Source organism: Haliotis rufescens, unplaced genomic scaffold (assembly GCF_023055435.1).
Source record: "Haliotis rufescens isolate VD_foot unplaced genomic scaffold, xgHalRufe1.0.p SCAF_27, whole genome shotgun sequence".
Classification (NCBI taxonomy): Eukaryota; Metazoa; Mollusca; class Gastropoda; order Lepetellida; family Haliotidae; genus Haliotis; species Haliotis rufescens.
The window spans coordinates 4,716,710-5,821,301 of NW_025963968.1; the positions used below are offsets into that span (position 1 = coordinate 4,716,710).

Here is a 1,104,592-nt window from a genome sequence, read left to right on the forward strand (position 1 = left end):
AGTATGACTATATTTTCCGAGCAGAATCTAAATTTCTTTATCACAACAAGACAATGTTATCATTTGATGTAACACATAAAAGTATATAGCATTTCGCTGAAATGCACCCGTAATCGTATACTATTCACCATATATATGCAAAATACTCGATAGAGCTTGTAGATGCCTTTGTTGCTGGTGAATTTACTTTTGCTTTTAATTGTATAACATGCTGTACCTGGAGCGATTGCGCACGAATAACTTATGAAGGGATGATTTCTATGATTATTAGTTTTTATCTTATAGAATTCGTCTTAATTATAAACATTAATAACTAGTTGTATTGAAAGTACATTTTCATTCAAGTCCCTGGGAAAGGTGTGCGATCTTTCAACCAATCAAAACGTTCATACAGCTCAATAACACAGTTCGTAAACAGCTTACAGCGGTGGTGTGGAGTTTGTTGAAAGTGATAAGAGCGAAGGAAAGGGATTGTCAACTCTTGATTTCTGTATTTTGCAGAAGTTCAATCTCAAGAGTAACTGCTTAAAGATCAAAGGGTTTCTTTAGGTGTTGCTTAGAAGAAGAATGGCTGCCGTTAGTGTTCCTATGCATAATGGAAATATTCAACATGGCGAGTCTGGGGCTGATGTCATCGAAAACGGCAACGAGCTTCTGAATGGAAGCGAACCGAGCGAAGTTCCAGCGCGAATAATAAGGAAAGCAAAGAGGCTGATAAGGAGGAGTCCAGGGAAGGAAACAGGTGCCAAAGAAATAGTGACTGTTATTACAGGGAATGCTAATAAGCGTCTGCCTTTATCAAAGAACAGTCGGAAGTCGAGAAATGGCCGAGGTCGAGGCGAACCTAAGAAAGGTCAGAAATGTTTCCGAATCAGTGCTTCGTTTCTAAGTGTTCGCAAGAGTTTGTGCTTGGAGTGATATGAATCAGCGTGTGTGTCGAAAGTTATATGGTATATACTCAGCCATTGTGCACTTCTCATATTGTCATTTGACAGAAGTTGTTTGTTTGTTTCGCACCCACGTGTTTTGAAAGTCAGCCATCTTGTGTGTTTGTAAACAGTGATAGTTTTCCAGTTCATTGTTTCCCATACATGGCTCAGCTCAGTTTGTTTGATGCACGAATTAGTGCAACGAATGCATTTTCGCTTTTTGCGTGCTATCGGTCTGTTTGCAACCAAGGTGTCAACCCGCTTACCACATGAACTATTTTTGGAGTGTCAGATTCGGGGTCCTATTTATAGATCAAATTTTGTCACGTGATGTTTCTAATGGTTGACACTAAACATTGGCAATATATGTGGAACCCCCCCACATGACCTAGACAGAAGCCGTGATTATGACAGTCAGTCTGTACACTACATCACATAGATATAAGCATGATAAGGACACTGATAATAACTCTCTTTTTTTCATTTTGAAAGTAAAAAGTGGAACTATAGAAATGCTCCCTGGTAAATTCACATTTTGATACTCATGTTTATGTTACCATAATCAGTGTTGTAACTGTTACAGAGGGAATGTAACAAGAAAGTCTAGGCTGGATTGGCTGTTTAATGGAATGCAATAAGATTCTTGAATCTCCACTTTCCAAAATCTGTTTCCTCCTTTTCCCAACTTTAAATGTACAGTAGATAGCAGGGCTTGATGCCTTTCAATTTACTAATATTGATAGCAACAGTGATTTTTTTAATGATTTTTTTTGTGTGGTTTCCTCATATAATGGTTAGGGTATTTGTATTTATGACAAGGATACCTTGACTTTCATGCTTAATTTTTGAAGATTGATAAAAAAATGCCAGAACTGTTTAATTCATTTTTAGACAACACTGTTTGGTATTACTGTGTGCATGCATTAGACATATTGAACAGTCAAACAGTGATTGGTTGTTTGCCTGTCATAATGTCAATCACTGGATTGTCTAGTCCAGACTCGATTATTTACAGACCGCCGTCATATAGCTGGAATATTGCTGAGTGTGGCATTCAACAACAAACCAAACCAAAAACTTCTCTGATAAATCAGGGTTTTACCTTGACCTTCAACATGTTCAAAACTCGGGTCCTGAGGACCCCCAATTACAAATTTCAAGGATCCTTATAACCATGATAACTAAAAGAAATATGAGGGTCCTGTAAAGTAATGAAATGGTGTAGCGTTCTGTACTGTAAGATTTAATGATTACTTGAATTACAGGAACATTATATTACTTGTCAAAAATTTGATACAATGAATATTATCATGATTATTGTGCAAGATATATTTTTTTCTGTATCCATTCATTATATTTTGTGCATACTGGAAGCACTGGATCACTAGCTTCTGATCTGTGTATTTCAGTCATAACGTGTATGAAACTGCAAGAGTAAAGTTGTTCTGCCTTGTGTTCCAGGCGGGGCAGGGGGCAAGGGTGTGTGGGGAACCCCAGGCTCAGAATTATTTGAGGATGGCAGGAATCCTGACTCCCATGACCCCAATTACGACTCGGATAGTCAGGTGAGGAATGTTTTTTGTCCGCCCATGTTTCATGTACTCTCTGCTTGTGATAGTTTGGAACCCTAGATAAATTCCTGCTCTAAGTGACTTTGGGAAAAAAATTGCAAGGTTAGATTCTAAACTTAGACTGACAGCTCTAAACAGCTTTACTACTAATACTAGCCCACAGAAAGAATCTCTTGTAATGTTAACACAATTGGGAAAATTGGAAACTTGTACTAGTCCTGGGCTTGTGTTAATTTCTAACCTTGAATTGGGAAAGTCATCTCTTTAAAATTTGGATTTTTGTTTACATTCGTATTTAGATAAATTAGGAAATACCATATTCGACGTAATAAGCGCCCACAGCGATATTTGCTAATATATTGGCTAGTGAATCATCCCAATTAGCACCCCTTCCGATTGATCAATGTACACAAGACTTATTTATTCACGTATAATACTCACTCAAGTGTTATCATGGTTATATGTACCCTTAATTATGAGCGATTAAATTCTGGAAAAATATATCTGTCATATATAAACATTTCAGGCTGTCAGCATTAACCACGAAATTTATCTTTCAACTTATTTTTTTTCACCAAAATAATATTTCTAATTTTGAAAGTGCCCTGGGCGCTTATTACGTCGAATACGGTATGTGAAATTGTGGTCAACGTGTTCAATAGAGTTGTGTAAAACTAAGCATTATAGCCTCTGTTATACTTTGTGAAATACAAATCACCTCAACCAAGCCATCATATTAGGTATCATATGACCAGTATAACTCTGCAACATAATTCTTGAAAATTTGAAACTTATAAAACCAATTTAGGTTTTTGACTTTGGGGTCACATATATATGGTGATTGTGATTGTTTTGCTGTATGATACAATGCTCCAACAGTCATTACCAATATACGTGTTATGTGGCATGTGTGGAATCTGTGCCAACTGTTTATGGCTAAGATATTAGGTCGCTCGGGCTGTTTAAATGAATACATGCAAGGCTTTGTCTGGACTTGTGCAGAGGCGGATTTTTCGTCCCCAAGTCTGCAGCAAATGTCGGTAAATGTTCCCAAATTTAAATATAAATTTTTCAATTCTTCCAATTATGTATTAACTGTTTATGGCTTTGAAGAGGTGAATTTTATTTCCCTGTTAGCAGGAAAGAGGCTTTAGTCATGTTAATCATGTTAATGCTTAGTTTTAAATTTTATTGCATTGAAAATGTTGAATGCACTGCTACAATGCAATACCTCTGAATTTAATAAAATAAGTACTTAAACAATTCGGGGTGGTTGGGTAGCCTAGTGGTTAAAGCGTTTGCTCGTCACACCGAAGACCCGGGTTCGATTCCTGACATGGGTACAATGTGTGAAGCCCATTTCTGGTGTCCCCCGCCGTGATATTGCTGGAATATTGCTAAAAGTGGTCTAAAACCACACTCACTCACTTAAACAATTCTAAATTGTGAAGAAAATATAATTTTTCAAAGTTTCCTGACAAGGGCATTTAGTTTTGAATCCTAGATAAATCCCTATTGTTGTTGACATAAGAGTGTGAGTTGTCTTGGTAACCAAGGTTAACCCAGAAATGTGTACATACAGAACTGAATGTAAATTCAGTAAATGACTGCAAGATAGTGGATGATCAATAAATTATATTGAAACAGTTCTAGGTTTACAATAAAAAAGGCAATACAATATGTCAAGTAAGTGGCAGCAGCAAAAGAAAGTAACAGGCTCTAGAATTTATATTGGTGCATTCACGAATGTTCAAGATTTTGCCACTGTCAAATGTTCCATTCTAGTGGGGGGCACGGGTGGCCCAGTCGCCTAAAGCGCTGCGATTCGCTGTGCAGAGTTGCGTCCCTTGGGCAAGCCAGAAACCTATGATTGTGGGTTTGAATCCTGGTTCGCCCCGATTATGTTTCTAGGTTTGTCAGCACCATACCCGTGCTCGTGGGTTTCACCGAAACTGGTAAACGTCTAAGACCTGCATCACTTGGGGCTTTCCTCCCACATTAAGCTCACACGCCGCAATATAACTGGAATACTGTTAAAAGCGGCGTTAAACCCAACTACATGTACCTCACTCACTCCATTCTAGTGTTGGAAGCTGGCAGAAATTTAGTGTTTACACTAGAGTATCCACTTTACACTTGGCAAATAGGTGAGTGGCAAGTAAGGTGGGAAAAAGGCCACGAATCGCCCTCTTGTCACTCTTATATATACAGCTAGCATTCTAGAAACTGTCCCATCCAGAAACTTCTCCAAAGACGAAGCCTGGCATGTTTGTAAACAACCAGGGGTGGATAACTCTAATAGCATTCTACTAGTACTTCAATCATTTGCTGCCACTGACAATTACTGCCAGTAAATTTACATCCACCTAACAATATTACGTTGCTCATAGTATCAAGCACAGCTTTGTCTGGCATAGACACGACTATGTACATGCTGCAGTGAGGTAGCTGACATATTGTTGACTGTGTAAAACTAAAAATCATAATGGTAATTATGTATCCATTGGACCAATCAGCATGAACAAGTTGAGCATGTGACCTGTGAAGATCCGGGTTAGAATAGGTCTTCAGCAACCCATGCTTGTCGTAAGAGGTGACTAATGGAATCGTGTGGTCAGGCTCACTGCATATCATTGGATCCCAATTACGTGGATTGTTGTTCATGTCAATCACTGGATTGTCTGGTCCAGACTATTATTGACAGACCGCCGTCATATGGCTGGCGTATTGCTGAGCACGGCATTAAACAGGGAAAAAACCCAGAATATGACATGACTTGGAATAACCTGATTGTGTTGCTTGAATTGTTCTGTTTGAATAAGTTGATTTGATGTTCATGTCAGTCAATCACATGAATACTGTCTGTTTCAGGGAGATTTTATTGTGGAAAAGATAGACCCCGAGTTGACTCAGAGGGAATTTGAAGCTGTGTTAGAACCTGTATTACTTGAATACTTCGAACATGGAGACACGAGGGAGGTGGAGGTGAGAAGGCTGTACAGGCTGTCTGTCCTGTGACATTAACTACTATCTGTTCAGATATTGCTTTCCCCAAGACAAGTTTTACTGTTGGGTGATATAACAGTAATATTTTTAGAACTTTTTGAAGTTATGACTTCATGCTCTTAACAACATTATTTTGGTGAAATTATTGAAAAATGAAATGTCAAAGGCAGACTCTCCTATTCATGAGTTTGATGATCAGCAAACCAAATAGCAAATGGAAGAGCGAGTCAATAACAGCCATGCTGTCACCATAGGCAAAATTTCATCCAATACAGATTGCTTTTTCGAAGAAGTAGCTGTTTTTTTAAATTTTGGTTGTGTTTTGACAGAAATGGGAAAGAAATGAGTTAAAAATTAAAATACTTTGCCAATCCATGCTGTTTCTTCAGGCAGAAGAGACCAATATATTATTTGATGTCACACGCTATTTCATTATTGTTCTTGTTTGTTTTTCAGGACGATCTGTCTGATCTGAATGTTAGAAAATATAAACCAAAGATCATTGAGACTGCTGTCAGCATGGCTCTGGATCGTAAAGCTCAACACAGGGAAATGACGTCCCAACTCATATCTGACTTGTACAGCAAACTTTTGACGTCGACCGATATTTCAGGTGGTTTTGACAACGTTCTCTCCAGGCTCTCCGACCTGACAATAGATTCACCAGAAGCTCCTGTTGTGAGTGTAGCTTGAGTTTTCTTCATTGTATTTGCTTTGTCGCGAGTAAATGAATGCTGCACATTTTCTATTGGTGTCCGGGGGCAGGGGTAGCCCAGTCATCTGTTGCGCTGCAATGCTGCAGGGTTGTCTCCCTTGGGAACACCAGAAACCTGTGATTGTGGGTTCAAATCTTGGTTTACCCTGATAGTGTTTCTAGGTTTGTCAGCATCATACCTGTGCTTGTGGGATTCATCAAAGTGGTAAACATCTGCGTCCTGCATCACTTGGGGGTTTTCCTTCCACATTAAGATGACACGCTTTACAACTGGAATACTGTTAAAAGCGTCATTTAAACCAACTCACTTGCTCAACATTGGTGTATATAATAGATACCTCATGTTTGTCATGAGCAATGACTTTCATGGAGATCAAGGTGTCTGGCTTGTGTTGCCAATTGCGCAATGTTGATCATGCTTTCAATCACTGGTTTGCCTGGTCTTGAAAGTTGTGATATAGCTGGAATATTCCCCACATTGGTACAATGTGTGAAGCCCATTTCTGGTATTCCCCGCCGTGATGTTGCTGGAATATTGCTAAAAGTGGCGTAAAACCATACTTGCTCAGCAGTTTAACATGCTTAAACATGGAAACAGAATAATGGGATTCTTGAAAAAACGAGTTAAGAGAAAGTAGAAATGAACATTTCAATTCAATGAATCATTATTTATACTCTTATTATTATGGCTTATAATGAAGATAATTCCTCAGACCAAATTTCCAATTTCAACTCTTGTGGTTCCCTCTCCAGGTTGTTGGCCAGTTCATTGCAAGAGCTGTGGCTGATGACTGTCTCCCGCCAAAATACATAACCGGATACAAGGGCAAGGTGGAATGTCCTCACACACGGTATGTTGTCTTAGTTTCTTCGGGGGCACGGGTGGCCCAGTTGTCTAAGGCGCTGCGATTTGCTGTGCAGAGTTGCCTCCCTTGGGCACGCCAGAAACCTATGATTGTGGGTTCGAATCCCGGTTCTCCCCAATTATGTTTCTAGGTTTGTCAGGACAATACGCGTGCTCGTGGGTTTCACCGAAGTGGTAAACATCTAAGACCTGCATCACTTGGGGCTTTCCTCCCACATTAAGCTGACACGCTGCGATATAACTGGAATACTCTTAAAAGTGGCGTTAAACCCAACTCACTCACTCTTTGTTTCTTCACTGCACGGATTCCTTGTTGAGTAGGTACCCATGACTCATGCTTGTCGTAACAGCCGAGAAAAATGGGGATTGAGGCTCAGTGATTTGGCTGATTGTGTGTCATTACCAGTGGCACGGATCATTGCTTATACAGTCAGGCACTGGTTTTACCTGTTGGAAGATGTGGATATTGCATACTACAGGAACAAGACTTTCTTCTTTTCACCTCTCTTGCTCGACCTGTGAAGGTCTGGGGTAGAATCAGCAACCAACGCTTGCTGTAAAAGGCAAATATGCTTGTCTTACGAGGTGACTAATGGGATTGGTGGTCAGCTCGATGACATGTTTGATGCATGTCATCATATTCCAATTGCATGGATCGATGCTTATGATGTCAATTACTGGATTGTCTGGTCCAGAGTTGATTATTTACAGACCTTGGTCACATAGCTGGAATATTGCTGATTGCGGCGTTAAGCAACAAAGAAACTCACTCACTCACGCTTAAAGTATTAGAGGCAAGGACTAAGAAGTTGGCATAACTGAAGTACTGTCAAGAAGGGAGTCCGCTCGCTCGCTAGCTAACTCACTCACTCACTCACTCAACCACCCACTTATGTTCGAAGTTACTTAATGATATTTTGTTGATGATGTCATTTGAAAGATTCCAATCTTTGCCTTTTCTTGATGGCATGGTGTAATTGAATTGAAATGAATTGGATTTTCAGAAGTGCTCTGAACAAAGCTGACTTGTTATTGAGCAAGAAACATGGCATCGTCCGTCTTGACAACATCTGGGGAACAGGTGGTGGTCGTCCTGTAAAATACCTCGTTAAGCAGGTAAATATTGTTCTTGCTCTTGAGGCTTGACTCTTCAGTATTAGACATTACCGCAGAATAGTAATGAGCTAAGTGGGCTACAAGGAGGGAAATATTTGCCAAGTCTGATGACCGTCAACTAACATAGTTCTTTTGGTCAAGTGAAAACTACTATGGAGATTTTTCAGTTTTGGCTTGGGATTTACCCTTCACAAGGCGATCACTTGTAATAATCACCTGTAATTGCATTTAATAACCTGTGCCCCCCAAATAGTGTCACTGTAGGTCATACATTGTTTCTATGTCCGAATGAACTAGGTTTGGTAAAGGGCTCTCTGTACATGCTGTATGTGTGTGAAAATAATGATATGTAAGTGCAATATTATGCAGTCACTTAATTATCCCCCGCCGCGCGAAAGCGCGAAGCGGGGGATATAGTATTCACGACCGTCCGTACGTACGTCCGTACGTCCCACCTGTTTGTTGCCGCGATATCTCAAGAACTAAACACTGGATTGTCTTCATATTTGGAACTATGGTGTATATACAGACTCCGCAGACACCAGTCGGTTTTGGTGACCTTGACCCCATTTTCAAGGTCACAGCAGGCATATCTGCTTTTGGAGTTGGAAAACGGTGTTGCCGCGATATCTCAAGAACTAAACACTGGATTGTCTTCATATTTGGAACTATGGTGTATATACAGACTCCGCAGACACCAGTCGGTTTTGGTGACCTTGATCCCATTTTCAAGGTCACAGCAGGCAAATCTGCTTTTAGAGTTGGAAAACGGTGTTGCCGCGATATCTCAAGAACTAAACACTGGATTGTCTTCATATTTGGAACTATGGTGTATATACAGACTCCGCAGACACCAGTCGGTTTTGGTGACCTTGACCCCATTTTCAAGGTCACAGCAGGCATATCTGCTTTTGGAGTTGGAAAACGGTGTTGCCGCGATATCTCAAGAACTAAACACTGGATTGTCTTCATATTTGGAACTATGGTGTATATACAGACTCCGCAGACACCAGTCGGTTTTGGTGACCTTGATCCCATTTTCAAGGTCACAGCAGGCAAATCTGCTTTTAGAGTTGGAAAACGGTGTTGCCGCGATATCTCAAGAACTAAACACTGGATTGTCTTCATATTTGGAACTATGGTGTATATACAGACTCCGCAGACACCAGTCGGTTTTGGTGACCTTGATCCCATTTTCAAGGTCACAGCAGGCAAATCTGCTTTTGGAGTTAGAAAACGGTGTTGCCGCGATATCTCAAGAACTAAACACTGGATTGTCTTCATATTTGGAACTATAGTGTATATACAGACACCGCATACACCTGTCAGATTTGGTGACCTTGACCCCATTTTCAAGGTCACAGCAGGCAAATCTGTTTTTGGAGTTGGAAAACGGTGTTGCCACAATATCTCAAGAACTAATCGCTGGATTGTCTTCATTTTTGGTACTATGGTGTACAGGCGGGGGATATTTCGTCACTCTGTGACAAATACTTGTTTAGTTTATTTTGACCTGCCCCATGGGGATGCCCGTTTAGAATACGTCCCAAGCAACCTATATTGAGGTCGTGTGTTCGAGACGCGTAACATTTAAGTTTTTTCAAAAAAATATATGGAAATGTCAACGAAAAGTGCAGCGGACTTTTTGATGATGCGGCGGTGCCTGAGAACCAAGAATTTCTTATTTTTAGCCTTACGTAATAGGTGACGTAATAGGTGACGTAATGGAACGAGTGGTCAGACTCAGGACCCCAACGGCATGGATCGTGGCTCGCCGTCCCAATAATTGGTTTGTCTGATCCAGACTCGATTATTTACATGCTGCACCCATATAGCTGGAATATTGCTGAGTGTGGTGCTTAACAACAGACAATGTGTGACCCGTTCTCAGACGTCTTGATTTGCCTGCAGATGGTGATGCTGCTGAAGGAATACCTAGCTTCAGGAGACATGGCCGAAGCAACCCGATGCCTGCGTGAGCTCGACGTTCCACACTTCCATCACGAGCTTGTGTATGAGGTAAGCGAAACTTGACTTGAACCTGTTTGATAAGGACCTGTAACTATTCATGATAAGGACCTGTAACTATTCATGATAAGGACCTGTAACTATTCATGATAAGGACCTGTAACTATTCATGATAAGGACCTGTAACTATTCATGATAAGGACCTGTAACTATTCATGCTTACCATGTTTCTTTAGAGGAGGATAAAACGATGCACGGGAGACGAGATATATTGTGTATCCCGATGTTTTTATCCTGACAAAACTCTAACTTCATATACCGTATTCGACGTAATAAGCGCCCCGCTCTAATAAGCGCCCACGGCGACATTTGCTTATATATTGGCTAGTGAACAATCTCATTTAGCACCCCTTCCGATTGATCAATGTACATAAGACTTATTATTTCACGTATAATACGCACTCGTGTGCTACATGCACCCTTAATTATGGGCAATTACATTCTGGAAAAATATATCTGTCGTATATAAACATTTCAGGCTGTCAGCATAAACCACCAAATTTATCTTTAACTCTGTTTTTTTTCACCAAAGTAATATTCTAATAAGAGCCCCCTATTACTAATTTTGAGTGCGCCCTGGGCGCTTATTACGTCGAATACGGTAATTAACATAAAGATGAACACCAAATGTTTTTCTCTAAAACATGAACTTGATTCATCACTATTTTAATCAGGATGTCAAACTGGACATGTCTTTGTTGTCAATTTCCCGGTTGTCTCGAATTCAATAGTATCAAGAGTGAAAATAAGTTAAAACTTGCCCTGATAATCCAGTGAATACAGAATACAGAGCTATACTTGAACATGTCTTTGTATTTCAGGCCACAATAATAGTTCTGGAGGACTCCACAGACAGAACGCGAGAAATGATGTGTGAACTGCTGAAGTCCTTCTCCGAGGCCATGATTGTCACCCCTAACCAGTTTATTCAGGTAATCATTCAATGTCAGCTTCATCAGCTTTCGGGCTTGCTAGCTGGAAGTGGATGTGCTGGGATGCACAGATCATGTTTCAATCCCTGATACTCCGATAACTATCTTTTTTTTATCAAAGCCACACCTTTCTTTTTTTCCCCCCATGTCTGCTGTATTTTTGTGTCTAGTAGGGCTGGGACGATACATCAACTGTGCTATCTGATACATATCATGATACCTTGCTCACGATACAATACATATCACGATACTTGCATGTGCTCTTAACTCGCGTTAAAGCCAATTTTGTCAGACAGGATGGTCAAATACCTGGCACACAATGATTTACAGTTGGCAGTGTCAAGTATGGCAGAATGGATGAAAATATGTAGGTTTTTACTACTCATTTTCACTAGTAATTAGTGTTTGGTGTAACATTTATAAAAGACTACATTTAAAGTAAGAATCTATACTGTTTACTTAGTGTGTAATTGTGATCGATACTTATATCGAGAAGTAAAAACATGCGATCCACCGATGCATTGTCCTACTAATGGTGACTAGCGCTGTAGGTGTTCAGTGATGTCCGTTATGTTGTTTTTGGTTTTTGGTTTAACGTCGCACTCAGCAATATTCCAGCTACATGATTGTAAATAATCGAGTCTGGACCAGACAATTCAGTGATTGACATCACGAGCATCGATCAACGCAATTGTGATACGATGACATGCATCAACCAAGTCAGTGAGCCTGACCACCCGATACCGTTAGTTGCCCTTTATGACAAGCATAGTTGCCTTTTACGACCTGTGTGGGTTGCTGAAGACCTATTCTACCCCGGATCTTCACGGGTCTGTCTGTTATGTAATTCTGTTTGTGTGATATCCATGAATATGTGTGTTTCCAGGGCTTCCGTCGAGTATATGATGCAATGCCAGATATCTGCCTTGACGTCCCCAATGCGTACGTCCTCCTGGAGAAACTTGCCAACAATTGCCACCAGGAGGGCATGCTGTCTTCGATGCTGCTCAAGGAACTTCCACAGAGGTAGGTCCACCTGCGATCTCGCCCTGTATACTCCATCTGCCCGGAGAGAGTAAGGTTGTTGGTTCGATCCACAGTCACATCATACCAATTATTATTGAAAGATGGTACTTGTTGATTCCCTACCTGATGCTCTGCATTAAGGGGCTTAAACAAGGACGGGTCGGATTGGAGTCAGTGTACTGTGGCTGAGTAGGGTATCCATGTTCAACTGCGGCATTGTATCTCTGGGCCGGCTCTATAAGAAGCGGCATTAGTCTAGAATGACACACACACTGCACACACACTGTACCTCACAGCATTCATGGATATAAACAAAGAAATATGTTGAATGACAATTTCATTTTTCTCTCCTGCATTGTGGAGACATAGCTCCCAGCATGAAGACAGCTGACCATGGCGGCCATACAAACGGACACGCGTGCATACACGTTGCTATAAGCTGTTTGGCTCCAGATTGATTATTTACAAACAAGTCACAATACAGCTGGAATATGCTGACTTCAGTTTTGAACATGAAAACAAAAGAAAAAACTTCAAATTTAAAGAGGACTTATTGGAAATGTTAGCTTGGATAGTTCTGACAAACCATATCAATGATAATACTAATAATACTCAAAGAAGGTAAAGAACACCCAAGTTTTTCATATGACTATTGTTAATCTGTCATTACTGATAGATATTGCAACACACAGCCATCTAATTGTGGGTGTTCTTTGACTTTTTTTTAATGGTATATTAACTAGTATCACCTTGACATCTCCATTAAGTGAAATAAAAGGATCAGTCACTTTATGATACTTTTTTCTTTGCAGAGGCCGCAAACGATTTGTGTCCGAGGGAGATGGTGGACGTGTGAAAGAAATTGTTCCTTGAACTTGTCACCTGACATTGATCAACATTGGTGAAGGTCATTCCGGATGTTCTGGGTCTCTACGGACTAACATTGCCAAGGGCATTAATCTAGCGCTCATCCATTTCCATGGAAACCATGTCATATCCAGTACAGTCACGTCTGCATTATTGACATTTCTGAAAGTTTTGAATTTGACACTGAAAATGTTTTCACCAGGCTGACCCAGATTGATCGTTTTGTTATCCATCAACTTTGTTGATGTTATTATTTCCCGTTTTTTTTTACTAATTTACACCAACATTTGGATATGTGTTGTACGAGTGATGTTGGCTTACTGAGTTTCCCCTTGTTACACTCGTCCGTCTGATTGTATAAACATGTTTTCACCCATTAAGTACATTAGAATTGGTGCATTGTGTCCACATTTAGTATGTCAATACATGTATTGTTGCTCCATCGTCATGAGGGCTGATATACCGTAAAGGTCTCAACAAATTGGATTAAATCATTTGTTACTGCAGAAGATGTTCTGTTTTTTATGCCAGAAACACTGAAGGGAGAACATTTGTTTAGTTGTCATCTGGATTTGTCGCTGGGTATATTCAACCCGTGAAAATACAGGTCAGAATTGACTGAGTGAGTGAATCAGACAAATCTGTAGTCGTTTGCATGAACAATTAACGATCCACGTGTATGAGGTACAAGTACACGCAATCATACAACTTGGTCACATCGTAACTTGGGTTATAATTGTTCCGCAGCTACCCATGCTTGTCGTAAGAGGAAACTAACAGAATCAGGTGGTCATGAATATCACTTGGTTGATGCATAATCATCATATCCCAGTTAAATAGATAGATGCATATGATGTCAGTCACTTTATTGTCTGGTCCAGACTTGATTATTTACAAACCACCGTCATAATATAATACAGTCCACTTATACTGTGCATATTTCCACACCACTCGGGGCATGCTCAAAGCGCTATTATTACCCTGGTCACTGGATCAGTGTGCACTCAACAATCGTTCTCATCTCCCTGGTGAGTATACAACCCAAGCTGCCTTTTAGGCGCTAGAGGTGTACCACATTATCTCGTACTGCTTGGTACCCATTCATTGCTGAGTGCAGCGTTAAATCAATAACTCAATCACAGGATATATTTAAATAGTACTGGTTCAATGATTCAGGTGATATGTATTTTGACTGATTCACTTGGCCAATGTACATATACTACATATTGACTGGATCCGGGGTAGAATAGATCTTCAGCAACCCATGCTTGCCAAAAAAAGGTGACTATGCTTGTCGTAAAGGGTGACTGACAGGATCGGGTGGTCAGGCTCGCTGACATGGTTGATGCATGTCATATTGCCTGAAAAGTGACTGTTAATTTGACGGATTGATTGAAATGAAGTAGACTACTTAATTTAATCTCCTCATTCATTTAAATTAAAATATACAGTTGTAATAAAAACAGTAGCTACCTGGGACAAGTGTAGTGATTGATTTATTGCTCTTTTAACTTGCACATCATCAAAATTCAACATTGAATAATGATTTGGTATTACTGTGGCATATGAACACCACATCTGTAGCTGATGATATTGACCATAGACTGTTCTCAAGGTGTAAAGTGTGCAGCTTTCTACAAGATGCTGATTAGAGCATTTATATACACAAACATCACTTAGTTTGAACCATCTGCATTCAACAGCCTCAAACTCAAAATTAGAAGGTCTTCAGCAACCCATGCTTGCCATAAAAGGCGACTGCCTGTCGTAAGAGGTGACCATTGGGATTGGGTGGTCAGGCTCGCTGACTTGGTCGATTGTCATCGTATCCCAATTGTGTAGATCGATGTTCATGTGAATCACTGGATTGTCTGGTTAAAACTTGATTTTTTACAGACTGCCATCACGTATCTAAATGTGGCGTTGAAAACAAACCAAAAAGAATTCAGTGAAGGTGAGACGAACTCACGATTCACTCATTGTGTAATATGTTGGCTATGTGATTTCTTTCAAGTTGGGGGCTGTCGGGTAGCCTAGTGGTTAAAGTGTAGCTCGTCACGCCGAAGACCCGGGTTCTATTCCCGACATGGGTACAATGTGTGAAGCCCATTTCTGGTGTCCCCCGCCGTGATATTGGTGGTATATTGCTAAAAGCGGCATAAAACCATACTCACTCACTCACTCATACAAGTTGGCAGATGGTCTATCTGTTGTAATTACCATCATGCTACACCATCTCATCAGTTTCAGAGCACAATAGATGAGACAACATGATCCACCCCTACAGATGAAATAACGATTGGAAATGAAACAAGATTTATTTACAAATATAGCAACATATCACAGTTTGCTTAAAAGTATGTTTGGTACTAGTGGTGAAAGGGAGACAATCCATGTCAGTTAACATGCTGAGCACATTCGAACAAATGGAAAGCTATTCGTCATCCTTTGGTTGAACAGTTTTCACAGCTATATGCATCACAGAATATTTGTTAGTTCAATCCTTGATTACATTAAAACCTTATAAGAAATAGTTTAATTAGAAACTAACAGTTTTAGCCCACCTGTCCTTATAATAACATACAGCATAACCATTAAAAATGGCAAATTTCTACTAGTCCTTATGATACCTTAACTATTGGGCAGTTTGGCAAGGACTACAGGACTAGTGCCAATTTCTAATGCTGGTCAACATTTTGTGCCCTCACAGCATTCAGCATAGTCAACTCTTGCAAACAATCACACTGACCTGTCCTCGGAAACCTGTCCTCACGCCATCATTAATATATACCATGCAACTTTTGACAGGGATATTGCTACCTTGTGCTTCAACAACCTGATTACTTAAGTATATAGTATGAAATATCGCATATTCCTGTCAGCAGTTCAAACAGGTGAAAATGTAGGTTGAGTTTCTAGGAATGTATTCTAGGTCACCAGTCTACTCCAAAATCCCCTGAATAATCTTCTGTCATGAGACGTTGATGCCGATGTTTTGTGCGTCGGGATACGTTGGATGCGAGATTCTTGACGGCGGCCATACTCAGAACCTGGTGGTCGGACATGGAGTTGGGAGTGTCGGAGGAAGACTGCTTGACTGGAAGGTTCAAACATGGTCAGGCATTTATCCAATGTGTAGGGGAGGTATAACAGTTGCATGTATACAGTGTTTCCGTTCAGTTAGGAATTTACCGGTTACCTGGTAGCACTATTTGGACTGTAATATTTAACCCTGTTTTCCAGTAAATTACTGGCAATTACTAATAAACGGCTCCACTGACATACACTGATTGTTGGAGAAGGAAACAGGACTCCTTGATTTGAAGTTTCAAGCATTTATTCAACATCTAGGCAAGAGATCTTTTTAAGACCATGAGAAGTCAACCATCCAAATTAGCTTCACTATAGTCAACCTATTGTTCAGATTACATTAATTTTAGGATACATAAAACAACATTTTCCCGGACACGTTTTTCCTCACAAGTGATGAAAACTGTGTATTTATTCCCCAATCAGGGCCAACTTGCCCAAAGCTATCTTAGCGCTAAGATGATTGTAACTCCCATACTTTAACATAGGCTTACAATAGTCGTAGAGCTAAGATGATCGTAACTCCCATATTTTAACATAGGCTTACAATAATCGTAGCGCTAAGATGATCGTAACACCCATACTTTAACATAGGCTTACAATAATCGTAGAGCTAAGATCGCTTTGTGCAAGTGAGCCCAGGGCACCAACACACTACTGGGTACACTCGGACCAAGGCCCTTCCTTTAATAATGCAGTGAACTGATAATGGCCAAGAAATAGTTTCCCTTTTTGTTTAGCATTATCAATCTGATCTTATCAATGGATGAATCAGTTGAATTTTTCCCAACAATAATTAAAATAAGTCCTATTAAAATGCACCAAATTCCACTCACCAAGAGCTGAATGCTCATGGCACTACATTGTTATTACCCAGGTCAATGGATTAGTTCACACTCGATTTTCTTTCTCAGCTCCATGGGGAGTATACAACCAAACCTGCCCGTGAGGTGCTTGAAGGTCATCAAAATAATACCCTCTCGTCCTTCCAGGTACCCACTTACTGCTGGGAGAACAATGAAGGAGTTTCAACTTACCAATCAGCTGTCAGTGTGGCTAGAAAGCGTGTGTGAAAAGTTATATAATTGTGACACTCACTGGATCCTGCACTTGATGGCCTCTCCCGCCAGTTGGCGACGCAGCTCACAACGTTTTCCCGGATGATTGGAGTTATCTGACAGACAGCAAGGTAGCTGGAGATTTCTTGCACTTGTCAAGGAATCTCTCATATTGTTGTGCATGAATACAGTGTGAACACATATGCAGGTACAGTAAAGTAAACTTGTATAACCAAAGATTCTGTTTTAGAATAGGTGATGAGGCTCAGTGCATTGAGTTACTGCAGCTATGAGAAGCAACTCTGAACTGTAATTGACTTACTGCAGTCAAGGGCAGCAACTCTGAACTGTAATTGACTTACTGCAGCTAAGGGCAGCAACTATGCACAGTGATTGAGTTAAGGGAGGCAACTCTGCACAGTAAGCTACAGCAGCTAAGGGTTGCAACTCTGTACAGTTATTGAGTTACTGCATCTAAAAGAGACAACTCAGCACGGCGATTGAGTAACTGCAGCCAAGGAATGCAACTCTACACAGTAAATGAGTTACTGCGGTTAAGGGAGGCAACTCTACACAGTAAATGAGTTACTGCAGTTAAAAGGAGGCAACATGGCACGGTGAGTTACTGCAGGTAAGGGAGGCAACTCTGCACAGTAATTGTGTTACTGCAAGCTCCTCACAGCGATATCCCATTTGCGGAGCTCTCTATACTATCGCTGCCACCAGTCAAAACTCTTCACAATGATAGATGATCACAACCATGCTTGGAGTTGAACACGCCACCGATTGACCGTTAGGTTTACAAACAAGTGACAACTGTCATAACGCTGAATACACTTACCCCAGCTAATTACTTTCTTTGTCAATTTGAATTTCTATTTCATTAAAACTATCAAGTAACTGATAAAGTATAAATGTAAGGGAGAAGTTGGTTGATTTCCGTTAGTCTGCAATCTCGAACCAATCTGATTAACCAAACAACAAAGCTAATTCATCTGGAAAATAAGGTCAGTCGTAAACCTTTTCAAAATGAACTATGATGGCATTCCCACACAGATAAACAAAAGTGTAAACATGACTACATTTGGGGTTAGCGGGCAAATTTCAAGATTCTTGTAATGGCCACCCACACTGGTGGCAGCGATGTTACCAAGAGTGTAACAAAGGTGTCACGTGCTGGGAAGGAGCTTGGTGTTTCTGCAGCCAAGGGAGGCAACTCAGCACAGTGATAAGGCCACTGCAACTAAGAACAGAGAGTCACCTGGGAGACACTGATATTTAGATCTACAGCATATTTGATTAAATACAGTAACCAACGAGTTGGAGTGTAAAATTGCTGTGACAATGTTATAGCACCTGTGGGGGCGGTCAGGTAGCCTAGTGGTTAAAGCGTTCGCTCGTCACGCTGAAGACCCGGGTTCGATTCCCGACATGGGTACAATGCGTGAAGCCCATTTCTGGTGTTCCCCGCCGTGATATTGCTGGAATATTGCTAAAAGCGGCGTAAAACCATAATCACTCACTATAGCACCTGTGAACATATTGTTGTGACAAGTGAACATTAGCTCTGTGGAATGACAAGTGAAGTAGCAATTAGCTCCATATTGTGACAGTAGTGCGAAGGATACGAGCCAGCCTCATGATGGAGACAGCTGACATGTCCTCCTCCACAAGGACACTAGGCTCTGCCTCCAGGAAGAGACGTTTACGCAGGCGGTCGTTCACTAGAGGCAGGATGTTCTCCAGAGCGTCCTTGAACTCTCTCCCTGTCAGCTGACCCCCCTCCAGTGATTGGAACGGCAAGAGCCGATTCTCCAACTGCAACAGCCAGGAGTCAATATTTAGACATACAGTAGTCAGACCAGTGTTTCATCTTTCATTACCGATTTTCTTGTCAACATGGCTCTATGCAGGTTGTAACAGATATTTTAGTTATTAAATTGTCAACTTGATATGAGGTTAATTCTTGAAATAATATTTACAAATAAAAGTCATACAGATGACTTTTTTCGAAATAGGCCTGATTTCAACTAATCACTTCTAAAACGCTTTTTCAAGATGCTAAATTGAACAAACCATATTGATACTGTCATAAATATAAACATCTTCCCGAGGCAAGAGAGTTAACTGACTATAAAGTCCAGTTTCCACCCTTGCCCAACTAGGCTGGTATTATGGAGTTACATTTTGGCTGGACTAATGAGTCTATGCATAGTCCAATCAAAATCGTGCAACAAAATTGAAATCTAGTTCGTAAACTGTCGTGCAGATTTCAGTCGATTGCAGGATTTGCAAAGCATGTGCAACGCGAACTCGTTGCCGACAGATCTTTTCATGTTTTTAATCAAGGTGCTCGTGTGATTTGATGCACTTCACGATGTAAGATCTGTTATATCACAATACAGGTCTTGATTATCGATCAGATGGTAAGGACTGGGTGCCACCATTTTGTTTGAAACAACTGCAAGTGATACAAGAGGTGGAATCTGATTGGTCCATAGGAGAGGCTTAGAAGGGACATAACTCGTGTAACCACTGGTGGCGCTACGATTGAGCCAAGGAATTCCAGTCTAGTTCGGCAAGGGTGGAAACTGGACTTTAAAAGTGAGTTAACTGCCTTGGGAAGATGAGATATAGATAGAGATTATGCATTTTCAGCTTTGTTTCAAGTTAACATGGCAAAAGTATGTGAGTTGTTCTCTGGGTTTGGTAATAGCAAAATATCCTTAACAAACGTTGAGTAGTATGGAACTATGAGCAAGTACATCCCCGGCCCTTCAGGCAAGCCTACCTCCAGGAAGCGGGGTTCACGGTACTTGAGGATGATGTGGACGAGGAAGTTTGAGACGATGTGAGCTGAGATTCTGTTCTCACTGAAGGACTGGTAACTCATCTGCAGCGTCTCGAGGTCATCCTCCTGTAAAGTATGTCAAGGTCATATGTGAAGGGATTCAGATCACCGACAAAATTTAATCTTGAATGATCATGATGGAATGGTTATCATAGCTAACTCATAGTTTTATGGATGGCTTATAAGAATTTTTGCATGGTTTACATGCATTTATACAAATTTATAAAATAAACAGCCTAGACTACACTACTCGATTTGTCACTTTATCTTTACATTCGTGACCAACTCGTGTTATTACGGGACAAAAACAAGCTGAATAGCGACTCGTGCCCCTCTCATGGCCATTTTTGTGACCGGGTTCCGTCTTAGCGCAAATGGGCATACCAAAAACAATTGTCAACTCATTGCATAATGGTTCACATATATTCCCCCATATATTACATATATTTCAGATGCACATCAGGACATGCGGAATTATACAGTATGATTGAACACATTTAACTGTGTCCTGGGTATATTTTTAGATGCAAGACATATGTAAAATCAAAAATTATTTCTGAGGGATTCTTTGACGAATAATTTGAAATTATACGTGCGTTCTGATTGGTTTGTTGTATTTTTGCATTCATCGATAGGGGGACGAGTCTTCTTGCAGGTCCCGGGAAGGGGCGAGTGGTGGACGAATGTATATCTTTAACCACAAGGCTATCCCAGAGTAATCTGATTGGACATCTATTATTAGTATTGTGTCAGGCCCGAAACAAAACTATGGCAGTTAACTGGTCCAGCAAATTTAACATAATACAATGGATATACTACTCTGGACAAACAGGGATGTTATACAATATGCTTGTGTCATTCTCAAACTTCCTAGTACACAGGGGGCATGGGTGGCCCAGTCGTCTAAGGCGCCACGATCACTGTGCAGAGTTGCGTCCCTTGGGCACGCCAGAAACCTATGATCATCAGAAACCTATGACCTATGTTCGAATTCCGGTTTCGATTATGTTTCTAGGTTTGTCAGCACAATACCCGTGCTCGTGGGTTTCACCGAAGTGGTAAACGTCTGAGACCTGCATCACTTGGGGCTTTCCTCCCACATTAAGCGGTGTTAAACCCAACTCACGCACTCACTCCTAGTACACAGAGTTCTACCACGCTGTATAAACGTACCCCGAGGAAGGGGTAGACGGCGGAGGCGAACGCCCTGAAGTCCTCCACTTCCCTCCAGTCCACGGTGTTGACGAAGTCGCACATGAGCAGCACGTACCTCAGACATGATGCATCCAAGTTGCCGCTCAGGACGGTGCCAAGCAGCTGAAGAAGCTGGAAATATAAAATAAAATTGATTTTAGTAAAAGCTAAATATTTTTTACATTTGTATCCTGCATTACTCCTTAATGTATTTACTGCTTTCTTTTGACAGAAAAACAAAGCTGTGTGAGGTCCAGCTGAAAAAGACGTTGTTCCAACCTGTTGTAGGGCAGACCCATCACAGACCGCCCACTTTGACCATGGAAATGATGATGTCATGTATCTGCACATTGCTGCTTGATTGTAACATTTGAAGACATTGTGCAGAGGTAGCTCTGCGATGGGTGGGCCCTTAAATGTAGTAATGCAGGATATGCAAACAAACTTTTTAACTTATCCTGCATTAAATTGTTTGATAGGCATTACTTAGAAGTTGACGGATGACAAGGTAGTCACAATTTTATGGATAATAACTTCTTTAATACTGTAAAAAGCGATGTTTCGGTATAGATCCTTATACTGTTGTCAAGCAGGACTGAATAAGGGACATAGTACAGAATATATAGTAGTAGGTGGAGGATTACAGTAACAACAATTGCATTCATGAGTGTGATAACATATGGGCTCATCAATTATTTAGACCCCGAAGGTAGCGTTGTAGCGAGGGATCACTGTAGCCACGGGGCTGCTGAAATGGGAGGAATGCCCATTGGTGGTAGACACCACTGAATTGGAACCTGAGGAACTGGCAGTTGCTGGGATGGCTAGGTACGTGCACGTTACAGTTATGTATTTATATATTTGTTGTAACATCCTCTCAAAAACATGACACATCGTTTGTACACTACTGCTCTGGTAATGTTTCTGAAAGCATTTCATCCTCTTGCACTACGCTACCCCCCAAACAAAGATGTCAGGTCATGTTGATACAGAGACGGAGTGCCACTCACCTTGTTGGTAGCCGAATACTCCGTAATGGCGGACAGGAAGTCATGGGCGGCCATGTACACCACTTCCTCCACCAGGTAGCGCTCTGTCAGGAAACGGTACAGGTTGTCCTGGCAACACAAATACTACTTACAAAAACAGACCAGGAAAGGGGTGGTCTCAACTTAATTTTTCTAATACATTATCATGATTATGACAGGCAAATATGTTTGACCTACAAAGTGTATACTGAGCAGCTGGCGAGTGTCTCCAGGGTACTGAATGAGAGTCTACAGTGTCTACCCAGCATACGTGCTACAACTGTAGTAAGTCTATGTTAAAGTATGGGAGTTGAGACCACCTTAGCGAAACGACATTCGTGAAGTCTATGTTAAAGTATGGGAGTTACGACCACCTCAGCGATACGACATTCGTAAGTTTATGTTAAAGTATGGAAGTTGAGACCACCTTAGCGAAACGACATTCGTGAAGTCTATGTTAAAGTATGGAAGTTACGACCACCTTAGCGATACGACATTCGTAAGTCTATGTTAAAGTATGGAAGTTACGACCACCTTAGAGATACGACATTCGTAAGTCTATGTTAAAGTATGGAAGTTACGACCACCTTAGCAATACGACATTCGTAAGTCTATGTGAAAGTATGGGAGTTACGACCACCTTAGAGATACGACATTCGTAAGTCTATGTTAAAGTATGGAAGTTACGACCACCTTAGCGATACGACATTCGTAAGTCTATGTTAAAGTATGGGAGTTACGACCACCTTATCGATACAACATTCGTAAGACTGTGTTAAAGTATGGGAGTTACAATCACCTTAGTGATACAACATTCGTAAGTCTATGTTAAAATATGGGAGTTACAATCACCTTAGTGATATGACAATCGTAAGTCTATGTTAAAGTATGGGAGTTACGACCACCTTAGAGATTAGACATTCGTAAGTCTATGTTAAAGTATGGGAGTTACGACCACCTTAGAGATACGACATTCGTAAGTCTATGTTAAAGTATGGAAGTTACGACCACCTTAGCGATACGACATTCGTAAGTCTATGTGAAAGTATGGGAGTTACGACCACCTTATCGATACAACATTCGTAAGACTGTGTTAAAGTATGGGAGTTACAATCACCTTAGTGATACAACATTCGTAAGTCTATGTTAAAATATGGGAGTTACAATCACCTTAGTGATATGACAATCGTAAGTCTATGTTAAAGTATGGGAGTTACAATCACCTGAGTGATATGACATTCGTAAGTCTATGTTGAAGTATGGGAGTTACGACCACCTTAGTGATACGACAGCCGTAAGTCTATCTTAAAGTATGACAGTTACTATTGTCTTAGCGCTAAGATTGCTTTGTAGAACAGGGCCCAGAGCCTCTACCAAATATATACTGAGCGTATGTATACCAATGTTCTCCAGAACATATACAGAGTGTCTCCACAGCATCTACCAAGCTTTGCCGAGAGTCTCCATAGCGTCTACAGAATGTATATTGAGTTTCAATCAGTGTATACCTAGTGTCTACAGAGTATCTACCTAGCATCTCCAGAGTGTCTACCAAGAGTATACAGCGTCTACTGAGAGTCTACTGAGTGTCTATTGAGTGTCTATTGATAATCTACTGTCTACCAAGCTTCTACCAAGTTGTTTTTTTTGTTTAACGCCGCACTCAGCAATATTCCAGCTATATGACGGCGGTCTGTAAATAATCTAGTCTGGACCAGACAATCCAGTGATTGACATCATGAGCATCAGTCCATGCAGTTGGGATACGATGACATGCATCAATCAACTCAGCAAGCTTGACCACCCGATCTTACAACAAGTATAGTTGCCTCTTACGACAATAATGGGTTGCTAAAGACCTATTCTAACCTGGATCTTCATGGGTTTCTACCAAGTTTTTATTGAGTCTCCAGAGCATCTACTAAGTCTACAAATGTCAACAGATTGTCTACTGAGAATCTACTGACCATCACGGAGTGGCAGCCATCCTCCTCCTCCCCGTAGTCGTCCTGCCACACAATGAACGCCAGGAACTGCTCCATCATCGACACCGTGCGGGGCTGTAAGGGGAGACAATTCAGTAACAATTTCTCAGTTAAAATAAATATCTTGAAGCATCTCTAAATTTCCAATTGTGCTCTGATCACACACTTCAACATCATACAATACATATACTACTCAAAAGAAGTTAAGGATCACCCGGTTCTTTCATATAGCTTTAGTCAATCTGTCATGCCATTAGTCAATATTAATCCATGACAGATCCTCCTGATTATTAATAGTGGGTGTTCCTCAACTTGTTTTGAGTAGTATTTACAGAATGAAGTATCCCAGTTTCCATTTCAAAGGTTAAGATGTAAATATTGTTGTGTATCAATACAGGGCGGACTGAGCTCCACGATGTAGTGTCAATATCCAGTCCTGGGTCCACTTGCACAAAGTGATCTTAGCACTACGATGATCGTATGTCTATGTTAAAGTATGGGACTTACGATCATCTTAGTGCTAAGATTGTTTTGTGCAAGTGGGCCCTGGGGCCTGTTCCACAAAGCAATTGTAACGTTAAGGTTGCTGTAACTCCCATTCTTTAAAATCGACTTACAACATTCGTTTCCAATTTGTGGAACCTCTGTTAATAGAGTAATCAAACTGCTAGATTCATATACTTAATAAATTCGAGTCTGGCTCGACATACCAAACAGAGGCCCCAGCTGCACCTTAAGATGTCTGAACACTCTGTGACATTATTTAAGTGGACGTTCAAGTGTAATACATATAATCCGTGTAGAGTACCCCTTACCAGTTCCAGGGGCCTGGAGACTGTCCTTTCTACATTGGTCCTCTGACGGAAGTCATCCCACACCGCCTGCATTGTGTTCACCTGGGGATGGACACTGCATCATTAGATGGATGGATGGATGGATGATAGATAGATAGATAGATAGATAGATAGATAGATGAGAGATGGATAGATGAGAGATGGATAGATAGATGGATGGATAGAAAGATTATAGATGGATAGATGGACTCCCCTGCAAACAGTACTTCAGTTATGTCAACTTCATAGTCATAGTCATTGCCATCGGTTTAGATCAAGGTATTTTCCATTCAACACTAGACCCCCCAAACCATATACCTTTGTTCTCGAGATGCACCATAGCTTTGATCTCCATTCGATATTTTCCGAATTAACGTCACTAATGTAAATTTGTTGCACTTCACTATAGACATCAAAGACATTTTACAAATTTTATTTTAGAAAAAACAAACACGTTAAACCTAATCTAGTATGGGATGGGTTGAAATACGAAACATTTATTGTTGCCTTCCATCCAAACGTTTAACATATGTCATGGTTGACATTATTTCCTTACCATGGTTGCCTCCCCTCCGGCCATGCTTGTCCCCCCTCGAGACATCCCGGGGGTGAGGGGACCAGTGGGCGTGGTCATGGCGTCCTGGTGCTGGGACACGGAGCTGGGGATCATGTCGAAGGCGGTGTCGGGCGTCGGTGGCTTCATGATGCCCCTGTAGGAGGAGTGGGAGTGAAGGATAATAACATTATTACATTACCATGCTTTTCTCAGTGGGCATGTTGAACACCGTTTTTTAACAGTAGTTCCACTGATGTAGGAAGAAAGCCTGCAGTGATGCAGGAGCCCGTTCCACAAAGGGATCTTAGCGCTAAGACGATCGTAACTCCTATACGCTAACATAAACTTACGACAATCGTAGGGCTAAGATTGTTTGTGGAAGTGTCCAGGCCTCAGATGTACACCAGCGAGCATGGTTATTGTGCTGACAAACCAAGAAACGTAATCAAAGCAAAAAGAGATTTGAACCTTTGCTTTTAGACATAAACAAACAATTAATTAACAAACCATTTTGTCCCTATTGTATTCTTTCTATGCAAACCTTAATACACAACTAAAAACACCACATTTGAAGCTAAGTTTTAACCTGATACATTCGGATGGTTTCCTTCTATTGCTCTAGTGCTGTTTGAAATACAAGAAAATGACATTTTCTTAAACATAAACAGAAGTACAAATAGCATAAACATAAAGTGTTACTCTTAGGCTTCAAAAAATAAAAGAATTGGTTCACAGGCAATGACTTTTGAAAATAGTGTGGGGGCAGGCGGTTGTTGTTTTTTGGGGTGGTGGTGTTTGAACTTGTTTGTAATGAAATAAACAGTACCATCAACCTGGGAAAGGGCCTCCCTACATAAACAAGAATACAAATTTCCATTGCCGCCATGACCATAACACAAGATGCACAGTAAAAGCAGTGTGCATGTAAAGGGAAGTAATTGTATGCTACAGTGGATAGCATTGTTTCTTAGTATAAGGATTTTTTAGTTTTTGGCAAATGGAAATAAAAACGAAATGTGGGGTGGACCGTATGATGCCTGAGAACCAAGACTATAAATTTTTTCAGTGTCTTCAAAATTGCTTCAGTGGTTGTACTTAAACATATTTAATTCCTTCAAACTGAACACTTACTCCACAAGATCTCTGTTGATGCGGACTTTGGGCCGGGTAATCTTGATGTGTGTGCAGTTGTGTGGCAAGATGAAGACTTTCTCCGATCCCCCGAGTCGGTGTGGGCACACGACAGTCTGCAACATACCCCTCGTAGTGAGAGAAGATGAAGACTTCCTCATGGACCTATGGATGCCTCGATCATTTGAAACAATCGTATGCCAACAGTTCTAAAGGCATGAGTGAGTGAATGTTGTTAATACTGCAGACGGCATTATTCTTTTCAGCAAACCTGTTAATCGTGTTCAAAATTCCTGCCTGCCTGCCTGACCACCTGGGACAGGAAAGTTTTAGGCATAAGCAGCTTTAGAAATTGGCACTAGTCCTATTTTCTTTGCCAAACTGCCCAATAGTTAAGATATCATAAGGACAAGTAGAAATTTGCCATTTTTAAGGGTTTTGCTATATGTTTCATTCTGAGTACTAAAACTGTTAGTTTCTATTGCTGCATAAGTACGTGTTAATTTGTTATGAGAATAAAATATATATACTGAAAAAATACATGTGACAGGATTAATAAATACTGTTGTTATTTTTATTCTATTTAATATCACTTTGCTCCATGTTCAATGAAGACCTTTTTGACAGGACTGACAAGTTTCAGGAGTTGTCGTCTGGTTGAAAATTTGGAGGAATTTCAGACATTTCATTCATTGTTAATAATCAAGTCAGGGCCAGACATCCAATGATTGACAGCATGAGCAATGATCCAAGCCATCAGGGCACAGTAACACACTATCAGTCAAGTCACAGACCCACCCAATACCCTTCTAGTCAGCTCTAAAGACATGAGAAGATACTGGTGACCTTTCCTGACCCGATTCTCAAAACAGGTGGGGCAATATACACCAACTTATGAGACAATCATCATAAATTACATAATCTTCTGAAACAGGTCTTGATAAATTACCTTTTCTCCACAGCTAGGGCAATATTTGGCATCTTTGAACTCTTCAAACGTCTTCCCAGTGTTGTTGGACGTGTAGATCATAGCAGCGTACTTGCTGAATACACGTTCCTGGGGGATGAACGGATCGGTCATCGTCTCCTCCATGTCACCCTCCCCCAGTCCCGCGGACAGGATTGAGTCTGGAGAATATAAACACATGTGTCATGGATAGATACAAGATGGCTGCCTCTGTCAATCTTCCCCTGACCTACAGACAGGATGGAGTCTGGAGAATATAAACACATGATTCATGGATAGATACAAGATGGCTGCCTCCGTCAATCTTCCCCAGACCTACAGACTGGATGGAGTCTGGAGAATATAAACACATGTGTTGTGGATAGTAGGGACAAGATGGCCACCTCCATTTCCCCTGAACCTACAGACAGGATGGAGTCTGGAGAATATAAACACATGATTCATGGATAGATACAAGATGGCTGCCGCCATCAATCTTCCCCAGACCTACAGACTGGATGGAGTCTGGAGAATATAAACACATGATTCATGGATAGATACAAGATGGCTGCCTCTGTCACTCTTCCCCAGACCTACAGACAGGATGAAGTCTGGAGAATATAAACACATGTGTCATGGATAGATACAAGATGGCTGCCTCCGTCAATCTTCCCCAGACCTACAGACTGGATGGAGTCTGGAGAATATAAACACATGATTCATGGATAGATACAAGATGGCTGCCTCCGTCAATCTTCCCCAGACCTACAGACTGGATGGAGTCTGGAGAATATAAACACATGTGTTGTGGATAGTAGGGACAAGATGGCCACCTCCATTTCCCCTGAACCTACAGACAGGATGGAGTCTGGAGAATATAAACACATGATTCATGGATAGATACAAGATGGCTGCCTCTGTCACTCTTCCCCAGACCTACAGACAGGATGAAGTCTGGAGAATATAAACACATGTGTCATGGATAGATACAAGATGGCTGCCTCTGTCAATCTTCCCCTGACCTACAGACAGGATGGAGTCTGGAGAATATAAACACATGATTCATGGATAGATACAAGATGGCTGCCTCCGTCAATCTTCCCCAGACCTACAGACTGGATGGAGTCTGGAGAATATAAACACATGTGTTGTGGATAGTAGGGACAAGATGGCCACCTCCATTTCCCCTGAACCTACAGACAGGATGGAGTCTGGAGAATATAAACACATGATTCATGGATAGATACAAGATGGCTGCCGCCATCAATCTTCCCCAGACCTACAGACTGGATGGAGTCTGGAGAATATAAACACATGATTCATGGATAGATACAAGATGGCTGCCTCTGTCACTCTTCCCCAGACCTACAGACAGGATGAAGTCTGGAGAATATAAACACATGTGTCATGGATAGATACAAGATGGCTGCCTCCGTCAATCTTCCCCAGACCTACAGACTGGATGGAGTCTGGAGAATATAAACACATGATTCATGGATAGATACAAGATGGCTGCCTCCGTCAATCTTCCCCAGACCTACAGACTGGATGGAGTCTGGAGAATATAAACACATGTGTTGTGGATAGTAGGGACAAGATGGCCACCTCCATTTCCCCTGAACCTACAGACAGGATGGAGTCTGGAGAATATAAACACATGATTCATGGATAGATACAAGATGGCTGCCTCTGTCACTCTTCCCCAGACCTACAGACAGGATGAAGTCTGGAGAATATAAACACATGTGTCATGGATAGATACAAGATGGCTGCCTCCGTCAATCTTCCCCAGACCTACAGACTGGATGGAGTCTGGAGAATAAAAACACATGACTCATGGATAGATACAAGATGTCTGTCTCAATCAATCTTCCCCAGACCTACAGACAGGATGGAGTCTTGAGAATATATACACATGATTCATGGATAGATACAAGATGGCTGTTTCAATCAATCTTCCCCAGACCTACAGACAGGATGGAGTCTTGAGAATATATACACATGATTCATGGATAGATACAAGATGGCTGCCTCTGTCAATCTTCCCCAGACCTACAGACAGGGAGGAGTCTGGAGAATATTTAAACACATGATTCATGGATAGATACAAGATGGCTGCCTCTGTCAATCTTCCCCTGACCTACAGACAGGGAGGAGTCTGGAGAATATTTAAACACATGATTCATGGATAGATACAAGATGGCTGCCTCTGTCAATCTTCCCCAGACCTACAGACAGGGAGGAGTCTGGAGAATATAAACACATAAGTGATGGATAGTAGAGCCAAGATGGCCACCTCCATTTCCCCCGAACCTACAGACAGGATGGAGTCTGTATAACCACACAAGTCCAGCAGTGGAAGTAGAAACAAGATGGTGGTCTCCACCACGATATAGCTGGGATATTATGAAGGGGGAAAAATATGTCTGTTCTACTCACCTCTCTTGGTGCCTGTCTCAATTCCCAGTCTGTTTGACTTGTGCTCCTTCTTGCTTCTGAAGAAAACAAACACTAGTCAGTGAGGATAACCATCATAGGATTTGTACTAGTCTTCAGCATTATTTAGTGTCGTGGGTAGCAGACTAGCTGAGAAGTCCAACATTGTCTTTGTGTCTTTCGTGTTTCTTTACTTGTTTAATATACTCCTTGAGTGAGTGAGTGAGTGAGTGAGTGAGTGAGTGAGTGAGTGAGTGAGTGAGTGAGTGAGTGAGTGAGTGAGTGAGTGAGTGAGTGAGTGAGTGAGTGGGTGGGTGGGTGGGTGGGTGGGTGGGTGGGTGGCTGAATGGGTGGATGAGGTGGTTAGATAGCTGACTTTGTGTGCTGGCAATTAAGTGCCTCACTCTGTGTGTGTGAGTTTGAATCCCAGATGGGACTTACCCCCTAAAATGTACTAGAATCTGTTATATACTAAGAAAGTGTTATCCCATATGTAACATCTGTTTCAGATGAGATGAAGCTGGGGCAGTGGACCCATGGTCAGCAGGTCACTGATCACCGTTGCCACTATAGTGAGTGAGTATGGTTTTTAAGTCGCTTTTAGCAATATTCCAGCAATATCACGGCAGGGGACACCAGAAATTGGCTTCACACATTGTACCCATGTTGCCACTATAACTGTTTGTTGGGTGAAGCCGTTGCTCGGTACTTACGGTGATGGCGGCATGTTCTCCTCCAGTGTTTGCAACTGCTCCATCAACATTGTGTTGTGTTGCCGTAGCAACCCAAGCTCTGTCATCATCTCGCCTATGGTCACCTGGAAACGTTCCTGAACTGTTTGCAGCTAGAGAGGATAACAAGAACACGGTTCCAACATTCTGCTGTTTTTTTGTCTTCCTTCAGTATTCATTTATCCATACAAGGTGTTTTGATTTAGTCAGGGCATTTTCTCATCTACATCACCCAACCCGATCCATCTCAGCCAAATAATATTACCATATTTACTATCTCACCCAACGGATCCATCTCAGTCCAATACTATTACCCTTTTTACTATCTCACCCAACGGATCCATCTAAGTCCCTAAATATATCACCCTATTTACTATCTCACCCAACAGATCCATCTCAGTCCAATAATATTACCCTATTTACTATCTCACCCAACGGATCCATCTCAGTCCAATAATATTACCCTTTTTACTATCTCACCCAACGGATCCATCTCAGTCCAATAATATTACCCTTTTTACTATCTCACCCAACGGATCCATCTCAGTCCAATAATATTACCCTTTTTACTATCTCACCCAACAGATCCATCTCAGTCCAATAATATTACCCTATTTACTATCTCACCCAACGGATCCATCTCAGTCCAATAATATTACCCTTTTTACTATCTCACCCAACGGATCCATCTCAGTCCAATAATATTACCCTTTTTACTATCTCACCCAACGGATCCATCTCAGTCCAATAATATTACCCTTTTTACTATCTCACCCAACGGATCCATCTCAGTCCAATAATATTACCCTATTTACTATCTCACCCAACGGATCCATCAGTCCAATAATATTACCCTATTTACTATCTCACCCAACGGATCCATCAGTCCAATAATATTACCCTATTTACTATCTCACCCAACGGATCCATCTCAGTCCAATAATATTACCCTTTTTACTATCTCACCCAACGGATCCATCTCAGTCCAATAATATTACCCTATTTACTATCTCACCCAACGGATCCATCAGTCCAATAATATTACCCTATTTACTATCTCACCCAACGGATCCATCAGTCCAATAATATTACCCTATTTACTATCTCACCCAACGGATCCATCTCAGTCAAATAATATTACTGTATTTACTATCACCCAACGGATCCATCTCAACTTGTCTGATCGATCCCTCCCTAACTGTGCCATCTTACTCTATATGATTCATCTCATCCAATTTAATCAATATCACCCAACTGCTCCATCACGATCCATCTTGTCCTATCTTATCCATCTCACCCTTCTCACCCAACTGAACTATCCCACCATTCACATCATTCCATGTAATCTATTTCACCAAAATGATAAAATCTCACCCTATCTGAATCATCTCACTCAACAGATGCATCTCACCCTGTCTGATCCATTTCAGTAATCTCAGTTTCTAAATTTTCACTTAATACCTGCTGGTCGGCATCCTCTATCTCCATCTCCTGTATCTCGAACTCAGCCTCCGTCATGTCCTCTGTGGTCACCTTGCTCTCCAGCTCCTCCTTGTGCTCCTCCAGGAAGTGGTCAAACTCTGCGGGCAACACAACAACAACTGACCACTTGTACAGCACCCTCCTGGGATATAAAATCACATACTGACCACCTGTATAACACCCTACTGGGATATCACATCACATACTGACCACTTGTACAGCACCCTCCTGGGATATAAAATCACATACTGACCACCTGTATAACACCCTACTGGGATATCACATCACATACTGACCACCTGTATAACACCCTACTGGGATATAACATCACATACTGACCACCTGTATAACACCCTACTGGGATATCACATCACATACTGACCACCTGTATAACACCCTACTGGGATATCACATCACATACTGACCACCTGTATAACACCCTACTGGGATATCACATCACATACTGACCACCTGTATAACACCATACTGGGATATAACATCACATACTGACCACCTGTATAACACCCTACTGGGATATAACATCACATACTGACCACCTGTATAACACCCTACTGGGATATCACATCACATACTGACCACCTGTATAACACCCTACTGGGATATAACATCAAATACTGACCACCTATATAGCATCCTACTGGGATATAACATCACATACTGACCACCTGTATAACACCCTACTGGGATATCACATCACATACTGACCACCTGTATAACACCCTACTGGGATATAACATCACATACTGACCACCTGTATAACACCCTACTGGGATATAACATCACATACTGACCACCTGTATAACACCCTACTGGGATATAACATCACATACTGACTTCCTGTATAACACCCTATGGGGATATAACATCACATACTGACCACCTGTATAACACCCTACTGGGATATAACATCACATACTGACCACCTGTATAACACCCTACTGGGATATAACATCACATACTGACCACCTGTATAACACCCTACTGGGATATAACATCACATACTGACCACCTGTATAGCACCCTACTGGGATATAACATCACATACTGACTTCCTGTATAACACCCTATGGGGATATAACATCACATACTGACCACCTGCATAACACCCTACTGGGATATAACATCACATACTGACCACCTGTATAACACCCTATTGGGATATAACATCATATACTGACTTCCTGTATAACACTCTATGGGGATATAACATCACATACTGACCACCTGCATAACACCTACTGGGATATAACATCACATACTGACCACCTGTATAACACCCTATTGGGATATAACATCACATACTGACCACCACTATAACACCCTACTAGGATATAACATCACATACTGACCACCTGCATAACACCCTACTGGGATATAACATGCTTAACATCAATTTCTGACCAGACCCGTGAAGATCCGTCTTAGAATTTATCTTCAATAACCCATACTTGCCGCAAAAGGCGACTATGCTTGTCATGAGAGACGACCAATGGGATCGGGTAGTCAGACTCGCTAACTCGGCTGATACATGTTATCGTATGCCAATTCCATAGATCGATGCTCATGATATCAATCACAGGTTTGTCCGGTCCAGACTCGATTATTTACAGACCACCGTCACATGGCTGGAATATTGTTGAGTGCGGAGTTAAACAAACAAACAAACAAACAAACAAACAAACAAACAAACAAACAAACAAACAGACAAACAAACAATTTGTCATCAGTGAGAGCCTCACCCTCCATGGATGTGTTGAGAACAGTAAGGAGCTGCTGTTCCAGCTTGCTGCAGCACTCGATCTGGCTGATGAGGTTTGCCTGTGGTACAACAATCATCATGGATGTTGGTACACTTGTAGTATCATAGCTACAACATGCTGACTCCTTGTCTCATTCCCAAATACAAAAAAATATACAGCTTGGGAGTAAACTTGCTGATCGGGAAGAAATTCCTTTTTTTTAGGTTCAGTTACATTTCTTTTGTGCTAAAAATAACACATAAAAATGTTCGTCCCTTGTGTTCTTACTTTGGCGAAAACACTGTAGAACAAATAATCACTTTGGTTTGTCACTATAAGCATATGCTGGAGAAAAATAGCCACATATACAACATGTCAACAGCTGTGGGATATAACAATATGTACATTTGTACTTAAAAATTGGTTGTCCTATGACTAAAATATGTTCAGAAAAACAATCTCATTGAATCAGGTTTACATCGATATGATACCTCTTTGCGTGAAGAGTGAGAAAAGTAATCACACCAGGATATCTGATTTCTACATCCTGAAAACTCACTCATACATCCAGTTCCAGATGTAAACAATAAAGGCCTCACCATTATATTGTGGATATTAATACATCCTGTTGTTTCTGAGCGCCAACAGGGTTAGAAACTAACAGTCTTTGTCCACTAGTCCTTATAATGATAACATATAGCAAAACCCTTAAAATTGGCCAATTTCTACTTCATTGAGATTGGGTGGTCAAAGTTTGCTGTTCCCCTGACATGACCTTCTATAGTTGTCAGACATTCATGCAGAGAGATATGATATTGGAAGAATTGCTATCAATGTATAGCTGTCTGAAATTGTAAAATATTCCTCAAATAGTGTAAAAAATAGTAGTGAATAAAAATACATTGCCGTGTGAGTGAGTGAGTGAGTGAGTGAGTGAGTGATGAGTGAGTGAGTGATGAGTGAGTGAGTGAATATAGTGGTGACTGACCCAGAAACATAATGTCAGTAATGGATTTATCTAGGATTCCCAACTCAGTGCTCTTGGGTGTCAAACTGGAAAAATATCATTATTTCTTTCAAATTAGGAATTTTGTTTAAGTTCTTATTTTCTTAAATGAGGAGGTACTTTAAAATTGCACTCAATGCAATAGTGTAATACTGAGAATAAAAACATCCCTAACCCTCCACTGGTCCTGTTATCAGAAGGACCAGAGCTCACCTTTAACAAAACATGATTTGTGAAAGTTTAGAATCCAATTTGGGAATATCTACTGACATTGACTGCAAACTTGTGGCTAGATATCAGCCTTTTGGCAGATTTAGATACATCCCTGTCTGGGATTCAAACCCACTATCATAAACCCACAGCAAACTGCAGCACCATCCATGCCTCCAGTGCATGTAGTGAGTAAGGATGACCTGTGACCTGTGAAACATACTCTCTTGGTGGAGATGACGGCCCGCTTCTTCGGCTTGGTGTCTTCTTCTTCCTCATCTGTCTTCTCAAGGAATGCTGGGAAATATATGAAAAGTATTTAATTGTGGAATAGGAGAGAAAAAAATCCAGATATCAGAATAATGACCTCTAACTTGGGATTTAACTTAACATTACTTGACCCCGCTACAATCCTATTCATAATAACAGTGAGAAAGGATAAGACGAGACAACCAGGTTCCTGTTAACAAAATATATATTGATATACTCCTGTGATCATCTTGAGTATGTTGAGTCCATGACTGTTTAGGAGTGCCTGTGTCTGTAGTGCGATGACTGCTTGGTTGAGTAAGGCCTAAGGCCCTGTTTCACACTGAAATTTTGACTGCTTGATTGGATAAGGCCTAAGGCCCTGTTTCACATTGAACTATGACAGCTTGGTTGGATAAGACCTAAGGCCCTGTTTCACACTGAACTATGACTGCTTGGTTGGATAAGGCCTAAGGCCCTGTTTCATACTGAACTATGACTGCTTGGTTGGATAAGGCCTAAGGCCCTGTTTCACACTGAACTATGACTGCTTGGTTGGCTAAGACCTAAGGCCCTGTTTCATACTGAACTATGACTGCTTGGTTGGATAAGGCCTAAGGCCCTGTTTCATACTGAACTATGACTGCTTGGTTGGCTAAGACCTAAGGCCCTGTTTCATACTGAACTATGACTGCTTGGTTGGATAAGGCCTAAGGCCCTGTTTCATACTGAACTATGACTGCTTGGTTGGATAAGGCCTAAGGCCCTGTTTCATACTGAACTATGACTGCTTGGTTGGCTAAGACCTAAGGCCCTGTTTCACACTGATAAGGCCAAAGGTCCCATTTCACACTGAACTATGACTGCTTGGTTGGATAAGGCTTACGGCCCTGTTTCACGCTGAACTTTTGACTGCTGTGTTGGGTAAGGCCTAAGGCCCTGTTTCACACTGATAAGACGCAAGGTCTTGTTTCACACTGAACTATGACTGCTTGGTCGGGTAAGGCCTAAGGCCCTGTTTCACACTGAACTTTTGACTGCTTGGTTGGATAAGACCTAAGGCCCTGTTTCACACTGAACTATGACTGCTTGGTTGGATAAGGCCAAAGGTCCCGTTTCACACTAAACTATGACTGCTTGATTTGGTAAGGCCTAAGGCCCAGTTTCACACTAAATCATAACTGCTTGGTTGGATAAGGCCTGAGGCCCTGTTTCACAATGAACTATGACTGCTTGGGTGGGTAAGGCCTCAGGCCATGTTTCACACTGAACGATGACTGCTGTAGAACTATGTTATATAGCGGGACTGAGTCCAACAGTGAAATTAACTTACCATCATATAGATCATCGTAACCTTTCTTGAACTTAGATAGAAAATCCGTCTCTTTCTTTGCCTCATTCAGCACGTCCTGAAACATTGAATGTTTGTACCAAGTATGTCTAGCTACTAGGGCTGGGACAGGTAACTGAAGTACTCAGGTCAGGTAGGTACTGAGTAGGACCCGAGCACCCACAGGACTATATTGTTGAAAGACGCAAAATTACCTAGAACTCCATGGTTACACTACAATTTTTTTTAATCACTTATGTTCGCATTTCTTTCTGACTACGCACACATTCCTTCTGTCTTTCATATGTTTGAATAAAGAAAAAGGTCTTATTTGGACTAGTCAAATTCTTGGCTCGGAGACAGTGACTGGAGCAGTAGCACATCTGTGGGACAGACGGAAACAGAGGAGTGTTACGAAGTCACATCGGTGTCATCACAGGATGCTAGCTGTGTTTCCCTGCCACTACCTTCGCCTTGCACAATATCCTTAGGGCATTCTTAAGGGTGGTGATATTCACCACGTTTATCTAACTTTTCCTTATTCATAACATTTTTCACTGTGTTCGCTGTTCAGAGTTCTGTTTCTTTGGCTTGACAGAACCCATGATTGTGGGTTCAAATCCTGGTTCACCCTGATTATATTTCCAAGGTTGTCAGCACAATACCATTGGTCACGCACGGGTTTCACTTCTGAAATCTGGCTTTCCTCCCACATTAGGCTGACACGCCATGATATAACTGGAATACTGTTGGAAGCGGCATTATCCAAACTCACTCACTCATTCCTTTGACAAGACAAAGTAATAATAACTACCATAGATGCCCCCAGATCTGAGAATCTATTTTACCTATATACTGTAAATCTTGCCGAAATTAAGGCATCTCCAAATTAATACGACTGCTGACCCATAGCCAAATATGCGACTCAAAATCAATGCCACTCCCCCCATCCAACCCAGTCCCCGTGGAATGATGCATATCCTTACTTCAATCCAATCAAACGGCAAATAGCAACGCTTATTAGCGCTGAGTAAAGCACTTCCGTAAAAACAATAAACAGTGTTTTCCTAAAAACAACACACAGTTTGTATGTTTATGGCATTAAGGAAGTTCAAAGGCAATAAAATAATTGAACCAACAACAGTTAACTGATTGGTGTGGTCAACAATGCCTAGTTTGACACGAGTGGGTAGAACTCTTGACCCCAGCAGTGATAACTCACTGGATGCCTATTGTGTAATTCCCATTCTATGATTGACATTGTTATATACTTGTTACAACAGCTGCTCAATAAACTGTGTTTGTGTACATATTCAAGTTGGTATTTCCGCTATCCAAAATGTGTAGTGAGGCTGGCTTATTGTTGATAGTCATTTTGGAGACATAAATGCGAAGTTTCATTAATGCGAACAAAGACCACTCGTAGTTTTCACATTTAATTCACGCTCGCGTTAATTTTAAGATTTACAGTATGTTTCCCAATACGCCTACAGTCTGCCATGATAAGATTTGTGCTTTTCACTTCTATTGCTGATTACATCCTCGAGTATAAGATCTCCATTCTATTATCAAAAACAGCTATTCGCAACCATATAGCTTTGGTTTGAGTCCAGATAATGTGACAGTGCTAAATATAGCTGTCCAATCAAATTAAACTGTTATTTCAAGATTGGAACAAACAGCGATATCACTAGTACTTGACTTGTCTTGTTTCGGGGAACACCTGGGAAGATGACATTTTTCTGGTTAGCAGATCATACCGTCAGGCCACAAGTTTGAAAATAGATCTCTGTTCAAAAGAGTCAAATTGATTGGTCATTGATTACATGCTCATGAGCAAGAGAAGGGTGGTTACTGTGACGTCACTTCCAAAACAGAGCCAAGGTGATGAGTTGGGTGAAATGTGATTAAATTTGATTACAAGATAATTGCACTGATACAGCGAGGTGCATGCAATCCTTCTTTTGCAATATATACCATCGTTTAACCTCTGTTGGTATGACGCGGTAAGGGTATCGAACTACCTTCTGCTCTCTGAGAAGATTCTCTAATACTACACCATGCCATGGTGATAAAAAGGGTCGGCATATTTACTACTACAACTGAGATGTACTGCACTGGTTAATCAGAGATGTGATGACTGACCTCCAGGTGGTGTATGTCGGCCTCCAGTCTGTCCTGCATGACGTCTGCTGCTAGTCTGGTGGTGTCCAGTTTCTGCTCCAAGCTGAGGACACACAATACATCACCTGACATCAGATGGGGAACCCAATGCTCTCCTACACCTATCTTCCTCCATCCAATCACCACACAGTGCATACAAATACTTGTGGACAAAACGATTTGTGCTTTTCACTTCTATTCAGATAATTTTCCAACCAACAGTCAGATAATGTTTCTCAGGATGTTTGTACAGTGATGGGTACCATGTTGTCATGGACATTGGGATTGAACCATATATAGTGATGCTTTGCAACTGAGGTGTCCCCAGATCTTCCAGGAGAGAGGTGAGGTGAGGTGAAATGGGGTTTAACGTCGCGTCCAAGATTATTACACTTATATAGCAACGTGCATGTACATGTGTGTGTTTGTGTGGCTGCTTGTACTAGTCCGGACTGATGCCGATTTATAGTGCTAGCTCACTGAGATACCATGCCACAGTTTAACATGAATACCCCACTCAGACACAGTATACTGACTCCGAGCCGACCAGTCCTTGTTTTAGCCCCTTAATGCCGAGCGCCAGACAGGGTTACAACAAGTACCATCTTTTAACGTATTTTGGTATGACGCGGCCGGGGATCAAACCCCGGACCTTCCGCTCTCCGGGCAGACGCGCTACCACTAGACCACGGAGGCGGTCTTCCAGGAGAGATGAGTCTATGTGAGTAAATGATCTAATTTTATCAAGTTGGACTGATAATAACACACGGAAAGCAAAATATTTTTCTAGACTTTTCTTTATCATAAAAATGCCTCACCTGGCTATTTCAATCTTTTTCTCAGCAACATTGTTCTCGAGGTCTGAGATCTTGGCCGTGAGGTCATCCACCAGGGTCTGTAGCTCTGACACCATGGACAGACTCTCCTCCAGCTGCTGGTGTTTGCCGAACAACCTGAAGCACACAACAAGATGTAGTACCGTATATCGCTGTGTATAAGGCGAGTTTTTCGTACCTAGAATGAGGGGGTTAAGAAGGGGGGTCGTCTTATACACGGAGTCGAAGATCTCACGTTTTTTTCCAGGCGTTTTACTTTCAGCTTTCACTGGCGATGTCAACCGGCGTTCGATAGCCAGCCCAGCATTTGACAATAAAACTTCGAATTTCGTCCTAAATAACTGTTCCAATAACTATTTCCATACATAAACATGATTTGTATCTGTTTTCCTTGAATAAGGTTTGATAATTTCTGCAAATAAAGTTGAAATGACCCTCGCCTCGATCCAGCTGACACGGTAAAACAATCAACATCCGTGATAAACATATTTTTTTGCAAATATAAGGTTTGTGTGCTCACTTGTAATGTGCTTCTTTCCAGGTCGCTTTATACACGGAGTATAGGATTTTGGGTCGATTTTGAAGGCGTGTACAGGGGGGTCGTCTTACACTTGGGGTCGCCTTATACACAGCGATATACGGTAGTACCTTGGTGCTGGTTTCCCATTGGCCCAGTGATCGTAGTGCTACACTCACTTCGACTTAGGCTTAAGGCAGTTGCCTGTGTTACAGTATGGGAGTTACAGCAGTCGTAGTGCTAAGATCACTTTACAACTCTGGATCAAGGGCCCCGTTGCACAAAGCTGTCTTAGCGTTAAGGTGATCATAACTTCCATACTTTACCATAGGCTTACGACAGTCATAGCGCTAACATCACTTTACAACTCTGGATCCAGGGCCCCGTTGCACAAAGCTATCTTAGTGTTAAGGTGATCATAACTCCCAGACTTTACCATAGGCTTACGACAGTCATAGCGCTAACATCACTTTACAACTCTGGATCCAGGGCCCCGTTGCACAAAGCTATCTTAGTGTTAAGGTGATCATAACTCCCATACTTCACCATAGGCTTACGACAGTCATAGCACTAAGATCACTTTGTGCAATGGAGCCCAGGTCTTCAGTCGACTCAAGTCAACATTAACTAAGTGAGCTTTAACACCGCTTTGAGATTACCGTATTCAACGTAATAAGCGCCCAGGGCGCTCTCAAAATTAGAAATAGGGGGCTCTTGTTAGAATATTATTTTGGTAGAAAAAACAGTTGAAAGATAAATTTTGTTGTTTATGCTGACAGACTGAAATGTTTATATGCGACAGATATATTTTTCCAGAATTTAATTGCCCATAATTAAGGGTGTATATAACACACGAGTGCGTATTATGCGCGAATAAATAAGTCTTGTGTACATTGATCAATCGAAAGGGGTGCTAAATGGGATTCTTCACAAGCCAATATATTAGCAAATATCGCAGTGGGCGCTTATTAGAGCTGGGCGCTTATTACGTCGAATACGGTATTTCAGTTACATGTTATATCTTGGTGTGTACAGAGGAAGGTGGGCGTAAACCCTCAAATGATGTCAGTCGTAGACATTTAAAACCACGAGCATGGAAGAAATGATGCAAGACGCAGGATGAGGATGAGGATGAGATGTGATTCAAACCCAAGATAAGCCAGTCCCAGTAAACTTTCAACCATTTCCAACATATAACAACAATTGTCCTAATGAGCCTTACAATAATGAAATTGAAGCACTTGGACGAAACAAATTCACAAAATATGTTGTCAGGGTTGACTCTGTGGTTAATTTCTTTAAAAAAGCTGTTAAGAAAATGATATTCAAACACAGATTAACAATACAGATATTGAGTTTGTACCTTTCCTTGACAACATCTAGTTGTTCCTTGAGCTCGTCGCCCTGTGCATGTCTTTCCTTGTAGACTCTCTGTACCAGGAGGAAGTACGGGATACGCTGGATGTACCGCGCCTCCTCCTCCTCCTCCTTCTCCGAACTCCCCGTCAGCTCCTCGCTGTACACCGCCTCTGTAACACACATCACACAACCTCACTCCCTTAACTGGGGTAGCCTGGTGGTTTAAGTGTTCGCTCGTCATGATGAAGACCTGGGTTCATTTCCCGAAATGGGTACAACATGTGAAGCTTATTTCCGATGTCCCATGCCATGATATTGCTAGAACATTGTGGCGAGAACCGATGCTAACTCATTCACTCCTTAATTCAAAATACCTGCATCTTTCCAAAATATGGTGTGAAGAGTGAAATGAAACCTGTTTTAAATAAAGACATTATTATTTTTCACTGTCAAACACCCTTCCCTATGGAAGATTTCCATGTGTTTGATAGTAGAAAATCCCAGAATGTAATATTATTTAAGTTGGAACTTCAGACTCCTGTGGCAGAGTTGCACAAACCTAAAAAGACATTTCACAATATCATTATTCATTCCAAATTTGTTCAAATTTGTTTAGGAGGAAAAAAAAAGAGTTTTCGCAGAGTTGCTGACAACCATTCAGTCCAACATTATTCATCCAACAGTCGTAAGTGTTTGCGTTTACCGAAGAAATCATCTCGTAGTTTGCGGAAGATCCTTGTGAAGATGCCGAGTTGAGGGACGAGTTCATCAAGCGCCTGGAAGGCAAGGATCATGCGCTCCTCTGTCAGTGAAGAATGCTCCAGACTCAGCAAGTCATACTTGTTCACTGAAATAATCCAAGGTTTGTCAGGCCAGGCTTTTTATAAAACTTGGTTTACAAATCCACCAAAACATTGAAATGTTCGAAAATAAAGGAAGGAAAAAGCAGTGTAGTTTTCATTCCACTTACCTGAAATGAGTAAAATGTAACAAAAAAACAGTGTTATCAGTATCCCCCATCATGGGGCACATTAGAATTTTGTTTGTTTATATAGTAGTGAATATAAACTATAAAAAAAAGCCTTAGTAAAGATAGGACTTGGGCTGCTTCATGTCAACAGTAGGTCATTTTTTATCTCCCACCACGAAGTGGGGGTGGGGATATAGAAACGGAGTTCGCCCGTCCACTTCTCAATGTGGTCAAGTTTTCTCAAAAGCTTTTCAAGTAAGAGAAATGAATTTTTACACACTGATGTTTCTGGTCACAATCTCCAATGAGTTCGAAAATTGGTGTCGTACATTCATTTTTTCAGAGTTATGGCCTAGCTCCATGCTTTTTAACTTAGTGCATAGTGTCTGGCCTTACACCATCTCTGCAAGCGGAAACTTCATAATCCTGTCACAAACTGTTTTTAGGGGCGGCCATTCTGTCAAAATGTTGACAATAAAGAACCCCAGGTGGCGCTGTAATGTGTAAACCCTTCCAAGTTTAATCGGCTTGTTCTGCTGTGTATATGAAAAATGCATGCAATGAGCAACCTGACAGCGAGGTGCACAGTGTATTATGTCATTCCTCTGGCACCCACTGTGTGACGTCATACATTATTTTATGGCGTTTCAATGGTTCTTGAGTTCGTGGTTATGTTGTGTCAATAGGAAGAACATTAAATGATGTTCTTCAATTATTTGGAATTAACTAAACATATTATATCTTTCAGCTGTATGATAGGATTTACCTCTTTGGTTATGTGGCATACAACCTTAGATCAGAATGTCCATGGCTCGAATTCCATCAGAGGACTCAGATATTTTATGGCCACGACACTGGGGCCCAACATGGGGGCTGAGCATGTTCATATTTTATTTGAGCAAAATATTTATCAGTACCCTACTCTGCTTCCAAGGATATGTCTTCTGTTAATGGGGGAGTATGTAGCAGGACGTGGAGTCATTTCAAAGATGATATCATATCTCAATTGTCAGCTTGGTCATGTGGACAAGGCATCTGACATTAGATCAGAAGATCCATGGTTCGAATCCAATTCCATAACAATCTCAGGTTCTGATGCGATTTTTAGTCTATGCATAAAATGTACATCCTCTAAAACTAAAGAATGGAATTCTTCACTCTATTCCACTTGATAATATAATGCTGTTCAAAGACTAACCGTCCTGAGGTACTAAATCAGACACTTGACAACCGGTAAACAACCGAGGTTACACGATCACCTCGTTCCTCTCAGCTATGTGTGTTTATCTCGGCAGTTATCGCAGACCTACCTGGAGAATGGCCATCCATCTTTTTCGTTTCTCCGGACATGATGCTTCTATGCTAAAACAGAGAGATAACGATACGTGTGCATGCAAAACTAGCTTGAAATGTTGTCGTTAGGGTTTAGCAGGTGTCCGTCGCCATGTTTGTTTACAAATAGTGAGTAAATTAGAGTGCCCTCCCTTTAAGCATTCGCCTGGTGTAAATATTTTATTCCTCTTCATTGGATTCGTGTCTGCGCTTTTTCTGTATCTACACCAGGAATAAAGAACGACAGGTAGATTTGTTCAAAAGTGAAACCATTCTATCAACGAACCTGCATGATTTTATTTACCTCATACATCAGAAGCAGGTCGCATATTGTTTCAGAAATTCTCCCATTTTCCCTTTGAAACTGATTAATTGAAATACACTACTCCAATGTCCAGGAGTAGTATGTAGTTACGCATTTGTCTCCTGCACTTTTTCTTGTAAATATTTTACTTGATTTTTCTAGCATTTTGCCACGTTCTCTGACATAGTTTATTACCATAATCTAATTATAACTTACAACTCGCGCACGCGCGAGAACATGTCATGCACTCAATCCAGCATCCCTTCTAGCATTTCAAATTCGTTCGTCTCTATTTTACGTTGTGTGGAATTCAACTAGTCTAGTCCAACACGTGGGTTCAAAATTTCCTCCTACTCTGTTTTTAGCTCCCACATATTTTGGCCGCTTGCTTCTATAGTGGGTTTAAGTAACACATTTTTTGTGTGTAAATTCATATAAGCATAATAATTTCTCTTTGGCTAGTAATATCTATTTATTTTCCGAAAAATTAACATTCGCATTGCATAATTACATATTTTTTTTAAATCCCATCCTTATAAATACTTGATGTATTATTAACTATTAAACATAATAAATTATCCCTCATATTCTTCGCCTTAATATACCCAACATTGCCATCCTTTTTAAGCTATGTATATCAAAACTTTCATGTATATGTTACTTCATGTACTGCAGTAACTCTGCCTGTTAACACCCTTTTTAACTCGGCCCTATAAACTTTTAGTATTTTACTTGCCTTGTTTTGTGTATTGTATTTAACTTGCCTTGAACCAACATCACCTTGTATCGTTTGAATGACCTAGCTAGTGTCACGATGCCCAGACGTGCATCCTACTTTGCAGAACTATGTAAGCATTTCAAGGAAAGATAATAAATTAAAATTTACAAAAGGCGTCTCTTTGACATTCTAAATAAATCGTGTTTCTTGCGAGTGCATTTTTAAAACACTAGAATGCACTTCTTTAAGTGGCCTGTATAAGTTGGCATGCTGAACAAGGGAGACATTTCTATGGAGATACAACTTCTTTATTATTCAGAATGCAGTTTTGAACATGAAAAATAATAATCTTAGTTTCAGTTAATAAATATGCCTTATATTTCTAAATTTTGAATGTTTTTTGAAACAAGAAAGATAATATTTCGGCTTTGTGTGAATAAATATGCCATTTATTTTCTTCTCTGGAATCTGAACATCTAAAGAAAATCCTCCAAAGGATAAATAATGCGATACGAGTTGTATAAGTATGGTAATACATGCTGTACTTGTCCCATCCGGCTGATACAAACCATTTTGGAATTTCTAAAAAAATATATTTGAAAACAAAAGCAAAATGTTTTTGAAGCTTCTGTTCTTCCGGTTGGAAGTTGGTTGGTTGCTTTGTTGTTTAACGCCGCACTCAGCAATATTCCAGCTATATGACGGCGGTCTGTAAATAATCGAGTCTGGACCAGGCAATCCAGTGATTAATATCATGAGCATCATCCACGCAATTGGGATCGATGACATGCATCAACCAAGTCAGTGAGCCTGACCACCCGATCCCGTTAGTCGCCTTTTACAAGCATAGTCACCTTTTACGGCAAACATGGGTTGCTGAAACCTATTCTACCCCGGAATCTTCACGGGTCTCCGGTTGGAAGTAGTGAGTCAGACAGTGAATATTGCTTTGTGACCTAGCCAGCAATGTTCCAGAGGCAGGTCAAAATAAAGAAACAATTCGTCGAGGTACGCTGATGCGAGATTCCCGAGTTGACACGGGGTGTCGTTGTACCAAACAACCTCAGCGCTACTACTGTCGTAAGTACCTGTTATGGTATGGGAGTTACACCCACCGTAAAGCTAAGATCGCAACGGCACCCATATGTGTACAAGCAGTCGTTGTTGAGACAGCTGCGTGTAACACCTAAATAACGCCCGATTCCCGATGAGTGTTAGCCTTGTGGTTAAAGCGTTCGCTCGTCACGCCAAATGCCCGGGTTCGATTCCCCACATGGGTACTATGTGTTCAGCCCATTATTCGTGTCCCCCACCGTGATATTTCTGGAATATCGCGGGGTAAAACCATACTCACTGTCTCAGTCGTTGTTGAGTTAGTCACGTGTATTTTCTGAACTATAGAACGGCGAAGTCACACGTGGACAGGAGGTGTCGGTGACTTTCGAATCAATATTTATCAGTTCGACAGATTACTGGATATATCGGAAACATATATTTCCCCCCGAGCACCGATGAATTGATTTTATGACACATTAAAACTCGTCTTTAGTATGCGCCTCTCAAGACGTGTTTAATTCGTAGATATTTCATATTCAAGTGAGTGGTAGTCATGGCTGCGGACATCAAGCATGTACACACTGTACCATGTAAAGAATCGAACCCGGGTCTTCGGCAAGACGAACCAATGTTTTACCACTGGGCTAACCTACTGCCCCTTATTATTTGAAAACAACATAGGTAACGCTGTAGCTATTATTATGACCGGCATGAAACACAGGACATATTTCGTGTACCAGTACTGTCGTCTGCCTTATCTTGTCGTCTGCTCTGTCGTGGACAGGCAAACATGATTTGATTCATCGGCAAGACGTCTTTTGACGTTGCCATTAATGCGTCAATGTCGTACGTGACGCTCCTGATAAGAAGATTGTTCATCAAACTCAGTGGAGGTTGCTGAAACGCCAACTCATCTCCTTTATGCCAGTGTGGTCTTTTAGGAAAACCAGGGGTCTGGGAATACGTGATATCATTTCTCTGTCCCTGGTAACTGATGTGGGTCCATCTATCTCCATTATGGCGAACGTTTTGTATATAACATCACATAGGTCACTGAGTCTAGTGACACAATAGATTAATCGACAACAGTTAGTCTCATATTTGAAAAACGGCCTGGTCGCACAATTTCACTCTCGGAGTGAGAGGCCGGTCGATGTTATCTCCATATTTTATTCACGTGTCAGTCATTTCAGTCGCAAGAAAGTGTCTGTTATCTGCTGAGTCAGATGTTGAAACCTAGACCTTTCACAACCGGTTGTCGCAACCGCGCCATTGATTTAAAGAACGCTGATTAACGCACGTTTACCTTGAATGAATATTCATTCGCGGTGACAAGATGTTCGATTTTATCTCTTTATATTGTCACGAGAGAGCACGCAACATTATGAGTTTCATTTGACAAAGATGTCGCCCGATGTCGCCTTATTACTGCCCGACCGACGTAAGACTCTGTAAATAGCAGGAATAATTCATGCCATTAGTCTGTCAAGTAATGACTCCACTGAGTTACTGAGCTTTTTGTCTTGTACGTTGGTTGGTGTGATCTGTCAATTGATTATGTATACATAGCGAACATTCCGCCACTTAACGTGAAACACATTTGAAAGTCCACGTCGACCACTGAAAGCTTTCTGTGCTCTGATTACTGAGCAGTTAATCCACAGAAGAGCCTGTTACCGCCCCAACACCCCCTTCGTCACGTCAGGTGTATATTTTGATAAAAGGCTGAGCTGTTGCTGTAACCATACCGACTATTACATAGATGGAACAGATATTTTGTTCCCATTGATGACGATTGTGTTGTGAAAATAAAACAAATATACTGCGATACACAAGTCTGTCAATAAATGTTGCATGTGAGACTGTATGGTTCTATTGTCTATATTCACCGCTACTTCCTCGTCCAACAAAACCTGTAAAACTGTAAGATAAAAATATTTGAAACCAACCTCAAGACAAGGACGTCACATCCGATCGCCCACGCGTCACACCGATGGCGACACACGTGGCCGCCATGGAAGACGCTCAATACGGTCAAACTAAACACGTCTACTGTGTCTGACAAACATAAATTTCCATGGAAATAGACGCAAAGCGATAAGGAATAGCACTTTGTTCAATCTGTGACACATAAACGTGAAATATGTGAAGGTATGTTCATCTTCTTAAAGTTCGGGGCGGTCGGGTAGCCTAGTGGTTAAAGCGTTGGCTCGTCACGCCGAAGACCCGGGTTCGATTCCCGACATGGGTACAATGTGTGAAGCCCATTTCTGGTGTCCCCCGCCGTGATATTGCTGGAATATTGCTAAAAGCGGCGTAAAACCTTACTCACTCACTCACTCACTCACTTCTTAAAGTTCAGATAGGTTTTCCTATGGAAGTTTGTGTACTAGTATATGTAATAACGCTCGGAATAGTATCCTACCTTTGTACACTTTTCTATGCCCCCTCCCCCCTGCCCGTCGTTAAATGTTGTCTAACTTTTGTCAAGAGTTATATCTCCGTTGTTGTTAGTGTAATAAGTCCATTTTGGTAAGTGGTATATCTCCACCTTTCTTAAGTGTAATACCTCTTGGCTTGATAACACCTTTGTCAAGTGATATATATCACATTTATTACACAATAGCGCCCCCACCACCACAAACACAAACACAAACACACACCTCACTCGACCCCCTGTCGTTGAAATGTTGTTGGATGTTAAATCATCCTTCTACTCTCAAGGTCAACACAGTGGATATGTTGCATAACCTATTGTTAAGTGTAATATCTCGGTCGTTGTTAGGTGTTATAACTCTATTTTGGTAGGTATTATGATTATCTCCACCTTTGTTGAGTGATACATTTCTCATATATCCCGTTTATTACACAATAGTCACACACACCCCCCCCCCACCCCCCTCAACCCCCGGGCGCTGCAATGGTGTTGGATGTTAAATCATCCCTCTTCTCTTAAGGTCAAAACACAACACATCACATGTCAGAGATAAAATCGTCCAAGGTTCTGAGGAATTCTTTTTGTACAGATACTGTTGCAGCAGGGGCTGCGATAGGGAAGTAGTATGTGTGCCTGTGTGTAAGTAGAGCGATCTGCTCATCATCACATGATACTCATGCTGGAACAGGAAGAACACATCTTTAAAAAAGTTCGATCGTGGTTAATTGTGTCAGTGACCAACGTGTGCGCGAGAGGGTATTGGCTGCAACTGTGTCGGGAGATGCCAGGCTTGAATCATGCTGAGGTCATGGTTGTTAGACAATCGGACTCCTTAGCATCCTTGATAATTATGTATTATTATGCTTTCCCTCTTTAACGCTATTAATTACGGGGCGGTCGGGTAGCCTAGTGGTTAAAGCGTTCGCTCGTCACGCCGAAGACCCGGGTTCGATTCCCGACATGGGTACAATGTGTGAAGCCCATTTCTGGTGTCCCCCGCCGTGATATTGCTGGAATATTGCTAAAAGCGGCGTAAAACCAAACTCACTCACTCACTCACTCACTATTAATTACAGTAACTGATGACATGAGCTACAGAGGCTGCCAAACCTCTTGATAAAAGAACCATTTGTAACATGAGACACTCCAATAATTTAATTCTTCCATGTTTACATGATATTGTAGCTTACATCAAACTGACATTTCCTACATGGGGCGGTGGGTAGCCTAGTGGTTAAAGCGTTCGCTCGTCACGCCGAAAACCAGGGTTCGATTATCCACATGGATGCAATGTGTGAAGCCCATTTCTGGTGTCCCCCGCCGTGATATAGCTGGAATATTGCTGAAAACGGCGTAAAACCATACTCAGCCACTCACTCACTATTTCCTACATGAGACGGGTCCCTCACTTCCATCCAAACACTGCTTATCTCCGTCCTAGGTCCTCACCAGCTCGTTTCAGAGTGAGTGGGTGAGCGAGTTGGGTTTAACGCCGCTTTTAACATTATTCCAGTTAATATCGCGGCGTGTCAGCTTAATGTGGGAGGAAAGCCCTAAGTGATGCAGGTCTCAGACGTTTACCACATCGGTGAAACCCACGAGCACGGGTATGGTGCTGACAAACCTAGAAACATAATCGGGGCGAACCGGGATTCGAACCCACAATCATAGGTTTCTGGCGTGCCCAAGGGACTCAACTCTGCACAGCGAATGGCGGCGCCTTAGACGACTTGGCTACCCGTGCCCCCACCTCGTTTCAGAAACGTGTGTAGGTTAAATGAAAACGTTACAGTAGATAAAATTGACATAATCGATTGCACGATTCCCAATCACTATCACAGTGATAATATCAGGTGTTCTCGAAAAGGTGGCACCCGTCACAAACTCATGCAAAGGCAAGTCAGATGTTCACTTGAAAAAAACGCTGGAACATATGACAGAAGTCAAAATAGGCAACTTCATCGACAACTTTGCAGTGATATGTCAAATTTGGAAATGTCTTCCACATGTCTGACAAAAACATTTTCGAAAGCTCTCTTGAGGCCTTGAATGTTGACATTGATCAAACAGCTTTTTAGCAAGAGTCGTATGACGTCCTTTGAAATCTTCGTAGAAAGAGCATGCTCGATTGTACCTCAAAAGTTGTGAAATGTGGACTCCAAGGGATGGAGCTGCAGGAATATTGCTCGACATATAGGAAACTTGACCATTGAAAAGTCATCCCTTTTGTCACAGAATGTTTTGCCATTCTGAATCTTTATGCCTAGATCTAAATATGAAAGAGACGATGGGGGTCTCAATGGTCTCCCATATTTCTAATTCCAGTGGGTAAATTGGATTATGGTTAAAGTTTTTAGACAGGGTTTTGGTGGTACATTTGCTGGACCCAGCAATATAATCTCTCTTTGTACGGAGTTTAATGGAGTTTGGGAATCCAGTACAAAAGAGGAATGGACATGTCTTCAGGTTTAAGAGTCAAGTCAAAAGTTGATAGTACTCCATGATTTGAACAGATTAACACTGTTTAATATTCCCGTACGTATTTGAATTCTAGTGTTAAGTCTACACTGCCGGGCAAACGAAAGTATACATCTATGTTTGACGGTGGCTACAAATGAAACAACCAAATAGTTGATGCATTTGATACGAGTATCATAGTGGTGTTTTAAACCTAATGTTTGCAGTGTTTCGGCGAAATTATGTTAATTAAATAAACTCTAATTTGTCAAGCTTGTCGGTACACAATCTGCGATTTAAATACAGCAGACTACGAACTGAACTGACAGGAAACGCTAATTTTAGTTTGTTATAACCGTAGTTCGTTATATGCCAATATAGAGCAAATACACAGACGGGACCAAATCACAGTTCGTTATATCCGTCAGTTCGTTGTAAGCGTGTTCCTTATAAACGTATTACTGTCTTGAGCAATTCCAAATACATGGACAAGATTTTATTCAAACTTTCAAAGGGTACATGTGAAAGAGTGGGCTTTTCAAACATATTTTCGAACATATTTTAATATATACATAAGGATTAAGAGTGACCAAAACCTATCCACAAGATTGTATGATAAAAGTTACGGCTTCAGTGGTCAACCTGCCCTTGTGTGGAGTGGTGTGCTGGAGGGTGCAGCCTTGAGTGGTTGGTTGGTTGGTTGTTTTACGCCGCACTCAGCAATATTCCAGCTATATGACGGCAGTCTCTAAATAATCGAGTCTGGACCAGACAATTCAGTGATTAATATCATGAGCATCAATCCACGCAATTGGAACCGATGACATGCATCAACCAAGTCAGCGAGCCTGACCACCCGATCCCGTTAGTCGCCTCTTACGACAAACATAGTCGCCTTTTACGGCAAGCATGGGTTGCTGGAGAGCTAGTCTACCCCGGATCTTCACGGGTCTCCAGCCTTGGTGTCTTCATTTAACTGTTTGACGTGTGGTGTGCTACCGTGTTTGTTCTGATGGACACAGAACACCTGGTGTCGTCACTACCTGGTAGTGATTCATAAACACATGCTTGTGATATAGTCCTACAATGGACTCTCCTTCTTCCAGAGATTTGATATGATTATGGAAGAGGTTTTTGTCGCTTTTTATAAACAGCCGGAGACACACACACATCTCCAAAACCTACACCTAGAATAACGGTCGCCAGACAATGGTTAGTTTTGTAGTATAAAACTATCCTATCAGCCCAGATGCCCCACACCATCAGTCGGAGACTTATAACATGCGCCTTAATCCTTTCCAGCACTTTAAAGAAATTGCAACTGGTGTTGCCTAGCTACCGTGTTTGGAGATTTAATTTGAGTTCTATTGGTTTTTGAGAGAACGTTGATGTTTCTGTTTTTATTGAGTTGCCAACATGTCAGTGGGTTTTCTTCCTGTCCTCTGTATAATTGACGCTGACGATGCCTTAAACGAAGTTATTTAAATCCAAACTGCCAACGAACCAACGTCGCGTTCCACAAGATCCACTGAATAAATCGCCAGCTTGTCACTCACTAGAAACCATTTTCATTCTTGTATGTACATTCCAGCTGAACATCGGCATGGCTTTTCGCGGGCTTGAGGCAAAAAAGCCTTCACAGAACACACCGAACGTCCAACCTTGACTTGACTAGGGGTGTAAGGCCTGACAGAGCCTTACACCGCCGCTAGAGGCCGGATCTTCTCGGGTCTCCAGCCTTGATGTCTTCATTTAACTGTTTAACGTGTGATGGGTGCTCCCGTGATTGTTCTGATGGACACCGAACACCTGGTGTCGTCACTACCTGGTAGTGATTCATAAACACATGCTTGTGATATAGTCCTACAATGGACTCTCCTTCTTCCAGAGATTTGATATGATTATATAAAAGTTTGTTGTCGCTTTTTATAAACAGCCGGAGACACACACACACACACACATCTCCAAAACTAGACTAACATCTAGGCTCTGAAATGAACATATTGTACAGGAAAAAACAGTTGTTCAATTATCTTAATAAAAATATAATAAATATAATAATCTCTTCATTTTCAGATACTGCAGTAATCTAGACTTGCCAAACATTATAGACTTGCATGGGCTGTATTTGATATATATTTGTATCAGGGTCTGTAAGACAGACTACTCCAAACCTACACCCAGAATAACGGTCACCAGACAATGGTTAGTTTTGTAGTATAAAAAAACACCAACTCATCAAAACATAAGGCCATGGAGTAGATGTAGACATATTTCCTACCACCCCAGATGAAATATGCAGGGGAATGAACATACCCTTACATGTGATGCCAAGGGTCAGGTGAAACTGGACATTTTAGGATAAATATAAAGTGCCAAGCAATTCATTACTTATCTGGGAGAATCATGTACAAAATGTACAAGAACATGATGGAAAGTCATCTACACGTAGGGCCGGTCGGGTAGCCTAGTGGTTAAAGCGTTCACTCGTCACGCCGAATAGACCCCGGTTCGATTCCCGACATGGGTACAATGTGTGAAGCCCATTTCTGGTGTCCCCCGCCGTGATATTGCTGGAATATTGCTAAAAGCGGCGTAAAATCATACTCACTCACTCACTCATCTACAAATATGACAAGCATTAATGGAGAGTCATTATTTTCAGTACCGTTGGCCATTAATATTGCACATATTTCCACACCACACAGGCATGCCCTATTTTCACCCCGGTCACTGGATCAGTGTGCGCTCAAAACCATTCTCAACTCCATGGAGAGTATACAACCAAAGCTGCCTATTAGGCGCTATAAGGTTAACAAACAATTGGCCATCTAATCCTGACGGGTATTTGGAGATGACCTCTACAGATCTATGCGCCCCCGAGCTCACACAACTAACCCGTCCGGCCGGCAATAGCAGGTCTAACCCAGAAAGACTTTCAAGTATATGCCTGACATTTTAATTACAGTAGAACACGGATATAACGAACTACAAGGGACCAGGGAAATCAGTTCGTTATATGCGTTGTTCGTTATACACGTTTTCGCTCGGAAACGTCCGCCATCTTGGATAAGACAAAACACAATACACGTAACTGCAGGGTTACACGTGAAATCTTCATGGCCTAATTTCACTGCAAGTTCGTCAGCTTTGGTCTTTCCTCGTTTTTATGCCAGCATCAACAGCATTAATAATTCTCAATTTCGTGTCTAAACTGATTTTATATGATATTATATAGGAGATAAATCGGGGATTTTTTAACAGTTCCTTGCATCCGTTTGTTCGCTATATCCGGGTTCGTTATATCCGTGTTCTACTGTAATCAAATCGTCAACAAAATGAAAAACTTGAACCAAATGTTCCTTTCGAGGTGTGTTCTTATCAAGGATCATATATATTCTTAGTTTCAGCTGTTTCGATGTTAAAGTTTACTTGGGCTTTTGAGGATACGTGACGTCATGTATGTATTGGAACGTTTGGCAATGAGTGAGTGAGTGAGTATGGTTTTACGCCGCTTTTAGCAATATTCCAGCAATATCACGGCGGGGGGCACAGGAAATGGGCTTCACACATTGTACCCATGTCGGGAATCGAACCCGGGTGTTCGGCGTGACGAGCGAACGCTTTAACCACGAGGCTACCCGACCGCCCCCTTTGGCAATGACATGAACATAATTTGCCGGGCACAGGAAAGAATACACCCATGTTAGATGATGGCTGAAAACGAAAGGAACAAGAAACGGTTATTCGATGGTGTATTTAATACAGGTATCACAGGCAATAGTACATGCATAATATCAATTACAGTAAACTACGTTTATAATGAACACGCTTATAACGAACTGACCGATATGACGAACTTATTTTTTAGTCCCGGTCATTTGTTGTAATTATGTTGTACAAATGCTTATAACGAACTACGGTTATTACGAACTACAATTAGTGGTCCCTTTGAGTTCGTCATAACCGTAGTTTACTGTAGTATCTCACAACAGGTGACGTGCACATGGCGTCTCAAGGGACATAAGGGACGCTTTCACAGTACACAGGAATGAACAGAGGGAAGTGTCAATTTTTAAGCGCATATTTTCCTTTGTCCGGCCATTTAGGTGGCGATCTTACAGAGTGTGCCGATTCCAGATCGGCAGATAATCAGGTGTTAACTTCTCAACTGTCACCCCGAACGACGTCACTCTTTACTGCCAGAGTGAGTGAGTGAGTGAGTTTGGTTTTACGCCGCATTTAGCAATATTCCAGCAATATCTCGGCGGGGGACACCAGGAATGGGCTTCACACATTGTATCCATGTCGGGATTCGAACCCGGGTCTTCAGCGTGACGAGCGAACGCTTTAACCACTAGGCTACCCGACCGCCCCTTACTGCCAGAAGTGAACGTGCCACTGTTTCCCCTTGTGGAAGGACGCGCACCTGCTTGGAATAATCAGACTTAAATGTCACAGACGTATTCACAATCCTATGGAAGCCGAAGGTTAAATGTACATAATCCACAGACATCACAGGCCCAACAGCGGCTTAATCTCCTGCCCAGACAAGCTTGTATTTAAGGTTATGGAAGTCGATTCTGTGACGGAAAAGAACATCTCCAGTTATATATCACCGCGCTTTCTCCTGTCAGCTTCAAATCATTCAGATCGACAAGATGGTACTCCAAACAACTGTTCCTTCTTAACAACCAGTATCAGACAATATTACTGATGATTGCCCAAAGAACATCAATTGACTCTCTTTTCTATGTATCAGCTTGTAAACCTTCAATCTTTCCTATGGTAGACATCTAAATATTTTCTGTCTGTATAATCGAAGTGTTCTAGATGCGAGTTACTATCCATCTGGCAAAATAGACGGCTATCATTGTTCCAACTTTCACAGTTTGTAAACAGTAATAAAAAGTAGAGCTAACCAGCTTCAGTGGCAGAGAGATTAGTGATGTCACTTCATTGTGACGTTATGGTAACCTCAGACGTCACACTGGTCTCCAAAGCATTGTGATGGACTTTCATTGTCACGATATGTCCTGGGAGATATCACCTGATCTCACTTGATTTGGCGAACATTTACTTAATATGAAGGAATTGTGTCCAAATTAACATGAATAAAAGATAGATTCAGACTAAAACATAGGTTAACAGATGGGTAATCACAACATAGGTTGTCTAGCAAGCTAGAGAATATTTATTCTTTCCAATCCAATCAACTACAACTGTTCAGCAGTATCAAGTCCTCACGAACAATACCCCCTTAACAACGCATGCCAGACATATTGATGCTTATTAAATGCCGCATCCACTGACCACAGTTCGTTTTCTGTGTGTCTTCATGTTAATCTTCATCTTTTCCAAAGGAAAACGTGTATATGTAGACGATCCCAATCCATCTAAGTGAAGCCCTTGATCCATCTGGTCATTAGACTCCTACCTTATCTTACGTCTGTTTAAACATTCATTTTATTCATGCGCACTAAATAACAATCATACTGTCATTTAAATCTTCTAACATCATGCAATCTTTAATAATGAGCCAGTTATCCTTTGCTTCAGCTGAAGTGAGTTTTCCGAGACACTACATTCATACGATTTGATTTTGAGGTGTTTTTACGCATTTACAGACACGTTAACCACCTTATTGCTGAAGGCGGTTGTTGTCGACGCCACTGAATTAGGCAATAAGGACGTCAATTATGAAGTTAGTTCGATTCATAAATCATCATAAAAGTCTTGTTACATAAACGGGAACATCGATGTGGAAAATCAAAGCAAATGAGCTGAATTCTTATGAAATAAATATAGGGCTCCTATGAATTTTGTAAAAATCAAATTGAAGCCTAATTATGTAAAACAGATTGATAAATGTAGATGAGGGAAGAAATAAAATAGTCAGATCGTTCAGTGGAATTGTCAAGTTTGTTTGCAACGGAGATTATTTTGAACACATGTTATACGCCAGGTTCAAAATTGTGCCGTTTGTCTATACATGTAGATATAGATAAAGACATTTAAGATGACCTATGACAAGAATAATATCTGATGCAATTCCCTATTTTGACTTGTAACATATGTTCCCGTGTTTTATTTCAGGTAATAATTGACTTGCCTTTGCTTGTGTTTCTGACGATTCCACTGTTGAGGCAGGATCGCTAACCTTTTCGCGAACACCTGGTATCATCAGTATTTTGTAGTGATTTATAGACACATGCTCATGATATAGTCGGAATTGTATATTCGATTCTGCTTTTGGTAGACATGTCTTATGAATATGGAAACGGTTCTGTCACTTTTATTGACAGCTATTGACAGCCAGGACTGTATGAAGGTTAGCTCACTCTAGCCTTGTCTACTAAATGAAGGTGAGCTACATATACCTAAATAGAACGACCAGTGCGGATGTTAAAAGTAAACGTCATGAGGAAGAAGATGTTTGACGGAATAGCAATGTCCATGACGTTAATGCACATCTGCATACTATCTATTTGTTTCACGCAATACTTTGGACAATGGAATAAATCTTTATGAAGGTTTGGGGGCGCTGACTCAGCATTAATTCGAGGAAGCAATCAAAACAGGCAGCAAGTCGTCGAGAGGTCAGTGTTGTCAACGTAAACACCAACATCAACCGTACTGATGGAGACAGGGCGAATGTAAAGGTAATCGTTGTTTGATATACCATCCAGTAATCCATCCTTCCAGACACGACCGCCTCCGTGGTCTAGTGGTAGAGCGTCCGCCCGGAGAGCGGAAGGTCCGGGGTTCGATCCCCGGCCGCGTCATACCAAAAGACGTTAAAAGATGGTACTTGTTGTTACCCTGTCTGGCGCTCGGCATTAAAGGCCTAAAACAAGGACTGGTCGGCTCGGAGTCAGTATACTGTGTCTGAGTGGGGTATTAATGTTAAACTGCGGCACGCGGCATGGTATCTCAGTGAGCTAGCACTAAAAATCGGCATCAGTCCGGTCTAGTACAAGCAACCACACACACACACACACACACACACACAACACACACACACACGCACGTGCACGTCGCTATATAAGTGCAATAATCTTGGACGCGACGTTAAACCCCATTTAACCTCACCTCCTTCCAGACACAGTGAGTTGCCGAGTCGTGTCTCATAACCATACCAGGATCCGCTGATCATCATCAGCTTCATCATCAGCTTCAGGGGCGGTCGGGTAGCCTAGTGGTTAAAGCGTTCACTCGTCACGCCAAAGACCCGGGTTCTATTCCCGACATGGGTACAATGTGTGAAGCCCATTTCTGATGTCCCCCCGCCGTGATATTGCTTGAATATTGCTAAAAGCGGCGTAAAACAATACTCACTCACTCACTCATCAGCACCTTCATCATCACCGTCATCATCTTCCTCCTCCTCCTCCTCCTCCTCATCATCATCATCAACATCATCATCTATAGATGACAGGAACATCTGGCAATGCCTTGACACACCAGCTGCAGATACTAACATTTGACATGTTTCTTCTTTTCATTTACACTAAGCATTTAATAAACTCCAGTGTCAATTTCGTCCGCTGACCCATGTGTTCCTTTAACTCGTTTACATCAGTATTTTTCAATTTGTTCCCATGAGATACGAATGACGCAGCCCTGTCCGCCTTGTGTAGCTAGGTTTATATCGGAGACAATACGTAACGTTGCTTCAAGACCTATGTTAGAATACACCCTATGTCAATATCTAGCCCAAATATAATGGCGTTGTGTGTTGAAGGGGTTAACCTTTTGTTGTAGATTGTGTGTAAATACACTGTAGTCAATCGTATGTGGCCAAAGGACCGATCGGTCTTTTTCTAACCACGCTATATCTATCGATGAGGCTACCTGCTACCGAAACACAGAATCACATACTCTCATGCTAGTAAATGACCTGCTATGGTTAATTGTTAGTTTAAATTATCTGATGAGATGAAACACAAGTCTAGCGTTAAAGCAAGTAAAGAATTGCGACATAAAAAATGAATAGATTTGAAGGCGACGAGGAAGCTAAAATAGGCCTGAGGTTTGCTGCCAACGCGACCATCTGGTCGTACCTTATGTTTTTCACAATCTCAAATATCAGAAATACTGATGAAATAGACAGACTTGTGAGGTAACTGAATTCAACTTACACTTGTCAGAAGACATCTTTGGATGGGATTAAATTAATCTTGATTGAGTTTATCGTGAAAAATCGGTGCCATATTCTCACAAACTTTGTTTCGTTAGATATTTAATAACATTTTGGAGTGAGTTACAGTAAGTGTAGGCTCAACACCGAGTGGGGAAAAACACGACTAACACACCTTCGGTCAACCGGCCCCAGGGACTGCCCTTCAGTACAACGTGGTACTCTACGTATAGTTCCTTGTTACCACATCTGGCGGTTGTGACCTCTTACCCATAGGTAACCACAGTGATCCATACCCCCAACTCTGATATTCGTTTCTCCAACCCTAGTGACTTGCACATGCAACCCAAGCGGGTATATTTCCAACTCGGGTGCCTGCTGTCTACAACCTTACAGATCACTTTACCTCTTTGGTTAAACCAACAAGCACGGGTATGGTTCTGACAAACCTAAAAACATAATCGGGGCGAACCGGGATTCGAACCCACGGCCATAAGTTTCTGACGTGCCCAAAGGACGCATCTCTCCACAGCGAAATATGGCGCCTTAGACGACTGGGCTACCCGTGTCCTCTCAGTACTTAGTAGTCGTAATCTCCTCGATGGCAAGTGATTTTATAGATTTTAAAGATGCATACATAACATTTTGATATTGGAGCTAATTAATTTCTTATTTTGGTATTTGTCATCATCTGAAGCTCCTCAAGTTATATTTCATGAAGAAGATTTGTTTAAACAAACATCATCAAGGTATTTATTAACATCGAATCAAATTAATGATTGATATTCCTTTGAGAGAAGCGTGTAACTCTATCAATTTCATTTTGATTATTTGTTTGACATTCATAGAAATCATTTACTCTGCGTTTCGATCAAGAATAGGTTTAAGTATTAACGTTTGATATTATAGGAAATAGTCGTCTTCGCAGTGGATCGTAACCCTGTGACTTTAATAATGTAAATGTGTAGGGGTATAAAGAGACGCACGTGTATGTAGAGGTGCACATGTATCTAGAGATGCACGTGTATGTAGAGGTACACGTGTATGTAGAGGTGCACATGTATCTAGAGCTGCTCGTGTATGCAGAAGTACACCTGTATCTAGAGCTGCACGTGTATATAGAGGTACACGTGTATGTAGAGCTGCACGTGTATATAGAGGTACACGTGTATGTAGAGGTGCACATATGTATGTAGAGGTACATGTGTATGCAGAAGTACACCTGTATCTAGAGCTGCACGTGTATATAGAGGTACACGTGTATGTAGAGCTGCACGTGTATATAGAGGTGCACCTTTATCTAGAGATGCACGTGTATATAGAGGTACACGTGTATGTAGAGATGCACGTGAATATAGAGGTACACGTGTATCTAGAGATGCACGTGTATATAGAGGTACATGTGCATGCAGAAGTACACCTGTATCTGGGGGGGGGGGGGGGGGGGGGGGGGGGGGGGGGGGCACGGGGGGACACGGGTGGCCCAGTCGTCTAAAGCGCCGCGATTCGCTGTGCAGAGTTGCGTCCCTTGGGCACGCCAGAAACCTATGATTGTGGGTTCGAATCCCGGTTCGCCCCAATTATGTTTCTAGGTTTGTCAGCACCATACCCGTCCTCGTGGGTTTCACCGAAGTGGTAAACGTCTGAGACCTGCATCACTTCGGGCTTTCCTCCCACATTAAGCTGACACGCCGCGATATAACTGGAATACTGTTAAAAGCGGCGTTAAACCCAACTCACTCACTCACACCTGTATCTAGAGATGCACGTGTATATAGAGGTACACGTGTATGTAGAGATGCACCTGTATCTAGAGATGCACGTGTATGTAGAGGTACATGTTTATATGGAAGTGCACGTGTATGCAGGGGTACACGTGTATAGAGAGGTGCACATGTATATAGCGGTACGCTTGTCCTATGGATATGCACGTGTATATTGAAGGGCACGTGAATGTAGAGGTGCACGTGTATAGAGAAGTGCACGTGTATAAAGCGGTGCACGTGTATATAGCGGTAGGCTATGGATGTGCACGTGTATATTGAAGGGCACGTGAATGTAGAGGTGCACGTGTCTAGAGAGGTGCACGTGTATATAGCGGTAGGCTATGGAGGTACACGTGTATATTGAAGGGCACGTGAATGTAGAGGTGCACGTGTATATGGAGGAGTGAGTGAGTGAGTTAGGTTTAACGCCGCTTTTAACAATATTCCAGTTATATCACTGCGTGTCAGCCTAATGTGGGAGGAAAGCCCGAAGTGATGCAGGTCTTAGACGTTTACCACTTCGGTGAAACCCACGAGCACGGGTATGGTGCTAGCAAACCTAAAAACATAATCGGGGCGAACCGGGACTCGAACCCACAATCATTGGTTTCTGGCGTGCCCGTATATAGAGGAGCGCGTATAAGGAGAGGTACACGTGTATATAGAGGAGAGACACAGAGAGAGACACAAACACATGCAAGACACACAAGTACGCAACCCCCCAACCCCAGCCGACACACACACACACACACACACACACACACTCCAGTTAATCGATAATGTCAGATCAGAAATCAACCTACGTAAGCCAGGCTAAGTACTCATGTCCGTTAATGTCCTCAGAATGTGACTGCCTTACTGGAAACTAAATCATCAAGAGTCTCGGGTTTCTAACATACATCTGAAGAAAAACAAATCAGAGTTTTTTTGTCAATCTTTGTACAGCTTAAGAAGGTGACACTTTCACTGAATTTCAGAAGGTGAAAAGAATGAACTATTAATACATTTCCTTCTGCGATGACTGTCATCTAAGGAAACACTGTGCTATCACGTCAAACAAAGGAATACTTCCATGTTTGTCGTAACGAGGTGATTTTCAAATTTAAACGCAAAGGTTGACACACAAATCGTTCCATACAGACCTGAACTGTGAAAGATTAAATGACCACACAAGATCCTTGAATAATCAATAGATTGTTTACAACACACGGTTTTAGGTTACCAATCAGAGAAGGCAATACAATACAGTGGCAGCAGCAATAAGTACATGAAGGACCACGCCCTAGAATTAATGTAAGTGCACTCACAAAGGTACTGAAGCCTGTCACTATCGCACGTCTTGAACGGGCTCGTCTCCGTTCTTGAAACCGGAAGCTGGCAGGAAATCGGTGTCTACAAATAGGTATCCAATCCGCGATTGGCAAGGAGATAAGAGACGCGTCAGGTAGAAAAGGCCTCGAATCGCCCTTTTGTCGCTCTTATTTATGTACAGCCACCCTTCTAGAAACTGTACCATCCCGAAACTTCTCAAACGCCTGTCATGTTTGTAAACCACCATGGGAGGTAACTCTCAGTTCCACGCACTACCGTCGAGCAGTCGACATTTTACTAGCGCCTCAATCATTTGCTGCCACTGTCAAACACTACACATAAACTTACAGCAATCTCGACTGCCAAATAACGTTGTTCACTATTTCCTTCTCCTCACTATATGTCTGGAGTTAGATATCAACGTATTAAGGTTTAACCATTTGGATCCCTTTTTTAAGTATTTCATAGAGTTAGAAGTCAACGGCACTATTTTAGAATATGAAATCGCGTTTATGTTTACTGCATTTGTTTGTTTACATTCAAAGACTGGATCGAGGATATTGCCCATGCGTGTTTACTAGATCCTGTGTATATCTAGGATCGAGCCTTTTGCTAAAGCGTGTTTATTAAAAGGCTTGTATATCTCGGTTCGAGCGTGTGGCTAATGGGTGTCTCCTAGAAGCCTTGTCTATCTCGGATCGACTGCATTGCTAAAGCGTATGTGCGAGAGCACCCCGACACCGATGATCGCTGCTGATTCGAGTACGTACAGGCCGCCGTTATATCACTGAAACATAGCGGCGTTAAACATTTATCACTAGTGAGTGAGTGAGTTGGGTTTTACGCCGCTTTTAACATTATTCCAGTTATATCGCTGCGTGTCAGCTTAATGTGGGAGGAAAGCCCCAAGTGAAGCAGGCCTCAGACGTTTACCACTTCGGTGAAACCCACGAGCACGGGTATGGTGCTGACAAACCTAGAAACATAATTGGGGCGAACCGGGATTCGAATCCACAATCATAGGTTTCTGGCGTGCCCAAGGGACGCAACTCTGCAAAGCGAATCGCGGCGCCTTAGACGACTGGGCCACCCGTGCCCCCTTATTCAAGCACTATAACCATACATTATATATACATTATATATATTTTTATGACGCTTCATGTGATTGCATGAGCTCTTTATGAACTCATAATCTTCCAAATATCCACCCATTATTGTCGTTCATGGCAACCTCACTTAATTCCATGTTTAATGCTTTGGATTGTTACTGCATAAAACTAGCTCGATATTTAATCATCCTTATCAGCAGCTAGCATGGTTTTCAATATGCGTTTCCACAAGGAGATTCACGAATGTGCGAGGCATATTGTATGAGAAGGGATTTAATCTTTACAAGAATCAAATTAATTTCTTCGAGCTCTGTTCAAGCCTTAAGCTATCTCAAGTGATTGGAAACTACAATTGGCAATATGGATTGGGAAATGCAAGTGCCTTACTGACAGTCGTTACGTTTATTAAACTGGTAGTAGGAGCGCGTGTAGTGTTGCCAGAAGGTGAATAGAGGAAAACAGTCCTCCAAGGCCATGGGATCACTGATTACCGATGCACCAAGGTTCCGTTACCCACTGGGAGGATTCGCATCCCTTGATACCATTCATCACAGTAGTTGACAATAAAGTGATTCATGTCGATTGATTGTAAAATTAATACAGTTTTACCACTCTGCAAATTGTGCTTCGTTTAAAATATCATCTACTGTACCTAACTCAGTAAATGACCTCCCCTCCATACAACCAAATGTCAGTTATCTTGTAAGCGTGTATTGTAAACATGTCACGGAATAGTTGAAAATTCCTGCAGAGGATTTATCAAAATATATAAATTGTTCCCAAGCCATTTCATTACCATCCAAATCAGAGGAAGTATTTATATGACCGTATGAAGGTGGCTTCAACCAGACCATATAGGACCAATATAACGAGCCTATAGAGTCAACATCGACGTTTATCTCATCACGACATCACTACAGAAAGTAGTTCAAACACCGCAGGCTACTCATTGCGACGCATAAGGATAACAAGTTATCAACGTTGGGGCCAGAAGCATGATCACCGACGGCACAGAGCCACGCTGGCAACAGGGGGAGATTGAGTAGATGTTTCCCCTTGTTTCAATTATCTCAGAAAGAGACAAAAATAGAAACACAATCATCTTAAATAGTATATATCCACATGAAGCACGTCATACAATCTGTGCGTTGCCCTTCATGTTGCCTCTTGTTGCCGGAAACTGATTGAAAAACTTTGGCCATAAATGTTCCATGTTTCCGACCTTGGCCAACTACTTCTGTGAAATCCTATTAATGCAACATGTCAAGACGACATTGTTACTTTCATCTCGAGGGGATGGATATGCGGCGATTCACATTTTACACGACTTCGATTGATTAGCTGTGATTTCCCGACATGATTGAGTCCGTTTATATCCAGAATAGTTTGAGTATTTCCGAAACTTCATTCTAAACTCTGGACTCAAATAATTTCATTGCTAACATTATCAATCGTTAGCCCACTGGGGGCGTCGAGAAGGTTCATCATCACAAGAAAGGTTAACACGTCTGCGAACATCCAATTGGACTGAAATTAAATCTTTAAGCATTCTAGGAACAAAATGTCACCCAAAGGGATATTTGACCACATTAGTCCACAGCTCCTGAATGGATTCTGAGGCTTCAAGAACTGTACTTTTTAGGCAGTTTTCAATGAGTCAGGTTGCATTTTTATAGAAAGATGTATAGGAAATACCATTACTGAAACACTGTTGTATTTTATTTAAGATTAGGGACTTTCTACATCTGCTTTGTGTGCGTGTGTGTGTTGTTTTACGGCGCACTCAACAATATCCCAGCTATATGAAGCTGTATGTAACTAACGGAATCTAGAAAAACCGCCCTCTTCCTGGCCTATTTGTTTTGATTCCTATTAAACACTTCTCAAATCAGCAGATTACTTAAGTACCAAGCAGGCATCGATACAATCTCCACTGGCTCCCCATTCCTCAGGGTCATCCTCCAAACTAATGGTCGTAACCCTCCAACAAGCAACCCCTAAAAGAGCGATCTATAAGATTATATGCGACTGTGGTGACTCGTACATTGGTGAAACCTCCCATCCAGTAGATACCCGCACCAAAGAACATAAGACTCCAACAGCCAAAGCAGACAGCAAATCAGCCCTCTCAGACCACCAACAGAAGTTTCCCAGCCATCAAATTCAGTTCATCCAAATCGTTTCTATCAAACATCAGGACTTCACAAAAAGAAAACTCTCGCAAGCCATTGAATTCACCGTCACAAACCTTTGATCAACAGAGATCATGGCTATTACAACCCGTCTGCCTAAGAAGAACTAATCAAGCAATAGATTGTTTTTATAAGTATCCAACCAGATTGTTCAACTATTTCAATTAGTTTCCAATCAACTTTTTAATCCTTACTGTATGTCTGTACATCTGGTTTTATTACTTGTGTGCTAATTGTTATTCTTACTGCACATCTAGCTTCGTGACCTGTGTGCTAATTGTTATTCTAACTGTACATTTGACTGCATCCAATTGTACGTGTGATGCCCCAGCTTGATAACGGTGTAAATGTAATAAGCAAGAAGTTGTTTATTTGTTGTATGTTTTCTTATTTACTCACCGACTTCTCGAATGCCAATCAAACAGTTGAGCTCCTCAGACTTATCTGTGTGCTTCCTGCGCGAGGAATTCAAGAACGGCCATTCAGTTGTGACATTCGTGTGCAGTTACATTCGTGTGCAGTTACATTGTCAACCTTATCCTGTGTATTTCAATATAATTTGTTGACTGTTTATTGATCTTATGTGGTTATATACTGATGACACAATTTAATCCTGCCTTTTGGGTTAATCTTCGGTTTCAAATTGGGAATCAACACGTTACGCTAGTTTCAACTATTATTGCCATTTTGATCAAAATTCTACTTTAAAGTTATCCAGGGGTCAGCTATGAAATACCAACAATCACTCTCCCAAAAAAGTCTGACTTTTTTTGTTAATCTTTAGTTTCAACTTTGAATTCAACACGTAACCTAGTTGCTATTTTATTTTCCATTATGACCAAAACTTTATCTTTAAGTTATCAAGGGGTCAGTTATGGTAGAGCTGCACGTGTATGTAGAGGTACACGTGTATGTAGAGGTGCACCTGTATCTAGAGATGCACGTGTATATAGAGGTACACGTGTATGTAGAGCTGCACGTGTATGTAGAGGTACACGTGTATGTAGAGGTGCACCTGTATCTAGAGATGCACGTGTATATAGAGGTACATGTGCATGCAGAAGTACACCTGTATCTAGAGATGCACGTATATATAGAGGTACATATGTATGTAGACGTACACGTGTTTTTAGAGGTGCACGTGTATATATAGGTACATGATTATATGGAAGTGCACGTGTATGCAGGGGTAGGCTATGGAGGTACACGTGTATATTGAAGGGCACGTGAATGAAGAGGTGCGTGTGTATATGGAGGAGTGAGTGAGTGAGTTGGGTTTAACGCCGCTTTGACTGCGTGTCAGCCTAATGGGGGAGGAAAGCCCGAAGTGATGCAGGTCTTAGACGTTTACCACTTCGGTGAAACTCACGAGCACGGGTATGGTGCTGACAAACCTAGAAACATAATCGGGGTGAACCGGGATTCGAACCCACAATCATAGGTTTCTGGCGTGCCCGTATATAGAGGAGCGCGTATAAGGAGAGGTACACGTGTATATAGGGGTGCACGTGTATATAGAGGAGAGACACAGAGAGAGACACAAACACATGCAAGACACACAAGTACGCAACCCCTCAACCCCAACCGACACACACACACACACACACACACACACACACACACACACACACACACACACACACACACACACACACACACACACACACACACACTCCAGTTAATCGATAATGTCAGATCAGAAATCAACCTACGTAAGCCAGTCTAAGTACTCATGTCCGTTAATGTCCTCAGAATGTGACTGTCACTATAAACCTGATTTACCCCAGGCTCTATAGTGAGTGGGTTGTTTTTAATTCCCCTTACTGGAAATAAATCATCAAGGGTCGCGGGTTTCTAACATACATCTGAAGAAAAACAAATCAGAGTTTTTTTTGTCAATCTTTGTCAGCTTAAGAAGATGACACTTTCAATGAATTTCAGAAAGTGAAAAGAATGAACTATTAATACATTCTGCAATAGAGAAGGCAATACAATACAGTGGCAGCAGCAATAAGTACATGAAGGACCACGCCCTAGAATTAATGTAAGTGCACTCACGAATGTACAGAAGCCTGTCACTATCGCACGTCTTGAACGGGCTCGTCTCCGTTCTTAAAACCGGAATAGTATTGGAGGCTGGCAGGAATTCGGTGTCTTCAAATAGGTATCCAATCCGCGATTGGCAAGGAGATAAGAGACGCGTCAGGTAGAAAAGGCCTCGAATCGCCCTTTTGTCGCTCTTATTTATGTACAGCCACCATCCCGAAACTTCTCAAACGCCTGTCATGTTTGTAAACCACCATGGGAGGTAACTCTAAGTTCCACGCACTACCGTCGAGCAGTCGACATTTTACTAGCGCCTCAATCATTTGCTGCCACTGTCAAACACTACACATAAACTTTCAGCAAACTCGACTGCCAAATAACGTTGTTCACTATTTCCTTCTCCTCGCTATATGTCTGGAGTTAGATATCAACGTATTAAGGTTTAACCATTTGGATTTCTTTTTTAAGTATTTCATAGAGTTAGAAGTCAACGGAACTATTTTAGAATATGAAATCGCGTTTATATTTACTGCATTTGTTTGCTCACATTCAAAGAGTGGATCGAGGATATTGCCAATGCGTGTTTACTAGATCCTGTGTATATCTAGGATCGAGCCTTTTGCTAAAGCGTGTTTATTAAAAGGCTTGTATATCTCGGTTCGAGCGTGTGGCTAATGGGTGTCTCCTAGAAGCCTTGTCTATCTCGGATCGACTGCATTGCTAAAGCGTATGTGCGAGAGCACCCCGACACCGATGATCGCTGCTGATTCGAGTACGTACAGGCCGCCGTTATATCACTGAAACATAGCGGCGTTAAACATTTATCACTAGTGAGTGAGTGAGTTGGGTTTAACGACGCTTTTAACAGTATTCCAGTTATATCGCGGCGTGTCAGCTTAATGTGGGAGGAAAGCCCGAAGTGAAGCAGGCCTCAGACATTTACCACTTCGGTGAAACCCACGAGCACGGGTATGGTGCTGACAAACCTAGAAACATAATTGGGGCGAACCGGGATTCGAATCCACAATCATAGGTTTCTGGCGTGCCCAAGGGACGCAACTCTGCACAGCGAATCGCGGCACCTTAGACGACTGGGCCACCCGTGCCCCCTTATTCAAGCACTATAACCATACATTATATATACATTATATATATTTTTATGACGCTTCATGTGATTGCATGAGCTCTTTATGAACTCATAATCTTCCAAATATCCACCCATTATTGTCGTTCATGGCAACCTCACTTAATTCCATGTTTAATGCTTTGGATTGTTACTGCATAAAACTAGCTCGATATTTAATCATCCTTATCAGCAGCTAGCATGGTTTTCAATATGCGTTTCCACAAGGAGATTCACGAATGTGCGAGGCATATTGTATGAGAAGGGATTTAATCTTTACAAGAATCAAATTAATTTCTTCGAGCTCTGTTCAAGCCTTAAGCTATCTCAAGTGATTGGAAACTACAATTGGCAATATGGATTGGGAAATGCAAGTGCCTTACTGACAGTCGTTACGTTTATTAAACTGGTAGTAGGAGCGCGTGTAGTGTTGCCAGAAGGTGAATAGAGGAAAACAGTCCTCCAAGGCCATGGGATCACTGATTACCGATGCACCAAGGTTCCGTTACCCACTGGGAGGATTCGCGTCCCTTGATACCATTCATCACAGTAGTTGACAATAAAGTGATTCATGTCGATTGATTGTAAAATTAATACAGTTTTACCACTCTGCAAATTGTGCTTCGTTTAAAATATCATCTACTGTACCTAACTCAGTAAATGACCTCCCCTCCATACAACCAAATGTCAGTTATCTTGTAAGCGTGTATTGTAAACATGTCACGGAATAGTTGAAAATTCCTGCAGAGGATTTATCAAAATATATAAATTGTTCCCAAGCCATTTCATTACCATCCAAATCAGAGGAAGTATTTATATGACCGTATGAAGGTGGCTTCAACCAGACCATATAGGACCAATATAACGAGCCTATAGAGTCAACATCGACGTTTATCTCATCACGACATCACTACAGAAAGTAGTTCAAACACCGCAGGCTACTCATTGCGACGCATAAGGATAACAAGTTATCAACGTTGGGGCCAGAAGCATGATCACCGACGGCACAGAGCCACGCTGGCAACAGGGGGAGATTGAGTAGATGTTTCCCCTTGTTTCAATTATCTCAGAAAGAGACAAAAATAGAAACACAATCATCTTAAATAGTATATATCCACATGAAGCACGTCATACAATCTGTGCGTTGCCCTTCATGTTGCCTCTTGTTGCCGGAAACTGATTGAAAAACTTTGGCCATAAATGTTCCATGTTTCCGACCTTGGCCAACTACTTCTGTGAAATCCTATTTATGCAACATGTCAAGACGACATTGTTACTTTCATCTCGAGGGGATGGATATGCGGCGATTCACATTTTACACGACTTCGATTGATTAGCTGTGATTTCCCGACATGATTGAGTCCGTTTATATCCAGAATAGTTTGAGTAATTCCGAAACTTCATTCTAAACTCTGGACTCAAATAATTTCATTGCTAACATTATCAATCGTTAGCCCACTGGGGGCGTCGAGAAGGTTCATCATCACAAGAAAGGTTAACACGTCTGCGAACATCCAATTGGACTGAAATTAAATCTTTAAGCATTCTAGGAACAAAATGTCACCCAAAGGGATATTTGACCACATTAGTCCACAGCTCCTGAATGGATTCTGAGGCTTCAAGAACTGTACTTTTTAGGCAGTTTTCAATGAGTCAGGTTGCATTTTTATAGAAAGATGTATAGGAAATACCATTACTGAAACACTGTTGTATTTTATTTAAGATTAGGGACTTTCTACATCTGCTTTGTGTGCGTGTGTGTGTTGTTTTACGGCGCACTCAACAATATCCCAGCTATATGAAGCTGTATGTAACTAACGGAATCTAGAAAAACCGCCCTCTTCCTGGCCTATTTGTTTTGATTCCTATTAAACACTTCTCAAATCAGCAGATTACTTAAGTACCAAGCAGGCATCGATACAATCTCCACTGGCTCCCCATTCCTCAGGGTCATCCTCCAAACTAATGGTCGTAACCCTCCAACAAGCAACCCCTAAAAGAGCGATCTATAAGATTATATGCGACTGTGGTGACTCGTACATTGGTGAAACCTCCCATCCAGTAGATACCCGCACCAAAGAACATAAGACTCCAACAGCCAAAGCAGACAGCAAATCAGCCCTCTCAGACCACCAACAGAAGTTTCCCAGCCATCAAATTCAGTTCATCCAAATCGTTTCTATCAAACATCAGGACTTCACAAAAAGAAAACTCTCGCAAGCCATTGAATTCACCGTCACAAACCTTTGATCAACAGAGATCATGGCTATTACAACCCGTCTGCCTAAGAAGAACTAATCAAGCAATAGATTGTTTTTATAAGTATCCAACCAGATTGTTCAACTATTTCAATTAGTTTCCAATCAACTTTTTAATCCTTACTGTATGTCTGTACATCTGGTTTTATTACTTGTGTGCTAATTGTTATTCTTACTGCACATCTAGCTTCGTGACCTGTGTGCTAATTGTTATTCTAACTGTACATTTGACTGCATCCAATTGTACGTGTGATGCCCCAGCTTGATAACGGTGTAAATGTAATAAGCAAGAAGTTGTTTATTTGTTGTATGTTTTCTTATTTACTCACCGACTTCTCGAATGCCAATCAAACAGTTGAGCTCCTCAGACTTATCTGTGTGCTTCCTGCGCGAGGAATTCAAGAACGGCCATTCAGTTGTGACATTCGTGTGCAGTTATATTCGTGTGCAGTTACATTGTCAACCTTTTCCTGTGTATTTCAATATAATTTGTTGACTGTTTATTGATCTTATGTGGTTATATACTGATGACACAATTTAATCCTGCCTTTTGGGTTAATCTTCGGTTTCAAATTGGGAATCAACAAGTTACGCTAGTTTCAACTATTATTGCCATTTTGATCAAAATTCTACTTTAAAGTTATCCAGGGGTCAGCTATGAAATACCAACAATCACTCTCCCAAAAAAGTCTGACTTTTTTTGTTAATCTTTAGTTTCAACTTTGAATTCAACACGTAACCTAGTTGCTATTTTATTTTCCATTATGACCAAAACTTTATCTTTAAGTTATCAAGGGGTCAGTTATGAAGGACCAACCATCACTCTCCAACAAAGTTCCCCCAACAGCCTTCTTTCATGACCGAATGTTTACGCATGTGTGTTTACAGTCTATGACATGATTACACTGCAATATCGCCAGCTGTAGGGGTATACTAGTATACATAAAGATAAGACATTTCATATCCGGGTCGAACCACCATCACACCTCTATACCCAAAGGTGCATTGCTCATGTATACGCTGCCTGCTAAGCCAAATTAATCTTGTCCCCTCGAGCAGTCCAAATATTCGTTATTGTCTGTTTCTCATTCATTCTTAGCTCAAGACATGTATCGGAGAAATAATTTTAACTTTCCCACATCAATCCAATGTTGAATGATGCTGACAAGTATTACATCAAACGAGACTATCTTGTCAAAGACGGGGTCGATTCCGTGACTGAATATATGTACTGACACGCGCTATAACACACTGGACACAGTGTAGACATCTTACAGACGGAAGTGTCAATGCTTGGAATGGGTTAGACATATATAAACAGTGCCTCACAACGTGGTTGAGAACGTGGGTGTGCATACATGCAAGTGAGTATAATAGAGTTAGAAGTAGCTAGAGGAACGGTCATGGGCTTTGATGCAATCAGCTTCTAGAAAAGATTAAAGAACACAATACATTGGCTAACTGGATATTAAACGTTTGTTATGCAACAAAATGGGTAAAAGAGAAGAATAACTTGTCTTTCAGGGTGGGTTAAGTCAGTACGTGATGATGTCATTGACAGAATGCACGAAATGAAACCTGAGTACGTCCCTCTTTTGTGCTGGATTCCAAAACTACATACAAATCCATGAAAAGAGACATATTCCTGAAAATGTAACACCAAGTTCTTGTCTCAAAGATTAACCATAATCCTTCGTACAATCAAGGAAGGAATTTTCTTTCGCAGAATGTATTTGAGACGAGTGGAATTCATACCATGTTGATTCTGAAAGACTAAAAAGGAAGTTCAATCCTTTGTACACCACTATCCCAGACGACAAACTGAAGGAAAGACTTTATTCCTTGATCCATGGGTACCACAGATATACCTATCTCTATCTAAGATTCAGGACAATTTGTCAAGAACGAAAGCAAGTGTCATCTAAAGCTTACCGAGAAAACATTATATGAAATGTTGGACTTCGTCATCGATAACATCATTATGAAACGAGGTCACGCTTTTTTAAAAAACAGTCTACACCATTGATTAATAGTTCATAATGACCGGGTTCGATTGCCGACATGGATTGGCGGCGGTCAGTTAGCCTAGTGGTTAAAGCGTTCGCTCGTCACGCCGAAGACCCGGGTTCGATTGCCGACATGGGTACAATGTGTGAAGCCCATTTGTGGTGTCCCCCCCCCGCCCCCGTGATATTGCTGGAATATTGCTAAAAGCGGCGTAAAACCATACTCACCCACTCGATATCGTCAAATTTCGTTCTTCGGGGGCTTTAACGAGATTTAATACCATCAAGGTAATTTAAATTACTGTCATAAAATATTGGCTTATTTCTTGCCATATTTGGTACTGTTTGTTGTTTGTGTTGACTTCTCCCCCCACGCGGTATCAGTTTGGTGTGTTTTGGCGAGCTGGTCGTCGGGTGTAAATCAGTATGGATGGCGAAAATAAGGGGACTGGGGACTGGTATATTGCTAATCCCTTTGAACGCCTACTGATGCTGAATTTGCTGAAGGCCTAGTTTGTGTTTTGCCTTTTTGTACCCATATCTTGCCATAAACTCTTTCGTCCTGCCTCTTAGAGAAGTGTAACGAACACAAACTGCTGTATTTGCTGGAATTCACGGCAACGGCGACGGCGACGGCGACGGTAAGCAATCCATGCCTTTCTTCTGGTTAAATCGAAGTTCTTTGAAAATTCATGAAATTGTACCCGTGTTGTTTACATAATTGGATGTACATCCGTATGCTACATGACATGGCATGTTAGTGGCTTGATATTCATCACAACTCGATGTTTGTTGTAAGTTTCCACTCGATTACGTAATCATGTCAACAAAAATTACGTCATCGATTCGCTGGCATGAAAAGAGCCGAGTGCGCAAGGACAAATATACATACGATGCCTTGCAGTAACATGTATGGAGTAAATGGTCAGTAATAAAACATCTCTACATCCTCGTTACACTCTCTGTCACAAATTGACGTTTTTGTGACATGTACAACCGAAAAACTTCAGAAAAATATCCATTTATCCACATCCTTTAAGTCCAACATCTTTGCCTCATAATATTCAGAAAAAAACATGGTGATGTTGATTTCATGAAAAAATAATAGAAAAAGGTGATCTAGTGATTCATTGGAAACATTTTGAACAGTTGAAGGCTCTAAACGTCCACATTGCTTGAGTCAGATATGTAAAGTTGACATTGATATGATATTGATGTAAATGAATTGTTAATAAATTCAAAAGTAAAAAAGTCATACATGCTAAGCGCTTATTACGAGGGAAGGAACAAGAAATCACTTTTGACAATCTTCACTTTCCTAAGCGCATAAATATGCAACTTAAATCATGTCGTCTCCGTCTTCACGTACGACCAGCATTTAGATGTAACAACTGCCCACAGTTGGTCACATATCATCACGGTGAAAACATAAAACTCCAGTATGCACAAGATGTAGGGATGACCATAAGGTTAAAAACTGTAAGTCTGGTGGTGTCTCCAGGTGTGGAAACTGTGGAGGTAATCACAGTGCTGCTTACCGTGGCTGTGAGAAAAGGAAGCAGCATCTGTTCAGCGAGTCTGAGTTGATAAAATGTGTTACGTATGCGGACGCCAGTCGCATTGTCCGGGCCGCTCCTGCATCAGCTTTAGCGGGCGGTAGTGTTGTTTCTCCTCAGTGGAGATACGTACTACACGTGCACCCAAACCACCTCATGTTCCACCTGCTGTTCCTGTTTGTTCTTGTCCTTGTCATGTGCATGGGTCAAATATGCTCTGGTACAAATTGCTGCCGCACCTTTGGTTCATACTCGGATTCTAAGAGTGAGTGAGTGAGTATGGTTTTACGCCGCTTTTAGCAATATTCCAGCAATATCACGGCGGGGGACACCAGAAATGGGCTTCACACATTGTACCCATGTCGGGAATCGAACCCGGGTCTTCAGCGTGACGAGCGAACGCTTTAACCACTAGGTTACCCGACCGCCCCTCGGATTCTAAGACCCCCCCCCCCCCCCCTCTGACATTTATGACCTTCTTGACGTCATTGCTGGCAAATTCAATGTGATTAGCAAGGAGGGTCAAATAGATAGAATTGTTTCAGCATAAAGTCCAGGTGAGGTGAAATGGGCTTTAACGTTGCGTCCAAGATTATTGATTACTGCACCTATATAGCGACGTGAACGCACGTGTGTGTGTGTGTGTGTGTGTGTGTGTGTGTGTGTGTGTGTGTGTGTGTGTGTGTGTGTGTGTGTGTGTGTGTGTGTGGTGTGTGTGTGTGTGCGCGTGCTTGTTCTAGTCCGGACTAATGCCGATTTTATAGTGCGCACCCCACTGAGATACCATGCCGCAGTTTAACATAAATACCCAACTCAGTCACAGTATATTGACTCCGAGCCGACCAGTCCTTGTGTTAGCCCCTTAATGCCGATCGCCAGGCAGGGTAACAACAAGTACCATCTTTTAACGTCTTTTTGGTTCGAAGCCCGGACCTTCTGCTCTCCGGGCGGACGCTCTACCACTAGACCACGGAAGCGTTCTTCTCGTCTTGACCAGTTCACACATTCAAAAGTAATAGTTGATAAAACTCTTGTTTTCCTTAATATTTTGTACTGGAATGCTATGGTAGTCATGGTGATAATCTTAAACAATTTATATCAAATAGTTACAAGCTTCCAGCATACGTTATCCGTGTTCAGGAGCCATTCCTTTGGCCGGAGAGCAATTGTAAACTCAAGGGTCACGTCAGTGTCCGCAGGACAGAATAATGAGCAATCCCGATACCACGAATGCTCGTAGAGGCGGCTGTGCAATATTTGTTAAATGCGGGTTGTCCTTCAAAGAGCATATGTTGACAAAAACTGCTTTTGAAGCCAAACCTGTTAAGATTTTCTTTGCAGAAACTGAATCAATCACAGTGATTAATGTATAAAACACTGGAAAACCCGATGTAAATGATTATCTGAAATTAACAAAGGATGGTAATGAGTCATATTTCATTTGTGGTGATTTTAATAGTCACAGTGTTTCGTTAGGGAGGAATAAAACAGACTACAATGGAACAGATGTTGAACATTTTTTCAGATGAATCAGACCTGGTGGTTTTAAATGAATGTAAAATGACCCGAAGGATATTGGGAGATGGATGTTTATCCCATGGACCTTTCGATGATATCCTCCTCAATAACTTTTAAATGAAACTAGGATGTGTTCCAGGACGATGGTTTGGGTAGTGATCACTTCCCAGTATTCACAGAAGTTCAGGTCCTCCCACTTTGATCTTCTGATGTACGTGTTCCTCGATGGAAATTAAAAATGCAAACTGGTCCGATTCTTCTATTTTTGTGAGCAACATATTACATCTGAACTAATAAACGAAGGTGTTGATGCTTCAAATGACAAAATTTCTTCACAAATTATTGAAATGTCTCAGGCTCCTATTGGAAAAACGTCAAGTAAACGATCTTCTTACATCCCCAAAGGTTGGTGGAACGATGAATGTGACAACTTAAACAAAGCAAGGAAACAAGACTTCACTTTGAGTTTGTCATTCTTCACTTCCTTGTGATCTGGCAGTGTTTAGAAAGACATGCCGATCGTGGGATAAAACGCTCCTGCTGGCGTAACTATATTTCAAGTATAAATAGATTTACTCCATTTTCGTCTACTAGAATTTGGTCTCGAATAAAAAGGTATCCGAAGTACCCATATACGGTGTCCTATTCCTGTTTTAGGTGTAGATGGCCGAACTAGCCGAACAATTCAACATCATTAGTTGCGCTGATAACTACTGACACATTTCAGAGAAACAAAAGAATCTTATGAAACCACATGAAGCTCTGACACAACTACTTTCGCTTGTATGCAAATTGTGTTGATGGCCTGCGCTACCGGTAGGCCAGGTCATGCTTTCCCTTTTTGCGAACTCCTGGTGTCATCACTGATTTTCAGGGGTCCATTTCTATAATTTTCACAGCTATTTCGTCCTTTACGCCAAATCGAATGGCTGGTTGTTCTCTTGCATTGACATTTTCTATTGAACACACCATTCTCATACGATGAACTTAAAAGTGCTTTATCGAAAACAAACAATTCCTCTCAAGGAGCAGATGAGCTATGTTATAAGATGTTTACAAACATGTTACAGATTGAATTATTTTCTTGAGAAGAAAAGGCTTCTGTAAAGAGAACAGTCAGGCTTTAGAAAGGGACGTTCGTGTACAGATCATCACGTACAACTCCAGACAGCACCCACAACTTTATGCAATCAAGAGTACATGTTGTGCGTCTTCCTCGATATTGAAAATGCATATGATATGATCTTGAGACAAGGACTTCTTTTAAAATTACAGAATCTGGAGAGACAAGGTAACATGTTCAGATGGATTCACTCGTTTCGTTCTGAAAGGTCTATTCAAGTTTACATTAGACTAGTATTTTATTCAACGTGGTACCCACGAGTTACTGTTATTAGTCCTGTGCGTTTCAGTATTATGATTAATGACTAGTTCGCAGACTTTCACTGAATCAGTTCAGAAATGCTTCGACACCATTACTGTGTGTATTCTAACTTTGGTTTTAAGGTTTCTCCTGTTACACTAATGATAACCAGACGTAACATTAATTTAAATGGAGAGCTAACCTTTAGTGACCACAAAATAGAAATTGTATGCGAGTTTAAATTTCTTGGTGTCAACTTTGGCCAGAGAGTAACGTCCGGTTATAACATATATAATGTTGTGAACAAATGCAATACGGTTATACATCTGCTGCATTGCCAAAACGTAGTCGGATGCTGAAAAATTCTCAATGTTATTACCATATAAAACATTAATACTATCAACGATTAACCATGGCTGCCACGCATTTATGTCCGTCTCAGAATGTCCTCTTTCTAAACTTGTCCGCACTCACATGGCAAGGCCCCCCTTGGTTTGAGCATTCAGAAGCTTGCGGCTAAGTATGGAATTAAGCAGTGCAACCTAGCTGATTCCTCTGCACCCTCCAGATTCTGCTCCTTGGCTGATTCTGAAACTAGGGCTTTGTCATGAGCTGAATTCAACCATTGGCAAAAGAATGAGTATAACAGAACATTACATGTTCACTGATGCCTCAAAGGATTCTTCTTCTTTTGGATTTCGGATAATGGCCATCTCTCAGTATTTGCTGCTGGACTTAAAGCCCTAAGGTGGGTTAATGAATATGCCCATGAAGCAGTTATATGGTGTCTGTTAAAACAATTATATCGGGTATCAATGGTTCCCTCAATGACATTGTTTATGAAATATTAACGTTGAACGCAAAGTATACACATTACGAAAAATTCTATTTTAAAGTTTGGTATAGTTTCTGTTGCCCGTGAGTATATGTGTATGCTCGTGGAATATACGTAGACTATATATGTATGCTCATCACTTTGTGTAGACAATATCGTTGATATATGTATGCTTTCACGAAGACAATATATGTCGGGTTAGGCTGACTTGACTTGACTCGATAATATAATTGTCAACGAGACAGTCCGTCACAAGGATCAAACGAATTCTGGGAAGTATTTGTAACAATGATTGTTTTCTTATAGGTCTAGGCAAGAAAACTTTGACTCTGAACAGGGGCCTGTAGGCACACTCACACACTTAACTTTTCACGTCTTAGTCTTCAGCTAAACTAGGGGATGGGTCAGCTAAACTAGCGGATGGGTTGAAAAACATTTTGTCATTTCACGTAGACAGTATGTGAGTATGATCATGGCTTTACGTGGACAATACATCTTTGTGACAAAGCTCCTTTCTTCACGTAGACAATATACATGTATATACCACGGATGGTCCAGTAGAACCAATGTCGTAACCTTTCCGTCGCGCATTGTCATACATCATCAGTAAGCCTTTCTTCCGCCAAGGTACAGAAGTAAAGACGGATGGCCCAGTGTTTTATTTGTAATATTGCCTCAAACCAAACTCACTCAGCCAGTGTCTCTCACAGTAGCAACATGTTTGCAGTGTCACCCCGGGCAATGATGTTCAGACCCTACAGTGAGCGGTGTGACTCTTCTAAGTGGAACTACGGCTTCCAGACAGACAGCGTCAGCTGTGGCTTAACCCACACTAAATGACTTGAATACAATTGACCAATATGCAAGTCGATTCTGATCACCAGACTACCTAGGGATAAACACTAACACTGACTGCTATGTGGAAGCCTCTGCATGAGGCGTTGAAGCAACAGTGGCAACACTGAAAAATCTTCAGGATAGATATACACATCTCTGCAGCGGTGGAGGCAGATCATGGCATCATTTAATGGCCATGGGATCTTACTGTCCTTCGGCTGCGGCAGGATCTGATAGTTGTAAGTTCGGATCTCAGAACCGCGCCGAGCATGAGCCTAGTGTCTATGACCTGGGTCACTCTGAGTTTCAACATTCAACTAACACAGTTCTATAACTAATGTAATGTTCAGAGCGGCATTAAATCCCAATTCACTCACTTGCTAACTCTGCAGCCGACTGTGCCATTTTAAATAAAGGCAGACCAATCTGTACTTTCACAAAGTGTGTGCTGCTATCTTAATGGGAAAACATGGTATATCAGATGTAAAGCAAATGAATACCAAATATATTTTGTTTTCCAGTCGCACTGTAAACCTTGACAGCCGATATAAGTAATTATTGCAGGCATTTATATAAACACATGCCCACGATACAGTCGGAATCCTACACCAGACCTTTACCAGAGATGTCAGGATTATGGAAAAGCCTTTCTGGCTTCAATGTACATATTACTTTTGACATGTCAGCACATTATCACCCGATTGGATTTCCTCTGCATTCTGTTCACGTTTTACTGTACGTTGTCATGGTTACTTAATATCCAATATGACATGATACATGTGATAAACGACTGAGGACAACCTGCCATTTTGATAAGAAAGACGACTGCTATATGTGAAAGGTCAGATTAGAATATTGTGGAACATAGACGTTATTATTTGGTTCATATGCTCAAACGTTCAGTTCTTAATGCAAGTGTTTTTCAGTGATTTGATGGTGAGTATTCGGTAGCACTATATTTAAGGGCATTCGGTCAGTGAGTGAGTTGGTTTTAACGCCGCTTTGACCACTATTCCAGTTATATCACGGCTTGAGAGCTTACTGTGGGGGGAAGGCCCGAAGTGATGAAGGTCTTAGATAGTTACAACTTCGGTGAAACCCACGAGCACGGAAATTCCTGGAAACAATGCGCCCGGTCGTAGGTTAGTATGCAGTTAATATATGTACATCTTAAACGACAACCAATACTTTATATCACTATTAAAAACTTTTCCTAAATTCGACATTTCCGGTTGACCAAAATTGTTTCTTATCACATGTCGACCTTTACCGTACAACATGCACATACAGAATTGATGGTTTAAAAAGTTGGATCAACACAATCAGCAAGACTAGACAGGGGCCTTGAATAGAGAATAGTCAATACCACATGAAAGCGGAGAGATAGATAGGTGGTGCATCAGAAATCTAGGAATAGTACGAAAACACCAAAAGCATTATCCTTGTCTTCGTTAACTCCTGTTCCGATAAGGGATGACATCCTGCGAGGCGACCAATATATCTACTCGCCTCTGGAAACACAAATGATATCTTAATAATAATTGACTTGATTTTGCATGTATTTGTGACGGGTGCAACACGTGGCACAGGATACGCTCACCTTTTCGTGAACACCTGCTATCAACACTATTTGGTAGTGAGTCATAAACACATGCCCAGGATATAGGCGGAAGCGTACAATCAACCATGTTTTTAACAGATATTATATTAATGAATATGGAACGGTTTTGTCGCTTAAATGATCATATACGACAATCTTGTTGACAAATAAATATATATAATATATAGATATAGATATATATATATAGATAGATATATATATGGATTCAGATTTGATAAGTTTAAGAAAGACATTATCGGATGAAAAGATTATTCCCCTCGTTATTTCCATGAAGTAAAACATTTTATATTAGAAACAAAATATGTGTATTATGATCGCCATAAGATAGTGTTATACATGAGTATTACTTTCTATATTTAGCAAGGCCAGGCACGCTGGGTTAGGGTGACTTGACTTGTCGATAACATAGTTGTCAGCCAGACAGTCCGTCACAAGGATCAAATGAATTCTGAGACGTGTTAGTAACAATGATTGTTTTCCTATAAATCTAGGCAACCAAAATTAGATTCCGAACATGGTAAGTAGACCTGTAGGGTTGAGGCACGCTCACAATCACACCCTTAACTTTTCACTCCTTACTCTTCAGGTAGACTAGGGGGAAAGGGGGAAATGTAAGTTGTTACTCTTTCAACGGATGGACGTAATGTTTGACTGGTATATACTGGTCAGGATTGTTGTTGAATTGATGCTTGACTGGCGAGGATTGATGTTGGATTGGTGTGGGACTGGCGAGGACTGATGTTGGACTGATGAGGACTGATGTTTGACTGATGAGGACTGAAGTTTGACTGTGAGGACTGATGTTCGACTACTGTTGGACTGGTAAAGGCTGATGTCGGACTGGGGATGTCTGATGTTTGACTGGTGAGGACTGATGTTTGACTGATGAGGACTGATGTTTGACTGGTGAGGACTGATGTTTGACTGGTGAGGAATGATGTTTGACTGGGGATGTCTGATGTTTGACTGGTGAGGACTGATGTTTGACAGGTGAGGAATGATGTTGGACTGGTAAAGGCTGATGTTTGACTGGTTAGGACTAATGTTTGACTGGTTAGGACTGATGTTTGACTTGTGAGGACTAATGTTTGACTGGTTAGGACTGCTGTTTGACTTGTGAGGACTGATGTTTGACAGGTGAGGACTGATGTTTGATTGATGAGGACTGGTGAGGACTGATACAAATTGAATTCCGATCCATTTGAGTATGATTGTTGATATATTATTTGTGCATGTATCCTTTTAATTGTTAATAACTAATTTAATCTACGGCTGATCTTATAATAACATATATGTGAAGTGTTAATCTGTGTCGGACCACCTCCGTTGTCAAGAGGATAGACTGTCTGACAGATGGTTCGTGGTTCGATCCACGCCCGCGTCGTACGGCGTTAAAAGGTGGTACTTGTTGTTGCCCTCCCTGACGCTTGGCATAAAGGGGATAAAACAAGGACTGGTCGGACTTGGGTCAGTATACTGTGATGAGTTGGGTATACGTGTTACAACTGCGGTCTTGTCTCTGCACATCGCTATATAAGTGCACCAATCGTGACGTTAAACCCTATTTCCACTACCTCTATGTCTACGGACGTTGTTTATAGATCTTTATCGCTACATATTGATAATTTATAATAATTTGACATTTACAGTTCGACAGATCCGAGTATTATTGATGATAAAGTCAAAAGGAATACGCAAGGACAGGAGGGTTAGTTCGAGACAACCGGGATTTCGACACAACGAGGTTCGACTGTAATTGAGATGTTGTTGATGTGATTGACTCATTTCTGTACACCCACATCATTTTAAGATACAGAAATGATATGTTCGCCCACTGGTTTAAATCGGAATGTATGAAAAGCAAGAATTCATTATAAGTCACGGGATCAAATGGATGTATTTTACTGTAAACGATTGATGAGTCAAAGAATGGTATAGATATATAAATGTCATGTGTATTCCCCTGGTGCTACAAATTACGTAATACAACAAGGATCGAGTAAATCGTGAAACTGTGTTCTGAATGTATCTATCTATTTTCATATAATACCAGCTTTTTAAATTGGACACTAGTTAAATGTTGATGATGAATTGGTCTGTTCATGCAAGTCAAAAAGATGCTTTTAGCTACATTGAGCTATACTGAGCGTAGGAAGACCAAGATAAATGGCAGTCGGAATGTGAGACCAAATGAATGAGATGTTCTCTTGAGTAACATAACTATGGTTGCTCTCACGTTCTTATCTTGGTGTCATCCATTATTAAAATCAGTTAGGGACCGACCATTTGGGGATTTTTTCGAAAAAAATAGATCGTCCCCGAAAATGTCTTGACAAAAATTATCATGCGTAACACTGCTGAAAATTTTAAAATATCGTCTGCTACAAAAATGTCATTGTTGCGAGGTGTTTTTCTTTGAACAATATTCAGGGTCCTGTGTTTAAGCCATGAAAATATCGGGTTTTGCAGCTGTAGCTGAAAAATATATGATCTCCAGACAAGATCCCAGACCGCTCACCAGTCCAACGTCAGTCCAACATCAGTCCTCTCCAGTCCAACATCAGTCCTCACCAGGCCAACGTCAGTCCAACATCAGTCCTCACCAGGCCAACGTCAGTCCAACATCAGTCCTCACCAGTCCAACATCAGTCCTCACCAGTCCAACATCAGTCCTCACCAGTCCAACATCAGTCCTCACCAGGCCAACAGTTCTGCCCAGTCCAACATCAGTCCTCACCAGTCCAACATCAGTCCTCTCCGGTCCAACATCAGTCCTCACCAGTCAAACGTCAGTCCAACATCAGTCCTCTCCAGTCAAACATCAGTCCTCACCAGTCCAACAGTTCTGCCCAGTCCAACATCAGTCCTCACCAGTCCAACATCAGCCATCCCCAGTCCATCAGTAGTCGAACATCAGTCCTCACAGTCAAACTTCAGTCCTCATCAGTCCTCATCAGTCCAACATCAGTCCTCGCCAGTCCCACACCAATCCAACATCAATCCTCGCCAGTCAAGCATCAATTCAACAACAACCCTGACCAGTATATACCAGTCAAACATTACGTCCATCCGTTGAAAGAGTAACAACTTACATTTCCCCCTTTCCCCCTAGTCTACCTGAAGAGTAAGGAGTGAAAAGTTGAGGGTGTGATTGTGAGCGTGCCTCAACCCTACAGGTCTACTTACCATGTTCGGAATCTAATTTTGGTTGCCTAGATCTATAGGAAAACAATCATTGTTACTAACACGTCTCAGAATTCGTTTGATCCTTGTGGCGGACTGTCTGGCTGACAACTATATTATCGACAAGTCAAGTCACCCTAACCCAGCGTGCCTGGCCTTGCTAAATATGGAAAGTATTACTCTGGTGGGTTTTCTTTTCGTACATATCATATATTAGGAATAGAAAATGTATAACACCATCTTATGGCGATCATGATACACATATTTTGTTTCTAATGTATAATGTTTTACTTCATGGAAATAACGAGGGGAATAATCTTTTTATCCTATAATGTCATTCTTAAACTTATCAAATCTGAATCCATACCAGTCCAACATCAGTCCTCACCAGTCCTCACCAGTCCACCATAAATTCTTCTCTTTTCGAAGATTCGTATTCCTTTTTTGTTTTTTGTTCAATTACTTTGGTTACGGAATTTATTCATGTAAAAATGCATTTCATTGTGATCCCATTATATAAGAAATAAAATAATTAATTAGAGATAGTACCCTTTTACTTTCAAGTTGAATCATTACTGTAATAAACTACGCGGGTGATTGATAAGTTCTGACCCGCACATATTGTTTTCAACATAATCCCCTTTCTTATTGATTTTATCCCAGTTAGGTTGAAGTCCTTCTCTCGGTTGTCCCAAAAGTTCTCCACAGCTTCTATGACGTCATCGTTCGAGTCAAATTGGGTTCCGGTTAAACCTTTCTTCACGTTTTAGAACAGATGGAAGTGGTTGGAAGAATAGGGCTTGGGGCTAAAGGAGTTCAAGCCACTCGGGTTGATTGTAGCCATGGCAGTGACTGACTTGTGCACTGGCGCATTGTCGTGATCCCATAATTGCCTCAAAAGTGCAGCATATTATGCTCCCTTAATTGCCTGACCTTCAGATAGATAGTCCACCACGATTACATCCTCAGCATTAATGCCATAACATTTTTAGCTTTTGTGACAGCCTTTGCCTTCTTTGATAGGGTGATGTCAAGTTGTTCCACTGCTTTTCACTATTTGTTTTTATTGTTGATTGGACACAAATAAGAAAAACCTTTCTGGATCAGCATCAAACAGAGATCGATTATCACCAGACACTTTGTGCTTGGTGTGTTTGTCAGATGCCAGAAACTTTGTGATGATACTTTCTTCATTGCAAAAGTTTCTGTGACAGTGGAATGTACTCTCCCCCAGGGAACTGTCTTCCGAAATGGCAATATGATGCTCAGTCCCTCGCTGGTTGGTCTTCATCATATCGTGTATTCTCTTGGTGTTAATGACGTTACAAGAATTTGGTCGTCTTCAAGGATCTCCCTGACACGCTTATACTCTGCTGCCCATCTCTTTACGGTGGCAAAGGAAGGGGAATCCTTCCCTAGTGTTGTACTCACATCTTCATGGATGGCTTTTGATGGTAAGCCCTTCTGCAATACCTGATCACTGCACGTTTCTCAAGTTTGCCCAGTTTCAAAGGTCACCGACCCATGATTAATTTCCTGGCTTGTTGAAGCGAAACAATTTGCTCAACCTACTCAAGTTATTTATGTATCTCTATGACACCATGTAATCTGAACAACAACAAAATTCACCTCACGAAAATGTGAGCAAAACAAATATATCTCAAAATACTTCTTAAACCGAGTGTGCGTAATACCTCACTGGTGTAAAGTGACAATCAAATCTTGACTGGCAATCAAAATAGCCTAACAGTGTGTTTTAAGTTGGTAGGAGATATATTTAGCAAACTACAGTCTGACCTTACCAAGGAAAAGTAGACAGACGCTGGCTTTTGAGATAATATCGTCCACGTATTTACAGCTGTTATATTTGATCCAAACAAACTTTGGTTTAATTTGAAAAATTCCCAATATGAAACATACAATCTCATGCTGGGTGACAAGTACGATGGCGGACGTTCCACCCTACTCTGTCCTACTGTCCTACTCGAATATCTATTGTATGATGTCATAATACGCTGGATAATCGAGGATGACTTTGAACCCTGGAAAAAACTATATCTGTTAAAGAAAGTAAACGGTTTGATTTAAAAATATTTTAGCCGTTGCAGTTTTTACTTTCCCGTCAATATTGCCTGTAAATAATCGCGCCTGGACCAGGCAAACCAATGATTGAAATCATGAGCAGCGATCAACTCCATCTGGGTACGATGGCAGGTAAAACGCTATATAACAGAGCTTCGAGTTCGTTCCAAAAACATGAGGTGCTGAGGGTATATTCTACCCTGGAGTTATAACAGGAACTGCTCAAGAAAGCCCTGGCACTTCCATCTTGGCGTGGACTCCGTTGGAGTGTCGGGACCTTGATTTCAATCTGTGCGGCTCTAGGTGTCATCACTAATTTTACAGTGCGTGAGTGAGTGAGTGAGTGAATGACAGAGTGGGTGACAGAGTGGTCGGGTGGGTTGTTGAGTAATTGAGTTAGTGAGGTAGATTTAAAACAGCATTTAGTTATACTTCAGCACAATTACAGCTTCACATAGTGTCCCCTGGGGGGGATTAAAGCCATGGTTTCGGTGTGACGAGCGAACGCTTCAACCACTGGACTACCCGATCTTCCACCTTTACCGTGATTCGAGAGTGAATGTTGTTGCATTGTCTCTATAAGTTTCGGAAGTTGTGTTTTTTTATTGTGATAGATATACGAATGTGAATATCCCTGATCCTGTTTCTTAATTGCTAGATTATTAATCATGTAATCTAGTAATATGATGTGATGATGGCCGGGTGAAGGGTTGTATTAAAGATAGTTTTATGTATACTTTTTTGCGACATATTGAGGATTGGGAGTCTTGAGAAATTGTGAAATATGACAAACTGACGGGCAATGTCCAATATCTTAAGCCTGTTGTATGTTGACAACGCGCCTCGGACATCATCCAGGACCAGTATCTCTTATTGTGCGGGTCAGATAGAGTTAGGCAAACACGAGTATGTTAATACCATTTCTATGGCCATGTCTATCATCCCCTCCCCACAAATCCCCCCTTTTAAATCACACGTACCACATACATACTAGCAACTGGTCAGCTCTTCTTCATACTAAACTTCTCTCATAAACACTATTGTCATCAATGCCTCCGTCAAGATGTGACTGCTGTTCACAGTAACAACTTTGTCGCCTGTGTGATATTTAGTTGGTAACACAGGTATAAATATGGACGACGTTCAGTCACACATCACTCTGTGGCTGACTTATAAACTCACTGTTAATTTAATGTATTGTATACTGTATCAGATCTTACATATGATATTACCTTTGGCAATACCTGCCAGTTCATGTGATCATTTGCATGTCATACTTTCGTGTCTTTTTTAGAAATTCTCATTGTAACACCACTGTGGAGAGATCATGTCAATCTTTCAATGACGTTTCCATTGGACAAAGTATTGTGACTGACATAGTATGTATCTTGTGTGAAAGTAACATACTGTACTGTATTTAATCACATGTTATTTATATGTTGTATAATATCGATCCTGCTATGTATCAATTGTTGTCAGGCCTTCTATATTATATTAATCTGATCGTCTTCGTCCATATATATCTATCTATAATTGATTGTAAACATTCTTTAATTAATTGTAAGGGAGCATCCATTGATTTTAAAGTGGGTGGGGGCGCAAGTCCTCAGAGAACAATCTATATTTCTGCAGCTATATACTTACTGGGGATCTTCCACAAAACCACCGCCAACAAACTATTCGTTTTGGGCATATTTCTGAACACAGTATTCATTTAATAAATCTCCCCAACCCACCTCCATCACCCACATAGCCGTCAAATTGATGATGCCCCCACCCAGGCAAAATGATTCTGTGTCTGACTAATACAATCACCGTGTCTTGTGTTCTGGCGTGAGTTGGTCGCCTACACTGGTACCTCTGCTGAGCCAGTTGATCCCCTGACTCACGGTTTAACACTAACAACGTGAAATGTCCCGACGGGTCCAGATGGTGTAAGGGGCCTTGCGTTGCCAGATTACTGCAACAAGTTCCACAGCAGACAGCTGAGCCATAGTCCAGTTTTCAACCAGAAGCAACATTAACTGATCACAAATTTTTCAACGACTCCGGAGCCTTCAGGTAGTTTATAAGAGTCAGTTTAATCAAATATTAAACCGAAGAATGTGAAATCTGTGATGGGATTGGTATTCATTATTAGCTAGGGACCCCATGAAGATCTTGGTAAGGATTGGCCTTCAGCAACCCATGCTTGTCGTAAGAGGCGACTAGTGAGTGAGTATGATTTTACGCCGCTTTAAGCAATATTCCAGCAATATCACGGCGGGGGACACCAGAAATGGGCTTCACACATTGTACCCATGTCGGGAATCGAACCCGGGTCTTCGGCGTGACGAGCGAACGCTTTAACCACTAGGCTACCCGACCGCCCCAAGAGGCGACTAACGGCATCGGGTGGTCAGGCTAGCTGACTTGGTTGAATATTGCTGCGTGTGGCGTTAAATAACAACCAAACTATACCAGGGACCACGTGAGTTCATTTTTCAGATGTCCGTCTAGTTAGCCATCAACACTGCGTTATTAACAACCTTCGACAAGTCTATGTAGAAGATACAAGGCTTCCTACTTGAACCTCTGATTGTTATCACCGAACATGGGGTTCATGGGGTTAATGGGGTTCATGGGGTTCATGGGCACAATGACATCCTCCCCACCCAGTGTATAAAATCTCATGTTATGATAAATACCCACGACCCTTTCCCCGTCATACCTTTGTTTTGAGTCTGGTTCGAATGACGTCCAATCAAATTACACTGATCTTTCATGATGGAAACACGCGCCAGGACTGATAGTTCGTGTGGACTCAAATGCAATCGGAACGTCTTGCAGCATAAGAACTCCCTCGTCTGTCTGTGCACTCAGAAAAAAATCTGTTCCAGATAAATGTTCTTCTGATTCCATTAATATAATCGAAAGCTCGCTCGGTCAAATCCGCGAATTTGAATGTAGATCTGTGGCGAACACGTTTTCAGGAAAAAGGCATCGGTTGTTGATTTCAAGCGAGAACGATTCTGTGGTAGGATAGTGATAAGAGAAATAGGTTGGTGACGTCACTTCCGAAACGAAGCTATCGCAGCGATGGGTCCAGGGTACATATTGTAGACTGACTGGAGATATTATACTCTTGATTATCGAGGATGACTCCATGATGGACCAGCTCTTCTGTGGTGGAGTACCAGGTTATTGAGAATAATTTTTTTATTGAGAATAAGAGGGGACGTAAAGGTAACAGCGATGGCTCCCCAAGACGAAAACTCGTGAATGGTTGAAATTTTGTTAAAAGCTGCGCAGAAACATATTCAACCACCCACCTAGGTAAAGGATAGGTTGACAGACATTGGAACCTTTGGTTTATAGGTTGTGCCATTTATAAACACCCTGCTCTATAACACTAACATGTCGAGATCAAGTTGGACCAAGGCGTGATCGAACTGGCCGCATTGGGATTCCAACTTAAAGAGCTGTCGGAAATGCTAGAAAAATGCTTTTTGCCCGTTAAAAAAAAAAAAAAATTCACAGACTGTTGCTATTGAAACATCGAATAACTACCGATCGACCTACATGTGGTTTGAAGTATTTCGGTCACAAGGAGTCCTATCGACAAGTTTACAGGAGACAAATTCGAACGAAAACAGTAAGTTCGGATTTATTCTTAGTCCAATGATGCCAGTCTAAAACTGACTATAGAAATATGCGCACGTGACTCCATTATTATGGTAATAATGTAATCTTCCGAAAATATCTAATCAACACAAAAATAATCACATGGAGAAAATTCGAGATGTGCATCTTCTGAAATAATAAAATGACGCTGTGTTTGTTTTATCAACACTGCTCCCATGATGCATGTTACATTACGCTTGCATGGCCATAGCCACGGTACACGACATGGAGTCCGTACTAGGAAATGCATACAAGTTCTTAAAACTTTAGAGAGATAGAGGGGAACCATTTATTAGTTAAAATAGGGTGAATTACCGAACTGTCCAAGCTATTGGGTTTTCAATTCATTCCATCAAGTCTACGGTATGATATGGCTTTGATACAGGGTGACTAGGTGTATAGTGTACAAGCTGTGTGAGCAGAAGGTATCGCCGTTGTTTTCAGGGGGAAATATTCCATTCTGTCTATGAGGTCACATTATCTCCGCACCATTCATAACTACCACAGTCAGGGCGTACATATAATTTACCTTGATGAATCATTCCACTGACTACATGTGGCTATCGGAAGAAAAAGCACCCATGGTACCATCAGGTAGAGGTAATGGTGTCATTGCTTGCTCGCCGCAACCCGTGATCTGGGGCGTAGTGATGGATGTGTGCTAGTATTCGAGGTGAAAAAGAAAACTTGTGATTTCCATAAGGAAATTTTAGGAGGCGATATGTTCATAGACTGGTTGGAACATCAGCTATTGCCCTTTGTTTTAACAACCTCAGTGTTATAGTCAAACGCTAGTTAATACAACGTCCGGAAACCAGATACAGTCGCGCCAACCATGAGTCGTCTGAAGGCGACCATACAGGAATCTATGGCATTGTCGACATCAGACCTTCTGAAACAAAAGTTCATGGAGAAAATTCGGCTGAATAAGAAACCAGTAAAGTACAAGACATATGTTCTGGACACGGTCACATTGTCTTACGTCCGCCAGTCAGACATTGTGAGCTCAACCCTGTTGTGCCTATCTTGGCTAACTATACAGGGTTCGTGACAATACAAGGCTTAACACAACGTTCAAACTCACATATGTCAAAGGGAGGATCAACGCAGTCTTTGGTAGCTATCAACCTTGTTGAAGCAGTTATCATACATGTGGGTGATAGTACAGATTCATATACGTCATCAGCGGAGATAGATGCTATCTCAAGAAATCATCTTTAGAAAAACAAATACTTCTTGATTCAAAACCGCAACCTTCCAGTACACATACCGTTTCACAGCTTTTAACTATTCCACCATTTATCCAAGCAAATAAAATCCAGTACATATACTTCAACATTTAAAAGCACAGATTCATATACGTCATCAGCGGGAAATGCTACCTCAAGAAATCATCTGTAGAACAACAAATACTTCTGGATTCCTAAACCGTAACCTTCCAATACTCATCCCGTTTCATAGCTCTTAACTATTCCCTCATGTTTCCAAGCAAATATTATGCAGTACATATTCTAAATTGCTTCCCCATCAACGCACATGTCAATAACAACAATATTTTGAGACCAGCCCCAACTCGAATGACATTTGCACCTGTGAGAATGCACGGGACGGTGTGAGGTAGTAGTATAGGTAATGGGGGTTCTGGCTCACTTCCACTGGAGCCGGATTCATATACCTATACTGCTACTACAGATGGAATTTTTTATGCCAAAATGATTATGCGATTCAACGATAGTCATGAGATTGGCTCTAGCTCACCAATACCTGGGGCCAATCAATGCTTTAGATGAGTCTAAATGGTAATAAAAATATTCTTTATTATTTTTATCGATAAAGCGATATTCAACATTTTTATTAAGTTCTTCGTTCATTTTACTAGGAGACCAGACTATATAACTACACTCTTTTTGTAAATTGATAAGAAACAATTGATAACCGTATTTGGTTGGTTTGGCATCACTGGTATAATAAAAACCTTGTGGTAATTCTTTCCATTGAATAGCTTTCTCCATTATTATATATTTATGTTAGCATTTGTCTAAATGTAATCACACGATAGTAAGCAATCTATTTTTAATCTCCAACCAGTTCTTTGGTTTTGGCACGGAATAATTGACGCGCTTGTTGCCTCCCCTGTTCTATGAACTTTTTTTTCTCGTCTTCGCTAACACCACTGGTCTTACGAGATTTTGATCGAATCTCCTGCTTCATTTTATTGTATTTGGTGAGTTCCGACAGCACTAAACGAAACTCATCTTCGGATATCTTACAATCGGCCATTGCTGTCGAAATATGATCCTCAATGCTGTTCAACTTTGCTTCGGCGAGTATCCGAATACTATCGTGTTTTAATGCTTTCTTTTGTAACCTACGAGAAATGAATTTTATCGCTATTCCTGCCAGTCCCGAGACTCCAGCGGTTATTTCCATGCCGAGCACGATAGGCGCGGCGATTATAGTTGATAGTAAACCGATACCCGCTACACCGAGTCCCATGCCAGATACTAAAAGCACGGTGTCAACTCCGTCCAGAGCATTCACGGCTCTGCGATACTTTTTATACAATCCAAGTCTCAAGTCCCTATCCTTCCCTATTCGATGTTTTATGTCGCTTATTTGATGTAATCGAAATCCATCAACAGTTTCCATCTTTTCAAATGCTTCACCGAGCGTCGGATATAAACTCATAGTGTATATTACGTTCATATAATAGTCTTTAATTGGTCTTGCTTAAATGTTTTGAGACTATACATCAATCTTATCAAATGTATATTATACGGCAAGAATATCTTAGAAAGAGAAATACTGTCACTTTTAATAATTTGGACCCCCTCAAGGGTTGCAATGGGTGATGCTCCGATATGAATAATACTGCAACGTTGACGCTCGTGTTTCTTGAGCCATTTAATCGATAGACCTGGTAATATATCGAAGGCATCTTCCGGTGCATCTCCGAACAAGACTTCAATAATAAGCGTAGAAAGATTAGGTATTGCATTCAAGTTATCTTTAATATCTTCGAATTCAGTAACCAAATTTAAAGTAACATTTTTTAAGGCCGGACGACTATATATCATATGACCTGGGTTTTCTGGCAGGGGGGTAACTAACACACTTTTTCGTTTTGATGGGATATAAGCCGCGAGTACGATGCCACTATTTATTATTTTAATTAAATTATGTCCCTTACCCATCATCACATAAGGTGGGGTAATGACGATATTCAGTAGCCACTCGATGTTTGCTTCAACCATAGTCCATTTATTATCGTCGTTGCGAGTAATATTGTACGAAGTGTTTTTAAGGAGTCTACTAACATCGACATCGCTTAAATCTCCTAGATTACCCGTGAATGTGACTTCTTTCCGATTGTATACATTATCGTGTAAGTGTAAAGCGTATAACTTACCATCGGTGCCGGGGTTTACCGAATCCTTCCGTGTCTCCGAGATCGGAAAGCGCAATTGTATTACATTGTCTTACTGTTCCAGGGCCTGATGCATCAACCATTATTTTTAATATGGAGTGTTACACTTAAGTATCCTATATGTACTGGTTGGTGTTTTACATCTAATACAGAAATTTTGAGGTCTGAAATAATTCCCCGCTTTAATTTTTTATATTGTAGTGACGAGAAAGATTCCGTTCTACCGCTATTATATTTTTCATTTTTCACTGGAACACTTCTGAGCAAAGTTGAAGGACTTTCTAGTTGAATATTATTTGTCGTACTGATTTGATCAAGATGGATACACAACTCTTTATAGGGAACTAAATCGGACAATGTCTCTCCATCAAATGTTGCCTTGAATATTGATAAAATTCCGCGTGTAAATCCAAGTGTAGCTGATAAGTTCCCTACAATCCGTACACCTTTTTCTCCAGTGTCGAATTTCAACATTCCATTGGACTCATTTTGTGTTAGACTAATTCCATTAGACTTAAAAATTTCATCATTGAGTGAGCATACGCTGTAATACCCATCAGGTATAATAATGAATTTTTCAATAATATTTTGTTCATCTAATATCCATATCTTATTATTACCTCTCACAGCACTTATATTGGTCCACAGTGGGTAATACGTTACATCGCATAGAGCGACTTCGAGTTGTCCATCCGAGTTATCGATAGTACGAAGCAGTTGAATAGACTGACCATTTGTTATTCCCAGGAGTGTAACATACATATCAAATATACAATGATACTATATCATAACTTAAATATGGAATTAACCATTATATAATATGGAGTGTTACACTTAAGTATCCTATATGTACTGGTTGGTGTTTTACATCTAATACAGAAATTTTGAGGTCTGAAATAATTCCCCGCTTTAATTTTTTATATTGTAGTGACGAGAAAGATTCCGTTCTACCGCTATTATATTTTTCATTTTTCACTCGAACACTTCTGAGCAGAGTTGAAGGACTTTCTTGTTGAATATTATCCGTCGTGCTGATTTGATCAAGATGGATGAACAACTCTTTATAGGGAACTAAATCGGGTAATTTAATTCCCTGTCGTGGTTTGTTAGAATTTATAATTCCTATTCTATGATGAAATCCAAGTGTAACTTCTAAGTATGGGATAAGAATTACAGTGTTTTCTCCAGAGTCGATTTTCACTGTCCCATTCGACTCATTTTGTGTTAGACTCATTCCATTAGGCTTAAAAATTTCATCATTGAGTGAGCATACGCTGTAATACCCATCAGGTATAGTAGTAATGGCTCTGTCAATACCATTGTTTTCACCTATTATATGTATCTTATTATTATCTTTCGCAGCACTTATATTGGTCCACAGTGGGTAATACGTTACATCGCATAGAGCTACTTCGAGTTGTCCATCCGAGTTATCGATAGTACGAAGCAGTTCAATAGACTGACCATTTGTTATTCCCGGGAGTGTAACATACATATTAAATATACAATGATACTATATCATAACTTAAATATGAAATCGAGATACATTACTAATCAATCGATTATAGTAACTGCCTCTGGTGCTGAATTTTTCGTTAAATTCCCTGATATCTTTGAAAATTACAGGGTCACGGCAACTAGCGATAAAATGGTGCACGATTGGTTTCACAATCCGATGCAATTTTGGCAGAATCAGTTAAACTTTGCCATATGGTGTGCCACAACGGGATGTGGCGTATCTGTTAATGCCCCAGGATTTATGCTAAATAAGTCTGTTTTATTATTTCACGTGTATTATCAGATTAGACGTATACTTAAAGAAATTAGTGCTCCATTACCGCAGGATCGAGCGTGGAATTCCACAAATAATAATTATGATAGGTCCGCGTATGAGCGTATTTGTAATGAATTTAATGTTTCTACGAGTAAAGATTGGCGCATTAAAGGAGCAAACCATGGTCTAGGTGTTCCGTACAGCGGACAAAGAACTGTTAAAGAAGTCAGCGATGATTTAATTAAAAAAACTCATCAACCATTCGATCCATTTAAATTCTTACAGATAGACAATCTTTTTGTAAGATTGCATAATCTTAATCATGGCTGGGAACTTTCGAGTAACGATTGGAGAGGTTCTCTTATGAGTTTTAAGGGTGGTTTGGCTTATATTGTTACAAAATTTATACAAATGAACGATACCGCAAACGCTTGGAATGAATTTCTTAATGATAAAACGGAAAATAATTTTACTAACCCAGGATTTGTAAGATTTAATGAATCGATAAGAACTTATGTATGGGCAATTCTCGGAGCACAATCGCAAACACGTACGTCCATTATCGGTTCTGGGACGGCGCTCGATGCACAAAAACAGTTTGTCGCAAACGTGGAGGACGCCATTAATTCACCAGTTGACATACCATCGTCTATAAGGCGTTTTCAAGATGCATTACAGTACGCTCAATCCAAAGTGGACTTCGTTTATGCCCCGGGACTATACATGTCTCCGAGTAATATGGAACTTAAGATCGGTCAAGTGATAGGCTATAATAATAAAATTGTTATCCTAACAAAAACCAGGTATAAATTCAGATATTAACGTTGAATTAATAACGAAAACGATCACGGGCGAAAAGGGAATAGTCAAGCCGCAAACACCAACTATCGCTAAAACTTCTACTAATGCACAACCATCTACTGACGCACAAGTACCACCGCATATTGAGGCTAAAAATCAACAACATATCGATGAAAAAACAGCGCTTGTAGTGGGTGGAGTCTCGGTTGGTTTACTCATGATTTGGTTAGCGAACTGATTTGGTTAAATAGTTCTTAGCGAATACGTACAGCAGCCCTGCAATTGCTACGATCAACCCCCACAAGTTTTGACTAAGCCAAGTGGTGGTCTTAGCTAATAAATTCAATAGCCAGGAAACAACACTCCCTATTATACCGGGAAGTGCGGCCGCGGCTTTCTCAGCGAGCTTTCCCAGTGCTGAACCTAATGCTTTTAAATGCTTTTTTATCCACTCTTTTATACCATTTTTATCGCTAGGAGGTGATCCGCCTCCACCTGTACTACCACCTGTTAACGAGAGAGTCAAAGTCGATATAATAAATCCCAACGCGGTTAAAATACTGACAATGGTTATTCCCTGTTCTCTGAACAATGTTTTAATTTTATCGGCTAGTGTAGTGTCATCGTTGAGGACTTGATTGATAGTTTCTCGAATACGACTGATTTGCGAACGAAGTGCCTTTCTATTACTGGAAGCAGCTTCGATGCGGGCCAATCTTTCGTCTTCTAAGTTACATAATCTTTCCGCTACGCGGCGTCTACTGAACTCATCGCCCGCCTGATCAAGTTTTGTTTTCTCTTGAGCTATATGCTTGTCGATTTCGGATATCTTGGCTATATTATTGATGAGTTCTCCCCGCATTGTTCACATTGCCTTGTCAAGACCTCGTAATTCCCTAATACTGAACTCTGAATATGGTACCTGTAACGTGGAATTATCGTAATAGGTATCCAAGATTTCTCCGAGTCCGTTCGAGGCCACGTTAGAGGCTTCTTCCAAATTTTCTGTGTTACTGAGTTCTTCCCGCACAGTCCTAAGAACCTTAGTAGTCTTCGCGGGAAGGTTTGTTCGTCCGTATTCTACAAAACCTAATTTATCACGAACAAACTCGCGGCTATGTTTACCAGCTATAGTAGACAAGGCTAGGGGCTTACGAGTACTATAATGCATAAGATCAATATGCGGAGAGTCACGCAGTCGTAATATTCCTTTACTATCTAGCATAAACTTTGAATAGTCACGACCTATTGGGATAACATAATTTTTATCATCTTTTAATGCATCGTAATAATCATTGACGGACGATTGTAAAAGTTCATCGTTAAGACTACTAAACCTGGTTTCATCAGTACCCTCTTCGATTGGATTCGGATCATCAAAGGTACTTAGATCAAAGTCATTAATATCAAAATCAGTCATTTTTATATTAAACATAGGGTACATAATTTCAATATAAACAATGTCTTCACAATACGGACGCAAGTTAAACCCACAACGTAGACTTCGAGATCCATTAGGGGTCAAAGCAATTCGTCAGTCTGTAACTATAACTAATAACCCTAGTACCATAGATCAGAATCAAACGCTTCTGGTTCGCTTTCCTAATCTCGGCGCACACGATGTGTTAGTTCCAGGAACTGTCCGACTAGCATTTACGATTAGTCTGACTTCTACAGACGTTAACAGGGAGCCCGTTCAGAACATAGGTCGTGCTATCATTAAGAAAATCGCCATTAAAATTAGCGGTAATGAGGTTTTGAGTATCTACGATAGCGATGTATACTATTGCTACATGGATCTCTGGAGAACGGATAAAGAGCGGGAAAACGTACAGTACCAAGGTATTTGTAATAAGAACACATTGAGACTGCGCGTGGGTGCTGAAAATGGTGATGATAACTTCGTAAAAGATAAGGCTGTTGCCGACGCATTAGGTAACAGATTCTAGTTCCCTTAGACTTTGAATTACTAGATTCCCACATGCCCTTTTATCAAGCATCCCTAGGCGATAGGTTAGAATACGAACTCACTTTTAATGACTACGGTAGAGTAATCAGATCTGCTAATGATGATGCTAGCTATTCCATTGATAATATCTCTCTGGAGTACGATATGATAACGGATCCCGAATTAGCCAGACAAATTCGTAACCAGTATTCGGGAAGTTTAGCCATTTTGTAAGATCGCGTGCTGCGACACCGAAAGATCACGAGGGACAAAAAAGATACGATGTGGAATATCAATCTAAACGTCCCCACGAGGTCGTTGAAGGGTATTTTAATGTTGTTCGAGGACCCCTCCGATGCGTTTAAAAGAAATACCGAGAAGTTCTACAATCCCAAGATTACAAAAGTAGAATTGACTATCGAGGGCGTTCCTAATCAACTATATAGCCAAGGAATGCTAGCGTATCACCAGTGGGATGAGATTAAAAAACTTCCTTCTATAAAACGTTCTCCGGAAGTTAACGCGGTCATGAAAGATCTGTCTCTCGGGAGTGTATCGATGGGTGAATACCTCACCACGAAGTACGCGCTATGGCTCGACATGCGAACAACGGACGATGACCAATTACACGGCAGTGGGAGGAGAATAGAAAATGCTAGCGAAGGTGCCACCATACAGATAACGAAGCTTCAGGAAGCGGCTGGTAAATTAAACATATATTTGTACGTGATTATGGATGCGCAACTTAATATACAGAATGGGAGATTCGTGCAAGCAATCTATTGATAATCTTTTACCTAAAGATCCGCACTGCGCTATCATATGCGGGCAAACAGGCTGCGGAAAAACAGCCTTTATTCTAGATATTTTAGAAAGTCATTATCGGGACGTTTTCTATCATATCATTATTCTGTGCCCGACTATAAGCGTTAATAAAACCTACCTATCAAGAGATTGGGTAATGAATGACGACGGGGTACACAGAGTCGATCCGGGCGATCGTTTACAAGACTGCCTCCGAGTATGTCACGAAAGATACAAAGGAGAATCAACCCTTTTCGTAATAGACGATTGCAGCGCGAGTAAAGAACTCACAAAAAAGAAAGATATGCTTTCGTATTTAGCATTCTCCGGTCGGCATACTCAACATAGCGTTTGGGTACTTACTCAAAAATACAACTCTGTCCTGAAAGATCTCAGAGAGCAGACCAAATGGGTAGCGCTTTTTCATTGCAAAGATCGAGATTCATTCGAGGAATGTTTACGCGAAAATGATGTCATTTATACCAAGGGCGAACGAGACAAAGTCAGAAAAGTGTTAGCGGCAACGAAGCACTGTAAACTCGTATTAAAAACCGATCAACCAGCTGCTTATGCAATTGCTTAGCAAATTATAGCAAATTGTAGCAAAAATATAGCAAATTGTAGCAAAAATGTAGCAAATTATAGCAAAAATGTAGCAAAAATGTAGCAAATTGAACATTAGTGGTTAATATTACATAAAATGTGGTTCGAAATCCTCATTCTTTCACAACAGTTCATTATTACGGGTTGTATTGGATATGTCATATTATATTATGTTAGACTTAAATATCTCCTTAGGTATTACATTATCGAATGCGACAAACTTATCGAACAAATGCTCAAAGAATCTGATGCAGATAAATCTTTAGATAAATCTTTAGATAAACATAGAGAAAGACTTGCCGCTTTGGTAGCCGGTGGAAAATGTTCCCAATATTTGGGAGAAAATTATACCATCGAAAAAATTGATAACATGACCGACGAAGAGATTAAAAAACTGTACGCTCGTTACGAGTCTAGACTGGGAGCTACCATGACTAAAGCGATAGGGTCTTCTATATTACAACTATACACAGCCGTAGCTAGTACGTTTCTCCCCATCCCAGCAGAACATCGCCTGTATTTATGCGAATCTCTCGAGAAAGACCCATTCATCGAACACGCTATAAGCGCAGTGAGCTGTGAGTTTTATCATAGATTCGGAATGTTCTTAGCTCCGTTCACCACAGCTTTAATAACGGCTAGGTATTGTCAATTTAAACATACGTGCCCACTTAATAATATAAATGGAGACACAATCACAACAGGTGACACCACAGATTGTGAACGAGGAACAACAGATTGTGGAAACGCAACAAGAAGTGAACACACAACAAGTGAATGAGGAACCACCACCAGTGAATGTGAATGCACCACATGTGAATGAGAAAACAAAAAAAAACCCAGAGTTACTTAGAATCCTTTGAAAATAGCTGCAGGAAGAAAGGGAGGGCTGGCGCGAAAAGCGAAATTAATAAATAATTCAAATATTAATCCGATTATAACATGGGCACTAGTAGGAGTTGCTGGTATAGCGGCTGTATGGTTCTTTTATAAGTCCGGAGAAGAGAAAACGTCACCCCCGCCACAACAACAAGTTCAATTAGAGGTTAGTCCTCATATAATGCTATAAGAAGCATGACTACTCCAGCTACAGACGGTAAAATGTTGGTAAACGCGACGTATCATTCAGCGGTGGTCACCGGCTTGGCCATTGGCTATGCCCGTATGGCTAAAATGATTACTAAAGCCACACCTCCCAAGCTAGATTTTAATGGATATGACATACCAATGATGGTTCTGGATATTGGATTAGCTATGGCAACGAAGGATATGCTCATCAAACAAGGCCTTATCCCGGAAGACATAATGAAGTAATTAAACATTTGAATATTTTATATTATTATACATATGGCATCAATTGCGATGATGGTCGGTGGAGCTATTGTTAATGCTCTAGCTTTTTCGGGGAGTAATTTTTTATATTCTAGTATGAGAGGTTCGGAGCAGAAAAGACATAATAAAGCTTTAGAACAACTCCAAGCAGCCCAGTCACAATGGGTCAGAAATAGGACATTAAGATTAGACTTTATTCATGAAAAACTGCTTAAGGAAGGACATTCAATTCAAACGTTTAAGGATGTTGAATCTGCCATGCACGAATACTTCCTCGTTTATGGGAAAAAACTAGACCCAATACCAAGACCAACAATGAGTCAGTTTTATACACCGTCAGAGGAACAAAAGAACCGAGAGGTCGCATTTATTATTATTGGATTGACTTCTCTATTGATTTTCAGCTATACCATGCATAAGTCAGAGTGACCTAGTTTAGAGCGATCTATAAATAGCATAATCAATATCTCGCAGTGTAGCTGTGATTTGCATTTAGACAAATGATATGATAGATGTATATACCATGAATAACTGCAAGTTTACACTCATGGGAAAGACTACCCTTTGTAACCGACGCTGTGTTGATTTTTTTTACTGCGGCATACACAATTATTACATCAGGCGCGGAAACATTAACTATACGTGTTCTGTATGCGGGATAGGGGTCAAAGGTCGTTATTGTTTATGTAAGGAACACGGTGCTGATAGGGTCAGGAACCAGATTATTTATGCTAGGAAGAGAGATTACATCAATGAGAGGAATAGGTTGGGGAGATTATGTATTTAGATATATGAAAACAACCAATTAGACATTTGTCTCATTTTGCATATACCATTCAACCACAATGGTTTTTGTCAGAGAATTAAAAGCTATGGCAAAGCAAAGTGGACTGCGTGGATATTCTCGTATGAGAAAAGCTGAATTGATGGATTTACTCGGTTTGGAATACAACAGACCCCAGACTGTTAGAGAACTCAAAGTTCGAGCGAGAAACGGTGGGCTGAGAGGTTATTCTCGAATGAGAAGAGCTGAATTGATCGCTTTACTAGATAATAATCAACCTATTGATAATGATATTCAACCTAATAATGATGATAATGATAATCAACATCAAGAATTAATATTTGTACCCACATCCGCCGGCGTTGGTAAATATCTAAGAGGTTGGAAGATGGATATTAATTCCAACATGGATGTTAATGATATTAAGCCCATCATATCGAGTAAAATTAACGAGGAATTAGATGATTTACATAGTATAAAATACCAGCTGACGATTAAAATGACATTGATTAAAAGTAACACAGACGATAGCACCGAATATACCGAACCATATTTCCGTAGCAATCAAGAAGTTATAACCGAATCCGATACTATAAACTCATCATTAGATACATCAATTCAGAGGATACAGGAAACTTTAGAACGCTGGACTAATAGAGGTTCGGGTTGGGGTGTTGATAAAATCGATAGTTTATATTTAGATATAGCAAATTATATGCCTTTCAAAGGTGGATCTTATATAGATTTACCTCCGTATTATAAGAAGAAAAAAGCCATAATTAACGTAAAAAATAAATCCGATGACTGTTTAAGAATGATGATAAGATCTGCATTGTTCCCCGTAGACAAAAATCCGGATAGACCTTCTAGCTATCTCCAAAACGATGGACTCAACTTCGATGGTATAGACGAACCTACACCAATATCACAAATTGATAAGGTGGAAAAGCAAAATAATTTAGCTATAAATGTTTTTGGACATTCTAAAGGAATTGTTGTACACAGGATAAGCTCCGCTCCGGAAAATATCCCCAGAATCAATTTATTTCTGATCGAAAAAGATGGTAAATATCATTATACGTGGATAAAGAGTTTAAACAGGCTATTATACGATCAAACAAAACATAAAGAAAAGAAATATTTCTGTGAAAGATGCCTGCATGGGTACAGCAGACAAGATCTATTAGAAGCGCATAAAGAAGACTGTAGAGGTGTTGGACAGAATGCTATCAGGATCGATATGCCTAAAGAGGGAAAAAATATATTAAAATTTGAACATTATTGTAATCAAATGCCAGTACCGTACGTTATTTACGCCGACTTCGAAGCGCTTATCAAACCCATAAAAAATAATCAAGATAATAATCAAGATAGTAGTTTTACGTACAAAACTCAAGAACATATTCCTTGTGGGTTTGGATATATAGTTGTAAGGTATGATGGGAAAACAAACCCGCCCGTGATTTACAGAGGTCCCGATGCAGCGGGAAAGTTCCTAGAATATCTACAAAATGAAGAGAGAATAATCAGGGAAAATTTATCGTGTAAGATACCCATGCGTGGACGAGGGATGATTGGAGGGTCCATAAGAAGTCAACGAGTTGTCACGTTTGTAATAAACCCCTGGATGGGGATTCCGTAAGAGATCATTGCCACGTCACGGGTAATTATCGGGGAGCCGCTCATAACGAGTGTAACTTGAAACTAAAAATGAACTCTCAAACAATACCCATCCCCGTTGTGTTTCATAACCTTAGGGGATACGATTCACATCTCATTATGCAAGCTATCTCGAAGACCGACGGTGGTTTAACGTGCATTCCTAACAATATGGAAAAATACATATCGTTCTCGTTGACTAAACCTATACATTATAGGGACAAGGATGGGAAATCTAGAACAAAGCAAAGTAATGGGCTTAGATTCATAGACTCTGTACAGTTTCTGTTATCTTCCCTGGACAATTTAGCTAATGCGAACAATCCCGATGACTTTGCGATAACAAATAAATATACCGATAAGATAACACGTCATTTGTTGCTGAGAAAAGGTGTATATCCTTACGAATATATGGATGATTGGTCTAGATTCGAAGAAACTGAATTACCACCCCTCGAATCATTCTATAGTAACTTAACAGAATCTAGAATAACAGATGCCGATTATAAACACGCTCTGACGGTCTGGGATAAATTAGGTTGTAAGAATTTAGGCGATTATCACGATCTGTACTTAAAAACCGATGTACTGTTACTCGCGGATATATTCGAGATATTTAGAAAGACATGTTTCAAACAATATGGCTTGGACCCGGCATGGTACTATTCCAGTCCCGGACTATCGTGGGATGCATTGTTGAAGAAGACCGGCGTAGAACTAAAACTACTCACAGATTACGATATGCACTTGTTTATTGAGAAAGGATTAAGAGGTGGTATATCGATGGCAGCTAAAAGGTATTCTAAGGCTAATAATAAATTAGTGGAAGGATACGATCCGAGTAAACCCGACACGCACATATTATATCTCGACGCTAACAATTTGTACGGATGGGCTATGAGTCAACCTTTACCCACGGGTGGTTTTGAATGGGTCAATGATATCGAAGTGAATGATATCCATAATAATGATGTGAATAAAGGGTACATACTAGAAGTTGACTTGGAATATCCAAGTTCTTTACATAAAGATCATAACAGTTATCCGCTAGCTCCCGAAAGATTAATGGTTAATAAAGATTGGATGTCGGAATATCAACGCTCCTTGATGGGTAATAGTAAGTTAGCTAACGTAGAAAAACTCGTACCAAATTTGATGGATAAGACAAAATATATAGTTCACTACAGAAATCTCCAGTTGTATCTATCGTTAGGTATGAAACTTAAGAAAATACACAGAGTTCTAAAGTTCGATCAAAGCCCTTGGATGGAGCCCTATATAAGGTTGAACACAGATTTAAGAAAGATAGCTACCAGCGATTTCGAAAAGAATCTATATAAGCTCATGAATAACTCGGTATTTGGTAAAACTATGGAGAATCTAAGGAAGCGTGTTGATGTTAAATTAGTCAGATCTAATGAGGAAGAAAGACTCAGGAAACTTATAGCCAGTCCGGCTTTTAACAGAAGCAAGATATTTGATAACGACTTAGCCGCGTTGCATATGCAGAAGAGTAATATAAAATTCAACAGACCGGTGTACGTCGGTATGAGTATTCTCGACTTGTCAAAACATTTAATGTATGACTTTTATTACAACGAACTTAAGAAGCAATACGGCGATAGATGCGAGGTGTTATATACCGACACAGATTCTTTGTTGATGGAAATACAAACCGAGGATGTGTATAAAGATATGGCAGAAAAAATAGACATGTATGACACGAGCGATTATCCTAAAGATAATCCACTGCACAGCGTAGTAAATAAAAAGGTGTTAGGTAAGATGAAGGATGAATGTGCTGGGACCCCTATAGCGGAGTATGTGGGATTAAGACCTAAGATGTATTCTATAAAGAAGTCCGATAATGGAGAGATAAGAAAAGCTAAGGGCGTTAAGAAGTATGTTGTAAAAAAGCATATCAAACACGAACAGTATGAAGAATCATTATTCAACGGTAGAACATTCAAACACGAGATGAACTCTTTAAGAAGTTACGATCATAGGATATATGGATTAAGAATGAACAAGACATCATTATCCCCCTTAGATACAAAGAGATGGATTGATAATGATGGTGTAAAAACCTATGCTTATGGTTATGGTGGTAATACCGTACCGTCGGGAACTATGAACAACTCTTCTCGTACAAATGCCCTACCCGGTCCATCTTGAAGATAATAAAGAATAGGCTCTCCTTCTTTCGTAACCAATCGACTAATGTTATACGTCTTAAGGGACCATATGGGATCGGTTGCGCGACGTAGGCCTCCTTCGAGTTCACCTGCCTGGTATAAATATCTTACCCTTACTCTATCCGGAAGTTTTCGTTCTTTGCCTCTCCTCGGTGCTGAAGATTCGGAAGTCACAGATTTCATTTTAATAGCATCTGATGGTTTCTTCCCGATTAATCTCGTTACTTCATTATTCAGCGCTGATACAACGGCTGATAATCGTGTCACCCATTCGGTTGATCTCAATCGCTCGGATTTCATTTCGATCCCATACTGATAGCCAAACAAACGTTCCGCTAATGTCCTGTTAAATCTTTCGACGATAGCTTGACTGCGGTGGGCCTCTCTTTCACCACGGACGATTTCGACATCGTGCTTTGTTAACAGTTTAGTTACCGATCCCATAAACTCGCGACCGGGATCTACTTGAAATAGCTTAGGCCATTTTAGCGGTCCGCATTTATATATGAGACTCAGTGCATTAGCTACCTCTGTTGATTCTTTCGAGGTTAATGGCTCAGCCTCTTTGTATCGACTAGCCACATCCACTACCGTTAAAGCGTATTTATACGTTTTGCGTTTTACCTTATCATGAGGAAGAAACAAGAGATCAGCCTGATGAACTTCATTCGTTGTAAAAATATCAAACTTCTTCCTCGGTATATAACGTGGTGCCGGTAAATATATTTGCCACATCGCTTGTTTCTTTAACGAATCCTTGGCCACATCTTTAGATACCTTAGCCGCGGTGGCTAATTTTTTTATTGCTCCTACACCTTTCCAATATCCTCGTGGGCTATAGTAAATTTTATCCATTATTAATTAATATTGATATTTCTTTTAAAACGACTTTCGTTGAATCACATCATCATTTTTATACTAATAGAAGCAATGATTGGCCCCAGGTGGTGGTGAGCTGGAGTCAATTTAACTTAATCTCATGACTATCGTTGAATCGCATAATCATTTTGGCATAAAAAATTCCCTCTGTAGTGGTGGTATAGGTATATGAATCCGGCTCCAGTGGAAGTGAGCCAGAACACCCATTACCTATACTACTGAGGTCATCACCTCGGAACAGGTGTTAGGTAATTACCTCAGGTTATAGGCCGTTTCATACATGCATGACAACACACGAATATTTTCTAAGTCATCATCATTTTACCTGTAAAAGTACATTTTAAGGGTAATCACAGTATCAGTAAGGATAGTTTTGATGAGGTCAATTTGCGTTACTTTGATATATGCTATTTTCATAGCCCTATGACTCGTATTTATTAAATGAAGCCAGAAAAGTATTTTCTAGCATTTCCGACAGTACTCTTTTTTTAGTAGACGACTTAATGGATCGGGTGGTCAGACTCGGTGACTGGTTTGATCGCGTGTAATCAACGGCATGGATGGTTGTTCACAATATCAGTCACTTGATTATTTGGTAAAAAAAATATTTAAAGACCACCGTCATAGAGTAGAACATTGCAGATTGCAGGGTGAAACAATAAACAAACAAACAAACGAACAGAATTACACCCTTCTGCCTACGTTACCCGAACTAGGGATACAATCAAGCTGATCGTTTCGTCTGACAAGCATGATATTTAAGAGGAATTATAGTTCGGATTCCCCAAGGGGCAAAAAATATACAACAGACAAGGCTGCTCAAATGTCAAGTAAATTCCAGACTACAATAGGAGAAATGTCAAAACAGAGGTTCAGACTACAACATGAGATCGTTCCGAATAAACTTTAGTCTTAGTGAGGTTCTGATGTTGTATTTTAAACGCCTATAACAAGGTAAATGACGATCATGTTTTGGCTGACTATTACGTGTGGTTTCTCAAAAGAATCAGTAAGCAGATGTTCATCTGTTTTCAAACATACAGATGAAAACTTAATGATAGGACTGACTGTCGTGTAAGTTTCTGATGATGATGCCCTAGTGGGCGTGGCCGAATAATTGATTATTTAACGGCTGCTAGTTTTGATGAAATATTGTCGATTGTTTCGTTAAGTACAATTCACTCACTCACTCACTCTTTCCTAGATGTGAATGTCGTGGATCTGATAATGTCTGTCCCTTATATAAAGGCTGCTACTATAGCTGAAATATTGCCTATTGTGGCATTAACCACAATTCGCTCACTCACTCACTCACTCATTCCTAGATGTGAATGTCGACACACCCAAGTCATAGATACAGGAGGGGTGTTTGATTGCCGCATGCAGAAATATTCCAGCTGTATCACAGCAGCGTGTACGTAATCGAGTCTGGACCAGACAAACCAGTGATTGATCGTGTGAGTATCGTCCAACAACGTCAGGGTTCAAGTACACGGTCGTGCAAAACTTGACCAGCCTATGATTTCAGTCGCCTTTTACGTCGAGCACTTTGACTTGTACCATCTGTTCCCAATATGTCAACCATGGACCTGCCTTTGCATGTGTTTGTGGCGGTGACGCCCAAGTAAAGCTGACACGTTACATGGAAGACGTGTGGAGAACATGTCCAATTTTTCTATCATTCGTGACCAAAATGATGTCCGATGCAATTCCCTATCTTGAGACCCGTGAAGATTCCGGGGTAGACTAGGTCTTCTGCAACCCATGCTTGCCGTAAAAGGCGTCTATGCTTGTCGTAAAAGGCGACTAACGGGATCAGGTGGTCAGGCTCACGGACTTGGTTGATTCACGTCATCGTATCCAAGGTTACTTGGATCAATGCTCTTGATGTCAATCACTGGATTGTCTGGCCCAGACTCGATTATTTACAGACCGCCGTCATATAGCTGTAATCTTGCTGAGTGCGGCGTTAAACAACAAACCAACCAACCAACCAACCCTATCTTGACTTGTACCTCATGTCTCCCTGTATTTTTCAGATGAACACCTGACTTACCCTTGCATGTGTTTGTGACGGGTGCTAGAGGGTAGGATACGCTCACCCTTTCGGGAACACCTGGTGTCATGGCTAGCTGTTAGTGATCTATAAACACATGCTCGTGATATGGTCGGAATCGTACCATTGGTTCTGGTTTCAGCAGAGATTTTTTATGATTATGGAAAGTATTTTGTCGCCTTCTTAAACTTGGGATCCATTCTAATCCGGCATCCCCATGGTCTAACAACCTTTGGAAACCTGACTAACAAGTCCCAAACGTCTTAAGTTTCCAAGAATAATATATAATCCTCCCGGTTGGACATGTCATCTAGATACTGTCCTATTTTTGTTCGATTTAAAATAAATGTTGTGCAAGTATTTATCTTAGCTTCCAAGGTAATCCCCGTCTAATGACTGGATAATTGACTCTGTCTGGAGTTGGTAAGATACTTTCATGTCGTGTTGTCAAGTGGCTGGGGCTGAAAATAGCATCATTGACGACACTGCATGTCTTGGACGTAAAACATCGTAAGCTTGAGTGGGCGGTGCTATTGTATGACTTAACTACAGGTAGACTGGCCATTAGGGTTTATCTGTCGTGTCAAACTCGGATGCTTCAAGCTGTCACGGCTGGTTTCGGGAAGCTGCATTCGATGCCAGAAACCAGCGTCTGTAATCTGAACCTCACCTTCATCAATTCATAACCTACAGCTATGAAGCAACTTTCCTTCAAACTAGACAAAACAATTTGATAAAAATGCTTATGAATTATTCAGCGGACTCGTATTGATTGAATTTCATATTGATGTGTCAACTATTAAAAAGAATATATTTGCTTAAATTTACCTGCTTCAGATTAGCTGCACAGAGAGAGAGAGAGAGAGAGAGAGAGAGAGAGAGACAGAGAGAGGGAGAGACAGAGAGAGACAGGCAGACAGACAGACAGACAGACAGATGAGCACCAGTGGATGAGCGAATGCTAATATGATATTATATAGCCGCTTCGGTCGGATTGTTCGACTCACGAACAATCAACGATTTGTCAGTACACAAACTGTCTAAATGAAGTCTTACATAAAGCGATATTCTTTGAATGAAAAGGATTCATCAAATATAAATCTTGCTTTCAAAAGATATTTGACAATTTCTGCTATATTTCATAATACTATCTAAATAGAATCATTTCTGTAAGTAATTTCAGTGGCAGAAGAAACTGTTGTAGATATATAGCGGCAGCAAATGATTGATTTAATAGTAGAAAATAAAAAGTACTGTCGTGGCCAGATTTGAACCGCAGTCGACAGCAGCGGGTACAGCTTCCCAGAATAGCCTTGTATTTGAATTATTAGAGTTATCTACCCTTGTTGTGCATGTGCACATGTTAGGATTGAACATTGAGGAGTGTTTTGGACAGGTCATAGAAGGCTGACTGTACCTATACAACAGCGACCAGACGGCGATTCCAGGTTTCTAATCCATTTACCAAGTGCAAACAGCCATTCACAGCAAACTCCAAATTTGTGCCACCTTCTATAACTTTTCTGGATTCAAGAAGAAACAGGCCTCTTTCAAGGCATTCAAGAGGGACATTATTCAGAAGATACATGAGTGCATTAACATTCAATCTTCGGCATGTTAGTAATACCTATTTTTGCTGCCACTTTTAACCTTTTGAATGCAAACCTGAAACTGTGTTTTGTCTACTATCTGTATTGGTTATTCATTGATCTTGTAATCTTGTCATTCACTGATTTCACATTTTAGTTTTGTGCAGACCGAATTCTGGGTAAACCTCTGTATTTTAATTTTGAAATCAGCTTGCAACAGAAATTTCAGTGCAACAGAAATTTCAGTGAAAATTTTTCCAGTGTCCTTTCTACTGTCATTGCTTTACATGGGATTATTGTAAAGCCAGCGTTTTGAATAAATCAGATTTGTTAGCTTTAGCTAAGTGTTATAGCCTTGACGCTAAGCCTTCAAAGACATAAGGTGAAATTAGAACATCGTGGAATATTTCAAGTTTTGAATGGCTCGGCTTTGGTGTTGTTGATTAAAGAAAGAAATCGAAAAGTTTTGAACTGAAATAGCTCGAAATAGAATTTCAAAGAGAAAAAGAAAGAGAGGAGAGAGAGCTAAGATCGAAAGCAAAAAAGCGTGGAGAGAGAATTCAGATTGAGGGAATAAAATTGCAAAACAGAAATAATTCTCACAAGTTTCTGATCTCCTTTGATGTGACAAACATTGTCAGATTAATCCCTCCTTTTCAAGAAGAAGTACGTTACCATTTTTTTTGTCGCATCTTGAAAAGGTGGCAACAAATTTGAAATGGCCAAAAGAACTTTGTACAATATTTTTTTCAAAGCGTGAAGCTCAATCAGCCAATTCATCACTATCAATTGAAATTAGTTCAAAATATGATGCAGTCAAAAAGGCTATTGTGAAGGCTTATGAGTTTGTCACAGGCATTTTATAGACAGAAAAAGGCCTGTGATACTAATGTGGAGTTTTCTAGAAAAAAGGACGTTGTTTAATAGGTGGTGTTTGTCAAAAGATCACAAGTAGTGTGTGCATGCATGCTGATGTTACGACGTATTCGGATGGGAAAAGGGTAGATCAGTTACACCAGGCTGCAACATCGGCAGACGATTGCCCCTCTTCCCCCTACTGAGTGAGTGAGTGAGTTGGGTTTTACGCCACTTTTAGCAATATTCTAGCAATATCGCGGCGGGGGACATCATAAATGGGCTTCACGCATTGTACCCATGTCGGGAATCGAACCCGGGTCTTTGGCGCGACGAGCGAACGCTTTAACCACTAGGCTACCCTTCCCCCTACTGAAGATGAGTGGAACGTTTTTCACAAGATTGTAGTTCCCCAGAGAATATATGAACAAGTGATGGCTTAACATGTTGTCTGGTCATTTGGATGTTAACAAAACTTGTGATATGAACTGAGCTCATTCTTCTGGACTCCATTGTGTCTGGACGTGTCACAGTTTTGTAAGACTTGTCATGAATGTCAGGTTGAAGGAAAACCTAATCGGAAAAATTCCCCCTGCCCTTTTAAAGTCCATACCAGCGTTCGAAGAGCCATTCAATCGGATTAATATTGAGTGTGTTGATCCCTACCTTTTAAAAGCCCATTCAGTGACAAAAAACCTCTACACAAGACAATACGACAAGAGTAGACTTTCCACAAGTCTACTATCTCTTTATATCGAGCAATATTTTCCTGCAGTTAGGTGTCTATATTTCTTAACTTTTGAGGTACAGCATTCAAGGCCTCAGTAAAGCTTACAAAACGTTTTATGGTAGACGTGTGGAGAACATGTCCAAATTTGATGCATCAGTGACCAAAATGATGTCCGATGCAATTCCCTATTTTGACTCGTTACATATGTTCCTGTGTTGTTGTTTTTCCAGATGACATTTGACTTGCCATTGCATGTGTTTGTGATGGGTGCCAGAGGGCAGGATACGCTCACCTTTTCGCGAAACACCTGATATCATCACTATTTGATAGTGATTCATAAACAGACGCTCATGATATATAGACGGAATTATACAATCAACTCTTTGTTTTGACATATGAATGTCTTGTCGCTTTTATTTGAACAGCCATTCCGTCAGGTCATTATTGATTGTTGTTTGTTGTTTGTTGTTTAACGCCACACTCAGCAGCAATATTCCAGCTGTATGACGGCGGTCTGGACATAATCGAATCTGGACTTGACAATCCAGTGATTGACATTATGAGCATCGATCCACGTAATTGGGACTCAATTACATGCATCAACCAAGTCAGCGAACCTGACCTGTTGACTGTGTTTATCCCTTGTCTAAAACAAAGATGGGCATCAGTATTTGTTGACAAACATGTGCACTTCAACAGTATTCACAAAAGTGATTCCATTGAGGAAAATTAGTGCACCAGTTATCATTAAGGCTTTGATCAAGTTTTACACCATGATTGGCTTAGCCAAAGTAGGTCAGTCGGAGCGAGGGTTAAAGTTCATGTCAGGGCTGTGCCAGCAGATCATGTGAGTTGGAATTAGCCAGGTATGTAGTGCCCATCACCCTGAGTCACAATGTGCATTGGAGCGGTTTCACCAGACTCCAAAATTAGCGTCCAAATTTATGCTTTGGAACTGAGGACAAGGATGAAGGCATTCATTTGTTGTTTGCAGTTAGGGAGTTAAGGATTTTTTTCTATTTAAGTAAGTCTTTGGTCACACGGTCAGAGGATTAACTAAGAATTGAAAGAACAATGTCTAAATGATCTATCAGATTTGACCTTACAACACTATGTGTCTATTTACCAAAGCACTTCTGCGGACTAGTGAAGTTGCAAGAGAAGATTTGAAGTTATCGCAGGACAAAATGAAACCAAACTATGGCCAAACTTCCAAAGCCAAAAATATCAGTCCTGATGAAATGGTTTTGATGTTAATACTCATACCTGGTCAACTTGTGAGGGCTTGATATCATGGTCCTTACGATACGAAAGTCAGGGAAAGTAACTATAGGCTGGTTAGACAAAAAATGGTATTGTCATTTGGAGATGATGAAGGAATATCTTGTCAGATCTGAAAATGTGCCGCTAAAAGTTATTTTTACAACCTCTCCTGGTGCTTTGGTTAATGATTTGGGCGATTAATGATGAAGGCTAGCCCTAGAGCTACAAATTCTGAGGTGTTAGACAATACTGATGTGAAATTAGCACACTTACTTCAAAACAACACAACCAAGGGTCAGACATTATTCACGAGTTCTTTTGTTAACGGATGCGCTTGTTAGAGCCGACTTAGTCATGGCTTAGATCTAGGTGATGCGTTGCCTGTGAAACAACATCCGTGTCGCAGGAACCCACTCAAACTGGAACAACTAAAAAAAAGTCAAGTATGTGATGGAGAACAGCATCGTCAAAGTGGCAGAGGTAGTGGGTGGATTTCATTATGCATACTGGGGCATGATAACACCTGTCGATGTTGTACCAATGTGAAACGGAGGAATTGCTTATTCAAACTTGACGTCAATTATTGATGACAATATTGACAGAAATGGTCAAGCTAAGTTTGTGAGTACGTTTTACCTCTTGGTGGGGTATTACCAGAACCCGCTCATTGAGCATGCAAAGAAGGTTTCTGCTTTTGATAAACCAGATGGACTCTATTATTACGACGTTAAGCCATTTGAGTTAATAAAAACACCGGCTGCCTCTCAACGCCTCGTGAATGACGTTACTTCAGGCATAAAGGTATAGAGAGACTCGAATCAAGAACATTATCAGCCATTCAATGGAGTGGGACGATTTGAAGATGATCCGTGCCTTCGTTCAATGACTATCACAGGCAAAATTGAGTACACATCTTTCAAAATGTGAAATCGTTGAGGAACATGATGACTTCTTAGGACACGTAGACAGCCAAGGTCAGCTACAGTCAGTCAAGGTCACCCTACAATTGAGAAAGAACCCATGCCCTTAGTTTGTCGTTGCAGCATTTTAAGTTGTATTGGGGAAATACAAACTGACCCAATGATGTGTTCACTGATCACAATCTGCTGACTTTTCTTCACGGTGAAGAAAAAAGTGCACAGACGTTTAATTGGTGCGTGAGTGAGTAAGTAACTTAGATTAAACGCCGCTTTGAACAGGTTCATATGACAGTGTGTAAACTGAATGTAGATGGAAAGCCCTATTAAGTGATGCAGGTGTCAGATGTTTACCACCTTGGTGAAAACCATAAGCACGGGTATGGTGCTGACAAACCTAGAAACATAACTTATCATAGGTTTCTGGCGTGCCCAAGGGACGTAACTCTGCACCGCGAATTTCGGAGCCTTCGACGGCTGACCATACGTCACATAGACAATAAAGTAGGCCATCGAGCTGAGAACATTCTAAAGAATGGCCTTGGCTAAGGTTTCGGAACGCCGGGTTCCGAAGCTTCGGATTCCTGCTCTGAAAGGATCCAGGTTCATCATCACTCTTGACAGAGTCGATTGTAGCATGTGTTTATGAATCACTATAGTGATGGTACCAGGTGTGCCTTAAAACATTTTGAAAACCTTACTGAAAGCCTTGAATGTTGTAACCTTGATCAAACAACTTCTGAGCTCTTTGAAATCTTGAAACTGAATTCCTGCCAGCTCCCAACACTAATCTGGATTCACGAACGGAGACAGGCCTCTTTCAAGACATTCAACAGTGGCACCATGCTGAACACTCTTGAGTGCACTAACTTTAATTCTGATAGCCTGATAGTCATTCCTGCTTTCCACGTATTTGACCTATTGTATTGTACTTTTGTATACCCGAAACTGTGTGTTTAATGAAATCAGTGTCTTTCACCCCTATATTTCCCCTTTTGCCGCTCAATGGAATCTGTTTGGGCGGATAATCGAGATTGGTTAATGTTCTCTGGCGTTGACCTTTCATGGATAATCTATAGGTGTTTCATTGCTTTTGTGTGGCCATTTACTGATTTCACACTTTAGTTCTGTGTGACCGATTTCTTGGTTAACATCGGCGTTTCAGTTCCGAGGTGGGGTGAAATTGGATTTAACGTGGCGTCCGAGATCATTGCACTTATATAGCGACGTGCATGCACGTGTGTGTGTGGTTGCTTGTACTAATCCGGACTGATGCCGATTTTATAGTGCTAGCCCACTGAGATATCATGCCGCAGTTTAACACGAATACCCCACTCAGACACAGTATACTGACTCTGAGAAGACCAGTCCTTGTTTTAGCCCCTTAATGCCGAGCGCCAGGCAGGGTAACAACAACTACCACCTTTTAATGTCTTTTGGTATGACGCGCCCGGGATCGAACCTCGGACCTTCCGCTCTCGGGGCGGACGCCCTTACCACTAGACCACGGAGGCGGTCTTCAAGATAGAAATCACCTAATAACCATAATAGGAATGCCATATATTCATTAATGTCACTTTTGTTAAAGCTCCTGACTCGATGGTTTCAGTCAACAACGATTCTCAGGAATAAGAAAAAGTATCTGTTACTTGGTGCGATAGGTCGAAGGATGAGTAGGTGACTAGTTTATATCCGCTTTTAACAAAATTCCAGCAGGAATAACCTCCCATCTGGGAAATCAAACTTAGCTCGTTGGTTTTCCGAGGGAACTCTTTAACCGTTATGTGTAGGCTGGCGCCTCGCCCCGGTGATGGTGAGATCGACGGCCATGACATACGGTAAGTCAACCTTTCGGCAAGGACACGCAGCTGTCACAGAGAGCGTTGTGGGGGGGCTCCGCGGTTGAGGAATATCATATTATTGGTTTTGACAATACAAATGCTATTGATTATGCAATTAACTAGTTTTGTTCCACATGGATGCTCACTCACCTGCACGCACTGCTTGATATCCATCATATGCACGACAAGTTGATCGATAATCACCTGTTATCCAGGAAACAAAACACACGCGTTGTAGCTCATCTAAATTTGAAGTCAATAGTTTAAAATGTAAACAGACACTTAATAAATCATGCTTTCTGCATTGATGTTCAAATATGTCCTGCAAACACGCCGAGGACTACAATCAAAAGACGAAACAGGCATGCAAAAGGTCAGCTTCCCAAGTTTTGTAATTTCAGAGAAAATGTTTACAGAGATCAAAACAAGGTCTAAGGTTAAAATATCCCGAAAATATAGCGCAACTATTAACTTGGCGCATACCAAAGTTCATTAGAAAACAATCATTAATTTTAGTTTGTTGTTGAAAGCCACACTCAGCAATATTCCAGCTATATGACGGCGGTCTGTAAATAATCGAGTCTGAACCAGACAATCCAGTGATTGACAATAGCATCGACATGCATCAACCATGTCACCGAAGTCTGGATAAGGGATACGATGACATGTGTCAACCAAGTCAGCGAGCCTGACCGCCCGATCCCGTTATTCGCCTCTAACGACAGCTTAGTCGCCTCTTACAGCAAGCATGAGTTGCTGAAGACTAGTTTACCCCGTATCTTCACGGGTCGTTTATTTTTAACTTGACTGTCATGAATGACCGGGTTTGTTTCACTTTTCATGACGGGTGCTACACTAAGAGTAGGATATGGTCATCCGCTAAGTGAACACCCGGTGTCACAACAACGGCGTTACCCTTAGGGTAGGACATGGTCATATGCTGAGTGAACACCCGGTGTCACCACAACGGCTTTACCCTTAGGGTAGGATATGGTCATCTGCTGAGTGAACACCCGGTGTCACCACAACGGCTTTACCCTTAGGGTAGGATATGGTCATCTGCTGAGTGAACACCCGGTGTCACCACAACGGCGTTACCCTTAGGGTAGGATATGGTCATCCGCTTAGTGAACACCCGGTGTCACCACAATGGCGTTACCCTTAGGGTAGGATATGGTCATCCGCTTAGTGAACACCCGGTGTCACCACAGCGGCGTTACCCTTAGGGTAGGATATGGTCATCCGCTTTGTGAACACCCGGTGTAACCACAACGGCGTTACCCTTAGGGTAGGATATGGTCATCCGCTTAGTGAACACCCGGTGTCACCACAACGGTGTTACCCTTAGGGTAGGAAGGATATGGTCATCTGCTGAGTGAACACCCGGTGTCACCACAACGGCGTTACCCTTAGGGTAGGATATGGTCATCCGCTTAGTGAACGCCCGGTGTCACCACAACGGTGTTACCCTAGGAGTAGGATATGGTCATCCGCTTGGTGAACACCCGGTGTCACCACAACAGTGTTACCCTTAGGGTAGGATATGGTCATCCGCTTGGTGAACACCCGGTGTCACCACAACAGTGTTACCCTTAGGGTAGGATATGGTCATCCGCTTGGTGAACACCCGGTGTCACCACAACGGTGTTACCCTTAGGGTAGGATATGGTCATCCGCTTGGTGAACACCCGGTGTCACCACAACAGTGTTACCCTTAGGGTAGGATATGGTCATCCGCTTGGTGAACACCCGGTGTCACCACAACGGTGTTACCCTTAGGGTAGGATATGGTCATCCGCTTGGTGAACACCCGGTGTCACCACAACGGGTGCTACACTTCCCGTCAATTATGGTCTGTCGCTTAGAGAACACCCGGCGTCACAACAACGGTGTTACCCTCAGGGATGGACGATTGCGCAATATCCCAGTGCGAACAATAATGGAATGAAACGAAATTCAGCTTAAAGTTATTGGACACCTGCAACATTCGACAATAGATGTGACCTTTGAAATCACTAACTAACTTACTCAGATACTCACTCAGTCAGGCACTCACTCACTGACACACCCATCCACTCACTCACTCACTCACTCACTCACTGACACACCTATCCTCTCACTCACTCACTCACTCACTCGTCCACTCACTCACTCACTCACTCACTCATAGCAGCATAAGAGGGTAACAGTGGTTAAAGCATTCGCTCGCCATGCCGAAGACCCGGATTCGATTCCCAACATGGGTACAATGTGTAAATCCATTTCTGATGTGATAGTGCTGGAATATTGCTCAAAGCGTCGTAAAACCATACTCACTCATCAACTAATTTATCAACAGATCACACACATTTCGAGCACGTCTATCAGTATTTCACACGAGCTGTGTACGTTCTAACGGCTGTGTCTTTCTGTATAGAAATAAACATGATGATTCATTCGCTATCCAGGCCAACATTAAATTATCTGACGATTCAGTGTCAATTCTAAGTTTGAGGTGAAATGGGTTTTTTTACGTCGCGTTCAAGATTATTGCACTTATATAGCGACGTGCATTCTCGCTCGCGCGTGCGTGTGTGGCTGCTTGTACTAGTCGGGACTAATGCCTTTTTTATTGGCCTAGCCCACTGAGATACCATTCCGTAGTGTAACCCACTCAGACACAGTATACTCCGAGCCGACCAGTCGTTGTTTTAGTCCCGTAACATATTTTGCTATGAAGCGGCCTGGGATCGAATCCCGGACCTTCCGTTTTCCGGGCGGACGCTCTACCACCAGACCACGTAGGCGGTCCAATTCTAAAGAATATAATGTTCAACAATAAAATCCACCAGAATAGACTCAGTTCATCAACACCATATACGTCTTCGAACTATGGTATAAAAATGTGATGACTTCACAATTCTGCCTCCGCATGAGGGGGCAGTACTTTGATAGTCGGGATTTTGAAAGCCCATAGTGTAAAACAGTATTTCATTTAGACGTCGTGTAGGCGCCAACTTCAATATTGAATCCGTCCGGCGGAGCGTGATGTTGCTCAAGGACAGTCTCAATATCATTGTTAACGTGCGTTTAGCTGTTGCAGATCTAGATATAATTGGAATTGATTTTTGTCATAAATGTCAACGGCCACCTATTGTAACGTAATACCGGAACAGGTAAATCGTTCGGAAATGCCTTGAAAAGATATCTCAAGTCACATGGCGCAGTGTCGGGATTATATTGTATTGAATACCAGCGTCGCTTTATCCTTATGTCCCTTTAATGGTGTCCTTAGCTGGGGCTATTCACAAGCTGGTATCGATGTTACATATGTTCCGCCTGTGTACTGTTTATACAGCCGTTAAGGTGCTTTTTGTCAATATCTCATTTCTACCTAGCCGAGAGTTAGGCAGCTGATATATTATCAATTTAATGTCAATGTACTACATCTGACAGAACACCCACCTTCCGCAATACTTCAGTCTACAGTTAGGCAAATGGATATATTACTTGAAATCTGATATACTACAGTCGATAGGCATATGGGACCCAATGAAATCAATTCTTGTAAGCTTCAATCTTCAGTCAGTCAAATGGGATATTACTGAGGAAGTTAAAAAATACAGGCGTCGACAGTTCGGTATTTAGATGGAATTTTATTTAAACTGAATGAAAGTTGAGCAGTTTTATTTCATGATCAAAATTATACCACAACCGTTCGGGGAGTCTGGCGGAGGGGAGGGGAGGAGTTAGTGAGTGAATGGTGTGTTACTCATCATCCAACAATATTCAAGTTGTATTTCGGCTGTCTCTAACTGTTCGACCATGAATACAGGATATGTTTTTATGGATAGCAAGAAACATATCATGATATATATATATATATATATATATATATATATATATATATATATATATATATATATATATATACACCCACCTATATATATATATCAGCGTAGAGTTAATATATGTACACTAACTCTACGCTGATATATATATATATATATATATATATATATATATATATATATATATATGTATATGTGTATATATATAATGATATGTTGAATGTACAACAAGGATAACTATATAAAGACAAAGCCAATGAGATAGGATTAATGTACAAAGATAACATTATTCATACAATCATCCCACCTTGTGTTGTGTAAGCATATCATGATATATATATTTATATATATATTTACTCTATGCACCCACTCGGCATACACCTGATGAAGGAGCAAGAAGTTGCTCTGAAACGTCGTGACATAGAATAAAAGAAAGTTCTATCCATAAAAAGTGTCATGGATTCATATTGATTTTTGTCTCGACAAAACAGTTGTTAGTGATATGATTGTTTGTGTGTTGTTAAACGCCGCACTCAGCAATATTCTAGCTTTATGACAGTGGTCTGTAAATAATCGAGTCTGGACCAGACAATCCAGTAATTGACATCATGAACATCAGCCTAGACACTTGGGATGCTATGAAATGTATCAACCAAGTCAGCGAGCCTGACCACCCGATCACGTTAATCGCTTCTTACGACAAGCATGGGTTGCTGAAGACCTATTCTTCTCCGGATCTAGTGATGTGAGAACGATCCATGCGGTCGGCATATCATGGCACATCTTAATGGCCCGGTCTTCGTTGTAGTCGGCCAACCTTGCTCTGAATGTTTCTGGCTGTGGCCGACACCGTTTCCCCCTCGTCCGATAGAAAGGTCATACAGTGTCACAGAATTATGACAAGGGAGAAGATTTATGTCCATTATTAGATTCCAATCGCACAGCTTCTGTAGTCATTTACATCCAAACCTTGACCCAAGGTCATCGCGAAACGGCCATCGAGGTACACTGCATCGTGATTGAGTATACATATCTTTGAACATTAAAACAAGTATCAATACTTATTCCTGTCCAAACACCAGACTCCCTAACCTTCGTTTGCGGTCTACGCAGAAAACAAATTAATGTTGTGATGAGCGTGTGCAGCGAATATGTATTGCGTCCCACGGGCGTCATCTTAAATGTAAGGGCGGTCGGGTAGCCTAGTGGTTAAAGCGTTTGCTCGTCACGCCGAAGACCCGGGTTCGATTCCCGACATGGGTACAATGTGTGAAGCCCATTTCTGGCGTCCCCCACCGTGATATTGCTGGAATATTGCTAAAAGCGGCGTAAAACCATACTCAGTCAGTCTTAAATGTAAACCATATGAGTGAATGAGTGAGTATGGTTTTTGATACGCTTTTGGCAATTAAAGACACCAGAAATGGGCTTCAGACATTGTACCTGTGTGGGGAATCGAACCAGGGTTTTTGGCCTGACGAGCGAACACTTTAACCACGAGACTTCTCCACCGCCCCAAAACAAAATGAAAGAGATGCTGAGATGTAACAAAAACAAAACACAAAAACAAAACGCTATGCAAATCACCATATCATTCCATACCATAAATCTCTGACCTTATAATTGTTGTTATGAATACTGATTTGGGCACGGGGAGCCCGGTGGTTTAGATGCACCACAAGTCGCTAGCACCAGGATCCGACAGTCATGGTTTCCAATCCCCGATTCATACTGATTTTATCAAATTCTTGGACTTTCATCCACATATCATTGCTCACGTTGGGCTTCCACCCATTAAGCTGGTGCTCAGTGATATAACTGAAATTAAGTTCAATCTGGCATAAAACACAACTCATACACTCTTTTATTATCGGTGTCGGTCGATCATACATTGGCATCAGAATAGATGTCGACAATAGACATTGATAAAGCACAAACACACATCAACTGTATCATTGAGGCAGAAAACGTATAGTCAGTTTAACGATTGAAGGATCGTCTATGTAATTTGGGACATACATAAAACAATTTCCAAAATTAAAAACGACATATTGGTTGAAAATGAATGAATTGTTGTTGTCACGGGGCGATCGGGTAACCTAGTGGATAAAGCGTTCGCTCGTCACGCCGAAGACCCGGGTTCGATTTCCGACATCGCTACAATGTGTGAAGCCCATTTCTGGTGTCCCCCGCCGTGATGTTGCTGGAATATTGCTAAAAGCAGCGTAAAACTCACTAACTCACTCTTGTTGTCACACCTAGGGTCTTGCAGAGAATCAATATACTGTGTTATTACTCCTGTTTCAGATCCCATCGGCGCACCTTGATCACATTCCGACAGTTGGATGAAAACATCATATGTCACGGGTACTCGTATTTGAAACTGCTAGTCAGGACAGCAAGCAGACCAAAAATGGCATTTTACCACATTCATCCGTGTGGACGACCATTATCGTCCTGAAGATCGCAACACTTCTGTAGCGAGGCATATTCCTAATGAATGATACAATAATTGTGGCCAAGATCTCATTTCTGTAGCATTGTGCTGTGAGACTCTGTGTTCTGGCCGTGGCAGTAGCTATAATGCCTCCCCAGTCATTGCGGAACCGCCAACAAACCTATTATGCGCAACTAATAAAAGTATCCTCAAAACGTTCATTGCGCCGACTGTAATACACGCCTACGGCCATCATAGTAGGAGGGCATGAATATACTCTTGGAGCAGATCTGAAGACAACTGACGTTGATTCCTATGCTGATGACGCGGGTACCATCGTAAACAAGCTTGTGTAGTGCACGAATTGCGGGACGTTGACCAGCAGTCATGCTAATGCGAACGTTTGTGACAAAAAGTGTTCAATGGTAGACATGTGGAGGACATTTACAAATTTGACACATCACTGACAAAAATGATATCAGATGCAATTCCCTATTTTGACTTGTATCATATGTTCCGTGTTTTTTGTAGATGAACATTTGAGTTGCCTTTGCATGTGTTTGTGACGGGTGCCACCGGTGGGGCAGGATACGCTCACATTTTTGCGAACATCTGGTATCATCAATATTTGATAGTGATTGATTCATAAACGCATGCTCATGATATGGTCGCAATCGTACAATCAACTCTGCTTTATGCAGAGATTTCTATTGGATATGGAAAGGGTTTTGTCGCTTTATTTAAATGACGTGAAGGTCCACAGTACGAGGTTGACAAGGTGCCTCTGTGGTGCGATCCTTGGACAACCCTGTTTTTGTGTTGAGCAGTTGCGTTGGGTTAGTACTGTTGCCAGTCTGCCGGTCATACTCTGCAGAAATACGCGTTGCCTCACGTTGATTTTCACCATTTGATAGCACCCCAATAGTACTGGCACAAGTTCCAATGCTGACAAATCGAGGCATTGTTTCAAGTGCCTATTGACATCTGGTACTGATAATGAGGCGGAAACAATGTGCCCATACATTCGGATGAACGTGCATATAATAATGAGTGAGTGGGTGAGTGAAAATTTACAGTTACATCGGCAATATTTCAGGAATCGTGACTAAATCGAATTATACATTAATAAATCAAATTTACAATACAACCTGTCTACAAAGGACAGTAAAAGAACTAGATTATCACAGATATAGGTTCAAATCTAGTATGTTACCATACAATGTGACTATTCATAACAATACAATAGAAAATTGGGCTATGTATCACCAGCACCCAAAGCCACCACACTGGGGACCGGTGTCTTCGCGTTATGCCGACCTTTAGACATTTGGGGTCAAAACGCGAATAGTTGCAGTTGGGTTGTTAACTGGGGATTAGGAGAACAATCGGATTAGCGCGTGTGATTTTAACTTCTAATCCGGATTATCTTTATGGTAGATTGAATTCGGATTCAAGTGAACACTTGTGAGAAGAAAATGATTGAACATCTCACATTTGAGAAGAAACTCAATAAAAGATATGAAAGACTTGCAAACTACATGACCAGCCAGTGGATCGAGGGCGATCTCCACATCCGCCAGTGGAACCACTCCAACACTGATAGGCCACGTGCAAATAACCACCTAGAGGGACTAAGGACTAAAGAAGATCGTGGGAAAGGCACATCCCAACATTTTCGAGATGATACCTTCCTCTCCAAAGAGCAGAAGTCATCAGAAATTCACTGAGTGCAGTACGAAGCAGGACAGAAAAGACCTCCCAAGAAGAAGAAATACTCAGAAGTCGATCGCACAGGGGTTTGTACCTCATTTCCAGTTTTGAACAGAACAGTTTCAACTCTACCATTCCTATATCCATAGGGACTACCCTTGAATAGTTACATTGATATATTTGTAAACAACAAATTTGGCAATTTCAACTTCCCAGAAACTAAAATTCCAAATATATTCTTCACGAAAATACATTACAGTGGTCTGTTTTCACGTTTTTTTGTAATAAATGGTGTAGTTATACAACGCATTCCATTGATTCTGCATGGTGTTTTCTGGTTTGACAGGTATCGTTAGAAAATGGAAATTAAAGCCTTCAGGAGAAATCATTCGTATGCCCATGTATATTTTCGAGTTCGAACTCCTTTCTATCCTCGGTGTATTTTGAGGTAACCGCATGCTACGGAGACACGCGGGATCAATGTTTCAGTGTTTGGGGGAGAGATTTGCCAGTTCACTTCAATATTAATGACACCCAACTGCCTCGTACGTCCCGCAGAGGCATAAATCGTTTTACTGCGGTAGATATAAAACCTACATAAAAGTGTTGCACGGACACGTTTGTGCCATTTTGGTCTCTTTGTGAGATTGTAAAATATCCAACCGAACGGCAAAAACGCAGTGGAAGTATTTATCCAACTTCAACGCGTAAACCCAGCTTTATGACCTTCATTATTTCCTACTTTGTCTACGGATGCCATTTTGGTTTCAGTGTTGTTGGTGATTAGCGTTTTACTCTGACTTTCAACAACGCTGCCCATAAGTCCGATAAAATTTAAAACCCTGACATTCGTCGGCGGAAAGGTGTTAATCAACTGCTTGATAAGGATTATAACTGCTGCATGGACAACGGTATGCCAAGCTATATCTTCCTGCAGGCTTTAAGTTTCAACTGCACTTTTATTTAAAATGATTGAAAATAAATAAATAATAAAGGTTAAGCTGCAAGGAGTTCGTCACCACCATTTACCGACCTTGTCACACTTGTGTTTTGGTCTTAGTGGATCCTTTGGCAGTGATTTTTATTCTGTGCTTTTGAAATATTCATTTCGTATCGTCAGTCATTAACCATTTGACAGAGAGACGCATGGATTATATCGAGGACATGAACCCGAGTTTTACAGACAGTCCACTTAGACCCAACAGGGAGAAGGACAACATCTATTTTGCCTGTCTGAAACAAATGTAGGTCATCTGGATTAAGTGGCATGACCTGGATGTTCTGACCGCAGTCAATTGTACCCCACACGGCATTATCACAGTCACTTGTACCCCACACGGCGGTATTACAGTCACTTGTACCCCACACGGCATTACCACAGTCACTTGTACTCAGGACGACAATACCGCAGTCGCTTGTACCCCACACGGCAATACCGCAGTCACTTGTACCCCACACGGTAATACTGCAGTCACTTGTACCCCACACGACAATACCGCAGTCACTTGTACCCTACACGGCAATACCGCAGTCACTTGTACCCCACACGGTAATACTGCAGTCACTTGTACCCCACACGACAATACCGCAGTCACTTGTACCCCACACGGCAATACCGCAGTCACTTGTACCCCACACGGCAATACCGCAGTCACTTGTACCCCACACGACAATACCGCAGCCATTTGTACCCAACACGGCAATACCGCAGTCACTTGTACCCCACACGGCAATACCACAGTCACTTGTACCCCACACGGCAAAATCGCAGTCACTTGTACCCCACACGGCAATACCGCAGTCACTTGTACCCCACACGGCAATACTACAGTAACTTGTACCCCCACACGACAATACCGCAGTCACTTGTACCCCACACGGCAATACTACAGCCACTTGTACCCCACACGGCAATACTGCAGTCACATGTACCCTCACGGCAATACTGCAGTCACATGTACCCAACACGACAATACCGCAGTCACTTGTACCCCCACGCGCAATACCGCAGTCACTTGAACCCCGAACGGCAATACCGCAGTCACTTGAACCCCACACGACAATACTGCAGTCACTTGTACCCCACACGACAATACTGCAGTCACATGTACCCCACACGCCAATACTGCAGTCACTTGTACCCCCCACGCGCAATACCGCAGTCACTTGAACCTCGAACGGCAATACCGCAGTCACTTGAACCCCACACGGCAATACCGCAGCAACTTGAACCCCACACGGCAATACCGCAGTCACATGTACCCAACACGACAATACCGCAGCCACTTGTACCCCACACGGCAATATCGCAGTCACTTGGACCCTACACGACAATACCGCAGTCACTTGAACCCCCACACGGCAAAACGGCAGTCACTTGTACCCCACACGACAATACCGCAGTCACTTTCATTTTCAGTGATCGATTCATATAGTTTTCACCGCAATGGAAACTTTTCGTCGGATAAACGACACAATTTACACAATCGTACACATTTTGTATTTTCAGCCATACTTTCTATTTATCAAACAAAAAGTTAACATCCTGGTTGCTATCTTAGTTCCTGGCTCACTAACAAGAAATAGGGTCTGGACATTAAACTGGTTTCCTCAACACACGAAGAATTGATTTCACCAATATTAGAGAGAGCATTCTATATCTGCGAAAAAAGCCGCCTCTTGCCGACGTCAATAACGATGTCAACTGCAGGAAGCTGTATTTCGTGAGAGATCCGACAGGGTGAAGGATGAGGGATGCAACCTTGGCACAAGGAAGCTGTATCCGTCGGGAAGACAGCGCAGATGTCTGACACAGCACAGATGCACTAGGAGCCGACCACTTGATATCTGCTCCTCAGTAAATGTGTTTAGGTAATATCGATAAAGTGTACCGGTGCTTAATTGAGCTGAAGACGTATCCAGTGCACTTTAAGAATTTTAGATATTAAGAAGGAACAAAGTAACTGTGCTTCCTGTAAAGCTTTGGAAATAACAGCATATTATTTGGTCATGCGTCTGATCAGTGTTTTATTATAGCAAGTTTATTCCCAAAACCCATACCTGATAACAGGAGACACGCCCCAAAAGAGGGGTGGTGTGACACCTCAACTAAGAATGTCAATATCAAGCGTTGATGCAGGTGAGACAGCGGCGGCGCATAGAATACACCAGATGATAGAAAAAGGTTTGTCGTCCCAAATGTCAACGAACGTGTGGTCCAACTGAGCTAGCGTTACCGGGTGGTTCTGGTCCTGTCGTAGACGTCTAACTTTCTCATCCCAGACATAGCGGGAGAGGTCTGGAGAAACAGCCGGCCATGGCAACACAGCAATGTTATACTGCCTCAAAACGTTTGTCGAACATGTAGATGTACATACATACATACATACATACTTATGGTTGGGATTATATTGTTGTTGTTTTGTTATGTGAAATATAGTGTAATGTTTCAATCCCTTTGTTAGATGTACGTCATTTTTAAAGGAAAAAGAGGACTGAAAACGTTCTGTACACATAAAAATCACGTTATTCTGGTTGTCAGGCTTTGACACGTGGTTTGCTGTGTATATGGAAGACTGATCAATGTGTTCTACCAAACACATTCTTGGGGATGGATATATAGAAACAAATGCAAAATATCGCAAAATACCATACCCTGGTCATGATGCCGTCCTCAAATTTATAAAACTTTTGGGCTTTATTCACCAATGTCAGTGAAAGGTTTTTTATACTCTTGTATCAGTCTCAGACAGAATGACAAGAAAAGCTTTCGATCTTAACGTGCAAGCTGCACATACAGTAAACTGCGGTTATAACGAACTCAAAGGGACCACTAATTGTAGTTCGTAATAACCGCAGTTCGTTAAAAGCATATATACAGCATACATACAACAAATAGCTGGGAGTAAAAAATAACTGTAACAGTTCGTTATAAGCGTAGTTTACTGTATATACGGATTTGAATCTCGTGAGAATAGAAGAGACAAAACCCTTCCCATAATCATAATCAAAATAGTGATAACACCAGGTGTTCTAAAAAGGTAAGCATGTCCTGCCCAGCCCGTGGCAAATGGTAACACATAACTAGACTGCAATGAATCTATTTGTCGTTTATTTCTGTCTGTATGCATAATGTTTCTAGTCTGGACATTCCACAAATACAATATAAGACAATTGAACATAATCTATATGTTCTTGTTTCAGTCTTGTTCCTAATTGGTTTTCTATGATTGTGTTTGAGGATCACATATAAAGAAACCAGTGATCACCATCAGTAGACGTTATCCTAAACCATCCGTCTGTAGAAACATGAAATGTCGCTGTCAACAGCTGTGGAGAAATGTTGTCAATTGATATTTATGTATTTGGATGTAAATGTCAGAATAAATGTCTGATTGTTTAATGAAGAGCATCAAATTTGACTCTTTATTGCCTAGTAATAGTTTTTCAGTTCATTTGTCTTGAAATAAGATAGACAAGGCCTATAAGCTACACCACCATCGTCATCATCATCATCGTCGTCGTCGTCATCATCATCATCATCATTGTCGTCGTCGTTGTTGGAACAATGATCTCAAAGTTTTTACCATCCTGAAACACTAATTTCTAACATACAAAATCTAAACTGCCGGGCAAAAGAAAGTGCTTGTAGGTTACACTCTCAACATTGGATTTAACCCCATAATTACAGACAGACAGACAGACAGTTTATTCAGTATGCAAGGCCATAGTACAGTTCAGATTTAACAGATACATAAAAATCAACGTGATCTTGACCATAGTATAATTTATTCACCTGGGTCTAATTACATGTTTCAAATACATTGCTAAAGATTTAATAACTTCTTCATTGGTCGAATTCAACAAATTGATCATCAATTGCTTTCTTTGTGTGTAATATCTAAATTAGGTAGAAACTTTAATCTCAACGTTTTATATTTTTTACATATAAAAAGAACATGAAACTCGTCTTCAATCTCCTGGTTGGTACAGTTAGAACATATATAATTTTCAAAGTCACTATCCCTGGTTCTACGATAATTATTGACAAGGAAGTTATGGAGAGATATTCTAAATTTACAAAGAGCTCTCAATTGAGTTTTATCTTGTAATATGCTTAAATATTTTCCGGTTGTAACAAAGATTTAATACCAGCATAATGCTTGAGAAAGTGTGATGAGGAAACTTGTTGGTGCCAGTTTTGCTGAAATATGTCTAATAATCTTTGTTTAAATTTGAACAAAAATAGTTTTTTCATTACCAGTGTCTTGTGAGATCCATACAAAAGAAAATCCAGTATAAAATAATATGCTTCCTACACCAGACACCCAGTTCCCTTTTCCCTTCACCATCTAATTGTTTTAGCATTTTGTAACATTGAAATGGGTACCTGTGAGCTTCCATTTTTAATAATTTTATCCAATATTTAACAACACGCAGCTGGCTATGTACGTATATACTACAGCGACCAGTTTCACCAAGTACTGCTTTATTTGAAGCATATTTACCAATGCATAAAAACTGCTTATAATACAAAGAGTGAACGTTCTCAATGGATTCAAAATATTTAATGCCCCATATTTCCGAGCCGTACAACAAAATAGGTAGAATTTAAACATCAAATATCGAATTTGCTGTTGAAAATGAGATATATTTATTTTCCTCGAATTTCCCATAATTACAAACTTTATCAACACTTTGCTAGGCTGAAAACAGTCGCCGAAACACTGCATACATAAAGTCCAAAACACAACTAGGATACATGCAACAAATACATCACCATCCAATAGCCTTTTCATGTTTATTTCAATCGTTGCTGCCAAAAAACATAGGTCTATAGTCTCTTTTGTCCGGCTGTTTATTCAGTCGTAACAGAATCATCGTAAAGATAGACATATATAACCTTTTATTCTTTTCATCTTATTCAGCATGATGTCAAAGACTGACATTTTATGTTTATACCTCCATAAATAATTTTTTTTAAGTCAACACAAGGTCAACAATAATAATTTCAGAGACTGTTTTTTAATCATTGAAGATAACGATGCTAAATGAGTGACAACAATCATCATAACAATATAACAAAACTCTTGCGCACATGTTTATCAGCCAATCAGGAAGCAGTACTGGGCTGGTTGGCGAGGCCGGATTATTTAAGGTTTATGGAAATATACAGAAAAAACTTGCAATTTATTTATTCTTACACTAACTGAACGTTCATAGGGTTTCTACATGACTAGCATCTTCCCGTGTATGGTTTTACGCCGCTTTTAGCAACATTCCAGCAATATCACGGGGGGGGACACCAGAAATGGGCTTCACACATTGTACCCATGTCGGGAATCGAACCCGAGTCTTCGGCGTGACGAGCCAACGCTTTAACCACTAGGCTACCCGACCGCCCCCTACTCTCCCCAAAAGTAGGCTGTATTCGAAAATAACAGATGCTTACAGAAGTCGTAGAGGTATCGAGTGATGGTAATGGATGGCTAAAAAGTAGAAGGACCAGGTGTAACATGACAATCAGCAGAACATGTTGTGAGGGTGCAAACAACCAAGAAAGACGACAGGGGCGTGTAGTAACGCCCCACGTCTCGTCCACCTCGCTTGCAGCTCATAGCCGAGTTCGGCCAACGTAGCGGGTGGCCTCCCGATCTTGTCCCAGACGTACTCTTTTGTGGAAAAAATCAAGACTCATTGCTGGCCATTGCATTCTGGTGATGTTTTAGCGCTGGATGTAGTCAGTTGCGATACGTGCACGGTGGTCACGAGCGTTATCGTATTGAAAGACAAGGATGGTGAATGTGGACCAGTTTGGCGCCAACATTACAGCTATGGCGCCAGTGTGCTCTCTCGGTAGTACTGTTGCTCTACGTTGACCTTTGCCTGATGTTCGTTAGGACGCCCCAGACACGCCTATCAAGAAGGTCCAGAATGAATCTGAACTCACCTGAACACATTGCATGAGACATCGGCGATTTGTCCAGGTTCTATGCTCTAAAAACCATTGGTGTCTTGCTAGAGTGTGTCTATTTGTTAAGGGTGGTACAACACGTGGTTGCAGAAGATGCAGATGAGCTGCAACGTTTATCACCTGGTCAGTAACTTAAACTCTACCAACCCTGTCAATTGAACAGCGATTTGATTGGCTGACTCGGATCGATTTCTTAAAGTGTTTTTTTTCTGATTAATTGACTCTGGACTTGTGTTGTTGACCTTGGGCGCCCTGTGCGGGGCCGATCATTTATATTTAGTGTCTGCAGAAGCCTGTTTCAAAGTCTGCAAATCACAGACTGAGACACATTGAATATTTTGGCTACCCCTTGCTCTCGCTCCCCATCAGAGCAAAAATACTGCATTAAAGCAAGTGAATAATGAACATCACCAATACTAATGGCTGAGAGCGACTTGACGACTTTATTGAAGTGTCAAAATCAAGAATGACCTCCTACCCACGGTCCACGTGCAATATTTCGGATGTGCTGGGGCGTTATGGTTTGGTAACGAAACCGTTCTATCTCTTGTAGTCATTTGCCAATTCCAAAGTAAAGTATTAAAAGAAGGCATTTAACTGAAATACATAATAGTGATAATACTAAGCGACAAAATACATTTCAATAATCCTAACATGTGAGCATGTGTTTATGAATCACTATCAAATAGAAATGTAACAAGGTGTTCAGTAGCATGAGTCTTGGCAGACACAAGGTGTGGAATTTCCAGCATGTGCTGCCGACTGTACGTACTGTGACACGTCCCTAGAATTAAACAGCTCGGATGAAAAAATGTGTTCGTGGTTCCTCAAAGTAGAAATATTGTGGGACATCTTTGTCTGAGAATGTTACTTAAATATAGGGCATCAATTACCTTGTCAGCAAATAACAAATGCAGGACCAAGCAGTGTTTGTCTGATTTAGTGGAGTCTATTCTTGTTCTGTCCAAATAGAACAACAAATATATAAACAAATGTTAAACTAACGAATCGTAAAGTCACACGTCATGCAACTAGAAAGTACTAGAAAGCAACTAGAAAGTACCAATGTGATAAGTATATTTTTATACGAATGATTTCCATCTAAATCTAATACATTACATGTGTCATTGATGACTTTTACAGGTCGAGAATCCCTGTGATTTACTGTGAAGCCAATCACAGACAGCTCGTACAATACAAGGTAAAGGTGAAATGACGTTTAACGTTGCGTCCAAGATAATTGCACTTCTATAGCGACGTGCATTCACGTGTGTGTGTGTGTGTGTGTGTGTGTGTGGCTGCGTGTACTAGTCGAGACTAATGCTGATCTATAGTGCTAGCCCACTGAGATACCATGCCACAGTTTAACAGTGTACTGACTCCGAAGCGACCAGTCCTTGTTTAAGAAACTTTACGCCGAGCGCCAAGCAGGGGGGGGGGGGGGGGGGGCGGGGGGGGGGGGGCGGGGGGGCAACAAGTACGGTCTTTTAACAACTTGTGGTATGACGCGGACGAGGATCAAAGCCCGGACCTTCCACTCCCCGGGCGAACGCTCTCCCACAAGACCACGAAGGCGGTCTTAAAGAATACAAACATTCGGGGTAGAACAGATCTTCTGCAACTCATGCTTGCCGTAAAAGGCGACTATACTTGTCGGAAATGGCGACAAACGGGATCGGGTGGTCAGGCTCGCTGACTTGGTTGATTCATGTTATCGTATCCCAGTTGCGTCAATCGATGCTCATGATGTCAATCACTTGATTTTCTGCTCCAGACTCCATTATTTACAGCCCGACGTCACATAGCTGGAATATTGCTGAGTGTGGCGTTAAACAACAAACAAACAAACTTACTTTCATCACTGGTTTTATCACTAATTTACAGTGGTCCATTCATATTATTTTCACAGCTATTTTACCCTTTGCGCCAAATGGTATCTGTTTCGATGGATAATCTAAACTGGTTATTCTCTTGCATTGACAATTTATTATTATTATTATTATTATAAACTTCCATCTTGTTACATGGCAGTGTATTTTATTGTTGACCAATAATTGTAACCGTGTAACATTGTTTCTGTAAAGATTCGGTAGACGCTCATTGCATTGTATTTGGACAATGATAAGTCGTCAGGAATGTAGTGCCATTAATGTAAGCAGTCGTCAGGAAGTTACTTTATTTAGATGCTAGTGTGGTGTGTAAACTTTCTGTTACAACGGCCGTTGATAGTGTGTTATAGAAACATGTGGGATGTTCCAGTGCCATTGGACTGGCGAGGACACTGTGTACAAGTTTCCAGTGGCGAGTTGGACTGTATATATTGTGGGATAAGAGCGTGTTTACGCATCTCTCACACATTTTCATCTGAGAATAAATCAAGACCAGCTTCCGTGTGAGGATCACCCCGGAATCCCTGCCTAGGCCATGTCAGAAGCTTGACCAACGTCGCCGCTTGGCGAATATACTATTATCACTGACTTTTGCTATCACCACATTTTTGTATTTGGTACTAACCACTGCCATGATATTATTTATTGCCATTAAATATTGTACTACCACTCTATTGTTTACTGCCATTGTAATTGCTATGCAGTAATTTTTATTGATTTGTAAACTTATTGAATCTTGTAATAATTTGTTCATTGTATACCACTTGTTGGTTGTTTGTTGGCTTCACATCAAGTTCTTTTACGTACAGATTTCTGAGTTAACACATTGTTTCAATTTGGAAATGGACACTTACATTCTCCATTATAACACAAGACCTTTTCTACCCCTGGTTTTACCAGTTTCACCCTGGCCCCGGTCCTCGAAGCAATCCTAGCGCTACGATTGTCGTAAGTTAATGTTAAAGTAAGGGGGTTACCATCGTCTCAGCGCTGAGATCGCTTTGTTGAACGGGACCTTGGTGTATGGGGTACAAGCATCGGAAGCATATTTAATCCTTTTAAGGTTTTGAAAGCATAAGATTTCATCAGCGACAACTACACGGTGATATTTCATTCTCTTTTCGTCCATGACTTGCCTGTTTTTTTAAACATTGACTCTAACCGAAGTAAGAAGCGGTACTATCAAGTTGCTAATATATCATCATAGACCAGGAATCGGATTCAAGTATATTCGCAGTGAAATGTCATGAAATAGAGATTCCCACCTTAATGTCTTTTGACATGAAATATATCAATATCGGCTGAAGAGGTAAACGGTCGTAACTTGATCAGCCGAGGAAACCAGTGATATTTGGCAAAGTCCGAAACTTGATCACCTGTGGGAGCACGTGTTATTTGGAACAATGACAACTGTGGTATTTATCTAAAGTTTCTGTCTCATCTTATGAGGATCTTATTTCTGATATCTGTATCTGTTTCAGTGCCCATGGGAGCTGTCTCAACTTCAAGATTAAAGATTCTTAGCCGATTTTAGATTTCACATTGGGCTGATTTTCTCAACTTAAAGGTGTCATTAGTTCGAATGGAACACAAAGACAGTCACGTTGTCACGTTGAAACTAAATAGGCTTGAATAGAACAAACACACAATAACTAGTTTATTCACGTTGTTGACACACTTTTCTTTCACTGTCATACAAAGTATGAAAGGCCATCGTGGATGAACTGAGTGTAACAAGGCAGCTACTCTCACCTCTGTAAATTGGGTAATTCGTGTTTCTTCATAAAATGTTCCTGGTTATGCTGATAAACTATGATACTCTTTTATACCACAATCATTTTCACTATCAATACTGCAACCACTAACAATAACACAACCACTACCACTATCAATACTACAACCACTAACACTAACACGTACACTATCAATACCATAACCACCACTCATAACTACAACCACTACCACTACCACTATCAGGACCACTACAAAACCTACAACCACTACCACTACCACAAACACTATCACTATCACTATCACTACCACCACCACAACTACAACCACTAACACTACCACTACCACTACCACTACAAAATCTACAAACACTACCACTACCACCACCACAACTACAACCACAGAACACTAACACTATCAATACTACAACCACTAACACTGACTCTAACACTAAGACTAACACTAACACTAACACTAACACAACCACTACCACTACCACTACCACTACCATTGTCACTGCTACTATGAATATCACTAACATTAAAACTATCACTACCACCACCACAACTACAACCATAAACACTAACACTATCAATATTTCAATCCCTAACACTAGCACTAACACAAACACTATCACAACCACTATCACTATCAATACTACAACCACTAACACTAACACTTTCATTACTACTTTAAATATCACTAACAGTAAAACAATCACTAATACTACTACAATCACCACCACTACAACAACCACGACCGTATTATACCGAAAGACTTTAAAACATTGTGCTTGTCGCCTAGGAGTCAGTATACTGTGTCTGAGTGTTTTTCCCTGTCAAACTACAGCATGTATGGTACCTCAGTCGGCCAACGCTATAAAACCGGCATCAGTCCGGACTAACACACCTGTTACCCTGTCTTGCGCTCGGCATTAAGGGGCTTACACAAGGACTGGTATTCTGTGACTGAGTTAGGTAATCATGTTAAACTGCAGCGTGGTATCTAAGTGGGATAGCACTATAAAATCGGCATTTGTCCGGACTATAACTTTGTTGTATAACTATTGTTAAGAGTTATACCTCCGTCGTTGGTTAATGTAATAATTCCATTTTGGTAAGTGGTATATATCCAACTTTGTTAAGTCTTATACCTCTTGATATCACATTTGTCAAGTGATATCTGTCCTATTTATTACACACACACACACACACACACACACACACTCACTCACACACACACACACACACACACACACACACACACACACACACACACACACACACACACACACACACACACTCACGCACACACACACACACACACACACACACACATACACGCACGCACGCACGCACGCACGCATGCATGCACGCACGCACGCACACACACACACGCTATATTAGTTCAATAATCTTGAACGCGACGTCAAACCCGATTTCACCTCCCCCAATATTAATTATATCAAACACATAGAAGCCCAGCAATCACGCTCGTCTTCCGCAGAGTATTCATTCGAGAAGTGAAGCCCCAACCCAGATTCTTCGATTGATTTCCATGAAATGTCCGAATTAATGAAAGAATATCAATAGTTAGCACGCTCCGTGTAATTGGTCCTGTATTGATGACACGACACTTCACAGCGTCTCACTCCCAGGAACACCCAACTATCCAAGTTCCTCGGGAGTGTGTGGTATTGACATCTTGGTTCTCAGAAACATCAGGGTTATGTCTTGCACAGTAAAGTTCCAATGTGGTTATATTTCTCTTTGAGTTATTCATCCCTACTTGTTGGTGAGGCAGGTAGTGGGTGGACTGTTGATACCTTCAAATTGACTCTATGTAGATTTATACGATGTGTTAGGCTACTAACGCACTTCCTGCAGACATTGATTTCTTTTAACAAGACACATGTCAAGTGTATATAGTGCTCTTGCAACTGTTGACAGCTTCTTGTGTTCAGAAAGGGCATGTTGTTACAACTTCCACTTAATGAACGGATGACAACCAAAACTGTGTCTTTCTCCTGAAATTACATAGAAACGTACAATATATGGTAAGACAGTAATATAATATATATATTCCAAAAAATATTTTACGTTTTTAAAAGAAAGCAGAGTCGAGTGTACGATTTCGACTATATCATGAGCATGTGTTTATGAATCGCTATCAAATAGTGGACCGCCTCCGTGGTCTAGTGGTAGAGCGTCCGCCCGGAGTGGTCCAGAGTTCGGAGTTCGATCCCCGGCCGCGTCATACCAAAAGACGTTTAAAGATTATACTTGTTGTTACCCTATCTGGCGCTCGGCATTAAGGGGCTAAAACAAGGACTGGTCGGCTCGGAGTCAGTATACTGTGTCTGAGTGGGGTATTCATGTTAAACTGCGGCATGGTATCTCAGTGAGCTAGCACAATCGGCATCAGTCAGGTCTAGTACAAGCAGCCACACACACACACACACACACACACACACACACACACACGTGAATTCACGTCGCTATACAAGTGCAATAATCTTGGACGCGATGTTAAACCCCATTTCACCTCACCTATCAAATAGTGATTATACCAGAATATAACAAGTCAAACGAGATTTTGATTTATGATCACCCGACTTTCACAAACAACAAACGACTTCAAGTAGGGTAGAAACATCACGACGGCCAGTTTTCTGCTCTGTGTCATTGCTGGTTCTTGACAAATGAGGTTAGAAAAGAAAGGGAGTGATTTGTTAGGATGTTTCCTATTAAAACATGCAGTGATTATGCTACAACTCATCCATGTGTTCAGTGAGAACCAGGGGACTCAACATTACTCCACATAACTACCATGTTTTGTAATGAATGGCTTTGGTTTTGGGAAAGATTGATGTTGTAATAACAGACAGAACAACACATTAAATCCAATGGTCCAGCTAGTCGCATTGACGGAAACCACGTGTCCTCCCAAATATTAGTGTTGTGTAATATGGGAAGACTAAACCTGAGAATTATTAACTGATGTTCACAATTGGGATCAAGCGTTCCCTATCGTGATAGAATCATTGAAATGCCACTGTTTTAATTTATATTGTATGACGTGAGTAGGGTCGGTTCGGCTACAAAATGTTAACGATGACATCATCAGCAACTATAGCTATCTGTGATGAGACGTACATGCCGACGTGTTCATTTTCAAGGTTGAATTCAATAAATGCTCTGTCGCTTCATTAAAGAAAGTGTACGTTTCATGATTACATCGATTATGTCAATAATTCCAAAACGGCTGCAAGATGGCAAAGCCAACAAGGCTGCAAGATGGCAAAGACAACAAGGTTGCAAGATGGCAAAGCCAACAAGGCTGCAAGATGGCAAAGTCTACATGGCTCCAAGATGGCAAAGTCTACATGGCTGCAAGATGGCAAAGCCAACAAGGCTGCGAGATGGCAAAGATAACATTGCTGCAAGATGGCAAAGCCAACCAGGCTGCAAGATGGCAAAGACAACCAGGCTGCAAGATGGCAAAGCCAACAAGGCTGCAAGATGGCAAAGTCTGCATGGCTCCAAGATGGCAAGGTCTACATGGCTGCGAGATGGCAAAGCCAACATGGCTCCAAGATGGCAAAGTCTACATGGCTGCGAGATGGCAAAGTCAACATGGCAGCGAGATGGCAAAGCCGACAAGGCTGCAAGATGGCAAAGTCTACATGGCTGCAAGATGGCAAAGCTAACATGGCTGCAAGATGACAAAGCCAACAAGGCTGCAAGATTGCAAAGTCTACATGGCTGCAAGATGGCAAAGCCAACATGGCTCCAAGATGGCAAGGTCTACATGGCTGCGAGATGGCAAAGTCTACATGGCTGTAAGATGGCAAAGCTAACATGGCTGCAAGATGGCAAAGCCAACAAGGCTGCAAGATGGCAAAGTCTACATGGCTGCAAGATGACAAAGTCTACATGGCTGTAAGATGGCAAAGACAACAAGGCTGCAAGATGGCAAAGCCAACATGGCTCCAAGATGGCAAGGTCTACATGGCTGTGAGATGGCAAAGTCTACATGGCTGCAAGATGGCAAAGTCTACATGGCTGTAAGATGGCAAAGACAACAAGGCTGCAAGATGGCAAAGCCAACAAGGCTGCAAGATGGCAAAGTCTACATGGCTGCGAGATGGCAAAGCCAACATGGCTCCAAGATGGCAAGGTCTACATGGCTGCGAGATGGCAAAGTCAACATGGCAGCGAGATGGCAAAGCCGACAAGGCTGCAAGATGGCAAAGTCTATATGGCTCCAAGATGGCAAGGTCTACATGGCTGCGAGATGGCAAAGTCAACATGGCAAGGAGATGGCAAAGCCGACAAGGCTGCAAGATGGCAAGGTCTACATGGCTGCAAGATGGCAAAGCCAACAAGGCTGCAAGATGGCAAGGTCTACATGGCTGCAAGATGGCAAAGCCAACAAGGCAGCGAGATGGCAAAGTCTACATAGCTGCAAGATGGCAAAGCCGACATGGCTGCAAGATGGCAAAGTCTACATAGCTGCAAGATGGCAAAGCCAACAAGGCTGCAAGATGGCAAAGTCTACATGGCTGCAAGATGGCAAAGCCAACAAGGCTGCAAGATGGCAAAGTCTACATAGCTGCAAGATGGCAAAGACGACAAGGCTGCAAGATGGCAAAGCCAACAAGGCTGCAAGATGGCAAAGTCTGCATGGCTCCAAGATGGCAAAGTCTACAAGGCTGCAAGATGGCAAAGCCAACAAGGCTGCAAGATGGCAAAGTCTACATGGCTGCAAGATGGCAAAGCCAACAAGGCTGCAAGATGGCAAAGTCTACATGGCTGCAAGATGGCAAAGCCAACAAGGCTGCAAGATGGCAAAGCCAACAAGGCTCCAAGATGGCAAAGTCAACATGGATGCAAGATGGCAAAGCCAACAAGGCTCCAAGATTACAAAGCCAACCAGGCTGCAAGATGGCAAAGTCTACATGGCTCCAAGATGGCAAAGTCTGCATGGCTGCAAGATGGCAAAGCCAACCAGGCTGCAAGATGGCAAAGCCGACAAGGCTCCAAGATGGCAAAGTCTGCATGGCAGCGAGATGACAAAGCCAACAAGGCTGCAAGATGACAAAGTCTACATGGCTCCAAGATGGCAAAGTCTGCATGGCTGCAAGATGGCAAAGCCTACATGGCTCCAAGATGGCAAAGCCGACAAGGCAGCGAGATGACAAAGCCAACAAGGCTCCAAGATGGCAAAGCCAACAAGGCTGCAAGATGGCAAAGCCAACAAGGCTCCAAGATGGCAAAGCCAACAAGGCTCCAAGATGGGAAAGCCAACAAGGCTGCAAGATGACAAAGCCAACAAGGCTCCAAGATGGCAAAGCCAACAAGGCTCCAAGATGGCAAAGCCAACAAGGCTGCAAGATGACAAAGCCAACAAGGCTCCAAGATGGCAAAGCCAACAAGGCTGCAAGATGACAAAGCCAACAAGGCTGCAAGATGACAAAGCCAACAAGGCTCCAAGATTGCAAAGCCAACAAGGCTGCAAGATGACAAAGTCTACATGGCTGCAAGATGGCAAAGCCAACAAGGCTCCAAGATGGCAAAGCCAACAAGGCTGCAAGATGACAAAGCCAACCAGGCTCCAAGATGGCAAAGCCAACAAGGCTCCAAGATGGCAAAGCCAACAAGGCTGCAAGATGGCAAAGCCAACAAGGCAGCGGGATGACAAAGTCTACATGGCTCCAAGATGGCAAAGCCAACAAGGCTGCAAGATGGCAAAGCCAACCAGGCTGCAAGATGGCAAAGTCTACATGGCTCCAAGATGGCAAAGCCAACCAGGCTGCAAGATGGCAAAGTCTACATGGCTGCAAGATGGCAAAGTCTACATGGCTCCAAGATGGCAAAGCCAACCAGGCTGCAAGATGGCAAAGCCAACAAGGCTGCAAGATGGCAAAGTCAACATGGCTGCAAGATGGCAAAGTCTGCATGGCTCCAAGATGGCAAAGTCTACATGGCTGCAAGATGGCAAAGTCTGCATGGCTCCAAGATGGCAAAGTCAACATGGCTGCAAGATGGCAAAGTCTGCATGGCTCCAAGATGGCAAAGTCTACATGGCTGCAAGATTGCAAAGTCTGCATGGCTCCAAGATGGCAAAGTCTACATGGCTGCAAGATTGCAAAGTCTGCATGGCTCCAAGATGGCAAAGTCTACATAGCTGCAAGATGGCAAAGCCAACAAGGCTGCAAGATGGCAAAGTCTACATGGCAGCAAGATGGCAAAGCCAACAAGGCTGCAAGATAGCAAAGCCACTTTCGCTGCAAGATGGCAAAGTCTGCATGGCTCCAAGATGGCAAAGTCTACATAGCTGCAAGATGGCAAAGGCAACAAGGCTGCAAGACGGCAAAGTCTACATGGCTGCAAGATGGCAAAGCCAACAAGGCTGCAAGATAGCAAAGCCACTTTCGCTGCAAGATGGCAAAGTCTGCAAGGCTCCAAGATGGCAAAGTCTACAAGGCTGCAAGACACGTGGTTCACTCGGGCATTATAGTCCAACGCTATTTCTAAAGTTACTTTAGAGATGAAAATACATAATAAAATCCGGTTATTGTAAGTTTGACATGATATGATAACGACACTTATCCTCTTGTGGGCCCGGATCGTAAATACCACCTATTAGGAATAGAAAGTATCTATTATGCCCGCCATAGGTTCATAATTTGTGTTCCGAATACATGATATTTTAGATACGAAAACCAACCCGGTCAATTCTCTATGCATGCACTGGTCTGATGTTTATCGGATAAATTCGTTTGGGTTGATATGACATATTTTTTTCTTAGAAAACATCACATTTATATCCTTCTTTTGACTATATGTTATTGTAATCGAAGAAATGTCAACGTGTTGTCAATAAGATGTTTTCGTGTTCACTGCGCGACATTTAATGCTTGGTTGTATTTGAATGCTCCACTCTCGCTGTTCTCGGGGACGCGCAAACAAGAAGAACGTACCAGAGGGAGGACAGAAACACCTTCTTTAGTGTATCTACTTTGCCATGATACCTTGGACGAAGAGAAGAGGTCCATGTTCAAGAACACAGCCATAGCGGGCATGTAACTCAAATACCGACAACTAAGCAACAGCCATCGCATGTCAAATGTGCGCTGAAATTATTCCAAATATTAAGAGAAGACAAACATTTTCGTAGTTGGTCAAAGTTTTCAATCAACTCGCCCAAATAGTATCATATATTTGAGCGCAAACTTCGTTGTTTTTTTAACTCATTATGTGAACGCTTAAAGCAGTGACCGAGATGAAGTGCTATTTTTAGACGACCCCTGCTTGGCGTTTCATGCTGCCGCGATGTCCAGTGTTACCTGACACCTTGTATGCCTCTATTATTGTTAGAGCGAAATGCTGCAGTTATAAGTATTTTTGATGTGTCATTTTGTTTGTCAGGGATGAAATCACGACTTTTTTCTTTACCTGATTCGACCAGTTCGTCTGCTATGGTAGTCATCTTTGTGAAGCCATTCGGAATAAGAACAGCGATCTGATTGGATATCGCGTTTTCATCACGTGGAAAGAAATCGTGTTCTAGGTGTCTCCACGATTGAGCCAAGACAAGTAGGCTTAAAATGGCTAGTGTGGAAACGTGGCTTTGATGAAGGCTAGTGGACACTCCTACCTCTGGAAGATGCACTAAAGGAGGATGAGTCTCTCATCGAGTGACGAGGGAGGACATGTAGCCAAGGCTATGATATCTTTATTTCTACGAGATTAAATTTTCAACTTATTTTACGTCTTGAATAGATACTTTCAGTTTCAATGACATCACCGAAATAAAGTGGCGTTTATCAACTACGTACAGAGAAACGACCTCGAAGTATGTCGCAAAGAAGATATCTGTAAATTCTAGAGACCTTAGCGTACGCTGAATTACTACCTGTTCCTACGCCTTGACATGGTGTGTTGAACGGCGTCAGAACGACCTTTCATCCAACCAATCAGAGCGTCGCTTACCAGATCATGAAAGTGACAACCGGAATGTGTTTTCTAATCATGCAACCTCGAAATATTTAACAGAGGGTATTCCGAAAGACAGTTACGGGTTTGACGGTTATATCCATACAATCTAGACCAACTATATGCCATTCCAGAATGATCTTTTGATCAGTTTAAAAAGAATTAATCGAGAATACGTCAAGATATGTTTCGAGTCGTAGTCGCCAGTTTGAAACTAGTGTCGTAAAGCTCGAGAAAGCTGCCTTCTGATTGGCTAATGTCGATTTCTTGTCAGTCATTTCATTGGTCGGTCAAAGTTCGCGAAAGGTCGTTCTGACGTGACCCGTAAAGGGATGTCCTCAGATCTTTGTTTAGCGGTAGCGAAAACTAAGATCTGATTTTAATGAGATTGGGAGCTGATTAACTTGATAAGGCTACTAAAGAATCCATCTTTATCACTCAGTGCGAAGTGGTTCCTATTTAACACATACTTGTGATGTCCTGTATTCGTATTGACAATGTCATACAAATGAAACAATATAATCTCCAATCTCCCTTAATGACTGCTATCAAAAACCAAACATGACTTCCCTCTTCACGAAGTAACGACCCAGAACTTCGTGATCGACATCATACACGCTGCTACGCTGTGTAACGACAGACCTGACACATTGACCTCGATGGTTTTCCTATTTGACAAATTGTCCTTGAAATGAAAAGGAAATAGGTTTTTAGGTTGCTTGCATTTTGAAGGAACTCCATGTCCAAAGAGGTACCTGACAATGTGCTTTAGCTTTCCAATTTCCTTTCCATCAGAAACAAAGGAGACATTTTCGTGCAACAGTACAACGTCAAGTTTCTGGGACACTGCATTCCGGGGGTTTCAGTTTCAGTAATCAATTTGTGCAAAATAGAATAAAAATCTTAAATTTTGATGCACACGAGCCTGCAAGAGATCACAGTTAGGTTGATTGTACTCCGGGTTGTCGAAAAGTAGTTCAGTAATGAAATCTGACACAACACACTGCGGTAATGTGAAGGTACCATTCGGACAATAAATCTGAAATTAAAAACTGCTCATGATAATTAGGCTCTCAGATTCCTGGAACTCCCCTTGAGATGTTGGTGTTGACGTTTCCAATCAATATTGAAATCCCATGTTGGCTTATTTCTCAGATTGACTGCACAGTGTAGCATCCGTGTTGACACAGGGAATGTCAATGCGTTCATTAGCCACCTTCCGTTGAAGTCATGTTGTAAGTCTTTATCTTGTGAAATAAATACCATCCGTATGACGTAAAAAACTATATAAGGATGATGAAACTGACAAATTTGATATTTGGTGTGGTCGTCGATGAGTCATGGTTAATGTCGCATTGAAATATGAAACACGTGGAGCAACGGAAACGTGTGGTGGTGCCGAGTTGATTTGGCAGGTTAGGATGCAGTGGTGGCCATAAGACCAGGTTGACACAAATGTGATGACGTCACGTTGATCCGAGCAAGTTCGGAGGCACTGGTGACCGATCGGACGAAGTCGCAAATGTACTAGTGACGCCATGTTGAACCTTGCAAATTTGGTCGTCTTATAAGTAACATACCTTTCAAAATGTAATTACATTGAATATTATAAAATCCACTGGTTGATAGCATGAACACTGGGGTACAGAGACTACAGTCAGCTCACACATGGTACCAATCCCTAACCGTCTGATTCAGGGCCTATTCTTCCTGGAAGTCTCACAAGGAATTCTACACTGCAGAGGAGACTGTCTGCGCTAGTGTTCGGTGTGTTACGTGTCCTACTACCAAAATTGAATTAATAAATTTACCCAGAAATCTATACCTAAAAGAATTCAGTGTAAAACCAACAAGCAACAAAGAAATTACAAAGCATTTACAATAGTCATACGAAATGGAATGGCAGTACAAAATTCAATGGCTATACAATTACAATGGCAGTATGAAATATAGTAGCAGAGGTAATAATATTCACCTAGCAGCAACAGTGGCCATCCTTCCAAAATAGGCCAGGTCGTAAATAATGATCTTCACACAACCGCTGGCCTTGATGTAATGTGAGATGTAATGTGAGATGCGAGAGGTACATCTTATCCCCTCATATAGTCTAATTGCCTCATAGAAGTGCTGGATTAGTCAAACTGTTCTCGAACATTCTAGATGGCACTTAACTCCAAAAACATCTAAATAGAGTGACTTCCTCATCACTGCTTACATTGGATAGTCCTACATTCTTGACAACTTAATTTTTGTCAAAACGCAGTGCTATAAACTTCTAATGTATCTTAACAGATACAGTATAATACCATTACAACCATAAATAACACTGCCATATAACAAATGTTACATAGATCTGAATCTTTTGTTTAATGGTTGGGTTGCATGGGGAAACGTGTTAAAAAATTACATTAAGTGAAAAAGAAGTGAGTGGGTATGGTTTTGGTTTTAAACACGATCACGTGGAAGAAACCATAAAACTTGAAACCATATGAGTTGAGAAATATAACTTGTGTTTAAATTTTCTAGCAGCCATAAATATTATAAAAATAAAGAATTATCAATGAACAAAGTGTGATGGTTGCGTTTATTAGCAGAACATTTTAACACAGAAAACAGGGATTGAACAGAAAAATGTCGCACATCTGAATAATATCGGTTGATCATTTATCGATGACACTGACAGTAAGGTCCAATTGCATCACAACACCCGATTCTATGGAAGACATCCCAATGGAGGTAATCAAGCTCTTTCAGGCGTCAGTGACGTCAGAGAGAATCTACAAGGAAAAATCACCCATGCGTTAATTTTGTGAGTGCATCTTAATTTTCGATCGCCGTGGGAATAGATGTGACGTTCTGCATTTTGTAAATTACTTCTCAATTCTAGCAGTGTAAAACGAGTAGGGAGACCGGAAGTACACACGGTCCCAGAGGCACACACAGACACTCTGGCACCAGCACTTCCGGTGTACATCTAGTTCATGATGAGTAGAAACGACAAGGAGAGCGGGGTTGGTATCAGGACACAGCACATGTGTAAGAACAGGCAAATACTGTTTAGAGATATAGATACCGGTGCGACCGCGTATCCATCTCCGCCAAAAAGTAGGTCAATAATGTCATATCTTCTTCTACACTTAACATTTATTTGAACCAAGTATTATTGATGTGTAATATTAATTGTTTTAAGTGTCATTTTACTTTTGTTTTTGTCATTCCAACATTCGTCACCACTCGTATCTTTCCGTGCGTACAGCTACAAGGAGGGTCGTCTTCTATTGATGGACGTCATGAGTCGAGGCGGAGTATGAGTTGGCGCGTACTTTGATACATATCATACCAGTTACCAAAATAAATCAAATGTTTTAGTCATGATTGATCAATTGGCCGGTCATTGAAAGGTGATTGCAAAGATGTGTCCACTAGAAACTCAGATACATTCCTAGATTGCTGTAGACTGTCCATGTAGTCTAAACACGGATCGAGTCGATATTACGATACGTAGGATGTGCGCTTCTTCGTTTTGTTCACAAGCATGGGTCGTAGCGAGGATATTCGTGAACGATCATGCAGTCAAACTCTCTGACGTTTCTCAATGTTAACTAAAACGCCGAGTTCAAGATTAAAAGGTCTAAATCCCCCATGAATATGGAAGTAGTCCGTCAGTGTTGATGTCATTTCAAGAGCAAGGTCTCGTGAAAAATACGTCATATGAACGTATGAATTGTGTCAACTTTGGAAATATCAACATGTCTACCATGAAACCTTTTGAAACTTTTACTGAAGCCTTGAATGTCAAACCATGGTCAAACAAATTTTGAGTACGCCCTCATTGGTGCTCTTTGAAACATTGGTTGAAAGGCATGCTCGTTTGTACCTCAAAAGTTGTGAAATGTCAACACCAAAGGCTGGAGCTGCTAGAATATTGCTCGACATGAAGGGAAAGTTGACTATTGGAAAATCATCACACTTGTCATACAGTCTTGTGGAGAGAATCTTGTCACTCTGAATCTGAATGCATAGATGAAACAGACGAGACGGTCTCACTGGTCTCCTTTATTTCCTTCAGGTTGGTAAATTAGTTGAAGGAAATGGGCTGTTTAACCGTTATTGAACGATATCAGATCATCGATAAACTTAAAGCTTACATTTTACTTGGGCAAATTACCTTGTTTTGACTTTGCCAATCCGAGCAGAAACTCCTATACATGTGCATAAAGAAACAAATCAGCAGGAAGGGAAGCACAATTGGTGCCCACGGGGATGCCTACTTCTTGCCTAAATGCCTTTTGTTAAGCATTTCAGATGATGTTTTCTCAGTAAACTTCAGACAACATTTGCTTTTCATGTCAGATAGTGCTGTACAAGTTGGAAAATAAAATAAAGTTGGTTCTTTTTTGAGATTGCAAAAATACGAGTAAATCCTTTGAGATTTTTAGAATCAACATGTTATTCATTCCACTTGTCTCAAATGCTTTTGTCAGTGTAAAGAAAGTCCTTTCTTCATTGTATTATGGATTATGAATTGCCCATAGGGGAATTCAATAAATACATAAATGTACACAGTCAAGCTTTCGGCCTCCCGACCTTCATCAGCCACACTTTGTTGGTTTCGTACTCCATCATTCGAGATCCTTTTTCAACCATTACTGTAACTATGACGTCATTATAAACACCAGGGTTGCAGAAAGCCATGATTTTGAATATTTAAGGATTATGGTTTAATCTTAGAGATAAGGATTTGGTGGTACATTTGCCGAACGCAGCAGTACAACATGCTCAGGCTAGTCAATTGTCCGTCGTGAGAAAACCCAAAGGAATTATTTTGAACATAATATTTGTCACGGATGCGTCAAATGTCCTCCACGTGTCTACCATAAATGTTTTGCTCAGGCTTTGAATGCTGTCATCAACCTCGAATTGGTCTGCAGTAGATGATGCCATTGACACTTCCACATTGAACCCATGCTTCTAGTGTTGGAAGCAATCAGATCCCGAATTGTGACCTGGGGAATTTTTCACCCACTCTGCCTGCATGCACTGCTTGTGCCAACTGTCGGAGGTTCTGTGGTTGTTGCTGACGTGATCGTTGATCCAGTGCATCCCATAAATGTTAGATTTGTTTTAAATCTGGATACATGGCAGGACCTGGATGTTGTGATTCCCGAAAAAGATTGTTGTCAGTCTTGTCGTGTGAAGTCTGGCGTTGTCTTGTTAGAAAATGACGTTCGCTTGTTGCATAATGGGAAGGACGTGTGGCCGAAGAATCTCATCCTTGTAACGTTGTGCCGTTAAATTCCCCAGAAGTCCGTTCTACCAGAGCAGGACCACCACCTAATCTGTCCACTTACTCTATGCAGTTTCGTGTATAACGTTTCCCGCGACGCCGGTAAACTAGACGTCTACCATCCGCACGACGAAGGATAAAATGGGACTCGTCACTGAACCAAACTTGTCTCCATCGCAGTTGTGGCTGTACTCTGTGATCTTGACACCACTGACGTCTCAGCCGACGTTAACGTTTCACTACAGCCTAGGCTGATGTCCTACGCAATGGTACTATTGTCGTTGTTGTAGAGGTGATCGTGGCAGTTCTTACATGTAATTGACGTAGCCGTATGAATCTGTCCTGTGCTCTTGTAGTGATACGTGGTTGACCGGATCTGGAAGGTCAGTGTGTCTGATAACGGTTCAACAGTCTTGTAATGGTGCTTGTTGCTACGGAGAAAGATCTGGCTACTGCTAAAGGTGATTCCCCTGTTTGCAGTTGGCCGATGGCGTTGGTGAGTTGGGCTTCCGTCAGTCGTGACATGTTCACTTGCTGTAAGATTGTGATGGCATACAGATGAAAACGCAACGGGTTTTTTTCTTGCCCAACAAGTGATGTTGCACGTGTATGTCATGTTGATGTGTTCCTGCGCCAGGCTCTCACGTAGTGTTTTGCGATTTATCCATCTTTTAACCAAATTTCTGCAGTGCCTCATTCTTACCACACAAATCAATCCCAATCCATGCAGAAATGACAAATTCATTTTTGGTATTAATTTTGAATGGATGTCGGCAACACTCTGTCAGATATTTCCGATTTTACTACTTTTGCGGGTTTTTTGCTGAGTATATTTTTAAAGAAAAAAATCATTTTCAACTTGAGTGTTTCTGGATGTTCTGTTACTTGGCACAACGCAAAGCATTATTCAAGACACCTATTCCTGAAGCTCAGTTACCATAGACATACACTCGAGCAGCGCCTTTGACATTTGATTTGTTAGTTCTGACATCCATTGCATTTTCATTGGTTGTCTCGCATATTCTGCGTAAACAGTTTAAATTGTACATTACGGTAAAAAAGGTCTTTTCTAAAATAATAACAAAATGCTGTTTACAATATGCTTCTTATATATGGTAAAATATTATTATGATGCAAATTAAGCTTAACAAATCTTGATTTTTGATTTTTTTAAATAAGACAAATCCAAAATGTCAAGGGACGCCAATGTATATGTTGACACTGTTGATGTGTGCGAGCTGCCATGTCCTCGTTGTTATAGTATGAATGCCTTGCGGTAATACCAGTATTCTTGATACTTGATTTGAGATTGTGTCTCCATAGTCAGGGCTGGTTATTGCGCACTTGTGAAACATGTTGGTTTAGATTGCGACTGAATGTATCAGCTAGTCAAAACCACTGACATTTCCTACACAGTGAAACTCATCTCGTAATGTGATACCACAGAGCTGAATAATCAAATCCAAAGTCACACGTAATTAAATTTTCTTCGATCTAAGCTGCTTAAATGGCGCAATGGCGCTCTGACTTTTATGCAATATACCAGCTGTTGTGCCTGTCAGAAACAGGTGATCGTGGGTCAGAGTGCTCTTTTTATCACTCACTGACTCACTCACTCACTGACTCACTGACTCACTGACTCACTCACTGACTCACTCACTCACAGCCCACGTCACTCCGAAGGAATGCTGAGGACGCCATTGGGACATACAACTAAAACATGCGAATACAAACTCTCCTCGCAATTAAGGCACATTATTTCTTTCAAGAATCTGAATTATATGTCCCTCGTAATGTTGCTATGAACTGTTCAGAAATGATAGAAATTGCAAGGGTTCGTGTCATAAATTAAACTGGTACTTCGTCATTATGAACATGATAACTGTCGTCATTGACGAATGCACCTGGACACATTGTGTCGGAGTAATCATGCTCTTTCGGTTCTTTGCTGGTAAGATATTACAATTACCAACAGAAGCCAGATGAATATAATTTGTCCATTACAAAATATTCCTGTAACCCGTGTTTCAGTTCGAGATTAATTCATATTGCAACGCCTAATGTATTTATAACGAAACAAATTCGACCTTGCTTTCATTTTTTTGTGAGATTCCAGGACGTCGTTGACGATGTTGCTGTCATTATCTCGACGTGATCGATGTACTGTGATGATACCAGTGACGTCGTTAACGTCGGAGCCCCGGCGAAGTTAGTGAGCTCCATAATGTCGGTTTCGGTCGGTTTCCTTTCCACCGATACACGACTGAGTGAGTGAGTGAGTGAAGCTGTTGCCCGAATGTTGTGACGTGGGCCTGCTGTGCAGGTCGTACAGGACGATGGCGGTAGGCCTGCTGATCGAGCCTGAGTTGGTCAGTCACCTTTCCCTGCATTAGTGTTAAGGGATAATACTTCACCGACTCTCCTTTATCACATTCCTTGTTCATCCAGCAGTGAATGGGTACCCGGTAGGATGAAATGGTAATGTCACATTCAACTTTCTGGCGTGGCTGGCCTTTTTTACTCTCCAGGAAGCTAAGAATTAAAATCGAATGCACACTGATCCATTGACCGGGGTGACAATGTAAAGCTTTGAGCATGATTTAGGATGTAGATTTCTTTGTTATGTTCTTTCGGAAGATGAACAAGGGATATAGTTCTATAGATATACTTCTTTATTACAATGAATGCGGCGTTTCCGTGGAGACATTAACATCGTTATAGCGTCACAAGAACTTTTAATTGGCACTTCATGGAGTAATCCGCCGTCTTCACGAAGACGTGGCAATTACCGCCATCAGCAAACTTAACAATCTAAAGAAGAAGTCCATTCCTCCAAACACCATACAGCACTTGCTTGATAACGGTGTTAGTATCTACACCGAAACGTCGCATTCATTGTATTAATAAAGTCTATATCTATAGAACTTTCTCCCTTGTTCATCTTACCAACTTCTAAATGCCACTTAATGAAGCTTTCGGTAGATATTTTACAGTCTTTGGTCCAAAGTCATGTCAAAGAATAGGCAGATTCTAATGATAAAATGGAAATTAGTGGGTTTTTCATGGTGTAAACACAACCAAAGGTCATTTATCACAACGTGGGAAGCTATGTTGACGTCAGAGATAATCTGCACCTGAGAATCAGAGCTCCAAAGCGTTATTTTTGTGTTGTAAGTTAATTGATCACCAGGGACATACTATTCCCGAATGTAGGTCACTGTTGTTTTTTGAACCCCCTCATTTCCAATACTGACCAAGTACGGAGACCGGAAGTACACAAACGACCAGAGTCACGAGCAAGCATTCTGAGAGCATCACTTCCGGTGTACAACTGGTTCACGAAGAACATGGCCATTAGGGTCGCGGGTAACTAACAGGGGTTGTGTGAGGGGAGTCGCGGTCGATACTAGGGACAGAGACGAATATCCAAGCACTTGTAGAACTGTGAAGAATCTAAGGGCCTATCTCATCAGAACCAACTACATGCATTTCTTCAATACTCCATTAAACTGTGGTGATACCTGACTTTATGGAAAGTCTTTTTATAGAATTTTTTTTCATACAACTTCAACTTTAGCTTTTCGTGATTAGGTTTTGGTGCGATTATTGTGCCCATGGGGTAGCATCACAGATCTTGATTTGTGAAAATACGAGATATTGCAACACAAATTGCGGTTGTGGGGGATGGTTAGTGCACGCTGGAGTATATTGAAGACATCGCCTACTTGGAAACCTATCGTAAAATGTGACGGCACAAGTCCGGTTAATTAAACCCAAAGTCGCATAGATATCTGGTATTTCTAGATCTAACTTACATGTTTATCTCATATGCCGCTGTGTCATTAAATGTTCCAGTCGCTGCTCGGATCAATTACGCACTTGGATTTCCATGTTGGAAGTTTAGATATATATGATTCACGTCAAATGTGTAAATCCGAATGCAGAACATTACAGAATACAGTTCAGTATCTTGAATGAGAAGATTTAATAACCAGGTACCTATGCACTGCAAACAGCTTTGCCCTTTTCTCGTAATTCTACCTGGTATATCATTACTAAAATTATATCAAAGAACATTGAAAATAATCAAATCTTGGCAAAGCTTCTAGTTTCAACTCGGAACCTCGTACACATGACGCACCGGAAACCAGACATCTATAATGTCAGTGCAATGTTCAGTTGATGATGATGATGATGATGATGATGGTAGTAGTGATGACTTATGTTAGTCACGTGACTTGTACTGCGTCTACCGTTGCTGAAACATGTACTCTTGTTGCCCCCGCTTTTTCATGTCTACTGTTTAACGACAAACCAGTGATTGATATTATGAGGAGTCCAACGCCGTCGAGGTACGATGACATCCAGTCAACAAGTTATCAGTCCTGACCACCTGATGTCGTCTCTACATTTCTCTGACTACTACTACTACTACTACTACTACTAATACTACTACTACTACTACTGGTGTTGAACAACAAGTTTCACCTCTGCAGATTGTGGGACATCTTCTTCTACTTATATCATACACACAGTTAATAGCGATGTTCATTACGAATAGCAATACACCAATCTGATACCAGACAGCAAGTCATTGTCATGTCAACACCACAAAGTGTTCCTCCGTCTCGGGTCTCCATCGACCACGACATAAACAGCACTCTTCAGGACATGCCTAAGTGGCATCTCATGTCCAACTCTCCGTATATTTGCATTCCCCCGTGGGCCTATCTGACCGGGTGTCCTGACGTACTATCCGGCCGCTTCATCGCTCAGCTGTTAATACAACTACGACATGTGCATATCCTTGATTGCTCTGTGTTAACGCTCGAGACATCATTTAAACTCTAAACGCAATTTGCAGTTGATCTTATATTTTAGAATCTCCAAGTGATGTCCGTAAAAAATTGATGCTGACACCAGTAGTCCAGTAGTTGTAGATTGTGGGAAGTGTTAGCCATTATTTCACAAAAGACAATAAACATAATTTTTACTAAAAGCGACAAAACCCTTTCCAGACTCATAAGAAATATCCAGAGTCCTTTGTACAATTCCGACTATATCACAAGCATACGTTTATGAGCGTGGAAAAACCTGGCTACAGGTGATTCATCTGCAGTCGGCCGATGGCGTTGTTGAGTTGGGCTTGCGTCAGTCGTGTCATGTTTTCGCTGTTCACTTGCTGTAAGATTGTGATTGAATGCAAATGGAAACCCAATGGTTTTATAGCCCAACAAGTGATGTTACACATGTATGTCATGTTGATGTGTTTCTGTGCCAGGCTCTCACATAGTTGTGTTTTTGCGATTTTTCCATCTTTTCACCAACTTTCTGCCCTACCTCATTCTTTCCACACAAATCAATGACCAATTCATTTTTGGTAGTAATTTGGTATGGATGTCGGCAATACTGTCAGATATTTACGATTTTATTACTTTTGTATTTGTATTATATATTATGGTATATTTTTTAAGAATAAATTTCATCTTCAGCTTGATTGATTTAGGATGTGCTGTTACCAAGCACTTTTGTTTCAGTCTTTTACAGGAAGTCATTAACTGTAATGAGTTATTGATGAAATACAATGAAATGCGTTGCACAAAACAAATCTGAAGTATTCTCTCAGAAAAATAAAATAATAAGTAAACATATTAACATATTATCAAATATCCTTTGGGAGCAATAGATTTTCGTGGCATTTTAGAAGTTGCAGTATCGATAAAAATAAGGTTGACTTGTGGATTTTATATTCTTTAGTCACTCAATGCCACGTTTCGGTACGGTTTGTTGGTTGGTTGGTTGTTTAACGCCGCATTCAGCAATATTCCAGCTATATGACGGCGGTCTGTAAATAATCGAGTCTGGACCAGACAATCCAGTGATTGATATCATGAGCATCGATCCACGCAATTGGGATCGATGACATGTATCAACCAAGTCAGCGAGCCTGACCACCCGATCCCGTTAGTCGCCTTTTACGACAAGCATAGTCGCCTTTTACGGCAAGCATGGGATGCTGAAGACCTATTCTACCCCAGATCTTCACGGGTCCGTTTCGGTACGGATGCTAGTACCTTTATCAAGCAACGTATCACCATCTGGGTAGGCCATGGTATTCATAAGGTACAGGTAACTATTTTCGTCAGTGAACAAGAGATGACAGTCTAGGACACAGTTGTCAAAGACACTTCTAACATTACTCCGTGCAAGGAAGTTGGTACACCCCCAGAAACATACATATATTGTGATGCTGAAACGTCATGTGTTGACCTTGTGTGACGTGATCTCATCGCGATAACCGTTCCCGTCATGTTCCCAGACAGGATGTGAAGGTCAGGTCGACCCATGGCGGATACACAACCTCGACCCATGTCTCTTCATCACCTGAACCATGCCATTACAGGACGCAGCAATCTAATCGCTGATCCCAGGGTAAACGCTGAGCCGACCGTCAGCGAATGTCTCCATTCATTAAAGAAAACTGCACAATTGCAATCAACTCTGTCTGAGATGACTTCAACTTTCCAACAGCCAAATGTTTCAGTTTGTAGAGCAACATTCCAGCAGCTCCAGCTTTTGGTGTTTTAACATGATCTTTCCACGGAGATCCAAAGAGCGTCATACGCGTCTCGATCCGAAGTTGTTTGATCAAGGTCACAACAATGAAGGCCTTAGTGAAGCTTTTCAAAATGTTTTATGGTGGACATGTGGAGAACATTTCCAAATTTGACGCATCAGTGACAAATGTGATGTCCTTGGCAATTATCAGCTTTGGCTTGTACTATATGTTCCCTTGTTTTTTAGGTGATCAATTGACTTGCCTTTGCATATATTAATGATGGGTGTTATCGGTGGACCAGGATACGCTCACTTTTCCCGAATTCCTGCTATGTTCCCTATTTGATAGTGATTCACAAACACCTGCTTAAAAATACAATGGAATTTCTTATGAGTATGGGAATTTATATATATATATTTTTTTTTACAGAATGTTGAGTTCCCATGTTATGGTGCCGCTGCCGGTTCCGATTGGTCTGGCTATGAACACGAAGGGGTGTGCACCGATACAGAGATCTTGTTCCTGAGTGGTTTTGTGATTTTGTTTCTTCTCTTAACATTGGTATTTTTACAGTTAATATCGTTAAGACACTGTACAACAGGTCCCGTACCTTTGAGCATGCATACACCGCCTTTTCGGTTTGTTGTTTAACGATTCTTTAACGCCGCACTCGGCGGGTCTGACCACCATGGGATGCTGGGGACCTGTGCTCTTACCCTGAATCTGGACGGGCTTCGCCAGCTCTCCCAAGCTGGCCCGGTATCGAAGGGTTCTGGCACCCTTGATGTAGCGATGTTACACCCGAATAGTCACCCTTGACCCAACAGTTTGAAGGCGATCATGGTTGCTGTTGTGTTCACTCTGTTCCTTAACCTATTGAATATTGCTGATAATGTAAAGACGTCGTGCAACGTCGGCAACACGTTGTCAAGCTGTGTCAAGCACGATTTGTGATAAGCATGGTATATTCATGATTCCTAATACAAAATTGTATATTCCTCAAGACGGCCACCAGTGCCTCTCAAACTGAAAGGTTCAATTTGGCGTCACCACCACGGCTGCTAACTCGTCCACTTGGCCACCAGTGCCTCGCAACCAACTCGAACCAACTCTGCCCTGCTGATTGTGACCTATTCCACTTTTACGTCTGCGATGGTAGTCATTGTTGTGACGCCATTCGAAATATGTACATCGAGCTGATTGGATATCGCGTTTTCATCACGGGGACACGAGGTATATGCCTCTATTATTGTAAGAGCGAAATGCGTCAGTAATAAGTCTTTTTGCTGTGGTAACCTGTCATTTTATTTCTCTGTCAGGGATGAAATCTCATTTTTTCTCTATTTCTGATCCACCAGACCGTCTGCTATGGTAGTCGTCTTTGTGAAGCCATTCGAAATAATTACAGCGATGTGATTGGATGTCGCGTTTTTATCACGTGGACACAACTCCTGTTCTATACGAGGTGTCGCCACAATTGAGCCAAGAAAAGTAGGCTTAAAATGGCTGGTGTGGAAACGAGGCTTTGATGTAGGCTAGTGGACACTCTTGCCTCGGGAAGATGCAGTAAAGTAGGATGAGTCTCTAATCAAGTGACTAGGGAGGACATGTAGCCAAGGTTATTATATCCTTAGTTCCATGAGATTAAATTTTCACCTTATTTTACGTTTTGAGTAGATACCTTCAGTTTCAATGACTTCACAGAAATAAAGCAGTGTTTATCAACTACGTACTGAGAAACGACCTCGAAGTATGTCGCAAAGAAGATATCTGTAAATTCTAGACACCATAGCTTACGCTGAATGACTATGTATTCCTACGCCTTCACATCGTGTGTTCAACGGCGGCCTTGGTGAGGAAAGAGCAGATTAACTTGATAAGGTTACAACAGAATCCATCTCAATCTCTCAGTGCCAAGTGGTCTCTATTTAACACATACTTGTGATGTCCTGTATTCGTATTGACACTTTCATACAAATGAGACAAATAATCTCCAATCACCCTTAATGACTGCTATCATAAACCAAACATGACTTCCCTCTTCACGAAGTAACGGCCCAGAACTTCATGATCGACATCATACACGCTGCTACGCTGTGTTACGACAGACCTGACACATTGACCTCAATGGTTTTCCTATTTGACAAATTGTCCTTGGAATGAAAAGGAAATAGGTTTTTAGGTTGCTTGCATTTTGAAGGAACTCCATGTCCAAAGAGGTACCTGACAATGTGCTTTAGCTTTCCAATTTCCTTTCCATCAGAAACAAAGGAGACATTTTCGTGCAACAGTACAAAGTCAGGTTTCTGGGACACTGCATTCCGGGGGTTTCAATTTCAGTAATCAATTTGTGCAAAATAGAATTAAAATCTTAAATTTTGATGCACACGACCCTGCGAGAGATTACAGTAAGGGTGATGGTACTCTGGGTTGTAGAAAAGTAGTTCAGTAATGAAATCTGACATAACACACTGCGGTAATGTGAAGGTACCATTGGGACAATAACATGTTTAAATCTGAAATTAAAAAGTGCTCATGGTAATTAGGCTCTCAGATTCCTGGAACTCCCCTTGAGATGTTGGTGTTGACGTTTCCAATCAATATTGAAATCCCATGTTGGCTTATTTCTCAGATTGACTGCACAGTGTAGCATCCGTGTTGACACAGTGAATATCTATGCGTTCATTAGCCACCTTCCGTTGAAGTCATGTTGTAAGTCTGTATCTTGTGAAATAAATACCATCCGTATGACGTAAAAAACTATATAAGGATTATGAAACTGACTGATTGGAAGGGGTGGTGACGCCATATTGAATCTTCCAAATTTGGGAGGCAGAGGTGGCCGTCTTATAAGTAATATATCTTTTTCAAAATGTATTTAAACTGCACATTATAAAATCCACTGGTTGATAACATGAGCAATGGTGTACAGAGACTACAGTCAGCTCACACATGGTACCCATCCCTAACCATCTGATCCAGGGCCAATTCTTCCCGGAAGTCTCACAAGGAATTCTACACTGAAAGAGGAGACTGTCTGCACTAGTGTTCGATAAGTTACGTGTCCTACTCCCAAAATTGAAACAATATATTAACCCAGAAATCTCTACCTAAATGAATTCAGTGTAAACTAACAAGCAACAAAGAAATTATAAAGAAATTACAATAGCACCACTCGCATCTTTCCGTGCACCTACAAGGAGGATCGTCTTCTATCGATGGACGTCATGAGTATTTTTACATCAAATGATGTGGACCTAGATCCATGCAAGGTCTCGTGAAAAACGTATGAACGTTAAATTGTGTCGTTCATAGACTTATAAACGTCGTGGTCATGTGACCGACCTCTCGTCCAATGGAAAAGCCGTATATTGTGTAAACTTCAAAATAAACATTTTCTGTATCGAAATTTAATTGTAATTGACTTTCCAAAACGTTAAGTTTAATATTCATTTTGATTTACCGACAATTAATAATATAAGTGACAAAACCCTTTCTATATTCATAAGAAATCTCTGCCAAAAGCAGAGTCGATTGTACGATTCTGACTGTATTATGAGCTTGTGTCTACGAATCACTATCAAATACTGATGATACCAAATGTTGGCGAAAAGTTGAGCGTATCCTGCAACCAACGGTGTCACCCATCACAAACACATGCAAAGGCAAGTCAATTGTTCACCTGCAAAAACAACCCGGAACATATAATGGAATAAGTCAAAATTGTGATTTTCATCGGACATTTTTGTCACTGATGCGTCAAATTTGGAAATATCAACATGTCTACCATAAAACCTTTTGAAAGTTTTACTGAAGCCTTGAATGTCAAATCTTGGTCAAAAACATTTTGAGCACGCGTTCTTTGATGCTCTTTGAAACATTGGTGGAAAGGGAATGCTCGGTTGTACCTCAAAAGTTGTGAAATGTCAACACCAAAGGCTGGAGTTGCTGGAATATTGCTCGACATGAAGGGAAAGTTGACTATTGTAAAATCATCCCACTTGTCATACAGTCTTGTGGAGAGGTTTTTGTCACTCTGAATCTGAATGCACAGATGAAACAGACGAGACGGTCTCACTGGTCTCCTTTATTTCCTTCAGGTTGGTGAATTAGTTGAAGGAAATTGGCTGTTTAACCGTTATTGAACGATATCAGATCATCGATATACTTATAGCTTACGTTTTACTTGGCGAAATTACCTTGTTTTGACTTTGCCAATCCGAGCAGAAACTCCTATTCATGTGCATAAAGAAACAAATCAGCAGGAAGGGAAGCACAATTGGTGCCCACGGGGATGCCTACTTCTTGCCTAAATGCCTTTTGTTAAGAATTTCAGATGATGTTTTCTCAGAACAATTCAGACAACATTTGCTTTTCATGTCAGATAGTGCTGTACAAGTTGGAAAATAAAATGTCTTGGCAGATTAAAAGTTGGTTCTTTTTTGAGATTGCAAAAATACGAGTAAATCCTTTGATATTTTTAGAATCAACATGTTATTCCTTCCACTTGTCTCAAATGCTTTTGTCAATGTAAAGAAAGTCCTTTCTTCATTGTATTATGGATTATGAATTGCCCATAGGGGAATTCAATCAATACAAAAATGTACACAGTCAAGCTTTCGGCCTCCCGACCTTCATCAGCCACACTTTGTTGGTTTCGTACTCCATCATTCGAGATCCTTTTTCAACCATTACTGTAACTATGACGTCATTACAAACACCAGAGTTGCAGAAAGCCATGATTTTGAAAATTGCTTGACTGTATAAAATTATATTTTAGGATTATGGTTAATCTTTGAGATAAGGATTTGGTGGTACATTTGCCGAACGCAGCAGTGCAACATGCTCAGGCTTGTCAATTGTCCATCGTGAGAAAACCCAAAGGAATTATTTTGCACATAATATTTGTCACGGATGCGTCAAATGTCCTCCACGTGTCTACCATAAATGTTTTGCTCAGGCTTTGAATGCTGTCATCAACCTCGAATTGGTCTGCAGCAGATGATGCCAGTGAACACTTCCACACTGAACCCATGCTTCTAGTGTTGGAAGCAATCAGATCCCGAATTGTGACCTGGGGAATTTTCCATCCACTCTGCCTGCACTGCTTGTGCCAACTGTCGGAGGTTCTGTGGTTGTTGCTGATGTGATCGTTGATACAGCGCATCCCATAAATGTTAGATTTGTTTTAAATCTGGATACATGGCAGGACCTGGATGTTGTGATTCCCGAAAAAGATTGTTGTCAGTCTTGTCGTGTGAAGTCTGGCGTTGTCTTGTTAGAAAATGACGTTCGCTTGTTGCATAATGGGAAGGACGTGTGGCCGAAGAATCTCATCCTTGTAACGTTGTGCCGTTAAATTCCCCAGAAGTCCGTTCTACCAGAGCAGGACCACCACCTCATCTGTCCACTTCCTCTATGCAGTTTCGTGTATAACTTTTCCCGCGACGCCGGTAAATTAGACGTCTACCATCCGCACGACGAAGGGTAAAATGGGACTCGTCACTGAACCAAACTTGTCTCCATCGCAGTTGTGGCTGTACTCTGTGATCTTGACACCACTGACGTCTCAGCCGACGTTAACGTTTCACTACAGCCTAGGCTTATGTCCTACGCAATGGTACTATTGCCGTTGTTGTAGAGGTGATCGTGGCAGTTCTTACATGTAATTGACGTAGCCGTATGAATCTGTCCTGTGCTCTTGTAGTGATACGTGGTTGACCGGATCTGGAAGGTCAGTGTGTCTGATAACGGTTCCACAGTCTTGTTATGGTGCTTGTTGCTACGGAGAAAGATCTGGCTACTGCTAAAGGTGATTCCCCTGTTTGCAGTTGGCCGATGGCGTTGGTGAGTTGGGCTTCTGTCAGTCGTGACATGTTCACTTGCTGTAAGATTGTGATGGCATACAGATGAAAACGCAACGGGTTTTTTTCTTGCCCAACAAGTGATGTTGCACGTGTATGTCATGTTGATGTGTTTCTGCGCCAGGCTCTCACGTAGTGTTTTTGCGATTTATCCATCTTTCAACCAAATTTCTGCAGTGCCTCATTCTTTCCACACAAATCAATCCCAATCCATGCAGAAATGACAAATTCATTTTTGGTATTAATTTTGAATGGATGTCGGCAACACTCTGTCAGATATTTCCGATTTTACTACTTTTGCGGGTTTTTTGCTGAGTATATTTTTAAAGAAAAAAATCATTTTCAACTTGAGTGTTTCTGGATGTTCTGTTACTTGGCACAACGCAAAGCATTATTCAAGACACCTATTCCTGAAGCTCAGTTACCATAGACATACACTCGAGCAGCGCCTTTGACATTTGATTTGTTAGTTCTGACATCCATTGCATTTTCATTGGTTGTCTCGCATATTCTGCGTAAACAGTTTAAATTGTACATTACGGTAAAAAAGGTCTTTTCTAAAATAATAACAAAATGCTGTTTAAAACTTGCTTCTTATATATGGTAAAATATTATTATGATGCAAATTAACCTTAACAAATCTTTATTTTCGATTTTTTTAAATAAGACAAATCCAAAATGTCAAGGGACGTCAATGTATATGTTGACACTGTTGATGTGTGCGAGCTGCCATGTCCTCGTTGTTATAGTATGAATGCCTTGCGGTAATACCAGTATTCTTGATACTTGATTTGAGATTGTGTCTCCATAGTCAGGGCTGGTTATTGCGCACTTGTGAAACATGTTGGTTTAGATTGCGACTGAATGTATCAGCTAGTCAAAACCACTGACATTTCCTACTGTGAAACTCATCTCGTAATGTGATACCACAGAGCTGAATAATCAAATCCAAAGTCACACGTAATTAAATTTTCTTCGATCTAAGCTGCTTAAATGGCGCAATGGCGCTCTGACTTTTATGCAATATACCAGCTATTGTGCCTGTCAGAAACAGGTGATCGTGGGTCAGAGTGCTCTTTTTATCACTCACTCACTCACTCACTCACTCACTCACTCACTCCGAAGGAATGCTTAGGACGCCATTGGGACATACAACTAAAACATGCGAATACAAACTCTCCTCGCAATTAAGGCACATTATTTCTTTCAAGAATCTGAATTATATGTCCCTCGTAATGTTGCTATGAACTGTTCAGAAATGATAGAAATTGCAAGGGTTCATGTCATAAATAAAACTGGTACTTCGTCATTATGAACATGATAACTGTCGTCATTGACGAATGCACCTGGACACATTGTATCGGAGTAATCATGCTCTTTCGGTTCTTTGCTGGTAAGATATTACAATTACCAACAGAAGCCAGATGAATATAATTTGTCCATTACAAAATATTCCTGTAACCCGTGTTTCAGTTCGAGATTAATTCATATTGGAACGCCTAATGTATTCATAACGAAACAAATTCGACTTTGCTTTCATTTTTTTTGTGAGATTCCAGGACGTCGTTGACGATGTTGCTGTCATTATCTCGACGTGATCGATGTACTGTGATGATACCAGTGACGTCGTTAACGTCGGAGCCCCGGCGAAGTTAATGAGCTCTATAATGTCGGATTTGGTCCGTTTCCTTTCCACCGATACACGACTGAGTGAGTGAGTGAAGCTGTTGCCCGAATGTTGTGACGTGGGCCTGCTGTGCCGGTCGTACAGGACGATGGCGGTAGGCCTGCTGATCGAGCCTGAGTTGGTCGGTCACATTTCCTTGCATTAGTGTTTCGGGATAATACTTCACCGACTCTCCTTTATCACATACCTTGTTCATCCAGCAGTGAATGGGTACCCGGTAGGATGAAATGGTAATGTCACATTCAACTTTCTGGCGTGGCTGGCCTTTTTTACTCTCCAGGAAGCTAAGAATTAAAATCGAATGCACACTGATCCATTGACCGGGGTAACAATGTAGAGCTTTGAGCATGATTTAGGATGTAGATTTCTTTGTTATGTTCTTTCGGAAGATGAACAAGGGATATAGTTCTATAGATATACTTCTTTATTACAATGAATGCGGCGTTTCCGTGGAGACATTAACATCGTTATAGCGTCACAAGAACTTTTAATTGGCACTTCATGGAGTAATCCGCCGTCTTCACGAAGACGTGGCAATTACCGCCATCAGCAAACTTAACAATCTAAAGAAGAAGTCCATTCCTCCAAACACCATACAGCACTTGCTTGATAACGGTGTTAGTATCTACACCGAAACGTCGCATTCATTGTATTAATAAAGTCTATATCTATAGAACTTTCTCCCTTGTTCATCTTACCAACTTCTAAATGCCACTTAATGAAGCTTTCGGTAGATATTTTACAGTCTTTGGTCCAAAGTCATGTCAAAGAATAGGCAGATTCAAATGATAAAATGGAAATTAGTGGGTTTTTCATGATGTCGTTGAATATATGTTGGGTGTAAACACAAGCAAAGGTCATTTATCACAACATGGGAAGCTATGTTTGTGTCGCCGACTGTATAACTCAACGCGCCTGTCAAGCACTTATCTGGTTCACTTGGGCAGGATTTAAATATTTACAGATCGCCTTGTTAAAGATTGAATAGTCTTGTCTGTGACACGAAACAATATTCGCTTACTCACTGAGACCTCCACATTAATTCACGCACAGACACGAAAGCACACACACACACACAAACAAACAAACGCAAAGACGCATGCACGCACACATCCATACACACTGTCTATTGTGTCACAATTTCTATTATAATTTACAACTGTGTATCTGTTAGCTTGATTATTATGGAAAGAACAATAATTGAGTCTCTGCAAACACTATGACCATGTTCTCGACATCAACCTACTTTGGACCACAACATCCCTATTTGTGAGACAGCGTTCGTGGCTGATATCTCAAGGGAGAGAACTCATCTTCTTAACGTGTCAGTGACGTCAGAGATAATCTGCACCTGAGAATCAGAGCTCCAAAGCGTTATTTTTGTGTTGTAAGTTAATTGATCACCAGGGACATACTATTCCCGAATGTAGGTTACTGTTGTTTTGGAACCCCCTCATTTCCAATACTGACCAAATACGGAGACCGGAAGTACACAAACGACCAGAGTCACGAGCAAGCACTCTGAGAGCATCACTTCCGGTGTACAACTGGTTCACGAAGAACATGGCCATTAGGGTCGCGGGTAACTAACAGGGGTTGTGTGAGGGGAGTAGCGGTCGATACTAGGGACAGAGACGAATAGCCAAGCACTTGTAGAACTGTGAAGAATCTGAGGGCCGATCTCATCAGAACTAACTGCATGCATTTCTTCAATACTCCATTAAACTGTGGTGATACCTGACTTTATGGAAAGTCTTTTTATATATAAAAATTTCATACAACTTCAACTATAGCTTTTCGTGATTAGGTTTTGGTGCGATTATTGTGCCCATGGGGTAGCATTACAAATCTTGATTTGTGAAAATACGAGATAATATTGCAACGCAAATTGCGGTTGTGGGGGATTGTTAGTGCACGCTGGAGTATATTGAAGACATTGCCTACTTGGAAACCTATCGTAAAATGTGACGGCACAAGTCCGGTTAATTTAACCCAAAGTTGCATAGATATGTAGTATATCTAGATCTAACTTACATGTTTTTTCTCATATGCCGCTGTGTTATTAAATGTTCCAGTCGCTGCTCGGATCAATTACGCACTTGGATTTCCATGTTGAAAGTTTAGATATATATGATTCACGTCAAACGTGTAAATCCGAATCAAGAACATGACAGAATACAGTTCAGTGTCTTGAATGAGAAGATTATATGACCAGGTACCCATGCACTGCAAACAGCTTTGCCCTTTTCTCGTAATTCTACCTGATATATCATTACTAAAATTATATCATAGAACATTGAAAGTAATCAAATCTTGGCAAAGCTTCTAGTTTCACATCATAACCTCGTACACATGACGCACCGGAAACCGAGACAACTATAATGTCAGTGCAATGTTCAGTTGATGATGATGATGATGATGATGATGATGGTAGTAGTGGTGACTCATGTTAGTCATGTGACTTGTACCGCGTCTACCGTTGCTGAAACATGTACTCTCGTTGCCCCCGCTATTTCATGTCTACTGTTTAACGACAAACCAGTGATTGATATTATTAGGAGTCCAACGCCGTCGACGTACGATGACATCTAGTAAACAAGTTCTCAATCCTGACCACCCGATCCACGTAGTTGCTCCGGACTAGAAACAGGTATAACTGGCGACCTCTGACCCGGAATCCCCTCGCGTTGCTGTCGTTTCTACATTTCTCCGACTACTACTACTACTACTACTACTACTACTACCACTACCACTACCACTACCACTACCACTACCACTACTACTACTACTACTACTACTACTACACTACTACTACTGGTGTTGAACAACAAGTTTCATCTCTGCAGATTGGGGGACATCTTCTTTTACTTATATCATACACACAGTTAATAGCGATGTACATTACGAATAGCAATACACCAATCTGATACCAGACTGCAAGTCATTGTCATATCTGCACCATAAAGTGTTCCTCCGTCTCGGGTCTCCATCGACCACGATATAAACAGCACTCTTCAGGACATGCCTAAGTGGTATCTCATGTCCAACTCTCCGTATATTTGCATTCCCTCGTGGACCTATCTGACCGGGTGTCCTGACGTACTGTCCGGCCGCTTCATCAGCTCAGCTGTTAATACAACTACGACATTTGCACATCCTTGATTGCTCTGTGTTAACGCTCGAGGCATCATTGAAACTCTAAACGCAATTTGCAGTTGATCATACATTGTAGATCTGCAAGTGATGTCCGTGAAACATTGATGCTGACACCAGTAGTCTAGTAGTTGTAGATTGTGGGAAGTGTTAGACATTATTTCAGAAAATAAAATAAACAACAAAACCCTTTCCAGACTCATAAGAAATATCCAGAGTCCTTTGTACGATTCCGACTATATCACAAACATGCGTTTATGAGCGTGGAAAAACCTGGCTACAGCTAACGATGGTTCTTCTGAAGTCGTTGTTGAGTTGTGCTTCCGTCAGTCGTGGCATGTTTCCGCTGTTCACTTGCTGCAAATGCAAATAGAAACCCAACGGTTTTATAGCCCAACAAGTGATGTTACACATGTATGTCATGTTGATGTGTTTCTACGCCAGGCTCTCACGTGGTTGTGTTTTTGCGATTTTTCCATCTTTTCACCAAATTTCTGCGCTACTTCAACCTTTCCACACAAATCAATGACCTATTCATTTTTGGTAGTTATTTGGTATGGATGTCGGCAACAATCTGTCAGAAATTATAAGATTTTATTACTTTTTGCATTTATATTATATATTATTTGCCAGTACATTTTTTAAGAATAAATTTCATTTTCAACTTGATTGATGTAGGATATGCTGTTACAAAGCAATTTGTTTCTGTATATTGCAGGAAGTCATTCACAGGAATGAGTTATTTATGAAATACAATGACAAATGCGTTGCGCAAACAAATCTGAAGTCTTCTCTCAGAAAAAAATAAGTATACATATTAACATATTATTAAATCTCCTTTAGGAACAATAGATTAAGGTGGCGTTTTAGAAGTTGTAGTATCCATGAAGATAAAGTTGACTTCTGGATTTTAAATTCTTTAGTCACTCAATGCCACGTTTCGGTACGGTTGCTAGTACCTTTATCAAGCAACTTATCACTGAATGGGTAGACCATGGTATTCGTAAGGTACAGGTTACTATTTTCATCAGTGAACAAGATATAACACTCAAGAACACCATTGTCAAAGACACTTCTAACATTACTCCGTGCAAGGAAGTTGGTACCCACCCAGAAACATACATATATTGTGATGCTGAAACGTCATGTGTTGACGTTGTGTGACGTCACGCTCGGGGACCTCATATGGATAACGGTTCCTGCCATGTTCCCAGACAGGATGTGAAGGTCAGGTCGACCCATGGCGGATACACCACATCGACCTATTGCTCTTCTTCACCTGAACCATGCCATTACAGGACACAAAAATATATTCGCTGACCCCAGGGTAAACCATGAGCCGACCGTCAGCCAATGTCTCCATTCATTAAAGAAACCTGCACAATTGCAATCAACTCTGTCTGAGATGACTTCAACTTTCCAATAGCCAAATTTTTCAGTTTGTAGAACAACATTCCAGCAGCTCCAGCTTTTGGTGTTTTATCATGATCTCTCCACGGAGATTCGAAGAGCGCCATACGTGTCTTTCTCAGAAGTTGTTTGATCAAGGTCATAACATTCAAGGCCTTAGTGAAGCTTTTCAAAATGTTCTATGGCAGACATGTTGAGGACATTTCCAAATTTGACACATCAGTGACAAAAGTGATATCCGTTGCAAGTATCAGCTTTGACTTGTACTATAATCCAGGATGCTGACAAATTTTCTCAAATTAAACTGTGACAAAACTGAAGTTCTCTTTATGTGCAACAACGCCATCAGAAACCGAGTGAGCTATCCTAGTCTCGACATCAGAGGCAATATGATCGTTCCAGGCAAAGAAGTTCGTAACCTGGGTGTGATTTTCAACTCATCACTATCTATGGTTTCTCACGTGGATAACATCTGGAAGCCAGCATATCTGAACATCAGGAATAGTGGACAGATTGGCCAGTGTATGAATGCAAAAACAGCTGCTTCTCTAGTTCACGCATGTGTTCTATCACATCTAGATTTCTGTAAAGGACTGCTTATCGGCCTTCCTCATAACCATTGACTAAACTTCAAAGAGTTCAAAACTGTGCTGCTAGGCTTGTTACTAAATCCAAAAAGTTTGACCATATCACACCGATTCTACGGAACCTCCATTGGCTCAAAATCAATGAGAGAATCCAGTATAAAGTGATGCTGATTGTGTTCAATGCGAGACACAATCAAATACCAACTTATATCAGCGAGATTCTTAAAGAGTACGTGCCTGGGAGATCTCTCAGATCAAGCTGCCAGTCCCTACTCTCTGTGCCTAGTGTTAGAACGGCGACTTTTGGAGGTCGGAGAGTTTCGCCAAAGTTGTCCCTGAGCTATGGAATAGGCTGCCATTGGATATCAGGAACATGGACAGTCCTACTTTGTTCCGATCAAGACTTAAAACCTATCTTTTCACCAAATCTTGCTTGGAGTATTGAGGCTTTGTGTTTTCCTAGCTGTGTAATGTCTCTTTTTTGTGTAGACTCAAATGAAGCGCTTTTGAGCAGTTCTTCGAACTGGATACCAGCGCTATATAAATCTGTAGTTATTATTATTAATTTCCCTTGTTTTTTAGGTGATCAATTGACTTGCCTTTGCATGTATTTATAATGGGTGCTATCGGTTGACCAGAATGCGCTCACTTTTTCGTGAATAGTGATTCACAAACACCCGCATAAGACATAGTCGGGAAAGTAAAATGGAATTTCTTATTTCTTATGAGTTTGGGAATTTTGTATGTTTTATTTCTTTTACAGAATGAAGAGTTTCCATGATATGGTGCCGCTGCCGGTTCCGATTTGTCTGGGTATAAAATGGCTGGCTGGTTTGAACTGGTCACGAAGGGGTGTGCACCGACACAGCGATCTTGTACTTGAGTGGTTTCGTGATTTTGTTCAAGGCCGTAGTTAATATTTTTTGACAGGTGGGGCAATAAGATTATGCATTTCTTATTCAAGTTAACTTTCACAAGGAATCCGATAAATGTTAGTGGGGTACCATGACATGCAATGAACCAGGTCTGACCACAATGGGATGCTGGGGACCGATGCTCTCACCTTGAATCTGGACGGGGTTCGTCAGCTCTCTCAAGCTGGAATCGGTATCGAAGGGTTGTGGCACCCTGGTATAGCGATGTTACACCCGAATAGTCACCCTTGACCTACCAGTTTGAAGGCGACCGTGGTTGCTGTTGTGTTTCTGTCTGTTCCTCAACCTATGGAATATTGCTGATAATGTAAAGACGTCGTGCAACGTCGGCAACACGTTGTCCGGCGATCGTCAGCTGTCACAAGCACGATTTGTGATAAGCATGGTATATTCATTATTCCTAATTCAAAATTGTATATTCCTCAAGACGGCCACCAGTGCCTCTCAAACTGAAAGGTTCAATTTGGCGTCACCACCACGGCTGCGACCTCGTCCACTTGGCCACCAGTGCCTCGCAACCAACTCGAACCAACTCTGCCCTGCTGTTTGCGACCTATTCCACTTTTACGTCTGCGATGGTAGTCATTGTTGTGACGCCATTCGAAATATGTACATCGATCTGATTGGAAATCGCGTTTTCATCACGGGGACACGAGGTGTATGCCTCTATTATTGTAAGAGCGAAATGCGTCAGTAATAAGTCTTTTTGCTGTGGTAACCTGTCATTTTATTTCTCTGTCAGGGATGAAATCTCATTTTTTCTCTATTTCTGATCCACCAGACCGTCTGCTATGGTAGTCGTCTTTGTGAAGCCATTCGAAATAATAACAGCGATGTGATTGGATGTCGCGTTTTTATCACGTGGACACAACTCCTGTTCTATACGAGGTGTCGCCACAATTGAGCCAAGAAAAGTAGGCTTAAAATGGCTGGTGTGGAAACGAGGCTTTGATGTAGGCTAGTGGACACTCTTGCCTCGGGAAGATGCAGTAAAGTAGGATGAGTCTCTAATCAAGTGACTAGGGAGGACATGTAGCCAAGGTTATTATATCCTTAGTTCCATGAGATTAAATTTTCACCTTATTTTACGTTTTGAGTAGATACCTTCAGTTTCAATGACTTCACAGAAATAAAGCAGTGTTTATCAACTACGTACTGAGAAACGACCTCGAGGTATGTCGCAAAGAAGATATCTGTAAATTCTAGACACCATAGCTTACGCTGAATGACTATGTATTCCTACGCCTTCACATCGTGTGTTCAACGGCGGCTTTGGTGAGGAAAGAGCAGATTAACTTGATAAGGTTACTACAGAATCCATCTCAATCTCTCAGTGCCAAGTGGTTCCTATTTAACACATACTTGTGATGTCCTGTATTCGTATTGACACTGTCATACAAATGAGACAAATAATCTCCAATCACCCTTAATGACTGCTATCATAAACCAAACATGACTTCCCTCTTCAATAAGTAACGACCCAGAACTTCATGATCGACATCATACACGCTGCTATGCTGTGTAACGACAGACCTGACACATTGACCTCAATGGTTTTCCTATTTGACAAATTGTCCTTGGAATGAAAAGGAAATAGGTTTTTAGGTTGCTTGCATTTTGAAGGAACTCCATGTCCAAAGAGGTACCTGACAATGTGCTTTAGCTTTCCAATTTCCTTTCCATCAGAAACAAAGGAGACATTTTCGTGCAACAGTACAAAGTCAGGTTTCTGGGACACTGCATTCCGGGGTTTTCAATTTCAGTAATCAATTTGTGGAAAATAGAATTAAAATCTTAAATTTTGATGCACACGACTCTGCGAGAGATTACAGTAAGGTTGATGGTACTCCGGGTTGTAGAAAAGTAGTTCAGCAATGAAATCTGACATAACACACTGCGGTAATGTGAAGGTACCATTGGGACAATAACATGTTTAAATCTGAAATTAAAAAGTGTTCATGGTAATTAGGCTCTCCGATTCCTGGAACTCCCCTTGAGATGTTGGTGTTGACGTTTCCAATCAATACTGAAATCCCATGTTAGCTTATTTCTCAGATTGATTGCACAGTGTAGCATCCGTGTTGACACAGGGAATGTCAATGCGTTCATTAGCCACCTTCTGTTGAAGTCATGTTGTAAGTCTTTATCTTGTGAAATAAATACCATCCGTAATAATGACGTAAAATACCAAATAAGGATTATGAAACTGACAAATTTGATATTTGGTTCGCTGTGGTCGTCGATGAGTCATGATTAATGTCGCATTGAAGTATGAAACACGTGGAGCAACGGAAACGTGCGCTGGTGCCGGTTTGATTTGGCAGGTTGGGATGCAGTGGTGACCATAAGACCAGGTTGCCATCAATGTGATGACGTCACGTTGATCCGAGCAAGTTGAGAGGCACTGGTGACCGATTGGACGAAGTCACAACCGTACTAGTGACGCCATGTTGAACCTTGCAAATTTGGTCCTCTTAAAAGTAACGTATCTTTGAAAATCTAATTACACTGAACATTATCTAATCCACTGGTTGATAGCATGAGCAATGGGGTACAGAGACTACAGTCAGCTCACACATGGTACCCATCCCTAACCATCTGATCCAGGGCCTATTCTTCCTGGAAGTCTTACAAGGAATTCTACACTGCAGAGGAGACTGTCTGCGCCAGTGTTTGATGTGTTACGTGTTCTACTTCAAAAATTGAAACAATAAATTAACCCAGAAATCTATACCTAAAATAATTCAGTGTAAAACCAACAAGCAACAAAGAAATTACAAAGCATTTACAATAGTCATACGAAATAGAATGGCAGTACAAAATTCAACGGCGATACAATTACAATGGCAGTATGAAATATAATAGCAGAGGTAATAATATTCACCTAGCAGCAACAGTGGCCATCCTTCCAAAATAGGCCAGGTCGTAAATAATGATCTTCACACAACCGCCGGCCTTGATGTAATGTGAGATGTAATGTGAGATGCGAGAGGTACATCTTATCCCCTTATATAGTCTAATTGCCTCCTAGAAGTGCTGGATTAGTCAAACTGTTCTCGAACACTCTAGATGGCAAAAACATCTTAATAGAGTGACTTCCTCATCACTGCTTACATTGGATAGTCCTACATTCTTGACAACTAATTTTTGTTAAAACGCAATGCTATAAACTTCTACTGTATAGTAACAGATACAATATAATACTATTACAACAATAAATTACACTGCCATATGACAAATGTTACATCAGATCTGAATCTTTTGTTTAATGGTTGGGTAGCATGGGAAAACGCGTGAAAAAATAACATTAAGTGAAAAAGAAGTGAGTGGGTATGGTCTTGGTTTTAACAAAGATCACGTGGAAGAAACCATAAAACTTGAAACCATATGAGTTGAGAAATATAATTTGTGTTTAAATTATCCAGCAGCCATAAATATTATAAAAATAAAGAATTATCAATGAACAAAGTGTGATGGTTGCGTTTATTAGCAGAACATTTTGATACAGAAAACAGGGATTGAACAGAAAAATGTCGCACATCTGGAATAATATCGGGGGATCTTTTATCGATGACACTGACAGTAAGGTCCATTTGCATCACAACACCCGATTCTATGGAGTGAGTGAGTGAGTGAGTATGGTTTTACGCCACTTTCAGCAATATTCCAGCAATATCACGGCGGGGGACACCAGAAATGGGCTTCACACATTGTACCCATGTCGGTAATCGAACCCGGGTCTTCGGCGTGACGAGCGGACGCTTTAACCACTAGGCTACCCGACCGCCCCGATTCTATGGAAGACATCCCAATGGAGGTAATCAAGCTCTTTCAGGCGTCAGTGACGTCAGAGAGAATCTACAAGGAACAATCACCCATGCGTTAATTTTGTGAGTACAACTTAATTTTCGATCCCCGTGGGAATAGGTGTGACGTTCTGCAGTTTGTAAATTACTTCTCATTTCTAGCATTGTAAAACGAGTAGGGAGACCGGAAGTACACACGGTCCCAGAGGCACACACAGACACTCTGGCACCAGCACTTCCGGTGTACATCTAGTTCATGATGAGTAGAAACGACAAGGAGAGCTGGGTTGGTATCAGGACACAGCACATGTGTAAGAACAGGCAAACACTGTTTAGAGATATAGATACCAGTGCGACCGCGTATACATCTTCGCCTACAAGTAGGTCATTAATAGCATATCTTCTTTTACACCTAACATTTATTTAAACCAAGTATTATTGATGTGAAATTCGCTATTTTAATTGTTTAAAGTGTCATTTTACTTTTGTTTTTGTCATTCCATCATTCGTCACAACTCGTATCTTTCCGTGCGTACACCTACAAGGAGAGTCGTCTTCTATCTATGGACGTCATGATTCGAGACGGAGCATGAGTTTGCGCGTAGTTTGATACATATCATACCAGTTTCCAAAATAAATCAAATTTATTTAGGAATTGACTGTCGCAAGCTCCGACGTTCATACAGTTTGGCCCTCATTCTATGAAGTCAACATTCTCCAATGAACTCACACAAAGTGAGTTACTTCTTATAATTTTATATATCACTATTTTTACACCAAATGATGTGGACCTAGATCCATACATGATGATATTTAGTATCGGATACGTGTGACTTCATGTTTAAACTGACAGCCATACAACAACCCGCTGTATCGTGGAATAAAATAGTTCATGAGCGCATGTATGCTTATATTGCTGTACATGAACAACTTTTGTAGTTTCTTCACAACATCTTTTAAATTTAATCATTATTGGATGAGGAAGATCTGTTAAGAACTACCTCAGTAAGTCAGTCACAATGACAGCGTGTCGTAATACATTTACATCAAGGACAAGACGTCAAAATGGCCGACGCGATAACTGTGGCGGGAGACATTTCGGAGGTTTTTATAATGAACCTGTGGCGGTTACATGTGTTAGTCATCATTGATCAATTGGCCGGTCACTGACAGGTGATTGTAAAGATGTGTCCACGAGATACTCAATTAAATTCCTAGATTGCTGTAGACTGTCACTGTAGTCGACGTTACGATACTTTGAGGTTAAATTTAGGTTGGTACGAGTAGGTCCATGTACATGTACTCTGTCATGTTCACATTTTCTCTATCGAAATTTAATTGTAATTGATTTTCCAAAACGTTTAGTTTAATATTCATTTTGATTTACCACCAATTAATAATATAACCGACAAAACCCTTTCTATATTCATAAGAAATTTCTGCCAAAAGCAGAGTCGATTGTACGATTCCGACTTTCTCATCAGCTTGTGTCTACGAATCACTATCAAATAGTGTTGATACCAAATGTTAGCGAAAAGGTGAGCGTATCCTGCCCCAACGGTGTCACCCGTCACAAACACACGCAAGGCAAGTCAATTGTTCATCTGAAATAAACCCGGAACATATAAAGGAATAAGTCAAAATTGTGATTTTCATCGGACATTTTTGTCAGTGATGCGTCAAATTTGGAAATATCAACATGTCTACCATAAAACCTTTTGAAAGTTTTACTGAAGCCTTGAATGTCAAATCTTGGTCAAAAACATTTTGAGCACGCGTTCTTTGATGCTCTTTGAAACATTGGTGGAAAGGGAATGCTCGGTTGTACCTCAAAAGTTGTGAAATGTCAACACCAAAGGCTGGAGTTGCTGGAATATTGCTCGACATGAAGGGAAAGTTGACTATTGTAAAATCATCCCACTTGTCATACAGTCTTGTGGAGAGGTTTTTGTCACTCTGAATCTGAATGCACAGATGAAACAGACGAGACGGTCTCACTAGTCTCCTTTATTTCCTTCAGGTTGGTAAATTAGTTGAAGGAAATTGGCTGTTTAACCGTTATTGAACGATATCAGATCATCGATATACTTATAGCTTACGTTTTACTTGGCGAAATTACCTTGTTTTGACTTTGCCAATCCGAGCAGAAACTCCTATTCATGTGCATAAAGAAACAAATCAGCAGGAAGGGAAGCACAATTGGTGCCCACGGGGATGCCTACTTCTTGCCTAAATGCCTTTTGTTAAGAATTTCAGATGATGATTTCTCAGTACAATTCAGACAACATTTGCTTTTCATGTCAGATAGTGCTGTACAAGTTGGAAAATAAAATGTCTTGGCAGATTTGAAATTGGTTCTTTTTCGAGACTGCAAAAATACGAGTAAATCCTTTGATATTTTAAGAATCAACATGTTATTCATTCCACTTGTCGTAAATGCTTTTGTCAATGTAAAGAAAGTCCTTCCTTTTTTGTATTATGGATTATGAATTTTGTTTGTGTTTATTCCCATAGGGGAATTCAAATAAATACCTAAATGTACACAGTCAAACTTTCGGCCTCCCGACCTGCATCACACTTTGTTGGTTTCGTACTCCATCATTCGAGATCCTTTTTCAACCATTACTGTAACTATGACGTCATTACAAACACCAGAGTTGCAGAAAGCTTGACTGTGTATATTTAAGGATTATGGTTAAAATTTGAGATAAGGATTTGGCGGTACATTTGCTGAATGCAGCAATATATGCTCAGGCTAGTCAATTGTCCACCTGAAGAAAACCCAAAGGAATAATTTTGCACATCATTTTTGTCACGGATGCGTCAAATGTCCTCCACATGTCTACCAAAAATGTTTTGAAAGTTTTGCTCAGGGTTTGAATGCTGTCATCAACCTCGAATTGGTCTGCAGTAGATGATGCCAGTGTACACTTCCTCATTGATCCCATGCTTCTAGTGTTGGAAGCAATCAGATCTGTGACCTGGGGAATTTTCCACCCACTCTGCCTGCAGTGTTTGTGTCGGAGGTTCTGTGGTTGTTGTTGACGTGTTCGTTGATCCAGTGCATCCCATAAATGTTAGATTTGTTTTAAATCTGGATACTTGGAGGGCCATGGCAGGACCTGGCTGTTGTGATTCCCGAAAAAGATTGTTGTCAGTCTTGCCGTGTGAGGTCTGGCGTTGTCTTGTTAGAAAATGACGTTCGCTTGTTGCATAAGGGGAAGGACGTGTGGCCGAAGAATCTCATCCTTGTAACGTTATGCCGTTAAATTCCCCAGAAGTCCGTTCTACCAGAGCAGGATAGAGCTTCCCACATAATCACACAACCACCACCAAATCTGTCCACTTCCTCTATGCAGTTTCGTGTATAACGTTTACCGCGACACCGGTAAACTAGACGTCTACCATCCGCACGACGAAGGATAAAATGGGACTCGTCACTGAACCAAACTTGTCTCCATCGCAGTTGTGGCCGTACTCTGTGACCTTGACACCACTGACGTCTCAGCCGACGTTAACGTTTCATTACTGCCTAGGCTGATGTCCTACGCAATGGTAGTATTGCTGTTGTTGTAGAGGTGATCGTGGTGGTTCTTTCACGTAAGTGACGTAGCCGTATGAATCTGTCCTTGGCTCTTGTAGTGATACGTGGTCGACCGGATCTGGTAGGTCAGTGTGTCTGATAACGGTTCCACAGTCTTGTAATTGTGCTTGTTGCTACGAGGAAAGATCTGGCTACTGCTAAAGGTGATTCCCCTGTTTGCAGTTGGCCGATGGCGTTGGTGAGTTGGGCTTCCGTCAGTCGTGACATGTTCACTTGCTGTAAGATTTTGATGGCATACAGATGAAAACGCAACGGTTTTTTTCTTGCCCAACAAAGGATGTTGCACGTGTATGTCATGTTGATGTGTTCCTGCACTAGGTTCTCACGTAGCTGTGTTTTTGCGATTTATCCATATTTTAACCAAATTTCATCAGTGCCTCATTCTTTCCACACAGATTCTGCGTAAACAGTTTGAATTGTACATTACTGTAAAAAAGGTCTTTTCTAAAATAATAACAAAATGCTGTTTAAAATATGCTGCTTTTATTTGGTAAAATATTATTATGATGCAAATTAATCTTAACAAATCTTGATTTTGGATTTTTTTTAAATAAAACAAATTCAAAATGTCCAGGGACGTCAATGTGCATGTTGACACTGTTGATGTAATGAAGCTGCCATGTCCTCGTTGTTACAGTGTGAATGCCTTGCGGTAATACCAGTATTTTTGATTCTTGATTTGAGATATTGTCTCCATAGTCAGGGCTGGTTATTGCGCACTTGTGAAACATGTTGGTTTATATTGCGACTGAATGTATTACCTAGTCAGAACCACTGACATTTCCTAATGTGAAACTCATCTCGTAATGTGATACCACAGAGCTGAAAAATCAAATCCAAAGTCACACGTAATTAAATTTTCTTCTATCTAAGCTGCTTAAATGGCGCAATGGCGCTTTGACTTTTATGTAATATACCAGCTGTTGGTCTAGCCAGAAACAGGTGATCGTGGGTCAGAGTTCAAGCCCTTATTATTATGATTGTTGATTCACTGACTGACTGACTGACTGACTGACTGACTGACTGTGACTGACTGACTGACTGTGACTGACTGACTGACTGACTGACTGACTGACTGTAACCCGTGTTTCAGTTCGAGAGTACTTCATATTGCATCGCCTAATGTATGTATAAACAGAACCAAATGTTATTTATCACAACGTGGGAAGCTATGTTTGTGTCGCCGACTGTATAACTCCAAGCGCTTGTCAAGCACTATATGGTTTACTTGGGCAGGATTTAAATATTTACAGATCGCCTTGTTAAAGATTGAATAGCCTTGTCTGTGACGTGAAACAATATTCGCTTACTCACTGAGACCTCCGCATTTATTTATGGAAAGAACAATAATTAAGTCTCTGCAAACATTATGACCATGTTCTCAACATCAACCTACTTTGCACCACAACATCCCAATTTGTGAGACAGCGTTCGTGTCTGATATCTCAAGGGAGAGAACTCACCTTCTTAACGTGTCAGTGACGTCAGAGATAAACTGCACCAGAGAATCAGAGCGTTATTTTTGTGTGGTTAGTTAATTTTGATCATCAGGGGCATACCATTCGCGAATGTAGGTCACTGTGGTTGTAGAGCTCCCTCATTTCCAATACTGATCAAGTACGGAGACCGGAAGTACACATACGACCAGAGTCACGAGCAACCACTCTGACAGCATCACTTCCGGTGTACAACTGGTTCACGAAGGACATGGCCATTAGGGTCGCGGGTAACTGACAGGGGTTGTGTGAGGGGAGTCGCGGTCGATACTGGGGACAGAGACGAATACCCCAGCACTTGTAGAACTGCAAAGAATCTGAGGGTCCATCTCATCAGAAACAACTCCCATGCATTTCTTCAATATTCCATTAAACTGTCGTGATACCTGACTTTATGGAAAGTCTTTTTATAGAATTTTTTTTCATACAACTTCAACTATAGCTTTGCGTGATTAGGTTTTGGGGCGATTATTGTGCCCATGGCGTAGCATCACAGATCTTGATTTGTGAAAATACGAGATATTACAACACAAATTGTGGTTGTGGGGGATGGTTAGTGCACGCTGGAGTATATTGAAGACATTGCCTACTTGGAAACCTATCGCAAAATGTGACGGCACAAGTCCGGTTAATTAAACCCAGAGTCGCCCAGATATTTAGCATTTCTAGATCTAACTTACATGTTTTTCTCATATGATGCCGTGTCATTAAATGTTCCAGTCGCTGCTCGGATCAATTACGCACTTGGATTTCCATGTTAGAAGTTTAGATATATATGATTTAACGTTAAATGTGTAAATCCGAATCGAGAACATTACAGAATACAGTTCAGTGTCTTGAATGAGACGATTATATGACCAGGTACCTATGCACTGCAAACAGCTTTGCCCTTTTCTCGTAATTCTACCTGGTATATCATTACTAAAATTATATCAAAGAACATTGAAAATAATCAAATCTTGGCATAGCTTCTAGTTTCAACTCGGAACCTCGTACACATGACGCACCGGAAACCCAGACAACTATAATGTCAGTGCAATGTTCAGTCGATGATGATGATGATGATGATGATGATGATGATGATGATGATGATGGTAGTAGTGGTGACTAATGTTAGTCACGTGACTTGTACCGCGTCTACCGGTCCAACGCCGTCGAGGTACGATGACATCCAGTCAACAAGTTTTCAATCCTGACCACCCTACCACACTACTACTACTACTACTACTACTACTACTACTACTACTACTACTACTACTGGTGTTGAACAACAAGTTTCACCTCTGCAGATTGGGGGACATCTTCTTCTACTTAAACCATACACACAGTTAATAGCGATGTTCATTACGAATAGCAATACACCAATCTGATACCAGACAGAACATCATTGCCATATCTACACCACAAGTGTTCCTCCGTCTCGGGTCTCCATCGACCACGACATAAACAGCACTCTTCAGGACATGCCTAAGTGGCATCTCATGTCCAACTCTCCGTATATTTGCATTCCCTCGTGGACCTATCTGACCGGGTGTCCTGACGTACGCTCCGGCCGCTTCATCGCTCAACTGTTAATACAACTACGACATTTGCATACCCTTGATTGCTCTGTGTTAACGCTCGAGACATCATTTAAACTCTAAACGCAATTTGCAGTTGATCTTATATTTAAGAATCTCCAAGTGATGTCCGTAAAACATTGATGCTGACACCAGTAGTCTAGTAGTTGTAGATTGTGGGAAGTGTTAGCCATTATTTCAGAAAAGACAATAAACATAATTTTTACTAAAAGCGACAAAACCCTTTCCAGACTCATAAGAAATATCCAGAGTCCTTTGTACGATTCCGACTATATCACAAGCATGCGTTTATGAGCGTGGAAAAACCTGGCTACAGGTGATTCATCTGCAGTCGGCCGATGGCGTTGATGAGTTGAATTTGCGTCAGTCGTGGCATGTTTTCGCTGTTCACTTGCTGTAAGATTGTGATTGAATGCATATGGAAACCCAACGGTTTTATAGCCCAAGAAGTGATGTTACACATGTATGTCATGTTGATGTGTTTCTGCGCAAGGGTCTCACATAGTTGTGTTTTTGCGATTTTTCCATCTTTTCATCAAATTTCTGCACTACCTCATTCTTTCCACACAAATCAATGACCAATTCATTTTTGGTAGTAATTTGGTATGGATGTCGGCAACACTGTCAGATATTTACGATTTTATTACTTTTGCATTTATATTATATATTATAGTATATTTTTTAAGAATAAATTTCATTTTTAACTTGATTGATTTAGGATGTGCTGTTACTAAGCACTTTAGTTTCAGTTTATTACAGGAAGCCATTCACTGGAATGAGTTATTGATGAAATACAATAAAAATGCGTTGCACAAAACAAATCTGAAGTCTTCTCTCAGAAAAATAAAAAAATAAGTAAACATATTAACATAAACTAGTGTCCAAAAGAAACGATACCACGTGTTTGCAACGACATAAAAGAAAAACTAAACAATGCAGAAGTTTAGGATTGGTGTTATGCTTTTGAAAAATCCTTTCACAACATCTGTACAAAACTTTCATTTCAATAAAATCTGTACAACCAATATGACAAGCCTTTAAAGATGGGTGGGGTCGAAAAATGAACTTTTCGTTAGAGCACTGATCACAGAAACAACGGGAAATGTCACACCACACGTCTCAAAGTCAAGTCAGTAGCGGGTATGTCCACCGTGAGCATCAATACATGCCAGAACACGCCTATACGGACTGATGACGTCAAACGTCTGATGACGTTGGGAGTGATACGTTGCCATTCCTCGAGGAGACATCGTTCCAAGTCCTGGACGTTGACTGGAGGCACACAGCGACGTCGGATTTGCCAATCGAGGTGGTCCCATAAGTGCTCGATGGGATTCATGTCCGGTGAACATGCGGGCCATGGCAAAACCTGTACGTTGGCGTTGGCAAGGAAGTTCTGTGTCAATCTTGCAGTGTGTGGCCTTGCATTGTCATGTTGGAAAAGGAGTCCATGAGGCTGTTGCTGAATAAAGGGCACCACAACAGGCCGTAGGATGTCATCAAGATAACGCTGTGCTTTCAGGTTTCCACGAATTACGACAAGCATCGTTTTGACGTCACCACATATGCCACCCCAAACCATTAACCCTCCACCTCCAAACGGCCGGACCTGTTGGATACAGTTAGGCGCCAAACGTTCACCAAATCGTCGGTATACAAGCTGCCGTCCATCGTTTCTGAAGATGAGGAATCTGCTCTCATCAGAGAACATAACACGTGCCCAGTCCCGCCGTTGCCAACGTCGAACTCGCCTGGCCCAGATCAGTCTGTTGTTCCGGTGTCGAGGCGTCAGGAGCGGTCCGCGGTAGGGATGACGTGGCCGGATACCATACTGCCGTAGTCTCCTGTAGACGGTCTGTCGACTGATCCTGTGTCCCAGTGCTGTAGCCGCCGTGGACGTCGCTGTTACGGTGCGGTTCCTCAGGTGTAATACCCGGATGTAACGATCTTCACGGGGCGTGGTTACTCGTGGTCTTCCACTCCTGGGCCTGTCTGACGTCTGACCTGTCTGACGTAACCGCTGCATCAACCTGGTGATAGTGATGAGTGCGCAGCCCAACCTTCTGGCGACGTCGACGTGTGACGCTCCTTGTTGGACCATTCCAACGGCTCTCTCTCTCTCGATGGCTGTCAAACGTGGCATATCTTGTGTTCTTTTTGTTGCTGTGATATCAACGTGTCTGATCAGCCGTTTTATACAGTTTTTCTGCACGTGCAGAACATGCTAGAGAGGGAAATGTCACTTTCACGAAATTTACGTGTTTTCCCGGAAGTGATCACGTGTTCCCGGTATTTTTTATCGACTATGCTGTGTTTGGGATGTGCAATACGAAATGGCATGTTTTCAAACTTGACAATTCACTTAGTAAAAAACAATTTTGAAAATAAGTTGGTATCGTTTCTTTTGGACACTAGTTTATTATCAAATATCCTTTAGGAGCAATAGATTTTCGTGGTATTTTAGAAGTTGCAGTATCGATGAAAATAAGGTTGACTTCTGGATTTTAAATTCTTTAGTCACTCAATGCCACGTTTCGGGTACGGATGCAAGTACCTTATTCAAGCAACTTATCATGGTATTCATGAGGTTCAGGTAACTATTTTCTTCAGTGAACAAGAGATTACAGTCTAAAACACAGTTGTCATAGACACTTCTAACATTACTCCGTGCAAGGAAGTTGGTACACCCCCAGAAACATACATATATTGTGATGCTGAAACGTCATGTGTTGACCTTGTGTGACGTGACGCTCGGGGATCTCATCGCGATAAGTGTTCCCGTCATGTTCTCAGACAGGATGTGAAGGTCAGGTCGACCCATGGCGGATACACCACCTCGACCTTTGGCTTTTTTTCACCTGAACCATGCCATTACAGGACGCAGCAATCTAATCGCTGATCCCAGGGTAAACGCTGAGTCGACCGTCAGCCAATGTCTCCATTCATTAAAGAAAACTGCACAATTGCAATCAACTCTGTCTGAGATGACTTTAACTTTCCAATAGCCAAATTTTTCAGTTTGTAGAACAACATTTCAGCAGCTCCAGCGTTTGGTGTTCTATCATGATCTTTCCAAGGAGATTCAAAGAGCGCCATACGTGTCTTGCTCAGAAGTTGTTTGATCAAGGTCACAACATTCAAGGCCTAAGTGAAGCTTTTCAAAATGTTCTATGGCAGACATGCTGTGAACATTTCCAAATTTGACAAATCAGTGACAAAAGTGATATCCGTTGCAAGTATCAGCTTTGACTTGTACTATAATCCAGGATGCTGACAATTTTTCTCAAATTAAACTGTGACAAAACTGAAGTTCTCTTTATGTGCAACAACGCCATCAGAAACCGAGTGAGCTATCCTAGTCTTGACATCAGAGGCAATATGATCGTTCCAGGCAAAGAAGTTCGTAACCTGGGTGTGATTTTCAGGAATATTGGACAGATTCGCCAGTGTATGAATGCAAAAACAGCTGCTTCTCTAGTTCACGCATGTGTTCTATCACATCTAGATTTCTGTAATGGACTACTTATCGGCCTTCCTCATAACCTTTGACTAAACTTCAAAGAGTTCAAAACTGTGCTGCCAGGCTTGTTACTAAATCCAAAAAGGTTGACCATATCACACCGATTCAACGGAACCTCCATTGGCTCAAAATCAATGAGAGAATCCAGTATAAAGTGATGCTGATTGTGTTCAATGCGAGACACAATCAAATACCAACTTATATCAGCGATATTCTTAAAGAGTACGTGCCTGGGGGATCTCTCAGATCAAGCTGCCAGTCCCTACTCTCTGTGCCTAGTGTTAGAACGGCGACTATTGGAATATTGCTGATAATGTAAAGACGTCGTGCAACGTCGGCAACACGTTGTCCGCCGATGGTCAGCTGTCTCAAGCACGATTTGTGATAAGCATGGTAAATTCATGATTCTTATTAAAAAATGTTCATTCCTCAAGACGGCCACCAGTGCCTCTCAAACTGAAAGGTTCACCTTGGCGTCACCACCACGGCTGCTACCTCGTCCACTTGGCCACCAGTGCCTCGCAACCAACTCGAACCAACTCTGCCCTGCTGATTGTGACCTATTCCACTCTGTGATGGTAGTCATTGTTGTGACGCCATTCGAAGTAAGAGCATCGATCTGATGCGAAAGAGCGACATGCTTCAGTAATAAGTATTTTTTGCTGTGGTAACCTGTCATTTTGTTTGTCTGTCAGGGATGAAATATCATTTTTACTCTATTTCTGATCGACCAGACCGTCTCCTATGGTAGTCATCTTTGTGAAGCCATTCGAAATAATTACAGCGATGTGATTGGATAGCGCGTTTTTATCACGTGGACACAACTCGTGTTCTGTACGAGGTGTCGCCACGATTTAGCCAAGAAAAGTAGGCTTAAAATGGCAAGTGTGGAAACGAGGCTTTGATGTAGGCTAGTGGACAGTCTTGCCTCGGGAAGATGCAGTAAAGTAGGATGAGTCTCTCATCGAGTGAGGAGGGAGGACATGTAGCCAAGGTTATGATATCCTTATTTCCCCGAGATGAAATTTTCACCTTATTTTACGTTTTGAATAGATACCTTCAGTTTCAATGACATCACCGAAATAAAGTGGTGTTTATCAACTACGTACTGAGAAACGACCTCGAGGTAGGTCGCAAAGAAGATATCAGTAATTTCTAGACACCATAGCTTACGCTGAATGACTATGTATTCCTACGCCTTCACATTGTGTATTGAACGGCGGCTTTGGTGAGGAAAGAGCAGATTAACTTGATAAGGTTACCACAGAATCATTCTCAATCTCTCAGTGCCAAGTGGTTCCTATTTAACACATACTTGTGATGTCCTGTATTCGTATTGGCACTGTCATACAAATGAGACAATATAATCTCCAATCTCCCTTAATGACTACTATCATAAACCAAACATGACTTCCCTCTTCACGAAGTAACGACCCAGAACTTCGTTATCGACATCATACACGCTGCTACGCTGTGTAACGACAGACCTGACACATTGACCTCGATGGTTTTCCTATTTGACAAATTGTCCTTGAAATGAAAAGGAAATAGGTTTTTAGGTTGCTTGCATTTTGAAGGAACTCCATGTCCAAAGAGGTACCTGACAATGTGCTTTAGCTTTCCAATTTCCTTTCCATCAGAAACAAAGGAGACATTTTCGTGCCACAATACAAAGTCAGGTTTCTGGGACACTGCATTCCGGAGCTTTCAATTTCAGTAATCAATTTGGGCAAAATAGAATAAAAATCTTAAATTTTGATGCACACGACCCTGCGAGAGATTACAGTTAGGTTGATGGTACTCCGGTTTGTCGAAAAGTAGTTCAGTAATGAAATCTGACACAACACACTGCGGTAATGTGAAGGTACCTTTGGACAATAAATCTGAAATTAAAAACTGCTCATGATAATTAGGCTCTCAGATTCCTGGAACTCCCCTAGAGATGTTAGTGTTGACGTTTCCAATCAATATTGTGTTGGCTTATTTCTCAGATTGATTGCACAGTGTAGCATCCGTGTTGACACAGGGAATGTCAATGCGTTCATTAGCCACCTTCCGTTGAAGTCATGTTGTAAGTCTTTATCTTGTGAAATAAATACCATCCGTATGACGTAAAAAACTATATAAGGATTATGAAACTGACAAACTTGATATTTGGTGTGGTCGTCGATGAGTCATGATTAATGTCGCATTGAAGTATGAAACACGTGGAGCAACGGAAACGTGCGGTGGTGCCGAGTTGATTTGGCAGGTTGGGATGCAGTGGTGGCCATAAGACCAGGTTGCCACCAATGTGATGACGTCACGTTGATCCGAGCAAGTTCGGAGGCACTGGTGACCGATTGGACGAAGTCGCAAATGTACTAGTGACGCCATGTTGAACCTTGCAAATAATGATCTTCACACAACCGCTGTCCTTGATGTTATGTGACTGGTAATTTGTAAATTTGTAAATTACTTCTCATTTCTAGCAGTGTAAAACGAGTGGGGAGACCGGAAGTACACACGGTCCCCGTGGCACGTACAAACACTCTGGCACCAGCACTTCCGGTGTACGTCTAGTTCATGTTGAGTAGAAACGACATGGAGAGCGGTTGGTATCAGGACCCAGATGTGTAAGAACAGGGAAATACTGTTTGGGGATATAGATACCAGTGCGACCGCATATCCATGTCCGCCTACAAGTTGGTCAATAATGTCATATCTTCTTTTACACTTAACATTTATTTAAACCAAGTATTATTGATGTGTAATTCGCAATTTTAATTGTTTTAAGTGTCATTTTACTTTTGTTTTTGTCATTCCATCATTCGTCACCACTCGTATCTTTCCGTGCGTACACCTACAAGGAGGGTCGTCTTCTTTTCATGGACGTCATGAGTCGAAACGGAGTATGAGTTGGCGCGTACTTTGATATCATCCCAGTTACCAAAATAAATCAAATTTATTTAAGAATTGACTGTCGCAAGCTACGCAGTTCATACAGTTAGGCCCTCAATCTATGAAGTCAACATTCTCCAATGAACTCACACAAAGTGAGTCAATTCTTATAATTTTATATATCACTATTTTTACATCAAATGATGTGTACGGAAGCGTAGTAGGGCCACCGTGAATTTTTTTTTTGTCGAAGTACCTCCTACGTAGGACTTATTATCTCCTACGTAGGACTTATTATCTCCTACGTAGGACTTACTGTCTCCTACGTAGGACTTACTATCTCCTACGTAGGACTTAGTATGGCCTAGAATCACTATCTCTATTTCTAGATAGTAATTCTAGGCCATACTTAGTCCTACGTAGGAGATAGTAAGTCCTACGTAGGAGATAATAAGTCCGTAGGAGATAGTAATTCTAGGCCATTCTTAGTCCTACTTAGAAGATACTAAGTCCTACGTAGGAGATACTAAGTCCTACGTAGAAGATAATAAGTCCTACGTAGGAGATACTTAGACAAAAAAAGATTTCACCGTGGCCCTACTACGCTTCCGTAGATGTGGACCTAGATCCATATACGATGATATTTTGGATCGGATACGTGTGACTTCATGTTTAAACGGACAGCAATACAACAACCCGCGGTATCGTGGAATAAAATAGTTCATAAGCGCATGTGTGCTTAACTTGCTCTCCAGGAACAACTTTTGTAGTTTCTATACAACATCTTTCAAATAATATCATCATTGGATGAGGTAGATCTGTTAAGAACTACCTCAGTAAGTCAGTCACAATGACAGCGTGTCGTAATACATTTACATCAAGGACAAGAGGTTAAAATGGCCGACAGGATAACCGTGGCGGGAGAGATTTCAGAAGCTGTTTATGAACCTGTGGCGGTTTCATGTTTCAGTCATCATTGATCAATTGGCCGGTCATTGAAAGGGGATTGTAAAGATGTGTCCACTAGAAACTCAGGTAAATTCCTAGATTGCTGTAGACTGTCCATGTAGTCTAGACACGGACCGAGTCGATATTACGATACGTAGGATGTGCGCTTCTTCGTTTTGTTCACAAGCATGGGTCGTATTCATGAACGATCATGCAGTCAAACTCTCTGACGTTTCTCAATGTAAACTAAAACGCTGAGTTCAAGATTAAAAGGTCTAAATCCCCCAGGAATGTGGAAGTAGTCCGTCAGTGTTGACGTCATTTGAAGAGCAAGGTCTCGTGCAAAACGTCACATAAACGTATAGATTGTGTCAACTTTGGAAATATCAACATGAAACCTTTTGAAAGTTTTACTGAAGCCTTGAATGCCAAACCTTGGTCAAAAACATTTTGAGCACGCGTTCTTTGATGCTCTTTGAAACATTGGTGGAAAGGGCATGCTCAATTGTACCTCAAAAGTTGTGAAATGTCAACACCAAAGGCTGGAGCTGCTGGAATATTGCTCGACATGAAGAGAAAGTTGACTATTGGAAAATCATCCCACTTGTCATACAGTCTTTTGGAGAGGTTTTTGTCACTCTGAATCTGAATGCATAGATGAAACAGACGAGACGGTCTCACTAGTCTCCTTTATTTCCTTCAGGTTGGTAAATTAGTTGAAGGAAATTGGCTGTTTAACCGTTATTGAACGATATCAGATCATCGATATACTTAAAGCTTACGTTTTACTTGGCCAAATTACCTTGTTTTGACTTTGCCAATCCGAGCAGAAACTCCTATTCATGTGCATAAAGAACAAATCAGCAGGAAGGGAAGCACAATTGGTGCCCATGGGGATGCCTACTTCTTGCCTAAATGCCTTTTGTTAAGCATTTCAGATGATGTTTTCTCAGTAAACTTCAGACAACATTTGCTTTTCATGTCAGATAGTGCTGTACAAGTTGGAAAATAAAATGTCTTGGCAGATTTAAAGTTGGTTCTTTTTTGAGACTGCAAAAATACGAGTAAAACCTTTGAGATTTTAAGAATCAACATGTTATTCATCCACTTGTCTCAAATGCTTTTGTCAATGTAAAGAAAGTCCTTCCTTTATTGTTTTATGGATTATGAATTTTGTTTTGTGTTTCTTCCCATAGGGGAATTCAAATAAATACGTAAATGTACACAGTCAAACTTTCGGCCTCCCGACCTGCATCAGCCACACTTTGTTGGTTTCGTACTCAATCATTCGAGATCCTTTTTCAACCATTACTGTAACTATGACGTCATTACAAACACCAGAGTTGCAGAAAGCCTGACTGTGAATATTTAAGGATTATGGTTAATCTTTGAGACAAGGATTTGGCGGTACATTTGCTAAACGCAGCAATATATGCTCAGGCTAGTCAATTGTCCACCCAAAAGGAATTATTTTGCACATCATTTTTGTCACAGATGCGTCAAATGTCCTCCACATGTCTACCATACATGTTTTGAAAGTTTTGCTCAGGCTTTGAATGCTGTCATCAACTTCGAATTGGTCTGCAGTAGATGATGCCAGTGTACACTTCCACATTGATCCCATGTTTCTAGTGTAAGAAGCAATCAGATCCCGAATTGTGACCTGGGGAATGTCCACCCACTCTGCCTGCAGTGCTTGTGCCAACTGTCGGAGGTTCTGTGGTTGTTGCTGACGTGATCGTTGATCCAGTGCATCCCATAAATGTTAGATTTGTTTTAAATCTGGATACTTGGAGGGCCATGGCAGGACGTGGGTGTTGGGATTCCCGAAAAAGATTGTTGTCAGTCTTGCCGTGTGAAGTCTGGCGTTGTCTTGTTAGAAAATGACGTTCGCTTGTTGCATAAGGGGAAGGACGTGTGGCCGAAGAATCTCATCCTTGTAACGTTGTGCCGTTAAATTCCCCAGAAGTCCGTTCTACCAGAGCAGGATAGAGTTTCCCGCATCATCACACAACCACCACCAAATCTGTCCACTTCCTCTATGCAGTTATGTGTATAACGTTTCCCGCGACGCCGGTAAACTAGACGTCTGCCATCCGCACGACGAAGGATAAAATGGGACTCATCACTGAACCAAACTTGTCTCCATCGCAGTTGTGGCCGTACTCTGTGATCTTGACACCACTGACGTCTCAGCCGACGTTAACGTTTCACTACTGCCTGGGCTGATGTCCTACGCTATGGTACTATTGCCTTTGTTGTAGAGGTGACCGTGGCAGTTCTTGCACGTAATTGACGTAGCCGTAAGAATCTGTCCTGTGCTCTTGTAGTGATACGTGGTTGACCGGATCTGGAAGGTCAGTGTGTCTGATAACGGTTCCACAGTCTTGTAATGGTGCTTGTTGCTACGGAGAAAGATCTGGCTACTGCTAAAGGTGATTCCCCTGTTTGCAGTTGGCCGATGGCGTTGGTGAGTTGGGCTTCCGTCAGTCGTGACATGTTCACTTGCTGTAAGATTGTGATGGCATACAGATGAAAACGCAACGGGTTTTTTTCTTGCCCAACAAGTGATGTTGCACGTGTATGTCATGTTGATATGTTACTGTGCCAGGCTCTCACGTAGTGTTTTTGCGATTTATCCATCTTTCAACCAAATTTCGGCATTCATTTTTGGTATTAATTTTGAATGGATGTCGGCAACACTCTGTCAGATATTTCCGATTTTACTACTTTTGCGGGTTTTTTGCTGAGTATATTTTTAAAGAAAAAAATCATTTTCAACTTGAGTGTTTCTGGATGCTCTGTTACTTGGCACAACGCAAAGCATTATTCAAGACACCTATTCCTGAAGCTCAGTTACCATAGACATACACTCGAGCAGCGCCTTTGACATTTGATTTGTAAGTTCTGACATCAGTTGCATTTTCATTGGTTGTCTCGCATATTCTGCGTAAACAGTTTAAATTGTACATTACGGTAAAAAAGGTCTTTTCTAAAATAATAACAAAATGCTGTTTAAAATATGCTTCTTATATATGGTAAAATATTATTATGATGCAAATTAATCTTAACAAATCTTTATTTTTTATTTTTTTAAATAAGACAAATTCAAAATGTCAAGGGACGACAATGTATATGTTGACACTGTTGATGTGTGCGAGCTGCCATGTCCTCGTTGTTATAGTATGAATGCCTTGCGGTAATACCAGTATTCTTGATACTTGATTTGAGAATGTGTCTCCATAGTCAGGGCTGGTTATTGCGCACTTGTGAAACATGTTGGTTTAGATTGCGACTGAATGTATCAGCTAGTCAAAACCACTGACATTTCCTACACAGTGAAACTCATCTCGTAATGTGATACCACAGAGCTGAATAATCAAATCCAAAGTCACACGTATCTTCGATCTAAGCTGCTTAAATGGCGCAATGGCGCTCTGACTTTTATGCAATATACCAGCTGTTGTGCCTGTCAGAAACAGGTGATCGTGGGTCAGAGTGCTCTTTTTATCACTCACTCACTCACTCACTCACGTCACTCCAAAGGAATGCTGAGGACGCCATTGGGACATACAACTAAAACATGCGAATACAAACTCTCCTCGCAATTAAGGCACATTATTTCTTTCAAGAATCTGAATTATATGTCCCTCGTAATGTTGCTATGAACTGTTCAGAAATGATAGAAATTGCAAGGGTTCATGTCATAAATTAAACTGGTACTTCGTCATTATGAACATGATAACTGTCGTCTTTGACGAATGCACCTGGACACATTGTGTCGGAGTAATCATGCTCTTTCGGTTCTTTGCTGGTTAGATATTACAATTACCAACAGAAGCCAGATGAATATAATTTGTCAATTACAAAATATTCCTGTAACCCCTGTTTCAGTTCGAGATTAATTCATATTGCAACGCCAAATTCGACCTTGCTTTCATTTTTTTGTGAGATTCCAGGACGTCGTTGACGATGTTGCTGTCATAATCTCGACGTGATCGATGTACTGTGATGATACCAGTGACGTCGTTAACGTCGGAGCCCCGGTGAAGTTAATGAGCTCCATAATGTCGGTTTCGGTCGGTTTCCTTTCCACCGATACACGACTGAGTGAGTGAGTGAGTGAAGCTGTTGCCCGAATGTTGTGACGTGGGCCTGCTGTGCCGGTCGTACAGGACGATGACGGTAGGCCTGCTGATCGAGCCTGAGTTGGTCAGTCACATTTCCCTGCATTAGTGTTAAGGGATAATACTTTACCGACTCTCCTTTATGACATACCTTGTTCATCCAGCAGTGAATGGGTACCCAGTGGGATGAAATGGTAATGTAACTTTCAACTTTCTAGCGTAGCTTGCCTTTTCCACTCTCCAGGAAGCTAAGAATTAAAATCGAGTGAACACTGATCCATTGACCGGGGTGACAATGTACAGCTTTGAGCATGATTTAGGATGTAGATTTCTTTGTTATGTTCTTTCGGAAGATGAACAAGGGATATAGTTCTATAGATATACTTCTTTATTACAATGAATGCGGCGTTTCCGTGGAGACATTAACATCGTTATATCGTCACAAAGACTTTTAAATGGCACTTCATGGAGTAATCCGCCGTCTTCACGAAGACGTGACAATTACCGCCATCAGCAAACTTAACAATCTACAGAAGAAGTATGTCCATTCCTCCAAACACAAAACAGCACTTGCTTGATAACGGTGTTAGTATCTACACCAAAACGTCGCATTCATTGTATTAGAAAAGTCTATATCCATAAAACTTTCTCCCTTGTTCATCTTACCAACTTCTAAATGCCACTTAATAAAGCTTTCGGTAGATATTTTTAATCTTTGGTCCAAAGTCATGTCAAAGAATAGGCAGATTCTGATGATAAAATTGAAATTAGTTGTTGTTTTCATGATGTCGTTGAATATACCATGGTGGGGTCATGGGATGGTGTTTCGTTCTTCTGATCCTAGATCAGCCGGTCACTGGCTGGTGTGGCCGTTGGTTGTAAACACAAGCAAAGGTCATTTATCACAACGTGGGAAGCTATGTTTGTGTCGCCAATTATATAACTCAAAGCGATTGTCAAGCACTTATCTGGTTCACTTGGCCAGGATTTAAATATTTACAGATCGCCTTGTTAAAGATTGAATAGTCTTGTCTGTGGCGTGAAACAATATTCGCTTACTAACTGAGACCTCCACATTTATTCACGCACAGTCACGAAAGCACACACACGAAAACACACAAACAAACGCAAACACGCATGCAGGCACACATCCATACACACTGTCTATTGTGTCACAATTTCTATCATAATTTACAACTGTGTATCTGTTCGCTTGATTATTATGGAAAGAACAATAATTGAGTCTCTGCAAACACTTTGACCATGTTCTCGACATCAACCTACTTTGCACCACAACATCCCAATTTGTGAGACAGCGTTCGTGGCTGATATCTCAAGGGAGAGAACTCATCTTCTTAACGTGTCAGTGACGTCAGAGATAATCTGCACCAGAGAATCAAAGCTTCAAAGTGTTATTTTGTGTTGTAAGTTAATTTTGATCTCCAGGGGCATACTATTCGCGAATGTAGGTCACTGTGGTTGTAGAGCCCCCTCATTTCCAATACTGACCGAGTACGGAGACCGGAATTACACATACGACCAGAGTCACGAGCAACCACTCTGACAGCATCACTTCCGGTGTACAACTGGTTCACGAAGGACATGGCCATTAGGGTCGTGTAACTGACAGGGGTCGTGTGAGGGGAGTCGCGGTCGATACTAGGGACAGAGACGAATATCCCAGCACTTGTAGAACTGTGAAGAATCTGAGGGTCGATCTCATCAGAACCAACTACCATGCATTTCTTCAATATTCCATTAAACTGTCGTGATATTTTATGGAAAGTCTTTTTATAGAATTTTTTTCATACAACTTCAACTATAGCTTTTCGTGATTAGGTTTTGGTGCGATTAGTGTGCCCATGGGGTAGCATCACAGATTTTGATTTGTGGAAAATACGAGATATTGCAACACAAATTGCGGTTGTGAGGGATTGTAAGTGCACGCTGGAGTATATTGAAGACATTGCCTACTTGGAAACCTATTGCAAAATTGAGACGGCACAAGTCCGGTTAATTAAACCCAGAGTCGCATAGATATCTAGTATTTCTAGATTTAATTTACATGTTTTTCTCATATGCCGCTGTGTCATTCAATGTTCCAGTCGCTGCTCGGATCAGTTACGTACTTGGATTTTCATGTTGGAAGTTTAGATATACAGAATACAGCTCAGTATCTTGAAAGAGAAGATCATATGACCAGGTACCCATGCACTGCATACAGCTTTTTCCCTTTTCTCGTAATTCTACCTGATATATTATCAATAAATATCAAAGAACATTGAAAATAATCAAATCTTGTCAATTGGAACCTCGTACACATGATGCACTGGAAACCCAGACTGGACTCTAAAACTATAATGTCAGTGCAATGTTCAGTTGTTGTTGTTGTTGATGATGATGATGATGATGATGATGATGATGGTAGAAGTGGTGACTCATGTATCTTGAATGAGAAGATTATATGGTCAGGTACCCATGCACTGCATACAGCTTTGCCCTTTTCTCGTTGTGCTACCTGGTATATCATCAATAAATATCAAAGAACCTGGAAAATAATCAAATCTTGTCAAAGCTTCTAGTTACACCTCGTGGGACCTCGTACACATGACGCAACGGAAACCCAGACTATAATGTTAGTGCAATGTTCAGTTGATGATGATGATGGTAGACTCATGTTAGTCACGTGACTTCTACCGCGTCTACCGTTGCTGATACAAGTACTCTTGTTGCCCCCGCTTTTTCATGTCTACTGTTTAACGACAAACCAGTGATTGGTCTTATGAGGAGTCCAACGTGGTCGATGTACGATGACATCCAGTCAACAAGTTATCAGTCCTGACCACCTGATGTCGTCTCTACATTTCTCTGACTACTACTACTACTACTACTACTACTACTACTACTACTACTACTACTACTACTACTACTGGTGTTGAACTACAAGTTTCACCTCTGCAGATTGGGGGACATCTTCTTCTACTTAAACCATACACACAGTTAATAGCGATGTTCATTACGAATAGCAATACACCAATTTGATACCAGACAGCAAGTCATTGTCATATCTGCACCACAAAGTGTTCCTCCGTCTCGGGTCTCCATCGACCACGATATAAACAGCACTCTTCAGGACATGCCTAAGTGGTATCTCATGTCCAACTCTCCGTATATTTGCATTCCCTCGTGGACCTATCTGACCGGGTGTCCTGACGTACTGTCCGGCCGCTTCATCAGCTCAGCTGTTAATACAACTACGACATTTGCACATCCTTGATTGCTCTGTGTTAACGCTCGAGGCATCATTGAAACTCTAAACGCAATTTGCAGTTGATCATATATTGTAGATCTGCAAGTGATGTCCGTGAAACATTGATGCTGACACCAGTAGTCTAGTAGTTGTAGATTGTGGGAAGTGTTAGCCATTATTTCAGAAAAGACAATAAACATATTTTTTACTAAAAGCGACAAAACCCTTTCAAGACTCATAAGAAATATCCAGAGTCCATTGTACGATTCCGACTATATCACAAGCATGCGTTTATGAGCGTGGAAAAACCTGGCTGCAGCTAACGAAGATTCTTCTGCAGTCGGCCGATGGCGTTGTTGAGTTGGGCGCGCGTCAGTCCGGCATGTTTTCGCTGTTCACTTGCTGTAAGATTGTGATTGAATGCAAATGGAAACCCAACGGTTTTATAGACCAACAAGTGATGGTACACGTGTGTGTCATGTTGATGTGTTTCTACACCAGGCTCTCAAGTGGTTGAGTTTTTTTCTCCCAGTACTGTCCGGCCGCTTCGTCGCTCAGCCGTTAATACAACTACGACATTTGCATATCCTTGATTGCTGTGTTAACGCTCGAGATATCATTTAAACTCTAAACGCAATTTACAGTTGATCTTATTTTGTAGAATCTCCAAGTGATGCCCTTGAAACATTGATGCTGACACTAGTAGTCTAGTAGTTGTAGATTGTGGGAAGTGTTAGCCGTTAATTCAGAACAACCAATAAACTTTAGATTGTACTTCAAGGGACAAAACCCTTTTCAGACTCGTAAGAAATATCCAGAGTTCATTGTTTGATGCGTTTATGAGCCTAAAACAACACGGCACATGGTACAAGTCAAAATAAAGAATTGCTTCGGACATCATTTTTGTCACTGATTCGTCAATTTTGTAAATGTCAATACATACCTATGTGGGTTCGACTATCAACCCTCATGGACTTGTCATTATTCTAAATGTTATGTTTTTAAACGAAGATACAAAAGTTTTTATCGTTTAAATGTGACACGTTGGTTACAAGTGTTTTATGCGGAGTTGGTTCCTGTAATTACCACTAGTTGTGAGGAAGATATTACCGGCCATGATCACAACCTCCAGTAACTATATATGTCACCTCATATCGATTCGTAAACAAATTGCTCATGACATAGCAGAGAATACTTAAGATTATGGAAATGTTGTTGTCGCTTTCCTTTCCAGCCCGACATCACCGGATATGACGCTTGACTATGAAGCTGTAGATCATTCACACCCATGTTTAGCTGAAGCCATCATTGCAACTGGCAGCGTAGATGCAGGAAAACTGTAGTTAATCCTCCGTACACCAGCTGAAACCAGGGGCCTCGTTCGTCAACGCAATGACCAACGACTGTCGAAGCGCTGTCAATCCTATGAGATACAAATGTACGATTTGTCTGTACAGCATGGGAATATTTTCATTTTTCAAGATTTCACCAAGATTTACTACAAGCCTATGTATGATAATTATCAATGATGTATGACAACAATTAACCCGCAATGGCATTGCTTACTTCCCTTCTTATGACAGTCGACCCGTGAAGATCCGGGGTAGAATAGGTCTTCAGCAACCCATGCTTGTCGTAAAGGCGACTATGCTTGTCGTAAGAGACGACTAACGGGATCGGGTGGTCAGGCTCGCGGACTTGGTTGATGCATGCTATCGATCCCAATTGCTTGGATCGATGTTCATGATGTCAATTACTGGATTGTCTGGTCCAGACTCGATTATTTATAGACCCCCGCCTTATAGCTGGAATATTGCTGAGTGCGGTGTTAAACAACAAACAAACAAGACAAACACATCTTATGCCAGTCAACTGCAAGTTGACGTGTATAGTGTGTTTGTCGGGTATCGACGGGTGCGGGATCCCTGATAGGGTTCCGGGTGCCGAGGTATATGCTTGCTGACTGCGTTTTGAGTGGTTCCTTGTGGACGAGGTCCCTACTGTTGCAACTTGCGTACTTTAGCACAGAATTTCAAATCAGTCGACAAAAAGACAGCCACTGTGGTCTACAGTCGTAGACTTTCCAGGAACCACTGTCATTGAATTATTTCATCCTGTGTGTAGAAAAGTGTGTGTGTAGAAAGGTGTGTGTGCGTGTTTGTGTGTGTGTGTGTGTGTACTAATGCCGGTTGACATAGAAACGCAGTTGCAGTCCGAGGTAATGTCGTGCAAGAGGTAGTGAAATCGAAATACACAGAGGAAGATGTCATATACAGATAAGGATGGTTCTATACAGACAAAGATGGTTCTATACAGATGACTGACTGTCTGACTGAGTTGGGTTTAAGGCCGCTTTTAACAGTATTCCAGTGATATCACGGTGTGTCAGCTTAATGTGGGAGGAAAGCCCGAAGTGATGCAGGTCTTAGACGTTTACCCCTTTGGTGAAACCCACGGGCACGGGTATGGGGCTTACAAACCTAGAAACATAATCGGGGCGAACCGGGATTCGAGCCCACAATCCTAGGTTTCTGGCGTTCCCAAGGGACGCAACTCTGCACAGTGAATCGCGGCGCCTTAGACGACTGGGCCACCCGTACCCCCTGTATACAGATGAACATAGTAGGTACATACATACGAAGATCGCTATATACTCATAAAAAATGCTTCTATACAGATGAACATGGTTATTTAAGAATTGACTTTCACTTTGTGTGAGTTCATTGGAGTATGAACCTTCCTTGAATGAGGATCAAACTGTATGAACGTCGGAGCTTGCGACTTTTGAACGTCAATTTCGCGATCATGTGACCGACATCTCGTCCAATGGAAAAGCCGTATATCGTATAAACTGCAAATAATAATTATATGCAGATGAACATGGGTATATACAGATCAGGATGGATATATACAGATGCAGATGTGTACGTACAGATGAAGGTGGGTATATACGGATGAATATGAGTAAGGTATTGCGTGTTGAAGATGGGTACGTACAGATAAAGATGGGTACGTACAGATGAAGATGGGTACGTCCAAATGAACATGTGTTAGGTATAGCGTGATGAAGATGGGTACGTACAGATAAAGATGGATACGTACAGATAAAGATGGGTTTATACAGATGAATATGAGTAAGATAAAGCGTGGTGAAGATTGGTACGTACAGATGAAGATGGGTACGTACAGATGAACATGTGTAATGTATAGCGTGATGAAGATGGGTACGTACAGATGAAGATGGGAGCGTACAGATGAAGATGGGTACGTACAGATGAAGATGGGTACGTACAGATGAAGATGGGTACGTACATATGAAGGTGGGTACGTACAGATGAAGATGGGTACGTACATATGAAGGTGGGTACGTACAGATGAAGATGGGTACGTACAGATGAAACGATGGGTACGTACAGATGAACATGTGTAATGTATAGCGTGATGAAGATGGGTACGTACAGATAAAGATGGGAGCGTACAGATGAAGGTTGGTAGGTACATATGAAGATGGGTACGTACAGATGAAGGTTGGTACGTACAGATGAAGGTTGGTACGTACAGATGAAGATGGGTACGTACAGATAAAGATGGGTACGTACAGATGAACATGAGTAAGATAAAGCGTGATTAAGATCTATGTTCACTGACCAACAGGTTACGCAATGGGAAGCATATATGATTAACGAAATATCAATGATTAAGTCTACTATTATATTTTACTTTTGCTTAATTTTGAAAACCAAAAAAACACACTCGCCTCATGTATTACTTACGAAAGCAAAAACCGTAGAACCAAAATAATAACTTTGATGCATAGAGAGTGTAAGACTGGTTGGAAGTAAAGCATGCAATTTGACGTTGATTAAAAGTGCTACTTCCCATGGAACTATTTTTACCACCTTCCAGTATTCTTCCAAGGGTATCCGTAACATGATTATCACGGACCGCGGAAGCATCTTTCCCTAATGAAGAAATACGTAGACCAATCGGCTATTCTAGTTCAACATCACCCATCCAAATCTACGGTACTCTGTCTCGAGCTATGTTTACTGCGCAAGCACTTCCTCCCATGCGGTGAAGTGTCATCAGATCAGGGGATTATTACACTTGCTCAGTGACACTAATGAAGCTGGTGTTATCGGGAATGTGGTTTGATCAGTCTATGTCCAATGATTGCGATGAGATCAATGGACGGGGGACCGCCGGTGTAAGAAGGGGCACTACTAACTCTACTTCCTGTCACGTTCCTATCCAGATACCGTTCATTATCGCGAGATCTCCCTGCCAGAGAGATATTGCTGTCATCTCAGACCTGCCGCTAATTTCACACTCGTTACTCATACAGAGGGTCATCAACTGTCCGTGATGCTATATTTGTTCAAATCTAATCTGGATTCGTTCCAAAAGAAATTAGGTCCGGCACAGAACTATACTATCGGGCGTCTTTTTGCGATTAGATTGCATTTTACTGTATCGAATATTCAATTATTGATATCAAGGGTACGAATTCGTCGAGATTAAGAGTGGTTTTCTTCAGATATCACAAATTGCACCGGCTGTGGAGTCATACCAAAAGCGAGTAGGTCCGCCCCATTACCTACTCAGTCGGAGTCATTTCACTACTTATTCAAGAATTCGTTTATTGATACAAAAATACGGAGACTTCATCTCATCAATTAAATTTAAATCAAATTGTGAATTTTTATAACATACTTTCCAATCTATAACTGCTCAAATAGGCTTCGACTATAATAAACATGGGCTTGCTGGAAGGCAGCTGTTCAGTATATTTTTTAAAATGTCTGGTGTGATAAACCAACTGAAGGAAACGGGGATATCGGAAGTTTGATAAACCTACTGTAGGTCTAAGATGCAAACGGGGATATTGGAAATGTGATAAACCTACTCTATGTCTAAGATGCAAACGGGGATATTGGAAATGTGATAAACCTACTGTAGGTCTAAGATACAAACGGGGATATTGGAAGTGTGATAAACCGACTGTAGGTCTAAGATGCAAACGGGGATATTGGAAGTGTGATAAACCTACTGTAGGTCTAAGATGCAAACGGGGATATTGGAAGTGTGATAAACCTACTGTAGGTCTAAGATGCAAACGGGGATATTGGAAGTGTGATAAACCTACTGTAGGTCTAAGATGCAAACGGGGATATTGGAAGAGTGATAAACCTACTGTAGGTCTAAGATGCAAACGGGGATATTGGAAATGTGATAAACCTACTGCAGGTCTAAGATACAAACGGGGATATAGGAAGTGTGATCAACCGACTGTAGGTCTAAGATGCAAACGGGGATATTGGAAGTGTGATAAACCGACTGCAGGTCTGAGATACAAACGGGGATATTGGAAGTGTGATAAACCGACTGCAGGTCTGAGATACAAACGGGGATATTGGAAGTGTGATAAACCGACTGTAGGTCTAAGATGCAAAGGGGGATATTGGAAGAGTGATAAACCTACTGTAGGTCTAAGATACAAACGGGGACATTGCAAGTGTGACAAACCGACTGCAGGTCTGAAATACAAACGGGGATATAGGAAGTGTGATAAACTGACTGTAGGAAACGGGGATATTGGAAATGTGATAAACCAACTGAAGGAAACGGGGATATCGGAAGTGTGATAAACCGACTGTAGGTCTAAGATGCAAAGGGGGATATTGGAAGAGTGATAAACCGACTGTAAGAAACGGGGATATAGGAAGTGTGATAGACCGACTGTAAGTCTAAGATGCCAACAGGGATATCGGAAGTGTGATAAACCGACTGTAGGTCTGAGAAACAAACGGGGATATTGGGAGTGTGGTAAACCGACTCTAAGAAACGGGGATATTGGAAGTGTGATAAACCTACTTTAGGTCTAAGATGCAAACGGGGATATTGGAAATGTGATAAACCTACTGTAGGTCTAAGATACAAACGGGGATATAGGAAGTGTGATAAACCGACTGTAGGTCTAAGATGCAAACGGGGATATTGGAAGTGTGATAAACCGACTGCAGGTCTGAGATACAAACGGGGATATTGGAAGTGTGATAAACCGACTGCAGGTCTGAGATACCAACGGGGATATTGGAAGTGTGATAAACCGACTGCAGGTCTGAGATACAAACGGGGATATTGGAAGTGTGATCAACCGACTGTAGGTCTGAGATACAAACGGGGATATTGGAAGTGTGATAAACCGACTGCAGGTCTGAGATACAAACGGGGATATTGGAAGTGTGATAAACCGACTGCAGGTCTGAGATACAAACGGGGATATTGGAAGTGTGATAAACCGACTGTAGGTCTAAGATGCAAAGGGGGATATTGGAAGAGTGATAAACCTACTGTAGGTCTGAGATACAAACGGGGATATTGGAAGTGTGATAAACCGACTGCAGGTCTAACATACAAACGGGGATATTGCAAGTGTGATAAACCGACTGCAGGTCTGAAATACAAACGGGGATATAGGAAGTGTGATAAACTGACTGTAGGAAACGGGGATATTGGAAATGTGATAAACCAACTGAAGGAAACGGGGATATCGGAAGTGTGATAAACCGACTGTAGGTCTAAGATGCAAAGGGGGATATTGGAAGAGTGATAAACCGACTGTAAGAAACGGGGATATAGGAAGTGTGATAGACCGACTGTAAGTCTAAGATGCCAACAGGGATATCGGAAGAGTGATAAACCGACTGTAGGTCTGAGATACAAACGGGGATATTGGGAGTGTGGTAAACCGACTCTAAGAAACGGGGATATTGGAAGTGTGATAAACCTACTTTAGGTCTAAGATGCAAACGGGGATATTGGAAATGTGATAAACCTACTGTAGGTCTAAGATACAAACGGGGATATAGGAAGTGTGATAAACCGACTGCAGGTCTAAGATGCAAACGGGTATATTGGAAGTGTGATAAACCGACTGCAGGTCTGAGATACAAACGGGGATATTGGAAGTGTGGTAAACCGACTCTAAGAAACGGGGATATTGGAAGTGTGATAAACCGACTGCAGGTCTGAGATACAAACGGGGATATTGGAAGTGTGATAAACCGACTGTAGGTCTAAGATGCAAAGGGGGATATTGGAAGAGTGATAAACCTACTGTAGGTCTGAGATACAAACGGGGATATTGGAAGTGTGATAAACCGACTGCAGGTCTGAGATACAAACGGGGATATAGGAAGTGTGATAAACCGACTGTAGGTCTAAGATGCAAAGGGGGATATTGGAAGAGTGATAAACCGACTGTAGGAAACGGGGATATATTAAGTGTGATCAACCTGGTGTAGGTCTAAGATACAAACGGGAAAGACCGAGATTCAAAGTGGGATGCCGGTTGACCTTGTGTTTTTGGATTTTCTCGCAATGCTAACAACCATGCACTGGAATTACCATAATTTATATTATTGTTTTTATTTCCATATTCCATATTGTACGATTCCGACTATATCATGAGCATGTGGTTATGAATCACTTTCAAATATTGCCTAGTGTTCGCGAAATGGTGAGCGTATCCTGCCCCACAAGTGGCACCCACCACAACACATGCAAAGGCAAGTCAACTGTTCACCTGGAAAAAAACACTCGAGCATATGGTACAAGTCAAAATAGGGAATTGCATCGGACATCATTCTTGTCACTGATGCGTCAAATTTGGAATAGTCCTCCACATGTCCACCATAAAACTTTTTGAAAACTTTACTGAGACCTTGAATGCTGTAACCTTGATCAAACAACTTCTGAGCAAGAGTCGCATGACGCTCTTTGAAATCTTGGTAGAAAGACAATGCCCATGTTTGGGCATATATCAGTTAAAACGATACAGGTGAAGTAATTCATGAACGCTGTGTTGTAATTATCCACAGGATATCAAGTAATCCGTTTTGAGATATTTATCTTAATTGAGATACAAAACAATAGATAAAGGAATTAGTAATATCAATAACATAAAAGAGTCGAATTTGCCACATGAATAACTAAAACGACGTCAATATCTCATTATGCGGAATGAATAGTAGCAATGCTTGCAGCAAAACAGTCATCCGCATAAATGATGAGAAACTTCCAGTATACAAAAGAGAACTGTGACATATATTAACCACAATAGCAGAGTGTAATGCGATCAGACCTCTGTTCTTGAAGACAATGATGCATAGTATACCATAAATGACATTATCAACTCTCATCCACAATTCTGACAAATGTCTAATGACAGCTGAGTTCACATGATGATGTTAAAGTAGATAGCAAGACTGATGAGGTATATATTTTACCAAAGGGAATAGCAGAACAAATTTTCCTTCCATCAAATTGTATCTTGTTTCAAATAACGACAGTCGCCATATATATACATGGTAGAGAGAGATAAAGAGAGAGAGAGAGAGAGAGAGAGAGAGAGAGAGAGAGAGAGTGAGAGAGAGAGAGGCTAAACGTCAAGAACACCAAGAATGAGCTTCACACATGAAAGAGGTGGATGGATGGATTGATGGACGGATGGGTGTATTACCGATTGGATAAACAAATCGTTAACTGTCTAGATACGAAGAATATTGCAGTTTGTGCGATATAATATGATTCCCTTTAGTCAGACCAACCGCTGGATTCACCCTTAAAAATCCCGTCTTCAGCAACCTATGCTTGCCGTAAAAGGCGATTGTGCTTGTCGCAAGAGGCAACTAATGAGATCGGGTGGTCAGGCTTGCTGACTTGGTTGATGCATGTCATCGTATCCCAATTAAGTGGACCGATGCTCATGATATCAATCACTGGACTGTATTGTCCAGACTCCATTATTTACAAAGTGCCGTCATATAGCTGGAGTATTGCTGAGTGCGGCGTTAAACAACAAACAAACAAACAAACAAACAAACAAACTCGCTCATTGGTTTCCGGTAGGGCAGAGCATGCCTACCCGTTTCAAGAGTACCTGGTGTTATCAGTGATTTTTAGGGATCCATTCATATAATTTTCACAACACTTTTCATTTTTACGCTCAGTGAAATCTGTTTCGGTGGATAATCGAGACTGGTTATTCTCTGTCGTTGACGTTTTATATGAAAACTAGCAGACACAAAATGTGACAAACTACCTCCTGATGGAGTACACCTGCCTAACCGTCCTTTGTGTGCTGACAATGTCGTCAATGGCTACACCAACACACGAGCCAAGGGACCATCAAATGCCGCACTCTGCCATTTGTGTGGTCATTTGGAGAACCGATCAATACAGTTGGATATACTTAGTGCGCCAGACCACTTCCATCGACCCAAACAACGTTGTTTCAGAGACAAGGGTTTATTGTTTGATCACTGTGTTTTATGACACTTGTACTTTATCTTTAGTAAAACGATGAGCTACTTAATCCGGTCCTTTAACGTACTAGCGAGACAATGTATCGTTTCATCCCTAGTGCAAATAACAACTTCAAAGACACACCACTAATGCCTCGTACCATCAACTGTTGTATAAAAGATCCGCTCCTGTTTCGCCGGGAATTGAGAGACTTGGTGCATTTATATGTAGTTTCCAGACCTTTAGAAAAACGAGCATCTAGGGCAAGTCATTTGGTACTGACAATCTGTGAAATATGCGAATCATGTCAGGATAAAGTAAACGCGAGAGGTTACTAAGGGCCGACAATTTCTGCAGGCGGCGCTCACTTCCTAGCATACCTGCATTTAGACAGTAAGTCCACCACTACAACAAGAGATAGTAAGTTGGGATCGATGGGACACGTGAAACACAAAAGATGGCCTAAAAGTCATTATCGACAGGGTTTTTTCGCACAACAGGTTGGCTTGCACTGCACAACAATGCTTTGGGTTCAACACTGGCCATCGTTAATACTTCACGGGTGTGTATACAGTACGTTCCTCCCTTCACGGGGCGGTTGGGTAGCCCAGTGGTTAAAGCGTTCGCTCGTCACGCCGAAGACCCGGGTTTGATTCCCGACATGGGTTCAATGTGTGAAGCCAATTTCTGGTGTCCCCCTCCGTGATATTGCTGGAATATTGCTAAAAGCGGCGTAAAACCATACTCATTCACTCATCCCTTCACACGTGAACACATACGTCCGATTTGCAGTGTCCGATCGAGAGTTCTGACCAAAGGTTTTCAGATCACATCGCACATATGGCAAAAGTTCCCGTGCAACATGTGCTACAGCATACGGCCATCTACTCTTCACACTGCGTCAGTCTCAGGCAACGGTAGGGTTCGCACAAAGTCCATGCACGGAAATGGACCTGATGTCCTTGCTGGACTTGCGTCAATACACATGCGTCAGTACATCGCACGTCATCGTATTCACGGGTGATGAAGGGACGCAACACGTGAAGCATTGACGATGAAACCGTCATAACTATCCTAACCTGGATTAACCTACGTCACATTAAATACCAACGTATTTCCATGTGTTGGTAAAACACTAATGGAAAAAGTAACTGTGTGCTTCATATAAAGTAGTGTAAATGTCATGTTATTGAAAATAACAACATAATATTTGGTCATTCGTCTATCAAATGGTCTGTACCTTCTAGCGCATTTAAATAATATACTACTCAAAGTTTGCTGAGGATAAAAAAATTATGATATAAAAAAATCGTCCATTGGTTGAAATTTTCCCCCACACGATGATTGGGTAAACCCTATAAGCCCTCAATTTCACGATGAACGGACACAGGCATGCAGTCATGGTCACGATGTGCGCGAGGTGTTTGAAAACCTATGTTTGGATGTATCGTGACAGAACGGATGCACAACAGTTGCTACTGAGGATTGCAAGAACTGAATGCATTCATCAGTTAAAAAACCTCAGTTGAAGTAATTTATGGACGCTGTGTTGTAATTATCTATAGGATATCAAGTAATCCGTTTTGAGATATTTAACTCAGTTGAGGTATAAAAAATAGATAAAGCAATTAGTAATATCAATAATATAAAAGAGTCGAATTTGCCACATGAATAACTCAAATTGCGATATCTCTCAATGCGGAATGAATTGTGGAAATGCTTGCAGCAAAACATCACCTGCATAAATGATAAGAAACATCCAGTATACAAAACAGAACTGTGACATTTATTAACCACAATAGCAGAGTGTAATGTGATCAGACCTCTGCTCTTGAAGACAATGATGCATGGTAAACAATAATCACTGACATTACCAATTCTCATCCACAATTCTAGCTGAGTTCAAATGATGATGTTAAAGTAGATCTAAAAATCCGACTGATGAGGTATATATTTTACCAAAGGGAATAGCAGATCAAATTTTCTTTCTATCAAAGCGTATCTTGTTTCAAATAACGACAGTCACCATATATAGACGCAGTAGGAAATCTACATTTGTAACGTGTTTCATTAGCTTATAAGGGTGTTTGGCTGTGACCAGACATTCCATTCTAGAGAGTAGAGAGACAGAGAGAAACAGACACACAGACACACAGACAAAGATGAGGATGACACAGACCACAAGTCAAGGACACCAAGAATGAGCTTCACACATGAAAGAGTTGGATGGATGGATAGAAGGATGGATGTATTGGCGAATGGATAAACAAATCGTTAACTGTCTAGATACGAAAAACTATTGCACATCATTATCCACAACCGATAACAACATTCGCCACAACAACATTTGCTACTGAGGATGGCAACAACTGAATCCACTCATGCTCCCTTAGCGTCAAAGGCGTCTTTTTACGCCCGAAGAATTAGGCAGATGCATAGGCATGCACGTTGCAAACGTCTTTGGTGTCAGCCAAAGTGTGATCGGTAGGGCATGGAATTATGACCAGGCGTTTGACCAAGTTGTCGACAGCGTTCCACTATGCAGCGGGTAGACAGGTGTCTCCTTATTGCAGCAAGACGCCATCACTTCGTAACTGCCGCCACACTCAGAAATGACGCGCGGAACGCCAGCGGCGTTAACGTTTCTACTCAGACAGATCGTAATCGTCCCCGTGAGGATGGTCTCCGGTCACGGAGGGGATGCATTCGCACCCAACTGTTCCTGACATCACAGGCAGGTACGTTTGGATTGTGCTGAAGATCACGTCAATTGGGCAGACCAGGCCTAGGCTCTAATAACTGTACTTTTCACTGATTAATAAAGATAATCACGACTAGACTTCACAGATCGTCGTGCCCGAGTGTTGAGAAGACAAGGAGAACGATTTCAGGATTCCAACGTAGCCTCTCTGAAGGGGGCTCAATCATGATTTTGGGTGGGAACAGTCGAGCGGAAGGACCGATCTTCATGTCACACAGTGATGCACGATGACAGGCTACAGGATTGACACTCTGAATGTGTACGCGAGGCCGTATGCTGGTGCAATCGGATCGGACTTCACACTCATCGTGCCAGGGGTTGTTGATCCCTACTTTAAATAGGAGACCATTATCCGCACGCAGTGACCAGGCCGGTCACCAGACCTCAATCCTGTGGAACAAATGCAGATCGCCCTCTCACAACGCCCTCATCTTCCGGCAACCCTACAGGAACTCTGCAATGTCTTTGGCTTTTTACAGAGGTGATCCTTAGCAGACCTAGTAGTATATGTGTAGTAGATCTTATGCAATTGAAAAAGTTTGACGTGCTTGTTTTGGTTTAATATAGACTTGTGTAAATCTCGAAGATGGTGCATGGTGGTATTTTATAAATGAATGACACACTTTCCAACATGACCATTCGTTTGTGACCTCAGCGAGGTCATGGTTGTTCATTCAAAACACATAAAACGAGGTCAGACTTGTCTCTTCACTAGGTTGGTAATAAAACCTGAAATCGTCACTGGTAAAACTTCAAGGCCATATGCCATTATTGCTCAAGGAAACTGGTACGCCCCTTCATTAAAATCACTGTCAAGTATTTGTCAACCACCATGAAATATCCTCTATTCATTATTAAATCATATTATTGATATTAATTAATGAATTGCTGATATCGCCGTATCGTATTTCTTATAACAATATTTCGTGATTAAACGGACGGAAAACGTAACTATGCTTCATATAAAGTGGTTTTAATGTTGCTGATATTGAAATTAGCAACATAATGTTTGGTCATTCGTCTGATCAATGTTTTACCTTAACAAATTCATTGACAAACCTATACATAGTAACAGGAGACCGACCGACACACCCTAAAAGAGGGGTGGTGCAACAACCCAATCAACAATGTCAATATCGGGTGTGACAACCAGTTGCGTTGATTCAGCCGAGGCAGCGGTGATGCACTGAAGACATCAGATGATTGAAAACAGCCTTTGGGATGCTGTTTCAAATGTCGACCAAAGGTTGTCCAAACTGAGCTAGCGTTACCAACTGGTTCTGGTTCTGTCGAAGGGGTCGTTGTAGCACATCCCAGACATGTTCTGTGGGGAGAGGTCTGGAGAAACAGCCGACCAAGGCAGTCCAGCAATGTTATGCTCCCTCAAAACGTCCGTTACAACATGTGCAACTTGTGGGCGGGCATTATCCTGTTTTATAGTTAAAATGGATAGAATTATGATAACACCGCCCGCATGTTATCAAAAATGAGCGGACCACTGTAACTTGATAATGCCCTCATATTGCTTGACGACGGGCCATTATCACGCCCGTTGTTAGGTGACGCCATAGGATAGGGATATATGACGTCATGTACAATAGTGACTTCATCTGATTTTTTCTATGACGTTTTCATATTTGTAAAAGTTGGTCAGTGACATTGGTGTCGATTGCAGTAAATGTTTCAAAACCGATATTGTTGTTACTTTTTATTTGATAACAAATTCCATCAATTTTGGCTATAATAACGGTAATGCTATTTTTCAGGGCATTATCATTTGCAGATCCCCTAGGTCTTTTCAACTGCCCACCTTCGTCGGGCAGTTAATGGAAGACCTCGGACTTCTGCAAATGATAATGCCCTGAAAAATACCCTAATAATACCCTAATTGCAATGTGACTTTACGTACCTGCATTTGCACAAAGGGTAGAACACGATCTCGAACGATGTCGCACCGGTAGCGTACGCCAATCAAATTGGCATTAACAATCCTGAGTTGTGTTCTCCCATGATTTGCGATGCCACCCCATACCATTACAGTTTTATCTCGTTGAATAACGCAAACGTAGCTAAACGTTCCCCTGGACGCCTGCAGACCCTTGCACGAGTTTCAAGATGAAACCTTGACTCATCTGTGAGCAGAACACTGTCCCAGTCTTGTCTTCTGAACCTTAGATGGTGTCTACACCATGCTGGGCGTGCCTGACGGTGACGTGGAAGCGAAATTGGCCGCGGCGTTGGCCGTCGCTGTAGGCCCTCACCGGTTGTGTACGTTGGTACCACTAATCGGTTTCAACCCAGGAATTGTCCGAAGAGTCAATGTAGCAGTTTGGTATCGTTTCCGCAGATGCAACAACCGAATATGGTTGTCTTTTTTACGTAAAATCTTTCCAAAGAGATGTTATTGTATTTCGATGAACATTAAAATGTCTGTCAAATTCGTTTTGCCCCATTCCCCTTTGCAGCATGCCCACCGTAGACGTTGATTTTCAGCAAGCCGTTGCATTGTGTAAGCGTTATTGAGGTGAAAAAAGGATTTTTATGCGCACCTATGTAGCTGAACAATCAAATGTGCTGTTCACATGAATAAAACACGTGAGTTTCATTCTTTCAACAAACACCCACGTGCAAGTAATTATAACGACCTTCAAGTAGAGGCGATTTGTTGATGAGTATGTATTTAAAGATGCATTATTAAATTTCAAAGAAAATAGCTTTTGATAGAATTTCATATGAAACACATTTACTATTTCCCGTTATTGTGTATTGATTACCCAGATTGCACAAACTAACGCGTTACAAAACCATTTATATTTGAAATAAACGTTACAGGAAAGAATACCGACAAAATTCTTTCCACAGTTATAAGAGTCGAGTACGAATCCGACTATATCGTAAGCATGTGTTTATGAATCACTATCAAATGGTGATGATACCAGGTGTTCGAGAAAAGGTGAGCCTCTCCTGTCCCAAGCGTTGAAAGAAACAGTTTTCTTGCAATAGTGTTTTGACTTTACTTTGACTTTACCGTTTATTTACCGGTCCTACTGTTTGCACACCTATATTACGTTATATTTAGACAAAGCGGCCTACAAATAGGGGTCATGGGGTAGCCAAGCGGTTAAAGCGTTCACCTAGAACACGTCCCCAGCATTGGTACAGACGATCCCGTGAAGGTCCGGGTTAGAATTGATCTTCAGCAGGTTCGGTGACTTGGTTGATGCATGTAATCGTATCCCGGTTGCGTAGTTCGATGTTCATGATGTCAATCACTGGGTTGTTTGGTCCAGACCCGACCTATTTACGGATATATCGTCATGTAATGTCATGTCATGTGCGGCGTTAAACAAAAACCAACCAAACATTGGTACGTGAGTAGCCCCTTCTCGGTGTCCCGAGCAGTGGTATTCTTGGAATACTGCTAAAAGCGGCGTAAAACCATACTCACTCACTACTACAGTGCTACTATTGATGCTACAGATATACTTCAACTGGAACTAGTTCTACATCTATTCCTGTCACTGTGCTATTTCTACCAATTAAAACAAAAAGAAAGTTATCGAGACCATGGCGTCGCTTCGCAAACGCATCTGGGACAGCAACTGAGTCCAGGGTATGTATCGGGATGGAGAATGTAATACACTGGATGACCGAGGATGATCTGCAGCGTTGTAAAACTAGATTCATCCTGTCACTCCATAAAAAGTAATGAAAACGTACCGCTTGGCAGAGGTACCACTATACACGACCAATCCACACAACAACACAAGCCCTGAGTGAATAAACAGTCAGTTTATTAGACCAGAAATGTTTACAATCAATTCCTAGAGAAGATGTACAATCATCTATAGAGGAAGAACATTAGATGAACATGATATGGAATCATTACACAAGATATATCCACGTACAACATTAGTCACGATACATATTCCAAGGTACACAACGTAATACAACAGTTGACATATGATCAAATATAGTAGACCCGACAAACTCTAGCTAAATACATTAGTGAGCATTCACAAAAGATGCATTCAGTACAGCAACAATACGTAGTCCAAACGGTAAACAACTTTATGCAGTTAACGGAATTGGATTGGACAGAAGTAGTGCCATGGGAATATCTAAGATATACACAGAAGTAGTACCATGGGCATATCTAAGATATACACAGAAGTAGTACCATGGGAATATCTAAGATATACACAGAAGTAGTACCATGGGAATATCTAAGATATACACAGAAGTAGTACCATGAGAATATCTAAGATATACACAGAAGTAGTACCATGGGAATATCTAAGATATACACAGAAGTAGTACCATGGGAATATCTAAGATATACACAGAAGTAGTACCATGGGAATATCTAAGATATACACAGAAGTAGTACCATGGGAATATCTAAGATATACACAGAAGTAGTACCATGGGAATATCTAAGATATACACAGAAGTAGTACCATGGGAATATCTAAGATATACACAGAAGTAGTACCATGGGAATATCTAAGATATACACAGAAGTAGTACCATGGGAATATCTAAGATATACACAGAAGTAGTACCATGAGAATATCTAAGATATACACAGAAGTAGTACCATGGGAATATCTAAGATATACACAGAAGTAGTACCATGGGAATATCTAAGATATACACAGAAGTAGTACCATGGGAATATCTAAGATATACACAGAAGTAGTACCATGGGAATATCTAAGATATACACAGAAGTAGTACCATGGGAATATCTAAGATATACACAGAAGTAGTACCATGGGAATATCTAAGATATACACAGAAGTAGTACCATGGGAATATCTAAGATATACACAGAAGTATGACATTTTCAGTTACCAATTCAACTTGCAGGGTAATAGCATAGAGATAAGAATTCACATAGCACAAGGTAGTAAGGTTTCTTACCTTAGTGAATAAACAGTCAGTTTATTAGACAGAATGATTTGTGACTGTTATACCCATTGTAACAACTACAGATTATCTCATTGACTGATTAAAACCGACGATTGTTATTGAGAACTTTAGTGACGCCATCTAGACCGAATTATATAATTTAGTTTGACCGATGCATTGATGATAAAGGTGCTGATGAGTGAGGTTTAGTAAGAATAATAGTTTACCAGTTGCTAGTATGCAACGAATGTATACGTGGTACTGGTGATTTGATAAGGGTGGATGACAGAGATATAAATGTATGATATTTGTTTGCCTATTCTATCAGACAGCACCATGAGAGATGCGGATCCTATGCGTTATCGGGCTGACCCTTGGCAGTCTAAAGATAATGGAACGTGGTCGTTAGTTGGAATATTCCCTTAACTCACAATTTCCAATTCTTAATATGTGGCATTTAACGTGATAAAATATTTGTCAAACTTTGTTCATTTTCCCCAGGTTAATACTACACCACATTGAACACATGTAAGCACATGTGGCGCCTCCTTGACTTTGTTCAAAATGTTCACCCAACAGTGAATGGCTACGCAGTAGGATGAGATGGTAATGTGTTCAGATTAAAATAGAAAATGCAGCAAAGAGGGTTTGGGTGATCCTGGCACAGCTCAGTGCCCTAACCCCCTCTACACACAGCCCAGACAGCGAATGGGACTTCTCCCAGGAAGCGCTGCCAAGTCAAACCCACACAGAACTTTTCGGAGAATGTAAAGACTCCCCAACACTGCAGCCTTCTGCATTACCCAGATTGTCAGAAGGGCTGTATTCCTGGTAGCAAACCCGGGTACTCTCTCAATGTCAGTCAACAGATTGGGAGGTACGAAACCAAAGGCACCGAGAACAATGGGGAGTCGAACAACTTGGTACTTGAGATGCAAGCATGACATTTCGAAAGCGAGGTCCGCATCTTTGCCATGTTTTTCCTGAATCTTGTCAATCACATTAGTGCCAAAAGGGACAGAAAATTCAATGATATAATTGATTTCATTGGATTTATCAAAAAGGACAAGATCAGGTTTGTTGGCCTGGGTTCATTTGAAGCTGTGTTCGGGCCTATTCCAAAGAATTTTGTATTTATCATTTTCCATGACGCCCTCCACATATTCTGGTTCTTACCATGGATGGACCGCTGTGTTAAAACCACAAGCATGTCGAAGATGGTAATAAAATGATCGATACTGTGTTTGTGTTGTTGTTGTTGTTGTTGTTGTTATTGTTGTTGTTATTATTATTATTATTATTATTATTATTATTATTATTATTTACATATTAACATAGAAAAGCAGCAAATAGGGTTGGGGTGATCCATTATTTATTAATTATTTATTGATTTTTTAATTTTTTTTTTTTTTTTGTATATTAATATTATTAATAAAATAGATCTGACCAGAACCTGAGCCACTACGTGGACGTTATAGTAGGGCATGTTGACATCAATGACAAGGTTAATGGAGATAGTGCTGTTTAATTACAAGTTACAAGTACATTGTCACAACTAATAATGAATCTAAGTACCACAATTCAATTTGTATCACGTCATCACCCAGAGTGGTTTAATGGAAAAAGAGGAAGCTGTCGATTTCCGCAATTATATCTTATCGTATGAAATAGTTTGGAATTAGTCGCAAGAAGGCGACTAACGCCATGACGCCCTGTCATCTGTCATCAGGTGGGAAGCTGCCCTTTGCTACGGCAACCAAAGACTTTTTGACCTCTTCACTCACTTAAGAAATGCATTCAATTAGAATTCTTGATTAAAAATCATACAATCACACGTTACCCGTAAATTGAAATATCAAGACAGGTTGATTGCAGACACTTTGCATTTCGTAAATGGTGATGATTCATCAGCTGAGTCAAGGTACTTAATGGTTATCAATCACACATTTAGATTTGCCTGATGATCTATACGATAAATCTCAGTGAAGACCTTTGCTTTTTCCATCGCACTTCACATCAAGTAAACACCATCACGATACAGCCCTCTCGCGGGCACACAGTCTGACAGGCGGCCATCAATCTCACATCAGATGAAGACGTCTGAATGATAAGCGAATCCTAGCAAGGATGGATCCCAAAAAACTCCACCGATCCCGGCCATCGACGTCTAATTAAAGCTCCTCACAGCTCCTGATTGCGGTCTGACGCTGCAAAGGGTAAGGTGATGAGGCGAACGCGTGGAAGGTGAGACGGAGCGAAAGGGTGGGGCTAAATCGTCGCTTCGGGGTATGCGCTTTTCTTGTCAGCCTCACTAATTGATGTGTAAATAATAGAAAAAGTTCAATCATTCACAGAAATGCGAGACGTCGGGAAGATGCTGGGAACAAGGTTATGGTGAGGCTAGACACTATTATCACGAGGCCTTTGTGAGTCACCAGAGACCATATAATAGAGGGTCTCTGGAGTCATGTAAAAATGGTTTTGCTTTTGTTTGAAATTGTTTTCAATCTCTATTACTTTCATCAACTGCTATCTTCTCCCTGAAAACATCATTAAAAACTCATAATGCTTCAACTTACCAAATTGGTGACACACACCATTCAATGCGACATAACGTCATCAAGACATCAAACACCTCCACCTGATGGTACAATGTCACATTTAGACACGTTCATCATGAGACTATTTGGGGGCACGGGTGGCCCAGTCGTCTAAGGCGCCGCGATTCGCTGTGCCGAGTTGCTTCCCTTGGGCACGCCTGTGATTGTGGGTTCGAATCCCAGTTCGCCCCGATTATGTTTCTAGGTTTGTCAGCACCATACCCGTGCTCGTGAGTTTCACCGAAGTGGTAAACGTCGAAGACCTGCGTCACTTCGGGCTTTCCTCCCACATTAAGCTGACACGCCGTGATATAACTGAAATACTGTTAAAAACGGCGTTAAACACAACTCACTCACTCACTCACATAAGACTATTGAAATAGGCAATTATTAGTAATGATATTTTAACATTACACATGCATAGATGACGATAGAAGAAAATTCGCGTTTAGAGAGGCGACAGTTTCTAGTATCTTGGGTAGGAAAACTATAACCAGTCAGAGAAGTCAGACAGCTGAAGTAAGACATTTAATCAGCTGAAGTCAGACAGCTGAAGGAAGACATTTGATCAGCTGAAGTCAGACAGCTGAAGTCAGACACATAATCAACTAGACAAGGGGACCCCAACCCATAACTGAAGCAGTGTCTGTCGTTGTTACAGTCGTGTTGTTCATGTCATGCTGGTGCCGTCCGCGGTAGCTGTAGTGGAGTGAGTGAGTTGGGTTAACGTCACTTTGAACAGTGTTCCAGTTATATCACGGCGTGTCAGCTTAATGTGGGAGGAAAGCATGAAGTGATGTAGGTCTCAGTGAGTGAGTGAGTGAGTGAGTATGGTTTTACGCCGCTTTTAGCAATATTCCAGCAATATCATGGCGGGGGACACCAGAAATGGGCTTCACACTTTGTACCCATGTCGGGAATCGAACCCGAGTCTTCGGCGTGACGAGCGAACGCTTTAACCACTAGGCTACCCGACCGCCCCATGTAGGTCTCAGACGTTTACCACTTTGATAAAACTCACGAGAACGGGTATGGTGCTGACAAACCTCGAATCATAATAGGGGCGAAGCGGTATTCGAATACACGGTCGCGAATTGCGGCGCCTCAAATCACCCGTGCTCCCTCGCTATTGTCAAATTGACGAGCAGTGATTTCAAGGTAACTATACTTGCTAAAAGGGACTGGGTGCATATAGGTCTGTTACAAGTTGCGTCTAGATCAGACACACAAGTGACTGCAAACATGTGCACTGATCCACGACGGGCGGGGGTTGGGGGGTGGGGGTGGGGGTGGGAGTGGGGGGGGAGTGGAGATCCGGGTTTGACTTGATTTTCAACAATTCATGTGAAGATCCGTGTTAGAACTGGCCTTCAGCAACTTATGCTTGTCCCCTGTGAAGATCTGTGTTAGAATTGGTCTTCAGTAACCCATACTTGTACCCTGTGAAGATTCAGCTGAGCATTGCTCTTCAGTAATTCATTCTTGTCCCCTATGAAGATCCGGGTTAGAATTGGTCTTCAGTAACCCATGCTTGTCCCCCGTGATGATCCGAGTTAGCATTGGTCTTCAGTAACCCTTGCTTGTTTCAGGTGAAGATCCGGGTCAGAATTGGTCTTCAGCAACCCATACTTGTCCCCTGTGACGATTCGGCTTAGCATTGCTCTTCAGTAATTCATTCTTGTCCCCTGTGAAGATCCGGGTTAGAATTGGTCTTCTGTAACCCATGCTTGTCCCCTGTGAAGATCCGGGTTAGAATTGGTCTTCAGTAGCCCCTGCTTGTCCCCTGTGAAGATCCGGGTTAGAATTGGTCTTCAGTAGCCCTTGCTTGTCCCCTGTGAAGATCCGGGTTAGAATTGGTCTTCTGTAACACATGCTTGTCCCCTGTGAAGATCCGGGTTAGAATTGGTCTTCAGTAGCCCCTGCTTGTCCCCTGTGAAGATCCGGGTTAGAATTGGTCTTCTGTAACCCATACTTCTCCCCTGTGAAGATCCGGGTTAGTATTGGTCTTCTGTAACACATGATTGTGTCATGTGAAGATCCGGGTTAGAATTGGTCTTCTGTAACACATACTTCTCCCCTGTGAAGATCCGGGTTAGAATTGGTCTTCTGTAACACATGCTTGTCCCCTGTGAAGATCCGGGTTAGAATTGGTCTTCAGTAACCCCTGCTTGTCCCCTGTGAAGATCCGGGTTAGAATTGGTCTTCAGTAGCCCCTGCTTGTCCCCTGTGAAGATCCGGGTTAGAATTGGTCTTCTGTAACCCATGCTTGTGTCATGTGAAGATCCGGGTTAGAATTGGTCTTCAGTAGCCCCTGCTTGTCCCCTGTGAAGATCCGGGTTAGAATTGGTCTTCAGTAGCCCCTGCTTGTCCCCTGTGAAGATCCGGGTTAGAATTGGTCTTCTGTAACCCATACTTCTCCCCTGTGAAGATCCGGGTTAGAACCGGTCTTCAGTAACCCATGCTTGTATCCTGTGAAGATCTGAGTTAGATCGGGCGGTCAGGCTCGTCGATTTGGTTGATGCATGTCATCGTAAACCAGTTGCGTAGATCGAAGCTCATGATGTTAATCACTGGATTGTCGGTCCAGAATCGATTATTTAAAGACCGCCGTCATATAGCTAGAATACGCCGCTTTTAGCAATATTCCAGCAATATCACGGCGTGGGACACAAGAAATGGGCTTCACACATTGTACCCATATCGGGATTCGAACCCGGGTCTTCGGTGTGACGAGCAAACGCTTTGACCACTAGGCTACCCGACCGCCCCCAATACAACATGGTGTAATTAAGGCCCAACATAGCTATCACGGCTGCCAGAATGGATATCTGAGAGTATCATTATTGCTGAAGGTTACAAAAATGTCTAGCATGTTCAGATCCGAATATCACCAAGTCGGATATAGCGAAATGTCTGGTGATACAAATACGATCTGAAATTCTAATCCCTGCGCTCTTGTGATTAACCGTGTTTTTGCATATTGTGTTCCTGATTGCATTTCTACTGTATAATGCCTTGGTGTGAATGATCTGGGGCCTTGGCAAGACGAACAGAACTATGCTTGAATAGCATTACTTTAATAGATGGCGAGTGGAGGGAAAGTTTTAACTTCTACCTTTGAAGTCAATTTGTTCTTTTATCTTTTTAAGTCTATTTGTGCTGACGTTGAGATGAAAGTGTGGTATATTACACGATGGACAAATAACCGTCTTCGACCGATCTCAGAAACAACGAAGCAATCATTTCGAGACTAGTGTTGTGCGTCTATGCTATTTTAGATAATGTCAATGATATACCAAGGTTACTTTGTTGCTGATGAAGGGTGTCTTTGTCGCCATGACACCCAGCTGCTCTGACCCGTGTCTGGATGGCGATGAATCCCTGATTCAGCGGTTGCCTCAACCAAGCAGACATCACGGTGTGCTCTGAACTTGTATGTGGAAAGCAATAAGGGAATACCATACTTTGATTTAAGACTATCACACAGACCCAAGTTGTCTTGGGGAAATGAGACCATGGCTCTTTCGACTGGGACTCCTTTCATCTTGGTTCAAATTCTCCCCGTGTACACGCAGACAACACGAACAAATCAGTTACATTGCTACTTCCAATTATAATTTAATTTCAAATTAAACTTTTAATTTCAGGCTACGATTGTCGGTTACAGCATGAAAGTGTTTGTAATCTTATATGTATTTAAGTAAGGTGATGCTTCTTACTTCTGGGCAGAATAGTCCCCTAGGTACCAATCATTGCCAGAAGGGTCAGCAAATGGGGACTGTACGCCTGGTTTCAAACACGGGTTTGCGTGTTAAAGATGTTTGCTTTGTTGAACCTACGATGCCTTTGCCACGTTGATATTAAGTTCCAAAGCTGTTGCGCATTATACAGTGAAGTTCAAAACATAATTTCACTGTTGCATAAATTGTTTTATGTTCGTGTCGTCATCCAAAAATACTACCAGTTAGGCGTAAATCATTCTCGAAATATTTCATGTATGTTATAACATCGGCGTCTTAGTCCTCGTATCTCTCTGACCTAAAACGAAACAAACTAGGTGGGAGTGAAAAGTTCACAGACATTTTCATTCACAAAGCTCAACTTGTACGAGTAAAATATACATGCAGTGACCTCGACCTGCAGTGATCTAGATCTGCTTCCGGTTTAGCCGGATATGCTCGCCTTTCTAGTGAAATATTCAACAAATTCAGCATCAGTTTCTTCAAAGTCAAAAGGATAAACAATATCCTCATCCCCATTTCCGTCATCCACGTTTGAGTGGTTTTACCACTGTTTTTCTTGTACGCCCAGTGATAACTGTTACGTTGGATATTCGAGATTGGTTCTTGTGTAGTGTTGACGTTGTATATTTCCTACAGGGAGAGTTATGTCCTCATGGAAAGACTCCTACCGGCAGTGCTATGTTTCCAAAGATGGGAGTCCTACAGGAAGACTTATATCCCGAAGTAGAGTTCTTCCGGAAGAGTTCAGGTCCCCATGGATGGAGTCCTACAAGAAGTGTTATTTCCCCGAAGATGGCATCCTTCCGGAAGAGTTATGTTTCCGAGGATGGGAGTCCTACAGGAAAAGTTAGGTACCCGTGAAAATTGTCCTACGGGAAAAGTTATGTCCCGAGTATAGGGTCCTACAGGAAGAGTTGTGTTCCCTAAGATTGGGCCCTTCAGGAAGAGAAATGTTCCCTAAGATTGGGTACTACAGGAAGAGTTATGTCTCGAGTATAGGGTCATACAGGAAGAGTTGTGTTCCCTAAGATAGGGTCCTACAGAATCAGTTATGTCCCCGAGGATGGGAGTCCTACGGGAAGGGTTCTGTCCACATGGATGGAATCCTACGAGAAGAATAATGTAACTGTAGATCCTGTCTGAAAAGGTATGTCCTACCGGATGGGGTCCTACCGGCAGGGTTATGCCCTACCGGATGGGGTCCTACCGGCAGGGTTATGTCCTACCGGATGGGGTCCTACCGGCAGGGTTATGTCCTACCGGATGGGGTCCTACCGGATGGGGTCCTACCGGCAGGGTTATGTCCTACCGGATGGGGTCCTACCGGCAGGGCTATGTCCTACCGGATGGGGTCCTACCGGATGGGTTATGTCCTACCGGATGGGGTCCTACCGGCAGAGTTATGTCCTACCGGATGGGGTCCTACCGGCAGGGTTATGTCCTACCGGATGGGGTCCTACCGGCAGGGTTATGTCCTACCGGATGGGGTCCTACCGGCAGAGTTATGTCCTACCGGATGGGGTCCTACCGGCAGGGTTATGCCCTACCGGATGGAGTCCTACCGGCAGGGTTATGACCCCGATGATGGGAGTCCTAGAGGAAGAGTTATAAATTGGATGATAGCTCCTCCTGGAGGTGTTGTGCCCACGTGGGTCTTCCCGTAGCAGTTGTTCTCCTGTCAAGGACGGGTTAACTGTCTACGACATAATGTTTTAGGTTCCCTGTTACCACTAATCTCCTCTTCTGGTGGTCCTATATTCGTCCAATAAAGGTGTGCTAACATTCAGTTATACGAAGAAAATCATAAGTGTATGGATTAGAGTGTCGGGTTTGGGAGCTCATGTACTATTCCGAGTTAGACTCCAGCCGATCTTAGACTTCGCCAGCACGAACTAAATCGAAAATCCCCATTCAATGAAAAGAAATCTTATCTTTCCACAAATAACTGATGGCCTCGTGGCGACACACTGAGAAGCGACAGTGTCATTGTTGCCCCACAGTTCTAGAAGCTACAAAGGATCCAACTTCAAACAACCAATTAACAACTGACCTGCTACAGTCGATTATAGTCACCATGTTGGCGACGATGTTGTGAAGAGGAAACCTAATATTAGAGACCATTAGGCAGTGTTGGTGTCATGTTGAGAAAAAAGTTTTTTTTGTAACTGCAACAAGAATAATTCTGTCTGGCAAATAATACCATCCACAAATAGTAAGTTATTATTCTCAGTCAGCGAAAACACTGTGACTCATACCATGCAGCTGTCACAACGCCAAGCATGGCTTGCAACGTTCACCACACTTTATCTTGAAGCCGATTTACCTTCGAGATACGTTACTTGACCTGAGAGTTTTTACGGGACACATTGCCATGTACTAGCAACCCACAACCCAAACTCCTACACCAACCCCAACTCCAACCCCAACCCCACCTCCAACTCCAACTCAAAACCAAACCCCAACTCCTACACCAACCCCATCCGCAACTCCTACACCAACCCCAGAACCCCAAACCCAACTCCTACACCAACCCCAACTCCAACCCAAACTCCTACACCAACCCCATATCCAACTCCTACACCGTCCCAAACTCAAACCCCAAACCAACCCCACTTCCAACCCAACCCCAACTCCTACAACAACCCCAACTCAAACCCCAACCCCTACACCAACCCCCAACCCCAACCCCAACTACAACTAACCCCAAACTCGCGGCACCTAGGAATTTCTAGGGCTTTGGTCCTGCTTCACACTGAAGCGGGCGGTCGGGTAGCCTATTGGTTAAAGCGTTCGCTCGTCACGCCGAAGACTCGGGTTCGATTCCCGATATGGGTACAATGTGTGAAGCCAATTTCTAGTGTCTCCAACCGTGATATTGCTGGAATTTTGCTAAAAACGGCGTAAAACCATACTCACTCACTCACTCACACTGAAGTACATGTAGCACATGTGGTGTCTCCTTCGGCAAGTGACTTTGTTCGAAATATGCTTTTGTTCATCGAACTGTGAATGGGTACCCGGTAGGATGAGACTGCTAGCCTTCTTCTAGCCTCACAGTCAGTTTCGGCTGTATACTTCAAGGGGAGCTGATATACTGAATTACTATACTCGCTCACGCAAATTGTCCATAAGTGAGTAAGTGAGGTTTACGCTGCTTTTAGCACAATGCCCGCCACTTCAGGATAATATCAAGAAATGAAGGCATTTTCAGTGATATGTACTTATGTATTGCAAAAGATGTTGTTTCTTTCCATATTTGTCTTAAAGGTACATACAATATCAAACATACCGAATTCACAACTTACATTTACAAATGACAACAATATACATGACGTGTTAATGCTGTATAGAGTATATGCTAAGTGCAAATCACACGCCCCAAATCAGTCTGATCGTTCCATCAACGCCAGCATGACCCACATGCCCTGACGACTGGCAATCTGGGGCTCCACTCTAGAGATCAATTAAACACGAACTGAGTTAGCCATTTTCGGTCATAAATACCCAGACTTGTCTGTGTTGTGCTCAACTTGTCAGAGCTAATTAAGATAATTAGTATTGTGGACTACACTGATACCTGCTATTTGGACTTGGCCACTTAGGGGAGGTGTAGAACTCCCATGGTGCATTGCCGTCACGGGATACCGTAAGGTATCTAATAGATGTTGATTACCCTGTAATGAATGAATCAAATAATCCCTACTATGATCACGATTAGGTTGATGGAAGAAGTCCATCAGAATTTGCCAGTGTACAACTGACAGTGGGGTAAATCTGCCGTCTTGCCTCTAGACACAGCATCAATATTTGGTTAATGGAGTGCCATGTGATTATCGGTTCTTCGGCATGGTGAAGTCATGGGTGAAGTCCATTGTCGCGATGTTTCTGCAATATTGCTAAAAGCAGAATTAACTCAATGCATTCGTCTAAGTCTTCTGTGAGATCAACATATATTGCAGTTGATTACTATTTGAAATGTTCCCAAACTGTTTTCATCCATGTGTTGTTGCTTGCTGTTGCTTGCTGTTCCTGCCACTGTGGCATGTACACCCACGTGCTGAAGGACACCATCACAAATAATCATGTACAAGCACCTGTTCAGGGACACAATTCCATTCAATCATGAACAAGCGCCTGTTCATTAACACAATCAAACACAATCATGTACAAGCACCTGTTCAGGGACACAATTCTATGTAATCATGTACACGCTCCTGTTCAGGGGCACAATCACACACTATCATGAACAAGCACCTGTTCAGGGACACAATTCTATGTAATCATTTACACGCTACTGTTCATTGACACAATCGCACACAATCATGTACAAGCACCTGTTCACTGACACAGTCACATTCAATCATGAACAAGCACCTGTTCAGGGACACAATCACACGCAATCATGAACAAGCAACTGTTCAGGGACACAATTCCATTCAATCATGAACAAGCAACTGTTCATTGCTACAGTCACATTCAATCATGAACAAGCACTTGTTCAGGGACACAATCACACACAATCATTTACACGCTCCTGTTCATTAACACAATCATTTACACGCTCCTGTTCATTAACACAATCGCACACAATCATGTACAAGCAACTGTTCATTGACACAGTCACATTCAATCATGTACACGCACCGTTTCAGGGACACAATCCCATTCAATCATGAACAAGCACCTGTTCATTAACACAATCATACAAAATCATGTACAAGCACCTGTTCAGTGACACAATCCCATTCAATCATGTACAAGCACCAGTTCACTGACACAATCACACACAATCATGTATAAGCACCTGTTCAGTGACACAATCCCATTCAATCATGTACAAGCACCAGTTCACTGACACAATCACACACAATCATGTATAAGCACCTGTTCAGTGACACAATCCCATTCAATCATGTATAAGCACCAGTTCAGTGACACAATCCCATTCAATCATGTATAAGCACCTGTTCAGTGACACAATCACACACAATCATGTTCACACCCATGGAGTCCACATGCAAAGGGATAAACAGATTGAGTTATTAACTCAATTATTTGTCTAAACGTTGTTCACCTGTATGCACCTATAACACGATCGAATCACATCTATTTTGATGGCAAACGTTGTGGGCGTTGCAACACATGTCACATACATTTTCCCAACAGTCACTTAGTTCTCGCCCTCGTTGACCGACATAAGTAACGGCCCCTCGTTGTAAATATTTGATGATCGTGTAGGGAAAAGTGATTATAACCGCTTTCTGGAACCAACCGAAATTGATCCAATCAAAACGAAAGTCAAGCTGCCTCGGCAGGGACAGTGAGGTCAGGGGGGTCGGTTTAAGCGTTACTACCTCGCTTTAATGTCCTTCGGGTATGACGCCAAACACATAAAGCCTGACGAATGATGAAGTTGTAGATTCACTTACATCCACCGAAGTCATACCTCTGACCTCAGTCGACGGCGTTTATTATGATGGATCCTCCACTGAGCTCGGAATGTGAGCTCAGATGCCATCAATATACCATGCGAATCTCAGACTGCTGGAACCTGCTGGTGTCACGTGGGCTTCTTACACTGTAACATCAGAAAAAGAGTGGAAATGCGTTAATAACATGATAGCAGTAATTAAGAACCAGAGTTCCTGCCATCTTAAGATAAACGTTATTTTCTGGAAGAGCCCCCGATGTATCTATAAGAGTGAGTGAGTGAGTGAGTATGGTTTTACGCCGCTTTTAGCAATATTCCAGCAATATCACGGCGGGGGACACCAGAAATGGGCTTCACACATTGTACCCATGTCGGGAATCGAACCCGGGTCTTCGGCGTGACGAGCGAACGCTTTAACCACTAGGCTACCCGACCGCCCCGTATCTATAAGAAACATAAGACTGTTATGAACGACTTTTTAGCTGGAAAAGATGTGTTCCTTGGTACTAAGACAAGGGTGGGGATTAGAGTTGGGGCTAGGGCAGGGCAGGGCGGGGGAGAAACGAGCAGTATCAGTCCTGTTACTGGCATGAATCCCCTCGGACCTGTATCTTCAAGAACACAGATGATTACACCAAGAAAAGAAGGTCAACCTTGGACGCACAATCAAAACGGTCAGGATATTTCTTCGTTCGCTGAGAATGACGATATACAGCATCGCACATGGTGGTTGGAATCCGACCCTCCCCTCGAGGTTTGAATCTGGAACAGATGGCAACTACAGCAAGGGGAGCTAACTCCTAACGGACCAGCGTCTTCTGTCATCCGAGACCTGATGACAGGGGCGTCTGAGTCGAGGTGTCATCTGACTATACACGTACCATACATCATGTAAAAACAGACAGTTCAGATAACTATACAAGAATCAGCTGAGCGTCACATACAGATCGATATTGGCCAGCAATCATTGCATTAGGTGTTGTTAGAGTTAGTCCGGGGCTTGATACAGATCTCACCAACAGATGGCGATACTATGCAGATACAATAAAGTGAACATTTGTTTCTGACAACTGGGAGACAGGGCTGACACGGACACAACTACGTTCACAGAACACACAGAGGTAAGCTTCAAGAAGGAAGAAGCAAGCTTTCACCATCAAAGGCCTGTTTAAGTAATTCTAGAAATGTTGTAGCCAACATTCAGAGGAATATGTTAATATGACATAATGCTTGCCCACAGGATGCGCGATGCTATTCTATGCTGTGACCAAATCCCGACATGCATTATAGATATCAGATATGATTTAATGATAACATCAGGATGAGGTTTATGTCGTTTTCACATCTTTCACATCACATAACCTCGCCTGACTAATCACTTCCTACAGGAAGATGGAGATAGGTAGGTGGTTATGGGGAAATAGTGAACCGCAAACATTAATAACCTCAAGGAAGATGCAGGGTCTCACGGCATGCAGTACTTGTTTATTTGTCCCCCCGTGCTGTTGTTTGGCTGACTGGTGGTTAACGCTGTGGCCAGAATATCTCAATCATGAAGGTAACAGCGTCGTTAGCCACTGATTTTGGTTTTCACACTTCTCTGCTATATGGCGGCTTATTGGCGGCGATCATATCGCGATCAGTATCTCATTTTAATTATATACGCTAGAAAATAAACACTTTCGATTATAGAGTGTAAGAAATAAAAAATATTAGCCACTTAAGCATGTCTCCTAATTATTCCAATGCTTCAAAAGTTCTGCACCTTTGGGAAGTGTATCAAAATAGACCTTGTCCTACCTGGCCTTTTATCTTCACACTGTCGAACAAACTTAAAGTATTCGTGTGATGCCGGACAGAGAGTTGTCATCTACAGTCTGTGTTTCGCCGTGAGACTACAAATTACTTTGTACCTACTTTCTCTAAACTTTAAATAAACAACGATGGCTTGCCTCACCACATAACTTCTGGCATCCAATATTGCCAGTAAACCTTCTGCACACAACAGATAAGTAACATACCAGAAAAAAAAGAATGAAAACGACATGAAGTCCTACTCAATTACCAAGTCGCTCGGGATCTGTTCACAGTGATAAATGTAACCCTTGACCTCCCGCTAGGACGTTGTATCCACGGAACTGAAACGAGGAAAGCGTCTTTTGAGACAGAAAACCCAATTAGTCCAAATATCCTCCTTCTACAGTATCCCGACATGCATTATAGATATCAGATATGATTTAATGATAACATCAGGATGAGGTTTGTGTCGTTTTCACATCTTTCACATCACATTACCTCGCCTGACTGATCACTTCCTACAGGAAGATGGAGATAGGTAGGTGGTTATGGAGAAATAGTGAACCGCAAACATTAATAACCTCAAGAAGATGCAGGGTCTCACGGCATGCAGTACTTGTTTATTTGTCCCCCCGTGCTGTTGTTCGGCTGACTGGTGGTTAACGCTGTGGCCAGAATATCTCAATCATGAAGGTGACAGCGTTGTTAGTCACTGATTTGGGTTTTTACACTTCTCTGTTATATGGCGGCTTATTGACGACGATCATGGCGATCAGCATATCATAACAATAAGATACGCCAGAAAATAAACCCTCTTACATACAACGAAAAAGATTCCATTGGGTGTATTCATTTTCATATATATTTTACAGGTATTTTACGCCCCATGGAATCTGGAGATGACGTGTTTTATGTACCCTTGACCCACAATGAAAGCTGATAAGGAACATGACTTCATTGACGTTGACGTTCTAGATCTAATCTGCCAGCAACAAACATGTTGAGTTTTCACACATCCTTATTCACTGGCACGTTTACGCTTTCAATAAAAAATGTTTGAGTGGCAGGTGCTACTGGTAGATCAGGGCATACTTACCCTTTTCATGAACACGTGGTGTCATCACTAAGTTTCAGTCATCCATTCATAAATTTGCATCACTAGTTTGCCTTTTACACCAAATTGAATCTGTTTCGGTAGATATTTGAGATTAATTATTCTCTGGCGTTGACGTTTTGAAAGTTGAATGTGAAAGGTAATCCTTCAAATTTGCGGCACTTTAGGCTTTCCTCGCACTTACAGAATGATAGCAATAGTATAACTCAAACACTGTTCAGAAGCGTTACACACAGATGACACACTCACTGTGTGATTTTGGGCACGGAGTCTGTATATCAGTGTTTTGTGAAATCAGACCTTTCATCTCGGAAAGCATGGGGTCTTTTGGGACCATGGGATATGCATAATTTATGAAATGGGGAGGACCTGTGCAAATCATTATGAAAGTATCAGATGTGTTCATCTAAATGAGATTTTTTTCATTTCAACAAGTGCATGCTTGGGGCTTAAAACAAACAATGATAGGTTCAGCTAAAATACATAGGACAGGTTGATCTTAAAGACGAAATGCTTTTTTAATACTTGAACATGAGCAAGTCTTTGACCTAAACTGATTTTCATAGATGTAGATATAACAGTAAATACATATGTTATTACTCTCATCTTGGATCACGAGCTTACTCATATATGTACTAATAGCATTTTATATTAAAGTTAGAAAAAGCGACCTTTTTTACTCCTTTTAGCAACATAGACATATTTGATTATGTCAGAGGTAAACAGTTTGCAAGTGTAAGAAATCAAACATTTTTGGTCAGCCATTTGAACATGTCTCCTAATTATTCCAATACTTCAAAACTTTCTGCAACTTTGGCCAGTGGACTGAAACTGGCCCTTGGCCTTCCCTGCTTTCATTTTCACACTGTCGAACAAACTTAAAGTATTCGTGTGATGTCGAACAAAGAGTTGTGATCTACAGTCTGTCACCTTCTTTCTCTAAACTTTAAATTAACAATGATTGCTTGCCTCACCACATAACTCCTGGCATCCAATATTGCCAGTAAACCTTCTGCACACAACAGATAAGTAACATACCAGAAAAAAGAATGAAAACGACATGAAGTCCTACTCAATTACCAAGTCGCTCGGGATCTGTTCACAGTGATAAATGTATCCCTTGACTTCCCGCTAGGACGTTGTATCCACGGAACTGAAACGAGGAAAGCGTCTTTTGAGACAGAAAACCCAATTAGTCCAAATGTCCTCCTTCTACAGTATCCCGACATGTATTATAGATATCAGATATGATTTAATGATAACATCAGGATGAGGTTTGTGTCGTTTTCACATCTTTCACATCACATTACCTCGCCTGACTGATCACTTCCTACAGGAAGATTGAGATAGGTAGGTGGTTAAGGGGAAATAGTGAACCGCAAACATTAATAACAACAAGAAGGTGCAGGGTCTCACGGCATGCAGTACATGTTTATTTGTCCCCCCGGGGCTGTTGTTTGGCTGACTAGAGTTAACGCTGTGGCCCGAATATTTCAGTCATGAAGGTGACAGCGTCGTTAGTCACGGATTTGGGTTTTTACACTCCCCTGCTATATGGCGGCTTTTTGGCGACGATCATATCGCGATCAGTATCTCATTACAATAATGTACGCCAGAAAATAAACACTCTTGATTATACAGCGAAATAGATTTCATTTGGTGAAATCGTTTTCATATAATTTTTACAGGTATTGTATGTCCAAAGGAATCTGGGGATGATTGAGAGTGGTATTTCTCTGGCGTTGACGTGTTATATGTACCCATGACCCCACATTGAAAGCTGATAAGGAACATGACTTCTTTAGCGTTAACAGCAACAGTTAGAACCAGAAGCATGTTGGGGCATCTTCCAGAGCAGGCATGCCCCTCGAACTAACCTTTGTAAGTGAGTTTAACGCTACTTTGAAAAGCGTGTGTGGGGTGCAGACTGGTAGTATTTCAGATCGAGGTTAATGACAACCGCATATCACGTCACAACAACATCATCAGTTTTTATTCCTGTCTGCCTGGACGTCTTTCACGGAGAGTATCGTCAACTTTTTAAATGACATATCGAAACTGCTATTGATGTTGATGAGTTCCAATCCGCAAATCACACGCGGATGTTTTGCAGCGAGTGTCTCTGTTCAGACGGATCTTGACATTTGATGACACCAAGCACCGGGATCATGAAAGTGGTATCAGCTCAAATTTTGCTAAACACGAATTTTGTCTTTAAAAAAAGCCCCATCGGCAAAAAGCTGAAGGAATATCAAAACTTGCATGACAGGTGGGAGTCTGTGGGAACGCTGAGTGGGGTGTGCCAGTTCATCACCGATTAAACCAACGATGAAAACATGGTAGGCCGACGAAATCTATATCTTTCAAAGAGCTCTTCGTCGTTGTACATATCAAGAGGGTTGAAGCGGTCTCGAAATGTCCGCTGAATTTGTATTTTTTCCATGAGGAGAACGACCTCCGCCATCTTTCTTGCAACAAATTTTGTCTTAAGTCTCAGGACTTAAGATCAAGTTTTGTCTTAGACTTAAGATATTCTCATAGATTGAGCTTCGTGATCCCCGATTTAAGACAAAATGCGGTCTTAGGTCTAAATCTTATGAGTTAAGACAAAATATGGCCTTAAGTTAGTTAATGATCCCCGGGCCAGTTCTCTTCATCGAGTGAGGGGGGCACGGGTGGCCCAGTCGTCTAAGGCGCCGCGATTCGCTGTGCAGAGTTGCGTCCCCTGGACACGCCAGAAACCTATGATTGTGGGTTCACCCCGATTATGTTTCTAGGTTTGTCAGCTCCATACCCGTGCTCGTGGGTTTCACCGAAGTGGTAAACGTCTAAGACCTGCATCACTTCGGGCTTTCCTCCAACATTAAGCTGACACGCCGTGATATAACTGGAATACTGTTAAAAGCGGCGTTAAACCCAACTCACTCACTCACTCATCGAGTGAGTTAGCTGAATTTTACGCCAGCCTTTATGACATGGCACGGTCTAGACAATACCATTTATTGGTAATCATGGAAGGCAATCCAAGCCTCGTTCTGAGTACATTAGGCTCAGTGCTTAAGGGAATTCTGATACCCTGACGTCACTATCCTCAAGTACATGAACACCCGTACCTTCAAAGTTGTTGAAATATTTAATTTGCGACATAATCAATCCATTTCCATGTCACATATGTACGATTACTATCCAACTCATCCTTTTGAGTGTATTGTAACATATGTATTGTAGTCTGTTGAAATAAAAAAAATATCACCATTCCGGTAGAGTTTTCCCATGGCTTTTGTGACTTTCAGTACTGTTTCCTCCAATATTAAACTCTTTGGGGTGTCAACCTTACATTGTATTGGATATTGGGGATCATTGGGGATTATCAATCCAAATGTAGGAGGATGAAAGTATAAAAGTAGCCTTTTGCTTGATTTACAAACACATTGTACCAATGTGTGAAGTCCATTTCTCGTGTCCTCCTCTCTATATTGCTGGAATATTGTTAAAGCAACGTAAAACCATCTTCACTCAATTGGTTTACAAATCTAGTCTCTTTCTGGGTGAACAGTTTAGCAGATGTAGGTATTACCTGATGACAAACCTTTCACCCATGCTGAGACATTTTGTTTTAACAAAACTAACGATTATAAACTGACGTCCAAAATAAACTTTACCAACTGAAAATATAAATTTCAGAAAAAGTATATTTTTTTTCCGATAAAGTCTATCTAAAACACATAACCTAAATACAACAATAGTGTATGCAGAAAATGTTAATCGTCTGTTACATGTTTGCGAGAAAACACGCGAAAAAGTGAAAAACACGTGCACCACGGACAACTGCAAATGCACGTGCGGGTAAGGGCATAAAACGATTGCAACGGCAAGTCAGACATCCACAGTGATAAAAAAACACAAAAGAAATCCCATGACTCACAGTCGAACAACGTGAACGAGCCTTGGGCATGGTACAGATGGGAGCCACCCGGCCATATTGCACGAACCTTCGGTTGCTCCCGTGTTGCCGTTACAAAACTTGATGCAACGTTACAGACAGACAGGGCGGACCGCTGACAGGCCAAGAACAGGCAGACCCAGGGTGACCACGCCCCATGATGACCGGTACTTGCGTCCTTTGCACCTCCGAAATCGCTTCCTGACGGTGACGTCATCGGCGACAAGTGCCTTAGGTCACAGGGTTAGTCGACGGACAGTGGCCAGGAGACTCAGGGCTAATGGAATCAGGGCTTTTAGACCATACAGAGGACAGCTATTGACAGCGCAACATCGTCGTCTGCGATTGAGATGGGCCCAGAGTGTACGACGTTGGCAACGACGTGACTGGCAGAGCATTGTCTTCACTGACGAAAGTCGATTCTGTATGTTTAGGGCTGATGGAAGACAACGTGTTTCCGCCGAAGGGGTGAACGAACGGCGGCGTGTTGCGTGCAGGAGGTCGTACCATATGGTGGAGGGAGTGTCATGGTGTGGCGAGGGACACCGCTGGTCATCGTTGACGGAAACTTGACAGCTCAGCGGTACATGGATAACATTCTTCGTCCAGTTGTCCTACCATTTCTCCAACAGCAGCCACGTTGTGTCATTTATCAGCATGACAACGCTAGCGCCCATACAGCCAGAATTGTCACTAACTTCCTCGCAGCCAACAACGTCAACGTCCTGCCGTGGCCTGCACGCTCACCCGACATGTCCCCCATAGAACACCTCTGGGACTTGATGGATCGTCGTGTTCGACAACGACCACACTCTCCAGCCAACCGGCAAGAACTGATCTTGGCGAATGGCGTCAAATCCCACGTGACCTCATCAGACGACTGACTTTTTCTGTGCGTCGAAGAGTTTTTGCGTGTATTGAGGCATTTGGTGGTCACACACGCTACAAATGACTTGTTATTGAACGTGAGCGATTGTTTATGTACTCTGCCTATTGTCTATGATTCTGAAAGCTCGAGTTTTGTACCACACCCAAATTTTTTTTTGGGGGGCTCTGACGTCATTCTCGGTCGCGGTATGATTGTCATTTTCAGTGTTGATTATGTTGATATATTGATCTTCTCAATACACTTTACTTCATGCATGTATGTTTTGTTGTTTTTGAGCAAGAGTGACTTCAAACTCTGGTAAAGTTTCTTTTGGACGTCAGTTTAGTAATGGGGAGTGACACTTGCATGGAGTGAGTGAGTGAGTTTGGTTTTACGCCGCTTTTAGCAATATTCCAGCAATATCACGGCGGGGGACACCAGAAATGGGCTTCACACATTGTACCCATGTCGGGATTCGAACCCGGGTCTTCGGCGTGACGAGCGAACGCTTTAACCACTAGGCTACCCGACCGCCCCACACTTTTGCATGGAGTTGTATGTGGAGGTATGAATGAGGGTCCAGTTGTTTACAGATGTTTCCTCCCAACTTTGGCGTCACATACTTTTCGCCAAGTTTTTTCTACAGGCGATAAAAATAGAAGGCACGGTCAATTATATACTGAACCGCAAAAGAAACGTCACCATGGATAGATATATGAGAAACAACCTTATTTTTCCAAACACTGTAAACATACTTTAAGACATATTAAAAAGACGAAACGTAGCAAAACTGATCATCAAGGTTGAAATTAAAGTGTCAAATGTTCTTATAGTGAAACACAACACTAGTCTCTGAGAAAACGGCATCACAAGTATCTCGGGTGTCCGCCATGTGATTTGATGACTGCCGTGCAACGTCGATACATGAAATGGATGAGGCGGTTGATGAAGGCCATAGGCACTTGAGCCCACACTGTGAGGAACGCCTGACGCAGTTCAGCTGCAGTTGTCGGCCTTGGTCGGACGTCATTCAGTCGGCTTTCAATCTCGCCCCACAGGAGCTCAATGGAATTTAAATCGGGACTGAGGGCAGGCCACTGCATGGTTCTGATGCCATTCTGATGGAGGAAGTCTCATGTTGCTCTCGCAGTGTGGGCATGGGCGTTATCATGCTGAAAACCCAAATGAGGTACGGCGTGTGTTCTCAAGGCTTGATCAATGTACCAAGCTGCTGTGACAACATTGCCTCTCCCTGGACCGATGTTCTGGGCCGACCCTCTGTGCAAGACCAATTCCACCCAGCACCATGATGCTCGGACCACCCTATGAGTCTCTCTCAACAACACAAGCATCCGAATAACGTTCTCCACGGCGTCGCCAGACTCTCCCTCTCTCTGCCATCTGCTGTTTAGATACAGTAACGGCTCTCGTCTTAGAGGACTCCTCTCCACTGCTGGTGACGCCAATGCTGGTGCTGTGTTGCCCACTGAAGACGGTCCCGGAGATGACGTTGTGTCAGAATGGGTCCTCGGTGTGGCCTGTGACAGTGGAGGTGTCTGCTCGTCAATTGTCGACGTACTAATGTGTCGCTGGTGTGTCCCCATGGTCTGTCGAGCAGTTTCCGCAGCAGTAACAAAGCGATGTTGAAGATGCTTTCGCACAATCTGACGATCCTGACGTCGGGTGGTGACCCTTGGTCTTCCACTACGTGGTCGCTCATCTGTAGTGTTGGTGATCTGGTACCGTTGCTGGAGCCTGTATATGGTCCTTACGTGAACCTAAAGTGCATTGGCTACTTGCCGGGCGGTTTGTCCAGCTTGCAATCGTCCAAGGGCTTGGTGTCGCTGATTTCCTGTCAATCTTGTCATGTGGTAGCAATTCAATAACGAATGAATGTTATCCGATCTGGGTGGATTTTTATAGGGCAAGAATTGGGGGAATGCATGTGCATTTCAATTTGCACGGAACCCACGTGCATCGGGTTACCATGGCCGTCGCCGTGATGCGTTTGGGCGATCGGTTTTGTTGTTATCTTTTTATTTTCCCGGACAAGGTAATGTTAAATTTTAGAAACTTTGACAAAAATTACCCAGATATTTAAATGACAACTTTTCATGCAGTGTTACTTGGGGTTTCTTTTGCGGTTCAGTATATTATTAAAGCACCCACTCTATGTATTTATTTCTTGGGAAAGTGAAGACAAATATTGCCTAAGTTTTCACAAGATGATGTCACGTGTCTGCTTGTGATCTTAAAAGAATAGTTAGAACTGTGATTACACAGAACATATAGCGTTCTATCGTGCTGAAGATATTCTGGGAAACAGTAGCATTTAGACAATATTTACCACTACTTACTGAGCAAGTAATTGTTAAAAAAATATGTGCTATCGAAATTTCAAAGAAGTCATAATTTCTATCAAATATTCAAAAGAATGGTGAAATATATGAACATTTTGGGACTTTCACAGAGAAAACCGATGAAACTGTCAATTTCAATAGAAGTTCCGTAAACCGTAATTTTACAATTGATATTTAAGAAACAAAATACTGTATTGCATCCAACTACTTTGCATTGAAAATATGGATGCAGATGGTAGTTTGTCCACAAAGTCATATGGAGTTGTGGATGGAGTTTGTGTCTTAACCTGTACTGATAATTGCAAGTTGGAGTTACAAAATACAGAAAAGTAAGAATTTAACTGCTATAGAGGTGTTAACTATTAATTGTATGTCCCCCAGAGGGAGAACAGGAAGTGTCATCTTCTAACTGAGCTCATCTGGCTTTTACCGGAAGTGTTATCAGAGCAAGGCCAAGTAAGAACTGGAAAATCCGATATCTTGGAAAATACCCATTCAAATTGTTAGCTCATTCGAGAAGCATAAATATGAGGATAGAACCCAAGAGCATCGGATCCTAAACATAACTAAGGGACACAACTCTACCCAGCGAATTGTGGCGCATTTGAGTATGCCGCTCGTGCCATTCCCTATTTTAACTTTTACCATATGTTCCCGTGAATTTTCAGCTGAATAATTGACTTGCCTTTGCATGTATTTGTGACGGGTGCCAGTGGTGGGGCTCACCTTTTCGCGAACACCTAGTACCATTACAGTTTAATAGTGATTCAAAAACACATGCTCGTGATATAGTCGGAATCGTACTCATGAATATGAAAATGGTTTTGTCGCTACTATTTATTGAAAGGATGGCAAAGTAGGGGTCGGATAAGTTGTCCAAAAGCTGCGTCTCCAACCTCGACATCAAACAATCACCAATTCATGATATACAGGACGACTATCCCCCCTTGGTCCGATATAATGAAATGATGAACTACTGTCTACAGTGCCTTTGATCCCTCGGGATCACCCACCCTCATTTCTAAGCAGTTGCACACCATTTGCCGCGACCTCTCACCAAATGAAACTTAACGGAACTTAACTGGACTTTATTCACGTCAAATATTCATTGTTCCTCTGACACCGTCAGATGCAGGCTTAACCACTTGTTTCCAAGAACTCCATCACGAAGTGCGGCTCACCGGAGTCTTCTCCGATTGGTCTGATCGTGCCGCGAGTGTTCAAGACGGCGGTTGAGAACATAACTCAGTATTGACGTCAGCAATGGCTTAATGGTGCATCACGTACCCCGGGCTTTGTGTGGCGACCACAGCAGGCAGTGGCAGTGTAAGCTAGCAATACAACAATAGAAGTGTTTGCGCCTATTCCCGCCTCGGCTGTGAGGAGCAGACGACAGGACAATGGCCGTGTTTGTCGGCAGCTCGCTAACTTCCGTCCGCGTACAGCTCGTCAGGAAGAGGACCCGTCTCGTAGGAGGTGGCAATGTTGGCAGTAAATGGCGAGACGCATCAAACAAAATGGTCCATCTCGTTTTTTATGGCGCTCGATATCAATATTCTTCTATGAATCAGTATCGCCGTGTGATGATGATGTTGGAGGGGTTTCAGCTCCTACATGAGTATTGTCCTTTGCCATTTCATCGGAAATCTATAAGTGTCAGTCTGCTTGTCAATAGGCATGCACATCAAGGAAAGCGGGCCCGCGCTACAAATATCCTTTCTAGAGTGCAGTTTGACATCTCCAAATGGGAAGTACGCGATGACTTGTACGACGCCTTATAAGCGCACTCACAGTGATATCACATGAATTCAGTATTTCAAAAAGTTGAAAAAACATCATTTTGGAGTTACATGTATTCGGTATTACAAAAAGTAAATCTCAATAATATAATAATATTATTATATAAAAATTACATTATTCAGTTTTTCAAAGTTAAGGTTTTCATCCATTCTGAATTACATGTTTTTTATGTTTCAAAAAGGAAAACAGACGTATAATTCATATCTCAAAATGGAAAACAAAATGACCAATAAAATTAGACTCTATACAGAAAACGGAAAACTAATCATATCTGAAACTCTGTTTCTATGAACCTTCTCTTGTTCTCACGCCATTTTCCAGAAACCTATCCCTCTGTGGTGGACACATTTGGAACAAAGGCCCAACCGATTATACAAACAAAAATAGGAAGGGCGTTTCCCAATGATATATATATGTTCATTTCAGGGGGTACAATGTACACATATTACTGTACACATATCAGTCGCTGTGTCTAAATTTTACAAATCGCATAAAATAAATTTCCAAAGGAAAATGTTGACTGTATTCAGAGGCAAATGGTTTGGGAACAACAAGACGGTAAAAAACTATCCACGACGTAATGTTTTTGTTTGGTTGTTTATTGTTTAACGCTGCACTCAGCACAATTCCAGATATATGACCACCGTCTGAAAATAACCGAGTCTGGACCAAACAATCCAGTGATTGACATCATGAGCATCGATCCACGCAATTGGGATACGATGACATGCACCAACCAAGTCATCGAGCCTGACCACAAGTCTTACGACAAGCATAGTCGCCTTTTACGGCAAGAATGGGTTCCTGAAGACCTATTCTACCCCATCTTCCCGAGGCAAGAGAGTTAACTGACTTTAAAAGTCCAGTTTCCACGTTAAAAACCCCTGGACTTTTATAGTCAGTTAACTCACTTGCCTCGGGAAGATGCTTCTACCCCGGATCTTCACGGGTCATCAAGTGATGAAGTTAAAACTGACGGAGCTTGCGAAGGCCGGTGCAAAATCAGTATCATACATTGGTAGAGTCAGTGAGAGTTTGATTTTACGCCGCTTTTAGCAATATTCCAGCAATAACACGGCGGGGGACACCAGAAATGGGCTTCCCACACTGTACCCATGTCGGGATTCGAATCCGGAGCTTTTGCTTGACGAGAGAACGCTTTAACCACGAGGCTACCTGACCGCCCCATACATCGGTAGAACGTTATGAAGACGTACATCCTAGCCATGTATGAGCGACCAGTGGATGTCGGACAGAAACTGAGGAATAGTACCCAGCTACAACCTCGCACCTGCTTCCCTACAGGCTGTTTAGATGTTGCAATAGCTTGATTTAAAGATACCGTTTGACCCATAATGATATGTCGTAAGATGCCTCGAAAATCTAGTTCATCAAAAGGGCAAAGGGCTTTCTTCATCAGTCGGCACGGATACAAACATGACATTTACATGTTATCGGATTTGCCCGGCAGCACCGCACTTATGTCGCGTAGCCATCAGAAGCTTACACAGTACCACGTGACGTTCGCCATCTTCACCACTGACGCTTCAATAAACACACTTCTAACGTCTTGTACGTTAATCGCAATTGCGGTTAATGTTTTCAGACTTGAGAAGATCACAGGTGGACATCACAGTTTTTGTGTCCTCTCGTTTGCTGGTAGTCTGTATCCGGGCAAGGGAGACAATCCAATCAAATGAGGGGGAAATGCCGTGACCAGATCACTTTTAGTCCGATTTGAGTGTCAATCATCTATTGTTTAATGTCGCTGCCTAATTTTGAGTCCCTGGCACGTGTTGTTGATCGGGAACGCCATGAATCAGCGTCTGATTTGTTCCAATGCCTTTTAACGGCTTACGTCGGGAGTGCTAAGGAACACTTGGAACAGCGGGTTACCTCTCGGCTTGAAATGCCCAAGGATTCCTAAATCAGTTAGCTTTGATCTTTTGTCATTTTAGGAAACCGTTCGATTACTTTCGTCCTTCTCCAAAAACCTTTATCAGCAATTAGCGAATATTATAACACGTTCTGATAAAAAGACTTTTGACAAATCTGATGCAATCTGCAAACAAAAGCCGTAAGGAGCTGCCACTTCCCACTGCTCCCTGCACAGAAATATTGATGAACGGCTCTGAGATAAAATATGGAAACAGATTACACTTCATTTTAAGCCCGAATTATTTCAAAAGGTCAAACTTGCAAAAGTATCTGATCAGTAAAAGACAAAAGTACCAAGTTTATAGTTTCCTGTCAACTATTTAAAACTGTCCACTGCTGTCCATTAAAATACACATTAAATAGGGCCAAGGGCCTCTGTAGCTCACCTAAATGTGTTTTAGATAAAGATAGGGTTTCGTTCCGAAGAAGACATCCAAAATAGACGTTGAAACTCTTCGGGACGAGATGTTGAATGAAGACACGTGACCTTGTGCCCGTCTCGGGTTCTTAACAAAATTTAACGAGTTAGGTACGCATATACTCCCTCATTTTGGGGCCACACTTTCCACTGGTTTCCATGGTCAACGCCCTCATCTGCAATCCCTAAACGTCATTTTGCTAACTCACACTTGATCCGGGTATTCAGTTTGTTTGTAGTCTTAAGTTGTCGCACATTTTGACGCATCAGTGACCAAAATGATGTCCGATTCAATTACTATTTTGATGTGTACCATATGTCCAGGCGAACAATTGACTTGCCTTTGCATGTGTTCGTGACGGGTACCACCAGTAGAGCAGGAGTACTATACTGGGAAGGGGAAATGTGCCCCCTCACGGGTGAGTGAGTATGGTTTTACGCCGCTTTTAGCAATATTCCAAAAATATCACGACGGGGGACACCAGAAATTCACGCACTGTACCCATGTCGGGAATCGAACCCGGGTCTTAGGCGTGACGAGCGAACACTTTAACCACTGGGCTACCCGACCGCCCCGTATACTAGCCTTCGTTTTAACCGTAGTGTAAGTAAGGAATCACTCACCAGCACATATAACCAGGTAACATTAAAACAGAATGTACACTAGTAATACTTCAATGATTCAGTGAATTGTTATGTGCCTGAGTAGGTCTAACGCCACTTTTAGAAACAGTCCAGTTTCATCACGGCTGGAAAGACCAGAAATAGGCTCCGAACACACAGAACCTGGGTCATCGACATGGCTAGGCTTGCAAAGTCTCTTAGGCAATAATTATTAGTTTATATCATAATTTCTATATTATGTAAATAATAAGAACTAATTGTCTAGACTTGCCTATTAGGAGGATAGAATTACTACACATCCAGTGACTTATCTTTCAGTACAGCCTTGGAACAAGGCTACAACTTGACTAGCCATCGCTTTAACCGATATCGAAGCATGTCTCCCTGTAATACAAGCGTTTGTCTGATGTTTAAAGCCCCACAAAGAAATAGTCAAGCTATATGATAGCGGTCTGTAAATAATCGAGTCTGGACCAGACAATCCAGTAATTGACACCATCAGCATCGATCTACGCAATTTGGATACGATAACATACATCAAACAGGGAGACTTAATTAACATTGTAGAGTGACCACCACACAGAATATAATGATTCACTGAGACCTTTGGTACACCAACTGTGGGATTGGGTTATACGTTCTTTAATCACCATTACTGATTATTTCCCCATGTTTACAACCTAACTTATCAAAGAAAATGTCAAATGTTGTGCCCTCTGGTGGCAGACATTTGTACTAGATGATTTGGTAGATAATGGACCATTAGCGACTGGATGGGCTGCTGGAAGAATAGCTATTCTGAAGCAACAATAAGGCAGTGTGTGCAACCAGAGGAAGGTTGAAATGCTGTCATTGATCGGATGTGAAAGTGTCATCAGTCGGTACTTGAAGAAAGAGAATCTCGTATCCCTCCATGGAGAAAACCTCTGCACAACAAATGTGGCCATGGAAACCTTGTGTATGCAGTCTAATCAAGGAAACAAGTCTACTTGTTTGTTTGTTGTTCAACGCCGCACTCGGCAACATTCCAGCTACATGACGGCGGTCTGTAAATAATCAAGTCTAGACAACCAAGGGCTTGACATCATGAGCATCGATCTACGCAACTGAGATAAGATGACATGCATGACAAGTCAGCGAACTTGACCACACAATCCCGTTAGTCGCCTCTTATGACAAGCATGGCTTGTCGAAGACCATTTCTAACCCGGATTTCCACAGGTAGTCTGTATGTAAGCGACCGACATGATCATATTCTGGCGGTGACCTGGAATTTGTTCCACTAAATGCTGAATAAAGTAATTTTGCCTCAGATGATTCGAAAACCAGTGGACAGGATGTGTTGTTGGCCCTTCCTTTCTGAAACTGTCAGACCCCTGAAGATCCGGGGTAGAAAAGAGCTTCAACAACCCATGCTCGCAGGCGACAATGCTTGTCGCAAGAGGCGACAAACGGGATGGGTGGTCAGGCTCGTTGACTTGTTGATGCACGTCATCGTATCCCAATTGCGTAGATCGATGCTCATGATATCAATCACTTGATTGTCTGGTCCAGACTTGATTATTCACAGACGGCCGTCAAATAGCTGGAATATTGCTGAGTGCGGCGCTAAACAACAAACAAACAAATCAGAAATTGTCTTGAAGCGGCAACAGGAAACGGTCCATTGTTTTCCACGCTATAAGGAACCGGAAATTAACCCACACTCCATCACAGCCTGACCTGTCCGCCACGACCGGTAAAAGCAGCTGATATTCCCTGAAGACAGACACTCTCTCATCTGTACAAACCCGACTGTGACACAAACTCAGCTCCCTGACCACCAGGCTCGTGTCATCTGTTCTTACCAGCCCCGTGTGTCATCACCACCAGACTTGCAATTGGTGGAAAATCTCGCGAGTCTTAGATGAGACAAAAGGTGGAATTTGTCAATAGTCTGTGAGGGTGTCCACAACGCGACAATTACCTCGGAGGGGGGATATCAACAGACAAGTCATTTGCATTACGCCGACAAGAAGGTATTACGGTCTGCATTTTGTTATTGTGGTCAGCGGCCGCGGGAAGAGAGCAAATGTTCTGGTCTTTTTGCTGACGTCTCCAGAATACCTGGAGGATATACACAACCAAATGTTTTCCCATAGATTTATAGTAACGTTATATTTTCTTTAAAACTATATAGCTATATTCTTAATAACTAGGCATCTAACAGCTATACTGACCCGTGAAGATTCGGGTTAGAATAGGTCTTCAGCAACCCATGCTTGCCGTAAAAGGCGACTATGCTTGTCGTAAGAGGCGACTAACGGGATCGGGTGGTCAGGCTCGCTGACTTGGTTGATGCAGGTCATCGATCCCAATTGCGTTGATCGATGCTCATGATATTAATCACTGGATTGTCTGGTCCAGACTCGATTATTTACAGACCGCCGTCATATAGCTGAAATATTGCTGTGTGCGGCGTTAAACAACCAACCAACCAACCAACCATCTAACAGCTATTTCCTGTATGTGTGTGCACAGTTTGGCCTTAGAGCAGCAATAAAAACAAAAAAATTACTAGCTCAGCCAGCTCCTTTTCCGAGTACAGGAAGCTAAACACACCACCACCTGTACCGCACTAAATGTCACCTACTCGAAAATATCTCTGGTCACATTCAGCATAAGTCATCATGTTGAAAAAGACAGCACTAATATAGAAAAAAAACATTGTCAGTTTTGATTATTGGATGGATGAACATTTCAAAAACATAAAAATCACACAATATCATCCAATCACAGCTGCCAGATGATTCAGTCTGCACTGAAAGCAGGAAACTGCTTGTTTAACGACTGATTCTGATTTGGTGTAGCAGAACCCGAAGAAACGTGTCCATTTTGGTCACTGAAAAGAATCAGATTCGCTCCTTAACTTTGGCCTGATTTAATAACTGATAAAAAAACGCCCGTGTAATATGCTCTTATATTTGAAGGCGTGACGACGATTGATGACAATTATATTCCACTGACATGGATGAGGGCTTTTTTGCACCTGTGTTTGTGTTACTGAAATCAGTATGAAGACGAAGAAGGATTTAATTTCGCCTTGGGAAATCAATCGAGCTGACAACCGATTTAGACAATTATTATAATTATGCCTTTCAGCTATTTGGTCGCAAGCGTGTAATTACACCGTAGTTCTTTTTAAACAGCACATTTCACGTCAGATTACAACTGTTTGGAAAATCTTAAATTGTATAGGATATAATAGCACAGTATCAGTGCAGCTTGAATCGTCATTAATCCAGCAAAAGCCGTAGCGCGATCGTGCTCGACCAAAGATTCAGAGACAGACATCTTAATGAAGTCGGCAGTGGAACCACACACAGGTGGGTGATCATATACCCACGTCACGACCACGGGAATGGAGGCCAATCCTCTAATCCAACATTAATGGGGGTGGGATTGTGAACCATGCTGTCACGTGAAGGTTGATGGTTGTGAGATATGACTCCTGGGAGATCCAAGTCTCGTCAAAATGTCGTCAAATCTCGGAGGAGAAAGCCTAGAAATGTTAGTATTTGGAATCATTTCTGTTAATGTCTGACTGTAATTATCTACGCTTGACTTATAATATCGACAATATTATCAACACCCGCGATATCATTGGAGCTGTAAGACCAAAGTGAATTACTAAAATTGTTATTAATGTGTTATTTTACAGCAGCTTTACGTCTCTACGCATGCGTCGATTCTGACCTCAGACAGAAAGCACAAGTCAACAGAACTCTCATGACCTTGATAGTACGCGGACAAAACAATACTCACTCCACGCTCACTCACTCACTCCACTACACAGATACAAATCTTAGTTATTAGCGTCACATTTACATTTAGAGTATTATCCATTATAAAGACCAAGTGGAACGTATTGGCTGATGGCTCTGTTAAAGGTGAGGTGATTAAAACAACAAAACATAAAAGAACGTATAGATTAAATTGAGGTCGGGAATTGAATATTCAGCTCAGCATTACGCTCAGCATTGTGTAGTATCATCAACAATGATCAGCTCTTGATCCTTAGATCACGAGGTCCGTGGTCAAGAGGACAGGGCGTCTGGTACTTGTGTTTACCCTCCTTGGCGCTCGGCATTCAGGCGATAAAACGAGGACTGGTCGGCTCGGAGTCTGTGTGTCTGACTGGGGTATTCATGTTAACCTGCGGAATGGTATCTCAGTGGGCTAGCACTATAAATCGGCATGAGTCCGGACTAGTGAAAGGAGCTGAGCTCTATGTCAGTGAAGACAGACAGAGACAGATAGACAGACAGACAGACAGACAGACAACACACACACACACACACACACACATACACATTACGTAACTGACCTAACTTCTTATTTGTTATCCCCTAAGGTTGCGTTTTCCAAAATAACACAATAGATTAAGTTCAGAAGTTGTTTGATCAAGGCTACAACATTCAGTCCTCAAAAGAGCTTTCGAAACATTTCATGGTAGACATGTGGTAGACATTTCCAAATGTGATCAGTGACAAACATGATGTCCGATGTAATTCCCAATTTTGACTTGTTCCCGTGTTTTTTTCCAGTTGATCAATTGACTTGCCTTTGGGTGTGTTAATGATGAGTGCGACCGGTTGGGCAGAACACGCTCACCTTTAAGCGAATATCTGGTGTCAACACGATTTGATATTGTTTCCTACAAACTCATGCTATTGATATAATCGGAAGCGTATAAAAGTAGAGACTTCTTAGATCATGGAAATGTTTTTGTCGCTAATATTTATTATCCAAACATGAAAAACTCGAACCTTTCTCGTAAATAAGCAGGGTTCAACGATGCACTTAAAAATAATGTAGCATGACTTTGGTTTATCAGGCAACAGCCATATTTTCATGCAAATTGTGTTAGTGGCATGTGCTACCCCTAACGTTTCTAGTTTCGCAAGGGGGAACGGGTGGCCCAGTCGTCTAAGGCGCCGCGATTCGCTGTGCAGAGTTGCGTCCCTTTGGCACGCCAGAAACCTATGATTATGTTTCAGCGCCATACCCGTTCTCGTGGGTTTCACCGAAGTGGTAAACGTCTGAGACCTGCATCACTTCGGGCTTTCCTCACACATTAAGCTGATACGCCGTGATATGACTGGAATACTGTTAAAAGCGTTGTTAAACCCAACTCACTCACTCTAGTGTCGCAAACTATATCTATGATGATTAATGTTGCCGTTTTGAATAATTGTGGCAACGACCTACCACAAAGGTTGGGTCCTCAACTGGAAACCTGGTCTTAGGTGTTTTTGTTCATTGTTAGGTGACCCTCCTATCATAACATCTCAAGCGTGAACATTTCATCAGCAGTACCTTTGTCCTTCACAGGTATTTAATGATATACCAGAAAGATCACCGACAAATACACCGGTCCTTGTTTCATCCCCTATTACCGAGCGTCAGGCAGGGAAACAACAAATGCCATCTTTTAATGTCTTTTATGACACAGCCGGGGATCGAACACCGGACCTTCCGCTTTCCGGGTAGACACGGCGAAAGCGCGATGTTTCAGATTGAAACAACAAGCAATATGTCACATGGTGTCTGAGGAGGAGAGTCTGGCTTGTAGACTTCTCACAAATATGCTGCTGTGGCGGCCATTTTGAAGATATAGCTATGATATTGATATGGTCTTTGACGGTGACATGGTCTGACTGACTGTTTTAGAAGATTTAACGTGCGCTTTCCGACTGTAGCGTATTTCGCACACGGGCCTGGCCAGACCATTTAGTGTATTCCGAAAAGGGTGAAAGTGGTGTGTGCAACCCAAGAGGGGGCTTTTAGGGGTTGCTTAATTATATTGAATTTTTGGAATTTTTAAATTTGGAATAAATGCCGAGGTGGGTGGGGGAGGGAACTAAGGGAGCCGGGTGAGGTGGGTGTTTGTATGTTTATTGGATTTTGGATTGGTAGATTAATTAGTTTTTAGATGCGCTTAATTAGGTCTGTTTTGATTAGGAATGCGCCTAGGGCCTTTCTAGTTTTCTGACATGGTGAGCTAACAAGATATATATGCCACAGTTACCTCCCAGGAGGCCGAACTTTCACCAATACCCCCATGGCTCAGTAGTGGATGGTCCTAAATGGCCGAACCAGAACGCCCTTATCCAAGTACACGTAATGTTGTTTTTGTCGTGTAAAAAACATTAAGATAAATAAGCTAGCTTCTTGGAGCGTTATGTCTGTGTTGTGTTGCCGTTAAGAACAAAGCAAAATTAAGCGATCAATACACATGGGTTACCAGACACAGGAGATAAAGATCGCGGGGGCTTCTATCTCAAAGAGTGTATGTTTTGTATGACAATAGTCTTCCCCACTTTAAGGGTATCACATGGCATTACGATGTAACAAGTATCGAGATCTCTTGGAAGCTGTTCAGCGTAAAAAAGTTCCCTAGTTAAAACCCATGTGGGACTTCCAGTGCAGAATAGTGAGTGAGTGAGTGAGTGGGGGAGATTTTACCCCGCTTTTAACAATGATGTGAGTGAGTGAGTATGGTTTAACGCCGCTTTTAGCAATATTCCAGCAATATCACGGTGGGGGACACCAGATATGGGCTTCACACATTGTACCAATGTCGGGAATCGAACCCGGGTCTTCGGCGTGACGAGCGAACGCTTTAACCACTGGGCTACCCGACCGCCCCAGCAATAATATGAATATATAACGAGGGACGCCAGAAATGGGCTACATATTGTATATGTATGTGGTGGGGAATCGAACTCGGGTCTTCTCCGTGACGAACGAACGCTCGATCATCTACCCCGAATCTCACAACACAGACTATGTATTACGTACTAATACTAAAAGGACCATATATGCTTCTTATTGAAGTACTGCCTGTCCGTGTTGCTGACTCGTGAATGCTGGGTCAGTACTGGAGTGGAAGTTGTTGGAGCCTTGTCACTGTGTCCTGTATATTGTCGAGCCTGGAGACGACAGACCTGTGGCCGACAACAGGAGCAGCGGTACACTTCATCCATGGACGACAACACCATAAAACGTCACATGAAACAAACATCGCAGACAACATTCCAGTAATAGTGGCCGACCAGTTTATATTCCTGGGGGTAGGGAGGGGGTGGATTTTATCGAAAAAAAATAAATTGTCCCAGAAAGTTCTTGAAAAAAATAATTATGCTTCAGATTGTCGAATTTTGTTTTTGTCTGTAACACGAATTACATAGCTGCAAGGTAGTCTTTTTTAAAGAAAAATAGCCTCACAGTACTGATTAAAAACCTATCTTGTTTTGTAGCTCCAGCTGAAAAAATATCTGGTCTCCATACAATCCCAGGCCCGGACAACAATCAAATGGTCGGTCCCTTAAAACTTATCTTGTTTTGCAGCTATAGCTGAAAAAATATCTGATCTCCATACAATCCCAGGCCCCAACAACAATCAAATGGTCTGGCCCCTAGGTAAACATGACAAGCAGCAACAAGTGGCGAGTGACTGCTGAATCAGCACTATACTACTATCGTAGTATACAATCACATAATAACCGACAATCCTGGACTTCTGTGTCCAATGTCTAATCAAAATACACGGTTGGTGCCAGTTGCTGGAAATACAAGGTGCATGCTTTTATTGATCAAAAACAGATGTGCCCTTGTTCAAAAGAAGGTAAGAGCTTTTATTGGGTTTCGACAGTAGTCTGTTAGTGTCCTGTTTATTGTGGGAGATTTTCCTGACAGTAATTCAGCAACAGAAGGCCGAGGAATGCATTATTTGTTATTTTGGGTCTTATGTGGGTGGGAATAATTGTATGAGGGACAAACAACTATATGCAGCTTCCACATAACTTCTATCAGGTTTCACGAGGGAACAGCTATCAATGTCCCTTTACAGACCGTAATGTGTATTTATCGGCTAGGCTTAAATACATGATACGACTATTTTCCAGCTGCATGACTACATTTAATGCCAACATTAAAGGATTTGCTGGTTTTTTTACTATGTGACATTTTAAGGGAAAGTGTTTGTATTTCAGAGGTAAAAAACACAGCTATGTAATGATAGTTTTTGAGAAGAAATGTTAATGTAACAACGTTTGGCATCTTGACACAACACATCTGATGATGTGGAACGACAAATGCTCACATTACTTATTAATAGAGGCACATGTTGCCAAGTCTAAGGTGCCACGTGACGCTGTGTGGAGACACGTTGTGCAAGGATCCGTTGACTGGTGGTTCGATTCCCGGGCTCGCTGTTGATATGTTCCCTGGTTCGTCAGCACCTCACATTTGCTCATGGGTGGTACCAGGTGGTAAACGTCCAGTTTCACTCCCACGTCAAGCTGACACGCCATGATAAAAATAAAATAATTTTTAAACGACGTTTACTACAACCCTAATCAGCAACCCATGCTTGCCGTCAAAGGCGACTGTGCTTGTCGTAAGAGGCGACTAACGGGATCGCGTGGTCAGGCTCGCTGACTTGATTGACGAATGTCATCATATCCCAATTGCGTGGATCGACTCTCATGATGTCAATCACTTGATAGTCTGATCCAGACTCGATTATTTATAGACCGCCATCATGCAGATAGACTATTGCTGAGTGTGGCGTTATACAACAAAATAAATCAAAACAAAACACTCAAGACTCGTCGCTATACGGCTCAAATAATGCCGATGCGACGTTGAATTTTAACCCATGCACTTACTCACTTACTTACTCCAAATACATACAGGGACCTTAGGGGATGCACGTTTTATGTCATGTTAACTGTGACTAAAGAGGAATCCCGTTGAAGGACTACAGGTCCCTTTACCCTCTCCTGCCTGCCGATGCAATGGGTATATTGCTTTGGCCAGCCAAGGGCTCTAACTGACACACTTGGCAAATTCTCAAGCGTTAACCTGCTCGAACTTGTTCCGCTATTTATCCTACATACATCACAAGTATAGGATGGCGAAACTTTGCCCGGACCATCCTACCGACAACCTTCTCCGATTTTGCTCGTTCAGTTTCTTTTTGAACTCATGTAGTTTCCATGGCAGCCATATATCTAAACCTATATTTTGTCATTGTTCCCAAATGTATGCAGTTACTTGGGGAATTACGATGAAAAGTGGTGGCTGGGTAGTGTGCACTGGGGACTATGGGGTCAAGAGTGAGTGAGTGAGTACGGTTTTACGCCGCTTTTAGCAATATTCCAGCAATATCTCGTCGGGGAACACCAGAAATGGGCTTCACACATTGTACCAATGTCGGGAATCGAACCCGGCCGGTCTTCGGCGTGACGAGCGAACGCTTTAACCACAAGGCTACCCGACCGCCCTATGGGGTCAAGATGTCGAACATGTTAAACGGACTGACGACGGACAATGCGCTACGACTTAAGTGCATTTGACTTTTAGCAAGGTGAGCTAAAGCCTATAATCGTTGTGGTTTAAAGATGCTGTAAATTCTTGTATCAAAACTCCTGCTTTAAACTCCAGCATCTGAAACACATTGAAACCCTAATCGATAGCCAGTTGCTTGTCGTTATAGCAAGTAGTCCGTACAACACCGAACACAAACATTGTTATTATTGTTTTACCACAAATCAGATTTCTTCAGAAGCAGCATGTTTGTTTATACAACAGCCGACTACGATGGACATACCAACACTGGACCCCTTAAGTGACCATTACATGACCGCGTCAAACGCTCTGCTACATACGGCGGTAACACACACAATCAGCTATATCATTTCTGGCGAAGTATAAGTGCTGTATTGATCGAGAGAAGCCCAGGCATGCCGCGATGCAGTCGGGGAAGCTGTAGACGACGTACCTACACCATCTACACAACTACAACGTCACGTACACAACGACTCTAGCTCACATCGATCTGATCACAACAGAAACACTTCCGCCTCATCGAAAACAAACATGTCTCCCCGGCTTCATTTTCTGTGCTTCCTTCGTACAGGATAATGCTTAACTGTCTTCGATTTCAGAAAACAATGAGCTGGAGTCCACATCACTTTTGTCAAACAGTACGTGCCTCCGTCCAGTCTTCTTTACATGTATTCAGAATGTTCCAATATGAACGTGATAATTGAAATTATATGAAGAAATCGTAGGCTGTGTTCATGTTTGACACCGGATTTCGATTTTCTTGACTGTCGAATACAAATATCAATAAAAAATGCAAAATTAATTTAAGACGGTTATATAAAAGCAGGCTTGGTGCTGTTGCCACCGCTTTCTGTTGTATGTGCATGTCGGATAAATTGATGAGATCTGAGGTTATAAAGGTTAATTAACTGTAAGGTTAAAGAACACGCATTGTTGAAAAACACCTACTAGCATGCAAGAAAACTATTTCCCATCTTGATTTTTAGATTCAATTATAACCGCAAGTTGTGCCCAAGAGTGTTATATTCTGAATGGTCCAAACACTCCTTGCATGACCAGAACCTCCTAAAAAAAGAGGCGCGATCAGAAACATGTTCCTGTTTCTAGTGTGGAATTCAATTGATAACGTATTTCCGTTGGGAAAGGCTTAAAAGAATGAATGCTTTGGCAACAGATTAACCACTCAAGACGTCGACTGGGTGGTATTTACTTGTTCGATCAGCTGATTAGCGGTTACTGTTGACACGATTCGGCATGATTAGCACGTGCCTCTATGACTTTGTCAAGGGAAACAACGACTCCAAATTGGTGCGATAAATGAAAACAGCAACGAAGCCAACTTCAACGTTTCCTGATACGGCCGTGTTGTTTCTCCAAATACAATCCCCATCTTCTTCTGATTAAACCAGTCGAGTTGTGTTTTCGTTGACGAAATAATTTCATGTTCCCAATCATGGCAATGCCATTGCGCAAAACCTCGATTAAAAAAAAGTGACGTTAGTAATTCTAGGAGTGAACTTGAAAAGGAGTCCTAACGGAGCAACACAGAAACCCTCTCGGTCCTAAATTTCAGTTGGAGATTGCGGCGTGACAAAAAAAAGGATTCTCGACAGTCGTATATATCTCCCATATTTTAACACTGACCTACTGTAATCGTAGGTTGCGGTCGCTCTGTGGGTGATTTATAAAGATTTACAGTTAGGAAGTCTGCTTGGTTAAAGCGTCCGCTCGTTACACCGAGGACCCTGGTTCGATTCCCGCGTGGGTACAATCTGTGAATTTGTGTTTGATCGTCAACGAAACCAGTTTAAGTTGAAACTATAGTCCACAGTATTAAGGACTAACTGGACTGACAAGTGTTGAAATAATTCTGAGATAAAAGGTTCAATCACCGGAATTGGAAATGGAGGATCAAGGATCAGCTGCACACTGCCGGTCACCGCAGTTGTAACTACGTGTCTGTATTTAGAGTGCTGTTATATAAGAAATAAACGAGTGGGAGGTGTTTATCGTATAATAAACAACTGCAGGGAGAATAAACCATGAGGGGCACAGCCTCTTTAAGGATGATGATGATAAAATGTACTAGCTTTAAATATATGTAACTGTACTTTAATAATGATGACTTCCTCAATGGAATCCGACCTCGGCAATGTCGGACAAGTCCATTTTATGCCCAGGTGGATATTTCCCGCATATTCTCACAATCTTCACGTCGATTACCTGTACCCTTTCTCCCAGGACCGATTGTCGTAATTATCTGTCTCACTTTTGGATGCGATCGTTCGGTCATCGCGTATATATCTACGTTGCCCAGCTACATCTACGGGGAACAACTCAATGGACACCTCCCTCTAAAAATAACGTTGTCCAATTTACGATGTCATCAAGTTTCGAGCGCGTGTTCCAATCTCCGGAAATGACGCCATGATAGAACAATGTTCTTCACTGTTCTTTGCGATTTATCACGTACCTATCTTATATAGCGGATATTACCCACAGAGGCACATAAAGGTGAAATTAGTCACAGTAATAATCCCGGTGAGCATTATAAATAGCTGGCTAGGTCGTACCAGTTGTTCCACTGTTCGCGAAGAGGCCCTAAGTAACGTGGCGTCATATGAAAGCATGGTTGCAAACACTTGAAGATGACGTCAACCATTGTTCATGACGTCACACCTTTGTGACGTACTTCCAACATATGACGAACTGAGCTGAGGTGTCAGTCTGGGACCAGGAAGCCCATATGTTTCGACATTTTCTCAATAAAAATGCTATGGATATAATACAGAATAACCTACTCGGAAGTATGACCTTCGTCCTGAGTGAATTAATGTACATTGATAATACTCAATATTAATGTCTCCTCATTACACGTGGACTAATCAGTGCTAAGTAGACCATTAACAGCAAAGCCATACAACGTTTAGTATTCTCACAAGATTACTAGTTGACAATTGCTTCTGATTTCCTTCCTTGCACCTTCCCATGGTAACTCACTGTGATGACCTTTCTCAACTTGGGATTCAGATGGAGTTCCTGTATTTTGGAATGTCATGGTGAAGCTTCTGTTTGACACATGCATCCTATGTGCTTCATGCTCTGACAACCTGAGATGATTTGGCCAACCATGATGTTCTTGTGTCAACATTTCATAAGGTTATGGACATTAACGATCAATGGAAGATTGAGATGTAAGAGAATACAGAAGTGCTGGAGATGAACTCAAGGTGTATGTCAATAGAGGAATTTTACAATCTACTTATGCCTTGTTGATCTGGATGTTCTTATTCTAGACAGTGTTCTTATTCATGGCCATGGCGAGAGTACTAGGTACACATTAAAATTGCTTCCATGTGTATTGACTTGGCTTTTTGAAATCTAAATCATATACCTGCACACTACATGTGCTTGTTACTGGACCTGTGACTAGCAGTATGGGTCTAGACAACACAATGAAATGTGTAAAACAGTTGTTTGTGGCTTAAGGCTACTTTAACATTGCTATACCTGCACACTACAGGTGCTTGTTACTGGACCTGTGACTAGCAGTATGGGTCTAGACAACACAATAAAATGTGTAAAAAAGTTGATTGTGGCTTAAGGCTACTTTAACATTGCTATACCTCTATTAACAATCTTTCAGTTTCATTGGTAAATCCGTACACGTGACGAAACAATACATTTCAATGTAGACCCTCAATTCATGTGACTAACACTGACCTCGAATATTGACTTGTCATATGATCAGTTTTGTCCTATCATGTGATGAATTTTGACTCGTCTGCTAGAAAATAAGATGGTGCCTGGTATATCAACATCTTACGGTTCGCAGCTAAGTTGTAATGAAACAGAGGACGGTTTAATTGCTTCATAAACTTTAAAGTGAATCTCGGAATAACAAAACGAATGATTACTCTTGAAGAGGTCAATATGTGAAATGAAGGATCCTCGGGCCCCTCCCTTCGGCGGTCAGACTACCTAGAGGTCGGGTTACCTAGAGGTCGGGTTCTTGGGTCCTTCATTTCGCATATCCAGAGTAACTATTTGTATAGTACTGCAGTCATACATGTTGTGTTAGTTGTGTGAGGGGAAAACCCATGAAGAGTCTCTAGCTAACTGCCACTGGCATATTGTCTCTCTGTAATTAGTACGCTAAACAGGTTCAATGAAATCTTACAAGTCCAGTTAGACCCCAGTTCGGTTGGTTTGAGTGAGTGAGTGTCCGCTTAATGTGGGAGTAAAGCCCGAAGTGATGCAGGTCTCAGACATTTACGACCGCTTCCGTGGTCTTGTGGTAAAGCGTCCGCCCGGAGAGCGGAAGGTCCAGGGTTCGATCCCCGGCCGAGTCATGCGAAAAGACGTTAAAAGATGGTACTTGTTGTTACCCTGTCTGGCGCTCGGCTAAAACAAGGACTGGTCGGCTCGGAGTCAGTATACTGTGTCTGAGTGGGGTATTCATGTTAAACTGCGGCATGGTATCTCAGTGAGCTAGCACTATAAATCGGCATCAGTCCGGACTAGTACAAGCAGCCACACACACACATACACGGCACGTCGCTATATAAGTGCAATAATCTTGGACGCGACGTTAAACCCAATTTCACCTCACATTTACCACTTAGGTGAAACCCGAAATCACGGGTATGGTGCTGATAAAACTTGAAACATAATGGGGGCGAACCGGGATTCGAACCCAAAATCACAGGTATCTGGCATGCCCCAGGGACGCAACTCTGCACGACACCCATGCCCCCTTCGTTCGGTTTGAACTGCATGTACATGTTATGACTGTGATGGTGTGACCTTGCCGAGTGGGTGTTGTCCTGCTCCAATGTCCAGGGTCATTGCTCCAGCTGTGACCACTGGTTTGTCACACTCATCCAGAGAATTACATCGCCATTCTGTGTGAATACATTCCCTGGACCTATTCGACCCATGAAGATTCCAGGATAGAATAGGTCTTCAGCAACCCATACTTGCCGTAAAAGGCGACTGTGCTTGTCGTAAGAGGTGACTAACGGGATCGGGTGGTCAGGCTCGCTGACTTGGTTGATACATGTTATCGATCCCAATTGAGTGGATCGATGCACATGATGTCAATCAGTGGATTGTCTGGTCCACACTCGATTATTTACAGACCGCCGTCATATAGCTGGAACATTGCTGAGTGCGGCATTAAACAACAAACCAACCAACCAACCCTGGACCTATTCTACACTATAGCTCCATTTTGGAAGTGACCCTTCAAAATATCATAGGATTTTTATCAGAGAAAAGATGCTTTCTTGATTCCAAAGTAAGAGGAAGAATGTCCTTTGGCTTGTCCTTGTTTGTTTGTTTATTTGTTTGTAAATAATGGAGTCTGGACCAGACAATCCAGTGATTGTTTGTCTGTTTGTTGTTTAACTCCGCACTCAGCAATATTTCAGCTATATGATGGCGGTCTGTAAATAATCGAGACTGGACCAGACAATCAAGTGACTGACATAAGCATGGATCCACGCAATTGGGATCGATGGCATGCATCAACCAAGTCAGCGAGCCTGACCACTCGATCCCGTCAGTTGCCTCTTACAACAAGCATAGTCGACGTTCTAATTGTATTTGAGACAACACAAGTCCAATTGAGTACTTATCATATCCTGCTTGTTTCAATTATGAAAGAATGGTATAAATTGATTGGATGTCTATTTTTATTGTGGAGTAAATGGAACCTTTTAAAAGGATGTGGGTATGAAGGAGTCTGGGGTATTTATCAGAAGAGATTCAGATCCTATACACTGGATAATCAAGATTTTTTTACGGACAACTTGCCTGACCCAATCAGAATCATATTATTTACAGACAACTGTAAATCTTGAAATTGCTGCTTAAAACAAAAAAATAAACCACTTATGTATGTTAAAAGAATGTCCCTGTGAAGATCTGGGTTAGAATAGGTCTTCAGCAAACCAAGCTTGCTGTAAAAGGCGACTTGTCGTAACAGGTGACTAATGAGATCAGGTGCTGAGGTTCGCTGACTTGGATGATGCATAACATCGTTTCCCAATTGAGTAAATCGATGCTCATGATTTCTATCACTGGATTGTCTTGTCCAGACTTGATTATTTACAGACGACCGTCATATAGCTGGAATATCGCTGAATGTGGCATTAAACAACAAACAGTAAGTTTTAAAAGTAGGAGACTAGTGATTCCTTAAAGTTTGTTGTGAACCTGAATCACAAACCAGGTGAAACATCTTCAAAAATATTCTTCCAAAAAATAACATAAACCACAGTTCAATGTGTAAAATTCAACATTTTATTTGTTTAATTTAATATCTTGACAAATCAATGGAAAAATGTCAAAATATTTGAAGCTAGGGTGGAGAAGTGATGTTGGTGCATAGTGAGGTCTAAGACATCCACGCCACATGGAGTGGAGCTCAACCTGCTGGAGTGATGGAGTGGAATCAGGGATCCAAGCAGTGGGAAGGTATTTACTGGAGAGCTTGGAACCCATTTCTAAGTAAAGTCACTAAGGAGATTGAAAAGCAGTAACATACTCGTAGTGAAAGCACGGAGGAGAAAGAGTACTTAACCAAATCAAATAACACCAATCTGACACAAACTAAATCAGAATTGAAAAGACAAGAATCAATATTAAGACAATTTAAGACAGGATCTTTCTCAATCCTTGTCAATATTTGCATCATTGTACCAGAATGTCTACCGATGATCTTTCTTGCCAAGTTTAAACAAGGATTTGAAGTGGAGTGATGAATTGGTCCTGGAGCACATCACAATGGGTAAGAATTACTACTAGTCAGTGACCTTCACCTACAAACAGGAGCAGGAAAAGCTGGCCCAAAGAGAATTAGGTGAAAGAATAAACCCTCGTTACCAAAACAATGAATATATATCATGAGAATTGGGTTAAAATCTGAACAAAAATATATCATGTCAAAATTAGAGTGGGAGGAAAGCACAAAGTGAATCAGGTCTTTTGGTACACTTTGGTGAACTCCACATGGGCATTGGTCTGACAGGCCACAGATCATAATCACAATGAAGCTGATAATCAAACCCAAGATTGGCAGATTTTGGCATGGCTAAGGGATGCATTTCTACACAGTAAATTGTTGTGCTTCTTCAGACCTCCCATGCCCCCACATAACATGGTAGTAACATCAACCAAACATCCAAGACAAAGAACAGTGACATGACCGATTCAGGCATTCAGCTACTGTAAGAATAAATATCAAACAGGAAACAGAAAACACGACTTCTAGATTTGCTCTGAGAGGATGCCCTGGAGACGAACAGCCCTAGGCACCATCTCCTGCAGCAGCAACGTCACATTTTACAATGGTAATACTTAGAAAGCTCTGTAAGGAGTACTGAGCATTAAGTACAAAAAATGCATTAAAGCACTGCCTATGATATACGGACCTAATGCCATAGGATCTATTGAGCATTGTCCATGATATATAGATGTTATACCATAATATCTATAGAGTGTTGCCTATGGTATATAGACCTTATGCCAAAGGATCTATTGAGCATTGTCTATGATAGATAGATGTTATACCATAATATCAACAGAGCGTAGTCTATGATATATACCTCTTATGCCATAGAATCTATACAGCATTGCATATGATATATAGACTTTATAGCAGAGGATATGTAGAGCCTTCAGTAGAGAGCACTGAGAATATGGCCATCCATGAATAGTATTGAGTATAGGAAATGATGCATTTTCAGCATAGTCCACAGGTTTTATGAGAGATGTAATCATAAAGTATAGAATACAGACCACACGAAATAAAGCATGCACTGTAGCGCATAGAAACAGTACATTACAGCACAGAGCATAAATTACATACTTCACAGAATAAAATACAGAGCTTTGACTTGAGAGGACAGCATTGACCATTCACCTTCTGAAGAACACAGAGCATAGGGCTTTGACGACTACACAAATGCATGTTCAGTATAAAGGTTATATGAATAATTCAGTCATATTAGAGAGCTTAGAGTAGAGAGCATTGAGCAGTGTATAGACAGTAGAGCATATGTACAATGGATGTTACCATGGTGATAAAGGGCAGTTTGTGAAGGAAGTATATATCGGAGACACGGTGGAGCACGGAACGTCGTGGAAACGTGAGTTTATATAAATGTGGTAAAATACACCAATTCAGCATTATGTTACAGCAAGTGATGACTAGATTGTTATGAAGTTAGAAAAAATTGAAATCTAAAATCTTGGAATTTGGTACAGATGATGTTCCAAGGGAGTGATTTGTTGATCAAGAAGGGGATGGGCAATATACAGGGGGCTATACCGCTCAGTGTTTAACCAGGGCAGCTTCGATGTCAAAGGAGCAATACCAGACCCATACAAGCTCTTAGAAATACTCGCAAATCTTAAAATGTTTACCTCATGAAACTATTAAATAGATCTATATATCAAGAAATTTTCATAGCAACTTTGAAAATGTTTCAGTACAATCTTCTCCTTTCCTTGTCCACTCTGACAACATACTGTCTCTACGTAAACCAAGAAAAATTACCAACAGCACAAGTAGATTCTACAGTACTCAAAGACTCTCAGGAAGCATGCTGACTGTATCGGCTGGAGGCCAAAGAAACTCAGGTCTCTAAATCACTTGGTTTACAGATCTTCGAAAACAGGCAATCCAAGGTTGGTGCTTGAAATAAGGCCATTATTTTTTCTGTTGGATCACAGTTAAATATAATGCCTTAAGGAACAAAAAACAATAATTTTGGAATGTGGGTCAAAGCAAAAAGGTTTTTTGCTAAATTACTGACATAGTTTGAACATTTTCTGTTAACTAAATCAGTTTACAATTTCCTCTGGTAGAATAAGGGACTTTTGTCTTTATACTACATCTTTATTAAATATTGTGGATCATATCTGTAAACCAAGTAATTAATATGAAATATTATATCATCTTCACAGCTACAATCTAAAATATTTCTGACCATTCTTAGGACACTCTCGCCTATAACAACCATGCCTCAATCTATTATAAGAACCCGTGCAATGTTTAAAATACTAACACTCTTAATTAGATACACATAATGATACAATCTTTTCCTGCTATTCTTGAGAATCTCTCTATGGCACACATCTACCTATGCAGCTGTTTACAGGAAAATATGATATTGGCTGCAGTATAAGCAGAAAATTCTTTTATGAGAAAAACTATTTTTTTAGCTTTATTTTTTATTAAAAAATGTACTTAATGTCAACATTTCTTAAATAATATCATTTTTATATTTACAAATGTTAACCCATACTTACCTATAATTCTATTATTTGCATCTAAAACATAGTTATATATTTGTTGCTATATATACACTGAAACAAAGCTGTCATAGTGGCATCGTTATGAAAGACTATTAGCTCTCATATCTCCTAAACACATTTGATTGGCACCTGAGTTAATAATCATCTCCATAGTAACAGCAGAAAACTGGGTACCCGGTAGTTCTACATGATTTAGGATTGGGACATGCGGTTTTGTCTGGTACAGCCACTGCTGTTCGCGAAACACATGTTGGGAATGTCAGTAGGGTATGACAAGTTGGTCTCTAACAAACTCCGACAGCAAAGCCAATGGTTAATATCATCCAATAAACACCTTTTCTTATACACTGTCAACTCACATAAACTCTGCAACATACTTAAAAATATTTTAAAAATACTCTGATAGACATACATATCGACATAACTTCTTTATCTTTAATTTTACTTTTATACATTACTGTGCATTAACAAAACACTCATATGTTCATGTCTCACACTTCATCAGGTTTTAGAAATATCATTAGTTTCCAACGTTGTGTAAAACAATTAGCAAACAAGGGCAAGAACTTGAGGTCCATCTTTGTCTGTGTGGAGAGGGGTAGTCTAGATGTCATGTGACAGGAAGTGATGTAAACAGACAGGAAGTGATGTAGACAGGGGCACCAGTTCCATGTATCATGGGTGTACAAGATTTTACAAGCTGAATGGACAGGCCTACCCTTTTTGTGAGCACCTGGTGTCATCACCAATTTTCAGTGATCCATTCATATAATTCTCACTTTTATGCCCAGTGGAATCTCTTTGAACATATAATCAGGACTGGTTATTCTCGGACGTTTATGTCTAATATTTTTACACAAGGTCCAAGGTTGTGGGGAGTACACCAAAGTTCCCGCTATTGATACATGCAAAACATTTACCCTCATGAGTTCAGAAGTTACAAAGAAATAGTTTCTATGACATATTTGTGTGACAATTAGGTCCATCTTGTGACCACCATCAGACTCTCGGTGTGTAACTTGAAGGGTGACAGGGTCAGTTGGGATGTGACAAGCTGTGCGTCACATCAAACTTCTGATGAAATGATATCTGTACATGCTGGCTAACCTACTTGTATATATTTGTACAAGACAGCCAATGGCAAGTCAAATAGCTAGACTCTTAACAAGTAAAGATAAAGTTTCATGTGTCAACTCTTAACATAGAGAAAACCCATGGGAACTTATATAATTTTTCTCTGGCATAGTACACTTCTGACATTGTCATATCTGAACATACAGAAAATCCATGGGAACTTGTATATAATGTTTCTCTGGCATAGTACACTTCTGACATTGTCATATCTGAACACACAGAAAATCCATGTGCATTTGTGTATATCTTTTATCTGGCATAGTACACTTCTGACATTGTATCATGTAACATATAAACCTATGTTGCATCAGCTCTGATCGAACATGGTTTATATAGGATCTGTTCAAGCTAAACATCTATGCTCACTGAGAAAAAGTACCATCATTAACTTCTTTTGCATTCTATTAACTTTGGAACAGTAAAATTAACAACACCTTTTATTTTCTTCAGTTTGCTGAAATCTAGCTTTGAAGAACTTTAATATTTGACGTTTTAACTTCTCAAGAATCACTACAACAAGAAATACCAACACTGCCTACTTAGATATGGATAGGGCAAATCTTAACAATAGGCGGTTACCCAACAAGGTCATGTGTGGATCTCCCTTCTGGTAGGCATCTGATACTCTTGTCTCCATGACAACAGGAACAATATGGCTGCTGGCCATGACAGACCACATAGGACAACAGAGTAAGGGCATATTGTGCTGTGATGAGTAGGGTTACATATGACAAACACTGATATCAGAGAGTGGTTCTCAATGTTCATACTGTTAATTAGTAACTTGTACAAGGTAAAAAAGTGGACATGTATATTTTTCATTCAGTTGAAACACATACAAGTCATCCCTCCCCCCAATAATAATGTCAAAACCTTAACATGGACTGAACTTCTCTGTGAGACGCACAGGCAGTAAAGATCTTTTGAACCAGTTTGAAATCTGTCCATGACACACACACTTCCTGGACAACATTCCGGGGGTCACCATTTGTCGTCACTGAACTTACTGCTACACTGTTATGTTTGTTAAAGGGGCTCTTCCGCTCCTCTCTTGGAATGAGTCATGAGTGGCTGTATACTACATAAGGAACAGACGGGTGTCTGTTGGAGCAGACGCCATTCACGGCAGACGTCTGTTGGAGCAGACGCCATTCACAGCAGACATCTGTTGAAACAGACACCAGAGGTAGTCTTGCTGGTGGATCTGTTTTTCAGCAAATCTTTAAATTATCACATTCAACTGGGTAACAACAACAACACATCCACCATAATTGATATTCACAAGCTCCGGGAACAGATTGATCCATCAACCCCCTTTTCCACTTCTGAATCTCCTTGCCTTGTGTCCCATGATGCTATTTCCTTCACCTGTACCCTGCACCCATTCCTGAATACAACTGGATGCTACTCAAAGATACACTAGTCATCAGATGGCCATTAGTACGTAAGGTAAATCCATGCGAGTGCAGAATAAAAGGTTGGATCGAAATGACGTGGAACGACCACGTCGCGGCCCATCCATAAGAATGTGAAATGATAATGTACTGGAGTCTACTATTCTCTCCTCAACATTCCCTGCAAGGGAACCTCCTCTCCTGGGAATCAAACGGGGGATAGTCCTTAACGGGGACAAAGGGCCAGCTTTGAGCATGATGGTGGGGTTGTTGCAACCCCTATGAGGGGCAGTTTTATCGGTGGCAACTGTGGAAGTGCCAGGTGGGCTACAGGTCTATGTACAGGAGGTCCATGGTGTCGAGACGTAGCTTCTCCTCAATAGCCAGACGTTGCTCGAACAACTTGCTGCCACTTCCACCACCGTTAGGACTGTTCGGTAATTGTCAAAGAACTGTGTCAAATATTGCCATTCCTTTCGTTATGTTCTCATCCTGAAAGAAGTAGTGCATGCAGATTAAAACTTTTCTATTGATCAAGATACATTGGTTTTGCCCTTTAAGCCAAATGGAATCAGTTTCGGGAGAAAATCTATCTGGTTTCTCATGCATTGACAATTTATATTGATACAATGTCACATTCATCACTCAGCATACACGAATATCTTACCACATTAATTCATATTTTTCTTTATTTGAATAAAAAATGATAAAAATAACTGAGTCAACATTTAAAATTAGGGTAGCTGGAGAAGAAAAACAATTTAATCATTTAGCTAACAATTTCATCATACTGAAGTTGGGTAACACTGGGCAGATGTAGCAGTTTTTTGTTATCTTCACTTATCTACTTATACCCATGTTGTATTAGTGTTGAATGTGGTCAACGCTAGTTCATTTCCTTAAGACACAGGAAGTGTCTCACACACTGATAGGCTTACCCTTCGACAAGTATCCATAAACTCTTCTAAGGATATAACACCATCTCTGTTCATGTCCATTTTCTGCAACAAATGAAAGAGTTATTGATCAGTACACTGTACAAACTGAATACCGTATAGCGCTTTAAAAGGCATGTTTTTCGTACCTAGAATTAGGGGGCTTTCATGATAAATGGATACGATGTAATTTTTTTCTGCAGAAGACAAACAAGTTTTTATTGCAAATGTAGGGATTATGTATGGGCTGATGATGTGCTTAATTCCGATTCGCTTTATAGACAGGGTATATAAATTAGTATTGATTTTTAAGGCTTTTACAGGGGATCCCCTTTTTAGGCAGGGGTAGGTCTTAATGCCACATACTGACATATTCCAGACAGTGATAATGCCTCTAGCAGGGAAACCAGTGGTCAACAGTGTGAGCATAGCTTTGTACCAGGAGCCACTGGCGGGGCAGGATACACTCACCTTTTCGCGAACCCCTTGTATCATCATTATTTGATAGTGGTTCATACACACATGCTAATGATGTAGTTGGAATCTGCTTTTAGCTGAGATTTTTTATGATTATGGTAAGGGTTTTGTCGCTGTTATTTAAACATTTTGAGTTGTCCAAATTATTTTTTTCAAGTATTTTCTGGAACAAACTACTTTACTGTTCCATAATCATAAGAAATCTCTGCTTAAGGTTGAGTACATTGTACCATTCTGACTATATCATGAGCATGTTTTTATGAATCACTATCAAATAGTGATGATGCCAGGTGTTCTCGAAAGAAGAGCTAGTCTGCTCCACTAGTGGCATCCATCAAAAACACATGCAAAGGCAAGTCAATTATTCACCTAAAAAAACCAACAGGGTACATGTGGTACAAGTCAAAATCCGACATAATTTTGGTAACTGATGCTTCAAAACAACAATCGCCCAGGTGTTGTACAGACAGGAACACATGAACGCCATCCTACCTGGAATACCCGTTCTACATGTTCCTTGGCCGACGTTTCATCCACGACTGGTTCCGTGTACCGCCCCATCATTTCGTAGATGGCGGACACAATGTCTAACATTTCATCCTTTGTGATAATGCCATCGCCATTAATGTCGTACAGGTTGAAGGCCCACTGTAACCGCTCCTGCAGAGTGCCCCTTGACAACACCGACAGACCCATTACAAACTCCTAGAAACCAACAAAAAATCATTGCAGGCATTTTTCTAACAACATGGATTACACATCCGTCAACCCAAAATGATATTCATGAAGAGAGAACAAAACATCCAGTGACAAATATAGAAAATGAGAAAGGATGTAACTGTTTAACTTTCACAGAAACATCGGAACAAAACATATGACGGTCTCTAGGAGAGGGTCATATGCACATCTTTTGGGAGTCTTGAAAAAAATGAACATTTTACAATAAAATATAAACTGCTTTTGCATTTTGTCTTTTCAGGGAGGGTCATGAATAAACTGTAAAAGAACATTGGGAAGGTCATCTGAAAATATGATAAGCATTAAGGGAGGGTCATTGGATCATTATTTTTCAGTACAATAGTGCATCAAACACCTCTAAACTTCTCCCCCACTCCCCCGTACTATATAACTGGTCCCTAAGAGTGGGGAAAAACCCTGTTCAGTTCAGAAATGTATGGAAATAGTATTGAACACAGATTTGTACAGTATTCCACACATATAGCAGCATGTCAGCTTAATGTGGGAGGTAAGCCCAATGAGATGCATGTCTAAAGTTAACACTTTAGTGAAACCTATGAGCATGGGTATGGTGACAAGCCAATAAGGAACTCTCACATAGGATCATAGGATCCTTGTATGCCTAAGGGACACAACTCTACAGAATGAAGTGCCTGCGGCAAATGGACCACAGAATGAAGAAAGTAACTCACCTCAAAGCTGATTGAACCATTGTTGTCATGGTCAAATGTTTTGAAGACGTAATGGGCATAGTCACTGGAGTCTGGAAGGGAGATAACAAACATAAAATATCCAGCTCATTATAGAATCTGGCCATTTTTGTGAAGAAAATCAGCATATCATACATAATGCCCACTCTGAAAAATCAGATAACCTTATTTCATCCAGTTTTTGCCACAAAAAGTAGTTGGCATTATTTTGTCCAGCCATCTTTGAAAAATGTAAATACCGTTAGATAATAAATAAATACTCAAAGTAGGGCTGGGCCGGTAACTCGGGTACTCGGGTCGGGTGGGTACTGAGCAGAAACCGGGTACCTAGAGGACTGACCGGACTCGTGGCTAGTCACGTGATATATTTTTTAATGACAAAACTTATCTAAAACTCTATGGTCATACTATAAGTCACTAATGTTCCCTTTCTTTCTGACTATGCACGCATTCCATCTGACTTTTATATGTTTGAAAAAAAGATAAAACTTCATGCAGTAACCATTACTGTATGCATGACCTGATCGTTTTCTTAGTGTATCTAAATACATTTTGCCAGGGCCACGTAGCAGGTACCCAGGTAGGGTCGGGTAATAGTGGGGTTTGGTACCCGTGTAGGGTCGGGTAATAGCGGGGTGGGTACCTGTGTAGGGTCGGGTAATAGCGGGGTGGGTACCCGTGTAGGGTCGGGTAATAGCGGGGTGGGTACCCGTGTAGGGTCGGGTAATAGCGGGATGGGTACCCATGTAGGGTCGGGTTATAGCAGGGTGGGTACCCGTGTAGGGTCGGGTAATAGCGGGGTGGGTACCCGTGTAGGGTCGGGTAATAGCGGGGTTTGGTACCCGTGTAGGGTCGGGTAATAGCGGGGTGGGTACCCGTGTAGGGTCGGGTAATAGCGGGGTGGGTACCCGTGTAGGGTCAGGTAATAGTGGGGTGGGTACCCGTGAAGGGTCGGGTAATAGCGGGGTGGGTACCCGGGTAGGGTCAGGTAATAGTGGGGTGGGTACCTGTGTTGGGTCAGGTATTAGCGAATGGATACCCGTGTAGGGTCAGGTAATAGAGGGGTGGGTACCCGTGTAGGGTCGGGTAATAGCGGGGTGGGTACCCGTGTAGGGTCAGGTAATAGCGGGGTAGGTACCCGTGTAGGGTCAGGTAATAGCGAGACGGGTACCTGTGTAGGGTCGGGTAATAGCGGGGTGGGTACCCGGGTAGGGTCGGGTAATAGCGGTGTGGGTACCCGGGTAGGGTCGGGTAATAGCGGTGTGGGTACCTGTGTAGGGTCAGGTAATAGCGGGGTGGGTACCCGTGTAGGGTCAGGTAATAGCGAGACGGGTACCTGTGTAGGGTCGGGTAATAGCGGGGTGGGTACCCGTGTAGGGTCAGGTAATAGCGAGACGGGTACCTGTGTAGGGTCGGGTAATAGCGGGGTGGGTACCCAGGTAGGGTCGGGTAATAGCGGTGTGGGTACCTGGGTACAAACTGTTGATTCTTCCCAGCCCTAACTCCAAGGCAAAAGTTCTTGTGATGTGGATTCTTTTCACATACAAACTTGCGTCACAATATCTATTGCCTTAGAATATATATATATACTAAAAACAGTTAAAGAACACCCAATATTTTCATGATGATGGGTAATCTGTCATATGACAATGTAACTAGAGTCATTTGAAAACATAGGGTGTTATTTAACTTTATCAATATCTGCTTAACTCTCTCTTCTTCAGTTATGTTTTTTCCCTCTTAGCTTCTAAAGCTTGTTGGGTTTTTTAACAAACAGGTATTGCTATTCACACAGACATCATATCACATGGCTTCCATCGCATACACTATTTCCATGTCCGACTAAAGCACCTACATTGGGACACGATGACGTTAGTCGCCTCTTACGACAAGCTGTCGCCTCTTATGACAAGCTGTCGCCTGTTACGGCAAGCATGGGTTGCTGAAGACCTATTCTACCCTTGATCTTTACAGGTGCATTATTTCCCTGGATGGTGTGTTTAGAGCTCACCATGGAAGGAGATATTATTGTATTCCAGTCAGGAAAGAGATATTTTTTTAGGTACAATGTTTTCCCTTTCAGATAAAAAAACTAAGGGTTTTGATTTTGTTATTCAGCATTGGCAAAAGCAACCTCTAGATGTCATTGAAAGAAGAGATATGTCTGAGGGTCTCAGGGTATTGTATTGTTCTAAGTAGATATTTCAAAAACCGTATAAACAAAACATGACAGTGTCTGGAAAAATACCTCAAATAAACTCCACTCTATCACAGTAAAAACTCCACTGTAAACCAAACAGGACATTTATACCTCATGTTTACAACATCCAACAACATATTCAAACAAGAAATTGGATCTGGCACCTTTCCAAACCAATTGTATGAAAATCAAAAGAGTATTTCTCCTTTCAAGTTTACACAAAGTTCACTTTACTCAGAAGTTGGGTGGGTTTTATATGTGGGCTGGAAAACCTGGCGTATTAAGCTTCTTAAAACAGGAAAATCTTATACAAACCATGGAGAATTTGAGCATAAATAACAGCATTAACAAGTCTTACACCGTCTCACGGGTTGGGAGGTACGGAAATAATGAGGTGATTTCAGGGGGACAGTTATCCCTGACTTGCAGCCATGTTGAAGGCAGGCAGGCCATCGATAACAACAAAACCTACAAGCTTCCATCCCAGTCATTTCCGTCAGACCATGTCAAGCCATTTCTCATCCCGTTTATATCAAAGGTGCATGCAACCTCCGTGCAGCAAGACATAATTAATTGCGGCTATAAGAGAGAAGGAAATCAATGAAATGTTTAATCCCTTTCAAATTTTATGCCATTTTTTTATATCAAACTTGGTGTTAAAAGAAGAATGAGGTCGCCTCCAGCTTGATGCTGCTGAGATGGAGAGGCACAGATGACTGCCAACAGGAAGTGAGGGATATGGTTTTGGACAAAGTCATGTTCAACTTGATAATGATAAATGCATCAGTCACACGAACATTGAGCCCATTCTTTGATACATTGGTGTGGATTTACAAGGACTGGGCTCAAAGAACACAAAAACCTAGATGATAATAACATGTTTTACATGATTTTGTTTCTGATGTGAAAAGATATGACGACAGTTAATGACTTCCATGATGAATAAATAATTCAACCTAACTTGAAACATGGTATTAACACATTTTTATGCATTAAACAATGAGCAGATTTAAAGTGGAGATCTTCATTTTAAGATTTCATTTGGAATCATTGATTTTGGATGGTGACAAGAAGTCATTGATAATTTTTTGTTTGGTTATTGTTTAACGCCGCACTCAGCAATATTCCAGCTATATGACGGCGGTCTGTGAATAATTGAGTCTGGACCAGACAATCCAGTGATTGACATGAGCATTGATCCATGCAGTTGGGATACGATGACAGGTATCAACCAAGTCAGCAAGCCTGACCACCCGATCCTGTTAGTCGCCTCTTACGACAAGCGAAGTCACCTTTTACAGCAAGCATGGGTTGCTGAAGACCTATTCTACCATGAATCTTCACAAGTCCATTGACCATGTGGGCGTGTCATACTGACCTCCCTGAGGAAAGAACTGAGCGTATATCTCCTTGAACGTCTCCTCATTGACAATCCCTGTGGGACATTCCTGAAACACAAACACAGCATCATCAGTACAGAAATATTGTGTCAATTCTCATACAGGCATTGGGTAATTTATATGCCCAAGCCACCAATTTGGCTTCTGGGAACAAGTAGAATAAAAACTCGAGTACCCAAATCCCAAAACGCCGGCTCAAGTGCCGAAATTCAATGGTCATATGCCACACAATCAATATTGTCCTTTTTTTCTAATAATCATCAAAGCAAAAATGTGTTCAGACTGTACTGTTTCTCGTCCATGTTCACAACGCGCATGAGTTACCTTCCCTGGTTGGGTAATGGAGTCCTTAACATTGGTCTTGATTCCACCCGCACCTGACCTGAGCTCCAGTATGGACGTAACAGTCAGAGCCAGACACCCTATAGCTAGCAGTCTTTTAGTGAGTGAGTGAGTGAGTAAGCATGGTTTTATGCCACTTTTAGCAATATTCCAGTATTATCAAGGCAGGGGACACCAGCAAAGGGTTTCAGACATTGTACCTTTGAAAAGAATCAAACCCAGGTCTCCAGTGTGTTGAGTGAGTGCTTTCACTTAACACTTAACACTTCTTTTATATCAGTAGAGTGAATGAGTGAGTGAGTGGGTTGGTGGGTTGGTGGGTTGGTGAGTGAGTGAGTGAGTGAGTGAGTGAGTGAGTGAGTGAGTGAGTGAGTGAGTGAGTGAGTGAGTGAGTGAGTGAGTGAGTGAGTGAGTGAGTGAGTGAGCGAGCGAGCGAGCGAGCAATATTCCAGCAACATCATGTCAGGGGACACCAGAAATGAGCTTCATACATTGCACCCATGTGGGAAATCGAACCGGGGTCTTCGGCATGAACTTTCTATTTTCAAAGAATTCTAAAAAGAATCATTGGTGAAAAGAACTAAGAGAAACCTGAAAAAGTGTTCTTGAATGATAAGTCAAAGTGGTGCATCCCTTAACCATTGACCAATTCAAAGGTATTTTATTCATGATTGAAATAACTTAACTAAAGTGAGGAAAAAATAGACACTGTTCCAAAAATATCAATTTTATTCCACACTTGTAATCTCTAAAACCAAGTAATTAAGAAAAGTCCCAACTTAATACTCTTCTGTACACCAAGTGTATGATATCTGATCAAGCAGTGCTAATCAAGACAAGTATTAATGTTCAGAGCACTATCCAGTGTGTTTGATGTATTGCTTCAAAGATCTTGACTATTTACGTTGAAGTCTCAGCATTCATTAGGAAATACCTTCTTCAAACATGTCGAAATCCAACACGGACAAAATATATCAAATATGAAACTTCAATCAGATAATGATGAAGACAGAGCTCTAAGTACAAAAATCTAGTTGGTATTCATTGCAACAGTTTGATGAAGCCCTCAATCTGGCCTCCATCCCCCAAACTCTTACATACCCCTCCCAGGACCTGCTTCAAAGACTCAATGAGCCAACTTAGGCAACTTTCTCTACTAATCGACAAGAGAAAGCAGTTGCTCAACCTCACTTGAAGACACTGGAGAGTTGTAGTTACCTTTTCAGAAAAGCAATTAATCTGCAAACTGAATGAAACAGCGTCATCAGCGGTTCAACTCAATTACTGGTCCCATCCGCCCTAGAAACCAGTCGCACAGAAGAGAAAACTGTGAACTTTTTGCAATTGGAAACTGCAAAAGACTTTTTCTGTTTAAATGCATTGGCCGTAATTGTGGCCACAAGCGAGGTCCGTGTGTAGGAATTTCCTTGCAAGTGAAACGATGTAGAAAGTCTATAATTACTAATCAATAATTGCCCCTGTAGTGTGAAAGGACCAATCCCTCTTCCTTCATACTGGCTGAACAAGCAAGCAGCATTTGCCGAGGATTGTCCGAGGAGAGTGTTCAAGCAACACTCATAATGTACCACAGAAAAAAGACGAATAATGATGACCAAACTCCAGCAGTGATTAATTGTTTGCTCTAAGCCTCCAAGTTCTTCCATATTGGTTTTATTCAAATACAGTGTGTTGCCAATGTCTTGGCCATGTTATTTCTAGATAGTCTGCTACCAATAATAATATTTGGCTTTCATCTAACTACAAAATGCCTTCTGCTCAGTCAAGTTCCCTGTAACAACTGAGAAAACAGACATCTTAAAGAGTATTTTTATCAGTATGTTCTGCATGATTTGTTTGTTTGTTTGTTTGTTTGTTTGTTTGTTTGTTTGTTGTTTTATGCCAAACTCAGAATATTCCAGCAATATGATGGCAGTCTGTAAATAATCAAGTCTGGACCAGACAATCCAGTGATTGACATCATGAGCATCGATCCACACAATAAGGGTATGATGACATGCATCAACCAAGCCTGACCACCCGATCCCATTAGTTGCCTCTTACGACAAGCATGGGTTGCTGAAGACTAGGGCTGGGATGGGTAACTCGGGTCGGGTGGGTACTGAGTAGGACCCGGGTACCCACAGGACTACCCGGATCCGTGGTTAGTCACGTGATATATTGTTTCATGACAAATATTCACTGTATAACAACATGGTTACATGACAATTTTAAGTCTCTAATGTTCGCAACTCTTCATGACTATGAACATGCTCCTTCTAACTTAAATATGTTTGAACAAAGCTAAAGCTTCAGTCAACTTCAGTGTATGCATGACCACATTGTTTTATACCTGTATCTAAATACATTCTGTCAGGGCTACTGTCAAACTATTACCAATCAGACATTTTGTACCTATCTCTTGACACCAACAGCGGGTACCCGGGTAGGGTCAGGTAATAGGGGTGTGGGTACCCGGGTAGTAAATGTGGACTCGTCCCAGCCCTACTGAAGACCCATTCTACCCAGATATTCATGGGTCTGTTCTGCATGAAGAAACAGACCTTATCATTGCAGTATATTGGAGCAATTTTAGGTGAAGAGATCATTAAATCAGTTACTTACAACTCTTAGAAGAACATCTCTGTAATATAATGCTGTTTATGATTAGCAAACTGCTTCGTGGTCATGTGAATTATCTGAGTTGCCAGCGTATTCAGTTTATGAATTCTACTGTAAAATATTTTCTAATAAACGTTACATTTCCCATAAAGCCTAATAGTGAGCTCTAGAAAGGCAGAAAATGTTATAACCTCTTGAAAGGGAGCACCAAATATGAATATTCATGTTACCATGGGAACCAAAACTTACTTTACAGGACAGAAGCAAAGCTAATTTGTTGTGGCCCTTCATCCAACTTTTCATAACACTCTGTATTTTTCAGTTTTATTCAAAGAAATAAATGCATGTTCTTCAATCATTGTCAGTGTGCTTTAGGAAATATTAACATTTGTCAACATTTCTTGTTATTAAATGATTCAACTAAACTCCGGAGTGAGATAATGCATTATACATAAACTGCAAGAAATCTTCATAAAGCATTTATTTTAAACATTCATGAATTTGTGGAGAATATTACTGAAGAACTTCCAAGCATTTTTCATTGAATCTGTTCTGGTAATACATGAAAGGTCATTCTTGAGATTGATCCTTCATCAAAATGTCATGAATTTGAAGAAAATTCTCCATGAATATTTCCAAAACGCATAAATTTTCATCTGACTCTATTTTTATCAATGACAGTGTTGCTACAGAAATGTCAGCTGAAAATTTGTGAAGCATTCATGAAACATGAAACAGATATCTCTTTCCAACAACCAGAGCCGATGCAAATGTTTCCTGCACAATGTTTGAAACATGTGACCTTTGTATGTTTATAGTGTCTATAAGAAGACAGTCATAAGTCTAGATCCTTCTCATCGAAGAACTTGTTGAAGTTCCGCATCAGATAAAGCACACAAACAATTGAAAGTACCATGTTCTTGTAAGCATCTGTCTTGTATGGGCCCCAGATGAGACTGTGTAAACAGTAGCATTGTTACCTACGTAATTGGAATAAACACCTCGCACATGTAAACACTACCCCGATCCCGGCCACTGTTTGTAGCAGCTGAACTCATAGATAGGGATTGCGATCTCGACATGTGTCATTGAAACTAACATTGATGTACAGATAGGCAGACGTGATCATCATAAGAGCAGACGTACATTGTCAGAGATCACCTTCAGATAAAATGGCACTGCAGACATATTATATTGCATCAAATCGTAACCACTGACGTCCGATGATAAACCGAGGCTTGCCGTCGACATCAGAGGTTAGACATGAAATCATGAATATTCTTATCAGTTCCGATCTTACATGAAATCCATGTTCTTTTGATTGATAATTAAATTTTTGTTTCATTTCTGGAATTGAATTTGCTGTGAATCTACTACAGCAACTAATTGATGATGGTTGCTAGGGACAGCCGCAGGCACTGTTCATGTGGTCAGTGAAGGTGCACAAATCAAGTTGTGAGGGGAATGTTATTTTTTCATTAGCAAATGTTTTTGTTAGTTTATCCCCAAAAGGAAAAGACCTAGATGCTCCTGATGAGTGAGTGAGTGAGTGAGTGAGAAAGAGAGCAAGACAGTGAGTGAGTGAGTAAGCAAGTGATAAAGAGAAAGAGAGAGAGAATGGTCTTATGCTACTTTCAGCAATATTCCAACCATTTCACGTCGAGGGACACCATACTTGGGCTTCACACATTGTAGGGAATTGTCACTGAACATCATTTTGTAAACATTCATATTTCTCAAAGTGCATTTCCCTCCTACCAACAGACAGTAATAGTGTCAAATACCACCTCACATAAACTGTTTGCCAGCCATCATTTCACTGCCTCAGCTTCATGTACATGCTCTATTCCTTTTGCTTATTGACGGACATCTTCACATAGATCATTGAAAAACATGTCATAACTTTGAAACAAATCCATATAGAGTTTAATACACATAATAAAACTAGTAAATACTAAATTAACACCTTAAACTCATCAGCCTGCAACGAACTTTCAGAAATTCAGGATATCTATCTGTATCCAAATTTCAGAAACATTTTCTCTCTTATCATTACTGTTTCAATGAATGTTTCCCCGTTTGTTTATTTTACATACAATATAAATAAAAGTGGCAACACCTTTTCCATATTCAATACAAATCTCTGCTCACAGCAGAGTCGATTGTACGATTCCAACTATATCATTAGCATGTGTTTAAAATCACTATGAAAGGGTGATGATACCACAAACACATGCACAGGCAAGTCAATTATTTCACCTGAAAAAAACAGGCGATCATTTGGTACAAGTCAAAATAGGGAATTGTATCAGACATAACTTTTGTCACTGATGGGTCAGATTTGGAAATGTCCTCCACATGTCTGTTATAAAACATTTTGAAAGCTTCACTGGGACCCTGAATGTTGTAACTGTGATGAAACAAATTCTGAGCAAGAGTTACATGATGCTCTTTGAAATCTTGGTAGAAAGAGCATGCTTGAGTGTTTTGAGTCTCAAAAGTTGGGAAAATGTAAACACCAAAGGCTGGAGCTGCTGGAATATTGCTCGACATGAAGGGAAAACTGACTGGTGGAAAGTTGAAGTCACCCCTCTTGTCATACAGTCTTGTGGAGAGTGTTTTGTCACTCTGAATCTCTATGCATACATCTAATATGAAACAGATAAGGCGGTGAAAGCGAGGAATAGACACAACAGCTGTTCACACTCAGCAGCCGAAACATAATATGTAATACACAATAACCAATATGTAACATGTAACATATAATACAAGTTAAAAAAATCAGGAAAAAGGGGAAAAAGATAAACACAAGAGAAAGTGATTGTTTTTTCCCATCACACCTAAGATTGTCGGCACAACAAAGAATGTAGTATTGGCCATACAACTAACCCTGTCTTTTGAACTGACTGTGAGGGTAGGCGGTGTCTTGTACAAAACCCACAGCATCGTATGGAACAACAGAAGTCTTGTATGTTTCGATGTTGTGAGAGAAAATGTCATGTACGTGTTTGGCAGGTCATATCAGCGCCAGTGCACTGGAGCCAGTCTGAGAAGCAGGTGGGTAGGGAGGCAGATACATGCAACAAGTCCTCTTTCATGGAAATGTGCTTCCAGTATCAAGAGCCTCCTAAAACAAGCTCACTTCCTTCCTAGAACAATACAATGTTCCTTTTTACAAAACTTTGCATTTTTTGCTTCAAGAATTGGCACCTTAGGAGATTTTTATGCACTTCAATTTCTGGCAAGGCTGATATCCACTTGTGACGACATAAAAGAGCCACTCAAGGCATGTCTGTAAATAGCACAGAATAAGATCCCACCTCCCATAAAGAAACATCAGCATGATATAAACAGCAGTTTTATGTTGGAGGAGAATTTCTATGAGATTCTATGGATTTTGATGTAAAGGTCATCCTGAACTAATTTAATCTCTGTCAATGACATTACCGTTTTCATGCAAACAAAGTAAGAAAATATTTAATAACAGAACATTTGGTTATTCTTGTCAAACAACGTGATATGTCATCATGTGACCTCTGAAGGTGCCCTTTTCACTTGTAACTGCATTCAACATGAAAATATGAAGTTTAATGTCAGGTCTGTCGATGAGATAGACTAGGATATTTCACTAGGTTCGAGAGACAGTGAGTGAGTGAGTGAGTGGGTGGGTGGGTGAGTGAGTGATACGAGGAGGATTGGAGGGTGCAGCGGATGTAGACCCTTCTCATGTTAAGTGTTCACTTCATCACTTAAAGTGTGCACCCATTTGCAATGGACTTTGAACAGTCATGAGAGAGTGAGTTCAAACCTAATGTTTCATCTGCAATATTTCAAAAACAGTGACATCAATTTCTATCAGCATTTCATTGTTTTGATTAGATAAATGTGTATGAAAGTATTACACACTGAAACTAGTGTTTTCATTCACAAACAATCACAAACTTCAGTAACATCATCACCCTATGAAAAAACCTTGCACGATAAAGTCTTACAGGAATCAGAAAATATGAATTTAACTAACCTTGTTCTGTTTTTTTATTAAATATTTATTATAGATCTAGGACAGATCTAAATGAATTAAAATCCAGCTAGGCATATGTCAATGTAAGCCTTGTTCTAACACTTGGTGTCTGTGTCAAACTCATTCATGTCAAAATGGAGTAAACTTAGTAGATTTCACCTCATGCTAAATTCTTCCTTTTCCTCTCAAGTTTTGTTATGCTTGTCCCATTTAATGTTTGTTTGTTTGTTTGTTTGTTTGTTTGTTGTTTAATGCCGCATTCAGCAATATCCCAGCTACATGACAGCGGTCTGTAAGTAATCAAGTCTGGACCAGACAATCCAGTGATTGATATCATGCGCATCGATCTAAACAATTGGGATACGATGACATGCATCAACCAAGTTAGCAAGCCTGACCATCCGATACTGTTAGTCATCTCTTACCCCATTTTATATGAACTGATTAGGAATTTCAGATGTCACAATATGGACCTAACATTTGTATGCACAACACAAGACATTGGACACAGGAACATGAGAAACTACAATCTCAATTGTACATGACCTCAGTAAGTGAGTGAGTACGGTTTTACGCCGCTTTTAGCAATATTCCAACAATATCACAGCGGGGCTTCACACATTGTACCCATATCGGGAATCGAACCCAGGTTTTCGGCGTGACGAGCGAACGCTTTAACCACTAGGCTACCTGACCGCCCCAACCTCAGTAAGATTACTGTCCAGGGTCGTGACACTCTTGAAACGGTTGTCACTGTGAGATGTTTAGCTGTTTGGTGAAAGCCATGAGCAAGGTTCTAGTGCTGGTCTACCAAGAATTATTATTAAGCACTAACCAATATATCATGGCAGGTAAGGGATTACACATAGACAATTGGGACACTGGTTCTTCAAGGTCTAGATCTTAATGGGTTAAGTGTTCTGATAGTGGCACAAAATACTGGCCAATTGAAGGCAGAAAATGCTATCTACAAGTAGACAGTCATGAATTTCCCAGAGAGACCTCACATTGTACGGAAGTAAGAGAATCTTGTATCCCTCCATGTAGAAAACCTCTGCACAACAAATGTGGCCATGGAAACCTTGTGTATGTAGTCTAATCAAGGCAGTCTCTGCTTACTTGTTTGTTTGTTTGTTTGATTGTTGTTTAACGCTGCACTCCCAATATTCCAGCTATATGATGACACTCTGTAAAGAATCAAGTCTTGACCAGACAATCCAGTGATTGACATATGAGCATCGATCTACGCAATTGGGGTACGATGACATGTATCAACAGTATCAAGACAGTGAGCCTGAACACCCAATCCTGTGAGTCACCTCTCACGACAAGAATAGAAAAGCATGGGATGCTGAAGATCAATTCTAACCCGGATCTTCACTGGGCCTCTGCTCACTGTAGTTTCTAGGAAACATCCATGTGTCTTGTCTCTCATCATGTAAAGGCAACCAATAGCTAGTAATTATGGAAATTGTTTCTGTTTTCCGTTAAACATAAAAATGAATTCATTTACATACTGTGTGCATGAAACAAACAGATGGGGCATCAAGTCTGTTTTCTGTAAATGAATAGTAAGTGTTACTGAAACTAATCTTCCCTTTTCCCAACTTTCAGCTTGTGTCAGACTTATCAAACCAACAATGCAATCACATGATGAATCGGATTTTGTTACAAATACTTTTGCCTCATATTTCAAGCAGACATTGACTGGGACACATTTATTCTGATATATTTCAAATAAATCAGTCACATCCAGACACATAATAAGTATTCTGTTCTATTTGCAGCAAAACTACAATCTTTTCACATCATAATCAAATCTGTAATTTACGACTGACATTTATTCGTCCCAATCAAATAGAATCAGTTGTCCTGCCAGCAGGCTATGACAGGATGGAGTCGGATTACCAGCACAACAGCAACAGACCATCATGGCACAGAACAACAGGATCAATGGAAGTCAACATTCATCATCAAACAGCTAAACAACAGATTTGATTTCAGATATGTTACAGACACAAGGTTAATCAAAGTCTGTTTCTGGCATTGCTGATGAATTATGTCAGGCAGAGTCTGAGGCAGCTGGGTATACCACTTGCAGTGCCAGTTCTATTGGTGTTAGGAAGGCAGTATATAATTTATCAGTTCAACAGAAAATGTCATTTGGAAAGAAATGTTGTTTTACATATGTTTGCTATTGGCTAGTGAGCAGGGACACAATGGATATGCCACATAAACTGTATCACCAGACATGACACCTGTTAAACCAAACATCTTCTCACTAACACCTGTCACGTCAGTGATCACCATGCTAGACATCTGTCACACTAGGTATCTTAACACACGTGACACCTGGCACATCAAATGTAACAGCACACTCACTACCTGTTAAATACCACGACACTAGATACCTGCCATATCAATACCACCACATTAGACACCTGCCACATTCAAACACTAGATACCTGCCACATTAATACCACCACACTAGACACCTGCCACATTAATACCACCACATTAGACACCTGCCACATTCAAACACTAGACACCTGCCACATTAATACCACCACACTAGACACCTGCCACATTCATACCACTGCACTAGACACCTGCCACATTCAAACACTAGACACCTGCCACATTAATACCACCACACCTGCCACATTAATACCACTACACTAGACACCTGCTACATTAATACCACCACGCTAGACACCTGCCACATTAATACCACCACACTTGACACCAGCCACATTAATACCACCACACTAGACACCTGCCACATTAATACCACTACATTAGACACCTGCCACATTAATACCACTACACTAGACACCTGCCATATTAATACCACAACACGTGACACCTGCCACATTCATACCACCACACTTGACACCTGCCACATTAATACCACCACACTAGACACCTGCCACATTAATACCACCACACTAGACACCTGCCACATTAATACCACCACACTAGACACCTGCCACATTAATACCACCACACTTGACACCTGCCACATTAATACCACTACACTTGACACCTGCCACATTAATACCACCACACTTGACACCTGCCACATTCATGTCACCACAGAAGACACCTGCCACATTAATACCACTACACTAGACACCTGCCACATTAATACCACCACACTTGACACCTGCCATATTAATACCACCACAGAAGACACCTGCCACATTCATACCACCACACTTAACACCTGCCACATTAATACCACCACACTTGACACCTGCCACATTAATACCACTACACTTGACACCTGCCACATTAATACCACCACACTTGACACCTGCCACATTAATACCACCACACTTGACACCTGCCACATTCATACCACCACAGAAGACACCTGCCACATTCATACCACCACAGAAGACACCTACAAGAGCTACTCAGCTGATGGCTTTACGGTAACCATGCCCACCCCAGCGCTGTTGCTAGAGCTACTCAGCTGATGGCTTTACGGTAACCATGCCCACACAGCCCCACCCCAGTGCTTTTGCTAGAGCTACTCAGCTGATGGCTTAACAGTAACACGGTACATCACTTGAAAACTTGGAGTGACATTTAGAAACAGGATTTCAGTCCAGCTTATGCCATAGTGTTGCTGTTTAATAGACTTAGGGCAGGGCAGGATAGAGTAATTGATTTGACACATAACCACTAGATTCTGTCTGGGACTCATCCAATTCTCGGGAAATACAAGAAACCATCTAATGCCAGGCTAATGTGCTACCAATGATCTCATCCAAGGTCATGATGGTGCCCACTTTTGTATCTCCCAACAGTCATCTAAGGTCAAGATGGTGCCCTCATATGTGTCTACCAACAGTCATCTAAGGTCAAGATGGTGCCCATATACGTGTCTACAAACAGTCATCTAAGGTCAAGATGGTGCCCTCATATGTGTCTACCAACAGTCATCTAAGGTCAAGATGGTGCCCTCATATGTGTCTACCAACAGTCATCCAAGGTCAAGATGGTGCCCATATACGTGTCTACAAACAGTCATCTAAGGTCAAGATGGTGCCCTCATATGTGTCTACCAACAGTCATCTAAGGTCAAGATGGTGCCCTCATATGTGTCTACCAACAGTCATCCAAGGTCAAGATGGTGCCCATATGTGTCTACCAACAGTCATCCAAGGTCAAGATGGTGCCCATATATATGTCTACCAACAGTCATCCAAGGTCAAGATGGTGCCCATATATATGTCTACCAACAGTCATCTGAGGTCAAGATGGTATCCATATATGTGTCTACCAACAGTCATCTAAGGTCAATTGAACCCACACTGGCAAATTGAAAACATTCGAGGACTTTAAGCCTGCTCTATTATCCACATATTCAACACAGGACAAGTGAGGACATAAAAAAGAAACAATGAATAAATAAGGAAACAATAAACGAGGGGTTTTCAAATTGGTTGCATGCTGTTATTGACAATATTGCCATAAACATTCCTGCCTCCAGTTGACAGGCCTTGACAAGGTCCATCATGCAGTGAAGGTGGCACTGCCCCAGGTGCTGAGGTTCAAATGGCTACTGGAAGTAGCGTGTCTGGTGGTGCCGTTAAATATTCATTAGCCTGTCCAGCAAAGATAGATGAACCAAAATATATTTCACACTGCATGAGTTACATAAACCTTTGTCTTATCCAGTGTGTAACTTGATATTTTTGTTCCCGCTAAAACGCTCTGAAGAAGTTTTCATGTAACAACATTCAACAAGAAGCTAATGTTTCAAAGAATGCTTTCTGTGAAAACATACAACCTCACCCAGGGCACAAATAACACATTAAACACCAAAAAAAGACAAACAACTGACACCAGCCACTCCTGTTCAGGTTTGAAGCAGGGTTTTTCCATTTTCAACATCAACAATTAAATGAGCTGTTTCAAATAAAAAACAACATGCGAGATAGCAGGGAGACTGTTTTATTTTTTCAGCTATCTTAAACCAATATAATGTTTATGTGTGTCCTGACCCAAGTTCCAAGTGAAAAAGGCTATTGAACAAAGATTGCTCCTTTGCTTCTTGATACCAATGCGTCATCCAATCTATGGCAGTTCTTGCAAGAGGCTTTAATGATCCTTAGATTTGTCATTTTCATTCTAATCCTGGCCCCATACACTTCTCATCAATAGCAACATTTGGTCTATCGGAACTAAAACTCGTTATTTCTGAGAACAAAGTTTCAGTAGCAATGAAGGATTATCTTTGAAATATACTACTCAAAAAGAGTTAAGAAAAACAATTTTTAAGGTTACTATAGCTAATCCTTTATGGCATGACTGATCCATAATAGTAATTTGAAAGAATCGGGTAATCCTTATTTTTTTGTAGTAGTATCAGATTAAGATTAAGAGATATGGAGTTTAATTCCCGGATCAATCATTATGGCGGCATAGCATTCCTAAACAGAGCTAGATGTGCATCTTATCACCAGATACATCATAAGGAGACAGCACCAAGTCCATAAACTAATCATAGCATGAAACATAAGGGAATAAAACGGCAGTATTTGCCCGAAGTTGGCAGTTTTATTTTCCATAATAAGAGTGAATTACACTTAATAGATGTGTTTCTGTGTGACATGACTCAGCACCATTTTAAGCTTGGTCCTGTGGAAACTGGGAGGCCATCTGTGCCATCAACAAGTCTACACTTCTCACGCACATTATACATAACATACCACTCAAAAATTAAATGAAAAAACACCCGATTCTTTCATACTACTATCAGTGCCGTAGCCAGCCGGGGGGCAGAGGGGGCAGTTGCCCCCCTGGATTTTTTTTTAGAAAACAGTTTTATTTGAATCAAGTTGGGGACAAGTGATACTTGTACAAATATTTGCCCTCCCTGTCAAAAAAAGTTAACTACAGCCTTGACTATACTTAATCTGTCATGCCATTTTGAAAATGTAAATTACTGTACAAATTACCGTATTTGCCGTATAAAGCACCCTGCTCCAATAAGAACCAACCCCCTGACCAACTTCTGGACCAATCTGTAAGTGATCTTCATTTACAAGCGCTCCTTATAAGACAAAAATGTATGGTCCATATTCCATATTACACATTTTTTACAGAAAACAGCAGCAGGGTGTATAATTGACCAGAAACTATTATTGAAAAAGTTTTACTTTCATCGATCTTTGAAAGCAAAAAAAACTACTTCTTCTTCTGCAATCTACGGTTTAATAAGCTCCCCCTTTGACAATTTTCTTCAAGTCTGGGGTGCTTATTTTGGTAAATAGGGTAAGTGAAAAGAAGCCCTACCCTATTGCAAACATGACCAAGATTCAAAAGGAAATGCCAAAGTTTCTGCCCTTCCATACAATGTCTTAATGACCAACACAGTTAATACAGAAACAATTTTCTTTCATTCTTGGTCTTAATCTGGTATTTCTTTTTACTAAAAGCCTAGGCAAGTCTACATCAAACTAACCAAGTCTAGTTTGCTTGATCCATAGGAAAACAGCAGAAGGGGAAAGGTTCTTTCGAAGAAATTTAAACAAATTATTTTAAAGACATGTTTTCATTTCAAGTGTTAGTCTATCCAGTATGGACAAATGCAGTTTAGATAGTCACGGTGCCATACAACTTCATGTAATGTGAGCAGGCAGGCACTATAATACTGAAGATGAAGGGCTTACAATCCAAGTTTGACATAAGCTCTAATAATAATAAATATCAATATTAATACTCCTATTACCAAGTGGAAGAGGAAGCTGACAGATCATTTCCAACTAATTATGATGAAATATTGCTGTCTGAACAATGAAATGTTTTCCGTAGGGTACTTAACATTTAAACATACAAAATTTAATACAACTGAACATTCTTGAATTATATCTTGAAAGGTCAACTATTGCAATCATTATTTTATTAAACTACCAATTTCATTAAATATAGTTGGTAGGATGAGTGTGTGTGTGTGTGGGCAGGCATGGTTTTCTTCACAGTGTGTGTACGTGCATATGCATACGCATGTGCAAGTGTGTGTAAGTGTGAGTGAGTGAGTTGGTGGCTGAGTGAGTGGCTGAGTGAGTGAGTGAGTGAGTGAGTGAGTGAGTGCCCGAGTGAGTGCCCGAGTGAGTGAGTTGGTGTACACAATAACAGCGAGACACTGGATCAATACACATCTTCTGGACAGACCTACGCAGAACACACATGGGGCTGAGTGAGTGAGTGAGTGAGTTGGTGGCTGAGTGAGTGAGTGAGTGAGTGAGTTGGTGTACACAATAACAGCGAGACACTGGATCAATACACATCCTCTGGACAGACCTACGCAGAACACACATGGGGCTGAGTGAGTGAGTGAGTTGGTGGCTGAGTGAGTGAGTGAGTGAGTGAGTGAGTGTACACAATAACACAGCGAGACTGGATCAATACACATCCTCTGGACGGACCTACGCAGAACACACATGGGGCTGTGAGTGAGTGAGTGAGTGAGTTGGTGTACACAATAACACAGCGAGACTGGATCAATACACATCCTCTGGACAGACCTACACAGAACACACATGGGGCTGCCTGGGGCTGGTGGTGACCCACACTGCGTGCCCCATCCCCCAGGGAGCCATGTTCAACATGGCGGCTAAGCAGCAGCATCTGAGGCATCATTAGTTTGACAAGGAGGTCTCCAAGAAGATGTCACTAGTTGGCATATAAATTCTTGCTACAGCTGTAGCTGATATCACCTTGAGGATTAACCCTTTCGCCCCGACTGCCCGATTTATCAGGCAGCATAAACCGTGTCCCAGTACCCGGCTGCCCGAAAAATCGGGCAGCTACTGTCCAAGTCCCACACACGGCTGCCCGATAAACTGGGCGGCACGACCGTGTTTACAAAATTGCTCTTTCTACTTCCCTTCTCGTGTGTAATCTCGTTCTAAATATGGAAACGAGATCTACACGTCACGTCATTCGATGGAATTTCCCAGTCTTTTTGGCGCGAAAATCGCGAATATGTCACCTGTTTTCGTGACAGGTATTTTTCTCGCTTGAATCGTAAATCTAGCGTAATGGCGGCCAACTACGATTCGGATAGCGATCAGATGACTAACGACTCTATCTGGAATAATAATGTGTTTGATTTGAATAATTTACGCGAAGGGGAGAGGGAATTTCGCGAATATTTTCGTGAAGATTTTGACGGTTTCGACGAGGTGTTCCCCCCCGCCAACTTTCAAGAATGGGAGTGGCAGAGGGACCACAACAGTGGAGACATGAGGGATTTTGAAGAGGCGACCGGACTCAAGAATATATATTGACACGGTGAGTGAAGTATCATGCTATTGATTTTTTCCAACTTTTTACAATGATTCTGTGTTTGAACAGATTATCAGTGCGACGAATGAGAATACAGCCTACAAGTGAACGAGCGATCACAACAACAAAGGTGAGTGGCATGACGTATCTCTTTCTTTTTTTTAAAATTTAATTTTCTGATCGCAATCCGAATTGTAATTTGCCGGTTTGTCGTATGTCCTTATATTTCGTTAACAAGTTTACCTGTGTTAACGAGTTTACCTAAGAGGCTGTAAGTGTATTGTAAGTAATATGTGACATCAGTATAGAAAACAAAGTCAGTACCAAGAGTTGTAAACTTGTTTATTTGTTTACAGATGTGCATGAAGAGAATTCACCTGTAATACCTGGGATTACCTGTGCCGTCCAAGATGACAAGACCACTGTGTTATGTTTACCTTGTATCTGTGATTTATTTTTGTGATTTTTAATACAATTTGAGCCAAAATTCATTGTCTGTTTTCATTTTTTCAGTGTTTTCAAGTTTTATTTCACTTGTAAACACCTGTAATTAGAAAACAACAAAGGTTAGAGACAATAACAACAAAGAATATTACAGTATACTTAATCCTCTTTACAATGGTACATGATAAATGTATATTAAAAGCAAGTTTCTGGTAGAAAAAGTGCAAAAATAAAAAATGATAGTGTGATTTTCCAATAATACTGCCAGGGAGGCCAGTGTGCAGGCCTTGTCAGTGTCAGGGACTGCAGGGTTTCAAGGGACATAACTCTGGGGCAGCCAGGGATGAAAGAGTTAAATAGAACTCTTCATGTTCTTTGTCTTATGAAATATGATTAAAAAAGTTTTTTGCGTATTCTTTAACAATTACTTGATCATTATTTTCATATACAAGTATACATATGGGAACGCCTTCAAGGCCTGGTGGGAGAGTATCCAACTAGAGAGTGATTGCTGGTGTTTGATCCCCGGCTGCATCAAACCAAAAGATGTTAAAAAATGGTACTTGTTGTTACCCTGACTGGTGCTCGGCATAAAGGCACTAAAACAAGAACTGGTGGGTTCAGAGTCAGTATACTGTGTCTGATTGGGGTATTCATGTAAAACTGTGACATAGTATCTCAGTGGGCTAGCACAATAAAATCAGACTAGTACAAGCAGCCACACACACACATGGGCATGCACGTCACTACATAAGTGCAATAATCTTGGACGCTGCGTCAAAGCCCATTTCACCTCAACTAATGTATGGAAGGGCAAACCAAAGCAAAATGACTGTTTCTGCTGTCGTACCCAGAGAGGAGGAGGTGAGGTAAAAATTGGGTTTAATGCCACGTCCAAGATTATTGCACTTATATAGCGACGTGCATGCACGTGTGTGTGTGTGTGTGTGTGTGTGTGTGTGTGTGTGTGTGTGTGTGTGTGTGTGTGTGTGTGTGTGTGTGTGTGTGTGTGTGTGTGTGTGTGTGCTTGTACTATAGTCCAGACTAATGACAATCTTATAATGTTGGCCCATTGAGATACCATGCCGCAGTTTAACATGTCTACCCCGCAGAGACACAGTATACTGACTCCGAGCCGACCACTCCTTGTTTTAGCCCCTTATTGCCCAGTGCCAGACAGGGTAACAACAAGTACCACCTTTTAACGTCTTTTGGTATGACGCAGCTGGGGATCGAAACCCAGACCTTCCGCTCTCCGGGTGGACACTCTACCTCCAGACCACGGAGGCGGTCTCCACAGAGAGGAGGATGACAGCATGGCCCAACCAGCAGCTGGTGATGGCGTATGGCGTCTCCTGGGAGATAGAACCAGCCTCCACGTGACTGTCTTCACATAGGCAATGCTGTACATTTTCTCTATTGTAGTCCCTATGAACACATCAGGATAACTGCCTACACCTGAGGAAATAGTCTTCAATTCCAACCAGGAGATTGGGTTTCAAATACTGAAAACCTGTTATTGATTTGTGGTGGGCATCTTTCTTTTGGTACTACAGCAATGTGAGAGTGGATGTTCCTTGACATTTAGGCTGAAAAACACGTGAATATAAACCACATGCTGCCCACGTTACTTCAGAACAAAATACTACACTCAACGTCAAGAAAACCAGTATTTTTTATTTGGTTTATAGAGTGTTTAAAGATTATGATTCTAGAAATATGAGTGAGTGAGTGTGTGAGAATGGTTTTACGCCGCTTTTAGAAATATTCCATCAATATCACGTCGGGGACATCAGAAATGGGCTTCACACATTCCACCCATGTGGAGAATCGAACCTGGGGCTACAGTGTACAAGCGAACTCTTTAACCACTAGGCTACCCCACCACCCCTGATTCTAGAAGTACAGACGGAGTGAAAGGATGTTGTTTTACGTCAAAATTAATAATATCACGTCCATATCTCAGGGCCTGTAAATAATCAATGACACGACAAACAACAGGTCTGACCAAATGGATGCAGGTGGGATAGACCCACAAACAGAGGTACAGCCATCCAACCCAGGTTCACAATCAGATCCTGGCAGGGCAAAGGGAGACAACTCTAAACAGCAAATGACATGACTGGGCTACCCAAATTCTCTATCCATTCCCATAACGAACAGTTAATATGAAAACATTCTTGGTATTGCCTATGAAACTCTTTTCCAAATACACTGCCTTATATGCAAAATGTTTCCAGAACATTACAAAATGATAAAAATATTATCACAGAAAATGTTTTATTTATGACTCTGTTTTTCATTAGGAAAGTACAGAACTGTGTGGTTCTGTAATTTGCAATTCCGTCTGTGTTTGAAGTCAACTAACCATACATCATCACAACGGTCATTCTATTCTGTATTGAAATCTCCCTTGCAAATAGGGTTGTGTGAGTGACGGCAATGTCTCGAGTAGACACAAGGAATATTACTGAGGAGATCTCTGCAAACCAATATCAGGAGAAGTGAAGTTGGGGTTGTGACTGTGAGCAATGTAATATAGCCCTTAACACTGGGACATACACCCTCTCTCACCCTAGCTTTCCGCAAGGTAGATTTCCAGCTGACTTCTTAAGTAAGGCAGAGTCATCAGGTGGATGATTCCAGAAGAGTGAGTGAGTGAGTGAGGGAGTAAGTGAGGGAGTGAGTGAGTGAGTGAGGAGTAAAGCTACTTTAACAGTATTTCAGTTATATGACATAGAGACAGCCTAACAATCAATCACAGGTGCAAACCAAGAGTAACTGTTCAAGATATGGTACTAAACTACTTTGTTGACACAGATTTATCACTTATCAACTGCCATTTTCATCAAATATATGACTGATGAAATGTGAGCATTTAAGGAGTATTCCTGATATCTATCAACCAAGTGGGAATCATCCCGGAATTTCGCGTGACGAGCCAACGCTTTAACCATTAGGCTACCCCACCGCCCCGATTCCAGATGAACCAGCTTCAGTAATCAAAGACAAATTAAAGTTATCTTTTTCATATTTTATCCTAATATAAAGGTAAACATAATATTTTTTAAATGATACTCTTTCAACACGCCAGGACAGCATACCGGACATGATGTCATTTATTACATCCCAAGACAATGTCATATCATCCATGTTTTATTGATAGAACAAAATTTATTTACTATTCCTGCAATGTTATTGAAAAAGATTTCTGGCACACATGCTTCGACAATGGGTCTCTATTTAAAAAGTCAATGAGCAAAATAAAGACGTTTCGAGCAAATCTTTTCAAAAAAGAATAAACTAATAAATATTATCAACAAAAATATGTCTAAAAGTTATTTACATCTAAATTACGATCTTTTTGTATGATCGTGTAATGTAAGTCAAACGACATCTCGGCTTTTGTCGCCCCAGTTTTCACGCTCTGACACAATGTTGAATGCCAAAATATATGCATGAGAAATCTTTGTCACAGATTGCAACCAAGCCTGTGCACAAAGTTCACTTTTAAACATAGGCTGCGATTTCGTGCTTAAAAAGTTCATGCGTTCATGCCATGACAGATTAACAAAAAAGAATCGGGTGTTCTTCAACTTCTTTGAGTGGTGTCTATAACAGAGCCTTTCTGAATATATAATTAGCATTGTTGAAATTCAAGTTGATTTCACGTGAACTATTCACTTTGACATTCCCTTACCACCTACACGAGGCGACAGTCTGAAACCCATTTCCATCACAGGAAATAGCGTGGGAAATAGCATAGGCCCCATCTGGGTCCAGACAGTGTCATTAGTGCCTGTATGCATCTGTGTAATTAGCTTAATCATCTACTGATAGGTTGATGTACATAATTTGAGGGAGTAGACATTGTAGTAGTTGAACAATTGGAACCAAACTTGTCAGGACTTCCAGGTGACCTTGAGGGCCTCCTTCACTGACTGGAACATTATTTATTGGGTCATCTTCCCAAGGCAAGGGAGTCAACTGACTGTAAAAGTCCAGTTTCCACCCTTACTGAACTAGGCTGGAGTGTTTGGGCTGGATCGTAGCGCCACCAGTGGCTCTTACAAGTAATGTCCAATCTATGTCCCTCCTACTGACCAATCAGATGCCACCTTTTATATCACTTGCATTTGCTTCAAACAAAATCTTGGCACATGTCTTTTTCGATGTCAATATTGTTTTCATTTTTCATTTTCTGGTAGGGAAGAGAAGATGGATAACTGTTTTAATTGAATTGTTTGAGAGGCATCACTTGAAGGTGATGGATGACAAAGTAGAGTTCAGCCTGGCTGGACAACGGTATGAGGATCAGTACCGATACGTCGCCTTTACAGTCAATAAGAAAGTTGATATCCATAAATTGTTTCTACTTTGTCAACTGTTTTAATTATTCCAAATTCAATGAATATATTGAAATCATAGAACACTGCATTAGAAATGACCTACTGTTCACCGAGTTGGTTATAATTTACTAACCTGATATTTACTACACATCCATTGTTTCAACTCCTGTGCTACAAATGACAATTATGTATATAACTCTGTCAGATTCAATAATCCATGTAAAACAAGTCGAAACAAATCATACATGATTTTACCATATTCAACTGATTAAGATATAATCTATATATCTACTACACTCTGGAAAATATATGGCTTGCTTGCTTGCTTGCTGTTGCACAATGTAGGTGAATATCCCAAACAGCTACATCCGAGTGGCTACATCCCAGTGGCTGCAGACTATTTGATGGCCTTGACCTATCCAAGCATGCAATTTTGTAAAGATGGTTCCTGATTTTATACAGTCAATAGCAAAATACACTGTAATCTTAGCACTAAGCTGCCAGCCATCTTTACAGAATAATTGAGTCTTTTGACCAACCCTGAAATTAGACATAGATCCATGTCTCCATCGTCACACCATGTCAGAGTACACGTGTACACTTAAGTGATACTCCATCTCGACAATGTAAAATGAAACCTATCTTGCAGTCAAAATTAGTTTTACATTGATTTACCTTGCAAGGAATCGACCCAGGAAAACATGGACTATATAATGACCAGGACCTAGAAGAGATTGTCCGCCATCTTGTATCCAGCTATTGTATTATAGGCATTATAGGATGGTTTCTGATCCAACATTTTCATACCAGTTAGTGAGTTCAGATCTAATGTTGATGGTTTCCCTGCCCCATAGCTACTAATACAAATGAGATTATAGAGACATGATGACCATTTTAATACATAAATTAATTTTATTATCAATATTTCTTGACAATCACATTATTTACCAAATGTTATATTTGGGATAACACTTTCTTAGTAAAGTACAGATTCTTGTACTTTTTTGGTTGAGTCCCATGCGGGGTTCAAACCCTCACTGAGGCACCTAATCACCAGCACACAAATCCATCGATCTAACCCACTCAGCCAACGAGGCTTCCACAAAAACGAAAATCCGACAACTAGTAGTCTAGATCACACACTTTGTGTACCCCTCTGACAAGTGTAAATTGACATGGTCAAAAACTATGAACAGACATTTCAGAAAGTCTTTGAAAGGCATTGAGAAGTGATATTCATAAGGAAGAGAATTTATGGATGTCGACTTCTTTATAATGAGGAACAACGTTTCGGAGTATGTACTTACTCCTTCATTAGGTGAATGAATGCTACGAGGCAGAGAGCATATATATGTACATGTAAGAACAACAAAAGTACTGACTGAGTATGGTTTTACGCCGCTTTTAGCAATATTCCAGCAATATCACGGCGGGGGACACCAGAAATGGGCTTCACACATTGTACCCATGTCGGGAATCGAACCCGGGTCTTCGGCGTGACGAGCGAACGCTTTAACCACTAGGCTACCCGACCGCCCACACCAAAAGTAATAAGATAACAAAAGGTGGAAACTTAACAAGGGAAGACAACAGATAATTGGCGCAGAAAGGTGATATCTTTAAATCATCATAAAGTGTGAATCGTAATGATTAAAATCATTAAATATTGTTGCTTGAAGAGGCTGGTCTTGTTTCTATAGTAACAATACAATGTTGCACATAATCGCAAAGGTAACACTAACTAATGTCAGGTTAAGTACGTCATCTATAACTATGTGATGTGTTGATATACGGGTCCCCAGGTTGACAAGCCCAGGAAATACCTACTAGTTTCTGGCCTCTGTATCCACATTCAGTTATGAAGAAAGTAACACAAAAGTCAAGTCCTTTGTTAAAATAGGCCTCATACAAATTTCATGGCTTCTTCACTGAGCCACAACAGATGTAGGATCAGCACTTGGCAACCAGATGCCATGTCCTTAGCAACCATATGACTGGCACTGACAATGGACAGATTCGGGAGATCATAGGGAGGGGCAGAATGAAACAAAGTATAGGGTGGCTGGTTAATAGCTGTAGATTCAACTGAGTGAGTGAGCGAGGGAGTTTGGTTTTAAGCTGCACTGAACAGTATTTCAGTTATATCACCCTATCTCAGCTTGGTATGGAAGCTTGATGTGGGAGTATTTCAGTTATATAGAGAATCTCACCCGAGTGTCTTTTGATATCAAATATATCAACACGAGTTGATAAAAGTGGGAAAACTCCAAGGCTTGCCAAGGATTTTTTTCCACTTTTATCAACGAGTGTTGATATATTTGATATAAAAAGACACTCGGGTGAGATTTTATTTATCATCCAACATCATTCTTCCAACTTTTTCAGTTTGTAGACAGTAATAAGCAGTGTTTTCAGTGTAAAAAGTACTGCTAACAGCTTCAGTAGCAGACCCATTAGTGATGTCACTTGATAGTGACGTCATGGTAACCAATGATGTCACAATGGTCTGCAAAGCATTGTGATGCAATGTCATTGCAGCAATATCTACAGTATAGATATTGCTTGATCTCACCCAAGTGATATCTCCTGTGGGAGCCAGTTTGGGATGATAAATCACAGTGTCAGCTTGATGTGGGAGTATTTCAGTTATATCACAGTCTCAGCTTGATGTGGGAATATTTCAGTTATATCACAGTGTCAGCTTGACGTGGAGTATTTCAGTTATATCACAGTGTCAGCTTGATGTGGGAATATTTCAGTTATATCACAGTGTCAGCTTGACGTGGAGTATTTCAGTTATATCACAGTGTCAGCTTGATGTGGGAGTATTTCAGTTATATCACAGTGTCAGCTTGATGTGGGAGTATTTCAGTTAGATCACAGTGTCAGCTTGATGTGGGAGTATTTCAGTTTTATCACAGCATGTCAGCTTGATGTGGGAATATTTCAGTTTTTATTTGAGGACAGCCTGAAGTGACGCAGGTCGAAGATGTTTACCACCCTGCTGGAAACCAAGAACATGCTTATGGTAGTAGCAAACCAAGAAACATAATCAGGGCAAATCTAGGATTCAAACCCAGATAAATGTTTCTGGCACACCTCAACAACGCAACTCTGTACAGCATATTGTGGCACCACAAACAACTGGGCCACCCCTTGCCATAGACCATGAGGAATGAAAGAAGGAAGGAATCACTTTCTTTGAATTCTAACATCATTCCTGGATTTGGGAATAAAACCTAAGTCTTTTACATCAGGTAAACACAACCATTTTGCTACCCCATGTCATAACAATAGAAAGAAGAAGATGGAAAGAAACAAGATAAGAAAATTTCTGATATTAACCATGCAAACATAATCTTTAAGAAAAATTGTTTTTGTGTTTGAAACTATTTTATTGTTTCATCTGAATGACTGACATGATGGAGAATATTGATACATAACGCACCAGGGTATTATGACAGAAAGGCTGGAGAATATCTATCTGAGATCTTGGAAATCATGTGATAATAGCATACTGCCTTTGGCCAAATCCATTAAAACATTTCAGCTCTGTGCACTGAAACAAGTAGAACAAACCTGGGACTGAGAGCACAAGAATTGTTGAATGTTGTTGTAGGAATGGTCGCAGGTCTTTATACAACAGAAGCACAGACATGAATCTATTTTGTTGCTGGAACTGAAACAGTGTTCAAGTAGTTACACTATGTTCAGTGTTTGCCTGACTGTGGCATAATCTGCCATAACAACACGACCATGAATGGCGTCAAGGGTACCTGGTGCATTACTGGCAATATACAATAATGGTTAAATGGCGCCGTCAGTAGAAGCACAATCCTGACTCCATGGAGAAGTAAACAGTCAATTTGCTATTCAAACATTATCTCTTTATCCAGCGTAAATCCACCTTGAAATTGGATCTGCTGGGAGAGAAGGATGATTCAGTTATTCTCTCCTCAGAATAGACACCCAATGAGTCCACCATAGTGGAGGAACGATTCTAAATGTCAAATGCACAGTGAATCATACAAATGTGAGACATTTAGTACATGATGAAAATGGGTATGTACATCTGACTACAAAATAAACAAAAGACATGAAACTCACAGGTTTGCAATTGGAATAACAGCTAAAAACAAAACTGATGATGTTTAGTACATGATGAAAATGGGTATGTACATCTGACTACAAAATAAACAAAAGACATGAAACTCACAGGTTTGCAATTGGAATAACGGCTAAAAACAAAACTGATGTTATAGATAGTGTCATGCAGGTCGTTGTCTAATACACAAGGCTGATGTGGGAGTGATGAACTGAGTGAGTGAGTGAGTGAGTGAGTGAGTGAGTGAGTGAGTGGTTTGTTGTTTAACGCCACACTCAGCAATATTCCAGCTATATGACGGCGGTCTGTAAATAATCGAGTCTGGACCAGACAATCCAGTGATTGACATCACGAGCATCGATCCATGCAATTGGGATTGATGACATGCATCAACCAAGTCAGCGAGCCCGACCACCCAATCCCGTTAGTCGCCTTTTTACAACAAGCATAGTCGCCTTTTATGGCAAGCATGGGTTACTGAAGACCTATTCTAACCTGGATCTTCACGGGTTGAGTGAGTGAGTGAGGAGTAAAGCTACTTTAACAGTATTTCAATTATATGACATCAAGTCAGCCTAACAATCAATCACAGGTGCAAACCAAGAGTAACTGTTCCAGATATGTGACTAAACTATTTTGTTGACACAGATTTAGCACTTATCAACTGCCATTTTCATCAAATATATGACAAACTGAAATGTGAGCATTTAAGGAGTATTCCTGATATCTATCAACCAGGTACTTCTAAAGTAATGACACCAAATGTGTGTGGCATTTCTGAGTGAGTAAGTGAGTGAGTTTTGTTTTTTTGGTGCTGTTATCACTATTCCAGCAATAACACGAGAGTCACACAATATGTCCATGTGAAGAATCGAAGTGATGAACGGATACTCTAGCCATGAGGCCCCTCACCCAGCCTTCTAGAACCACCAACAGGAAGGTCAAGGTGACAACAGAGGTGATTTAAGAAACACATTCAAAACCATTCTAAATCAATAGAATAGTTCTCGATTCTGATAGGTTTCAATTTTGGATATACCCATAACATAAATCATTCATAGATCTCGTATCTTGGAACATAAACAGGAAAATAATGGTAAAGTTTAAGAATGTGGCGCTGCCATGGTTCTCCATATTGATCCTGATGCTCCCCTGTCTCCTGATCCTGTGGAATGGCACTGGACAGGATATGGATGAACCGACATTCCCATAGGACTATCAGAAGGAAATGGTCTACATTGACCTGGCATATTACCAACAATGAATAACACTCTACTTCGATTCACTCTTCCTTCTGGTGGATCTGTTTAACAAGATGCTGCTGTACAAGATGAACACGTTGCTGCACTAGATGAACACGTTGCTGCACTAGATGAACACAGTGTTGCCCAACATGCGTTAGCTCAAAATGTTGTTGCACAAGATGCAGTTTTTCAAGAAGTTACTGCTCAACATGCATTCGCACAAAATGCATTCGTTCAAGATGTTGCACAACATGCGTTCGCTCAAAATGTTGTTGCACAAAATGCTGTTTTTCAAGATGTTGCTGCACAACGATGTTGCTGTTGAAGACAAGACACTGCTCTGCAAGGTGGCGCTGCACAATATATGACATAGGCCTGTAAATAATCGAGTCTGGACCAGACAGTCCAGTGATTTGACCTCATGAGAATTGATCTACGCAATTGGGATACGTTGACATGCATCAACCAAGTCAGCGAGTCTGACCACCTGATCCCATTAGTCGCTTCTTACAACAAGCATGGGTTGCTGAAGACCTACTCTACCCCGGATTAACTGACTGAAGTACATACTCCATACAGTCAGGGAGATTGATATAACATGAATAATGTTTGCATTCCATTTTCTCAAAAATAACTAAAGTGAGATTATGTGATTCTATGACAAAAGAAAGTGTTACTATTATTTTCATTTTAACTATTTGTAAGTAATTTGTCTGGATGAAAAAGATTTTTTACATTTTTATATTAATGAAAATAATCATGTTGAAAGTGAGACTGTGAGGGCTTTAGCAAATAATGTTTTATTAAAGCTACAACCATCACAATTTGGCAGTGCACAACAGTAAACCAATTTTCCTCTTAGAAAGAGGTTGTATTTCCAAGGATTGTGAGTGTTATATACACCAGCCAGGAGATAACAGTTGTAATCTGCAGCCACTGGCACCATCTGTTGGGATGCTATCTCTAACTCATGCCTGCCTACCAGCCCACACAATGTGTCAGGAACCACTGAACAGTACTCTGGGACCTATCTCATCATGGGGTCCTCTTTCTAACATTATACAGCTCAATAATTTATAGATCGTGAGCAAATGGACAAAAAATCCATTTATGGTCATTTTGTAATATTGTTAATGTTTATATTTATCATAAACAATGACTGAATGATTTAATTGATATGAATTTAAAAAACATATTGCCTTCTGACATACAGAAATGATATTGTAAGTGAGTGAGTTTGGTTTTACGCCGCTTTTAGCAATATTCCAACAATATCACAGCAGTTTACACCAGAAATGGGTTTCACACATTGTACCATGTGGGGATCTGAACCCGGGTCTTCAGCATGACAAGCGAACACTTTAACCACTAGGCTCCCATCGCCAGTGAGGGAGTAAGTGTTACAACAGTTTTTCATCAAAACTTTAGAAATATATTACAGCAGCACATAGCAAGAATGGACGTCATCTAATACCAGTTTGGTATTGAGTGACAAGCAAACAATCTATGTTCCTGACCCCGAAAACCAGTTGTCATGGTTATGTCAGAGCAATACTGTAGGGAACTTGGAACTGAAGGAGTATGCTGTGTACTGAAAGAAACCACAGCTTCCTTGGCAATGTAGTGAGTGATCAGTCTACTTAAATCTCTTCTAATCCCAACTCTGCTAATATGAGTGAGTGAGTGAGTGAGTGAGTGGGGATGGCCTTATGCTGCTTTTAGCAATAGTCCAGCAATATCACTGCGGGGGACACCAGAAATGGACTTCACACACTGTACCTATGTCGGGAATCGAACCCGGGTCGTCGGCGTGATGATCGAACGCTTTAACCACTAGGCTACCCCACCGCCCCCTGCTAATATGAAGAATCTTTACAAAAGAAGTTTCAAATGTAGATGCACGCTATTCTTTCATACATGAGTACATATGCAACACAGTGACTCAGTCTTCAAAGCCAGACTCCCAGATGGTGCTGTCAATCTTCATAAAGTGATATCACTGGCATATTGTCGGTATCACATGTGCAGAGTGAACTGGCTTATGAATAAGTCACCACTGCAAGACACTTCATCATCACATCCAGAAGTAACTCCATATTCATTATCGACCACAATGTAGAAATTAATACCGAAAGCTGGATGAAGCTGCAAAATGGCCATCAATCAGTCAAAACACAAATGTTGTGATTTTTAAATTTTCTAACTGACCGACAGATCCCAACAACATTGTTTCCACTGTTTGCATGTTCAAAGCTATTGGTGGCCTAAATAATCTGCACTATTTGTCAAACTAAATGGAATCTGTCTCTTCATAATTATCAAATCGCCATTTATCCCTGCGTCAAATCGTGATGTACTGTCATTTGCTGCTGGCAGCATGTTATCTACGGATCCACCATCAAACTAAGCCTAACAATTTGCTGCAAGATTCCAGATAACTCAACCAGCTTGTCCTTACAGTGATTGGCCTGATTTGACACAAGCATCAAACACAAAGCCAGAATGTCTCAAAGAGATTTTAGCTGATGTTTGAAGATGACTTAAGAACTGCAATGAAGTCCCAAGACTCCTGTCTTCAAATACCATGAGTTCAAGAGCAAGAATTAAATAAAATATCATCATGACTATATTGAAGTTCTGTCCCCATTGTATTTGCTTACCGATATGAATGGAATTGGTACTAATTTGAAAATACACTGCTGGATATTGAGCCAGGCAACTTTAATAATTCTGCTGTGTCTGCCTGACATAAACGTCATGCAGTGAGGTAGACAGATGTAACTCAATTAAGGGAGAGCTTTGATCATAAAGGACTGATCTCTGTCTGGCCCGAAAACAATGAAAGCATCTTTGTGTAACAGTCCGAATATGCCCGGGAACAGGGGATGACTGGAAAGGCTGTGCAGGTAACTCAGGATACTGAGGTTAACTGACGTATCCGAGGTTGATGATGTCGCTGAGGTAGCAAAAGTTGTTGATGTCGCTGAAGTAGCCAAGGTTGATGTTCTTGCTAAGGTAGCCAAGGTTGATGTTCTTGCTAAGGTAGCCAAGGTTGATGATGTCGCTGAGGTAGCAAAAGTAGCAATACAGGTCCAGACAAAAAACAATTGTCAAGTGAGTCAGTGAGTTGGGTTTAATACCGCTTTTAACAGTATTCCAGTTGGATGACAACGTCTCAGCTTGATGTGGGAGGAAAGGCCTAAGTGAAGCAGGTCTCAGAACTACCACTTATGTGAAACCCATGAGCGCAGGTATGGTGCTGACAAAGCTTGAAACACTATCAGGGCAAACCGGGATCTGAACCCATAACCACAAGTTTCTGGTGCACCCAAGGGACACAACTCTGCACATTGAATTGCTGCGCCTTAGACGACTTGTCTCCCTGTGCCTCCAACAATTGTTTATAGCACGAGCAATGATACATGCCTTTTGGGACTGACACACAATCAGTCAGGTCTCACACTGTCACAACTCTGTCACACATTAAGCTACAAAGCGGCCTGGTAGATATTGATACAAGACAAAGGTATTCTTTGTTCAGAAAAGGAATAATTCTGATTTATGAATTAAATCCTTCCTTTTCTATTACCTTCTAAAGTGTTTGGTAATGTAAACCTCAAAGTGAGGAATCAAAGATTTGCGAACTAAAGAGTCCTGATTTTTCTTTGTTCAGAAAAAGAATAATTCTGATTTATGAAATTATATCCTGTTCTACTACCTATTAAAGTGTTTATAAAGGTAAACCTCAGAAGGAGGATCAAAGGCCTGATCAAAGAGCCCTGATACTGCTCCATTAATGGTACAGCAGTGTATACATACAATTAACAATATTACACAGAGAATAACTCCTCAGCAATGAGGAATCACAGATGATTCATACATGACATTTATCCAGATGTATTGGCAACTTGGCATTCAAACTTCCTTGTCTATTAAAGAAAAATATATAATTCACTGGATACTGAACAGTGATCCTGAGACCAGATGCATATCACAAGTAATATATATCATGAAGTATCCCTATCAAATGTTCAATAGTATATATGCATCAATATTTGCCAAGAAAAATACTTTCTTTTTCACAATTATCATTATTTTACCAAAACTTGTTTGTGTTTCATTTTCCAAATAATACAGTGGCTTATAAAAAAACACATTACTGTCCTACAAAACAAAAGCCAAATATTAAACAGAAAATTCCACTACTTTTCAATCCGGAAAGATGTAATTCAATACCCTTATTATTTCATCCCTGGAAGTCCCTGTTAGTCTATGGAAAGCCATCAATCAAGTAAACACACAACCACTATATCTGTCTTGCCATAATATTATTGACCACATAACCTCACGCCCTTCAATGTTTTACCCTAAACAGTCGGAAACAGATCATCCAACAACTGCTTCTTATCAGACATCCTGTCCAATGCAAACTAAAGTAAAGGTCTTCCAAACAGTCCCCATATCCTTTACATTGAGGCATGACGCAACAACAACATTGTGCAACACTGTTCCCTGCGTTTGTCTTGGAGACAGCGTTCTATCTGGGGAAGATCAGCTACGATCAATATCTTCATAATAGACAGTGTGGAATCACATCTGCAGATATTGACTGGCAGAATGTAGCAACATGGCGGTCATTATTGCCAGTTTCTGTCTGATCAATGGCCACAGACACTACTGTTTCTGACAGGAAAACCTGCAAACATGTCACATCCAGTGAGATCTCGACTAATAAAGTGTGTCCTCTCTGACGTCATCAGGGCACAGGAATTGCTGGTCATGACGTTATTGTTCTTGTGAACTGCCGTACAGAGCGTCACTCGCTTTGTGAACCACCTGCAATAATGCTTGGCTGATTAATGGTATTGTTTGATGCCATCTGACGTATTGTCTTTAATATTATATGAGCTGAGGCATCTCCTCTGATGTTACCAACTTTTAAACTTGTACAATCTGGTAGCCAAGACTGCAATGACCAATCTGTGTTATGGTGATATTAATAGTCAATTGGATACCTCCTTAATTGTTCAATAGTGAGATGAATGGTTTTCCAAGCAGTAGTCAACAATATTGCAGCTCTCAGGGTGACCTGACAGTGGCCATAGTGTCAGCAACACTCCATGCCATCAGGGCAGGATGACACACAGGTAGGTCAGGACAGAGTCAGACAACAGTGTCACCATCAATGCATGCCATCAGGCAAGACGACACACAGGTAGGTCAGGACAGAGTCAGACAACAGTGTCACCATGAATCCATGCCATCAGGGCAGACGACACACAGGTAGGTCAGGACAGAGTCGGACAACAGTGTCACCATCAATGCATGCCATCAGGGCAGACGACACACAGGTAGGTCAGGACAGAGTCAGACAACAGTGTCACCATGAATCCATGCCATCAGGGCAGACGACACACAGGTAGGTCAGGACAGAGTCGGACAACAGTGTCACCATCAATCCATGCCATCAGGGCAGACGACACACAGGAAGGTCTCACTGAGTCGGACAACAGTGTCACCATCAATCCATCCCATCAGGGCAGGATGACACACAGGTAGGTCAGGACAGAGTCAGACAACAGTGTCACCATCAATCCATCCCATCAGGGCAGGATGACACACAGGTAGGTCAGGACAGAGTCAGACAACAGTGTCACCATGAATCCACGCCATCAGGGCAAGACAACACACAGGTAGGTCAGGACAGACTCAGACAACAGTGTCACCATGAATCCATCCCTGTCCATGACAGGATGCCGTGTGGGTCACAACTTGGAGACATTCTTCCCTGGGGATCTCCCATCCAATTGCTACAGATCTGGACAGAGAATGACCTTACCAGGGCTCATGTTCAGAAAACATAGACTTCCTTCTTGAAGTTGACAGAAACCATTATATGAGTGATTGATTATGGCGCCAAAGTTCTTCAGAGTTTCCAGCCATTTCAAGACAGAAACAATACACATCACACAATGTAGGAAATATGACCCAGGTGTAGGTCATCACTAATCAGGGGATGTGATCCGGGAGTAGTTCATGGCTAGGCATGGTATATGATCTGGATGTAGTTCATGGCTAGGCATGGTATATGATCTGGGTGTAGTTCATGGCGAGGCATGGTATATGATCTGGGTGTAGTTCATGGCTAGGCATGGTATATGATCTGGGTGTAGTTCATGGCTAGGCATGGTATATGATCTGAGTGTAGTTCATGGCTAGGCATGGTATATGATTTGGGTATATGATCTGGGTGTAGTTCATGTCTAGGCATGGAAAATGATCAAGATGTAGTGCATGGCTAGGCATGGTATATGATCTGAGTGTAGTTCATGGCTAGGCATGGTATATGATTTGGGTCTAGTTCATGGCTAGGCATGGTATATGATCTGGGTGTAGTTCATGGCTAGGCATGGTATATGATCTGGGTGTAGTTCATGGCTATGCATGGTATATGATCTGGATGTAGTTCATGGCTAGGCATGGTATATGATCTGGGTGTAGTTCAAGGCTAGCCATGGTATATGATCTTGGTGTACTTCAAGGCTATGCAGAGGATGCGATTCAGGTGTAGTTCATCACTAAACATGGAATATAACCCATCTGTACTTCAGGGCTAAGTAAGGAATATGATCCAGTTGTAGTTCAGGGCTAAGGAAGGAATATGACCCAGCTGTAGTTAAGGGCTGAGTAAGGAATAGGTCCCAGCTGTAGTTCAGGGCTAAGTAAGGAACATGACCCAGCTGTAGTTCAGGGCTAAGTAAGGAATATGACCCAGCTGTAGTTAAGGGCTGAGTAAGGAATATGATCCAGCTGTAGTTCAGGGCTAAGTAAGGAATATAACCCAGCCGTAGTTCAGGGCTAAGTAAGGAATATGACCCAGCTGTAGTTCAGGGCTAAGTGAGGAACATGACCCAGCTGTAGTTCAGGGCTAAGTGAGGAACATGACCCAGCTGTAGTTCAGGGCTAAGTGAGGAACATGACCCAGCTATAGTTCAGGGCTAAGTGAGGAACATGACCCAGCTGTAGTTAAGGGCTAAGTAAGGAATATAACCCAGCCGTAGTTCAGGGCTAAGTAAGGAATATGACCCAGCTGTAGTTCAGGGCTAAACAAGGAATATGACAAATTCAACTTTCTTTGTACGAAGTTGGTCAAGCACTGGAATAGACAAAAAATCTTGGCTGGGTAACATTGACATATATTCATTTTGCCAGTCTGTTCGTGGATTGTCTTTGGCACCACACCACAACACATGTTGCATTGTGCAACAGCTTATGCCAATATCGCATGAAAGGGTGTTTTTTGAGTGTTTCAAGCCAAGCGGCAATAGAAATTCATCCCAGGATACTGCAACATGAAACTAATGCTGGCATTTACCAACAAGAGAGTCCTGATACTGCTCCATCAACAGTCCAACAGTGCATACAATTAACAATGTCACATAGAATAGAACTCATCATCTAGGAGGGGTTACACATTATCTGTTCTAGCTTTTGGAATGGAACTCACTAATGCAAGTCCTAGAGACAGTAATTCGGAGACTTGAGTGAACTATTGTATATATTCTGCATTTGACATAGAGGTGCTGCAGCACAGCTGTTTTTATTGTCACATCAAAACGTCTGCAAAGTCTTCAACAATGGAGACATCAGGCTAGATTATTGGAGACAGTACACACATTATTCAGTCAAAAGTCACTTCCTCAACAATCAAAATCATAAGACATGAATCAGATTGAATGACAGTAAACTACGGTTATAACGAACATGCTTATAATGAACTGACCAATACAACAAACTTAGTTTTAATCCAGGCCATTTGTTGTATATATGCTGTATATATGCTTATTTCGAACTACGGTTATTAGGAACTAAAATTAGCGGTCCCTTTGAGTTCATTATAACTGTAGTTAAATGTATTCTTTTCAGTGAGAATTGCCGATAATTGACATATGTACATGTGAACATAACGGCATATCTAAGGAGTGTATGTATACATTATTGAAAGTTTTACGATATACTGTAATCAGGGTATGAAACTCCCAAAAATTTCAGCCAGACCACAGGACTGGCTAGCTGAAATACTTGCCAGCCCTGACCAAAACCTGCCTGCCCACTATAATCATATGTTTTTCAGGATTATTTAATTAAAAATATGAAAACTGATTGCTTGTAGCATAGGCACATCGCTAAATGTTAGGTTGTCTAAAAGCTAACTGGGTTTCTTTTTGGTTACATTTTATCATTCATCTTTACATGTGAATTAATGCTTATCATCGGGAAATATTTAGAATATTTTCACCTATGAAATATAACCCGACCGTCGGGCAGGGGGATTTGAAAATCTGACAGCCCGAGTTGAAATCAACCCGTCTCGGAGGGTCGGGCAGGCAGGTATTTCGAACGCTGCTGTAATTAACTGTCAATTTACAGATCAACGTAGTGACTGAGTGAGTGAGTTTGGCTTAACGCCACACTGAACAGTATTACAGGCATGTCACAACATCACAGGGAAGCGCTGATGGGGGAGGAAAACCCAAACTCAAGCAGGTCTTAGACGATTTTCATGTCGGTGAAATGCCTGAACACAGATATGCTGACACAGCGAGAAACATATTCAGGGTGAATTTGGGATGCTAACCCATGATCATAGGATTCTGATGTGTCTAAGGGATGCAACTCTGCACAGCGACCTCTGCCTCCTTGGACAACTTGGCCAGTCATGCCCTCTGTAGATGTTGGATATTCATCGATCGTCAATCCACGAACAAGCACTTTTTCATCATAGGATCTGTGCAGTGACAAGAAGTTATAAAGCTGAAGCAATTTGTTAACAAACCTTTGATAACTTGGCTTTCATTTTCCAAATCAATCATGATCTTGTCTGATTAATGGTGACCAGAGCAGTTTCTACATAATGGACGGTCTGTTCTCCAGCATGATGTAGAAAAAGGACAAGAAGCGTGGAACACTATTACCAAGCTGCAACCTTCAAAGGTTGGACTGATCAGTGGGGACATGTGAGAGCCGATACAACATTTACCATCAACATGCTTCTACATGAACATGACAGGAGGCTGTGACCACCTGGTCTGTCTCCAAGATGACCTACACTATTAGTACGTTAACCAAGAATATCTCAAACTTAAATTACTTACCATCACTTTGCTACATAATCAAATGAAAACTGATGTGACCACCTGGTCTATCTACAAGATGACCTACAAGATGACTACAACATGACCTACAAGTTGACCTACAAGATGACTACAAGATGACTACAGGATGAACTACAAGATGACTACAGGATGAACTACAAGATGATCTACAAGATGACCTACAAGATGACAAGATGATCTACAAGATGACTACAAGATGACTACAAGATGACTACAAGATGACTACAAGATGACCTACAAGATGACCTACAAGATGATCTACAAGATGACCTACAAGATGACTACAAGATGACCTACAAGATGACCTACAAGATGACTACAAGATGACCTACAAGATGACCTACAAGATGACTACAAGATGACCTACAAGATGACTAAAATAAGATCTACAAGATGACAAGATGATCTACAAGATGACCTACAAGATGACCTACAATTAGAATGATCTGAACTAACAATATTTCAAACCCAAATGACAGTGAGTGAGTGAGTGAGCAAGTTGGCTTCAATGCTGCTTTTCAGTGTTTCGGTTACATCCTTGTGTGACAGCTTAACATTGGGAGCAGGTCACATGTACCACTCTTGTCACACCGAATGTCATTTTCATGCTGTTGTCAGGAGCACATACAAGAAACAAGTGAGGTTTTCCCACCTCACGCATTCGCATAAGGCTTGGGAAGCAAGATGCTACTTCTTGCACAACTTGTTATAGAACTAAAGCTTGTTTACAGGGACAGACAGATTAGAGGTATGATGGCTGAGAGTTCTTTATAAAATGACTTGTCTCATGTATGGTTGTTGGTTGGTTGGTTTGTTGTTTAACGCCGCACTCAACAATATTCCAGCTACATGACGATGGTCTGTAAATAATCAAGTCTGGATCAGACAATCAAGTGATTGACATCATGAGCATCGATCCAAGCAATTGTGATACGATGACATGCATCAACCATGTCATTGAGCCTGATCCGCCGATACCGTTAGTCGCCTCTTATGAGCAAGAATTGTGACATGCATTATGATAATGATCATGGTATGCCTTACAGGAACTCATGGCTAGTGTATACGGTAGGGTTGATGATGCAACCCTTGCCTTTCAGTTGGAGCATCTAATCACCATCTGTTCCCGTTATCATCAAGAATAATTGATGAATTTACAAAAAGTAGACATGAAGCCATGAGTGAGTGAGTGAATGTTGTTTGATCCAGACATTCTTCAAATAGTCAAGCCTGTGCCAAGCAGACCAGAGAAAGTTATGTCACTAAGATATCATGAAACATAATCTGCTTAATAACCCATTGCAACAACCCAATTCATCAATCAGCTCTGAGGTGAAAGAGTGAGTATTGTTTTATGCCTCTGCTAGTAATATTCAAAACAGGGGATATAATATGAGGCTTAGTATTCATTTTTTACAAGGTGAGTGAGTGAGGATTTACGCTGCTGTTAGCAATATTCCAACAATATCAAAGCAGGGGACACCAGATATGGGTTTCACGTATTGTACCTAAGATTGAATCGAACCCAAGTCTTCGACATGACAAGCGGATTCTTTAAACACGAAGCAACCCCACTGTCCCTTTTTCATAAGGAAATCCAACTGTTGTAATATGCCCCAAGGAGAGGGGTTTTCCTACCTGCTTGAATCCCCTGTACATTATCTGCAGTTCCTTGCGTGTGAACTTGGTGTTGCGGCAGAGGACGTCAATCCCCTCCGGCTTGTATCGCACCACCTGCATTTCCAGGTCATCAATGTCATGATCTGCAAACAAAGTAGACCCCATTACAACCTGGAGGACGACTGCACATCAAACAGACAGAAGCAATATTCCAGCAAATATCACAGCGGGGGACGTCAGAAACTGGCTTCCCCCATTGTACCCAGAATCTATAAAGAAAATGAAAACATGCAAGTCAGGATACAACAATAACAATACTGGTATGTTGAATGGTCTGAAATTCAAAATAACTGCAATCTAAATGTGGTTTAGTGATCCATTCATATAACTGCCACCATTAGTTTGCCATTCATGCCCAACTGAAACTGTTTCAGTGGACAATCGAGGGACTGGTTATTCTCTGGTGATGATGTTTTATATTTTCCTGCATTGTCACCTTCATTACTACATCTAATGATAGTAAAAATGTCAGTTCAGGTCAGCATATGAGTGAGTGAGTGAGCTGGGTTTGATCCTGCATATAATTTATGTTAGTAATATCACTGAGTGTCAGTCTCAATGGAGGAGGAAGCCCAGTGACACATAAGCACTGTTTACCACCTCATGACTATGGTGCAGACATGACAAAATAAAGGATCACAATTTAACCTGAATGGCCTCCTCAAATGACCCAAAACATTTACCACAGACTCTGATTATAAGCCTAAATATCATACTGTCCATGTACTTATCATTCACTTGAGAATAGGTGATATATCTCATTCATAATTGTATTCAATAAAATATGTGAGGTGAAATGAGGTTCTAATGAAGCATTCAAGATTATTGCACTTATATAGTGACCTAATGTATAATTAATCCGTGACATAGGCTATGGGATATACATGACCTCCCACCCCTATTAATCCGTGACATGGGCTATGGGATATACATGACCTCAGACATCTATTGATCCGTGACATAGGCTGTGGGATATACATGACCCCCAACATCTATTAATCCCTGACATGGGCTATGGGATATACATGACCTCAGACATCTATTAATCCCTGACATGGGCTATGGGATATACATAAACTCAGACATCTATTAATCCCTGATATGGGCTATGGGATATACATAAACTCAGATATCTATTAATCCCTGACATGGGCTGTGGGATATACATGACCCCCAACATCTATTAATCCCTGACATGGGCTGTGGGATATACATAACCATCGACATCTATTAATCCCTGACATGGGCCGTGGGATATACATGACCACCGACATCTATTAATCCCTGACTGTGGGACATATATCGGTATTGTAAACAACATATACGACCTCCGACTTCCATTAATCCCTGGCTGCGGGATATACATCAGTATTGTATACAACATATACAACCTCCCAACTCTATTAATCCCTGACTGTGGGATGCACATTGGTATTGCATATGTAGCAGGGCGTGGAGTCATCCCAGAGATTACATCCTTACCTGATCAGAAGGTCCGTGGTTCGAATCCCAGAAGGACTCGGAAATCTGATAGCCGCAACACATACAACATATACAACCTCCCAACTCTATTAATCCCTGACTGTGGGATACATCTCGGTATTGTATACAACATATACGACCTCCTACCAATATTAATCCCGGACTGTGGGATACACATCTGTATCAATGACAACATCGATGACCTCCCACTTTTATTAATGCCAGACTGTAGGACATGCCACATCTATCAGTGCCTCAGGCCAGAGGTACAGACACATAACATTTTAATAATTTTTTAGCAGGTATATAGGATAGATTCCTTATTGAAATTGAGAAATAATCACTTGACACGGAGTCTGACTGGCATGGAATAGGTGACGTATCCTTTGCTGACTTACATCTAATCTTTCTAATGATGGGAAAACAACTATTCACACAGCGAGTATGTGAGTGAATGAGTGAGACATTTTAGGAAAACATTACCACACCCTTTGCCAAGCATTCACGTTCAAGTCACAACACCTAGACATATCTCATCAACATGTTTGTTTTTCTTTAACAACACTTTCTGTCATGCATTATCTGTAAATTGCATTTACAAACGTAAAGAAACTAAATTAACTTAAAGTTAGATACAAAAAGCTGTTAGACAAATACCAAGCTACTGACGAACAACCTGAGTGTGAGTCGAAAGAAAAAAACGCAAAGCCACCTGGATTCCTAACAGGGATAGTGTCCCCGGAGGTATCGTTAATCAGGTTCACCACAAAACTAGATCCACCAGCCCAGGTTCTTGTCCAAACGGACAAACACTTCATGAAATGTTGAATAAATAAACATGGTGGAGAGCAGAACATGGAAATGAGTTCATTTAATCTGCCATGTCTTGGGTGGCCACCTCCACTTGGTGTACAACGGGAACACGGTGGAGGGGTCCCCAGACAGCTGACAGGTGCTGCATGAGGAATCAAAGAGAGGAACTGGCTGTCAGCAACACCATTTGCATCTTCCTTTTTTATCTTTAGAATGGAAAATATCGACAAAGCATCAATGAAGAAAAGTTGACTAAATGCCAGGAACCACTCCTGGATGTCTTTAATTTCAGCACTACAATGATCGGTTTGAGTATATCAGCACTACAATGATCGGTTTGAGTATATCAGCACTAAAATGATCAGTTTGAGTATTTCAGCACTACAATGATTGGTTTGAGTATTTCAGCACTACAATGATCGGTTTGAGCGTATTTCAGCACTACAATGATCAGTTTGAGTATTTCAGCACTACAATGATTGGTTTGAGTATTTCAGCACTACAATGATCGGTTTGAGCGTATTTCAGCACTAAAATGATTGGTTTGAGTATTTCAGCACTATAATGATCAATTTGAGTATTTCAGCACTACAATGATCAGTTTGAGTATTTCAGCACTACAATGATCGGTTTGAGTATTTCAGCACTACAATGATCAGTTTGAGTGTACTTCAGCGCTACAATGATCAGTTAGGGCGTATTTCAGCACTACAATGATCAGTTTGAGCGTATTTCAGCACTAAAATGATTGGTTTGAGTATTTCAGCACTACAATGATAGATTTGAACATATTTCAGCACTACAATGTTCGGTTCGAGTATTTCAGCACTACAATTATCAGTTTGAGCTAATTTCAGCACTACAGTGATTATTTCCACTACAGTTTGGTAACAAATGACCAACATTGCTGCAGCAGTCAGTGAGTACGTTGTGTGTTTACATCATTATCAGCAATATTTCATCACAAGGGGACACGCGAAATGCCAGGGCATCTCACATTGTACCCATGCTGCGAATCAAATCCTGGTCTTCAGTCTGACAAGTCAAGCTTCAACAATGAGGCCATCCCACTGCCTGTACTGTTGTTTTGCAACACAAAATGGACCCAACCTTATGAAATGCTTTAACTTACATGTACTGGTACGTTATGTTTGTTGTTTAACACCGTACTCAGCAATATTCCAGCTATGTGATGGCAGTCTGTAAATAATCAAGTCTGGACCAGACAATCTAGTGATTGACATCATGGGCATCGATCTACACAACTGGGATACAATAACATGTATCAACCAAGTCAGCCAGCCTGACCACCCGATCCCGTTAGTCGCCTCTTATGACAAGCATAGTTGCCTCTTAAGGCAAACATGGGTTGCTGAAGACCTGTTCTAACCCAGATCTTCACGGGTCTGTATGTTATATATCACGTATAGCAACGATTGAGAACATAACAGAGAAATCCTGCAAAAATATAGTCAAAGGTTCCATACATATTTGATAAAGATATTCATCATATTATTTAAACAATATTGTTATCAAAACAAGTAGGTAAGAATGTTATATAGTACTCCATATCAACCCAGTGACCTTGGTGTCAATGTTTTATACATCAACAATGTGATCAACAGACTATCTGTTGCTACAATTATCTACACAGTTTATGTCTTGCCTGGATTAGCATGGCCAGGATCAATACTCAGGTAACAGTATACCTGACAGATGTTCAACCAACCAGAACGAGATAATTACATGGCCACAACACAGGATCATCAAGGGGGATATTCCGATCCTGCTACCCCTCCTTATGTACCTGTCCACCAATCACAGGTACTAATGGTAGATCAGAATTCCAGTAAAACCTCCATTGCAGTAGTTATCACATCATACCTCAGACACACACCTGCACAAATAATTCATAATGTATTGAACAGTCTCCATATTCCTCATCGTGAAATGAAGTTTACCTTTTGGTTTCATGATGGTATCTCATTAACTATATCACCGTGTTATTCAAAGGAGCTCTTTTTATACTCAGCAGTTCTTCAAAGAAATAACCACAATGGACCCAATGTCCCAACCAGGTAAGCTCCAGCGGTCAAACGGCGACACTTGATGTCGACAGTGGTACAACCTCCATGGTATGCCAAGGAACAGCTAGTTTGGCCATTATGAGTGACAAGGAAACAATTCTTGTGACGATACAACTGCTTGGAACTGTCGATATGTCCTCCACCTGGCCAAGTTGGCACGGAAATGGCTCCAAGTCACCAGAAACAATGCGACGTCAGACCTTCTCCCGTGAAGCATACAACACAATGATAAATGTTTAATCAGATGTGGAAGTTTGCGTGTTGACTTTTGACTCATGCCCCTAATCAATGTGTTAACAAGCAAGACAACACCATATAGACATCTGCAATCATCCCTATCGTGCCGTGAACATCCACAGAACGTGGTGTTTTATTGTCGGAGCAGACGCGTCATTTTCTAGATAAACTTTCCTTATTTATAGACCTACGTTTTAAATACAATTACATCCCCTGTATGAACTACTATACATAACATGTCATTGATAGGCATGATGAAGCAAAGACCACACACCAACATCTGCAGTCATCCCTATCGTGCCATGAACATCCATAGAACATGGTGTTTTTCATGTTAGCAGACTCATCACTTTCCAAGTCCTTGTTTCCGTTTATAGAGCTGAGGCAACCTAAATAATTTACAACATGCTATATCCATCTTATTAACCATACATGTTTTCGTTTGTTTGTTTGTTGTTTAACGCCACACTCAGCAATATTTCAGCTATATGACGATTGTTTGTAAATAATGGAGTCTGGACCAAACAATCCAGTGATTGACACCATGAACATCAATCCACGTAATTTGGGATCGATGACATGCATCAACCAAGTCAGCGAGCCTGACCACCCGATCCCGTTTGTCGCCTCCTAAAACAAGCATCGTTGCCTTTTACGGCAAGCATGGGTTGCTGAAGTCCTATTCTAACCCCGATCTTCATGGGTCACCATTAGGGCTGCAACAAATACACTATGAGGCGAATACGATTCGTATCATGAATATAGGGTAATGAATACGAATATTAATTCACTAATACAGTAATAAGTCAGCAGTCGATTTATTTTATGTTATATTCAGTGAAACATTAACAACATAAATTATTTGACATGGTTTGTTAATTTTCTATATTATATATTTATATACTGCACTTGTCCAGGTACTTAGTCTTAGTATCTGCTCAAATGCTACAATGACCAGTGACCAAATTCCTGTCAAATTAAATATTATATAAGAGTGTTGTCTTTAAAGAAATCTATGCATATCATATGTTCTTATGGATGTTTTAGGTACAGGGTATGTAAATGCACATGATTGCATATTCATAAATATTTGATTCTAGTGGCCACAAATGACGAATTCAATTCATGAATGGATATGGTTGGATTCACCGAATATGCGAGTGAATCATAACGGCCCTAGTCACCATACATGTCATTGATAGGCATAATGAAGTTAATTCAAAGAGACTCATGGTATATGGATATTAATTTCTTATCATTAAAGACATTGAGGAAGAGACAAGAGTACCTTGTAGTTTGGAAACATTGTGCATAAAGAAGCTGAGATCCATATATCCTGTGTCTCTACATACTCATATATAACCTTTACAAACGTTAAAAAAGACCTACTGACACGATTTTGACCCACATTCACCAAAATAAACATGACCATGTCAGATTCACCTCATGGCCATACACACAATGAATGCTGTCGGGTCCTGAAAACACGAAAACATGAAAACAAGAATCAAGGTTGGATCCAAAGCGATGGTCCTTTCTTTCCCTCATTGACACTTCCTAGTTCAAAGGCGTGCATAACGGTGAGCGAAATCACGATAATCAATGGGACAACAGATCCAATGGAGGAGAAGGCGGGATTGAAACACACAACATCCTGAAGAATGTCCGAGGTGACATTGAGGTAACTGCCGTGAACAGAGCTATCCTTGTGGAGATGCCCACGTGCAATCATACAAATATCCATACCTGAGTTCTCTTCATTCCTAGTCGGGCTCTTCCCAGTACATGTCACCAGTTTCCGTAGCGACGATGCCAGAAACTTGCAGCAGAGTTTCTGAGACTTGGTTTTCCAGCATCCCATTGTTCGACTGTTTTTGTAAAACTCACTTTTCTTGGAATATAGTTATGCAGGTTTGTGCTTAATTCAATCTACTGGATGAAAAATGTAGTAGTTAAGCTTCTCCAATCAATAATGGGAATCTTGCGGATTTGAATGTATTTCTCGCCAGTGGAGGCGCAACAAGGGAATTGGACGTAAATAGCGGCACAATTATGCCTAGCAGGAACTGCTACTCCACTGGTCCGCTGACATAATACACCACTGGCTTTACCATGCTGGGAGAACACATCACATAGGTTCCGCCAGATAGTCATGGAAAATATTTATGAACTTGATGAAAAATTTGCATACGTTAGACATTAATGTATTATCCCTAATCACTGGTGGAAATACGATAAAGGCTCGGGGCTCAACCAGCTTCACTTTTTCCATCACAGCCGAATGAAGCCAATTTTTCTAACTCATAGTCAATATATGTTCCTGGTCCTGCAGGATTGACAACTACAAAGTGACTGCAGATGGACGTCTGCTGGGTTCCAGTGTGACATTCACATGGCTGTCTGCCACACTCAAGACCATCTGCCCACAGGGACTCGGTGTGGAGTACGGCATCTCCTCAAGATGTTGTTTTCCTCCTACCATTGTAATTGCACATCAGAACAGGTTACCTGGTCAACAGGCGACCAGCACCAACGGACCACCGTGTTGCAACATGCTTACATAACAGGATGGTCATATGAATAATATAATGTATCTGCATGCCTTTTGTTGACAGGCCACATAAGCTGGTGTTTATGCTCATCTTACCTTACTATATTCCACATAAGCTGGTGTTTATTATGGTATGACCTTAGTATATTCCACATAAGCTGGTGTTTATGACAGTATGACCTTACTATATTCCACATAAGCTGGTGTTTATTATGGTATGATCTTAGGGTATTCCACATAAGCTGGTGTTTATGACAGTATGACCTTACTATATTCCACATAAGCTGGTGTTTATTATGGTATGATCTTAGGGTATTCCACATAAGCTGGTGTTTATTATGGTATGACCATAGGGTATTCCACATAAGCTGGTGTTTATGACAGAATGACCTTAGTATATTCCACATAAGCTCTCCTCATTTTGCCACCATTTATTTAGAACTGGCCTTACGGGCTGTTTGGGAGAACAATAGCAGACAGCAGGGGTCGTCTCAATTTCTTGTTTAAAAGGTTTACGCTTCCACAGAACAGTCTTTCACAGAACTAACCCATCCTAAGGTACCTGTGATCTCTGATAGTAAATACTCGGAAAAGAAGCAAACAGCAGATTGGGATGGATTACTGCCTAAAGCCTCGCCAGGGATTCATTAACATGTTCAACACATAGCTGTAACACATACAAGCTAGATATTTGCCTTCACTTAGTCAAAACTAACCACACTGTGCCAAACAGCACATACCAAGTCCAAAAGATGTAACTATTCCAGGCAAGTAATAATTAACATAGTAGGACGTAGTCAACTATGGCGCCACACCCAATGCACATGTTATCTATCCCCTGTAGATAACAGGATGACGTGTGCAAATTCCAATGTCACACTCCATCAACCATGCCTGCAGCTATTGTAAATTTGTATTATTCCATGCAACATAGGCCTAGTAAGGATGAGGCCGTGTCACATTTTGTATACCAATGTAGGATTCTTGGACGGAATAGGTCCCAGCACCTCTTGCTCACGGCACTTCTTACACAACCTGCTCCGAAAAAGTAAATAGTTGTTCAAGCTATCATCCATTGATTATTGTTTCAGTCTCTATTATTTACTCGGGGTGAAACGATACAGCCAGGTCATGATACGATATGTATCACGATACATGGGTCATGATATTATAGGTATTGCGATACCCATACATGTATTTCCTTAATATTAATATTTGAAACTTCTTGACTATAACGACTCCAAAGCAGGTTCAAAAGGAAAAGCTAGCTGTAGACACATGTTCGTAATGGCTATTTCTAGTAGTGAACTTGAAACGCTAATTACAACACATCTTGCAATATTTGACTGAAAACAACGCCGGGCGTCATTAAACGAGAAGTAAGTTATATATTTTAGCAAGTGTATCATCTTGTATCGATACAGAACAAAACGTATCGTTTATTGATCATCGCATGAAAACTCACGATACACCGATGTTTCACCTCTATTATTTACAGACAACCGTTACAGGGCTGTAATATTGCTGACACAGCATGAAGCCACATCCACTCACTCCCATTGTCATCTATAGCACCATAGCAGGGGAGGACAATGTACATCTCACAAACATGTTCCTGTTTTGAGATGAGCAACATTTTAGTATCGTCTGATCATAGGTTTTCGGACGTCATACGTTTTTGGATGGTCATGTTTTTCGCAATTACTCGCGCTATGACAGGGATTGTAGCATCACACAGACATATTAAATACTCAGGTGATGGCTTGTTTTAAAGAGGAAGATGTCTTTGATAAGTGAATGAGATGTTTTACAGTCGTTCGTGTGATTAGAGAGAAAACTACTAATGTTTCTTAAGCGTCTGAAAACCCATAACACGGGGATACTGTATCGAAACATCTGTCGTCTGGTCATACCAGCTAGTGTCAGAGTTGTAGGACTGTATACAGCATGCAGTCTTCTAGCATGGAATGAAGGGGATCCCTGCCTTCACTACACAATCAGGAATGTCTATTATCCTAGCATAGGACTAAACTCCCATCCTAGAGGCCATTCAGTCTAAGTCTGGATATTGTAATTAGCGTTTTGTGTCAAACTGAAACATTGTCCATGGGTGATCATTAACTGCAAGACAGATAAACATAATAAAATTGAGTTCATATTAGTGGGTTTCGATTAACTTTAATAAAACTGGAAATGTCAAATGGTCAGAAGCTGGTCCTCTTTTTTAACTCAGCTAATGACATACAAGAGACGATACCATATTTCCTCTAATAAGCACAGACCTCATACGGCAAGGGGAAATACGGTATATGGCAACTTTTATTGTACTAAGTGTAATTTCCATTGGGATTTCTTTTACCATGGAACAGACAGGGCATGAATGGGTTCGACACCTTGCATTGTACTCATTTTGGGAATGAAGCTTCAAGTGAACTTCTTGCCTACTCTGCCTCCCCAGGCCTCAAGAAGTCTGATATGTGATAAACAAGCCACCTTCAGTTTGTTTGTTTGTTGTTTAATGCCCCACTCAACAATATTCCAGCTATTTGACAGTGGTCTGTAAATAATTGAGTCTGGACCAGACAATCCAGTGATTGACATTATCAGCATCGCTCCACACAATTGGGATACGATGACATGCTTCAACCAAATCAATTAGCCTGACCACCCGATCCCATTAGTTGCCTCATATGACAAGCCTAGTTGCATCATCAGTTTGTGTTCATACAGACTCATACAGATTAATAATGCCACACACTGCTACTTCCAAGGGTTCAGACAATATACTGTGACTTATAATCACAATACATCGCATGTACTATGACCATTATCTTACCTCCATGTCCGAATGTTTTTGTGTGATCTTGATGAAATACTAATTCTGCCTAGGAGGGACATACTTTTCTGAGTGGGAGAATAAATCCCTTATACCCCACCATGAAGAAAATAGGCTGCATGTGGATTTCTGAATGAGACAATACATCTCTTGCACCTTGCAACAAAACAAAAGGCACATTGTTTACAAGTCAATGAAAGTCACATAGCACCGACATTAATATCAGCTCAATTGAACAGATGTTTTCTGTCAAGTTTAAATTTGTTTTCAATTCTTTTACAGTGAAGGATTGAAACATGTTGGCAAGATGATCACATGTTACCCAAGTGATACTACTACAACTTGTAGTGGTATTTCTCCAACAGACATCTGTAGCTGACAAATGATATGGGCATACTAGACAATATGTCAGGCTTAACTCAGAGTTCTGAAATAGATGGAGATATTATATCAAACCAATATATATGACCACTCGCAACAAATTGTTTCCATAAACAGGCCTGGTTTGTCCCTGCTCTCACATTCTCCCATACATTCCAATGTGTCACACCAACACCTACTAACATCAGGGTGAAGAAAGTACCACAACTAAACCTCAGAACTAAAATTAGGGCATGCAACACTTAGCCTGAAGACAGCAAATCCTGAAACTTTTCTACTCAATCTGACAAGAGCACTATTGCTGCAGCTAGAGAGCAATCTCGGGGCATTTACAATATGGATTAAGAACAGAATCCCATCATGTCTGTCAAAATGGAGGAAAGGTGATGGAATCACAGAAACAGGTCTTACCTACACCACTGTCATGGCTGGAGGGCGGACATTGTAATACGCTCCCTGCTTGTCTAAATGAATTAAAGTGTCTTCACACACCATAAGAGGGTCCCGAGAGATCAGAAAGCCTGACGTTGGTGAATTTGAATGTTGTTGTTTATCAATAATTAACACCAGGACAGGAACCAGATGGACTGGACTGGGTATCTGTTGTTTCCCTGTGGTACAGCTCCACCATGGAGGTGGCATCCCCACTCCTCTTGGACAGACTCCAAATACGAACATCTATCAATTGTCTTTTTCAGACTGTTTGTTCAAGGAAAAAAGAAACTTCTAACTTAACACGGTCCTGCACTGTTGTCCAAATCATGGACAACCCTCGAAAGTCACTGTATTCCCATTCAGGGAACATGTTAGAAATAAGTCAGATATAAATCAGGAAATATCCCGACATTGCTGCTTGATGAGTTGAACATGGCAAGTCTTGTCTCAAACAAGGAGCAGTTCAGCATATAGACTTTTCTACAAAGTAGTCTATCGGACAAATTTGCGATAAATTTTGTAATTGATAACAAGAATCCCTAAAGTCAGTCAGTCGTACTGTGGAAGTTCTTCGTTGATAATATACATGTTGCATTATCATAACCCAAGTGCTTTCTAGTTGATGTTTTGATCAATTTCTGAAGCAAGTGTTGAGCTATCCTCTAAGAAATCAATAAGCCCCATCTCTATAGACTTATTCCTACAAATAGACCCTGATTTCTGATAAAATGTCAGATAGCTAGAAGTTGGAGAAGATCGAAGTGCTAAGCATAAAGACTTAAGTAATATTAATGCGGCGCCTTGTAGATATACCATTTCATATTGGTATACATCCTTAGCCAAAATGGCTTCTGAGCAACCGGATAGTTTATAGTATATCTCAATATATATCTCTAAATCCAATAAATTATTAATGATATGATTGTCAATAATATTGTTGAATAACAAAATGAAATTAAAAATGTCCTCATCAGATGAAAAATTGAAGATTTATTGATTTTTTTGGTTTTCATAGCCACAGTTGTAAAAAAACACCAACAGAATAATGCCAAGCAAAGCTAATTGAAATTCCGCTATACACGGGCTGGGAAAATCAATACCTCACTGCGAGATGTGTGTTCAAGGTGAGCTGGAGGCCTGTGGTGGAGGCCATCATATTAATAAGCCGCACAACACTAGAGGCTGGCCTCTGTACAATAGCCTTGCAGACATCAGTGAGGGAGCTGGGTTTGAAGCTCTTTGTACATTGTTTCAGTTATAGTGAGTGAGTGAGTGAGTTTGGTTTTACGCCGCTTTTAGCAATATTCCAGCAATATCACGGCGGGGGACACCAGAAATGGGCTTCACACATTGTACCCATGTCGGGAATCGAACCCGGGTCTTTGGCGTGACGAGCGAACGCTTTAACCACTAGGCTACCCGACCGCCCGTTTCAGTTACATCCCAGCATGTTCACTTGATGCAGGAGGACAAGTATAAGTATTGGGGGAGTGTTTGTTTGTTTGTTTGTTTGTTGCAGCGATATTCCATCCACATGGTTGGCGCCTGTAAATAATTGTGTCTGGACCAGACACTCCAGTGATTGACATTATGAGCGTTGCACTCAGAGATATCCCATCTATATGAGGGAGGCCTGTAAATAATTGTGTCTGGACCAGACACTCCAGTGATTGACATTATGAGCGTTGCACTCAGCGATATTCCATCCACATGGTGGGCGCCTGTAAATAATTGTGTCGGGACCACACAATCCAGTGATTGACATTATGAGCGTTGCACTCAACGATATTCCATCTATATGAGGGAGGCCAGTAAATAATTGTCTGGACCAGGCAATCCAGTGATTGGCATTATGATCATCGATCCACGCAATTGTGATACACTGACAAGCCATCAACAAACAACAAGCATAGGTTGCTTGGGACCCATTATTTAGCAATATTCCAACCATATCATAATGGGTTTTGAGATGTGATGAGCTAACACATTAACACCTAGGCTACCAACACTTATTTGGAGGATTGAAAACTACTTGTTCAGAAAGAAAATGACATTTGGTTCATACTTCGAAAACTGCAAAATAAATAGTTTCAGTTAGAATAGCATATTATCAGCAGAATGAAAAGGGTGAAAACATACAAAAAGGTCCCAACAATTGGGTCAAGTAATTTTCAAAAAAAGAACACTCACAACATTTCAATGTAATCGCTGCATCTGAATCTTACCATCAGATGATTGAAGGCATGATAGGGACAGTTTATTGTTTTCAAATATAAAAAAAAGACTAATTCTCATCTGCGATAAATGAAATACCACTTTGCCACAATGGAAATGATTCCATATTGATATACAAGGATGCTGCCTCTGGGGAGGCCATATCAATAAAATCGTAATGCTATCATCAATTTCATTTCCTGTACTCCGAACACAACCAGTCATCCATGAAAGTGCCCTCCTCACAGGAAACAGCGCAACCATCAAGGCCCACTGCCAAGGGTTTAGAATCAAACACCAGTGTATTTCACTCTAGAGCTGGTGATAATCTTTTTGCTACTTTTGTTGACATGTGTTGTGACTAGAAGCTAAAAGCTGAATTTTTCTAATATTATTAAAATTATTGAAAAACTGCTTATTTTTCAGTCTAAAGGTTTTTCCATGAAATTATGGCAATATCAATCCCATTTGGTCTTCTTCCATTGATCACTGCCTGAATTTCTTCAATAACTCTCTCAAAGTCCCCTTGGCAGAATGAGGTAAGCTCAATGTGTCCACTGGTTCTTCAACACACATACCCCATCATGCAAACTTAACAAGTCCTTGAAAGGGGGACTGCAAAATGAAGTAAGACGCGAATACAGAATGTTGTTTTAGAAACACTCAGTTTCTATGCATGAGCTAGTTGGATTGGTTTGATGCCACCACACGTTTACAAAGACATGGTGCTGAGAAACCAAACATAATCAGGACTAATCTATGAAGATAGGATCATGGGATGCCTAAGGGACGCAACTCTGCACAGAGATGATGAGACCCTTTAAGATAACTGAATTCTCCAATCTTTTAGCCAAGGCAGCTACATGTTAACAAAGACATGGTGCTGAGAAACCAAACATAATCAGGACTAATCTACGAACATAGGATCATGGGACACCTAAGGGACGCAACTCTGCACCGAAAATTGCCGAACTGTAGATGATGACACTGTCTTTGCTCCTCCATAGCATGGACCACCAGTGAGCATGTCTGGCCACTGCCTTTAGCAATAGTAAATCATATCACTGAAGAAAACATCAACAATGGGCTTCACACATGGGAATCTAACCAGGGTGTTTTGGTGTGACGAGCCAACACTGTAACCACTAGGCAACACGACCACCCCCCTGGTGACGTAGTGATTGGAGGTACTGATGTGTCAAACAACTGACTCAAATACATTCTCACGATCCCATTTCCTCACCCTCATTTATCCATTGGGGCGGTCGGGTAGCCTAGTGGTTAAAGCGTTCGCTCGTCACGCTGGAGACCCGGGTTCGATTCCCGACATGGGTACATTGTGTGAAGCCCATTTCTGGTGTCCCCCACCGTGATATTGCTGGAATATTGCTAAAAGCAGCGTAAAACCATACTCACTCATTTATCCATTAAGGTTTTTTTGTTTTTTGTTTTGTTTAATGCCACACTCGCAAAATTCCAGCTATATGTCCGTGGCCTGTAAATGACCAACTCTGTATGGGACAGTGCAGTGATTGACATCATGAGCATCAATCCACACAATTGGGTCACGTTTTCGTGCACAAACCAAAGTCCCTGAGCTGACCTCGTGATTCCATTTGTTGCTTTAAGTTCATGAATATACTGAAGTCTAGTTGACCTTAATACTCAGAATCACTATCCTGTGTGGGTATATATTTCTTTATTGGAACATTTTCAATCAATATTGTGAGAAATTCTGGATGTATTATTTATTCAAGATTAGTGCCATGTTCCTGTACAGTGTAATTCTATAGAACTGAAACCAAAACTATTGCATGTTTAATACTGTTTGAATGATTGCTTCTTGACACACATGTTAGGCCAGGTGTTTTATATTTTTCGTATTACGGACCCGCCAACTCTAATTTTTGAGGAAATAATTATTTTTTTTAACCCACCGATAGCCGTGTACTCAGTTATTTTATTTGTTATCATCACCTTTTAATAAAAAACATATGAATTTACTGTTGTAAACTAGTGAAGAGATACATAATTGATTTTTGTTGATCTCGAAGCCGACCATGAATAGCCTCCCTTGACAATTGTCCATGTTGTAAGTGGTAGAATTTTTGTTGTTACAAGGGGCTTTATCGTCACAAATGGCGGTCTTTTGAGCACAGAATATGTTCATAAAGTAGGCCACAGGCATTCTGCATTAAAAAAATGCATCTTTTTTTTCCCTCCTCCAACCCTGGATTTTGGGCTGAAAAATCCGTAATCCTAAAAATTTAAAAACCTGGCCTTACATGTCTCCCCAATTGAGGTAACTGCTACATGTCTATTATGTCGGTCCAACTGTTTACATGTCTCCGACATTTCCAATACGACAATTCCAGATGCTATCACAAGTATGAACTTGAAGTTGACTTGGCGTATGGACGATATGGAAGAACAGGTCATGCTCAAACTCAGAAAATCTTACATGAGGAAACTCAGAAGTTTCCATTAACGTTTGTAAGCAGGAACCAAACAATTCCTTTTGGTTCAACAACATATTTTTGCACCCAACCCTAACATACTCTTGGATTACTCAATCAAAAGGTATCATTTTATATATTGGTATTAGGCTAGCTGGGACGAGTCCAAATTTACTACCTTGGTACCCACCCTACTATTACCCGACCCTACCCAGGTACCCTAATGCAAACATTAGTCTCTTGTAGTGTAACCATAGAGTTCAAGATTTTTGTCATTAAACAATATATCACGTGTCTAACCATGGGTCCGGGTAGTCCTGTTGGTACCCGGGTCCTACTTAGTACCCACCCGACCCGGGTACCCGAGTTACCCGTCCCAGCCCTACATTATATATATTGACACAAAACTTACAACATGGATGAAAAACAAAGCAATGATATTTGTGGTACCAAGCCCATCCTCTTGTACAGGCATGCAAGGATCTCAACCTCTATTATTCCACTGGACTCCTATATATGCAAATGCCACTACAGTAAAATATTATCCCATTGATATGAATATAATGTTATCCCTCTTCAGAGTAATGAAATATTCAAACACTGAGTGTGTTTGTGTACACTATACTAAATGGTATTGATCGGAACCACTGAGTAGGTTACATCCACTGCTAGTCTGGGAGATTTGGGGGATCTACAAGTTAGGCTTGGGACAGTGTGGAGTAGGTATCATGATGACCGGGGGATAACTGCCGCGTATCACCTCCTTGTAGCATGTGATGCGGATTCACAACGCTTTTATGCATGAAATGTACCACAAACTGAGGACTGACCTAAATGGAAATTTGCCACAAATTATGCAAAGTAGAGTTTGTCATGGATATGGAATAAAGTGACGTAGTCGACATTTTGTGCTGAGAATTATGGGAAGTCAGCTCTTCTTATGGAAAGAAGCTATCTAGTGGCATATGAGCCACCATTCCGATAATGGCCTCCTTAGGTCAGTCTTCAGACTGGTGAACACACATAGAGTAACGGTGTGTTGTGAAAATTCCAGATACGGAACTGACAGATATTGAGCTGTGGGATATTATTTTGAGGAGAAAGAACTCATTATATCTGTCCTGGTAGATAACAATACGCAGTGAGTGAGTGAGTGAGTGAGTGAGTGAGTGAGTGAGTGAGTGAGTGAGTGAGTGAGTGAGTGAGTGAGTGAGCGAGAGAGAGCGAGGGAGTTCTTGCTAGATTACTTATATCTATCCCGGCGGACAACAGTACACTGTTGTCATAGATAACTTGTGTATAGTCTTGTATCAGTGAGTGAGTGAGTGGAGTTTGGTTAAATGGCACTTCAGGTACATCACAGTACCACCATCACAGTTCCTGATCAGATGGGATAAATGTATGTAATTTCACAAGCCTATTGTCCATATGTTAGAGCAATGTGAGCGGTGAGTATGATTTCATGCCACTTTTATCACGGTGGAGACACGAGAATTGGGCTTCACACATTGTACACATTTCGGCAATCAAACCTAAAGCTTAACCACAAGGCTTCCCAAATGTACTGCCCATGAGGGGAGCTGAACCTAGGATGACACGCTAATGCTTTACCCACTGACTACAGATATGCAGCAGTGACAACAATGTCTCGGTGACAAGGATCTGCACCTGTAACAACAATGTCTTGGTACCACGGATCGGCACCTGTGACAACAATGTCTTGGTACCACGGATCTGCACCTGTGACAACAATGTCTTGGTACCACGGATCTGCACCAGTGACAACAACGTCTCAGTGACAAGGATCTGCACCTGTGACAACAATGTCTCGGTACCACGGATCTGCACCTGTAACAACAATGTCTTGGTACCACGGATCGGCACCTGTGACAACAATGTCTTGGTACCACAGATCTGCACCTGTGACAACAATGTCTTGGTACCATGAATCTGCACCAGTGACAACAATGTCTCAGTGACAAGGATCTGCACCTGAAACAACAATGTCTTGGTACCACGGATCGGCACCAGTGACAACAATGTCTTGGTACCACGGATCTGCACCAGTGACAACAATGTCTCGGTACCACGGATCTGCACCTGTGACAACAATGTCTCTGTACCACGGATCTGCACCCGTGACAACAATGTCTTGGTACCACGGATCTGCACCTGTGACAACAATGTCTCAGTACCACGGATCTGCACCAGTGACAACAATGTCTCGGTACCACAGATCTGCACCTGTGACAACAATGTCTCGGTACCACGGATCTTCACCAGTGACAACAATGTCTCAGTACCAAGGATCTGCACCTGTGACAACAATGTCTCAGTACCACGGATCTGCACCAGTGACAACAATGTCTTGGTACCACGGATCTTCACCAGTGACAACATTGTCTTGGTACCACGGATCGGCACCCGTGACAACAATGTCTTGGTACCACGGATCTGCACCTGTGACAACAATGTCTTGGTATCAAGGATCTGCACCTGTGACAACAATGTCTTGGTATCAAGGATCTGCACCTGTGACAACAATGTCTTGGTATCAAGGATCTGCACCTGTGACAACAATGTCTCTGTACCATGGATCTGCACCAGTGACAACAATGTCTTGGTACCACGGATCTTCACCAGTGACAACAATGTCTTGGTACCACGGATCTGCACCTGTGACAACAATGTCTTGGTACCACGGATCTGCACCTGTGACAACAATGTCTTGGTATCAAGGATCTGCACCTGTGACAACAATGTCTTGGTATCAAGGATCTGCACCAGTGACAACAATGTCTTGGTATCACGGATCTGCACCTGTGACAACAATGTCTCGGTACCACGGATCTTCACCAGTGACAACAATGTCTTGGTACCACGGATCGGCACCTGTGACAACAATGTCTCGGTACCACGGATCTTCACCAGTGACAACAATGTTTTGGTACCACGGATCGGCACCAGTGACAACAATGTCTTGGTATCACGGATCTGCACCAGTGACAACAATGTCTCGGTACCACGGATCTTCACCAGTGACAACAATGTCTTGGTACCACGGATCGGCACCTGTGACAACAATGTCTTGGTACCACGGATCTTCACCAGTGACAACAATGTCTTGGTATCAAGGATCTTCACCTGTGACAACAATGTCTTCGTGCTGTTACAACCATGACCATTCTCTAGGCAAATATTCAAGCACATAATGGAATAATGATTGAAATCAAATTCAAACATAAAAACTACCCAATTGCTCTTTGCCTGAATAATGGTTTCAAATAGAATTACCAAGACTTGTACTTTCCAGGCAGCATCTGGTACCAGGTAATGTAATCAATAAAAAGAAGAGCCTATTAATAGATCTCTGAGATAACATACTTAGCTGAGGTAATTAGATAATAGCATCACATAGTCAGATGTATCTCACACTCATCAGAAACCTCCGTGTCAAAACACTTCACAATGATCATATTAGACAATTCAACATTTGTGTGCACAATAATCACAAGTGAAATTGAAAGTGCTCCAAAACTCATTCTTGTACTATTGGATGGAAGTTTCCATTGATTATGTATATCCTCATTGGCATACATGTGACACCTCCCAATCCTTCCTGGAGGCTCCCGGATTATCATGTTTGACCCCGACGGGCCTTTGTCTTACAATCAACTGGTAATTAAATCCATACGGTGAATAATTTCTAACAATGTAAACTGTAAGGAAAACTGGGATAGTCGTAACAGCTAGGTGTCTGACGGGTAGAACTTGAAATGAATAACCAGCGTGTTTATTCCTGTACAATCCAATACAGACTTTGATACATGTGACCGGCCCAGTTATAACTGACGTTATTGGTTATCAGATTTATCAGAAACTATTCTAAAGTGTCACTTTACCTCAACGCCATTAAACTCTCAGAAATGAAAACAAAATATGACCAGCAAGCGCTGTCTCCAGAAACAACACTATGCGTGATTGGTTGATTCAGTAGTTGAAATAACACGAGCAGGGTTCCTCATAGGGTTTCAAAGTCAAAGAATAAGTCAAACTCATCTTAATGTGCCTTTTACCTGACATCGTGACTCGTTTGCACAAAAATATCAACACATCAATCTTTGAGAGAATGTATCATGTGATTTGAATTAATATCCTCAAATTGTTTGTTTGTTTCATAAATGAAGGCTCAGAACGCATGTTCAATGAGTATGGAAAAGGAGAACTGACTTTTGTGGTATTAAGCCACTGTAAATTGACAGATCGTGATGACTGTTTAACATATAAATTTCATGGTTGCTTTATTACAATTCTCCCTGATAGATGCAAATATCTCCCTATTACTAAAGGCTTAATGTCCCTGACACCCTCTGACAATTTATCACATGTATGCAATGGTAAATATGCAGATATACATCCTGATAAGCTAGAAACACTGGGCAGAGCTACAATGTATAACAAGTGTAGCACAAGATGTGTGTTGTGTGTTGAACATACCTTGTGATTAGCCTACAAACAAATTGGACAAATCACACATGTAGTAATATTCTTATCAAACATCAACAAGTGAATAACAGATATTCCATACCACCCTGACTACAATCTGTGTTGCCATGGGAACCTGCCCTGTCCAGACATACTTCAATACATGTATTAGATCCTTGGATGAACAGTAACCACATACACACAAACTTATCAATTCAGTGATTTCTATTCGCTAGTTAAAAAAAGCTCTGGAAAAAGTCAATCATTTCAACCAATACATGAATCAAACAATCTTGAATATATTCTAGTTCCACAATAACATTACTTTTTGAGAAATAAACAGATTATTTGAGAAGAGAAAGTGAAGATAACAGATTTGAGAAAATAATATTTACACCATGCATAGTTGTCCAGAAACGAGACTTGTGCTGCCATTACACAAAGAATGAAACATGCTACCAAAACATAGGTGGTTTGATCACAGCGTGATTACACGCTATGCCGCCATGTTAGGACAAGTGAAAAAACGTGAGTGAAGTAACCGAAAAAATCCTAGGGATCAATCAAGAAACGTGCGATGGACACCAGGCAGTGTTGTCATGCATAGCTCATGTGCAGAGGGCAGTGTGAGAAAACTGCTGGCAAAATCAAATTTAAATTTGATTTTTCCATGCTAGTTTTGAGGCAATAAATACCGATGAAATCTGTCAAATCCATTGCTAAAGCTGGTGGGAAGTAGCCCGTAGTCCGATCTTATACATTCGTACACTGCCAAACTCCAATGCTGCCATTACCGTCCGGACCTACAATCAATTACTGAATGGTCGTGCAGTGCCATTACTGTGCCAAGACAATACCTACTACCTCTCTCCCTCCTTCACACTCGCCTTGGACTTCAACATCAAATACTAAATACCTAGATTTGCATCAGCCTAAAGCACAACGCTTAGCTCCAATGCAATTATGCTTTATTTCTGGGACGATTTATTGTACAGCTCTGAAGGCATGCAATTGTCCTTCTGTCATCTGTGAGAGAGAAGGGCACTCGATCAAAAACTCGGCCACATAGTTGATTTGGGACATAGTATCCCCACCAATCATTTTCCTAGTTCGGCCATATTAGCATTCCCATACTGTTTTCCTAATCACCTTCCCCAGCTGCTACCTGTAGATACATGTGTCTACACAACTACTTATTGTTCAAACTGTAGAATGTATTGATAGGCTGTTATTCAATACATTGTTGGCCATAATTGTTTATGATAAATAAATAAGCAATTTCCATTTTGGTTCTGGCAAAGTGAGCAATTATTCCAATTTGTGGCTCATATATTTACCTGTAAGTACTGAGAATTAGGGAAATCTCATTATTTCATAATATGGAACATGAGTACAATTTAAAAAAATTAATTTTAAACATCACACCAAATAAATTAAGGATAAGATAGTGCACTTGAGACATTTAAAGATGATAATAAAGAAACAAATTAATATATCAGGCTATAATTGAAATAAAAAAGAAAAGTAGGAAAATAATATATTCAAACGATACATTCTCTTTGAAAATGAGAAAAATAAAAAAACTGTAAATATGTAAAAAGGTCAGTGATCTCTCAAAACATTTTCATTAAACCCCAGTCCTTACTGTGGTTGGTTGGTTGGTTGGTTTGTTGTTTAACGCTGCACTCAGCAATATTCCAGCTATATGACGGCGGTCTGTAAATAAACGAGTCTGGACCAGACAATCCAGTGATTAATATTATGAGCATCGATCCACACAATTGGAATCGATGACAAGCATCAACCAAGTCAGCGAGCCTGACAACCGGATCCCGTTAGTCACCTTTTACGGCAAGCATGGGTTGCTGAAGACCTATTCTACCCCGGAATCTTCACGGGTCCCTTACTGTGAATGTCTTAGTCCATATGTATGTAGCTGCCATAAAATTTCTGAATCCCGTGGTGGGATTCGAACCAGGGACCTTCTGATCACAGGTCTGATGCCTTGTCCACATGACCAAAGAGGTTAACCCCGTCAGCAAGCCGACAAGGTAAGGATGTCATCTGTGGGATGATTCCACGCCCTGCTACATACTCCCCCGTCAACAGAAAGCACTTTCGGGCCGCAGAGTAGGGTACTGAGGCTTTTTTTGCTCAAATTTAATATGAACATGCTCAGCCCCACATTGGGCGCCAATGTAGCGGCCATAAAATTTCCCTGTAACCCTGTAAGCAAGCTGACAAGGTAAGGATGTCATCTGTGGGATGACGCCACGCCCTGCTACATGTAAAAGGCACACATAGCACACAACAATGGTGTGAGACTGAATGTTACATGATGTGAACATTATATTCCAGTATCTGTGAGTGATGACATCTGGACCAGACAAACCAGTGACTGGAAATGACAAGTTACCAGGAACAGAGTTTCTGGAGATCATTCCTTCTTCCTCTACACAATCAATAGTGTACTAACCACAAATAGAAACGCAAACCATAGAGAAATATAGAGAAGTATGAACGTGAAGAAGAGATGTTTCCAATGTGTGCCAATTAATGACAAAACTAACAATCAGTCAAGTGTTACAACAGTATGTCCTTATTCTTATCACGATGTGCTGCACGTGATTTCCAAACTTTACACACTAATCCTGCACGAGACAAATGGTGCATCTCGAGTCATGGATCTATTACGTCACATGTGATGCGTTCATGAGCATCGATTCACACAACAGACCAGCATGTTCTTTTGTGCATCAAACCAATATAACATCTCTTGAATACGAGTCATTCGTCATATATAAACCAACATGTATGGTATTCATGTTTCTTTTGTGAGTGAGTATATAACTTGTTTTCACAACAGCTCTGTTTGTTTGTTTGTTTTTCAAGTCCTCACTCAGCACTACTCCAGACATACATCAGCTGCCTGTAATAACCGAATCTTGACCAAATACAACAGGGAGTACAACAACTGTTGTATGGATTACATTGCTGTTGACGGATGTCATGGCATGACAGATTAACTTTAGTAACATGAAGGAATCAGTGATCTTTAACTTCTTTTGAGTAGTATATATATATATATATATATATATATATATATATATATATATATATATATATATATATATATATACCCATTGGGCTCTATATTGAGTTGCGGACAAGTCAAACTTATTAGAATCTATTATCCTATAATTATTACATATTCAGTATGAGTAAAACATCAGACAGTATGCATGGGTTTCTCATCATAGAGATTCTATCTACAACAAGTGCAGGGACTGGATGTTCGGAACGGCACCCTACCTGGCGTTCCACGGACATCCAACATTAATGACCCCCTGGCACTGTCTACTCAAACACAGTGCCAACTGACAATGTTAATCCCAGATCTCATGCTTTCCTCAACAGGAAGTGCAGCATCCCTGACAGGGTGGGACTATATGGTGTTTAATGCCCTAGTAGGCTATATCTCTGTTATACCATGGTGCTCAGTTCTAATCGGTTTATGCAGGCAAAATGTTTGCCAATCATATAAGAGCATTGTTTGTTTGTTTGTTTGTTGTTTAACGGCACACTCAGCAATATTCCTGCTATATGACGGCTGTCTGTAAATAATTGAATCTGGACTTGACAAAGCAGTGGTTGATATCATGAGCATCGATCCACACAATTGGGATACAATCAATGCATCAACCAAGTCAGCAAACCTGACCATCTGATTTCTTATGTCATCTCTTATGACAAGCATAGCCATCCCTTAGGGCAGGCATCAGTTGCTGAAGACCTATTCTAACCTGGATCTTCATGGGTCTATATTGGAGCATTGATCCATGTTAAATGGGTATGATGACACGATGCTGGCCAGGTTACAGCCGAGACCAGACACATACTAGTGCTGCTATACTCATCAGCCATATTGGCCATCTAATCACCAATTTAATTACCCGATCCATCAAGCATAGAAACATGGAACCTGTTCTCCTGAGGAACTGAAATGTCAGCCATTTTGAAGTAGAAAGCCAAGGGTTGATACTCTGCATTTGAATCGTTCTCCTATTTTATTAATCATAAATGCTTCACAACTATAGGTAAATTGAGTGAGTGAGCTTTTAACAGTATTCCAGTTATATCGCGGCGTGTCAGCTTAATGTGGGAGGAAAGCCCAATTTGATGCAGGTCTCAGACGTTTACCACTTCGGTTAAATCCACGAACATGGGTATAGTGCTAAAAAAACAAGAAACATAATCAGGGTGAACCGGCATTCGAACCAACAATCATAGGTTTCTGGCGTTCCCAAGGGATGCAACTCTGCATAGTGAAATGCGGCGCCTTAGACGACTGGGCCATCCTTGCCCCCATAGGTAATTTGAAGAAATCCTGGCTAGATTACATCCTGACTCTTATACCAGGAACATAAATATAATATAAGACTCAAAAGAAGTAGACAGCCAAAGGTTGATACTCTGTATAGGAATCATTCTCCTACTTTATTAATCATTAATGCTCCAGAACTATCTGCAATTTAAAGAAATCTTGGCTTGAGATACATTATGACTACCCAGGAACATACATAAAATATATGACTTTAAGAAGTTAAAGAACACCCAGTTCTTCAAATGACTGCAGTTAACCTGTCATGCCCATGAGTCAGTGAGTGCTTATTGCTTTTATGTCGAATCAGCAAACTTGCAGCTATTCACGGCGATCATGGACAGGACATATTAACTATAGTCACATAAAAAAAGCGGGTCTTCTTTAATTTTTCTTGAGTAGTATATTACCCAAAGTGGGGAAAAACAAGAGGAATCTACTTTTTAACAATGTTAGAAGTTTTACATATATATTTGTTTATTTATTTATTTATTTACTTATTTACACATAACATGGGGCATATAAGCTGTATTCCCAGTAGTTTGAGTTTATTCTCTACATATTACTCTGCTTGCATTTACAGAATTGAGAAATGTTTTCCATATTTATAGTCCAGTCAATGGGGGATACAATATAAGATAATACCCGATTATACAACAATGTATTACAGATGACACAATAGCTCCATCAAACTGGAAACATACATACCGGGGTACAAACATTTAACGGCAAGGATACCACCTGACGAAAGAATGTTTCAGAAGAGGGTCAATTTACGGCTTATGGTAATGCCAAACAGACTCATTAGGAGTGCTTCCTCTAAGCCTAATGTACTTTCGGTAAGCCCGATGGCGCCATTGGACTGGTCATCTCACCACAGGGTAGGGTAGACAGATGAAGGTTCATGCAGGTTGGAGCATAGGCTCCCTGAGTCTCTATATCACTAAAGACTCACGGGAGCCGAGTAATCTTATTACTTTACAGAAGGACGACAGAGTCATCAATTATAATGACACTCATCCACTCGGGTCGCCCGGTCGCCGTTGTGAGGGACAGAGGCAGGTCCGAAATGGCAAATCAATCCCTTCATCATAAAACATGTCAGGGAATCTTCACTGACTAATGTTTCGAGGCATGCAAACATAAGATACCCCATCAGTTTTATGCAGATTCAACGATAACCATGAATCATGCTGATTAAGTTTAGTCTTTAACTTAAAAAATTTAAAAACTTGAAATCCATAATTTTGTAGCTGGAGAATGAATGTGTAATATTTCAGTGTGATAATGTTCCCTGATGTATGGCAGAGGGTCTGGAGCATCAGAGGGAGGGGAAATTGTTCAGCCTCACAGTAGAATATTGAAAAAATATGATTAATCATTCTTAAGGCTGTCGTTCTTGCTGCCTTGAGGATTGTCAAATTTGTAAGAGGGCTTTGAGATTTGAGTCAACAGCTGAGAGGCTGATAGAGCTTGAGATACTTTCATGTACGAAGAAAAACATACAAGAGCAAATGAATGCATGCTGGGATATCCGAAATTCCACACTCATCAAAATAGGCCAGTGCTGTGTAAATGTTCACAATGTTTTGAAATTTCTCCTCTGAGGAATCGGTCTACTTTTCTTAATAATTCTTCAGCATATTCACAAAGGCAGCACCCAACACAGTACCAAATATTGGAAGGCAGAGTAGAAATCGAAAATCATAATCTTTGAACTGTTTGCACACACGCTTCAATTTGCGTTGTTTAAACACTCTTGCAAGGGCTTGGGCTGACAATTGATTCTCCTCTGTGTAAACGGAATCATCCATCTCCTCAATGTCTTATTCCACAAGGAAACACGGACCGTGACACTACCCAAAAGATGTACGCTGATGTGTTACTGCTGGGAATCAATAATGATGGACATATTGCACCTCCATCACCAGGCAGCAAAGAACGCATACAGTGGTCCATCATTCAAAGGTGCCTTCATCACCCGACATGTAGGGAATCAAACCCGGGCCTTTGGGTTGATGGGTAAACACTTTAACTACTAGGCCACCCCACCGCTCCCAGGCAGCAAAGAACGCATACAGTGGCCCACCATTCAAAGGTGCCTTCATCACCCGACATGTAGGGAATCAAACCCGGGCCTTTGGGTTGATGGGTAAACACTTTAACCACTAGGCCACCCCACCGCTCCCAGGCACCAAGGAACGCATACAGTGGTCCACCATTTAAAGATGCCTTTGAAGCGGCCATAAAATTTCCGAGTCCCGTGATGGGATTCGAACCAGGGACCTTCTGATCCGAGGTCGGACGCCTTGTCCACGTGACCAAAGAGGTTAACCCCTTCAACAAGCTGACAAGGTAAGGATGTCATCTGTAGGATGACTCCAAGCCCTGCTACATACTCCCATGTCAACAGAAGGCACGTCCCGGGCCGCATAGTAGGGTACTGAGGCTTATTTTGCTCAAATTTAATATGAACATGCTCAGCCCCACGTTGGGCGCCAATGTAGCGGCCTTAAAAATTTCCGAGTCCCGTGATGGGATTCGAACCACGGACCTTCTGAATAGAGGTCGGACGCCTTGTCCATGTGACCAAAGAGGTTAACCCCATCAGCAAGCTGACAAGGTAAGGATGTCATCTGTGGGATGACTCCACGCCCTGCTACATACTCCCCCGTCAACAGAAGGCACGTCCCGGGCTGCATAGTAGGGTACTGAGGCTTATTTTGCTCAAATTTAATATGAACGTGCTCAGCCCCACGTTGGGCGCCAATGTAGCGGCCTTAAAAATTTCCGAGTCCCGTGATGGGATTCGAACCACGGACCTTCTGATGAGAGGTCGGACGCCTTGTCCACATGAGCAAAGAGGTAAACCCCGTCAGCAAGCTGACAAGGTAAGGATGTCATCTGTGGGATGACTCCACGCCCTCCTACACCTTCATCACCAGACATGTGGGGAATCGAACCCGGGCCTTCGGGTTGATGGGTGAACACTTTAACCATGAGGCCACCCCACCGCTCCCAGGCACCAAGGAACGCATACAGTGGTCCACCATTTAAAGATGCCTTCATCACCCGACATGTGGGGAATCGAACCCGGGCCTTCGGGTTGATGGGTGAACACTTTAACCACGAGGCCACCCCACCACTCCCAGGCACCAAGGAACGCATACAGTGGTCCACCATTTAAAGATGCCTTCATCACCAGACACGTGGGGAATCGAACCCGGGCCTTCGGGTTGATGGGTGAACACTTTAACCACGAGGCCACCCCACCGCTCTCAGGCACCAAGGAACGCATACAGTGGTCCACCATTTAAAGATGCCTTCATCACCCGACATGTGGGGAATCGAACCCGGGCCTTCGGGTTGATGGGTGAACACTTTAACCACGAGGCCACCCCACCACTCCCAGGCACCAAGGAACGCATACAGTGGTCCACCATTTAAAGATGCCTTCATCACCCGACATGTGGGGAATCGAACCCGGGCCTTCGGGTTGATGGGTGAACACTTTAACCACGAGGCCACCCCACCACTCCCAGGCACCAAGGAACGCATACAGTGGTCCACCATTCACAGGCACCTCATCACCAGACATGTGGGGAATCGAACCTGGGCCTTTGGGTTGATGGGTGAACACTTTAACCACGAGGCCACCCCACCGCTCCCAGGCACCAAGGAATGCATACAGTGGTCCACCATTCACAGGTGGCTTTGCTGGAATCCTAATTTTCTGTTACTACAGGAGTGAGTGAGTATTGTTTTAAGACAGTCAGAAATATTACTGCTATGTCATGATAGCCTGTATATAATCAAGTCTTGACCACGTGACTGACAGCATGAGCAATGACGCATGCTGTTTAGGTATGACGACACACTATACACCCATCCTTGTAGAAAGTAAACTGATGTCTTTCTGATATGTCAAACACTACAAACAAGCATCAGCCATGGAACATTTATTCTTGCTTAAAATCACAACCCAACAATGTTACAAATGAGTTTACTTTTTCAATCAAACAGTATTTTTTAAATTAAGAATAAAAATAGGTCCAGCAGTGACTGTCAGGAGCTGTTGATATGTCAACATTAAAATTTTATTGCTGATTATTAGGATGGCTTCATTCCTGGCTGATTAATGTCAACACAGTTGATTAATTCACCCAACAACATAAACATTGGAAGGGCACGCATCACTCTGGTTACTACAGAGGTGCTTGTGAGGAAAGGACTTGTTGCTCGGCCATGATCAGCTGACCTACAAATGGCAGCTGGTGCTTGCACTGCTCTGATAACCATGAAGAGTGCTGGAGAGTGTGGGAGAGTGTGGGAGAGTGCTGGAGAGTGCTGGAGAGTGCAGGAGAGTGGGGGAGATGGCTGGAGAGTGCGGGAGTGTGTGGGAGAGTGTGGGAGAGCGTGGGAGTGTGCTGGAGAGTGTGGGAGTGTGCTGGAGAGTGTGGGAGAGTGCTGGAGAGTGCTGGAGAGTGGGGGAGAGAGTGGGAGAGTGCACCTGAAGCACCTGTGAGGAAAGCACCTGTTGCCCAGCCATGATCAGCTGACATACAAATGGCAGGAGGTGATTGCACTGCTCTGATAACCATGGAGAGTGCTGGAGAGTGTGGGAGAGTGTGGGAGAGAGCGGGAGAGTGCTGGAGAGTGCTGGAGAGTGCGGGAGAGTGCTGGAGATTGGGGGAGAGAGTGGGAGAGTGCACCTGAAGCACCTGTGAGGAAAGCACCTGTTGCCCAGCCATGATCAGCTAACATACACACGGCAGCAGGTGCAAGCTCCTGATTTTCTTATTTTATACTTTGTTACACACGACTTGCGGAATGCAGCATTTATGTATCCATTCTCTGTCAACTAAAGTTCATAACAAGGCGTCAATAACTGTAATCTGACTGGTTGCTGTAAGTAAAGATGAGTTGTGTGATCTACCGATACCTTTAGTCACAATTTCGTCGAAATTAATGTGAACAATATTGAATGAAATTTTGAAACATCACAATACAAGCCTGTATACACATTGAACACTTCTTATAACCAGAGAGTGTAATAAAAGGATTAAATTGTGTAATTCAGTACAGATTTGTTGACATGGTATTTCTGTGCTCACGATAACATCTTCAGTTTGTGTTGGGGGGAAAAACATCAAAACTCATTGTGGTTTATCTTATGGAGAGAAAAAGTGTGCACTATACTCAATCAAATACGGAATATGTTATGAAAGTGATCCTTGATTTTATTCTTTTATTACTGTATTCATACATGGACGTCCACCAGTAACTGTCAAATATGAGGTGGGCGTGACCAAAATACAAATGTCTCATTGGCAAAAAAACAAATTTCGGACCCAAGCTCCTGACTAATGCTTGTTTGATAGTGCTAAACCACTGAGATACCATGCCACAGCTTAACAAGGATACCCCACTCAGACACAGTATACTGACTCCGATCTGACCAGTTCTTGTTTTAGCCCCTTAATGCCGAGCGCCAGGCAGGGATATAACAAGTACCACCTTTAACGTCTTTTGGTATGACGCGGCTGGGGATCAAACCCCCAGCTTCCACTCAATGCAGACAGTCTATCCACTAAACCACAGAGGCGGTCATATTTGTTATAAGGTACAGATGGTAAATACATACCAGATTTTACGTCAACTTGAACAGTCTATTTAATAGGCTTCCTGAAGGACTTCTCAAATAGTTGTAAAATTGCTAATTTGTGTAAAGCAATAGACACTCACTCACTCTGTTCAAGGGCTATTGGACCTGTGGTCAAAATTCACATTAATCTCTAATTGACTTGCCAATCGATGTTACTGACAAGCCGCTTTGCTACAGCTGTGTGACAGCTTCCTGGACCAACTGGCGCAGACCAATATGGATGCAGCAATCTGGCAATGTCGATCACATTGACAATGGCATCCAGCTGCTGCAGATGGTAATATTGTATTTCCCCATTATATAACAATATCGTATCCCACCCCACCTCCTCCAAGCTATAGCTCTATGTTGATGTTTCTGCAGGTTTGTTTATACTCAGTACATACCATCAATCCATGCTAGTCAAATGAGCAAAGCCTCACATTGAAGTTGAAATTGCAATTCTTTTTCAACCAATGCAAATTCTGTGAAATATCATTTACATCTATTCCAACGTCCACACTAACAGACAGTGCCACACACAAACTGCAACAGCGAAACTGTCAGAAAGCCAACAATGTACTTGTGTATGTGACACTAACTGACAATAACACCCTGTAGCATGGCAGATAACACAACCATCAACTCTGGTCTCATATAGCCTCATACAACACAGTTGCAAAGCAGTTATGTATATGGGACAATGCTATGTGATAAACTGTCATATTGCAGCATGGTGGCAGCCGTCACCAGCAGGATGCTAGAGCTGCTACAGCACCTGCACACACGTCCCCCAGATGACGCACGGTGGTACCATCACTCACAGGCACAGGATATCCAGCTTCATCCACCATGTGATATATTTACTTACTACATGCCATGTTTTATATACCGTTATTACACACGGGCAAAGAAACTGTCTGTTTGTTTGGATGTACAAGATTGACAATGAATTAAGTGCTCAAGTGCTCGTCTGAGTTTCTACAATCTGTCATGTTTTCCCTCTTCTCTTTCAGATTAACATGAAAAGAGGATATAGGTCTAAATATTCCCAACTCCAAGAGGCATACTTTCAATGTCCATTTTGTACCTTAATAAGCAGATTTTCTGCATAAGATACCAAAATATATTTCATAAACACATTTCTTTCAAGAAAATTGAATATATGAATTATATAACAAAAAAATCTAATTAAGCAGTGCATAGGTAAGCTTAATTGTGCTCATGGAAAATTTTCAGTGGCTAATTCATTTCATTACAGTAACAAAATATTCTCTTATCTGGTCCAAATCTAATTTAGTAAGCAGAAGGGAGGTGATTAGCTGGCCATGGCACAAACTAGCTGCATAGAGTCAGCTGATAGCCCTTCAGTCTGGTCTCCTCAGCATTTAAGCCCCTCTCTGATTAGTACAAGGACTATATTCTGGACAAGTAGTTCCAGCAGCCTTGTCAAGAAGTGCGGCCATGTTGGTTATTAATTGACCAAAGATGACCAGTCTACTCTAATCTCTGTCCAAGATGTGATTATCTCCCTTTGCCATAGCAATTACACCCAGTTGTAGCCACGCATTATATAGCCAATATAACCCATTACCTTTTGTCAATAACTTGCACTACTGAAGTCGGAAGGTTTTCAAAGATTTCAACTAAACCAGCATGTACAAAGAACTAAAATACTTTAGAACACCTGTTCAAGAGTGTGAGTGGGTGTATGCCACTTTCAGCATTATTCAAGCCACAGCATGGTGGAGGACATGCTTTCCACGTGGAGAATCAAACCGAAGCCTTCAGTGACAAACCTGGAACTACTGGTTAAAGAGAATCTGCAGTTCACAGGAACTAAAAACTTGTTTACAGGGACAGACAGATTAGAGATATGATGGCTGAGTGTTCTTTACAAAAGGACTTGTCTCATGTGTGGTTGTTGGTTGGTTGGTTTGTTGTTTAACGCCACACTCAGTAATATTCCAGCTATATGACGGCGGTCTGTAATTAATTGAGTCTGGACCAGACAATCCAGTGATCGTTGACATGCTTCAAACCCAGTCAGTGAGCCTGACCACCCGATCCTGTTTGTCACCTTTTACAACAAGCATTGTTGCCTTTTACGGTAAGCATGGGTTGCTAAAAAAACTATTCTACCCCGGATCTTCACAGGTCTCATGTGTGGTTGTGCTAACATTGATGTTATTTTCGTCTTTGCCGTGTTATTTCGTTTCACCTTCTACAGTAATTTTGGATGAGAAGACCTGGTCAACCCTGACAGTGAGTGAGTGAGTGAGTGAGTGAGTGAGTGAGTGAGTGAGTGAGTGAGTGAATGAGTGAGTGTTTCACCAAAACTGATCCAAACTTAGATCATTACAACTTCATTGAAAACCAAAGCCAACAAACCAAGAATCATCAGGAGAGCAAATATGGGTTTGGATACCTAAACTGTATCCCTTGACAAAAGATATACTTTTACATAGCTGGTAAATAAGATCAATGCAGTCTAATGGTGTCAGTATCATGACAATTCAAACTCTGAAATTCAGTAATTCATTTGATAATTCACATCCTTCTGTCGCTCATAAAAGTTATTATGCTCACACAAACACCTCATGAAAACACCCAAACACTCTGAAGAGAGAACTTCAAAAAGCGTCTGAGTCATAATTGACACATTAACTAGATCTAATATTCCATTGATGTGAACGCTCTCATTTCTCCAGCATATACAAGTCCTCTAAACATTCCAAAGATGACACCATTACAGACTGCCCTTCATGGCCTCGTTTTACAAACCACCTCAACGGCCGTTATTCTATATTCCCAAAGTAATTTCACAAACCTTCATAAAGTAGGGGCTATCAATTAAATTATTTGGTCAATAAATGCATAAATCAATCGCAGTGTTTTGCCATCGCCATGTAACACCAGCGCGTCCCATCATCCCTTGCAATCACAAGCTCTCTGCACGGCCGCTCCGCATTGATCTCGGTGTTGTTGCAAACTGACCAATGATTGGCAAGCTGGCCAGGAACACAAGCCTCAGTGGCTGGTCCACAGCATCAAGTTCTGGCTGGCTGCCTCATCCATGGATCCGGAGAGTGGCTGTGCACTGTTTGTGAGGAGGATTTAGTGCTGCTTCAATAGGGTTGGGATTCAGAATAACACTTTAATGAAAGCCTTGATCAACACACTGAATGTGTGTGTGTGTGTGTGCATGGGTTAAAAAATTAGGGTGTCCATGTGTATGTGTGTGCTTAATATGTATGTGTGCATGTGTTAGTATTAGTGTGTTGGTGTGTGTGTCTGTTTGAGTGTGTCTGTGCATGTATGTGTGCATGTGTGTGTGTGCATGTATGTGTCTGTGTCTGTGTGTCTGTGTATGTGTATGAGTATGAGTGTGTGCATGCATGCCCCCTTTCATGTGCAAGTGTCTTATCTAACATACATTATAAAATCACAATATCTTAAAGTATAGAAGTCTTTAAAAAAATCATAATAATATTTTCAAATAGAGGGTAAATCTCCTTCATACTCCTGTTTACATTTGAAAAATAACTGAATTTAAGGACAGAAATGGTTGCAAAATCATGACATAAATATTCCTGTTATCTGAAAGAACCACATATGCGCAGATGAAAACATCATTACAAACAATCTGTGCCCCTGTGGAACAGAATATGCCATCAGAGGAGAATAGGATGCGAGACTGTGTAATATATCAAGAGAAGACACAACGTCTTCACCAGCATCTCCTGGGCCAACCACTCCTCCATCCCACTAAGGCCTGGGGTATTTTGTTGCTTGTTCTTTACCGATTCATCTACAATTTTTTGTATGAGCGTTTAACACGTGCGACCTCATCTGGATGGAGAGATACGGCCCGTACCTCATCCATGTCTGAGTCAACAGCCAGCTCCCTCAACACAGCAGGCTATAAACACATTATCCCCACACCTTTGGAAACTGCTATGGAATAAATGGTTTTATAGCCCCTTGACTGTGTAAACGAAGTTTCCAAGGAAATATAAACATTAGTACAGACTATATGAATCAATGTATTGACTTGTAACACTCACACCGTAGGGCATCAAAGCAAGGTGAATTAATGTACACATACATTAATTGGAAACTTGAGTGATGTAGACATGTATAACATTGTCTGTTCTTGTCAAATACCACAAGACATTTACGAAAATATTAACTTTGTCCAATTACTAGATGATATGAGTGTGGTAATAACAAAAGATAAATATCTTCTCTGTGTGTGTTTGTGTTTGGAATCCAGTATTGACCACAACCGGTGACATTGTTACTGGACAAGTTTACTACATTGGTGGGCAGTGTATTGCTTGTAATTATAACATTACTTCACAGATGGATCAACTTCTACAAAGGGACTGACCACATATGATGCAGAACTTGAAGAGAATAAAATTGACAAAATCCCTTTCCATATCCATATCTTATACATGTCATGTTAAATTACATTTTTTATTGGGATCTTATACATGTCATGTTTAATTACATTGTTTATTGGGATCTTATACATGTCATGTTTAATAACACTGTTTATCAGGATCTTACACAGGCCATGTTTAATTACATTGTTAATCGGGATCTTACACATGTCATGTTTAATTACATTGTTTATTGGGATCTTCATTATACATGTCATGTTTAATTACATTGTTTATTGGGATCTTTCTTTTACATGTCATGTTTAATTACATTGTTTATTGGGATCTTCATTATACATGTCATGTTTAATTACATTGTTTATTGGGATCTTTCTTTTACATGTCATGTTTAATTACATTGTTTATTGGGATCTTACACATGTCATGTTTTAATAACATTGTTTATCGGGATCTTATACATGTCATGTTTAATTACATTGTTTATTGGGATCTTACACATGCCATGTTTTAATAACATTGTTTATCGGGATCTTATACATGTCATGTTTAATTACATTGTTTATTGGGATCTTAAACATTTCATGTTTAATTACATTGTTTATTGGGATCTTATACATGTCATGTTTAATAACATTGTTTATCGGGATCTTACACATGCCATGTTTAATTACATTGTTAATCAGGATCTTACACATGTCATGTTTAATTACATTGTTTATTGGGATCTTCATTATACATGTCATGTTTAATTACATTGTTTATTGGGATCTTTCTTTAACACGTCATGTTTAATTACATTGTTTATTCAGATCTTTATTATACATGTCATGTTTAATTGCATTGTTTATTGGGATCTTTCTTTTACATGTCATGTTTAATTACATTGTTTATCAGATCTTATACATGTCAAGTTTAATTACATTGTTTTAAGGATCTTTCTTATACATGTCATATTCAATTACAATGTTTTGGTGGATCTTCATTGTAATGTCATGTTTAATTACATTATTTATCTGGATCTCCATAAAACATGTCATGTTTCTGTCAATGCGCAGTGAACATGACATGACAAGATACTGCAATATATCCAGATAAACATTACTTAATTATTAATACGAGAAAGGGACGCTCACATTTTTCCCATCATTTTTACACTCGCAATAATTTCATGAATTACATTAAGTGCCTGAGTTAGCCCTGTGCCAAAATAAACATGTGATGGACTATGATCACATTGTGTCCCATTAAAGGAAAAACAAACAGCTGTGCAGTGATACAACAGAGCTCCAGATAAGCTGCATATCTGCGTAAAATACGCATCAGAAATGCAGAAATATGCAGTAAATAAAATCCAAGCGTATCAAATACGCAACGAACATTACAGATACGCTACAAAAATAAAACTTGTGCGTATCATCAAAATATTGTGAAGTAACCCTGCGTATTCAATTAGCAAATCAGCAACTTATTTTTAAATTATAAACGGGCATTCCTTCAACCTCCACGATGACAGTTACATCATGATCATTTGCCATCACACTTTCTTGTGGAAGTATCGTGGTATCGTCCTATAAAGCTCTCGAAACCCACACGACACCACTTTGCAGGGACTAGATGAATAGTGTTTTTAAATATTTAACTTAAATACACACATGTGTAAAAACTAGTGTGTAACAGAAATTTGAATACCCAAATAGAATTACTGATACCCAACGATTTTAAAATGCATGGGTAAAATACCCACAAAACCAAAAGCTTATCTGGAGCTCTGTACAACCATTTGTATTTCAGTATTAGAGCTAACATCACAATACATATAGGAGAATCCGATTACACAGTTCAACTAACAAAATCTTGTCCTATCTGTGAGTTCATCATGTCTCACTTCACAACCAATCTATATCTCAAGTGACAGCCTCCGCTACAAGCACATCTCCTGCCTTGTTTATCCCAGTGATATAAAAGAGACTAGAGGGAAGTAACTCTGTCAGTCACGCTACAATATCCCGCCCGCCTTCAGCCACCATAAGTGCTCTACGGCTATTGATCTGGACCCTTGGCAAATTGAGACAGACAATTTGTGAACAACTGATGAAATCTCACAACTCAATTTTGACTAAGGTGGAAAAAGTAATGCTACAAAAATCAAATTATGAATCTTCTTGATGATTAGGTTTTAGAGACAAAAACAGCCTGGAGGAAAAAGACAGCATCCTTGTGAGCAAAGGAACTCAGCTGCGATTGGATCTTACAGAATGGTATCCACTGGGTGACAAAGTAGACTGCCATGACAACGGTGCATCAACTAGCGATTTGATTGGTCACCATATTGCTACTTGCTGTCATAATCAGATTCCCAATCATCAAACACGTGAAGAAATGGAAGGTAAACAGGAAACACCTAGGTGACATCACACATATACATAATGGCAGATTTAACGGAAGAAAATTTAATTACTTACAAAGTGCAAATAGCGTGATGAGAGATAATGAAAGGCACAAAAAATACGCTGACTGAGCATAGCCTTGGCTCATGTCATTGTACATCTCATGAATAATATGTCGCTTGACTGACACCGGAGTAACAAAGAGTCTTCAGTAAAATTATGCTAACTTCATCAGCACTTGGAATTGGAAAGAAGCTTAGCCATGACATGGAGTGGGATGTTCAATTGTAGTTGAACCATCCCCAAAGGATTAACATGAAGCAAGCTAATTTAGTTATGTTCAATTCCACATGCTTTTATCTTTGCTTCAAAAATGCTGAAATAGAACTGAGGCTCCAAGAAAAGCTGTAATTGTCACGTTAAAGGAGAATCGAATTGTGTTTTCTGATTGGACATTTATCAGTTCTTACTGATGGTGCTCACAAATGAATTATGGATCTTTCATTTTCAATAATTGGCCTTGGCTGCTTTCTTATCAGACATGACACATGCATTTCATATGTCGTAATTTTATTGTGACTATTTCATTCCATGTAATTACATTAGGGTCTGGTGCTTGTTGATCCAAAGTTCTAATGCAAAACAAGACAAGCTGTTTACAATGTAAATCAGTTGTTCATTTGTAACTGTATGGCTTTAACTTGCTTCAAGTCACGAGTGAGTGAGTGAATTGGGTTTTATGATGCTTTGAACAGGATTTCTGTTACATCACAATGTGTCAACTTGATGTGGGTGGCAAGCCGAGATGAAGCAGGTAGTTTATGTTTTCCACCTGCATCAACTGTAATATGTGTATATGGGATGCATTAATAATAAAGTTATAACTTTTACTGATTGCCACTGACACACGTCTTAGTTTTATCATTAACTGTCTTGTATATTTATTTATTTTTTAAAATATATACAAGTTCAATTGTTTGAAATAAAGATAAATTCGAACAAATCAAAATTATTTGTGATGAAGATGACCTTTAAAAGTATGATAGGGTGAAATTGAAATTCAAGTCAATTCTTTTGTGGGTCCTTCAAATGAAGATGTAACTTGAACTTGAACACCACCTGATACAGTGGTGATGCAGGTCACAGAAGTTAGCCCCTTTGGCAAAATCCATGAACATGGGCGCTGACACAGCATGCCAAGGACCTCAATTTGGGTCCAGTCAGTTCATTGAATGAAAGGTCAAAGAGTTACTCCCCTTTTTTCAAATTGATCCATTTTAGATGCTTTTTTATTTCTGAAATTTAAAAGATGAAGGAAGAAGAAACATAATGTGATTAAACTTAAATTTTTGTTCCACTTCAGCAAAATTTGGCTCAGTAGATTTGCTTCAAAGCTGTCAAAGAAGGGTACAAAATATTCTGATTACTTTGAAAGACAAGAGAAGGCTTCGAGGCTGAGGTGATCGATAACATGTTTATCTGGGAGAGGCTGGATGCTTGATTTGTGCCCCTCTAGAAATAACATTCCTCGTGATTTGGTACCAACATGAGAAGACTCCACTTCCCCCCAGGCACTACTGTAGATGAATGGTCAAGGGAGCTATCAGATGATCCTGAAGCAGTATAGCGGTGGAGCTGACATTCTGGAGAGTTTACATTCCGTTCCTGGTGAATGGTGCAGAAAACCTTTATAGATATGGCTTGTTGATACGGTTCTTCACTAACAATCGTAGTAATTTTGGTATGAGATAGTTTAAAAAATAATTCGCACAAATATCTGTAAGGAGGTTTATTTTCATGATTGTACCATCTTCAAATTGCATTTAAGATGAAGTCGTGTGAATTAATGCCATTGAGGATACTTCAGAGCATGCTGAATTTGTTTAAGACAAATTCCTATGGTGCACTCAAAATCAAAATTTTTATTGACTGAAATTTATATTTTTCTCTCCAGCTTATCGATCCTCCTAATACAAGGGGGCGGTCGGCTAGCCTAGTGGTTAAAGCATTCGCTCATTATGATGAAGACCCTGGTTCGATTCTCGACATGGGTACAATGTGTGAAGCCAATTTCTGGTGTCTCCCGCTATGATTTTGCTGGAATATTGCTAAAAAAAAAAAGCGGCATAATATCGAACTCACTCACTCTTAAAACAAGAAACCTGACAATTATTTTGCCATTGGAGTCCCTGCATATCATATGATATATTGAGATAGTTTGGTAGAGTAGTGAGTGAGTGTTCCAGGCATTTGAGTGAGTGAGTGAGTGAGTGAGTGAGTGAGTGAGTGAGTGAGTGAGTGAGTGAGTGAGTTGGGCTAAAGAAGAGTGTGCTGTAACCACTGAGTCATTCCACCAACTGACGGAACTCCGACCGCAGCTGCCACAGACATGGCAAGCCCATGCTGAAGCTGTGCCTGCACTACCCTCACCTGGTGATCATATAACGCCCTCTACAATGCTGCTCGTATATAACGCCCTCTACAATGCTGCTCGTATATAATGCCCTCTACAATGCTGCTCGTATATAACGCCCTCTACAATGCTGCTCGTATATAATGCCCTCTACAATGCTGTTCGTTTATAATGCCCTCTACAATGCTGCTCGTATATAACGCCCTCTACAATGCTGCTCATATATAATGCCCTCTACAATGCTGCTCGTATATAACGCCCTCTACAATGCTGCTCGTATATAACACCCTCTACAATGCTGCTCGTATATAATGCCCTCTACAATGCTGTCCATATATAATGCCCTCTACAAATCTGCTCGTATATAACGCCCTCTACAATGCTGTCCATATATAATGCCCTCTACAAATCTGCTCGTATATAATGCCCTCTACAATGCTGCTCGTATATAACGCCCTCTACAATGCTGTCCGTATGTAACACCCTCTACAATGCTGTCCATATATAACGCCCTCTACAATGCTGCTCGTTAAAACGCCCTCTACAATGTTGCTCGTATGTAACCCCCTCTACACTCCTGTCCATATATAACGCCCTCTACAATGCTGTCCGTATGTAACACCTTCTACAATGCTGTCCATATATAACGCCCTCTACAATGCTGCTCGTATATAACGCCCTCTACAATGCTGCTCGTATGTTACGCCCTCTACAATGCTGTCCATATATAACGCCCTCTACAATGCTGCTCGTATATAACACCCTCTACAATGCTGCTCGTATATAACGCCCTCTACAATGCTGTCTGTATATAATGCCCTCTACAATGCTGCTCGTATATAACGCCCTCCACCATGCTGCTCGTAGGCGTTACACCCTTGTCTGGCCTCTGATAAAAGCAGTGTATAACCTTCCTCCCCTCATCTGGGTTGCGAGCATGCTCCCACACACCTCCTAATGGGAACCCCTGTTGCACATCATGATGCAAAGTGAGATTTATGTCTACAACACCTTGAAAAAAACAGGGTCACAAAGTAAAAGTCTATAGATAGGTCGTGTGTCTGTGAGGAAAAAAGCTCAGTGAAATTACTTGTTGTTTTATTATGCTTTTTTCCTGAGATTTTTAAGCCATACATTTCAAGCAGTAAGGAAGATAGGTTTTGAGGCACCCAATTATCTGTTATGGTTCTTGTTGGATGTACAAAAAAAGAAAACTATTTATGTAATAACACTTAATCGAATAATTGATAGTATATTTGTCCATCAATGATGCTCCTGATTCCAATTACAAAGTGAATGCTCACAGCGCTTCATGTATTATGACCCCTGTGAATGGATCAGTGTGCTCTTGAATTAAATTCTCAGCTCCCTGAGGAGTATACAAGGCAAGCTATCCGTAAGGCGCCAGAAGGTTAACAATCCCATTACCATCTCATTCTACTGGATACTCATTCTCTGCTGGTTGAACAGCGGCATCGAACAAAGCTACTTGCCTGAGGACAAACGACATGTAACTTGCGTTTCAGTGTGGAGCAGGACTGATGCCATAGACTCTCAGGAGTCAAGCTTGCGGACCACTGTCACCTGCACTCGACCAATGTTACTCAACTGTGTGCCGTACTCAGAACCATGTGCCACCACGTACATATAAGTACTTAATACACACACACACATATATAAGTACTTTGATTACATATTATACGTATAATTTATGTATAATTGATACAGAACCCTACATATTTACCTTAGCTGATGGTACATAGAGATTATTATACAAGCGTGTGTGTCATACTGGTTTTATAAAATAAGTGTCAGTATTCTTGAATTTCGTGAACGATATCGAGCGTAATACATGAGTTCTGAAACAAGATCTGTAAAATCAGTAAAATAATTTCTTTATTACCCATTATCATATAAACCTTTTGAGCTCCCCTTAAGAAAATTCTCTGATTACATCCACTGTCAAATGATGTCAACAATCTTAGGTCATGATATTGTTTCTTATCTGACGTCATTCTGACCTTGCGTCACAATAAGATTTGAATGACGTAGACAATGACAGCCGGATGACGGAAACATACACTGGTGCACGTGAAGTGATATTTGCATTAGGGCACATATAAGTTTTATTACCATGGTTATTTCTAATCCTATAGGCAATATGGGACATATGCTTCGCACATAAGGTGATAACAATGAGTGAGTTAATGTTGGATGACATTAGTGAGCAATATAGGAGCTATATCATGTGACAAAGTTACCTTGAACCAGGATCAAACAAACAGTTGGCTGACAGCATAAACAACAACCCACAACACTGGCAATTTGATCAAGAAAAATAAAATCAACCAGGTCACACATTGCTGTCCCCAAGTATCTAAACATCAGTCCTTTTGACAAACAAAGGTTCCTTGGAACCTTTTATCTTCCTCAGGATCCCAACTGTATTTCATTCTTGTAAAAAAGTTAAATGTATTAAAGATCATGGTATAGCTTTCGAATAGGTTTTTGACATGAAATACATCGGATGACGTTCAAGATGTTCTTGGCAATATCTGACCATCAATCAACTAGCATATGAACAATTCGGCCATCTTAAACAAGATAGTGAATTTTTAAACCTTTTTTTAACACCTGCTAGTTAAGAGTTGTAAGTGTAATGGCCTTTTTGAGCAACAACAGTAGCCAATGAGGTGGAAGATAACAATATGACATTTAATGGCGTGGCATACGAGGCGTTATCATGCATTCTCTGTGATTCCAGTGTGATAGCTGCCTAAGTGCTGGCTGACTGACTGGCATACAAATCACAATGTGCTGTAAACCCCTAATCGCCAGGTCTTCAATAATTAACACACAATCTTTTGAGATTCTAAAATCGGCAAATGGCACGCACCTTGCATTATCAGGTAAAATGGTGCGTTTTCCTTACGAAAAGTCAATACTTGTTACAGCACTGCACTCAAGAAAAAAGGGTCAAGCCAAGACCATTAAGAGAATGAGGAAAGGTCCCTGTAATAAATTGGTTGGGCGGATTGAGCTTGATCCTTACTGTGAATGAAAAGTTCACAAGTGAATTCAATAAAACCTTTTGTCTTTTAGAAGCAGAAATGTTAGCCAATAAAAGGCTCAGGTCAAACACTAATGGGAAAAGAATTATGATTAAACATTCCCAGCTCATAGAACACCATGTCACAGATTCAACCATTGTGGTATACCTGCTATATTCATGATGCAAAATATAAGGCCAAATATAAATAATTAAATTGCAAGCGATTCTGATTTTGATCAGTGTGACAATGAACATTTTTCTATGTGGATTTACAAAGCATGCACAATGTTTCTATATCTGTAAATGCTAAAAATATTGAAATCGATTCTTAAAAAACAACATTTCCAGCATTGCAGGAATGGTACAATACCCATTTCATACATCTGTAATCTACAGGTCTATGCCGATCATATAAAAGCAGATTGAGCCTTGTCACAGGTGTATCTGAATCATCTGGTTGAATATACATTTTTAACATATTCAGTTGTGCATGAGTAAATGAGTTAGCTTTCACAATAGGAGTATCACAATCACGAGGCAGGGAAGTCAATGAGACACAATCAGGCATTTAACACAGAAACCCAGTATAATCACGGACCCCAACTTCAAACCAGCAACCATCAGATCCTGAAAGAGAAGCAGCTCTGCATTGTGCACAGTGACCTCTTTGACCACTTGTGACCCTGTGTGTGTTTGCTGAACATTAAACTGTTGGATGTGTGTATGCATATTGTAATGTCAAAATGACACATTAAAAATGACAAAACTGTAAACATATTCAAGAAGTGAAACACCATTGTATCGTGCTGTGGACATATCAATAGGAGGTCCACAGAACCGATTCCTGAAAGATGACACTATGCAATTCTTGATGGCTTGGTGGATCTGTACTGAAAAGATATGGATTCTAGTGTTTGTAGTGAGGACTGACTAAACAATTTAATAAAATAATCCCCCAAATATTCATGATCCATAACTTTTCAGGACAGATCCACCAAGCCATGAATAACAGAAATATGGTTCTTAAAAGAATCTGACGCTGTGACATTCAGGGTGACCCTCAAAAGTTGCACAGGCAAACTCAACTGAATGGTTGTAATGAAAAGTGAGAATTCACTGAAATACATCACAATGAATAAGTTAAGAATGACCTAAAATTCCCTGAAATTAAAATAGCACTGAAAATAAGCCTGGTCACTAAGTGCATGATTATTCCGAGTTTAACAAATGTTGATTATTATTATGCATTAGATATCTATAACTCAGGCTTCATGTGGTAACATGGAGCCACATGTGCACATGGCTGACATCACCAGTGATGCGAAACATGCTCGCCTTGCACAAACACTGTAACCGATGGAAACGTCACCTGCTCCCATAGAAATTCAATCAATGAATGTAGGCAAAAGTATAATCTACATTACACAAATTACAAATGGCTGAAAAAGTAAAAATGTTATGGAATGATAAAATCGATTTTGAGAAAAAGTAAAAGGTTATATAGTGCGAATATCACACAAAACTAGAAAGACTGACAGCACTAGACAAGACACAAGGACAGTCATAAGAAAGTAGGACGAATGTTGGAATAATTTGCTGGAAATTCATCATGTAAAACAGTGCATGAAGATCTCCATTGAGAAGCAGTGTGAGCCTAGCTGAAATCAATTTGTAAATTTCTCTCCACAGTACTCCCAAGCAGATTGGACAATCTGATTTACAGTTAGAGTGCTTCATCGTCCAGCTCATATGATGGCAAAAAGTAAACATATTATTTGATGTTCTAAATGGGGTAAAACAGTAATTCAATTTTTTGTTACCCTTAATAGTGTTGAACCTAATTTCATTATTCAATGTTCTTATAGGAGCAAAATGAAATTGTATTACTGGACGGTGCTTTCAGAGTATAATGGTAACTGTACAATTCTTGGAGAGCTTGAGTTGTCCTTGTGAGATGTCCAGGACTGTAGGACTAGATGTTTAGAGTGCTCAATCACAGTAGCTCAACACATCAAACCTTCAACATAAGCCAGCCTATAGAACCTGTCCATATGGTAGTTCTGGAGTGCCAACAATCTCATTAAATATATCCCATTAATTATCAATACACTACCCGGGATTGTCTGGAAAACCATTTACTTGCAACACTTTGAAGTATCTGAGGTGCTAATTGGACAATATATTACCGGATTCATAATTCATGTCTAATATTTTGCTTCGAGAACTATTATGTATATTGTTCAAGTGAAGCAGATATTTAACTGACACTTATTGTTCAAGAGAAGCATATATTTGAATAACTCATATTGTTCAAGTGATGCATATACTTCAATTATTTGGAAGTCTGCTGTGCAAGAAATGCCATATTCTTCAAGTAATGCATATATTCAAATAATTGGATGTATGTGCTTTAAATGGCATATTGTTCAAGTAATGCTGAATTCAAATAATTGGATGTCTGTGCTTTAAATGGCATATTGTTCAAGTGATGCATATGTTCAAATAATTGGATGTCTGTGCTTTAAATGGCATATTGTTCAAGTGATGCATATGTTCAAATAATTGGATGTCTGTGCTTTAAATGGCATATTGTTCAAGTGATGCATATGTTCAAATAATTGGATGTCTGTGCTTTAAATGGCATATTGTTCAAGTGATGTATATATTCAAATAATTGGATGTCTGTGCTTTAAATGGCATATTGTTTAAGTAATGCATATATTCAAATAATTGGATGTCTGTGCTTTCATTGGCATATTGTTCAAGTGATGTATATATTCAAATAATTGGATGTCTGTGCTTTAAATGGCATATTGTTCAAGTGATGCATATGTTGAAATAATTGGATGTCTGTGCTTTAAATGGTATATTGTTCAAGTGATGCATATGTTGAAATAATTGGATGTCTGTGCTTTAAATGGCATATTGTTCAAGTGATGCATATGTTGAAATAATTGGATGTCTGTGCTTTAAATGGCATATCGTTCAAGTGATGCATATATTTCAATTAAATGGATGTGCATGCTATACATGACGTACTGGCAATGTCAATGCTATGTATATACTTCAAGTAACTGGATGTCTGTGCTGTAAAGGATATACCATTAAAGTGATGCATCTATTTTAATTATTTGTATTGGATGTCTGCTAAGCTGTAAATGATATTTTGTCCAAGTGATGCATATCCTTCTATAAATCTAAGTCTGCTGTGCCATAAGTGGGATGTTCATAAAGTTGCAATAACCTTCTTTCGAATCAGTCAGAAATTGTGGTTGCAAGACCATTTCATATATTTATCAAAGATTTAACAAAGCAAACTGATCTGTTTGTGGATACTGTCATGACAGCTGTGTTTCAGCAGTACTTTCCTCACAACTAGTTGCATGTGTAAGCCTTCAAGTTCACCAATCCTCTCCAGCATGTACTCTTAACCTCCATGTATAATTGATGTCCCAGTGCTATCTCGTGAAGCCACATTGTGATTTCTAAACCACTTGGAGAAACCTTATCTGTACACCATCTGATTTCTCATACTAAGTGTATTTTGTAAAAGTAATTTCCTAACAACTATAATTACCCTATTTCATCATTGGACACTGCCTTTACATATATAAGCAGGACAGGAGAATTTATACAATTACTTTTGCCTTTTTGACACAATATGTTTCATATATATTTTGCAGATGTGGGCAGTGATCTGTTCATGTTTGTATCTAAATATATATATAATAATTTTATCTAATCAACAAGTTCATGTCAACTGTATTAAGGCACCATATACTCAACTATATAATCAAAGTATTAGCTCAGCATTGTAATGAACATGTAGCCTGGACAGACATCTTCAACACAGTTTTAACTGTTTGAAATATTAATATTTAAATTATGAGAAGCCACACATACTGAATGTGATTTCTTTCTAAAAAAGGTAAATTTATCAGTGTTCAAAATATTTTTAAAATCCTAATCCGCAACATGTGCCAGTGCTAAGATAGATCACATTATATCACTGACATGAGTACGTGAGCATTATATAATAGTCCTGTAATATTTCCAGTTGGCCTTATGTTGAAGGGAATGAACGGATGAGTTCCTCTAGGCATCATCTATCATGCTCCACGTCCTGTGTGCTATGCCCAACACAACACCAAATAAACAAACAGAACTGCAAAGTTGGAGGCCCAGGGAGATGGAGTGCTCATAACCAACAAACGGACATCAGAAATAAAAGGCCAATAACGAGACGAAAAGTTGGCATTCCCAGAATACTAACTCAATATTTCAACTCAAGTCGGAAGAACTCATAAAATTATTAAAATCACACCCTGCCACCATTTGACAGCTATGAGACAACATCTGATTTTCCTATACACTCAAGAAAGTTTGCCTGCCATTTTTATTTTGTCCTTATTTGGTCATGATGATTCCACATCAGTCCTGATTGATGTAACAGGTGCTTGTTCTGTCTCTAAGGCTAAACATCCTTCTAATCTTATTCTACACACAAACTAGCTATTCCTCCTCCTCTGTGTTCATGTATTTCATACATGCATGTCATTAAAATCTAATAAATGTCACACAAAATATCACGAGGGTTCATGTTTGTTTTAATTATTGTTTTGTAGATTTTGAACTGATAAGACCAAGTTGAATATTGCATGAATATTTTGCCTGGAAAATATTATTTAACTAATTCAAGAATTCAAAAAATACATTTATTTGAAATCCCTTCCAGAATGAATAATTTACCTTCAATTTGGGAACAAAATTAACTTAATATAACAGAAATTGAAATGAAGTTATACTAAATTATACATTATTACTGTAGCTGTTTCAATTATTGCTCTGATTTTAGTCTATTGCCTCATCAACATAACAAACTGAATAAAATAAACATTGTGTTGTAAAAATACCTCCAAGTTGGACCTTGTCGTATATATTACCCATGGTGCTGACGACGAGATGGACCAGATCATTTGCCGGAGGTCAACAGTGTCGCTGCACACGGTCGAAGAAGCAACACTAGCACATCATATGAAATGAACAGTCCGCCAGTCCGTACATCCGTGTATCCAAACTGCTTTCACAGCTGAAGCAGCTCAAAGATCATCCCAACAGTAGCCGTATGTGAGCTTACTAACGCTGGTTCAGGTAAAGAAATCTTGGCCTCAGATGATAAGCTTGGTCACTATTTCCTCCATTGCTTCTGTGACAAATTGTGGTGAACTCGATTCAACAGTAATTACTTGTCCCTGGGTTTCATCAACAACATCTACAAACTACTACTACTAATAGAGTCAGTGTGGATTAAAAGGATGTCATGTACAGGTGATGCATCACGTCAAACAACACCAGTACCCATAACGACCATGGTGCCTCTGGACAGTCCACGAGGACCTCACATCCCACAGCTGTAGACAGTTATCCTGGACACAGAGTACCCATGCCAGCTATCTCAGTCGGACTTACTCCACATGCATCTTCCGCTCAGCTGACAGCTTCACCCGTACATCCCCGCCACGGCACCATTCACCGATACTACCAGTCGGAGGATGTGAGATGGCAGTGGCCAGGCTGCCTATAGACGGCTCGGAGCAGACTGAGATGAAGCAGCAGCCAGGTAGCTGTCCCCTTGTGCCACAGTGTGGCAGTACTGACACTGCTCAGACTCTCTCCCTCCGCTAGAATCCTGCTAGGTCCGTCCGTGACTAATCAATATTCGGGTGACTGCCGCCTGACAGTGGTGTCCTCAAAGCCTCCACTGAGACTGTGTAGATATAGACAGAGGAAGAGGATTCTCTCACACCTGTCGCAAGTGTCGCCAGTCCCACCTTCTTAACGAGGCCCGCTGCCGATATGGAAGGCCTGTGGAGGTGATGGGGAATGGACTCACCTGATGCATGTCTAAGTTGCTGACATTCTAACAGGGAGTTCACAAGTCGGACTACAGCTCCTGCCTTCGCTCCTGTGTAAACATATACCTACACTGGGAGACCAGAGCCAATTCCTTCAATCAGGCTAAACACAGGGACACAATACACTCAAACCTCGATCAAAATTATTCCTCATGGAATCAAATTTATGCAGTTTTTGCATGTACTCATGAGCTTACAGGTATTTTTTGTCAACAAATAGTGAATGCTATCACGCAATCCCTGCGCCTCGTTACACAGATGAAAGCGTTTTCTGCTAGAGTGTAGGTATCCTATTACATTGATGCCGCCTTCCGCAATATGTTCCTTCCTTAATAATGATTGATTAATTGGATAAATGGCCCTGGAATGAGACAGGAACAAGACTAACATGTGTAAAATTGAGGTTTAACTGGTTTATTACCTTCAAGCAGTACTTCTAATGACAGAGAAGTGACCTCAATATTTGAGATTGGGCTTGTGGTAATTCCCCGCCATTGTATGTTTCATTCTCAGGGCCACCACTCGTGGATAACACAATGTGTTAATTCATTTTACAGTCCCTCGTAAACCTTGAACATTTAATCAATGTTCATGTTTAGAAATCAGAGTGATCAGTAGAGGGTTTAAACAGACACATGTTGTCGTGTTAATTACTGCACCTTGAAGCTCTCTTTCGCCATTTCCACTTTAATAAAATTAAGATTTACATAAAGGGATGCCAATTTCTATTTTTTGGGCCGATTTTACGGGGCAGGATGTAAAATACACAAAGAAAAGATGTTGTCAGGGTGATATTTGAGGATAATCTGAAAAAAATGCAACAAATTATTTTCATAACGACATATTTTCAATCTTAAAACGCATCCCTTTTTCTGTTACTTTTGCAAAGTTTAAGGTATGATAATACAATAAGCAGGAAAACAACTGGTCTATGAAATACATGTTTACAATAAACATCTCTCAGTGACTCATATGATGTAATCTGCAATATTCCATAAATCTGACGATATACAAATAACATTGAAGCAGAAGGAAGACAAACAGTAAACACCAATATGTTCTGTATTGTCAATAAGAAATCAGTGATATGAGTTGGCCAGAATGACATTTATATCCCAACTGTTATCGGCTGACAGACACGTATTCCCAGGTGAAAACTGGCAGTTCATCATTTACTGGTCCAGTGGCTGTGCTATATTCCACAATGTACACATTTTAACAATAACTGCAGCAGCAGCAGACATTCTGTGATATTAGAACAGGACCAGTGAGCTTGGAACATAAGGTATTGTTGTTTCAGGACAACAATTGCCCCATTCATATACAGTGTGCTACAGTATATACAAACAGAAGATGGAATATTGCTAATAAACATTATGATATATTATTTTAATACCTACTGTGTTGGTGTTTAATATTTCCTATATACATAACCATATATAGATCATACACACTGATGTTTCAGTGAATGGCAAACCGGGGTTGGGATATTATTAATATATACTACTAATGATATATATGCATGTTTTTCTCCTCTCCCATGTGACCTAAATTACTGTTTTTTGTTTGCCAGAATATTTATTACACTCTGGGAAAAAAGGATTGAATATTGCAATTCATAAAATATTCCTCATATTTTATTGGAAACATATGTTAAGAAGGGGTGTAACTCCGCCTATATCTTATAGGCAACTGACCGGTTACCAAGACAGCTATTTATTTATTTTCATTTCTTATTTTTTCTTTCGACCGACCAGTCCTCTGAGTGTAATGAAGGGGAAGTATCAGACAACCATATATACTCACCACCAAGGGAAACACAAACCATAGAAATATATAGAGAAGTATATACGTTAAGAAGAGATGTTTCCAATGTGTTCCACTTAATGACACAACTAATAATCAGTTGAATGTTACCACAGAGTGACTTTATCACGCTATCCTGCATGCGATTTCCAAACTTTACATGTTAATTCTGCATGAGACAAATGGTGCATCTCGAGTCATGGATCTATGAATATGTATACTTCGCTATAATCACTTCCAGAATGCTGGGATATATACAGGCATGTGAGAGACATGAGCAGAAGATTATAATTGAAATCAAGAATCATATGTACAGGTTATTACAAATTCTACCATGAATTGGGAAATATCTCGATTATGATTGGTCAATCATAGGTTATTAAATCACAATAAACCCCTTCTGATTGAAACAGCTGGTTTGACGTCCGTATCACCACAGAAGTTGATATCAATAAAATAGTCCTTTTTTCAGTCTTGTCGTTAGGCATATTTATATAATTATATCTGCAACTACAGGTAACAAAATGCAAAGTTGCGGTTTCTACAATATTCAAAGGATGTGTGGCAATACATTTCGGGCAGAAAACATGATATAAATCTACAAAGAGAATGTATTTTAAATTTGGGGAACAACAGAGAACTTGGAATTTGGCGCTTTTCTATATACGAATGTGACTTCATATCCTTTGCGTCACAATGAGCGATATGACGTCATAATGGTGATGTTCGGTGTAGAACGAAAGCTTTGCAAAGCTTGCTTAGTTTTCTTTAGGTGTGCCCACCTTATGTTAGTTTCCAAGGTGCCATGCTTATATGCTTTCAATGCCTGTTGGAGTGAAGTATTACCGTGTAAACAAACTGCCTGAGCATATACAGCGCCATATTTTGTTTTAACAATGTTGTTGGTGAATACGTAATTCACATCAACAACACACTCAAAACACTGGACTCAACCAACGCCGCTTCACTCAATATATTTGCTAGCACCAAAGAGTTCGCATTTTATTTAGTCATGTCAGAATGGAGATAAAAATACTGTGTTTTCAATGTAGAGCTTGGTTACCTGTAGAGTGAGTGAATGAGTATGGTCTTACGCTGCTTTTAGCAATATTCCAGCAATATCACTGCGGGGGTCACCAGAAATGGGCTTCACACATTGTACCCATGTCGGGAATCGAACCCGGGTCTTCGGCCTCACGAGCGAACGCTTTAACCACTGGGCTACCCTACCGCCTGGTTACCTGTAGATTTAACTGCTCTAAATTAATCATTTGAAACCTTACACTGCGCATTCCGTTTTAAATTCAATCTCCTAATTAAGGATTTCCATTAAAATGGAAATGAGAACAATGAGCAATCCTGTGGCAGCAGAAACTCAGATGTCAAACAGTGATTTGTTATCATCTAAATTCAATGAAGAATACATTGTCAAAGTACCATCTGGTACCGATGTTTTGCTGAAATGTGGTAGAATGAAACACAATTGACTGGGCTACAATACATGAGCAGCAGATCCTCGCATCCGTAGTGTCCAACAATCGTGAGTGAGAGAGTGAGTTTGGTGATTCCCATGTGTTGGCATGGTGCTAACAGGCCAAGGATAATATTTGGTATTTGAATCAATGATAATTGTGGCACAGTAGAGGACTAAAATAAGTTGACCAGACAGGATGTGCTGCCTCAAACTCAACCCTTGGCCTCAAATAGTACTAGTGTCCATGTCCCACACATGACTAGTCTAAGGACACCTTGGCGTGAGTGTGTGCGAGTGTGCGAGATCGTGGTGTGTGTGTGTGATTGTGGCAGACAGGCCGAGGAGATCTTGGCATGTGAAGTAGAGAAATATGCAAATGCTTACCAGGTTGATTGAAGGTGAAGAGAAGTTTCTCCATCTCTTGGTCAGGCTGAGTGTTTCACAGATGGTTTCAGAGCAGTAGAAACGTTATATTTTCAAAGGAATTAAAAATGGAAATATTGATGTCATTGGAATATTTGAGAACAAGAACTGACAAAATGCACCTTCGTAGTTGTGAACAGTGGAAACCGATATGCAATGAAACATTCATAGCAAGTGAAGATAGCTTTGCTGCAGCTAAATTGACTGTTTTCTCCATTTTTTAATAACAAGCCAAATGTCAAAGAGGAAACTGTTTTGTGTGACGTCATCTTTGCCATCCTATATCCTTTTTCTTGTTTCAAATATGATAAATACTACAAACTTTAATGTCCAAGGGCATAGAACATGATAATGTCAAGCAGTCGTATGGCATTAAGCCTTGTACTTCTTCACCTCCACATTCTCTTTCAGAGAGAATCAGATGATATGACATCAGCATTGATGTCCAAAGCCCAGAATACACACTGTATAATATGTGCTTGAGCAATTCCACCATTGTGGTGTACAAGTTTCAGAGATAAATGCCACCCAACACACACACACACCCACCCACCCACACCCACACCCACACACACCCACACCCACCCACCCACACCCACACCCACACACACACACATCCCTCCTTGATCTCGAGACACACCCTGAGACACACATTGCTGTAACTTGAGTGATCTCTGGATGAGAGAGGTGGTACCAACAGCACTGTGTTGTCACTTCCTGGATGAGAGATGTGGTACCAACAGCACTGTGTTATCACTTCCTGGGTCAGAGAGGTGATACCAACAGCACTGTGTTGTCACTTCCAGGATCAGAGAGGTGGTACCAACAACACTGTGTTATCACTTCCTGGATGAGAGAGGTGATACCAACAGCACTGTGTTATCACTTCCTGGGTCAGAGAGGTGGTACCAACAGCACTGTGCTGTCACTTCCTGGATCAGAGAGGTGATACCAACAGCACTGTGTTATCACTTCCAGGATCAGAGAGGTGGTACCAACAGCACTGTGTTGTCACTTCCTGGATCAGAGAGGTGGTACCAACAACACTGTGCTGTCACTTCCTGGATCAGAGAGGTGGTACCAACAGCACTGTGTTGTCACTTCCTGGATCAGAGAGGTGGTACCAACAACACTGTGTTGTCACTTCCTGGATTAGTTTGAGTAATTTAAATCCGCAGCATAAAGAATCACATGACACTTGCAGACAGGAAGCCATTACTGTGGTATTGATTGAGTGTCAATATTACGGGGACAGATGAAGAGCTGCTGTCACTGGGAATACAGTTTCATATTAAATATTTGTGATCATAATCCATGTTGGTCAGTGTTTGTGTTAAACAACAGTGTGTTTCATATGAAGGCATGATGGCAATGAATCATCTCCCCATTATAAAAACTGTCACGACCAGAAACATCACAATCACTGAAGACATCGTGCTTGTTCTTCACATCATCAATGGCGAAGCCTTAATGTCATGGTCAAGTACACAGTGAAGTGCATGTATGTGCACATGTGTATTTGCTTGTACTAGTCCTGTCGTTTTTATAGTGCCATCCCACTGACATACCATCCTGCATTCTAACTTGGAAGTTCTGGGGTAGAATAGGCCTACAGCAACCCATGCTTGCCATAAAAGGTGACTATGCTTGTTGTAAGAGGCGACTAACTGGATCGGATGGTCAGGCTCGCTGACTTGGTTGATACATGTCATTGTATCTCAATTGCATGGATTGATGATCATGATGTCAATCACTGGATTGTCTGGTCCAACTTGATTATTTACAGACTGCTGTCATTAAGCTGGAACATTGCTAAGATCAGCCTTAACCACAAACAAAAAAACAAACAAACAAAACAGTTTTTGTTTTATCCACTTAATGCAGAACATCAGGCAGGGCAACAACAAGTAGCATCTTTTATCGTCTTTTGGTATGACTCATCCGGGGATCGAACCACTGCTCTATCCGCTAGACCACAGAGGTGTCACATCATCAAAGGAAGAATTACTAGCTACAAAAAATCCTAAAGTTTCAATGGAAAATATTTGTTGTGAAAAAATGACATTGTGACATTTCCAGTATTCATATTTTTCACGTACTTGACAGAATTTTGACAGAAATATGTAATTCTATGTAGAAGCTGTCATTTTCAAAGATTTTTGTTTCTTAAATAATTTCTAAACCTTATTTCTGTTTGCTTACAGCAATAAACATCATCATCCATCGACTGCATTACAGCACCACTGCCATCGGAGTCACCACTCACATAATACAGGGGATTTTTGTTACCATGCTCACTGCAAAGGGTAATACATATCACTGTTTCCATTTCCGGTACACTATTGGTCGTTGTTATTGTATATATACAGAGGGCATGGAAGGTCTAATGTTTCATGAATGAGTATGGTTTTAAGCCGCTTTTAGCAATATTCCAGGTTTCAGCTTCACACAAAGTACCCATGTGGGGAATCGAAACCGTGCATGACGAGCAAACGCTTTAACCACTAGGCTACCCCACCAACCCGTCTAATGTTCAGAAGATATAGATCGATGGTGAAACATTACACAAGACATAGATGGTTAAATGTTTCACCCAGTCATAGATGGTTTCATCGCTATCTTTCTGCTCTTAGCTAAAATCCTCTACCCAGCTGTACTCAGTGTGTAGCGGCAATTCATTTGTTTGCTGGAAATGGCCCCCCTTTATCACATTGCTACCTCTCAGGATAAAGAGCTGCCAATCAAGAAGAAGTTGAGCGATCAACCTCGGGCAAATGCAGCTCATATTACTTAGCAGTCACTCTGATTGAAGGCTGTTTAATTTACTCCATCTCTCAACTGCCAGCCCCGAGCTCCCTCAACACCATCGTAGCAGCCTGGATCATGCAGATCGTGGATCACGCGGATCGACCCAACACACCTCTATGTCCTCTTGCAGGCTGGCAATGGACTTGTAATTCAATCGGAATCACGCTGTTGCTTACAAATTTATTCTACCTCTCCTACCACTTGAACAAAATATTCCATCGATATTACAACTCCCTGTAAATAACACAGTCCTGATAGCCAATCAATGCCCCAGGTTTGAAGACCAGCTGATGTGCAAATGATTAAAATAATTTGTGAAAAGAAACATATTGGTACCGAATGTAGAGTGTCCTGTATCTAATGTTTTAGATAAGTGCACTTGTGCTGTGTTTCAACCTGGTTACCTTATTATTATTTAAACAAACTAGATCCTTTTCAAGATTTTTTTTTTTTTTTTTTTTTAAATAGATTGTCTTCAAACTGAAAAAGTTGGAAGAATGATGTTGGATGATATAAAAAACACAAGGGTGAGATTTTATGTATCAAATAAATCAACACTCGTTGATAAAAGTGGAAAAAACCCAAGGCTAGCCTCAGAGTCTTTCCACTTTTATCAACTCGTGTTGATATATTTCATATCAAGAGACACTCCGGCGAGATTCTCTATTTATTCCACTACAGTACATGTTCACAAATATAAAGAGAGGGCAAGTACATTTTCAAAGAATTAATGTCATCAATTTTGAATGTAACAAAATGCTTTAGAACTTTAGTGTCAAAGCTTTATGAGATGCAGCTATAATACAAGCAATTCAAATGGGGAAAGAAGAGTTCAGATCCCAGAGAGAGAATGTCCTTGTCAAAGAGAATCCATAAATCCCAGGACATAAACAAATTGAGTTTGTGTAACCCTCTGCCCAACTCCCACAAAAGAAAGCGTACATTCACTGAGCAATGTTCAACTAATCTCCAAGACTTTGTGGAGACAATTGATTTTCTGACAAAACATGTATTGTGTTTGGGATTTGATAAAAACTTCATACGTGTTAAAATCATTTTGTGAAGCTAAAACGCCATGTTTACAAAATGTGATAACATCGCTGGGTAATTCTTGTGAAGGCAACGGACAATAGATGATGAAACAATACGATTGTGACTTCTGCATTGCGGTTGAGCCCTATAACTGCCAAGATTACATCTCACAACAGTGTTAAAGTCATAATCCCCTAGGAATGATGGACCGCTACCATGAAACGGAGCACCATTTTCAGAGAATCAACCAATAACTTCAGAGTAGAAATAACATCATTTTAACAAAACATCAACAATATTTCCATCTGAGTGACATCAAAGGCACATTACGACCAATAATGCTGCAATCAAACTAGATATCCTTGTATTGCAATCTTAATTGTTTACAGTTATGATTCTGGACGATAGTCCCTCCCAAAACCAAGATAGTTTTATGGAATCTTTCCTCATTCAGTTATTGATTACCATTTAATAATTAATATATTTTCCCTGAGAGACTATTATATGCTATTCATATAAAATACTGTTCATTATTATTTCCGAACAAAAATGAGAGACACAGGAAAATTTGATTATGAAGTTAAGGATTTCACAATGGAAGTCAGCTGTCACACAAATATAACTTAAATGATAGCTAAACCACTTTTAAAGCCCATCTTCCACTATAATTAGTTTACACTTGTATACTGTGCTAAAACAGTCCTGATACTGTAAGAGTTAGTTAGTGAGTATGGTTCTACCCTGGGAATCGAACTCTGGCCTCAAGCACAATGAGCGAATGCCTTATCCACTACGCTACTCCATCTGCAGTATCAGGAGTCAGATTGGCCTCGTCACTATACACTCATGGATATGTTCACACAGTCATCACTGTCCACTAATACTGGACGTTTCAAATATATCATTTATAGTTCATGCAAAATACAAAACGACATATTGTGCAAGGGCTTAAAAAAACATGCATGAGCTTCACCACAGAACTGTCTTTACTGGAGTAGAGTTGTCTCCCTTTGATTGCTATTGCCATCTTTGTACAGTTCATTGAACAAAATGCAGCTTTTCAGCACAGAGAGCAAAATCATCATTGCAAACCTGCAACATAAACCTCCTCGTCTGCTTGTACAGTTGCATCTGTTTATCCCTGGAAACAACACAGTCGTGCTTGACAGATCCAATCAAAATCAGAAGCAGAAAGGCAGAGAATACTTGCAATTTTTTATTATTTTTAGAACTCTTTCTGTCAGTGTTTGCAATTATTTTCTCTGACAGGTGAAGCCAAGCATGCTTTTCTGGGGGACACACAACATCCAGCATGTCCTGGGAAGAATTTTTTTTTTTTTTTTAACCTGAGGTCAAATTATTTTTTCAAACACTTTTGGAAACTTTGTTTTTTAGAATCCCAGGCTCTTTCAGAATATCCCAAAAATGCTGAACAACACTCTTACGGACTCCAAGCTGACCATTCCTTGTTTTCTCCGCTGAATGCCGAGCACCAGGCAGGGTAACAACAAGTACCATTTTTTCACCATCCTTTGGTATGACACAGCCAGAGATCGAACCACCAAACTTAGCTCTCCTGGCAGACACCTTATCCACTTGACCACAGAGATGGTCCTTTTAATGAGGACTGTGGTAACAGTGTATGAACTGGCTGATTGTGTCATCGGACAGTGTAGCTCTGCTGCTCCATCCAGGCATATGCAACAAACCGCTGCCTGAGCCAGACTCTACCGAAATAGGATTAGTCTCAATGGTTGCTAGGACAACAATAGCTTTAATTACATTTGACACAATATTACAGTTATCATAGTAAAGTTGAATATGACCTCATTCCTCATTCACATAGATGAGCTTCCTTCCTTCCCTCTCTAACCTCCATGTCTCACCTAAGACAAAAACCAACATCCCAGAAAACTCATTTTCCAAAAACGATTTAGGTGTTTCAAAGCTCTTTCGGCTCACTAACTTCATGTAAAATACCCTTTTCGGGAGCAATTCAATAAAAAACTCAAAATTGCAATAAACGAATGCAATCTTGGGAAGTAGTGAGAAGATTGCTTGGGAGACATCATCATGCCGGCCTGTAGGCTTCGGATATTTCACAAACCTCACTGAACAAAAAAACTATTCCACTTTCAAAATCTAATTCTGAGCAGAAACGTGATGTGAAACTCCACAGAGACGAAATATTTGAAAAAAGACAAATGATGCAGTTAGTTTAGGAATCTATTTTTATGTGTATGGAGGTGTGAAATTGCAGGTTTTATTCATCCATAGCTAGCCCTGAGAACCACTCGCTCAACATTATTTGCAAGTTTAAACACCTAGTTCTCTGGAATAGTAGAAAACCATGTTGATCAAAATTAGATACCCAGTTTCAATTTAGTTCAGAACTGGTGATTACCGTTTCTTCCGGCTTTGCTAATCTGTTACAAACAAACCCTCTTGACAAGACTCCCTCAAATAAAAGACTTTTGACACTGATAAAGTATCTGAATGGACCTCGGGGACGATCAACACAAGCTTAAACACGAGGTACAGATATTGACATTCTGCCCTCGACAAAGTAACAATTTGACCCAATAGATATCCTGACTGCATCCATGCAATGATTTAGTTTATTCTAAATCCCCAAGTAGAGCCGTAGACCGAGCCAATCAGCTCCGTGAGATCGATACGGTCGTAATGTCCAGTGAGTTGATGTAGTGACGAGAATAAAGAGCTGCCACTGCTTTGTCACCCTTGTCAGTTTCCATGGTTACGACGACACCGATGGTCCTTCTGCTAGAAGAGACTCATAACGGTAACTGTTTTCTGGGGAAATGTTAAGTCCTGTGTGTTATGGCGCCACCATTACTGAGGATGTAGGAAACAACGACATGATACTCGCCCGCCTCCTGTTCTCATCACACAAGAGAACACCAGTGTGTTTACGAGCAATATACACCAAAATAACCAACTCCACGTAACACGCGACATTACTCCATGATGTACACAAGGTTCAGCAGACATTAAACAACCTGATCTGTTTGTTTTGGTCAATCACATTGATATGTTGTCTCTATTTCAGTGCACAGCCTAAAACATTAAGCCACAGACTTAATTAAACCATTTATCATTATATTTATTACTTTATATTCAGTCCAGTATATGCCTAGGTGGCACCTGTTGGTCAAGGACATGCAACAGATACATATTTTTGCATAGAAAAGTCACCTTGTACTACACTTTTAAAAAGAAGAAAAAATCAAATTGCACGTTATTTGAAAATTTTACTTTTCAAATGAATTTTACTTTTATACACTGGGTGTTACAGGACACAGAATATTGCAAAATTGTAGATTGCATGTAACATATGAGTGGCTCAAAGTTCAGGTGTCACTGGATGATTTTCTTCAATTTTTAAATCCCTATCTGTGGGCGGCTAGACTTTGAGCATGTGCAACATGGCTGGGGACCTCGAATATATTACTGAGAATTCCTGAGACTCAAATATAGATAAACCCAATTAAACCCCTGTCTAAGTATTGACTTCAATTGTTTATTTCTGTGAAAAAATAAATAAAACCACTGGAATCATTTATTATTATTATTATCATCATCATCATCATCATCATCATCATTATTATTATATTTGTCAATACTGTGACATTATCCAGCAGTTTAGTGTTACAATATCATAGTACACTATTAACGGCTGAAACAGTGTTAAAGTGGGAGTATTGTCGTGTTGCTGATGGGACCAACCTGATTCATTTCACAATAGTTTAGGGTAGGAGTAACCGATCCCCACAGTAAAAACATCGTAGAGCCAAGATAACTGCAGTGTCAACTAAGAATGACAACAACTTGTTCACAAAAAATGGGTTTGAAACAAATAATACTGTGGAATGATCCAATATTATTCATGATAATTAGTAATTAAGTTTATATATTTTCAGGTACTTACATCATAAATGATCACATTCTAAACCCAACGAGGATTAAACTATTATTTTGAGTCAGGTAAGCGATAAGAGGATGACAGATATGGAACCACGAAGCAATGAAAAAAATATTTCAAAGAGGCAAACACATTTATGGCTACTTCAAACAGTATTGATATACCAAGATAACATTGGAAATAACAAGTTGACATTTGGTGCAAATTAATAAGTAAGGGCAAATCCCTGAACTAAGTAAGTGTATATTTTACCAGATAGAATATTTAAAAAAATTAATGCAGAACATTTAATTACAGCCATGTCAATTAATTTGACATGATTTTACTTCCCCAACCAACACTTGGGGAAAGACATCAAATGGAGTTACCTCCCTTATGCCATGTATCGCCATGGACAAGGTACGGACTGATCAAATGACTTCAAACTGACAGCAGTGTTTCCTTCATGTCTTATTTTACTTCTAGAAAATCTATACCGGTTTCTACCTTGGGTGTCTTAGAACATCAGTCTACATTTTATCCCCAAGTGAATATGTGATGTTCAGAACTTTGCGTAAGCTGGAGAAATCCTGATTTACTCTGAGGATCAGTGCATTTCATGAACATCTGAGATTATCTTCAGTGACTGTTGTATTTACTCCAGTGAAGTTACACATCAAGGGAAGGCCATGTTATGAACCCTGGGGCAACTTGTAGATTTAAGAATCTGAGGTGAAAAAGGTTTAATCAAAAGAGTTCTAACTCCTATGTAAAAAAATGTATATTTACTGCAAATTCTAGTAACACAGATCACATATGCCTCATCAACAACATCAAATACTCAAACTGATAAAAAAAATTGTATTTATCTATTGTATTTTTTAATTTCATGGATTACCTGTTTGTTTATAGGACTTACCTTTTTAATATTCATATTTATCTCATACGGAGGTAATTATCTCGGAGATCGGCAGTGTGTTTTAACGATCTGATGAAAGATGTATGTTTTCAGGTGAAGCCTGGGTATGGGAACATGAGGGACTCATCAGCATCCCTTAAACAACCTCTCCTGTAATACACAGCCCTGTAAACCATCGTGTTCACCAAGCCCGCAGCTCAGCCTCCTGCAGTAAACATAATGGCCTTTTTTTCACAAAGTCCTGTCAAACTGATTTATAAAGCGAGATAATGTTTGTTGATGTGTTGCCCAGCCGTGGACTAACAGAGGCCCTCCATCTGCATGCTGCCAATTATTCATGCACTGGAAATGTTGTTTATAAACATCCCAACATACACACACTTACACAAGGGGCACCTGCTGATAAGACCTGCTGATCTATTTCATACTTAAATGTATTTAGCCTTAATGGTAATTGAGCATGTTATGGTAATATCATATTCCTGGGTTTCTCTTCAAGGATGACTTCCCTATTCTAATTTCAATTATTCAATAAATTTGTCAGATTGTAGCCAAACTCATGCTGCTCTTGAGGGTCCATGCAAAGCTCAAAGAAGCTGAGATGACGAGCTGACGGATGATGGAGGATAGTGGTAGCATCTGGAAGGGCTGGAAGGGCTGGAAGGGCTGGGAGGAGTCCAAATTTACTACACGGGTACCCGACCCCCTATTACCCGACCCTACCCGGGTACCCACTGCAAGTTTCAAGAGTTGGGAACAAAATCTCTGATTGGTATAATTGTTTTACCGCAGCCCTGGCTAAAAGATACAGATACTATTTAGATACATGTATCAAACAATCAGATCATGCGTTCACTGAAGTTTACTGAAGCTTGATCTTTACTCAAACATATACAAGTCAAAAGGAATGTGTGCATCGTCAGAAGGAAATGCGAACATTAGCAACTTGTAGTGTAACCACTGAGCTATAGTGAGTTTTTGTCATTGAACAATATATCATGTGACTAACCACGGGTCCGGGTAGTCCTGTGGGTACCCGGGTCCTACTCAGGACCCATCCGACCCCAGTACCCGAGTTACCCGTCCCAGCCCTAGCATCTGGCTTTGAATCTGTCCGTTACACTTCCTCAGTTGCTGTGACAAGGGACCTATTGGCCACAGACTTTGTACATAGATATATCGCAAGATGTATATATACATAAGATTATTGTTTTTATTTATATTTTTAATTTTTTGTTTAAGGCTGCACTCAGCAATATTCCAGCTATATGACGGCAGTCTGTAAATAATCGAGTCTTATGACAATCATATGTTGCTGAAGACCAATTCTAACCCTTAGATTAAATCTTACAGTATATTTTAGTGTCTTGCAGTATGATCATTATAAGATTAAAACTATACTGCAAGACACATAAACACTGTGATATTTCTGGAATATTGCTAAAAGTGGTGTAAAAACACACTCACTCACTCTTACAAGTCAGATGTTACGGGGATGTACTTGGAACCAACAAGGCAGGAAGCCCCTCCAAACAACAAAGTTTCAATCAATTCTTGGAATAACCATCAACATAACTGTGGTCAAGCTATCTCCCCAACCAATTGGAAATTGGAATATTGACGCAATGAGCAATAAAATTCCTTATCTAACACAACAACGCATTTCTAATACCACTTTCCAGCTATTACACAATATGAATAAAATGGTTGATTGTACGTCGGCTGACATCATGATATACAGAACTGTCAGACTGTTTGATAGCAAGAAGGCAACTGTTGAGAGCTGACCTAGCAGTCCTATCAACCTTCATGACGGAGAGCCCCCAGGGGAGGTAACTCAGCAACAGGTACTATTGTAGGCAATAAACTTTTCTGATGGCTGTAGTTTCTTTTGTGCAGTTGAACTCATGAACAACCGTAAAATCCCACAATGAAACATTTTATAGATATTTCAAGGACATTTTTTGTTTCTTCTGGATTTTCTGAGCTCTAAAACTTGGATAATTTGTCTGTGAATCATACACTTTGTCACTTGTTTCTGTCAGAAACGGTGGAACTTTGTTGACGTATTCATGTTTCAATTCCACCAGAACCAATTTCTGTAAATGTCACAAAAACAACAGAGACTGTTAAAGTCGAAAATGATAGATAAAGGATTTTTTCCACATAAGTTAACCTCAATATCTCGATGAACTCCCATGGTCCGGACTTCCAAGAGTTTTTTTGTTCAGTTTCCTTGATGAACACTCCATTCTATCTGTTTTGTTTTTTCTAACAAGACCTTTAACCATGTGTGAACATTTGCCAAGAAGCATCCATCATGTTGACAAGTGTTTTCATTACGGAGTTAGACGACTCAGTGCCGACTTCTCTACACCTTGCAAGATAGAATTCAATACGCAAGAACAAATTCCTGGTGCATTCATTACCAAACCCATGTGAGATTGCATGTTGTTTTGACCACGGGAAAATTGAGGCTGTATTGCGGTGGCCTGTAAATATTCTAATCTGGACCAGGCAAAATCAATTAAAGCTTTGTTTCTGAAAATACATAATTCTCACAGAAACAAATAACTCCATTTAAATTGAACAAGAGTGAGAAGTGAGATTCAGAACCTGTTGAAAATCTTTACTTGCTTCATGAAAGGCTTTTTGCAGCCTGGGCAGATGGTAAGATAATATGGTTCTGGGAGTGTGAGACAGTCTACATTCAAACTACTGCATGATAACATGAGTGAGTGAGTGAGTTGTGTTTAACGCCGCTTTTAACAGTATTCCAGTTATATCGCGGCATGTCAGCTTAATGTGGGAGGAAAGTCCGAAGTGATGCAGGTCTCAGACGTTTACCACTTCGGTGAAACCCACGAGCACGGGTATGGTGCTGACAAACCTAGAAACATAATCGGGGCGAACTGGGATTCGAACCCACAATCATAGGTTTCTGGCGTGCCCAAAGGGACGCAACTCTGCACAGCGAATCGCGGCGCCTGAGACAACTGGGCCCCCCATGCCCCCCATGATAACATCAACAAGGATTCGCATCGCTGGAGCAACATGACACATAATGTACCAGGTATGCCTATGCTGTAAAAGGCTTGTCGTAAGAGGCGACTAATGGGATCGGGTGGTCAGGCTCGCTGACTTGGTTGATGCATGTCATCAATCCCAATTGGGTGGATCGATGCTCATGATGTTATTCACTGGATTGTCTGGTCCAGTCTCGATTATTTACAGACCGCCGTCATTTAGCCTGAATATTGCTGAGTGCAGTGTTAAAAAAAACAACCAACAAACAGACAAAACAGAACCAGGTGATGCTCCCCCAATGCACTGTCAGCTCTCATGATAAGCACAGGGCAGTGGTGCCCTTCTCTGCTCCAGAATACTCTTGGTGTAAAGCCACAATGAACAAATATCCCTTGGTTTCCATCTTCACAAGAACATGGTAATTCCCTTCAATCATAATTTTGGTTTTGGGTTTTGCTTACAATTAGGGCTGTAGGTAACCTTGTGGTTATAGCATTCACTCATCCTACCGAAGACCTGGGTTTGATCCCCAACATGGGTACATATGAAACCCATGTCTGGTGTCTCCCACTCAGATATTGCTGGAATATTGATAAAAGCAGAGTAAAACCACACTCACTCACTCACTAACTGAATACAATTTGTTTTGTCACACAATTTTAACATTAAGATTATCTCTCATTCCAGCATAGTTTGTTGGAACTAATTGGGAGTTATGAGACTCTTATCACATCCACTACATGAAAGTAAACAGTAATTAGTTGGACAATGTACACACGTAGGACTCTCTACAATGATAGACAGGCATTATGTTGTACAGTGTAGGTACTTATGTGCAGAAAGAGCCATTATCAAGCAATGTCAATATTGGTTATAGGCATATAACAGCGCTTCTTTTACCCTCCCCTGACACTGGCGCCATGCAAGTGTTGACTCAACATGGGTACCTGGTACACTAACCACGGAGATGCTAATTAGGAACCTATGATTAATTGATAGGTCAGAATCATCTCAGAATAAACAGGTCTTATGACCTGCTTTCTTGATTTGTGTCAAGTATGACCAAGATCAAAACATCGGCTATGGAATGAAATTACACATATGAAATAAGGGACTTGCATTCATCTTTAATACTCAGTGATCATTCCAAGAGATTGAGCAAAAACTGAAAATTGAATTTATTTGATGAATTTCCAACATGAAAACCAAATTAAACCAGAATTTATTCTAATAAATCCCACTTTAAGTTATTCCAGTTAAAAAATTATTTTCAGGCAATAATTCAAGAAAATATTTCAGAAGTAATAAGTTCAGTGTGAAATTACTCAATAATCTCAGACAATTTCCATTGCATCCCAGTTCTGCCTTCACAGCAATTCCTCTGACCAGACCAGAGATCTACCCAGTATGTAATCAGAAATTATGGTGTATCGATTGTGCCATAATCACTAGTTGTTGGGAAAAATGCAGCCATCAAGGCAGACAATAATCTTACATGAACTGTCCAGACCTGGGTCAGTGTGACACAATCTAGCAAGGGCAATCGGTGGCCGGGGTAACACTCTTCAATATGGGACCCAGAGTAGGCTGATTCGCCATTAAACCCCGTCTTGTATCATAACAATCATCATGAGAGTAAATGTGGTTCACCGGTGAAGTAGGAAACTGGTGATAAACCGCAACAGTAGACTGACATATACATAAACTGTAGATGCGCCATGTATGAAAATAGTTGCCCTAGTGATTGGTGGTGATTGGTGTTCTGTGCGAGTCTTAATGGTGGGGAGAGTGCTGGGTTTTGGTCCCTTGTTAGCAGCATCATGCTCTTAAAGAAGGATTCTTGTCATTATTGAGGGATACATATTGTCCATATGACCTTCACGTTGAACTCACTCACACACTTAAAGATGATCTAAAATCTCATGTACACAGCAATGAAATGCAGTAAACTACGTTTATAACGAACACACTCATAATGAACTGACTGATATGACAAACTTATTTTGGGGGGGGACCTGTGAAGATTCGGGGTAAAATATGTCTTCAGCAACCAATGCTTGTCGTAAGAGGCGAATAACTGGGATCGGGTGGTCAGGTTTGCTGACTTGGTTGATGCAAGTCATCGATCTCAATTTGGCTGGATTGATGCTCATGATATCAATGTCTGATCCAGACTCGATTATTTTACAGACCACTGTCATATAGCTGGAATGTTGCCGAGTGTGGCGTTAAACAACAAACAAACAAACAAACAAATATTTTTGGGGGCCAGCCATTTGCTGTCTATATGCTGTACATATGCTTATAACAAACTACGGTCATAACAAACTAAAATAAGTAGCCCATTTGAGTTCGTTATAACCGTAATTTACTGTATACAGATTGGATCATGGCATCATAAATGAGTGAGTGAGTGAGTGAGTGAGTATGGTTTTACGCCGCTTTTAGCAATATTCCAGCAATATCTAGGCGGGGGACACCAGAAATGGGCTTCACACATTGTACCCATGTGTTGAAGTGAACCCGAGTCTTTGGCGTGACGAGCGAACGCTTTAACCACTAGGCTACCCGACCGCCCCGCATCATAAATGAATACATGTAAGTTCAGATCCCATTGTCAGTGCTTTAAACAGTAGGTCTGTATGCACAGATAGAAAATTGTTCTTTCTTGAGACACATGGAACTCAAAAGGATATGTGCACTTTTGAATTTTTGTGTTCTAATGAGCGGTTTATTTTAGACACACCTGAGGGCAAATACCCTTTTCAATTTCTAAATTGTCAAAGAGAGTGCCCAGGAAATTATGTCTGTCACTGGACACAAGCAGGAGCAATCTTTGAAAAAGTAACATAACCAAGCCTTCCGTTGCTCAGCAAAAGGCATCCAGCAACGTACTGCAGGCAAACAACACAACCACTGTTGCTCTTCCTATTTTATGTTCATCCCATAGCGACGCCATTTCACGTCCGTCACCTCGCCCCAAGTCGTTGATTAATGTCAATTGATGGGTAGGTTGTCTCCTTGTGCAACCAACTTGGTTAGCATGCTCACGGTTTGCAATTGCTGTGTTCTGCAAACATTTGTGGTTAACTGTTAGGACCAGAAACAACACAACTCACAGTAACCAGCAGCACCGAAACTTCAGCTATTGGTTAGCTCAGCCCCACAATGCACTTGATGAATATTTCGATTAACCTGAATGAAATATATATACTACTCAAAAGAAGTTAAGAACAACCCAATTAATTCATACGACTTTATTTACTGTATCACGCCACGACAGATTAACTATAGAAATATGAAAGAATCGGGTGGTCCTAAACTTCTTTTGAGTAGTATATATATAACATTAGTTTAAATTGTACTTATTGCTGCATATGATTTAATAAATGACTTATTAACCATAAACTACCAATGTTAGTTGTGATTTATTATTATCATACCATATGTTGTCTCTTAATGTAAGAGTGCAGGCGATTAAGAGCAGCCATCAATGAGCCCTGTTCGAGGATTTTCAATTGACTGTACCTCTTATTACAGACTTGACTTAAAACACATCTCTCCATTAAAAAACAGTTGTCTCTAGTTGACTCAAGTTGACTCAAGTACGGGGGACCTGATTTCACGGTACTTCTAACGTGAATATAATTGAGGAAAACCCAATGATGTGCTTCACAAATTGTACATCAAACACATGCTTTGATCAGATCATCGAACACTCCACGCTAACCCATCTAGAACGAAGCCATGAATTGCAATCTCCACAAAATGTGAGATGAAATGCGAGAGATGCCACGGTATCATCTTATAACGTCTTTTTGTACGACGTGGCCGGGTATCAAACCCTGACCTTCAACTCTCCACCCACTCATGGCAATGCATTAGTGTTTAGTGCTGAAATAGCAATGGCCTCTATAATCCAATATGAAAAAGCCATCTCTAAAAATCCATCTGTGTACTCAAAGGTCTGTCTCCGTGGGGTTGTCGTCCCCATTACCAGTCCTGACCCGTAAAGGCCACCTATACAAAATGCCCAGTGTTGGCGCTGTGTGGCCGACCTTCTCTATCCGGAACCTCAAAGGCCTGGGAGTATGACTGGAGTACATGGGAGCTTGTGACATATTCCATGACAAATGGCCCACACAAATCATTATATGCCAGCAACAAAGCCAGATCTCTGTGGCACACTCTCAGTAACAAGCAACTCTCTGATGAGATGATTTTCTCAGAAAAGCCAATTGATATGTCAAACAAGATCCTTGGACCATGTCTGGTATCAACTGATTAATGGGAAAGTTCTTTGTCTTCGTCAAATTCTTTTTCATTTTCGATATGAGAACAATATTACAGCCTTTCTTGCTATTTTACGACATCTGTATGTGGTCTCTGATTTCAAAGATTGAAGTGACTCCTGTATCATTAGGAATGTAGAGTGAGTGAGTGAGTTTGGTTTAATGCCATTTTGAACAGTATTCCAGTTATATCATGGCATGTGAGCTTAATGTTGGAGGAAAACCCAAAGTGATGCAGGTCTCTGACAATAATTTACCACTTTGGTGACACACACAAGCATGGGTATGGTGCTGACAAACCTAGAAACATAATTGTGTCAAACATGGCTGCTAGAGATGAGAAGGGGTAAGAATGGTGGGAGTACGGGTAGGATGGGAACAGTGGGGGTAGGGACACGATGAGAATAGTGGGGGTAGGGACACGATGAGAATGGTGGGGTAGGGACATGATGAGAATGGTGGGGTAGGGACATGATGAGAATGGTGGGGATAGGGACACGATGAGAATGGTGGGAGTACGGGTAGGATGGGAATAGTGGGGGTAGGGACACGATGAGAATAGTGGGGTAGGGATATGATGAGAATGGTGGGGTAGGGACACGATGAGAATAGTGGGGGTAGGGACACGATGAGAATGGTGGGGTAGGGACAAGATGAGAATGGTGGGGTAGGGACACGATGAGAATGGTGGGGTAGGGACATGATGAGAATGGTGGGGTAGGGACACGATGAGAATGGTGGGGATAGGGACACGATGAGAATGGTGGGAGTACGGGTAGGATGGGAATAGTGGGGGTAGGGACACGATGAGAATGGTGGGGTAGGGACACGATGAGAATGGTGGGGTAGGGACACGATGAGAATAGTGGGGGTAGGGACACGATGAGAATGGTGGGGTAGGGACACGATGAGAATGGTGGGGTGAGGGTAGGACCACGTTGAGAATGGTGGGGGTAGGGACACTCTAAGAATGGTGGGGGTACGGAGAGGATGAGAATGGTGGGGGTACGGAGAGGATGAGAATGGTGGGGGTACGGAGAGGATGAGAATGGTGGGGGTAGGGACACGATGAGAATAGTTTAAGAGGATGCTCAGAGTGGTGGATGCGCTGGTCTCTGCATGCTCCCATACATTTCAGTGGAATTACGCCAGTAACCTGCCAAATGCTCCACAAATTACTCAGACTGACACACTTTGGAATCAGACCGTAGAAAACATCCAAGATATTTTTGCACTTATATGACCTCTGTACAAATACCACCAGTACCTATTCATAATCACATTAAAACGTATGAACTTCACAAGGCAAGGTGACTTAAAGGCATTTCTTAAACCTTTTCTCGGTTTCAGACAGGCATGACATAATGGTTGTTCATTAAGAAAATTGTATCATTTTATCAAATATTTGTCAAAATGTTCCATGATTATACACCCATTATCCCATAAGTCTAAGATCCATGCTGACTATTCCAGCAGAACATGTTTAATCTCTCTGCCCTCATTACAGGGCCATCATTTCTAATTATCCACTGAAAACCATGTACACCATTCCTTAAGTAGAATTCAAATATGTTCTTCACCAAAACAAACAATTATCGAAAATGAAATGTGAAATCCTCGTAGAGAAAATGTGCCAGTCGTGTTTAGGACCCTTCAGATCAGACATATGGCACTTTGCTATTTAATCAGCGGTAGATGTTTTCACTGTTTTGTTTTTTAACCCGGGAGTCGCGTGACGGATGCATTTTGACATTTGTGAGATGCTGATTACCCAGCCAAGTCAAATAGATCCTCATCAGCTGGAGACGTTGTTAAGCTTTAATGAAGAGGAATGCATACACTCATACATAGATCGGTATAATCCTGGGAGCGGTGTTACACAACAGGGCTGTAACTGCCGGAGTGGGGGTATATTTACGAGCATGTTAACTGAGAAGGCAGCCTGTGTGCGTCTTTCCCCCCCCATCGTCTCCTGTAATCACACCAGCAAGGGACATTCATGTGTCTCTACCTTGACAGAACATACTGAAAGATGGTCAGAGACTGGTATTTAAAAATGTCTGTAGCATTTGGCAAAGCTTAACGTGCACTTAGTGCTCCATACCATATGTTCTGTTTGAGTGAGTGAGTGAATTGTTTTCATGATGTAGCATTTCAGCTATGGATATGTCTGTGCCAAGATACCAGTGGTTGAAAGCACAAGCAGCCCTCAGTGGCACCAGGGTATGATGACCTGTCAACCAGGTCACACACTCATGGGGGGGGGGGGGGAGACATTGCAACAACTTGCCCCCCCCCCCCCCCCCCCCCCCCCCGAGTCCACTCTCACAACATCACAAAGTACTTGGGACCTGTCCAAGCATGGGGTGCTATCTGAGTACCCACAGGGAGACAAGCATGGGGTGCTATCTGAGTACCCACAGGGAGACAAGTATGGGGTGGTATCTGAGTACCCACAGGGAGACAAGCATCGGGTGCGAGTACCCACAGGGAGACAAGTATGGGGTGGTATCTGAGTACCCACAGGGAGACAAGCATGGGGTACAAGGGACCTATTATATCTCAGTATCAACAGGGTGACAAACATGCAATCTCATTAAAATCAGATCTTAGTTCACACTATCTCTAAACAAAGATCTGAGGACATCCCATTACGGGTCACATCAGAACGACCTTTCATCCGACCAATCAAAGCGTCGCTTACCAGATCATGAAAGTGACAGCCGGAATGTGTTTTCTAATCATGCAAACTCGAAAACACTCATTAACACAGGGTATTCCGAATGACAGTTACGGCCCGTACGACGGATTCCGTCAAAATCATCGTCTATCTCTCGCTACCGTCGGATAAACATTTGAACGGAGGAGGCACAGTACCTGGGAAGCACTGGCATACAATCTCAACCATATATTAGACATTCCGGGATGTTTGTTTGTTCAGTTTTCAAAATTATAATTGAGAACTGTGTCAACATATTTTTCAAGCGTGGTCTGAAATGGAAGTCGCTTGGTTGAAACGAATGCATAAAGCTCGAGAAAGCTGCTTTCTAATTGGCTGATGTTGTTTTCTTGTTAGTTATTTCAGTGGTCGGTCAAAGTTCGTGAAAGGTCATTCTGATGTCACCTGTAATGGGATATCCTCAGATCTTTGTTTAGCAGCAACGAGAACTTAGATCCAATTTTAATGAGATTGACAAACATGGGGCGCTGGGGACCTATTCTAAGTACCAAGAGGGAGACAAGCAAGGGGTGCTGGAGTCTGAGTACTAGCATGGGGTTGTGGGGACCTATTCTAAGTACCAACAGGGAGACAAGCAAGGGGCAGCATGGGGTTGTGGGGACCTATTCTAAGTACCAAGAGGGAGACAAGCAAGGTGTGCTGGAGTCTGAGTACTAGCATGGGGCGATGGGGACCTATTCTAAGTACCAAGAGGGAGACAAGCAAGGGGCAGCATGGGGTTGTGGGGACCTATTCTAAGTACCAAGAGGGAGACAAGCAAGGGGTGCTGGAGTCTGAGTACTAGCATGGGGCGATGGGGACCTATTCTAAGTACCAAGAGGGAGACAAGCAAGGGGCAGCATGGGGTTGTGGGGACCTATTCTAAGTACCAAGAGGGAGACAAGCAAGGGGTGCTGGAGTCTGAGTACCAGCATGGGGCGATGGGGACCTATTCTATCCATCTAATGTTGTTTTTTCACTGGCTAAAAGTCAAGATATTTTTCGAACCTGCAACCACATATATCATGTTTTGCATTGTAAGACAGTGTTTTCCCAGCGAGCCACCGAGGGGATGGTGATGAAGTAAAGACTCACTGAGCACATGGCTTGTGACAGCGAGGTCTGCCCACTGGTTGGGGCTTTTCATAAATATGCATTGCACATGCACATCTTTTTAAGCGGTTGTGAGCTTGGATGAGTGAGTGAGTATGGTTTTACCCCACTTTTAGCAATATTCCAGCTATATCACGGTGGGGGATACCAGAAATGGGCTTCATACATTGTACCCATGTCGGGAATCGAACCTGGGTCTTCGGCGTGACGAGCGAACGTTTTAACCACTAGGCTACCCGACCGCCTCGGTGGGAGCTTGGATGTAAATAAGTCTTATTACTGGAATGACAATGTCTCAAAGTGATATTCCTCAGAAGGAAAATGTTTTTTTCCAAACAATATGGTGTTATATTTTACTGGAGAAGATGAAAACAGTCATGGAGTCAACTTAACCAAAAAAAGCTTGTCAATTGAGCCCAAGAAAAGCAGAAGTTAAATCAATTATCCCAGTAACTAAACAGTTCCGAAGTGAGACACGGTGCCGACGTAACATCTGAAGTTGACTGTTACCAACTTGCATACAAAATCAATAGGTAATGTTATGATTAAGGTGCAAACAGAACAATAAAATACAATATCTATCTCCACAGAGATTTCACGATGATTGGCAAGGGTAATAATTTTTTGCAAGAAAAACTTCTGAAAGACACGGTTATTTTTAACCGCTGACCAGCAGGAGGTGACAATTTCAATCTTCCTCTAACCTTGACAAAAGAAAAACATTATTCTTTTTTAATTTCGGATATTCAAAACTAGAAAGATGATTTTTGAAATGAACATAGAACTTCAGAGAAGTCAGTAATGTTAACTGCCACAAGCAGCTTCCTTATCTTTCGGAGGTCTACCACTTGTGTCTGTCTGGGGATGCAACAAGCAGGCTGGTCGGCATTTTTCACACTATTCCAGACTGATGTTGACAACCATGCCATGTATGTGAATGCACCCTGGTTAGACGTCATGTCAACGAGACTTCTTGTGTTTACAGAATGATCAAACTCAAATTATTCATTTTTGCCTATGACATTCAAGAAAGAAATATACTCTTTGGAAAATTATCCACACAAAATGTAAATGTCTACGACAATGAACACAAATAATTTCACTACATCCTCTCAAATAATACAGCCATCAACATCAATTGCATATGTTTCATATCAATAGTTTCTAAGCAATAAACACCAACTTACCATAAACAACCTATGACATTTTAAGTATACTATCAACAAATCTGAAATACTGATGTTTTCTTTAAATGGTTTCGTTGTGTTTACAGATATGTTTGTCTGTGTATGTGTATGTATGAAGCATAATGTTTTGTCATTTAAATATTGCATCTGTTCCATAATGGAATGTCTTCTACAAAACATTATCTTATCTGTCATCTTGTTTTGTAAATCCTGGCAGGAGAAGACGGACATAAGTTTCTACTATCTGCTAACATTTGCACCAAAAACAACAAGAGACACAGCCACACATAGAAGCCACATTCAATCTGGTATGTTCTTTGTAGGACAATGAGTGGGTGTGGCAGTCCCGTGTCCTTTGTAGGACTATGAGGGTCAGTCATATGTGATGATCAAAATTCTAACAATATGGTACCAATTTGCTGCGAAGTTGGAGAGATCCACTAAAATTGAACAGCATGTGGACCCATGAAGACCTGAGGTAGAATAGGTCTTCAGCACCCCCTGCTTGTCATAAAAGGCGACAATGTTTGTCGTAAGAGTTGACTTACTAGTGCGACTTGGTTGACGCATGTCATCATATCCCAATTGTGTGGATCGATGCTCATGATATCAATCACTGGGTTATTTGATCCAGATTTGATTATTTTCAGACCGCGATCATATAGCTTGAATATTGCTGAGTGCGATGTTAAACAACAAACAAACAAACAAACAAACAAACAAACAAACAAACAAAGCCTGAGTTGAAGCAGGTCTGATGAAATTCCTGGCAACAGGTATGGTGCTGACAAACCGAGAAGAATTCTGGGTTGCAACTCTGCACAGCAAATTTCAGAACCCTAGTCAACTGGGCCACCCATGCCTATTGTAATGTTAGAAGATAGCAATAATGTAATGTTCATGTCTACCTATAAGAACAGTCTACTGACTGCTAAGAGCAAACAGATGATCACTGTCTGCAGGACATGACCAGTTTGTGCATCAGGTTCGTGAATAATAACCCCCTGTCACTCACCCAGCTGCTGGTCCACAAGACAAATATTGGCTCATTAATTATTCAAACCGGACTACAATGAGAAAATGTCAAAGAGGTGTCCGAGTCTCTCATGCAGTAAAGTGTGTGAGCCCCACACCCTGTACGACACAAGATCCCTTTCAGAATGTTATGATATTCAGGGTAAACTGCTTGTCACCCTTGTGTTCACTGATGCCCCATGTATTATGTAGCTGGACAGGCAGGATGTCACAGCAATCATGCTCCAAGTGTACAACTTGGGAAGTGTTTTGAAACAACGTTGGCAGTTAGTGGCGGATGTGGGATTTGCACAGCTTGCACAAGCCATTGACTGTAAGTGCCCCCTCATTCATTGTGTTGAAGTGTTGATACAGAAATTTGTCCAGCTTTGCGGCGCCATGTAAAATTGGATTTGTTGGCAGATGGTTGACGTGATTATATGATGGTCCACTCATTCGATATTATAGGAGTGGAGTTCATCAGTCTGGTGCTCTGTGTGCAGGTCTGTAGAATGGTGAACACTCCAGAGAAGGAAGGGAGGTGAATGTGTGGAGGGTTGATTTGTTGAATAGTGGATTGGTGGAGAGGTAGTGGGAGGGTTTGATGGTTGATGGGTGTGGGTGGTGGTGGGTGGGTGGGTGGGTGGATTGGTGGGAGGGTGCATAGATAGATGGATGCATGGGTGGGTGGATGGACGGTTGTAATGGTTGATGCATGGATAGATGCGATGGAGTTGATTTGAACGGATGATTTGATTGGTGAGTTAGGTGTTTTGGCTGGTGGCGTGAGTGAGTGAGTGAGTGAGTGAGTGAGTGAGTGAGTGAGTGAGTGAGTGAGTGAGTGAGTTGGCTTTAACGCCGCTTTTAACAGTATTCGAGTTATATCACACCGTGCCAGCTTAATGCTGGAAGTGAAGCAGATCTTAGACATTTACTACATGAAACCCAGGAGCACAGGTATTGTGCAGATGAGCCAAGAAACATAATTGGGGTGAACTGGGATTCGAACCCACAATCATAGGTTCTGGCATACTCAAGGGACACCTTTGTCTGATGGAAGTTGGAGAATTGGGTTTTTGGTTTGGGGGAGTGGCTTGATTGGTGACAAGTAGGTTGATTTGGCTGGTACTCCATGCCGGGTAATCAGACACTGTCTTGAGTAACATGTATGTCGGATAAACAGATGTCGCACTCAACATCCAACAACAAACTTCTATTTTATCTTTTTCCACAAAACTAACACCCCTTATCCTATATTAACACTAAACCTGTGAATGTGAACAAGCAACAAGTCTTCTGATCCATGGCAGCACAATTACAAATAAAATACACTTCATGTCACACCTCAAAATCATTTGGTTTTATCTATGAAGAAATAAAAGCAACAGTAAGAATGTATCTATCAATATCCTGCAATCACATACCAAGTGACAAATACATTCAAGTGATCAGAACCAATAATGATTGAGTGAGTATGGTTTTACGCCGCATTTAGCAATATTCCAGCAATATCACACCAGAAATGGGCTTCACACATTGTACCCATGTCGGGAATTGAACCCTTGTCTTCAGCAGGACAAGCGAACGCTTTAACCACAAGGCTACCTGACAGCCCCTCAGCACCAAAAAACTCCCATATATGTATAAGCTGACTGCCTCACATAAAACTGTCTTCCTGTCTCATCAAATGCCACCTTAAAACCTATAACCAAATTTAGATGTTCAACAACAGTTGAACATCAACAAAGATCATTCTGACCCTATCTGATTTTGATGTATTGAAATCAGCCACCTATAAACAATTTGCATCTACATGGCAAATTTCATGACAAAATCATTGATGTTGATATTATTTAGTGATGGCGGTACGTCTGCCGGCAACTTCACCGTAAATGCCCCTCAGTCGACTAAGACAGCCAAGAGCATGTTATTACCATGTAAAACTGAACTGGTTGTCACTTGGTGATTTGTGGATCACTCCTGGATGTTTATCCTGCTCCAATACAACTGCCAAAACTCCTCACAGCGTCATCAATCATCCACAACCAGATAAAGTGATCACTGGCCAGACAGGAAGAATGGTGTCATGCAGTTGGCCACAACCCAGTCGGAATTCACGCCACAACAGGGTTTGAAATCAGATTACAGTCGCCTGATGCTGCTAAGATTAACATTTAGTCCCAGAAATATCCAAGAGATAAAGCTATCTTTTTTAAAAATATCCAGTAATAATTTTTTTTTTAAAAATTCAAAATAGAGCACAGAATAATGCTTAATTTCATTCCAGAGAGGAACTGGATTTGTGTTATAATTTTTTCTTTAGTGTCTGGGCAACAGACTGATGCCAGGTTAGAAAGTGTCCATGGCAGTTTTCAGCCTGTGTGGCCTGCCACTGTGGGACATACAGTACTGGAGGTGGATGGGATGGGGTTTAACGTCGCATCCAAGACTATTGCACTAACATAGACTTACAAGACTGCACTTACGATGTGCATACACGTGTGAGTGTGTGTGGCTGTTTCTACTAGCCCCGCTGATTTCATTATGCTGGCCCACTGAGATTCCATGCCACAGTTTACCATGAATATCACACTCAGACACAGTATACTGACTCCGAGCCAACCAGCCAACTGAGATTCCATGCCGCAGTTTACCTTGAATATCACACTCAGACACAGTATACTGACTCCGAGCCAACCAGCCAACTGAGATTCCATGCCGCAGTTTACCTTGAATATCACACTCAGACACAGTATACTGACTCCGAGCCAACCAGCCAACTGAGATTCCATGCCACAGTTTACCATGAATATCACACTCAGACACAGTATACTGACTCCGAGCCAACCAGTCCTTGTTTTACCCCCTTAATGCCGAGTGTCTTTTGGTATGACGCGGCCGGGGATCAAACCTCGGAGTCAGACAACAAGGAATGCAACGAGGAAGGAAAACAATTTGCATTCATTAACCATACATTATTCAAATAATTGTAATTCTTGTTGAATAACTTATAACTTAATCTTTAATAAATTAACATTATTAATATTCTCCAAGCTACTCCCCACCCCTGGAACCACATGCTGACAAACAATGAACAAAGTCTAGAGTGGAGTGGATGGTCAGGCTCAGTGACTGGGTTGAACATGAATCATTTTAACCTGATGTGACATTGCTCATAATATCAATCACTGGTTTATCTCGTCCAGAGTTGATTATTTACAGACTGCAATGATATAAATGGAACATTGCTGACTGCATTAAGCATCTAACAAACAAGCACAAGTGAGCGAGTGAGTATGGTTTTACGCGGCTTTTAGCAATAGTCCAGCAACATCATGTCGGGGGACACCAGAAATGGGCTTCACACATAGTACCCATGTGGGGAATCAAACCTGGGTCTTTGGCGCGACGTCTTTAACCACTAGGCTACCCAACTGCCCTAACAAGCACAAGACATAACCCATAGTGCAGAAAAGACTGAAAGGAAAAGTTAATGAAAATGTTGTACAGTATTTCGTGCAGGATGAAATATTATAATGCATTATAGAGTGCCATAGCTGCCAATGATTTGGTATCAGCATGCAAGGACTTAAATGTCATATCAATAATTCATGGATGCTCTCGTGTGTGTCATATTTTCTTGACAAATGAAATAATATAAACGACAAAACCAGAATTAATGCATAAGTACGTGCCCCATTGACAACAGAAAATGGATGGTTTTCAGATTACTATAGAAACAGAATGTTTGGGTTCGTCAGGTTTTCAGATTCACAGAAAGTTTTAATAAGAAACAATAACATGATTAATCCTCTGTAAAGGCACGTTTCATTTAATGGATATCAAAATAGTTATACGGATTATTCAAGCAAATAAATGTTCCAATTGCTGGATAGTACCAAGCAGTCCGTAGTTTTCAGTGAGTGAGTGAGTGAGTGAGTGAGTGAGTGAGTGAGTGAGTGAGTGAGTGAGTGAGTGAGGTTTTACGCCGCTTTTAGCAATATTCGACCAATTATCGCGGTGGGGGACACCAGAAATGGGCTTCACACATTGTACCCATGTGGGGAATCAAACCCGGGTCTTCTGCGTGACGAGTGAACGCTTTAACCACTAGGCTACCCCACCGCCCCTCTAGTTTTCAGAGCTATTATATGTCATGCCCAACTCATATGAGCCTCTACCCAAACAGTAGCATGCGTGTCAAGGTCCCCATCTTTTCTCTACCAAGGGACTTCATACATCGGGGAAGGGCATTCCCAGCCATTGTGTGTAAACCTGGCCACCAATTAAAAGCTGGTCATTTCAATGCAAATGGCATGAACTAAGCGAGTTAGTTTGACACTGGCCAGACTTCTTAGTAGGTCAGAAATAGATACTGAGACAGAGAGAGAGAGAGACAGGTCTGAGAAGAGGCTGCCATCCCATTGTCAATCCTGCCACAGTGGATACAAAGATGAGCTGTCACCATAGGCTGGTGCACCATTCTCTGACAGAGGGACAAGTATCATCTCTTCATGCAGGGCTGTGGTCATATTCCCAAGGAGAAGCCTAGTGGTTAAGCGTTCGCTTGTCACTCCGAAGACCCTGGATCGAATCCCGACATGGGTAAAATGTGTGAAACCCATTTCTGGGGTTCCCCGCCATGATATTGCTGGAATACTGCTAAAAGCAGCGTAAAATCATACTCACTCACTCACTCTTCCCAAGACAAGGGAGTTAACTGACTGTAAGTTATGAGTTATGTCCCTTTTATATCCCTCCGATTGACCAATGAGATTCCACCTTTGATATCATTTGCTTCAAACAAAATGTCAGTGCCCAGTGAAGATGATCTGATCAATTATCAAGATCTATATTGTTATAAAACGGGTCTTTCTTCACGAAGTGCATCAAAGCACGTGAGCACCTTGATTAAAAACATGAAAAGATTTGGAAAATATTTGTTGATGATACACATGCTTTGCAAATCCTGCAATCGACCGTTGAATTTGCGCACATTTGCTTTTGGGAAATAGTGAAAACGTTGTTTCTTTGAAGTTTGTTTGATTCCATCAATATCACGGCGCATAAGCATCAGACACTGTATCCTTGAAGGAAACAAACCTGAGTCTTCGTCTGGAAGAGCGAATGCTATAACCACTAGGCCCTTTTTAAAGGGACATTTCTTGTTTTACATTCAGTTTATTCCAATTTGCAAACTTGAGTGAGGCAAAGTAACTGGCTCACAACTTTAATTGTGTGGGCTGGAAATGCTTGCAATCAAAGTCATATTTTCTTTTAGTTCTGTAAAACTTTAAGGAGCTTCTAAAAAGACATTAAGACTGGCAGGGATTAACAAAAGATTATAAACACATACTAACATTAATAACATTAAATTTCAGAAAAACTCATTTCATGAGCATCTCATTCCTGTCCAAATGTAGCAACATTAACGCCTTGTTTGCAGATGGCCAATTTGAGTGCTGCCACAATTTCCTCAGGGTTGGAATGTGCAATTATCTTCTTCATCACAATCAAACGTATCCAGTAACACCCAAGTCTTCAAGTGGCGGAATAACAAATTACCACAAGCATTGAGAATACAAATGAGGATAAAAAGTCCAGGAACCTTCCTGCAAACTTCGGGCACCTCGAAACTTGATAGACAGGCTACGTATTTTGACTCCCTCTAAAACAGATTACCCCTTGACACAGAGTCCCTCAGTAGATATGAATCATTTCAATTAAATTTTCTATGACAGTTTAATTCTTCTTCTTCACTCCTGCAGAGTAAAACAGGATCAATGGCACTCTTCAAATTGTCTAATGGAAAATCCATTTACTTTCTATTGATTTCTATGGCCTGTTCATTCCCTATGATCAAGGCCAGGTGTTTTCAGTTGTTCCAAGTGTCAATTGCCTGTCGTAAACCCATTTACAGCTATTATTTAAGGATAAATAATTTTAGATTTTTACATGTCTCATGATACATGTATGATGGATGTATGTATGTAGGAGTTTCATCATATCAGATGCAATGTCCTTCTTCTCCAAAAGGTTTTGCATGTCCAGCTTTGACAAAATAACATCGCCAAAAATGGAGGATGATATGACAAATGTCCCACAGAAGATACAACATGTAGCTTTTTACATCATGAAAAGGACATTCCACAGGGACCACGTCCTATTTGCTGCGATGGGTAACAATCTAATGGTTCCAAAAGGTTCATAAAGGATCACATAGTTGCCAATAGTCACCATTGGACAACTTCAGATACCAGGCAGTTGCACTATGTTCTGAAGGGACGACTTATGTGAGTGAATGAGTGTTGTTTTGTGCAGCAGCAAGATTCAGCTATATCAGGCTGGGCTGTAGGTAATCAAATATGGATACTTATCAAGGCAAACCAGTGACTGAAAGCTGGAGTTATGGTCCATGCCATCTGGGATTGATGACACGTCTTTAGCTTTGTCACCAATCTGATTCTTTTGTGACAGCTCTCATGGCTGGGATACTGGGGACCTATTCTGACCTGGAATCACAGCTCTCGTGGCAGGGAAACTGGGGACCTATTGTGACCTGGAATCACAGCTCTTGTGGCAATCATGGGATACTGGGGACCTGTTCTGACCTGGAATCACAGCTCTCGTGGCAGGGAAACTGGGGACCTATTCTGACCTGGAATCACAGCTCTCGTGGCAGGGAAACTGGGGACCTATTGTGACCTGGAATCACAGCTCTCGTGGCAGGGATACTGGGAACCTATTCTGACCAGGAATCACAGCTGTTGTGGCAGGGAAACTGGGGACCTATTCTGACCTGGAATCACAGCTCTCGTGGCAGGGATACTAGGGACCTATTCTGACCTGGAATCACAGCTCTCGTGGCAAACATGGGATACTGGGGACCTATTGTGACCTGGAATCACGGCTCTTGTGGCAATCATGGGATACTGGGAACCTATTCTGACCAGGAATCACAGCTCTTGTGGCAGGGAAACTGGGGACCTATTCTGACCTGGAATCACGGCTCTTGTGGCAGGGATACTGGACCTATTCTGACCTGGAATCACAGCTCTTGTGGCAGGGATACTGGGGACCTATTGTGACATGGAATCACAGCTCTTGTGGCAATCATGGGAAACTGGGGACCTATTCTGACCTGGAATCACAGCTCTTGTGGCAATCATGGGATACTGGGAACCTATTCTGACCTGGAATCACAGCTCTTGTGGCAGGGAAACTGGGGACCTATTCTGACCTGGAATCACAGCTCTTGTGGCAGGGATACTGGACCTATTCTGACCTGGAATCACAGCTCTCGTGGCAGGGAAACTGGGGACCTGTTCTGACCTGGAATCACGGCTCTCGTGGCAGGGATACTGGGAACCTATTGTGACCTGGAATCACAGCTCTTGTGGCAATCATTGGGATACTGGGAACCTATTGTGACCTGGAATCACGGCTCTTGTGGCAAACATGGGATACTGGGAACCAATTGTGACCTGGAATCACAGCTGTTGTGGCAGGGATACTGGGAACCAATTGTGACCTGGAATCACAGCTCTTGTGGCAGGGATACTGGACCTATTCTGACCTGGAATCACTGCTCTTGTGGCAGGGATACTGGGAACCTATTGTGACCAGGAATAACGGCTCTTGTGGCAGGGATACTGGGGACCTATTCTGACCTGGAATCACGGCTCTTGTGGCAATCATGGGAAACTGGGAACCTATTGTGACCTGGAATAACGGCTCTTGTGGTAATCATGGGATACTGGGAACCTATTGTGACCTGGAATCATGGCTCTTGTGGCAATCATGAGATACTGGGAACCTTTTCTGACCTGGAATCACAGCTCTTGTGGCAATCATGGGATACTGGGAACCTATTGTGACCTGGAATCACGGCTCTTGTGGCAATCATGGGATACTGGGAACCTATTGTGACCTGGAATCACTGCATGGGTACATGGCTGCAAAAATCTCAGTACGTGACTAAAAGGATCTGATGGTTGCAATATGTCCTCAACAGGTGTCCTAGAAGATCCAGCATTGCAAAATTTCCCGAATAGGTGATTAACAAGATAAGTTGAATTCAACTGTCTCAGTACACAGACCAGGAGGTGGTGATATGTCCTGAATAGACAACAACAAAAATTAGAAGGTTGGAATATGTCCTCAAAAGACAACTACAAAATTGGAGATTAAGGTCCAGTCATCTGGAGCATGGCCTGCAGCACGCTGTTGTCATCATGGGTGCTTGCTGCAGACTATCCTGCACTGTTGCAGATGCCGCTGAAAGACAGCTGACCATGGCACCAAAGTGAGTGAGTGAGTTGGGTTTAACGCCGCTTTTAACAGTATTCCAGTTATATCACGGCGTGTCAGCTTAATGTGGGAGGAAATACCACTTTGGTGAAACCCACGAACACGGGTATGGTGCTGACAAACCTAGAAACATAATTGGGGCGAACCGGGATTCGAACCCACAATCATAGGTTTCTGGCATGCCCAAGGGACGCAACTCTGCACAGCGAATCACGGCGCCTTAGACCCCACCCGTGCCCCCCCCCATGGCACCAAAGACAATGTTCCAAATCTAATCATACTAAAATTGCCTAACACTAAAAATACAGCACATTTTGATATGAACAGTTACTGTTACTTCAGGATCATTTATACTTTAAGACTGTTCGAATAAAGGGTGTCCTGCTTGTTGCTTTGACACATATCATCATCAAATATTCAGTCAATGGGAGCACACCTCAAAATCCTAATGAAAATGACCTTCTGATCAGCTCACCATTAGACACCTTGTAGTGGCAGGTGGCTTTGTGGGAAGCCTCTGTGTACACAGTTAGAAGCAAGCACTGAGCCAAGGCGTGGATAAGTAGTTTTCCAACACCCATTCCTTGCCACGGACACTGATTCAGCAAAGTGATCAACTCTCTGTCCTTGAGGGAGGCTACACCCTGTATCAAATGACCATATGTTCTCATGTTCCATATTTCCAGAACGTTGCAATAATTTGTGGAACTTTGTTTTGAGAGGAGAAAGAATTATTTTGAGCATGTTTGTTTGGTTTTCTCAAAGTTTTTATATATTCCAGCAATATGACGACAGCCTGTGAATAATAATGTCTGTATAAGACAATCTAGGGACTGATATATCATGCACAATGCCGTCAGGGTGCTTTGACATGCCATCCAAGTCACTAAGTCTGAACATGCAAATCCATTAAGTTACCTCTTACGACCAGAATAGACTGCTTGGGACCTATTCTAACCCGGAGTCACCAGAGGTTCCCAATTTAAGCACCTTTTATGACTAACAATGGGCTGTTTGGGACAAATTTCTTCCCCAGGTCTCCACAGAAGGAGGACCTGTATGACAAACTGTAAAGTTCTGTGCTATAAGTTTCATATCATCCAGTTGAAAGGCAACATTGTTTTACAACAGTATTATGGATATAACCATGAGAAATAAGAATGATTACTGAGGGAGGGAGTGAGTGAGTTGGGTTTAACACCGCTTTTAACAGAATTCCAGCTAAATCAAGGCGTGCCAGAAGTGATGCAAGTCTTAGACGTTTAACACTTTGGTGAAACCAGCAAGCATGGGTATGGTGCTGACAAACTTAGAAACATAATCGAGTTTGAACCCATGACCATAGTTTCTGGCGTGCTCAAGGGTTGCAACTCTGCAAAATGAATTGTGACGCATTAGATGACTGGGCCACCCTAGTTTCCGAAATAGTAAGAGATGTGACTATGGATTGAACACCCTTTATCAGAATAGTCTGCAAAGTGTAAACAAGTGGCATCAATTCAACCAGTGTACAATGAGACAGATTAAGTGCTGAGAGAGTTCCCTCCCTTGAGGTGACTTCTTCAAGCCTTAACTACTCATCAGAAATAGTTGGCACCTAAGTTTGGCTGTCCTTTGTCACAAGCAAGAGTACTGCTTAAGTGATGCAAGATGGTTAAGTTTTCCACTGGTTGAATAATTGATTTGACCTGAAGAACCAAAGATAATAATCTGGGGTTGAACCCAAAATCAGTGGTACAAATACAGGGTACAAACACTTTAAACTTTTAATTAGGGAGATAATGATTTTCAAGATTTAGCATTTACTTCAAAGGATCAATAACTATTCTCATATAGCAAACCTATATTCTCCATGAATCTTTGACTTAATAAAGACCCATGAAGATCCGGGATAGAATAGGTCATCAGCAACCCATGCTTGTCGTAAGAGGTGACTAACGGGATTGGGTGGTCAGGCTCGCTGACTTGGTTGATGCATGTCATTGTATCCCAATTGCGTGGATCGATGCTCATGATGTCAATCACTGGATTGTCAGGTCCAGACTCAATTATTTACAGACAGTCATACAGCTGGAATATTCTCGCTGAGTGCCGCATTAAACAACAAACAAAATGGAAGACTAAACAAAAATAAGAACAGGATCTGCATTAAAGTATGGTGTTGGTCTAACCTAAAGACACTGACAAGCAACATCTTATCTGACAGGTCTGTCTGTAATCAAATCAAAGATGTCCAGACTACAGCCTAGGGCACTCGTCTCCCAGGTCACTGACAGTTTCAAAGAACTAACTTTTTTGCAAGTAATGTTGTCTAAATCCAAAAGCTCTTGAGGTTGTGCCTTGATTCTTGAGAGACAGTAATCCTTGGTGTTGAAAGGTGGAGCAGCTTTAAGGGTTTTCGTACATTCATCCTGTTGGATGTCATACAAGCAAAGGGCAATCAAATAAATGTCGAGAACTTGTCTTCAACAAGAAACTGTAAAAGGTTAAACCATTCTGTCTGGGAAAGACAAGAGCATATAAGTTGTTTTTTTAGACAAGAAAATATATTTTGTATTTCATTACTGTTCAAAAGAATATGCATCTCTTTTTTGTCACGGAAATTAATTCTTTATTTCATTACAGTTCAAAAGAATTTAAATGCATTTTTTTTTGTCAAAGACATTATTGTTTCATTACTGTTTCACAAAGCATCTGCGATGTAACTGATACAAAATATGCCAGATCTTTCAATGTATTGTACATATTTCTGGCTCAAACCCATTGTTAGCAGTATAAATTGAAATTCAAGAACTTTCTTGAGACATTTAAGCACCCTTCTATTAAAGGACCCATTAGAATTTATTTTTTGAAGTCTTAGACTTTTTGTTTTCATAACGACCTTCAATCAGCCCTCATCCATGTTGAACAAATTCTGCATTTCCAACATGAAGAAGCAACCAAGCCCTTTCCCTAGCCACAAGAAGGCCCAAGTCGATTGTAGGATCATCAGGATGTGACTATGAATCACTATGAAATAATGATGATACCATGCCAGATGTTCACAAAAAGGTGAGCATATCCTGCCCCGTCAGTGGCACCACGGACTTGTATAACGGTCCGTGGTGGCACCCATCACAAACACATGCAAAGGCAAGTCAATTTATTCACCTAAAACAAACATGGAAACATATTGTACAAGTCAAAACAGGAACTTGCAAAATAAACAAAACTAAACATAAAAATGATCTGTCCTGTGTTAAAAAATTATTTAGAAAAATATTCGATAATTTCATTAAAAGTTCTTGTTGCTCAAATTAACCAAAGTTATTCTTTCTGAAAGGTCTAAAAGACTGTAAATGTGAGTGGATCATGTATCACTGGAACATGAGTTGTGCATTGGCTGCATAACCTTGTCCTCGCTTAATCTAAACAACAAAACTGATGGATTTCTTGTTTTTCGGATAACAATAAACAGAGAGAGATGTAATCGAATCTGTTACCTCCATGCAATTACAGATTCATGTTCAGTTCTCATGGTGGGGCTGAGAGGAAAGCAATCACAGCAGTACGCAGCACAAACCTCGTCATAAAACTAAACAAGATAAATGCTCCTGAATGGGCTAGACATGACAAACAGCCAAACACAGATATTTAGTCTGTGAGAAAATCAGGTTGCATTGATGACATCCCTGACAAGAAGAGCAGAATCACCATTAAGCACTCAGGAACTGATTGGCATGGAAATCAGAAGGCAAACAGTGATTATACCAGGGACAACTGTGCTTCAGGATAGCCACAATGTCTCAAAGGACCCTACACCCATTTGAGACCCCAATCCAACGACCTTGACCTCAAACATTTCACTCTCCTCTCAAAAGGATCCTGAAAAACGATCCCACTTGGACAAAAATAGTCCCTTGTCTGCAAAATTTCCACGTTAATGAATATGAATAAGACCTGCAGCACGTTTGATTGGTATGGATTTATTCTTTCAAGAGAGTGTCAGGGGTTTGGGCCAAACAGGCTAGAAATGCTATAGCTCTCATTTCCTGTCCCAGTGTTTGTCAAAGGGATGGATAATGCCATCTTTTCCACTCATTCTTCGCTAATAGTGGACATCTGCTTTACAACACAGTCCACTTTTTAAAACTATTGATCCCACACAACCATGGCCATTACCTGGGTCCTCCAGCAAACAGATTAACATCTAGGCATTGTTATGGGTACAGCAAAGCGACTGTAAGATTACCGTGCGTGATTTATGATTGACAGTATCATGACAAAAACAAGGAAATAGGACCATATATCACTTTTTTCCATTGTGGAATTAATACTTCAATAAGATAACTATATTAAGAGGCTATAACGGGCTGAACTGTATTATAAATATCTGAAGGGCGATATGAGTGTCTCTACTATGATTTATTGCTTATAATTTTGATATTTGTTGTTGTGAATTTGGTATTTTATACACTAAATGTGTATTTGATTTGTAACAAGGCATTATGAGTTTGGCACACACGCCACTCACGCACACCTCACATACACATGGCATTATCAGTGGAAGAACAATATGGTTTGGCACACACGCCCACTAACATACACATGGCATTATCAGTGGAAGAACAATATGGTTTGGCACACACGCCCACTAACATACACATGGCATTATCAGTGGAAGAACAATATGGTTTGGCACACACGCCCACTAACATACACATGGCATTATCAGTGGAAGAATAATATGGTTTGGAAGAAACAGAACCAATTCTCTTTTCTTTTAAATTATCAGTGGAAGAATAATATGGTTTGGAAGAAACAGAACCAATTCTCTTTTCTTTTAAATATGTAAGATACATTGTCACAGTAATTAGTTTAATATCGGTGGTAGGGAAGTATTATTCACACACATATATTGATTGAGTCAAAATGACAAAAACATGAAAAAATGGTTATTGAAAGAAGGTTCCATGTGATGTGCATACTTTCTGACCTGGCAATTTATTCCCTGAACCTGACGAGAAGGAAGAAAAAGGACAATACATCCGTCTATTTAGCTAGTACTAATATGTCTCTTGTCAGATCAAACACTGCAATACGTTTGATGCTGGGGTCATGCAGCCACATGCTGGTCACAGACGGGGATCAGAGACCTCTAGTGTCGGCTTATACTTACATCCAAGGACATGAGGAGACAATATACCATGCCCTTTGATGATTGAAAACTCACATTGTATATTTCTTTGGTGTACACTGTCATGGGTTGTCTGCATAACTTCTACCTTACGAGTACATATTTATGTAATGTCTCAACTAAATGTCAACTTACAAAAACTTCATGATGTTAAATAAAAATCTTTTGTTATGTAAGTAATAATGTTTGTGAAACAAGAATTTCAAACGGGTACCTGGTACAGTTGCAACAATCATTGTGACTCACATATCAAAAGTCTTTTATTAATGTGGGAGGAAAGCCTCAAAACAAGAAATTTCAAATGGGTACAAGTGCACATATGAAACCATGTTTAAGACCTGCATCACTTCAGGCTTTCCTTCCACATGAAGTTGGCACATCAGGGGTTAATGTAGACCTGCTCAGAAGCTGATATTCATCCCTAAGTGTGTGACAAATGTAAGTAAAAATTCCCCAATTGTGATCAAACATATCCCAATTCATGCTAATATAGTTCTAACTAATATGATAGCTTTGTAGAGGTAACTGTATATCACTGACCAATAAGAAGAAAGAGGCATGAGTACTTAATTTTTCATTATCGCAATGTCAAAATTACTCAGAATATAGGAAAATAGGAACTCTGAGAAATCCCAATTTTGAACTCAATAATGAATGTTTCCCTAATTTGCCTGCCAAGAGCTCTTTTTGCAGAATCTGAGATAAATCCCAACACATTGTGATATAACTGGGCATAAAGATATTGTCGGCTGGTAACCTGTTTAACAGAGGGCCCAGTGATCTAGGGCGAGGTCCAACTCACTCTACAGAGTTCAGATCTTGGCCAAGTCGGGATCTGATTATTATGGCTTAAAAATATTTTTAAACAATAAGAATGAATGTCCTTGTTGTGACCATGAAGTTTGTTAGAGGTCCTAGATTAACACACATGTACTAGCCAACATCCTCATAGACATTGGAGCCTTAATTAAAAACACACTGTCCAGTAAACGTATGTTCCATACTCTCCTCCAATACAACACACTGTCCAGTAAACATAATGTTCCGTACTCTCCTCCAAAATAACACACCCGTCAAGTAAACATTATGTTCTGTACTCTCCTCCAATATAACACACTGTCCAGTAAACACTATGTTCTGTATTCCATGCCAATATAACACCCTGTCCAGTAAACACTATGTTCTGTATTCCCTTCCAATATAACACACTGTCCAGTAAACACTATGTTCCGTATTCCCCTCCAATATAACACACTGTCCAGTAAACACTATGTTCCATACTCTCCTTCAATATAACACCTTGTTCTGTATTCCCCTCCAATATAACACACTGTCCAGTAAACACTATGTTCCGTATTCCCCTCCAATATAACACACTGTCCAGTAAACACTATATATGTTCCGTACTCTCCTTCAATATAACACACTGTCCAGTAAACACTATGTTCCGTACTCTCCTTCAATATAACACACTGTCCAGTAAACACTATGTTCCGTATTCCCCTCCAGTATAACACCCTGTCCAGTTAGGCAGCCCAGCATGCCATTTTGTACTCCCTTCCAATATATCACACTGTAAGCACCAACTCAGATCAGCTTTGCCCAATATATCCCGACTATCAGTGCAGCTTGTCAGTTATTATCTTTCTGACAAATCTCTTAATCCCACGTTAGTGTTCTTCAATACTTCTCCTGCCTTGGACTGCCATTTGTTGCTATGCTATTACCACTTCATGTCCACTAACTAGGATACTGTTTGCTGACAACTGATCATGTTCAGCATAATCAACTGTATGTCTTCCTAACAACATGCCCACACAGAAAACTTGGAATTTCTGAACTTCATCTTTTATCTAATGATACACACTGCTAAAAAGAAGTTAAAGAACACCTGATTTTTTCATGCCATGACAGTTCAACACTTGCAGTATGAGTGAGTGAGTAGAATGAAAGAAGTGGGTGGTCCTTATCTGTTTTTAGTGGTACACATAAGAGTGAATCACTCTTCATAACTCTGTTTGTGTAATATAGCCACAATATTGATGAAATATTGATGAAATATTGATGAGTGGGCATCAAACACCTTTCCCTCTAACTCACTCGTCCAAGCCAGCAGCTCCCTTTGATGTTCCTTTGTGACAATCCATGTCTACCGATACCAGATCATTCAACAGAGAAAGCTTAGGGATTGCCCATCACTGTTGCATGGTCCAGATTTGACTCTTGAAGATCTGGGGTAGAATAGGTCTTCATCAACTTATGCTTGCTGTAAAAGGCGACTATGCTTGTCATAAGAGGCGACTAACGGGATCAGGTGGTCAGACTTGGTGACTTAATTGGTTGATGGATGTCATTGTATCCCAACTGCGTAGATCGATGCTCATGATGTCAATCACTGGATTGTCTGGTCAAGACTTGATTATTTACAGACCACCGTCACAGCGTTGGAATATTGTTGAGTGCGGTGTTGAATACCAAACAAACATTTACAGGTCACTGCAAAACAGCTCAAATATTGCTCAGTGGACATCGAGCTACATTCCCTCACTCATCTAGAAATACAGGACCCGCCTACCGACGTCAGATAATTCCCCTCATAAAGCTTCAGGGATCGCCCATCCTACAGAATCAGTTGTATGTATAATACAATGCTGATTAGAGTTGACCAACTTCACGCCATCTACTCGACCACACGCTAGATTGCCTACCTCCAAGTGTAGGCCGATGACGGCCTCGGCCTGTAGATACCAATAAACCCTCACCTGAAAGATTTGGGAATGAGGTAGAAATATCTCATTATCGGGGGATGCCTATCTCATTGTTTTTATATGTTTGTGCAACACCTTGTACAGTATTGAATGGTAAATAATATATGAGGGTATATGTTCCACTTGTCTTCAGGGAAACTGGCCATCGGTTTGATCGGAGTTGCAGCAGCTATCTGTTGGCTTGGCAAGTTTTATTACCAATCTCGTGTCCCTGCAGAGCTTTTTTCAAACTATCAATCTTCCTTCTATAGTTGCTAATCAACTTTTTTGGTTAAGCCAGGAAAATCTGTAGTTTCATAATTTAGACAAGTCAGCTATATTTCTTTCTGTTATCTGGTATTGAGAAAATTGGAATTTGGCACAACTCTATTTTTCTTCCCCAAAACCATAACACAGTATGAACATTCTCTTTGCTTCTCCCAAGTGGTTGATACACTACCCAAAAGAAGTTAGAGAACACTCAACAAGGCCATGATAGATTAACCAGTCATAAGTATGAAAAAATTGGGTGTTCTTTAACATCTTGTACGTAGTATATATCAGGATTGAAATGTCTCAACAAGGAAGCTCCTCACTCACAACATGTTTGATGAATCTATATCTTAGTTTTTCCTTTTACAAAACATACCGAGCTGTATGTGGATGGTTCAAGATGAAGCAATCAATTCATCAGACAAATTACCCAATTGCTTTCATAATGAAAACTTCATAATAAACACCGACCGATTCATCAGACTCCAGGACAAAATGGGTTCTTTACATCAAGAGGACAGATGCTGGATGTTGGAGCAACATAAAGCCCTTGTTAGCACAACTGATAAACATGCTATGAGGAAACGTAACGTTTACAAAGTACACTTTCAACACACATGAGCAGGAAATTGTTGATGTAACTGAGCCATTACAAAAGGCGCTGGAATTGTATCATTATGTTTATTGATACTTTAACGCATCACTTCAGCTGTGAGATAGCTCAAATCTATAAAATATTTTTATCTATTTGTTAACTCTAATCTGCTTGACTGAGATTGAATGTGCAAGCTAGAGGCTACTGGAGCCAGTCATGCCGGCTAATAACAAGATGCATGGTTTGACCGAATACAAAAATCTCGTTACATGAGCTCACGTAGTGTTTGTTGCACTTTTTAATGCATGTAAATTGAGAGGTACAGCCAGCCGACCTGCTTGTTCCGATCACAACACTGCTGTACAACGTCGACGTATTGATCACGGTCGTCATCCTTCCCTTCCATTAAAAGCTTGTGTATAACCCAAGGGGCATCATGGGTAATACCACATGGACCTGACTTACATTAAAGGACCAGAACCATCGTGTTCCAGCACAGACCTCTAGGCCCCAGTCAAGGACACAAAACTACCAATACCAATGACAAGCCTATAATCAAAATGGAAAATGGTCAAGAAAAATAGTGAGGAATACGTATTAAACTCTTTATTCTAACAAAATACAATCAATTTTCTTTCCGTATCTGGCCATGTAAAGACTCCAAAGTTTTTCAGTTTTTAGTAGCAGTACCAAGTTTTCAACCACCTAAATTGTATTTTAGCCCCAAACAAAAAATTGTTAAAACAATTATAAAAAATATAAGACCTTGTGACAACAAGAATTATCAAGGGAAAGGCATGATGAAAAACTGTCTTGAGCTAGCACCGGAGTCGAGTAAACAGGATTTTGCAATGCCACTGGGGAAGCAGTTGACGTAAAGGGCCATGAAAATTAGTGTCAGACCGAAAACAATGCACCACCACAACCAAAGGAAAGAGTGTCAAAGGGTCACAAAAAAAGTTGGTGAGTAAACAACAGTTAATTTAACTTGTGGCGTGGTGTATGAACAGTGTTTCGGTGTCAATGGGGAGAAGCAATAAAAACAGGCGGATGCATTGATTGGGAAGAACAAGATGTCAGAGAGTAATCGTCCTGAAATAGTGGTTGAAGGATAAACTAGCACCCCACAACAATGTTGGGACATCAACATGACCGTGAAGATCCGGCGTAGAATAGGTCTTCAGCAACCCATGGTTGCCGTGAACATTCGGGGTAGAATAGGTCTTCAGCAACCCATGCTTGCCGTGAACATTCGGGGTAGAATAGGTTTTCAGCAACCCATGCTTGCCGTAAAAGGCAATTCTTGTCGTAAGATGTGACTAATGGGATCAGGTGGTCAGGCTCGCTGACTTGATTGACGCATGTCATTGTATCCCAACGGCATGGATTGATGCCCATGATGTCAATCACTGGATTGTCTGGTCCAGACTCGATTATTTGCAGACTGTCGTCATATAGCTGGAATATTGCTGAGTGCGGTGTTAAACAACAGACAGACAGACAGACAGACATGACATGACCTTAAAGATTGGTGACTGGCGATAGGACTCGGGCAGGGACATCGTGTGTTCAACTGTTTTCCAAGTCTGAACTTAGCTACCAGTGCATAACAAACTGATATGCCTCCAGATGTCATATGCAGCATTGTTGTGAACGTAATGTTGTTTTCTACATGGGAGTTTTTCCACATCAGCACACATTACCAGCCCATCTGTGACAGAGCAACATTTGGGATGACAGTACAATCATTCAACATCACATGTACCAGATGAGCTTTGTCACAGTGTAATAGAGAGAACTTTCGATGGTACAAGGGAAAACTTGACAGTGATTCTAGAAGAATTCTTGAAGTTGTTTTAGGTGATAGTACCCTTGTATCTTGATAATTTATCACTCATCCACAATCTATTGTATTGCAAATAGGCAGACAGATATATTTCAACCATAGGTTTATTGTCTTAATGAAAGATGCTGCGAATACCTGGAAAAATGCTGATGAGGCGTTAATCAATACTCACTCACTCACTCACTTAATAAAATAATGCCATGAAGCTTTTCTGGAAAACAGGGGAACAATAGATAATTATCACAGGAGAGTCAGTAGGATGACAACCAAGTATATGAGTGAGTGAGTGAGTGAGTGAGTGAGTGAGTGAGTGAGTAATTTTACTCTGCTTTTTGCAAAATATCACATACTGAACATCAGAATATGCTTAACTTGCAGTTCATTCAAAGCCATCTGAAACATCTCATGTTGTTTCAAAAATGACAATGAGATATACAACTCAAAAAAAGGTTAAAGAGCAGCCACAATTGAAAGGCTGTGTGTTGCAATACCCACTAGCCATGACAGATTAACCATATGAAAAGAAATGGGTCATTCTATAATCATGTTGAGTAGTGTATTTTCCATGTTAATATGTTTTACTGATGTTGGGGCGACACAGTGCGGCAGATTATATTACTACTTCATTTCTTCTGTTATTGGATATGCTTGCTGAAACGGATATGTCCTATCCGACCCAGTTCTATTCCACCCAATCCCTATCATTTTACTTCAAACAAATATGCAAATACACCAAAGAATGCATCTGTTACAGATAATGTCCATTGACAAACACATCCATCTAACCATCCATACACTTTGTAAATTGAGCTGTGAAAATACCAACCACAGAGGCAAATGTATCAATCTCTGCCGAAAGGCTCTACACTGTTTGGAAAAACAGACTCCAGCACACCTATACAGGCGTTTACACAATTGAACACACGCTACCATCAGTGTATAAACACAGGGCTACTAGCACCACCTGTGGGCCACATTGTCAGCACTACTGACTGCCCCGATACACGCCACACCTGCTGAAGGTTGCAGCTTTTCCTCCACGCTGGTGGGGGACCTGATACCAAACTTGCCACCGACTCTGGCATTATCCTGGCTTCCATTTCGGTTTAGAATACACAGACATTGTTACAGTCCTAGCTCGCAGAGATGTGGAGAGAGGCTTATACTTGTCATCATTCATAGATAATAACTGGACTACTTTAGCGCCCCTCCCATGCTTTGTTTGTTTGTTTAATGCCGCACTCAGTAATATTCCAGCTATATGATGGTGGTCTGTAAATAATCGAGTCACAACCAGACAAACCAGTGGTTGATATCATGAGCACTGATCCAGCAGCTGCGACACGGTTGAGGACCTTGTCCAAGGCTATACCAGCAACTGAGATATGGTTGACGACCTTGTGCAAGGCTATACCACCACCTGAAGCATGGTCGAGTACTTTGTTCAAGGGTATGGAAGCAACAAACACAGTGTTACAGTCACTTCACAGGAAAGAATATAACTCTCCGCAAGACATGCACACTGAATTCTTCTGAAATTTAACATGAGTTCATCCTGACTATGTCTTGTTGACCAAGCTCCAAAAAACAAGAGATAAGATTCTACTCTCCAAATCATCTTTCATAATTAATAATAAATATAAATATCCTGAACAAAAAAATGTTAGAAATCATAAATCTTTTGAGGGATAGTTTTTGTAGTAAAGACAGAGCTCACAATTTTATAAAAATATCCCAAAACAAATCCATGATCCCTAACTCTTTTGTTCAGATTATATCCATTGCATGTCCATATGGTGAATACACGGAGAGGATAAAGATATCAACAAAACTTTACATTTTCCGTCAGATAAATATGTCAATAAATCATGGAATACATCACTCAGAGTCAAAACTAAATTGAAACTAAGGATGAACAATTCAACTCAGGTCAACTTTGTAGCCACTATTCCTTGAAGAGTATAAAACAAATATTCCCCTGTCAGCAAGGATTAGCCAATCAACATATGTCTGCCGCCATGTAATACAGTTGCTCCATCAGAGGGACTGGTGATGACATGTGCGTGTTGAAACAATGTGTCTAGTGACGACCCTGCTCCCTTGTATAGATACTGATGCAGTGCCACAGACAGGCAATGCCATACTGATGCCGTGCTATGGACAGGCAATGCCATACTGATGCCGTGCTGAGGACAGGCAATGCAATACTGATGCCGTGCTACAGACAGGCAATGCCATCCTGATGCAGTGCTACAGACAGGCAATGCCATACTGATGCCGTGCTATGGACAGGCAATGCCATACTGATGCCGTGCTATGGACAGGCAATGTTATACTGATGCATTGTTATGGACAGGCAATGCCAATTGCAATCCATTTTAAAGATGTAATTATAATTGTATTCTATTTGAGAGTCAGTGTCACCTTGAGACAACTTGAGGAACAGTATTTCACACGTGTCACCATGTCTGCATAATGTGAGATCCAAAATAATGGAGGTCACGGAAATTAACCAGATTGTTGAAATACATGACATGCTGACCAGCAGATCCAAGAGAGTGAGTGAGTATGGTTTTACGCCACTTTTAGCAATATTCCAGCCATATCATGGCAGGGGACACCAGAAATGGGCTTCACACAATGTACCCATGTTGGGAATCGAACCCTGGTCTTCGGCGTGACGAGCAAATGTTTAACCACTAGGCTACCTGACCGACCCAGATCCAAGAGATGCAACTCTGCACAATGGATTGTGGCATTTTCTAAGAGGGACCATAAGCCAGAGGTGTTTAGATGACTGCACAAGCAACAAAAAATAAACCTCCATTTGACCAAAATAGCTGAGAAAGTGTCCCTGAAGGCTGAGACCAATTGTGTTAGTGGTCCTTGTCAGTGCAGCAGCTCCAGCAACTGTACTTGAGACAGACGCTGTGTGGGAAGATGACGGAGAGGAGGCTGTCACAGGATCAGAGACACATCAAAGTAGATTGGCTAGGTTGAATGAGTGAGTGAATATATTGCCGCTATATCTTGAAGGCCTGTAAATCAAGTGTGGACTGGTCAAGTTACAGACTGAAGGCATGCACAAGGATCAACACAATCAGGGTCATGTGATCAGCTTTGTGGACAAATTGGAGTGAGCTCTATATCTCTACCCCTATCCTGAAACTCCAACTATGATATGAGGAGAATGGAAACAGAATGTGTTTGCTGTGGAAAACAATCTAGGAGTGAGTGAATGAGTGAGTGATTGTCTGGGTGAGTGAGTGAGTGAGTGAGTGAGTGAGTGAGTGAGTGAGTGAGTGAGTGAGTGTCTAATGAAGTAAAGAGAGAGTGGGTTTGTTTCAGTGCCGCTTTGATCAGTATTTCAGTCATATCCCGGCAGGTCCGCTGGACGAGGTCGGAAAGGCAGAGGTTGAGCAGTTATTATAGATTATACAACACGGACTAGTATGGTGTCAAAGGCCTAGAAACATAATTAGTCCAAATCTTGGATTCAAACACATGATAACAGGTTTTTGTTATGGCCAAGGGATGTACCTCTGCACAACATCAATGATCATATCATTGATAAAATTGCAAATCATGTAAATGGCCTGTTTAATGTTTAATCATGGAGTCATGTGTGTCATTGATTGTGTATAATCGGTGCTCATGTTTTCAGTCACTGGTTTGCCTGGTTCCAACTAGATTATCTACAGGTTGCCATGACACAGATGAAATATTGATGACTGTGGCATCAAACAACAGTCACTCACTCACTCCAACTATGCCCTGGAGGTAAGTATATGAATCATTTAAATGGAAAACAATATGAGTTTCCACGTCAATCTGTGGAGGTGTTTAATCAAGTGGGCCCCGAACCCCCGCCAGATTAAGTTGTGAAGATTAATGAAATGTGCTCAGTTGTATACAGCCCAACAATGCACAAATCATACTCACTAAATACACACGCAGTGGATCAATATCTACAGCACAATTAATTACAATGAGGTATTATTTAGAGTCGGTCCATACAATTGATTGCAGTAATTCAATCAATGATATCCAAACAAAACACCTATTTTGCGTCTCTTGTGTAATGAAAGAAGGATAGCGTTGGTTGATGGGTGTCACATCACATCTTTACCCACGATGCATCAGTGGCTAGTTTACCGATCAGCAGGATGCGTACATTCAGATTATTGTGGAGGTGAAAAAAACATGGTTTTCATTAATTACTCAGTCTTCTTCTGCCTGCCTGCAGACAAAATGTGACAGAATCTGTGACAAATACCATGTCTATACTTCATTACAGCTGAAATTGCTTTCATAAAAGTGATAACTGACTAACCATTAATTATGAAACCTGTCAGTATCCCCAAATTAATCTATCTTGTCCTTGACCAGGCCAGTCCAAGGACTTGTCACCAGCACATGGACATGGAACAATAATGGCACAGATACTATTTCTTCGATAAAACGCTGGAACTCAAATAAATGCTGGGGTCTCGATTAAATGTCGGGCCTCGATTAAACACTGGGTGGTTTTATGCACAGAATTCTTGCCATTATTATCTTTGAGATTTTGAACACCAAGAGTCTGAAAGAAGTATACACCTTGGTGTTAAACAAAGGAATTACGGAAGTAGAGTTTTGGTTTAAGTATTAACAGCAGATAAGGAAAAAATTCAGTATTAACCAATTTCCATAAAAAAAAAAACAATAAGTAAAATGTGAGTATTTAGTGTGCGACAACCTGGCAGTAAATGTTTATTGACATAATCCTGTGATTATTTTGGATGGGATGGCCAACAATACTATGTAAGTTTTCAACCATGCCCTTTATTATCTTCTCTCAGTATATGTCAGTGCTACAGTAGTATTTACGTAGTATCCCCATAATGTAACAGTCCAAATGGGAGCCCTCATACCCTGCACTGAAGTTACTGTACTAGCTGGAGCACATCTACCCCTGTGGGTCATCCAGGACAGAATGGTCACCATGACACATTGTAAATAGATTGAGGGTGGAGGTGGAGATGTGTGGCGGTTGGGGTTGGGGTGGGTCTGAAGTGGGTGTGTGGAGGTGGGGGTGGGGGTAAAGTGGCAGTGGGGGGAGTGGAGGTAGGGGTGGGGGTGAAGTGGGTGTGTGGAGGTGGGGATGGGGTGAAGTGGGTGTGTGGAGGTGGGGATGGGGGTGAAGTGGGTGTGTGGAGGTGGGGATGGGGGTGAAGTGGCAGTGGGGGGAGTGGTAGGGGTGGGGGTGAAGTGGCAGTGGGGGGAGTGGAGGTAGGGGTAGGGGTGGGGGTGAAGTGTGTGTTCGGAGGTGGGGATGGGGGTGAAGTGGGTGTGTGGAGGTGGGGATGGGGGTGAAGTGGCAGTGGAGGGAGTGGAGGTAGGGGTGGGGGTGAAGTGGCAGTGGGGGGAGTGGAGGTAGGGGTGGGGGTGAAGTGGCAGTGGGGGGAGTGGAGGTAGGGGTAGGGGTGGGGATGAAGTGTGTGTTCTGAGGTGGGGCTGGGGGTGGAGGTAGGGGTGGGGATGAAGTGTGTGTTCGGAGGTGGGGATGGGGGTGCAGGTATGGGTGAGGTGGGGGTAGGGGTGGGGGTGAAGTGGGTGTGTGGAGGTCGGGGTGAAGTGGAGATGGGGGTTTGGGGTTTGGGGGTAGGGGGTGGTGGTGGTGGTCAGGTTGGTCACTTGGTTGACTGTGTCATCGTACCGCATCAGTGTTAAATCACTCCCTCGTCTTCCTGATCCAGAGTCAATCATGTACCGAATATTGCTGAGGGCAAACAAACAAACAGACTGTAGTACATTTATGTCACCATGACACTATAAACATGCTTTAGATCACTAGACCGCACAGGGAGTCGGGGAATTCTTCTGAAGGCCATCACATGACCCTGAGTAGCATACTATTACATATTGATGAAACTATTTTGCTACACTTCCCCTACAAGAGACTCTATTTATGAAACTGATGTCAGATTAGACAGCACATTAGGAAACAGTGGTGTTGGGAAAAGCTTAAGACTATTGGAAAACTACATTTGCATTACTCTCAAAGGAAATCTGTGGCAGTTAATTTCAGACAGCTGTATTGTATAGTGGAGGGACAACAATCTCTCCAAACACAAGTTCAAGGAAGGTTTGTTGCAACAATGTTGAAAACAGAGGATTATGAAGAATAGCATCAGCCCTAACCATGTGTTAAAACCCGATACTGTCCAGACACACTGTCCAGACACGCATGCTGGCTATATTTAGAGCAATACGGGTAATATGGCCCTCTAGAGCTAAGCTGTTCCCTCGGGGTACATATGAAATGCAGAAAATGCATTTTGCCAAAGAGTGATGTCTGTGAGGTGAGTATTGGAATGAGGCACTGCTCCTGCTCATCCCACTACGTTAATGTTGAGAGTGCTCGCAACAGTCACAACACAACTCATATTGCACCGCAGGGACCGTGTAAATAAATACGCACATACTGAAGCAGGCACTCAATTAACATAAAACTAACTCCAAAATGAGCATAAAGAAGTGACACAGAGAGTCATTATGGAGTAGTCATTATTCATTGTAGAATGGCGGATACTGTGTCCATGGAATAGTACTGTACTGCTTCAGAAAGTCAGAAAGAGCTGATGCACATGCCCGAAAATATCGGAGGTCAAAAACTTGTTTGTTTGTTTGTTGTTTAATGCTGCAAGCAGCAATATCCCAGCTATATGACAGCAGTCTGTAAGCAATCAAGTCTGGACCCAACACTCCAGTGATTGATATAATGCGCATCGATCCAGGGAATTAGGATACAATGACATGCATCAAGAAGCCTGACCACCCTATCCCGTTTGTTGCCTCTTATGACAAGAAAAGCTACAAGAATCCACATCAATTGTGACCAACTAATCTTCATTTGAGTTGAGAAGGGGATAGAGCATCTTCCCTGAGATTCCTGCCCACGTCATTAAAAAGACATTAAAAAGATGGTACATGTTGTTACCTTGCCTGGCTCTCAGCATTAAGGGGCTAGAACAAGGACTGGTCGGCTTGGAGTCAGCATACTGTGTCTCAGTGGGGTATCCATGTTAAATTGTGGAATGAGTGAGTTAGAAAGGTTTTACGCCGCTTTTAGCAATATTCCAGCAATATCATGGCGGGAGACACCAGAAATGGGCTTCACACATTGTACCCATGTCGGGAATTAAACCCGGGTCTTCGGCGTGACGAGCAAACGCTTTAACCACTAGGCTACCTGACCGCCCCAAATTGTGGAATGGTATCTCAGTCGGCTAGCACTATAAAACAGGCATTAGTCCAGGCTAGTACAAGTAGTCACACACACGTCGCAATATATGTGCAATAATCTTGAACGTAATGTTAAACCCCATTTCACCTCACATCCTTTGAGTCGACATGAACACAAGCATGGGAAGATGGAGGCCTAGTGTCTCTGTGATCTCCACGGCCTTGCATGAGCAGAACTGTTTCTTCAGTGAATCTTTTGAAAATCTTTGATGACAATCATTCAGAGTTTCAGCTTATTTGGCTAGGCTCATCATGATTTGACTTTTTCCATCCACGAGAGCAAAATAATCCCCTCAATGTAAATGAGCAGCACAGCAACACAGCATCTCCGTCTGTCCCAAGATTAATGGAGGAAGGTCATGTATTTCAGAAGTCAATTCTTCCCTTAACATACTATAATCATCAAACTAAACCGAATTGATGGACTTTCTTCAAGGACAGAAACTTAAAATTATCTTCTTCTTCAAGAGGGGCCCATTACGTCCATGTTTCATACCGTGAAATGTGTTTTATCAGGTGACGATGCTCTGTGATTAGTCTCTATCCCCCCGTCAGATCAATGTCTCACACCGATCCATGGTCCCTCCCTCTAGACATGATTGCATGTAGCCTGGCATCTTATATCAGTCTAGGGTCTGTACTGGCTGCTGTTGTTTATTACCGTCCACAAAATTCAATATTTCCAGTTGAAGTTAAAAATGCACCCATAGCCAATAAAACCTGCATCCATACAACTATCAAGGGGATCTCAGAGAAGCCATGTAAGTTCAAAGAGTGGTACCATAGAAATATACTACTGAAATAAACACAGGAACACCTACAATTGAAAGGCTGTCAACTAGCCATGACAGTTTACTACTTTTGAGTAGCATAAATCCAGTTATGTTTTTTCGACAGTGGATAGCTGATATTAGACCACAGTGCACACAAGAGTTCTCAATTCCACATGAAGTAACATCTGAAACAATATATTGAATTAACTAAGTGAACAAAGTTTGAATGAACTTGTACAAAGAAAGTGAATAGCATGACGCCAGACATCAGCAAAGATTGTCAGACCACACACAATTTATCCTCATAAGAGGGTGGCCCTGGATTTAAGGCGTTGCAATTTACTGTGCAGAGTTGCGTCCCTTGGGCACGCCAGAAACCTATTATTGTGGGTTTGAATCCCGGTTCGCCCCGAATATGTTCTAGGTTTGTCAGCACCATATGGTGCTCGTGGGTTTCACCAAAGTGGTAAAACATCTAAGACCTGCATCACTTCGGGCTTTCCTCCCACATTTAGCTGACACGCCGGGATATAACTGGATATAACGTGATATAAGTGGCGTAAAACCCAACTCACTCATTCATCATCATAAATAACTATGAGCTTCCTTATCACGTTGGTTTCTGGGTAAGAATATATATATATATATATCCCTAGCAACCTATGCTTTTCTGAAGAGGTGACCTCAAGAATCTAGGTGGTCAATGACTTGTTGACTCATCATAACCAGACTTTGTGAATCGTACTGTTACTCACGGGATTGTCTTGTCCAGGCTAGATTATTTACAAGTCATATCACATATAGTTGGAACATTGCAGAGTATGACGTTGAGCAAAGAAACAAGATCATCATGTTGATATTCTTTTACGCAATTTTCATTCATACTTGGTTAGGTATGCATATTATTTGCACAGAACACTGAAGGTCTGGAATTTCCGCCTTGTAAATGTTAGCTCCATAAAACAGTAATAGTTCATTAAAAAAAAGATAAACCAGGTTACTTGTGTTAGAAAAAACAAAACATTTATTGATTTTTGCATTGGGGAAAATGGAAAGTAAGTTGTGGAACACATATTGTGAAGATAAATGAACATTGCCAATGTTGGGCCACCATTGGTGACCATTTCAAGAATTGGGTCACTATCCATGATATTGCAAACAAACAATGCAAGAATTGGGTCACTTTCCATGATATTGCAAACAAACAATGCAAGAATTGGGTCACTTTCCATGATATTGCAAACGAACATTTCAAAAATTGGGTCACTATCCATGATATTGCAAATGAACATTGCAAGAATTGGGTCATTATCCATGATATTGCAAATGAACAATGCATGAATTGGGTCACTATCCATGCTATTGCAAACAAACATTTCAAGATCTGGGTCACTATCCATGATATTGTAAATGAAGAATGCAAGAATTAGGTCACTATCCATGATATTGCAAATGAACATTTCAGGAATTGGGTCACTATCCATGATATTGCAAAGGAACATTTCAAGAATTGCGAGACATGAAAAAACTTCAGAAACAAATGACCATTTGCAAGAATTGGACTTATGCAATAATCTTTGCAAAGTTATGACTCCAAATATGAACATAAATATTGGTAATGTTGGGCGTAGAACACAGAACTGCATGGCAAGCTAACACACTGACCATTGTGCTACATCCTCTCCCACAACAGAATACACCCATCTGACATAATCTAGAACACCTTGTGTAGCTTAAATTGAACTCACAGAGATGTAGTTCAGGGCTAAAATATTTCAGCTTTATCACCGTTGCTGAAAAAATATAACCTGCTATAGCCAGCGCACCAGTCATTTTGGTTGGCCTTTATGGTGTCGGTCCCAATAATGACCCTCCTGCCACTGCAGTGGCCCATTCCGCAAGTTGAACGAGCTCCAACTTGATTTGGTACGTGTCTGTTGTTCTTCTATCAAGTCCTGACACGGAGGACACCAAGTGCTGGAGGAAGGTCACTGGTGGAGACAGCACATCTCCGTGATGGACTGTGGGACACCAGCATCTGGAATTGCCTCTGTAGACAATCTCGTCTTGCTGAGATTAATGCAAAAAAAGGGCCAGCCTTTTGGAATATTATCATGTCTTATAATTGCAATATTCCTGCTTGTCAGTGTTTAGTATTTCTCCTGTGATTAAGTGCAAGATAAATAACCTTTCTATTACAAGACATGTAGAGAAGCTCAATTTATTTCTTGTTGAACTCATATTCTGCCTACTACTTTACATAGGAGCTTAGTGACCAATAAGAAATTTAAAATTAGTTAAGATAAAAATAATTAGGTATTCAGGATATTTCAAAGAGTGTGTCAGTAAGAGCTTGAAATGTTCTGTTTTTCTCTCAAATATGAAATAATTACTTAATCAAAATTACATCAATTTGGGTTTGACTCAAGTATACCTCTAATCACATTATTACTGTGTATCATTATATCTGCTTCTGCCATTCATCTGCAAAATTAACAATAGTATCTGGTCTTAGATAAAAAAACAAATAAACCAAAATTACAGATTCATTTCATGGCAGTATTCCAGATTGCTTGCTCGGACATTGGCATCTCATGATAACTTTTCATTATTAAATAATTAAGTAGAGAAAGAAACTTGTGACAGCTGCATCAGTGCCGACTTTTTCAAGTATCTCTTGACAAAAACTATTATATTTCCATATGGTTTCATTCATCATCTGGCCAGGAAAAGGGCACTTCAAGTGATCACAGTGCCCTCAGAAGAAGTGACGTTGCTTTTTGAAAATGTCTGACAGCTACTCTTTCTCCCATCCAAAGAATATGTTTTAATACAATTGACGCATCAATCAATTCAAACATTAGGATCAGCAAGGTAGTAAAACCTTCCCCTGTTACCGTGTGATTCAGTGTCTGTCATAGCTGAATGGTTTGCAGGCTCTCTGTCCTCTGTCGTGATGGGAAACAGATGTTCCTGGAATTAATGTAGGATGTCTCATCTAAGACAAAGTTTAGAAGCCTTTGATTTTTTAGGGGAAGAAGGAGCACAATGTATCAGAATTATGTTTGAGATTTCTCACAATACTGAAGGGCAAGATGTCCCCATCCATTTAAACTCTGAATATTTAATCTTTGTTTGCTGTCATTTGTGTTTTGATTGAATGGATGGTGTCTTAATGCTTTTGTTGGAAACTCTGTAGGTGTATCAGTAGCTTTGGTAGCCTATTTGTCTGTGGTGCCACACACTGCTGTGCAGAGTTGTTTCCCCTTGATGTGCCAGGATGACTGTTTAATCATAACTTTGTCCTGATAATGACCCTTGGTCTATACCAAGCTGCAGATATAACTGGCAGCCGATATAACTGGCCGCAGATATAACTGGCAGCAGATATAACGGGCATCTGGAAGCTGGTATAATCGGAATGCTGCTCAAAGTGTTGTTAAAACCAGGTGTGTCACAACAATAGCGGTGTTTTCATGCTCGGACCAAACCAGTTGTTCATGTTGGGAGCACTGTTCCATTCTGTCCGAGTAACAGAAACTTATAATCAGCCTGCTCGCCCCCTTCTAAGTCTCATTCACCCTCAGTCACCATTGGCTACACCCTTTTACAAGACAATCTGAGGGTGTTGGTGTTCCTTCCTTCCATGGAATCCCCCCAGATTTCTGTTGTCCTCGCACAAACATGGCCTGGGGCATGAGTTTTGTGCAGCTGTGTGACATAAAGCTTGTAAGGGGTTTTTGAAGTTACAAAAAATAAGCTAATTATGAAAAGAGAGCGCAATTCTATCATGCGATGCAGGAACTGAGATTGCAAGCTGAAGGTTGTGTTCTGCCAGATTGAATAAATTCATATTTGCTTCTCTGAGATGAAAGGGCATTGTCTTGACCAGCATGCATAGGGTGGCAACTAACCAATAAATATCCTGCCTGCTACAGAACGTGGTGGTTACCAACACAAACTCTCCGGACAAGCTGGATTAAACTCCTTTCAATCATTTCTGAACCTCATTGTGCCCAAATCCTGCAGCCATCAGACGTTCATACAACGAAAGTGTCCATCCACGTGCCATACATTTATAGTACATCGGCATATTGGTAATTGTGTGTTGCCGGGGGCGATGAGACTATTCCTCCTGTGTTACAACACACCAGGCTAATAATGACGTTATTTCCATGGTCACTGGCCTCACCGACATTCTAATATAGGTTGGTTGAGGTTTGGGTAGCATATTGCTACAGGGGGCCCAGAGCAGGGTTAAAGAATCACCAAGGCTCTTTTATGGGTAAAGATTTCAGTAACGAAGGTCTTTGCTTTGAGTCCAGTCTGTAAGGTGAGGTGAGGTGAGGTGAGGTGAAATTGGGTTTAACGTCGCGCCCAAGATTATTGCACTTATATAGCGACGTGCATGCACGTGTGTGTGTGTGTGTGGCTGCTTGTACTAGTTCGGACTGATGCCGATTTATAGTGCTAGCTCACTGAGATACCATGCCGCAGTTTAACATGAATACTACTGACTCCGAGCCAACCAGTCCTTGTTTTAGCCCCTTAATGCCGAGCGCCAGACAGGGTAACAACAAGTACAATCTTTTAACGTCTTTTTGTATGACGCGGGCGGGGATCGAACCCCAGACCTTCCGCTCTCCGGGCGGACACTCTACCACAAGACCACGGAGGCGGTTTCCAGTACAAGGCCTGAAGATATGAATTCGTGAGGACTAACATTGAAATGAACTTGTCCTCCACAAACTCAACGGAAAACAGTGCAAAATGAACAAACAAAACATTATTCCTTGCACCTATTTTCCTCTCTATGGAATACCAGATGTTTATATCACCAATAAATTACTACATGCACATATGTATATATAAAATAGGCAATCAAATGGTTGACTGGTCCACTAATGAAAACAACCAGCTTCTATGTTTGTTGGCAATGGGCCAAGGGACCAACAGTTAAATCGACCGATGCCAACAGGGGATACAAAATAATCACTTGAATTTGAGTGAGTGAGTGAGTGAGGGAAATGGGCATGTCTTGCCGCTTTGTATGTTTGTTGTGTCACAGCATGGAAATTCTGTGTCACAGATCTTAGACGTTTACAACCTTGGTGAACCTGTGTTGACAAATAAAGACTCATAATCAGGTTGAACCTGGAACTGGAGCTGACCTGATCATAGGATCTTGGCATTCCCAAGGGAGGCAATTCTATAGTGAATTGTGGTTTCTCAGACAAGTAATAATATTGTAGAAAATCTAAGAGTTCATGATATCTTGTTATGTCATACTTGCAGACATATTGCAGTAATCTTACAGTTTGTGCACCAGGAATGAGTTATACTGATAACCCTTGCCCTTGGAAATAACCATGATGTTCTGTGTGACATGTGTACACCTCACCCACTAGGCCACCTAACACCTCCCTTGTCCTGGAGCAGACAAACCATGGTGAAACTGAGGGAATGTCTGACAAGAAGCAACAAACATGAAGATCATAAAATACCACACAAGTAACACACAATACAGAATAGAAAGCTGTCTGAATTTCATGCTCATACAAAATCTAACCTTGGCTCAATTGAGTGAAGACATGAATCAAAGCTGTATTCTATCACGTTTCACATCTTAGAATTGTGTTACAAATTCAATTTCTGACTTGAGGTCAAGCTGATCGTAATGACATTGCAAATTTGAACTTTGGATTAATTTGCAGCAACACTGACAGGATGAGCTCAGCAAATTACCCAAAAAATAAAATGATCATAATTGTCATAAAACCAACAGCTGTTACTGCCAACACATGCATTCAGTCCCCAAAGGAGGAGATTTAACATGTGCACATCAAATAGGATAAAATTACGACTACATCAGTTTAAATATTTGTCAAAAACCGAAGCTCCTGGCATGAAAGGCTGACAGTTCTGTTGAATGCTTGTAATGAAGCCGTGAGGAACCTCGTAACTGAAGCCGTAACTGAAGCCGGGGCAATCACTGGAGGGATCACTCCAGCAATCTTGACAGATTCAAGGATTCCTTACAGCAAATGTGGGACACCACTATAATAAAGTCTTCCCCTGCTGTAAAGATGTGAAATGATAACATCAATAAAATGGGACGACCCCTTGCAACTATTCCTGTCCTTGGAATCGATCTGCGCCATCAGCCCACCAGACTGAAAAAAATTTCACTTTCAGCTATCTTACAGAACAAAACATATTGATACATCAAATACTTGGATAAGTACCCTCACCAGTTGCCTCCAGTAACCAGGAACAACCTAGACCCAAAGCCTAGACACTGAAACAGGCCCTGATTTCCACCACATTTACATGCTTAAACACTGATGTTCTTTGTTGCAGAGGATGGACCCCATTGGGTGGCTCTCATGTCCAGTTTACATCTTGGTAAGATGTCCAGCTTGAACACTGAGGCTTGCCTCTTCATTACTAGGTTATTTCCAGACCAATATTCATTAAGAAGTATGAGTATACACACAAAGTGGGTTTTGAATGGCTTCAACCAGAATTGCCAGGGCTGCTAGTTGAATGAATCAAGTCATCCTTTACGTATTGTAAACTACTTACAATTACTGGAAACTTATGAAATGTTGTCGGTTCAATTTGGTTAACAACAAATTATTGATGGTGATTTACCCCTGCTATTAACAAATCACAGGCTCAGTGTACAAACATAACATTCTCATGCCTGGTTGGAGATTCTCATCCGCTCATCAACACAGGACATAATACACTCATTCAATACTCAGACACAATTTATAAGTGAAATGAATCTTTAAAAAAACACAATTTTCTAATTCAGTCAAATGTAGTTTTAACATGCACACACATCATGTTTAACTGAGACTTTTATTTCTTTTCCCCTCTGCCAACCAATGAAACTTAAAAAATTAAACCAAAAGATAAAAAACACTTTAAAATCTGTCTTGATTATACCACAGTGGTTCCGTCAAATTAACTTTGGTCCAAAATGACATTCTTTCAATTGAAAGGATAGAATCCACTCTTGACATTACACATTATGACATTCTCTGATATTTTGTCATGTAATGTCATGCTAGAATTGGAAGGGTTAATCTGTTTAAGAACAATTTGATAAATTTGATTACTTCAAGCATAAACTTTCACCTAAAACGTCAGCAAAACCTCATTATTGATTTACAGAAATGAACAAGTCAGTGGAAAATTGGTTTCTAAAAACAAAGCTGAACCAAATAATCATTTAGCCAAGTTAAAGAGGTCTAAAAAGTATGTGGACCTTAATTTTGTTTTTAACTTTTTCAACAAAATCATTTACTGCTGAGTTGTCCTTAAAGATGGTGATTACCCTCAACTGAGATGGCAGTCAGATTGAGACAGTGAGTGAGTTTGGTTTAACACCATCATGAACAGTTCTGCAGCTGCATCTTTGTGTGTGAGATACATATGGGGAAAGTCTTACAATATTCATCAGAAAAGATATCTTTATTGCAAAAACATTCCATGACAGAAGGGAGGCAGTCTATTACTTATTGTCGTCATTCAACACTTTGTTAAACGCAGGGGGATCGTGAAGATCCAGGTAGAGATTGATCTCAAGCAACCCATGATTGCTGTAAGAGGCGACTAACGGTATCAGGTAGTCAGGCTCGCTGACTTGGTTGATGCATGTCATCGTATCCCAATTACGTGGATTGATGCTCATGATGTCATTCACTGGATTGTCTGGTCCAGACTTGATTATTTACAAACAACCGTCATATAGCTGGAATATTGCTGAGTGAGGCGTTAAACAACAAACAAACAAATAAAGAACCAACATTACCTAATTAATTGTTGTTGACATTCAATGCCTGGGCTGCCGAAACAAACCCTGAACCTATGACCAGCACACAGCTAAACCCTAAACCATCGAGAGTAGAACCCAACAAACCCACTCACTCACTTCAGAAGACAATGTTGCACAAGATTCAAATAAATAAATAAATTGTAAGTGATTGCATGGCAACTGATTGGATAGGTCTTCCCCACTAATGGTCTACACTGTCTAGATCCAAGGCCTGATCCACAAGATCAATCCAACATCCATCTCCTTTGTCATGGCAACAAATTCCCTGCATCTAAATGGTTAACAAATACTTCCATGATTCCTTTCAACAATTCAACACAAAAATCAAAAGTATTCTTCCGACAATTATTTAAATAGGACAAGATTCCAGGTGCTAATTCTGTTACAAGTAACATCTGTTAATACAGTTTGAAAGCTGCTGACAGTTCCCGAAGAGCCATTACGCCCAGTCATTAGAGTCAGCATGCTATGTATCAGCTCTAGCCAATAACACAGAGTACCATCAAAGTACAGGCACACCATGGCCATGCTTCTATGACACATACAAATGGCAGTGAACACCGACCTCCGACTCAATCACCACAGTGAACAGCAGAACGTACCAGACAGGCTGCAGTGTCCACCAAAGACAGCTTTCAGCTGACAATCTACACCTCCCTCTGCGCACAGTCGGGTTATACTTTGACTTTTCTTGAAAATATTTCAAAACCTGGCCATTCTTGAATCTTGTAGCCTAGTGTTTAAAGTGTTCGCTCATCATGCCAATATCCAGTTTGATACTCTAGTGAGTGAGTGAGTGAGTGAGTTGGGTTTAACGCCGCTTTTAACAGTATTCCAATTATATCGTGGCATGTCAGCTTAATGTGGGAGGAAAGCCTGAAGTGATGCAGGTCCCAGATGTTTACCACTTCGGTGAAACCCACGAGCACGGGTATGGTGCTGACAAACCTAGAAACATAATCGAGGCGAACCGGGATTTGAACCCACAATCATAGGTTCCTGGCGTGCCCAAGGGACGCAACTCGGCACAGCGAATCGCGGCGCCTTAGACGACTGGGCCACCCGTGCCCCCCGGTTTGATACTCTACATGGATGCAGTGTGTGAACCATTTCTGGTGTCCTGTACCATGATATTCAGAATATTGCTTCAAGCGGCATAAAAACCAACTCACTCACTCGACTGTGGTTCCCCCCACATGTCTTCAATGCTACTTGTAACAGTATTTCAGTCATGTTATGTCATGTCAGTCGTGTGTGGAAGTCAACACCAAAGTGAACCACTTTCACGAAGCCCATGAAACCCATGAAAATGGTTCTGGGCTGACAAACTAAGGATAATAACAGGGTAATAACAACAAAATAACAAAAATAACATTAACATTAAGCTTTCTTTCCACATCACACAGGGGCATGCTCAGAGCGCGACATTATTATTACCCCCATCAATGGATCAGTGTGTACTCAGGTTTCATTCTCAGCTCCCTGGGGAGTATACAACTCAAGCTGCCAGTGAGGCGCTAGATGGTCAACAGTCACATTACCATCTCATCCTACCGGGTACCCATTCACTGATTCACTGTGCTTCAGTGTGGGGAAGGACCTAAGCCCTCAGGAGTTGTATTTTTCTTAAAGCTACTATCCCAATTTTTTAATCACTCTTTCTTATCCACATCAAGTTGCACATCCAATGACATTGTTCTTCCCAAATTCACATTTTGAGAGCTTACATTTTTCAATTTATTTTAATCTCAAAACTAGACGAGTGCAATATACCATGATCCATTTCCATTGACTGAGAGGCAGACATGTCTCAGACCTGATTGTGGCTGCAGTGAAGCACACGGAAGCCATGTGGAAATATATGCATGAATTCCAATAAATGAATTAACACAGATCCATAGTAAACACCTCTTGAAAATTATCAAAATACAGGGTTGATGACATTCTCTGAGCGATAATAAAATTTTATCCAACATCCCAATCTACAAGAATTATTTCTCCAGTGAGAGAGCTTAAAAGCTATCTAATGTAGCTAGGTGTGTTTTGACAAGTTCTACAACATGTTATATGATATTTAACATGCTATCTTCACAGCATCATATATTTGAGCTTGTATCAACTTCAATACCAAGAGTTTTATGAACTCCTAAACAAATGATCTCCTTTGAAGTCACATCAGCAAAATAATCCTTCAAAGATGAATAACATTGTGTCAATCGCTGGTAAATACGAAGAAAAGTACTTTGATGGTGATATTGCCTCATAATTATATCATCAAGCGCAGGCTTCACAGATGTAAAGAATCCCAACCAAACTTAATAAAACCATCCATTAAGCTTGTCTCAAGAGGGTCCTTTCAAACTGGGAAAGAGTTCTAAATATGGGCATGATAGTTCTATCAGGGATAATAGCATTTATTCACTGTGAGGGACAATAAAGGAGAGGTTATGAGCGAGCATGCAAAGAACAGCGTTGGAAGTCATTGTAACACTGGGTGACGCTGATCCTGGGGGCACCTGTTCCTGGAATAGCACACACAGCATCAGATGATGAGCAGTGAACATCAGGGTAGAACCATGCTCAGTGGCCATGACAAGTTGCAAACATTATGGATAACAGAGTAGACAGACAGTCACAACAGGATGAGTTGAGGCAGCCACTGTTAAGGAGAGAGGAGGAGCCAGTCACCATTGGATAACAAGAAACTGTCACCATTGGATAACAAGAAAGTCACCATTGGATAACAAGAACAGTCACCATTGAAAAAGAAGAAACTGGCACCATTGGATGACAATAAACTGTCATCATTGGAAAACAAGAAACTGTCACTAATGGATAAGAAGAAAGAGTCACCATTAGATAACAGGAAGCAGTCATTCTTCATCAAATAACAGAAATCACTCACTATTGGATAACAGGAATCAGTCACCATTAGATAACAGGAGGCAGTCACCATTAGATAACAGGAAGCAGTCACCAATAGATAACAGGATGCAGTCACCAATAGATAACAGGAAGCAGTCGCCATTAGATAAAAGGAAGCAGTCACCATTAGATAACAGGATGCAGTCACCAATAGATAACAGGAGGCAGTCACCAATAGATAACAGGAAGCAGTCACCATTAGATAACAGGAAGCGGTCACCATTAGATAACAGGAGGCAGTCACCAATAGATAACAGGAAGCTGTCACAATTAGATAACAGGATGCAGTCACCATTAGATAACAGGACGCAGTCACCATTAGATAACAGGACACAGTCACCATAAGATAACAGGACACAGTCACCATTAGATAATAAGAAGCAGTCACCAAATAAAACACGACCTGGTCTACAGAAATTGATGTCAGGAAGCTATGCATAATTACAGTGTTTACTATGAATACAATGCATTTAAAATATATTTATCTGGAAACTTCCTAACTCTGTTATGATTTGCCTCTGTATGAAATTCTAAGATTCATAAAAACAGTTTCTGTTTCCCAAATAGCATTGGTGATTGAACACAAATAGTATTCATACTATCATAGGTTCAAATAAAGATACAGTGATATTATTTCACTTGAAATATTAGTGCTATAAATATGGCATTGGAAATAGAAACGAAATTAAATTGGAGTGACCTTCACATTGCTGCAGATGACATCTGTGGTCATACAAGACTTAACGTTTTCTTCATATGAAGAAACTGAGGACTCTATGGTGCTTTGGGCCATTAGGCCTCTTATACCGAATAAACATCAATCTATCATCCATCTGAGGATTCACACAACAAACCTACTGCAAAAAACACCATAACTTACTGACAATAATTTGTGCAAGTTGTCTTTGACAAAATAATCTTCAGTACAATTTTAAGTATTACAGAGCAATATCTCCTTCTGACAGACATTGCAGAACATGAAGTACTAGAGGGTAACCATATAGCCTTGTGGAATTACAGTTTAGCTGTCGTGAGTGATGCAAGTTCACACAGCTTCAAACAGTATTGATGTCAAAGTGACAGGTCAGGTCAAAGACTGTACCACTTGGGTGAAACCGACAAGCACAGGTCAAATACTCTACCACTTGGGTGAAACCGACCAGCACAGGTCAAATACTCTACCACTTGGGTGAAACCGACGAGCACAGGTCAAAGACTGTACCACTTGGGTGATGGGGCACATTGCTATAACGCCCAACAAAACTAATATCTTGAAATAAATATAAAACAAAACGGATAAAATCTTATAATAAAAAACGAACCTTTTAATAATTTTACAAATGTTCATGAATCAACAGCATTAGAAGGTTTCAGTAGGTTCTTTGTCATGCCATTCCTGCAGGTCCTCCAGCTTCCATTACTGGGGAAGACATCCATCTCTTTTACTGAAAATGCTTTTGTAGATGTTAGCTGCCAAGCCAGAGCTGATAACAGGGACTCTATCGGCATCTTCACGTCTATCAGACGGCAAATTGGGCCTCTATTCACTATCTGTTACACGATTGGCTACACTTATTGGCTCTTCAGCATTGTCGATATAAGTAAATCCCTAAAATCTTATGCTCGTCTCATAAGATGAAATATCACTTTAGAATGAAATCTAATTTCTGATGGAAGCAGCGGCAGAATTCAACTCAAGACTGTGTGATAGTCTGAAAGATGAAATCTATTTATGTCATGCAAAGCTGAAGGCTATGGTGAACCAGTGATCTCTCAATCTCTTGTAATCGAGAGAGCAAGTCAAATGAACAGCTTAGATACAAACCTAATTTCAGGCCGATTTCACTTGTGTGCCAAAAGAAACAGCAGCTATTGATTGATGGAAGACGCACAAAACACTTGTTGGAGATGCTGCCCTGACGATCTGAACCTTCACAAGTGGCACAGGATCGCAGCCAATCAAACAAGCAACGGTTTAATAATGGCAGGATGTTTTTACATTTTCTTGTGTTCTGTGCTTCATGTGCAATGAACATAGACCCCATGTCATTAACTAAATAGTCCAATTTTCAACCAGGTCTCCAATCACATCAAAGACAATTTTCTTGCCCGTTTGCCCCGAGGCTCTATACTCTGGAAACAGACAAAGGACCTAAATTTTAATGAAATGTACAGTTTTTGCCAATTTTAGCTGTAAATTGTAAAGAAACCTGCTAATATTAGATCTACCAATCAAAGATTTCAACTGAACCAGGTAGAAAATGGTAATACTTGAACGAGCATCAGAAGCAAAGTAAACAAGAGTGAGCCGACAAGTGTTTACCCCTGACACACCAATACATGAGTGAGTGAGTGAGTTTGGTTTTACGCCACTTTTAGCAATATTCCAGCAATATCACAGCGGGGGACACCAGAAATGGGCTTCACACATTGTACCCATGTCGGGAATCGAACCCGGGTCTTCGGCGTGACGAGCGAACGCTTTAACCACTAGGCTACCCGACTGCCCCCACCAATACATGATGTAAACATTCACAATCCTCACTAGGATGAGTAGTTGTAGGAAGGTATCTTCAAAGGCTTACAAAATAAATTTCTTGTAGCTATTTGACTTACTACTCCGAAAATCGCGTAATATTTTCAGGCCACACCATATGGTTCTAAAAATATGAGTTTAGGTTATCATTCACAATATTGTACATTTTTTAAAATAATCAATCAAAGATTGAAAAATACATGTATTTTCTTCGAACCGGAGTCAACACAGGGGAAGAGGAATCAGCATGTCTCTACAAAGGCAGACTTGACACCCTTCACATGATCAGCGCCATACTTACAACACTGACATTATTCATATTACAGACCTGGGGCCATTAATTATATATAAAGAAAATGTAAGTCTTTCCAAGGCATTTGATTGGCTAACCAGGCAAAATTTTTTGTATTTCAGTAAATCTAAACAAGAGTCACTTGTCATCATGAAAAAAGAAATCACAAATTATCAAAAGGCACCAGTTCACCATTAGACTGATCTGTATAGCAAGTTTCATCAAGAAACATTCAACGGTTTTGGAGTTCTTCCCCAGAAACAAGCACTACTCTCATTTTCAGTGAAGTCCAACTTGTCGTCATGAAAATAAAATAAAGTCAACAAAATAAAAATTCCAACTCATCAAAAGGCACCTGTTCACCAGAAGACTGATCTGAGCAGCAAGTTTCAACAAGAAATATTTAATTGTTTAGGAGTTCTGCTCTGGAAACAGAAAACAGATGGCAGACAGATGGATGGACGGATGGACATGCTTATCACTCTAACCCCCTGTTTTTCAAACTGAAGGGGATATAAAATGAGGCCATGCCTGCAAACAGACTACTGTTTCCTGATTGGCTGATAACAGAATGGGTGGGGCTTGTGTTATATCATAGCGTAGAACAATCACACGGATTCCGTGTTTCTGTCAACAGTTATTTTTCTGTGAAGTTATTATTGTGAAAATGTTTAATATTTCAATATGTTTTGTGCTTATGGAGTTAGAAACATAAAAAACGATGGGAAACCTCCATGACGTGTTTGGCATAGTGATGACAGTACCATACAAAACAGACATGTACAAAACGTCCTAACAATTAACTCAAGAAGTATGAAATACAACTATGATTCTTTGACAGTCTTGGCTTGTATTCCCCAGACATTTTATGTTCATCGATCAAATGCAATCCACAGACAAAATTTCAATGAAATACATATTCATAACCATTTCCTCACCTAGTTATAAACTGCCACCCTCTGGGGAGTCATACAAAACTTGCACAGCCATCATCCCAACACACCCATCCTTGTTACATAACCATTAATTCGGGACCAGTCGTACAGAACGATTAGGAGGAAGTGTGTGCACTGTATGCCCAGAATACAAAGCGATCTATGAGATCCGATTGTATCATCTTCCAATATCCTCTGTTCTAATCATCTTGTGTGACACAGGGTACCTCCAGTCTAGTCCTCTCAGTCAAGGACGACGTGGGCCTGACACAGAGGATGCGGGGGACCACACAGAGGACGCGGGGGACCACACAGAGGACGACAGGGGACCACACAGAGGACGCGGGGACCACACAGGACAAGGGGGAACCACACAGAGGATGCGGGGGGACCACACACAGGACGTGGGGACCACACACAGGACGTGGGGACCACACACAGGACGACAGGGGACCACACAGAGGACACGGGGGACCACACAGGACGAGGGGGACCACACAGAGGATGCGGGGGACCACAGGACGAGGGGGACCACACAGAGGACGAGGGGGACCACACAGAGGATGCAGGGACCACACAGACGACGACAGGGGCCTGACACAGAGGACGCGGGGGACCACACAGAGGACAACAGGGGCCTGACACAGAGGACGCGGGGACCACACAGAGGATGCGGGGGACCACACAGAGGACGTGGGGACCACACAGAGGACCCGGGGGACCACACAGGACGAGGGGGACCACACAGAGGACGCGGGGGACCACAGAGGACGAGGGGGACCACACAGAGGACGAGGGGGACCACACAGAGGATGCGGGGACCACACAGAGAACGACAGGGGCCCACACAGAGGACGTGGGGGACCACACAGAGGAAGACAGGGGCCTGACACAGAGGACGAGGGGGCCTGACACAGAGGACGAGGGGGACCACACAGAGGACGAGGGGGACCACACAGAGGATGACAGGGGCCTGACACAGAGGACGAGGGGGACCACACAGAGGAAGCGGGGGACCACACAGGAGACACAGGCAACTAAAACAGGTCGTTCACAGGAGGCCTGACACAAGAGAATGAAATAGGGGACAGAAACCAGGGCCTAACAAAGGCCGTAGACACAGGGGACCTCACAGGGGCACACTGACAAACAATCCAGCATGTCATTGTGTCTGGGGCACGTTTACAAAAATCCACCATGTCATTGTGTCCAGGGAACGTTTACAAACAATCCACCATGTCATTGTGTCTGGGGCACGTTTACAAAAATCCAGCATGTCATTGTGTCCAGGGCACGTTGGCAAACAATCCAGCATGTCATTGTGTCTGGGGCACGTTTACAAAAATCCACCCTGTCATTGTGTCACGGGCACATTTACAAAAATCCACCATGTTATTGTGTATGGGGCACATTTACAAACAATCCACCATGTCATTGTGTCCAGGGCACGTTGACAAACAATCCACCAAGTCATTGTGTCTGGGGCACGTGGACAAACAATCCACCATGTCATTGTGTCTGGGTCACGTTTACAAACCATCCACCATGTCATTGTGTCTTGGGCATGTTGATAAACAATCCACCAAGTCATTGTGTCTGGGGCACATTGACAAACAATCCACCAAGTCATTGTGTCTGGGGCACATTGACAAACAATCAACCAAGTCATTGTGTCTGGGGCACATTGACAAACAATCCACCATGTCATTGTGTCTGGGGCACGTTTACAAACAATCCACCAAGTCATTGTGTCTGGGTCACGTTGACAAACCATCCACCAAGTCATTGTGTCTGGGGCACGTTGACAAACAATCCACCAAGTCTTTGTGTCTGGGGCACGTTTACAAACAATCCACCAAGTCATTGTGTCTGGGGCACGTTTACAAACAATTCACCATGTCATTGTGTCTGGGGCACGTTTACAAACAATCCACCAAGTCATTGTGTCCAGGGCACGTTTACAAACAATCCACCAAGTCATTGTGTCTGGGGCACGTTTACAAACAATTCACCATGTCATTGTGTCTGGGGCACGTTTACAAACAATCCACCATGTCATTGTGTCCAGGGCACGTTTACAAACAATCCACCATGTCATTGTGTCTGGGGCACGTTTACAAACAATCCACCATGTCATTGTGTCTGGGGCACCTTTACAAACAATCCACCATGTCATTGTGTCCAGGGCACATTTACAAACAATCCACCAAGTCATTGTGTCCAGGGCACGTTTACAAACAATCCACCATGTCATTGTGTCTGGGGCACGTTTACAAACAATCCACCATGTCATTGTGTCCAGGGCACGTTGACAAACAATCCACCAAGTCATTGTGTCTGGGGCACGTTTACAAACAATCCAGCATGTCATTGTGTCTGGGGCACGTTGACAAACAATCCAGCATGTCATTGTGTCCGGGGCACGTTGACAAACAATCCACCATGTCATTGTGTCCAGGGCACGTTTACAAACAATCCACCATGTCATTGTGTCTGGGGCACGTTTACAAACAATCCACCATGTCATTGTGTCCGGGGCACGTTGACAAACAATCCACCAAGTCATTGTGTCCGGGGCACGTTGACAAACAATCCACCATGTCATTGTGTCTGGGGCACGTTTACAAACAATCCACCATGTCATTGTGTCCGGGGCACGTTGACAAACAACCCACCAAGTCATTGTGTCTGGGGCACGTTTACAAACAATCCACCATGTCAATGTGTCTGGGGCATGTTGACAAACAATCCACTATGTCATTGTGTCTGGGGCATGTTGACAAACAATCCACCAAGTCATTGTGTCTGGGGCACGTTTACAAACAATCCACCATGTCATTGTGTCCGGGGCACGTTGACAAACAATCCACCAAGCCATTGTGTCTGGGGCACGTTGACAAACAATCCATTTTTGCCTGCTCTACTGGTAGCACAGCAATGGGGTTCTGGGGACCTATTATAAACTGGGTCCTCAAAGGGTCCTTTCAGATACAAGGATACAGTAAATGCTCAAAATGCATTTGAGACTCATAATGACAACATCCAAAGTTTTAAAACTTTTGCACATCATTGTCAATAAAACATGAAGTTGTTATCCATATGATTTCTCATCTTACATTCCAACTGATAAGGCACTGAGGCAGAAATGATTCAAATTGGATCAGATTTTGTGGAGGGATATTGAATCACCACAGCAAGGATGATGCATACATAGTTCCAGCTTCAGAATCCATGATTGGTTTCAGAGGATATGTCCAAACTTAGGACAGGCAAAACTTTGTTCCCTTGAGGGTATTGGTTGTGTTTATTGACTTACAGGGTTTCAAAATCAATATGCCCGAATGCAGAAAGCAAATTTAAAGAAGAAAAAATTGTTGATTTGAGCTAAATTATCAAGGTGAAGTGAGGTGAAATGGGGCTTAACAACACGTTCAAGACTATTGCACTAATAAAGCGACGTGCATGCACATGTGTGTGTGTGTGTGGCTGCTTGTACTAGTCTGGACTGATGCCGATTTTATAGTGCTAGCACACTGAGATACCATGCCGAAGTTTAACATGAATACCCCTCTCAGACACAGTATACTGACTCCAAGTGGACCAGTCCTTGTTTTAGCCCTTAATGCTGAGCACAGGCAAGGTAACAACAAGTACCATATTTTAACATCTTTTGGTATGGTGTGGCCGGGGATCGAACCTCATATCTTCTGTTCTCTGGGCAGACGCTCTTTCACTAGACCAAGGAGGTGGTCTAAATAATCAAGAGAGTCGGGAATTTGGGAGAATATCAAACAACCTTTATGCAGTCAGGTGGAAATATCTGTAGGCTAGAGATGTTACTGACTGAAACAGACTAATATGAATGCAGTATATTATATATAGAGAATCTTGCCCGAGTGTCATAAGATATCAAATATATCAACACCGGTTGATAAAATTGGAAAAACTCTGAGTGTTGATATTTTTTATATCAAAAGACACGGGGGTGAGATTTTATTTATCATCCAACATCTTTTTTCCAAGTTTTTCAGTTTGTAATAAGTGTAAAAGTACTGCTAACAGCTTCAGTAGCAGAGCCATTAGTGATGTCATTTGATTGTGACTTCATGGTAACCAATGACGTCACAATGGTCTGCAAAACGATATCTACTGTGGGAGTCAGTTTTGGATGATAAAGAATATTTGACAGACAAGACAAACCAAATACCCTCTGGCCAAAAAGTGGTTTAGTTAATTTGCTTCAAATAATTTTGTTTGTTGTTTAACACTGTTATCAATAATATTTCAGCTATTCCGCCTGTATAACCAAACCTGGACCAGACAATCCAGTAATTGAAATCCAAAGCATCAATCGATTCATCAATAACAAGTATTCTTCTGGCAGTACTGAAAAAAATTGACTATTCTTTTTCAGAATGCATGCAGAAATAATCAAATCCAAATAAATTGCAAACCAAATTAAGTTTCAAACATAATTGTTTATAGCAGCTGTAGGAGAGTCTTCAATTCATACAGAGAGGTTCAAGCAAGCAGTCAGTGGGTAAGATTATCCCTGTGTATAGTGCACCAATTGATTTGCGACTTGGTAGAACACTAGAGGGCAGCCCTCTGCCACAGGGTGGAATGCTTCAGTGTAGAAGATTCACTTGATGGTGGAGAGCTGCTAGGCAATCAATGGAGTCCAAACATGGGATATTTACCCAGATTTCACAAGTAATGGATCTTATTCAACCAGAAACATTTTTAAGATGATAAAATTTTCACCTTTTAAAAAAATCATTAATGGACTTTCTTGCTGGTGATGGCCTTTTCTTCCGGATGTTACTTACTGGTGACAGACTCTTCTCTTTCATTACCGGTTTTTTACAGGCACTCAAATATTTGACCCAGCGAGTCATAAAAGGCTGTGACTGTGATGCTGCGAAATCATCACGGAACAGAGACAAACAAGCAACAGAATGAGGAAACCAAAAAATAGATAAAAGCACCACAAAATAATTAAGATGACTGCCACCACGACAGGTTGTTTAAACAGATGGGGACAGTTCAAACAGCTTCCAGAGCTGCAATGTTAGAATTTGTCCTGTGAGGGCTTTGCTCACTCGCACAGCTTTACTTCACCACCCTCCAATTCAACTCATCTCACGAGAAGGGCCTGCTGAAGTGGGCATGCTGAAATCTATTTCCTTGTGATGGGTTTAAAGATAGCAACTTAATAGCGCCCCCTAGTGCCCGTATGAGCAGCGCACCAATGTGCAGGAGCCATACAGACATGACAGCATTGATACCGTGTCCTGTCTCCAGACCAGCTGCTTCTCACCAGAGAAAATCCCCGTTTAAATCCAGGATTATTTCAACACTTTCCGTAAAGATGAGGCTACCAGATTCGGGGATTTAGACACAAGCATGAACCAATGCTCTCTGAACAAAGAAACAAGACAAATATAAAAATATTAAGTATCATCCATAAGAAAGTTTTGCTCTTTTTTTTAGATAAAGAATAGAATTACTTGCAAGGGTTATATAATCCTCTGTATCATCAAGGGGCACCTGCCAATCAAAGGCTTATCTTGGCTCATGGCTGCTCATAGTCTGTCAATACAGGGTTTTATTCCTTCATGTCCTTGAAGCTCCCTTCGGGTAAGAAGATCCAGAGATGTTCAAAGGGGGTATTTCATTAATTAGACAAACATGGCATCAAAGATGTCATATTTTTACAGATTAAACAGATGACCATATAATCCAGCATCTCATCTTGCATCTTTCAAGTCTGCAACTGTCATATATGGTTGACATTAAAGATGAAATATGGTAACATAAAAGTACAACTTAAATATTCTGTTATTTTCTCCCATGTTATTCAAACTATCCATTGCACAAGTCCCATCAATTGTCTCAGGATGTTATCATAATTACAGGGAATACTTCACACCATCCTATACTTAAAGGGCAAGTTCACACGGAAATTAACCTATTTTTCTTGTACTTTTTCCACATTAAAAGTGTTAACCTAGAAGTGTCATAGACAAAAATATAAAAATATCACAATTAATTAACATATTTTTCGCATTAATACGATTAATATTTTTCACATTTACCAAGTGTTCTATTTCCACAACAAAAACACCATGGCTTATGCCCCTTGCAATATGACGTCATTGGTGCCAATTGATAAACATTATGACGTCATCAGGCTTTGTTAGAGCCGCTTCACGTGGTGTAGGTCTAGGTGTGTGATTCTAGCGTCTCAGATGCCAGCCAGCATAGTGTTATGCTGAGTCACCACTGCGCCGGAGTGTGTCGTAGGCCATGTTGTTTTACCGCAAACTGGTACTGGATATCTTTTGCGTTGAGAATAGACAGGGACCCAGTTGAATTGGCACCAATTACGTCATAATCTAAGGGGGATAACTCAGGCCTGTTTAGCTCGAAAAACGAAGGCCTCATAACGGCATATCATTTTCACACTATTGTGAGCTTCCTACTTTCACTGTGAAAAAAATGAGTGTATATTTTCAAACACAGATACTAACTAATTCTAAAATTGCGTTTTGTTTAGAAAAAGAAAGAAAGTGATTTTTGCGTGTACACTTCCCCTTTAAACAAAAGGACACATAAGCTGGTTACTGAGAGTGAGTGAGGTAGGTTTAGTATTTTAGTTATGTAAGATCAACGAGGGAGGAAAGCCAAAGACGTCGCAGGTCTTTGACATTTACCGCTTTGATGTAACCCTTCCGCCTGGTTATGGTACCAGTGCTGATGAAGGATCATGATGTGATAAATCTAGGATCAGAGCACATATTTAGAGGATCCTTGTATGGCTAAGGGACACAACTCAATGTCACAAGTTGCTGTGCCTAAGACATCCCAGTGTGTCCTCTACACCTAGAAATACTTCGCCATTACAAACTATCCTTGGAATGTGTGTCTCTTTGGATTTTATCAGTTTAAAGAAAACGAGATAATAAAATTTTAACAGCTAATCATAATTCTTATCACATCCTGAGGAGGCAATATGGTTCCACTTTATTTCCTTTATTATTGAGTTTGTGACATGACATTTTACAAAAGAGATTTAAATGGAATATATAAGAGCACAGGAATAACAAGTAATGGCATCTTGGATGAGAAACTTCATTATGTCACACCATCATGGCTGATGGAGACCCATAAAGATCCAGGTTAGAATAGGTCTTCAGCAACCCATGCTTATCATAAAAGGTGACTTTGCTTGTCGTAAGAGGCGACTAACAAGATCGGGTGGACAGGCTCGCTGACTTGTTTGATGCATGTCATCGATCCCAATTGCGTGGATCTAGCTCATGATGTCAGTCACTGGATTGTCTGGTCCAGACTCGATTATTTACAGACCACTGTCATATAGCTGGAATATTGCTGAGTTAAACAACAAACAAACAAACAAACGTGGCTGATGGAAGTCATAACTGTTCCGAGAAACGAGTTTCAATGTACTTCAATTATAGCTGCAGCCTCACCAGTAAATTCATGGTTGAGTAAGATCTCATGAAATAGCGTAACATAAGCAGTTATTACTGACACATGTCAAGGAACAGAGTGAAGACAAGCCAGCTACTGACTTTCTCATCATATTTCAAGCCTGCATTATGTCCAACACGGACGCACTGACGTCATGGTCATGTCTGATGACCAGGTTACATACATCGTGATAATGAAGCTGCCAGTCTTTGTATGATCAAAGGCTTGAGACATCATCAGAGACAATAACAGTAGCAGCAGCAATCATATGTACAACATCAAAGATGTGGTACGACCAAAAGATCCTGTTACAAAGAATTTGGTTAGCAGTAATAATGACACGGACATTGTATGGATTGAAGACCATGGACAGAGGGCTGTCATGCAGGTTAAAACAAGTAGAAAAAAGATTAAGCTTTGAATAATACATTTACAGATCCATTATTTTAAACCTTTATATGCATGTGCAAGACATTCAGTAAAAACTTTACACATTAGAAAAAGAGCTGCAAATGTGATGAGTGGGATGAACCAGTACTCACTCACTCACTCACTCACTCACTCACTCTCACTCAAGGAATCCAATGAGGAAACCACACAACACATAAAAGAACTGAATACTGAACTGACAAAAATCTTAAATGTTTTTAAATGCTTTAAAGGCAACATCCAAGGACAATTCAGCTTGTTTCTTATGAAAGAAATAAGAAACATGTACAATGACTATACGTCTTAATGCCATAGGGTGTATTTTGATACAGGTTTCCTTAGAAAAAACTTCAATATTTTATGCATTTATGGAGGTTTAAACATTAAAGAAAACGTAGTCATACATATACCTAACAGGTTGACTTTTGTGTTCAAAACTCCACAAAAACAAAATAATTCCTTCTCATAAATATGTCAACAATGATTTGTTAACAGGCTGTTTATCTAACCGTTAACACTAAAAATGACTGTGGACAACAATACGAAATTAATGGCATCCTTTAGCGAAATAATGCCGACACAAGCCCTGTCCATTCTATTATCAGCCAATCAGGAAACAGTACTCATTTAGTGTTAAGTGCATGTGCCCTCTCTTACTTTGGTGGTGGTGGGGGGGGGGAACAAGCGCAAAACGAATTGCTTGGTTCACGAATCAAATGCCATAGAATCACTTGCACTTCATTCACACGAAGATATCAAGAGTACTTAGTTCGATCTGCTCTGTAAATATCCCTAAACTATATGAACTGATCCTGCAGATAAGTAAACAGTTTAAAACAAGAAGATAAAAGAGAAACAGAGGTAAAATGTATTAATGAGGATTAATCATGTTGATACATTAACAAGTTTCCAAAAAGACACCTTAAACACAATCATTCATCCAAAGATTTCCAAGAGACATCGGTATCCCGCAGTGGTGTTTCATACATCTGTCCTCACTACAACGCTACCTTTGGGGTCCAAATAATTGATGAGCGTTATAGACGATCAGAGGTTTAACTGAGGTGGAGTCGTAGGGGTAGATTACCAACACAACAGTACATGCTTGGCCTACCTAGCTACCTAACATGATCTACGCTGTACATTGCATATCAAGAGTTTAAAAACAGATTAGAACATAGCAGTTGTTTATGATTCAAATTGTAAAAAAAGACTTATCAAGTGTTATGCCCAGTAAAATACTACATTGTATGCCTTCATCAGTTCAGGTGAAGGAACAGGTATGTCAAACTTGGTCAATGAATGTTTTAGAACTGACATAATGATTTACCATGATGCATTTCCATCTAAATTGTATTTCCTGTTCTCTGAGGCATTGTGCTATATGCAGAGATTAAGACTACCATGTGTATTTTCTCATAAATAAAGCCGGAAAGGGCAATCAGCCAATCAGCTGCACACACATTTTCTCCTAATCTACCGATGAAAAACTACCCAATGATACAACCTCAAAGATCTTTGATGCAATGGCCGGAAGAAATGTTATCTGAAATTATTATTTTATCAGGAATAATATGTTCCAATGTTGTGTTATTTTAGTTGCAGCTCTTCCATCATTGATATTTAAATTATTAGAACCACAAGCGTAGCACTTTGGTACAGTTGATGTTTATCGTCAGATATTTTTTAAGTATTTTACCAGTCACCATAAGGACTCCCCCGATAACGTTATGTTGAGATATGATAGTCAAACTAACACAAATATGACTCTAAATGAGTCAAAGTATGGCATTTCTAAAAATATTTCATTAATGAAATATATATCCCTTCTCTGAGGTTTGTTTCAAGGCATCAACAGTGGTAATTGGATCATGGTTGCTGTGAGTTGCGGCAATTTGACGATCAGTCCACACACGATTTCAATTAATGTAAACAATATTGAATTAAATTTTAAATCAAATTAAATAAACATATTACAAACTTAAGTCAAGATAAACAATGAACACATTCTTAAGACCAGATAGTGTAATAATAGGATTAACGGCATACTTCATTTCGGATTTGTTGACTGGTATTTCCGGCATTAAGAGATCGCGGTGATAAGCTGGTAATGTGTCAGTGTAAAACTTGAACGTACATAGATTTCTGGAGTACTGTGTTACCGCGTGTTACAGGTATAACCACGTTAACAGTCCAATGAAGGGTGCAATAGAGAAGGAACCTGTATTCAATAACTTGCCCCTGTTGGGATTTGAACCTTATCTTCAGTAAGATGCCCACTCTAACCACGACACCATCAGTAAACAAACACCACATACAATTCATTCCATACGTAACATTCCTGAAAAAGGACATATATATCTTGAAAGTGTTCCAGGAATGAAGGCAGGCTCAATGACAAAAAGAAGCTCGAAAGACCCCAGTGAAAGCTATACGTCATGATGCCATGCTAAAAGAACCTGTAGAATTACACCATGAATGTCATCATCGTTAGAGTTCATGTGACTTCACAAAACATGTCTATGTAGGAGATTCAGTAGCGAGACTATGATCATTGTCATCACTTTCATTTTGTGCATTATCTCAAGGGCCCCATGGGATTCTGGGATAGAGTAATTCCCCAGCAACCCATGCTTGTCTACCAGGACAGAATAGGTCCCCAGCAACCCATGCTTGTCTACCAGGACAGAATAGGTCCCCGGCAACCCATGCTTGTCTACAAGGACAGAATAGGTCCCCAGCAAACCCATGCTTGTCTACCAGGACAGAATAGGTCCCCGGCAACCCATGCTTGTCTACCAAGACAGAATAGATCCCCAGCAACCCATGCTTGTCTACAAGGACAGAATAGATCCCCAGCAACCCATGCTTGTCTACCAGGACAGAATAGGTCCCCAGCAACCCATGCTTGTGTACCAAGACAGAATAGGTCCCCAGCAACCCATGCTTGTCTATCCATGGTGCTACCAAGACAGAATAGGTCTCCAGCAACCCATGCTTGTCTACAAGGACAGAATAGGTCCTCAGCAACCCATGCTTGTCTACCAGGACAGAATAGGTCCCCAGCAACCCATGCTTGTGTACCAGGACAGAATAGGTCCCCAGCAACCCATGCTTGTCTACCAGGACAGAATAGGTCCCCAGCAACCCATGCTTGTCTGACCAGTTCCACACTAGGACAGTTGTAACCATTTAAACATGGTCCCTGCACTTCTATCCAATTGTCAGATGACACATTTCTCAAGGTCATGACAGTGCTACAAATAACATCACATCAAAGTAAAAATCTAATAATTTCCTCAATCCTGGACATTTAAACCAATTTCAGATTTTCAACCCTACTGGGTTATGATGTGTATCTGTGAGCTGTGAGTTTACTGTGGCTGGCAATGGTGCCACTTTTAAATGCCAATGTGGTAGTGTGGCTCGTTGGTTAATAATGCACCAATGCCTTTTACCACTGAATCAGAAACTACGATCAGTGTCTTCCTAATGTTGCTCAATGAATTGTCAACAATGCCGGGACATGAATACTTCATCCCTCCAGTTTTGTATGCTCATCCATTGTTAAAACAATGTTACCAATTGGTATCAGCAGATGATGAATGGATAACATTGTCTTCTCGTCAGTCAGCTCGACATCAGACTAGACACTGATTACCTAAACTGGTCCCGCTTTTGGTATGCTACGCAAGCTTGCCGCTTTTGGCCAAAAGGCAGACGCCAAAATAAGTGCATTGTGTACCACATCAAAAAGTGATACAAACATGTACAATACCAGGTTTTAGGTGCTCATGCATAATACTCACTCGGATATAAATTACGAATGCCAATAAACATGGAGACATGCACCTCGACAGTTTGTTTTGAGCGAAAATAATTACAAAAAACTGCTCTGCTGGTGTTAATTTTTCAGGAGCCCTTTTACTTCACAAACAAGTTTCACATAGTCTACTGATTGATTTTGAAATCGAGGACCAATGAATGCTATGCTATTGTTTTCCAATGGCTGCCAAGGACAAATCGGCCCCCACCTGTCCAACAGGTTATGTGGATGGAGCCCGGTCAACTGATCACTCAAACTCATAAGTTCTGTATTCCGTAAAATGTCCACATACATTTATTTAAATGTAAAACCCTCAATGAACCCTATATAGACCTGTTTGGACAGCTTAATTTGTATCACCGTGAAAAGTCTTATCGTATGATACCACTTCCTTTCAACTAATCAACTTCAGCAAGATTAATATCCCTGGAGACAAAGGAAGACATTTTCATACTCTAAATCAAAAAAGAAAACTTTCAAAATGTTCTTTGATATTGCTCGTGATGACAAAACTTTTTACTAAACAGCTTTAATTTTCAGACCCATCAAAGATTGTTTTTATGATGAATATCTTATCAACCTTCAACTAATTTCTATTCTTCCTGAAACAAATGTCCAAAGGTTGAAAAAGGAATCTTTCAACAAGTAATTAAATGATAAATTTAGCCCTGTACATCAGCGATATTGCCACTTGGTTTGCCAATGGTTAACACTGAACCTCTCTTCTGAACAGTGAATGTGTGCCTTTCCAGATAAGCCTTCGTTTCTCTTATTCTCCAAGTAAGGCTCCATTTTGCCCTCTGATAGCAACCAAATATTGATGGATGTTTGAAAGCAGCTCCTGTTGACTTGGCCAAATTCGTGTCATCCCAATAAAGAGGTCAATATTTGTCCCATAGCAATTACCTTTCCTGCCTCTTCCGATGTCTCAAGGCACAAAGTTGGGGGGAAAACATGCAAAAAATGGCAAATACATCTTAAGAGCTTGAGCTGAAGCCAACCAAACCTGTGACAAAGTATGGCCAGGGCATGTCTAGAACATAGGAGTGAGTGATTCAGTGATTGAGTCTTGATTTAAGCTGCAGTCAGCAATATTGTAGATTGTAGATGGTGACCTTAAATTCTTATGCAAGCACCAGTGAGTGAGTGAGTGAGTGAGTGAGTGAGTGAGTGAGTGAGTGAGTGAGTGAGTGAGTGAGTGTTCATTTATGCTGCAGTCAGCAATTTTGCAGATTAAATACGCATAAGTGAATGTTTTTTAAGTCTCCTCTTGTAACTAGCAAGGCATGTTTAGCCCTGCATTCTAAACATGTGCCCACTTAGTAATAGTTACATATATGCAGATGCAGAATTATCTCCCTTTGGTATCCTTAGTCTGGATGATGGCAACCACTACAGGGATAGTTGGCACAATGTGTTCTTACTGAAGCAGGGGAACAAAGAAACATAAATTTCAGAAAACTAGTCAAAACCAAAACCAAGACACCATAATGAGAGGGGACAGTTCACAGGGGTACCCAACACACCACGGACCAACGTAAGTCCGTGAACACAGAAACAGGATTGTTCCATTACACAGAATGGTCACATTCAGGGCACCCTGACCCGTGAAGATCCGGGGTAGAATAGGTCTTGCTGATCAGCAACCCATGCTTGCCGTAAAAGGCCACTATGCTTGTTGTAAGAGGTGACTAACGGGATTGGGTGGTCAGGCTCGCTGACTTGATGCATGTCATCGTATCCCAATTGCATGGATTGATGCTCATGATGCCAATTAATCGCTAGACTGTCTCATCCAGACTCAATTATTTACAGACAGCCGTCATATAGTTTAAACATTGCTGAGTGTGGTTAAACAACAACAAACAAACAAATCAGGGCAACCTGATACACAAAACATTTGAGCTTTGATTGCCATATCAAACTGGATGGACACAAATTTAATACATCCTGCACTAGATTGTGTAAAGGTTTACTATAGATCTATCTGGAACAATGTTGTCTTGACCCAGTGTCTAGACACTAATCTATAGTGGCCAACTGCTTCTTCAAATGGTCCCCCTGCGAGTTGCGTTATGTAATGCTGGTAACGCATGAATATTTCCTTAATTTGTGGAAATCTGAGTGATTCTGACACTCATGTCAGCTTACAAAATTGTTCAGAGAGCTACAAGCAGTTCTCATTGATCTGACAACACCTTGCATAGATGCACATTGTTTCAACAAAAATATATCCACTCGAACAACTACCTTTTGTTTGTTGTTTAACACCACACTCAGCAATATTTCAGCTATATGACTATGTGTAAAGAATCCAGTCCGGACCAGACAATCCAGTGACAACCTGCTAGTCACCTCTTACAACTAGCCTGGGCTGCTGAAGACCAATTCTAACTGGGAACAACAAGCCAAACATCATATAGGGTATAGTAGAGTAATCAAGTCTGATCCACACAATCCAGTGATTGACATCATGAGCATCAATCCACGCAAATGGGATACAATGACAGTGTATCGACATGCACTGATACGTGGGTGAATCGATACAGCCCTTGTCAGAAAGATGCATAATGGCACCCACATCATGACACAGTGTATCGACATGCACTGATACGTGGGTGAATCGATACAGCCCTTGTCAGAAAGATGCATAATGGCACTCACATCATGACACAGTGTTTCGACATGCACTGATACGTAGGTGAATCGGTACAGCCCTTGTCAGAAAGATGCATAATGGCACTCACACCATGACACAGTGTATCGACATGCACTGATACGTAGGTGAATCGGTACAGCCCTTGTCAGAAAGATGCATAATGGCACTCACATCATGACACAGTGTATCGACATGCACTGATACGTGGGTGAATCGATACAGCCCTTGTCAGAAAGATGCATAATGGCACCCACATCATGACACAGTGTATCGACATGCACTGATACGTGGGTGAATCGGTACAGCCCTTGTCAGAAAGATGCATAATGGCACTCACACCATGACACAGTGTATCGACATGCACTGATACGTAGGTGAATCAGTACAGCCCTTGTCAGAAAGATGCATAATGGCACTCACACCATGACACAGTGTATCGACATGCACTGATACGTAGGTGAATCAGTACAGCCCTTGTCAGAAAGATGCATAATGGCACTCACATCATGACGCAGTGTATCGACATGCACTGATACGTAGGTGAATCGGTACAGCAGAAAGACTAATAATGGCGCTCACCATCGGTTCCAGCTAATACCAGAACCTTCTTCCCTCCCTGTGTGCAGAGGTCTACAAAGACGCCAACATAAAAGGAAACTCTGTGCCTTTGCCGTAATATGCAGCCTGGTGCCGGATTGCCGGAAATTGTTGTATGTAAACACCAGCCCAGAGGGGACTTGCTACTTCGTTACTGTTGACCAATGGTAGTCACTGGCTTCATCACGGTGGGTAAGGAAAACATGTAAGAAGACCACTGGTGATTGATGTGGGTGTCCTCTGGCCTCTTTCATTACTCTCAAATCACACGAAAAATACTTGCCATCAATTACAAATCTAATTTAGAATGATAAATGATATTCTCGAGTCTCACGTGTCAGGGTGACCTGTGACTAGTTGTATTACGAGTAGTACGAGTGTATCTTGCTGCTATCGTTTATCAGTGGCTAAAATAACCACTAACAAAGTATTTAATAAATGCTTGGGTAGTGTTCCTCCGTGTTATCTGACAGAATGATCTCTGTGTACATTTGTACATCTGGACAAAGAAGTGGAGGCTGGTGAGGTTCTATAGCATTATTGTGGAGATATTCACTTTGGGCCACAAAAAAAGAGCTAATTCTACCTTGGTAAGGATTTGTATATAGCACTCGGCAGACCCACCATCCTCTGGTACACTGACCAAGTTACTGGGTATAATAAGATCTATCGCTGTTTAAGCACATTCAGGCAGTTATAGATGGGAAAGTACACTCCACAAATTCATAATATAATAACAATATATACAACCAGAGTAGAGGTGGCAAGAGAGTGCATGCCAACTTTTGAAACAAAAGATATTTATTTCCCTGAATATCAGGCTATGTATGCAAGGTTGCAGGTTCAATTCAAAATTCAACATAACATACATATTACAAGGATGTTTATTGTTTTATGTTTAGTGAGTGAGTGAGTGAGTGAGTGAGTGAGTGAGTGAGTGAGTGAGTGAGTGAGTGAGTGAGTGAGTGAGTGGTTGAGTGGGTGGTTGAGTGAGTGGGTGGGTGGTTGAGTGGTTGAGTGGTTGAGTGAGTGAGTGAGTGAGTGAGTGATCGAGTGAGTCAGTCAGTGAGTGAGTGAGTGAGTGAAGGATCAGATCTGTGGATGGGACGTTTTGAGTGGGTGGTTGAGTGAGTGGGTGGGTGGTTGAGTGGTTGAGCGGTTGAGTGAGTGAGTGAGTGAGTGAGTGAGTGAGTGAGTCAGTCAGTCAGTCAGTGAAGGATCAGATCTGTGGATGGGACGTTTTGAGTGGCTGGTTTGCAACAAAAATGGACTGGGCACATTCTACCAATGTGGGCAATCAACCCAGGCAACTGCTGAAACCACGAGGCTACCCCATAGCCCTTCAAATGCAAGAAAGCCTGGAAGCCAGTCTACATTTTGAGTTTCATGCTTACCTCAAACTACGATGATGATCTTGCCACTGTACAGACAACAATATGCACTTGTGCAATGCTTCCACCAAATAAAATAGTCACTTGCTTAGACGTTAGAATCTACAATTATTGTCCATGACTGAGACATACATTATACTGAAAGAGTGAGTAAGTATGCTTTTATGCTGCTTTTATCCATATTCCAGCAATATCACGGCGGGGGACACCAGAATTGGGCTTCACACAATGTACCCATGTTGGGAATCGAACTCGGATCTTCGGCGTGACTAGCAAATGCTTTAACCACAAGGCTACCTGACTGCCCTAATACTGAAAGAAGATAATTAACATAAGTATAGCAAAAAATGTCAATGATATTCAAGATAATGGAAATGGAATTAAATACAAATAATTTTCAATGTTTCATCATTTGGAAGCTGCTGTACTGATGATCTCAGTTCCTTTGTCTTGGTAAATTCCTTTCGGGAAAATCATATCCTCATATCCATGTATTTCCTACAACAACATGCGGTTTTGTCTAGACATAAACAAATTCTCTCAATATTGTTCCACATCTTTTTTGGTACTGAGTTTGGGAATTAATAAAATGGCTCCTGCTCCAGGCTGGTTGTAAAACGAAGATCCACACTGGTTCTACATCTCAGGCTCGGTGCCACACTAAAGCTGACATTTTGACATCAACACAATTACATTTTCCTGTAGATTATTTACCCTTTATTTCAAAATCAAACCACGTTGTTTTTTTCGACAAGACTTCACTTATTCCCAATGGTGAAATACCTTCATTTCAGAGTATTGATTACCAATACTGACCAGTCTCGTGTTGCTAAAAATACACCCGCAGGTTACAACAGTTGGCGTTATCAATATCAGGCCTTCAACATCTTCACGTCATTCCTCACGGAGGTCAGAAAAACAGGAAAAAATAATTTATTTAAAAAAACCCACGAAACAAGGCGAAAGAGTTGGCTGTTTGTGTGACCAAGTTTTTAAGAATTCAAGATGAAAAAACTCTGAAAAACTCCATTTTAAAATTGAATTTTGCTAATGAAATCTGTGGTATGCATACGGGAATTGCAATCAGTGTATATTACATTAGGGATTGACGGTCAAGGAGACATGCACTGCCGCCACATCCAACACCTCAAGGGCCCTGTTCCACAGCGAGATCTTAGTGCTAAGACAATCATAAGAATCGTACTTTCACATATACTTACGACAATCCTGACGCTACTATTGCTTTGCCACACAGGCCCTGTGTTTAGTCAGGCTGTCTTCCGATTATACTGAACACGATTCTGTCTCTGTTCATTGTTTAAAGTTGAGATTTATAATCTTGAAACCTTTGTTTATTTTTTAGATTAAAATGTGGAATGTCATGATGTAAATACATATTTTTGGGGGTCATTTATTCATTGTTTTGTGTATGTTATAATCATCATGACTTTACTATTATCAATGATTATTCCCATGTTGTAATATCAATAATATCAAATCCATCATTTATCTATCATTGTTATGAGTATGTCATCATCATCATCATCATCATCATCTTCATCATCATCATCATAGGACATAATCATCATAGGACACAATCATCATAGGACACAATCATCATAGGACATAATCATCATAGGACATAATCATCATCATCATCATCATCATCATCATAGGACATAATCATCATAGGACATAATCATCATAGGACATAATCATCATCATCATCATAGGACATAATCATCATAGGACATAATCATCATAGGACATAATCATCATAGGACATAGGACATAATCATCATAGGACATAATCATCATCATCATCATCATAGGACATAATCATCATTATCATCATCATCATAGGACATAATCATCATAGGACATAATCATCATCATCATTGTCATCATCATCATCCTCATCATCGTCATCATCATCAGCAGCAGCAGCGTCATCAGCATCATCATCATCATCATCATCATCATAGGACATAATGTCTGTCAGAGGATACCATCTTCACCCCTCAGAGGTACATAATCTACTGGGCAATAAACTGTGCTGACGTCAATGGTCGGCACCGCTGCTGAGATGTAAACCCAGCGGTGATCTGTGTCTTTCTACCAGCCTGGAGCTGGAGCACATTTCACTTCCTTACTTACACACTTACCTTTTTATGCAAATTGTGTGAATGGCCGCGCTACCTGTGGGGCATACTCAGCATAATCATCGAGTTATTCCAAAAACCTGGACCATTTTTATGAACACATGGCCTAAATGCTCCACAATGGAATTCTCATTCTGGAATCGGCACCAGCACAACATCTGGATGTGTTTGGATGTATTGTTGATGTTTGTTCAACATATTACGGTGTTGTGAACAACTTTATGCATGCTTCAAATGAGTATCAGCAATGACTGTATATTGATGCAGGCTCACAATGCATGGTTGTCAGGCTGTGCAAACTTTAACTGTTTGAGTGAGTGAAGGAGTGACTGAGTGGTAGGAGTGAGTGATTGAATGAGTGAGTGATCGAATGAGTGGTAGGAGTGAGTGAGTGAGTGAGTGAGTGAGTGAGTGAGTGAGTGAGTGAGTGAGTGAGTATCGAACCTGGTCTTCGGAGGGACAAGCCACTAGTTCTGTAGCTGGCCAAATATACAAGTGACTGAGTAAGGTTTTACGCCGCTTTTAGCAATATTCCAGCAATATCATGGCGGGGGACACCAGAAATGGGCTTCACACATTGTACCCATGTCGGGAATCAAACCCGGGGCTTGGGCATGACGAGCGAACGCTTTAACCACTAGGCTGCCTGACCACCTCGCCAAGTATGCTAACTTTCTATGATGTTTTATCATGGTACAAACACTTGAATAATTTTTCTCTAAGTTGCACAACCATCGATTAAATCCCCTTGCATGTTTTTCCATTCTCTTGTATGTTTATTTATGACAACAAAATACTACCCTCCAATTCCCCAAACCTGTGTGCAAGCTTCAGTATATTTCAGTATCTCCTAACAACAATATTCGATAAAGTAAAAGAAAAGATGACCATCAACAAAGTGGTAATCCCTCCGTAACACTGACTTGCTGCACAATATGGCAGTGGTTGTTTCAACAGGCCCGTCGCACTGTCATCTAAATAGAACGTGGGTACTCCCGAGTGACCGACACATGTCCGTAGCCTCTTACAAAGCTTAATTTACACATGTATAATTTACATTTTTCACTGGCTGCATTACGCTGTCACTGACAAATATACATTATCTGTGCGGAAGCCAAGGCAAAAATGTCTTTCGCACCATCGTCGTAAACACAGTCTGAGACCAGTGCCAACATCAGCATCTGCATCAACATCTACATCTACGGTGTTGAGTCTGATCATATTTCTAATATTCATGTAGCTAAAATCAAAGTGAGTGAGTGAGTGAGTGAGTGAGTGAGTATGGTTTTACGCCGCTTTTAGCAATATTCCAGCAATATCACGACGGGGGGCACCAGAAATGGGCTTCACACATTGTTCCCATGTCGGGAATCAAACCATTTGGCGTGACGAGCGAACGCTTTAACCACTAGGCTACCCGACCGCCCCTAAAATCAAAGTAACAAATTTACTAGTTTTTAAAAACTAAAGACAGATATGAATATCCCCTTCAAGAATACAATCAGGGTAGAAGGGGTGGGAGGGTTAACGCTGCTTCTAATTGCTACTTTGAATATTTTGGCATGATGGCATGGCATGTTTCATGTTATGGGAAAGCCCGGAGTAATGCAAATCTTATACATGTTTACAGGTTTTGTAAAATTCACCAGAATGGTGGTTTGATGATAATCTGGATTAATATTGCATTGGAACCCTAGGCCTTGAGCAGCAGATTGTGGGGCCACTTATAAGTCTGGAAGGTAATTTAAGGTAACGACGTTTACTACAATATCTGAAAAACTATCGGACCTTCTCTAGTCAAAGTTGGTATGAGATTATTAAACAGTCATACATAACTGGATATTACATTTAAAGACAATCGGTGCATGAATAACCAGTTATGTATGACTGTTTAATAATCTCATACCAACTTTGACTGGAGTAGGTCCGATAGTTTTTCAGATATTGTCGTAAATGTCGGTACCTTAAATTACCTTCCAGACTATAGTTGTGGCATTGGACACAATAAAACTTGCCCTATTCTCAGCACTGATCAGGAACAAGATAAGTTCTATATATTGGATGACATGACATTGAAGACAAAATTACACAGACATAATTTTAGAATTAAATGTATCGGATGAATTAGAAATGGTGAATTCTCATAATACAAGGAGGACGAGAATAAAACTACCACCTGACACATTTTTGTCCCTTGCCAAAATTACTCAACGGACATTTAAAACAAAAAACGTAGAACTGCCCAATATTAAAAGTTTCGTATTTCATTGAATGGCAATTTTGCACCGGAGTCCAATTAGATAAAGGCAGAAGTAGCACTTTGATGAAACAAGAACATTTATCCAAAGAAATGTGAAATAGACCAAGTATCTCAATTAATAACAAAAACGTTTAGTGAGAAACAAGATAGTCATTTTATGTATCCTTGATTAGCAGAAAATTAGCAAAATAAATGAGTGTAGAGGTATATAAGAAACTAGTTGAAACACTCCATGAGGCTATAGAAGTCGTAAACATGATGGCGCTGTCTGCCATGAAGATGCTCTAGTAGCAACAAATTCAGAAATTGATACCCCGGATTCTCGTTTTGCAAGAATTGAAGAGACTGTAACAACCAATTTCAGATAACACTGTCCCATGTGACCTGATGATAATTCATGATCTGTGCTGAAGAATACGCATCAATAGTGTCAGAGAAGTAACCTGGGGTTCTATTACCAAAATTCATATGTAAGTGAGTGAGTGAGTGAGTGAGTGAGTGAGTGAGTGAGTGAGTGAAAGCCCAATGTGATACAGGGAACTAAACAGCACAAGTGTGTGTGTTTGTTTTTGTTGGTTTGTTGTTTAATGCTGCACTCAGCAATATTCCAGCTATACGATGGCAGTCTGGACCAGACAATCCAGTGATTAACATCATGAGCATCGATCCACGCAATTGGAATACAATGACAAACATCAACCAAGTCAGCGAGCCTGACCACCCGATCCCGTTAGTCGCCACTTACTACAAGCATAGTCACCTTTTAGGGCAAGAATGGGTTGCTGAAGACCTATTCTACCCCGTATCTTCACGGGTCTTAGGTAACTAGAGTGGACAGCACTAGTGTGGAGGGTAGACAGAAGTCACCAGCTTCAACCAGTCATGGCAATGGCAGATTGGGCTGTGTGTGTATGGAGTTTGACTCAACCGCCCCTATTTCCAACATCACAAATCAACCCAAATGACTTTTATTTCATAGACTCCCCTCTTCCCTTATCAAAATCATACATGAATCCCACTTGCACAATCAACAAGTTAATACTTCTATCTTTTTGCCACCCAGTCTCCTCCCATTTCTGAAAATCATGGCTCCACATCTGCATAGACAGATAGTGAGTGAGCAGCCAGGAGCTTCCTGCTGCCGTAAACCACATCACGGCACACCAAGAACGGGCTCACAAATGACACCAGATTTGAACCAAGGTCTTCTGCTAGATTATTCAACACCCTACCCACCGTGCGTCATTACCCCGAAGCAGTATTTACATGTGCATGACAATAGCCGCATTCAGACCCTGTATATACACGCTACATCCAAACGAGCAGTGGGACTCGGCGACATGACTACCTCAGCTATCCTGTTACGTCCCTGCTGTCACTGCAGGGGAAGTGACTGTCTGCCAACCTTATTTGCTGTTTCATACATGCACAATAACAATGGTTGCAGACAATATTTCATTTGTTCCCATTAGGCGAAAGTAAACAGCTCATAATATGAGTCTGTTTAATAAACAGGTCAAACAAAGCCTGTGTGGATAATTCCGCCGCGGCGCCTCCATCATCCGCAGGTCCAGCAGGCCGGGGTAGAGATCTACTGTTGTGATGTAATATTTATACAAACTGTGGATAATGAGTTACCTGCACTGCCAACGTAAACAACAATCATGGATTACCACAGATTGACTGCATAGTGAGTGAGTGAGTGAGTGAGTGAGTAAAAGGAGGGGCGGGTGGGGGAATGGGGGTGTGTGTGAGTGAGTGTGTGAGTTAGTTTGGTTCAAAGATGCTTTCATTTAAGTTGCATCACACAGCTTCATGTTGGAGGAAAGCCTCAAGTGATGCAGGATGACATTTACCATTTTGGTAAAACCCACGAGTGCAGGTATTGAGCTGACAATCTATGAAACTTAATCAAGAAGAACTGGTATTCAAACCCACGACCATGGACACAAATCTGCACAGTGAATTGCAGCGGCTCAGACAACTGGGCCCCAGTACCCTGCACTGATAACCATAGACAGGGTGAGTGAGTTGGGTTATGCTAGCATTAATGCTACAATGATTGAGATGACGACTCAGACATCAGAATTTGGTTACCGACTACACGTCACATGTTCCTAGCAGTTATACAATAGAGGGCTGATGTCATTATTAATCTGTTTGCTATATGTAATCATCAGTCAATTGTTGCACGATTACATCAAACATATCCACCAGATGTTGCAAAGTACAGACACGCTCCAGGCACAGGGATCACCATTAAGCACACATAATATCCTCAGTTGAGTGAATTTTATACTTCATCTACCAGACATGTAAATGTTGGCAGTCAGGTGTGACATTTTCAAACATGTGTGACAATGTGTCTGCCTTCAGATAAAACAATATGTTAGAAAGCTGATGACACTGTGTTTTCAACCAGATATAACAAGATGTTTACCAACATATATGACAATGTGTTATCAATAAGATATGACATTGTTATCTTCCAGATGACAATATGTTATCAAGGTATGACATTGTTATCCACCAGATATTACAATGTGTTATCAGACAGACATGACAGTGTGTTGTCCATCTGATATAACATGTTATCAACCAGCTGACAAAGTGTTATCTGTCATATATAACAATGTATTAGAATCAGTAATAATATACCACATGGAACAGGGGCTATTATGTCAATCATAGGACATAACATGTCAATACCAGAAATTACAACACCAGCACATCACAACATAGATAACACGGTAAAAAAGCTGATGACATGAGCATCTGTGACTTGGCAACAATATGTCAACAGCTGCACAGCCTCAGGGGCAACCACAGTTCCATCAGCGAGGTGGTCCCAACATCACACTGAGATCTACCTGGCCAACAGCTGACACACACCTGTTCACCCATATACACAAACACCTACATCATATTCTACAGGCATTTGTACACTGTTCACATTACAAACAAAACATGATTAAAAGGCGAATACATCTAATTTCATAATTTTTGAAATGGTGTATTTTAAAGAGAGACAAAAAATCACAGCTGGAACTTTATGAGTTTAAAAGATAAATGATTTTCCATGCACATGAAATGAAAGTTACGATAGCAGTGTAGGGGGAGTGTTTACACAGCTGGCAGCTGTTGTTACTGCCGCCGACCCAAGCTCTCTCCTTGTCGTCCAGGTGTGCAACAGTTACAGATTACAACCTGCACTTGATGTGCACACACCACACCTGGACGACAGGTAGGCAGTGTGTGTGTGTCGGTAAAACGCTTTAACCACAACCCTAAAACAATGTTACCACAATGTCAATGTACAGTGTTACAAATCTGGAAATGGTTTCAAAAATACATAAGCAATCAATAAAATGCTGGAAAGTACTTACTATTTTCTCGTGAAAACAACAGGTGTTTTCGTAGGGGTGGGAACAACTGATATATAATCATACGAAACATGCGTCCACCTTTGGCGAAATTCTTCGCCACACGACCTCCACAATTAAGACCCCATATACACATAAGGTGTAGGACACATGGGTAGGTTGGAAACACTTGCACACAACGGACACAGGTCACTTGGTTCAATATCCTGTCAAACTCGCAGACAAAATTCACAAAACGGTGTGACAATCCACGCTTTGATTGCCTGATCAGGTGGACTCCCAATATCTCCAGCCACCAGGAACACGGATTGCACACTGATGTTGATATTACAAGACAGATAGCTGCCTGCTGCAGCCTCTCAATACACACTCCTATGCCAGCGCCTACTCCTGGATTCAAATGGAATATTGGCCAGGCTGACTCACTGTGGCAGCAAGGGGAACAAGGTGCATGCCATAATGGACTGGTCCTACACTGTCCTCTGAGACCAGCATTCCAAGTGATGACATAATAAGCTCTATTGCGACACCATGGCACAAAGCTCCATTAAAACTCCCTCATTAGTTGACAATGGTACACGAGAACTTCCCCTCAGCTACCTGTCCAACAGCTGGTGTATCCTTTCACTTAATCAATGCCTGTTTAATTAGTTGTGACATTAATAAGATCATTGGTGATATTGTCCAATAGCACCTCTCACTAGAATGTATTGTCCAAGGATAGTGCCCAGTTACATTTTTATTGATTATTTTCTATATCACCTTCGGAGGCAGCCTCATCTCTGCTTCAACTGGCCGATAATTCCATGCTTAGATTTCCTGTGGTTCCCTTTAATGAGTGAAACCACTTGTAGCGATGTGAAACGAACAAAACGGTAGGCCACTTGTAGCGTCAGGGTCTGGGCAGGATCCCCGGGACTGCCAAAGAGGTGATTCAGCTCGTGAATGACACTCCTGCTGCAGGCAACTCTCCTGCCACCTATTGAACAGTTGTCTAAAGAGCACAAGCTATACCTCTGCTTATCTAACGACTACTGTCTCCGCCCAGAACACGGGAACTGAGTTTACCACACAGTGGTCGAAACCATTTCTGCCTTCACAGGCCATACCTCTGCTTATCTAACGACTACTGTCTCCGACACAGAACACAGGAACGGGGTTTACTACACTGATAGTGGCCGCAACAATTACTTTACCATTACTCCTGCCATCTGTTGGGCCCGGTAAGAATAACTACAAATTGCTTCCATCAGGTGTAACTTCCCTAATGCTTTCCAAACCAACTGTTACTACTAGCTTTAATCACATTATGATGAGTTACTTTTTTCTAATAAAAACACAGCACAAAGAACTCTTTATGGAATAAACTCTGCTATGGTTCATCTGGTTGTAGAGGTTCTGAAGGTTTCAGAAAAGTAATGATTTAAGGGATCTTAATTATTCTTTTTTATTCAATGGGCGATCTTTTTCAATTTATCTTCCCTTCACTAACCCGCTAGGTGCGCTGACCCGGACGGTCCAACCTTAAACTGACGGCGCATGTGGTATGCGCAAAACGAGCACTACATGTTACTATGACGCCTATAGACAGTTAACTAGTATAACCTTCACCTCTGTCGGCAACAGTCACGCTTGTGTTGGACAGCAAATCTTTTCGCCTAAACAATGACTTATCTATTGCCATGTCCGGAAATAAATGTTCTTTGATTTAATGATACATCAGGGATGACCACGACTGATCATATTGTATAGTTATCCACTAGACAGGCTTTCGAAGCGATGCGGTGAGATCAGCTGATCGTTCATCCCAGGTCGCTTTGTTGACGTTTTGCAATTGGTACTGAAAGTGTTGTCCTTGATGTATGAATATGAAAAATAAGTAGATTTTGTATACGTTCCTATATCTATGTTGTAGCATCGCCGAGCAGGCTACATCATATGCATGCATTTCAGTATGTACAACGGTGAGACGATACGGTACGCGAAATGTGGTCTTATGCAACGTAAAGTTGCCCGTAGCCTCAATGTTGTGAATATTGACAGCAAGACATGTCAATGATGTGAAATGTAAGTATTTGTCAGATATATAACAGAGAGCAATGAGAAATGTTCTCAAGAAATTGTAAGAGTAACAGGCACTGTCATCAACTAGATATCATGATACAATGTTCAAAACAAAAGTAATGGAAATCACTGAAATCTGTTTTGATATTAAGGGTTAATTAGTGCATGTTGTATAAAAGGATTATATGGTTATGAATGGTAGCTGTTTGTTGCCAAATACTACCATGATTATATTCCAGTATGATCAATGAAAGATATATATTATTTTGGCCTTTTTTGAATTTTACAAAGTAGAAAAAAATAATTTTCAGACACAGAGGACCCTATATATTAGTTAAATACATATTCAAGAGTATTTGTACCAACTACAATTTTTTAAAAATAAAACATACCAATACTAACATATATTCATACTAATTGTCAATCTCTATAATGTTGATTGTATTAAAACTGCAGTGTCTACATCCAGTTTGCATTGACAATAATCATATGATTGTAACACAGACAAAGCTGATTCTTAACTTCATTAGGCCTTGCTTCTTATGTTTCCTTGTTCTAAACTGATGTTTCAAATTCCAACATAAACAAATTATCAATGTTATTTTTTTTCTATACACACCAACAGATATCTGCATTGCACAATGACTCTTATTATTTTATTTAATATCTCGGCATACTTGTGCATGTGTACTAGTCTTTGATTACACATGCATGACTTTTCAGCAGTCATCTGTTTCTGAACTGAATATTATGCTAATAAAGATAAGTAACATAAAAAAAGAACTCAAGGATTCAATTCATTGTGAAAACATTTTTAATTTCTTGCATAAGTTACTTTGATCTTGATAGATCAAAATAGATCCAAATTAAATAGAGGAGATTAAATTATGCAGTCTAATTCATTTCAGCCAGTCTGTCTAAAATCCGGTCCTATTTTTCAGGCAATAATAAATTAATGAAAATTTAAGAAAAAATATACCTTGCCTGAGTGAATCAGTCAATATGCACATTAACTAAAATTTTCAGTCAATATACATATTTGACCTGTTTATAGACACTGACTGTAACATATGTAAGTATTATCTGTTGTATGCAAAAACAAATAACATAAATAAATCCATTTATCTACATGGAATGATTGTGGGGTTCAATTTGCATTTATTTAACCATCAGAAGATTTGATGATAAACTTTCTAAATTCATATTTGCTATATGATAATAATATCTACAAAATATACTTTATATTACAGGTGTCTTGAAATATTGTTGAATGAAAATCAGGATACCTAGATACATCAGGATAGTGTGTTGGTATGTATGGGAAATAATTTGTCAACATTAAAATAAATATAATGTTACTAAAACAAGAAGATAAAACTATGATTTCCATTTTTTTATGCATCATACACATTTTGTGGGGTAGTCAGTATGATTTGTTGTTTGTTGGGACAAATCTCTGTAATTTACTACTATTTGAAGAGCATGAGTATCAGAATTCTGTAAGAAATTATTGATCAATGATTTAACACCTGTGATGACTCAGAGCACTTAATGGTGAGACACATGTTATAAGGGGCAGAATAATATGGGTAAATCTCTTTTTTCAAAGTATGATGACTAGTATGTATATTGCAACTGAGTAACTGAGTGCTTAATAGATGCATGGTAGATTTTCATTTGGCCTATTTCTAAAAAATAATATAAATTTAAATATTCAGATGCAACTTTTATTTTTGATATAAAAAGTAACATTTAAAATCAGTTGTTTTATTATTTTGAACGTTATTTCTTCTTAAAATATTTGTAAAGGCACGGATGTATACTTACTATATATAGATCATTGGTAAACCCTGTCAAAGATGTCTGTGTGTTGCAAATGTAGGCATATCACTGATTTTATTAAATTGAAGTCCATGGTAGTATTTGTTGAGATTTGAATGCTTGAATTGTTGTGGGAAATAACACAAAGGCTGATAAATAAAATGAGTTTGTATTATTTCATCGATGCAAAATGTTAGCCCAGACTGACAGAATGCCTGGCTGTTTTCTGACGTAGAAAATACCGTGGCAATATACCGTTTTTCATGACGTTTTTCCCGCTATCTTCCATAGTGACAATTCGTCTTGTAGTTGAAGACTCAACAAATGTTGATAACATAAACTAATAATCACTACAAAATATGTGCTAGTTAAAAATATTCAGTTGTAAACGACCGTTTTTGAACGAAGGTGCAACAGGATAACTCTTTAGCTTGGCTCCGTCTCTACATGTCAGTAGTTGGCGCAGCGCGCATAGATCCGGGAACCAGACCGGAAGCGACAGTTTGGACCGTCGCTTATATCATTTCAAAAGGAGAGTTATTGCCCTTTGGAACAAAAAGATCGCCCATTGAAAAAAGCCATCAAAAACAATCAGAGTGAAATTTGGAAATATAAATTGACTAATTTTTCCCTGGTGAGTGAGTGAGTGAGTGAGTGAGTGAGTGAGTGAGTGAGTGAGTGAGTGAGTATGGTTTTATGCCGCTTTTAGTAATATTCCAGCAATATCAAGATGGGGAATTTTTTTTTTAAATAAAAAATAAAGAAATATTACCGTATTCGACGTTATAAGCGCCCAGGGAATATTTGCTAATATATTGGCTAGTGAACAATCCCAATTAGCACCCTTTCCAATTGATCAATGCATACAAGACTTATTTATTCGCGTATAATACACACTCGTGTGTGATATGCACCCTCAAATATGGGGAATTTAATTCTGGAAAAATATATTTGTCGTACATAAACATTTCAGGCTGTTAGCATAAACCACGAAATTTTGAGAGCAATCTGGGCGCTCATTACGTCGAATACGGTATGTCAAATATTAATTGATTAAAAAACACTTTGTGGAACAATCATTGCTATAATTGCTGACCTGGAAGGTTTTGAGTTTTCAGCGTCACTTGTCTCCCACATGTCGTATGTAATATATGATGTTTCCCTGGCAAGGGACTTGCCTTGACAGTAAATGGGTACCCGGTAGGAAGAGATTTTAATGTGATATTAACCTTGAAGCACAAAACAGTTAACTTGGGTTGTATACCCCACAGCTGACTACACACTACAATGTCCGTAGACAGGCAACTGGCATGCCCCTTGACGCCGCCTCCGTCTGGAGACTGACAGTGTGTGTATATTACAATTATCACTGTAATCATTACTTGGTAATACCATTATCCTTATTACTCCTTTCATCATTAGCAGTACCATCTTGACATGTATTTATTAACCCGGCATCAACAAAACCTTTCTGGTTGATTACGCGGCATGGTACGACAGTTTGAACTGTCGTTAACACTAAGTTGAATATCAATCATTGGATTATCTGGTCCAAACTTGATTATTTACAGGCCGTCGTCACAGTACTGGACTACTTTGAGTGTAGTATTAACAAACAAACAAACAAACAAACAAAGTAAGTTTCACCAAGTGAGTGAATAAGTGAATATTCTTTTATGCTGCGTCAGCAATCTTGCGAGATTTCAGTCTTTTTCTCCAAGACATCTGGTTCAATCAGCATTCTGTCAGTAGACATATCCTGCATTATCAAATTACACACAGTATGTAGTAATCAGCCATGCCTGCATTAATTGGCAGTCTGTAATGGTCCTATCAGTCATCTTGAGTTGTAACGTTACATGTCACTTTGGGGGCCCTCCCCTTGTGAGCAACATATCTGTTGAGGCAGGAATCAATACAGGGAAATATAGAATTATCCTTCACATAATTACAAGCAAAGAGCATCCCAAGTATCGCACCCATTTGTGTATTCCAGCTCCTGCTTAATTATCCAGCACATATGCTGTAACGCGGCTTTTCTATATTGATTCCTCAACACCCATTAAGTATTAAACTACTTCCCTCCTTAAAGAACACACGACCATGTTCCTTCACAAATACTGCTTCAGATTTCTTGGGGCAGCTAACTTAGATACTGAGATTGGTTTGATGGATATCAGATTGTGAGACTTGAATACTCCACCCAATCCTGACAAAGTAGCTTGCAGTGGCTGTTGACAACAGGTTTCAACAATCTACACCTCCAATGTGACGGCTTTCCAGAAGTGAGTGAGTTGGGTTTAACGCTGCTTTTAACAGTATTACAGTTATATCATGGCGTGCCAGCTTAATGTGGGAGGAAAGCCCGAAGTGATGCAGGTTTCAGACGTTTACCACTTTGGTGAAACCCACGAGCACGGGTATGGTGCTGACAAACCTAGAAACATAATCGGGGCAAACCGGGATTCGAACCCACAATCATAGGCTTCTGGCATGCCCAAGGGACGCAACTCTGCCCAGCAAATCGCGGCGCCTTAGACGACTGGGCCACCCGTGCCCCCGCTATCCAGAAGCCATTGAGGAGACCCATGAAGATCCGGGGTAGAAAAGGTCTCCAGCAACCCATGCTTGCCGTAAAAGGCGACTATGCTTGTCCTAAAAGGCGACCAACAGGATCGGGTAGTTAGGCTCGCTGACTTGGTTGATGCATGTCATTGATCCAAATTGGGTGGATTGATGCTCATGATATAAATCACTGGATTGTCTGGTCCAGACCTGATTATTTACAGACCGCCGTCATATAGTTGGAATATTGCTGAGTGTGGCGTTAAACAACAAACCAAACAAAGCAACCATTGAGCAACCTACACACATGTTCATTTCATCATTCTACTTACATCACATGATAAAAATCAACAAACCCATGGTTGGAGGAATGTAATGGGTTATAAATGCAGTAGGAATACTGACTTGACACCTCTAAATATTATTTGAAAATGCTGGCATGACTCCAAATTATAAACACAGTAGGATTATAGATTTGAATTGGGAATGTTACTGTTTGTTTGCTTGTTATTTAATGCTAATTTGGGGTGGTCGGGTAGCCTAGTGGTTAAAGCGTTTGCCCATCACACCGAAGACCCGGGTTCGATTCCCGACATGGGTACAATGTGTGAAGCCCATTTCTGGTGTCCCCCCCCGTGATATTTCTGGAATATTGATAAAAGCGGCGTAAAACCATACTCACTCACTAATGCTAATTAATGATGTAAATAATTTGAGTTTGGACCAGACAATCTTGTGTTTGATATCATGAACAACCCACCCCATCTGGATACAATGATAACTGATCCACCAAGTCAGAGAGCCAGACCACCCGATCCACCCAGTCGCCCCTTACGATCAGACAAGATGCCTGGCATCTACTTTAACCCGGAATCCTAGCAGGGCTTTGAATATGTTGCATGAAGTAACACCAAAGAGTGAGTGAGTTGGGTTTAACGCTGCTTTTAACAGTATTCCAGTTATATCGTGGCGTGTCAGCTGAATGTGGGAGGAAAGCCCGAAGTGATGCAGTTCTCAGACATTTACCACTTCGGTGAAACCTATGGGCACGGTATGGTGCTGACAAACCTAGGAACATAATCAGGGCGAACCAGGATTCAAACCCAAAACCATAGGTTTCTGGCTTGCCCAAGGGACGCAACTCTGCACAGCGAATCGCGGTGCCTTAGACGACTGGGCCACCCGTGCCTCCCAGTGAGTGAGTGAGACATTTTAAACAGCATTGTGGGATTTGATCACAACTACATTGTATGTCCTGCATTTGTTCTTGTATGCAGTATTCAATTATTCAGAGTGAGTGAGTGAATTGGGTTTAACACCGCTTTGAACAGTATTCCAGTTACATGTTTATCAAGGCGTGTAGAGGAAAGCCTGATATTGTCAGAGAACTAGGTATCACCAATAATTTCTTTAAAGCAAAGTATTCAATAAACATAATCAAACCATGAAAAAGAAATCTAACAACCTTTCAAAAAAACAAATCTAACATAATAACACCTTTTCTAAAAACAAAACATTCAACCTCCCAAAAAACAAACAAATCTAATCCAATGTCAGCAAAGCTGAAAGAAACTGGAGTACAACCATTGTCCTAAATCCCATACAATGGCAGACTTTGTTACGAAGATAAATCCATGGCACAGAGTCCTAGATTATGCAGTCACAATGTATAAAGCATGATTAACTCTTCATCAAATAAATCATCTCTTTCAACTGAAATTATTCAGAACATTGCAAGATGATAATAGTCAAAAACTTCAGGCTGAACAACAAATATACAGACTACAATGTATGCATTGTCAATGAGGGCTTTCCGAGCTGTCAGACTGTAGCAACATCCCCAACGGCAACATACAGAGTGTACATTCGAGACACTTACAACACCTACATCTACGACGACCACACCAGCAATGGCCATCAAATGTCCTCTAATGGCAATTTAGCTTGAGTGCAGTGTTGTTGCAGAGTAACTAAGCATTTCACTGTCTGGTCCTGTTCTCATTTCAGTAATGGACAAAGTCAGTGGTTAATTCCACGATTGGGCGATGGTCAAGTTTACCTGTCCAGATAATACAGTTCCCTTGGGGCCCCATTAGCAGCCACTAAACCCAGTAACTGTGTCTGAAAGTGTTACAAAGCTTACGCACAGCCAGAACATGTTATTGCTTGTGATTGGTGCAGGATTTAATCAGGGTGATGGTCATTTATTGGATCAGAGAATTTGGCTGAACAAGAAGGTCCTCATGGAGTTTGGCGCCACGTTATGGGGAGACAACTCTCTTAACAGAATTAGTTGCTGCTCTAACCTATATTTATTGCTATGGAGTACACTTGTTATCAAATGGACAGGGATGGATATATGTAGATTAAGACACTGGAACAGATCATTATTTCCAATTTCATCCCAAAATATCCAAACTTTGCCTCTTTGCATATGTATTGACTGGGAATTTTACAGCTTCCTATAGTTCAGAAAACAGGCACATCGGTAATCAACCAAGAAACGAAAGGTACCAGAAACATCCTATTTGAATGATTCTATGATTTTCGTAAAGACATTGTAATTAATATATCCATACTACTTCACTTTGGATGTGGACGTAAAATTGTGTAGAGGGTATTATTGGTATTATATGAACGATAGGGAAGAAAAAACATAGACTTGCTCCAAGGCTCACCGAATGGTGAGTCCATTGGTGGATAGTAATTCTATCCTTATAACAGGCAAGACGAGACAAGTGGACAGTTCACTCGAATAGGGACATCTTCTTCTTTTCATTTATATTATCAAAGAAATTGTGATTAAACTAATAGTTATTGCCTTCAAGACTTGTGCAAGTCTAGATAAAACAGCCCACTGGATGATAAATCATGAATGATCTATACAACAATCAGAAATCTGAGCATTATATCAGTCGAACAATGCAAGTGATTAAAAATATCTTGTCTGCACGTGGGGCGTATTCTGGCAATGTTCAATGTACACGCTAACATAAACCGGTACCCCAAGAAAATGTATTTATATCATCTCAGAATTTGATTATGCCCTGTCAAAGAAACAGTTCATCTGCAACACAAGACTTAATGCTTAATACACCCAGCATCATTCACAGATTTGTGATGTCACTGTTCTGTGTGCACACTCAACTCCCCATGCTTCATAATAAACGTTGCTTATCAAGTAATCTCGGTCCCCACTGGCTACATTGCAGCCTTCATCATGTTTGTTTGTTTGTTGTTTAACTCGGCACTCAGCAATATTCCGTCAAAATGACGGCTGTCTGTAAATAATCGAATCTGGATATACAGTGTTTGAAGAAATGAGCATCAATCCACGCAATAGGGATACGATGACATGCACCAACCAAGTCAGCGAGCCTGACCACCCGATCCTGTTTGTCGCTAAGTCAGCGAACCTGACCACCCGATCCCGTTAGTCGCCAAGTTAGCGAACCTGACCAACCGATCCCGTTAGTCGCCAAGTCAGCGAACCTGACCACCCGATCCCGTTAGTCGCTAAGTCAGCGAACCTGACCACCCAATCCCGTTGCAGACTGATTGACAGCTATAGACATCTAAAACAGTTTAATGCTGAATTCTTTTCTTCATTTAGCTCTATTCTAAGCTATTTTTGGCCAATAACAGTAAGGGGAATGACCTTTTGATTCAGGCCAATACCTGTTTGGGGAATGCCCATGGAATAAAGCACAATATCTGTGAACAGTGCTGGATGATAAACATATTTTGGTTGTTGTTTTTCCTAAAAAGTTGCGCTCATGAAAGAATTTTAATTTCTTTTAAATGTATTTTATGTGTACAAGTGTTATAATTAGGGACCAGAATCACACAGACCTTTGGGGAGGGAAAAATCATTCCTGCCTCACGACTCATTAATATTAACGTCTGAAACAAGACACGGTTCAGATCCATTTATATGCCATATTTCTGCAAAACCCACAGACTTGGTAGCAATGTAATTATGAATATCTGTGAATTTAGACACAGACAGATGAGATAGTATGTCAATAGCTATCATAGATGCCCAGAAATAAGCCTCAGAACCCTGCAAGGTGATTGTGTCTCACCATATAAAAAGACAGTTTCCTATTACGATCTAAAAATATTTCAAATAACTTCAGCAGCAATAAATGTGATCAAGAAGACGAGTCCTCGCTGTTCAGGAGTGACCCAGTCAGCAGGTGATATAAGAGATTTCAAAGAAGACTCCACAATGGCTGGCAGTGGAACTAGATGTCTTAATTAGTGGTCGTCAGGCAGACTGCCATGAGACTTCTTGTCATCTGGCGACAGTTTCCCACATTTTGTCAGCTATAAAAGGTTATACCCATAGCAAACATTATTATTAAATATCACCAGTATATTATAGTCCCTAAAGATACATAGGCATGAGAATACAAGACAGGAGATGTGACCTTTACAGTAAAAGTTTGGCATAGCACACTTCCAGTAAAGCGAGGGAAATGAACATAGGAAAGACCAAGGTGTTTAATCCATTGTAAAATATAAGCATTACATATACATAAGAATATTTCCATGACAGATAATTTATGATGTAAATATAGAATAAAAAAGCATGAAACAAAACATAAAGCATAGAATGTACTCGGTTAACATCAGTGAGTGAGTGAGTGAGTGAGTGAGTGAGTGAGCGAGCTGGGTTTAACGTCACTTTGAACAATATTTCAGCAATATCATGGCGGGTCTGTTTATTGTGGGAGGAAAGGCCTAAGTGATGCACGTCACAGACGTTTACTACCTTGGAGAAATCCAATGAGCATGGATCTGGTGCTGACAAACCTGGAATCAAAATCAGGATAAACCTGGGTTTGAAACCACAATAGATTTCTTGTGTGCCCAAAGGACCCAACTCCTCAAAGCGACTTGCGGCACCTTAGACGACTGAGCCATGTGTGCTACCAACTAGGTTAATAAAATGCATTACTCATCCAAACCTACTGCTATGTATCTAATAACCTTCACACCAAAATTGAAAAGTGTTTATATCCTTCCAAAATGGATGGATAAAACATTTCATATCCTCTCAAACTGTGGGTGGTATAACAGATTATAGCCACAATGTTGCAGATTGACTACATTAGACTGTTAACACCTAGATCACTACTGATTCTAGGAAATCCTGGCAATGCCAAATGTTTGTTGAATCCAGTATAGACTGCGAAAGGTGAGATGAAAGAGAGACCTTTGGTAATGAAGGCCGACACTTCCCACCAGGAAGTACACTGCACTGATGTGCTGGGTGCAGGTACTCTGCCGTGCACGCAGGTGGGGTGAGGGAGAGCAGCCAGTGAGCAGCTGCATGGGTATAAGAGGAGGATGTGGGGGAGGAGGCAAATTCCTTCATCAACAACCTGGCTGTGATGAGGTTCAGTGAGAAGGCAGCAGGTAGGGATTTGTGCTAAGGGTGGGTGGGGGTCAGACAGGTGTTGGACAGTGGGATGGGGTGGGTGGGGGGGGGGGTGGGGGGGGGGGGGGGGAGAGGTGAGGACAAGGGGGGAGCTATGACTCGGGTAGGCAAGTATAAAGCTCAAGCTGGTTCAGGGGTTGGTGTAGATGCAGAGTGTGGTTTGATTTGAGTTCAGAGCTGGTTCAGGGGTTGGTGTAGATGCAGGATGAGGTTGGATGTGAGTTCAGAGGTGGTGTTAGGGTTGTGATTTAAACTGAGGGGCATGTTTAGGTAATAGAGGTGGAGTCAAGGGCTAGGCTGTGTGGTCTTGTCTTGGGTGATCCAAGTTCTAGGGTAGAATTAGAGGTATGACACTGTTCTTGTGGGATGATCTAGGTTCTAGGGTAGAGTTGAAAGGTTGGCTGTGTGGTCTTGGGGGTGATGTGTGGTCTAGGGTAGAGTTAGGGTTATGATGTGTGTATCAAGGGTCATCTGGGTTTTAGCATGGAGTTAACGGGAAGGCTGGGCTAGAGCTGAGTCCCTGATTGGGTGTTAAGCCTGGTATGTGATATGACTCGAGAATAAATGACAAGGTATATAAGCAGTTTAAGGTTGTTTGTGTACAAATAACTTCTTATAAACCATGAAACATAATCTTTCATTGAAAAGTACCCCAAACAGTTGAGATCACAAAAAAAGTATTTATTTTACCCCTTTTGGTGTTTGAACAAATCATAACAGATTGTGAGACCTTTTCCTGCAATATTATGAAGTACAGTAGAGTGATAGCAGCATGGGGTCAGGGAGGGGTCAGACATTTGAGAGAATAGTATCGGCGCCCATTCAGTGAAACTACAAAGTTGAAATAAAGGACAAAAGTATGCAATAATAGTCAGATGTTACGAATCAAGGTCATTTTTACAAACAAATAATTAATTCAAATACAAAACGATAGCAATGAACAACTCGCAAACAAAAGACATCATTTGTAAAGAAAGAACAAAGTGTACTAAAGAACGTCAGTGCACAAAAAGGACACTAAACTGCTCAAGCACAACGTTGACAATACAAAACACCAGATGGCGCTGCAATTTAATAAAAAATTCCGAGCTTAATCGGCTTGTTCCGCCATGTACATGATAAAAACATGCTGAAGAGAAGAGAGCAGTTTTCAAATTTGGTGAATATGGAGCCCAGCACTAAAGAATCCAAGGATAGCAACGAACATGCAATGGTTTCAACCTTACCACATAATCACACATAGGCAGGCTGTTGAATGTCATTCCTCATTAAAGTCAATCACAGACATGCTTCTCCCTATTAATTAATTTATTTTATTGAAAACTGAAAGCCTTTTATGCTAAGGATCTGAAAAATCACATTACACTCTAAAAATGAGTGCAATATTCTCAAACGTTGAAGCATCTGGTCCGAAGTTTAACTTAGTGTCAGATCAGGCGGTTTATACACCCCATCAATACGTAATCAATACATATTCTCTGCCAACTAATTTGAACATTGCCAGGAAGCATGTTGAAACTTAACATGAACCCACACACAAGCCATCTCTGGCCTGAATACCAAACACCACACACTTCACGGCATCCATGATGATAATGTTTTCACAGAGAAATTTTATTACTACTTTGTGCTGGCGTGATTGCGATCTCTTTTGACTCTTTTAACTGGAAGTCATGGAACAGCCTGTTGATTAACTGCAGATGAAAGGACTAATCGATTGGGGCCCTAATGAAGGGGAACTAGTTGTTGATGATTAGAAGGGGGGCCAACAAGATTTGTGTTGTTCTCTCATATGCACTGAGTGTCTTCTTCAAGACCAACCAAAAATACCTTGTATCCTATGAGAACATATGGCTTGAAAGACCCGTGAAGATCCGGGGTAGAATAGGTCTTCAGCAACCCATGCCTACCGTAAGAGGCGACTAACGGGATTGGGTGGTCAGATTCGCTGATTTGGTTGATGCATGTCATCGTATCCCAATTGCCTGAATCAATGCTCATGATGTCAATCACTGGATTGTCTGGTCCAGACTCAAATATTTACAGGATGCCATCACATAGCTGGAATATTGCTGAGGGCGGCGTTAAACAACAAACAAACAAACATAATTTGAAATGAGTGGTAACAAGAAAGAAGCCACCAAAATTCCTGTGTTGGTACAGTAAACTAAAAGGTTGCAAACATCCATCCCTGATACTGATTTAAGTGAATCTCTCATCTATTTTGACTGGTCAATGCTGATTGTTAGTCATGAAAGGTAAGACACTGAATGAGTGAGTATGTTTTTAAGCCACCTTTATCAATATTCCAGCAATGTCAAGGCAGGGACACCAGAAATAGGCACATTGTACCCATGTGGGAAACGAAGCCAGGCCTTCAGCACAAAGGGCGAAGATTTTAACCTCCAGGCTACCTCCCTGCCAATGGTTAAACACTAAACATCACTGTACTTGATTGTTGAGACTGAATAAAATGCCAAGTTCTTTGGATTCTGCTCTACCATGGTGCCGAAGTAAATATTGGTAGCAAATATTGGTAACCATGGTATGAGTTTTATTGGAATCTCGTAACCTATAAGCAGTCTTGCTTTAATACTTTGATGCTAACTAACTAAAAAAATATTAAAAAGAAAATGAAGACATTTGAATGATTGTATTTAGATAATGCAATAGAGGCTATCAATCACATGCCACCAGCATGGTTACTTCTAACTTGGTCACCTGATAATGTGCATCCTGTTAACAACAGTTATAAGAGCAGAAGCAGGCATTGTATTGATCTTAAGACATTTTAAAAATGACACACAAAATACTTTTTCCCCAGTCTAATTTCAGCTTCTTTCACAGCTGATGGATTAAATTGAATTTCTGTAACATGAGGGTTGGTTGTTTGCATGACGTTTGAAACACGGAGTTTCAGAGAAGATCATCGTGGTTGTGTTAAACCCTAAATGCCCTGCGGGATAATAGGACTTCCCCATGGGATAACAGGATCCATCCATGCGATAACAGGAAATAACCCATGGGATAACAGGTTTCACCCATGGGATAACAGGAATCATCCATGCGATAACAGGGTTCACCCATGGGATAACAGGTTTCACCCATGGGATAACAGGATTCATCCATGCGATAACAGGATTCACCCATGGTATAACAGGGTTCACCCATGGGATAACAGGATTCACCCATGGGATAACAGGGTAGGGCTGATCCCTAGTATCCCAGCATCATGCTTCATGATACCCTTATGTTTTGGATGGTTGCTCTTGCTTTCAGTTACTGGTTTGCTAGAAGCATCATGTATATGCCATGACATACCCGAAACATTGTTGACTGGGGCTAAAAACAACACTCAGTCACACACTTAATCCCTTAATAGGCAGCCTGTTGTATGATATTGATAGAAGAAGTGGAAAACTTAGCAACATTGTAGTGGAGGACACCAACATTGAAGTCACAAATTGTTCGAAACATTTTAGTTTTGGCGAAATGAAGGTCCAAAGCAGACATAACTGTTGCCAACAAAAGGTCAAAAGCAGGTCATTCTGCTTCCAATAGAAGGGTTGTAGCAGACCAATTTGTGTCCAATAGAAGGTCCACAGGAGACACACCTTTAGTCATTCCAAGGTCCAAAGCAGACACACCTTTAGTCATTCCAAGGTCCAAAGCAGACAAACCTTTAGTCATTCCAAGGTCCAAAGCAAATGTCACTGTCACCATTCAAAAGTCCAAAGCAGATCAATCTGTGGGCAAGAAGGTCTGAAGCAGACCAATTTGTGGCCAATAGAAGGTTCAAAGAAGACACATCTGCAGCCAATAGTAGGAAGCCCTAGCAGACAAACCAGTTGTTGAATGCTTGAGCAGTAATTTAATAAGACCACTGAGAACTTTGCATCACAACAAGCAGATGATACATTGTAACAAAATGTCACAAAAATTCAGTTTACAACAAGCATGAAGTAATGGACCTATTCTGAGTTAAACTTTCAGACAGGAATTTTACAGGAATATTTAATATTTGATGTTTCCTTAAGGCACTTTTCTTCTATCAACCAATACTTTTCCAGGATCCAGGTTTATTAGCTGTTCAACACTTCTATATGAATATATCTACATGATACCCCTAACTTCAAAATATAACACAGGCACTTAAGCTCATCAAGCTTATTTGAGTTAACAATACATCAGCTGCACTTATAAGCTTCAATGAAAAAACATACTTTGTTGATCAAATTTTAATTCTGGCAAACTTTCAAAATATGATGGTGAATCTATCTCTCCCTACCAGCTTACTGTTTTTGCAACCAACATGGAGGCGTTCCTTCATGAACACATTGCCATGGGCACCCCGGGACATCCCATCATGTCGGCATCAAACGCTGTGCATGTCATGAGCTGTTAGCCCAAAAGCAAAGCAGACAATGGAGTCTGTATGTGGGGGATGGGGAGGCCATGTTTGATCTGAGATACTTGGAGGAAGTCGTTGGGGATAATTTATTACATAACAAAGTGAAAATTTGCGTGAGCTAATCATAAAAAAACATTTGCATGAACACATGTTGATTGAGTGTCTGATTGAGTGTCTGAGTGGTTGATTCAGTGGCCAAGTGGTTGATTGAGGGGTTGAGTGATTGAGTTTGTGGTTGAGTGAATGGCTGGTTGAATTAATTCCTGGTTGAGTAAATGACTGGTCGAGTGAATGACTGGTTGGGTGAATAACTGGTCGAGTGAATGACTGGTTGACTGGTTGAGTGAATGACTGGTTGAGTGAATGACTGGTTGAGTGAATGACTGGATGAGTGAATGACTGGATGAGTGAATGACTGGTTGAGTGAATGACTGGTTGAGTGACTGACTGGTTGAGTGAATGAGTGAATGACTGGTTGAGTGGTTGAGTGAATGACTGGTCGAGTGAATGACTGGTTGAGTGAATGACTGGATGAGTGAATGACTGGTTGAGTGGTTGAGTGAATGACTGGTTGAGTGGTTGAGTGAATGACTGGTTGAGTGAATGACTGGTTGAGTGGTTGAGTGAATGACTGGTTGAGTGGTTGAGTGAATGACTGGTCGAGTGAATGACTGGTTGAGTGGTTGAGTGAATGACTGGTTGAGTGGTTGTTTGTTTGTTATTCAAAACCACACTCAGCAATATTCCAGCTATGTGATGGCGGCCTGTAAATAATCGAGTCTTGACCAGACAATCAAGTGATTGGAATCATGAACATCGATCTACGCAGTTGTGATGCGATGACAGGCATCAACCAAGTCAGCGAACCTGACCACCCAATCCCGTTAGTCGCCTCTTACGACAAATATAGTCACCTTTTACGGCAAGCATGGGTTGCTGAAGAATTCTTCTACCCCAGATCTTCAAAGGTCTTTCAAGGCTGTATAATCACAGATATATAACACATAACGTGTCCATCAGGTAGAGACATCCGTTTTGTTGTTTGTAAGATGAAGCTAAGCATTCTATACAAGAAGCTTTTTATGCCAATAACACAAGTTCTTTATCAAAGTAACTTAATCACACTGTTAATACGTACATATATGTCAACCACATTATCAAATGCAAAAAGAATACATAACTAAAAATAAAGAATAATTTAAAAAAAAGTATTAACAAAATTCAGATGAAAATGTGTGAATGCCAGAGAGCAGAACAAAAATGCCTAACAACTCAGAACAACATGGTAAATATTTCAGAGACCAAAATGACAAAGCATGGTATGATTTGATACCGACTTATAAACCCATGCTGACCCACCACAAAGTGCCTGGGCTAACACTGCACCTCCTGCATCTTCATTAAGGACACCACCATCTCTCTTGTCAGTGGTTAGGGATACATTATTAATGTCTCTCAGTGGCGGCAGCGCTACACCTTGCAAAACAAATACAGTGGTGTCCACAGCCTGCTTCTTGAAGCCAATACACACGTATCACCTTGTTGAGTGTTAACATCTTGTAATAACTAGAGCTTAAATTTAAACTGTCATATACCAAATCCATGGTTCTACTTGGGATATAAAAGCCAAATGAAATATTTGTTTGACAATGTTTTTCCCTTTTCTAATGTTTGGTGAGTGAGTTGGGTTTTACACTGTTTTTTGCAATATTCCAGCAATATCACAGCAGGGAACACCCAAAATGGGCTTCACACATTGTACCAATGAGGGGATCAAAACCGGGGACTTTGGCGGGACAAGCAAATGCTGTAACCACGAGGCTACCCCACCGCCCCTTCTAATGTTAAAATGACATGTCATTTGTAGATGATTCTATGAGTATCATTAGCTGGGTGTTACTAATGAGTGAGTGAGTGAATAGCCAAGTGTCATGGAGCAGGCAAACCATGTTCTGAAAGCATTAGCTCCGATTCACACCATCTGTCTGTAATGATGTCAGCCAATCACAGAGCCAGACCGACCCATCTCCATCTTGGTTGGTCGTCTGACAAACATATGGTGCTGGTTCTGTCTAAATCCCATGGGGGGGTACTCATTCACATGCTGAATTATTTTGTACAAATATAACATATGATGGCAGTCGGTAAATAAGCAAGTCTGTACCAGACATTCCAGTGTTTGACATAAGCAGTGATCTGCTTAATTGGGATACAATGACATGCATCAACCAAGTCACCGAGCCTGACCACCCGTTCTGTTAGTCGCCTCTCACGACAAACATGGGTTGCTGAAGACCAATTCAAACCTGGATCTACAAGAACATGAAATGACATGTGTAGCACTTCAAACAGACCAGGTAAAGATGGCTTATAAACCAAGCTGTAAACTGGAATCAGTGTCATGAAACTTTACTATGTTGTTTAACGTCTCATCTCAGCCCCAATGAGACATGTGAAGTGACATAATGCCAGCTCTGAGTGTTAGTGAGTGAGTATGGTTTAACACTGCTTTAAGCAATATTCCAGCAATATCACAGCAGGGGACACCAGAAATGGGCTTCACACATTGTACCCATGTCGGAAATCAAACCCGTGTCTTCAGCGTGACGAGTGAACGCTTTAACTGCTAGGCCACCCGACCGCCCCTCATGCTCTGGAAACTCTTCACTGAGCTGTGGGGTCACAGGCTCCCTATGGGGAGGAGTTTGACAATATGCTCTGGATCTGCCCAGGTTTCGCTGTCTTTAGAAACTGAGCATCATATTCAGACAACAGCACAGCGAATCAAGTCTGGATGCAGAGTCACACACCCCCTTTCGCAGACCCCGTACGTGTCAGCCTGTGTGAATCCCCCGATGATAAGGCTTTGTTCAATCTTTGACTTAAGTTTGGTGCTTTGGGTTTCATTACAAAAAAATGACAATAGGCTTGGCTACGGCTGAAGTAGCTCTGTGAATCCTTGTTGTCTTTGAGTTGATCATTGTGCTGATTTATTTCTGTTATGTCATGGTAAGTCAGTTTAATGGTGTGTGTCAGGTCAATGTGAGGCAGTTTGGAGATAATTACCACTTTGGTGAAGAAATAGTACAACGCCTCCAGAGAAAAGACAGTACTTAGGGTGAATCTGGGATTTGAACCCATGGTGCCAAGGGACACAACTCTGCACCGTTGGCCACCTACTTCTCCTAGAGTGAGTGAGTTTGGTTTAACGCCGCTTTTAACAGTATTCAAGTTATATCGCGGCGTTACTTCTCCTAGATGAGGGGAGGTCACAGAGTGCAAAAACCCAACTGGATCTTTGGCGTGACAAGCGAATGCTTAAACCACTAGGCTACCCCACGGCCGCTTCATGCTCTGGGAGTGAGTGAGTATGGTTTAACGCCGCTTTTAGCAATATTCCAGCAATATCAATACAGGGGACACCAGAAATGGGCTTCACACACTGTACCCATGTCGGGATTCAAACCAGGTCATCGGCGTGAAGAGCGAGCGCTTTAACCACTAGGCTACCCCACCGCCCCTGTCTTACAGTCTTACAAGAGACGTCTGTGATGATGCTGAAACGAAGCTTGCATCAGGTAATTTGGAAGCAAGACAGTTTGATTCCAATTAACTCCACCACCTAATCAATTGGCCTGCATTGTTATGGTGATGCTGTGAGGAATCCTACTGCCGGGCTTCCTCTGAACGTCTGTGGAAAATTGCATGGAAAAAGCCATATCCAATGAAGCATAATTGGATCCCTGTTTGCAGGAATTTCTAAGATGGAAACAAACTCCAAATAGCTTTCATTTCTCAGAATAATCCACTGGTAGCTATGAGGCACTGGGGCTCACGTGTAAACTTTTACTTAAGAATTTTGAGAAAATTAAGAAAAATGTTCAACTTTATGGATAAACACTTGTGGTTTATTGCATATAGAGACGCTTTGATGAAGATTCTTACACCGTTATCAAGCTGGAGTGACAACAACCAAGTGATGAGAGGTATATATGCATAACATGTTTAGAATTCTGCATTACCTTTACAGCAAAGTATTGGATGACGATTGTTTGTTTGTTTGTGTGTTGTTTAACGCTTCACTCAGTAATTCTCCAGCTATAAGAGGGCAGTCGGTAAATAATCTGGTCTTGACCAGACCATCCAGTGATTGACATCAGGGACATCGATGGGGATACGATGACACGCATCAACCAAGTCAGTGAGCCTGACCATCCGATCCCTTTAGTCGCCTCTTACGACAAACATGGTTTGATGAAGACCAATTTGAACCCGGATCTACAAGAACATGAAATGACATGTGTAGCACTTCAAACAGACCAGGTAAAGATGGCTTATAAACCAAGCTGTAAACTGGAGTCACCTTTTCGAGCAAACATGGGTTGCTGAAGAAAGAGTGAGTAAGTGAGTATGGTTTTACGCCGCTTTTAGCAATATTCCAGCAATATCACGGCGGGGGACACCAGAAATGGGCTTCACACATTGTACCCATGTCGGGAATCAAACCCAGCTTCAGCGTGACGAGCAATCGCTTTAACCACTAGGCTACCCGACCGCCCCTGCTGAAGAAGATGACGATTGAGTGAAAGTATTTTTACACTGTAGTAAGTAATGTCACAGTATTATCACTGCAGCCTGTATATAGAAAATCTCACCCAAGAGTCTTTTGATATTAAATATATATCCACAAGAGTCACTAAAAGTTTAAAATGTTTACTGACGCATGTTGATATGTTTGTTATCAAAAGACACAAGGAGGAGATTCCATTTATCATCCCAAATCATTCCTCCAACTTCATCTATTTGCAAACAGTAGACAACCAGTGCCTTGAGTGTAGAGAGTAGAACTCGCCAGCTTCAGTGGCAGAGAGATCAGTGATGTCATTTGACTGTGATGTCAAGATAACTGATGATGTAACAATGTGATGCAATTCCTTTGTAGAGATATCTCATTGGAGATATTGTTTGATCTCACCAAGTGATATCTCCTGTGAAAGCCAGTCAGTCCAATCAATTTTGTTGGTTCTTTATCAACATGAGAACATATATGACTCCCCCCCCAATTTCTTTTTAACAAGAATCATCAGAAGGTGACAAATCCCCTGGCCCCCCACAAATTCTGAAGAAAAAACCATCTGATTGTTGAACCATCCTTCAAGAGTGATCTGTCCAACTTGATGAAAATATTCCTATCTTATCTGTCTGTCCGCATACAGGATAGTTATTGAGCTATCAAAACAATTCCATGCAATTGGTATTCAGAACTGTATTTGATGTAAATATGAATAATCATGAAAATATGATACAAAATTATGAAAACCTGAACAGAACAAGAGGTGAACATATAATTGAAATGATGTCAAGAATTAAATATGCCATTTGTGTGTGCATACTGAAGAAACCGGTAGTATTGAAGATATGGTCTGGAAAAACATGTCCCTGTGAATTGAGTCCAAGTCAAACTTGTTGCCATGGAAATGGCAAATATAAAAAAAGTAAAATCCCTAAATAGCAAAAGACACCAGTTGACAACCTGTTCCTTGTGTGAGCAAAATTTCATGAAAGAATTCCAATTAGTTTTAGATGCAGGATCTGGACAAAGAATGATTCTGTACGGACAGACGGACAGACAGACAGACAAGCTGATCGCAATATCCCCCATATTACAAAATCACCATAACATCAAGTGAAATAATCTCAAAATAGAAACTTTAACTTATATCAAATGATGTATTGGCCATTAATACATAAGAGCATTTCAAAGAAAAAAGGGTGCAAAAGGCATAATTTAGACCTAAACAGCATTAGTTTGAGTGATAGCCATTCCACTTCTTACAATGCACATTCTAATCTGATCCTTTGCAAAGAAAAAAACTGAGTTAGGTTTCTGTATCTCAAAAACATGCATTGCATTAAAGACTGCTACATCGATTAATAATCCCTTTGCTACCAATCATTCCTGTGTACAGGTCGAAGGTCATGGTTGTTATGAGACGTATCTTTCTGGACGGAGAATTCAAGCACTTATTTGTGAAATAGGATATACACAGCAATATTCCCAACACAACAGTAATTGTACCTTCAGAAAGAACCATTAAATTGACCTATTCATTTGAAAAATAGCATCTTAAAATAGCCTGATATCTAGCAATTTCAAATACATCTTAAATTCATAACAACAGTAATTGCTTCAATGATTGATTAAACATGCCCTAACTTGATTTTGAATAACTCTAATCACATCAAGTCAATAAAGCTTTCTTTAGCATCAGCGAGCCACTGGAGATTGCTGTAAATAATACATCTGTACTTGAACTGAAGTCTAGGAACGACCAGCCAGAGGTTGATAAAGTCATTCTAACCAAGACCCTGTGACCACACGCCATCATTTCCATGTATGGGTGGGTAAGAAAATTGGTGTCCTAGTCCTCCAGTAACAGAGTGTTCATGTGTAATACAGACAGTCATAAATCCTATTATAGCCCTGCCACTCACACAGCATTGGCAGCCGGCTCCGGAGCCGGGTGATATTGTCGTTACTGATGCAGTGAGGTAATATGCACCATACAAATAGAATAATATATCATATATACTGATAATTATATCATCCTGATGTATGGTATATACTGGTAATTGCATCATCCTCAACAAATGTAGCTTGATCCCCTGGAAGGAACCGTCCGCATCACAGATTTATCAAAGCGGCTAGCGAGATGTGGAACTTAATGGTGCTCCATCCATAACAATATGCAGCTTTCTTGTAAGCTCTATCGTTACATAATGTAGAAATGCATCACTTCCCATCTCAAATGCAACAAGCTTATTTATTTCTAAATGTGCTTTACATTTTCTCAAGCATCTTTAAAATTCAACAAATCAAGACTTGATTTTTTAGAGAGAAGACAGATTGAACTAAATTTCAAATCAGCAAATGTGGAAATTTCCAATACCTTTTACACTTGTGAAACTAAATAATTTAACAAATACATATGTTGTATAATTTATTCCTCACTATCCTTCTTCCAATGGCTTTAAAAAGATATCACTACATATCTAATCTTTTAATAAATTGAAAAAAATTGAAGATAGTAGTAGCTTAGACTTTACAAAATTTGTTTTGTTAAAAAACTTTGATTGGAAGACTCAAACATGTCTAGCTCCTATCGTCTGAAACTGACAATCGGAATGTATTTGTAGCTTCATCCAGTATTGAATATGATGCATGACAAATTCTCATCTTTAGGATCTGATTGACCAATCTGTCTGGGCATCTGTCCTTCGACATCCGGCCTCCATGACAACCAAGCGAACACGACCATGGCTATCACATCTGTCTGTAATAAGCATAATCCTTCCTAGACAAAGCTTTCAGCCAACCAGTGACGGACATTGTTAGCCAGACTGTCCGATGATCTGTTCATATAATTACTTGCAATTTTTATCTTTAGCTGTATTAAGAGTGTTTATTGCACATTCTGTCTGGGCAGTCTGTTTCTAGCTGGGTCACTATGTCCAGCTCCACTAATTAACTGCTCTCGCGGCTGGTCAGAAGTAGGTCGTTTACTGAAGACAAACAGCTTACTGGACAGGTGCTGTCTTCAAAAGTGAGTGAGTGAGTGAGTAATGACGTGGGTTTAACAAAGCTTTTAACAGTATTCCAGTTAAGTCAGCTTTATGTGGAAGGAAAGCCTGAAGTGATGCAGGTCTCTGACGTTTACCACTTTTGTGAAACCAACCTAGAAATTTGATATGGGTGAATCGGGATTCAAACCCATGGCCATAGGCTTCTGGTATACCAAAGGGATGCAACTCTGCACATCGAATTGCGGCATCTTAGACAACTGTGCCACCCTTGCCCCCATTTCTTCAAATGTAGAAGGGTATCTGAGGAAAGCATCTACCTACTAGAAAGGTACTTTCTACAAGGTTTAACATGGGTACCTCGAAGGATAGATGAAGAAAGCATAAACTCATACTACAGGTATTTTTTTCAAGAAGTAACATGGCCACCCAGAAGGACATCTATATGAAGACAGTATCAATGTCAAGAATGGTCCTTTCTTCAAGAAGAAGGGCAGTCGGTTAGCCAAGTGGTAAAAGCGGTCACTCGTCACGCCGAAGCCCCGGGTTCGATTCCCGACATGGGTACAATGTGTGAAGCACATTTCTGGTGTCCCCTGCCGTGATATTGCTGGAATATAGCTGAAAGCGGCGTAAAACCATACTCACTCCCTCACAACAAGCTGTTGGATAAATGAATCAATCAATCACTCAATCTTCAAGAAGAAACATGGGTACCCGGAAGGATATCTGAAGGCAGTATCAATGTATAGGGCCATGAAATCCCGAATGTGAAGGTACCAATTACTGGGCAGGTTTTAATTCTTTCTGCACTGAGTTATTCTGGGAGTTGCTGAACCCCTGGTAATCTTTATCACATTACCAACAGTACAAGTGTATTCATAATTAGGCTAAAGACATTAACACCACAGCAATGTTACTGCCACATCAGTAGCAATAGTGTAACAACAGTATCTATAGTATAACAACAGTAGCAATAGCATAACAACAGTATCTATAGTATAACAACAGTATCTATAGTATAACAACAGTATCTATAGTATAACAACAATAGCAATAGTATAACAACAGCATCTATAGAATAACAACAGTATCTATAGAATAACAACAGTATCTATAGTATAACAATACTATCTATAGTATAACATCAGTAGCAATAGTATAACAGCAGTATCTATAGTTTGATAAACCTGGCCACATTACGGGTACGATTGACATGATGAAGATTGAGGGAAATTTCAGAATATCAACAGATGCTCTGAGAAAGAAGGATTCTTGCTAAAATAATTCAACTCTGCACTCAACTCATTACAAAATTCTGCACTAACCTCAACACTAATATGGCACTAAACTAGGCTCGGCACTAAACTCGGCTCGGCACTAAACCCAGGATGGCAAGAGGCACTAACAATGGACAACCTTATGGTATTGAAGAGTTCCATATATTTACTGCATTTACTGGAACAGGTTCTTAAAAATGCAACCAAAATGTGTTAATGTCATGAAACCCAAGCCACCCAAAGACAGGCAAGCCCAGCAACCACTTGGCTACCCAAACTATCTTAACCAACCATGTCAGAATCTGACAGTGTCCTCATACCTATATAAATATACAACCTATTGCAACTTTGGTAGAACCTTTTCAGTTTGCAGTGATTGTACACAGGTCTGAGAAGTACCTGTAGTACAATGTAGCTATCCCTGCATTATTCCACATAATGACAAAGTCTGGCGCTAACACTAAGAGGTTAGGGAGTTTGAAGAGTTACGTCTGATACTGCCCGACTCGGGTCCCTGAAAGTGTTCTGGATGGATACCCACACCGCTTCAAGTCCTAACTGAGGTCAGGCTTTTATTTCTTACTTGCTTTACAGATTTTAACAGGCAAATACCAGCAGGTGAAAAAATGGAAAGAAACACAATTAGGATTTGTTTTCAGTGTTCTCATCGACAACAAGCAGCCGGTATAAGAAAAGGTCTTAATCACATTTCTATGCAAAAATCTTGTTAGCAGCATATCGGGGGATAGAAATGGGGTCAAATTCAGAATTCTATTTTTTTTCCATTTCAATTTTTTCACAGTCAGTGGACGTAAAGCAAGTTAAAAAATGGGGCCTAAAGTACACCTTGGCCAAGAAAGAATGGAAAAGTTAAAGGCAATGGGTACTTTTTTTTATAATAATGTCTGTAAATCGTATTCATAGTCCAGCATCAATGTGAAATAAGTGATTGTTTTTTTTATGTTTTTGCCATCGACAATACTGACAGTGACTATTCCACCCCACCCCTATATTCTGAGCACAGTAGTTCAGATTGCTGCAGGGGGCAGCCGGGTAGCCTAGTGGTTAAAGCCTTCGCTCGTCACGCCAAAGACCCGGGTTCGAATCCCGACAGGGTACAATGTGTGAAGCCCATTTCTGGTCTTGCCCCGCTGTGATATTGCTGGAATATTGCTAAAAGCGGCGTAAAACCATACTCACTCACTCAGATTGCTGCATGCAAGTGCTAATGACTGCAGATATGCACAGTCCTTTAAAAAGGCACCTTGGTGTGGGTGCTGGATCTCCACAGAACTACTGGAATTCAAATGAAAAATTGATGTTGAACATTCTTCACCTCAGAAAAACCCTCTCTTTAACAAAGTCCCATAATTCACTACTCAATATCCCGAGTTGTTTCTTGTTTCCACAAATGTAAAACCATCAGAGGGATTCAACAAGGGTCAATTTGGACTCATATATTTGCTGATTGGTCAGACAAACTATCTGTATATACTTAAGGGCTTCATTGTTGTGGACCAACTGTTGCTCCCAAAGGCTCTTGGTCAACTTCTGCCTACTCAGACATACAGGCTACAGAATGAACGAACTGTTTGTATTGATTTGCAGGGGTTTATTTCCAAGCGTACATTTGCAGTCTTTGTTTCACAAGTGCCACTTTCTGTAACTAACTCCAAATGAGACATTTATCAGATGCTTAATGCTTTTACAACTTTTTAACAGTTCTTGAACAGAATGAGAACACTTTTTATTCAATGTTAATTTCCTCTGTGAAAGGAGAAAACTGTTTTCACAAAAACAATTCTTTTTATGAAAGTGTTGTTGTAAGAATTCCGAACTCAACAGACTTACGATAGTGCAGGTCATCTACAAGATGAAAAAAAGGTCCATCCCTCTTCTTGATTAATCAATTCAGCTGAATCTAATATGATCAGAATCTGTTTGTGGGTATCTCCAATTCTCTCAGGTCTCAAGTGCAAGGTCTAAGGGGCCAGGAATTGCTGTGCACTGTTGTCTCCCTTGCAGCTACTAGGATCATCTTCCAATTTTAGGTGAGGTGCATTAAGGTTTAAAGACGCATTAAAGATTAATGCACTATTGCAATGTGTGCATTGCGCTGCATTGCATTGCGTTGTGGTGCAGTGTGTGTGTATGCATTTGCACAAACTAATGCCAGTTTTTAGTGATAGCTCAATGAGGTACCATGAAGCAGTTTAACCACCCCTTGACTTCTCCCTTTAATGAAGAGCTACAGGCAGGGCAACAACAAGTACCCTCTTTTAACATCTTTTGGTAGGACAAGTGAAAATCCAATGATGGCAGTCCCTATTGACCAGAAGCATTTGAGCAAACAGCCTTGTTTTATCCCCTTAATGCTGAGCACCATCAAGTACCATCTTTCAAGGTATTTTGGTATGACACTGCCGGGGATCAAACCAACGACCTTCCACCCTCCAGGCAGATGATCTATCTACAAGACTACAAAGGTAGGTGACAATTAAACCGTTATATATTATTAACATCAGTGGAACATTATGTTTGTTTTTTGTACAATATAGCACTCAGCAATATTTCAGCCATGGCGGTCTGTACATAATCAAGTCTGGACAAGATAATCCCGTGACTGGCATCATGAGCATCGATCTACGCAATTGGGATGCGATGATATGCATCAACCAAGTCAGTGAGTCTGACCGCCCGATCCTGTAAGTCACATTTCAAGGCAAGCATGGGTTGCTGCATCTGAAGACCTATTCTACCCTGAATCTTCACAGGACCATCAGTGGATAGACTATTTTCACTGTAAGGATTCTCCTATAAGTTTTCTTGACTTGATCACATGTAACCATTATTGGTTATAGCAAAATAGATTTTATTGGATTCATTTAAAACAATTGCGGTCAGTGAGCAAAGAAAAGAATAAACTCATTGATAACATATTTTATAATGTTATGAACATATATCCATACAAAGACGTATTTGGCAAACATTAATAATAATTATCATAATGTGCTGACGAGAAGAGTTGCTTATCAGTACTTTCTTAAATTCATCCATTGAAACTATCGATAATCTAGATATCACAGCACCAGTGTAAGCTAATAATATCCTAACCTGGTCACATGGGAATAGTCATCTACCAATGAAATTGCACTACATCACTACATTGACAATTGTTTCAATTTGTTCTCAAAACCTTCCGATACGTTAAATTTTAACTCACTCACTCTGAAAACTGGCACAATGAGTGCTTTTCTACGTAATGACCTTACCAACTTCAAGGAGTTTGTGGGTATCATAACATATGTATATTTCAACCAATCTGAACCACATTAAATCAGCATATCCCTGACAAGCTGTAATGCCATGCGAGAAGGGTCATCTATTCCCGTGCAGATCCTGTAATTGAGTGACAATGAACAAATATAATGAACTACTGGATGTAAACCAGACAGTCTAAATATTGCCACAGGTACCGAGCTTCCTTGTTTGTGTCCATCACGGCACATGCTGAACAATATCAGCCAGTCAAACTAGGAATATAAGCTGATATTTTACATGGGCAAACTTAAAGTTGACAGATTTGCCTTGCAACTTTATTTACCGAGAAATCAGGAAGTCTGTGAAAGTGTTTCATTAGCACTGTTGGTTGGCTGTCAGAAGGTGACTTGTTTTGAGCTTGTCGGTCTAGACATGTAAACTCAGTTAGCTGATTGCACTAACTCTTGCAATTAGTTTAAACACGTCAAAATAGGTTACACAAAGACATAAATGTACCACCAATTAAGAGGCATCTGTTTCAAAGGAACATTTACAGCGTTTGGGATGAGTTCTGAAGGGCTTCAACCTTTGAGTGTTCAACACCAGTGCAGCAACATAGCGCTCACTGTGGATGCCAGAAGTCCATGGGCAGATCATCCGCACTGAGACTTCCAGTCAGAAGGCACCAGACTGCCACAGTCGGATGGCATCAGACTGCTGCAGTGAGAAGGCACCAGACTGCCACAGTCGGATGGCATCAGACTGCTGCAGTGAGAAGGCACCAGACTGCCGCAGTCGGATGGCATCAGACTGCCGCAGTCGGAAGGCACCAGACTGCAACAGTCGGAAGGCACCAGACTGCAACAGTCGGATGGCATCAGACTGCCGCAGTCGGAAGGCACCAGACTGCAACAGTCGGAAGGCACCAGACTGCCGCAGTCGGAAGGCACCAGTCTGCCACAGTCAGTAGGCATCAGACTGCCACAGTCAGAAGGCACCAGACTGCCGCAGTCGGATGGCACCAGACTGCCGCAGTCGGAAGGCACCAGACTGCCACAGTCGGAAGGCACCAGACTGCCGCAGTCGGAAGGCATCAGACTGCCACAGTCAGAAGGCACCAGTCTCCCACAGTCAGAAGGCATCAGTCTGCCACAGTCAGAAGGCACCAGTCTGCCGCAGTCAGAAGGCACCAGTCTGCCACAGTCAGAAGGCACCAGACTGCCACAGTCAGAAGGCATCAGTCTGCCACAGTCAGAAGGCACCAGACTGCCACAGTCAGAAGGCACCAGACTGCCACAGTCGGAAGTCCAAAGTCCAAATATGCAGATCTCCGGTTTTGAGTCATAAGCAGTTTGAAGGTATTAACTGCATAGGAAGTCCAACTGTGGACACCTAGATCTGTAACAGTCGCAAGCAAGAAGGCTTTCCCTGCATAGGAAGCCTGCATTATATGCATGATCCAATATAGAATAACAAGAGAACATCCACTCATCTGCAAACATACATCTGAGTGTCCACACTTGCCTCCAAATAAAGAAGGCAGATGCATATATGGGTTCAGTTGCCGCTGAGATCGAACTGTTTCATCCAATTGTAATCATCTAATTGGCCATGCAATGATGAACGTCTTGGACAAAAGACAAACAAAAATAAATGAGACAGATGCAGGCAAACACTGACCAATAATGTCCCAGATTTCAGTTGTCATGTGCAACACAAGGCATTGACACATTGTTTTTGCCTTTTTAACAGTAGCCAATAACAATGAGTTGATGTCCGAGTATTGACAATCATGCCAGATATATTGAGATGTTCCCTATGGGCGATAGTCATCATTAGGTTGCAGTTACTCAGAGTTGTATTGGGAGACTGTGGCAGCTGTACTGTAGCAGCCATAAAATGGGATTCGATGGGATTCGAACCACGGACCTTCTCATCAGCGGTCGGAAGCCTTGTCCACATGACAAAAGAGGTTAACCCCTTCAGCAAGCTGACAAGGTAAGGATGTCATCTGTAGGATGAATCCATGCCCTGCTACATACTCCCCCATCAACAGAAGGCAAGTCCCGGGCCGCATAGTAGGGTACTGAGGCTTATTTTGCTTAAATTTAATATGAACGTGCACAGCCAAACGTTGGGCGCCAACATAGCAGTCATAAAATTTCGGACTCCCCTGATGGGATTTGAACCACAGACCTTCTGATCAGAAGTCAGACACCTTGTCCACATGACCAAAGAGGTTAACCACTTCATCAAGCTGACAAGGTAAGGATGTCGTCAGTGGGATGAATCCACGCCGTGTTACAGTACCAAGCCATTGGAACTGTTGCACATTATCAAAGACTACCACAAAGGGTAAAAGATGAGAGATTGGTATCTTTTTACCCTCGCATTGGTTTCTGATATCACATCATTTAAGGGATGACACAAGTGTTCACATTAATATGACTACAATAAAGAATCTGGTTGTGTCCTACTGGTCTCCATTCTTGACACCAACCAATACATCCACTACTGACCTATGTCATGGGCAAGAATGTTGGCTATGGTGTTCAGGACATCAACATTGGAATCAACATCAGTGGTCATCATTTCTGTTCTCTGATGAGAGCCTATTCACTTCGTTTACCATGATGGCTGTAGGCAACTTTGCAGATGACATCATGAACACTTTGGGAATGCTGCTGTAGTGTGGTTGTTGGAAATCTCACTGCAGAACACTACAGCGATAAGACATGGATGGGTTGGCCTGCTTGCTCTCCATACTTGAGACTCATTGAACATCTCCTGTAAGAGCTGGGATGATGTGCTCTTAAATGCCCCCTGTACCACCTGATGCTGGGATTCTGCAAAGAACACTCATCCAGGATGGAGACCTCAGGCTGTCATTTATGATGACCCTTGCGAAGAACCTGAGGTCAGATACACTGAAGGAAACAGGAATGGGTGGCTACACAAGACACTGACTCTCTACAACAGACAGTGTGGGGTCAGGTGAAACATGGTTTAATGCCGCATTCAAGTATATTGCACTTATATAGTATCCGTCTGTCTGTCCGTCTGGGCAAGTGTGAGTGTGTGTGGCTGCATATACTTGTCAGGACTAATGCCGATTTTATAGTGCTAGCCCACTGAGATACTATGCCGCAGTTTTACATGAATACCCCACTCAGACACAGTATACTGACTCCGAGCCGACGAGTCCTTGTTTTAGCCCCTTAATGCCAAGCACCAGGCAGGGTAACAACAAGTACCTACCATCTTATAATGTCTTTTGGTATGACGTGGCCGGGGAAGATGCTCTATCCAAGTGTGACAGCAGTTTGTGTAAACATGACGATACAGGACACACTTTTGGACTGTATAGTTTTTCCTTTGTAATGAAGTCATAATGAAATATAAAATGTCAACACAAGAGAATAACCAGTCCTGATTATCTGCCAAAACAGTTTCCATCAGGCGCATAAAGGCAAAATAGAGTGGAAAATTGTATTGAAGGATCACTGAAAATCAGTGATAACACCAGGTCTTAATTATTTTTGGAAATTGTTTTTCAGGCTCATTACACAGGTGACCTTTCAACAGTACATGGAGTACATAACAAATCTGGTGATGACTGCAAACTGGGGACCTGGAAAGTGCTGGCCCTTTGTATTGCTGTCAAGGACCCGTGAAGCTCCGGGGTAGAAAGGTCTTCAGCAACCTATGCTTGCCGTGAAGCTCCGGGGTAGAATAGGTCTTCAGCAACTCATGCTTGCCGTGAAGCTCCGGGGTAGAATAGGTCTTCAGCAACCCATGCTTGCTGTGAAGCTCCGGGGTAGAATAGGTCTTCAGCAACCCATGCTTGCCGTGAAGCTCCGGGGTAGAATAGGTCTTCAGCAACCCATGCTTGCCATAAAAGACTACAATACTTGTCATAAGGGGCGAATAACGGGCTCGGGTGGTCAGGCTTGCTGACTTGGTTGATGCATGTCATTGATCCCAATTGCGTGGATTGATGCTCATGATGTCAATCTCTTGATTGTCTGGTCCAGACTTAATCATATACAGGCCGCCGTCATACAGCTGGAATATTGCTGAGTGCAGCGTTAAGCAACAAACAAACATTGCTATTAAGTATTGGGGTATTATTTCCAAAGCATTTGCTTCTAAGGTTTTCACAGTGTACTCTGGCAATAGGTGATTGTGCAAGTCACTTCTTCAGACAGTCAGGCATTAGTATTCCACAGGCCTGTAGCCACCTGAACCAAGACTATAGCTTCAGTGACACCTCGACCCACATTGGAGAAGGTATGCATGCATAATGGCAGCCAGGCTTCTGTTCTGTCTGTGTACATGCACTGTTACATGGAGCAGCCACACTGCTGATATAACGTACACTGAGTGAGTGAGTGAGTGAGTGAGTGGGTGGGTGGGTGAGTGAGTGAGTGAGTGAGTGAGTGAGTGAGTGAGTGAGTGAGTGAGTGAGTGAGTGAGTGAGTGAGTGAGTGAGTGAGTGAGTGAGTGAGTGAGTGAGTGAGTGAGTGAGGTTTTCAATGCTAGATTACAGCTGGTATAACAATGATATCAGGTTTACTGAAAATCACCCATTCTTTAAGATTTAATCTTTTTAGCCATATCATAATTTGGAAGTTGAACTGTCCAGACATGAAAACATATATTATGTCACATAAGTGTCAAAAAGTATCTTTTACATGCTACAAAATACTACTAAAGTATAATGTCAACATTTTGTTTATAATTTGTTTATTTTGCCATTGCACACAGTGTTGCATAACAATATATTCAAATAAGTAAAATATGACGGTTTGACCAAAGCTTATTGAAATAATCTCTATTCCAAATAATGATGAAAGCATATTTTAATAACTTTAATGTCAATATAACTCTCACTATAGCACATACATGTCTTCAACATATTCCAAAAAACCATACGACAGATGTATCACATAGTGACAAAATCATTATATGGAATAACATCAATATCACCCAGATGACCTATATGTCATGATAGATAAATACCGGTAATATTCTCATGGTAAATAACAACTGAAGATAAACAGCATGCTATCCCATTAATTCTGTTTCTTGGACTATTGATCCCAAAGGCGAGAACTAACCACATGAACCTCTGTTAAGTAAACGACAGGAAGTCACATGAAACAACACAATTATGTGTCTCCATTGTTGCTGTTGTCCTTGATTCGACCTCTTAAACCAACTTCCATGCAGTAATTGCATGGTTAATAAGCAATAAATGTTTTCCTCCACTGAAACTTTATCACACATGTAGTTAAAGTCATTCCATCCTCTTTGATCTCATTGGGTTTTTCCAACTCTCTGTAACAATGATACTTTAACATTGGATTTATTAAGTTTTCCTGTCAGTTATTTAGTGGATCCTTTTCAGATCAGTTGTGTAAACATTGAAAGATTTATTGATTTGATGGTCCCCCAGTTTTTTCCGCTGTGTCACACGTGTGTAATTCAGGTGTGTTTCACAGGTTTCCTCGTCACTTCAACAGGAATGCTGCACACCTGGATTCTATGTGTATGGACAATCAATGACCTATCAACAGCTCTCAGTGGCTGGTGTTTGCTGAACATCTTCAAGTTACATAACAGTATCATACAGTCACAATGTCAAAGCTGAAAGGAAAATCTGTTACACACAAACTATCCCATTTCTTTGTGTACATCACACTTACACAACCCTGAAAACAAACCTCAAACAATACATCAAGTTGGACACAAAAAAGTAACAAAAAAGCTGAAATAAAAGATGATAACATCACACCACAGTTCAACAAGAAGAGTCACAGTCAATAAGTACAATGTGTCTATGAGGCTGTATCAATACCAAACAAAAATAAGTTGGGATTGTGAATATTTTTTTTGAGCTCATTTTTTGGTAGTGAAGACTGAGCACACAATTTCATAAAAGTATCTCCCAAAATATTCCTGATCCCTAACTTTGTTTGTTCAGCATATGTCCCAGGACCACTTGATATAATACAGCATCATACATTCATGAACTGTGAAGACATGAAGATTTATGGATAACAACTTCTTTATCGTTTGTAAAAACATTTCAGGGCTGCTTCTTGCCACTTCATCAGGAGAATACTGAGTGATATGTCTCCACAAGGTATGATATGTGATATATGTCTCCACAAGGTATGATATGTGATATATGTCTCCACAAGGTATGATATACGTACAATCATAACACTACAACAAGCAAAGCCTATTGGCTCATCACTATGCTGTTACTATATTAAATCAGCTTCTCTAACGTTAATCCCAAGATAATGTTAATGACGCACTGTTATCCATAAAAGATCCTTAAATGTTCTTCCATGACTTCAAAGACTTGATTCAAGTACTACGACAGTAAACTACTTTTATAAAAAAAACTCAAAGGGACCAGAAATTTTAGTTCCTTATAACTGAAGTTCCTTATAAGCATGTATACAGCACATATCTACACAAATGGATGGGACCAACAAGGCAAGTTCATTATATCTGTTAGTTCGTAATAGTGAGTGAGTGAGTGAGTTGGGTTTAACCCCCTGGATGCCACAGGGACATATATGTCCCTCCTCTACAACCCTCACTTTGAAGTCGAATAAAATTCAAAATACATCCCCCACACAACTACACTTCACAGTTTTGAATAAGGTGGGAAATTCCCTGATCTGTGATATCATCCACTGGCATTTTAGGCCAATCAAAAGTACTGAAAATGACCTCTGAAAATTAGGTACATCGTAAATGTCGCCGTTTTTTACACATTACTAAATCACCACTCACTGCGTTATTTACAGCATGTCTTGAAATCAAAATTTCAGATATTTGCTCGGAGAAATGAATTTCAAAAATAGCATATTAGTGATCACGGATATCTGTCTTTTATGAAAGCACCAATGATCATTCCAAAACGTCTCCGATAACCCTAAAATCATTTAGAATGTTTTGGAAAATCCGCAAACACGAACGCCAAAGTGAACTTTCCGCCATATTGGCTTAGAAGTGTCTTTTTTAAAAACCGGTTTAATATTTGCAGTTAAATTTACACCATCAAATAGGAAATTTACTATTCTCCACCTCTGGTAATGTTACAGCCAGAGGTACATCCAGTGCTGTGATAGCGCAATTCTAGTGCAATTCTCGCACAACCTTCACTTTTCCGATCTTAGGAAAATGTGCATCAGAAAAAAAACTCGGCATCCAGAGGGTTAACGCCACTTTTAACATTATTCCAGTTGTATCACGGCGTGTCAGCTTAATGTGGGAGGAAAGCCCAAAGTGATGCAGGTCTCAGACGTTTACCACTTCGGTGAAACCCACGAGCACGGGTATGGTGCTGACAAACCTAGAAACATAATCAGGATAAACCAGGACTCAAACCCACAATCGTAGATTTCTGGCGTGCCCAAGGGATGCAACTCTGCACAGCAAATCGGTTAGTTCATTAAAAGAGTGTACGTTACAAACATATTACTGTATATGCTTTTGTAACATTCACTGCCTATGACTGTTGTTCATCTCAAACACTATTCATTAAATACCTAGTCTGGAGTTTACAGTTTCAGATAAATATTCAACTGAAGCCTATTATTCCATTCATAGATAGATAATCCATGGAGCATATGAATTTCAGATCAATAATGCAATGTGTCATTCATTTGAATTTAATACAGATCTGTTTATTGGAGCTTGTGTGAAGATAAACACTGTCTGCACCAACTCCAATAAAACTCTTATCGACACTTGTACAATGGATAATTTTAAAGATGCATGCTGACTAGTTCATTGAATAGTCACGTTAATAAAGTATAGTTTCCTCAGAGTAAAAGCCATCTTTAATTTAGTGCTAGCACACTAAATCAAGTGAATGTCCCACATTATGATTAGTAGAGTTGAAACCACAAAAAAGTGAATAATGCATTTATAATCATTCAGCAACACACATCATATCATGTTCATCTATCAACGAATAATCTGTCCTTCTTAAATTATTCAGGGATGTTTCTAGACCTGCTCAGAGCCCGAAATTCGGCCTCAAGTCTGCAGCGAATGACAGTAAAAATTCCCAATTTGAATTAAAAATTTCCTAATTCTTCAGAATTTACAAAAATAAGAACATTAAGATAATCAAATTTGTGAGCAATATCACGATTTTGTCCCAATTTGCATTCCAAGGGGACATAGTTAGGAACCCTAGATAAATCCCTGTTGTTTTGAAACTGGATAAACGCAAATATTTATCAGGAACAGGTTTGTGTTATTGCATAAACTTTCAAGTCTTCAAACACAGGTGCTGGATTTCAATTCATTGCTGTCAATATGTAATATAACATGCTGGTGTAATGTGGCAAAAGTAGTTGTAGCATGTGCTACAATGTTGTTGAAGTAGTTGTAGTACATGCTACAATGTTGTTGAAGTAGTTGTAGCATGTGCTACAGTGTTGTTGAAGTAGTTGTAGTACATGCTACAATGTTGCAGATGTAGTAACACTGCAATTGTGGCTCTGACTGGTCCTTCAACACCATGGTATAACTATTATGTTTTTGGTCTTCGGGATTTGGCCTCACATGGTTCAACAACATAGGTTTTTTTGGTTTTTTCAGTGATAAATATTCAGTAGAGTGATGTGTAAACTGAACTTGACAAGCCCAAAAGGCCTTATTATCTCCCCACACACAGATAGGAGAGGCATCATGTGTCGTGCGTCATGCAGTTTGTTAATTCATTTTTGAGAAAGCAGGCTGAGTTACTCGTCCAGAAGATAAACTGCCTGACACACGGGGTTGAAAATAACATGGGCTAGGACCAGAAACATAACAGCTTTATTGCGGCCTATGAGGTAGCAGAGGCACATTCATCTCACCAACACGTGGCCCGTCCAATTCACAAGAAGCATCAACAGGTACTTACCTGAAAAAAAAGAAACACAGAGTAAATACAGGTATGAACTCAACAACATGACAGCATCAGTAACAAACAGAGTGAGTGAGTAAGGTTTTATACCGCTTTTAGCAATATTCCAGCAATATCACGGCGGGAGACACCAGAAAGTAACAAACAGAACTGCCTTGCGGTGTCCTCAGATAAACATTGCTTCCTTTATGTATTTTTGACTGTTTAAGACCACTCAACAGACCAATACTCTTACCCAGAATTCCCTTGAGGTGCAAGTAAACTATATAGCAAGTTGTGTTGAAATGACACTCTGTTGGTTGGTTGGTTGGTTGGTTGGTTTGTTTTTTGTATATAACGCCACACTCAGCAATATTCCAGCTATATGACGGCGGTCTGTAAATAATCGAGTCTGGACCAGACAATCCAGTGATTGATATCATGCGCATCGATCCACGCAATTGGGATACGATGACATGCATCAACCAAGTCAGCGAGCCTGACCACCCGATCCCGTTAGTCGCCTTTTACGACAAGCATAGTCACCTTTTACGGCAAGCATGGGTTGCTGAAGACCTATTCTACCCCGGATCTTCACGGCTCGACACTGTAGTACACATGTACATATACATGACCTGTATACACCATTTCCTGAAGTATTCCATGGCCTATCATTGCATACGATGCCCTGTAGTACAACTCTTCAGTGAATCATTACAATTATTTTCAACTTTTCCCCACATCAGCATTTTTACATGTTGTCTCTAAACATATAATATGACTGCATCAATTATTCTAAAATCGAAACGGTTTCTGTTTGGCGCAAACATCTTGTGCTCCTGTTATGGTTGGTCCTAGCCGAGGTCAGCAAGCTGCATCCCTCAGCTGACATTAGGGGCAAAACAGATTGCATGTCTCCTATGATGGTCGGTCCCCAGAGCGGACTGCACTGGGTTGTAACGCTGTGTTCCCTGGACCCTGACAGACAGTTTGATATATGTGCCCCCATGATTGAGATGGAATATCAGCATCATCAACACACACACACACACACACACACACACACACACACACACACACACACACACACACACACACACACACACACACACACACACACACACACACACACACACACACACACACACACACTCGGTGATAAGGTCCACTAGTCTTGGGTTTGAGGGGCGGTCGGGTAGCCTAGTGGTTAAAGCGTTCGCTCTTCACGTCGAAGACCCGGGTTCGAATCCCGACATGGGTACAATGTGTGAAGCCAATTTTCTGGTGTCCCCCGCCATGATATTGCTGGAATATTGCTAAAAGCGGCATAAAACAATACTCATTCACTCACTCACTTAGGTTTGAATTGGAAATAAGGATCTCTCTGTCAGTGCCATAACTCTGGATTGCATAAAAGTGATAAATTCTATCACCTGTGTTATTTTTGGCTTTCCTCCCACCATATAACTGGCATAACCTCACTAACTCACTTGATCACTCACTCACTCACTCGTACCGCTCGCTCCTTCACTCATTCAAACAGTTACAGTTTGCACAACCTGACGACCGTGCATTGTGAGCCTGCATCAATATACAGTCATTGCTAATGCTCATTTCAAGCATGCATAAAGTAGTTCACAACACCATAATATGTTGAACAAACATCAACAATACATCAAAATGCTGCTCAATACTGCCTACGACCTGTACAGCCATCTCCCATAGTCCTGGTTATCCAGGGCCAGCAATAGAATGAGCATAAAATGTGACGTCAATGAGAGACACCTCATTACCTCACCGGCCCATAGCCATGTTTATGTTGCCATACTTAATTCATGTGCAACAGTTGACTTGAATGGAAGTCTAAATGAAGTCAGCTTGCAGCTGTTCACAGACAAGATGGTGCTACACCACTTAGCCCTACAACCACACACAATGAGGTGTCATGGTCATCTAACATTAATACATCCTAACTGACACAGGGAAAACAGACAGCATGAATGAAGCATTGAGTACATTTGTGTCTATCTGTCTGTTTGTTTGTTGTTTTCACCATGCTCAGCAATATTCCAGCAATTAGATTCTGGGTACTGTTCCACAAAGTGATCTTAGCGCAAAGGCGGTTGTAACTTCCATACTTCAACATAGACTTGCGAAAGTCTTAGCGCTAAGGCAGTTGTAACTTCCATACTTCAACATAGACTTGCGAAAGTCTTAGCGCTAAGGCAGTTGTAACTTCCATACTTCAACATAGACTTGCGAAAGTCTCAGCGCTAAGGCGGTTGTAACTTCCATACTTCAACATAGACTTGCGAAAGTCTCAGCGCTAAGGCGGTTGTAAATTCCATACTTCAACATAGACTTGCGAAAGTCTTAGTGCTAAGGCAGTTGTAACTTCCATATTTCAACATAGACTTGCGAAAGTCTTAGCGCTAAGGCAGTTGTAACTTCCATACTTCAACATAGACTTGTGAAACGGGGCCCTTGTCTGCAAACAACTGAGCCAGGACCAGATATTATGAGCAAAAATCGATGTTGTCTTCATATGATGACATGCTATCACTGAGCCTCCTAAACCGATTCATGAATTCACCTCTTGCCAACTAGCATCGGTTACTCTCAGATGGCCAGTACTTGTGTTTGTTTGTTTGACTCCACACTCAGAAATATTCTGCTATGATGACTGCCTATAAATACGAGGGTGGACCAAACAATCCAGTGATTGTCATCTTGAGCATCCATTTCATAATCGAGTGACCACTTAATCCCTTTGGCTGCCTCTTCAGACAAGCATGAGCTGCTGCAGACCAATCCTAACCGGGTCTTCATTGGGCAGGCCTTGTTTTATCCCCGTAATGAATTCAGAGGTGGAAAAATAGTCTTTTAAGTACTCCATCCTGGGTAGGGATGTCTGTTTAGACCAGCAGGCTGATCAGAGTATGTCTTGAGTTTTTGATTGTGGATTCAATATGGTGTATTGGTATGATCATTGATAAATATTACCTTGTAGATATTCCAAGAGTGTGGGAATTAGTGAAATCATGTCTCTCCTGAAGAAGTTGGGAGGGAGGACACAAGAATGGACCCAGCAAGGATCCTTACTTGTGAACACTCTTCCACCTAGATGCCCTATAGCCTGATTGGTTTGAACTACTACTTACTCCTTACAGGGACTTGGTCAGAATCATGTCCAAAACAAGAAAATAGGACTGGAGCAATTTATGCATTTATATAATATTTTTTAAAAGTCAATGAAGGACACAATAACAACTATTACCATACTTCCATGTCAGAATGATGAGATCTGATTGGTTCACGTGATCTTTATAAAATACTATCCCACCTTGGAGGGAAATAAATCCCTTATACCCTGCCTAGAACAAGACAGGTTGCACGTGGATTTCTGAGAGAAGCACTTTGAAGCACAAACATGCATGCTTTTTCCAAGTCAATGAAAGTCATGTGACAAAGCACAAGTTAACCTCAGCTCAATCGAACAGCTGTTTCATTTCAATTTTGCATTTGTTTTAATACTTTTACAATGTCATATTAAAACATGTTGGTAAGACAAATTCATTGTTTTATGCATCCCTCGTTAGGTTTTATGCCATTCACCACCAGCATGTGGTATAAAATCTCACACAGAACATATAAAACGACATATACCCTGAGCAATACTGCTACAACATATAGTGAATCTGCTACAACATATAGTAAGACATCAATTTTTACTTTTAAAACAAGTTTTTGAACATAAAAAAATGAGACTATGACATACGACACAATACTGAATTGGTCTGTGGACTAGTCGGAAAACTACAGCCAAGCCACTCAAACGTGGAGTAGAGTGAGTGAGTGAGTATGGTTTTACGCCCCTTTTAGCAATATTCCAGCAATATCACAGCGGAAGACACCAGAAATGGGCTTCACAAATTGCACCCATGTGGAGAATCAAACCAGGTCTATTGCGTGACGAGCGAACACTTTAACCACTTGTCTACCCCACCTCCCCAACTTTGAGTAGAACGTAGTTGGGCTTGTTACATGTTTCACATGGTTTGCAAGGGAGCCACTGGGAACAGGCAATTAAAACATCATAAACATTAACAAGAGTTTGCCACTAACGTGGCTATATCCCCCGCCCCTGTTGCAGAATTTATGACATAATTAAATCTAAACAAACCCTAACCTTTTTTAACCGAGGTGGAACTTGTCATGGAAATTGTCATGGATATTTGGGACCTAAGTCCATCTGGCTGCCATGGAAACGTAAAAAAAATAAAAATTTCTAAAATTTCTAAATAGCAAAAGGCACCAGTTCAGCATGTACCTGACAAACCTGCAAAGTTTGATGAAAAAATATTGAACGGTTTATGAGTTATGCTCCGGAAACAAACCCTACCCTCGCAGAACCTAAGTCCATCTTGTTGCAATGGAAACGTAAAAAATAAAAATTTCTAAAATTTCTTAATAGCAAAAGGCACCAGTTCAGCATGTACCTGACAAACCTGCAAAGTTTGATGAGAAAAATATTGAACGGTTTATGAGTTATGCTCCGGAAACGTAATGTGACGGACGGACGGAGCCCGTTTCTATATCCCCCGCCAACTTTGTTGGGTGGGGGATAATTATAGAAAATAACTAAAGAGCATTTACATCCTATAAAAAATTGGAGTTCTGTGAACAAAACTGCAGATTTATACAGGACTGGATAACCTGGGTAATACAAGGTCAAACTGAACCAGTTGGTGTTTGATGAGGAGAGATAGTACATAGTCCAACACTCCTGTTGTAATTAACAAATCATATACAAAATTGCAGTCAAAGCTGTAATGCAATATATCATACAATAACTGAAAGTGGAACAGCCCCCCAGAACTTGCAGCAGTATCTCAAAAACTGATGTCCATTAAAAAATAAACATGTTTTAGTTAACAACAAACAGTGTTAAAGGACTCTAAAGTACAATGAAGAAAGGTGATTCCCAAATTTGAACAAGTTCACACCTACCTAGAACAATAAGAAGTGATGCCACATGGCTGTGACACGTTTGAGGCTGGGTCTGCCTATTCCTCTATATAGATAGGTCTATATCTCCCAAGCAGCTATGCAATATTTGGACATATCATGTATAAATGCCATTGACATGTCAGCAATGAGCTGTACAACATTGATGTGTCCTTACAACAGGTGACTCCTAGACTGGCTTAAGTCTCTCTGGAGGGAAACAATACAACTTGGGATGATTCTGGATTATCACAGGTCCCTACCAACTCATGGCTGTCATTGGAGGTGACAAAATTGAGTGGTCAAATTTGGTGCTTTGGTTCATAGCATGATATCGTACCCTGACCGTGTTTAACATTTCGCATCTTATCAATAGATAATGGGTCTGGTCCAGACTGGATTAGTTTCAGGCTGTCTTCATTATTGTCGACGGTAGTGAAAAACAGCAGAGAAACAAACAAAATATACCACTCAAAAAAAGTTAAAGAACACCAGATTTGGTCATATGAGTCATATGAACAAAAATTTGTATTCTTTAACTTCTTTTCAGGATAATTTGAAGATATCTTAATGCTGGTATGTGATGTGATGTGATCTGGCTCGATACACATAAGTGAGTGAGTGAGTGAGTTGGGTTTCACGCCGCTGTTAGCAATATTCCAGCAATGATCGTGGTGGGGAACACCAGAAATAGGCTTCACACATTGTACCCTTGGGGGGGGGGGGTCTTACCTGGGCCTTCAGCATGATGAACAACCCATTTAACCACTAGACTGCACCTCTGACCCCCCCCAGCCCCGACCCCGACCCCGACCCCATACACATGGAATTGTCCATTGTCTCCAATATCTCACATCATTTCCTGCGATCTTGATACATATTTTATTTAATAGTATTTTTTACCTTTCCTTGTCTCATATTAAGTTTACCTCCTTGAGTGACCAGACAAAATTAATACTGCATGAGTAGGCACAGTCATGAGTAGGCACAGTCATGAGTGAAATTGTCAACTTGTGAGATAAACATTTTCTTTTGAAAGAGAAGACATTTTCTTTTAATTACATATTTTCAAATTGATCTTCATGATCTCCCTCAGAAAACAATCATGTCATTCAAGCAGAATGCAAGTAGTTTCAGCATCAAGTATTATTTCACTCGATTGAGATATCAGAGTGAGATGCTTTCATTACTTCATGTTTAACATCCATCACATACAACCATATGTATGAGTCAGGCAGTGAGTGAGCCACAATCACACACATGACACTCAGGCAATTATGGCTGGGATACGAAATTTACTACCCGGGTATCCGATCCCCTATTACCCAACCCTACCTGTCTGCAAGTCTCAAGAGTAGAGAACAAAATGTCTGATTGCTAATTGTTTTACCACAGCCCTTGCCAAAACTATTTAGATACATGTATCAAACAATCAGATCATGCATTCACTGAAGTTGACTGAAGCTTTATCTTTACTCAAGTCAAAAGGAATGTGTTCATCGTCAGAAAGAAATGCGAACATTAGCAACTTGTAGTGTAAGCACTGACCTACAGGAAGTTTTTGTCATTAAACAATATATCACGTGACTAACCACGGGTCTGGGTAGTCCTGTGGGTACCCGGGTCCTACTCAGGACCCACCTGACCCGAGTACCCGAGTACCCGAGTACCCGAGTTACCTGTCCCAGCCCTACAGGCAATACAGAAAATACTAAGAGTATTCTTCAAGTATCGGTTATCAATATCAGTACACAAAAGGTACACCACAAAAGGAACCAGTATATTTCTGTGGTTCTCCAAGGTTATCTTTGAAAAACAGGGAAGTTGTTCCCTTTATGGTCTGGATCTTTACATCTTCAAAATAACAAACAAGTAAATTAATTAAGTGAGTGAGTATAGTTCTACACCCCTTTTAGCACATCATGAGCATCGATCTACGCAACTGGGATACGATGACATGCATCAATCAAAACTCGTCTTCAGCAAGCTATGCCTGTCGTAAAGGGGGTGCTCTTATGACAAGCATAGCTTGCAGAAAATGAAATATGGATCTTTACAAGAATCCGGGGTACAATAGGTCTTCAGCAACCCATCCTTGCCGTAAAAGGCGACTATGCTTGTCTTAAGAGGCGAATAAGGGGAATCGGGTAGTCAGGCTCGCTGACTTGGTTGATACATGTCATCGTATCCCAATTGCGTGGATCGATGCTCATGATATCAATCACTGGATTGTCTGGTCCAGACTTGAATATTTACAGACCATCGTCATATAGCTGGAATAATGCCGAGTGCGACATTAAACAAGAAACAAACAAACAAATCTTCACAGGAGTAGACCCCTTTATACCCCTTTAAACCAAGGATATTTGCAAATGAAATCTCTTCGTGTATATTTTGTTGTAGAACATCTTCTAACAAAGTGATCACCATACACCTTTATGTACAGCCATGTCCATGCTGTGACATGGCCACATGTTAATGTAATTCTGAGAGGCAATAAATAACATAGTTAGTCTAAATGACCTAAAACTGACATTGCAACATGTCAAGCTTACACTGCAATAAAGCACTGCAACTCAAAGGTTCATATTAAAAGTCTGACAAGTCCATTCTGCTTCACGGCCATTTTGCATGTTTATTGTCCTTAAACAGGCAGTGCTATATTGGGGTGATAAAAATGATAATGCAAGTTCGTATCCTTGTCTGCAGAACTTGTGTGATATAAAACATATTGCACCCCTGTTCCTATTTTTCACATGTTTTTGTATGAAAACTCAATATTTAAGCACATTTGTTCATGTCTAACAGACATTTTCACAGAGTGGTGAAAAAGTAGGGAAAGTTTTATAAATGTTAAGGTCTGTCATGGCATTCAGGATCAATGACTTCTCAAAGACCTCGTGCCTGAAAGGAATTTCTATCACTTATGTCAATCTGGATCAAATTCCTGACAGTTAATAAATTATTATCTCTAGTATTACCAGTAGGTTCTTGGAAAAATTGTTGAAACCTGAGGATCAATGTTGAAAACTATTCCTAGAGAGAGGCAGTGAAACATATTTGAGAAAAGAAACAGGTAGTGAGTGAGGGGTTTAACACTGCTTTGAACAGTATACCAGTTATATCACGGCGTGTCAGCTTAATGTGGGAGGAAAGCCCGAAGTGAGTGAGTGCTTTTAACATTATTCCAGTTATATCACAGCGTGTCAGCTTAATGTGGGAGGAAAGCCCAAAGTGATGCAGGTCTTAATTAAGATGTTTACCACTTTGGCGAAACACACCTGCACAGATATTGAGCTGACAAACCTAGAAACATAATTGGGGCAAACCATGGTTCGGACCCACAATCACAAGTTTCTTGCGTGCCCAAGGGATGCAACTCTGCACAGTGACTTGGGGGACCTTAGTCAACTGGGCCATCCGTGCCCATAAAAACAAACACTTAACTTTGAGGGGCAGAACAATTGAGTGATGAAGCCTTGATGAGTTTTGAAACAACAATCGTGTCACAGGTCACAGTGAGTGAGTGAGTGAGTGAGTGAGTGAGTGAGTGAGTGAGTGAATGTTTTATGTCGCGTTAGCAATATTCCATTAATAACACAGCGGGGGACACCCGAAATGAGCTTCACACATTGTACCCATGTGGGACTCAAACCTGGGTCTTCGGCTTGACGAGCAAACACATTAACCACTAGGCTACTCCTCACAGTTAAAACAATATTTGCAAAAACAACATCGGCCAAAGAAAGCATAAATAATCTGGAAATTCTGCTTTAACACAAGTCGTATGTCCTTGCACAAATCAATTCCAAGACAAGAAGATTATTCTATAAATTCTTTTCCCAACCGTAGATCAAGTCTATGCTATATAAAGTGTACATGATGCCTAAAGTGTTACAAGCTGTCCACACAGCCTCCATAACCTCCACCACAAGGCAGCTAACTTTATATCAGACCAATAAACAAGCAACTTAAATCCATTGTAAAAGCCATTTGACAGATGTAACAGCCCTTGTAGATAGCGCCATCTGGTGACAATAGACGTTGCACTATTTCGTATATTGACTGTTCACCTATAGGCGAAGTATTGATTAGAATTAAGTAAGATTAGACACTCATTGAGTTGGGAAATATATTTGTTCTATTATTGATAACGTTATGTTGCACTAATGAGGCCCCCGCCTAGTACTGAGCCTGACCATGGAGTACCATCCCCTGCCTGTTCTGAACGCCAAACCTCGGGGGTGCCGTTATTCGCATGTGCTGTTATAGAAAGATAAGCAGAGATACTAATCACTCGGCCTGCATGTCCATTTTCAAGCACTGTCTACAGACATAACGATTGCATGTCCACATGGATTTTTATGGCAAGAACCATCAGTATAAAGATTATGTACATTGTCCACAATGGAGCGGATTCAGAATAATTCCGATGCTATCTGTTTCGGTGGTATAAACACACGGGACTATTACAAGAGATCTCTGAAAGGAAACTCAATTAGGAGTGAAATTTGCTGACTGTAGGTGTATGTCTAGACGTTTAAAGGGCTGCTCGAAATTCTTTTCATTTGACAGACTGGTTCTATAGTTACACAACATCAAAATTAACACTTTCATAAAAATCCCGACTCGCTCTGTGACATATGAGTGCATGTCAGCCTTGGGATGTAAGGTGCTGGGATTGACTGGGCAAGAAACTTGAAACTCTGTCTGACAATGTGCATGACGACAGTGCTCCACCACTCTTGTGGCTGCCGTGAGCCTATTAATCTCTGTAAAGTTCAAAGCACCTGTTTCAACATGTAAAAAAAACAGATTTTTATGGCCAAGGAGACTTGATTGCAATTTCAGCTTTTATCAGATATCGAATGTTCCTGCCTCTAAGCGCTGACTTTTTCATGGAACGCCTCCAACACTATTTTCCCAACTTCAATACCTTGACAAGCCGAAAAAACGATTGGAACATTCAAACTGTAACCCTCTGTGATCTTCTCCAGTGTAAACACACCAGTATCATCATCATTGCAACTGACAGCAGAACAGGTCAACTGTGGTGTGTGCCTGGCTTTGTGATATGACACTTGACAAGAATTCCTACTTAAACCCCTGTCAATACCTTAAACACCTCACGAGAGGAATGGACAAGAATTAATGCTCCTCTGCAACCTGACAGTGATGTTGATGCAACAAATATCACAGCCCACCAAGCAGTGAATGTCTGCAATGGCCGACTGAGCAGTAAGACGTGATTAGTCCGGGCTGCCTTTTTGTCAGATTGCTGACACGCTGGGCAACACAGAAATGACATTATCAAGAAACATGAGATTCAACACTTGTTGATTCAATCCAAAATCTGGGGTTTTATTGAAAGGTTAAACTTATTTTTAAAAATCACTTGTATATGTCAATATGGATTTTAGCTGTGACACGTGTGTGTGGCAATTTGTAAGGGGTTCTAATCTGTCAAGGATATTCCCTATCATGTTTTTCATGTGTTTGACATGCATGTGAAGACAGATATTACTGTTCCTCTGAAACTGACCAGATTAACATTGTTCATGGCCCTTGTTAGTCTGTCTTACAGACCCTGATACAAATATATATCAAATACAGCCCATGCAAGTCTTTAATGTTTGGCAAGTCTAGAAAATGAAGAGAGTCTCTGGGCTCCCTTTTATTATATTTTTATTAAGATAATTGAATAACTGTTTTTTCTGTACGATATGTTCATTTCAGAGACTAGATGTTAGTCTAGGCCCTTGTTGACACAGTGTAAACTATCTCAACCAGACGTTCTCCGTATATAGTTGTAGTGTCTGCCTGGAGAGGGGAAGCAGAGCTCCAGATAAGCTGCGTATCTGCGTGAAATACACATCAGAAATGCAGAAATAAGCAGTAAAATATAATCCAAGCGTATCAAATACGCAACGAACATTACAGATACGCTACAAAAATAAAATTTGTGCGTATCATCAAAATATTGTGAAGTAACCCTGCGTATTCGATTAGCAAATCAGCAACTTATTTTGAAATTATAAACGGGCATTCCGTCAACCTTGCCAAACTCCACGATGACACTCACATCATGATCATTTGCCATCACACTTTCGTGTGGAAGTATCGTGGTATTTTTGAGTCCTATAAAGCTCTCAAACCCACACAACACCAGTTTGCAGGGACTAGATGAATAGTGTTTTTAAATATTTAACTTAAATACCCACATGTGTAAAAACTAGTGGGTAACAGAAATTTGAATACGCAGATAGAATTACTGATACCCAATGATTTTAAAATGCATGGGTAAAATACCCACAACACCAAAAGCTTATCTGGAGCTCTGGGGAAGGTCCGGAGTTCGATCCCCGGCCGCGTCATACCAAAAGATGTTAAAAGATGGTACTTGTTGTTACCCTGTCTGGCGCTCGGCATTACGGGGTTAAAACAAGGACTGGTCGGCTCGAAGTCAGTATACTGTGTCTGAGTGGGGTATTCATGGTAAACTGCAGCATGGAATCGCAGTGGGCTAGCACTATAAACTTGGCATTAGTCCAGACTAGTTCAGGCTAAGCACATGCACATGCACACATGCATGTACAATGTATAATTCGCACTAATTTTGAATGCAATGTTAAACTCCATTTCACCTAACCTATCTGCACCAGACTTGTGTGGGACCTATAGTCTCGCAAGATTGAGACTGTGGTGATCCATCCATCAAGTGAAATTTTAGCAAGCGTTGTGTCCCTTGTCGTCATGCTATCACCACTCACGATAGAAGACAATATTTATCTAAAATTATATGGTATGAACCTTTCAGAAAACTCGTAACCCCTTACTTTTATCTCATGCTTTATACAAAACATAACCATTCACTTTGAGTGTCTTAATCAGTCGTGTACGTGATCCAAAACAAGCCATCAGTCATGCCAGCTCTGGAACGTTTGTCATTTACACTGAATTATCAATCCTTCTTCAGCTTAATGTAATAATACATGGCTGCTTATTGATGAGAACAGCTTACCGGATGTGTGAGCGATATGTGTGGAAAGTTAATCTGAACAGGGAAGCATCACCTACGTGATAAATTGGTCCTTTGTCATCACACAATTTCAGTCTGGAATCCAGATGAAGGAAGTCCAGATTAGGCAGATTTAACTGGACTTATGAATTATGAATGACTAATTTGGGACTTTAAACCTATGAACATAACCGGGGGAACAGGAATTTGAACACAAAATTATTGGTTTCGGGCATGCCCAAGGGACGCAACTCCGCACAGTGAATTCTGGCACCTTCGACGACTGGGGCTCCTGTTCCTCTGGAGGCATTAACAACAGTGATCACAACAACAATTTGTGTAAGTAGCTATAGTGCTCCCTCGTACTCTGACAACCTGGCCCCAAACAGTCGTAGAGCTACAATAGTCGTAAGTCCACGTTAAAGTACGGGAGTTACGATCACCTCAGTGCTACTGTTGCTTTATGGAATGGACCCCGGTAACATCGCCTACAAGATATTTGTACTCAGCAGAAAATTTGTAAAAACCATGAATGTTGAAACAATAAATATTTAATCTCATATTGAATCATCTTGAACTTTGAATTTTCAAGAGTTGTTCACTTCATAAATTGTCTTGAGATGCCGATGTGAAAGCCTGGCTTATGAGCGGAGCAATTCACACACACTCAGTAACTAGAATATTCATGTCTCTCCACAATCCTGACACAGCATCTTCAACCTCCTCTGCATTTATCAGATCCACCACAAACACTCCATTCCATTTGAACAGGATTCTATTTTTGATTCAAGCAAGTCACCCTTGTGCCCTCAGCTAGCACTGATATAAAATCTGGAACAAATGGTCACACAGAAACCTATATTTAATGTGCAATCTATGAAGAAGTCCAACAAGCAGACAATTCATCAAGACCTTCTGACATGAAACTTAGCACTGCTATTGATTATTGGGGACTTCTTGAAAGTATTCATGTTAAACTCCTTGACACCACATCATTCCCAGAGAAGGAGGCATGGCACTTGCTTCTTTCTTTCACCGTGGCATAGACATGGCATGGACGTGGCATGGACGTGGCATAGACGTGGCATGGACGTGGCATAGACGTGGCATGGACATGGCATGGATGTGGTATAGATGTGGCATGGATGTGGCATAGATGTGGCATAGGTGTGGCATAGACATGGCATGGACGTGGCATAGACATGGCATAGACGTGGCATAGATGTGGCATGGAAGTGGCATAGACGTGGCATGGACATGGCATGGATGTGGCAAAGATGTGGCATGGACGTGGCATAGACGTGGCATAGACGTGGCATAGACGTGGCATTGATGTGGCATAGATGGGCATGGACGTGGCATAGATGGGCAAGGACATGGCATAGACGGGCATAGACATGGCATAGACATGGCAAACTGTAAAAATAATTTCGTCTCATTCGACATTCCAGAATTGTGATCATTCAACTTTGACATTCCAGAATTGTGATCATCTGTTGTTTTTGGTCAATTCTCATTCATCATTATTCTCGTCATCTGTCTAACTCTCCCAGAACGCACAAGCATCATGTTCTGCCAACATACATCTCAAGGGAACCAAAACTCATCAAAAATGCAAACTGTAGAAAAGAAATCTGGCAGAATTGACGATTCTGATCATTTGCTTTATCGAAACAGAAATGAATAGAATTGACAATGGGATCAGCCATTGCTTTTCTTCGTGTACAACGTTACAAAACAGCGCTGAGCTATTTAACATACCATTCCCATTTCCTATTGTTCAAGCATATACAGAATGATACATATTTGTTTTTTCACTCAAGAAATAGATTTGTTTAAACTTGTTGGCACCAAACATATCTCGACATTTCCATTTTCATGATATTATTAATTCCATACAGCTGAAAATGGCAAATTTGAAAAATTGAAAGATAATAGATTGTGTGGCAGTTGAAAAAGCAACCATACAGCCCTGAACATTCCTATGCACCAATATACTTAAAACCTGTTCAGCTGAGAAGACAGAATTGCAATAACGCTGCACACTTATCCTGTTTAAATTACTTCCATACCAGAACATCAACTTTATGACGATAGAGGCTTTTTGTCAAATGAGATTTTGATTTTAATTCTAAAGGAAAGTGTCTGGCATTTTAAGCTGCCTGAACAAGGAGATTGTTCTGAAGGGGAATGTGTCAATCAGAAAATGGAAATGAGCGTTTGCGGAAATGAACGTCAACATCACCCTCTCCATCTCGGCCACAATCCCTGTCATCACGACTTCAACCGTGCTGGATCAACACGCTGAACATGGCCCATTATGACCTTCACCTTCAGAACCAACTTGTAACTATCTGATCAATCGTTGAATTGCACCACGTCATATACAGAGCTGACGTCAACATGGCCGCGACTACTGTGTGATTGGACACCAATTTCAACCATTTGGCCAACATAAACACCTCATTACGAAATGCCATCCACATGCAGGAAGCCATGTCCAATCAGCCCTTGATGACACCTATCCACTACATTAAACAGATGTAGCGCCTAAGGGCCTCTTCAGTATTCTCAAGACTTGTCTATATTAATAGATTTGATCATCTCATAATGTCTTTCAAGTAAATGATACCATTCTTAAGGCTTACAAAGCTGAGGATCAAAGACGACAAACAAGGATTGCAGAGTTATAGATCCTTACTCTGAATGTGGGTTATTTAATTACGTGAAGGTCTTCATAGCAGGCCTGTAAGGTTCTGCTACACCAAATCACAATCAGTTTTTCGGCTAGCAGCTTTCATGGAAAAATATGAATGCAGACTGAGAAATCTGGCAGCTGTGATTTGATGTTTTGTTTTTATGGGTTTTTTTAATGTACATCCATTCAGTCATTAAATCTGTTTTTAAATGTACATCCATCCAGTCATTAAATCTGACCAAGTTTTTCAGTATGTAGTTCTGTTGTTTAACATCAAAATTGATGCTGAATATGTCGAAAGATATTTTCAAGCAGATATGACATTTGGTGCTGAACTTGGGTCGGTCAGTACTTGGAAAAGCAACCGACTAAGCAAGTGAAAATTTGTGTTGTTATTGCAGCTTTAAGGCCAGATTGGACATACATGTACATGTAATTGCTAATGATGTCTAGATAGTTTTTAATAAAATATGACTTTACTATAGACTTCCAATCATTTGGTTCTGTGGAACCTGTGAAAGGCACTGTGCTGATACTGAAGTGAAACAGGTGATTCAGCATGGGAGAGGTGGCCAAAGATGAAGTATGGGGACGATGGCACAATATGGCACATGGATGGAACTCTATGAATAAGGGAAGTCAATTATTTAATTAAACGTGGGAATTCATCATGGGATGTGTCTGTGAGTCTAGAGGTGGGGAAGATGCACTGGTGAGGCTAGAGGTGGGGAAGATGTATTGGTGAGGCTGGGGGTGGAGAAGATGTATTGGTGAGGCTGGGGCCGGAGAAGATGTATTGGTGAGGCTAGAGGTGGGGAAGATGTATTGGTGAGGCTGGGGGTGGGGAAGATGTATTGGTGAGGCTAGAGGTGGAGAAGATGTATTGGTGAGTCTAGAGGTGGGGAAGATGTATTGGTGAGGCTAGAGGTGGGGAAGATGTATTGGTGAGGCTGGGGGTGGAGAAGATGTATTGGTGAGGCTGGGGCCGGAGAAGATGTATTGGTGAGGCTAGAGGTGGGGAAGATGTATTGGTGAGGCTGGGGGTGGGGAAGATGTATTGGTGAGGCTAGAGGTGGAGAAGATGTATTGGTGAGTCTAGAGGTGGGGAAGATGTATTGGTGAGGCTAGAGGTGGGGAAGATGTATTGGTGAGGCTGGGGGTGGAGAAGATGTATTGGTGAGGCTGGGGCCGGAGAAGATGTATTGGTGAGGCTAGAGGTGGGGAAGATGTATTGGTGAGGCTGGGGGTGGGGAAGATGTATTGGTGAGGCTAGAGGTGGGGAAGATGTATTGGTGAGTCTAGAGGTGGGGAAGATGCATTGGTGAGGCTGGGGGTGGGGAAGATGTATTGGTGAGGCTATATGTGGGGAAGATGTATTGGTGAGGCTGGGGGTGGAGAAGATGTATTGGTGAGGCTGGGGGTGGAGAAGATGTATTGGTGAGGCTGGGGCCGGAGAAGATGTATTGGTGAGGCTAGAGGTGGGGAAGATGTATTGGTGAGGCTGGGGGTGGGGAAGATGTATTGGTGAGGCTAGAGGTGGGGAAGATGTATTGGTGAGTCTAGAGGTGGGGAAGATGCATTGGTGAGGCTGGGGGTGGGGAAGATGTATTGGTGAGGCTATATGTGGGGAAGATGTATTGGTGAGGCTGGGGGTGGAGAAGATGTATTGGTGAGGCTATATGTGGGGAAGATGTATTGGTGAGTCTAGGGGTGGGGAAGATGTATTGGTGAGGCTGGGGGTGGGAAGATGTATTTGTGAGGCTATATGTGGGGAAGATGTATTGGTGAGTCTAGGGGTGGGGGAGACGTATTGGTGAGTCTAGGGGTGGGGAAGATGTATTGGTGAGGCTGGGGAAGATGTATTGGCAACGGGTGGGGAAGATGTGTGGATGAAGATGAAACATCAAGACAGGAGGGAATATGTTTAAGGCAGGAAGAAAAACATACAGTTATAAAGTTTGAGAACAAACTTGATAGGATTTTACAAATGGAAGGAGGAATGATCGAGGGAACTGGAAGGAGGTGACTTGGTAGCAAGTAAAATAATAAGTACAAATTTAGAAGCATTAAATTAATAGAATTCAAATCCTTGATGCCTGGAAGGGATGATGGATGCTTTATCAGATCTCAAAGGATATCTTGTGTGAGAAAATAGATATGAGATGCTATCAGCTGAATCGAAAATCAGCTTAACAAAACACAAGATCACCGAGCTGCTCTCATTTTTTTGGTAACCTGTGACTGCCATCACTGCTTACCAAGCATCTCATCCACTCGGCAGTCGTCATGGGAGTCATATACTGACAAAAAAGGGCATGTTGGCTTTCTTACAGGGGATGTCTGGGCCGAGACATTTGGCTCACAGACTGTGTTCTAGGGTGAGTGAGTGAGTGAGTGAGTGAGTGAGTGAGTGAGTGAGTGAGTGAGTGAGTGAGTGAGTGAGTGAGTGAGTGAGTGAGTGAGTGAGTGAGTGAGTGAGTGAGTGAATGTCGGTTGCTGTAATTCGGGTACTTGGGTCGGGTGGGTGCTGATTAGGACCCAGGTACCCACAGGACTACCCGGACCGGTGGTTTGTCACGTGTTATATTGTTTTATGGTTGGTTGGTTGGTTGGTTGGTTGGTTTGTTGTTTAATGCTGTACTTAGCAATATTCCTGCTATATGATGGTGGTCTGTAAATAATCGAGTCTGGACCTGATCATCCAGTGATTAATATCATGAGCATCGATGACATGCATCAACCAAGTCAGCGAGCCTGACCATCTGATCCCGGTAGTCGCCTCTTACGACAAGCATAGCTGTTTATTCAGCATAGTTAAACATATTGTTTAATGAAATTGAGATGGGGAGTAGAAGGAGTGGGGTGTGTGGGGCTTAGTAGCATATCTGGTTTCTAGAATTTCCACAAATTATGTATTGCATATAACAACAGTAGTATACAACATTAAATAATTGTTATGGTTAGGATGTTTATTTTAATTTCCTGGTTTTGAATGTCATGTTGTTGTTTTTTATCATGTGCCAATATTATGTCAACCTTAATATGAAGGGAGATAAGCACGGATTGCTGTGGTCAAATCACCATGTAATTTAAGCAGCATGCATGGGGAAGTCATGCTAGGAGCCAGTGAGGTCTAAAGTTATGGTAAGGCACATTTATTTACTTATATTGCAATTCATAAATAGTCATTTGTTTATAAGTGCATCTTCTTAATTTCTACCATACATAGTAACTTAATTCTTCATAATTTAGGGTTTGTGGCTGATTTAGACTTGGCTCATGGAAATACGCTCTAGACTTCAACTTTGTTCATAAATATTCTCATGGCCATAAGTTGTTATGAAAGGTATATGAAATATTAAGCTTCCTGTTTATTTAGTGCAGTTAACGCATTGTTTTTGCACATTTTATTGAACTATTATGTACTTAGTGCAATTTCCAGGTTTGTGCTGTAACTTACCTTACTCTTAAATGTTCATGCCTTTGTGAAGTAAACAAGCCCAACCTAGTATAATACTGCTTTATTATAAGTTAATGCATAACTTAAAGAAATGTAAAAGCCATATACTCAATGAAATCCTTTCTATTTGTTATAGTCAGTCTAATGTTTGTACATGAGACACAAGAATAAGAAAAGAATAAAGAATCAAGCTTATTGGTTGGAATTTCATGTTGTAATCAACATAGTCCAACCTAACATGACATTCCTAGAAAAGAGTGTTAACCTGGTTCACTACATCAAATAGTTCCTGGGTACTCTTATCACACACGCCGTGGAACAGGCTTCAGTATTTCAGGTACTATCCAACACACAATAACCCTCACCATCCACTCACAAGCTACAATGTTCTCATTAATCCCTACAATGTGTTAGGTCTTTCCACAACCAGCGCGTCCCAGATGATATGAGCACGTATCAACGCTCTGTTCTCAACATCCATCAACATCTCTGAGGGCTAATCTCCTGTTGGCTGATGCCCAAGGGAGTCTTAAACTAAATGACCATTCACTATCATCATCAGCTTCCAGCCTTTGATGTGTGTGTAGATTATATCACATGCCAATGGTGGCCAGCCAATCAGCGCACAGGACAGAGGCATTTCCTGCTGTGAGAATCTTGTGGACACTTCCAGCAATTGACCACCAGTTATCAGCCCGGGCTACATGGGTCAGGGTATTCTCAGAACTACCACAAGGCACAATTTTCAGACTGAATGCTCAGCGAGTTATTTCTGGGTCTTGGGTAATAACGGTTTATGGAAGTGTGTCTCTGATTTCATGGACCAAGGCGTTCGAATTGGCCAGGTCATCAAGTGATGTTTCATGTACGTCGCTAAGCAGAGGATTGAGATGATCAAATACAAGTTTATGAAACATTTCCCACATCAAAACAGGATCAGAAATTAACAAGGAGATCAAAGTTGCAAGGACTCTTCCAGAACAAATGACCCTGTAGCCTTTGCTGAGTTAATGCATGAGCTATCTTGTAGCTCTCTTAGAACAGTACAAGGCTCAGTGTCTTAAGGTCAGCAACATTGTAGTCATCCGGAAACATGAAATCATTCAGAGTGAAATATTTAGAATCCAGGAAACTTATTTTGTTAAATTAATAAATGAAATGAAATAAAATAATCATTTAAACAATTTCAAATATTGTTGTTGCTTTTCAGAAATGTGTTTGTAATACAACATTTGTAAATGTAAAATGTATTTTTAGGAACGTGTGAAGCCTATTCCTGATTTTATAGGAACGCCACTCAAAGCAGCATTAAAAGAAACCTCACTCAGTTTTTCCAGTGAAATGATTACATTATGATCACAAATATGATGATTAGATAATACTTGAAAATTTCTTTCAAATATTTCTTTTGTAATTAAAAAAATATCCTTCTCTTCCAAATTACAGACAAGTATTTGTCACAGAAGTGACGAAATGTCCCCCGCCTGTATATACACCAAAATACCAAATATGAAGACAATCCAGCGATTAGTTCTTGAGATATCGCGGCAACACCGTTTTCCAACTCCAAAAGCAGATTTGCCTGCTGTGACCTTAAAAATAGGGTCAAGGTCACCAAAACCGACTGGTGTCTGCGGTGTTTGTATATACACCATAGTTCCAAATATTAAGACAATCCTGCGATTAGTTCTTGAGATATCGCGGCAACACCGTTTTCCAACTCCAAAAGCAGATTTACCTGCTGTGACCTTGAAAATGGGGTCAAGGTCACCAAAACCAACTGGTGTCTGCGGTGTCTGTATATACACCATAGTTCCAAATATGAAAACAATCCAGTGTTTAGTTCTTGAGATATCGCGGCAACTCTGTTTTCAAACTCCAAAAGCAGATTTGCCTGCTGTGACCTTGAAAATGGGGTCAAGGTCACCAAAACCGACTGGTGTCTGCAGTGTCTGTATATACACCATAGTTCCAAACATGAAGACAATCCTGCGATTAGTTCTTGAGATATCGCGGCAACACCGTTTTCCAACTCCAAAAGCAGATTTACCTGCTGTGACCTTGAAAATGGGGTCAAGGTCACCAAAACCGACTGGTGTCTGCGGTGTCTGTATATACACTATAGTTCCAAACATGAAGACAATCCTGCGATTAGTTCTTGAGATATCGCGGCAACACCGTTTTCCAACTCCAAAGGCAGATATGCCTGCTGTGACCTTGAAAATGGGGTCAAGGTCACCAAAACCGACTGGTGTCTGCGGAGTCTGTATATACACCATAGTTCCAAATATGAAGACAATCCAGTGTTTAGTTCTTGAGATATCGCGGCAACAAACAGGTGGGACGTACGGACGGACGTACGGACGGTCGTGAATACTATATCCCCCGCTTCGCGTTCGCGCGGCGGGGGACAATAATATCAATGCTTATGATCTTAACATGACAGTGAAATACAATTCTTGTATTCCAACTATCGGAAAATTAGAACATATATAGTAAGTTAGTCATTTAGCTTATTTATTTATCTATTCATGTACTTTCACAAACACTTACAATAGCCGTATCGCTAAGATTGATTTATGGAATGGCACCTTGAACATTAATTTACATGAGTTCAAACTTGTCAGTTGTACCACTGTAACTATGAGGCAAGACAGAGGCCAAAAGGGTTATTAAAGACAGAGGCCAATAGGGTGATTAAGGACCAAGGCCAAAAGGGCGATCGAAGACAGAGGCCAATAGGGTGATTAAGGACTGAGGCCAATAGGGCGATTAAGGACCAAGGCCAAAAGGGCGATCGAAGACAGAGGCCAATAGGGTGATTAAGGACTGAGGCCAATAGGGCGATCAAAGACAGAGGCCAACAGGGCGATCGAAGACAGAGGCCAATAGGGTGATTAAGGACTGAGACCAATAGGGAGATCGAAGACAGAGAGCAATAGGTTGATTAAGGACCAAGGCAAATAGGGTGATCAAAGACAGAGGCCAATAGGGTGATTAAGGACCAAGGCCTATAGGGCAATCGAAGACAGAGGCCAATAGGGTGATTAAGGACTGAATCCAACAGGGTGATCGAAGACTGAGGCCAATAGGGTGATCGAAGGCGAAGGCCAATAGGGTGATTAAGGACAGAGGCCAATAGGGCGATCAAAGACAGAGGCCAATAGGGTGATCAAAGACAGAGGCCAATAGGGTGATCAAAGACAGAGGCCAATAGTGTGATCAAGGACCAAGGCAAATAGGGCGATCGAAGACAGAGGCCAATAGGGTGATTAAGGACTGAGGCCAATAGGGGGATCGAAGACAGAGGCCAATAGGGGGATCGAAGACAGAGGCCATACTGTCCATACCTCCAATATCAATGTTACCATGAGTATCAACATGAATAACAATAGCTTCTGTGTTGTCTAAAATTGTCTGTATATCTTTTCAGACAAGGGCCAAGCACTACCCTGGTGTCAGGTCCTATCTGCAACAGGACTCAGAAATAAAATATCAAACAAAAATCTGTTGATAGTAATACAAAGTGAATACAATAGATCCAAAAACATGACTTCAGACAGGAATGAATCAACCCGACTCAGACTCCCATCAGTAGGATATATGGAACGAGAGAGAGAGAGAGGGAGAGGGAGAAGGAGAGAGAGAGAGGGAGGGGGAGAGAGAGAGAGAGAGAGAGAGAGAGAGAGAGGGGAGAGAGAGAGAGAGAAGGGAGAGAGAGAGAGGGGGAGAGAGAGGGGGAGAGAGAGAGAGAGGGGAGAGAGAGAGAGGGAGAGAGAGAGAGAGGGGGAGAGAGAGAGGGGAGAGAGAGAGAGAAGGGAGAGAGAGAGAGGGGGGAGAGAGGGGGAGAGAGAGAGAGAGAGGGGAGAGAGAGAGAGAGAGGAGAGAGAGGAGAGAGAGAGAGAGAGAGATGATGTTAACTTGTGTCGACATGTGTCATGATTTGTCCTCAGTCATCACAACTCCCACCACCGACACACAAAAACAAGGGACATGTGGGAGTTTCAGAGAAATATCTGTTGATGACACCAAGCAACATGAAACAAGCATTTGCCAAAAGAAAATGTTAACAGACACTTTGACAATTGCGAAAAGTGCCAAACCTCAACTAAATTCAATTAAAGTGGACAAGCAAATATTAGCATCAGACAGTTGTGAAGGTGGTGGTTGCCCCAGACTGTCATCAATAAGTAAGTGTTGTCCTCTAACTCCCACAGGTCAGCTCATCCTGGTCGGTGCTAAGACTTAATTCGGGGTCAAAAAGTGGTTGTCAGTCATCTCAGTTCCCTCAAGTAACAAGAAGTCATTGCTTTGCGTCTGGGATAGAAGTAGGTATTTTAAGATTATGTATTTCACAAATTACATGTTATTGCCACGTCACACATTTTCTAGCTTCACCTTATTTCGAGCCCCTTAACAATATGTAACCATGCTCTAAATGACATATTCAAGGTAGATGCTTCAAAACCCACTGAAGACATCAAAATGTTCACCACTTGCAACTTAATTTTAGTGTATTGGGATTGTTATTAGACATGTAACGAAAATACTTCTTCGGAGCTTAAAAACTCATAACATGGAGATATCATTAGGATTGCTTAGGTATCATGTATATTTTCTTATGAAGGTACCATGAAGAATGAAATTGTGCAGGCAGCTATAGTGAGACTGTGACTGGATTTGGTTCTACAACATCTCTGAGGATCACACAAGCCATATCAGACAAGAATGGCCTTTACACAGGAGGTGAAGTAATCCTGGACACTGGGCAATGGGCAATGGGCAATGGGCAATGATGGGCACTGGGCACTGGGCACTGAGCTGCAATATTCGTAAGTCTATGTTTAAGTATCGGAATTACGATTACCTGAGTGATACAACAGGCGTAAGTCAATGTCAAAGTATGGGAGTGGCAATCATCTTAGCCATATGACACTTGTCAGTCTATGTTAGAGTTTGGTAGTAACGATAACCATAGCGATACAACAGTTGTAAGTCTTGGTCAAAGTATGGGAATGGTATGGTTATTACAATCACCTCAGTGATACGACAGTCGTAAGTCAATGTCAAAGTTTAGGTGTTACAATCACCTCAGTGATACGACAGTCGTAAGTCAGTGTCAAAGTTTAGGTGTTACAATCACCTCAGTGATACGACAGTGGTAAGTCAATGTCAAAGTTTAGGTGTTACAATCACCTCAGCGATACGACAGTCGTACGTCAATGTCAAAGTTTAGGCGTCACAATCACCTCAGCGATACGACAGTCGTAAGTCAATGTCAAAGTTTAGGTGTTACAATCACCTCAGCAATACATAGTCATAAGTCAATGTCAAAGTTGAGGTGTTATGATCACCTCAGCGGTACGACAGTCATAAGTCAATGTCAAAGTTGAGGTGTTATGATCACCCCAGCGATACGACAGTCATAAGTCAATGTCAAAGTTGAGGTGTTATGATCACCTCAGCGATACGACAGTCATAAGTCAATGTCAAAGTTGAGGTGTTACAATCACCTCAGTGATACAACTGTCATAAGTCAATGTCAAAGTTGAGGTGTTATGATCACCTCAGCGATACGACAGTCATAAGTCAATGTCAAAGTTGAGGTGTTACAATCACCTCAGTGATACAACTGTCCTAAGTCAATGTGAAAGTTTAGGTGTTACAATCACCTCAGTGATAAGACAGTCGTGAGTCAATGTCAAAGTTGAGGTGTTACAATCACCTCAGTGATAAGACAGTCGTGAGTCAATGTCAAAGTTAAGTTGTTACAATCACCTCAGTGATACAACTGTCATTAGTCAATGTCAAAGTTTAGGTGTAACGATCACCTCAGCAATACATAGTCATAAGTCAATGTCAAAGTCTAGGTGTTATGATCACCTCAGTGATAAGACAGTCGTGAGTCAATGTCAAAGTTGAGGTGTTACAATCACCTCAGTGATAAGACAGTCGTGAGTCAATGTCAAAGTTAAGTTGTTACAATCACCTCAGTGATACAACTGTTGTTAGTCAATGTCAAAGTTTAGGCGTCACAATCACCTCAGCGATACGACAGTCGTAAGTCAATGTCAAAGTTGAGGTGTTATGATCACCTCAGCGGTACGACAGTCATAAGTCAATGTCAAAGTTGAGGTGTTATGATCACCCCAGCGATACGACAGTCATAAGTCAATGTCAAAGTTGAGGTGTTATGATCACCTCAGTGATACGACAGTCATAAGTCAATGTCAAAGTTGAGGTGTTACAATCACCTCAGTGATACAACTGTCATAAGTCAATGTCAAAGTTGAGGTGTTATGATCACCTCAGCGATACGACAGTCATAAGTCAATGTCAAAGTTGAGGTGTTACAATCACCTCAGTGATACAACTGTCATAAGTCAATGTGAAAGTTTAGGTGTTACAATCACGTCAGTGATAAGACAGTCGTGAGTCAATGTCAAAGTTAAGTTGTTACAATCACCTCAGTGATACAACTGTCGTTAGTCAATGTCAAAGTTTAGGTGTAACAATCACCTCAGCAATACATAGTCATAAGTCAATGTCAAAGTCTAGGTGTTATGATCACCTCAGTGATAAGACAGTCATAAGTCAATGTCAAAGTTGAGTTGTTATAATCACCTCAGCGGTACGACAGTCATATGTTAATGTCAAAGTTGAGGTGTTATGATCACCTCAGTGATACAACTGTCGTAAGTCAATGTCAAAGTTGAGGTGTTATGATCACCTCAGCGATACGACAGTCATAAGTCAATGTGAAAGTTTAGTTGTTACAATCACCTCAGTGATAAGACAGTCGTGAGTCAATGTCAAAGTTAAGTTGTTACAATCACCTCAGTGATACAACTGTCGTTAGTCAATGTCAAAGTTTAGGTGTTATGATCACCTCAGCGATACGACAGTCATAAGTCAATGTGAAAGTTTAGGTGTTACAATCACCTCAGTGATAAGACAGTCGTGAGTCAATGTCAAAGTTAAGTTGTTACAATCACCTCAGTGATACAACTGTCGTTAGTCAATGTCAAAGTTTAGGTGTAACAATCACCTCAGCGATACGACAGTCGTAAGTCAATGTCAAAGTTAAGGTGTTACAATCACCTCAGTGATACAACTGTCGTAAGTCAATGTCAAAGTTGAGGTGTTACAATCACCTCAGCAATACATAGTCATAAGTCAATGTCAAAGTTGAGGTGTTATGATCACCTCAGCGATACGACAGTCATAAGTCAATGTCAAAGTTGAGGTGTTATGATCACCTCAGTGGTACGACAGTCATAAGTCAATGTCAAAGTTGAGGTGTTATGATCACCTCAGCGATACGACAGTCATAAGTCAATGTCAAAGTTGAGATGTTATGATCACCTCAGCGGTACGACAGTCATATGTTAATGTCAAAGTTGAGGTGTTATGATCACCTCAGTGATACAACTGTCGTAAGTCAACGTCAAAGTTTAGGTGTAACGATCACCTCAGCAATACATAGTCATAAGTCAATGTCAAAGTTGAGGTGTTATGATCACCTCAGTGGTACGACAGTCATAAGTCAATGTCAAAGTTGAGGTGTTATGATCACCTCAGTGGTACGACAGTCATAAGTCAATGTCAAAGTTGAGGTGTTATGATCACCTCAGTGGTACGACAGTCATAAGTCAATGTCAAAGATGAGGTGTTATGATCACCTCAGCGGTACGACAGTCATAAGTTAATGTCAAAGTTGAGGTGTTATGATCACCTCAGTGATACGACAGTCGTAAGTCAATGTCAAAGTTGAGGTGTTACTATCACCTCAGCACTACAGTCACTTCGTGGAATGAAGTCCTGGCCAGTATGCCCCTTGAGAAGTACATGTACGATGGGCCTCTGACATGGGCCTACATTACCATGATTACAATTTAATCAAGTTGATTAATTAATTTTTTTTTAGTCATCTAAATTTAGATAGTTAATATTGATGAAAATTCTGCGAAATATTCCATGATGTAATATAATTACTATAAATAATTAAACTGACTGCTGGTATCTTAATTTACGCAATAAGGAATATATCATTTTCAGCTCCAGAATATCTGCAGCAGGGTCCACCATGACAGAGCTGGCATATCACTTACTTTAGGATAAAACTCATTCACTCACTCACTCACCCATCCAAAACTTCCCGAAAGAAACACTCACTTAATCAACCACTCACGTACTCACCCACCCACCCGGCCACTCACTCACTCACTTACCCACCTGGCCACTCACTCACCCAACCACCCGGCCACTCACTCACTCACTCACCCACCCACTCACTCACTCACCCACCCCCCAATCCACCCACTCACCCACCCACCCACCCACTCAAGGACTAGCGACAGTGGTCCGACACATGGTCCAGGTTGTTCACGTAACAGAAGGGCCATCATGTGTCTCCCTACACAGTGATCAATTATGAATACACACTGATCTGAAATAGACTCGATTCACTGCAATGCTTTGTTTGCGGTGCAAGATGTCAGTCGGTGGGTGCCAAGCCTAAAGAATAATCCTCTCAGTGTGGTACGATACCTTGGAACTAAATATAGTTCACTCTGATGTAATCAAACTTTAAACAAACGGCCAGATCTGTCTTGATTTGTTTTCTTTGTGTGGCAACTTTTAAGAAGGAGAAGGTATCAAGGAAAGGTTAGAATAAGCTTTTTAATCACCACGTTAATGAAACATCACTCAAAAAGAGCTCCCATTCCTACTATTTATAGGAGAATTGTAAATGCAATGATAAATGAAATAACCTATCCAAAAAAGGTGGTAATTCCAATCGGTTGCAGAATAACGTTTTTATCATAGTCTTACTGAAATAGTGTACCTTTCAATCAAAATGCGTTAAAAAGACGTTTCAAACAGTATGGCAAGACCAAATGTGAACTATTGCTTGAGGGATTTAGTCATAGGGGAGGTGAAATTGGGTTTAACGTTGCGACCAAGATTATTGCACTTATATAGCGACGTGCATGCACGTGTGTGTGTGTCTGCTTGTACTAGTCCGGACTGATGCTGATTTATAGTGCCAGCACACTGAGATACCATGCCACAGTTTAACATGAACACCCCACTCAGACACAGTATACTGACTCCGAGCCAACCAGTCCTTGTTTTAGCCCCGTAATGCCGAGCGCCAGATAGTGTAACAACTAGTACCATTTTTTAACGTCTTTTGGTATGACACGGCGGACGCTCTACCACTAGACCACGGAGGCGGTCTGGATTTAATCAGAACTACATCGCACGTCCTGCATTTGTTCTTGTAAGCAGTACTCAATGCAGTGTGAGTGAGTGAGTGGTTCAAGAGAACCAGCTGAACTTTGTTAGACAGCATTTCAGTTATCTATCAGCTAACTGTGACAGAAAAGTCCACACAGGTGCCATAAACATTTACTTCTGTGGGGAACCCACTCCATGGCTCACCTGAGCAAAGGGACGTTACTCTGTACAGCAAAGGGACGTAACTCTGCTCAGCAATAAGTGGCACCAGAGAGCACAGGTCCTTTCAAAAACTAAGACATGGAGTGAGTCTTGTTTTATGCCATTTTTAGCAATATTCCAGTAATATCCCTGCATGGGACACCAAAAATAGACTTCACACATTGAGACTATATGGTGAGGTGAAATGGGGTTTAACGTCGCGTCCAAGATTATTGCACTTATATAGCGACGTGCATGTACGTGTGTGTGTGTGTGTGTGTGTGTGGCTGCTTGTACTGAATACCCCACTCAGACACAGTATACTGACTCCGAGCCGACCAGTCCTTGTTTTAGCCCCTTAATGCCGAGCGCCAGACAGGGTAACAACAAGTACCATCTTTTAACGTCTTTTGGTATGACGGGGCCGGGGATCGAACCCCAGACCTTCCGCTCTCCGGGCGGACGCTCTACCACTAGACCACGGAGGCGGTCGAGACTACATGGAATAGCAGCAGCAAGACCCCATCTAGTTCATGTGGACTATAATTCCACAATGATGTCATGCATGCATGGTCCAAAATACATGATACATGGAAATATTAACCACACAGCTCTTGTCTCCACGGTAATAGTTGTCATTGTATGAAGTCAGTTATTCATGAGTGAGACTGCCTCCATGGTCTTGTGGTACAGCGTCCGCCTGGAGAGAGGAAGGTCCGGGGGTTTGATCCCTGGACGCATCATACCAATAGACGTTAAAAGATGGTACTTGTTGTTACCCTGCCTGGCACTCAGCATTAAGGGGGTAAGGACTGGTCGGCTCGGAGTCAGTACTGTCTGAGTGGGGTATTCAGGTTAAACTGCGGTATGGTATCTCAGTGGACTAGCACTATTAAAAGCCATTTGTCCAGACTAGTACAAGCAGCCACAAATACACACATGTGCATGTATGTCGCTGCAAATGTAAATGCAATAATCTTGGAAGGGATGTTAAACGCCATTTCACCTCACACCTATTGATGAGTGACGGTTTAGACTTATGAAGGGCATGATAGCTATTTGTGAACTCCACAACAACTCTGTAATGAGTTATGTCAGATTTCTTCTATTTCTTATTTTAGTCTTTTATTAATAACATAAATTGCAAGCAATACATGTTTTCCATAGAATATTACACCATATAAAAACAGCTTCAATTTTTTTCCGTGATTCCAAAACATCATTAAGACATCATCATCAAAGATGGGATAACCATTACATGTCTTGTCCAAGACAAATAGTCAATACCAAACATATACTATTTACCCTTCATCACGACAGATGCTTATTTTGTTATCAAAAGCAATAAAAAAAATTACTCCCAATTATCTGACATTTGACATTTGAATCACCCGTTTGATCTTATTGACCTGTGAACACGTAAGAAAGTATACATGAAGTATGTGTTTTTCTGGTGCTATTCTCCCAACAACTATTCACAACACTGAGTGCCAGGTACAGAAGCTGACAGAAGCTGATAGCTTGGAGGCGGTAGAATAGCCCTATATATCAACATTGTAATAACCTGTAACTAGATCCTACATCAAGTCCAGTAGCCAACCCTTTTATCTTCACCACGATTTGTGGTGCAAGGGACATAACCCTGGCCGTCTTATCAAAGATCAATATTATTAATGGTTGAAGAGCGGAACAACTGGACTGTGAAGGTTTTAAAAATAGCTTCAGAAATATTGACTAAAATGTAAATATTATCACTCTTATTGGTTATGTTTTCTTTCAGTTTGTTTGAATACTTAATTAAGTAGATTTTAGGTACTTCTTACATCAAATTAGCTGAAAAATACCTTCTTTTTTAGTTTAAAAAAAATTCAATAAAAACTTTCATAAAATATGTATGATACACTGTACAAATAATTACTCTTGACGAGTTCAATATTCTAAATAAGGCCTCGCAGAGCGGAGCGCACCTGAGGTGGTCAGGTCAGACCACCAAAGCAGTCGGGTTTGAAGGTCCTTGTTTTTTTTATGTCATCAAGAGTAGTCCTTTGTTTTGTCATACTGAAATTCACTTTAAAGTTTATGAAGCCTTTAAACTGGCGCCTCATTACCGCAACCTGCGAACCGTGAAATGTTAGTACCAGATGCCATCTTCTTTTCCAGCAAATGAGAGTAAATAAAGTCAGTGTCAGTCACTTGAATTGGGGTCTACATTGAAATGTCTTGTTTTGGGCCTGTGGTACGGAGTAAGCAATGGAACTGCAAGATTCTTAATAGAGGTACAACAAATGTTATGATTTCTTTACAATTAACTGAATAGCGCAGTGTTTCTGCAGAAACCATCAGTCAACATGACATCCACAATGGTGTACCAGAGACCATAAAATAATGTAGTAAACAATAATAAATTTATTTTATGGTCTCTGGGTAGAGCTGGATGATGTCATAAACATATAAATATGCAATTTTATCCATTTTATAATCGCTTAAATCGTTTTTATCCATTTTAAACAGATCACTGCACTTTCACAATGTACCCATTTAGAATAACAGAACAAAAAGCCTGATTAGTTTCATTGTAACCTGATACTCATCCAAGTGGAAGGATTTCGTTCATGACGATCAACAGGGGATTTTAGCTGATCTAAACCCAGGATGCTGCAGCTACAACCTTATTAGTTACATACCCTCCCACCAGGTGGCCTGACAGACGCATACATAAGCAGGGTTCAACACATAGACTTGCAAGACTCTTGCAGGAACTGAATAAAACATTTTAACAGCACACAGATTCATTAGAGTATTAATTATTCACATGACCACATGAAATCTGTTGTGGGTGGTTGAAATGGATTACAGTACACAAATGAGTTTAGTGATACAGAAGGCAGTCACACAGCAAGATTTTCCTGCCTGATTTGCAAACAGTTGAACCTTGTCTATCTGGAAACCTGTTTAGTAATACCTGTCCAGACTATTGTCCATATCATTGAAGCATATATGGTCATAGTCATCCATTAAAGAATTAATATCACAGTTTAAAAAATGCATATCACTTACTCACTGTTACCAAAACTTCATTTTTCACACAAAATCAAAAAGGAGTATTTCATTCCAGTGGAAGGAGAGATTACGCTTCAAACACGGTTACCATAACACTTCATTTGGGTCAGACTCATTGCTTGTTTAGAAGAACAACTTGAAACCTCTTCTCTGTGTTAAATAGATCAAAACGATGTTTCATCAGCGGGAAAGATCTTCTTAAGTAACAGAGCAAACAGTACACTTTGATTATTAAATAAACACACGGTATAGATTTACCTTATCTCTGTGTATAATACTTAAAGGAACCGATTCGGCTACTCTGGAAGCATCAGTCAATTATGAGATGGGGGCAGGGGTCAGGAAGGGGGCGATGTACAAGCCGTCGGGGATGGTAACAAGAGGGTTGGTAGAAGTGTGAATGGGTGGGATATACCCCAAGGAACAATGTGGGGTGGGTGGGGTCAGAAAAAGGTGGGTGTGGGCCTGGGGTTGGCAGAAGGTGGATGTAGGGTGGGGGTTGGCAGAAGGTGGATGTAGGGTTGGGGGTGGATGTAGGGTTGGGGTTGGCAGGGGTTGGCAGGGGTTGGCAGGGGTTGGCAGAAGCTGGATGTACGGTGGGTTGGCAGGGGTTGGCAGAAGCTGGATGTAGGGTGGTTGTTAATTGGTAGAAGGGGGCTGTGGGTTGGCAGAAGGTGGATGTAAGGTGGTTGTTAATTGGTAGAAGGGGGCTGTGGGTTGGATGTAGGGTGGATTGGCAGGGGTTGGCAGAAGCTGGATGTATGGTGGGTTGGCAGGGGTTGGCAGAAGCTGGATGTAGGGTGGTTGTTAATTGGTAGAAGGGGGCTGTGGGTTGGTAGAAGGTGGATGTGGGATGGGGGTTAATTGGTAGAAGGGGGCTGTGGAGCAGGGGTTGGTAGAAGGTGGATGTAGGGTGGTTGTTAATTGGTAGAAGGAGGCTGTGGGTTGGTAGAAGGTGGATGTGGGATGGGGGTTAATTGGTAGAAGGGGGCTGTGGAGCAGGGGTTGGTAGAAGGTGGATGTAGGGTGGGTGTTAATTGGTAGAAGGGGGCTGTGGGTTGGTCGAAGGTGGATGTGGGATGGGGGTTAATTGGTAGAAGGGGGCTGTGGGTTGGTAGAAGGTGGATGTGGGATGGGGGTTAATTGGTAGAAGGGGGCTGTGGAGCAGGGGTTGGTAGAAGGTGGATGTAGGGTGGTTGTTAATTGGTAGAAGGAGGCTGTGGGTTGGTAGAAGGTGGATGTGGGATGGGGGTTAATTGGTAGAAGGGGGCTGTGGAGCAGGGGTTGGTAGAAGGTGGATGTAGGGTGGGTGTTAATTGGTAGAAGGAGGCTGTGGGTTGGTAGAAGGTGGATGTGGGATGGGGGTTAATTGGTAGAAGGGGGCTGTGGGTTGGTAGAAGGTGGATGTGGGATGGGGGTTAATTGGTAGAAGGGGGCTGTGGAGCAGGGGTTGGTAGAAGGTGGATGTAGGGTGGTTGTTAATTGGTAGAAGGTGGATGTGGGATGGGGGTTAATTGGTAGAAGGGGGCTGTGGGGCAGGGGTTGGTAGAAGGTGGATGTGGGTGGGGCTTGGTAGAAGGGGCTGTGGGTTGGTTGTTGGCAGAAGGTGGATGTGGGTGGGGGTTGATAGAAGGGGGCTGTGGGGCAGAGGGTGGTAAAAGGTGGAGAGTGGACGTACAGCAGGTGGAGGCATAATGAGGGGGATGGTTGTTTGTGTGAGAGCAGGATGGGGCATAGGTTGTGAAAGAGGTGATGTGATGCACTGTTTAAAGGAACCAGTGTGTATGGATTGGTTTAGATGGAAGGCAAGAGTTTATAGTCATTGAACGCTAAGAGTCTTTTATGCCATGGTCATAAATTTATGTGAAATCTGGCATATTTAAAAGGGGAAATTGGTTCTTAATTTTAAAAATGAAGTAGAAGTGAACAGTACTTTTTTGACAGAAATGAATGTTTTTATTATCTCTGTGCTCAGCAATATTCTAGTTATATTACAGTGGCATGAAATGAAACAAATCTGGACCAGACAATCCAGTGACTGATATTATGAACAGCAATCCATGTCGTCGGGGTATCAAAACACACAAACAACAACTACCCCAAGCCTGAGCTCCTGGTCCAGTTGGTTGGGAATCCCCATGTTGTGGCTAATAGTTCAGTAGGGCTTGGAGTTAGCTCCCTTAGTCACAGGCATATCGAACGTGTCAGTTTTGAAATCTATTAGATCAATGTCATATTCACTGTTTATTTCCAGAAATTATGGTAAAAGATACTTCAATGCTGAGAATACAATGTGTAGATATGACATGGATATTTCCATGTGTGCAGAAAAACCCACCGAGCAGGACCAACAACCACAAAAAACACACTTAACATTAGAAATTATTAGATTAACAACAGTCAGCTTGCTGGTAATGGTGGTCAGGGATGTACAGGATTTATTACATGGCCGGGATACTGTAGAAGTAATGATGCTAGGGAATATGATAGTCTCCACAGACATGATGTAGATTCATGGAGCATGGCAGAAACGAGATGGGATACAGAGGTTGTATAAGTGAGATGGGATACAGAGGTTGTGTAAGACAGATGGGATACAGGGGTTGTATAAGTAAGATGGGATACGGAGGTTGTGTAAGAAAAATGGGATGTGGAGGTTGTATAAGAGAGATGGGATGTGCAGGTTGTATAAGAGAGATGGGATGTGGAGGTTGTATAAGTGAGATGGGATACGGAGGTTGTGTAAGTAAGATGGGATACAGAGGTTGTGTAAGACAGATGGGATACGGAGGTTGTATAAGAGAGTTGGGATGTGGAGGTTGTATAAGAGAGATGGGATACAGAGGTTGTGTAAGACAGATGGGATACAGAGGTTGCATAAGTAAGATGGGATAGGGAGGTTGTATAAGATAGATGGGATATGGAGGTTGTGTAAGTAAGATTGGATACAGAGGTTGTGTAAGACAGATGGGATACGGAGGTTGTATAAGTCAGATGGGATGTGGAGGTTGTAAGTGTGAGATGGGATACAGAGGTTGCATAAGTGAGACGTGATATTGAGGTTGAATAAGAGAAATGGGACACAGAGGTTGTATAATTTAGATGGGATACGGAGGTTGAAAAGCAAGATTGATAATGAGGTTGAATAAGTGAGATGGGATATGGAGGTTGTATGAGAGAGATTGGAGACAGAGGTTGTATGTGTGAGATGGGATACAGAGGTTGCATAAGTGAGATGGGATATTGAGGTTGAATAAGCGAGATGGGATATGGAGGTTGTATGAGAGAGATGGGACACAGAGGTTGCATAAGCATGTACGTTTGTTTGACTCACGAACATCTGTAGATTTTGATGGAATACTGGTTTATTATTGCTCAAGTATTGATCAAGTCAGTGAATTAGCTTCGTTACTTTTAGAAAAGAATGTAACTGAATATTTTGCTACCACTGGTTGCATGGTTGCCTGTCATAATGACACATGCCCGTGATATCAGTGAAAATGAGCCAAAATCCATACAGTAAAAAGTTCTCATAAACTGAGCTGCACAAGAGCCTGGCCTAACTACAATGTCAAGTTGCTGCAACTCTCTGTGAGTGCATGTTGACATAAGAATTGGAACAGTGATCAATTACTTTCAGCACAATTTTTTCAGAAAATCAACTTTTCAGTTTAAAATTTGAAATAGTTTAAAGATTTTTACTTTACAAATAATGTGAGTCAGTGTTTTGCATGCAGCAGTCCCCACAGAGTTATTACAGCAATATAATATATATATATATAGTGGCTTATCTAGTGTTCAGAGTGCACAGGAAATGATCAAACTCAAACTCAACGTATAATCATGGGCACTGACCATTGTGGACGATGGAAAGTTTCCATACCCAATGCTTGTCTCCCCAAGATGGTATCAGCATAGGATAGGTTCCCATACCCTGTGCTTGTCTCCCCAAGAGGATTTTAAGATGGAATGCTTGTCTCCCTAAGAGAATTTCTGGATGGGATGCTTGTCTCCCCAAGAGAATTTCTGGATGGGATGCTTGTCTCCCTAAGAAGGTATTACCATAGGATAGGTTCCCATACCCCATGCTTGTCTCCCCAAGAGGATTTCTAGATGGGATGCTTGTCTCCCCAAGAGAATTTCTGGATGGGATGCTTGTCTCCCTAAGAAGGTATCAGCATAGGATAGGTTCCCATACCCCATGCTTGTCTCCCCAAGAGGATTTCTAGATGGGATGCTTGTCTTCCCAAGAGAATTTCTGGATGGGATGCTTGTCTCCCCAAGAGAATTTCTGGATGGGATGCTTGTCTCCCTAAGAAGGTATCAGGATAGGTTCCCATACCCCATGCTTGTCTCCCCAAGAGGATTTCTAGATGGGATGCTTGTCTCCCCAAGAGGATTTCTAGATGGGATGCTTGTCTCCCCAAGAGAATTTCTGGATGGGATGCTTGTCTCCCTAAGAAGGTATCAGCATAGGATAGGTTCCCATACCCCATGCTTGTCTCCCCAAGAGGATTTCTTGATGGGATGCCTGCTCCCCAAGAGAATTTCTAGATGGGATGCTTGTCTCCCCAAGAGAATTTCTGGATGGGATGCTTGTCTCCTTAAGAAGGTATCAGGATAGGTTCCCATACCCCATGCTTGTCTCCCCAAGAGGATTTCTAGATGGGATGCTTGTCTCCCCAAGAGAATTTCTAGATGGGATGCTTGTCTCCCTAAGAAGGTATCAGCATAGGATAGGTTCCGATGCAAGTCTTGCATGTCATAGACAGTTTCCACTTTGATGAAACCTACTAGCAAAGGTATGGTGCTGACAAACCAAGAAGCTTAACCAGGACACTGGTGTGTCTAAGGGACGCAACTTGGGAAATTGTGGGGCCTTTTGGACTAATTAAACTTGAACAGCAATGTTTAGATTAAATTGTCATAGCATTGATAAAGTTTGTCGTGCAGTAGTGTTGAACTCAACTTTACTTTCCTCCAAAGGGTTTTAATCTAAAATGGCATGTAATGACTTTCTACTGATAGCACATGTGCAAGTAAGAGATTTGCTGTACTACAAACTGATACTGGTTTGGTATCAGAATATTGGAATCACTTGAATAAGAGTGAGTGAGTGAGTGAGTTGGGTTTTACACCGCTTTTAACAGTATTCCAGTTAAATCACGGCGTGTCAGCTTAATGTGGGAGGAAAGCCCGAAGTGATGCAGGTCTCAGACGTTTATCACTTCGGTGAAACCCACGAGCACGGGTATGGTGCTGACAAACCTAGAAACATAATCGGGGTGAACCGGGATTCGAACCCACAATCATAGGTTTCTGGCATGTCCAGGGGACGCAACTCTGCACAGCGAATTGCGGTGCCTTAGACGACTGGGCCACCCGTGCCCCCCACTTGAATTAGAAAGTAAGTGTTTTTGAAAGCTCCTTATTTGATACATTATTCTCTATTTTCTTTCCCAAATCACAATGTACAACTTGTACACTAATCTACTCCAATCTTCTACATGAATGCTGCAGTCACACAATAGAGTGTTCAGGTTTTACATAATTCATCCACTGCTGACAGATAGTTACTTAGGCCTTTGGGCTCGTTGGTATTTTTCCAACTATTAACTGATTACTGAAATTGGGATCTAAATAACAAAAACATTGTGAAACCTACACATGAAACAGCAATATTGTTTTAAATTTCAAACATTTCATGACAAACAAGTTAGCAAAGGAAAGCTAAATTGTAATTACATGAATGTAAAACTATCTGCTAAGGAGGAAAACATTGATCATTTGCATTGATAGAGTTCGTGCCAACTTGTCCTTAGCTGTGTTTGCATTTCCTGAAGACTAAATGATTTGGAATTTCCATCTTCTCACAGGAAGAAACTACCATCCATCTGAAAAGATCTTGGTCCTTCATTCATTAAGGCTGACTTGAATTGACTGATATTAGCTCCAGCTGTACAGTTAACTGATTACAGACAAGGAAAGAGAATGTGAGTTAGCCAAGCTCCAGTGCCTCAGTGTACTGGCGCAATCAGCCATCATTATACAATACCCTTGAAAACTGCATCCCCATTTCATAGTTAACAGATTTAAGTGGTAGCAATAATATGGCATTCACTGTTATCAGCCAAAGGGACTCAGGTGCCAAAGTTTTAGATGACGTACCATACAATTATGTAAGTTGAAGTGTCAATAATTTATCAATTTGAAGTTTACATGATTTACGTCTTTTTGATTGGATGAGATGTCAGTCACATCACTGCAAAACTGAAGTTCATAAGTGTACGAATTACACATTTTTACGTTCACATGTTTTTCACGAGGCTGTTTTCTTGAAATGTTGTAAACACTCACGGACTACTTCCACATTCCTGGGGGAACCCCTGGAAATACCCTTGCACAAAAAAATACAGAAGCATTGTTTCTCATCATTTAGACCCCTTAATCTTGAACATAGCGTTTCAGCATACACTGGGATAAGTCAGAGAGTTGATTACATGCCCATTGAAGGGTATCAACTCTACAACCCTTCCTAGAGAATAAACGAAGAAAAGCACATCTCAGCTATCGCAGTATCGACTCGATCCATGTCTAGACTACAGTGACGTCTACTGCAATCTATGAATTTACCTTAGTATAGGTTTGACACATCAACTTTCAATGATCGGCCAAATGATCAGTGATGACTAACACTTGTGATAGCCACAGGTTTATGAACAACTTCAGATATCTGTCCTGTCTTGCTAATTGTGTCGGCCATTTTGACGTCTTGTACTTGACGTAAATGTATTAGGGCGAGCTGTCATTGTGTGTGACTTTATAACTGAGGTAGTTCTTAACAGACCTTTCTCATCTCATGAGGATATAATTTGAGGGGATGAGTTTGGTTTTATGCCACTTTAAGCAATATTCCAGCAATATCATGGCGGGGAACACCTGAAATGGGCTTCACACAGTGTACCCATGAGGTAAATCAAACCCGGGTCTTTGGTGTGATGAGTGAATGCTTTAACCACTAGACTACCCCAAAGCCCTGGATATTATTGTACAGAAACTACAGAGGTTGTTCCTGTTGGGCATGTTGAGGATGCCTACGCTCATTTCACCTCACGTTTTGAGGAACTCTTATATTCCGCGATATGGCTGATTGTTGTATGGCTGTCAGTGTAAACATGAAGTCACACATACTAAAAATAACTATGTATAGATCAAGGTCTACGTTCTTTGAGATAATAAATCGTGATATAAAAATTCATAAGAATTGACTTTAACTTTGTGTGAGTTCATTGGAGCATGAACCTTCGAAGAGTGAGGGCCAAACATTTTATGAAAATTGTCGCATTCATAGTTTGGCCCGTTAGGGAGGTATAAACATAACAATCTGCATGCATACTGTACACACTATTTGTATGTTTATCACACCCCTAAATGCAAAAACATATTGAAGTCATTTCTCATCAATAAATGTATCAACAATACTAATTTCACAAACTGCTTATTTAATCATCAACTTAAAATACTGTAGACAAAAAAACAAAATCAGTGACATCGTTTAGCGCAAAAATGCAACACAAGACACGCCCATTCTATTATCAGCCAATCAGGAAACAGTAGTTCATTAGTGGGTGTGGCCTAAAACTAATTATGTGGTTAACCAATATAATGACACAGAATCACTAGCAATTTATTTATTGGTCATTTAGGTTTTCATAAATTTCCACGCACACTGCGAAAGAGAAATGGCACTGTGTAATGTATATTGACATTGACTTCAGATGTACTGATGCACAGAGTTAGCAGGGAACATGTTTGTTTGTTATTTAACACTGCACTCAGCAATATGATGACGGCCTGTAAATAATAGAGTCTGGACCAGACAATCCAGTGATCGATATCATGAGCATCAATCCACGCAATTGGAATACAATGACATGCATCAACCAAGTCAGCGAGCCTGACCACCCGATCCCGTAAGTCGCCTCTTATGACAAGCATAGTCGCCTTTTACGGCAAGCATAGGTTGCTGAAGACCTATTCTAACCTGGATCACCTTAGTGGTAAACATCTGAGACCTGCATCAGTTCAGGCTCTCTCCCACATTAAGATAACATGCAATGATATAAGCAGAATACTGTTCAGAGCGGCGTTAAACCCAACTCACTCACTCTTAAAAGTTGTCACTTGTACTGCTGCTTCCTAATCACAGATACACTTCCCAATTAAAGGAGGGTTCCAGCCATGTAGGTCCACCACAGCCAGTTGAGTTCAACACCAAGTATATGAAGTGAGTTAAATGCTGCTTTGGACAGTAAATATTTCCCGTATACCACGGAATGTTAGGTCAGATGTGTTGGGGATGCAGGACACAGGCATTAAACTTGGTAAAACTCACAATATGGATATGGTGTTGACAAACCAAGGATAATAATTGGTCAGAATATGGGATTCAATCCCATGGCTAGCAGATCCTGGCATAAGGGACATAACTCTGCATACATCAGATTTCAGTACCAACTATGTGGCCACCTATTCTTTGATCAAGAGTCTTACATCAAACACAAAATAATAACATCAGAGATAACTATGAAAGTATTCACCACTTGGTGTGTTAGCGTAATGTGGGAGGAAAGACTAAATTGATGCAGGTGAACTTAAATCCCTATTCAGCAGATCCTTGCACCTAAGGGATGTAACTCTTCCCAGCCAGTTGCTGCACCTGGGATCCCAAGTCCAGGAACAGATATAAGACTCCATGAATCTAAAATCCTTATTCTTCCATAGGGGCTGTCGGGTAGCCTAGTGGTTAAAGTGTTCGCTTGTCACGCCGAGGACCTGGGTTCGATTCCTGACATAGGTACAATGTGTGAAGGCCATTTCTGGTGTCCCCCGCCGTGATATTGCTAGAATATTGTTAAAAGTGGCGTAAAACCAGACTCACTCACTCATTATTCTTCTACAAAACAATTTAGAGTTTCTGCTTGACCCTTCAGCAGGTGATCACCATTATTCTTGAACCTGATCAAGAGACATTGAGTTGCCATCAATTATTTTGTACGAAGTTAAACAAACTAACAAATCTGATATGACTGATATGAATATCATCAGATGGTCAGTATGGGAGGGAATGTGAACTCCTCAGCTCTTGATGGTCATCTTAAAGTGAGTGAGTTTGGCTTATCACGCCACTATACAGTACTCCAGTTATATCACAGCATGTCAGTTTGATGTGGGAGGAAAGCTCCAAGTGATGCAGGTCTAAGACATTTACCACTTTGGTGAAACCCATGAGCATGGGTTGGTGCTGACAAACTTAGAAACATAATCGGGGTGAACTGGGATTCAAACCCATGACCATAGCTTCTTGCATACCAGAAGGATGCAACTGTGGTGCCTTAGACCACTGGACCCCCTGTGCCCCTTTTGATAATAAGTCAAGAACGTCCTTGCTATACCACTATATGATAGCTAGACCTGTTGCTCACAAGGTTATCAGAGTGAGTGAGTGAGTGAGTTGGGTTTAAAGCCGCTTTTAACAATATTCCAGTTATATCGCATCGTGTCAGCTTAATGTGGGAGGAAAGCCCAAAGTCATGCAGGTCTCAGACGTTTATCACTTCGGTGAAACCCACGAGCACGGGTATGGTGCTGACAAACCTAGAAACATAATCGGGGCGAACCCAAGGTTATCAGAAGCCGAGACTTCATGCTAATAGAACAGCACTTCAAGCAGCCTGACAATGACACAGTTATTTTCCTAGTAACTAATTCCACCCCATACATCATCTGTTGCAAGGGGGCTTATGAAAACAGCTCCAGATTCAGTAGGGAAATGAAATATTATTGAATTTACTGGGTAAATATTGGTGTGTGCGTCCCGCCAGCTAATATCAGTCTGACACATGTGCGTCAGTCTACGTATCAAGCAGACAGAGTAATTAACATCGACAGATCCTTTCCGACCAACCCAGGACACATGTTCAATGCTTAACCATCAGATAGGATGCTATCTATACACATTAATGTCACAGACTATGATATTGCCTGGATTGGAGAAACATACTTCATGCATGACTGCAGTTTTGTTCAAATCTATATATTATTAGTTTTCTATGTAATATCACATAATAAACTGCATATCTATCAGATCATTGTGCTTGTGTAATATGATGTGACACATTCTAAATTTGGAAAGGCAGGACAGTAAAACATAAACAAAGTTACCCAAATCCTGAACCTATTTCAACAAGCATGAAATACTCAAGTCCCCTTCTAACATGACATGTTCGGTTGTGAGCAAGGCAAGGACTATCGTACAGTTTTCAAGATCTGCTCCGGACATGAGCACTACCGCCATTTTCAGTCTAAGTTAAAGTCAACTCTATGGAAACTCGAAAAATAATTTTTTTCAAAATCCAAAACTATCAAAAGGCGACAGTTTACATTTAGACCTATCTATGTGCCAAGTTTGGTTAAGATATCACTCAAGGTTTTTGAGTTCTGCTCAGGAAACGAAACGTGACGGATGGATGGATGGACTGACGGAAGGACATCCCCCATTCCTATATTGCCCCTTCCACTTTGTGGTGGGGAATAATAATCTTGCAGGACCAGAGCTTCTGTGTCAGAGGCTGTAGTGTCCACCTATGGCCTCAGCATGCACCCCATTAGACACATACCAAGAACTTACTTACCTTTAATAATCAACCCAAAACAAGGTCAATTAAAGAACAGACTTTTATATAGTTTTGGTTTATGAAGGTATAAAAGTAAGAACTGGTGTGCATATTGTGAAAATCCACAACCTATCTACCAGGAGATTTAACGTGCGCATTCCGTCATTATGCCTATTTCGTATCCACAAAGCTGATTTGCATCGATGTATGAAGTCTGAAAGTTGTTCCTGCCAGGTGACCTCATTTGCATATTCATCAGCTCGTGATAACAAGTATATCGATTGGTTTATTGCTTTTATAACACTATCTATCATATGATAAATATTATTATGTGACATTCGTGAAAGATCTGACAGTTTTGTGACCCGCTGGTCTCAGTATTTCAAACAGTAAACTGCTGAAGAAAGAGATGTTTGAACATAACGAAGCCACAATTTCGGTGAATGGTGACCAGATTACAATGAGTGCTTTTACATCTATTGGTTTTGATTAAAAGGTGGAGTTTTATCCTTTGTTGAATTTTTTTTTTTAAATGTTTCTTGCATAGCCAGAGCTGTAATGTATTTCCAACAGAGCTCCTGTAGCCTGGTCCTTGCATCAGGACAACACTGTGGCTCCTATAGCATAGTACTTTAACTAGAATACCGCGACTCCTGTAGCCTAGTCCCTGAACAAGGACAATACTGTGACTCCTATAGCATAGTACTTTAACTAGAACAATACTGCGACTCCTGTAGCCTAGTCCCTGAACAAGGACAATACTGTGACTCCATCTATATTCACTGTTATTCAATCTGTAATCCCTGTTATTCACTTTATATTCCCTGTCTGTTATCCAATCTATATCCCCTTAATGTTCTCCAATCTATATTCCATGTCATCCAATCTATCTTTCCTGTTATCCAATCTATACCCTGTTTCTGTTACCCAATTTATTCATGTATTCCCTATTACCCAATCTGTATTCCCTGTTATCAAATCTATATTCCCTGTTATCAAATCTATATTCCGTTATCCAGTCCATATTTCCTGGTATCAAATCTACATCCCCTTTCATGTTACCCAATCTATATCCCCTGTTATCCAATCTATCCCCTCTCTGTTACCCAATCTATATTCCCTGTTATCAAATCTATATTCTGTTATCCAGTCTATATTTCCTGTTATCAAATCTATATCCCCTTTCATGTTACCCAATCTATATTCCCTGTTATTTAATTTATATCCCTTTCTGTTATCCAATCTATATTCCCTTTCTGTTATCCAATCTATATTCCCTTATCCGGTCTATATTCCCTGTTATCCAACCTATATCCCCTTTCTGTTATCCAATCTCTATTCCCTGTTATCCAATATGTATATCCCCTTTCTGTTACCTAATCTATATTCCCTGTTATCCAATCTATATCTCCTTTCATGTTACCCAATCTTTATCCCCTTTCTGTTATCCTATCTATATTCCCTGTTATCCATCTATATTCCCTGTTATCCATCTATATTCCCTGTTATCCAATCTATATTTCATTATCCGGTCTATATTGACTGTTATCCAATCTATATCCCCTTTTTGTTATACAATCTATATATTCCCTCTTATCCAATTTATATCTCCTTTCTGTTATCCAATCTATATTCCCTGTTATCCAATATATATATCCCCTTTCTGTTATCCAATCTATATTCCCTGTTATCCAATCTATATCTCCTTTCTGTTATCCAATCTATATTCCCGGATATCCAATCTATATCCCCTTTCTGTTATCCAATCTATATTCCCTGTTATCCAATATATATATCCCCTTTCTGTTATCTAATCTTTATCTCCTTTCATGTTACCCAATCTATATCCCCTGTTATCCAACATATATATCCCCTTTCTGTAATCCAGTCTATATTCCCAGTTATCCAATCTATATCCCCTTTCTGTTATCCAGTCTATATTCCCGGTTATCCAATCTATATCCTCTATTTGTTCCTCCAATCATCCCATCTCTGTAATACACATCCACATTGCTCTCCCTCCTTATTCCCTATCTGTTCCCTGCCCCTGTTGTACTAGGAGCGATTGTACAGAACACAGTCCAGTGTAGACTGCACACAGCCCCAGGAGCGATTGTACAGAACACAGTCCAGTGTAGACTGCACACAGCCCTAGGAGTGATGGTACAGAACACAGTCCAGTGTAGACTGCACACAGCCCTAGGAGTGATTGTACAGAACACAGTCCAGTGTAGACTGCACACAGCCCCAGCAGAGATTGTACAGAACACAGTCCAGTGTAGACTGCACACAGCCCCAGCAGAGATTGTACAGAACACAGTCCAGTGTAGACTGCACACAGCCCCAGCAGAGATTGTACAGAACACAGTCCAGTGTAGACTGCACACAGCCCCAGCAGAGATTGTACAGAACACAGTCCAGTGTAGACTGCACACAGCCCCAGCAGAGATTGTACAGAACACAGTCCAGTGTAGACTGCACACAGCCCCAGCAGAGATTGTACAGAACACAGTCCAGTGTAGACTGCACACAGCCCCAGCAGAGATTGTACAGAACACAGTCCAGTGTAGACTGCACACAGCCCCAGCAGTGATTGTACAGAACACAGTCCAGTGTAGACTGCACACAGCCCCAGCAGAGATTGTACAGAACACAGTCCAGTGTAGACTGCACACAGCCCCAGCAGTGATTGTACAGAACACAGTCCAGTGTAGACTGCACACAGCCCCAGGAGCGATTGTACAGAACACAGTCCAGTGTAGACTGCACACAGCCCCAGGAGCGATTGTACAGAACACAGTCCAGTGTAGACTGCACACAGCCCCAGGAGCGATTGTACAGAACACAGTCCAGTGTAGACTGCACACAGCCCCAGGAGCGATTGTACAGAACACAGTCCAGTGTAGACTGCACACAGCCCCAGCAGAGATTGTACAGAACACAGTCCAGTGTAGACTGCACACAGCCCCAGCAGAGATTGTACAGAACACAGTCCAGTGTAGACTGCACACAGCCCCAGCAGAGATTGTACAGAACACAGTCCAGTGTAGACTGCACACAGCCCCAGGAGCCATTGTACAGAACACAGTCCAGTGTAGACTGTACACAGCCCCAGCAGAGATTGTACAGAACACAGTCCAGTGTAGACTGCACACAGCCCCAGGAGCGATTGTACAGAACACAGTCCAGTGTAGACTGCACACAGCCCCAGCAGAGATTGTACAAAACACAGTCCAGTGTAGACTGCACACAGCCCCAGGAGCGATTGTACAGAACACAGTCCAGTGTAGACTGCACACAGCCCCAGCAGTGATTGTACAGAACACAGTCCAGTGTAGACTGCACACAGCCCCAGGTGTGATTGTACAGAACACAGTCCAGTGTAGACTGCACACAGCCCCAGCAGAGATTGTACAGAACACAGTCCAGTGTAGACTGCACACAGCCCTAGGAGCGATTGTACAGAACACAGTCCAGTGTAGACTGCACACAGCCCTAGGAGCGATTGTACAGAACACAGCCCAGTGTAGACTGCACACAGCCCTAGGAGTGATTGTACAGAACACAGTCCAGTGTAGACTGCACACAGCCCCAGCAGAGATTGTACAGAACACAGTCCAGTGTAGACTGCACACAGCCCCAGGAGTGATTGTACAGAACACAGTCCAGTGTAGACTGCACACGGTGTGCAGTGTATCAGCCCTGTCATGTAAGTGTTGCTGACTCATCACTTCTCACTGCAACCTCCTTTGAAGTGACTTCTAATCTCGGGTCTGTATCAGAAACTGCTTGTGAAATGGGATACAACTCTTGGTAGACCGGCCAGGGAACTGCTGTGGTTCCATCATTGAAGTAACCGACATGCTGTTCTCGGTACTTCGAAAAAAACAACGTTGTGCTATATCATTAATTAACAACATGGAAAAAACAACATGTTTTCAAAGCATGTCTGGTGGCCTTTGGAACACGATCTCCCAGATTGTTGTTTATGTGCATGAACTACATATCACTTGACAAAACAGGCTTACGGGGGTTCCCCAGTCAAGATATATGATACAATAAATCACAACTGCCCAACGCTTAAGTATCGTAACCTATACGCCTAACACATGTTTCCTCAACATAGGACCATCGTCAGTCATGCATTCACGGATGCAAGCAGTGTGAAACATAATTACACAAAACACTTCTGATTTCAAAGAGATTGAATGAAGGCATTGTACGATTCAAACAATGGATATATGGTCCAGTGAGATTATCCAGAAATGCTGCTTTCCACATGACTACTGTTAACAGCTTCTACATATGTACAAGGGACATTACTCCGTAAAAATGATTTGCTAATTTGGGCAGTTTTGGTTAGAATGATGATATCCAGATTACCACGGTAACCTTTTACCTTGGCGTTTTCCCTTTACTTATTTTCATGACATTTGCAGACAATTTCTGATGGATTGGCTGATGCAGCACTAGTGAGTGAGTGAGTTTGGTTTTATGCCGCTTTTAGCAATATTCCAGCAATATCACGGCAGGGGACACCACAAATGGGCTTCACACATTGTACCCATGTCGGGATTCGAACCCGGGTCTTCGGCGTGACGAGCGAACGCTTTAACCACTAGGCTACCCGACCGCCCCTTGATGCAACACTAAGGGCCAGTGGCAGAAGTCAGTCAACTTTCTTCTGTATGGTGGCAATTTAAGGTTGGAGAAATAAATAAAAGGAAATGCAAATGAAGATATTTGGTCAATTAATGTGTAACCATGGTAACATCAATTACTAACCACAGTAAATCAGCTAACCATGCATAAGTGGTTAACAAGGCAGAAGTTCCCTAAATGAATTTTGAAAGCTGTACGGATGCAGATGATATGGATTATTTAAATATCTGCAATACACTTGTTCTCAATATATCATTGAAACTATCACTTAACATACTTAGGCAATGAGTCGTTAAATGAAAGAAATTTCCAAATGCAATGTTAAATTTCAACACATTCAGACAATAAAAGATATTCTACAATAACAATAGTGAGTGAGTGAGTGAGTTGGGTTTAACGCCGCTTTTAACAGTATTACAGTTATATCACGGCGTGTCAGCTTAATGTGGGAGGAAAGACCGAAGTGATGCAGGTCTCAGACGTTTACCACTTCGGTGAAACCCACGAGCACGGGTATGGTGCTGACAAACCTAGAAACATAATCGGGGCGAACCGGGGTTCGAACCCACAATCATAGGTTTCTGGCATGCCCAAGGGACGCAACTCTGCACAGCGAATCCCTGCGCCTTAGACGACTGGGCCACCCGTGCCCCCTCCCATAACAACAGACACATTAATAGAAAAACATCATCCTTGTTTTGCCAAACTCCAGGCAGGGTAACAACAAGTGCAATATTTTGATGTCTTTTGGTCTGGTGGGGCAGGGAATCAAACCACAAACCTTCCGCTCTCCAGGCAGATGCTCTATCCACTAGACTATGAAAGCCATCTCAGGTGGAACAAATGTACATAATTAGTTGGATTGTTTACATGCATTACTTAGAAGTTAAGGAAGAGAATATATGGATGTCAACTTCTTTATTATGAGGAACAACGATTCGGAGAGTGTGAGTGAGTATGGTTTTATGCCTCTTTTAGCAATATTCCAGCAATATCACAGTGGGAGACACCAGAAATGGGCTACACACATTGTACCCATGTCGGAAATCGAACCCATGTCTTTGGCGTGACGATCGAACGCATTAACCACCAGGCTACCTGACCGCCCCCAATGTTTCGGAGCACATGCTTACTCCTTCATCAGGTGAATGAATGCCATGAGGCAGAGAGCATATATATGTACATGTAAGGACAACAAAAGTAATAACATAACAAAGGGTGGAAACTTAACAAAGGAAGCCAACAGATGATTGAGTGAGCGAGTGAGTGAGTATGGTTTTACGCCGCTTTTAGCAATATTCCAGCAATATCACGGCGGGGGTCACCAGAAATGGGCTTCACACATTGTACCCATGTCGGGAATCGAACCCGGGTCTTCGGCGTGACGAGCAAACGCTTTAACCACTAGGCTACCCGACCGCCCCTCAACAGATGATTGGCACAGATAGGTGATAAGAAATAGACTAAGAAAGCCAACACTTCATAGTAATTACCAGGGCCCCCATGCACAAAGCGATCTTAGCGCTAAGATGATCGTAACTCCCATTCTTTAACATAGGCTTACAATAGTTGTAGCACTAAGATCGCTTTGTGCAAGTCGGCCCAGGAGTTGCTTTATAAAAATATAAGGATCTTTTCAGACATGTCGCCTTAACAGTAAATAAAACAGTTGTTATCCATAAATTGTGTCTAATTTGTCCTAATTAGCTGGGCTTCTGATCACCATGCTCTGTCAACACCTCCCGGCTGATAGGCTGATATGATCTACAGTGATTGGTAAACGCCTATTGGTGACTCCCCAACATACATCGTAGGTAACACTTAATGTTTTCGACTGAAAAGGATAAGATTTGCATGCAGTTCTCTTATATCAGTTCTTCCTCATGGTGCCATGGCAGAATCCTGGGCTTAATTAACATTAATGGTTGTCCACCAGACGCTTTAATTGTTCATCAGGTGTGTGATATCTGTTTCTTATTCAATGGCAGTCTTTGCTGGGTCAGTAACAAATCAATTCTTCCTGGATTAGTTATAGTGAGAGTGTGTAATATTTGTTATTGTCTCTGATTGTTGGCCATGTTGGCATAGTGGGCTGGCATAGTATGGATTGCCAGTTTGACAAAGTTATATTGCAGGGAACATAATTCAGTTTTGAGACTTGTGACCTTGTATTGTGGAGGAGTTTTTTCACAGAGTGATGAGTGAGTGAGTGGGTTTGGTATCGCTTTTAACTGTATTACAGTTATATAGCGGCGTGTCAGCTTAATGTGGGAGGAAAGCCCCAAGTGATGCAGATCTCAGATGTTTACCACTTTGGTGAAAACCACGAGCACGGGTATGGTGCTGACAAACTTAGAAACATAATCAGGGCGAACTCGAACTCACAGTCATAGGTTTCGGGCATGCCTAAGGGACGTAACTCTGCACAGCAAATCGCGGCGCCTTAGACAACTGGGCCACCCATGCCCCCTTGTTACCATGAGAATTCCTGGGCAGATTGGCCCAAAGTCCCTGATGTACCCAACAGATGGTACCAACAAACCTGGAACCATAATCAGGCAGACCAGGATTTAAACCCACAACCACAGGTGTCTGGCATACCCAAGGGATGCAACTCTGCATCCAAGTGCCCCAAAGAAACAGTAGAATGGGAGTGTCCCTGACTTAGTTATAATGGGTATATCGAACATAAAAAACAATTTCCTGGTTAGCCAATCAATTGCCATGGAACCACTTGCAAAACATTTATTGATAATTGTTTTGTGTGATAACCTGTCGTTAAAACTGTAGACAATTACCATCCCCCACCCACACAAGTTTGGAAATGGACATTCAGCTAATCAACCAGCCTCTCAGAGACTGAACAAGTGACAATCTTGCATCTTTTGTCAGTTAGTGTAGACTTTTTTTCCGTTGGTTTACAGATCTGTTGTACCTTAAAATACAATATTTGATGAACAAATACAAATCAAATATACAAATACAATCACTAGATCTTCTGGCCCAGACTTGATTATTTACAGAATATCTTAATTTTTCTGGAATATTGCCGAATACAGCATTAACTACAAACAAACAAAGAGGAGACAAGTCATCATCCCTGCAGTACATTTCCAGCATATTGGCCAATCACATTTGCAATGTTTTTGATGCAGTTATGTAATTTAAATAAAATATTGTGATACAGGTAACAATATTTTACCATTTCTGATACAAATTAAATTAATAATCACAAATGAGGAAAACAACAAATCAATGAATTTGTGTACTCAACAATTTCACGTCTGAGGAATCTATTTTAGAAATAATCAATTTACTACAGGCACTCACAGAAGCACACCAGCTGTCTCGTCAGAAACACGAAATCATTATGTATTTAGTTCAGACGGACTAAATATGGCACATTACAAAGCACCTCGGGCAGGGTCTTGCTGAACGGACCATGCTCCACCAGCCATGGTGGGTCAATAATGTACACACTACATGTAAGTGATAACTGCATCATGGCATCACGACTGTAATCATTGATACTGTGTGATAAATTGTGTTATGTCCTTGTTCTGATGCATTTCAGTGAGTGAGTGTGTGAAAAATGAAGTTTTGGTAAGAGTGAGAGAGTGAGTGAGTGAGTGAGTGAGTGAGTGAGTGAGTGAGTGAGTGAGTGATTATCTGCACTCAGCAATAATCCAGCTGAATAACAACGGTCCTGATTCCATGGAGTTTTCCTACTTGTATCTCCATCACATAAAAAATGCAGCGGAGTGAGTGAGTGAGTGAAAATTTCTGCACTCAGCAATATTCCAGCTGAATAACAACGGATTCCATGGAGTTTTCCTACTTGCATCTCCATCACATAAAACATGTAACAGAGTGAATGAGTGAGGGAGGGATTGGTGAGCGAGACAGTGAGAGAGTGAGTGAGTGAGTGAGTGAGTGAGTGAGAGAGAGAGAGAGAGAGAGAGAGAGAGAGAGAGAGAGAGAGAGAGTGAGTGAGTGAGTGAGTGAGTGAGTGAGTGAGTGAGTGAGTGAGTGAGTGAGTGAGTGAGTGAGTGAGTGAGTGAGGTGTATGCGTGTGTACATCAGTATCATCCTGATGTTAGTCAGCTTAATGTACTGGGAGCTGGTCCATGACATCAAGTAGAGATGATAGGATGGTAATGATCCAACCAGTTCAAGTTATGTTCAGGGAATAAAATTGCTGGAAATTAATCACCATCACTGTGCATGATGCACTCTCTATTTCTCAGGGAACACATCAATTGCAGGCTAAAACCATTTATAGTTGTCTTCACCCAGGTTTCTAATAACTCAGATATTACTGTGTTTGTTTTGCTGGACTGTCTCCTGGGATCTGTACTTGATGTCTCTGACACTTAAGTGAATATTTGCAGGAAACCTGAGCAGCCAGTCCCCGATGCTTGTTCCTATGAGAATTCCTAGGCAGATTGGCCCAAAGTCCCTGATATAGCCATGAGAATTCCTAGGCAGATTGGCCCAAAGTCCCTGATATAGCCATGAGAATTCCTAGGCAGATTGGCCCAAAGTCCCTGATGTAGCCATGAGAATTCCTAGGTAGATTGGCCCAAAGTCCCTGATATAGCCATGAGAATTCCTAGGCAGATTGGCCCAAAGTCCCTGATATAGCCATGAGAATTCCTAGGCAGATTGGCCCAAAGTCCCTGATGTAACCATGAGCATTCCTGAGCAGATTGGCCCCAAGTGACTGATGCTTGTTATCATGAGTGAGTGAGTTGGGTTTAACGCTGCTTTTAACAGCATTCCAGTTATATCACAGTGTGTCAGCTTAATGTGGGAGGAAAGCCCCAAGTGATGCAGGTCTCAGACATTTACCACTTCAGTGAAACCCACGAGCACGGGTATGGTGCTGACAAACCTAGAAACATAATCAGGGCGAACCGGGATTCGAACCCACATTCATAGGTTTCTTGAGTGGCCAAGGGATGCAACTCTGCACAGCGAATCGCAGCACCTTAGACGACTGGGCCACCCGTGCCCCCGTGTTACCATGAGAATTCCTGGGCAGATTGGCCCAAAGTCCCTGATATAGCCATGAGAATTCCGTGGCAGATTGGCCAAAAGTCCCTGATATAGCCATGAGAATTCCTGGGCAGATTGGCCCAAAGTCCCTGATATAGCCATGAGAATCCCTGGGCAGATTGGCCCAAAGTCCCTGATATAGCCATGAGAATTCCTAGGCAGATTGGCCCAAAGTCCCTGATATAGCCATGAGAATTCCTAGGCAGATTGGCCTAAAGTCCCTGATATAGCCATGAGAATTCCTAGGCAGATTGGCCCAAAGTCCCTAATATAGCCATGAGATTTCCTAGGCAGATTGGCCCAAAGTCCCCGATGTACCCATGAGAATTCCTAGGCAGATTGGCCCAAGTTACTGATGCTTGTCTCGTAAGGGGACCACAATGCAGATTGGTCCCAAGCCCCCATGCTGGTGTCCTGGTGGGAATTCCATGTCAGAATTTAGTCCCCAGTACCTTATGTCTGTAGCAGGAAGTGATTGCACACTGTTACAATGTGTCACCTGACATGCACACACATCTGTAACAGCATCTACTGGCTATTATTCTTCTGGCTGTTATTGTAATGGATGTCATCTACTGGATGTTATTTTATGGGCTGTTATCTACTGACATTTATTCTATGGGCTGTTACCTACTGGCTGGCTGTTATTCTACTTGCTGTTTTCTATATCTACTGGCTGTTACCTATATCTACTGGCTGGCTGTTATCTATTAGCTGTTATTCTACTGGCTGTTACCTATATCTACTGGCTGGCTGTTATCTACTAGCTGTTATTCTACTGGCTGTTAACTATATCTACTGGCTGGCTGTTATCTATTAGCTGTTATTCTACTGGCTGTTACCTATATCTACTGGCTGGCTGTTATCTACTAGCTGTTATTCTACTGGCTGTTACCTATATCTACTGGCTGGCTGTTATCTATTAGCTGTTATTCTACTGGCTGTTAACTATATCTACTGGCTGGCTGTTATCTACTAGCTGTTATTCTACTGGCTGTTAACTATATCTACTGGCTGGCTGTTATCTATTAGCTGTTATTCTACTGGCTGTTAACTATATCTACTGGCTGGCTGTTATCTACTAGCTGTTATTCTACTGGCTGTTAACTATATCTACTGGCTGGCTGTTATCTATTAGCTGTTATTCTACTGGCTGTTACCTATATCTACTGGCTGGCTGTTATCTACTAGCTGTTATTCTACTGGCTGTTACCTATATCTACTGGCTGGCTGTTATCTATTAGCTGTTATTCTACTGGCTGTTAACTATATCTACTGGCTGGCTGTTATCTACTAGCTGTTATTCTACTGGCTGTTAACTATATCTACTGGCTGGCTGTTATCTATTAGCTGTTATTCTACTGGCTGTTAACTATATCTACTGGCTGGCTGTTATCTACTAGCTGTTATTCTACTGGCTGTTAACTATATCTACTGGCTGGCTGTTATCTATTAGCTGTTATTCTACTGGCTGTTACCTATATCTACTGGCTGGCTGTTATCTATTAGCTGTTATTCTACTGGCTGTTAACTATATCTACTGGCTGGCTGTTATCTACTAGCTGTTATTCTACTGGCTGTTAACTATATCTACTGGCTGGCTGTTATCTACTAGCTGTTATTCTACTGGCTGTTATCTACTTGCTGTTTTTCTACTGGCTGTTACCTATATCTACTGGCTGGCTGTTATCTACTAGCTGTTATTCTACTGGCTGTTATCTACTTGCTGTTTTTCTACTGGCTGTTACCTATATCTACTGGCTGGCTGTTATCTACTAGCTGTTATTCTACTGGCTGTTATCTACTTGCTGTTTTTCTACTGGCTGTTACCTATATCTACTGGCTGGCTGTTATCTACTAGCTGTTATTCTACTGGCTGTTATCTACTTGCTGTTTTTCTACTGGCTGTTACCTATATCTACTGGCTGGCTGTTATCTATTAGCTGTTATTCTACTGGCTGTTAACTATATCTAATAGCTGTTATCTACTAGACATAATGACTTGATCATTTACAGGCTGTTGTGTTATAGCTGGAATAGTGAAGGCATTGGCATAAAACAACATTCACTCACACCAGTCATCCACATGATAGTAGTTGAAGTCAGGAGCGGTGATCTATGTTACATATCTACATTAACAAAAATCTTTTTGTGCTTGTTAGCAGCAGAAGTAATTCAAAGTTAACAAATCATTTAAATCAGTTAAGGCAGTATCATGTCACTGGATAGACTGGTACAGACTTGATTGTTTACAGGCTGTCATCATTTGGTCGGAGTAGAACAGGTAGTGGCAACAAACTAACAGTAACTTTTGTAATGAAAATTGTGTGAGTGAGGGTGCTGTCGGTAGAGCAGGTCATGCATACCACACCATACCATTTTCATCACAATTTTGCCTTTCATGCCTCCTGGAATCTCTTTTGGCAGATAATTGAGGCATTGACGTTTAACCATGAGGATGATGAAGGGGTTGCCCTCCTGGGTGCCATCATGGCGGTGCTGTGCATGTAGGTCAGGAAGTGAGGAACTCAAGCTGCATGTGAGTCAGTCCATGTGTCACAGACAGGTGACCCTTGGGTGCAGGGGGAGCTTCAGCAACAACGTTTCCCATGAACCTGAATTTGTCGGTGTGTATTTGTTAAGTGAATGAGTATACTACTGTTCTGTTACAGAGACACAACTATTCCTACATGTTTTAATAACACACCAAATTCCCCATACACATGTTCTAATTCAGTGACACAACTATTCCTACATGTTCCAACACAGTGACACAACTATTCCTACATGTTCTAACACAGTGACACAACTACTCCTACATGTTACAACACAGTGACACAACTACTCCTACATGTTCCAACACAGTGACACAACTAATCCTACATGTTCCAACACAGTGACACAACTACTCCTACATGTTCCAACACAGTGACACAACTACTCCTACATGTTCCAACACAGTGACACAAGTATTCCTACATGTTCCAACACAGTAACACAACTACTCCTACATGTTCCAACACAGTGACACAACTACTCCTACATGTCCAAAACACAGTGACACAACTATTCCTACATTATCCAACACAGTGACACAACTGTTACTACATGTTCCAACACAGTGACACAACTACTCCTACATGTCCAAAACACAGTGACACAACTATTCCTACATTATCCAACACAGTGACACAACTGTTCCTACTTGTTCCAACACAGTGACACAACTACTCCTACATGTTCCAACACAGTGACACAACTACTCCTACATGTCCAAAACACAGTGACACAACTATTCCTACATTATCCAACACAGTGACACAACTATTCCTACATGTTCCAACACAGTGACACAACTACTCCTACATGTCCAAAACACAGTGACACAACTATTCCTACATGTTCCAACAAAGTGACACAACTACTCCTACATGTTCCAACACAGTGACACAACTATTCCTACATGTTCCAACACAGTGACACAACTATTCCTACATGTTCCAACACAGTGACACAACTACTCCTACATGTTCCAACACAGTGACACAACTATTCCTACATGTTCCAACACAGTGACACAACTACTCCTACATGTTCCAACACAGTGACATAACTACTCCTACATGTCCAAAACACAGTGACACAACTACTCCTACATGTCCAAAACACAGTGACACAACTATTCCTACATGTTCCAACACAGTGACACAACTACTCCTACATGTCCAAAACACAGTGACACAACTATTCCTACATGTTCCAACAAAGTGACACAACTATTCCTACATGTTCCAACACAGTGACACAACTATTCCTACATGTTCCAACACAGTGACACAACTATTCCTACATGTTCCAACACAGTGACACAACTACTCCTACATGTTCCAACACAGTGACACAACTATTCCTACATGTTCCAACACAGTGACACAACTATTCCTACATGTTCCAACACAGTGACATAACTACTCCTACATGTCCAAAACACAGTGACACAACTACTCCTACATGTCCAAAACACAGTGACACAACTATTCCTACATCATCCAACACAGTGACACAACTATTCCTACATGTTCCAACACAGTGACACAACTACTCCTACATGTTCCAACACAGTGACATAACTACTCCTACATGTCCAAAACACAGTGACACAACTACTCCTACATGTCCCAACACAGTGACACAACTACTCCTACATGTTCCAACACAGTGACATAACTACTCCTACATGTTACAACACAGTGACATAACTACTCCTACATGTTACAACACAGTGACATAACTACTCCTACATGTTCCAACACAGTGACACAACTATTCCTACATGTTCCAACACAGTGACACAACTACTCCTACATGTCCAAAACACAGTGACACAACTATTCCTACATTATCCAACACAGTGACACAACTGTTCCTACATGTTCCAACACAGTGACACAACTACTCCTACATGTCCCAACACAGTGACACAACTACTCCTACATGTTCCAACACAGTGACATAACTACTCCTACATGTTACAACACAGTGACATAACTACTCCTACATGTTACAACACAGTGACATAACTACTCCTACATGTTCCAACACAGTGACACAACTATTCCTACATGTTCCAACACAGTGACACAACTACTCCTACATGTCCAAAACACAGTGACACAACTATTCCTACATTATCCAACACAGTGACACAACTGTTCCTACATGTTCCAACACAGTGACACAACTACTCCTACATGTTCCAACACAGTGACACAAGTATTCCTACATGTTCCAACACAGTGACACAACTACTCCTACATTATCCAACACAGTGACACAACTATTCCTACATGTTCCAACACAGTGACACAACTATTCCTACATGTTCTAACACAGTGACACAACTACTCCTACATGTTCCAACACAGTGACACAACTATTCCTACATGTTCCAACACAGTGACACAACTACTCCTACATGTTCCAACACAGTGACACAACTATTCCTACATGTTCCAACACAGTGACACAAGTATTCCTACATGTTCCAACACAGTGACACAACTACTCCTACATTATCCAACACAGTGACACAACTATTCCTACATGTTCCAACACAGTGACACAACTATTCCTACATGTTCTAACACAGTGACAAAACTACTCCTACATGTTCCAACACAGTGACACAACTACTCCTACATGTTCCAACACAGTGACACAACTATTCCTACATGTCCCAACACAGTGACACAACTACTCCTACATGTTCCAACACAGTGACACAACTACTCCTACATTATCCAACACAGTGACACAACTGTTCCTACATGTTCCAACACAGTGACACAACTATTCCTACATGTTCCAACACAGTGACACAACTATTCCTACATGTTCTAACAAAGTGACACAACTATTCCTACATGTTCCAACACAGTGACACAACATTTCCTACATGTTCCAAAACAGTGACACAACTATTCCTACATGTTCCAACACAGTAACACAACTATTCCTACATGTTCCAACACAGTGACACAAGTATTCCTACATGTTCCAACACAGTGACACAACTACTCCTACATGTCCAAAACACAGTGACACAACTACTCCTACATGTTCTAACAAAGTGACACACCATTCCTACATGTTCTAACAAAGTGACACACCATTCCTACATGTCCAAAACACAGTGACACAACTACTCCTACATGTTCTAACAAAGTGACACACCATTCCTACATGTTCCAATGACACACCCAACTCCCAATACACATTCCAGTACTCTGATTCTGGCTGTGAACACCTAAGCATGCAAGTCATACAACAAGAGCTACATTTCACAACATCAATTAATGTCCAAAACAGAATTGGTAATGTCCCAAGCAGAATCCCTTATATGACAGAGATTTATCCACCAAGTAGGTTTATCCCCCTGGGTGTTTTAACCAGGCAATTTCTCCCAAGGGCGTCTTGAGAACATTTGTAATCTCAAATCGTGAGCCGATGGCCACAGCCTTCATTGACTCCCCGTTTGACTGCTTCACGCCCTTCGGTCAGCAACAGGCACACTAATCACTTCGTATTAATTGAATCCCCCAAGAAAGTCATTATCAGTAATCACCTGAAATAGTTATATGGCGATACATCTTTAAGGAGACAGCAGTCGCTTAGTATCTCAAGAGTTCTCTGTTGATACTGAAGTCTGCAAGCTGCTTAATGAAGTAGAGCCAAGATGGCGTACCTCTGGATAACGTTACCATGCTAGATTAAACACACACACACACACACAAACAGAGTTGACTGCAGATTTGTTCAGTCATGCACTCTTACATAATGCAATGTTGAGAGATAGACCCTCATTTAACGCTTCCATTACCAGGGATGACACAAGACATATGATATATCTGATTCTCCCATATGCATATGTGGGGCATCCATATCATTCACCGCATATTTAGTTAAGTGAGTGAGTGAGTGAGTTGGGTTTAACGCCGCTTTTAACAGTATTCCAGTTATATCGCGGCGTGTCAGCTTAATGTGGGAGGAAAGCCCGAAGAGATGCAGGTCACAGACGTTTTCCACTTCGGTGAAACCCACGAGCACGGGTATGGTGCTGACAACACCTGGAAACATAATCGGGGCGAACCGGGATTTGAACCCACAATCGTAGGTTTCTGGCGCGCCCAAGGGACGTAACCCTGCGCAGCGATTCGCAGCGCCTTAGACGACTGGGCCACCCGTGCCCCCTCATATTTAGTTAAAACAGAAGGAGGTAAGACTTCACATTTAAAATCAGTTCAAAATCTTCTTATGTTGGATCTGAAAAAAACACTACATGAGTTTGAGTGTGATGTAAATTAATGCCTACTTCAGACAGCAGAAAGCAATTTATTATTTTTTCACTGCTGCAGCAGAATCCATGTTTTCAAAAGGTGCAGGTGGGAATAATGTGTTCCCCTGTTTACTTAAACACATCCTGATAAGGGAAAACTTTCTGCCATTGGTGTAACATTGATGAAACATCAGTATTTGTCAAAAGCTTCAAGACATTTGTCATGTTACATTTCTGTTACATGTATCCAGTGCCAGGTTATGGTCCTGTCACACTGTAACATATGGCGATGTATGAGAATTTTTGCCAAAATGCCAGCAACGCTGAAACACGCTATGGATAAGTTAGGTGTAAGTTGTATACGTTAAAAGCAGGCAGGTATACGTTGCATGGGCGGATACAGCTTTTTTTAAAAGGGGGGGTGCACAATTAAGATCTATTTATTGTCTTTGGTGGTAATTTATACAGAAATAAAGATTTTTTTCGAAATAAAAAGGGGGTGTGCGCACCCCCCCTCTGTATCTGCCCATGCGTTGTAGTAAGCCGAGGCTTAAAAACCTTTTTGTGCATGCACAAAATTTTCGGTGTATGGGAACGTATGAACCTTTTACATATCTAGACTGCTCTCGCTTTTCGTGGTAATTTGATCAATGGATATATACTACTAGTTAAACTACCGCGGGGCCCGTTTTAGGCACCCTACCCTACAATGAGTGTGCTCGTCATACGTTACTCATACGCTGGGCATACATTGGCTATACGTTGAACATGCCAAACACACGCTGCTACTACGCTTTTATACACTGTCATAAGTTTTGTATAAGTTAGTGATACACTACTAATACGTTAAACATACGTTACATATACGGTGAACTCAGTGAGGCACTGTCTTCATCAGCTGATGAACGTCAACAAATACAACTTCAATCCTTCAATGGATATGCCCAAATCATGTTTTTTCTATGAAAGCCTGATATATGACAGCATACTAACTGTCCTATACACACTAGGTGCAAGTTTCTCTAAAACGTAGTGTGACAGGGCCATTAGAGACGGCAGTTTCTGAGAAGCAAGGTATGATATTTTGCAACAGTAGCAAATACGACAACCTATGACACACTTCCCCTTGCAGCTTCTGGGACAAAGACTGGGAGGTGGGGGAGCCTTGTGGTTAAAGCGTTCGCATGACACACCAAAAATCTGGGTTCGCTTCCCCACTTGGGTACAATGTGTAAAGACCATTTGGGGGATTCCTTAGTTTCAGTTGAGTGAGGTCACACATTTAATCCACTCCTTTTGTCTACTCTCCATGATGGACTGGGCACTTGTTCTGTCCTAGAATCCCCACAGGGAGACAAGCTTGGGGTACTGGGGACCTGTTCTGCCCTGGAATCCCTACAGGTAGACAAGCATGGGGTACTGGAGACCTGTTCTGTCCTAAAATCCCCACAGAGAGACAAGTATGGGGTACTGGGGACCTATTCTGCCCTGGAATCCCCACAGGAAGACAAGCATGGGATACTGGGGACCTATTCTGCCCTGGAATCCCCACAGGAAGACAAGCATGGGGTACTGGGGACCTATTCTGCCCCGGAATCCCCACAGGGACACAAGCATGGCATACTTGGGACCTGTTCTGTCCTGGAATCTCCACAGGGAGACAAGCATGGAGAACTGGGGACCTATTCTGCCCTGGTATTCTCCATGGAGACACAAGCTTGGGGTACTGGGGACCTATTCTGCCCTGGAATCCCCATAGAGAGACAAGCATGGGGTACTGGGAACCTATTCTGACCTGGTATTCTCCATGGAGACACAAGCTTGGGGTACTGGGGGCCTATTCTGTCCTGGTATTCTCCATGGAGACACAAGCTTGGAGTACTTGGGACCTATTCTGCCCTGGTATTCTCCATGGAGACACAAGCTTGGGGTACTGGGGACCTATTCTGCCCTGGAATCCCCATAGAGAGACAAGCATGGGGTACTGGGAACCTATTCTGCCCTGGTATTCTCCATGGAGACACAAGCTTGGGGTACTTGGGACCTATTCTGACCTGGTATTCTCCATGGAGACACAAGCTTGGGGTACTGGGGGCCTATTCTGCCCTGGTATTCTCCATGGAGACACAAGCTTGGGGTACTGGGGACCTATTCTGCCCTGGTATTCTCCATGGAGACACAAGCTTGGGGTACTGGGGACCTATTCTGCCCTGGAATCCCCATAGAGAGACAAGCTTGGAGTACTTGGGACCTATTCTGCCCTGGTATTCTCCATGGAGACACAAGCTTGGGGTACTGGGGACCTATTCTGTCCTGGTATTTCTCCATGGAGACACAAGCTTGGGGTACTGGGGACCTATTCTGTCCTGGTATTCTCCATGGAGACACAAGCATGGGGTACTTGGGACCTATTATGTCCTTGTTTTCTCCATGGAGACACAAGCTTGGGGTACTGGGAACCTATTCTGCCCTGGTATTCTCCATGGAGACACAAGCTTGGGGTACTGGGGACGTATTCTGCCCTGGTATTCTCCATGGAGACACAAGCTTGGGGTACTGGGGACCTATTCTGCCCTGGTATTCTCCATGGAGACACAAGCTTGGGGTACTGGGGACGTATTCTGACCTGGTATTCTCCATGGAGACACAAGCTTGGAGTACTTGGGACCTATTCTGCCCTGGTATTCTCCATGGAGACACAAGCTTGGGGTACTGGGGACCTATTCTGCCCTGGTATTCTCCATGGAGACACAAGCTTGGAGTACTTGGGACCTATTCTGCCCTGGTATTCTCCATGGAGACACAAGCTTGGGGTACTGGGGACCTATTCTGTCCTGGTATTCTCCATGGAGACACAAGCTTGGGGTACTGGGGACCTATTCTGCCCTGGTATTCTCCATGGAGACACAAGCTTGGGGTACTGGGGACCTATTCTGTCCTGGTATTCTCCATGGTGACACAAGCTTGGGGTACTGGGGACATATTCTGTCCTGGTTTTCTCCATGGAGACACAAGCTTGGGGTACTTGGGACCTATTCTGCCCTGGTATTCTCCATGGAGACACAAGCTTGGGGTACTGGGGACCTATTCTGCCCTGGTATTCTCCATGGAGACACAAGCTTGGGGTACTGGGGACCTATTCTGCCCTGGTATTCTCCATGGAGACACAAGCTTGGGGTACTGGGGACCTATTCTGCCCTGGAATCCCCATAGAGAGACAAGCTTGGAGTACTTGGGACCTATTCTGCCCTGGTATTCTCCATGGAGACACAAGCTTGGGGTACTGGGGACCTATTCTGCCCTGGTATTCTCCATGGAGACACAAGCTTGGGGTACTGGGGACCTATTCTGTCCTGGTTTTCTCCATGGAGACACAAGCTTGGGGTACTGGGGACGTATTCTGTCCTGGTATTCTCCATGGAGACACAAGCTTGGGGTACTGGGGACCTTTCCTAATCCAGGGGCACTGACCTTTTGTAGGCAGCAATATATACCATATCCAGGCCACTTATGAGTTATAAACAGACAACCTTCCCACGGTGAAACTGTTACCAAATTAGTGCGAAGCCTTGAGCTGACTTATCATAATAATTACAGTTGATTATAATGACACAGTGTCTCTCTGCTAATCAGATTATGTCAGGAAACCAAATAAATCCGGATTCTAAACTAGTTAATCAACTTAATTACTGAACAGAGCATTCTGACCAGAGGGTGATTAGGAGGTCTTATTATCTCAGATAATTACAAACTTGATGTTCAGTTTTTGCACCTGTCATGGTTGCTGGAAGATGTGTGTGAAGAAGTTGTCACCATCATCATCATCATCATCGAGTGAGTGAGTGAGTGAGTGAGTGAGTGAGTGAGTGAGTGAGTGAGTGAGTGAGTGAGTGAGTGAGTGAGTGAGTGAGTGAGTGAGTGAGTGAGTGAGTGAGTGAGTGAGTGAGTGAGTGAGTGAGTGAGTGAGTGAGTGAGTGAGCGAGGGTGTGTGGGGTTTTTTTTTGTTTTTTTTGTTTGTTTGCTTAGTTTAACGCTGCACTCAGCAATATTCCAGCTATATCACGGCGGTCTGTATTTTAATTAAGTCTGGACCAGACAACCCAGTGATTGACATCATGAGCATCAATCCACGCAATTGAGATCGATGACATGCACCAACCAATTGAGTGATTGAGTGATGGTCTGCCAGTTATGGCCTGTGAATCCAGGTGTTTGTGAATCTGGTCTGGAAGTGCCAGAACGTGGTATCAGACCTGGCAGTAGGTTTGAACAGGAGTTAACTGTGCTGTCAACTCAAGGATCAGACTGAGGTCATATCTGGAATTCAAACACAAGTAGCAGATCCTGGCATGGCTAAGGTATGCAACTCTACACAGTACTGTGTGCACTCTAGTGAGCCCACTGAGCCATCCATTCCTCTATACTTGTATCAAAAGGTGAAATTGTCTTGTCCGGGAATAATCTGACTGCTCAATGCAGCTGTTAAATATTGGCAAGCATCACAAAGACCACTTCTCAACTGGCATGCAAATATTGACATCGTGCACAATCATAAATAAACACTGCTGGAATACAAATTCATGAAATTTACAGTAATTGATGCATTCAGATGAACTGCTTTTTTTCAGCTATTTCAATCATTTTGTTACCAATGGAAACCAATGATGATGATTTTAACTTTTTCAACTCTGCAATATTTCTCAGTCTAACTCTACAATTGGATACAATGTAATTTTGAACCATTGAGAGTTAAATATTTCCCTATGTGCAAATCTACTGATTCATATTCTCAGGAAGAAAGCTCTGGGGCCACATCTCAGACATCGCGACATTACCAATATTGACAAACAGGAACCAATAATGACATACAGGAACCAATATTGACATACAGGAACCAATAATGACATACAGGAACCAGTATTGACATACAGGAACCAATAATGATATACAGGAACCAGTATTGACATACAGGAATCTATATTGACATGCAGGAACCAATATTGACATACAGGAACCAATATTGACATACAGGAACCAATATTGACATACAGGAACCAATATTGATATACAGGAACCTATATTGATACTTAGAAAAAAATATTGATATACAGACAACATGGATATACAGAAAACAATATTGATACACAGAACCCAATATTGATACACAGGAACCAATATTGATGATCTACTGAGAGGTCCTGTTACTGTTCCAAGGCCAGAGTTACAACACTTTCTATTGCATTTGCTCGACCCAGGTTTGATTCCCATCATGGGTACAATGTGTGAAGCACTGGTGTTCCCCTTGATACTGCTGGAATATTGCTAAACGTGCCATAAACCCATACTCACTCACTCACTCACTCTGCTGCTAGCTTGCACCCATCTGGACACAATTTAGTTTTCTTGCCCCAAATTTCGGGATGTATCTTAGATATTCATCAAAATGATATCAATTATATCCACATCAAATGTAGATCTGCCAAACAATTTATTGAAGTTCAGGACAAATGACAACATAAGGGACCAATGCTTAACATTTTCTACACTTAATATAATGTTTTATTGAAATACCAGTATGATACAGTAATATGAAAAAAACGGATGTTCTTTAACTTCTTTTGAGTTGTATAGATTATGGCATTTCCGCTTCATGTGCAAAGAGTGAATACGTGAGGGAGTGAGTATGTTGGGTTTAATGCCGCTTTTAACAGTATTCCAGTTATATCGCGGCGTGTCAACTTAATGTGGGAGGAAAGTTGGAAGTGATGCAGGTCTCTGACGTTTACCACGAGCACAGGTATGGTGCTGACAAACCTAGAAACATAATCGGGGGGAACTGGGATTTGAACCAACAATCATAGGTTTCTGGCGTGCCCAAGGGATGCATCTCTGCACAGCGAATCAAAAGGGTCTTTGTCAAAACATGGAGAACCAATGAGCACAGGTTTGACTAAATGGCAGTGAATCTTAAATTCAAACCAATGAACATCTTCCGGGCATGGCAAAGGGAAGTAACTCTGCATAGTGAATTTCAAAACTTTGGACAATTTGGCCACACATATACACATATTAGACAGTCTGTCATCACATTTTGAATATAAGGCCCCAATTTATTTTCTTGTCTTGCAGATGAGTCCAAATAAAGACAAGACTGTAAAATAAAATTCTGTATTCTGTTGAAAACAGGTTGAGTATTTATGCAACTGTTTTTAAGAAATCAGCTCTAGATGTACCCTGGGAACATTTAACATTTCTTTATTTTCCCTGCTGGGTTTTGGCAAGCAGAATCAATTAGACAAGAACTCAATGTGGCCTGACAGAGTTCTGTAAGTTTTATACATTTGATAAAGGACATTTATAACTTATAAGTAACCATATGTACATGTCTTGAGAATTCAGGAACAGAAGCATCATACCACATCCCATTGTTCTACTGCACAAAAAGAAAAAGGTGGCCTGGGAACTTCATGAGACATATGTACTGTAAGATGCAGCATAATGAAGTGTGGTTGACAAAAGAAATATATAAATCTTCCAACTGACTCCAGTAACTTAGGGCTTTGTTTCATATTTAATGGAGTAATTTGTACTGGAAAATGAATAAATTGTGAATTTCTCGACGCCATTTGCTCTTTGTACTTTAGAACAATGAGATGTGATACGACATTTCTGCTTGTTAATTTACAAGAATGTTAACGCATACATATAGTTACTTACATGTAATAATGTCCTTTAAAAAAACTAACACAACACAAAGTTTATAAATACATAAAGGGTTGGACAGCTAATTAGTCAATTCACTGAAAGTAAATACTCTAATCTCGCAGTCTCGCGTGAAAGTGCCGCTTGGTCTTGCGCGGCAGTGATCGGTGTCAAACTATCCATGAGTCCTGTCTCTCGGTATATGATCGCTCGTTCTTCACAACCTGGGTTGTTCCATTACCTAGTACGGCTATTTAGCTGTGAATCCATCATGAAATAATGTTGTTTTAAGCCGTCTAAGAACTAGCTGTAAGATAATTGGGTGGTGAGGTGAAATGGGTTTAACGTCGCGTCCAAGATTATTGCACTTATATAGCGACGTGCATGTACGTGTGTGTGTTTGTGTGGCTGCTTGTACTAGTCCGGACTGATGCCGATTTATAGTGCTAGCTCACTGAGATACCATGCCGCAGTTTAACATGAATACCCCACTCAGACACAGTATACTGACTCCGAGCCGACCAGTCCTTGTTTTAGCCTCTTAATGCCGAGCGCCAGACAGGGTAACAACAAGTACCATCTTTTAACGTCTTTTGGTATGACGCGGTCGGGGATCGAACCCCGGACCTTCCGCTCTCCGGGCGGACGCTCTACCACTAGACCACGGAGGCGGTCTGTAAGACAATTGGGAGGAAACCTGTAAGGTTTAAATAAATAAAAGAGTTGGTTTTCAGATAATGACTTTTGAAAACAGTGCGGGCAGTGTTGTTGTTTGTTTTTGTTGCATGTTCCAACTAGTATGTAACCAAATAACAGTTGTGTACATCAACCTAGGTAAGAGACTCCCCACATAAACAAGCAGGTTGCATGTAAAGGGAAGTAACTGTTTGCTATCTTGGTTCACTCTGTTTTGAAGGTTAGGATATTTTTTGTAAAATTTGAAAATGGAAATAGTGAGTGAGTATGATTTTACGCCGCTTTTAGCAATATTCCAGCAATATCACGGCGGGGGACACCAGAAATGGGCTTCACACATTGTACCCATGTCGGGAATCGAACCTGGGTCTTCGGCGTGACGAGCGAACGCTTTAACCACTAGGCTACCCGACCGCCCCGAAAATGGAAATAAAAATTAAATGTGTGGCGGACTTTATGACAATGTGGGCGGTGCTTGAGAACGAAGACTTTTACTTTTTTTAGCCTAAGCCAAATACTTGTATGTGCACATTGCAGCTCCCAGTGCACATACTGACGTCATACTGCCCGACAGAAGGCGAACTAGTGCTTCTTCACAAACTGCAGCACTGCATCATTATAATGCATTCAAATGTGATCACACCTGAGTCTTTGTTGCATCCAAGATGACATAATTCATTTACACATTTGGTCATTCATCTAAGTTATGATATTATTAATGTAATATATTCTTAATAGAAGTAGTTGTGTGGAAAGTGGCCATCTGTGACAAATCTAACTCACAATACAGTGAAACTGCAATATAACGTATTCAGCACAACTACAATCCATAATGAACTCATCCCCATAGTGCCTGCTTACTTTACATATCATGCCCGGCAGCTCATGGTTAAATGGAGAGCAAGCATAATACTTCAGCTGGAAATTATTGCATTTGGTTGGTTGCTCTAGAAGCCACACAGTACCCCACAAATAAAGGTAACAATGACACTGTGACATCACAAAGATGACCCACACAGTGACCTTGACATCATATACACAGGTCAATAAATTTCTTACCATTTCACATGATATCTCTGTCTCAGTGAGACATTTGGTTATATAGCTGCAGTTGGTGAGAGGGGTTTTACATGAAACAACTTTCAGTAAGTGCAGACCTGTCAACCCCTCATCATGACAATGTGGGAGATTTGACTACAAAATGGGGGAGATTTGACTACAAATGGGGAGATTTTTAAGATAGTGAAGATAAGATAATTTCCAACTTTTATTTTTAATAATGTTACAAAGAAAACCAAATATTTTTAAACAATAAATAATCAATAAGTATTTTATACGTACAGCTTGCTTAATTTCCATTTGCATTTTCCTCCTCCAAAAATAAACCCAGCACAATCTACCCATATAACTTTCGTTCAAAGATCATCTCAGATAAACGCAAACAGATATTGAAATTTCACAATCAGTAGCTTGACCAGTTGACGACGTGTGTGTCTGTGTTCAATCCGACCAGTTGTCAGGCTTCGTTACGATGCAGGTTTTCTGAGTATTTGGCGCGATGTTAGTTACAAAATTCGCCAAAGAAATATCAAATGCATTTATCCTGATGCAACATCATCGCCCTTAATTTCAATAAGATATACTGGTTTTCTTCTGTCTGCGGTAGTCTGTTGACAGTCCCATTACTTCGCTTCTTAAATTTCCTAGAAATGTTCACGTTATTCCATTCCAAGAAATGTATGCCATATTTGGAAGTACTATTATTTATGAATGAAATGAGTCTCGTTGTCGTTGTTGACCTTTCTGACCTTGACGTGTATTAATCTCATTGGTTGACTAGTACTGTTGTATGCAAATTAGATTGCAGATCTGGGACGCAAGCAAACTATTAGCCAATCAAATCGTGTAAAATAATCACATGATACATTCTCGCGAAATTTGATAAAGTTCTGTTTTGATATTTTCTGTGCACACAAGTCACGATGTCAGTCAAAAGGAAATTTATAAGTCCACTTTAAACTTTGACTTTGAAATCCTAGCTGTGAGGAAGCCTGATCGTGTAACTCATTGTTATTTCGACTACCGAATCAACCAATCACGCATAGTGTTGTTTCTGAAGACGGCGCTTGCAGGACATATTTTGTTTTCATTTCCAAGAGTTCAATGACGTAACTTTGAGGTATGTTGATGTTTTAACAAAGTTTCTGACAAATCTGATAACCAATAAAGTCATGTATAACTGGACCGGCCATATGTATCTACGTTCTTAAATTATGGAAGAATAAACACGCTAAGAACATGAAGACAACAGTTCATTTCATGAAGTGATGAATACTTGGCTGATTTTTCATTTCAAGTTCAACCCTTCAGGCACCTGTTAGGACTATCCGAGTTTTCTTAACAGTTTACATTGTTCAATCGTTCACCATATGAATTTAATTACCAGTTGATTACTGGACAAAGGCCCATCTGGGCCCCCCTGCGGGTGGCTGTGATAAGGGTCGCTAATCCGGGAGCCTACCGGACAGATCGGGACGCAAACTTCCCGTTCATTGTTTTTACTCACGGGACAATGGAGGCGAATTTTTTAAATAATGAAGAATTCTGTTTTGCCGGAGAAATAGTCCATCTTGCGGGAGACTGGGAGACTTCATCAAATTGCGGGAGTCTCCCGCAAAATGTGGGAGGGTTGACAGGTCTGTAAGTGTCTGACCCAAAGTACTGTCGGAAATACGAGAAAAATGCTTTTTGCATGTTAAAACAAGATAGAATGTTTAACAGACTGTTGCTCGTGAAATATTGAGTATGAAGTATCGAGTTTGGAGTATTTCAGTCACAAGAAGTCCTTTCGACAATTTTACAGGACAAAAATTAGAAAGAAAACAGCAAGTTCAGATATATTCTAGGTCCAATGAGGGAAGCATGAAATGGGCTATAGAAATATGCCCCCTGCAACTCTGTCATCATCATCATCATCATCATCATCATCATAATAATAATAATAATGATGATGTACTCATCATAAAACATCTAATCCACCAAAAACAAGACAGTTGGAGAAAGTTCTAGATGTGCATCTGAGAAAACAAAATGATACTGCATTTGTTTTGTCAACACTGCTCCAATGATGCATGCTGCATTACATATGAATAATGATTCTTGATGCATGCTGCATTACATATGAATAATGATTCTTGATTCACTGCACATGGCGATGACGAAACAGTTTTCAGGGAAACATATTCTATCCTGTCTATGAGGTCACATTATCTCCATTCATAACTATCAAATCGGGGCTTCCTTGATGACACCTGGGTAAGTAAGAATCATTCCACTGACTACATGTGGCTTATGTCAGATAGACAAAAAACACCACGGTACCATCAGGTAAAGGTAATCACGTCATTGTTTTGTATGCTGGGATTATCGATGGATGCGAGTTAGTTTTCAAGGCCAAAAAGAAAACTAGTGATTATAATAAATAAGGAAATGACTGGTGATGTGGTCATAGACTGGTTGGAACATCAGTGACTGCCCAATCTAAATACATTGTAACCCCAGTGTCATTGTCACGGACAACGCCAATTATCATAACGTCTGGAAACCAGATACTGTTGCACCAACCATGAGTCGTCAGAAAGCAACCTTGCAGGAATATCTGACATCTTGCAATGTCGACTTCAGACCATTTGAAACGAAAGTTCAACTCTTAGAGAAATTATTTGAATAAAAAACCAGTAAAGTACAAGACTGACGACCTGGCACCACAGCTCAGTCACGTTGTCTTAAGTACGCCAGTTAGACACTGTGAGATCAACCCTATTGAGCATCTGGCGACCTGTACTGGGTTTGTGGCAAGACATAACAAAACATTCAAACTCACACATGTCAAAGGGTTGATCAACACAGCCTTTACTAGAATCACACCAGCGGTCTAGCAAAAGGCTGAAAATCTCGTTCTTGAAGTGGGAAATCAGTACCGTCAACATCACAGCCTAGATATGACTATCATAGCACCAGCTGCACCTGGCTAAAGACACCATCTGTAGAACAATCAAATACTGCTTGATTCAAAAACCAAACATTCCAATACTCATCCCATTTCATAGCTCTTGACTATTCCATCATTTGTGCAAGCAAATATAATGCAGTACAAATTTGAATTGCTACCCCTGTCAACGATTATCTCAATAAACAGCAATATTTTTACACCAGCCTCAACTCAGGTGACATTTGCATCTGTGACAATGCACGGCCGGTGTGAGGCCATCACCTCAGGACAAGTGTCAGGTAATTATTACCTCAGGGAAAAGGCCGTTTCATAAATGCATGACACACACAAATATTTTCAAAGTGTACTATAATTTTACCCGTAAAAGTACCTTCTTAGGCTAATCACAGTGTCAGTTAGGACAGGCTAGATTAGGTAGACTTGTAACATCTTGATATACGTTTTTTTCATAGCCCTATGATTCATACTTATTTAAAGAAGCCAGAAAAGATTTTTCTTGCATTTCCATCAGTGCTTTTAGACAAATTCCCAAGGGCCATAAATGTGGCACACTTATATCAAATCCTTGTGATGCCTCCACACCTTATAGTTCATGCTATAACTATTCAGGGATGCTTAATTAACATAAACAATAAAACTTTACAGGTGTAAATAAGCATCTGGAGCACACAGTGTCCACATTGTTTCTAACACTGGAGAGTGAGTGAGTGAGTTTGATTTTCCAGCAATATCACGGCGGGGGACACCAGAAATGGGCTTCACACATTGTACCCATGTCGGGAATCGAACCCGGGTCTTCAGCATGACGAGCGAACGCACTAGGCTACCCGACCGCCTCTTCTAACACTGGAGAAATGATGAATGTAGAGAGGACTGCATGGGGTACATGTTCTTCAGTGTAGGCCAGGACCAAAGCCCTAGACATTCTCGGGAGTTAAGTTGCTGAAAGCAGTCACCAATCCAACAGGTCTCCGAAACCAACGTTTCTTAGCTTCATCTTTTTTTTTACCTGTGCACTGTGACCATGTGCTGACCATTTTTCAGAAAAAAGAGATAGTTTGGCCTTCGCAATTGTATCTCTTAGCTTTAAGAGATCTATGACAGACTTTAGTTTAACTTTAGTTTTGTTATGCACACAAACTACTTGATTTGTGTCATTTTCTGGCAAGTTATTCTCTCACCATAGAAATCCATTAGGACTGTCCCAATATCGCTGTGGGTTTCTTTTCTAAATCAAAAACCTCTTCATCCACCAACCAACCCACCTACCCACCCCTCAACACCCACTCCCATAACCAACCAACTGCTCACTCACTCATCCATTCTCATCCAAACCGGGGGCACGGGTGGCCCAGTCATCTAAGGCGCCGCGATTTGCTGTGCAGAGTTGCGTCCCTTGGGCACACCAGAAACCTATGATTGTGGGTTCGAATCCCGGTTCGCCCCGATTATGTTTCTAGGTTTGTCAGCGCCATACCCGTGCTCGTGGGTTTCACCGAAGTGGTAAACGTCTGAGACCTGCATCACTTGGGGCTTTCCTCCCACATTAAGCTGACACGTCGCGATATGCCTGGAATAATGTTAAAAGCGGCGTTAAACCCAACTAACTCACTCACTCACTCATCCAAACCACTCATCCATGGCACCAAACGATATGCAGTCATTCATCCATATTCATAGCCTTACCTTCCTGTTTACTTTCCATCCTCCATCATACATAAAACCCAGTCTACAATTATGCTATATCCTGAACTACATCACCTGTAAAAACAACCATATCCACCAGACCTTGATACATATGTTACACATGTTAATTAACTTTGTAGTGTATTGCCATTATGTGTCACCTCAGCAATGATGCAAGACCGTCTATGCTTCAATAATCATTGTGCTGTGCATTGATAATAACTGTTTAATGCAACTTTGTGTTGTCATTTTCTGAATTTCTGCTGTAATTATGTATTAGTTGTTTAATAATGCATGCAGCAATATTCCACCTATATGATGACAGCCTGAATTATTAATCACTTCTGATTGACAATATGACCATCCACTGGAACGTTGACATAATAAGCATGAGAGAGTATTGTTTTATGCCACTTTTAGCAATATTCCAGCAATATCATGGTGGGGGACACCGGAAATGGGCTTCACACATTGTACCCATGTCGGGAATCGAATCCGGGTCTTCGGCATGACGAGCGAACGCTTTAACCACTAGGCTACCCGACCGCCCCTTCTAACACTGGAGAAATGATGAATGTAGAGAGGACTGCATGGGGTACATGTGCTTCAGTGTAGGGCAGGACCGAAGCCCTAGACATTCTCGGGAGTTAAGTTGCTGAAAGCGGTCACGAATCCAACTGGTCTCCGAAACCAACGTTGCTTAGCTTCATCTTTTTTGTGACCTGTGCGCTGTGACCATTTTTCAGAAAAAAGAGATAGAACCCAGGTCCTCATCATGACGAGCAAACGCTTAACCACTAGGCTACCCCACTGCTCTGACACATAATGAACTCCAACACTAAATCTGACCACTTGATCTATAGCGTCAAACTTGTTCGACATGTATAGGGTGCTGGGGACCAATTCTAACCAAGCATAAACCTCTGGGGTATAGTTACTTTCTCACATAATGTACACCAACGATGCTGTAAAGACATTTGAAACAAATCAACCAGAATTACGAACATCTCTCTTTTACGGTTTCCATTTTCTTGATCGATGAAAATGTTCCACCACCAAGGTACAGATATGACTACCATAAGCCATGAAGTTGTGCATTATCTCCAACATATTTGAGTCCAATATAGACATTTAACGTCAATATTCCTGTCACTCTGACGTTATCAAAGTTCCCAATTGATACCCGCCCCCAACTCTGACCTATCAGAAGTTTTGCTTATCATATTTTACAGTGACTGGTCTTCAATGTTCAAACTTCACAACATATCATATTCATGATTACGTCTGTATTATATTGTCACAATAAGCACAGTGACTTCTACAATACTTACCGAGAAAGGAGCTTTTGACTTTAGCCTGGGCAGCACTTATCATTTTTTCTAACTACTGCTGTTGAAACAAAGGAAGATGTATCACATTCTCCGTCCCCTATCTGAACTCACAGTTGTGTCCCGAGTTGAACGTATCAAAATCCACATAGTTAACTTTATTTCAGGTTTATGTTCCCTATTGATTTAAATGTGTCGATTGAAACTGCATTCATTATATTGTAAGAGTTGACCAGCTGACTTAAACAGGTAAACACAGCTCAATACTCAATACCTCTTGGTAGCATCTGGGTAAACCAATCAACTATTTAAGAAATATATGAAAAGGGTCAACTATTTATGCATAACTTAGGCCATAACTTACGCTTACATTTCAATTACTTGGTCTATCTTGAATCAATATTATAGCACTTAGTTAGTGACATGCACTTATATATTGATGTGTGTGTGTGTGTGTGTGTGCGAACTGAGATACCATGCCGCAGTTTAACATGAATACCCCACTCAGACACAGTATACTGACTCCGAGCTGACCAGTTCTTGTTTTAGCCCCTTAATGCCGAGTGCCAGGCAGGGTAAAAACAAGTACCATCTTCTAACATCTTTTGGTATGAAACAGAAGGGGATGGAACCCTCGACCTCTGCTCTCCAGGCAGATGCTCTGTCCACAAGACCACGGAGGCCATCCTGGGTGTATGTATGTATGTTATTATCAGGGACTCACATCAGCATGCTCTGTCAACCCCTCCTGGCTGGCCATACTGCACCTGATGTATGTATGTTATTATCAGGGATTCACATCAGCATGCTCTGTCATCCCCTCCTGGCTGGCCATACTGCACCTGATGTATGTATGTTATTATCAGGGACTCACATCAGCATGCTCCGTCAACCCCTCCTGGCTGGCCGTACTGCACCTGATGTATGTATGTTATTATCAGGGATTCACATCAGCATGCTCTGTCATCCCCTCCTGGCTGGCTGTACTGCACCTGATGTATGTATGTTATTATCAGGGATTCACATCAGCATGCTCTGTCATCCCCTCCTGGCTGGCTGTACTGCACCTGATGTATGTATGTTATTATCAGGGATTCACATCAGCATGCTCTGTCATCCCCTCCTGGCTGGCTGTACTGCACCTGATGTATGTATGTTATTATCAGGGATTCACATCAGCATGCTCTGTCATCCCCTCCTGGCTGGCTGTACTGCACCTGATGTATGTATGTTATTATCAGGGATTCACATCAGCATGCTCTGTCATCCCCTCCTGGCTGGCCGTACTGCACCTGATGTATGTATGTTATTATCAGGGATTCACATCAGCATGCTCTGTCATCCCCTCCTGGCTGGCCGTACTGCACCTGATGGATGATATGTGCCGCAATTGTCTGCATCATGTTGACAGAAAGGACATATCAGAACCAAGATGCGAGACAAAAATGTGAGTGAGTGAGTGAGTGAGTGAGTGAGTGAGTGAGTGAGGTCATAATGTTCCACTTTAGGTGAAGTCCTAGAAATAAACTGATGGTGAACAATTATCTCACCAATTATGTCATGGATTCAAGAGCACCATATGTCTGAAAGGACAGGACATTGACCGTTCTGATGCTCTGTTTGTAAACAGTAGCCGATAACCCCCGAGTAAGCTTCCTTGGCTCTGTTCGCCTTATTCCGTTTCTGCTCCAGTGACCACACTGTTGGTGTAGGCTTATCAAGTGACCGACTTTATTCTAACAAACTGAAATGAAATGAGACCAGACAGAGGTGTGTGTGTGTGTGTGTGTGTGTGTGTGTGTGTGTGTGTGTGTGTGTGTGTGTGTGTGTGTGTGTGTGTGTGTGTGTGTGTGTGTGCGTGCGTCCGAGTATGCGCATGTGTGTATGTGTGGTGACTCTGAGCCGACCAGTCTTTGTTTTAGCTGCTTAATGCTGAGAGCCAGACAGGGCAACAACAAGTACCATCTTTTAACATCTTTGGGACTTTCCGCTCTCCGGGCGGACGCTCTACCTCTAGAGACCAGACAGGCCTCATGCAAGCCTTTCATTGCACTATACATATTGTTCTGCATAAGACTACAGATATACTACAACAACTCAGTGGGGCTTCCATGACAGGATGTGGAGGATGAGTATGGAAATGGCTTTTCACGTTTTAGGATATTTTCTCAGCGAAAGTTACACATTTCATGACGTATGTGCAGCTTAATGTGTAAACTCGTACAAAAGGAAACATGAAAAACATGGGAATGGAGCTGTACAAGACATGACGATGTGACAGAGGTCTCGGCTGGCCGCAAGGAACCCTGGGTAGGAAAGTGATTTGCTTCTTATGACCAAGGCATATCTATATTGTAATCTAGACTTTGAAAAACATTGGCTTCTAATCTAATCAAGCTGGCAATTAACATCCTTAACTCAGTCGCAAGATAATCACATGATCTTTCTCTCCATACTGCCTCTATTAAAAAGACGTACTAGACGGAAGCCAGTTTACTCTGCACAGCTCTTGCTTTTTAGGCTTAACTGCAAGGAGCTCTATTGTTTTGGCTTGAGAACTGAATCAGGCATGTGACATCACACTCAGAAATTATTTCCTGTATGATCTACAAACACACAGAACCATTGGCTGCTGTCCCTTTAAGTGTCTGCTTATGAAAGACACATCTGGGTCACGAACACATTAACGAGGTCAAACTTTGAGTAATAGTGAGCGAGTATGGTTTTATGCCGCTTTTAGCAATTGTACCCATGTCGGGAATCGAACCCAGGTCTTCGGCGTGACGAGCGAATGCTTTAACCACTAGGCTACCTGACCGCCCCCTTTGAGTAATAGACAGAGGACAGGGTCTACATGCTATTTGTGCATTGAAGTAACAATGAAGGGAGTTTTATACAGGAATACTGAATACTTCAGGTGATGAAGCGCAACCACTCACTGCAATAACATAACGTGGTGGTATGGAATATTGAAAATTACTATGGAATATAATGTGCCAGTAGTGAATATCAAAATGAAACTATGGAACATAACTTGATCAAAGGAAATCTTTACATTTTTATGCTATGGAATATAATTATAACGTAGTTGTGAACATTTACACCATACGAGGAAATATTACACTGAGTGGGTATGGTTTTACGCCGCTTTTAGCAATATTACTGCAATACCATGGCGGGGGACACCAGAAACGGGCTTCACACATTGTACCCATGTCGAGAATCAAACCCAGGTCTTCCATGTGACGAGCGAATGCTTTATCCACTAGGCTACCCGACTGCCCCTATTACTCTGAGAGCAATGAATATGTATTTGAGGTAGGAAAACCATATTCATTGGGTAGCAACATCACCATGGGTCACCGATATGGAGGATATTAAATGAGTGTTTATGTCACACTATATTTACGACACGAGCGGTAGTGAGGGAAATACCTAGATGGGTATGGGTCATTGGGTCCCAACCAATTCTTAGATGGGTATGGGTCATTGGGCCCCAACCAATTCTTAGATGGGTATGGGTCATTGGGCCCCAACCAATTCTTAGATGGGTATGGGTCATTGGGCCCCAACCAATTCTTAGATGGGTATGGGTCATTGGGTCCCAACCAATTCTTAGATGGGTATGGGTCATTGGGCCCCAACCAATTCTTAGATGGGTATGGGTCATTGGGCCCCAACCAATTCTTAGATGGGTATGGGTCATTGGGTCCCAACCAATTCTTAGATGGGTATGGGTCATTGGGCCCCAACCAATTCTTAGATGGGTATGGGTCATTGGGCCCCAACCAATTCTTAGATGGGTATGGGTCATTGGGCCCCAACCAATTCTTAGATGGGTATGGGTCATTGGGCCCCAACCAATTCTTAGATGGGTATGGGTCATTGGGCCCCAACCAGTTCTTGGATGGGTATGGGTCATTAGGCCCCAACCAATTCTTAGATGGGTATGGGTCATTAGGCCCCAACCAATTCTTAGATGGGTATGGGTCATTGGGCCCCAACCAATTCCTAGATGGGTATGGGTCATTGGGCCCCACTTTTCCAGTGTCTGAAAGGAATGCTGATCAATAAGGATGATGTCATCCACTGTTCATGATTTCACAAACGATTTTATGTAATGTCGTTCCAACAATCTGACAACCGAGAATACACCTCCACTGGAGATCAGAGAATCATTTTTCTATTTTTTCTGAAAAATGATTTTTGTCATAACCTACTTGCAAATCAGAATTATGAGTGATCTGTTCCTCATGAATTAATGGTGAAAGTCCCTTGCCAAGGCTCAGGATCGGCAATTATTTCCCTCAGGACAGATCATCCTTAATGCCTCGTAGTTGGTAAATAATTGCTGTATCTAATGTCAAATTACTTGCACCACTGTTTTACAGCTGATGATACAGCACTCATCAATCTACAGAGAGCCTTGGGCAAAGATATAAAAAATAATGGTTGTACAACATTATGAAAAAAATAGAAAATAATTGGCAAAACTAATTATGGAACTTGTTGCTAAGGCCATTGCCGTGCTTCATCAGCAGGCAACCATATCAATCATATCCGATATGTCAGAAACAATAATCACAATACAGTGAGCTAAGCCAGAAAACAAAGCAAACATCTCCACTAACGTAGTACTTGAGACCACCCAGGTCAACAATGCACATCGTGCTTTGTCTGACACGAAGGGTCAGCAATAACTACAGGATAATGGATGGTTATATTCTCGGAGGAATCTACATTCAATTACAGAGTTCCTCTCTGATTGTGTCATTGGCTGATGGAAGACTGTAAATATGCATACAAACAAGCCACAGACAAACAATGTACCTAGCCCCCTCTAGGGCTCAAAACAGCACTCGTATCCATTGTGTATCAGCTGTTTAATTGTCATGGGCCCAAACCATGAATAGTGAGTACGAAACTGGTCTGAAGACAAAGTACGACAAGACACTCCAATATTCATAACTGAATAATCCCAGGCCGCTTGACTATAATCAGTTTAAAATGGTTCCTATATTTCTTATCGCACACTAATCTGTCTGAACAGAGCCAGGAACAATTTGCATCAACCCTAAATATAAGGGAAACTAAACAAGCTAGAAATAACTTTTTACACAACAAATTGTATTCACGTCAACAAATATATTTATTGGCTGGTTCGAAAAAAAAGTTGTTAATATTGAGTTATTTCCATTTGCAAAAATAACAGTACATATATAATATAGTTTAGTAGTCTGCAACATATTGACCCTTTGTAATGCCTTGACCATATGATGATGTCATCTTCAGTGATATGATGTTGTAATTGCTGTAGGCCACTATACAAACAATAAAAACAATGAAAATCTGGCATGAACTAGCCAATCAGCAGGAAGCAAAAACAATAATGCTCAGGAAAAGTAATGAAAATATTTTTTTCACCTACATCAAGGTAATAAACATCAAATTTTTAAAAACTAAACTATATGAAGGTTTTAATACCCATGAACAAGAGAAGGGTGCATAACAATCATAATACTCTCTCTCTCTCTCTCTCTCTCTCTCTCTCTCTCTCTCTCTCTCTCTCTCTCTCTCTCTCTCTCTCTCTGTGCCACACTAAGCAATATTCCAGCTATATGACAACGGTCTCTAAATAATCGAGTCTGGACTAGACAATCATGATTGACATCATGAGCATCGATCTACGCAATTGGGATTTGATGACATGCATCAACCAAGTCAGCGAGTCTGACCACCCGATCTCATTTGTCACCTCTTATGACAAGCATAGTCTCCTTTTACAGCAAGAATAGGTTGTTGAAGACCTATCTAGCCGGGACCTTCACGGGTCCATGACGAATAGACCTCACAGCTCTAACATGTGACTTTGCACACTGACTTGCTCCACCACAGGGACAGCAGTGCCCCTCCAGTGTGACGGAGATACAAGCAGGAATCTATTAGACACTGGCATTTTAATCCCAGTGAGTGACACCATGAATAGCTTCACGCAGAGTTGCAGGCTATCATACTGAAACATCAATTGGAAGTTTTTTCAAACTATCATTATGAAAGAAGCAACAGATTTTATCAAAACAACCCTTTGGCTTCATAATCATTTCAAATTTCCCGGAGCCTCATTTTGAATGTTTGCCAAATTGCCCAATCATCTAAAACAATTCCTTCTTTTCACCATTTTTGGGGTAAAGATTCAGAAATGCTGTAATGGGCGATGTCTTTGAGTCAGTAACTTAACAGTAACCTGACAGTAACATTTCAGACAAATTATGGTGGCTTGTAAATAATCAATCCCAACATGGACCAAGGAAGACATACGCTGGGATATATTCAGGCTCAGAATCCCTATGTCAGTCAGTGTTTGTTTTTTGGGTGTTTTTTTTCTTGTCTACCACGCACACACACTATATGATGAGGGTATGTAAATAATCAAATCTGGACCAGACAGTCCAGTGAGTAACATCATGAGTATCGATCTATGCAATAGGGATATGATGACATGCATCAAACAAGTCAGCGAGCCTGACCACCCGATCCCGTCAGTCGGTTCTTAAAACAAGCATGGGTTGCTGAAGACCAATTCTAACCTGGGTCTTCACAGGGGGAGACAAGCATGAGTTGCTGAAGACAGATTCTAACCTGGGTCTTCACAGGGGGAGACAAGTATGAGTTGCTGAAGAAAGATTCTAACCTGGGTCTTCACAGGGGGAGACAAGCATGAGTTGCTGAAAACCAATACTAACATGGGTCTTCACAGGGGGAGACAAGCATGAGTTGCTGAAGGCCTATTCTAACCCAGGTCTTCACAGGGGGAGACAAGCATGAGCTGCTGAAGGCCTATTCTAACCCAGGTCTTCACAGGGGGAGACAAACATGAGTTGCTGAAGACCAATTCTTACTCAGATCTTCGGAGAAGGCAAAACAGCAGTAAAAAATTTATGAATGGATCACCGAAAATCAGTGATGACAACAGGTGTTGGCCAAAAGGCCTATGGTGAAACATACAAGATGGGCATATACAAGTGAGTCATCAGGGTCCATCAACAGACGTGGTGTTGCACTACATTGCAAAGATGATTAATTCACTTGATTTAACCTTCTTCAAAAGCCTAATGATAGAGCAGTCGGATCGCATCTTAATTTCATACTGAAAGATTACAGGGGACTAATTGCATGGATTTCCTATGAGACTCCACTGAAGAAAGAGGTTCCTGTAATTAAACAAGATGTATGTGTCAGATATCTTCCGGTAGTCATTGAGGCAAATCATTCCAGTTGCCATGAAACTTTTGAAGAAGCAAAGAAGAAACCAATGCAAAAATAATTATGTTCAATTGAAAGTATGCTTGTGTTTGTAGTTTTGTTTAACCTTTAGATCATTCGTATTTCAGGCTAGTTTCTTTGCACTGTTTTTTTAAGTTGCATTTAGAAAAATTTCAGCAATATGACTGCAACATGTAAATAATTGAGTCAAATAAACACCAGATTGATATTGTGAGCAAAAATCCACACCGTCTGTGTACGGTGATGCGCAATCAACCAAGTCACTGAGTTTTTGAAATCCATTAAGTCACCTGTTATGACCAGCATTAGTTGCCGAATCCCAGAATCCCTACAGGGAGACCAGCATGAGTTGCTGAATCCCAGAATCCCCACAGCGAGACCAGCATGAGTTGCTGAATCCCAGAATCCCGACAGGGAGACCAGCATGAGTTGTTGAATTGAAGAATCCCTACAGGGAGACCAGCATGAGTTGCTGAATCCCAGAATTCCTACAGGGAGACCAGCATGAGTTGCTGAATCCCAGAATCCCCGCAGGGAGACCAGCATGAGTTGCTGAATCCCAGAATCCCTACAGGGAGACCAGCATGAGTTGCTGAATCCCAGAATCCCCACAGGGAGACCAGCATGAGTTGATGAATCCCAGAACCCTACAGGGAGACCAGCATGAGTTGCTGAATCCCAGAATCCCCACAGGGAGACCAGCATGAGTTGCTGAATCCCAGAATCCCCACAGGGAGACCAGCATGAGTTGCTGAATCCCAGAATCCCTACAGGGAGACCAGCATGAATTGCCGAATCCCAGAATCCCTACAGGGAGACCAGCATGAGTTGCTGAATCCCAGAATCCCCACAGGGAGACCAGCATGAGTTGCTGAATCCCAGAATCCCCGCAGGGAGACCAGCATGAGTTGCTGAATCCCAGAATCCCCACAGGGAGACCAGCATGAGTTGCTGAATCCCAGAATCCCCGCAGGGAGACCAGCATGAGTTGTTGAATCCCAGAATCCCCACAGGGAGACCAGCATGAGTTGATGAATCCCAGAATTCCTACAGGGAGACCAGCATGAATTGCTGAATCCCAGAATCCCCGCAGGGAGACCAGCATGAGTTGTTGAATCCCAGAATCCCTACAGGGAGACCAGCATGAGTTGCTGAATCCCAGAATCCCCGCAGGGAGACCAGCATGAGTTGTTGAATCCCAGAATCCCTACAGGGAGACCAGCATGAGTTGCTGAATCCCAGAATCCCTACAGGGAGACCAGCATGAGTTGCTGAATCCCAGAATCCCTACAGGGAGACCAGCATGAGTTGATGAATCCCAGAATCCCTACAGGGAGACCAGCATGAATTGCTGAATCCCAGAATCCCCGCAGGGAGACCAGCATGAGTTGTTGAATCCCAGAATCCCTACAGGGAGACCATCATGACTTGCTGAATCCCAGAATCCCTACAGGGAGACCAGCATGAGTTGCTGAATCCCAGAATCCCTACAGGGAGACCAGCATGAGTTGCTGAATCCCAGAATCCCTACAGGGAGACCAGCATGAATTGCTGAATCCCAGAATCCCCGCAGGGAGACCAGCATGAGTTGTTGAATCCCAGAATCCCTACAGGGAGACCAGCATGAGTTGCTGAATCCCAGAATCCCTACAGGGAGACCAGCATGAGTTGCTGAATCCCAGAATCCCTACAGGGAGACCAGCATGAGTTGCTGAATCCCAGAATCCCGACAGGGAGACCAGCATGAGTTGCTGAATCCCAGAATCCCCGCAGGGAGACCAGCATGAATTGATGAATCCCAGAATCCCTACAGGGAGACCAGCATGACTTGCTGAATCCCAGAATCCCCTCAGGGAGACCAGCATGAGTTGATGAATACCAGAATCCCTACAGGGAGACCAGCATGACTTGCTGAATCCCAGAATCCCTACAGGGAGACCAGCATGAGTTGCTGAATCCCAGAATCCCTACAGGGAGACCAGCATGACTTGCTGAATCCCAGAATCCCCTCAGGGAGACCAGCATGAGTTGATGAATACCAGAATCCCTACATGGAGACCAGCATGACTTGCTGAATCCCAGAATCCCCTCAGGGAGACCAGCATGAGTTGATGAATACCAGAATCCCTACATGGAGACCAGCATGACTTGCTGAATCCCAGAATCCCTACAGGGATCCCTACAGATCTATTCTAACTCAGAATCCCCACAGGGAGACCAGCATTGATATCTAGGGACCTATTCTAACCCAGAATCCCCACAGGGAGACCAGCATTGGTATCTAAGGACCTATTCTAACCTGGAATCCCTACAGGGAGACCAGCATTGGTACCTAGGGACCTATTCTAACCCAGAATCCCCACAGGGACACCAGCATTATTTGCTATGGACCAATTCTAACCTGGAATCCTCACAGGGAAACAAGCATATAGGTTGCTGGGAACCAGTTCTAACCTGGAACCCCCACAGGGAGACAAGCATAGGTTGCTGGGACAGTTTCTAACCTGGAATCCCCACAGGGAGACCAGCATTAGTTGCTATGGACCAATTCTCACCCGGAATCCCCACAGGGAGACAACCATAGGTTGCTGGGGACCAATTCTAACCCGGAATCCCAACATGGAGAGAACCATAGGTTGCTGGGGACCAATTCTAACCCTGAATCCCAACAGGGAGACAAGCATAGTTTGCTGTGGATCATTTCTAACCCAGAATCCCCAGGGGGAGACCTGCATGTAGGTTGCTGGGGACCAATACTAACCTGGAATCCCCACAGGGAGACAAGCATAGGTTGCTGGGACAGTTTCTAACCCGGAATCAGCACAGGGAGACAAGCAGAAGTTGCTGGGGACCAATTTTTACCTATGAATATGTCTAGAATCACAATTATCATTGCTTATTAGATGCTAATCCCCATTGTTATTCATCATCATAATTTGTACATTTGGAGTCAGCCAACCTGAACAAGCTTTGCAACTATGTCCTCATTAATCACTCGTGTTTATATTTATGACTTAATCCGTGTCTGGTGACCTTGGTCATAAATGCCTTGGTCCAGAGATGCAGATGAAGATCAGGCTAGGCTGAGCTGGTACATAGTGCTTCTTTTATATACTTTATAAACCGTATTCAACGCAATAAGCGCCCTGCTCTAATAAGCACCCACGGCGATATTTACTAATATTTTTTATTTGCTGGTGAACAATCCCAATTAGCACACCTTCCGATTGATCAATGAACAAAAGACTTATTTATTTGCGTATAATACGCAATTAAATTCTGGAAAAATATGTCTGTCATATATAAACATTTCAGGCTGTCAGCATAAACCACAAAATTTATCTTTCAACTCTGTTTTTATTTTCACCAAAATAACATTCTATTAAGAGCCCCCTACTTCTAATTTTGAGAGTGCCCTGGGCGCTTATTACGTCAAATACAGTACTTTATAGGTGAAGTATTACTCATATTCAAGAGATATTAGATTGGCTTGATGGACAAACGAACATACTGGTATATGTTGTGTGAATTGATGCTCATGAATGTCATAGACCTTACTTGAGATGCACCATTTGTCTTGTGCAGGATTAGTATGTAAAGTTTGGAAATTATGTGCAGCACATCATGATAAGAATAAAGACACTCTGGTAGCACTTGACTGATTGTTAGTTTTGTCATTACGTGGTACACATTGGAAACATCTCTTCTTACCATACATACCTCTCTATATGTCTCTATGGTTCGCGTTTCTTTTGGCAGTGAGTATACATCTACTTGTATGAGGCAATCTTGTATACTATTGACTGAATGTTGTCACTTCCTACCGAGAAATGTTTTGTTTTCTGTTTGTTTGTTTGTTTGTTGTTTAACGCCGCACTCAGCAATATTCCAGCTATATGACTGCGGTCTGTGAAATAATCGAGTCTGGACCAGACAATCCAGTGATTGATATCATGAGCATCGATCCACACAATTGGGATCGATGACATGCATCAACCAAGTCAGCGAGCCTGACCACCCGATCCTGTTAGTCGCCTTTTATGACAAGCATTGGTTGCTGAAGACCTATTCTACCCCGGAGTCTTCACGGTTCACAGAGAAACGTGCACAGAACACTTGCATGTATGAAGATGCACATACTCATTATCAATATCACAAGCATCTCGAACTCACACTATGTGTCAGCTTAATGTGGGAGGAAAGTCACAGGTCAAGGTGCATAATCTTTGCAATGGGAATCAAACCCATCCCGAGAAGATTCTACTAGGGTGCAACTGTGTGCTGTGAGTTGACCATTGGGCCACAGGTGCCTCTCATTACACGCAATCAGCCAGTTTGGTTTATTTGTTGTTTTTGTTGTTTAATGCCCCAATATTCCAGCTATATGATGGTTGTCTGTAAACAAGCAAGTCTGGACCAGGCAATCCAGTAATTGTCTTCATGAGCATCGATCCACACATTTGGGATACAATGACATGCATCAAACAAGTCAGCAAGTCTGACCACCCGATCCCGTTAGTCACCTCTTACAACAAGCATAGTCGCCTTTTTTGGCAAGCATGGGTTGCTGAAGACCTATTCTCTACCCGGAGCTTTATGGGTTGCAAAAACATGTGATAAGTCGAATCATTGATCAAATTATCCTATTTGTTTACATTAATATCAACAAATACACAAAGATTCAGATGGATTTTTCTGTGTGTTTATCACACACAGAAGACAGATGCAACTAAGAGCAACAACATGAAACCACAGTCACCTACAACAGTTATAGCAGTAATTGAGCATGTACACACTTTAGTACCGGGAATTATCATCCTTATCACACACACCAGCAGCTTCGGCCAGTGCTCCGAGACAACCACTAACGCCAGGCTGATACACCAGAGCGTGGGACGATCAACTCACGATACACCTTCAATTGTGTCTCCACAGTTAGGCCTTGTATTAACTCTACTTAGGTGCATGGGGGATTTCCCTTCACAGAAACATCACAGAATGCTTGGAATTTTCTGCCTCATTGAGTGTTCTGTGATTGTGGTGTTGAGTGACATTTGACAATAGGATGTACATAATCAATACATGTACATGTGGTAATGTGGTCTGCCGGAACAGCATGTCGCCTCTCCTCACACTGGTTCACTACTAACTGACATTGACTACACCACAGATACAATCAATATCAATGAACGAAGGCGCCAACAATCACTGAAGTCTCATCACCACTACTGTTATCTTTTACAATGCTACTCTTTTCATAAACACAATAAGTCCACTGGACAATTTATATTTTTTTCTGGTTTATGAAATGCCGACGAAAGCCACCCATACAAAAATATATGGAGAAGATAAATAAAATATTTGCTCAGAAAATGAAAACAAAATGATAAAGACAACATAAATTATTTGGTATTGTTAAAACATTAATGCAGAGAAGATATAATCTGTAACAAACTCCTCTATACCAACCCTTAAGGGCACACATATTTCAACATCATTAACCAGGTAATAAAATTATCAGCTTCCTGAGAAGTATGCAACCCAACCTGAGTGTTCAGGGCTGGAAGGTTTGTATTACCATAACCTCATCCTACCAGGTACCCATTAACTACCATGTGAACACATTCGGAAATGATATGTTTGTCATTCTTACTGATGATCATTCTGAGAGCACAGTTTGAACAGTGAGTGAGTGAGTGGGTGGGTGAGTGAGTGGGTGAGTGAGTGAGTGAGTTAGAGTAGAAGTGATTGCTATATAGTATGCAACATAACAGCTGTATCAGCTTAGCATTGAAAGCAATCACTTGAAGGAGACAACAAAATCTATGCCTAATGAATGACATGAGGTGTGATTTATATTGTAAGATTGACATGTGTCAATGTCACAGGGCTGCCTCATACAACCCATATTCCTCATTACAGGTCTCTGGTCTCACAGTGTTGCCAGTTAACCCATTTATTTCACAACAATACACCTTTCACATAATAAATATTCAGAAGACATTCATACAGAGACCTATACAAGCTGTATGCTACACAATACCAGTACATTGTCAACCCACTGAAAGAGATGTATTCCTGATTAAATGAACATGATTCTGAACTCATCACAAAACTTCTTTGTCAAGGATAATATTCCATCAAGCGCATATACTAACAACATTGATCAGTGACAGTTTGATACTTATTTATTTTGTAAATGTTTATATCTGCCACCTGACATCAAGTTTATCAAGCTACCAAAAATTGAGTTTACATGACTGAAAAAATTACATCAACATATACCAAACATGGAAAGATTAACTCACGAACATCGAAGACATAACGGTCAACCAATCGCACAATTCTCCGTAGACTCCAACGACACAAGCGGTTCATTGCCAATGCAAAACATGGACAGCCCCGTGAACACAAACTTCTCCAACTATCCACACAGTTGCCTTCATTGAGAACCAATCAGACACAGGACCCTGTAAGGGTTAACAGCTGAACACAGGGAGGGTTAACCACCACCAACATTGTGTAAACATGAACAACATTTGACAACTTCTGAACTTTTGCCGGTAATCCAATGTCACGACAATTCCACGAAGGCACTGCACATTCAAACAGTTGTGGATATATCTGCCAAGTGAGCTGAATCGTGCCGTGCTGCCACAACAATGTTTCTCCCGTGCTTCCTGACACACCTTAATGTGTTGTCAAGTGATTAGTGCAGGTTACCATAGAAATCACACAGGAATTACGAGAAAGTGATCAGCGTGAATCGTATGCGAAGGGTGGGTTCCGTGACACCAACCTATCACAGGCCCCTCCTCATGAAGTCCCAAATTTTAATTTGCTTGTCCCTCTGATGAAGCTGGTGTTGTTCCTGGAGCACCTGCAGTATCCTCATCTGCCACTCAACAAGGATCAATATTACTGCACGCTCTCCGATACACACACTTGTTGCTCTTAGCACTGACTGGTAAAAAAGAAACTACACAACAGGCAAATGAGTAGTCCACCTATGATATGCTTTCATCTCTGTGTCATGAAAACAGTCACTGCAGTATGCCAAGGGATGAATCTATAACTTGAGTTCAACAGCTTATAGGTCGTGATTCAAACTCCCGAGCAGACATCCACAAGTCGATAGCAGTTTGGTGGCAGCAACGGTTACCAGCTGGATGTTCAACAGATGACAGAGTAGGACATTGGGCTCGGAAGCCTCCACCATCAACAGGTAGGCAGTGTTTGTCAACTGCGTACACTTGCTGGTCTCAGCTGGGCGATACCGTCTTGTTGAGGGCACATGGTTACAAAGCTGTTAATTAGTTCTAGGATAATAGTTTGTGCCCTCCATAAGCCCCATGAGGCCACTAATGGAAGAGTGGGCATTTGTAAACACAACCTCGGACTGATTTACACCTCAGAGAATGATGTTATAACATCGGCTGAGGCTGTAGAAAGCAGCCAGGTGTTCTGTATTTTGTAATCGGTGTACACACAACTGTCACTTCCGATCACTTTGTTGGTGTTTGAGAGTTTTTGAGTGAGTGAGTGAGTTCTTGAGCTTTTGAGCGATTTTACACCTATTTTAGCAGCATGCTAGCAATATCACAGCATGAAACACCAGGAATCAAACCCAGGCCTTTGGCGTGACAAGCAAATGCTTTAACCCCAAGGCTGAGTGAGTGAGTGAGTGAGTGAGTGAGTGAGTGAGTGAGTGAGTGAGTGAGTGAGTGAGTGAGTGAGTGAGTGAGTGAGTGAGTGAGTGAGTGAGTGAGTGTTTGTACCATGTTTAGCAATATGCTCGCAATATCATAGCATGGAACACCAGGAATCTAACCCAGGCCTTTGGCGTGACAAGCAAATGCTTTAACCCCTAGGCTGAGCGAGTGAGTGACAGTGAGTTTTGTACCATGTTTAGGAATATGCTCGCAATATCATAGCATGGAACACCAGGAATCTAACTCATGCCTTCGATGTGACAAGCAAACACAGAAGTGTTGGAGACCATTGTACTTCTTGCTCTGAATCCCAAAAAGGTTAGGATGATTTGAGATTCAGATGTAAGGTCAAAAGCAACAGAACTTTATTCTCAAACGGAACCTATATTCAAAAGACTGGCTGTGTATTTTTTCAGAACTATTTAAATAATGTATTTCCTCTCAACCGCAAAGTCAATGACTGTCCATTTTTACGACCTTCCAACCTTCACATTTGGTGTTCTCTCCACCAATTCCCTCCAGCCTAACCCAATTCTAACATAAACTACACATCACTCAACCCAATTAAATTACAAATAAAATCTCCAGACCACTAAGTATCAAATATCTTAATTAAAACCATCATTCATTATGATCAACAACCGTAGCATAAGATGACAGATAACACCATGAAGCTAATTTGATTTGCATCTGTTTATGAAAAACAAAGAGACCAGACACATATGGTGCCATGTATGGTTGGTACCCTAAAGAATTGGAAATTGCACATCACATGACTGAGTGTACATAGATGCAAACAGGTCAAAGAATGAATGAACAAAAAATAGCACGTGACAATGTGTGGCATTTTCTATTTTATTTCGTAAACTGAAATAAGGTCTAAATACGATGTTTCTCTAACTTCCGGAAGTATAAGCCTTTTAACGTAATCTCGGGAGAGAAAACGAGATCTCGTCCTCATTTCTCTGGCTTTCGAAAAGCAACACACGTGTTTAACTTACGTTTTATACTTTGTGTTATAATACTTACTGTGGGTATTTTTTAGAGCATAGTACTTTTATTCGGACCTAGGAAGCAGTCAGACAACTAAGGGAACTCCGCGTCCCTTCGTCTTTGAACAAAAAACAGCACGTGACAATGTGTGGCATTTCCTATTCCACTTTGTATCGCGATATTTTTATCTTTCCATGATACACAAAAACGATTCTCATAACATGTTAAGTGTATATTAAAATAGAAGGACACATATGATTATCCCTATCAAAAGTTGAGTAGAATACAAGTCAATACCAATGCAGGATACAGTGAGCAAGGAATGGAAGAGATGGATGGGGAATACAGGAGATGAATGTGGAATACAGAGATTGGGAAGGGGAATACAGAGATTGGGATGGGGAATACAGGATATGAATGGCGAATACAGAGATTGGGTATTCGGGAATACAGGAGATGGATTGGGAATACAGGAGATGGATGGGGAATACAGGAGATGGATGGGGAATACAGAGGTTTGCATAGGGAATACAGAGGTTTGCATAGGGAATACAGATGGATGGGGAATGGATGGGGAATACTGAGTTCCATCAATGAGATTATATATAATTAGGAATTGTAATGTCCAACAATTCGGCTGAAAAATACCATGTAACATCTTATTTCAAACATTTAAAAACAATTACAAATCTGTGGTTTACCTAAAAGAATTAAATTATCCTTTGATCAGAAAAAATATATATGAATAGAACATGGAAACAGCTTTCTTTGATCACAATTTCTGTGATCCCACAAATCCAAACAAATGTGTCTTTTGAAAGTAAAGAGGCTGGCGCCAAGCATGCATGCCTGCTACAGAGTGAGTGAGTGATTGAGTGAGCAAGTTATCTATCTGCCCTATCACAGGACACCAAGGATGGCATTCACACACTGTACCCATCTGGGGAAAAGAACCTGTGCCTTTTTGACATAACAAGCACATGCTTAACCAATCAGTATCCCTAACTACAAAGAGTATCATCCTCGTCATCAGACAAAGTACTTGCAATTTCATTTGCAATTATAGATTCAAGAAAAAGATTTGTCATCTGCAAACCTGGATAAGGTCAGCATTAAGTGCTGTTACCTGCCTCATCAACTCGTTACCAGAGGTAGGGAGTATAATGATAATGCAAAAAGGTAAGATGAGGAGACTGACGGTGAAAGAGAGGTTATCATTAGCAGGAGCACTAATCATATCACACTACTAATTGTATGGCCAAGCTGGTTGCCATGGCACCGGTCAGCTACATGCTCAGAGGATAAAAAAACCATTGGTTTGAATTTCAGTAAAGAAATGCACAAACATACCTATCATGTTTCATATGTTCCAGGTAATGTACCTGGCTGTGATGAACATGACAAATGATGACCATTTCTATCAATGATTTAAATGAACATAACAATATACTGTTGGTAGGAATATAGTATACAGTAATACAATAGAGAACCACTTGGTAATACAACAGATTTATTTAGTTACATACCATAAAATTCACATTGCCATTAGTAATTTTACATAAGAACCACATAGTAATTTAGAAACAAACGTAATAACCACAAAGTAATTTAGTAATATAACATAAGAACCATGAAGGAATTTAGTAATATAACATAGGAACCATGAAGGAATTTAGTAATATATAATTGAAACCACAAAGTAATTTAGTTATGTAATATAAGAACCACATAGTAATTTAGTAATGTAATATAAGAACCACATAGTAATTTAGTAATATAATATAAGAACCACATAGTAATTTAGTAATATAACATAAGAACCACATAGTAATTTAGTAATGTAATATAAAAAAACACAAAGTAATTTAGTAATATAACATAAGAACCACATATTAATTTAGTAATGTAATATAAGAACCACATAGTCATTTAGTAATATAACATAAGAACCACATAGTAATTTAGTAATGTAATATAAGAACCACATAGTAATTTAGTGATATAACGTAAGAACCACATAGTAATTTAGTAATATAACATAAGAACCACATAGTAATTTAGTAATATAACATAAGAACCACATAGTAATTTAGTGATATAATATAAGAACCACAAAGTAATTTAGTAATATAACGTAAGAACCACATAGTAATTTAGTAATGTAATATAAGAACCATAAAAGTAATTTAGTTATGTAATATAAGAACCACAAAGTAATTTAGTAATATAACATAAGAACCACAAAGTAATTTAGTGATATAACATAAGAACCACAAAGTAATTTAGTGATATAACATAAGAACCACAAAGTAATTTAGTAATGTAATATAAGAACCACATAGTAATTTAGTAATATAACATAAGAACCACATAGTAATTTAGTGATATAACATAAGAACCACAAAGTAATTTAGTAATATAACATAAGAACCACATAGTAATTTAGTAATATTACATAAGAACCACATAGTAATTTAGTAATATAACATAAGAACCACATAGTAATTTAGTGATATAACATAAGAACCACAAAGTAATTTAGTTATGTAATATAAGAATCACAAAGTGATTTAGTGAAATAACATAAGAACCACAAAGTAATTTAGTAATATAACATAAGAACCACATAGTAATTTAGTAATATAACATAAGAACCACATAGTAATTTAGTGATATAACATAAGAACCACAAAGTAATTTAGTTATGTAATATAAGAATCACAAAGTGATTTAGTAATATAACATAAGAACCACATAGTAATTTAGTAATATAACATAAGAACCACAAAGTAATTTAGTAATATAACATAAGAACCACATAGTAATTTAGTAATATAACATAAGAACCACATAGTAATTTAGTGATATAACATAAGAACCACAAAGTAATTTAGTTATGTAATATAAGAATCACAAAGTGATTTAGTGATATAACACAAGAACCATAAAGTAATTTAGTAATATAACATAAGAACCACATAGTAATTTAGTAATATAACATAAGAACCACATAGTAATTTAGTGATATAACATAAGAACCACAAAGTAATTAAGTTATGTAATATAAGAATCACAAAGTGATTTAGTGATATAACACAAGAACCATAAAGTAATTTAGTGATATAACATAAGAACCACATAGTAATACCACATAAGACATGTTGACACGAGACTATATACTAAAGAGTAATTGTGACTTGAGACAGCTCGGCCTGCTTCCTTCCCCGGCTCTTCCCCTGATCGATACCTGTCTGTGTGTTGTGAAGGTGAGTGACAATCTGGCACAGACAGACATGACGTCAGGGGTGTCATGTGTCATGTGTCATGTGTCCATCCATGTCACGGTGACAACCCTGGCTTGCACCAGTGTGTCACCACATTAACAAAGCAACAAGATACTGGACATACACTGATAGACAGGTTCTGTCAACACTTCTGAGAAGAAATATTTAAAAAGTATAATAATCAGGAAATTCTTGTTAGTTACTCTTACATATTCTCTTTGTGATAAAACAATAATGGAATTAATGATTAAAGGCAGTTAGAAGAATTAATGTTGTTGAAAATGTTAATAATTATACATAAATAATTATTTTTGATTTGACCTCTCAGCTGTTAGCCTAGCAGTTAATGGGCATCACATATATTAGGTATCCAATGACGCTGACAACATTCAACAGTCTTGCTTGTTCAGCTGTTCCAGGTGACAGATCAACCTCATTCAACAGTCTTGCTTGTTCAGCTGTTCCAGGCGACGGATCAACCTCATTCAACAGTCTTGCTTGTTGAGCTGTTCCAGGTGACAGATCAACCTCATTCAACAGTCTTGCTTGTTCAGCGGATCCAGGTGACAGATCAACCTTATTCAACAGTCTTGCTTGTTCAGCGGATCCAGGCGACAGATCAACCTCATTCAACAGTCTTGCTTGTTCAGCTGTTCCAGGCAACAGATCAACCTCATTCAACAGTCTTGCTTGTTCAGCTGATCCAGGCGACAAATCAACCTCATTCAACAGTCTTGCTTGTTCAGCAGATCCAGGTGACAGATCAACCTCATTAACCTGTCACCAGAATGGCGTTAACCTCACCCTCAACAATAGAGAAAAATCAGTCATCAACATGTGAGGGTATTTTTATTAAATCTGTATACTTCTAATAATGAATCTTGTTACATTTCCTGAGATGCTTTTTGTTTGTTTGTTTGTTGTTTCACGCCGCACTCAACAAAATTCCAGCCATATGACGGCAGTCTGTAAATAATCGAGTCTGGACCAGACAATTCAGTTATTGACATCATGAGCATCAATCTGCGCAATTGGGATACATGTAGCAGTATCACGGGGGGTGCATGTAGTTTTAAGCGTCCCTCCTAGGGTTTTATACAACAAAACTACAACAGCAACTTATATCATAACATGGCCGAGGTGATAATAACTGGCAATAACATACAGCCTAGTTGATATTTTCATGAAAACAACATGGCCCATGTGATAACTACTGATAATAACTGGCCACACAATGGCCTAGGTGATAACTGACTATACTATGACAGCCTTCAAGACACGCAGTCCGAGGTGGTTCCCAGGTCATCAATGCTGCCAAACAAGATCACAACTCCACCAAGGCACCATCAACCTTCCAGGAGAACCTCGCGTTCCATCAACATAGAACGCTCAAACCACCTTCACACCACAGCAACTAAGCCATCTTGACCAGCCAGACTCCAAACTTTCAATGAAAGTAAATGAATGTCTGAAGCTACATATCCCCTTATCAATAATGCATAGGTGTTGTTGTGGTGGAGGTGATGTAAACTGTGCTGTGGGATCAGATGTGTGTGAAGATAGCTTTCCATATATTTCCAACATGACATCAAGGGGACGATCAGCAGAATCCAAGAAACCCAGGGGAGTAATTTCCCAAAGTCGACAGCATCAAGGCCATATTCTGTTAAAACTCTCATCTGCAAATTCAGATTTGCCTAATCTTATCATTTGCAGTTCAAACCACCTCAGTGACATTTGGTTTATTTTGAAACAACAAGAACAATTGTTTCATAAAATGCTGAACAAACATAGTTTCTATCTTGCCTCTGGTTTAGCAAAGAGCTTACTGGACATGCTGGCTCAGTCCAGTGACTGTCTTGAATACGTCAATGGGCAACTACCAAATAATGTGTTATGTTGAGTGAGTGAGTGAGTGAGCATGGTTTTACGCTACTTTTAGCAATATTCCAGCAATATCATGGCGGGGGACACCAGAAATGGGCTTTACACATTGTACCCATGTCGGGAATCGAACCCGGGTCTTCGGTGTGATGAGTGAACACTTTAAACAGTAGGCTACCCCAACTGCCCCAGTCTGATGTTGAAAATTAAACACACAGAAAAGAGGTGAGGTCTTCCTGCCTTATGCAAGCACATAAGGTTGGGAAGCAAGATACTATTAGTTGCACAACTAATTATGGATAGTTGATAGTGAAGAGGACTTCTGTTAAAAATCTGAAGATTTAATAGTGTGATGACTACCAAAATACAGGATTTATGGCAATGATGTCATCAAGGTTTTGTATTTGTAGGAAACATATTCTGCTGCAGGTTACCATGGGGCGATGACATTATGACAAGTATTGGACACTTGAACATATTCTGCTGCAACGGCAACGTCATTATGATAAGTACTGGACACTGGAAACATATTCTGCTGCAACGGCAATGTCATTATGATAAGTATTGGACACTGGGAACATATTCTGCTGCATCGGCAACGTCATTATGATAAGTATTGGACACTGGAACATATTCTGCTGCAACGGCAACATCATTATGATAAGTATTGGACACTGGAACATATTCTGCTGCAACTGCAACGTCATTATGATAAGTATTGGACACTGGAACATATTCTGCTGCAAAGGCAACGTCATTATGATAAGTATTAATGTCAGCTTAATGTGGGAGGAAAGCCCGAAGTGATGCAGGTTTCAGACGTTTACCACTTCGGTGAAACCCACTCAGCACAGCGAATCGCAGAGCCTTAGACGACTGGGCCACCCGTGCCCCCGCAACGTCATTATAATAAGTATTGGACACTGGAACATATTCTGCTGCAGAATCCCTCGGGCCATCCTTAGGAAAGGATGCAACATGCAGCAATTCATAAAGTACAAAATCATTGCAACAACATGTTTTTACAATCAACCATAAGGTTCTGTAGGCCACCAAAATGTTTGTAATTTTGTAATATTAGAGACCCAATCATTTGAAAATGAGATAAAAGGTGTCATTAAAGGGTCAAAAGTCAAATAATGTTACATACATCACACAAGAGACATATTTGCTGTATATAAAATTACACACTGTTTTACAAATAAATGGCTGAGTAACCATTCTGACATTTTCACTTGGAGACAAATCGTTTCAATACAACAGACATAATCCTTGTATATCAAATTACACAATGATAAACAAAGAGTACGAACCAAATGACATTTCTGGCCCTATTTAAAACCAGATTAGAAATCTGTGGTCATGATGTCAAGAGGCACAACAGCAAAAATTATTCATACAAAGTTCTCGAAGCTTCACATGCCTTGAACTTCAAGAAATGTTGAAAATATCATTACCCACAAACAATATTGTGGGAAAAGTCTTTCAGTGTTTTTGTTTTGTTTGCTTGTCGTTTAACGCAGCACTCAGCAATATTCCAGCAATATGATAGCAGTCTGTAAATAATCGAGTCATGACCAGACAATCCAGTGATTGATATCATGAGCATCGGTCCACGCAATTGGGATACAATGACATGCATCAACAAAGTCAGCGAACCAGATTGAAACATTTATTGAAGAATAGATATTCAGTAGAAAAGTAAATAAAACTATTAGTTCGTACATGAAAGTCAAGTTTTCCTTCTGTTACAATCAAGTGTTTATTTAAGTTATTACCAAAGTTGTTTGATGTAACAAAAGGCAATAGGTTCTGCCTGGTTTAGTTTACCACATCTCAGTCAGAAACATTTTAGTTGTCTAAAGAACTAGGGCCTTTTTCCATAAATGCTACAGATCTCCTGATTCTTTCACATTACTACAGAACATCTGTCCTGGCACGACAATGAGTGATTGAGTGAGTATGGTTTTACGCCGCTTTTAACAATATTCCAGCAATATCAAGGGTGGGGGAAACCACAAATGGGCTTCACACATTGTACCCATGTCGTGAATTGAACTCGCGTCTTCGGCGTGACAAGCGAACCCTTTAACCACAAGGCTATCTGACCGCCCCCATGGCACGAAAGATTAACAATAGTAAGAAGAAAGAATTGGCTTTTTTCAGTAGTATAATTCAAATAATCAAATGAAAAATCTATGAATATATAAATAATTTGCATTTAAAAATCATGGTATCGTTAAAGCTTCAGTTTTCTCACTCACTCTGTCTGGATAATTGATGTTCAAGTTTCATTGCGATACATTTAGACTTTCTTCTGGTTCAGCTGTTGAAGCCAAACTACATCTCTCTTAAACAGAGCTAAGCCTTAATTGTCATCCAAATAATCATAGTGAACGGATTCCCGAGATCTGGTCCGGAAACAGTCTGACAGACGGACATGCTGATAACCCATTCCATTATTTGCCCTTCGGGTCTGTAACATATCTGTTTCAATGTCATTATGACCAATGCTTCCAACTGGTCATTAACAAACATGTACCTGGAATTCAAAACTGTCCCCCAGTGGTATTCTCAGTGATATACTGCTGTACAACAACATATCATATGTCATGGAGAACTTCACACGACCAAATCATAATTTGTAATATTTTGTACATGGTACTACAAAACACCCAAGGCAGTTTTGTCATCATCAAACATACGTGAGCGCAAGGAGTGAGTGAGTGAGTCTGGTTTTACGCCGCTTTTAGCAATGTTCCAGCAATATCACGGCGGGGGACACCAGAAATAGGCTTCACACATTGTACCCATGTCAAGAACAGAACCCGGGTCTTCGGCGTGACGAGCGAACGCTTTAACCTCTAGGCTACCCGACCGCCCCTTGAGTGCAAGGACCAGTAGTAAGGTTTCAACTTCATCTCATCAAAGCGAGTGAGTTTGGTTAAACACCACTTTGAACAGTATTCCAGTTATATCATGGCATATCAGCTTACTGTAGGAGGAAAGCCTGAAGTGATGCAGGTGTCAGACGTTTACAACTTTGGTGAAACCCACAAGCATGGATATGGTGCTGACAAACCTTGACACATAATTTGAGCAAACCAGGATTCGAACCCACAATCATAGGTCCAAGGGACGCAACTCTGCATGATGAAATGCGGCAATTTAGATGACTGAGTCACTCGTGCTCTTTCTCATGAAAGTAGAATTCTCACCTTGACCATCGCCGTACACTGAATGTCAAAGAGGAAACGTGTACTTACCTGAAAACAAAATGAAATAGTTTAGACATTTGTCGCACAATGTAAACATGTTTATAATTAGGAGGAAATGAACTTAATTGAATTAGATGTTCAAACCACAGAGAGTATAATAATAATAACATATGCATATTAATTCTTAATATCAATAAACGATAAATGTATGCCCATATCAATATGTAATAAATACATTTTAATTTTGAAAAATAGATGTATATTTATAATAACATGTAATAAATGAATATTAATATTTATAAAACATAATGCTTATTTATATTTATATGTAATAAATGCATATAAATTTAATAAAATAATAAATGTATTTTCATTATATTATGTCATTTATGCATTTCAATATCAACAACAGTGCCACAGAACTGTAGCCCACCTGGCCATGTCAACAGTTTCGGGAAAAAAGAACTGAACAAAAGTTCCTGTCCGCATTGATATTCACATATTTTCTGCATGAAGAATATATATTCTCTATGCATCAAGAGAGTGATATTCATAAAAGATCCTTGATTATCAAGGTAATTTATACCCATTCTATAAGATAAAAGACACCCTGGACCTATTTCCGACCATAACAAAGTTTTTAATTTAATTTGGGGACACTGGTGGCCCAATACCATTTCCGGGTAATTCCAATTCTATTTTTAGTAACTCAAGTCAATACCATAAATTATCAGATCTGCCTTGGAGTTAATGTGCATTTCTGTCAAATGACATGTAGAATGAATACAGTGGAAAACTTTCCATTTTATGATAAACTGAAAAAACAAGCAAACTGATCATGCATCAATTAATGACATTCAAGAAACGCAATTGGTTGAAACTTATTCTGATTTCAGACCGTATATTTACAAACTCATGGATAGACACAAATTGTAAAACCTGAAATGTACGATGTCCATAAATTCCAGATAAGTTGCAGTCAACTCTCGACGAACAGATTTTGACAGTTTACCTTTTCCAAAGGCAAGAATGCACATTTTTTATTCCCACCCACCCGTACTGTCGGTGTTAAATCAAGTTATATCTTGTTGACAAGTGACCTTGTGTGCAATGTGTCAAACTAGCACACAGTCAACTACTATGACATATGGCAAAGTTGACTATTAGTGTCTATCAACTCATAGAGATAATTTACTGCACAAAAAGCATTCATGATAACATATCCCAAACCCCAAAAAAACTCAAAAAGTGTGAAATAAATTTCTTATGGGAGAAAGAATTCAAAAACAAAAATAGGGATCACATTTCATCCGTCTTGAAAACCAATTACCGTATTCGACGTAATAAGTGCCCCGCTCTAATAAGCGCCCAGTGCGACATTTGCTAATATATTGGCTAGTGAAAAATCCCAATTAGCACCCCTTCCGATTGATCAATGTACACAAGACTTATTTATTCGCGTATACTATGCACTCGTGTGTTATATGCACCCTTAATTATTTGCAATTAAATTCTGGAAAAATATATCTGTCGTACATAAACACTTCAGGCTGTCATCATAAACCACGAAATTGTTTTCAGTTTTTTTCCAACAAAATAATATTCTAATAAGAGGCGTCTATTTCTAATTTTGAGAGCGCCCTGGGCACTTATTATGTCGAATACGGTAATTCCTAAAGAGCAAAATAATCTCACTGAAGGCTGACACACCTCCTAGGCTGACAACTGTGACAACATACAGGCCTATTGGACACAACAGTAAAACACGCAATATCGCAAACTGTACAGAAACCTAAAAAAACAAACCATTTTTACCTCTCTGTTTTTTAAATAAAGACAAAGCATGTGTAAGGCGCTCCAATTGTTCAAGAATGCACGTTTTTTCCTTGTCAAAATGACTCTCTCCGGAGGATGCCCAGGATGCATTAGTGTTCTAGTAGGTCTCATGGTAATACATCCTCTTCAGTTTATGTAAGGTTCCAAGGGTAAGCCTTGATCACAGAATAACTATTCATTTCGTTTTAATTTAAAATTTCTGTAGCCTTCACTATAATATACACAGTATATGCTGCCAATGGGATGAAATTTCTGTTTAATTTAAAGAAAGAGTTTTTTTCTATAAATCTAATGATTATGTTATTAGAGCAGGGCCTTAACTGTTTGTTTGTTTGTTTGTTGTTTGTTGTTTGATGCTCCACTCAGCTGTATTCCAGCTATATGACAGCGATCTGTAAATAATCAAGTCTGGACCAGACAATCCAGTGATTGATATCATGAGCATCGATCCACGCAATTGGGATACAATGCATTAAACAAGTCAGCGAGTCTGACAACCCCATCCTGTTAGTTGTCTCTTACGACAAGCATGGATTGCTGAAGACCTATCCTTACCCGGATCTTCACGGGTTTTTAATTAACAGAATACAGTAGTGGGGACTAAACTAAACGTAAAGTGTTGTGAACAAAGGACATTGTTTTCAGATAGCATGTCATGCCATTGTAGTCTCATTACTCATTTGGTTAAAACTGTCGAGTATTTTGGCGGGGGCGAGTTATACGATGTAGAAAGCCAGTACAGAAGGCTTCTTATTACCCGCTGGTTGAGTTTATACCATGGTTAAAGTACATATCTGTTAATTTCATCATACGATTACAGCAGAAGGAACCTAGTGCAGCCTTCATTTGATCATATCACCGTTTTTATTTCCGACGCTTAAGTAGGAAGTCCTTCCTGTGGTGTACCTGTTGGCCCAGTGTTCAAAGTTGGAGTGTAAACTTTCCAAGCCGCTGTAAGGAAACCACTAAAAAGAGTGCTCTTCCCAGATTAATCAATAGCTGATGACATCGGATACACTTCGGAAGTGTCGGCACAGCATCATGCACGTAGCTGGAGCTGGATTATTTATAAAACGATCATGTAATCTCAGGATATTCAGAACACTCAGCTGAGACATAATGAATTTGTCTCGTTACCCCATTTGTGATCTCGTCATGGCAGCCTATGAGACTTACATCTCTGTACCGATCCCTTTTAAGTATTGGGGCAGTTGTACTTATTGGAGTAACCATGGCAATTGTATGCTGCTTCATGGGCTACACTGTAACAGTAAGATGAGGAGGAGGTTACTGTCACACAGCCATCAGACAGACAGGTAGGCAAACGGACATGTTGGAGGTCACCATCACAGTTGTGTTCATGATAGGAGCACCTGTCACTGAGATGACTTCTGTCATGGGGCACCTGCTAATAGGGATAACTTCTAGATGAGTCACCTGTTAATAGACTTCCAGCCTTGAGGTATCTGTTAATTTTCTTGATGAGCTGTTCATATTGAGTGATGCTTTTGGCTGCTTTCATTAATATTCTCAGAACACCATATTTGGGAGACATCAGACTTCACACATTTGGAAATTAAAACCCAGGTATTCAATACAAAGAGGAAATACTTTAACCACTAGGCTACTTCACCACTCAAAATGACTTCAAAACTTGGGGCACCTGTTACTACAGGTTGTTTTCTTGAAACAGTTTCTGATATAAAGGTAAGGCTTCTCTTTCAGCACCTTAATATTTCACAAATTGACGTCTTCTCTTGGGAAACCCGTTTCAGAAAGGGACTTCTTCTCTTTGGGCACCTGTTTCAGAAAGTGACTTCTTCTCTTGGGGCACCTGTTTCAAGTGGTTTTACTTCTTGTCTCCTATCTTGTTTTTCAACAATACTGAATAATTGAGTAGCACATTCCATGACAGTTTGCACAAAAGTCCCTATTTTGGCGCCACAGAAGATGGGTTTGCGTTTCATCATCTGCATGCCAACCTCATTGCCTCTTATCAGTAAGATGTAATATCTGTACTATTAGTTTGTTTGTTGTTTAACACCGCACTCACCAATATTCTAGCTATCGGTCGACAATCCAGTGATTGACATTATGACCATTGATCCACGCAATTGGGATATGATGACATGCATCAACCAAGTCGGCGAACCTGAACACCCGATCCCATTAGTCGCTTCTTACGACAAGCACAGTCGCCTTTTACAGCAAGCATAGGTTGCTTAAGACAGACCTATTCTACCCCCGATCTTCACAGGTCATCTGTACTATTAGATCATCTGTACTATTAGACTATGTAGACTCATCTACAGACAAGTTTAGGAGAATAAAACCCAATATTCCTACACTTTCTAACAATGATGCTATATCACAAAGTCAACCCGATGGCAGTTCTAGCAAGTGAATACTCAGGTTAATCAGACAAGATAAAATAGCCCAGACTGCCGCAGTCCAAAAAATAGTGCTATCTAACCCCTTACAGCACAGAAAGGATTCACATTGGACCAAGCTCCCTCACATAGCATTACCCCAAGGATGAAGAAACCATTTTCAAGATTACTCTTGGTAACCACTCTCACATTCAGGCAATCCACACAGTTTCCCGAACAGAATTATTTAAACCTGAGAGAATCATTTCAATGAGAATTCGTAATTGTGCTTGCTTTTGAAACATCTCATGCCCCATCTGAAACTGGTAATGTAATCTCCTGGGCAGGTTTTCTTCCCCGTGGTCTGTACATCACTCAGGAAGGACCCACTACATCAGAAGGAGTTCTGCTACCCTCCAGACATTTCTGCTCCATCAAATTTTATTACACAACAAAACAAAACTTGAATGCAGAAAGGCTTTAAAACACAACAGGTAAAAAAAAAAGTGTAAATTGAGTGAGGCATCGGGTTAGGGGTTACTTTCTCTTGTTGCTGGGAGTATAAACATAATTACATATCTGCAGCCTGGGAATTTAACTCACTTACCGGAGCACTTTAGTTCAGAAATGTGTGCACAGGAAAAACTGTATTTTGTCTTAAAAATCAACTCTGTTTTTAATGTTACAGCCAATAGCTTTTAAATTGAATAAATCAATACAACCTGCACATTTTATGTTCACATTACTTAAACTCTGAATTAGTGTAAATACAAATACACTTTATTTGCAATCTCTTAATAGTGTTAAAACGTTGTGTTTTTTAGTGTTTGATGTACTTCAATAACACCATTACACCATTCTCATGGGCAGGTAGGACGCTTGTTGGCTCGGTGGAAACAGGTGAAGATTGAATTGTAACATTAGATGTTATGAATGTTAGAGTGAGTGAGTGAGTTTGATTTTACGCTGCTTTTAGCAATATTCCAGCAATATCACGGCAGGGGACATCAGAAATGGGCTTCACACATTGTACCCATGTCAAGAATCGAACCCGGGTCCTTGGCGTGACAAGCGAATGCTTTAACCACTAGGCTACCCGGTTCACCTATAAATGTTAGAAATAGAGAAACTAAGCCTGAGGTACATGATACATTCTTTCCTTGGATATTTGGGAAACAATGAGATAATTTCTTGGATACGAATGTAGTTTGAGTGATCAGAAATCAATAGGTAATGAAAGGTTTTCTGAGGCAGATTACACTCTTTCCCATGATGATCCTAATATTGTCATGGAAATACAATTACACGTTTTGAAAATAACACTTTCTGACTTGAGTGATGGAAGAAGACACCAAACACGATTTAAAGTTTCAATTACAACTTCCTCTCCTCACAAAACAGATCAGTCCGATGGAAACTGGCGCAAAGGAAAAAAATATTCTATAATTATTAAAGTTGCAAGTGTTTGCATTAAAGGTCAAAAACAAAAGCTGACCAATCATACAATGGCAAAACTTAAGTGTCCTGACCTACAAAGACAATTAGGTCTCACATGCTGCATATATTAAAGTAGATGAGCACCAGGGCTATGAAATATTTGCATTTAAATATATAACAAAAATATTTTAACAAATAAAAACAGACATTTATTGTGTTTCATAGGCTAATTGATATGTTATGAGGAAAACTAAACATACTGCAAACGAAAAAACTACAAAAAAAAGTTAGGGGACACATGGACATGGCCGATCAACCATAAAGTCTTTGATAGGCATTTAGAAGTTGGAGTGAGTGAGTGAGTGAGTTGGGTTTAACGCCGCTTTTAACAGTATTCCAGTTATATCGCGGCATGTCAGCTTAATGTGGGAGGAAAGCCCAAAGTGATGCAGGTCTCAGACGTTTACCACTTCGGTGAAACCCACAAGCACGGGTATGGTGCTGACAAACCTAGAAACATAATCGGGGCGAACCGGGATTCGAACCCACTTTAGAAGTTGGGAGAACATGAATACATGACATTTTTTTTTATAGATAACAACTTCTTTTATTCTCTGTACTGACATTTGAGAGCTATTCTTCTCAGGCAGAAGAAGGGCAAGGAGTAGCTCTGAAATATTATTACATAGCAGAAAAGAAATTGTGATAAAAAAAAAGTGTCATGCATTCAGATTAACAATAGTCAAAAAAAAAAATCAGGGGTGTTCTTTAAGTTATTTTGAGTAGTATATATCAGGGCCAAGGTCTTGCCTACAAAATATTTAGGGAAGAAATAGTTTCTCCAAAGAATTATCCCAGTTTTACAAAGCAGACATTATGGTGTGTGCCGAGCAGCTTGACTGTTTCATGTTCGGGGATTCAACATGCCAACAGCAGGGGAGTAACAACATAAGCAGAAACAACATGGGCAAAACTGTTTAGGTCTGCTCAATTTGATTCCAACAAGGCTGCAAATGTTTCCATGTTGTTGCCCAAGCGCACAGATGATCACAGCCAGGTGGTTGAAGGAAGTTTCATCACAACTGCTGTTATTTTTTACACTGCTACTTGACATAAGGTATCAAGCTTGAAATACTCATATCCCCCACCAATATGACATGTCCGGTTGTGTGCAAGGCATGAGCCCTCCGGAAACGACCTCTAACGCCATTTTCGGTCAAAGTCAAAGTCATTGCTATTAAAAAACTCTAAAAATACATTTTTTAAAAATCCCAAACTGTCAAAAGGCACCAGTTTACCACTAGACCTATCTATGTGCCAAGTTTGGTGAAGAAATATTGTTCCGTCTTCAAGATCAGCTCTGAAAAGGAGCACTACCACCATTTTCAGTCTGGTCTAAGTCAAAGCTGTCGCCATGGACACACATAAAATTAATAGCTAAAAAATGCAAAACAATGAAAAGGCCCTAGTTTACCACATGACCTATCTATGTGCCACGTTTGGCTAAGATATCTCACATGGTTTTTGAGTTCTGCTCCGGAAACTTAACGGACGGAAGGACGGACAGTCCGTCCGTCCGTCCATCCATCACGTTTCATTTCTGGAGCAGAACTCAAAAACTATGAGGGATTTCTTAACCAAACTTGGCACATAGATAGGTCTAGTGGTTTAATTTAGTTTCGATGGCAACGACTTTGACTAAGACTGAAAATGGAGGTATTGGCATTTATTTTGCATTGTGCATGGCTGCTTGAATTAGTCTGGCCTTCGTGGGTTTTATAGCACCAGCCCACTGATACACCATGCCACAGTCAACACAGATCCCCCAGTCTGATACAGCATGCAGACACTGATCCCGCCAGTCCTTGTTGTATCCTCTCAGACACATCAGACACACTCTTCTGCCTTCCAAACCTGCACACCACGCTACAGTACTGGGACATGGGGGAAAGTCGACACACTGAGATAAGTAAGACACCCCAGCATGTAAACATTTTACCTGTGCTTGCTGTTTAATTAAATAAGCTGGCGATAGCCATCGCCTTGTCTTCAAAGGGTCGCTGTTGTTACTACAGCCGATATGGGGCCTGTTAAATAGTCTTCCTCCTTGGCAGGAGATCAAAGTTTAAATCCTTGATATATTTAACATGGTTCGAACAAACTTAATTTTATTCTTTTCATCCCTGGAGTACATTTAGAAGTCTTCCAGAGTTCATAAAGTATATCAACTGAGATTCTCCCTTCAGATGTTTGATGAAGTAAAAAACAAACAGCTTCCTTCGCATGTAAAAAACGTAAGTGAAAATCAAGAGTTATTCTTGAAAGAGAACATGTACCTGTGTTATTTGCATTATTAGGCCCAGTGTTTCCACTCACTCTTGGAACTGCCAGTCTCAGAGGACTGGTAACTCTAAAAGTCACCAGCTGTGCCCCTCAATTTTTGTCAGTCCCAACTTTGAACAAATATAAAAAAAATATGAAAATTACCTCGTTTTCATTCTTTCAAAATAAGTTAAAGAACTCCTCATTTTTTTCCTATGACTACAGTTAATCTGTCATGGCTTTATCAAATCTTGCTTTATGATTCCGCGAACTCCAAAAAATTTAATGTGAAAAAAATATAAAGCAGTGTTTATTTATTTCATTGACCAAAAACAAGTCAAATGTAAAAAAAACCAACACTTTTTACTGTTACTATCAATTTGAATAAATTATTCAAAATCTTATAATTCCAACAATTTCATCTTAAAAACACAACTTATTATGACAAACTGAGAAAGAATTGTTTACTCAACAATTGCTTCAGTTCCAAATGCAACACAATGCTGCTCTAAACATGAGGTAGTGGTTGTCATGAGTTAGTTAGGTTAATGTCACTTTGAACAATATTTCAGTTATAACGCAGTGTGTCAGAAAAATGTGGAGGGAAGTCAGGAGTGACACATTTGCTACTGGTGAAACCCACAAGCATGGCTCTGACAGACCTGGAATCAAACTCATGCGGAACTTAGACCGCTGGGCCACCTGTGTTGTGTTGGCCAAGATGGAAAAGTCATTTATCACATTGTCAATGAACAGTCTTGTATCAAAGTTTCATATGTAAGGACAACAACGGTGACACTGAGCTATTTCACACAGAAAAATATATTAAGATTCCAGAATGACCACTTTAAAATATTTGCTAAGATTTAACCCACATCATCGATGTCCATTTTGGAGGTCCCACCAGATGGCAGGCTTGATGTTACCAGGCAACCAATCATATTTCTAGAGCTACTTTCGTGTATTCCATCTTCTGGTGTGAGATATGATCCTGTATTCCATAGTATCACAAGACAAGTTACTAACACATGGCTTTAAGTGGGCAATATTGTCCCATAACATGCGCTATTCTCACTCGGCTGATAAGTGCGTTATTGCAAACAGACTTGCCAGATAAGACCAGCATTGCAAACAGCCCCTTGTGAAGCCAGGGACAGCTCAAACTGCACCTCCGAGATATGATGGCCATATCTGTCTGGTGCTTGTACATTTCTTACAAGAGCAAAGTCATCTCAAGGGTCGTATTATACTTTCAGATTTCAGACAGTTTAATAAGCAAACAGTGGCTGCATGCAAAAAGGCTCATCCACAGCTACATTTAATATGTCTGCATGTCTGCCATCAATAACAACACTGGCAATGAAAACACATTTTGGATCTATTGTAATTTCATCAACACGGGAAAATAGTATATATTTTGCGTAATTATTCCTGAAGGAATTTCATCTGCAAAAATATACTAATATCACCGAGCATTTGGATCAATATTGTTATATTTCATTGTTAAAGGGCTTGAGACTGAAACCGTTATTTTTTCATTGATAAAAATGTTGGAAGTGTTATTTTCAAAATAATGGAGAGATGCTGTTGATGCTGATTGCAGCTATTTCTGTAACACATACATGACAGCCGCCTGGTGTTGTGGATATTTGTTGTTTATCGCTGCACTCAGCAATATTCCAGCCATATGAAGGCAGCCTGTAAAAGAAGGAAACCTGGACCAGACAATCCAGTGATGGATATTATTAGCAATGATGACATGCCCCCAACCATGTCACCAATCCATATGGTCGCCTCTTACGATCAGCATAGTTTGACACCTCTATTCTAACACAGAATCGTCACTGGGAACAAACATATGTTGCCAGGGATCTATTTTAACCAAGAATTGCCACGGGGGAACCAATAGAGATTGCTGGGGATCTATTCTAACCAAGAATTGCCACGGGGGAACCAATAGAGATTGCTGGGGATCTATTTTAACACAGAATCGCCACGGGGGAACCAACATAGATTGCTGGGGACCTATTCAAATCTGAAGAGTGTTTCTTGTGTATCACTGTACTCTAAGAGTAGTTGTGTATCCCAATAAATTCCTTGTATCTGTAAGTGGATCGAGTGAATTCACTCTGTTATAGCTACATCCCTTGTGTATCAATTGGTAGGAGCACGTAGAGTGTGCCTTGTAAGAACAAAGTGACACCAAGTTGACACTGGTGATGTATGGCAAGACGGACCCAGTATCTCACACCAAGATCAATACAAATGTCATAGCTTCCACACAACTTTCTAATCCCCACATCAGGGGAAGCACACCAAATGAACTGCTCAATTAGATAATGGAAGAAAATCTCATAAAGTAAAACTAAATTGGCAATGGCTGAAGCCCTCCTAATTATTCAATACCATATTTCCATAGTATTCACAGTTACAAGCAACAATGTTTGTTTGTTGTCATGGTAATGCAAATTGTTGCATATAATGGTTGGTATGCAACATTCCAATTCGGTGGTGCCAATATTTTCATCATTGTTTCTGCTGATGTTTTTACTGAAGCGTTTACTTGTGTTTTTCCAGTACAAATGGTTTAATCTTTTATGAAAGAATCCATTGTAAAAAAAACTCCTTTATATTCTAGGCCAAACAGATTCTTAAAAAGACATCCATAACTTGTTGACGTTGACATTTAAAGATGAGGTACGGTGTTGGCTTCATTATCTGTTTGTTATTTTGTTTTGTCTGAAACAAAGTTATTATGTACATATTGTGTGAACTCTCACTTCCAGATCAACAATTCTGAAACCAGATGTCTCCTGACTCATCACAGGGCAAATATGGTAAACACCAAAACGTAACAAATGTTATATTTGAGTCCCATCCTGGATTTGGAACCCACACTGCCTGAATGAGGCACCTAATCACCAGCACACAGTCAGCGATCTAACCCACTTAGCCACCGAGGCTTCCACAAAACTGGTAGTCTAGATCACATACTTTGTGTACCCCTCTGACAAGTGTAAATTGGCACTGCTCCCATGGCCGAAAGCTATGAATACACATAATTGAGATACGATAACACGCATCAACCAGTAAGTCTGACCACCCAATCCCGTTAGTCGCCTCTCTTGAAAAGTATAGTCACCTTTGACAGCAAGTTGGGGTTGCTGAAGACCTATTCTAACCCGGATCTTTGCGGGTATTGTGGCATTTTGCAAAATTATGACCTGACATGTTTTGTGACCTTTCTGTCATAATTCTTCCAACACAAGTAAAACAACAAATTCATCACGTTAGCGTGTGAAACCATAATTCAAACTTCATTATCGGAATAAATCACTTACGATGATTAACTTCATTGTCTTGAAAGATTCCTTTCTATTAATTTGATGAATTAATTCATTATTTGGACCCACCAACAAAGTTGTTAAATGAGTTGATGAATCTGCACTAAAAGACTTTAAAAGTCATATTCAATATATTTTTAATATTTGGCAAAATGGCCACAAAAAGGAAATAAAGCTGTTCGGGGTATTCAGGCATAAAATAATGAAACACAACAATGTTCATACAGGTCCAAATATCATTCCATGTGTTTGGAGAATTGAGCACAAAAAACAAATCTTTTCTGATTTTGTGTTAAAGTTAAATCTGCATTTTGAGTGAGTGAGTGAGTGAGTGTGGTTTTACGCCGCTTTTAGCAATACTCCAGCAATATCACGGCGGGGGGACACCAGAAATGGGCTTCACACATTGTACCCATGTCGGGAATCGAACCCGGGTCTTCGGCGTGACGAGCGAACGCTTTAACCACTAGGCTACCCGACCGCCCCTCTGCGTTTTGAGTGGATGACTATAATCTTGTGTATCCACTCTCGTGTGTACAGTGACAAGTGGGCCACTGACTGACTCAATACACAGCACCCTGCCTCGTCAGGTCCTTAATCCAACTGACATTGCAGAATGCTTTCAGTCACACACAGGAAATAATTAATCCTGTGTAACCATAATTAAGTGATGGACACTAATTGGTAGAACTAAGGTAGTAACTGATTATCGCTATTGTGGTGTGAATAAGCTGCTTGGTAAACAATTTACATGTCGTATATGATGTAAATTAGCAATGCGGCATTAATAGCAAGTTCACTGTCAACCCAAAATAATGCTCAAGCCTCTGTAGGGGCGGTCGGGTAGCCTAAAGGACCCGTTAAGATTCCAGGGTTGAATTAGGTCTTCAGCAACCCATGCTTGCCGTAAAAGGTGACTATACTTGTCGTAAGAGGCGACTAACAGGATCGGGTGGTCAGGCTCGCTGACTTGGTTGCTGCATGCCATTGGAGGAGGAGAGGGGAGGAGAGGGGAGGAGAGGGGAGGTTGCAATGAGTGTGTTAGAGTAACATTTAGTCCCAAAAATAAAGTTTTGTAATATTTAATTTAATATTTGTGGTGTTATGCATCCTCCACTAGGCTTTATACCACAAGGGACTTATAAACCACATATGGCCCAAGTGATACTGCTACAACAAATTTATAAATTGAAAATTGACAGAAAACAGCTGTTCAGATAAGCTGAAGTTATAATGTGTGCTGTGGCATGTGACTAATACATTGACGTATATAGAACATGCAACCTTTTGCTTCACAGCAGGGTGCAAGAGATGTATTGTCCTGCTAAAAAAGCCATGAATAGCCTGTGTTCTTCATGGCAGAGTATAAGGGATTTATTCTCCAGCTCAGAATTATATTTCCCTCCCTAGAGGGATATATAGTATTTTATCAAGATCATATGAACCAATCAGATCTCAACCTTCTGACATGGAGGTTAGACAAATAACTTTGATAGAAACACACAACTACATATGCAGTGGAAAGAAACCCCAATGAGATGGGAGTATCAGAGACGGATAACATCTGCATTAGGGCTACATATGTGACAACACACATTCTAACTGTTTGTTTTCTTGAAGATGATAGCAGACCCTGAACCTGTGGAAAAATAAAATCTAAACTTGTTTCAATTCAAGTTATAGCAGGAAGGTCTAAGCGGAAGGGAAAATAATATGGTTCAAGAACTGACAGACAGATTAAGGTCCTATCCTTCCCCAGAATAACCATAAGGAATTTCAATTTCACTATATTCTAAATTTGGCAATGTCAACAGCTTTCAAAGCACTGACTGCATGCGTATCCCGTAGCTACAGTGGTCAACACAGTAGAAGTAGAACAAGCTCCCAGTGAACAGACAGTGTAAATAGACCGTGTTTACAACACAGGAACAACACACATCACAGAAAACTTCTCGAATGGGCCCGAGCCAATTGCACCAACAAAGGCCATTGCTTTCTAAAAACCAGACAACTTCAGTGGCATCTCAAAGGTGATCAGTACCTGTGTCTACATCTTTAAAGCGAGTGAGTTGGGTTTAACGCTGCTTTTAACAGTATTGCAGTTATATCGCGGCAAGTCAGCTTAATCAGCAGATAAATCACCTATTGGTACTGTTAGTTGTCAGTGTGAGATTGTGGTTTGTGGTAATTGTTGGGACCCCTGTGGTGATTCCGGGTTAGAATTGGTCCCCTGGAACCAGTGTTGGTCGTTAGAGGTGACCAAATGGATCAGGTGGTCAGTCACAGTGGCCTGGTTGATAGCATGTCCTTGTGCCCTGATGGCCTGGATTATTGCTTACAATATCAATCACTGGATTGTCTGGTACAGACTCGATTATTTATAGACCACAATCATATTGCTGGAATATTGCTGAGTGCGGCGACAAACAACAAACAAACATAACTGTGGAAGAGTTTATCAGGTTCCAAATGTTTGATGTAGACAGAGGTAGCATTAGGACTTCAACCTCTTTAGCAAGCTTGGTTGGTTTCTTGTTTAATGCTGCACAGCAATATTCCAGCTATGTGACGGCGGTCTGTAAATAATCGAGTCTGGACCGGACAATCCAGTGATTAATATCACGCGCATCGATCCATGCAATTGGGATACGATGACATGCAGCAACCAAGTCAGCAAGCCTGACCACCCGATCCTGTCAGTCGCCTCTTACGACAAGCATGGGTTGCTGAAGACCTAATTCTAGCCCAGATCTTCACGGTTCTTTAGCAAGCATTGATACTACACTTTTTACTGCCACATACAGATCTTGATACATTTAGCTTGGAAGGAGATTGTCAGTTTGGAGTTAACAACCTATCAGTTATTTACAATGATCTGTTTATCATGAGATAGGACCAAGGATCATAATCCGAGTGACTCCGGGATTCAAACCCAAGACCAGTGGATCTTGGCACCATAACATGGGGTAACTGGACAAGCTGTGCAGCCGAACAGCCATCAAGAAATGTCACTATTTCACATACGTGCGTTGCCCATCATGACCAGGTCCAAGACGTGCTGACCTCTCCCCCATTCAGACCAACACTCCAACACTCAGGTCACGACAGGTGGTTCAACACATCGGCCTGTTTTCCTGCTGCCTGGTCCTTGAGACAGATGGTCAGACAGAGGAGACTTACAAGACGTTACAGCACGCTCCTTCTGTCTGACGGACCACTCTTGGTGACCAGAGTGCCCCTCCTTGTCATGTCTGCCTGAAGCTCCCAATAAGGTTGTGATGGTATTGGTCACTCTTGCCATCTTGTTGATGACTGAAGGACATGTGTCACTGTTCACCTTCAGATGCAGCTTGTGCAAGCCATTGCGGTGGCGTGGGTGTGGGTGTGGGCGTGGGCGTGGGCATGGGCATGGGCATGGGCGTGGGCGTGGGCGTTGGTGTTGGCGTGGTGTGGTGTGTGATTATTGCACTCTTTTAGCAATGTGCATGTGTAAGAGTGAATAATATCCTACCCTATTTTTTATCCTGAGAATGAAATTCCCTTGTGTCAAGATGATTCTCCCTAGTGAATTTGAACCCATACCAGTGTGTTTAATCCCATTGATACCATACTCTAGAGTAAAACATCCCCCTTGGATAATATTTAGGTAGGATATAATCCTTGCTTACACATGCATATGTGTGCAAGTGTGGCGGCTTGTCCTAGTCCGGACTGATGTCAATTATCGTGCCAGCTCACTGACATACCATGCCACAGTTTAACATGAATACCCCACTCAGACAAAGAATACTGACTCTGAGCTGACCAGTCCTTGTTTTAGCCTGTTAACGCAAAGTGCTAGACAGGGTAACAACATCTTTTAACATGTATTGGCTTGGCATAGCGTGGCATGGCGAGGAGGGATGAAGTGTGGTGTGGCACGCAGCGCGTGTGGTATGGCATGGTGTGATGTGGAATGGCACGTGTGGTGCGGCATGGTGTGGTGTGGTGCTGTGCGGTGCGGTGTGGTGTGGTGTGGTATGGTGCTGTGTGGCATGGCGCATGTGGTGCGGCATGGTGTGGTGTGGTGTGGTGCTGTGTGGTGGGGCGTGTGGTGTGGTGTGGTGTGGCATGGTGTGGCGTGGCATGGTGTGATGTGGCATGGTGCGTGTGGTGCGGCATGGTGTGGCGTGGTGCGGCATTGTGTAACGTGGTGCGGTGTGGTGTGGCGTGGTGCTGTGTGGCATGGCGCGTGTGGTGCAGCATGGTGTGGTGTGGTGCTCTGTGGTGGGGCGTGTGGTGCGGCATGGTGTGGTGTGGTGTGGTGTGGTGTGGTGTGGTGTGGTGCTGTGTGGCATGGCGCGTGTGGTGCGGCATGGTGTGGTGTGGTGTGGTGCTGTGTGGTGCGGCATGGTGTGGTGTGGTGCTGTGTGGTGGGGCATGTGGTGTGGTGTGGTGTGGCATGGTGTGGTGTGGTGTGGTGTGGTGTGGCATGGTGTGGTGTGGTGCTGTGTGGTGGGGCTAGTGGTGCGGTGTGGTGTGGCATGGTGTGGCATGGCATGGTGTGACGTGGCATGGCGCGTGTGGTGCGGCGTGGTGTGGTGCTGTGTGGTGGGGCGTGTGCTGCTGTGTGATGGGGCGTGTGGTGCGGTGTGGTGTGGCATGGTGTGGTGTGGCAAGGTGTGGCGTGGCATGGATTTGGCGTGGCATGGTGTGATGTGGCATGGTGCGTGTGGTGCGGCATGGTGTGGCGTGGTGCGGCATGGTGTAACGTGGTGCGGTGTGGAGTGGCGTGGTGCTGTGTGGCATGGCGCATGTGGTGCGGCATGGTGTGGTGTGGTGCTCTGTGGTGGGGCGTGTGGTGCGGCATGGTGTGGTGTGGTGTGGTGTGGTGCTGTGTGGCATGGCGCGTGTGGTGCGGCATGGTGTGGTGTGGTGTGGTGCTGTGTGGTGCGGCATGGTGTGGTGCTGTGTTGTGGGGCATGTGGTATGGTGTGGTGTGGCATGGTGTGGTGTGGTGTGGTGTGGCATGGTGTGGTATGGTGCTGTGTGGTGGGGCTAGTGGTGCGGTGTGGTGTGGCATGGCATGGTGTGACGTGGCATGGCGCGTGTGGTGCGGCGTGGTGTGGTGCTGTGTGGTGGGGCGTGTGGTGCTGTGTGATGGGGCGTGTGGTGCGGTGTGGTGTGGCATGGTGTGGTGTGGCATGGTGTGACGTGGCATGGCGCATGTGGTGCGGCGTGGTGTGGTGTGGTGTGGTGTGGCATGGTGTGGTGTGGCATGGTGTGACGTGGCATGGCGTATGTGGTGTGGCGTGGTGTGGTGCGGTGTGGTGTGGCATGGTGTGGTGTGGCATGGTGTGACGTGGCATGGCGCGTGTGGTGCGGCGTGGTGTGGTGCTGTGTGGTGGGGCGTGTGGTGCTGTGTGATGGGGCATGTGGTGCGGTGTGGTGTGGCATGGTGTGGTGTGGCATGGTGTGACGTGGCATGGCGCATGTGGTGCGGCGTGGTGTGGTGCTGTGTGGTGGGGCGTGTGGTGTGGTGTGGTGTGGTGTGGCATGGGGTGGTGTGGTGGGCAAAGGAAGGGGAAGGGAGGGGAAGGATGAGAAGAGGAAGGGTTGTACTGAGTAAGTAAGTGAGTGAGTGTTGTAATATAAGATATGGAGTGATTTAGTTTCATTTCAGCCTAATTTTGGAGTACTGTATACACATCAAAATGGCAGCACAAGATTTGGATTCATTAACTAGGGGAACAGGTGTTTGTGGACAGAACATCAATTATCGACATCACCACCTTCAAGAAACGGATCAGAAATGGCTGTCCCCATCTGGATGATAATGATTCTGGAAGCAAGGACTGCTGAGAGTGAATGTGACAGGCTTTGTAAGAGAACCACACTTGACATACAGAAGTGCCATGCCCAAAATATGTGAAGGAGGTCAGGGTGATGAATAACAAACGAATGTTTACTTGAGGTAGTTAAAAATAGCCAAGACTTATGAGAATAGGCTGTGCTTGTCCTAAGAGGCGACTAACGGAATTGGGTGGTCAGGCTGGCTGATTTGGTTGACGCATGTCATGTTATCCCAGTTGCATAGATCGATGCTCATGATGTCAATCACTAGATTGTCTGGTCCAGACTTCATTATTTTCAAACAGTCGTCATCTTGTTGGAATATTGTTCAGTGTGGCTATAAACCATTAACAAACAAAGGATGGACAAAAAATATATATGTTACTCCCCCAAACCCTGACCATTTTTTTGTTTTTCTTGAGATGCACCACAACTTTTATCACCTCCCACTTTTGTTCCGGTTTTATGCAACAAGTTTTATTTGTTGAGCTTCGCTGAAGATAAAGCAGCTATTTAAAGAAACACTGTATTGCCTTCGATGACTGTTAACTTCATCCTGTTGTGCTTCAATATAATTTGTTGACTGTTCATTGACCTTGAGTGTTTTTCAGACATTTCACAATTTAGTTATGTGCATACCGATTTCTGTGTTGACCTTCGTGTTTCAGCTTGGGAATCAACACAGCATACACATAAGTAATCAGCTCCACAGACTGTTTGTGACAACGGCCTTCACAACGTGTTGTTTGTGACAAAGTTCCACATGACATTCACTTGCCTCACAAGGTTTATCAGATCAACAACTGATGCCTGGAATAAAATATGAATATAAAATAGTCCTGATAAATCCTTGTTATGTTAATCCCTCTTTAACTGTACTCCAAACACATGCATGTAGTCACATATTAGTGATGGAAATTGACTGCTAATTCATCAACCATTCGTTCAAATAGATCAATCATCAAGGCCCCATTCCACAAAGCGATCGTGGCACCACAATTGTCGTAAGTCTATGTTAAAGTATGGGAGTTACAATCACCTTAGCACCACAATTGACATAAGTCTATGTTAAAGTATGGGAGTTACAATCACCTTAGCACTACGATCAGTGGAACAGGCCCAGGATATAATCAGTTGCAATTTATTATTGCTTTTTTCCAAAAATGCTTTGTCACAGAACTTGTCTTTATCCATGATTTTAAATTCAAAGACAATTCCATAATGAAATACAAGCTCTCTGTACTCTTGTGTGACACATGTTGAAATTTAAAGAGAATTCCATAAATGAAATACAGCCCCTCTGAACTTTTGTGTGACACATGTTTGCATTGCATTGATCTTCGGTACCGATATGTACTAAACCGTTTAATTAATAGATGATGAAGACTAATCAGATCCTGATAGATGCTCATTCCACAAGCTGTCATCAGGTACAGATCATGTTTCATGGATTAAATAATGTTGTAAAAGAGGGAATAACATCATTGCCCAAGGGGAGATAATCCATATTTTTGTGTTTTCAATGAGATGTTGCCTTCATTACAAAAGATACATTTTTTACAAAAATGTAACCATTCCATCTCATAGTGTTGAATCGAACTATAGTAAAAAAATTCATATTGGTATTTGTGTTGTGAAAATTCAGTCAATGTAAGCAATATTCCAACACTGAAACCAGTAAAATCTGAGGACTACTTATTTCTGTCGAAACAAAACCAAAGATGTATAAAGGCATGAAAAGATGGCGCCACATGGCTCTGTACCTCTTCAGAATATTCTTGAAAATATATATCAAATAGGTCATACAAGGGTAGAGAAGTTTGTTTGTTTGCTTACTTACAAATCATGACATTATGAGCATCGATCCACGCAATTGGGATACAATGCAATGCATAAACCAAGTCAGTGAGTCTGACCACACGATCCCGTTAGTCGCATCTTACAACAAGCATAGTCAGACAAGCATGGGTTGCTGAAGACCCATCTAACCCAAATCTTCAGGGTTCAACGGTAAAGAAAAACAAGATAAAAACATAAATATAAATTTAATATAACAAATGTTGAATAAAGGCAACCATGCATGAAGGTCACTGTCACAAATATCACAATACACAGATATATACTTAAATACTTACTGACCACATTGGACATTTCACAATGTCATAATACATACACAAATGGCTGAGCAGTTGGCAAACACATTCTACATGAGTTCTCGTTCTGTGATTACCCTAACAGCATCATAGGTCTTTCACAGGAGAGGTCGACAATGTAAATGCTTAATGACAAATTGACACTCAATGCCTTGAGACTACTTGAAATGAAAACTAAAGTGAGCCAAAAATTAGGATTATTGTCAAGATTGACTCAAAAAGCCTGATTGTCTAATGTATGCCCCATAACATATTAAATGTATTATATTTTTGAAAACTTTAGAGTGCAATTTCCAATGCTTAATACCCCAGGACAGTCACTAACAGCACAGGAATTGTGTTGCTAGGGAATTACTGTAATTACAGGGATACGCTACAGGAAGTAGCAAATCTTGAATGGTCACACGAGAGGAAGCTGCTTAAGGCGCCAAGATCCATCTTCAAGCAGATTCCTCACGAGCCGGAAGCCTGGATCGCCAAAGAGCAACAGGAATATATGCAGACAAGTTCTGAATATCTTAAAAGCACTAACTTTGTAACGTTGGCTGGGCATCAGGAATGAAAGTAATTATTCACAATTATTCATAATTGGGTTTAGTCAAAGGAGCCAGAAAAAAATCAATACTTGTTTTTCAGTTTACTTGATGTGTGTATTATTCCAAAAGAGATACCATTTTCAAGAAAATACTTCATCACAGTAATTAGATTTATCCTAACATGGATTTAAACTGCATTTTAAACACAAGAGGTTATTATTAGCCAGCTGAGGGGAACCATCACGTGTGAGAACACCTGATCCTAATTCTGTTAAAAATTCAATAATTGTTTTCAAAACAAATTTAAACGTCATCCACAGATGCCGGGAGATGGATTACTCGTCAAGTGAAATGATGTGTAATGATTTGATCAATATTCTTAAAACCCCTTCCAGGAGAACGCAAGCGGAAGAACTCCACCTATTACAGCTGAAAGGTAGATGGGCAGGGGCGTGAATGCTTTTTAACACAGCCATATTTGAACTGTATTGGTGCAAATAATTTAGTCGCAGGTAGGCAACCAATGGTAGATTCCATGAGCATCGAACAACACAATAATTAGGTCGCGATGACACTCAATCAGCAATATAACCCAATATGACCTTCAGATCTTCATTAATCACCTCCTAATCACGATGAGCATGACGACCTTCTCTTTCTTGGCATCTGTAAAGGAGATTGGGATTCGTCTTGTGTGAGTGAGGGGAGGTGAAATGAGCACGTGATGTATGTGTAAGTGAACACCTTTCGCTTTGTCTGTCTCAGAGTCCCTGACCATATTATTTTCCCTTACACCCAGCCAATACTGTAATGCAATCAGCAATATAACCCAATATGACCTTCAGATCTTCATTAATCACCTCCTAATCACGATGAGCATGACGACCTTCTCTTTCTTGGCATCTGTAAAGGAGATTGGCATTCGTCTTGTGTGAGTGAGGGGAGGTGAAATGAGCACGTGATGTATGTGTAAGCGAACACCTTTCGCTTTGTCTGCCTCAGAGTCCCTGACCATGTTATTTTCCCTTCCACCCAGCCAATACTGTAATGCAAAAGCCCTAAATGAAGGAAGTCTAGATTTTCTGCAGGTTCAGGTTCCAAATCTCCCATCTAACTAGGAGCTCCTCTTCAATTAAAATGGAGTTTGTCTCTATCAAAATTACATATTTTCAGAGACTAAGCGTTAGTCTGTTCCATCACCGATTCCATTGTGTGAGGCGTCTCTCATCCCCATTGGACTAGAATATGTAACCAAACTTCATTGTTTAAGTGATTAAACATACATGTATAGAATTAATATGTTTAACACTGAACTATTTAATCTTAATGATTGGTCTCAAATGACATTTTGTATCAAACTTACACAAAATGGCTCATAGCTACTTAGTTACATGTCCCCGAAGATTCCGGGTTAGAAGAGGTCTTCAGCAACCCATGCTTTTCGTAAAAGGCGACTATGCTTGTCATAAGAGGTGACTAACAGGATCGGGTGGTCAGTCTCACTGACTAGGTTGATAAATGTCATCGCATCCCTATTGCGATTTTTCAATATTTATAATGTCTGAATGCGGGCAGTTTACTTTGAAGATGGGCAGGGAACACTTATGGGTCACCTGGCCGACTGTCTTTTAAAATTATTTCAAACACTGGTAAGAGGCGACTAATGGGATCAGGTGACTTGGTTGATGCATGTCATCATATCCCATTTGGGTGGATCGATGCTGATGATGTCAATCACTGGATTGTCTGGTCCAGATTTGATTACTTACAGACCGCCGACATATAGCTAGAATATTGCTGAGTGCGGCATTTAACAACAAACAAACTTATTTTCACACCGACCCGCCAAGGCCCCCATTTGTCAGCTGTTGCCATGCCGTGAGGAAGTACCAAATTGCATGATCATCTGTCAGGGTTTAGCTTCATGACCTGCACGTCTTGTATAACACTGCTGTGTCAGGTCGATACATATCTTTTACGGGCAAATCAATCAGTTCAATGTATTTTTCCATCCAAACTGACACACACCAGCAACCAATGCTTTGTGATGGTGTTACCTCATTAACCAGGGGAAGTTTGTGAAAATGATATTAAATGGTACACTGCTGTCACAAGTCATCAATACTGACATCATGTTTCAAATCGAACACAATTGACAAAAATCGGGCATTGAAAAACTGCCAAACTGGTATTGTTATGACGTCTGCTTCAGTCATGACGTGCAAATGAAGAACAGTCATCCATATCCCCTGCCATCCTTCCATGCCTACAATCTGTTACATGTATCACACCAGTTCTAACTAGCTTTACACATTTAGAAAATAATTCATGGAGAAATAATGACAGTTGTGGTACCAAAACAAAAACCCTACCCTACCCTAATTTGAACTTGGAAAATAGTCGAGAACTTCAAAGACACCACTGCAGCACTTGCATGATTTGTGTGTAACGTTTCAAGACTATATGTTAAACGGTTTATAAGCAAAGCTCTTAATGAACCCTTCTCCATTTGGACAAATGAGAAGAGAATAACAGCCATAACCGAAATATATTAATTCTCACAAAGTGGTTTTAAAATTTGATAACATATGCATCTCAAGTTCAAAATGTCTTCTTTTGTGATTCCTTTGAAATTGGCAGTATACTCTGTGTGTTCCATGCTCAAAAGATCAAACAAGGGACATAACTCTGTAAAACATAAAACTCTTCATGAAAGATCAACACATTTATAGTCGGATGGATGGGGCCCAAATCAATATCCTGCTCCACTTAATGGAAGGGGGGAGGGAAGAGAGAGGAAGAGAGAGGAAGAAAGATATCATAACAAATATCCAAATGTAGGTGAGATAATATGTATCACACAGTATCAATACTGCTCAACATTACTCAGGGTCATTTCAGTATATACAGAAATAACAGAAATGTCCCCATCCTAAATTGAAGGATATATTTTCAGTTCACTAGTGACTCATTCTGATAGGGAAGTCTCCCCATGACTTATAATAACCGAAGTGGAGAAATTCATACAAAAATAATCAATTTTATATGACAATGAACAACATTCCACATCAGCTTCTTTCCTCCTTGAGTGACAGCGCCGCTTTTAGCAATATTCCAGAACTATCACATAAGGGGCATCAAGAATAGATTTCTGAAAGGGAAATGAACCTGTGTCTTCAGCATGACCAGGGAATGTTTTAACCACTTCCCTTAATTGGCCAAGAAATACACTGACAATTGAATGAAAAACTTTTTTTCATAAACAATTAAAAAAAAATTAAAATAATGCCAGACAAATTTAATCACTTGTATTACAGACTTGCTACCAAAAATACCAGAAGGCAAGATAGAAAAAAAAGGAATCTCTTTCGTATGTTTTATTTTAGTGTAAGATTTGATTTTTTATATATTTGTAAAGAAAACTGGACATTGATTTGAACAACATAAGATGTCTTCATAAGAAGGTACCTGCATGCCAAGCCTCAGCTTCATCAGTCAATCAATATCAGAGAAGATCTTTAAGCCCTGGGTAAAAGTGCAAAGGTTAGTATCAAGGTCACAGGGAGATGTTTCTTTTGTAAAGTCTGTCACAAAAAAGAAACCCTGCTTTGAAGTACTGAAGGTTACTCGCCCTTGCCTCGACAGCCGAAGCAAGAGCTGTTTTAGCTATGATCAGCCAATGGATATCTGACACACAAGTTAAATTGTCTAAAACATCCATTGACAGTTTGGGCCATAATCTACCAGTAGTTGTGAAATACTGAAATCTATCAACAAAACCGGATCCGGGATTCAAACCCATGACCAGTGTACTGCCAAGGGATGTAACTCTTCACAGCAAGTGGCAGCAGACCACTAATTAAAAGCCACACTCCAGTGTGGACAAATACCAACAGTAAATGTGAATATCTAACAAAGCCACATGGGACAATCCAGCCTCTTTTTCACTTTCAGAAATAAACGTTTGCAATAATTGTTTTCAGGTAATTACAGATAACACTAAAACGATACAACAAACACATATTTCCGTTCACCCAGAAGTAATACTATACATTTTACTATATATGAGTAGATTCTCGTCTCATATCTGTCCAATCTCAAACCAATCAATAATGCTATATCACATCAAAGAAAAGAGCTGTATATAAACACAGACAAGGATAGTAATCAGCTTTTAATAATTCATGTGTTATATTTAGAATGAAAAAAACATAGAAAATGGAGCCATCTGGTCTGTAAACATATGCTCATGAATACAGCTGATATCACAACATACCAAGTAATGTGTCACACTGCCCTAGCTATATACGCATATATACCCCGCCTGTGTGTGTGTACTAGGTATTGCTGATCATCAGGTGCATGGCATCTCGAAACACATCTTTGTAATCAGACCAGGACAAATCCTCACCCTTAGGAAATATTTATTAGATATATACAGTAAACAATAATGAACTCAAATGGACCACAAATTTTAGTTTGTTATAACTTAAGTTCGTTATAAGCATACATACAAAATCTATACAGCAGAAGGCAGGGATCACAAATACGATTCGTTATATCCATCAGTTCGTAATAAGCGTGTTCGTTAAAAACGTATTTCACTGTATAACTAATCACTCATCGCAAAATTCTAATTACAGAGTTTTATTGATAAACTTTATTGATTGAATGTTTTAGCACTTAAGTGTATGATGTGAAATAAAGGAATAGGTGACAAGGTTTCATGTGCCAGGCCTGTTTATCTGATGGTTATCTGAGCACAATAATCACAAACGTGACATGCACTGAGACAGGGTCATACAAAATACTTAACGCTACAACCAAAGGGTTCTTTTGTAAGAACTGGAGATTCTACAGCCTCTTCACTCAACTCTGTTCCAAGGAAGCAGTGACACAATGTAATCAAGATGTAAGAGATAATCCAGCTAGAGTTACCTCCCATCACTGTTCCACAGCTCAACGTGACAGACTGTTCTCACATGGGTACCGCCGCTGTCCGTATACACCAGCATGTACACATATACTACCGTCACTACAGATCATTAACACACAAGGGAAAGGAGAGAATGAAACAGGCTGCGAATGCTTGATAGGCATGAGTGATTTGGTCACACTTGATTTAGTTTGAAATGTCCTCTTCTGATTGGATTTTTAAGCCTTTACATAAGATTTAAGATTGAGTGAGTGAGTTGGGCTTGAGGCCGCTTTTTGAGGTAATCCAGTGAGGCAGGTCTCAGACGTTCACCACTTTGGTGAAACCCATGAACACAGGTATGGTGCTGAGAAAATGCAGAACAGAATTTGATCTCTGGACAGTGAATTGTGGCGTCTTAGCGAGTGAGTTTGGTTTTACGCCGCTTTTAGCAATATTCCAGCAATATCATGGTGGGGGACACCAGAAATGGGCTTCACCCATTGTACCGATGTCGGGGTTCGAACCCGGGTCTTCGGCATGACAAGCCAACGCTTTAACCACTAGGCTACCTGACTGCCCCTGTGTGGCAGCTTAGATAACTGGACCACTCATGCCCCATTTAAGAAGTTACCTCACAAAATCCTGACAGTTGTGATGTCCAACCATTAGTCATGACCATATCAGTATGTGCTGAATGTAACAATGAATTTCGTTTTCTGTTCATTCATAAAGCAACAGTTCAATAACTTATTCAAATGAATTGTGAGTAAGTGAGTGAGGTTCTATGCAACATTTAGTAAAACTCCAGCAAGATAATAATGAAGGGACGACAGAAAAAGACATCACACGTGTGGGCAATTAAACATGGATCTACACTGTGATGAGAGGACGCTTTAACCACTAGGCTAATGACAGTTTAAACTTCCATGTATTAATCTCCTTCACACCCAACAAAGCAGCAATTACCCATTCACTTCTCACAAGATGAAGTTGGAGTTCTACTACACTAAATCAGAGTAAGTTGTTCCCTCAGTAGCTTTTGTAGAGAGTATGTTGTGCAGAATGAGACATCTGGCAGCTGTGATTGGATGATATTTATGTTTTTTAAATGCAAATCCATCCAGTGATGTCTTTTTTAACGTGATGATTTATGCCTAATGTGACCACAGATATTTTCAAGTAGGCAACATTTGGTGCGGAACTGTGACTGGTGTATTTATCTTCCTGTACTCGGATAAGGAATTGGCTCAGCAGTTTTAAGGCCAGTCTGTGAATACATGTACATGTAACAGCAGTTGATTGCCTAGTTATTTCTAAAAAAATATATAACATTACTGTGAAAGTCTATGGGAAAACATTTGGTTTTGTGTAACCTTGGGTGCCTGCCTCGATCTCTCTGTGTTAACTGCACTGGAATCCTCAGAGAATTTCAAAATGTTGTGCCTAATTTCCATGCTGCTGGCGGCTTTAGAATGACCTTGGACTTGATAAACCGACAGAGAGGTGTCTGGATGATGTTTAAGTCACAGTCCATGAAAGCTAAATGGTTCACCTATCTCTATAGCTTTCTTTTAATTACTTCTCCATTGCTTGACCATTGAGAGCTCAATGCTTTACCTATATCTATAGCTTTCTTTTAATTACTTCTCCATTGCTTGACCATTGAGAGCTCAATGCTTTACCTATATCTATAGCTTTCTTTTAATTACTTTTCCACTGCTTGACCATTGAGAGCTCAATGCTTTACCTATATCTATAGCTTTCTTTTAATTACTTTTCCATTGCTTGACCATTGAGAGCTCAATGCTTTACCTATATCTATAGCTTTCTTTTAATTACTTCTCCATTGCTTGACCATTGAGAGCTCAATGCTTTACCTATATCTATAGCTTTCTTTTAATTACTTTTCCACTGCTTGACCATTGAGAGCTCAATGCTTTACCTATATCTATAGCTTTCTTTTAATTACTTCTCCATTGCTTGACCATTGAGAGCTCAATGCTTTACCTATATCTATAGCTCTCTTTTAATTACTTTTCCATTGCTTGACCATTGAGAGCTCAATGCTTTACCTATATCTATAGCTCTCTTTTAATTACTTTTCCACTGCTTGACCATTGAGAGCTCAATGCTTTACCTATCTCCATAGCTTTCTTTTAATTACTTCTCCATTGCTTGACCATTGAGAGCTCAATGCTTTACCTATATCTATAGCTTTCTTTTAATTACTTCTCCATTGCTTGACCATTGAGAGCTCAATGCTTTACCTATATCTATAGCTTTCTTTTAATTACTTCTCCATTGCTTGACCATTGAGAGCTCAATGCTTTACCTATATCTATAGCTCTCTTTTAATTACTTTTCCATTGCTTGACCATTGAGAGCTCAATGCTTTACCTATATCTATAGCTTTCTTTTAATTACTTTTCCACTGCTTGACCATTGAGAGCTCAATGCTTTACCTATATCTATAGCCTTCTTTTAATTACTTCTCCATTGCTTGACCATTGAGAGCTCAATGCTTTACCTATATCTATAGCTTTCTTTTAATTACTTTTCCACTGCTTGACCATTGAGAGCTCAATGCTTTACCTATCTCCATAGCTTTCTTTTAATTACTTCTCCATTGCTTGACCCTTGAGTTCATTAACAATATGCAGAGTGTCTCAAGACCTGGGGAATCAAACATGGCAACTTGGCTCACTCCACTCCACTTTCAGACTGATGAACAATTTCAGCATGTAAAATGAAAATATGTTTTCACAATTAAATTTGTCATTAGGGGAAACGCTCCTAAGGATTGAGTGAGTGAGTATGGTTTTACACAGCTTTTAGCAATATTCCAGCAATATCATGGTTGGGGAGACCAGATTTTGGCTTCACAAGCACCTAAGAATATTAAGAGACTGTGACAATTTGTCAGCCAAGGACTACTTTGAAATACAGGAAGTCTCCGTGAGCAGCCAGTCAGGAGGCTGGTGACAGCAGCGATGTGGGACTGTCAGGAAATATCCAGGAACTTGCATTAGGGAGTATGACAAGATGATAAAGTGCCCTCAACAGTCAGGCACAGTCTGGGACTGAGTGATTGCTGTTTTCACATGTGTGTGTAATATAGAGTTTTATGCAATGAGTGTCACAATGTTTGTGTTATATGAGAGAGAAAAAAGTAATTTATCACACATCTAAATTGAATAATTTCAAATTTGATAACTTTTAGACAACCTGTATGCAGGAAGAGTTTATTTCTGAGAACCTTTGTCAAGAATCTGACCGTGTGATACGCCATAGTGTCATCCTCTATTGTGATGTCATATTTACACTATACATTCTCTTCTTTTTGTTATTTAACATCGCAGCTAGAAATACTGCCACAGAATATTCATGGTGGTACGTAAATATATGTTCTGGGCCAGTGGCTAATATTACAAGCCATATTCAGGGCCATCAGGATGTGACAACATGCACTACAGTTTAAAATAAGACGTCCCATTTGAATTGGCAGGTATATGCTCATATGGAACCATACAGTTAATAAAAGTGATATTATTCCACTACAGTGAGCAATATTACAGTTATGTCATGACGACCTGTATATAATCAACTGAAGGGAAGGTATCACTGAACAAAGCTGAGGTATTGTCATAGCAACCAATTCATGATAACTATATTACAATACATATGACATTCATTTACCCTGTCATGCTTCCATGTTGATATCAAGAGTTATGCTTCATTCACACGCCATTCATTTCAGCCTTGAGCTAATCCCCCCATACACTGGCAATGTTCATCCTTGGACAAAGCGTGTTTGCGTGTTTGTTTGTTTGTTTGTTTGTTTGTTTGTTGTGTTTCTTGTTAAACGCCACACTCAGCAATATTCCAGCTGTATGATACAGGTCTGTAAATAATCGAGTCTAGACCAGACATTCCAGTGATTGACACCATGAGCATCGATCTACTCAATTGGGATACGATGACATGCATCAACCAAGTTGCCTCTTACAACAAGCATAGTCACCTTTTAAGGCAAGCATGGGTTGCTGAAGACCTATTCTACCCTGGATCTCCATGAGTCAGTCAAAGCGTGTGAGTGAGTTGGGTTTAAAACTGCCTGTGTCAGGTTTATGTGGGAGGAAAGCCCGAAGTGATGCAAGTCTTAAATGTTTACCACTTTGGTGAAACCCATGAGCACAGATATGGTGCTGACAAACATAATCAGGGCGACAGGGAATTAAACACACGATCATAGGTTTCTGTCGTGTACAGTGAATTGAGTGAGTGATTGAGTGAGTGAGTGAATGAGAGAGAGAGAGAGAGAGAGAGAGAGAGAGAGAGAGAGAGAGAGAGAGAGAGTGAGTAGTGAGTGAGTGAGTGAGTAAATGGCTGAGTGAGTTTGTTTTTATGCCGTTTTTAGCAATGTTCCAGCAATATCACAGCTGGGGACACCAGAAATGGGCTTCACACATTGTACCCATGCGTGGAATTGAACGCGGGCCTTCAGCTTGACAAACAAACGCTTATACCATGAGGCTATCCCTAACACATCATGTACCCCTATTGATACTGACACAATGAATCTATCTTTCCGACATACTTTAAAATGACATTGTAAAAGAATTAAAACAAATTCAAAATTGATAGAAAATATTTGATTAAGCTGAGGTTAATCTGTGCTTTGTCACGTGACTTTCATTGACTCAAAAAAAGTGTGCGGCTTTTCGCTTCGAGGCGGGCTATAAGGTAGTTGAGTGAGGTTGCTATATAAGGTTATTATTTGTGAGTGAGTGAGTGGCTGAGTGAGTTGAGTTTAACATCCCCTTGAACAGTGTGTCAGCCTTCTCTGGGAGGAAAGCTCCAATAGAAATGAGGCAGGTCAATCAGGTGTAAAAGTAGCACATATATCACAGTGTCAGCTTGATGTGGGAGTATTTCAGTTATATCACAGTGTCAGCTTGATGTGGGAGTATTTCAGTTATATCACAGTGTCAGCTTGATGTGGGAGTATTTCAGTTATATCACAGTGTCAGCTTGATGTGGGAGTATTTCAGTTATATCACAGTGTCAGCTTGATGTGGGAGTATTTCAGTTATATCACAGTGTCAGCTTGATGTGGGAGTATTTCAGTTATATCACAGTGTCAGCTTGATGTGGGAGTATTTCAGTTTTATCACAGTGTCAGCTTGACATGGAGTATTTCAGTTATATCACAGTGTCAGCTTGATGCGGGAGTATTTCAGTTATATCACAGTGTCAGCTTGATGTGGGAGTATTTCAGTTATATCACAGTGTCAGCTTGACATGGAGTATTTCAGTTATATCACAGTGTCAGCTTGATGCGGGAGTATTTCAGTTATATCACAGTGTCAGCTTGACGTGGAGTAGTTCACTAATATCACAGTGAGTGTCAGCTTCAAGTGAGATGAAAGCTCAAAGGGTTTCAGGCCTAAAAACTAACGGACAAACATCATCAGGGTGAATCTTATAATTGAACTCATGATCATAGATTCCAGGTACACCTATGGGATACAACCCTGTACTGTGAATTGTGGCACCTAGACAACTGGGCAATCTGCGTTCTCCAAACCTCCAAACTGCATAGCTTTCATATTCACACAAAACAATACCAATAAGCAAATAATGAAAATATTTTAACATGCCTATAGTTTTTTATCATTTCGTTTTATCAGGACAACAACAGCTTACTAGTAGTCATGGCTACCATGAAATAGTTCTATTTGTAATGCTGTAAAATGTATCAATAAGGTTTTAGCCTCTTTGTCAGATGACACACCCTAACCCTCGAGAGATCCGTTCCTCAACAATGTTGTTAGGAACATGGATCATCCCCACCAACCATACACACGAAGACAGTAAGATCTTCAGATAGATAGTAACTAATTGCATTTGCTGCTGAACAAAATGATTTTGATGTTTACAATTCTCATCCCCATGTTTATTCTATAATGTCATTTGTAATTCCTATGGAATCAGCAAGACAATTGAACTGGACTTCCTTTGATCCCAAGGCCCATTAATCCCCATGTATGCTTGTATTAGATGAACACTCCCCAGCAGCTGGAGCTTGTGACAAGGTAATGGCACACAGTGACACACTATATGCCATTCAGAAGACACAAGGGCTAATTGGATGCTTTGGGCTAACCACCAAGAGAAAGCTTTGATTTCAGAATAAATCAGGCAAATGCAAGACATAAAAGCAGGAAGGCCAATGGCAGGTCAATAAAAGTATATTTGTCCAGTATTTGTCTCAAGAATTAGCTGGCAGCTGTTGGGCACTAAAGACCAAGGTCCTTTACCATGGTCTAGTGGATCAAGTTCCCGAGATCAGAAGGTTGTTGGCTTGCCCCTGAACATGTCACACCAAAGGACATGTCCGGTGCTCGGCATTCAGGGGATAAAACACGGGCTGGTCGTCTCAGAGTCTGTATACTGTGTCTGAGTGGGGTATCCATGTTAAACTGCAACATGGTTTCTCAATGGTGTAGCACCACAAAGCCAGCATTAGTCCAGGCTTGTACCAGTACACACACATGCACACAGAGAAAGTGAGTATGGTTTAATGCCACTTTTAGCAATATTCGAGTAATATCATGGCGGGGGACACCATAAATGGGCTTCACACATTGTACCCATGTCGGGAATCGAACCCTGGTCTTCGGCATGACGAGTGAACGCTTTAACCACAAGGCTACCTGATCGCCCCTACATGCACACAGAAGGGCAATAATGTTGAACACAATGTTAAGCCCCATTTCACCTCACCTCCTGTACCAATCTTAGCATTATGTCTTTCATTGGCTATAAAATGATGCAGTAAAAGACGTATGTCATAACCCTGACTTAAAAATAATATAGCATTGGGACTTGAATCCTTGAATTCATGGATTAAGAGTTAAGGGACAATAATTGACAAGCAGTTAAAATGGCTTGAGTGTCAACCTTGCCAGCCTTTTAAAAGGATTTTTAAAAGTCCATGGGTGTTCAAACAATTTGATTTTTTAAAAACTTTATTCCTCCATGATTTGTCAAAACTGTGATAATCAAGTACTACAGTGCTACTATATTCAGAATAATGGTAATAGTGAGTGATGCAAATACACAACCAATACCATAACACACACATTAGTCTGTCATACAGACCCTGAAACACATATATCCAATACAGCCCATGCAAGTCTAGAATGTTTGGCAAGTCTAGATTACTGCAGTAAAATGAAGAAAGTCTCCTTTTTATCATATTTTATAACAATAATTTAACAACTGTTTTTTGTGTAAAGTATGTTCATTTCAGGGACTAGATGTTGGTCTAGCCACACAGGTGGGACATGGAACACAGGTTGATGGGGGTGCAACATGAAACAGCCTGTGTGGGGAAGTCCTGGGCTGGAGATAGAGTGTTTCATGTGATGCAGAGCTCCATCTGTTGTTAAGTTTGGCACAGACAGTTCCCGGCCACGAGGAACACATCTCACAGAAACTGGACCACATTGATGTGTAACTGAAGTCGGATATAGACCAATAAGCGTCATGTATTTTCACCAGTCTTGAGTGCAGGGCTGTAACTGATCAGAAAGTAGACGTCTTTAGGCAGCCATTTCAAAACAAAGCAGACGTCACTACCACCGAGAGAAGACTGCTTGCAGGATCACATGTTATTTGATTGTTCAAACATTTGTAGGAAACTGCTTGCAGGATCACATGTTATTTGATTGTTCAAACATTTGTAGGAAACTGCTTGACTTGATGTGTGTTTTAGAGGCTAACAAGTGAAGGAAGGGTCACAACAATATATTGTCCAGGGACTGAACAGATGTTCAAAGAGGATACACTAGGTGCAAATATTTGAAATTTGATTATACAGCAACTTGTAGCTTTGATGAACATACAAAGGATGATTGATAAGTTGGGCCTCACAAACTACGACTTGACATTTACAGATTTATATTTCATTATAATCAACTTCCACCTTCCTTTAAATGGCATTTAGAAGTGATACACATAAGAAAGAGAATTTATGGATGTCAACTTCTTTATTATGAGGAACAAAACGTTTCAGAGCATATGCTTACTCCTTCATCGGGTGAACATTGTGTTCCTCATAATAAAGAAGCTGATATCCATAAATTCTCTTCCTTAAATACTAATGTTGACGATGTTGGAGGGTTTTATCCCAGTTTCGTCAATGCCTTCTCTTGGTTGTCCAGCAATTATCCACTGCTGCTATGACGTCATGATCTGAGTAGAAATGGGTTCTGGCTGGCGCTTTCTTCATGTTTGGGAACACATGGACACCTGATGGAGCCAGGTGAGGAGAACATGGTGGGTGCTGAAGGAGTTCAAAGCCACACACCCATGGATTGTAGCCATGGCAATGATTGAATTTTGCACAGTCTTGTATTGATGGAAGAGCACACCTTCTCAGCTCCCACGTTTCTAAGTCATTATTTCATCCTGTACTTGACTCAAAAGTGCAGCATTATATGCTCCATCAGTTGTCTGGCATTTTGAAAGATAGTTCACTATGATGACAACCTTAGCATCCCAGAATATGGAGGCCATAACCTTTCCAAGTGATAAGACAGCCATTGGCTTCTTTGGTGGTTGGTGATGTCAAATCTTTTCATGGTTTTGATTGTTGTTTTGACTCAGGCTGGAAGTGGTGAACCCAGGTTTCATCCATAGTAACACATAATTGCAAGAACCTTTCTGGATCAGCTTCAAACAGAGCTAGATTATCACAAAACATTTGGTGATGCATTTTTTAATCAGCTGTCATAAGTGTTGGAACACAAGCTGACACCTTCTTTATTGTTAAAGTTTCTGAATTTCCTTTCTCCTGGGAAATACCTACTGAACTAATAACATGACCCTCAGTCTTTCACCGGTTGGTCTCCACCATATCATAGGTTCTCAGGTCACAGTAAAACAATCAAAATAGCAAAAACCTGACCATACATTTTTTAAACCAGATCCAATTTTGCTGAAGGCAAAGCTGAAACCTTGACCCAAATTGTCAAAGCAAGAACATTGTTGTTAAACGCCGCACTCAGCAATATTTCAGCTCTATGACGGTGGTCTGTAAATAATCTGTAAAGTCTGGACCAGACAATCCAGTGATTGACATCACGAGCATCGATCCACACAATTGGGATCGATGACATGCATTAACTAAGTCAGCCAGCCTGACCAACCGATCCTGTTAGTCACCTGTTACGACAAGCATTGTCGCCTTTTACGGCAAGCATGGGTTGCTGAAGACCTGTTGAAGTCAGGCTATGATCAAGAACCAATGTTGCTGAAGGCAGGGCCCAAATAGCTAGGCAGGGCCCACATAGCTAATCAAGGCCCTATATTCCTGAAGCCAGTACCAATATAGAGTGAGTGAGTGAGTGATACAGTGAGTGAGTGAGTGAGTGAGTGAGTGAGTGAGCTGGCAAGTTGGGTTTGACGCCGTTTTGAACAGTATTCCATTTAGTGTCAGCTAAATGTGGGAGGAAAGCCCCAAGTGATGCAGGTCTCAGATGTACACCACTTTCATGGAACAAGTGAGCAGATGTTGCATCACTCTGACAAACCTAGAACGTAATAGGGATGAACAGGGATTTGAACCCAAGGGACGGAACTCTGCACAACGAACAGGGGAAGCCGTGCCCCTGTGAAGCTCTGAAATGGTGGCCATGTATCAAACACTGTTCTTCACTGTGATCTATAAAGAGTTTTCAACTAAGGTGATAATCTGTGATCAATAATCTATTTCAGAAAAAAACAGTACCATAAAAAACACCAAAATACAGATTTTTTCAATGTGATGTTCAATAGCAAATACTCTGACAGGGGTTTACACCCGTCCAGTTTGTTATGATATTCGGCCCATCTGAAGTGAATGAGAGCAACACCAGTGGCCCCGAGAACTGAGACCCACCTAACAGGTACCATCCCCAGACTAATGCATGTTAATGAACCTCTGCTTCCGTCTCCTGAGAATGTAAAACAGTAAGACTTGGGTTTCTATGTTTTATCAACATGTTTCACATGATTTACAGTTGAACAAACAACACTGGGTGATATACTTTATAGCACCTACCAATACAACACACATGTGAGACATGGAGTCGGCAAGCTGAGTATATTGGTAATACTGGTGGGTGATATACTTTATAGCACCTACCAATACAACACACAGGTGAGACATGGAGTCGGCAGGCTGAGTATATTGGTAATACTGGTGGGTGATATTCTTTATAGCACCTACCAATACAACACACAGGTGAGACATGGAGTCGGCAGGCTGAGTATATTGGTAATACTGGTGGGTGATATTCTTTATAGCACCTTCCAATACAACACAAAGGTGAGACATGGAGTCAGCAGGCTGAGTATATTGATAATACTGGTGGGTGATATTCTTTATAGCACCTTCCAATACAACACACAGGTGAGATATGGAGTCAGCAGGCTGAGTATATTGATAATATTTGTAAGTGATATAGACCTACCCACTGTTAGGCCTCACACGACTGGGAGTGGATATTGACAAGAATACTTGACAATACATACCTCCATATATCTGGCAACACTAAAATAATATAACCACAAAACATATCTCACAATGCAACAAGTACACCATTAGTGACAAGAATGAAAAGAAATATACAAGGTGGTTGACCTCTGACCTGTTTTGATCCTCTGAGGAGCCGCAGACGTCACAGTAGCCATTTTAAACCCAAAAGTTCAACAGATGAGAAACGCCGATGAAGGGCAAGCACTGGAATCTTTAGTAATACAAAAACTTCCACTCTCGTGGTCTGTGGCTTATAGTAACCCTGCGATATACCAACAAGGGACACAATTTTTTATTACTTTCGCGATACAATATCATGTGGGTGTTCAGTTTCTACTAAGCGAATAAATAAGTCCCTCTGCACAATGGTAAAGCTGAGTAAATTCAATTTGAGCAATGAGGCTTTTGTACAGAGATGCAGCTGTATAATTTCAACATTTCCGAAGGGGTGTATGAACGGCCACCTTCAACAGTGACCTGCCAAGGCAAGACTTCCTAAACACCATGTTCACCGAGAAATACCATGTAAATGTTGTCCTCCTTGAACTGATGCTGACATAATAGCTATACGGTCACACTGTAGATAACTGATTGATCATGCCGGTGAATGGGTAATATAACATTATATATACCAGCATTGGATGCGATATGGTGTACAATGAGATGGAACTTTGTATGTTTCCTGATAAGGATATCGCGAACATATCTGGTTAAGCATTCTATTTTTCTATTGTGTATCGTGGAGTATGATGCATTATATTAATTTCAGTGATCAATATGATATGATAGATTCCTGACTGAAGTCCCTTGGTGCTAAAGCTTTCAAATACATCATAAAATGTTGTAACTTTGTTGTACGTATTGTCAATCCTGAATCTAATATACATTTATTATATATACAGGTACAAGAGATAGAGATGTAATGACATGCCCAATTCAAAACATTTTGTCCAATATAATATACTGTTGTCAATGTGACCTTTCTGAACCAATTTAATCAATTATTTTTAAATGAATGAGTTAGTTAAGTTTAATGACCCTTTGAACAGTATTTCAGTTATATCACGGCGTGACAGCTAACTGTGGGCGGAAAGCCCGAAGAGAGGCAGGTCTCAGACATTTACTACTACTTTGATGAAACTCACATGGAAAGGTTCGATGGTGACAAACCTAGGCACATAATTGGGGCGAACCAGGATTCACATCCACAATCATAGGTTTCTGCCATGTCCATGCTTGTCAAAAACAATGAAAGGACAAAACGATGACTCAAATATGGACCACTTTAAAAAAAAATTGAAGAGACATCAAGTTATACAATACAAGACAACCTATATTAGAACTTTATGGTGGTCACAAGAAAAACACTTAAGCTTATCTGTTCTTAGCTTATCTACACTATAATTAACTTGGACCACAAGAGCCAACTAAGGAGTTTGTGAGTGAGTATGGATTTACGCCACTTTTAGCAATATTCCAGCAGTATCACGGCGGGGGACACCAGAAATGGGCTTCACATATTGTACCCATGTGGGAAATCGAACCCGGGTCTACGTCGTGATGAGCAAACACTTTAACCACTGGGCTACCCGATCGCCCCCTAGGAAATGAGTTAAGCTAGCTATACCCTACTTTTGGTTCATTCCCATTGGACACCTTCAGTTCTGCGAAGAAAACAATAATGCTGTTCACAGTTTTGGAGTTCTGCTCCAGAAAGCACTACCCTAATTTCAGTAAAGTTCAACTTGTCATCATGAAAACATAAAAAAATTGAAAACAAAAAATCTCAAATCTTCAAAAGGCACCAGTTCAGCACTGGACTGATTTGTATAGCAAGTTTCAACAAGAAATATTAAATAGTTCTGCTCAGGAAACAGGAAACGGACAGACGGACTGACAGACATGATGATTGTTATCTCCCCCGGTTTTCAAAACTGGGGATAAATTTTTTTTGTTTAATGTTTAGATATATGCTGCAAGAAATATATTTCCTTTCTCTCATGTCTGATCATGTCAAAGTAGTCATGTAAAATAAAGGTCTGAATATGTTCCTGTACAATAAGTCAGGTACTTAGTACATATTAATGTCTAGACAATTCCTTTTACAAAGTGGTCCAACGTAACATAAGTGATATTTAGATAACACTTTCTTAGTAAAGTACAGATTCTAGTACTTTTTGGCCAGAGTCCCATCCAGGATTCAAACCCACACTCACAGTGAGGGACCTCATCGCCAGCACACAAAGTCAGCGACCCAACCCACCAAGGCTTTCACAGCCAATCCGGAGCCACTTGCAGCATCAGCAACAACACCATCAACACCGCATTGCCCGAGATGTGTGTAAACCACTTGAGAGTCAGTGTTTATCTTGCAGATCGAGTGGTATTGGCACATTGATCACAAAGGGTCAGTCATAACCAAGGGCTAAGGAGTAATTACCATTGAAAGCTCCCAAAGTAGTGACCACTTCCTTGACTTCATCAGCCGCCTGGGGCAACAAGGCCACATTAAGAAAATTGATAATCAAATATGTAAACGACTGCTTTAGTCTCTCTTGCCTTATCGATGGACGTTTCAAAAGTCACTGCCCAGAGTGAGCGAGGGAGCAAGCAAGTTGTTAATGTGATCGCCAGCAACCATTTCATACCATATTAATCTTGTTGAAACATGTTGTTCATGTTATGAAAAATAAAGTTATTACATATTTTTGAAACTAATCATTGATTCATTTATTTGATTATTTAATATTGCAGAGTAGAATACTTCATCTCAGACAATTACGAATGAGTGAGTGAGTGAGTTGGGTTTAATGATGCTATTCCAGTTATATCATGGCATGTTAGTTTAATGTCGGAGGAAAGCCTGAAGTGATGCAGGTCGGAGACAGTTACCACTTTGGTGAAACCCACAAGCACGGGTATGGTGCTGACAAACCAAGAAACATAATCATGGACCTATAACATTTTGAAACAACTACCATCGATGCTTGAAGTCCAGACAGAAAAGGACATTCTAAAGATGGTATTTCCAGAATAAGCTGGGTGAACCATACAAACATATCTGAACACAAGGAAAGTCCGGGCTCTGCATCCACAGACAGACTGTAAACACGACACTAATCTCCGTAGCAGAACAAACAAAGCGCACCCGTAAAAACTACCACGGAAGTAATTACCAGCAAAAACTACCACAGAGGCAATTACCAGTGTGAAGAACATGATCAGAGAGTAATAACAAGATGAGTTGGACTGTCTGCAACAGTCAGCTTGGTGTTATAGCATCACTGGGATGTTGCGATGATATCAGGCCAATGAACGGTTGATATTTTGTTATTTCACTATCAGGTCCTGATTACCTCCCTTATGTAAACAGCTGTTCCCATTACAGTCGCGAGAAAAACACCCTACTATGCATCTTCCCGAGGCAAGGGAGTAAACTGACTATGAAAGTCCAATTTCCACCCTTGCCGAACTAGGCTGGTTTTATGGAATTACATTTTGACTGGACTCACGAGTCTATGCATAGTTGAATCAAAATCGTGCAACGAAATCGAAATACAGTTTGTAAACTGATTTTGGTCGATGGCAGGATTTGCAAAGCATGTGCACCAGCAACTCATTGTCAACAGATATTTTCTAAATCTCTTCATGTTTTTAATCAAGGTGCTCACGTGATTTGATGCACTTCATGATTTAAGACCCATCTTATCATAATACAGATCTTGATTATCGATTTGATCATCTTGACTGGGCGCCGCCATTTTGTTTGAAGCAAATGCAAGTGATACGAGCGATGGAATCTGATTGGTCCATAGGAGAGGCTTAGAAAGGACATTACTCATAATAGCCACTGGTGGCGCTACGATCGAACCCTGGAATTCCAGCCTAGTTCGGCAAGGGTGGAAACTGGACATTTAAAGTCAGTTAACTCCCTTGCCTGGGGACGATGCCTACTATGAGGCCCAGGACGTGCTATCACCCACCCTGCACTACAGATTCTTACACCACAACACACAGCACACACCACTGCGCCCCACACCACACCACAATTTCACATCCTAACACATTACAACTTCACATATCAAGTTTACATCATTGCAACATCCACACCATCACAACGAAACCTTTTACAACGGGTGTGAATCCACACTCAACTATGTCCACAGATGTTATTAAGTGATGGACATTCCATCAAATCTCACGGCTTGGAACTGGGTGATATTTACCAAGAATAGATCTCATACACAAAACTTTTATTTGAAAACTTTTAATTTGATGTCTAGTCATCACAATCCTCTTATCCCAATCCCCTGACGGAAATTGTTTCGGGGGAGACATAACAATGTTCTGAAAAGTCTATAGCCTGTCTGGCAGCCAAATAAAAATGGTTGGAGAAAATCTACACCCAGCTTTTCCTGACCTAAAGGAATTGTCTACTGGTCACACAAAAACACTGTTTCCCACAGACGTTCGGGTCTGAGGAAGGTTCAACTCTCTGGTGGTCCCAGACAATGGCTACATCAGCAGGCACACATGCTTTCCGGGGCGATTGATCCACAATCACAGATAGAAACTTCAATAAAAGATTGGCAGTCGGAACGGAACACATTATTTCAAGTAGGAAGCTGGGTTTATGATAAGGGTATACCTGTGTGTATTGATAGTGTTACATAGCACTTTGTACGGCCACACACTTCGTCAAGTGAGACTACAGTACTGGTCAGAAATAACTCCCAGTTCACTTATTCCAAACACAGATGGGTAAAGCACATTATGGTACAGTCCTGATCAGAAATAGCTTACAGTGTGCTCATTACAAAACAGGTAGGTAAAGCAAGTTAAACTACAGTACTGGTCAGATATAGGTTTCAGTTCATCCACTTATCCCAAAACAGCAGGATAATTAAGTTGTGCTACAGTGCTGGTCAGACACTGCTGTCCATGTAATCGTGTCACACACAGCAGATTGTACAGAAACACACCCTCTCAAAGAAACTACAGAACTGATCAGAAACATCAGTCGATTCACTCATCACAAAATAGAGTGAGTGAGTGAGTATGGTTTTATGCTGCTTTTAGCAATATTCCAGCAATATCACGGCGGGGAACACCAGAAATGGGCTTCACACATTGTAGCCATGTCGGGAATCAAACCCGGGTCTTCGGCGTGACGAGCGAACACTTTAACCACTAGGCTACCCGACCGCCCCATCACAAACTAGATGTTATTGAGCAAATATCTATTTATGTATTGCAACAAAACTGTTATGAACATTTGTGAAGTAAAATGCATCAGCAGACCTTAAAACTAAAGACACCCAAAATAGTAACAAAATGGATACCTGCAAAATATGGGTTATGAAGGGAATAACTGTGTGCTGTAAACTTTTGCTGTTCTGAACACCTACATGTGTGACTGATGATAACACATCGGAGAAGATTAACTCTGTGTTACTTTGTCAGCTCTCTGGTTGACTATAAATGCATCAAATTACCAAACATATGACTAACACCTATAATTCCATTTGCACATTCAAACACAGCTCCTGACTTCAAACAAAGTGCATCAACCTATTGAGAAACACCTTCCAACAATGTAGATACTATTTACTACTCCAGACAAGTTAGGAACACCACATTCTTTCATATTACTGGGGCGGTAGTGTAGCCTAGTAGTTAAAAGTGTTTGCCCGTAACGCCAAAGACCCAGGTTTGATTCCCCACATGGGTGCTATGTGTGAAGCCCATTTCTGGGGTACCTTGCCAGGATATATTTCGGAAAAATTGCCAAAAGTGGTGTAGAACTATACTCACTCACTTTCATATTACTAAATTATGCCATGTCAGAGTAACAACAGTAATATGAAAGAATCGGATGGTCCTTGACTTTTTTGAGTAGTATAGAATCAATAATCCCTTGATTCACATTTCACTCCAATACCCATCTACCCAACACAAGCATCAACCAGCCATGTTTCACAAGCTATCAGGTTATCCAAAGTTCAAGATAAGAATGAGATCCCTCATATTTGAAGTGATTGTTCCATCAATAATAATGTGTATATGATGATAACTATTGTGATAGAGATCAATGGATATTGGATATAGACATAGATTAATGGATCTGTACATGGATCCGCAACAGCCCGCCTGCTGGGCCCTGGTGTATTGCCCGGTTGAAGACTGCACATTCAACAGGCCTGTTTGAAGATATGATAAAGTATTTACCCATGGACATGATACATAACAGGATTATGTTACAGCATAATCGTACATATACTATTCAAAATTAAAGAAGTTAAAGAACACTTGATTATTTCATATTACTATAGTTAATCATACCACGACAGATTAACTTAGTAACATGAAAAAATTGAGTGTTCCTTAACTTCTTTGAGTAGCATATTTCAAACACCACCCACCTGTTACTTCGTAATACTGTTTTTTTTCTTAACCGATTAAAAAGGCATGCAAATCAAAAAAAATTGTTTGCGTTTCAACTGAAATTATTTTGATTTATTTTCCTAAAGAAAACTTCTTGAAATGAAAAAACAAAAATACAAACAAAAACATGTTTAAAATACTCATCTTTTCATGCATATTATTGTTATTATGTTTTATTCTTGTAAAGGTTATGGCAGGCACATCCGTAAACAAGGAAAGTGTGTTGTGGTCTGTAATCTTCACTACTGTATCCTGCCTCCAGATGAACACAAGGGTTGTGAACATTAGTGTTGTTGTCCTCATGCTCATTATGCATAGTCCAATCAAAATCGTTCAACAAAATCAACATCCGGTTCGTAACCTGCCGTCCAGATTTCATTCAATCAATCAATCTTTATTCATGGTACTTATGAGGCCAAAGGCCTATAGTACAATGTGTGGGGCGTGTTACAAATTCATACATTTTCTTAGTTTCATGGCATGATAAATGAACATTGATAGATTTCTAATAGTTTCTGTACAATCACAAGTCATTAATTTACAAAATTTGTTACCGTTTGGGTTGCGGTAGAAATAGTTATTTAGATATTTTGCTCTTAAATCTTCATACACTGGACATACACATAAAAAGTGATATTCATCTTCAGTACAATCAGTTTTACAAATCCTACAAAGTCTGTGTTCTCTTGCAATACCTTCATATCTGCCTGTTTCAATAAATAGATCATGTGAGCCACAACGGAATCGAGAAAGAGCTGTTCTAAACTTATGTAAATTTACACTTAATAGATAAGGTTCTAATATAATAGTAGTCTTAAATGTAGTGTAATAGTTTGCTTTTCTAGAACTAAACAAAGAACAATGCCATTTTTGAATGTACATATCTTTTAAAGTCTGTGTCAAACGGGAGAAGAAATGTTGTGGCATATCTACATGCTGCTGTAACCAAATATAACCATATCCACATTCGTATAACATGTTTTTAACTTTTGATGCCCAATTTTGTTTCCCATGGCTGTCGTAGAGAAGCATCATATTATAACATTTTTTCGGGTATCTTGAAGATGGCATATTTAATATCTTAACCCAGTATTTAATAACCTTTAAATAACTATTAATATACATGGGAAACCGTCCGCATTCACCATATACCCTTGCGTTTTCTGTGCTAGATTTTACCCCCAAGAACCGTTTACATGCATATAAATGTATTTTCTCAATAACATCCAAATGTTCTAGGCCCCAAATTTCGGATCCATACAATAGCATCGGGCTTATTTTTGTATCAAATATTTTAAAATAAACATCATATGTAACATTGTCCAGAACTCTAAGACTTTTTAATATGCCTACAAAAATTTTCTTGGCTTGCAATGAAATGTTATGTGCATTCCTTGACCAAGTTAATCTACTTGTAAAACACAAGCCTAAGTATTTATAAAATGGAACAACTTCTACAGGCTTCCTTCTGTAAAACCATTTTTCTTTTCTGGATATGTTACCACCATTTTTAAAAACTACAACTTTGGTTTTATCCATATTTACAGTAAGTTTTGACTCGTCACAATAACTCTCTAATACATGTATTTGCTTTTGCAGGCCAGGTATTGTGCTCGAGAACATGACTATATCGTCAGCGAAAAGAAGCAGAAATAATTTAATAGTTTCGGGGTGCAGTTGTATTCCATCAGTGCAATTTTTTTGGATTTGATATGCCAAATCATTTATGAAAAAGGAAAATAAGAAGGGACTTAATATACACCCTTGTCGGACACCCCTGCTACTTACAAAAGTATCCGATATAGCGCCATTGTTCCGTACACATACCTTCACATTTTTATATAGAGAGCATAATAACTTTCCAATTTTGCTACTTAGCCCATGTCTTTGAAAGTGTGACCACAAGTTATCCCTTTTCACAGAGTCAAAAGCTTTTGCAAAATCTACGAATACAGCATATAGCTTCCCTCGTTTCACTGATAGATATCTCTGAATTATAGAATATAGGATAAAAGCATTGTCAGTGGTGGAGTATCCTTTTCTAAAACCTGCTTGTGACTCACTTATCTTATCCAAAGAATCCGCCCAGAAAACAAGTCTCTTGTTAATAATTGAAGTAAATATTTTACTGAATGTACTTAGGAGAGTTATGCCTCTGTAATTATTAACATCGCTGGTTGCGCCCTGTTTGTGAAGAGGGACAATAATGCCAACTGTCCAATTATCTGGAAAATATGATCTCTCTAAAAGGATATTAAAAATTAGTTCCAAATATGGTATTAAAATGTCTGAGGAATGTTTAAAAAACTCTGCTATCACATTATCATTTCCAGATGCCTTATTATCTTTAAGGTTGGATATGCTGTCAAAAATTTCCTCTCTAGATATTGGACATTCAAGAATATCATCTGTTACGCTGTCAACTTTATCTTCCATGAATTCCATGTCAAATAAATTGTTATTGTCATGGCTAAATGGAACTGAAAACAGTTCCTGGAAATGCTCAAACCAGGCTTGAATATCAATATCATTTTTGCAATATCTATTTGGTTTAATGGCTTTTAGCGATGACCAAAATGTTTTAGAATTATCTATGCTTGATTCCAACAGTTTCTGTTTTTGTTCGAAATATTCTGTCTTTTTTTTCCTACAAACATCGTTGTACTGATTTCTTACTCTATTATAGTCGGTTAGTGATCCTCTATCCTTATTCTTTCTAAAATTATTCAAACGTCTACATCGCTCCTTTTTAAGTAGCTGGCATTCGCTATCAAACCATTGTTGATCATATTTACAGTCCTTATTCATTTTCTTCATATCTGATGCAGCAATAATAACAGCTTCAGTGATATACCTAATACTTTCTTCAACATTAACAAATGCTACATCTACAGCCTTCTCCAGTAAATCATTCGCAGTCCCAGAAATAAGGTTTATTCTAAACTGTTCAGCCTTCTCTTCAACCCACACAAATTTGAAGGAAGCATTGTTACGTGTATTGCGTGGCATAGGGTCATTTACTAGAAGCGTACGTAAACTAGTCGTGACAGGAAGGTGTGATGACTCGGCTCGAGACGGAATGTCAAAGCTATGGCACATATCAAACAACTCGGACGAGGCAATAACATAATCCACCACACTCGCACCCTGATTTCCTATAAAAGTAAAATCTCCCACCCCGGCGTCTGACCCGCACCTTCCATTCATAATATGTATATTTAGTATACTGCATAAATCTAGTAAGCTCTTTCCAAAATTATTCAAAGATAAATCCACAGAAAATCTTTTTAAGCTGAAATTGTCTAACAGAAATCCCCATACACTGTTATCATGACCCTCGAGATATTCAAGAATATCATCTTCTACAAAATCAGATTCCGTGCTAGTTCTGGCATTCAAGTCTCCCCCAATCATCAAATAAACATCATCACAATGTGCTAGTGTATCAAGTAAGTCATTTTGTAATATTTGTATACCATTTTTGCATTGCCTCAAAGGGTTGGTGTACCAAGTCGAACATTCAGGGTGAACATAGACACATGAATATAGCAAATCTTTTTTAGATCCAAATACGGTTTTATCTAACAGCATAAAAATGCCACTGTCGTAAACTTTAGACCATTTTACATATTTAACAAGCTGCTGTCTAACTAATATGGCAATACCACCAGAAAGTCTACCAAAGTTGGAAATCTTTTCAGCTTCTTTGATCCATAGCTTGAATCCTGGGAATATCAAACTTATGTCTATATCTTTCATCCATGTTTCTGTTATGCCGATGAAGTCAAATGAGTTTAAATAATCGGTAAAATCCTGATCAGTTAATTTAGAATTAAGTCCTGATACATTCCAGAAAACAAATGTTCGATTTTTAAATGTACAATCATCGACATCATCTGTCGTATCTACATGAGGCGTCCTACAATCACGCTCGGTCTCGTCGCACCCCTAGTAGGTTGCTGTCCTGTCCCAGGCCTTAGCGCGAGAACTCAGAAGTCGTGGTCCTGTGTGTGAACCTCCCCGTCTATGTCCTTGTGAGGGTGATGTTCTGATGTTCTGGCTATCCCTTCTCTCTCGTCTGTGTGCTGTAGTTCTCTCTGGTGTCTCTTGGCTATCTCTCATCTCACTATCCTTCTTCACATCCTCGACAAGTTTGCCTCCTTTATAAAAAAACCTCTTATCTGGATTTTCACGTCGTAACCTGCCTAGCTCTTGTCGCTGGAAATATGTTAAGTCATTAGCCACACCATATCCCATTTCTCTCAGGGTATCCCTAAATCCAAGTGTTTGGATTTTATCATCCCAATGTGCCATTTTCACTATAAGAGGGCGGGGTTTATTTGTTGTTTTGCTGGATATCCTGTGTGCACGTTCTATGTCTCTATCAGCAAGTTCCCCATATGTAGGATTCTTATTCCTGGCTCTATTAAAAATGTCTAGTATCTTTTCCTTGCACACTTTATAAGATTCTTCTACTCCCTCTGGATTTCAGATTTCATTCAATTGCAGGTTTTGCAAAGCATTTGTACTGTCAACTGGAAATCGACAGATATCTTTCAAATCTTTTCATGTTTTAAATCAATACAAGGTGCTCAAATTATTTTATACATTTTGTGAGATAAGACCCATTTTATAACAAAATAGATCTTTATTATCAATCAGACCGGCATTAACTGGCCGCCGCCATTATGTTTGAAGCAAATGCAAGTAATATGATTAGTGGAATCTGACTGGTCAATAGGAGGGACATAGAAGGGATATAACTTGAAATAGCCACTGGTGGTGCCATGATCAAGCCACAGAATTGCAGGCTGGATCGGCAAGGGTGAAAACTGGACTTAGTCAGGTAACTCCCTTGCCTCAGGAAGATGGACCTAGATGACACATATGATTGGATTCATACTTGTCCCACTGTGAAGGAGAGCGGGAGGAGAAAAAAGGTATTGACAAACTGTCAGCCTGTGAAATTCACATGTGCAAGTGTCTTGAGTCCACATGCCCGAGACTACTCACTTTGGTGACAAGCAGAACTCAATGATGGTAGTGGTCAAAGACTGGTAGCATCTGAAAGCCATAATTCTGAGCCAGTTCTCAATGCTTCAAGATCGCTACAAATTGGAAATATATCAACTGAAAAACTGTAAATATATTAAACATTTTTGTCTTCTTCAAGCAGGATTATCCATAATCTCTAAGGACAAGTGAGATCACATATTGTACCCACATCGGGGACACTGACAATAATATCAGCAAGGTAATTATACCACTCCCATTTTAATAGGGATATTTTTATCTTTCCATGATACACAAGTGAGTGAGTGAGTGAGTGAGTATGGTTTTACGCCGCTTTTAGCAATATTCCAGCAATATCATGGCGGGGGACACCTGAAATGGGCTTCACACATTGTACCCATGTCGGGGATCGAACCCGGGTGTTCGGCGTGACGAGCGAACGCTTTAACCACTAGGCTATCCGACCGCCCCCATGATACACAAGACTCATTCTCATAATGTCAGGTATATACTTAAAAAGAATGACTAATCGGATCATCCCTATCCAAAGTTGAGTATTATGGTATGGGTAATAGTAAATGTAGGGAAGCACAGCTTTCTTCATGTTGCCAGTGCCACATCTTCCAGTGACCAACAGCCCTTCTCTAGCCATGACAGGAACATCCATAGTCACACAAAAAACTCTCCCTCATGGCAAGGATGATGATATGCTTCCTGACTATATTCATCTCTGTCAGGAACTGTTCCGTCAAAATGACAAAGGTCTTGCTCAGGTGACAAGCAACCTGAGGCTGATTGTCCAGTGCTAAACCATCTCAAGCTGAGACTGTGGTCCACTGGGGGTGGTAGGGTAGGCTAGTGGTTAAAGCGTTCGCTCGTCACACTGATTGCCCGGGTTTGAATCCCCATCGGGTACAATGTGTGAAGCTCATTTCTGGCATCCCATATCATGAGCATTGATCAAAGCAATTGGGATATGATGACATGCATCAACCAATTCAACCTGACCATCCGATCCCTTTAGTTACCTCTTACAGCCAGCATGAGTTGCTAAAGACCAATTCTAACCTGGATATCCACAAGGAGTTCAGAGGTCATCTGTGTGTTGATACAAAATAATACATGCAGAGTGAGTGATTGAGTATAGTTTTATGCCAATTAAACAGATAAACCATCTGTGTTTTCAATTTGGAGGTTTCAAATAACAATTTGACACCTGTAAATACAATTTGAAACCTAATGTGTTCGTTGCCTCTCATAATAATCATGTGTCATACTATGTACATTTTCATGGCCTTCGTTTCATGCATTTAATGGAAGTGTGTTGATGTAGCAGGGCGTGGAGTCATCCCACAGATGACATCCTTACCTTGTCAGCTTTGGTCATGTGGACAAGGCGTCTGACCTCGGATCAGAAGGTCCGTGGTTCGAATCCCATCACGGGACTCGGAAATTTTATGGCCGCTACATTGATATCACACTGAACATGTTTAATTGGAATGGCTGGGCCTAAACATCATTCTTTTGACTCCAAGCTTGCTGCTTTTTCTAGTCTCCAAGCTTAGCCCCTCTCTTGCCTCCAAGCTCACCATTCAATGTTTAGCACACACACAAGACAACTCACACTGTTTAACCACAGAAAATAATGGATTCTAAGTTACCCTTTGTATACTGTCACTTCCTTGACAGACATCATCCCATTGATTTTCTCTCAGCTTCAGCATGTTGCTTGTCAAGGGGTTCCACTTGTAAGCCATTAACAGTTTACAGGGTGTTACATTTCATGGTGTACATATTTCAACATTTGACCTTTCCAAGGTAGCTTAGGAGGGATTAGTCTCACAAGGAAAGGCATGTCCATATATATCTAACACAGAGAAGTGAGTCAGCTTGGTCTAACACTGCTTAGAACAATAATTGTAGCTATGTCACAGCATCTCTGCTTGATATCGGGGGATAGACTGATTATTATGATTTAAAATAAAACCGATCCTTTACATTTATATTATTCTAGTCATCATGCTATCCTTGAATTTAGCTATCTATCAGTCTTTGTGAGTAACATACACATTGCCTTTGTACCAATCCAATGTGGATTTTCCAAGACGTGCCAAATCCATATTTTTACAAATACCTTTAACCTCATATGTTCACAGATGCCTTCAACAGTTCATTAAAAAATAGCGAGTATTTAAACAAAATGCCACCCTTTCACATGTTTGAAAAAACAATGAAAATATAATAATTTATTTATTTTTGCTCCATTAGGGAATATTTTACATTTTTTCAAACTCCATCTGTTAAAATCAGTCAAGCATTTGATGAGTAAACAGATACAAATGTTGGGGAGGACCAATCAGTGTTGTGATGATTATTACCCCTGAGTGCACAAACATATGTCCAGAATATTGTCACTGTCAAATGTCATGAAACAGGCCTGTCTCAGTTCTAGAATTGAGAATAGTGTTGGAAACGCAGGAATTCGGTGTTTAATACTAGGTATCCAATGTTCACTTGGCAAGTACATAAGGCATGTGTCAGGTTGAGAGGCGAATCACCCTCATCACTCTTACATAAGTACAGTCTTCAAGAAACTGTTCCATCCCGAAACGTCTCAAACGATCAAGTTTGCCTCGTTCATGTTCACACAAGGGCAGATCACTCTAAATTACTTTTGCTGCCACTGACAGCACTCAACATTTTACTAGCACTTCAAGCTCTTGCTGTCTCTGACAATCACCACAAATACATTCACAAGTCTTCATTGCTACATAACAGCTTGTATCAATGAACCGACTGATTGCAGGTGACAAAACAACATTTATATCAAATATTTCAAATGTCTAGCAGCTCATTGAATCATTAGGTAATTACATACTGACATATTCATCAATCCTACAACCAATCGACCTGTGAAGATTGGGGTAGAATAGGTCTTCAGCAACCCATGCTTGCTGTAAAAGGCGACTATGCTTGTCGTAAAAGGCGACTAACGAAATCAGGTGGTCAGGCTCGCTGACTTGGTTGATTGCGTTGATTGATGCTCATGTTATTAATCACTGGATTGTCTGGTCCAGACTCAATTATTTACAGACTGATGTCATATAGCTGGATTATTGCTGAGTGCGGCGTTAAACAACAAACCAACCAACCAACCAACCAACCTACAACCAATCAGAAATTTTCAATCAAGGAATTAGATATTATTTTAAATGGAGCTTGTGAAGAAAACAGGTTTTTTGACACATATTTTCTGTATAATGCACAAATACCAGTAACCAACACATCATTGGTCAGTAGAGTCATCTCACATGAATAGAACCGTACCAATGCTACATGCATGATTCAACCTGTGAAAATCCTGGTTAGAATGTCTTCAGCAACCCATGCTTGCCGTAAGAGGGAGCTAACAGGATCAGATGGTCAGGCTCTCTGACTTGGTTGATGCATGTCATGGTATCCCAATTGCGTGGATCAATGCTCATGATATCAATCACTAGATTGCCTGGTCCAGACTCATTTATTTACAGACCGCCATCATATAGCTGGAATAATTCTGAGTGTAGCGTTAAACGACAAACAAACCATTAAGAACAACTCACATGAAGAACCAGAGATCAATGAAGTAACCTCTACCAGATCCTGATAGTAACTTGACACACACATCTTGATCTATGTGGGTTTAGAACATTACAACTACCATTAAACAGTTTTTACTCCAAATCAGAATAATGACATACACCTGATAGCTCTCATTAGACTTCTGTTGGAAGTACATCACATGTAACATGTACTTATTTAACAGGCACTATAACCCTTTCGGTAAATATAGGCCTTAACCACACCAAAGTAATATAACTGATGGTATTCCATACCACTGAAGCCATATAGTGCTACTTTGGACATCACAAGGGCACATTGCTGTGAATAGCTGCTCTATCACTCAAGCAATAATACTTCATATTACCTATGTATGAGCACGTGCATTAAGCTAGATGGAAAACAATAGCACAGATCATAAAGCTCCAGCAACGTCATCCTATTAAATGTTCTCCGGTCAGGTTAAATCTCATAAATAGGAATGTTATAACATCCCAGGGATATTTGCTATATATAGAGAATCTCACCCGAGTGTCTTTTGATATCAAATATAACAACATGAGTTGATAAAAGTGGGAAAACTCCGAGGCTTGCCGAGGATTTTTGCCACTTTTATCAACGAGTGTTGATATATTTGGTATCAAAAGACACGAGGGTGAGATTTTATTTATCATCCAACATCATTCTTTCAACTTTTTCAATTTGTAGACAGTAATTAGCAGTGTCTTCAGTGTAAAAAGTACTGAAAACAGCTTCAGTAGCAGAGCCATTAGTGATGTCATTTGATTGTGACATCATGGTAACCAGTGATGTCACATTGGTCTGCAAACCATTGTGATGTAATTTCATTGCAGCGATATCTACAGTGTAGATATCGCTTAATCTCATCCAAGCGATATCTCCTGTGTGAGCCAGTTTTGGATGATAAAATATGTTATAATATTGCCCGGATTTCATATACTATCCAGGGGATTTTAATACTACAACCTCTGTTTATATTGTAACATATGAATGTTTCTCTCAAGAAATTTGTTTTTACACAGAATGTAATGAAACGTCCAGTGAGGGTACCACTAGGCTACAGAGTTGCTGATAAATCACAATACTTTTGAGGAACTTTTTCAAGTACCGTACGCCAGCAAAAGATATTTTAAGTCTGTTTCCTAAGGTTCCTGGAAAGTTTGTTCGAAACAGAAAAATGTTGATCAATGTCGTTTAGAAGTTCTTTTTTTTTTGGTTTATAAGTTGGACAAAACACTTACCCTTGGGTTTTTATGAGATTTAAACCCTCTGATTTATCCTACACTAAATGATTTTTTATCACTTAATTGAATGCACATTCTCAGATCAAAGACTACCCTGGCACACCTTGGTTACAATAACAGTTGATCAACAAAACAATTTAATAAAAACTTGTATAATTTACAGAATGATATAACATACATAATATGTAAAAAAAATAATTAAATTGCAGTAGGTTAATGTGAACAAAACAAAACAAATTCTAGTTGGCTTGACCGAAATACATTAATACAGAAGATAACAAACTTGGTCATTGAAAATGTGAAATTTGCTATAAAATAGCATTAGGTCATAATGATTTACCATTTCAACTGTATTTCTTGTTATGCTAGGCAATGTCTTATATGCAGAGATTAGACTATCCTTGAGAACATATTCCCGGAATAAACTTCTCTTTACGTGTTGCTTTTATGTCAGCAATATTCCTTTATACATCTTAGGGCTGGGACGATACACCAACTGTGTGATCCGATACGTATCACGATACTTTGACCATGATACAATACGTATCATGATACTTGATACTCGCATGTGCTCTTATCTGTGGTCCCTCAGCTATTTTTACATAGACAGGGTGGCCGAATACCTGGCACACTGGTGATTTGCAGTTGGCAGTGACAAGTATGGCACAATGGATGAAAATACTTACAAATTTTCACAACTAATAAGTGTTTAGTTTAACATTTATTTAAGCAAACACTGAAGGTAAAAATTGATACTTTTATTTAGTGAGTGAGTGAGTCATTGAGCAGGGTTTTATGCCGTTTTTAGCAATGTTCCAGCAATATCACGGCAGGGGACACCAGAAATGGGCTTCACACATTGTACCCATGTCGGGAATCGAACCTGGGTCTTCGGCGTGACGAGCGAACGCTTTAACCACTAGGCTACCCGACCGCCCCCTTTTATTTAGTGTGAGACTGTAATTGATACTTGTATCGAGAAGTAAAACATCGCGATCAACCGATACATTGGTGTATCGTCCCACTACTAATACATTAGCAGCCTTTAAACAATCGAGTCTGGACCAAGCAAACCAGTTGTGGACATAACCAGTAACACTCCCCGCCAGCAGGGTACGCCAACACCCTGACAACCAGTCACAGAGCCTGAAACCAGGCTTGAATTACTCTTCCAACCCATGCTTGCTGCAAGAGGTGACTAATGGGATTGGATGTCAGTCTTGCTAGCTTGGTTGATGCATGTCATCATATCCCAAGTGGGTAGATCGATGCTCATGATGTCAATCACTGAATTGTCAGGTCAGACTCAAGTATTACAGATCGCCGCCATGCAGCTGGAGACAAACAAACAGAGCCTGGCCTCCAGATCCACATTAGAGGCGCTGATGACAAACAATGGCGTAGATTCCTTATGAAAGGTCACTAAAAATTGGAAGGCACCAGAGATTTTTCTAGATTTTTCTAGAAGTAGTGAGGTGAGGTGAAATGGGGTTTAACGTCGCGTCCAAGATTATTGCACTTATATAGCGTGCATGCACGTGTATGTGTGAGTGTGGCTGCTTGCACTAGTCCGGACTGATGCTGATTTATAGTGTTAGCTCACTGAGATGCAATGCCGCAGTTTAACATGTATACCCCACTCAGACACAGTATACTGACCCCGAGCCGACCAGTCCTTGTTATAGCCCCTTAATGCCGGGTGCCAGACAGGGTAACAAGTACCATCTTTTAACGTCTTTTGGTATGACGCGGTCGGGGATCGAACCCCAGACCTTCCGCTCTCCGGGCGGAAGCTCTACCACTAGACCACGGAGGCGGTCTTTCTAGAAGTAAGAAAGACGACTATCATTAAAATACAACAAGGGATTCAGTATGTGCTGCTTCTACACCTTCCCCAGAGACACGAGCTTTGTCTATGCACATAATATGTCTGTCTTGTACCTCTAATGGTTCTCATTTCCTGATCTAGACACTGGCCAGTCCACCAGGGATATAAACATTATAGAACAGTGTTCAACAATACCCCATCAGTACAGCAGGCCCTGCGGGTGTCAGCAGATGGTTGACACAGAGATGGGCTTATTCAAAACAACCTGCGTCACACGTTTTTCAAATTAGTTTCTATTTTGCTTACAATGACTGGGGTAGATCAAAGTGAAAATATAATAAAATTGGGTACATGAATATTTCATATTCATGTTTATATTTTGTTTGACATATATTGTGTGGTTTCTTGAGTGGTGAAAAAATGTGAATTTCAAAATGGTTTGTTTCTGTATATTCTAACTTCTTCAGGTCATAGTAAAAAATATAGTAAAGAGTTTTCTTAAACCTATGTATGACGTTTTGAGACCACACTATTTTGATCACTTGATATACTCACAAGCCATCAAAGAACATTAATTTGTCACATGACTAAAACCCACAATCATGGGTTTCTGGCGTACCCAAGGGACGTAACTCTGCACGACGATTTGCGGCGCCTAAGACGACTGGGTCACCTGTGCCCCTTCCGGCTATATGACGGTGGTCTGTAAATAATCAAGTCTGGACCAGACAATCCAGTGATTGACATCATGAGCATCAGTCCAGTTGGGATACAATGACATGCATCAACCATGACAGCAAGTCTGTTACTACAAGCATTGTTGCCTTTTACGGCAAGCATGGGATGCTGAAGACCTGTTCAACCCCGGATCTTTACGGGTACAGTCATATGAAAAAATCATTTAAACAGTAATATGAAAAAATGGGGTGTTCTTTTACTTCTTCTGAGTGGTCTATTCATTTGCTTGTCTGTGGTTTTGGCTCTTATTGGTCAATCAGTAAAATTAAGAAAATAAACATGATAATATATAAATATAACATTTTCTGAAGAAATCTGATGATAATGAAACACAAACAATAGTTATCAAACTGTGAGCTAAATATACTGGAAAAATAAGTTCCTCATTTACTTTAACACACACAGGAAAAAAATGACATTTTCCCACCATTACTGTCACTCGTACTATATCCCTCAGGACTTATTAAATAGCTGCCTGTGAAGAGAATCATCATCAGTTGAAAAATCAGAAGAGTTCAAAGTTTGTTTTTGGTTTGTTTATTGTTTAACCCCACACTCAGCAATATTCCAGCTATATGATAGCGGTCTGTAAATAATCGAGTCTGGACCAGACAATCCACCGATTGACACCATGAACATCGATCCACGCAATTGGGATACGATGACATGCATCAACAAATTCAGCGAGCCTGACCACCTGATCCCGTTACTCACCTCTTACGACAAGCATAGTCACCTTTAAGGGCAAGCATGGGTTGCTGAAGACCTATTCTACCCCGGGCCCTCATGGGTCAGATTTCAAAGTATGAGGGCAGCCAAAATGCAGGATGTAAAAGAAGTTATGTATATGAAGGAATTACAAAAAGCACCGCTCACCCCATGTATCAGTTTGTTTTTTAATGTCCCACTCGGCAATATTCCATCAATATGAAGGCAGCCTACAAATAATCCAGTCTGAGTGAGTGAGTGAGTGAGTATAGTTTTACGCCGCTTTTAGCAATATTCCAGCAATATCACGGCGGGGGACACCAGAAATGGGCTTCACACATTGTACCCATGTCGGGAATCGAACCCGGGTCTTCGGCGTGACGAGCGAACGCTTAAACCACTAGGCTACCCGACCGCCCCTAATCCAGTCTGAACCAGTGATTGATATCATGAACAATGATTCAGGCCATCAAAATACAAAACAAGCAAGTTCATTAAGAGGCCTCGTACAACAAGCATAGGTTGCTGGGGACCTGTTCTAACCTGAAATCCCCGTGGGGAATCAGACCTAAATTCCACCACTGTCTGGGGACACACATAGCATGCAACCTTGTTCCTTCAATGGACTCATTCAATTAAACTTTTGTCCTAATGTAATATGATTGATTACTGATTTCATTAATGTACACAGAAATCCCATTGTGAAAACCATGTCAACACAAACTTGTATGGATCAATTATAAAATGGTTTTTAAATTCCTGGAGGGACCTGACACAAAAAATATAACCAAATATTATTTTCTTGTAAAAACGAATTTGCAGATATATTTATAGACTGGTTCATGAAGTACGGTGAACTCCCTGAGAAATATACTAATACATGCCTGTCAGGAACATGGGCACAGACTGGTTTAAAAGTCAGCATATGTTACGTGTATACAACAAATATATATCCCATGCAGGGGTTACGAATACACCGTATCCACCAACCTCACCTGCCCTGCACCAAATATCATCTGAAACTTACACTACATGGAGATACTACAAGGCCAGGACTGTGGCTATGTCATGGGGGAAATAGCACATGGGACTCTGTCAGGAGTCCAATAAGTAAATTAGAAATAACAGGCATGTTTTTTACACTGTTCCTGAACGGTTATTTAATACTAACAATACACATTGTGGCAATTGAAATTATTATACAATATGATTTTTCTACATTTATTACAAACACTTATTCTCCATCCAAGATCATAATACAATATTATGCAAGCATTACCAAACATATATTTTATACTAACAGTAAACAATGTTTATAATAAACACACTTATAATGAACTCACGGATATAACAAACTTATTTTTTAGTCCCGGCCATTTGTTGTATATATGCTGTATATATGATTATAACGAACTATGGTTATAACGAATAAAATTAGTGGTCCCTTTGAATTCATTAAAACAATAGTTTACATAAAATCTAAAAAGTCATATTCAAATTTTACTTTTATAAAGAGATTCGACAATGAGTAATATCCCAGTTTCTTTTCAACAATGTTAAAATTCACAAATAGCATTTGCAACATTTAGACACAAAACATTTAATTCCTACTCAACAAGATACCAGTGTTTATACTTGACACTTACTTTTAGTGCAGAACAACAGTAAAATCCAATCAATGAGACAGCACTTGTACTTTGTCTGAAGTTTCTTCAAGAATGTCAGCTTCTCCCCCCGCCCCTCCTCCTCCTCCTCTTCCTCCTCCTCCTCCCCGTCCCCCCCCATGAGGTGACCCTCCGCTCTCGTGCCGCTTGCCATCCGCCCGTGTCAAGTCAGTCAGTGGCCCCTCACTATTGGAATCCCCAACACAGTGGCTGCACACACTCACACATCCAACAGCGACTTCCTGGTGTCACCCATCAGTACTCCAGTAGATTCAATACAGGGATTTATATCTCTTCTCCAATGATTGAACACTTCAAACAATTTAACACATATACTTCACAACCTGAATGAATTGGAAACACAATTTCAATGGTATATTCTTCAATTTGTGCATCCTTGAATTCACAATAGTAAAGATCATTGAGAGTGTTAACAACCGACTACCTCCCCTCGTATTTCCTGTTTTTTGTTAACAACTGACTAACACCCACTGCATCTAGCTCCTTGTTAACAACCGACTAACACCCTCGTATCTCCTGCTCCTTGTTAACAATTGTAACTGGCAATATTGCTTTAGCACCTTATATCTCGACTTCATGTGACACCAAACTATTTTTAAGAAAGAAGAAAAGTTTATAATCTGAAAGAAATTCCATTAAAGCAATGAGAAATTCTTTTCTGTTTTCCCCCAAAGGTGTTACCCTTTTTGTAAACGTTACAATTAACTACAAAGTATTAATCCTGTGAAAGAACTTGATGCCCTCTGAACACCTCCAAACGTCAACAAGATGGCTAACTCGTGCAAGTGACAACTGGCCTTAAGAGCTGGCTGGTTCCATGAAGCAGGCCTGGCAATGCTGTCACCTGTCAGGGTTAAAACTCCATGAATCCGGATTAGGTGGGAATGGTTAATCCCTATCACACCTCAAACAGGGTGGCAGTCAGCTTCCGAATCCCAGCATGCAGGGAGGGAGGGAAATAAACCACCTTAATATCAAGTTAGTGCAAGCAACATTGATTAATTCATCTTTGAGATGTTGTAACTCTCCGGCATACAGCTATAAGATCGGAATGTCAGAGTAAAAGACAAGATTGTCACGTTTCACTGTATCATACAATCTGGCGTGTTGGACACGCTCGCTCACTCTCTCTCTCTCTCTAGATCAATCAGCGGATCACATGACCCAGGCCATAAACACAAGCACACCTCCTGCCTTAGGAGTTGTGAGGGGGATACAGATTGCTGGAGTTAGCTACTCTGCAACTCGACAATACCCCTGCAAACTCTGCCAACAGAATAATACCCTTTGTCCACAGTTTGATTGGAAGTGTACAGACAATAGCAGTCTCTCTTAATCAATCAGGAGAAAGTTCTTCCTTCTTCACTCTGTCTCTCCAAGAAATTTCAATCTTTTCTCGGTAAGGTTGTTACGGATAACACACCTCATATTATTCCATCTATTTATCCAAGCTTCTAACTAACAACTTCCAATTATGTCCTTCTCTGTCCAAACTACAAATCACCGCCTCTTTCATTCAAATTTACCTACACAAATGTCCCTTTCTTTCTTACACATTATTCTTTCTATACCCTGCCAACCTCTCCACAGAGGGGGCGGTCGGGTAGCCAAGTGGTTAAAGCGTTCGCTCATCACCCCGAAGACCCGGGTTCGATTCCCGACATGGGTACAATGTGTGAAGCCCATTTCTGATGTCTCCCGCCATGATATTGCTGGAATATTGCTAAAAGCGGCGTAAAACCAAACTCACTCACTCACTCTCCACAGAAGACTCTTGCTTCTCAAAACTTGTTGGTTTCTCTATATTCTTGTTTAACCTGAGACAGCATCTTCAAATTTTCTGTTGATAAATTTATTTCACTAAATTTCTGACAAATCATTCCTTCTTTCAGCCTTCCTCCATTCTTAACTAAACTAACTTTTTGTATTACGGGTCTTGTAGCCGATTCCTTCTCACTATTCTCAAAGTTATTTCTTCTTCACTGCCTATCTACCATCTGTCAATCTTCAGCAATAGACAACCACAATAAATGAAAACTTTCAATATGAACTTCCTGCAGCTGGATCCTCCAGCATTGGTCAACATAAACTCAGCCCTCTGCTGTGGCACGTGTCTAATTCTTATGATTATTCAGTCCTGGAAGACAAAGCTTTTATAAAAGCATCAATATGCCATTGATCAGTGCAAGCCATTAATGGTTATCGCTGTTAAGCGGTGTGCAGTGTACCTGCCTCCTCGTAGCATACCTGTGATCCAGCCTCAATTATTGTAATTGCTCCAAGGTTGTAGGTTAAACTCACTTTCAACACAGACATTTGCAGCAGGTGCTTGTGTTTCCACTCATCGATTGGAGTCATGCAAGTCCATTACCGCTTTCAATGCAATTAGTGCTCTGTTCCTTAAAGTCACAACAGGTGAGTGAGTGAACTCCTTGTTAGGCATTTCTTAGAAGTTTACGGATAACAAAATAGACACAATTTAGGGACAACTTGTTTGTTGTACTGGGGTGAGTGAGTATAATTTTACACCACTTTTAGCAATATTCCAGCAATATCACGGCGGGGGACACCAGAAATGAGCTTCACACATTGTACCCATGTGGAGAATCAAACCCGGGTCTTTGGCATCATGAGCAAACACTTTAACAACTAGGCTACCCCAATGCCCCAGAAGCCGTACAAGTTGACAGACTGCAAGTACCCGGGATCATTAATAACAATAACCTGACGTTTTCACAAAACGGAGATGCCATAAACATAAAGTGGCAATCTCACCTTTACTTTTTACGGAAAATAAAGTCTTTTAATATTGCCTCTACAATAATGTTGCTATTTTAGAAAAGTGGCCTCTCACTTCAAAACAAGAATAGACTGAAGAAAAGTGTAAGATTAGGAGGAGAGTTTGCAGGATGTCAATGTGAGAACTTTGACGTTTTATATAAAAGAATGTTGTAAATTTTGTCTCACAAATTTTAGACAATCCATCTCACTTCTTAAACTTGTTATGTTGTTTTACCATCTGGGCGAAGATATCTCATTACAAAAGTTAAATCTAAACGACCCAAGACCTCTTTTATTCCAGTTAACATATCGCTTTTAAACAAACGTTAAATCCTGGTGTTTTTAAGCTTTTTAACCCTGGATCGTCACAGGCTCCAATGAGTATTTGTATTCATTTAATCCACTTATTGTATAATGACTTGTGTAATATTTGTGGCACACTGATGTAAAAATAATTTCCTTCCGTGCAATAAAGCATTACATTATCTTATTATAGCTGTACACAGCTGTAAGACACACACCAGTTGTACCATGGCAGGTTTACACAGATTCATACACAAGACATAATCCTTTCTTTAAACATTTGAAAAAATTGTGTGATCTTTAACTTCTTTTGATTAGTATAAATGCGAGAGTGAGGTATGTGTGTATGGTGTGGCACATGTTAATCAGCTATGTTCTCCTCCAAGCTCTCCTGGGCCCTGTTCCACAAAGCGATCTTAGTGCTAAGGTGATCGTAACTCCCATACTTTAACACTGGCTTACGATAGTCGTAGCACTAAGATCGCTTTGTGGAACGGGACCCAGGTTGTACTCGTCTGTTGCATGAGATTTACACAACTCAAACAGGACATTAGATCACTCAGCGAAAACATTTTTATATTAACAATTGTCTAACTGTTTTGTTTAATTTCTTTAGACTTCAATCTCAGGATCCTGGAAGCTGGTGGTCTGAGGAACACAATTTATTGTACAGAGTTGCCTCCCTTATTCATACCAGGATCAACTGGTTATGGACTCAAATACTGTTCATGAACCTTGCTTTGTCAACTCCTTGTGGGTTTTACAGGTATTCTGTTTGAGGAGCAAGTGCTTTTAATGACAACTGTAACAAGGTCACTGATCTCACACTATGTAAGACATTCCAACCCACATTATCAAGTTCCGTGACAAAGTGCCATGCATCCGTGTAGCCATCAAGCCATGGATGTACAGTGCCACACCACATCAGTGTGTGTGTGTGTGGCCTTATCAGTTGTCACAGTCCATCCGTAATCCGATTTTTACTTCATGCGACAAACGTCAGTGCCAGTTTTTGTGTACGGAGTACAACTGTTGTAGTGGTGGTGGTGGTGGCGGTATGTAATATACAATATCGCAGAGAGGAGGTCTTGGCGGTGTAATGATGTAAGTGATGCTGTTGTCTGACACGAGGGAGATAAAGGAATTAATGTCTCAGAACACATGTAAGATTCCAGTTGTAGATGAATCCTATGGAATAGCAAGATGGAGGTTGACAAACAACAGCACAAACAGCCAGACAAGCATTATTGAAGCTAGGGCTGGCTATCGATACAGATTATAGCGCTCGATAATCGTTGGCAGCTCTACTTCCACACAAACGGGAGGTGTGGTAGCCTAGTGGTTAAAGCGTTCACTTGTCACACCGAAGACCCCGGTTCAATTCCCCACATGGGGACAATGTTGGAAGCCCATTTCAGGTGTCACCTGCCAAGACATTGCTGGAATATTACTAAAAGTGGCGTATGAACCATACTCACTCACTCACTCCTCATAAACAGAACCAATGGTGCCAGGGTTAAATAGTTCCCAAGTGAAGTGAACTCTCATTACAACTCCCCAAAAGGCATCAAGGATTCCCCCCAAAGTGTGATCGTCCAATAAAACTGATAAATGAACTGATAAGATTTTATTTCCAGTCGCCGCAAGCACATAATACAAGAAATATCATGTCAACAAATCCTCACTGAAGTACGCAATTTAATCTTGTTATTACACTACCTGGTTATAAAAAGTGTTCACTGTATATCTGGACTTATGTTTGCAATCTAATTTTATACAAAAATTTTATTTAAGAATTGACCTTCACTTTGTGTGAGTTCATTGGAGTATGAACCTTCACAGAGTGAGGGCCAAACTGTATGAACGTCGGAGCTTGTGAAAAGTGAAAGTCAATTCTTATAATTTTTTATCACAATTTCTTACCTCAAAGGATGTAGGCCAAGATCTAAACACAGTTTTATTATTTAGTACGTGTGACTTCATGTTTACACTGACAGCTAAACAACAACCAGCTATATCGCGGAATAAAATAGTTCCCCAAAAAGAGAGGTGACATGAGCGTATGGATGCAGAACTTGCTCTTCAGAAACATCTTACGCTAAACATGTGTTCATATAATATCCCCATTAGATGAGAAAGGTCTGTAATGAACTACCTCAGTAAGTCAGTCACAATGACAGCACGTCATAATACATTTAAATCAAGTACAAGACGTCAAAATGGCCGACACGATAAACGTGACGGGAGGATTTCCGAAGTTGTTAATGAACCTGTGGCGGTTACATGTGTTAGTCATCATTGATCGACTGACCAATTATTGAAAGGTGATTAAAGATGCGTCAAACAGACACCAAGGTAAATTCGTAGATTGCTGGAGACAATCACTGTCAGCCTAGACACAGATCGAATCAATACTGACGATAGTTTGGATGTGCATTTTTTCGTTTGTTCATTAGGATGGGCCGTAGCGAGGAAAACATTGTGATCAATCATGCAGTCAAGCTCTCTTACGTTTCTCAATGTATACTGAAATGCTGAGACCAAGATTAAAGGTTCTAAATGATCAGAAATAATGTTTATGTATGTTTTCGTGCTAGGGAATTCCCAGGGGTTTCCCCAGGAATGTGGAAGTAGTCCGTCAGTGTTTACGTCATTTCAAGAACAGGGTCTTGTGAAAAACCTATGAACGTCAAATTGTGTCGTTCATACACTTATGAACGTCAATTTCACGGTCATGTGACCGACCTCTCGTCCAATGGAAAAGTCGCATATCGTGTAAACGTCAAATTAAAAATTATTCAATATTGATTACATTAATTTCAGCAAAATCGTGTGTGAAGGGATCAGTAGATCGCGGCAACTCACCCATATTTACAGCAACCACGGTCAGATTACCGCTATTCACGCCTTGAAACAAACTTTAGTTGACAGAGAAAGGATACATATATCATAAATGCCATACTGTGACTCGTTAAAAATCACATTTGTTGTAGTTTGACTAATATATATGTTCACAATGCTTTCTGGAGCCTCGACATTGACTGGTCAAATTGTTCCATACGTAAAAATTATCTGGCGATCAGCTGTACCAAAAATCTATGCTAATGGCTATTATCATAATAAATATATACATAGTAAAAGCTGCAACTAAAATAACACGATGTTGGAATATATTATTCCTGATAAAATAATAGCTACAGGTACACTCCTCCTGATCATTCTATCAATATTCTCAGAACATGTGTTTACATCTGATTGCTATTTCCAGCTTAGTTCATGAGTAAAATACACACAGTATTCTTAATCTCTGCATATAAAACAATGTTTATCAGAACAGTTAATATTACTTATATGGTAAATCATAATGTCTAGTGATGTTTTTTCTCAAACTTCACATTTTATCAGTATGACTCATTTTCACGAATTCTTCTTTACCTGATTTACGCATGTGTTTGAACCCATCATCATTTACGATCAAGGCCACATACATTCACATTCAAATGGTTCCGTTTCATTCATTACACACCATCATGATGTAATGTAATAATCATCAACAATGAATATCTGCATAACCCTCCTTCTAAGAACGTGGTGACCGCCCGGAGAGCGGAAGGTCCGGGGTCGATCCCCGGCCGCGCCATACCAAAACACTTTAAAAGATGGTACTTGTTGTTACCCTGTCTGGCGCTCGGCATTAAAGGACTGGTCGGCTTGGAGTCAGTATACTGTGTCTGAGTGGGGTATTCATGTTAAACTGCGGCATGGTATCTCAGTGAGCTAGCACTAGAAATCAGCATCAGTCCGGACTACAACAAGCAGCCACACAAACATACACATGTACATGCACATCGTTATATAAGTGCAATAATCTTGGATGCGATGTGGGGTTGAGATCTTGGACGTCGACGACAGCAATATATCAAGGGTTCGCTGTACCACGATTGACATGCGAGCCGAACCACCTTAGGATCGTGTGGTTCCAATGAGTCAAATTACTAGTGTAGATCAATGCTCATGCTGTCAACCCCTTGTTTGCCTGCTAGAGTAAATGTATTAGAAATGAACACGAGGCTCGCTAAATGCAATGTTTATTCTTAATACAAGATATTTACCATCCCGAAACACTCGCGTGACAACCTCCACGTCCCAATCAGAAGTGAGTAGCACATGTCAATACTGCAGCCCATACTGACATTGAGATGGGAAATGTGAACACACACAGTTTGTGAAATCAAACTGGCAAATACAAGCCCTTGACAACGATGCTGGGAGAAGAACAGGCGGAATATCCATCATGGTCAGTCTGTGAGTGAGTGAGTTTGGTTTTACGCCACTTTTAGCAATATTCCAACAATATCACGGCGGGGGACACCAGAAATGGGCTTCACACATTGTACCCATGTCGGGATTCGAACCCGGGTCTTCGGCGTGACGAGCGAACGCTTTAACCACTAGGCTACCCGTCCGCCCCTGGTCAGTCTGTGAGGTCAGTCAGGCCTGCCTGGAACGAGTTGCTCAACTGCACAGATGTCCTTGCTGGTGATTAAAGCGTGAGTGACTGATGTTTGTTGTTTAACACCGCACTCAGCAATAAACCAACTATGTGACAAAGGTCTGTACACAATCGAGTCTGGACCAGACAATCCAGTGATTGACATCATGAGTATCGATCCACGCATATTGGGAAGCAATGACATGCATCAACCAAGTCAGCGAGTCTGACCACCTGATCCCGTTAGTTGACTCTTACGACAAGCATAGTCGCAAAGTTGCTGAAGACCTATTCTACCTAGGATCTTCGTGGGTCTGGTAATTAAAGCAAAATCAGAAGACAATAATGTTAGGTCTGCAGAATAAAGAGGAACTATTTTTATGTGTGTAGTGTTTAGGAAGCTAACCAACTAACATATTACACAAACACTGTATTCATGTTCCAGGGGCTGCGATGACAAGAGTGAGTGAGTATGGTTTTATGGCGATTTTAGCAATATTCCAGCAATATCACGGCGGGGAACACCAGGAATGGGCTTCACGTATTGTACCCATGTCAGGAATCGAACCCTAGTCTTCGGCGTGAGGAGCGAACGCTTTAAACCACTAGGCTACCCAACTGCCCCTGCGATGACAATAACTGTCATTCAAAATTTTCTTTTAAACTTTGACTACACTTGAAATGCATGGAAACAGAAAGCACATTGTTACTAATGTATTCTTACAAACCAGTCTACATATCAACGAATGAAAACAAATTGTCACCCACCAGTGTGCTGGTACCTATCGGCCACGTACCCAAATAGGTTAATTACGTAGCATGTGATTTAAGCTCTTCCACTTGGACATTTGGATAATTTCTATGAATATTACAAAAAAACATTATCACGGAATTTGACGTCATGCAACTAGGAAAATTGATATCTGATACAAAATTGCAATAAATCTTTTTACTAGACTTGGGGTTTATTTCAAAGAAACTTACAATATAGATTTGACTTATTTATCAACTGCCATGTTTTGATTCTGATGGGTAGATAAGAAAAACTGTTGATGCATCCGACTGATAGTAAGTAAACAAGCCATTTTCATAAACCTTTGAAGTTGGTCCATCTTCAGACCAAAGTCTGGGTTCAAATCAAAGAAGGTTACAATACAGATTTTACTTATTTTTCAACTTTTATGTTTGATACTAATGTGTTGAAATTATCATGAAAGCTGTTGTTCTGTACTTCAAACAGATTTATTCATGACTTGAAGATACAGAAATTAATCTTGAAGGCTGTTTTGATAGAGTCGTATAACTTGGCACTGCGTTGGATGTTTGATCTCAGGGAGAGAACACAAGGATCGTTTGTCTAATGGACACATGACAAATTTGCTTACATGTTTTGATTTCGCATGCAATATCAGCCTTTGTTCTAATATTTCTTTCCTCAGGTAGTATGGGCTTTAATGAGTAAATGTACAGGATTTTTGTCATCTAAATGCAGAGTTTTAAAACATAAAATATGGTGAACTGTTTGCCTTGCTGTCAGAGTAGCTGTGGACACTGTCATTGGTCCAAAAACAGTGTTATATGCACTCTTCATGATGATTTGGATTACCACTATGTAGAAAAAGGGCACATCTTTGAACTATATTTCAGTTATATGACGTCATGTCAGCTTAATGTGGCAGGACAACCCGAGGTGACACAGGCCATGTACATGTACCACTTGGACCATGGACCCAGAACCAAGGACATTGTGCTGACAAACTATGGATCCCAATCAGAGACAATCTGGGACTTGAACCCCTCATCAGTGGATCCTGGCAACCTAAGGGATGCAACTCTGCACAGTGAGTTCAGTCACTGCAGAGTGAGTGAGTGAGTGAGTTGGGTTTAACGCCGCTTTTAACATTATTCCAGTTATATCACGGCGTGTCAGCTTAATGTGGGAGGAAAGCCCCAAGTGATGCAGGTCTCAGACGTTTACCACTTCGGTGAAACCCACGAGCACGGGTATGGTGCTGACAAACCTAGAAACATAATTGGGACGAACCGGGATTCGAACCCACAATCATAGGTTTCTGGCGTGCCCAAGGGACGCAACTCTGCACAGCGAATCGCGGCGCCTTTGACGACTGGGCCACCCGTGCCCCCTCAGTCACTGCAGAACTACCAGCCATCTGAATGATCCTTGACTATATTCAAAGCATGAACTGTACTATCAGTTCAACACCATCTTTTTTGTGATCTTTCTCATGACTGAGAGCTTGCACTCAAAACTGTATCTCTATGCCGGATATCCCACCTTTTGACAAACTTGTCCAGTAGATGACATTATTGTCAACATATTTATATCATGGTTGGTTAATATAGCAAGTGGAGTAAGCAGCAAGTACACGGTTCCATCTTGGCAATTATCTTATTATCATCCAATAAGCAAAGAACAACTTTTTTCTAGACTAATGCTTTTCACAAAACCCTCTGAGCCTCAAAGTGAAAATCAGTCAGCAGGGATTGGGACAGACTCTGCAGATGATACACTGCTCAATGAAACCCAGCGATCTCGGGAGTCTAGACTGGACACACGTCTCCTGGTCTTTACCGTAATGGTGTTGTACACAGGGAGGTAACACTGATCTGCATTACATGACCAAACTTAATTAATTATCTTTCTTCTGCAGACTAATTGTGAGAGTAGAGTTCAAGGTATACAAAGACTCAGGTTCCCACTCTGATTGGATTAACAGTGAGAGAGTGAATGGGGTTTTATGTCCTTGTGGGCAATAATACATTTAGATTTCAGCAACCTTGGATCAGGTCCATATTAGGCAAAATGGCGGGTGGAAGAGTTTTGGCAGCAGTGTGTGAGTGAATGTTGATGGTGGATTCTGCAGCACTATCTTAGGAACATCACGGCAGAGTGCATCGACTCCCTCCAACTGGGTACGATGACACCAATCAGTCATTTTGATCCTCAGTCCTCACATAGTGAGTTAGTGAGTGAGTTGGGTTTAACGCCGCTTTTAACATTATTCCAGTTATATCACGGCGTGTCAGCTTAATGTGGGAGGAAAGCCCAAAGTGATGCAGGTCTCAGATGTTCACCACTTCGGTGAAACCCATGAGCACAGGTATGGTGCTGACAAACCTAGAAACATAATCGAACCCACAATCATAGGTTTCTGGCATGCCCAAGAGATGCAACTCTGCACAGCGAATTGCGGCGCCTTAGATGACTTGGCCACACGTGCCCCCAAAACACATCCGAAGGGTTTCCGAGTAAAACAGTCAACCAAGCACACCCTACTTCGTGGAAAACATGTTTCTCTTGAAGACATTGTTCATGTGACTTTCTTACACAGCCAATTAGACAACTTGGTTTGGACGGTGTTGGATGTCGTGTGAGATACTCCCACACAAGAGTAAAATGTTAAAGTTGCCCTTACAGGGCATTATTCAGACTTATTGACAGATACTGTTGTCATAACAAGGTGACATTAGTTTGTATTATAGGTGAATATTAGTAGGCATTGCTTGTACTTCACTACATTGTGCAACACAAGTCAAATGTATGATGGAACAGCAGTTTGTACATATTGCATAGACTAACATTTAGTCAAGGAAAACATTTCTTTAAAATAATAATAACTTTTTTCTTCAAAAGAACCTTTCCTCTTCTGCTGTTTTCATGAGGAATCAAGAAAACTAGACTTGGTATAGTTTGATCTTGACTTTAGTAAAAAATAATACCTAAAAAATATAAATTCCACAGTCGTGGTGCAGGACTACATATTGTACAGTCAAGTCCCATTAATCCGACATGGTTGGTTGCATATGATTATGTCAGATTAACGAGTATGTCAGATAAATGAAATTAAGTAGTATCAACGTGCATGATGGATAACGATACAAACATGTAATAAAAAAAAATAAAATGAAATATTCATATTGTTATGTTACATTGTTAGCGGAATATGTTTTCTAATCATGCTACCACTAAAGCTCAACAAGAAACAACTGTTACGTACTATATGACTTATTCAAAATACCTTAAAAACATTGTTTGGAATGGAAGTCGCAAGTTTGAAACTGGTACCGCAAAGCTAAGGACTCGTCTAGCATCAAAACACGGGCTGTGTACTCGGGGGCAGATGACGTACGTTGATCACCATGCTGGATTAAAGAGACTGATTAATGAGTGATTTCGGTAATTTGTTGCAAATTAGGAGTGCGAGACTGTCGGATTAACAGGTCTAAATAGCACTGATTTAATCGGTTCCAATCATTAGTGTCGGATAAAGCCGATTGTCAGATTAACGAGTGTCAGATTAACGAGACTTGCCTGTACATAGTTATGGGTTATAAAAGGGGCCAAGGTGTTTTCATTATTTTTTTTTCACTTTCCTTGTTATCAGTCGTTTTGGGAAAGTATGTCCTGGGTTACCTCAACTGGGATCACATTGCTCCAACTAGTTGCCACATGGCCAGTCCGCGGTGCCTGAAGAGCGTGTAGGAATCAATACACTGGTCATTTGCTTTGTGACCAGACCCATTGTTCTCCACTCACCAGAAGTCCTCCATTGTGCATCGTTACGATCCATATTCATACACAATAACAGGGAAATATATCCGTATCGCCACAGGGATAAATTGTATAAGATGCACAATCCATTACTGTTTGTTTACACACCACAAATCAAGATTCGTTCACCTGAGAATGTAGACTTAGAATATGCTTTTATTCTCCTCGTTTCCACAAAAAGCTTTTTGTTTCATGCCTCAAGCTACCATACTGAAAAGACAAGGTAAGACCATCATTTGACATCATTTACCCAGTGTAGCATATTCAATCAATATTGTCCTATACCAGGACATTACAAAGGCATTAGTAAGAGGAGAACAGTCAACAATCCAACTATCTGTATCTAACTCACTACATACTGGGGAGATGTTGGGGGGGTTTATAAAATTATTGGTTGTCTCTTAGTAACAAACTGTCAGCTTTTCAGGACATCATAAAGAGCTAGTCAGTGCATGAACAAGCAGAAGTATGACTCTAAATCTGGAAAGTTTTGCACGATTAAATTATTGCAAGCAGCTAACAGTTGTCTAAACTGCATCCTGAAAGTTTTGTGAGATACTGTTGATGAGATTACAAATTATGGCTATTTTGATGGGTAGGAGGCAGCAGAATGAAATGGTAATGCTGTGTCAATCAGACCCATGAAGATCCAGGGTAGAATAGGTCTTCAGCAATCCATGCTTGCTGTAAAATGCGACTACCGTATATAGCTGTGTAAAAGGCGAGTTTTTCGTACCTAAAATGAGGGGGTTAAGAAGGGGGGTCGTCTTATACACGGAGTCGAAGATCACACATTTTTTTCCACTGGCGATGTCAACCGGCGTCCGATAGCCAGCCCAGCATTTGACAATAAAACTTCGCATTTCGTCCTAAATAACTGTTCCAATGACTATTTCCATACATAAACATTATTTGTATCTCTTTTCCTTGAATAAAGTTTAATAATTTCTGCAAATAAAGTTGAAATGACCCTTGCCTCGATGCAGATTGTCGAACCAGCTGACACGGTAAAACAATCAACATCCGTGAGTAGAGAGCCGGAAGTACTGGTAAGCATTTGCATATTGCACATGTGACCTAACATGTGATAACAGGTGAAGCTGAAATCAATTCCCGCTGTTTTTACAGTTGGAGACAGTGTGAATAAGTGATTGTGGAATAAACACGCTGAATGTGAAGCAAATATAAGCCTAGTTAGTTACAACATAGTTAATTGGCGATTAAATTACTCACCATTGTCTCTTATATGTTATAACTTCATAAATGAATTTAATTTACGGGCACCAATTTGGTGTCGTACCGTGTAAACACAAAATGGCAACATGTGCTGGAGTTACACACGCGACCAATCATCGTAGAAAAAACAACGCAAAATAAACATATTTTTTTGGCATATATAAGGTTTGTATGCGCACTTGTGATGTGCTTCATTCCAGGTCGCCTTATACACGGAGTATAGGATTTTGGGTTGATTTTGAAGGCGTGTACAGGGGGGTCGTCTTATACGTGGGGTCGCCTTATACACAGTGATATACGGTATGCTTGTCGTAAGAGGCGACTAACGGGATCGGGTGGTCAGACTCGCTGACTTGGTTGATGCATGTCATTGTATCCCAGTTGCTTGGATCGATGCTCATGATGTCAATCACTGGATTGTCTGGTCCATACTCTATTATTTACAGACCGCCATCATACAGATGGAATATTGCTAGGTGTGGCGTTAAACAACAAACCAAACCAAACCAAACCAAACCAAAACAGTGTCAGTCACTGTTTATAAAACCGTAGCATGTTGTAGTTGACAAGGTGTGGTGGAGTAGCGTGTTTATCTAACAGGACAGACTGGCTGGCATATGTCTGGACTTCTCTCTGTCACGTAAGCAACTCGAGTGAGTGAGCTGTTTTTACAGCAGTCAGATTACTTCATGGCATGGTGCTGACAAAACTATTAACATAATTGGGGCAAACCAGGATTTGAACCAACAATCATAGATTTTGGCATGCCCAAGGGATGCAACTCTGCACAGCGAATTGTGGCTTTAGACAACTGGACCACTTTTGTCCCCATAAGCAACTTGAAAAGATGTGGCAGGTTAGTGAACTTTCCCTATTAGACTATTGATACAAAGTGAAACCCATGAGTATGGGTACAGACAAATAATTAAACATAAACAAGGAGATCAAGGATTCGAACCAAGGTTCTGGCATCATATGGTTCTGGCATGCCTACAGGACGCCACACTGCACGGTGGACCGCAGCACTACCGGGCCACCCATGATTCGTGATTTGGACAATATGTGATATGTCAGCATAATATCTGAGGAAAGACCAAAGGAACGCAGGTCTGTGAATTTAATTCCTTGGGTGACATCCATGACTATAGGTATGGCACACACAAACCAAGGCTCATAATAGGAACAAATCTGAGATCCAAACGCACAATCATCAGATCCTGGAATGACTAAGGGACCCAACTCTGCAAAGCAAATTGCAGAGTGTTAGACCAGGGCCCTATTCCACAAAGCCATCTTAGCGCTAAGGTGATCAGAACTCCCATGCTTTAACACTGGCTCACGTTACTCGTAGCGCTACAATCGTTTTGAGGAACAGGTCACAGGAGTTTTAAACCACTGGGCCACCTGTTCCCCCAGTTAGTGATTGAAGAGTGATGAAAATACATGGGACATCTTAGAAACCCACATGAAAAGCGAATCCAGGTCAAATATTACAGGTAAATAATTCAGCTAACATGTGGTAGCATTTGTTTATAAGCAAGTCTTGCAGACTGCTTTTAGAAAGATACCTCTGTGTACAAAACGTGGCTTGTGAGCCACATTGGAGCCGTGTACCACCATGGTACAAGTGATTAGGGTGTGTCCGTCCAATGAATCATACCCCTAGGTGGACTGCCCCACAACAATTGAAGGGGCCCAAGCTGACCTTGACTCCTCCAGTGACGGCCTCACTAGGGACTACCACAACATCTACCACAACATCCACCCAACGCTCTAGCCGCAGTCAGAGTGTCAGATGGGGAGCGGACCACATGTATTTACTTACTCGGCTGTTGTGTCGGTCGAGCTCGAGGCAATATGGAAATGGTATTTTAGGACAGAGCAACACGATTATGCACTTTGTTCTAAAACGGATCAGTTCTTTTCCTCATGACAAGATAGGCAAGAGTAGCTGCAACCACTGACATTTGCTTTGGGTGAGGTGAGGGTTTGGGAGGCTGGACGAAATGAACTCAAGTGCAGATCTACAAGTGCAGAAATAAATTATAGGATTGGTGAGGTGAACTGAGGTTTAATATCACATTCAAGATTTTGGAACTAACATAGCGAAGTGTCTGTGTGTGTCTGTGTCTGCTTGTACTGGCATGAATACCCCACTCCACATGACCACCTCACTCCATATGAACACTCCACTCCGCATGAACACCACGCTCTACATGAAAACCCCACTCCACATGAACACCCCACTCCACATAAATACCCCACTCCATGTGAATACCCCACTCCATGTGAACACCCCACTCCATATGAACACCCCACTCCATATGAACACCACACTCCACATGAACATCCCACTCCACATGAATACCCCACTCAACATGAACATCCCACTCCATATGAACACCCCACTTCATATGAATACCACACTCCATATGAACACCCCACTCCATATGAACACCCCACTCCACATGAACACCCCACTCAACATGAACACCCCACGCCACATGAACACCCCACTCCACATGAACACCCCACTCCACATAAACACCCCACTTCACATAAACACCCCACTCCACATGAACACCCTACTCCACATGATCACCCCACTCCACATGATCACCCCACTCCATATGAACACCCCACTCAGACACAGTATACAGACTCCAATCCTTTTATTCCCTTCATGCTGAGCGCCAGGCAGTGTGACAACAAGTACCATTTCTTAACATCTTTTGATATGATGTCGCCAGGGATTGGACCGTTGACCTTTCGCTCTCCAGGCAGATTCTATGTCCAGTAGACCACGGAGGCGGTCAGGGGATTAAACCACTGACTGTCTGCTCGCTAAGCAGACACACCATCCACTGCACCATGGACAGAATCACAACAGGAGACATATGATGAATGACACAAGCAGTCAGCGACTCGGAGACTGCACTCCATTTTAGGTGACGCTTACCACAAGCATAGATTAATTAGTCAATCGATCAATCTGAGTGAGTGAGTTGGGTTTAACGCCACTTTGAACAGTATTCCGGTTATATCACGGCGTGGCAGCTTAAAGTGATGCAGGTCTCAGACTTTTACCTCTTTACCACATGAGCACGGGTATGGTGCTGACAAACCTAGAAACATAATCCTGGGTGAAATGGGATTCAAACGCATCATCATTACTGTGGTTTCTGGCTTGCCCAAGGGACACAACTCTGCACATTGAATCGCGTCTAATAACCTGGCTTCCTATGCCCCCCGATCAATCTGAACAGAATGAACTCAACATCTGTACGTGATGTGGAGCTGAAATTTGAGTGAGTTTAGACAATTTATCTCTTTTTTTACGTAGAGTAAAGACGAAGACATTTTGTACCATCAATATCTGTAAAGATGTGGCACACACAAAGAAAATGTTCAGATCTCTTTTTCAGATAATAAAACCAATTTATTGGTAAAAATATTAAAGGATCAAGTTTCTTGGAAGACAAGTTCAGAGTGATGTAAATGAAAGCGACAAAACCATTTCAATGATCGAGGAAGAGTCCATTGTTTGATTTCAACTTTATCAAAGCAAGTGTTTATGAATCACTATCGAGTAGTGATGACGCCAGGTGTTCGCAAAAATAATTAGGGCTGGGATGATACACTAGCTGTTTGATCCGATATGTATCACGATACCGTGTTCATGATCCGATACATATCACGATACTTGTATGTGCTCTTGCCTGTGGGGGCGGTCGGGTAGCCTAGTGGTTAAAGCGTTCGCTCGTCACGCCGAAGACCCAGGTTCAATTCCCGACATGGCTACAATGTGTGAAGCCCATTTCTGGTGTCCCCCGCCGTGATATTGCTGGAATATTGCTAAAAGCGGCGTAAAACCATACTCACTCACTCACTCTTGCCTGTGGAGCATAAGCAATGTTTTTCAAGGACAGGATAGTCAAATACCTGGAACACTCACGATTTACAGTTGGCAGTGTCTAGTATGGAACAATGGATGTAAATATTTACTTTTTTACTACTTATTAGTGCCATAAAAGTAAACATTTAAGGTATCGATATATTTTACTTAGTGTGTGACTGTGATCGATACTCGTATCGGGAAGTAAAATATCGCGATCCACCGATGCATCAGTGTATCATCCCACCACTAAAAACAATGTCTGTAGCCATCATCATCATCATCATCATCATCATCATCATAGTTTGTAAAGCAATATCTGGTTGGAGAAAAGTAAGAAACACTTTGTTACACACCCTTTAAACTTTCTGTAACAATCCAGTGAGCCTACTTGGCCGTGTTAAACATCTCATTTGTTTTTTTGTTTGTTTGTTGTTTAACGCCACACTCAGCAATATTCCAGCAATATGACGGCGGTCTGTAAATAATTGAGTCTTGACCAGACAATCCAGTGTTTGGCATCATGAACATCAATCCACGCAATTGGGATATATGATCAGATGCATCCGCCAAGCCAGCGTGCCTGACCACCTGATCCCGTTAGTTGCCTCTTACGACAAGCATACTCACCTGAAAACATTTGAGAGATTGGAGTGAGTGAGTGAGTTTGGTTTTATGCCACTTTTAGCAATATTCCAGCAATATCCCGGCGGGGGACACCAGAAATGGGCTTCACACATTGTACCCATGTCGGGAATCGAACCCGGGCGTGACGAGCGAACGCTTTAACCACTAGGCTACCTGACCGCCCCTTGAGAGATTGGAGCATGTTTCAGTAACATAACTTACATTACACATTCACCAGAGTGAATGTTGTTCACCGCCACAGTCACCACTATTCCACCTTCAACACAGCAGCCTGTTAACAGAGTTGACTCAATAGAAAAAATGGTTGACAGAAATAGCTGAGTCTGTTTTCGATAAACTAATGGTTGATACTATGAGTAACGATCTACATCATCAGTTGACCTTATAGACAAATAGTTGACAGAAACTAGTGAGGTCCTTGCACTGAAATCTAGACATATACATGTGAATATATTTATCTTTTACTTGCATTAATATTGTGAATAACATTATACAAATTTACAAATGCAGCTTGGGTTCTGCGCACAGACACTTAGCATGAAGGATGTGGGGAATTTAGCTTCTCTGAATGGCCAACCAAGGAGAACAAAGGATGGCTTTTTAATCTTTATTTTTAGTGTTCTATGAAGTCGACTAGGAACTTGCCACAGATGAATGGGATCTGTTTTCCTTAACAGTTGAACCAACAACTAAAACAAATAATCACTTTTCTCAGATGTACAAACTCAACACTGGAGTATTAGCAATCTATACACAGAATACAAATGCCACTATAACATGTTGTTTTTACCAACAGCCAGTGGATGCTTCGTCTAGCAGTCCTCTTTGAAGTTAGATGTTTTCTCTGTCGCTTGACTTCTCATGTGCTCAAATCTGTTATGGACAAACTGCCATTACACACTATAAGTTGACTATGGCAAAATATCCAAATACCAACACAAATTAGTCTAAATATTTCTGTATGGAAATTGATGGACGTTTTCTGTCAGGGAAATCAGGAAAAATGCTATTTTCAAGAAGAACCACAATTTCTAAAGTAGCATGGTTGAATGAGGTGAACAACGGATCCAATCCTCTGTGAGTTGCTTTCTGGTCAATGATGACTTGACTTCAATGCATCAGCTTCTCTCAGCAGCAATTATCATCTCGCAATTGGCAATCAATGTTAGTACGCACTTAGCAGCGTACATATTGATGCTAGTAGTCATGAGCTGGCCGCACGCCTCCATGATTTGTAATTAATTGTTTGGTGGTACATGAATGATGAGCTGCTGATCATGATAACAATCTCGGGAGAAACGGGATTTTCTGTAAACACTTCAACAGTCGATGGCTTTTGAAAGCAATAGTACTTAGGATGTTCCTGATATCCATCAAAAGTCTATCACAGAACTGGAAAACAAAGATTTCTGATTCACTCTCTTTACTTAATGGCTATCATATAATAAGGCTGACCTTTAATACATCATTTTTTTAGTTTTTTTAAACTACCCTCTGGAGCCAGTACTTGTGCCTTTATTCCACCTTCTGGAGCCCCATTTGTATCTTTATTCCACCCTCTGGAGCCCCACTTGTACCTTCATTCCACCCTCTGGAGACACTACATGTACCTAGATTCCACCTTCTGGAGCCCCACCCTCTGGAACCCCTCTTGTACCTTATACAATGTGAAACACTGATTCATCCACAGACATGATTACATCCAAACAATCCCTACTGCTGAGAATGATGTTTCCCACCTGTCTGCTTTTAACCATTATGAATCACATCAGACGGGGTGAGCAGAACTAACTCCAACACACTCTGTAGTCACACTTGCCATCATTTATACACAACCATTTATACCCTCTGGTCACTTACAGATGGTGATACAAAGTTTATATCCCCTCCTAATAATATATAAGTGAGTGGGTGATCACACATTCATCTATATTGCTTAAATCCATTTACTGCAGACTACAAATAAGCTGAGAAGATAAATGCCTTTCATCCTTCAATAAACATGTCGAAGCTTGACAGGAAAGATCATTTAACCTCATACTCCTTTGATTGATACCTTAATGTCATACACACTGTCACACATTGTCACAGATTGTCATTATCTTATGGGGTGTTTTAAATATAATACCGGAATATGGAGTGTCACCGCCAATAAGTTATACCATGAAGTAGTTGAAATGTTTCAATATCATTTCAAAGTGAGTGAACAGTATTCCAGTTATGTCACTGCTTGTCAGCTTAATGTGGGAGGACATCCCAAAGTGATGCAGGTCTTAGATGTTTACCACTTTGGTGGGTATGGTGCCGACAATCCTAGAAACATAATCAGGTGAACCGGGATTTGAACCCACAGTCCTGGGTTTCTGGCATGCTCAAAGGACACAAGTCTGCATTCAATATTCCACCCTCTGAAGACACTACTAGTACCTATATTCCACCCTTCAGAACCACACCCTCTGAAGACACTACTTGTACCTATATTCCACCCTTCGGAACCACACCCTCTGAAGACACTTGTACCTGTATTCCACCCTCTGGAGCCAAACCCTCTGAAGACACTACTTGTACCTATATTCCACCCTCTGGAGCCACACCCTCTGAAGACACCACTTGTACCTGTATTCCACCCTCTGGAGCCACACCCTCTGAAGACACCACTTGTACCTATATTCCACCCTCTGGAACCACACCCTCTGAAGACACTACTTGTATCTATATTCCACCCTCTGGAGCCACACCCTCTGAAGACACTACTTGTACCTATATTCCACCCTCTGGAGCCACACCCTCTGAAGACACCACTTGTACCTATATTCCACCCTCTGCAGCCACACCCTCTGAAGACACCACTTGTACCTATATTCCACCCTCTGGAGCCACACCCTCTGAAGACACTACTTGTACCTATATTCCACCCTCTGGAGCCACACCCTCTGAAGAAACAACTTGTACCTGTATTCCACCCTCTGGAGCCGAACTTGTACCTTTATTCCACCCTCTGGAGCCACACCCTCTGAAGACACCACTTGTACCTGTATTCCACCCTCTGGAGCCGAACTTGTAGCTATATTCCACCAGCTGGAACCACACCCTCTAGAGCTACCACTTCTACATATATTCTACCCTCTGGAACCCCACTTGTACCTTTCTTCCATCCTCTGGAGCCGAACTTGTAGCTATATTCCTTCCTCTGGAACCAAACTCTCTAGAGCCACCACTTGTACCTTTATTCCACCCTCTGGAGCCCCACTTGTACCTATATTCCACCCTCTGGAGCCCAACTCGTACCTATATTCAACGGTCTGGAAACCCACTTGTACCTATATTCCTTCCTCTGGAACCAAACCCTCCAGAGCCACTACTTGTACCTTTATTCCACCCTCTGGAGCCCCACTTGTACCTTATTCCACCCTCTGGAACCACACTCTCTAGAGCCACCACTTCTACATATATTCCACCCTCTGGAGCCCACTTGTACCTTTATTCCACGCTCTGGAACCTGTATTTGTACCTTTATTCCACACTCTGGAGCCTGTATTTGTACCTTTATTCCACCCTCTGGAGACACTATTTGTACCTTTATTCCACCCTCTGGAACCACACTCTCTAGAGCCACCACTTCTACATATATTCCACCCTCTGGAGCCCACTTGTACCTTTATTCCACGCTCTGGAACCTGTATTTGTACCTTTATTCCACCCTCTGGAGCCTGTATTTGTACCTTTATTCCACACTCTTGAGCCACACCCTCTGGAGACACTATTTGTACCTTTATTCCACCCTCTGGAGCCACACCCTCTGGAGACACTATTTGTACCTTTATTCCACCCTCTGGAGACACTATTTGTACCTTTATTCCACCCTCTGGAGCCACTATTTGTACCTTTATTCCACACTCTGGAGCCTGTATTTGTACCTTTATTCCACCCTCTGGAGCCACACCCTCTGGAGCCACTATTTGTACCTTTATTCCACCCTCTGGAGACACTATTTGTACCTTTATTCCACCCTCTGGAGCCTGTATTTGTACCTTTATTCCACACTCTGGAGACACTATTTGTACCTTTATTCCACTCTGGAGACACTATTTGTACCTTTATTCCATCCTCTGGAGACACACCCTCTGGAGACACTATTTGTACCTTTATTCCACCCTCTGGAGCCTGTATTTGTACCTTTATTCCACACTCTGGAGCCACACCCTCTGGAGACACTATTTGTACCTTTATTCCACCCTCTGGAGCCACACCCTCTGGAGACACTATTTGTACCTTTATTCCACCCTCTGGAGACACTATTTGTACCTTTATTCCACCTTCTGGAGCCTGTATTTGTACCTTTATTCCACCCTCTGGAGCCACACCCTCTGGAGACACTATTTGTACCTTTATTCCACCCTCTGGAGACACTATTTGTACCTTTATTCCACTCTCTGGAGCCTGTATTTGTACCTTTATTCCACCCTCTGGTGCCACGATTTGTACCTTTATTCCACCCTCTGGAGCCACTATTTGTACCTGTGTTTGCGGTAGTGTTCCTGCATTATCAGTCGCTGGTCTTTCCTTCCCTCTCAGACAGAGCCACTTCTCACCCCACCCCTTTCCTTTCACTTCCTGTCCTGTACACTTGGGGCTTGTGTCTTTAATCTACATCTTGATCTCTTTACATTAGGACTATCAGAGCTCTCCATATAATGATGACCATGGAAAAACAAACTCTATGCAGGGACTGTAGCTAAATCTGTCAGCAGCTCATACCCATCCACGCTAACAAATAAACATTTCTGTGAGTGGTCCATCAAAATGAGTGCTGATCACTAACAATATCAACACCATGGCTATAACATATGAGCAGACAGAACCTCTGAGGCTGACATGGATGCTTTGATGACCAGGGGGTTCTGTCCAATTGGTCTGTCCATTGCCATTGCTGAGTGGGGAGAGAATGGTTAAGCACTGATGTTCCTGACATATTCACTGAGCAACATCTGTAATTGAAAGGTCTCGAGCAATTACTGATGGCACCTGCAAAGGTAGGTTCTCACAGTAGCGGTTCCTGTTTTGAGAAAAAGCTGAAGTAAATGTTTTCATCTCTGATCACTTTTTCAGAACGGATTTATTTTGTGCATCCATCTGAATCACCCACACATCATCAGCAAAGTCTCACAGATAAGCAAATAGAGGTCCATCAAAACAAAATTAAAACTTTAGTTACTGTATTTGGCTTATGATTCCCATTCCTTTTTGAAACAAACAGTTTAGTTTAACAAATGATACATAGCACTTGTTGAATCGTTCTAATTGCAACGTAAAATTTATTTATAAACAATATCACAAACAAATTTTGGAAAGTCTTTTTTTAAAAATAGCAAAATACTGATCCTGAAATAAAATTAATACCTATCATATGAATTAGTTAATAATGTTATTCAACATTAAATTAACCAGATAGAAAATAAAATCAGATCAGATTTAATGCAAATATGTTCAGGGCAATTAGTCTGAGAGTGACTATGCGTAAGTATGGTTTAATGCCACTTTTAGCCAATATCCAGCAATATCACTGGAGGCGACACCAGAAATGGGCTTCACACATTGTACCCATGTCAGGAATTGAACACGGGTCTTTGGCGTGACGAGCAAACGCTTTAACCATTAGGCTCCCTGATCAACCCAACTCTTCTAAGACATGTAAGCTCTCAAAGTGGAAACAAATACTGATTGTAAATCCTGAAAGTGTATCTCACAGCTCAGCCCGCAAACCAGACAGTATTTACAAGCATTGAACTATATACGGCTGAAGCTACCTGTGAACCAAACATCACACCACAAAGTACTAACTCAGTCAGAGCATTAGTAAGACTTGAGAGACGGTCTGGAAGTACATTCCAATTCTTATTTTACAAAGTGAGGTGAGGTGAGGTGAGGTGACATGGTGTTTAATGTCGCATCCAAGATTATTGCACTTATATAGCGACATGTGTGTGCGTGTGCGTGTGCATGTGCATGTGCGTGTGTGTGTGTGTGTGTGTGTGGCTGCTTGTACTTGTCCGGACTGATGCCGATTTTATAGTGCTAGCCCACTGAGATACCATGCTGCAGATTAACATGAATACCCCACTCAGACACAGCATACTGACACCCAGAGGCAACCTGTTCTTGTTTTAGCCCCTTAATGCCGAGCGCCAGACAGGGTAAGAACAAGTACCATCTTTTAACGTCTTTTGGTGTGACTTGGCCGGGGATCATACCCCTGACCTTCCGCTCTCCAAGGCAGATACTCTACCACAAGACCACGGAGGAGGTCTGATGTTTTATGAGGTGTTCACTCACGACATCTTGGTTTGAAGAAAAGCAGTTGATCATTCCCCAGAGTGATCAGAGTCTTGATTGGTTTTGTCTGTATATTTCGGGTTTGCCTGGTTCAGGCTCAAACACACTATGCAGCTTGCGTGAGTGAGTGAGTGAGTGAGTTGGGTTTAACGCCGCTTTTAACAGTATTCCAGTTATATCACGGCGTGTCAGCTTAATGTAGGAGAAAAGCCCGAAGTGATGCAGGTCTCAGACTTTTACCACTTCGGTGAAACCCACGAGCACGGGTATGGTGCTGACAAACCTAGAAACATAATCGGGGCGAACCGGGATTCGAACCCACAATCATAGGTTTCTGGCGTGCCATTGGGACGCAACTGTGCACAGCGAATCACGGCGCCTTAGATGACTGGGCCACCTGTGCCCCCCTATGCAGCTTGCACTGTTATAGCTCAGACATTGATGACTATGACAGATCCACACACAGTTTGTAGCATTACAACGATAGCAGAACGACAAACACTTTATGGATCATGGCTCTGAATTGCAAGCCTCACTCTAATAGTCCTTGGCCCCGTTCGTCAAATACATCATAGTGCTAAAGTGACTGTAACTCCTATACTTTAACATAGACGTACGACTGTCACAGCGATATGATCGCTTTGTGGAACAGGTCCGATTAGGTTTCTGTGCTGAACAAAAAACCTAACCGATTCTTTACTTGTAAGACAAGAGAAGTATTATAAACACATTAGTTTCAGATTGCAAGTAAAGCAAACCTCATTATGTTGACATAATCCAGATAATTATCACCAGTGTTTGTTTGTTACTTGCCACAGTAAGGAGTAGCCAAGATGTGTAATGTATCTTAGATAGGGAGCGCCAGCTTCCACAATGATGTAAGAACTCTTTTCCATTTGCCCAAACAACCATAACCACACCATAGTGTTTCTACAGAACTCTGGCAATTTGTCAAGATAAAAGTGTTGGTTGGAAATCACAGTGACTGGCTAAAGGGACCCACCATTTGATATTTTTTTGTGCGGAGCTGGGATTTTACTGAAAACAATAAATTGTTCCCAAAAATTCTTGACAAAAATAATTATGCTTCAAACTGTTGAAAAAAAAAAATGACTGCCACAAAAATTACACTGTTGAAAGGTGTTTTTTCTTCAAAAGAAATTCAGGCTCATAGTTTTAAGTTAAAAAGGATCTGGTTTGTAGCTGTTGTTATATAATATCTAAGCTCAATACAGAATCCCAGCCTCCACACACTATGAAATGATCGGTCCCTGACAGCGCCGCTCCCTCCTGCCACAGGTGAGTGCAGGTATGTGATGGGTATTTACTAAGGCAATATCTACTGAGGCAAGGCAGCGCCTGTGTGATCCTAGAAACAAGACCTGTTTGTTCAAATCTCATAATATGCTTATCTGGAATGGTGGATAAATAAACAGTGAAACATCCACAAGATTTCTTTTTCTTAAAGAAAACGACTGTACTTTGTGAGGTTGTGTCCTTGCAGAAATACATATCCTCCAACCAGGGGAAGTTTGGCTTCATCATATTTACATTTTAAACAGATTGCTCTGAACAATGCGTGTCTTATTCAGAGATACACACTGCAGCCTGATTCTAAGTGTTTACATACAGAGAGAGGGTTTCAATACATCAAAGACCAGGGCCATTCTAAACAATTCTTTTTATTTCCTTGTTGTTTCTTGATCTATTCATTTGCTCGTAAAAAAGCACTTTCTGTTCAAAAACAGAATCATTTGATTTTCATCTGCAGTCTTGCCAAAGTAAGTGAAATGCAATACAAGAATTGTACTTGTAAAGACATATGTACCATTCTACAGATCATGGGGTGTTTTTCTGAAGAAATATTTTTTCTGAATATTCAAAGTGAACCTTTGCAATGAATGTAAAACTAAACAAATATAAAGCCACCTGGAAACACTGGAGTTTATGCCAGCAATCAGCCATCACAGTTTGGGTGCATTTGTGGCTGCTTGTGCTCAGATGGATAAATTAAGTGTTTAAATACTAACCTGCCGACAGTCCAAGACAGTCTATTGCTGATGGACGGTCAGTTTTGAAAAGTTGTATGCCCAATGGTCAGGGGTTAAAGTTACTAAGTTGACAATCCACCAGTTTATGTTATTTTCTATTAACTAGTGAGTTAGTGAGTAAGGTTTTACGCCGCTTTTAGCAATATTCCAGCAATATCACGGCGGGGGACACCAGAAATGGGCTTCACACATTGTACCCATGTCGGGATTCGAACCCGGGTCTTCGGCGTGACGAGCGAATGCATTAACCAGAAGGCTACCCGACCGCCCCTCTATTAACTAACACTAAACAGTATTATTCTTATGTTTAACCTTTTGTTATCTGTTTGTTAGTCAAGAAAATTCTGGACCTACACCATTTTATCTGGTCTGGTAGCTTTGTAATGCTGCTAGTTCTGTTGTGTGACTGAAATTTTTGGCAATTTTATACACTGATAAGTTACACTGGCAGTCCCTGCAAGTTTAATCAATTCATTGAAAACCCACCTGGTTTGCCTTCTATACTGTTCAAAAGAAGTAAAATAATGCCTGACTTTTTCATATGACTACAGTTAATCGGGTGTTCTTTAACATATTTTGTGTAGTATATATCAGATTTTGTAACGTAAATAAGTCTAACTGTCAATTATTTCCCATTGTCTCTGTTCCACAAATGACAGTAATACCGGAAATGTGCACAAGTGTGTGAGTGAGATCGGTTTAACGCCGCTTTTAACGGTATTCCAGTAATATCGCGGCGTGTCAGCTTAATGTGGGAGGAAAGCCCGAAGTAATGCAGGTCTCAGACGTTTACCACTTCGGTGAAACCCACGAGCATTGGTATAGTGCTGACAAACCTAGAAACATAATCGGGGTGAACCGGGATTCAAACCCACAATCCTAGGTTTCTGGCGTGCCCAAGGGACGCAACTCTGCACAGCGAATCGCGGCGCCTTAGACGACTGGGCCACTCATGCCCCCTGGAAATGTGCACAAGACTTGATGATGGGACATAACTTTATTTCAGGTTGCCTAAATAATGCTAATAATAAATTCAACAACTTACTCCAACAGATATATACCACTCAAAAGAAGTTAAAGACACACAGTTAAATTCCTGTTTACGTTGTTTTGACAGTAATAAATATAGAATACACAACCTCTTCACTACTGCATAAGTGTCGCTGTCTTAGTTGATGCATGCCATGGTATCCTAATTGCATGGTTCGATGTTCATGATGTCAATCACTGGATTGTCTGGTCCAGACATGATAATTTAGAGACCGCTGTCATATACATGTAACTGGAATATTGACGAGTGCAGTGGTAAACAACAATTAAACAATTATACAAACAAACAAACAAAACCTTCTTTTTGATGTTGATTCATGAACACATGCTTTTGATATGATCTATAGTTCAATGGACTCTGCTTTTGGAAGACAGCTCCACTGAACACGGAAATTTCTTTTGTTGGTTTTATTGTCATGTAAATAAACAACAAACAAACAAACAAACAAACAAACAAACACTCATGTTCAATCATGGGCAACCGGTGATGCAGATGGAACATTAATGACAGTGACATAAACAAACCAAGGCATTGAAGAGTACATCATAAGATGGTCAGGGCGACAACCATCTAGGATCACAGGAGTTGTTCCCCCTTACTCAGTCCAGTCCGGAGTGCATCCTGTTGACCCTGACACAGTCATGCATCATCAGCAATATTCCAGAATATCCATCTTTATGAACGAGAGGGTTTGACTTACATTTATCAAAGCATTGCAGTTGGGTCAGGGCCTGCTGTCTTTCTATTTGTCACTTTGGTAAAACCAGGTGAGGTGAAAAGAGGATGAATGTCAAGATTGCTGCACATACGAGTAATATAGTAACATGCATTCACATGTGTGTTTGTGTGTAGGTGTGCATGTGTGTGCATGTGTGTGCATGTGTGTGCATGTGTGTCCAAGCTTGTACTCACACTTATTAATGTACTGTAGGACTGCAGTTACCATCCAGTAGTTTAAGCATACTGACTCCGAGCCGACCAGCCCTTGTTTTATCCCCATAATGCCAAGCACAAGGCAGGGTAACAGCAAGTACCATCTTTTAACGTCTTTTGGCATGACATGGCCAGGGATCGAACACCCAACCATCCTTTCTCTGGGCAAATGCTCTATCCACTAGACCACGGAAGTGGTCCTTGGAACACAAGGCAAATCATGATCGTGTAAACCACAAGAGCCCCATGCCTTCTTACAACACAATGTGATTGCGCAGGTATCAATGGAAATGGCTCATATATTTATCAAAAGACCTACGTAGTGTACAATATCAGTCAGGGAAATGTAAGAATTAAATCAGTGAAACTAAATATACTCTATTCAAATTTTGCATCTTAGAATGGAAACTTCCTTGTCTGTTGCTTGAAACAAAATATAAACACATAACCAAATGTAACTAAATGTAACACTAGTTTGTAGGTTGTCCTTGAAATACATTTAGATGTCATACACATAATGAGTGAGTGAGTGAGTAAGGTTTAACGCCGCTTTTAGCAATATTCCAGCAATATCACGGCGGGGACACCAGAAATGGGCTTCACACATTGTACCCATGTTGGGAATCGAACCCGGGTCTTCGGCGTGACGAGTGAACGCTTTAACCACTAGGCTACCCGACCGCCCCGATACACATGATGAAGACAATGTATGGATGTCAACTTCTTTATTGAGGAACACAACTGTTGGCCTCCCTTGTTACTTTCCTCCTTCGTTACCCTATTACCTGTTCTTACAGGTACATATATATGCTCTCTGCCTCATAGCATTCCATCTTTCAAGTGATGAAGGAGTAAGCATGTACTCTGAAATGTTATGTACGTCATAATAAAGAAGTTGACATCCATAAATTCTCTTCCTTACTTTGCATGGTGTTGAATGCCACACTGAGCAATATTCCAGCTGTATGATGGACCAGACCATCCAGTGATCTATATTGTGAGCAGCGATCCACGCCGCCTGAGTATGAGACACACCAGTAAGCAAGTCACCGAGTCGGACCACCAAATCCAGTTTGGTTGCTGTGGACCAATTCTAGCCGGGAATCCCCACGACGTGAGACTTAATGTAACAAATGCATCCAGTGTAGAGCCCAACAAATACACAGACCAAGTGGACCACTGCTGGTGATCCTGGATCCTGGCCACTACTTTCTTTATAGTTCTACAGGACCTGATAGTTTGTGCAATACACAGGCACTGTTCAAAGACCTGAAAATAACTTACTGGTGAGTTTCATGGCTAATAGTCAACTAGTTGTTAATTAATGAAACATGACCGGTACAAAATATCTAAAGAAAAAGAATGCACAAGCAACAATGCTATATAGTGCATATTATACTATATCTGACATTGGTAATATTACATGCACTGGGCTCGTGGTATTCAAATATGGCTAGTGGATTGTATTCTTCAGAGACACATTAACTAAAGATTATTGTCGAGGTCAAACAATGATATGTAACAAATGGAAACATATTTACCCTGGAGTGCAATAATCTTACTTTAAGACACTGATCCATCATACAAATGTAGCTGTTGAATGATGGAGACTTGTGCTCATGGCCTGTCCACAATCTTTCACTTTCTATATGCTGACCAAATCTGATATGCTTGTTCAGAAGTGCTCCCACACAAATGACCCATCTAAAAATATGTTCTGATTTATTAAAAGTTGCTTCAAACTGTGCAAACAAACATTCTTGCAATGATTGTTATGATTTACAGGTTTATCTTGCCACGAATCCAAAAAGGTGGCAGTAAAATCGTTGCTGAAATCATTCAACAGTTGAACCATTCAATGAAGTGACATAAAATCTCTAAACTCCATGTAAATGATGCAGTTTTAAGCTGTTCATGAAAATATTTGACTAAATGAGGAGGGAAAATGTGAAGGAGACCTAGCTATTAGTAATACTTGAATATATACGAATATATACGAGTTCTCAACTGTTTAACAACATTGTAAGTGTTTAAATGGCTGAATATGAAATTGGAAGTTGATGTTATTTATAGTACTAAATAGTACTATAATGTGTAACATGCATATATGCATGTGATCTACTACAAGAATATTTTGTAGAATTTCACATGGATCTTCTAAGTAATTAAAAATATTTAGTGTCATTAAACGTGGAGGTACACACAGGCTGTTTTGGCCTGTGGAGTATGAAGAAGGATGTATCACAAAAAATATATAAAAGTAACAATTGTGGTTCCATTAATGTTCCAATATTAGATAAGAAATTAGTAAGTGTGACTTCATGCCCAGCAAAGAATCAACATTTCACATACCAATCACCTAATACAACAAGCATGAAATACTCACATCCCCCGCCAATATGACATGTCGGGTTGTGTGCAATGCATTAGCTCCTGTGAATTATGTTCACTGGGTTTTTTTGTAAATGGTCTAATTGCAGCACTAAAAAAAGTTATTACTGGTGTTGTTTTGCCATCTACAGTTTATGATAGAATATGTAACTGTATTTGTAATGAGTAAGGATGAGACATATGGACGAACAACTTCTTTATTACCATTAAGAGCGATGGTTTTTGTGTAGGTTCTAACACCATTATCAAGCAAGTGAAGTACAGAGTATGGTTGACAAGAATATATACAGGATAGGAGGCAGTATTTATACAGTTGAGTAGGTTTAAGATCAGTTACACAGTTGTATTTGTAATGAGTTGTGTTTCTGCATGAAGTCAATGAATGCAACAACCGTGTCCATGACACTTTTGGAGGAACATACACTCAAGCAATGCAGAACTAACCAACAAGAAAGGAAATGTATTCAATACTGAATAATGACATTACGTGCCAAGTTTGGTGAAGAAATATGGTACAGTTTTCAAGATCTGCTCCCAAAATGAGGACTACCGCCATTTTCAGTCTGAATCAAAGTCGTTGCTAGGGAAACTCGAAACATCTTTTTTTTTTAAATCCCAAACTATCAAAAGGCACCAGTTCACCACTAAACCTATCTATGTGCCAAGTTTGGTGAAGAAATATGGTACGGTTTGGTATGGTATGGTATGATTAATTGATGTGGTCTGACAACCAGTCACGAAAGCAAAGTGAAAGAAGCTGCATAAAATCTACATTTCTTGACAAAAATTAGGAGAGAGCCACTGAATGAGCTCAATGGTTGAATGCCACTTTGAACAGTATTTCAGTTATATCACAGCATGCCAGCATCACTAAGAACATCATCATCAGAATCCTCACCATCATCACCATCATTATCACCATTACATTCATAAATAAGATCACCTACAATACCATCATCACCACCATCAGTATCATCATGAACATAACCACCACCATCATCATCATAAAAAAACATCACCATCACCTACAGTAGCTCCATAAATTCTACCACATCATCACCACCACCACCACCTTCAGTACCAATACCATCACCACCAACACAATTATCACCACCATCATCACCACCTACAATATCATCATCATCATCATAAATAACATCATCACCTACATTGGTTCCGTCAATACCACCTACAACATCAGCATCATCATCAACATGACCACCTCCACAAGCAGATCTCAGTGTTACTTCAGACGTCCGTGACATTTCATACCTCATAATCATTTGTCACTTCATGTCACACAATGCCATTCTTCAAATGTCAGTGATCACCTCACAAAGGCCTGATTTCTGAGCCTTCTTTATTTGCATCATGTATCATCTTAGACAGCAACACATGAAAACTCCGAAGCAGACAATTTACCAAGCAGACAGTATCACAGTGCCACATTTAAATACTTGAATCACCATATTTTCGATGGTGATGCTACTGTAGGTAAATTAATGCCATAATTCATAACAAATAAATTTTCTCCCTGTCTGCCACCGACCAAACATCTAGCCCCACATCACTTTATGGTCTCCAAGTTTCTACAGATGAAAACTATAACTGTGTGTTGCCTCTTTTATTTACTTAAAGAAGAAAGAGTAATTTATTTCTGTTTGGAGGCCATCGGCCCATGTATAAAATTGTTCCATCAATATTGGACGGTCTGACCACCCGATCCCATTAGTCATCGCCAACCAAGCAAAGGCTGCTGACGACCTATTCTAAACCAGAACTTCACAGGGGGAGGCAAGCATAGGCTGCTGATGATCTATTCTAACCCAGATCTTCACAGGGGGAGGCAAGCATGGGTTGCTGACGACCTATTCTAACCCAGATCTTAACAGGGGGGAGACAAGCATGGGTTGCTGAAGACCTATTCTAACACAGATCTTCATGGGGGGAGACAAGCATGGTTTGCTGATGGCCTATTCTAACAGAGATCTTCATGGGGGAGACAAGCATAGTTGCTGATGATATTCTAACCCAGATCTTCACAGGGGGAGACAAGCATGGGTTGCTGACGACCTATTCTAACCCAGATCTTCACAGGGGGAGACAAGCATGGGTTGCTGACGACCTATTCTAACCCAGATCTTCACAGGGGGAGACAAGCATGGTTTGCTGACGACCTATTCTAACAGGGATCTTCATGGGGGAGACAAGCATAGGTTACTGAAAACCTATTCTAACCCAGATCTTCACAGGAGGAGACAAGCATGGGTTGTTGAAGATCTATTCTAACCCAGATCTTCACAGGAAGAGACAGGCATGGGTTGTTGAAGATCTATTCTAACACTGATACGAATGTAACAACAATCATCCAATGTCTTCCTTCCTGCTTTATCTAACTTCATAATAAGTGAGTAACATTGCTTGTGGTAGACATTCTTAACAACTTTCACCAATAAAATACACCATAAACAACAAAGTCCAACAAAGCAGTCATTTTTCACGTGACCCACATCCTTCAACCATCAATAAACACAAATGCCTTCAACAGTTTGTTTGAAAAAATAATAATATCAGAATGCTATCAGCGCAGGTGGATGAGTTCATGACTGACCTCCAGGAAAGACAACTCTGTAACTCATTTGATATCACTGACCAGCAGGTGAAAGGTTCAAGTTTGTTTGTCGTTTAGTGCTACACTCACCAATATTCTAGCTATATGTGGCCTGTATTTTTCATAAAAGCTTCTGGAGCAGACAATCCAGTGATTGATAATATGAACAAAAATCCCTGTCATCAGGATACAATGACATGCTACCAACCAGGTCACTGAGCCTTACTTCCAGATCGGGGCGGATGGGTAGCCTAGTGGTTAAAGCGTTAGCTCGTCACGCCGAAGACCCGGGTTCGATTCCCAACATGGGTACAATGTGTGAAGCCCATTTCTGGTGTCTCCCGCCGTGATATTGCTGGAATATTGCTAAGAGCGGCGTAAAACCATACTCACTCACTTACTTCCAGATCCATTTGGTTGCCTCACAGGGTTCTATGGTTAAAGAGCATGTGAGTGAGTGAGTGAGTGAGTGAGTGAGTGAGTGAGTGAGTATGGTTTTATGAAATATTCCAGCAATACCACAGCGGGGGACACCAGTAATGGGCTTCACACATTGTACCCATGTCGGGAATCGAACCTGGGTATTCGGCGTGGCGAGCAAACACTTTAACCACTAGGCTACCTTACCACCCCTAAAGAGCATGTGAATCTGTACCAGACACCCATGGGGAAAATCTGGGCCAAATCTGATTGTACCAGTACCCAGATGGCAACATTGTTCTTCCTTCTATCAACAACTGTATGTCTGGCCCATGGCTACAGAAGTAGTAACGCTGAAAACATTAAACACCATTTATTTTTGTTGACTTGTTTGTGCCGAGATTGAGTCATCTTGGTTCAATGCCTGTTAGCAATATTTGATGGCAAGGTGCACCAAACGGGACTTGATACACTGTGACTAGTGAGCACCATCGCCAGCAGGCTAATCCACCACACCAAGAATGCAGAGAAACAGCATCAGTGGAGCATCCCTCCAAGAGCTCATCTCCAGTGTAACTAAGGCTTTATGCAACAAAAACATGGAGCACTATACAAAGTATTGTCGAAATGTGACAGCTATTCCCAACCAAGAGGGGCGGTCAGGTAACCTAGTGGTTAAAGCATTCGCTCGTCACGCCGAGGACCCAGGTTCGATTCCCGGGTACAACGTGTGAAGCCCATTTCTGGTGTCCCCCGCCATGATATTGCTGGAATATTGCTAAAAGCGGCATAAAACCATACTCACTCACCCCCAACCAAGAAGAGAATGTTTCGCTAATCATCTAATATATCCACCAATAACTGAAACATTCGTAAAACTTTTGCGAACCGACAATTATTAAATGTATGATTAAATTCCTTTGTCAAGTACTAAAGATTAAAAGCAAATTACCTCCCCCTGTAACACAGAGTGTACAGTGCTCCGTCCGTTTATTCAGCATGTACATTTAATTATTTTTTCCCATCTTGTTTGTATTATGGGCCTAGGGCCTAAAGTACCGAATAAAGTCTGCAACAAAAACAGGGAACACTAGACAAAGCCTATTCTGTTAATTGTTTGTGAGATACATTTAAAAAAGATGTCGTTCTGCTGCAAAATAAAGGCAGACTCCACATGTGACATATGAAGGACTTATATTAGGTCTTCTAGTCTTTCAGTAGGAAACCATGACTAAAGTAAGTCCCTGGTCTTCTAGTCTTTCAGTAGGACTCCATGGCTAAGTCCTACGTCTTCTCATCTTTCAATAGGCCTCCATGGCTAAGTCCTACGTCTTCTCATCTTTCAGTAGGCCTCAATGGCTAACTGAAGTCCTACGTCTTCTCCTCTTTCAGTAGGACTCCATGGCTAACTAAAGTCCTACGTCTTCTCAACTGTCAGTAGGCCTCCATGGCTAACTAAAGTCCTACGTCTTCTTATCTGTCAGTAGGACTCCATGGCTAAGTCCTACGTCTTCTCATCTTTCAATAGGCCTCCATGGCTAACTGAAGTCCTACGTCTTCTCATCTGTCAGTAGGCCTCCATGGCTAAGTCCAACGTCTTCTCATCTGTCAGTAGGCCTCCATGGCTAAGTCCAACGTCTTCTCATCGGTCAGTAGGCCTCCATGGCTAACTGAAGTCCTATGTCTTCTCATCTGTCAGTAGGCCTCCATGGCTAAGTCCAACGTCTTCTCATCTGTCAGTAGGCCTCCATGGCTAACTGAAGTCCTACGTCTTCTCATCTGTCAGTAGGCCTCCATTGGTAAGTCCTATGTCTTCTCATCTGTCAGTAGGCCTCCATGGCTAAGTCCTAAGTCTTCTCATCTGTCAGTAGGCCTCCATGGCTACGTCCTATGTCTTCTCATCTGTCAGTAGGCCTCCACGGCTAACTGAAGTCCTATGTCTTCTCATCTGTCAGTAGTCCTCCATGGCTAACTGAAGTCCTACGTCTTTTCATCTGTTAGTAGGCCTTCATAGCTAAGTCCTACATCTTTTCATCTGTCAGTAGGCCTCCATGGCTAACTGAAGTCCTGCGTCTTCTCATCTGTCAGTAGGCCTCCATGGCTAACTGAAGTCCTACGTCTTTTCATCTGTTAGTAGGCCTTCATAGCTAAGTCCTACATCTTTTCATCTGTCAGTAGGCCTCCATGGCTAAGTCCAAAGTCTTCTCATCTGTCAGTAGGCCTCCATGGCTAACTGAAGTCTTATTTCCTCCAGTCAAGACTCTACAATCGCCAAAACAATCTGCAACCTCCCCTGAATCTTGGATCCTAGACTGTCTCATTGTCCCTTAACCATATTATTTCCCCTTCCACCCAGTGCATATTGTAATGCTATTGCCCCAAGTGAAGCAAGTCTAGATTTTCCACAGGTTCAGTGTCTGTCATCATCTGAAAGAAAACTGACTATTAGAATGGGATTTCTAACTGATAAAGACCCAGCATATGAAACCCCAGTGCAGATGTTATTAGTATCTGAATCTCCCATCTCACTGGGGCTCCTTTTCATTTATATGTAATTGCTTGTTTCTATCAAAACTACCGTATTCGACGTAATAAGCGTCCAGGGCGCTCTCAAAATTAGAAATAGGGGGCTCTTATTAGAATGTTATTTTGGTGAAAAAAACAAAGTTGAAAGATAAATTTTGTGGTTTATGCTGAAAGCCTGAAATGTTTATGTACGACAGACATAATTAAGGGTGCATATAACACATGAGTGCATATTATACGTGAATAAATATGTCTTGTGTACATTGATCAATCGGAAGGGGTGCTAATTGGGATTGTTCACTTGACAATATATTAGCAAATATTGCCGTGGGTGCTTATAGGAGCAGGGCGCTTATTACGTCGAATACGGTATATATTATCAGAGACTAAGCATTAGTCTACCCCTGATCCTCAAAACACCCCCAATCAACAACTCCAGGATCAACAAAGATGTATCACCGCCATATTGGATCATAACTCTTTTCATTTAAGAACAAAACGCACGAGACAAAAACGTGAATATTTGGCCTGAGAAGGGCATGGCCGTCTCTTACTGAAGTGTACTTCTGCCCACAAGACGCAATCAATCCTGACGAAGGAGTTATTTTCCCGCCCATCAAGTGGCAGTCTGAAACATCACACCCTGCAACGTCAACCACATCACCAGCACCACTGATCACTCCAGCAACTACTGCGGAACTGGCAAGCAGCACTGATTGGTGGCAAGATGAAGTTGTTTCTCTCCCTTGGGATATCGACTCATCTATCATATTAAAATTAGTCTCGCCTTGTTATCAATTCTGTGTTAGCTTCCCTGAATATAGCCTTTTCCTCTTTCTTGCCTCCACAATCTTTTTTGTTTTCTAAATTGCACCTTTTCGCGTTTTATTTTGTCATTATGGCCTCACAGAAACTGTCAACTGTATTTAGAACAACCATCTTTCACATCCATTGTCCTTGTGCAAACTTCTCCCTCGTATCCTCTTCATGACAGTTTCGACTCTCCATTAAACTTCTCGAGAGATCTAATGTAAACCGCTTTCTTTCAAGTCATAACACAACACAGGATCTCTGAAAGCCAGTTAGAAGTGATACACATAAGGAAGAGAAGTGATGGATGTCAACTTCTTCATTATGAGGAACACAACGTTTTGGAGAATAATTGCTTACTCCATCAGATGAATACATTGTACATGTTCTTTGTGAAACTAAGATTGATTGAAATTTGTTGATTCCGTGAACTTATTTCCTCAGAGAAATGTTGGATGATTGGCAACTGCCTCTTACTCCTTGAATATTCAATCTCCATGTTGGATCTACAGCACTAATGATGCATTTGTCAGAATCCACCTTTATGGTACTGCTGTCCATGTTCTGTGTCTAGACCAGACAATCCAATGATTGACATCCCGAGCATTGATCTATGCAATTGGAATACAATGACATGCATCAACCAAGTCAGAGAGTCTTACCACCCGATCCCGTTAGTAGCCTCTTACTACAAGCATGGGTTGTTGAAGACCAATTCTAACACGGATCTTCATGGGTATGCCAAATTTCACGTCTTCCATCAGCAGTTTGGCTGGAATATTGCTGACTGTGGACACATGATGACTATGGGCCAGCGCCTGGAGCAATCTCCATGTTACACCTCAAAGTCAAATATTCCTTGATATGCAAAACCAAAGTCACGCAAGAACAATATGTACCCAGAACTGTCTGAAAGTGTCAGTACCAAAATAAAAGAGAGAAACAAGAGCAATTCCAACACAGGTATATCTTAAAATAGATTTATAGAGATAGATCATGGAAGCTTCATCTTGTACATATAGAGAATCTCACTCGAGTGTCCCGAGTATCAAACATATCAACACGAGTTGATAAAAGTGGAAAACCTCCGATGCTTGCTGAGGCACTTTTCCACTTTTATCAGTGAGTGTTGATATATTTGATATCAAAAGACACGTAGGTGAGGTTTCACTTATCATCCAAAATCATTCTTCCAACTTTTTCAGTTTGTAGACAGCAATAAGCAGTGTCTTAAGAAGAGCTTCAGTAGCAGAGCCATTAGTAACGTCATTTGATTGTGACATCATGGTAACCAATGACGTCACAATGATCTGCAAAGCAATGTGATGCAATTTCATTGCAGCGATATCTACAATGTAGACATCGCTTGATATCACCCAAGCCATATCTCCTGTGGGAGCCAGTTTTGGATGATGAATCTTAGTGTATTTACTTGTCACACACAGATAGCCAGAAACCAGACTACATGAGACGAACTGTTTTATTTCATTTTTCTGTCTTGGTTTTCATACTCAGGTGTTATACAAACTAGCAAAACAAGTTAATATCTATTTCATCAGGAGATGCCAAGAATGATTTGGCCACAGAAAAAAACATCTTTCCTAGTGATTATGCCATTTTAATCAATAATCCCTCTTTCATGTGTGAAACTTTGGTTAAGTTAAGGGGCAACATCTTTGGTCTATTTTGCAACAAACCTGTTCTGTATGGTTATAACATTTGCCTTTCAGTCCTTGGCACAGATTCAAGTCCTGTTCGAGCAGAAACATTTGATGATCAGTCATAAAACCTATCGTTTACTTTACAGCAGACTTGATGAACACAGGCAGAGAGGATCCTCCACAAGGAGAATCAATGAACATCATAGGCATCACTCACACGGAAAACAGACCACAACATCGTTCCATGGAAGATGTTCTTCAGGATAAAATAAACCTCTATCCTACCAACAACTTGGCAAAATAACTGTTACCACAAGTTTGTTTGTTTGTTTGTTGTCTAACGCCATATTCAGCAGTATTCCAGCTATAGGACACTGGTGTGTAAATAATCAAGTCCAGACCAGACAATCCAGTGATTGATATCATGAGCATTGATCTACGCTGTTGGGATACGATGACATGCATCAACCAAGTCAGCGAGTCTGACCACCTGATCCTGTTAGTCACCTCTTACAACAAGCATAGTCGCGTGTTACGACAAGTATGGGTTGCTGAAGACCTATTCTACCCCGCATCTTCATGGGTCCATTGTGTATTTGTCTTTATGTATTAAACAGAATGTCTTGTGTAACATTTGTGACAAACTGATGTAAAAAGAATTCTATTCCGGGCAATAAAGCATTAACTTGTTATGGCTACACACAGCTGTAAGACACACACCAGTAGTACCAGGACACGACTGTGGGGTGTGTGTCAACCAGGCATGAGGTGAAGTGAGGTGAAGATCATGTTCAAGATTATGGCACTAAAATAGTGACGTGCATGCACATGTGTGAGGCTGCTTCTACTAGTCTGTTTCTTTAGTGCTAGTCCACTGAGATACCACTTCAGTTTTAACATGGATACCCCACTAAGACACTGCATACCCACTCGGAGACGACCAGTCCTTGTTTTAACCCCTGTAAAGCCAAGCACGTGGCAAGGTAACAAATGGACGGTGGGGTAGCCTAGTGGTCAAAGCGTTAAATGCCCAGGTTCGATTCCCCACATAGGTACAATGTGTGATGCCCATTTCTGATGTCTCTCATCATGATATTGCTGGAATACTGCTGAAAGTGGCATAAAATCCATACTCATCCCCCCTCCCCCTCCCTCACCCCTCAGAACTGAGGACCAGTTCTGTGATCATTCATCACATACCCTAAGTTGCTAATAATGAACATATACACACAAACTTTACCATGGATTTTAAGAAATCTTCCTACTTGCATCTCATTCCTGACCTCAACACATTCCAGTGCTTTTCCTGCCTGGGGTAATTGTAGGAGATGAACTTGTTACAGGCAATTAGCCTTGATTACCCTTATCTAAACACACTTATCAGAACACTTAGGTCTAATAGGTGTTGCCATCAATAACAGCAGACACTCAGGCATTTGATGATGGCGGCGGAGTGAGTGAGTGAGTGAATGGGGTTCTATGCTGTATAGTCACTATCAGAGTCATCACAACAGATGACCATGGGGTTTGACAGTGACATCAAATTATACGACTCAAAAGATGTTAAAGAACACACAATTTTCTCATGATAAATGAAGACGTCATCCATTGTTCATGACCTCTCGACAATGTCATATGACGTTGTTCCAACACAATACCCAAACTGAGCTGATGACACCACTGTAGATTAGAAAACCCTCAATGTTCTACATTTTCTCAGGAGATAACTGTATCATAATGAATGACCTTCTCACAACTATGACATGGATTATGTCCTTCATGAATTGATGTTGATAGTTCCTCACAAAAGAACAAAACTTACAAAGTGAATTCACTCAGGACAGATCAATCGTAATTCTTGTAGCTCGTAGGTTATCCTCTGAATATCTCAGGAATGAATTGTCCATGACAAAGGTTACAGCAGACTGGCTTCCAAGCCTTCCAAGGCTTCCAAGGCTGTTCCATCAGCTGGCAATGTGATGGCTCTGGTTTGTTTGGATTTCAAAGGAATCCTACGGGTTGACTACCTCTCAAAAAGTCAGATCATCAATGACTAAATTTATGTTAATCTGCTTAAGGCAGCTGAAGGACAATATGAAGGCTAAACATTTAGGAAAACTCACTAAAGGTGTGTTGTTCCACCAAGACATTCCAACTGTGTACAAGTCTCTTGTTGCCATGGCTGCAATGAATGACTGAGGCTTTGAACTCATTGAACACTCCCCATATTCACCAGATTCTGCACCATCAGCTTTCCACCTCTTCCTAAACTTGAAGGAAGAACTGGCAAGCATTACCAAATGATGACGTCATTTCTGCTGTGGAGGACTTTCACACAACCAGGAGGAAGCCCTCTAACCCCAGGGGAAGCAAGCACTCCAGCTTTGTTGGCAGAAGTGTATGGACTTTGCAACCAACTCCATCAATGCAGTCCATCATAGGGGTTAGGCTCAGAACTTTTCAGTCATCCCTCATGTATTTGTAGGCATTCAAACAAGATCTATCCCCACAATTCATTTGTGTCAATGTTTAACATTCAGTAATATGGATGGTGGAGTGCTGAAAGAATCCATCGTATCCTGCGTTGACCTGACAAATGAACACCGTGCCAGGACTACGAGTGATACAGGACTCAGCCAGTTCTCCATAAAGGAGGTCAAATCACATCACCATTTTCATCTCAAGGTGACATAAGATGGCTGAATGGGAAGAAAAATGGCGACAGAAAGTTTGCTTTGATCTGTATGACGATATGAGCTCTGTCAATGTTTGTTGCCTGAAGTAACTGCATCACTGCAGGCTCAAAGACACCTTATTTTAAATGTCTTTCAAGAAACACTGGTGAGACTTGAGTGGGGCCTGGCTCCTGAACCTGCATGAGGCTGGGTATTGTACAAACACACGTCCACAATGCCTGGCCCAACCTCAGGTTGCTCAAGAGCTCAATGGCTGTAATCGACGCCAAGTGGATGCTATTTTCGGAGGTATAATTATTCCATGAAATGTAACAACTGATAGCAGCCTTGCCTGAAATAACACTTGCAATGAAAAGGTTCTCTGCTAAATGAAATTAATCACTAGCAAAAAGGTTCAGCTCACTGCTCGGAGCAAAGACATCACCTTTCATCAGTGTTGAGATGAGACTTGATCACATGCCACAAGACGAAAGCTATATCCAGTCGAACAGGACGAATTCTCAGTATGTGTCACAAGTAACATTTAAATCATTCAGGCCAACCATCTTTTTAAGTTCCATGATGAATGAGCCTGCAACAATTTTTGAAAGGTGAAAAACATACAATCAATTTAGCTCTTTTTGTTTCAGCTGACTTAATAAATAGTTCTTCTGGAACCGAAGGACTCAGTGTGACCCTGGAAGATTCCTATCCATGACATCCAAACAGACTGACATCCACACAAATTTAAATGCAACAGTTGTGTTTTCACTTTCAGAAAAAAAATCAAAACTAATTGTCAGTGTGCAAAATGTGCACGCCCTATTTTCTGTAAAAAGAGGTTCTAATAAACAAGTGAGTGAGTGAGTGAGTGAGTTAAGATTTTAAGTCACATCGGCAATATTTCAGCCATATCGTGCCTTTCAAAGGTTATACATAATAAATACATGTAAACAAAAAAACTGTCAACAAGGGACAGTAAAATAACTAGACTATAATAAACAGGACAATACTGGGATAAAATACCTGTGCTTGAAACAATATCTTGTCTTCCATTCACTGAATAAAAAATTTACTACTCACTACAACTTAAAGAACACCCACAATTGGATGCTGTATCTTCCAATAACCACCAGGCTTCAGAGTAACAAGGGTCATATGACAAAATCAAGTGTTCTTTAACTTCATTTGAGTGGCATAATTTGTTCATTAACTTCCGCTTTGGTTTGCAGTGTGCTTATCTGTTTTCTTTGACCCCACCTGCAGGGCCACTCCCACCTGAAGAAAAGAATGTTGGTTAATGCTACTGTTAAACAAAATTCCACCTACCGGTATATCACATATTGTTGGTGGTAAGCCCAAAGTGATTCAAGTCTTCGATGCAGGCCACTGTGGTGAAAACCCATGCTGATAAACTTAGAAGGTAGGTGGGTGGGTGAGTGAGTGAGTGAGTGAGTGGGTGAGTGGGTGAGTGAGTGAGTGAGTGAGTGAGTGAGTGAGTGAGTGAGTGGGTGGGTGGGTGAGTGAGTGAGTGAGTGAGTGAGTGAGTGAGTGAGTGCTAAATGTGGGAGAAAAAGCAGGTCACAGACAGTTACCACTCTGATGAAACTCATGAGCCACGAGTGAAGGGAGCTAATAGTCCTGACAAACAAAGACACATAATCAGGATACACCAGGATTCGAACCCACAGTCAGGCATTGACCCTAAAAAGGGTCAATAAGTACTGATCTACATGCTTGAGCCAATTTGAGCCAAACTAAACCCACTGTACCACTAGGCTACCCCGACATCCCAATCTCAGCTTGGATATTGAATCTAATAAAGTAAAAGAAGTAAAAATCTCTGGCCGATACAGACACATCCTGAATTAAATATCCATGTAACATATTAAGTATACAGAATATTTCCTCATTTTTAGGCCATAAAGATATTTATTATGTCTTTAATATACCATCTAATACCATTTAAAATGTTATGTATATATTCCATGTCAACATCAGTGATTCAAGAAGCCAGCTGCAGTTTTAACTCCACTGCAGAAAGACTTTCATATAAATAAATGATTGACATAGGTACATATTTTTATTTATATTTCGACCGACCTTGTGCAGAAAAGTTGTTATACATCCATGAAAAATAAAATGAAAAAGGTGTGGCCTTGTCTGACACGACAACATGGACAGATATTGAACTCAACTCCGCTGAATCGTTTCACATCCACACAGGGTAACATCTGTCTTCATCTGGGCCCAAATTACAACCTTTTACTCAAATCTACTAGTAGTATTGGCGCTAAAGTGATATGGATGCAAAAAAATGTGCATCACAGATTTGGGGGCTCTGAAAAAAACAAATCCTCTGTATCTCTACCATTCCTTAGCCTTCAGTGATCTCCAGTTTATTCAAAGTCTGGGAGTCCAAAATATATTAACAACATTTTCTGTGATGTAGCGATGAATGGCAGCATGATGTACAGTATAACTGCTCACCAATCTCCATAAAACTCCAACAAATTGTTCCTTAAGATGATTTTCTGGTATGGATTCCTGCTCTCTTCATCTCTGGACCAATCATTCATTCCCATGGCTCTTGGGAGACATCAAAGTACATTTTACTGACATCAATCAATAGATGCTTGCACTTAAAATTAAACTAACTTCAGATTCGGTCCTGGGCAACTTGGCCAGTTTGTCAGACTTCAATTTCTTTGTCGAACTTGATGGAACCACAGAGAGGCTTCATTGAGACCCTCCAACAACCAAAAAGAGGTTGTCAAAAAATGGCTGCCACACAAGATGCAAGAACCTTCAAACCTGCATTTTCAATTGTTTTTAGTTAAATCTGTAAAATTGAGTGAGTGAGTGAGTATGGTTTTACGCCGCTTTTAGCAATATTCCAGCAATATCACGGCGGGGGACATCAGAAATGGGCTTCACACATTGTACCCATGTCGGGAATCGAACCTGGGTCTTCGGCGTGACGAGCGAACGCTTTAACCACTAGGCTACCCGACCGCCCCCCTGTAAAATTGAAGGTGAGGTGAGGTCAAATGGGGTTCTCATTCAAGATTATTGCACATATAAAGCAACATGTGTGAGCGAGTGGCCTGTAAATAAAATTTGGACCAGACAATCCCGTGATTGATATTGTTGACATGCCATCAACCAAGTCACCAAGCCTGACAACCCAAACCATTTGGTCTCCTCTTAAGATCAGCATGGGAATCAGTTCTAACCCGGAGTCCCAACTGGGTCCTCTTCCCTAGGAGTGAAAATCCAAGCAGCCCCTTGACACGAGATATACAGGAACCTCACCACCATGGGGGATTTAATGTTGTGTTCAAGATTATTTTACTGATTTAGTGATGTGCATACACGTGTGTGGCTGCTTGTACTACTACAGATTTATGCATGGTTTTATAGTTCAAGCACACTATCGCAGTTTAACACTGAATGAGTGAGTGAATTGTGTTTAATGATGCTTTTAACAGTATTCCAGTTACATCACGGTGTGTCAGCTTAGTGTGGGAGGACTTAGACATTTACCACTTTGCTGAAAACCATGAGCACAGGTATGGTTCTGGCATACCGAAAACATGATCGGGGTGAACTGGAATTCGAACCCACAATTATAGGTTTCTGGCGTGCCAAAGGGATGCACCTCTGCAAAGTGAATTGCAACACCTCAGACGACTGAGTCCCCCTGTGTTCTGCAGTTGGAAGCCCCACTCACACACTGTACTGACCAATCAACCAGTCGGTTTTATCTCATTAATGCAGAGTGACAGTCAGGGTAAGGTGAGCTTTGAATCAGAACCACAGTTCACTCTTTTCACATTCTCAAGGTAGATACTCATTGTGGGTACACGTGAGTTAATGTATTACATTAACCAAGCACCTAGCATTTCATCCTCACACTGTGATTCCATGCATGGGTACAACTCGGAATGGAACAATGTATCAGTTTAGCACTGGTCAATGACTACGAGGATGCATTACACTGTATTGCCATATCTGTACTCACTGATGCAGATGATGCATATGTCCTAGTGGAATATTATCAGATTCAGCGCAGGCAACAGGTCTGTATTACTTTTGGCCATCGATTTGGACACCAGCGACAAGATCAAGCCTGTGTATACTAGTGATGTGATAAACCCTCCATACATACTTGTGATGTGATAAACCCTCCATATATATCAGTGATGTGAAAAACCCTCCATACATACTTGTGATGTGATAAACCCTCCATATATACCAGTGATGTGATAAACCCTCCATATATACCAGTGATGTGATAAACCCTCCATATATACTAGTGATGTGATAAACCCTCCATACATACTTGTGATGTGATAAACCCTCCATATATACCAGTGATGTGATAAACCCTCCATACATACTTGTGATGTGATAAACCCTCCATATATACCAGTGATGTGATAAACCCTCCATATATACTTGTGATGTGATAAACCCTCCATACATACTTGTGATGTGATAAACCCTCCATACATACTTGTGATGTGATAAACCCTCCATATATACTTGTGATGTGATAAACCCTCCATACATACTTGTGATGTGATAAACCCTCCATACATACTTGTGATGTGATAAACCCTCCATATATACTTGTGATGTGATAAACCCTCCATACATACTTGTGATGTGATAAACCCTCCATATATACTTGTGATGTGATAAACCCTCCATACATACTTGTGATGTGATAAACCCTCCATATATACCAGTGATGTGATAAACCCTCCATACATACTTGTGATGTGATAAACCCTCCATATATACTTGTGATGTGATAAACCCTCCATATATACCAGTGATGTGATAAACCCTCCATACATACTTGTGATGTGATAAACCCTCCATATATACCAGTGATGTGATAAACCCTCCATACATACTTGTGATGTGATAAACCCTCCATATATACTTGTGATGTGATAAACCCTCCATATATACCAGTGATGTGATAAACCCTCCATATATACTAGTGATGTGATAAACCCTCCATATATACCAGTGATATGATAAACCCTCCATATATACCAGTGATATGATAAACCCTCCATATATACCAGTGATGTCACCAGGCAATACAGTGATTGGCATCATGAGCATCGATCTTTGCAACTGGGATACGATGTCATTCATCAACCATGTCAGTAAGCCTGAAAGGGCTGTCATGTCAGCTCTACCCCAAATGATCCAGAGAATCCACCATATGGTGATCACCGTTCAGCAACCTCTGTTTGAAGCTGATCCAAAAGATTCTTGCAAACATTTGTGGCTATGGATGAAACCTTGACTCACCACTTCCACAACTCAAGCTTGAGTCCAAACAACAATCAAAACAGTGGAAGCATTTGACATCACCATCACCTAAGAAGGCAAAGACTTATCATCTGGAAAGGTTATGGCCTGTTCTGGGATACCGAGGGTGTTTGAAACAAAAAATTCTTGATAAAAGTTGTTCAAGATTTTTTGTTTGGTTTATAAGTAAGATAAACACCTAGGTTATTATGAGATTACACCAGCAATGTGCTGAACCCTCAAAATATACAAGTATTGAACACACAATGCCGGACGAGACTCAACCCCCCATAAGTACGAGAATCTGTACTTTACAAAGAAAGTGTTATCCCAAATGTAACATTTGTTATATACAAGTATTGTGTACAACGTTCTTATACCACCATGGTGCGTAATGTGCATTGTTTTAGTAGGTTGTTATTCTTCGTAACGACCCCGCACGCAAAACTAGCCGAGGTTGGACGAACCAATTCAGATGAGGTGGGAAGCAAACCTTGATTCACGGTTCTGCATCCTCACCCTAGCAGAAAGTGCATCAAGCTTGTGACCCACGTGTGTTAAATTTGGTTAGCGCCCCCATTTGTGCGTGTTAAATTTGGTTAGTGCCCCCCTCTGTGGGTGATATGGACTCCTGAGGAGGACGCTTATGTATACATACACACAGGCGATGTAATGAAACCTGCTTATAACAAACACACCAGTGATTGGATAAAAATTTGATACAATACATGTTTGATGATATAACCATGTGTGTTCCAGGGTATGTGGTGACTCTCCTCGTACAGGTAGGATGATATAACCATGTGGTGACTCTCCTCATACAGTGTTTGATGAAATAACCATGTGGTGACTCTCCTCGTACAGTGTTTGATGATATAACCATGTGGTGACTCTCCTCGTACAGGTAGGATGATATAACCATGTGGTGACTCTCCTCGTACAGTGTTTGATGAAATAACCATGTGGTGACTCTCCTCGTACAGTGTTTAATGATATAACCATGTGGTGACTCTCCTCGTACAGGTAGGATGATATAACCATGTGGTGACTCTCCTCATACAGTGTTTGATGATATAACCATGTGGTGACTCTCCTCGTACAGTGTTTGATGAAATAACCATGTAGTGACTCTCCTCGTACACATAGGATGATATAACCATGTGGTGACTCTCCTCATACAGTGTTTGATAAAATAACCATGTGGTGACTCTCCTCGTACAGTGTTTGATGAAATAACCATGTGGTGACTCTCCTCATACAGTGTTTGATGAAATAACCATGTGGTGACTCTCTTCGTACAGTGTTTGATGATATAACCATGTGGTGACTCTCCTCGTACAGTGTTTGATGATATAACCATGTGGTGACTCTCCTCGTACAGTGTTTGATGATATAACCATGTGGTGACTCTCCTCGTACAGGTAGGATGATATAACCATGTGGTGACTCTCCTCGTACAGTGCTTGATGATATAACCATGTGGTGACTCTCCTCATACAGTGTTTGATGATATAACCATGTGGTGACTCTCCTCGTACAGTGCTTGATGATATAACCATGTGGTGACTCTCCTCATACAGTGCTTGATGATATAACCATGTGGTGGCTCTCCTTGTACAGTGCTTGATGATATAACCATGTGGTGACTCTCCTCATACAGTGTTTGATGAAATAACCATGTGGTGACTCTCCTCGTACAGTGTTTGATGAAATAACCATGTGGTGACTCTCCTTGTACAGTGCTTGATGATATAACCATGTGGTGACTCTCCTCGTACAGTGTTTGACGATATAACCATGTGGTGACTCTCCTTGTACACGTAGGATGAAATAACCATGTGGTGACTCTCCTCATCCAGTGTTTGATGATATAACCATGTGGTGACTCTCCTCGTACAGTGTTTGATGATATAACCATGTGGTGACTCTCCTCATACACATAGGATGATATAACCATGTGGTGACTCTCCTCGTACAGTGTTTGACGATATAACCATGTGGTGACTCTCCTCGTACAGTGCTTGACGATATAACCATGTGGTGACCCTTCATTTCAGCTTCACATTGACCGGATCTGACAAACAATGTGAATCTGAGGCACATATTGACATTTGCTTGATGTGAGGAAACATGCAGAAGTATAAATAAAGTTCAGCCCAAATGGGCTCACTAAGCATGCTGAACTATGGTACAGCCTAAAGTTGGCTTTTTACCATGCCAGAACATGCCAACTATGGCACAGCCAAATACTGGCTGACTGTCAAAGCATGCGTAACCTTAGTACAGCCTAGTTCGGGGTTTGTGCCCTTATAAAGCATGCTACACTGTGGTTTAGCCTGACTTTGCCTCACCATACTAAATCATGCTACACTGCGGCATAGCCTTAAAAGTTAGGCTAACCCTGCCAGAACATGCAATATTGGCTTACCCCGGCTTCCAAAGTCCTCATCTGCATAAATATAAAACAATTTTGACATCTTAATAAATTTAGTCAATAAATTTTGCATTAAATGAAACTTTCAAAACACAAAATAAAATTGTGTCTTCATTTCTCAGAGTCACCTATTTATCTTGAATTCCTAAAATCAGTTTCAATAACCCTTCCTTGCCAATGTAAAATCCCACTTCCTCCATATGCCATAGTGTTTAGGTTATCAAAATATTATAAAATCTATTGTGTCTTTTTTTTAAAGTCATGTCATAAACTACGTACAAACATAACTCTCTATTTCTAAATGCAGGATCTATTCCAAGACAGTTTGCATATATCTCCTTCAAACCTAGATCAGGTTCCAATCATCACTATCTGATATCATCTCTCTGTAAATCTCATATTATCCATATCTGTAATCTTGAAATAATCCATCTCCATCAGCCGTCTTAATCAATGTAACATAATCGATCTACCAAACCCTCATGTAATCAAGGTCTTGAAGCCAAATTCATATAAAAAAAACTGATACAATCCATCATGATAAACCATTGCTACAAATCTCATACAATCCATTGTTACAAACCTCAAATAATCCATTGCTACAAATCTCATATAATCCATCCCTACAAAACTTGTATAATCCACCGCTACAATCCCTAAGTATTAAATACCACGCATCTTTACAAGAGTTGTACACTTCACCACGACAACATCACTCATTTTGTCATATACCACGGAGTTCTATAAACTTCATAGACCCATCTGTACCACACCAACTGGCAACAACATCTCATAACATCAATATCTGCCTCAAATGTTATATCCTTTATATCTCATAGCATCCATCAGTAACAGATCATGTAACACCCATCTCTACCATACCCATAATCATCAACACGTTATAACATCTGTGCATCAAACGTCTTTTACATCCATCTCTGCAAATAATCTCATATCCTCCTTATCTTATACCATCCATCTCTGCAAATAATATCACATCCTCCTTATCTCATACCATCTCTGTATTAAATCTCACATCCATCGTTTTCTTATACTATCCATCTCTGCATTAAATCTCATATACTCCTGATCTTATACCATCCATCTCTGTATTAAATCTCACATCCATCGTTTTCTTATACTATCCATCTCTGCATTAAATCTCATATCCTCCTTATCTCATACCATCCATATCTGCAATAAATCTCATATCCTCGTGATCTTATACCATCCATCTCTGCATTAAATCTCATATCCTCATCTTATACCATCCATCTATGTATTAAATCTCACATCCATTGTTTTCTTATACTATCCATCTCTGTATTAAATCTCATAAACTCCTTATTTCATACCATCCATCTCTGTATTAAATCTCACATCCATTTTTTTCTTATACTATCCATCTCTGTATTAAATCTCATATCCTCCTTTTCTCATACCATCCATCTCTGTATTAAATCTCACATCCATCGTTTTCTTATACTATCCATCTCAGTATTAAATCTCATATACTCCTAATCTCATATACTCCTTATCTCATACCATCCATCTCTGTATTAAATCTCACATCCATCGTTTTCTTATACTATCCATCTCTGTATTAAATCTTATATACTCCTTATCTCATACCATCCATCTCTGCAAAACATATCATATTGTTTTCTTATCTCTGAAAAAATCTCATATCCTTCTTTTCTTATACTATCCATCTCTGCAATAAATCTCATATCCTCCTTATCTGATACCATTCAACTCTGCAAAAAATATGAAATCCTGCTTTTTAATACCTTTTATCTCAGCAATAAATATCTTAACCTCATCATCTCATACCATCAATCTATGCAATTATTCTCACATCACCCATCTCCAACAAGACATTATCATCCATGTCTCATAACATTTATATCAGCAACAAACCTCATATCCTTCCTATTTCATACCATCTATCCATGTACCCCATGTTTAGCACCATGCACCTGTGCAATAAATCATATAAAACAATCACACATCTATGCCAACATAACATCCTTGATTTCTCCTACTATTCACGACCTTCACAACAAACATCACATCCACTATATCTTACACCATCCATCTCTGCATCAAACCTCACATACCATCAATCTCATACCACAGATCTGTGCAATAACTCTCATATCACCCATCACAACAAATCTCATATCATCCACATCTTCCAATCTCCAATTCTCTACAAATCTCAAGTAATCCCTCCCTATAATCAACAAGTCATCTGTTTCTCTGAATATCTCTTAAACTCAATTAAAAAACTCAGACGAAGCTTAAAAATCAGAGAATCCCAATATCGACCGATCAGTTCCACCTTTCCTCCCAATAACAGTTCAACCCTTCAGCGCCATCTCTGATGCTGGTCTATAAATACTCCCATGCTGTAATATATGATGTGAAATTGATTACAGAAAGCATACCAACTTCCTGGCCAACACTACGCCACAGTCGGAAACTGTTCCATGTCTACGCCACCTGATTCGATTTGCAGGTCCTCGCGTCAGGATGGTCACATAACTGATACTACTTGCAACAATAATTAAATAATTGATGTAAATCCAGATCATAATCAAATGATACCATCAGTTTTATTGAACAGCCAGAACATCTCAAATGGGAGAAGACATTGTGCCAATGGACCCAACTTCCGTCATCTGGCGGGCCTACTTAATTGATTATAGCATGCTCACAGACCATCACACCGATTTCTACATCACATATGTTCAACAACTGTCTCGTTTGAACATAAAATCTCTACTAATCATTGTTAAAAAGAAATACCCCTTTCTGGTTGAATTGGTTTGATTGATTTGGGTAACTTAACAATGGGCTTCCATATTGGAACTAGGAAGTGCGATTGTCATCTGGATAAATATTTCACGGTCTGATTGAATCAAGACCCTTTTAGAATGCTAGACAATAATGTGTACATGCTGACAGTCAACATTTTCAACAAGTCTCCCTCTATTACCGTACTGATTCCAATTTGATAGTTGTTTGGTTTGTTGTTTAATGCCGCACTCAGCAATATTCCAGCTATATGACGGCGGTCTGTAAATAATCGAGTCTGGACCAGACAATCCAGTGATTGATATCATGAGCATCGATCCACGCAATTGGGATCGATGACATGCATCAACCAAGTCAGTGAGCCTGAGCACCCGATCCCGTTAGTCGCCTCTTACAACAAGCATGCTTGCCTTTTACGGCAAGCATGGGTTGCTGAAGGCCTATTCTAACCCGGATCTTCACAGGCCACTTTGAGTGAGTTAGTGAGTGAGAGCTGGGTTTAATGCTGCTTTCAGCATCATTTCAATTATCTCAGTTTTGGGAGGAAAGTGACAGGTTGTAGGTGAGTGAGTGAGTGAGTGAGTATGGTTTTACACCACTTTTAGCAATATTCCAGCAATATCACAGCGGGGGACACCAGAAATGGACTTCACACATTGTACCAATGTCAGGAATCGAACCCGGGTCTGCGGGGTGACGAGCGAATGCTTTAACCACGAGGCTACCCGCCCGCCCTGGTTGTAGATTACAATCATAGAGACACATATGATCACAAGTATGGTGTGGACAGGTAAAGAACAGTTTCAGAGAAAAGCATGAAAATAGCGTGTTGTAGATGACTTCGGTGAACCAACAGACACTGACAAGGTAAATTGCTGACAAACATGGATCATGACAGGTCCATCTCGTGTAGGATAAAACCCTGCACAGTCAGTTACAACAGCATGGACCACTAGGCCACCCACGACATCCTGTTTATGATATGGCTGCAATATTATGGATGGCATGTAAAACTCACTCGATGAAACTGTTACTAAATCTAAACAAGACATATCTTTCTGGGTTTGTAGGACCTGGTAGCTTATGATTTTGTGTGGGTTGGTGTGTGGAACTTGCAGCTATCATTATGTGTTGGTTGATGGTCTGGAACTTGCAGCTATCATTGTGTGTGGGTTGGTGTGGAACTTGCTACTTATCATTGTGTGTGGGTTGGTGTGTGGAACTTGCTGCTTATCATTGTGAGTGGGCTGGTGTGTGGAACTTGCAGCTATCATTGTGTGTGGGTTGATGGTGTGTGGAACTTGCAGCTATCATTGTGTGTGGGTTGATGGTGAGTGGAACTTGCTGCTTATCATTGTGTGTGGGTTGGTGTGTGGAACTTGCTGCTTATCATTGTGTGTGGGTTGGTGTGTGGAACTTGCAGCTATCATTGTGTGTGGGTTGATGGTGTGTGGAACTTGCAGCTATCATTGTGTGTGGGTTGATGGTGAGTGGAACTTGCAGCTATCATTGTGTGTGGGTTGATGGTCTGGAACTTGCTGCTTATCATTGTGTGTGGGTTGGTGTGTGGAACTTGCAGCTATCATTTTGTGTGGGTTGGTGAGTGGAACTTGCAGCTATCATTGTGTGTGGGTTGATGGTGTGGAATTTGCAGCTATCATTGTGAGTGGGTTGGTGTATGGAACTTGCAGCTATCATTTTGTGTGGGTTGATGGTGTGTGGAACTTGCAGCTATCATTGTGTGTGGGTTGGTGAGTGGAACTTGCAGCTATCATTGTGTGTGGGTTGATGGTGTGTGGAACTTGCTACTTATCATTGTGTTTTGGTTGATGGTGTGTGGAACTTGCTACTTATCATTGTGTGTGGGTTGATCATGTGTGGAACTTGCAGCTATCATTTTGTGTGGGTTGGTGAGTGGAACTTGCAGCTATCATTGTGTGTGGGTTGGTGTGTGGAACTTGCTGCTTATCATTGTGAGTGGGCTGGTGTATGGAACTTGCAGCTATCATTGTGTGGCCTGGGCTGGTGTATGGAACTTGCAGCTATCATTGTGTGTGGGTTGGTGTGTGGAACTTGCAGCTATCATTATGTGTTGGTTGATGGTGTGGAACTTGCGGCCATCATTGTGTGTGGGTTGGTGTGTGGAACTTGCAGCTATCATTATGTGTTGATTGATGGTGTGGAACTTGTAGAAACCTGGGAGCCGTTCCACAAAGCGATCTTAGCGGTAAGTTGAACTCCGATACTTAGACTTATGAATGTTGTATCGCTAAGATCGCTTTGAGGAACGGGGTCCAGTAGCCTCGATTCATGTACTTTTACTTCTAATCCCAGAAATGTTGCAATAAATGGGCACAAAAATAGTCACTTTTCAATTCAGTGAGTGAGTGACATTTACTCATTTGTCAGCTATCTTACAGCTTTACACAGCTGTTTTTTCACACTTTGCTGTTCGCACTCAGCAATATTTCAGCTACATCACACAATTCTGTAATAATTAAGTCTGGACCAGACAATCCAGTGATTGACAATATGAGTATCGAGCTATGCAATTGGGATACGATGACATGTATCAACCACCCGATCCCAATAGTTGCCTCTGACAACAAGCAAAATCGCCTCTTAAGGCAAGCATGAGTTGCTCGAGACCAATTCTAACTCGGATCTTCATGGCTCCCAAATAAGGAAGGAATAAGCGTACCCATATTACCCAGTTAAGGAAGGTACAAGAGACTCACATTGCCTAGATAAGGAATAAGCATACCAATATTGCCTAGATAAGGAAGGTATAAGGGACCAATATTGCCCAGATAAGGAAGGTACAAGGGACCAATATTGGTCAGATAAGGAAGGTACAAGGGACCAATATTGCTCAGATAAGGAAGGTACAAGGGACCCATATTGCCCAGATAAGGAAGGTACAAGGGACAATATTGCTCAGATAAGGAAGGTACAAGGGACCAATATTGCCCAGATAAGGAAGGTACAAGGGACAATACTGCTCAGATAAGGAAGGTACAAGGGACCAATATTGCCCAGATAAGGAAGGTACAAGGGACAATACTGCTCAGATAAAGAAGGTACAAGGGACCAATATTGCCTAGATAAGGAAGGTACAAGGGACAATATTGCCCAGATAAGGAAGGTACAAGGGACAATATTGCTCAGATAAGGAAGGTACAAGGGACCCATATTGCCCAGATAAGGAAGGTACAAGGGACCCATATTGCCCAGATAAGGAAGGTACAAGGGACAATACTGCTCAGATAAGGAAGGTACAAGGGACCCATATTGCCCAGATAAGGAAGGTACAAGGGACAATATTGCTCAGATAAGGAAGGTACAAGGGACCAATATTGCCCAGATAAGGAAGGTACAAGGGACAATACTGCTCAGATAAGGAAGGTACAAGGGACCAATATTGCCCAGATAAGGAAGGTACAAGGGACCAATATTGCTCAGATAAGGAAGGTACAAGGGACAATATTGCTCAGATAAGGAAGGTACATGGGACAATATTGCCCAGATAAGGAAGGTACAAGGGACCAACATTGCCCAGATAAGGAAGGCACAAGGGACAATATTGCACAGATAAGGAAGGCACAAGGGACAATACTGCCCAGATAAGGAAGGCACAAGGGACAATATTGCCCAGATAAGGAAGGCACAAGGGACAATATTGCCCAGATAAGGAAGGCACAAGGGACAATATTGCTCAGATAAGGAAGGTACAAGGGACAATATTGCTCAGATAAGGAAGGCACAAGGGACAATATTGCCGAGATAAGGAAGGTACAAGGGACAATATTGCTCAGATAAGGAAGGTACAATGGACAATATTGTCCAGATAAGGAAGGTACAAGGGACAATATTGCCCAGATAAGGAAGGTACAAGGGACAATATTGCTCAGATAAGGAAGGTACAATGGACAATATTGTCCAGATAAGGAAGGTACAAGGGACAATATTGCTCAGATAAGGAAGGTACAAGAAACCCATACTGCCCAGATAAAGGGGTACAAGGAGGACCCATATTTTTTCAAGGTGAATGGCCAGCCTTCTCGCTGTCTCAAGCACTCTAGGCACAAAAAATCTAATCAATACAAAAAGGTTTTTTTCCATAGACAACTTCCAGAGGATGAGAGTATCAAAAACAATCGAGCCTTGAAGAATGCTATCAAACAAACTCCCTCAATAAATTACACTTGATAGCATCACAGCAACAGTTTCAATCTTAAGGAACTGTGGATGATTACTTGGCAGCAGGGAGAAGAATGATACTCAATTTCAGGGGAAACAAGAATTTTATCAAGGAGGGAATCAAATGACTATCCACTATCATCTTCACCAGCATCCCTTCAAAGAACACAGCTCAACCAAATGCCCCATAATCTTGGCAAGAGCCAACGAGAAACTTGTACAAATGTCACAGTGACGGTGAACAGTTGTCTGGACTACAAATACCTTCTTATTAAACAAAAATACCCTAACTTGCCCAAAAACAAAAGACTAAAAGAATCATCAAGATTTTAGAGTCATGTTTTAAAAGCAAAGGAATGAAAAAAACGTTGCCTAAAATCATCCACATGGTGTTTGCCTCACGGAAGCAAACGTCAGTATTGATTTCAAGACTATTGTTTGAAACATTGCTAATTGGGAGGCTTCTGCCTCAGATTTCTGCTACTTCACTTCCACAGTTAGTAATGACAAGATACTCCTCACTGAACACTGGTCTTTAGCGTTCTCCATTACCAAGTGCCAGATCACATGTAATCAGAGCAAACCGACCACTTACTGCTCCCTAAAATAATCATAGCTTTGGACGTCTCAGTCCATGAGTGAATGTTGTTTTATGCAGTACTCATGATAAACAAGCTGTATCATGGCGACCATTAAATAATTGCCTCTGGACCAGGGTGCCTTAGCGCTAAGGTGATCGTAACTCCCATACCTTAACACAGACTTACGACAGTCGTAGTGCTAAGGTAGTTTTCTACAATGTCACCCAGGCAAACCAGACAGTGAGTGAGTGAGTGAGTATGGTTTTACGCCACTTTTAGCAATATTCCAGCAATATCACGGCAGGGGACACCAGAAATGGGCTTCACTGATTGTACCCATATCGGGAATCGAACCCGGGTCTTCGGCGTGACAAGCAAACACTTTAACCACTAGGTTACCCGACAGCCCCCAAACCACTGAGAGAAACCATGTGCAATGAACATCACCATCAGGTACGATGATACAAAACCAACCACTCACACAGCATGACCACCCTCTTGCAGTCAGCTCCTCTATACCGGCGACCTCCCCAAGGGGATTCTGGGTTAGAACTGATCCCCACCAATCTATGCTGGGTGTAAGAGGAGACCAAAAGGCGACCCCCAAAGAGATCCTGGGTTAGAACTGATCCCCACCAATCTATGCTGGGTGTAAGAGGCGACCAAAAGGCGACCCCCAAAGAGATCCTGGGTTAGAACTGGTCCCCACCAATCTATGCTGGGTGTAAGAGGCGACCAAATGGCAACCCCCCAAAGAGATTCTTGGTTAGAACTGATCCCCACCAATCTATTCTGGGTCTAACAGGCGACCAAATGGCGATAGCCCCTGAAGAGATTCTTGGTTAGAACTGGTCCCCACCAATCTATGCTGGGTGTAAGAGGCGACCAAATGGCGACACCCCCCTGAAAAGATTCTGGGTTAGATCTGGTTGCCAGAAATCGATACTGGGTGTAAGAGGTGACCAAATGGATCTGGTGGTCAGGCAAGGTAACTTGGTTGATCAGAAGATTATCTGGTCCACCTTTGGTTATTTACAGGCGTCCGTCATATACCTCAAATATTGCTGAGTGTGGCATTAACCAACTGACACACACTGGTAACCTATTCTGTATTCTTACATACAGAGCCTGTGATCCAAGTAGGATTTAAAAGAAAGATATTTACCTAATTGAATAAAAGTATATCTATCTCTTCAATCTCAATTTTATTTTTTTAAATTTATTCTCTCAATGAAAACCTAAAACAACCAATTAATCATTAAGGTTGTATTTTGTCATATTAAGAAACATGTCGATAACAGTGTTGATATCGGCATTGAACTGTTACCCACTACACCATTATTTAGAGCAGGAAATCTGGTTTTGACAGACATAGCAGCTAATAATGAAAGACTCCCCCAGTGTTATAAACACGATCTACAGCGTACAGTGAGTAAGTGAGTGAGTTGGCTTTAATGCCGCTTTTAACAGTATTACAGTCATATCATGGCGTGTCAGCTTAAAGTGGGAGGAAAGCCCGAAGTGATGCAGGTCTCTGACGTTTACCACTTCGGTGAAACCCACGAGCACGGGTATGGTGCTGACAAACCTAGAAACATAATCACGGTGAACCGGGATTCCGACCCACAATCATAGGCACCTTAGACGACTGGGCCACCTGTGTCCCCCTACAGCATACAGTGTCTGTCTGCCTCACTCGCGAGGGAGACCTCCACATCAAGCTGGATACAATATAAGAACAGGATCTAACAGCGTCACTTCCAATCCCAACAGTCGGATATAATTGGGCATAACATTACATACATGTAGTGCTGAATTCAATGACTAAGTGTCCTTTTGCATTTTAGTCGGCAGTATTACAACTATACTACTAAAAAAAAAGTTAAGGACTATCAGATTCTTTCATATAACTGTAGCTTATCTGTCACTTAAAGTTCCCAGCAATGAAACAATAGGAGACACACACTGGACCCATGTTGGGATTCGAACTCGGTTCTTCAAACCCAGGACTGGCAAATGCTGCTACCCTTTTCCTAGACTCCCCAAATCTGTGATCAAACTGTTATCAAGGCTCCCACTGGAAGACACACAACAAGCTGGGAATAGATCAATTTGCCTTGATCATCCATTATGACCAACCAATCAACAGTTTCTAGGTTCATACAAGAATCCAATATTCTCCCTAAACCGAGTTTGTCAGCACCAAGCCAGCACTTTGGATGTTACAAAGTGGTCATCCATTATGACCAACCAATCAACATTTTCTAGGCTCTTACAATAATCCAATATTCTCCCTAAACCATGTCTTTCATTACCAACACCCATGTCTGTCAGCACAAAGCTGTGTCTGACAGCACCACGCCAGCGCTATATTGGTGTTACCAAAGTGGTAAATGTTAAGTATATGAGTCACATAGGCCTTCCTCCCACATTAAGCTTAAACAAATTACATCAGCTGCAGACAGCTCACATCAAGGGAGAAGCTTAATTTTTTCATAAACAGCAAATGCCTTCTTTATTTTCATCATGATATTTTGGATGAGAGCATAACACATATTATTCACCGAGGTTAACACCAAAAGTTAAGGTGTACAGAAAAATAGCAAAATGTTTTAAGTGCTTAATTATTCAAGGCATTCACATCCACTTAACATACTAAATAGAGTTAGCCTCATCAGCAGTGAAATGCATAGCCTCCTCTCTGTCGGTGCAGTAATAGTTAACATGCAATAATACAGCCTGGAAATAACGTTCAGTCACTGCCCTTAATCATTCACAGCATTAAGTAGTCCGCAGAGAGAGTTTGGACTGCAGAACAGTCTTGTTCTATTGTGTGTGCATTCTATTTGAGTCCATTCTTGTGACACGTGTGATGTTGACTACAAGGTTGCAGCAGGAGGTTGGTGATATGCTAATGGACTTCAGGAATGAATGAATTGTGGCATGAGAGTTTGAAGCAGATAGCTTACACCCTTTGAACTGGAGTGCGTGAGGGAGTTAAGTGCTACTTAATATTTTTTGTTTCTTTGTTTAACGTTGCACTCAGCAATATTCCAGCTATATGATGGCGGTCTGTAAATAATCGAGTCTGGACCAGACAATCCAGTGATTGACATCATGAGCATCGATCCACACAATTGATATCGATGACATGCATCAACCAAGTCAGCGAGCCTGACCAGCTGATCCCATTAGTAACCTCTAATGACAAGCATAGTCGCCATTTACAGTTGGAATGGATTGCTGAAGACCTATTCTACCCAAGATTTTCACAGGTTTACTCCATATTCAGAAACATCATGTCATCTAAATATGGGAGGAAAACCTGAAGTGATGCTGGCAGTAGATGTTACTCACTCGGGTGAGACCCACAGGCATGGGTAAGATACACACCAAGGATCATAATGGCGGTAGACTTAGGATTTCAACCGTCAGTAGATCTTGGCAAAGCTAGGGGATTAAACTGAGCCACTCAAGTCTCCATTGTGTGTCATGATGGACTTTACTTTCTTGGTCACCTCTTCTGATACATATGTCCCTTTTGAACGACCTGGCATAAGGCCCAGGTTGTATGTGACCTGGTATTAGCAACCTGTTGTATGTGACCTGGTATAAGCCCCATGTTGTATGTGACCTGGTATAAGCCCCCTGTTGTATGTGACCTGGTATAAGCCCCCTGTTGTATGTGACCTGGTATAAGCCTCATGTTGTATGTGACTTGGTATAAGCCCCATGTTGTATGTGACCTGGTATAAGCCCCTGTTGTATGTGACCTGGTATAAGCCCCCTGTTGTATGTGACCTGGTATAAGCCCTCTGTTGTATGTGACCTGGTATAAGCCCCATGTTGTATGTGACCTGGTATAAGCCCCATGTTGTATGTGACCTGGTATAAGCCCCATGTTGAATGTGAACTGGTATAAGCCTCCTGTTGTATGTGACCTGGTATAAGCCACCTGTTGTATGTGATCTGGTATAAGCCTCCTGTTGTATGTGACCTGGTATAAGCCACCTGTTGTATGTGACCCGGTATAAGCCACCTGTTGTATGTGATCTGGTATAAGCCTCCTGTTGTATGTGACCTGGTATAAGCCTCCTGTTGTATGTGACCACCTTTTGTATGTGACCTGGTATAAGCCACCTGTTGTATGTGACCTGGTATAAGCCACCTGTTGTATGTGACCTGGTATAAGCCCCCTGTTGTATGTGACCTGGTATAAGCCCCATGTTGTATGTGACCTGGTATAAGCCTCCTGTTGTATGTGACCTGGTATAAGCCACCTGTTGTATGTGATCTGGTATAAGCCCCCTGTTGTATGTGACCTTGTATAAGCCCCCTGTTGTATGTGACCTGGTGTTAGCCACCTGTTGTATGTGACCTGGTATAAGCCCCTGTTGTATGAGACCTGGCATAAGCCACCTGTTGTGTGTGACCTGGCATAAGCCACCTGTTGTGTGTGACCTGGTATAAGCCCCTTGTTGAATGTGACCTGGTATAAGCCCCTTGTTAAATGGGACCTTGTTTAAGCCCCCTGTTGCATTTGAACTTGTATAAGCCACCTGTAGTATATGACCTGGTATAAGCCACCTATTGTATGTGACCTTGTATAAGCCCCTGTTGTATGTGACCTGGTATTAGCCACCTGTTGTGTGTGACCTTGTATAAGCCCCTGTTGTATGTGACCTGGTACTAGCCGCCTGTTGTCTGTGACTTGGTATAAGCCCCTTGTTGAATGTGAACTAGTATAAGCACCCTGTTATATGTGAACTGGTATAAGCCCCTTTTTATATGGGACCTTGTATAAGCCCCATGTTGTATTTGAACTGGTATAAGCCACCTGTAGTATATGACCTGGTATAAGCCCCATGTTGTATGTGACCTGGTATTAGCAACCTGTTGTATGTGACCTGGTATAAGCCCCCTGTTGTATGTGACCTGGTATTAGCCCCCTGTTGTATGTGACCTGGTATTAGCGCCCTGTTGTATGTGACCTGGTATAAGCTCCCTGTTGTATGTGACCTGGTATAAGCCTCTGTTGTATGTGACCTTGTATAAGCCCCCTGTTGTATGTGACCTTGTATAAGCCCCATGTTGTATGTGACCTGGTGTTAGCCACCTGTTGTATGTGACCTGGTGTTAGCCACCTGTTGAATGTGATCTGGTATAAGCCCCCTGTTGTATGTGACCTTGTATAAGCCCCTGTTGTATGAGACCTGGTGTTAGCCACCTGTTGTATGTGACCTTGTATAAGCCCCTGTTGTATGAGACCTGGTGTTAGCCACCTGTTGTATGTGACCTTGTATAAGCCCCATGTTGTATGTGATCTGGTATAAGCCCCCTGTTGTATGTGACCTTGTATAAGCCCCCTGTTGTATGTGACCTGGTATAAGCCCCTGTTGTATGAGACCTGACATAAGCCACCTGTTGTGTGTGACCTGGTATAAGCCCCTTGTTGAATGTGACCTGGTATAAGCCCCTTGTTAAATGGGACCTTGTATAAGCCCCCTGTTGCATTTGAACTTGTATAAGTCACCTGTAGTATATGACCTGGTATAAGCCACCTATTGTATGTGACCTTGTATAAGCCCCTGTTGTATGTGACCTGGTATTAGCCACCTGTTGTGTGTGACCTTGTATAAGCCCCTGTTGTATGTGACCTGGTATTAGCCACCTGTTGTGTGTGACCTTGTATAAGCCCCTGTTGTATGTGACCTGGTACTAGCCGCCTGTTGTCTGTGACTTGGTATAAGCCCCTTGTTGAATGTGAACTAGTATAAGCACCCTGTTATATGTGACCTGGTATAAGCCCCTTGTTGAATGTGACCTGGTATAAGCCCCTTGTTATATGGGACCTTGTATAAGCCCCCTGTTGTATTTGAACTGGTATAAGCCACCTGTAGTATATGACCTGGTATAAGCCACCTATTGTATGTGACCTGGTATAAGCCCCATGTTGTATGTGACCTGGTATTAGCAACCTGTTGTATGTGACCTGGTATAAGCCCCCTGTTGTATGTGACCTGGTATTATCCCCATGTTGTATGTGACCTTGTATAAGCCCCATGTTGTATGTGACCTGGTATAAGCCCCATGTTGTATGTGACCTTGTATAAGCCCCATGTTGTATGTGACCTGGTATTAGCAACCTGTTGTATGTGACCTGGTATAAGCCCCCTGTTGTATGTGACCTGGTATTAGCGCCCTGTTGTATGTGACCTGGTATAAGCCCCCTGTTGTATGTGACCTGGTATTAGCGCCCTGTTGTATGTGACCTGGTATAAGCTCCCTGTTGTATGTGACCTGGTATAAGCCCCTGTTGTATGTGACCTGGTATTAGCGCCCTGTTGTATGTGACCTGGTATAAGCCTCCTGTTGTATGTGACCTGGTATTAGCGCCCTGTTGTATGTGACCTGGTATAAGCTCCCTGTTGTATGTGACCTGGTATAAGCCTCTGTTGTATGTGACCTTGTATAAGCCCCTGTTGTATGTGACCTGGTATTAGCAACCTGTTGTATGTGACCTGGTATAAGCAACCTGTTGTATGTGACCTGGTATAAGCTCCCTGTTGTATGTGACCTTGTATAAGCCCCTGTTGTATGTGACCTGGTATTAGCAACCTGTTGTATGTGACCTGGTATAAGCCCCTGTTGTATGTGACCTGGTATAACCCCCTGTTGTATGTGACCTGGTACTATAAAGAATATTTGTATCTCACCTACATTCTAATGGGTAACTTTGGTTGGGTTGGTACTGAGAAGGACCCGGGTTACCACAGGACTACCCGGACCCATGGTTAGTCACATGATATATTGTTCATGGTTTGTGGGTGTGTATTTCAGGCCAGTAAATTTGGACCCTTATGTGACCAAAAATGGACTGCACTTGGAGACACCAGAATGTCTTTTGGCAACATCTAAACTTAATATCGGCGTCATGATACATTCTTTCACACTTTCATGGCTTTCATTCCCGGGGACATTTTTAGCTGTAACAAAATCAGGAAAACACAGCAGTTTTCAACTAAACTTCAACCTTTCTATTTTTTGCAGCTTCCTAGCAGTATATTTAGACCAGATCAATCTTGTTTATTTCTGTGTAAAATTAAATTTAGAAAGAGGCTTGTTGCAACAAGGAAAGGTCACACAAAACCAGGTGGAGGGATGAGTGTGAGAAGATTCACCTGGGTTGTGTGAACCACACTGACACACATGGAGCGCTGTTTTCTACTTCATAGGTGATGTTTTGATTGGCACTAGTCTCTCTGTCAGTAATGAAAGAGCTCCTCTACAAGATGCCCTGCTGAAATAGCCTATAACACTATATGCCTGGCTACTTGAAATGACAAACAGAAACAGTTTGACCAATTCCAATGTCTACCTACAGTAATTACAGTCCAACCACTCCATCATGGATGGGCCAGACAAACAGTAGCACTGGGAGAGGTGGCTCATGTCAAGTGACCCAACACAGGTGAGGTGAGGTGAGGTGAGGTCAGGTCAGGTCAGGTGAGATTTAAAGGGACAGTACGTCGATGGTTCTGTTTTTTTAAATCATGCATGAAACAATTTCCAAGTGTGACGTCACATGCCCGATTCAATTCTCAAACCAAAACAATAGAGCTCCGTACAGTGAAGCCTACAACACAAGCGCTGCACAGAGTAAACTGTCTTCAGTAATGTTTGTTTATAAGAGGCAAATTGAAGTGAAAGTTTGTATGTTTTTCTTACAGTTGAGTTACAAAATACTTATTGCCAGGTTGATTACATTAGAAGCCAGTGTTTATCAAAGCCTCGATATGCCTTGTCCGTAGGAAGAGAATCATTCTCCCACCTAGAGTTCCTCACAGCCAGTCTAGAGAGTCTGTCACATCATAACACTTTACACAGCCCATTTATGTGTTTTTTATCTGTTTCTGTTTCATTGAGAAAATATCCTAAAATGTGAAAAAATATTCCTATTTGGGTATTTATCCTCCATGTGCTGTCATCGAAGCCCTACGAAGAGCTAGCGATATACGGCCACTTTGATGTGAAAAGCTATATTGTCATGCACCTCACTATCGCAGTTGTTGTAGTATATCTATATAGTTATGCAAAAGAATATGTAAAGTGCACCTTTAAAGTGTGACCTGTCTGATCGTGTGTCAAGACCTATCAAAAACTGGTTTACCTGGTCCTAACTAGATTAATTACAGGTCATATTACTAGAATGTACTCACCCACTCACTCACTCACTCACTCACTCAGCCAGTGCATATACAACATGTACTTGCACATTCTCCAAGGGAAAAGATTTGTTTGATGGTACAACTGATCAAGTTGTTCTGTAAGTAAGAAGATCAAGTGTTGCATAAAGAAAGATGAGACACACTTGCAGCAGTGTGCTCCTCGTCAGCTACATCAACAAGCATGGGGCATCTATTCTGCCCTGGAATCCCCACAGGGAAACAAGCATGGGGTTGTGGAGATCCATTCTGCCCTGGAATCCCCACAAGGAAACAAGCATGGGTTGTGGAGATCCATTCTGCCCTGGAATCCCCACAGGGAAACGAGCATGGGGCACCTACTCTGTCCTGGAATCCCCACAGGGAAACAAGCATGGGGCACCTACTCTGCCCTGGGATCCCCACAAGGAAACAAGCATGGGGCACCTACTCTGCCCTGGAATCCCCACAAGGAAACAAGCATGGGGTCATTGAGATCCATTCTGCCCTGGAATCCCCACAAGGAAACAAGCATGGGGCACCTACTCTGCCCTGGGATCCCCACAGGGAAACAAGCATGGGGCTGTGGAGGTCTATTCTGCTGGGGTTGTGGAGATCTATTCTGCCCTGGAATCCCCACATGGAAACAAGCATGGGGTTGTGGAGGTCTATTCTGCTGGGGTTGTGGAGATCTATTCTGCCCTGGAATCCCCACATGGAAACAAGCATGGGGTTATGGAGGTCTATTCTGACCTGGAAGCCCCATGCAGACTCCCCAAGAAGATGTAGACTGAACTCAGCTTTAACAGTCCACCTACAACTGATCCTAAGTTAAATAAGCCAAAATAGCACTGAAAACACATGAGCCCCAAAACACCAAGCTGAGCTGCTCCAGGTCAAATACACAACAGTTCCGAGTATTTCTGGTGTAAGCAGCTGACACTACACTCACGTACACCGCAGCCACAGACACCAACAGCGAGGCACCTGTGTCATCGAGCACTCATCCACCATCGAAATTTCTAACCAATCACTTTTCATACAAAACACCACTGAACAGATGATATACCTATTGACAACAAAAGTTGGTACATTCAGCCAGGAAGATTTAACTGATGTGTAACAGTTGACCTAAATTGATTCTTCAAGCGAACAGCTGCATCTGAAAGTTCTAGATTGTACATGTTTACTAGCCACCTAGCTACCAAGTATTTATAGACAATATAAATACTCTAGTACTCTCCAGTTCTTTAGAACATGTCTTCACAGAATACGTATGTCAGTTTTGTATGTGTTATTTCAATTGACCTATATATCCCATGTCTTGAAAAAGTCTTACAGAGTGTTCTCAAGGTCAGAGGAGAACTTTTCTAAATGTGACTAAATGTAGTTCCATGACGAACTTGTGAGTGAGCGAGTGAGTGAGGGAGTAGTGAGTGTGGCATACAAAACTTTTAGCAGTATCCCAGCAACATGATAATGTCGTCACAGATTAACTGTAGTCATAACTGTTTTTAGTAGCATTGAATGTTGACCACAACTTTCTGTGCAGCCATGTGTAATGTTATCACAAAAGTATTCACAAAATAAATAATCCAATCAGCAACATTTTACAGTTGCTGTCTGTTGAACAATCCGAGCAGCAACATGTCATAATTTGTGTTCATTGATCATTTCGAAAAGCAACATCTTATTGTTTGTGTCTGTTGATCAATATAAGCAGCAATATTTCTATTGTTTGTTTCTGTTGAAAATCCGAACAGCAACCTTTTACAGTTGGTGTCTGTTGAAAATCCGAAAAGCAACCTTTTACAGTTGGTGTCTGTTGAAAATCCGAAAAGCAACATTTTACAGTTGGTGTCTGTTGAACAATCCGAGCAGCAACATGTCATAATTTGTGTTCATTGATCATTTCGAAAAGCAACATCTTATTGTTTGTGTCTGTTGATCAATATAAGCAGCAATATTTCTATTGTTTGTTTCTGTTGAAAATCAAAACAGCAACCTTTTACAGTTGGTGTCTGTTGAAAATCCGAAAAGCAACCTTTTACAGTTGGTGTCTGTTGAACAATACAATCAGACCTTTTTACAATTGGTGTTCATTGATCAATATGAGCAGAACTTTTTAATATTGGTGTCCACTGAGCAATCCAAGCAGAACAATTTACAGCTGGTGTCTGTTGAACAATCCGAACAAAATTTTAAAATTTGGCGTCTGTTGAACAACCAACATCTTTCTCTAACATGATAACCCAAATAAACTGGATAAAATAAACCGCACTTGAGCAGATACTAGTACCTGGATAAGTGCAGTATTTAATATTATATCACATAATAATGACCCTGCACTTCACCATGGTAGTTATATGGTATCAATCAGAACCGGTCGGAACAGGCAATCGGTATAATTAACAGGAGAGCCATCAAGGAAGCCAACATACACTGCAGCTGAGAATTGGCAACAACACAATATTTGCTCATCACTCCAGATTACCCATAAAATATTGGCAAATACGAGCACCATATATCACCTGCCAGTAAACACTAGCAAATTCAGTGTCAGTGCCATATGTTGGATGCAGCATACTTGCTGCAAACTCAGCAGGACCTGAAGAACAGGGCACCATCAGCGCTCTCATTGGTGGCCTCTCTGAGGCATGTCGGTAATGTCAGCAGGCCCTGCAGTCCAGGGCACCATTGACTCTGTCATTGCTGGCCTCTCTGGACATGTCGGTAATGTCAGCAGGACCTGAAGAACAGGGCACCATCAGCGCTCTCATTGCTGGCCTCTCTGGACATGTCGGTAATGTCAGCAGGACCTGAAGAACAGGGCACCATCGGCGCTCTCATTGCTGGTCTCTCTGGACATGTCGGTAATGTCAGCAGGACTTCGAGAACAGGGCACCATCGGTGCTCTCATTGCTGGCCTCTCTAGACATGTCGGTAATATCAGCAGGACCTGGAGAACAGGGCACCATCGGCGTTCTCATTGCTGGCCCCTCTCAACATGTCGGTAATGTCAGCAGGACCTGGAGAACAGGGCACAATCGGCGCTCTCATTGCTGGTCTCTCTGGACATGTCAGTAATGTCAGCAAGATGTGAAGAACAGGGCACCATCGGTGCTCTCATTGCTGGCCTCTCTGGACATGTCGGTTATGTCAGCAGGACTTGGGGAACAGGGCACCATCGGCGCTCTCATTGGTGGCCTCTCTCGACATGTCGGTAATGTCAGCAGGACCTGGAGAACAGGGCAACATCAGCGCTCTCATTGGTGGCCTCTCTGGACATGTCGGTAATGTCAGCAGGACCTGGAGAACAAGGCACCATTGGCGCTCTCTGCTGGCCTCTCTGGAAATGTCGGTTATGTGAGTGAGTGAGTGAGATGGGTCTAACACCGCTTTGTTCAGTATTCAGTTATATCACAGCGTGTCAACTTAATGTTAATGTGGGGTGAAACCCGAAGTGATGCAGATCTCAGACATTTACCACCTTGGTGAAACTCACGAACACGGTTTAGGAGCTGACCAACCTAGAAATATCATTGGGGTGAACCGTGATTTGAACCCACAATCATAGGTTTCTGGCGTGCCCAAGGGATTAACGAATTACAGTGCCATGTAATACATGGTTGCAGGAAGTTCACGTCCTTAATTCAACACTTAATTTGGCTGTTAACTTATGCTCCTCATGGTGCAAACACACCATTTTAGGGGCTCCTCCTGGGATTTGAACCTAGGACCTTCAACGGTACACTTTGATGCTATGTAACAGTTAACATATAACGTGGTAAAACTGTCACAGTACCGCATGGAAACATTTACAGTTATATACACAAAAGCTTTTGAACATGACCTCTTAAAACAATTAATGGACTGCAGTGGAACATTTAATAATGCTGCATCATAAACTCTGAATAAGGACCAGAGAGGTAAACTACACTGAAAACTGACACGGATATCTATTTGCCCGTGGACAGAAGCGTTGTTTCGAAAATGCTCTCACAATACGATAAGTATAGTGCAGCAAACATGCATAATGATCCATCATTATAGTCCAAATATAGAAAAAGGTCAACCGGATGAAAAGTTTAAAATTGACATGTATATGTCTGTGTATCCACAAGCATCACTTTGAACTTGAACTCACATTACTATGTGTGTGGAGTTCAGCAAAATGTTGGATGAATTATATCAAATCCAAATACAAACAATCACACTGGGAGTCAGTGTCCTTATCTGTGGGGTGACACACAACACAAAACTATTAAGTAGAGACTATTAACTATTAACTATTAAGTGGATTTTGTTTGTTTGTTTCTTGTATAATGCCACACTCATCAATATTCCAGCTATATGACGGTGGTCTGTAAATAATCGAGCCTGGACCAGACAATCCAGTGATTGACATCATGAGCATCGATCTACACAATTGGGACATAATGACATGCATCAACCAAGTCAGTGAGCCTGACCACCCAATCCAATTAATTGCCTCAGATGACAAGCATAGTTGTCTCTTACGGCAAGCATGGGTTGCTGAAGACCTATTCTAACCCGAATCTTCATGGGTAACTTTGAATGGTATTTCAGTCATATCATTATAAGCTTCAATTGGAGTGATTCAGGTCAATAATGTTTTCCACTTTTAGAAAATCCTCAAGCACATTATGTGCTGAAAAACCAAAGTTAACTATTTGGTCGGAATCTGGAATCAATGATTAAGATCAACATATCCTGTGATGACCAAGGGATATAACTCTGCACGTCACACTGCCGCAAATTAAAACATAACTCATACACTCAACTTTGTTTCTTGGCATCCACATGACACACAATTTTAATTGACAACTGCACTTGACATTGATTCACTGACCTGCCCAAATCATCCATTTTCATTCAATCGATCCACTTCATTTTGACAATAAAAATAATAGCAACACAATCTTAACAAGTTGTCTTGAAGTGTATCACCTCATTTGAACATTTAACCAAAAAATCACCAAAATCTTGACATTGATCTTTTCCAATTATCACCTACTTTCGACAAAATCTGAGTGACATACTTCAGAATATCCCCTACACCTGACCCACTTAGCTACTGTGCCTGGGTGTGGAGCACCTCCTGCATAGTCCCAGAACAGACGGCTGGAATCACCAATAACCATGTATTGATTTCAACACAATACCTGCATATGGAGAACCACAGCGGGATAATACACCTGGCTGGTACGTTTCAGCATGCACCCAATCTACGACTTTACCAAGCGTTATTTAATAGCCATCAACTAAAGAGGTGTTCCTCTGAAACCATGAAGATTAATGCCCAAATCCACACTGAATGTTTTCAAGATAAAACACATTAGAAAAAAAACATTCTCTTCAGTAATTTACACTATCTGACCTCAATGTTATTGACTTTCAAACCATAGTTAAATAATATTGGTTTGTTTTCTTTCCTATTCAGACTGATAGATCCAGACACAAACACAAACAAAACTAACACAGCTACATGAAGCAATCATAACAACAACTCCACAAGCACAAATAATGACTTACGAAAAATAACAGTGATAAAATGGCCCTAGATCATGCAAGTGTGAAGTCCGAGATGCTACTTCCCTACACAGATTTGCATGGTGTAAGAACATGCCTGCATCAGCTAGCCAGGAAGCGCCTACCTGAACTGGTGCCACTGTAAGACATGCTGGCAGGTATATATCCTCTGTGATGTGCGTATCAACTGAGCGGGATATACGAGGTATAGCACCGTGTGGTATGTAAAGAGGTACACAATAGTCCGCAGGCCCCAGCGCTGTCTCTGCACCTCTCTCCGACACCAATAATAACACACAAGAATGTCCTAATGAAACGTAATTGTGCTGGAATGTTTTAAGTACTGCAACAATCACAACTGTTGGATAAGTCAGCCTAGTGGGGTGCACTAACCAAAAGCTAATGTTTTCATGGTATTGTTACATTAATATAACAGTTTTCATACTGTCTTTTTTCACCAAGGACTCCTTGCTAAATCGTCTTTGAAATGAAGCATGAACTACATTTGACTTTAAGACGCATTATCAAATTAACCAAAAGCTACTTTTCTCCTCAAATATAATCAATCACTTTTCTTTTCTATACACAAGCTGAAATCAGTCCAGATAAAGGCCCATGAACAGCACGCCTCCCATGTTTCTAATTCCATAAATGGGTAAATCTTTCAAATCTTGTTTACAAGTTTGGTTCAACAGGCATCTGGTATGACTGCTGTTTAATGAATGACTGATAAGCATGTGATTAGCATATAGTGACATTATCAGTGAGTGTTGTAATTACACCAGACAGGCAGATAGCGACTATTCTCACCGGAGAAGGCATGTATTCTCCAAAGGGAATCTTCCCTTGTCTGTTTAGTGTTGTGTCAGTGTTGCAAATGTTGTAAAACATGGTGATAATGCACCAACATTTGATCCCATCTTGTGCTGATTATACAGTAGTTAGAAAATAGTCCCTGCTTATGTAATACATGAAATATAGCATCCCAGTCAACCAGTAACAGCAACCATATCAGCTCAGTCTTGTTTAGAGAAATGCAATGATAATAGTATGCCTTGGAGTATTGTGTTATATAGATGTCCTGTTGGTGTAGTACAGCAAATATAAGCCCTGTTGAAGTAATTCAGAAAATATAAGCCCTGCTAGATTAATATAACAAATATAAACTGTGTTGGAGTGAGTAACACATGAAATATAAGCCATGTTGGAGTAATAGAGCAAATATAAGCCCTATTGGAGTAATACAGAAAATATAAGCCCTGTTGGAGTAATGCAGAAAATATAAGCCCTGCTGGAGTAATGCAGTAGATCTATGCCGTGCTGGAGTAATGCAGTAAATATATGCCCTGCTGGAGTAATGCAGTAGATCTATGCCCTGCTGGAGTAATGCAGTAGATCTATGCCCTGCTGGAGTAATATAGCAAATATAAGCCCTGTTGGAATAACACAGCAAATATATGTTCTGCTGGAGTAATACTGCAAACTTTGGCCCTTTTTGGAAATGGAACAAATACATGCTCTTTTTAAGTAGTACAGCAAATTATGCCCCCTGGAGTGACATGGAACGGATATCCACTGTCTGAGTAATACACTCACTGACTGTATTATTCAGGTTCCCTGTTTAAAGAATACATATTCCTTGTTTGGGTAAAACATAAAAAATATATCCTGTTCGAAATATGTCAAGTATATGCCAATTTCATATCCTACTGGAGTTCATGAATTTATATATATGAGAACCAATTTCAGATGAAATGTAGACACAGCCTGATGTGTCGGATGTTCTCATTGGCTGATGAGATCAGAGGTTAAACACTGTAATTCAGTGTTCTATGTTAAGATTCTAAATAAGCCATTCAAATTGTCTCAGTTTTGTGACATACACACCATAGTACAATGGTAGGGTGCCAAAGAAGATGAACGAAGTGCACAGACATTTAATTAAATTGGGAGCACTAAGGCATTGTGGTAATGATGGATCGCCCCTTCCTGACTGGACTACTTTGATATCACAACTTGGCCAGCAACTTGAATAAGGATGAAAGGTTTTTCACTCTTCAGACACGTTTTCCTCATGGTCCCAACATTAATCTTCCCTTTAAACCCATGAGTAGGCTCCAAGACTCAGCTCTACAGGTTCCTTGTGAAACTTAATCGTAATTAATGTTCCTCAGATAATAGATATTTCACTACACAGAACTCATGAAGGCATCAATTCAGAAACATGGTCCATTTTAAAAATGGATCTTGTTTGATGAATCCAATAACAATCTTAAAGTATTCAGAAAAATTTCCAGATTTCAAGCTTAATCCATTAATCATGTTGAAGATTCACACTGGCATCCAAGGAGCAACCTCGCAAAGCTGATCCAAACAAACAACTAATCATTCACATCCAATCAAAAGCTTGTAAGTCCACAAAGAGCTGAGGTAGATGGGTTTGAGGGGACAATGATGCCCTGCTACTTCTGGGGGGAACAAAAGTCCACAACAAATCGGTGTGAAACCTCAGCCAACCATTAGACTGACGGGGGTATGCACACAGACCAAGAAATGGGCTTCCATCTCCCATAAGCAAGGAAAACCTTTGATCCAATATATCATGAGATGGTGGCAAAAATGCAGTAATTATGAATGTACTCGCCTGACATAACTATAGCCAGTGCAGGCTATAGTAATACAGTGTAACCATGGCAACTACAGAAAGTACTGTCTGCTAACATCTGCAATATAGTCAACAGAAAGGATTCAAAGTAAACATGCAGAAAACATGTTTCTCCAAGCAGCAATATTTCTCAAGCTTTATGGCAAAAGAAATTATCTCGATCTCATTATCTCGAATTGTAAATATAAGTGGAGAAAAATTTCAAGCTTCTTTACAAATGTTATCTTAGTTTAGGCAGTTTTTCTTCACATTCGTCCTCCTTATTTAGTAACTCTGAGCAGCAATGAGTGAGCATCAATCAAGGCAGATGTACAGCAAAAACCCTGTAAGATAGACATTCTCTCGACCATGAATATGATATTAGTTATCTGTTATTCAACCATGACCTTGAAGAATGGTCGATTGGTCAATTATTGTTTGTTGTTTAACGCCATACTCAGCAATATTCCCGCTACATGCAATCGAGGCTGGACCAGATAATCCAGTGATTGATATCATGAGCATCGATCCACGCAATTGGGACACTATGACATGCATCAACCAAGTCTGCGAGTCTGACCACCCAATCCCGTTAGTCACCTCTCACGACAAGCATAGTCGCCCTTTGTGGCCAGCATGGGTTACTGAAGACCTATTCTACCACGGATCTTCACAGGTCTCGATTGGTCAAAACCTGTTTAAAATGAGGTATCAAATTCCATGATACCTCTAAGCTGAAAACTGAAAACATTGATCCAAAGATTGCCTTCACATCAATGCACATTACAAGGTCTTCTGTTAACCCACTAGGTTCCAAGTTAAGACGAGAGGTATCAAATCTACAGTGAAACTATCAATGCACATTACAACGGCTTCTGTTAATCCACTAGGTCCCACATTAAGATAAGAGGTATCAATCCTACAGTGAAATTACCTTAAACTTCAAAACAAGTGGATTAAGTACCAATATGGATTCTACCTGGGCGATAAAGTTTCATTGCCTAAGAATTATATATCCAAATAATGGAGTTTGACATTTCACTATATCTATTGAATGCTGATGTTGATACTACTACGTCTGTACCCATAAAGATCCAGCGTAGAATAGGTCTTCAGCAAACCATGCTTGCTGTAAGAGGCGGCTAGCATGTCGAAAGAGGCGTCGAAAGAGGCGACTAAAGGGATCGGGTGGTCAGGCTCGCTGCCTTGGTTGATGATGCATGTGACCATATCGTAATTACATGGATCGATGCACATGACATCAATCACTGGATTGTCTGGTCCAGACTCGATTATTTGCTGAGTGCGGCATTAAACAACAAACAAACAAACAAACAAACAAACCACTGTAGAACCAACAATTTCTGATGAACGATCCCTGCTTGTCAATATTTCACAAGGCTGTCTGGAAAAAACGATCCATGTCATTGTGTCATGACAAAGTCAGACCACCCGATCCTCACTTTGGTCCATCACTACAACAAGCAGGAAGTTATACTTGGGATCCTGCCTTATCCCGTAATTCTCACAGGGAAAGATCATTGTTGAGTGAGTGAGTGAATTGGGCTTAACAATGCTTTGAACAGTATTTCAGTTATATCATGACATGTCAGCTTGATGTGGGAGAATTAAAGTGTTCCCTCGTCATTCCAAAGACCCGGGTTCGATTCCCGACATGGGTAAAATGTGTGATGCCCATTTCTGGTGTCCCCTGCCAAAATTTTGCTGGAATACTGCCAAAAGCGGCAAAAACCAAATTCACTCACTCACTCACTCACTCACTCACTCACTCACTGATGTGGGAAAAAGGCCTGAGTGAAGCATGGTATGACAGACCAAGAAACAATCATGGCAGACTGGGTTTAATATCCACGATAAAATATGTCTTGCACATTGAAGGGAGATAACTCTGCACAGCAAATTGCAAAACACTTTAGACGACTGTTCCACCCATGCCCCCAGATCCTTGTTGAGCTAAGTACCCTGACGTGACAGGTAATGACACAAGGTATGCCGTTCATCAGCCAAGGTGAGCTACAGCACTGGCCCAGCAATGACCTCAAATAGTCTGTAATCAGATCATGGCGTTCCTGTCCTGACAAAGTGCTCTGTCAGGCTGGAGAATGAAAACAGCATGTGTAGGCAGTAGGCATTAAGACCAGAGTCTCCAGTGACAGCAGTCTGAGGTACAAGGAGCAGGTATTACTGAACAAATACATCACTTGTAAATTCAGTCTCTTAATACTTCTGTAATCACTTCCATGCTGAGATGGAACATTTTCACATGGAGACACAGGCTGCAGAAGGATGATGTGAACATTCTGAGGTTCTTATCAAGTGCCTTCAGAGTGAGTGAGTGAGTGAGTGAGTGAGTGAGTGAGTGAGTGAGTGAGTGAGTGAGTGAGTGAGTGAGTGAGTGAGTGAGTGAGTGAGTGAGTGAGTATGGTTTTATGCCGCTTTTAGCAATATTCCAGCAATATCACGGCCGGGGACACCAGAAATGGGCTTCACACATTGTACCCATGTCAGGAATCGAACCCGGGTCTTCGGCGTGACGAGCAAACGCTTTTAACCACTAAGCTACCCCACCGACCTGTGCCTTCAGAAGGGGTACGTGTAATGATCTGTCCTTTCAGACTGCAGGTGAGCCCTGCAGGGGAATATGTTACCAGCAGGTGCCCTCAGAAGCTGCCCTCAAAGCAGTATATGTAATCATGTGTTCTAGCAGACAGGTGCCCCCAGAAGAGGCATATGTAACCTTGTGTCTTTCAGACAGTCGGGGCCCTAAATGGGTGCCCTCAGAAGAGGTATAAGTAATCATGTGTCCTTGCCGTCAGAAGGTTTATGTAACTATGCGTTCGTTCAGACAGTAGGTGCCGTCAGAAAAAATATATGTAACCATGCGTCCTTGCAGCACAACATGTGCCCTCAAAAGTAGGATATGTAACCATGCCACCTTGCAGACAACAGGTGCCCCCAGAAAGGGCATTTGTAACCATGTGTCTTTTCAGATACCATGTGTCGTATCCAAAGTTAAGACACACCGGGTGTTGGGGATAACGGTTGTCTATTGAGACACCTGCCCTCCTTAGGACACCTTGAAACTGTGAGTGTAGGGTAGAAGGACACCTGGTACCACTAATATTAGACACATTAACTGTCCGAATAGCAGGTGTTATCTTCAGGATTTAGACACAAAGCACCATAGCATGAAGACAGTAACTTATCAATACCATTATTAAAGGGGGACAACTTTAGTCAACTCAGTCAAACATTTGATATCTTGTGTGGGACGTTTTATTACGAGAACGAGACATATCATCATCCGTATTGCAAACACTTTCAAGAAGCTTTGTAAAGTACAATGTAAATCTAATCAATATTTGGTCGTTGAACATGTATGTAGTAAACACACATCTGGCCAGGTGAAGATCCTGTCCACGATCTATACACATACACTGTTCAAGTCAAACACAGCCTAAAGCATTCCACCCATGTGAAAGTGACTCCTCCTGTCGGACTTCTCCATAGCCCTGTGTTTCCCCTTGTTTTCAAGGTAAACCATCCAAAATTAGCTTTTTCTGTAATTGGCTGACATGACAGCTGCCTTTATTGATGTACCTACAAATTGGCTGCTTGTTATATATCAAGTGTTGCCCGTTTAGCCCTAACAAAACATTATTTATGCGTTTCAGAAGCCTTTACTCCTTTCCTGGCATTGCTGCTCAGTGTTAAGAAATCGGATTAAACATGCACAGTTGCTGGCCAGTTTACACAATCTGAAGACTAGAAGATAAAAAAAATGTGAACATCACGTATTGCCCTGATCTAAAGATTCTCAGACTTGCGTAACTTGCTGTATCAGATTTACTGTCAATATTTAGTTTGGTTTAATGCTTACAAAAAGAAATACAAAAAAGACCAAATGTAATTTATACACTTTAATATCAGACTTTCTGCCAACACTGAGGGTTTCACAGCACCTACATAAACATGTTTACAGTAACCCAAAATAGAATTTTTTCAATATTTTTTTCATATTCTCCGAGTGAGTGAGTGAGTGAGTGAGTGAGTGAGTGAGTGAGTGGGTGTGTGGGTGTGTGAGTGAGTGAGTGAGTGAGTGAGTGAGTGAGTGAGTGAGTGAGTGAGTGAGTGAGTGTACAAGCTATCATGGCATATACATGTCTTTTCATGGAATAATAATTTTATTTCAATCACAGGATGGGCTAGTTTGGAGGTTTGCATCCATGCATGAACACACCTTAAGACGTCAATTTCCACAATATTGTATTTAATTGTATAAGCTTAGACAGACTATTACGCATATTGATTGATACGAAGCTTGTTCAGAGTGCCACCCAGCGGGATTATCTCCCCTGATGAACATGCTTCACAAAAATGTATAAATCATCAATGCCAGAGATTAACCTGTCTCAAGTATCTTCAAAACAGATTCCATTGGGTTTGAAATAGTGGTAAATATTAAATGGAAAGGATCACTGCAAAATCAGTGATGACTCCAGGTGTTCATAAATACCAGGATTGATTGATTGAGTGAGTTGAGTTTTACTCCACTTTTAGCAATGTTCCAGCAAAATCATGACAGGGTCACCACAAATGGGTTTCACACATTGTACCCATTTGGGGAATTGAACCGATGCCTTGGGTATTACAAACGAACACTGTAACCAGAAGGCTATCCCATTGTCAAAAATCACTCTCCAGAAGTACTATCCAGAAAACACTTTCTTACTTTCACACCTACATATCATTGTTTTCTTCTCAAATTAATGACAGCCATTTATTCAGTTTAATGATAATATTTTGGTGAAGGACCTGAATGTGATTGGTCAATCAATATCAAATGCAGCCAAACATGAATGTTTTCAAAAACAACAAGGGGCGGTGGGTTAGCCTTGTGGCTGAAGTGTTCTCGCATCACACTGAAAGCCTGGGTTTGATTTATAACATGGGTACAATGAGAGAAAAACCATTTCTGGTGTCCCTCGTTGGCAAAATGCCAAACTCTCTCATACAAACTCAATATATCTCTCTCTCTGTCCCTCTCTCCCACCCACACCCACCCACCCACACACACACCCACACACCCACACCCACACCCACACACCCACACCCACACCCACACACACCCACACCCACACCCACACCCCCACACACCCACACACACCCTCCCTCCCTCCCTCTCTCTCAGAGAGAGAGAGAGAGAGAGAGAGAGAGAGAGAGAGAGATTTTCTAAAATGACTGACAAAGATATCGAGCCCATCACACGGAGAACAACATTTCCCTTCCATTCCATGGAGCAGAGCACACTGATGGGTTCCTGCCACACACAATGTGCTCTCTTTATAATATACTTAGTTATAGAGCACGCGGTATTTATCTGACATTACAAAACCAATATTTCAACCAGTTGAGTGAAATAACCCTTACATCAGGGACATGTCCATCCGCCTGAATGACGTGATAGTTTTCAGAGTAGATCATGAACACCATGCCCTCAGAAAATACCACATACAAGGACAGACTGGTTCTTCATTTATGAGTGAGTGAGTGAGTGAGTGAGTATGGTTTTACGCCGCTTTTAGCAATATTCCAGCAATATCACGGCGGGGGACACCAGAAATGGGCTTCACACATTGTACCCACCTTCATTTATGAGTGGTATCATTGTGGACGGATGGACATATCCCAGTATCCCCCTACCAACTGTTGCCATAGCAGCAAAATGTAGTCCTTATATTTCTTATCACGACATGCGCTATTGATATTTCCACAAAGTTCTGACAGTGAAAACAATTTATATCCAACAATCAATTAAATGACATCCAAAAGTTTCGAGAAAAGACCACCAGTTCAAATATCTATATCACTAAATGATACCAAATAGTTATCAAGAATTTATATTAGAACACCAACTCAATTCGGTGTATCCTGAACGCAGAACATATGGGAAAACAACAAGTACAGATGACATAAGCCTGCACAATTGATCCAATAGTATTGACAGCTCAACAATCAATAAACTCCTATACTATAAACACGATTATGTGTAAATACTGACATCCCACAACAAATACCAATACATCAGTATTGATACTTCATCAATGAATAGCCATAGCTCGCGTGCAAGAATTGACATCTGATCAATGCATAAATGCGTCCTCATTCCTTATCCAAGGGAGATCACACCAATTTCTAAACAATCCATCACTTTGTGAACAAATATACATTCACATAATAAAACCTATCAGACCGTTATGTTTTTCATTAAGTGCTTATCAGAATTGGTACACGTTCTATCAAACAAGGACCATTATATAGAAAGCATTAACTCAGTTCAATGGTGGTATCACCATTGTTCCAGCCTGATGCCTGACAGTGAATGGAACAGCAAGTGATTCAGCCACTGAGACTGTGGATACAATGGCCACCACCTTCGGTCAACCAACAGTCGACATGGGCCACAGTTGATACAGAGAGTGTTCAGAGCTTTAATTAGGAATAATTTACAATGAGCAGTTGCAAATCGATAATATTGTTGCAGGGAAGTTTACACAGAAAGATTTATGCTTGTTGGCAATAATTACAAGCCTCCATAATCTGAATGACTTGTTAATCAATCTTTATTAGCCTATAGAAAATGTTAATTGCCAAAAACTGTCAAGTCAGCATTTTTTTCTGTAAATGCATTGGTGTGTGTTTTTATATTTCAATGAATATCTCCTTCATTTTTAGCTTAAGTAGAACTTTCAGATAAGAATGTGCAGTGTGTGCCACTTGGGTAATTTTGTTATATGACAAGGACAATAGCAGTACAAATGAATATAAATAGACATCCATCAACATTAATATATCATCTTTGTATATATATAAAAAAAAGGGACAAAACCCTTTCCAAGTATCATAAGCATGTGTTTCTAAATCACTATGAAACAGTGATATACAGTCAAGTCTCATTAATCTGACACTCATTAATCCGCCAATCAGCTTTATCCGACACTAATGATGGGAACCGATTAAATCAGTGCTATTTAGACCCGTTAATCCAACAGTCTCGCACTCCAACCCTGACATACCTAATTTGCATGTAATACATGTATATTCTGTATCTAAATATACCTAGTGTTACCCAAAAGTCTAACTTAGTTCCCAGATGTCCAAACTAAACCGAGATTATGAACCATCATCAGCTGAAAGACCTTAAACCATAAGATGAAGAAACCATCATCACGTTAAACATATACACTAAACTACAGTCATGACGAACTCAAAGGGACCACTAATTTTAGGATGTAATAACCGTAGTCCGTTTTAAGCATATATACAGCATATATACAACAAGTGGCCAGGACCAAAATATAAGTTCATTATATCAGTCAGTTCTTCAGAAGCGTGTTCATTATAAACGTAGTTTACTGTACTGTCTTAATCCCACAATGCAAATAGGAGACATGTCTGTGGTTTGACCCACTTCCTGTGGCACCAAGGACGACCAATGTTCTTCTTTCTCCAGGCCACAGTAACACTGAGTTGTCAACAATATATTACTACATACCTTCAACCCGCAACTTGTGACCAGATGAACCTGTCACAAATCTAGTAATCCAGTTTAAATTAACATCTAGAAGAAACTAAGACTAGCAAGGACCTACCAGCATATTCGCCTTCTTCCATGATGGCAACTAACAGAACATGACACTAAAAAAAGCCTGAATGCTTTCACCAAATGTATAGTGGCTGAACCCTGCCAAGTAGGATGAATGACAACTAAAACAGACGAGCACATCATTACCAGGACGGGAAGTGCCACAACATACCACCAACAATACCAGTACCAACGTCTACATAGTGGGCCACCACAGAAATAGCATGGCACTGAGCACCGAGGTACAAGTACTAAAGGCTTTAGCGCTGTGGTGGTTACTACAAGACTGATTCCTGGACCTCACTATGTTCACGTCAAGGAGATTACCTTCCCAGGGGATATATGTTATCCATACCGCCTGTTGCCCCAGATGGTACTGATTTAGGGGTAACCTTGTACAACAAAGTTGTCGTATGGGACATTGTTGCAATGCAATGTGGAATAATTGTGTTATAACATGTGAGAAGGCTTATGGAGATCCTATAGGTGCTGTATCTGTTTGATGATAAAGTAAATGGAGGACTTGTTTGTGAAGAGGATGCTAAGGGACGCCATATGTCTGTGTGAGGAGCAAGGTGATTCCTAGAACACCATCTTGGCTTTTGGTGTGAGGGTTCTGCCAACCATGTCTATTGTGTTACACACTAACAGTGTATAGATTAGATACAAGGACAGACCACCATGCAAGACACACTTGGGATACACTTGTGTTTTCTCCATCAACATTCCTCTTCAAAATTCAACAAACAATCTCTGTTTGTTTATTATTTTGACTAAACATGAGTAGCAACAGCATCCGTGAAAGTGCCATGTTTCATCCTGATGTACAGCATACAAGTAGCGGAGATGTGATATTCACTTGGCATCAACAGAGTATTGCCTAATACATGATGCTCCTGAAGATTTAGTTCCTCAAAAAGCTTCCTAATTTGATCAGGCTTGTCACAAGTGATATATGTACTACCCAAAGAAGTTGCATGCCATGGCAGATTACAGTAACATGAAAGAATAACGTGTTCTTTAACTTCATTTGAGTAGTAAATTTGTAAATGATGAAAAAGCACGGAACAGACCAATGTATTTCAGTCAATATGAATGTCTTTTCCATACCATTTAGCATTTGAACATAATGACAAACATTGTTTCAAATTTATCTCCCAACTGTGATATAACATGGTATTCACTACGTCTCGGAGTGGCACGTCATGAAGAATCTCAGACAGCATGCCATGGCAATTATATAGCACAGAACTGCAATCAGTAAGTACAACAAACCTATTGTACTGACTACAAAGTATTGCTCTGTCTGGAGAGAGCAGTCTGTAACTTTAGTCCTACTGATGTGATCAAAAGTGATATATGTAATGGTGCTCCACCTACAATCTATCAAATATACTGCTTGAGGACAAGACTCAAATCAGTTTGGCAAGGACTGACAAAGTAACATTTCTTATATATCATACTTGTATACACTTAAGAAAATTAATATGTGTGTGGTTATCATAGAGGGACTATAATTGTGTTGCTAGCCAACTTGAGCCCAGAATGTCTATAATGTCTATATTTGTTAAAGGGATGCTACTTGATGTATATGGATACAGAACATTGGAGTTAACAGACAAGAAAAGTGAACCCTGACTTAAATCAAATGTGCAAGGGCTTCCAATTGGCCTGAGACTATTGTCCCCATAAGTCTTATCCTCATAACAAAAACACCCAAAATATACAAAAACTAAATTTATCTTACATTTAGATTCTTTAAAATCCCTCTTTTGACAAGAAGTTAATATTGCAATATTTTCCAAAGAAGTTCACTTTGAATATAATCTTCACCATAAAAATTCAATCACATAAAAAATGGACGTTATGACGAGTAGTTTAAAGAAGTGTTTAAATGTAATAGCTGTGTATGAAAAACAACACTTTTATAATATTTAATTAAGACTGACTCTTTAGCTACACCCATGTGGCTAATCTTAATCACGTTCTAATAATACAAACAGTTGTGAAAGCAATATGGTTCATGTTTTCGTCAACAGAGTATTTATACTCTCTTACTGCCTCAACATTTTCTGTTTTGCAAGAGTCTTACCGTTCGACATGTTTTCACTATTTTGCAAATCACATGTAAAATGGATTACTCCGAAAGTGAGAGTCAATATTTTCCTGGCAGCTATCTAAATACTCCACCGCGGTTCCCAGAACGATCATAACAAATACTTGCAACAGATCAAGCCATATTTTCTCAGTAAGCCATGTAAAACAAATATCGTGATTGCACAAACACGAATTACATGATGACAGGTGAGTGAGTGAGTGAGTGAGTGAGTGAGTGAGTGAGTGCTGCAAACACAAGATAAATAACATTTTCCGAAAGTTCTAAGCAGCAACTTGTTGCACAAGTTACAGTGTTTGACACTGACCTAAATTTGTCAGTGGTCCAAAGGACAAGCCTATTAAAAATACTCCTGGTCCTGTTCGATCTCGACTAAATACAATGGTGGTAACTGCAGATACTCTATCATGTTCAAACACCAATTGAGCATGTTTAATTAGAATGAATGACTGAGTAAGTTGGGTTTAACGCCGTTTTTAACTGTATTAACTGTTTTATCACAGCGTGTCAGCTTAATGTGGGAGGAAAGCCAGGAGTGATGCAGGTCTCAGACATTTACCACTTTGGTGAAACCCACGAGCACAGGTATGGTGCTGACAAACCTAGAAACATAATCGGGGCGAACTGGGATTCGAACCCAGGATTATATGTTTCTGGCGTGCCCAAGGAACGCAACTCTGCACAGTGAATCACAGCACCTTAGACGACTAGGCCATCAGTGTCTCCTGTACTTAGAATGAGAAACCAGTCAAGAAGGTAACCACTGCACCACACAGGGTTGTTTAGGTTGCTGGTTTTGCTCAGAGTTTAGGGTTTAGTTTGAAATCACCGATTTCAAAAGTCGTAAAACTTATTTAAGATTACTTTGTTCATCCCCAAAATAACACTAGACCACCGGACCAGCATCTTTTTAATTTTACTGGTCCACAAGGAAATATACCAGACTTGGACCAGCAGACCAGTGTTCGTGTCCAACATGTTACTACACTGTTTCTTCAGCCCTACCCAATAATACACCCACATCTTTGGCCACACTTTCTGAATCTTAGGCCACACATTTTTTTTTTTTCTCGTTTCACCATGAAATTAAAAAGTTTGGCCTTATGCTTCACAGATTTATCGCAGCTAGTCCACGCAACGGCGGTCGAAATGAAAACAAAAATATTATTTATTTATTTATTTATTTATTTATTTATTATATGAAAGTCATTCTGCTGTGGAGTTATAACTGGATTAGTAGAGAATCCACTGTAGTTATATCGTGGCACATCAGCCTTTTTTAAATGTCGGAGATATGTATCACTGGTTTGTGTGGCTGTTCCTGCTTGATGCATTGTTACCCCACAAGATACAAGCACACACGAGCAACAATTTCTGCCACTAATATGTCAAAAAGCAGCAATATTCATTGGGAATTTCATCAGTTTCAGGAAATTATGGACTATGTTTAAGAAAACAAATAATACCTTCCAATCAACACAAATTTTGAAATCCAAACCTATCTGGTACTCAAAATGTTCAATGTTATCTGCAGGATATATCAGGAATGAAACAAATAGAAAATATGACACATTATGACAAACTAAATGTTGATCAGTTCCAATTCTACATGATCTTCCCTGTGGGCATGCTGCGGCACAAGAGGCACCCAGTGACCCATGCTTGTTGACTTGAGTGGGAGGTTTAACATCCTTCTGAACAGTATTTGATGCTTGATGTGGGAGTATTTCAGTTATATCACAGTGTCAGCTTGATGTGGGAGTATTTCAGTTATATCACAGTGTCAGCTTGATGTGGGAGTATTTCAGTTATATCACAGTGTCAGCTTGATGTGGGAGCATTTCAGTTATATCACAGTGTCAGCTTGATGTGGGAGTATTTCAGTTATATCACAGTGTCAGCTTGATGTGGGAGTATTTCAGTTATATCACAGTGTCAGCTTGATGTGGGAGTATTTCAGTTATATCACAGTGTCAGCTTGATGTGGGAGTATTTCAGTTATATCACAGTGTCAGCTTGATGTGGGAGTATTTCAGTTATATCACAGTGTCAGCTTGATGTGGGAGTATTTCAGTATATCACAGTGTTTCAGCTTAATGTGTGAGTATTTCAGTTATATCACAGTGTCAGCTTGATGTGGGAGCATTTCAGTTATATAACAGTGTCAGCTTGATGTGGGAGTATTTCAGTTATATTACAGTGTCAGCTTGACGTGGCGTATTCCAGTTATATCACAGTGTCACCTTGATGTGGGAGTATTTCAGTTATATAACAGTGTCAGCTTGATGTGGGAGTATTTCAGTTATGTCAGAGTGTCAGCTTGATGTGGGAGTATTTCAGTTATATCTTTCACAGCAGAGAAATGGTGCTGACAAAGCCAGACATAATCAGAGTGAATGTATGATTCAAACCCAAGGCAATGCAGAGTTGCTTCTCTTAGGGCTACCAGATACATACTGTGTTTTTGGCAGGCCTAAGAGAGGCAACTCTGCATTGCTAATTGCCGCACCTCGACAGCTGGGCCACGTATGTCCCCAGTAGACTTCAGTGGGCTCAGAGGGTAACAATGTGCTACATGGCTTTGTATGTCTCAATCACTGTTCCCAGATGGCATGGATGGGTACTATCAACTATCAACTATCAACTTGCCCAAACCTGGTTACAGCTTGAATATGCTGTCTGCAACCACAAACAAGACTCACTAACTCAATTACTCCCAATCCCACCTACTCACTCAGGCGTTCGGGTAGCTTGGTGGTTAAAGCTTTCGCTCGTCACACCGAAGACCCAGGTTCAATTCCCGACATGGGTACAATGTGTGAAGCCCATTTCTGATGTCCCCCGCCGTGATATTGCTGGAATATTGCTAAAAGCGGCGTAAAACCAAACTCACAATCCCACCCACCCACCTACTCTACTCCATCAGATCGCAGGTACATTTGTAACATATATATATGAAACAATACATTAGACACAGCATGATGCCTATCGCATTGTAATACTGAGTTTAACATTGCAGAGCACTTGTGCCTCAGTGCGTCGTTTCAGCATCTGTCATGTGCCGCTGTGCATAAAAGCAGTAGGTAGGAAGCCGTGAGTTGGGCTAGGTCTAGCAGAGCATCTGACAAGATGCTACTTTCCCTATGACTTACTGCACTCCCACTGCAGCGTCAGGTAAACATATCTGCCGATAGGTGGGTAAATATTTACTACAAGTCAACCCGAGCACATGTGTCAGACAAACACAGAAACATGCCGAGGGAAGCACCAGTCATGCCGCCTGGTGGAACCAGAACATGAGACTGTGTTCAGTCTCTTCTTCATAAACAAGAAACAGGATAATCCAATATTATGGTAGTTTCATTCCACAGAAGGCATTTAATTAACAGAAAAAATATCATCCTTCATATTTCTACTGGAATCTTGGAATATCTGCAAGCACTTCATTGACAGAGACCGGTGAAGATCCGGGTTAGTATTGGTCTTCAGACCTGTGAAGTTCAGGGGTAGAATGGGTCTTCAGCAACCCATGCTTGCCCTAAAAGGCGACTATGCTTGTTGTAAGAGGCGGTCAGGCAGTCAGGCTTGCATGTCATTGTATCTCAATTGCATGAATCAATGCTTTTGATGTCAATCACAGGATTGTCTGGTCCAGACTTGATTATTTACAGACAGCTGTAATATAGCTGGAATATTGCGGCATTAAATTACAAAGAAACAAAACAAATCATGACAGATCTTCTTTAAGTGTAAGCTAAATTGAAAATACAGGTTTGTCAGTGCATCATTATCAGACTGGCTGGCCTAGTCATCCGAGTCACTGTAAATCGCTGTGCAGAGTTGCGTCCCTTGGACACGCCAGAAACCAATGATCGTGAAATGAGCGCCAGACAGAGAAGAACAAGTACCATCTTCTAACATCTTTTGGTATGACGCAGCCGGGTATCAGTATATTTATTCAGTATACTAAGGGCTATTTGGTTCAAGGCCGCCATGTTGAATGTGGATGTCTGCCGAATTTACGTTCAGAAGAGGCATTTTGATTGGGTCTTAATCTCAAGCTCATGACCGAGAGAAAGTCTGTTCTCTGTGATAATAGAGTTGGAGATAGTTACAGTATTTGTGAAACAAACTTGTCTTCTCTCGCTTGACATATAATGTAATTTCTCTGATACTGCATGAAATGTTAAATAGCGCACATTCAAAAGAGATAGGTCAGGTCACCAACAAAGATTGTAATGGTTCCATGTGCTTTTACACAAGTTAACCTTGCTCATTTGGTGAGTGAGTGAGTGAGTTGGGATTATGACTGCTTTGAACAGTATTCCAGTAGTGAGTGAGTGAGTTTGGTTTTACGCCGCTTTTAGCAATATTCCAGCAATATCACGGCGGGGGACACCAGAAATGGGCTTCACACATTGTACCCATGTCGGGAATCGAACCCGGGTCTTTGGCGTGACGAGTGAACGCTTTAACCACGTGGCTACCCGACCGCCCCAGTATTCCAGTAATATCACGGCACGTCAGCTCACTGTGAAAGGAAAGGACCACCTAGGTGTAACTTCAGTGTATGGAGCTGAAAAACCTAGACACATAATGGGGGCGATGCAATCAGGGGATTGTGGTATGTGCTCACCACAGCTGTCACTGTAGTGGACATTTTCACTACTTGACTGAGCAATGTTTTGCTCATATTTTGACAAGGTTACCAAGAATAAAGACACCATCATCCAGGGTTGGTGGCTGTCACAACCACTTGATCAACTGACCACATGACTACTTGATCACTTGACCACATGACTACACTTGACGTAGAACTTGATAAGGAATGTTCAATTCAGTGAACAATTACATCAAATTAATACATCTGAATTCATGATCAGAAGAGGAGAAGCAACATTTAGTTCATTCTTGTAGAGTTGGGACGGATAACTCGGGTCCTCGGGTAGGTTCTGAGTAGGATCCAGGTACCTACAGTACTACCAGGACCTGTGGTTAGTCACATGATATATTGTTTAAGGACAAAACTCACTATAGCTCAGTGGTTACACTACAAGTCGCTAATGCTCGCATTTCTTTCTGACAAGGCACACATTCCTTTTGACTTGTATATGTTTGAGTAAAGATAAAGCTTCAGTCAACTTCAGTGATCTTCAGTGATACGCATGATCTGATCGTCTCGTACATGTAACCAAATAGTTTTTGCCAGGGCTGCGGTAAAACAATTCCCAATCAGACATCAAATATCCAACTCTCGAGACCTACAGTGGGTACCCGGGTAGGGTCGGGTTATAGGGGGTCGGGTAACCGGGTAGTAAATTTGGACTCATCCCAGCCCTACAATTTTCACAGATCCAGCTTCTTTTGGGAATTTGTTTATTTTGAATTCCAAGATGCCTGTCAGGTGTTGGCGGTTTTCAGGAGACCCCGCTCAGTCTAGGTGGAGCTGGAATAAGCTGTCAGTATGCCAGAGCCTCCAGAACCCTGTGAATCTCCTGGGCCTCATCTCACTTCTTACTTTCACTGCCATCAGCTAGACGGAACTCATTTAATTGTGCCCTTCCCACGAGACAATCCACCCTAATTGTGTGGACCCTCTGGGACAAACATGCATGGCTCTCACGTTCCTCCCATGCTAGGCCTTCATTCAGTCTGTGTCTTGAACTATACATGCCAGGAATTCACTACAAAAAACCTGCATCCTCTCTTCCCATTTTCCTCATCGTTGAACGCTTTCCTTCTTCTACAACAATTCGAGAAACATAAAAATAATTTCTTTTGAAAGGGTACAAAAACACTGACTGAATTTACAGGAGAGACTTTTTATTTCTCTTAAGTCAACCGATCCAAAATACAAATGTAGCAGAATGAAGGGGAAGTAATCCATCAAATGAATCAAATCAATCCACTAAAACTTTCTTTTCTTCATTATCACCTGAGGCAAAAGTCTCATCTGTTACAATAGTTAGTTCTCCATTGCAGAGAAGTAGGAAGACTTGTTCAAAAGTTTATCAGCATTTATGCCCCCCATTATCACATGACTGAGAGAGGACCTAGCCGCTCACTATCATCACAGGCTAATCCCTCCCATTTATGATCTTTGATATTCACCCACACTTCTCCTTTTTCCATATTGATTTCTGGGGTCTCCAGACTTAGGGTCGCCACCCTGTCTGCTCGCAAAGTCTCCCAAGTGAAAAAAAACCTAGCATTATCATATTTGCAAAATGCTCAATAAAGATGGAATTTGTTTAGTGAAATGTTTTTGCCAGGAAAGAGAAAAAACAATCATCACATGAATCTTGAAGAAGTCCGTGACTCTGATGGTTTAGTGTTGCCATGATGCTGTGGAAGAATCCATATACTGTTATTAAGACTGTAGATCCTTGTTGAAATGTCTGGGCTTGTGTGATGTTTCGTAACCCCCACAGACTTAGCTGTCTGAATTATTCAAGTTATTTCACGCTTTGTTAGTTCAGGGTTACAACATTGAACGCGTTAGTAAAGCTTTCAAAAAGTTTTATGGCAGACATGTGGAGCATATGTCTTCCAAATTTGTGTCCAGTGACCAAAATGATGTCCAATGCAATTTCCTATTTTGACTTGTCTGGGAGAAAAACTGACTTGCCTTTGCATGTGTTTGTCACGGATGCATCGTCATGTAACCACTATAGTGATACAATAGGACAAATGGTGCTGACAAGCAAAGAAAATAATCTGGTGATTCTGAACAAACCAGCAGATCCTGATGCATCCAAGGGACACAACTTTTCCAAAGTTATAGCTCTTTCAAGACGATCGACCTTAGTTTCAGTTCTGAGAAACAATGTAAATTGCCACTGTACTAGTCATGAAAACATACGTATCAATGCTTGAGGAGTTAAACAAACATGAGCTTCTGAAAACCTTGACTACCAACACATGCATAAGTAGTTCGCATCAATTTGCTTCACCCTTGACCTTCAAAACTAGGTGGCCTGTTCACAGAGAACATTCTTTATGAAACCTTCACAAAAAATAAAAACATCCGTCATTCATTGTCACACAATTCCCATGCGACACAACATTAATCTGAGAACAGGAATAACCAAGAAACTCACTATCAGGCAACTTGTCACAATGTAGAACATGCATCATAGGTGCCATTTGCACTCTAGTCCATAATAATGTTCGTCTTTTGCTGACAGACCAGTGAAGATCCAGGGTAGAATAAGTCATCAGCAACCCATGCTTGCCCCAAAAGGCGACAATGCTTGTCTTAAGAGGCGACTAACGTGATCGGGTGGTCAGGCCCAATGACTTGCTTGATGCATGTCATATTCCAACTGCATGGATCGATGTTCATGATGTCAATCACTGGATTGTCTGGTCTAGACTAGATTGACAGACCGCCATCACATAACTGGAATATTGCTGAGTGCAGCATCAAATAACCAACAAACAAATCCTTTGTTGACAACAATATACACTACTCAAAAGAAGTTACAAAACACCTGCTTTTTTCATATGACTACAGGTGGCACAGGTGGCCCAGTCGTCTAAGGCGCAATGATTCACTGTGAAGAGTTGCGTCCCTTGGGCGCGCCAGAAACCTATGATTGTGGATCTTAATCCCAGTTCACCCCGATTATGTTTCTAGGTTTGTCAGCACCGTTCCCGTGCTCGTGGGTTTCACCGAAGTGGTAAACATCTGAGACCTGCATCACTTCGGGCTTTCTTCCCACATTAAGCTGACACGCCGCGATATAACTTGAATACTGTTAAAAGCGGCGTTAAACCCAACTCACTCACTCACTCACTCACTCATATGACTACAGTTAGTCTGTGATGGCTGGTGGGTATTGCAACACAGCTTTCCATTTGTGGGTGTTCCTTAACTTGTCTTGAGTAGTATAGAATATAAGTCTAACCAGTAGTTGATACCACTTGAGCTATAACTCTGGACACTAGGTAACATCTGGCACACAAGTAGCCAGGGGCCTGATCCACAAAGTGTTCGTAGCATTACGACCTGTCGCAACTTTACAGTTTATCATCGGCTTACAAATACCATAGTGCTACGAACGCTTTGTGGATTGGGAGCCAGGTCACATATTGTTTCACTCAATATATTCGCTAGCTCTACGTGAAGCAGAGTTGACTTAAAGGCACTTGCAGTGGACTCTTACATCAATATTCCCCATCTAAGTGAGCTGGCATTTGTGGAGGACATACAGTTGCCTCTTGCTTGACTCTGACCATAGACATTCTGAAAAGCTCCTTGTTCACGTCGCCAAACAACATTAAAGGTGCATCAAAAGACCATTTTTGGTTAGGATGTCCAAGCTGCCATGAGGGTTGATGAGACTCTACTTACAATTTATTTAAGAACCGACATTCACTTTGAGTTCAGTGGAGTATGAACCTTCAAAGAGTGAGGGACGAACTGTATGAATGTCGGAGCATTCAAAATGTGAATATGAGGATTTAATATAATTTTGGTTAACAGTGTCTGCGTTTACGGCGTCCCATATACAAAATTATGCACTAAAAGGCTGGGATGCAAAAAAAGAAACTTACAGGCGTCCCCTTACGCATTTTTCATTTTGAAAAAAAGTTTACTTTGTGCACATGTTATTGTTGTTTTGTTTCTCTTGCCCCCCAAAATCGATGTGATACACACATAAAAACAGACACTTTATTTGTGCTCAGAATGGCTTAAAATACACCATTTCAGGTCAACATTTGAAAAAATTACATGGGTGGTAGCATGCACCCATCCCCCCCCCCCTCCCTCCCTCCCAAAGATAGCTTCGCGCCTGCGTCGCTTGTGGCTAACATGTTCAAGGGGACCCCATTATTTTGGAGACCAATGCAACATTGGTTAACATGTCATAAGTTGTTTGACCACAATAAAGTATTAATTAACTTGAACTTTGATCATCTCATTCAACCACGTTGTATTTGAACACTACTTTGCTTGTTAATTTGTTATCCCTTGTATATACAAATCACATGAAGAATTTGAATGGTACAATGATATTATGTGGGCGACTGATTTGAAGAAAACAGTGAGTGAGTATGGTTTAATGCCGCTTTAAATAATCTTCCAGCATTATCATGACAGTCCACACCAAAAATTAGCTTCTAACATTTTAGTTATATGGGGAATCAAACCCAGGCCTTTGGAGTGACGAGCAATTACTTTAACCACTGGGCTACCCATTGGGTGAAAAAATTAAACAAAACAAAACAAATCTCCCTAGCTCCCAATTACAGGCCCACTCTACAGTTACAGACGACCTTAAGTGACCTCCGCCATCAGTCTGATGAGCACCTGTAATGATGGTAATAACATCAGTCCTCGGGGAGGGAGGTATAACATGCGTCTGGCAAATCTCACCATGGGATAAACATACCAGGTCATCAACAAGACAGCAGCTCACACTTCCTCACGGACAGAGTCATTCACATTCCATGCAAAAAACAGGATACCTTTGGAAATGGGATCAAGGTGGAGAAATTGTCTTTGGAGTTACTTCCAGCAGAACTTCATTCAATTATTATGAGAAAGTTTGTGAATCAATGTGAGTCTTAGTTTTGTCGGGAGGCTTGTCAATGATTGAATCTGGACCAGATAACGATATACTGAAAACATGACAGAACAATCAACTAAGCCACCTGGTTTTATTCAGTCTCTCTGAGAACATGTTCTTCCTCAGAACCCATAAGGCTTTTTACCTCATGTTAAACAAAGTGAGGAAAGAGTGAGGGAGTGAGTGAGTTGGGTTTAACGCCGCTTTTAACATTATTGCAGTACTGCGTGTCAGCTTAATGTGGGAGGAAGGCCCGAGGTGATGCAGGTCTCAGACATTTACCACTTCGGTGAAACCCATGAGTAAGACTATGGTGCTGACAAACCTAGGAACATAATTAGGGCGAACCAGGATTCGGACCCACAATCATAGGTTTCTGGCGTGCTCAAGGGACGCAACTCTGCACAGCGAATCACGGCTCCTTAGACGACTGGGCCACCCATGCCCCCAAGGAAAGAGGCATTGTGAGAATGTTAAGGAAATACTATCAATACATTATCAAGGTACAAAACACTGTAACATCTCCACAAAGAAATCTCTTGCACTTTATGACCAACAGATGAAGATGTTCCAAAACAATATGTAGCTCCAGCTATATGACAGCGGTCCGTAAATAATCAAGTCTGGACCAGACAATCTAATGATTGATATCATGAGCACCGATCTACGCAATTGGGATAAGATGATATGCATCAACCAAATCAGTGAACCTGACCACCCGGTCCCGTTAGTTGCCTCTTACGACAAGCACAGCCGCCTCTTAAGACAAGCATGGGTAGCTGAAAACCAATTCTAACCCCGATCTTCACTGGTCACACTTATAAACTGATTCAAAGACGACCAGTCATTGTTTTGTCCCCTCAATGCCGAGCGCCAGACAGGGCAACAAGTACCATCTTTGGATGTCTTTTGGTATGATGTGGCTGGAGATCAACCATACATGAGACCAAGAAGGCGGTAAAATCACATCAGGAACATCTACATATTGTATGTGGAACTTCAATACATCCTATCATTCATAAATCTGGAATTTGTTACCCAGGCAATTTCTCTGGAAATGGTACTGTCCCGAATAATCGTTGGACTAGGTTTGGGGTAATTGGTAGCCTCAGCAAGTCGTTCAAACTCCACTTTGTTTGTCTGCTATCCATCTTTGATCTTATGATATAGATGAATCTAACAGTGACACATCACCCCAAGTTATACTGATGAGAAAATGCCCCAATTTCCCAAATGGAACCACTTGAACTGCTAGAGCTTGACTGGTAATGGGCACCAAAGTGTGGAGCAGGGGCTTCCTGGGGCTGGTCATTTATTATTGGGGGGTGGGATGAGTTTGGGGTCAGCTTGGTCTTAGGACTATCCCGCCCCCAAAATTTAATGTAACATTTTGTGACTACAAACTTTAGGACAAGCATGGGTTGCTGAAGACCTATTCTACCCCGGATCTTCACGGTCCTTTTGCAATGACAAAGGCATTAAAATACAACACGAAAGCACTGTATGACTCTTCACTCCAAACACACACACACACACACCCCCACCCCCACCCCCATCCCCCACCCCCACCCCCACCCCCACCCCCCCACTGGGCCAGGTTATAAGGCTAAAACCATCTCAATGGTCTAGTGGTAGAGCGTCAGCCCGCCCGTCCGCCGCATTTTACCACAAGACCGTAAAAGATGGTACTTGTTGTACCTTGTTTGTACGGCACTCGGTATTAACGGATTAAAACAAGGACTGGTCGGCTCAGAGTCAGTTTACTGTGTCTGAGTGGAATATATACACGTTAAACTGTGGCATGGCATCTCAGTGGGCTAGCACAATAAACTCGGCATCTGTCCTGACAGACAGACAGTGCAATAATCTTGGAGCCGACATTAAACCCCATTTCACCTCACCCATAAGGAGGATATGGTGTCTGGAGAGCATAATGCACCAATTACATCAAAACACATTCATTAGAGACAAACAAATATTATTTATTCATGTTTATTTGCTTTCGAATGTGAAGAATCTTGATCTTGATCTAATAAGACTCATTAAGACATGTATAATTAAGCTAATTAGATGAGCTCTATCCATGCAGATCTGGTTGGAGAGTCAGGTTATCCACATCCACTGCCCCATTACTATCGCTCAACAACACGTGGTGTTCGTCAGAGCAATTAGCTCTCTCCAATCTATATAACCACCATTGCAGAAAGTACAAAATGTCTATCTGTAGACACTTCGATCAGGTCATTAGTCGATTAGCTCAAATAAATTCTTTCATGGTATTCAACACAGACAATTAACCGTCCCTATTTGCACCGAAATTGATAACTAAAACCCATGTTGGAAAGAAAATAAATATTTAAAGTTAATTAATATTGTTTTGTTAACACAGCTCACAATAGAAGGCTGATTGCTTTCTGCAAAGTAGGGGTGGATTCCTATGGCAGAATTAGATAGAGTGCTGATCTAGATAACAAGAACTATGAAATCAGTCCACAGTATGTCTGATGCATATATATTGTATGGATACTTAAGTGCTCAATTGAACATTTTGGACGGATACCATCAACAATCAGAAATGATAACACAAGGTACATCTTGTCTGAAAATGGATATTTGCCAGCAAAAAAAATTTACAGGAAGAGGGAGGCTTGTTCATAACAAAAATTTACGGGAAGAGGGAGGCTTGTTCATAACAAAAATTTACAGGAAGAGGGAGGCTTGTTCATAACAAAAATGAAAACTTGTGGATTGAGCTACAATGAACATGTAGATAGTGTTGGACAGAGAATGGTTTTACTCCAATATCTGAAATATCTCAATGAGGACACCAGTGAGTGAGAATTGTTTATACGCCGCTTTCAGCAATATTCCAGCAATATCATGGCGGCGGACACAAGAAATTGGCTTAAAAAATTGTACGCATGAGGGGAATCGAATCTGGGTCTTCGGCCTGCCGAGCACATACTTTAACCACTAGGCTACCCCACTGCCCCCAATGGGACACCAATACCAGGCTTCACACATTGAACAAGTGAGGAATCAAACCAAGACCTTTAGTGTGGCAAGTACCTTATCCACTGACCTCAGCTCCTACATGGAATAAGGATAGAAGTCGGTCATATGGTAGTGGAATATATCCTGTACTTCATGACAAGGGGGATAAAGAATCTATGAAATGACAATGGTTATAAATGATATCTGACAGGAAGGTTATACCATATTAATAATAAATTAGTATTTATTAATTATATTTTGTCAAAGTATTTTTTGCAAAACAAAACGAAAGTGCAAAATACAAAATAATGGGTAAGAAATAATAATTGCTATACCATACAGTTTTCCCTGGTTATAACACCCCTGATTATACTGCCACCCTGTTAAAATGCCCCTGATAAAACTGTCACCCTGGTTATAACACCCCTGATTATACTGTCACCCTGGTTATAATGCCCCTGATAAACAGTCACCTTGGTTATAATGCCCTTGTTAATACTGCCAACCTGGTTATAATGCACCTGATTATACTGTCACCTTGGTTATAATGCCCCTGATTATACTGCCAACCTGGTTATAATGCCCCTGATTATACTGTCACCTTGGTTATAATGCACCTGATTATACTGTCACCTTGGTTATAATGCCCCTGATTATACTGTCACCATGGTTATAATGCCCCTGATTATACTGCCACCCTGGTTATAATGCACCTGATTATACTGTCACCTTGGTTATAATGCCCCTGATTATACTGCCAACCTGGTTATAATGCCCCTGATTATATTGCAACCCTGGTTATAAGGCCCCTGATTATACTGTTCTCCTGGTTATAATGCCCCTGATTATACTGTCACCCTGGTTATATTGCCCCTGATTATACTGTCACCCTGATTATAACGCCCCTGATTATACTGCCACCCTGGTCATAATGCCCGATTATACTGTCACCCTGGTTATAATGCCCCTGATTATACTGTCAACCTGGTCACAATGCCCCTGATTATACTGTCAACCTGGTTATAATGCCCCTGATTATACTGTCACCCTGGTTATAATGCCCCTTATTATACTGTCACCCTGGTTATAATGCCCCTGATTATACTGTCACCCTGGTTATAATGCCCCTGATTATACTGCAACACTGGTTATAACGCCCATGATTATGCTGCCACCCTGGTCATAATGCCCGATTATACTGTCACCCTGGTTATAATGCCCCCGATTATACTGTCAACCTGGTCACAATGCCCCTGATTATACTGTCAACCTGGTTATAATGCCCCTTATTATACTGTCACCCTGGTTATAATGCCCCTTATTATACTGTCACCCTGGTTATAATGCCCCTGATTATACTGTCACCATGGTTATAATGCCCCTGATTATACTGCAACACTGGTTATAATGCCCATGATTATACTGTCACCCTGGTTATAACCCCCATGATTATACTGTCACCCTGGTTATAACGCCCCTGGTTATACTGTCACCCTGGTTATAAGGCCCCTGATTATACTGTCACCCTGGTTATAATGCCCCTGATTATACTGTCACCCTGGTTATAATGCCCCTGATTATACTGCAACACTGGTTATAACGCCCATGATTATACTGTCACCCTGGTTATAACGCCCCTGATTATACTGTCACCCTGGTTATAACGCCCCTGATTATACTGTCACCCTGGTTATAATGCCCATGATTATACTGTCACCCTGGTTATAATGCCCCTGATTATACTGTCACCCTGGTTATAACGCCCCTGGTGTTATGCCATCCTGGTGACAATGCTCATGCCAATGTTTTTCAAATCAAACATTCCAATTCCCTGGTAATAATGCATTTCTAAAAACATTGACAGCGAATTGGCAGTGTAGTTGATTTTTTGGAGATAAATCTGTCTTCTATATCAACATACTATTGTAATTGCATTGATCTCTTTTGTTTTCACAGCTAATCCTCTCACATGTCCAATCCCTGAGCAGTTGTCACATGTTAAGATGTTTCCCACCACCTACAACAATAACACACTTACTGCCCTTGACAGTGTTCAACAAAAACACTGTTCCGCTGGTCCAAGCCTAGTGTATTTCCTCCAGGACCAGTAAAATTAAATAGATGCTGGTTCTGTGGTCAAGGGTTATATTTGAGATGAACAAAATAATCTTAAATAAATTGTACGAGTTTTGAAATCAGTGATAGATCGATAGAGTGAGTGAGTGAGTGAACCACTAGGCTACCCCACCACCCCTGTAATTAGACAATGACACATTCAAGCAATTACTAGGTCTGCAGGCTTACAACACTGTACCTGCTGAGAATCCAACATGAAATAAAGTCATTAGTCTCTTGTTATTGGATCAGATCCACAAACCCAATTTAACATTATAAATGGAGAGAGATAAAATGGAAATGAACACTTCTATGTTACCCCAGCAACATGCCTCTTGGTGATTACTGTGTGTGTATAACAGAATGGCAATTACCCAGTATATATGATGCTCAAATTGCCATCCATATTTCATCAAATTGAGCAGTCAAAGCTTATTACATGCATAATAAATCAAGAGTCTGGTCCCTTGTCCTTGAGAATTTTCACTTTGCCAGAGAAAATCTGTGATCCGACAAATAACAACATAATGTCCTCATGGGCTACAAGTCAGACGGCGGTCTGTAAATAATCGAGTCTGGATCAGACAATCCAGTGATTAATATCATGAGCATCGATCCACACAATTTTCTGTAGAAAGGAGCCAGCTTATGTACCGGATACACTTTCATGAAAGTATTTTTCAGATTGTGGTCTGTCAGAAACATTCGCCTGAATGACGGTCCGGTTGATTCCTGAAAGTTCCTGAAAGTTTGGAAGTTGCCACGACTACAGCCATTAGTGTTATATAATATGTAAGGAGTATTATAAATGCAACAGAAGCCATTATAATTTAATTGTTTTTGTTTTAGTTATCACGAAATAATTTCATTAATAGCATGACTGAAGTAACTCAGGTATGACATGTCACATTCAAGAAAAAATAGTTTGAAAAGACGACAGCATAAAATAATACTGACATCCATTTCCTTATGACAGCAAGTTGGGCAGGCCAAATCCCGGTTCGCCCCGATTATGTTTCTAGGTTTGTCAGCACCATACCCATGCTCGTGGGTTTCACTGAAGTGGTAAACGTCTGAGACCTGCATCACTTCGGGCTTTCCTCCCACATTAAGCTGACACGCCACGATATAACTGGAATACTGTTAAAAGCGGCGTTAAACCCAACTCACTCACTCACTCACTCACTCACTCACTCACTCACTCACTCACTCAGTCTGACAGCAAGTTGATTACAACTGGTGCGATCGATCATCGTATGATCATGTTGAAACTGCTTTACAAAAGCATAGATAATCTATATTTTCAATTTCCTAAGCAGTTTGTTCTGTATTGATTAGAGACAATAGTAGATCGATAATCATTCCAACACTCCAGATCGAATTATTGACTGATTATTCGATTTGTTGCTCGATAACCGACAGTAGTAGCACTTCATTTGCGCTTTGCTCAAGTGGGTACAATGGTAAGTGGGTTAGGTGTAAACATCATGTTGAAGATTATTGCATTTATATGGTGAGGTGGATACAAGTGTGTGCATGTGCATGTACACGCATGTCTGCTTGAACTAGTCATGACTAATGCTGGTTTCATCATGTTAAATAGAGATACCATGACACAGTTCAACATGGATGCCAACTCAGACATAGTATACCGACTCTGAGCCAACCAGTCCTTGTTCATTCCATTAATGACAACCGCCAGGCAGGGAAATAACAAGTACCATCTTTAAACGTCTTTTGGTATGACATAGCTGGGGATGACCTTCCAGTCTCCAAAGGGGCATGGGTGACCCATTCGTCTAAGGTGCCGCGATACGCTGTGCAGAGTCACATCCCTTGGACACGCCAGAAACCTATGTTTGTGGGTTCGAATCCCAGTTTGCTCCGATTATGTTTCTAAGTTTGTCGGCACCATACCCCTGATCGTGGGTTTCACCGAAGTGGTAAACATCTGAGACCTGCATCACTTTGGGCTTTCCTCCCACATTAAGCTGACACGCCGTGATATAACTGGAATACTGTTAAAAGCGGTGTTAAACCCAACTCACTCACTCACTCACTCAGTCTCTGGGCAGACGCTCTATCCACATGGCCACTGAGGCTGTCATATAATGGCAGGAGATGATTATAATCTCTTACAGTGATATTAAAAAAAACACATTATCATTGGTCTGTTACCAGGATATCCTACTCCAACATCCCGGGCAACATCTTTGGTCTTTCCCACACATGAGGATAAGGATAATAATCATAATGAGCCATTTATATTGCCCATATTTCCACATCACTCAGGGCCATGCTCAAAGCGCTATTATTGCCCGGCTCACTGTATCAGTATTCCAGTTATATCACAGCGTGTCAGCTTAATGTGGGACGAAATCCCAAAGTGATGCAGGTCTCAGACGTTTCCCACTTCCGTGAAACCCACGAGCACGGGCATGGTGCTGACAAACCTACAAACATGAAAGAGGGCCAACCGGGATTCGAAAACACGATCATAGGTTTCTGGCGTGCCCAAGGGACGCAACTCTGCACAATAAATCACGGCGCCTTAGACGACTGGGCCACCCCACCCCACCCCACCCCCGAAACTCAGGGGTGACACCAAACAGGGTAAGAAATGTTGCACAGCAGAATCAAATTCTGGCATTTATGTTGGCCCATGTTTTTCTTTAGCATCTTCTTCATTAAAACTCCATGTCTCCTAATACCTCCCATGACCTGTGCAAGTCCTTAGCCAGGTTAATCAAGTTTAATCAATGCTTCTTTAGCCACAGCAGAATTTGTAATGGCCGTGATAATGAGCTGAGGATTACTCCTGCTGTGATAATTAGGATTATAATAGTACTACTTATGCTTTACTAGCAGACAAAAGTAACTGTGTGCATATAGATTCATCAATAACAGGAAACGAATTGTGTTGATATGGATTGTATGCCCTTAAAAACAGGTCACTTCTCCAACAGGGCGCCCTGGTGGTTAAAGCGTTCGCTCGTCACGCCGAAGACCCGGGTTCGATTCCCGACATGGGTACAATGTGTGAAGCCCATTTCTGGTGTCCCCCGCCGTGATGTTGCTGGAATATTGCTAAAAGCAGCGTAAAACCATACTCACTCACTCACTCACTCACTCACTCCAACAGGGCGCACAAATTGTCAAGAAAATCTGGCATTCTTTGATGCCATTTTATCAATACTGGTATAAAAGAGTCATTCCTACATAAGTAAACAAAATCAATTGTATATACACCTTAAATAATACCTTTAACTCATCACAATTAATTTCAGTATTATCAGATGATATTATTTATTATACAACCCGTGTTGGCTTGGTGTAAGCCATATGCCGTGACCGCAAACAGTTTTCGTCAGTAAGTCGGCAAAATGCCGAACTGTTAAATTACTGGTATGATTCCACGTGACACATACCAGAGATTATGTTGCACACAACATGGATTCTTCAAAATTATTGCCAGGAATGCAATACAACAGTAAAATATGGCATTGTATTTGATAATTCAACGCAATTCAATTTTATAACTTTATTGTTTTAAGGACCACAACAATATTCTTTGATTTGGCAGTTTCCATGCCAACGGGACGTCAATGCACTGTGGTGAATATTTGGAGATGGTGATGTCATCACAGACAAACTTGTGACATTGTAACATTTGTATGTTTGTTTGTTTATTGTTTAACGCCGTACTCAGCAATATTCCAGCTATATAACCGTGGTCTGTTTAAGTATGAACCAGACAATCCAGTGATTGACATCATGAGCATCAATCTATGCAACTGGAATACGATGACATGCATCAACCAAGTCAGCGAGCCTGACCACCCAATCCTGTTAGTCACCTCTTACGACAAGCATAGTCGGCTTTTACGGCTAGAATGGGTTGCTGAAGACCTATTCTACCCCGGATCTTCACGGGTTGACATTGTAACAACTTTGCAAAGTGTTTCTTTAGGATTTCATCATAACTGGCTAAGAAAAATACCAAAACCTATTCATTATAAAATTACAGTTGAACTGGTTTTCTCTATTAACAATTCTTTAACTTAACAGAATATGTGTATTTTTTGTAATTTGTTTGACTTTTAACACAAACAAAATACATGTTGACAAACTTAATAGACAACACATTAGTGGAATAGGTGTACAACTGGCAGAAGTCTCTCTACACTGCACAAAGCTGGAAATGTTTGTTTGTTTATGATTGATCAATATTCCAGCTGTATTACATGGTGCTGTACTTGAGGAGGTGGAACGCTGACACACAATCAACGTCACAGTGCCCGACCACCCTATTCCGCATTCCAATTAACTTTTATGAAAAGCAAGATGTACCGAGGGCCTACTCCAACCTGGATCACCCACACTAGCATCAAACTGAACAGCCCAATGCCTGGGATCATACTTCATACTTCATACTTCAAATGCAATATGGTTTTTCAAAAAGAATACTAGAATACAGGATGAAATTAATTCTGAAACCTATTCATTCAAAATTGAGAACTGACACAAACATTAACAACACACAAACATCAGCCTGTTGGTATGTTCTCCTACATTAACCATTATTCCAAGAATTTGGCGCCAGACACCGTATCACACCTGTCTTCAATATAACACCTCATATCAAACAGCAAGGGATAAGAGGCATTTCCATACTTCTGTACTCATTCCGTCCTTCATCAAAGGGAATGGCTATGAATGATTCAAGGCAACAGGTGCTTCCATACTTGTGAAGATCTCTGTGTTCTTGGGCAGATGGGCATCCTGGCAATATTAGAGGCTAGCTACCTGGGGAACCGACAGGTGTTACAATAGACATACAACACCTGAAATCTTTCCCACACATTTTCTACAGGTGTTGCAATAGGTTCATGGTTCATGTTTCATGCTTGAGCCCTTCTTTTCCTGATCTAATTATCACTGAAACACTTGAAGTACTTTAACAATAAAAAAACACAGGTTCAGTATTTTGTTGGAGGAAAACGGCATTATAAAACAAACAAGAAATGTGAAGCTCGTAAATCATAAAAGTGATTTATGTCTTCAGCAATTGAAAGATATTTTGGTTGGTTTGTTGTTTAACGCCGCACTCAGCAATATTACAGCTATATGACGGCGGTCTGTAAATAATCGAGTCTGGACCAGACAAGCCAGTGATTAATATCATGAGCATCGATCCACGCAATTGGGATCGATGACATGCATCAACCAAGTCAGCAAGCCTGACCACCTGATCCTGTTAGTCGTTTTTTACAACAAGCGTAGACGCCTTTTACGGCAAGCATGGGTTGCTGAAGACCTATTCTACCCCGGATCTTCTCGGGTCTGCAATTAAAAGAAAAAATGTTTTTGAGTATATTTATTATTCAACTGTCTGAATATGTGCGCTGCTTCTAAACTTAATATTTTACATTTTCCATTGAGTTAAAATGGAGAAAAGGGCATAAATTGACAATTTCCTGGGTCCCTGGTTGTTAAATACCATATGATAAGTTTGGCAAAAATTCAAAACAAATTTGAACAGAAGCTGTTGAATTGATGTAGAAATTTTTAAAGACCAACAATACTCCAACTCACAGTCGTTTTGCCTGCCCCGACTCAATTAGCCCAGTTAATCACCAGGTGCCAATTAGCATTGAAGTCATACCAGTCAAGATTATGGTCCACAGTAAGCAAACTTTGGAGATGCCATCCATATTTCTATTCTCTAAAAGTGGGAGTGTTGTTCTAAAGCCATGACATCATGAGCATCGATCCACACAATTGGGATACGATGACACGCATCAACCAAGTCAGCGAGCCTGACCATCCGATCCCATTAGTGGTCTCTTACGACAAGCATAGTCACCTTTTACAGCACACATTGGTAGCTGAAGACCTATTATTTACACACCGCCGTCATATAGCTGGAATATTGCTGAGTGCGGCATTAAACAACAAACATGCATACATATCACCACATAGAAATGTCCCTTTAAAACTTCATGAGTGTCTTTTGTTTCACATCGCATGCACATACACAGTTGCTGTTACATCAGTATCAGGAAACTGGGTACTGGGTACTGAAACAGCATTGTACTTAATCAACTGACAAGAAAATCTTTATAATGGTATTTAAAATGCCCTGGACAAATAGGGCTGGGGGTTACAGTAATAAGCCTGACACCTTGGACATAGTTGGCTTCAGAAATGTTTGACATTGTATCCAGTTGTCCTTGGGCATGAAGAACATTGTATTCACAAGCTCATTGACAAGTAGAACTTTGTATCCAATTATCTGTATCAAATTGTCAATGGGCATGATGAATATTTGTTTGTTTGATGACATGCATCAACCATCTCAGTATGCCTGACCACCCGATCCAGTAGGTTGCCACTTACCAATGGACAGTAGAACTTTGTATTCACAAGCCCATGGACAATTGGAACTTTACATTCAGTTGTCTATAGACAAGTAGAACTTTGTATCAAGTTGTCTATAGACAAGTAGTGCCTTGTATCCAATTGTCTCTGCTAAAGTAGAACTTGTATCAAGTTGTCTATAGACAAGTAGAACGTTGTATCAAGTTGTCTATAGACAAGTAGAACTTTGCATCCAATTGTCTCTGCTAAATTAGAACTTTGTATCAAGTTTTTCTATGAAGAACATTGTATTCACATGCCCACTGACAAAAAGAATATATGATTATTTAGTTGTCCATTGTAGAACTTACAAAATGTACATGATAAGTAGAACTTCATATTCACTTGTCCATGGACAAGTTTGAAATATTCAGTAGGCCATGAACATGCATAACTCATTTTCAGTTGGCCATGGATCAGTTTAGGCCACGTTTTATGTTTCACGGATTTATTCCACCATTTCCACACAAGGTCGGTAGAAATAAAAATAAAAATAAATAGCTATGTCAATCACTTATCACATTTATATGAAAGTCATTCTGACGTGGAGTTAAAACTGCAGCTGGCTTCTTGAATCACTGGTAGTGATGTGGACATGGAATTTATATATAACATTTTACATTGTATAAGCGGGGCTATATTACTAGCAGGAAAAATAATAAAAATAAATATTTGTTTAATATATTTCTTTTCCAGCTGCTTTTCAGTAGGGGCAGCGAGCCCTTGAAATGAAAATTAATAATGTGTGGCCTTAAACACGTATCAGCAGAGCTAAACCTCTTATTGCTACTGAAGACGGGTTTCCATGTACCGTTTTCGACATAATAACCGCCCAGGGTGCTTTCAAAATTAAAGATGAGCTATTTAGGGGGTGAGGTGAGGTGAAATTGGGTTTAACGTCACGTCCAAGATTATTGCACTTATATAGCAATGTGCATGCACGTGTGTGTGTTTGTGTGGGTGGCTGCTTGTGTTAGTCCGGACTTATGACGATTTATAGTGCTAGTTCACTGAGATACCATGCCGCAGTTTAACATGACTACCCTACTCAGACAAAGTATACTGACTCCGAGCCGACTAGTCCTTGTTTTAGCCCCTTAATGCCCAGCGCCAGACAGGGTATCAACAAGTACCATCTTATAAAGTCTTTTGGTATGACGCGGCCGAGGATCGAGCCCCGGACCTTCCGCTCTCCAGGCGGACACTCTACCACTAGACCACAGAGGCGGTACTATTTAGGGGGATATCAGACTTATCCAGATATCGAATGAAACAAATATGAACCGGTACAAAATGGCACCAGAGCAGCAGTGGTGGAGACAACTGAAGTGTGCCATTAACGGAAATGTGCTTCTTGGCACACACAAGCTCATTATTAATAGAATATATAAGGCTTTTTCTTTAGTTGGTTTACAGATCCCCTTCCAAGAATACGGACAAAATGGAAAAAAATCAAAATCAAAATAATTTTCTAACATATTTTAATAACATGATTGAGTGCATACGACACGTGTGACTGTATTACCACTCTTAGCAATATTCCAGAATATCCTGGCGGAGAATACCAGATGGGCGATACACATTGTACCCATGTGGGGAATTGAACCTGGACCTCGGTGTGATGAGCAAACGCTTGAACCACCAGGTTACCCCCATCACCCTATTAAAAGAAAATATTTCAGTGGATAAAGAGAAAATGTATGACTGCCTAGAACATATCCAGTAGACAATATACTCCAAGCACATGCTTGGAAAGATTCAAGAATGACATAACTGCAAGAGAGTCATTCATTAGTACTAAGGACTCGCCCAAAAGTTACACATAGGTCAAGGTTAGCATAAGGTTGTAAAAGTAATATATTATTTAGCGAAATCGAAGTACAGAGCTTTCCAGACTTTTCTAGTGACGTTGATGTGACACACAAGTGCTATGTGGATCAATACTGAATCTGGAGTATTAATATCATACTTGTATTCAGATTTCATTGCAAACTTTCCCACTGACTCATCATCACATTTCTACGAAACAAGATTCATATCTCGACCAGAATGAATAACAGCCTTGTAGCTTAGGATATGGAAGTTAAAATTTGCTGAGTAAGCAATTTCAGAAGTCTCCCTACCAGACAGTTGATATAGCAGTCCTATCCTTATTGATATACACAAGTGTAACTCCCATGTGTGTGTATAATCAACACTTTCCTCCCTGAGAACCTAACAGCAAATCTGACTCAGTATATGGCCTCTGCTGCTACTTAGAAATGTTGGTATTTCTACTGGTAAACACCAAAACAGAAATAAAATTTCATCATACAAATGACGTTTCAGATTCAAAATGATTATGGAAATGTTTTTGTAGGTTATATATTTAATTCAAAGTTATTCATTCACTGAGGTCTATAATTTATTATGACATCCCAATTTTCTGTGCACACTGACTTCCCCAAACTCCACACAGTGCTGTGTGATCCCTACAGACAACATGGTCCCTGGGTCCCATGCTGTATACTGTCTCCCTCCTAAACGCAGGCTCCATACACACTGACTGATTTATGAGGAGACAGAATCTTTTGCAATCTTGCAGTGCAGGGTAAAAAAAGTCATATGTTAGCATTTGTTTTTCCAGAGCAAGAAGTCACATAAATAATCGTGAAGCTCTGATCTTCCTCCTACAATTTACGAACTGAATCACCATCATGGAAATATCCCTGGTTCACAAAAGGTTTGCCAGATAAACTGAAAAACATTTTTTTAAAGAAAATATCACACATAATTACTGCAGCCACTCTTGTTCTTGCCTTCATGCTCTTAAGTGAGTGAGTGAGTGAGTGAGTGAGTGAGTTGTTTTTATGCCGCTATTAGCAATATTCCAGCAATATCATGGAGGGGGACACCAGCAACGGGCTTCACACATTCTTGTTTGTTTGTTTGGTGAATAACGCCACACTCAGCATCAGTCCAGCTATATGACGGCAGTCTGTAAATAATCAGGACTGGACCAGACAATCCAGGGATTAACATCATGAGCATTGATCCACACAATTGGGATACAATGACATGCATCATCAACCAAGTCAGTGAGACTGACCACCCGATCCCGTTAGTCGCCTGTGGGGAATCGAACCCAGGTCTTCGGCGTGACAAGTGAACGCTTTAACCACTAGGCCACCCACCGCCCCTTGTTTACAAAAGAAGGAAACTGAGTTTTTATATACTATCCCCCAGCAAGCTATACAACCTCATTTCATAATCATCTTGATTCATGATTAATTGCTTACTGGTACATGGCTAGTGGACCAGCATATTTATCAAACCATGTGTAATTCCTACATAAGCAACATCGTTCATCTTCATTCAAAGCAAATTCTGCCATCAATGATACCTTGATCTTCCGGTACCATCCAACAGATTACAATCAATCCATGGTATAACTCCATGGTATAACATGGCAAGTGAGGAAGCAGGTCTACAGATGCCATGTTTGTCAATAACGTCTCACGCCGTCGCCACTAACTTTCCCGCGTTGTATGTTTGAGTTTCGCGAAACTAAACATTGAGTGTGAAGCTATCATTGTGGTATCGATACATCAATATTACCACTGCCATGGTCTTGGCCTTCAAATCCTGCAGCAGACATTATGTTTCTGGGTCTCAACAAGCCTGTTCTTTCAGCCGCCTGCGGCATTGTACATACATTTTTCAGTATGTTTGCTCAGCATTCAGAAACGCAGCCCTCAATGTGTGTACTTGAATAAGACTTCTCACAGCAACTTAACATGCATACTGAACTTTCATTTGGAGATCCTTACTTCCTGTTTGTACACCGATTACTTCCATTTATATAATCTTGATTATGAAAGTTAACTTAGATCCTGAACTTACACATGGATTTTTTACTTGAATCATGTTTTCGTGATTCTTCAATTGACCAACTGACTTTCTCTTTAAGTGAGTGAGTGTGGTTTTACGCCGCTTTTATCAATATTCCAGCAATATCACGGCGGGGGAAACCAGAAATGGGCTTCACACATTGTACCAATGTCGGGAATCGAATCCAGGTCTTCGGCGTGACGAGCTAACGCTTTAACCACCAAGCTACCCGACCGCCCCTTCCCTTTAAGACGGGTGTCACCGGTAGAGCAGGATAAGCTAATCTTTTCACAAACACCTGGGTGATGTTGAACAAAACAATCATAGCCCTACGACTGTCGTAAGTCTGTGTTAAGGTACGGGAGTTACGATCACCTTAGCACTAAAATCGCTTTGTACAATGGCACCCTGGTATCGTAACCACTTGATAGTGATTCATAAACACATGCGTATGATATAGTCGGTATCATACAATCAACTTTGCTTTCAGAAGAATTTCTTATGAATATGGAAAGGGTTTTGTCTCTCTTATTTATGCAAGACTCTAATATGATCAATACAAGTATACCTTTTTTCTGAAAGTAAAATTTGCAACTGGGTATTGCTTTGAAGTTCAGTATCCTAATACCAGAGAACACAATTATCTGTTTGTGAGGAAAACCCAGACCTTTGTGCAGGAGTGTGTGGTTTACCAACCATCATTCAAGCAAATCTTCCAGACACATTGTATTTACATTGATTTTTTCAACAATTGTCACTAAAGAGCACATTCCCTTAAGTGGCCAGTCAATTGTTATGGAGGAGGGATGGCTGGAGAGAATCATACCACACACAGGACAGGGTCATTGAGAAGGTTAGTTCAGGAATAGGAGGGATTTTGTAATTGTGTAGCACCATGAGAATGCTGTAGTGCATTGATACAGCGCAAGATACATATCTATTATTAGTTTTTAATGCTGCTTTGGACAAAATGTGTATCATATTACACCCTGTGTCAGCTTAAAGCCCAACGACCCAAAGCAGGACCATGGATCATAATTTGTGTGTTTGTTGTTTAACGCCGCACGTAGTCTGTCTTACAGACCCTGATACATTTATATCAACTACAGCCCATGCAAGTCTATAATGTTTGGCAAGTCTAGATTACTGCAGTACCAGGAAAATGAAGAGAATCACTGGGCTCCCTTTTTATTAGATTTTTATTAAGATAACTGAACAACTGTTTTTTCTGTATGATATGTTCATTTCAGAGACTATATGTTAGTCTACGCCGCACGCAGCATTATTCCAGCACAATGATAGCAGTCTGTATCTAATATCATCTGGACCAAACAAACCAGTGACTGATATTGTGAGCAATGATCATACGACCAGCTGAGCATGAATAAACTACCTGGTTTATACAATAATTCAACAAAAGAATGTATAGTGGCTCCCAAAAGTCAACTTAGGCCTCAATAATAATTTGATTTTCATCTTTTTTTAAAAAATGTGGGATAGGAGACTTTTAAACTTTGTTCATTTTTGTTGCATGGCAAACATACCTTTAATGTAATAAATACATTTGTGTACACTGTTGACAGATGACACATTTGGTAAGACTGTATTTCATCAAGTAATGTGTGAGTGAGTGAGTGAGTGAGTGAGTTGGGATTAAAGCCACTTTTAACAGGTTCCAGTTATATCATGGCATGTCAGCTTAATGTGGGAGGAAAGCCCGAAGTGATGTGGGTCTCAGACGTTTACCACTTCGGTGAAACCCAGGAGCACGGGTGTGGTGCTGACAAACCTAGAAACATAATCGGGGTGAACCGGGATTCGAACCCACAATCACAGGTTTCTGGTGTGCCCAAGGGATGCAACTCTGCACAGCGAATCGCAGTGCCTTGGAGGACTGGGACCATCAAGTAATAAATGAAAGGAACACACATTTTTCTACCTGGCTGATCGGAGTGAGCGAGTTGGGGTTAAACCTACTTTGAACAGTATTTCAATTATATAAAATGTGTGGTATTCATGTCCAAACTGATGCGGGTCTTCAAACACTTATCAGTTTGGTGAACCCATGAGTATCGGCATGCTGACAGACAAAGAATCACAATCAACCAATTATTGGATTCAAACCCAGGACAAACATATCTTGGTTGGTAAAACAAGCATTCTGCAGACAAATTATGTCACCTTGAACCACTGTGACAATGAAGCCCCTAGTACACAATCTGAAGGTTCTCATTGATCATAACACTTGTAAGGCCAAAGGTTATATCTAATTTATGTGTGATGAATAAAATGTAGTTGCTGAAATCAATGCCTCTTGTCTTTCTGTTCTAGTGAGCAGGACTCTTCAGTAAGCAAATGCAGGCTCAATTCCCAAGTTGGAGCTTGGGTTTAAAATGAGGTGTACTGATTTGATGATTAATGTAGATGTGATAGTGTGAAAAGGGAAGGAAAAGTCTACAACTCGACAGGTGCTTGTTGTGGGTCATGAAAAATAGAATCGGTAGATTGTCATAAAACAATTAAATTAATTAATGGTTCAAAATTAATGATCTGTCTTGTGATTTTCTGAAGGGGAAGTCTTGAAACAATGAAGCATCCCTCCAAAGACAATATGTATGGGTATATTCAGAAAGGACAGTTATTGAAAAGCTAAAACAACATGGTTTCTAAAGTGGTGGAAACAACATTACATTCTGTTTTATTGGACCGCATCACCTCATCATCTTCGTTATCTTTACTATTGCTGATAAAGTTAATGTCCATCATCCTGGAGATGATTCACAGAGACAACAGGGAAAGTCACCACCACCATCATCATCATCATCATCGCCATAATAGTCTTCTACAACCATGTCGACCCAACTTGGGCCGTTAAGATAATGCTCATCATCATCATCATCATCATCGCCATAATAGTCTTCTACAACCATGTCGACCCAACTTGGGCCGTTAAGATAATGCTCATCATCATCATCATCATCATCGCCATAATAGTCTTCTACAACCATGTCGACCCAACTTGGGCCGTTAAGATAATGCTCATCATCATCATCATCATCATCGCCATAATAGTCTTCTACAACCATGTCGACCCAACTTGGGCCGTTAAGATAATGCTCATCATCATCATCATCATCATCATCATCGCCATAATAGTCTTCTACAACCATATCGACACAATTTGGAATGTTAAGATGATGCTTATCATCATCATCATTTTTATTATAGCCTTCCAAAGCAAATGTTGACACAACTTGAGCAGTTAAGATGGACGATGGAAGAAACAAAGCTGTGACCAACTGGGAAATGAAACAGAGATTGTAGAAACAGGTCCATATTTCATAGAGGTGCAGCATAATCTCTGCAAATGCGGGGTGATGCGCGACTAATCCGACATGATCCAGTACCCCGAGAAGCATCAACATGTGCTACTCAACAGTCATGTCTGTGTGTTGGCAGAAGCTCTCCTTCCTGTGGGAAAGTGAGAGGTATTTGGTCGGTTCATGTTTTACAAGATCGTTAGATTGTACACACAATGTGGAGATAGGCAGAGGTCAATGCCCTATGCTGTGTGGTGATTGGCTCGGTAGCTTCTACTGCAATCAGCACTGCTGATGTTGATGTCGATGCCAATGTTATTGCACCTGCTGAACTAACAACCGCCCACCTCTCATAAGTAAGTTGCTGTTGCTGCTACCGACGGAGCAGCGAGGCAATTTAAACTGCATTGTTCCAGTGGTATATGTCCTTGAGAGAGTGTACGTTGAAGTTAAATGAGGTTTAACTCAGTGTCAAGATTATTGCACTTGTACAGCGACATGCATGTGTGTGTGTGGCTGCTTTGTTTGTTGTTTGCTTCAGCTATATGACGGCAGTCTGTAAATAATCAAGTTTGGACGAGGCACTCCAGTGATTGACATCATGAGCATCGATCCACGCAATAAGGATACAATGACATGACCACTCGATCCAGTCAGTCGCCTCTTGCTTCAAGCATGGGTTCCTGAAGACCTATTCTAACCCGGATCGAGCGGCTGCTTGTACTAGTCCATACCTGTGCTGGTGTCAGTTCCACGAAGCGATCTTAGCCCTAAGATGATCGTAACTCACATTCTTTAACGTAGGTTTACAATAGTCGTAGCGCTAAGAACACTTTGTGGAACAGGGCCCTGGTTTTATTAAAGTCCACTGAGATACCGTGTGTGTATGTGTGTGTGTGTGTGTGTGTGTGTGTGTGTGTGTGTGTGTGTGTGTGTGTGTGTGTCTGTCTGTCTGTCTGTGTGGAGATACCATGACAAAGTTTAAACCACTCATACACATTTTACTGACACCAAGTTGAACAGCTCTGCCTTAATTCCAAGCCCCATTGTTTCAGCCAGGGTGTTCTACTTGAGTGGCTGACCCTATTGTTCTCCTCAGGGTCAGCTTGGCATGCTTTTTACCCCCCACTTGCACCTCAGTCACTACACAGACAAGTCACTGACAGCAAGTGGACACATTTTGAAGACATTTTACTATCAAGGTATGCTTACTACTAAATGCATATATGTATAATTTTTCACAATAGGACTATAGAAATAGGTGTTAGTTAAATAAGATATATTGTAGGATGTGTGAGAGATTTAGTGAATGACTGATTCTCCTATCAGATAGAATCCAGCTCTCTTAGCTCTTCAAAACCAAACCAAATACAACTAACTACATGTGCACTTTCATATTTTTCCAGTGGTTAAAGGATGTAAAATATACAGCTTACAAAATCATGCTACTCGCTCTCTCAGTTAAATTATGACTTATTCAGAATTGTTAAATAAATAGCCCTCACTGTCTCTGTAGTTCAGCATGTGAAAATGTTCATCACTACTTTAAAGATAGTTATTTTATCAAACTGCAAGAAATATAATGTTGAATAGCATAACTGAAATTTGTAAACACAAGCTAGTCCCTGACATGTCATTGTTAAAAGGGAGCTCCCATCTCATCTACAATGAAACTGTACAGTTGTTTTACTCTGACGATAAGAATACCAACTACACTAAGAATTAAATACATGTAGAGCTCGGTATCCTGGTGCTTCTCTCTGAATATACTCTGGCCTTTGGAGATATCTCCATTGTGATATTGTATAATGCTAATCATGTCAATATTTTAGGAGAGAGCTACCTTTGTTTGTTTTGTTTGTTTGTTGTTTAATGCCACACTCAGCAATATTCCACCTACATGTATATGACAGCAGTCTGTGTATATTGAAACTGGTCCAGACAATCCAGTAATTGACATCATGAGCATCAAACCACACAATTGGGATACGATGACTTGCATCTACCAAGTCTGCGAGCCTGACCACTTGATCCCATTTGTCCCTCTTACGACAAGCATTTCCTTGTGAATAAAATATGTTTAATACCAACCAGGATGGGCCTTTATTTGAATATGTTCACGAAGCTTTAATTATGTATATGGTAAATGTGTGGTTTATGTGTGGACATTTATGATAGAGCTGGGACGTTTGATATTCCATTGTGTGTTATGATGGTGTTATGTTCAGATCTGTAAATATGTATTTAAAGTAGCACTGATGTCATAATATGGTCCACATTTGTAAGAGCATTGTGTAGGGAAGTCAGTTTCATTGTACATTAAGTATTGTCAGCATATTTCCACATTTGTAGTTATTTTGATGCCACATATTAGCCCACAGCATCTTTGGCAAAGGATCGATGAATGATCAAGAAGATGATTTAGAGTAATGTTGATGGACTCCCAATTTCAAGCCCCATGGGGATTCCAGACCAGATAAGACCCCAGCACTTCATGCTTGTTACAAGAGCCGACTGATGAAATTCAGGGGGTTTTAATGTGATTATCTATTCAATATTGCTGATGTCTATTGAATACTGCTGTAGTCTATTGAATATTGCTGATGTCTCTTGAATATTGCTGTTATATTTATTGACTATTGCTGATACATCTTTTGAATATTACTGTGACATCTATTGAATATTGCTGATGTCTATTGACTATTGCGGATATCTATTGAATATTGCTGTTATATTTATTGACTATTGCTGATACATCTATTGAATATTACTGTGATATCTATGGAATATTGCTGATGTCTATGGAATATTGCTGATATCTATTAAATATTGCTGTTATATCTATTGAATATTGCTGATGTCTGTGGAATATTACTGATATCTATTGACTATTGCTGATATCTATTGAATATTGCTGTGGTATCTATTGAATATTGCTGATATCAACTGAATATTGCTGAAATCCAATTAATATTGCACACTAAGCACAATACAACCCTCAATCACACACTCACAACTATTCCTCACCAACTACTCAACCACTTAACAACCAGTGCTCTCCTTCACCTTACATGGTCAAGCAGTCACAATGTCCTAAGGATCAAAAGTTGTATAAAGATTGATGCATCTTCTCAGAGGGACAAATCCTGGAATGGTGAGAAGATGTATTAGCACGCTGACCTCCAGATTCCCGAGCTCTAGAAGCACCACAAACCTGGTCTCAGTCTTCGTTGAGCCAACAAAGCCCTGAAACGTTGTCAATATTAATGGCTGGTTTACCAACCACCATTCAAGCAAATCTTCCAGACACATTGTATTTAAATTGATTTTTTTCAACAATTGTCATTAAAGAGCACATTCCCTTAAGTGGCAAGTCAATTATTATGGAGGAGGGATGGCCGGGAAGAATCATATAGTATACAGGGCAGGGGCATTGTAAGGGTTAGTTCAGGAATAGGAGGGAGTTTGGTCAATTGTGTAGCACTATGAGAATGCTGTAGAGCATGGATACAGCACAAAGGTAAATATTGGAATGCATTGTTATTATTGCTTAATGCTGCTTGAACAAAGTTTACTTTATATTATTTTGTGTCGTCTAAAAGCCCAGCGATGCAAAGTAGGTCATCGACATTCGCCACTTGGTGAAATCTCAAGCACAGGTATGGTGCTGATAGATTATGGATCATAATCAGTATGCGTGTTTCTAGTTAAACGATGGTGGTCGAGTCTGGACCAAACAATCCAGGTTGATATTTGTTTTTCACTATTATTCAGTAACAATCCATGTTGCTGGGGTACGATGACACACAATCAACAAGGTCACCACGCTGACTGACCGCTCCATACAGGCATCCCTTATGACCAGCACAGGCTAGTGGAGGCCAAGTGTAACCCGCAATCTCCACGGAACATAATCATGGGATCCAAACCATTTGAGCAAGTGAGTCAGTGAGTGAGTATGGTTTTATGCCACTTTTAGCAATGTTCGAGCAAGATCATGGCAGGGGGTACAAGAAATGGGCTTCACTCTTTGAGCAAGAGAAATTATGACTAGATATATAAGGACAGACCAATGATCAGCAGGTGGATCCGGAAAATGAACCCACCAAAAAAAACACATTCTTGAATGGCAATTTAGGAATGCAACCCTGCACTGTGAAACGCAGGGATTAAGATCACACGGTTCCATGGGACCCCATATTAAAAAATATACCAGTAATGTCAGTGTTGAAAAGTTCAACTGATATTTCAGCATTAAAAATGATTACACAGATTGAGAAATTGGCTTATTGTTACTTGTTAAGTACACTAGCAGTGTGGAGTGAGTGAATATGGTTTTATACCGCTTTTAGCAATATTCCAGCAATATCATGGCGAGGACACCAGAAATGCGTTTCACACATTGTACCCATCTGGGAAATTGAACCCAGGTCTTTGGCGTGATGGGCAAACGCTTTAACCACAAGGCTACCCCACCAACCCCTAGCAGTTTGGAATTGGCTGAGGGGAATATACAGATATACATCTAAACACTTACTGACTGCACTCGACCTGTGAAGATCTGGGGTAGAAACCCATGCTAACCACAAGAAGCAACTGGACTAACAGGATCGGGTGGTCAGGCTCACTGATTTTGTTGATGCATGTCATCATATCCTGATTGCGTGGACCGATGCTCATGATGTTAATCACTGGATAGTCTGGTCCAGACTCGATTATTTACAGACCGCAGTCATATAGCTGGAATATTGCTGAGTGCGGTGTTAAACAACAAACAAACAAATACTGACTGCACTCAAGGAGAAAGACTGCATCACCTGATATTAATTACCTGTAACGTATTACCGGAAATCTTGTACTTCTCATCCTTACACGACCTTTAGATATATTTGATTACGGATGAGGTGAGGCAAGGCGAGGCAAGGTGAGGATAGGCGAAGTGCAATAGGGTTTAACATTGTATTTAAGATTATTCCACCTATTTAACAATGTGCATACATGTGTGTGTGTCTGCTTGTCCTAGTCTCAACTTATAGTGCTAGCCCACTGAGAAATCATGCCACCATAAATACCCACCCAGACACTAAACTGACCCCAAGCTGACAAAACCTTGTTGTATTCACCTTATGCCAACACCAAGCAGGTAACAACAAGTACCACCTTTTAATGTCTTTTGGGATGTTGGAAATATATATTATCATGGGCATTGTATCGGGATACTCTACCACCATATTGTCATGCCACTATTCACCATGAGTGAGTGAGTGAGTATGGTTTTAGGCCGCTTTTAGCAATATTCCAGCAATATCACAGTGGGGACACCAGAAATGGGCTTCACACATTGAACCCATGTCGGGAATCGAACCCGGTTTTTCAACATGACGAGCGAACGCTTTAACCACTAGGCTGCCCGACCGCCCCCCCAATTCACCATGAAATCTCAAATAAGCCTGGGACGAGTCCAAATTTACTACCCGGGTACCCACCCCCTTATTACCCGACCCTACCCGGGTACCGACTGTAGGTCTCAAGAGATAGGTACAAAATGTCCAATTGGGCATTTGTTTTACCATAGCACTGGCAAAACGTATTAAGATACATGTATTAAACAATCTGGTCATGCATACACTGAAGCTGACTCAAGTTATATCTTTATTCAAAGATATGGAAAGTCAGAAGGAATGGGTGCATTGTCAGAAAGAAATGCGAACATTTGTGACTTGTTGTGTAACCATAGAGTTCTAGATACTTTTTGTCATTAAACAATACATCACGTGACTAACCACGGGTCCTACTCAGTACCCTGCCAACCCGTGTACCCGAGTTACCTGTCCCAGCCCTAATCTCAAACACCAGGTAATGTATCTTGTAACACTGTGAATATTTTTTACCTCACATTTTGTAATATGTTGTCTTCTACATAATTCATCCACATTGTGGTGGTATTTTTCTCCTATTACCATGTTTCTTGCAATATCTTGTATTGTGCACCCTACATGTTTAAAAAAAAAATCATATGTACTTGTTAAAATATCATATGTACTTGTTAAAATATCATATGTACTTGTTAAAATATCATATGTACTTGTTAAAGTATCATATGTACTTGTTAAAATATCATATGTACTTGTTAAAATATCATATGTACTTGTTAAAATATCATATGTACTTGTTAAAATATCATATGTACTTGTTAAAATATCATATGTACTTGTTAAAATATCATATGTACTTAGCAAAAAAGGTAGTGATCATTAATATTTTTGGGGATTTTTTTTGTAGTAAAGACTAAGCACACAATTTCCTAAACAATAGTCATGATCCCCTACTTTTGTTGTTCAGTATATTTTTTTTTTGTTTAACGCTGCACTCAGCAATATTCCAGCTATATGACGGCGGTCTGTAAATAATCGAGTCTGTACCAGACAATCCAGTGAATGACATCATGAACATCGATCCACGCAATTGGGATCGATGAGATGTATCAACCAAGTCAGGGAGCCTGACCACCCGATCCCGTTAGTCGCCTCTTACGACAAGCATAGTCGCCTTTTACGGCAAGTATGGGTTGCTGAAAGCCTATTCTACCCCGGAATCTTCACGGCTCTTGTTCAGTATATATAAGAACTACAAGAAAAATTAAGCTAGCCTTTGGCAAGCATGATACACATGTATTGCTAACAAATGATATGTACACAGAGCAACATGACATTAATAATCTCTTATCATATAATATCATTCCTGAAATAATCAAAGCTCCAGTAACTCTAGAAAATGAATACGAATACAATGCCTGTGGGAACTGCCTTGTTTGTGATATAGTGCCATATGTTTGCCTTAAATAAGCACTCACAATTCTGGAAACATTTGGGGAATGTTATACAATAAGTTTTTTCAAGCAAGAAGGTATCACATCGACATATGGAGCTTACTAAAAGTAGTTCCTGCCAGGTTTGTTTGTTGTCTAACACCGCACTCAGCAAAATGACTGCAGTCTGTAAATTATTAAGTCTGGACAAGACAATCCAGTGATTGACACCATGAGCATCGATCTACGCAGTTGGGTTACGATGACATGCATCTACCAAGTCAGCCAGCCTGACCATCCAATCCAATTGGTCGCCTCTTACGACAAGCAGTCACCTGTTACACAGGTTGCTGAAGACCAATTCTAACCCGAATCTCTTGCCAAGTGACCTCATTGGCATATTTATTGGATCATGATAAAGTTTATCGAATTGGTTATCACATCGATAACATCAATTATCATATATTTGTTATTAATATGTGATATGTAAACATGTGATCAAGACGATAGATCTAAATTTGATAAAGGCTGAAAATAGAAAATTGTATCTTATCATTTAACTTTTATATCCATAGCTATGAAAGGCTCGCTAAATACAAAGTTTATTCCTAATGCAGGATATTTACCATCCCCAAACACACTCGCGTGATAACCTCTATGTATCTTATCATTTAACTTTTATATCCATAGCTATGAAATTTTCATATTAAAGACCTTTTAATTGCAATTTTTAATTCCATTTTTAAAAGCAATATTAACCCAGATGTTGTATAGTTAAACCATTTCCATGTATTGTATCCTATCTTAAATGAGCACACACATTTTGCAACCGATACCCGGCACTAATAAACCATGCAATATAGCTGTTACTCAATATCAAGTATGTGTCATTTATTCCACAATGCCACATGTTCCCAGTAATATACAGCTATGAAAACTGCAGCCGAGGCAAAAATGAGGATGCAGCATAAAAAGATATCTAACTTGATCTAAAATAATTCAAATACAGCCACTTTGGCACTCTCTCATCATCAGCATTTGATATTTAATCCAATATTGATGACACAGTTTCCAAATGGTTTTTGATGGCCGTCACAAGAGAATATTTATTCCATGCTATTCCAGTCTTTCAGAAGCAACTTCACATTTGTGTGATTGGAAATGGCCTTTTACATCTTCCAGGCTCCATGTTCGTGGAGCCATCTTGCAACATGAACAAGCCCTAAACAGCATCTTTAACCTTGTTCGGGAAATGGTAAATCTTAAATTCTTCCATTTTAAGGATCTCTCATCCTGTTGTCCAGAGCAACCACATTTTTCATGCTGTACCATGAAGCTCTAATGAGGTCTAGCGAATCCTCTTCTCAACAGGAATATGAACTGTGGTCGATTTTAATGACATAACTGCATATACACATGTCCATACACAGAGATAACATAAACCCAAGAGCTCAATGCATATTGCAAAGTAATTAGGGAATTCACAACATTAAACAATCGCTGTGATTGAGAGGAATTTACTTTGAAATGAGCTTTCAAAGTTGTTTCCATTAGGTTCTGAACAGGACAATATTTATTTTGAAATTTACTACACAGCATAACTGAACATAGTTTTAACAACAGAGCCTCATAAAAGAGATTTCTTGAACCATATGATGGAGAGCAAGATGCATATAGATTTTAACGTGAGGAATTCATCAATCGTTGATGCTTCATATTGGCATATTTAAAAGACAATATTGATTTCCATGCTTTTAGCAGAGATTTGTCGCTCTTTTTTATTAGAATGTTTTAAGACCTTTTAAGTGATTCTGGCACACAACAACACTGTAAAAAATTCAAATATCCCAAACCCTTTAATTCTAAGCAGGAGAATACTGAAGCTTGAATGATATGAAATGATCATTATAATATCTGATTAACAGAATGAACGACAAAATACTCATCCAAAGAAAACATGTTTGCTTTGAGCTCCTGTATTGATCACAGCAATGGGTATTAATGGCAGATGCAGATAAGTATGTTTACGGACGAACCACACCCTTGATTATGATGTCATCATCCTTATCATACACAAATCATTTTCCTGGACCACCCTTACAAATAATGGTGTAGGATTAAGTGCCCCTTGAAAGCACCGGTGATCGCCAAGTCTTAATTCATCAATCAAAACAGTAGTTCTTCATTGGTTAAATTAACCTGATAATATTCATAATCCAATCTAACCGCACCATGGAGGCAATTTCATAAATCCTTGAAGGAGAAACATTTGCACTTGCTGTCGAAGACGATTAGTGCATCTGCACCCATACCTCACTACCTGGTTATGGATAAATGTGATTGGTGCTACCAGTCGCTGTCTGAACATGAAAACATGTGTTGTCCATGCATTTCTTTGGCAGAACCCGTTTTTGATCCAGAATGATTTGGCCAATTTGCTGATTCTAATTTCTTGCTTATCAATCTCAGCTTGTGTTAAGTACATATAGCAAACTATTTGTTTATCCCCGAACTGATCTCATCAGAAGGTTCAGCAAAAGAAGCCGTTGTCACCACCAACTGAACTATTCCAGTGGAATATTTACAGAGGAGATGATGGCGCCCATATAAACATGCCAAACAGCACCAAACTCTGGGCTGAGATTATAATAAATAGGTGTGATTCTAAGAAAGATGAACTTCACTAGTGTGTAATAAAATGTGCAATAATAAAAGTACTCAAAGAGAAAAATTTAACTTAGTGATTAAATATTCAAAGATCAATCAATTCATTATGTTAAAAGTCCAGTGATTACAGTATTAAAAGATTAATCATTTCATTATGTGATCAAGGCTAAAATTACCGCTGCTCTGGAAGTCCTCAAGCATTTTCCGACGATTATTTCCCAAGTGTGTGTCTGCTGCTAAACAGTCTCAACAGTAGAGGTATCCAAGAGGGCGCTAGGATAATTCACAAATATTATGGTACAAACATTCACAACTGGCATTATTCCACGTGTAATTGGGCAATATAAACAGCTCCGCATGGCTGGTCTTGCACGTGCAAGACATGCGACACATGCTAAAAAAACAATCAATTTAAACGGCACTCATCTCTGGCCGCACAGTTCCAAAGCCAAGGACGACAGATTTGATCACTTCTTCAGACGTAAATAATCCAATTTGAAAATCTTCTGGTCAGTGGTAAATCCAATGGACACACGTGGGTATCGTTGTTCTATATCCGATTACTGCAAGTTGACTGAAATCAAAGAAGGGCAAAACACCAGGTACCCGAGAAGCATTAAGCTCTGGTTTGGGGTGGCTGTGAAGGGGGATAATTTGGGTGGGGGTCAGGATTTAAGGGTAGGGCCAGATGCACTCACCCCCTGATCCGTAAGAGGTGGACGACTGTAACGGACGTCTTGACAGAGAGCGGCGCACAAAGCGACGCTTGTGCTGTAATCTCCTTAAGGCTTGACCCACTGGAATCAGAAAACAGGACGGTCTGCAGTAGTATCCGATATATTCACTTTTGACGACCTCCTCTTTTTACACAATCATACTTACTTCTTTCCGCTACTACAGAACCATGGTTCTACGGCGCTCGCTTACAACGGCGCATGCTTCACGGACATGACGACACAGGTCAGAGGTCGGATTTCACCACATTCATGTACGTTCGTGACACAATCCTTCCCAGCACGTGCAGCACGGGCGATAGACAGAACGCGCTGCTCGATCAGACTGATCCTGAATCAATCACATGCGTCGTATCTTCACTCCTCCAATAAGCCACTACAATCGACCTTTTCCGGCCAGGAAAAATTATGCTATCACTGTGGCAAATTGTATTGACTTTAGCAATCAATTGCTTTATTCTCTGACAGTTGAGCCATAAGTGCTGTGGAGTTATTTACCACTGTATAATTCTAGGAAGCTACCGTACCACGTCAAGAGACGGATTACAGGTAGCGAGGGAGGAGAATATAGCGCCAGGAGAGTATTTACTTGTGGAATGCCGTTATCGTCTGCTGTGCTACCTTGTCGCGAAACCGAGCGCGGGAAGCAGGACTAGCAATAATGATCTAAGTCGAAGACATTCTTACAGCGGCTCCTTGGGATCGATGAACCACAGGCTAGCGCGAAAAAAACATCCCTCTTCCTCTCGAAGCTCAGGGAGGCGGTCTAGGCGTGGCAGGGGGCAGAGAGGATGACCAAGGACATTGTTGAGAACATCGGACTTCAACCTGAAGAACGGAACCTTTGGTTTACAAGCCTCGGTTATAGGCAGAGAGGATTATTTTGTTGACGGTACTGTGAGACGCAACGGTTAGTTTTAATTCAATTTGCGTCAGAGAATGTAGCGACTTTGCCTCTTAGATCCCCCTTGATAGTGAGCTGGAGGTTAACGCCAATGCGCTTCAGTCCCCATGGACATTGTCCCCCTGCAGGCTCCAACGGTCGTAAAGAGGAGCTACGTTCGCCCACTGCTCGCTGTTGCAGCTAGAGAGAGCACTATTTAATGGGAAGATTTATTTCGATGTCAAGGTTGATCTCATCTGTTGCTAATCCCCCACCTCGGATATGTGACGTCACTGGTGCAAGTCGCCCATGCGTTGCTAACTTGCAGATTATGAAGTTGAAATCATGATTTATTCAAAACTTCCTGCGTTCCAGCCAAGATATAATATCTGTCTTGTGGTGGCTTGCACTCGTTAAACAAGGATGGAATGCATCTTTAATTGCCTCTCAGTCAGCATCGATGAACATGGAAATAGAGTTAAGGAAATTCAAATTTATTTCACATCGATTCCAGTTCCTCCCAGGGCTATGATATCCTCTGACCAAAACCACGTTACGTTCCAAATTTATAATGCATTGATTTTAAAGGGATATAAACGGTCTTGGTTTTCTCTTGTCCGGTTGGTAGGACGACGGGCCGATGACCTTTGGAATATAAAAAGCTTTGACCTAGATCTTAAAAGGGTTGATCTATTCCATGCCAGCACAATGTCTTACTGGATAGTGTGTGTTCGCGAGTAACAGGAAGCCCAGCGCAGGGAGTCGGCCCACAATATGTTCCATACAAAGAAATGAGATAATGCGAAATGGAATTTCAAAATTCACGTGCCGTACCGAATGTTTCATGAGCTCTATCAGATAAACACCTGTGGTCGGAAACGTGGTTTAATGTTGGAAGTATGAACTCGCGTATGGTTGCGTAACATTGTGTCACTAAAAGGTATAAGAGTACAAACGCCATTCACATGGGAGCTTTTCATGTTTCGAGTTCAGTGTACTTGGTTCTACAATGTGATTGGTCGAAATTCGTTGTTGATTTCCAATGTCTTTCACCACCAACAACGTTGTTTAACACTGCTTTGCTGCGGTAGGGTCACACGGAGGAACGAGAACTGTGTGTTCGGACGAGTTATCGCCTGGAGAGCCAGACAATAAGGCACCCGAGTTCAGGAATAACAACGTGCTTCTGTTCAGTTCGGCGTCAGTTCAGGCAACAAGCATTTCAGCATTAACGGTAGACAGATTCAGAGAAGGTTTGAGACATTCGAACCCAGGTTGTTCATTTAACACCAGTGCGTATAACAATATGCACACTGAGGTGTCTTGCTAGGGTAACATTTAGTCCCAGTTATCTTATTTAAAAATACTTTTTCAAAATAAAAAATGAAATTAGAATGTAACCCAGAACAATGCTAAATATTTAGAGCTGAGGAAATAGGACTTGCCAAATCATTCTAGACTTGAGTGGGATTCAATTTTAATATAGTCTCGGGGAGACTGATTAGTGTTTGTCCAAGGATGCGTCCTAAACACAAGGGGCGTTCTTCAAGCCTAAGCGTCGTAACTGAGACTTCACCTCGAGATAACGACTTCCGGATCGCACCATTTTCTCTTGCTCAGAATGTGTTGATGGTCGCTTTGGTCACTCTCAAGTCGGGATTCATGGACAGAATAAACCTACAGACCTTTTATGCTTGTCCCTGAAGCTGATGATACCTGTGGCGGTGGGGAAGCCCACTGGTTAAAGCGTTCGCTCGTTATGCCAGGTTCGATTCCCCACATGGGTACAATGTGTGAAGCCCATTTCCGGTGTCCCCCGCCGTGATATTGCTGGACTATTGCTAAAAGGGGCGTAAAACTAGACTCACTCACTGATGATATCTGTGTAGCGGGGGTATCGATATATCGCGAATTTACACCTGAACGAAACGATATACCCGTATCGATTCATGTTTTACTTTTCTTTCGAATTAAAAGAGTCGCAAGCTGGTTGATTGCAACAACCTGTAGTTGGTCGGGAAACATGGAAAATGTCGCGAACATGACGCCAATTAATTATTTCAGTACAACTCGGGTACCCGTGAAAGCCATGCTTGTAAGAGGCGACGAACGGGATCGGGTGGTCAGGCTCGCTGACTTGGTTTGTTGCATGGCTACGTATTCTATTTGCGTGGATCGACGCTCATGATGTCTATCAATGGATTGTCTGGTCCCAGACCTGAATATTTACAGATCGACGTCGTATAGCTGGAATATTGCTGAGTGTGGGTGTAAACCACAAACTGGGTATCGCGATAATGTCGAAATGTGAGTTGGGCGTATCGTGACACCTCTACTGTACAGGTCCATCTGTGACCTGGCTAGACATGTGGCCTCATACCCGGAAGGCGTGGAGTGAGTGAGTTGGGTTTAACGCCGCTTTTAACAGTATTCCAGTTATATCACGGTTTGTCAGCTTTACGGGGAAAGAAAAGCCCGATGTGACGCAGGTGTTAGACGTTTACCGACCCGTGAAGATCCGGGATAGAATAGGTCTTCAGCAACCCATGCTTGCCCTAAAAGGCGACTATGCTTGTCGTAAGAGGCAACTAACGGGATCGGGTGGTCAGGCTTGCTGACTTGGTTGCATGTCATCGTATCCCAATTGCGTGGATCGATGCTCATGATGTCAATCACTGGATTGTCTGGTCCAGACTATATTATCTAAAGACCACCGTGATACTGCTGGAATATTGATGAGTGCGGCGTTACACAACAAAGAAACATAATCGGGGCGAACCGGGATTCGAACCCATAATCATAGGTTTCTGGTATGCCCGAAGGACTAACTCTGCACAGCGAATTGTCGCTTACAGTATAGATCATTGATTCGTTGAGTGACCTGGCTGGAAGTATACCCTTGTACCCGGAAGGTATGGATCATTGCTTTAACTAAAGATGGTTGATTACACCATTGATCGTTGCTTATACTATAGATCGTTGATTAGTCTAGCCCATCAAGCCGTCGTTGCACACTTTAACTTTGCCCATCAGGTTTTGATATAAGACCCATACCTCTAAATACCGCGACTCAAGCAGTATAAATAACATTCTCAGTTTGCACTGGGGTGATGCTAAAAGTGTCAGGGGCAGTCGGGTAGCCTAGTGGTTAAACGCCGAAAACCCGGGTTCGATTCCCCACAAGGGTACAATGTGTGAAGCCCATTTCTGGTGTCCCCCGATGTGATAATGCTGGGATATTTGCGTAAAATCAAACTCACTCACTCGCTCACTAAAAGTGACATCAGAACATCAATTTTGATGAGTCACAATTCGTCTCATCCCTTGAATTATGTCTTTCCCACGCCTGAATCCAGCGCCCAACGTACCTGGATGCCCCCCACTCTGTGCGTGATGGAAGTGTGCTGCTATCAGCTTTTCTGGTTCAGCCAGCTTAGAACAAGGAGCCAAGTTCTAACGTCTGTTTCCATGGCCCATTTATGTGTCCGTCACAGGCTAATGCGGGATCTCACCGTCTCATTGTGCCCAGTATAGAAGCTGGGCTGCAGTTAGCCGATTATAATACCTCCCTAGAACATCCTTGCGGGAGAATAGTTCCGCAAAATCCCATATTTTGTCAATGAGAGTGATGAAGGGTTTTACGCTATATTAGAAGTCAACGCCGTGGCAGGAGTGAGTGAGTGAGTATGGTTTTACGCCGGTCTTCACAATATTCCAGTAATATCACGTCAAGGACACCAGAAATGGGCTTCACACATTGTACCCATGTCTTCCTGGGTCTTCGGCGTGACGAGACGAGCAGACGCTTTAACCATATGACCATCAGACACCCCCACCCCACCCCACCCCCGGCAGGAGCGACAAGGTGGCGCAATTCGCTGTTCCAGGATCCTATGGTTCATGGTTCACGACACTCCCTGATTATGATCTTATGATCTTTGGTTTAACAGCACCATTCTTATATTCGTGGATTTCACCCAAATGCTAAAAGATGACACATCTGCTATACCCGAAATATTGTTCAAAGCGTTAGACCAAAACACTCCTCACTCCACACACTGGAACGAAATCCATAACTAGACGTTTGGAGATGACATACAAAAGAACTTGCCCGACTTCAATCTGTGGTTCGAACAGAAACCAGGGGGCACGGGTGGCCCAGTCGTCTAAGGCGCCGCGATTCGCTGTGCAGAGTTGCGTCCCTTGGGCACGCCAGAAACCTGTGATTGTGGGTTCAAATCCCGTTTCGCCGCAATTATGTTTCTAGGTTTGTCAGCACCATACCCGTGCTCGTGGGTTTCACCGAAGTGGTAAACGTCTGAAACCTGCATCACTTCGGGCTTTCCTCCCACATTAAGCTGACACGCCGTGATATAACTGGAATACTGTTAAAAGCGGCGTTAAACCCAACTCACTCACTCGAACAGATACCAGCTGACCCAAACAGATTAGGATATAGCGTTGTGCGGGTGCACTGGGTGTCATTGCTCTCTGCTTTGTCAATGTATGACTAAACATGGAATCGGTTGTCTCTGTGGTTGATATTTAGAGCGAGTGATGCTTTGAGCATTAATCCAGCGACGAGGGACACAAAGAATGGGCGTCACACATTGTGAGGAATCGAACCCTGGTTTTCGGTGTGGCGAGCTACCCCGTCGCATTGTCAATATTTATAAACCAGGAAGAGGCAGGGGTTGGTCAGTGGTCTATGGCGCCAGGAGTCGCTGTGCAGAGCTGCGGTCCGAAGTCGTGTCAGGATTCTCTGAACGATCTGTGAGGCCCGTGTTCCTGGTCTCTTTTGGTTCACTCACTCACCCAAATAATCCACTCACTCACTCACTCAATATAGTCAGGAAGGATAGGTGACCTCTGATATGATTGGCTGTCCTCGCAACACAAAGCTCGGACTCGAGAAAGGTTTACAGGCCACCTTCATTGCTATGGCTATTGACATAAAACACCATCCACTCTCAATAAGCTACAGAAATAATTATCACCAGGTATGTGATAAATCCCTCCCTTTTCCAACCCATGCGACTTTCATAAATAACCATTGACCTCCGAACAAAACGTGATCGTATAGTCGCTGCATCATGCAATATTAATTGAATATTTCTCTAAACACAACCCTAACGTTAAAGTGATTTACACAAAACGTCCCTGAACAACCGACAGCGATATGAGCTGAGTCCCTACAAGCTTTAATAAAGGTCAGTGTCCGAGATAAAGTTCGTACAAGACAGTATCTGTTCAAATAATGGAATTGAATAAATGCTGAGTCCCATCTAGATCCAAATAGACAGGAAACTTCTAATAACGAGTGACATATAATTCAATTTCCATTCATCACGAAAAAGACATAAAACAAGTCTGTTTTTTGCAGCACATTCCTCTTGGCTTGATTGAATCTACGATTGCATTCATTCAGATTACTTTCTGACTTCTTGATCCAAATCATGTAATTTAATGCAAAAAAAGACAATTGCGAGTGGCCGATCTCCGTGACTTTCAAGATGGCGGTTATCAGTGGAAGCCACCAACGCTGTCCGATTAATGTTGAACAAAAACGCTTACCCAATTGTAAGACGGTTAAAGAAAATGGCAATAGATTTCGATTAGGAAGATAATTTGACACACGATGCAGGCCTGGATTTGGAGCAGGTGGCCACAGATTTCAATGTCCATCTTGTCGGCCAGACCGATTCTCGTGTGCCAGGAACCCTTTGAAAATATTATGTCCTTATATGGTAAATGTTTCTATTGCCAGCCGCAACATTGGATAACTCAAGACCCCAACTGTTGGATGCGACCATGTAGTCTGTCTTGAGGTTGGTCGTGCTTACCAAGGTGTTGCCAGAATTTAATCTTTTGGCGTTGGATGTGGAATACTTATTTCCTTCCTTCTGGTTACTAAATGGAACTAATTGAGGTACTGGTGTGTGTAATGTTAGCACTCCAGACTGGGCCGGGTCTCCATTGAGGCTTGTCTAACGGTTTCTATTGTCCAGAACCATGCAACGTTAATATGACTGAATATGACTATAGTGTAGTGATGTATATTCTCCAAAAGGTTTATAAAGGAACAATCTGATCAAGAAGACGTGGCAATATCGTCATGAAGAGATGCATCGCACCGTCTGCTTGCATCAGTCGCTGGCTGAGTGCATAATGCTGCCTACGTTAAGCGTGAGGCAACAGTGACATCTCTTTCGTTTCGCCTTTTAGGGATTGGCATCGCATTCCCTTGCTTATACACGAAATATAATAATACCCGTGAAGATCCGGGTTAGAATTGATCTTCAGTAACCCATGCTTGTCGTAAGAGGTGACTGTGCTTGTTGTAAGAGGTGACTAACGGGACTGGGTGGTCAGGTTTGCTGATTCGGTTGATGCATGTCATCGTGTCCCAATTGCGTAGATCGATGATCATGATGTCAATCACTGGATTGTCTGGTCCAGACTCGATCACTACAGACTGACGTCATATAACAGGAATATTGCGGCGTTAAACAACAAGCAAACGATAAAATCAGGTGACTTGGTTTATTGATCTTCAGCAACCCAATCTTGTCGTAAGAGGTGGCTGTGCTTGTCATCGTATCCCAATTGCGTGGATCTATGCTCATGGTATCAATCACTGGAATTTCTGGCCCAGACTCGATTATGTACACACCGCTGTGGTATAGCTAGAATCTTGATATGTGGCCATGGCGTTAAACAAAAACACGAACAAACAAACCAAAAATCATAATAAGTTTGCCCCCGGTTACCATGACCAGGGGATCCTGGCAGCAAAGTGACAACTTCTCCCACCGAGTTGTAACGTATCTGACTACTCGTGCCATCAACCCGGTGGTGGAGCACACTGTATACACGCGCATATCTTTGAACACGTCGACCATATTGTCGGCAGAAAACTGCACTCGACTTGTGCAGGAATATCGACGCAAATCACCAAGAACCCAGCAACCACGTATTCATCATCAAGTGTCATTCATAAAGTAGTTACATGGCTATCAGAGATGAAACTTCAAATATGCGAAAGATGTGATAAAACACAAATTAGTATTGACAGAGACTACTTTTTCTGTAACCCGATCCTTTTTTTAGCCTGGTAACTATCTGGCCTTGGAACATGGATACCAATTCAAACATGTTACACATTGTAATTAGGGCTGTAAATTTAATTTCGGAAGTTAAGTGTTTTAATCCTATTTCTGTATCATACTCTGATTGAAGTAGTTTGACACTAGGACACTGTCACCTGGTAACAGAGACACTAGGACATTGGCGCCTGGTAACAGAGACACTAGGACACTGGCGCCTGGTAACAGAGACACTAGGACATTGGCGCCTGGTAACAGAGACACTGGGACACTGGCGCCTGGTAACAGAGACACTAGGAAATTGGCGCCTGGTAACAGAGACACTGGGACACTGGCGCCTGGTAACAGAGACACTAGGACACTGGCGCCTGGTAACAGAGACACTAGGACACTGGCGCCTGGTAACAGAGACACTAGGACATTGGCGCCTGGTAACAGAGACACTGGGTCCTAGCGCCTGGTAACAGAGACACTAGGACATTGGCGCCTGGTTACAGAGACACTAGGACACTGGCGCCTGGTAACAGAGACACTAGGACATTGGCGCCTGTATCAGATGCCCAAAGTCTAACAATTGAAATGTAAAACCTAGGTATTACAATTGAAATTAAAACAGGTTTAGAAGTGACCCATTTCAAAACTAGGTATGGAAGAGTCCCGTTTCAAAACCTTGGTCCGGAAGAAACGTTCGATTGAAAGAACTTGAAAGAATTACGCAAGCCCACCAATGCACCAGCGATGTCAGTCACTGACAATTAAATCAATCGCGTAGCACTTTCAGGAAGAAAGATTCCTCGAAATATCATTTCAAGTTGCGAGCGTCATTAAAAAGTGGGTCGGCTGTGGCGGAATACTTTCATCTTCGCTTGTCAGACACCATCCTGAACCTCGCATATCCAAGGGAGGTTGGGATAATTTATTCGTCAATATCTCACACGGTGAATACCACCTCGGGACGAGCCCTGCTATCTTGTGAGGGTATTTGTATGCGGTGTTAATAACACATAGGCTACCAGTCATTTATCTTCGTCCGGTTCTCCTCTGATTGTTTATGATAGTCTTTGAGGTAATCGAAAACATGGGCGTACGTTGGTGAGCCTCATCAACGGTATCTATTTACAACAACGCGGTAACGTCGATACTATGGAGGCCAAACGTTCATGTTGTTATCTGTCAAGTAGTGTATGTTGTTGTTTGTTTATTCTTTAACGCCGTACTCAGCTGTAGTTTAGCTATTTAACGGCGGTCTCTCGACCAGTTAATCCAGTGAATGACATCGTGAGGTTTATTCCCGACTAGGGTTTTAACCTTTTCTACCAAAATTGATGAGGAGTGCTTTAATTAACTTCTGAACCCTCTAAACGTGTGAAATGCCACAAAGAATCAGAAAACATCGGAATACCTTATAGCGAGACAATACACTAGTCGAGGTATAAAACTCATTCGATGACAACAGGCGGAATAAAGACATTTAGCATGCAGACAACCATGCAGCATGCAAAATCTGATCCACACTAACGATAAACGTATCCTGACTTGGTTAAGGGGCGGAACTCTGCATATCTAACATGGCTTCTAAATCCAGTGTCCAGGGGGTCCGCCCTCCTTCCCCCCTTTTGAAAACCAAATGTAGTATGTTGTAGGCAGTAAAATTATCTGAGAGATGATTTTTTATATTTTAGACCCCTCCCTTTTAAAAATGCTGGATCCGCCGTGTTTTCAAAACGGTTGTTAAACCCAATTCACTCACTCACTTGTAAAGACTGGAACAAAACCGCCCACTTCCTTCCTTTTGATAATGGGATATGGAGTAAACAGGGCTCGGTAATGACGCTTGAAGATAGAAGATGCCAGGTCCACTCACGTGCCGCAAAGCAATCGAAGAGTTACGTCTATGTTGTGGCATTACGTCGAACTACGGCAGTTAAGATAGTCGTAAAACTACGATGTCCTACTATAGAAGTTACGATAGTCGTAAAACTACGATGTCCTATTATAGGAGTTACGATAGTCGTAAAACTACGATGTCCTATTATAGCAGTTACGATAGTCGTAAAAGTACGATGTCCTACTATAGCAATTACGATAGTCGTAAAAGTACGCTATCGTACTATAGCAGTTGCGATAGTCGTAAAACTCAGATGTCCTACTATAGCAGTTACGATTGCCACAAAAGTACGACTGTTTCGTGGTTTATCAAGCGTTTATCAAAGCACGAAACACCATGTTCCACATTATGAATAAAACTTGGTCCAGATACAGCTTCTTAGCAGAACAGGTGCAGATACTTCAACCAAGCCGTGCAACGCGGAGTGATAAAAAGGAAAACGATGTGACCATTTCGTGACGACGAGATATAATGAACAACGCTACATCATGTAAACCAGAGGGAAGAGTCTGAACAGGTCCTCCACTAACGGTAAGACGTATTCTAAATGGATTCGAGCTACTTTGAGAAAAGAAGAGTGTGAAGCAGTGTTTTATGACGATCGATGTTGAAGTTGTCGGCGGCCCTATGCAATAGCACAGGACGTGCAGGCATTCACTTCTACCGCCGAAACTAACAGATCAACGGTCTTGCGTCAGGGTCTTAATAAAATCAATACACACAGTGTTAAACGGAATATCTACAGAGCATCAAAAAGTACGTAATGCTGTTGATTGGGTTATGGGGGCTCTCGTTCTGTATCATGATGGGAAACATGGTTGTCGTTTTGTGAGAATGGATGAGATGGACTCGCAGCATACGTCAGAGCGAGGCAGTAATTGGCCACCGTCAACTCCGAAACATACACTCGGGGACTGGAGGACAACGGAAGTGAACCTGGTGTGGAGGTCATTCTGGAAGACCTATATAGTACTAGAAGTCACGTTGGATGTCTGGACCAGACAATCCAGTGATTGACATCTTGAGCATCGATCAACCCAATTGGGATACGATGACATCAGCCAGACCACCCGATCCCGTTAGTCGCCTAGTAGTTGTAGTGTATACGTAGTTGTTGTTTGCAGAGTTACGTCCCTTAGGCGTGCCAGAATCCTATGAACGTAGATAGGCATCCAAGATTTGCTCTGATTATGATTCGTGCTTTGTCAGAACCACACTCGTGTTCACCTGCATCACTTTGGGCTGTGCTTCAACGTTATTAAGATAAGGAAGAGAATTTCGGAGTATTTTTTTTACTTCTTCATCATTTTCACCCAATGAAGGAGTAAGTATATACTCTGGTACGTTGTGTCATAATAATAAAGAAGTTGACATCTATAAATACTCTTCCTGATGGGTTTTACTTCTAAATACATTTGGGGCGGTCGGGTAGCCTTGTGGTTAACGACTTCGCTCGTCACGCCGAAAACCCGGGTTCGATTCCCGACATGGGTACATTGTGTGAAGCCCTTTTCTGGTGTCCCCGCCGTGATATTGCAGGAATAGTGCTAAAAGCGGTGTAAAACCAAACTGACTCACTCACTCTAAATACCTTTCAAAGACTTGATAGTCTGGCGTTAAACCCACTCATTCATTCTACATCAGGACGGCTTCACAGGTCCTCTCGGGGGACCCTTGTTTTTGCAGCCTGTACCCCATTCCTAGCTTACACTAAGGGACAAGGGTTCTCGGGTCCATTCTGTGTTTCCGCTACTACAACCTCGGGCAGCACTGAGACAATCGTGATTTCACTGGCCCGATACCGGCGCATAACGAGTTATAATGTATTTAAACTAATCTGCCGCCAGAATGATGGATTCCTCCCAGTGTTGGACGAGATTGCCTATTGAATTGAGACAATCCGATTGGAACCAACTGGTTACATTGATAAACCCAGTCTAGAGATCTAGGGTCTGACATAATTACAATAGACATGTTGTAGAGATGACTGGGTCACACTAGACAGTAGATCCTAGACAGACAATGTAGCCCAGGGGGCATACAAGACGCGCTCAACGAGTGTGTTCTTTCGGGAAACGAAGCGGATTTGGTGATGTGGGTAGAGGATTATTACTGCATACATTGAACACAGAAAGACCTATGTTCCCTTGGATTCGATAAAATAACATTCACGAAAAGGTCATCTTCAAGCTAATGCAATGTAGTTTCTCTTTGAGTCGTTTCTGAAAACAGCTGACCCGATGCTTGTGCTTGTCATTTCGAGGAGATTTCATGAATCTGAAGATGTCTCTTTTTTTCACGTGTTTGGTTTTTCATTTTTGTTTTTGAACTACAGAAACACTATACTCCGCCGCATCTTACCGAAGTCCAGGCTGAAGCCGTGTTACTGTTGCATTGATTCAGATCATAAGATTTGGGATGGAAGACAAATTGTCATCTCAGTAACTTTAATAGAACTTGTAGAACTGCCAATTTGTCTGAGCCTGGCACCCTTATACGCAACCTCTGTTCAGTGTATCTTGAACGTATTTCTGGGTCGCCTGCTGAGTTATGGTATGGCCGAATGAGAGTCATGCGACATGACCTTCACACACGTGTCCCGACAGGACACCTCGTTTTAACAAAAGTGCCTTGTGCCTTGTTGTTCGGATCCACTGTTAGGAGGTTGGAAACACCCTTCAAAAACAGTTTCTCTATTTTGATCGTTAATCTGACATGGTCATCATCAAGGGTTTCAACACAGTAAACTGGCGTGGTCGTCGTGGGTTTCACTACAGTAAAGTGGCATGGTCGTGTTTGCTTTCACCACAGTAAACTGACATGGTCGTCATTGCTTTCATCACAGTAAACTGACAAGATCCTCATTGGTTTCATCACTGTAAACTGACATGGTCGTCATGGCTTTCATCACCGTAAACTGACACGGTCGTCATTGGTTTCATCACCGTAAACTGACACGGTCCTCATTGGTTTCATCACCGTAAACTGACATGGTCGTCATTGGTTTCATCACCGTAAACTGACATGGTCCTCATTGGTTTCATCACAGTAACCTGACATGGTCGTCATTGGTTTCATCACCGTAAACTGACACGGTTCTCATTGGTTTCATCACCGTAAACTGATATGGTCGTCATTGGTTTCATCACCGTAAACTGACATGGTCGTCATTGCTTTCATCACCGTAAACTGACATGGTCCTCATTGGTTTCATCACCGTAAACTGACACGGTCGTCATCGGTTTCACCACAGTAAACTGACTTGGTCGTCATTGCTTTCATCACAGTAAACTGACATGGTCGTCATTGCTTTCATCACCGTAAACTGACATGGTCGTCATCATGGGTTTCACCACAGTAAAGTGACATGGTCGTCATCATGGGTTTCACCACAGTAAAGTGACATGGTCGTCATCATGGGTTTCACCACAGTAAACTGACATGGTCGTCATCATGGGTTTCACCACAGTAAACTGACATCGTCGTCACCACATTAAACTGACATGGTCGGGATCATGGGTTTCACTACAGTAAACTGATATGGTCGTCGTCATGGGTTTCATCACAGTAAACTGACATGGGCGTCATCGGTTTCACCACAGTACACTGACATGGTCGTCATGGGTTTCACCACTTTAAACTGACATTGTCGTTATCATGGATTTCACCACAGTAAAGTGACATGGTCGTCATCATTGGTTTCACCACAGCAAAGTGATATGGTCGTTATCACAGTAAACTGACATGGTCGGCATCGGTTTCACCACAGTAAAGTGATATGGTCGTCATCATGGGTTTCACCACAGCAAAGTGACATGGTCGTTATCACAGTAAACTGACATGGTCGTCATCATGGATTTCACCACAGTAAAGTGACATGGTCGTCATCGGTTTCACCACAGTAAAGTGATATGGTCGTTATCACAGTAAACTGACATGGTCGTCATCACAGTAAACTGACATGGTCGTCATCGGTTTCACCACAGTAAGCTGACATGGTCGTCATCATGGGTTTTACCACAGTAAAGTGATATGGTCGTCATCATGGGTTTCACCACAGTAAAGTGACCCAGTCGTCAGCATGGGTTTCACCACAGTACACTGACATGGTCGTCATCATGGGTTTTACCACAGTAAAGTGATATGGTCGTTATCACAGTAAAGTGACCCAGTCGTCATCATGGGTTTCACCACAGTAAACTGACATGGTCGTCATCATGGGTTTTACCACAGTAAAGTGATATGGTAGTTATCACAGTAAAGTGATATGGTCGTTATCACAGTAAACTGACATGGTCGTCATCGGTTTCACCACAGTAAGCTGACATGGTCGTCATCATGGGTTTCACCAAAGTACACTGACATGGTCGTCACCACAGTAAACTGACATGGTCCTCATGGGTTTCATCACTGACCCAGATATGCTATTCAAACTTACCAAATCGTTGAGAAATGGTCACGCCAGGAACAAAAACCGTGCAATTTAAATTTATTTTAAGCGAGGTTTCATTATAATTGTCTACCATACTAGCTGATGCTGTATGCGGAACTATTAGGACAAAGTGCGGTACTTTAGCACCGCGACAGACGTCAGTGTACAGATCGAACGAGGCCATATATCGTGCTGCCTCTCCTGGGTGGAACCATCAACTTCATCACTGAGGCTTGGCATTCAGCCTTTAATCTTGGGCACCGATTTCACAAATCTCATTTGTATTAGTGAGTGCTTTGTTCTCCAGCACGTAATAACATAGCCGGCCGTCTCATGGTATATCAGTTGTCCAAGACCAGGTCAACACAGTCTATTTGATTCTCGGAAGTCGACCTGAAATCAGCGTTGGTCCACGGTGAACGCACAAAGAAGCCCCAAAGGAGATTTATATTTGATAAGTGGAATAGACCCACAATCACACCACCAGACAGCGCTCGACCTCACACTGCACTGAAGCATACAGCGATGGGAGGAAGACTCGCGGCTACTGCTTGTCCAGTGCAACGCCATCTGTGTGTTAATTATTATTAGAAGACCACAAAGGACTTTGCGACAACAGTGTCGCCAAGAGTCGGGTTGGGTTTGACGCAAGTTTTGAATAGCTAATATCACGGCGTGTCAGCTTCATGTTTGAATAACGCCCGACGAGGCGAAGGTTGTGGATGTGTTTATGAAACCCACGTGAACGTGTGTGTAGAAACGGATCATAGTACAGCTAAGGGATGTAACTCTGCAAGGAGGATAGTGCGTTCATAGACAATAAGAATAAGAATCAAGACAAGTGAAAACTGAGTAAAGATATGGTTTTATCAAAATTTACTTCAGTTATTATTTGTTTGTTGTTTAACACCACACTCGGCAATATTCGGGCAACATGACGGCGGCCTGTAAATATTTGTGTCGAGACCACACAATCCAGTGATTGATATTAAAGATCCACACCGTACGATGCCACGCAATGAAACAAGTCAGCAAGCCTAATCCCCAGATACATTTTATCACCTCTTACGACTAGCATAGCAACTGAAGACCAATTCTAACCGGGAACTGCCGCAGGGGAAAAATGTCAAAGCATGGTAGTCACGCTAACCGTATAGTCCAGATCACTTTGTGGAGTGGAATTCAATAGATATGTTTCAACACAACATACAATCCTGCTTGACGTTGTAAGCCACTCAATTTGCGTTGGCCATACCATCACTCCAGGTCACTGCGCCCACGCCGATGGTCGTACAGACTTCTACCATTCTGTGTCTATCACTTGTGTGATTCGAGAACTCTATAAAGTTTAAGTTACTTGATGACACTTAGCACAACGTTTATTCCCTCCCTGACAAACGGCCTCTGATACACTAATGTCCTCTTACCCGTTAAACCATCAGCCCAACGTTCCCCTGGATTCAATAAAACAACATTCCTGAAAGAATCAGCTGTCAAGCCAATGCAATATAGTTTCTCTTTGAGCCGTTACTGAAAACGTCTGAGCCTAAGCTGGTGCCGGGGACTTTGTCATTTCGATGAGATTTCATGAATCCGAAGCTGTCTCTTTTTATACATCTTTGGTTTTCCATTTTCGTTTTTGAGTGTTCTTTGGGAGATGCTGTAATGTTTAGCATTTGACATTCACAGAGACCTACTTGAGTGTCTGGGCACTTAACTTTCAACTCAAGTAATTCATCTACGTTTAAGGGATTAAGAGACAGCTATGGATTTCTGCCACATCCGCCACCACGCAAGAGGAACTTGTTGCCAGGAAATACTGGTGACATGTATCACTGCAGTAATTCCTAGCGGAGACTATACATGGAAACATCAGTTGAAGAGGGGCTATGCAAGTTAAACATTAACCCAAAGGGGGGCTATACACGGTAAACATCAACCAGATGGGGGCTATACAAGGTTAACATGAACCAGATGGGGGCTGTACACGGTTAACATCAACCTGAGGGTGGCTATACACGGTTAACATCAACCAGAGGAGGGCTATACACGGTTAACATCAACCAGAGGGTCTATACACGGTTAACATCAACCAGAGGGGGCTATACATGGTTAATATCAACCCAAAGGGAGGATATACACGTTAAACTTCAACCCAGAGGGGGGCTATACACGTTAAACTTCAACCCAAAGCGGGGCTATACACGGCACACATCAACCAGAGAAGAGCTATACACGGTTATCATCAACAAGAGGAGGGCTATACACGGTTAACATCAACCAAAGGGGGGCTATACATGGTTAACATCAACAAGAGGGGGGCTATACACGGTTAACATCAACCAGGAGGGCTATACAGGGTTAACATCAACAAGAGGGGGCTATACATGGTTAACATCAACCAGAGGGGGGCTATACACGGTTAACATCAACCAGGAGGGCAATACACGGTTCAAATTGACAAGAGGGGGGGCTACACACGGTTAACATCAACCAAAGGGGGCTATACATGGTTAACATCAACCAGAGGAGGGCTATACACGGTTAACATCAAGCAAAGGGGGCTATACATGGTTAACATTAACAAGAGGGGGGCTATACACGGTTAACATCAACCTGAGGGTGGCTATACACGGTTAACATCAACCAAAGGGGGGCTATACATGGTTAACATCAACCAGAGGGGGGCTATACACGGTTAACATCAACCAGATGAGGGCTACACACGGTTAACATCAACAAGAGGGGGGCTATACACGGTTAACATCAACCAAAGAGGGGCTATACATGGTTAACATCAACGTTAACCAGAGGGGGCTATACACGGTTAACATCAACCAGAGAAGGGCTATACACGGTTAACATCAACCAAAGAGAGGCTATACATGGTTAACATCAACGTTAACCTGAGGGGGGCTATACATGGTTAACATCAACCAGAGGGGGGCTATACACGGCTAACATCAACCAGATGAGGGCTACACACGGTTAACATCAACAAGAGGGGGGCTATACACGGTTAACATCAACCAAAGAGGGGCTATACATGGTTAACATCAACGTTAACCAGAGGGGGCTATACACGGTTAACATCAACCAGAGAAGGGCTATACACGGTTAACATCAACCAAAGAGAGGCTATACATGGTTAACATCAACGTTAACCTGAGGGGGGCTATACATGGTTAACATCAACCAGAGGGGGGCTATACACGGCTAACATCAACCAGATGAGGGCTATACACGGTTAACATCATCAAGAGGGGGGCTATACACGGTTAACATCAACCAGAAGGGGCTATACATGGTTAACATCAACCAGAGGGGGGGGGGGGGGGGGGGGGCTATACACGGTTAACATCAACCAGAGGAGGGCTATACACGGTTAACATCAACCCAAAGGGAGGATATACACGGTAAACATCAACCAGATGGGGGCTATACACGGTTAACATCAACCAGAAGGGGCTATACATGGTTAACATCAACCAGAGGAGGGCTATACACGGTTAACATCAACCCAAAGGGAGGATATACACGGTAAACATCAACCCAAAGGGGGGAGGGGAGGGGGGGGGGGAACAAGGTGAACATCAACCAAAAGGAGGATATACACGTTAAACATCAACCAAAAGAGGGAAAGTATCAACCAAAAAGGAAGGTATGCATGACAACTCAACAGAAGGTCGCGTCAAGAAATTCCTGAGCAACGTTCACCGCCCAATCTTAATTAAGGAAGCATGTTCTTGAGCCAATCAGATGTTTACCTTTCAAAAACGATTTGGTTTCAATCTCCTACAATTTGCATTCGGAAATTTTAAATTTAACAAAAGAAAACCACGCAGGACACAAATATGCTTTCGATGGTCATTATTTTTAGGTGTCGATGCGACGGAACTAAGAAGCGTCAGTGTGTACTACCTATCTACTACAAGACAATGGCGAGGCCTTCATTCTATACATTCGTACACACGTGCTCGGGATACAAGAATCAGATCTGTTTGCCTGACTACTTCACCCATTCCCTCACACAGCCTCGACGCTGACTGTCTAATGTGAAAGTTCACCTGCCGCAAACTCGAAAGGCGGTGCTCTTAGATCCTCACGCACAGACTCTCGGAGAAATACATCCAATTTTAATGAGATTGCGATACACCGTGACGGCAAACATCTGCAGTAGGGATGTAGAACCAACAGCCAAATGGGGACTTTACAAGGAATACATGTGTGATCGGAATGTCATACACGGAATCATTTATTAATTTTGCATAGACGGATCCAGAGGGGGTTCCAAATTTTGAAAACAGGATTTTGATATTTTAGACCCCTCCCTTTTAAAAACGCTGGATCCACCCCTGGTGTTTTCAAAACGGTGTTAAACCCAATTCACTTACTCACTTGTAAAGAGTGGAACAAAATCGCCCCCTTCCTCCCTTTAGATTATCGGATATGGAATAAACTGGGCTAGATAATGATGCTAGAAGATGGAAGATGCCAGGTCCTCTCACATCCCTCAAAGCAATCGAAGAGTTACGTCTTTGTTGTAACATTACGTCGAACTACGGCAGTTGTGATTGTCGTAAAACTACGATGTTGTACTATGGCAGTTACTATAGTCGTCAAAAATGGCCGTTCCGTTGAAGAGTCCAAGGTCGCTAGATCCGCCCTTGCTTTGGGTTATGTTCCTAAAGCTTCTTGAAATGCTTGCCGTTCAAGGTCACTTGTGGCAAAGCAAAGACACTGACGAGTAGACTTGCACAAGTGTCTAAAGCAATAATTATTAGCTGAAATCATAATTTCTAGTTTATATAAATAATAAGAACCAGTTGTCCCTATAAAACGATGGCGCCCATTCTGTGAACTTGTCTAGACTTGCCTATTATAAGGATAGAATTACTGTGCATCCATGGACTTATCATTCCGTACAGCCTTGGAGCAATGCTAACTGACGAGTGAAAACAAAAGTTGTTTGAGGTAAACATGTATAATTATTATACCGAGAATACTGTACAAACGTCCTGCTATTTCATTATTCAACACTTGTTATGATTGTGACTATATGTTTTGTGACTTCAGTTGAAGAACTCATAAATAATTTGAAATGTCAATAATCCTTCTCCCAAAATATAGTTTATTATCAGGCAGAGTGGGCTTTTGAAAGGCTAGTTGGATGTATTGACTTAGGATAACAGTATTACAACGACCTAAGAAGATTTATGCATGACTATCTCGCTTTCTAACGGGAACTTTTTCACCGTTTATCTCAATAACCTTGAGTGAGTGAGTGAGTATGGTTTTACGCCGCTTTTAGCAATATTCCAGCAATATCACGGCGGGGGACACCAGAAATGGGCTTCACATATTGTACCCATGTCGGGAATCGAACCCGGGTCTTCTGAGTGACGAGTGAACGCTTTAACCACTAGGCTACCCGACCGCCCCCAATAACCTTGAAGCAATGTGAAAAAATCATATCTTTGTATATATTTCATAGTAGGTGCACATTTCAGCAAATAAACTGCCGGTCAAAAGAAAGTATACAATTGTAAATTTTAATTGGATTTGATCAAAATATTACAAATGTTATGAAAACGTTACAAGGCTGAAAACAGTCACCGAAACACTCCAATCTTAAAATACAAAACAGAACAATGATACCTGTATGAAATGCATCACCATCGAGTAACAATTTCTTGTTTGTTTCAATTTTAGCCACCATCAAACATGGGTTTATACTTTCTCTTGCCCGGTAGTTAAGACCAGAATTGTTGACACATGCATTTGTGGATGAATAATGTCGATTTTCTATACCTGAGCGAATATGGACTTACATATTCTGCTCGGTAGGGTACTTTGTTACTGTGTGAGGATTACAGTCATTACCGAGGCCACGTCGGTTCTGTTTAGCCTCAGTGGAGGGGCGGTGGGGTAGCCTAGTGGTTAAAGCGTTCGCTCGTCACGCCGAGGACCCGGGTTCGATTTACCACATGGGTACAATGTGTGAAGACCATTTCTGGTGTCCCCCGCCGTGATATTGCTAAAAGCGGCGTAAAACTATACTCACTCACTCACTATTCTCAGTGGGAACAAATATGTAAATGACAAACATTGAGTGTGCGAATGTGTTCACTGTCAAGTTGCTTGGAAAATGTCGGCCTTTCTTGACAAAGTGTACTTGAACGTTCTCAGGAAGCATCGGTTATTGACCTTAACTTGTCATGGTGCGTGTATGCTAATATTCTCGAGAGGGTAGCGCATAGATAATAACGCTATTGAAGCAGATATTCACTTTTTGAGACATTATTAACTTTATTTCCATGAAAGAGTGATATAATAATATTTACATTTTAAAATAGCTTCATCTTCTTTCCCTTGAATGAGATCTGTTTGATTATTTTGAACAGTTGCCAAGCAATGATCTTTTAAAAAGAAATGTATTATTTGAATAGTGCGTGTCTTAAAGAAACAATGTTGCATGTGACGGAAGTATCCAGAGACCTCATGATGGCAATGAGCTTCCTGCTCTGGGAGTAGAGAGACTGAATGTTGTTGTACGACGCAGACAGCAATGTGCTAACTAAATTATCTCAGTCTATGAAAAGTCGAATCTGGGCCAGGCAACAAGGGGCTGATAGCATGACACCCACCACGTCAAGGTAAGATGACACACAGCCTGTAGGTTTAATGAGACACCCGATCCTCGCCACTCAGTTCGTAATTCACGGATGAGGAACTGGGACCAACTCTGACCCAGAATCCCGAAGGGAGTCTGATATTCTTCTCCTGCAACTTTAACGTCTTTGGTGATGATTACAAATTTTAATCCAACTCCCTTTTACTGATATGCTGTAATGAAAGCAGCTTAAAACCCAACCACCTCTCTCATTGCTGGGTACTTCTCTTCAAAAGCTCACGAATCATTAAGTGAACGGAATATATATGACACTTGAACATTTATGATTTTTGTGACAAAGGATTCTCAGCTGATATCGTCTCCAACATACATTCTGCAGACACTGCTTTCTGCAATCATTATCAGATCTCTTGTGCCAGGCTGGCGTTACCTGGTGTGATTGAATCACACACAAGTTTACTAACATCAGACCTTTTATCCAATATGAATTGATAACTATTCTAAACTTTATTTGCAAATCTATGTTCAACCAAGTTGTTTTCATCACCAATTTTTCATTTTTTTCGAGATTCCTTGAATAAGGTAAAATCTACATATGTTTTCCAACTATTAACTCGGTGACCATGTCCTCCTTGTATAGTGCCCGTGATTGCTAAATTTGTGTATATGCTCTGCCAAAAAAACCGCAAAAGTAGTAAAACCGTAAATATGTATTGCCGACATCCATACACAATTAATATCAAAAATGAGTTGGTCATTTCTGCATGGATTGGAATTGATTTGGTGAAAAGATGGAAAAATAGCAAATAACAAAACTACTTGAGAGCCTGGCACCGACATGACATGCACGTGCAACATCACCCGTTGGGCTATACAAATGTTTTCATTTGCATGCCATCACAATCTCACAGCAAGTGAACAGCGAAAGCATGCCACGGCTGACATACATAATTGCAAACAGGAGAATCATCTTCAGCTGTTGCCAGGTTTTTCCACGTACCACAAAGCACCATTACAAGACTGGAGAACCCTTATCAGACGCACGGCACAACACGTGACCATCCCAGATCCAGTCGATCGCGTATCGCTACCAGAGCACATGACAGATTCATACAGCTACGTCACTTACATGAAAGAACCACCACGACCACCTCTACAACTACGGCAATACCAGGATTGCGTAGAATATCAACCCAGACAGTGAGGTAAGGTGAAATGGGGTTTAACGTCGCGTCCAAGATTATTGCACTTATATAATGACGTGTGTGTACGTGTGTGTGTTTGTGTGGCTGCTTGTACTAGTCCGGACTGATGCCGATTTATAGTGCTAGCTCACTGAGATACCATGCCGCAGTTTAACATGAATACCCCACTCAGACACAGTATACTGACTCCGAGCCGACCAGTCCTTGTGTTAGCCCCTGAATGCCGAGCGCCAGACAGGGTAACAACAAGTACCATCTTTTAAAGTCGGAGGCGGTCCAGACAGTGAGGAACCGTTTACGCGCTGAAGGTATTCGCACAAGACGACCAGTTCGAGGTGTCATTTTGAACCACCTGCATCGTGAACTACGACATCAATGATGTCAGTGTCAGAGAGTATGGCCACGACTGCGTTGGGGACAAGTTTGGTTCAGTGACGAGTCACGTTTTATGCTTCGCCGTGCGGATGGTAGACGTCGTGTTTACAGGCGTCGTGGGGAACGTTATGCACGAAACTGCATACAGGAAGTGGACAGATTTGGTGGTGGTAGTGTTATGAGGTGGGCAGTCATCTCCTACACTGGTAGAACAGGCTTAGTGCAAGTTCTGCGGAATTTAACGGCACAACTTACACGAATGAGATTCTTTGGCCTTCTTCGGGAATCACAACATCCAGGTCCTGCCATACCCTCCAGATTTACAGATTTAAACCCAATCGAACATTTTGGACTGGATCAATGACTACGTTTACGAGCACGTCAGCAACAACCACAGAACCTCCGACAGTTGGCACAAGCACTGCAGGCAGAGTGGGTGAGTATTCCCAAAGCCACTATTCGGGATTTGATTGCTTCCATGGGACGACGATGCCAGTCAGTTTTGGACTCTAACTGTGGCCATACAAGATTGAGAACAGATGACCTTCACCTTGAAAATCTACTGTTCCATGTATGCCATATTGAACCTGGGTCAATGACAATGATGTGTGTCCATTTTGAACAATCGATAACCATATATTGATTATTCACATGATATATAAAATATACATCACTTTTGAGTCAACTTTCGTTTTTTGCAGACTATATATTGTATAACTGTTATGGCTAGAAGAAACGTGATACCTTTTCGGCCACTTAAACAATGTCGCAGCTCCATCCATCAAGTACAGGAGAAGATGACGATGTTTGCCACATACCTCATCAGTAATTTGTCGACCTCAACATCTGACGGCTTCCCAGGCTGAACCAGGTGAGCTTTACACCGATTGCGGCTAACCCACTGAAATACCATGCCACAGTCTAACAGGGACACCCCAAGACATACCATTCCGACTCCGAGCCTACCGACTAGTTTTGTCCCGAACGCCAGGTTGGATTATGGTTAGCTGAGAGCCGCGATGGGGTCGTAAAGTCAACAGTTAACTGAGTGAGTGAGTGAGTATTGTTTTACGCCGCTTTTAGCAATATCACGGCGGGGGACACCAGAAATGGGCTTCACGCATTGTACCCATGTCGGGAATCGAACCCGGGTCTTCGGCGTGACGAGCGAACGCTTTAACCACTAGGCTACCCCACCACCCCACAGTCAACTGAGGACCCCTCGGCTACATTATGGTATGTAGGCGTTCATTAGATCAAAGCATAAATTAAAAGGGGATTTGTGGGGATTCCGGATAGAATATGTCCCCTGAACGCAACGTCTTGTTGTAGGAGCGAGAAATAGGTCGTTGTTCCTACTTTAAGTCACTGGTTTAACTTGAAACATTATTTACAGGCTGAAGAGGTATTTCAAGAATATTGGTGACTGCGGCATGACACAACATTTACTCACGAAGTGTAGGCTCGTTATTGATTTTGAATAGTGTAGTCAATCGTTCGTTCGTTCATTACATATAATCAAGTTATTGGATTAAATAATTTAATACAACGTCTTCGCTTGTTCGCACATTCCATCATTAGAGACTTTAGAGGACCGCCTCCGTTGTCTGGTGGTAGAGCGTCCGCCCGGTGAGCGGTAGGTCAGGAGTTCGATCCCCGGCCGCGTCATACCATAATACGTTAAAAGATGGTACTTGTTGTTACCCTGCCTGGCGCTCGGCATTAAGGGGCTAAAACAAGGACTGGTTGGCCCGTAGTCAGTATACTGTGTCTGAGTGGGGAATTCATGTCAAACTGCGTCATGGTATTTCTTTTTCTTTTCTTTCTTTTTCTTGACTTTTTGAAATTTATTTTATGGTTTTTCAGTGGGCTAGCACTATAAAATCGGCACCAGTCCGGACTAGTACAAGCAGCCACACACACAAACACACACACGTGCATGCACGTTGCTATATAAGTGCAATAATCTTAGACGCGACCTTAAACCCCATTTTACCTCACCTGAAATTGGAGCGCGTGCTGTCCGTCTATGAGAGACACTTACTGAACCCGTTCTGCTCTCTCACCCACGGAGAGTGACACTGGTGACCATCTCTCCTTTAACCCTACCGGAGGAACAGAGAGCCGACTGACCCCTCTCTGCTGTAGCCCTGACCGAGAGTGACACGTTCGACCCCACTCTACTCATAGATGACCAGATAAACTAGCTCGTCCATCAAAACCCAGACGAAGTTTCATTATCGCAGTGGCGACCTTGTCGTGTCACGCCTCGGACAATTAACGTGAAATGATAGCCACGTCCACGGACAACACAGATTAATATGATTAGTCGTGATTAATTTGCTCTTCAATATGCACAGCTTCGTCCTGGGCAGTTCAAGTATGTAGAAGGCCAGTTGGGAAGGACGAGAAGAAAGGTACAATTGGACCTCATAATTTTTCAAACCGCATCGCGTCTGTTTGCGGTTGTTTGAAAAGTAGAGCACGAGTTGCTCAACGGCGTTAGGCGTCGCTACTCCTAGTACGTAGTGACCCCCCTTATTCGTTCCAGGATCCGTTGGTCAGCAGGTCGGAACCCGGATTCAGCACCTTACCCGTACTCGTATGGTTCATCCGGTTTAAACGTTTACAACTAACATCACTGCGGACTTGAGTGGACCAATGGCATAAAGCGATGCTACTCCTTGTGCATAGTTGCCTCCCTTATCCGTCCCAGGATCCGTTGGTCAGAAGGTCGAAACCCGGATCCAGTACCTTACCCGTACTCGTATGTTTCATCTAGTTTAAAAGTTTACAGCTAACATCAATGCGGACTTGAGTGGACCAATGGCATAAAGCGTCGCTACTCCTTGTGCATAGTTGCCTCCCTTATCCGTGCCAGGATCCGTTTGTCAGCAGGTCGACAACCGGATTCAGCACCTTACCCGTACTCGTATGGTTCATCCAAGCAGGTTTATTATTTCTGCTGAAAATCATGACCACTTTCCATCTTAATATCGTACACAAGCCTCCTGTTAGGCAGGACGAAGGTGTTTTAGAGAAGCTCGACGTTATCAATGGAACTTTTTCATCAGCACTCAATGCGGTAATTATACTTTATAGTTAATATAACCATCCACTTGTCGGAGAAGACAAGTATAGAGTGGATTCTGACATTAATCTAGACAGTTCAAATTCCCTTAAGTCTGTTCCTAGACCCTTGCACCTCACATCTCTGGGAGCACATCTGTCATGGCTTCTACGTATTAACAATGTGAAATAACGACACAGCCCCTAATTGGAGCGCACAGTCTCAGACAATATCAGACAATAGTCCAGACTTGAATGGCAGCAGGGTCAACCCTGAGTTCATAAATGACTGCACAGCCAACTATCCCAATCTAACAATGAACAATACCGAGTGTAATGATATCACTATACGTGACGTCTCAAGTCGTTCACTCCCCTCGTTGACATTAGATATGTAGTCTGGAAAGTAGTATGTCAGTAATGGCACTGTCGACAATAGAAGCAATATAGCTGAGGCCATGAATGGTCTGTCTAACAGGTTCTCAGACGCCAGAAAACGTTTGTGAAAACTGAGGCATTACGCTTGAATAGGATATCTCTGTTCACATTGTGAAGAGTGCGTGTCTAGAGCGTGGTGTTGTTGCTTTGTGGAGAATCTTAACGGAGCATCTGACATATTCTTCAACATCATGGGTGGCCAGGTGGGCTAAGGTCTCGCCATTTCACGTGCAGGGTTGAGTACACTAAACATGGGGTTCCGGGGTATAGGTCCTCAGTACCGAATGTATGCTTGTTGAGCGCGGACTAAATTGGGGATCAGCTGGTTACAAGATCAGACCTGACTGTTGTGTCATCTTCCTCCGATGTCAAGGACCGTTTCCACATTCTGGCAGACTGGTCCAGGGCCTCCTTCCACAAAGCGATTTTAGCGCTAGGACTGCCGTAAGTCTATGTTAAAGTATGGGAGTTACGGTCGTCTGACAGTTACGATCACTTTGTGGAACGGGGCCCTGGACCAGTCTGGCCCAGGTTAGTAAAGGGCTATATAATGGAATATTGCTGACTGTGGCATTGAACCGTGTGGTCGGTTGCAGGGACAACTAGGGGTCCGGGGATCTCGGGGGCGCACTGACTGCTGAACATGAATACTGGTCACATGGGAAAAGAAACTCTGTGGGTGACCAGACATACCGTCCTGGAGGCCAGTGCCATGAGTCTGAGTCGCTGCTCCCGTTATCGGCTGCCGTTTTATTTGTAGTCCAAGCCAAACAACGTGGCACCCTGTGTGGATTCCTATCCAGGGAACCAGCTACCAAGTGCAAGTTCACTTACACAGCACCTTGTGTGTATTGCTGGTCAGTATAGATCCCCAGCAACCTTATCTAGTCCAAGTTTGAATACATTGCACCCTGTGTGTACTCCGGGTCAGTATGGATCCCCAGCAACCGTATCTAGTCCAAGTTTGAATACATTGCACCCTGTGTGTACTCCTGGTCAGTATAGATCCCCAGCAACCTTATCTAGTCCAAGTTTGAATACATTGCACCCTGTGTGTACTCCGGGTCAGTATAGATCCCCAGCAAACTTATCTAGTCTAAGTTCAATTACGGGCCACCTTGTGTGTACTCCTGGTCAGTATAGATCCCCAGCAACCTTATCTAGTCAAGGTTTGAATACGTTTATTGCAACATGTGTGCATTCCTGGTCAGAACAGATGCCCCAAAACCGTATCTAATCAAAGTTTGAATACAAAGCTCCCTGTGTGTATTCCTGGTCAGAATAGATCCCAAACAACCGCATCTTGTCCAAGTTCGATTACGTTGGACCCTCCGTGCATTTCTTGTCAGAAGAGGTACCAGAAACCCATGCTTTATCTCAAGAGCCCATTATATAGTGGCCAAGAGGTCAGACATTGCTGATTGTGGTGTGGGGTGTTCATCATGCTTTTTCAGTCCCTGGTCTCCATGGTCTATACTCTTTGATAGGCAACTGTGATATATCTGGAATCTTGCTGACTGTGGAGTAAAACTACATTCACCCACTGACTCGGCGACCCTGCAATGCACCGCGACGTGATCGACATCGGCATATAACTTCATCATTGATCCATCAAAGATATTCCCCTCAACTTGGAGTTCGTGGCTGCGTGCGTTGGCTGTTCTCAACAGGAGTGTGAGAACAACTTTTATTTATGATAGTCCATTACATTTCCCTCCAGGGTCAGGTCGCAGTGAAGTCACGCTGAAACTAAGAAAAACCTGCAATCTCATTTCCTCATCAAAGAGATAGGAAGGCTCCTGGAAACGTTTATGGTGTGCGTACTTCAACTCAGGTTAAATATATTCCTGAACTCCTTCATTTTAAGACACATTTGTTAAAAAACCCAGACTTTATACTTTTTTGTCGAGATATATTTTGTCTTGAAAACAAGATAAAAATCTTACACAAAAAAAATTTCGAATCATTCCTCTCCACGGAGCAAGTTCCATAAGTGAGCGACCAGACATCTGAAGGACATGTAGCTCCTTTGGTTTCTGAAGACTAGCTCAAGTAGGATGCTGGCCGTTATTTGATATGCCCCTAACTTAGAACACAGATTGTATCTTATATCTCAAATAATCTGGGTTGAGGACGTTTTGCTTTGGCGGTCGGTCATGTCATTATTATTGTGTACTGCAGAGGAGTTTGTAGTTTGTGGCAGTTGTCGGTGACTTCATTTCTTTTAAGTAGTTGTAAATTGGATCACCGGGTATAAATAGAGGTTATCACGCGAGTGTGGAGGTAGTAAATATTCTGTATTAGGAATAAACATTGTATTTAGCGAGCCTTTCATACTAGCATTTTTAACAGTATATGAGCTTAACGGATACCGCGTCTATCCGTTGGCTTTATCCTGACAAGAAACCTACCCATGATATGATGATATGATAAATATCTATGTTGTACATAGGTGCCTCCAGGATCAAGATAGCTGTGGTCGTTGACGTTTACCACGTTGGTGCAACCCAGGAGAACAGGTGTGGTGGTAACAGGACAAGGTTTGTATTATTATTTGTTTGTTGTTTAACGCCACTATCAGCAATATTCCGGCTATAAGGCGGCGGTCTGTAGATAATCGAGTCTTGACCACACAATTCAGTGATGACATCATGACTATCCATCTGCACAATTGGAATACGATAACATGCATCATCCAAGTCACCAAGCCTGACCACCCGATCCCGTTAGTCTCCTCTTTCGACAAGCATTGTCGCCTCATAAGAAAGCATTGGTTGCTGAAGACCAATTCTAACCCGGGTCTTCACGGGTCAATAGACCAAGGGTAGTATTAAGGGAGGTATGAATGAGAGTATCCATGCTTAGTTTTAGACTGACATCTAGCCTCTGAAATGAACATATCGTACAGAAAAAACAGTTGTTCAATTATCTTAATAAAAATATATTATAAAAGGTAACCCAGAGACTCTCCTGATACTGTAGTAACCTAGACTTGCCAAACTTAATAGACTTGCATGGGCTGTATTTGATATATATTTGTATCAGGGTCTGTAAGACAGACTAGCTTAGTTTGAAACCTATTTTGGATTGACGTTATCACCCGGGACATGACACTATAGTTTCCTTGTGTTATAAGGTGCCACTTGAACCAAACACACCCTTCTGTCATTGGCGGGGGCGTGTTCTCCTAACAAGCAGATTGGTATCGTGAGACCACTACGCATGATAATCATCTTACACCAAGACGAGATACACCGAGATAACTTGGAGGTAAATGTAATGAACACAAGCTAAAGACTCGGCCAACCTGTTGCCACATTTAACTGTTCCCCTGCGTTCAACTTGATAAACGTGTCTGAAAGTCCCCAGTAAAATACCCTTTGGAAACACACAAAATGCTGGCGTCTTCACCGAGCCTTTCATTCCTGAGTAGACCGTGTCTTTGCTTCTCGTAGATCTGTTGTAAGTAGAAGGTCTATTATCTATCTCACTCGTTGGGCAGATCACCATGAGTATTGAGCGTTCCTGTAGCTGCCGGAATGCTTCAGTGGGGGGAGATTGGGATTCTGAACTCGCCTGATGACGTCTCCGGCGGCAGATGAAGCCAGGACTATGGTCGTGTTGTGATGCTATATGGCTGACGGTAATTAGTACATGGGTCGTGAAAAGCATGCAGGTCTTGGTTCAGACAATAGTCTCTTTGTGCAAATTATTTGGTGTTGGACGCAGGGGCAGAATAGGGATTGAGTGAGTGAGTTTGGTTTAACGCCGCTTTTAAAACAGTTATATCACGGCGTGTCAGCTTAATGTGGGAGGAAAGCCCGAAGTGATGCAGGTCTCAGACGTTTACCCCTTCGGTGAAACCCAAGAGCACGGGTATGGTGCTGGCAAACCTACTAGAAACATTATCGGGGCGAACCGGGATTTGAACCCACAATCATAGGTTTCTGGCGTGCCCAAGGGACGCAACTCTGCACAGCGAATCGTGGCGCCTTAGACGTCTGGACCACCCGTGCCCCTGGGGTCGGAAAAGACACTAGTAAGTACTTTCAGTTATATTTTGGGATGCAAGACAGGGAAACCTTTCTGAGCAAATATCATCAGTTGTGTGTATCATTGAGTTATATGAATATCTTTCAGAAAGTACACTTTGGTCGGGTATGAACAGGGATCCGGATTCGTCAGAGACCGATTTGGCTTCTTTCTACTGTATTGCCTGAAAAAACGGACTGTTCACAATAGTAATATGTATGTGAAGCTAAGATCCAGTTCTAAATATATTTTCAGATTCCATAGGCGAATATTTCATAAGACATATAGTGTTAGTGAACTGTCAAGTATATCAATAAATAAAAGCGACACAAAATGTATAGACATATCTGATAAGGTGGAATATATTGTTCTATTATGACCTTATCATCAGCATGTATGAATCACTATCAAATAAGGATCATACCAGAAGTTCGCCAAAAGGTGTATTCCTACCCCACCGGTAGCACATGTGTACATATAACGGTCAGAAAGCTTCACTGAGAAGCATACACAAGATGGCATTGAGAGAAACGAAAACAAGAGGATGGTGAGTGACGTCAGAAGAATAGGTTTGCGCATGCGTTGCCGACAAGGTATTGGATTGTGGGATAGGTGAAGTGTAACCTGATCCATAGTAGAAAAAATATGGAGTACGATGTATAAGTGATGACAGATCATGATAAACCTACGACGTTGTAAGATACATAAAAGCACAAGAATGCAGCAGTTAAGGTAGTAGTTGTGTGTGCACAAACTAAAATAATAAATTTATCATGTAGTGATTATACCAGGAGTTCACGAAAAAGGCGTATTCCTACCCCACCGGTAGCACATGTGTACCATAACACGTTCAGAAGGCTTCACTTAGGCCTTGCATGGTGTAGCCCTGGTGGTACAACGTTTGGGCATAGTCATGAGTGAGTGAGTGAGTTGGGTTTAACGCCGCTTTTAACAGTATTCCAGTTATATCACGGCGTGTCAGCTTAATGTGGGAGGAAAGCCGGAAGTGATGCAGGTCTTAGAGGTTTACCACTTTGGTGAAACCCACGAGCACGGGTATGGTGCTGACAAACCTAGAAACATAATCGGGGCGAACCGGGATTCGAACCCACAATCATAGGTTTCTGGTGTGCCCAAGGGACGCAACTCTGCACAGCGAATTGCGGCGCCTTAGACGACTGGGCCACCCGTGCCCCCGCATAGTCATGACGCTCTTTGTATTTATGTACATAATATATAAGAACATGCTCAATTGTACCTTAAGAGTTTTGAAATGTAACAGCCAAATGCTGGAGCTGATGAAATATTTCTCGATATACAGGAACAGTTAATTATTGGAAAGTTGAAGTCATCCCTCTTGTCTTGTGGAGAGTTTGTCACTCTGAATCTTTTGTACTGAGATCTACATATGAAACTGTCGTCATAAAAACTGATAATAATATTTTACCCGCATGTTTTCTCCATGCGATTATCTTTGTCTTTATGTCTCACAAGACAAGCATGGGTTGCTGAAGACCAATTCTCACCCGGGTCTTAAGGGAGATGTAAATGAAAGTATCCGTGTTTAGTTTGTGCAATTCGAAACCTATTTTGGATTGACATTATCACCTTGGACATGACACTATAGTTTGTTGTGTCATAAGGCGCCATGATAACTCAACATCCGGTTCTTTGTCTTTATGTCTTTGCTGTTTCACCGGTCTCCTTTGTTTCTAGTTCAGGTGGGTGAATCAGTGGAAGGCTATTTGGCCATAATAACGAAATAAAATCATCGAATGACACGAAGCTAAATTTAAACTTCATTGACAAATTCACTTGCTTTGATTTTACCAGTCCGAGCAGAAATGTTGTAAATATGAGCAATATGTAAAATGGAACAGATGAACTAGGGTTCACTTAAAAGCGGGGCAAGACGTAGCAATAAAGAAAACAATCAAGAAGTTATCCCCCAAAATTATATTTATCCATCTTCTTCCCATTTCCGTTCCCTATATTATCTGTGTGTGTGCGTGCGTGCGTGCGTGCGTATGTGTGTGCATTATTCCAGCTATATGACGGTGACTATATAATATGTGATATATATACGTATAACCACGTAATAACGTAGTTCGCTAGTGGGCGTGGCTTTAGGTTTTATGGAAACAAAAACGCAAATCAATTGCCTGGTTAGACAATCAAATGGCACAGAATCCCTTGCAATTTGTTTATCATCTGATATATATCTGATTAGATAAAGATGGACACCCATATGCCTCTACAAACAAAGTATATTTTTGACAAAAATCCTATCCATAGTGGTGAAGAGCACGGAATTCAACTGGTGATATTTTAGCTTGCCATCGATGTCAGCAATGGTTTTGTTTGTGTGTTGTTTAAAGCCGCACTCAACAATGTTCCAGCTATATGACAGCAGTCTGTACATAATTGAATCTGGACCAAACAATCCAGTGATTGACATCATGAGCATCGACCCACGCACTTGGGATACGATGACATGCATCAACTCGATTCCGTTAGTCTCCTCTTACGATAAGTATAGTCGCCTTTTACGGCATGCATGCACCTATTCTAATCCGGATCTTCACTGATCGATGTCATCGATAGTTGGCTCAGCCGTTTCTTTATGCATTCTACATATACTGAACAACAAAAGTTCCTGTGACATTGGATAAGATTTAATGAAAAGTTATGATTTTTACCAAATCTGAAACAATTTCGGTTTGCAACAGATAAAAGACTCCTGTAAGTGTTCAAATGGTTTAATTTGCCATACTGACTTCAGAAAATGTGTGATTTAATAAAAAAACAACATGAACATGCCAAAATGACAATTTACAAATCAATAGCGTGTGTGTCCACATCTTCGTCTCATGGAATGGACCAGGCGTCGCACAAAGTCCTGTGGGATATCTGTCTATATCTGCTGGAACATGTTTCGAAGTACCTGGAGTGTCTGTGGAACACGTGGTTGACGTCGAAGGTGCCGATCCATCTCATCCCACATGTGCCCGATTGGTGAGAGATCAGGGGAGCGAGCCGGCCAGGGGGTGACATTCACGTTGTTTTGTTGAAGAGAATCCTGAACAAGTCGAGCAATATGGGGCCGGGCGTTGTCATGTTGAAAGGTAATGCCTGGGCCATGACGACGCAAATACGGTAGAACAACAGGGCCGATGATCTCGTCGCGGACCCCACTGCACTGGAACTTGTCCCCACTGCATGGCCGCCCAGCGTAGACGCTGTCTGCATTACTGTAGACGTGCTTGACGGTGGTTTCCTGTCAAAATTGGACGTCTGGCGGGTCCTCTTGCGACGATCCCTGCACATCTGAGGCGACAACGTACGGTTTGTGAAGATATTCGTCGAAGGCCAGGGATGCTTCTTGCAGTCACTGTTGTTGGCCGGAATTGATTTCGTAGGTGTGTTGTTCGAATCCAGTTGTCTTGTCAACGTTGCCATAAACACCAAATGGTGTTTCTGTGGACGTTAAATTGTCTTGCAACATCACGGTGGCTCGATCCTGCTTCAAACATACCAATGGCTCGCAGACGCTCATTTTCGGACAGGCGTGGCATTTCGTAATGTTGAATATTTGCGTAATTTTGTTGTTTTTCTGAGTGGTTGTTGTCAGCACGATGCTAAACAATGCACATGGAATCCCGTTAACGCACATGTTTTTATACCCATTCTTGGGTAGTGAAATGCATGGGGCTTGCATAACAGTCAACTTTTGCATGGAATGCATGCTTTTCTGTAGCAGTTGCGTTTTTGTGACTTGATTCAATACATGTACTGCAATATTGAAAACCAAACTTTACTTGTTTGAAAAATACACTAAAATACTGGTGTCACAGGAACTTTTGTAGTTCAGTATAGATCTACTTGCAGTAGTGGCACAGATTCATATACGGCAGTGTCAATGATGCCCAATACTGGTAGGAACTCAGACGAAACTTCTCCCACCAAGTTCCACCGTCTCCCACCAAGTTCCACTACCCCGTTCCACAAGGAGGTGTTTGCGCTACAGCGGTCTAGTGTATATGTCACAATGTGCGCGTTACGATTTCCTTAGGGCTGAGATCGCTTTGGAGCGGTGCCATGTGAGTTTGGCAACAGTTCTGGGAGGTGTGTCAATGAAGCATTCATGTGCCATTGACAGTTTAAGTCGATTTTAAGGATTCATTTCAGGGACATCAGTGACGGTGTTTCACGACTCCATACCCTTGTGGCTTGTGAGATGAGGCTACTTCAGTTGTTGAACCGGGGCATGACTAACGATCTAACCATGACATCAGCAACGTGTGTTGCGAGACGGAAGCCTCATTGTTGCGGGTTTGGTGATATTGTTACTTCGATACTATTGGTGTGGCGAGAACACGGGTGGCCAAGTCGTATAAGGTACCGCAATTTTCTGTGCAGAGTTGCGTCCCTTAGGCACGCCAGAAACCTATGGTCGTGTCTTCGAATCCCGGTTCGCCCCGATTATGTGACTAGGTTTGTCAGCACCATACCCGTGCTCGTGGGTTTCACCAAACTGGTAAACGTCTGAGACCTGCATCACTTCGGGTTTGCCTCCCACATTAAGCTGGCATGCCGTGATATAACTGAAATGCTGCGTCACTCACTATTGCTGGGCCAGGCTGTAACACCACAGAGGATCTGACCATGAGATGAACCGCCACGGTGTGGAGCTCAAACAGGCTTTGTCTGGGGATACCAATCCAACATATCTCTGTTGTCTTTGTCCAAGATGAATCCCGCGACTGTTCAGACAAAACAATATTCGAGTCAGCAACTGGGCTGTCGTTGACCTACCCTTTAAAGAACTCAACTGGCTCCAATCGTCTGGTCGTTCAATTTCTGCTTGCAGCTTGCCATCCATGACGTGATGGCTTTTATACAGCAATTTAAAGTTTTATTAATTGTAACAGAGATATGAGTATAGATAGACAATGACGTTTTAATTTCAATATGTGGAATCTCCACGGAGCTGTTTGTGATCGCGTACCTTCGGCATATCATGGACAGGTCAAATTTCACGTTTTGATCATTTGACCTCTGTATCTGATGAATTGAAATAATACAATGCTGCCATTACAAGATCCATGGGGAGCTAACTTGATAGAACCGTTGTTGATGATGACAGTCATGCGGCGTTTGTGAACATTTTTTACCTGTAATATATAACAACAACAAAACCAACACATCTTTTGTTATTGGACACGTGAGTCGGTTGACCCCATGAATAATGCAAACGGTAGGTTCTTCTGTGCATTGGTTGTTCGGGTGCTCTGGGAGTCGTGCCTTACTGTTTGCACGACCACATACACATCCTGCAAACAATAACTTTATAACAATAACGATTTAAAAAAAAGAATTACATATTACCATAACATCAACGCCAGATGTTATTAAGTCTCGCATATCTGTCGAAACAAATTCCATATGGCATTAAAAGCCAAATGGTGATGACAATTTTACGACTGGTTCACCGAAAATTAGTGACAACAGGTGTTTGCGAAAAGGTAAGCATGTTGTGCTCTGAACGCTGTTGTCAGCAATATTCCAGCTATATCTCTGAGATCTATGGATAAATGAGTCAGGGCCAAGCAAACCAGTGACTGAAATCATGAACACCAATCCAAGATCACACGCAAAGAGGAAAGCCCGAAGTGCGGCACGTCTTTGGTGAAACCCACGACAACGGGTATTGGTGCTGACGAACCTAAAAACATCATCGGGGCGAACCGGGATTCGAACCTACAATCATAGTTTTTGGCGTACCCAAGGGACGTAACTCTGCACAGCGATAGTAACAGTGAATTGTTTACCACATTCCAAGATACCAGGACAAGAGGGCGCTTTATCAACCTGATCTCGTAATCGTGAACTGTCCCCTATATTTGCAGTTACGGAGTTAACTGTCAATTTGGTGCTGGGCGTACATATTGACCAAGTGTAGATGCTCTACGGGCGGCCGCTCAGCGATGTGGTCAGTAAACGGCGCGGCCTTTGAGCATGTTTGGGGAGCTCTACAAGCTCATTGGGACCCCTACTCTATCGATGATGCTGGGTCACGATACTGGACCGTGCTAACACTTGGTCTCAAATATGTTCAGTTCCTAATCTCCTGGTCATCTCTCGTTAAGTCGTGCCATTAGAAGCGCAGAGTGACCATTAACTTTTATTAACAGCTTGTTACGCCCATCTATAGAGGATCTGTCCACTCCAATCTGCCAGAGATCCAAGTGGAAGGAGATATTACTCTGTCACAAATGTCTGTGTTGTACTTCAAAGGCAATGCGTTTCGTGGGAGGAAAACATCTTCCATACAAGACATACAAGCGATGTAGCCATGCAGGTGTTCGCCTTGGAGTTTTGCTTGATGTAGCCATTTCATGGTCGTTCACAAAAAAAGCGACAAAAACCATGTACGATTCCGACTTTATCATAAGCAAATGTTTATGCTTCATTATCAAATAGTGATGACACCAGGTGTTCGTAACAGTGAGCGTATCCCGCACCCGTCACAAACACATGAAACCAGTTGTGGCCCAGTGCTTTTCGCAATAGGCGTGTACATGTTAGCGTGGTCTATGGGGACTTCTTGGGAATGTTTCTTGGTGTTTGTAAACAATGAATCTTTAACCTCGAGTATTGTCTGTTGCCGGCCCTTGTGTCATTTCTTTTTTAGTCGCCATGAACATTTATTTCATAGTGATGTCGCAACGTGTCTGCTATTGTTAGGGGTGGGGGTGTAGTGGGGTGTGCGTGTGTGGGGGTGTTTGGGGCACACAGGCGCAGGTCGTAGATGTTTAACGAACATGAGTATAGTGTTACACAGAGGAGTATGACCATCCCCAAATTGTAACGTTATACTTTTCCATCCTATAGGCAGATGTTAGTGAGTGAGTAAGGCGGTTGCCACCGGAAAAGGGTTTCACACCTGGGCCTTCGGCATGACGAGCGAACGCTTTAACAGCTAGGTTACCCCATCACTCAAAGAAAAAAATACAAAAAACGTGTCTGACTATATGACTTATTTATCTCACGTAGTTTGAGCATGACGGCATATTCAGTGTTGCGTGTGTTTGGGTTACATTGGCAGATATTCCTTGAACAGTAAGTGATATAAAACATACTTTAGGATGGCATCTACACACAGAAGGTGCCAGGGATCAGGGAAGTCTCACAGGATCCCTGCAGATGTCTGTAAGAGCAGATGTCGTCATTGCAGGCTCAGAACATTAAGGGACGAGTGAGTTGGAATTAAACAGTATTTCAGTTATATCAAAGCCCGAAAAAGCTCAACGTTATGCAGATATTACACGTTTGAAATCCCTGAGCACGGGTATAGTGCTGACAAACGAAGGAACCTAATCGGGGCGAAGTTTCTTTAGACACATTCATCGAGAAAGGCAGGGGAGCTGATGACGTAATAGAAGTCTCAAATGGTGCCAAGGCAAAGTAAATTCGTTCTAGAGGTCGATCCTGGGTAACCAACACGATGTGACGATGTTTAAACACACGACAACAGAACTTCAAAAGAATACCAAACGGATCTTCCTTGACATAAATACCCTTTCCAAATCCAAAAGAAAACACAGTCGACATGAGCTTGTGTTAACGAATCACCATAAACAAAGTGACGATTCCAGGTGTTCGCGAAAAGGTGAACATATCCCATCCCACCGGTGACAGCCGTCATAAACACATACAAAGGCAAGTCAATTGTTCGCATGAAAAACAACCACGGGAACATATGGTTCAAGTCAAAATAGGGATTTGCATAGGATATCATTTTGATCACTAATGCGTCAAATTTGGAAATGTCCTCCACATGTCCACCACAAAACCTTTTGAAAGGTTTGCTGAGGCCTTGAATGTTATAACCTTGGTCAAACAACTTCTGAGTAAGAGTCGTAAGATGCTCTGAAATTTTGGTGGAAAGTGCATGCTCGATTGTACCTCAAAAGAAATTTAAACATGGCTGGAGCTGATGACATATTGCTAGACAGAAAGTGAAAGTTGAGTATTGGAAAGTTGAAGTAATCCCTCTTGTCATACAGTCTTGTGGAGAGGTTTCTTGTCGCTGAGTCTTTATCATAGATCTAAATATGAAACTGGTCTGCTCTCTTTCTAGGTCGGGTTGGTAAATGAATTGACTACTTAATTGTAATTGAATAATATCAGATCATCGATTCACATGAAGCTTATTATTTTTGTAAAGTTCAATTACTTTGTTTTGACTTTGCCAATCCAAGCAGATGTTCCAACTCATATTCATATAGAAAAAGATCAGCAGGAAGGGAGCACAATTGGCGCCCCTGGGGGTGCCTACGTATTAGTTAAATGCCTTACCCCCATTTTTCACATAGATGTAATCAAGGAGGAAGTCCGTCAATAAACATGTTGTTTTCTCAGTTAACCTCAGATGGCATTTGCATTTCTTACAACTTTAACACGATTGGAAAATTGGAGTTCTCACTTTTTGTCACAAGTTTTTATGTTGTCCTGAGCTGCCAACACATTCATCACTGTACATGTAATCGAAAAAGATTTGCCAGGATGACAAAAACAACGGATGACGTGTATGGATACTAATGGAAAATTCAAACTTATACTGAATCCGTTTCATCAAAATCAAGTTCATTTTTCATGCCGACAGCTCCCAGATACATGACCATATATTATATTCTACTGAATACAAGGAGTCAGACTTATCCCTTCTCTTCTCACTGTGGTCCGCATATCGGTTTAACACTCAAGGGGGCACCATGTTGACCAGTATGGGCTGGGATAGTGATCAAAACTGAGTTTCGTCACGTCGAAGTGGCGTGTTCAGTTCTCAACGTTGGAATTATGTGAAACCCAATCCTGGTGCCCCTGCCCTGTTGACCAGAGGGGTGGGGTTAGCCTTGTGGTCAAATCATTGGCTCGTCACGTCCAAGACACGGATTCGACTTCCCATATGAATACAATATGTGACGCCCATCCTTGTTGTCCGCCGTGACCTTCTTGTCCTCTGTGACCTTGATGTTCGCCGTGACCTTGTCCTCTGTGACCTTGATGTTCGCCGTGACCTTGTCCTCTGTGACCTTGATGTTCGCTGTGACCTTGATGTCCGCCGTGACCTTGATGTTCGCTGTGACCTTGGTGTTCGCCGTGACCTTCTTGTCCTCTGTGACCTTGGTGTTCGCCGTGACCTAGATGTCCGCCGTGACCTAGATGTCCGCCGTGACCTTGCTGAAGGCAGCGTTAAACAGACTCACTCATATTTAACCATTGCTTCAGTGACAGGAGTCCAGCTTGGTCCGTTTATCAATCAGCCCCGGGAAAAAGACATCGTTCCAACGAGGCAAGGCAATCCTGGTCGTTTAGCTGTATAGGTGATAACAATTTATAACACACCACTTCATAGATGTGTCGGGTAAATTTCGCATCGTGACAAGCAAACACATCCCAATCAAATAAGACCCGACACGAATGAATAATACATGGGCGGGGAACGCCATAATTTGAATATTCCGTTTAACAAGCTGTGGAGAGCTGAACGAGAGACGGGATCAAGTCTGTATGTATATCACATGCTGACATAAAACTGGCATTTCTCCCTAGATCAGTTTATGATAAAGGAAATGATATAGCGATCTTTTCGCCACGCGAGATATAAAAACAAAGGTCTCAAAGCATGTCTAAGCTTTGATTTTCTGGATGAATGATCGACTAAATCACTCGGAAAATATCAATGCACCTATCACGTTTATTACACGCAAACGTCAGGTTAGTGAATATAACAGTTTCTGTGATGTTTAAGGGGGAGGTTTACTTTGGCAATCACCTGAATGCACCCAGTGTGGACTAGGTGTGGATGTGTTCGCGTGCTGTGTACAATGGGAATATATATGCATGTGTGTACATGTATGTGTGTTCTCTATATTTGTGTTGTCCATGTCCCCCCCCCCCCCCCTTTTTTTTATTTCGAAAAAAATCTTTATTTCTGTTTAAATTACCACCAAAGACAATAAATAGATCTTAATTGTGCACCCCCCCTTTTCAAAAAAGCTGTATCCGCCCATGTTGTCTATTGTGCGTGTCCTTTATGTGTGTGTGTGTGTGTGTGTGTGTGTGTGTGTGTGTGTGTGTGTGTGTGTGTGTGTTCGTGTTTGAGTGTGTCTGTTTATTCTTAATGTGTGCGCAACCCGTGGAGATCCGGGTTAGAATAGGTCAGCAACCCATGCTTGTCGTAACAGGCGACAATCGGGATAGGGAGGTCAGGCTCACTGACTTGGTTGATACATGTCATTGTAGCCCAGTTGCGTGGATCGATGCTCATAATGTCGACGTCAATCACTGGATTGTCTGGTCCAGACTCGATTATTTACAGACTGCCGTCATATAGCTGAAAGGGCGGCGTTAAACAACAAACAAAACAAAACAGAACTAATGTGTGTGCGTTGGTGTATCATATTTGCCCGTGCGCCATGGGCATGCTCTGTATGTGTGTGGGGGTGGGGGTGTGGTGTGGTGTGGTGTGGTGTGGTGTGGTGTGGTGTGTGTGTGTGTGTGTGTGTGTGTGGGGGGGGGGGGGGGGGGGGGAGGGGGGGGGGGTGTTTGTGTGGTGTGTGTGTGTGTGTGTGTTTGTGTGGGGGGGTGGGTGGGTGGGTGTTTGTGTGGTGTGGGGGTGGGGGTGGGTGGGGGGGGTGTTTGTGTGGGTGGGGGGGGGGGTGTTTGTGTGGTGTGTGGGTGTGGGTGTTTGTGTGTGTGGTGTGTGTGTGTGTGTGTGTGTGCGTGTGTGTGTGTGTGTGTGTGTGGGGGGGTGATGTGTGTGGGTGGGGTAATGTGTGTTGTGTGTGCGTGTATTTCTGTGCATGCGTGTGTGAGGGAGACACCTCCGACTTTATAAATACAGGCCCTCCCCACTGCAGCTGTGCAGCAAAAGATATCCTGTGTAAATTATATACATTGCCACAACACATTCAAGTTGGCTTACACAGTATAGCCTGGCGCCCTATTCCCCGGTGCGAAGTATACATGTTTACACTTTGTTTCACCAAGTTTGGCGGAGTTCCATTGCAAGGTGCTGATACCATGTATCAAAAACATATTTCACAACTTGAAGCGAGCTTTGTATCAGAAAGGTAGGCAACTAACGTACTTAAAAGGGTGCTTTGATTCACAGATGTTCTGAAATAATTGGATGAGGTGAGGTGCACTTATATAGCGACGTGCATGTATGTGTGTGTGTGTGCGTGTACGAGTCCGGACTGATGCCGATTTTATGATGCTAGCTCACTGAGATACCATGTCGCAGTTTTAACATGAATACCCCTCTCAGACACAGTATACTGACTCCGAGCCGACCAGTTCTTGTTTCAGCCCCTTAACGCCGAGCGCCAGAGTGGGTTACAAGGACCATATTTTAACGTTTCTTGGCATGACGCGGCCGGGGATCGAACCCCGGACCTTTAGCTCTCCGGACGGACGCTCTACCATTAGACCACGGAGGCGATCTGAAAAAAAATGACGAGAATCTGATTTGTTGTGGCACATCACCCGCTGTGGCCAGCCACTCGTTCCATTAGTTACATAACAGTTACATCATACCTTAGTCTCTATGTTTTGCTTAAAAAACAACATAACAGGTGCAATGTGGGTCATGTGACTTTTGTTCAATGGTTTTACACAGTAGCGGCATTTATGGAATGCATGTCTTAGAAAAAACGTATTCATTTTGAAACTTTTCCCTTTTATATTTTTATTTTATGTTTAACTGAAAAAAAAATCATCTCGTTTTGTATCTACATTGCTGGAATAACACGCCATGATATAAGATCTTAATCAAGGCCATGTCTACATAAAAGATATGTATTTTGAACGAACCTTAAAACATTTTGATGTAAATAAAATCGATTTTAAGCAGCTATCTTAGGAATGGAGCAGACAATAATTCGAAACCGTAATGAACATCAAGAAATGTCAACCTGATAGATACCGTAAAGCCCTTCAAGAAGTGTCAACCTCTTAGATACCGTATTGCCCTTCAAGAAACGCCAACCTGTTATATACCGTAATGCCCTTCAAGAAACGTCAACCTGTTATATACCGTAATGCCCTTCAAGAAACGCCAACCTGTTATATACCGTAATGCCCTTCAAGAAACGCCAATCTGTCAGATACCGTAAAGCCCTTCAAGAAACGCCAATCTGTCAGATACCGTAATGCCCTGCAAGAAATGTCAATTTGACAGATGACCTTCAAGAAAGTTTCACCTCATAAATACGGTGATACTCTTCAAGAGACATCAATTTGACAGTCTCTAGATGGAGAAGTCGAAATCCCTTCTCCTCCATCACCGTGGAAACTATTTGCATTAAACACAGGCTCAAATTGCCCCCGAAATTGGTCTTCTATCTTTGTCCAAGTCAAGCCACTCTCTACTGAATGGGGAATAGTGGGAAGAGGCGTGCAAGACTGTCAGGGGGATAGGGGGCGTTATAGGCTGATGATGGTGGTTTAACATGCAGAGACATGGGCGATTGGTACCGTCATCTGCCCCTAGCCTCGTAAGACATGTGACAGGGGACCAACATTCACGGTTTAGTATGGAGTCAATCTGCAAGGCATACTGGTACCTACCGGTTACGCTCAATTATGTTGAGGGTCTAGTACAGCGTTTACCGGGTGTATGGAGTATGATGTTATTATGATGAAACTAAGGGAGCGTTCCCGTAGGAATGTTGAGAGTGAGTTTGGTTTTACGCCGCTTTTAGCAATATTCCAGTAATAACAAGGTGGGGAACACCAGAAATGGGCTTCACACATTGTACCCATGTGGGGAATCGACCTCAGGCCTACGGCGTGACGAGCGAACACTTTAACCACTAGGCTACCCCAACGCCTCTATAGGAATGTAGGATGTGTCGGATGCAGTCTTGGTCGAGTGTAGGTTGGATGTAGGCAGGGTCCGGTGTAGGCAGGGTCCGGCGTAAGGAGGGTCCGGTGTACGGAGGGTCGCGGGCATAGGTTGATGGGTCAAAGCTAGAGTGTTACAAAGATTCGTACGTGCGGTCTTCGTATGGCTAAATTCCGTTCAAAATCAGCGTCAAGCCCACGCCTCTAGTTTTACAGCTGGTTTAGAGGCCTGGGAAAGTCGAGAAGCGCTCAGTGTGGACAAAGGATAAAGAGAGAAAGCGTCGTTTTGAATCAATATATTTCTATTTTGTAATACACTTCATTGTATTTTTGTGCTAGAAACTCCGTTTCCACATTTGCTGCTGAGTGGTGCCACACTGACGAGGTCTCCGCTCACAAGGCAGGGTGCAGTTGCGTACAGCTATGGCGGTCATTAAAGAGTACTCAGCGTTACCATGAAACCATTTTCATTTCAATTCTGCAATGGACAAAATTCAAACATTTTATGAAATGCATGGACGTCATTTCCTATCCTATTATCCGACACTGGCTGTGATTTAGCTGAATAGCCGTTATAAATGCCAACGGTACAAAGTGCAAGCGTCATCATCGCGAATAAAACGTTTAATGTTTCATTTTATTCTGCGACATCTTGGCGACCGACGGCCGGTAATGAACGTTTTGATCCTGAATTGATAACGCCAGTCGTTAATGCTCATTTGGGGCCACTCTTCTGGAATGTTTATAACCTTGAAACACATGGTGGTCGAACTATTGATATTGGTCAACGAGTAACGCTATCATACACTCCCATTCAGCTCATCATTGAAGGTCCAGGGTTAGGTTTCACGACACATGCTTGGCGCTACGCTTGTCGTAGTTCAGACTTACGGCATTCTCGCTCTAAGGCAGCTTTGTGAAACGGGGCCCGGGAATCGACAGGCGACGAATAAATTGTTTTCCTGTGTTTCCATGGATTGAACAGGCAGAAGACACACATGGACAGAAATCAACATTGAAATTAAAATTAATGTAAAAATTTCAATGGGACGAGATTGTCGATAATGTTAAGGGTGATATAAGGAACTAATGTTAAGGCCATCACACGGGTCTTATGGCCAGTTTTATGGCACGTTTACACAGTATTGGATGAGTGAGTGAGAGAGTGCTTTTGGGTGAGTGAGTGAGTGAGTGAGGAAGTGACGAGTCAACCCTTTTATCGCTGAGCTACCTAACCGTTTCCATCAGGAGACTAAGAATGTCGGTGTTATGATAGCCTTCAATGGACCCTCATCCCCCTCGAATACCCGGATGTACAACTCCGTCGACAGAAAACCAGGAGGAAGTTACAATGTTCCTTAAAGTGATCGGGGCGGAGGGGTAGCCTGGTGGTTCAAGCGTTCGCTCGTCACCCGGGTTCGATTCCCAACATGGGTACATTGTGTGAAGCTCATTTCTGGTGTCCCTCACCGTGATATTGCTGGAATATTGCTAAAAGCGGCGTAAAAACCATACTCACTCATTCATTCATTCACTCACTCACTCACTCACTCACTCACTCACTCACTCACTCACTCACTCACTCACTCACTCACTCATAAATTAATTAATTAAAAACTAATTTTTCTTTTCTTCTAGTAGTTTTGTGACAATTCAGTACAACATTATGTTACGCCAGGCATACTGCAAAGTTGTGCAATGAACGAATTCAGACGAAATTCAGATATTTCGGCTATGGGTTGAACAGTCACAAGACCCACATGGACAGAAATCAACATGGAAATTAAGATTAATGTGAAAATGTCAGTTTTTCCTCCGACAACAGAGTGCAGTCTATGGTCCTATCTGATGTCAATTACATACCGGTATGTTTTAGTATACATCGGAGAGACATCAACTGGGACTGAGATGCTAACACGACGACGGCGCGATCTACTCAGCCCCTTGCGGCTTCACACACAAGAACTAAATCAAGCCGCCATCTTGCATGAGCTTACGACAGTAGCCCCAAGGCACAAGTTTAGTAGATGAACGGCTCACGTCCTATCAGCTTGTTCCTCTAGATAACAAAATCAATTTTTGAATTCGTTCGCCATGGGAAATTGTTTTATTATATTTCTGTTGTTTCTTAGGTCGTTCAACTCGCTGAGTTTAATTTCAAGGGACAAGTCGAGCAGTTTGGATTGGGAGTCGGACCGATAGGGATATCGGCCTGTCATTGACATGTGCTTTGAAAGAGTAACGCGGCACTCTTGTGTCATGACACGTTGGAATAATGGTACTTGTGAGACAGTGACATAGGAGTAGAGGACAATCGATGCCATTTACCATCCTGCAAACTCAGACCAAAGTTGAGCCTATTGTGAGGGACCATTTGAGTTTGGGGGGTCATGTACAAATAATATAACCATCTCAATCCCAGGTGTGTTGGGGCCATCTCAGTCCAAGGTGTGTTGGGGCTATCTCAGTCTCAGGTGTGTTGGGACCATCTCAGTCCCAGGTGTGTTTGGAACATTCTCAGTCCAAGTCGTGTTGGGGCCATCTCACTCCCAGGTGTGTTGGGACCATCTCAGTCCCAGGTGTGTCGGGATCATCTCAGTCCCAAGTATGTTGGGGCCATCTCAGTCCCAGGTAAGTTGGGGTCATCTCAGTCCCAGGTGTGTTGAGGCCATCTCAGTCCAAGGATCTGTTGGGACCATCTCAGTCGCAGGTGTGTTGGGGCCATCTCAGTCCCAGGTGTGTTGGGACCATCTCAGTCCCAGGTGTGTCGTGACCATTTCAGTCCCAGGTGTGTTGGGACCATCTCAGTCCCAGGTGTGTTGGGGCCATCTCAGTCCCAGGTGTGTTGGGACCATCTCAGTCCCAGGTGTGTTTGGGTCATCTCTGTCCCAGGTGTGTTGGGGCCATCTCAGTCCCAGGTGTGTTGGGACCATCTCAGTCCCAGGTGTGTTGGGGCCATGTCATTTAAAGGTGTGTTGGGACCATCTCAGTCTCAGGTAGGTTGGGACCATCTCAGTCCCAGGTGTGTTGGGGCCATCTCAGTCCCAGGTGTGTTGGGACCATCTCAGTCCCAGGTGTGTTGGGACCATCTCAGTCCCAGGTGTGTTGGGGCCATGTCATTAAAAGGTGTGTTGGGGCCATCTCAGTCCCAGGTGTGTTGGGACCTTCTCAGTCCCAGGTGTGTTGGGGCCATGTCATTAAAATGTGTGTTGAGGCCATCTCAGTCCCAGGATCTGTTGGGACCATCTCAGTCCCAGGTGTGTTGGGGCCATTCTCAGTCCCAGGTGTGTTGGGGCCATCTCAGCCCCAGGTGAGTTGGGGCCATCCCAGTCGCAGGTGTGTTGGGACCATCTCAGTCCCAGGTGTGTTGGGACCATCTCAGTCCCAGGTGTGTTGGGGCCATGTCATTAAAAGGTGTGTTGGGACCTTCTCAGTCTCAGGTAGGTTGGGACCATCTCAGTCCCAGGTGTGTTGGGGCCATCTCAGTCCCAGGTGTGTTGGCGCCATCTCAGTCCCAGGTGTGTTGGGACCATCTCAGTCCCAGGTGTGTTGGGGCCATGTCATTAAAAGGTGTGTTGAGGCCATCTCAGTCCCAGGTGTGTTGGGACCATCTCAGTCCCAGGTGTGTTGGGGCCATCTCAGTCGCAGGTGTGTTGGGGCCATGTCATTAAAATGTGTGTTGGGGCCATCTCAGTCCCAGGTGTGTTGGGACCATCTCAGTCCCAGGTGTGTTGGGGCCATGTCATTAAAATGTGTGTTGAGGCCATCTCAGTCCCAGGTGTGTTGGGACCATCTCAGTCCCAGGTGTGTTGGGGCCATCTCAGTCGCAGGTGTGTTGGGGCCATCTCAGTCCCAGGTAGGTTTGGACCATCTCAGTCCCAGCTGCAGGTGTGTTGGTTCCATCTCAATCCCAGATGTGTTGGGTCCATCAATCTACTATCTTCATCATGTTACAGAAGAAGCCATGCTGTAGAGTGAGTGAGTGAGTATAGTTCTACGCCGCTTTTAGCAATATTCCAGAAATATCACACCAGAAATGGGCTCCACACATTATACCCATGTCGGGAATCGAACCCGGGTCTTCGGCGTGACGAGCGAACGCTTCAACCACTAGGCTACCCGACCGCCCCCATGCTGTGGATATTGAACGGACACGGTAAATAACACCAGCAGTACTCCTACTTCAGAAGGTTGGAGAATGTGAGTGATGTTGTACAAGGGAAATGATTAGTAAACAAAATCTGATCTTACTTTCAACACCTCCTGGATTGTGTTGATGCAGCATGGCTCATGTATTGATGGCTTTTGTATTTGATAAATGGAAACCCCTTTCTGTGCAGTAGGATTGGGGTAGGGTTTTGGCTGAGTGAGTGAGTTCAGATTAACGCTGCTCTTAACAGTATTCCAGTTATACCACGGCGTGTCAGCTTGATGTGAGAGGAAAGCTCGAAGTGATGCAGGTCTTACGTTTACCATGTTGGTGAAGCACAAGCAGATCAATCGGGATTCACGACCATACATTTCTGGCATACCCAAGGTTGTCAAAAGCCCCATTTTTTAGTTTACACTATTTTGACTTGCAAAACAAAGTAAATATTTAACCTGAGCATTGCTTATTTTATCGTGTTATGTTTTATAGTAAAAATGGGTAAACCTTTCTTATAGTTAAAGGACCGCCTCCGTGGTCTAATGGTAGAGCGTCCGCCCGGAGAGCGGAAGGTCCGGGGTTCGATCCCCAGCCGCGTCACACCAACAGACGAGTGGGGTATTCATGTTAAACTGCGGCATGGTATCTCAGTGTGTGCTAGCACTATTAATCGGCATCAGTCCGGACTAGTACAAGCAGCCACACACACACACATACACGTGCACGTCGCTATATAAGTGCAATAATCTTGGACGCGACGTTAAACCCCATTTCACCTCACCTCACCTTAAAGTTAAAGTTGTAGATTGAAATCTTGATTTTGGTACTTGAAGAAATGGCATGATGAATGATGATAGTGATATCCTTCATGTTCTGAGCCCGCGATGACGACATCTGCTCTTACAGACATCTGCAGGGATCCTGTGAGACTTCACTGGTCCCTGGCACCTTCTGTGTGTAGATGCCATCCTACTGCTGTTAAAGTATGTTTTATATCACTTACTGTTCAAGGAATATCTGCCAATTTAACCCAAACACACGCAACACTGAATACGCCGTCATGCTCAAACTACGCGAGATAAAAAAGCCCTATAGTCAGACACGTTTTGTATTTTGGAGTGTTGGGGTAAACTATTAGCTGCTAAAGCGTTCGTTCGTCGCGCCGAAGGGCCGGGTTCGATTCTTCACATGTGTAAATTGTGTTGGATCCATTTCTTGTGTTCCCCGCCCTAATTTTTCTAGAATATTGATTAAAGCGGCATAAAACCATACTCATCCACTCTCTTCGTGTTCATTCGCTACAGCGGGTGGCAGCAAGTTTAGTATCACAAATCAAATTGATTCCATGAATGGAATATCAACCAGTGCAACAGCCCTTCCACCATGAGGATATTCTTCACCCAGACAGTCGCAGCCAGTGGTGGTCGGAGCAGGTGCCCGTGGATGTCTACTCCTTTGTAATTACAAGGGGCCGGGTGGCTGAGTGATAACAACGGCTTTCTGTGATCGTTTGATCTCAGCTTATCTCGACTCCCTTATCTCTTGAGATTAATTAACTCTAAAAGCAACTTTATCTGTAGTTACCGCAGACGGCCGACCGCCATGCATTGGTTGGACGCAGCTGGTTGGACGCAGCTGAGGGCACAAGTCTGAGGGTAGCCACTCTGTTGCAGCTCTGATGGTTTACCTAGTTCATTACACACGAGGGCTATTATCTTTTTCTTTATCGTACCCTAATACAAATATATTGATAAAAACAATAACTCTTGAGTGATGTATGTATATTTATAGGCTGGTTCTTCATTACCTTGAATCAATATTGACCACTTGGTCAGGGTAGCATGCGATTCGGAAACCTATCTGCCATTACGCCATGTGCAGGAGGGTTGAAAATCTACTTAGCCAATCAGTCAGGATAAAGGATCTTACGCTACCCACTTCCATTCAGTTGCCAGCGGTAATCACGTCAGATCTATCTATCTCGTCAGATATCACGCTAGATTCATTCCCCGTCAATGTCGTGTGCAGGAAAGCTTAACACCCTCCCAGGATCGTCAAGAGGAAGGCATACATCGCAATGTTGGATGACTGACACGGATAACAGAGGGTTGCACGGCAGTGGTGGGACGACAGACAGTTTCTAGGAGTAAGAAAACGTACAACTTAGGATAACAACTTCTGGTTTATTGCATATAGCGACGTTTCGATGTAGATTCTTACACCGTTATCAATCTGGAGTGACAAGAACCAAGTGATGAGAGGTATATATGCATGACATGCTGTGATAAGCAGCCGATTACCATTGACATCAACAGCCAATAGGTAACAGGATGCATACAGGCAATGGATGAAGCCAAATGTACCGTAATAATACGAAATAGCACACAGGTAAATAAAAGCGACAAATTCAATATTCACTAGAAATCACGATTGTTCGATTCCGACTATGTCATGAGCATGTGTTTATGAATCACTATCAAATAGTGATGATCCAGGTGTTCGTGAAAAGGTGAACATATCCTACCCCACCGGTGGCACCCATGACAAACACATGCAAAGGCAAGCCAATTGTTCACCTGAAAAAAACACGGGACCATATGTACCAAGTCAAACTAGGGAATTGCATCGGATATCATTTTTGTCATTGATGCGTCACATTTCGTCCTCCACTTGTCTACCATAAACGTTTTGAAAGCTTTACTAGGGTCTGAATGCTGTAGCCTTTATCAAACAACTTCTGAGCAAGAGTCGTATGACGCTCTTTGAAATCATGCTCGTTTGTATCTCAAAATGTGAGAAATGTAGACACCAAAGTCTGGAGCTGCTGTGGTATTGCTCGACATGAAGGGAAAGTTGACTATTGGAAAGTTGAAGTCATCACTCTTGTCATTCAATCTTGTGGAGAGAGTTTTGTCACTCTAAATCTTCATGCATAGATCTAAATATAAAAACAGATGAGGTGGTCTCACTGGTCTCCTTTATTTCTTGTTTAGGTCGGTAAATCAGTGGAAGAGAATTGACTATTTGATGGCTATCAAACGATATGAGGTCATCGATATACCTGGAGCTAAAGTTAAACTTTTTGGCCAAATTACTTTGTTTTGACTTTGTAAATCCGTGCAGGAATTCCGATTCACATGCAAAAAGGAACAGATCCGCAAGAAAGGAGGCACAATTTGTGCCCATGGGGATGCCTACTTCTTAGCTAAATGTCTTACCCCCAAATATAACATAGATGTTATTTAATGAGTAAGTCCAGCTTTTCACATATTGTTTTGTCAATAAACGTCAGATGGCATTTGCTTTCATTTTAAAAAAAATTGGCCTCTGAATATAGATACGTAACTGTATCAGTGCTCACCATGTTTTGTAACAAAAGCACCAATGATCAAGGAATGAAGTTTATCCTTAAGTTTGTCATGTGGGATATATAGTTGTGTACAAAGTTGAAAAATCAAGTGTTTGGATAGAATGGGACTTAGTTCTTTTCTGGGATTGCAAAAACTCATCACATGCTTTGAGTTTTTGAGATTCCACATGGTATTAATTCCACTTGTCTCAAATATTTTCTGTTGGTATAAAAAAAAGTCCTTCCTTGGTAGTATTAAGGATTATGGGTAGTCTTTGAAACAGGGATTTGGTGGTACATTTGTTGGACCTATATCTCTCTCAGGCCGGATTTTTATGGCACTTTGGAATCCAGTACAAAAGAGGAATGGACATGTTTTCAGGTTTTAGAGTCAAACCAAAAGTTGATAGTACTGATGCATGGTTTTGGCAAATTTCTTCCTCATACTGTATAATGGTTATGTTGTTTGAGGCCTTGTCAGTTTGAACAACTACAAACGTTTCATGTAGGGCAGCTAGACTTTGGATGTCAGCTGGCTGGGACAGAATGGGTTTGTGCATTCTACCAATGACAACATCAAGCGCTGGCCTAACCCACTCTGAAAGACATTCAACAGGTTCCTCTTCTCTCTTGGCCCATTTTTGGCCTATGCTACGACAGCAACCATAATGATTTTAGGCCGTTGCTCACGATATCTTGGTCCACATTTGAATAACTAACGAAGGTTGTCAGCAATAGAGAAGTCATGTGTGATGAAATTACCTACAGGCTGATAGCAGTATGAGAAGTCTTGACAGTCACAAGTAGTGGAATCAGCTGACAAATCAACGTCATACGAGGGGCGTTCAATAAGTTTTGCAACTTCAAGATATGACTAAGTCGCAGAACATCTTTTGCATTTTTATTTTTCAATATAATCTCCATTCACCTCAATACACTTATTCCATTTGTCCTTCAAGCTTTTAATACCACTTTTATAGAAATCCGCAGATTGGCCCTCTTACCACGCCTCTGTGGCAGCCTTTATGTCTTCGTTGTCCTGGAAGCGTCTTCCACGTAAGGCAGATTTCTTTTGCCGGAACAGGAAATAGTCACTGGGGGCTAAGTCTGGACTGTAGGGTGGGTGATTTAACTGTTCGAATCCACATTCACATATGACGGCCTGTACAATTCTCGACATGTGAACCGGAGCGTTGTCATGTAAAAGTAGAATACCACGTGTTAAGATCCCACTGCGTTTTCTGGCGAATAGATTTTCGCAATTCTTTCGTTACATTAGCATAATACTGTCCATTGATTGTAGTTTTTGGGTTGCATGTAATCAATCAGTTACATGCCTCTTGCATCCCCAAATATGGAGGCCATTACCTCTCCCGCCGATGGTTGAGTGCGAAACGTCCTCGGAGGCAGAGAATTGGGGTGCTTCCATTGCATGGATTCCAGTTTAGTTTCTGGGTCCCAGTGGTGGATCCATGTTTTATCACCTGTCACTAGACGAGAAAGAAATCCGGCTTCATCAGCAGTATAGAGATCCAGGAAGTCTCGACAACTTTCAGTTCTCTGATGGCGATCTTGAGCTCTGAGATTTCTAGGTACCCATCTTGCAGATATCTTGGACACACCAAGATGTTCATGAATAATGGTTCCAACAGTTCCAACTGATATTTGGAATTCCCTAGAAAGTTCAGATACTTTCACTCGTCGTCAGACAAAATTCTTCTTTCTATAGCAGCAATGGTTTCCGGTTGGGTGGCATCTGAAGGCCTGTCTGACCTTGGGCCATCGTCTATGGACTCCCTGTCCCTATTAAACTGTGGAGACCAACGGCAAACTGTGGAATAGTCAGGAGCATCCTTACCCATCACTTTACACATGCGATCATGGATTTCTTTTTCTTCGCATCCCTCCTTGTTAAGGCACTTTATTACAGCGCGTTGTTCATGTTTGAGAGAATCCATGATTGTGACCACCCTTAGGTGAATGAAGCCATCACATCTAACTTATTATTGTGTCTGGAACTTGTTATGACACGTGTCAACCTGATGTTATGACTAGTGTCACAGTCGCCACAAGTTCACATTGTTTGTGTAAACACAAATGCCAAAGTTGCAAAACTTATTGAACGCTCGTATAATTGAACAACCTGCTTGGAATGGTGTTCGTGGACGAAAATGAAATTGTTGGTGGTTCCTGAAATTTGAAATATTGTGAGACATTTTGGGGAACTGATTATTGTCTGAAAATGTTACTGAAATTTAAGGCATCAATTCCCTTGTATGCAAATTTCAAATTCATGAACAAGCGGTGATTTAGTGGAGTCTATTTCTGGTTTGTCCAAACGTTTCAAAGTGATATCAAGAACTGTACTCTCTAGTTCCTAGAGCCACCCATGAGCAAAGGCACACGGGTAACGAAGCCAGATATAATGTAAGGAGGAAGATTAAAAGGATTAAACAGTTGTGACAAGCTGATTGGACCCTAATTAAAATAGTATATTGCTTGATTAGATCTTTATAGGCATACGAGATGTAATAGACTTGATATGTGTTGATCAAAGGTTTGTGACGGCTGATTTCTATAGCTTCTGAGAGTTTTCTTTTAGTGAAGTTCTGATGTTTGGTTGAAAGGTTTTTGACTTTGTCAAAGTGAATTTGATGGCTAGGGACTTTTTGCTGGTGGTCTGAGAGGGCTGATTTACTGTCTGCTTTGGCTGTTCTTATGGTCTTTGATGCGGTTATCTACTGGGCGGGTTTCTACTGTACCATTGGCTTCATCCAATTATCTGTGTGCTCCTTGTTATCTATTACCTGTTGCTGCTAATGTTAATCTGCTGCTTATTACAGCATATCATGCATACATACCTCTCATCATTTTGTGACCCGTTCATATCCGGGGTAGAATAGGTCTTCAGCAAACCATACTTTCCGTAAAAGGCGACTATGCTTGTCGTAAGAGGCGACTAACGGGATCGGGTGGTCAGGCTCGCTGACTTGGTTGCTGCAGGTCATCGATTCCAAGAGCGTGGATCGATGCTCATGATATCAATCACTGGATTGTCTGTTCCAGACTCGATTATTTACAGACCGCCGTCAATATAGCTGGAATATTGCTATCCAAAAAGTTGTACGTTTTCTTACTTACTCACCAACTTCTAGATCAAATCAAACAGTTAGATTCTAGGAGGTTGCACGGCAGTGTCGGGATGAGATACATAGTTTCCAAGAGGTTGCACGGCAGTGTTGGGATGAGAGACATAGATTCCAAGAGGTTGCACGGCAGTGTCGGGATGAGATACATAGTTTCCAATAGGTTGCACGGCAGTGTTGGGATGAGAGACATAGATTCCAAGAGGTTGCACGGCAGTGTCTGGATGAGATACATAGTTCCCAAGAGGTTGCACGGCAGTGTTGGGATGAGAGACATAGATTCCAAGAGGTTGCACGGCAGTGTCGGGATGAGATACATAGATTCTAGGAGGTTGCACGGCAGTGTCGGGATGAGAGACATAGATTCCAAGAGGTTGCACGGCAGTGTCGGGATCAGATACATAGTTTCTAAGAGGTTGCACGGCAGTGTTGGGATGAGATACATAGTTTCCAAGAGGTTGCACGGCAGTGTCTGGGTGAGAGACATAGATTCCAAGAGGTTGCACGGCAGTGTCGGGATGAGATCCATAGATTCCAAGAGGTTGCACGGCAGTGTTTGGGTGAGAGACATAGATTCCAAGAGGTTGCACGGCAGTGTTGGTATGAGAGACATAGGTTCCAAGAGGCTGCACGGCAGTGTCGGGATGAGATACATAGTTTCCAAGAGGTTGCACGGCAGTGTCTGGGTGAGAGACATAGATTCCAAGAGGTTGCACGGCAGTGTTGGGATGAGAGACATAGATTCCAAGAGGTTCCACGGCAGTGTCTGGATGAGATACATAGTTCCCAAGAGGTTGCACGGCAGTGTTGGGATGAGAGACATAGATTCCAAGAGGTTGCACGGCAGTGTTGGGATGAGAGACATAGATTCCAAGAGGTTGCACGGCAGTGTTGGTATGAGATACATAGTTCCCAAGAGGTTGCACGGCAGTGTTGGGATGAGAGACATAGATTCCAAGAGGTTGCACGGCAGTGTCTGGGTGAGAGACATAGATTCCAAGAGGTTGCACGGCAGTGTCTGAGTGAGAGACATAGATTCTAAGAGGTTGCACGGCAGTGTTGGTATGAGAGACATAGATTCCAAGAGGTTGCACGGCAGTGTCGGGATGAGATACATAGTTTTCAAGAGGTTGCACGGCAGTGTTGGGATGAGAGACGTATTTCCAAGAGGTTGCACGGCAGTGTCTGGGTGAGAGACATAGATCCCAAGAGGTTGCACGGCAGTGTCGGGATCAGATACATAGTTTCTAAGAGGTTGCACGGCAGTGTTGGGATGAGATACATAGTTTCCAAGAGGTTGCACGGCAGTGTCTGGGTGAGAGACATAGATTCCAAGAGGTTGCACGGCAGTGTCGGGATGAGATCCATAGATTCCAAGAGGTTGCACGGCAGTGTTTGGGTGAGAGACATAGATTCCAAGAGGTTGCACGGCAGTGTTGGTATGAGAGACATAGGTTCCAAGAGGCTGCACGGCAGTGTCGGGATGAGATACATAGTTTCCAAGAGGTTGCACGGCAGTGTCTGGGTGAGAGACATAGATTCCAAGAGGTTGCACGGCAGTGTTGGGATGAGAGACATAGATTCCAAGAGGTTCCACGGCAGTGTCTGGATGAGATACATAGTTCCCAAGAGGTTGCACGGCAGTGTTGGGATGAGAGACATAGATTCCAAGAGGTTGCACGGCAGTGTTGGGATGAGAGACATAGATTCCAAGAGGTTGCACGGCAGTGTTGGTATGAGATACATAGTTCCCAAGAGGTTGCACGGCAGTGTTGGGATGAGAGACATAGATTCCAAGAGGTTGCACGGCAGTGTCTGGGTGAGAGACATAGATTCCAAGAGGTTGCACGGCAGTGTCTGAGTGAGAGACATAGATTCTAAGAGGTTGCACGGCAGTGTTGGTATGAGAGACATAGATTCCAAGAGGTTGCACGGCAGTGTCGGGATGAGATACATAGTTTTCAAGAGGTTGCACGGCAGTGTTGGGATGAGAGACGTATTTCCAAGAGGTTGCACGGCAGTGTCTGGGTGAGAGACATAGATCCCAAGAGGTTGCACGGCAGTGTCTGGATGAGAGACATAGATTCCAAGAGGTTGCACGGCAGTGTCTGGGTGAGAGACATAGATTCCAAGAGGTTGCACGGCAGTGTTTGGGTGAGAGACATAGATTCCAAGAGGTTGCACGGCAGTGTCGGGATGAGATACATAGTTTCCAAGAGGTTGCACGGCAGTGTTGGGATGAGAGACATAGATTCCGAGAGGGTGCACGGCAGTGTCTGGGTGAGAGACATAGATTCCAAGAGGTTGCACGGCAGTGTCGGGATGAGATCCATAGATTCCAAGAGGTTGCACGGCAGTGTCGGGGTGAGATACATAGATTCCAAGAGGTTGCACGGCAGTGTCTGGGTGAGAGACATAGATTCCAAAGAGCTTGCACGGCAGTGTCGGCGAAGAAACACATAGATTCCAATCGTCTCGTTTAATGTTTTCAGATGTGCTCACATCAACTTGAACTTTCTGGATAGGTGTGAACAAGTCTGTAGACGTCCTAACGAACGGCATGGGAACGCAAACGTAAGGCAATATGGCAGATTTTTGAGTGGGTCTGTAAAGATATGGGGCGGGGTCACTATGACTGACAGAACGCCCCTTCATAGTGTCTTTGAAAGCGTCATTGGACAGTACCACCGAGACAACATATTGTTTTGTTGGTTTGTTGTTTAACGCCGCACTTAGCAATATTCTAGCTATATGACGGCGATCTGTAAAAAATCAGGTCTGGACCAGGCAATCCAGTGATCGACATCATGAGCATCGATCCACGCAATGGGGATACGATGACATGCATCAACCAAGTCAGCGAGCCTGACAAACCGATCCCGTTAGTCACCTCTTACGACAAGCATAATATGGGTGCAAGCATGGGTTGCTGAAGACCTATTCTACCCCGAATCTTCACGGGTCGACAACATATTGGCGCCAATAGTTGTGCAGTTTGCGTGCTGTGCTTGTCTACGTTTTGTCTTTCAAGACGATGAGTGAGTGAGTATGGTTTTACGCCGCTTTTAGCAATATTCCGGCGGGAATTCCATGTCGGGAATCGAACCCGGATCTTCGGCGTGACGAGCTAACGCTTCAACCACTAGGCTACCCGACCGCCCCTCAAGACGATGACGCTCGTGCCCACCGCGCATGTATCGTACGAGGCTCCCTCCAGCAGCCAAACATCACCAAGATGCAATGGCCAGACATGAGTCCTGACCTTTCCCCTTCAGAGCACGTCCTTTAGAGACGTGGACGTCGGCGTCAAAAGGCCACCCATTACCGGCCCGAACTGGGCCAACGATGCAAGCAGAGTGAACATACTCCCTCAAATTGTCATTGGGAGATTGATTTGGACCATGCCACGCCGTAGAAACGAATGTTTGACCAATCGTAGGGGCATGACCCATTATTGATCAAGTCATCTCATAGGTTTGCCATACTACCTACCCTGCCTTCATTCTTGGTTGTTTGCACCCTAACAATATCCCTCCAACGTGTTCCGTTTTTTGTCATGTTCCACCGAGTTCTTCCCTTTTCTTATCCATCCATTACCAACACTCGATACCTCTTTGCATTTTTGTTATTTTAGAATATATATTACCAAATCACCCGATATCAGCCCTGATTTTTATGTCAGAAATTACAGCACAGAAAACCCCCATAACCCCCATCTGTATACTGGATTCACATCCCGGCAACCCCCATCTGTCCTGGATTCACATCCCAGCAACCCCCACAACCCCCATCTGTCCTGGATTCACATCCCAGCAACCACCACAACCCCCATCTGTCCTGGATTCACATCCCAGCAACCACCACAACCCCCATCTGTCCTGGATTCACATCCCGGCAACCCCCACAACCCCCATCTGTACTTGATTCACATCCCGGCAACCCCTACAACCCCAATCTGTACCAGATTCACATCCCAGCAACCCCCACAGCCCCCATCTGTCCTGGATTCACATCCCGGCAACCCCCACAGCCCCAGTCTGTACCAGATTCACATCCCGGCAACCCTAACAACCCCCATCTGTCCTGGATTCACATCCCGGCAACCCCTACAACCCCAATCTGTACCAGATTCACATCCCGGCAACCCCCACAGCCCCAGTCTGTACCAGATTCACATCCCAGCAACCCCTACAACCCCAATCTGTACCAGATTCACATCCCAGCAACCCCCACAACCCCCATCTGTCCTGGATTCACATCCCGGCAACCCCCACAGCCCCAGTCTGTACCAGATTCACATCCCGGCAACCCTAACAACCCCCATCTGTCCTGGATTCACATCCCGGCAACCCCTACAACCCCCATCTGTACCAGATTCACATCCCGGCAACCCCCACAACCCCCATCTGTCCTGGATTCACATCCCGGCAACCCCCACAACCCCAATCTGTCCTGGATTCACATCCCGGCAACCCCCATATGTACTAGATTCGCATCACGGCAACCCCCATCTGTACTGGATTCACATCACGGCAACCCCTACAACTCCCATTATTCACACGTGTACTTCTCTGCACAGATTCAAGAACGCATGCATGGTATTAGGCGACAAGACACTCTGAATCGTATCCTTTACACATTCTTCCAGGAAGTGTCAGCATAACCCAACATTCCATCAATACTGCCCTAATAGTTTCTAAATGTTAAATATGCTATTTTTAAGCTTTCATACAACCTTCGGTATTTCAACTTGGAAATTGCTGATTTTACATCTCTGAATGCACGTCATGAATTGCCTTCTTATGTTCAGTTAATCTGAGAGAGATTGCGGAGCTAGTATTTCAATCTTTGTGGAGAAATTGGAGAGTGAGTGGGTGAGTGAATGCGATATACGCTGGAGTCTATTAGAGCAGCATCACGGCAAGAATTATTCACATGTTGTACTCATGTGGGGATTCGAACCCGGGTACTCGGCCTGACGAACCCACACTGTATCCCAAACAATAAAGAAAGACTTGGTAGTGCCGTGAGTGAGTATGGTTTTACGCCGCTTTTAGCAATATTCCAGCAATATCACGGCGGGGGACACCAGAAATGGGTTTCACACATTGTACCCATGTCGAGAGTCGAACCCCTGTCTTCGGTGTGACGAGCTAACGCTTTAACCACTAGGCTACCCGACCGTCATACTGGGTAACAACAAGTTACTGTTCAATACTGTTCAAAGAGGCTTTCATCCAAACTCACTCACTCAACTAGAGCCCTAAAATCACACCCAAACCCAAACACAAAACGAGTTTCCATGTATCCAATACAAAAGAATATGGTCATCAAGACATTAGTTATGCTGCATCTAGAACATCTTGAAAATGAAGCGACAAAACCCTTTCCATATCCAATAGAAATATCTGCATAAAGCAGTCGATTGTACGATTCCGACTATATCTTGAGCATGTGTTTATGAATCACTATCAAATAGTGATGATACCAAGTGTTTGTGAAAAGGTGAGCGTATCCTGCCCTGAAAATAATGTCATCAGATTTTGCTTACTAATCACTTTTATTGTACATCAGTCACATATTCTCCAGCCTCCTGAAGTAGGAAAACTGTTAGTGTTATTAACCGTGTCTGTTCAACATCTACAGCATGGCTTCTTATGTAACATAACGGAAAAGTAGACTGACACGTTTTTCTCTTAAACAACCGATCACCAGTAATCGTATCGGCTGGATACTGGCTTGGCTTGCTTTACGCCTGCAAATGCAAGACATTAAACTTTGAAAGTAACGAGACGTTAGCAATAAACCAGAGTTATTAAAGCATTGCCACGCTACGAACTACCTGGTTGCATTCACCGAACGTTTTTCTGTGTGATCGGGCCAGAAGCGGCGTTAGACCCAACTCTCTCGTTCAAGTTGTTTCAGAACCCTTTAATTTGACAAAATTTTCAGTGTTCAGTTACAATTTTCATTTCAATATTCACCGAGTGCGCGTTCCCTGCATCTGATATAATATGCTAATTGTAACAATGTTCAAGATTGACGACCAACACAATAACAATATTTCAACACGGTGAAGCTGATTGTCCGGAGGGATGCCCGCCAGAGAATGACGCTCGGTCAAAATATCATGATTTATGACATGCGAAGACATTAACAGGACAGGGACAGTCTGGAACATTTTGAGAACCCCCTTTAGTCTTAAGTATCAACTGAGACCTCTCATGTATGTGTACATTAACAAGAGTAGAGAGTCGATTGATAAACTGACGTGTAATAATGCACAATCTCTCCGGGCCTATAAAATACTGGTGCTGCATATACTAAACACAATGGAGAGCAGGAAGTGCTGCATATACTTAACACAATGGTGAGGAGGAAGTGATGCATATACTTAACACAATGGTGAGGAGGAAGTGATGCATATACTTAACACAATGGCGAGGAGGAAGTGCTGCATATACTTAACACAATGGTGAGGAGGAAGTGCTGCATATACTTAACACAATGGTGAGGAGGAAGTGCTGCATATACTTAACACAATGGCGAGGAGGAAGTGCTGCATATACTTAACAAAATGGTGAGGAGGAAGTGCTGTATATACTTAACACAATGTGAGGAGTGAGTGCTGGATATACTTAACACAATGTTGAGGAGGAAGTGCTGCATATACTTAACACAATGGTGAGGAACCCTGTGATGACGAAGAATTGTACTATGGCAGCGAATATCCGTTGTGAAATTATTATAACCGAAAAAGAGACGATTGTATCCGCAGTAAATCCACTTGAATATGTCCGCGCAGGGAGATATGTATTTTTTTTAATCTCCTATCGTATATTCTCTCAAACGGTTATCTGTGTAACAATGTTACGAAAAATCGATGCTCATATAGATCCTCCAGGGAAGTTCTGCTTGTGGACATTTGCACTGTGTGCACATAAGAAATCAGTAGCCGTCACTCGCGTGTCATTACCGATCAGGGAAATGGGGAAATACTACCTCGGAATACCGTGTGTACTTAAATAACCGCCCGCATCCTGTGTGCCATGCCAAGAGACACGAAACATTGACATTGCTGATTTTAGTTTATTTTTATTGATTTAGAGAGTGGACATTCGAGATATTGAACAGTTCCTTTGTTTTACAAAAGTCGGTGGTGTATTTATGACAACGTACATTTGGTTAATGTATGGTTCAATGGTGAAATCAACCTCTTGAATTCGGAAAAAAACAATAATTTTGTTTGCAGGGTCTTCGTGATGGCATATTATAAACTCGTACTGATTTTAAATAATAAAGATTTCGACTAGAACGAAATTCGAAACAGTTGTCACTGATGTATTATTATTCATGAAAATTGACGATCAACAGTTCGTATCCCAGATTTGTCCCGATTGTACTCCTTGATCTGTGAGCACCTGTCCAGGGTTGTAAACGTCCGAGACATACGTCATTAACGCAGGCACAACTGACCTGGGGTACGTTAGATCAGGCTGCTGACACAATACTGAGGCCACGTTTAATGTTAATAAAGACGCCAAACCCTTTCCATATCCAATAGAAAGTTCTGCATTACGCAGAGTTGATTGTACGATTCCGACTATATCACGAGCGTGTGTTTATGAATCACTATCCACTAGTAATGATACCAGGTGTTCGCGAAAAGGTGAGCGGATCCTGCCCCACCTGTGGCCCCTCACAGTGAGTGAGTATGGTTTTACGCCGCTTTTAGCAATATTCCAGCAATATCACGGCGGGGGACACCTGAAGTGGGCTTCACACATTGTACCCATGTCGAGAATCGAACCCGGGTCTTCGGCGTGACGAGCTAACGCTTTAACTACTAGGCTACCCGACCGCCCCTGCCCCCTCACAAAACCCGCATGAAATCAGTAAATGGCGGTGGAGGAGTCGGATATATTCGAGAACGGGGAGAACAGATGCAGGGGGGACACGTGATGTAATTCCCCCTAACCCTGTCGGTGACTTGCAGGCTCCACGGCCCACTTCTCCACACATTGTATTGTAAATGCAGCTCTAATTCCATGGGACAGGTCTATTCAAGCCATCTCAGCTCCGACGGCTGTCAGTATTTGACAAGATTTGTTTTTTGTCAGAGCTGGTCTACTCTTTAAAAGTGTTTGTAGACCTTATACACCAGGTGTCTGATAAAGTACATATGGGTGACAAGCTTGTAGCCTTCTTCGTCAGATATCTGATAAGGTACATGTATGTGACAAGCTTATAGACCTTGTACACCCGGTTTCTGATAAAGTACGTATGGGTGACAAGCTTTTAGCTCTTGTACAGCCGGTTTCTGATAAAGTACGTATGGGTGACAAGCTTTTAGCTCTTGTACACCCGGTTTCTGATAAAGAACATATGGGTGACAAGCTTTTAGCCCTTCTTCGTCAGGTGTCTGATAAGGTGTATGTATGTGACAAGCTTATAGACCTTGTACCCCAGGTTTCCGATAAAGTACATATGGCTGACAAGCTTGTAGACCTTGTACACCCGGTTTCTGATAAAGAACGTATGGGTGACAAGCTTTTAGCCCTTCTTCGTCAGGTGTCTGATAAGGTGTATGTATGTGACAAGCTTATAGACCTTGTACACCCGGTTTCTGATAAAGTGCATATGGGTGACTTACGAACGGTGGGGATAAGGCAGGTGCTTGCTGTAGCCCTTGAACATCAACTTTTGCTCCTCTTTTCGCGAACCTCTGGTATCATTTCTTCACAGTGATTCAAAGTAAAAAAGTCAAGTCAAAATTAGTTTATTTGTGTGTAGGCCTTTGACCCATATACAAGAAATGCAATGCCAGTAATACAATGTGAAGCACATTACATTAATTTTCCGAATTCATGTCTTTTTTTGTATGCATAATATACATAGTATTGCAGACGTTTTAATAACTCATCCTGAGTTGTACACAATAATTTTTTTAATTTATATATAGTTGGAAATTTCCAATACAATTCTGGCAAATAAACTTTACGCAGTTCAGTATAATTTTACAGATCAATACGAAATGATATTCATCTTCAACAGACATTGCAAACAGGACACATACAGAAACATGATTCAATAGATTGCCATCTACCCTCGTTCTGTCGTTAAGGTAAAACATTACATCTTAGTTTAATAAAAACATTACAAAATACATGTTTGCTCTTGTAAATATTCAAATATATTTCAGGTTCCAACAATGTTTTATATTCTTTATACATCACATATCGGGTACTACTGTTGAGTGTTGACATCCAGTTTTGACGAAATTCATCTACAAGACATGTTTTAAATACCCCAATGAAAGCTACATTATCCCCAACAGATTGGTTTAACCATACAAATCCAAAACCATGCGAAATTTAATGTTACTGTAACAGTGCTAAAATTGCTATATTTTATTCAACTTTTTGTGAAATTCGCCTTCAATTCATAAGTTGTCGGTTAACCATTTAAGACCTGTTGGTACATACTAGCGATAAGAAATTGCATAACAACATCTGGCACTTCAGATTTACGCCGCCACGATCAGGTCGGCGGGCGAGGCTTTAATTACATGTTGAATAACAACTAGTAGTGGTCAGCGCGTTCGGCACTTACCAGTGTACCGTTATCAGCTATTTAGCGTCAACTGACCAAACTAGAAAATTGAAAACGCGAAACCAAACACGAGCTGAGTGATTCTATCGGCATTTATAATCTTCTATTACGCAACTTTCCAAACTGACCATGGGCTTTGGCTATTAACAGACCAAACCCATCATACAAAATTGTATAACATGTCCAGTCTTTATTAGTCCAAAGTCTCAAATTTCAAACTGGACATGCTCGTGTAGACTTGCCTTCGGATTAACAAAGGAGGTCTAAGGTATAAATATAGGGGGAAATCGACTGTTAGTCATTCCTGCTTTGCCTGAGAACCTCTCTCTGTTTGTCTTTGAAGGTAAGTCACTTTTACTTGTTACTTTGCCATTTAGGTTGAACTTTGCTTAAAATTGTCTTTTAAAATTGTCTTTAATTTTGAATGAATATCTTGCTTGAACAATGAACTTATACTCTATGTATTCGAAATGCCGTGCGAATCTAAGCTGCATATTATTCAAGTTTTACTGACACGAATTAACTTCAGTAATTTATATGCGTGCGACGCATGTAGAAATATTACTATTCCACAATCAGCGTTCGTATCCCACATGTTTATTAATCGGGTTAAAACTACTAGGCAAATACATTTGTAATTAGTAATCACAGGTGTCGTGGATGCTTCATAATTATCATGCTTTAATGTGAATAGCGTGCATTATAATAATGTATGAATTATTTGTCGATGTATCGGTAGGACCACTATTCATATGTGTGTCGTGTTATTTACCTTATTGTATGCTGTATCGTTAGTAGAGTGGTTTTATAATGCAACAACGTTAAATGCGTCAATATGCATTAATATGATCCAGTTACTCGATATAATTTACGTTATGTATATTTGTTTGCGTTCTTATGCCTGATAAATACGGTTCAAGAATATAACTTATATCCGATGTTCATTCATCAAATATATTCTTTATATACAAAACCAGATCAGTGCAAGTACAGCAAAGTATATTATTCTTATCTGTAGCCCAAAATATATTTCTCATTAGGTAACTACTTTGTGAGGGCATATCACTAGACTACAATACTTGAACGTAACTTTTTGTTCTAGATAAATGCACGCAAATTAAGCAATGCCTGATAAATTTATGTTTTCCAATTTATGCATATTATTTCCATTCGGTAAGATGAATGGACGCTGTATAGAATATCTCTGATACTATACTTTTAGCATAATTTGGACGCTACAGATAACGTAGTAGTTTTATGTTGTAGAATAGTTATAATGAAACAGGCTTTCCTATAGCAGTATTTATATTCATTTTTAAACTACAGTTCACAAGCAATTTCTCTCTTTTGGCGAAATCTCCAATAAGGTTCATAAACATTCACAATAGAACATACGTTCACTAATAATCAGTTTTTAATTCATATATATTTCAAGTTTCAAATACGGTATTCATTCATGTGTGATTTGTATAAGCTCGGCCCACATAGCACGGCATGCACAGGCGGCACCGCTCATTGTTATATAACGGCACACTCACCAGCGCTCGGCAGTGACGTCACGTACCGTATTTAACCATGTTGCGCATAGCTGTTATCTGAATTTAGTATAATGTATTCAGTCATTGAATGCAGGTCCCATTATTATTTACCGTATTAAATCTTGTGTTCACTATTTAACTCTGGAGTGTACACCTGAATCAGCTATAGTTCATGACGTCACATTACCGTATTTAATGTAAAATAAGTCATTAGACATGTCATTGTTCAAGAAAGGTGTTGTTATAATCTTTCATATGAATGCTTTTTGTAAACATTGTTCAGATGTTATTTATGAGTACCTTAAATATATATATCAAACATTATGAGTAATTATCAATGACTAATTTAATTTGAATTGATTATAATGTCTGCATTATATCAAATGTTCACTGCTATGATATAAATGAATATCCAATGAGTTGAGCTTACACTTTACACTTTGTTATTATTTTACAAATGGTATTTTAATTATAAATGTGTTACGTAATCTTATGCTGTAACTTGAATAGGTACTGAGACGTCTCTGAAGTTAATACATTGTTCTCAAAGTGAGATCACATAACAAGCAATTGTTTATTAACGCATGTCTATCATATGACAAAGAATATCTTAACAGTTTTTGTATCACTGCTTCATTATTTGTCTGATTATGTCTTTGTGTTTGATGATGAAGGAGATTGTCTGACTATGTCTATATGCTTGATGATGATGAAAACATTTAATAAAGAATTCCTGCTTTGCCTGAGAACCTCTCTCTGTTTGTCTTTGAAGGTGTGTTGATCCCGTGGCTAATTCCCCGAAAGCATTCTAGGTTTTGATCAGTTTTAGTGTAAAAACTAACTCTGTTTCAATTGGTGGAGCTTAAATCCTAGATGACCGGTGCCACACCTCAGAACTACAGGGAGAAGCTTCGAAGGCCCGAGCCAAGGTCGATCCTGACCAGTTTGCTTAAACAGGTTTCACCTCTACCATCCTCACCGTCACTGACAACACCATCAGCACCAAGCCAAAGGTCATCAGTGGCTGTGACAAGAGCATCCTCCTCCTCCTCATCATCATCATCATCACCAACACCACCAATCTCATCTTCCTCTGCTGAAGCTGATTGGAGTGAAATGGCAGCTCCACAGGTCAAACTCCGGCCATTCACTGGGCAAGAAGAGGCAACGTCCTGGTGGCAGGATTTTCAAGATTTTGTTGCATTATTCAATTACAATGCTGACAAACAATGTCGCCTATTTCCATTCTATTTAGAAGCAGCGGCCAAGGTCTGGCACCAGGACTTGGCTGAAGAAACAAAGAGGGACGCCAAACTGCTGGAAGCAGCCTTCAAATCAAGGTTTGGGAAGCCAAAGGCTTTCGACGTGAGCCTTTTGCAGATGGCACAGACTTCAGATGAGACAATTCCTGGTTTCATCTGCAGAGTCCAGAAGGCCACCCGCAACCAGGACCTCCCACCTTCAGTCATTGTGGCAGTGGCTGTCAATGGACTTCGACAAAGCATCAGACAGTGGGTTGTCAACAAAGAACCCACTACCTTGGAAGAAGTCCGACACCATGCTGTGCTGGCTGAGAAGTCTCAGACAGGGTCCAAGGCATCAGATGTCAACATGGCGGCCAAAGTAGAACAACTGTCTGATTTAGTTGCAACTCTAATAACTAAATCGGAAGCCCCAACCGTTGAAGCTGCAGCTGTGCCAGCAGCCAAGCATCAGCAACAACACCATCATCAACAACAACAACAACAGCAACAACGATTCCAGTCGTTACCAGGGCAACATCACCCTCAACAACGACTTTCACAAAGACGAGGCCATTTTTCAAGTCAGCAGCCCTTGTTGCCACCATCCTACCCACAACAAGGCTACCAACAGCAGTACCGGAACAACTTCTACCAGAGGCGTCCATCCTACCAGCAACATGGCTACCAACAGCAACCACAGAACAATTACTACCAGAGTCCGCAGCAGAGGTGCCGGGGATGTGGTATGTACTGTTCAGACCGATTTTCCTGCCCACACTTTAATACTATTTGTACATATTGCAACATAGTAGGACACCACTCCAAAGTTTGCATGAGGGCACATCATTCACAGAATGGAGGTCCTAGACAATGAGGACTCGCGCCTGATTCTCAGACCTCTGAGGTCAGGCACAAGAAACCATTGGTCTCACTTGTGGCTCCCTTGCTCAAGAACACTGTTCTGGTCAGGGTGAAGCAAGCGAAGACAACAGCACTTGTTGACACAGGAGCTAGTGTGTCCTGTGTGAACATGAGCTTCCTTCAAAGGGTAGGTTATACCAATCAAAATCTGCACTTGTCGGATTTGTCTGAAATAGTTGGCGTAGGCGGTGAAACACACAAAGTGCTAGGCTCCATTACCTTAGAAATCACAATAGGTCATCTCACCTTTTCTCAGCCCTGCTACGTTTTTGAAAAACTTCATCATTCCCTTATCTTAGGCATGGACTTTCTTGAATCAAACAAAGCCCTTGTTTCCTTAGCAGACAAAAGTCTTATCATTCAAGAAGGCCTTGTCTCAGTACCATTGATAGAAACTAGTGCAGGCTATGCTAGATGTAAGAAGCCAGTTGTCATTCCACCTCATTGTCAAGTTGACATTCCTGTCCATATTTCCCGCTGTAGGCCAGGCACAGTTCTCCTTTTAGAACCAGTTCCTGAACTCTCTAGAACTAACATTCAAGGTGGTAGATGTCTGGTCACCAATTCCAAAAAGGCAGTTTATATGCGTTTGCTAAATCCTAGCGACTCAAAAATTCATTTGAATACACAACGCGTACTTGCCATTGCATCAGAAATTGATCCTTTAAGTGTCTCTATTCTCCCGGATAAACCCAACTCTGACACGAGGTCACCTCAGGGCAGCTTTAGGTCACCCCAGGTCAATGTGTCTACAGTCTCTCAGGGCAGAAACAGGGCATCCAACTCAAATGATAGGTCACCTCAGGAACACTTTAGGTCATCCACACATACTCCCAGGTCACACGAAGACAACTTTCAAGCCCCTCCCTGCACACAAACACCGCCTCCTGACCTCAAATTTGATCTCTCAGAATCAGACCTCACATTTGACCAAAAACAACAACTCCTTACCTTTCTCAAATCACAACATTCTGCCTTTGCTCAAAACTGGTCTGAGTTAGGTAAGACACATCTACACAAACATAAAATAGAGACAGGTGATGCTAGACCAGTTAGGCTTCCCTTTTACAGACAAAGTGCTGAGGTTAGGAAAGAATGTTCACGCCAAATTAAAGAAATGCTAGATGCCAAAATCATTCGACCCAGTTCTTCTGAATGGCACTCTCCTGTAGTAATGGTAAAAAAGAAAGACAACACCTATCGTTTTGCTGTAGATTACAGGCGTCTTAATGCTGTCACCAAACCTATATTTTTTCCCCTAATTCGGTTTGAAGATGTTATTGATGCAGTTGGTGAAAGTCATGCTAAAGTCTTTAGTGTCCTTGATTGTGCTAGTGGTTTTTGGCAGATTCCACTGCATGCAGCTACAAAACATAAATCAGCGTTCATTACGCCCGATGGTGTCTTTGAATGGAATCGTCTCCCTTTTGGCTTAAAAAACGCTCCAATGGCATTCCAAAACACAATTTCTGAAGCCCTAAAAGAGATGAATTGGAAATATATTCTAATATATGTTGACGATATTATCGTCTTCTCTAAATCATTTTCTGAACATTTAACACATTTGAAATGCGTTTTCGAAAAGATCAAACAAGCAGGCTTGACCCTCAAACCCAGCAAATGCAAGTTTGCAGCAAAACAAGTTCAGTATCTAGGGCACATCTTCAATAAAAATGGCATTGAAGTGGACAAATCTAAAATAGAAGCAGTCATGCAAATTCCCCAACCAAAGAATGTCCATGATGTTCGCCACTTTCTCGGTCTTTGCAGCTATTACAGGAAATTTGTTCCAAATTTCTCAGGCATAGCATCACCTCTCTATGAAACTCTAAAGAAAGATGTAAAGTTTTCTTGGACTGACAATTGTCAAAAAGCCTTTACTACACTAAAACAAGCTTTAACATCTGCTCCAGTCCTTGCATATCCAGACCCTACAAAACCTTTTATTCTCACAACAGATGCTTCACAAACATCACTAGGCTATATTCTAGGTCAGAAAGGCTCAGATGGTAAAGAGCATGTCATCTGTTATGGCGGCAGGTCACTTCATTCCACAGAAAGAAATTGGGGTGTTACACAACTAGAATGTTTGGCAGTTGTAGAAGGGATCAAGGTATTTAGAGTGTATTTGGCTGGGAACAAATTCCAAGTTTACACAGACCACAAAGCTCTCACATGGCTAAAAAGTGTTAAACATGAAACTGGTCGTCTTGGACGATGGTCTATTATGCTCCAAGATTATGATTTCGAAATTGTGCACAAACCTGGGAAAGCCAATACAAATGCAGATGCCTTATCTCGAACTAAATACCCTGAACCCAAAACTGCACCAGTTACAGATGACATACCTTCACCACCCTTACCATCTCGACAAACATATGCACAAGTAGTTGCATGTCCTGCCCCTCCTATAAACAAAACTATACCCACCCCAAACTTCTCCTCCAGGCCACCCCCCAGAGAGACTTATCAGGATGTGTATAGCAAAAGGCCCCTGACCTCTCATGTCACATCCACATCATCCCCTCTACCCTCTGACCCCTCATCTGATTCAGACCTGTCCTCAGACCCTCCAGTTCCATTAGCTGTTGATTTCTACTATGCTAACGAAACTGTGGCATCTGGTCCTGCTGTAATGTGTGCAGGCTATGACATTGATGATGAGCACTTTGATGTACAGCAATACAATTCTCCAGACCTACGACCAATCATTGATTACCTTTCAAATGGTGAAATCCCTCCCAGTTACACTGATGCCCAAGTCAAAGGTCTTGTTGGTCGTTCCCAGGAATATGTCATTAAAGACAACATTATCTATCATTTGTATCAGCCCAAATTTAGGGGTTCAAAGACCCACAGACCTCCACAAATCACTCAAGTTGTTGTCCCCCTTAGCAAACGTAAGGACCTGCTTTATGCTTATCATGATTCCAAAGTAGGTGGCTGTCATCTTGGTAGAGATTCCACTTTTCAGGCTCTCATTTCCAAATATCACTGGCCTGGCATGTACCAAGACATTGAAAACTACATTAAGTCCTGTGAAGTGTGTCAGAAGATTAAGTCCCAGTCCCATGGTAGACATGCTCCTATGGTTCCCATGCCAATTGGAGATACATTCTCTCGTCTCCACATAGACATCTTAGGTCCCCTGCCTGAAACTAAAGATGGTTTCAAATATGTTCTACTTGTAGTTGATTCCTTTACTCGGTGGACTGAAGGCTTCGCAATAAAAACTCAGGATGCCACTGAGGTCGCTAATGTTCTCTTTAATCAGGTCATTACGCGCTTTGGTGCTCCAAAAACCCTTCTTTCCGACAGAGGTCGTCAGTTCACTTCAAAGCTTGTCAATGCTCTTTGTGAACTACTTGAAATTAAGCATCATCTGACCTCCTCATATCACCCTGAGACAAATGGCATGTGTGAGAGACGCAACAGGACTATTGAACAAGCCCTTAGAGCATATTGTCCTCAAGATCAGTCCAACTGGGCAGACCTCATTCCATGTGTAATGATGGCAATGCGAAGCACACCATGTGCCTCCACAGGGTACACACCATTTTACCTCATCTTTGGCAGAGAGATGCATCTCCCCATTGACACTGCCCTTCTTCCCAAACCAACTCTTGGCAAAACTGCAGAAAGTCATCTTAAATGTCTTCTTGAGAATCTAAAGATAGCAAAAGCAATTGCCAAAGATAACATGGAAATTTCTCAGGATGTCAACAAAGAACGCACGGACCTCAAAGCAAAAGAACCATCATATGCTGTAGGTGATCTTGTATTATTGCAGAATTCACATGTTCTCCCAGGCCAGTCCCCAAAACTTGCAGTGAAATGGTTAGGTCCCTACACTATCCTAGAATTAGGTCCAAATCACACATACAAAATTCAAAACACAGAAACGAACAAACCACACAAAGCCTTCATCCATGCAAACAGATTGAAACCTCACATTGCCCGCACACATCCCAACAATAGACTCCCAGATCATGTCCAAAACCCGAGATGTCAAACTCCAGTTCCAAGCAATGATGTTGACACACATCCTGACACACAGATGGTCCAGTCACAGCCATATATCTCTGATCAAGGCAGTACACCATCTACATCTCAGTCAGATACTGGCTTCTCACAGCAGCCAGACACCACATCTCAAGATGACCAAACATACACTGTTGACAAGATTCTCGAATGCAAAGTTGTCAACGGCACCAAACACTATCACATCAAATGGTTAGGTTACGCCAAAACCACTTGGGAACCATCCCGCAATCTCAGTCAGGACCTAATCCAACACTTCCATAGATCTAGAACCATGTCCGGTAAAAGGCGCAAAAATGGGCGAAAATACTTTAAATAATACACCAAGGTTTCATCAGCTCCCACCTATCTTTGAGAAGTTTCTAACTGTTGCCTTAGATGTTGAATGACCACCCCTTCTTACAGTTACGTCGTTTCTGTGTCTCATAGTGCTAGGTTGTTCAGATGTTGCTGGCCAGAACATCATGCTCAACCAGGTCGTCTCATCTAATGGTCCCATGTTCTCTTTCGTTTCTCTAAGGTTCATCATGGAGTCTGATTATCCTGAGGCTATTCTCGTTTATTGCCCACTCTGTCAGTTGATTGGACAGACTTAATGGTAACAAATAAACTTACTAGCACATCCCTTACCGTTCCCTCAACCATTCAGATATCATTCTTTACAGCCCAAAAGCTGCAGCGACTCTTTAAACAGCCATTCACTGCCTATGTCCTTCTAGTTCACAATGGATATTATAAGGTAGTGGACCCGACATCACTTCTACCTCAATTTTAGTTGTTGCAATATGTATTTCTATACTTATTGAATGTACATATTAGATTTGGGCATTCTGAACAGTACGTATCATTGTTGTCATGTTCTTAGATGTGATCATATCTTATGTTTGTACACTTAGACTTTAACTACCATTATTTTACCTGATGTTACTTCAAGCTTTTGAGGTCAAAAGCTCCACGACGCACAGGGATATTGTAACAGTGCTAAAATTGCTATATTTTATTCAACTTTTTGTGAAATTCGCCTTCAATTCATAAGTTGTCGGTTAACCATTTAAGACCTGTTGGTACATACTAGCGATAAGAAATTGCATAACAACATCTGGCACTTCAGATTTACGCCGCCACGATCAGGTCGGCGGGCGAGGCTTTAATTACATGTTGAATAACAACTAGTAGTGGTCAGCGCGTTCGGCACTTACCAGTGTACCGTTATCAGCTATTTAGCGTCAACTGACCAAACTAGAAAATTGAAAACGCGAAACCAAACACGAGCTGAGTGATTCTATCGGCATTTATAATCTTCTATTACGCAACTTTCCAAACTGACCATGGGCTTTGGCTATTAACAGACCAAACCCATCATACAAAATTGTATAACATGTCCAGTCTTTATTAGTCCAAAGTCTCAAATTTCAAACTGGACATGCTCGTGTAGACTTGCCTTCGGATTAACAAAGGAGGTCTAAGGTATAAATATAGGGGGAAATCGACTGTTAGTCATTCCTGCTTTGCCTGAGAACCTCTCTCTGTTTGTCTTTGAAGGTAAGTCACTTTTACTTGTTACTTTGCCATTTAGGTTGAACTTTGCTTAAAATTGTCTTTTAAAATTGTCTTTAATTTTGAATGAATATCTTGCTTGAACAATGAACTTATACTCTATGTATTCGAAATGCCGTGCGAATCTAAGCTGCATATTATTCAAGTTTTACTGACACGAATTAACTTCAGTAATTTATATGCGTGCGACGCATGTAGAAATATTACTATTCCACAATCAGCGTTCGTATCCCACATGTTTATTAATCGGGTTAAAACTACTAGGCAAATACATTTGTAATTAGTAATCACAGGTGTCGTGGATGCTTCATAATTATCATGCTTTAATGTGAATAGCGTGCATTATAATAATGTATGAATTATTTGTCGATGTATCGGTAGGACCACTATTCATATGTGTGTCGTGTTATTTACCTTATTGTATGCTGTATCGTTAGTAGAGTGGTTTTATAATGCAACAACGTTAAATGCGTCAATATGCATTAATATGATCCAGTTACTCGATATAATTTACGTTATGTATATTTGTTTGCGTTCTTATGCCTGATAAATACGGTTCAAGAATATAACTTATATCCGATGTTCATTCATCAAATATATTCTTTATATACAAAACCAGATCAGTGCAAGTACAGCAAAGTATATTATTCTTATCTGTAGCCCAAAATATATTTCTCATTAGGTAACTACTTTGTGAGGGCATATCACTAGACTACAATACTTGAACGTAACTTTTTGTTCTAGATAAATGCACGCAAATTAAGCAATGCCTGATAAATTTATGTTTTCCAATTTATGCATATTATTTCCATTCGGTAAGATGAATGGACGCTGTATAGAATATCTCTGATACTATACTTTTAGCATAATTTGGACGCTACAGATAACGTAGTAGTTTTATGTTGTAGAATAGTTATAATGAAACAGGCTTTCCTATAGCAGTATTTATATTCATTTTTAAACTACAGTTCACAAGCAATTTCTCTCTTTTGGCGAAATCTCCAATAAGGTTCATAAACATTCACAATAGAACATACGTTCACTAATAATCAGTTTTTAATTCATATATATTTCAAGTTTCAAATACGGTATTCATTCATGTGTGATTTGTATAAGCTCGGCCCACATAGCACGGCATGCACAGGCGGCACCGCTCATTGTTATATAACGGCACACTCACCAGCGCTCGGCAGTGACGTCACGTACCGTATTTAACCATGTTGCGCATAGCTGTTATCTGAATTTAGTATAATGTATTCAGTCATTGAATGCAGGTCCCATTATTATTTACCGTATTAAATCTTGTGTTCACTATTTAACTCTGGAGTGTACACCTGAATCAGCTATAGTTCATGACGTCACATTACCGTATTTAATGTAAAATAAGTCATTAGACATGTCATTGTTCAAGAAAGGTGTTGTTATAATCTTTCATATGAATGCTTTTTGTAAACATTGTTCAGATGTTATTTATGAGTACCTTAAATATATATATCAAACATTATGAGTAATTATCAATGACTAATTTAATTTGAATTGATTATAATGTCTGCATTATATCAAATGTTCACTGCTATGATATAAATGAATATCCAATGAGTTGAGCTTACACTTTACACTTTGTTATTATTTTACAAATGGTATTTTAATTATAAATGTGTTACGTAATCTTATGCTGTAACTTGAATAGGTACTGAGACGTCTCTGAAGTTAATACATTGTTCTCAAAGTGAGATCACATAACAAGCAATTGTTTATTAACGCATGTCTATCATATGACAAAGAATATCTTAACAGTTTTTGTATCACTGCTTCATTATTTGTCTGATTATGTCTTTGTGTTTGATGATGAAGGAGATTGTCTGACTATGTCTATATGCTTGATGATGATGAAAACATTTAATAAAGAATTCCTGCTTTGCCTGAGAACCTCTCTCTGTTTGTCTTTGAAGGTGTGTTGATCCCGTGGCTAATTCCCCGAAAGCATTCTAGGTTTTGATCAGTTTTAGTGTAAAAACTAACTCTGTTTCATTACGAACAGATGCTATATTTTGACCAATGTTGTCGAAATACATCAACATGTTATGATTCAAAAACACATGCTGATGATATGGTCGGAAACGTACACTCGACTTTGCTTTCAGCAGAGATTTCTTATGAATACAAAAAGGGTTTAGTCGCTTTTATTGTACATATGGGGAGAATCGTAACTCTTTCACTGTTAACTGTTTACATTCATCCCTAGGGTTTTCTCGGGTGATGTCAGATACAATTGATGATGGTCATTCCTTGCATATCCTTTGATATTGATGTCCTCAACATTCTTCTATCGAGTAATCTAGGTCACGACTGTTGTTGGCCTTTGATAAAATGGATAACTGTCACAGCTCTTTTACCGATGGCTACTTGTAAGATTGTTTTGTTGAGTGGTCTCAGCTACGTCAATGGGACGATAAAGAAGCTGTGTTGATTGCTTTGTGATCAGTGATTGTTCCCCAACCACCAGCGAAAGGCCGGCCAGTTATTGGACTCCTGTAAATTACAATCCCCAAGGTAATCATCGAATGTCCATTATGCCTGGGCGGCTTCTCATTGAGGTGACCCTCCGTCCCCAATCCAGACCAGTATTGTTGGAATGATCACACTTTACACTACTTGTTGGGACGCATTGGGGATATAATCACACATTAGGGCTAGTGACCAGGCCGAATAAGGAAAATAATCTCACATCAGGCCACTAACTCGACCTGTATCGGCAGGGCAAACAGAGGCAGGGCTTGAGGAAGGTCTGGTCGGTCGATGCTCTCCTGTCCAAGACAGTATTCATCAGTCCGAGTGGGTCAGCCATTCAACTGTACACTCAGCAGGTTTAAGCAAACTTCTCTCACTTACCTCATTGCTAACTGTAATTCACAGAATCTAATTTGGAGCACGTGCCGGGGCCGACGCGAAGTGTAATTAACGTTCATGACGCGGTTCGCTGTCGGACATAGCGTGAGAGGCGTTACCGTCAGATGACACCACAGGTCAACTTCATTCGGATTATCTCGGTTCATTCCGCTACCAACGTGATACCTGTAATGAATCATGGGATTGAACTGATAGCTCGAACAACGGAACTACTGGCACTAATTACACAGCAGTAGCACGAGTGGCCCAGTCGTCTAAGGCTCCGCAACTCGCTGTGTCGAGTTGCGTCCCTTGGACACGCCAGAAACCTATGATTGTGGCTTCGAATCTCGGTTCGCTCCAGTTATGATTCTAGGTTTGTCAGCACCATACCCGTGCTCGTGGGTTTCATCAAAGTAGTAAAATATGGCTTACATCGACTTACGGCCACACTCACTTACTCATATACAAGTGCATTTAACGCCGCTACAGCAGGGTTTCTGCTATATGTGTCACTCTCATAAAATAAGTGACAGGAACTGTCTACAACTTGGTTGGACTGAAAACAAGCAGAACACGTTCACTCACCCACGGCCGATGGCGTACCCAAGTGGTTAAACAGTTTACTCTTCACGCCGAAAACCAGGGTTCTATTCCCGACATGGGTACACTGTGTGAAGCCCATTTGTAGTGTCCCCCGCCCTGATATTGCTGGAATATTGCTAAAAGCGGCGTAAAACCATACTCTTATAGCTTCTGAAAGCATCCACGCGAATAGCGAAGATGGCCGGTCGTTGGTAAGTTAGTTTTATGGGACGTGGTTTTAATGTTTCCCTTCAACATATTTGTTTACACTCCTCGTTCAAAGCTGCAGAAAAGTTATTCCTCTTTACAGCTGTACCGCTTATAAATCATGACTATTAATCGTCTTGCACTAATAAATCAATACACAAAAACTGATTCTAATTTTCAGATATTGTGTACAAGGCTCAGTTTACCATCACGCAACGGCAATAATCTGATAATGTTATTGACTTACGAGGCCAGTTCTCCGACGACCCCCTCCGTGTTCGCCCCTCCTCATTGGACATGGCGGCCCATGTAGCGCGTGCTGAGCTCGCGTGACTCGAGCAGACGACATCCGGTCAGAACAGGGTAATGCTACTTGAGAACAGTAGAAGGAGTGCAAGTTTGGATGCGCGCGTCAGGAATCAGGAATGTTGACTAGGAACAGTCACTGGCGTCGCGGGTAGTCCAAATATCTGACGCCATCATGCTTAGAGAAAAGCGTAGTCCTTGGTAAGAACTGGCTCTATAACTAACAAATTATCCACAAGTGAGCCCATGGCCAGGGTAAGCCATGAGACTTGGTCTATCTGGTTAAAGAAACATTCACAAACCATTCATTTGTGTTTGCATTGTTCGCATGCTGACAGTTCATAAAAGTTCTTAATAAACATACAATACATAAAGAGAGCGCCTCTGGTACTTTGAAACGGACTGGGTAAGTTGTACGTTAGACTGGTCTTACGCCGCTTTTAGTTTCCATGAAACTGCTTTATATTTACAGAATATATTCCTGGTTGAAGTACATGGTGTGTTGACGTCACTGTCTCTGGTTGTCCCCGGGATGCATGGAAACTTCCTTCCAAACTCAGTCGTTCTTATACTAGTAATTCATTCCTTCAGTATATATGCAGCCGCAGAAGTGTACTATATTGAACATGTACTATTTATAGCACTTTAGGTGTGTGTGTGTGTGTGTGCGTGCGCGTGCGTGCGTGCGTGTGTGTGTGTGTGCGTGCGCGAGAGAGGCTATAGTGACGTTCCACCTGCACGCACCATATCTATTCCACATTTAGTCTCAAAGCGGCGTTAAACCCAACTCACTCACTCCACATATAGCCTGTCTCCCAGACCCTAGAGATTAAAGTAAAAAAGGGATCCAGCTCAAGTCTAGCATGATTTAGTAAGTCTATATTCCCTCGGCTCTAGGAAATTGAAATTTAGCTGTTCTGGGCTCCATTTAGTTTTTATTGTTTATCTTGTGGATATATGTATAAATTATGTTAGTCTTTTCCACATACTAGTGTATGTTTGATGCTGCGGGGGCACTAGAACGCTCGTGTGTGGCTAGTCGTTGTCTTGGGTGGCTGTTATGATTCTGCGCATAGATGCCATAATTCAGTTCGCTACCCCCATCCTTCTAACAAGCATCCCGCGTCGCGTTTTAAAATAAAACTGAGTTAAGTACGTCACAGGAGCCAATTATTCTCCGCCGCACAGCGCGGCCAGATATTCCCCACTCTCTCATGCTGTAAATCAACTCCGAGGCAACAAATAGAAGCTAAATATATACAGCGGAGGCTATATTGAAAGCAGTGACCAAACTGTGATAAGCATGTGTTTGATCAGTGCACAGACGTAACCGTGTCTGATCGAGCACCTGCCACAGAATTATGGCCCAGTGGACGTTCCATACATTTCAATAATGGTTCTTGCAGTTTTTCTCGCTTTAATGAACTGTTATTTAAATACGGACGACGAAACAGTCTTTCTTCATTCTGGTTAATCCATGCCGGTGTCGTGGACGGTGGTGTGGCTGACGTCACTCTGCACCTGCTGTAAACTGCTTGGTTTGTTTTACATCACATATCTCACCGCCATCACTGCGTTAAACATGAGATAACGCGGTCTGTTTGGCGCTGGCGATGGAAGGGCAAGGTGTATGGTTCTGCGTGTTTACCTTCCGGTATTCGACCCCGCTGTTTCCGATAACTTGAAACATGTAAATTACGTTCTATTTGTAGAGGAGGGATTTTTTTAATCCGCCTCGTTACATCAATGTGAAGGTAGTGTTGATTGAAGTAGGCGAACTGTCGATCACATATATCTGGGGCTAGGGCTTTCAATAAACTTATTGTAACGGGGATTACCCTGCGTATTGGCGGGGTATACACGGATCGACTTCATCTGCGTAATGCATGTGCCTTTGTTGATTATTGACTTCCAATAGCAATCTTTTATCTGACAAATATTGCATCACATGTGCCACGGTATTCATGTATTTACTGTGTACTGACTACAATGCAAATCGCCAACGTCAGAGAAGAATCATTCTCGGTTGTCTGCCGACACAGATTCCATGGGCGTAGAAGGTAAAACAGTGATGCCGATTACAGGAATGGATCACTGAAACTCGGTCACAAGGACCATGTCATGATGTCGATACTCGTCTTGGGCCGTGACAACGAAAATGAACTGATTGGTGGGAACAAGGAACTGAAACGATCAACTGATGACATGTTGACTAACGCTGGTGATCAATTATGCCATGTTCGCGAACACTGTTGACAAACATCGGCGATCAATTGGGACGAGTTAGCCAACACTGGCGATTAATTTTGACCTTTTGGCGAACACTTTTTAGCGAACATCTGTGCTAGCACTAAGGACTTGCTGACGAACACCGAGTACTGATGACAGATAAGATAGTACTGATGACAGATAATATAGTACTGATGACAGATGATATAGTACTGATGACAGATAAGATAGTACTGATGACAGATAAGATAGTACTGATGACAGATAAGATAGTACTGATGACAGATAAGATAGTACTGATGACAGATAAGATAGTACTGATGACAGATAAGATAGTACTGATGACAGATAATATAGTACTGATGACAGGTACTATTGTACTGATGACAGATAATATAGTACTGATGACAGATAATATAGTACTGATGACAGATAAGATAGTACTGATGACAGATAAGATAGTACTGATGACAGATAAGATAGTACTGATGACAGATAATATAGTACTGATGACAGATAATAAAGTACTGATGACAGGTACTATAGTACTGATGACAGATAATATAGTACTGATGACAGATAATATAGTACTGATGACGGATAAGATAGTACTGATGACAGATAACATAGTACTGATGACAGATAAGATATAGTATTGATGACAGATAATATAGTACAGATGACAGATAAGATAGTACTGATGACAGATAAGATAGTACTGATGACAGATAATATAGTACAGATGACAGATAAGATAGTATTGATGACAGATAAGATAGTACTGATGACAGATAAGATAGTACTGATGACAGATAATATAGTACAGATGACAGATAATATAGTACTGATGACGGATAAGATAGTACTGATGACAGATAACATAGTACTGATGACAGATAACATAGTACTGATGACAGATAATATAGTACAGATGACAGATAAGATAGTACTGATGACAGATAATATAGTACTGATGACGGATAAGATAGTACTGATGACAGATAACATAGTACTGATGACAGATAACATAGTACTGATGACAGATAAGATATAGTATTGATGACAGATAAGATAGTACTGATGACAGATAATATAGTACAGATGACAGATAATATAGTACTGATGACACATAAGATATAGTATTGATGACAGATAAGATAGTACTGATGACAGATAATATAGTACTGATGACAGATAATATAGTACTGATGACGGATAAGATAGTACTGATGACAGATAACATAGTACTGATGACAGATAAGATATAGTATTGATGACAGATAAGATAGTACTGATGACAGATAAGATAGTACTGATGACAGATAATATAGTACAGATGACAGATAATATAGTACTGATGACGGATAAGATAGTACTGATGACAGATAACATAGTACTGATGACAGATAACATAGTACTGATGACAGATAATATAGTACAGATGACAGATAAGATAGTACTGATGACAGATAATATAGTACTGATGACAGATAATATAGTACTGATGACGGATAAGATAGTACTGATGACAGATAACATAGTACTGATGACAGATAAGATATAGTATTGATGAGAGATAAGATAGTACTGATGACAGATAATATAGTACAGATGACAGATAATATAGTACTGATGACACATAAGATATAGTATTGATGACAGATAAGATAGTACTAGTGACAGGTACTCGAGTACTGATAACAAGTAAACAGATATACTGATGACGAGTACGCGAGTACTGATAACAGGTAAGATAGTACTAGAAAGGTAAGCAAGCATTGATGGCAAATACTGGAGACAATCGAGCGTATAAAATACCGGTTACAAAACCAAATAATCATTGTGATAATCAATACCCATAACAGCCTCCGCCTGTGTAATTGCAGTTCGTCCTCTGTCGTAAACTTGAACACATACGTTGAGAGGAAGTCAAACACGTGGATATGGTTGTGTCATTGTTGTGTAGTTTACTCTCTAACGTATAAATATTGACGGAGAATGTCGAACGGTGCCGAATGTCAGGTGTGCCCTAGTGACAGACAGTCAAATGTCTCATCTCGACCTAAAAGGTCATCACGTGATGAGATTTCCAAACATGAACGTGGTCCAGCTATTGGCTGAAGAGGCTGGGGCGTTCAGAACCTGGCCGCCCTGCCATGTCGGACAATACTACTTCTCGACGTGGGCCTGGTGTCGATTATGTACGGGCTCTTCTTGAAACTTAATTCATCTTGCGTCCAATGCTGTTTTTGTCTTTAATCTTGGCAACGGCACGAACCATTTTACTTGTTCCAATCTATAAAAGGAGTTTTCGAAGCGTAGGATATTCTTGAAAGGCGTGATGACGTGGAGCTAAATGTATCTGGTTCCACACGGTTTTCCTCTGAATGTAAAGCAATTTGGGTACACTCGTCCTTTTGACAATTGTAAAAAATGGATATTCTTGTTCAGATACTACATGGAATACACTTCTTATATGTGACATTGAATGCCTTTCTTTCCCCGGGACGACAGTGCCGCCTCCGTGGTCTTGTGGTAGAGCGTCCGCCCGGAGAGCGGAAGGTCCGGGGTTCGATCCCCAGCCGCGTCATACCAAAAGACGTTAAAAGATGGTACTTGTTGTTACCCTGTCTGGCGCTCGGCATTAAGGGGCTAAAACAAGGACTGGTCGGCTCGGAGTCAGTATACTGTGTCTGAGTGGGGTATTCATGTTAAACTGCGGCATGGTATCTCAGTGAGCTAGCACTATAAATCGGCATCAGTCCGGACTAGTACAAGCAGCCACAGACACACACGTGCATGCACGTCGCTATATAAGTGCAATAATCTTGGACGCGACGTTAAACCCAATTTCACCCCATCTCACCTCACCGGGACGACATAATCTTTCTTTGTGAGAATGTCGCCTGTGTGAGGTGAATATCCCATCCTTTCCTCGTGGGGATTGACATATTCTCTCCGTGTGGGACATGTCCCATCCTTTCCTCGTGGGGATTGACATATTCTCTCCGTGTGGGACATGTCCCATCCTTTCCTCGTGGGGATTGACACATTCTCTCCGTGTGGGACATGTCCCATCCTTTCCTCGTGGGGATTGACATATTCTCTCCGTGTGGGACATGTCCCATCCTTTCCTCGTGGGGATTGACATATTCTCTCCGTGTGGGACATGTCCCATCCTTTCCTCGTGGGGATTGACACATTCTCTCCGTGTGGGACATGTCCCATCCTTTCCTCGTGGGGATTGACATATTCTCTCCGTGTGGGACATGTCCCATCCTTTCCTCGTGGGGATTGACACATTCTCTCCGTGTGGGACATGTCCCATCCTTTCCTCGTGGGGATTGACATATTCTCTCCGTGTGGGACATGTCCCATCCTTTCCTCGTGGGGATTGACATATTCTCTCCGTGTGGGACATGTCCCATCCTTTCCTCGTGGGGATTGACATATTCTCTCCGTGTGGGACATGTCCCATCCTTTCCTCGTGGGGATTGACATATTCTCTCCGTGTGGGACATGTCCCATCCTTTCCTCGTGGGGATTGACACATTCTCTCCGTGTGGGACATGTCCCATCCTTTCCTCGTGGGGATTGACATATTCTCTCCGTGTGGGAAATGTCCCATCCTTTCCTCGTGGGGATTGACATATTCTCTCCGTGTGGGACATGTCCCATTCTTTCCTCGTGGGGATTGACATATTCTCTCCGTGTGGGACATGTCCCCTCCACTCCTCGTGGGGATTGACATATTCTCTCCGTGTGGGACATGTCCCATCCTTTCCTCGTGGGGATTGACATATTCTCTCCGTGTAGGAAATGTCCCATCCTTTCCTCGTGGGGATTGACATATTCTCTCCGTGTGGGACATGTCCCATCCTTTCCTCGTGGGGATTGACATATTCTCTCCGTGTGGGACATGTCCCATCCTTTCCTCGTGGGGATTGACATATTCTCTCCGTGTACCCATCCTTTCCTCGTGGGGATTGACATATTCTCTCCGTGTGGGAAATGTCCCATCCTTTCCTTATGGCGCTTGACATATTCTCTCCGTTTGGAAAATGTCATGATAAGAGGGGTTCTTAAATATATGTAAGACGCTTACCGTTCAGTGTTTACACGTCCCTTCAATCAATTCGTGATTAATCGCCTTGGAAGAAAAACAGTATAGTGCTGAGAATTTCTCCAATCTACGTCCTCACATAAAGTACAGCTATGTTTTACAAGCTCCCTAGGATAGAGACGATATATAGTTGAAACATTGCTGATGTGGCGTAAATTGTTTATTCACTCACTCACGCTAGGTTAGAACCAAATTCCTGAACTCCGCGAACCAAGCTAGCACTACTGGATAGTTGGTGTCGTGAGGCCAAGACGGTACTTCCCCCAGCCTCAATCCGATACTGATGTTAGATCCTGCCGCTATTAGTTTATTTTCCAGGGTTAGAATGCTCGTCTCGTCTGTACAAATACATATAATATTGTTATCCCTGTAAACATGTCCACCGCCACGTATTTCGTTACTATACTATATAATCAGCTCTGCCCCGACTCAATGCCTGCTGGAGGCGACGTAAACCGCCGGCGTTTCCATCACGTTCGCGACTCTGTGGGCGAGACGTTGATTACGTTTGTTGCAATCAGCCACCAGTTTACGCATATTTTTCGAGTATTAAGTTTGGCAAGAGAGTTGGGTTTCAATTATTTCCATGTATTTACTAGATTGGCACACTCGGCTATGACATCGATTCTCTATGATAGCTTTGTGAACACTGTCCCACAAGAAATTCCCCCCCTGTCTCAGGAAGTTCAGCTAAACTTGGTTTTTACTTTTACTCCGACGACTCGCTAAAGTACACTTGATCCTCTATACCACAGCAGTGATGGAACCTAAATTTTATTTTAATCATTTACCCTTTTGATGGAAATCAATGCCCCGTAGATCGATGGAATAGAATTATGTGTGTTTTCAGTTCGGATTTGATCCCTTCCTGACTGGGATTAGACGTCACACACCCCAGACTCGTTGTCAACTGAATCAAATTTAATTTCATTCCGTTGGATTTATTAGATAACGATTTTCCGAGGTTCGTGTATGTCGTGTTTCTCATAATTCTGGCATCAGCTTCGGTTCTCGCCACGAGCGCTTGATTATCGGAGCTCATAATACAATAATGTCCAACAAAAGGCCGACGCGGTAATGTTTTCGATAATCAAATAAGAATAATGCAGATTACAAGCATTATAGACAGAAACTGTATCAGACGATATTAGTTGGTGGGGGATCTGTGTGTTTATTGTGCACATCACTATTGACCAGGTCTGGAATGACAATACCGGCCGGGGCACTGGTGACAGGAAGATTGAAGACGCCTGGAGAGAACTGGTTCACGTAATATACTTTGTGACGTAACAGTGAATGGGTATAGTTTTACGCCGCATTCAGCAATATTCCAGTAATATCACGACGAGGGACAGTGACACCAAGAATTGACTGCAAACACTGTACCCATGGGGGGAATCGAACCCGGGTCTACAGTCTGATTAGCGAACGTGTTCGCCTCTCGGTTACTCCAATTGCCACCTTTGAAAACGATACACCTGTGAAGATCCGGGATAGAATAGGTCTTCAGCAACCCATGCTTGCCGTAAAGGGCGACTATGCTTGTCATGAGAGGCGACTAACGGGATCGGGTGGTCAGGCTCGCTGACTTGGTTGATGCATGTCATCGATCCCAATTGCGTGGATCGATTCTCATTATATGAATGACTGGATTGTCTGGTCCAGGCTCGATTATTTATAGACCGCCGCCATACAGCTGGAATATTGCTGAGTGAGCGTTAAACAACAAACAAACGATAGATACTCACGCTCATCCTGGCACGGGGATTATTCAGCATGTTTTATAACGGTGGCTCTGTTGCAGGTGAACTAAATTCTTCACAGTTAGAACTATTTCCTTTGAATCAAAATATACTTAAATAGTGAATCTAGTAAATATATAATTGCAATGACAAAATTCGTTAAGATCTTTGCAAATAAAACCTATTTGAGGACAAGAAAGCATCATGTTGGTTAGGATTCATGTTGTCGTTTGTCTTCAAATCTGAGATATGATACATTAACACAACTCTTCACTGAAGGAAGCTCTTCATAGCGTTTGGCAGTCTAAATCAAAAGTGCTTTCAAAGGGCTACCACTCAGCTGATTGCGGTTCACTACAACAGTATAGAAACACTATCGGAGATGTGACTTCTTGCTCTTTGTGTCTGTTACAGGCGAACTATTCCAATTAATTTAGTACGGACGAACACACTCTATTGACTATTTGAAGATATGTATTTAAAGCCTTTCCAACAAGTTAACGCATGATATTGTTTCGGGGTAAACGCTTTTGGAGTGATCTTACAGATCCGGTAATATTACACGTCGATTTAACAGGATCCCAGCCATCTGCCACGGTTTTATGGAAGAGCGTTTTCTATCTAAAGTGGCACTTCCTTGTTTGAAACTGGTTAGATAGCCACAATCAATTCAAACGAAGAGCATCAGTGTAGACAAGTCTATAAAGATAATTCCGCTTTTAGCAGAGTTGTTTCAAATAACGTGCGATTTTGTTCACAAAATGTTTTAGGAAAGCGTTACAGGATGCCGTTTGTGAGATGACGTGGGTGTGCTGTCACTGTTGAAGCATCGCCCACGCGCCTACTCATCACGCAAGTGAAGACGGCAAGCATGAACGAGCAGTACATGCAGGAGCTGGTTGACATCGGGGTCAAGGTGCACCTGGCACATGCATTGAAACTGGCGGTTTACTTCCAACCAATACTGCAAACAGCTCATACCAAAGTAGTCTAATCTGTACTGATCGATTGATAAGGTCACTGGAATTTGTAAGTGCTTTTAATAGCAAACAACGTTCCCTGGTTCCGTCAAAATGTTTTGTGAGAAGCAGTATCAGTGTAGTGATTGAGGGAGGGAGATTTGTCCCGTGGTTAACTGAAACTGGGGTCGAGTCTGGACCAGAGAAATCAATGATTGTCAGACGTACTGGATCAATGGCAGGTTTAAGATCAACAAGATAGCAAAGTCCCAAGGTAAGTTTGCCAACACAGAAGACAATAAACTACAGTATAACTCAAAATGACAAAGTTAATCGGTCATGGGTGGTGGGTATTGCAACACAGCCTTCCAATTGTGGGTGTCCCTCAACTTGTTTTGAGCAGTATATATTGATCACTATTGTCGCCTCTGGGACCTTTTACGCCACTTTCACCAGTATGACCGTCACCTTAACTCATACACCACTACCCCGCTACAGGAGATATTATTCACCTATCCGCTTTCAGACATCCGAGTTGAGTTAAATTTTGAGGTTAATGAAAATTAATCGTTTCAAGTTTATTTCGAAATGTATTGCAAGTGTGTAAGTAAGAGATCGTAACGACCATAGTTTACGATACCCGTGAAGATACGGGTTAGAATAGGTCTTCAGCAACCTATGCTTGGTTGATGCATTTCATCGTATCCCAACTGCCTAAAATCTATGCGCATGATGACAATCACTGGATCGTCTGGTCCAGACTCGATTATAATTATACAGACCGCCGTCATATGGCTGGAATATTGCGCCGTTAAACATATTTAACGATAGTCGTAGCGCAAAGGTCGCTTTGTGGACTACATCTGAGAAAATAATATTGACAAACGGATTTATTCTCCTTGAAAACTTGAACATGTTATTGTGGGCCGGATCTGACATTAGTCAGGTCCATAAGGTCTACTGCACCAAAAGAGGTCCTTATCACCAACTCGCTCTCACAATGTAGTACATCCAAGAAAGCCGGGTTTGAGAAGAAAAGTTTTAAATGAAAAAAAGCCGTTTTTTAACAATGAAACACATCCGAAGGACTTGTGAAAACGAAATAACAACATACTTCTCAAACATTTGGTATTTTCCGATTCGTTTGAAGGGAAGTGGCACACGGGCGTAGTTTAGCACTCAACTCAGCCTCCCTCTGCTCGTAGGGCAGGCATCTTGACGTACACGGAGTCCTGGTACAATAACCAATCTCGGCTCACCCCGCGTGCAGCACGTGCAAGTTATCTCCGCATGTGCCCTGTACCTTCATTAACTCGGTACAACTTAAAGAGAGGCGATGTAACTTTGTCCTTGCTACCTGGAGATCAGCATGCGCTACAGCACGTATCAATCGAGTTCAATAGTTAAACACACTCAGACACAACGTCTTGCTTGTCGGCCTATGTCTGTGTAGATTTATAAGTATGTATCCCGAACTATAGTCTTATGCTCTAGGGAACTGGGTGCGCAGAATCTGGTCCTTTTGGTTGACAATTGCATGTTGCAAGGATACAGGTTTGAAACGGGCAAGACAGATGGGTTGTTTGTGCTTACACAACTGCATTGTGTTAATTAAAGGTAGACAGAGGGCCACGTGGTGTACTTGGGTCTTGATCAACAACGTGGCTGCGGAAAGTACATATATTCTAGGTCGCACAAACAAACGAACACACATGTTCAAGCATATGGAATCAAACATAATGTGTGTATAGATACGTTTTCCAATGTTTTCCAATGTTTAATGTTTTATTTGTACAGGAAAATTTAATTGAAGACATTAGATCAATCCGCCAGCCCTCCACGAAGATATCGGGCATCAAATAAAACGAAAGTAGGGCACGGTTATCAGCTTTTGTTTGTTTGTTGTTTGACGTCGCACTCGGCAATATTCCAGCTTTTTGACGGTGGACTGTAAATAATAGAGTCTTGACAAGACAATCCAGTGATTGACATCATAAGCATCGATCCACGCATTTGGGATCATCTGCCCGAGGCAAGGGCGTTAACTGACTGTAAAAGTCCAGTTTCAAACCCTGCCGAACTAGGCTGGAATTTCCAGGCTCGATCGTAGCGCCACCAGTGGCTATTACGAGTTAATCTATTGACTAATCAGATTCCATCTGTCATATCACTTGCATTTGCTTCAAACAAAGTTGCGGCGCCCAGACAAGGCGAACTGGTCGATAATCAAGATCTATTTTGAAATAAAACGGGTTTTATCCCGCGAACTGCATCAAATTACTTGAGCTACTTGATTAAAACATGAAAAGTTTTGCAAAATATCTGTCGACGCCCAGTTGTGTGTACACATGCTTTGCAAATCCTGTAGTCGACCGAAATCTGCACGTTGAAATCCATGTTGTTTACGAACCGGATGTCGAATTCGTTAGGCGATTTTGATTGGGCTATGCACAGACTCGTTAGTCCAGCCAAAATGTAACTCCGGAATCCCAGCCTAGTTCGGCAAGGGTGGAAACTGGACTTTTATAGTCAGTTAACGCCCTTGCCTCGGGAAGATGCATAATGTGCAAAATGGGACAAAAAGAATTATCACATTTGACAAACATTTAGCGACTGTATCTTCAAAATACAGAGAATATTTTCTTCCATGCAAATGTGTATACAAATTGTAGGTATACGTGACATTGACTTGGCTGACCAGGCAAAATATTTATCGATTTTATTTCCATAAGTGAGTGAGTGAGTATGGTTTACGCCGCTTATGGCAGTATTCCAGCAATATCACAGCGGGGATTTCCATAAGTAATTGCATTACGTGCACAAGCGCGAGCAACCCCAAACACGTCCCTCCCCGGACGCAACATATGCCACCTCTATGAAACTTGTTTAATGAGACATCCACATGGACTGGGAAAACAGGACCACTAAACAAGGACCAGAAAGTTCCGAGTTTAGTATCAGTAGATTTCCACAAATAATTGCTGATCAACATCCTCACACCAGATTAAAGTCCCTCTGACATTACGGAGGACCTTCCAGATTTCCTCCCTCATGACGTCACTTTCACTCTAACGATATATCATTTCTGGTTTGAGAAACACGGGCCCGTTTAAACAGCACAATTTTAAGCCAGGTAGTAAAATGTTACATATCTGTGTTACCTTTATAAGAAAGTTATCGGCACTTTCGGTTTAATGACCTTGACCCTCACTTTCAGCAAATCACGTGTTTGATCTTTTTCCAGCTGGTAACATGGGTGCTCTCGCATACACGTCACGTGGCTACAGGGGATTAGTTCAGTAAAAAAGTAAAGAAAAAAACATGCGTATCGAAAGACTAATCCCGTGACCTTGACCTTCAGTTGAAGGTCACTTGAAATCGTACCGCTTCAATGTCCCTGGTGATACATACTATATCAATCGTACTGCAGCAAACACTTCTTGGGATATTGAACATAATATGACACCGAGTGTAAATATGAACTTACTGTATGTCAAGAACAACCCCACTGCCGATATGGCGCCCCTGTGTAGGATTTAACGTAACACGTTACACGGTCAACGCGACCTTCTAAGGTCATCCTAATATTGCTACTACTCTCGCTACGTCCATGTACAGCGTGGTTTCAAAAACAACCCTTAAGACAGTCTTGTTTACATTGCGCTGCTTAATATACTGAATTATAATATACTGACCGTGATCTTTGATTAATTTTGACGAAAACCTTTCTTGAGTGAGGCTATATCCTAGAAAAGTTAAACACTCAGTTTGGATATACAGTAAAGTACGTTTATAACGAACACGCTTATAACGAACTGACAGATATAACGAACTGATTTTTTAGTCCCGACTATTTGCTATTGTTATACTGTATATATGCTTATAACGAACTACGGTTATAACAAACTAAAGTTAGTGGTCCCTTTGGGTTCGTTATAACCGTACTTTACTGTAGAAACATAAGTTTTTTAGGAAGTGTAACTTCACACATCAGTGCGAATATTTGTCTCGTCTCCATGCATGACCGTGACATCTGACACCAAAATGCTTCCTGGTTTTAAAGCTTCGCGCGGGTTCCAATATCTTGACTACAAGCTTTCTGAAACATTCTACATCATTCTTCAATATTTTGTAATTAGCAAGAGGTACATCATTAAATTTGACAGCTATAGATCACTCTAACCTTATAATGATGAAAAACATCTGTACTGCGGTTCAACAATTGGTAAAAAATTAAGATTTTATCTAAGTTATTTGAACCAAATAATTGAAAAATGACTGATCCTGATTTTCACATAAATCCATGCTGAATACAGTATAGGGTTGACGAAAAGGCACGTCACGTGACAAGGCACGTCACGTGACTGAAAAAGAGTAATTTGCACAACTGTATCACTTCAATAATGTGTGAAAACAGCTGCCACCTTCATCCTACCTGCACATTGTGTGAAATGGAAGGCCATACTATTTAAGACCATTAAGCCATAAATTTGTTTTTGAAATGTAAATTTCCATCATGCTAAACTTTGTTCTGTGTGCACTGTTGCGACAGAGAAAACCCTAGAGTTGTGGAAAAGCATTATTAGAGCCGGCTGATGGTTGTGCTGGGCATCATTGACGATTGTGAATTTCATCACCTTGACAGTTCTAATTTCTTTTTAACGATTATTCTCCCTCCTTTTTCCATCATCTTGAACGGGAAATTCCGCGTTCTCTAATTCCACCGGGAAAATATCTAATACATGTATGAAGGAGCTTCATGAGATGTTCGTTTGAAGCTAGCATTAAACTTTTACCAAGCTCACCTTGATGCAATTTGACACTGGGAACTGACCAATAAAAATTAAATTAGGGGATGCGTGAATTAATGTTGTTAATTCCCCCTCGTCGACACCCCACCCCCATCATCCATCCCATCCCAGCGTCCCTGACATTTCATTCCGTCTACGCAGGCAGCCAAGGCGTGAGGAATAATTACATGTTCACACACTCCTCTCCCAGTGGACCCCATCGTGTTGATGTTCCAATGAAAATATCTCACTTCTTGTTGGCAAAGTATACCTTTTTTCAAATTTAAGGCGAAGCCATGAAAACATGTCGGTTTCTGTTGAATAAAGAACGTGTCCATCCCTTCATGCATAGAGGGAGCTCGGGTGGTTGAGTGGGATGATTCGCCACTGTCGACTAGCAGCTATAATCAGCTTGGAGTTCGATTCCAGGATTGGTCGCGATAACGGTCTCGGTTTTCCGAGTCCCATAATTCCTGGATTCAACACAGTGGAAAGTACCTATGATTCCTACCTCACGAGTGAGTGAGTGAGTGAGTGAGAGTGAGTGAGTGAGTGAGTGAGTGAGAGTGAGTGAGTGAGTGAGTGAGTGAGTGAGTGAGTGAGTGAGTGAGTGAGTGAGTGAGTGAGTGAGTGAGTGAACGAGTGGGTAAATGAGTTAGTGAGTGAGAGAGTGAACGGCACTTTAAGCAGTATTTCAGCCGAGGGACACCGGTTCCCAATAAAAATAAAAGGGGTCACATCAAATTTCAAAGCACAGTAGGTTTATCTCCCAATTGTACCCATTTAGGGAATCGGCGTGACCAACCATCGCTTTTTAAGGCGTGGCTACCCCACCGCCACCTCCCTGACAAACTCACTCATGATGTTGCCAGATACCCCAGTTGTCAGACGGTAGAGTAGTGATGGCTTGTCAAAACATGAAATTTACCTGTTGTGGTAATGGGCGAGTCCTAATAGACGTAACCGGCTTAAATCTTTATAATTAAGATCAAATATATTAAGACTTTCGAAGTTAATGGATAAATTAAATCGATCCAGTCTGATGCAATAGATTTTTCTTGGTTTTTTTAGCTCACCGTACAGATTTAAATAATGAACGATTTGATTGTGGAAACAACGTCACGTGAAACTTCTCACCTCATGCAGCGTTTTCCTGAATTTAGAGTTTTCTCAATTAACATGATTTAACTTTATTGTGCATATATTGTGAGAGATTTCTGAATTTGTCACAAACATGGCAGATTTGCATAATGTTGACTTGGTTTCATCCCACAGAGGTTCGTCTCGGGTACACTTTCAACATCACATCACATCTAAAGCAAGAACAAGATGGTGTGATTCTACCAATATTGGCAATATTACCGGTAACAAATGCCTTCATCACAGATTAAGTAAAGTATTTGTTTTGGTAAATTATTGTTATTAGGTTAATTAACGTTTACAATAATCAGGCGCGAGGTTTGCACGATATTTATTTATAGAAAATGTGAAGGACATAAGAAATTATCATCAAATGTCATTACCAAATACATTTTAATTGGTTAGAATTTATCTCAGAATTAGTTCTGCTGAAACTTACAGTCTGGTTATTTAAAGTTTGCTGATATAGAACATGATTACAGACTCAATATCAAAGGGCACACCATCTTCCCGAGGCAAGAGAGTTAACTGGCTTTAAAAATCCAGTTTCCACCCTTGCCGAACTTGGCTGGAATTTCTGGGAACGATCGTAGCGCCACCAGTGGTTACTGGAGTTATGTCCCTTCTGAGCCTCTCCTTTCTACCAATCCGATTCCATCACTCGCATTTCAAACAAAATGTCGGCTTACAGTCAAGACGATCTGATCGATAATCAAGATCTATATTGTGATAAAACGGGTCTCACATCGCGAAGTGCATCAAATCAAGCGAGCAATTTGATTAAAAACATGAAAAGGTTTGGAAACTATCTATTGACAACGAGTTGGCGGTGCACATGTTTTGCAAATCCTGCAATCGACCGAAATCTGCACGACAGTTTACGAACCGGATTTCGATTTCGTTGCGAGATTTTGATTGGACAATGCATAGACGCGTTAGTCCAGCCAAAATGTAACTCCATAATACCAGCCTAGTTCGGCAAGGGTGGAAACTGGACTTTCATAGTCAGTTAACTCTCTTGCCTCGGGAGGTTGAGGGCACACCAAGGTGAATACATTACAAATTTGATAATGTACAGATTTTTGAACTGTACATTTATCAACAAGTGTTTTGTTTTATATGAAATTAAGAAAAGTGAGTTTTAAGCAAAATGAACTTTGAACAAGTGACATCCAAAATGAGAGGCATAATCAACATGAAACATTTTTTGTGTGATTTAAAATACCCTGTTGTTAGTGTTGAGACACAGAAGTGAACTTTCTTTTCATAAAAACGAGAGAATGGCATGTTTCAGTCAGTGACAACTATTATATGTCTTATATTTTCATGAGGTGTCTGACAAATGGGGTATGATCGGGACTAATTCATTTTACCAATTTGGTAACAAGCATTGGATAGTGGGGTAACTCAACCGTGGCATTAATGATTTTACAGGTATCTGACAAAGGGGTTGAAATCCAAATGATCATCCCTCCTCACTCTGTCGAATATATCACTTTTAAATAGAAACTCGTGACCTGCAGTTGTTACATGGCAGTGTATTTTATTAACAATGATTGTAACTGTGTTACATTGTTTCTGTTGAGATTCGGTAAACGCTCATTGCATTGCTGTGATTAGTCTTCAGGAATGTAGTGCAATTTAATGTAAACAGTCGTTAGGAGGTTACTATAGCTAGTGTGGTGTGTAAACGTCCGGTTACCGCGGTCTACGACGGCGTGTCATAGAAACATGTGGAATGTTCCAGTGCCGCTGGACTGGTGAGGGCACTGTGTAGAAGTTTCCAGTGGACTTTTACAGTTGGGCTGTACATATAGTGGGATAAGAACTCGTTTACGCATCTTTCACACTTTCAATCACATCAAGACCAGCTTTTGTGTGTGGATCACTCATCTCCCCGAATTACCTTCCTCGGAAGCTTGACCACCGTCGCCGCTGGGTGAATATACTATTATCAATGACTTTTGCAATAACCACTGTATTTTTGTATTTGATACTGATACTAATATTGATTTGTAAACTTAGTAAATTTTGTAATACAGCTGTTGATTGTTTGTTGTTTTTTTACGTGCATATTTCTTGGTTAAGATATTGTTTCAATTTTGGAATCGGAACGCAACATAGTATTTAATGCCCACATTGACCTGATTCAACCAAAGCCATTTCCGGTTTGAAAGCGAGTTTCGAAGTGCATCGGTTGCTAGTGTGCACTCAGGAAGTAATGGCTGACTGCTCGGTCCCAGTTTGTGCGAGCTGATGTCGGTTAGTAGCCGGGGACCAGTGAAGGCGGACGGGACCACTCTACCATTGAATGTCGGCGGTAGCCGTATGGCAGTTAGACGGACGGGACCACTCTACCTTTGAATGTCTGTGGTAGCCGGGGACCAGTGAAGGCGGATGGGACCACTCTACCTTTGAATGTCGGTGGTAGCCGGGGACCAGTGAAGGCGGACGGGACCACTCTACCTTTGAATGTCGGTGGTAGCCGGGGACCAGTGAAGGCGGACGGGACCACTCTACCTTTGAATGTCGGTGGTAGGCGGGGACCAGTGAAGGCGGACGGGACCACTCTACCTTTGAAAGTCGGTGGTAGCCGGGGACCAGTGAAGGCGGACGGGACCACTCTACCTTTGAATGTCGGTGGTAGCCGGGGACCAGTGAAGGCGAACGGGACCACTCTGCCTTTGAATGTCGGTGGTAGGCGGGGACCAGTGAAGGCGGACGGGACCACTCTACCTTTGAATGTCGGTGGTAGCCGGGGACCAGTGAAGGCGGACGGGACCACTCTACCTTTGAATGTCGGTGGTAGCCGGGGACCAGTGAAGGCGGACGGGACCACTCTACCTTTGAAAGTCGGTGGTAGCCGGGGACCAGTGAAGGCGGACGGGACCACTCTACCTTTGAATGTCGGTGGTAGCCGGGGACCAGTGAAGGCGGACGGGACCACTCTACCTTTGAATGTCGGTGGTAGGCGGGGACCAGTGAAGGCGGACGGGACCACTCTACCTTTGAATGTCGGTGGTAGCCGGGGACCAGTGAAGGCGGACGGGACCACTCTACCTTTGAATGTCGGTGATAGCCATATGGCAGTTAGACGGACGGGACCACTCTACCTTTGAATGTCGGTGGTAGCCGGGGACCAGTGAAGGCGGGCGGGACCATTCTACCTTTGAATGTCTGTGGTAGCCATATGGCAGTTAGATGGACGAGACCACTCTGCTATTACATGATGGTGGGTAGCCGCAGAATAAAACACACCGACGAATGCTAAGTAGAAATGTGCACCCGAAGATAAGGGGGCGGTGAGTCTACGGGCGGAAGGCAATGCTTTAAGAGAGAGTTTTATCAGAATGTGAGCAGTGTATAAAGTATACACGAGACGAGGTGAGCCGACCGTCGGACCGCATCAATATCCGGGAATTGGGAAGACACTGAACGAACACCACGACTCGACATATGCTCTCCATCATCAAGAGGTTGACAGCGACTCAATTCCAGGGTAACACGATGACGTCGTTTCACAAATAATGTGACAGCACGATGGCCGATCGGTGTGAGGTGTTGACACCCAAAGTGATCCATTCCTTCACTGAATGTCATCGTTCACGACATGAAATCCAGTTCACTTGACTAAGCCTTTTACTATGTTCAATCTTACACCAGAATGATGACACCGAGACAACCGAATCCAATCCTGAAATTCAATGTTAAAAAGTTAGAATTGAAAAAATAACCAAAAACAGGATTGGAACGGGGATATAAAATCACAGAAAGGATAAATTCGACTTCCCAGGTGTCAATTTCCGTTGATTTCAAGCAACATATTCTAGGTCCAGCTTTTGATGTTCGGATCTCGCGATCACTTGGGCACTACAGAGCCAGTCCCATCCTTGACGACATCAACAAACGTCACATCCGGTTGATTTGACGTTTATTTGATGAAGACTACAACATTGTGAAGAGTTCGGGTTAGAATTCGTCTTCAGCAACATATGAGCCACAAAACCCTTTCCATATTCAATAGAAATCTCTGCTAAAAGCAGAGTCGATTGTACGATTCTGACGATATCACGAGCACGTGTTTATGAATCAATGTCAAATATTGATGATACAAGGTGTTCGTGAAAAGGTGGGCGTATCCTGCTCCACCGGTGGCACCCGTCACAAACACATGCAAAGGCAAACACACATGCTTGTCGTAAGAGGTGTCCAACGGGATCGGGTGGTCAGGCTCGCTGCCTTGGTTGATGCATATCATCGTATCCCAGTTGCGTAGATCTATGCTCATAATATCAATCACTAGTTTATCTGGTCCAGACTCGATTATTTACAGACTGTCATATAGCTGGAATACAGCCGAATCCAGCGTTGAACAACAAACAAACAACAATATATTGTGAAACTCCGAAAAGGTTCAATATATGCCATGGTAAACACTCTAGTATGCGCAGTATGCTTTGTCCGGGATCGTGTGGTCAGGCTCGCTGACTTGGTTGAAGAATGTCATCGATTCCAATTGCGTGGATCGATGCTCATAATATCAATAACCGGATTGTCTGGTCCAGACTCGATTATTTACAGACCGCCGTCATATAGCTGGAATATTGCTGAGTGTGGCGTTAAACAAAGCAACCAACCAGTACGCTTTATCATTTCGACATCAAGAACCTATTTTTGTCGTTGTGACATTTGACGATCTACGTTTCTCACCCAGGGCCCTGTTTTATCACAGAGAAACAGTCCTTCCTGTGATGAAGATGTGAACGACTCTTCTCGGCATCAGTTGCTACAGTCGTGGGAAGAGATGGTCCCCTGTACCCCATGCTTGTCAAAAGAACCGACTGCAGAGGATCTGGTGTTGAGGCTCTGGACGTAGTTGATGGTGCGTCACCATACAACACCCAAACGGCGTGGTTCGCTCATAGTCACAGGTTTGTCTGGCCCAGACGCGATTATGTACAGATCGATGTGATATATACTGGGATGTGATATATACTGGGATGTGATATATAATGGACAAGAGAAAGTATACACCTGAAAATTGTATTTTACCAACAACTTACAAAAAATGTCGCCAAAACACTGCAAACGTGATGTCAGGTGGTGAGGTGAAATTGGGTTTAACGTCGCGTCCAAGATTATTGCACTTATATAGCGACGTGCATGCACGTGTGTGTGTGTGGCTGCTTGTACTAGTCCGGACTGATGCCGATTTATAGTGCTAGCCTACTGAGATACCATGCCGCATTAATACCCCACTCAGACACAGTATACTGACTCCAGGCCGACCAGTCCTTGTTTTAGCCCCTTAATGCCGAGCGCCAGACAGGGTAACAACAAGTACCATCTTTTAACGTATTTTGGTATGACGCGGCCGGGGATCGAACCCCGGACCTTCCGGTTTCCGGGCAGACGCTCTACCACTAGACCACGGAGGCGGTCTGCAAACGTGATGTCATAACACAACTATGACACTCATATCAAATACATCACCATCGAATAACCATTTCTTGTTTCTTCATTATAAGCCACCATCAAACATAGGTATTTCTTTTGCATGGCAGTTAAGCTGGAATAGTGAGGGTTGCGGCGTTAAACAACATTCATGAGTGACGTGTTACCTGAACCGATCACATCAACGGGCAGATCATGTCAGCAGATGTGTTAATTCGCGTATTAGAATGATAAAAATTATCACCTATTTCTATACACAATGTGTTTCACAATGTTGTGTCATTTATGCCATCACACACCCGTGTAATACTCCGAGACGTTGTACAAACTGGTGCTTGACCGTGGAGGAGGAGACAAGGAAGCGGCAGCTATTTGCGGAAGTGTATTCGCGCATTTCTTTTTATGAGATATTTGTGATCAAGGGATGTTGATCGACCATTGAAGAAATGCGGGATCAAATAACACCCGACAGAGAAGCGGTTTTCAAACCATTTGTCTTAATCTCAGACCTATTTTAGTTATTTCACCTATCAAAATCATGCATTTTCCAGTCAGGATATAATATCGGTAAATTGTTAAATAGATACGCCATGGGTTCATAGCAGGTTCAGCGCCACTAACTGTTCCCAGGACATCGCTACAATACTACAATACAGACAAATCATCATCATCCTCGTCGTCATCATCATCATCACCACCATCATCGTCGCCATCATCATCATTATCATCATCGTCATCGCCGCCGCCATCATCATTATTATTATTAATATTATTATTATTTTATTCGCTTACATAAGAATTGACAGCACTACAAACCAACCCATTCCTACATATTCCTGCCGGTTTGATGTAGACATGTCACCAAAGGTGCCCCCTAGGCGATCCATATCCTATAATCTTACATAATATCAATGTCATCGCTGTATAACTATGTGCAGCTTTCTCTGGGCAAAAGAAACCTTGGCTCTCTTTAATCAATATGCACAGGGTGAGGCAGCTGTCTGATCAAATCAATTTTCTCTCAACATGACCTATCTGTACGAGGACAGCTTGTTAGCTCGGAGTAATGGCACACGAACTTCACATGTCTCTCTGGAGGAATGGAAAACAACCTATTATTTTAACACGAATCTGTTCCTCCAATTACTATGGGAATTAGCTTGAGGCGAGTTCTCACATGTTAAGAGTTCATTGTAAAATATTTAGCGACTGTTCAGGCACTAAACTAGTTCTTGTCCGGACCAGTCTGTCTTCAATTAAGCATGGGGATAGAAGTTGTTTGTTTGTTTCAACGCCGCACTCAGCAATATTCCAGCTATATGACGGCGGTCTGTAAATAATCGAGTCTGGACCAGACAATCTAGTGATTGATATCATGAGCATCGATTTACGCAATTGGGATACGATGACATGCATCAACCAAGTTAGCGAGCCTGACCGCCCGATCCCATTAGTCTCCTCTTACGACAAGCATAGTGACCTTTTACGGCAGGCATGGGTTGCTGATGGCCTATTCGACCCCGGCTCTTCGCGGGTGGGGGATATAAGTGGAAATATCAGTTTTCGTTCAACATATTGGATAAAATCAAATAACGGGACGAGTTGAGAACCCATGTCACTCAGTGGCGCGTCAAGGCAATACAAGTCAAAGATGTTGTTTCAGTTGAGGTATTTACCTGCAAGTTTTCTCAGTAATGTATGTCACTCTAATGTGCCTTAGAACTTGGCACAGCGGACCCGTGAAGATTCGGGGTACAATAGGTCTTCAGCAACCCATGCCTGCCATAAAAGGCGACTATGCTTGTCTAAGAGGCGACTAACGGGATCGGGTGGTCAGGCTCGCTGACTTGGTTGATGTAGGTCATCGTATCCCAGTTGCGTGGATCGATGTTCATGGTGTCAATCACTAGATTGTCTAGTACAGCTTCGATTATTTACAGACCGCCGTCATGTAGCTGTAATTTTGCTGAGTGTGGCGTTAAACAACAAAACAAACTTGGCATAGCTAATTTGGAAGTTAACACTGCTGATTTGTGTGATCTGTGCATTTGCATTGTCCTGTTTACAAAAAAAAGACACAATTTATGGATAACAACTTCTTTATTTTACTGTAATGACAACGTTTCGGTAAGCAAGCCTTGTTGGCAACGGTATAAGGATCTATACCGAAACGTCGCCATTACAGTAAAATAAAGAAGTTGCTATCCATAAATTGTGTCTAATTTGTCATCCGTCAACTTCTAGGAAATGCCTATCAAATAATTCGTTTTCCTGATTGTACCCTTCATCTTCTCATACTTCATCCCGGCCCGGTCCCTATATTTCACTGTCTGTGGTAGTCACGTGATGCCTGGAGCAGTAGGGGTAGCCTTCAGGTTTAAGCGTTCGCTCGTCATCCCGTTGGTTGGTTAGTTTGTTGTTTAACGCCGCACTCAGCAATATTCCAGCTATATGACGGCGGTCTGTAAATAATCGAGTCTGGACCGGACAATCCAGTGATTGATATCATGAGCATCGATCCACGCAATTGGGATCGATGACATGCATCAACCAAGTCAGCGAGCCTGACCACCCGATCCCGTTAGTCGCCTTTTACGACAAGCATAGTCACCTTTTACTGCAAGCATGGGTTGCTGAAGACTTATTCTACCCCGGAATCTTCACGGGTCGCTCGTCATCCCGAAGACCAGGGTTCGATAACCCATATGGGTTCAATGTGTGAAGCCCATTTCTGGTGTGTTCTCCGCCGTGATATTGCTGGAATATTGCAGAAAGCTGTTTAGAATCATTCTCACTCAAATGGTACAGTGAAACCTCGCTAATCTAGACGAATCTTTGTTTCAGAGTAATATCAATGAATACTTGTTGACACTCCTGACACAACAATCCGTAAAGCTGAGTGTCCGGACTAGCGAGGCTGCAATGTATGCAAATCGTTGTTCACGTCTCCAGGGTGTGAGACGTAATGACTGAACCTTATATTAAGGTCGTAAATATAACAGACACTCCCCGGTCTAGTGGGACCTCAGTATACAGGACCGCCGTGGTCTCGTGGATAGAGCGTCTGCCTAGAGGATGGACGTTCGGTGGTTCGATCCCCGGCAGGTTAAGAGATACTTGTTGTTACCCTGCTCCGCTCGGCATTAAGGAGACAAAAGGACAGATCGGCTTGGAGTCAGTATATTGTATCCGAGTGGTGTATGAATGTTAAACTGCGGCATGGTATCTCAGTGGGCTAGCACCATAAAATCAGCATCAGTCCGGATTGATACAAGCAGCCACACACACACACACACACACACACACACACACACACACACACGCGCGCGCGCGCACGCACGCACGCACGTACGTCGATAACATAGCTGCAGTAATCTTCAATCTTGAACCCCATTGCACTTCATCGGATTACACAGCCCATGCAAGTCTATGATGTTTAGCAAGTCTAGATTACTGCAGATGAAAATGAAGAACGTCTCTGGGCTCCTTCTTATTATGTTTTATAACTATAATTTAACAACTGTTTTTCTGTAAAATAGGTTCATTTCAGAGACTAGACGTTACTCTAACTCTCCCCGTCTAGAGGGACGTGTTCCCTATTCACCACCGTCTACACGTTGTGTATAAGGTTAACTCATACAACGCACATTCCCCAAGTCTTTCAGCATTTAGAAGTTGTAAGAACATGAATACAAAACACTTTTTATGGATACCAACGTCTGTATTCATTTAAAAGGACGTGTTGCTCCTTCGTCAGATGACTGAGGAATGGATGAGGGAGGGACATTCACCTGATGAAGAGGCATAAGATATCCCTGAAACGTCATTAACAATGAATAAAGAAATTGTTACACACAAAGAAGTGTCATATATTCATACACCCCTAGTCTAGAGGGACATTACAGAACGGTTTGCGTCGTGGGGTATGAGGTTACGCTCTGTCCTCTGTAAACATAAATTGTCAAAGCCAAGTAATAACCAGTCTAGATTATCATCATGACTCAAGGCCTTGCATCTTTGGGATCACGTTGACAAGACAAGTTTGAGATTCTTTCTCTGATCCTACTCCTGCCCCTTTTTCATTGAGTGAGTTAATGCTTTACGTCACATCGGCAATATTTCAGCCATATCGTGACTCTCTATATTGAACTTGAAAGGTATATATAGGTATGTTTGAAATATCTCACCAACGTGTGTTGGGAGTCAGTAGAGATTTCATCATCGATGACCGATTATATACTGCAATTAGTACGCTGTGTGTTTCCCAGAGTTTCTACGTTTATCATATTTAGAATTATATCCCACAATGCAACTGATTGGTTTCGAGGGTGTTCTGTAGACATAATGAACTATTGAGCATTTGAATACACATTTGACATCAAATAAATAATTCAAGTTTCTATTATGGACGCTTTGTTAGAGATACAGGGTAACCATCAACCCCCGATTACAATCGATTATCTCAACATGTCTATTAAAAATATATAACGTCAACGCCAGACAATAACATGTTTCGAACCATGGTATAAAAGGAAAAGTAGCGAGGAAAAATATATGAATGGATACCTGAAAATCAAAAAGCCAAATATGTGAATATCCTCTGGTCCTTGCTTCACATTTATACATTAACAGCCGGTGACAAAGTCTACCTTGTACAAACCTTGTTCCATGTATATATGTCTCCAAATATCGGTAATTTCCATGGATGGATGCTGTTTATAAACATCAATGTATCTTATACGTTTCATAAAATGAAGTAAAGAAATGATAAGACGTGTGACACAAACAATTAATCATGATTTCGGTAAACCTACTATCAACACAGATTTGTAACAGGCTGTTGCCGGTCAGAATTTCTGCAATAAATACTTGAACTTGGACCTACCAAGACAAATTCCATTTCATTCGACTTACAACTAACAGGCACCCATAATGACATCTTACTGTATGTAGCCGTATTGCCCATCTAAAGTCAAGGGCCAGTCCAGGAAAAGGAAGTATCTTGGTAAGACCATTTTGGTTTGGTGCCATTTGTCTTTCTGCTTTTCTAATACAAGAAGAGTTCAAACACTTGGTTTATCCATATAGGTTTTCTCCTCGTTCAGTCACGTTTCTGAAAAAAGAAACCCCTACAGTCCAGGGCGACAGTTTACTCTTGTCTAAGGGTTGCTAACCTTTGTCCTCAAAATCAAGGTGCAACCCTTAAAACGTCTCTCTAAACTTCAAGGTGAAGGTGCGTTTTAGAAAAAGTGCGCCACGTGCATGACAACGCCCCCTACCTTGACCGTTCATCTCCATCAGGCGAGTTTCTTGTTTATCCATACGAGCGGGTACGCCAATGAGAGCCATACCCCGTCCAACTTCCTCTTATATATCCAAGTCTAGTGACGTGACCTCTCCAGACACCTTCGCCACCTGTACAAACTCCTCACACCGTTTGGCAACAAGCCTAATAAGGTGCCGCTTCAAGTGTCTTCAGGGGCTGTCGTGGTACTTTTACATGCCGAAGTTGTAAAAACAGTAATTCGCTGCTACAAGTTTCCGTAAGCAATGCCGAATCACCTTTGACCTGTCTTTTGACCTTTGACAAACTGTTGTACCTGCGACTGCAGTGACTGTGCGTAGAGCCTGCTACCCGAGCCGAGATCTAATCATGTGTGTCTCGGTCAGTGACCACATCCTTCGAGCAATCTCCTGAACAGGAAGTGAGGCACTGCCAGGAGCCCGGACATAACCACGCTTTGGAATTAAGAAGCAGCTGGTTCTAAGATGGCGCAACTTTAATTTGTAAACTCCTCACAGGGTCTCACCTGTGATTCGCATTGAACAAAGTAGTGTCAAAAAATAATCAGAGATTTTTTCTACCGGTGCTGTGGGAATATTTAAGCCGCAAGATGGAAATGCCAGAGAATGAAAGCATCATATCACCAGTACGACCCCTTGACATCGCCAGCAGATAATGGAGTTAGCTCCCGTACCAATAACGATAATATTAAAGGGTGAAAAAAACCCGAATACGATTCATAAAAAGTGGTAGTAATATTATTGACTTGTGACCATTGTGCCAACGAAGGATAGAAGACAATTGTTAAAAGATTGGTTGACTCGGCGTGAAGGGATTTCTTCCGCGCTCTAGCCTGGACGCTGTGATTGCTAAATAACGCCATCAAGTCCCTAGAGATATCACCAGTAGGGTGGCATTGTTGCGAGTTGATTACAATAATTGACAATTGATCCTCTTCACAAACCTCAAATTCTTTGAGGACTTCCTGAAAGTGAAATAGAAAGAACACTAACGTAAATGGTGGTAACATATACGGATGGTAAAAAATTAAGCAACTACATATATTCGCGAAAAAATAACTACAAACGTGTACATATATTAGGAACTGAAAATATAAAGTACATTTGATGACGTGCTGCTGCAGGTTTTCAGTCTTCAAAGTGTGTACACAACATTTGTAACAACACAATCTCCCGTAACAACAGTCGTGGATCTGTTCAAGCCTTTGAGAGCAATTCACACCTCAGATAATGTTTCCCTTGAAACTACTTTGATTGGAATTGTCAATTACCAGACCTTTGCCAATAGCGTGTCTACAGTACACTAAAACTGCTAAACGGCAAGTTGATATTGAAAATACAAACAAACATGTTTTTTTATTATGACACGCTCGAGCGCCATCTCACACGTCATAAACTAAGCACCATTGCAGTGAAGGTCATCTTTAAAACAGATAACGATTGACACAATTTGTCCCGCTTTTCAATATTTTGTACTGTGTGTTTTGTTCTTGTTTGTTTGTTTGTTGTTAAACACAACTATATGACGGCGATGTGTAAATATTCGAGTCTGGACAAGACCCGCCAGTGACTGACATCATGGTCATCGATCCACGCAATCGGGATGACAGGCATCTACCAACTCAGCGAGCCTCACGACCGATTCATTTAGTCGCCTCTTGTGTACCCGGAATGATCTATATCTAGGAGGGGGCACGGGTGGCCCAGTCGTCTAAGGCGCCGCGATTCGCTGTGCAGAGTTGCGTCCCTTGGACACGCCAGAAACCTATGCTTGTGGGTTCGAATCCCGGTTCGCCCCGATTATGTGTCTAGGTTTGTCAGCACCATACCCGTGCTCATGGGTTTCACCGAAGTGGTAAACGTCTGAGACCTGCATCACTTCGGGCTTTCCTCCCACATTAAGCTGACACGCCGTGATATAACTGGAATACTGTTAAAAGCGGCGTTAAACCAAACTCACTCACTCACTCTATTTCTAGGAAATTCCATGAAACACCACTTAAATACAGCACTCTATTGACAGATTAACTATAGCAATATGAAAGAATAGGGTGGTCCTTAACTTCTTTTGAGTAGTATATATTAGTATTAGTTCGGTAAATACGGATGATGACGTAAAGGGTGTGAATGCTCTATGTATTTCCAGTGTTAATCTGGTGAAACTATTGGTAATGTGAGCAGAATACATTGTCAAGTGTGATGTGTCATCTCTCCCGAACATAATTATTTTTCTCCGTCTTTTTAAACATATTTTTCATGGTAATATTTCGTTTGTTACTTTAAACCATGTTTCTCCAGGTATTCATTTCACTGCAATATTATCTGAATTTTTCGTTTCGGCGATTTGCTTAAGTTAGAAAAATCAAAAGTATTTAGTTTCTTTAACTTTAGATGGTCAGTATATTTGCAGTGGCGGTTCGGTATCCTAAAGCCTTCGCTCGTCACGACGTAGACCCGGGTTCGATTCCCGACATGGGTATAATTTGTGAAGTCGATTTTTGGCGTTCCCCGCCGTGATATTGCAGGAATACAGATAAAAGCGGCGTAAAACCATACTCATTCACTCACTCATGGCCACCACCATGGTGTCAGGTGATGGAGGCCTACAGCTCCACCTGGTGGGAAACTTGCCAGTTAGAAGATCGGGACTTCAGGTCCCAGATCGGGGTGCAGTCAGAGCTGGTCACTGGGGAAATGACTGGAAATAGCTCAACAACGCTGCCTCCTTCGTCACGTCCCCCAGTGAGTTGACAGCTGCTGGTTCGCGGAAGTTAATAGTCCAAACGCGTCATTATAATCAGAGGTTAAGTTAGAAGGGATATAAATCTCGTACCTTGATTTTTCATTTCAAATATTTTTAGACTGTGATTAACGCCTGTGATGAACACGTGTTTTCTAATATCCTCGGTGAAATGTTTCTCTGCAAAATGCGACTAGAATGGCGATCAGCTGATCAAAATGACTGGTTACTAATAAATGTAGTTAATAGATTTCAACACCACAGGCGATTTTCTGAACTGAACTGAAATATATTTATTATGGCCGCTATCAGAATACAGCGCTGTATATACGCTTCATACAATGGTACATCTGGGTGTCAACATAGTTTACAATGAGTGAGTGAGTTTGGTTTTACGCCGCTTTTAGCAATATTCCAGCAATATCACGGCGGGGGACACCAGAAATGGGCTTCACACATTGTACCCATGTCGGGATTCGAACCCGGGTCTTCGGCGTGACGAGCGAACGCTTTAACCACTGGGCTACCCGAACGCCCCTGAGCCCAAAGAACGTCACGTCCAAGATTATTGAGCTTACATTGCGACGTGCATACACGTTGTGTGTGTGTGTGTGTGTGTGTGTGTGAGCCGACAAGTCCTTGTTTAAGCCCCTTAATGCCGAGCGCCAGACAGGGTAACAACAAGTACACTCTTTTTGGTATGGCACGGCCAGGGATCGAGCACCGGACCTTCAGCTCTCCGGGCGGACGCTCTACCACTAGACCACGGAGACAGACCAAGACAGACAGGGATCAGATGATAACAATGTATAACGAGTACTTGGACGGGTGGTCAACAGGGTATATCAACTCTCATCTCCCGACAGCGTGGACGGGGCATTGCTCTCACTATCACCCATTATATTTTGATCACTTAATATAGAAACACCACCACGCTTTCATTTGCGCGCAAAATACATTCATGAAAGTTACTACTGAGTTGTGAGTTCAATCAGATGATTGAATCGTTTTACTGTTGAATTGCTCCATAAAGTGAGTGAGTATGGTTTTACGCCGCTTTTAGCAATATTCCAGCAATATCACGGCGGGGGACACCAGAAATGGGCTTCACACATTGTACCCATGTCGGGAACCGAACCCGGGTTTCGGCGTGACTAGCGAACGCTTTAACCACTAGGCTACCCGGACTTAAAATTGGCAATCAGGTAAGAACAACGTGAGATCTCTATACGTGTATGAGTTTCGTAGCCCGAGACAAGGGATAGTCTTCATTCATCATTTTGTTACCCTGGTCCTCGATTACATACCTACCGTGATATGGGGTGGTGGGGTAGCCTAGTGGTTGAAGCGTTCGCTCGTCGCGCCGAAGACCGGGTTCGATTCTCCACAAGGGTACAATGTAAAGCCCATTTCTGGTGTACCCCGCCTTGATATTGCTTGAATATTGATAAAAGCGGCGTTACACCATACTCACTCACTCACTGACGTGATACAGCCGTGCACCTGATGACTGCGGCTTGAGACAACCTCACCTCATTCGGTGTGAAAACCCTAACGTAAACCATCGAGGCAGACGAGGACCGCATGCACGAAGGTGGTGCTGTAGCCTCCTAGATCCTAACGAATAAAAATTAAAAAGGAGTCCAACTCAAGTCAAGAATGATTTGGCAAGTCTAGATTGCCCCAGTTTATCGATATATATTTTTAAACAAGGAAACTTTATTTCTAGGGCTACGTCAGTCTAGTGGTCAGTCAGTCTGCGGTATACCCTGCAGCGATTCGCTGACATATCAGCCCACTGCGGTACTTTGTTTGGCAATGCGATCGTACCGTTTGGCCAAGTTGCGCGCCTGTTGAGCCCAAAGAGTGAGTGAGTACGTTTTTACGCCGCTTTTAGCAATATTCCAGCAATATCACGGCGGGGGACACCAGAAATGGGCTTCACACATTGTACCCATGTCGGGAATCGAACCCGGGTCTTCGCGTAACGAGCGAACGCTTTAACCACTGGGCTACCCGAACGCCCCTGAGCCCAAAGAACTCTATGTTTGTTGGACTCAATTCCGGTAATAACCAACTCACGGACATGACGAACTTATTATTTTGTCCCGGCCACTGCTGTATATATGCTTAAAACGAACTACGTTTATAACGAACTAAAATTAGTGGCCCCTTTGAGTTTGTTATAACCGTAGTATACTGTACAATGTTTGGCCTGGTTGACAGAGTGTCATCGGACCAGAGGACCGACTCGTGTTGCTAATGCTGTCAACCACCCGCTAGCAGGGACTGATTCGGGACACAGACATTGAACCCATTTGAAGAAGCGAACCGAGAACTGAGCATGACAGTCCAACACATTAACCACTCGGCTACACCACATCCCCATACTGTCGGTATAGCAAGCGGCATCCCTGTCGCGAGAGGCCTAGCTGCGTCTTGATCTTCAAGCGGGTGTGGATGAAGGTGAGGTGAGGTGAAATTGGGTTTAACGTCGCGTCCAAGATGATTGGAGCGTCCAAGACTATAGCGACGTGCATGCACGTGTGTGTGTGTGTGTGTGTGTGTGTGTGGCTGCTTGTACTAGTCCGGACTGGTGCCGATTTATAGTGCTAGCTCACTGAGATACCATGCCGCAGTTAAACACGAGTACCCCACTCAGACACAGTATACTGACTCCGAGCCGACCAGTCCTTGTTTTAGCCCCTTAATGCCGAGCGCCAGACAGGGTAACAACAAGTACCATCTTTTAACGTCTTTTGGTATGACGCGGCCGGGGATCGAACCCCGGACCTTCCGCTCTCCGGGCGGACGCTCTACCACTAGACCACGGAGGCGGTCAGGTGGATGAAGGAGAACTACATGTTTTTAGTACAGGAGTGTATGTGGTGTTCTGTTAAGTTCCGTTCCATTGATGTGTAAATCTCCCGGTTGAAACAAATGGTCAATTTACTCTGAACTCGCCAACAAACACCTCAAGGGTCATCATCGACACAACGTCACCAATGGCACAAGTCCAAAACGTCTGGTATCCTGGTCGGTAGGATTGCTGGGTGATAAAGAATCATATACACTGCATACACAATCAGATGCCCTCGGGGAAAGCACGAGCTCTTAATGTAGTATCAGTCTGTAAGCTCCGATTGAAGACCACGAATGAAATGAGTTGCGGTTATCGAATACGCGCATTGCTTACAGTTGGCTGCAGACGGCCCGCGAAGTGGGGTTGGGTGCGCGCCGGTCTCGGAACAACATGTCATGTGAATAGTTACTTTCTTCATGAAGTGACCACATTTAATGAACCACATCGTGGCTGTATTATGCTAGACATGTAGCGGTCCCTACACACACAGTAAAACATGTTTTACTCACGGATCTAATATACACGTTGGAAGTCTTCTCGCAGAATACGCCATGTTGGACATGGTGTTCGCTCAGGAGGAGAAACCCCTCCCAGACTTGTACATAGAAGTACATGGGGTCGTCTGTACGGACGTGGCTTGCATACATCAGGAACAATGAACCTTGCACCTGGACTACTGCCAGGTATAATAATTACACAGTTAATTGAATTACAGACTAAGTATTCACAAGTTCTACTCACAGGTTTATTGTTCACAGATGAACAAGTTCTACATCAAGATTTAATATTCCTACTTTTTAAAAAAACTCTACTTACAGACTAAGTATTCACACTGTAAATAAAGTTATACTCACAGACTTATTGTTCACAGATGAACAAGTTCTACATCAAGATTTAATATTCCTACTTTTTAAAAAAACTCTACTTACAGACTAAGTATTCACACTGTAAATAAAGTTATACTCACAGATTTATAGTTCACAGATGAACAAGTTCTACATCCGGATTTAATATTCCTACTTTTAAAAAAACTCTACTTACAGACTAAGCATTGACACTGTAAATAAAGTTATAACCACAGATTCATTGTTCACAGTTGAACAAGTTTTACTTCCATATTCAATATTTACACTGTCCATAAAACTACTTACCGACTAAGTATTCACACAGTAAATCAAGTTAAACTTACATACTTCAAACACTCAAAGTTAATTCAATTCTACTTTCAGACTAATTTAAATAATCACTCTGTTAATCAAGTTCTACTGACTGACTAATTAATCACAGGAGAATAAGTTATACTTGTAGACTTAATGTTCACTTTAATGCTTGCACAGATGAACAAGTTCTTCTCACAGGTATAACGCTTACTTATTTAAAATCTCTGCTAAACGCAGTACGATTCCGACTATATCATGAGCATGTGTTTATGAATCAAATAGTGATGATGCCAGCTGTTCGCGAATAGTTAAGCGTATCCTGTCCCAACGGTAGCACTCGTCACAAACACATCCAAATGCAAGTCAATTGTTCACCTGAAAAAAAACACGGGATCATATGGCACAAGTCAAAATAGGGATTTCCGTCGAACATCATGTTTGTCACTGATGTGACAAATTTGGAAGTGTCATCCACGTGTCTACCACAAGACGTTTTGAAAGCACTACTGAGGTACTGAATGTTGCAACCCTGATCAAAAACGTTTTGAGCAAGAGTCATATGACGCTCTTTGAAATGTTTGTATAAAGAGCACGCTCGATTGTACCTCAAAAGTTGTGAAATGGACACACCAAAGGCTGGAGCTGATGAAATATGGCTCCACATACAGGGAAGGTTGACTAGTGGAAGGTCATCCCTCTTGTCATACAGTCTTGTGGAGAGTGTTCTGGCACTCTGAATCTTAATGCATAGATCTAAATATGAAACAGATGAGGCGGTCTCACTGGTCTCCTTTATTTCTATCTCAGGTGGGTACATCAGTGGCAGGGAATTGGCTATTTGATGGTTATTTAACGACATTAGACCATCGATATACCCCAAACATAAGTTAAACCTATTTGCCAAACGCCCTTGTTATGAGTTTACCAATCCGTGCTCACATTCCGATACATATCCCAAAAGAAACAGATCAGCTAGAAGGGGAGCACAATTGATGCCCATGGGGATGTCTACTTTTTGCCTAAATGTTTTACCCCAAAATTTCATATCAATAATGAGGAAGTCCCACTTTTCACATATTGCTTCCTCGGTTTACTTGAGATTTACTTACTGAGACTTTGAAGATAGAGATATAACTATATCTATGGTCATCACGTTTAGTGACAAATGCCCCGTGGATCAAGGAATGGCTTCTTTCCCTAAAGTACAGGCTCTGCTAACCTGTCTAAATATAGTCTGCTTTAGGTGAGGTGAAATGCGGTTTAACGTCGCGTCCAAGATTATTGCACTTGTATTGTGTGTGTGTGTGTGTGTGTCTCTCTCTCTCTCCCTCTCTGTATGCTTGTAGTAGTCCGGACTTATGCCGATTTTACAGTGCAGGCCACTGAGATATCATGCCACAGTTGAACACGAATACCCTAATAAGCCCAGTCCTTGTTTTAGCCCCTTAATGACGAGCGCCAGGCAGGATAACAACAAGAACCATCATCTGACATCGTTTGGTATGATTCGGCCGGGGATCGAACCCCGGACCTTCCAATCTCCGGGCTGACGCGCTACCACTGGACCACGGAGGTGATCGTGTTCTGCTTATAATATATAAAACACATGTCATATCCCCGTGGGGAACCTGGGTTAGAATCGGTCCCCAGTACCCTAAGAGGCGACTCAGTGGATCGGGTGGTCAGGTTCGGTGACGGCCTTGTTCATAATATCAATCACTGTATTGTCTGGTCCAGACAAGATTATTTACAGGTCGCAATCATATAAGTGGAATATTGCCGAGTGCGGCGTGAAACAAGAAACATATAAACACACTGTAGAACATGTTCTTCTTAAAGTTCATCTAAGATCAATCACTCTGCTGTTATTACATCGTTAACTTAACCTATTCAAAGACTTTATAAACTCACTATATAGACGATATAGATGTTATTACAACTCAATTTCTGAAGACTTCCATATCTGCAAAAAGGCTTTCGGGAACGACTTCGAATCTGAGACAAATTGTGAAGCAGCACCAGACCAGCGGTTCGATATGGAAAATGGGCCAGTTAAATGGCGATATAGCACATAACTCAGCTTTCATGTAAATGTAAATGTCTGCAGCTCACATCAAATCCCTTTCTCAAAACAGGTTAAATGCTACTCAGCAAGCAGTTGGAAGTCAATTCTCTCCGAACATATCACTTCAATATATTTTATCGCCTATCCCCCAAAGCACGGACCCACTCTGCTGAGTTTACCATACGAAAAGCTCCGACTGTTAGGGATTCTGGACGGATTGGAAAAATCAGAATAGACCAATAGCTTGGGGTGATGAGGTATCCGCACACCTCCTTGTCATTGCTCTGTAGTGAAGTGATGGGGCTGAGGCAGCATTACCAGGATTACCTAGTTCTTGTAATGGAGTCAATGCCAGCCTAACCTTCTGGCCAGTGTGCGATGCTCCAACAGATCGATGCGCTTTTTTCCATTTCCAGCGACACATTCCCTATACAGCCATGTCGTAATGCCGTCTTACGTCAAGGAGGCGAGAACTGTTCCTGGACGGGTTACGCTTAGGTCTAGCGCTGACGCAGTAGCTGTGCACCAGTTGGCATATCGTTCAAATGATCTTATATCTTTCTTGAAGAGGTTATATTGGTGTGTCTAGCGGACGCGGGGCTTTTCCTGACTGGCCACATCTCAGTCGTGCGGACACTTGAAAATAATGGTTTTGCTTCAAGTGTCACACACGTTGAGCATATCTTTATCCCGCCATGTCACTCCGTCTTGCTACCAGATGATGGAGAGACGCTCGGTGATCCAGACGCTTCGCGCCCGACACGTAATGACAATGACAACACCGGGAGACAATGTCACACAACCACTCGATAAACGCAAAGCTTTCTTACCATATAGGATCGCTTCTACTCAGACAGTTTGTTGAGAGAGGATGTGATTAACTGTTTATGGTCGTTAAGGCCTAAATCTGTCTCGGTGTTTGTGGGGCGCTTGGCCAGCCATTGATAAATCTGCGCTGGAGGATTTTTGCATTCAACTAAATATCACCGCGATGAATATTGCACCTTAATAATACCGTGGCACATTTTGCAGTTGAGGATAATTAAGTTTGTTAAGTGTCAGCTTGGTGTTGGTGGAGAGCCCGGGGCGATGCAGGTCGTAGAATTTACCAGATGAATACCACGAGCGTGGAAAGATGCTGACAGATCCAGGTTCACAACCCAGGTTACTCTTGTATTAACTGGACTGGATACGATACAATTACAACGTAAACGAGGCATCAAAACACTTGTCAACAGCATATTGATTATGTGATCTTCAGAATGTTTTATCAACAGTGACAAGCTGAAGGAAGAAGTACTTGTGTTTTAAATGGCAACAATTTCCTGATGGAAATACCATTACAACGTCTCGTTATAACTCCCAGTTGACGTAGGCGGCATATATTGACTGACTATAGTCAACAATAGCCTATGAAAACATTTACATGACAAACAGAACTCGGCTTTCTTTTTTGAGTCATTGTGGGTCGCTTTTTAAATGGAAATTAATATGGTGGTGAAATGGGGTTTAACGTCGTGTCCAAGATTATTGCACTTATATAGCGACGTGCATGCACGTGTATGTGTGTGTGTGGCTGCTTGTACTAGTCTGGACTGATGCCGATTTATAGTGCTAGCTCACTGAGATACCATGCCGCAGTTAAACATGAATACCCCACTCACACACAGTATACTGACTCCGAGCCGACCAGTCCTTGTTTTAGCCCCTTAATGCCGCGCGCCAGACAGGGTAACAACAAGTACCATCTTTTAACGTCTTTTGGTTTGACGCGGCTGGGGATCGAACCCCGGACCCTCCGCTCTCCGGGCGGACGCTCTACCATTAGACCACGGAGGCGCTCAAATGGAAATTAATAAGGAAACCTTAGTATTAGACACAGTAAAATGATCTGCTGTCATGGGGTCCCAGCCTTGTCCACCAAATACGCGTTTCTTTCTGAGTGAGTGAGTGAGTATGGTTTTACGCCGCTTTTAGCAATATTCCAGCAATACCACGGCTTCACACAATGTACCCATGTCGGGAATCGAACCCGGGTCTTCGGCGTGACAAGCGAACGCTTGAACCACTAGGCTACCCGACCGCCCCGTTTCTTTCTCAAATGTGTTGAATTTGTATGGCACTATTTCAAATGTACTGACCGTGGAAGCTTATTTCCCAATATTTTTCATTGTTCCCTTATTTGTTTCCATCAGAATATTTCCACGCATCAGTACGTCAACATTTGGCTTGACCCGGAGCTATGTCTATTCTTTCGTTGTACTGTATTCCAAAGCTCCATAAAAAAACGTACAAGGAAAGATATATTGATATATTGTCAGCACCATACCCGTGCTCGTGGGTTTCACCGAAATGGTAAACGTCTGAGACTTGCATCACTTCGGGCTTTCCTCCCACATTAAGCTGACACGCCGCGATATAACTGGAATACTGTTAAAAGCGGCGTTAAACCCAACTCACTCACTCTAATATAATCGGAATCGTACAGTGGGTTCTACTTTTAGCAGAGATGTTTTATGACTATGGAAAGGGCCTTGTCGGTTTTATTTACTGTGAAATAAATGTGTATTTGCTGTGGCCCAACCAAGGATTTTAATGAATTTTAAACCAGTGACATTAACCTAAAGAATATTGTTTTTGTTGTATCTGAAAACATGCTTCTGGTCTCATCAAGAGGGGGCATGGGTGGTCCAGTCGCCTTAGGCGCAGCAAGTAGGTGTGCAGAGTTGCATCTTTTGAGCACCCTAGACACCGTGTTCGAATCCCGCTCCGCCCTAATAATGTTTCTCGGTTTGTCAGCACCATACTCGTGCTCGAGGGTTGCACCGAAAGGACATCTGAGACATGCATCACTTCCGGTTTTCCTTCCACATCAAACTGAGTGTGTGGGTGAGTTGGGTTTAACGCCGCTTTTGACAGTATTCCAGTTATATCACGACATGTCAGCTTAATGTGGGAGGAAAGCCCGAAGTGATGCAGGTCTCAAACGTTTACCACTTCGGTGAAACCCACGATCACGGGTATGGTGCTGACAAACCTAGAGACATAATCGGGGCGAACTGGGATTCAAACCCACAACCATAGGTTTCCGGCGTGCCTAAAGGGACGCAGCTCTGTACAGTGACTCGCGGCGCCTTAGACGACTGGGCCAACCGTCAAATGACACGCCGTGATATAACTGGAATTCTGTTCAAAGCGGGGTTAAACCCCGAACAATCTTTAGTTCTTTCTTAGCAATCCTTGGTAAGTTCTTAACAATCCTTGGTACTTTACGAGCAATCCTTGGTACTTTCTGAAGAATCCTTGGTACTTTACGAGCAATCCTTGGTACTTTTGAAGAATCCTTGGTACTTTATGAACAATCACTCGAGTGAGTGTTTGCAGGTGTATCACAAGGGTTGGTGCACCTACATTCACCTATTCAAGAGTTCTCCCCTCGCTGTTTTGTCCATGTGGTACGGTACGCACACGAAGTTTTCAAGAAAGATCCTTTTAAATTGACTTTAATATATTTACGTTGATGGGGGTATAACCGTAAAATGTCAACAACGTGTAAATCCGCGTAACACAAACAATTGTAGACAACGATACGTAATCAGGGACATCGTTCGGCGCAACAATGCAACACAAGCCCCGCCCACTCTATCATCAGCCAATCAGGAAAGAGTAGTCCACAAGTGGACGTGGCCTAAATGTTTAGGTTTATAGAAACATTACCGCAAGCTATGTTGCTTGGTTAGCCAATCAAATGTCACGAATCACTTGAACTTGTGTTTAAATCAACCCGGACTTACCAAATGATAAAACGTCTTATTAAACTAAGGTAAATCTCAGTCCATATTGACCAGATTCCACAAAAGCCAGTACCCTGAACAAAGCTTGCATCATCAAAGGTTTTACAACGAACGCTCCTCATTGTCGGAACATTATCGCATTGGGACAAACCCTTTATTTGGACTACAGAAACCCTTTGTTCTTAAGTGTTAACCACAAGAGGGATGCACGTCGCTATGTGCAGAGCTTGACGTATCAGTAAGACGTTCTGGCTTTATCATCTAAAGCAAACAGAGGACCTTTGGACGATGAGTCTGACAGGTCATGCGATCCCAGGACAAAGGTCTGTTTTATCTCTAGTACTATCTCTAGAAATAGCTCCAACCTCAAAACATCAATGCCTACAACAGGCTGGGCATTGTGTTTATAGCCCTTAAGCTTCAATGACAGTCACTTATTAAGACGATGATGGTCATCAGCTGTTGGTGGTCATTGGCCTCAGCTGGATAATAACCTGAAACATTCCCTTGGGAACTGTAGGGGGGAGGCAATTGATCTGCAGGGTTTATTCACCGATTTGGTTCTGTATGGATATGAAGAGAGTGCATGAATCAATCACAGGGCTTTACTCCGCTTGAAGCAAGTGTCTATCAGATCAGTGAAACACCAGAACCGGGCGGGCGCTACTGGTAGGGCAGGACATGCTTTCCCGTTCGACGAACACCTGGTGTCATCACTGAATTTCAGTGATCTATTCATATAGTTATCACCACTATTTTGCCTTTTACACCCAGTGGGGTAATCTAGTTATTCTCTGGCATTCACATATTGTACTCATGTGGGGTCGAACCAGAGTGGTCAGAGTGAAGTGTCATCCTTTCTCTTCCTCCTACTAGTCTACCACCAAGTGCATGCATCTTATGGGAGTGAAAATTTTGGTGTACACATCTGAGGTTCGGAAGACAAGACTACACAATATACAGTTCACAGAGGAGTCCAGGTTTCATCTCGATAGCTCCGATAGCCGGACAAGGATCTACAGGCACCGATGAGAACGTTTCTGCGACGCTTGCGTTACTCAACGCTGTCAGTGAGTGAGTGAGTTGGGTTTAACGCCGCTTTTAACAATATTCCAGTTATATCGCGGCGTGTCAGCTTTATGAGGGAGGAAAGCCCGAAATGATGCAGGTCTCAGACGTTTACCAGTTCGGTGAAACCCACGAGCACGGGTATGGTGCTGACAAACCTAGAAACATAATCGGGGCGAACCGGGATTCGAACCCACAATCATACGTTTCTGGCGTGCCCAAGGGACGCAACTCTGCACAGAGAATCGCGGCGCCTTAGACGATTGGGCCACCCGTGCCCCCACGCTGTCAGTTTGGGGGTGTAATGGTATGGGGTGGCATCACAACTCATGTGAGAACACAACTCATGATTGTTTCTGGCAAGTTGAATGGCGTACGTCACCGGCACGACATTCGTTCGAGATCATGTTCTTCCCTTTGAGCAGGATAATGTCCGCCCACACGCTGCACGTGTTGTAACAGACTTTTGAGGGCATAATACAATTGCGGTACTGCAATGGTGGAGCGATGCTTATGACAGGACCGGCAGGTAACGCCAGCTCAGTTGGCAACATCTTTGGTTGACATTTGGAACAACATCCCCCCGGCTGTTTTCAGTCCCCTGGTGTCTTCAATGCACCGCGGCTACCTCGCCCTTATCAAAGCAAATGGCGGTCACACCCAGTATTGACGTTGTTGATAGAGTTGTTATGCCACCCTTATTTTAGGGCGTGTCGCTCTGCCTCGTGTTATCAAGCATGGGTTTTGGCAATGAATTTGTTAATGAGCCACAATGCCAATTTAAAAAGGTTCTACAAGACACAGTGCCATTGCATACGTTCCAGAGACACAGCGCCATTGTATAAGTTCTACTAGTCACAGTGCCATTGTATACGATCTACTAGACACAGTGCCATTGTATAAATTCTAGAGCAACAATGCTATTGTAAAGTTATTCAAGTCTTTGGCCTGTAGGGCTCTGGTTACAGAAAACAGTCACGCTGTTGGATTTCCCTCTTTATTCAATGACCCAGTACTGGGACCCTCACAGGAGCCATTCAATAACACCCCTCCACACGGAGGGTGTACCTAGACTCATGCTTTAGTACAGCCTCTCCACGTGTGGTCATCTGCATCCTGACTCAAACAACTAAACCCAATCATCACCGAACTGGCAAAGCAGGATGAAAGTGGTGACACAGATAGTTTTTCGGTCACTGCTTTAAAAAATGCAAGATTGGGCAGTCTCTTAGTATATACATTCTGTCACATGCTGTAAAACAATCACAAAACATGGTTAGGAACTTATGGTGCTCTACAAGTGATTCTCATAAAAAGTAAATAACCACACAGTGAATCCTTGTTACATCTTGGCCGTTCAAAAGAGCGATCATAGTCAACACATTTATATTTTCATTCACAATTAGCAGATCAACAGTTGCCTCAAGCCAGGATAAAACATATTCAGATACACAACCTAAAACATTAATAAAATAATGCAAACCTAATGTAAAGTAATACAGTGTGGCATTATTCAATGAAACAGCCGTTGTAATAAGTCTATGATAAGTGTGTGTGTGTGTGTGTGCTTGTGTGTGCTTGTGCATGTGCATGTGCATGTGCGTGTGTATGTGTGTGCTGTGTGTGTTGTTTAACGCAGTACTCAGCAATATTCCAACTATACGACGGCCTTGTGGAATGAATGAGGAGACATAACTAGTTTCCATACCTCAAAGATGTTAATAATCAGAAAGTTCTATTCCACAACTTTGTGTCCACCAGGATTGAGATGACTATTGACAACACATCAACTAACATCAAATGTACATTAAGCATCAAAGATAAAAAAGACATAATTTTCATAAATATTATATAAGGATGGGGGTTGAATAATTGAATGGCACTTATATGACCAAATTTAAAAAAAATATTATTGATATTATTTGGACATCAAGGTAAAAAAAATGGCAAAAGAAAATTTGCCTTCTTGACTAGCCTGTATTTTCAGGACCAGGCAGTCAGTTCAAACAATAGTAAAATTGGTTCATGAAAGTCTCACACAATAACTTTTGGTATTGTTTATACCATAATCGGTTATTTGTGTTTCTGCATCAACATGACCAACCCTAAAAATGTTATTTACATATTTGTAAAAATCATGACAAACTGTATCAAGCATAAATCACCTTATCTTGTTAATAAATATAATGGCTGAGCTCTCTAAATTGCACATTCAGCTTCACAAAGCACCAAGACAATTATGTAACAGATTTATCAGGCAATCAGATGATGTTTTGGAACCGGGTTTACTCAGATCCAACCTCCATCAGCCTTGACCTTCACTAAATAATCCTCCTTCATGGAACACAGGGACAGCAATAACGTTCTACAATTGTATACTACCCAACGAATGTTTGGGCTAACTGACAACTTAACATGACTAGCTAATGATTGTAACATGAATGAACTAGATGGGGTGACACTAGGATTACTGATTGAAACTGAGTTCCAATGTAAGGTGTTTGTTGTTTAATGTCACTCTCAGCAATATTCCAGCTATATGACAGCGTCTATAAATATCCAAGTCTGGATCAGACAATCCAGTGATTGACATCAATAATACAATTGTGATATGATGACATGCATCAACCAAATAAGCGAGCCTGACCTCCGGATCCCATTAGTCGCCTCTTATGACAAGCATGGGTTTCTGAAGACCTATTCTAACCCGTATCTTCCCATGGGTTTCTGAAGACCTATTCTAACCCGTATCTTCCCATGGGTTTCTGAAGACCTATTCTAACCCATATCTTCCCATGGGTTTCTGAAGACCTATTCTAACCCGTATCTTCCCGGGCCAGGAAGATGTCTACAGCATGTGTGATAGTAATAGCTACAGTGCTAATAGGGATTCACTGAAAATGTCCTGCTTACAGTGTCAGCTTTGTCTGCATCCACAAACTAAATTTTCTTGGAACAAACTGTGACTATCACTGACATTGATCTACATGATCACTCTGTGATAAAGCCAGTCACAGTTTGAAACCTTTGGGAAAGAAATCCATTGCATGTCTGTGCGATACCGAGTGAAAAGTTTGAAAGGAAGCCATTGAGTTTTTCTGAAAATATTGAGCAGAATAAAACCACACACTGTAGAGTTGAAATTGCACAGTTGTCAGAAGAAAGAGGAGATGGAACATTTACTTGTTATTTATCATACAGGGAAGATTGGATGAAGTCAACTGCATCCTTCAAAGCTGTTACAAGATATGAACATTCTCCACATAAACACAACTCACTGTCTGAGCAGCTTTACCGTAAATCATTGATTAAACAGCTTGTAGATTGTTTTTGACCATCACTTGATACATGGGGTTTATTGAGTCAGGCTTATATCTACTGTAACATTCCTTATCTGATCTGGCTGGGACTGTACAGTAGGAGGGCTGCAGCAGGACGAGATGGGTGAGTGAGTGAGTTAGATTTTATGCCATTTTTAGCAATATTCCAGCAATATCACGGCGGGGGACACCAGAAATGGGCTACACATATTGTATCCATGTGGGGAATCGAACCTGGGTCTCTGGCATGACGATCAAACGCTTTGACCACTAGGCTACCCAGAACCCCTTTATCAACTCGTGATGACAAGTTGGACTCTATTTACAAACCAAAATCATATTTCCAACTTGTTCTGTTCATAAGAAGTGTCACAAGTGCATAATGTACTCCTAACCAGCTTCAGTGACAGAGAGATTAGTGATGTCATTTGTCTGTGATGTCATGATAACTGATGATATGACAATGGTCTGCAAAGCATTGTGATGCAATGTCATTGTAGTGATATGTTCTGTGGAAGCCAGCGCTTTAACCGCAAGGCTAACCACCATCCTAACGACAGAGGACTAAGCAGTAGATAATGTTGACACTACAAGGTACGGTAGCTACCTTCCTATAAACAATGTTGTAAACAGTCTATCAGATACGGCACATATCATCCCTTATACCACTGTCAGTGAACAGGTGAGGTTGAGTACTGCTTTCAGCAAAGTTGGCAAAGTGAGAAAACAGTCAACTTCATAAATCATGTTCCCCATGTTTGGGTACAAATTAAATGCAAGAACCTCTAGGCCCCCTCAATGCACCCTTAAAACCATGAGGTAACAAGAGATATACACAGCACAGTATGGGTTAATCGACACCGTGGTGGTACACAGCATAGTATGGGTTAATCCACACTGTGGTGATACACAGCATAGTATGGGTTAATCCACACGATGGTGATACACAGTACAGTATGGGTTAATCCACACGATGGTGATACACAGCATAGTATGAGTTAATCCACACGATGGTGATACACAGTACAGTATGGGTTAATCCACACGCTGGTGATACACAGCATAGTATGGGTTAATCCACACGATGGTGATACACAGCACAGTATGGGTTAATCCACACGATGGTGATACACAGCACAGTATGGGTTAATCCACACGATGGTGATACACAGCACAGTATGGGTTAATCCACACGATGGTGATACACAGCACAGTATGGGTTAATCCACACGATGGTGATACACAGCACAGTATGGGTTAATCCACACGATGGTGATACACAGCATAGTATGGGTTAATCCACACGATGGTGATACACAGCATAGTATGGGTTAATGCACACCGTGGCACTACACACCAATACATCACTCCCTGATGTCTACAGCAAACAAACATTCCTCCAAACAAGACAAAATCAATAGTCAGCATCACACATCTTTACAAATAACAATCCCATCAAATAGGAAGAAATATCTCCCTGCATTGTGACATAGGCTTGTTTAGCCCCATTACTGGATGAGCATGTCTAGGGTGGGACGATGCTAGCAGGATCAGTAGAAATAGAGGGGACTAGCAGGGAACATTTAACTCGTGGCTTGAGTGAGTGAGTGAGTGAGTGAGTGAGTGGGTGGCTGAGTGAGTGAGTGAGTGGGTGGCTGAGTGAGTGAGTGAGTGAGTGAGTGAGTGAGTGAGTGAGTGAGTGAGTGAGTGAGTGAGTGAGTGAGTGAGTGAGTGAGTGAGCGAGCGAGCGAGCGAGCAAGCGAGTGAATATTGTTTTACGCCACATTTAGCAAAATTCCAGAAAATGCAACGGGGAACACAAGAAATGGAATTCACAAAATGCGCCCATGTGCCTACCCCACCCTCCCTGGTGAAGGAAGTCTAGTCATAGGTATTATATCACAAACAGAAAGGTTTCATATCAAGCAACAACGATTGGATAACTTGACAGGGTAATATTGGTTCTAGCGCTTAGAGCATAATCAACAGATAGCCTATAGCGCATTACAAATATCTATTTATTTAAATATTTTATTATGGAGCAAATATTGTTAAAGCAATACAATGAAGCAAGTATTGTGATACATCATGGAACAGGCAGTGTGTGATATGCATGATGTAATCCCTATTGGAGACAGCAGTACAATATTGTCTGTAAGTACCGCCAGCTGAGGTATATAACAACTGTAATCGGCGGTAAAATTCTCTCACTACATTTACAAGATTCAGCTTTGATTATCGTCTACAGAAAGGCCGACATAAAACACATCCACCGATAAAACTTGGAAAGATTTGTAAATGATTTTTTTGTAATATCCAGTTACTTTCTTGACTATGATATGCTACATGTATCAACTTTGATGATTATGTTAATCTAAGTGACATATGTATCGAAACAATTTGATTGCAGTGTTTATTCCCTGATCTATATGTGAAGTGCTAGAATCCCTTGAAGGGTTTCAACAATCAATATGGATATATCTATATCAACACGATAAAGGGAGGCTCTAGCTGCGGCGCCATTTTGTTTGCAGAGAACCTAAATACATGCATGTTCAATGGAACAATACTTGCAATATTTGCACATATTTTTTAATGACTAAAACATACACAACAAGAAAAGATGGTATAACTGACCATATACGTAAATATTCCCATTCATGATCATTTGTCTGCCAGTGACGCCATCTCAGTTCAAATAACATTCCATTGGCTATTCTATACAAATGTACAACAAATTTAAATAGGGTTTATAACAGAAATGTACATGCATTTTGATTATATACACATATACAACATACCATGCAGTATTATAACACTATCAACTAGTTGACACTACCACAGCTGTATGACATATACTGGCAGTCAGTGTAATATTGCTGCTTCTTTGGTCACAAAGTCCATCATCACCGTTATTTGGCTAAAAAAATATTCTTGGACCTCAGGCACCCAAAACACCCTGACTGAAAGCATCGTATTTCTGTTCATTTGTACAGAAAATAACAGATTATTCACAAAACATGCCGACAGTCGGCACCAAATTTTCCAAAAATCACTGCCCAGGAATCCCCTGTATAATCTATATGCTTCATGTCCACAATTACAAACATCAGTGAGGTCAGCGGACACACCTGCACGAACATGAAACACAATATCCATAACGATAGGACTGTTCAGTCCACTAGTCATAATGATAACATCTAGAAAAACCCTTAAAAATGTCAAATTTCTACTAGTCCTTATGATACCTTAACTATTGGGCAGTTTGGCACAGACTACGGGACTAGTGTTAATGTCTAATGCTGTCTTCTTGACATAAGTTGAGCAGTATATTTGTGAAAAAGCATGTAAATGAGAACAGACAGTTGTAGTCTTCATGGACTGCCCCATGCTCCCTTCAGTTACCAATCAGCAGAGGACCACGCTTGAACACACAATCTAGTCTACTGTGAATACAAACATTCCAAGTATTATCTCAACACTGTGATGCTAACTGATTTGATCACAGGGACAAGAGTGGTTGGTTGGTTAGTTGTTTAACGCCCCACTCAGCAATATTCCAGCTATATGACAGCGGTCTGTAAATAATCAAGTCTGGACCAGACAATCCAGTGATTGATATCATGAGCATCGATCCACGCAATTGGGATCAATGACATGCATCAACCAAGTCCACGAACCTGACCATCCGATCCCGTTAGTCGCCTTTTACGACAAGCATAGTCGCCTTTTACAGCAAGCATGCGTTGCTGAAGACCTATTCTACCCCAGATCTTCACAAGAGAGTGAGTGAGTTCAGTCTAAGCCACTTGCAACAGTATCAAATCACATCATGACAGTGATCTATCTCCACCAGCTCAGTGACCGATATTCTACCTCAAGTCTGCAGAAGGTAATAACTAATGTTATGGCTCTGTAGAGGTGACTTGTCAAGGGTGGATTCAGCATTATCAAAAGGGAGGGGTCCAAAATATCAAACTCCTCCTCAGATAATCTTACCGCCTACAACATAACACATTTGGTTTTCGAAAGTGGGCGTCTGGACCTCCTGGACCTCCTGGACCCTCCTCTGGATCTGCCTAGGCTTGTGTTTCACAGACCGTTTTGAGGAAATCATGATTTTCTCCCAAACTGCATTCCAAGGACACTTAATTTGGATTCCTGGATAAATCCCTGTCATGGTGTGTCCAACTGTAGGAGTGAGGGAGTTGGGTTTAAGCTGCATTTAACAGTATTCCAGTTATATCACGGCGTGTCAGCTTAATGTGGGAGGAAAGCCCAAAGTGATGCAGGTCTCAGATGTTTACCACTTCGGTGAAACCCACGAGCACGGGTATGGTGCTGACAAACCTAGAAACATAATCGTGGTGAACCGGGATTCGAACCCACAATCATAGGTTTCTGGCGTGCCCAAGGGATGCAACTCTGCACAGCGAATCGTGGCGCCTTAGACGACTGGGCCACCCGTGCCCCCCGACTGATGTAGGAAGAAAGACATTCAACACTTTGTAGCAAAACCCATGAGCACAAACATGATGGATCATAATCGAGAACAAATCTGAATCTGAACTGGTGGATTTTGAACTGCTAAGGGATGGAAGTCTGCATGGAGTACAGAACGCTAAGCCTTTGAGCACCTCTGTCTCCTCCAGACAAATGAATAATGATTTGTTGAGCAAGGACAGTTTCAGATCCATTATAGACATAAGTCTCCTCCTTAACATCCACACTGCATCATAGGCATGCAAGTAGTGACAGATATCATAGATACCTCAGTAACATATCACGGAGGGACTGAGTTCATATCCTGGTTGCCTGGCAACAAACCAGTGGTTGATAGTGTGACAAGAACCTCCCAGTGGTGGTGACAAACAATCAGTGTTGGTGTTTCCAATTGTGAGAATTTATTCAATACCCTTCTGTCATTAGCCTTGCTCCAAGGCTGTACTGAGAGAAAAGTCCATGCATGTGTAGTAATTCTATCCTCCTAAGAGGCAAGTCTAGATACGTGGACAGTAAGGACTCCAGCTTCTCATAGGGACAACTTGTTCATATTATTAAAATAATCTAGAATTTATGATTTGAAGTAATAATTATTGCCTTAGAGACTTATACAAGTCTATTCATTACTGGCACCAAATTCCCATTTCAACAGCATAATATTGGGAGTTATCTGCACACAGTTCAATGTCAGTCCCATAGTTCAGCATTAGTAGTGTAACGATACGTTGATACAGTATTGTATCATGATACAAGGCCCTGGATATAATACATTGATTCATAACTCCTGTATTGTGATACATACGATATATTTCTTTACAAGTTATATTGGTGTAAACCATGTGCATAGTAACAGAAACTGTTTAACCACCAGCTTACACAGATTCTCTAGTACCGTATATGACCACCGATAAGCCGACCCCGTAGATAAGCTGAGGTGTTAACTTGATCATTGAAATACGAAAGAAAATGATATGACCCGCAGATAAGCCGAACCAGGAAGTGAAAAAAACACTGCAAAGTCGGACTGCAAGACATGTGCCGGTACTCGCATATATTCAATAATATAAGATGAAAAACGTTGTAACTATATTGAAAAAGTCATTATGATTTCTAATAAAGATTTAACAAACCAGTCATCCACTTTCATAACGTGGGAAGCTGTTTCTCTTGTCTTTTTTTAATAACTTTATTGATAATTTATAACAATAATGGCTCCAGTCGTGGCAACTTCCAAACTTTCGGGAAGTTGTAATCTATCGGACCTTCATTCAGGCGATGTTTCTGACAGATCACGATCTGAAAAATACTATCAGGAAAGTGTATCCCGTGGTTAAGCCGATCCCTTTCTACAGAATCTTTTTTCTGGTCCTCAAAATTCATCTTATACGCGGTCATATACGGTATTTCATGGCTGGACACAGATTGGAATACCAATATGTTTCTGCCCTACAAGATCCCATCTCTGAGCTCTGAGAAATAATGACAAATGATTCAGGGTTCTGCTTCACCTGCAAAATGAAAGACTATCAACTTGTGAAGTAAAAGTGTTGGGGAATACGAATCATATCACACCCATAGTATACATACCGTATGTTATCGATACCCCACCATATCGCTACACCTCTAGGATCTATACTGCATCCCTACACTGGTACAAGTGTGAACACACCAGACAACGTGTCACTCCCACAAATACAACAACATCTTTATTCACTATAACAAAATCGGACCACGACAAACATGACTTCCCCTTGTCATGTTCCCACGTTCATACACCAATATACCATCACAAACCCTTCATGTCCTGACATGTCCTGACCCAGGTGTGGCCAGGTGTGTTCCCCAGCATCAATACACAAACAGTACAGTTCATGCGAAGTACTTTGTACTTGTATCATAACAGACACACTTGTTGTCATGGTAACATAACAAGCCTCTTTACACAAGTCTTCCTATGTCTGCTAGGACCAGTAAACAAACTCCATCGTTCCTGATCAACAGGATCAGTTTCAGTCTGTGTGAGCCACTCGTGTTCCCCTGGAGTCGAGGTACAACAGCCAGGTCTGGCCCTTTTTTCGGTGAGGCAGAAAACTTGGATCCATCCGTTCCACAAACAAGCTCAATATTCCAGTTCTTCAGCAAGTGTCTTTGAGCCATCCTCATTGGCCGCAAATTGGAGGTATATCTAACTGTTTATATTTAACAGTCCATGCTGACCAGGTTTGCTTGTTATAAGTTAAAGCTGTCCAGTTCTGCTTGCTACAAATTTAAACTGACCAGTTTTGCTTGCTACAAAATTAATCTGATCAGCTTAACTTGCCATAATTGCATGTGGACTATTTCTTCTCTGGCAGTCCATATTATTATCCTTAAGTATTAGAATAGCTTGTATCTGCTGTGTACAGAACATCTCCGAGGTTTTACTCAAGACTGAGTTTGAATCCATGATGCCACAAGTTACACAGGTAATCTCTGTTGCATCCTGACGCCCAGAACCTTGATCACATCCACAGAGCTTTCCTTCACAATGCAACATCTTCACTGCAAGAACTCTCAAAGGATTTCAAACATCTTGTCCAATCATCGAACAGTACATTTTCACTGTTAACGTTAGCCCACGTTTACCTTTCTCCATTGATATAATAAAGTTCTGACGTTTCAACCAAGCTTTGATAGTGAACTAAGCCTTGCATTAATCCACACAATAACAGTAAAACAGGATGCCATGGCCAGTGCGAGGACAGCTGTATAACCCTGTGGCAGTCTCCAGGAACCGTGTAATGCTGTTGTGAGAATGAGTAATATGTAAAGTCTGGCAACAGGAACCTGGCAATCAACAGCATCTAGACTCCAGTCTTCCTGCTGCATCTGGAGCCTGTATCCCAGCACCTGTTGCTAGGACAGGGTGGACAGTTCGTGGAGGACGTCCTGCTGGTGACCTGCCAAGTTGGACACACCGCGTCTCACGTCACAGATGATCAGACGGACCTGAAACATGGAAAAAGATAGTGTCACATCATCCCATCACAGGTGATCACAGTCTGATGTTTGTTTGTTGTTTAACTTACCACTCACCAGTATTCTAAATGACGGTAGTCTGCATAAACAATGAGCATTGACCTACACAATTGGGATACGACAACATGCATCAACCGAGTCACCGAGTCACCGAGCCTGACCACCCAATCTTGACCACCTAATCCTGTTAGTCACCTCTTATGGCAAGCATGAGTTGGTGAAGATTCTAACCTGAATTTTCAGGGTTCAGAAAGGCTAATATCGGGAAGGCTGGCGAACGTGATAAGTAAAATGGCTGATGGACATTATGAAACTTTTCAAATGTCTAACTGTGGACTACAGAAAATTCCTGACAAAATCATTGACAAAGTTACATTTTATAGCCAAGGACTGGAAACAGAAATATAAGTGTAGAATCATTGTGATCATTCCCATCATAGAGCCAAACAAATATGAATTTTGAAAAGCAATTCTAGTTCAAGTCACATTTAATGTTATTGCGCGTCTGACATAAGATCAATTGGCATTCACAAGCCTCAATTGCCACTCACCATCCTACTCTGATCAAATTACCTCATTAATTATTCAATCATTGAATTATCTGTGCTAGTGTGCTCCCTGGCTTCGTGTGAGTAATATCCGCTAATTCCCTTCACTGAGTGTCGCCCTTCCACGTACACCCCAGATGCTCTTTGAAGTCTGGCCAAGGGGACCTGTAGGTAGGAGGTGGGGGCAGACCCTGTGGGGATATCTAGACTGTACGATCTCGGTCTTTGGGGGGTGGGGGAAGGTGCAGGGCAGCCTGGAAGTGGGGGTAGTAATATTAACAGTATCGCTAGCAAGGGTGGCTATATGATCAATCCCCACTGAAGAAAGCATGGGTACTGCCTAATTTTGCCTTGAATTCTAACTGGAAACAGTTCTGGTGTTCTGGAACCTTACCTGGCCTTGAATCCAAAGTGGAAACAGTATGATAAACCTATCACTATGTTACCCTATATAGCATTTGGTTCCTGACAACCTCGGGAAAACCTTGCAACCAGCTCATCTTCCAAACCCAGGTTTTGAAATGGTTCACTTCTATTGTAATACTTAGGTTTTACAATTCATTTTTTATAAACTTGACACAATTGTGTTTGATGATTTGCTAAAAGTCACAATTTTTTCTACATGAAAATTCCATGACGTGAATTGAACCTGCAACCTCGCATATTGTATTAAGTTTCGTAACCTACTGTTCTCCCACTGAGCTACCATGGCAGGTGATGAGATGGTGTTCAGTTTATCATGTCATGACTCCAACTAGTCCATGCTGCATGTGTTTTTTCTCTCGCACACTTAGAGCAAATTCCTTTTATACCGCAAAACACTGTATTGTTTCACTATAAGGTATATCAATGTTTTCTTGTTTTTTCTTGCCTTTAGATCGTTCATAAGTTGGATAAAACAGGCTTTTCCCACATTGCAGTTTTACATTTTCAACCAAAACCTCTGAGGTGTGTTTTATTCTATACATAGAGTGCTGGGGACTTAACATGGCCTTTAATTCAAAGTAGAAATGGTCATATTTGGCTGGGACCTAACCTGTCCTTGAATCCCAACTGGAAACAGTTATAGTGTGCTGGGACCTAACCTGCCCTTGAATCCAAACTGGAATCAGTTACAGTGTGCTGGGGGGCCTAACCTGGCCTTGCATCCCAACTGGAAACAGTTATAATGTGAAATGGACCTAACCTGGCCTTGAATCCCTACTGGAAACAGTTATAGTGTGCTGGGTGGCCTTACCCGGCCTTGACTCCCAACTGGAAACAGTTATAATGTGAAATGGACCTAACCTGGCCTTGCATCCCAACTGGAAACAGTTATAATGTGAAATGGACCTAACCTGGCCTTGAATCCCAACTGGAAACAGTTATAGTGTGCTGGGGGGCCTAACCTGGCTTTGCTTCCCAACTGGAAACAGTAACAGTGTGAAATGGACCTAACCTGGCCTTGAATCCCAACTGGAAACAGTTATAGTGTGCTGGGGGACCTAACCTGGCCTTGCATCCCAACTGGAAACAGTTATAATGTGAAATGGACCTAACCTGGCCTTGACTCCCAACTGGAAACAGTTATAATGAGAAATGGACCTAACCTGGCCTTGAATCCCTACTGGAAACAGTTATAGTATGCTGGGGGCCTCACCTGGCTTTGACTCCCAAATGGAAACAGTTATAATGTGAAATGGACCTAACCTGGCCTTGAATCCCTACTGGAAACAGTTATAGTGTGCTGGGGGGCCTAACCTGGCCTTGCATCCCAAATGGAAACAGTTATAATGTGAAATGTACCTAACCTGGCCTTGAATCCCAACTGGAAACAGTTACAGTGTGAAATGGACCTAACCTGGCCTTGAATCCCAACTGGAAACAGTTATAGTGTGAAATGGACCTAACCTGGCCTTGAATCCCAACTGGAAACAGTTACAGTGTGAAATGGACCTTACCTGGCCTTGAATCCAAACTGGAAACAGTTATAGTGTGAAATGGACCTTACCTGGCCTTGAATCCCTACAGGAAACAGTTATAGTGTGAAATGGACCTAACCTGGCCTTGAATCCCTACAGGAAACAGTTATAGTGTGAAATGGACCTAACCTGGCCTTGAATCCCTACTGGGCACAGTTATAGTGTGAAATGGACCTAACCTGGCCTTGAATCCCTACTGGAAACAGTTACAGTGTGAAATGGACCTAACCTGGCCTTGAATCCCAACTGGAAACAGTTACAGTGTGAAATGGACCTAACCTGGCCTTGAATCCCTACTGGAAACAGTTATAATGTGAAATGGACCTTACCTGGCCTTGAATCCCAACTGGAAACAGTTATAATGTGAAATGGACCTAACCTGGCCTTGAATCCCAACTGGAAACAGTTACAGTGTGAAATGTACCTAACCTGGCCTTGAATCCCAACTGGAAACAGTTATAGTGTGCTGGGGGGCCTAACCTGGCCTTGCATCCCAACTGGAAACAGTTATAGTGTGAAATGTATCTAACCTGGCCTTGAATCCCTACTGGAAACAGTTATAATGTGAAATGTACCTAACCTGGCCTTGAATCCCAACTGGAAACAGTTACAGTGTGAAATGGACCTAACCTGGCCTTGAATCCCTACTGGAAACAGTTATAGTGTGAAATGGACCTTACCTGGCCTTGAATCCCAACTGGAAACAGTTACAGTGTGAAATGGACCTTACCTGGCCTTGAATCCCTACTGGAAACAGTTATAGTGTGAAATGGACCTTACCTGGCCTTGAATCCCTACTGGAAACAGTTATAATGTGAAATGGACCTTACCTGTCCTTGAATCCCTACTGGAAACAGTTATAGTGTGAAATGGACCTTACCTGGCCTTGAATCCCTACTGGAAACAGTTATAGTGTGAAGTGGACCTAACCTGGCCTTGAATCCCTACTGGAAACAGTTATAATGTGAAATGGACCTAACCTGGTCTTGAATCCCTACTGGAAACAGTTATAGTGTGAAATGGACCTAACCTGGCCTTGAATCTCAACTGGAAACAGTTATAATGTGAAATGGACCTAACCTGGCCTTGAATCCCTACTGGAAACAGTTATAGTGTGAAATGGACCTAACCTGGCCTTGAATCCCTACTGGAAACAGTTATAATGTGAAATGGACCTTACCTGACTTGAGTTTTAACTGAAAACAATAATATAGTGCTAGGGACCTAACCTGGCCTGGAATCTCCACAGAGTGTTTGCATTGGATGGGACTATACCGATATGCCACGGCCAAACAACTACACTCGGAGGTTACCATAGTTACCAGTCTACTAGGTCATACTAGAATAGGAATCAATCTTGAAAACCAAGAATTTCGACTAGCCTACGGAGAGATTCAATTCTACTTGCAACCCTGTTATTTCCAGACAAAAACCTTGAAATTTCTTTTCAAATGTAGTCCCTGCTTCTGCTTGTTAAATGAACAATGACAAAAGTATTTTCAGCATATCACCTACATCCAAATCAGAACATGATAAATTTGGAAACAATTATCCATCAAAATGCTCATATAATAACTAATATGTTTTCTACACACACATAGAACACAAAACCCTTTTCACCATGTTCACAAACTAAGCTATGTACGTAACTGTATTCCACAACAGTTTTGAATGACACAAAAGCAACAGAGGACGTCCTGTGATGAACAAGTCAATACCTGAAGCACATTTAAGCATGTTCGCAAAAAGGAAATGGTGGCACAGAAATAGTTTTCTAGAATTAGAATGAACTATTTTAAGGAGACGTAAGTCATAGCACTAGAGCTTGCTGATCCTGTCTGAGAGGGTCCGAGAGAATGGCCAGGGATTGACAAGACCACACCACCAATAAGCCTGACTTTGTCATTTGCATCCCAGCGCAGTCGAGGACTAATCCTCGATCAATATGCAGTAAATCTCATCAAAGCAAACAAAGTGGCAAGTGCTTGGCTGTGGCTGCATTAATGCTGGAAATAAATACAGGTAGTGATACAATAGGGCCAGCGTAACCTCACAACAGGCAAACCTGCGTACTGGGGATCTCTTCAGCGTGTAATGTACTCGGACATATTAACTCTTTACTTAAGCTGGGCTCAGATAGAAAACAGGTTGGGTTTAATTGTAAATTCGGTATAATAGCTTGAGGCCAAAACGTTTTTTACTCAAATGGAATTAGAAAATGGAAGACATTAGAGAGAGCTGAACAGAAATTTGAATAATATTGAACCATATTAACCAGAAGTTTGGCTTAATGAAAGACGTGAACTGACGTCAACCTCCTACGATGTTCTTTGAAAATATCGGGAGACAAACAAACTTCCAATCATTTTAATTTTTCTGACTACGTTGCTTGATTTAAATCTAATGCTGTATTATGAAAGTTGCTGATCAAAGGAAGGAATGAATAAAAGTAAATTAATTTTTTTACAAACATAACAATGAATGCAGTGGCCTACACATTTGATTTTAATGACATATCACCCTGAATAACAAGGCCACACCAACTGTGTGTAACACACTGAGTAACAAGGCCACACCAACTGTGTGTAACATCCTGAATAACAAGGCCACACCAACTGTATGTAACACCCTGAATAACAAGGCCACACCAACTGTATGGAACACCCTGAAAAACAAAACCACACCAACTGTATGTAACACCCTGAATAACAAGGCCACGCCAACTGTATGTAACACCCTGAATAACAAGGCCACACCTACTGTGTGTAACACCCTGAATAACAAGGCCACACCAACTGTGTGTAACATCCTGAATAACAAGGCCACACCAACTGTATGTTACACCCTGAGTAACAAGACCACACCAACTGTGTGTAACATCCTGAATAACAAGGCCACACCAACTGTGTATAACATCCTGAATAACAAGGCCACACCAACTGTATGTTACACCCTGAGTAACAAGACCACACCAACTGTGTGTAACATCCTGAATAACAAGGCCACACCAACTGTATGTAACACCCTGAATAACAAGGCCACACCAACTGTATGTAACACCCTGAAAAACAAAACCACACCAACTGTATGTAACACCCTGAATAACAAGGCCACGCCAACTGTGTGTAACACCCTGAATAACAAGGCCACACCTACTGTGTGTAGCACCCTGAATAACTAGGCCACACCAACTGTGTGTAACACCCTGAATAACAAGGCCACACAAACTGTATGTAACACCCTGAATAACAAGGCCACACCAACTGTATGTAACACCCTGAGTAACAAGGCCACACCAACTCTGTGTAACACCCTGAGTAACAAGGCCACACCAACTGTGTGTAACACCCTGAATAACAAGGCCACACCAACTGTGTGTAACACCCTGAATAACAAGGCCACACCAACTGTGTGTAACACCCTGAGTAACAAGGCCACACCAACTGTGTAACACCCTGAATAACAAGGTCACACCATCTGTGTGGAACACCCTGAATAACAAGGCTATACCAAGTGTGTAACACCCTGAATAACAAGGCCACACTAACTGTGTGTAACACCCTGAATAACAAGACCACACCAACTGTATGTAACACCCTGAATAACAAGGCCACACCAACTGTGTGTAACACCCTGAATAACAAGGCAACACCAACTGTGTAGCACCCTGAATAACAAGACCACACCAACTGTATGTAGCACCCTGAATAACAAGGCCACACCAACTGTATGTAACACCCTGAATAACAAGGCTATACCAAGTGTGTAGCACCCTGAATAACAAGGTCACATCAACTGTCTAACACCCTGAATAACAAGGTCACACCAACTGTGTGTAACACCCTGAATAACAAGACCACACAAACTGTATGTAACACCCTGAATAACAAGGCCACACCAACTGTATGTAACACCCTGAATAACAAGGCCAACCAAGTGTGTAGCACCCTGAATAACAAGACCACACCAACTGTGTAACACCCTGAATAACAAGGTCACACCATCTGTGTGGAACACCCTGAATAACAAGGCCACACCAACTGTATGTAGCACCCTGAATAACAAGGCCACACCAACTGTGTGTAACACCCTGAATAACAAGACCACACCTACTGTGTGTAACACCCTGAATAACAAGGCCACACCAACTGTATGTAACACCCTGAATAACAAGGCCACACCAACTGTATGTAACACCCTGAATAACAAGGCCACACCAACTGTGTAGCACCCTGAATAACAAGGCCACACCAACTGTGTAGCACCCTGAATAACAAGGCCACACCAACTGTGTAGCACCCTGAATAACAAGGCCACACCAACTGTGTGTAACATCCTGAATAACAAGGCCACACAAACTTTGTGATTCTGAATTCTAAAGGTCGGCCGTTTTGGCATAAAAATGTACTAAATTAATACCTGGCAACTGGCAACTGATATTGTATTCATATGCTGGACCTAGTTGGGAATTCCCATAGTCTGATCAAACAGGGTTTGAAAAAGTTATAAATGGCAAGTAATATCAGTGTTGAAAAAACCTGCCTGCCCGACAGACCGAGACAGTCTATATTGGACGGTCAGTCTTTAAAAGTTGCATGTCTGTCAGTGTAACAGGTAAATTAACTGTAAACGTTAAAAACATAATGGATGAATAAAATTTCAATGAGTTAAAGATACTAAGTTGACAATCTACCAGTTTATTTTCTGAGAACTAACATTAAACAATAATATTCTTATGTTTACCCTTTTCTTACTCTTGTTCGTTAATCTAGAAAATTCTGGACTGGCAACATTTTATCTGGTCTGGTAACGTTGCAAAGTTGCCAGTCCGATTGTCTGGGTGAAATTTTAGGGAATTTTTACACTGGTAATAAGTTAAATACTAAACTCACTCGTCAAATACCAATACTATTCACATGTTAAAATTATATTACACGAGAGCTTGTTTAGTATTCTATAGTTCTGAATACTTGTATTTATTTTGTGGCTCCCACTGTGCACTTTGTGTGTTCACATGGCCAACATCTCCACGTGGCATGTTTAGCTGTGGCTTCATATAAACACAAATATTGGCACAAGATTCTATTGTGATAAAATAGGAGTTCTAAGTGTGTTCTTCACGCACAGAGAACCTCTTCTTAATCATGCCACGTACATTTTAACAGTACACTGAGAAACAAGGAATTTTTAATCCTTAAATGCTAATTGGGCTCTGTTCATAAGTCAAAACTTGCAAGTGTTTGAATCAAAAGGGTCCAAAAGGGTCCAAAGGGTCCATATCATAGCTTGTTCTCTGGAGTTAATTTCTGGTGCCTGATACTTGTCCAACTTTCATACTTTTGTCAACGTACTCATGTTAAATACAGTATCTCCCTTGTCAGATTGTCCGATGCCAACTGTGGCGTGAAGGTAATTCAGCTGGATTGCAATATGGCATGCAACCTAGATGGTGTCAAGGAGTTGAAGACAACCACTTCAGCTGATTCCTCACACGGTGGATGCAGCACAGCTCGATCTAATCAGACCAGCTGGCGATCGACCTGTGCTGGCTCGAGGTTGGACACTAATGACTACATGACTCCACCATACAAATATTTGAACTCTGTTTCAAACCAGATGTTTAGGCTGTAACCATCTAACTTTACACTTTGTTGTGATACTATCTAAAAAGTAAAAGCAAGTGATTTTACACATATCAATACAACTGCAATACTAATGAAATTGTTTACAGACACCCATTCTTGCCGTAAAAGGCGACTATGCTTGTTGTAAGAGGTGACTAACAGGATCGGGTGATCAGACTTGCTGACGTTGGTGATTGTCATCGTATCCCAATTGTGTGGATTGATGCTCATGATATCAATCACAGGATTGTCTGATCCAGACAGACTCCATTATTTACAGAGTGCCGTCATACAGCTGTAATATTGGTGAGTGTGGCGTTAAACAACAAACAAACAGTGAGTGAGTGAGTGAGTTGGGTTTAACGCCGCTTTTAACATTATTCCAGTTATATCACAGCGTGTCAGCTTAATGTGGGAGGAAAGTCCGAAGTGATGCAGGTCACAGACGTTTACCACTTCGGTGAAACCCACGAGCAGGGGTATGGTGCTGACAAACCTAGAAACATAATTAGGGGGAACCGGGATTCGAACCCACAATCATAGGTTTCAGGTGTGTCCAAGGGATGCAACTCTGCACAGCGAATTGCGGTGCCTTAGATAACTGGGGCACCCGTGCCCCCAACAAACAAACAAACAAACGATTGCAATACTAATGTAACAGTACTGCAATAGTAGAAATGCCCCTGATTGTCACAACAACAAGATACTGAACAGATTAAGAATCACAGGGCTAATTTCACCTTTAACATGAAAACAACTGTACAGAGGAAGGCCCAACACAAATCTGTAAAGACACTGAGAAACACACTGGGGCCTTTATTAGCTGCTATGAACATGCTAAATCAGTATCAATGATAGCTTCTGATTCCCTCTGCTACACAGGCTTAATCCACTGAGCATAGGCAATCATGCCAAACAGTCTATCTCAGAATAATCACAGACAAATCAGATCAGGTTGGGGACACAATGAAGTGGATCGGGATAGGCAGAGGCTGTGGTGACAGGCCTCCACTGCTGGGGATAGGCACATGACCTACAGCACCGACAGTGTTGACAGAGGCTTCTACTGCTGGTGATTGGCACAGGGCCTACAGCACAGACAGTGGTGACAGAGGCCTCTACTGCTGGTGATTGGCACAAGGCCTACAGCACAGACAGTGGTGACAGAGGCCTCTACTGCTGGGGATAGGCTCAGGGCCTACAGCACAGACAGTGATGACAGAGGCCTCTACTGCTGGTGATTGGCACAAGGCCTACAGCACAGACAGTGGTGACAGAGGCCTCTACTGCTGGGGATAGGCACAGGGCCTACAGCACAGACAGTGGTGACAGAGGCCTCTACTGCTGGTGATAAGCACAAGGCCTACAGCACAGACAGTGGTGACAGAGGCCTCTACTGCTGGGGATAGGAACATGGCCTACAGCACAGACAGTGGTGACAGAGGCCTCTACTGCTGGGGATAGGCACAGGGCCTACAGCACAGACAGTGGTGACAGAGGCCTCTACTGCTGGGGAGAGGCACATGGCCTACAGCACAGACAGTGGCAACAGAGGCCTCTACTGCTGGGGATAGGAACATGGCCTACAGCACAGACAGTGGTGACAGAGGCCTCTACTGCTGGGGATAGGAACATGGCCTACAGCACAGACAGTGGTGACAGAGGCCTCTACTGCTGGGGATAGGAACATGGCCTACAGCACAGACAGTGGTGACAGAGGCCTCTACTGCTGGGGATAGGCACAGGGCCTACAGCACAGACAGTGGTGACAGAAACCTCTACTGCTGGGGATAGGCACAGGGCCTACAGCACTGACTGTATTACAGGGAACAGTCAAGTGTCTACAGTCATCTCTTCACCAAGATCATTAAAATACAAAAGGCTAAAGACACTTATGACATTCTAATCTCATGATAGACCAACTAACAGAATGTCTCAGTCACTCACCAGTTGTGTGAAGAAGCTGGTTTCTTTTGGTTTCTCAGAGTACCTCTCGTACTGATCCAGACTGTCCTGCAGTTTGAGCGTCAGCGTGTCGTAGTTACTCTTCACAACCTCCAGCACCTGGAACACCACAAGGGCAAAGTCATATCAGGGGTGGAGTTACGTGTCATATCAGGGGTGGAGTTTCGTGTCATATCAGAGGTGGAGTTACGTGTCATATCAGGGGTGGAGTTTCGTGTCATATCAGAGGTGGAGTTACGTGTCATATCAGGGGTGGAGTTTCGTGTCATATCAGGGGTGGAGTTTCGTGTCATTATCAGGGGTGGAGTTTTGTGTCATATAAGGGGTGGAGTTTTGTGTCATATCAGGGGTGGAGTTTTGTGTCATATTAGGGGTGGAGTTTTGTGTCATTATCAGGGGTGGAGTTTTGTGTCATATCGGGGGTGGAGTTTCATGTCATATCAGGGGTGGAGTTTCGTGTCATATTAGGGGTGGAGTTTCATGTCATATCAGGGGTGGAGTTTTGTGTCATATCAGGGGTGGAGTTTCATGTCATATCAGGGGTCGAGTTTTGTGTCATATCAGAGGTGGAGTTTCATGTCATATCAGGGGTGGAGTTTCTTGTCATATCAGGGGTGGAGTTTCGTGTCATATCAGGGGTGGAGTTTCGTGTCATATTAGGGGTGGAGTTTTGTGTCATATCAAGGGTGGAGATCGTGTCATATCAGGGGTGGAGTTTTGTGTCATATCAGAGGTGGAGTTACATGTCATATCAGGGGTGGAGTTTCGTGTCATATTAGGGGTGGAGTTTTGTGTCATATCAGGGGTGGAGTTTTGTGTCATATCAGAGGTGGAGTTACGTGTCATATCAGGGGTGGAGTTTCGTGTCATATTAGGGGTGGAGTTTCTTGTCATATCAGGGGTGGAGATCGTGTCATATCAGGGGTGGGGTTTTGTGTCATATAAGAGGTGGGGTTTTGTGTCATATTAGGGGTGGAGTTTTGTGTCATATCAGGGGTGGAGTTTTGAGTCACATCAGGGGTGGAGTTTTGTGTCATATCAGGGGTGGAGTTTTGTGTCATATCAGGGGTGGAGTTTTGAGTCACATCAGGGGTGGAGTTTTGTGTCATATCAGGGTTGGGGTTTTGTGTCATATTAGGGGTGGGGTTTTGTGTCATATTAGGGGTGGAGTTTTGTGTCATATCAGGGGTGGAGTTTCGTGTCATATCAGGGGTGGAGTTACATGTCATATCAGGGGTGGAGTTTCATGTCATATCAGGGGTGGAGTTTCATGTCATATCAGGGATGGAGTTTCGTGTCATATTAGGGGTGGAGTTTTGTGTCATATCAGAGGTGGAGTTTCATGTCATATCAGGGGTCGAGTTTTGTGTCATATCAGGGGTGGAGTTTCATGTCATATCAGGGATGGAGTTTCGTGTCATATTAGGGGTGGAGTTTCTTGTCATATCAGGGGTGGAGTTTTGTGTCATATCAGGGGTGGAGTTTCGTGTCACTTCAGGGGTGGAGTTTCTTGTCATATCAGGGGTCGAGTTTCGTGTCATATCAGGGGTGGAGTTTCGTGTCACATCAGGGGTGGAGTTTCGTGTCATTTCGTATCTCGGTAAATTTGTATCTCAGCACTTTCGTCACCTCTAGTTTTTGCATCTCATCAGTTTCATATACCTTCATCAGTTTCATAACCCGTTATATGTTTCATGCATTGCAGTGAGTGAGTTAAAATTTAACGTTGCATCAGCATTATTTCAGCCATATAGCGACTAATTTATTGAGTCATTGTCGTACAAACACAAATTTGCTTGTCCCTTAGACCTTCACTCACTTTCTGATACAAACACTAGCCATGTTAACAGTTGACAAAGTTCAATATGTCAATGTCTGAAGCGTTTTTTGTTTTGGTAAGTTTTTTTATTTTCATATGTACTGGTGATATTTCATCGTGCATATGATAACTTTAACCATTAAATTAGGATTGTTCTTATCCTACATATAACTATATTTATTGAAGTAATAAGTAAAAGTTATATGTCATGGTAGAAACTGACTGCACAGGTCATCGTTGTTGATCGTTCACATTTAAGGACATAAGTAACGAAACTGCCGAAGGGACACGAAACTGCCGAGATACGAAATGACCTATTACAATCAGGGGCCACAATAGAGTGGAAAGTAGTCATGATAATGATCATCCCAGTTTACAACATCTTGTTATGAAACAAGCCTTTGCTATCTATTATTTACCAGCTTTAGCAACACATGTGGTATCACTATGTCTGAGGGCCCACAAGGGTGAACTGATTAGACACAAAATAACACAGAAATGGCCGAGTTCTTGTAAATAATGACATTTTCAGTACTTAAAATGTCAGTTGTGAGCGATGGAAGATAAGCATCATAAGACATGTAAGTTTTTTTTCTGTTGTCTGAATACACGACCATGTTTGTCTCATCATCCTCATACTAAGTTAGTTGGCTTTCAGCAGACTAAAAACTATAGTGTTGTTCAGACAATCATTATAACCCACGTCCACTTTTTGTTGTTGAGGTAAGTGGTTCCGTAAACCAATGAGAAAACAAGGTATTTCACTAAGAATGAGTGAGTGAGTTTGACATAGAACAGTGTTCCCGTTGAATATAACAGCTTGTCAGCTTCATGCTAGAGGAAAGTCTGAAGTGATCGAGGTCACAGACGTTTGCTACTTTGGTGAAACCGACAAACCAAGAAATATAATCGGGGCGAATCTGGATTTGATATATTTACAACAAAAATAATCATTAATTACAAACTCACTAAATTCCTTCTTGTCTACAAAACATATCTTTACATGGTTTATGCACAACAACAAAAACTTTTAATGCAAATTTTGATAAACAAAAGACAAGCCCACAACTTGCAGAATTTCTTTGCAGACTTTCCTTGGACGTTCAGATAAAGCAGTTGTTAAACACAAAATGATAAACTGTACGGCTGAAACCAATGTTCTGTTCCACAGAAAGATGACTACAGACAATGATATCTAAAGCCATAGTTACCTGCTCTTCTGTGAGGGAGGACAAATGGTTGGCAGCGGCCCAGGAATCTACTTTTGGTGTAAAGTGGTTGATGATAGCTCTGAAGTAAAACAAGAGTTATCAGTCATTCCAAAAGAAACGCTAAATCAGGAACAATGTGTCAAAGTAATAGGTGTGACAGGTACTGTATCCTGTATGGGGGAAACCATGTCATAAATGATTGTTTAATGACACCCAGCAATATTCCAGCTATATGATGGCAGACTGTGATTAATCAAGTCTGGGCCAACTTGCACAAAGCCATCTTAAAGCTAAGATGATCTTAACTCCCATACTTTAACACAGACATACTACTGTCATAGCACTAAGATAGCTTTGTGGCCCAGGGCCCATGCCAGACAATCTAGTGTTTGTCATCATAAGCATCGATTTACGCAATTAGGATATGCTGATTAAAATTTCAAAGTTTGTGCCACATGTTACTTTTGTAAACAATGACTACCTAACAACTGTACAGTCAGTTACGCCAATTAATTCATCATTCATTTAAGTTCATCTGGAGTGAGTGAGTGAGTGAGTGAGTGAGTGAGTGAGTGAGTGAGTTGGGTTTAACGGTGCTTATTACAATATTCAAGTTATATCATGGTGGGTCAGCTTCATGAGGGAGGAAAGCCTGCAGTGATGCAGGTCTGAGAGGTTTACCACTCCAGTCAAACCCACAAGCATGAGTAAGATGATGACAGACCTAGAAACATAATCCGGCGAACTGGGATTCGAACCCACAACCATAGGTTTCTGCAAGAGCCCAAAGGAGACAACTCTGCACAGCAAATTGAGCTGCCTTAGACAACAGGGCCACCCTGCCCCCGAAGTTCATTTGGAAAACAAAGTGCATGAGTGTTTTACGCCGCACTCAGCAATATTCCAGCCATATGACGACAGCCTGTAAACAATCAAGTCTGGACCAGGTGATCCAGTGATTGATATTGTGAGCAACGATCCATACACGCAAAGATCCAAGTCATGAGCGTGACTACCCGATCCGTTTGGTCGCCTCTTACAACCAGCAAAACATGGAATCCCCACAGGGTCAATTCTGTACACGTCTTGCCGTCTGCTGAAATGTCAGAGCATCATGTGCTTCTGAAGCTTGATCATGTCATACTCCATCAGTCCTGTGCTTCAGTTGTTTGCGGATACTTACTCCTCAACTGTAAGTTTAATGTAAGCATAAGGTGTGAACATGTGCGGGGTTGCAGGATGATGGTTGCCGTACCTGACATTCACAAGATGGTTGGTGAGTCTGGCTGCTGAATCCCTGTGCTCACTGTCATTGGTGGTGTAACGTAGTGCTGAAATACATCAGACATATAGACATATAAAGTGTGTTGTTTACTTTACATGAGAAGCAAATGACTGCAGCAGGGGTTTACAGTTTACACCATTTTCAATTAAAAAAAACTTATCAATTTGTAACCAAGCATGTCACTATTTATGATTGTTTGTTTGTTTATTGCTTAATGCCATACTCAGCAATATTCCAGCTATATGAGGGTGGTCTGTAAATAATCGGGTCTGGGCCAGACAATCCAATGATTGACATCATGAGCATCGATCTACACAAGTTGGATGCAATGACATGCATCAACCAAGTCATTGAGCTTGACCACCCGATCCTGTTAGTCACCTTTTACGATAAGCATAGTCGCCTGTTACGGCAAGCATGGGTTGCTGAAGACTTATTCCAACCCGGATCTTCACGGGGTCAATCCACAAGTAGACACACAGACAGTCATTGTGACCACCCAATCTCCTATTTAATCAGCTTTTGCAAAGACTGCAGAAAAGACATTCATGCTAACAAAATCATACTAACATGTTGTTCTCGAATCATGGATAAATTGATGTATTTTTCATGTTATCAAGGACTGTGATGTATGTTTCTACTGTCATGTTGTGTGGCAGGTGACTTACCCATGGAGTAGAGGTTGTCAAAGACTTGATGCATGCGGACCAGTTCGTAGTACAACTCATCGTAGCTGTTGGGGTTGGGTAGAAACGTATCCCCATAGGTGATGAACAAGTTGAACACATTTACAACCTGCAAGGGGGAAACAGTTGCTACATCATCTAGTAGGCGTACAGAGTCAAGAGTGTCACGTTAATCATGCTTTGTATGATCCGAGTTTGTTAAATGCTGCATTCAGAAACAGTCCAGCCCTATGACAATGGTCTGTCAATATACATGTAGTCTGGACCAAACAAACCAGTGTCGGATGATATGAGTAGTCAGGGGAGTGTTGCTTCTTTGTTTGTTTGTTTGTTGTTTAACGCCCCACTCAGCAATATTCCAGCTATATGACGGTGGTCTGTAAATAATCGAGTCTAGACCAGACAATCCACTGATTGATATCATATTCCAGCTATATGACAACAGTCTGTAAATATGGTAAATAACCGAGTCTGGACCAGACAAACTAGTGATTGATATCATGAGCATTGATCAACACAATTGGAATACGATGACATGCATCAACCAAGTCAGTGAGTCTGACCACCTGATCTCTCTAGTTGCTTAATCACGAAAGCAAAATCGTCTTTTACAACATGCATGGGTTGCTGAAGATCTTTTCTAACCCCGATTTTCACAGGTCCCGTTGCTTCTAACAACAAGTATATGTTGATTTGGGACCAATTCTAATTTGGAATCCCCCAGGGTCAACATTATTTCAGTTAGGTATGCTTCATGTGGACATAAGTGATGCAGAGAGCTGACGTTTACCACTGTAAACCCAGGAGTTGACCTCCCAATTAAAATTTTCCAACAATTGGGGTGAATCTGGTGCATCAGCAGATCCTGGCACAACTAGGGGAGGCACCTGCAAATGGATGCCATCCTATCCCCTTGGATGCTGAGATCAATGTTCAGTGCTAGAACAAGAACTTGAATAAAACATTTCCTATCATCAATTGAAGATCTATTTGATTTGAATGCAGTTTAAATGTGAATGAATAACAAAAAAATCTCACCTTAGAACAAAGATGAAAGATGTTATGTTTTTTTACAAGCTGCGACTCATGAGACATAATGAACTTCAGGAGGTTGATGAGAGCTGAGGGAAAAATACAGACAAGTAATAAGATGCGTGATCTTTTCATTCTCTTAATTAATGGACAACTATCTTATTACCAACCGATGAGCTGCAATATAATAGCTGTTTTGATCAAATCTTTATCAAGGAATGACCACATGAAAAACGTAAAAACTACAAAAGCTAATCAACATCTCGTAATAGAAATACTATTTCTTGTTACTTGTATCTTTCCTTGAAGAAAGTATCTGTCCAGATAAAACCTGTTCCATCTAGTTTTGCCAGGCATTGAACAGAGGTTACAAAATATTACCTTTAAAAAAATGCTGAGTTTGACCAAACATGGTCTATGAACCTGTTTTTCACTATTTCTTATAACTTTTCTTGTTGATATTAACCTCAAATCAAAGCAATAACTGTAACATTAACATTTGCTTTCTTTCAGATTTGTTGGTACATAACCAAAAGGTTATCCTAAGCAATAGAACCAGTTGGCCTGGTGTTCTGTAAACACTAGAGGACAATGGACAGGTATAGGTGTCATCCTGTATGTAGTCATCTTACCTGTCCACATCTCCTTCCAAGGATGCTGTATCCGCACACGGCATCGCTTCTGGTAACACAGCACCCGGTGGATGATGCCCAGACACCGCCTACATCATCATCATCATCATCATCATCATCATCACGACTTTTATCAATCATCATCACCACCACATTCATCATCAGCATCAGCTTCACAAATCATCATCAACATCAGAAGCAGCAGCAGCAACAACATTACCTTCATCATTCATCATAACCACCACATCAAGGAGTAAAGATTCTAAAATACTTTATTATCAAAATACTCCATGTCTATAACTCTAAAAACCTGGACCCAACACCCCCAAACTGGGAAAAAACATTGACAGAGTCACAGATGTGTTGCAGGAAGTTATTACTGAGTCATATTTATTTTATTCTTTTATCATTTCAAGAAATCCTTAATATTCTATCAATTGATGGAATGTAATTTCATTCATCTCAAAAGCACTAGACAATGACGCAACCCTACTCCCTGCAACCACTGTGACCTGTCCAGTCATGACCTCATGGCAGGCCAACTTCAGGAGGGGGACGCAGACAGGGACCACAGCCCTAGTTATAGACATGGTGACCGACCAAGCATCAGGACAATGACCGTTGGATGTGACCTGTCCAGTCATGACCTCATGGCAGGCCAACTTCAGGAGGGGGACACAGACAGGGACCACAGCCCTAGTTATAGACATAGTGACCGACCAAGCATCAAGACAATGACCGTTGGATGTGGAGCTAAGGGAAGTAACTCTGCGCAGGGAGTTCTTGTACCTCGGACAACTACTAGGCACAAGGTCATCATTTAAGAATCTTAATCAATGTTGATCTTTTAAAACATTTATCACTAAATGATTTCATTACAGTGTCAAAAGCATGAAATGATACCTTCACAATCACACAGAAAGTAAGGACATAAGGATACTGGTGAGAGTCACAATCACACAGAAAGTAAGGACATAAGGTTGGTTGGTTGGTTTATTGTTAAACGCCGCACTCAGCAATATTCCAGCTATATGACGGCGGTCTGTAAATAATAGAGTCTGGACCAGACAATCCAGTGATTGATATCATGAGCATCGATCCACGCAATTGGGATCGATGAAACGCTTCAACCAAGTCAGCGAGCCTGACCACCCGATCCTGTTAGTCGCCTTTTACGACAAGCATAGTCGCATTTTACGGCAAGCATGGGTTGCAGAAGACCTATTCTACCTCGGATCTTCACTGGTCTAAGGGCATAGGACACTGGTGAGAGTCACAATCACACAGAAAGTAAGGACATAAGGACACTGGAGAGAGTCACAACCACACAGAAAGTAAGGACATAAGGACAGTGGAGAGAGTCACAATCACACAGAAAGTAAGGACATAAGGACACTGGAGAGAGTCACAATCACACAGAAAGTAAGGACATAAGGACACTGGAGAGAGTCACAACCACACAGAAAGTAAGGACATAAGGACAGTGGAGAGAGTCACAATCACACAGAAAGTAAGGACATAAGGACACTGGTGAGAGTCACAATCACACAGAAAGTAAGGACATAAGGACACTGGAGAGAGTCACAACCACACAGAAAGTAAGGACATAAGGACAGTGGAGAGAGTCACAATCACACAGAAAGTAAGGACATAAGGACACTGGTGAGAGTCACAATCACACAGAAAGTAAGGACATAAGGACACTGGAGAGAGTCACAACCACACAGAAAGTAAGGACATAAGGACAGTGGAGAGAGTCACAATCTCACAGAAAGTAAGGACATAAGGACACTGGAGAGAGTCACAACCACACAGAAAGTAAGGACATAAGGACACTGGTGAGAGTCACAATCACACAGAAAGTAAGGACATAAGGACACTGGAGAGAGTCACAACCACACAGAAAGTAAGGACATAAGGACAGTGGAGAGAGTCACAATCTCACAGAAAGTAAGGACATAAGGACACTGGAGAGAGTCACAACCACACAGAAAGTAAGGACATAAGGACACTGGTGAGAGTCACAATCACACAGAAAGTAAGGACATAAGGACACTGGTGAGAGTCACAATCACACAGAAAGTAAGGACATAAGGACACTGGTGAGAGTCACAATCACACAGAAAGTAAGGACATAAGGACACTGGAGAGAGTCACAACCACACAGAAAGTAAGGACATAAGGACAGTGGAGAGAGTCACAATCACACAGAAAGTAAGGACATAAGGACACTGGTGAGAGTCACAATCACACAGAAAGTAAGGACATAAGGACACTGGAGAGAGTCACAACCACACAGAAAGTAAGGACATAAGGACAGTGGAGAGAGTCACAATCTCACAGAAAGTAAGGACATAAGGACACTGGAGAGAGTCACAACCACACAGAAAGTAAGGACATAAGGACACTGGTGAGAGTCACAATCACACAGAAAGTAAGGACATAAGGACACTGGAGAGAGTCACAACCACACAGAAAGTAAGGACATAAGGACACTGGTGAGAGTCACAATCACACAGAAAGTAAGGACATAAGGACACTGGAGAGTGTGACAGGGAAGCAAGCTCAACTCACAGGTAAAGTTCCATGGGGAAAGTTTTCATCATGTGGCTCATGACGAACTCCACCAATAAATCTGCAACAACAACAAATACATCAAACAAAAAATTAACGTGTGTATGGTCATCAGAGAAGAGTTGTTTGTTTGTTTGTTGTTTAATGCCACACTCAGCAATATTCCAGCTATATGGCATCCTGTTAACATGGTAAATAATCGAATGTGGACCAGACAATCCAGTGACTGACATTCAACTATTCACCTCTTACATCAAGCATAGTTGCCTCTTGGGGCGGTCGGGTAGCCCAGTGGTTAAAGCATTCGCTCGTCACGCCGAAGACCCGGGTTCGAATCCCGACATGGGTACAATGTGTGAAGCCCATTTCTGGTGTCCCCTGCCGTGATATTGCTGGAATATTGCTAAAAGCGGCGTAAAACCATACTCACTCACTAACTAGTTGCCTCTAACTCAGATTTTCACGGGTCCATCAGAGAAGAATTAAATAATAATAGATAAATAAACATCATAAACAAATCATCATGAAAAAACCTCTTATTGTAATGTACTTTCTCTAATGACCTTTTATCTTTGGCACTGGATTTATATTTAGACATGTAGTGATCTGATGTATTGTCAAACATAGAAAGGTATCAAAGTCTGATCAGTAGGTACTAGAGACAGGTATTGGATGTTTAAAGTGTATCACAATATTTATAATGCACAAGGCCGTATTGCCATACATATTACAATATATTGTATAATTCAAAATTTTGAATTCAGAAGCAATTTGAAACATCAATGCAGGAATTGAAGTTCATATATGGAACAAAACAAGATCCTGGAACAGCATAATGTTTACTCATTCAATAAATAAGCTGCAGGACAGTGATGGCTTGGTGTTACACCACTGCCACAGAAAGACTCACGAATGCAATCTGACATTTTGGAATTACGGCAACATTTCAAAGGTTCATGTATTTGGCAAGTGTATAACATTAAACACATGATAAAAATCGCTATTTGAAAACACCCGATATACCGAGCATTAAAACATGATATTGTGTTATGTATCATGGAAAAGAACAAAACTCAATTTACCGATATACCTGTAATACTGCACACCCTTAGCAGGTAGAAATGTCTTGAATAATGAGTGTGTATTTGGATGATCAAACACTGCTTTAAACTTTCAGTAATCATATCGGAGAAAAGTCCAAAGTGTAACAGAGATGGATATTAATAGTATCGATGAAACCCGAGGATGAGAGTATGGACCTGAGAAACCAAGGATCAGAAGCCCCAGATGAGGGGTGGAGCTCTGCTGCATCTTACACTGATGAGTCTACTGGGCCACCTGACCCTTCATCACAGTCACATGTCACCTCACCTAGCAATGAGCACACCAAGGGGTGGAGCTCTGCTGCTTACACTGATGAGTCTACTGGGCCACCTGACCCTTCATCACAGTCACATGTCACCTCACCTAGCAATGAGCACACCAAGGGGTGGAGCTCTGCTTCAGCTTACACTGATGAGTCTACTGGGCCACCTGACCCTTCATCACAATCACATGTCACCTCACCTAGCAATGAGCACACCAAGGGGTGGAGCTCTGCTGCATCTTACACTGATGAGTCTACTGGGCCACCTGACCCTTCATCACAGTCACATGTCACCTCACCTAGCAATGAGCACACCAAGGGGTGGAGCTCTGCTGAAGCTAACACTGATGAGTCTACTGGGCCACCTGACCTTCATCACAGTCACATGTCACCTCACCTAGCAATGAGCACACCAAGGGGTGGAGCTCTGCTGCTGCTTACACTGATGATTCTACTGGGCCACCTGACCCTTCATCACAGTCACATGTCACCTCACCTAGCAATGAGCACACCAAGGGGCGAAGAATCATCGTCCTGTCCGCTTTCACTTTCCGGTGCCGCATCGGCTGCAGGTACAGAGAAATGACAAACTCAGACAGACTACTGACATGTGTGACTAATGACAACATACAACTTAATTTTGATAGGGATAATAACATATATCATTCTATTTAAAAATAATGAAGAATCATTTTTGGTTATCATGGAAAGACACACATATATCTAGCCAAAGTGGAGTGATCACATGATCACATTAACTACTAACACATATCACTAATGAACAGTAGTACCAAGGATGACAGCAGGGCCCCATTCCACAAAGTGATCGTACTGCTAAGATGATCGTAACTCCCATACTTTAACACAGACTTACGACAGTCATAGCGCTAAGATGATCGTAACTCCCATACTTTAACACAGGCTTAAGAGTCGTAGCTCTAAGATGATCGTAACTCCCATACTTTAACACAGGCTTACGACAGTCATATTGCTAAGATGATCGTAACTCCCATACTTTAACACAGGCTTAAGACAGTTGTAGCGCTAAGATGATCGTAACTCCCTTCCTTTTTAACACAGGCTTACGACAGTCATATTGCTAAGATGATCGAAACTCCCATACTTTAACACAGGCTTATGACTGTCGTATTGCTAAGATGATCGTAACTCCCATACTTTAACACAGGCTTATGACAGTCATATTGCTAAGATGATCGTAACTCCCATACTTTAACACAGGCTTATGACAGTCATATTGCTAAGATGATCGTAACTCCCATACTTTAACACAGGCTTATGACTGTCGTATTGCTAAGATGATTGTAACTCCCATACTTTAACACAGACTTATGACTGTCATAGCACTACGATCGCTTTGTGTAACGGAGTCCAGTTCTATGGTTCTGTGATTAAGTGAGTGATGTTTTATGACACTCTCTGCAGTATTATATTTGGATGGGATGGATGGGATGGATGGGATGGTGGGGGGAAGGAGATCAACCTTGAGCCTTTTGCACAATATGAGCTTGACCACCACCCCACCCACCACCCCCCATGCTCCACTAGTGAGTGAGTATGGTTTTACGCTGTTTTAGCAATATTCCAGCAATATCGGCGTGGCGATCGAACGCTTTAACCACTAGGCTACCCGACCACCCCCCATGCTCCACTAGACAGTTCTCAGTTTACATCAAGATACATTGTTACTCAATATAGAGTGGTGTACAGTAAAGAGTCAATGGACACACCTATCTTGTCCATGGGCTAAATTTTAATAGCACGTTTCATAGATACAGTCCTTTTGATGGACATCACAAACATGAGTTTCATTGCACAAGACCTTATTTAAACTTAAACATAAATACTAGGATGCACACCCAGCCAAACTGGAATATCAAGGGGAGATAACTGGTGGGTAGTTACTCAATCTACATATAATCCTCACCAGTCTGTGTAGAGGCACACGGAAGGTCATGTTGACGTCATGCATGAGGGAGTTGGCGTACTGATCCTGGAACAGGGAGCCGTGTGTAGTGTTAACAACAACAACAACAACAACAACAATTCCATTCATTATGTGCAGGAATCCACACCTGGGTGTGCTCAAAATACTTACAAGAATTAAAATAATTACATAAAAGAAATCTGCTTTGAAGTTATATCGGCAAACAATATAAGTTTATCTTCCACTAACTATGTCTTGATAGTTCATTCACACTGCAAACGAAATACCGAAAACTAATCAATTATAAAGAAATATTTCATAATCTCGGTAATGAAACAGTATTAAATACTAAAAATACTGTGTTCATGTAGGACCGTTCCTACTGAGTCTATCCACAGAGTGGACCTACCTCGGCTATACAGGTGAGTATGACTATGCAGAGTTTAGCATTGTTGTACCGCGCTGTATCTGCCAACAAAAGAGACAATCAACACAAGAAATAGCATCAAGTCCATGGAGTAGGACTACTGAGAACAAGACACATCCTAAATATTTTTTATCAATATTATTCCCCACCTTATAAACAAGATAACAGTAATCACTGGTAATTAATTACGAGTCATACACATTACATGGTGTGAGAAAACATGCTATATATCATCTAAGTAACAACATTTCAACTATTTCCACAGAAATGTAAATAAATAGGACACTCATTGTCTGACTGTCATTGCATGTTTCCATCTGTCTGCTATCTGTCTGTCTGTGCCTCAGCCTGTGCCTGTCTATCAATGTCTGTCTGCCAGTGTCTGCTGTTGGTCTGCCAGTGTTTGTATGCCTGTGTCTGCTGTTTGTGTTTGCCTGTGTTTGCTGTTGGTCTGCCAGCGCCTGTCTGCCTGTGTCTGCTGTTTGTCTGTGTCTGCTGTTTGTCTGTTTGTGTCTGCCTGTGTCTGCTGTTTGTCTGTGTCTGCTGTTGGTCTGCCAGTGCATGTCTGCCTGTGTCTGCCTGTGTCTGCTGTTTGTCTCTGATGTCTGTTTGTGTCTGCCTGTGTCCATCTCTGTCTGTTGTACATCTGTTCGATGTCTGTTTGCCTGTGTCTGTGAATGTCTGCCTGTGTGTGTAGTGTGTCTGCTGTTTACCCTTGGTGTCCTGGAAGATGATTGAGCTGTATTCCAGGAAGGTGACCAGGAGATTGGTCGGCTGTGTCGCTGTGGCCACTTCATTCACATTCTCCACTTGGCCACCTACAGGAAGTAGAGTCACATTCAACTCACAGCAGACAATAAAATAATTGTTACCAAACTAGAAGCACTACAAATAATACAAAAAAATAACAAAACCCAGCTTATCCTGTTTCAGTTGTCATGATAATAAACTCCCTTGTCTGATGGTGCTGTACTTGTCGGCTTATGAACCCTGCCTACACAGAGCTGAGGCTGTGGATGTAGTCAGCTCATCACTAATCACTCAGCACAGCTCACCTGAATCCACACAGACTGTACATCAGACCAGTGGTTGATGAAATGACCATCCTAAATGCTGTTGGGTTCAGATACATTATCAACAAGGTCACACATTGTTACTACCTGATCCTGGGATGAGATATTCAGACATATTCTGTCCCAGAATCCCAACAGGGAGACAACTGCAGACCTATTCTGATCTGGAATACCAAAGTAGAGACATGGATGGGGTACAGGGAAACTATTCTGTCCTGGAATCCCAACAGGGAGACAAGCATGGGTACAGGGGACCTATTCTGTCCTGGAATCCCAACAGGGAGACAAGCATGGGTACAGGGGACCTATTCTGTCCTGGAATCCCAACAGGGAGACAAGCATGGGGTACTGGGGACTTATTCTGTCCTGGAATCCCCACAGGAAAACAAACATGAGGTACCGGGGACCTATTCTGTCCTGGAATCCCAACAGAGAGACAAGCATGAGGTACTGGGGACCTATTCTGTCCTGGAATCCCCACAGGGAAACAAACATGAGGTACTGGGGACCTATTTTGTCCTGGAATCCCAACAGGGAGACAAGCATGGCGTACTGGGGACCTATTCTGTCCCGGAATACCAACAGAGAGACAAGCATGGGGTACTGGGGACCTATTCTGCCCTGGAATCCCCACAGTGAGACATGCATGAGGTACTGGGGACCTGTTCTGTCCTGGAATCCCCACAGGGCGACAAGCATGGGATACTGGAAACCTATTCCGGCCTGGAATTTCCACAGGGAGACAAGCATGGGGTACTAGGGACAAATTCTGTCCTGAAATCCCAACAGGGAGACAAGCATGGGATACTGGGGACCTATTTTGTCCTTGAATCCTTACAGGGCGACAAGCATGGGATACTGGAAACCTATTCTGTCCTGAAATCCCAACAGGGAGACAAGCATGGGCTACAAAGGACCTATTCTGTCCTGAAATCCCCACAGAGAGACAAGCATGGGGTACTGGGAACCTATTCTGTCCTGGAAGGGGAAATAGTAACGAGGCATTGCTAGCACCTACCTTGGTTGTCCAACACTGGTGATGTTGTAGTGACGGGGGAGGATGGGGGAGTTGCAGGCGATGATGGAGTGTGAGCCTGAAAAGAAAATCACTGGTAAAAAATTGCTCCTGGAGTTGCTGATCAGGCAAGTTGCACCCATTAACAGAAGCATGCCATACAGATGCAGACATTGTTGAGGTTCTACAGACATCACTGCTGACATAATGGGTAGATCTGTATAACATATACCCCCGTGGGTACTTACTTTTATATATACACAGCAGCATCATAATTTCCACAAGTCAGGATTCAACTTCAAAGGACAGCTATTCTCACTTTGAAAGTATTGACATGAAGTAGTGGAATGCCAATTAGTATACTCAGCATCATAATTCAAGGGTCAAGCAGATAATATAAGGGTAACACTATCCATTTTAGCTTTGATAAAAGATAAAACATTTCCAAATTCCAAGAGTGCAGTTCAGGAATGAACCTTTTCATACACACATTGCCTGTAACTTGTCATGTAGTGCACGTGCATGGGCTAAACCGCTGGCTGCACTCGGGCATGTGTTTTGGGTAGCTTTTTTTATCACCTTTAATCTTGTACTTTTCATTGTTTTTAATAGTCTTTGTCCAGTTTTATAAACATCCAATCAGTGTGACAGGCATAACCAACATGTTCTTCAACTGTTAATCACATTGTCAACATACTCAGACCCACTGACGCTTGTTGGCATGTGTTCATGTTTGGCACCCAACATATAGTCTGGAAGTTAATTTAAGGTACCGACGTTTACTACAATATCTGAAAAACTATTGGACCTACTCCAGTCATCTACACCTAGGGGGACAATACAACAATGATGCTGAGTGCATTATAACATAAAACATGTCTTATCATTTTTGTTAACTTGTTTTTTAACGCCACACTCAGCAATATCCAGTTATTTTCAACATGAGTATCTATCTATGCAATTGGGATACGATGACATGCATCAAACACGTCAGTGAGCCTGACCACCGATCCCGTTCATCGCATCTTACGACAAGCATGGATGCAGAAGATCAATTCTAACCCGTACCTTCAGAGTTCTAAATGAATACCTCTTGTCATATTTGTTTCATGCCAATAGATGACGTCACCATACTCTACTGGATGAATCCCGACACAAAGTACCACAATGCAGGGATACTTGAACGGATACAGCCCTGTCTAATTCCCAGCTGACTGGTGTACGTACATGTGTTAAGGCGGTGATGAAGTTCCTGTTCAGGTGAATGGCTTCATACAGTGCCATAAGTATGGAGTCATTAGCTCTGCAAAACACAAGGCACACATAAACCATATATGAAGATGAGAAGATGAAAAAAAACACATAGAAAATACGATTACAATGTCAAAAAGCTGTTATGAAAACAAAGACACCATCTAATATTATGTTCATGCAGGAGAGTTTTGCTACAAACATTTGTCTTCTTATACATGTTATAAGCAGACATTCTACCTCATGATTTCTGTTTTCTTCTCCTCTGCCACAAACATATTGCCCACCTGAAACGTAAGATAGAAACATACTGAACATCATTCTCATCTTAGAGAGTTTAACTCATGTCAGAAAATATATAATAACATATCAGTCACACAAGAGCACATTCACCAACAATACACTTTACTGTGACAGTAAAGTCAGGATTGTTCAGGTCAAGGATGTTCACCATTTTGGTGAAAGCAATAAGAGTTTGTGTTAACAAACCAAGATTCAAAATGGCTGGGCTTCAAACCCGCAGCCAGGCAGACTAAATGAAACAGTATTAACATGATCAAAGTATTTAACTTTTTCTTAGCTAGGTATTCATACAATCTTTATTATTTAATCTAACTCTCCAAATAAAAAAGGAATTTGGTTAATGAGGATGTTTTATTGCACTTGTTAACTACTGTGGGGACTTCACACTACAAGGAAATCATTCACCATGTTAAGAGTTTCGCAAAAACTTACAAAATATATTATTTAACTTCTTAAAGTAGGTTAACCACATATGGATTTAAAGTTTGTCTACATGAAAAATGATGTTAATTGATAAAAATGTGCACTTATATATGCCCCTAATTTCTAACATGCAGCGATTGATGACGGACAGTATACAGTGCTATGACGTCAAGCAGCAAAGTTGTAATGCAGTGGCGTCAGAGTTTAATGAACTTTGGGACACTACTCCCATTTGGCTTTGCCATAAACAATATGTGACATGTAAGATGCCAACCAAATCCCTGTCTTTAGAAAACATAACGATGCATCTTTGACAATTTGACTTATAGTCTAGGATTCACGCTTACACCGCTTCATAACTGTGACAGGCTGATTTAGAATATGGCATAAAGCACTCCTGATTCACGACAGTTAAGAGCTGTGCATTGAACACAAACTATACCAGCAGACATCCCAATATAACATAATTCTGCACAATACTGACATGCATTTATTATCATAATAAGAATACAATGTTAACTGATGAAATTCGTCACCAGATGCATACAATGGACCTTTTGTGTTTCAACAGTTGCCATAGTTACTCACCATATTAGCAAAGGCTGAAAACCATCCTGACTGTGGCTCGGACATCTGTACTTGGTAATTCCTGCACATACCAAATAGTTACACATCAATACAAATAATTATTACATAATCAGTAATGTTATCAGTTTGAGTCGTCATGAACAATGGACTACATCATAATAATAATAAGTCCATTCATAAGGCACACAGTTCATCCAAGTGCATATCTCAAAACACGACTTCATTAATACCCATTCACTCAGATTTTCATTCTCAGCTCCCTGGGGAGTAATCAACCTGAGCTGCCTGTGAAGGGCAAGAAGGTTAACAGTCATTACCATCTCATCCTACCGGGTACCCGTCTATTGAGTTACACTTCGAACAAAGTCACCTGCCACAGGAGACACTAAATGTGCTGCATGTGCTTCAGTGTGGGGAAGGATCAAGTCAAGCTGCCGAACTCGGTCACCCATCTACCCCATTTGCTTAGTTTCACTAAATTTGTGACCTTTGCGCTGTGCACTGGACCACAGGCCATATTGTGTTGTTCTCAACCATGAACGAATGTCACATTATATCTCTGCTTGTGATCACATCGTACACAGCAAGCCATACATCATACAAGAGCAAGTTTGCTTAAATGACAATCATAACTGACTCAAAGTTGTTAACTTACCTGTTGAAGTCTGACAGTAATGATGACACAATTTGAGCATACCCCTGTAATGTGGAACAATGTAATATGTTAAATGCTGTCCTGCTAATGACATATGTTACAAAATACTGATACACCATCTAAACCAACTAGAACAGTCTGTATTGAAAGAATCAAGTGGACACAACGAAGACAACAATAATAATTTCTCTTCAATCATGTCAATGGTATAAGTACTCACTTAAATGACATATCACATACCAAAATCTATTCTAATTCTAAAGCAGTGGATAACACTACACAAGGATAACACCTTAACAAGTGGGCCACTGGACTACCATGTCCATGGCCTGAAAATCAAAAAGAGTTCCTTGAAGAGGAGATAAATAACCAACATTTTGAAAATTATTTCATCATCATTAAGGAAGTACTTACCGTTAATGCTAACTCATCATCTAAAATTGACAGCTTGACAATATATGGGTTGGCGGACTGCAAAAAAATGAATATCTCTGTCAATACATTAAATGACTTTGTTAATTTATTTTAAGAGAGACTGAACAACCACAAGTTACCCAACACGGTGATTAAAGCTGTCATATTGCTGGAACAATGCTCTAGTGTAAAAACGTAACACTTTGAAATAGATATGAAAATGCTCATGTTCAATACTGAAAGGTAATCCCAATAAACTCATGTAGTTATAAGGTTATTAGGTTGCACAGATCAGCATATTTAGTAAGACTCAGCCTAAAGCTGGATCACATCAGAGTCGTTTCTACAACATTAAATGTGGCCTCCACGCTGATTTGAAGGATTCTGGCGACATTGTTGCCATGGTTACCTCGTGTTTCCTGTACTGAACCAGCAGTGTGAGGACGAGGATCGCATCATGGCCCAGCGACATGCGTAGTAGGGGATTCCCCAGAATCTGGAATGGAGGTGGATTATCACAAGGATTTACTCATTTGAAAATGACTTGTATTTGACTGCATAACCATGATAACACATAACATACAAATGTATTCTGCATGATGTTATTTTTAGAAATATTCGATGTGAGGTAGCAACACTTAATTCTCAATGATAACTGCAAAGTGAGTGAGTGAGTTGAGTTTGGCACTACTGTTTGAGGTTGTGGCAGCTAAATGTGAGAGGAAAGCCTGAGATGAAACCATGAGCACTGGATTAGTGACGACAACTTATAAAACACAGTCAGGCTGACTCCCGCACTTGAACCTTCTATCATTAACATAGGAGTCTGGCATTCCTAAGGGAAGCAACTCTGCATGATCAACAGCTTCACCTAAGGTGACCAACAATGCCCTCTTGACCACAAAAGATATAAGGCTAAAAAAAATAATAGTCTTGGTTCTTAGGCACTGCCTGCATCATCATTAAGTCCACCGCACGTTTAAAAAAAAATATATCTTTAAATATTCCATGCCTCGTACACAAGACCCTGCCAGTGAAATGCTACAATACTTAAGAACAACATGATTTCCCCCAAATTAATGTAAACCAAATTTGGTTACATACTAGCTTGAACAAAAAAAACTAAAATAAACAACATTTTTTTAAGCCTAACATAAGAAGTGGCAAGACATTCTGTAGGAATTGACCTTCGAGGTTCAGAGAGTGGCAAAATATTTAAAAGAACAAATAGCCATGACAATGAAATGTGTTTAGTGTTAACCAAGCCATGTATGAAACTTAAATAGAATTGGAGGAATCGAGAAAAGATTTATTTAAACTCCGACCAGTGGTAACATGGCCACTCAGCCTACCTGGATGATGGACTCGAAGACGCTGTTGATGAGGATGTACTCCAGCATGGTGTTCTGGCTGATGTTGTCAGTGGCCTGGAACAAACAGGCTTGGGTTCACAAGGGATACGCAGCTTTACTGTATCAATAAGGGTGCAGACAGTGTAAGAATAGAAAGGCAGGGACCACAGGAGTTTAGAGTGAGTATGGTTTTAGGTGGGTGTTCGCAATATTCAAGCAATATCCCGGTGGGGACAACAGAAATGGGCTTTACACATTGTACCCATGTGGGGAATCGAACCCACGTCTGTGGTGTGACGAGCGAATGCTTTAACCACTAGGCTACCTGACCGCCCAACAGGAGTTTAGAATCACCCTATGTTGCTGTTATATAGGTACAGCCTGTTCATGCAAGTCTTATTCCGCTCAAACACCACAGCTACACAATTCCAAATGTCACACACCACACGCTTTTCCACAACAACTGCCGAGAATAAAGGTTCATAATATCCCGTTTCCGGTAACATTGAAAACTTGGATTGGAAATTATATGAATAAAGATAATGTACTTAGTAAGCACAGCCAGCCTTCTAGAAACTGCTACCTCGAAAGCATCTCAAATGGGTAGGGTAGTCAGTTCCAGAAGCTTGTTTGGGGTAACTTTCCACAATCTGGTTCTCGCATAGCACTACGAAGGCTAGAGATTTTATGAGCTCTTCCTAATTGCTGTCCATAACAATCAGAAATAAACTTACAATATATACTGGTACATTACAGTTTATGTTCTTCAAAGGTAACCATGTTAACAAATCTCACCGTAATGAGCACCAGAAGGAACTTGAGCACCAGCTGTTTGACACTGGCGGGATAGTCGCCAGTCAGGAACCGGTTCAGGTTTTCAATCAAAGACTGTAATATAAATAATCAATGTTCTATCAATGATATGAGTGAGCGAGCAGCACGGTTCGATGCCTAAGCCAAAAGTCCAGAGTTATAACAGTGGAAGACACCTCATAGTGTACTCACATGAGGAATCAAACCTGATAGTAAACTGACGAGTGAACACTATAACCACTGGGCTAGCCCACAGCTTGACTGCCACAAGAAGGCAACTGTGACAGACAATACACAAGACCTTGCCTATGCTTAACGCTTAAAGATGAAACTGACATGCCAGTAGTCATGCTAGAACGCAAGAATGCAAACATTAAAACATGACACTTTTTTATTCTATGTACAACGTTTCAGAGCTACTTCTTGCTCCTTCATCAGGTGAATGAATATGTGATTTGTTTGTTTGTTGTTTAACGCCGCACAGAGCAATATTCCAGCTCTATGATGGTGGTCTGTGAATAATCGAGTCTGGACCAGACAATCCAGTGATTGATATCATGAGCATCGATCCATGCAATTGGGATCGATGACATGCATCAACCAAGTCAGCTAGCCTGACCACCCGATCCCATTTGTCGCCTCTTACGACAAACATGGTTTGATGGATATGTGAATGAATATTGTTTGGAAAAAAAAGGAAAATCATATAAATTGTGTTTTTTCTTCACATATTCACCTGCATGACAGACTCAGCTGAATCAAACCCAATCAGGAGGTTGATGACATCGAATCCATAGTTGCCAAGACTCTTCCGAAATATACCCCGTATCAGCGCACACAGTGTCTGCAAACATCAAAATATAGTTCATACGACATACAGGATCTCATTCTTACCCAATAATCTTTACACGCACATGGGCTACAAAGCAGTGGGCAAGAATATAACTCTTTAAATATATCTGCATAAAACATCATGACACAAGTACTAACATCCTGCAATGTGATTCCTGTCAACAGAGTGCTTGAGTTACCAATGTAGTGGTTACAGATGGCAGCAGGATCAATAGCAGATAGAGATGAAAATATTCAATACTTGAGTCAGCAATGAGCCAGCTATATCATGGTGGCACGCAATTCAGCCTGAGCACTGATCCATATCATGGAGTCGGACCACCCTTCAACGCCCTCCTTGACACACAGTCTAGTCACTGAGTCTGACCACCCTACAACAACCTCCCTGACACACAGTCTAGTCACGGAGTCGGACCACCCTACAACACCCTCCTTGACACACAGTCTAGTCACTGAGTCGGACCACCCTACAACACCCTCCTTGACACACAGTCTAGTCACTGAGTCGGACCACCCTACAACAACCTCCCTGACACACAGTCTAGTCACTGAGTCGGACCACCCTACAACACCTCCCTGACACACAGTCTAGTCACTGAGTCGGACCACCCTACAACGCCCTCCTTGACACACAGTCTAGTCACTGAGTCTGACCACCCTACAACAACCTCCCTGACACACAGTCTAGTCACTGAGTCTGACCACCCTACAACACCCTCCTTGACACACAGTCTAGTCACTGAGTCTGACCACCCTACAACAACCTCCCTGACACACAGTCTAGTCACTGAGTCGGACCACCCTACAACACCCTCCTTGACACACAGTCTAGTCACTGAGTCTGACCACCCTACAACACCCTCCTTGACACACAGTCTAGTCACTGAGTCGGACCACTCTACAACACCCTCCTTGACACACAGTCTAGTCACAGAGTCTGACCACCCTACAACGCCCTCCTTGACACACAGTCTAGTCACTGAGTCTGACCACCCTACAACGCCCTCCTTGACACAGTCTAGTAACTGAGTCGGACCACCCTACAACGCCCTCCTTGACACACAGTCTAGTCACTGAGTCGGACCACCCTACAACGCCCTCCTTGACACAGTCTAGTCACTGAGTCTGACCACCCTACAACGCCCTCCTTGACACACAGTCTAGTCACTGAGTCGGACCACCCCACAACACCCTCCTTGACACACAGTCTAGTCACTGAGTCGGACCACCCTACAACGCCCTCCTTGACACAGTCTAGTAACTGAGTCGGACCACCCTTCAACACCCTCCTTGACACACAGTCTAGTCACTGAGTCGGACCACCCTACAACACCCTCCTTGACACACAGTCTAGTCACTGAGTCTGACCACCCTACAACACCCTCCTTGACACAGTCTAGTCACTGAGTCTGACCACCCTACAACACCCTCCTTGACACACAGTCTAGTCACTGAGTCTGACCACCCTACAACACCCTCCTTGACACACAGTCTAGTCACTGAGTCTGACCACCCTACAACACCCTCCTTGACACACAGTCTAGTCACTGAGTCTGACCACCCTACAACACCCTCCTTGACACACAGTCTAGTCACTGAGTCTGACCACCCTTCAACACCCTTCTTGACACAGTCTAGTCACTGAGTCTGACCACCCTACAACACCCTCCCTGACACACAGTCTAGTCACTGAGTCGGACCACCCTACAACACCCTCCTTGACACACAGTCTAGTCACTGAGTCGGACCACCCTACAACACCCTCCTTGACACAGTCTAGTCACTGAGTCTGACCACCCTACAACACCCTCCTTGACACAGTCTAGTCACTGAGTCTGACCACTCTACAACACCCTCCTTGACACAGTCTAGTCACTGAGTCTGACCACCCTACAACGCCCTCCTTGACACAGTCTAGTCACTGAGTCTGACCACCCTACAACGCCCTCCTTGACACAGTCTAGTCACTGAGTCTGACCACCCTACAACACCTCCCTGACACACAGTCTAGTCACTGAGTCTGACCACCCCACAACACCTCCCTGACACACAGTCTAGTCACTGAGTCTGACCACCCTACAACACCCTCCTTGACACACAGTCTAGTCACTGAGTCTGACCACCCTACAACGCCCTCCTTGACACAGTCTAGTCACTGAGTCGGACCACCCTACAACACCCTCCTTGACACAGTCTAGTCACTGAGTCTGACCACCCTACAACACCCTCCTTGACACAGTCTAGTCACTGAGTCTGACCACCCTACAACGCCCTCCTTGACACAGTCTAGTCACTGAGTCTGACCACCCTACAACACCCTCCTTGACACACAGTCTAGTCACTGAGTCGGACCACCCTACAACAACCTCCTTGACACAGTCTAGTCACTGAGTCTGACCACCCTACAACACCCTCCTTGACACAGTCTAGTCACTGAGTCTGACCACCCTACAACGCCCTCCTTGACACAGTCTAGTCACTGAGTCTGACCACCCTACAACGCCCTCCTTGACACAGTCTAGTCACTGAGTCGGACCACCCTACAACGCCCTCCTTGACACAGTCTAGTCACTGAGTCTGACCACCCTACAACGCCCTCCTTGACACAGTCTAGTCACTGAGTCTGACCACCCTACAACGCCCTCCTTGACACAGTCTAGTCACTGAGTCTGACCACCCTACAACGCCCTCCTTGACACACAGTCTAGTCACTGAGTCTGACCACCCTACAACGCCCTCCTTGACACAGTCTAGTCACTGAGTCGGACCACCCTTCAACACCCTCCCTGACACACAGTCTAGTCACTGAGTCTGACCACCCTACAACACCCTCCTTGACACACAGTCTAGTCACTGAGTCTGACCACCCTACAACAACCTCCTTGACACACAGTCTAGTCACTGAGTCTGACCACCCTACAACACCCTCCTTGACACACAGTCTAGTCACTGAGTCTGACCACCCTACAACGCCCTCCTTGACACAGTCTAGTCACTGAGTCGGACCACCCTTCAACACCCTCCCTGACACACAGTCTAGTCACTGAGTCGGACCACCCCACAACACCCTCCTTGACACAGTCTAGTCACTGAGTCGGACCACCCTACAACACCCTCCTTGACACACAGTCTAGTCACGGAGTCTGACCACCCTACAACAACCTCCTTGACACACAGTCTAGTCACGGAGTCTGACCACCCTACAACACCCTCCTTGACACACAGTCTAGTCACTGAGTCGGACCACCCTACAACACCCTCCCTGACACACAGTCTAGTCACTGAGTCGGACCACCCCACAACACCCTCCTTGACACAGTCTAGTCACAGAGTCTAACCACCCTACAACACCCTCCTTGACACACAGTCTAGTCACTGAGTCTGACCACCCCACAACACCCTCCTTGACACAGTCTAGTCACAGAGTCTGACCACCCTACAACACCCTCCCTGACACACAGTCTAGTCACTGAGTCGGACCACCCCACAACACCCTCCTTGACACAGTCTAGTCACTGAGTCTGACCACCCTACAACACCCTCCTTGACACACAGTCTAGTAACTGAGTCGGACCACCCTACAACACCCTCCTTGACACACAGTCTAGTCACTGAGTCTGACCACCCCACAACACCCTCCTTGACACACAGTCTAGTCACTGAGTCGGACCACCCTACAACACCCTCCTTGACACACAGTCTAGTCACTGAGTCTGACCACCCTACAACGCCCTCCTTGACACAGTCTAGTCACTGAGTCTGACCACCCTACAACACCCTCCTTGACACACAGTCTAGTCACTGAGTCGGACCACCCTACAACACCCTCCTTGACACACAGTCCAGTCACTGAGTCGGACCACCCTACAACACCCTCCTTGACACACAGTCTAGTCACTGAGTCGGACCACCCTACAACGCCCTCCTTGACACAGTCTAGTCACTGAGTCTGACCACCCTACAACACCCTCCTTGACACAGTCTAGTAACTGAGTCGGACCACCCTACAACACCCTCCTTGACACACAGTCTAGTCACTGAGTCGGACCACCCTACAACGCCCTCCTTGACACAGTCTAGTCACTGAGTCTGACCACCCTACAACACCCTCCTTGACACAGTCTAGTCACTGAGTCGGACCACCCTACAACACCCTCCTTGACACACAGTCTAGTCACTGAGTCGGACCACCCCACAACACCTCCCTGACACACAGTCTAGTCACTGAGTCTGACCACCCTACAACACCCTCCTTGACACACAGTCTAGTCACTGAGTCGGACCACCCTACAACACCCTCCTTGACACACAGTCTAGTCACTGAGTCTGACCACCCTACAACACCCTCCTTGACACACAGTCTAGTCACTGAGTCTGACCACCCTTCAACACCCTCCTTGACACACAGTCTAGTAACTGAGTCGGACCACCCTTCAACACCCTCCTTGACACACAGTCTAGTCACTGAGTCGGACCACTCTACAACACCCTCCTTGACACACAGTCTAGTCACTGAGTCGGACCACCCCACAACACCCTCCTTGACACACAGTCTAGTCACTGAGTCGGACCACCCTACAACACCCTCCTTGACACACAGTCTAGTCACTGAGTCGGACCACCCTACAACACCCTCCTTGACACACAGTCTAGTCACTGAGTCTGACCACCCTACAACGCCCTCCCTGACACACAGTCTAGTCACTGAGTCGGACCACCCTACAACGCCCTCCTTGACACAGTCTAGTCACTGAGTCGGACCACCCTACAACAACCTCCTTGACACACAGTCTAGTCACTGAGTCGGACCACCCTACAACGCCCTCCCTGACACACAGTCTAGTCACTGAGTCTGACCACCCTACAACACCCTCCTTGACACACAGTCTAGTCACTGAGTCGGACCACTCTACAACACCCTCCTTGACACACAGTCTAGTCACTGAGTCTGACCACCCCACAACACCCTTCTTGACACAGTCTAGTCACAGAGTCGGACCACCCTACAACACCCTTCTTGACACAGTCTAGTCACTGAGTCGGACCACCCTACAACACCCTTCTTGACACAGTCTAGTCACAGAGTCTGACCACCCTCCAACACCCTTCTTGACACAGTCTAGTCACTGAGTCGGACCACCCTACAACACCCTCCTTGACACACAGTCTAGTCACAGAGTCTGACCACCCTACAACGCCCTCCTTGACACAGTCTAGTCACAGAGTCGGACCACCCTACAACAACCTCCTTGACACACAGTCTAGTCACTGAGTCGGACCACCCCACAACACCCTCCTTGACACAGTCTAGTCACAGAGTCGGACCACCCTACAACAACCTCCTTGACACACAGTCTAGTCACTGAGTCGGACCACCCCACAACACCCTCCTTGACACAGTCTAGTCACTGAGTCTGACCACCCCACAACACCCTCCTTGACACAGTCTAGTCACAGAGTCGGACCACCCTACAACAACCTCCTTGACACACAGTCTAGTCACTGAGTCGGACCACCCCACAACACCCTCCTTGACACACAGTCTAGTCACTGAGTCAGACCACCTAGTCCAGCGATAGAAACTAACAGTTTTAGTCCACCCATGAGATACTTGGGACCCATTCTCTTTATCATCCCAAAGCATTAAGTGTTGTCATGCATACAGGGTAAAATGATAAGCCATCATGAGAGTAAGTCACATCTGACTTACATGTAATGCATTGACGACCCTGATGAGGTTGTCCTGGGCTAGAGCCTCCACACAGTGGTAGAACAGCATGTTCAGGTTGTCCTGGAAACACAACATTAATAGTAACAACAACAATTATAGGCCATTTATATTGCACGTATTTCCACACCACACAGGGGCATGCTCAAAGCGCTATTATTACCCCAGTCAGTGTACTCTCAAGAATCATTCTCATCTCCCTGGGGAGTATACAACCCAAGCTACCTGTTAGGTATCAACCGCATTCCCATCACATCCTACCAGGTACCCATTCACAGCTAGATGAACAGCGGCACATTTCGAACAAAGTCACTTGCCCAAGGAGACACCACATGTGTTACATGGGCTTCAGTGTGGGGCAGGGCCGAGGCCCTAGAAACTCTCAGCAGCCTAGTTGCCAAATGCGGTCACCCATCCAAGGACTCTCTGCGACCGATGCTGATTAACCTCATCTGTTTGTTACCTGTGCGCTCTGCACAGGACCACGCACCACATCTTTCAGTGATATACATAAGTAGCAGTGTCATGCTTCACTGATGGATCAATTCATCATGAACTCACACCTGGAAATATGATATACGAAATGACAATCTATGATATTGTGAATTAAGTAGGTCATGATGCAATGCATCATGCTGCTGTTGTTGCAGCTTATTTTGAGCCAGGAATTGACACGTCATTCTGAGTGAGATAATATTTAACGTCACATCGGCAATATTTCAGCCATATTGTGACGAGCACGTCATTCTGAACATGTATTTTAACTGATCCAACTATAGGTTGTAATGCAAAATTTTATGCAATTAGATGTCAACCATAACATGGTTGGAGTCAGAGAAACCACTTCAGCAATCACCAGCAACAATTTCTCCATTACATATCACATAGCTTATTGGGCAAGATGACTTCCAATTTGAATCACTATGTGGTCCTTGGTCATGTGTATGTTTGTCCCCAGTCTCCTATGATGATGCATACCTTGGGTAGTTTCCGCCATTGTAACCATGGCAACAGCAGCTTACCTTCAGACTGAGCAGACCCTCGCCACTCAGCTTCTCGATCTCATTCTCCACGTAGTTGGTGTTCACCTGAAGATGATGGCACAACAGAAGCTGAACTTCACAGTGTCAATTATCATGTTAATACTAGTCATACAATAGGGGACAGATATTTATGATTTGGCAACAACTAGTACCACTATTCATTTATGAGTGAGTGAGTATGGTTTTACACTGCTTTTAGCAATATTCCAGCAATATCAGGGTTGGGAACACCAGAAATAGGCTTCACACATTGTACCCATGTCGGGAATTGAACCTTTGTCTTTGCCATGATGAGCGAACACTTAAACCACTCGGCTACCCCACCGCCCTTATTAATTTATAATGATGGCATGGTTTGGGGGAGTGGAGTTCCATGGGTTTTTTTAGGCCATGCTGTTGACATTTCTAAAACATCTAAAATATAACTATAATCATTGTAATAGTTGGATATCAGGTTATAATTGCTATTAAAATACTTTAAATAATTACATTTTTTTTGTTTAAGTATTTATTTCAGCTAGCAAACTTGTGAAACTAAACTTTGTTTTGGGTCGCCAACACTTTCTAGCACAATTCTATTCTGGCCCCACTCATGAATCATATCATGTCATATAATCATCCAAACAAGGCTTCCCAGGAATGTTACACTCAGCTTAGAGCAAAACAACTTTCAACTATGACATCACTACATTGTAACATTGTTGCCTGATGTCATAGCACTATATCAAATCATCAATGAATTATCCCAATCATGCAAGTTAGAAATATGAGTGAAATAAAATCTGCCCATCCTTAACCATTTGCTCAAAACTTGAAGAAATGAAGACACCTTGATGCTTTCTCATCATGTCATAGGTGAATGTCTAATGGTTAAAACATTTACGACATTAAATACTATTAAATTTGTAATTTTTACAATAAACTGAATATTTATAATACTTATCCTATATCACACTATGCACTTCTTCCTTCTTCTTACGATCCTATGTGGAAACGTGCTTGAACAATGTTACCAGTTTCTAAAAAACAATTCACCTGAACACATCCGAGCAGCACCATGCTTTTCAACCAAACAAATGGGTCGGACGAAATCAATCGAAAATCAAAATCAATCGAGAGTGACATCGGCTTGGTGGAGCTTGGTCTCACTGGATAATGAGATGTGACGCATGAAGGAGCTCTGTCCATTGGGACACCACCAGAATGACCCATTCTGACACGAGGCAGTTGATACAGAATCACTTTAACTGACCAATGCCTTGCCACCTGTAGATCACATAAGTGCGCTTAAACTCACAGTCGAGGCGTTGGCAAAGGGACGTAGGGTCGGGACAAATGGGCAAAGAGACCCCAGCACAAACATTCAATGTTACTAGCCACCACAGAAAATGTGGATGCAGGCGGATGGGCAGGAGGTCGGGACATGGCAATCGTCGCTCTGGATGAAGCACTGAAGCAGATGAAGGTGAAGTTCAGGGCTTGTGCCGATGTCAGAAGGCCGAAGAGCTGTTGACGATGTCGAGGTGAAAGGAGCGGCTGTCTGAGTGCCAGTGCACCAGCCACTGGTCCGAAGGAACAAACACCTTGCCGAGGCGGGTATCGATTAACTGGAGTCGTTGAGTGGGAGTCGTCTAGGACGAGCAGCCTGAGTTGATAGAGAAGCCTCGGCTTAAACTCAAGATGGTGCTCAAGGACGTTTGTGTCTGTGTTGGCCTGAAGATCGACTACACCTGGAGATGAGTATCATGTTGAACATCTTTGGTGATGTCTTGGATGCGATTCCCAAAGAGACTGAGTTGACAAGGGGAGCTGGTACAAACGCACCTTGAAGGAGTCTTCCCATTGGCAAAGTTGAAGGAGGCCCAGTTGCCTTAGAGCCGTGACCGATCCTCTGTGCTGTGTGTGTGTGTGTGTGGGGGGGGGGGGGGAGATGGGATCCAAGATTGACATAACTTTCTCTTGAATGAGCACAATCGATGCACGAATGAATGCCTCCTCATTAGAATGCACGTGGGACATTGACATGATAATGGTCTTAGAAGGCAATCTGTCTAACAGTGATACCAAGATGCACCAGCTCGCGGTCCTTCGCTGTTTAGGAAGACATAGCTCGCTTGGATCCAAGGGTCAACATGTCGACAAAAGAATCAGGCACAAGCAGTTTTGGACAGTCCATGGATGCCAGACTCTACCACTAGAAAGTGAGGGGTCGATGGCGATAGATAATGTACGCATATGAAGGACACAAACGACTGCTCAAGGTTGGTGGCAATATCCGTCAAGACAGGCCTGAGAGGGAGTGTGATGTTGGAATTACCAGCAGAGAGACGGCAAAGCAAGTGAGACGGTCATCATCCAAAATACAGCGTTTGAGGCTGTTACTGATCCTCAATCCAATGAAGAACAAGAGCAGGATCCATGTCCTTATAAACTGCCTGAAGACGAGGTTGATGGTTCACATCACTACCAGCTGGTGCAGGATCAGGAACGGGAACTGCAGAGCAAGTAAGAACGGTGGAAGTCGAGGAGAGTGGCGATCCACATGCGCGGCCGATGAAGACGAACAGCTATGAGAAGGAGGGATCCATAGGCTGATCTCAATGAGGAGAGTTGTGATCCACATGCGCGGCCGATGAAGATGAACAGCTATGAAAAGGAGGGATCCACAGGCTGATCTCAATGAGGAGAGTCGTGAGCCACATGCGCGGCCGATGAAGACGAACATCTATGAAAAGGAGGGATCCATAGGCTGATCTCAATGAGGAGAGTGGTAGTAATCTGAGCAGGAGCGGATGAAGCGTAAGGATAACCACGCCAAGGAAGATACAATCCAAGTTTGAAAGGTAGTTCTCCCAGCCACGGGGATGGTCTGCATAGTCGCTGTATCGATAGGAATCCCATGAGCGTGCGTCCGATCTATGACAATAATCGTAGGAGCCGGGGCGATTTGGTTGACAATGGCAATCTGTACAATTGGAGGACAGGGAGCAACCTAAAGTAGAGGAATGTCTGACGGAGTCCATACACGAACCATCCTCCGAGTCAGGAGTGTGTTGTGAAGATGTGCCATAGTCCTTTTGAGAGTGTCGATCACTGGAACCTCAATCTCAATATTGTCGATCCTGAGAGTCGATCTGTCCCATTGATCCTGAGAGCGGCCAGGTGACCCAGAGCCACTATCCTGAGAGAGTTGATCCCGAAACTAGATTATCTCATATCTCATAGTGCATGTCTCCACTATCTGGCCATAAGAAAGAGAATGATGTGGCAGCACATGAGCATATCGTGTTGGTCACTATGCACAGGATTAAAGTGCATGATCCATTTTTGAGGGTGGTAGCCATGGTGATGCGGGCATGTGTTTGGGTGAATTGTTTTTTAGAAACTGGAATCATTGTTCAAGCATGTTTTCACACAGGATCAAAAGAAGAAATGCATAGTGTGAGATAGGATAAGTATAAAAATATACTCTTACGCAAAACTGCTAACACGATCCTAAATGTCTCAAAAGAAAAGTGTTCATTTGGTGCTGTAGTGCGCCTTACACAGCAAAATGCACAAAAATCACTTATAAAATTAACTAAGAGCAAGCTGAACACTCCTAACACAGACCAATGAACACCTTGAGGTGGCATATGGACATTCTCATTATTTTATCAACTCCTGACAGGACAGTTTTTATGACCATCAGTCGACGTCAAATTTATGCAATCTAAAATCGTGTTAATAGCATTGTTAACCCTGTTAACATGGATAATGCTATATCATATGTATATACAGTCGAACCTTGTAATGTCAAATTTGGATGTGTCAAACTCCTGGTTGTCTTGAAATCATTTTGGAGTCCCAAGTATCCAAATTAAGCATCCAATTTCCTTTATGTCTCGAACCCTGGATAGCTCAAACTTTCTTCCAGGTCCCCTTGAGTTTGACACAAAGAGGTTCGACTGTGTTTAATAATAAATTTAGTTCGATATTAACTTTTTAATTAACAACAAACATGAATTAAACATATTAATTAAGTCATGTCTACCTTTAAAAGAAACAGCTCATCCCAGAAATTGGCATTTCCTCGTGATGGATCTTCTCCCTGATAAAACAATGATCAAAAGTAACCAGATTTGTACAATGAGCATGATGAGGTACAAGCATAATAAACATGTATGTCAAGAACGTACAATAAAATCATAGACAGGTGAACAAGCTGGTCAGGACACAAAGCAACATGAGGTTTTATGGTGTAGAGATTGACATTTTCATGGAAATGAATGTTGTTTCCTTTTTGTGACAATTTGCTATTTGCGATCTTCTAGTGCAATCATCATGATCATGCAGAATAGCCATAACATTACTCACTGCTCATGTTGATCACGTTTACCATTTTAAAGTATCATCCTTGTTTTTATATTTAATAACGACATAACAAAACATTCCACTTTTCATCAGTCCACAAACCATAATACACACAATGTTTCAGACTCACGAGCTAAATTCTGTGATAATTCAGCTTCTTATAGGTGCAGCATTTGTCAGTGACTAGTGATTATCTAGACATGCTAAAATCTATTATTATTCTGAATAATGAACTGTTGTCTATACGGATTCAATTCAAATATTCATGGGGTTCTCATCCTTGGACATGGTTTCATTGATCATGTTGATATTCATAACCATGATTCACACATAAAATTTGTAAATTAATGGAACCCATGCACCCAGTTATTGGGAAAACATTGTTACATGGCAGCAGGGATGTGAGCAGGTTTTCCCGAAAAAAAGAGGAAAAGTCTAGGAGGGTCTGGGGGCATGCCCCCCCAGAAGTTTTTTAAACATTTGATTGCATTTTAAGCAATTTCGTGCAGTTTGGACAACATTCACACCAAGAAATGTAATAAGTCAATGGTAAAAGTCAATAAGTCAAATAAACAAGATGGCAGATGCAGAAAAATTTCGAAGTTAAATCAGTACTTTTAAAAAATCGGGCATAGCTTTCGCGCACCTGGCTACCCGCCAGGTCTGGGAGCAATACTGCCATAAACTTCAACCCCCATCCCCCAGACACAAGGACAACTGTCACAAGCGTGCAATGTCTGACCCTTTCCCCATGTTGAAGCATATTGAAAAAAACTTACCTTGTACTTACCTTTTGATGGAAAAAACAAAACTCCATTGCAAACATAAGACATTAATACAACATATATCCCCATGACATGGGGTTTTGGACGCTGAAGAAACATTCATAGTTTTTTCGCTTATCATATGAACAACTGTAAAACATCTCATTCACTTACAGGCTAAAAGACAACTTTATCTTAAAAACAAGCCATCAGCTGACTCTGAGTATTTACAATTTATGTGTGACGCCACACCCCACGTTATAGTGCAAGTATTCGCGACAGAAAAACGTATGATGTCCGAAAACCTATGCTGATGAAAGCCCTGATCGAAAACAGGACAATCCGCGCCAAATGTCCGGTTTTCGATCATATTTTTCGGAGTGTTTTTTTAAAAAATTTTAATTAAATTTTAACGCGGAAGATGATTTTTTCCGAGGACTACTGTTTTAAAAAACCCGATTTTCCGCGTTTCCGCGGAGATTTCACATCCCTGTGGCAGTGTAATTTATTGTTAAAAATTGATCGTAACTGAATCAAATGTTTCTGTTGAGATTCAGTAGAAGTGCATTGCATTGTACCTGGACAATGACTAGTTGTCAGGAATGTAGTACTATTTAATATAAGCAGTGGTGAGGAAGTTATGATATTTAGATGCTCAAGTTGTCTATAAACTTTCGAAATAGCATGGATGTCAAGCGTAATGGAAACATGTGGAATATTCTGTGATGGGTAAAAGTGGTTAGAAGCTGGTAGACTATTTCAAGCTCCTCACAGTGATAACCTGTTCGAGGAGCTCTCTATACTATCGCTGCCACCACTCATAACTCCCCACTGTGATAGGTGGCCACAACCATGCTTGGAGTTGAACTCGCAACCGAATGACCGTTGTGTTAACAAACAAGTGACGACTGTCGTGATGCCGAAAACAATTATCGCTGCTAAATTACTGTCTTTGTTTGTCAGTTTGAATTTCTGTTTCATTAAAACTATCGTGTTATTGATATAGTAAGAATGCAAGGAAGAAGTTGGTTAATTTTCCGTTAGTCTGCAATCTCGAACCAATCTGATTATGGAAACAACAAAGTAAATTCATCTGGAAAACATGGTCAGTCGTAAACCTTTTCAAAATGAAATATGATGGCATTCCCAAAGACATAAACAAAAGTTCAAACATTACTACATTTGGTGTTCGAGGGCAAATTTCAAGATTCTTGTAATGGCCGCGCCCACACTGGTGGCAGCGATGTTACCGAGAGTGTAACGAAGGTGTCACGCGCTGGGAAGGAGCTTGAGGCTATATGAGTGGAGCTGACGCGTCCCGGTCTCATCCGACATTACATCAAGACCGGCTTTTGTGTGAAGATCACTTTTCACCCTGGTGTTCAGCCAAGGCCTATCTCAGAAGCTTGACGCCTGTTGTGGGGAGGTGAGTGTTATTGTTGTCATTGTCATTTCCACTGCTCTCACATTTCATACTGCCATTGAACATTGTACTACCAATCAATTGTATACTGCCATTGTAACTGTTGTGCAGTACTTTGTATTGATTTGTAAACCTAGTTAATTTTGTAATACAATTGTTGATTGTATACCATTTGTTTGTTGGTTTCACACTAAACTATTTTACATAAAGATTTCTGGGTTAAAGCATTGTTTCAATTTGGGAATCGACATGTAACAACATCTATATACACTGATTCACAAAGTGGCGTCTTGTTGATGGCAACGTAACTGATAGCGATCATTATGAGGTTAAAAAAGACAACAGAAACGGCTTCCTGCATTAGGGGAGTGGAGGACTGGTTTGTTAAATCGTTATTAGAAATCATAATGACTTTTTCAATATAATTACAACATTTTTCATCTTATATTATTGAATATCTGCAAGTACAGGTACAGCCTTTCAGTCCGACTTCACCGTGTGTCATTGCCTTTCACTTCCTGGTTTGACTTATTTACGGGTCACATCATATACTTTCAGATTTCATGGGTCAAGTTAATACCTCGGCTTATCTGCGGTCATGTACGGTAGTTTTTTTAGAAATAATGGGAGTAACCTCTTCATTTCAGATTAGTGGTTTAAGACAGCTTTCAGGTTACAATGCCCAATATGTTTATATTTACACTGGTCAACTGACTAACTAACAAGTGACCGTGTCCAACTCAGATTGTGTGGCAGTAATGATGATACAAAATGAGCTGATTACGATGCCAGTCACTAATATGAAACAATACGTACCTGGAAGAAAGCTTCATATATCTGAACAATCTTTTCCTTAAGAGCCATCTTGGAGTGAGATCCCTTTCGGAGTAGGAGGGCGTGTCCCTTTTCTTTGCTGGGGGTTGTGTCTTGACTCATGCTTCTGTCATAACTGTCCTATGTCTGTTTTCACAATAAAATGTGTTCACATTATACATATTAAAAGAAGAATATTGTCACAAAAGCATTTTTAAAGAGTGTTTTCAGAAATATTTAAACATTACATATATATATATATACATATATAAGAATTATTCTGCAAAACAATATATCATCTTGTGATTATTCTGTGAATATTATCATGTAGTGATTTTAGGGTGGCAATGACATTTCTTAAACCATGACAAGACAGCTTCTTAAGATCGAGTTCCTTTGCTTTCGCAATCGTACTATTACACTGAACATGGTCAACTTCGCGTGAATTTCGTTCCACGCTACCTTAAACATTGTTGCAAGGCAGAACTGCCTCAACAATCCTTTGACACCGTGGGTGTGTACATCTGCCAAACAAAATTACGCATGAACCGATCAAAGTATTTGCTATCGCTCGGGAGGACAGCCAGGGTGCTAAATAGGGACACCGAGTATCCTATTCATATATGCAATAGAAAATAAACTACGGCATTACAAGATGAAACACGAAAACACTGTTTATCAATGCCGTACACGTAACATTAATACCCACCATGGGCTTCTTCCTAGTAGACGAATACTTCCGGTAGATGCGCAGTTAATACTACTATCTTTAATATTAATAAATCGAATAATGAAATATATTCTACGAGATATTTAATAAGAAAACAATTTATGATGAAATATGATCCTGATCTAAAATTATTTTACATATATAGTTTGGTGCTGAACGTCACGTTGCTATGACGATTACAATGAAAAAGGGAGATAACTCATGAAAGTGTTCACCATGAACGGTTATTGATATTTATAACGTCTGAGCTAGTCTTGTAATGTTTGACAGATCATGACGTGACATCCCATCAGTGTGTATGTATATTCTTTAAAGTTTGTGATTCATGTTGCTTTTATATAATTTATTTGTGGTTGCGTGACTAGCAAACTCAGGGATTCATAAATAATTACTGAAAATGATGCAGTGGGATCAATAACAGACACCGCTAATTGTTCTACGCCAGACATATCATGGTGGTAAACCTCACGATAATAGGAAGCTCGCGCGTGTGATTACTTCACGCTTCCCCAGTTGTGCGTCCATAAGAAATTAAGAAGGCATTTGATGGCACTAATTGCATTATTATCAGTAAGTAAAACTATTAGACCAGTAAATAAATTTAATTTAGATTACATTGATTTTATATTAGATGTATTGCTAGGCAATAATTTTAATTGTATAATTTAGATCTACAAGAAAACCGATGTTATAAACATGTTATTCCCATAGTATTTATCAGTTATGGAATCTGACTAATAAGACTACAAAAAAAAGTTATTATTTCAAAAATGCAATTTCTTTAATCATATTCTAACGTATATCAATCATTATCATACACAGTTCTGTATATATTATTTTCCTTCCTATCAGTTTGTTTTGTCCACTGGTGTCATTAATGTTTTGACAAAATGATGCACATATTTGGTGAAACAAATATTTATTTAAGATATAACAACTTTTACAACTCTGACAGTACAATATCTTGGTCAGTTGATGTCTTTATTTACTGCAGGGCATTATTAAATTTATTCTTTTGCATTTGAACAAGTATTTGTGTTTTGACAGGCAGTCATAAAAGGAGGGTCAAAGTGAGTTTTTCCCCTTCTCAACATGTGGGCTCCACATGAAGGGGAGCTATCTGGAACGGACTAGGAAAGAACAAATCTCACAGGCTATCAATTAGTTATTCTGTGAGACTTTAATTGCTTCTTGGAAGAAAAAATCACCACACCCAATTTTCATACCATCAAACAACAGACACTTTCTGGCACTCCTGGAGTTCTTTGAGGGAGTGTGCATTCTATTCACTTTACACAATGCCAGGGTCTGACTCTTAATTAATATTTCACTTGCTTCCTTTCACTTTCACAACTTCAAACTTTACAGCAGCTCCTAAATTGTGATCTCAAGCTTTGTTTCTTGTTTTGCGAAACTGGGAGATTACAGTGTAACTGACTTAACATTGCCAACTCATTGTTGAAATTCTATTAATTTCTTTCAGAGATCTTTATAAGTGGATTTGACAGTGCTACAATAGCGATGGAGATATCAAGGTCAGATGTGACTGCAGAGCATGCCAAGTTCACACAGGACAGTCACATCCTGAATGACATCGCACAGCAGACTCAGGATGCTGGGATGGGGAAGCTGTCGGAGGAAGAGCTGGTGGAGAAGGTGGAGACGCTCCTCCTGGAAAGGATAAAGAAGGGAGATAAATCTGCTTCCTTTCAGCTCGCACTCTTCTATTTTGAACAGGTGAGAACTTGTATTTTGTCAAGAGGTTTATGTGCTTCAAGTGGAGAACGATGTAGGATATGTATCACAATGTATAATAAGATACGATGTCCGTGCTATAAAACACGTCACAATACATGCTTTCTGAGTAAATTTGTTTGAATACAAAATAAAGCGTATCATGTAAATATTTTTTAGTTAAATATTGCTGTGCATTTGGGAATCATTCAGTGATTCAGTCCTAGCTTTGGTATGATGAGATACAAAACAAATCACCATCTGTTAGGAGGGATTTTTTTTTCAACAGAAGATGATGTGAATCTTCTTATGACTTAAACCAAACAGTATATTGGTGGTTCTAAAAATGTGCTTTTATTTCAAACTTGAATGTGTTCCATTTGAATCTGCTGTCAGATTGATTGTTTTGTGATATAATCCTTGCAATGTTGGCATCAACATCCTGACTTGGTGGTAACAAGAACAACTACTTTCAGGCCCTATATGACAAAGCTCGAGTATATTTTGAGAGATCGAAAGATTTCAACCACCAGTCCCTGTACCAGCTGGGTGTGATGCTGTATGATGGAATCGGTTGTGAACCAGACACAGTAAGTCTCCCATTTTATATTGGTTCTTAAATGTTTTGTTTGTTTCTTGCTTAACACAGCACTCGGCAATAGCCCAGCTGTATAATGGCAGCCTATAACTAACTGAGTCTGTACCTGACATTTTATTGATTGATATTATAAACAACGATCCATGCTGTCTGGGTATTATGACAAGATATCAACTAAGCAGTGATTCTGCTGGAGACAAATGGAATACAGATATAAACATATTGAAAAATTGAAAATAATGTTTAGGACACTTTGGATGACAATCAGTCAGTCAGAATATGAACCAATCTGAAAGCCTGACCAAGTGATTAAGTCTGACCACCAAATCCATTTAGTCGCCTCTTACAATCTCATGGGTTGCTGCCAGCCTGCTTGGTACTTTTTCTATGCCATAATCACACAGGGTTTGGTTCTTAAGATGTGAAAGCAATGATGTACTTCAAGGTCATATGAGTTCATCTGTACTTCAGAAAAAAACAAATTTTTGTCATCTTGGAAACTATTGTTTGCATGTCTGTGTAATACATGTGTGTGTCTCTGCGTGTTGTCTGAGTAATACTGACAGTGGTGGGTGACCTTGCCTGGATGAAACTACCAAGCTGACTGTTGTTCATTTCCTGATGTCGCGTGATTACATTGTCAATCGAGCGGAGACATACAGAACTACTTTAGGGGAATCCTCAATGTCTAAAAGTAATGTTAAAAAAGGATGGTATCATCATACGATTCTGGCTATAAAGAATGCAGGTTTTGAAACCAGACAGATCATATATGTTGGGTCACCGAAATGAAGAGTCCACTCAAAGTATAAGAAATCACTATAGGCTCCACAATGTCGTGTAGGCCACTATGCATCGGGAATGTCAAACTGCATCACCTCAAGCAGTAATCCCCGTCATCAGCAGCTCATCTACCCTTAGTATGGCTCAAACACATGTCCAAAGTTCACAGAACATTTATATTAATCCTTTTCAGAATCAACTTGGTTTGGATTTCTTTCCAGTTCTAGACATACAGGGTGAAACTTCTATTTCAAATGAATGACATTGTCGTAGCTACCATTTTATGGCTTTGTAAAACCAAGGAACGTAACTCCTATGGAATGTCTGGGACGGATAACGTCACAACAAAAACAACACTCCAAATTAGTATAGTTTGCCTTAAACAAGTAAAGTTTTGTGTTTAATAGTGAGTGAGTGAGTTGGGTTTAACGCCGCTTTTAACAGTATTCCAGTTATATAATGTGGGAGGAAAGCCCAAAGTGATGCAGGTCTCAATGTTTACCACTTCGGTGAAACCCACGAGCATGGTTATGGTGCTGACAAACCTTGAAACATAATTGAGGCGAACCGGGATTCGAACCCACAATCATAGGTTTCTGGCGTGTCCAAGGGACGCAACTCTGCACACCGAATCGCAGCGCCTTAGACGACTGGGCCACCCGTGCTCCCTTGTGTTTAATAGGATTGCTCTGGTATGATTTCTGTATCTGTCAATATAAGGATTAAATGTGTTCCACAGAAGCAAGGCGTTGAGTACCTGATGCGCGTAGCAACATCCACGATGCGGCAGGCCAAGCATCTGAAGCATGCTGCTGAGTACAACATCGGCCGCGCCTACTTCCAGGGATACGGGGTCAAGCGACAATCTGATGAGGAGGCAGAGAGGTAGGGGCTCATGACTAAAATATTAAAGGTGCAAGTTAAAGTCGTTGTTTTAAAAGTTGTCCATATTGTCTTCATTGTGAAATGGAGTAATTCCTTTTTAGAAAACCCTTTTTGTATGGTCCATGAGGGAGCATGGGTGTCCCAGATGCCAAAGGCACTGCAATTTGATTTGCAAAGTTGCATCCCTTGGGTACGACAGAAACCTATGATTGTGGGTTTGAATCCAGGTTCACCCTGATTGTTTCTAGGTTGGTCAGCTCCTTAACCATGCTTGTAGGTCTCACTAGAGTGGTAACTATCTGAGACCTGCGCCACTTCAGACTTTTCCTCCCACATAAAGCTGACTCTGGAAAACTGTTCATAAAACCAACTCACTGACTCACTCACTCACTGACTCACATATTAAAGCAGTGTCCGAAATAACTGCCTGCCCACCTGCCCGTGGCTGGTAACTTTTCTGTCGGGCTGCATGAAATTTTCCTCCACCTGCCCAACTGTCATGCAGATAATCTTAAGACGACTTACAATTTCAGTTTTATTATAACTCCTTGTAGATTCTCAAGTGATTGTTTGCATTATTTCAACTGAATCAAGATGCAAGTTGTCTCCTATCTTTTGGCAATTTATTCATGTTTATGATGTCTGAATGCAGGCAGGTAACTTTGAAGATGGGCAGGCAACATTTATGGGTGACCTCACCCGACTGTCTTGTTGGGTTTAAAATTATTTCAAAGTCTGGTCATAATTCATGCTGTCATTTGTGGTCCAGTAACTGACTCCGGCATATTTTGCCACTTCTGCATATTTGGGAGCCAGTGCATTACTCATCAGCTACATCAGACAAGAAGAAAATACATCCTGTACAGTATTAGCAGCTTGGGGAACCTAGTCAGGTCACATTGACCACACAGTGGTGCGTTAATGAATAATCATGACCAAGTTTAGGGTTGAAATAATAAATATTCATAATTCTTCTTTTTTTATCAAACTTAGATTGTATTGGATGAAAACGTTTGATATTAACATATTTAAGAACAAGTCATAAGTTTAGATGTGTGATATTTCTACATGTGGTGGGGTGGCCTAGTGGTTTAAGTGTTCCCTTGTGCGCTGAAGACCCGAGTTTGATTCCCCACATGGTACAATGTGTGAAGCCCATTTCTGGTGTCCCACCGCCTTGATATTGCTGGAATATTGCTAAGAGCGCCATAAACCATACTCACTCATTTTGTTCTAAGCTATTGTAATATATCTGTGTAGCCTTGTTTCGATGATTGTATGACATGATAAAATTTATTGGTGTGGCCGGAATAGAAGTGTGCTAGAAAGTGTCGGCTAGCCAAAACAAATTTTGGTTTCACAAGTTCGCTACTCACTCACCCTACATGTGGATAGCTGGTTCGTATTCCTGCTTGTGACAGATGGTGGCTGCTGGCTGCGGATGATGGGAACCCTACCGCCAGCATCAAGGCACAGACCGTCCTGGGGATGTTCTACTCAAGGGAGGACACTCTGGACCTCAAGAAGGCTTCCTTCTGGCACTCCGAAGCTTGTGGGAATGGCAGTCTAGAATCTCAAGGTCAGACAGTTGTTATTATGTACACACAACACAAATATCAGTTGTCTCTTAAGCAGTGGTGTGTGAAAAAAATTAAATTAATATATATATATATATGTATGTATGTATGTATGTATGTATGTATGTATGTATGTATGTATGTATGTATGTATACACACACACACATATGGGTTGTAGATGGATTGTAGTATGCTTTGTTTGTTGCTTAACGCCACACTCAGCAATATTCCAGCTATATAATAGCGGTCTGTAAATAATTGAGTCTGGACCAGACAATTCAGTGACTGACATCATGAGCCAAGTCAGCTAGCCTGATCACCCGATCCCATTAGTCGCATAGTCGCCTTTACGGCAAGCATGGGTTGCTGAAGACCTATTCTACCCCGGATATTGTAGTGTGCACCCCTGGTATCAAATTTAATGCAGTCTTTGTATGCTGATATTATTTTTTTCCAGTGCTAGAAAAGAAGAAATATTTTTTGTCCATGGCTTGATTGATACAAACATTTTGGAACTATAGTGCTGCTTATGTTAGAATTAGCAAATAAACTGATCTTGTGTGATTTTTTTTATTGTTGCGGCTGCTGCAGGTGCACTGGGAGTGATGTACGAACATGGCATTGGAGTCAAGTACGATCAGGACTCCGCCTACATCTGCCTGAAGGAGTCCTCCGACCGGGGCAACGTCTACGCAATGGGCAACCTCATCTCCCACTACTACCGCCGCAAACTCTACACCAAAGCTGCCGACCTCTCATCCAAGTATGATATACACATACTAATTTATACCCTCAATTAAACCATGGAAACGGTTCTTTAATTCAGGTATATAAGATAGCTAAACGATAAATCACAAAGAACAATGAAGAACGAGGCATGGTTTATTTCACAATATAACATATTTTTTCATGACGTCATGTCTGGAGATTCGAACATATGCTCAAAATTTGATGAGGTCGTAAATTGGACAATGCTATTCTAAAGATGTTAGTGAGTTATCCCCTTTAGATGTATTTGGGCATTGCAGATAAACGCAATGGCCAAAGCATCCAAAGAGGGAGACATATGGCATATTGCAAACAGCGGAACATATATGTTGAGCCCCTCTAGCTATGTATGTATATCAGTACTAAATTTCATGACAGTTTCTACAAAAATGACTGAATAAAGGCCATAAATAGGTTTCTCAACATGTCTGTCATTACAGATTTTTGAATTACGACCTTGCTTTGACCTTTGCACTTTGACCTTACTGAAAGCTGAAATCTCTTATGACCAATACCCAGCCCTTTATTTTCACAATATGTTGAAATTTGGTACATGTGGAGTTAGTAGTGGGCTCAACTCGCTTGTTTTATTTTTCGGGATACTTTAAATTTTGACCTTTATTTGACCTTCACACTTTAATCATGCTCCTACTTTCTCTTATATTTCATTTCCTCGCGCAGTGAACATTATGTTCTCAGAACCGCTAGACCAATCAAGCTGACTTCACATGATTGTTCCCACCAATTATGAAAACTGAATAGGTTCAAATCTGATTTTACATATGGCCACAACGGCAGCCATATTGAAAAAGATATTGATGGCCAATATTCAGCAACTGTTTTAAAATTAATAAAATTGGGCATGTGTGTAGTTTTATGTGGGATTTAACACACATTTGAACATCAACGCTGACCGCATCTTTTGTGGAATGTCTGTACGCCGTCTTTGTTGACAATTTAGACTGTTGACTACATGTCTAGATGAGCTACAGTGCTGTGGCAGCAGTAGATTTAACAACAAATTTGTATATAGCCAGCAGGGCTTGCTCTTTTCAAAAAGTTACTGGCCCCTCTCCAAACTGGCCTACAACTAAACATAGTGACTGTGTTACCCAGGAGAACTCTGAAAATTTTAGAACTCTTTTCACCCCCCAAATGTTTTTTCCTGCACTCTATGATTAAATCTTGGCTTCCATTTGCCTCATTTTGTGGCAATTTATGAGCGAATATGGATGTTGTTATTGTACAGAACATTACAGAATGGCAGCCGGTTGTCATTCTACCAAGATGATCGGGATATATCTTTCTGTGAGTTAACAATTCACACGACCTCATCCCCCACCTAAATTTTTTTTATCGAAATGACATAATTCACTAGCAGTGTCCAATTGAAGAAATTAAACATACACATAGAACGGGTGAAATTTTGACAAACCAGATGGGTCATCTACTTACATTTCAGCAAGCCCTTTGCAATTTTAACTGGCCACGGGCCAACAGGGCAGCAGTTAAATCAACCCCTGTGTGGCACTATTTTTATATACATGTTGATTTCCCATGCCATATTTTTGACAATAATGTTATTGAAAATGTATTGACTAAATATTTATGTCCAATTTTCAGAGTAGCCATGTTGGAAGATATACAACTTATCGCACAAGAGACAGAGTGCCTGCCAGCTTTCATTTCTAAGGGTATTGCCTTGGCCAGTTTCTACCATGGTCGTTGCCTGCACGAGGGGCATGGAATCAAACAGAACATACAGCTAGCTCAGCAATACTACTCCAGGGTAAGATGGCATGGGTTTAAACATCGTAGTGCCACACCAGTGTCCCTCCCCACTGGAACCTGTATGATAGATGTAGTGCTACAGTTGCCGTGTGGAACCTGTATGATGGATGTAGTGCTACAGTTGCCGTGTGGAATGTGATGGCACATGGTCCTGTGTAGTCATCTTCCCGAGGATAAGGCTTAGACTGATTGTTAAAGTCCAGTTTCCACCCTTGCCGAACTAGGCCGGAATTTGCAGGCTCGATTGTAGCACCACCAGTTGCCATTATGAGTTATGTCCCTTCTATGTCCTTCCTATTGACCAATCAGATTTAATCTCTCATATCACTTGCATTTGCTGCAAACAAAATGGCAGCGCCCAGTCAGGACAGGTCTCACCCTCAAATCACTTGAGCGCCTTGATTAAAAACATATGGTACATATCCCTTACAAATCCTGCATTTGACCGAAATCTAAATGTTGAAATCTATGTTGACTACAAACCAGATTGTTTATTACACAATTTTTATTTGATTATGCATAGACTCGTTTGTCCAGTCAGATAACTTCCTTGCCTCGGGATGATTGTGTTCAGTGAACAGGTCACAAATCAGGTAAAGATAAGCAACCTACATCGCGGTAAATAATTGGATTGGTGACCGTGTTCGGTAGCTTGACTCTTGAGAATCTCTACGGCTTTGGTCCTGTCCCACACTGAAGCACATGTAACACATGTGGTGTCTCCTTAGGCAATTGAGCTTGTTCAAAACATGCACTGAACTGGGTTTACAATGAATTGTGCCTAATTCCGTATGCTTTTATTTCAGTCGTACCAGTTCGACCCTGATATATGTGCTCGGCTCCAGAATGTGACACAACATGGGGGGATATAGACTTGCTTCACCTCAACACCATCAGGCTGTCAGCTGTGATATTATCTGAGAGTTGTCTCCTGGAGATCTCCAAACCTTCTATTGCTGCCTTCATCTTGTTAGTTAAAGCTGTGTTTTGTGCAGCAATACAATCAGATTTCATGCAAAGTTTGCTGAATGCTTAATTGATCACTGAATAAAGTAAGTCATTTATTAAAACCTATACTTGGTATGTTGATAATAAATATATTTTAAAAATATTTTTTTATTAAAAAAACGCTTTCCTGTGAATGTCTTCAAGAACCATTATCCACAGTGTGTATTGATCTCCTTATAAGTACAGTGTGCAACTTTGTCCACTAGTCCGAATCCTGTATCTAGTGCAATTCTGTACGGTCTGGTAAGATCAGTTAATAAATGCCATATAACATTATCTACTGATAATGATGCTGAGAGCAAAGATTGGAGCAAAGGTTTTGGTACAGACTGTAAGTACATTATCATAATTATTGTATATGCCTGTTAAAGTTTCTGCTCCCTCGAACAATGATCAATGATTTAGAAAGCATGCCCCTACACCAGTCACTTAAAGCAATCCAAATAGTTACCTTTTATTATAGATATTCATCTTTAATATCTTTCATAATATGCCACACTGCTGGGAACCAAACTCTTCCATGATGTTAACGCTGTTATAACCATGAGCTTGCAATTTTTTATTGATGATGTTTCAATTTAAGTTGTGTTCACTAACATTCAGCTGTTTCAATGTTATTTACATTGAGGAAACAATTACTCGGACAGATCAGTTTCATATGTTTGCTATTTACCCACTGAAACCACTTTTCGTAATATCCCCAATTCAGAATCCAAATCCGGAGTAGTGCCATTTAGCCCAGTATTACGGACTTCTGTCTGGAGATTGTTATATACATTATTTATTACTTGTTATTTATCATGACTTGTGTAAACTGTGATAGTGACTCCATGTGCCTTGAACTGCTGATGTGAATGCTTCTACCCTGTTACCATCATTGTTTACCAACATGTTTATATGTGACTCAGTCCTTTACTGAAAACGGAAATAAATCCTATTTATGAATTTGAATGTTTGTTTTTGTGTTACTAAGAAATTTGCCTGTGACACTGGAAAAGGTGGACTTAGCAACTGTCATTTGTAACAGGGTGAGGGTGAGGGTGAGGGTGAGGTGTGTGTGTGTGGTGGTGTGTGTGTGTGTGGTGGTGGTGGTGTGTGCATGTGTGTGGTGGTGTGTGCATGTGTGTGGTGGTGTGTGCATGTGTGTGGTGGTGTGTGTGCGTGCATGTGTGTGGTGGTGTGTGCATGTGTGTGGTGGTGTGTGCATGTGTGTGCATGTGTGTGGTGGTGTGTGCATGTGTGTGGTGGTGTGTGCATGTGTGTGGTGGTGTGTGTGCGTGCATGTGTGTGGTGGTGCGTGCATGTGTGTGGTGGTGTGTGCATGTGTGTGGTGGTGTGTGTGTGTGTGGTGGTGGTGGTGTGTGTGTGTGTGTGGTGGTGTGTGCATGTGTGTGGTGGTGTGTGCATGTGTGTGGTGGTGTGTGTGTGTGCATGTGTGTGGTGGTGTGTGCATGTGTGTGGTGGTGTGTGTGCGTGCATGTGTGTGGTGGTGGTGGTGTGTGCATGTGTGTGGTGGTGGTGTGTGTGTGTGTGCATGTGTGTGTGTGGTGGTGTGTGCATGTGTGTGGTGGTGTGTGTGTGTGGTGGTGGTGTGCGTGCATGTGTGTGGTGGTGGTGTGTGTGTGCGTGCATGTGTGTGTGTGGTGGTGGTGTGTGTGTGTGGTGGTGGTGTGCGTGCATGTGTGTGGTGTGTGCATGTGTGTGTGTGGTGGTGTGTGCGTGCATGTGTGTGGTGGTGGTGTGTGTGTGCGTGCATGTGTGTGTGTGGTGGTGTGTGTGCGTGCATGTGTGTGGTGGTGGTGTGTGTGTGCGTGCATGTGTGTGGTGGGGATGTGTGCGTGTGTGTGTGTGTGTGTGTAACATGTACTGGGGGAGCATAAAATATTGTTACGCAAAATGCGTGTGTGTGTGGTGCGTCTGTCTTGGGACCATAATTTGCTCCCCTCTCCCCTTTTTATGTAACATTATTTTAGGCTACCCCAGCACATGTCAGACTCCCCCTCCATATAATAAATCACCAGTCCCTAAACAAATAATGTTCAAATTATTTTTTTCTTGTTTGAAATAAAAGAAGTATTTTTTTCATTCCCCCATATAGTTGTGAAAATGTTTGGCGATCCCCTTTCGCTGTCCTTTTGATGACCACCCCACCCCCAATAAGTTGACCATGGCCAGTCCTATGTCAACATTCTTCAACCTGAGTTCACCCATTACAAATGAAGCGGACATAAAATATTATGAGATATCTACACAATGCATGACGGTTTTTCCATCGAAGCCCCGTTGGCATCGTTTTTTCACTGAAAGATCTAGCTTGTTGAAAATGCTCGGCAGAAAGAACTAAAGTTACGTAGTCTATTGTAGCCGTCAGTCACGGCAACACTTCCCTTTCTTCAACAAGAAAACTCTAGACTAGCCTATCTAACATTCGCAAACGCTGTCTTGGACCATATAATATCGTTCCTTGACCTGTAACAATGATTTCACGGAATGACAACTCTCAGCCAATAAATAAAAGAAGGTTTCATTTAAATTTAATCACATGTGTCGGATGTGATTTAAATGTTCATGCCAGTAGCTTCCAGAGCTAAGCATTTTCGCTTTCACGCACCGCTGTCTCCCTCGCTGTGACGTGTTTAGTGACGTTATCTCCCTGACGTCATCACTCTGTGTGCATCGATGACGTAGAACGTAAACATCCTGTTTAATATTATTGTACACTTGAATCATCGGATGCAGATTTATTAGTTAGTCTTGAATCATCGGATGCAGATTTATTAGTTAGTCTTCCGTTATTGTGTCTTCCTCAACTCCACATGAAGTTCCACCACCATGTCTTTCTATGATAAAGATAGAAAGGTGAGACTACGCCTAAGTTTTGAGCCAAAGGAACGATTTCCGGAGAAACTTTTTGACGTGGCAAACGACAACTTCCTGATCAAGTGGGGGTTCAGTGGGGAATCTGTGGTTGTAGATCCCGAGGAATTTGAAGCCAATGTCCTGAAGTGTTACCCTGGATTTCTACAGATTTCATCTTTTGCTAATCTTCGGAGACTTTTCAGACAATATGCCTTTTACTGGAAGATTAACAATGATGAAACCTTTGAGTTTTCCCATGAATTCTTTGTGCGTGGTCACCCACACCTTTTGGAGGAGATTGTGACAAGACGTAAAACTTTCTCCCATCGATTCTATAACCCACAAACTGAACGTCCAAAAGCCTCAACGCTACAACTGACATCTACCCCGTTGAATAAACAAAGGACGTCCTTGAGAAGATCTACACTGGAAGCAAAGGTTTGTACTCGCCGATATCCGGAAGAAAGCGACACCTCCTTGAGATCGACAGAGGATGAATCTCACGAACAGCTTCTTACACCGTCTTTCCCCGCATCAGGTACCGCCCCCACCCCGACCAGGAAGTCAGAGTACCGAGAAAGACCAAAGCTAGACCCAGCTGTTTTGGACGTGTATGCCCGCAATGAACTGACAGAAGACGAAATATTGATGCTTTTGAAGCGCCGTGATACGATGCTTGGTCGGCTTGAACGCCCCGATCAGCCCGAGACCCCGGGGTGGGGCTGTGAGTGGATGTTCATGTTCTGGGATGTAGAGGGCAGTGAGCCTGAAGCCTGGACATGCCAAGCTGTGCCACACAGCAGGGAAGATCTGGATTGTAACGTTTTTTGTGAAGGAGAGGTGGGTATTGGTCTACATGAAATGATACCACTACGAACTCTCGACCAGTGTCCAGTTACGCAGACTGACCCGATAACTGTTACTGCTAGTCATGTATCAGGGTCAGGTGTCGCAGTGTCCACGACTGGAATGACCTCCCCCTGCTGTTCCTGCAGGTGCCACATGGAGGGCGAGAATATACCGCCTAGAGAAACAGCTAGCCTATAGATGTATTACATATTTTTACATGGATTTCTGGAGGCTCTGAACATGGATGCCAAGAACAACCAAACAGAAGAACTTTGAATATATTGATGCATTAATAATCTGATTTCTACAACCAACCTCTAGAGGCTGAAATATGTGACACAGAGACTCATGTGAACGGCCAGTTATAAATGTGATATACAGACACCATAACCTACACATTTAGAATGTAGGTGTTTAACCTGTACCTTAAACCTTACCCCAAAATGCAAATGAATATATTTCAATTGTTTACAGTTATTCTCCCCACTACCAATTTGACCCCAAGCTGTGCGAGCAGGAGTGTCTCGGTTACTATGTTCATTGTTATCGTATTTAACTATATATATATATAATCTGAATGTGTATGTTTATCCATCTTTCTGTGAATGTTAACAAAGTGTTGGCACAGAATTCACTACATTACGTTTTTTCGAGCATTATAGTGTTATTTAATTCTTTCATTACTGACAAATGCTGACACTGTCATAAAACTCAGAATAATGGGCCACAATCCCATATTCATGATTTAAAACCCCCAAAAGCGCCTTATCCAAAAATGGGATGTTCCACTGAAGGAGACGGATGCCTTATTTGAATTGCTTATGTAGCGACGAGTCCAAAATTTTACCCGATTTCCTTTAAATCTCTAAGTAAATGGTAATATATGTGGCTTCAGGCATCCATTTCGTTGTGATAGGATTCATATCTCGATATTGACGTCCCGAAAAACACACTCGAAAACATTTCCAGTAGTAGCTCAACTAAACATCTTTAGTACATCGGTGTCAGCAAAACAACCTGTGCATTGATATGTCTTGCACATGCAGAGTATTGTAAATTTATGTTCCTACATTTTTACACCGTATATCTACTGTGTCTTTATTGATGCATGGTCTGACGATAAGATACTGTATCGTGGCACAGAGTGTCGTGATGTACCGGGCGGTGATCGTTACAACACAGGGGTCGATTTAACTGCTGGCCTGTTGGCCCGTGGCCAGTTAAAATTACAAAGGGCTTGCTGAAACATAGAGTAGATGGCCTATCTGGCTAGTCAAAATTTCACCCCTTCTCATTGTATATTTTCTTTTTTAAATGGATCATCTCGGTAAAATGACAACCGGTCGCCATTTTGAAACGTCTTTATTTACCCATAAATCGCCATGAAATGAGGCAAATGGAAGCCAAGACTTAATCTCGGAGTGCAGGAAAAAACGTTCTAAAATTCTAAAAAGTCCTGCTTGATGCTAGCCCCCTCAGGCTCGGCCACTTCCTCGCCTCCACCATTTAGTTGAAGGCCAGTTAGTTTGGAGAAGGGGCAGTCACATTTAAAAGGACCGGGCCCTGCTGGTTACATGCCAGTATGTTGTTAAATCGACCCCTGTCATCATTAGTCACTGATACCGCCCGAAAGTGTATCCAGGGTGGTGATGGATGTGTTCAGCTGTTCATGACACTATGAAGATATAATGCAGAGCATATATACATAGATCTAAGTATAATTGCTTTATGGGTGTTAATTAAAATATAATAAACCCAATCCAATTTCGTATTTTCATTCCCAGATGTATATTGTTTGTTGAGGTCAAATCAAGTAGGAGTATGAATCCAGAATTTTACCACAGGGCTTTAGTTTTACCAGTGATGAATATAGAGCTATAACAACAGGTATGCAGGTATGAATGCTTCCCAAGGATTGCCTGTCACAGACTTGATTCGCTGTGCAGAGTAGCCTCCCTTGGGTACGCCAGGAACCTATGATTGTGGGTTCAATTCCGGGCCCGCCCCGTTTATGTTTCTAGGGTTGTCAGCACCATACCCGTCGTGCTTGTGGGTTTCACCAAAGCGGTAAACGTTACACCTGTATCACTTCGGGCTTTCCTCCCACAATGAGTTGACCGTGATATAACTGGAATACTGTTCAAAGCGGCGTTAAAAACCAACTCACTCACTCAAGTAATATGAAGGAAACAATGTTGTTAGCTGCGATAAATGTGATTGTGAAAGGTAATTAACGACGATGAATAATGAATGTCTGTTTCAAAGTTGAGTTTAACCCAAATCACTCACTCACTCACTCACTCACTCACTCACTCACTCACTCACACATACACTTGATTATTATTTTTATGTACAGGCTGCCGTTATAAGATTAAATGTCGCTGACTGCGGCGTAAAACTACACTTACATCACTGTGGTATGACCGGAAATGTGTATATATTTGCCTGCTCGTATGCTCACTAAACAAAGGAACTAATGTTAGGAAGAGGAGTGGAAAGAAAAAACAAAGGTTTCATGTCGGCCCTGTTAAAAAATCATGACGTCATTCGTTTGCAGCAGCTAGCAGCTGTTGATCACTCACTCTGATGCACCCGCGATCTTGTGTCATCGTAGTCGGCGGCATGGGGCGTTGTTCATCAATCACTGGTTTGTCCCACCCACCTTGATTCCTGAAATGCCGTGCTGATATGGCTGGCTCACTCACTCACTCACTCACTCACTCACTCAACCACCAACCCACCCACTAACTCACTCACTCACTCACTCACTCACTCAACCACTCACTCACTCAACCACCAACCCACCCACTAACTCACTCACTCACTCACTCATCCACCCACCCACGCACTCACTCACTCACTCACGTTATATACTGTTACAATGTGTATGGCGTCTTTCGTTGTTTTTTACGCCGCACTCAGCAATATACGGCGGTCTGTAAATAATCGAATCTCTTGTCAGACAATTCAGTGATTGACATTATGAGCATAGCTGTTTGTTTGTTTGTTTGTTTGTAGTTTAACGCCACACTCAGCAATATTTCAGCTATATGACGGCGGTCTGTAAATAATCGAGTCTGGACCAGACAATCCAGTGATTGACATCATGAGCATCGGTTCACGCAATTGGGATACGACATGTATCATCCAAGTCAGCGAGCCTGATCACCCGATCCCGTAAGTCGCCTCTTACGATAGGCATAGTCGCCTTTTACAGCAAGCGTGGGTGAGACCTATACTAACCCGGATCTTCACGGGTATAAGAGTTGTGGATTTCATTTTCAGTTGATAAGGCTTCTACACTCTATCCGCCGCTTTGCACGAAGTAGAAAATGATATCAAGACGTCAATGATAAAATACACCTTTTCACTCTCAACATTATAATTCCTATCACGGTCATCGTAGTATAGGAACTTTTTTAACCATGTTAATCTCTTCAGTTGCATTGATTTTTCGATTTTACATTAACGTACAAAGAAACCATTATAATTAAACTTGCATTTTTTATAACCAAACAAGGAAGAAAAGGTCACCCCACCATTGCCTTGATGTGAGTGAGTGAGTATGGTTTTACGCCGCTTTTAGCAATATTCCAGCAATATCACGTCGGGGGAAACCAGAAATGGGCTTCACACATGGTACGCATGTCGGGAATCGAACCCGGGTCTTCGGCGTGACGAGCGAACGCTTTAACCACAGGGCTACCCGACCGCCCCGCCTTGATGTGAAGAAATGTCGTTTGATATACTGAAATCAGCAATTGGACTCATTGATTACACTGCGTTTGTGACATCACGAAAATCTAGCAATTAGGATACGATTACATGCATGAACCAAGTCAGCGAGCCTGACCACCCGATCCCGTTAGTCGTCTCTTACAACAAGCATAGTCGCCTTTTACGACAAGCATGGGTCCCTGAAAACCTATTCTCTACCCGAATCTTCACGGTTCGTAAATGCTTATAGATCTGACGCTACCTAAAGTAAGCTTAAAACAGTGGGTTCAAGGTCTTTTCACTCCCATACACAAACTTAACATTGTTTATATATTAACAATAATTCTATCAAAATTGATCTCGAATGTTTGCCAGGGAGCCCTTGTCTTGTACATATCCGCCCACTGAGACTCTGCAAGTTGGATGTGTAGGTAATATTTAACTGCGGCAATTCAACTCGGGGTCACAGTTCAACATAGACTCGTATTTTATCGCTTCGAGTGTGTCGTGATTAAATTCGGGGACATGGGAACGCGAGAGCACTGATATACCTGGACACCCTCCTTCCCTACAGGTAGGTAAGTAATTACTTATATTTCCCTTGTACTTTGCCTGATTAAAACTTGCTTGTGTATGTTGTTTCTATAATATAGTGTTGAAAACATTTAATCTGGTATTCGACACCGGCTGTATGGTTGCCTATCCCATATGTTGGGTATTAATGGTGATAGTGAAACAGATGCGTTGTTTTCTGTGCGGCGTTAGTCCGAATACCATTTGTGACGTTTGTGACCATTTATAAGCATAGAATCAATACTTCTAACTCATGATTAGTTCACGGGGTACAACTGCCTGGGTATTGTTTCATCTCGTGATATTAAGTTTCGATAATCATAGTAGTACGTGACTTGAAGGTTTTTTCATGATGTTGACTGTATCCCAATAATCCAAGATATTCACCCTGTAAACACACACACACGCGCACACACGCACACGCACAAAAACACATACTCGCGCACACAAAAACAACACACACGCACAAAAACACACGCACAATCACACACACACACACACACACACACACACACACACACACACACACACACACACACACACACACACACACACACACACACACACACACGTTGTCTATGCTTACACATCCATGCAAATTTATCCGGCTTCTAGTCCACATCACCATGTCCTAATCATTCCTAAAATAACCAGAGAAAAATATCAGTCGTTGAGATATGAAAATGTAAAGGAATCTAAGAAATTGTCTGTAACCGCCCTTCACTACGTTCTGGCTGACAAGCGCCATTACTCATCTATAAAACACAGCCTGGCTATGATATACAATACGTTTCTGCATGTTCTGATTATACTTTCAAACGTATGTTTATTATTTACTTCACAAAAGTTCATCATGCACAGATTTAGGCATGTTCTTTACATGGCGTGGAGGGAAACATGCAGATTGAGTAAAGGGACCCACGGCTCTTCACACAGCCGACCCGTGAAGATCCGGGGTAGAATAGGTCTTCAGCAACCCATGCTTGCCGTAAAAGGCGACTATGCTTGTCGTAATTGGCGACTAACAGGATCGGGTGGTCAGGCTCGCTGACTTGGTTGATGCATGTCATCGATCCCAATTGCGTGGATCGATGCTCATGTCAATCACTGGATTGTCTGGTCCAGACTCGATTATTTACCAACCGCCGTCATATAGCTGGAATATTGCTGAGTGCGGCGTAAAACAACAAACAAACTTTAGAAGATGCAGGATGCCACTAATGATAAGACAAGTGGATGGTGAGTGTTTCGGTGAAGGCTGGACGTTGCCAATCACTTGTTTCAGAATGATCTTAGAACCTTCGACAGGTCGCGGTACAGTTGAAACACAGTGGACCACCCAGCCGGGCAAAAGAAAGTATCCCTTTTATGATTTTACCCCAAAATTACAAACGTTATGAAAATCTTCGCAGGCTGAAAACGGCCAACGAAACACCACGAATCGCCATGTCGTGTTTGTTAAATATGTAGCCACCATCAAACACCGGTGTGTACGTTTTTTTCTGCATAGCTGTTATCGTGTCATTACAGAGATTTAGGCATGTGTGTCACTAACCCAGGATCAACATTAACTATTTTCTACCACAGGTTTCGATATGGTCAGGCTGCATATATAACACATCACAAAAGAAAGTGGGATACTGATCAACCCCGACTAAAGAGGTTCGGGTGGTCTGGCTCGGTGACTTGGCAATCAGCCTACTTGGTCATTGGTTTGTCTTGCCCAACCTTGAGTACTTATAGGCTGCTGCGGTAAAGCTAGAATATAAAACGGCCTTCACTCAGAAACAAACGCGTATCATGTTGCTTGAAATAAGACGAGAAAAAATAATTAGTAAATATGAATTATTCATGTCCCTTCAGGTGATGAAACACGGATTATGAAAGCTGAATGTTACGTTTTATCATAACCCCGTGCATTTTTAATCTTATTTAGCGGAGGACCCTCATATTATGAGCTGGCTTTAACTGTTTTACCTGTACCGTGTACTGAAAATACTTCTCAGATAGATGTAAACGTAAGAGTGAGTTGGGTTTAACGCCGCTTTTACCAGTATTCCAGTTATATCGCGGCGTGTCAGCTTAATGTGGGAGGAAAGCCCGAAGTGATGCAGGTCTGAGACGTTTACCACTTCAGTGAAACCCACGAGCACGGGTATGGTGCTGATAAACCTAGAAACATAATCGGAGCGAACCGGGATTCGAACCCACAATCATAGTTTTCTGGCGTGCCCAAGGGACGCAACTCTGCACAGCGAATCGCGGCGCCTTAGACGATTGGGCTACCCGTGCCCCCTTAAACGTTAGACAATATATTGTCAAAATATTAACCTTATTGTTTTATGTATTGTCTTCCATAGTTTATTTTTATTTTTTCTTAAATAACCACGTTTCACCTATTGTTGTTGGCATGTATGGCAATGTGCCTGTCCTGCGGACATCAACAACAACAACAAACAAAACGGCGAGGCCTAAGCACACTTTTCGACAGTAGTGTTTTATTTACATAAATAGTTTCATTTTTTTTTTTATCAAACGATCATTTTGGCTCGGACGAAGGTCACGTTGAAGGTTTGATGAGATACCAGTTACTAATCTCGTATAACTAAAGTTGGTGTTTCGGGTGGAAGTTGCACGCCCACATTGACAAGTATCCCGACAACGGGGACAATGGGGTAGGCTAAACGAGGGCGGGGTCATTTCATCGGTGACGGGGGAAATCAGATTACTTTGTGTTATCTCATGTTTTATAGTTGTGTCGGTGTCATTGGTCTTACAGTATCAGTCCTTGGTGTAAAGCACTACTTCGGCCCTGAAAGTATTCTCCGTGAATCAGAAAAACAACCCCCGTGTTATAACTTCATGAACTCGTCACGTCACTTGGAACTCCTACGGGCATTAGTATGGTGTCTTGTCACTTGTATAATAGTTTGTTTGTTTGTTTGTTGTTTACACCGCACTCAGTAATATGTCAGCTGCATGACGGCGGTCTGTAAAAAAAAAATCGAGTCTGGACCAGACAATCCAGTGATTGGCATCATGAGCATCGACCTCCGATGGGATACGATGACATGCGTCAACCAAGTCAGCGAGCCAGACCACCGAATCCCGTGTTAGTCGCCTCTTACGACAAGCATATAGTCGCCTCATACGGCAAGCATGGGTTGCTGAAGACCTATTGTACCCCGGTTCTTCACGGGTACTTGTATAATGGAAGTAAAGTGAAGTCCAAATGCATGGTTGCAGCCAGAAACAGCTCGCATCCTTGCTTGCTGATATTTATATGGAATAACTGGGCCCCAATCCACAAAGTGGAATAATCTTAAATCCGCACTTAATAATTAGGTGTAGTGAAGAGGTAGTGTCAAATGTACTGGAAATCCTTTTAATATTTATTTGGGATGGAAAGCGTCACAAAATTGAATGATGTTGATATGGGATTAAAAATGGTACATATAATATCTTTTTGTAAATATATCAAAGTTGAATGGATACAAACACTCTAACTTTTGCAATTCTTTTTGAAAAGAAGAGGTGAAAATTAAAGTTGGGCAAAAGATCCTCAAACTGGAAGAATTCATGGCACTGCCTATTTAATGATATTGGTTTGTTTATTGAATGGATTAGGAAGGGATCATCCAGGATATCATTTCTAACACTGGCGATTTGAATCTCTTATTCGCTTTAAGAAGAATTTAATCCAAACAAACTTATTTCCTGTATTTTAAATTTTACATTATATACTGAAAAATGGCTTCACTTTTTGAAAGATACATCCAGGATACAGAATTGAAGATTTAAATTGCAACTTGCTTACAAACATAGTCAACGAGTCTGATCGTCAGTTTCACTCAGTGTGTAAAAATCAAGGCATATAAACAGACAACCTTCAGTTGGCGGAGGGAATTCACTAAAGGTGACTGACTATCTGATGACTTGGTAATAGATTTGCAATGATAAAAAACATTACTATTGAGAATAAATCTAGAAAATTGATTCACAGAATCCTCACAACAAAATCAATTTTAAATAAAATAGTCTTTAGTAAAATAGTGAAATAGAAACTGTCTAAATAGAGTTATAAGATATAAATTAGAAACACCTTTTCTTCCTAAACTGCCGGGCAAATGAAAACTACACGTGAAATCGGGATTTGTCCAAACGTTATAAAAATGCACATGCAGAAATGATATAAAATGCAATGGATGATGGCCAAAACATCACAGGAAATCAAAAAGCGCACAAAATACACTATGTTTAACAGCACTCTCTGGGGTGGCCTTGACCAATGAACATCGACTTCGAAGACGGCACAGGCCAAGGGCAGTATAACGCTGTCAGATCCATGTCTGGCAGAGAGAGCGTTGTTGATGACGAAAGCAGATTCTGCTTATTCTATAATGATGGTCAAGCTCGGGTTTATCGTCTCACGGGGGAACGATTGGCACCAGGCTGCATTCAGGAAGTGAATCAGAATGCTGGCTGTGGGGTGGTTGGGGAGGAATTTGTTGCAACCATCTGACGAGACTTGTCATCATCCGTGGCGATTTCAACGGCGAGATCTGCAAGGATGACGTTCTTAAACCTGTGGTTTGTTTGTTTGTTTAACGCCACACTCAGCATTATTCCAGCTATATGTCGGCGGTTTGTAGATAGTCGAGTCTTGACCAGACAATCCATTGATTGATAAAATGAGCACCGATCCACGCAATTTGGATACGATGACATACATCAACCAGGTCAGCGAGCCTGACCACCCGATCCCGTTAGTCGCTTCTTACGACAAGCATAGTCTTCTCACACGACAAGCATGGGTTGCTGACGACCTATTCTAACCTGTATGTTGTATACGGGGGTTTACATGTATGTTGTAAACGGGGGTTTACATGTATGTTGTATACGGGGGTTTACATGTATGTTGTATACGGGGGTTTACACGTAAGCTGTATACAGAGATTTGCATGTTTGCTGTATACGGGGGCTTACATGTATTTTGTATACGGGGGCTTACATGTATGTTGTATACGGGGGTTAACATGTATGTTGTATACGGGTATTTGCATGTATGTTGTATACGGGGGTTTACATGTATGTTGTATACGGGGGTTTACATGTATGTTGTATACGGGGATTTCATGTATGTTGTATACGGGGATTTCATGTATGTTGTATACGGGGGTTTATTGTATGTTGTATACGGGGAGTTACACGTATGTTGTTTACGGGGATTTACATGCATGGTGTATACGGGGGTTTATTAAATGTTTTATACGGGGATTTACATGTATGTTGCAGACAGGGATTTATTGAATGTTGCAGACAGGGATCTATTTACGTGTATGTCGTATACGTTGATTTACATGAATATTGTATACGGTGATTTACATGTATGTTGTATACGGGGGGTTATTGCATGTTGTATACGGGGATTTATTAAATGTTTTATACGGGGTTTTATTATATGTTGTATACAAGGATTTACATGCATGTTGTATACGGGGATTTACACGTATATTGCATACGGGGATTTACATGCATGTTGTATACGGGGGTTTACATGTATGTGGTATACGGGGATTTACATGTATGTTGTATACGGGGATTTACATGTATGTTGTATACGGGAATTTATTAAATGCTTTATACGGGGATTTACATGTATGTTGTAGACAGGGATTTATTGTATGTTGTATACGGGGATTTACATGCATGTTGTATACAGGGGTTTATTAAATGTTTTATACGGGGATTTACATGTATGTTGTATACGGGGATTTACATGCATGTTGTATACGGGGGTTTATTTAATGTTTTAGACGGGCATTTACATGTATGCTGTATACGGTGATTGAGTAAATGCTTTATACGGGGATTTACATGAACGTTGTATACGGGGATTTTTTGGATGTTGTATACGGGGATTTACATGTATCTGTATACGGGAATTTAATTAATGCTTCATACGGGGATTTACATGTATGTTGCAGACAGGGATTTATTGTATGTTGCAGACAGGGATCTATTTACGTGTATGTCGTATACGTTGATTTACATGAATATTGTATACGGTGATTTACATGTATGTTGTATACGGGGGGGGTATTGCATGTTGTATACGGGGATTTACATGCATGTTGTATACGGGGATTTATTAAATGTTTTATACGGGGTTTTATTTTATGTTGTATACAAGGATTTACATGCATGTTGTATACGGGGATTTACACGTATGTTGTATACGGGGATTTACATGCATGTTGTATACGGGGGTTTACATGCATGTTGTATAGGGGGATTTAAATGTATGTTGTATACGGGGATTTACATGTATGTTGTATACGGGAATTTATTGTATGTTGTATACGGGGATTTACATGTATGTTGCAGACAGGGATTTTTTGGATGTTGTATACGGGGATTTACATGCATGTTGTATACGGGGGTTTATTTAATGTTTTAGACGGGCATTTACATGTATGCTGTATACGGTGATTGAGTAAATGCTTTATACGGGGATTTACATGAACGTTGTATACGGCGATTTTTTGGATGTTGTATACGGGGATTTACATGTATCTGTATACGGGAATTTATTAAATGCTTTATATGGGGATTTACATGTATGTTGTAGACAGGGATTTATTGTATGTTGCAGACAGGGATCTATTTACGTGTATGTCGTATACGTTGATTTACATGAATATTGTATACGGGGGGTTATTGTATGTTGTATACGGGGATTAACATGCATGTTGTATACGGGGATTTATTAAATGTTTTATACGGGGATTCACATGTATGTTGTAGACAGGGATTTATTGTATGTTGTATACGGGGATTTACATGCATGTTGCAGACAGGGATTTTTTGGATGTTGTATACGGGGATTTACATGCATGTTGTATACGGGGGTTTATTAAATGTTTTAGACGGGCATTTACATGTATGCTGTATACGGTGATTGAGTAAATGCTTTATACGGGGATTTACATGAACGTTGTATACGGGGATTTTTTGGATGTTGTATACGGGGATTTAATTAATGCTTCATACGGGGATTTATTGTATGTTGCAGACAGGGATCTATTTACGTGTATGTCGTATACGTTGATTTACATGAATATTGTATACGGTGATTTACATGTATGTTGTATACGGGGGGTTATTGCATGTTGTATACGGGGATTTATTGAATATTGTATAAGGGGATTTACATGTATGTTGTAGACAGGGATTTATTGTATGTTGTATACGGGGATTAACATGTATGTTGTATACGGTGATTTACATGTATGTTGTATACGGGGATTATATGTATGTTTATACGGGGATTTATTGTATGTAGTATACAGGGATCTATTTACATGTATGGTGTTGTATAACACTGTGTGCACTGTGTCGACTGACGTGTCTTGGCCCGCGTCCCACATGCATTACTTCAAGAAACCTTTGATTACAACTGCGGTGTCTGACCTCTCGTCAGATATGATTTATTGTGTGAAATAATTATCATTTTCCAAATATATTGCCGAAGCAACTAAGTACGCAACCCTGATGTTGAGAGAGCGAGAGCGAGAGCGAGCCTGTAATGTAATGTCGGAGGCTATATGGGGGAGATTTATAGACCCCTGATTCTTCATGTGTAACTTTGTTGTGAAACTAGTAATAAAAGAACTGGAGGTCGCGAATCCTATTTCAGGGTGTTATTCCTCACATTGAGAAAATAAGAGAATTTAATTTTGTCATCCAATATTGCTAAACGTGGCCTACTCACTCACGAATCCTTCTCTGTCATCTGACTTGGATTTTATTTTGACAATTTGTGATCTTGGAATTTGAAATTTACCCTACATGTTGATAACGAGTTATTCTTGGCAATTTGAATACAAATATAATAATAATAATAATTTGTTTATTTTAATTTGTAAATAATTGACACGATTGAGGAAAATCATCGCAAATATGCAGACCTCGCTTTCGAAATGTCACGCTTGCATCCCAAGTACCAAGTTGTCCGACTCCCCATTGTTCTCGGTGCCTTAGGTTTGGCCGATTTGTTGACTGACATTGGGAGAGTACCCGGGTTTGTTGCCAGAAATACAGCCCTTCTGACAATCTGGGTAATGCAGAAGGTTGCAGTGTTGGGGTGTCTTCACATTCTCCGAAAAGTTCTGGGTGGGTTGACTAGGCCGCGATTCCTGGGAGAAGTCCCATTCGCTGTCTGGGCGTCGAGTAGATGGGACAAGGGCCCTGAGCTGATGATGAGCCTAACCAGCCTGACTGTGCCAGGATCACCCAAACCCTCTTTGCTGCTTTTTTATTTAAACACCGTTCACTCACATTTAATACACTTGGTGTACACATGAGTGGATGAGTGATATTTCTTTGTTTATTTGTTGTTTAACGCTGCACTCACCAATATTCCAGCTATATGATGACCGCCTGTAAATAATCGAGTCTGGACCAGACAATCCAGCGATTGACATCATCAGCATCGATCCACGAAATTCGGATACAATGACATGCATCAACCAAGTCAGCGAGCCTAACCATCCGATTCCGTTGCGACAAGCATAGTCGCTTTTTACGGCAAGCATGGGTTGCTGAAGACCTATTCTACCCCGGATCTTCACGGGTCGAGTGAGTGACTGAGTGTGATTTACGCTGCGACAATATTACAGCTGAGCTATATCGGCGATCTGAAAATAATCTAGTCTCGATCAGGGATACCACTGGTTCATAACAAGATCACCGATTATCCAGATCTGAAAACTGATCACCAATCCATATTTTAGACGGCGCTTACACAAGTGTAAACTTGAATACTCGAAGTCTCCACTGGTGGTTGTTGTGTGTGATGAGATATTGAACAGTCCTGTCTTCATCGTGATTACATCCTCCGGTCGTTTTTTAGGGTTTCTTTGGGGTTTTTTAAGGGTTGTGGTTTTGATTTGATTTGTTTGTTGTTTAACGCCACACTCAACAATATTCCAGGTTTATGACGGCGGTCTGTAAATAATCGAGTCTGGACCAGACAATCCAGTGATTGACATCATGAGCATCGATCCACGCAATTGGAATCGATGACATGTATCATCCAAGTCAGCGAGCCTGATCACCCGATCCCGTTAGTCGCCTCTTACGATAGGCATAGTCGCCTTTTACAGCAAGCGTGGGTGAGACCTATACTAACCCGGATCTTCACGGGTATAAGAGTTGTGGATTTCATTTTCAGTTGATAAGGCTTCTACCCTCTATCCGCCACTTTACACGAAGTAGAAAATGATATCAAGACGTCAATGATAAAATACACCTTTTCACTCTCGACATGAGACGAGCGACAGTATTATAATTCCTATCACGGTCATCGTAGTATAGGAACGTTTTTAACCATGTTAATCTCTTCAGTTGCATTGATTTTTCGATTTTACATTAACGTACAAAGAAACCATTATAATTAAACTTGCATTTTTTATAACCAAACAAGGAAGAAAAGGTCACCCCACCATTTGCTTGATATGAGTGAGTGAGTGAGTGAGTATGGTTTTACGCCGCTTTTAGCAATATTCCAGCAATATCACGGCGGGGGACACCAGAAATGGGTTTCACACATTGGACCCATGTCGGGAATCGAACCCGGGTCTTCGGCGTGACGAGCGAACGCTTTAACCACAGGGCTACCCGACCGCCCCGCCTTGATGTGAAGAAATGTCGTTTGATATACTGAAATCAGCAATTGGACTCATTTATTACACTGCGTTTGTGATTTGGAATTCCAATCAATGTTATATCGATCCATTTCGACTGTCATGTATGTTTTGCATTAATTATACCACTGACGTACCCCTGTACGAGACCCCCGACCCCCACCTCCACTCTCACCCTTGCCCCCGACGGAGTCAAATCTTCCGCGTTGCAATATCTCCGTGGGTAGAAAAAACCCGTTTCGTTTTACCCAGGAATGACATTGGCTACCTTTAACTGTTGTAGTCAAAACACAAGAGAGGGTATTCCCCTAAAACCCCTTACTAAAAGGAAATATTTAGTGCTGGGTACAGTACACGGGTTTTGTCGAGAATATGAAGGTACGTTAAAAAATATTATATTTTACATTGATAAACTCGCAATTCAAATTTTCTGAATGCGAATTTTTGAAAATAAGCTGATAAATGTAATTTATTGTGATTTGGGGTTTTTTTCGTATGAAATTCTGGTATTTCTGCAGTATGTTACAGTACAGATATATATATCATTGTGATTATATATATGTATAATATCAATGATGAAACCAGTAGAGTGAATTATAAAGATCTGCTTTGGATTTTTTGTCTTTTACCTATGTTCGTTTTTGTCCACTATGCTTGTAGTAAAAGTCGACTAACGGGATCGGGTGGTCAGGCTCGTTGGCTTGGTTGATGCATCGCATCCCAATTGCGTAGATCGATGCTCTTGATATCAATCACTGGATTGTCTGGTCCCGACTCGATTTTTTACAGACCATCGTCATATAGCTGCAATATGTGCTGAGTGCGGCGTTAAACAACAAACAAACAAACAAACTTACACTAAGATTATGCGTTAAACAACAGACAAACAAACAAGCAAACAGACATTGGCTGGGATTTGGAAGTAGGAAGGACACGAAGACATGGCGCTTTCGGGGACAACAATTGATCAAGGGCAAGACGTAGAATGAAACGACACCCCAAACAATAATGAAATTGTTACATATATAGGTGTCATGTCTTCAAGTTGTTACAGTGTCCCTTCTGGGCCGTGCCATTGCACTAATCCCGATTTTCATATATAAACAGAGCACAGTAATATACTGCTGTGGCTGGGCGATTCCAATAATTGAGTAATAAATTCATTTGTAACTACAATCCAGGGGTGATTCTACTTATCACTGACAGCCATTAAATTCTCGGTATGACCTCATTACTGCAGGCAAGGCATGTCAAAGCAACACTTAAATGTTATAGCTGCCTACGGGGCGGTCGGGTAGCCTAGCGGTTAAAGCGTTCGCTCGTCACGCCGAAGACCCGGGTTCGATTCCCGACATGGGTACAATGTGTGAAGCCCATTTCTGGTGACCCCCGCCGTGATATTGCTGGAATATTGCTAAAAGCGGCGTAAAACCATACTCACTCACTGTAACTGGCTACACTACAGTTTCACTATTGTTCTTGCTCTATCACGGGGCGTCTTTATTAACATGAATTAAAGGCTCCTTAACTGAACGTGTCAGCCTTGTTCCCGGTAATACCTTGATTCCCCCTACCCCGCCCTGTGTGTTAGACTGGCCGTGTTTGCCCAGTATCGTCACAGTGCGGAGATAAGGGGGGCACCACTCGCCCAACCTTTTTACCATAAATCTGTTTGAGGGTTGAGGGTGCACGCCCCGGGGTTATTAAGCTTATCATCATTCAACAGTTCATTCACATTGGTAAACTTGACATCGTCATCTAAGCTCACGGGCAAAAGAAAGCCCACACTAAAAGTTGGATTTTATCAAATCGTAACAAGGCTGAAAACAGTCGCCGAAACGATGTAAATGTAACTTCCAAAGACGAATTTAATACCCGGATCAAATACATCACCGTCGAATACTATTCCTTGTTTTTTTTCCATTTTTAGGTACAATCAAACACGGGTCGATACTTTTTGTTACCTGGTATTTTTTGTGTGAAAGAAATAATAAATAAATAAATAAATAAATAAATAAATAAATAAATAAATAAATAAATAAATAAATAAATAAATAAATAAATAAATAAATAAATAAATAAATAAATAAATAAATAAATAAATAAATAAATAAATAAATAAATGGCTGGACAAACGAATGAATACCTAAATAAATGACGAATAGACGTACACATTACATGATTACGCAGATATCATGATATCAGGTGAAACACTTGAGAAAATTGTCAATGCAAGATAAGATAATCAACAATTTATATCTGATGAATACATAGATAACTTGTACAGAAATTACCAGCGTAATTTCCGCCAGCAGCGTCCAGTTAGGGCGGGGAGTATACCGTCAGTGGCTACCTGCCCAGGTGTGGTCAGCGCGATACTATATAGCATTGATTACTACATACTTTCAGTTCGTAGACCGTGTGATATTTGTAAGGAATACCATCATCCAGCAGCGTCCAGTTAGGGCGGGGAGTATACCGTCAGTGGCTACCTGCCCAGGTGTGGTCAGCGCGATGCTATATTTCATTGAATACCACATACTTTCAGTTCGTAGACCGTGTGATATTTGTAAGGAATACCATCATCCACCTTCGTTACCTTTCGGGTTGCCATATTTGGCGCTTGTAGTTTTGAAACATTTAGTACATTATATATTGCTTTATTTAAACATATACATACTATTTATACAAGGTTCATACTATTTATACATAGATTTACTGTAAGCATTGATATTATTCGATTATCATCTTTTCTGAGAGTACAACAGTGGGCAAACGAGGGACAACAGAGGAAATAGAATTATGGCACGCCCAGCTACATTAAGTCAATCCGTGTGAACACACCTTTGAGGACAGAGTAAAGACAAGGTCAAGATAACATTACAGAACATTGACTACGTTGTGCCTTGCTGAGAAATCCATCGGTTAATGGGGTTTATTAACTGAATTTAGAATGTTCAGGATGTCAGCTTCAGATGTAATCATGTGTGTGCAGTGGGGTTTGGCTCAGGTTTAAATCGTCTTACATTCGTAGGATCCCTGAAGATCCGGGGTAGAATAGGTCTTCAGCAACCCATGCCTGCCGTAAAAGGCGACTATGCTTGTGGTAAAAGGCGACTAACGGGTTCGGGTGGTCAGGCTCGCTAACTTGGTTGATGCATGTCATTGTATCCCATAGTGTGTGGACCGATTCTCATGATATCAATCACTGGATTGTCTGGTCCAGACTCGATTATTTACATCCAGTCATATAACTGGAATATTGGTGAGTGGGAGAGAGGGATGAAAGCTGAAATTGTAGTAGGATGCCAAGTACAAAACTGTAGGTCAAACCGGTGTGGCTGTTTAACGCTTTGAAATGTACGGTCATGAAAAATATAGTCACGTTATAGGTTACAATAGGTTACAAGCGTCCCCAAACCACCTGTCATAAATCGCCCCAAACACGTCATGGACGCATGCCACACGCAACTGACATGCAAACAGACAACTGAGCAGCACATGGCCTCGGATCACTTGAAAGGCGGGCCAACTCGACTCCCGCAGCCAGAGGCCTTCTGTATAATATCACCTGATCAGGATATGAGGTAGGGCTCCTGCAATGCAGCTCCAGCTCGTATTCAATTATAAAACGTTGTGTTGATTTGCCACTCACTACCGTTTGACTTATCAAACACTTTGATTTCAATTTGCCTTCTACAAATTAATAGTGACGTGTCGTCCCGTTCATAATGAAAATTATATCACCTTGGCTCTCTTAAATCATTAATACCCGTTTCCTACACGTGGACTTTGAGATAAATCGGGTAATCAGCTAATTTTCAAATAGACGTCAGAAGTACGTTTCTCTCTGTGAACGAGTGCAGAGTAAACACTGAGTCGATAGTGCAGCCTTATCGCAGACACAATGGTCTTCAGTCAATCGATTCCAGATTTTGTGCGTGTCGAACGAAATTGAATGCATTTTCCATTTAATTACGTACGGTGTGTGTTTGAAATTATTTTTATAAAATGATAAGGTAATGGAGGTTCATGTTTGTCCTGGCCACGGATCTCCATACTGTTACAGGGGCTTGTGGGTATAAACACAGCTTCATTTTAAAAAGTCTTTCCATGCTACAGCAATCATCTGCACGTGCATAAGCCATAAGGCGTTAAACAATATATAAACGTGAAACGTGTTAGTATCTAGTTCCTTCAACAAAAACTATTAGACATCCAATTGTAGACAACACCTGAAAAGGTTTATGTATGAAAGAAGATGTTCGATAATGAAAGGAGATCGCCAGTAATAAAAAGAAATCATCGACAATGGAAGGTGGTGGGTGGGTTGAAATGGGGTTTAACGTCGCGTCCAAGATTATTGCAGTTATATAGCGACAATGGCGATTTATGGTGCGAGCTCACTGAGATACCATGCCGCAGTTTACATGAATACTCGACCAGTCCTTGTTTTAGCCCCTCAATGCCCATTGCCAGACAGGCTAACAAGTACCATTTTCTAACTTCTTTTGGTATTACGCGGTCGGGGATCGAACCCCGGACCTTCCGCTCTCCAGGCGGGCGCTCTACCACTAGACCACGGAGGCGGTCGACAATGAAAGGATAACAATACGGCGTTCACATTCGCCTGGATAGTTCCTATAAAAAACTAATCAATCGTTATTAAATTTGGCAAGTACCTTATCATGTAAAGTTATTTTGGCTAACCTGAAGTGACGTAATCGACCAATCGGATACATTCTCTGGACCAGACAAAAGTGATTGGTTGCATGAAGAAGGACCCATGTGATCAGGAAGTTAGATTTAGTTAGACCATACAGGGTTACTTCCCTTTCCCAAGTGTCATAATCATGCGGTCATTACACCTGGAGTATTGAGTAACATGAATGATTTATCTAACAGAACAAACGACAGCATGTGTACTTGAGTCTCGTGTCAGGCGACCACTCCCTCTCCATGTGTCATGTAGAAGACTGTTGCAGGACTGTCATATATCTTGTACCTAATTTGTGATACATTGTATTGTAACCTTACTGCCACTAAAATAACAACATGTCACTGAATGTCAAAGATATATGAATCAAATCAATGTGTGTCTGTACGTGATGTCAGCATTTGTCCTCCACGTGGTACGTCCATGACAGATTCATGAAGAGGAAAACGAAACGGACTACCTTCTTTGTTTCAAACATCTCATTCAATATTCCTACTGAATATGTATACTACTCAAAAGAAGTTAAAGAACACCAGATTCTCTCATATTACAAAAGTTCATCTCTCATGCCATGATATATATATTTCATAGTATTGTCATATGAAGGGGCGGCCGGGTAGTCTAGTGGTTAAAGCGTTCGCTCTTCACGCCAAAACCCGGGTTCGATTCCCGACATGGTTACAATGCGTGAAGCCCATTTCTGGTGTCACCCGCCGTGAATATTGCTAGAAACGGCGTAAAACCATACTCACTCACTCACTCACTCACACATATGAAGAATCGGATTTCCATTAACTTCTTTTGATTAGTATATCTAGCAGTGGGTCAGCGTGTGGTTTAAGTATTTCGAGGTTACACTATTTACACGTAATTACTTCATATTTTAAATGACCCGTGAAGACCCGAGGTCTTCAGCAACCCATGCATGTCGAAAGAGACGGCTAACGGCATCGGGTGCATGTCATCCTATCCCAGTTGCATGGACCCATGCTCATGATATCAATCACTGGATTCTCTGGTGCAGACTCGATTTTTCACAGACCGCTGTCACAGTTGGAATATTGCTGGGCGCGGCGTTATATACTACTCAAAAGAAGTTAAGGATCACCCGATTCTATCATATTGGTAACGTTAATCTGTCATGGCATGAGAGATTAACTATTGTAATATGAAAAAATCAGGTGATCCTTAACTTCTTTTGAGTAGTATACAACAAACTAACAAACATCATGTATCCTATACGAGATACTACCAGAAGAGAATAAGCATCGCGTTGTTGTAGTTCAAGACACAATATACACAGTGAAAGAACGAGATTCTTAGCTCTTTTCCCGAGAAGAGGTCATTACAATTATGCAGATATTTATCAAAACTAACACTAAATCCAAATAGACAGGAGGAAATATTCAATACAATAGTTATCTGATAGTATCCTTGTTGGTATGGACATAGACATGATAGCGTCCTCGTTGAAGATGACAGAGACCACGAATTACGTCATTATGTTCTTATATATAAATATCATCAGTGTAGCGAAATCTGTCTGACACAAACTACTTGGGAAAATACATACTACTGTCTTGACAACTGTCTTTACATACATGCCTGACTACTGTCTTGACAACTGTCTTTACATACATGCCTGACTACTGTCTTGACAACTGTCTTTACATACATGCCTGACTACTGTCTTAACAGCTGTTTTACATACATGCCTGACTACTGTCTTGACAACTGTCTTTACATACATGCCTGACTACTGTCTTGACAACTGTCTTTACATACTGTCTTTACATACATGCCTGACTACTGTCTTGACAACTGTCTTTACATACATGCCTGACTACTGTCTTGACAACTGTCTTTACATACATGCCTGACTACTGTCTTAACAGCTGTTTTACATACATGCCTGACTACTGTCTTGACAACTGTCTTTACATACATGCCTGACTACTGTCTTGACAACTGTCTTTACATACATGCCTGACTACTGTCTTAACAGCTGTTTTACATACATGCCTGACTACTGTCTTGACAACTGTCTTTACATACATGCCTGACTACTGTCTTGACAACTGTCTTTACATACATGCCTGACTACTGTCTTAACAGCTGTTTTACATACATGCCTGACTACTGTCTTGACAACTGTCTTTACATACATGCCTGACTACTGTCTTGACAACTGTCTTTACATACTGTCTTTACATACATGCCTGACTACTGTCTTGACAACTGTCTTTACATACATGCCTGACTACTGTCTTGACAACTGTCTTTACATACATGCCTGACTACTGTCTTAACAGCTGTTTTACATACATGCCTGACTACTGTCTTGACAACTGTCTTTACATACATGCCTGACTACTGTCTTGACAACTGTCTTTACATACATGCCTGACTACTGTCTTAACAGCTGTTTTACATACATGCCTGACTACTGTCTTGACAACTGTCTTTACATACATGCCTGACTACTGTCTTGACAACTGTCTTTACATACATGCCTGACTACTGTCTTGACAACTGTCTTTACATACATGCCTGACTACTGTCTTAACAGCTGTTTTACATACATGCCTGACTACTGTCTTGACAACTGTCTTTACATACATGCCTGACTACTGTCTTAACAGCTGTTTTACATACATGCCTGACTACTGTCTTGACAACTGTCTTTACATACATGCCTGACTACTGTCTTGACAACTGTCTTTACATACATGCCTGACTACTGTCTTAACAGCTGTTTTACATACATGCCTGACTACTGTCTTGACAACTGTCTTTACATACATGCCTGACTACTGTCTTAACAGCTGTTTTACATACATGCCTGACTACTGTCTTGACAACTGTCTTTACATACATGCCTGACTACTGTCTTGACAACTGTCTTTACATACATGCCTGACTACTGTCTTGACAACTGTCTTTACATACATGCCTGACTACTGTCTTAACAGCTGTTTTACATACATGCCTGACTACTGTCTTGACAACTGTCTTTACATACATGCCTGACTACTGTCTTAACAGCTGTTTTACATACATGCCTGACTACTGTCTTGACAACTGTCTTTACATACATGCCTGACTACTGTCTTGACAACTGTCTTTACATACATGCCTGACTACTGTCTTGACAACTGTCTTTACATACATGCCTGACTACTGTCTTGACAACTGTCTTTACATACATGCCTGACTACTGTCTTGACAACTGTCTTTACATACATGCCTGACTACTGTCTTAACAGCTGTTTTACATACATGCCTGACTACTGTCTTGACAACTGTCTTTACATACATGCCTGACTACTGTCTTGACAACTGTCTTTACATACATGCCTGACTACTGTCTTGACAACTGTCTTTACATACATGCCTGACTACTGTCTTAACAGCTGTTTTACATACATGCCTGACTACTGTCTTGACAACTGTCTTTACATACATGCCTGACTACTGTCTTGACAACTGTCTTTACATACATGCCTGACTACTGTCTTAACAGCTGTTTTACATACATGCCTGACTACTGTCTTGACAACTGTCTTTACATACATGCCTGACTACTGTCTTGACAACTGTCTTTACATACATGCCTGACTACTGTCTTGACAACTGTCTTTACATACATGCCTGACTACTGTCTTGACAACTGTCTTTACATACATGCCTGACTACTGTCTTAACAGCTGTTTTACATACATGCCTGACTACTGTCTTGACAACTGTCTTTACATACATGCCTGACTACTGTCTTGACAACTGTCTTTACATACATGCCTGACTACTGTCTTAACAACTGTCTTTTCATACATGCCTGACTACTGTCTTGACAACTGTCTTTACATACATGCCTGACTACTGTCTTGACAACTGTCTTTACATACATGCCTGACTACTGTCTTGACAACTGTCTTTACATACATGCCTGACTACTGTCTTGACAACTGTCTTTACATACATGCCTGACTACTGTCTTGACAACTGTCTTTTCATACATGCCTGACTACTGTCTTGACAACTGTCTTTACATACATGCCTGACTACTATCTTGACAACTGTCTTTACATACTGTCTTTACATACATGCCTGACTACTGTCTTGACAACTGTCTTTACATACATGCCTGACTACTGTCTTGACAACTGTCTTTACATACATGCCTGACTACTGTCTTAACAGCTGTTTTACATACATGCCTGACTACTGTCTTGACAACTGTCTTTACATACATGCCTGACTACTGTCTTGACAACTGTCTTTACATACATGCCTGACTACTGTCTTGACAACTGTCTTTACATACATGCCTGACTACTGTCTTGACAACTGTCTTTACATACATGCCTGACTACTGTCTTGACAACTGTCTTTACATACATGCCTGACTACTGTCTTGACAACTGTCTTTACATACATGCCTGACTACTGTCTTAACAGCTGTTTTACATACATGCCTGACTACTGTCTTGACAACTGTCTTTACATACATGCCTGACTACTGTCTTGACAACTGTCTTTACATACATGCCTGACTACTGTCTTGACAACTGTCTTTACATACATGCCGGACTACTGTCTTGACAACTGTCTTTCGTGAACACCTCGCATCATCACTATTTGATAGTGATTCAGAAACACATGCCTTTGATATAGTCGGAATCGTACTGTCGACTCTGCGTTAGGCAGAGATTTCTGTTGGATATGCAAAGGGTTTTGTCGCTTTATTTGTATATATGTCTGACTGCTGTAATGGTATATATGTCTGACGGTTGTTATGGTACATATGTCTGACGATTGTCTGGCTACGGTCGTGGTATACATACAATGAATGAGGGAATAAGTAGAGAGTGGTCTCTCTTCCAGACATGTTGAAGCTACTCCCTCTATTGGTAATGTCAATACTCCCAAAAGAGATGTCTCCATGTACTTGTCTTGGTGGGTAGGGGCTGTCGGGTAGCCAAGTGGTTAAAGCGTCGCTCGTCACGCCGAAGACCGGGTTCGATTCCCGACATGGCTACAATGTGTGAAGCCCATTTCTGGTGTCCCCCGCCGTGATATTGCTGGATTATTGCTAAAAGCGGCGTAAAACCATACTCACTCACTCTTGCCTGGGTATTTGTTTGCTTATTGTAGGGTTTATGAAACCACGCGTGTCTTCGATGATCAGGGGTTTTATATAAAGAATGTACACTTTCGCCGAATGACACATGACACAGATAGCATTTCGTTACACATGTTGTTTTTACATATCATGTGTTAATTATAAACTATTCTTAAATGTCTTGTGTCCGTCAATGTTCCACATTGATGTGATATGGAGCATATTCCTGTTTCGTATCCTGTATCACCGTTCACGTCGTACTAAAAGACGTTAAAAGATGGTATTTGTTGTTAACCTGCCTGAAGCTCAGCATTGAGGGGCTAGAACAGGGACTCGTCGGCTCGGAGTCAGTATATTGTGTCTAAGTGGGGTATTCATGTTAAACTGAGGTATGGTAACACACACACACACACACACACACACACACACACACACACACACACACACACACACACACACACACACTTGCAGACTTTCTACCCTCCAGTAATTGGTTCTGCAAAATGAACGTGTTCTTGTAACGTGTACTCTTTACTCAGAGGGGCGGTCGGGTAGCCTAGTGGTTAAAGCGTTCGCTCGTCACGCCGAAGACCCGGGTTCGATTCCCGACATGGGGACAATGTGTGAAGCCCATTTCTGGTGTCCCCCGCCGTGATATTGCTGGAATATTGCTAAAAGCGGCTTAAAACCAAACTCACTCACTCACTCTACTCAGACAAGAATCTCACATTTGTACAGAGCAGACGTTTTTCAAACTTAACACCATTTTTTTCAGTTTATAAAAAATCAGTAGATCCGTTGTCGTGTAGCGGGATTCCCGGTCCATCACGTGATTGTCTGATTACATGCCGCCGTAGTATTGTAGGAGGGAGCACTGCCGTGGGTTTTGTCCCACTCCTTAATACAACATAAGGCAGGGCTGACTGATCGGCTCATCTTGGAATCTCTATTCTGTTGTCTACATCTGTGTGGTGGACTGCGTCTTGGTGTAATACGATGGACTAGGGGCATCCTGAGACGGCACTGTACGTAAATCAACCCGTTATATACCCTCTGTTAACTTCGGGAATGGTATGACATGTGCTGCCTGTTATGTACCATACTTGACATGTGATATGTTTCATATTCTTGGTGACTAGATATATGACTGATGTGTTGACTAACTTGATGCTTACTTTTTCTCTTTGTCACTTTGTTGGAGAGAAAAGCCGATATATATTTGGTCAATTGGTCATTCTATTGTCATTGTATATCAGTCAGAAATATTTTAGGAAAGAACATGCCTACCCTTTTCTCGAGGACGGGTGTCATCATTGACTTTCAGTGATCCATTCATTTATTTTTCACTGCTATTTTGCCTGTTACGCTTAATGGAATCTATTTCGTCAGATAATCGTCTGGTGTGGACGTTTTTTTATTTCAGGAAGCGAGCCTCCTTCTCATATCTATCTGTATGTCTGTCTGTCTGACTGTCTGTCTGTCTGTCTGTCTGTCTGTCTGACTGACTGTCTGTCTGTGCGTGCGTGTGTAGAGGGTGAGTGTCTTGGATTAATGGGATACAGTCAACATTATGTATATGTATGTATGTGTGTGTATGTGTGCGTGCGTGCGCGTGTGTTTGTGTGTGTGTGCGTGTGTGTGCAGGATCAAGTGTTTTTTTTTACGTGTATAGGTGTTTATTGCAGATTGTGACAAACGTGTTGTACTATATCCTTAAATTGCCCGAATCTGTTGTCATTAGTTCGAATCACATCAAAGTGGTTGACAAGCTAAAATAGGAGGTTCTCTTAGGGAACTGGCTTATCAATGTTTAAACATTTGTACATACCTACATTTATTGAATTTATAGAACTAAGTCCCCATCTTGAGAGACATTGTGAGAGATCGCGAAGCCGTTCATAGACTTCTTTCTACCAGTATTAGGTTTTACCAAAGAAATAAATTGCCCTTAAAAAATATGTCTTTGTTCCCTCTTCGTTTCAAAAGAAGCATTGACTAAACCTATTCGGTTTCTGACCACGAAAACATCTAAGCTGTGTATAGCAGTTAGTATTAACTTTACACTTACTGGGGATTTTCATTTTCCTTTACAAAGCAATTTAGGCTTATACATTCAATCCCCCTATCATTGCGATCACAGGCTTCTTACAGACAGAAAGGCGAAATTGTAGTTAGAAGTCGGGACACGGCACTGTATGGTATAGCAGTTGTTATCCTGCCCTTGCTATAGATTATGCAATAAATCAGTTTGACATGTGATCAAGTCTAGTGTAACTTTCTGCTACATATAAATTTTACCTTTGACAGTATTGATATACTTTCATTTTTTTGTTTTACATTGAACGCATGTTTGATAAATGTTTATGGTTTGATTTGGTTTGTTGGAAATGTTACATCAGACCTGAAATGAAAATCGAAGTAGTCGAGGATAACATATTCTCATCGGCGGTAAACTGAAGACCACAAACCTGATATACGGGGCTGGTATCAGGGAGAACTAAACTGAAGGTCAAAACTATATACAGTATAGTCACGCCCATGGTTACAATCAGAATAAAAGCCCAGTGAATTATACTAACCTAATTAGTAACAGCCCCAAGAAGGTTAGTAATCAGCGAATTTACTATCCTGTCTGGTAGATTGCTCGAAGATGCTTACGATTAGTAAATATCACTTATTAAATTAGTATTATTCACTACTTAAACCACACTGTAACAAATGTGTTAAGAATGCACACATACAAGATACGTTTAGGAATATGTTTCTATCCTAAACGGTATGCACTTTTGGTGTGTTCTATTTAAAGATGTTTAGGGTCTAAACACATGAGGGCAGTCGGGTAGCCTAGTGGTTAAAGCGTTCGCTCGTCACGCCGAGGACCCGGGTTCGATTCCCGACATGGGTACAATGTGTGAAGCCCATTTCTGGTGTCCCCCGCCGTGATATTGCTGGAATATTGCTAAAAGCGGCGTAAAACCAAACTCACTCACTCACTCACTCACTCACTCACTCACTCACTCACTAAACACATGAAATGAGCTATCGCCTCATAGTCTAAACACCACCTAAATACAGCATCCCTATAATCCAAACATGTTTAGAATTTAACACCTTCGAACATGTTTAGAATTTGAACACCTTTAAGCATGTTTAGAATTTAAACATGTTTAAAAAAGTGCATATCATCAGTAGTCTAAAATGGATGAGATGAATAATATATATTGAAATTGAATGTTCAATTCAGATTCACAGACACATGCATAACAAATATACCACCAGAACTTGTCTTACAACGGTACAATATTCGCAAAAAATGTACAAATAAACCTTATGGTGACAAGGAAAATTGACACTAGTGATGACAATAGTCTCCGTAGCACAGGTGATAGCGTGACGGACTACACAACAAGAGGATGCAGGTTCGAATCCCACTGAGGTATACAATGCTTTGTGTCCATCAATGTGATGTTGTTGTATCCCTAATAGTATTTCTCCAATACAGGAATCTGACAATGAAAGTATATCTGATCACTACTAAACCTTTCTTAGTGAGTGACGATAGGCCTCCTAAAAAAATAAATACGAACTGATCAGTAAAGTCTACTAACATGTTAGTGTCTGTGTGGACAGTGAAATTCACTAATTGAGTAAACTTTACATAATATTTCTGGCAGTGGAACAGAAGCAAGGTTTTGTAGTTGCTAAAAATAGGGGTAAATAATAGTCCATGATCGACGACAAAGCTAAAAACACAGGTAGACATGACACCGAAGGTGAGTTGGGTGTATCGTTAGTCTGTCAGTAGTGAGTAGGGTGGTGGGTGTATCTTTAGTCTGTCAGTAGTGAGTAGGGTGGTGGGTGTATCGTTAGTCTGTCAGCAGTGAGTTGGGTGGTGGGTGTATCGTTAGTCTGTAAGTAGTGAGTTGGTTGGTGGGTGTATCGTTAGTCTGTCAGTAGTGAGTTGGGTGCATCGTAAGTCTGTCAGTAGTGAGTTGGGTGGTTGGTGTATCGTTAGTCTGTCAGTAGTGTGTTAGGTGTATCTTTAGTCTTTCAGTAGTGAGTAGGATGGTGGGTGTATCGTTAGACTGTCAGTAGTGAGTTCGGTGTATCGTTAGTCTGTCAGTAGTGAGTAGGGTGGTGGGTGTATCTTTAGTCTGTCAGTAGTGAGTAGGGTGGTGGGTGTATCGTTAGTCTGTAAGCAGTGAGTTGGGTGGTGGGTGTATCTTTAGTCTGTCAGTAGTGAGTTGGTTGGTGGGTGTATCGTTAGTCTGTCAGTAGTGAGTTGGTTGGTGGGTGTATCGTAAGTCTGTCAGTAGTGAGTTGGGTGTATCGTTAGTCTGTCAGTAGTGTGAATAGGGTTGTGAATGTATCGTTCGTCTGTCAGTAGTGAGTAGAGTGAATCGTTAGTCTGTCAGTAGTGAGTTGGGTGCATCGTAAGTCTGTCAGTAGTGAGTTGGGTGGTGGGTGTATCGTTAGTCTGTCAGTAGTGAGTTGGTTTGTGTGTGTATCGTTAGTCTGTCAGTAGTGAGTAGAGTGAATCGTTAGTCTGTCAGTAGTGAGTTGGGTGCATCGTTAGTCTGTCAGTAGTGAGTAGAGTGAATCGTTAGTCTGTCAGTAGTGAGTTGGGTGCATCGTAAGTCTGTCAGTAGTGAGTTGGGTGGTGGGTGTATCGTTAGTCTGTCAGTGGTGAGTTTGATGGTGTGTGTATCGTTAGTCTGTCAGTAGTGAGTTGGGTGCATCGTAAGTCTGTCAGTGGTGAGTTGGGTGGTGGGTGTATCGTTAGTCTGTCAGTGGTGAGTTTGGTGTATCGTTAGTCTGTCAATAGTGAGTTGTGTGGTGGGTGTATCGTTAGTCTGTCAGCAGTGAGTTGGTTGGTGGGTATATCGTTAGTCTGTCAGCAGTGAGTTGGTTGGTGGGTATATCATTAGTCTGTAAGTAGTGAGTTAGGTGGTGGGTATATCGTTAGTCTGTCAGCAGTGAGTTGGTTGGTGGGTATATCGTTAGTCTGTCAGTAGTGAGTTGAGTGGTGGGTGTATCGTTAGTCTGTCAGTAGTGAGTAGGGTGGTGGGTGTATCGTTAGTCTGTCAGTAGTGAGTTGGTTGGTGGGTATATCGTTAGTGTGTCAGCAGTGAGTTGGTTGGTGGGTATATTGTTAGTCTGTCAGCAGTGAGTTGGTTGGTGGGTATATCGTTAGTCTGTCAGCAGTGAGTTGGTTGGTGGGTTTATCGTTAGTCTGTCAGTAGTGAGTTGGGTGTATCTTTAGTCTGTCAGTACTGAGTTGGGTGTATCGTTAGTCTGTCAGTAGTGAGTTTGGGTGTATCGTTAGTCTGTCAGTGGTGTGAGTAGGGTGGTGAGTGCATCGTTCGTCCGTCAGTGATGAGTAGGGTTGTGGGTGTATCGTTAGTCTGTCAGTAGTGAGTTGGGTGTATCGTTAGTCTGTCAGTGGTGAGTTGGGTGGTGGGTATATCGTTAGTCTGTCAGTTGTGAGTTGGGTGTATCTTTAGTCCGTCAGTAGTGAGTTGGGTGTATCGTTAGTCTGTCAGTAGTGAGTATGGGTGTAGCGTAAGTCTGTCAGTGGTGTGAGTAGGGTGGTGAGTGCATCGTTCGTCCGTCAGTGATGAGTAGGGTTGTGGGTGTATCGTTAGTCTGTCAGTAGTGAGTTGGGTGTATCGTTAGTCTGTCAGTGGTGAGTTGGGTGGTAGGTGTATCGTTAGTCTGTCAATGGTGAGTTTGGGTGTATCTTTAGTCTGTCAGTGGTGTGAGTAGGGTGGTGAGTGCATCGTTCGTCCGTCAGTGATGAGTAGGGTTGTGGGTGTACCGTTAGTCTGTCAGTAGTGAGTAGGGTGGTGGTTGTATCGTTAGTCTCTCAGTAGTGAGTTGGGTGGTGGATGTATCGTGTATCTTTAGTCTGTCAGTAGTGAGTTGGGTGTATCGTTAGTCTGTCAGTAGTGAGTAGGTTGTATCGTTAGTCTGTCAGTAGTGAGTTGGCTGGTGGGTTTTATCGTTGGTCTGTCAGTGTTGAGTCGGGTGTACCGTTAGTCTGTCAGTGGTGAGTAGGTTGTACCGTTAGTCTGTCAGTAGTGAGTAGGTTGTATCGTTAGTCTGTCAGTAGTGAGTTGGGTGGTGGGTTTTATCGTTGGTCTGTCAGTGGTGAGTTGGGTGTATCGTTAGTCTGTCAGTTGTGAGTTGGGTGTATCGTTAGTCTGTCAGTGGTGAGTAGGTTGTATCGTTAGTCTGTCAATAGTGAGTAGGTTGTATCGTTTGTCTGTCAGTAGTGAGTTGGGTGGTCGGTATATCGTAAGTCTGACAGTGGTGAGTTGGGTGTATCGTTGGTCTGTCAGTAGTGAGTTGGGTGTATCGTTAGTCTGTCAGTTGTGAGTTGGGTGTATCGCTGGTCTGTCAGTGGTGAGTAGGTTGTATCGTTAGTCTGTCAGTAGTGAGTAGGTTGTATCGTTAGTCTGTCAGTAGTGAGTTGGGTGGTGGGTTTTAATCTTTTGTCTGTCAGTGGTGAGTTGGGTGTATCGTTAGTCTGTCAGTGGTGAGTAGGTTGTATCGTTAGTCTGTCAGTAGTGAGTAGGTTGTATCGTTTGTCTGTCAGTAGTGAGTTGGGTGGTGGGTTTTATCGTTGGTCTGTCAGTGGTGAGTTGGGTGTATCGTTAGGCTGTCAGTAGTGAGTAGGTTGTATCGTTTGTCTGTCAGTAGTGAGTAGGTTGTATCGTTTGTCTGTCAGTAGTGAGTAGGTTGTATCGTTTGTCTGTCAGTGGTGAGTAGGTTGTATCGTTTGTCTGTCAGTGGTGAGTAGGTTGTATCGTTTGTCTGTCAGTGGTGGGTAGGTTGTATCGTTAGTCTGTCAGTAGTGAGTAGGTTGTATCGTTTGTCTGTCAGTAGTGAGTAGGTTGTATCGTTTGTCTGTCAGTGGTGAGTAGGTTGTATCGTTAGTTTGTCAGTAGTGAGTAGGGTGTATCGTTAGTCTATCACTAGTGAGTAGGTTGTATCGTTTGTCTGTCAGTAGTGAGTTGGTTGGTGGGTATATCGTAAGTCTGACAGTGGTGAGTGGGTTTTATCGTTAGTCTATCACTAGTGAGTAGGTTGTATCGTTTGTCTGTCAGTGGTGGGTAGGTTGTATCGTTAGTCTGTCAGTAGTGAGTAGGTTGTATCGTTTGTCTGTCAGTAGTGAGTAGGTTGTATCGTTTGTCTGTCAGTGGTGAGTAGGTTGTATCGTTAGTTTGTCAGTAGTGAGTAGGGTGTATCGTTAGTCTATCACTAGTGAGTAGGTTGTATCGTTTGTCTGTCAGTAGTGAGTCGGGTGGTGGGTATATCGTAAGTCTGACAGTGGTGAGTGGGTTTTATCGTTAGTCTATCACTAGTGAGTAGGTTGTATCGTTTGTCTGTCAGTAGTGAGTTGGGTGGTCGGTATATCGTAAGTCTGACAGTTGTGAGTTGGGTGTATCGTTAGTCTGTCAGTAGTGAGTAGATTGTATCGTTTGTCTGTCAGTAGTGAGTTGGGTGGTCGGTATATCGTAAGTCTGTCAGTAGTGAGTTGGGTGGTCGGTATATCGTTAGTCTGTCAGTGGTGAGTTTGATGGTCGGTATATCGTAAGTCTGTCAGTAGTGAGTTGGGTGGTCGGTATATCGTAAGTCTGTCAGTTGTGAGTTGGGTGGTCGGTATATCGTAAGTCTGTCAGTAGTGAGTTGGGTGGTGGGTATATCGTAAGTCTGTCAGTAGTGAGTTGGGTGGTGGGTGTATCGTTAGTCTGTGAGTAGTGAATTGTATGGTGGGTGTATCGTTAGTCTGTAAGTAGTGAGTAGGGTGGTGGGTGTACCTTTAGTCTGTCAGTAGTGAGTAGGGTGTATCGTTAGTCTGTCAGTAGTGAGTTGGGTGTATCGCTGGTCTGTCAGTGTTGAGTCGGGTGTATCGTTAGTCTGTCAGTAGTGAGTTGGGTGGCGGGTTTTATCGTCGGTCTGTCAGTGGTGAGTTGGGTTATCGTTAGTCTGTCAGTTGTGAGTTGGGTGTATCGTTAGTCTGTCAATGGTGAGTAGGTTGTATCGTTAGTCTGTCAGTGTTGAGTAGGTTGTATCGTTAGTCTGTCAGTAGTGAGTTGGGTGGTGGGTTTTATCGTTGGTCTGTCAGTGGTGAGTTGGGTGTATCGTTAGTCTGTCAGTGGTGAGTAGGTTGTATCGTTAGTCTGTCAGTAGTGAGTTGGGTGGTCGGTATATCGTAAGTCTGACAGTAGTGAGTTGGGTGGTCGGTATATCTTTAGTCTGTCAGTGGTGAGTTGGGTGTATCGTAAGTCTGTCAGTGGTGAGTAGGTTGTATCGTAAGTCTGTCAGTGGTGAGTTGGGTGTATCGTAAGTCTGTCAGTGGTGAGTAGGTTGTATCGTAAGTCTGACAGTGGTGAGTTAGTTGTGCCCCAGGTGTAGGTGTACTACCCTTTACGTACTTCGTTGACCCGTCCATATTTCCGACCTCACAACTAGATCGTACATTGTTTACACCTGGCTTACATACCACCACAACCCCCAGCACCGTACACGTAATTGTTGATTGGTCCAATAAATCAAACAGCCAAGTGGCGGGGTGTCGAGACGAGAACCACTTCACTCAAAGTGGTGAAATATTGAAGTGTTAATTGCAATAATGATTTTCGGAAGATGACAAAAAAAACATATCACGGGTTCTGTTCCTGGCTTGAATGACAGGACAATCACAAGGGTGATAGCATATCTCCCGCGGATACCCCTGTCCCAGGTAGACAGGCTGAGGGGAGAGGCTAGGGAGACGCTGTGAACGGGTCGAGGAGAGTGTTGCAGTGAGGAGAGATCACGGAGACGCTGACGATTTGTAAACACCAGACAGGGTGAATATGTAGCAGCTATGGCATACTCCCTGACGGCTTAGCGGTATATATATTTTCACATAATCAGAAGGAAAATCATATAAACAGACTAGCAGCTTTGAAGCTTTTCGCGCGACATACATGTGATTAATAGCTTTAATATTAACTAATATCTGTACTGTACAATACATGTAATTTTAAGGTGGTATATGCGCACGCACGCGCACACACACATAAACAAACACACACACATAAACAAACACACACACATTAACACACACACATAAACACCCACATTAACACACACGCACGCACACACACAAGAATTTCATATAATCTGTGTTGGAATTGTGACTATCAAAAGACAAGGAAGTTCGGGAGATTGCAGTTAGAGACCTCATTTCACAGATTGCTTTAACATTCCTGGATATGAGAGATTATGTCCGCTGTGGATTAGCTCTCTGGCTCTAAACGGCCTACCTACAAGGGGGAAAGTACCAAATCTGACCCATGATTTCCCTGAGATAAATAATGTCTTTACCCCGGAAGAAGCCGGATTTAGAAAGGTGTACTCCACAAATGATAAGCGGGCCTTTCTTTATTTGGAGAATATGGAAATTGATATCGTAGACAAGTATACGTACTTCGGTGTTATGTTCAGTGGAAACAGAAATTTCAAGCCAGCAATAAAATGTTTACCGGAGAGCATATCTAAAGCCATGTTCTGTCTTCTAAAAAAATCGAGAAATTATAACATTCCTTTGGATTGTTTACTTAAGGCTTTTGATGTAATGATAGTACCAATATTATTATATGGCTGTGACAATTGGGCAAACGAAAATATGAACATAGCTGAAAAGACCCACCTAAAATTCCTAAAACCAGCCTGTGGTCTTAGAAATGCTACCCCAAATTTTATGGTTTATGGAGAACTAGGTAGAATACCTTTATCGATTTATGAAGCTAAACGGGTAGTTAACTTTTGGCATAAACTTTGTAAACCCGGACCTTTGTATACCATTGCAAATTATATATACGTTCGCTCATTTGCAATTTCTATCTAATAATGAACAGATAAGAAATGTGAGGCAAATACTTAATACGTGTGGTCTGTCCTATATATTTTATGACCCACAAAGCGTTTCAAGCCAGTGGCTAACTGCCCAGATAGAAAAATAATTAAAAGATCAGTTTTATCAAAATTGGAGATCTGACGTAGAGAGAAGTTCAAAAGGGTATTATTATAAATATTTAAAAGATATTCCGTCATCTTTTTCTTCTCCTATCTAAACAAATATATTATCCTATTCTAAAACATTGAACCTGTAACCATAATCTACCTGTCAAAGTTGGCCGTTAACTTGGTACAGACAGAGAACTTAGGACATGTACATTGTGTATGTCGCCAGCTATATCATGTTAAGAAACCTTTTCTCCTGTACCACCGAGGGTGGTTCTTTTTTGTGAGAAATAAATAAATGATGATGATGATGATGATGATGATGATGATGATGATGGTGTGTGTAATCCCCGTATTGGAACATGAACACCACTTCTGCATAATCTGTCCTCATCTTAAGGTGGGTGCATCCTAAATCAGGAAGAGGTGGATCTACAGGCATTTTTTCGTACTTTAGCAACGGAATTATACTTGATGATAAGGGCTAGAACACATCTTTATTTGGGTTTTGCTATTTTTACAAAACGAGAAGAAAATGCACGTGAGATGGCTACGTGGCCATTAATTCTGAAAAAACAAATACAGCAGTCGCATTTCAAACTGCGTTTGATAGCTAGCTGATGGGTTCACTTACCTGTAAAATGATTTATGAGACATACAACTTTCTATGGATAGCAACGTCTTTATACTCGGAATTCACCTGATGAAGAGGCAAGAAGTAGCCCTGAAACTTTGTTTCAAACAATAAATACACCACGCAACGCCAGAAAATAACCAGTCTCGATTATCCCCCACACAGATTCCATTGGGCGTAAAAGGCAAAATGACGGTGAGAATAATATGAATTGATCACTGAAAATCAGTGATGACACCATGTCTTTATGTTCTTTATACTTTGAAGTTCCTATCAAAGAATGGAATCAGGGTTTTAAGTTGAAATAAAAGGGCTAACATACACTTGCAATGTAACAGTTTGCCCAGACGTTAAACAAGGAAAAAATTATTTGCTGACATTACGTAACAAGTTCCTATCTCGCCAGTTGTTGGTTATCTCGACCTCTGACCTCATGGATAATCTAATTTCAGGAAGTGACGACACGATGTCTGGAGGCTTCCTGACTCCACAGATGAGCGCACGCAACCCGCTAGGCCGGCGAGGAACAAGGTGGGTGTTAGGACCTAGGTAGAAGCTTGGGGGTTTCTTGGTTTCCATGACTTCCTGTTATTTATCTTTATTATTATTCTGACAGGTTACTGCTACACAATGAGACTGGTGAGTAACCATTTGATGCTATGTTGTATAGATCTTGTGTGCCGAATAGATTCGACAGAGTACTGTATTAGTATTGGAGGGTAAGTTGCTTTTTATTCTGATAAAAAGCCAATATGGTAAAGCGTGCGTATGATAAATGCTGGGCCTGATTTTACAGTTGAGTTGAGTTTCGCTGTCAAGCTGTTTTAGATAACATAAAGTCCTAGTTTCAAATATAAATAAACAAAAGTTTTATATCTCACAAACTTATTTTACGGGTCATGATAGCGCTGATGAAAATGGATTTAAATTTCAAACCGGAATTCCTGTTAGCACTTCTAGAAAGTGTCATTTTGTCACAAAGTTGGTAGAAAGGAAATCAGTGCAAGGTTAATGCACCTGTATCATTAATGACATTCTGAAACTGTAAGAATGTGAAGGAGCTTAAAATATATTTCATGTTCACGAAAAGGTGTACAATGTACTAACTACCGGACAAAGAAAGTATACACCCGCTTTTGGTGGTGGCTATAACAGAAACAAACAAGACATGGTTATTCGAGGGTGATTTAATTCACACGGGTATCATGGCTGTGTTTTGGTCTTTATGTTTGCAGTGTTTCGGCGACTGTTTTCAGACAAGTAATATAACGTTTTGATAACGTTTGTAATTTTTATCCAATTATCAAGTCTATATTTTCTTATGCTCTTCAGTTAGTCTTCGTGTAACGTTAGGTCGAATAAAGTAATGATAAATGTAGGTATGGCCACACTAATTTTAACTTTACAAATGTGTCAATATACAAGAAAACAAAACTCACAAACACATAATGATGATGTTACTGAAAGGCATGATGGGGCATAATTATATTAACCACAAATAACACAACGCTGTTGTGAATTTTTAAAACATTTATTTTGAGTATTGGGCAATACAGTTGATACATTTGCATAGGGTAGGTCTATTTAAAAATAGTTTCTTGTTTAACGCCGCACTAAGCAGGATTCCAGCCATATGACGGCGGTCTGTAAATAATCCAGTCTGGACCAGATCATCCAGTGATTGACACCAAGAGCATCGAACTACGCAATTGGAATATGATGTTATGCATCGACCAATTCGGCGAGCCTGACTACCAAATCCTGTTCGTCGCCTCTTACGGCAAGCATAGGTTGCTGAAGACCTATTCTAACCTGGGTCTTTATTTAAAAAGTAGATCGAAGGAAATGGAAGCAATTTCTGGCGCAAATGTAAACATGTGGAAATAGTATCAAAACTGCCAACAACATTGGCAGATGCACATACTCAAATAATAGATCACATTCTTTTTACACTTGGCATTTGGTTATAATAATGTAAATGAAAATACTAAGGGCTCCATATGGCAAAAAAGTCATACTAGATAAGGTCTTTTTGTCACAACCACAGTTGCACATACTCAAAATATTATCACGTAGTTGGAGAACATTTCAATACCGGGACTAATCAATAACGGAGATTCCTCGTCTCTTGTTTTACGTTCTTTGGTCAGTTTCTTCTTTGTATTTCTTTCTTTCAAAGAATAGTAATTGTGATCATGATGAGTTGAGTTACTTCGTTTTTTTCTATGTACTGTTTTTTATCCGGTGTCTGTAACTGTTGTGGAATGTGGTTTACTTGTAACAATGACTGGTTTGAGTTCATATGATGATGATTGATTGGTTTGTCGTTTAACGCCGCACTCAGCAATACCCCAGCTATATGACGGCGTTCTGTAAATAATCGAGTCTGGACCAGACAATCCAGTGCCTAATTTCATGAGCATCGATCCACGCAAATGGGATCGATGACATGCCTCAACCAAAGCCTGACCACCCGATCCCGTTTGTCGCCTCGTACGACAAGCATAGTCGCCTGATATACTGTTAAGATGTAACATAACAATTCATTCATACTACTAAACAGAAGTAAAACCGCTTGTCCATTTTGATCAATCTGACCCAAACCATTCCGCTGATGAGAGTCAAATAATGCATACGAATCAAAATCCGTAAAAATTGCAATGGAGACATCATTAAAAGTTACCAAAAATGACGGGGATATCAATATTGCTTGTTGAAATGATTCTATGAAAAAAAAATCCCTGCTTCAATTTTCGGAGCACCTGTGACGGAGCCATAAAACTGATCTGTTATGTAGACAATATCGCTTGAGGCAGTGGCTGCTGGGAGATGATTATGACCTAAATACCCCTCATAGCCTTCGGTGTTAACTATGTGACTGTAGAGAGCTGTGCCTTCATCCAACAGATGATCGAGGTCAGTGGAACAGGGTACAGACAGCAAATAGATTTGAGCCATGGGACACAAAATATATGAGTGACCAGAGCTACGGCTGTACATTGAATCCATTAAACGGTTGAAAAATACTACAGCCTTGATGCAAATTCGCCGACACACTACTCCGATTTTGCTTTGACTTTGCGTCATGTGGCTATGTGCGGTGCACTGATTAAAAAAAACACGGGGAACTGGGTTAATTCAAAATACGGAATATAACTATTCCAAATATTTCCAGTGAATATGAGCATCCAAACAATCAAAAGTGTGGTATGTAGAATGTGGAATTCAGCCATATTACATTTAAATTGAGATGTCGTCGTTGTTCATAAATAAGCATATTCAGAACATAATTTTTTATTATGCTGTTATTTACGATCTCCGGAGCACAGTTCTTCTTTTGTGTACACTGTGAACATCAGAAAATTAGTTCTTGAGGAAAAAAGGACATCGGATTACACATGAATTGTTTAATAATGTCAGTTAATGACCAGAAACGGTCAGATGCATCAATTAACTACATACGATTTTGAAGTATCTCTTATTGCTGGAAAAGAATAGCATCAACATTCCACGCACATGATTTGTATGTTTTGTTTCCGTAAATGCGTGGCTTGAAATTTCAAATTAACCAACGTGTCGACATACATGCTACAAAATTAACGTTTCCCGTATACTTCCCCGATTAAGGGCGGGGAAGAATAAACTTGGTATTGAAAATGACTGTATTTATTTACAAACCCTTGGAGTGGAACTGTAAAACTGGTTTTCCTTCTAATAGATATATACAGTAAACTACGGTAATAACGAACTCAAATAAGAGACCACAGATTTTAGTTCGGTATAACCGTAGTTCGTTATAAGCATATATACAGCATAAATACAGCGAATGCCCTGGACCAAATAACAGTACCTTTATATCCGTTAGTTCGTTATAGGCATGTTCGTTATAAACGTAGTTTACTGTATAATACATCAGGTCAGCAGTTAAATCATGTCCCCCTCATAAGGTAATGGCTCTAACTGTATGTCACCTCACATGTATGTTGTGTATGTGGGCGTTAGGCCTTCGCACAATAAAGATTTACTAACTTCCCTTAGAGGTGACCGTGTCAGTTTGATGTAGACACAGCACTTTACTTCAGGATGAAAAAATCGCAAAAGGTAATAATTACACTTATATCTCCTTTATTCACAAGTGCTTGTCTTTGAACGATTTTTTACGTTACCTGAACATAAATTTTACTTTGTTAACATAATTGACAAGACATGGAACCCACCCAACTTATAGGTTGTTACGGTGAAATGATAACTTCAGATACGTTCCTAAAAGTAGCCATGAGAAGTAAGTTTTGTTGAATAATAATGAATTACACCATGGTGGTCATGCATTCGAGTTACCTGCCCTTGAGAATAATTATTGTCTATTTTGTTTAAAATAACACGTCCCATTTTAATTCTGGAAACCCAAAAGTCCAGAAACTCTACGGTCTTTGCCGACTCTCGGTCAAAGGTATTGACAAAATTAAACATGCTGTTTTCATGGGAACATACCAAGGGAGAAAAAATGAAAAAACATTGTTCAAAAACTCAATATTTACACTATCTCGCCCATGGGCGAAGACTGGCCCATGGGCGAGAATATGTTCCTTTACTCAAAACTCATGTTTTTGTTTCGCAAATACATTAAATGTAGTCATTCAAGTATCATGACACAAAATATAACTCATTTTAACTTAATTCAACTATTTTATAGCGATATTGAATTATTTCGCCCATGTGCGAGAAAAAGGTTTGGCCCATGGGCGAGAATATGTTCCTTTACTTAAAACTCATGTTTTTGTTTCGCAAATACATTAAATGTATTCATTCAAGTATCAAGACAGAAAATGTAACTCATTTTAACTTATTCAACTATTTTATAGCGATATTTAAAATATTTCGCCCATGGGCGAGAAAAAGGTTTGGCCCATGGGCGAGAATACTTTCCTTTACTCAAAACTTATGTTTTTGTTTCGCAAATACATGCAGGTGTTCTTACCATTTTCATGGCACATAATGTTACTCAATTTTACTTAATTCCATTATGTTATAGCGTTATTGAAATATTTCACCCATGGGCGAGAAAAGGTTTGGCCCATGGGCAGGCGCATGGGCGAGAATATTTCCCTTTGCTCAAAACTTGTGTTTTAGTGTCGCATATACATAGTTCTTAGAAGTTTCATCTCACATAATTTAACAAATTTTAACTTAATTCAACTATTTTACGGCGTTATTAAAATATTTCGCCGATGTTTTCGTCAGTCCCTTTAAAGCATCAACTAACTGTGTGCAAAGTATATTGTATCATGTGAAATATACTTTATATTATATCATAACATTACTATTTAGAAAGGGCCTTTGGTTGGATGTTTCCTTTATAGAAGTTCTACAAATTTCACCTGTTTTACATATTGTAGCGATCTTTAATGAATCCGGCCTTACCTCTCAAAACGAATTCATGTGCGTGTACTCCAATTCATTGGAGTTATTTTCCACAACATCACAGTTTAGTTAGTTTCTATTTCATTTCCCATTTCATGTCCCGTTGATACATCGCACTTGGCAATTACGTGGCACTAGGTATGCAATATACAGTTACGAGTGCGCGTATTTTAATGGAAAAAACTATTCGTCTTTTATTGCATAACGTTTGGCTGAATATCTCACATTCTGATGAAATCTCGAAATAATTATTTAATTACATGCGGTGTCGAACTGACCATTGGGAATTATGTTTCAATGCGATTGAGGAAAACTTGAGTGAATATTGTGACACTAGAGCAACTTTTAACTGCATTGTCACTTTTGGTATGAAAATGGTAATAGTTAAGAAAAACGCAACAGCCTTCTTACGATAATTCTCATATTCTCATTAGTACGTTGTGTCTAATTACAGTGTCGGCCTTATTTACAGGTGATTCTACAATACCTGCTCTCGGTCAATTACAATCTGCCACACCACACGTGAATAAACAGTTATCCAGGTGTTGCTGTGGGCAAATATCTAGCCTGTACATGTATATTTTTTGTGGATACATGTATTACATATTTTCATTGATATGTGGATACATTAAGCACAAAGACACAAAAAGTTTATGAAAGATGAATTGGTGCCTTGATATATATATTCAACGAGAACGAATCTTGTATTTTCTCCGCGATCCTGATGTGTATCATCGTTTAATGGGTCATTCATTAAAAGTATGTTGTGAGGCGAATCAAAGGAGCCGCTCAATTTACACAGTGTCGTCCGTTTCGCGTGAACTACCACCCCACCCTGTCAGTAAGAGTTATGTAATCGGTACACAAATATATTTGATGCGATGTCAGTGTGTTGTAGACTGTCGTAGGGTACACATATCTATAGCAAGTTTTAGTACTCATACACTTTCTCTTTTTGTGTTGATATGATTTCTATTTTCGTACATGATATGATTTCATTTTTATCTTTGGCTGCTATGTTTTTATATGTTCGAGTAGCTGTCTGTCCCTCTTAAATTGACATAGTTCTGCCTCGCTATTGCTTCTCTTGACTACAGGAGATCTACAGCATATAGCGGATCTAACTGCAATTCTTGTTTTAACCAAGCGGGTTTGACATTCCAGTAACTGGATTCAGGTTGATTGCAAGATATGCATACCTCGTCATAGTGATTATTGTGAATTCCTCAAAATTCTGTTTGTTTGTTAGTTGTATAACGCCGCACTTAGCAATATTTCAGCTGTATGACGGCTTTCTGTAAATAATCGAGTCTGGACCAGACAATCCAGTGATTGAAATCATGTGCATCGATCCACGCAATTGGGATACGATGACATGCATCAACCAAGTCAGCGAGCCTGACCACCCGATCCCTTTAGTCGCCTCTTACGACAAGCGCTGTCGCCCTTTTACGCCAAGAATGGGTTGTTGAAGATCTTCACGGGTCCATTGACGCAGGGATTTGTGTAAAGTCATTCAGACAGCATACAATGCCAACTCAAAAATCATACTCAATGTCTCCGCAAAGTAATATAGTACGGAACTTAGAGTACATATGAGATTATACTCAGGTTAGGGAGATGTTTAATCCATATAACGTGTTATTATTCTACCTAACAATGTATTTAATGAAATGAATACAAAACAAACTCAACGGCTAAAAGGTTTCTTTGAAAAAACTACCCCTGGTCTTCTTGCCTAGTAAAACAACTGCAATCCGACACAGATTAAACGCAACTTACAAACACAATCATAATCTGGTTAATCTGTATCACTCAACAAGTTGGCGCCGCTTATTCTGCCCACAGTATGACAGTATTGGGCAGCTCAGTAATTAGGAGGTAAAACCAGGCAGGTACACTGGTCACACTTGACTGGTCTGTCTGATGATTAGGTCGTCTGTCAATTGGGAGTGAACCATAGCAAGTACCATCTGCGAAACTATTTGCTCCTTTTATAGGACCGATTAGTTTTATGACCATGGGCCTCGGCACAAGCGTGGTGATGGAAGAAAAGTTATACATGTACATCCGATATTGTGACTGTTTTTCGCTATTCATATTCTAAATACATCATAATACCACAACATTTTAGTACTCCTTGAAAATTTACAATCACTTTAATATCTACAATAAATTGAACGAGAACAAATGATATATTGCAGATTATTAAATCATTGTCTCTATTATCAGCCGCTACATTTGTATCGTTTGCATTGTACAAAGAAATATTTTGTCTGTCCTTTTGCAGATTTAGCCTCAGAATGTGCTCATTCGAATTAGGAACGAAAATAATTGCTCATCATGAGTATATATGATACACTGTAGATGTATTCACTTAAAAGTCGTATACGACCTTCGCGAGCGAGTTGAATGATCCAGGTTAATTGGAACGAAGTCTAGAAAGGGTTATAAGGTTTTGTATTTGGTAATGTGTAGGTTTGTTAAAAATGATTTTTTTAAATTCCTTTTATTTCAATATGTAAAAACATAATTATGCGCTTAAAAACAGAGCTGACTTGATGGGAGATATTGCGTTAGCCACCTGAGATTGTCTGTTGGACACGGTTTAACCTTACTGGGTCCTCACCCTGGTTGTTGTTACCGTTGTTATAAGGGATTAGGAGCTACGGCTAATTGCATTTTTGGTTACAGTCTGTCTCACTAAAGTGGATATGTGCAGGTGAACTCTGTTCAATTAGTATCTGAAATGCCCAAAAATGTGAACTCCAAACAATAATAACCTGAGACGTAATTCAAACTCCTTCCACACTGACACCGCATCAAATATATTTGTGTACCGATTACATAACTACTTTTGACAGGGTGGGATGGTAGTTCACTGGACGACACTGTGTATATTGGGCGGCTCCTTTGATATCTCCTCCAAACATACTTTTATTGAATGACCCCATTAAACGATGATACACATCTCGATGAATATTCACAGGCACTAATTCATCTTTCATAAACATTGTTTTGTCTTTGTGCTTAATATATCCACATATCAACGAAAATTTGTAAAACATGTATCCACAAAATAAATATACATTTTCAGGCTAAGTATTTGCCCACAGCAACACCTGGATAACTGTTTATTCACGCGTGGTGTGGTAAATCGTAACTGACCGAGAGCAGGTATTGTAGAATCACCTGTAAATAAGGCCGACACTATAATTAGATACAACGTCCTAATGAGAATATGAGAATTATCATAAGAAGGCTGTTGTTTTTTCTGAACTGTTACCATTTTCATACCAAAAGTGACAATGCATTTAAAAGTTGCTTTAGTGTTATAATATTCACTCAAGTTTTCCTCAATCGCCTGTAAACATTACTCCCCTGGGTCAGTTCGACACCGCATATAATTAAATAATTATTTCGAGATTTCGTTAGAATGTGAGATATTCAGCCAGACGTTATGCAATGAAAGACGAATCGTTTTTTGTTGCCATTAAAATACGCGCACGTGTACCTGTATATTGCATACTAAGTGTCACTTACTTTCCCAGTATGATGTTTCAACGAGACATAAAATGGGAAATGAAAAAGAAACTAACTAAACTTTAATGTGTTGGAAAATGTCGCCAATGAATTGGCGTATCGTTGCAATATGTAAAAAAGGTGAAATTTGTAAAACTTCTGTAAAGGAAACATCCAACCAAAGGCCCTTTTTAAATAGTAATGTAATGATATAATATAAAGTATATTTCACATGATACAATATACTGTGTACACAATTAGTTAATTATTTAAAGGGACTGACGAAAACATGGGCGAAATATTTTAATAGTTGAATTAAGGTAAAATGAGTTGAATCATGTGTCATGCTTATAAAATCTTTATGTATTTGCGAAACTAAAACTGTTGAGCAAAGGAAAATATTCTCGCCTATGGGCCAAACCTTTTTCTCGCCCATGGGCGAAATATTTCAATATGGCTATAAAATAGTTGAAGTAAGTTAAAATGAGTTAAATTTTGTGTCACGATACTTGAATGAATACATTTAATGTATTTGCGAAACAAAAACATGAGTTTTAAGTAAAGGAACATATTCTCGCCCATGGGCAAAATATTTCAATATCGCTATGAAATAGTTGAATTAAGTTAAAATGAGTTAAATTTTGTGTCATGATACTTGAATAAATACATTTAATGTATTTGCGAAACAAAAACATGAGTTTTGAGTAAAGGAACATATTCTCGCCCATGGGCCAAACCTTTTTCTCGCCCATGGGCGAAATATTTCAATATGGCTATAAAATAGTTGAAGTAAGTTAAAATGAGTTAAATTTTGTGTCACGATACTTGAATGAATACATTTAATGTATTTGCGAAACAAAAACATGAGTTTTAAGTAAAGGAACATATTCTCGCCCATGGGCGAAATATTTCAATATCGCTATAAAATAGTTGAATTAAGTTAAAATGAGTTAAATTTTGTGTCATGATACTTGAATAAATACATTTAATGTATTTGCAAAACAAAAACATGAGTTTTGAGTAAAGGAACATATTCTCGCCCATGGGCCTACCCATGGGCCAGTCTTCGCCCATGGGCAGGCCCATGGGCGAGATAGTGTAAATATTGAGTTTTTGAACAATTTTTTTTTCATTTTTTCTTCCTTGGTATGTTCCCATGAAAACAGCATGTTTAATTTTGTAAATACCTTTGACCGAGAGTCGGCAAAGACCGTAGAGTTTCTGGACTTTTGGGTTTCCAGAATTAAAATGGGACGTGGTTTTTACTTATACATTGTTTTTATAATTGGAAATTATACTTTAAATATTTACACTGTATATGTTTGATATAATTCGGTGCGTTTTAACTCGTCATCTAGACTTGCAAGGCTTTACTAAAAGATAAGTCCGTGGATGTGTAACAATTCTATCCTCCTAATAGAGGAGCCTCGATATAGAGACAACTTGTACTTATTATTTACATAATCTAGAAATTATTATTTAAACAAGTAATTATTGCCTTAGAGACTTGTGCAAGTCAACATCTACAATTACAAGAAATAGGGAACATTTGTGACTTATGGACATTTTGAGTGTTGCACAAGAATACAAGCCGATGTTGTTTCACAGTCGAGGAACGCATCACGGTCAGAACAGCAAAACATAAAGTGTTAATTCATTCTGTTAAAGTGAGCCTCCGTACCCTGGTTGCAGCCAAGCGGACCCCTGTAGTTAATACGCTACATACACTCTCTATACATACACCGCATATCGGGAACACTTAACACACAGATTACCTCCTGGTAATATTAAGTGTTCTAAATAAATACAATGGCCGAGACAGGAATTTATTTGTGACCACTTCGTGACAACTCCGTGGGGATTCCGAGGCATATTTTGGAAACAAACTAATCAAACTGAAGCATTTAGATGACATGTTTCAGCATGCATAACGATTATTTGACTACGTTTTGGTTTACAAACGCAATTATTTCCCCAATGAATTATTTGCTTCCATCTGTTTTTTTATATATTCAGTACATCTCATTTTAAGTTGGTTGTTTTTGTTTGTTGTTTAACGCCGCACTCAGAAATATTCCAGCTATATAACGGCGGTCTGTAAACAATCGAGCCTGGACCAGACAAACCACTGATTGACTTCATGATCCACGCAATCGATCCACGCAACTGGGATATGATAACATGCATCAACCAAATCAGCGAGCCTGACTATCCGATCCCGTTAGTCGCCTCTTACGACAATGGGTTGTCGAATCCGATATTTACTGGTCTTCCTCTGTTAAGAGAAGCATGGCATTTACTCCATGGGAACACTGAGGCGGGTCCCTGGTATGAGATGCTTGTCGTTGGAGCTGAGGATTGTGGATTGGGTGGTCAGGTGGGACTTCGTGTGTCACCGCGGTCCCTACGGCGTCGTGGACGCTGCTCCACATGCACTCAATCACTGGTTTGCGGGTCCTTGATCCGGGCAGTTTACAGCGCACTTTGATACCGCTGGACTATTGCTAAATGCGGGTAAACTAACACTCACTCACTCACTCACTCACTCACTCACTCACTCACTCACTCACTCACTCATCATTGCAGCCCTGCTATCATTGATACACTGAGAAGTATTCAGTCCTCACATCCGGACCTATCCGCGCTTCATCAGATGGAGGCCATCCAGATGACGGACCAGTCAAGCAGAAGCAGGAGGTAAGGTGGACCCAAGGTGGACCCAATGTTGACCCAAGGTTGGCCCAAGGTTGACCAAAGGTGGACCCAATGTTGACCCAAGGTTGGCCCAAGGTTGACCCAAGGTGGACCCAATGTTGACCCAAGGTTGGCCCAAGGTTGGCCCAAGGTTGACCCAAGGTTGACCCAAGGTGGACCCTATGTTGACCCAAGGTTGGCCCAAGGTTGGCCTAAGGTTGATCCAAGGGAAAGGTCGTGTGGGATGTATGTAAATGAAGATTTTATCCAAATACTGTTTTAAATACGTAGACATACTAAAATCAGAAATCAAAATATGACCCACCCACCAAGTCGCCCAAAACCAAATCGTACACACACGCACCTAGAACCCAAACACACATCCGCTCACCCAAAACAAAACACACTCGCGCGCACCCAAAACCCTAAACACACCTCCGCGCACAAAAAATTAAACACACACGCACTCGAAACCCAAACACCCATCCCAAACCCAAACACACTCACAGACACACACTCCAAGACACACACGCACGCACGGATTTTTAAAGATTGTGTTTGCTGTGAATACTATGTCAAGAGCTGTATGCCCTGAGTTACCGTTCTGCCTATGCAAAATTTATATGTGGTATTGCACCTTTAAGAATAGAAACAGGCAGATATTTATAATAATATTAATTTAAAGGTTGAAGACAGGGTCTGCCTTAACTGTAATGATCATATTGAAGATGACAAACATCTTTTATTCTAATGTCCATAATGTGATGATATAAGATCTACTTCATTATTTACGAGTATAACGGCTTTTGTTCTAATGTCCATAATGTGATGATATAAGATCTACTACATTATTTACAAGTATAACGGCTTTTATTCTAATGTCCATAATGTGATGATATAAGATCTACTACATTATTTACGAGTATAACGGCTTTTATTCTAATGTCCATAATGTGATGATATAAGATCTACTACATTATTTACGAGTATAACGGCCTTTGTCAAACAATAAGAAATTGTGTGTCCATGAGGTTCAATTCACCTGCTTTTGAATATTACAACGCAGAAAGCTTTTGTTATGTGGGTAAAACATTTTTATCTGTATATATCATCTAGTTTTGTATTGTATCTCATAACTTTAGGCAGCACGGGTGGCCCAGTCGTCTAAGGCGCCGCGATTCGCTGTGCAGAATTGCATCCCTTGGGCACGCCAGAAACCTATGATTGTGGGTTCGAATCCCGGATTGCCCCGGTTATGTTTCAAGGTTTGTCAGTACCATACCCGTGCTCGTGGGTTTCACCGAAGTTGTAAACGTCCGAGACCTGCATCACTTCGGGCTTTCCTCCCACATTAAGCTGACACGCCGTGATATAACTGTAATACTGTTAAAATGGGCGTTAAATCCAACTCACTCACTCACTCATAACTTTATATGAGTGGCGCTGTATTATTATTTGTATGTATAAGCTCCTATTTTATGCATGTTGTTTTATGATGTACAGCAGTGAGACGAAAATAAAATATCTGTCCGTCTGTTACCTAGACGCGGTATCTCCGCGAACAACAGCTGGACCAGCATCCCCGGTATCAACAGGGGACAGTTCCACAATGGAAGAGAATCCTCCCTGCAGGTGTCACAAGGGTACGTCTCGACTTTACAATAAATAAATAAACGCCATTGGCTGTGTGTGGCAATGTTGAGGAACGCTGATCATGGGAAGATGTACACTTCTTGCGTTTTGTTGTATAGACGATGCAAACTTCTGTATATGGTAAAGGTGAGGTGAAATGGGTTTTAACATCGCGTTCAAGATTATTGCACTTAGCGACGTGCATGCATGTGTGTCTGTGGCTGCTTGTACTAGTCCAGACCAATACCGATTTTATAGTGATAGCCAACTCAGATACAACGAATACCTCCACTCAGACACAGTATACTGACTCCGAGCCGACCAGTCCTTGTTTTAGCCCTTTAATGCCGACCGACAGGCAGGGTAACAACAAGTACCACCTTTTAACGTCTTTTTGTAAGACGTGGACTTCGATATAACCCTCGATCTTCCGCTCTACCACTAGACCACGAAGGCAGTTTATGTACACTGCTTGGATTATTTTGTAAAGAAGATGTACATGGCTTGCATTATTTCGTGAAGATTGTGTACACTATTTGCATTATTTTGTAAAGAGGATGTACATCACTTGCATTATTTTGAAAAGAAGAAATACACAACTTGCATTATTTTGTAAAGAAGATGTACAGTACTTGCATTATTTTGTAAAGAAAATGTACACTGCTTATATTTTATTGTAAAGTTGTACATTACTGGCATTATTTTAAAGAAGAAGTACATCACTTGCATAATTTTGGAAAGAAAATGTACATGACTTGCATTATTTTGTAAAAAAGAAATACACTACTTGCATTATTTTGTAAAGAAGATGTACACAGCTTGCATTATTTTGTAAAGAGTACATTACTTGCATTATTTTGTAAAGAAGATATACACTAGCTGCATTATTTGGAAAGAAGATGTACACAAGTTGCATTATTTCGTAAAGAAGATGTACACGACTTGCATTATTTTGTGAAGAAGATGTACACTACTTGCATTATTTTGTAAAGAAAATGTACACAGCTTGCATTATTTCGTAAAGAAGATGTACACGACTTGCAATATTTTGCAAAGAAGATGAACACTACTTGCATTATTTGGAAAGAAGATGTACATTACTTGCATCATTTTGTAAAGAAAACGTACACTGCTTGCATTATTTTGTAAAGAAATGTACACTATTTGCATTTTTTGTGTGAAGATTATGTAAACTGCTTGCATTATTTTGTAAAGAAGAAGTAGATCACTTGCAGCATTTTGTAAAGAAAATGTACATTACTCGCAATTTTTTGTAAAGAAGATATACACTACTTGCATTATTTTGTACAGAAGATGTACTTACATTATTTTGTAAAGAACATGTGCCTGCATTATTGTGTATGCCTATATTCATTTTGCATATTATAAGAACAGCATTTGTGCCTCCACAGGGGCTACAGCAACCCCATGTTCCACGGTGATGGAGTACAGGTCCCTGCCTTCCGGTCACACCACAACACCCCCATGCACAGGTTGGTACCGTGCGATGTTCAGTACACTACTACACACATGCCTATATCAACAGCTAATTGGTGTGGAACTCCCTTGGTTATGTTCCACTGGTTGTGTATCACTGCATCCTCGATTATCCAATGTATTGGTATTTCGTTCGATTACACTCTCAGTAAAATTGGTACTCCGATAGGACTCCTCTGGGTGGAGATCTGAGGATACCTCTATAGAAAGTCACGTTAGATTAACCCTGAGCAAACTGTGACCTCCCAGTCTAAATGAAATATGTTTGGGTTCTTCAGAAAATCAGATATCATCTTTTCAAAACGATCGGCTTTGTTTCTTTGCTAGAGAAGAGAAAAGAAAAGTGACATAACCCTTTCCATAAATAATCGAAATCTCTGTAAAAGCAGAGTCGATTGTACGATAACGAATACATTATTAGCATGTGTTTATGAATCACTATAAATAGTGATGATAATAGGTTTTCGCGAAAAGGAGAGCGTATCCTGCACCACCGGTGGCACCCGTCACAAACACATGCATACGCAAGTCAATTGTTCACCTGTAAAACACGGGAACATGTGGTACAAGTCAAAATCATTTTTGTCACTGATGTTTCAAATTTGGAAATGTCCTCCACTTTTCAAAGCTTTACTGAGACCTTGAATGTTGTAACCTTGATCAAACAACCTCTGAGCCAGAGTCGTATGACGCACTTTGAAATCTTAGTGGAAAGATCATGCTCGATTGTATCTCCAAAGTTGTGAGTTGTAAAGTTGAAATCATCCCTCACGTCATTCAGTGTTGTGAAGAGTGTTTTGTCACTGTAAATTTTTATGCATAGTTCTAAATATGAAATAGATGAGGCGGTCTCACTGGTCGCCTGTATTTCTAGTTCAGGTGGGAAATCGGCGGAAGGGAATTGGCTTTATATTTGATGGTTATTGAAAGGTATCAGATCATCGACATACCTGAAGCTTAAGTTAAACGTCTTGGCCAAATTTCCTTGTTTCACAAAAAACACATATTCCTTCGATGATACTCAATTCTTGGTATAGATGCCATGGCGCTCAGAAACCCAAGGGTCTGTTCACAACAATATTATGGCGCGACCTTTATCATTTACATTCGGAACAGGCAGATTAACTTCGGTTTCGAGGCACAGAAATTAAAATCAGCCAAATTAGTCTGAATGCTCAGCTCATTCGAGACGGGAATATTCGAGGCCTCGATGCAGGTTAGAGAGCTAACTAGACGTGACCTTTGTGAAGGTGTCCTTAGATCGTCAAGCAAAGAGGTATCGGGGCGGGGTAAAAGATCTGCTAAAGTGGGATTGTAATATATTGTGAAATACCCTGGATACACTTGCTACCACAGCTTGGTTTTCAATTCGATTCGAACACGACACTAACAATAGCCCAATAAAATAAATTTTATGCGAGAAAAACCCTTCAGAAGTCAGAAGAAGGGGGGGGGGGGGGGGAGTGTAGAGGTTAAGGAAATGAGTGGGTTATTTGGTTGTATGACTAAGAGGGAGTCTGTGCAACGTCCATTATCTGGCAAAAAGCGGATCATGTGTTTTCAACTCGCGTGCAGCACCACACGATTCTCATAGACACCCGCCCACCTGATCAATGTGGAATAACTATACGCCAATTTATTTTGAAGTACGTAACTATAACGGTTGCTAAGAAATGATGGTGTGTCTTTTTACTCGTATGGTGACTTATGTGGGTCCTGATATCTCCCAGGAGTCAGGTAGACGACCAAAACATAAAGGGGGTATCACGCGAGACACATCTACTTCTGATGATGCATCGCGGCACAAAGCAGCGCTAAAAAACAGACGATATAGATATATTCACGTTTAAATACAACGCCGATAGTTGTGTTGCCGGGGCTATGTTTCTAGATGTACTTGAGACTGAAGTATAGCGATTTTGTTTTTCAAAGGTTAATCTCTATATTATTGTTGACTGCACCTTCGCTTATTATTCCCTGCATGTGTGTTTTTTCATCGAGCCGACATATGTTAACATGTGCTACATAATCTCAAGAGGCGCGTGTGGCTAGCTGCGCACCTTCGGGCACGTTCAATGGCGTTTGTTTGGTTGGTTGTTCTTTAGCGCTGCACTCAGCAATATTCTGGCTATATGACGGCGGTATGTAAATAATCAAGTCTGGGCCAGATAACCTAGCGAGTGATGTCATGAGCATCGATCCACGCAATTGGGATACAATGACATACATCAACTAAGTCGGCATGCCTGACCACCCAATCCCGTTTGTCGCCTCTTGCGACAAGCATAGATGCATCATACAGCAAGCATAGAGGCATCTTACAGCAATCATAGAGGCATCATACAGAAATAATAGAGGCATCATACAGCAAGCATAGAGGCATCATACAGCAATCATAGAGGCATCATACAGCAAGCATAGAGGCATCATACAGCAAGCATAGAGGCATCTCACAGCAAGCATAGAGGCATCATACAGCAATCATAGAGGCATCATACAGCAAGCATAGAGGCATCATACAGCAAGCATAGAGGCATCATACAGCAAGCATAGAGGCATCTCACAGCAAGCATAGAGGCATCATACAGCAAGCATAGAGGCATCATACAGCAAGCATAGAGGCATCTTACAGCAAGCATAGAGGCATCATACAGCAAGCATAGAGGCATCTTACAGCAAGCATAGAGGCATCATACAGCGAGCATAGAGGCATCTCACAGCAAGCATAGAGGCATCATACAGCAAGCATAGAGGCATCATACAGCGAGCATAGAGGCATCTTACAACAAGCATAGAGGCATCATACAGCAAGCATAGAGGCATCATACAGCAAGCATAGAGGCATCATACAGCAAGCATAGAGGCATCTCACAGCAAGCATAGAGGCATCACACAGCAAGCATAGAGGCATCATACAGCAAGCATAGAGGCATCATACAGCGAGCATAGAGCGGCTTACAGCAAGCATAGAGGCATCATACAGCAAGCATAGAGGCATCTTACAGCAAGCATAGAGGCATCATACAGCGAGCATAGAGGCATCATACAGCAAGCATAGAGGCATCATACAGCAAGCGTAGAGGCATCATACAGCAAGCATAGAGGCATCATACAGCAAGCATAGAGGCATCATACAGCAAGCATAGGATGATGAAGACCTATGCTAACCAGGATCTTCGCGGGGCTGTTCAATGACGTTTAACAACCTCATAAGAAATAATGAATCCCGATAAAAAATAGAATTTAATCAATATATGCATGTCAAAAGTAATACCTATTTTTCTTGCAGTTGTGATTATATTTCGCAAAGGTTCGCATTCTCTCTCTATTGATCAATAACACGAGCACTCCTTATTTCGTAGGTTTTTTTGATGAAACATTGGCTTTAACCTCTTGTTTGTTCTGTGTGCGGATGTATTTGTCTTGATAACGGAAACGGATAGTGTTCATTAAGAGGAAACTTTGATTAAGTCGGAAATATTGGCTTTTATGAGTGAGTGAGTGAGTTGTGTTTATCGCCGCTTTTAACAGTATTCCGGTTATATCACGGCATGTCAGCTTAATGTGGGTGGAAAGCCCGAAGTGATGCAGGTCTCAGACATTTACCACTTCGGTGAAACCCACGAGCACGGGCATGGTGCTGACAAACCTAGAAACATAATCGGGGCGAACCGGGATTCGAACCCACAATCATAGGTTTCTGGCGTGCCTAAGGGACGCAACTCTACACAGCGAATCGCGGCGCCTAAGACGATTGGGCCACCCGTGCCCCCAGTCTAGCAATAACACTCAGACTAAATAACTGAACCTGGACGAAGCATACGTGTGGTTGATATCGTGAGCAAAGATCCACGAAATCGGGAAACGATGACGCACAACCCAATTCACAGTCCGCTGTGACGGCAAGCACCGGCTATGGGGGACATATTCTGTCCCGGAATCCACAAGCACGGATTCTGAGCCTTTGACATGCTCATTAAAGAGAACGTCTTCTTTCATGTTAGTGATTAAATCTGTTATTATCACTATGATCAAATCTATTTTCATATTTGTTGTCGACAAAGTTTCTTGTTTGTGATCATCATGTACTGTTTTGATGTTTGGGATGTTTTTTTCTTAATTGTGATCAATATTTTGTTTTTAATTTTTTGTGACCAAGTCTATTATTTGTATCTAGTCCACCGTCCAGTCGTCGTCACTATGACAACGCACCACGACGTGGGAGTTTCCAACCCCCTTCATCTAGCAACCCCCCTCTCAACTCCTTCTCTCGGGTGCCAAACATGGGAAACGCTGCCATCGAGATGGAACCAGACTACGAAGAGACCGTACCGAAACGACGGTAACTTTTGTTATGCTGATTTATTAATTAGAGTGTCATCATCGCCCTGCCCACGTGATCCTGACTGTTAATCATTAACGGTTGCTAGTTACTTGTCGGGTGGTCAAGTGGGGTAGGGTGCCGATCATCGGGGTTACGAGTTCTACCCGATTATGACCCTTGGTCTGTCCGCAACATCCTAATCCTGGATTTCAATAATGAGGTAAACGTTAACGACCTCAACGTCGTCTTTCTGGTAATATGTATACGTTGTACAAAAAATGCATTAGAAACTTCCGCGTCACTTAACCATCTCCATGAGTTTATCTTCAAAATTCCTAATATGGTAACCGCCAGATCGTGGCAATACACGACAGAGCAAACATGAAAAAAAAACAAGTGACGAAATGGCCTGAATTGTTTTTTCATACGTTGCAAAACACGTTTTTTGTGTGTAGAATGATGAAAACATACGTAAATAAAAACAACAAAATACGTTTCCCTTATCGTAAGATATCCATTGTACGATTCCGACCTTGGAAAGCCGTGTCCTTAGGTTTGACGCCATCATTTCATTTACGGCGTGTCAGCTGAATTTCGGAGGGCAGTGACATGTAGGCCTCTGTCACTTTGCCAGAACTAATATCATGGTCCTGAAAAATCATCATCGGAATCTGATTATTATCGGGTCGAATCCGAGATGGGTGCAATTATGCATAACGAATTACGGCGCCCACCACTGGGACACCTGTGTCCCCGCATGGCTGATAATATGATTTATGTTTCTACTAGGGACATCCCTCTTGTCGAGATTAACCCCCCACCACTGGACGATGCTGGGCGGACATCCCAAAGAAGCTCAGCCACTGCCAGGTCAGTACCCGGATGCAGTGACACGTCATCAGCTGCCTCGGTGAAGTATTGTACCACCTTCGATTTCAGAGTAGAAAAGACCCCCAGTATGCCAGGCTTGCCGTCATCAGGATCGAGCGGTTGCAATACGTACCATAACTGAACTCGCACACACAGACAGAGACACAGAGATGTTTGCAAAAGATTCTCAATGTCATCGCATGGTTATGATCAAGGCCATGGGTAACACCAGTATCAAGGTCATGGGTGACGCCTGCAACAAGGTCATGGGTGACACCTGCACCAAGGTCATGGGTGACACCTGCACCAAGGTCATGGGTGACACCTGCACCAAGGTCATAGGTGACACCTGCACCAAGGTCATGGGTGAAGCCTGCACCAAGGTCATAGGTGACACCTGCACCAAGGTCATGGGTGACGCCTGCACCAAGGTCATAGGTGACACCTGCACCAAGGTCATGGGTGACACCTGCACCAAGGTCATGGTGACACCTGCACCAAGGTCATGGGTGACACCTGCACCAAGGTCATGGTGACACCTGCACCAAGGTCACGAGTAACACCTGCACCAAGGTCATGGGTAACGCCTGCAACAAGGTCTTGGGTAACACCTGCACCAAGGTCACGGGTAACACCTGCACCAAGGTCATGGGTGACACCTGCACCAAGGTCATGGGTGACACCTGCACCAAGGTCATGGCTAACACCTGTATCAAGGTCGCGGGTAACACCTGCACTAGTGACGATTAAGGAAATGAAGGCCGATTTACAACAGAAAGGACACACTGTAACATGTTGTCTGTCCATTCTTCCCTCTCCAGCGTCCGGACGGAGAGGACAGATCTAACCAATGATGAAATCGACAGCGGAGCGGGGAGTCTAGGCCGGTCCTCGGATGAATACACGGCAAAACAGGAGGAGTGAGTGGCACTTGAGTATATATTCATTTTATCCTCATCGTGTATAGTCATTTTACAAGGCTGCTGTGTCTGACTTGAGGCTGTAGGGAAGGGAAACACATCATCGCACCTACGGCGTCCAAGAACCTCCGATTCGATGATGTGTTTCAACTAAAATCTACGTTTTTATGGAACTGTTATCATCTGTCAGAAATATGTCACTGGAATATCATTTGTACATTGGCTAACGTGTCGATATGAATCAGTGGACTCTACCCACTAAGCAAAAGCCGCGAGAATGGTCTTCAGCGTCTGCTACCTATGAACTTATGCATCACGATAAATATAGGGTCAAAACTAGCTTATGTTGGCAAATGAGTCAAGACATCAGCATCAGCAAAAGAAGAATGTAGTTTATTTTGCATACAGCCAATTTTCAGGATTATATTTTCAGAACCGAGGCGTTGCTAGGAGACAGATGGGACATTTTCAGGGACCGCCCCCTCACTACTGGAGAATCCTGTTTCCAAGGCCTTGGCACTAAGATCATGAAGGTCAGCAAGGTGCTTGTGGTGATATTCCTGGTGATAGGGGTCATGGGGTGTGCAGTCCTCAGCAAACTCCACCTCTTCCACATCTCGGAGCAAATAGGCAAACTTCGACTTCCCGGGGTCAAGGTACTACAATCATCATTATAAATTTATATCGATTTGTTGTTAGTAAGTTCTTTCTTGAGTCCATTATAGAGATGCGGATATTGATATCTATAAGGAACAAGTCTAACGCCATTGCAATAGGCTAAAACATATTGCTCGAATACTGCTTTTGCATTTGTTTCACTTTTGTTGTTGTTGCCTGCTCCTTTGCCACTTGGTATCTATCATATTGATGAAATGTTTGTTTGTTTGTAATTAACGCCGCACTCAGCAATAATCCAGCTATATGACGGCGGTCTGTAAAATAATCGAGTCTGGATCAGACAATCCAATGATTGACATCATGAGCATCGATCTACGTAATTGGGATTGATGACATGTATCAAGAAAGTCAGCGAGCCTGACCACCCGATCCCGTTAGTCGCCTTTTACGACAAGCATAGTCGCCCTTCAAGTATTGACCGTTTTAACGCCATAAACAGGCGCTCTCAGCATCTCTTCGTTGGTTCCCAGCAGGAGAATCTGATGTTGAACCACTACGCCTGGTTGCTTGCCATCTGCATCAGTTTGCCGGATGTCCTGAAGGTCCTACAGACTTCCTGGGGGATTATATTCGGCAAGAAGGAGAAACCAGTCAGATCCGTATTCATATATGTAAGTATCAAATGACAACATAAAGTCACCTTCAAGCAACTGGCATACGTGTTGGAATGCCATGTAAGCAAACATAGATACACGCACACGCACGCACGCACGCACGCACACACACACACACACCTGCCTACACACACGCACGCACGCACGCACGCACGCACGCACGCACACACACACACACACACACACACACGCGCGCGCGCGCACACACACACGCGCACGCACACATACATACATACATACATACATTGTAAGCCGTTCTTATTCCTTATGTTCATCTTCCATCTATATGTTACAGATTTGTGTGACGGAGGTTCTTCATGGTGCTGCGTTGTATGGATTAGCGTTTAAAGTGTTTCCCTTCCTCACCACGTCGGAATCGTTAACCATCACCATGGTAACAGGGATATTACCAGCCCTTACTGGGACTGTGGTTTCAGGGAAGAACAGGAAGTGGTTTAGGTTTGGAATGCGCCTGGGAGCTCTTGCTCTGCAGTGTGGAGCCGCAGTTCTGTGTTCTTTGCATATTATCTTCTCCGAGGTCAAGGTCAAAGGGGTGAAGGTGAAGGACTCCGATGTTCTGGAACTACGTATATGGGGCGTTGCGGGCCTTGTATTGTTGTCACTGAGGTGGGTGAGCAATTACCTGCCTGACCAGATTGGGGGCATCAAACTAGATCTCGAGACACGGACGAAAGGGAGTAACAAAGCATGCCTGGTGTCCTCCATACTCCGGATTCTTATTGCTGTGGTATTGCTGAAGACATACCTGGTGCCTGAATTGAACAATCCTATACCAGCAATGTACATGTCATCCAAGGATGTTCCTGTTAACCAATCGACGACGACGACAACAACGACGACGACGACAATGTCAAAATCAATGACACAAACAACAAATACCTTCAACGTGACAACTGCTTCCATGCCGGTATCAACTAACACATCAGCAGCTACAGCAACAACATACAACAGCTCCAGCTCCTTATCCCCCACCAGTATTGGGACATTACCAAGATCGAAACGATCAGTTGCCTGTCCACACAGGACTCCAAACAGGATGCATATGATGCCGGCTCTGGAGTCATTCTTCATCCACATCGGCACTACGTGGCTTTGTTTCTACTTCGCAATCACTGCGTGTAAGCTGTGCCTCCAGAGAGTTGCCTTCTCGCTGCCTCTCACCCTCGCGTCCCCAGTCCTTTTCCTTCTTCTCCAGTTCCTGCCAGATGTCGCCAATATCTTCTCCCTGAGAGGAGGTTATGGGATCAATATCTGCGTCCATGAAATGGACACAAAGTATGGCCTCTTGCTGGGAGCGTTCATCCTGGGCTGGGTGTCCCAGGTTATGATGTGTGTCCATGTGTGGATAGTGACCCCGATCAAGAGGCTTGCCTTCACACCACAGTAAGTCCCAGTAAAGAATTATCATGTTTAAGTTTCTGCATTTTTAGACTTAGTGCATAACCCAAAGCACCCCATATCCCATAGGGATTCCGGGCTAGAATAGGTCACCAGCAATCTATGCTCTTTGTAAGAGGCTACTTAATGGAGCGGATGGTCGCGACTGGTTGATTGCATGTCATCGACCCAGACGTCATGGCTCAATTTTCAAAATATCAATCCAGTGATTGTCTGGTCCAGACTCGTTTATGTATTTAATTGCACATGATATAGGGTGGCGTACAGCTTATGTAGTAGGTAGGACAAATGCTTGTGACAACCACAACTGTTCAGATTTTTCATTCACTAAAATGCCTATTCTTTCATTAACTCTTTACTTATTGTGTGAGTGGCGAGGGCTACCATTAGGGCAGGACATGCTTACCCTTTTCTTGAACACCTAGAGTCATTACTGATTTTCAGGGATCCATTCATATATAAGTTTCACCACTTTTTAACCTTACACGTACCGGGATCTTTTTCTTTGGATAATCGAGACTGGTTATCCCTTGACGTTGCCATTCAATTAGTAATGGAAATAAATTCCTATATCACCGTGTGGTGTACTTGATTGATTACCGGCACACCTGACTGTTCTGTTCCAGGTTGTTTATCCACCAGTACACCTGACTGTTCTGTTCCAGGTTGTTTATCCACCAGTACACCTGACTGTTCTGTTCCAGGTTGTTTATCCACCAGTACACCTGACTGTTCTGTTCATGTTGTTTATCCACCAGTACACCTGACTGTTCTGTTCCAGGTTGTTTATCCACCAGTACACCTGACTGTTCTGTTCAGGTTGTTTATCCACCAGTACACCTGACTGTTCTGTTCATGTTGTTTATCCACCAGTACACCTGACTGTTCTGTTCCAGGTTGTTTATCCACCAGTACACCTGACTGTTCTGTTCCAGGTTGTTTATCCACCAGTACACCTGACTGTTCTGTTCCAGGTTGTTTATCCACCAGTACACCTGACTGTTCTGTTCCAGGTTGTTTATCCACCAGTACACCTGACTGTTCTGTTCCAGGTTGTTTATCCACCAGTACACCTGACTGTTCTGTTCCAGGTTGTTTATCCACCAGTACACCTGACTGTTCTGTTCCAGGTTGTTTATCCACCAGTACACCTGACTGTTCTGTTCCAGGTTGTTTATCCACCAGTACACCTGACAGTTCTGTTCATGTTGTTTATCCACCAGTACACCTGACTGTTCTGTTCCAGGTTGTTTATCCATCAGTACACCTAGCTGTTCTTTTCATGTTGTTTATCTACCAGTACACCTGACTGTTCTGTTCCAGGTTGTTTATCCACCAGTACACCTGACTGTTCTGTTCCAGGTTGTTTATCCATCAGTACACCTAGCTGTTCTGTTCATGTTGTTTATCTACCAGTACACATGACTGTTCTGTTCCAGGTTGTTTGTCCACCAGTACACCTGACTGTTCTGTTCCAGGTTGTTTATTTGTTTATCCACCAGTACACCTGACTGTTCTGTTCCAGGTTGTTTATCCACCAGTACACCTGACTGTTCTGTTCCAGGTTGTTTATCCACCAGTACACCTGACTGTTCTGTTCCAGGTTGTTTATCCACCAGTACACCTGACTGTTCTGTTCCAGGTTGTTTATCCACCAGTACACCTGACTGTTCTGTTCCAGGTTGTTTATCCACCAGTACACCTGATTGTTCTGTTCCTGGTTGTTTATCCACCAGTACACCTGACTGTTCTGTTCCAGGTTGTTTATCCACCAGTACACCTGACTGTTCTGTTCATGTTGTTTATCCACCAGTACACCTGACTGTTCTGTTCCAGGTTGTTTATCCATCAGTACACCTAGCTGTTCTGTTCATGTTGTTTATCCACCAGTACACCTGACTGTTCTGTTCCAGGTTGTTTATCCACCAGTACACCTGACTGTTCTGTTCCAGGTTGTTTATCTATCAGTACACCTGACTGTTCTGTTCCAGGTTGTTTATGTACCAGTACACCTAGCTGTTCTGTTCCAGGTTGTTTATCCACCAGTACACCTGACTGTTCTGTTCATGTTGTGTGTCCACCAGTACACCTGACTGTTCAGTTCCAGGTTGTTTATCCACCAGTACACCTGACTGTTCTGTTCCAGGTTGTTTATCCACCAGTACACCTGACTGTTCTGTTCCAGGTTGTTTATCCACCAGTACACCTGACTGTTCTGTTCCAGGTTGTTTATCCACCAGTACACCTGACTGTTCTGTTCCAGGTTGTTTATCCACCAGTACACCTGACTGTTCTGTTCCAGGTTGTTTATCCACCAGTACACCTGACTGTTCTGTTCCAGGTTGTTTATCCACCAGTACACCTGACTGTTCTGTTCATGTTGTTTATCCACCAGTACACCTGACTGTTCTGTTCCAGGTTGTTTATCCATCAGTACACCTAGCTGTTCTTTTCATGTTGTTTATCTACCAGTACACCTGACTGTTCTGTTCCAGGTTGTTTATCCACCAGTACACCTGACTGTTCTGTTCCAGGTTGTTTATCCATCAGTACACCTAGCTGTTCTGTTCATGTTGTTTATCTACCAGTACACCTGACTGTTCTGTTCCAGGTTGTTTGTCCACCAGTACACCTGACTGTTCTGTTCCAGGTTGTTTATTTGTTTATCCACCAGTACACCTGACTGTTCTGTTCCAGGTTGTTTATCCACCAGTACACCTGACTGTTCTGTTCCAGGTTGTTTATCCACCAGTACACCTGACTGTTCTGTTCATGTTGTTTATCCACCAGTACACCTGACTGTTCTGTTCCAGGTTGTTTATCCATCAGTACACCTAGCTGTTCTGTTCATGTTGTTTATCTACCAGTACACATGACTGTTCTGTTCAGGTTGTTTATCCACCAGTACACCTGACTGTTCTGTTCCAGGTTGTTTATCCACCAGTACACCTGACTGTTCTGTTCCAGGCTGTTTATCCACCAGTACACCTGACTGTTCTGTTCCAGGTTGTTTATCCACCAGTACACCTGACTGTTCTGTTCCAGGTTGTTTATCCACCAGTACACCTGACTGTTCTGTTCCAGGTTGTTTATCCACCAGTACACCTGACTGTTCTGTTCCAGGTTGTTTATCCATCAGTACACCTGACTGTTCTGTTCCAGGTTATTTATCCACCAGTACACCTGACTGTTCTGTTCATGTTGTTTATCCACCAGTACACCTGACTGTTCTGTTCCAGGTTGTTTATCCACCAGTACACCTGACTGTTCTGTTCCAGGTTGTTTATCTATCAGTACACCTGACTGTTCTGTTCCAGGTTGTTTATGTACCAGTACACCTAGCTGTTCTGTTCCAGGTTGTTTATCCACCAGTACACCTGACTGTTCTGTTCATGTTGTGTGTCCACCAGTACACCTGACTGTTCTGTTCCAGGTTGTTTATCCACCAGTACACCTGACTGTTTTATTTCAGGCTGTTTATCCACCAGTACACCTAACTGTTCTGTTCCAGGTTGTTTATCCACCAGTACACCTGACTGTTCTGTTCCAGGTTGTTTATCCACCAGTACACCTGACTGTTTTATTTCAGGGTGTTTATCCACCAGTACACCTGACTGTTCTGTTCCAGGTTGTTTATCCACCAGTACACCTGACTGTTCTGTTCCAGGTTGTTTATCTACCAGTACATCTGGCTGTTCTGTTCCAGGTTGTTTATACACCAGTACACCTGACTGTTCTGTTCCAGGTTGTTTGTCCACCAGTACACCTGACTGTTCTGTTCCAGGTTGTTTATCCACCAGTACACCTGACTGTTCTGTTCCAGGTTGTTTGTCCACCAGTACACCTGACTGTTCTGTTCCAGGTTGTTTATCCACCAGTACACCTGACTGTTCTGTTCAGGTTGTTTATTCACCAGTACACCTGACTGTTCTGTTCATGTTGTTTATCCACCAGTACACCTGACTGTTCTGTTCCAGGTTGTTTATCCACCAGTACACCTAGCTGTTCTGTTCCAGGTTGTTTATTCACGAGTACACCTGACTGTTCTGTTCATGTTGTTTGTCCAAGAGTACACCTGACTGTTCTGTTCATGTTGTTTATCCACCAGTACACCTGACTGTTCTGTTCAGGTTGTGTGTCCACCAGTACACCTGACTGTTCTGTTCAGGTTGTGTGTCCACCAGTACACCTGACTGTTCTGTTCAGGTTGTGTGTCCACCAGTACACCTGACTGTTCTGTTCCAGGTTGTTTGTCCAAGAGTACACCTGACTGTTCTGTTCATGTTGATTATCCACCAGTACACCTGACTGTTCTGTTCCAGGTTGTTTATCTACCAGTACACCTGACTGTTCTGTTCATGTTGTTTATCCACCAGTACACCTGACTGTTCTGTTCCAGGTTGTTTGTCCAAGAGTACACCTGACTGTTCTGTTCAGGTTGTGTGTCCACCAGTACACCTAACTGTTCTGTTCCAGGTTGTTTATCCACCAGTACACCTGACTGTTCTGTTTCAGGTTGTTTGTCCAAGAGTACACCTGACTGTTCTGTTTCAGGTTGTTTATCCACCAGTTCACCTAGCTGATTGTTCTGTTCCAGGTTGTTTATTCATCAGTACACCTAGCTGACTGTTCTGTTCCAGGTTGTTTATCCACTAGTACACCTAACTGTTCTGTTCCAGGTTGTTTATCCATCAGTACACCTAGCTGACTGTTCTGTTCCAGGTTGTTTATCCACCAGTACACCTGACTGTTCTGTTTCAGGTTGTTTATCCACTAGTAAACCTGACTGTTCTGTTCCAGGTTGTTTATCTACCAGTACACCTGACTGTTCTGTTCCAGGTTGTTTATCTACCAGTACACCTGACTGTTCTGTTCCAGGTTGTTTATCTACCAGTACACCTAGCTGTTCTGTTCCAGGTTGTTTATCTACCAGTACACCTAGCTGACTGTTCTGTTCCAGGTTGTTTATCTACCAGTACACCTGACTGTTCTGTTCATGTTGTTTATCCACCAGTACACCTGACTGTTCTGTTCCAGGTTGTTTGTCCACCAGTACACCTGACTGTTCTGTTCCAGGTTGTTTATCCACCAGTACACCTGACTGTTCTGTTCAGGTTGTTTATCCACCAGTACACCTGACTGTTCTGTTCCAGGTTGTTTATCCACCAGTACACCTGACTGTTCTGTTCCAGGTTGTTTATCCACCAGTACACCTGACTGTTCTGTTCCAGGTTGTTTATCCACCAGTACACCTGACTGTTCTGTTCCAGGTTGTTTATCCACCAGTACACCTGACTGTTCTGTTCCAGGTTGTTTATCCACCAGTACACCTGACTGTTCTGTTCCAGGTTGTTTATCCACCAGTACACCTGACTGTTCTGTTCCAGGTTGTTTATCCACCAGTACACCTGACTGTTCTGTTCAGGTTGTTTATCCACCAGTACACCTGACTGTTCTGTTCCAGGTTGTTTATCCACCAGTACACCTGACTGTTCTGTTCATGTTGTTTATCCACCAGTACACCTGACTGTTCTGTTTCAGGTTGTTTGTCCACCAGTACACCTGACTGTTCTGTTCATGTTGTTTGTCCACCAGTACACCTGACTGTTCTGTTTCAGGTTGTTTGTCCACCAGTACACCTGACTGTTCTGTTTCAGGTTGTTTGTCCACCAGTACATCTGACTGTTCTGTTCAGGTTGTTTATCCACCAGTACACCTGACTGTTCTGTTCATGTTGTTTATCCACCAGTACACCTGACTGTTCTGTTCAGGTTGTTTGTCCACCAGTACATCTGACTGTTCTGTTCAGGTTGTTTATCCACCAGTACACCTGACTGTTCTGTTCATGTTGTTTGTCCACCAGTACACCTGACTGTTCTGTTCATGTTGTTTGTCCACCAGTACACCTGACTGTTCTGTTTCAGGTTGTTTGTCCACCAGTACATCTGACTGTTCTGTTCAGGTTGTTTATCCACCAGTACACCTGACTGTTCTGTTCATGTTGTTTATCCACCAGTACACCTGACTGTTCTGTTCAGGTTGTTTGTCCACCAGTACATCTGACTGTTCTGTTCATGTTGTTTATCCACCAGTACACCTGACTGTTCTGTTTCAGGTTGTTTGTCCACCAGTACATCTGACTGTTCTGTTCAGGTTGTTTATCCACCAGTACACCTGACTGTTCTGTTCATGTTGTTTATCCACCAGTACACCTGACTGTTCTGTTCAGGTTGTTTGTCCACCAGTACATCTGACTGTTCTGTTCAGGTTGTTTATCCACCAGTACACCTGACTGTTCTGTTCCAGGTTGTTTATCCACCAGTACACCTGACTGTTCTGTTCATGTTGTTTATCCACCAGTACATCTGGCTGTTCTGTTCATGTTGTTTATCCACCAGTACACCTGACTGTTCTGTTTCAGGTTGTTTGTCCACCAGTACACCTGACTGTTCTGTTCAGGTTGTTTATCCACCAGTACACCCGACTGTTCTGTTCCAGGTTGTTAATCTACCAGTACATCTGGCTGTTCTGTTCAGGTTGTTTATACACCAGTACACCTGACTGTTCTGTTCCAGGTTGTTTATCCATCAGTACACCTAGCTGATTGTTCTGTTCAGGTTGTTTATCCACCAGTACACCTGACTGTTCTGTTCAGGTTGTTTATCCACCAGTACACCTGACTGTTCTGTTTCAGGTTGTTTATCCATCAGTACACCTAGCTGACTGTTCTGTTTCAGGTTGTTTATCCACCAGTACACCTAACTGTTCTGTTCAGCTTGTTTATCCACCAGTACACCCTACTGTTCTGTTCCAGGCTGTTTATCCTGCCGCACTACTGTAGCCCTGTCCCCGACCTCGCCTTGCTCCACAGTCGCCGGCAGCAGAAGGACGAGGTCGACCAGCCCGACTCACAGAGCCACCCTATGATCTACATCTGTGCGACGATGTGGCACGAGAACGAGCAGGAAATGATGCAGATTCTAACGTCGCTGTTCAGGTAGGGGGCAATAATACGCTAACAGTGTAAGGTCTGGTTGACCCACCTCGCGAACCAAGCTTTACAACTGCCGTTCGTCCTGCACTACAACATACTTCAATGTTGTAACATCGGAGAATAATCCCAACCTCATATACAGTCACCATGTGTCACCTTATGAATCATCTCTGGTGACAATCATTCTACAATGTAGAAGCTTATCCTGTAAGGGAACCTACCACTCGTTACCATTCCTCCTCATCCTCACCTCACCACTCCCTCACCTTGATACGGCAAGGGGCGGTGGGGTAGCCTAGTGGTTAAAGCGTTCGCTCGTCACGCCGAAGACCCGGGTTTGATTCCCTACATGGGTACTATGTGTGAAGCCCATTTATGGTGTACCCCGCCGTGATATTGCTAGAATATTGCTAAAAGCGGCGTAAAAACTCACTCACTCACTAAGATTCTAAGATTGCTCAATATGAGAAAGAAATAACCTTCTTGTTAAATTCGACCTTAACAAATAGCACCCATGGGGGTTCCGGGTTACAATTGGCCCCCAGTAGCCTTTGCTGGTCGTAAGAGGCGACCAAATGGATCGGGTGGTTAGGTTTTGTTGATGGGTGTCAACGTACCCCGGCGGTGTTGATCGTTGCTCACAATATCAATCACTGGATTGTCTGTGGAAGACGTCCGACGTATGTGTGATACTAAGCTTGTTATGAAGATACTTGCCGACATGATGGTCTCTTCTGTGTTTAGATTAGACCATGACCAGTGCGCTAAGAAGCTTGCAAAAGACAACCTGAAAGCGGATGTGGATTACTACGAATTTGAAGGTCGGGAGGATGCTCTGATTGCTTCTTCATTCATAGTCTACGGTGGCCCATAAGGGACATGGAGTCTGTTTTTCAATATTTTGATATTTCACTTACTTATATCGTAACCTTTTGCAAATTAACACAATTTGTCATACCAATATGTGATAAATCATGTATAAAAACAACCGAAAACATGGAAAATGTACTTTCAAGTAGCTATTGAAATCGCTGAAATGTGAAGCGAAAATGTCAAAAACTAAAAAGGACATGTCAAAAACAAAAACGAAAATGTCAAAAACTAAAATGAAAATGTCAAAAACTAAAGCGAAAATGTCAAAAACTAAAATGAAACAACAACAAAAAATAGTTTTCTGTATTTTTTCATTTTAGTTTTTGACATTTTCGCTTTTGTTTTTGACATTTTCATTTTAGTTTTTGACATTTGCGTTTTTGTTTTTGACATTTTCGTTTCACTTTTCAGCGATTTAATATCATTCTTCTTTACACATGATTTATCACATATTTGTAAGACAAATCGTGTTTATTTGCAAAAGGTTACGATAAAAGTAAGTGAAATATCAAAATATGGAAAAACAGACTCCATGTCCCTTATGGGCCACCGTACTTATGGGCCACCGTAATAGTCCTCCGTATCTAGTCTAGTGGGGGGGTACAGGTGGCCCAGTCGTCAAAGGCGGCGCGACTCGCTGTCCACGCCAGAAACCTATGATTGTGGGTTCGAATCCCGGTTCGCCCCGATTATGTTTCTAGGTTTGTCAGCGCCATACCCGTGCTCGTGGGTTTCACCGAAGTGGTAAACGTCTGAGACCTGCATCACTTCGGGCTTTCCTTCCACATTAAGCTGACCCGCCGTGATATAACTCGAATAATGTTAAAAGCGGTGCTAAACCTTACTCACTCACACTCCCTGGAGGTTTTCCCGCCATTTAAGACAACACACATACTCACTTTTCTCCACTGACTAACGATAACATATCACCGATTAAATGAAAATGACCTCCCGCAGTGCATATCTTGTTTGATGACGCCATGTGTGATGAGACGTTTGAGGAAGGACCGGAGAGGAAGAGGAAGAAGACAGGAAGACGAGCTCCAAATGACTTTGTGCTTCTTCTCAACAGACTACTAGACGAGGCTGCAAGGTAAGGACGGCGGAGTTGCACTTTAGGATGCGAGTGTTGATGAGTGTATGTTGCGGTGCAGTGCTATAGCGGGGATATTTGGAGTCAGCGGGGGCATTGTGATAATTAACTTCAGTATAGCACGCTATAATATTTCTCTAAGTGGCATGTATAAGTTGCAATGATGAACAAGGGAGATAATTCTATGTATTGATTTTCAAAGATAAGATGTCGAAGATATCCATCAGCAGTTCCGTATTATTCACACAAAAAAGTTGAAGATCAAATTTTAGTTTTGTAAATATAACAATGTAAAAGTATCCTTTGATTGCCATCTTCCCTATGCAAGGGAGTTAAATGACTACAAAAGTCCACTTTCCTCGCTTTCCGAACTAGGCTGGTATTATGGAGTTACATTTTGGCTAGACTAACGAGTCTATGCATAATCCAATCAAAATCGCGCATCTAAATCGAAATCCGGTTCGTAATCTGTCGTGCAGATTTCGGCCGATTGCAGGATTTGCAAAGCATGTGCACCGCCAACTCGTTGTCAACAGATTTTTCCAAATCTTTTCATGTTTTTAATCAAGGTGCTTACGTGATTTGATGCAGGTCGCAATGTAAGACCCGTTTTATCACAACATAGATCTTGATTGGGCGCCGCCATCTTGTCTGAAGTAAATGCGAGTGATACGAGAAGTGGAATCTGATTGCTCCATAGGAGAGGTTTAGAAGAGACTCTTAAAAGCCACTGGTGGGGCTACGATAAACTGGACATTTCAGTTAACTCTCTTGCCTCGGGATTTTTGAGTGCTAACTAAGCACCTGTACAGTTCACATTTTGGATATAATATCGCTTACTTTCAACATTTTCAATTGAAAATCAAACATATGACAATATGACATGTTTAGTTTCTTTGGCTCATCAGTTCAGAGAATTTTGAAAATATCCGTAGCCTCCACGCTGGTCAACTGTTGACACACTTTGTAGGAATTTTACTGACATGACTGAAAATATGAATGATCTGTATATCCATATAATTAAATTTTCGTTGTGTTCATGGAAATTCCTGCATTCTGATTAGCTGAATTGGTCACGTGTTATTGCATTTATTTCCCAATGAATCACACTCCGTCGCAGGCAGTGGTGACTCAGCAGAACATGCTAGCTGGCTGCCGGCCGCATGGAACTCTGGGTAGGAGAGTGGGCGCTGGCCTGTGGCAGAGGTACTATGCTGGCTGGCTGCCGGCCGCAAGGAACTCTGGGTAGGAGAGTGCCAATGAATCAGTACCTCTGCCACAGGCCAGCGCCATGTGACGATTCGTCACATCTTTCACAGTCCATTCACGGACGTACATACATACATTCTATATACGTCTTTGGTCCATTCAAGATATTGCATATGCTTTTCATCCGTTTCATGTTTGACAAGTCTCCACATTTTCATAAACAAATGTCAAAGAATGGTTAACTTTCATTGAGAAAGTATGCAAATACGTAAAAATCTACTTGTTTTTGCGTAGTTATCCTATGTTTACATTGGTTGTACGGCTCCACGTGCTGTCATCGAAGCCCAACGGAGAGCTAGCGACACGGTCACTTTGATGCATAAATATATATTGTCATGCAACTCACTGTCGCAGTTGTAGTAGCATATCTATATAGTTATGCAAAACAATATGTAAAGCGCCCCCAAATACTTGCATTAGTCCGTTCTATAATGATTTCTGAAAAAGCGCGTTTGTTTAAAAACAAGAGAAAAGTCCGGTCACGTGATATGCAAATTAGCCTGTGGCAATGGTGTTATGCTGAGTCACCACTGCGACGGAGTGTGCACTGCGACGGAGTGTGCCAATGAATGTAAGGAATTAAGCCACGCCCACCGCGGCGCACTACTTTTATTACTGCGGAATGTCGGGGAATCCCATTATTACGGTCGAGGGAATTTCCTTTCTGCTCACGTGTATCGTCATGCACGGGACATTTACCCTTTGAAACCGGCCGAGAATGAATGTAACAGCAAATGTGCAGGCTCGCTCGCCTGTTTTTTCCCGCTCGCCTCGGTTCAACTTTCATGTCTTCCGGTTTCATTTCTAACTAGCATTTCTCCAACTGTGTTTTACCGTAATCAGGGAAGTAATGTTTGAATCACGCAGTAAATGACCATGTTATTTGAAACAGCCGCCTTCTCTCTGACATATTTCTTCCGGTTCGTTACAGTCTGACTGTTGCAGTTCTTTTCGCCTCTTGCCTCAATTGACAGGTCCAGTGAACATTGTTTTAATCCCACTCTCCATTGATTGGCTACTGACTGTGTAGGCGTGTCAAGTTATGTGCATAAATTAAACGATCACCTGATTCATGTCACGCCACTGTATGTATTCCTACACCTCGGCCCACTTGCACAAAGCGATCTTAGCACTACAACTATTGTAAGCCTATGTTAAAGTATGGGAGTTACGATCATCTTAGCACTAAGATCGCTTTGTGAAAGTGGGCCCTGGAATGTTTATCAATGTCGTCATTTTTGTCTGTTTTGATATATACAACTGTTTTGGGTTAAACTATTGTAGATAAAACATGTTTTACGTTGTCGAATTTAATTATAAGCATTGACTGTATACACAGTCAATCCTTATTTGAAAATACCTCATGTAAAGTATGCAACAACATTTAAGAGGCCTTTAATTTGCAATGGGGCGCTGACCACTAGTGCACGTGTTAGCATGAGACAGCTCAACCCGTAGGTGCCCGGGACATTGGTCACAGCAACCTGTGAACAGACTGAATGGATCGGGTGGTCCGGCTCGCTGACTTGGTTGATTGTGAATCATCGTACCTCGACGTCGCGGATTTTTGCTCTTAATATCAATCACTATATTATCTGGTCCAGGCTCGATTGTTCACATAGCGCCATCATATAGCTGGAATATTTCCGAGTGCAGCGTTAAACATCAATCACACAAACGCTTCTGGTTACCATATCTGTTTGAATGTCTGTCTGTGTGTGTGTGTGTGTGCGTGCGTGCGTGCGTGCGTGCGTGCGTGCGTGCGTGTGTGTGTGTGTGTGTGTGTTTGTGATAATAACACAGTTATATAAAACGCGCATTAACGTAAAAGTGTAGATATGAAAATATTTATCAACTATCCATTTGCCCCTTGCTCCAGCGCCAAATTATATATTGTCACACACCAAACCACCACCATGTTGAATAGCCATGTTACTATCGGAAGGTCTGCCTTGACAGTTTGAAAACAATTTCCCTTTACATGTCCACCGTGTTTGTTATCTCCACAGGATGCTTCGCTTCTGTATCTGACACAGTACCCACTTCAGTCTTACTGGAGTCTTCCTCGTGTCTCTCGAAGGCGTTTTTTGCAGCATTCTTAAGAGGAAATAAGATAACTACGGAGGATAATGAAACACTATCTGTTATAACGACAAGAACATGCCCGCCCGGTGGTAACCGTGGACCTTAGTGACATTAGATTAAGAAGAGATTGCTGTAGACAGTGTTACATAACAACCTTTCTGTAGAGGGATTTAATCGGTTTGTTTCAAACGCAACAATTAGACTTAAGGCTTTTCCTGTTGAATGTTTTGGCCTTCTACGCACTCCGTATACTGTAACGTCCGGATAAAACGACCTGAAACATACATGTATATGTGAGATAACTTCCTTATTGGTCGGGGGCACGGGTGGCCCAGTCGTCTAAGGCGCCGCGATTCGCTGTGCAGAGTTGCGTCCCTTGGGTACGCCAGAAACCTATGATTGTGGGTTCGAACCCCGGTTCGCCCCGATTATGTTTCTAGGTTTGTCAGCACCATACCCGTGCTCGTGGGTTTCACCGAAGTGGTAAACGTCTTAAACCTGCATCACTTCAGGCTTTCCCCCCACATTAAGCAGACACGCCGCGATATAACTGGAATACTGTTAAAAGCGGCGTTAAACCCAACTCACTCACTCACTCACTCCTTATTGGTCGGTGTTCATTATCAGTATGTCACACTCTTACGCTCATATGAAACTGAAGTCCGTCGGTGTTTATACCCGACAACGTTGTGTCAGGACTTGACGATGCATCAATGTTATGTGTCATTCTATGTTTTAGTCATATTTCTGAGTGAGTGAGTGAGTGAGTGAGTGAGTGAGTTGGGTTTAACGCCACTTTTAACAGTATTCCAGTTATATCACGGCGTGTCAGCTCAATGTGGGAGGAAAGCCCGAACCGATGCAGGTCTCAGACGTTTACCACTTCGGTGAGACCCACGAGCACGGGTATGGTGCTGACAAACCTAGAAACATAATCGGGGCGAACCGGGATTCAAATCCACAATCATAGGTTTCTGACGCGTCCAAGGGACGCAACTCTGCGCATCTAATTACGGCGCCTTAGACGACCTTGTCTATATGACGACCCATAATGTGAGAACCATGTGAATTCAATCATTATGTCAGCAGACATTCGCTTGATATGCGCCCCCATGGGTACAAGGTGGACACGCCAGAAACCTATGATTGTGGGTTCGAATCCCGGTTCGCCCCGATTATGTTTCTAGGTTTGTCAGCACCATACCCGTGCTCGTGGGTTTCACCGAAGTGGTAAACGTCTGAGACCTGCACCACTTCGGGCTTTCCTCCCACATTAAGCTGACACGCCGCGATATGACTGGAATAATGTTAAAAGCGGCGTTAAACCCAACTCACTCACTCACTTACTCACTCACTGTACAGACCTATGAAGGTTATCTTGATTAGAAAAACACATGTGTATGTCTGTCTGCATTTGTGAAATAAATAAAATATACTTGTATATAGACCACTACACCAAATTAACCTATTTTCAGTGAGTTTCTCAACCGGCCTGTGAAGCTGGGAAAGGCGGTGAAGTGCAAGACGCCCTACGGTGCTCGGGTAGAGTGGACCTTCCCAGGACAAAACAAATTCATTGTCCACCTCAAGGACAAAGACAAGATCAGACACAGGAAGAGATGGTCGCAGGTAAAACAGATCGGATCCCATCTTCCACATCGCTGCTTAAGAAAATTGAAGTGGAGATGTAGAGTGAGTGAGTTAAAGCTTTACGTCACATCGGCAATAGTTCAGCCATATCGTGACGAAGATGTAGAGTGAGTGAGGGAGTAGGGACTATGATGCTGTTCGGGCTTCGAGCCAATTCGCGGTGGGGACACAAGAGAGGATAATTATATATAATCTACCTAGTTTGTTTGTTTGTTTGTTTGTTTGTTATGTTTGTTTCTTGTTTAACGCCGCGCTCAGCAAACTTCCAGCTATAATGACGGCGGTCTGTAAATAGTCGAGTCTGGACCAGACACTCCAGTGATTGATACCATGAGTTCGATCCACGCAATTGGGATACGACGACATGCATTAACCAAGTCAGCGAGCCTGACCACCTGATCCCGTTTGTCGTCTCATAGACAAGCATAGTCACCTTTTACGGCAAGCATCGGTTTGCTGAAGAACTATTCTAACCCGGATCTTCACGGGACGATAATCTACCTTGAGATGTAGATATACACGTGGATATTGATGAAGATGTGGATATAGATAGAAGTGTATTTACAGATAGACGCGCAGCTGTTGATTTACCTGTAGATGTCAACATGATGTAGGGGAAGGTGCAGCTGTGGGTGAAGGTGTAGATGCAGACGTTGCTACAGTGAGTGTCGTTACAGGTGATGTACATGTACTACCTCCTGGGCTACAAGCTGGCGGAGAACCACGCGTCCATCGATGTTACCAATGTTTCAAAAACTGAAGACTTCCTCAATGCCCTGCCAGACAGCATGGTCCAAACTGTAAGTCCTTCCCCGTCCCCTCTTGACTAGGTAATATACTCCGCCATGTGTCTCCTCTTCACAACGTAATATACTCCGCCATGCGTCTCCTCTTGACTAGGTAATATTCTCCGCCACGTGTCTCCTCTTGACTAGGTAATATTCTCCGCCACGTGTCTCCTCTTCACAAGGTAATATTCTCCGCCATGTGTCTCCTCTTCACAAGGTAATATTCTCCACCACGTGTCTCCTCTTCACAAGGTAATATTCTCCGCCACGTGTCTCCTCTTGACTAGGTAATATTCTCCGCCACGTGTCTCTTCTTCACAAGGTAATATTCTCCGCAATGTGTCTCCTCTTCACAAGGTAATATTCTCCGCCACGTGTCTCCTCTTCACAAGGTAATATTCTCCGCCACGTGTCTCCTCTTGACTAGGTAATATTCTCCGCCACATGTCTCCTCTTCACAAGGTAATATGCTCCGCAATGTGTCTCCTCTTCACAAGGTAATATTCTCCGCCACGTGTCTCCTCTTGACTAGGTAATATTCTCAGGTCACGTGTCTCCTCTTCACAGGGTAATATTCTCCGCCACGTGTCTCCTCTTGACTAGGTAATATTCTCCGCCATGTGTCTCCTCTTCACAAGGTAATATTCTCTGCCAAATGTCTCCTCTTCACAAGGTAATATTCTCCGCAATGTGTCTCCTCTTCACAAGGTAATATTCTCCGCCACGTGTCTCCTCTTGACTAGGTAATATTCTCCACAACATGTCTCCTCTTCACAAGGTAATATTCTCCGCAATGTGTCTCCTCTTCACAAGGTAATATTCTCCGCCACGTGTCTCCTCTTGACTAGGTAATATTCTCTGGTCACGTGTCTCCACTTCACAGGGTAATATTCTCTGGCCACGTGTCTCCTCTTCACAAGATAATATTCTCCGCCACGTGTCTCTTCTTCACAAGATAATATTCTCCGCCACGTGTCTCCTCTGCACAAGGTAATATTCTCCGCCATGTGTCTCCTCTTCACAAGGTAATATTCTCCGCCACGTGTCTCCTCTTCACAAGGTAATATCCTCTGCCACGTGTCTCCTCTTCACAAGGTAATATTCTCTGCCACGTGTCTCCTCTTCACAAGGTAATATTCTCCGCCACTCGTCTCCTCTTCACAAGGTAATATTCTCTGCCACGTGTCTCCTCTTCACAAGGTAATATTCTCCGCCACGTGTCTCCACTTGACTAGGTAATATCCTCCCCCACGTGTCTCCTCTTCACAATGTAATATTCTCCGCCACGTGTCTCCACTTGACTAGGTAATATTCTCCGCCACATGTCTCCACTTCACAAGGTAATATTCTCCGCCACGTGTCTCCACTTGACTAGGTAATATTCTCTGCCACGTGTCTCCACAGGCTAACAGCACCTACGTGCTGGCCCTCGATGGCGACGTGGACTTCCAGCCCGAGGCTGTCCATCTTCTGGTTGACCGGATGAAGAAGAACCCGGATGTAGCTGCAGCTTGTGGGAGGATCAAACCGAAAGGGTCAGGTGCGAAGGACAATCATTTTCATACATGTTTACAACACAATGGGCAGTCTCATTTGATTCTTTCCTCTGTGAAGATCCGGGTGGTGGGGTACGTGTTTGCTCGTCAGGTAGACAGCCTGGATGTCGAGTCCCCACTTGGGTACAATGTGGGAAGCTGGAATATTGCTTAAAGTGACATAAACCCCAACTCACTCACTCCGTGGAGATCCGAATAAAATGGGCATCAACTCAAAATACCTAGGGAGTGACAGATGTCCTCGTATGAAGAAACTCACCCACAGTATAGGTCGTCATATAGACAAGGTCGTCGTATTTAGATGCGCAGAGTTGCGTCCCTTGGACGCGTCAGAAACCTGTGATTGTTGATTCGAATCCAAGTTCGCCCCGATTATGTTTCTAGGTTTGTCAGCACCACACCCATGCTCGTGGGTTTCACCAAAGTGGTAAGCGTCTGAGACTTGCATCACTTCGGGCTTTCCTCCCAATTTAAACTGACATGTCATGATATAACTGGAATACTGTTCAAAGCGGCGTCTAACCCAATTCATTCACTCACTTTAACTGTCGACCATGAGTTGAATCGTACTCAAACATTCACTCCCTTTGCTTCACAACTTTGTTACAGAATCATTTTTAAATTACGTAAAAAAATCAAAATAAGATGTTTTCTTTTCAAATATGGATCCATTTGTACTTAGGCCCCGTCGTGTGGTACCAGAAGTTTGAGTACGCCATTGGTCACTGGCTCCAGAAGTCCGCGGAGCACGTGTTCGGGTCCGTGCTGTGTAGTCCAGGCTGTTTCAGCTTGTTCCGGGGCCGATGCGTCATGGACGATAACGTCATGAAGACGTACACCAAGAAGCCTGTGACGGCGAGACATCATCTCCAATACGACCAGGGTATGTTGCATTAGCGTCACGTGTTACACCAGTGTTCGAAATACCTGCCTGCCCGACCGTCCGAGACGGGTTGATTTCAACTCGGGCTGCCAGATTTTCAAATCCCCCTGCCCGACGGTCGGGTTATATTTCATATGTAAAAATATTCTAAATATTTCCCGATGATAAGCATTATTTACATGATGTATTCTAGGATATTAAATACAAATCTGACCTAAAAAGTGTTTGCTATTTCTTTTCTTGCATTACTTCATGTTCAATGAATTCGATTTAAAGTTTTAATTAAATTATCCTGAGAAACATATGATTATAGTGGGCAGGCAGGTTTTGGTCAGGGCTGGCAAGTATTTCAGCTAGCCAGTCCTGTGGTCTGGCTGAAAATGTTGGGAGTTTCATACCCTGTGTAACCTTGATGAATGTCACATAATTCAATCGATAAATACTTTATTAGTATGAAGGATGTACGCCCATATACAAATAACAGTTTACAAGTATGGTAGAGACAAAATACATAATTTTAAAAATCGTTTAACAAAATACATTCTTATAATACGCATGATTGATAAACAAACTTGTTCTGTATCGTTTGTGGCAATTATCTTTTTAATGTTTACATATTTACATTAGTTATACATGTCTTTGGTAGATATTCAGTTCTAGTAGCATCGAAGTAGCACATACAAGTTGAAAATGATATTCGTCCTCCACACCTTGATCACTTAAAGGACAGTTTCTCTTGCATATATGGGATTTTTTGCCACCTACCTTCATTATTTCTAAAACGTAATGGGGCGGTCGGGTAGCCTAGTGGTTAAAGCGTTCGCTCGTCACGCCGAAGACCCGGGTTCGATTCCCGACATGGGTACAATGTGTGAAGCCCATTTCTGGTGTCCCCCGCCGTGATATTGCTGGAATATTGCTAAAAGCGGCGTAAAACCATACTCACTCACACTCTAAAACGTAATAGTCCCCTTCTAAACTTCACTCAAATAGTTCGAAGCTTTAATTCGCTAATTGCATGGAGATCTATCTTTTCTTGTTCTAGCAAACTTTTTAATTCATCATAAAGGTTGTAATATTTAATTCCTACCCATGTCTTTAGGGGAACGTCTGTGTGTGAGTAGACGAAGGCAGGCTTATAGCTACCCATGACGCATTGGAGTTATGTGTAATGGGATAATTAATAAATATAGATTTATAGAGAAATGATCTTTCATGATTATTTGTCCTCACGAATTAACGCGAAAGGAAACTGGATGTTATCATTGTTATGTAAGGTTATTTTTTCCTCTTGCCAAGATTATATTATAAAACCTGACATGTCACAATGTTGTGTTTTGATGTGTTCTGTGCGTGTGACTGACTTTGATGACAATGAGACAATACTCTGCCATTGAACATATTTTGTTCTATGTTTTGTTTATGAAAAACACTTAGTCATCATACATTAACTTTCAGTGGTTCATCTGCTTTTGGGTGAGGGTATCCTAAGGTTTAGTTCCTCGCATGGGTGCAATGCGTGTAGCCCATTCTTGGTTCTCTTACAGCAGCGTAAACCATAGGAGCTCATTCATCTCTGCCGAATATACATTTACCAGATATCAACCGCTCCCATTCTTGTTCCAGGTGAGGACAGATGGCTGTGCACCCTGTTGCTCCAGCAAGGTTACAGAGTAGAGTACTGTGCCGCCAGTGAAGCCCTCACGTTTGCCCCAGAGGGATTCAAGGAGTTCTTCAATCAGAGACGCCGGTGGCTGCCGTCAACAATGGCCAACATCCTGGACCTCCTGCAGAGTCGAGGCACAACTGTGATGAAGAACAAGAACATCTCCAACCTGTACATTTTCTACCAGGCGGTGCTCTTCGCCTCTTCTATCCTGGGACCAGCAACCGTTCTCCTCGCCATCGAGTCCTCGGTGGAAGCAGTGTTCACGATGCCAAGCTGGGCTGCCTACCTGTGTTGCTATGGTCCCAACATCCTATTTTCCTACGCCTGTCTCCGGTTCAAGGCAGACACTCAGCTGAATATAGCTATTGTCCTGAGTACTTTATTCGCCTTGGTGATGATGGCAGTGATGGTGGGGACTGTTGTCAACGTTGTACAAGAGGGATGGCTCACTCCAAATGCATTCTTCATGTACGTGTTGATTGGTTCGTTTGTCCTCCCTGGTATCATGCATCCACACGAGTTCTCGGATCTTGTTTGGGGCGTGGTGTACTTCTTGTGTATTCCATCCGGTTACCTGTTCCTTATCATATACAGCATTTGCAACCTCAACGTCATCTCGTGGGGAACCCGAGAAGTGAAGTCTATCAACGAGCAGCAGGAAGAACACACAGTGAAGCATGCGACTGGGGACCAGGCTGTGGTGTATCTGGGAGAAGCCGCAAAACATCTCCGGAACCAGATCACACAAGATGGCGACGACAATGGATGTTGTAGCTGCTTCACAGCATTGTTTCGACGCATGCGCAGTCAGCTGACAGTCAACGCCACGCTTCTGTTCATCCTTGAGGCTCTAACACGGATGGAAAGAGGAAACACGAACTCTATTGAAGCAAGTGAACAAACCAAACCAAAAATATCACGCCAAAGAAGAATTTCAAGGAACAATCAGATTATTACAATTACAGAAACGATGTCCGTAGCTTCCAACGACGCTGATCCTACATCAGACTGGATCCTGACTGACCACTACATCGACGGTGAACTGACAACTCTGGATAAGAAAGAGGAAGAATTTTGGACAAAATTCATCCCTAAATACCTTGAACCGATCGACAAGAACCCCGTGCTGGAAGCTAAAATCAAGGACGACATGTTAGAACTGAGGAACAATTCGGCTTTTGCGTTTTTCTTCCTGAACGGGCTTTGGCTAGTGATAATGACAGCTCTTCAAGAAGTGAAACAAGAACTCAACATCGTCATTCACCAGGAGGACGGGCCGCCGATCACAGTCCAGCCTCTGGGAATGCTCTTCTTGGGGATTTTTGCTCTTCTTCTCATAATGCAGGTGTTTGCGATGATTAAGCATCGATATGGAACCTTCCTCCATGTTCTCGCCTTCACCAATATCAGATCAAAGCAACAGGATCGAGATTCGGTGGCGGAAGCTGCCTATCTCCAGAACCCTTCGAACGCACCAAATGCACCAGATATTGTAATACCAGACTCACGTGATCAAGATGAGGATGAATTCCAAGCTGATTATTCCGACGGGGAAGACGCTCCATCTCAAAACCAGACACACCCAGACGCGTCTTATAGGCATTCCCGTCCTATGGGAAATGCACCGAGTCGGGAGGACTCTTTTATGCTGCGGAGATATATTCAAAATACTTCCGGTTCACGTCCGCCTGATCGGTACAGACGTGACATTCAAGTGTCACGTGATAAACGGGAGGTCGTTGATTATCAAAGTACATTTAACCGCATGTACAGCACGATACGGCAGAATTCAAGGGGGAGACAACCCGCAGCTGGTCTGTTTCGTCTGAACGAAGCCATAAACGAGTATTGACATTACAGAGTATAAATACGGCGGTCGTTTTCTCAGTATTCCAAAACGATGGAATGAAGATGTGCAATCTTGTATATATTATATAATCCGTATTTATGATTAATGAAAAAGAACAAGCTATTCTCAGAGTTAGCTGTAAATTATGCAGGCTACCTTCTAGTGGTTAAGATTCATTTGTGTCTTTGTGCAATCAAGGACGATATTTGTAGTAATTTATGTTACAGTCCAAGTACCGCCTCTAAACTGCTTCTTGCACGTGGAAAGCACGTGAGGCACCCTGATGTACACGTGAAGTAGATCTTACTCTGTGATCGAAGACACAAATACATCCAGTATTATCAATAGGGATTAATTAGAATTGATTAGAATAAATTAACATTAACTGACTATTTGGTAATATTTAAAAATACACTGCAATGGTTTTAACAACTGCAATTAGTTAGTTAAGACGCTATTTTGTACTATTGCAGTATTACCATAGTGTCCTCGCGATGACGTTGGTCTATTTAAGATGGCATAATTCCTGACTTACTAGACTTGATGACAAGGGTGACACGCCCGACAAACATAGGTTCTGAAGCTGCTTGGGGTGGATAAAGAAGATAGGTGTCTGAAATAGATTTATGTACCGTTATCTAGTATTGTATTCTTCATGGATACCCATGGCGCTCATCAATCAAATAAGGTGCATCTTGTTTTGAAAAAACATAATGTTGATTTATCTGTTAGGTTTATTATTTAAGAGATTCAAGATGTTTATTGCTTGTTAAGTTGATTATATCACGGATGCATTATTCATTATTTGTTATACATTTGTGATTTTATCAGTCGAAGCTATAAGTCTTGCATGGAATTTTAATTTCTGTTTGAAAGACGGACGATTGGTTTTTTAATCAAGATTGCGTGTTTTTTTCACTCCTGTTGAGGGGGTAGTGTATATGACACTAGATACGTCAGGATGGAATATAAAACGGCAATGAGAATGTTATAAAGTGAGAAAAAATAGTGACTTTGAAAAGTGCGTTTCGAAATGACTTAAAACCCAAGAGGGTATACGACGTTGACACCAATACAGTGGCGCATCGTGGTACTTGGTACTTGGGTAATTCCCTGCACTGTTGGAGTGTAAGAGGCCCAGTAGATACATCTGTATAGAGTTACCCGTTTCAGAAGCCCAGAGCTCCCCCCCCCCCCCCCCCCCCCCCCCCCCACACACACACACACACACACGATGTCCTAAAAGAATTGGAGCATTCATCCCGCATTTAAATTACACGATAACTGAAACACTGTTCAAAGCGTCGTTGAACCCAACTCTTTTAAACCTCTAGAAGATTCGTTGGTTATTCATGGCTGTGACAGTAAACTGCTTTATTGTGTATAATACTGTAATAGGAAAGAGGAACATTCAAAAAGTGGTGTACGGTAGACTGCCCTTTTGTTTTGTATATTTTTTTTCAATGGAACAAGATATTGCGTTGCTTTTTTACATTATATATTCTACTTTGTAGTCCCGTGATGTTTAAACAGCCTGAAAATATACTGTTATATTTTAGAATTCTTATATGCTTGAATGTCTCAGATAATCACAGGTTAACAATGTCCGGAAAACGTCATGGAATTTTCTTTCCATGATACACAAACACAGACATTGCAACGGTAACCAGTAGGGTCTGAGATAAGGCCATGTCCATAATAGACATAAAACTTAAAAACGTTCGTATATGTCCTATCGTATATTCAACTAAACAGGGCAGGGGTGGTTCAGTCGTCTAAACTGCCGTAAATATAAACTAGAGTTGCGCCCCTTAGTTATGCCAGAATCCGATGATCGTTGGTTCGAATCTCATGTTCGCCCTAATTATGATTCTTGATTTGTCAGGACCTTACTCGTGCTCATCCTGATATCACCGATACAGACTAAATCGGCGTTGAACCCAACTCCTTTATCGACTTATATGAACAAAGATCCTTTTAAAGATGTTATGTATATTTTCAGTACCGTGATCTATTCCCTATATCGCAGGTTATTTGTTTCGCCGTTAATACAATTTATGTGGCGTGACCATCATATAAGCTGCCGAGGAAAAGAAAGTATACACTTGAAAATCGGATTTGACCAAAACATTGCAAACGTTATCAAAATATTATAAGGCTGGAAAGAGTCTCCGAAACACTTCAAACTTTAGGTCCAAAACACAACTGTGATACCCGTGTTAAATACATCAACATCGAATAGTGAATGAGTATGGTTTTACGCCGCTATTAGCATTATTCCAGCAATATCTCGGCGGGGGACACCAGAAATGGGCTTCACACATTGTACCCATGTCGGGAATCGAACCCGGGTGTACGGCGTGACGAGCGAACGCTTTAACCACTAGGCTACCCGACCGCCCCTCAGCATCGAATAACCAGTTCTTTTTTTTCATTTTTTTACACCATCAAACATTGGTGTTTACTTTCTTCTGCCCGGCGCTTTATGTTTATTTCAGTTGTGTTTTATATACCTTCACCCTCATCAAACTGGTGCAACAAGTGCGATGAATTTTGTCATACACAATTCATTTTAATTTTGTTACTTTTGTATGTGTGCAATGTATACTTGTCAAAAGGTTTGGGGATTAAAATATTTTAAGAACTTTAGTCTTGTCATCTTGATTGTGATTATCTCGCTGCCATTCCGGAAACGTTGGTTGGTAAAGTCGGTCAAAGCCGCATGTGCTGGTGATATGAGGGCATGGCGGCGGAGGCTCAAGTGGCGCACATCGCTTTCACTATCAACAACACCACTCACACTATCCACGACGTCGCTTACACTGTCAACAACACCACTCACACTATCCACGACGTCGCTTACAATATCAACAACACCACTCACAGTATCCACGACATCACTTACACTATCAACAACACCACTCACACTATCCACGACGTCGCTTACACTATCAACAACATCACTCACACTATCCTCGATGACGTCGCTTACACTATCAACAACGTCGCTCACACAATCCACGACGTCTCTTACACTATCAACAACACCACTAACACTATTCTCGACGTCGCTTTCACTGTCAATAACGTCGCTCACATTATACACGACGTGGCTTACACTATCAACAACACCACTAACACTATTCTCGACGACGTCGCTTTCACTGTCAACAACGTCGCTCACACTATCCTCGACGACGTTGCTTTCACTGTCAACAACGTTGCTCACACAATTCACGACGTCGCTTTCACTGTCAACAACGTCGCTCACACTATCCTCGACGACGTTGCTTTCACTGTCAACAACGTTGCTCACACAATTCACGACGTCGCTTTCATTGTCAACAACGTCGCTCACACAATCCATGACGTCGCTTACACTATCAACAACACCACTCACAGTATCCTCGACGTCGCTTTCACTGTCAATAACGTCGCTCACATTATACACGACGTCGCTTTCCCTGTCAACACCAACACTCACACTATCAACAACAACGCTCAACGACGACGATCACACTACCAACAACAACACTCACACTATCAACAACAACGCTCACACTATCAACAACAACGCTCAACGACGACGATCACACTACCAACAACGTAGCTTAATTGCACCATCAGCGATATCGTCCACACTATCAACGGTGATGATCACATTATGAAACACTTCGTTTGCACTATCAACGACGACGCCCACACCATCAACAACGTCGTTTGTACCCTCAACAACTTCGTCCACATTATCAACACTTCGCTCACACTATCAATCACTATCCACCTTGTGTTTCCTTGCCCAGGAAGCCAATCTCTCACTCATGAATGAATGTTGTTTTGCACCACAGTAAGCGAAATTCCAACAATATATTAGGGGTATGTAAACTATCAAGTTTGGTAATCTGCGCCGACAGAAGAGGATGTAAACAAGTCCGATGACCTTGCTGGTTGTTTCTGGAGTCTGTTTCCATGTCATCGCATCAACTGTTAAGAAACCAACTACCTCCGTGGTCTAATGGATAGAGTGTCCGCCCTGAATGGGGGAGGTCGGTGGTTCGATCCCTGGCAGAGTCTTACCAAAATACGTTACAGCATTAGAATCTGACTGGTACTCAAAGTTAACTATACTTAGTCTTACGTCGACATATAAATGCAATAATCTTGAACGCGACGTTAAAACGAAGTTCAAATTTAACCTCACCTCACCTCATTAATCCTATTTGCTTCCTTATAGTGCCGACCGCCTCTGTGGTCTAGTGGTAGAGCGTCCGTCGGGAGCGGAAGGTCCGGAGTTCGATCCCAAAAGACGTTAAAAGATGTTACTTGTTGTTACCCTGTATTCATGTTAAACTGCGGCATGGTATCTCAGTGTGCTAGCACTATAAATCGGCATCAGTCCGGAATAGTACAAGCAGCCACACCCACGTGCATCCACGTCGCTATATAAGTGCAATAATCTTGAATTGAACGCGACGTTAAACCCCATTTCAACTCAACTCAACCTTATAGTGCCATTACTTCCTTCCTAATATCGCCATTACCTGCCTGAAACATAATCATAGTAATCAATATATATTAACTTACAGTTGTGTTTGAATGGCTGTTACTCGCAACGTTCAGCAGAACCAGTATTTCAAAGAGGTGAAAACATGATTACGCTCCTTCCAATATAACAGAAATGTCTTTTGTTACATCAACATATTGCTGTGAGAATGGAAAAAGCAGCTCTCTTATTCTGCAAAATCGAAATGTACAACAAAATCGAGGACAACAATATAATACTGACACCTGTTCACATGCATTTATAGAACATATTTCGTTTTATTACCCAAAACTATTTTTGTTATAAATAAAAGATTTATCAAATGGAATTAAAATGTTATATATGAGTCAAGTGTATAGAAGCTGGTTTCAGGTAATGTTCATTTTAACTAAATTTGCACCTAGGGAGAAAAAGAAACGGGTAAAGACAAAAGAGTTTAAGACTATATAGATTCGATCTGAAATGGGTATAGGGGAAGCAACTCTGGTAGACTCACAGGAAGTGTATATTCAACATGGCCGCCGGTGTGAAAGAAGTTGATACGGTGGAAGATTTTAATAAATTGCTGAATGATGCCGGCGGGTGATTATAGTTTTGAGTGTTCATCAATATAAATGCAGTTTTAAACTCTTAATGTCTGTTTAAAGCAAGCAAATCGAGCTGTGAAGAATATGTTAGTGATGTGTAAAGCCTTTTTTATGTCGGCTGGGCATTTCGTTGCATAAATCAAATAGCCACTCGGACCAGTGGGGCAATGTAACATCGTGTTATTATGCTCATTCTTGCACAGGAGTAATAGGCAGGAGACATGTAGACCACTTTTGACGTTGCTGTGCATTATTTGTTTTGGTTGTTATCGATCTGTGAGATCAGAATGTCCGCATAATGAGACTGATATACCGAATTTTGCTGATTCATATGTGTGCTATTGTACATGGTTCATGTTGTACCTGAAGACAATTCGTGAGAATATAACTTGCGTTCCAAGTTTCACTTGTCGTCAGAGGTGTAAAACTGCACTCTGGTATTTAATAACCAGTACACTTCACAAGACATACTTTTTTTAAATTACAAGACATTACAAGACATTACAATAAGCAATCATACTTGCACTGACTTGGTCTGGGACAGGTAACTGGGATACTCGGATCTGTACGTGGGTCCTGAGTGGGACCCGGGTACCCATAGAACTACCCAGACCGTTGGCTTGTCACGCGATGTATTGTTAAATACAATAACAATAAAAGTCGCTTACATTTTGTTCTGACTATGCACACATTGTTTCAGACTTTATGTGTTTGAGTGAAGATATAACTTCAGTCAACTTAAGTGTATGCATGTAGTGATCGTTTTATACGTTTTTCTAAATTGTATTTGCCATGGATCCAGTAAAACAATTCCCAATCGGACATTATGTACCCAACTCTTGAGACCTACAGTGGGTACCTGGGATAGGTTGGGTATTAGTGGGTCGAGTACCTGGCCCATAAATTTGAACTCATCCCTGCCCTAGCACTGATCATGTCAATAAGCATTGAAGAAATCTTAAACTAAGATAGTGAAGGGGCAAAAGTTTTATAATGATCAGTAATGAGGGACTACTGCACTTTAATGCTCCACATTGAGTAGTGGAGGGTCATAGTCGTGCTGCCAACGTGAAGCTACATTTGACCACAGGAGCATGGGATAATTAGTCCTCGTTTACCTACATCATATTGTTTACATTTGTTCACTATTTCTGCAAAACTCCAAATTTAATTAAAGAAATGGGCAGATAAAGGCCTACCTCAGACATATCAGATTACATTGTACTCTGAATATTGTATGTAGGTGTCAAATAAGAAAACTTATGAACTAAACTGAATCTTCAATTTAACCAATCCAGTGCTAATTTCAGCTGTTGAGTAAGGATAACTTCACTCAAAGTCTGCATGAATTAATCGTTTTATTTGTGTATGTAAATAGTAAGTGCCATGGCTCCGGTTAAACAATTCCAAATCAGACATTATGTACCCAACAAGAGAGAGAGATTGTTCAAAGCAATTTTATTCAAAGCAGCAGCACTAAGACTGAAAAAGTTATGTATTTTTAAGTTCTAACTTTTTTGTCTTCTCTGCGTTTTCTCTGTTCTCTCTACATGTTCAGTGATGTGACAGCCTGTACAAGATTAGAATGTAATATTGCCAAGTTTAGACAGGCAGAGATAAACAAGTAGTTTGCTTGCTTGTCTTGACAAAGATCCAGGTTCGATTCCTGACATGAAGCAAGTTCTTCGTGTTCACTGCTGGCATATTCAACATGTTCAAGATATTGCTGGAATATTACTAAAAACATCTGACAAAAACATTCTGAAATTGACTACGTGTTTTACAAGTTTTAGTCATGGTAACTGTTTTTGACTTGTCAGCAACCTGGTGGTGGTGCACTTCGCCGCTCCCTGGGCCCCACAGTGCCAGCAGATGACAGACGTGATCGGGGAACTGGCCAAGGACAACCAGCTGAGTCAAGTCAGGTTTGTGCAGGTGTGTAAGTTAATACTGCAGCAATAACGTGAGAGTGCAGGTACAGGTTTCATTTTTTAACCCTTGGTTGCTAATAAACATGGTGCACAGGTTACAAATTAAGTTAAATTAAGCAACATCGGTCATTGAGAGTCCTTGGATGGGTGAACGCATTTCGTCCGCTTGGCTCCTGAGAGTTTCTAGGGTTTCCGTCCTGTCTCACGCTGAAGCACATGAACCACATGTGGTGTCTCCTTGGGAAAGTGACTTTGTTCAAAATGTGCCTCTGTTCACCCAGCAGTGAATGGGTACCCGGTAGGATGAGGTGGCAATGGGTTGTTAACCTTGCGCCTAACAGGCAGCTTGGGTTGTATACTTCTCTGGGAACTCAGAATAATTCTTAAGTGCACATTGATCCAGTGACCGGGGTAATAATAGCGCTTAGAGCATGTCCCTGAGTGGTGTTGAAATATGCGCAATATAAATAGTCCATATTAAGATGGGAATATAATGTGTTCTAGTTGGGCTGGGGTGTCAACTGACAATAAGGACTTGGAATTAAATAAAGATACTGTTTGTTCATGAACAGTTATTTCCCTTCAACAGACTTTATTGTATGTGCATTTAAAATTGTTTCAGTCAGCAGCTGAACGTCGTAATAATGAAAGTAGTTTTAACAGGACTCATCCCTACCTTTATAATCATGCTAATGAAACTGCTTTTCAGAGAAATGTATCAACCTGATCTAAATGTATGCCTTTTTTCTATACAGCTTTTAGGATGTAGTTGATAATTCAGTGAGCAGAATTTGTCCAATTGAAGACATTTCTTGTTATAAAAACTGAACCAAAAAATTGAGGGATCATGAATATTTTGGGGGATAATCACTGTCAAAAACAGAACATTTTGCTCGATTTTGGCACATTTTTCTCCCAATTTGACCGTTTATTATTTTTCTTATGACATTTTTTTTCATGTCATTCGATAACTAGTAGAATGATCAATAACTGTACTTAATTTTGTTTTATTATTTTCACAAATAACGCTTGTAGAGACATTTTTGTGCAACATGCAGAAATCCATGGTCCACTGACAGGCCGTCACGAGTGACCCCCTCTCAGGTGGTCACTTGTACGCGAGACGGGAGAGCCGTCTCGCGTACACGTTACGTCCTCTACTGATAATGTTTGTAGTGAAGACTGATGACACAATTTCATAAAAATATCACCTAAAATATTCATGATCCCTAACTTTTTTGTTCAGTATCTGTAGCTGACAGTTTCATATATCTTTGATTATTGAGGATCAATATTGATGTTGAAATTAAACTTTGTTGGTGTTTCCTTCCAGCTGGAGGCGGAGAAATTAGCTGAAATTTCTGAAAAGAACAACATCATTGCAGTTCCAACATTCATATTTTTCAAGGTAGGCTTCAAATGTTGACTTTCATTTACATGTATTAGGAGTTGATACTCGGTCTGCACCTGGACCAGCCTTGTGGGTAGTCCGTGGATAAATCAGTTCCAGATGGACAGTAAGTTATGCTTGTTTTTAGAGACAAGTCAAGATGACCTGATGATCCGGCTCTGTGACTGATAGCATGATTTGTTTGGTTTTGACTCAATTGTTTAGAGGATGTGGTGATATAGTTGAAACTGAAATTGTAACCAGCATTCACATGTTCCTGTAAGACACAACCTCGATCTTGGCGGAAATAGTGACCAAGAGGTCGTGTGCACTACAGCTCATGTTGCAGAGTTGCCTCCCTTTGGTTATTGATGTTCATTGATGACATGGTTAGGAGTTGCTACTCAGTCCTCACCTGGGTCAGCCTAGTGAGTAGTCCGTGGATAAACGAGTTCCAGATTGACAGTACAATAACACATGCTTGTTGTGAGAGACAAGTCCACGGCCCGTTCCACAAAGCGATCTTAGCGCTTCGACTGCTGTGAGTGTATGTTAAAGTATGGGAGTTACGATCATCTTAGCACTAAGATCGCTTTGTGGAACAGGGGCCAGGTGACCAGATAATCCGGTTCTGTGCGCTAATCATCCATTTAGCCACTGATTTGTTTGTTTTGGACTCGATTATTTAGAGGATGTGGTGATATTGTTGAAATAGTTCTGACTACAGTGATACATGGTGGTAACCAGCATTCACATGTTCCTGTAAAACACAACCTCGATCTTGGCGGAAATAGTGACCAAGTGGTCCTGTGCATTGCAGCTCATGTTGCAGAGCTGCCTCCCTTTGGCTATGCTAGCATCCTGAATTGCTGCAGTGATAATCCTGGTCTATCAGCTCCATACTATGCTCGTGGCTTTCCCAAAAGGGTTAAACACAACTTTTCTCTTCAGTTTTAACACTGGCATGAAGCCTAATTCTCTCACTTTTTGTTTTGCAGGGTGGCAAGTCAGTTGATAGATTAGATGGCGCCAATGCTACAGATCTAACAAAGAAAGTCCAGAGTTTATCCAAGGGTGGCGCTGTTGCTGCTTCCCCTCCTCCACAGCCACAGAAACAGGTGGGGGTGTAGAACTGTGACGATGTCATTGGCTTGCTGTACAATGGTTTTTGTCTTGACGAAAGTTTTGAGTGTGTACGTGAATGTTCAGGGATGTGAATAGAGGACCCGTGAAGATACGGGGTAGAATAGGTCTTCAGCGGCCCATGCTTACTGTATAAGGCGACTATGCTTGTTGAGAGACGCGACTAACGGGATCAGATGGTCAGGCTTGCTGACTCGGTTGATGCATGTCATCGTATTCCAATTGCGTTGATCGATGCTCATGCTGTCAATCACTGGATGGTCTGGTCCAGACTTGATATTTACAGACCGCCATCGTGTAGCTGAAATATTGCTGAGAGCTGGGTTAAACAACAAACAAAACAAACAAACTTTATTTAATAGAGCCATGCATGATGAATACAAATTGTTATTCTCTACAGGATCTGAACACACGTTTAAAGCAGCTGATCAACTCCGCCCCCGTCATGTTGTTTATGAAAGGAAATCGCCAGGAACCACGATGTGGTAGGTCACAAGACAAATCCTATCCTCAAACTATTACCTTTGTTTGATGGTCCCAAGGACACTAGAGTTAACACTACCTTTGAAATTCACACCAATCTCATTAAAATGAGGTCTTAGTTCTTGCTCCCGTTAAACAAAGATCTGAGGACATCCAATTACGGGTCACGTCAGACCGATCTTGCACGAACTTTGACCAACCAATCAGAAGCATCTTTCTCGTGCTTTACGGCACTAATTTCAAATTGGCGACTAGGCTTCGTAACATATCTTGACAAATTCTCGATTACAAATTTGAAACCTAAACGAAAGAACATTCTTGAATGGCTAATAGATGGTCTAGATTGTATGGATTCAGTCGTTAAACCTGTAACTATTGTTTGGAATACCCTGTGTTTAAGTTTTCGAGGCTCTATGATTAGAAATCACAACCCGACTGTCACTTTCATGATCCGGTAGGCGACGCTCTGATTGGTCGGATGAAAGGTCGTTCTGACGTGACCCCTAATGGGATGTCTTCAGATCTTTGTTTAGAGGTAGCGAGGACTAAGGTCTGATTTTAATGAGATTGAAATTCACACTAGTCCATAACATCATGAACTGCAACAAGATTATGTTTCCATGTTGCGCGTTTCACTATGGGCAGTTCTTGAAAGCAGATAACGCTTGTGTGATGTTGACAGTATGGTGGACCTTTTGCTGGTGGTGTTGTTGTCTGCAGTGTTTGATGCAGATAATGGGTCAATTGCAATATTGTGGTCCCCACTTAGGCGGTTTGGGGACCGAAATACTGCAGTCTACCCCAGACCATGCCTGTGTTATGTTGACAGTATGCCGGTGTTGTTGTCTGCAGTGTTTGATGCAGATAATGGGTCAATTGCAGTATTGTGGTCCCCACTTAGGCGGTTTGGGGACCGAAATACTGCAGTCTACCCCAGACCATGCCTGTGTTATGTTGACAGTATGCCGGTGTTGTTGTCTGCAGTGTTTGATGCAGATAATGGGTCAATTGCAGTATTGTGGTCCCCACTTAGGCGGTTTGGGGACCGAAATACTGCAGTCTACCCCAGACCATGCTTGTGTGATGTTGACAGTATGGTGGACCTTTTGCTGGTGGTGTTGTTGTCTGCAGTGTTTGATGCAGATAATGGGTCAATTGCAATATTGTGGTCCCCACTTAGGCGGTTTGGGGACCGAAATACTGCAGTCTACCCCAGACCATGCCTGTGTTATGTTGACAGTATGCCGGTGTTGTTGTCTGCAGTGTTTGATGCAGATAATGGGTCAATTGCAGTATTGTGGTCCCCACTTAGGCGGTTTGGGGACCGAAATACTGCAGTCTACCCCAGACCATGCCTGTGTTATGTTGAAAGTATGCCAGTGTTGTTGTCTGCAGTGTTTGATGCAGATAATGGGTCAATTGCAGTATTGTGGTCCCCACTTAGGCGGTTTGGGGACCGAATTACTGCAGTCTACCCAAGACAATGCCTGTGTTATGTTGACAGTATGCCGGTGTTGTTGTCTGCAGTGTTTGATGCAGATAATGGGTCAACTGCAGTATTGTGGTCCCCACTTCGGCGGTTTGGGGACCCAAATACTGCAGTCTACCCCAGACCATGCCTGTGTTATGTTGACAGTATGCCGGTGTTGTTGTCTGCAGTGTTTGATGCAGATAATGGGTCAACTGCAGTATTGTGGTCCCCACTTCGGCGGTTTTGGGACCCAAATACTGCAGTCTACCCCAGACAATGCCTGTGTTATGTTGACAGTATGCCGGTGTTGTTGTCTGCAGTGTTTGATGCTAACTTCCTTGTCTTCCAGGGTTCAGTCGACAGATCGTCAGCATATTACAGGAGAAGAATGTTAGTTACAGCACCTTCGATATTCTGTCAGATGAAGAAGTTAGACAAGGTATGTGTGTTTTGTTTTCGTGTTGCTGCAGCAGTCTATCCTGGTGGTGAGAGGCAACTAACTGGGTTTGGTGGCTGATGGGTCAGGTGGTCATTGCACCCTGAAGACATGGATCATTGCGCAAATAATTGGTCACTGGATTGTCTGGTCCAGAGCATCCAGACTCTATGATCTACAGGATGCCACTATATAGCTGAAATATTGCTGAGGGGTGCATTAAACAACTGCAATAAAACTACAAATAGGTATGTTTTGTGTTTAGGGATTCTTAGGCAGAATTGGTCCCCAGTACCCCATGCTTGTCTCCCCATGGGTTTCCTATGTAGAACAGACTCCAGTCCCCTAAGCTTGTCTCCCCATGGGTTTCCCATATAGAACAGACTCCAGTACCCCATGCTTGTCTCCCCATGGGTTTCCTATGTAGTACAGACTCCAGTACCCCATGCTTGTCTCCCCATGGGTTTCCTATGTAGTACAGACTCCAGTGCCCCATGCTTGTCTCCCCATGGGTTTCCCATATAGAACAGACTCCAGTACCCCATGCTTGTCTCCCCATGGGTTTCCTATGTAGTACAGACTCCAGTGCCCCATGCTTGTCCCCCCATGGGTTTCCTATGTAGTACAGACTCCAGTGCCCCATGCTTGTCTCCCCATGGGTTTCCTATGTAGTACAGACTCCAGTGCCCCATGCTTGTCTCCCCATGGGTTTCCTATGTAGTACAGACTCCAGTGCCCCATGCTTGTCTCCCCATGGGTGTCCTATATAGTACAGACTCCAGTGCCCCATGCTTGTCTCCCCATGGGTTTCCTATGTAGTACAGACTCCAGTGCCCCATGCTTGTCTCCCCATGGGTTTCCTATGTAGTACAGACTCCAGTCCCCTATGCTTGTCTCCCCATGGGTTTCCCATATAGAACAGACTCCAGTACCCCATGCTTGTCTCCCCATGGGTTTCCTATGTAGTACAGACTCCAGTCCCCTATGCTTGTCTCCCCATGGGTTTCCCATATAGAACAGACTCCAGTACCCCATGCTTGTCTCCCCATGGGTTTCCTATGTAGTACAGACTCCAGTCCCCTATGCTTGTCTCCCCATGGGTTTCCCATATAGAACAGACTCCAGTGCCCCATGCTTGTCTCCCCATGGGTTTCCCATATAGAACAGACTCCAGTACCCAATGCTTGTCCCCCCATGGGTTTCCTATGTAGTACAGACTCCAGTGCCCCATGCTTGTCTCCCCATGGGTTTCCCAGGCTGAACAGACTCCAGTGCCCCATGCTTGTCTCCCTATGGGTTTTCCATGTAGAACAGACTCCAGTACCCCATGCTTGTCTCCCTATGGGTTTCCTATGTAGAACAGACTCCAGTACCCCATGCTTGTCTCCCCATGGGTTTCCCATGTAGAACAGACTCCAGTGCCCCATGCTTGTCTCCCTATGGGTTTTCCATGTAGAACAGACTCCAGTACCCCATGCTTGTCTCCCTATGGGTTTCCTATGTAGTACAGACTCCAGTACCCCATGATTTTCTCCCCATGGGTTTCCTATGTAGTACAGACTCCAGTACCCCATGCTTGTCTCCCCATGGGTTTCCCATATAGAACAGACTCCAGTACCCCATGCTTGTGTCCCCATGGGTTTCCTATGTAGTACAGACTCCAGTACCCCATGCTTGTCTCCCCATGGGTTTCCCATATAGAACAGACTCCAGTACCCCATGCTTGTCTCCCCATGGGTTTCCTATGTAGTACAGACTCCAGTGCCCCATGCTTGTCTCCCTATGGGTTTCCCATATAGAACAGACTCCAGTGCCCCATGCTTGTGTCCCCATGGGTTTCCCATATAGAACAGACTCCAGTACCCCATGCTTGTCTCCCCATGGGTTTCCCATGTAGAACAGACTCCAGTACCCCATGCTTGTCTCCCTATGGGTTTCCCATGTAGAACAGACTCCAGTACCCCATGCTTGTCTCCCCATGGGTTTCCCATGTAGAACAGACTCCAGTACCCCATGCTTGTCTCCCCATGGGTTTCCCATGTAGAACAGATTCTGGTACCCCACGCTTGTCTCCATATGGGTTTCCCATTTAGAACAGACTCCAGTACCCCAGGCTTGTCTCAATATGGGTTTCCCAGGCTGAACAAACTCTTGTACCCCATGATTGTCTCCCCATGGGTTTCCCATGTAGAACAGACTTCCAGTACTCCATGCATATCTCCCCATGTAGTATAGACTTCAGTACCCCATGCCTATCTCCCTGTGGGTTTCCCATGCAGAACAGACCCCATTAATCTATGCTTGTCTCCCTGTGGGTTTCCCATATAGAACAGACCCCAGTACCCCATGCTTGTCTCCCCGTGGGTTAGAAATTGGACATTTTTTGTACGAGGTTTAGGAATAAAAAGATTTCTTTATGGCCAGGGATATACTCAAGCTTCCAAAAAACCTTGTGTCATAAGTGGAAATCTGCAGTGAACATGTTCCTTTGCCTCGTTAGGTTAGCTTTGCCCTTTTAGGGTGTGGGTTCCTTTGCCATGTTTTGAGGTGTTTCGAACATGTCCAACAGAACAAAGGGTGCAGATACATTCTTCTACATTTGATGCATAAATTGTTCCATTAAAGTTTGGACTTTCTGTGTCATGTGTATTTGAACATCCTTGGGTATTGTTTGAAGCCCAGCTGTTAAGTTAGACAAAATATGACTCAATAATTATGGACAATACTTAGGCCCAGGGCTTGACTTGTGTGCAGAGATGCTGTTGTACATTGTATATCATGTGTTCTCCAGGCCTGAAGGCGTTCTCCAACTGGCCCACATATCCCCAGCTTTATGCCAATGGGGAGCTTCTGGGTGGCCTTGACATTGTGAAGGAACTTGTGGAAACGGGAGAGCTGGAATCTCAGCTGCCGGTCCAGATCAAGCTGGAGGACAGGTGAGTCACATGACCAAGTCCTCACACCCATGTCCTCACATCGAAGTGCTGATATGTCTTGCTTTTTGTCATGTATCCACTAAACATGATATATCTGTCTTGCTACAGGTAGGCCATGTGCCTATCAGTAGTTGAACATTGTCAATACTTCATATGGTTTGTAGATACGACATTCTTTCATCAATACACGCCGCTCTCCATAAATACACTACCCTCCTCCACCAATACAAGACCTCCTCCATCAATACACATAGACCTACAATGGGTCAGTTTGTGGACTTTTACAGAACCCGTTTAAGCTTCCACCCAAAACATTTCAATTAATAAAACATGATAAAATCCGAACTGTATTTTAATACAACTCTGGTATTTGCTTATTACTTAATGCTGTATAACATGTGATATAGGTTTGTAAGCTGCAGGATCATGAAGACGATATGACGTATGTCATGTATATACACCATGTAGCTATGGTATAAGCAGGTAATGGGAAACAAGTGCAATAAGTTCTTATAATTCCTGCTTTATTCATAAACTGCCACTTGCAAGATTGCATGTAGAGTGATAATCAGTTTCTGTAAAAGAAGCAACATATTTTAGTTCTATAAATATATACTGAACAAAAACAATTAGGGATCATGAATATTTTTGGGATATTTTTATGAAATTATGTGCTGTCTTCATTAAAAAGAAATCCCTATAAATATTCATGATCCATGACTTTTTTGGTTCAGTATGTATGTAGATTATCAGTGTGAGATGGTAGAACAACCACTGAAATATTGCATGGAATAAATGATGCAGTGCAAAGTGAGATAAGTGAGCTTATTGCCTTGTTTCCCATTCCAGGTTGTCCCCACATGTGGACAAGTCCACCCAACCCCTTGCCCAGAGCACCAGTCAAAACCCTTCTTCTATGTGCTGTGAAACTGTCAGCCAATCAGAAAGTTCCTCACAAAGACTCTTGTCAGATGATGACAGTTTGAGGGACTTTTACAGTGAAGTGAACAAAAAGAGTGATCTGAACAATGAGAGATTTGATGAAAGAGACTCCTCTGAAGACTCTTCTGAGGATGAGGAGGAGGATGTTGACGAAGAAGAGGGGGAGTCTCTTCCTCTGTGGCTTCAGGCTGAATTGAATGATGATGACATATCTGAAATGCCATCTAAGGGCAGGGGAAGGGGAAAGAGAGGGAGAACTGCTGATGCTCGGAGACGAATCCAGAAACTAAACCAGAGAGAACGGAGGGCTCTGATCAGAAGTGATCCTTCTCTATTGTCAGCACAAAGAGAGAAGGAACGTTTGCGACAAATGATGATACGGCGGAGAGATTCGCTCATTTTGTCCCTGCCCGTAGACCCTGGTATGTCCATTCATGATGCCAACAAGATGTTGATGGAGCAACAAAGGGCAGCTGGAGTTCCAGAAGAGGACATCACCTCGCTTCAGATTGGCCGGGAAAACTTCCACACCATCGGTGAGCTGAAGCTCAAGATCGAGGGAAAGAGGGCAGTGGACAGAGAGAGGACGCGAATGAAACGTGCTCAACTGGATGAGAATATGAGAGAGGGCATGAAGAAGGCATGCAGAGAGAGGATGCGAGAGAAGCGAGCACGTCTGAGAGAGTGTGACCCAGCTGCTGCAGCTGCTTATAGAGAAAGGGAGAAAATACGCAAGAGAATTGAAAGGAGGAGGAATGCCATGTTGCTGTCATTGCCAGACGAGAGTCTTCTTAACCCTTCCCAGGAAGCTAAAGAGGAAGCTAGAGAACCTCCTCCTGTTTTGCCTTTGCCACTGGCACCAGAGTTCTCTTCAGCTTTGTTGGTTCTGAGAGAAAACCTGATGCGAAAGCGGCAGGAGCAGAAAGAGAGAGTCCGCCAGAGGAGGGCTGAGCTACGGGAGAAACATCCTGACCTAGCTGCTGCACTAAGAGAGAAGGAGCGGATCAGGAAGAGAATAGAGAGAAGGAGGAACAATCTTTTGCTAAATCTGTCACCTAATGCTCTCCTTCAGGCAACCCACTCCATGATGGGGCAGACCGAGAATGGCTGCATGGACAGATTACACCCTGGATTGAACCATGGATTAGATATTCCACAATCTTCCCAGCATGCCTTGGAATCAGACTCTGCTCATGTGTTGAAGGAAACATCAGAGATGGACCTTCAGTCCAGGCTGTCTGCAGATCAGACTTCGCCCACATCATCAGATAGCTCTTTCAACTCCTCTTTACAAGATTCTGTTTCTTCTGATGCTGGCAATGTGAGTTGGATATCAAACATAGAGAAATTGAAGAAAAATGCCGAACACAAAAAGGAATACAACAAAGAGAGAATGCGTCAGAAAAGAGCCAGAATAAAGGAGAACCCAGAAGCTTTTGAAGCAATGAAAGAAAGAGAACGGATACGAAAAAAACATGAAAGGTTAAAAAAGAGAGAGTTTAGGTTACTTCCTGGTGTGAACGAACCCTTAACTTTTAGTTATGATGTCCCACAGTCTACACCATCATCCACAGCAACGCTTTCAAACTACGGAGACAATGAAGGATGCCAGTCCGAGCACTCGGCAGGACAAGATGGCAGCTCTGATAGGCTGACTGTCAAACAGGAGCCTTCAGATGTGTGGGCGGACTACAGCCCTGCTGTACAGCACAGATCAGGCAGTCAGTTGCCTCAACATTCCCTGAACTTACAACCACCTGAAGATGTCAGTATGATGAAGGAGGGGTATGTTGATGGGGAAAACCTCCATGCTGGTGATGTGAGGGATGAGGTTGGTGCTTCGCAAGCAGATGACGGTGTGCAGGGGGTTGTATGTGAGAAGCCTCTAGCATCTGGATGTGATAATGTACAGTCTTGTAATAAGGGCTCTGATGACTGTGATAATGTTGTTGATCCTGGTGTACTTTATGATGAAAGACTTGTTAAAAGGGAGCCAGATTTAAGCTCGGAGATTAATCAAACTACAAGATTATGCTCAGGTGGATGGGGAGTACGAAGGAGTGGTTCTGATGGGATGGAAACTATGAAAGGCCATGGAGAAGCATGGGAATCTATTGATGGAGGTGTCCTCAGTTCTCTTGGGGATGGAATTAATCTGAAAGAGGATGAAATTGATGCAACTCTTTCCAAAGACACTCGTGGGACCAACAATGTCATCAACCACACAGCTTCTCCAAGAGAGCTTAACATGGTGTTTCAAAGATCTCAACAGCGCAAAAGTTGCACCCCTGTTAAGACTGATCAGTGCCCTCTTTCCTCTGACGTTGCACATTCATCTGAGACAGCTGAAGATTGTGTGAGGCCTGACCATTGTTTCAACACTGATGGCGCCAATGTGGAGCCTGATGGTAGCCGTGTGAAGCAAGATGGCGGCATTGCACAGCAAGACTGCATCAAGACAGAGGAGCATCAGATGGGACCAGCTTCTAGTGAGAGAGCTGATTTGAGGTAAGATGTTATTATTTGTGTTTCAAAGGTGATTTGTTATCCATGTCAGCGTTAGAAATTGGCACTAGTCCTGTAGTCCTTACCAAACTGCCCAATAGTAAAGGTATCCTTAGGACGAGTAGAAATTGGCCCATTTTAAGGGTTTTGCTACATGTTATCAATATAAGGACTAGTGGACAAAAACTGTTAGTTTCTAACCCTGCATGTTAAGAGCTGATACAGGCATACGTATTCGCCGTAATAAGTGCCTAGGGTGCTCTAAAAATTAGAAATAGGGGGCTCTTATTAGAATATTATTTTGGTGAAAAAAACAGAGTTGAAACATCGTAAATTTCGTGGTTTATGCTGACAGCCTGAAATGTTTATATATGACATATATTTTTCCAGAATTTAATTGCCCATAATTAAGGGTGCATATAACACATGAGTGCGTAATATAGACGAATAAATAAGTCTTGTGTACATTGATCCATCGGAAGGGGTGCTAATTGGGATTGTTCACTAGCCAATATATTAGCAAATATTGCTGTGGGCACTTATAACATCAAATACGGTATGCGGTTTGAGAGGTTTCTATGCACCTATGGATTTTTTTATGATGAAAGATTTCTTATATTTGTCATGTTTGTTTTTGATGGTGATTTTGGCTGTCTTGGATTACCATAATTATGACATGCACAATTTCCAGTATGATAAACTGACTGTCCTGCATGGCTAGTACATCTGAACATTTACCATCATGTTTAATCTGAAGATATTTCTTCATAACAGAAAAATGAAATAAGGTGTATTCATGGTAACACTGCTTCATTCAAATAATCATCTGTGTGAGTGAACTGAGTATGGTTTTACACTGCTTTTAGCGATATTCAAACAATATCAGGGTTGGGGACACCAGAAATGGACTTCCCATTGTACCCTTGTCGGGAATCAAACCTGGTACACTTTAACCATTAGGCGACCCCGCCGCCCCAATCATCGGATATTCATAACAAAATATATGTGCATGTACATGGCTGTGTGACCCTGTGGGACCACAGGTTAGAGTTGGCACCTAATGCTCTATTGCTTGTCGTAAGAGGCGACTAAACTGGCGACCTGGTTAATTAAATGTCATCATTCCTGACAACATTGGCGGCTGCTCATTGAACATGTTATATTAAAAACTGGTTTGTCTGGTCCTGACATGTTTATTACCAGGCTGGAATATTGCTGACCCATACACTCATGAAGAAACATTGTAAAAGCCTCTCAAGGGTCGTGTTAACCCCTGGCCCATTGGCCCATGGCCAGTTAACATTACAAAGGGCTTGCTGAAACGTAAAGTAGAAAGCCTATCTGGCTAGTCAAGATTTCAACCCTTCTTCATGTATATTTAAGTTTTTTAATTGGACACAACTGCCAAATTGTGTAAATTCAAAATATTTAGGGGGGTGAGGTCGTGTGAATGGTTAATGCAGTGAAAGATATATCTCAAGGGCATGTCAGTTGCTACATAACCTCGTGTTCGGTCATTTTGTAGCCTTGATCTTTTAGCAGTGGGTCAGTAACATTGGAGAGGGGCCAATAAGTTCTAGGAGCAAGCCCTGCTGGCTACATATGATTTGTTGTTAAGTCTGCCTATTGCTTTGTTCCCGAATACACATTAACTGCAAGCTTTGCTCTTTTTCAGTACCAGTGGGTCTGGTATCCCTTCATTCTCCAGTGTTGAGGAGGAACGAGACTGGTTCCAGACTCAGCTGTGCCGACTTCAGACTCGGGTTGCAGACACAGATCCTCAAGCTGAAGTAAACCCTCCAGCACCATCAGGTCCCCGAGGAATCTGTAACACCAGCAGCACACCTTTCGACTCTCCTTCCGTGGCATCCTTCAACTTCTACAGCAGTAGCCTGGCAGGCTTTCCTACAAATCTGTTGCCTGATGCTCCGAAGGTGCCTGTCGCCTCTCCTCGATCCTCGGTACCCATGAATGACCACCTGTCGGGTATTGCGGAGGTGACTTTAAGAAGCTCCCTGGAACAAGTCACAGCTCTGGCCGGGCCGGAGGTGATGCAGGAGAGGTTGCAGCAGATGGTGTATTCAGCCAAGCAGGCACGAGAGAAGGCCAACGAACAAGCCAGGAGGAGGCGCGAGAAGCTGAGGAACGACCCGGCAATGAAACACAAGTACGAACAGATTAAAGCCCGGGACATGGAACGCAAGAGACAGCAACGTGCTAAGGAAGCTGAAATAAGGACAGTGTTCCCAAATTACAATGAAGACCGGAGAATTAAAGATAGGGAAAGGAAGAAAGTGCTTAGATTGAGAAAAACTGGAAATTCAAATAATTCTGGAGACATGCCTGCTGTGTCTCCGTTTCCAAGGGAAATATACCCAAGAGAGGGACATCACATGTCCACTACCCCAGTGTCTGCACCATCTCTAGCGGGTGTGAGACAGGACATAGGCGACCCAGCACAGAACTGTCTGCCATCCATGTATGCCAGTTATGGGGTCAATTCTCAATATGCTCCCTCACTGCCCAACATGCAACCTCACCCATACCTGTCTGTCCCAGATGGACCGGCGTCGAGTCAGCCTCCAGACATCAAACCTGTCACAGAGAACTACAGACTTACCAGCCACTGGCATTCTGTATAAAATCACTCCATCAACTGTAATACACTGATGAAAATAAATCTAATAAAAGATTATTTTACTTTAATGACACATTTTGCTGATGTTTATACGACCGATGTTCAAAAATCTTCTGGGTCCCTTATTTTATTTGTTACATCAGGAGGACCTCTGGACTAACTTTGATTTTGAACACTGCTGACACTTGAAGATGATTGGTCCAATTGTTACCATGGTTACCATGTGAAATGACAGGCTACAGAAGGGAGTGGGTGCAGGCATAGATGTCCGTATGTCCTTGTTTATCAAACAGGGGTGGGATGGGGATTAGATGGTCAAGATGGCTACTGAGGGTAGAGAACACCTGGGATGATGACCAGTGGGATGTGCATGTACACACCTGATTTAGTATTCTTGAATACATGCACTATCATTCACTGGCTATCCTGCTTTGATCGAGGGTGTTGGGATATCCATGTGATATTGCCTGGTCACATCTTGAATACGTACACTATCGTTCACAGGCTATCCTGCTTTGATTGAGGGTGTTAGGATAGCCATGTGATATTGCCTGGTCACATTAAGAATATGTACACTATCGTTCACAGGGCATCCTGCTTTGATTGAGGGTGTAAGGATAGCCATTTTATATTGCCTGGTCACAGCTAGAATATGTACACTATCGTTCACAGGCTATCCTGCTTTAATTGAGGGTGTTAGGATAGCCGTGTGATATTGCCTGGTCACATTAAGAATATGTACACTATCGTTCACAGGGCATCCTGCTTTGATTGAGGGTGTTAGGATAGCCATGTGATATTGCCTGGTCACATCTAGAATATGTACACTATCGTTCACAGGCTATCCTGCTTTGATTGAGGGTGTTAGGATAGCCATGTGATATTGCCTGGTCACATCTTGAATACGTACACTATCGTTCACAGGCTATCCTGCTTTGATTGAGGGTGTTAGGATAGCCATGTGATATTGCCTGGTCACATTAAGAATATGTACACTATCGTTCACAGGGCATCCTGCTTTGATTGAGGGTGTAAGGATAGCCATTTTATATTGGCTGGTCACATCTAGAATATGTACACTATCGTTCACAGGCTATCCTGCTTTGATTGTGGGTGTTGGGATAGGCATGTGATATTGCCTGGTCACATCTTGAATACGTACACTATCGTTCACAGGGCATCCTGCTTTGATTGAGGGTGTAAGGATAGCCATTTTATATTGGCTGGTCACATCTAGAATATGTACACTATCGTTCACAGGCTATCCTGCTTTTATTGAGGGTGTAAGGATAGCCATGTGATATTGCCTGGTCACATCTAGAATATGTACACTATCGTTCACAGGCTATCCTGCTTTGATTGTGGGTGTTGGGATAGCCATGTGATATTGGCTGGTCACATCTTGAATACGTACACTATCGTTCACAGGGCATCCTGCTTTGATTGAGGGTGTTAGGATAGCCATTTTATATTGCCTGGTCACATCTAGAATACGTACACTATCGTTCACAGGCTATCCTGCTTTGATTGAGGGTGTTAGGATAGCCATTTTATATTGGCTGGTCACATCTAGAATATGTACACTATCGTTCACAGGCTATCCTGCTTTGATTGAGGGTGTTAGGATAGCCATTTTATATTGGCTGGTCACATCTAGAATATGTACACTATCGTTCACAGGCTATCCTGCTTTGATTGAGGGTGTTAGGATAGCCATTTTATATTGGCTGGTCACATCTAGAATATGTACACTATCGTTCACAGGCTATCCTGCTTTGATTGAGGGTGTTAGGATAGCCATTTTATATTGGCTGGTCACATCTAGAATATGTACACTATCGTTCACAGGGCATCCTGCTTTGATTGAGGGTTTAAGGATAGCCATTTTATATTGCCTGGTCACAGCTAGAATATGTACACTATCGTTCACAGGCTATCCTGCTTTAATTGAGGGTGTTAGGATAGCCGTGTGATATTGCCTGGTCACATTAAGAATATGTACACTATCGTTCACAGGGCATCCTGCTTTGATTGAGGGTGTAAGGATAGCCATTTTATATTGGCTGGTCACATCTAGAATATGTACACTATCGTTCACAGGCTATCCTGCTTTGATTGTGGGTGTTGGGATAGGCATGTGATATTGCCTGGTCACATCTTGAATACGTACACTATCGTTCACAGGGCATCCTGCTTTGATTGAGGGTGTAAGGATAGCCATTTTATATTGGCTGGTCACATCTAGAATATGTACACTATCGTTCACAGGCTATCCTGCTTTGATTGAGGGTGTTAGGATAGCCATTTTATATTGGCTGGTCACATCTAGAATATGTACACTATCGTTCACAGGCTATCCTGCTTTGATTGAGGGTGTTAGGATAGCCATTTTATATTGGCTGGTCACATCTAGAATATGTACACTATCGTTCACAGGCTATCCTGCTTTGATTGAGGGTGTTATGATAGCCATTTTATATTGGCTGGTCACATCTTGAATACGTACACTATCGTTCACAGGCTATCCTGCTTTGATTGAGGGTGTTGTGATAGCCATGTGATATTGCCTGGTCACATCTAGAATATGTACACTATCGTTCACAGGGCATCCTGCTTTGATTGAGGGTGTTAGGATAGCCATGTGATATTGCCTGGTCACATCTAGAATATGTACACTATCGTTCACAGGCTATCCTGCTTTGATTGAGGGTGTTAGGATAGCCATGTGATATTGCCTGGTCACATCTAGAATATGTACACTATCGTTCACAGGCTATCCTGCTTTGATTGAGGGTGTTATGATAGCCATTTTATATTGGCTGGTCACATCTTGAATACGTACACTATCGTTCACAGGCTATCCTGCTTTGATTGAGGGTGTTATGATAGCCATGTGATATTGCCTGGTCACATCTAGAATATGTACACTATCGTTCACAGGGCATCCTGCTTTGATTGAGGGTGTTAGGATAGCCGTGTGATATTGCCTGGTCACATTAAGAATGCTAACACCATTGTGCACATTTTCCTGCCTTGGTTGAGAGCATTGGGATCGTTGGCTAGACTTCATGATGCTAGATACTTCTTGGATGTGATTTCACTACTGCAGGTCAAGGGACTGCAATGTGAAGCAGCATGCACTCAAGTGCCAAAATCTTGGCTCTGTTTTTATGACAAATACAGGTTAACTATTAATGTATGTACGTTATACATCATCATCATTCTGAGGAAAAGATGTTACTTGGTTTGTCAGCACCATACCTTGTTCATGGGTCTCATCAAAGTGTTAATGTCGTGGCTTTACTCCAACATTAAGCTGACACTTGTATATAAACATTAACTGAAATAATGTTCAAAGTCGAATTAAACCCAACTCACTCGCTCACTCACTCACTCACTCACTCACTCACTCACACTCACTCACTCACTCACTCACTCACTCACTCACTCACTCACTCACTCACTCACTCACTCACATTATGAGGCCTTAGGCTGTGCCATAACTGAATGCCATACAAATTTTTATCTTTTAACTATGTATGTTTAACATACATAAATATAAATGGACAACTCTGAATAAATATCACTATGCAGAGTTTTGTCCCTTGGCATGCCATAAGCCTATAATTGTGGGTTCAAATCCCAGTGTCCCCAATTATGTTTCTAGATTTGTCCGCACCATACCCGTGCCCTTGGGTTTCACCGAAGTGGTAAATGTCTGAGACCTGCATCCAAGGCCGTAGTTAACTTTTTTTGACTGGGGGGCAAATAAGATTATTCATTTTTTATAAAAGTTAACTTTCACAAGGAAAAATGTTTTCTGTAAAAAAACTGCCCCCCCCCAGCTGGCTACGGCACTGCCTGCATCACTTCAGACTTTCCTCCCACATTAAGCTGACACTCCATGATGTAACTTGAATACTGTTCAAAGTAGCGTTAAGCCCAGCTCACTCACTCACTCACTCACTGACACACCGAATAAATATTCAAGATGTCAGTTAATGACATTGCATCCAAACCTCCATTACCATAGTTCATGCAGATGGCCCCTGGAGGGCTCTGTGGAAGGACAGGCAGTAACTCGCACAGAACTGGCATTATCAAGGCCATGTTCCCGAGGCAAGGGAGTTAGGTAACTGACTATAAAAGTCCAATTTCCATCCTTTGTCAAACTAGGCTGGAATAATGGAGTTTTATTTTGGCTGGACTAACGAATCTAATCAAAATCACGTAACGTAATCGACATCCGGTTTGTAAACTTGAATGCAGATATTGGTCAATTGCAGGATTTGAAAAGTATGTGTACCGCAAACTTATCTAAATCTTTTTCATGTTTTTAATCAAGGTGCTCATGTGATTTGATGCACTTCTCGAAGTAAGACCCGTTTTGCCACAATATAGATTTTGATTATCGATCAGATCGTCTTGACTGGGTGCCACCATTTTGTTTGAAGCAAATGCAACTGATATTGAGAGGTGGAATCTGATTGGTCAATAGGATGGACATTTAAGGGACAAAACTCATAAACGCCACTGGTGGCGCTACAATTGAGGCCAGAAATTCCGGGCGCTTTCAAAATTAGAAATAGGGGACTCTTATTAGAATATTATTTTGGTGGAAAAAAAACAGAGTTGAAAGGAAAATTTCGTGGTTTATGCAGACAACCTGAAATGTTTATATACGACAGATATATTTTTCCAGAATTTAATTGCCCATAATTAAGGGTGCATATAACACATGAGTGCGTATTATACGCGAACAAATCATTCTTGTGTACATTGATCAATCGGAAGGGGTGCTAATTGGGATTGTTCACTAGCCAATATATTAGCAAAACTCGCCGTGGGCGCTTATTAGAGCGGGGCGCTTATTACGTCAAATACGGTATGTGGTTGTTTCTGAATGTGAAGGGAGTAAAGTTTGTTCCTTGCATCAGCTGACAAAGTCAGAAATTCAAGATGTCCACCAAGCAGCCATATTTGATATCTCTACCAAGCTTCTCAAACACCAAAATGTCTATGATGTTGATATTTGCAGCCGTCTTGTATACAGCTCTTTAATTTGTTCAAGAATGGCTGAATCTGACTATTTTGTCAAAAATCTCAAAATGGATATGTTGTAAAAATACAGCATGGTTGACCTGTGTACGTTAGATGGTCAGCCATTACATGAAAACGTGGGTCCAGCTGACTGCTGTTTCCGGATAGGTTAACGAGACAATACTCACATCATTTTAATGCCTGCATACGAAACAATGCCTAGCATAACAAGAAATACAATCGAAATGGTAAATCATCATGTCTAGTGATGTTTAATCGCAAATTTCACACTTTCATTGGCAAAGTTTGTTGTTGCGTTCTTCATTCACCTGAAGCTGTACAATGTTCTAAACCAACAGAAACATAGTTTGATGAAAGTGTAACCTTTACATACCAACCCCTTTCTACAGAATCTTTTTTCTGGTCCTCAAAGTTTGGCTTATCTTTGGTCATATGCAGTATCTGATGTTGCAGACTGAAGCAGCTGGTCAAGAAGGCGACGGTGATGCTGTTCATGAAGGGTCAGCCTGATGCACCGAGGTGCGGCTTCAGCAAGACGACAGTTGCCATTCTTGGAGAAACAGGGTGAGCTCTTCAAGCCCAACTCAACGTGACGGTTATGGAGATTATCACATGAGTCTGTATGTCCTGCTTGTTGCATGAAAGGGGCAGTGGGGTAGTCTAGTGGTTACAGTGTTCACTCGTCACGCCAAACACCAAGGTTTGATTCCCCACATGGATACAATGTCTGAAGCTCTTTTCTGGTGTCCCTGGGGCCGTCGGGTTTCCTATTGGTTAAAGCGTTAGCTCATCACGCCGAAGACACGGGTTCGATTCCCGACATTGGGACAAAGTGTGATATTGCTGGAATACTGCTAAAAGCGGCGTAAAACCATACTCACTCACTCACTCTGGTGTCTCCTGCTTTGATATTGCTGGAATATTGCTAAAAGCGCCTTAAAACAATACCCACTCGCTCACAAACTTGCTCACAAACTCACAAACTCGCTCACAAACTCGCTCACAAACTCACAAACTCACAACAGAGCACAGATGACCCAGGAATCTAAGGTACCAATGTGCAGACCAAGGTTTTATTGTCAGTTTAAATACCAAATGCCCTGATTATTTTTTGGAGTTTGTCAGCATCAACAAGTGACACGGCAGTATAAAACAAGTGTACATGTATATATAATTTAGGGGAGTGAAAAGTCAATGTTTAGGGTGAAAACGGTAAGGGAAACTTGATAGCCAGAACAAATTCTTGTAAGTTTTGCAAAAAGTGTTTATCCCAGATGTTACAGATTATTGTATTAATCAAATTAGAAGACGACTATGCTGGATGTCTTGCCGTTGTGGGCAGTGGTGCTTGAGGTCTAGGTCTGTTATTGTGCTGTCCCTTGCCTTGTATCTGGTGGTTGTGTTGCAGGGTGAAGTATGACACGTTTGATATCCTGTCTGACAACGAGGTGAGGCAGGGGTTGAAGACTTTCTCCAACTGGCCCACCTACCCCCAGCTGTATGTGAACGGTGAACTCATTGGGGGACTCGACATCATCAAGGTACAGTTTGATTTAGGAAGATAAATTCACTTTCCTATTTCGTGTACATGTGTGTTATGTTTGGAGTTTATTAGGATTGGGTGCTGTCTGTCCGTCATTCCATCATTCAATCCTTCTGTCCGTCCATCCGTCATGTTTAGTTTCCGGAGCAGAACTCAAAAACCATGAGAGATATCTTAACCAAATTTGGCACTGAGATAGGCCTAGTTGTGAACTGGTGCCTTTTGATAGGTTGGGATTTCTGAAAAAATTATTTTTCGAGTTTACATGGCAACGACCTGAAAAACATACAATATTTATTGCCTTGCACACAACCGAACATATCATATATATAAAATTTGTTGAAACAACCCTTTGTATACAGAGAAGCAACAAGCTGTCTAGTAAGGTTCAGTCAGACACAATTTTACTTACATGCACTTTGTGCATGCCGTCATAAATATTAGGTTGCAGTTTTTTAATAGTTTTTTTTCCATTTGTGCATGTTTAATATAGTTTAATTGTGCCCTGTAGTTATATGAGATAAAATTAAGTTTAAAGTGTGTTTTATATTTACTGTTGTGTGCTATGTGCCTTATGTTGTTTTTTTCAATTATTCGAAAAGAAAACAAGATCTTATTATCAGAAGAATTCTTATTTCCACAGGAACTGAAGGAGTCTGGTGAACTTGAAAGCACACTAAAGGGAGATAACTGAGGCGATTATCTCCCTTCCTACATCCTCGAGCACGAGTGATCTCTGACCTGACACTACCCCTTGAACTGGCACTGAGGGTGCACACTGCTTGTCAGGAAATATCCAAGTGGAGTTTACCTCTATTTTATCATTTCACAATTAACATATTTTCTTCCAGGTTTACTATTTGTCTTTCAAAGGCACATGTTAGATTTACCTTTGTACTCCAACACTATCACAACAAACTGGGCCATCAGTAGGACAACAAAAGAAACATGTTGTATTTTGAAAACGGGATTAGTTTATTGATTTAATAAAAGTCGTGTAATTAGTTCTATGCATGGAAATAAAGGTATGTACGCTTTTGTGTTCTCTGTTTCCATTTTTATCGTTCGAATCCCGGTTCGCCCTGATTATGTTTCTAGGTTTGTCAGCACCATACCCGTGCTCGTGGGTTTCACCGAAGTGGTAAACGTCTGAGACCTGCATCACTTCGGGCTTTCCTCCCACATTAAGCTGACACGCCGTGATATGACTGGAATACTGTTAAAAGCGACGTTAAACCCAACTCACTCACTCACTCACTCACTCCATTTTTATCAGTTTGGCAAATTAGTATAGAGAGAATCCATGTGTCTTCTGATATCAAATATATTGACAACTGTTGATATATTTCATGTCCAAAGACTCAAGGCTTAGATTATATTCATCATCCTAAATCATTCTTTGAACGTTTTTAGTTTGTAAACAATAACAAATGTTGTCTTGAGTGTAAAAAGTACACCTTCCCAGCTTCAGTGGCAGATAGATTAGGGATGCCATATGATTGTGGCGTCATGGTAATCAATGATGTTACAATGGTCTGCAATGCATGGTCAGTGATTCATTTTCTTACCCAAATTACTTTCCTCTTGTTTTTTAATACTAAATATGAATTTGGACGGGCTCTGCTTTGAGGTGAGGTGAGGTGAAATTGGGTTTAACATCGCGTCCAAGATTATTGCACTTATATAGCGACGTGAATGCACGTGTGTGTGGTTGCTTGTACTAGTCCAGACTGATGCCAATTTATAGTGCTAGCTCACTGAGATACCATGCCACAGTTTAAGATGAATACCCCCCTCAGACACAGTATACTGACTCCAGGCCGACCAGTCCTTGTTTTAGCCCTTTAATGCCGAACGCCAGACAGGGTAACAACAAGTACCATCTTTTAACGTCTTTTGGTATGATGCGGCCGGGGATCGAACCGTGGACCTTCCGCTCTACCACTAGACCACGGAGGCGGTCGGCTCTGCTTTGAACATTGTTAGCTATGTCAAGTTTGAATTAATTGTTGATTCACAATGCAGTGAAGGAATTAATTGTTGATACACAATGCAGTGAAGGAATTAATTGTTGATACACAATGCAGTGAAGGAATTAATTGTTGATACACAATGCAGTGAAGGAATTAATTGTTGATACACAATGCAGTGAAGGAATTAATTGTTGATTCACAATGCAGTGAAGGAATTAATTGTTGATTCACAATGCAGTGAAGGAATTAATTGTTGATACACAATGCAGTGAAGGAATTAATTGTTGATACACAATGCAGTGAAGGAATTAATTGTTGATATACAATGCAGTGAAGGAATTAATTGTTGATACACAATGCAGTGAAGGAATTAATTGTTGATACACAATGCAGTGAAGGAATTAATTGTTGATACACAATGCAGTGAAGGAATTAATTGTTGATACACAATGCAGTGAAGGAATTAATTGTTGATACACAATGCAGTGAAGGAACAGGCTGTCTGGTATCCACATTAACATTTATTAACAAGTATTTTTGAGAAGGCATCATTGTCCAGGGCTCGGTTTAGGAACTTGATTTAGTTTGAACCCAGTGCATGTTGAAATGAAAACCAAACTGCAGCAAACAAAACCAGGTTGCAAAAGCTCCTGTAGAATCCGGTTTTTGAAGATCAATTGGGTTACAGCTACATTGGCAGGCCTGGGTAATCTCTTTACGCTGAGGGGGCAGAGTGTCCCAGTCGTCAAAGGCTCAGCGATTCGCTGTGCAGAGTTGCGTCGCTTTGGCTCGCCAGAAACCTATGATTGTTGGTTTGAATCTGGTTCGTCCCGATTATGTTTCTTGGTTTGTCAGCACCATACCTATGCTCGTGGGTTTCACCGAAGTGGTAAACGTCTGAGACCTGCATCACTTCAGGCTTTCCTCCCACATTAAGCTGACACGCCGTGATATTACTGGAATAATGTTAAATGCAGCGTTAAACCCAACTCACTCAATCACTCACTCTTTAGGCTGAACTCATGTCTGTGGTGAGACAGTTAAGAGAAGCTGCTCATAAATCAACCAAGTATTATGAAAAATGGATAAAATTGTATTATTTTTATTGTTTTATAAACTTTCTAGGGGGAAAAAAGCAGACCAGAGAACATGTCATAGAAAAATTCTTGGGATAGGATATGACCTTAACATGTGTTTGTATGCTATGCTAAGTGGTCGGCTTCTCCTTGAATAAGAAAACCTTTTGAGGTGTATTTGTGAAGGTGTATGTGACAGGAATCTCGCTGTACTGTCCAGTCGGTGATTGCAAGTAGGCTGGGCACCTGTACGTCCTGTGTACGTTCAACATGGCCCACACTGTCAGAACTTGATTGTAAACTGAAAATAAACAAGGAAACAGACGGTGGGGATATTTTCTTTCGTCATTGCAAGATTTTGTTTGTTTGTTTGTTGTTAACACCGCACTCAGCAATATTCCAACTATATGACGGGGGTCTGTAAATAATCGAGTCTGGACCAGACAATCCAGTGATTGACATAATGAGCATCGATCCACACAATTGGGATACGATGACATACATCAACCAAGTCAGCGAGCGATCCTCAAGGGTCCCTTTGGCCTGTCCAAGAGCAATTTAGGACTTTGTAGGTAAGGGCCCTTTTTCGCCCTCATCATGTGAGAATTGAGCAAACGTTTTGACATGGTATGAAAGTTATCAGATGTGTTCATATGAACAAGTATGAGACTTTGTTCATTTTAACAGTTGCATGTTTGGGATTTATGACAACACCGTGCACAGATAAAATCAATCTCATTAAAATCAGATCTTAGTTCTCGCTATTGCTAAACAAAGATCTGAGGACATCCCCTTACAGGTCACGATAGAACGACCTTTCTTCCGACCAGTCAAAGCGTCATTTACCAGATCATGAAAGTGACAGTCGACGTATCTTTTCTAATCATGCAACCTCCAAAATGTTAACTAAGGGTTTTCCGAACGATAGTTACGGCTGATTCCTTCAAAATAATAGTCTATCTGTCGCTTCCGAGGGATAAACATTTGAACGGAGGAGGCGTTGCACAATACGTGGGAAGCACTGCCATACAATCTCAACCATATATCTGACATTCATGAATGTTCGTTTGTTCAGTTTTCAAAATTTTAATCGAGAACTGTAGTCTGAAATGGAAGTCGCCAGGTGAAACGAGTGCCGTAAAGCTCGAGAAAGCTGCTTTCTGATGTCGACTTCTTGTTATTCATTTCTGTGGTCGGTCAAAGTTCGCGAAAGGTCGTTCTGACCTGACCCGTAATGGCATGTCCTCAGATCTTTGTTTAGCGGCAGCGAGAACTTAGGTCTGATTTTAATGAGATTGAGATAAAATGTGGTGATTCTAGAGGTGACAGGAAGTGTTTTCTAATATTTGAACATGAGCAAGTCTGGCCCAAGCTGATTGTCATAGAAGATGTAGATTGAAAACGGTACCAGGCGGTCGGGTAGCCTAGTGGATAAAGCGTTCGCCCATCACACGGAACACCTGGGTTCGATTCCCGACATGGGTACAATGTGTGAAGCCCATTGCTGGTGTTCCCCGCCGGGAACTACATGTAGTGTTTAAACCGGCGTTTAACAAAACTCACTCAATTGAAAACAGAACAAAGAATTATTGTTCGGTCACGGATTTGCTTAGTTTTTCATTTGAAGTTCAAAACATCGACCTTTTTCATTTTAGCCATATTTATGTATTTGATCATGTCGGAGGTCCACAACATGCAAGTATGGAAGAAAATTGTACACATGTGAGTGAGTATGGTTTTACGCCGCTTTTAGCAATATTCCAGCAATATCACGGCGGGGGACACCAGAAATGGGCTTCACGCATTGTACCCATGTCGAGAATCGAACCCGGGTCTTCGGCGTGACGAGCGAACATTCTAACCACTAGGCTACCCGACCGCCCCCTTGTACACATGTGATAATATTCATATCAATATGGGGCGGTCGGGTAGCCTAGTGGTTAAAGCGTTCGCTCGTCACGCCGAAGACCCGGGTTCGAGTGTAATATCTGTATTTACTGTGTATATAGAAGCATATTGAACACGGGAATTTAATATTTTGAATGGCTAATGACGCATTTGTTCCTATGCATTGCACACCATCAAGAAATGAAATTAGTCTTCCACGACATCAGACAAAAAAAAGTTCCACAGAAAATCTCTGCGCTGGACAGAAATCTCCCTCCAGCCTCACTTTCCAACTGGTGTAAACTACATCTAAACTGTGATAGGCATTACTAACGTAGCAAATTTAAGTAGTCCTCACATCTAATTATAACAAGGTAGACACAATTTTGTGGATAACAACTTCTTTAATACTGTAAAAAGCGACGTTTCGGTATAGATCCTTATACCGTTGTCAAGCAATCTTTTTACAGTATTAACGAAGTTGTTATACATAAAATTGTGTCTACCTTGTCATCCACCAACTTCTAAGTAATGCCTATCAAACAATTTATCTCATCATTAACCCAAACTGTGCATTAATCGCTATACCACATTTTCTGGAAATTATCCCCGAAACGCTGTGTATATGAAGGAGCGACGTCACTCAGGTCATGACGTGGTGTAACCCACGAGCACCAGCATGGCACTGACAGGTCCATCAAACACCAGTCTGTCTGATCCGTCAGATCTTGTATCCCCGCAATGCAGGGTATACACCAAACACAGCAGTGACAATCATCCCAGCTTTGGAGTGTCTGTCCGGAAGTAGGTGGTTCGATTCCCGACCGCATCGGCCAAGGACGTTAAAAGATGGTACTTGTTGTTACCTTGCCTTTCACTTGGCATTGAGGGAACACAACAAGGACTAGCCTATGGTCCGTATACCATATCAGAGTGGAGCATACATATGTCGCATGGTATCTCAGTGGGCTAGCACAATAAGACCGTGCATGCACGTCGATATGTAAGCGCAATGATCTTGAACGCGACGTTATTACCCATTTTACCTCACACATCCGATCCTACTTTAAATATGTTTTTGGCATTTTGTTGATTTATCACCCCCTCGGTTTGAAAGACAGGGGGATATAGCGACCACCATGTCCGCCCGACCGCTTTCCGTTTCCGGAGCACAACTCCCAAACCGTTGAATATTTCGATATGCAGATGAGTCTAGTGGTGAACCGAACAGCATTATTTTCTTCTTCACTGAACTGAAGATATCCAATAGTAATGGACCAAAAGAGGGGTATAAGTAGCCAAACTCCATTTCCGGATTGCACCAGATCGGGGGGATATATTTCCTGATGACTCGTGTTTGGTCAAGCTAAGACCTTTGACCCTCATACACTCCCGTTTGTCTGGTGCAACTGTATGTTTACAAATTCCTTTGAAATTACAAGGTTTTTTGGTTTGTTCTTTAACGCCGCACTCAGCAATATTACAGCTATATGACGGCGGTCTGTAAATAATCGAGTCTGGACAAGACAATACAATGATTACTATCATGAGCATCGATCAACGCACTTGGGATCGATGACATGCATCAACAAAGTCAGCGAGCCTGATCACCCGAACCCGTTAGTCGCCAATTACAACAAGCCTTTTACGGCAAGCATGGGTTGCTGAAGACCTATTCTACCCCGGAATCTTCACGGGTCTTCACGGGCCTATGGAGACACTTCGTATGATACTAGCCGCGATCTGCAATGGAGTACCGACAGTCAACACACTGGTGGAGCCAATCACGACTCCCTAAACGCCTGCATGGGTCGGTCGGGTAGTCTAGTGGTTAAAGCCTTCTCTCGTCACGCCGAATACCCGGGTTCGATTCTCGACGTGGGTACAATGCGTGAAGCCCATTTCTGGTGTCCCCCGCCACGATATTGCTGGAATATTACTAAAAGCGGCGTAAAACCACACTCACTCTAAACACTGCACAGCAGATCTTAAATCCGTTCATCATTCAGGTGAGCTACAAACCCCCGTGACCCTGTTATATTGTTATTGATTTATTACGGGTCTGTTTACAATCATCAATAGCAAATAAGGTTGCTCTGAACCAAGAGTGAACGTTCATTATTCACATTACAAAAAACAAACACTAACGGAGAAACACTGTGCACAATAAATGGAAACATGACGTCTTCATTCGACTTCAAATGCAGTTTTGAATGATGTCTTGTTATTCATAATCCGTCCGCCCAACTCATTTAAAAAACAATGAAATCTTATACGATTCCGCAGGTGAGGATGCGATCGTCAGTGTGGCAGGAGCGCAATGTATTATGTTGATGATACTTGGATGGCATACAACATTAATATGTGCAATAACAATGACGCCACCGGGCGCCATCTCTCACCCACCGCCCGAGGACACTCGGATGTCACGTGACACTAACAGACACAATGACAGGTGCGAGTAACTTACGAGGTGGAGACGGGCCCTGGGGCCTACACGATGTCTGTGCGACAGAATGGATTGCCTATCAATGATGATGCAATGTTAAGCAGGGTCGACACTGTAACAGTTGACTAATGCGCTAATGTTGGGGATCATATTCTAAAACAAGTCATTTATGAGTTATACTCAGTTTACATAAAGGGTAATAAGTACACTTTGGCTTTGATCCAAGGCCTTGTTTCCAGATGGTATTCACTTAAAGTCCGCTCTTAAAAATTAACGTCATGACGTTATTATTTTGTTTCTAATAAATGCCGTTCCTTAATCCTTTGAACGTGTTTTTGCAAAATGTCTCCATTATTTTTAGTTAGACGTAATTTATGAGATTTCTGCTCGTCGCAATCACCTTATTCATTGATGAAATGAGCCAGTAGTTGGATCACGGTTTTGATGTTTGGCAGCCTACTTCAGGCTGTCACGTCGCTTGGTAGAAAAGCGCTTCCATAATTTGTACACTTCACATCGTGGAAACGGAAACGCCTGAAATTTTTCAAATGTCATTGTCATCACATCTTAGGGATAGTGACATTAACACGTTGAGCTTTTTGCTTTCTTGCTGGAAATATTGAAGTTGTTTCTTGCGCTTGGATAATGGCGCATGGTGTGTTCAAGACTGATTTAAGCAAGTTCTGCGCTCATCGGTAGGGATATTTGACGCCATATTACACGTTATGTCACCATTATAAACCAAACCTATGTAAATCAAAGAGGGTCTTCTACATTCCCAAGTAAATTCAAAGAATAAACGAGATGATAGCGAGATAAAATCTTTCCTTTTTCAACTAAATTTGCTCATGTGTCTCAGGTGCTGCAGTCATCATGCATGTAGCGTGTCAGCCGTACACGTAACATACTCCGGTCTGGCCTACGACATCAGACTAACATGCTGTGATATAACTTAAAAACTGTTCAAAGCCTCGTTCCACCTCTGTCATTCCCTTAATTCAACCAGGCACAAAGTTCTAGACATGGGCCATGATCATACACCAACCACGACCTGACTATATCACATCAACTATGACCTGACTGTATCACATATCAACCACGACCTGACTGTATCACACATCAACCATGACCTGACTATATCACACAACACCCCCGACTCAAAAGTATCACACATCAACCACGACCTAACTGTATCACACATCGACCATGACCTGACTGTATCACACATCAACCATGACCTGACTATATCACACATCATCCACGACCTGATTGTATCACACACCAACCATGACCTGACTATGTCACATTTCAATCATGACCTGACTATATCACACATCAACCACAACCTGACTATATCACACATCAACGACAACCTGACTATGTTACACATCAACCATGACCTGTCTATGTCACACTTCAATCACGACCTGACTGTATCACACATCAACCATGACCTGACTGTATCACACATCAACCACGACCCGACTGTATCACACATCAACCACTTCCTGACTGTATCACACATCAACCATGACCTGACTGTATCACACATCAACCACTTCCTGACTGTATCACACACCAACCACGACCTGACTATATCATACATCAACCATGACCTGACTGTATCACACATCAACCATGACCTGACTGTATCACACATCAACCATGGCCTGACTGTATACCACATCAACCACGACCTGACTATATCATACATCAAGCACTTCCTGACTGTATCACACATCAACCACTTCCTGACTGTATCACACATCAACCATGACCTGATCATATCACGCATCAACCGTGCCTGACTTTATCACACATCAACCACTACCTGATTGTATCACACATCAATCATGACCTGACTGTATCACACATCAACCACGACCGGACTGTATCACACATCAATCATGACCTGACTGTATCACACATCAACTATGGCCTGACTGTATACCACATCAACCACGACCTGACTATATTATACATCAACCATGACCTGACTGTATCACACATCAACCACGACCGGACTGTATCACACATCAATCATGACCTGACTGTATCACACATCAACCATGACCTGATCATATCACGCATCAACCGTGCCTGACTTTATCACACATCAACCACTACCTGATTGTATCACACATCAATCATGACCTGACTGTATCACACATCAACCGTGACCTGACTGTATCACACATCAACCATGACCTGACTGTATCACACATCAACCATGGCCTGACTGTATACCACATCAACCACGACCTGACTATATCATACATCAACCACTTCCTGACTGTATCACACATCAACCACTTCCTGACTGTATCACACATCAACCATGACCTGATCATATCACGCATCAACCGTGCCTGACTTTATCACACATCAACCACTACCTGATTGTATCACACATCAATCATGACCTGACTGTATCACACATCAACCACGACCGGACTGTATCACACATCAATCATGACCTGACTGTATCACACATCAATCATGACCTGACTGTATCACACATCTACCACGACCGGACTGTATCACACATCAATCATGACCTGACTGTATCACACATCAACTATGGCCTGACTGTATACCACATCAACCACGACCTGACTATATTATACATCAACCATGACCTGACTGTATCACACATCAACCACGACCGGACTGTATCACACATCAATCATGACCTGACTGTATCACACATCAACCATGACCTGACTGTATCACACATCAACCAAGACCTGACTATATCACACATCAACGACAACCTCACTATGTTACACATCAACCATGACCAGTCTATGTCACACTTCAATCACGACCTGACTGTATCACACATCAACCACGACCTGACTGTATCACACATCAACCATGACCTGATTATATCACACATCAACCATGACCTAACAATATCACACACCAACCACGACCTGACTATATCGAACATCAACCATGACCTGACTTTATCACACGTCAACCACGACCTAACTGTATCACACATCAACCGTGACCTGACTGTATCACACACCAACCACGACCTGACTATATCATACATCAACCACTACCTGATTGTATCACACATCAACCATGACCTGACTGTATCACACATCAAACACGACCTGACTATATCACACATCAACCACGACCTGACTATATCACACATCAAACACGACAAGTGGCTATTTTATGGTGGAATTGTGATCGTTACTACCAAAAGGAAACAGCATATCATACTTATATCATACTTATATCATACTTATCAAGTATAATAATACCCAAGTTTAGGTCGTCTTGGGGAGTCTGCAACTCTCACAACAGCCGGGCACATAAAGGTACAGCAAAGTACCACGCTGTACCTTACTTCCGGGGTATTTGTGTTTTATTAAATGCCATCCAGGTTCATTACAGATGGTATACATATACACTCTTCCATATCCACATGATCACACTGTGTTTATTGCAAGTAAACATATACACTCAAACATACCCACATGTTCACACTGTGTTTATTGCAAGTAAACATACACACTCATACATACCCACATGTTCACACTGTGTTTATTGCAAGTTAACATATACACTCATACAGACCCACATGTTCACACTGTGTTTATTGCGAGTAAACATATACACTCATACTTACCCACATGTTCACACTGTGTTTTTTGCAAGTAAACATATACACTCATACAGACCCACATGTTCACACTGTGTTTATTGCACGTAAACATATACACTCATACAGACCCATATGTTCACACTGTGTTTATTGCAAGTAAACATATACACTCAGACAGACCCACATGTTCACACTGTGTTTATTGCAAGTAAACATATACACTTATACAGACCCACATGTTCACACTGTGTTTATTGCAAGTAAACATATACACTCATACAGACCCACATGTTCACACTGTGTTTATTGCAAGTAAACATAAACACTCATACAGACCCACATCTTCACACTGTGTTTATTGCAAGTAAACACATACACTCATACATACCCACATGTTCACACTGTGTTTATTGCAAGTAAACATACTCTCATACATACCCATATGTACACACTGTGTTTATTGCAAGTAAACATATACACTCATACAGACCCACATCTTCACACTGTGTTTATTGCAAGTAAACATACTCTCATACATACCCATATGTCCACACTGTGTTTATTGCAAGTAAACATATACACTCATACAGACCCACATGTTCACACTGTGTTTATTGCGAGTACACCTATACACCCATACTTACCCACATGTTCATACTGTGTTTATTGCAAGTAAACATATACACTCAGACAGACCCACATGTTCACACTGTGTTTATTGCAAGTAAACATATACACTCATACATACCCACATGTTCACACTGTGTTTATTGCAAGTTAACATATACACTCATACATACCCACATGTTCACACTGTGTTTATTGCAAGTAAACATATACACTCATACAGACCCACATGTTCACACTGTGTTTATTGCGAGTAAACATATACACTCATACTTACCCACATGTTCACACTGTGTTTATTGCAAGTAAACGTATACACTCAGACAGACCCACATGTTCACACTGTGTTTATTGCAAGTAAACATATACACTCATACATACCCACATGTTCACACTGTGTTTATTGCAAGTTAACATATACACTCATACAGACCCACATGTTCACACTGTGTTTATTGCAAAAAAACATATACACTCATACAGACCCACATGTTCACACTGTGTTTATTGCAAGTAAACACATACACTCATACAGACCCACACGTTCACACTGTGTTTATTGCAAGTAAACATACTCTCATACATACCCATATGTCCACACTGTGTTTATTGCAAGTAAACATACACACTCATACATACCCACATGTTCACACTGTGTTTATTGCAAGTAAACATATACACTCATACAGACCCACATGTTCACACTGTGTTTATTGCGAGTAAACATATACACTCATACAGACCCACATGTTCACACTGTGTTTATTGCAAGTAAACATATACACTCATACAGACCCACATGTTCACACTGTGTTTATTGCGAGTAAACATATACACTCATACATACCCACATGTTCACACTGTGTTTATTGCAAGTAAACATATACACTCATACAGACCCACGTGTTCACATTGTGTTTATTGCGAGTAAACATATACACTCATACTTACCCACATGTTCACACTGTGTTTTTTGCAAGTAAACATATACACTCATACAGACCCACATGTTCACACTGTGTTTATTGCAAGTAAACATATACACACAGAGAGACCCACATGTTCACACTGTGTTTTTGCAAGTAAACATATACACTCATACAGACCCATATGTTCACACTGTGTTTATTGCAAGTAAACATATACACTCAGACAGACCCACATGTTCACACTGTGTTTATTGCAAGTAAACATATACACTTATACAGACCCACATGTTCACACTGTGTTTATTGCAAGTAAACATATACACTCATACAGACCCATATGTTCACACTGTGTTTATTGCAAGTAAACATAAACACTCATACAGACCCACATCTTCACACTGTGTTTATTGCAAGTAAACACATACACTCATACATACCCACATGTTCACACTGTGTTTATTGCGAGTAAACATACTCTCATACATACCCATATGTACACACTGTGTTTATTGCAAGTAAACATATACACTCATACAGACCAACATGTTCACACTGTGTTTATTGCAAGTAAACATACTCTCATACATACCCATATGTCCACACTGTGTTTATTGCAAGTAAACATATACACTCATACAGACCCACATGTTCACACTGTGTTTATTGCGAGTACACCTATACACCCATACTTACCCACATGTTCATACTGTGTTTATTGCAAGTAAACATATACACTCAGACAGACCCACATGTTCACACTGTGTTTATTGCAAGTAAACATATACACTCATACATACCCACATGTTCACACTGTGTTTATTGCAAGTTAACATATACACTCATACATACCCACATGTTCACACTGTGTTTATTGCAAGTAAACATATACACTCATACAGACCCACATGTTCACACTGTGTTTATTGCAAGTTAACATATACACTCATACATACCCACATGTTCACACTGTGTTTATTGCAAGTTAACATTTACACTCATACAGACCCACATGTTCACACTGTGTTTATTGCAAGTAAACATATACACTTATACAGACCCACATGTTCACACTGTGTTTATTGCAAGTAAACATATACACTCATACTTATCCACATGTTCACACTGTGTTTATTGCAAGTAAACATATACACTCATACTTATCCACATGTTCACACTGTGTTTATTGCAAGTAAACATATACACTCATACTTATCCACATGTTCACACTGTGTTTATTGCAAGTAAACATATACACTCATACAGACCCACATGTTCACACTGTGTTTATTGCAAGTAAACATAACTGCTTATCGGCAGGAGTCGAAGGGTTTATTCGTATATCGAACATTCTTACTTGTGATGTTTTCCTGTTTTCTTAAAAATAACATGTATTAAGCAGATCTTCAGACGACAGAAATCGACACAGAATACAATATTAGAGCTTTTTTATTTAGTTTTGTTTTGTTTCATGTGAATTCAATCAGCCGATTAAGAAGAAAACCCTTGGAGACGTAGTGCGACATACACGGAGGCTTGGCTCACAAAGTACGCTTTTTTAAAATTAAATGTCGATTTTATACATTTGACACATTTACAGCTAAGCTTTTCAATCAAAGTTTCTCCATCAAAGACATGGTCAAGTCTTCCCAGAAATCCACGGCAGACATTCAGAAAACTTGACTGAATCTTGCACGTTTCTTGTCAACATGTCTATCCCATACTCCGACCTGTACAGGGAGTTTTCTTACTTGCACTTACCTTACTCGCTTGAACTTACCTTGCTTGCACTTACCTTACTCGCTTGCACTTACCTTACTCGCTTGCACTTACCTTGCTTGCACTTACCTTACTCGCTTGCACTTACCTTATTCAAGTGCACTTACGTAAATGGATCGGGTGGTCATTCTTTGTTGACTTGGTTCATTGCGCGTGATACCAATCACTGGATTGTCTGGTCCTGATTCGTTTGTTTACATTGTGCCGTCGTATGGCGGGACTATTGCTGTGCTCGGCGTTAGGCAACAAAGAAACACTTATTTATGCAATTGTGTGAGAGGTGGCTGCTAACGATTGGACAGGAAACGCTCACCCTTTTCGCGAACACCTGGTGTCATCCATTCATACACTTGTCATCACTGCTTTGTCTCTTACGTCCGAAGCAATCTGTTTTGGAAGATAATCGAAGCTGATATTCTCAGTCCTTGACGTTTTCAAATGATGAAACACCGAGGTTAAAATGAAACTTTAAACAAAGCCCCAACTCCAGAATATAAATATATGTCAGAATATCACAGCTGCAAAAGTAAGACACAATACCCACCTGTTACACCTTGCGCTTTGATCACAGCCGACGTGATGGAATATAATTATTTTGGCAAGGCAATGTTTGTTTGTGTGTTTGTTAGTTGTTTAACGCCGCACGCAGTAATATTATTTTTTACATATAGCACACTCGGGCTGGTTAGGCTCATCATCAGCCCAGGGCCCTTGCCCCCTCTACACGCAGCCCAGACAGCGAATGGGACTTCTCCCAGGAAGCGCTGCCTAGTCAAACCCACCCGGAACTATTTCGGAGAATGTGAAGACTCCCCAACACTGCAGCCTTCTGCATTACCCAGATTGTCAGTAGGGCTGTACTCCTGGCAACAAACCCGGGTACTCTCCTAATGTCTGGAACAGGGAGGTTCCAAACCATAGGCACCGAGAACAATGGGGAGTCGGACAGCTTGGAACATGGGATGCAAGCGATTACTTAATACCAAATCCCTGTCTCAACGATTAAACATAATTCTTAATACAATTGAGATACTTGGGATAAATGGAAATAATAGCAGGTGAATTGAAAGGACAGCATTTTTCAACTTTGTACACCACGTTCTCACACGACGAACTTCAGGATAAGCTTCATTCCTAGACACCGGGGGTATTTGTTACTAAACGTGGTGGCCATATATATAGTTACACCTCTATCGACAAAGGTTCAGGACAATCAAAGCAAATGTCATCTTAAATTTACTGAGAAAACAATATGTGAAAAGTGACTTCCTCCTTTATAACATCTATGTGAAATCTGGGGTACGGGTGGCCCAGTCGTCTAAGGCGCCGCGATTCGCTGTGCAGAGTTGCGTCCCTTGGGCACGCCAGAAACCTATGATTGTGGGTTCGAATCCCGGTTCGCCCGCATTATGTTTCTAGGTTTGTCAGCATCATGCCCGTGGTCGTGGGTTTCACCGAAGTGGTAAACGGCCGAGACCTGCATCACTTCGGGCTTTCCTCCCACATTAAGCTGACACGCCGCGATATAACTGGAATACTGTTAAAAGCGGCGTTAAACCCAACTCACTCACTCACTCGCTCATCCACTAAATCTAAATCTGGGTACAGCACATTAGGCAGGAGGTAAGTATCCCGCCCCTCTCTTTGCTGACCTGTTTCTGTATTCATACGAGTCAGAATTTCTGCTCAGGTTAGCAAAATCGACAAAAAAGGACTTTGCCCATGAAGTTTAACTTAAGCTTCAGGTAAATTGATGATCTGATATCGCTCAATAATGGGCAAATAGCCATTTTCATTCCTGTAATATACCCACCTGAACCAGAAGGAGATCAGTGATACCGATTCGTTTGTTTCATATTTAGATTATTACATAAAGATTCAGAGTGACAAATATACTACAACTGTATGACAAGAAGGACGACGTCACCTTTTAACCAGTCAACTTTCTCTTTATATCCAGAAATATGCCAGCCTTTGGTGTCTACATTTCACAACTTTTGAAGTATCATCAAGTACATGTGGAGTACATTTACAAATTTGATGCAGCATGCACCGTGAAGATCCGGGGTAGAATAGGTCTAACAGGCGACTATGTTGTCGTAAAAGCCGACGAACGGGATCGGATGGTCAGGCTCGCTGACTTGGTTGATGCATGTCATCGATCCCAATTGCGTGCATCGATGCTCATGATAATAATCACTGGATTGTCTGGTACAGACTCGATTATTTACAGACCGCCATCATATAGCTGGAATATTGCTGAGTGCGGCGTAAAACAACAAGCCAACCAACCAACCAACTGCTGTGCGCGTAAGGCAACAGTAGACTGGCAACAAACATACACTTACTATTTTATGCAAATCGTGAGAATGGCGGGTGCAAAAGGAAGAGCAGGATATGCTTACCCTTATCGCGAACACCTGGAAGATCATTGATATAATTCTCAACACTATTTTGCCTTTTACACCTAATGGATTGCGTTCCTGCAGATTGTTGAGACTGATTATTCTCTGGTGTTTATGTTTGGTATTTATGAGCACATGCTTATGACACAGTCGGAATCAGAAAATTGAGATTTCTTATGATTATGGAAAGGGTGTTGTCGCTTGTGTCAGTATAAGAGATTTGGAACTACTGCATGTTTGCTACTATAACAATTATGCCATAATATTTAATTAAACTGAAATTAAATTATTTTTTAACAAATACATGATCATCATATTGTTATAACACTTATGCCATATAGGTTATTAAAGCAATATTAAACATAAAATCCATTTTCCTTTACCGTTAAAAAATCATATGATGTTTTTACAGATTTGCTGCAAATACTGAAATATTTGAATACTTGTATACTTTTCTCTCTCTGTTTTTCATATGAGAATATATAATATATTCTCAATTATATTATTATTATTATTATTAATAATATTGATATTATTATTATTATTATAATTATTTGCTCAAATGAAATTCCATGCATAGAAAAGTATATTCGAGTATTTCAGTATATACATAAAATCTGTAAAAAACATATTCATCTGATATATATACCCCGTTCAGAGTTAATATAGTCTCCTCGTTTCCATTCAAAGAAGTCCCTAAGTCAGTAAAGCACCGTGTTTATCTCGCGTCGTTCACGCACCTGTTGCTGAGCGGACGTTGTGTCCCCTTTGCTGAAGGGACATAACTGTCAGTGTTAATGTGTACCGCTCTGGTGACATATGCCAGTCTTATGCCCGTGGGGGGCTAGGACAATAGGAGTATGGTCTGAAACAATAGAAAAATTAACATTGCAACATATCTTTCTTTCGCCAAACATTGCCGTGATTAATTGTTTGGGTTGCCATTGCTAATTGCAATATGTATGTGAATGTGTGTATATGAGAAATTCAAGGTTGAAATATTTGGTGCTTTTGTTTTATTACTGTATACAATATGTGTATTTAATAGTTGTTTATTAATTGTGTGTGTGTAATTGTCCCCAAAGTCAGCAAGTAAAATATATGGGGAGTCTTCACATTCTACGAAACGTTCTGGGTGGGTTCGACTAGGCAGCGCCGTCTGGGCTGGTATAGCGAGGGCAAGGGCCCTGAGCTGATGATGAGCCTAACCAGCCTGATTTAACCAGGATCACCCAAATCCTCATTGCTGCCTTTTGATAGTAAATAATACTATAATCTACGTAGATAATACTACTCGCATCTACGTAGAAGATACTTTCATCTACGTACATTATATAATCATCTACGTAGAAGAAAGTATCACCTACTATCAAATTATCGACTTTGGAAACAATATTTTAAGAGTAATCGACACTAGTTCCGGTCAGGTATATGTAACTTCCGGTTTAATTGATAATGTCCGATTTGTTTGATTTTCTACCTTGACGTGTCTTTATTGGGGTACTATTTAAACATTGTATAAGGTATATCTTCATTCAATGTGTCGAAGTTACTGGAGCAGGACACACGTTAAAACCGTAAAAAGAGAGCAAAATATTGTTCAAACCACAAGCAAACAAACATACAACTATCGGTCATTATTAATTTTTTTAGCGAAATTATATATCAACCATACCATGGCTGAAGTCGGAGAAATCACTCATACACCGTATTCGACGTAAAAAGCGCCCCGTCCTAATAAGCGCCCACGGCGATATTTGCTAATATATTGGCTAGTGAACAATCCAAATTAACATCCCTTCCAATTGATCATTGTACATAAGACCTATTTATTTGTGTATAATACACACTCGTGTGCTATGTGCACCCTTAATTATGGGCAATTAAATTCTGAAAAATATATCTGTCGAGTATAATTTCTTCTGTATCACTACAGGCTGTCAGCATAAACCACGAAATTTACGATCTTTCAACTCTCTTTTTGCTCACCAAACTTATACTCTAATAAGAGCCCCCTATTTCTTATTTTGAGAGCGCCCTAGGCGCTTATTACGTCGAATATAGTATCTTGATTCTCATGATTTCTCCATTACGGAAATTGGGTTTAAGAGGTGAAACGTGAATAGGAAGGGGTGAGAATCATCTGAACTTTAACCCTATAGCAAACCAATACTCGTCGTCATCCTATAAAGCACTGAAGGCCAATTCTGCAGTTTGGGCATTTGTTTTAGCGCTGATTGTTTGACATTTTGAAAAGATCTCAGTAGGTTGTAAAGATACCGAAAGGGACAAATGAAAATAAACAAGCAACATGTTCCCAAACATTTAATTAAATTAACAGTAATTAAGTAATTAACTTTATTGAAAAAAAAAAAATGTTTGTTTTAACTAGGCTCGCAACCTTTTGCAATATCAATGTCTGAGTCACGATACTTATGATTATATTATCACATACGGAGATGAAAGTATATTCCACGTAGATGAAAGTATTATCTACGTAGATGATAAAAAACCTTTTAGACTGTGGCACTTAAACGCTTCCATACGTAAGTGAGTGAGTGAGTTGTGTTTAACGCCGCTTTTAACAATATTCCAGTCATATCACGGCGTGTCAGCTTAATGTGGGAGGAATGCCCCAAGTGATGCCGGTCTTAGACGTTTACCACTTCGGTGAAACCCACTCCATACGTAAGTGAAATGAGGACATTGTTTTAAAGGGGAAGTGTACACGCAAAAATCACTTTCTTTCTTTTTCTAAACAAAACGCAATTTTAGAATTAATTAGTATCTGTGTTTGAAAATATACACTCATTTTTTTCACAGTGAAAGTAGGAAGTTCACAATAGTGTGAAAATGATATGCCGTTATGAGGCCTTCGTTTTTCGAGCTAAACAGGCCTGAGTTATCCCCCTTAGATTATGACGTAATTGGTGCCAATTCAACTGGGTCCCTGTCTATTCTTAACGCAAAAGATATCAAGTACCAGTTTGCGGTAAAACAACATGGCCTACGACACACTCCGGCGCAGTGGTGACTCAGCATAACACTATGCTGGCTGGCATCTGAGACGCTAGAATCACACACCTAGACCTACACCACGTGAAGCGGCTCTAACAAAGCATGATGACGTCATAATGTTTATCAATTGGCACCAATGACGTCATATTGCAAGGGGCATAAGCCATGGTGTTTTTGTTGTGGAAATAGAACACTTGGTAAATATGAAAAATATAAATCGTTTTAATGCGAAAAATATGTTAATTAATTGTGATATTTTTATACTTTTGTCTATGACACTTCTAGGTTAACACTTTTAATGTGGAAAAAGTACAAGAAAAATAGGTTAATTTCCGTGTGAACTTGCCCTTTAAATGACTGATATGCAGACTTGTTTGGGTTGATCATGTTGAGGCTGAATTCCTTGGCGTGGAATGGTAATCAATCTTGGATGTTTTTTGTTTTGGCTGAAACATGAAGAGAACACTACTTAAATTTAGTTTTGACCACACTGAGCAAGACAAAACTACGGTGGTCCATAAGGGACATGGTGTCTGTTTTTCAATATTTTGATATTTCACTTACTTTCATCGTAACCTTTTGCAAATTAACACAATTTGTCATACAAATATGTGATAAATCATGTATAAAAACAACCGAAAACATGGAAAATGTACTTTCAAGTAGCTATTGAATCGCTGAAATGTGAAGCGAAAATGTCAAAAACTAAAATGAAAATGTCAAAAACAAAATCGAAAATGTCAACAACTAAAATGAAAATGTCAAAAACAAAAACGAAAATGTCAACATCAAAAGCGAAAATGTCAAAAACAAAATCGAAAATGTCAACAACTAAAATGAAAATACAGAAAACTATTTCCACCGCGGTGTAAACAGTTTTCACCGCGGTAGAAATATTATCACCGCGTTGGAAATAGTTTTCTGTATTTTCATTTTAGTTTTTGACGTTTTCGCTTTTGTTTTTGACATTTTCGTCTTTGTTTTTGACATTTTCATTTTAGTTTTTGACATTTTCGCTTCACTTTTCAGCGATTCAATATCTTCTTTATACATGATTTATCATATATTTGTATGACAAATCATGTAAATTTGCAAAAGGTTACTATAACAGTAAGTGAAATATCAAAATATTGAAAAACAGACTCAATTTCCCTTATGGGCCACCGTACAAAACGGCTTAATTTCCATTGAGATAACCACACCGACTTTTAACTCGGAAAAGTGAATTAATAATAGACTGTCACAAAGGTACGGTGGCCCAAAAGGGACATGGAGTCTGTTTTTCCATATTTTGATATTTCACTTACATTTATCGTAACCTTTTGCAAATTAACACGATTTGTCTTCAAATATGTAATAAATCATGTGTAAAGAAGATATTGAATCGCTGAAAAAAGAAACGAAAATGTCTAAAACTAAAATGAAAATACAGAAAACTATTTCTATCGCGGTGATAATATTTCCTACGCGGTGAAAACTATTTCCACCGCGGCGATAATATTTACACTGTGTATTCATTTTAGTTTTTGACCTTTTCGTTTTGTGTTTTTTTACTTTTCATTTTAGTTTTTGACCTTTTCGTTTTGGTTTTTGACATTTTCATTTTAGTTTTTGACATTTTCACTTCACATTTCAGCGACTCAATAGCTACATAAAAGTACATTTTCCATGTTTTCGGATGTTTTTATACATGATTTATCACATATTTGTATGGCAAATTGTGTTAATTTGCAAAAGGTTACGAAAAAAGTAAGTTAAACATCAAAATATTGAAAAACAGACTCCATGTCCCTTATGGGCCACCGTACAAAGGTGATGTTTATGTATATTTTCTGTATATCTAACTATGGAAAAACACAATTTCTTCTCCTTGGATCAAGATGTTAAAAATTCGTGATTATCATTAAACTCCTTTTTGGAATAGTACATGACTATATGATCTTTAAAGATAACAGAAATTATTATTTAACCTGATTCCTTTTTGACTCATTGCCACAAGCAAACATAATGTGACTTGTAAGACGTTATACATATTCCCATAACTTGATAACAATGCATACATTGAACTGTCTTGCGTCACAGTGGACACTGTGCATTCTCGGTGTGTGACAGGTGATAGATTCCTCTCCCTCCTCCGTTGTCCGGCCCATCACGATGACTGTTGACGGGTGGACAAGGGAGGTATATAAACCAAGACGGCCGTCACCAGTATCATTCCTTCTCCACCCTCGTCAACAGCAGACCAACAACAGCAACTGGTGAGTTCAATGATTGCTTGTAGCCGCTTAATATCGCCAATACAGTTCTTCTCCCAATGGTCCTAGATATTTGGACAAATACTTTGTACATATGACCTTCTGAAACGTAAGACCGAGTTAACGCAGATGTTTCGATACACTAAGAGAAAAGTTACAAATGAATGAATGATGTAGAATCATGGCGGCATAAGGTACACTGGGTGTACTCAGGTAGTAATTGTCTACCACGTGTGGTATATGATGTGCTGTATATAAGGAAGTTTATTTCCATCCATTCTTCATATATCTGCTAAATTGGTTGGGTAAAGTTATTACCACGTGTGGTATTGGGGGTGCTGTGTTTAAGGAAGCTTGTATCCAGCCATTCTACATATATCTGCTTACTTGTTTGGATTAAGTTATTACCACGTGTGGTATAGGGTGTTCTGTGTTTAAGGAACCTTGTATCCATCCATTCTACATATATCTGCTTACTTGGTTGGATTAAGCTATTACCACGTGTGGTATAGGGTGTGATGTGTTTAAGGAAGCTTGTACCCATCCATTCTACATATATCTGCTTACTTGGTTGGATTAAGTTATTACCACGTGTGGTATAGGGTGTGCTGTGTTTAAGGAAGCTTGTACCCATCCATTCTTCATATATCTGCTTACTTGTTTGGGTTAAGTTATTACCACGTGTGGTATAGGGTGTGCTGTGTTTAAGGAAGCTTGTACACATCCATTCTACATATATCTGCTTACTTGGTTGGATTAAGTTATTACCACGTGTGGTATAGGGTGTGCTGTGTTTAAGGAAGCTTGTACCCATCCATTCTACATATATCTGCTTACTTGGTTGGATTAAGCTATTACCACGTGTGGTATAGGGTGTTCTGTGTTTAAGGAAGCTTGTACCCATCCATTCTACATATATCTGCTTACTTGGTTGGATTAAGTTATTACCACGTGTGGTATAGGGTGTGCTGTGTTTAAGGAAGCTTGTACCCATCCATTCTTCATATATCTGCTTACTTGTTTGGGTTAAGTTATTACCACGTGTGGTATAGGGTGTGCTGTGTTTAAGGAAGCTTGTACACATCCATTCTACATATATCTGCTTACTTGGTTGGATTAAGTTATTACCACGTGTGGTATAGGGTGTGCTGTGTTTAAGGAAGCTTGTACCCATCCATTCTTCATATATCTGCTTACTTGTTTGGATTAAGTTATTACCACGTGTGGTATAGGGTGTGCTGTGTTTAAGGAAGCTTGTACACATCCATTCTACATATATCTGCTTACTTGTTTGGATTAAGTTATTACCACGTGTGGTATAGGGTGTGATGTGTTTAAGGAACCTTGTACCCATCCATTCTTCATATATCTGCTTACTTGTTTGGATTAAGTTATTACCACGTGTGGTATAGGGTGCGATGTGTTTAAGGAAGCTTGTACCCATCCATTCTTCATATATCTGCTTACTTGGTTGGGTTAAGTTTTGTACTGGTCATATTTCTAGGTTTACCATATGCGTGTCTTAGAGTTTACGAAAGTGGTAAACATTTGACTTTCCTCCCACGTGTATATGATCTGATCCATGATATAACTACCTCACTCTTCAGTCTCACGTGTGAAAATTCCCAACACGTGACACAGTGGTTCATGGCACTGTGCAGAGTTGCGTCCCTTTGGCAGACCAGAAACCTATGATTGTTGGTTCGAATCCCAGTTCTCACCTATTATGGTTCTAGGTTGTTAGCACCAGACCTGTGCTCGTGGATTTCACCAAAGTGATAAACGTCTGAGACATGCATTAATTCAGGCTTTCCAATCTGACACCCGTGATATAACTGGAATACTGTTAACAGCGGCGTTAAACCTAACTCACTCAATCGTACCATGGCCACAGGGCGGTCTGTATTAATAAGTTATGTTTCTATATGTTATGTTGTTTGCAGAAAGCCTACCGGACAACAAACAGGTGCTATGAGAACGACCACCATCTTGGCCATGGCCGTACTAGGCTGTTGCTGTCTTGTGACCGACGCTTTCGTAATTGGTACGTACATTCCTACCATGTGTCATCAAGAGCATACTGTTTCCTGAGTTGTCCATAGATCCAGCTGGCATGCGACGGAACTGCTTCATGATGCGGCCATAAAACTGTCTGAGTTCCCCAGTCGTCTAGGACGTCGGAGACCTCACGTCGGCTTCCCGCCCACATCAAACTAACACGCCATGATATAGCTGGAATACTGTTCAAAACGGCTTTGAACCAGCCTCACTCACTTTGTGGAGAATATTTCCAAATTTGACGTATCAGTGACTCAAAATTATGTCCGATGCAATTTCCTGTTGTGACATCAGTGGCGCAGGATAGGCTCACCCAGCATCATCGATATTTGATTGTGATTCATAAGGGTATTTGGCGTCATTTGTAAAAGTATGGTATGCATTATCTTGTATGAAAGACTATCTACTTTCTAAGTTCAGGGAGCACAGGCGGCCCAGTCGTGTAAGGCGTCGCACTTCACTGTGCCGAGCCGTGTCCCTTCGGCGCGCACAAATCATGTGGTGGTCGGGTTCGAATCAAAGCTTTGCTCTGAAAAACATTCTAGGTGTGTCTGCAGCTTTCACGTGGGCGTCGCCAAAATGGTATTCGTCAAAGATCTGCATCACCTTGACATCCATTTCAATCCTCTCTTTATTCCCTCATAAGCTTATTTGTCACAATGTAGCTGAAATCATTTCACTCTCACTCACTCACTCACTCACTCACTCACTCACTCACTCACTCACCCACCCACCCACCCACCCACCCACTCACTCACTCACTCACTCACTCACTCACTCACTCACTCACTCACTCACTCACTCACTCACTCACTCACTCACTCACTCTATATGATCAAACACATTTTCAGTTGTATGAAGATACTGCGCATTGTATCATCAGTCAAACAATACAGAGATTAAAACCATAATCAAGCCACTGTATGAAATCAAACGATTTTCATTTATTCGAGTACAGCTGTACTCGGTTCATTAGTGTGCAAACAGGTCATGAGTATAATGCGTCGTGAGTACACGTCGGCTTTCCTCCCACATCAAACTTACACGCCATGGTGTAGCTTGAATGCTGATCAAAACGGCGTTGAACCAAGCTCACTCACTGACTTTGTGGAGAACAGAAATCAAAAGATTTTCATTAATTCGAGTACCAGCTGTATTCGGTTCAGTGATGTGCAAATAGGTCATACGAATAATGCGGTGACGAAAAAATGTTCTCAGCCGATTCAGTGGTATTTCCATTTGCATTTTGTAATAATCTGTCAAAGAATTTAACAACAGGTGTTACCGACGGGACAGGATGCTCACCTTAGTGAGTAAATATGGTTTTAATTTTACTACAGGTGCCACAGGTGGGTAGGAAATGCTCACCTTAGGGCGAACACCTGGTATCATCACTTCTGGTAGTGATCCATAAACATATGCCTATCATGTAGTCTGAATCGCACAATGAACTCTGCTTTTAGCTGACATTTCTTATGATTATGAAATAGGGAGTTGTCGCTTGTACTTAGTTTGAATTTTGGTCTTTTTGCAGGTTCCCAATATGGCACCAATCCTGACAATCAACTGATAAATCGCAGGCAAGTTCCAGGATTTGGACGTCAAGTCATCTACAATCCCACTAGGGCAACCCGAGGAAAAGACATAAAGTCCACTCAAGTCAAACAGGTTGCTCCTGCTCGACCAACCCCACAAGCCCCACAAGCTCAGAAAGTCTACCCTCCAGCCCCACAAGCTCAGAAAGTCTATCCCCCAGCCCCACAAGCTCAGAAAGTCTACCCTCCAGCCCCACAAACTCAGAAAGTCTATCCCCAAGCCCCACAAGCTCAGAAAGTCTATCCCCCAGCCCCACAAGCTCAGAAAGTCTATCCCCAAGCCCCACAAGCTCAGAAAGTCTATCCCCCAGCCCCACAAGCTCAGAAAGTCTATCCCCCAGCCCCACAAGCTCAGAAAGTCTATCCCCCAGCCCCACAAGCTCAGAAAGTCTATTCCCCAACCCCACAAGCTCAGAAAGTCTATGTCCTAGCCCCACAGCCCCAGTATGTCCTTGCCAATGGCCTACCTGATCACTACGGTTCCCAGATCGATCAAGGATACGACACTCAGCCTATATATGCTTCCAACAGAATCACACTTAGACACCAACCCTTCCCCCAGAATACTATCATCATCATCAAGGAGGACTCCCCTAATCCCCGTGGTGCTTCCGCCCCAGCACAGGCTCAAGCCCCACTCGCGCCAGCCCCTGCTTCAATCGTAATCGATGCCCCTACCCCTGTCTCTGCCCCTGCCCCTTCCCACATCTCATTAGACCCTTTCTCTGCCCCTCTCCCAACAGACCCTTTCTCAGCCGCTGGTCCAAACTTTGCAGACCCTTTCTCTGCTCCTCTCCCAACGGACCCTTTTTCTGCCGCTGGCCCAAACTTTGCAGACCCTTTCTCTGCCCCTCTTCCAACAGACCCTTTCTCAGCCGCTGGCCCAAACTTTGCAGACCCTTTCTCAGCCTTTTTCCCTGCAGACCCTTTCTTTGATCCCACCACAGCCTCTGCAGACCCTTTCTCCCTATCGTACCCTGTAGATCCACTCGCTGCCCCCACATCTGCGCCAGCTAAAACAGCAGCTTCCCCACAGGTACCCATCCCAGAACCCAACTCTCCAGCAGGGGCAGCATCTGGCCTCTACCCTGGTGCTTCCCAACGTGGATACGACGCCCTCGACAGCATGTTGAGACTTAACATGCTCGCTGAAATGGAGCTTCCTCACTATGGAGGACATCACAACTTGCACCAGCTCACTGAAACCCTTGGAGCACCTGCCAGCAAGGGTGCGGCTCAGTATCAAGCTTCCAAGTCCTCTTCCCTGGGTCACCAGAACCAGTACGATCGCTTGTTCTCACAGCACCTCGCTGAGGCACTAGACCTTCCTCCACAACAAGGCCACCCAGCGTCAGGTGCTACCCACAATGCACCCCTCGCTAACAACCCCAACGTAGCTGTGTCACAAGCAGCAGCAGCAGCGGCACCGGCAGCTGCACCAGCACCAGAACCGACAGCAGTAAAGGCAGCATCACCAGCAGCTAAACCAGCTGGAGGTCACCATGGTTACAACCCTTATGACCTCTACTCCATGCATCTCCGAGAGGCTCTTGACCTGCCTCCTATGCCCCCTATGCCTCGCGTGTGATGTGATCTTGCCTTCACATGACTGGTCGGTGCTTTAGCTTTCCACCAGTTAGCTCAGGATGATTGGCTCAGATACGTCTCAGATAGATGCATCTGTATTAATTATTTGAGTATGGTATTTAAAAGGAAACCTAGGTCCAAAGATAGACATGTCACTAGGTCATTGTTGGTGTTTGTGTATGACAATAAACAACTGAGAACGAAACAATATTTGTTTATCTTTACTTCTACAACTTAAGGTGGACTTCATGTTTAGTTGTTTGGCGTACTATAATTATCAACCTATAGTGACGTCAACCTGTTGTTCTTAAGGTTCTAAAAGAAGTCTTTAGAATTCGTTTTTGACCGCGACCACTGTTTTCTGTCACTATGAGGTATCCCCATGTTTGTATTTTATATTTCTTCTGGTATTCCTTCATTCAGACGGTTTATAAGTTGATTAAAACATCCCTACTCGGTTATGGTTGAAAATGATAAACGTCGCTCGCGTAAACACGATGAAGTTCGAGGTCAGGGTGATAGTGGCATTTCCCCCAAAATTATGTTGACATTTTACGAACATATGATGAAGTCGACCTGCTTTGTGCTTACCTCAGAAGTCCTGGGTGCGATTCCCAACATGGGTACACTCTGAAGCCCTTATCCGACGTACACCGTCGCGTAAAACCCAACTAACTCACCCACTCACTCACTCACTCACTCACTCACTCACTCATGCTTTGACATGCCCCAATGACACATGTACAATACCTGTATACACGACTCACTCCATGTACAATATCTATAGCTGTATACATGACTCACTACATGTACAATACCTATGGCTGTTTACACGAATCACTAAATGTACAATACAGTTGTATACACGACTCACTACATGTACAATACCTATAGCTGTATACACGACTCACTTCATGTACAATATCTATAGCTGTATACACGACTCACTACATGTACAATACCTATAGCTGTATACACGACTCACTACATGTACAATACCTATAGCTGTATACACGACTCACTACATGTACAATACCTATAGCTGTATACACGACTCACTACATGTACAATACCTATAGCTGTATACACGACTCACTACATGTAAAATGACTATAGCTGTATACTGACTCACTACATGTACAATACCTATAGCTGTAACACGACTCACTACATGTACAATACCTATAGCTGTATAGACGACTCACTACATGTACAATACATACAGCTGTATACACGACTCACTACATGTACAATACCTATGGCTGTATACACGACTCACTACATGTACAATACATATAGCTGTATACATGACTTACTGCATGTGATATGCGTATAGCTGAATACATGACTTACTGCATGTGATATGCGTATAGCTGTATACACGACTCACTACATGTACAATACCTATGGCTGTATACATGACTTGCTGCATGTGATATACGTATAGCTGTATACATGACTTACTGCATGTGATATACGTATAGCTGTATACATGACTTACTGCATGTGATATGCGTATAGCTGAATACATGACTTACTGCATGTGATATACGTATAGCTGAATACACGACTTACTGCATGTGATGTACGTATAGCTGAATACACGACTTACTGCATGTGATATACGTATAGCTGAATACATGACTTACTGCATGTGATATACGTATAGCTGTATACATGACTTACTGCATGTGCATAAAGAATATCTATCTATGACTTGGATGATGACTTTAACGTCTACGTTTAATGTTAGCATGACCACTCATTTCAAAGAGATATTTTCAAGCAAGCATCTCATTGGGGCTTAACTCCTCATAGGTAATTGCCCTACGTATATAAGTGGTGCTCGCCTCCCCCATCTAACTTTTTAGATGGTGTGTACATAGAAGTTCTTAATGATGTACGGAGATTTATGATAGACGTTTCCATCAAGAGGTCCATCAAAGGGAGACAATTTTACATGGTGATTTCAATGTAGATTTGAGTTATTGAATTGTGCTGAAACGCAGAAAGAAATATCTGCAAAGAGGGCTCACTAAGCGGGATCTAATTTCTGACGTGCCCCTTGATGTAGATCCTAGTTTCACCTTCACAGGCAAATGTAAAACTGTAAGAAGTATGATAGGTTATGTGTTCATTAGACTCCAATATGTTAGTAAAGTTGTTGGTTATACATTAGATACTGGAGTTCAATACTCTGTATCTGACCATTGTCCAATATTCCTGTTTCAGTACTGATTCCCAAACACGTCACATATGAACATCCTAACTGGCGTTAAGATAAATGACGCAGACTTTATGTCATACCGATATGAAACTGACGTCAGTTTTACCAGACTCAGTACTCACCTCCTCTTGAATACATTGGCAATTATCACGACTATATCCTACAATCGTTACATGCTGCAGTTAAACTAAGTATACCATTTTCAAAATTCCAGTCTCATTTAAAACCATACTTGAAAAGGGATAATTTAAATACGTTGCATCCATGGGATCCCATGGGATTCGAATCCACGATAGAAGGTTTCTGTTAAACCTCTGCAAGGTAAATTTCGGTACTCCAGAAGGCTGGGTCACCCATGCTCTCAAAAGTAAAAAAACCCACGACATTAACATTATACCTATACAGTAGCAATGAACACGTAAGGAAAATACCAGTATACTTAAGACGTGAGTGACCTGACGGTCGTAAAAATTAGGTTTCATTTGTAATATATACATTGTTTAATTATGGTTTTGGTAAATGTATGGTTGATGCAAGATGTCGGAGACTGTGATGTTTTTTATTTATACATTTAAGGAAAGAACAAGAGATTTGTTTATTCAAGAATGGTCATATTGTATATCTACTTCAGCAAGGCTAGATTTATATTGCACTTACAAATCCTTACTACAACCTGAAAAATACCTATCATCGATTAAGACTGTAACTTAAAAAGATCTTTAACCATATTTAGATGTTGTTCAAATGATTTTAAAACACATAAATATAGAATGTCTAGTGACCAATCTATGCAATTTCTGTAAAGAAGACTTAAATGATGAATACCATGCACTATTTATATGTCCAGCTTATGCAAACTTAAGGTTAAGGTATTTGCCCTCGTATTATTATCAATGTCCTACCCTGAACATGTTTGTATTGTTACTCAAAACAAATGACGACTGCATATTTATTTCAGCTAGCTCTTTATATTGAAAAAAATGTTTAAACTTAGACATTCCAAAGCTAATATTAACTAAAGCGCTCTGTCACAATATGTCAAATGCTAGGTGTTGAAACGTCTACTCCCAATCATGTTGTGCGGGGAGAGTGTGAAAGATACCCACTGTACATTTCTGCGTATAAACGCTGTATAAAATATTGGTGTAAACTTATGTCCCTCCCAAATTCACGATATCCTAAGAAAAGTTAGGATATGTTATTTCAGCTAGCCACACATGGTAAAACTAATTGGGCTACAAAAGTCAAAACACTTTTATACAGCCTTGGATTTGGATATATATGGGAGAACCAATATGTTATTTGACCTGAATCATTTATTTCCGAATGTGAAGATCGTTTAAAATTTGCTTACGAACAGGATTGGCATTGGTCTTTAGCAAATAGTTCTAAAATGTTATGGCGGTAAACAATGAAACTGTTATTAGAAATGTTGCAACTTTTATATACCATGCCATGAATGTTAGACTCCAAACACGAAGCCTATAAATGTTAATGATGGACCATATATTGTACCATGGGCCGCTGGCCTACACATGTACATGAATAAAGAATTGAATTGATTGAATATGTCAAATATTATCCAACCATCTTTACTATTGGCCTCATGGCCAGACTATACAATATAAATTCTGTCCTGTTCTGTTTATAATTATAGTACGCCAAGTAACTAAACAGAGGTGTAGATGAAAAGCTAACCAAATATTGTTTCGTTCTCAAATGTTTATTATCAGACACAAACACCAACGATGACCTAGTGACATGTCAACCTCTGGTCAATTTTTCTTTTGAAATTATACCATACACAAATAATTAATTCAGACGCATCTATCTGAGACGTATCTGAGCCAATCATCCTGAGCTAACTGGTGGAAAGCTAGAGCACCGACCAGTCATGTGAAGGCAAGATCACATCACACGCGAGGCATAGGGGGCATAGGAGGCAGGTCAAGAGCCTCTCGGAGATGCATGGAGTAGAGGTCATAAGGGTTGTAACCATGGGGACCTCCAGCTGGTTTAGCTGCTGGTGATGCTGCCTTTACTGCTGCCGGTGCCGCTGCTGCTGCTGCTGCTTGTGACACAGCTACGTTGGGGTTGTTAGCGAGGGGTGCATTGTGGGTAGCACCTGACGCTGGGTGGCCTTGTTGTGGAGGAAGGTCTAGTGCCTCAGCGAGGTGCTGTGAGAACAAGCGATCGTACTGGTTCTGGTGACCCAGGGAAGAGGACTTGGAAGCTTGATACTGAGCTGCACCCCGGCTGGCAGGTGCTCCAAGGGTTTCAGCGAGCTGGTGCAAGTTGTGATGTCCTCCATAGTGAGGAAGCTCCATTTCAGCGAGCATGCTGAGTCTCAACATGTTGTCGAGGGCGTCGTATCCACGTTGGGAAGCACCAGGGTAGAGGCCAGATGCAGCCCCTGCTGGAGAGTTGGGTTCTGGGATGGGTACCTGTGGGGAAGCTGCTGTTTTAGCTGGCGCAGATGTGGGGGCAGCCAATGGATCTACAGGGTTAGATAGGGAGAAAGGGTCTGCAGAGGCTGTGGTGGGATCAAAGAAAGGGTCTGCTGGGAAAGGGGCATTGAAAGGGTCTGCAAAGTTTGGGCCAGCGGCTGAGAAAGGGTCTGTTGGGGTAGGGGCATCGATTACGATTGAAGCAGGGGCTGGGGCGAGTGGGGCTTGAGCCTGTGCAGGGGCGGAAGCACCACGGGGATTAGGGGAGTCCTCCTTGATGATGATGATAGTATTCTGGGGGAAGGGTTGGTGTCTAAGTGTGTTTCTGTTGGAAGCATGTATAGGCTGAGTGTCGTATCCTTGATCGATCTGGGAACCGTAGTGATCAGGTAGGCCATTGGCAACGACATACTGGGGCTGTGGAGCTGGGGGATAGACGTTTTGAGTTTGTGTGGCTGGGGGATAGACTTTCTGAGCTTGTGGGGCTGGGACATAGACTTTCTGAGCTTGTGGGGCTGGGGGATAGACTTTCTGAGCTTGTGGGGCTGGTCGAGCAGGAGCAACCTGTTTGACTTGAGTGGACTTGATGGCTTTTCCTCGGATTGCTCTAGTGGGATTGTAGATGACTTGACGTCCAAATCGTGGAATTTGACGGCGATTTATCAGTTGAATGTAAGGATTGATGCCATATGGGGAACCTGCAAGAAGACCAAAATGCAATGTAGGTACAAGCGACAACTCCATATTTCATAATCATAAGAAATGTCGGCTAAAAGCAGAGTCCATTGTACGATTCCGACTACATCAGAAGTGATGATACCAGGTGTTCGCCCTAAGGTGAGCATTATTACTACCTTAGGCTAAACGCAGAGTCCATTGTACGATTCAGACTACACCAAAGGCATATGTTTATGGATCACTATCAGAAGTGATGATACCAGGTGTTCGCCCTAGGATGTGCAGGGGCGGTCGGGTAGCCCAGTGGTTAAACCGTTCGCTCGTCACGCCGAAGACCCGGGTTCGATTTCCGACATGGGTACAATGCGTGAAGCCCATTTCTGGTGTCCCCCGCCGTGATATTGCTGGAATATTGCTAAAAGCGGCGTAAAACAATACTCACTAAGGTGAGCATCCTGTCCCGTCGGTAACACCTGTTGTTAAATTCTTTGACAGATTATTACAAAATGCAAATGGTAATACCACTGAATCGGCTGAGAACATTTTTCGTTCCGTATTATCTTCATGCACATCCCTGAACTTAATATAGCTGGTACTCGAATTAATGAAAATCTTTTGATTTCTGCTCTCCACAAAGTGAGTGAGTGAATTTGGTTCAACGCCATTTTGAACAGTATTCCAGCTATATCATGGCGTGTTAGTTTGATGTGGGAGGAAAACCGACGTGAGGTCTCCGACGTTTATGCACAGCGTGCGACGTCCTAGACGAAGGGGGAACTCAGACAGAATTATGGCCGCATCATGAAGCAGTTCCGTCGCATGCCAGCTGGATCTATGGACAACTCAGGAAACAGTATGTTCTTGATGACACATGGTAGGAATGTACGTACCAATTACGAAAGCGTCGGTCACAAGACAGCAACAGCCTAGTACGGCCATGGCCAAGATGGTGGTCGTTCTCATAGCACCTGTTTGTTGTCCGGTAGGCTTTCTGAAAACAACACGTCAACAAATAAAATCAGTACTTGTTAATACTGACCGACCCAAGTGAGTCAGTTACGAGTGATTCAGTTATATCATGGCTCAGATCTTAAACATGTGGGAGGAAAGTCCAAAATTTTACCACTTTCGTAAACTCTCAGACACGTATATGGTACTGACAAACCTCGAAACATGACCAGTACAACACTTAACTCAACCAAGTAAGCAGATATATGTAGAATGGATGGGTACAAGCTTCTTTAAACACAGCACACTATATACCACACGTGGTAATAACTTAACCCAACCAAGTAAGCAGATATATGTAGAATGGATGGGTACAAGCTTCTTTAAACACAGCACACTATATACCACACGTGGTAATAACTTAACCCAACCAAGTAAGCAGATATATGCTGAGTGAGTGAGTGAGGTTTTACGCCGCTTTTAGCAATATTCCAGCAATGATATATATAGAATGGATGGATACACGCTTCCTTAAACACAGCACACTATATACCACATGGTAATAACTTAACCCAAACAAGTAAGCAGATATATGTAGAGTGAGTGAGGTTTTACGCCGCTTTTAGCGATATTCCAGCAATGATATATATAGAATGGATGGATACAAGCTTCCTTAAACACAGCACACTATATACCACACGTGGTAATAACTTAACCCAAACAAGTAAGCAGATATATGCTGAGTGAGTGAGTGAGGTTTTACGCCGCTTTTAGCAATATTCCAGCAATGATATATATAGAATGGATGGAAACAAGCTTCCTTAAACACAGCACACTATATACCACACGTGGTAATAACTTAACCCAAACAAGTAAGCAGATATATGTAGAGTGAGTGAGGTTTTACGCCGCTTTTAGCGATATTCCAGCAATGATATATATAGAATGGATGGATACAAGGTTCCTTAAACACAGCACACCCTGTACCACACGTGGTAATAACTTAATCCAAACAAGTAAGCAGATATATGTAGAATGGATGGATACTAACTTCCTTATATTCAGCATACTAAATACCACATGTGGTTGATAATTACTACCAGAGTACCTTATGTCGTTATGATTCTACATTATCCATTAAGGCTAATTTGTAACTTTTCTCTTAGTGTATCGAAACATCTGCGTTAACTCGGTCTTGCGTTTCAGAAGGTCATATGTACAAAGTATTTGTCCAAATATCTAGGACCATTAGGAGAAGAACTGTATTGGCGATATTAAGCGGCTGCAAGCAATCATTGAACTCACCAGTTGCTGTTGTTGGTCAGCTGTTGACGAGGGTGGAGAAGGAATGATACTGGTGACGGCCGTCTTGGTTTATATACCTCCCTCGTCCACCCGTCAACAGTCATCGTGATGGGCCGGACAACGGAGGAGGGAGAGGAATCTATCACCTGTCACACAACGAGAATGCACAGTGTCCACTGTGACGCAAGACAGTTCAATGTATGCATTGTTCCTTTCAGGCTCCTTTCTGCTCCATGTAAATAATGTCATTGAAAGCGCTGTATGATGACACAAGATCTGTGAGACACCCTGTAAATATTTTGTACTGTGTATGCAGACAAGTCATAGGGGGGAAGTTTTGGGGATCAGTCAAATCTTTGGGAGAAGTAGTGTTCGACCTTTTCACAACCTAGGCGAAACATCCCCTGTATACACAAGAGAATTAAAACAGTGAAGTAAAGTTGTTTTTAACACATGGGAACAGTTTCCAAAAGCGGTTTCGAATACCATCAGGCCATGGCGCCGTATTTGATTTGGACTTTTTAATTACCCTTTTCAGGCAATCGGGTGTAATGAAGCACAACAAAGGTGACTTTACTTTGGCATGTACGTCATTATTGTAGTCCTCTATCAATGGTTCCACGAAGTTGTAGTTGCCGGGTATAGACCACAACTGTTTCCAAAACCTTTCACTGGAAACCATTGTTCGTCTTTTCTCCAACAATGGTCTTAACTGCCATTGGTTGCATCTAATTGCCTGTAAAACTCATTTTCATTAGACTTGAACAGTTTATTTTGTTTTATGAAATTGTTTTTCTTGGTCCACCTTCCTTTTTCTTTCTGTCCAAGCCCTTAACTTTGCCCTCAGAGAATCCTTAGTTTGACTTAGAATTTTCTCTTTTGTTGTCTTGTATTTTGTTTTTAATTTTTTTCGAAATCTATTTTTGCCGCTTAGACATTGATAAATTTGATATCTTTCCTTGTTTCTATTACTTTATTTGGAACCATTTCTTTCTTTTGATGACTTTGGGTAGTCCCCTTTTGTGGTTCATTGTCTTTGGAAACTGTATGGAGATCCTACATTGTTCGAGCAGCAGCACACCTCATACATCAGCCCCGAACGCTAAGATTCGTTTTAATTTAAAATAAAAGCAACAAAACACTTTCCATATTAATTTGAACCAAAAGCAGAACTAAATAAACATGGTAAGTCAGCTGGTATGTTCGATGTTCTTTTCTTAGATTGCCGCTTGCGTTGAATGGAGAAAGAAATATATATTTATATAATTTTTAGCTACACTCATTTGATTCTCGTCATTATATAAACATAAGAAATAGCCAAAATTGTTTATCTTGTTTTTTCATATTATATATATTAATTATAATACATGGTAATATATTAATCTGATTTTGCAAGCGAGCTTTAGTGCTAGGAGCCACACAGGCATCAACAAGTAACAGTACAAGCTTTTAACAATGTCTGAGTGGTACTGTATGTCACGTGAGCTGCTTGCATTTGTAAGGTAAAGAAATACAACAGTAAAGGACTGAAAAAATAGTCCTAGTTTAAGTAAAAGGGACAAAACCCTTTCCATAATTATCAGAAATATCTCTTGAAAGTCCATTGTACGATTCCGACTATATCATTAGCATGTGTTAATGAATCACTATGAAATAGGGAAAATACCAGGTGTTCGCGAAAAGGTGAGCGTACCCTACATCACCAGTGGCACCCATCACAAACACATACACAGGCAACGTAAGTGTTCCATTTCACAAACAACAGAAAATACGGCACATACAGGGACATAAATACACTACCATCTGCTACCCTTCTTAATACAGAAACAAACACACAATCATAGCTCCCCTTCTCACATACAGGAACATACACACAATCATCTTTGCCCTTCTCACATACAGGAACATACACACACTCATCTTTGCCCTTCTCACATACAGGAACATACACACAATCATCTTTGCCCTTCTCACATACAGGAACATACACACAATCATCTTTGCCCTTCTCACATACAGGAACATACACACAATCATCTTTGCCCTTCTCACATACAGGCACATACTCTGACAATCATCTGCTACCCTTCTTATATACAAGAAGATATAAACAAAAAAATCGCTACCCTTCTCAGTTACAGGAATATACACACACAACCAACTGCTACCCCTATACACACACTCATAATATAACAAACAGGAACTTACTCACACAATCATCGCTACCCTTCTAGGACACAGGCACATACAAAATATCACCGCAACCCTTTTAAAAGCGGTACCTTTGTGTATAAAAATACAAGATGACACGGGTGATATTTTCATCCAATTCAATTCTGTGAATACAATGAATCTATCAAAACCTTCAGGCACATACATACACATGCACGTATACACCCATGACCCTGCTACCCTTCTTATGTGCGCACACAAACAGAAATCATTTGCTCTGTGCGTGTTTTTTTCTGAAGGATAGATTTGTCAAGGCTTACTTAAGTATTTTGAACCAAACTGATTTTCTTTGCAGATGTAAGTGGAGACAAATGTATGTTAATAAAGATATCTTGGACACGGATTCAGATGCAGATATATCGTCTCCTGTTTGAAAATTCGATCGTCTTTACATATTTCAACTGTACTTCTTTACTGTGTCATAGAACAGAAAGTAATGGCCGGGCAGTCCGATAATTGTACTAACAAGTTTAAACACTTTTCCATAAGTATGAAAGTGACAATTTCAAGTTGGAAATCTTATAAAATTACATTCAGGAATCATTCATCAGCTGTATACGATGTCAACATTAAAGCAATTCATTTTTTTATCTTGTCACGGGTTGTTCTAGGCAAAACTATAGTTTTAACACACTGTGCATTCCTTAAAATCTTTGTATGACAGGCACTCGTGTAAGTCACTGTCAATGAATATGTAATTGTAGTTAAATCTATTGATGAACCTGTAATTGTTTTTGTCTAAATTCTGCCTCGGGATATTTTCATCTCGTTGATGGGTACAAGGAGGCTTGATTTATGATGGACGTCTTGTCACATGTAAGAACATCGTAACATTTCATTATTACGTCACAAACGAATTTGACTGTCCAACCAATACAGGCATGGTATTGTCAGGGTAAGTTGCATGACAGTGACCATTGTTACGTCACTGTGTCACGATGCTCCCTGAAGGATGTCCGGCTGGTGTATAAAAGTATTCCTCATTTCTCTGGACACCATCATTCTCCAATTGTAGCCACAGAGCAGCAGCAACAGGTGAGCCAACTGTTTGTTATATTTTCTTGTCAATTTATCTTTTCTTGTAAACCGACTGTGGAGTCTAATATCGCTTGTATACTTGATGTGATCACGTGTCATGTTCTTCAGCATCCTTATATTATTGTGTATTAAGCACCTGTCCGTTAGAGATCGCCTCGTGGAAACAGCGGAAGGTCCGGGCTTCGATCCTTGGCCGCGTCACACCAAAATACATAAAAAAAAAAGATGATACTTGTTGTTACCCTGCCAGGCGCTCGGCATTAAGGGGCTAAAGCAAGGAGTGGTCGGCTCGGAGTCACTATACTGTGTCTGAGTGGGGTATTCATGTCAAGGGACGACCGGGTAGCCTAGTGGTTAAAGCGTTCGCTCGTCACGCCAAAGCCCCGGGTTCGATTTCCGACATGGGTACAATGTGTGAATCCCATTTCTAGTGTTCCCCGCCGTGATATTGCTGGAACATTCCTAAAAGTGGCGTAAAACCATACTCACTCACTCACTATTCACGTCAAACTGCGGCAATGCCAGTGGGCTAGCACTATAAAATCGGCATTAGTCCGGACTAGTACAAGAAAACACACACAAACACACACGTGCATACATGTCACTATATGAGTGCAATAATTTTGAAAGCGACATTAAACCCCATTTTACCTCACCACCTGTTCGGGAGATCTAAATATATGTGTGCGAATGTGTCATTTGTTAGCTTTCATAAAATCTCAGTCAGTAAATGTAAATAGTAAACTCTGAACCAAAGCAAATATAATGGTCGACTAACCATTAATACACCTCGAAGTGTGTTGTCATTATGTTTGTTGATATAACTTGCATTAAATATTACTTTTCAATATACTATATCATCTTGCATTTAACATTAATGTTCGTTATACATTCACTTTTACAGAACAGAAATTACAACCACCCGAATCATGAGGACGGCTATAATTCTACCTGCTGCCATCCTGGCCTGTTTGTGTGTCATAAGTGATGCCCGTTACATTCGTAAGTATTGAAGTCAATCGCATCGTCAAACTCATTACCCGGAACAAAAATATGAAATTTATGAATGTCACTCAGCGTCATTTAACTACTCATTACCTCTAGCAAATAGTGGGTATTCTACCTTATTCCTGACTGTTGACCTCCTATTATCAGTGTGTTTTAACAATGAATCGTTGATGGAAATCGTTATGATTTTATTGTCTCCATCCTTCTGGACTTTCATGGGCCATACACACCATCATGCATACCTCTGAGGAACTGACGGCAGAGGACCAGTATAGTTAAAGCGTTGGCTGTTCAATCCAAAAACTTGGAACATTCTGGGACACCCTTTCTTTTGGGATCGTAGAAGTAATGTTGCCGAAAACGCCATACTCACTCACTCTAATACCTAAGGGATTTAATTCCAGGTGCTTCAGGATTGCAAGTGCAGCCCAGGACTGTCAAAGGGTATGCCAACCAACAACCCAGGGTGATTATCATCAACCAAGACAGACCTAGGCAGGCTGCACGGGCACCTGCTGCTGCACGATCTGGATACGCACAACGACACGACAACGGATACAACAACTTCCTCAACGACTACCTCCTTGCTGATGCCCTTGATATCAACCATCCCGGTCTATTGCACGGCTTCAACCAGATTGCCTCCCCTTACGCCCCCTCCGCCCGTAGAGGTAGAAACAGCTACGACCCTCTCTACGCTGCGCTCATCTTGGACCAGCTTGACGCTCAGCCAATTGGAGCCAGCTCCGCCATCGTTGGTTAGATGATGTGCTTTTAACGAAACATGTTTTCTCGGAGTGACATGAGACGGAGTTTTTGAGATTATGCTTTTGTGAAATGGTTTCTGTCTAATGAAATAAAATGTTTAATTGACTACCTTGCATTCATTGTTATCGATTGTTCCACCACACTCACTGTATCGGTATGGTCTTGAATGTATGTATACATATGTATATTTATATCGCACTACTTGTAAATGGGGTGAGAATATTAAAGAGAATTTCATCGCACCGAACACATCATACGAACATACACTACACACTATGAATGAACAGCACATTGCACATTAAACATTATTCATTAAGGTCATACACTACAAGTTAAGTCAAAGCACGTGATGCAGGGAAGATATATGTACATATGCTCACACTTATAGACATAGATATGTTCAGTGCATTGGTATACATATATATATATATATAGATATACATATAGACATGCCTATATTTTATTGACATTAGTGATAAATACTTTTCAATTGAAGGATATTCGCAGTAGTATATTTATATACATAATGTGCATATTCTATTTTCTCTACTAACATTGTGCCATTGAGTTAAGCTTAAACCGTGGTTTTCAGGTAATGATGGTATGGTTCAATGATTTGTAACTACTTAAACATAAATAATGATAATAATAATAATAATAATAATAATAGTTCTGTAATACTACACATAATTCATTACACACCATGCATTGCACTTATATAATTACACACCATGCATTACACTTATATAATTACCCACTCTTAATCACACTACCGCACTCTAGTGGGCGGAGCTTATACGAGTGATCTGACAGGTCAATATGACGTCATGATAACACACGCACTTCATTGGTCACGTGGTCTTGTGTATGGCGGCTGTTGTGAATCTGCTCTGAGAAAAAAATTTCTGGATACCGGACTTCGGGACTGTTTTGGACACGTTTTTGTGGTGAATATACACGTTTATTGTACACTCTAACGTATCAGTGGATATGGGTATCGATATTGTTGCATGGAGGGTTAAAATAGGATGTTTCAATCCTCACCACACTCGTCCACATGGTATGCACCCCGGTATAACACTACCCGAGGGGACACGTCTCGGGCTGAGATTTTTCTATTGACTATGACTATGTACTCATCAGTTAAGGCATGTATCAAGACAGATAAAGGAATCACTGAATGTTTCAGAACCTCAGCTGGTGTAAGACAGGGCTGTGTACTCAGCCCTGTCCTATTTATATTTTTCATAAATGAACTTGTAACTGAAATGTATCATGAATGTGATTACGGAGTTTTTGTGTCACAAGATATAATTGATATAATGCTGTTACTATTTGCTGATGATATTGCTTTATTATCATTTTCAGTTAGTGGCCTCCAGAAACAGTTAAATGTTCTCCAGCTATATTGTGAGAAATGGGGCCTTGAAGTCAATTTGAAAAAGACAAATGTTATTGTTTTCAGAAAAGGTGGTATTCTAAATAAATTTGAAAAATGGACGTATTGTAACAATACTGTCAATATTGTTTCATATTATAAATGTTTAGGATTGATTGTATCTTCTCGATTAGCATGGTCAACAGCTTGTAAGCAGTTGGCTCTGCAAGCATCTAAAGCCTTGATTCCTGTCTATAGAGTTTTTAAAGAAAACAAATTTATATCTTTCCGAGTTGTTTCGGACATTTTTGACAGACAAATAGCACCAATTCTGCTGTATGGTTCAGAAATATGGGGATGTCATTATAATGATTCCATAGAAAAAATTCATGCCATGTACTTTAAACGTTTTTTAGGTGTCGGTAAATATGCCTCTAATAAAGCCATTCTAGGAGAAACTGGTCGTACCAGTCTTTTTGTTTCATCCCAGCTACGGGCAGTTAAATATTGGATAAAGCTACTTCGTATGAATTCAAATAGATTTCCTTTTCATTGTTATAATATGTTAAAAGCCTTGGATGAAAAGGGTAAATATTGTTTATGGGTGTCTGATATCAGAAATATTCTTTGTATGTCTGGTTTTTCTCTTGCATAAATATCTCAAGATGTTGGAAATGATAAACTATTTATCTTCATGCTTAAGGAAAGATTAGTTGATATATTTTCACAAGATTGGCTCTGTCAAATATCATCCTCAAGGTTTTTATGCCATTATACGAATATCAAATCTTTACTTGTTCCTGAAAAATATGTATCTGTACTTCAGGATAGAACTTTGAGAAGATCTTTGTGTAAATTACGTATATCATTACATAATTTTAATGTTAACAATCTCAGAAAGAAAAATGTACAAGATAAAGAAAGTAGTTTATGCCGTTATTGTAATGAAGGCTATGTTGAGGATGAGTTTCATGTACTTCTCATTTGTAAATATTATCAGTTTCTTAGAAATAGATACCTCCCTATGATTTCAACTATGTACAAAGATGAACAACTGATGAGAAATTTGTTGAACTCCTGCAATGCAAATACAATATCATCTCTGTCAATATTCCTGAAGAAGATTTTTGAAATTAGATGTTAATAATTTATGTAAACTTATTATTACCTACACGTGACTGTACAATGTTGATACAAAAAAACAACACTACTGTACTATAGGTCATATGGCCTAAAATATTGAATAAACTTCTGTGTGTGTGTCTGTCTGCATTTCATTGGTTAACGCGTAAACGGGTGACGTCATGTAAACACCCACCCGCGTGGACCGTTTGACAACAAGGACGTAAGTTTTAATGGTAATAAATATCTATCAAACGATTCCAAGACTTTTCAACAAACGCGTAGGTCTTTGGTTTAAAAACCTACCTCCCATGTCGTCTTCACATCTTCATAAAATGATAGCGCGGAATGTCCACGATTTATCCAACGCAGTCCAACACAGAACTTATAGATGTTCTCGTTCTGAGCTATATTCTAGATCTCTGGACGAGAACGAAATACGTTTGTCGTGATCAATATGAGCAGTGTTATTGAACAAAAGACATGTTAAGTGTTACGGCACCAATCGTTATCCTGTGGTGTACGGTATATCTGCAGTTTATAGATAACATTTCTCACAATATATACGGCAATCGGTGATTTCAACAGTGTTTTTCTTCGTTGTGTTCGTCTTGCCGCATCTGGAATCTGGATGACAATGATCGTGTAAAAAACCCTGGTAATGGTAAAAAATATTTTCAAAGTAGTTTTTTGTCGTTTCCGTGACATTTTTTTATTGCCCAGTAGCAATGTATTTTGGCAAAGTCACACTTGTCCGATGAAGCTCCTCATGCCGAAGTAACTCGATCCGTGAAACTTGGCGGGTCTCAGTGACCCAGATCCCTGTTGATTGGCATGCCAAGTGGCATTTGCATAAGGCCATCCATATTTTTTGTATGTGTTTCTCCCCTCAAGCCTCAACTAACCAGAGAGCGGGTGGACGAAATAAAATATATTACTTATCCAAAAATGTCTTTCAATAATTGTGTAAGTTATTTTAAGACATTTAAAAAAAGGTTTAACACTTCGTACTAGAATCTAGTCTATGAATTAATTTTTGATGTAGATCGATTCGCTTTGCTTCGGAAACGAATTTTGAATAAACAACGGAACAAAGATAAAGTTGACCTGGTTCTTTTATGATTGTGCAATGGTAGATCTAGTAGTATTTCTTTTAATAGATTTTCCACAGCGGCAGCAAAATTGAGACACGAAGACATTATATTATTTTACGTCGGAATGGAGACAAAAATGTTAAAATAAGGACAGCCTCACAGACTTCGAAACGATGCTCAGATAAATATTTGTTCACATTAATTCTGTCATGTGCGTGAAAATGGGTTTCAACATTATTTTCATCAAGCTTACATTCAGGTCGCTGGCTACTTCGGCATTAACACATGTTATGTCTCGAAGCTCAAAGCAACAATGTTTCTCTCAGATACATTTTTCTCTCCATCCATGACGACCATCTGTCATAATGTCAATGCCTCAACAATCTTCCCGGGCAGTTGAATTCAACGATGTAATACACACTGCCTCATTCACGGCGTCATCGCAAAGATTCCTTCCAAATACCTACCACGTGATCAGAGTTACGACCTTGGGATAAATTAATAAATTAATTTTGCATTTTTAGAAAAGATTTTTTTTTCGTGAATATTATTATTAAAAAATATCCTGTACATGGTACTTTTGGATTGCACTGCGTATTTCTTTTAATACTTTCTAAAACTTTTTGTTTTCCCCTTTCTGCCCACGCGATCTCCTAGCAACCACGCCCCATGAGCGCATCGGGTTGCTGCTTACAACTGTCAAGAACTTTGCAATTTCGCTTGTCTTCAATATGAGAAATAAAACATTTTCATTTGCAGCCTAATTTGACGAAGAGTTGTTCGAGATAATCAGGGAGCCTTTGGTCATTTCGATTATGACATTGGTGACTTTATCGTGGAGAAAGTTCCAATTCAAGATGACATCATTCCGATTCAAAACTCGAATCGACAAGATGGCGCCTCTCTTCCCGCCCTTGCAAGTGCAACGGAAACTTTGATAAATTCAGTGCCGATTCTTGGTATTAGTGAATCAGTGTCACAGCTAGATTTCGTTGTGGAACCAGATGAAGCCGAATATGTATGTTCACACGTCTTTTGTCAACCATGCGTGACACGGCACAGGCAATCGCAGTTAGGGAACGGTGCGGCCACCCTGTTGCAGAAATTCGTCGATTCGAACACATTGCTTCTGGACTGGGCTGAATAAACGAAGTGTTTGGAGAGATCGTAGATACTTGGACTTGAAGAAACGGAATTAAACGTTGCAGCAGATGAAGGATTGGTGTGGACAAAACGGGAAAGGGATCCCAGATTGTATTTTAAAACTTGTGCGCGAAGTGTATCCAAATACCCCGAACAAAAAATACATGGGACAAGTGAGGATCTAATGATCAAACTCAGTTTTGTGTGAAAATTCTGTGAAAGAAAAGGAAAATCATAATTAAAGTTGTCTTGGAATATGTGTATTGGAATTTTTTGTTTATCGTAAGTACAATATTATCTGGATATGCCTTCTGTAGGTCAAAACATCTAGTATATTTCGTTACTTATTTACCAGTTGCTTATGTGCATTGTTATGTTGATACACGTGACATATTCATCTAATGTAGTCAAGTAGAGAAATATTGGCGTAACTTCTGGTGCTTCAAATTAGGCCCCTTCCTAAGCACTAGTTGAAACATCTGTGTAATAATTTAAGTTTTATGAATATAAACTGATTATTGTGTGGCACAAATTCAACTGTTGAATGCAAATGACCAAAACTAAACAAATATCTGTAATTTTCGGATTGAACTGATAGAATCGCTATGTCAATTTCGTATTTAAGTATCGATACTGTTACATTAACCGAAACTGATGTTCTGCTGCTGTTCTGCCGTAAAAATATACAACACAATACACTTTGACCACAAATGCATTGAATGTGTCACATGTATACATGACCATGTGCTTTGCTATTTATAGCGCAACAGTAAATAAGCTCCGCCCACTGTGATTGATGCAGACGCCAAACACGATCGATTCGATTTTTTATGATAAAACTACAGAAAATTTATTGACTTATATCTTCATATGGAGCCATTTGTTGTATCCATGGTTTGTCATTCAAGTTGATACGAAGTTTGACGGTCAATGGTGATCTGGTTCCCGTATGGTTTTCAAAAAACGTCTCCCGACACTCGGTTGTGTTTACATTGTCAGTCATTGTTCGAAACTGAAACACCGCCACCTTGCGGGCTATTTATAGTAGGGTGGGGCTTTAAACACTTTTCCATAAGTATGAAAGTGACCATTTCAAGTTGGAAATCTTATAAAATTACATTCAGGAATCATTCATCAGCTGTATACGATGTCAACATTAAAGCAATTCATTTTTTTATCTTGTCACGGGTTGTTCTAGGCAAAACTATAGTTCTACACACTGTTCATTCCTTAAAATCTTTGTATGACAGGCACTCGTGTTAGTCACTGTCAATGAATATGTAATTGTAGTTAAATCTATTGATGAACCTGTAATTGTTTTTGTCTAAATTCTGCCTCGGGATATTTTCATCTCTTTGATGGGTACAAGGAGGCTTGATTTATGATGGACGTCTTGTTATATGTAAGAACATAGTAGCATTTCATTCTTACATCACAAACGAATTTGACTGTCCAACCAATACAGGCATGGTATTGTCAGGGTAAGTTGCATGACAGTGACCACTGTGACGTCACTGTGTCACGATGCTCCCGGCTGGCGTATAAAAGTATTCCTCATTTCTCTGGACACCATCATTCTCCAATTGTAGCCACAGAGAAGCAGCAACAGGTGAGCCAACTGTTCGTTATATTTTCTTTTCAATTTATCTTTTCTTGTATACCGACTGTGGAGTCTAATATCGCTTGTATACTTGATGTATTCACGTGTCATGTTCTTCAGCATCCTTATATTATTGTGTATTAAGTACCTGTCCGTTAGAGATCGCCTCGTGGAAACAGCGGAAGGTCCGGGCTTCGATCCTTGGCAACGTCAAACCAAAATTTATAAAAAAGACTATACTTGTTACCCTGTCTGGCGCTCGGCATTAAAGGGCCAAAGCAAGGAGTGGTCGGCTCAGAGTCAGTATACTGTGTCTGAGTGTGGTATTCATGTCAAGGGACGACCGGGTAGCCCAGTGGTTAAAGCTCATAAGAAATATCGGGTAAAAGCAGAGTCCATTTTGCGATTCAGACAACATACATTGCTAAAAGCGGCGTAAAACCATACTCACTCACTCACTATTCATGTTAAACTGCGGCAATGCCAGTGGGCTAGCACTATAACATCGGCATTAGTCCGGACTAGTACAAGAAAACACACACAAACACACACGTGTATACATGTCACTACATGAGTGCAATAATTTTGAAAGCGACATTAAACCCCATTTTACCTCACCACCTGTTCGTTAGATGTAAATATCTGTGTGCGAATGTGTCATTTGTTAGCTTTCATAAAATCTCAGTCAGTCAATGTAAATAGTAAACTCTGAACCAAAGCAAATATAATAGTCGCCTAACCATAACTACACCTCAAAGTGTGTTGTCATTATGTTTGTTGATATAACTTGCATTAAATATTACTTTTCAATATACTATATCATCTTGCATTTAACATTAATGTTCGTTATACATTCACTTTTACAGAACAGAAATTACAACCACCCGAATCATGAGGACGGCTATAATTCTACCTGCTGCCATCCTGGCCTGTTTGTGTGTCATAAGTGATGCCCGTTACATTCGTAAGTATTGAAGTCAATCGCATCGTCATACTCATTACCCGGCGCAAAAAAATATGAAATTTATTGATGTCCCTCTGAGTCGTTTAACTACTCATTACCTCTAGCAAATATTGGGTATTCTTCCTTATTCCTGACTGTTGACCTCCTATCATCAGTGTGTTTTAACAATGATTCGTTGATGGAAATCGTTATGATTTTATTGTCTCCATCCTTCTGGACTTTCATGGGCCATACACACCATCATGCATACCTCTGAGGAACTGACGGCAGAGGACCAATATAGTTGTTAAACCGTTGGCTGTTCAATCTCAAAACTTTGTTTCCGACATTGAAACAATGTGGGACACCCTTTCTTTTGTGATCGTAGAAGTCATGTTGCCGAAAACGCCATACTCACTCTAATACCTAGGCGATTTAATTCCAGGTGCCTCAGGATTGCAAGTGCAGCCCAGGACTGTCAAAGGGTATGCCAACCAACAACCCAGGGTGATTATCATCAACCAAGACAGACCTAGGCAGGCTGCACGGGTACCTACTGCTGCACGATCTGGATACGCACCACGACACGGCAACGGATACAACAACTTCCTCAACGACTACCTCCTTGCTGATGCCCTTGATATCAACCATCCCGGTCTATTGCACGGCTTCAACCAGATTGCCTCCCCTTACGCCCCCTCCGCCCGTACAGGTAGAAACAGCTACGACCCTCTCTACGCTGCGCTCATCTTGGACCAGCTTGACGCTCAGCCAATTGGAGCCAGCTCCGCCATCGTTGGTTAGATGATGTGCTTTTAACGAAAAATGTTTTCTCGGAGTGACATGAGACGGATTTTTTTTAGTTTTGAGTTTTTGAGATTATCCTTTTGTGTCATGGTTTCTGTCTAATGAAATAAAATGTTTAATTGATTACCTTGCATTCATTGTTATCGATTGTTCCACCACACTCACTGTATCGGTATGGTCTTGAATGTATGTATACATATGTATATTTATATGGCACTACTTGTAAATGGGGTGAGAATATTAAAGAGAATTTCATCGCACCGAACACATCATACGAACATACACTACACACTATGAATCACACAGCACATTACACATTATACATTATACATTAAGGTCATACACTACAAGTTAAGTCAAAGCACGTGATGCAGGGAAGACATATGTACATATGCTCACACTTATAGACATAGATATGTTCAGTGCATTGGTATACATATATATATATATATATATATATATATATATATATATATATATATATAGATATACATATAGATATGCCTATATTTTATTGACATTAGTGATAAATACTTTTCAATTGAAGGATATTCGCAGTTATATATTTATAAACATAATGTGCATATTCTATTTTCTCTACTTACATTGTGCCATTGAGTTAAGCTTAAACCGAGGTTTTCAGGTAATGATGGTATGGTTCAATGATTTGTAACTATTTAAACATAAATAATAATGATAATAATAATAATAATAATAATAATAATTCTATAATACTACATATAATTCATTACACACCATGCATTGCACTTATATAATTACACACCATGCATTACACTTATATAATTACCCACTCTCAATCACACTACCGCACTCTAGTGGGCGGAGCTTATACGAGTGATCTGACAGGTCAATATGACGTCTTGATAACACACGCATTTCATTGGTTAATGCCTAACGGGTGACGTCATTTAAACACCCACCCACGTGGACCGTTTGACAACAAGGACGTAAGTTTTAAAAGTAATAAATATCTATCAAACGATTCCAAGACTTTTCAACAAACGCGTAGGTCTTTGGTTTCAAAACCTTCCTCCCATGTCGTCTTCACACCTTCATAAAATGATAGCGCGGAATGTCCACGATTTATCCAACGTACTCCAACACAGAACTTATAGATGTTCTCGTTCTGAGCTATATTCTAGATCTCTGGACCCGGTTGTATCAAAGCCTCATTAACTAATCGCTACATTAAACCCTAATGATACATTAAATGCTTAATGCACCATTAGTTAATGCATCATTAAAGTTTGATACAACCGGGTCCTGGACGAGAACGAAATACGTTTGTCGTGATGAATATGAGCAGTGTAATTGAACATAAAACATAATAAGTGTTACGGCATCAATCGTTATCCTGTGGTGTACGGTATATATGCAGTTTATAAATAACATTTCTCACAATATATACGGCAATCGGTGATTTCAACAGTGTTTTTCTTCGTTGTGTTCGTCTTGCCGCATCTAGAATCTGGATGACAATGATCGTGTAAAAAACCCTGGTAATGGTAAAAAATATTTTCAAAGTAGTTTTTTGTCGTTTCCGTGACATTTTTTTATTGCCCAGTAGCAATGTATTTTGGTCAAAGTCACACTTGTCCGATGAAGCGCCTCATGCCGAAGTAACTCGATCCGTGAAACTTGGCGGATCTCAGTGACCCAGATCCCTCTTGATTGGCATGCCAAGTGGCATTTGCATAAGGCCATCCATATTTTTTGTATGTGTTTCTCCCCTCAAGCCTCAACTAACCAGAGAGCGGGTGGACGAAATAAAATATATTACTTATCAAAAAATGTCTTATTTTAAGTTATTTTAAGACATTTAAAAAAAAGGTTTAACACTTCGTACTAGAATCTAGTCTATGAATTAATTTATGATGTAGATCGATTCGCTTTGCTTCGGAAACGAATTTTGAATAAACAACGGAACAAAGATAAAGTTGACCTGGTTCTTTTATGACGGTGCAATGGTAGATCTAGTAGTATTTCTTTTATTAGATCGGTGCGCAATTTTCCACAGCGGCAGCAAAATTGAGACACGAAGACATTATATTATTTCACGTCGGAATGGAGATAAAAATATTTTAAAAAATACGGACAGCCTCACAGACTTCGAAATGATGTTCAGATAAATGTTGACTGTTGAATGCAAATGACCAAAACTAAACAAATATCTGTAATTTTCGGATTGAACTGATAGAATCGCTATGTCAATTTCGTATTTAAGTATCGTTACTGTTACATGAACCGAAACTGATGTTCTGCTGCTGTTCTGCCGTAAAAATATACAACACAATACACTTTGACCACAAATGCATTCATTTTTTAATGTGTCACATGTATACATGACCATGTGCTTTGCTATTTATAGCGCAACCGTAAATAAGCTCCGCCCACTGTGATTGATGCAGACGCCAAACACGATCGATTCGATTTTTTATGATAAAACTACAGAAAATTTATTGACTTATATCTTGATATGGATCCATTTTTGGGATCCATGGTTTGTCATTCAAGTTGATACGAAGTTTGACGGTCAATGGTGATCTGGTTCCCGTATGGTTTTCAAAAGACTTCTCCCGACACTCGGTTGTGTTTACATTGTCAGTCATTGTTCGAAACTGAAACACCGCCACCTTGCGGGCTATTTATAGTCAGGGTGGGGCTTTAAACACTTTTCCATAAGTATGAAAGTGACCATTTCAAGTTGGAAATCTTATAAAATTACATTCAGGAATCATTCATCAGCTGTATAGGATGTCAACATTAAAGCAATTCATTTTTTCATCTTGTCACGGGTTGTTCTAGGCAAAACTATAGTTTTACACACTGTGCATTCCTTAAAATCTTTGTATGACAGGCATTCGTGTTAGTCACTGTCAATGAATATGTAATTGTAGTTAAATCTATTGATGAACCTGTTATTGTTTTTGTCTAAATTCTGCCTCGGGATATTTTCATCTCGTTGATGGGTACAAGGAGGCTTGATTTATGATGGACGTCTTGTTATATGTAAGAACATAGTAGCATTTCATACTTACATCACAAACGAATTTGACTGTCCAACCAATACAGGCATGGTATTGTCAGGGTAAGTTGCATGACAGTGACCACTGTGACGTCACTGTGTCACGATGCTCCCTGAAGGATGTCCGGCTGGCGTATAAAAGTATTCCTCATTTCTCTGGACACCGTCATTCTCCAATTGTAGCCACAGAGCAGCAGCAACAGGTGAGCCAACTGTTTGTTATATTTTCTTTTCAATTTATCTTTTCTTGTAAACCGACTGTGGAGTCTAATATCGCTTGTATACTTGATGTATTCACGTGTCATGTTCTTCAGCATCCTTATATTATTGTGTATTAAGTACCTTTCCGTTAGAGATCGCCCCTTGGAAACAGCGGAAGGTCCGGGCTTCGATCCTTGGCCACGTCAAACCAAAATACACAAAAAAGATGATACTTGTTGTTACCCTGTCTGGCGCTCGGCATTAAGGGGCTAAAGCAAGGAGTGGTCGGCTCAGAGTCAGTATACTGTGTCTGAGTGTGGTATTCATGTCAAGGGACGACCGGGTAGCCTGGTGGTTAAAGCTCATAAGAAATATCCATTGTGCGATTCAGACTACATCATAGGCATATCTTTATGGATCACTATCAGAAGTGATGATACCAGGTGTTCGCCCTAGGATTTGCAGGGGCGGTCGGGTAGCCCAGTGTTTAAAACGTTCGCTCGTCACGCCGAAGGCCCGGGTTCGATTTCCGACATGGGTACAATGTGTGAATCCCATTTCTGATGTTCCCCGCCGTGATATTGCTGGAATATTGCTAAAAGCGGCGTAAAACCATACTCACTCACTCACTATTCATGTTAAACTGCGGCAATGCCAGTGGGCTAGCACTATAAAATCGGCATTAGTCCGGACTAGTACAAGCAAACACACACAAACACACACGTGCATACATGTCACTATATGAGTGCAATAATTTTGAAAGCGTCATTAAACCCCATTTTACCTCACCACCTGTTCGGGAGATGTAAATATATGTGTGCGAATGTGTCATTTGTTAGCTTTCATAAAATCTCAGTCAGTCAATGTAAATGGTAAACTCTGAACCAAAGCAAATATAATAGTCGCCTAACCATAACTACACTTCAACGTGTGTTGTCATTATGTTTGTTGATATAACTTGCATTAAATATTACTTTTCAATATACTATATCATCTTGCATTGAACATTATTGTTCGTTATACATTCACTTTTACAGAACAGAAATTACAACCACCCGAATCATGAGGACGGCTATAATTCTACCTGCTGCCATCCTGGCCTGTTTGTGTGTCATAAGTGATGCCCGTTACATTCGTAAGTATTGAAGTCAATCGCATCGTCATACTCACTACCCGGAGCAAAAAAATATGAAATTTATTGATGTCCCTCTGAGTCGTTTAACTACTCATTACCTCTAGCAAATATTGGGTATTCTTCCTTATTCCTGACTGTTGACCTCCTATCATCAGTGTGTTTTAACAATGAATCGTTGATGGAAATCGTTATGATTTTATTGTCTCCATCCTTCTGGACTTTCATGGGCCATACACACCATCATGCATACCTCTGAGGAACTGACGGCAGAGGACCAATATAGTTGTTAAACCGTTGGCTGTTCAATCTCAAAACTTTGTTTCCGACATTGAAACAATGTGGGACACCCTTTCTTTTGTGATCGTAGAAGTCATGTTGCCGAAAACGCCATACTCACTCACTCTAATACCTAGGCGATTTAATTCCAGGTGCCTCAGGATTGCAAGTGCAGCCCAGGACTGTCAAAGGGTATGCCAACCAACAACCCAGGGTGATTATCATCAACCAAGACAGACCTAGGCAGGCTGCACGGGTACCTACTGCTGCACGATCTGGATACGCACCACGACACGGCAACGGATACAACAACTTCCTCAACGACTACCTCCTTGCTGATGCCCTTGATATCAACCATCCCGGTCTATTGCACGGCTTCAACCAGATTGCCTCCCCTTACGCCCCCTCCGCCCGTACAGGTAGAAACAGCTACGACCCTCTCTACGCTGCGCTCATCTTGGACCAGCTTGACGCTCAGCCAATTGGAGCCAGCTCCGCCATCGTTGGTTAGATGATGTGCTTTTAACGAAATATGTTTTCTCGGAGTGACATGAGACGGATTTTTTTGAGTTTTGAGTTTTTGAGATTATGCTTTTGTGTCATGGTTTCTGTCTGATGAAATAAAATGTTTAATTGATTACCTTGCATTCATTGTTATCGATTGTTCCACCACACTCACTGTATCGGTATGGTCTTGAATGTATGTATACATATGTATATTTATATGGCACTACTTGTAAATGGGGTGAGAATATTAAAGAGAATTTCATCGCACCGAACACATCATACGAACATACACTACACACTATGAATCACACAGCACATTACACATTATACATTATACATTAAGGTCATACACTACAAGTTAAGTCAAAGCACGTGATGCAGGGAAGACATATGTACATATGCTCACACTTATAGACATAGATATGTTCAGTGCATTGGTATACATATATATATATATATATATATATATATATATAGATATAGATATAGATATATATATATATAGATATACATATAGATATGCCTATATTTTATTGACATTAGTGATAAATACTTTTCAATTGAAGGATATTCGCAGTTATATATTTATAAACATAATGTGCATATTCTATTTTCTCTACTTACATTGTGCCATTGAGTTAAGCTTAAACCGAGGTTTTCAGGTAATGATGGTATGGTTCAATGATTTGTAACTATTTAAACATAAATAATAATGATAATAATAATAATAATAATAATAATAATTCTATAATACTACACATAATTCATTACACACCATGCATTGCACTTATATAATTACACACCATGCATTACACTTATATAATTACCCACTCTTAATCACACTACCGCACTCTAGTGGGCGGAGCTTATACGAGTGATCTGACAGGTCAATATGACGTCTTGATAACACACGCATTTCATTGGTTAATGCCTAACGGGAGACGTCATTTAAACACCCACCCACGTGGACCGTTTGACAACAAGGACGTAAGTTTTAAAAGTAATAAATATCTATCAAACGATTCCAAGACTTTTCAACAAACGCGTAGGTCTTTGGTTTCAAAACCTTCACACCTTCATAAAATGATAGCGCGGAATGTCCACGATTTATCCAACGTACTCCAACACAGAACTTATAGATGTTCTCGTTCTGAGCTATATTCTAGATCTCTGGACCCGGTTGTATCAAAGCCTCATTAACTAATCGCTACATTAAACCCTAATGATACATTAAATGCTTAATGCACCATTAGTTAATGCATCATTAAAGTTTGATACAACCGGGTCCTGGACGAGAACGAAATACGTTTGTCGTGATGAATATGAGCAGTGTAATTGAACATAAAACATAATAAGTGTTACGGCATCAATCGTTATCCTGTGGTGTACGGTATATATGCAGTTTATAAATAACATTTCTCACAATATATACGGCAATCGGTGATTTCAACAGTGTTTTTCTTCGTTGTGTTCGTCTTGCCGCATCTGGAATCTGGATGACAATGATCGTGTAAAAAACCCTGGTAATGGTAAAAAATATTTTCAAAGTAGTTTTTTGTCGTTTCCGTGACATTTTTTTATTGCCCAGTAGCAATGTATTTTGGTCAAAGTCACACTTGTCCGATGAAGCGCCTCATGCCGAAGTAACTCGATCCGTGAAACTTGGCGGATCTCAGTGACCCAGATCCCTCTTGATTGGCATGCCAAGTGGCATTTGCATAAGGCCATCCATATTTTTTGTATGTGTTTCTCCCCTCAAGCCTCAACTAACCAGAGAGCGGGTGGACGAAATAAAATATATTACTTATCAAAAAATGTCTTATTTTAAGTTATTTTAAGACATTTAAAAAAAAGGTTTAACACTTCGTACTAGAATCTAGTCTATGAATTAATTTTTGATGTAGATCGATTCGCTTTGCTTCGGAAACGAATTTTGAATAAACAACGGAACAAAGATAAAGTTGACCTGGTTCTTTTATGACGGTGCAATGGTAGATCTAGTAGTATTTCTTTTATTAGATCGGTGCGCAATTTTCCACAGCGGCAGCAAAATTGAGACACGAAGACATTATATTATTTCACGTCGGAATGGAGATAAAAATATTTTAAAAAATACGGACAGCCTCACAGACTTCGAAATGATGTTCAGATAAATGTTGACTGTTGAATGCAAATGACCAAAACTAAACAAATATCTGTAATTTTCGGATTAAACTGATAGAATCGCTATGTCAATTTCGTATTTAAGTATCGTTACTGTTACATGAACCGAAACTGATGTTCTGCTGCAGTTCTGCCGTAAAAATATACAACACAATACACTTTGACCACAAATGCATTCATTTTTTAATGTGTCACATGTATACATGACCATGTGCTTTGCTATTTATAGCGCAACCGTAAATAAGCTCCGCCCACTGTGATTGATGCAGACGCCAAACACGATCGATTCGATTTTTTATGATAAAACTACAGAAAATTTATTGACTTATATCTTGATATGGATCCATTTTTGGGATCCATGGTTTGTCATTCAAGTTAATACGAAGTTTGACGGTCAATGGTGATCTGGTTCCCGTATGGTTTTCAAAAGACTTCTCCCGACACTCGGTTGTGTTTACATTGTCAGTCATTGTTCGAAACTGAAACACCGCCACCTTGCGGGCTATTTATAGTCAGGGTGGGGCTTTAAACACTTTTCCATAAGTATGAAAGTGACCATTTCAAGTTGGAAATCTTATAAAATTACATTCAGGAATCATTCATCAGCTGTATAGGATGTCAACATTAAAGCAATTCATTTTTTCATCTTGTCACGGGTTGTTCTAGGCAAAACTATAGTTTTACACACTGTGCATTCCTTAAAATCTTTGTATGACAGGCATTCGTGTTAGTCACTGTCAATGAATATGTAATTGTAGTTAAATCTATTGATGAACCTGTAATTGTTTTTGTCTAAATCCTGCCTCGGGATATTTTCATCTCGTTGATGGGTACAAGGAGGCTTGATTTATGATGGACGTCTTGTTATATGTAAGAACATAGTAGCATTTCATACTTACATCACAAACGAATTTGACTGTCCAACCAATACAGGCATGGTATTGTCAGGGTAAGTTGCATGACAGTGACCACTGTGACGTCACTGTGTCACGATGCTCCCTGAAGGATGTCCGGCTGGCGTATAAAAGTATTCCTCATTTCTCTGGACACCATCATTCTCCAATTGTAGCCACAGAGCAGCAGCAACAGGTGAGCCAACTGTTTGTTATATTTTCTTTTCAATTTATCTTTTCTTGTAAACCGACTGTGGAGTCTAATATCGCTTGTATACTTGATGTATTCACGTGTCATGTTCTTCAGCATCCTTATATTATTGTGTATTAAGTACCTTTCCGTTAGAGATCGCCCCTTGGAAACAGCGGAAGGTCCGGGCTTCGATCCTTGGCCACGTCAAACCAAAATACACAAAAAAGATGATACTTGTTGTTACCCTGTCTGGCGCTCGGCATTAAGGGGCTAAAGCAAGGAGTGGTCGGCTCAGAGTCAGTATACTGTGTCTGAGTGTGGTATTCATGTCAAGGGACGACCGGGTAGCCTGGTGGTTAAAGCTCATAAGAAATATCCATTGTGCGATTCAGACTACATCATAGGCATATCTTTATGGATCACTATCAGAAGTGATGATACCAGGTGTTCGCCCTAGGATTTGCAGGGGCGGTCGGGTAGCCCAGTGGTTAAAACGTTCGCTCGTCACGCCGAAGGCCCGGGTTCGATTTCCGACATGGGTACAATGTGTGAATCCCATTTCTGATGTTCCCCGCCGTGATATTGCTGGAATATTGCTAAAAGCGGCGTAAAACCATACTCACTCACTCACTATTCATGTTAAACTGCGGCAGTGCCAGTGGGCTAGCACTATAAAATCGGCATTAGTCCGGACTAGTACAAGCAAACACACACAAACACACACGTGCATACATGTCACTATATGAGTGCAATAATTTTGAAAGCGTCATTAAACCCCATTTTACCTCACCACCTGTTCGGGAGATGTAAATATATGTGTGCGAATGTGTCATTTGTTAGCTTTCATAAAATCTCAGTCAGTCAATGTAAATGGTAAACTCTGAACCAAAGCAAATATAATAGTCGCCTAACCATAACTACACTTCAACGTGTGTTGTCATTATGTTTGTTGATATAACTTGCATTAAATATTACTTTTCAATATGCTATATCATCTTGCATTGAACATTATTGTTCGTTATACATTCACTTTTACAGAACAGAAATTACAACCACCCGAATCATGAGGACGGCTATAATTCTACCTGCTGCCATCCTGGCCTGTTTGTGTGTCATAAGTGATGCCCGTTACATTCGTAAGTATTGAAGTCAATCGCATCGTCATACTCACTACCCGGAGCAAAAAAATATGAAATTTATTGATGTCCCTCTGAGTCGTTTAACTACTCATTACCTCTAGCAAATATTGGGTATTCTTCCTTATTCCTGACTGTTGACCTCCTATCATCAGTGTGTTTTAACAATGATTCGTTGATGGAAATCGTTATGATTTTATTGTCTCCATCCTTCTGGACTTTCATGGGCCATACACACTATCATGCATACCTCTGAGGAACTGACGGCAGAGGACCAATATAGTTGTTAAACCGTTGGCTGTTCAATCTCAAAACTTTGTTTCCGACATTGAAACAATGTGGGACACCCTTTCTTTTGTGATCGTAGAAGTCATGTTGCCGAAAACGCCATACTCACTCACTCTAATACCTAGGCGATTTAATTCCAGGTGCCTCAGGATTGCAAGTGCAGCCCAGGACTGTCAAAGGGTATGCCAACCAACAACCCAGGGTGATTATCATCAACCAAGACAAACCTAGGCAGGCTGCACGGGTACCTACTGCTGCACGATCTGGATACGCACCACGACACGGCAACGGATACAACAACTTCCTCAACGACTACCTCCTTGCTGATGCCCTTGATATCAACCATCCCGGTCTATTGCACGGCTTCAACCAGATTGCCTCCCCTTACGCCCCCTCCGCCCGTACAGGTAGAAACAGCTACGACCCTCTCTACGCTGCGCTCATCTTGGACCAGCTTGACGCTCAGCCAATTGGAGCCAGCTCCGCCATCGTTGGTTAGATGATGTGCTTTCAACGAAAAATGTTTTCTCGGAGTGACATGAGACGGATTTTTTTTAGTTTTGAGTTTTTGAGATTATGCTTTTGTGTCATGGTTTCTGTCTAATGAAATAAAATGTTTAATTGATTACCTTGCATTCATTGTTATCGATTGTTCCACCACACTCACTGTATCGGTATGGTCTTGAATGTATGTATACATATGTATATTTATATGGCACTACTTGTAAATGGGGTGAGAATATTAAAGAGAATTTCATCGCACCGAACACATCATACGAACATACACTACACACTATGAATCACACAGCACATTACACATTATACATTATACATTAAGGTCATACACTACAAGTTAAGTCAAAGCACGTGATGCAGGGAAGACATATGTACATATGCTCACACTTATAGACATAGATATGTTCAGTGCATTGGTATACATATATATATATATATATATATATATATATATATATATATATATATATATAGATATACATATACATATAGATATGCCTATATTTTATTGACATTAGTGATAAATACTTTTCAATTGAAGGATATTCGCAGTTATATATTTATAAACATAATGTGCATATTCTATTTTCTCTACTTACATTGTGCCATTGAGTTAAGCTTAAACCGAGGTTTTCAGGTAATGATGGTATGGTTCAATGATTTGTAACTATTTAAACATAAATAATAATGATAATAATAATAATAATAATAATAATAATAATTCTATAATACTACACATAATTCATTACACACCATGCATTGCACTTATATAATTACACACCATGCATTACACTTATATAATTACCCACTCTTAATCACACTACCGCACTCTAGTGGGCGGAGCTTATACGAGTGATCTGACAGGTCAATATGACGTCTTGATAACACACGCATTTCATTGGTTAATGCCTAACGGGTGACGTCATTTAAACACCCACCCACGTGGACCGTTTGACAACAAGGACGTAAGTTTTAAAAGTAATAAATATCTATCAAACGATTCCAAGACTTTTCAACAAACGCGTAGGTCTTTGGTTTCAAAACCTTCACACCTTCATAAAATGATAGCGCGGAATGTCCACGATTTATCCAACGTACTCCAACACAGAACTTATAGATGTTCTCGTTCTGAGCTATATTCTAGATCTCTGGACCCGGTTGTATCAAAGCCTCATTAACTAATCGCTACATTAAACCCTAATGATACATTAAATGCTTAATGCACCATTAGTTAATGCATCATTAAAGTTTGATACAACCGGGTCCTGGACGAGAACGAAATACGTTTGTCGTGATGAATATGAGCAGTGTAATTGAACATAAAACATAATAAGTGTTACGGCATCAATCGTTATCCTGTGGTGTACGGTATATATGCAGTTTATAAATAACATTTCTCACAATATATACGGCAATCGGTGATTTCAACAGTGTTTTTCTTCGTTGTGTTCGTCTTGCCGCATCTAGAATCTGGATGACAATGATCGTGTAAAAAACCCTGGTAATGGTAAAAAATATTTTCAAAGTAGTTTTTTGTCGTTTCCGTGACATTTTTTTATTGCCCAGTAGCAATGTATTTTGGTCAAAGTCACACTTGTCCGATGAAGCGCCTCATGCCGAAGTAACTCGATCCGTGAAACTTGGCGGATCTCAGTGACCCAGATCCCTCTTGATTGGCATGCCAAGTGGCATTTGCATAAGGCCATCCATATTTTTTGTATGTGT

General features: G+C 41.4%; 16 protein-coding genes across 32 annotated transcripts; 12 read left to right on the forward strand and 4 right to left on the reverse strand.

Moving 5' to 3' along the window:
- Nucleotides 1–375: 375 nt before the first annotated feature.
- Nucleotides 376–13,561, forward strand: LOC124139365 (programmed cell death protein 4-like). The gene is made up of 10 exons (XM_046506379.2): nt 376–853; nt 2,391–2,494; nt 5,372–5,485; nt 5,963–6,184; nt 6,975–7,072; nt 8,091–8,202; nt 10,114–10,221; nt 11,052–11,162; nt 12,049–12,188; nt 13,001–13,561. Exons 1-10 carry the CDS (start codon nt 568–570, stop codon nt 13,059–13,061), a joined length of 1,356 nt encoding a protein of 451 aa, XP_046362335.1. The 5' UTR covers nt 376–567; the 3' UTR covers nt 13,062–13,561.
- A 1,640-nt stretch (nt 13,562–15,201) lies between these two features.
- Nucleotides 15,202–44,221, reverse strand: LOC124139364. Its single transcript, XM_046506378.2, has 22 exons — nt 44,087–44,221; nt 42,510–42,653; nt 41,811–41,976; nt 39,913–40,047; nt 39,077–39,158; nt 36,935–37,010; nt 35,576–35,649; nt 34,137–34,215; nt 32,356–32,474; nt 30,877–31,007; nt 30,167–30,222; nt 27,731–27,909; nt 26,782–26,897; nt 25,651–25,804; nt 25,077–25,157; nt 24,244–24,336; nt 22,259–22,366; nt 21,228–21,380; nt 19,995–20,120; nt 18,832–19,021; nt 17,244–17,348; nt 15,202–16,152 (listed from the first exon to the last, which is right to left on the reverse strand). The coding sequence occupies exons 1-22, from the start codon at nt 44,124–44,126 to the stop codon at nt 15,989–15,991; spliced, it is 2,571 nt and encodes an 856-aa protein (XP_046362334.2). The 5' UTR covers nt 44,127–44,221; the 3' UTR covers nt 15,202–15,988.
- A 34,799-nt stretch (nt 44,222–79,020) lies between these two features.
- LOC124139411 (putative protein TPRXL) lies at nt 79,021–83,837 on the forward strand. Its single transcript, XM_046506448.2, has 2 exons — nt 79,021–79,113; nt 83,259–83,837. The coding sequence occupies exons 1-2, from the start codon at nt 79,021–79,023 to the stop codon at nt 83,835–83,837; spliced, it is 672 nt and encodes a 223-aa protein (XP_046362404.2).
- A 167,871-nt stretch (nt 83,838–251,708) lies between these two features.
- Nucleotides 251,709–752,332, reverse strand: LOC124139362 (Kv channel-interacting protein 4-like). Of its 14 annotated transcripts, none has more exons than XM_046506367.2 (8): nt 751,956–752,332; nt 751,772–751,870; nt 299,980–300,104; nt 263,716–263,785; nt 260,120–260,190; nt 259,182–259,394; nt 258,216–258,278; nt 251,709–257,769 (listed from the first exon to the last, which is right to left on the reverse strand). In XM_046506367.2, coding segments are annotated over exons 1-8 (690 nt in total). In that variant the 5' UTR covers nt 751,957–752,332; the 3' UTR covers nt 251,709–257,721. The 14 variants fall into 14 exon arrangements, with proteins under 14 accessions (XP_046362323.1, XP_046362326.1, XP_048258554.1 ...); XM_046506370.2 differs by lacking the exons at nt 751,772–751,870; nt 751,956–752,332 and adding exons at nt 679,515–679,535; nt 751,250–751,700; XM_048402597.1 differs by lacking the exons at nt 751,772–751,870; nt 751,956–752,332 and adding exons at nt 679,515–679,535; nt 711,196–711,223.
- A 55,164-nt stretch (nt 752,333–807,496) lies between these two features.
- Nucleotides 807,497–810,089, forward strand: LOC124121748 (proteoglycan 4-like). Its single transcript, XM_048402567.1, has 3 exons — nt 807,497–807,832; nt 808,702–808,782; nt 809,199–810,089. Exons 1-3 carry the CDS (start codon nt 807,497–807,499, stop codon nt 810,087–810,089), a joined length of 1,308 nt encoding a protein of 435 aa, XP_048258524.1.
- A 66,994-nt stretch (nt 810,090–877,083) lies between these two features.
- Nucleotides 877,084–925,270, reverse strand: LOC124121746 (armadillo-like helical domain-containing protein 3). The gene is made up of 27 exons (XM_048402599.1): nt 925,246–925,270; nt 924,540–924,683; nt 921,217–921,273; nt 917,163–917,228; nt 916,123–916,203; nt 910,297–910,404; nt 909,543–909,635; nt 908,748–908,822; nt 907,805–907,891; nt 907,396–907,452; nt 906,982–907,025; nt 906,327–906,387; nt 905,253–905,299; nt 904,989–905,064; nt 903,765–903,840; nt 902,387–902,491; nt 901,656–901,714; nt 901,247–901,312; nt 899,798–899,867; nt 897,936–897,996; nt 895,362–895,450; nt 894,736–894,818; nt 893,680–893,806; nt 892,982–893,057; nt 891,727–891,805; nt 888,679–888,795; nt 877,084–878,568 (listed from the first exon to the last, which is right to left on the reverse strand). Exons 2-27 carry the CDS (start codon nt 924,657–924,659, stop codon nt 878,476–878,478), a joined length of 2,073 nt encoding a protein of 690 aa, XP_048258556.1. The 5' UTR covers nt 924,660–924,683; nt 925,246–925,270; the 3' UTR covers nt 877,084–878,475.
- Nucleotides 925,271–925,453: 183 nt separating this feature from the next.
- On the forward strand, nt 925,454–935,356 carry LOC124121750 (LRP2-binding protein-like). Its single transcript, XM_046484807.2, has 8 exons — nt 925,454–925,562; nt 926,750–927,003; nt 927,477–927,590; nt 929,121–929,266; nt 930,688–930,845; nt 931,436–931,607; nt 933,236–933,401; nt 934,210–935,356. Exons 2-8 carry the CDS (start codon nt 926,788–926,790, stop codon nt 934,273–934,275), a joined length of 1,038 nt encoding a protein of 345 aa, XP_046340763.1. The 5' UTR covers nt 925,454–925,562; nt 926,750–926,787; the 3' UTR covers nt 934,276–935,356.
- Nucleotides 935,357–942,326: 6,970 nt separating this feature from the next.
- Nucleotides 942,327–1,018,094, forward strand: LOC124121745 (chitin synthase chs-2-like). Of its 4 annotated transcripts, none has more exons than XM_048402603.1 (19): nt 942,327–942,410; nt 973,059–973,137; nt 984,136–984,246; nt 985,788–985,886; nt 987,288–987,368; nt 991,550–991,714; nt 992,486–992,566; nt 993,388–993,486; nt 993,920–994,142; nt 994,638–994,775; nt 995,074–996,182; nt 1,003,012–1,003,194; nt 1,003,936–1,004,012; nt 1,005,022–1,005,157; nt 1,009,987–1,010,140; nt 1,010,839–1,010,961; nt 1,012,354–1,012,489; nt 1,013,188–1,013,388; nt 1,015,015–1,018,094. In XM_048402603.1, exons 2-19 carry the CDS (start codon nt 973,073–973,075, stop codon nt 1,016,907–1,016,909), a joined length of 5,076 nt encoding a protein of 1,691 aa, XP_048258560.1. In that variant the 5' UTR covers nt 942,327–942,410; nt 973,059–973,072; the 3' UTR covers nt 1,016,910–1,018,094. The 4 variants fall into 4 exon arrangements, with proteins under 4 accessions (XP_048258560.1, XP_048258559.1, XP_048258561.1 ...); XM_048402602.1 differs by having other exon boundaries at nt 942,364–942,414; XM_048402604.1 differs by lacking the exon at nt 942,327–942,410 and adding an exon at nt 952,439–952,494.
- Nucleotides 1,018,095–1,021,944: 3,850 nt separating this feature from the next.
- Nucleotides 1,021,945–1,037,979, forward strand: LOC124121765. Its single transcript, XM_046484822.2, has 9 exons — nt 1,021,945–1,022,031; nt 1,023,857–1,023,971; nt 1,025,301–1,025,375; nt 1,026,356–1,026,475; nt 1,026,901–1,026,985; nt 1,028,804–1,028,893; nt 1,031,682–1,031,826; nt 1,032,676–1,035,276; nt 1,036,949–1,037,979. Exons 1-9 carry the CDS (start codon nt 1,021,964–1,021,966, stop codon nt 1,037,913–1,037,915), a joined length of 4,266 nt encoding a protein of 1,421 aa, XP_046340778.2. The 5' UTR covers nt 1,021,945–1,021,963; the 3' UTR covers nt 1,037,916–1,037,979.
- A 3,974-nt stretch (nt 1,037,980–1,041,953) lies between these two features.
- LOC124121744 (glutaredoxin-3-like) lies at nt 1,041,954–1,045,209 on the forward strand. The gene is made up of 4 exons (XM_046484802.2): nt 1,041,954–1,042,030; nt 1,043,426–1,043,536; nt 1,044,381–1,044,513; nt 1,045,159–1,045,209. The coding sequence occupies exons 1-4, from the start codon at nt 1,041,954–1,041,956 to the stop codon at nt 1,045,207–1,045,209; spliced, it is 372 nt and encodes a 123-aa protein (XP_046340758.2).
- A 21,290-nt stretch (nt 1,045,210–1,066,499) lies between these two features.
- On the forward strand, nt 1,066,500–1,071,983 carry LOC124121751 (vegetative cell wall protein gp1-like). Its single transcript, XM_046484809.2, has 3 exons — nt 1,066,500–1,066,538; nt 1,068,479–1,068,579; nt 1,070,128–1,071,983. Exons 2-3 carry the CDS (start codon nt 1,068,507–1,068,509, stop codon nt 1,071,774–1,071,776), a joined length of 1,722 nt encoding a protein of 573 aa, XP_046340765.2. The 5' UTR covers nt 1,066,500–1,066,538; nt 1,068,479–1,068,506; the 3' UTR covers nt 1,071,777–1,071,983.
- A 3,096-nt stretch (nt 1,071,984–1,075,079) lies between these two features.
- LOC124121752 (vegetative cell wall protein gp1-like) lies at nt 1,075,080–1,079,435 on the reverse strand. The gene is made up of 3 exons (XM_046484810.2): nt 1,079,381–1,079,435; nt 1,078,018–1,078,118; nt 1,075,080–1,077,147 (listed from the first exon to the last, which is right to left on the reverse strand). Exons 2-3 carry the CDS (start codon nt 1,078,088–1,078,090, stop codon nt 1,075,916–1,075,918), a joined length of 1,305 nt encoding a protein of 434 aa, XP_046340766.2. The 5' UTR covers nt 1,078,091–1,078,118; nt 1,079,381–1,079,435; the 3' UTR covers nt 1,075,080–1,075,915.
- Nucleotides 1,079,436–1,082,626: 3,191 nt separating this feature from the next.
- On the forward strand, nt 1,082,627–1,084,539 carry LOC124121753. The gene is made up of 3 exons (XM_046484811.2): nt 1,082,627–1,082,658; nt 1,083,555–1,083,652; nt 1,084,063–1,084,539. Exons 2-3 carry the CDS (start codon nt 1,083,580–1,083,582, stop codon nt 1,084,419–1,084,421), a joined length of 432 nt encoding a protein of 143 aa, XP_046340767.1. The 5' UTR covers nt 1,082,627–1,082,658; nt 1,083,555–1,083,579; the 3' UTR covers nt 1,084,422–1,084,539.
- Nucleotides 1,084,540–1,090,750: 6,211 nt separating this feature from the next.
- Nucleotides 1,090,751–1,092,637, forward strand: LOC124121758. The gene is made up of 3 exons (XM_046484815.2): nt 1,090,751–1,090,783; nt 1,091,630–1,091,727; nt 1,092,152–1,092,637. Exons 2-3 carry the CDS (start codon nt 1,091,655–1,091,657, stop codon nt 1,092,508–1,092,510), a joined length of 432 nt encoding a protein of 143 aa, XP_046340771.2. The 5' UTR covers nt 1,090,751–1,090,783; nt 1,091,630–1,091,654; the 3' UTR covers nt 1,092,511–1,092,637.
- Nucleotides 1,092,638–1,095,622: 2,985 nt separating this feature from the next.
- On the forward strand, nt 1,095,623–1,097,690 carry LOC125384142. Its single transcript, XM_048402619.1, has 3 exons — nt 1,095,623–1,095,773; nt 1,096,798–1,096,895; nt 1,097,324–1,097,690. The coding sequence occupies exons 2-3, from the start codon at nt 1,096,823–1,096,825 to the stop codon at nt 1,097,680–1,097,682; spliced, it is 432 nt and encodes a 143-aa protein (XP_048258576.1). The 5' UTR covers nt 1,095,623–1,095,773; nt 1,096,798–1,096,822; the 3' UTR covers nt 1,097,683–1,097,690.
- Nucleotides 1,097,691–1,100,789: 3,099 nt separating this feature from the next.
- On the forward strand, nt 1,100,790–1,102,977 carry LOC125384143. The gene is made up of 3 exons (XM_048402620.1): nt 1,100,790–1,100,941; nt 1,101,966–1,102,063; nt 1,102,492–1,102,977. Exons 2-3 carry the CDS (start codon nt 1,101,991–1,101,993, stop codon nt 1,102,848–1,102,850), a joined length of 432 nt encoding a protein of 143 aa, XP_048258577.1. The 5' UTR covers nt 1,100,790–1,100,941; nt 1,101,966–1,101,990; the 3' UTR covers nt 1,102,851–1,102,977.
- Nucleotides 1,102,978–1,104,592: the final 1,615 nt, after the last annotated feature.

What these genes read in the sequence shown, in the direction of transcription:
- LOC124139365 (XM_046506379.2), top strand. Translation starts at nt 568, where the DNA reads ATGGCTGCCGTTAGTGTTCCTATGCATAATGGAAATATTCAACATGGC. An exon ending in CCCCTAACCAGTTTATTCAG is followed by an intron (nt 11,163 to 12,048) that starts GTAATCATTCAA and finishes GTGTGTTTCCAG; the next exon opens with GGCTTCCGTCGAGTATATGA. An exon ending in CTCAAGGAACTTCCACAGAG is followed by an intron (nt 12,189 to 13,000) that starts GTAGGTCCACCT and finishes TTTTCTTTGCAG; the next exon opens with AGGCCGCAAACGATTTGTGT.
- LOC124139364 (XM_046506378.2), bottom strand. Translation starts at nt 44,126, where the DNA reads ATGTCCGGAGAAACGAAAAAGATGGATGGCCATTCTCCAG. An exon ending in ATCAACAGAGATCTTGTGGA is followed by an intron (nt 25,805 to 26,781) that starts GTAAGTGTTCAG and finishes CTCCTCCTACAG; the next exon opens with GGGCATCATGAAGCCACCGA. An exon ending in CTCCATCATGAGGCTGGCTC is followed by an intron (nt 17,349 to 18,831) that starts GTATCCTTCGCA and finishes GACAAGTGCAAG; the next exon opens with AAATCTCCAGCTACCTTGCT.
- LOC124139411 (XM_046506448.2), top strand. Translation starts at nt 79,021, where the DNA reads ATGTTTGCAGTGTCACCCCGGGCAATGATGTTCAGACCCTACAGTGAG. An exon ending in ACGGCTTCCAGACAGACAGC is followed by an intron (nt 79,114 to 83,258) that starts GTCAGCTGTGGC and finishes TATGATCTCCAG; the next exon opens with ACAAGATCCCAGACCGCTCA.
- LOC124139362 (XM_046506365.2), bottom strand. Translation starts at nt 439,816, where the DNA reads ATGTGTATATGGGGTCTTAATTGTGGAGGTCGTGTGGCGAAGAATTTC. An exon ending in TGTACAGGGGATTCAAGCAG is followed by an intron (nt 263,786 to 299,979) that starts GTAGGAAAACCC and finishes TTTGTGTTTCAG; the next exon opens with GAATGTCCCACAGGGATTGT. An exon ending in TTATGGATACTTGTCGAAGG is followed by an intron (nt 257,770 to 258,215) that starts GTAAGCCTATCA and finishes TACTTCTTTCAG; the next exon opens with GATGAGAACATAACGAAAGG.
- LOC124121748 (XM_048402567.1), top strand. Translation starts at nt 807,497, where the DNA reads ATGAGAGACATAGATTCCAAGAGGTTGCACGGCAGTGTCTGGGTGAGA. An exon ending in GGTTGCACGGCAGTGTCTGG is followed by an intron (nt 807,833 to 808,701) that starts GTGAGAGACATA and finishes TTTCCCCTTCAG; the next exon opens with AGCACGTCCTTTAGAGACGT. An exon ending in GGGCCAACGATGCAAGCAGA is followed by an intron (nt 808,783 to 809,198) that starts GTGAACATACTC and finishes TTCACATCCCAG; the next exon opens with CAACCCCCACAACCCCCATC.
- LOC124121746 (XM_048402599.1), bottom strand. Translation starts at nt 924,659, where the DNA reads ATGAGTCAAGACACAACCCCCAGCAAAGAAAAGGGACACGCCCTCCTA. An exon ending in ATGAGCTGTTTCTTTTAAAG is followed by an intron (nt 917,229 to 921,216) that starts GTAGACATGACT and finishes CATCATCTTCAG; the next exon opens with GTGAACACCAACTACGTGGA. An exon ending in TTACTGTCAGACTTCAACAG is followed by an intron (nt 906,388 to 906,981) that starts GTAAGTTAACAA and finishes TGGTATGTGCAG; the next exon opens with GAATTACCAAGTACAGATGT.
- LOC124121750 (XM_046484807.2), top strand. Translation starts at nt 926,788, where the DNA reads ATGGAGATATCAAGGTCAGATGTGACTGCAGAGCATGCCAAGTTCACA. An exon ending in TGGCAGTCTAGAATCTCAAG is followed by an intron (nt 930,846 to 931,435) that starts GTCAGACAGTTG and finishes CGGCTGCTGCAG; the next exon opens with GTGCACTGGGAGTGATGTAC. An exon ending in GCTGCCGACCTCTCATCCAA is followed by an intron (nt 931,608 to 933,235) that starts GTATGATATACA and finishes TCCAATTTTCAG; the next exon opens with AGTAGCCATGTTGGAAGATA.
- LOC124121745 (XM_048402603.1), top strand. Translation starts at nt 973,073, where the DNA reads ATGTCTGGAGGCTTCCTGACTCCACAGATGAGCGCACGCAACCCGCTA. An exon ending in AGGCTTGCCTTCACACCACA is followed by an intron (nt 996,183 to 1,003,011) that starts GTAAGTCCCAGT and finishes GTTCTGTTCCAG; the next exon opens with GCTGTTTATCCTGCCGCACT. An exon ending in GATCAAACCGAAAGGGTCAG is followed by an intron (nt 1,012,490 to 1,013,187) that starts GTGCGAAGGACA and finishes ATTTGTACTTAG; the next exon opens with GCCCCGTCGTGTGGTACCAG.
- LOC124121765 (XM_046484822.2), top strand. Translation starts at nt 1,021,964, where the DNA reads ATGGCCGCCGGTGTGAAAGAAGTTGATACGGTGGAAGATTTTAATAAA. An exon ending in CTCCACAGCCACAGAAACAG is followed by an intron (nt 1,026,476 to 1,026,900) that starts GTGGGGGTGTAG and finishes TATTCTCTACAG; the next exon opens with GATCTGAACACACGTTTAAA. An exon ending in CAGATCAAGCTGGAGGACAG is followed by an intron (nt 1,031,827 to 1,032,675) that starts GTGAGTCACATG and finishes TTCCCATTCCAG; the next exon opens with GTTGTCCCCACATGTGGACA.
- LOC124121744 (XM_046484802.2), top strand. Translation starts at nt 1,041,954, where the DNA reads ATGGCCCCTGGAGGGCTCTGTGGAAGGACAGGCAGTAACTCGCACAGA. An exon ending in ATCAAGGCCATGTTCCCGAG is followed by an intron (nt 1,042,031 to 1,043,425) that starts GCAAGGGAGTTA and finishes CTGATGTTGCAG; the next exon opens with ACTGAAGCAGCTGGTCAAGA. An exon ending in GGGGACTCGACATCATCAAG is followed by an intron (nt 1,044,514 to 1,045,158) that starts GTACAGTTTGAT and finishes TTATTTCCACAG; the next exon opens with GAACTGAAGGAGTCTGGTGA.
- LOC124121751 (XM_046484809.2), top strand. Translation starts at nt 1,068,507, where the DNA reads ATGAGAACGACCACCATCTTGGCCATGGCCGTACTAGGCTGTTGCTGT. An exon ending in GACCGACGCTTTCGTAATTG is followed by an intron (nt 1,068,580 to 1,070,127) that starts GTACGTACATTC and finishes GTCTTTTTGCAG; the next exon opens with GTTCCCAATATGGCACCAAT.
- LOC124121752 (XM_046484810.2), bottom strand. Translation starts at nt 1,078,090, where the DNA reads ATGAGAACGACCACCATCTTGGCCATGGCCGTACTAGGCTGTTGCTGT. An exon ending in GACCGACGCTTTCGTAATTG is followed by an intron (nt 1,077,148 to 1,078,017) that starts GTACGTACATTC and finishes GTCTTCTTGCAG; the next exon opens with GTTCCCCATATGGCATCAAT.
- LOC124121753 (XM_046484811.2), top strand. Translation starts at nt 1,083,580, where the DNA reads ATGAGGACGGCTATAATTCTACCTGCTGCCATCCTGGCCTGTTTGTGT. An exon ending in AAGTGATGCCCGTTACATTC is followed by an intron (nt 1,083,653 to 1,084,062) that starts GTAAGTATTGAA and finishes ATTTAATTCCAG; the next exon opens with GTGCTTCAGGATTGCAAGTG.
- LOC124121758 (XM_046484815.2), top strand. Translation starts at nt 1,091,655, where the DNA reads ATGAGGACGGCTATAATTCTACCTGCTGCCATCCTGGCCTGTTTGTGT. An exon ending in AAGTGATGCCCGTTACATTC is followed by an intron (nt 1,091,728 to 1,092,151) that starts GTAAGTATTGAA and finishes ATTTAATTCCAG; the next exon opens with GTGCCTCAGGATTGCAAGTG.
- LOC125384142 (XM_048402619.1), top strand. Translation starts at nt 1,096,823, where the DNA reads ATGAGGACGGCTATAATTCTACCTGCTGCCATCCTGGCCTGTTTGTGT. An exon ending in AAGTGATGCCCGTTACATTC is followed by an intron (nt 1,096,896 to 1,097,323) that starts GTAAGTATTGAA and finishes ATTTAATTCCAG; the next exon opens with GTGCCTCAGGATTGCAAGTG.
- LOC125384143 (XM_048402620.1), top strand. Translation starts at nt 1,101,991, where the DNA reads ATGAGGACGGCTATAATTCTACCTGCTGCCATCCTGGCCTGTTTGTGT. An exon ending in AAGTGATGCCCGTTACATTC is followed by an intron (nt 1,102,064 to 1,102,491) that starts GTAAGTATTGAA and finishes ATTTAATTCCAG; the next exon opens with GTGCCTCAGGATTGCAAGTG.